The 996,848-nt window shown below is 41.2% G+C and overlaps 2 protein-coding genes and 2 long non-coding RNA genes across 4 annotated transcripts; 3 read left to right on the top strand and 1 right to left on the bottom strand.

Moving 5' to 3' along the window:
* Positions 1 to 119,433: 119,433 nt before the first annotated feature.
* On the bottom strand, positions 119,434 to 973,223 carry NBEA (neurobeachin). Its single transcript, XM_030563353.1, is given in 66 exon segments — positions 119,434 to 121,241; positions 122,536 to 122,687; positions 123,753 to 123,949; positions 126,740 to 126,841; positions 142,395 to 142,565; positions 143,796 to 143,951; positions 148,075 to 148,146; positions 154,043 to 154,235; positions 155,025 to 155,114; positions 181,607 to 181,774; positions 196,926 to 197,078; positions 211,998 to 212,117; positions 237,763 to 237,848; positions 237,851 to 237,902; positions 247,623 to 247,735; positions 261,984 to 262,099; positions 277,078 to 277,180; positions 280,016 to 280,133; positions 364,635 to 364,771; positions 383,739 to 383,882; positions 430,692 to 430,755; positions 430,758 to 430,792; positions 430,795 to 430,817; positions 494,121 to 494,287; positions 498,114 to 498,222; positions 521,302 to 521,366; positions 533,790 to 533,851; positions 566,948 to 567,075; positions 573,871 to 573,997; positions 578,540 to 578,694; positions 599,614 to 600,052; positions 618,764 to 618,859; positions 621,175 to 621,343; positions 622,986 to 623,093; positions 624,429 to 624,559; positions 626,973 to 627,153; positions 630,562 to 630,570; positions 645,689 to 645,842; positions 647,750 to 647,967; positions 658,760 to 659,779; positions 660,049 to 660,241; positions 660,671 to 660,702; positions 660,704 to 660,768; positions 660,771 to 660,794; positions 660,992 to 661,073; positions 688,829 to 688,937; positions 697,182 to 697,274; positions 703,370 to 703,467; positions 703,575 to 703,637; positions 704,571 to 704,650; positions 724,225 to 724,393; positions 724,862 to 725,014; positions 734,535 to 734,643; positions 751,606 to 751,739; positions 754,441 to 754,638; positions 767,617 to 767,763; positions 784,886 to 784,908; positions 784,911 to 785,004; positions 804,279 to 804,405; positions 838,306 to 838,427; positions 841,104 to 841,200; positions 841,449 to 841,485; positions 841,488 to 841,527; positions 841,529 to 841,548; positions 853,654 to 853,885; positions 972,744 to 973,223. Coding segments are annotated over 66 exon segments (8,805 nt in total). The 5' UTR covers positions 973,014 to 973,223; the 3' UTR covers positions 119,434 to 121,150.
* Positions 360,481 to 362,737, top strand: MAB21L1 (mab-21 like 1). Its single transcript, XM_030563367.1, has one exon. It carries the CDS (start codon positions 360,924 to 360,926, stop codon positions 362,001 to 362,003), a length of 1,080 nt encoding a protein of 359 aa, XP_030419227.1. The 5' UTR covers positions 360,481 to 360,923; the 3' UTR covers positions 362,004 to 362,737.
* Positions 874,598 to 894,203, top strand: LOC115651974. Its single transcript, XR_004000504.1, has 4 exons — positions 874,598 to 874,608; positions 885,334 to 885,337; positions 889,771 to 889,776; positions 894,107 to 894,203. It is a non-coding gene; the product is annotated as an uncharacterized LOC115651974 (long non-coding RNA).
* A 183-nt stretch (positions 973,224 to 973,406) lies between the features above and the next one.
* LOC115645866 lies at positions 973,407 to 975,374 on the top strand. Its single transcript, XR_003998851.1, has 3 exons — positions 973,407 to 973,448; positions 974,898 to 975,063; positions 975,333 to 975,374. It is a non-coding gene; the product is annotated as an uncharacterized LOC115645866 (long non-coding RNA).
* The last annotated feature ends 21,474 nt before the right edge of the window (positions 975,375 to 996,848 follow it).

Genomic DNA, 996,848 nt, shown 5'->3' with positions numbered 1-996,848 from the left:
GGGTGCTAAAGGAGTTGGCAGATGTGATTGCAGAGCCATTGGCCATTATCTTTGAAAACTCATGGTGATCAGGGGAGGTCCTGGATGACTGGAAAAAGGCTAATGTAGTGCCCATCTTTAAAAAAGGGAAGCAGGAGGATCTGGGGAACTACAGGCCAGTCAGCCTCACCTCAATCCCTGGAAAAATCATGGAGTAGGTCCTCAAGGAATCAATTCTGAAGCACTTCGAGGAGAGGAACATGATCAGGAACAGTCAGCATGAATTCACCAAGGGCAAGTCATGCCTGACTAACCTAATTGCCTTCTATGAGGAGATAACTGGGTCTGTGGATGAGGGGAAAGCAGTGGACATGTTATTCCTTGACTTTAGCAAAGCTTTTGATATGGTCTCCCACAGTATTCTTGCCGGCAAGTTAAAGAAGTGTGGGCTGGATGAATGGACTATAAAGTGAATAGAAAGCTGGCTAGATCATTGGGCTTAACGGGTAGTGATCAATGACTCCATGTCTAGCTGGCAGCTGGTTTCAAGTGGAGTGCCCCAATGGTCGGTCCTGGGGCTGGTTTTGTTCAATATCTTCATTAATGATCTGGAGGATGGCGTGGACTGCACTCTCAGCAAGTTTGCAGATGACACTAAACTGGGAGGAGTGGTAGATACACTGGATGGTAGAGATAGGATACAGAGGGACCTAGACAAATTAGAGGATTGGGTCAAAAGAAACCTGATGAGGTTCAACAAGGACAAGTTCAGAGTCCTGCACTTAGGACGGAATAATCCCATTCGCTCTTACAGACTAAGGACCGAATGGCTAGGAAGCAGTTCTGCAGAAAAGGACCTAGGGGTTACAGTGTACTAGAAGCTGGATATGAGTCAACAGTGTGCCTTGTTGCCAAGAAGGCTAACGGCATTTTGGGCTGTATAAGTAGGGGCATTGCCAGCAGATCAAGGGATGTGATCATTCCTCTTTATTCAATGTTGGTGAGGCCTCATCTGGAGTACTGTGTCCAGTTTTGGGCCCCACACTACAAGAAGGATGTGGAAAAATTGGAAAGAGTCCAGCGGAGGGCAACAAAAATAATTAGGGGACTGGAGCACAGGACTTTTGAGGAGAGGCTGAGGGAACTGGGATTGTTTAGTCTGCAGAAGAGAAGAATGAGGGGGGATTTGATAGCTGCTTTCGACTACCTGAAAGGGGGTTCCAAAGAGGATGGATCTTGACTGTTCTCAGTGGTAGCAAATGACAGAACAAGGAGTAATGGTCTCAAGTTGCAGTGGGGGAGGTTTAGGTTGTATATTAGGAAAAACTTTTTCACTAGGAGGGTGGTGAAGCACTGGAATGGGTTACCTAGGGAGGTGGTGGAATCTCCTTCCTTAGAGGTTTTTAAGGTCAGGCTTGACAAAGCCCTGGCTGGGATGATTTAATTGGGAATTGGTCCTGCTTTGAGCAGGGGTTGGACTAGATGACGTCCAGAGGTCCCTTCCAACCCTGATATTCTGTGATTCTATTACAAAAGCAGCTTTGCCTCTCCTGGAATTGACACCTCCACATCTATTATTGGGAGTGGACTACATCCACCCTGATCGAATTGGCCCTGTCAACACTAGTTCTCCACTTGTGAGGTAACTCCCTTCCCTTCATGTGTCATTATATAATGTCTGCATCTGTAATTTTCAGTCCATTCATCTGAAGAAGTGGTGTTTTACCCATGAAAGCTTATGCCCAAATAAATCTGCTAGTCTTTAAGGTGCCACCAGGCCCCTTGCCACTTTATATATAAACTTTCCAGCACAGGAGGTTAGTTTGGATAAGCACATAGAAATCAAATATAACCATGGACCTAACTGCCTTTCCTCTACGGCCCTTCAACATTATACATACCAATTCTCATGAGAAGCGTGAATACTGTTTTACTATAAAACCTTGCCAATTCCCATCAGTGACTGAATTTTTGAGAATGAGCATGTGAAGGAAGACACACAATGAAAGACCAAAGTCCAATGCATCACAAAATTTACTTTCCTTTGTTCTAATAATTGGTTTAGTTTTAATGTAATATTCAGAGTTATCAGTAAATGTACAGGAATGTAAATCATAAAAATGAGGAAGTCTTAGAAATATGAGACCTCACATGGGCTCTCTGATTACCTTTGCTGAAAGGTAGAGGAAGTGGTACACCAATGAAAGTGCATGAATTTTCCAGTCTCTCCACTGTTAGTTTCTATTTTACAGCAAGTTTATAGAAGGATTTCATATGAGGCAGATAAAGAACTGCAAATCTAAGAAGTAGTGTTTAAGTCTTCTAATATGCAATGTTACTTTTTCATAGAACTTGTAATTTTACAATCTTACAATAGCGACATACACCTCTGAAGCTGTAAGTGCCCTGTTTTGACTCCTCCTTATAAAAAGAATGTGTTCTCTCTCGATATTTCTACATCTTCAAGTTCTTCTGTTTAGTACCAACGTTATGTACGCTACTGTGAATGTTCTGTTCTTTCAATTGCTATTCATTATGTTGGGGTCTTTCAAAACAGAGATTATTTCCAAGTGAGATATTGAAGGAAGAAGATTCCCATACTGGAAAAAAATTACAGTATCTGAGCATAGAACTATTGCAGGAACTTGATATGTGACCATTCACATTTCAGCTAGGGCTGTCAAGCGGTTAAAAAAATTAATCATGCGATTAATCGCACTGTTAAAGAATAATAGAATACAATGTATTTAAATATTTTTGGATGTTTTCTACATTTTCAAATATACTGATTTCAATTACCACACAGAATACAAAGTGTACAGTGCTCACTTTATATTATTATTTTTGATTTACAAATATTTGCACAGTAAAAAACAAAAAAAATAGTATTTTTCAATTCACCTAATAAAAATAATGTGCAATCTCTTTATCATGAAAGTTGAACTTACAAATGTAGAAGGTGACATTGTAAATAAGAAGCAGGCAGGTAGGGTTGAGTGCTGTAGCTATCTTTAGAAATCTCACATTGATACCTTCTTTGCGTTTTGTCAAATCTGAAGTGAAAGTGTTCTTAAAACAAACATGTACAGGGTCATCATCCAAGACTGTTATAACATGAAATATATGGCAGAATGTGGGTAAAACAGAGAAGGAGACATACAATTCTCTCCCAAGGAGTTCAGTCAGAAATTTAATTAACAAATTTAACTTTTTTAAATGAGCATCATCAGCATGGAAGCATGTCCTCTGGAATGGTAAGCAAAGCATGAAGGGGCATACGAATGTTTAGCTTTTCTGGCACGTAATTTCCTTGCAATGTCGGCTACAGAAGTGCCATCTAAATGCCTGTTCTCACTTTCAGGTAACATTGTAAATAAGAAGCAGGCCACATTTTGTCCCATAAATGTAAACAAATGTGTTTGTTTTAGTGACTGACTGAACAAGAAGTAGGACTGAGTGGGCTTGTAGACACTAAAGTTTTACATTGTTTTGGGTTTTTTGAGTGTTACGTAAAAAAAAATCTACATTTGTAAGTTGCACTTTCATGATAAAGATATTGCAATACAGTACTTGTATGAGGTGATTTGAAAAACACTATCATTTTTACAGTGCAAATATTTGTAATATAAAGTGAGCACTGTACACTTTGTATTCTGTGTTGTAATTGAAATCAATATATTTGAAAATGTAGAAAAGCATCCAAAATATTTAATAAATTTCAATTGGTATTCTATTGTTTAACAGTGCAATTAATCATGATTATTTTTCTTAATCGCAATTACTTTTTTTGAATTAATCACGTGAGTTAACTGCGATTAATTGGCAGCCCTAATTTAAACATCATATGTACTCAATAGAATGATGGAAGGGTCACTGAAATGTGTGGTGAGGAAATGCCGTGTTCTCACATGGCTTTAGAATGGTTTGGGATTTTGCAGCGTTTCCAAAGTTTTTTTAAAAACTGTAAGGCATAGGCACACAGATTGGCCTCCAAGCAGTTACATGATATAGCTTTATTATTTGATTCTATTTAATCTACATAAAGCTAGATCTGTCCCTTTTCCTTGGCATGATAACACATAACTGCAAAATGATGGGTGGTCATTTTAAAGGTTAGGATCAACACTGGGTCCTCTTGCAGCCCTTTTGTACTGTCATAGGAAGTTAGACTCTCAGCACTTGAATTCTCAGCACCAATACCTAACTACTTGGTATCAGAGGTCATTTTTATTCCATTAGTCTTGGCATGTGCTCAAAAAGACTTATCTTAAAGTATATTTATTTCAGAAGATACTATGCTCTAAAAATTATCATCTTTAATTATGAGAACTAAAAAAACATAGACATCTCTGTTCTTGGACTTCTCAAGTCATCCCACGAAGAGAGAAATCACTTTTTCTTTTCTGAATTGTTAGTTCTGTGAAAAGATAAATCCATTGACCCTGAAAATAGATCTCCTTTTACTCTTGGCCACATCTATAATCCCACCTTTCTCAGTAAATGAAATGAAAGTCAGAATTAATGTGCCACAAGCGAGTTCTCATTATTTCCTCAGAATTACCTATTCATTTATCAGATTATCCTGCTTAAGTAATGAATTTGACAGTCTTGGTTCCTTGTTAAGAATATGAAATATCTCCTAACTTTGAATAGGTGATATTAATTTAAGGCCTAAACCAATGAAGACATCTTAACCAATATTTTTTTTTAAAAGGGAGCTCTACAACAAAGGTTCTAAATCCTTGTCTAGTCCTTGAAGTCAGTGGGCCTATCCAGGGTCAATTGCAGGATCAGGCCCAAAGCAGTCTGCTTTTAACGTGCTTCACATCCTATAGCTCTCAGTAACTTCAGTGGAAGCTGAATATGTCCAATTTTAGGTTCCCATTTGTTAAAAACTGGGCCTTTATTTTTATTTTTCACATAAAGTGAATTTATTTGCACATTTTGATGTCCATAGTTGCCAATAAATCAAATAGTCTATACAGGGAGAAATTTCATGAGAGATGTTATGTAGACCTACATAATTAAGAGAAGATTAGAGACAACAGGTTAACATAAGAACATAACCTAAGAACGGCCATACCGGGTCAGACCAAAGGTCCATCTAGCCCAGTATCTGTCTACCGACAGTGACCAATGCCAGGTGTCCCAGAGGGAGTGAACCTAACAGGCAATGATCAAGTGATCTCTCTCCTGCCATCCATCTCCATCCTCTGACAAACAGAGGCTAGGGACACCATTCCTTACCCATTCTGGCTAATAGACATTTATGGACTTAGCTACCATGAATTTATCCAGTTCTCTTTTAAACACTGTTATAGTCCTAGTCTTCACAACCTCCTCAGGTAAGGAGTTCCACAAGTTGACAGTGCGCTGCATGAAGAACTTCCTTTCATTTGTTTTAAATCTGCTACCTCTTACATCTAGATAGATGTAATTAGATTTTAACAAACAGTTATATTTTTCTCTGTATTTTACAAAAGGCAAAATTAATGCAGACAGAATTATGGTTTCCTTTGATTATTTTTTCCAGAGAAAGCATTCCCATACCTTTGTGTATAATGTATATATTAATTTAACATTGCTGCGTCTTCCATGCCACTGCAGCAATGATTTAAGCTATTAAGGAGGTGAGTGGGTCAATTAGCATTTGGTAACTAAAGAGTGAAGTACAGGAGATAAATGTATTTTTTTGTCAGGTTTGCTAGATCAGATTTGACTTCAGAAAAGTGTGGTTAATAGTATGTTGCCCGACATTTAATTCAGCCAAGATGGAGGACTAGGGGTACAGGGAACTGAGGGAGTAGTGGATCTTGAGGACAAAATGGATTCAGAAAACCAGATGGGGTTGGCTGCATTGAGAGTATAGCCTATGCTTTCACAACGTGGCTCTCTGTTGTTGTCTTCCCGCCTCAAGTAGCTGGAGAGAGGTTTGAATCTGCTTCTGGCTCAAAGTTGACGGATTTCTGTCTTCAGCACAAGCTGTAGAGACTCATAGTGTTAGAGTCAGAGGTTCCAGCTTTGATTCCTATGCCAACAAGTCGTCAAGAGTTGTTGTTTGCAAGAGCAAGGCCAAAGGTGAAGTTGAGTGGAGCAGGGGAAGAATGGAGACATAAAAAAAGAGAGTGCTGATAAAAATGGAGAGTGGGGAGTAGTGTTCTGTCTAATTTTTAATGTCCAGATGCAGAATGAATTTTGTTATATACAACAATATGGAGGTGATGTGGGGGTGGGGCTGAGGTGTTCAGAGTGTGGGAAGGGGCTCAGGGATGAGGCAGAGAGTTGGGGTGCGGAGGGGGCTCTGGGATGGGGCCAGGGATGAGGAGTTTGGGGTGCAGGCTGCCCTGGGGCTGCGGTGAGTAGAGAGGACTGCCGCCAGCTCTCTCTCGCTGCAGCAGCTTGGGGCTGGGGGAGAAGCACCTCTCCTGGGCCACAGCAGTTCTGGCGGGGCTCCTCTCCCTGGCAGCTCCAGCAGACCTGGGCTGCGGGAGGGGTGCCTCTCCCTGCCTGTGCGGCCCTTGATAGCCTGCTGTGCAGCCACACGGTTTACAGGGAATTCAGGTGAGGAGAGAGATTTGGAGAAAGAAAAGAGCATGGGACAATGGAACACCAAATAGGAAAGAAACAGGGAATGAGAAAGTTCCTAACTCAACATTTGGGAAAGGGAGAGGGAAGGGGAAAAATGGCAAGAACAAAAGAAGGGGCATGAAAGGATTGTAGGAATTAAAAAAATCCAAATAAAAATACTGAAATGAACAGTGAGAAGATTAATTCAATGAAAAAGTGAAAACAGGAGCTTATCTTTAAAAGGGTGAGAACAGAGTTAAAAGGTAAATGATAATGTGAATCATTGTGTAGAAATGTTGAGGAAAATATAGAGAACCAAAGGAACAACGATGATGATTTCATATTTATTATACTGAATATAGCTAATCATCATTTTGATCACAGAATGGTGGTACTGAAAGACTTGCCAACTAAGTAATCTAAGTAAAATAGATAAAGGTGCTTCCCTATCTGCAGTATGCTCTTAGTCTTTACACTAGAAACACTGCAAATACTTTAGGACCCACTCCTGCATTGAAACTGACACAAGGGGGACCCATGTGTGTCCAGAAAGCCTGGGTAAGCACAGGAGTCTGCTGCTGGGATTGCATTGCAGGATCGGGGCCTTAGTTATATAAGGTAATTAGCAAGAATGAGTCACATCACTGTAGTATAACTTGTGAAATGATGCACCATTATTTTATATACCCTGAAAAACTAGAGTCATATGTTGGACACACATTGTCTATTTTGTCACAATATCTGCCTATGATCAAGTCTCCCTGTTGATCTCATCTCTTCAAATTACTTCCCCTATGTAAGCAGAGTCAGAATGAGCTCTACCCTGATATCTGGTGGTGAGTTCTGGAAAAGAACTTCAGGGATTGATCTCGTTTGCATGAGCTCACCCACCCTGCCTAGCATAATGGGACTGCTTGCCCAAATGGTCACTTTGGCTACTGTGAGATCCCCAGTCTTTGTTATTGGAGCAGCAGTAACACAGTTTTGTTATGCTGGTTATGTGAATCAAAGACAGTAGAATTGTACTTGGCATTTTATGATGGAGGGACTTGCCCTCAACTAAGTAGCACTCGCTAGGCAAGGGACATGGGTTCCAAAGCCTGCTGAACTAAGAAGTTAGAGATAAGTATGCACCTTGTTAGCATGCATATTTTCTGAGGGCCAGAAATACCACTTTGATCCCTGCTTTCTCCACTGTGCAATAACAGAGCTAATTATGACTCTGTTAGGAGTCTTGTTACATGCTGTAGTGCTGACATCACTGGTATCTAGGTGTAAGCTTTACACCTGCTTTAAGCTAGTGGTTCTGAATATGCTAGCACCCCCACACACACTAACAGCTGAAATCACTGAGAATGGAGTGCTGTGTTAAGTGGAAAGGCCTGAAGACATATTGGTGCGGGGCTAGCAGGGTGGCTGGTGGAGAGGAGCAGCCAGCAGGACAGCTGGCAGAGAGGTGCAGCTGGCAGTAAAGACTGCAGCTGAACCCCACGGAGAGGCATGGCAATCGGCTGTCGACCTGAGTAGCGGAGCATGTAAGATGCCCCCATACCTCCCCCCACTTCCACTCAGGCTGGGAGGTAAACTCTGTAGATGAACTTCTGAACTCTGGGGTTGCACTGACCAAGGACAGAAACTGTGGGTGGGGTGACTGTTGGATTGCTGTACTTAAGACCCTGAGGGGAAAAGGACACTGCCAAACTTACTTGGGGTAGTAGGTTTTTGCTCATGGTTTGTTATGAATCCTGTTTGTGGTGTTTCCCCAACATAATGCCGTATTGTTTTCCTCTTTTATTAAAAGACTTTTGCTACACTCAGACTCTGTGCTTGCGAGAGGGGAAGTATTGCCTCTGAGCGGCTCCCAGAGGGGTGATATGTAATTGTCCCAGGTCACTGGGTGGGGGCTTGAGCCGGTTTTGCATTGCGTTATTGAAACAGAACCCCCAGATAGTGAACCCAGCCTTTGTTGCTGCCAACTCTAATGGGAAGAAGAAAATTGTACATGATTCTCTGCCCCCACCAATTGCAACTGCCCACTTTGCATGTCTGTGTGTATAGGAAGGACAGAAGAAGAAGAATGTTTCACTGGTTATAGTGTCAGCCAGGAGTTGGGGGCCCTTGGTCAGTTCCCTCCTCTGCGACAGCCTTCCTCTGTGACCTTGGACAAGTCACTCAGCTTCTGTGTCTCAGCTTCCCACTTATAAAATGGGAATGATTGGGAAGTACTATCAAGAGTTTTGAGAAAAGCAATAACTATATACAGTGAGGCACTTACATACTAGGGTAATGGCAGCTTGTAGGCACAACACACACTGCATCTTGGCCAGGGTTTAGACTAGATGACTCTTATGGACCCTTCTAACCCTGTGGCCTCTGTGCAGGTTCACCAGCTGGCCCTGGAAAAATAAATGTGTTCAAGGACAGATCTCTTTATATCCCTTCCTTCAAGGCTGGCTTTATTTCCAAAATGCAAACCTCAAACCAGACCAACCTAGTTCAAACTACTGAATATTAATGGCCTTAGGTCCTGCTAGCTTCTGGCAGCTGAGAGAGGAGAGGTTGTAGCTATTCCTGGTTACTAGGGGTTGATCTATGCTAGGACGTCCCTAGCCATAGAGTTTAAGGCCAGAAGGGACCATCAGATCACCAAGTTTATGTCTACACTACCCGCCAGATTGGCAGGTAGCGATCAATTTATCGGGGATCGATATATCACATCTCATCTAGATGCGATATATCGATCCCCAAACGCGCTCCTGTCAACTCCAGAACTCCACCAGGGTGAGTGGCGGTAGCGGAGTCGACGGGGGGAGCCATGGTTGTCAGGATGGGAGGTAAATTGAAATAAGATACGTTGACTTCAGCTATGCTATTCCCGTAGCTGAAGTTGCGTATCTTACATCGACACCCCCGCAATCCCAGTGTAGACCAGGCCCAAGTCTGACCTCCCGTAGCTCACAGGCTGCCACCCAGCCCAAGCCCAACAACCAGAATTAGATTAAAGAATTACCGTCCTCACGAGACCAAACTGCTCTGTGCCACAGTCAGAAAACAGAAGGGACTGAAGTGCACCAATGCCAGAGGCCCCTGCAATGACAGGGAATTAAGTGAGATATACCCATATGATCCTGCTACAGAGGAAGACAAAAAAAGCCCCAAGGTCACTGTCAAGGGAACTGACAGGAAAATTTCTTCTTGACCTCCACCTTGATATGGTGATCAATCAGACCCCAAGCCTCTGAGCAAGAACCAACCAACCAGCCAAGCACCTGAGAGATTAATTCTCATTATCACTGGCTCATTCCATTCAATGTCCCATTTCCAGTTGTGGCCACCTCTAATATTTCAGAGGAAAGAGACCCTGTCCCCCAACCCTTTCCCCGAATATATCCTGGATCTTTCCTCTCTGCTACCCCTGCATGAGAACCAGAAAGCTTTCTATATGGCTTCTTGTCTGGCCAATGCTTATGTGCCTGTTTATGTGCCTAATATGACTATAGCTGCTGTTTTAAAGGCCCCAAGGGCATAACAGGCAATAATGAACATGAACCCCAAGGCCCAGTGTGTTGTTACAGGGTCACATAAATACTTAAAGTAGATAGGAATATTGCATTTGTGAATAGTATGCCAACAATCTTCAGCAGGGAAAAGAAAACCAACCTTTACCAGTGTGAAATGTGTGAATTTCCACCTAGAGATAACATCCAGCAATGTAAGAAATTATGCTTTTATTGCAGTCAGAGTTTGCAAAGCCAGTAATAAATTCTGGATTCACTGTGTGTTTGTAAAAGGCAAGGAAAAGAGAGCCCAGGAGCCCGCTTCCTCCTCTTGCATTGCTGCATGGAGGTCATCAAAATCCTGGGGTTTGTGCTCCCCGAAGGTGATGATAGGGAGGTAGAGCAGATCTACAGCCCTTCTACACTGGCTGCATCCCTGGCCCTAATGAATGCTGCACCTATACAAAGGGAGGGTGCACAGATAGTTCACTTCAGCACCACCTGAGGTGATTCTCTTACTGGTGGACTCAGTAGGCAGTCTGGGAACTGCACCCTTGCACTTCAACCACAGGTTTAAATGCCACGGAACAACATGATCTCAAAGACATTTTCCATGTCCTCTCTCAACGTGTTCCTTTCTGACCCACTCACCAGCTCCAGCAGTGCAGTATTCTGATTTTTAATAACTGTTCTAGTTTTCACATTCCTGTCAAGGCCACCGTTTTCCCTCACAAGTGTGTCAGAAAAGCCTTCCATTGTTTCCCTACTAATCTGTAGAGGATCACAGTGTTTTACATTTGGGGCTTTCTTAATTGAAAAGCTGAAAACATATGTGGATGCTTAATTATAATATATACGTCCAACAGTGTCTCTGCAAATTAGAGAGTGTCATCCTGTTTTCAATATAAGCCAAAAGAAATTATTCCTCTGCCCTCAGTCTTTCCAGTTGCATTCAAATTGCTCAAGTAAAGAAGCGAGAGACCTCACTGAGTGCATGTATTAATATGCTCTATAGCCTTGTACAAAACTTAGGTGGTTGCCATTAAAATTCACCCTAGAACCTCAGGTAGGGAAGCTTGTAAGACCCTGCCTAGAACTGGAAGGGGATGTTACTGTGATTGCCTAAACTGGAAATAATTAAAAAGCCAGTCTAAATCCTGGAAAGGTTTAGTTTACAGCTGCATCCCTCTGTATGAATACAGACTGGCAAGAAAGATGCTAGAAACGCAGTATGTTCCAGAAGCTTGTGTAGGATGAAGACCAGTGTGTAAAACCTCAGCCAGAGACAGCCAAGCCACAAATAACAACGTGGGATTGAGATTTCTTAAAACCAGCAGTTCACAAATCAAAGACTATACCCAATGAGGAGTTACAAACTGAAATAGCACAGGAGAGAAGTCTGGAGAGCTATGAACTGGGAGAAAAGAGTCCAGGCTGCAAAATTCTAGTGACCACAGGTACTGGAACTAAGGGTGTGGGGGGGGAAGGCAGAGGTGCTATAGCACCCTCTGACTTGAAGTGGTTTCCATTATATACAGAATTTACAATTTAGTTCACAGCACGCCCACTATAAAAATTGTTCCAGCACGCCTTCTAGTGACATACAGTGCTAAAGCTTTTGCAGTCCAGTAGCCAGTCAGTGTGATACTGTTTGTTGTATTCAATTCCTGGGAAGTCTTCAGATGACACAGTCATGGGTGATATTAACAACCTAGAGAGAGAGGGACTGCAATCCAGTACCAATGCCCTCTACCACATGGGAAGTCTGTGGCAGATCCAGGCAAAGAAACAAGCTTAGGTCCCAGTTCAAAATAATACTGATTGTAAGAGCTGATTTGGTCTCCTCAACAGACCAAAGGCCTCTCAATAAATAGATACATCTCTGACCCCACTGAAAGAGACAAAACAGCACCATCACTCTCCCAATCAACTGTGGCAAGGGTGCTGTGTACATGCTGGGCAAGTGAAGGAAGAGCGGAAACAGGTATTGAGGTATCATTTGTACTCTGTAAAATATGGAGGGTGTGTGTCTGTTCCACCATCAGTCCACTACCCACTCACCTGACCCAAGCTTCTCTCACAATTCTGTTTTGCAGTCACTTCTCTCAGGCAATACTCTACCCAAAGATTTTCAAAATGCCTGCCTGCTGCTTACTTTACAGACCTTCCAAAGAGGGGAGGCTGGACCATTGCCACCCATCCACCTTATTAACCAAATATGACACTTTACTCTTAATCAAATTTAACTAGGCCCCAACACTTGCTCATACCACTGAAAGCAATTCCTCAGCCTAGCATTCTCCTCAGGGTTCATGACTATGATTGATGTGCCATATGCAAAAGCTACAACCAGAGGTAAAACAACATGGCCCTGACCCTCAGCTCCAAAAATTTCTCTGCCAAGAGCCTAACAAGAGGATCTACCAAGAACACAGAGCAATGGGCTCAAAGGAAAGCCCTGCCTCACTTCTGACTCGGGGAGATAGCCCCCTATCCGAGCCAGCCATTAACCAAAGGATAGGAGGCAGCCCCTTTATACAAAGGTCTGCAGCCTGTCGAAGAAAAGCCCATAGTGCTATAACACATCCCACGGATACTCTTGCCACACCCAGTCAAAGGCTTTGTTTTCACTGAAGGCATCATCCTTGCCAGGAACCTACTTCCCCTGCCTCAAACACCTCTGGAAGATAACACAGTAAGTCCACTAGCAGCCTACCCTTGACTGCCCTGGTGCTGGATGGATCATTGCTGAGCCACCCCACTAGGCCACTTCATAAAAACCTTTGCCAAGCTCTTAGAGTCTGTATTCTGTAGGGTGAGAAGTCTCCAATTTTCTAACAGCGACCATCCCCCTCCCACCGTCTTTGCTCAGCAAGATCAACAAGCCCTCATTAAATGACCTCTCTAACTCCGTCCTTCCCAGCCCCTGATTATACACAACCATCAACACCAGAGCCAAAACCAGTGGGAAAGTCTGGTACAGTTCACTCTTCAGCCCATCTCTACCTGGGGACACCCCTTTCTGGAGATCTTGACTTTCTTACAGAAATGTCCTGATATAAGTCATGGTGCACAAACCTGCTGACTGAATTACTGTGACTTTGTGGAGTACCACAGAATCCAACAACACTGGCTGCTCTCTCTTATCCCTCTGTACTGATGTCTGCTGTTGCTGTTCTTCTCCCCCAACAACTTGGTGTAATAAATCCGTATCATAGCCAACATCTGTTCAGAGTCTCTTTTATACCTCCCTTCTGCATTTTTCAGACGGAACATATCCCTCACCTCCTTCCTCTCATTTTTATAGGCAAAAATCTGGTGCCAATTAATCTTGGCTTTTACTCTAACAGCTGCTTTATCCCTTTATTTTTGGGCTTATCCCTGACACGTAGGCTCCTAATATCCTCCTCCCCATTCCTGAGACTGTCACTCTTACCTCTGACATCTGAGTTGGAGTGCTCTTGCTCCTCCCTTCCCCCCATCTGTCCCAGGTTCCTGACAAGGGAAGAAGGTGGGCTCGAGGCCAGGGCTGTGAGGAAATCCTCCCCATAAAGTATCATCGCTCAAAGACTATGTAGTTGCACATGATAATGGTGCAACACTTCCAGGGCTGCCCAGAGGATTCTGGGAGCCTGGGGCCATCAGCTGCAGGCGGCTCCGGTGGACGCCTGCGGGAGGTCCACCGGAGCCGTGGGACTGGCAAGCGGCAGGGGGCCCCCCGCGCGGCGAAATGTCTAGAGCTGGCCCTGTTCGGTGGCAGGGGGCCCTTCCATTCTGGGACCCGCCGCTGAAGTGCCCCGAAGACCCACGGCAGGGGCCCCCCCCCCCGCCAGCGAATTACCGCCGAAGCGGGACCCGCCGCCGAAGTGCAGCCCACTCTTCGGCGGTAATTCAGTGGCGGGGGGCCCCCGCCGCGAGTCTTCGGGGCGCTTCGGAAGGGCCCCCCGCCACCGAAATACCGCCGAAGACCGGGTTGCACTTCGGTGGCAGGTCCCCCTTCGGCGGTAATGCGATGGCGGGGGGTCCTTCCGCCCCGGAGCGGAAGGACTCCCCCGCCAGCAAAGACCGGGAGTGGAAGAAGTTCCGGGGCCCGGCCCCGCAAGAGTTTTTTGGGGCCCCTGAGCGAGTGAAGGACCCCGCTCCAGGGGCCCCAAAAAACTCTCGTGGGGGCCCCTGCGGAGCCCGGGGCCTGGGGCAAATTGCCCCTCTTGCCCCCCCCGGGCAGCCCTGAACACTTCTTTTAACACCACCATTTTCTTTTCCCCTTTTCCATCCTCCCACAGCCTTTCTGCCTCTGGTGTCATCTTCAGTTCTGTTCACCCCAGAATGGTCACTGGGATGATCATGGGCTAAGCTTAAGAGCTTTCCCCGGTACTTAGTTGGAACCACCAACTGTTTTTGAGGATGCCAGTCTTCCTGGTGTCCACCAGAAAGAGTTTCCTTGTATAAAAGTCCTTGTTCTACAACAAACCGGGATCGGTTAGAAGAGCTGAGAGGTGGTGGGGTGCTCCGTGCCGCCGCCCAAGCTTTTTGAAGACTGTTATCTGCTTCCTGCTCAGTCTGGAACTGTTCCCTTGAGGCTGGAGACACCAGTTCCTCCTTAGACTGTGGACTTGGGCTTTGTCCCTCTGGAAGCGATGTAGGTGATGGGGTTGTTTTTGTTGATGGTGAACCGCTCTCCGCTGGTGCACTATGCGATATTTCAGGCTCTGGCTGAGCCTCTTGGGTGTGGTTGTCTGCTGCTTCTGCCAGTTCAGGCCCCCTGGTGCCCTCTGGTGTTGGGGTTGGAGATGGGTTTGCAAGCACTGGCGTCAGTGCTGGCAACGGTTCTGATGCCGGTTGCTTTTCCAGATCCAGTTCTGGGACTGGATGCACTGTGGCTGTTGCAGTCGTTGGCAGGAGATCCGGGTCCACCATCTCTGTCTGGGTCTCTGGTAACACAGACGGGGCCCTTGTGAACTGTTCAGGAACAGGGATGGGTCTGGAAGCTTGCCTGGCTTGGCTGTGCGTAACCATTCCTACTCTCTTGGCCCACTTCACCTGGTTGGCCAAGTCTTCCCCCAGTAGCATGGGGATGGGATAATTGTCATAGACTGCAAAAGTCTACTTTGCTGACCAGCCTTTGTACTGGACAGGCAGTTCAGCTGTAGGCAAGTCTACAGAGTTTGACTGAAGGGGTAAATTGTCACTTTGGCCTCTGGGTTGATGAATTTGGGGTCCACTAAGGATTGGTGGATAGCTGACACTTGGGCCCCCGTGTCTCTCCACACGATAACCTTCTTAGGGCCCATTCTCAAAGTTTCCCTTCGCTCCAAGGGTATTTGAGAGGCACCTGGGCCTGGGGATCTTTGGTGTGATGGTGGTGTAATGAACTGCACTCGGTTGGGGTTCTTGAGGCAGTTGGCCTTTATGTGTCCCAGTTCATTACATTTAAAGCATCGCCTAGCTGACTGGTCACTGGGCCGAGGTGGGTTGCTGGAGACGGGTGAGGTGGGACAATAGGGAGTCTGGGGCTTTCCTGGGGTTGTAGGTGGGGTCTTGTGTTGCCCTTGGTGATAGGGTTTATTGTCTGTTTGCCCTCTGTGATATTCGCTCCCCTTGCTAGTAGCTTTTTTCTTTTCTGCCACTTCCACCCATCTGGCTCCAATCTCCCCTGCCTCTGTTACAGTTTTGGGCTTCCCATCTAGGATGTACCTTTTTATTTCCTCAGGAACACCCTCTAAGAACTGCTCCATTTGCATTAGGAAAGACAGCTCTGGCAGAGATTTAACATTTGCTCCTGATATCCAGGCATCCCAATTTTTTCCCATCTGGTAGGCGTGTCGGGTAAATGACATCTCTGGTTTCCACCTTAGGGCTCTGAACCGCCGATGGGCATGCTCAGGTGTTAGCCTCATTCTGATTCTGGCCTTGGTTTGAAAAAGTTCATAATCGTTCATGTGTTCCTTAGGCATTTCAACCACCACCTCTGCTAAGGGTCCACTGAGCTGTGGCCTCAGCTCTATCATGTACTGGTCTGTAGAGATGTTGTACCCATGGCAGGTCCTTTCAGAATTTTCTAAGAAGGCCTCAGTATCATCACCTGCCTTGTAGGTGGGAAATTTCCTGGGATGGGGAACAGTACCTGGAGAAAGGTTGTTAGGGTTGGCTGGAACATCTGGCTTAGCCTTTGCTAATTTCAGTTCATGCTTTCTTTCTCTTTCCCTCTCTTCCATTTTTTTTTCTTTCCTCTTTATCTCTCTCCTGTAGGCAGCCTCTTTGGCTTCTTGTTCCCTTTTGTGGGCCGCTTCTTCCCTTTTTTGGGCCGCTTCTTCCTTGGCTATTTCTGCATTAATTAGTTCCATCCCTCTCCTATGTTCGTTGTGTCTCTCTATGGCTTCTAGCCTTGTCCGTTCCTGTTTAATGGCTTCCTTGGAACTCATGGTTCCTGTTTTCTTGTGCTGGCTGCACTACCTCTGCAGCTTACTGACTGCTTGGTTAACAGAGATTTTCTAACTAGCTATGCCCGAGAGCTAGAAAGAAAAAAAAAACAATTCACTTGTAAATGCCTTTTGCTGGTTGTGTGCTGGCTCACAGCTTGAGCCTCCTCTTAACAAAGACCCTTGTTAAAAAACTTAACACCTCTGCCCTCAGGCTGCCTTCCGAACAGCCAGAAGGGAGAGAAAAAAAACCTCACTGGCTTTTGGTCCTAGAAATCCTAACCGCTGCACACCATGTCAAGGTATTTTTCCCACTTTGAACTTTGGCGTCCAAAAAGTGGGGACCTGCATGTACCCTTCTAAGCTTAATTCCTAGTTTAGATCTGATAGTGCCGCCACCAGCCAAAATATAGTGTTTGGCACACTCTCTGTTCCCCCAAAACCTTTCCTGGGGAACCCAAGACCCAAACCCCTTAGGTCTTAAAACCAGGAGAAATAAACCATTCCCCCTCCTTTCCCCCTCCCAGACTTTTCCCTCCCTGGGTTACCCTGAGAGACTACACTGATCCAAACTCCTTGGATCTTAAAACAGAGAGGAATTAACCTTCCCCCCCTTCTTTTCCCCCCACCAATCCCTGGTGAGTTCAGACCCAATCCCCTTGGGTCTTAAGGAAAAAAATCAATCAGGTTCTTAAAAAAGAAAGCTTTTAATTAAAGAAAGAAAAAGTAAAAATTATCTTTGTAAAATTAGGATGGAAAATGTTTACAGGGTAGTCAGATTATATAGCCTAGAGGGACTCCCTCCCCCCAGCCAGATATTCCAAGTTACAGCAAACAGAGGTAGCACTCCTTCCAGCAAAATACACATTTGCAAGTTAAGAAAACAAACACAAGACTAATCTGCCTTTTCTAGCTAGTACTTACTATTTTGAGCATGAGAGACTGTTTCAGAAAGATTGGAGAAACCTGGGTTGCACGTCTGGTCCCTCTTAGCCCCAAGAGTGAACAAACAACAAAACAAACAGCACAAACAAAGACTTCCCTCCACCAAGATTTGAAAGTATCTTGTCTCCCCATTGGCCCTCTGGTCAGGTGTCAGCCAGGTTCACTGAGCTTCTTAACCCTTTACAGGTAAAAGAGACATTAACCCTTAACCATCTACTTATGACAGGTGTGCTAAGTAGCTCAGCCTCTGTATGTACAGTTGTTATCTCTCCATTTTCTGAGTCCACCTGTCCTTGGCAAGATTCATGAAAAATTGATGCACTTCCTCATTCCTACTTGCCCAGTAGCCTGCCAAGGAGGAATATACTCTGAATCCTTAAAATTAGCAAGGATGTGAAAAACTCAATCCTTTTCCCTTTTCTCCATCTACTCACTGCCACTCAATAGTTCCAAGAGCCTCAGATTCAACATCTAAAATCCCTTTCCAAACCAAATGACTGTACAGTAACTCCTCACTTAAAGGCCCGGTTAACATTATTTCGTTGTTATGTTGCTGATCAGTTAGGGAACATGTTCCTTTAAAGTTGTGCAATGCTTCACTATTATGTTACTCATAGACTCATAGACTCATAGGTCAGAAGGGACCAATCTGTTGTTTGGCTTCCTGCTGTTTCTATAGCTGGCGGTGCTCCTATGTCCGCCCCCCCTGCTAGTGCCTTCTACCTGCCGGCAGACCCCACAGATCAGCACCTTCCCCCTCCTTCTGCCTCCTCCTGCCTCCGGCAATCAGCTGGCTTGTGGCGTTTAGGAGGGAGGAGGGAGGAGCGAGGACTTGGTGCGCAGGCTCCCCCTCCCTCCTGAACACCACAGGCCAGCTGATTGCCCTGGGCAGGAGGGTAATGGGCAGGAGAGCCTGCATGCCAAGTTCTTGCTCCTCCCTCCTCCCTCCCCTGCCTCCTGCCCACAGCAATCAGCTGGCTTGCAGGGTTCAGAAGGGAGAGGAGGGAGAGGGGAGGAGGGAGGACACAGCATGCGAAGTAAAGGGGGAGGTGGTGGGGGGGAGAAGAGGCGGGTCAAGTGTGGGGTCTTGGGGGAAGGGGTGGAGTGGATGGGCCAAGGGTTGAGCCCCCTGCCCCCAGCAAAGTCAGTGCCTGTGCTTGCAAGAACAGCAAGAGGAGCAGCCAGACAATCCATCCTCTTCCACTCTCTGACTCGACCACCTCAACCAAGCTTCATACTCAGCAGTGATGATTGTAGTATTAAATTGTGTGTTTAAAACTTATACCTGTATTAAATTGCATGTTTAAAATTGTTTAAAATGTATATAATGCCTTTTGTCTGGCAAAAAAAAAATAATCCCTGGAACCTAACCCCACCCCATTTACATTAATTCTTATGGGGAAATTGGATTTGCTTAACATCATTTCATGTAAAGTCGCATTTTTCAGGAACATAACTGCAATGTTAAGTGAGGAGTTACTGTATCAAAATGCAAAATTACCTGCACCAACAGATGATACAATTCCTTCAACATGATAGTCTGGAAACCTACACGTTTCACTCTTTTCTGTATGAATAGCTGGTTAATTGTACTTTTCCTTCCCCCTCAAACATGTATACCCACCACCCTTCCTATCCCCTTTTTTTCTGAGACTTGCCCTTCGAATCCTCTTCCCAAAAACCTTTCAGTTCATATTTTTATACTAATGTACACCGCAGTTGAACATCATCTTCCCTAGTCCATCAATACCCCTTTCCATCCACCTCACTGCTTCCATTGTCCCATACCTGAATAAGTCGTCTCCAAAAATAATCAGATCTGTAAAAAGTGAAGGAGTAACCTCCTCCAACAATAGTATTCTCTTCTTTCCTGAGTTAGGGTGCTTGCAAACATTAATGAGCCCGCACCTCGTGCCATCCTTATATTCAGAGTCTATCGTTATCACTCTCCAGGGTGCTAGCTCACAAAACTGCAGCTGAGGAATCTTGAAGGTGTGGAATACTATACCCATGCCGTCAGTTACACTTTCACCCACTGACTATAAAGGTCACTCTCTCCTTCAACTAGATCTAGGGCTGGTCTACCCCTGGGCTCTCACATCGCATAGCTATGTTCTCGGGACTGTGAAAAGCCACATCCCTGAAAGAAGTAGCTATGCCAACCTAATCCCCAGGTAGGCAGTGCTAAGTCAATGGAGAATGCTCCTGTTAAATAGCTACCACCTCTTTGGGGAGATGGATTATCTATGCTGACAGAAGAACTCTGCCATCAGCAGAGGTAATATTTACAGTGAAGTGCTACAATGACATAGTGCAACACTGCAGCTGTAGCATTTTAGTGAGACATACACTTTTCATTGTCCTATTTCAACGTGTAATTGAGTTTCCTGCATCAACACATCAAGTGATGCAGGTCTTGTAAACGGATAGCTTCCACATCTGTGCTTTTGTGTTCTAATATTATCTGTACTCAATGCTCCCACCATCAGAGGGTCTGGTTCCCCATCCACTCTGTGGGTCATAGAATCCCCCACCCCCAGTCAGAAGAGGAGGCCATCAGAAATACTCAAAGGAAGTTTAATAGGTAGCCCCCAAATCATGCACTTTTCCATCTCCCATCCTCAGTCTCTTGAATTTTCCTTCTTTCTTCCTTCCCTCTTCAGTTGGCTCCCAACTCACCCCATTCTTACTCTGTGCTTTCTTATGAGTGCTTTTCAATGGTTTATGTTTCCCCAATGCTTTTGGATAATCTGGGAGTGGGGAGATAGGCTGTGCCAGTGATACAGACTCCTTCACTGGCTGGCAAATAAGTGTTGATGGCTGTGGTTCCACCACTGGACAGGATAAGTCTTCAGCAACCAAGCCAGTTGCCCCAGCCAACTCCCCCAGTCTTTTCCGTCAATCAACCACATTTTTCTCCTCCTTCTTTCCCATCTCGTTTTGTTGACTACCAATGCCCTCCCCATTCCTAGCCCTTCCCAATACCCACCACTGATTCCATAGCCTCTATTGCCGCAATCAGGGTGCTGGATGCCCTGTACCTTTTGCTAGCTCACGGGCCTCCATCTTCTCCAACCACTTGGCCGAATGGGAGTAGGGTGACCTGACATTCCACTATTGGGTTTTTTTTTCCTATATAGGCAACTATTATCGCTTCCCCCACGCTCTAGTCATAATTTTTCACACTTGCTATCTGGTCACCCTAGGTCTGAGGAGAAAATTGTATTGCCTGTCAATAGGTAAGAAAGCAGATCCTGGAAGAAGAGAAGAGAAATAGCCCAGGGCTCCTACCCCAGAGAATCCCTTTCATCCACACTAGGATCCTCCAATACTCCACCAATCTCTACCTCATTCAAAGATCCTCTGTATGATAGGGGCCTCTGGTGGATGCCCCTCATCCAGAGTACAAGATGGAATTAACTGCCCCTGGGCTGAAGTGGGGAAATGGGGAATAAGTAAGCAGGGGAATAAGTAACAGGGAAAGATGCATAGAGAGCAGCCTAGAGGGAGACAGAAGAAAGGAAACCTCTCCCTCCCCACAAAGCAACCTACGCTACTGCTGGGGTTCTATCAGGAGAGCTCTCTTCTTGGGGCCCATCATGCTCAACCCCACTTGCTGCTGCTCCAGCACTGAGCCCTTCTCCTACCTCATCCCACCTCTCCTTTCTCCTCCTCTGCTTCTAAGGGCATGTCTACACTACGGGATTATACCGATTTTACAGAAACCAGTTTTTTAAAACAGATTGTATAAAGTCGAGTGCACGCGGCCACACTAAGCACATTAATTTGGTGGTGTGCGTCCATGTACCGAGGCTGGTGTTGATTTCCAGAGCGTTGCACTGTGGGTAGCTATCCCATAGTTTCCGCAGTCTCCCCCACCCTTGGAATTCTGGGTTGAGATCCCAGTGCCTGATGGGGCAAAAAACATTGTCGCGGGTGGTTCTGGGTACAGCCTCACCCCTCCCTCCGTGAAAGCAGCAGACAACCGTTTCGTGCCTTTTTTCCTGGGTGAACTGTGCAAACGCCATAGCTCAGCAAGCATGGACCCTGCTGAGCTCAAGACAGCAATCATGGACGTTGTAAACACCTCGTGCATTATCGTGCAGTCTATGCTGAACCAGGACCTGCAAAACGAGGTGAGGAGGAGGCGGCTACAGCAGTGCGGCGACAAGAGTGATGAGGCCATGGACACAGAATTCTCTCAAACCGCGGGCCCCTGCGCTTTGGAGATCCTGCTGGTAATGGGGCAGGTTCTAGCCATTGAACACCGATTTTGGGCCCAGGAAACAGGCACAGACTGGTGGGACTGCATAGTTTTGCAGGTTTGGGACGATTCCCAGTGGCTGCGAAACTTTCACATGCATAAGGGCACTTTCATGGAACTTTGTGACATGCTTTCCCCTGCCCTGAAACGCCAGAATACCAAGATGAGAGCAGCCCTCACAGTGGAGAAGCGAGTGGCAATAGCTCTCTGGAAGCTTGCAACGCCAGACAGCTACCAGTCAGTCAGGAATCACTTTGGGGTGGGAAAATCTACTGTGGGGGCTGCAGTGATGCAAGTAGCCAAAGCAATCATTAAGCTGCTGCTACAAAAGGTTGTGACTCTGGGAAATGTGCAGGTCATAGTGGATGGCTTTGCTGCAATGAGATTCCCTAATTGTTGTGGGGCGATAGATGGAACCCATATCCCTATCTTGGCACCAGAGCACCAGGCACCCAGTACATAAACCGCAAGGGGTACTTTTCAATGGTGCTGCAAACACTGGTGGATCACAAGGGACGTTTCACCAACATCCATGTGGGATGGCCAGGAAGGGTTCATGACACTCGCTTCTTCAGGAACACTACTCTGTTTAAACGGCTGCAGCAAGGGAATTACTACCCAGACCGGAAAATAACTGTTGGGGATGTTGAAATGCCTGTAGTTATCCTGGGGGACCAAGCCTACCCCTTGATGCCATGGCTCATGAAGCCATACACAGGCAGCCTAGACAGTAGTCAGGAGTTGTTCAACTACAGTCTGAGCAAGTGCAGAATGGTGGTAGAATGTGCATTTGGCCATTTAAGGGCACGCTGGCACACATTCCTGACTCGCTCAGACCTCAGCCAAACCAATGTCCCCTTTGTTATTGCTGCTTGCTGTGTGCTCCACAATCTCTGTGAAAGTAAGGGGGGAGACCTTTAGGCGGGGTGGGAGGCTGAGACAAATCACTTGGCCGCTGATTACGCGCAGCCAGACACCAGGGCAATTAGAAGAGCACACCAGGAAGCGGTGCTCATCAGAGAAGCTTTGAAAACGAGTTTCATCACGGGCCAGGGTACGGTGTGACTGATGTGTTTGTTTCCCCTTGATGAACCCCCCCCATCTTGATTGACTCATTCCCTGTAAACAACCCACCCTCCCGCTTCAATTACAGCTTGCTTAAGGAATAAAGTCACTATCATTTAAAATCATGTATTCTTATTAATTCATTATAAAAAGAGGGAGAGAACTGACAGGTAGCCTGGGTGTGGTTTGGGATGAGGATAGGAGGGAAGGAAAAGGCCACTAAAAAAATTTCAAATAATGACAGCCTTTTGGTTGGGCTGTCCAGGGGTGTGGAGTGGGCGGGTGCACGGAGCCTCCCCCACGCGTTCTTACACATCTGGGTGAGGAGGATGTGGAACATGGTGAGGGGTGAGGGTGGTTATACAGGGGCTGTAGCGGCACTCTGTGATCCTGCTGCTGTTCCTGAAGCTCAACCAGACGCTGGAGCATGTCAGTTTGATCACGCAGCAGCCCCAGATTGCATCCCACCACCGCTGATCTTCCTGCCGCCACCTCTCATCTCGAGCGTCCCTCCTGTCCTCACGTTCACTGGCATCTTTCCTGTAATTTGATACCACGTCCCTCCCTCATTCAGATGAGCTCTTTCATTGCGGGTCACTTCCATGATTTCCAAGAACATTTCGTCTCACATCTTTTTTTTTCCGCCGCCTTATCTGAGAGAGTCTCGGATGGAGTAGGGAGGCTTGAAAAATTTGCTGCTGCATGAGGGAGGAAAAAAGGGAGAGAGAAGTATTTTAAAAGATACATTTTATAGGACAATGCTTATACTCTTTCACGGTGAACAACACTATTCACATTACATAGCACATGTGATTTCACTACAAGGTTGCATTTTGCATCTTAATATTGAGTGCCTGCAGCTCTGGTGTGAGAGATTCTCACAGACGCAGGTCCAGGCAGCAGAATTCGGCTTGCATGTGGCCATGGTAAGCCATTGTCTTTCGGCTTCTGCAGCCTTCATATATCCCAGCGCCTCCTTACCAAATAGCAAGCAAAGCCCGTTCAGTGCTGCTTCTTTCCTGTTAACATGCAGCAGCAGAAACCCCCCCCCCACATCCAATTTCTGGGATGATCGCTTTACCCCTCCTCCCGCCTTTGGGCTAGTATCATGGAACATCACTGTTAAACACCTTCCTCCCCCTCCCCCGCATGGCTGGTAGCAGGGAAGATCCCTGCTAGCCAAACACGAAAAAGCTCAGCATAAATCACCTGCCCCCTTCACCCTGCTTGGCTACCTGCAAGGAAGGATTTCTTTAAGCAACAGGCAAACAGCCCAGTAGGAATGGCCATCTTTGTCCCCTTAATTAAATTTTCTGAATTTCAACCAGGTTACCATGAATGATATCACTTTCCTGAGGATAACACAGCGCAGATAATAATGGATGTTGCTTGAATGCCAGCAAACACCAGGACCATACGCAGCTAGGCTTTGTCATGCAATGATACCAGATCACTTGCTACATGCATGACATGGTCAAGTTGTCCTACCATGGAGGACGGAATAAGGCTGCCCTGCCCAGAAACCTTCTGCGAAGGCTTTTGGAGTACCTCCAGGAGAGCTTCATGGAGATGTCCCTGGAGGATTTTCTGCTCCATCCTCAGACATGTTGACAGACTTTTCCCAGTAACTGTACTGGCTGCGAATGCATCCCCAGTCCTCAGGGCAAATTAATCCATTAAAAGACGCTGCTTTAAAACCATGTTTTATATTTACAAAGGTACACTCATCAGAGGTCGCTTTCCATGGCTTCACTGTGTGGGATAGTGGCTTGGGAGGGCTGGGAGGGTAATTCGTCAGGGTGAGAAAAAGCTCCTGGCTGTTGGGGGAACGGAGTACTGTGTGCTCTCTGCAAGCTCATCCTCCTCTTCCCTCCTCCTCATCTTCCCTGTCCGCAGAATCCTCAGCCATGGCTGAGACTTCCACCCCCACCTCGGAATCCACTGACAGGGTGGAGTAGTGGTGGCGGACCCCCGAGAATTGCATGCATCTCAGCGTAGAAGCGGCATGTTTTCGGCCCTACCCCGGGACCTTCTGTTTGCTTCTTTGGTTTTTTGGTAGGCTTGTCTGAGCTCCTTAACTTTCACACGGCACTGTACTGAGTCCCTGGTGTGGCCTCTCTGCATCATGGCTTTGAAATTTTTTCAAACTTTTTTTTCATTTTGTCTCTTGGAACTGAGTTCTGTTAGCACAGAATCCTCTCCTCATATAGCGATCAGATTCAGTACCTCCCCGTGCGGTCCATGCTGGAGCTCTTTTTTCGATTCTCAGGAGACTGCATTGTTACCTGTGCTGATAAGCTCTGTGTGGTCACCTGTGCTGGTGAGCTCTCCACACTGGGCCAAACAGGAAATTAAATTCAAAAGCTTGTGGGGCTTTTCCTGTCTACCTGGCCAGTGCATCCAAGTTCAGATAGCTTTCCATTGCAGTCACAATGGTGCACTGTGGGATACCGCCCGGAGGCCAATACCGTCGAATTGCGCCCACACTAACCCTAATCCGACATGGCAATACTGATTTCAGCGCTACTCCCCTCATCGGGGAGGAGTACAGAAATCGGTTTTAAGAGCCCTTTATATTGATACAAAGGACTTCGTTGTGCGGAGGGGTGCAGGGTTAAACCGGCTTAACTCTGCTAAATTCGATATAAACGCATAGTGTAGACCTGGCTTAAGACTCTGAGACACAAAGCTGCCATATGGCCATATTCTTGACATTTTAAGCACTGCACCTTGTAACTATCACCTGCAACATTAGTTCTTCAGACCCACATGTGTAACAAGTGTGGGGCCCCACATAGCTAACATAGTCCCCCGCCATCCCTTGCCAACTCTATCAAACTGGGCAAGTGTAATAATGTATTATTTCCCAGGCTCCTTCTCAATTTAAACAGAAAATTGATTCCCATGTCCAAATTCCCAACCAGCTATAATGCTTTTCTCCCTTTGCCAGTATTGTAGTTTCCTGCTTTAATCAGTCTTCAATCAATTAATAAGAATTGTGTTGTTTCTCCAGAGAATTGTTACTTTCTTTTGGTCTGGGGCAGTTGGAGAAACGGCCACCATATTCTGTTACCCACAGTGCTTCTAAAACTTTCCATCAAAGTGTTATTCCTAAAACAGGGGTCAATTTCCCTTGACCTTGGTGGCTGAGCTGGGTACAAAGGCACAAACCTCATGGCTTTCAAAATGATTCTCTATTAAGAGATCTCTCTCACGTATGCGTGTTATTAGGGAATGTGGAGGCAAATGAACCAGGTACCTCCCTTGCCCATCTCAAGTTATTTGCCTCAGTGCCCCCACTTCCCTCACATCCATCCCTCCCTCTCCCAAATTGGGCCCCTGTTCTGAATGCTCACTGCCATCCCTTTTCTCCTATTTGCTTCAAAGCCTATCTGCATAAGATCTCACCAGCCTTGCATCACCCTACTTAGCAGTGGCATATGCAGTGTTTGATTGTAACCCCTTGGCTGTCATCGTCCTTTTTTGTATTCGGGACATTGGCACCTGAGACTGTTCATTGCTCTGTTGCTGCTGTTGGATCCATATGACACCAACCTCTGCAGATGTCCTGCTGTCCTGGAGAGCCTGAGCAGTAGAATTCTCTGTCTCAGACCCATCTTCCTGGGTCAGTTTTGTTATAACCCTCCCCTTCTGCTTGGCAGACTCTTATTCCCTAATCGAGGCAATTATCCTCTGGTATATAGTGCTCCTCCTTCTCCAGCTCCACTCCTTCTCCTTCTCCATTTCTTTGTCCACTCTGGTTTGTCCTAACCTGGTCACTTTCCTCTGCTCAACATCCATGTCAAGCCTCAGTGTCACTCTTAAACCAAGCTCCATATGAGCAGCAACCACCTTCATCACCACCTCCACGCTGGACTTCCTCCAGTCACTGGTGACTCACCTGGCATCTGGGTGCAATTTACCGCACCCTAGATCTCTGCAATTCCTTTGCCGGTCTCCTCTGCCACCCACCACATCACTGCTTCCTCCATCATCTGCATCATCTGCTACTGCACACCTCCCGATGTCATCTCCACTATCAAAGGGGGATGGCAGCTCAAGTCTCTCCCCTCCCCCCCCACTCCCTGGCTCAGTTGCTGTTGCAAACCTGCCCTACTATGGGATTTGCTGCAGCCAGTGATGCCCTTCTTCCAGCCCCAAGTCTTGTGGCTATTATTGCTGCACAACTCTTTGCCCATTCCAGGATCTTCTTCCCCAACCTCTCTAAACTACTAGCCCCCATGAAACCTAACATCCTCCCTAGTCCCCGGAACTGTTCACTGCTCTCAGGAGCTCTCTGGTTTACTGGTTCTCAGAACTCTCCCTGGTTTGGCAAGCTCCCCAGAGAAACTCTTCTCCTCTCCCCTAGGGTTGGGAGCCCCAGCCCTCCTGAGCGGCCACAAACTGCTCTCCATTACTGCAAATGCCTCCAATGCCTCTTTTTGTCCTCCTCCCACCTCCTTCTTCTTCCCTCCTCTGCTTGAATGACAGTCTTGCAAGAGGGAATCAGGCCTTCCCTGAAAATCTCCTGGGTCTCCAGCAGCCATCTTGTCCCTCTCACCCAAGTCCATGGCTAGTCTTCGGAAGAGGGTGTTCACCCAGCCTATCTGTGGCAGGGTCTGCTGGGCATATGAGCCAACCCAGTTCCACCTTGAGTAATTAATTGCCTCGGTGTCTGGGCAGCTAAGGAATACCTGGGTGTAAAAAAGGTTATGAGGGCAAGCACCCAAGGAGCAAGACTTCTCAGGGGAGCTCATTGTTTCATTAGCAAGAAAGAGGCTGATGCAGGAATATATGAACAAGTAGAACTTTATTAAAGCCTGTGGACTGCTCTGTCCATGTGGCTGAGATGCTTCTTCCCCAAGGCCTCACGTCCCTGTTTTCTTAGTGTCCCCTCAATAACAGTCCCTGCAGGAACTTGGGACCCTCTGACTCCAGTTCCACTAATCACGATACGCTCACTAGGAAAGGGGGTCTTAGGAAAGGTGCTCCTAGATGGAAGAGGTTCTGCAACACAAGTGCTATGAGTGTCAAGTCCTTAGGGAGACATGGTCCCATTGAAAAGGCCTTACCACACAACAGCAGCAGGTGCTCCAAATTGCAAAGGAACTACACTCCGCTCTGGGGAAGAGCTAAAGTGGTTTGACCTCTGCAGGGGTCTTGGTTCAGAGATGGAACAAGAAGCCTGACTACAGCGAGGAGCCTCAGTCTCGAGAGTCTTACTAGTAAGGATGGAAGAGATTAAATTAGCTCCCCTGCCTACGGTGCTGAGGTCAAAGACATGCTTTCATAGCTGCTTGACCTTTGGCTAAATAAATCAGATCCCTGAAGGGGGGCGCTGTTTACTACATAAAAGCCACATTGAACTTATTGGAAGTTGAGGCAGGGACACACCCATGATTCTGCACCATGTGGCATGGCACACCAGCCTTGACACATGGAGCACTCCAGGGGTAAGTAATGCATAACACATGGGTCATTTCTGGCATAGCTCAGATAGAAGCTAAGTCTTTAATATGGTAGAGCCAACTCTCATTCCCTTGTCAACTGCCTTTAAGAAGGAGTGTACCAAATTATGTGCTGGATGACACAGCCAGGAAAAGATCCCAAGAATCCTAATTCCTGATATTCTCTGCTGTCTAAAAATAGTTGGGTAATCACAGGCAAACATTTTGTGATTATCAGCATAGTAGATTATCAGGATAATTTCACATGGTCATTACATCAAGATTGGTAGAAAGATGCAGGCTGTCCAAGAATGTAAGATTAGCTGAAGGAAAACAAATCAGATCAGTTCTGAAAAAACATCCTGGAGAAATAAACTGCATGTTTTAAAAAAAGGTAAGGGTTTTTCCTGTTAAACTTTACTGCAACAAAGAAAGTATCCATAAGCAACAGCGGAAACCACAAGAATATCATGGAAGTGCAGTAAACCCAGAAAGATTTTAGTAGAAACAATATATCAGGAAAAAGTGTCAGAGCTGATATATTTATTTTAAAAATAGCTGGAAACAAATATTGAGAGCAAAAGGTCTTTCTGGCACAGACTGGAGGACAATGCTTTAGTCTGTGTTGTCTCTTCCCACCAGAAGGAATGCACTGCTCCTACCCTCCTTCTAACTTCCCTTCTGTGCCCTGATGCAATGAAATTAGAAATAAAAATAACCAGTAGCGAACTTCCTGTTCTGGGTCCAAAAAACTCAAAATATTTATTTTTGATATATTGACATAAAATATTTTGTTTAAACATTTTTTGACACAAAATGTGTCAATCATCTAAACAAAATGCTTCAATGTTTTCAAAATTGAATGCTTTAGCATTTCAGAAGGGCAAAAAATCTTTAAAATTTGCCTTTTTGTCCCCATTTGGGAAAAAACAAAATTCTGAAATTGCATTTTTTTATACAATGGAAATTTATTTTCTAGCCAGTTCTAATCAATAACCTGCCATCTTATCCTTACAAAGAATAAAATCATGGGAAAAACTATTATTTTACACGTTCTTTAAAAAAAAAACCAAAAATCCTGCACACCCTTGATGTAGGCAAAAAGTATTGGTTTTCAAGCCTATATGAGGCTTGACTAAAGACTCGTCAAGCTCTCTCAGGAATGATACCATGTAACACACAGTTGAATACTGGCGATGCTGCCTGTCCACATGCCATATGGCAGCAGAAGCTGGCACCCTCCTTTGGCACTTACATCAGAAATCGCATTTGATCCAACCCACCATGACTGACTATATTTATCACCATAAACCATGTGTGCTAAATGACAAAAACCTAACCTGCAGTAACCCTGTAACCTGATTCACAATAGGAATATTCTGAGAAGAGACCCATTGTAGCTTTTAAATGAAAGCATCAAGTTTGGTGTGGTCTAATTTACTGCAAATGAGTGAAGGAATTCTGCTTTATTTTTATGTAGGAAATTAGGCTGGAAAGAACTGTAGCTCTGTCTTGTCAGTCCCATGGATTTTGCCAGGATGAAACCACCCATACAGTAATGTTATGAGCCTCCAGCTACCATCTGTTTCAGTCTTAAATATTTTGATAATTGCGTCTTTAACTACTTCCCTTGGTAGCCTATCCTTTAACCCAATAACCCTGTTAGTAGGGGGACAGAAAAATATTACAGATATTCAATCTAAATCTCTCTTTCTTAAATTTTAATTCATGTCCACTTTTTTTCTCTTTGCTTTTCTCGCTGAGCCCTCAAGTTTGTGGAATAAGTCATTATTAATCATAGCTCCCTTCCTTTATTGGCATTCTTTTGTTCTACTAACTCAAGAGCCTTTTTTCATTTGTTTTATCTGTATGCAGGACATTACATTTTAGGATATTTGTCATATGTTTGCCCACTTCCCCAGTCTATCTGGTTCCTCCTCTAATTTGATTCAAATGTTTCAGTTGATCCTTCATGTTACCAATGAATATGAATATCCCAAAGCTTGTACTAGCTTCAAGAGCATAAATATAAAGGTTAAACCAGAACTGGTCTCAGCATTATTACATTTTGTGATGACTTATTGCCAATATTTACAACACTCTCTAATCCTTCCTTCCACTAGCTTTCTGACCAGGTCTACAATCCGGCATTAATCTTGATAACTTGATCATTTTTATTTTGTTAGTTTATGGTTCAGAAGTTTACCAAGTGTTTCACTAAAAACATTATTGGGAAACTTTTGATGACTATCAGTTATATTAGACAAGATTTGTCTTCGGGCTTTCAGGCAATTCTTTTCTTTGGAAGCATGATCCAGCAGCTAGAGGAATGTACAGTCTGAAGTACTTGGGTCTATTCCCAATTTCAGCAGACTTGCTGAGAAATGTTGGGCATGTATGTAACCATTCTCTGCCTTAGTGCCCCCCTTTGTAAAGTGGGAATAGTACTGCATACCTAATTCAAAGAGGTGTGTTGTGAGCAGTGGTATATAAAGATTAAATGTGGCCTGGATTCAATCTAACCAGAGAATCCCATTCCCTCACAAATGTACATAACTCATATGCATTTGCAATGTCTCTCCCAGTTATCATTAAGGCTGAGCTAGAGGGCAGGCCAGAACTCAGCCTCCAAACTTAGAAATAAATAAACAAACATTTCTAAAATATAATCTCACCACTGCTGGGAAAAGCCAAATAACCCAACATTGCCATTCAAAGAAAGCCCCAAAAAGTACTTATGTGTAAGCAGGATCTGAATGAGCTCTCACTGACAGCTACTGATGCACTGGAGAAAAAGATTCAGGAGAAGACTGTTTGCATAGACATGCCTTCTCTTCTTAGGTGCACAGCATGATGGATCTGCTTTGCCAAAATGATCAATCCTAGCTAGTTTTGGGTCCACAATCACTCTAGTAATTAAATGTTGTTATATTTATTTTATGAGTAGAGGGCAGCAGAATTGTGCTTAGTATTCTCTGATTGAAGGGGATCGCCCTAAACTGAACCTTACTTGCAAAGTAGGGGGAATAGAGATGACAAATCCCAGTGAAGGTGAGAGTAGGAAAAGACAGGTTCCTCTTCTGTGTTGAATGACAGCACTGATTAGACTCAGTTGAGAGTCCTTAGGTAGGTCTACACTACAGAATTAGGTCAAATTTATACAAGTCAATTTTTTAGAAAGCGATTTTATACAGTCCTTTGTGTGTGTCCTCACTAAGTGCATTAAGCTGGCAGTGTGCGTCCACAGTACCATAGCTAGCATTGACTTTCGGAACATTGCATTGTGGGTAGCTATCCCACAGTTCCTGCAGTCTCTGCCACCCATTGGAATTCTGGGTTGAGCTCCCAATGCTTGATGGGGCAAAAACATTGTCGCGGGTGGTTTTGGGCACATGTTGTCAGTCGTCCCTCCTTCCGTGAAAGCAATGCCAGACAATTGTTTCACGCCTTTTTTCCATGCAGGCACCATACTGCTTTCAGCAGACGGTGCAGTAAGACTGCTAACCATGATCATCGAATGACCGCTTCCACTACCACTCTGCTTTCCTGCTCTCCTGGTGCCATGAATCCACCTCACAGGTCCTCTTGTCATTCTGAATAAATACACTGCTCTACAGCCAAAATGCTTCTGAAATAAATGTAGTCCAACTTTACTAACTCTTGGTCACTGAGAACGAAAATGATGCTTAAAATTGTTGATTGGCTCTAGTTTTCAAGATATGCTATTGGGTCAGTATATAGACTCTTGACTTGGAATGGCGGAGGATAAGTGAGTTATAAAGGGACGGGATCTCAATTTAAACCAGAAATGACTAAAATACATCTTTGACTGGATCTATGAATAAATCTATGACTGGGTTTGGACAGTACTTGCTTTTTAGGCAAATAAAATGAATGATGCAATCTGAAGCTGGTATTGCATCATACATGATATGAATTGCATCATGTTATTCCTGGAAGTCATGGATGATGCAATCATAACGAAGCTTACATCACTCTGCTGAACAAATTGCCCTATATCAGCTCTAGAAATCATACAGTGTCGTGCTATCTTATTGTCAGTGTTTGATTTGCAAAGGGACACATTTCTGTTTAGCCAAAGTGAAAAGAGATGCCTCGTACTTGTGTGAACAGTGCAGATAACTTCTGCTATGTTTGTGGTGAAGTGACTTTTGCATCCCAAAAGAGCAGTATAACCACTATGGTTAAGAAAGCCTATCACCTTTATTTTGGCTGCAAAATTGGAGATCAGGACAAGAGGTTGGCCCCACACATATGCTGCAACACTTGTGCAACAAATCTTCACCAGTGGTTGAACAGGAAAAGGAAATCTATGCCTTTTGCAGTGCCAATGATTTGGAGAGAGCCAACAGATCATAGCAGCAATTGTTACTTCTGCATGGTGCCTCCAGTTGGAAAGGTGTGTCAAAGAAGAAAAAGTGGACTGTGCATTATCCAAACATTCCATCAGCTATACTCCCAGTACCCCACGGAGAAGGACTGCCAGTTCCTGATGCACCAGAATCATTCTCACCTGAGTGAGACGAGGAAGAGGAAGAGGATGAAACTTCTGGTCCTGAACCATCAATGTCACAGGACCCACATTTTCTCCCATCCTCCTCCTCTGAACCACACCTCATAACACAAGGTGAACTGAACGACCTTGTCAGGGATTTGGAACTACCCAAGAGTAAGGCAGAGCTGTTGGGCTCCAGACTACAGCAGTGGAATCTCCTGGCAGGCTATCAGGGCAAATGGAGCCCATCAGTGCTTGTAGACTATTGCTGGACAGTGACTAGAGATGTTCCATTTAATGAATACAAGAGACAAGCCAAGAAGCACCGAGTAGACACTGAATAGGACTAAACTATGTACATAATAGTTTTTTGCCTTTTGTTTCAGAATAAATTTTATTTATATAACCCTTTTGCTGATTTTTAAAGTGTTACATAAACAGGACAGGTGAAATATTATCATGTAAAGCAACCATAAACACATGAAAAGACCTAGGTTTACAATTTATGATTAAAACTCTATTTACACAATATACATAGACATAAAATGTAAAAACTTAAATATCTTAGAAACAGTAGCCAATCAGTTGTTTTAATTGTCACATTTGAATTCAGCATATCAAAATACATAATAAATATCACATTTTATCTCTGAAGCAGATGACTTCTCAAAATTGTAGACCAGTGATATCTATAGTGGGGGAACCCCCTAGAGTTGCATGCAGCTCATCATAGAAGTGGTATGTCTGGGGGGTCTGACCCGGAGCGGCCATTTGCCTCTTTGGCAGGCTTGCCTGAGCTCCTTAAGTTTCACGCGGCACTGCTGCGGGTCCCTGTTATAGCCTCTGTCCTTCATGCCCTTGGAGATTTTTTCAAATATTTTGGCAGTTCTGATAGCATGGATTCGTCTCCCCAAACTATGATCAGATGCAGTACCTCCCATTTGGTCCATGCTGGAGCTTTTTTGTGATTCTGAGACTCCATGGTCACCTCTGCTGATGAGCTTTGCATGGTCACCTGTGCTGATCAGCTTGCCATGCTGGCCAAACAGGAAATTAAATTCAAAGTTCGCGGGGCTTTTCCTGTGTACCTGGCCAGTGCATCGGAGTTGAGAGTGCTGTCCAGAGCAGTCACATCGGAGCATTCTGGGATAGCTTCTGGAGGCCAATACCGTTGAATTGTGTCCACACTACCCCAAATTTGACCCGGCAATGTCGATTACAGCACTAATCCTCTCATCAGGGAGGAGTACAGAAATCAATTTTATGAGCCCTTTAAGTCGACAAAAATGGCTTCATTGTGTGGATGGGTGCAGGGTTAAATCGATCTAATGCTGCTAAATTTGACCTAAACTCGTAGTGTAGATCAGGGCTTTGTTTCCAATTGCTCATTCCTAGAGTTGACATCACTGCTGAGCAGCAGTAGGAGCTGAGTCTTGGGTTTTGTGGGGACAGTGAAAGACAACATAAAGACTGTACTGGCTGTAAAGTCCTCCAGTGGCTGCTGAAATCACCAAGAGCTGGGTAAAGTGGTGGAACCTCAGACTGTGGTGTGGGAACACTAAGCAGCAATGGCAGAAAATTACCACAGTGAGCAGCAGCCAGCAGCGGCAAAGAAGCAGTGGCCAGTGGTAGCAGCACAGAAACCGTGGAGCTGTGAGCCAGGTGCAGAGAAACTGCTTGAGAGCCACCCCTCATGGGGTGGGAGGTAACCCCTGTGAATGTACCGCTGAACTCTGGGTCTTTGCTAACCAAGGAGAGCCAACTGTGAGTGGGGTGCAGCATAGGGAGAAATGGTGTGTTAAGAGACATTCGTTCATTGGACTTTCCCACCACATGGTGGGAAACTGAAGCCAAGGGCACCGCCCAACTCACTGTGGTTTTTGGTTTGCTTATGATCACAATGTTTTAAATGTGGTTGTGGTGTTTTCCCAAATTAATGCTTGGTTCGCCTTCCCTTTTAAGAAAAGTTCTTTTTTGTTGCCTATGGACCCAGTGCTTGTGAGGGAGGAAGTATTGCCTCTCAGAGGTGCCCAGAGGTAGTGTTAGGTTTTCCCAGGTTACTGGGTTGGGGCTTAAGCCAGTTCTGTTTTGTAAAGTTAAGAGGAATGCCTAGATATTGAACCTGGCCCTTGCTGCTGCTTGCTCCACCTAGCAGAAGGGTTACAATTGTATGACAAGGCACAAAACAGGTGAACAGTCAGTATCAACATTCCCCCCTCCAACCCCAAAAAAATCCGTACACAATATGTGAAATAACAGTAACAACTTCTTGTTTATTAATCTCACAGAATTTAGGAAATGCATGAGAAACTTGCATCAATGTTTGCAGGCTTTTGACTCATCGCTACACCTTCAGTGCCTTTCTTCTTGTGCCCCTCAAGTCCTGAGAGCTTGCTCTTCTCTTCCTACCTTGGCCCCCACATGATCTCTGAGGGTCCACCCTCGTTTTCCATAGCCCACCTCTAGGCTCTGTAGCCCATGATTCCTCCTTTTCTCTCCTACTTCAAACCCTGATGTGTTCTTTCCTGATCCACTGTCCCCTCTTGTGAGCCATGGGTCGCTTCTGCCATCAGCATAGTTTGACTTCTATGTTTGAGAGTGCAGAGGGGCATTGGAATCTATGGCTGGAAAACACCCAGCCTCCAGGGGTTCAGGATGGGGCTGGGGCTGCTCCACTCCCACGTCTGGGTTTCCTGTTGACTCAGAGCTGGCCCCACTTGGTAACATGCTCCCTGCACAGCACCTGGTGGAGCTGAACCAGTCAAATGACCTCAGAGGCCAGGCAAGCTGAGCCTGGCGAGGAGAGGCAGGAGTGACAGCTGGTCATTGCAGGGAGAAGTCTCTACTTTCTGGGAGGGAGGCCTGCCCGGGAGGGTCATGATGCGAGCTGTTCGGGGAATGGCTGAACCTTTAAATTGTGTCCCCTTATTATTAATGTACACAGTTTTTGGAGCAACCCCTCCCCCCAAATATCCACACAATCTTATCCATGCCTTCTGCTCTGATTTCTACTTAGATCCTTTTTTTTCTAAGGCTCCTCAGGACTGTATGGAGCAGGAGGAAAGGACAAGAGACCCTGCAAGTGTTGTGATTAGAGTTGTATGAATAATTGATTTTTTCAGTTCAGTGGCCAAATTGAAAAAAAGTGTTTTGGGTTTCATTTCATTTTTGTGTTTTGGGTTTCATTCAGCTTTTAAAAAAATACAGTTATAGGAAAATCCGAACTGAAAGGCATATTGAATTAAAATATCAAAAAGTTTCATTTTTTTAAAATATCAATATGAAATATTTCAATTTTTTTTCAGATTTGTTTCAGTTTATTTTCAACCAAACCAATTCAGTGAATTTGACCTGCAGTCACTAAATGTTTAGGCTGACCCAAATTTTATCATCAATAAAAAGTTTAGATCAAAACATTTCATTCAGCTCCAGTTGTGACTGAGACACTTAGATCAGTTACACTCAGGGCAGGCTTGCTGATGCCTGACTAACTGCCTGCTCTCCTCATGCCACCGGGCTTCCAACTGGTAAATGTGACCGTGGCAGGAGAGTGCGACACCACCCCTAAGTTGTTGCCTCCTCTTCTGGTTATGACAGGCTAATAAAATGGAGAAGGAGTCATAGGAGGGAAGAGACAAAGGAAGTTCTGCTGCTTCTGCTTTGGCTTGATGACAGTCTGCATGAGCTAAGCCTCTCCCAGCAACTGCTGCCATCCTTCTAAAAACAGGCAGCCAGGACCAGCTCTAGGCACCAGCAAAGCAAGCACGTGCTTGGGCGGCACAATTTCAGGGCCATTCGGTTTTTTTTTTTGTTTGTTTGTTTGTTTGTTTGTTTTTAGTTGGGCAGTTGTGCTCTCGGAGCTTGGGGGTGGCAAAAAACCTAGAGCCAGCCCGGCAGGCGGCATTGCTGGCAGAATGAATTGTGAGGTTAGGTCAGGGTCAAGAAGCAGCTCTGCTGTTGTGGCTGACACACTGGTGACTGAAGTGGGGACCCCCAGTGCTAAAAAGTGGTGTTGCCAACTCCACAATATTATTTCTGCATGTGCCTGGGACTGGCACCAGTCTTGCAATGACATCATAAACTCCAGCTTAGCAAATCTGAGCCTGCCCCACCTGCCCACCTCCTGGGGCTGATCAACTGGAGAGAGCACACACTTTCTCTCTTCAGGAGTGCCGCTAGCTTTTTTGCCACTTTAGGCGGCAGAAGGTCCCGCCCCCGAAATTCCATGCCCGACAGAGGCGGCGGAAGGTCCAGCCGCCGTGGTTGCTGCCCCCCCCCCCAAAATGTTAGCACCCTAAGAGACCATGTAGGTCACCTAATGGGTTGCACCGGCCCAGTCTCTCTTTCTCTTCAGCAACTAGAAGCTATTGTTGCAGGAAGGGAGGAGGAGCAAAACCCAGCAGCTCAGGGTGGCTTCATCCCATACCCCATGAGGAAAAGGGACAGAACTTTTATCTCTCCTCCTCCCTAGCCAGAGGATGGTGAAGAGCCCCTGGAGCTGTCCTTCCCAGCCTGGAAGTGGGAAGAGGGGGTGAGGAGGAGGAAAGATGACACTGGGTGGCTGAACTGATGGGGAGTGAGGGCTGACAGGGGCAGAATTAATTGCTGGACGTGGGAGTGGTCAGAGGTAGGAGTGAGGGTCCTGCAGCAGGGGTCAAACATCACCTTACTCAATATATCTGGGAGAGTGGGAAACACTAATGGTCTCACACATACACTGTGTATGGGCAGGGGGAGTTCAAAATTCAAAAGAGAGATTAAAAACCACAATAAAATCTTATCTTATGGGTTTTTGGCCAGTCTCATGATTGTTGATCTCTTGAGGCTGGCGATAATGAACATGAGCCCCTACAATTTGCACAGGTGCTGTCAGTAGGGCTGCAACAGACTCATATTCTCTGTGGATCAAGCACAATGAGACACACACTGGCCCAGGGATTAGAAGGTGCGCTCTGGCCTGCCAATTCTTTATTGTGCTTCCCAGGCCCGCATGGGGCTCCCTTAAAGCTCTTTGGTTTCTAATCTTCTGAGTCCAAGAGCCACCCCCCCCTTCCAGTCTTGGGCCCAGCTCCATGGATTGATGGTGCCTGAGTTAGTCTTCCTCTGGTTGGAAATCCTAATTCAAGTCTCTAAAATAAGCATTTCCAAACCATCAGATGAAAGGCTTTGTATGTAAAAATTACTAGTATTGTTTGTGGTATTGTGACTGGCAGCACTAGTGGGGGTGTTAATACTTTTGTAAGGCCAATATTTTCAAGTGTCCGCTCACTCTGGGTGTCTAGTATGAAAAATCTAGGTGTCTTAAATTCGGGCACCCAGAATGACCAGCCAATTTAGAATATGAGCATCAGTTCCCCTTTTGGGATAAACCCTTATTTTTTGCATCATGCCTCTCATTCTTTCTTGTTATTGCCAGGTAGTGCATTTTAGGGGACTTAAAAACCAGGAGGAGCACCTGACGTCTTCAGCTTCATCAGAGGAGCTGGTGAGGAAAGGCAGGGATGGTGAATCAGTGATTCTACAAGCTGTTGGCCGGGCCTATAAATCTCAGGGCCAGCTCAACCCATGTTTTGTGCTGTAATGTCACAGAGCAATCCCAGGTGCCACCAGCTGTTTGGTTAGATTGCTAATCCATAGCACCAGGTCAGACCTAATGCCTGAGATGAGTTTGAATTAGCAGGATTTAGAAAAGAGGGGCAGACAGAGAGCTGCTGAGAGAGAGGGAGTCAGTCAAGTATAATGTAGCATAGCATAGTACGGATTGGAAGGCGGAGCTTAAGGGAACCAAGTGAGCCAAGGCAAGGGAACAAAGGAGGTTTGTTCCCCTTTTTGTCCTATTGCTCCTGTCTGCAGAACAACCCCAGGTCAGGGTTAAAGCTGCCCCTTTGAATCATAGGAGCTGTTCCAGGATCAGGGGCTAGTGAGAGAGGCCAAAGAACCAGAAGGAAATACGCTGGTGAGATTGTTCCTATTAGTTGTGAAATATGAAAGGACCCTCACAAACATGGACCTTTTAACATAGCCCCTGTGTGATACAGTGGGGAGAGCCAGCAATGCTCTAGGGAATTGAGCAAGTGCATTTGCAGTGTAGTGTCTTGTAAACCTTTGAGCCACTTAAAGTTAGGATCCTTAATCCATATTTTTTGCTGTAGCATATACATTTGTAAAATGAAGTGTAATGCCAATGCCCTTGGGTGGGTCATCAGTACTGCTAAGATTTTGTCACGGTTATTTTTATTAAAAGTCACAGACAGGTCATAGGCAATAAAGAAAAATTCATGGAAGCCTGTGACCTTTCCCTGATGTTTAGTAAACAAACCTATGACAAAATGGGTGAGCCTGAGCCTTGTGATCCATGTGGAGATCTACTGTGAGAGAAGAGGAGGGGAGTCCAGCACCCATTGCCACTGCAGCTGGCAGCTCCGGGGTGTGTTACCCCCTCCCCCCGGTGCCCACATTGGCTGGGAGCTCCAGGGTCCCTCAGCTACCTGTGACGGCTTGGAGCTGCAGGGGCAATGGCCCCCTGTGGCAGCTCGGGGTGCTGGGGCCAGTGGCTGGGGGCTCCAGGGTCCCCCTACCACCCATGGCAGCTGAGAGCTTTGGGGGGGGCTGCTGACCCACTCGGGGTGTCAGACTTACAGAAGTGTTCATTGAATTGCCATTATTGTATGCATTGGTAGCAATCTTGATGACATTTCATGTATCACCGGTGTTACTTCATTTATCTTTTTACTCTTTGTCTTGGTTTCTGTGTATTCTTATTTTCCTAGGCCCCAGCCCTTGAAAGAGAAATTCATGAGCAGAGATCCTAGTGTCCATGTGAAGATCTAATCTCTTTGCAGGATTGGGGCCTTACCATGTTGATGGGAATGCTCTTAAATAATGGGCAAATAAATGGTTATTTTAATGGACACTGTTCAAAAGAAGTGCTGTCTGTTTTCTTGAAGTTGAACCTTTGCATGTGTTGTATTGCCCTGCTATGAGTATGCAGTTGCTGGGATTCGCTCTTTGTTCTGCAATGGACTTCCCACAAGTTCAGGGATCTGCCAGCACAGAACCTTTCTGACTTCTGTAATATTCTGTGTGGGTGCAGGGATCAGCTGCCACAGAGATCATTGCAGGATCAGGGCCATAGAGCCTCTCTGGAAACATCCCTTCCAAACATTTCCTGGTGAGGTGGGCTGTTAAAGTCCTTCAGCTGAAAACTGGCATAGAGGAAGTTTTAGTGATAAGACACGAGAGGTGATCTTTAAATTGCTTTCATAAATAGCATACTCAATACCTTCAGCAATTACCATGAATGTATTACATTGTTATTATGGTGATTCAGAAATGGTTGTTTTTTGGTGTGATCTTGCAAACTGCATGGGCCCCCCTTTGTGTCTGTACTAGGGTGACCAGATAGAAGCAGGTATGGTTGTATACATAAGACAAAGCCCCTAATATCAGGACATATGGTCTGCACAGACCCAGTTAAGTAAGTGGTTCCTATATGGGGTTCACCCCCACAGAGCAACTTGCAAGATGGGGGCAAAAATAGCAAGTATCAATAAGGGATTTATTTGCCAGAGAAGCTAATGATGTCATGGCAAGATATTGGCTTATTGAATAGTACAAGAAAGAATGTTTTATGTGAATGTAAAGAAAATAAAGTTTAAGTATATTGTACTGATCTGGGATAACCCCCAAGTGATCTGCAGTTCAGATACAGTAAATGAAACATTTAAAACAGCACATGATCTAGAAAATGTTATAAATAATTTCAGAAAAATTAAAGGAGGTTTTGTTTCTGGCTGGCAAGTCCTTTGAGGATATTGATGAATGGGTGATCTGGGTGACTCATCAATTTTTTCACTTTTACTGTTAGCTCGTTCTCATATGGACATACACACCCCTCAGCTGCCTGCTGGGGGCAGGGGCAGAGAGAGCTGGAACCCTTCCCCCACCCCGCATCGAATCCTGGGCAGGCAGAGGGCCACCGCTGTGTCCGAGGCAGGCCTTCTAGGGCAGAAGTGGCTCTGTACCACTCCTAGCAGAATGTGCCAGGGGAGATGCACAGAGAGAGAAGGACAGACCAATCTGGGGGAGGAGACTTGACCCCCCCCCCCCAAATATCCTGCCTATGTGTTGCCGGGATGTGAGGATAAATACATTAAAGATTGTGAAGTGCTTTGAGATTTATTGATGAAAAATGCTATATACAAGCTAGGTATTATTATTAGATTACTGCACAGAATGGTTGTGTTAGCAGCTAAGTTGTGCTAATGAATTGTAGCCTATAGCTACTGAGAAGCCAGCCAGCTCAAGTTAAAAGCACCACCACACTTGAGTTAAGGGATTTTGTACGTGGCTGGGACTTGAATCAGGGGCCACAGTTGAGTTATAACTTGAATTAACTCTGCAGTGAACACGAGACCTGAAACAGCCTGGTCTTGCCCCCACAGAAGTCAATTGCAAAGCCCTTTAGTACAACATGAAACAATGTTGGAAAGTGAAGAATGCTGTATACAGTTGAAGCTGAAAAGGGAATTTAGGCAGGAAAAAGGAAATTGGGATCTCTTCAAGACAACAGTGCTACTTTATACCCCCAAAACATGCCAGGGGTTCATTAATGAGCAAAGGAGTCAGGCTCTCAGTTTTGCAGGTTTTCAAAAAAAACAAGGGCTGCTGATGGCAAAACAACTTTGCTGTCCCTGCCTCTACTGGTCCCACTAGAGGCAGAGGAGTTGTAGCAACCTCTTAGAATTTGTCCTGGCCCTACAGTCAGGACACATTTGGCAGAGTTTGCTTGATTAAATAAACCTCTGAACTGGCTCCTCAGTTGACCCAGCTGAGGCCATCTGGCACCAAAACTGGTAGCTAATTAGTCCAGAGAAGTAGACACAAATCACCCAACTAAAACTGCATCAGTGCATGGAAGCTTTTGAGTATTCGCTTGTTTTAGTCCTGACCCTGCTGATTCTCAATCATTACCCAGTTTTGATGTCTAAATGCTTTCATTGATGTTTTCATTTCTGCACTGGCTACTGTATATTTGCTGACCTGTTCTATTTTGCTAACCCTTTCTTTCCGTGTAAACAAAACCACAGGTTATTAAAACAGTTTCCTAGCTAAAAGCAGGCCTTTTAACATACAGTTACGCAGCTATATCCAATATGTGGACAGATATGTGTGTGGTACTTATTTAACTTCTAAAGCCAGGCAGCAGTTTGGGCTAAGGGGAAATATTGAACTTAGATGGACATAGACAAAAGCCTACCATCTAGTAATACTAGGGTTTGCCCTACCAGAATGATCCAGGTAGTGGGCACATGGTACAGGCAATTGGCATCAAGCTGGTCATACAAATTCAAGGATGTGTTTAGGGTCCTATTTAATGAATAGGAGAATGTTAGGTTTGTTTTTCTTTCTTATCATTAATAAAGTTGCAGTCTGTTGTGAAAACCATGTGCTGTGTCTTCATTTGGGGGTGTCCTTGGCAAAGGAAACATTTTGGAGAGGGAGACTTTTGTTTAACAGCTCAGATGGGAATTATTCTTCCTTGCTTGTCATTCCCTTGTTCATCTTTTGTCAATTTCCATTTTATCACCATCACTACAGCTCCCTTCCATCCTTGCCCTCGTCCAAAACAAAACAAGATTTCTAAAAAAGGAAGGCCTGGGGAGAATGACAGACACAAGAAATGATTTTCTTCCAGGGTTTCATGATTTTTAAAGTGCTTCTTTTGATTTCTCCGCATCATACCGATGCAACTTCCCCCTGTAAGCAAGAACAGATGTCGCAACAAGCAGAGTTTGCCCTTTGACCTTGAGAGTTCGTTCCTTCTATTCTATGATGCATGTTTGGATTCAAAGTGAAAACCTGCAAGATGCACCAGGAAAAAACACTGATTTTCCTTAGTGTTTTTTGCAAAATGCCAAATTCCACTTGCTTCATTTTATTTACAGACTTCTAAGTTCCAGAATTTTCATACCTCTAAAAGGCATGCAGATACCATGGTGATGCATGCAGTGTAAATATGCAAAGAACATGAAATAAACAGGGATCTCAGAAGTTATTCTCAGAAGAGTCAACCTATTCCCCTTTCTAATGTGAACACTGTATTATGGATGAATACGTATTATCTATCTGCTCTAATATACTTAACACACCCCTTGTAGATATAGATATGTGTGTCTGACAGATCTACACCAGTTTCTTCCACACACCTAAAATGATTTGAAAAAGCATCAAATTTAAAATAATTCTGCTTCCCTTGCTACCCTATGCTCCTCCCTAAGGTTTGCCTTTTCTCATCACATAGATTCCTTCCCTCCTATGGCTTCCTCCATCTCTCTCTGACAACTGGCCCCTTTCTGCTTGCAGAGTGTGACCTCTCCTCTGCTCAGTGGCCCCCTCTTTTTCTGGCTGCCTACCTCCTCTGCCTGCATCTAGTTCTGGGAATGGGATGGGACAGGTTGAAGCTAGGATCCAGTTGCCTGCATCTAAGAAAAGCACCTGGCAGTCTAGGGTTGAGGGATCTGCTGCTGAGCAGCAGGCAGACGATGCTGGATGAGAAAGCACTTCTGTGGGAAGAGTTTTCAAAATCCTGGATTGTCCCAGCTAAACCAGGACTATTGGCAGGAATGCTGCTAGTTTCCATTCTCTTATTCACTTATCAGAAGGAACCAAGTGAGAGGTGATGGGGTTGAGATTCCTTGGTGCTTCTGTTTGATAAAAAACATGAAGAAAAACCAGGCAGGCAGCTTAAAAGGTGCTCTGGCCAAATCCTGCTTCCTAGCATCATCCCCTATGGAGCACTTTTGCAGCCAGGGCAGGAGTCTTACAGCTTCCCCCCAGTTCCTCTCATCTTATCTCTGCTCATCTCTCCAGCTGCTACATCCCACCTCCAGTACCACAGTGTCCAATCAGAACACTGACATGGAAAGAGCTAAGAACCCCGATTTCCCCCATCACTACCACTGATGGTGTTGGCTGAATAGCATTGTCAGTCACATGCAGCTGAAAAAGCCGTGCCCCTTCCCCAGGTGATAGCGTGTACTCTAGGGAGACCTACAGGAAAATGTTGGACACCAACCACTGTCCTAATATTTGAGGGCCTAACTCATGGCACTTTTCTTGTGCTTTGTCCAGTCTAATTTTAAATGGCCAAGCAATAGGCATCTGCTCTCTTCCTTGGTAGACTAATCCACAGCCTAATGTATTTCTCTGTCAGGAACTCTTTCTGAGTTTAACCTAAATTTCCATCATCCTATGACTCCTAGTTACACTCCTTTGTACCACCTACATAATTCCTCTTTATTTTTTTTTGTCCTTTACCTTCCAAATATTTATAGACTAGCATCTCTCCCGCTCACACACCACTCCCATCTTCTCTCTCCCATGTCCATATTCACCCTTTTGCCAAATATATACATTATATATGATATATAGGCAACATATATTAGCTAGATTGATCTCTTAATGATAAATATATTTCTTCCAGAGTTTTAAGACCCTTTGAATATGTATGTGTTCTTTGTTTACATGTGTACCCAGTTAAAATCAATACTTAACAGATGCAGCAGGGCACCTTGAAAACTAATTTTCTTTAAAATAAAAGAGCCCTTTTTGAAGAGGAAGAAAAGGCTAGAGATTAGAGTTGGCAGCTCTCCATTGTGTGACCACGCATTGTCAGGGAACCCAGCAAAATACTTTCTTCCCATTTCCTTTTGATTCCTCTGTGTAAATCTGCTCTCACCTAAAGCTTGACCGCATGATGGTACATACTCACATTAAACTGATTATTTCTGTCTGAGCTGGGTGTGGAGTAGGCATTCTAACTACCACATAAAAATGTTCCTCTTGGAAATAGCACCATTTGACTGCAGGAATATATATTTCCCCCACTAACACAGCAATATTTTTTCAATTAACTTCTTAAAATCTGAGCAAATTATAGGCGAGGATAATGCATTCTAACATTCATCTAAATGTCTGGGTAAGCGAACCCTTGTGACTCACATCAGAACACATATATACCCTACTCCAAATTCCACAAACTCCAGTTAAAATAAACTGAATTCAGGACTTCTCATCGTATAGGGATACAAACCATTTCTTACAAAATTTACTCTTCAAATATTTACTTACCTTGAAAGTGGCTTCTTATTTATTGACCACATTCAGGATGCAGGACCATGTACAAAAAAGGAAGACATGATCCAGGGTCTGTGGAGTTGACATTCTACAGGAAGTTAGATCAACAATACAGTCCAAGCACAGAATATAAGAACAGCTGAGTTGGCCACTAGAGGATTCCCCGTGCATAGGCAAATTCTCTGGTTGCACAGAGCTGCCATCATGGCTACTATGCCACCCTATTCCTGATGGCTGGAGAACAGGCAGAGTGACCTGTATGGCTCCAGGATGGGCCATAGGGAACAGACGCCAATTAAATCAGCTTGGGCACCAAATAGCCAACTGGATAAATCAGGATCAAGGAGAGACACAGGGCATCTTTGCACTCCTCCACTTATCCAGCTTCTCAGCAACAGGCAAGGATCTACACTTTCCCCATCCCTGGAGCTGCTGGAGCAATGGGTACCTAAAACCCATGAAGGGCTTGTCCATACCAACACTTAGTTTGCACAAGGCTGTGATGTAAATCTAAGGCTAGGTCTACACTATATGGTCAAGTCGATGCAAGTTACCCTGATGATCATAAACTGCTATTATTACATTGCTTGTGCATGTTCACACAACATGCCTTGTGTCAGTGGAGCATGTCCACAGCATCAAGAGAGAGAGAGCAGTGCGCTGTGGGTAGCTATCCTGCTGTGCAACTCACCACCTTCTGTTGCTAGGAGTTGTGCAAATGGAGAATGGCTCACAGTGCATCATGGGTGTGGGCTCACCATCCCAGGATGCAGTTTTCTTCTGTCTCATCATATTATGGGCTTCCAGCTATGTTTCACACTGTTTTTCAACAGCCCCTGCAAACTGTGTGACCGCCATTTCTGCCTGAAAGCATGGATCCTGCACTGCACTCTAGTCCTGTGATAAGTGTTATGAATACAATGCGGCTGATCATGCAGTATATCATGAGTTGCGAAGCTGAACAGGAATTTGTGGTGCCTGCCCTGCTGTATGCCATGGAAAGAAACAATTTTAGATTACGTTTTGCATTCCTGGAGCAGCTTCACATGGTGGACCATCCCTGTTGGGTTCAGGAAACAATCTACAAGTGGTGGGATCTCATTGTTATGCAGGTATGGGATGATGAAGAGCTTGTCTACACTGGTGAAAAAACACCCCCCTGAGTGCAGAAAGTTTCAGCCTCATGGAGGTGGGTTTTTTTAGCGCGCTGGGCGAGATCTCTCCCAGTGCTCTGTCGTGACCACACAAGCAGCAGCGCTTTAATGTTGCCAGCGTAGACTAGCCCAAAGAGTGGCTGCAGAACTTTCAGATGCGCAACCTGGAACTTCCTGGAACTGTGTGTGTGGCACTTGCCCCTGTCCCGCAGCACAAGGACACCAAAATGAGAACTGCCTTCTTGGTGGGGAAGTGTATGGCGATCGCTGTGTGGAAGCTGGCAATTTCAGACTGCTACTGATCAGTCACAAATCAGTTTGGAATGGGGAAGTCCACTGTGGGGATTGCATTCGTGCAAGTTTGCAAGGACATTAATTGCATTCTGCTACGAAAGACTGTAACTCTGGAAAATGTGCATGAAATAGTGGATGACTTTGTGGCAATGGGATTCCCTAGCTGCAATGTGCATGCATATCCCAGTTTTGGCCCCAGACCATCTTGTGATGGAGTACATCAAGAAAAGGGGTATTTCTCTATGGTATTGCAAGCGCTTGTGGATCACCATGGTCATTTCACTGATATCAGTGTGATGCATGCATGGTTGAGGTCACTGTCCACTGTCTTCAGTCCCTCGAAGTATCCATGAGACTCTTGGCAGTGGAAGTGGGGTTGCTGCCAAGGATGGCATCCAGCTCCTTATAGAAGCAGAAAGTCTTCAAAGCAGCACCAGAGCAATGATTTGCCTCCCTTGCCTTCTGGCTCAGCTCTTTGATCTTTGGATGGCAGTGATTCATGTTCCATTTGTAGCCCTTCTCTAACATGCCCTGGGAAATCTTCCTGTAGGTGTTGAGGGGCCTACGACTGGAGCAAAGTTGGGACTGCACAGCCTCCTCTCCCACTGAGACAGTAGATTCAACAACTCCAGTGTACTATACACAGGAAATTGTTTAGTACATGGAGCTGCCATGGTCAGCTGGAAAAATGCAATGTGAACTGTCCATACCGAGCAAACTGGAAGTGGAATTTCAAAAATCCCAAGCCCTTTAAAGGGGCAGGAGTGGATGCCTGTGTACCTGGCTGCAGGGCAGTGGGGTTCAAATTGCTGGCCAGAGCGGTTAGGATGGGCATTGTGGGACACCTCCTGGAGGCCATTGATTGTGACATAACCAAATGCAGTGTCTACACTGACATTGCATGGATCTCACTTTGCCGCATAAAGCTCTATGTCACTTGTTGAGGTGGTTTTATCTTGTCAGCGTAGCAGGAGAGTTAAATTGGTGGGAGGAGCATTGCAGTGTGTACACTTCCACTGTTTTGCCAATGAAAGCTGACTTTGGAGTTAGACAAGGCCTAACTCAAACTAACTGTGCTGTGAAGACAAGCCCTCAGTGTCTGTGTGGACGCTGTTGCCACACAAACATTCTCTAGTGCACGTTAATCTACTCCGATTTCAAAGTGAGGTTGAGCAAAGTGCACAAGAGAACTTCTAGTTCACAATAGCAGAGTCTGTGTGGACACTTGGTGTGCAGCAGACCAGCATATTCACCAGGATTGTTTGTATCAATGCAAAGAGTGGTGCATCACGAGTAGGTGTGGCAATGTGCCATTGCCATCTGGCAGAACACCTTTTGGGAACTGTGATGTTTTGGGGATCACCCAGAGGTGCCTGCCTTGTAACTTTGGGTGTCTTAATGCTATGCAGTTATGGTTCAGTACTCTGACACCAGTAGCCTACAAGCACAAAACCCTATCCTGGCTTCCACTTGCCTAGATACTTCTTGCATGGTGACCTCAACAAAACCTTCTGGTCCTGAGTCTCCCCATTCTAACTCCCCAAGTTTTTATCTACCAGACACTCAGACTTTTCTCCTTTGGAGTGAAACCTGCCCCCAATTATCAGTTCACATTCACACACACATTCCACACAGTTTGCACAACAGAGACCTGCAAAGATGAAATAGTAAGGAAAATAGTAAGGAAAAGCAAACATCTACAAGTTATACAGAAAACAAATATAAAGACATAATCTCAGCTTTAGGCTTCTATATTAGCAAAAATCCACTACAGCTGTGCTGTTGTAAAATTCTCTCCCCTCAACTTAATAACTCCTCTGGAAGAGGTGGTAGCTATGTTGGTGGGAGAAACTCTCCCACCGACATAGCACAGTCTACACTGGCGCTTAGGTCGGCAGAATTTATGTTGCTCAAGGGTGTGGATTATTTATGTCCCTGGGTGACATAAATTATACTGAAGCAATTTGTAATCTTCAAAGTCTTATTGTTTCTTCCTAGTGCCCCATCAAGGATGATGGCCTTTTGTCTGGTGGGTTTTTCCCAAGTACACACTCAGTTGTAATTGTTACATAGCCAATATTCCTAACTTTAGCTACAGAAATGATGCATGCATACAAATTGAATGATCATAGTCAATAAATTATAACCTTGTCAGTGTTACCTTACAAGACCCATCTTACATAAAATATATCTCAGTTATGCCATATCCATATCATAAGCTTATTTCCATAAAGAATATGGGGTATAATGTCACATGCATATCCTTATTTTGGCACCAGTCCACCTTGTCACAGAGTGCAACCACAGAAATGGCTACTTTTCTATGGTTATGCAAGCACTGGTGGAGCACTGCAGAGTCCTCACTGATATGAGTGTGGACTGGTCAGAGAAGGTGCATAACACTCTCATCTTTAAGAACACAGGACTGTTCAGAAAGCTGCAGGTAGGGACATTCTTTCTTGACAGGTGAGTTACCATAGTGATATCGAAATATCAATAGTGATCCTGGGGGACCAACCTAATCCTTGCTCCCCTGGCTCATGAAGCCATACACTAGCCATCTCAACAGCACCAAGGAAAGATTCAGCTACCAGCTCAACAGATGCAGAATGACAGTTGAATGTGCCTTTGGTTGACTGAAGGGATGCTGATGGTGCTTATTCACTAGATTGGATCGCAGCAAGAAAAATATCTCAATGGTTATAGCTGTTTGTTGTATCTGCATAATCTCTGTGAAGGAAAGGTGGAAAAGCCCCTCGCCAGGGTGGAGGGAGGAAGTAAAGCGACTGGCTACTGACTTTCAACAACTAGACACACCAGCCATTACAAGAGCTCAACATTGAGCTATGCAGTTGAAAGAGGCTTTGAAAGAGAATTTTAACTGTCAGTGTCATGGTACAATTCCCCACTCTGAACCTTAGTGTTCAAAAGATGGGGTACCAGCATGAATTCTTCTAAGCTCAATTACCAGCTTAGTACCCATAGAGCTGCCACCAACCAGGAATTCCAGTGCCTGGTACACTCTGGTCCCCCCAAAACCTTGGGGGGGGAGGGAAGGAGGTGAGAGAGATTAATTTCTCTCTGTGTTATGATTACTTTCTCTCTCAGGGAGAGTCTGGGAGGGGGATTGAGAAGGAGAGGGGAAGGTGAATTTTCCTCTCTGTTTAAGATTCAAGGAGTTTGAATCACAGTGATCTTCCAGGGTAACCAGGGAGGGGAAGCCTGGGAGAAGCAACAGTGAGGGAAAGGGTTTACTTTCCTTGTGTTAAGATCCAGAGGGACTGCGTCTTGGGGGTCCCCAGGCAAGGTTTTGGGGGGACCAGAGTGTACCAGGAACTGGAATTCCTGGTTGGTGGCAGCGCTACAAGTATTAAGCTGGTAATTGAGCTTAGAGGAATTCATGCTGGTACCCCATCTTTTGGATGCTAAGGTTCAGAGTGGGGAATTATATCATGACAATAAGTTTCAAAATTCCCTTCTTCATTCCCATAAATACTTTTAATAAGACATGCTTGTTGACAATACAGCTTTGGAGTGCCTCTGCTTAGCACTACTTTCCAGCCCCAGCCATGGTAAGTGTAGCCTGCCAGGACTAGAGGGATGGGGGGGGAGGATTTTTGGTTGCATGAAGCAATAAAATTTCAGTCCCTATTCCACAGATAGAAATATAGGGCAATGGCACTCAGTATTGACACTATTTTCCACACAGGGTGGTGGTTTTAGCTGATATCCTATTCCTGAGGGTAACAAAGACATGAGAACACAGCTGTTACTGGCATCCCAAAGCCACCCAGGCCTTCACAGCTGAGGATGTTAGGGAGATTCCCAAACCTGAGCTGGCTTTTGTAGGTGACAAATCTGAGGAACTGTCACAGATTAAATTGTCACTAGAGGAGGTTTTGGAATTAATTAATAAACTCAACATTAACAAGTCACCGGGACCAGATGGCATTCACCCAAGAGTTCTGAAAGAACTCAAATGTGAAGTTGCGGAACTATTAACTAAGTTTTGTAACCTGTCCTTTAAATTGGCTTCAGTACCCAATGACTGGAAGTTAACTAATGTAACGCCAATATTTAAAAAGGGCTGTAGAGGTGATCCCGGCAATTACAGACCAGTAAGTCTAACGTCGGTACCGGGCAAATTAGTTGAAACAATAGTTAAGAATAAAATTGTCAGACACATAGAAAAACATAAACCGTTGAGCAATAGTCAACATGGTTTCTGTAAAAGGAAATCATGTCTTACTAATCTATTAGAGTTCTTTGAAGGGGTCAACAAACATGTGGACAAGGGGGATCCAGTGGACATAGTGTACTTAGATTTCCAGAAAGCCTTTGACAAGGTTCCTCACCAAAGGCTCTTATGTAAATTAAGATGTCATGGGATAAGAGGGAAGGTCCTTTCTTGGACTGAGAACTGCTTAAAAGACAGGGAACAAAGGGTAGGAATTAATGATAAATTCTCAGAATGGAGAGGGGTAACTAGTGGTGTTCCCCAAGGGTCAGTCCTAGGACCAATCCTAAACAATTTATTCATAAATTATCTGGACAAAGGGGTAAACATTGAAGTGGCAAAGTTTGCAGATGATACTAAACTGATTAAGATAGTTAAGACCAAAGCAGACTGTGAAGAACTTCAAAAAGATCTCACAAAACTATGTGATTGGGCAACAAAATGGCAAATGAAATTTAATGTGGATAAATGTAAAGTAATGCACATTGGAAAAAATAACCCCAACTATACATACAATACTATGGGAGCTTATTTAGCTACAATGAGTGAGAAAAAAGATCTTGGAGTCATCATGGACAGTTCTCTGAAGATGTCCACGCAGTGTGCAGAGGCGGTCAAAAAAGCAAACAGGATGTTAGGAATAATTAAAAAGGGGATAGAGGATAAGACTGATAATATATTATTGCCCTCATATAAATCCATGGTATGCCCACATCCCGAATACTGTGTACAGATGTGGTCTCCTCATCTCAAAAGAGATATACTGGTACTAGGAAAGGTTCAGAAAAGGGCAACTAAAATGATTAGGGGTTTGGAGAGGGTCCCATATGAAGAAAGATTAAAGAGGCTTGGACTCTTCAGCTTGGAAAAGAGGAGACTAAGGGGGATATGAGAGAGGTATATAAAATCATGAGTGGTGTGGAGAAAGTGGATAAGGAAAAGTTATTTACTTATTCCCATAATACAAGAACTAGGGGTCATCAAATAAAATTAATAGGCAGCAGGTTTAAAACAAATAGAAGGAAGTTCTTCTTCATGCAGTGCACAGTCAACATGTGGAACTGAGGAGGTTGTGAAGGCTAGGACTATAACAGCATTTAAAAGAGAACTGGATAAATTCATGGTGGTTAAGTCCATAAACGGCTATTTGCCAGGATGGGTAACGAATGGTGTCACTAGCCTCTGTTTGTCAGAGGATGAAGATGGATGGCAGGAGAGAGATCACTTGATCATTGCCTGTTAGGTTCACTCCCTCTGGGGCACCTGGCATTGGCCACTGTCAGTAGACAGATACTGGGCTAGATGGACCTTTAGTCTGACCCAATACGGCCGTTCTTATGTTCTTATATTCATGTCACTAGCCTGTTTATTTAAATGGTACCAGCCTCACTCATCGCACAGTGGTGCAGGAAAGTGTTCTGTTGTGAAAGAAGAAATAAGGCAGCCATCCCTAGAAACCTTCTAGAGAGGATTGCAGAGTAGCACCCCAAAAGTTTCATCAGGATCGCTCAGGAGAACACAAGGGACATTCCCTACTGCTCCGCAGTGAAAGGCAGATACCAACTGTCCTCTGTTTGTTGTACTTCTATCACTTCTCGTATGAGTAAAACAGTGAAAAGTCAATACCTCTGTCTTATTAACTTGGAGTGGGGCATCTTTAAATTTAAACATTGTAAGGAAAAATGCATGGTCATTATGACGTGATGATTACCTGTTCTGTTCATTTCCTCTGAAGCACCTGGCATTAGCTACTGTCAGAAGACAGGATACTGGGCTAGGTGGACCTTTGGTCTGACTCAGTATGGCTGTTCTTATGACATTTGGGAGTGCAATCCAGACAAGTGAGAGACTGTTTCACCCTTGCCCTGCAACCTGCAGAGCCTCACAGTGCTTTGCTGCTGTAGTTCCCAACCTGGGCTGCTCTCAAATAGCCTGTCAACCACTTAGGTCACACCCTGAGTGTCTATGTATCGCTACAGCCCTGGTCCAGCAACTCTGACCCCAGCAGCTTGTTAGCAAACACTAGCCACACTCTGGCTTCCAGCAGCCTTGGTTCTTATGTGTTGGATGATCCCAACACACTCCCAGTCTCAAATTGTCCCCAAAAAACACATTTGTTCTGTACCACCCAACCCTATCTTGGACAATTCAGATATAAAAGGTCTGCTGCCCCTCTAAGGGGATCAATATACAAGAGTTTGCTACCTTAAATGGAGTTACTCACACAGTTCACAACACTGGCTTAGTTTTGATTAAAGAATAAAAAAATTATTTAACTACCAAGAGTACAAATATAAGGTCCAAAAGTCAGATATGATTAAAGGACTAAAATTTAACAAGCTAGACTTGGTTCAAGATACAATTCTTACCACGTGCTCTCAGCAACAGGGCTGACCAAATTTCAGGTCAGGATCTCTCCCAAAGTTAAATGGGCTGCTTTCTTTAGTTGTCTTAGGTGAAAGAACGAGAAATGGATCTGGAGAGATAATTTGAGGTAATTTTGCCCCTCACTTTTATAGTTCTGTCACCCTTTGAAATGTATGTTCCTGAGGGATACCCTTAGAATAAAGTTCATTCCCACTGTGAGCAGGGCTGGCTCCAGTATTTTTGCCACTCCAAGTGGCAAAAAAATAAAATAAAATAAAAAATAAAAAAATTTAAAAAAAGCTGCTATTGGCGGCAGCTCTACCACCACTGCTTCATTCTTCAGCGGCAAATTGGTGGCAGTCCTTCCCTCCGAGAGAGACTCAGGGACCCACGGCTTGCTGCACTAGTGCCTGGAGCTGACCTTGATTATGAAGATGGAGACAAGGAGTTTGGCAATGAAAGAGGGTTCCATAGTGTTGTTTGTTAAGATTCAGATCTGTTTGTTCCTGCCCCGCTTCCTTGGCAAAGAATGGCCAGTTAATAGGTGATTGCTCATCAACTTTGATGCCACCAGGCTAGAGGTATCCACTTTACCTATTCCCCAGACTTGTCTACTAAAAACACTTCAGTCGTGCTTTTAGCTTATGTTTATACCTTTACATACAATGTTACTACACACATTTCCTCACAATATTACTAACCAGTGAGTTTCTAGTTTTCAGATGATACCCTACAGAGATTATTACAATAGTGTGTAGTCTGTGAATACAGGGGCTCATTTCGGCATAGACACACTCACTTACCCAAAGTCCCTTCGCTTTCATCAGGCTCATCCATTCTTGCCTGGTGGGAGTGGCTAGACTACAGCAAACTCTCAAACAGGCCCCGATTCATGGCATGACTGGAGCCCTCACCGTGTCTCACCCCACCTCTTCCTCCTCACTGTTTGTAGCAGAAATCTGTCTCAGGCTCCTTGAAGATATGCGTGGTGGTGTGTTGGTGGGGTCTCCCCCAAGTAGGTAATGCAGCTGATTGTAATAGCAGCAGGTCTGAGGCTCAGCAACAGATCTGCTGTTAGCTTCCTTGGCTTTGTGGCATACCTGGCAAAGTTACTTCACTTTTGCATGGCATTGCTGCTGATTCCTGTCATCCCTTTGACTGCATCTGCCATGCAATCTGTTTGTAATTGTCCATGTTTTTATGGCAGGTTTGTAGCTGTGCCTGCACAGCCTCTTTTCCCCACAGGCCCAGGAGATCCAATGCCTCTTGCCTAGTCCTGGCATGAGTGCATCTAGGGAATGGAGTAATCATTGTTGGTTGAGTAGTTGCACGCAACAAGGGAAAAGTGAGCTAGGTGTGCTCACCAATCTGGGCAATCAGGAAAAGGCTTTGCAAAAATGTGGGGGGTTTAAAATGGGTTATTTGCTTCCAACCTCTGTAACCCATGAGCAATGGAGTTTATAATTGTGACCACAGCACTGACTGTTGCAGGGAATGGAGACAGCTGCTGGAGGACTGTTAGGATTGATACATCCCATGCAGTGTCTATCCTCTCACTGTGTCAGCCTTAGTAGGAGAACCACAGCTCCACACTGTTCAGGGTGATGGTTGTACTGCATCACCGTAATGGCATTTATGTCATCCGAAGACAAATTTGAGCATAGACACATGCACAAATAGGGCAATGCAAGGTGACTTATTTTGACCTAACTTTGCAGTGCAGACTAGGCCTGTGTGTTTGTATAGAAAAGCCCTAAACAAATAAAACCCTATGAAATGTATGTTATTAGTCCATTATAATATGTGCTAATGTCATGGAATTGCAGTTGTATATTTGGGAAATTAAAACAAAGCATCCAAGTCTGTGAGGAAGACAAAGTATGTGAGCAGTACCAATATTTTGAGGACAAAGATGGTTTATTACAATGTAAACAAGACTCAAAATCATTTAGAAACTCCTAATAATAAGGCCACAACACAACATTTCAAATGGTTTACCATATATGGTAGTGGCATAAAGTACCACAGGAACTTACAAAATGAACTGTTCACATCACTGATTAACGTTCAGCTTAGAAGCCATAAAGAAGCATCTGTCAGCACTGAGAAGATTTCTCTGTTTGGCTGGCTTTCACTCTCAGCTACCTGGTTTGCTACTGGACTGACCACAAGAATGGGATCCAGAATCTCATCTCCTAAATTCTAATCCCATCTTTGTCACTGACTCACTGTGTGATATTTGGCAAGTCACTGAGACCCACATTTTCAAAGATGTACGTGCCTCAGCACAAGTATGAAACCCAGATTTTGCGACCATTAGTGCATTGGATGCTCAGGCCATGTCTACACTACAAAGTTAATTCGACTTCATGTAAGTCGACATCGAGCCTTCAATTTAAGTAAGTCGATCTTGCATGTTCACACTACACTCATTGTGTCGGCAGAGTGCATCCTCACTAGCAGGGCTTGCATCGACGCATGGAGCACTGCGCTGTGAGTAGCTATCCCACAGTGCACATAGCCAAAGGGAATTTTGTGTGGGGCTTGAAATGCCTTCTGGGACCAAACCATTGGTGTGGGTGGTTATGGGGACATAGCATTAGCCTCCCATGATGCGCTTACCTCTTTCCCTCTCTGAAATAAACAGCAAACAAACCAAGCCTTTTTCGTGCCTTTTTTCAATACCCTGGGTTATCCACGCAGATGCCATAGCATGATAAGCATGGACCTCACTCAGCTGTACACTGTTGTTGTGAGCATTATAAACATCTCACACCTTATCCTGCAGTATTTCCACAGTGGATGGTTTTGCTCTGTTGGGGAAAAGACCACTACCCATTCGATTTTGGTCAGACAGGCGAGGCACCTTTATTGATAAAACAAGAGTACAAGTATGCACACAGGGAGAGACAGAAATCCCATGCAAGGGATAAACTGCTCTGCCCTTTACAAACTTTACCAAGCTCATAAAGGCTAAAACCGCAAAACGTCATATTGATTACACAAGTTATTTGCTTATTTTGGTAGTTAATATTGCAGATCAGCAGGTTATTTACTGTAAATTCAGCTTGTTGTATTTTCAGTTAGGGTCTTTTGCAATTACATTGACGGTCTTATGACTTTCTAATTGCGAATACATATTGTACAAGCTATTAGAATATTGCATAGGTCACACATTTTGGCAGTGATTAAGCTGGTCACTTGACAACGCCACCTGGCAATTTTCTGTAAGCAAGCAGACTTATTATGCTATATTTTGCTTAAAGCCAGACTGGCAGGAAAAGACCCCTTGTCCCTCCCTGTCTAGTTCCTTTTTTGTCAGTTGTACTATACCCTATTTCTTAATATTTTATTTCCTCCCCACCCAGTGCGAGACACTGCTGATACACAAGTTAGGTCTGGATATATGGGCCTATAAACCAATAAAGCCAGAAGCTTTTAATTGTTACAATATTATATGTTAAGATTACAGGAGCTTATATCAATGTCAGGACTCTGCAGCCGGGACTGATTTGCTTAATATTTTCAATCAGGGTCTCGCTGCAGTATTCATGACAGTGACATCAAATTCTTAAAAGCAGTGGCTAAACAAGGTTCTATAAGAACAGAAAGCTACAAGTATTTAATTATATATTAGGACTATAGATGCCCGTATTACTGTTGGGAACCTACCACTAGGGTACTTGATCAGGCCTGGTTTTTGATCAGAACCCTAGGGCAGGAGCCACACCAGTGACAGCAAGATTTTAGAGGCAGTGGCTAAACAAGGCCCGACCTGGCCAGCATATATATAAAGGGTGGAGGGTTATGATTTCTTACAGCTCTGATGGGGTTCCCTAATAATGGTAGGGCAATAGGCTGAATGTATATCCCAGTCTTGGCACCAGACCACCTTGGCAAAGAGTACGTAAACCAAAGTGGTACTTCTCAATGGTGTTGCAAGCACTGGTGGATCACAGGGGCTGTTCCACTGACATCAACATGGGATGGTCAGGAAAGGTGCATGATGTGTGCATCTTAAGGAACAGAGGTCTGTTCACAAAGCTGTAAGCAGGGACTTCCTTTCCAGACTGCAAAACAACCATTGATGATATTGAAATGCTAATCGTGATCCTGGGAGACCGACCCTACCCGTTGCTCCCATGGCTCCATAGCTGTACACCAGCAGCCTGGACAGCAGTAAGGAGCGGTTCAACCATAGGCTGAGCAAGTGCAGAATGGTGATGGAATGTGCCTTTGGATGTTTAAAAAGTCATGACAGTGTTTGCTTATTTGGTTGGACCTCAGTGAAAGCAATGTCCCCATCATTATTGCTGCCTGCTGTGTGCTCCACAGTATCTGCGAAACAAAGGGAGAAAAGTTTCTGCCAGAGTGGGGAGGAGAGGGGTTAAGGCAGATCACCTCGCAGCCAATTTTGAGCAGCCAGACACTAGGACAATAAGAAGAGCACATTGAGGGGCTCTGCATCTTGTGAGGCTTTGAAAAACAGTTTCAGCAATGACTCTATGTGATATCACTCTCCTGACGCAGCAAGGGAGCAGATGCTGCAAACATGTGGGTACAGACCTGGTCCTTATGCTGCAATGCTGCGTGCTGCAATGATGCCGGCAGAGTTAATACTGGAGTGGCCTGGAAACATGTCCTACTGTGGTGGACGAAATAAAGCAGCCTTCCCAGAAACCTTCTGCAAAGATTTGAAGAGTACCTCCATGAAAGCTTCCTAGAAATCTCCATGGAGGATTCGCAGGCCATCCCCGTGCACATATACAGTCTTTCGGAGAGCATCCTCTGAATAGCTGGAGTGGCCATCAATCCCTACTTTTTTATTCAGATTAAACATAAAAATAATAGCATGTAACCCCTACAGTTTGATTGGAAATGTGCACTCCCCAGAGGTGCCTCACGCTCCACCACTAACTGTTCATGTGAAAGGATAGGCTCCTTTCTTGGCTTTTGGGGTGAATGGATCCTCCGTTTGCCTGTCTCACATTCTCCTCCTCCTCCTCCCTTTCCTCATCAACAATGTCCTTTTCATTGTTGCTCGAGGTCACCTGGGGATCCTGGGAGGTATCCATAGAGTGTTTTGGGGTAGTGGTGGGGTTGTTGCCAAGTATCGCATGTAGCTCCTCATAGAAGCGGCATGTCTGTGGACAGAACCAGAACAACTGTTCACCTTCCTGTGTTCTGGTATGCTTGCCGAAGCCCCTTTATTTTCATGCAGCACTGCTGCGTGTCCCTGGTGTAGTCCTTCTCTCCCAGACCCTGTGCAATCTTGGCATAGATGTCAATGTTTCTTCTGCTGGATTGGAGCTCTGCCTGCACAGACTCTTCTTCCCACATAGCAATAAGATCCACCATGTCCTATGTACTCCATGCTGGAGCGCATTTGCAGCCTTGAGTCTCCATGATCAGCTGTGATGGTAAGCTCTCCATGCTGATTAAACAGGAAATGAAAATTCAAAAGTTCTTGGGGCTTTAACAGGGAAGCAGCTCTTTCCTCTGTACCTGGCTGACGTGCAGTGGAGTTGAAAGTGCTCTCCAGAGCGGTCACAGCAAAGCACTGTGGGACACCGTCTGCACTATCCCTACGTTGACCCCTGGATGTCAAATCAAGCGCTACGCCTCTCATTGAGGTGGAGTACAGAAGTCAATAGGCCACTTAGGTCGGCGGAATGGATTTGGTAGTGTAGACATATACATTATTAGATAGACTTAACGCAGCATCTGTCAACCTACGTTTGTAGTATAGACCAGGCCCCAGTTTCCCCACTTATCAAATGAGGAAAAATAAATCTTACCTACATCTAAGAGTTGTGTTATGATAAGGCGATGTTTGGGGTGTAGAAGCAGAAAGCCAGACAGTAGCACTCTCTGAGTGGTTCTCTTTAATGGGTCCTCATTCCACAGCCAGCTGTCACCTGTGCCTCCAAGTAGACACTAGAAAATGGCAGCAGCCACATCCTGGGACACTACTTTGGCTGGCAGGCTAAAGCAGGTAGATGGTAGCCATGAAGGCTAATGCCTACTTCAGCATATCAAGGGTACGTCTACACTACTCACCAGATTTTCAGGTAGCGATGGATCTATTGGGATCGATTTATCGTGTGTAGTGTAGACACAATAAATCGATCCCTGATCACTCTCCTGTCAACTGCTGAACTCCAGCTCGGTGAGAGGCAGAAGCAAAGTCGACGGGGGAGCTGCGGACGTCAATCCCATGCTGCAAGGACATGAAGTAAGTAATTCTAAGTCGATCTAAGATATGTCAACTTCAGCTACACTGTTCTCGTAGCTGAAGTTGCGTATCTTAGATCGATTCCCCCCCTCCAGCGTAGAGCAGGCCCAACTGTACTTTGATGGATTGGGCAGAGGAAACCTCTTTGTCCAACAGTTGGAAAGACACTGCAACAACATATTGAGGATGATGGAAGGCTTGACAAGGCACAAAAGACATCAGTGGCTACCACTTCAGCTAATGAAAGTCCCAGTTGTCATGGTCTTTTATGTCCACTGATCTTTGACTTCTGCAGCCAAGAGAGTGAAACTGCCCCCATGCAATGGTCGTCTCATTTAAAAACCCTCATACTCAGGCATTTGCACATCATTCATGCATCATCATGATGGATATTTGTAAAACACAATATACAGAAAGGGCAAGGAGGTATTATAGTGATTTGCAGTATAAACTAGTACATGAATCAACTGCTAGAGAGTCTGCAGGTTTGGTGAACTGATTGAATCATTACTTAAATTTATGTAGTTATCTGACTTATTCGGTGAAATGTTGCTACAAATAACTATTTTAAAACCTGCAGTAAGAGTATTTCTTTAATGAACAGAGCTCTGATGATTAAGATACACAAAACTAAACTACTCTTTTTAGAATAGTTTATGATGGTAAGGAACCGAAGAGCGGGATAAATTTGGACTCTGTGTCACAAAGCTTCATTTCCTTTGAACACCAATTAGAAAATACCCTATACTTTTCTTACGGGATAAGCAACACTAATTCTTTCTCAGTTACAGATCTGATTTCCAATTTCTAGAAAAACTTTGTTAACAATGATTTTTAAATAGTCTTGTTGCAAATTAAGGATGAACCATAGGTTTGTTTAATTACAAAATAAAAAAGATTTTGAACATTTGCTTTTAAACTGGTTCTAAAGTTTGTGATTAGAACTACTATAAAAGAGCAGCTCATACTTGGGCACGGTCATTTTAATATGTCACAATGCTATATTTACACATACCTTCCATGTTGCTCACCACTTTTATTTATGCTACAATCTTGACTCTGTCTTGATTGAGTGAACAAGATTTCTTAGATTTTTTATTCCTTTTGATTACAGGATATGCCTGTGTAATTGCAAACATATGGTGTCCTTTCTTCAATTCTCATGCTCAACTGCTGTGTAACATTGCTGTGCACTGTTCTAAAGTCATTATGTTCCACTCTAGAGATGGCTGTATTTCAATTTATCTATACATATCAATATAGTTGTTTCAACTGTTGCTTGTGACAACTCCCAATTTTATCCCTCTCAAAATCTCTTAGAAGTTCAGAGCCCATCAGTGTATATAAGAAGTTCTGTTTATGTTGGGCATGACCCTTACCTCCTACTTATTAACATTATATTTAATCCACAGTTTTGCTTCCCAGTCCCACAGGGTATGTAAAGCCATTAGAGTTCCTCACAACTTCTCTATAGTATTTAGTCACTTCAACACATATGTATTTTCTGCAGATTTATCCAACTCCCTATTGACTTCTTGACATTAATGAACAGCCATTCATTACCGTCTTTTCCTATGCCTTAACAAGCTGATCAATCCTTTCCCACTTCCTTTTGTCCCTCCATAGGTTAAAGAATATAGATTTTCCTTTACAGAAACCTTACTGGTTTAAACTAATCAAGTTATGCTTATCCAAGTGATGTACTATTCTGTCTTTACTCCTCCATCCCAGAAACTGAAAGGAGGCTTCCAGCTAGTATATCCTGGAATCTCCCGCTCTTTTGAAGATAGGCATTACATTAACGACTTCCAATAGCCAAAAACAGTTGCTTTACATTGTACGGCCTCATCAGTAGTTCCACTCTTTCACACTCTATTTCTTTCAGACTTCACAGATTAATACCATCTGCTTCTGGTAATTTACTGCATGTGACTTTCTCAAGTTGTTTCATAATTTGCTCCTTAGAGACTTCAATCTCATTTAAGGCCATAGTCTGTTTTCCCATGGAACGTGCTTTGGAATAGAAACTCCTCAGTACCTTCCACAGGAAAGACAGATGCAGAGAACTTGTTTGACTTCTTTCTTACTCAACCATTTATTCAATTTACTCATTGCCTGATGGCCTATAGTCACACACCCAGCTTTCTTATTTCTAATCAAAGACATAATTTTGAATTCTTTATCTTGAAATCTTTAAGTCGTTATTCTTTATCTCATCTCTTTCAACCTTGAAAGCTATTTGGGTTCCAGTTTATTCTATTTTGAATAGGTTCTTATACCACACTCAGCGCCATCAAACCTGAGTGCCTTCCAGTTGTGCATTAAGCAACCTGACTGACAGCTATCATGTATTGTTTGCCCTCTCATCTCTTCCCAAGGGGAAAAGTGTGCGCAATGGAGTGTCAGGTTTTCGTAGGATTTTCATTTTTTTAATATATATGTTGCTATGTATGTATGTTAGAGAAGGCAAGGTCAAAGAAGTGTGCCTTACACTTGGAACAGAAGGTGGTGAGGTTTGTGATACTCCTTAGTTTCTGGGGGAGATCAGTCCACAGTCTCTGACTGCTCCCCGAGAAAATTCTGTCTTCTGCCCAGATGAGCTTCACCCTGGCTGTAGAAAGTTCCATTGTGCTAGAGGAGTGCAATTGTCAACCTGGATCTTCCTCCAGAAACTTTAGGCAGTTTTTAGATTCCTTGAGCCCAGGCTATGGAACACCTTAAAATAAAAACCAAGCCCTTGTACTTCATTAAATATTCTATATGAAGCCAGTCTTGAGAATAGAAGACAGGGCAGATGTCACAGAAGCCAGTGTTGGTGAAGAGATGTGCTACATTGTTCTGGACTAATTGGAACTTCCTACGAGCAAAAGTCTTCGCACCCAGGTAAATTGCATTGCTGTAGTCCAGCTGAGAAGTGACAAAGGGATTAATATCTGAGGCCAGGTCATCTCTGCCAGGATGGAATGGACTCTCTCAGCGAACCAGAGATGGTAGAAAACATTACTCAGAGATGCTGTTATGTGAGAGCTTAGAGTCAGCAAGAAATACAAGCGTATGCCTAAAATATGGATGAATTGATGACTTGTGGGTATGGATCTTCAGCCAAAGGAAACTGCACAATGTTTCCAAACTCTTCAAAGTGCTTTCCTCTGCCCGCCATATCACCTCCGTCTTGCTCAGGTTTAGCTTCAGCCATTTATTCTTCATCCAGGAATTAATCTCGTCCAAGCACTCAGCCATTTTATTGGTAGTGGCATAGTAATATGTGGTGAAGGAAGTAATATGTGGCATGGTAATATATGGTGAAGTATAGAGTTTATCCAGAACATCCACTTTTTAAAGAATAGTTTCTTCTCCTCCAATACATTTGTGACTTACTTTCCATTCAATATGCATTTTGATTTTCAGTCTGAAGCATGTAAACTTTCTGCATCTCCAATAAAACATTTGTAAATATTCTTTAGGCAAGCTGATTGGGTAGTTTTCTTTCTTTGCTCCCAACTCCCTACCCCACTGTGGTGGGGCAGATGCCCCACCTCTGTAAACAGGGGTTAAAAGTAGCTGCAACTGGAAAAACTGGGCTGATTAAGGAAGCAGCACAGCGTGGCCAGCTCCAGTCAGGGCCCAGCTGTCCCTTAGAAGAGGACAGGGGCCAGGATCTAGAGACAGACTCTCTCTCTAGCCTTTTTGAGAGAGAAGGACCTGGCTGTCTGGGAGCTGAGAAGGGTACCTGAGGTGGAGCAAGGCCGGGGAAGGGCAGAGGGAGCTGGGGAGCTCCAGTCTAGCAAAACCCAGGCTGCAGGCCTAGTTAAAGGTCTACAAATAGGTACTGAGGCTTCAGGGTGGTAGCCCAGAGATAGGTAAAGGCAGCGGGTCCTAACCCCCTTGCCAATGATGAGTGGTTCACAGACTGTAGTTGGCCCCAGGGAGCGGGGGCTAGATGATGACTGGCAGTAGCCACTGAGGCAAGGTGGATTTGGAGGGTTGAGGGTTACCCTGGGAGGGGAGACCCAGACTGAGGGGGTGCTGCAGTGGGCAGAACCCCTGGGCAAAGGGCACCAGGGTCAGGGAGGGACACGGGGGCCAGTGGCAGGCGAGATATCAGCTGGCCTGAAGAGGGTGCTCCATAGCTGGGAAAAGCTAATTCCTGACACGACCAGCAGGAGGAGCCATGCTGGTGAGTCATCACCCTGCCACACCCTGTCTTTCCCTTTAATTGACTGCCCTTCTGTCTAGATTTTCCTAATTTTAATTCTTTTAACATGAATCATTTTCTTATTATTAAAAGCAAGTTTAACTCTATGCTTTAGTGCCTCAGTGAACTCCTGCAATTACATGAGAAACTTCTTCCTTTCTCACAGGCTCCAGAATGAACTGACCAAATAATTCAGTCACTTATGTTTTCAGTAAACTGCTTATATGTGGCACTCAACTAATTAATACTGGTTTATTAAAATCATCCAGGTTTACTTCTGAAGCAGACAATTACTGCAGCTTCTTTAATCCTTTTCTCCCTTTCTTAAAAAAACAACCTACCACATGTTAGAATACTTATGAAGTCCTGTATGCATAACACTGCTTCCTTCTTCTCCTCACAACCTAGCCTGTCCTTCCTGTATAATGTGTAGCCAGGGATACCATATCCTCCATGGAGATAGGAGCTAAATTGTACTCCACTGCCAAAGCCAGGTTTTCCAGCTTGATTTATAGCTTTGAGTATGATAATAAATGCATTTTATTCCTACTAATCTCATTTAGTTCATCCCTTGGTGTATTTTCTGCAATCTAACCTCATGCCACAGCGTCTACTGACTGCTTAGCTGGCTTGGAATCTTGAGGCAAACAGAGAACCATAGCATGAGATTCCTGACTTTAGAAGCAATTTGTATTGTAGAGAAATCTCAGGACTCCTACTATCTGAGATGGTGGAACTTAATTTTCAAGTTCATACAGGTGTGTAATGAACATCCACACTGGGAGCAATCTGGTAGCTCATCCCTGGAACTGTGCACTTTTAGCACCCACTGAGGTCAATGAGAGCTGTAGCTGTTCAGCAATTTTCAGGACCAGGTACTTACAAAGCTGCATAGGCCTTGGAGGTGGTGCACTGACTACGCACACTCACCGCTTGTACTGTGTTAGGTATCTTACAAGGAGAAATTTTTCTCCATGACAATGTTTTGTACCCACAGATGGAGAAGGGTTCCCAACCCAAAAAAAGAAAATCTTAACGAATCACAAATAAAACCATCCATACTCCACTCCCTCAAGAAAAGCTTTGGAGAACACACAGGTTTTGCAATATGGCCTGAAAGTCGACAAATCAGATCAAGAGGTAGGGAGCATGTTCAAAGTCAAAGCACCCTCATCAAAATCTCTTTGTCACCACCAGCCAACTCCCACTTAAAGGGGAAGATGAAGGGGACATTAGTGTTTCAACTGATCACAACTGTAGTGGTATCAGATGGGGAGAAAACCAGTCTCCATGTTAACCAGAGTTCAAGCCACTTAAAGATTTGTACCATCAAATCCAATTCCTTAAAACATTACTCAAGCAATTTGGAAGCCAGCAGGCACTCCAGAGAACAGGTGTAGCGTGATTCCTGCAAGAAGTACCTCTTAAATAGGCAGCTGAATTCTGAACTACTTCTGCTTTACAACTACAGCAGATTAAATTATAGACTCATAGACTGGTAGGTCAGAAGGGACCAATATGATCATCTAGTCTGACCTCCTGCACAAGGCAGGCCACAGAACCCTACCCATCCACTTTTATAACAACCCCTAACCCAGGACTGAGTTATTGAAATCCTCAAAATTGGTTTGAAGACCTCAAGCTGCAGAGAATCCACCAGCAAGCGACCCATGCCCCACGCTGCAGGGGAAGGCGAAAAACCTCCAGGGCCCCTGCCAATCCGCCCTGGAGGAAAATTCCTTCCCGACCCCAAATATGGTGATCAGCTAAACCCTGAGCATGTGGGCAAGACTCACCAGCCAGCACCCAAGAAGGAATTCTCCGCAGTAATTCAGTTCCCATCCCATCCAACATCTCCCCGCAGACCATTGAGCAGACTTATCTGGTGATAATCCAAGATCGATTGCCCAAATTAAACTATCCTATCATAACATCCCCTCCATATACTTATCAAGCTTAGTCTTAAAGCCAGATAAGTCCTTTGCCCCCACTACTTCCCTCGGAAGGCTGTTCCAGAACTTCACTCCCCTAATGGTTAGAAACCTTCGTCTAATTTCAAGTCTAAACTTCCTAATATCCAGTTTGTACCCATTTGTCCTTGTGCCTACATTAGTACTAAACTTAAATAATTCCTCTCCCTCCCTAACGTTAACCCTCCTGATATATTTATATAGAGCAAGCATATCCCCCCGCAGCCTTCTTTTGGCCAGGCTAAACAAGCCAAGCTCTTTGAGTCTCCTTTCATAAGGCAGGTTTTCCATTCCTCGGATCATCCTAGTAGCCCGTCTCTGGACCTGTTCCAGTTTGAATTCATCCTTCTTGAACATGGGACACCAGAACTGCACACAATATTCCAGATGGGGTCTCACCAGCGCCTTATATAACGGTACTAACACCTCCTTATCCTTGCTGGAAATACCTCGCCTGATGCATCCTAAAATCACATTTGCTTTTTTAACAGCCGTATCACATTGGCGGTTCATAGTCATCCTGCTATCAACCAATACCCCAAGGTCCTTCTCCTCCTCTGTCGCTTCCAACTGATGCGTCCCCAAGGTATATCTAAAATTCTTATTATTAATCCCTGAGTGCATGACCTTGCACTTTTCACTATTGTATTTCATCCTATTACTATTACTCCAGTTTACAAGGTGGTCCAGATCTTCCTGAATAGTATCCCTGTCCTTCTCCGTGTTAGCAATACCCCCAGCTTGTGTCATCCCGCAAACTTTATTAGCACATTCCCGCTCTTTGTGCTAAGGTCAGTAATAAAAAGGTTAAATAAGATCGGTCCCCAAAACCGATCCTTGAGGGACTCCCCTAGTAACCTCCTTCCAGCCTGACAGTTCACCCTTCAATATGACCCACTGGAGTCTCCCCTTTAACCAGTTCCTTATCCACCTTACAACTTTCATATTCATCCCCATCTTTTCCAATTTAACTAACAGTTCCCCATGTGGAACCGTGTCAAACGCCTTACTGAAATCGAGGTAAGATTAGATCTACCACATTTCCTTATCTAAGTAATCCGTCACCTTCTCAAAGAAGGAGATCAGATTGGTTTGGCACGATCTACCTTTAGTAAATCCATGTTGCAATTCGTCCCAATTACCATTGACCTCTGTGTCCTTAACTACTTTCTCCCTTAAAATTTTTTCCAAGACCTTACATACTACAGACGTCAAGCTAACAGGCCTATAATTACCCGGATCACTTTTATTCCCTTTCTTAAAATAGGAACTACGTTAGCAATTCTCAGTCGTACGGCACAACCCCCGAGTTTATCGATTGCTTAAAAATTCTCGCTAACGGGGCTCGCAATTTCACGCACCAGTTCCTTTAATATCCTCGGATGGAGATTGTCCGGGCCCTCCGATTTTGTCCCATTAAGCTGTTCAAGTTTGGCCTCTACCTCAGTTGCGGTAATATCCACCTCCATATCCACATTCCAGTTTATCATCCCTCCATCATCGTTAAACTCCTCACTAGTCTTATTAAAAACTGAGGCAAAGTACTTATTTAGATATTGGGCCATGCCTAGGTTATCCTTAACCTCCATTCCATCCTCAGTGTATAGCGGCCCTACTTCTTCTTTCTTTGTTTTCTTATTTATGTGGCTGTAGAACCTTTTACTATTGGTTTTGATTCCCTTTGCAAGGTCCAGTTCAATGCGGCTTTTAGCCTTCCTCACTTTATCCCTACATGTTCTGACCTCACCAAGGTAGCTTCCTTTGCTAATCCCGCCTTTCTCACTAATTACTATGTATTAGGAGGTTTCACTAATTTACATTCTTTACTTTTTTAGCTAATTGAAGGCAGAATTGAATAAATACTAGGCAAAATGCAGGCAGCTGCGTCCAGAATAACAAAAATTAAAAAACTCAAAAAATGGAATAATACTGAATTGAAGTAAACCATAGAAATGTAGGGCTGGAAGGGACCTCAAGAGGTCATCTTCACCAGTCTCCCCTGCAGAGGCAGTACTAAGTATACTTAGACCATCCCAGACAGGTATTTCTCTAACCTGTTCTTAAAATTCTTCAATGATGGGGATTCCACAACCTCCCTTGAAAGCCTATTCCTGTGCTTAACTCTCATTACAATTAGAAAGGTTTTTTTTCTACAATCTAACCTAAATCTCCTTTGCTGCAGATAAAGCCCATTGCCTCTTGCCCTACCTTCAGCTAATATGGAGAACAACTGATCACAGTCCTCTTTGTAACAGCCTTTAACATAGTCGAAGACTTATCAAGTCCCCCTCATTCTTCTTTTCTCAAGACTAAACATGCCCAATTTTTTAAGCATTCCTCACAAGTCAGATTTTCTAAACCTTTTATCATTTTTGCAGGGCCGGCGCTTCCATTAGGCAACCCTAGAGGGTCGCCTAGGGCACCAGGATTCAGGGGCGGCATTTTGTGCTCTCACCACGGGGCACACAGGAGCTTCTGGTTCCGCTCCCGTCACGCCGCCGAAAGACCTTCTGCCGGCCTGCTGCAGAAAACAGTGGCAGGCAATTGAGCAGCTCAATGACTGCCACTGTCGCCTGTGGCATTTCGGAGGAGGGTCCTTCTTCTGTGGTATGATGGGAGCGGAACTGGAAGCTCCCGCGCACCCCATGGGGAGCACACAAAATGCCACCCCCCGATGTCTGCCTAGGGTGCCAGAAGCTCTGGTGCCGCTCCTGCATTTTTCTAGCTCTCTTCCAGACTCTCTTCATTTTGTCCACATCTTTCTCAGTGTGGTGTCCAGAACTGAACACACTACTCTGGCTGAGGCCTTACCAGTGCCAAACAGACCAAGACAATTATCTCCTGTGTTTTACATATAACATTCCTGTTATCACACCCCAGAATGATATTTGCAACTCTATATTGCATTGTGGACTCCTATTCAATTTGTGATCACTATAAACCCCAGACCCTTTTCTTTTCAGTGGTACTACACCGAGGCAGCTATTTCCCATTTTGTATGCATTTGATTTTTCCTTCCTAGGTGTAGTACTTTGCACTTGGCTTTATTGAATTTCATCATGTTGATTTCAGATCAGTTCTTCAATTTATCAAGGCCATTTTGAATTCTAATCCTGTCCTCCAAAGTGTCTGAAACCCCTCCCAGCTTGATGTCATCCACAAATTTTACAAACATATGCTCCACTCAATAAAGGAATAATAAACTGTAGCACTAGAGGGGATCTTGCGAGATCATCTAATCCAGCCTCCTGCACTGAGGCAGGAACAAGTAAAGCTAGATCATCCCTGACAGGTGTTTGTCTAACCTGTTCTTAAAATTCTTCAGTGACAGGGATTCCACAGCCTCCCTTGGAAAGAGTGTGGGTCAGTCCAGAAATAATAATGTACTCAACATAAACACAATGAATCATTTATAGAATCCTTTTCTACAATCAGGGGCGGCTCTAGGCATTTTGCTGCCCAAGCATGGCAGGCAGGCTGCCTTCAGTGACTTGCCTGTGGAGGGTCCAAAGGCAGCCTGCTTGCCGCCCTCATGGCGACCGGCAGAGCACCCCCAGTGGCTTGCTGCCCCAAGCACGCGCTTAGCGTCCTGGTGCCTGGAGCCGCCCCTGTCTACAATGCCAGACATTATTCACGATGTATTACCAATTGTACAACCTTTGGGTCAAATGTGGTCCTCCATTACTCCACTGAACTCCCTGAAATCAGTGGGGTTGCATGGAATCACTGATGATAGAATCTAGCTTATAGGACCATAATATACTCCCGACTAATATTTGGCTAATCAGGAGTTTGGATAGTCGGGAAGCCTGGAGCAGCAACACAGGGAGCCTGCTGCAGTTCTGCTGTCACAGACCCACTCACTCATTCCTGTGACAGGAGGGCTGCCGAGGGCTCCCTGTGCTGCTCCTCCTGCCCTCAATTATTTCAGGTGCAAGATCCAGTGGACAGGCTGTGGTTCTGGCTGGGCAGAGGAGAGACTCCCAGCCAGGATTCTGCTTTGCCGCATCAGAACCGCAGCCTACCTTGCATCTGCAGGAATCTGGTTTCATCAGCCCTGCAGCAGCATAGGAAACCCTCTACAGCACCGCTATCACAGCCCCACTCACTCACTCCTGTGACAACTGAGCTGCAGAAGGCTCCCTGCGCTCTGCCACAGGAACCATTCAGCAGCAATATGGCCTCCTCAGCAGCTGGCAGGGGGTCTCTTCTCTATTATCTGAACCTCTGCATTATCCGAGTCCCTTCCTTGTCCCCTAGCATGCCCCCCACCCCAGATAACAGGGTTCAGAAAATCTGAAGTAGTCTGTATACAGCAATTTCCATACAGCTCATCAGCTGTACATCTGTTAGGTATCTGATCTCAGGCACTGACCAGTACAATATGTTTCTGAGGAACATACAAGAAGCCCTGGAGGAGGCAGTTATGGCATAAATTGCTTGCAGCTGAATTTTCCCAACTCTTACTATTGAACGGTTGTTTTACGCCTTGAGCTATGAAAGGATATAATCCTTCCAATACTCTTTTTTTAAATGTTTATTGGAACGTTTTGGATGCGCCTGTGTCAAGAGTTATCCAAGCCTTTTCTGGATCTTGCTAAATCTTGCTCTTGTGCTAGCTGGTGGCAATAAATTTGCAGATTATTGTAGTAAAAGGAATACTTTTCATGTATCATTTTGAAATATGCTCCTTTTCGATTTCATTGAATCTCCCCTTATGCTTGTATTATTAGCAAGGGTGAATAATAGTGCCTAAACTACCTTGCCTATACGTTCATTGTTTTATATACTTTATCAAGCCCCTTCACATTCATTTCTTTTCTAAAGTAAACAGCCAAATACTTCCAATCTCTCACCCTACAGGACTTTTCCCTATTTAAATTTTTCTTAGTTGTCCATCTCTGGATCCCCTCGATTTCTGCTGTATCCCTTTTTGAAATGGGATAACCTAAGTTGATCACAATATTCCAGGGGAGGACATCATGTTGATTTACATAAAATGGCATTACAATATTTTCAGTTTTATTCTCCATCCCATTTCTAACATATTGCTTGCTTTTTGACTGTTGCTGCACATTGGGCAGAGCTCTTAATTGTGTTCTCCATAATGATGCCCAAATCTTCTCCCTGAGTGTGCTATAGTTCATTTAGATTCCAGCAAGGTTATGAATAATTCAAATTGCATTTAAGAAAGATATTCTTGAGAGCTCTGTATAAATACTGTATAACATACAGATAAATGTTCTGTAGAAGGACAATCACATGCCCCAACTCTCTAATTTGTGAGAATTAATCCCAAAACTGAATACCTGCCTTTATTAGGCATCTTAAACACCTTACAGTAGGGCTGTAGAAGAAACCTTCTCACCTGAGAGATGCAAAATCACATTAATAGTTAATGAGGAAATTACAGCCCTAGCTATGGGACAAACTAAAGGGCAATACTTTAATGGTCAAGGCAACCTTTAAGCAGATAAAGCAAGGGATATTCATATTCTATATTCCCTTCCAAAGTCAAACTGATGGACCTAGTCATTCTGTTCTTTCCTGTTTTCTTAGAACAGAATGAAGTCTACAGGTAACAAAACATAGCTCTGAAATTAAAAGGAGTATGAAGTTATAAATTGAAAGTCAGTGTCAAATACTTCTCCAGCATCAACCTAGACACAGACGGAAAGAAGATTAAATCTGCTGGAGAACTGGAGTATATTAATTAAATGTCTGACATTTCAGAAGATGTCTGGGGTGAATATAACCAATCTAGTCTTCATGGATTAATTTTGTGATCATGTCTTGAAATCTAGTGACCAGCATCTTAGATAAAAATCTTTACATCGATATTACTTAGAGAAATCAGGAAATATGCATCACATAGGTCTATGCATTTGTTAGATTTAGCCAAAATGCTAAATTTTTGCACTGTAAACCATGGCAAACAGCCAGTCTCTTTCTGGAGTTACTGAATTTATCCTGTATCAAATGGAAGAGCAACTGTGAAAAATCTTTACATAAACCTGACAGGATTCCATCAAAGCCAGGTGCTTTGGCAAGAGAAAATGTATCATCTGTTCTCTGAGTTTCCTACAACATTAATGCCTTTTTGATGTAAGATAGGATGTTCAGCAGAGACAAGAACTGCCATTTAACTTGGTAGGAATGGAAACCAGAGGTGTTCTGGGCATTGTAATACTATTTTTACAACGCTTCAAAAAGAATATTTATTATACATACATATATATGATAAACATACATTCAAAAAACTATCCTAGAAGAAGCTGCAAGGAAGAGAAGTATAGTTATTCCCATTTTTACAAATGTGGAACTGAGGCATGGATGGTATGTCTACACAGTTGTGGGAGCAAGGCTCACAGCCCAGGCTGACAGATATGCTTGTGGGGCTCATGCCAGCCTACTAGATATAGTAATTTGGATATTTGGGATCAGGATCTGAAGTGTACCCCTCCCCCCCATTAAGCTTCAAATTCCAAGCCAGACTATCCACATGGACCCAAGTCCATCCACTAGACTTGCCCCAAGCAGCTGTGTAGACATCCCCAGAGAGGTTGTGACATGGCCAAAGGGAAACAGGAAGTCTTGTGGTGGAGCGGGGAATTGTGCATGGGTTTCCCAAGTCCTAAGCTAATGCCCTAATCACTGGACCATCCTTCCTTTCAATCACTCTTTGCAGCTCAAGTGTTATTTCGCAACATGACTGCTTTCACTAGAGCTAGGCTAACTTGAGAGAAGTTTACTGAAGAGTTAACTTATTGACCTTCAAGTTAAGACATACCCTCACTATAAGCAGCTTATAGACTCAGACTCATAGTCCCCAGAAGGGACCATTATGATCATCTAGTCTGACCTCCTGCACCTGGCAGGCCACAGACCTCACCCCACCCACTCCTGTAATCGAACCTTAGCCTCTGGCTCGAGTTACCGAAGTCCTCAAATCATGATTTTAAAATGTCCAATTACAGAGAAACCGCCATACACATGAGCTTAAACCTGCAAGTGGCCCAGGCCCCATGCTGCAGAGGAAGCAAACTCCCCTGTTCCCTGGGTCTCTACCAATCTGACCTGGGGAAAAATTCCTTCCCAACCCCATATATGGCAATCAGTTAGACCATGCGCATGTGGGCAAGCCCACCCAGCCAGACTAAAGGCTATTATTTAAGGCAACTATTGTTCATTATTCGGAAGAGTTTTATTTTCTTTGAGCCACGGCCTTGTTTGGATAGTAATTTTAGAACATATCTAAGGTGTCTTAGCTAGCTTGTCACTGACCTTGTTACAGCATGCCTTGATCTTGCCCAGGTAGCAGACCCACCAACTGTCACACACATTGCATGATACTTACATATTTGGCAGCCCTGTCATGTCTACCCACCTAAGAGACAGCCTCCTTGAGCATCCCCACTGCTATTGAGAGGAAGTTGTGCTAGGCTGGGAGTAGAAAGTTGTGAATTTGTCTCCTTTCCCACTAACTGCTATTTCTGTGCTATTCACAGCCCTTATTACTGAATAAGGCTAGTTACCCACTAGCTGGCAAGTATCATCCCCCCATTTTACAAATAAGATAGCTGATAGGTTACAGAAGAAAGAACAGGAGTACTTGTGACACCGTAGAGACTAACAAATTTATTTCAGCATAAGCTTTCATGGGCTACAGCTCACTTCCTCAGATGCATAGAATGGAACACACAGAAAGAAGATATTTATTTACAGAAGGTCACTCCTAGCAGTACTGGGAATAGAATCAAGGTCTCTAATATGGCCCACCAAATTCTTCTCCATTTTGCTACATTGCCTTTCAAAATAAGCATTCTAAATCTGTGTGCTTGACCTTACTATCCTCAAACACTGCTCTGCCAACTTGACCACACCCTGCTCCGAGAGCCAGGTACAGCAGAGATGGATTCCTGGCATCTATCTAAAAAATAGCAAAGCATGTGTTGTTTTTCCTCTAGTGACGATAGCATATTTCTATTATCTATCATTCCTTTAGCTCTGGTGGAAGAGGTCAGCTGCGTATCTTAGATGCTGCTGAATTCAAAATCTACTGATGACCCTTCTGCTAGAAAAAGTAGTATTTGCTCATGTAATTTAAAGCCTATCATAATGCATATTTATAAAGAGGCAGAATTAAAATAATATGTATGACCTGGATTTTGGCACTCTCTAATTTATTAAAAACTTTTTATTAAGGCAAATTATAGTAAGATGGTAGCAGACTACATTGTACATTACTTATTCAGGATCAGGTTAATATCTTATGTAAGTAGTTGGTGTGAAAGCTTTTTCATTACAAGAACAGTTCATATTTTACTACACCACAATTCCATAGGAGGAGAAGTCACATTTTTCCAATATGCAATAAAATGTCTAGTTGGTCACAATAAAGAAGAAACGAGTCTGTTTAAAATGCAGATCTTTTACTGGAGCATTAAGAAAGCAAGTCAGGGGATCTCCAGGAAGATGGCATTTTGTCATAAGATGAATCTCTTTAATAATTTCCTCCCCAAACCATCTAATTCCTAGACACAATCACCACATGTGCAACTATGTTCCCCTTTCCCTGCACCTCCTCCAACAGAGTGCCTAGTGCCTCCCAAGTAGCAAAAGTATGATGCATCTTAACTGGAGCCACATGACATTTAGTCATTTAGACATTTAGTCACATGACAAATAGTCCTTTCTACATTTTTTCATTACGAGCTACACAATTTGAAGATGCTTATTCCCTTTCCCATATGGAGACCCACCAGATCAATTTCTTTGTCCAAATCCCTCTCTCGTCTTTTCATTTGGGTTGTTCTTGTTAATATCTTTTTTAATCAACACTGTATATATCTTAGAAATGAAACCTTTTGTTGCAGCTTACTTCTGTGTCAGCTTGTCATATGTGGGCCAAAGGTCTGTATAAAGCTGTTTTGGATGCAGATTTCACAATAAAATGTTTGACTTGTAAATACTGAAGATATGAGATCTTTATATTATTTACGTTAATACATATCTCTTGGTATGATTTCTAATCAGGATCTAGGAACAGCTGTCTGATCTGAGTAATGTCAGCTCCTACCCACAACAAATAGTTACTTTGATATGTCCTAGGGATAAATTCCTGATTACTATTAAAAGTAGCTAAAGGAGAGGGCCTCAGTGACGGGAATCTCGAAAATTTATCCAAAGCTGCTAAGGTGGTCTGGATGGACGGGTGTTTTTATTTTATTTTAGGTGACTTAAATTGCTTTTTAACCCAACAATTACTATGAATAGCTATATTTGAGCTCCAGCCTTATTCACGTTTTAGCCAGTGTTTGGCTGGTCTATTGTTAATCCAATTGATCACATCTTTTAATTGTGATGCATAATAAAAAAATAAATAAAATAATAATATAAATTAGGGAAAGCTAGTCCACACCAGGTTTATATGAACTTTAGACCATCCCATTTCACTTTTTATATTTCCATATTAATTTTAATAACACATCCTGCCATGTTTTTTTAATGTCATGTCTGAGACACCAACCAGGATGCACTGAAGCAAAAACAACAACTTTGGAAGGATTTTTGTCTTTGCTGTGGTAGCCTAACTAGCCAAGAAAATGTGCTCCAGTTGATGTTCAGGAGACAAAGAGTCAATGAGGCCAGGACCTTAAGCTGCTTCTTTGTCAAAATGTAAATTTTTGCCCACATCCTCTCTCCTGCAGAAGAGTGGCCATTTAATCAGGTGGTGGTCCATTTGATCTCATTGACACCTGGCTGAGGTGTTGGCTAGCCCTTTGTCTCTGGGAAACTTGTTTGTGACTGCCCTCTGGAACATGTTGGAACATGTCTTGGCAATATTATACAGTGGAATCATCTATCTCAAGGTTTCTCAAACTTCATTGCCTCATGACCCCTTTCTAACAATAAAAATTACTAAATGACCCCAGGAGGGGGAACTGAAGCCTGAGCCCATGTGAACCACACTGTCCGCATTGAGGAGACAAAGCCAAAGCATGAGGCCCACTGCTCCAGGCAGGGGAGGCGGGCAAAGCCTAAGGACTTCAGCCCTAGGAAGGCGGCCTGGAACCTGAGCTTCACCACCCAGGGTTGAAGCCCTCAGGCTTTGACTTCGGTAGTGGGGGTTGGGCTTCAGCCCCAGGCCCCAGCAAGTCTAACACCAGCCCTAATAACCCCATTAAAACGGGGTCACAACCCACTTTGGGATCTTGACCCATAGTTTGAGAACTACTGTTCTATCGTTACAGAGAATGTTGCCACACTTATTTTACCAGGACAATAATAATCAGCAAATCATGAGTTTTCAAATGATACCTTACACAGTATGCTTTGTACAAAATTTAACATAGTCTTGTAAAAGGGATGAACATATGGATACAGACTGTCACGGGGTATTACAAAAAAAACCTCTGTTTAACTGTTGGTCCCTTTGTTTTTTCATGCAGGGGCATGATAAAGCAGGTTATGATTCCAGATTATTTTTTACTAAATTATACAATTTCCAATAATTGGAAATAAAAAATTATATCAGTACTAGAATAAGGCCCACAAGTAGCAGAATAATATGTAAACTCCCTGACATCTGGATTCATCTCTCACCAGGCATCCACCAAATCCTCATTTCATAAGTGAAGGAACAAATTTCTACTTGCTCCTCCTGAAATCTCTCAGTGTACATTTGATCAATCCAAAGTGGGATGAAGTACCTCATTAAAATCTGGCCCCTAGAATAATATGCCCTTTCCTAAAACTTCCTAATTACAAAAATTACAAGTTTGCCCTTGATTGGGATCATGCACATTGGCTAAGGTGAGCAGTTTACCTCTCAAGGTCTCCTTAATTAAAATATACCCTCTGTATCTATGACTTGTGCTGAAATAATAAAACAGAAGTGTTTAGCAAAGAATATTGCCACTCTTCTTCTATTAGATAGCCCCAGAGAGACACATGGTAGCTGTGTCCAAGTAGTATTGAGGTATTTATCATTTTTCTTCGTGTGTTTCCTGTAAATATATTACACTAGAAAAATCCTTTTTCTGTGAGCACAAAACCGTTTTCCTTTTTGTTGGGTTGTTCATCCCTTTAACATTAGCAGGCATGACATTAATAAACTCACCCATGAGTACCAAGTCTGCTCTTCCCAAATGTATTACCTTTTATTAAAAGCATTGAGACCACCCAGCCAGATGCCAGGTCTCTGTTGCTCTTTTTAAAATAAGACCTGGTCTACACTGAGGGGGAGGGGAGAAATCGATCTAAGATACGCAACTTCAGCTACAAGAATAGCGTAGCTGAAGTCAACGCATCTTAGATCGACTTAGAATCACTTACTTCCCGTCCTCGTGGCGCAGGATCGATGGCTGCTGCTCCCCCATCAACTTTGCTTCTGCCTCTCGCTGAGCTGGAGTTCAGCAGTTGACAGGAGAGCGATCAGGGATCGATTTATTGCATCTACACTACATGTGATAAATTGATCCCCGATAGATCGATCGCTATCTGCCGATCTGGTGATTAGTGTAGATGTACCCTAAGACATTTTATTATACAGTTCCCACCATATGAACAGTAATTTTAGAATGCTCACATATATTGTTTTTTTCCTTTCCTTAACACCTATGTTGTTGTACCCTGACCCTGAGTCTGATTTATCATCATATTTCTAATTTTGAGCCCCAACATTTTTAAATTAATATATTTTCTCTGAAAACTTATTACAATATTTAACATCTGTTTCTGTTATCTTATTCCCTGTTTGTCTGCCTCCTCCCTCCCTATGCATTCCACCATTGTCATATGGTGCGTTCTTGCTGTGGGAACCCAGGCTTTCCATACTTCCTTGAGGGACACATTGTTTCCCTGCTGGAAGAGGATTTTTTTTCTTTCTTTCTTTCTCAATATATTCTTAAGAACCAAGTCTTATCTAATCTCATCAAACCTCTATATAACATTGGGCATTATGATATTATTATACCACCTTTGGGTTCACTTATTCTTAAAATTTTCCACCATTGGGGACCCGTCTCCAATGAATATACATTTTGGAATGTTTGTGGTAACTCTAAAGTCAAACTTGCTTCAGTAGAGGAAATCTGGGTCTGCTGTTATTTTGTTATTAACTTCATTTATAAAGTAAAGCATTAAATTAGCTATAACGTTATACTATTTAAGTATACCGTATCCTCATAAAGTGAAATATCTTGGGTGCTATATAGCCCAGCTTCCATTTCATTATATCCTTTTATCATTATAACCACATGGATAGAATATCCATTATGTATTGTAATGTCTTAATCCATATAGTAATCTTGTTTGTTTGGCTGAGGATTGTTCCTTCTACTCTCATCTTTGTTTTGTACTTTTGCTGATCCATCTTTTTGACCTCTTGTGGCACTTTTTGATCTCACTGATTACTTAGCGACTTGTAGGAGTTGGACCACTGCTTTTGGTACCATTCAGATTGTTGTTGAGCATTCTCTAATTCTTGAGGGTTGATTTTTCAACCTTATTGTTCTTATAACACTTTTTTATGTTATGGATAGAAACATATAGCGTCCCGCTTAAATTAACACATTAGTTGATGGACTGGATACCGCTGATCATTATCATCAGGCTAAGGAGCCTTTCAACTGTAAGTCATCAGTGCTTGTCAGGGACTGAAAGTTGTTCCCATCTAACGGATATCTGCTGTATGGGATGATATTGAAGGGACTCAGCTCTAGGTCCCCGATCACCCTCCCCACAATAAGCCATGTATAAACCGACAGGCTCCACAGAGGAGCCAGAACACACACACACACACACACACACACACACACACGCTCACTCTCCCCAGAGGCATACTGACAAGGTATTGTGTATGGGATGCTTGCCTGCTTCTGGCTTGTAGATAAACAGAGGACTTCCCTCACCGGGGCTGTCAAGCTGATGCCTTTCATCCTCACTAAATCACTCATGTTTTTAAACTGGAGATTACGGATGTATTCAGATTTTAAATATGCAGCTGAACTGATTTCCATAAGAGGTCACACTTGGAGCTGTAGCAATCTTGGCAGCTATGGTGTAGCTGGGAACATGCCATGTTGTAGTGTAATGGGTTTTCCATGCCTCACTGCAGGCTGGGCATGAAGGTGGTTTTGGGAGAGGCTGGAGGGAGTAGAAAGTGAATAAAACAGTATTTTGGGGTGTAGTGGTGCCTGTGGACAGCTCTAAGGAAACAGATACTCCTGGGCTGGGGGAGGGAGACGTGTATTAAAAATAAATTTGGATTTAAAGACAACGAGGTCTTGTATCCTTCATTAAGATAACAGAGATGGTGGCGAGGAGGTAGCAGTCTTGCTGGTTATGGAGAAGGAGGCAGGAAGGTGTCTTGCATCTGCTGCTATCATACTTTTCTGTGCAATTCTGGTGGTATTAATGTGTCGGTGGTAACATCAGTAGTTAATTTTGTTTACTTGATTAAAAACACATGAGCTCTAAATGATTTAAAATTTGGTGTGTAACAGTGGGAGAACTGTGTATTCAGGACCCTATATACAGATCTTCTCTCCTATGTATGCTGGAGTCCCTGTGTAACCATTTTCAATGACTGGTGCAAGGTCTTTCTATTTGGGTCATCTCCTTCTTGGCCATTTTGTCCTTTCCTTCTTCCTTTATGAATTGTTTTATATTTCACTTCCTTGAAGCAGAGTTGCTGCATTTCTCTGGGCCATTGTAATTATTTAAATTACTATTCTGTTTAACTTTTGCAGAAATGCAAGGTGATGGGCATTACTTAAGTGAGTGACACAACAAAAGGGCTTTGTTTGGCATGGATGGGGAAGAAAAGGTTACATCTGCAGCCCTGTTGCTGTGCTCTTTTCCCTTTGGTAAGACCACTGTGTTTGCATGCTTCCATTAACAGTCACTCTCATCTTTGCTGCTGCTGCTGCCTCTCAGTGTCCACTGCTCTGTTTCAAACAGTTAGGCGATGAAAGATTGAGGATCAAGAAGATGGACTCTGGCTTCATCTGCCTGGGTTCCATTGTTCACTCTGTTACTGTTAAAATGATTATTGCTTTTGATCAAAACTGCTCCTGTCTTTCCTCTGCTGCTTTCTCTTCCCTGTAGCATTACATAAGTAAAGAATAACGCAAGCCCCTTAGAGCATGTAGTCATCCATAAGGCCCTTCATAAAGGCAGAATGTCCAACACCATATATGGCAGGTAATTATTTTTAACTGTAAACTTTGTTCCAGTAGGACACAACTAATGCAAGTAGGGATGGAGTGAGGAGTTGTACCTATGAAATATGTATCTGTTAAAAGTGCATCTCAAACAGCAAATTTTAATTTTGGAGATTTCACTAGTCTGTCTTTGTAAGTAAAATCAGCTTGATAGCTTATTAGCTGTCTGTGGTGATGAGACTAAGTAGTTCCAGTTGGAGTGTTCATTGTCCCACACTGGCACAAGGGAGAGCTTTCAACAGCCCCATAGCCCTCTCCCTGACTCCTTCCCATTCTACAATGAATAACATCTCTTTGCCTTTACACTGATTTTATGCATAGGAGGTGAGAGTTCAGTTAATAAAATGAATGAGGGCCAAGTTTCCAAACAAGGAGAGACCCATGATCAATACTCCAAAATGCACCTACATAAAACATCCCCCTTCCTTTGTATGCTAAGTGAAGTTGAGCATATCAATGGCTAATAATTTGCCTAACTAGTCATTTGTGCATGCAGTCATCCAACTTGACTCTGCAGCTACTCATTATGTGTGCAAGTTTAAATGCACAGATGTGTGTATTTTACACATGGGCCTCTGTTACCCTTTCAAAAAAAACAAACTGACCCTGAATATCACAGATTAGATCTCAGCTTCACCAAAATGAGTGTTTTTTCTACAAATACATATGAAATTTCACTGTGGTGCAGTACAACTTTAGCAAAGTTTTTTCCAGATGTATTAATGATGAAGAGACAATGGATTTCAGGAAGGTGGCTTTTGGTAAGCTCAGAGAGCTGATAGGTAAAGTCCCATGGGAATCAGGACTGAGGGGAAAAACAACAGAGGAGAGTTGGCAGTATTTCAAAGGGACACTATTAAGGGCCCAAAAGTGAGCTATTCCACTGTGTAGGAAAGATAGAAAATGTGGCAAAAGACCAGCTTGGCTTAATCATGAGATCTTGTGTGATCTAAAAAATAAAAAGGAGTCATATAAAAAATGGAAACTAGGACAAATTACAAAGGCAAATTACGAATTACATAGGCAAACACAGGAATGCAGGGGCAAGATTAGAAAGGCAAAGGCACAAAATGAGCTCAGACTAGCTACAGGAAAAAAGGGAAACAAGATGACTTTATCAATACATTAGAAGCAAGAGGAAGACCAAGGACAGGGTAGGCCCACTGCTCAGTGAGGAGGGAGAAACAGTAACACGAAACTTGGAAATGGCAGAGATGCTCAATGATATCTTTGTTTCGGTCTTCACTGAGAAGTCTGAAGGAATGCCTAACATAGTGAATGCTAATGGGAAGGGGGTAGGTTTGGAAGATAAAATAAAAAAAGAACAAGTTAAAAATCACTTAGAAAAGTTAGATGCCTGCAAGTCACCAGGGCCTGATGAAGTGCATCCTAGAATACATAAGTGGCTAAAAGAGGAGATATCTGAGCCTCTAGCTATTATCTTTGGAAAATCATGGGAGACAGGAGAGATTCCAGAAGACGGGAAAAGGGAAAATATAGTGCCCATCTATAAAAAGGGAAATAAAAACAACCCAGGAAACTACAGACCAGTTAGTTTAACTTCTGTGCCAGGGAAGATAATGGAGCAAGTAATTAAGGAAATCATCTGCAAACACTTGGAAGGTGATAAGGAATAGCCAGCATAGATTTGTAAAGAACAAATCATGTCAAACCAATTTGATAGCTTTCTTTGATAGGATAACAAGTCTTGTGGATAAGAGAGAAACGATGGATGTGGTATACCTACACTTTAGTAAGGCATTTGTTACAGTCTCGCATGATATTCTTATCGATAAACTAGGCAAATACAACTTAGATGGGGCTACTATAAGGTGGGTACATAACTGGCTGGATAACCATACTCAGAGAGTAGTTATTAATGGTTCCCAATCCTGCTGGAAAGGTATAACAAGTGGGGTTCCACAGGTGCCTGTTTTGGGGCCAGCTCTGTTCAATATCTTCATCAACAACTTAGATATTGGCATAGAAAGTATGCTTATTAAGTTTGCAGATGATACCAAGCTGGGAGGGATTGCAACTGCTTTGGAGGATAAAGTCATAATTCACAATGATCTGGACAAATTGGAGAAATGGTCTGAGATAAACCAGATGAAGTTTAATAAAGATAAATGCAAAGTGCTCCACTTAGGAAGGAACAATCAGTTTCACACATATAGAATGGGAAGAGCCTGTCTAGGAAGGAATATGGCAGAAAGGGATCTAGGGGTTATAGTGGACCACAAGCTAAATATGAGTCAACAGTGTGATGCTGTTGCAAAAAAAAGCAAACATGACTCTAGGATGCATTAACAGGTGTGTTGTAAGCAAGACATGAGAAGTCAATCTTCCGCTCTACTCTGCGCTGGTTAGGCCTCAACTGGAATATTGTGTCCAGTTCTGGGCACCGCATTTCAAGAAAGATGTGGAGAAATTGGAGAGGGTCCAGAGAAGAACAAGAAGAATGATTAAAGGTCTAGAGAACATGAGCTATGAAGGAAGGCTGAAAGAATTAGGTTTGTTTAGTTTGGAAAAAAGAAGACTCAGAGGGGACATGAGAGCAGTTTTCAGGTATCTAAAAGGGTGTCATAAGGAGGAGGGAAAAAACTGGTTCATCTTAGCCTCTAAGGATAGAACAAGAAGCAATGGGCTTAAACTGCAGCAAGGGAGGCTTAGGTTGGACATTAGGAAAAAGTTCCTAACTGTCAGGGTGGTTAAAGACTGGAATAAATTGCCTAGAGAGATTGTGGAATCTCCATCTCTGGAGATATTTAAGAGTAGGTTAGATAAATGTCTATCAGGGATGTCTAGACCAGGCCTGCACAACATGTGGCCCGCATGGGCTCACTGTGTGGCCCATGGGCAAGTGGCAGGGTGGGACTGTCAGGTTTGCCCAGGGCCAGTGCAACCATACGGGATTTTTCCTCCCTCCCCTTCCTTCCCCTCATGCAGAGTGCGGCACAGCTGATTGGGTGCCTGGGCCTGATTTATCTGCTCCCATTGGCCTCCAGTAGGCAGAGTCCCTCTCCCGCTCCCACCCTCCCTCTGCCTCAGCGTCGTGTCGCAGCACTCTGTGGGGGAGGGGTTGTGTTCTCAGCACCTTGTTTGGTTGGCTCCATGTGGAGCCAGCGGCTGGAGAGGCGTGGTGGTAAGGGGAGTCCCGGGGGGCAGTCAGGGAGCAGGAGGAGGGTTGGGAGTTCTGGGGGGAGGGTTGTCAGGGTTTGGAGAGGGATCGGAGCAGTCAGGGGACATGGAGCAGAGCCGGTAAGTGCCTAGTGAGGGGAGGGGCACCCGGCCTGGGCTTGAGTCACAGCTCGGCGGGGCGGGGGGGACTGGGCCAAGACCTCCCCAAAACTCCTCCTTTGGTTGAGTGTGGGGCAGGATGGCTACTGTGCTGGTTGCTCCCAGGGCGGCCTCCACAGTGATGTGGGGGGGTTGAATTGCCTGTGGGCAGCCAGGAAATCCCCGGGGGAGAAGTGTGTGTGTGTGTATGTGTGTGTTGCACCTGCCCTGTCTCAACTGCTTCCCCCTTCCATGGTCCAGGGACTTTCCCCCTCCCCAGCCGCTGTCACAATCCCCCCACCCAGGGCTCCCTGCGCCCCTGTGTTTGTGTGTTGGACAGTCACATCCAGTCCCTTCACACTGCCCCCCTTTTCTCCTCCCCGGCTTAGTTCATAGCCCCACAAAATCCCTTCAAACTGCCCCCTTTCCTCCTCCCCTTATTTCATGGGGGCATGACAAACCAAGTGGGCGGGCGGCATTGTGTGTGTGTGTGTGTTGTGTTTTGGGGGGCTAGGAGTGGTGATGTTTCGGCTGTGCTGGGGGGAGGTGGGGATTCAGCCCTCAGCTGTTTTCTTTGGAGTAATATGGCCCTCGCCACTTTACGAGTTGTGCAGGCCTGGTCTAGACAATATTTGGTCCTGTCATGAGGGCAGGGGACTGGACTCGATGACCTCTCGAGGTCCCTTCCAGCCCTACAATCTATGATAAGTTCTACAATATTTCCCAACCATTTGTGAAAATATTCTGCTCTATACATGACCTTTTAAAGTAACTAACATGTCAAAAATGTTTAAAACTATCAACATAAAATGAAAGCACAAAAAGGTGGTTGATGTACAGCAGAGACTGTACAAAACACAGATGAGAATGGGGTAGGATAGTTAACTGCAGCCTTTATATCAGAGCAGAAGTGAATTTAGAATCCCTAGATAATACATAGTGGAGGCAACATAGATTAGTAAAATTATACCATGAACTCTAAGTGGCTGCCTTGTACACCTCTAGAGTCAGAGCTGACCTGAGGCTGGATGCTGTCACTGCTGCAGCACTGGTTGAATGAGCTCTATTTTGACCCTCAAGTGACAACTCCACAGGGAGTAACACTGAAAAATGCATGAAGACAACCATTTTAATGTCATTCTCTTGGACATAGGCAGACCTAATGTGTCGGTATCACAAGAAATAAAAGCTGCATGGACTTTCTTAAAAGGCGTTGTGTGCGTAAGATAAAAGCCAAGGACCTGTTTAGATATACTTTGTGAAATAAGGGACTATAAGGGCTGCACAAAGATTGTTGGATGAGACTTCACTACTTGACTGTATTTGCCTGGAACTTGCATATCAGTCACAATGTCACTGTTCCTATATGTGCGCACACAATTCACACGCAATGTCACTTCTTAACACTGTAATTCTGCCAGTATTCCGCCACCCATCCTTCACAAACTCTGAGGCATCGGAGTTCCCCTAATCATTGTGCTAGACACAAGTTTTGCTGTACATTTCCCTGACCTCTCTAAAGATGGTGCTACAAGTACTGCTACCACATATTGTTCATCCTCTGGTTGGGAAAATGCTATGCACAGCTTCTCTGAGACTGATTAGTTTGTTAATAGCTTTCCAGTTTCATGTCTCATCTTCTTGGCCCCAGGCAAGATGATGTCCTGAAGTTGCTACCAAACTCAGATCTCCAACATTGTTAAGATAACAGGATACCACTGCACCACAGAGGCAGCTCTGCAGCTTTGTTTGGTAATTCCTGTAGCTGCTGATTATTTGAGCCCAAACCACTGCCACTAGCAAGCTAAGTTTATGTAATCAATCAGCTGTCATCCTTACTTACGTTGAGTAGCACATCAGTGTAACTACATGGCAAGGTACTACTCAACATACTTAATAAAGTTGGCACAATCTATCCTTTAATGCAGACCTTGGAAGATTTAAATGCTAGGGAACATACTTTAAAAGGGTAAAGTCAATTTGACAGAATTCAGTATTCACCCTCTTTAAAAGCTGTTTCCTTTGTAGACTTGAAGATGAGAATTCCCTTAAAATGCTTTCCCCATTTTCCAGTCACTGCATGGGGGAATTATTTCGTATTGAAAATGGCCATGACTTCTTTTATGACCCAGATATAAACAACTCTGTGCATAAGTGCTGTGGGAGAGAATGTGTCTGCACAGATTTATTTGTGAGTGTAACAAAAGATGACAGTTGCACTATTTTTAAAATATCTTTTTTTTTTAACTTTAAACTGTCATGTCAGAGGAATTCTCACTTTCATGGCTGCAAAGAAGAAAGCTGTAGCCCCAAAATAAATCAGTGAGTTTTCAGTCATTGTTAACTGCTATGACATGAAATATATATTGCAGGACATAAGTGGCGGTGTTAGCCCCTTTGTGATAAATTTATGATGTGACTTAATTTTGGAAAAATATCTGAGCATTCCAGTCTCTGTAAATTTTACAATAGATGTTTTAACAGTCTTGATGAATTTAATGGGGAATTATTTCTCTGCTTCCGAGTTCAATAGGATGGTTTAAAATCACTTATAAAAAGGGATATTTTCTGTTAAAGTCTATAGGTTTTTAAAGAAATTACACACAGCCTTATTAATTTCATCTAAAGTACTTTTCCATAAGGGTTTGACTGCCTCCCCTGTTTTCTGCCAACTATTCCATCTACCTCAGGACTTATAATAGAACCCTACCCCTAAGCAGCTTCAAACAATTTTAAAACAAACAACCAAGCAAAGCTTTCAAAGAGAAAATTCTTCCTCCTGCCTCCAAATCATAGAAATGTAGGGCTGGAAGATACCTCCAGAGATCATCTAATCCACTCCCCCACTCCCCTGTGCTGAGGCAGGACCAAGTATACCTACGCCATCCCTGACACGTGTTTGTCTAACCTAGTCTTAAAAACCTCCAGTGACAGGGATTCCATAAGCTCCCTTGGTGACCTATTCCAATGCTTAACTATCATTATAGTTAGAAAGAGTTTCCTAATATCTAATCTAACTCTCCCTTGCTGCAGATTAAGATTATTACTTCTTGTCCTACCTTCAGATGACATGGAGAACAATGGCAGCTGTCCTCCTAATAACATCCCTTTAACATGTTTGAAGACTGTTATTAGGTCCTCCACTCAGTCTTCTTTTCTCAAGATTAAACATGAACAATTTTTTTAACCTTTCCTCATAAATTAGGTTTTATAAACCTTTTATCTTTTTGTTGATCTCTTGGCTCTCTCCAATATGTCCACATCTTTCTTAAGGGTTGCTGCACAAAACTGGATACAGTATTCCAGCTGAGGCCTTACCAATGCTGAATATAGCAAGACATTACCTCCTGTGTCTTACATATGACACTCCTGATAATATATGCCAGAATATTAGCCTTTTTTGCAACTCTGCATCGTATTGACTCATATTCAATCTGTGATCCACCATAACTCTCAGATTCTTTTCAGCACCTAGCCAGTTATTCCCAATTTTTAGTTGTGCATTTTCACTTGTCTTTAGTGAATTTCATTCTTTTTATTTCACAACAATTCTCCAGTTTATCATTTTGAATTCTAATCCTGTCCTCCAAAATGCTTGCAGCCTTCCCAGCATGATGCCAGCCACAAATTTTGTAAGTATACTCTCCACTCCATTATCCAAAGCATTAGTGAAAATATTGACTAGAACTGGGCCAGGACAGACTCCTGTAGTTCCCACTAGTAAAGCCCTTCCAATTTGACAGCAAACCATTGATTACCACTTATGATTTTTCAACCAGTCACGCACCCACCTTATAGTAATTCCATCTAGAACACCTTTCCCTAATTTGCTTCTGAGAATGTCATGTAGGAGTATGTCAAAAGCCTTACTAAAATAAAAACATCTCATCTACTGCTTTCCTGTAACCCTGTGAAAGAAGGAAGTTAGATTGGTTTGGGGAATTATAGACCAGTATTTTTCCAGTTATCAAAGTTAGGCCGACAGGGCTGTAAGGCCTGGTCTACACTGCGATGGGGGGGGGGGCGCGGGGCGGAGGGGAAATAGATCTAAGATGCACAACTTCAGCTATGAGAATAGCATGGCTGACATTGACGTATCTTAGATCCAATTAAAATTACTTACTTTGCGTCCTCGCAGCGCTGGATCGATGGCAGCAGCTCCCCTTTCGACTTTGCTTCCTCCTCTCGCACTGCTGAAGTTCATCAGTCGATGGGAGAGCAATTGGGGGGTCAATTTATCTCATCTACACTACACACGATAAATTGATCCCCGATAGATCGATCGCTACCTGCCAATCCGGCGGGTAGTGTAGACATAGCCTAATTCCCTGCAACTTCTATGTTCCACTTTTTAAGGATAGGTACTAAGTTTACCTTTCTCCAGTCCTTTGTGACCTCACCCATTCTCCACGAGTTCTTGAAGATAATCACTAATGGTTTTGAGCTTTCTTCAGGTAGTTCCTTAAATACCCTCTGGTGAATTTCATCAGGCCCTACTGATTTGAGCACATCTAATGATGCTTTAAATTGTTCTTTCCCTGTTCTGGCTTATGTTCCTTCCCCCTCTTGGTAATATTTATTTTGTTAAGCACCTGGGTACAATTAACCTTTTAAGTGAAGGGTAGGGTGACCAGATGTCCCAATTTTAGAAGGACAGTCCCAATATTTGGGGCTTTTGCTTATATAGGCATTTATTGCCCCTCCACCCCCTCGCCCCCATCCCGATTTTTCACACTTGGTATCCGGTCACCCTAGTGAAGACTGAAGTAAAATAGGAATTAAATACCTCAGTTTTCTTAGTGTCATCTGTTACTAGCTCTCCTTCCTGCTAAGTAGCAGATCTATACTTTCCTTAATCTTTCTCTTGTTTCTAATGTATTTATAGAACCTCTTCTTGTTGTCTTTTATGTCGTTTGCTGTATGTAACTCATTTTGTGCCTCAGCCTTCCTGATTTGGTCTCTTCATGCTTGTGCTATTCTTTTGAGGAAGTTTTCCCACAAAGAACATGCGTCAAAGGCTCAAGATGGTCCAAATTCAGTCCTGTGCTAGTAACAGACTTCCTAGATATGAAAGTGTCATAACTGTAAAGTCTGATACCATTGTGGTCATCCAGGGCTAGAAAGGGAACTTCATAAATGGGATAGTCTCAGTAGAAAGCATTCACCTCTAGCCTTGGATGGTTCTGATATAAGGTTTTACCATCTTGGCACTGAGAGTATAGAAAATATATTCTAGGTCATGGTTTTAATGGCTCCTTCTGGATCAGGTACAGATGGACTTCTAGTAACTAAAGGATCAGAGTTTTCAACCAAAGAATAAGAAATAATGCCATTTTAAAAATAAAAATTCCCTAAAATATTCCTTAATTTTTTTAGAATATAGGTGATGTGCATGGAGTACATTGGATGTACTATGAAGGTTTCATTAGTATGCATTTGGGATAGCACATTCATTTACAAGTGGCAAAACCGCAAGTGAGTTATGGAAGTCATCCCAAATGATGGGGATACCATTGATTCACTACTGATTCAGAGAAGAGTGCCATCTACTAAATTACCAGTATCACTTCTTTCAGTACATAGGCATACTTTGGAGGACCCATCCTGATACTAATTTATGAAACTGACAGGTTCATAATGTAAGGTGGAATGGATGTAAGCCTAACTAATTTATTATTGATTCTGAATTAGTGCTGAAATAGAAATGCACTCTTTGACCAAAACAAACAGCTGTTTTTCTTGCAAGGCTATCTATTTTCTCATTTAAATACCCCAAATACATTCCTGTGTATTTCCCCTCATAGTCCAAAGGAGGAAAATTTGTTAGCTGTATGTGTGAGCTGCACTGGAATATATTTTGACCTGAGCCTACCAGGCTATGAGATGCAGTTACATAATACACATGGGGTGAGAATTTGTGCTGCCCCTCAAAGAGGCGCATCATGCAACTCACAACCCAAGGAGAAGGGGGCTTTTAAGACAACATTGTGCACTTCTGATCCTGGGCTATTCCAGGGGCTGGAGGGGCTGCTGGTATAACTTAGACATCCCTGGGGGACTGTCTAAATTGTGGAAGCCTCCCTGTGCTGCCCTATGGGCTGCAGAGCAGCTTGGAATCTCTGCAGTGCTGTGTGATGCTGCAGCCCCACCCTTGAAATCCCCTTCCAGCCCAGCCTCCAGCAAGCATCCTACACTGGGACTTGCAAGGGACTCATCAGATCACCAGCTTTTGGCTGTCTAACATAATGCCAGTGCCAGGAATTGTCCCCTTGGCTGGATATGGAGTTTTTAATGGTACTCTGGCCCTCTTACATGACATATATTGTTAATGTACATTCTGCTACACTAAATATAGAAACCAGTTGCTTACCCATAACTGCAGTTCTCTAATTGTAGCTTCTTCTCATTTGCTCCTTGCTAAATATCCCCAAACCTCAGAATATGATTGAAGACGATTCAGAACTGATTGCATAGCCAGTATCAATAAATACAGTTCTTCAACAAAGTGTGAATATGGGAACTTAGAAGTCAGTTGTTCAGGTCTATATTCCCCTTCCTGGGGAATTACTGTATTTCTAAAACCAGTGAAGAGAAAGGCGAATGTTTTAGTCCTCCCCTCCCCCAGCACACAGAGGGACCAGAATTTCATTAGTTAAAGGACTGAGAAACAGTTTTGCTGTAACAGTCATCTGGTCTGACTTGGTAATATGCTGGATGGTTTGGTGGTGATCTAAGCAAGATGAAGGAAACAGAGGGTAATGAAACTTAGGCTGAAACATACCATGTAAATGTGGTACTACTGTGTCCTGAAAGGTAATGCAGGAAATATGAATAAACAGTTCTTGTAACTCACAAAATGTATCTGATCTAAGACTGAGCATTTGGAAAAGCCACCTTGAAAGACAACACATTCAGAACAGTCATGCAGAGATGCAAAAAGTGAATTCACTTATTTGTAGGTGACCTTACCTTAAAGGTGCTATTCCAAACTGGAGACTTGTGGTATAGAAGACACCCATGCAGAAATAATATGCAACATGAATAAGCAAATTCATTAAAAAACAATACTCATCTTCACAGATGAAGATATTCAAGTGCAGACAAATATTTACTGGTCATTATCTTCATTTGGTATTCAGTAATCCCCAACTTTTAAAAGTTTTTAATCCATTCAAGAAAGAGAAACAATAGCATGCAATTTAGCTGGTCAGTCTCACATTAAGCAAACCAAATAGCAATCAGAATGCTCAAAAGGTAAACAATTTTCAAACACTGCCTAGGCTGAACATTATTTATATAAATTATTTGGTTAATATTTAGAGGTAACAAATAAATTCACAGAAGTCTGGATTGGTTCCCACATGATTTGTGAAATGGAAAAATCCCAAAATTTACCCAATACCTTATCCATAATAAATACCTAATGCATTGCTAATGTTTATCACATCCAGAGGGATCTTCCTCAATAACTTAGATTTATGGGGAAATGACTAGAAAAATATTCAAAAGACAGAAATGCTTTGTTTGTTCTCTGCTGAGGCCAAAGCTTCACTTACAAGGCAAAAAGACCACCTGCAATCAATGAAGCTATTTGCTTTGGGAGCGGTACTGCTGACCAGCTAGATGGACCTTTTGGTTACTTGGTAATTCATGGCTGAAAATATGAAGATGGAGTCCACCATTACAAATAATGGGTTTTAGACCAGCATTGTATATCAGCCTTTTATACGTGAGAGAAAAATTACAAATTCTGGCCAATGAAATTCCTTGTTGAAAAAACAGCATTCTTAGCATCATGACAGCATCAAGCATCATATATATTTATGTGTCATTCATGTTCTACACCACTGATCCTGAAATGATTCAATCAAGCATTGCAACCTTGAGCAGGGATGGCTCAAGACCCCAGCACACCATGCGCGTGCTTGGGGCAGCAAGCCACGAGGGGTGCTCTGCCGGTGCTGCAAGGGCGGCAGGCAGGCTTCCCTCGGCAGCTTGCCTGTGGAGGGTCAGCTGGTCTCGCGGCTTCAGTGGACCTCCTGCAGGCATGCCCGAAGCTGCGAGACCAGCGGACCGTCCGCAGGCAAGCCGCGGAAGGCAGCCTGCCTACTGTGCTCGGGGCAGCAAAATTCCTAGAGCCACCCCTCACCTTGAGTAAGGTACCAAGATACTAAATGAAGAGGCTAGCACAGAAAGTGTGACTGACCCTTGGAAAAAAAAAAAAAGAGTGAAAATGTAGGTTCAGATCCTCAAAGGCACCTAACTCTCATTGATTTCAATTGAAGGAGCCTAATACCTTTGAAGATCTGGGCCTTAATTACTTAGCATATGTCCTTTCTTTGTTTTTTCCCCAGAGCAAGCGGGCAGGAAAGAGAAATCATTGATGGAGTCTGTGGGTGAAAATATTTCAAAGTCGGATGTTATAAATACTATAACCAAAACATTAGTGAGATCAGATTAAATTTCTGTTGCAAATGCTCCCAAGTGTTACAAGAATGAGGCATGAAATAAAGAAATCAAATACTTTGGCTTAATAGTCTTCAATATCATTGAAGGAAGAACTATATCTCTCCATTTTCAGTTTCTTCGGGTTATTTTAGAGTTGAGAAGTTGGTTTTATAGTTTCACTCAGAAGGTAGGAATTCTTTGCAAATTAATCCACACAAGCCATTTCTACCATGTGTGGAGAAGATGCTTTTCAAAATGAGTTTAGACCTCTGCTGTTTGTTGAGGTTGAACAAAGTCATTGTGCTGTGGCAGCAAAATATTTTATAAGTTTCCTATTAGCAAGGGGAAAAAAGACAAATAGCAAAATTAAAGTTACTTTTATACTGATTTTCATTCCTTTCACTTTTACAAAAATGTATGAAACTCATTTTGACTGCACACAAAATCTACTTTAATTCTCATTTTTGTGAAAGTAATTAGGGTTGCTGCAGTACCATAATTATTTCATATACACAAAGGAATTGGTTAGCAGTCTAATATGTGCTTTTGATAGGGGAATGACAGAATTAAACAGAATTACTATGGTCCACATTTGAAGACTTACAGATGCTGTGTGCTACATGGCACAGGAGGAAATAATTTTAAAGAAAAAGAAATTGAATGCTTCAGAAGAGTCCTTCATTAGGGAAATGCTGCAGACCCACTCACTAGTGATTTTGGTGCATTTATTCCTGATAATGGCTATCATGACATGAAAATCCATCTATTTGATGAAAGTAATAGCATGATATACAGCATACTTCCCTGAGGCCATATAAGTGCTGCTTATCTGGATGCATGCTCTAGATCCCAAGGCCCTGAGCGTGGTTAAGCCAGAAACAGTTGACCGCTGTTTTTCCCAAGTGTATACACAGCACAGTGGACATTTGCTTTTTATTCAAAACTTCATTTTCTTGCATTATAATATTTTGCATCTCTCCTTTTTCTTAATTTTGCCTCTTTACCTCATCTTCCTCCTCATGTAATCTTAAAGTGAAAACACATGATTGCAACCCAGCCCCTGTCCATTTACTCAGCTGCACCTACTTATTCAATTTAAATTGGAAGGAGAGTTTACCAACTTTTAAAAATAAATCCAGGATCAGTGCAGAGTATTGTATAAACAAAGGTCTAATTTCATTTCTGCTTGGCTTTAAAGATTTGGGGGGGGCAGGGGAGGGGGGAGATTTACAAACGACCTTTCTGCTAGAAAAAACAGAACATGGCTGTTCTTTACTTGGAATCTTCCCCTTCAAAGCCCATGATAAAATTAACAGACCCTGAAACAAAACTGAGAGTTTAAATTAATGGCTTCTGGCAAACTGTCAGCTGATATTAACTCTATCATTCAACACAATGTCAGTTTAAGAAGCTTCAGGATAGGACATTTGAATGTTAGACTCTTGATTAACAGATTAAATGAATTTCCACTTTATCTTTCAATGCAGTGCTGTACACCAGGACACCTCACTGGCTAATCTTCAATGACTTTTTGGTAACTATCCCTGGTTTTATCTTGGACTGCGAGTGCCAAAATACATAGTAAAGCTGAGAGTTACTAGAAAATAGTAGCTAGACATCTGGTATTCCAACTGGCTAGTTTAGATTCCAATTATGTTAATACTGGAATCGACTCACATCACAGAATCCTGATTTGGATTTCAATACGCCCTACATTTTGGATGTGGTAATTGTTAATATTTATATCATGGTAGAATCTAAAGGCCCTGCTGAAATTAGGGCCCTCTTGTGCTAGCTACAGTATAACACACAGTGCAGGCAGTCTCTTCCCTGAAGAGTTTACCATCTTAATAGATAAGATAGAGGAAACAGGCATGGATAGAGAAAGTGACTTGCCCAGGCCTAGTCCTGTGCCCTAGCCCAGGGTCAGCAACCTATGGCACGCATGCCAAAGGCGACAGGCAAGCTGATTTTCAGTGGCACTCAGCTGCTAGCCTGGGGTTCTGTCAGTAAATGGCTTTCTGTTTTTTGCAGTGCATTGTGCAATCATGTAACTTCCTTCTGTAGCTTTGGCTGTAACACCTGGTCTAATTTCAGTTGCTGATGACTTATGACATGCAGGAGACCAGGCTAAATAAGATGGACCCTCTGTCTTATCTGGCCCCCATCACTGCAGTAGCTGAGCAATTCACTATTTTAAAGACACCCTCCTAGCAGCCATATGGGGCAGTGCAGTTGTTCCCATTGTACAGAGGGGAAACTAAGGCACAAAGGAGACATCCACACCATGATAAAAAAACTCAACGCGCCAAGTCTCAGCCTGGGTCATCTGACTCAGGCTTGCAGAGCTAAGATTAGCAATGTAGATGCTGTGAGACCCTTTCTGGGATCTCAGAGCCTGAGCATCTACATCACTCTTTTTAACCCCGTGAGCCGAGGCCAGTTGCTGCCTGTTCATTGCAGTGCAGACATATCCAAACAGGCTGAGTGACTGGCTCAAGGTTGCACAGGAAGCCTGTAGCAGAGGAAGGCAGGGGCAGTGAGTTGAATGGGCCCACAGTGCCAGGGCTCCAGGAATATTCAGGGCCCGGGGGCCCAGCTCCACCAGTGTTTGGAGAGGTTAACAACTGATCACTCGGAAGCCTGTGTGCAGATTAAAGTATCCAAATACGTGCCACCAGACATTGGAAAACTCAGCAAGGAAAAGCAAGGGCAAGGATCACACTAGTCTGATAAGATCTGCATTTTAATTTAATTTTAAATTAAGCTTCTTAAACATTTTAAAAAACATATTTACTTTACATACAACAACAGATTAGTTATATGTTATAGACTTATAGAGAGAGACCTTCTAAAAATAAAATGTATTACCGGCATGCAAAACCTTCAATTACAGTGAATAAATGAAGACTTGGCACACCACTTCTGAAAGGTTGCTGGCCCTAGATGCTGGACCATGCTGACTCCCACGAGTATATCTGTAAATCTCAAATGCAAGCATTTTTCCATAGTTCAGGGCATTGAGGTTTGCAGATATCATAGGGATTAAATAATTTACATAATGAGGGCTATTTTCAAAATTCAGATCTTAGTCTGGATTTTGAAGACTCTAGGATTTTAGGTGTGTGATTAGATATGGGAGTTTTGTACAAGTGTCTAATTCCTTGTACAGCAGCACAAACAATTTACAGGTAGACTTTGATGTATTTTGGAGCGGCAAACATCAACCTCTCATGATTGAAATAACTGATTTTTAAAAATGTTTTCAGGGGACAAAAATTTAAATGATTCCTGTGTCCAAAAACATATTTTGCAAAACATATTTTAAAATCATTTGCTTTCATTTTCCCTTCCTTCTGTGGACTAGGATATTCTCCCAAATCAGTTAATTTCTGTCTTTGGGTAATTTATCATGAACTTTCAGGATGACTGGGGATCTTTCTCTGGAGGCGGAAATAAACATTTGCTCTCTGTGATTTATTTAATATTCCCAAATGTACTACAGCCAACCTACTTCTCCCCCTCATCTTTTCTTTCTGGCTTGATCAGTTGCATGAGGCAACAGATGTCTACTTGCAGGTGTTAAATGCAGATTTGTCTTCTGTGAGTCTGGTGAGTGGGATCTTCCTTTCCATCAGACACAATATCAGTCTTTATGGCTTTAGTTTCTACTGTAGAGCTCCTCTTTCAGTAACCCCTTTAAGTACAGCCTAATGGCCAGAGTCAATATGGCGGCCCTCAGACACAGGGCATCATGGACTAATGGCCAGAGTCAACATGGGTAGGGAGGCCCAGGCCCACTCAACTCCATTTGGCCCTGATCCAGAGCCCTAACAGCGACAGGGAGTTCTGTCACTAGGTCAGCAAGGAATCCCACCAAAACATGCTGACCTCACGGGGGTGGGAGATATCACTCACTCAGCCTTCCTGGGTCACTTCTTACCATAGTTCCAGAAGCTGCTGTCTGTGGGGCACCAGAGTATCTGAACTCCTCAGCATGGATGCTCCTCTGGGGCTCCTTGGGTTCCAGGCCTCCAATCCAGTTCTCAGGGTGTCCGGCATTTGCAGGTAAAGGCTGTGCCAGGTTTTCAGCTGGAACTTTGGCCAAAGGTCCTTTCCCTCTTGCAGTCAACCCAGAATGTGCTGGGCTGCTCCCTTTTATACTGAAGCAGCAATTGGAGCATGCTTAGCATGGTCTGAGGGGTGGGACTTCCACCACCCACAGTGTAGGGTTAACTCTTTCTTCTCCAGTGCAGGGTATGCACACCCCATCACACCCTTGTTGAGTCAAAAAGCATTGCAACACTTGGCGCTTCTGTAGTGCTTTACATTTAAGACTGTCAAGGCACTTTACAGACATGAATGACTGTGTGGAAGGGATGTTACCATATTCATTTAGAAGATGGGGCAGCGACAGAACCAGTAGGTTAAATGAATTGCCAAAGATCACACAGCAAGTCAGTGGCAGTATAGTAACTTCAGTCTGATACTAGTATTCTGACTGCCACTTGTCTTAACCACAAAGCCCGATAAAGGGGCATTCCTTTGGACTTTCCAACAACTGATTTATCTCAGAAAAAGATGGTTTGTTATTTATTCTCATGCTCTAAATCTTGCTGCTCTGATAGGTGGTAGAAATCTGGCACTGCAGTGAGTTCCTGCTCATTGAATCTATGGAAAACTCATACATTACTAAGAATAAGATTCCTGATAAGTCTCTTGCTCCTTGCATAGATTAGTCAGAATCAAATAATTCCATTCTGCTGGGATTCTCTCACTAATCAGTGCTGTGAATGGTTTCACAGCTCTTTGTTTCTGTCAGCTTAATTGTTATTGAATTTCAAGCTCACAGGAAAGTATTGTTGCTTTCTCAATTAAAAAAAATACTATGCGTAACCAAGCCACTACTATAAACTGTTTCAGCAATATTGTTTGGCCAGTACAAAGTAGCATGCTACTAAGAGAGAAGCAGACATGCTTTCAAAGTGACCAGAGCCGCAATTTTATTACATTGCTTATACACAGCTTAATTTTATTACACTGCTTATGTCTCTTTCAACAACCTTCCGTGGCTATATCTAAAGTGGGAAAGGTTTACAGATTAACTTACCTTAGATACCTGCTGTAGATAATGTTACCTATGTATTTGCAGTATCTTATACACTATATTGGCCAAATAACATTATAGAGACATTGTCCAATACCCTGAGGACTGATCCACATAGGGCCAGGTTCACAAAAAGACTTAAGACACCAAAATCCCACATGTAGACACAAAAGTCCCAGGTTTCAGCATCAATGCCTTCCACAAAACCCCTGCTCAGTTGCAGCCTAACTCTGTAGGCACCTGAACTCATTTGGTGCCTAAATTTCTGCTGTAAAAGCTCCCTAATCCCCCCCAGTTTCTGCACTGAGCATGTCTCCTGCACCTCAGGCAGTCATCTGGACACCTATCTCTTGTGAAAGCCTCAGCATGATCCTTAAAGGCAGGGCAACATCAATCTTGGCTGCAGAAAGGTGTGAAACCCAGATTCAAATCTCTTCTCCTCATCAGACAAAGGGAGGAAGGGAACCAAAGGGACTCCCATATTCTGGATAAGTAAAGGGAAACTGCCTCCTTTGTCATTTTGTGTGTAGTTACAAGAATGGCTTAAGTATCAGAGGGGTAGCCGTGTTAGTCTGGATCTGTAAAAGCAGCAAAGAATCCTGTGGCACCTTATAGACTAACAGACGTTTTGGAGCATGAGCTTTCGTGGGTGAATACCCACTTCCTCAGATGCATGTAATGGAAATTTCCAGGAGCAGGTATATATATGCTAGCAAGCAAGCTAGAGATAACGAGATCAGTTCAATCAGGGAGGATGATCAGGATCCTCCCTGATTGAACTGACCTCGTTATCTCTAGCTTGCTTGCTAGCATATATATACCTGCTCCTGGAAATTTCAATTACATGCATCTGAGGAAGTGGGTATTCACCCACGAAAGCTCATGCTCCAAAACGTCTGTTAGTCTATAAGGTGCCACAGGATTCTTTGCTGCTTTTACAGATCCAGACTAACACGGCTACCCCTCTGATACTTGACACCATGCAAGGCACTGCATTTAGCCGTATGGAGTGGAAATCCATCAACCTCATGAAGAAACTTGCACAAATACAGACAGATATCATCTTCCTTTCCAAATGCAAACGGATGGACATCATACCAAATGGACTAAAGGTAAAAAATCCACTGCTATCTACATACTACACAGACCACAGTGAGAGATTATGCCATACTCTATCAAAAAAACTGAGGAACCACCTGATCAGCATCCTATACAGCAAACAGGAAAACATCAAAAAAGAGCTCTCCAACCTGGAGACTCTCATTAATAACCAAACTTCTATACAAATGGACTTCACTAGAATAAGACAGGAGATCTACATTACTCACTTCACCTCTCTACAAAGGAAAAAGGACTGTAAGCTGTCTAAACTCCTACCTGCCACATGGGGCCACAACCGTGGTACCCCTAACCCACCCAGCAATATCGTCAATCTATCCAACTACACACTCAGCCCAGAAGAAAAGTCTGTCCTATATCGGGGACTCTCTTTCTGCCCTGCCACCCCCACCAACATGATACAGTTCTGTGGTGATCTGAAAGCCTACTTTCGCCGTCTCCGACTCAAAGAATACTTCCAGGACAACAATGAACAGTGCACTGATACACAGGTGCCCTCCCACCAACAGCACAAGAAGAATAACTCCACATGGACTCCTCCTGAGGGTCGAAATGACAACCTGGACCTATACATTGAATGCTTCCGCCGGCGTGCACAGGCAGAAATCGTGGAACAACAACATCGCTTGCCTCACAACCTAAGTCGTGCAGAACGCAATGCCATCCACAGCCTCAGAAACCACCCTGACATTATCATCAAAGAGGCTGATAAAGGAGGTGTCGTTGTCATCATGAACAGGTCTGACTACCAAAAGGAGGCAGCAAGACAAATCTCCAATACCAAATTCTACAGGCCACTTCCCTCAGATCCCACTGAGGAATACACTAAGAAACTACAGCATCTATTCAGGACACTCCCTACACTAACACCAGAAGAAATCAACATACCCCTAGAGCCCCGACCAGGGTTATTCTATCTACTACCCAAGATCCACAAACCCGGAAATCCTGGACGCCCCATCATCTCGGGCATTGGCACTCTCACTGAAGGACTGTCTGGATATATGGACTCTCTACTCAGACCCTATGCCACCAGCACTCCCAGCTATCTCCGTGATACCACTGATTTCCTGAGGAAACTACAATGCATTGGTCACCTCCCAGAAAACACCATCCTAGCCACCATGGATGTAGAGGCTCTCTACACAAACATCCCACACACAGATGGAATACAAGCTGTCAGGAACACTATCCCTGATGATGCCACAACACAACTGACTGCTGAGCTCTGTGCCTTTATACTTACACACAACTATTTCAAATTTGATGACAATATATATCTCCAGATCAGTGGCACTGCTATGGGCACCCTCATGGCCCCACAATATGCCAATATCTTTATGGAATATATGCCATCATATGCCAGCAATGCCCCTCTGCTATGTACATCGGCCAAACTGGACAGTCTCTATGGAAAAGGATAAATGGACACAAATCAGACATTAGGAATGGCAATATACAAAAACCTGTAGGAGAGCACTTCAACCTCCCTGGCCACACTATAGCAGACCTTAAGGTGGCCATCCTGCAGCAAAAAAACTTCAGGACCAGACTTGAAAGAGAAACTGCTGAGCTTCAGTTCATCTGCAAATTTGACACCATCAGCTCAGGATTAAACAAAGACTGTGAATGGCTTGCCGATTACAGGACCAGTTTCTCCTCTCTTGGTTTTCACACCTCAACTGCTAGAACAGGGCCTCATCCTCCCTGATTGAACTGACCTCGTTATCTCTAGCTTGCTTGCTAGCATATATATACCTGCTCCTGGAAATTTCCATTACATGCATCTGAGGAAGTGGGTATTCACCCACGAAAGCTCATGCTCCAAAACGTCTGTTAGTCTATAAGGTGCCACAGGATTCTTTGCTGCTTTTAAAGAATGGCTTAAGTACCTAAGTTGCCTGACTCCAGGAGCTGGGTTCCAAGTTGTGGATTGCTAGCAGAAATAGGCACCTCCCTGAAGCCTGTGCTTATGTGCTGAACTCCCTGAGAGTGGTGGGATTTAGACCACACCCCTCTCATTGGTATCTCCCATTGGTTAGCTTAGATGGCTCCCCTCCCCCCACCCCAAGCATGTTGGCTTTTTAAGAATATAGATCCTAGGTGCCTATTTCTCCTCAGGTGCAGCATAGGGAGCCTAGGCACCTAAATCAGGCTTTGTGGATTTCTGTAATTTTCTAGCTCAGCATCACAACACCTAAGTCCAGGTGGATCCAGGCCATGTGGCTTAGTGAAGTGCTTTGAGATCCTTAGATTGAGGCACCGCTGAAGTGCAAAGTGATACACCTCAGGGACACTACAAATGCTGAGGCAACCCTTAATTAGTTATCAAAGGCAGTTTGAAAAATTGTAAGAGTCATCACTGTAATTTGAAAGGCAGTCTGTGCCAATAATTCAGTCCTATGGCTGCTGCCAGGCCCCTAATTCTGAATGCTCAGGCGTATGCTGTGGAAACCAAACTGGGCTGCCTGCGATGGGCCCTATCCTTTCCTTTGTGCAATGACACGGCTCATTGTACTCTTAAGGGCAGTTCCCATGCTAACTAAGCAGTCAATGCAGAGAACCAGCTGGATGGCAAAACGGGTTATTGAGCAGGCACATCGCTCCCCTCAGCTCTGAGCTATTTGAGCCTTACTCTGCCACCATCACCTGCACTGTAGTCCCCACTCACAGCATATGCAGTTTAAGGAGTGCTAATATCTCCTTCTGGTTTTCTTGCATTTGCCATTCTTGACAGAGACTATCCACTATGGATGCAATCAACTCCAACCTCAGGGTCTACATGTGGTGTTTGGAGTAGTTGGTGAGACAATATGGGTAAAAGTGCCAGCATATGTGGATGCTCTCCTGCTTTTCATCTCCTTTATATCAAATGTAAATAGCACCATCTCCAGCTCTCTCAATTCCTATCTGAAATCAGCACTAGGACAAAGAACAGCTGGCTAACATTGAACTGCAGTAAATTGAGGTGATGCTAGTAGCATGAGGGAAGCTCCTCTGTAAAATCCCCTCTGTTGAGGGCTACTGCCCTAAGTTTGTTATATTAGATTCCTGTGGACTCCTCAGTGTTACTGGATCCCCAAATAACCATGGTGTTAAGAAATGTCTGTGTCCATCTGTTACTGGGCAGAAGATTGTGCCTGTCCTGTCAGACACAGATCTAACCACAGTGACCCATGCATTTGTGGTCATCAGGCTCAATTATTACAATTCCCTTTACCTAGGAATGAAACCTAGGAAAGCTCCACTTAGTACAAAATGCAGCAGCCTGCTTAGCAAAATGCACGGCTGTGAACACATCACCCTGGCACTTAGCAAAATGCATCACTCTGGCACTAAGCTTAGCTCTATGCACTCGTCTTTTATTGTTTACAGAGTACACATCAAGTGTCTGTCTTGTACTCAAAGCCCTCCCTAGGAATGGTCCTGGCTACCTGAGAGTTCACCTCCCCCATGGCGGCTATATTCCCCTGGACCAATTAGACTGTTGACAAGTCTGGGAAGGCATGTGTGCATGTGCTCTCTCTCTCTCTCTCACACACACACACAGTGGCTGGACTTGGCCTTTGGAACACAATCCTGCAAAATGGAGAGCTGCTCCTGGACCACACCATTCAGAACTAAATGCAAAATTAATTCCTTTGACCCTGCCCCGACTCTCCCACATTAGGGAATTCCTGGCTCCTAGGGTTGTACTTATTTGGTGTGGGAGCAGGACATTGTAAATGGTTGGGTCATCCTCTAGAAGTTGATCCTGTGATACCTACTACAAATTGGGATGTCTTCCTGTAAGGCAGTACATGGAAGTAGTGTCCCTCCTTTCCATCAGATTACCTTATTTTACCTAGGTCTCCCCAGAAGGAGGGCTTCTTGGTTACTGTTGTGCTCTTGGCTGATAGCCCTTCCCTTTTACCTGAGCTGAGCGCAGCCTGTTCTGTTTCTTGACCTTGTCTCTAGCTTGCCTTGCTTCAACCCTGAGGCACTGAAGCTCTAGTGCCCCTTTTAGGGTCCCTTGTAAAATAATGGGGCTTTTCCATTCAATCCACACCTTGAGTACAAGTGCACATTACACTCTTTCATATGCGAAGAGCCACCATATACTTCCAACCTGAATAGCTTTTATTTAAAGTCATGGCCCAGCACACATGGCCCTGCCATACTTATAACGCAATGGTGTCCACACACAAAAGAGCTCGCAAGAGAGAACAAACATCATCAGAATTATTGCAAAGGCACTTACTCAGAGCATGGCTCACCCCTGTAATATGTTGCATTGGGTCATTCGGCACACATTGTAGTGCTGGAATAGACTGAAAGCACTAGCACTGTAGTTCCACCCTTGTTCTTGGGACATCTAACAAAGTCTTACAATAGCCATTCAGTTACCCCTTTGTACAATGCATTCTGTACTCCTGAGTGTGTATTTTATTTTGAACAGCTTTTGTGACTTTACACACATGAGCTTTGTTTTACAAGGTGCAATGCTTACAGAGTTAAGGATTTTCTTGTTTATGAACATAAACCAAAGCAATTTATTTGACAAAATCCATGGTATTTTATATACTGACAAATACCATACTCATTTATTGGGTTCACATTTAAAAAAATGGCTTGGTACTGTATTTTGCTCATTATGGCTTGCTAATCCCTCAACCCCTTTGCTTTGGGGCCCCATTCAGAGAACTGGGAGATGAGTATGCACAATACAGAGGAGCTTGAGGAAGTGATGTATGGGAACACCCTACATAGCTACAGAGGGTCAGCTCAAATGTTGTCATTTGCAGTGGTCAAAGTCCCTAGTGTAGACAAGTGTAACAGTGTGGGCCTGTCTCAACTAGTAGTTTAATCATTCTCAGCACCAGGTGAAGGGGACCTGCTGCTGACGTATCTGCTACTCTTTTATATCCACGGCCATTATGAGCAACAATATATCTAACATGGAAATTATGGATAGACTTGAAAAAAAGTGGAGAGGTCAACAAATCTGCCAGTGTCTGCACAAAAGAGTGAAGAAGTCAGCAAATCTGCCCCTGGATGTAGAAGTTTCAGATTGCAGCTATCACTTCTTTTGGGCATGAAAACCCCAGATGTTTAATATATAGAGAGCAGTTTTATCCTTTCATTGCTAGTTCTCATCCTCCCATGCCATCAGATGTGGTTTATGTTGTCTGTAGCACTGAACGTTGTTGACTCCTAATAATGTGAGAGAAGAAAGAAGGGGCATGTGTTGTGTTTGGGTTTTTTTTTTAAACTACTCTGTGATAATGTTGATAAAGCTACTTTCATTTTTAAGCAGTTTGACTGGATGAAAAAAATGCTCACAGTCTGTATGTCTGAATAACTAGCATCAGCTCATAAATCTGAATAATCCTCATCCTCTCCTACTGGTTTTATGATCCCTTAAATTATAGAGCCTCAAGTATTTTTCAAGTATTCCATGTTTCTAACCAGGTACTTGGTGATGGCGAAATGTTCTGTTTTTATGACAAGGAGGGTCCAGGCACCAGTGAATGGATTTTGCTTTCCTAGGCCTATATAAGTAAAGATGGTTTTCACCCACTTTCTTCTAGAAATATGTCATATTCTGCACCACTTCTCCTTTATATTTACAGTAACGAGTGCTTAGGATAAAATTATCTGCTCCACAAATGGCCTACACAATGCCTCTAAAGCAGGGAAGTACTGCTTTCACTCTCAAAATACTTAAGTGATACATATACCTTTGTCAGTAGAGTTAATGGAGGATGACACTTGTGGTTTGCAACATCTTTTGAGATTTCAGGATCTGTCTTTGTTCCACACTAGAATGAAAAAAACAACCCTTTCAAATATTTTTGTGACAATTCAATTGTGTCATTGTCCATTTTCAGACAAAAACCTGTGTGAGTGCACATCTGGGCTCTGGTCTGGAATGTGCAGTACTCAAATTTAAAGCCCTGATCTCCCTGAATCAGGGCAGAGTTTTTCTTCCCAGATTACTCTGAATTAGGTGGAGTAGGATCTTGAACTGGGGTCTCCTATATTCCAAGCCAGAGCACTGTCTGGCAGGAATTCCTTCTACTGATGAAAATGTCACCAAAATTGATATGTTTAGATGAAATTTCAGCTAAGAAACATCATTTTACCGAAATGTTCTGAGCAGCTCTATTTGGCAGACCCTCATCATAGGATGATCTCATCCTTAGAGAATAGGTCATGCTTCCCCTCCCATAAATGATTAAGACAATAATCAACCAGGGTGTTCTGGGCCCCACAGTCCCAGCAATCTGAGGAGGAGGAGCTTCAAATTCAGTCCTCCTTTTCCTTTGATTCCAGAATAGACAACTGCTTTGTGAGTTCTTCTCATTTCATTCAAGCCCAAACATTTTTTTTGGCCATATATTCTCTTTTGTCAGGCTCTTGGTAGAGATTCTTTATTATACTGTATATCAATGGATAAAATTGCTAAAAGGCAATCTGTCAGAATTCAATAATAACTATCCTCACTTTCTTCTCATCCAATTCCTTTGTGGCCATCAATGGAGCTCTGAAGCCAGAGGGAACTAAAAAGCCATTGCTTTCAGTGTACTCATATATGGGGGTACATTGATAAGTTTGTTGTGCTAGGAAGGAGAGCTTATGAGTGCCTCTGGCAACTAGCATTGTGTCCTGAGCTTATATAAATGTAAAGATCGCAATAGCAAAGAAAGGGTTTTCTTTAGCTAAGCCCTGTGGCAATAGTAGAAAAAATAAACTGTGCTACTAATGTATAACCACAAAAGGAACCTTCAGTCCTAAACAAACAAACGCTACAAAGCCCACCAGCCCAAGCTATTTAATAAAATACCAGTAGAGTAACTAGAACGATCAGTAGGAATTGGGCAACCTTTATACTAAGCACAAAAATTAAGTGAGAGGATTGGTCTGTAAGCAATAAAAGTCAAATCTTCTATTTTGATAATCCCTCCTGCTTTTTTATGCCTGTTAGTCCTGCAGCTAAGAGGGAGATGGTTGGCGTCCGTCACAATCACACAAATACATTAATTTTACAAAAAATTGATTTAATTTTAAAATAATACAAAGAAATATTGAAGATATGAAAGTGGATTTCAGTGGAGTTATTGTGGATTAAGAATAGTGTATCTGAGGGAAGAATCTGACCTTAGAGATTTAGCAGCAGTCCTAACCTAAGAACGGGCAAACCCACTAATAACTTTGTGGACACCTCCCTAAATGTTGGGATGAATTCAGGTAATTGTATCTCCTACCCTCCTTCTTCACCCCAACCCCCCCCAACAGCATAACTGATACACCAAATAAAATTAATATATAACAAAGGTTTATATAAGACAAATAATTATTAAAACAGCACATTAGAGTTTGAAATTCTTTATTTAACTTTCTCCAGCTATTTAATGCATGGACTCCACTTTATCTCTGAGTCCACAATCTTGGAATGAGTTCCATGTGGAAGGATTCTGTGACAAATTCAAAAACACAAATTCAATTGTTTAACCTATTAATCAGTTATCTCTAGTAGGTTTCTCACTGTTCTTTGGATTTGTTTTCCTTAGGTAAAGTATAGCCTGGAGAATTATTATAAATCTATGGGTTAGCCAAAACAGCTTTTAAAGTAGAAAAAATTACAGGAAGCAAAATAAATATAGTTAGCTCATGATGTTCACACTGTCAGAATTGACTTTAACCTGGAATATTACAGTTTTCAAGACAAAATAAATCAGTGCAATTAATTGAATGTCTTATTGCCATCTTGTTACAGGGACAAACTTTTATCCTTCTTCTATACTAGTCATTGTAGGTGATTTTTTTTTTTTAAGTATTAGCAAGGAACTACAATTCCTTAAATGATACTCACTATTTATGTCCACTAAATTTTAAGTGCCAATGGAATTATAGTATTGCTCATAGCAGCTCAATCAAACGACTCTACAGTAGAATTTAGAAACTTAGGCAAGTTACTTAATTACCAAAATGTTATTTCAATTCAAAATTATCTTGCCCAGGTGATATTCATAGCCAAGCTTTGCCACCTGTACACTCACGAGACATTAAACCCAAACCGTAATATGCCGGTGATTATTTTGATGGTAGTCTAATTTCTCTAAGTTTCAGCCAGTACCATTAGCTCTAATGCCACTTAAATCACACACATTCAAATAGTGGTAAAATCTTTAGTTTATGGGCCAGTTCAAATCTCGTTTGGTCATAAGAATGGCCGTACTGGATCAGCTCAACGGTCCATCTAGCCTGGTATCCTGTCTTCTGGCAGCAGCCAGGTGCTTTAGAATGAATAAAACAGACAATCATCCCCTGTCATCCATCCCCTGTCGTCCACTTCTAGCAACGAAAGGCTAGGGACAGCCAGAACATGGGGTTGCCTCCCTGATCATCTTGGCTAATAGCTGTTGATGGACCTGTCCTCCATATGTCTAAGAGTAGGTCTACACAGCCTGCAGGAGTGAGCCTCCCAGACAGTTTGATAGACTAGTGGTAGTAGGGCTTGCACTAGTGTGCTAAAAATAGCTTTATAGACAACCATTTGACGTTATGGCTTGGGCAGGAGCATGGGCTCTGAAGACCACACTGCAACTTCAAAGTGCTGTCTACATAGCTGTATTTAGCAAGCTATCTAGTAATTATACTTTATGGTTCTGTACCAAATATTATAGCTTGCTCTACTGTATTTCCAATACAAATGTAAACAGAATCTGAATGAGCTCTCCCCTGACATCTAGTGATGAGATATGGAAAAGTACTTCAGGAGCTGATCTCATTTGCATGGGCACACCCACCTTGCTTAGGTGCTCGGCATGATAGGATTGCCCAAATGATCACTTTGGGCTGGTGTTGGTGTGACGTTGCACTCTATATGATTTTATAAAAATATGCTAATGAGTGTGAATATAGTGTAACTGGAATATGCTTCATGCAAAAGGTCTCTTGTAAGGTATCATTATGAAGCTTATAATCTACTGAGTGTGGGCATCCTATTTGTGTAAATGTATCACTCTTCTATCTGAAACTATAAATAACTCTGAGGTCCTATTGTAGTTATGCAAAATGTGAGCCATTAATGGTGGTTTGGAATCTTAATAGCTCCCATTAACTAGTACAATTGACTGTGGATGGCTCTGTTTTACTTGTACGTCTTCCTGTATACATGTGTGCTGGCAAGTGGGTAACGAAGTCTTACAGTGACACGTGATCATGTCACCTGAACTGGAATCCATCTTTAAGCTGGTGCTTTTCCATTGAGAAGGAGGGGGAGGGAACCCAGAGAGACAAAGGATTCCTGCCTTATGCAAAAAATATATAAGTGGGTGGAACAGAATGAATGGGGCGGCTACCATGAGAAATTCCCCTAGCTACTACCTGGGCTGGAACAAGGGCTGTACCAGGGGAAAGGATTGTGCCCAGACTAGGAAGGCATCCAGTCTGTGAAAGAAACTTATTGAAACAGCTCTGAGGATGAGATTTTATCTGTATTCAGTTTTATTACTGTACTAGGCTTAGACTTGCGTATTTTGCTTGGTAATTCACTTTGTGTTGTCGGTTACTACTTGGAACCACTTAAATACTACTTTTATATTTAATAAAATCACTTTTTACTTATTAATTAACCCAGCATAAGTATTAATACCTGGAGGGTGAGGGGAGAATAGCTGTGCATATCTCTCTGTCAGTGTTATAGAGGATGAACAATTTATGAATTTACCCTGCATAAGCTTTATTCATGGTAAAACACATTATTTGGGGTCTGGACCCCATTGGGAGTTGGGCGTCTGAGTGTTAAAGACAGGAACACTTCTTAAGCTGCTTTCAGTTATGTTTGCAGCTTTGGGGCATGTGGTTCAGACCCTGGGTCTGCGCTGGAGCAGATTGGCATGTTTAGCTCAACAAGACAGGGTGTTGGAGTCCCAAGCTGGCAGGGAAAGCAGGGGCAGAAGTAGTCTTGGCACATCAGTTGGCAGCCCCCAGGGGGTTTCTGTGATCCAGCCCATCACAGTTGGAGCCCCAGTCTCCTTGTTATTGGGGCATGAGTAATACGGGGTTGTTATCCTTGTTGTGTGAATCAAGGGCTGCAGAACTGTACTTGGCATACCCTGATTGAGGGACTCACCCTCAGCTAAACAGCACTCAGGAGCAGGGGACATGGGTTCCAAAGCCCAGTGAGCTGAGAGAGGGTGGGGACAAGTACTTGGTGGTACAGGCTGTGCTTCAGGGTCATGATACCATTTGACCATTCCTCTCTCCACTGTATAATAAAAGAGCTAATCTATGGTCAATCGAGTAGCAACTGATATCTAGTCTTAGCATTAGACCTGCTTTAGGACAGTGTCTCACTGCCACAAACTCCCTAGGTACCCTGGGCTACATTCATGAAGCGACTTAAGTCTTGAAATGCTGAGCAGGGAGCCACATGAGCTAGCCAGCTGGAAATGCTGAGGAGTGGGGGATGGGCCTATCAAAGGGAGATGGGTGCCTAAGGTGAGGCAAGAGGGAAGCAGATATAATTGGCTGGGATTCACAGCTGGGATCCAGATTGGTCTCCTGGACTTAGGTGCCTTAGCCAGGGCAGGCTTTTGTCATGAAGAACAAAATAGAGCGAGCGAGCTATGTCATGAAAAATACCTTTATTCACATAAAATGACATTTAAAAACTATTAAAAATGTAATAACATTAAAATAGATATGCAAAAAAATATGAATAACATGGAGCAAAACATGTTTGAAGTGAACATTAAAACATAGATCACTAAAGCATCAGCATCACCAAGTTCATTCAAAATACTCTTAACACACCAAGTCAACCGAAAAGGGTCCAGGTTACACACCAATTTAGAAAAGGTGTAATCAGTCCACAGCCAGACCACAATCAGTGTGTGGAACACACTGCTGTATCCCAGCCACCCTGTTCGGAAAAGCCTTCCAAAGTTGACAGTTTTACTTGACCCAGCAAAAAGTTGGCCAGGCAAGAAAGTTGCTGAATGTGAGCAACAAATATTATTCATTCTGAGAACAAACAGGGGGTTGGAAAAAATGAGTCCCAAACTGCTGAAAAACTGCTGTAAAATAAAAATCAAAAAGAGGAATCAATTTAGGGTAAAAATGAAACACTGTGTCTGAACCCGAACAGAAGGGGTGCACCTCCGAGATGCACAAAATGATTGGTTGCTACAGTGCTATGCAGGACCCTCCACTGTAAGTCACACTGACCCATTTAGGAAGAGGAGGTTTGTACAATGTCCTCCAAGCTGGGGACATGGAATCACCCAAGGATAGGGGCAGCTTCCATGCTGTATCAGGGTAGCATGATGTTGTATCTACACACAGAGCTGTTTTTTGGTCATGGCTGCAAAAGGAAATCCTTCCAGGGCAAACAACTGCCTGCTTGCACAAGGATCTTGTTCACAGAAAGGGAAACAACTAGTGAGGACACAGGATTCCCTCTGGAAGAAAATCCCTCCAACAACTTTCTGCAAATGCTGAACAGCTCACTGAGGGAGTGCCACTTGGAATGGTCTCAACTTGCAATGGTCTCAAGTTGTAGTAGGGGAGGTCTAGGTTGGATATTCGGAAACACTATTTCACTAGGAGGGTGGTGAAGCACTGGGATGGGTTACCTAGGGAGGTAGTGGAATCTCCATCCTTAGAGGTTTTTAAGACTCTCTTGACAAAGCCTTGGCTGGGATGATTTGGTTGGGGTTGGTCCTGCTTTGAGCTCTGGACTAGATGACCTCCTGAAGGCTCTTCCAACCCTAAAATTCTATTATTCTAATTCAGTGAGGACATTACACAAAAATTGCATAGATTGGCTTCTGGTTTGAACAGCAAGAGCTGTCACGGACGTCTGGCTTGACTAACTAGGAACAACCAGTTGGGGCAGTTTGAACAACCCAGCCTGAGTAAAGGCTGAAAACAGGCTCCTAGAGGAGAGAGCTTCAGCTGGAAAAAGTTGGTTAAAAAACAGTGGTGCTTCCGAGAGCCATAAACTGGAAAATGCCTGGTCTGGCCATGCACGTCACAGAAATAACCAGGCATTAAAAAGCCCATTATAGAACGGATGCAAAGGTAGACTCTGTAATCGGCCAAGTGTCAACAAAAATAGATGAGTGTCAGAGCCCATTCCCGCACCCCACCACAACAGTACAATGGAAGAGAGAAAAAGAAAGGGACTTCCAGCCAGCAGCGAGTCAGAGTACAGAAGCCTCTGAACAGACTGGAGGCAAAAGCCACTCTGCTGACTAAATCAATGGGCTCCTAGCCTCCTTCATCTAATGCCAGGACCCCAAAGCAGGGCAAAACCAGTGTGACTGTTACAAAAATGGTAAATGTGCCTCTGAGTTCAGTCCAAAAAGCCCACGGGAGGATCCAGACACAGTAGCCAATACCTCAACATTGAGTCCATAAGGTTGTTGGCAATCAGAACCCATACCTGGAAGGATAGTCAGGAAGGAACCAGTGCCATTTCTGCAGGTGGCCTTACAACTTCTCCTCTGTCTTCTCCAAGTTCCATAACATTTTTTTGTTCAAATCTGAAAAAGACCCCCCAGGATCCCCCATTGTACTTGTTGGAGCAACAAAGGGGGACCACTACACTGCCAGGAGCCCAGTGAGAGCAAATTGCTCTTAACCCAATTAACTCGGATAGCATATGCCTGTTCATACACTTGTAAACAAGTGCAACGTGCCTGTATGTCACAGTCAGACATGATAAAAACTGGAATATCATCAGCATAGGCCAACAACAAACCAGCAGAGTATCTGGCATCCCAACACAAACGCCAGTCAGACGGCTTTTGAGGATGTGCAGGAATGGCTCTAAACTAAGAGCATACAGCATTCCAGACAGAGGACACCCCGATGAATGCCTCTGAGAACTGGGAAGCAGCAGCTAAGGCCTCCACATTAATTTTTGGGACCCTAAAAACATTAAAGAACTATATGAAGATTTTGGGGATTTTTTATGGAAAGTTGAGGCGGCCTTTCAGCCACTTGGTTATGGCAAAGCAAGTGTGTGTGTGTGTGTGTGTAGGATGAGCAAGAGGGTGTGAATGGTGACTACTTACTATAAAAGATGTTTAAAACACACTTTAAAAATGGCCATAGCAAAAACAGATGTTTGAAACTTGAGATAGACACAGTCCCCATTAAGGCTTAGGGCCCCAATTCTGCAAGGTACTTACACATATGTGCAATGAGGCTAAGAAGATGTTCCATAGAAGTTGGTAGACCTTTATCTGCTTAAGTATCTTTCTGAACTGGGTCCTAATGGCCTTTGGCAAATCAAAGCCAATTCTTTCAGTGCAGCCCATCAACCATACCATACAATTGTGACATGACCTGTGGGGCATAGCACCGAACAACCAACTGCTGCATTTCTATCTGTGTGGATGGACTCCTCCACTGGGCAGAGCCTCACTGTCATCATCTGGGCACAGGACCCGTGTGTGCAAGATTAGGCCCATGATATGAAATAATTTTGAGCTGCTCTATTTTGTTTCCAAGCACAGCATTGGAAAACATTGCTCGGCCACCATTAACTGAAGGGAGGGCAAAAACTGAAATAAAATTAATTAAATTGGTAAGAAATGCGGTGGCAGCAGTAGACTATAATATTAAGATGCATAAGTTAACAAATAAGTATATATTAAAGAAATCAGGTAATTGTTTATAGTTTAAAAGTTTGGTAATCGTAAATGGGCCTACAATTTTGGCACACAGCCAAGGACAGTGACTTTGCAGTTTAAGCAGGTTAGCCTATGGCTGGTGTGTTGATAGGCAGAACATGGACTGAGGTCAGATAAAGGTCATTTCAACACTGCAGGGAGGGGTTGGTCCGGCATGCTCAGTAAATTTGTTGGGCAACAGTTTTAATTGACCGCCAGTGTTAGCAGCTATGATTGGCCTATAAGTATGGACCACTCAGAGAGGGTCTGAAGGTGACTGGAAGATAGGTATGCTAATACTAGGATTGAAAACTAAGCCAACCAAAACAGGCCATAACATGTATATAAGGCAGGGAGCAGGCAGGCAAACATCAGGTCAGGTGTGGAGCAGGAGAAGAAAAAGATGAAGATCAGAGAAACCTAAAAGGGCAAGAAACAGCAAGGCAGAAGACCTGAAAGAAAAAGCAACTGCAGGGTGATGGCAGTAGCAATGGGCTGCTGGGACAGAGCAGAAAAGGATCCTGAGACAGAGCAGAACGGAGGAAAACTACGGAGAGTAAACATGTGAGCCATAGTATAGGATATAGACTAGAAATAGGGTTAATGAATGTTTCTGATTGGGATAATAAATATGTGTGTTTGTGTTATCAATGTTACATTGTACTATATGCATAAAGGTTAGGAGTTATTAAAATTATCCTGCATATGACTGATCACCATGTGCAGAACATATCATTCAAGCCATTCCAACAGTATGACATTATGGTCTTGGGTACTTTAACTTGTATACCTTTTTAAGGGATTCATATTTATATTTTAATTTAGATTTAGATTAATTGTATGAGTAAAGGTTAGTTATACTAAATAAAGAAACTACTTTGTTTTGGAAAAGTACTGCATTGGTGTCAATCCTTTAAATGGAGGGCTCTATCTGTGTCCTCCCAGGGATGAACAAATCTAGTCTGTTCTGAGGAGTTTCCTGAAAGGCATAAGGAGATCCTTAGGCAGGCCCCTCCTTTCACCTTGCAGGAACGGATTAACATGTCAACATCTTGGAACCCCAGAAGTAAGCAAAAGGAGGGCTACTCCAGGATCCTTGAGTCTGTTCTCGGAGTCACAGCCACAGCAAGTAATCTTTACAAGACAACTACCTCCAGTTTTTTTCATTCACTCCAAACCTTGGAAATTAAATGTAAAAGTTGCAAAATTGGGCATGCAAAAGTCAGGACATTCTGTTAACACTGCTACCTTGCACATATGTAATAACTGTAATTTCGCTTTCCTTTGGTAAAGTGTAAGCCTAAGTTTTATCCAATATATATATAACTATTAAACTATAGATATATAGTTTTCAATGTCTATTAATGCTGAATAATACTCTAATGTTCTGCGTATCAGCAACTGGGCTACAATTAGTGGATTGAAAAATGTGTCTGTAAACCACGTAGTGAGGCTGTTAATAAAAATTCATGTGCATGAATCTCCTTTATTTATATGTACTAGTTTTCTTGTAACAGGAGGACGTTCTCTTGATGTTATCAAAAGTCAGCCCTTATTTAGATGTATCTGTTCCAGATGCTGTTATCCCTAGCAGTCTGAGGCCTTTCTTGTCAGCAGGGCTGAGGCAGCATATTATAACAAGCATTCTCCGTAACAACTGTTCACAGGCAGTGTTTTTGGCTTTACAAGCCCAGTTTGTGCGAATCTCCGTCGGGATAATGATTATTCATCCAAAATGTTTTCAATAAATTGGGTCTAGCTAGTCTATCCAAGGGTTCAAAAATGAGGTGTCTTCACTTTCTCCTCCCCTCACTGGCTTCAGGGAAATAGATAGCATGCTTCCCTAACTGTCCCAGCCCTGGTAGGATCTCGACAAAGGGTCTAATTCTGATAGCTATCACACCACTCACTAACTGCAACTTTCTTTTATAATATGAATCCTTTGTCTAATTACAGTATCTAACGTCAGAAATGTAGTCAATTTTGTAATATGTTCCTTGTGGTTAGTATACTAACTACATCTTTCTGTACACAACACCTCTCTCAGCTGAGAGACAGCTGTGCCTAGTCACACAGACCCAGAGTCTCAAAGGTATTTTGGTGCCTAATTCCCACTGAAGAAAACAGTTACCTACCTTCCACTGTAGGTATATGCAAGCCTCCTGCGTAGTTGTTGGATTTTCCCCTCAGCTGTATCCGTTAAGGCAGTGTGAGTGCCCCCTGGTGCCTTACACTGCTGCACACAAGTATAAAAGCCCCACTGCCCCAACCTTCCCGCCAGCTCCTTCCTGCTGGAGAGACTCTGATAGAAAGGGGAAAGAGGGTGCATCATGGAATGGACACAAGCAACACATCTCAAAGAACAACAATTCTGGAAAGGTAGGTATCCATTTTTATTCTTCGAGTGATTGCACATGTATGTCCATTCTACCATAGGTGACTCACAAGCAGTTCAGACTGGACACAGTTCAGTGTCTACTTGAACAGAGATTGTAGAACTACCCATCCAAATCTGGCACCATCTCTAGACTGATGAGTGATGGCATAGCGAGAGGTAAATGTGTGGCTCATAGACCAGGTTGCTGCTTATAGATGTCCAGGGTGGGCACCCCGCCCAGAAAGGCCGCAAAAGCTGCCTGTGAGCTAGTTATGTAAGCCACCACTTTTGATGGAGGTTCCATATCTGCTGAAGGTTAGCATAGATTAATACAGCCTGTAATCCACACGGAGATTTTCTGCATGGACACCAGGTGGTCTTTTATTCTGTCTGAATAGCTGTGAGGATGACCTGAACAATTTACTCCAATCCATATAAAAGGCCAAAGCCATTCTAATGTTTAGAGAATGTAGTTTCTCTTCACATCTATTTGAATGAGGTTTCAGAAAGATGGTTGGTAAGTACATTTTTTGATTAATGTGAAAACCGGAAGCCATCTTTGTCAGGGATTTAGGATGAAGCTGAAGGAAGCCCTCATCCTTGGAGTATATTGTGTAGGGAGCGGCCAACACCAGGGCTCCCAGCTCTCCTACTCTTGAGATAATTGTGACCAAGAAAGTCACTTCCATAGATAAGTGTAATATAGAACAAGTTGCCAATGGCACAAAGGTGGGACCCATCAACTTTGTTAGATCTAAATTCAAACTTCATTGTGGAACAGGACTGTGAACCTGTGGGTATAATCTGTCTAAACCCTTTAGAAATCTAATGATCATAGGGTTAGAAAAAATCAATCTGTTATCAACCAGAAGGTAGAAAGCTAAAAGAGCCACCAGAGGAGTGCTGATGGATCTACCAGCAAGCTCTTCTTGTTTCAGGAATAGGAGCTTGATTCTGCATATCCTAGCCTAAATTTGGGCTGGGTGAAAGCCTCTTTGTACAGATCAAATGGAGAATCTCTTCCATTTTGCAAGGTAAGTAACTCTTGTTGAAGGCATTCTGCTATTAAGGAGAATTTATCGTACTCTTTTAGAGCAAAGACATGCCAAGGAAGTTAGCCACAAAGCATCCAAGGGCCTGTAGACTGCAATGGAGGATGTCGCTATTGTCCTCGGAGATCACATCCGCATCGCTTGGGAGTGGCATAGGGGTATGATTGATAGGGCTAGTAGTGACGAAAACCAATGCTGGCAAGGCCACGCTGAGGCTATTAGTATGATGTGAGCCCCATCTTGTTTGTTTTGTGGGCAGGAGCAGAACTGAAGGGAAGGCATACAGTAGGCCTTTTGACCAATTCAGGAGGAACATATGCAACAGTGACTCCCAGGCTATGACCCACCAGAGAACAAAAAAGATGACATTTCTTGTTTTCTTTGGTGCAAACATGGTCACTTGGCAAGTATCCCATGGTTGGAAAAAGGCATTGGACATCCAGAGGCATGCTAACAATCTTCCCCCAGGAAAGTAGGCTTCTTTGAGGTTAATGGATCTGGCTATGCAAAAGTTCCAGAGTGAAACTCTCTCTTGTTATAACCTTGTTGACTGGGCTCCCCCATCAGTTTACATGAAACATGGCTGTTGTGTTGCCTGTGAGTTCTAACAAACTCTGCCCCTAATACACAGAAGGAATGCCATACACGCTGAAAGGATGGTGCAGAGTTCTTTGATATTTATGTGGAGAGCGAGGTCTTGGGACAACCAGCCCCCCTGATTCTGATGGGGAACAAAGTGAGCTCCCCAACCAAGATCTGATGCATCTGTGACTAGGGTGAGTGTCTGCTGAGAAGGAGCAAAGGGAACTCCTGTGCTAACATTTGATGGGTGTGTCCACAGGTTCCAGGAGAACAAGACTTTAGCCGGTACATGATCTACCCTGTCCATGTGATGGTGGGCTGGAGTATAGGCTGAGGTCACTATACTCACTGACATGCAGTCTGGTGTTCTGGACCATGCAGGTGCATGCCACATGTGCCCTGGGATCAGTCTCAATGGGCTGTATGTAGGCTTTGGAGTCTGCAATACCTCTTTGTGGGGTGGTTATGGTTGGGGGGTCCCTCTTCTTTGAGTGCTCCTCTGTGTCTTTTGCAGCACCCAGTGCCTTGCTTGCAGATCATAATAGCTCATGGTACTGAGATCTCTGAAGATTTATGAAGCCTTATAATTGGTACCAGTGAGGCTGGCTTGCCTGAAGACTCAGCTACAGTGGGCAAAGCACTACTGACCGACTTGGACGTGCTCAGGACCCATTCAGCATTGGAAGGTTCCAGTGGAGGTGAAACACAGACTCCATGAGCAAATATTTCAGCCTGGCTACCCTGTCCTTTTATGAGTGGGGCTTGATTCCTCTACAGATGTGACATTTGTTACCTACATGTGCTTCACTAAGACATTTCAGGCAGCTGGGGGTTGCTGACTGGCATTGGCTTGCCACAGGCCTTGAAGCCAAGAGAGCACAGCATGAGTCTGATACTGGACCCACTGCTCAAATGAGCACCGGAGAGAAGGCTACACTAAGAACTAGACTATACTTATGATAAGCTAAACTACCACAAGAGGACCTACATACACAAGAAGGCGAAGATGATTTTTGAATCACAAAGCTCATGCCTACAACAACTGTTACTGGTGGTAGGCTGGAATAGAAGGGGGTTGGGACATGGGGAGGCCCGTTATAATCTATGTGCAGTGGTGCAAGGCACCAGGTGAGTGTTCATGTTGCCCTAACAGTACTGCTGAGGGAAAAAAGCTCTGACAATTGTGCATGAAGCATGCACACACCTACAATGGTATGGACATGCACAATCACTTGAAGAACCAAAGCCTCCTCATCTTCCAGGGAGCAGCTATGATTGGCCAGCTATTTAGGCCCCTCAGTAATGTAATAACACCTCTTTTTATTAAATGAAAAGTAAGACTTTCCTAATGGAATAGGGAAGATTTGGCCTGTGAACCCAAGGAAAGGCATTGGTGAGAAAAAGTGGGGATCTGTTTGTGTTTTATGAGGCAGTGGTGTAATGTCATTGTAAGCCAGTGTCTGAATGAGCTCTCCCCTGACATCTCATGATGAACCAGGGGAAAAGATGTCAGGAGCAGACTATTTGCATAGACAGACCTACTCTACCTAGGTGTTCAGCAGACAGAACTGCTTTGCAAAAGTGATCAATTTTGGCTAGTTTTGGGTTCCAATTCAATTAATATTGAATGCAGGAGTAATTAAATGTTATCCTTCTTGTATGAGTTGCCACGGGGGGGTGGTGCTTCAGGGTAGAGGTGCGGGGGGGGAGGGAAGGGCACAAGGTGGAAGTTTCGCCTAGAGCGTGAAACATCCTTGCACCGGCCCTGCCTACTCAGTGAAATCACAAAGAGCTGAGCTAAGAGGTGGATACTCAGAGTGAAGCATTGCAGAAGTGGCAGAGAGTGGCAAGTAGCAGCAGTGATTACAGCAGCAGAGATAGCAACAGTGAGCCAGTTGCCAAGGCAGTGGCAGCAGCAGACACATTGCATGATGTGCCCGTCCCACTTTTCACAGCTGGGAGGTGAATCCACATGAACTCACCTCTGAATTCTGGGTCCTTGCTGACCAAGGACAACAAACTGAGTGGGGTGCAGTAGAGGGAAAGGGGAGTGGTGTGTTAAAGGGACATTCAGACATTGGACTTTTACGCTGCAGTGTGGGAAAGTGAGGCAGCAAAGTACTGTGAGATGGATGTTTGCTTATGGCTACATGCTTTGAAATAGTGATTGTGATGTTTTCACAAATTAATGATGGGCTCCCTTTCCCTTTTAATAGAACCTTTTTTTTTTTTTGTTATTCACAGAATCACTTCTTGTGAGTGAGGAAGAATGGCCTCTAAGCTGGTTTTGTGTTGTATTGTTAAGAGGAACCCCTAAATAGAGAACCTGGCTCTTGTTGTTGCCAACACCACCTGGCAGAAGGGTTACACGATATAAAATGTGGGCGTGTATTAAAAAAAACAAAGCAGCAGGAGCAGGGGAAATCATCAGTGATAAAGGAAGACTTTTAAAAAAAATAATATATAAAAGTTAAGAAACAAAACTACACAACACGTTGAACCAGAAATCCTGTAACCTCATAATTTTGTTAGTATTACCCTTTCCCCCTTCTTCCACCTTTTGTGAAACCCACTTGTGTCTGGGCTCATTTGGATGGTTTTTCAGGACGGGAACTTTCATTCTGTATTTGAACGGAGCACAGCACAGTAGGGTTTCTAGGCACTGCTGTAACAGTAAGAATTATTGTTAAATAGTCTGTTGTTTTATCACTTTCCTCCTAATGACACACAGTTAACTCTCTGACCATGAAAATGATTTTTTTTTTCCAAATAAATCTCACCTAATCTAATGCGGACAGTCTTCATGTAACAACATTCATAGGAAATCATTAAAGCAGAATGTCAAGTAGCTGTAAAACTACAGTATATTTTTAAGGACTCTTCTTAATAAACAAAATAGAAGTTGACTTTCTTTACTTGCTGGAATGCTGAGGCTGTGATTCTGGGTACTTTTTTGTGTTCATGTAACCAGAAGGTTACCAGACTAAAAAAAATAAATAAATAAAAAAATCCAGCCTCAGAAAGGCCTACCAGCTTTTCAAAGGGTTGATAAAGGAAGACAATTACCACAAATGTGTACTATATTTTAATAAGATTTTTGACATGACTCTAGTTTAGGTAGATCAGGGATTCTCATACTTCATTGCACCGGGACCCTCTTTCTGACAGTAAAGTTACTACATGACCCCTGGATGGCGGGGTGTCAGAGCCTAAGTCCCTCCCCACCAGGTGGGGGGAAAGGGAGCTGCAGCCCAAGCCCCCCTGCCCTGGGTGTGTGGAAAGGAGGGCTGCAGCCTGAGCCCCACTGCCCCAGGTGGGGCTAGAGCTCGAGCTTCAGTTTCCGCTCTGGGTCCCAGCAAGTCTAATGCTGGCCCTGGCAACCCGGGGTTGTGACCCATTTTGGGGTCCTGACCCACAGTTTGAGAACCACTGAGATAGATAATTGCTTGCCAGATATTTCTATTACAGTTGTCTATTGTTTTTGTGCTAAGTGTCAGGTATTAAGAGATGCCAAAATGGCTTCAATCAGACCTTCAACCTGAACAGAGGTCCATTGAAATGCATGCTATCTGCTCACAAGGATCCAAATGACAGGACTGCAGCCAGGGCTGGCTCTAGAAATTTCGCCACCCCAAGCACGGTGGAATGCCGCGGGGGGCGCTCTGCCGCTGGCTGGCCCTGCGGCTGCGGTGGACCTCCCACAGGCGTTTCTGCGGATGGTCAGCTGGTCCCGCGGCTCTGGTGGACCTGCCGCAGGTATTTCTGTGGAGGGTCCGATGGTCCTGCGGCTCCGGTGGAGCTGCCGCAGGTGTGTCTGCGGGAGGTCCACCAGAGCCGCGGGAGCAGCGGACCATCCGCAGCCACGCCTGCGGCAGCTCCACTGGAGCCGCCTGCCGCCCTCCCAGCAGCGGCAGAGCACCCCCCGCAGCGTGCCGCCCCAAGCACACGCTTGGTGCGCTGTGGCCTGGAGTCGGCCCTGACTGCAGCCATAGGCAAATTTTTAAATCATAAGTTTACTTTCTTCAAACTTTTCTATTTCTTCTTTTTGCTGTTCAGAACAACTTTAGTATTTTCTCTTTATGTGTTGGTAGTTTAAAGGATTAGGACTCAAACTGTGTATCTAGAGTTCTTCATTCCCTTCAGAGACTGAGACCACAACCTCCAAGATATCCATTTTTATAGACACTGATTATAATAGAGAACATTTCTTAAAACTATTATTTATTTCCAGTGACGATGTGGATGTTTTGATGAAAAGTTCAATGAAATAAAAAACAATCACTGAATTCTTTGCATATTTTATTTTTCTTTTTTGGATTTCCAACTCACACACATCTGGCATATTTTACATCTTTGCAATAAAACATGGTTACAATAGCTTAAGGAATTTATATATCCAAAATATTTCACCATGATCTCAAGATGAAATGAACTTGTCTTCCAGATGTTCAGTATTCTCCCAATTCTAAGCTATAAACTCAAGATATTGCTTACAGACTGGTCATGAATAACTTAATCATTACATTGGTTCCCCATGATTTCAGAATATTTTAAATACAAACAACAATGAAGAAGGAATTCAGTGCTAAAACTTACTAATACAAGGTGGATAACAAATAAGTAATCACATCAATAAATAATGATATGTTTCTGGTGCAAAGTGCCAATACAAAGAATCCAGTATCATTTTAAATAAATGACTGCAAGTGAGTGTAAATTCTGAGAAAATTACATTCCTGTTACATGCCTCATAGCCCTACCGACACAATATGTACATCTATGACAATACAGTCACCAAATATACAAAGAAGAAACATGAAGTAAAGTGTATATACCCCTGGGTGTGTAATTTGATCAGTACAATGTGTGGAAAATTATTTTGATAGTCATCATTACAGTATTGTAAAACATGAAGTGCCTTATGCTGAGAATGTCACTTCCGGTGAGATTTTCAGAAGAACCTAAAAGAATAACTTATCTTTGCAATAAAAGCTAAGGTTGTTAAACAAACCAAGCTATTCAGAGGAAAAATAAGAAAAATGTAACTGAGGCTCTCTTCCCTCAGTGGACCATATGCCAAATGTGATGAATTCAGAAGTATAGCACTCTTGCCATGTTGGGAGTCACTAAGCACTATAAAGCATTACCAGATTCTTGATGATATAATGAAAATCAGAACCTTTCCACTATGCTCCCTTTCTGACTTGTCTATAAGTTTAAAAGGGAAGAATTTAACTTTCATTGTATAAGTATGGCAAATGATGGCTTCTTATCCAAATGCTTCATGAGCAAAACTCCACTTGGAAGAGAATGAGTTTAGATTTAGAAAGTGAAAAACATATTTTGGTGAAAATGTCAAAATTACTGATTGCACCCAAATTCAACCCTTTAATGCAAGCTGCACCCTTAGATAGATCTCCAGTTTGATTTGTGTGAATACCCCTGTTCCATCAAGACATCAGGTTTAAAGTACATGCAAGTTGTAACTCCACAATAAAATTAAGAAACATTTTTGTTCTTTATACAAGGTTTTACTTTTACAAAAGTATCCCTTCAAAGTTAAGATGTGCATCTGATGTACAAAGTATCAAACATATTTTTTTCTCAGCTTGAAAAGAGACTGGAAATGGGATGCATGTTAGATTCACAGACTAAACATCATAACAACTGGACACAAGGTTCCTCAGAATTTTCGAAAGTCTCTTGTGGCGCATCCTACTACCTTTTCTCAATAAACAAAGATATATGAAATAATTACCAAAACATCTCCTAATTCATATAATTTACATGATACAAGCTTGCTTTTCAGCAGCTGGTGTTCAGTTGTGAAAAAACACACAAAATAAAATGGTTGCTGACTACAATGTACAGCTATTGCTGGGTGTAATGGAATGTACAACGGAGGTCAATGCAGACGTGTTTTTCCACCAGAGATTACGCTTCTCATTGTAGCACTTGTGCTCTCAGCTTTACCTTGGCTTTCAGTTCTTCATTCAGCTTCAGTATCTATTCTGATGCTCATAATGCCACCGATTAAAATCTATGTTAAAAGCTACAATGCTACCAGAAGCCATGCCAGTAATCAGAGTTCTGAAAAAGGTAAAAAGATAGATACTGTACTTGTTACATTTTTTACCCATATATTAGTCATCTTTTAACTTTCAAAAACTGCAGGTTGCGCTGAATATTAAAAATAGCAATAGAACAGGGGCTTTTCTTTGACAGTTACATATAAATGCATACTGCACTAATTAGGTGTTCTTAAAAAGTTTCACACTGAATATACTCCTAGTTTCTTTAGCAGAAATAATTGTGATGAGTTTCTAGTTACAACTGATGCCTTTAATTGTGAGTCTGAGTTTTTCTTATCTGCCTCCTACAACTGGATCTTGGATGTCAACCAATTGCTGATACCAAACAATACAAAATGCATTCTATCTGTCCCCACTTAAATGAGAATAATTGTGTGCTGAAAGTAAGCCTATGCTTATGTGCATTGCTGAAGTGGGGTTTCAGAACCCAGCTTTAGAATCAGAAGATATAGAAATTAGTCTAGTAAAAAGAATCTGCTATATTTGCTTATTGTAAACAAGAAGCTATAGAACGCTGTACAGCACTGTAACATAAAATGGTAGAATTCCAAGAGTAAATAAACCTCATTTTGTAAGTTAGTTTTGATTTGGCTGAGACAGAAATCTTATTTCAGATCATCAAATGATCCACAAATAAATTGATGTATGGATATTTTTGGTGCTGCATCGAACAGTGGCACATAGTATAAAAATTCTAAAAAGTGTAAGAAAAAGAAGCTGACATGAATACTATAGGATTTTTTTAAAATCTATGTATCCTTCACATTTCATGAGAGTGAGTTTTGCTGACAAACACCACAGTGGCAAATGATGCAAAAACTAAACCCACTCACAACCCAGTATAAATACATCATTAAGACTTACATTGTAAACACACTAATATAGGAGATCAGGTTCATACATCCCTGCATTGGCCAGTGATAATACAATACTCACTCAGGCCCTGATCCTGCAAACACTTATGCATATGCAATCAAGCCAGATCCTTAGCTGCTATAAATCAGTGATGATCTCAGATGAAGTCAATGTAATTTCCTGATTTACACTAAGTGAGGAAATGGTGCATGCGACTATGTGTCTGCTTAAAATTAAGCAGATGTATAAGTGCCTATAGGATCAGAGCCTAAAATGTCAATTCAGCAAGATCAACAGGAAATAACTGAGAGCATAGTTGTACCACATATTTTAAATTAAGTATAACAGTAGTCCGACATGCTAACATCAAAGAAACAGTATTTAATTGTTTTGTTTAATATTTACCCGATGATTTTAATTCTAATGCAGCAACTCACCTCTGATCATGAGACAAGTCCATTGCTCTAATGCCAGCATCACAGCCAGGGTAAATATAGAGCTGTTTAAAATCACAAGCCTGCCACACTTCCACTACTCCATTGTCCCCGCCAGTCACCAGGTTCTGTCCATCACTGCTCAGGAGGATGGCCTTCAGAAAGACAAACAAAACCAGTAATTTCAGTTAATATTGGGGAAAACTGACAAACAGCCCCACAAATAGCTTTCACTAACTAAGTGTATGTTTATGTTTCTGGCCACATTTAAAGGTGAAGAGAAATACTTAAAAACAACAAAAACTGTTTAGGGCCCCCAATTCGTCATTAAATTACCTGCGTACCTTTAAAATGACAAATAAATAAATTTCACCTGTGACCTACAAAGCTTTTCAGTGCCAAGACTTAAGTTCAGCGTGCAAAACCTGTTTGCCCTGCAGTATTTGATGCCATCACTAACACCTAAGGCAGAGCAGGGATCTGCATTCCTTACACTGCTTCAAGTGCTACTGATAGAACAGGGCCTTAATTCATGTCTTTGCTAATAAGTAAAGAAGGAATTAATTTCAAACAATTTTGTTTTAAAGACATATTTCTCACTGAAATTTATGTCTGAACTTAAATTCCAGGAATCATCTTGTATCAAACAATTTGTTCTTACTTCTTTTGAAAAAGGACGAGTTCACTGCTGACTTGAGATGGACATAAAAGAATTTCTATTTGAACATTACATTTTCTGAGAACAGCAATTTCATGTGTGTTATTTTCTCAGGGGTGAAAGTAAGATAAAAGACTTACTGATATGGGGCTCTTGAGCAGAAGGGGTAGGGTTGGGGTCAGCCTTGCCCAGCCTGCCCTTCCATGTTGCCCGGTCTGCACTGACTGGGGCTCTGGTCGCAATTTAAAGGGCCTAGGGCTCTGGCCGCTGCAGGGGTAGCAGCAATCAGGAGCCCCGAACCCTTTTAAATCGCCAGGCCCTAGGGCAGCTGCCCTGTTGTGCTCCCCTGTTGGCAGCCCTGCTGGTAGGGTGCCTACCCCTTGGTGCTTTAACGTGGGCTGTGTACAGGCCGGTACCAGTGGCCATTTCTTACTGGTATGCTATACCGGCCCAAACTGGCCCACTTTCACCTCTGTATTTTCTCTAAGTAACATTGCAAATACATTCCATTTATTTTAAAAAAGGAGTGCAGTGTCAAACGGCTGTTTGCATTTAGATTTACCCTGGTTGAGTCATTGATCTCCATCTGAGCTAAGAGTTTGCCATTAATGCTGAAATTGCTGAACCGTCCTCTCTCATAGTATATGATGCAGTGGCCTTCACTAGATACTGAAATTAAGCGAGGGTACAAGCAGTTTTCAGTTCCTTCAAGTGCTCTCAGCAAATCTCCAGTGATTGTGTGTACCAGACAAGGACCTTCTGTACATTGAAAACAATAAAATATATTATACAGATGCTCATGTCACAAACTATATGCAGTATGCATACAGACAATATGTCCAGACACAGGAAAACATAGTCCTTGACCTAAAAAGATTACAGTCTACTACAGCAACAACAAAGCAGGTGGCAGCAGATGGAGGAAAAGGATACAGCTTATCAGCAGAGTGCTATTTTTTTAAATTTATTTTACGTTAAATACTTTCAATTGTATTTTTAACCTTTTTCTAATAATTAATCTTTGCAAACTCCTTCCTGCTTCCTCCTAACTGTTCAGAAGTCTGTCAAGCTGCATTCCATCTTGTTAATGTGAACTCATTCCATCCCACCCCCATCAAACAGCCAAACAGATGGGGCCCTATCAGTGTAAGGTAGAGAAGGCTCCCTGGGGACAAGGTAGCCACGTCATCACGTGTTCCTCCTGCAGTAACTGGCAGTTCCTGTAGGTCTCCTCCCCGAATGGATGTATAACATGCACAGATTTTAATACTGAATTATTACTAAAGTGGATGTAATTAAAAAGTCAACATTTGTGACTCCCTAGTGATTGTGGTAGATGGTATTTTCTAAAGAATTTTTAATGGTGTGCAGTAAATATGCATTTTCTTCAGGTAAATTTGATTTAATTTGTATGCCATTTTTTAGTGTTGTTGGTAACAAAAAAGAAGTATAAAAGCAAGAACATACTTTTTAAGTACTGGGCTCATCAATTTCCATTTAAGCATTTTTTTTTTCCAAGTGAGGTGGTGGAAATCTCTTTGGGAACCTAGATATAGCTTCTGTGCGAAGAGAAATAGTCTCTTCTGTGACAAGTGTAACAAGCCAAACTCCTTAAAAGCAGCACAATCTTTCTCTTAAAGAACTTGGGCCCTGATACAGCAGCTGGATTCATGCACCTGCTTAGAGCTCCACTAACTTCAGTGAGCTTCAACACATGGGCGCATGGGTCTGCCCATTTAGATCCAGTTGCAGAATCTGGGACCGAGTTTGTGAATTCTTTGGGAAAGGGACTATGTTTTCCTAGATTTTTGTATAGGGTCTAACACAATGAAAGTCCAATCCTTACAGGCCATTAGACACTACCTCAATAGAAAAAATAATAGTCTCAAACTGCTGTTTGTCAACTTCAGAAACAGTAAAAGAAATGCAGGAAAGTTGCAAGACGCAGATGGAGCCAGTTTTAGAACAATTGAAAACTAGATTACTCAAAAGAAAAGAGCAATATATTAATATTTAAACAGACTGACAAACTGGCTGTTTCCTTGGCCCACATGAACCACCAGGGACAGAAGAAGAAATAAAGGAAATCATGTGATTCAGGATTCTGGGTTGAGATCCCAATGCTTGATGGGGCAAAAACAGTGTTGCGGGTGATTCTGGGTACATGTCGTCAGCCCCACCCCGCCCCCCTGTTAAAGCAATGGCAGACAATCATTTTGTGCCTTTTTTCCTGGGTGACCTGAGCAGACGCCATACCACGGCAAGCATGGAGCCTGCTCAGCTCACCATCACCGTACGTCTCCTGGGCGCTGGCAGACGTGGACCTGCATTGCTACACAGCAGCACCTCATTGCCTTTTGACAGCAGATGGTGTATTATGATTGGTAGCCATAGTTGTCATATTCCTGGGTGCTCTTTTAGCCGACCTCAGTGAGATCGGTCAGGGGTGCCTCGGCAGACATGGGGGTGACTCAGCCAGGTCATTCCCATCTTCTGCCGAGCACCCAGGAGATGACAATGACTAGCTGTCCTATTGTACCGTCTTCTGGGGAGCAGCCAGGAGATGATGATGGCTAGCAATCGTAATGCAGCATCTTCTGCCGAGCACTCAGGAGATGACGATGGCTTGCAGTCGTAGTGCACCATCTGCTGCCAGCCTAAGATGTAAAAGATAGATGGATCAAAACAAGAAATTGACCCAATTTGTTTTGTGAAATCAATGGCCTGTTAAACCCAGGGTTTTCAGTTCAGTCCTTGAGGGGGCCATTCTGTGGACAGTTATATGTGTTTCTCCTTGATGCAAAGCCACCCCTTTTGTTGATTTTAATTCCCAGTAAGCCATGTCATCAGTCATCCCTCCCTCCGTCAGAGCAATGGCAGGCAATTGTTTTGCGCAAAACTAGGTGAGGAGGCGACGGCAGCGCGGTGACGAGAGGGACATGGTCATAGACTTCTCACAAAGTACAGGCTGAACAATGTGCCCTGACAATGTGCACATCATACTGATGAGTGCTGCAAGAGCTCTACAAACACGCTGGCCAAACAGGAAATGAAATTCAAAAGTTCGTGGGCCTTTTCCTGTCTACCTAGCCGGTGCATCTGAGTTGAGAGTACTGTGCAGAGTGGTCACAATGGAGCACTCTGGGATAGCTCGAATTGTGTCCACACTATCTCAAGTTCGACTCGCCAAGGCCAATTTCAGTGCTAATCCCCTCGTTGGAGGTGAGTAAAGAAATCGATTTAAAGAGCCCTTTAAGTCAAAAAAAAAAGGGGGAGGCCTTTGTTCTGTGGACGGGTCCAGTGTTAAATCAAGGTAACAGTGCTAAATTTAACCTAAAGTCATAGTGTAGACCAGACCTAAGTGTCATATGTATCAATAGAAAATATTATGTTCAGAGTTGGCAACTGCTGAGACTATCAGAATTAAAATATGTCTTGGTTGAGGAGACTTAGGATAATTAAATTGCACTTGGCTCAAGGGTACACTGAAAAACACTCACTGAAGGAGACTTTGAAATTTTTAAAACAAACTGTAAAATGACTTCTGACCTTTAGCACCACTGATAACAAGTCCCAGCTCTGCACAGACCGATACACAGACAACTTCATGGTCATGACCAGTTAGAACAGCTCTAGGAGCAGGATAATCACCTGTAAAAAAACAATAGTAAGGAATTACAAACCATAAATGTTTAAGCAACAAAGGAGGCGTTTTGTCGCAATTTGTTTTAAATCATTAAGCATCAGAGGAAGGTGCAATCTGCATAAATGTCTCATTCTTCGGTTTTCTGTGCAGAACTGCAATTAATCCTCATCAAGGATCTCATAAAGCAACACTTCAGTGCTCACTTGTTCACATAAATATACTATTATTTAGTAACAGTGGGAGGCGTGCTGTGTATGCTGCGCAGGATGACGATAAGATACTGGAAATCCGTGCTATGTATTCTAACTATACGGAAAAGAGAAATGCATTCCAGAGACACATGAAGTATGGCACTATTAAAGGTAATAGTAAAACGATGATATACAATGTAACATAGCACTTACTTCTAGGAAAAAGAAACTTAGAAAAATTTTGGTGGATTTCTGAATCCCTTCATGATTTTGTATTATACGTATTTATGAACGCCTATTACATCAAGATTTAAAATACAGGAAAACAAACAGCTGGATGTGTAATTATGAATTTATTTACAGATGTGTGTGTCTGATGACACAGGTATTTTACACACTGACAGTCAGCTACACATATTAAAAAAGAGGTTACTTACCTGTACAGTAACTGGAGTTCTTTGAGATGTTTTGTCCCTGTGGGACCTACACCTCAGGATGTGCGAAGATTTTTTGTCAGCAGTGCCCAAAAGTTCATGTCTACCCCCTGCATATCCTCATGCTCCAGTGTGAGGGTATATAGGGATGGGCAGACCCACTGCTGCTCAAGTTTCTTCTCATCCATGAAGCCCAGAAATAAGACTCTGCAGCAGAGGGGAAGAGGAGCAGATGAGAAGCACCCATAGGGACAAAACATCTTAAAGAACTCCAGTTACTGAACTGGTTAAGTAATCTCTTTTTTCTTCCAGTTTTTGTCCCTGTGGGTGCTCCACCTCATAAGACTCCTAAGCAGAGGAGGCAGATTCAGTAGATCAAAGAACAGCTTTGCTACAGGTCACATCTACCCTGGAAGCAGGTACGATAGCGTAGTGCTGGGAAAACGTGTGAACAGATGACCAGGTGGTGGCTGTGCATGTGTCCATGATGAGTATATTCTGAAAAGGGCTCTGGAGTTGGATTGAGCTCTAGTGGAATGAGCAATCACTTTAAGTGGGGGATGCATTTCAAAAGCTTCATAACAAGCTAAAATGTACCTAGAAACTGATTTTGAGTAGAAATAGGCTGTTCCATCATTCTTTCTATGAAAGAGACAAGGTCTGGGAAGGCCGTAAAAGACTGAGTGCTATCAAGGTAGAAGTCAAGAGACCTACATACATCCAGGGTATGAAGAGCCTCCTTTCTCGACGAGTGAGGCTTGGGGTAAAATACTGTCAATTGAATGTCTTGACTGATGTGGAATTCTGATGAGACCTTAGGCAGGAAATGAGGATGGGGACATACAGTCACTTTATCATAGTAGAAAATTGTGTAAGGAGGGTCAGCCATGAATACCTCAAGTTCTTTCACTCTCCTGGACAAAATGATGGTTATAAGGAATGACTTCTTGAAGGATAAATGAAGGAATGAACAGCTCCCCAGGGGTTCAGATAGAGGTTTTCTTAAGGCACTGAGATCTAGGCTAAGGTCCCAGGGTGGAATAGGCTGCTTGAGGTGAGGGAAAAGGTTACACAAACTCTTAAGGAACCTATGCGCGTTAGGGTGTGCAAAACCAGAAATCCCTTGACCTGTGGATGAAAAAGGCTGTGGATGAAAGTAATGGCAGCTAGATGCACCTTAATGGAGCTCATTAACAAACTCTGTGTTTTTTAATTCAGCTGGTTGTGGTAAGAGGAGGTCCTAAGATGTAATCCTTGGTATCAGAGGCCTGGTATGAGGCCTAAGGCCTGAACTAAAGAAATGGTCAAGACTTTGCTAACATAAAGCAAAATGAAGCTGTGAGCCAGAGGCAGCCCTGCTCACAGAAACTGGCAAGGAAAGGGCTGATGCTGCAAGAAGATAAGTACCTAAAAGGTACTGAACACTAAAGATCAGAACATTCACATACTTGCACATTCCACACAGATAACAAGGAAGAGACTGACCCATCCCAATGACAGGGGCAAAAGGATAATATGATGGATAGAGTTGTTTTGATCGAACCAATCTGTACAAGGTGAGAGGCGGCACCTTACTACGTAGAGGGGTTGTACCTTACTGCGTAAAGGGGTTGCACCTCAATACGTCAGGAGTGATGTGTAACTTGTTTATACCTGTGTATAAGAATGCATCCCTGGGGCGATGTCTTTGTCCGGCAGAGGGGGCAGTGGAAAGTCCCGCCACTGACTGAGCCGAGTCCATTGTCAAGAGGCACTTTCTCATAGTATGCCCTGAGTTAGGCTAAGAAACCTACAGAGAACTGCAATCGTGTCCATAAGGCAATAAACCTGGCCGACGTGCCTTGCATCTTAGTAGACTCTGGGGTCATTGGAGGTTCTCTTCGGGTCTGCTGTGTCAGCTATCTGCAGAGCTGGGGCAGCACAGGAGGGAACAAATGCATGCAGCCGAGAGATACCAACATTGGAGAGAGCAGAGCACCACATCGGTAGCATCTGACAACACCTCTGACAACACTGGTAATTGAGTATGTTCCTGAGGTGATTCATGAAGGATATATAGATCGATTGGCACATCAGGCTTGGAAACGCCTCCAAAAAAGCAGGTAGTTTTTCCTCCTGGTGGATGTTTCTATTGCTCAGGAGTACAGTCTTAACTTTAAGAGAACAGTCTAATTCTATATCTGAGAAACACTGAGGAGCCTGACCTTGAGGTGCAGTGATGAGAAGCTGGGGTGGGCTATGGTGCTTGATTCTTGTGCTAGGAGATCTGCTGTCAGAGGAAGATGAAGAGGCAAAACTGATATGGGAACCATGCTTGCCTCAATCTTGATGCTGCTATGAGAATAGCTAATGCTCCCTCTTGGTTTACCTTGTTCAGAGCCATGAAGATCAATGGTGTTGGAGGATAAGCATACCACAAGGTGCGATGTCAAGGAACGAGAAGGCTGTCCCCCATCAGGTTGTGACTGTAATCTCCCCTCGAGCAGAAGCATTTTTTGGCACTTTGTGTTGGATGGCACTGCAAAGAGAGCTATTTCTGGGATGCTCCAAAACTAACAAATCATCTGAAAGAGCAGATTGCTGAGTTCCCACTCACAGTCATGGCAAAAGTGTTTCCACAGGGAGTCTGCCATGCTGTTTTGTAGTCCCATCAGTTAAACTGCTGAGATGTCTATGTGCTGGGACATGCAACAGTTCCATAGCTTTATTAACTCTGCATGTAAGCACTGGTATCTTGCTCCTCCTTGATGATTTATATAGTATACGGCCACTCTGTTGTCCAACATTATTTTGGCTGAGTGGCCCCTGAGTGGGTAGGAAGTGATCAAATGTACAGCAAACTGCCCAGAGTTTGAGAATGATGATGTGGAGTGACGATAATTAGGGAGTCCAATTGCCTTGGGTTGTGAAATCCTGGAGATTTCTTTACCATCCTGAATTGCTGTGTAAAGATAGGGGTGCTCAGAGCCTGAGGTCCAGGACTGGTCTTCAACATCCTTTTTGTCTTGGAAACCAGGAATGTGCTTTTCTTCCTTGGCTGGAAATTAAAGAGGTGAGGCATGCTGGTTGAAGCTGGGGACAAAACTTGGAAGCAGCCAGTGTCTGTAATATGATTCTTTGTGAACTGGGTTTAATGTGAAAAAAAAGCTACAAGTAAGGTATAAACTCACCCTCCAGAGCATTAACCTCTCCTATTAAAGGAGGTGGTGTACAAAACTGGCAGGTGATCTGGCTTTTTAGCTAGGGAGAGCAGATATCTGCGAGAAGCAGAAAAAGGCATGTGCTTTGTGTCTCTGACCAGGGATTTACTAGAGTTTGAGGTTGAGTTTCAGTGGTTTCTTTGTCTATGTGGCTTTTATATCTCCAAGGGTATGATGTGTGGGGTGGAAAAATCTGAGGAGACGATGCAACAATCTTATGGATTTTCCAGTCTGTTTTCCCCTTCTGTGGGTTCTTCTGTGACAGTTTGGAAAATCAGTATATGTGCAATTCATGAATTTTGCTTGACATTATGAACTGTGGCCCAGATTCTCAAAGGTATGTAGGTTCCCAACTTCCACTGATATCAATGGCTCCTAACTTCCATAGATTGATTTAAATGGAAGTTGGGAACCTAAATACCTTTGATGATCTGGACTTCTGTATATATAGTTGTGTCAGACTGCAAACTCTATTTTGAATTTGGGCTTTGTCTGCCTTCTGTTTTTGTACCTCCAGGTTGGACTGGACTTCTCAGGGATGGTGACACAGGGCTAACCACAAAAAAGTCATTAAATCTTGATAGTCTTCTATTCCAATGCAAGCACACTTAGACAAAGAAGGTGGCCTTATCAAGAAAACTGGTCCACCCAGGTAGATGGTAACTGAGCAACTGATCACCTAGAGGATGACTTTGATTACCTTACAAGCGGGGCAGCAAGACAGGGGATTGGGGGACTCAAGACAGCAACAGGAAGTGTATGGCAGTCCCCCTGTCTTAGGGGTGAGGCGAGGGTAAGTGGAGTCTCCATCTGAAAAATCAGGGACAGGCGTGCAGTTTGTGTGCATTAAAGGTTGACTTTCAACCTAATTATCTCTCACACACACACAGACTGAATAGCAGATGAAAGTTAAAAAGTCAAAAGACAGACTAAAAATATGGCTTGATGATGTTTTAAAAATGTTTTATGATTTATGGGGCCAATCTCATGGGGTTTTTTGGGATCTGACTCATGATTTTTGATCTCTGGATCAAATTATTACAAAGTATTAAAGGTAAGGGGAACTACACAATATCATTAGACTGTGAGAAAACTAATAAGTGGTTAAGTTAACTTATCTCATGTGCTTTTAAATTCTGAAAGAAAAGCAGAACACAATTTGTAACTTGATTTTTTCCTCATACTTTGCCAAAGAGAGCAGTATATTATCTGTAACATGTTATTCTGGAATAGCAAAACATAAGAACACACTGAAGCTGCAAACATTTAATTTTAAATCAGCAAGACAGCATTAATGTAGAAGAACAAATGTTTTTATAATTAAACTGGATGTGATCGATGATCCCTTTGATTTGCAAACATTAAAGCCTATACAGACTGACAGTGTTCCCTACTGCAGATTTTAAAACATCCTATTTTTGAATATACTTCATAAATCTGTAAAATGTAGTCACAGAATCTGATTCTTTGGAGTAACAGTTAAATGGTTACAAAAACTACAATATTTCCCTTTAGGGCTCAAAGAAAGAAAATAAAATTATAGGCAGTGATATTTTCTACTGGGAAAACTGCAGCATGGGGAAGAGAACCTCACCCACATTACATTTCATGGCAAAGAACAGATGTCATGAACCTCAGCAATCATTCAAAATCTAGCAAAATATTCTGTCACTGTCACATCACAACTGATAGATGCAGCGAGAGGTTAAAGGCTATGGCACAGAGGGAGCTGAAGGTGAAACCAACCCACTATGAATTGAAACACCATTACTATAAGCTCATAGTAATTTTCCCAATGTGGCACCTCTGCAAAAGAATCGTTGTGCGGTAAACAAAGATAAACTGCACATAAGACTGAGTACTCTCTTCAGGCAACTGAGTTCTTCAGCAAGGTTTAAAATAAAAGACATCTTCTGTTCTCTATGACAAAAATGCAACACATAATGCATCTGTAAAGCTCTTCTGTGGAAGAAGCCATGTTCTTATAGTAAAAAAAGAAATATGAACAATGTCATTATTTGTTCTGATGCACTGGGTTTTCTCACCATTATAATGCCACTTACAGGAAGTAATATATACCTATTACTATAGGGAAATAGCTCCTACTCTTCTTTTGGAAAAAAGGCCTGATTTAGAGATAGGGTCAAATTCTGTTCACATTTCATCACTGACTTTGATGGGAACAAGACCAGGCCTATAACTGAGCTATAGATGTTGAATTCAATAAATACACATATGTTACAGAAGCATCTTATCACTGATGCCTTTGTAGAAACAAACTACAAAAATAAATGCATCAAAGGTGCTATGTTTTGGCAGTTGATGAAAATAATCACCTTTAGTTTTTTTAGTCATAAAACATGCACACATTTTGACAAAATTACCAGGTTACATCTGAAAATGATGGAGCTATCGAGTTAGGGAAAGTTGCCCAATTACAATGAGCTGATGTTCTAGGAAGAAAGATTTTTGATAGTATTAAGTTCAAGACAAGCTTCACAGTATCTTGTCTTGGCAGAACTGTTCCATTACTTGTTCAGAAACATGAATATTGTAGAGCAGGGGTCGGCAACCTACGGCATGCGTGCCAAAGACGGAGTTCCGACAGGCAGCAGCGTGCCATTAAAAATCCTGTCCAGCCCGGCCCGGCCCGCTCTTCTCCAGCCTCCACCCCCTCCCGCAGGGGAAGGGGGCAGAAGCTTGGTCCTGCTGGCTCCCCTGCCTCTTCCCGTAGTGTGCTGGGTTCCTGTACTACCTCCTCCTCCTCTCCATCCCTCCCTTCCTGCCGGCTGATCAGCTGATGGCCCTTGCGAGGGAGGGGGTTGGGGAGGATTGGAGTCAGCGTGCTCGCTGCTCCCAGCAGAGGCAGAGAAGAAGCGGGGGCAGGGTCTTGTGGAAGGGGAAGGGGGTGGAATAGGGGCATATCTTCTCCAGCCCCCTGCCGTGAGCACTCCACGACTCCAGCCCACACCCCCAGCCCTCTGCTCTGACCCCCCCTCACACACACCCAGCCCGCTGTCCTGACCCCCCCTCACACACACCCAGCCCTCTGTCCTGCAGCCCCGCACACCCCCCAAGGCCCCTGCCCTCTGCCCTGACCCCCCCCCACACACACACTCAACCCTCTGCCCTGCAGCCCCTTCACACACATCCAGCCCTCTGCCCTGCAGCCCCACACACACCCCAGGCCCATGCCCTGAGCCCTGCACCCCGAATACACCCCAGGTCCCTGCCCTGAGCCCTGTACCTCCCTTACACACACCCAACCCTCTGCTTAACTCCTTCGCCCCCACTACACCTTATGCCCTGACACCTGCACTCCCCTCACATGCCCCCAGTCCTCTGCCCTGACTCTTGCACCCCCCCACATACCCAGCCCCCAACATCCCATGCACCCCCCACATCCCCACCCCCACCCTGAGCACCAAATGGGAGATCCTGCACCCCTTGCACCAAATGGGAGCTGCCCAGGTAAGCGCTCCACATCCAAACCTCCTGCCTCAACCCTGAGCCTCCTCCCTCATTCTAGCTCCTGGCCAGACCCTACACTCCAATCCTCAGCCTGCTCCTTCACCCCCACCCTCAGCTCAGTGCAGAGAGAGAGGAAGAGAATGGGCGAAACCCAGGGAGAAGGTAGGTACCCACTGTAGGTGGGCAGGGCTGGGACCCCAGACCAGCAGCGGGCTGAGCAGGGCCAGCAGCTGGAATCCTGGCTGGCAGCAGCTGGCGATTGGAACCCCTGAGTGGCAGCCAGCCCCGCACAGCCCACTCCTGGTCTTGGGTTCTGGCTGCTGGACCCTTGCCAGCTGGGGTCCCGGCTGCAGGCCCCGCTCAGCCCACTGCCAGCCTAGGTGAACAGAACCCCAGACCAGCGCGCGGGCTGAGCGGGCCGGCGGCATAAGATCAACATTTTAATTTAATTTTAAATGAAGCTTCTTAAACATTTTGAAAACCTTGTTTATTTTACAACAGAACAATAGTTTAGTTATATAATATATAGACTTATAGAGAGAGACCTTCTAAAAAACATAAAAATGTATTAGCGGCACTTGAAACCTTAATTTAAACTGAATAAATGAAGACTGGGCATACTGCTTCTGAAAGGTTGCCGACCCCGATGTAAAGCTTTAGACACCCACAAAAATCACTATAGGCAATGGACTGTGAATATTGCATCGGTGGAAGAAAGCTAAAAAGAGGAATGTAGTGTGCTCCAATACAGAGAGCACAGGTCTCGGAGTCAGGACAGATGGCTTCTGATCCTGGCTGTGCCACTAACTTGATAGGTGAATTTGGAGAAATCACTTCACTTCGCTTTACTGTTCCCATCTTTAAAATGACAGGTAGTGATACTTTGCTTTGAGATCTATTGATACAAATATTACATACATGTAAGTACTTTTTATTGCATTACTTCCGATGTGTGAGATGGAGCACTGAAATTAGCGTCTTATCTCAACATCAGAACCCCATAAGGGCTCCCTTACCATAGTATATAGGACAATGGTGGAGGCATATTTTGGTCACCATGCAAAGATGAGAATAGGTGAAGGTAAGGCAAATAGCTTCATGCCAACTTTCTTTGGATTGACACAGTGAAACACTGAAGGGGCCTGATTTACAATGAGGTTCTGAAGCCTAGTGTCTGTTACAGACACATTTTGGATGAACATAAGCAAAAATCCAAGTTAAAAAACCGGGATTAAAATTGCACTAACATGTAATAGTTTAAATAAACATTTACACATGCAAGTAGATAATACATATATGAACATATCTGTGGAGGCATCCACCTAGTTGTGTCCACATGGTGCAAGATGTTTTGGGATATGTTTTTAAAATTCTTCCCCTTCAAGGTTTAAACATTGCAAATATAGGGTATTAAAAGAATCAAAATATAAAGGAAAGTTTTAGTGGCTCTTCTGAGTCTAAAATAATTCCTTTTTCAGATATACATTCACAGAGCCTTTTTAATTTGGAATGTTCATCTAGAAAGAGTTTAAAATTTCCATTTGTGCATTAAATCAAATCAATTTGGTGGACAAACAGAAAATTAAAAACTCTCCATTGTGCAACTGTGGCCACCCAGAACAGACTATAGAACATATAAGAACTCAGTGCCCGATTCACAAATACAAAGGAAGCATCACAGTGATGCAATTATCTGGCTTAACCACCTAAATGTGAAATTATAGTTGCTGCTACATCTACATCAGCTATATGAAGAAATTGTTTAGAATTGTTGCAGAAACATTAGTTCTAAAGTCAAAATTTATAGTTTGAGAAATTCTCTATAGAGCTAAATAAGAGTGCAGGCTAATTTGCCTAGGTTCCTTTACTGAAGTTCCCAGCATTCCTTTCAAGCATATGTACAGATACAATGTATACTTAACACTTTTAAGAACTATACATTATAAGAGGTGCACAAATTAAGCTCTGGGCTCATAGACACAATGTATTTATAATGGTCAGTGCAACCACAGTTAGAAAAAGCTGTGTTAACTCACACTTCTTGTAACTATTCTGTTGGAAGCTACGGTATGTAATGAGAAATGTCAAGTCCTAAGATCAATGAAATTTCAGGCCCTAGGGACAAAACAGGAATAGCATTGATCCTTTTAAAGAACACCAGTCACAGGCTGAATGTAATATATTGCACAGAGAGGCTCAGGAGGATAAGCGGCCAAGTCCAACCTACCTACCTGACAAAAAATTCAATCAGCTTTTAGCACTAGCTGCCTGCTCTGCTCTCCTTTCTTTCATGCAGGAGTGTGGTTCCAATTAAAGTGTGCAAATTAATTTTTATCACTTCCAAATTAGTGTCTGAATTTGTGTCTGTTTCAGATTAAAGCATCTGACCCTCACTCTTCTGCAATTCTATCATCTACTTAAGTCTCTATTCAAAGACAGATAATTTTCTATTTTCAAAATTACCTGTTTGAAAGAGACATTCAATAAAGCCAGCACAGCATATACAAATAAAACAGCTGTAACAATACATATTGAACATTAGTGTGTATCACATAGTCTTTGGTATGCCTTTTATGAAGAATAATACAGTTACAGTAGCAATAAGCCAAACAAGTACCCAAAAAATCATGAGAAAAAAAGAACAAACTGGTAATTGGATTTAATGCTGTCCTACAACAACTCTACAGTTATGAGAGACTAAATACAAGAGATTCACATTTCTTCTTTATGGTTTTAAAACATGAATATCTCTGCTGTATTATGAATTGTACATGTAAACAAACCTTTACCATTAAATTCATGGTACCTTTATAAATGAAAACTTAACTAATAGATTTCTCAATAATACTAAATATTAATGGAGAAGATTTTCAAAGGCAGTTAGGTGTCCACCTCACATCTGTGCCTTTGAAAATCTCCCCTTAATCTATTTGGCATATATAGGGCCTGATCTTGCACATACTTAACACTCAAGCCTGGTTTACACTGTGTGTATGTGGGGGGTCGATCTAAGTTATGTAGCTTCAGCTATGTGAATAGTGCAGCTGAAGTCGACATACTTAGATCTACTCACTACGGTGTCTTCACTGCAGTGAGTCGACAGCTGACACTCCCCCGTCAACTCTGCCTGCGCCTCTCGCTCCGGTGTAGTATCAGAGTCGACGGGAGAGCGCTTGGTGGTCAATTTATCGCATCTTGATTAGACGTGATAAATCAATCCCTGCTGGATCGACTGCTGCCCGTCAATCCTGCAGGTAATGTAAGACAAGCCCTCAGTGTAGTAATGAGTAATTTTAATGAGGTCTCTGAGATTGCTCCACTTACCTTGTAGTAAGTGTATGCATAATTTGACCCATATTGGACCAGAGTTGGTTCTCACTCAAACCCATAGACAGACTCCCACTGAGTTCAGTGGCAGCTTAATAGCCCATAATGAGTGTTTCAGACCTATTTGAAAACAGTTTGGAAATATTTCAGACTGTCCTGAATCAATTTTCTTCTACCCACAGACATATATAATGTAGTGATCCATAAAAACTTCCTACTTGCCTCAGATAATTAAATAAAGTTACTTAGTATTTATAGTATTCACTATAGTAATTTTAGGGAGGGATAGGGAATAATGCAGATACTGAGGCAATTATATTTATTTCTTTAAGTCTATTTTCATGGGAAACCACTGCATTTTAAAACTTTGTAAAATTTCATTTTCCTCACATCACAGAAAATAACTTTGACAAATGCAAATTTAAAGCAAAAAAAAAGCCTTTTTGTTATGGATTGCAGCAACATATTCTAAGTTATAAATTACTTTATATATTCTGTGTACTGAAATCCTTGTAAAATTGTAACAGAGATCCCCATCCCTCTTTCCAAGTGAGCAAGTTCTTAACCACTGAGCTGGAGCAGCACATTTCAAGACTCTTACCCAAACCAATTATTTCCCATTCCTCTGATTTAAACCAGAGCTGATCTACTAACTCCCACACAGACAATCATGAACTGAGGTCATCTGCTAAGCACCATGTCTATATAGATTGTTTAGTAAAGAATTCTGCATGAGTTTGACAGGTTTGACTATTGACGTATGTGATGTTTACTCAGGATTCCAACTAATACATTAGATTCTCATGAACTGTAGCCAAACCAGTAAGGAGTTCATCCTGACAATCTTTTCTCACAATACATTTGGAAATAATCTATTAATTGCCATAGATATGTTTTCTTTAAGTCAAAGCATGGTTTATGTTTTATATATAAATACACATACAGTGTTTTAAAATACATAACTGATAATATTTAATAAAGTATGGGGCTTTAGAAAAGAATGTTTTCTGAAACAATTAAAGTTCCTTTTGGTAATTGGATGCACTGAACCTGAAATTGATAATTAACTGTCTTTCAGTTTAAGAGATCATTATAAAGTCAAGCACCTAGCCCACATAATTACTATAACCTGACATTTTTCTTTGAATTCTTCACCTCCTTACAGTCCGTGATATAATATATCTTATCTGTGTCTCCAGATGACAGCTCTTAAGAAACTAATCCTTTTCTGAAAATATCATCTGCATCTTTCTAGGGAGCCATTCTAAAGATATTAACTAATTGGATTTAACCTACACTGAACATCTTACTTTCATTCTTCCTACAAGATATGTCCTAATCTACTAGCAATAAATGTATAAGAAATGTTGATGCAACAAAAAAATATTTCCTACCAGAATTATTTCATTAACTTAACCCTTGCATCTTCAATAACAAGAATCTTTGCGAGGATCGTAAAATGTGTATAAAATTATTAGTGTGAAACAGTCACTTATTTGACAACTTGAGTTGTCATGGCTATAAGGGATAAAATCTTTCTTGCTAGAGCCCTGAATGTATGATTGTGAATGAAAGCACCCTGTATTCACATCCTATACATTATTTATACAAAATATGCCTTGTGAGGTATCATTTGAAAGCTAATAACTTGCTGGTCAGTAATATACTGGTGAAACTGACACAGCCCTGACTAGGCAAAAATTATTAAACAGGTCTACTCTGGACAAAGGAATGTGTGTTTACCTCAATTTACATGGAATTAGTAAACAAGGTCCTTGAGAAAGCAAGAGGGGACAATGGCAGTAGATAAGCCAAATCTGCATTTTAGCTGTAGGATTTGATATAAAATATATATATTTTAGGTGTTGGAACATGTGAAAATATGCCTGCTTGTCTATCAAGGAAAGAGAACAGCCAGGTAAACAACTTGATCAGAAGTGGGATCAGATAAACAACTCGGCCAGCAGACCAGTCAGGTAAACAACTGAGTTAACAAACTAATCTTAGTGTTAGGCAGAAAAGTGTTTATACAGTATATAATAAATAACTTTGTAACAATGTATTTTAGGTAAGCACCTGAACGTGGGGGCACACTTGCATTTAACCCTATTGGTGGACTCACTCACTGAAACAGCAAATAAACAACATTTACTACTTCAGCTCAAGAGTTTATCTGTGAACAAGGGAGAAGAAAAAGCATGGAGACACCTTCACCACCAGACTCCATTTCACCTTCTTTACTGTTTGAAAAAAACAGGGTATTCCTTTGAGGGGTAATCCTCAGAAGACTCTACTTCAAAAGGTGACTGGACTATAAAAACGAGGGGCAAAAACACCCTGAGGGCTCTCTTCCTATCGCTTTCACCTAAGATGACAAAGGAACCAGCTCTTTGACTGTGGGAGATTCTGACCTAAGAATTTGGTCAACAATATTGCTGGGAATCTGTAGTAAGGATTTTACCTTGAACCAAGTCTAGCTTGTTAAATTTAGCTACTAGAAAGCATTCTATCTTTATTTCTCTTGTAACCATTTTTTACTTTAATGCCTTATACTTGTACTTACTTACAGCCTCTCTCTTTGTAATTAAATAAACCCTGTCTCATTCTTTAATCAAAACTAAACCAGTGTTAATCTGAATTGCTTGGTAACTCCATTTGAGTTAGCAAACTGTTGTACATTGAGCTCCAGTATCTGGATTGTCCAGGAGAGGGCTGGACAGTGCAGAACACACATTTGGGGGAGACGGGGAATTTGAAACTAGGAGTATGTTGGGGTTACCCTGAAGGTAATAACCAAGATTGCTGGAAGCCAGAGTGTGACTAGAATGTTGCTGACAGGCTGTTGAAGTCAAAGTTGCTGGGCCACAGCTATAGCTATACACAGACACTCGGTGTGACCTGCCTGCCGTTAGGCTGTTTGTGATTGGCCCAGGTTGGGAGCTACAACAGCAAAACATTGAGAGGCACCCAAGGTCGTATGGCAGGTGATGATACAACCCCTCACTTGTCTTGATTGCACCCTGTAATGTGACAATGATATCTGTATGGTTAAAAGAAGGATTCAGGATCTGTGTATAGAGTTTTAAAACGTAATAAGCCCTTCACCAAAGGGCAGAAACTGATTTATTGTTTACCAACATATGTTCAGGAAAAATCAAAACAACTGTCAAATGGACTCTTAGGGAAGTTGCCTGTAACTCATAGAGGAAAAGATGTAGAAGGCAATCAATTTTCCCCCCCAAGAATGGATTTCCATTAGTTGAATCATACTAGATTCGATTCAGATTTTGGCCTCCTCTAGATTTTGGCCTCCTCACAGTTTCAGCAGCTAGGCCAAGTATTTTACCATCTGTGCAGTCTCTTTCATACATCCAATGATACTGTTGTATTCAAATTAGCTATGGAGTAGGGGTGGTGGTTGGTGAGTTAGCTATGATATCTGAATGGTCTAGGACTAAATATATGCCTTACTGCATTCGTTTAATTCATAAAGTCAAAAGGACTGAGAACTTAAAACTGGATGGTAATAGATTCTGAATTCCAGTGATCGTTGAACCTGATGATATCTGAACAAAACCAATTCTCAACCACACTTGTAGCTCTTTCCATCACTGCACAATAACTCAACATTCTACATTTCAGTGACACAGAGTGATAATCCTCAAATAGTATTATATAGATAATGCCATAGACATCTTCACAGATTTGTCGCTTCTATTTTTTTCTCTGCTATCAGACCTCTACAGTGACAGTCCCTTGATGAGAATGTGTGTATATTATATATGTACATGCTAGCCTCCACTATAGATCCAAGTCTGAGAAAATTAATTTCTTCCTTTTATTTAACATAACTGTGTAAAACTTTTTAAAAACTCAGCAAGTAATGCAAGCAGAATAAAAGTCTGGGAAATGCACAAATATTGTAAATATTTTCATTTTGGGCTCTTACCATATTCAGCAAAATGTCTATGAAATTCTATAGAACACTCACAGAACTGTTCTACAATTTTACAAATTGCATCTCAGAGTCTATTAGCTTTTAGCTGACAGAACAGTAAACATTTTTGTTCCCATATTGAAAGACAATGGCAAACATCTTGATTACCTGAATGATCAACAGAAAATTCCTCTAATTGCATTCTTAGTATACATTTTAGCCTTTTATCATCTTTTTTCTCAATAAGGACTCAGCAAATGATTACTGAATAGTTATCGCTATCTGATTTACTCTTGTCCCAAGCTGTTCTGGTGCACTGTCAAAAAGCTTCCCTTTTCCACCACAGAGGAATAACACAATAATAATAATAAATCTAGCCTTCCCTCACAAATGAAATGGAAACTTTTACTGACATTTTATTTTTCCCTATTTTTATTCAAACACACCACTTCTATACCAATATTGTACTCCCCTTTAAGACTGTTCCTCAGAGTTACTCATTTGATTCCCCAATATGTGTGACACCTCTGTTTGTGCAGGTTAACATCTGCAATACGGTGTAAAAAGAAAAAAAGGGTGGGGGAGGAGATGACCTTACAAAATAAGAAAAGTTAATTAATTAAAATGGAATAGAAACAGTTACAAAATATGGAGATACATATCCTGCCTCTTGAGGGTACAAAGCCTACTCTTTTTGTTTCAGTATGTTGCAACAGGATGATAGAGGTGATAGAAATAATTATGATTTTAAGAAAATGCTCTCAAGTTATGATTAGGCCTTGAAATGATTTATCAAAAATATTTTTACCACACATAAGCCCTTTAAATATCTATATTCACTTTTTTCTAAACTAATTTCTCATCACTATTATACTGTACTTGCAATTCACAAGAATAACATATACATTTTCTAATTTTTATTGATGTTAATGGAACAGATTTTAAAATCAAGATACAGAATATAAAGTTAGCATGTGTTTATCACAATGTATACTTACTGCTATTTGGATTATCTCCTATAATATGGTGTCGGCCACTCCAGTACCAAAGAAGCAATGTAGCATCACGAGATCCAGAGACAATATAGCAATCACCACCAATATAGGATTCTGATCTGGCAAGGCAAGTAACTACATCCCAGTGGCCAAAAACAATTTGAGTTAATTTTCCTGCAGTAAAAGAAATTACAAGTTTGGTTTCTGTGTGTATTCGTATTCTTTTTTATACAAGTGACAACAAGCTAATTTAAATAACAGTGAAACCAAATAAATTTAATTCAACCATGTTTTTGGACATTTGTAGCCAGCAGTAATTTGAACAGCCCAAAGGCTACTCTAGCTTGATGCAGGATGGATGGATGGTCCCGTACAGAGGCTGCTTAAGGATCAGGGAAGTGCAAAGGTGAGCTTTAAACTATTCACTTCTGCACTTCCTAGACCTTTGTTCTGTGCAGATCAGCTACACTCCAAGCCCTGATCTTAAAAGTTAAAAGAACATGAGAATGTAAGAACAGCCATACTGGTTCAGACCAAAGATCCATCTAGCCCAGTATCCTGTGTTCCAACAGTGGCCAATGCCAGGTGCCCAAGAGGGAATGAACACACCAGGTAATCATCAAGTGATCCATTTCCTGTTGCTCATTCCCCGCTTCTGGTAAAGAGAGGCTAGGGACATCATCCCTGCCCAACAGTCATTGTTCCATGAGCTTTTAACTTCCTGCTGTGCAAAATGATTTTACACAGTCTCATGAATGATTATCAATATATAAAATCAAATGAACTGTTTCATAACATTACAACATTATGCTGAAAGAACCTATATTTGTTCCACATTAATGTCAACTGCAGGCCTACAACGTTAGTCATCTTTTTTTAATACTCCAATCAGTTTTTAAGTAATACGGGCTCCAAATATATTACAGTGGAGATTTGATCAGAACACAAAACAAAAACAAAGAAACAAAAAATTCTACTGACAACGGGTAGTATATTGTGTAAATCTGATTTCACATTAGATCAATGAAAAAAAGAACCACTCACTATCACTAAAACCAAACAACTGAATGTAGAGTCCATGTAAAACAAATCAACCTACCCAATCAAAAAATATTGTAATATAATAAACAGCTTTGGTTCACCTTTTTACACAAGGCATCAATTAATTGATATCACAATGGTTTGTATAGCTTTCATTAGCAAAACAGTAAACTTTTTGGTTTTCTGTTACATCAATTATCTTCAAAATAACATCCATAAGCTATTACAAGCAGATCTCTGTGAAGAAGAATTTCTATAATTTCTTGTGTGGTAAGCACCGTACATTAAATACTGTTCCTTTGACTAACAGCCATATAGTGACATAAGAGCCCATAAGAAACAGGATATTGTGTTTACGGTCACCTGTTTCTGTAGAATAAACCCGAAAGCTCTTGTCCCAGAAGCCACAGATAAGAATGTAGCGATTATCTGCTGTGACCACAAAACAATGCGCATTGATCTGGATGCTCTGATCCACAAGGTCTGTGATCTGCCGTTTGTTCACACCAGAGTTATTGGCTGTAAAGAAATGCAAAACACATTTACAAATAAGCCATTCCAACACCTTCCTGTCATGCACTTAAGGGAGAAAATGAATACATTTAACTCTCATTGAAGTGTGAATTTGCTGTTCAGTAAGCATTTTGAATAGAAACATTTGGAGCTGTCTATACTGGATGTCAGAAATATAAAATTATTGTGACTCTTCAGGTTTCCCTTTGAATAAGACAGAAGATTTTATATGCTGCGACAATTCTTGATAAACTGCCTAACACATTGTATAATATGTGCTAATATTTTAAGTACACTGCAGAAGTATTCTCCGATAAAACAGCTGCACACTGAACTATAATTCCAATCCTAACATAAACAAACTTTATGGAGTCAATTCTTACATAAGAATGGCCATACAGGGTCAGATAAAAGGTCCATCAAGCCCAGTATTCTGTCCTCTGACAGTAGCTAATGCCAGGTGATCCATGTCCTGTCAGCCAATCCCAGCTTCTGGCAAACAGAGGCTAGGGACACCTCTTCTGCCCATCCTGGCTAACAGCCATTGATGGACCTATCTAGCTCCCTTTTGAACCCTGTTAGAGTATTGGCCTTCACAACATCCTCTGACAAGGAGTTCCAGAGGTTGACAGTATGTTGCGTGAAAAAATACTTTCTTGTGTTTGTTTTAAAACTGCTAACTATTTATTTCATTTGGTGGCCTCTTGTTCTTGTATTATGAGAAAGAGTAAATAACACTTCCTTATTTACTTTCTCTATACCACTCATGATTTTATAACTTCTATCATATCCTCCCTTAGTCGCCTCTTTTCCAAGCAGAATATCATACTTCTTAATTTCTCCTCATATGGAAGCTGTTCCATACCCCTAATCATTTTTGTTGCCCCTTTCTGAACTTTTTCCGATTCCACTATTTTTTGGGGGGGATGGGGTGACAACATTTGCACACAGTATTCAAGGTGTGGGCATACCATGGATTTATATAGAGGCAATATGATATTGTCTGTCTTATTATCTATCCCTTTCTTGATTCCTAACATTCTATTCGCTTTTTTGACTGCTGCTGCACATTGAGTGGATGATTTCAGAGAACAATCCACCACTATCTCTTTCTTGAGTGGTAACAGCTAATTTAGACCCCAACATTGTATATGTATAGTTAGGATTATGTTTTCCAATGTGCCTTACTTTGCATTTATCAACATTAAATTTCATCTGCCAATTTGTTGCCCAGTCACCCAGCTTTGTGAGATCCTTTTGTAGCTCTTCGCAGTCTGCCTGTGACTTAACTATCTTGAGCAGTTTTGTATCATCTGCAAATTTTACCACCTCACTGTTTACCCCTTTTCCCAGATCATTTATGAATATGTTAAACAGGACTGGGCTCAGTACAGATCCCTGGGAGGCAGCACTATTTACCTCTCTCCATTCTGAAAACTGACCATTTATTCCTACCCTTTTTTCCTATCTTTTAACCAGTACCAATCCATGAGAGAACCTTCCCTCTAATCCCATGACTGCTTATTTTGCTTAAAAGCCTTTGGTGAGGGACCTTGTCAAAGGCTTTCTGAAAATCTAAATACACTATATCCACTGGATCTCTTTTGTCAACATGCTTGTTGACCCCCTCAAATAATTCTAGTAGATTGTTGAGGCATGATTTCCCTTTACAAAAACCATGTTGACTATTTCCCAACAAATTATGTTCATTTATGTGTCTGTCAATTTTGTTCTTTATGACAGTTTCAACCAATTCTTGGTGATGTACCCTCTGCAGTGAACATCTCATCTTGTGTTGTATGGCCTTGACGTAAACCACACTTCCACACCCTGGATAGCTAGGTGGGATGGGCATTGATGCAGTTGCAGAAGGGGAAGGTGGTCTACGCCTATAATCCCGATTCTTTTTTCTCTGTAGGTCCTGACGGGTAGACATGGCAGAGTAATAGAGGGATGACTGAGGCCTGTAATGTTTCCTGGAAGGGGATGGGGTGTACAACTCAAAGGATTTTAGAGTCGTCCTTGAGTCCTTTAGCCCATGGAGCTTTGACTCTCTCTGTTCCGAAAAGAGTGAGGATTACTCAAAGGGCAGGTCCTGGAAAGTCTGTCGGACCTTATGCGGGAGCCCAAGGACTGTAACCAGGAACTTCTATGCATGGTCACCGCTGAAGCCATGGACCTGGCAGCCGTATCAGCTGCGTCTAGAGCAGCTTATAATGAGACCTTTGCCACCGATTTTCCCTCCCACTAGGGAGGAGAGCTATTGTCTAGCATCTTGTGGCAGTAAGTCTTTACATTTCTGCATGGAGTCCCATGTATTACAGTCATGTCTACCCAACAATGTCTACTAATTTGCAGTTCTGAGATGTAACCACTGCCCACAGAATAAACTCCCTTACCAAAGAGGTCTAATCTTACTGATTCCTTTGATTTTGGGTTGCACCCTCATGTCCCTGCCTCTCTCTCTCACTGGCTGCCGATAGTATTAGGGACCTGGAGGTGAGGAGATGGGTGTAAAGAAGCTGATAACTTTGGGCAGGTACACAGCACTTTTGCTCAGCCCTTTTTGAAAGACCTGCAGTGGCTAAAATATCAAGCAGGCTGTGGGAGGACTGTTTTACTACCTCCATCCGTATGCCCAGATTTAAGGCCATCCCTTTGAACAATTCCTGGTGAGCTTTATAGTCATCTGGAGGAGGAAACATGCCACCGCCTGAGACTGCCTTGTCAGGGGAGGAGGAGAAGGAGGCCAGCACTGGATTACGATGCTCTTCCTCCCCTTCTTGATCTATGGGATCCTGTTGTGCCTGCTCCTGGAGTCTGGTAGCAGCTCAGTACCGGAGCTGGGAAGAGGTGCCCAGCTGGTGGGAAGGTGCAGGACGCCTTTTTTGAAGCCACTGACTAGGAGCACCTGGCATATGCTCTGGAAACTGGGGAAAAATACCATGAATTCCAAAAGGGCCACAGAATCAGTGTAAGACCCTAGTGACCTCCTGGCCCACCACTTGATGGTACTCCTGTTGACTGGATCCATGGAATGGTGGGAACATCTGGAGGTGTAATGAGTGCAGATTTGAGGACAAGAGACCCAATCTCCTACTCAGAAGAGGATGACTCTTTTTCTAATGACCATGGGGGTACAGCCCCTGATGGTGCCGGTGATTGGTGCCTAGGTGGAGAGGTTCATAGTGAGGCCAGCATCACAGGTTTCCCCTTTGATGGTACTTTTGGGCGAGCTGTCATGGGTAGGTGAAGTTTGTCCAGTACTGAGAGTTGTAATGATCCAGCTGGTTTCCCTGTGCCCACTGACACTAATAGCAATAGCTGTTTCACTGCCAGTGAAACCAATACCAACAGTGAGAGGAAATCCCTGGCATCCGCAAATGCCTCAAGCACAGTGTTGGTACAGTGCAATGCTGCAGATATGAGAGCTTCTTCTGGCTCTGGACTCGATGGTACCCATGTAGGTGCTGGAGTCAAGGGTGATAGCTCTTGCGGTACTGAGGCAGAGGAGTGTTGTGGATTACCCTCTTTTGGTAGTCTGCTTTTTATGACTCTTCCTAGGCACTGGGGATTGGGATCAGTGCTGGCACTCTGACACCACAGAAGCAGCACTCCTTACTGACACTGGGGCATTGGGTGCTAAGTGTGACCAGCCTGGCTCAGATGGAGATCTCAGTCCCACCTTCATGGGCAGAGACTTTAACCTGGCTTTCCCATCTTTTTCTACATGAGGCTTAAGTCCTTGCAAAATTGTAAATGGTCCCCAGTATGAGCTTCTCCAATGCACTTGAGTGCGAGTCACTCAGGGGCATAGCCGTATTACAGGAAATGCAGGGCTTGAAGCCCAGTGACTGAGGAATCCCTTGGCACCAGGGATTGGCAAAAAAGCAGATAAACACAGAAAATCTACCCTAATGGGTACCACTGAGAAATAAATATTTCTGGTGATTGTGCATGGGGTGCGCACACACCAATAGTAGAATGCACATGTGCAAACACTCGAAAAAGAATTAATATTTGCCTGTTTTCTGTGTAAAACGAAGCACAATATACAAATATAGCTTAATCAACAATTCTTGAAAACACTGTTTTCAACTATATAACCATACTTTTATTATTGACATACCAATCAATGGATCCATTTCAATGGGAAGATGATGGGCTTGATCCAAAGAATATCCTGGGGCTCCTCTGAGGCCTACAGATGAAAGAAGGAATAAAATAAATATGGAACTTGCTTACAAAATTTTCATATTGTTTTTCCAGTATTAGAATTGTAAAATGATTATACTCCATAAAAATGCTTAATCTCTTAACATTTCTTGTTGTGTTCATTTTTAAGATTCCTTTTTCCATGTGACAAAATACAGAAGTTATTTACTCAAATAAATAAAATTAAATACAAATACAAATGCTAACTTTGAGCCAACAACTGCAGTTGCTGACTTCAGCAAATCAACTCCTCATTTACAATGGTGTAACTGACCATTATGTTATATACAAATACTGGGACAGAGCCTCACAGCGCCACCACAGTGGTACAAAAGGGGAGGGACACTGGTTTAGGCAGCCAACTGGAGATTCCTTTTCTGGATGGAAATCCATGAGTGGTGTAAAGCTGGCATAGCTACCTCTATTCCAGCCACTGCTAGCATAAGAGATATTTCAGGGACCTAGCCAGGGAGTGCCGCATTTAGCAATCCTAGTCCACACAAGTGCTACTATAGAGCCATTACTGTTGGTGAAATGTACAGCTATAAGTAAAAAGTCATTATTTGCCAAGAGTCACCTTACAGTGCATTGGACCAGAGTTTCCTCCTATGCTTAGAAATACATATCTTGAATAGGTGTGGTTAACTGTGGTAGTTGTTGGCTTTTACAATGATGACCCCTACATGTGTGTGAAGAAGATAACATTTACACATTTCTCTGAATTGAATGTCCAATAGTGAGTGATGGAGCTAGTAATAAGATGAAGCCCCTCTCCCATCACACATGGATAGTTTATATTAGCATACTATTCTGACAGAGTATCAGAGGGGTAGCTGTGTTAGTCTAGATCTGTAAAAGCAGCAAAGAATCCTGTGGCACCTTATAGACTAACAGACGTTTTGGAGCATGAGCTTTCGTGGGTGAATACCCACTTCGTCAGATGCATGTAGACAGATGCCTACATGCATCTGACAAAGTGGGTATTCACCCACGAAAGCTCATGCTCCAAAACGGCTGTTAGTCTATAAGGTGCCACAGGATTCTTTGCTGCTTATTCTCATAGAGTAGATCTATCTTAAATGGCAGTATAAAAGTACAAGTGCATAAATTCCATCCGTTTGGGGAATAACATTCTAAACCCATGTTGGCTGGAAATGTTCTGCTCATTGAAACTGCTTCATTATATTTTCAGTTTACTTAAAAGAAAACTCTAATTAAAAAGAAAATGGTATCTAATTTGTTTTGTGTTGCAGACTGAAATTGTGTAAAGTAAGCAGCACTTCTTATCGTCTATAATCTGTGATGTTTTAATCAGAATTGACATTTCAGACTTTTCTACTAGTTGTGGCAAATTTACTGAAAATATATTTATCAAATCCTCTAACAAGTACAACTCTGGACCCAGCAAATCAGTCATGTTGCAAGATCTCAAGCTTGGTATCCATAATTGATTGGGAGAGGAGACTAAGAGATTTAAATTGGGTTTGGGACATAATGTGACAATCTTTTCCATGCCAGACCACTAGACTGTTTACCCTTACAATGTATATATATTTATGTATATTTATTTCCTTTTCTTCCCAAGTCTCCATAAGAGGAAATGGAGACTACTGCAGAATACGAATATATACACATACTATAATGGGGTTCAAAAGGGAGCTAGATAGATTCATGGAAGATAGGTCCATCAATGGCTATTAGCCAGGATGGGCAGGAATGGTGTCCCTAGCCTCTGTTTGCCAGAAGCTGGGATTAGGTGACAGGGCATGGATCACTTGATGATAACCTGCCTGTTCATTCCCTTTGGGGCATCTGGCATTGGCCACTGTTAGAAGACAGGATACTGGGCTTGATGGACCTTTGGTCTGACCAGTATGGCTGTTCTTATGTTCTTATGGTCTAGGCAGGGGTCAGCAACCTTTCAGAAGTGGTGTGCTGAGTCTCCATTTATTCACTCTAATTTAAGGTTTCACATGCCAGTAATACATTTTAACGTTTTTAGAAGGTCTCTTTCTATAAGTCTATAATATAACTAAACTATTGTATGTAAAGTAAATAAGATTTTTAAAATGTTTAAGAAGCTTCATTTAAAATTAAATTAAAATACAGAGTCCCCCAGACCGGTGGCCAGGACCTGAGCAGGGTGAGTGCCACTGAAAATCAGCTCACATGCCATAGGTTGCCTGCCCCTGGTCTAGGTATACTTAATCCTGTTTTAGCATGGAGGATTGGACTGAGTCACCTCTTAATTCCCCTTCCATCCCTAAATTTTTATGATTCTATACAACACTTGGAATATTGTGCCCCAAGCCCCTGAGTGTTTTAGCTTGGGCTTCTTTAGATGCATTGTCATTGTGAAGTGTATGTGCCTTGGTAAATTAGATAAGGTGAGGTCGTTTCAGAGATAAAGTACCAGTAGTAGTATCGCTGTGGAGTTTCTTAATACACAGTCTCTTAATACAGAGTGAGTTGCAATGGTCTGGTCCTGAGGACACTTCCGTGGTAAAGCAGTAATCTGATAGGGAGAGGAAAAGTCTCCTGGTCAACCAAAGATGGCAGAAAACACTATCTGCTGGTTTTGTGTATCCAGGAACATGGTATATCAATGCCAGACAAATCATCCTCCTTTCTTATACAGGAGTTTGCTATACCAGGCTGCAAACATTAATGATTTTTTCTTTTCTATATTACTGAGCCACAACTTTTACGCCCTATTTATCACTGCAAGTAATCCTCACAAAAGGGGTGGGATGGAGAGGCAAAATTGGTGGAGCAAGACACTTGTGAGGGAGGTAGCACAATTTGGGTGCAGTATAGTTGGTGGGGGGAAGGCAAATGCCTCTTTCCAAGGTCAGAAGACAAAATCAATCTTCTGTAATGTCAACAGACATTTGAAACTTACTATCACAATACCTTTTAAATTAAGAATCTTCCACTGACAATCCTTATATTTAGTAATAATATAGTCAGTTTCTACTAATGAAATACATGTCTAGAGTAGCATGTCATAAAAGTAAAGAGGGTCCTCAATTAACCTTGAAAAATGAGTTTTACAAATCAGTAATTTAACACCTCACCTTAGAAAGCTAGAGACTTAGCATTAATGCACTATGCACAAACTATTATGGAAAAATTAAGCTGTGTTTACATCTTATGATGGTACCTGAGTATCTCTGTGCAGTTTTATGTTCATGAACCTATTCTAAATGCTAGATTGTTGGATTATTATTGTTGGAATAATTAAGTAAAAAACACTACAATTAAATGATGCCACAGTTTTATAATAGAAGATACATCTTTAAAAGTTCTTTTATAATTTAAATCTAAGTAGGAAAGAGAGACTTTTTAAGACTGTAAACCAAACCAGCAAGAATTAGAAAATTCAGCATTAAGACTGATACTCTGTCCTAAATTATGCTGTTGTGAAGTAACAGAAAATGACACTGTCATAAACAGATAGCTAAGGGTTAATGTTCTTTTACCTGGAAAGGAGTAACCTGAAACACCTGACCAGAGGATCAATCACAAAACAAGACTTTTTCAAATCTGGGTGGAGGGAAGTTTGTGTGAGAGTCCTTTGTTCTTGTCTTGTGCCTGTCCCTCTCGGCTATGAGAAGGATTTTTCTGTCTCCTGCTTTCTAATCTTTTGTTTCCAAGTTGTGAGTACAAAGATCATAAAACAATAGGGGTTATTGTTTTTTTTTTTTCTGTATTTACATGTGTGTAGTTGCTGGAGTGTTTTGAATTGTGTTCTTTTGAATAAGGCTGTTTATTCATATTTCTTTTAAGCAATTGACCCTATATTTGTCACCTTAATACAGAGAGACCATTTTTATGTATTTTTCTTTCTTTTTACATAAAGCTTTCTTTTTAAGACCTGTTGGAGTTTTTCTTTAGTGGGGAACTCCAGGGAATTGAGTCTGTAGCTCACCAGGGAATTGGTGGGAGGAAGAAGTCAGGGGGAAATCTGTGTGTGTTAGATTTACTAGCCTGACTTTGCATTCCCTCTGGAAGAAGGAGGGGAGTGAGGGGGGAGCTTGGCTCTCTCTCTTGGTACTTGTATTTCCAGGACTGGAAATAGGGAGGGTGGAATCCCTCTGTTTAGATTCACAGAGCTTGCTTCTGTGTATCTCTCCAGGAACCCAGGGAGGGAACACCTGGGAAGGATGAGGGGTAAGGGAAATGGTTTATTCCCCTTTGTTGTGAGACTCAAGGAATTTGGGTCTTGGGGTCCCCAGGGAAGGTTGTTGGGGGGACCAGAGTGCCCCAAAACACTAATTTTTTGGGTGGTGGCAGCTTTACCAGGTCCAAGCTGGTAACTAAGCTTGGAGGTTTTCATGCTAACACCCATATTTTGGACGCTAATGTCCAAATCTGGGAAAAATGTTATGACAGACACATACAGTGTTAAAGCTAAGAACAGTGTAGGATTTATTTTGAATTTCTTGACTGTTTTGCTTACCCTTCTCTTTTGCCTTATTTATTCAAAAAGCATTGTGGTATTTTAGATAAGTACCAGGATTGCACAAAGGATGCATGGTTTAGTTCACATATGGTTTGTAAACTGAATTCTGCATGTTAGCAAAGATGTTCATGTTTTACGTGGATGTAAGTGAACAAAATAGTTACATGAACGTCAAAGAAAAATCAAGGCCTATAAGGCTTCTCTTAACTAAAGCATGGTTTCTAGGGAACACCTGAGGTTTCCTTACCTACCGCATCAGCTATTATTTACCGTTGTGGCTCACTAAAGTGATGGGAGTGGGTGCATTTCACTACTCCCACTCTTCTACTGCCCATTAAAAGATCCTTTTAAGAGACAGTAACACATACTAAGAGGTTCCCCAAGGGGCCTGCTAATGGGCAAGGGTGGTTAGCCAATGTCCCCAGAGGACTTGAAAAACACTGTTATTAAAATTAGTATAAAAGTACTGCACGAGACTGACTTGTTTATGGTCTCTTATGTTGGGTTTCTCAACTGCCAGTGTCACAAATGTTTGTAAGCAAATGAATCTTTTGGCAACATGGCTACCACCTGTAGCAGGCTCAGATTACTAATTCTGAACCGAAAACATCTTTTAAATACATTTCCATTTCACAATTTATATATACCAATGACTACTTCTTACCCTTCAAACTTTTACACTATAGGGATGAGCAAAATTAATATAATTATCATTTAAAAAGTGATGTGTAAAACTCTGGATAAACTTTGGGTACCTCTGAACATGGAAGTACCTGATATAATACTCTAAGGTAATAATAAGATTTGCTTAAACTACCTCTAACCAGACAGCACATGTGTATTGCACAGTGACAGAGCACAGAAACATTTAGAATAGAATGCTGAAATAGATTGATGACCACTTAGTTGTTCACAGGGGTAATGATTAAGTTCTTCTACTTCATCCATATTGGACACTCTGTAAGTGGAGCCAAGGAATATAGTGCTTTAGTTTTTGCTTGTACTATTGGCTCTTGTGACAGACATCTGTATATAGCTGATAAGCCTTCAAATAGTGAACAGTGATACACACATACTAGCTAGCTCAGTACTATGTATTTCTGAAAATTGTGGCATATTATAATGTGGTGTCAAGAATAATAGTACTGTCCCAAAAATGTTACATTAAAGACTGATACCGATGTAGCAACAAAGCAATTGGCTGCCAAGCGGATGTGGTGGTTTTGGGGAGGGTGCTTCTCGGAGTGATACCATGGAAAATGGACACTGTGAGTACTCAATACACACAGGGATAAGTGGGTAAAAAATTGTTGCTTATCTCTAGGCGAGTGGGATTAACCCAGCTACTCTACTTGAAACTTAAAAGATGCACTGCTTACAGAATGTTTAAATAAGAGATCTATCTATGAGCACCTACCTACTGTGTTGTGCCATCTATTCACTGCAAAAAGTCTGCTGCAAGTCACAGTTACCACTGCAGGAATGGTAAGATGGGGAAGCGTGTTGGCTGCCACGTGTGTGACAGGAGAATTTGATGGAAATTTCAGCACCATAATAACATCCTGCTGCATCTGATCTTTAAACATGAGTGGACTCTGTGGAAGGAAACACTGTTGAGTAGAAAGGAGAAGAGAGCAGAAGAAAACAGAAGGGATAACACAATTAGTGAGGAGGTCTGAGGGAAAACAAGGTTAAAATGAGTAGGCAAACGTGTACATACAGGGAAAACAATGCTATCTGCACTAGCAATAGAGGGGGGAAAACTATTGCTGGATCATTACATGAGGACAAATAGAGAAAAGGTATGGTTAAAGTCCATTAGGTTATCATTACAGGTTGTAAAGTGATAAATTAGCATTAATTCAAAAAATCAAAATACAAAATAATCAGAACAGTTACTATTCATACACTGTAGATAGGAGTCAAATAGAAGAGTCAGTTAACCCATTATTACAACAAAAACATAAAATTGTATAAAATCCAAAGGATGAAACAAGAATTTTTAGAGGAACTCAGAAATCCCACAGATGGTTAGTCATTTTTCTAGTGCATTGTAGATTTAAGTTAATCTTTAGAGAATACTACATGAATTGACTTTACTTTTTATTCCTTACAAATCATATTAAAAGGTATAAATGATTATAAAATCAGGGTGATAATGCTGTATGTAGAACATAATTTTTTCTCATGGCTAGTAACATTTTTATCATCAGTGAGATTATGTGAATCACGGAACTGGAAGGGACCTCAAGAAGTCATCTAGTTCAGTCCCTTGCACTATGGCATTGTAGGCAACTCAGGGCATGAAAAGAAACTGTTACTTAAATAGGTATTTTATGACCTTTAAAGGATTCTCAGGTTGAAAGGATATAAATTCTCAACCAGCAGTTATATCTCACCAGGTGCATGGCAGAGCTCCGAGGCGGATGTGGCTCAATAAGCAACTGAGATGGCGTCTGTCCAAAGTTCTGTATCTGTGCCTCCATGGCCTGCAGGGAAAGGAGAGTGATTGTCATAATCAATATGCATCAAAGAGATAGGTCAACACACTATTTGACAATGCAAGCAAATCCTAAGTCAGCCATGAAAAAAGTCCAGAAAATTCACCGGGTGCTCTTCTCTCAGGCTGCAGACTCATCCAAGTGTTAGTATTTTGTAGACAAGCTCTGCTTCTCCTTTCAAGCATGCTTCAGTTAACCAAATAACCAATCTTATTTCCAGTAGCTGGGGTTACATGTGAAAATGTTAACCTGTGAGGACATGCAGTTAAGGGCTTGAGAGATTTCTTTACACCAAATACAACACATATACCTTAATAAAGTCCTTTGTAAGGAGGAAAGTATGAGGGTCTCTAATAAAATACGCCTCTGGGATCTTAAAAGGGAGGAAGCAAATTGAGAAACAAAATTCATGGATAATATATAAGAAAAAAAATAATCACAATTTCACTGACACAACAGTTAAAAATAAAAAATTATGGAAATATATCATTTCAAGATACACTATAGCTACAGGGGTTACAATAAAAGTCTTTAGATAATGATCTAACTTCTAGGTAGTATTATTTTACCAGATAAGACAATATTTAGTTTTTGTGTTTATTCTGGATGAGTTTTCACACCACAGAATATCGACTGTTGTAAAACCATGAAATATATACCGGTAATTAGTAACTCCAACTTTAAATTTCAGCACCAAATTCTGCTCTCAGTGTACGACAGAGTAACTCCACAAATAGGAGAAACTGGCCCACAGACTGAGATGTTTCAACAACCTACACAACCCACTCAGACATCCAAGTGTTTTTATGGTATATTTAAAACAATTGCTGGAATTTTTTTTTTATTACGGCCTCCACTAATGATACTATTTAAGAACTCTCTGCGACTTTCAGATACTCAGGCTGCATTTCAGTGGATTTCAGAAAATCCAGAACTACACTTTAAATTAATCAGTAGATTAAAAAAAAACACTAAGTAGTATATACCCATATATTTGAAAGGACCGTGCCATAAATAATTTTCTTGTTTGTGTCAATGAGTTTCTCATCTTAGCATGCAAAATCAGCACATGAAAAAGCTCCCTAAAATATAAATCACATTGATGAATTATATTATTTCTTCTAAAACAATTTAAGAGGCAGTAGGAACCTCTTCAATGTGCAGTCTGATTAAATGTATTCTTTATAAAACTCACACAAAACAACTGCTGGCCTCTCCCCATTTCTCAAAAAAGAGGTTGTAATAGATAACACAGGACATCTAAAATGTTGGTAATATTTAAAAAATATATTACAATATATTTGCTAATATTGAATGAATTATCACAGACAAAATACTGACAAAATAAGAATCTAAGACAAAGTCTAACTGAAGTCAATGATGACTTTCCATTTACTTCAATATGCTTTGGATCAGGCCCTGAGTGAATAAAGTCCATTTTGTGATGCGTTATTCCTGTTTTTATAATAATTGCTTACTCGCTAATTCACAAAACTTGCTAGTTTGCAATGGATCTCCTAGGGCCTTATCTTGCAAGGTGCTGAGTATCACCTAGAAACTGATAAGCACATTCAGTTTCTATTGACTTCATTTCCAAGGATGCAGGATCAGACATTGATGCAAATTGGCAAGTTTCCATTGTAGCTGTATTTTAAATAGCCAGAATAATCATTATCTAAAATATTATACACACACACAAACTTGATTTATGTCAACACAGACAGTATTTTATATTAACAACACTTTTTAGTTTTTGATTCAATTTGTGAGAATTCGGCATTCATAAGTGCAAACAAGGACTAATAGCAACCATTCCTCGACCAACTTTTAGAGTGGTTGCATTACTGATACTTTTCTCCTCTTGTAGAAGCACTGACATGAATTATTACATTTTGTAAAGTGATGCCCAGTTCTAATTCACTCATTTGGTCTCATGTTGTCCAGTCTCGGCTATAAAGTCAATTTACATAAATGTTTTTGACTGTGCCTTGCAGTCCAAGAAGATTTATGATAGCAAAGGATAGAGAAAGGTAGAATACCATGGAAAACCAGGATGACTTGTTCAGATGACAAGAGATGGACACTTAAAACTTACCTGTCAACAGTATCATTATTTTACAACTAAAGATGTCCTAGTAAATGCTCACTACCTTTACTTTATGCTACTGATCTTGAGAACAATGAAGTTACTGGTAATCCTGGCAGTGAATTGAATGAGTACCGGGATCAAGACCTTATCTGTAAACAGGCAATACTGGGTATTGTTATCAGCTTCTGCTCACAAAGATATTAAGTACAAAACCACAAAACAATCCTAAATTCCTCTATGAATGATAAGTATTATCTTTTTCTTGTGAAAATGTCCTTTAAAAATAATGTTTGGAACTTTTTAAGGAAATGAAACGATATAAATAGCTTTTCTTAAAATGCATGTAACATTACTATGCTACTGCACAAGGGGCACCATAAATAATAAGAATTTGCAGGTCTGTAGCTCTTGTTCTTCTACACAGCTCAAAATACTTTAGAAAGGTAAACAAGTCTTATCATCCCCATTTTATATATGGGGCACAGAAAGGTTAAATTACTTGCCTAAGGATACACAGCATAGCTGCAGTAAAATTTGGGAATACAGGTCTGTCTCATCTTATGTGCGTAACATGCGCGATTTCAGCTTTATGCAGTCAGCAAAAAACAAACAAAAAAAAGAGAAAAATAACAATTTTAATACTGTTCCTGTAGTGCGGGAGATTCTGCCCACCATTATACTCAATGTAATTTTGACTATACGTGATTTTCGCTTTACGTGCTGACTGCGGAATATAACCCCAGCATAAGATGCAACAGACCTGTAGACTACTGTTCTCTTGATTTCTAGCTCTGGGCTCAATTTACTAGAACAGTGTTTCCCAAACTTGGGACACTGCTTGGGCAGGGCAAGACCCTGGCCCGCGCTGCTTCCAGCAGCTCCCATTGGCCTGGAGCAGCAAACCGTGGCCAGTGGGAGCTGTCATCGGTCAGCTCTGACGGGGCAGGTAAACAAACTGGCCCGGCCTGCCACAGGCTTTCCCTACATAAGTGGTGTCCCAAGTTTGGGAAAAACTGTACTAGATCATGGAATACACAGATCAAAAGCAGATTCTCTAGAACATCTTTAGTAATTCAAGCAACAGGCAGGAATAGGAAATAGCTATTATAAACAATTTTTGTATAACTGGCGGGGCACTTACAGTATTTCAAATTAATCACAGGACCTATACAGGCATAGAATTATTTTTTCTTAATAATCACATTTCTTGCTCTGTATAATGTTCCTTCAAATTCTATTCCAATGCATCATTTTCCTTTCTACCATCCACCAAGTCCTCAGTACCAATGTACAAAGCACTCCTTGAAACACTCAATCATTCTAGCTAATTTAATATTTTTCTTATAGAATTACATTTACTTTTATTTCACCTTCAAAATGTCCTCAATGTAGAAAGAACATTAGCTCTGAAAGCACTAGCTTACCAAATTTAACATCTTTGAAACAGCAAAACTATAATTATATTAGTTTTAGCTTACTTAGTAAGGCATTGCAGGAAAGCAATTTGAGGAACTGAATTGAGATTCCCTGCTGTTTTTCCACACATAAAACAAGATTTGTACTCAAACACTTCAGGGAGCATTTGGTAGTGTATGGTCAAGATTTTATATCACAGAAAGCAAGGTCTTATATCAAAGAAAACAAGATCATAAAGGAAGGAATTAGGGGATACCTGTCCCAAAGCTGTTAGTTGTATTCCACAGGAAACAAAATGAATTTGCTAAATTACATGCCATTTGCAAGTTGAAAAGGACATCCAGCTCAAACACCCTCATTTATGTAACCAGGAAAAAATATAACTTTATAACGTTCAAAATAAAAATATTGCTTCTCATAGAGTAGATAATGGATAAACATGCTGTACATATATTGTACATCAATATAGACACATCTTAGTTACAATAAGTAATACTCTAAAATTATGTCTTTTGCTCATGAGCAATAGATGCTTGGGTTTATATTTTCACATTTACAGACATACTCGACATATGGGCTGAAGGTGCTCTGTACCTTTCAGGATCAAGCCCTATTGTCACCTTCCTGAAGAATGAACATGCAACTATGTTTGTGTCTCTCTTAGTGTGGCTGCTGAATTTGGTATTTTGGGTGAGTATTTTATTTTCACATAAAAGAAGCAGAAATCAATTCTTCCATTAAATGACAGAGGAAATCTTTGTTTCTTCAGGTGTAATAGGTAAAAAGGGCACATTTATTAGATGTGAAAAAACCCGAAAACTCAAGTCTTTCTTTGACATTGGTTTCTTCATTACTGACTGAACTTGTAAACACAAACAGAAACATTTTACAGTATAATGGCTTTTTATTTGTTATTTTCCTCCTATATATTTTTAAGATGAACATGGAGAAGCACAGGGACTATTATTGAGGAAGAAGCCACTGGTCCATCTAGTCAATTAGCCCCTCTTTGAAAATAATGACTAACGCTGCCTATGTAAAATACGAAGCATAAATCACTTTAATGCATTACGGATAACTAAATAGCATGGAAGGAGTGGGACGATTTCTTCAAATTACTTATATTTTTATTTACAAATAATAAAACAATGACATTACTGGCTACAGAGCCACTTTATTTTCTTCCCATTTGTCAAAGACTACTGCAATGTTCAGTTAAGCTTTCTAGGATATATTTTTTCACCAAAACTCCATTATGTTTCACCTAATTTTTCTGCAATTCTTTAATTGTTAATTCCACGATACTGGTGAGTCCACAGAAATTTTGTCCTACATGATCGATCTGTTCCTGTTGCAAAGTACCTTCAGTTATGCCAAAATCCAGTGCTCATCTATTGCATTGAGAAAGGGAAGGATACCGGTCCCAAAGGTAACTTGAAAAGGCTACTTGTCCTTAGCGTAACTTGCCCCATAACCTCAGCTGTACAGAATGCAATGCCCTTCACAGCCTCAGAAACAACTCTGACATTATAAGCAAAGGGGCCAACAAAGGAGGTGCTGTAGTCAGAATGAACAGGTTGGATTATGAACAGGAGGCTGCCAAATAACTCTCCAACGCCACATTCTAGAGGCCACTATCCTCTGATCCCACTGAGGAGTACCAAAAGAAACTACACCATCTGCTCAAGAAACTCCCTCTTATAGCACAGGAACAAATCTACACGGACACACCCCTAGAGCCCTAACCAGGGGTATTCTATCTGCTACCCAAGATCCATAAACCTGGAAACCCTGGACGCCCCATCATCTCAAGCATTGGCACTCTTACAGCAGTATTATCTGGCTATTTGGACTTTCTCCTCAGATCCTACGCTACCAGCACTCCTAGCTATCTTTGAGACATCACCGACTTACTGAGGAAACTACAATGCATTGATGATCTTCCTGAAAACACCATCCTGGCCACCATGGATGTGGAAGCTCTTTACACCAATATTCCACATGAGGACAGACTACAAGCTGTCAGGAACAGTATTCCTGATGAAGCTATGGTGCATGTGGTGGCTGAGTTTTGTGACTTTGTCCTCACCCACAACCATTTCCGATTTGGGGACAACTCATACCTTCAAGTCAGCAGCATTGCTATGGGTACTCGCATGGCCCCACAGTATGCCAACATTTTTATGGCTGACTTAACAACGCTTCCCCAGCTCTCGTCCCCTAGGATCCCTTCTCTACTTGTGCTACATTGATGACATCTTCATCATATGGACCCACGGGAAGGAGGCCCTTGAAGAATTCCATGTGGATTTCAACAATTTCCACCCCACCATCGACCTCAGCTTGGACCAGTCCACACAAGAGATCCACTTCCTGGACACTACAGTGCAAATGAGTGACAGTCACATAAACACCAACCTATACCTAAACCTACTGACCAATTACCTACATGCCTCCAGCTTCCATCCAGGATCCATCATACGTTCCATTTTCTACAGCCAAGCCCTAAGATAAAACCACAGTTGCTTCAATCCCTCAGACAGAGACAAACACCTACAAGATCTTTATCAAGCATTCTTAAAACTACAACACCCACCTGTGGAAGTGAGCAAATAGACTGACAGAGCAAGATGGGTACCCAGAAGTCACCTACTACAGGACAGGCCCAACAAGAAAAATAACAGAACACCTCTGGCCACCACTTACAGGGGCTAGCTAAAACCTCTCCAGCACATCATCAATGATCTAGAACCTATCCTGGAAAATAATCCCTCACTCTCACAGATCTTGGGAAGCAGGCCAGTCCTCGCTTACAGACAGCCCCCCAACCTGAAGCAAATACTCACCAGCAACTACACACCACACCACAGAAACATTAATCCAGGAACCAATCCCTGTAACAAACCTCGTTGTCTACTCTGTCCCCATATCTACTCTAGCAACACCATCAGAGGACCAAACCACATGAGCCACACCATTAGGGAATCATTCACCTGCACATCTACTAATGTGATATATGTACATTGGCCAAACCGGACAGTCTCTATGTAAAAGAATGAATGGACACAAATCAGACATCAGGAATGGTAACATACAAAAGCCAGTAGGAGAACACTTCAATCTCCCTGGACATTCCATAACAGATTTAAAAGTAGCCATACTTCAACAAAAAAACTTCAAAAACAGACTTCAAAGAGAAAATGCAGAACTAAAATTCATTTGCAAATTAACACCATTAATTTGGGCTTGAAGAGGGACTGGGAGTGGCTGGCTCACTACAAAAGCAACTTTCCCTCTCTTGGTATTGACACCTTCTCATGAATTATTGGGAGTGGGCTACATCCACTCTGATTGAATTGGCCCTGTCAACACTGGTTCTCCACTTGTAAGGTAACTCCCTTCTCTTCATGTATAATAATGCCTGCATCTGTAATTTTCACTTCATGCATCTGAAGAAGTGGGTTTTTTACCCACGAAAGATTATGCCCAAATAAATCTATTAGTCTTTAAGGTGCCACCAGACTCCTCGTTGTTTTAATCCGTATTGTTTTCATACACGTTTATTTTTGTATTCAGTGAATAGTGGCACAGTATTTCTTAATGCGCTCTCTCACACAGCCAGCATGATTAACAGCCCCAAAGCACTCTGTTCTTCAGAGCAAACATGATTGACAGCCCATTGGTGGATAGCATACACAACCTGAAAATGTTATTGTTTTGTACTAATGGTGTGAGATATTGCTTTTTTATTTGCGTCTACAGCTGTTAAATGGCATCAGTATCTTCAGGATGTTTGTAAATTAGGTTAAGAATATTGATTTCTGTTTAATATTGCACATTTGGAGGGGAAGAAGGATTGCATTTTACAAACAAGCAGTGACTCAACTAGTCTGGATTCTTCAGTGCAGTTGGTTATTTGATCAAGTGAATGAAACATGGGCACAAGGGTAGATTTAAGTGATAGGCCACAACTTGAATAATTTAACAGTGGGGAAGGGCATTATCTGGCCCTCCACTCTTCCTCCAAATCAGGTATTTTATTGGATATAGTGAGAGATTAAATGGCCTCAAACCAAATAACCAATAATTTGGGACTGAGCCATTTCAGCCTAACCTGTAGGGCTCAGTCCACCACTAAATCCTCTTGCCATTCCTTTGTGAGTGGAAAAGAGGGTACAAAGAGGGACCTCAGTCTATGAAGATTAAAGTCTACCCTTCTCCTTATAGGCAAAATGTCTACCAACCACATCCTGAGTCTCTGGAAGCTGGCCCTTACCACCTTTATCTGCACTGGATACTGGCATAGGTAGTGGGTGGCTAAGGTTATGGGGGGCTCAGACTCTCCAGTCTCAGGAACAGTGCTGCCAGAGTGTTCTGGAGTGCCACTCCTGCACTTGGAATCCAGGATGGCGCTATGCCCTGGCACTTCAGGAAGTGGCCATTCCCCACAACACACACACACGGACAGTCAAGCCCAGAGATGTTTCTCCCTCTCGCTCATGCTAACTTGCCAACAAGATAAAGGGTAAGGCTAGAACACCACCTTCCTCCCCCTCCATATGATGCTGGAGACCCTGAGTGAGGCCAATAGGAGTGTGCTGAGCTCTCAGGTGAGTAAATCACTCTCTGTCCCCAATGGGGCAGACCTCTTCATCCTGATTGCTCCATGGGGAGGGAAGGCAATCTCATGAGAGGAGCACTTGGGAGAAGGTTCCTCTTCCTGACAACTCTAAGGGGGTCGGGATAGTTCCATGGAGGTGGTGTTCTTCCTGACTACTCCATGAGGGCTCCCCTTCAGAAGAAATGGCATGTTCATACTCTGATAATAATCATGTCCCACTATTTCCTCCACCACATCATCCTATCATGTCCCCAGCTCCATCAACCCCTCTGCTTCCACCAAACCACGTTCTCATCAGCCCCATGCGCACCCCATCAGCCACCAGCAAGAAACAGGATGGGGTGGGGCATCATATGAGGAGGGCACTGTCTGCATGCACATAGTGTTCCTCCAAATCCAAACACATGCACATGGGTTCCTCCAAATCTGTGAGCAGTGAGAGCCCACAGGCCGGCACAGGGAGCGGTGCAGACCCACAGGACAGAAGAAATGGCTGTGAGGTGAGGCAGGGGAGCAGGTTCAACTTCCCCCAAAACTATTTTCACCAGCTGCCTCTGGATACTGGTGGCAAGTTACAACAAAGTTAACATTCCTATATGTCTTTCCTGCCATTAAAATTCCCATTCTTACTCTTTTTAAACTAGAAGGCGCCTTCATGATGCTGCAGAGGTGGTGAAAAACCTTCTGGACACCCTGCAGTTTGGCTCACTGAAAAAAAATTCCCTCCTAATCCAGAAGAACAGCGATTGGTCAGATCCACAGCATCCTAGAGACACAGGTCAGCATACTTGAACTACAAGGAGAGAGAGTGAGGCAGCAATGGCAGCAAGATGCCCCCTGGACACCCAGGACGGCTTTTAATTGGGAGGGTGAGGCTGTGAGAGAGCCATTTAGCTCTCCCAACTCTCCATTCTTGAGGATCACTACTACACACACTTTGAGATAGGAGGAAGAGCTAGGCTCCACCATGTCTGAGCATGAACACTTCCCATTTTCTTCCCTGGCTGGCTGACTGTACAGAAGACAGGTTTAAGACTGGAAGCCGTGTTAGTTTGTATCAGCAAAAAGAACGAGGAGTACTTGTGGCACCTTAGAGACTACTAAATTTATTTGAGCATAAACTTTTGAAGTAAAGAAACAGATTGACAGAGTGAGAAGAGTACCCAGAAGTTACCTACTATAGGACAGGCCCAACAAAGAAATTAACAGAACACCACTAGCCATCACCTCCAGCCCCCAACTAAAACCTCTCCAGCGCATCATCAAGGATCTACAACCTATACTGAAGGACAATCCTTCACTCTCACAGATCTTGGGAGACAGGCAGTCTCGTTTACCGACAGCCCTCCAACCTGAAGCAAATACTCATCAGCAACCACACTCCACACAGCAAAAATATTAACTCAGGAACCAATCTTTGCAACAAAGCCTGTTGCCAACTTTGACCACATATCTATTCAGCGACATCATGATAGGACCTAATCACATCAGCCACATATCAGAGGCTCGTTCACTTGCAAATCTACCAATATAATATATGCCATCATATGCCAGCAATGCCCCTGTCATATAACCTAGTCCCAGATTTGGACCTTAGCGTCCAAATATGGGGGTTAGGATGAAAACCTCCAAGCTTAGTTACCAGCTTGGACCTGGTACTGCCGCCACCACCCAAAAATTAGAGTGTTTTGGGGCACTCTGGTCCCCCCCGAAACCCTTCCCTGGGACCCCAAGACCCAAACCCTTGAGCCTCACAACCAGGGAAATAAATCTTTTCCCTTCCCCCCTCCAAGTGCTCCTGGAGAGATACACAGAAGCAACCTCCGTGATCTAAGCAGAGGAGTCACCCTCTGTAATTCAGTCCTGGAAACAAAAGCACTTTCCTCTTCACCAGAGGGAATGCAAAGTCAGACTAGTAAATTTAACACACACAGACCTCCCCTGATTTCTTCCTCCCACCAATTCCCTGGTGAGCTGCAGACCCAATTCCCTGAAGTTCCCCACTAAAGAAAAACTCCAACAGGTCTTAAAAAGAAAGCTTTTTTATAAAAAGAAAGAAAAAATACATACAAATGGTCTCTCTGTATTAAGGTGACAAATACAGGGTCAATTGCTTAAAAGAAATATGAATAAACAGCCTTATTCAAAAAGAATACAAATCAAAGCACTCCAGCAATTATAGACATGTAAATACAAAACAAAAAACCAACTTTGTACTTACAACTTGGAAAGAGAAGATTAGAAAGGAAAAAGAAAAATCCTCCTCATAGCTGAGAGGGACTCAGGCAGACAACCCAGAACAAAAGACTCACACACAAACTTTCCTCCACCCAGAGTTGAAAAAATCCTGTTTCCTGATTGGTCCTCTGGTCAGGTGCTTCAGGTTACTTTTTTTCCAGGTGAAAGAGACATTAACCCTTAGCTATCTGTTTATGACAGCCCCTCTGCCATGTACATTGGCCAAACCAGACAGTCTCTATGTAAAAGAATAAATGGACACAAATCAGACGTCAAGAATTATAATGTTCAAAATCAGTCGGAGAACACTTCAGCCTCCCTGATCACTCAATTACAGATCTCAAGTTGCAATACTCCAACAAAAAAAAACTTCAAAACTAGACTGCAATGAGAAACTGCAGAATTGGAATTAATTAGCAAACTAGACACCATTTAATTAGGCTTGAATAAAGACTGGGAGTGGATGGGTCATTATACAAAGTAAAAACTGTTCTCTATGCTAATTTTATCCCCCTACTGATACTCACACCTTCTTGTAACTGTTGGAAATGGGCCATCCTGATTATCACTACAAAAGTTTTTTTTCTTCTGCTGAGAATAGCACACCTTACTCTCGTTACAGTTGGTATGGCAACACCCATTTTTTCATGTTCTTTGTGTATATATATCTTCCTACTATATTTTTCACTGCATGCATCCAATGAAGTGGGTTTTAGCCCACGAAAGCTTATGCTCAAATAAATTTGTTAGTCTCTAAGGTACCACAAGTACTCCTCGTTCTTTGCACAGAAGATGGAACCAAAGAGTCCTCTTGCCAGCTATATAAGTCATCACAGAATCCACCGCTACAAAGGGGGCTGACTTGGCTGAGAGTGTAATGTTAAAACATACATTATGTAACTGCTTTTGAGAGACCAGTGCCTCCACAGAATATGGTGCAATGTCATTGTCACGCAACCATGGACTCTCAATGGGTAGGCCATCCATGAGGCTTGTGGACTCATTGCCACTCAGCCACAAAGCGGGCAAATTTGAGCTAGAAAAAGTTGTTCAAAATGTTGAAGAATTCTATTCAATTTTTTTTAAAAAATTCCTCTCCAAAGCAAAAGTAATTTGCTTCTTATTATAATTTTATATAATATGATTTTCTAAAATGTTACAGAATTATACACTCAGCAGGCGCTATAAAAAAATCTGAAGCCATAATTTATATTATGCTCGTGTATATTTCCTGTCCTATGATAAAATTTACTGAAACACTTTTCTGTTCATTGCTGCTGTGCCAAATGAAAAAAAAAACTTTCAACATTCACATGGCTTTTTTGCAATTTCACATCAAATTCAAGTTCCTCATCTTTAATTGCAAAGTCCTGCATAACATTGTCCCTGCCTATCTCTCTCCTCTTTCATTTTCTTCCTTTCTCCCCCTTAACTTCTTAGGCATGGGCTACACTAGTGGCGGCTAGGGGGTTCGAACTAAGTTATGCAACTTCAGCATCACCAATAGCCAGGAAGATGAAGAACTCTAAATGCCCTGACCTTGTTTCAGGGCCTTAATGAATGGTGGGAGTGAAGCGAAGGCTCTGGCATGGTGTTGCCTCCACTGATTTGAATGGAGTGTGATGCTACCAAAAACATCTATGCCCATAGATTTGTACTAATCTGAACCAGGGATCCCTCCCCAGGCTGCAGATTAGTGAGATTTTTCTGTATGCTCTCTGAGAGTTGTTTAATTGTATGTTTGGGGCTGAGTTAGAGGGAGTAGTTTTGTTTTTGTTGTCTGAACCAACTTTAGTTCCATTTAATAGACCCTATTGCCTTTGGTTTTGCTTAAGACTTTTTTTTAGGAGCTCAGAGGCCTTTGGGCAGGGACAACCTACCCATAAAAAACACAATATTATTATAGTAATACCAGCAGGAGGTTTCAGTTAGACTTTCAAACTTTACCCACTGTTTTCTAATTAAAAATGTTTTTCAGTGGCTGTGAGGTTTAACAGTGCTAGCTTTTAGCTGTGCTAACTATTTTTTTTATTTTAAAAGCATAAATGTGAGCTTTAAAAATTATTTAAAATTAACAATGAAAATATGGAAAATGTCTGCAGGACAAATTTGGAAAGGGAGTCACTCTCTTTTTTTAATTAAAACAGATTAAATGTCTCCATAGCTTTGCCCCTTTCTTTGATCTTATCTCAATTCACTCTATTCTTCATTCTCCTTTTCCTTTTCCACTAGGTCTCCAATTCAATCTCCCCCATGCCATTTCAGTATTCTATTTCTCTTTCAATCTTCTCTCCCCTCTTGCCCATCCTTTCCTCTCCCCTCCCTACTTTTGAAGATGGTCATGAACCTGAGTTAATAAGCACTAATTAGTTTTTCAAAAAAAAAAAAAAGACAGGACAAGTGTAGGGGATATAAAAGAAAAAAGAGACAGGTGAGTATGGCTGTCATTATTTGTTTAACATCTGTGACTAGCTCTAAATTCCACACCAGTTGTTGTGGTAGCAAAACTGCAATAAACTAAGCCCCCTGACAATAACAGATAAATAATGATTGCTGAGCATACCTATTAACATTATTTGTATCATATTTTTATGGATTCCAGTCCATTCAAATCAGTAGAGCAGCCTGAATGTATCAGATTTTCCAGACAGACTACAACAATGATGATCTTCTAAGGAACCAATCAGGCCATAATGAAAATTTCCCCCGATAATGAATTCAGTTTTTTAATGCAGTCCTATAAATAAACTGCTATTTTAAATTTACACAAAAAAGTCATTGGCCTGAAAGCTAGAAAAAAAGAAATAAACAATTCTAAAAATGCAATGGATCATGATGGGAGCCAATCTAATTACAACGGTAAACTCATCACACAGACTGACATTGTGACGGAGTTACTGCCAACACATTTGGATTCACACTATGGTCATTACAAGCTTGGCAGTGGAACACAACAAAATAGATGTTACTGATGGGAAAGTTTCAGATTATCCAATCTGTCTTCCTGCCAATGAAAGATTGTTCCCTATATTTTCTAGTGGTTGTTCATTCTAGTTTTAAAAGACCCAAATAATAGGGATTCCACAATTTACTTTGGAAACTATTTTATAGCCTAATTACATCTAACTGTCAGGAAGCTTTTTCCTGAAGTTCAGCCTATATTTTCCTTTTTGAATATCCTTCCAGATGGTGATATATACTTTTGGTGGCACAGTGAATAATTCCTCTACCTTACTTGGTTGCAGCAACCTTCAGATATTTCTAGATATTTACTATGCCCTCCCTTTACTCAGTCATCACTTGTCAAGCTCTTTAAGTATTGTCCATAAATCAATCTTTTCTGTCTTCCCATCATTTTGATGCTCATCAATGAACTCCCTCCAATCTTTCTAATAAGGTTATATCCAGAACTTAATAAAATATTACAGATGCTGTTGCACCACAGCAGGAGAGAGAGACAGACTATTAACTAATAGGGACTTATTCACCTCCATTGGCTAGGGCAGTCAAAGAGGGCAACAATACAACAGCTCTCTTTAGAGAGCCCTGTTGGTAGAGTTTGCATGGAGTCCCAGCAGAGAGGATAATAGAGCCGCAATTGTGAGTAAATGATGGGAACTGATTTTTGTGCTAGAGCTTGTCTGGTAATTTCTATAGGGAAAGGAATATTTTGTTCAAATCAGAATATTATTATTTTACACAGTTTAATTTTACTTCAGGTGTCACAGGTCAAGTACATCTTTGAATTTTTGGTGTATAATCTTTAGATGTAGATATATAAATAAATGAGGCTACAGTGTCAAATCTAGAGAATATTTCCTTATGCTATAAGAGATTAATCTAATATCTAAACTATTGAGTAATGTCTCCTGTCATGAGTTAGGTAACTTGTATATACTTTGGAAAGCTGGTTCGTATGAGATATACACTATATTTTATTCCACTTGCTTTACAATTAAGAACATACTCTGTCGGGAAAGCCAAGAAAATAGAGAAGCAAACAACACAGCAGGCCTTTTGAGAGTTTGCAGTAATACAAAAGAAATGGTACTTATTCATGAAGGAATGTATTTCAACTGTGATTTTTTTTCTTCTGGTTTATTATTGAAATAAAACATGATCACCAAAGGCATTATTTTTTAATGCTTGGAATACACAAACAAACAGACACAGTTAGTAAATCAAAGTATATAATAGCCATATTTTAGTATTTTTTGGTTTATAAAAATAAAATTATATAAAAAATTAAAATGTGATTTCATGTTCAACTGCTTCTAGTTGCTTGTTGAAAGAATAGTAGTAAAACCCATGACTGAAAACTTTTTCTTGCTAATGAAATCCAGTAAATCATGATAAAAATGTGGCTCTCTTACTCTACTGTTTTGCTAATCTTTCCTCTCCATTTTGGTGACAGTAAACCGGAGCGAAGATATTCTATAGTTAACTTTTGGAGTATCAATATTTGCTGTAGATATATGGTATAAACTGAAGGGAAGGAGAATATTAGGGCATTCTTGTGGGTCCCATCCTCTCACTATTGTTTTCCTCCCACAAATCTCATCAATCTTTCCTAACACGTCCGTTAAATCTTGCCTTCGCCTTTCTCTCTGACCAATGTGCTGAGACTGTCAGATCCTACTGTTTCATGTTATACTGGCATAAACACCTGAAATCTGGTAGTGCTGGTAAGGCATGAGTCAGCCCCCAGCCTTCTACTCATGTATCACAGGCCACAAAAGCGATCTTACAAAATAGGCAAACCTTCAAAACAAAAAGCCAAAAAGGGACTAATTGGGAAGTGCGACAGAGTTACAAATACTGAAAGGTCAGTCTTAAATATTCCATCTTTGAGACCAGAATTGTAACTTTTCTGTATATTTATTATAGTTTTATGGTTTCACTTTTTAAAGTAGGCTCTACTGTTATTTTAAAAATAAAAGCACACACAGTAATTTTCAGGGAGCTTAAAGAAATTTGGATTATTTCCAACAAAACATTCTTCATAAAATCCACTCTCTGTTCTTGACATAAACGGAAAACTGTAATATAGATATGCTCTACCCAGGCTTCAAAATGACGTTAAAAAGGCACATTATCAACATGCTTAAAACATTTTGAAAGTTTGGTTTTACAGCTCCATAACTGAAATTGCGATACACTTAAAGACTGAGTAATATCTACTGCAACAAATTAATACATGCAAAATGTGTTGAATAATAGTTAATTTATGCTGTAATAATGACTGTGCAATATATCTGAAATCCGTGTTAATCAAGAAAAAGGAGCCCCTTCTAGCTATTATCACTACAATCATCAGCCAGTAATTTTCACTCCACCCACCTTGAGTAAAATATGACTTCAAGTGTCTGGTAAAGTATTTGCTGCTAATTTCTCAAATCAATAATTAGTACCTCTCAACAGCATGTAATAAAAAATCTAAAGATGAAGAAGCAGTTTTTATATAGAAGATCTGAATTGTTCATATTTTTGTATTAAAAGCTGGACACTTGTGGAATTATCTGTTTCATGTGGATTGTACTGATTATAAATCTAGTTTTGAGAAAACACTCTAAGATGGCTCCAGAGAGGTATAAGAAGTGGAAGATCAATGATGCTCTCTACAAGTGGTCATTTGTTACATGCCTATTCATTACAAATAATATTCATTATAAATTAAGCCCTCTTTTTGGTTAGCGAAGAACTCTTTTCTTTGCTTCTTAATTCAAGAACTCGTCCTGATTTTCTGCATTAATTCATCTGCAAATAACTATCAGCTATATGAGTTATGTGCAAATTCTTCACTTGGAACATTTCTGTGTTAACTGTGTTGTGTGGTGGGTCATGTAAGTCAGACAGCCATTTGTGCAACAATTTGTGAAATTATTAGGAATCATATATTTTCATGACTACCTCAGTTCTTTTAATCCTCAGGAACAATCAATAATAGGATTCAGGAATTACAGTGAGTTGGGCTCAGTGCTTTTATTTGTGAAAATATTCACAAATCATATTTTTCATTATTTTTCATTATTTGACCTGTTCTAATGTTCTTATTTGACCTCCTGACTTAAAAGTTGTCCTGGTTAAAGTTGTTTTGTTGTTGATCAGTTAGGGAACATGCTTGTTTAAAGTTGTGCAATGCTCCCTTCTAACCTTTGGCAGCCGCCTGCTTTGTCCACTGCTTGCAGAAAGAGCAACCTGTTGCAGCTGTCTGGTGGGGGCTTGCAACCAGGGTGGACCAGCAGCCCCCCTATCAGCTCCCTGCTATCCTAAGTTCCCTGTGCGGCAGCTGCCAGCAGGCTAGCAATTGCAGCTATCCCTCCCCCCACTGCCATGTGCTGCTCCTGCCCTCTGGAGCTGCTCCCAGAGCCTCCTGCTTGCTGTGCAGGGGTAAGAGGAAAAGCGAGAGGGGGAGGAGGGTAATGTCAGGGAGGGAGGGTAATGTCAGGGTGTCCCTCTCCCCCCTGCTCCTACACCCTGCTTACCCCTTCTTCTCCATACAGAGCGGGGGAGGGGGAGGGACAGAGACTGGGAGAGCCTGGGGCAGCAGCTGCTCTCTCAACTTCCTGATACACTTAAAAAGACAATGCACTTAAGAGTGGGTCAGCTTACTTAAAGGGGCAGTGTGCATCTCTCTCTCTCCCACACACACACAAGGTGTATGTCTGTCTCTGTCTGCTATGCTATCTCCCTTCCCCTCCATTCCTGCTGCCTTGTAGAGTGAGAGGCTACATTAACAACAAGGTATTAACCCTCGAGGCTCAGCGGAGTGCTAATTCATCATTTAGCACAGGGGTTCTCAAACTGGGAGCCAGGACCCATCAAGGGGTCATGAGGTTATTACGGGGGGGGGTTGCGAGCTGTCAGCCTCCACCCCAAACCCTGCTTTGCCTCCAGCATTTAGAATAGTGTTAAATATATAAAAAATATTTTTAATTTATGGGGGAGGGGTCGCACTCAATGAAATTACACCAGAACAAGTAACTGTGGATTGATAAGAAAAGGCTCATAAGTGCAGGAGGCAGATCTTTCACTGGAGCTGGACCTAAGCTTTAGAACTCACTCCCTGAAGAGATAAGAATGAACACGGACACAACCACTTTCATAATTAAATGCAAAATTCATTTGTTCAAATTGGCTTTCCCTGGATAATTTCTTCAAACTCACACGCAAACATACAAAAAACACTCTGAACTAATAAAGGTATTTCTCCTACAATCTGGATATATGGTGAAAGAAGGAAGGTCTATTTCAGGTGCTTGGAAGACACAAATTCAGAGTGATTTGGACATGGAGCTCTTGCTACAGTTGATAGGATCCATGCACATATTCGCCAAATCAGAGCTTAGCCGTTAGTGCAGGGGTGGACAAACTATGGCCTGCAGCCTTGATCCTGCCCGTCAGGGCTTTGGATCCGACCCGTGGGATTGCCACTCCTGTGGCATCGGCCCTGCGCCGCTCCCGGAAGCAGCTGGCACCATGTCCCTGCAGCCCCTGAGGGAGCGGGGTGTGAGTGGAGGGAGAAGGCTCTGTGCACTGCCGTCACCTGCAGACACCACCCCCCGCAGATCCCATTGGCCGGGAATGGGGAGCTGCAGCCAATGGGCGCTTCGGGGCAGGTACCCACAAGCAAGGGCAGCATGCGGAGTCCTCTGTCTTCCCTCCCCCAGGAGATGAAGGGACATGAAGCTGGCCACTTCTGGGAGGGGCGTGGCACAGAGCCAGGGCAGGCAGGGAGCCTGTCTTAGCCCTGCTGCGTGCCACTGCCACCCTGGAGCCGCTCAAGGTAAGCGGCACCAGGCTGGAGACCGCAACCTGAACTCCTCCTGCATCCTACCCTGAGCCCTGAGCCCCCTGCCACACCCTGTACCCCAACCCCCTGCTGAGCCCCCTGCTGAGACCCTTCCCACACTCCGCACCCCTCCTGCACCCCAACCCTCTGCCCATAGCCCCTTCCTGCACACCGCACACCGCACCCCCTCCTACACTCCACACTCCCTCCTGCACCCCAACCCCCTGCCCGAGCCCTACATTCATGGCCCTGCATGCAATTCCTCCACCCAGATGTGGCCCTCAGGCCAAAAAATTTGCCCACCCTTGCCTTAGTGCGTAACAAAATAATTGCCATTATCATTATGGCTTTTGCATGTATAAGGGTTTTTCCTGTACATCTTCTTTCAATTAAGTTGGAAAAAAGTGGATACTGACACCACTGACAATCTCTCAGTTATTTCACAACTATCCATAATCGTTTCATACAATGACTGCTCCCAGAGAAGAAGCCAGGAGCATCCCTTGTATGGAGGCAATTAGGCAACATTGAACATGTAAGTGAACAATATTGTGAGTAAAATTCAATGAAGCAGATCTAGAGGGGTGGTTTTGATATTCTGTCAGATCAAAGAAAGAGATCACAGAAGAAAAAAGAGAAATAAGAATAACTCAGAGCAAGAGCAAGAACAAGCACGTGCTTGCAAGGGTTAGCAGTGGGTGTCATTATGTAAGTCTTTTATTTTATTCAAACGGTAAGTGTCTTAATTTTTTCCTCATAATTTTTCTAGGTTCAGCCAGCAGGAAAGGCTACCATTCCAACTCTCTGTTAAAAATGTATCTATCTTGATGGTTCTTGACAACCCTATCATGTCAGCCCTCTGTAGTAGCAAAGAGTGTTTCAGCAAGAAAAAACAAAGTGAAAACTGACGTGCTCTACTCTGCTTCCTGTGGGCATATTTCACTATAGAAGATCCAGAGGGATGCTTTGTTGTTCCTGTCAGATCAAAGAAAGAGATAAGAGAAGAAAATATCATCTTAAAATATAAAACCCAGAGGAGGGTAACTGAAAACCACTACAAGACCACCACATCTTTATGACTTTTTTAATCATTTAAATACGCTAACTATAAAGTCCACAGTAAAGAAATAAATATTGTATAGGCCGTATGCTGTAGTAGCTGCCAGCAAAACTGACCTTCTAGGATTAGTTTATGGGCATGGAAACTGACTGTCAAATGGTAGTCATTTTAATCATTTTTCAATTTGGCTGTGTGGGCTGCAGGTATGCTCAGGTATTTTGACAGGTAACTGCTCAGAACAAATATCTGAACCCAGTAACTTCTTCATATTCGTTTGTTTCTTCTGCGAATGTACAATTCATCTTTTGCTGAACATGCCGTACACATAAAGTCTAGCAGTTGTAATGCACTGCCTATCTACATTTGCGACTGAGTATGGGAAAAAAAAAAAAGCCAGCTAGAATGTGCATACAAACCAAAAACTGTACAGTATAATGCTTCACTTGTTTTTTTAAACATTACTAATGACGAACAAATTGTGTGCTATCAAAGTAGATGGAGATCTGGCAATAATTTTAAACAAAAAAAATAAACAGTAAGCCAAAAATATTAACTTTCTGTGAGTTTATACAAAAAATGTGCTTTCAATGTTACATGTGACTAGTTTAATTATATTTTTAGTCATCAAAATGAGTAGCTCCACTTAATCATTTTCAGTTTAATTCACAAGGCAGTACTGAAAGATTATTTACATGGTTATGTTCAATGTTTTTATTTTTTTTAAATGAAATGTATATTAGTGTGCTGTTCCTGCTTCAATCACACAATAATTTATTACGTGGAAGAATAAGGCCCTGGCTTTTCAAAAATAACTAGTGAGTTTGAGTTCTCCCACATCTGGGTACCAAACTTGAGATGCATGTTTTCAAAAGAATGGGTGCTTGGAACTTCTGAAAAATCATGTCTTTTCAAAGTTTCTCAAGTTGGGCACCCAAAAATAGAGGAACTGAAAATCCCTAGTCACTTTTGAAAATTTAGGGCATGAGATTTATATTGATTAGCCTGTGAAATAGTCATTCCTAGGAGAATATAGAAGTACAAATAATACAGTAACAATTTTACTTAGTGTACCTTAGATATCATTGTTTTATGCATCAGCATTTTTAACATCAGCTCTTTGAAGTCAGCTGGAACCTGTCCAGAAAAAGGGGTTTGGATTATGATGTAAACCAACAGTAAAGACAATTCCAAATAACATCTAATGTCCAGTATAACTGCTGTTTACATATTAAAAAGAGATACAGACTTTGTACCAGAGATGTTCTGTCATGTTTCTCCACAGGAGAAGGCTGTCACAGTAAAGTTCATTATCAATTACAGCTTTACACGTACAAGATGAGTTAAGCTGTCATAATTTTCTCAGCCAGAGATCCTGTGCTGTCAGAGAATGTCAATTTTTAATCTGACACAAGGAAGAAAATTATCTGTTATTCTGACCTCTAATTTCTTGACATTTTAATGCCATAATTGCTGTGGTTAGTGCTGCAACCATGATTTCACCTGTCAGGTAAGAATGAATCAATATCCTTAAGCCGTTCCTCAAATTTTAGCATTTATTTCACAATTTAAGGTTTCTTTTTAATACAATAGATATCAGTGATATACAGGCACACCTGCAACTGAGAAATATTAAGATTACAACAACAACAAAATTTCCCCTTAATTTGGGCCTGACAATGTTAATTTTTACTACATAGTTCTTCCTCTTCTCCTTTTATTATAATATGAATAAAATTTTGCAATGTGGAGAATAAAAGAGAAGGTACTCAAATTGCTAAAAAGACTCTCAAGTATTTTTATATTTTAAAAGTGGAAGACTTCCCACTTCAAATTCAACAGGGCCTAAGCCAGAAATGTAGGACTTGGATTCACTCTGAGGCATCCAGAGACACAGTTTTGGTTTGAGCTAATTACTACTTGTAATGCATTAGGGTGATTTTTTTTCCCCTCTCTCTTTCTCTGTCTCTATATATATATTTGGTGGCACCATGAAATCTGAAGAATAAGTTTCAGTAAATGCAGCATGTATATTATTGAATAGTAATTCCTCTAATTCAGTGCAGATCTCGAGTTCTCAAATGCATATTTAAATGAAGAGGCACATCTTGACATACATAGTTATTGTTAATTTAAATTTTAAAAATCAGAGGTGGACCACACCCATCATGATATTAGGGTGACCACCTTTTCAAAAGGCAAAAGCGGGACACATGCAGAGCCCCCTCTGTGCCCCCACCTTCTGCTCCTCCCGTGGGGAGCCTTGGATCCTCCACTTGCCGCAGATGGGGTGATGGGATACCCAAGAGTAGCCCCGGCCCATGTCCTTGCCCCACGGGATAGACAGCTCAGGGCAGGTAGAAGGTCCATGACTCAAGGGCTCCCCGCAGCAGCCCGGGCTTTCTGGATGGCTCTCACTACTGCCCAGCTCTGGCTTCTGGCCTGGCCAGGGGGCGAGGCCTCAGGAACAAAGGAGGAGCAGGGGGTGGAGCATCATGGCGAGGCAGGGTAAGGCCCACCTCAGCTCCCCCACCAGAAAGAGGCTGACGCCCCTCTGAGCCTCGGGCAAGTGCTGAGCAGTGCCGCAGAAATGCTGTCCTGAAGTCTTCAGCCCAGGACCAGGATTTGAACTCTACATTTCAGGCTTGTGCCACCTAACTCGGAATGGGTGGTCACCCTACATGATATTCATAAAGCTGCAGATAGAGGGACCACTAATAATGGGGCCAGGGAGGTTCTTCTGCACTAGATGGTGATAGAGTATGGGGAAGATCCATAAGCATGTGCCTTCTCCCTGTGCTGCATGGAGCACAACTTTCAAGGGGCTCCGAGTGTAGCCATATTTGTCTGTGGGGAAAAGGGTCATTTAAAAACAAGGATGGGCCATGGTTTTCTCATTGCATGAATCCTCTGGTTTTTTTCACGCAGATGGAGTGCTAAAGTTACTCTCTAGAGAAGGCTGAAGCATGACCGCCTTGAAATAACTCCAGGGTTGCCCAGTTGGTATACACAAGGATATCAGGATTTAGGTATCTAACTGCCACTTTTGGCACCTAAGTCATTTAGGTGACACTGGGATTAACAAAACCCCTGCTGAGCAGCTGCCCAACATCCCTAGAGATCTATGTTTCTGCTCTTAAAGTCCCTGAGGAGACTAAATTTCAGCAGTTGGATATGCACACAGTCACTTCAGTTTTGATGCTCTCCAGAGCTCAGTGCCTAACTCACACCTACGCCAAAATGTGATTCACAAGCTAGGCATTCCCCTCCTAGTTTACTTCTGGGGCCCCATCTGGTAGATGTGCTCTGAACATGCTTAAACCTACATAAAATGTCCAGAATGAGGAACAAGTGGTGGTGGTGGCCCAGTACTTAGAGCATTTACCTAGGAGACCTGGGGTTCAATTCACCCCTTTGCCTGATGTATGGCAGAGATTTAAACTTTGGTTTAGACATCTGGTTAAAAAATTGGTTCTTTCACTTCCTAGCAGAGGCTACAGCTAGGCTATGGATGCATCTTAATTCTCTCTCTGGTGCAGTTACTACTGGAGTATTTATACACAGTGGAAAAAATTCAGCTGGAGAGATTTAGAGAGCCCTGTCATAAAATTCCCCATAGACCAGTGGTTAGATCACTCCTTAGGAAAAGGGAGATCCAAGTTCAAATCCTTGCTCTGCAAAAGGGGAATTGAACACAAATCTTCCAAGTCCTGAGTAAGTGGCCTAACCACTAGGCTAAAAGTTATTAAAGGGCTATTGTTACAGCTCCCCATCCTTTGCTTTTCTTTAAAAAGTGCTGACCTGTCTTAGGCACCTAACTCCAAGAAAGGGTTCATGGCTGAATCCCAAGTGGAGAAAAGCACCTCCCTTTGTCCCTGAGTTAGGCACCTAGCATGCTTTGATGGATGGGGTATAGGCCTCACCCCTCTCCTTGGCATTTCCTATGGGTTAGCTCAGGCACCTCTCCTCTCAGCATGATGTCTTTTGTGATGCACTTAACTCTCGCCTTGCATACATAGGTGCTGGTACTAGGGTGTGTGTGTGCTGCCACACCGCCTGGCTTGAAGTAGTTTCCATCATATACAGGGTTTAAAGTTTGGTTCAATGGCTCTCAGCACCCCAACTATAAAAATTCTAGCACCCCTGCTAGTATAAAGGGTCTGGGCACCTCAGTTTGTGAATTCCACTTGGTGACAGGGCACCTAAAAGTTAGATACTGCAATGCGGAATATGGCAGCACCCAAGTTCCCCTTGTGAATGCCACTCCCAGTGTTCAACTGAGGCACTCAAGTTGAGTGCTAAGCCAGGATTTCTGCAAAATAGCAAATATGTGAAAATAGTGTGCTCAGCTGTGTGCGCAAACTGGCAACTATATGGTCAGTTGGGACACAAATGTACTTTCATAAGAGTGAATATTATCAAAAGGTGACAGAGTGCTAACTTTGTTGTGTTCCCAAATGACAAAAAGGGTCATGGATTTGGATCTGGATCTTGATCCCTCCTCTAAAATTGGGAGGTGTTCAAATTTGAGGCATTGGGCCATCTATACTGAAAGATAGCACAAAAATAATTAGTTAGGTGTGGGGATCTGGTTCTCTCTTGCTAAACACAAAAGTGTTTTTACCTAGAAGATATTTTTCCCCTAAACAAAGGCAGGAGCTGGGGATGCACGGCAAATAATGATTTAAACCCCCAGCCAGGATGGAGGGGAAGAATTCCCTTTTACGACTGGGAGGTTTTTATCTTACCACACTGATTTGCTGTTCTCACCTTTTATTTGTGGACAAATTCACAACGGGGATGGGAAAGTCAGTAAGGAACGATCTTTTATTCAGCCAACCTGTGTTGATTATGTTGCTTTGTGATCAATGGCAGACTTTTAACAGCAGTTATTGTATTGAGAAAATGTTCAACTTTTCTTTAAAAAGATCTTTTATATTCAGCTATTACCAAGTTAAAATATCAAGCACAACAGTTCACAATCTGCTGTGATATAATACATATGACAAAAAGGAATTTGATTTTCTAGTGTTTATGTATGTATATTTTATTGTGTTTAAAACATACCCTCTTGCTCATATATTGTTCAGTGATCTGCTAAAATCAATTGTTAAAAACATAAAAGTCCATTTTTTTTACACAAGAAAGCAAATCATAACTAAAATGTGCAGTTGTAATAAAAACATATCATCCATGCCTGAACCTCTAATAAATACTGATCCAGATATCAAATACCTTTTTATTGGACAGAGAACCTATATACCATTTATGCTTATAGTTCAAATAAATCTGAAAAGCCTCCAAATCTGCCTGTATATATCCATACGATCTTGTATGTGTGATCACATATGGGCTAAAAGTGAACAAGAAGGTATTTTTACTCTGCAAAGATTACTATTTGAAATCTTTTAGAGGAACAAGTATGTTATGTGTCTAGGTATGAGGAACTGAAGGGCATTCAGATTTCTTTTCTCTTTTTTTAATTGAACATTTTGCTCTCATTATCACTAAAAATAACCTTTCATGTGAAAATTTTCTTCTTGTGTGTGGAATGAAGAAGAAAATGGAGCTGTGAGAAGTGCTTTAGAGTGCACAGGGAAGCATAAGAAAGAAGAGACATATATGTTAATGACTAAGAGGGCATGGGTTAGACGTGCATGTGGGAGCACAAAAACATCTCCCTGATTTAAAAAAAAAATCCTGACAATAAATTGTGCATGTAACTTAGCTCACAAGAGAGCTGAAGATGCTCATCATGTCACAAGATGTTAAGCAAAGCACACTGACCTCAATTCTACAAGCCATCCTTTGTGGAGAGGCCCTTAAAGTCTGACACAAAGGTCTGTGCATGCAAATCAAGGCCTTATGTATTGCATTACCTCTATTATTGCACAGTTACTAGTCATATTGAACTACTAAGTATTGCACTCCTTTTCTTTCATTGCATAAGCACCTTATTTATACTTTCAAAAAATTATTGTTCTTCTGTGCATGCAGATCTGCATTTTATTGCCTCTAATTATGCTCTAAGTCTCTGGAATCTGCAAACAATTATGCACGTACTTAATTTTAAGCACTTGAGTAGTCTCATTGGAGTCAATGGGTCTCATCAAATGCTTAAAATAGGGTACTAGAATAAATGTTTGCAGGATCTGGTCCTTAAAATACACCTTCTGAAGTTCCAGCTCTAAGAATCTAATGATCAGATTTTTTTTTTAGTGTCTCTATTCTTGGTTAGCAATCTAAATGGTAAAAAGACATTCAAATGCTTTATTCCAAAAAATTAGCCTCACTGAATCCAAATGTTTCTCTGATGGCCGTTTCTTTTTCACAATCTACTAGTTTTCTGTCTTCAAGATTAAAAACAAAAAAAACACAAAACAAAAACAACTCATCTCCCCCTCCCCTGAAAAAAACAATACCAAAGCCTGCTAGTGTATAAATTATTACTGTTTTGCATACAACAGATGGCAGATATCTGGGGGAATTGACGACTGTGTGCATAGCTTCATCACAGCAGCACTCATCTAGCAGCTGTTGTACCTTCACACTTTTTACCTAATTTTTAATCATTTTACCCAATGCATGAATGATATTTATAGCAATAATTCTTAATAATTTTACTAAAAACAAGCACACTGACTGTAAATAAAACACATATGAGGATAGCAACATGATTCTGCTCAGATGGCTAGTGTAAACATAGTTGAACAAAATACCGCACAAGAAATCCCACAAAACAACACAACATACACAAAAAATTAAACCTAAAAACCTCCTTTAATGGTAACATTTGATTGTACATCACAGAAAGAAAACCTAAAGTAATTTGAACTAATTCTATATGTCAGCCTGTAAAGTATAATTCTATTAAATGTTAGGCATTTTCCTCTGACTCATGACCACAGTGCAAAGTAATCTTTTTATTTCAACTTTTCAGTTTTACTAAGTGAATCTATCAGATGCTAATTGTAAAGATGGTTCATTTTGTAGAGTATAACTTGCACTATAATAAATGGAATGCATATTAACTGTATTACATATGACAGTCCTTCCTAGCAAAGAAAATACTGCCCAGAACTACACCTCTGACATTTAAACATACTTGACTTTCCATTTTTGGAATCATCTAGGATCCCAAGCTCTGAATAAAGTCAATAAAATCAAACCAAAAAGGATTATTTTTTAAACTAAAAAAAAGATGATACATTAATGATGCCTGGGAGATGACATCAGTTTTTAGAATGACATGATAGTAAATGCTTACCTCCCTGAGGACAGGATCAGTGATACTATCCAGATTCACAGAGCCTTCATATGTTAGATAGTGGAAAACATTGAGTGCACGCACTGCTTCTGGTCCTCGTTGCTTGTAGCCAAATATAAGGTCAATCCATTGATGAAGCTGGCATGATACAAACTCACTTTCCAGTGCCTGGAAATGAAATTCAAAGTCAGGGAAAAATACTGTTTCTCACATTTATATGCTTAAATTCTGTCTTCACTTTTCTTACTGCCTGAAGAAACTGTACTGTGTACAGCGCTACGATTCTTGTTCATACTTACAGTATATATCTGAAGACCTTCAAAGAAACATTAAACAACCATTCAATGAATTATATAGTGAAAAAAATTAAAGGACATTACTCTGTGCAACACAAGTGGTGAGGAGAAGGTACTAAACTGCAGCCATAGGAGTGATGATAGCAATAAAGGTTGAGCCTCTCTCTCTATTACAGAGAAACATCTACCTACCTTTAGATGTCACTGCCAGCATTGGGAGCTTTGAAAGGCTCAGAGAAGGCATAGGATGCCCTTAAATTCCTTCCACTAGCAAACCACTTATCTTGCTTGCCCACTGGTTACTATCTGCAAACATACACAGTTCTCTTCTACAGGTTCTTAGTGTGTATGTAAGCATTAAAAGATTACATTAATGGATTTGTTATACCATTACTACGACTGGTCACAAATTTTCCAGTAAAATTATTTTTTGGGGGAAAATTGTTTCAATTAAACAAATGGTTTTGTAATAGTTGCCTCCCTTCTGTCAAAATTTTGATTTTTTTTTTGTCAAAAACAGTCAGAAAGTGAAATATTTCAATTTGGATATCCTGCCATGGTGCATCCTTGGAGTTATAGTTTGGTATCGTCAATACTAGTATAACCATCCTGAACTTTGACTTTTGAATAAAATGTTCCATTGTTCAAGGTCCAGAAGAGGTCTCTGTCTTTTTGGGGGACCAAGAAGTAAGGGGAATAGAAACCTCTTCCTTGATATTGAGGTGTCATTCACTCTATTGCCACTCACAAGAGAACGGAGTCTGCCTCCTGGCGAAGAATCATCTTATGACAGTGATCCCTGAAGGGGATCCAGGAAGGAAGTTTGCATGGATGGAGGGAGGGAAAGAAACTCTATGTAGTATCCTTGATGGATAATTTATAAGACCCAACGGTCTGTCATTATGGAGTCCCAACTGTGTGCAAAACCTGAAGGGCATCCCTCAGAATAATATGGGTATACTGGATGTCACCAATATTGGTGGGTGGATCTTGACCATGACATCAAAAAGCAGCCCTTAGCAAGCGGCTGGAAACAGGAAGAGTTCATGGCAGCAGAGATGGCTGAAAACAGAGGCCTCTGATCCTTCGCGGTTTACACAGGAGGTTGGCTGGGTGTTGCTGGCAGAATGCCCAAGTCCCCGGTATGGGGAGAAAAACTATCTATATTAATTATACTAAAACTTTAACTAATATGCTAATATGTACAATAAACTATTTACAAATTTGTTTAGCGAGTAATAATAATAAAAGCTGGAGAAATGTGTGGATGCAGGGATTCTGAGTCAGGCGATATGGGAGTAAGAAGGAACTGGAGAGGTGTTGGCCTGCATTGCCTCTTACGCCCTCGGTCTGGAGCATGAGGTGAATTACAGTGCATGTGCAGGCCAACAGACATTGCTTGCTAGAATTTCCAGACTTGCACACATGGCATGCACACATGTGGAATACACATAGAACTCAATGAAGAATGTTAAGTTTGGATACAGATGCAAACTTCTACAAAATTCAGATCAAGTGCTCTGTTTCAGGCCCATCTTATGAGAACATGCCTTGGTATGGTTGCCAACCCTCCAGGATTGCCCTGGAGTCTCCAGGAATTAATCTTTAACTAAATAGTATGTCATGTGAGGAAACCTCCAGGAACAGGTCCAACAAAAATTGGCAACTGTGTGCCTGAGCCACAAAATCCAGAACTGGACAGTTTTTGGAGATTTGGATCTGACGATCCAGTTCATAACCATTCTTCTTTGTTATATATGTGGTCTATATTCACTACTGTAGCTCCAGTAAAGGCTATTGGTTTGTCCTTGCCAAGAATGCTAATAGACATAGTCTTACGAAATTGTTATCCGTTACCAAAACTGCCAAAACATAGGTTAAATGCAAAAGGAAAGTGAAAGTAATACTATAAAGCTCAACAAGCTTATATGTGAAAGAGTGGTTGATGCCAGAATGGGCCATGGTTTGAACAAACATAGCTACTGTCATTTGGTGCTTGGGAACCTTTTGTGCAATGTCATAGCTCTGGTCCAGGTCAAGAAATCCTGTGCTAGAAACTTTGCTTGGGTATTGGAGACCCATTGACCTGAAGCAACTTCTTGTTAGCTCTGGAGACATGGGAATTAACATTATTAGCGATGTGACAAAGGTAGTGGTTCTTTTATTCAAGCAAGCACATCTGTCTCATGATGAGTGTTGTGCTCCATGTTGGCACTATACATTCTCTCTCTCTGCCCAAACCTAGATATGGAGCTCTAGAGCAGTTAGAAATATAAACGATTGTGGTAAGGCTGTCGATACATTAAATGCTGCACTGATTTATGCTGATAATCTGAAAGTGGCCTGAGGATAGGATGTTTTTCACTGTATTATGTTTTATTCCTTTTTGCTGAATATTTTGAATATTTTATTCCTTATTCCATATACAGAATATGAACCTAAAGGATCTTCGGAAGAAGAAAATAATGTAGAGGGCAAGAACATAGTTTTAGGCCCAGCTTCTCCAGATGCAACGTTAGTATAGCCACATTAAATAATTTTTTAATATACAACTGCAACTCAATGAATTGTGTCATTATCTGGCTGAATGTGTCTGGCTAGCTTTAAAATGAAGATATTTACTTATCTGGAGTAAAGGAATTAGGCTCTTAAATTAGCACTTCTAAATAACCTATAATCATCTTTAATTTCTTGAAAATAAAACCAGCATCAACATAACCACTTAAATCAGGTTTTCAGTTAATCACTAATTATAGGGGGAGCTGGCAGCAACCCCCTATATTTAGGTTGCTTAACATTTTCCTTTGCCTGGCTATGCCGGAAAAAAGACAGGAAGCACCAGATGTGGTTTTAATTAGGCCACAAATTTATTCTTAAAAATCTGGGAGTACTCAGAAGATAAAAGTGCACAGTGCAGGTAATTCCACATACATTTCTATATACTCAAGTGGCTGCTGTCAGCCCTCCCTCTTTCCAATCCTGGTGCCACCCATCCTGCTGTTGGGACCCTTCCACCACTTCCCTCCCTTATGAGAGATAGGGATGCTATAAAAGAGGAGTGGTTGAATTTTTTAAGTACATCAGAAGCAGGAAGCCTGTCAAACAATCACTGAGGCCACTGGATGATAGAGGTGCTAAAGGAGCACTCAAGGAAGACGAGGCCATTGCGGAGAAACTAAATGAATTCTTTGCATCGGTCTTCACTGCAGAGGGTGAGGGACATTTCCATATCTGAGCCATTTCTTTTAGGTGACAAATCTGAGGAACTGTCCAAGACTGAGGAGTCAATAGAGGAGGTTTTAGAAAAAATGATAAAACAAACAGTAATACTGTATATCACTAGAAACAGATGGTATTCACCCAAAAGTTCTGAAGGAACTAAATACGAAATTGCAGAACTACCAATTGTGGGATGTAACCTATCATCTCAAACAACCTCTATACCAGATGACTGGAGGATAGCTAATGTGACACCGATTTTTAAAAAAGGCTCCAGAGGTGATTCTGGCATTTACAGGCCAGTAAGCCTAACTTCAGTACCAGGCAAATGGTTGAAACTACAGTAAAGAACAGAATTATCAGACACATAGATGAACATAATTTGTTGGGAAATAGTCAACATGGTTTTTGTAAAGGGAAATCATGCCTCACCAGTCTACTAGAATTCTTTGAGGGGGTAAACAACCATGTGGACAAAGGAGATTCAGTGGCTAAAATGTATTTAGATTTTCAGAAAGCCATTGACAAGGTCCCTCACCAAAGGCTCTTAAGCAAAATAAGCAGTCATGGAATAAGAGGGAAGGTTCTCTCAGGGGTTGGTAACTGGTTAAAAGATAGGAAAGAAAGAGTAGGAATAAATGGTCAGTTTTCAGAATGGAGAGAGGTAAATAGTGGTGTCCCCCAGGGATCTGTACTGGGTCCAGTGCTGTTCAACATATTCATAAATGTTCTGGGAAAAGGGGTAAACACTGAGGCGGCAAAATTTGAAGACAATACAAAATTACTCAAAATAGCTAAGTCCAAAGCAGATTGCAAAGAGTTACAATGGGATCTCACAGAACTGGGTGACTGGGGAAGAAAATGGTAGATGAAATTCAACGTTGGTAAATGCAAAGTAAGTCACATCGGAAAACATAATCCCAACTATATACACAAAATGATTGGATCTAAATTAGCTGTTACTGCTCAAGGAAGAGATCTTGGAGTCATTGTGGATAGTCCCCTGAAAACATCCACTCAATGTGCAGTGAAAAAAAGCTAATGGAATACTAGTAACCATTAGGAAAGAGATAGATAATAAGGCATAAAATATCGTGATGCCACTATATAAATTCATGGTACATTCACACCTTGAATACTGCATGCGGTTCCTGTCACCCCATCTCATAAAAGATATATTAGAATTGAAAAAGGTACAGAGACGAGCAACAAAAATGATTAAGGGTATGGAACTGCTTCCATATGAAGGGCGATTAAAAAGATTGGGAATTTTCAGCTTGGAAAAGTGGGGAGATAAGGTAGAGATCTATAAAATCCTGACTGGTGTGGAGAAAGTGAATAAGGAAGTGTTATTTACTCCTTCACATAACACAAGAAGTAGGGGTCACCCAATGAAATTAATAGGCAGCAGGTTTCAAACAAAGATAAGGAAGCATTTCTTCACACAATGCACAGTCTAGCCATGGAACTAGTTGCCAGAGGATGTTGTGAAGGTCAAAACTATAATGGGTTTTAAAAAGAATTAGTTAAGTTCATGGAGGATAGGCCCACCAACGGCTATTATCCAAGATGGTCAGGGATGCAACCCTATACTCTGGGTGCCCGTAGCCCCTGACTGCCAGAAGAAGGGAATGGATGACAAGGGATAGATCACTCGATGATTACCTGCTCTGTTCATTTCCTCTGATGTACCTGGCATTGGCCGCTGTCGGAAGACAGGATACTGGGCTAGATGGACCATTGATCTGACCGAGAATGGCCATTCTTATATTCCCTGATGTACCACTCAAAGGAGCCCGAAGCCCCCTTTACTCTGCTCCTTTAAATCTTTTACCAATTAGTTTTATCTGATAACTGTATGTGTGCCATATGGAGTACCTATGCTGGACATTTGCCACAAGCTTACATAATGAGTTGCGATATTAAAGCCTAACCACCCTTTCTTAACCTAACAGGTGTCTAACCTGCTGTGGGTTAATATTCAGCAGGGGGACTGTTTCTGGGCTGGAGAATTGCCTTTTGTCTGTCCTAAGAAATTTTATTCACATTTTACTGAGAGAGAAACTTTTGAAAATCATCACTTCTCTTCTCTCATGGAAATGGTGGCAGGCTACAAAATGAGAACTGAACACAAACATTCTGAACTACAGTGCTTGTGCTTCTGTCAAACCAGTTGCAGCAGCCCCACCACCACAAACTGCAGTGGCCAGAGCAGCTATAGCAGGGGGAAGGGAAGAAACCTGGGCCAGCCTCTCCCTCACCACCCCACAAACTCAGAACATGGCTCTAATAGCCCATCTCCCCTCTGGTGCACCACATGGGGCAGAAGCTCCCCCATCTCCTGGGGAGGGGGAAAAGGAGAGAGAGGTGGCCCCAGTTCCTCCAACCCAGCACTTCGCCCTACCAGTTCAGCATTCTAAATCAAGTCTTCCTGACAATGGCAGTTTTGAAGAGATACTATTTTCATGTGGATGAGTTGTTCTTTAATAACTTCTGTATCATATTAAGCATAAATGAGCTTTGTTTTAACAGAATACAGGTTTTAACACCTTCTACTGCAACCAGTTAACGTACTTAGTCCTGGAGCTCATGTTGTAGAAGTATGTGCTGCAATGCAGAAAGTTCAGGGTTCAAACCAAGCTAATGATGTAAGATGTGATGCAGCTAAACAAGAGAATTTTATTTTTACCTCTTTCATTTGAAGAAAAAAAAATCCTAGGAAGTGACAGAAAAATACATTAAAAGAATGTTATTTAGGCTGCAAAGTAAAGTACTCAAAAATCAGATTGTCTGTGCGACCTTAATTCTGTCTGCTTGTTTGTAAGCAGTATGATAACACACTATTTTTTCCACAGGTCCCTTGCCTCACTCAGTGCACAGGACGGATGCACAATAGGACAAAATGAAGGTTGCGCAGACATCCATAAAACTGGCATTTCATAATGTCTGAGTGCTTGACTTCACAACATAAATAACATTCATTTAACTTTTTTTTGTGTAATTTTATTTCAATCACGTATTTCCCTACCTCTTTTCCATTTGCTAGTTCTACATATTTACATTTTGCAAAAAGATTGTGGTGTGTCTGTATCTGCACTTTCCTTATTTAATAACAAAATAGTGATACTAGGAGTCTGTTTTATTCACAGTAAGCTGATTATCCTGGGGTACTGAAACTAGGAGTGCTGGAGGCGCAGCAGGTTGAAGTGGCTTCCATCATATACAGGGTTTACAATTTTGTTCAGTACAAATTGTTCCAAAGCCCCTGTGATCATCTCAGGGGAATTGGCAGGGTCTGAAAATGCAGCAGAGGCTGTTTAAAAAGGGGACAGTAGCACTATAAAACGGAAAGGACTGGGCCAAATAAGCATATCTGACATATCACCATCTCTAATATTTTTTCCTCCCCCACCACTGCTGGAAGAGTTGATTGTGTATGTTTTAACTCACATGGCCAGTACTTACTCAGCAGCTCATCATTCCAGAGTAAGTCTTACTAACACTGGCAGTTTTGATGCAGTCATATTTTCACATGGATTAACTGTTCTTTAATAATTTCTCTATTCTAAAAAGCACACGAGCTTCTTTTTAATAATAGAATTTCATATCTTTTGTCTGCTTTTTTAAAATTCAGCAACTATAGTTATTATACTGAGTATGTGAAAAATCCCATTGAAGTACTGTATGACTAAATGTGGCAGGAGCTTGTGGGAGATTTGTGAGGACTTGAATCTTTCATTATTTTGAATTAGAGACTTTAGAGTTCCCAAAGGACTGTAAGTTTTCAAACAATTCCTAACATTATTGGCATTGGATATACCTGTGTCCCTACATTACAACACCTTATATAAATTTGAATTATAATAATATAATTCTACTACTAGTTAGAGATGGGCAAAACACTGATTTTTTTGGTTTGGTGGCTAACCTGAAAAATTAGAAACAAAAATTTCTGTTGATCCAAAATAGCTAAATTTTTTAATGAAACATTGTTAGGTGTTTTCAGAATTATGTCTCCTCCCCATCTTTTTTTATTCTGATGAAACTATTTGCTGAGTTTGACCCGAACACACAAATACTGTGATCAAACTGAAACTGGATTTTTTGACAAATAGACTATTTTTTCCCAAAAAAACCCAACCCCCCCCCAAAAAAAAGAAAAAAAAAAGAAAAAATTCAGCTTTATTACTAATACCTTTAAGTTAGAAAAGTATGAGTAGAGATTAATTCCATATCCATTACATTTTCAGGGTGAAGAATACTGGGACTTCTGTGCCCTAAGAGTCAGCATTTGCATGCGTAGCTCATTTAGATATTTTTGTGGTGGCAGATCAATATCTGGAAGGGACAATGCAAGGCAGAATTCTGTCCAGTTTTCCTCAGTGAAATTCTAGAGATGCTGTGTGGCAACTTCAACCTGTATTCCTGTCTAATATAATCAAGTGGGGAAGTACTGGGTCCTATGGGAGGGCAGGGTCTCAATTTTCCTTGAACAAGCAGATGTTAGGGCCTTGCTCCTCAAATGTACTATTGACTCTGACAATTTTACCAGTTATTGCCCTGACTACAGTCTTCCCTTTTTGGTACAGATTATTGAAATGACTGTGACAAGGCAACAGAGGTATCCTTTGGAAACCTCAGATATCCTTTCAACATTTTACAATCTGGATTTGGCATAGGTATGACTTTTTCGACTGTCAGTTTTGATGTCCTGTTTGTCTACCTCTCTTTGTACTATACCTTTACTAATACTATTCATGACACAGACTCCTTTTCCCTAATTTGGTCTACAAAACCCACAACCTTTTCTTTTTTGAAAAATCACTACTTATGAAATACCAACAATGTGTGTGTCAGTTTCCTGAAGGATATGTGAAATAATGTAGGGAAAACAGGGTAACGGAATTTTCTGTGTTAATGTAACCATTAATTTCCAGGAACAATTGTAACATAACACACACAACAGTAATAAAATATCTTTATTTTATTTGAGGGAGGTCTAGAATTAAATTTGTTTGGGGCTCTGCTACATATGATGGAAGCTTCATCTTCAAATGGAAACATTCTACCACCCAGTCACATTTTTTCCTTCACGTTTTGTTTTTTTTGGTAAAATGATTTTTTTGTTTTGTTTTAAAGATGGTGTCATAAACAGATGGCTAAGGGTTAATGTTCTTTTACCTGTAAAGGGGTAACACCAGTAACCTGAAACACCTGACCAGAGGACCAATCAGGAAACAAGACTTTTTCAAATCTGGATGGAGGGAAGTTTGGGTGTGAGTTCTTTGTTCTTTGTCTTGTGTCTGACCCTCTCGCCTATCAGAGTGATTTTTCTATCTCCAGCTTTCTAATCTTCTGTTTCCAAGTTGTAAGTACAAAGATAGGAAGACCATAGGTTTATATTGTTTTCTTTTGTATTTACATGTGTGTAGTTGCTGGAATGTTTAAATTGTATTCTTTTTGGATAAGGCTGTTTATTCACTTTTTTCTCTTAAGCAATTGACCCTGTATTTGTCACCTTAATACAGAGAGACCATTTTTATGTCCTTTTCTTTCTTTTTATATAAAGCTTTCTTTTTAAGACCTGTTGGAGTTTTTCTTTAGTGGGGACTCCAGGGAACTGAGTCTGCAGCTCACCAGGGAATTGGTGGGAGGAAGAAGTCAGGGGGAAAATCTCTTTGTGTTAGATTTACTAGCCTGACTTTGCATACCCTCTGGGTGAGGGAGGAAGAGGAGAGATTAGCTTTCTCGGTACTTGTGTTTTCCAGGACTGGAAATAGGGAGGGTGGAGTCCCTCTGTTTAGATTCACGGAGCTTGCTTCTGTATATCTCTCCAGGAACCCAGGGAGGGTACACCTGGAGGGGAGGAGGGGGAAGGGAGATGGTTTATTCCCCTTTGTTGTGAGACTCAAGGCATCTGAGTCTTGGGGTCCCCCAGGGAAGGTTTTGGGGAGACCACAGTGCGCCAGGCACTGTATAGATTCCTGGCTGGTGGCAGCTTTACCAGGTCCAAGCTGGTAACTAAGCTTGGAGGTTTTCATGCTAACACCCATATTTTGGACGCTAAGGTCCAGATCTGGGAAAAATGTTATGACAGATGGCACATCCAAATGCTTTACAAATTGTGCTGATTCCTCCTAGTCAACATTTCTAAGATCCAAACTTTTCTCTCTTCAACACAGATAACACTCTAGGTTCAGACCCCAGACATTTCCTGTCTTGATTACTACAATAACCTCTTCTTCTTTGGCCTTAAAACATGAAACATACTGCAGTTTGAAAATAATTGGTTGTTTAAGGAAGGTGATTGTCTAATAATGGTTGAGCAGAATTGTATTCAATGCATTTGGGATATTTTGGGGTCATCTTTTTCCACAGGAGGATGTTTCCTGAATAGGTTTCTCTATATAGTAAGGTTAATTAGGCTTCTTTTGCTATGTAAAATGTGTTTTCTCAATAATAATTGTGTGCAACTGCAGCTGTCATACTTAGATTTAAATCACTCAGAATTAGATGTGTTTATTTTGTGTTAAATAAGAATCCTTACAATAATACAAAATGTCAAAAAATTACCAACACAGCAAAATGAAATTTTTTCATGTTCTATTTACTCAGTGCAAAATATTGTCATCTACTCTCAAGAGATGAAAAATAGGCACTGAACCACTCTATCTACCAAAACCCGAGCGCACTAAGGTTTCAACTTATATATTAAAGGTTTGTTAACCATGAAATAATACCCAAGCTTCTGAGTAGTCATGAAATGATTCAGAAATGTAAATACTAGCAAAAAATTGTGTATTCTACACAAAGGATGAATATTCATCCTTAATAACAAACATAGAACAGTAACAAAATATGAATTACAAAAACCAGAAACTGAGTGGTCTTTCTAAAAATGTCGTTTATAGAAAGTGCATTTTATGCAACACTATAATTTGTAATATAATACATACATGTTCAACCATCAAAATATCATTATAATTAATGTAAATTACAGCAGATCACATCTTTTGTTTTTAAACTACGAAATGCTTATTAAAAAGGCTTTGTTTCACTGTTTCACAGTAGAGTTCTTTGCCTCAATTTAACATGCCTGACTTACTGGCTGAATATGTTCTATTTCTGGCTCTCAGAACTGCCAGAAGTCTGCTGGGATTGAGAGGCTGAGTAAGACTACAGATGCACATCTGTGGAAGTTTTTTTTTTTTTTTTTTAAATGGTAGATTATGATTGATGAACCCAGCATTAGGGTAATGTTATCAGGGACACTTACTGCTTCTGTCCTCTGTGACATCACTGAGGTCAGACCATAATCATGTTAGCATTGAACACAATGCTTTATTAATGTTTCATGAGTAAGTCAGTAGTAATCAGTCTAGCTATGTATGGATAAATTAAACTGGTACAACAATCCCTGATGTATAAATCGAGTGCTTTTAGAATGTACCACAACAGCTCTTAAAAGTAACCTGACAATCACTTTTCCAAGCTTTCTAATTAGACCAATTTTCACAAGTTTCATGGCATTTCCAGGGCCGCCCAGAGGATTCGGGGGGCCTGGGGCAAAGCGGGGGACCTGAGGCACTTCTACTCACCCGGTGGCGGTCCGGGTGTTCGGCCGCATTTCAGCGGCAGGGGGCCCTTCACTCGCTCCGGGTCTTCGGCAGCACTGAAGGGCCCCCCACTGCCGAAGACCCGGAGCAATTGAAGGGCCCCCTGCTGCCGAAATGCCACTGAACACCTGGAGCAACTGAAGGGCTCCCCGATGCTGAAATGCTGGCCAAAGACCAGGACTGCCGCTGGGCCAGGGCTTGCAGGGCTCCTGTGGGGCCCGGGGCAAATTGCCCCACTTGCCCTCCCCTCTGGGCAGCCCTGGGCATTTCTTTCAACAGAAAGCCATTTCCATCACAGTGCACATATTTAGTAAATATGAAAAAACCCTACAAAGCCCCCTTATTTCCCAATTCTAAAAAGCCTATTAACCAATAGATTAGATGTTAGCCATCTCTCTAAGTCAAATTCTGTGCGTAACGCTGAAATTCTTGATTTGTTTATTTCTATTTATTTTAAAAGTCTATGAATGCATAAGCAAGTTGCAACTAAGAGTTTCTGTCCACATACATAGAATTATAATTTATATATGGCTATGATAAGCAAAATGTATATGAATATCTATAATGCTGTCAACCAGAAGGTACTGAATACCCACATCATGGTTTGTGGTATCACATAAGGATCAATCCAACATAATGGAAAGACTCCCCATTGACTTAAATGGGCTCTGGATCAGAATCATAGTATCTTGAAATAGCCTCCAGATTTCTGTGGCTTCCCTGTAAATCTGTACAGTACACATTTTGCAAAGCCTGCTGAACAAATTCCAGCTCTTGGGGCAAACTTACCTCATTTTAGAGATATTGGTACCACCCTCATGCTATATTTTTCTTTAGACAGATTTTTGTAAGACAAGTCAAAGTTTTGGGCCGGAGATGGGCAATTTGAATAATAAATCTGCTGAACAGTACAAATACACGTAGAATCAGACAATAAAGATGGGTACGATCCATTAGGGCATCTCCTTCCACTCCTCTCACAGTTCAGATATGTTTTCTACAGTACATTTTCTTGTACACTATCTAATCCAGTTTTATAAGTGCCAAGTGATAGGGACATTAGAAATCTATTCCATAATCTAATAGATCTCAATATCAAGTTTTTCTGATAAATCCATCTGCTTTTTTTCCTTTCTAAGCTCAATCCTATTATTCCAAATTCCTTGGTGTTTATACCATTTTTACAGATGTTTTCCCTGCCTTAACTATTAGTTAGCTCACTACACACATTTAACTTAAAAAAAAAAAACTAAAAAACTCCACATTATCTTTAAATAGTCCCACCCTCATTCACGTTGTGTCTCTTCTCTGAACTCGCTCTAATTTGTCAATATCCTTCTGTCTTCTAGTTGCCCAGAAATGAATGCAGCATTCCAGGTGCAGTCTCACCAGAGTCATATAAAGGGAATATCTAAGTGCTCTATGTGTAATGATTCCATATACAGGGCTCGGAATTGCATATCAAATTTACTGTTCATTATCACCCCCAACTCCCTTTTGGCATTGCTACTTATCAGATTTTTTTCTACCTATTCAATATCTATTTATTCCTTTCAAGATGAATGTCAAATGTATTTTCTGCCCATTATTCAAACTTCTCTATCCCCCTTTTTATTCTTTTCTTACATCTCCCAATTTAGTATTATTTGTAAATTTCATTAATATGCTGTCCTGCTACTTCTGGTTAACTGAACTGTATATATTGGGGCTTGAGAAACCTAGGCTGACTAAAGACTCTTCTCCATTAGCATTGGCAATCCAAGACTATTTCCTGCCATGCTATTGCCAAATAAGGATGAGGAAGGGCTGGTGGCCTGCTATCTGAAAAACTGTATGGATTTGTGGAGGACTGGACTTAATATTTAACAGCTATTAAACCACTCATTGTAGAATAGATGTTGGGATGAATAAACGTCATCCAGAAAATATCTCCCATCAAGAATTGGATAAAAACAGTAGGATGCTAAAATCAAGGTAGACAGGTAGGTTAGGATGATATGTGAATTGGATAATTCTTGGATTTAAGAGTCTGATAAGTATTCAATCAATTTAAGTCTCTAATTCAACTAACCCATGAATCCTAAAATTAGCCTATCTAGTAGTCTGAGCATACCTATGGATGTACAGAGTTCATTTTTTTTCCTCTGCAAGCCTATCATTCGGAAGGGTGTTTCCAACTTTTAGCTCCAATCCTACATTAAATGCATAGCACTGTAAATGGCAAAAATACCATACTTTAAATTCATGCAAACAGCTGTTTTCTCCAACAACCATTAATAGCACAATATCTCTACAGAGAGAACCCCTTAAGATATTTTTCCAAAAGCAGAAACAAAATGGCAGCATAGAAATCACAGATTAGCACATCATGCATACATTCAATCTGTTTCTCATCACATATTGTCTTTGTTCCCCATTTAAAATTTTACACCTTTAAACATATAAAATGAGACACAGATTTTAATATAAAAGAAAAAAATTATTTCTAAAATTTCATGTAGGAATTGAATAATGTGTGTATTTAATTATTTTCTCCAAAAGGTGGTAGTTTGTTATTTTCTTTCAGTAAGGAATCAAAGAAAACAGAGTTGCTGCTACTCTCATTGAAGTCAACAGTAACACTCTTCTTGACTTTGATGAGATTAAGATTGCAGCAACCCATATATTGCCATTGTCTGTGGTAACTATTAAGTTTTATAAAGACTGTTGAAATAAAAATGTCTGTAAAACAAAAAATTCACAGTCAGATATTTTAGAAGGAAAATACCATTTAGTGTCTCCCTAACAGTGCAGGACTGTCCTCTTTCATATGTGTCTGGTGTTTTGTTATAAAATAGGGCAGGTGTTTTAATATTCAGTTATTCTTTTGAACTTTAGGAGAGCTGTATTTATGTGAATCCCAGAAGCACTGCTCCCTAAAAAATACATTTCTAGGAATTAAATTGCAGCACTGGTAAATCGATAAGTTGATGAGTGGCATTCCTCCTAAAAGGTGTTTTAGGAAATGGTCTCCAAGCAGATAGACCTCTTGGGTACGCATATATTGAGGGAATCTGTAGGCACAGGTAAGTAGTGGGTATTTTGATTCAGATCCATTTCAGGAAAATAGTCAGGAATTAAGTTGTTGAGAACTGTGATATAGTGTATGAAATACTTTCCTTTTTCTAAAAATGTTAAAAATATACATCATATTATTCATTTTATCATTAACAAATAGTAACATATGTAAGAAAATCTGCTAATGTAGGCAGATGAAATAAATATGAATAATTTTACTTAACACAGATTTTAATTCTAGGAGAAAATGTGCGTCGAAGGTCAGATTACCTTTCGAAAGCTTGGTTTATTATGAACAGCCTTGCAAAGTATAAACAAGTGTTGATCATGTGATCAGAGAAAATACAGATCTAGGTAGTGAAAAACACTACTGAATATGCACCACTAAAATTCTATTATTATTTCATGAAAAAGCGTAAATACACATATTAATACTACTAATCAAGCCACTTTGTTACCAACATCATTTGATAGATACCCAGAAGGTGAAATACCATGGCTGAAAACAGAGAAGAATAAACAGTCTCCTCTTAAAACTGCTATATCTTTTCCATTGAAAGTATGTTAATTTACTGAAAAATATTTTATTTATGTAAAAAAGTACACTTTATGGTGTTTCATAGCTACAATTCTGCACACTTGGTAGTGATTTGTGATGGAAGGGTACTTTTGCAAAACTCGTTCAGAAAATATAGTACTTGGCACAGTAGCTCAGTATTCCTGCATAAACAATTAATTCCTTTTGAATGGAAACTGAACAGCGTCCAATCATGCAAGGAGCTGAGTACTTCCTGCAAACTCCCATTGTGTTTATTTGCAGCAAATGTTCAGTATTTTGCAGGACTGGGCTCTTAATTCTTCAGAATATTTTACACTGTCCAACTGAGGCCCATCAAATTGCTTTCTCCTCAGAGAGCAAATAACCGAATTTACAATTCCATTATTGGTCCTCATTAAAGAAAAATCATTGTACAATAAAGAGTCCTATTAAATAAGAGCTGAATGAAAACTCCTCCTAGACTTTTTCTTCTTGCATTTTAACTCTAATTCTGCAGAGGTGAAAAGCCAGTGATATGTTAGCTTGTTAAAACACTGAACTTGTTACTAAAGCTTAACTAAAATCCCTCTTACCATCCTGTTGATCCGGACAAAGTCTTCGGGCTTCTTTGCCCATGGGGGAAGCTCAACATCATTTACAACAACTTCATCCTCTCTGACACCTAGATTATATCCGTTACTGTTGACAAACATCTCTGGTAGGTAGTAAAACTCTGGAATTAACTCCTGCCAGAGAGAAAGCATAATGTGTTACCTTGCATATGTATAGAACAGCTGCATGATACTTAAAATTTTCAATAACCATATAAGAAAAACAATCTTCCCCATTTGCACAAAATCATACTTGCATTATTTATATTTCTGTGGACAAAAGATGTTTAAGGAAGAATTTTTATAATATTTTTTCTTGTACTTAACTTTGAGCAGACATTTTATTATAATATATTGAACAGTTTTTGTCTTCCTCAATCTTGTTTCAATAAATGATATGAGTTAGGAAGAGCACTACCTTCTCACCCTTTGTTAAATTAAATATGTTAGAAAGTAATCAGAGATCTTCCAATTCTGTTTAACAAAACTATTTTAAAAGGGAAGAACCTGTGAAATCTTAATGGAAAAGAAGGTTATATTTTAGTCCTAATGTTTCTTTGCTTTTTTTTTATATTATCTATTGCATTAACATATATAACACAATTTTATGGATAAAAAGATGGCACATGATGATAAACAAAAACAGTTTCAGGTGAGTGGACTTTTCTGTAGTCAGCAACATTCAAATATGGACAGGAAGCTGTCAGAATGGCAAAATGTCTTTAAAATTTAAATACATGCAACTTGAATTATGAAAGCTCAGTAAACAGGAAGCAAATCTAAGCTGGTATTAATATTTAGGTAGTGCCCACTGTGAAGTTTATCACAGTTTGAAGGAGGTCCTAAGCTGAAATTCAATGATTTTGACACCATAAATATCTCAATTTGTAGGTGCATATTATGGAAGCAGCTGGTGCTGAATTGCAATAATAGAAAAAGCTACAGCTTTAAACCCCACCATCTTTTCTCTAATATCTATATAGGGATTAAATTCACTAAATTACATTATTAAAAGCATTAGGGCATTCTGTTGTGTAACATGATCAAAACTGATGACACAGCACCTGAAACCTTAATCTCTTTGTGGTCTTTTCAAAGGCTGCAAACACACAGAGCATAAAAAAATCACTGCAGACACTAAAGTCTCTAATTAAATCTGATCCGCAACTCTACAGAGACTAGAGCAGTTAAAGCACAGAAGGCACTTTCAAGTTTTATCATTAAAAACAAATATATGAATATTTACATAAAAATTTTAGGTATTTTTAGCGGAACAACTTATTTGGTTCTCTTATACCATTCATGCTGTATGAAAAACAGTATGATTCAAATTAAACTAAAAACCACAACATTAATTAATATTTAGCCAATGTAAAATAGTAATTAAATGAGACATGCCTGAACATGCGTTATGCTCATTATATAGCTTGTAACTACATAAAACAATAACATTTTGAAGAAATATTTCATACATTTAAAAGTAAAACAAATAACGTAAAAAAGATACAAACCCTGAATATCGTATTGGGTTAAACACAGACTATTTGGCTGGGAATCCTAACTTGTTATATTACCATCTCTAATTTGTTTACTTGAAAAGTTTTCTAAAAATTCATTCTGATATGGTTGAAAACAAATTGTCCATTCTCCTTCTGACTCTCATCCCATCACTTCTTAGATTCTTCAAGAAACCCTATTTGTCCATTCTCACAGGGACAGCACGGGGCCTGATTATCTTTCCAGAGCTCAGCAAAACCACTCCTAACTGCGGACTAATGAGTTGCTGCAAAGCAACACATGCTGCAGTGCAAATCACAGTCCTCAGAGGTCCTCCAGATGCCTGCTGGCCTCAGAGTGGTGAAAGTATGTCATCTCAAAATAATTAAAATGAAATGGAATACAACAATGGAAAAACTGACTTCTAATTTTAAAAAAAATCTTCATTTAAATTTTGAACAAAATCCATCCAGTGCATATTGCTGATGCTTTGACCAGCTATAACATTTTTATAAAGCTGGCTGTTCTATTAACATATAAGACGACACATAGTCTCTGCAGTTTCTCAGTCATAGAGCCAGATTGGGAAACTCTTGCAGCTGATGTAACTGTACATTTTGCATTATCCAAATAAATGTCTAATCTCTTTTTGAACTCTACTAACATCTGGCCCTCAATGATACCTTGTGGCAAAGAGTTCCAAGCAATTATATATTAATAAATTACCAATTTAAAATGTAATGCCATTCACATTAATTCAATGTCTCTTTGTCCCTGTAGGGTGAGAAAGGGTCAACAGGAGCATCTTATTTACCCTTTATACAATTTATTATTTTGTAGTCATTTAGCATGACCTCTGTTATTTATCTTCTCTGGAAACTAAGCAGTACCAGTCTTTTAATCTTTCTTCATATGTCAGTCTCTCCAGGCTGCTAATCCTTTTTTGTTGTTCATCTTTAAACACCTTGTATTCCTGATAATCCTTTTTTGAAACAAGGTGAGCGGACTGGTCATAGTATTTCAGGTCAGGGAATAATATCCATGTATGTGAAAACAGTATGATATTTCCAGAATTACTTTCATTCCTATTCATTATTTTGTTTGCTTTCATGACCACTATCCTGAGGCATCCCACTCTTAACTTTCTGCCATTTTGAAAACTGACCATTTATTCCTACTCATGTGTTTTTTACCTCTTCATCAGTTTCTAATTTAGGACAATATTTTACCTCTCACCATATGACCATTAGTTCCTTCAAGGCATCTTCTGGGGAACTTTATCAAAGGCTCTTTGAAAGGCCAAATGAATGCTACCTGGTTTTCCTCTGATCACTATTTTGTTGACATGGTTATAGAATTCTAGTAGATTACAGAGGTAAAATTTTCCTTTACAAATGTAATGCTGCTGTACAACTGGCAAAGGGATTTTCCTTTACAAACGTCCATATCATATCATGTTCATTTATATATTTTATAATTTCATTTTTAAATGCTTTAACCAACTTTCCTGATAGAAAAGTCTGGTCTGTAATTCCCAAAGTCACGCCTAACATCTTTTTTAAACACAGAGGCAATATTTGTTACACTTCAGTCCAGTTCTTTGTTATTTGGATACTAGACATATTCTAAAGTCTTCTATCCTTTGTGATAATTACTTTCTATATTGTTGGCAGCTAAAGATAAAACCTAGCTAAATTTATCAAATGCTTCTTCCCACATTTCTAAATAGTTTTAATCTCTGTAAATACAGGAGAGAACAACTTGGAACTCAAAGAAACTTTTGAATTTTTATTTCAGGACCAATCATATGTTCCATTTTAATACATGTTCTTCCATGTTAAATTGTACACATTCAACTTGAGCTTTTAATTGTCATACTTGGTAAAAAGCTTAACTGTCTTTCTCCATTTGAGATTATAATTCTGCTTGTTGAGGACTAGACAGAAACTCCATTTGGAGCCAGAAAGCAAAAGTATACCATTCAATTAAGGTGAGCACATCACTCTGAAGGACATGCCCTAATCTGCTAGGATGGAGATCAGGAGAGGAGTAACTAAACCTAAGTCTCGCAGGTGGTAGTACAGAATACTATCTACTTGAGTTGTCCAGTGTCAGACCAGGATATACCCTTTTAGTTTATTACATGTGGATATTGGAAGCAGATTATTTCCAAGATGTGCATATCAAACTTTACAATCACATGGTTTGGACCTATTGAGCCCTGTTACATTTTGTCAAATATATATCACCCAGAAATAAACTAAATACAAGCATTTTCATTGATTTCAAGGGGCTTTAGATGGAACGCTAAAACCTTAGCTAAACCAACAGTATCTCCTGCTTCTCATTCATTTGTATGGATTCTGTAATTTTCCATCAATTAATGGACTGCTACAAACCCCAATTTCTGCCCAGTAGAAAGGGAGCACTGGTGAAGAAGTTCATGTTTAAAGTATCTTGGAATACCAGTCAAAAGCATCTGGCAGATCAGCAACGGTGTATCTACCAAAAGTTGGCCTCCACGGCTCTGTTGTCTGTTGATGCTTTCTGTAAACAGATTGCTTCAATCCAAGCTATGAAGTTTCTCACTGTTCAAAGTGGCCATTGTTTAAGAAGTTGATCTTTTCAGAAAAGCCACCAATATAGAATAAAATGTTGATGAGAGCCAAATCTAAAAGTATTTTCTTCCTAAACAACAGCAGCTTCAAACAGTACATGAGCCTATATAGATCAGGATGAAATGGTAAACGTGATATACTGTAACACAAAAAGGTTCCCTAACACCTATACCAGCTTGTAGGTATCAAATGGGGCAATGAAGGGGAAAACATTCACAAATCATAGATATTAAATAAAAATGGACATATTAAAAGTATCTATATACCTATGGATTTCCTTTACAAATATATCCTTTATTGTATTTTGTTCAACTGAAGTATACTTTTGCATAGACTAACATATGCAGGATAGTTACAGACTTCTTGACTATTGCCAAACAGGTAAAAGGATCCAAACAAATTTTTCAGATGGCATAATCTGTCAATTACTTCATACCAAAATAAATATCTAGTGCCAGGACCGACACCAGTGTTTTTGGCGGCCTAGGTGCACGGCCATTTTGGCGCCTCACGTGCTGCTCCCGCGGCTCTGGTGGACCTGCTGCAGGCGTTCCTGCGGAGGGTCCACTGGTCCCGTGGCTATGGTGGAGCTGCCGCAGAAGTGCCTGCGGGAGGTCCATCGGAGCCGCGGGACCAGTGGACCGTCCGCAGGCACGCCTGTGGCAGGTCCACCGGAGCCGCCTGCCGCCCCCCCGGCAAAATGCCGCCCCCCCAGTAATCCTGGTGCCCTAGAAGATTGCCTAGGTCACCTAAATGGAAGCGCCGGCCCTGACTAGTGCTCAAAGAGTTAATAAAACTAGGGATTCTAGTGGTCTAAATCTATTTGAGGTCATTTCTATCTAGTATGCTTTGACATCTCAGAAACTGGTAACCTCCTCTGCTCTCTTTCATTCACACATCTAATAAGACAGGTTAGCTTTCTATCACTTAATAGCCAGCTACCTTGTAAGCAGCTCTAGTAGCTTAGATTTTCTCAAATGAAGAATGATGCAGTAAAGCTATGAAGGAAGAAATGTGATCTCTGGTTCATTTTAATAGCTATACTAAAACCCCGAGGTATATTTAATAGCATTATATGCCTTGTGTCTTTGTATGAGAAAACATCCCCAAACACATTTTCTAATTTACTAGCATGTGACAAAGCTGAGGTGCTTAGGAATTAAACTTTAAAAGTATGTCTTGGAGTGACAGAAGACCACTATTAATACTATCATAATTGTATACCACTTGCATCAAATCTGACATTTCAGTTTAACATATTTTGCTAAGAGTATACCATTTTATGGCCTACTAGTAAAATCAAATCCAACACAGACGTTTTCACTTTTCTAATATAATTCACTTCAAGATTTTAAGCTGCTATTCCTTTCTTTCTTTCTTTTTTTCCTAAATGGTTGATCCCCTGGCATCCATTAATTCCACAACCGCCTCATATTGGGTCAATGAGTCAGTCAGGAGTACCTCCATTAACTGTATTAATTTACACTATGTCACCTTAATGACATTTTGTCATAGCTACCTTTCCTGACACCTACATACTCTATTCAAAAAGTAATATAACAAGTTAGAGAGGCAGTAGGAAACATTAGTGTCTCAACAGTAAGTTCTTTGGATGTCAGTGTTACCAAAAACTGGAGGGGAGGAGGGAAAGGGAAAAAAAAAGATGTGAAAGTTGACTGGCCAACTTATGGTCATTTCCGGGTGACTTGTTTCCTGAAAGGTCATTCTACTAACATTCATTCTTCTTCCAGCTTCCACTGATTACCACAGGAGAAGGTCGACATTAATAAAGAGAGACACAATAAAATAAACTATTTTTTCTAGGTTCTCTCTTGTGTGTTACCATGCTGATATAGCACATGCTGTATTAATTCTCTTCAATTCAAGTCAGGTAAATTGGTCTCTTTAAAAATGAACCCAAACAGTGCAAATACACTGAGCAAAAACTGTGTAAATAAATCTTTAATCATGCAATTCACGTAATTCTACAATATGTTAGATTTTTTTAAAGGTATTGCACCTAATCCATGGGATAGCATTAAGTGCAAATTACTGTTTGCTTTTTACAAACTGATCAAACTACCACAGCTTTATTTTCATTATCTCAATGTGAAACATTTTAGCTATTGAAGAAACTGCAAGAAAGAAAGTGTGTCATAATGGCAATTTTTCGAATAAATACACATTGACAGGCAAATGTCAGATGGCTATTTGGTGCAATTTAAGCACTGTATTTTTTAAGAGATTAAAATATATTTTAAAATATTAAGGTTGCAGCTGGAAAAGTAGAGCAGGTTAATGTTGTGGGCTCTCTTTGTCTGTTCAGCTTTAGAATTTCAATTTACAAACCTACATTGACAATTAAAAATTACCTGATTCATCCTCTCTCTCAAAATAAATCTCAATATACTATCAACATATTCATAATATAAACTGTTAGACTTTTAATCAGACAGTGTGATAAAGAATTTTTAAAAACATGTATTTTTCTGAATGTACATATATTACATGAAAGCCGAAGCTATGGTAACATTCCAGCACATAATACTACTAATTTTAAAGGATATATATGCATACATATGCTATTTTTGAAGGATTTTGTAATCTCTCCCATTTTAATTTGCTCAGACCAATAGGTTTTCAGCTCAGATTCATTTTAAAAAAATGAAACCGGTGCATTTACTATAGTTACATTTAACGTTACTACCAATTTTCGAAGATTTTACTGGTTTGAGAGTTATTCTATATCTAATACACATAATGGTGAATATCAGTAGAATTAGTAAAACTTTTATAGTGTGCCCGTTGTATGGTAAGTGGGATTACATTAACAAGTAATCTCCTCTAAAGAGCCACATGTGGAACTACAGGGATCATAGGTGGAGCTAGAATGAAGTTTTAGAGAATCTGTTGCAAACTCTGATATAGTACACACATTAAGCATCATATTTATTGTACATGCAGATACATTCACAAAGAATTTTTGCCTCTTTATATGCTATTTCTTTTCATCCCACCTCAGTCCAATGACTTTCAGACCTACTGTGTAAAGAGTAGAAATTATGAAGCAAGAGAATGTGGATGTTTAGCTATTTCAAATTGAGAGAGCTCCAATTACTTTTAATTAACCGAGTTTACTTCTACTAGAAACCTTCACCTCCCATCTTCCCCCCCAATATTTGAAGACTAAAAAGCAGCATCTTAAGAATGTGACAATAAGACTAACAATCTAAATTAACGAATAAAAATTCTGCAAGAGTACTTGACAACATGGGCCAAAAGTATACGAAGAGACCCAAGCAGTAACAAACAGATCTCAAGAAATGGGATATTTCTAGAATTAATAACAGTTCAGCTTCCTTTCTTTTCGTAGAATATTCTTTGAGTCATCAGGAGAAATTCATCCTGATGTCATGGCATTGAGAAATGCACCACATTAAAGTCTTAAGCCATAAACAACAACAACAATTAGCTGCTACATTCACTCTTGATTTATCACTAAGAAACAGACTTTAGAGATGGAAAGTTCCTACAGAATCTATCTTCTTGCCAAATCATGATTGCTCTAGAATATATTTCCTAATGCCAGTCTCTTAAGAAATAGGGCCTTGTACTACTTCCATTGAGAATCTGTGGCACAATCAAATAAATTTCACTGTCAGCAAGTTCTCATATTATGTTGCTCAAATATTCCTTTTATAAAATTCATCCCATTGCTCTTACTTATATCTCTTTGTCCATGAGAAATTCCTCTTTTTCTCTGAAGTTTTTACTCTTTAATCTGAAGTATTTGTAAGTTTGTCCCCCTTTAGAATCATTTAGCCAAACCATATACATTTCTTTTAATTTTTCTCTGTAAATCAATTTGTCCAGTTCCTTAAACATTTTGCTGCTCTTCTTAGTACTTCCTTCAATTTGTCTACATAAATTAAAATAATGAATTGTCCAGCAATGAAAGCATAACAGTTGCTCTATTCAACACCTATTAAAAAACTCTTTTCTCTAGAACCATAAGATCTGTGTAACAGAACCGAAAGAAAAACAGACTACTTAAGGTGGAATTTTAATACAGTGATATGTTAGCTATTATAATATTAGTCTTATAACTTGGCTTCATTAAAAGCCCTCCTATTGAACTAGACAAAGTCTTTGGACCAGGAAGCTCAATATTGTATAACAAAGAGTTTTTACACACTGTTTACCCAAAGGAAATGTTTTGTATTGTAGCACCAGTATTGGCTTTGTGTAAGTCAGGGGTCTCAAAGTCCCGGCCTGCGGGCCATCTGTGGCCCAAGAACCTCCCCATTTAGGTTGAGACCCATGCAGCCACGCTGCCAGTTCCATATGCTGCAGGCGCTGCCCCGCGCAGCTCCCATTGGCTGGGGGAGACGGACAGCGATACCCATCACTAGTCGCTGGGCAGAGTTAGCATCATTAATTGCCAGGCAGATTCAGCCATGGAGGCAGCATCACTTTTTTCCACAATGAATATAAACAAATCAAAACACTGAACACAACTATCTGATGCACACCTTGCTGTAATCCTGAAGGTTTCAACTGCTCTGTCACTTAGGCCAAACATCAACAAACTGACAGAACTGAAGTACAGCCAGGTGTCTGGCAAATATTAAAAACTCTCTGGCAGGAGAACAACTGTATAAAGTTGTATGACAGTTTTATTATTTCTAAGAAATTCAAAATAAAAAAATATAATATAAATGTTTTTTTTTCTGAACACCATCCTCAGTGACATTGGCCCACTAGGAGGATTTGAGGACTGGCACTGGCCCTAAGGTAAATTGAGTTTAAGACCCTTGGGGTAAGTATTCTATAACTACGTTGGGTAAAGCAGTATATTGAATAGTGGTACCAAATATGCAAGCAAGTTTGGCCCAAAATATGTCTAATCTAACTGTAAAAGGGTTTTATCACTACACTATCAAACTAGTGTATTGTCATTTACTAAATATGCTCCTCTTAAAATATCTTTATATTCGTGAACTATGTGAAAAACATCTCATGTCAATACATACTTTTAATATAATTTGAATACTTACCGGGCAATTCTACTTAAACTAAAGATGGAAAAAATCAGAACTCCAGATCTGAAAACCTTGAATTTTGAGTAAGTTCTGGTCCTCACTTCACAGAATTGGCTATCATCTCTGAAATGGGTGGAGCGAAACCCCCAGGTCCCACTCCCTCCCCTCCTTCCCAGATTCTGGGGGAAATTTCATTTTGAGTCCAAATTCAAACTTTGCAACTCACAGGACCATCTCTTCTTTAAAGTACATAAATAGGATTCCCAAAATGTAGTGACAGTGTGTAAGAAATATTTGGCACAACCATTAATAATACATTTTCATAAGGGCATGCTAGCAGTAATGGTTTAGCCATAAAGTTTCTAGAAACTAAAGAGGATTTAATACTAAAAGAAAAAAGTGAATGTTAAACATTAAATTTTCAAAGCACCTTTATATGTGATTTTAGCCACATAATTTCCAATTGCCTTTTATTTGGGAATTGTGTAGCTAAACCTCTGTGCAACTCTATGACATTTTAGGTGGTAAACAAAAAATATCCCTATTTTGAAACTGCATTATGTTTTCTATAAATTAGAAGAAAAGGTTACTGACCCTGTGCAGTAACTATGGTTCTTTAAAACTTCGGTCCTTAGGGGAACTTGACTTCAGGTGCAGATGTGCCTCTCACAGATTTTTTGTTCAGTGTGTACTGGGCCTGCACATGCATCCTATACATCCCTGATACTGTGCACCAACACGATACGTGGCTGCACAGGTGAATCCCCATTAGTTTCTTCTCTATTCAAACCTCCCACAGAGAACAGTCCAAAGCAGAGGAGAATGAGGGCAGGTAGTAGAGCACCCACACAGACACACATCTTGAAGAAAAACAGTTACTGCACAGGCGGAGGAATCTTGTCTTCTTTGAGTCGTGTCCCTATGGGTGCTCCACTTCAGGTGACTCTGAAGCAGTATCCCCACAGGGAGAAGGGAGCTTTGGAATTGAGTTCAGAACCGATGATAGAACCAGAATTCCCAGTGCCACATCAGATCTAGCAGCATGGATCAAGGCACATTGCCTAGAAAATGTATTTATTGAAGCCCATGTAGTGGCCTTACATATCTCAGATACTGGAATATTTTTGAGTAATACCATGGATGTTGCTTGCAACCTGCTAGAGTGCACTATCACCCTGTGGGAGCATTGAGCACTGGCTTCATCATAACAAGCAACAACAGACTCAGAGATCCAAATAGACAGTCTCTGGGTGGAGATTGTGCACCCTTTGGATCTATCTGCTATGGAAACAAACTGTCTAGAGGACTTCTGAAATTGCTTGGTTCTATCTAGAAAGGCGGTTAAGGAGTGTTTGACATCTAACGTACGAAAAGAGGTCTCCTGCTGAGACTTACGTAGTTTGGAGAAAAATATCGGTAGATAAATGGTTTGGTTAAGATAAAGGTCCAATATCATCTTAGGTAAAAATTCAGGATGGGATCATAAAGAAACCTTGTCTTTGAAGAACACCATAAAGGGGGATCTGCCATTAAGGCCTCAATTTCCCTGACTCTATGGGCCAACATGGAGCCACTATAAAAGCTGTCTACATGGATAAGTGAAGCAAAGAATGCATTGCCATCAGTTTGAATGTAGGTCTCATGAGGCATCTAAGTTGAGATTCCACTTCAGTGGGGAGAGGTCTTTGACTTGGGGGGTAGAGGTTCGCCAAATCTTTAATAAAGCTTGAAGACACAGGGTAAGCAAATATAGAAAACCCTTTTATCTGGAATATGAAAAGCTCATATTGAGACCAAATGAACCTTGATTGAGCTAACTGATAATGCTGATTTCTTTAGGTCCAACAAGTTATCCCATGGTAGCTGTGAGAGATGAGGATTTGGATATGACCTGCTGGCATTGATACCACTGGCTGCATCTCTTCCGCTTCTACAGGTAAGTGACTTGGGTTGATTCCTTTCTATTGATCAGTAACACTTGTACTTCCACAGAACAGATAGATTCTAATGCCACAGACCATCAAGGAACCATGCTCTGAGGTAGAGGACCCCCTAAGTTGGGGTCATGTACCTGACTTGTGTTTTGAAGAGGAGGTGGATCCTGCTCTCCCATACTTGTTGATATAGAACATGCAGGCTACATTGTCCATCATGATTCTGATTGATTTGCCCCTGATGAGAGGGAGAAAATGAAGGCAGACATTCCTGACTGCCCAGAGTTCCAACAGGTTAATGTGGTCACTGGTTTCCTGAGGTCACCATTTGCTCTGAGCCGTGGGAGTACTAAGGTGAGATCCACATTTCAACAAGTATGCATCCACTGTCATGGTGATTGTCAGAGTTAGATGAAGGAAAGGAATGCCTGCACCAACACTGAGCTGATCTTTCCACCACTCTAGGGAGTCCGTTACATGAAGAGGAACCAAGACTTGTTTGTCTAAGCTGTTGCTGGCCAGTGAACAGACCTTTTTGACAGTTCCTTACTGAGGTACTAAGATACTGAGATACAAGGACTCCCTTAAATGGTCCTGACCAGATTTAATAATGTTATGAATCTGTCCCTGGGGACGTGGGCTCTGGCTGTCAATGAATTCTAGGATGCCCCTATGAACTGTATTTTCTATAAAGGGCTTAACATGGATTTTCTTACATTTAACTGAAGAACCAATTTCAGGAAAAGAAAAAGGGCCATCTGAGTGGATTATAGTACTGTTTCATATGATCAGCCCTTGATCAGACAGTCATCAAGTTATGGGAAAACTAAAATTGCCTCCCGATGAAAGTAAGCAGCTACTACCGCTAAGACCTTTGAGAACACCCTTGGAGCTGAGGAGAGGCCAAAGGGAAGTACTCAGTATTGAAAATGATTATAGCCTATTGCAAACTGTAGGTATTTTCTGTGAGATGCATAAATCACTACATGGAAATGGGCATCTTGTAGTTTGAGGGCCAATACCCAGTCTCCTGCCCTTATTGAAGGGATGATAGTTGCCAAGTCACCATCCTGAACTTTTGAGACTTTATAAATTTGTTTAGTAGTCTTAAATCCAAAATTGGTCTCCACTGTCTTTCTTTGGCAAAAGGAAATATCTTGAATAGAACTCCTTCCCTTGTGAAGAGCATGGATCCCCTCTAATGGTCCTAATTAAAGGAGGGAGTCTATTTCTTGTCTCAGTGAAAGCTCGTGAGGAAGGTCCCTGAAGAAGGATAGGGAGGGGGATGGAATGGAGAGAGGGACATAAAGTGAATGGTGTACCCGAATGTTATGACCTTTGTGTCTCTGATGATATGCTTCCATGCTTGATGGAAATGGGAAAGATGGTCTCTATATTAGGGGAGATGGGCAAAAGTCTGCAGTTGTTGAACTAGAGATGTGGGAGGATTTGAACCCTTGGCTGATGAATCAAAACTTTTTGATGATGGTGATGGAGTACTTGTAGGAGGATTGGCAGCTCTCTTCTTCTGGAACATATGTCTCTTGCTGGGGGATTCAGTGGGTCTTTGAAACCCTGAGAATTAAACCAAGCAAAATATCTGGGCATTTTGTGACTTACTAACTCTTCTTTTATTCTTAGGTTTGTAGAAAACCAGAGACAGTACATTTTAATGTATGAAAAGACTCATTCATGGTCTCTGAAAATAGCTTCAGACCATTGAAGGGGAGGTCTTCTACAGTGTTCTGAACTTCTCTCAGGAACTCAGAGTTGGAGCCATGACGTCCTGCACATAACTACCACATGGAAATGAATCAGGCTGCAGTGTCTGAGGCATGTAAGGATGCTTGAAGCAGTGATCTAGCTAGTAACCGATCCTCAGTGATGATGGCCTGAAATTGTTTCCTTTGCTCCTGTGGAAGATTATCAATAAAAGCTGTAAATTTATTGTAATTTGTGAAATTGTATTTAGCTAAGATCACTTGATAGTTTATGATGTAGCATAGAGAGATTATGGACTTCTATCCGAAGAAGTACAAGCACTTTTGGTGATAGTCATATGAGATAGACTTGCTTACTTTATTCGTTAATTGCATCCATCACTATAGAATGAAGTGGAGGTGGAAGAAGAAAAATTTAGAGTCCTTGAATGGGACAAAATACTTTTTAGCCACCTGTTTTCAAGTAGGCAGAACCATAACAGGTGTTTGACAAATAGTCTTTGCCAGGTCCTCATTAATAGGTAATGTAGCTCCAGATGGTGCTTCCTCATTGTAAAATGTCAAGCAATTTGTATTGTGAACCCTTGATTCTTACTATTCAAAGACTATTTTAATGAGGTCCTGAAATTTCTGGAAATCATTGGCCATAGATGGTGTGGATGCTTGACCACCTCAAATTGTGATGATGATGATGATGATGAGCAGACAGGAATCTGAGGAGTGGCCCCTTTATCTGCCCTAACCTTCTGTTCCTCAAATGTCTCCTTGTACTGGGGTCTCTATTGAGGAGAAGAGGACTGAATATCATTGTTGGAGCTGGTGATCTGGCAAACTGTCTGCACATATCTGAGGGACACCTATATGGCCATGCAGGGGCCCATATGAGAGATGGGGTGGCATCCTTGGTTGATCCCACCAGCCATGCTGTTGTGCACAAGTTTTGTCTGTGAGTATCAAAGTGTGGGTTAATATTCTGATAAACTCAGGACAGACAGCTGCAAGGGAGGGGTAGAATTCAGTCTCAGAGGGTTAAAAGGCCCTCCTCCGTATCAACTGGAGGGTAACTATGGGTCAATTAGAATCAGCTGAGAGGAAGCTACCTGATTGTATCTAAAACATCATAGATATCCAATAGAACACACACAAACTAAGCCTCTTCCATCTCATTGTATATTTGTTTCCTCAAGCTAAGGCAGAAATCCAATCCATAAAGAATGTTGTAGTACCTAGATGTGCAGAACAAATGGTATATAAGATCACACATTCTTCTGAGACACTTGTAATATTCACGTAAAAAGAGGTCCAGAATAAAAAGAGACTAGCGCCTCTATAGTTCCTTTGTTTTGTCAGGTCAATTCAGATGCCTAATGTTAATGTAATCGTGGTGTTTATATTTAATAATCTCAGAGGCAGTAATGGAACAATAAAACCTCTTTAAAAATTGATTTAAAAGGAAAAGCATGCACAATTAATATGGATGCTCCAGCCTTTGAATACAACCTTATTACTAGAGAAAATGAGAATCAGGAAAGGATCTTATTGTTTAAAATACTGGAAGATATGGGCTTCCTTTTGACAAGGTCCCATGTATATGTACAATAACCCTTTGCATTTAACAATAGGTAAGTAATAACAACAGTAAAATTACCCTGCTCTCCAGCTGTTTCTGTATATTGTGTAGATGTTGGTTTAATCGAATGCGTATTGTTGCATAATATCCCCAGGCACAGTCAAGTAAAAGCTAAAGCTGTACAAAAAAGCCTACATTTTAAATGGGTCTTGTCATTAATGCTTTATTAATTGCCCCAGGCAATGCAAACTCAGAGCTAGGCGAGCTATAACAATATGACACTTTAAGGTCAAATCCAATTTCTGCTGCATTTTATGGACTGGGCCAAATATTGAGTTAACAGCAGGAAAGAACAATTTATTGGCCTTTTTTCATATTCCAATTAACTGATCTAAATTAGATCAGATTTTTTTGTGGAAACAAAACAACTTTAAACCCTCAACATAACAGAATTGTTGACTGTTTTCTATTATGGCAACTCTATTTTCTAACAGTCACCTTCTACTTCAAGTGTGTATAATATACTGGGTTTTTATACAAAGGGAGTAAATAAAAAAAGCCTCTATGAGCCTATGAGAAACAAAACATCAGAAATGAAAATGCATAAACCATAGCTCCATGTTATTTAACACAACACATTACATGAATTAATATATGTAAAATTAAACCTACCTTCACATCTGAGGTATCTCTTTGGCTGTTTCTCCAAGATCTTGCCACTGAAGAGAAGGTTCGATCTGGATGGTCAAATTTTGCATCATTTGCATTAAGAAAGAATGTTGTGAAGGGCTCCTGTTACCAAACAAATGAGTACACATATAACACAAGAATGCAGCAGAATGGATCACACAGCAGTTTCCTAATGAAATGAGACATTTTTTAGTTTAAAATTAAAACATAAACAGTAGAATAATAATCGGCACCTCCTTTTACGCACACACATACACTTCTATTGATAATGAATTTTGTACCCTACAAATCTGATTGCTGGAATGGAAGGATACAATATTGCATATTCTGTCATAAGACTACTGTTGCCATGATAATTGGCAGGCAGGTATGCTCTGGTAATACTTTAATTGAAATCACCATTAAACTCTCTTTGTTACATATATTACTATGCCTGGTCTGATCAGCACAAGACTGCACATTCAAATTAAATCACATGAAAGCACCTACAAAGTTTTTATTTTAATATAATGCCGCAGTCTACTCCTGTTTTCTTCTCAGTTGGTAGGACTGGGTGGAGATATGGTGCCTCTTTTGACAGGTTGCTAAGATGCTGGGGGATTGGTCTGGCTTTATTGTTATTTTTTGGGCAACTGATTGAATAAGGTATGAATTTTATTTTGTTCTGTGAAGTATTGATTCTTTGTTCATGGTAATGAGTGAAATATAAAGATTAATAACTCAGAGCCTAAGAAGGACACTAACAATCAAAATAAATGAATATTATCATTTTATCTTTTTATATTATGCTATTCTGAACAGTTATGATACACTCTACCAAACTAGGATTCTATATCTTCAAGAAATATGCTACTAAGGGTTAGCTTTATTTGTTATCAGTACGTTATCTGTGCTGTGGAACTTGCATCAGAACAAGACTTGTGTACAACTAACTTGCTGTGTAACCTATATACACATCTCCCTAATTCCCACCTTCTTGTTTGTGCCTCTGACTTGCGTTATATCAACCATTAGATAAAATAGCAACTATTAAATTTAAACATTGTTACAAAAAAGGACTGTATCCCAGGAAAGCATTAATTTTCAAAAGATGTGATAGTAGATAACTGTTGGGGGCGGGGGGTCATAACTGAATATGACATTCTAGTGTGATGCTACAGCTACCGGGGCAAAGATTTCCTTACTTGTTCTCAGTCTGGGACCCTTGCCTTGCTCCTCAGTGTCTGTGAAGATGAGTATGAAATTAACCCATTATACTGAATAATATATGATATTCTTGCTGCTGTCTAGCAAATAATTCCAAATGGTGAAATTTTTATTCTATCTTTTTTCTCTTTTAAATGCCTAGGAAATTATGCACACACAAAAAGACATTAAAAGAATGCAGATTGCAAAGCGAAGGCACTCTAAAGCCTAATAATGGTAAGTTTTGCCATGAATCTTTGTCCATGCAACTTTGAAGCTCCCAATAAAGTCTGAATTAAAATAACCATATACTGTTTTGGTTGCAGGTCCCTAATACATGTTGCACTGTAAATGGTCCAGAGGATTCCCCACCTAGTTACTGCCGGAGTCAGACAGCATGCGGCAAGTGAGGCAGAGAACCACATATTACAGCAGGGGTAGTCAAAAGGCAGACTGCAGGCCAAATACAAACTGCCAGACACTTTTGAACGGACTCCAAAATCTTTTTTTTATTTATTATCATTATTTTTGTATTTTTGCTGGAGTCTGAACCTTGACTACACCTTTCCCAAAAAATTTGGATCTTGACAAAATTGACTCCCACACATTAAAATGAGGATAAAAAATATTCAACACTGGCACATTTGCTGAGCAGAGTCATAACACCAGACTGAATCAGGATGCAGATATGAACAGAGTTAAACTTGGGAGGGCAACTTTAACTTTGATGTGCCCATCAAAGCACTTTGGAATGCTTTACTTGGCGACCTTCATGTATGAAATAAGTACCCGGTAGATTCACATTACATGTTTTAATTAAAGAAAATTCTTATTGTGGTTTATAATTGAAAAAGCATTCTGTAATATTTACAATGGCAAAGTTTGCAAACTATGCCACTTTCCATCCTATTGATCCTGTGAATTTTAGATCTTATTATCTGTGCTTTCTAAAAGCCCCAGCCTCTCTCTTTTTTTTTTTTTAAACATTTATACTTTAATTTGATTTGAAGACCATTGAGAAACGATGGATGCTGAAATCCGAAGCAGTTGATGGATTTAAAAAAAGCAGAAGCCAGAAATATGATATAGTTACAGTAAATTATGTAAAAACATTAATCCAAAATTCCATGACAACATTATTTTAAGCATCTGAGACAAATATACAAAAGCAAGAAAATTCAGAGTCAAGGATTAAACCTGTAACAGTTGAGCACTACAGGGCGCCCTATTATGTTATCCTGCTATGACCTGTTGTGCCTATCTTTTGGATTTTTAATTCTTACCTGGAATTCAGAGCTTTTCCCAGGTTTATTTCAGATACTTCACTTAATTTTAAGGTGATTTTTATTATCTGGAAATATATGTGGTTGGAAAATATAAATATAGTTCATATCTGTATACAATACATTCATTCAAATTTTGTTCTGTGCTACAGATTATTTCACTAAAAAATTTTCTGTCTGTGAATGCTACAAAGCTACAAAATGTATTTCATTATAAGCCCATTTCAGTTGTTCATAGTATTCTGAATAAAATTGATACCACATTCACTGGCGATGGGATGAGACTTCTTCAACACTTGATTGCTACGATGTGGACCACTCCCTTTCCCCTCTAGAAGTTCAAGACGACGTGTTTTGAGCATACCCATTCCCCTCCAGTGGACAGACACTGGGGTCTGGATCATGCAGGGGATGGAAAGAGGAGGGACAATGTGAAATCTTGTCCTCACTGAAGTCAATGGGAATTTTAGCATTGACTTCAGTGAATTCCACTCAGGACACATTTAGGCTGGAAACAGGCCAAGGGTCATCATTTTGGCCATCACTGTTTCCCAGCTCTCCTCCTAATGTATGACATTGGGTCATCTGCTACATGACTTATTGCTCATTGGGGGTTTGGGGAAAAACTGGCCAGTTTTTCAGATCCACTAAGTGGATTGCCTATTGGGGTTGGGAATGGATTTTTCCCTACTACAGGCTTCCAGTGCCCACTGGGATTTATTGCTTTCTCAATTCAGTCTAGAGAAAGGCTTTTGGATTAACTTTGGATGAATATAGGGACAGCTGGCAGCAACCACTATATTTCCATTTTAAAGGATTACTGAGACCTCTTCATTTGAGAAATGTTAGCAATTCCACTGCTTGCAGAAGGTCACTGATATTCAGTTGGGAGAAACCCCTAAGGTTATTGCAGTGCCTTTTCTTTGTCCCATTACATTTCAATCAGATTTAGCTGAGTTGTGAAGTGTTACAAATCACCATTTCCTTTTCCTCACTTGTGTTCCTCAGAGCAATTTTTGCAGCCTGACAAAATCACTGAACATTGTAATAGATTGGATCCTACCATTGCCATGCTGCACTGTGAATGCCTGAGAGCTGCCAGAGCAGCTGTGGTGTGTGGGTAGGAAGAAAAGAGTCGAGATAGGCTTCCTTCAATGACATCCCCACTTCCCTGCACCCAGCATCCCATCTCATGTGGCATGCACTTTTACAATTCTTGGGGATGAGGAGACGAGAGAGCTGGGGCAGGCTCCCTCATCATCCCCTAGACCCAGCCATTGCCCCAGTGTCTTATCTCCCACACAGGGACTTGATTTGGGACAGGTGCTCCCCAACTCCTGGTTGGAAGGAGGTAAGAGAGCCACACCAGGATCCCCCATAATCTCTCAGACCCAGTACACGGTCCCAGTGACTCGTACCCACGTCTGAGGGCACCACAAGGACTAGAGCCCCCACGTCTGGGAGTGGGAGAAAAAGAGGCAGGCCAAGCTCCTCCTGTCCATCCTCTGAACCTAGCATATGACACCAGTGTTCCACCTCCCTATGCCAGGATAACAGCTTTTTCATGCTGCCAGCTAATGTAGGTAGTCTTGAAGCTCAAGTAGTAGTCATCTGCCACAGTGCTGAAGGCTCAAGATTCAAACCACACTGATGATAAAAGGGGCTGCGGGACTGTTACAGTCATACATAAGAGAAATTATTTTAACCTAGGAAATTACATGTAAACAACTATGTTAAAAGATTATTATTTAGGCTGCAACATAAAATACTCAAAAGTTAGGAAATCTCACGTTCGTGGTGACCCCTACAACCTAAATTCAGCTCACGCTTTAAGTACATAATCATAAACTATTTTTTCCATAGATCTCCTGGCTCATTCAGTTCACAGATTGGACACACAAAAGGGCCAAATTAAGGTTGCATCAGCACCATTAATCTGGCATTTCCTAATTTTTTAGTGCTTGACTCTGCAACCTCAAACAACACTCCTTTAAACGCGGTTCCTCACAGCATCGTGGAGGCACAGTTGGGGCAAACAAGACTAGATTTATAGTTATTGGTTGTATGGTGAGAGTCCCAGAAACCTCCATTGGACACAGTTACTTTTCTAGTGCGAGAGTTGGGTGGGTGTATATCACCTGTATCTTGTATTAAGGTAATAAAATTGTGTCCTGCTTAGGTTGCAAATCTATACACATAAACATCAGGACATAAAAAAGTTAAGATATATAGTCCATTTCACACATATGCACTCTTTTTGATTATTGAATAGGCTATTGTTGTATACTTTCTCTTGTGAGTACAATATGAGGAATTTAAAGATGCTCTTACTGACTTAGGGCCTGATCCAATACCCACTGAATTTAACTGAAATACTTTTATTAGCTTCAATGGACATTGGATCAGGTCTTTAACTTTTTCAAATACCCTGTCTTATTTGTTTACTGATAATAATCAACTATTATAAAACAAGAAATTTAAAATTTTAACTTCTACATATGTTCTACTGCATTACATACAGAAGGTGAGATCTACACTATCTGGGGAGTCTTTGTGTTAAAGCTAACTTGCACCACTGTATTGTATCAATGACACCATAGGTGCACATATTCTAAGATCGACTCATACAAACTGGTACTTTTCCATCATAGTCAGATAAGAACTTGCAGGTTAAAGGTCAACTCCAATGAGAGAACAACAGGGCTATGGACCTGGGAAAGGAAACTTTTATCGCTCATCCCAATGGTCATCACAGTATATTTATTTAGAATAAGGATTTTATTGAAACACGTCCATAAATTGTGTTAATTTGGGCTCATTTTTATTATACTAGTCGTATGTACCTATAAAGCTGGTGGGTTTTTTTTTCTGAAATCTATTGTCAGGTTAGTTAAATCTCTATTCAAGAGCACCTAACTACAGCATATCCATATATTTTAATGAAAACAACACACAAAAGAAACCAGGAGACTTCAAAATCAGCTGAAGGAACAAAACAGAAGATCTAGCATCACAGATAGAAGTTTGAAAACAAATGTCCTGCACTGCCTTGTTTTATGTTACTGTAACATTGTCTGGGTACACAGCAAGAAGGACTGGAGATTTCTTAGGGGTTTTAAATCAGGGCTGCAACTTAATTATATAGATGTCTGGGACTACCTGGCAGATGAAGTGTACAGCGTAGGCAAATCCATCCTTATTTAAATCAGTTCTCTGGGGCTTTCACCAGCCGCCCTTTGTTTCCATCCAGGTCCCCCAGCTGACCCATGGCTTGGACCTTACCATCCATCAGCCTCGTGAGAGGGTTTAGGAGGTCTATGAGAACAGAGGGGGTTGGCTCCCTGTCATGCTAGCAGGGCCGGCTCCAGGCCCCAGCGCGACAAGCACGTGCTTGGGGCGGCATGCCGCGGGGAGCACTCTGCCGGTTGCCGGCAGGCAGCTCCGGTGGACCTCCCTCAGGCATGCCTGCGGAGGGTCCGCTGGTCCTGCAGCTCCAGTGAAGCATCCACAGGCACACCTGCGGGTGGTCCACCAGAGCCGCTGGACCGGCGGACCCTCCACAGGGACGCCTGCGGGAGGTCCACCGGAGCCATGGGACCGGCAAGCGGCAGAGCACCCCCCGCGGCGTGCCGCCTTCCTTGGGGCAGCAAAATGGCTAGAGCTGGCCCTGCGTGCTAGTCATAGGAGGCCCCGAACCCCCTCCCACGTTCTGTTCCATTATCCAGTACCTCCTTTTAAGTCTTTTACCAGACCATTTATCTGGTCACTGGCTGCCCTCCCTGTGAAGTACATGCACTGAACATCCGCCACAAGGAGGCGCCAGACATTTGCTTGGCTGCCTCCCCCAAACCCTGCCAGGTTCCCAAACATCTGCCTCTTGACTAGCAGCCCTATTGGGGAGAAAGAACCCACTGTCCCATGTGTGATTGTCAAGGGGCACCAGCAGCTGCATTGTTCTTGACCTGGTATTGCAGCAACTGCCCTTAATGGAGGGCCGCATAGGCGACCCATTTTCTGGATCCTTGAATTGACAGGATTCCTAAAACCAACCAAACTAAACCAAACCAAACAACTTGTAAGCTGGAGCCAATAATGTGCATTCTGCCAACCACATGACATTCCGAGGTTCCATGAAGCCTGCAGCTTATGTAATCTGGCAAACTGGAAATGAGACAAGGTTTCTGCTATGCCTTTATCCATGCCGAGGACATGCTTGGAAGAAAAAACAGATGCCGAAGGTTGAGCATTGGAGAATGCCCTTACCAAATTTCCAATCCTGTGTGATTTGGAAGTTTGGCGATTGATAACCTGTACCACTTCCATGTTATTGCGCCAGAGGCACACCCTTATATTGGCCCCAAATTAATAACCATTTGTACCTGCACAATGATACCCCATTAAATTGATTAAGAAAACTTTTCCACACCCACAAGTCTTACTACATCTGTATAGCGACTCGCACATAATTGTATGGTCTGGCTTTACTAGCTGTTGCCGCTGCCAGCCACGCACAAAAATGCCTTCCCCGGGACAACAACCCTGCAAGCAAAGTTCAGCTCCAAGCCCAGGTAGGTTAATGTAGTGTAAAAGTTTTTGTTTGTTTAACCCAACTATTTAGCCAGGACCTGAAATGTACCCAACAGGTGAAAACAGTCATTTGACCCAGCTTGCCCAACGAACAAAATTTGGTTTAGTTCCACTGGCCACACCACTGCCCAGTGCAACGTTGTACTGAATTTTTGAAAGGCTGCACAGGATACTGAACAGTCCATGGACATAGCCTTGTGGAAATAAAATTGCTGGCGGCAGGTATCTTGCAAACATGCCTGTATTTACAGGAGTCGCGGAAACGACCATCATTATTAAATGCCCAGCAAATACTAGTTTGGGTCCGGGGCCCCTTTTGAGCTTGTTGCAGTATGAACAAACCCCTGGTGGCCTTGGTGTTATGCCCTTGAACCACAGTGTGTGATGCCACCTTATTCCAGTTTGTGTTGCTGCCCTTAATGTAAACTGCTTATGACATGCCTCCAAACATATTGGGTGCCCGTTTGATTATATTTGTATAATTAACAAAGGCTGGGCTACTGCCTGGATAGGCCTGTACCATAACACACACCTAGATGATGAGGGCAGCCTCCCAAATTTTTTCATGCTCTAGGTACCCTTGGCCTCTTGGGCAGTTCACTGTTTTGCTTTCCTTGTCCATGTTTAGTGTCTGTGAACACCTTCCTGTGCCATAGGGATATTACATGCACAAATAGCCTGTGAGTGAATTATATATTTAGTTGCACTGAGTAGGTGAACTCCCTTGGATAAGCTACACTGGCATAACCATATCGAGGACTGCATGTAAGGAGTTCTGTAGAGCCCTGCTCCTCCATAGTTCCCCCGGGAGTGTCTACTCTGTCCCCTGTGGTTACATGCCCTGATGGCCAATGATTTGCCATGTGCCCCTTCCCTGTCCTGCTGCTGAAACTTGAGCCCATGTTGGGCCTAACTTGTCACCCTGTGCAGACTCATCACACCTACCTGCCTGAAGCTGCTGTTGTAAATGCAAATTAGCTGGCAGCAGCTGTGTAATACCGTCATTGCCCCCCACTGATGGTGACACCCCTGGGTGGGTCTGTCCAGGCTTCTCAATCTTCCACTCCTGGGTCCTGAATATTTAATACTGCAATCGGCTGACTCTTGCTCCCCTTAGTTGAACTCGCTGAGTGACTGGTTGAGCATGGTCCGTGCACCTGGCTGTGGCCCCTGCAACTGCCACCCTTTGCCAAGCTGGATATCACCTCTGCCCAGAACCGGCTCTACCATTTCTGCTGCCTCAAGCAACAACAACAACAACAAAAAGCTGCCCAAACTGCCGAAGCAAAAAAAAACAAAACAAAAAACAAAAAAAACAAAAAAAAACCCCTCCTAGACTGTGCCACCCCAAGAATGGATGAAATGGCACCCCTTAGCATGTGCTTCCTCCACTGGTGCCTGGAGCCAGCCCTGCCTCTGCCATGCCTTTCCCCAACCTCTGTGTGGTTTAGATTAGACTCATCCTCGGGATCAGCATTACTCCCATCTCTTGTCTTAGGTGGAAGAAAACATCCTGTTTTTAGGTGACCTTGTGCCCTTTGAAGTGTTGTAACGCTGTGGAGAAAACCTCAGAAACAATAAAAGCAGCAAAGAGTCCTGTGGCACCTTTGCATGCATCCAACGAAGTGGGTATTCACCCACGAAAGCTCATGCTCCAATACGTCTGTTAGTCTATGAGGTGCCACAGGACTCTTTGCTGCTTTTACAGATCCAGAGTAACATGGCTATCCCTCTGACACTCAGAAACAATGTCACTGACCATTTGACCACTCCATTAATGCACACAGCCCGCTCACCTGAGTACATGGACACTTTCCTATGATCATTTGCCTCCCTTAGTCCATGAGGATGCCCTGGGTTATGCTTTGGGTTATTAAAGCACACCCTGAGCAGTAACAGTCTATGTACTTGTGAGCCCCCTTGCCCCTGCTGCAGTACTGTCTTGGGTTCCCTTCCAGTCCCTGGGCTCCCCTAGGGCTGCTCTGCCTGTGCCTGTCCACTTTCCAGCAAAGGTATAGGCACGTGAGCAGCAAGCAGCACACAGCCATGAAACAGTAAAAAAAAAAAAAAAAAAAAAAATAGCATCAGAGGGGTAACCGTGTTAATCTGGATCTGTAAAAGCAGCATACATTCGATGAAATGGGTATTCACCCACGAAAGCTCATGCTCCAATATGTCTGTTAGTCTATAAGGTGCCACAGGACTCTTTGCTGCTTTTAAAAAAAAATGTTTCCCCTTGCTCTGTCCCTATTCTCCCCCCCGACACATATGCACTCTTTTTGATAATTGAAAAATGAGCAATGAGTCATGCATCATGACCTGAACTACATGGGTTCAGAACAAAAGATAAAGGGGTACGCCATGATATCAAAATCAACGTTCTACCTTGTTTGTTTAATTAAATCCAGTTTCAAATGATGTATACGGTACCTTTTACTGGTAAACAAATAGGGGATGAAAGGATGGCTTTAGAGGAGTAATGTCAGGAGCACACCTTCTACATAACATGACTCTAACATAGCTGACTGGGACTGTCCTCAGAGATTGGTATCGTATAGAACAGGGGTAGGCAACATATGGGACGCGTGCCGAAGGCGGCCATGTGAGCTGATTTTCAGTGGCACTCACACTGCCCAGGTCCTGGCCACCAGTTCAGGGAGCTCTGCCTTTTAATTTAATTTTAAATGAAGCTTCTTAAACATTTTAAAAACCTTATTTACTTTACATACAACAATAGTTTAATTATATATTATAGACTTACAGAAAAAGACCTTCTAAAAATGTTAAAATGTATTACCGGCACGCGAAACCTTAAATTAGAATGAATAAATGAAGACTCGGCATACCAATTCTGAAAAGTTGCCGACCCCTGGTATAGAACCTTTTTCCTTTATCACATTAATAAACCTGACTGAGACTGGTTCTTTGATCTCTTGAGTATATTCATAACAAAATAACATACCAAAGTGTGGTCAAGAAATTGACTAACAACAGATGTTGCTAAAGTGTCATTATAAGAATTTTATTTTATGAATATTCTTTATATTTAAATCACCAAAACATGCAGTTCTGTATAGGAGTCATTCAACTCATTTGTCACAACTAGAAGTGAAACCATATAAAAATTCATGAAGTGTAAGAATGGGGCCCCTCTGCAATCTTTCACACTGAGCATCATCTGCCTTTTTCAAAAATTTAAAAATTGATCATGAATTTCCCTAATACTTTCATACAAGTGCACTCTATAGAGTTAATCATAATATCTGGAAATATCTTCATTATGGCCATAAATTTCTTCCATGAAGCCAACTAAACCTACCTTCCATCATAAACCAGCAAACAAAAAGAACCTTGAAATTCATGGCCACAATGAAGACATTCAGAAAGTATGTAAAATGCATACTCTATGCTGTCTGATTTTATTTTTTTTTGGTGAACATCGAGAATTGTTGTTCCTCATGACCAATAAAACTCAGGCAATAAAACTTGACATTCACCCCAACAGAAGTTTGGATATTTCAGATTTTCATATTGGGTAATATTGCTATTTCTCACAACCACTTTAGGCTGTGCTTTTTCCCCCTTTGAATTACAAGTGCTTCTTAATTTAGCTAATAATTTCATATATAAAAATATAAGCTATTTTTGTTACTGTGGTCCAATAGTTTCCATCAAACTGAACAATACTACAGTAATTCACTTTGCAATTACTATGTTTACTTATGTAATCATTTTATTTTAATAGTTGCATTTGAAAAACAACATTTTATTACACTCTATAGTGTTGACTAATATATGATTAGCATATATATATATATATATATATATATATATATATATATATATATATATATATAATGCTGATAAATGCTTGGAATATATATTGTGGGTAGTATTAAGTAAACATGTTATTATGCATTAGTATAGCAGTGTTACAGCCCAAATTGGCCCGTACCTTTGCTGTAATCCTGTATACAGTACTTATGCTAAGTATCCCATAACACCTTGCATTAGTCGAAGTAAACCTTTGCTTGAGTAGATAGGAAAACTCGCAGGATATTATCAGAATGCAGTCTAACATGTACAATGTATTAGTTTAAATAGAAGTTAACTAGACATTGACTGCTTTTATTCTGTTTAGCATTAAAAATTCTTAATTGTATAACTTTTCTTCTACATTATCTTGGCTTGGGAGAGTTTCTGGGTCAGCTGTACCACTCTCAAGAGTGGATGTAAATAGCTCTGATGAGGCCTCATCATGCTGAACTACTACTCTGAAGCTGTATTGATTTTTAGAGTGTTTTTGGGAGATGGAATGAAGTGTCCCAGAGTTTATACCAAAAACTTTTAAGGTATATTGGGGCAGTTGTTTTTATTATAATATATTCTGCTTATTAGCATCCCCTTGGTTTCCAGCAAAAAGTTGCTATTATCCAACAGTTGCCCAATAAGTGCAAGCCAGGTTTTCAGCCAGGGAAGGGAAGCACTGGGGAAGTGCAGCCAGGGAAGGAAGCACTGGGACTTGCCTTTGTGGGCTGCCTGTGGGTGGGACAGCTGTGAGGAAGAAGCTACAGCTCGGATGACAGGGCCTTCCACAAGAAGGGAAGACTGTGGGCAGGCAGCAGCGCCACTGGGGATAGGACAACAACGGGGGGAAGTACTGTGCAGCTCTGCACGCTCCCAGCAACCCCATGCCTTGTGGAAAGCCCTGGCACCCAGGCTATATCCTCCTTCCCCATTGCTGCACTGCCCAGAGCTTCCCTTCCCAGCCCACAATGTCAAGATTCTGTCTGGGGCTTCCTCACTGGGCAGGATGTAGGTACTCCAGGGCCTTATCTCCTGTGCAGTTCCAGGGCATAGGCAGGTTTGCAGGGCTGCAGCCAGGGAAAGCATGTCCCATCGCTTCTTTTCCTGGCTGCAAACCTGCCTGCAGCTGGGGCATTTCTTCCTCCAAAACTTCCCATAAGCTGCATGCCATTGCCAATATCTGTATGCCATTAACACTAAAGTCAATGAGATGGGATTAGTTCACAACAAAATGTTGGTATTAACTGGAAGTTGTTAATATCAGACTTGCTCTGAAGTGGCTTCTACGGTCTTCTACTGCAGAGGTGCTTAGTGGCCTCACTCAGGGATTAGGCCTCATTGTGCTAGGCCCTGGCAACGGGCGAGGAAGAGGACAAACTACTATTTATAGTATCAGAGGGGTAGCTGTGTTAGTCTGGATCTGTAAAAGCGGCAAAGAGTCCTGTGGCACCTTACAGACTAATAGACATATTGAGCATAAGCTTTCGTGGGTGAATACCCACTTTGTCGGATGCATCCAATATGTTTGTTAGTCTATAAGGTGCCACACAACTCTTTGCCGCTTTTACTATTTATAGGCCTCACTGAAGAGTGAGTTTTAAGAAGGGACTCAAAGGATGACAATGTGATAGTTTTACAGGGACACCCTGTCATGTATAAAGGTACTTGAGAGAAAATTGGACTACCAAGGAAAGTTTGGACCATTAGCAGAATGAAGGTGAAAGCTATTGACACCATAAGAGTGGAAAGAGTCAGGGACAAGATTTTAAGGACCTGGAAAATAGGAAAAGTCCATGTATTAGAGAAGGGTGAACCAGTGGTAGAATGCAGAGAGGAGGTGATTGTCACAGTGATGAGTTAGAGAGATTTTAACAGCATTGTTTTGAATTGACTTTTGGGGAGCACGATTGCATCTGTCAGTGTGAGAAAGGAAGAGGTTGTAATAGACAGGACCCATGTAGAACACCTACCATTTCAAAAAATGAATTAAGAATAATACCTAAAAAGAATAAATAAAACCCGAACCATTGTGTTCTGCATGCAGATTGCTAAGTCCAGAAGTCCCAATACATATCTGATGCCCAAAAATCATAGTATTACGGTAGTAATGACCAGATTCTCTTCTCAACCTCTCATACAGTATTTGATACTGTGGACCTCTCCCTCTTCTCTTTTCTTTCTTTCCTTTTCTTTCGCTAGGTTTCTGCTACTCTGTACTATCTTTGTTCTTTTCCTACTTTGACTACCTCACTCCCAGCACACTTTGGTAATTCCTCTTCCTCCTCCTTCACCCCTCATTTGTTTCTTCTTTTTCTTGGGCAACTCAGTCTGCTTCGTGGATTTAGCTACCACATTCACCTCTCTCTCTTTTTCTGTCCCTTCTGTGCAATCCTGTATCTCCAACATCTCCTCCTGACGTCCTGCCAGTTTCTCAATCTACAAACTGAGCTCAACTTTACTTCCTTTGACCACAGACAACTCATTTACACTCCTTGACCTAAGATTGCAAACTCCTTGGTATATTTCACTCTTACCTAGTCGTCTTCCCTCACAAACTCTTGTCAAATCTTATTCCCATTCCCGAAATCCACCATTCCTCTTTGTCCTAACTAGTAAACCTGTTTTATCCCTTATCTATCAACTTACAGCTCTTCTTCTTCGGTTCTATGCTACAGTCAAAATCACCATTCTGACCATATTACCCCTTAGTCCTAATGCTCTTTTACTATCTCTTTACACATCTGTTCCAAAGTCTTTATTCTTACTTTCCATACTATAGAGAACTCTGTTTGATCACAGTTTGAGTTTCTTCCTTCTCTTCTCCCTTTTCACTTTGCCCTCTCTTCCCTTCACTTCCTTTGTTTCCTTCCATTCATGACTGCCCTTTTTTTTTTTTGGCTTGCCATTCCCTGTGTTGGGAACACTCTATCATCCCTATGTGCTCTCTCTTCTCTAAATCTGCTCTCAAAATTAACTTCTTTTGGCTATCTTGACATCACTGATCTCCTCTTTGACACTATCTGCCCCCTCTCTAACATATCACTACATTAAAATATTTTAAAACAAGAGAAAATCATGAAACAAATAAAATAATTATCTTAATCCTTGAAAACAACACTGTTCTGTGAGCAGTTTTTTTCATTCTTTCCCCTTGTTTCCTCTCTCTCTTCCCTATGGTCTTATTATTTCTCACCACGTTATTTGTCAGATTTATATGGCAAGACCATCAAGGCAGGTACCTGGCCCTCTTCTTTCTTAGTTAGTGTTAAATAAACAAACAACCAAACAAACAACAAGATATTAGCTTAATATAAGAAGTGAGTACTTCTTTGTGTATTTTACATTCAGTCAATAAGAGAAAGTTACTCACCTTGTGAAGTGATGATGGTCCTTCAAGATGTGTGTCCCTATGGGTGCTCCACTGTAGGTGTATCTGCGCCCCTGTGCCTCTAATTGGAGATTTTTGGTAGCAGTGTCTATTGGGTTGACACGTGCTCTCCCTTCCTCGTGGTCTGCTTATAGGCTATGGAACGCTGCGTGGGTGAACTCCCCTCAGTTCCTTCTCTATGGCAGAGCCCTTATGGAGAACTCTGAAGTAGAGGGGAGGAGGGCGGGTACACACATCTTAAAGAACCATTGTTACTGCATAAGGTGAGTAACTTCCTCTTCTTCTTCTTCGAGTAGTGTCTCTACGGGTGCTCCTCTGTAGATGACTTCTGAGCAGTATCCACCACTAGAGGCTGGGACTTCAGAGTGGAGTCTGTTACTACAGAGAGTACTGTGGAGTCGAAGATGGCATCAGATTCTGAATTTCCAGTGATCACATAATATTCTGCGAAAGTGTGGGTGGAGGCCCAAGTTGCCGCTCTGCAGATTTCCAAAATAGGGACATCTTTAAGGAATGTGACCAAGGTAGAAATTGACCTCATGGAGTGTATACAGACTCTGAGTGGAGGCAGCAGGTTGTGCCCTTGATAACAAGGATTAATGCAACCAGAGGAGCATTTGGATAGTGTTTGAGCCACTACTGTGCAGTGTTTGATTCTTTCCACAAATGAAAGGAAGAGTTTATGGGACTTCCTGGAGTCCTTAGTCCTGTCCAAGTAGAATGCTAGTGTTCTTCTAACATCTAGCATATGCAGAATCAACTCCCTGATGTCACAATGAGGTTTTTGGGAAAAAAATCAAGAAGGTGGATCTGTTGATTCATATGGGAAGCGGAGGCAACTTTAAGGAGAAACTTGGGATGCGGCCTCAGAGTTACTTTGTCTTTTAAAAAGACTGCGCGTGGTGGGTGTGCCATCACGGTTGCTATTTCTCCCATGCAGCTAGCTGAGGTGATGGCAATTAGAAATGTTGTCCTCATGAACAGGTGTAAGAGACAGCAAGTTGCAATGGACTCAAAAAGAAGTCTAGTCAAAGCCCTGAGAACTAGGTTAAGATCTCAGGCTGGAGTGGATGGTCTCACGTGCGGGGGAGAGATTTCCAATGCCCTTAAGGAATCTATGCGTCAGTGGGTGAGGAAACACAGAGTATCCACCTACCTAGTGGTGGAAAGCCATTTTCGCCGCAAGATGTATGTTAAGGGAGATGAGTGAGTTTTGACCTCAAGTCTAAAATGTAGTGTAAAATCAGAGGGAGAGAAGATGAGGTTGAGTTTATGTGCTTAGGATGACAACAGGCTTGGAATTGTTTCCATATTGTAGGTAAGTACATTGAGTGGTCAATTTTCGGCTGTATAGCAACACATCTTTCACCTCATCATAAGCCTTGGAACCAAGGAGCCAAGCTGGAGGTGGACTTGCTGGTTGGGGTGAACCATCATCCCATTGTTTTGAGAGGAATGGGCCGAAGAGCAACTGGAGGACATATTGCCTTCTGTGTCAGGTAAGGGAACCATACTTATCTTGGCCAGGAGGGGCAATCATAATAACTCCCACTTTGTCTCACTGATTTTTCAACAGATAGAAAAGGAAACTGGGGAAAGGCATATAAGAGGTCCCCGTCTGATGGGAGGATGAGGGCATCTCCCAATGAATGTTTCCCAAAGCCGGCCATGGAGCAGTAATGAGGACATTTCTTGTTCCAGTTAAGTAGTGAAGAGATCTGTAAGTCAGGGTTCCCCAAGGGGTGAATATATCTTGAAGCACTTCTGAGTTCAATTCCCCTTCGTGGTCATGACAAAAATTCCAAGTGAGACTATCAGTGGTCACTTTCTGTATCCCTGGCAAATAGCTGAGATGAGCACACTGTGATGGTTGCACCAATTCCAAAATTTGAGTGCTTCTGTGCAGAGGGAGGGAGATCTGGTACCCCACTACCAATTTATACAAACATACAAGCTATATTGTCCATCATGACCTTTGTGTGGGTGTTCTTGATCAAAGGCAGAAAGGTACACAGATGTTCCTGATAGCCCTTAGCATCAAAAGCTTGATATGGAGGGTCACTTCTGTGGAAGGCCACTTGCCCTGAACCTTGTGGTTGCGTAGGTAAGCTCCCCAGCCTATTAGAGAGGCATCCATCTGTGAGTCTGTGTAGTGGGAGGAATGCTCTTGCTTGTACTGCATTGAGATTGATCCTGATAAACTCCAGTCACTGTACTGGGGTTAGTGCACCACTATGATGGAGAGAATCTTGGAGAATATCCTGGCTGGAGCAGTCTGTACTGATAACTGTCCTGCCCAAAGGTTAACCATAGGAAATCTGCTGTACATGTTGTATCAAGACATGGAAGTAGACATCTTGTAGGTTGAGGGCTGGAAATCACTCTCCTTGCTCTAGAACTGGAATAATGGCTGCTAGCATGACCCTCTTGAACATCTGCACCTATACGTATTTGTTTAATGCCCTTAGATCTAGAATGGGCCTCCAACCTCTCTTTGCCTAGGGGATCAGGAAATAATGGGAGTAAAACCCCTTGCTCCTGAGTTTCATCAGGTTCTATGGCCCATAGGCATAACAAATGATCTATTTCCTGATGAAGTAAGTTATCATGAGTGTGGTCGCTGAAGAGGGAAGGGGAAGGAGGATTGGGATGGGGGAGGGACATGAATTGAATGCCGTAATCCTTCAAAATAATCTCTAGGACTCATCTGTCAGAGATCATATTCTCCCAACTGCTGTGAAAGAGGGCCAGGCAACTTCTAAAGAGGCATGACAGCTGTGTACATGGCAGCTGTGTTGCAAAGTAGAACTGTTCAGGCCCTCAACCAACCCATCAAAAGAGCTTAGAAGAGGTGGTATGATAGGTTGCAGATTGGAGTGCTGACTGCTTCTGCTTTTCAGCCCTGATCCTCTTACGCTGCAGCTCGTAACAGTGCTGAGATGGTGGGTATTGAGGAGGTTATGACCTGTGCTGTGGTTGAGAGGTATATCTACTCTTCTGTCCACAGTGTAGATTCCCAGGGAGCATAATGTGGTCCGTGAATCCTTCAGAATGTGGACAGAAGAATCTGTCTTCTCGGAGAAGAGCTTGGGCCCTTCAAACTGGAGATCTCTGCAGCTCTTGGGCAACCCAGAAATGTATAGCCAAGAAGCCTGCCTCATTACCACTGCCATGGAGACTGGGCAGGCCACTGTAACAACTATGTCCATGCTGTCTCTGGCACCAGCCTGGCTATTAACTGACCCTCAGTGAAAATGGCCTGAAACTGCTCCTTTTGTGTCTCTGGTAAATGTTCCGGAAACGCACTCAGTTTCCCATAATTAATAGACTCATATTTGGCCATGACAGCTTAATTTTGCAACTCTAAATTGTAATGTCACAGACAACTATGCTTTCCCTCCCAAGCCTGATCACATGGGGTAAACTTGGCACGATGCTGCTTGCCTCATGCATTAACCACTATGATGGAGTTGCGTTGCAGATGTTGAAACAGGAAGTCTGCTTTTTTGGGAGGGATGTAGCATTGTTTTTTCATCTCTCTTGCTCATAGATTCATAGGCTTTAAGGTCAGAAGGGACATTATGATTTTCTATTCTGCTTCCTGCACAACACAGGCCACAGAATTTCACTCATCCATTCCTGTAACAAACCCCTGACCTATGAGCTACTGAAATCCTCAACTTGTGGTTAAAGACTTCAAGGTTCAGAGAATCCTCCAGCAAGTGGCCCATGCCCCAGCTGCAGAGGAAGGCAAAACCCCCCAGAGCCTCTGACAATCTGCCCTGGAGAAAAATTCCTTCTCAACCCCAAATATGGCGATCAGCTAAACCCTGAGCACGTGAGCAAGACTCACAGCCAGACAGCCAGGAAAGAAGGTTGCTGGTTGGGTGTGATGGAGGCTGCCATATGACTCCAGCAGGATCTAGAATGCCTCATTAATTGGGAAGGAAATTCGGATGAGGAGGAGGTGTGCAAAATATCCCCAACTTATGATGTGTATTTGCCATCTCCTGTAAGGGAACCAGCTCATCTGTCACCCTCTTGGTAAGATCCAGAAAGTTCTTAAATCATCACTAGTGATAGCAGCAAGGCATTACAGCCTCATCTGGGGAGATGAGAAGAAGTTTGCTGGAGGGGTAACTTTGAGCCTCCTCTTGTTCTGAAAAGCTTCCTCCTCTCTGAGCTCTGGACAGCCAGCTGTAGGATACCATCTGGTGGATCCTTTTGGAAAGCCACTGAACATCTGTGATGTGTGGGATGTGTATGTTGCCCAAGGATCACAATATGCCATTGGGCGGGGAAGGGGAAAGCAAGAGCATGGGGGTTACCCAGAGGGCCTGTATCATAATCATGGGTTGGCTCAGTGGAATTGAGGAGGGCCCTTGTCTTGTGATGGGGGGCCAAGAAAAGGACCTCCTCCCTCCCCTCCTGGCCGCTATCAGACACTGCACTAGGTAACGGCAGCGCTCTTGAGTATTGGTGGTACATGGCCTGGTACGGAGAGTGATTCCAGGTGCCAGGATGTTCTCATACAAGGCCCCCGGGTACTGAGTAATGGGGATTGAGGACTCTTCCCCAACCATCAGGTCTCCAGGATACTGGAGCTCATGCAGTACTGTGGCTAACTCTGCACTGATAGGAGCGTCTGAGATATGCTGTCAGTACCGATGGTTGAGAAGGTGCAGAGTACTCCCTAGACACGAGTTTTGTCACAGCCGGTACCAAAAGTTCTCTCTGTGCCACTCATTTAAAGATGGCATGGTAATTGTCTTTGTCCTTGGGGGATGGTATAGCTGCCTGAGAGCCTGAGCCCCTGGCTTCTCCAGGTGGTGCAGCAGAGCTCATAATGGAGGCCCCCTTCTGGGTTCCATGCTTCAGAGCTGCCAGTGTTGTCGGCACCGAGGTGGCCACACTGGGGAACCCCTCTGGCTGGCCAATGACTCAGAGTCCTTTTTTCCTAGACTTTACAGGGGGAAACTGTTTGTTTTTTTCCACGACTCTACCCCCTTTGAAGTTAAGGCTCCGGGGATGATCCGGGGTCCGCATCGGAGTCCCCTGGAGACTGAAGTGTCTTCTCCATAAGGAGGAGTTTTAACTCTAGCTCTCAGTTCCTGCAAGACTGCAGCTTTAGCTGGTGGCAGGGGAAGCATTTCTGAGGGATATGGGAGTCTCCCAGACACCAGTCACAGTGAGAGTGCCTAGCTATTGCAGGAATTGACTCCTTGCAGGAGACTTCCATGGTGTCAAGTATTAGAGGGGTAGCCATGTTTGTTGCTTTTTACAGATCCAGATTAAGAGTCCTGTGGCGCCTTATAGACTAATAGATGTATTGGAGCATAAGCTTTTGCGGATGAATACCCACGTCTGACGAAGTGGGTATTCACCCATAGAAGCTTATACTTCAATACATCTATTAGTCTATCAGGTGCCACAGGACTCTTTGTTGCTTCTGGCAGGAGAGAGATCTCTTGGAACCTGGAGAGCTGGGCATGCCTCTGGGCATGGGGCTATCACCCTCTAGCAATGAGGAATGCAAAAGAAAGGTCTTCCTTCCTACTCTTCTTTTTCTCTCTTTTTGTTAACTGAAAAAACGTAAAGAGTCTTCTAAATGCCCTCTCACACCTCGAGGAGGGGAGAATCCCCCCAGACAGGGCAGGAAATTTAAACAAAAGTTCTTTTTTTCCCCTTTAAACACAATGGAATAAAAAGGAAATACTAACTTTTAAGGAGAATAAAAGAAACAAAAACAAATACTACTTATGCTAATGATGCAGATAAGGAAGGGACAACTGCTTGCTCTGTTTGAGGCCAAAGGTGGTTGAGAAGGAACTGAGCAGGGGTTTCACCTGGGCAGTGCTTGATAGCTTGTAGGCAGACCATGAGGGAGGGAGAATGCATGTGCAGGCTTAAGGGACACTGTAAAAGCAGCAAAGAATCCTGTGGCACCTTATAGACTAACAGACGTTTTGGAGCATGAGCTTTCGTGGGTGAATACCCACTTCCTCAGACGCATTCACCCACGAAAGCTCATGCTCCAAAACGTCTGTTAGTCTATAAGGTGCCACAGGATTCTTTGCTGCTTTTACAGATCCAGACTAACACGGCTACCCCTCTGATACTTAAGGGACACTGCTACCAAAAAATCTCTGATTAGAGGCACAGATACATCTACAACAGAGCACCCATAGGGACACTACTCGAAGAAGAAGCAGAGTCTTCAGATTAAGAACTTTCGAACAAACAAAAGGAGCTCTTTTCTTGAATACAGGCCAAAATTAGCAGGCAAACATGCAAATGAAATCGCAGTTTTTAAAACACTTGAGGAAGACAAGTGTACAGGAACCATATGTGAATCACACAGTGTATTCACAGTACTTGGATAATTTAGCAACATTTAAGAAGAATTTAGCGATCATCAAATATAACAGTTTAATAGCCAACAAGTTCTTTCCCTGGGGTTTGGGAGAACTATACCCTGAATTTGTACTGAGATGAACTCTTTGATCTAATATATATTAGGATTTTAATTTAAGATATATTAAAGAAGTTTTTTGTAAAAGAACACTCTAGACTGGCCTCAGGTAAACTGCTTTACCCTAAGCGAAGACAGTATCTTCCCTACTAATTGCTCCCTGTCCTCCTTTTCCCATCAGCTCACTTAGAAACCTACAAGGTCCTCTGTCTTCATTTCCTTCTCAGAACAATATCTTAGCTTCTGATCAGTCATGTGTAAGAAGTACTCTTAAAAGTTCTTGAACACACTCCACACTTGAACACACTAAAGATTCTTGAGCATATGAGAGGCGGACACTCATTGCTCAGGACTAAGCAGAAACCAGGATAATACCTTTTAGAAGGGAGTTGGTGGAGCAGACCACCACCAGAAAAAAGTATGTTGGAGCTGGCCAACTGCAATGGCCAGTGCAGCCTGAGCACTATTCTAGTGTTTCTTCCCCAGATGTATTGCCTTAAGTACCTGACTACTTAACCTATGCCTAAGGCTACTCTTGATTATAATGATAAATGAAGTATGAAAATAGTTCAGGAAACCCTGTCACAAGCAAATGAAAAAAATATAAAATAAAAATTATTTTCTGATCACTACATATAACGTATTAGTTACTCCCATCTTAACTCCCTCCAGCACAAAAATGATAATGTTTAGAAAAAGTAGAAATACAAGGAGAAAGAATAATATTTCAGTGATTGTATATTTTTTAAAAGTATAATAGTGGTCATCTTGAAAAAAGTATAGCTTTTAGGTGTTTTCCTCTGTGGACTGAGATTGCATGACAAGAGTGTATATTAAAAGTTCTACAATCAATTAATAACTTACTGCTAAAATGGCACAAGGAAGTGAGTGAGTGTTTTTAAATAGAACAGTATGTGTGCATTGGTTGTTTATGATTGAGGGTGGGTAACTGCATTGATTAAAACAGTACATAGAGCAGACAGGCCAGTGCAAGTTTTTCAGGCAGCTCTGCCAATGCACCTCAGCCTCAACATGCACAATCCACTGTTCTCTTCCTCACTCTCATCTGAACAGAGACTGACAAACAGGCAAAGTCTTGTGATGGTTGGAGACCAATATAAAATTGACTACACAGCTTATGAACATTGGTGATCACATCCGATGTCCTGATTATGACAGAGGTCAGTGCAGCATCCAAAGTTTCAGAAGAAGGGTGTAACTTCCCCAGATTGCATCAAGTCAACTGTGCTATACCGTATACAGGGTGCAGGCAGGGAGGGGATATATTTCCTGACCCCTTCAGAAAATTATCTCAAGTCACAGAATTTATTAGGTTTCAGAGTAGCAGCCGTGTTAGTCTGTATCCGCAAAAAGAACAAGAGTACTTGTGGCACCTTAGAGACTAACAAATACATTTGTTAGTCTCTAAGGTGCCACAAGTACTCTTGTTCTTTTTGAGAATTTTATTACTTTAGTTTACATAACTACACATTATATTCATAAAATTATCCAGCCCTTTAAAAAAATCCAGTTAAAAAATTTCTCTCAGTTAGAAGGGCATTTAATCTCGCAGGCTATTACGTGCTATGTCAAATAGCATTTATTTGTTCTACATTTGCCAGCTATTAATTTCATTGAGTAACTCCTTGCTGGTAATATCATTAGCCAGGGAAAAAGGAAGACCAGTGGTTTTTTTTCTTTGCCTTGTAATTTGGAACACAATTCTTCTCCTTTTTAAACTAGAAATCCCAGTTTAAAAGCTACCATATTTTAATCTTGCCATATCTCTATTTCTGCTGCCCTTCAACATTTTACTTACTGTAGAGTTTTCTTAGGGCCACAGGACCAAAATTAGACCAGGACTCCTGAAAGTAGCACACCATTATCCAATGGAATTTCGCTGTTCCCTTTTCTATCCACTGAGCATTGTATTTTGCTTTATTGAACTGCTAATGAACATTGGTTACAGAGCTTCATTAAGTGATCCCCAATGATATCTAAATCTTTTTCCTTAGGGGATCTAGCAAGTTCATGGTCCATAAGTATATATATTAGAAAGCTTAGAGAATTTTTGCCAAAGTGCATTTCATTGCATTTATCCAATTTGAACTTCATTTGCTGTTGTGCTGCCCAATCTCCCACAGCATTTATGCCTATCTGGAATTTTGCACACTCCTTCACATTTTTCATTAATCAAAACACTTTAGTGTCATCTGCACATTTCAGCAAACTTTTATCCAATTCTCCAGTCAAATCATTAATTGACACTACTTCCAAACCTGAACCCTGGAGAAACAGGCATTAGAGGAACGATAACAAATATTTTCACTTGTAATCTAAGCAGGGATGAGTCCTATAACCACAGATCTGAACACCCTATCATTGCCAATATGGGAAATGCACACCTTAGTCAGCGGGGTTGGATTTTGATGGTGACAGGAGCAATAAAGGCACCCCTTTGGTTTAGGGAGGTCTATGGGTCAGGGAAGCATCCTCATCCTGTTCCCCTCCTCTCGCCACTCTGCTGCTTGGATTTGGGTGATGCCTGGTATTTGTATTGGGTGGCAAGGGTGCATATTGCAGTAGTGTCTGGGATAGGGCAAACTTTGGGCCATGGTCCTTGACTGATTTGTTCCCACCACCCCATTTGGGACTATTTAGGGGGCTTCCTGGATTTGAGCTGCCAGCTTCTGATGCCCTTAAGTTGCTCCACTCTTTCCTTCCTTCAGATAGATTCACTGGATCTCCTGGGATGTCAAGGGCTCAACCAATCACTTTTTTCAGGACTTCGAGAGTTTTTCCCACAAAGCAGAACTGGAAAACTGTTTTGTGGGTGTTTTCAACTTCTTGACACAAAAGAGGCCTGGTTGGTTAAATTAGAGTATTGATTAATGCAAATTGTGGATAGTTTCTAGTGAAGATTACAAGCTAGCAAGGTCATTTTGGGGACCTTCCAATTGTGGAATAACCAGTCATTGTTCTGGGGCATTGGCATGGAATGGCGGATATGTGCAGTGTTCAATGTTTGTGCATCTTGAAGCTCCTCTCAACTCAAGTCTCCAATTTCCTTAAAGGAAAGAGGGGAGGAGTCTGGCTTTCCATGTCAGGTCCCATTGGCTGACTGCGTGACAGGGGTGGCACATCTCATTTCTATGTTTTTTGGTGCTGGTCAAGTGGATTCGGCGGCGTTTCTGTAAGTGATCTGCCGGTCCAGTGCCTTCGGTATACCCATTGCCAAATTGCCAACAAAGCCGTGGGACCAGCGGACCTCCCGCAGAAACGCCGCCGAAGGCTGCCTAACTGCTGCCATCACAGCAACTGCCAGGCTTGCCGCCCCAGGCATGTGCTTCGTGCGCGGTGCCACCCCTGCATCCTACACAATTTGTTTTGTTGGAGTGGAGTGCTGTTTAACTCAAGTTTAATAATTTCTATAACAAGGATCGGCAACCTTTGGCATGCGGCTCACAGGTTCGGCCCATCGCAGCTCCCACTGGCCGCAGTTCGCTGCTCCAGGCCAAAGAAGGCTACAGGAAGGGCGCCCAGCACATCCCTTGGCCCATGTCGCTTCCCGCCACCCCCATTGGCCTGGAACAGTGAACGGCAGCCAGTGGGAGCCGCGATCGGCCAAAACCTGTGGAAGCAGCAGATAAACAAAACCAGCCCGGCCCACCAGGGTGCTTACCCTGGCGAGCCGTGTGCAAAGGTTGCTGATTCTTGTTCTATAATAATTTAATTTATAGTAATTCAATGAAGTTGAAGCCTTTAATCCATATTTCTATGTTTATGCCTCATTGCTCTGGTGTTCAGGCTGGATCCAAACTTTGCAGGTTGGGCCCATGGCTTGATCCCATTTACAAAGAGTTATTTAATTTATTTAAGGCCAGGTTTTCCAGAAATGAAAGACATTTAAAGTACTCTAACTGCTGTGCACATTTCAAAATATCCAAAAATACATATTGTTTTTGATTCATTTGGAACATACATTTTATTTTTCTGTCAATGGGGAATAAACCTTCAATTTCAGTGGCCCATAATTTTATGTCTGTTTCACTATAAAACTTGAATTCTATAATGACTGCACCACAATTAAGTTGGGGCAGAGTTTGTCTGGGGCTTACTCAGGAAGGACATCTCTGCTTTATTGGGACGTTGCAGGGGAAGGAAGGAGGTCAGAAACTGCCGTAAAAAATGTGCTTGGTAGTCAGCTTTGCAGCAATGACTTCCCTCTTCCCCCGAGGGTGGTGGAGGGCAAGTTCCAAGCCATGGGTCGGCTGGGGGACCTGGATGGAAACAAAGGGGGGCTGGTGGAAGCCCTGGAGAATTGATTTTAATAAGTATGGATTTGTCTGCACTGTACACTTTATCTGAAGGGTAGTCCCAGACATCTATATAATAAAGTTGCGGCCTGATTAAACTCCATAACAAGTTTCTCCTGTCCTTCTTGCAGTGTACCCGGACAATTCCCCCACTGGTCTGACAAAGCCTAAGGTGTTTGTTGTTGTTGAGTATTTTTTGTTTACTTTATTTTTTAAATTTCATGACATGTTGCAAAGCCTACCAGTACCTAAGTTATTAAACTGAGAAGGTAGCTTGAGTAGGTTGAACGTCTTTTACTATTACATGCATCTGACAAAGTGAGTACTCACCCAAGAAAGCTCATGCTCCAATACATCTGTTAGTCTGTAAGGTGCCACAGGACTCTTTTACTGTTTAGGAACTTTTCTTTGAGTTGACTTTTCTTTGTTAAGTTAGTTATTTGTCCTAGTTCCCTCCACACTTCAAGTTCTAAGCATGCCTCTGATTCTTAGGGCAGGAGGACCCTATCCCCACCCTAGTGGCTAGGGATTAGTAGACAGAGTGCAGATGGAAAATTTGTGAGGCTTTTACATGATTCAACATTCATCAGGAGGATCTGACTGGAATGTATTTATATAACTTGAAATATAGGCACTGGTACATATATACTAGAGAAAGAAACACAAGTAAACATATTAAATGAAAAGCAGGATCCAAAAGACTACTTACAATACGAACAAGCCAGGACAGCGTAGAAGTAGATGTTGAATAATGAGTGTTGTAGTGATAAGGCGGAGTCTGATCATCTTCCCAGTCTCGTAGCGCTCAGCATAGAACACTGCTCTCTTTGGGTTCAAAGCACCAATGGGCTGCAAAGAGATGAAAAGATGAATAATTTTAACAGATGAAGGGTAGTATGCTTTGGATCTCTGTGTCACTTTTATTCTGCATACATTAGCTAAGATTCACTATATATGAAATTCAGCAGCCAAGTGTAGATAACTTATTCCACATTGTGCTAATCCATTTAGATTACTGAGATGGATTTGGTATTTTATTTCAAAGGCTAGATCTACTAAAACTCTCATAACTTTTCTTTTCTTTTCCTTTTTTTAATTGACAAATATATGTGATCCACATCTGCAACGTTTCAAAGACTTTCTTGAAGTCAGAGTAGTTTCCCAATTAATGCAGTAACATTATTCTGGAAATACACTTTTAAATGGTATTTAAAATGTATTAAGACCAAACTAATATTTCTGTTATTGTCATTCACTGTAATGATACAGCTAATGAAAAGTGACTTTTGCTCACACAAGATACTTTGTAATGCACATTTCATGATGAAAAGATTTCACGCAGAACTGGTGGGTGGTGTTTGGTGATCCTAAGCAGAAATACTTGAAAACATTCATAGTCCTGCAAGACAGCAGCTACACTCTGAACAAAACAGGTTTCACAGAGAGAAACCAACAATCTTCTTACTTAAAAGAAATATGAATACTTGTGAGTTTTAATTTGTCATAATCCTTTGTAAAATACACTTGTTATGGCTGCCTGTCTATATTATTGGGCTATTGTGGAAAATATAGAAAGGTACTGGGATAAAGAAATACATTGGGAGGGAATATATATCAAACTGTGAGATAATACATGTAAAGTGATCTTATATATGTATTTTCAGATAAGATGTTATTAACTTATTTGTCTAGTACTAACTACTAACAACAAAAGCAATAGTAATCTGTTAAGAACCGTCAAGGATTAATTTTAGTATAAAATTAATAAATGTGGCTTCACGTTCAGAGGAACCACACAGTACTACACACTGGAATGAATCGTTCAAAATATATTGATGTTTTATTATTAGAATCCCAAAAGACTACTTCCATGTACATTACAATGATACAAATAATTAAGAGTCTGGGCGTTTGTATAATAAGCCCCTATTAATCAGGGATTTACAACTTGAACAATAAGCATTTACTCATGGATTTTGTAATTTTTTCTCAAATACTAGAAGTTGCTCAGCATTATTTTGAACTAATCAGCACATTTTAACATATACTCATAGCTAATATTTTATATCAAAGCTATAACCTGAAACTTATTTTACTTTATTATTACACTTGTATCTTTTATAGAAAATTGGTCTGGCCATTGGGAAAATGAAAGATGTGTACTCTAAATTTATTCTGGAGCATATTTTCATGGTTAGTTTAAAGTCACCTGACATTTGGAAAGAGTAAGACTATCAAACCAGTATGAATGCATCATCATTATGTTATGTATATCACTAAAAGCTATTACTAGCAGAGTTTTAATTAAGTATTTACTGGTTCTGAATTTCCCTGGTTTTTGAGATGTCTGCAGTTAATAGACTGAAGTACGCACATTTGTTTCACAATTTAAATAATGTACCTAACTTCAAAGATAGTTAATATGTTCATTTCTATTCTGCGAATAATTATACTTTGAGTCAATGCTGTGACCAGTATTTTCATATACTCTAAACATTCTGAGTGCTTAATACTTTGTGTGTCATGGGTATGCTAATGGCTTTCTCATATATGTAAAATGTCGAGTAATCCCTAAGGATCAGCCTTATCTGATACAGATGCACTGCAAGGCCTCACATAACATTCTTGAAAGAGAAGCATGACCCATTCCTAATCTCTTCCAGCGTCTTCTCAACTACTGAAAAAACAATAAAAATAAATATTTACATTTTTATTTTACTCATGTGTCATCAGTTATTCAATCTCTTCATCTTGTACAGTTTAGCTCTTGTGTCTAAAGAAAATCTCAACCTTGTTACAGTATATACTTTGCAAAAATCTTTGCTTAAACAATTAGTTTCTAGAAAGAGAAACTTACTAAAGGACTATTTTCTTTTCCTATTGATTTGACTACTATAAAATACACTTCCAGTCACCACAGAACTTTACTAATTCTCACAAATGTCCGGGGTCACTTTGTGATTAACTGGAATTCTGCAAAGGGTGAATGAAATAAAATGTACTGACTAGGAGCAATCTCACTGCTGCCGGTTAGGATTCACTTCCCAATCTCTATGGCTATTTGAAAGTTTTAAAGCTTTATTTTCAATTGCAAGGGTATAGTTAATGATGCTTGTTAACAATCAATGCTCATTTCTTCTGAGAAGCAAATACAGAATGAGTTAGTGTGACAGGATTTGTATCTTCCACAAGGTAAAAGCCAGTGAGAGTTTCTTAGTCCACTATAATAGCATCGGCAAATAATGGGAGCTTCAAATACAAAGATGTGACATATCAAGGTTTTATTATAAATATGTGCAAGATGGTCTAGCTTTGAGTGAATGTGGTTAGAGTAGGTTGGGAAACAAACCTCGAGAGTTCTAATCCTATATTTTAAACTGATTTGCGGTTGCATAGCCCTCACCAAATGAATCACAACCTCTTTTGTCCTCAATTTCTCCATCTGTAAAATGGGTATAAACATAAGGACTTTTGTGAGACTTCAATGATGCTTGAAAACTATTTTGAAATATTTTAATGGAAACAGTTCTACACTAGCAAGATGCGGGTTATTCTCTTTAATGGAGATTTACACCTACATTTCAAAGATATATTTTTGAGGTGAGCTTCTATGTTCTGTCATATTTAATGTACTGATGCTTCCATTTCTCTCGAGCAGCTGACAACATGATTTCCAAGCATCATAGAAAACATTGATGTCAAACACCACTGTGCTTCTGTGGTCATTTACCACTGAAGAAGTGATATTTCAATTTAGCAGTCTCATATTAGCTAAGGTTATACACTATTATTTTCAGTCATAAAGAGACAAGCTACTGCTTCTAGAAGATACATATTCAATCTACTTCATTATATTAAAAAGCCGTGTTCTGAAGACTACACTTATTCTCATCAATAATCTTTTCAGACTTAGAATTCAGTTTTCTTTCATTTACCTTAGGATTCATTGAATTGGGAGGATCTGAATCACACATAATGTGTTTGCTGAATAAAATGGATAATTTAGGCAAAACCCAATTGTCACTTCCTGCATGAAAAACCATGGAAGAGATCTTCTTATGTAGAAATCTCCATGAGGAATCCCTTGTCCCAGAGAGGGGACAAACAATGGAGGGAGAGAGATGGGGTTTGCTTCCATGTGGAAGGTGTCAACCTGACTCTCACCCACTACTCTGTACAGGTCACAGACTGCATGGTGGATGGATGGGTCAGTTGGGGAACTAGCCTGGTACTCTGAAGACCCTATTCAATTCCTACTGCATCACAGACTTCTTGTATGGCTATGGATGAGTCACTTGGTCTTTTTCTTTACCTCAGGTCTCCATCTGTAGAATGGGGATAGTACTTCCCTACCTCATTGGTAGTGCAAAGATAAGTCCATAAATACTTGGGGAAGTGTACAGATTATGCAGTAATGGGGTCATAAAAGCAACCTTGATAGAAGTGACTTTGTGTGTTGACATGCCTCCATGAGCTCTGGGGAATGAGGCCAAGCACCCTCTATACCTTTTGAATGAGTGTAGCATAAGCTTCTCACTCTCGCTAGGCCATCTCGCTAACCAGCGGAGAGGGCACAGCCCAGACATGGTCCTGACCGTATCCTCTCATTATTCCCTCTTTGGGCATGCTAGCACTGCTGTGAAAACTAGCCGTGAGAAGTTCTAATGCTTGCTGAGTGTAAGAACGAGATAGTTACTAGTCTAGATGATGTGTGCAAAGGGTACAACTCAGAATCATTTTAGAATTTGCTCCAGGTTAGAAATCTGCCATGTATTTAAACAAATTTTCTCATGAAGAAAGTCTCTTGATTTTGCTAACACAAACTAAAATTTTCAGATGAATCTGCAGAACACTTAATGAAACAACAAAAATATGACTTAACATCACTTCCATCCTTAGATCCCCTCCCCCAACATGTCTAATAGTCATGCTGAGAGAGATTACACCCCATAGTTGCATATGTGGAGAGGTCCTCCAGACATGGATATTCCCTTACTGCACAAGAGAGGAAGTGAATGGGATCAATAACTTCCTAGGCATTGTCCCTACCTCAGATTTCACAGAGAGTACCTATACAGGCCCCATTATCATGGCATCTGAGCAACTCACAACATTTAATCAATTTATCAGTAACAGCATCCCAGTGAGTTAGGGAAGTATTATCTCCATTTCACATACAGGTCACTGAGGCACAAAGGGATTAAATGACTTTCCCAATGTTCAACACAGGAAGTGTAAGGTAAAGCTGGGAACCCAAATATCCTGAGTCCCAGCCTTAGATGCAAGTCTAGTCTAGCAGTCTAATTTACTCAAGGCTAATTCACTGTTCTGACATTTCATGTTAAAAAATTATTATAGAAATTGTTACAAAATAGCCATTTCATCTAAATATAGAGTTTCCTTTGTTTTATAAAAAAAAGCATATTAATATTTCTTTAACTTCCTATGTTTAAAAAACCTCTTCTGCATAGGGTCATATCAATAATATCTAATTATTCACTCTACATGAGGTGTTTCTAAAATCTACCAACAAAGTAATCCACTATTTTACTATAGCCAAAAGTTTACCTCTGCAAGTTTGTAAAATAAAAGATTCTATAGCCACTAATGTCCAATCATTTTACTTTTAATGTACATACTGCACAAAAAGCTAGTCGTTACAACCTATCTAGTCAGCACAATTTGTGTGAAATTTTTCCATTGAAAACAAAGTGAGTATTTGGTTTAACATCAGAAAATTTCTGCTATTTGCTCCATGGCATGTTACCTGGATAACTGACTAATCTCTTTTGGTTTCCAGACTTTCAACCAGTGTATTGCTGATAAGTTTAATGCTTTTATCCATTAGACATGTTATGCTAACTCATGTGGTATTTGCCATTTTACTGGCTGTATTTATACAAGTATATTCCTCACTACAGTAGTGACAAATTTATCTTCCTACTGGTTTGGTCACTAAAATATTGCTGTTATATGGTCTTGTCCTATACAGTATCTATTTTATTTATTTATCTGCAGTCCTAATGCATGCAACAATGTGGAATTTGATTGCCAAGGAAATAATACCATGCGTAGATTTAATTTGGCTCGGTCTAAACAGTAAATTTTTTTAATTGATGTAAACAACACTGTAAGGTAGAAAATTTTAAAACTTAATTGAAGAACTTAAATGCTAAAAATTACTTTAAATTTATGCAAAATATAAGCTGTTTTATGGCTAGTAAATTAATATAGACTTTTTTCTTTCAGCATAACAACTCCTCATTCAGATTCTGAAGTATAGGAGTTTTGTTTAATACATTCATTTTTAAACTAAGAAAGGTAAATGCTTAATTTTATGGCTTATACAAGACTGAAATTAACTCATTTCCATGTTGGTGGTATATTTACATGTGGTAAAGGGCAAAGTTAAAAATAAAATGAAGAAATTTGTGCAGCTTAGGTCTGGTTAGAAAAGCTTTTGCTAACCACATAAACTCCATTACATAGTATACAGACATTTGGCAGTATTCAGAGTGGTTTGCCTTGAAATACTCACACTTGGGTGTGTTCATTTGCATTATTACATTAGAAGCCTTGAGGCATTATCACTTTCTTTTCTTAAAGTGGCACAGTAATATGGGAAAGTGGTTACGCTTATCATCATCTGTCAGTCAAACACCTTCCGCATTAACAAAGTATAATTTTTTCCACTCAATGAATGGGCGTGTGATGGCTCATACACATGTCAATATTAGTAGGACTTTGCCTTACGAAGAAACCATTTTATTTAACAGGATGCATGACTGGAAGTAAATGAGGAAAAATTCCCATTTACACTTTAATGAACAGGGACAATGTAGCTTGTCAAACTTATGCACTCACTGTAATTTTGGAATAAACGTCAAATAATTTTAAACAAACAAATCACATTAAATTCTAAGTGCTATCCTTAAAGAAATTCAGTGTACAATATGACCTGAACACACATTTCTCATGTGAATACTCACGGCCACTGGTATTTTTGCATGGGAAATCTCAACAAATGAGAAAAGAAACAGATCACCTGATGGTTTGGTAGTGAAAAGATAATCTATGTATCTATGACAGCCTCTTTCATTAGCTTTTCGTCCTGTCAAACAATAAATATAACCTTTAACCTTGTGTATGTAATGAATAAAACTTGAGCTTACATTGTCTAATCAAATGAGGGGTCCAATATATCTTACAGCTACAGCACCTTGATTGCCCCCGTGCCCCTTTTATAAATCTCCAATTAAGCATGTAAGGGAAAAAAACCAAGGGATAGAAAATTTGACAGAATACTATGAACAAAGAGAATGTGCCTATTTTTAAACTAGTATTTAAATGTAATTGTTTGTGACTGGACAAGCAGTTCCTTAAACATACGAAGATACTATAATGATAGATGCAATACAGCAACCTGAACAATACAGAATGAAAACACTGAGGTATAATGTAAGCTCAAAATTATTTTGTTTTATGGAAATGTAAATATACAACTATGGTACTAAATAAATGTAAAAATGAACATGACTTACTATAATACTATTTATACTTGTCACTTATATGGTGAGTAAATTATTAAATTAAAAATTATTTTCCATAAAATATAAACATTAGTATTATATAAAATACCTGACTCAAAGCAACAAAGATATGGAAATGTAAGGCAGCTGAATTTTATTTCCTTGCTTTTGTGGGTTGTGTCAGGTATGTTAAGTGTGTAGGAACCGTAACTGCTTCTGGGAAAAAAAAATTTAGGGTATTAATTTCCTACACTTTTTTTTTTAAAAGGATGGAGACTTGGGCAACGGCGTTGAGGGTAGACCTGTGGGAGGTAGAAGTGCAGCAGCTACCAGAGAAGATTTTATCCATCAGTCGCTATGCAGGAAGTCCTAATGTGCCAGGAGCAGTGCAGGAACACTTCTTTGTTGTAGATTAAAATCTGACAGAAAGGGATAGCTCCTGATGGAGAAGATTGTACATGTGCCCAGTTCTCCATCAATCTGACCTGTGTGCATAGCACACAATCTTTCAACTGTAATGTGAATAATGACTAAAATTAGCAACTCCACTAGACTTACTCAGGATCCACCTCTCTACCAAATTTTGTGGAGACAGACAATGAAAGTACGATTGCCAAGAAAAAATTTCAGCCACAGTCCAATGATAAAGACTTCCTGTTGAAATGTTTGAAGAGTAACGAGACAAAAACTACACAGAATATTCAAAAGGCACAAAAACTAACCATGTGTGAAACAGTCAACTACCTTCACAGAAAAATAAAAATCTATGCTCCATTTTAAGTCCATTTTGAAATGCAACCTATTTAGTTGCTACGAGGCGCCATCAGAATAACGTGTTAATGAAAGCTTATAATTCCGTTCCTTTTATCCATAAGAACCCTACGCGGTTTGCAGATTAAATATAGGGATGGCTTTTTCCACCACTGAATACACCCCACATCTTGGTTGCAATGCAGCAGCTATTCTGCTTCAGCAACACTATATACAATGGATTTCAACAGAGGAACTGCTGAGCACTTTGAACTTTTCCAATTTGAACCATAGGGTAATTTTAGATTAACAGGATATAATTATCCAAACTGGGCAGTATAGGATTCTGAGGTAAAGCATTATTGTGAAAAGTGGGAAAAGATTCTTTAATATGAACACAAGTAGTCAGGGACTTGTTTTTGAATCTCCTCTAAAAGAGCAGCACAGCACTCCCTAATACCACAGAAAACAAAAAAACAACAAAAAAAAAAAAGGCAGGCTAATTCACTAACAAGTCACTATCTACTCAAAGAAAAGTGAACCTACTAATCAGTAAGCTACTCCTGTAACACCTGTGTTCCTTGGTGGGATCCCATCCAAATATGGACTCAATCAGACCTAAATTGTTTAAAAAAACTCTCATGAAACCATACTCTGGAGTAATCTCAGTGCATTGTACTATGCAAACTGCTGCATGCTGCTGCAAATATTAGGAAAGCAAATCTGAGAGATTTTGAAGAGATGAAGATTCTTATTCATATGTTTTATAATTATCATAAACAATATTGAAAAGTGAAAAACTATTTTCACATCTCTTGGGAATGACATGACATACTCGTACTATCAAAGCTGATATCCTATTATTGTAGATTTTGTTGTCACTCGATATAAATTACAGCATCATTATATACTTGCAAAGAATTTCTTTGGAAATTTTTAAATAATATTGTGAAAGAGCAGAGTGCCCTGCATAACCTGAGGCTAGACCTCAACCAGTTTGTTTAGAGCAGGCCTTTTTAAAATGTAATTTAGGTATTTATGGTTTTGAAGAAAAATATGGGTTATATGCAGGTTTACCATTGAATCAGTCCCTCCAGCTGCTTTAGCTATCCAAGTACTATCCATACATGCCAAGTGCAAAATTAGTCTAGACGTGTCATGAGAGCAGGCTTCCCAACAAGATTACAGTACTTCTGGCTTCTAGAGGTACTGCAAGGAAAGTCCTTCTAGCATTTATTCTCCCAATCACCACTGTATCAAGGAAATTCAGAGATGCATGGAAATGAAATAAATATTTTAAAAGTTAACTACATGTGTCAAGATATGTTTATTTCTATTTGTCTTTCTCTCAATTTGTAAAATTGCTAATACAATATGTTTTGTTTACAACTATTTGGATGAGATCTTGATATCTAGGAATACACACATCTACCCTCCTGTAGCCAATCAATAAAGGATATAAAAACACCATAATATAAAGATTCAGTCTAAAACAGAAAAAAGTCTTATCTAGGTGACATCCTAAAAGGACAAAATTATGTACCATAGAAATCACCTTCTACTTATGAAATTATTTTGTCATTTACTCTTTTAGTGTGCCATGTAATGGCAGTTGAGCTAAGGAAAACTATCCTTATAAACCTGAACCTAAAATAACATAACTGCAAAAATGGTTCTGACACATGTGCCAAATGTTGTCTTTAACAGGGCATGTTGGGGACTTTATGCTTGCTTTCCTAATCTATATTTGAATTTTCACACAAGTCCACAAGGCTGAAAACTAATGATTTCAGGAGGTATGGAAACCTTCCTTTTTATATTCACAGGAGGTTTAATATGTCTCAAACTAGTTTTGCCACTGTGCTCGTAAAATACATCAGACACCTTAAAAAAAGTTCCCATTTAACACTTATTTGATATAACAAAACAATACCAATCTTCCATAATAAAAAATATCAAAATAACTTATAGATTAATAGGCTTGGAAGGGTCCTCAGAAGATCATCTAATCCAATCCCCTGCTCAAAGTAGGACCAATCCCCAGACAGATTTTTGCCCCAGATCCCTAAATGGCTCCCTCAAGGATTGAACTCACAACTCTGGGTTTAGCAGGGCCAAAGCTCAAACCACTGGGCTATCCCTCCCCCCATTAGTCTTCATGAGCCTTTATAAAATAATTATCTTTTCCTACCAACTTATTAATTCCACCTATTTAGTAACAAAAATTAAAAATATTCTATTTCATTAAGAAGTTGCCTAGATTTCTTTAACATAAATGGTTGAAAATTACCTTTGAAAGATCCCTGAAGTTGCCTGGTAAGGTCAGGTCCAACTCTTCTGATTCGTAGTTCGTTAACACCCATGGAAATACAGGGTATTGGTTTAGATCATTGTATGTTCGTCCTAATGAAGAAAAAACAATCTTGTAAAAGTTATGAAATATTGTCTATTTATGCTACTGATAAACAATCCAGTAGTAAATTATCTTTATATTTGTTGTATCTTATGTTTCCGATTATCTGCTATTATATTAATACAGTTATCACCTGAAGGGAAAAACACGCTCCCATTTGCATGTATGTGAATGAAAATTAGAAGACAGCAGCCACATAGGTTATGCGTAAGAAGAAGAGAAGGCAAAAAAACCAAAAAACACATGCCACTTAATCCTATTTGATAGCCTCCATCAGGAGCGGCGCCAGGGTTTTTGGCTCCCTAGGCGGGGGTCCTTCCGCGCTTGCGGTTGGCAGCAATTCGGCGGTGAGGAGATCCTTCTGCGCTCCCGGTCTTCGGAGCCCTTCAGCGGCGGATCCTGGAGTGAGTGAAGAACCCGCCGCAGAATTGCCACCGAAGACCTGGAGCGCAGAAGGACCCCCGCCGCCGAATTGCAGCCCCCCCCAAATCCTGTGCCCTAGACGACCACCTAGGTCGCCTAAATGGAAGCACCGGCCCTGGCCTCCATTAATGAACAACATTCTTAACATCTGTTGAAATCTAAAGTTGGAAAAATCATTTTTGTTTAAGTGTATCCATTGTGACGAGTGTGATACATATGGTAAGGTAACAAATAAAGAAGTGGGTCCAACCTGCAAAGTTCAGAATTGGATCTAGTCTCTTCCAAAGTTTTGGGAGTTTGAATCTCAGGTTTGAGGTTTGGGCCCATCTCTCCTAATATTGGTTTACCCAAAAGGGTTAATTGCACGCCATCTCCCATGATGGTGGAGGGTGCCTTTCCTGAGAAACAGGTGAAATTCCACTGCAGTGGTGGGAATGGGACTGGAGGTAAGTCTGGCACACTGCCTGCCCAGCGTGAAACCCTGTTCTAATGACTTTTTTAACATAGTAGCGCAAAGGGAGTAGGAGATCTGCAAGGAGCTAGGATGATCTGCTACTATGCAGATTATTTTAATCTTCCCACCCATTGGGTGTGTATCTAAGCCCCATGGAGGCTCCTGCAGCCAGCAGGCTTAAGTAGCTTCTGCAAGGCAGCTCTGTGCTTGCTTCTCAATTCAGGGAACAACTGCGCTCCACTCCTTGCCCCCAGTATCCCGCCCATCTACTCAGGCTGGTATTAGGCTTGTGATCAGAGCCTTAATAAATTATATATTATCCTCTACACGTTGGACTTAAATCATGGAAGAACATTGTGGAGAACTATCTGGACTACATACACAAAGTAATGTCAATCCTATAAGATGTAGTTTAATCTAAAGCATTGAATGGAAGGAGGGAGGGAGGGTATGTAGGGTGTGCATGAGTGTGTTGTAACCGAAGATATCAAACCAAACTTCTATTACAATAATGTTGATCTGGGCATGGTGGCAAATGAGAACAGACACAGGAATGGATTTTAAGCAGCAGCCCACAATGTCATGAAACTTAATGTAGGGGAGGAGCCCTATGCTCCCTGTCTCTCTCTCTCACACACACACACACACCAGGCACTTTAAGTGGTTCCAGGGGTCCTATCATATAATCCATAATTCAGGATAGCTTCTCGTCTGCCTATTCCAGGACTCAACTCGCTCAATTGAGACCTACCACCCTCACCCCCAATCTCACAAATGGGACAGAGGGTATTAAAGGGGGACCTCATCTTGTGAAGAAGATTAAGGTTTCCCCATAAACCATGAGCACGACGGTTCATCAGCAGATAGGTCTTTTACTTTTGTGAATCATTTAAACCACACTGGGAACTGACCATAAGTTGTGATGAACTAACACTGCTACCACAAATTACTAAATCTTTATTCCTATTTAACTTAACTGCACCTCCAGGATGCTGAGGGAAAGCAGTTGCTGAAACAGAGCAAAGAGAGACTCCACATGGCCAGGATTAGGATTTAAACTAATGGAAGAAGGGGGGCCAATCAGCTCCCTTTCTCCCAGAGCTGGTCAATGATTAGCTAGACTCAGGAGGAAGAGGGAATACCCCCTTCATCTCCCCAGCATGTATTCTCCTCCTCCCATCATCTGGTCACCACCAGCCCCATCAAGTTTCCCATCTGTTGAAATGGGTGGTGGATTTCATTTTAATGTAACTTCCTAACTATTGTCAAGATGAAAAATCTCCTCAAAAGACTGAATTTAACTCTAGTCCCAAGGCATCTTCCCCAAATCTAAGAAACAAATCCCCATTACCACAAGTAAGCAGTTCAAATTAGCAAAGTCAATTTGTAGATCCAATTTCTAACAATAATTTGCAGTTAAAATCAATCAATTGGAAATTCTGAATGAATTGCCAACTAGAAGATGGTAAATATGAAAGAACCTATATCCATGTCAACTAGTAGCTAGAAGTAGTAAAAAAAACCCCTCAATTATATGAAACATTAAAAAAACAAGTCCCTTAATCCTGCACCAGCTACCATATTGACTTACTGAGAATCACATAATATGCAACATGATTCTTTTAAAAAATCATGTAATAAATACGTGTGTGTGTGTTGTATGTATTAAATTAACATACTGAAATAACCTACGTTAACAATTCCCAGTCCTGCTGCAGATTTACAGCCCTGTCTCACTAACTGCTTCCTTCCAGATTTTGGACAGATTCCTGGGATACAAAACGCAGCACAGGGAAACACAGGCTTCCTTGTTCTGGGCAGTTCTACAGAAAAATCATGTCTGTTTTAGTGAAATATAAAACTTTCATTGCTCCACAAACACTCTATTTTTTCAATGAATGTTGATAAACAACAAGCATTTCTCTATTTTTACATACAGTCTCACTGATACCAATAAAAGTAGTATTAACAGTTTTTTGTTCTTATTTTGTACTTTTAATAAATCAGTGTTATATCAGAAAATATAAAATTAATTTAGCTACAATAGGAATTGGAAAGGAAAATTGATCTAATACCTATATATGTGCAATGTACAAAAAAGACGAAATAAATACAAATACAGTTCTCACATAATATCAACAATTACTACATCAATGAATATGTTTCTTATAAGACTCCTAGAGCAGATGAACATTTATCAAACATATGATTCAAGGAGCATACAAGAATTATCAGCATAAAGGAGAGAGGGGAAAGGTGTTCAGTGGCTAAAGCAAAGGAATGAGTATTAATAGTTTTAGTTCTTCCTCCTTGCCTTTGCAAAAGTTTTGAAGTAACATCCTGGTACAGTTGCTTGACTTTACTGTGCCTTCATTTTCCACATTTGTAAAATGGGATATCAATTTCCCCTCCCTAAAAGGGTTTAATTAATTATTAGTAAAGATCTTGGAGATCCTCAGATGAGAACACAGGAACATAATAACGGCCATACTGGGTCAGACCAATGGTCCATCTAGCCCAGTATCCTGTCTTCCAACAGTGGCTAATGCCAGGTGCTTCAGAAGGAATGAAAAGAACAGACAATCATTGAGAGATCCATCCCCTATTGTCCACTCCCACCTTTCGGCAAAGTAAACAGAGGCGAGGGACATTCAGAGAATGGGGATGCTATTGATGGACCTGTCTTCCATGAACTTATCTAGTTCTTTTTGGAAACAAGTTATAGTTTTAAAAGAATGGTGCTGTAGAACTGCAAAGGATTTTATTATTTTAAAATAAATGTGCTGATGTTGTCTTCCCATATCATCATCTTGATTGAAGCCAATGGGACTACTGGCATGAAATGGTTAGCAGTTTGAGCCTGATGCCATCACAGGAATCTTTCTCCCTCCTTTCCTCTGAACTCTCTGTACTTCAATACTACTGTATGGGTTTCTTTCATAAATGAAGAAGAGTATAATAATTCTATACCATAAAGCAACTCAAGAAGCAAGACTACAATAAATGATAAAATATTTCAGATAAAATAATTTAACTGTTGAATCCATAAATCACTTATATAATTTATTCTAACGTTTATTTATACATATTCACTGAGAGGTAGTATGGCCTAGCAAATTAAGCAAGGAACCGTAAATCAGGAGACTTGGGTTATGACTTGCCATGTGGTTTTGGGCAAGCCACTTAATCTTTTTTTGTTTGTTTCTGATTTGTAAAATGGGGAGGATAATATTTCTGTCTCACCCTCTCTCTGGCGTGTTGTATTAATTAGTTAATATTTGTAAAGTAGTTGAATATATAAAAGATTGTATAAACACTAACCATGGCTGGTATAAATGTTATTTATAAAATGTTATTCAATATTAATTCAACAATTTTATACCATTAACATATAAAATAAATTGAGTAAATGAATGTTAATATACATTATGAATGTAGACTCAGGGCTTGTCTACATCAGAAAGTTGCAGCGCTGGTGAGGGAGTTACAGCGCTGCAACTTTGAAGGTGTACACATCTGCAGGGCACCACCAGCGCTGCAACTCCCTGTTTGCAGCGCTGGCCGTACTCCCGTTTTGTCTCGGGTGTAGAGGATCCAGCGCTGGTGATCCAGCGCTGGTAATCCAATGTAGACAGTTACCAGCGCTTTTCTTGACCTCCGTGGAAGGAGGAAGCCTCTGGTAATCAAGCTGGTTTCCTTTCCCGGTTTGCTCTCTCGGTCCCGGAGCCAGCCAGCAAACCGCAGGGAAGGAGACCTGCTTGCTCGGGGTTCCGGGACCGAGAGAGCAAACCGGGAACGCCGCGGTTTGCTCTCTCGGTCCCGGAGCCAGCCAGCAAACCGCAGGGAAGGAGACCTGCTTGCTCGGGGTTCCGGGACCGAGAGAGCAAACCGGGAACGCCGCGGTTTGCTCTCTCGGTCCCGGAGCCAGCCAGCAAACCGCAGGGAAGGAGACCTGCTTGCTCGGGGTTCCGGGACCGAGAGAGCAAACCGGGAACGCCGCGGTTTGCTCTCGCGTTCCCGGAGCCAGCCAGCAAACCGCAGGGAAGGAGACCTGCTTGCTCGGGGTTCCGGGACCGAGAGAGCAAACCGCGGCGTTCCCGGTTTGCTCTCTCGGTCCCGGAACCCCGAGCAAGCAGGTCTCCTTCCCTGCGGTTTGCTGGCTGGCTCCGGGACCGAGAGAGCAAACCGCGGCGTTCCCGGTTTGCTCTCTCGGTCCCGGAACCCCGAGCAAGCAGGTCTCCTTCCCTGCGGTTTGCTGGCTGGCTCCGGGACCGAGAGAGCAAACCGCGGGGAAGCTGGTTTCCTTTCCCAGTTTGCTCTCTCGTCCCGGAACCCCCCTTGAAGCCGCCCAACAGCGCTGCAGTGTGGCCACATCTAACACCACTTGCAGCGCTGGTTGCTGTAAGTGTGGCCACTCTGCAGCGCTGGCCCTATACAGCTGTACTAATACAGCTGTAACAACCAGCGCTGCAAAATTTTAGATGTAGACATGGCCATAGTATGTACAAGATGTCATAGGGTATTGTATTTATGGATATCTGGATGGACAACAGTGATGTTGTGGTATAATGGGATTATATATCCATAATTCTAAACATGCATAAATATCACTGTTTAACTCCACAAGGAACAGTCTCCTGATTGCTTTTGATCCTGCTATTATCATTTACTGACTATAAAGAGCAGACAATATTCATCATAATACCACTTGTTTGGTGTTTATATACAAGAATTGCTACTGTTTTGTTGAATAATTATAAAACATACACCTGTACTGCTTTTGGTAGACACTGTACCTTTTCAGCAGTTGCAGATTTTTCATCAGCTAAGCTTTTAGAGATTAATGTTAAAGACTGAATATTAAATATTGCAAGCCTATGACACTAATCTACCTGAACAATAAAACTGAGGTACAGTAAATGAGATCTCAGAAATACTGGATATGTTTCTTTATTAAAAAAAACTTTTTAATTAAACCATCCAATTTAATGTTTTTATATGGCACTTTAGTTTTGAAGGTAAAGTGATCTAGAGACAGCTGACAAAGAAATTATAACTGCAATTCCGTGGTGAAAATGTTAATGACAGCAAAATATTGTTTAATTAGATGATTGCAGCATCTGGATTAACACTCTTTAAGAGCGATGTTCCTGTGCTTGTCTGCTTCTTCACACTTTACAGACATTTTGTCATCTCTAGGTCATTAGGAAAGAATTTTAATGATTTTTCTAGAAGCAAGCAGTTCGAGTTACATCTAATTAGATGACAATAATAAGCCCAGGACATGCAGTAGCTAAATATATACATAATTAACCAGTGAGGGCTTGTACATCACAGGGTAAAAAAGTGGAAAATGCTAAACAGGAGAAAAAGAGGAAGGGGGTAGAAGTTGGTCTACATTCATTACCTGGATGTACCATTTTCCCCACAAACCTTCAAAAAAGAATAATCCCCAGTCCTTACAGGAAATCATTTAAAAGGAACTCTGTACATAATTACTCCCAGTATTTGTTAGAAGCCATGGCATACAGGCATTTAAAAAAAAAATATGGTAATTTACATACCTTAAAAAAAAAAAGCAGAAATCAGTTAAAAGTCTGAGAATTAGATTTAAAATTTAATACGTTAAAACCTGGGCACCACAGAGAGATCTCAGCACAGATTTGTTATAACACTCTCTCCCCAATTCCGATTCTTGTATCTTGTATTATTTTAAAGCTTCCCTCCACCTATGTTCTTACCAAGTGAGAATAGTAAGAAAACACTTTTTTTGCTGTTGTATCCCTAGATTGTTCAGTTTACACACATTCTGTTACTATATCCTAATAGGCCTGTTTTCCTGTGAATTTGGAGAAAGAACACCAAGTCAATTAGTATAGTTATTACTCCTACTGCTTCAAAACTAAGGAATCCTTGAGAAGGGGTTGGAGGGAGTTTGGCCAGGAAGGCTTATGTCTACAAAACTAGGACAAAAACCAGGGGCACAGAGAGTATAAAACTGAGACTGACTGATAAATAGCAGAGTGCAGTGTTTACCTTTGGGGGGGGAAAATCCAAACTCCCTTAAAAAAAAAACTGAGCTGTAAGCATGATGAAATATGCTCAAGTCAGAAGAGAGGCAGGGAAGAGGTGAAGATCTTTAAAATAGAATAAAAAGGCAAAAAAAATAGGGCAGCTTGGAGGTTACAAAGACAGGTTGAAACAATGATTTGGAATTTTAGAAAATGAAGAGGGCAATTTTGAATTGAATTTCCAGAGGGACAGAAAGCCAAAGAAAGTTATGGAAATCACGTGTCCTTGAATGCGAGTGTTCTGGACTACTTAGGCTTAGAGAACAGTGATTTAGGAAGAGAGAACTACAGTAGTTGACATAGAAGTGATTAAGGTCTGAGTAAAGATGTAAGAGAAGCAGAGTTAAAGATGAAAGTGGACAGTGTTTCAGAGGAGGTGATAGGCAGACTTACAGATAAGAAATAAAGTGGCACAATGAAGGAGTTTTCAACGAAAAATAATCAGTATATGAAGAATTGATTAGGAAATTATGCAATAGCTAGGAACTGAGAATGTGAAGACAGGCATATTGTTTCATCAGGGAGCTAGTAGAGGATTGAGTTGTAGATTTTGGTGTTTGGTTCAGTGATTCTGCTGCAGAGACAGCAAGCAATTATCTAAAGCTAACAGTATTACAAGTGGGCAAAAGAGATCTTATGTGAAAGGACAGAGTCACAGATGCAAAGAGAAGGGAAATAGGTTTGTGTCAGAAATCCCACTGGTGAATGTATCCAGCAGTTCTCAGTACTACTGTGTTTGAATGATTGCAATGAAGGATAATATGAGAACATGTGGATGATTTCTTATGGTTTCATAAAGTGCTAGGATGCCAAAATTGGTATAATAGCAGGAAGAAGATAAGCTACAAAAGAGTGGACAAAAGAAGTAACAAATACTTGCTAGTTGAAATCTATTGTTTGTGAGAAGAGGAAATATAAAGAAAAGAGCTGTGAACTATTTACCAGGATACAATTTGGCAAACATCCATGCTACTTTAAGTGGCTAATGTGTGACTCAGATGACATGAACAAGTCAGTTAGCAGATGCACAGTGACAGAAAAAAGAATATATGGGGGGTATCTCTCTCAGTGGTTGAAGATGAGGATATTAAACAGGATGGTGCAATTTAAACAAACAGCTAATGGTCCTAAAACTAGACCATCACTGTCTGCCATGAACATTCTGGTAAAAAAATTTACAACCGTCAAAACAAATAATTTTATATTTGGTCCCATTGTGAAGGACTATAAATCTAAAAGTAAAATCACACTTTCAGAGAGAAAGCAAATAAATATGCAATATCTCTATTCTATGGTAAAGACATCATCTTACCACAAGATTTTATAATTATATTAACTGTTCCAAAGTTGCCGATGAGAATTGCACACACCATATTTTGTTTCATTGACCGACTCACATAGCTTGTTGAAGGTGCTCTCCTGCCAGCATTTGATATACCTTCTGCTTGAAACTTGTGCATTTGGACAGCATTGTTTTCAATAAAGGGAAAATGTTTTGTAGGCAAGTGCATTGTTTTGTAGGCAGTTTCTTTTTGAACTGAGCAGTTGATTAGGCTGTCAAAGATAAATTTTATTCTATCTTTCAAAACAAAACATTGAGAACAGTCTATGAGCAGCAGAAGAGAAGGCAGAGAATATAACAGCTTTTGGAATTGAAATGTATTCTATAAATTAACAGTTTTGCTACTTACTAAATGAACTTTCAAAATGTAAGAAAGCAAGATAAATATTTTTCACGATGATGCAGATGCATTTCTAGGTTTTCATATGTACTTTGCATGGAAGGCCAACACCTATTTCATAATAATTTTGCACCATTAGACAGCTGTTATAAAAGAGATTAAGATGATTTATCATGTCGCAAGAGTTATAGGACTATTAGAAGAGGTGATAGCACTACAGTGTATGAAGGCTGGAATGAGCCATTTTCAACAAAGAAAACACTAGTGTTTGCTCCCAGCCCCGTAAGAAGGGCTGGAATGAGCCATTTTCAACAAAGAAAACACTAGTGTTTGCTCCCAGCCCCTTAGGAGGGATCTGGCCTTTTCTTAGGTATCTTTGTGGGCGGGGGGGGAGGTTAGGAGACGATATGGTGGTACTGCATTTCCAGCACAGCACAAATGCTAATATTACTCAACTTGGAAAAGTGAAAAGTGATTAGAGAATTTGTAGATCATTAAGGAAGACTCTGGCAGTAGTTCCAAGCAATGCAGACAGGTTACAGAGAAGGAGCAGCTTTAATTAATGTTTTGCATGATATGGGAAAGTTCCTCAAACATTAATTGCTTAACACCCTATTCACATCCTACTCTGGGTAGTCTGCACAGGAGCTAATGAAGGGAATTCATTTAACATAACATGCATTATGGTCTTCTTTGAATCCTTCACTAATCAGCACATTGGCTCCCCACATGGAAAATACAAATTGTGTTAACATGTGTGGCATCAAGACGTCATCAGCAAGGGTGAGAGAGGTAAGAAATACATTAGTCAATCCAAGATTGACCAAAAGGATCAGGGAACATAGCTTATCTTCTTCTGAAGATCTAGATCTTTACACAGGTTAGGCAATATTACATGCAGATGAAACATCCCTTATCTAAATTTTAGTTTGAATGTCTATTACAGAAAGGCTTAATTAAAGTTGGATACTAATCAGCAAAATGTGGGAAACATTTGGTGAGACAAGAAGCACTGCATCTATTGCACAGTGAGATTGTGAGGCTATGTCTACCCTGGCAATAGAACGAAAAAACTTTGTCTTTCAGAGGTGTTAAAACCCCCACCCCCAACCCGAAAGACAAAAGTTTTGCTGCAACAAGCACCAGTGTGAACAGTGTATTGTCGGCAGGAGCGCTGTTCTGCTGACAACGCAAACTCTGCTCGTTGGGGGTGGATGTTTTTGTCTGCAGGAGAGCCGACAAACAGCGCCTACACTGCATGACTTTTAGTGGCACGGTTGAAGAGACACAGCCATGTCACTGCAAGCGGTCTAGTGTAGACATAGGCTGAGGCAGACAGAATTTGCAAGCTTTCAGAAATTTGATGAGTTCACAGCTGGGTGAATACAGGTGTGTCACACCACAAAAAGACACCACCAAAGTAGCAATCAATTCTGTGTTCAAAAAAAGGAAAGGAGAAGATAACAGAAGCACACAGACAAGCAAAAAAGAGAAAAACAAACCAGTATTTCTTCAAATCTTGTATTCAGTAGCAGCTGGGTATCTAGAGTGTAAATGTAGGGCCACACTGTTACAAGGAGTTGAATGATGAATGATGTGAAACCAATTACAGGGAAACCTTCCTTAAGACCCCTCCCAAATAACTAATAAAAAAAAGCCTGTCTAGCGGAGGTAGTCTTTAACTACAGGTTAAACAACAACTTACTGGAAACCTTTGCGATATTTTAAAGAGATCTTTGAAGTCTGGAACTTGTCTATTGTGGGAGACGACAGTATAAGTATCACTATGATTTTTATACCACCTCAGACATAATCATGTCTTCCAAGTCTGGATGAGTTGGTGATATCTGTAAGCATAAATGAGTGGGCATTTCAAAACTGATTAATAATGTACAGTGATTTATCAAGAATATGCTTTAAAAAGCACTTTGGAGTGTGTCCACTATCATTCGTTGACAGAGTAAGGAGCCTTGCGGATGTGGGGGAGGGAGTGTTAGACATGGTATATCTTGACTTTAGTAAAGCTTTTGATTCCATCTTGCATGACCTTCTCATAAACAAACTAGGGAAATGCAACCTAGATGGAGCTACTATAAGGTTGGTGCAAAACTGATTGGAAAGCCGTTCCCAGAGAGTAGTTATCAGTGGTTCACAGACATGCTGGAAGGACATAACAAGAGGGGTCTGGCAGGGATCAGTTCTGAGTCCAGTTCTGTTCTATATTTTCATCAGTGATTTAGATAACGGCATAGAGAATACACTTATAAAGTCTGCAGACGATACCAAGCTTGGAGGGGTTACAAGTGCTTTGGAGGATAGGATTAAAATTCAAAATGATCTGGACAAGTCGGAGGAATGGGCTGAAGTAAATAGGATGAAATTCAATAAGAACAAATGAAAAGTACTCCATTTAGGAAGGAACAGTCAGTTGCACACATACAAAATGGGAAATGACTGCCTAGGAAGCAAGTATCAGAGGGGTAGCCATGTTAGTCTGTAGCCACAAAACAATGAGGAGTCCGGTGGCATCTTAAAGACTAACAGATTTATTTGGGCATACATTTTTGTGGGTAAAAATCCACTTCTTCAGAAACATGAAGTGAAAATTACAGATACAGGCATAAATATATATTGGCACATGGAGAGAAAGGAGTTACCTTACAAGTGGAGAACCAATGTTGAAGGCCGATTCAGGGGTGGATGTGGTCCATTCCCAATAATTGATGAGGAGGTGTCAATACCAAGAGAGGGGAAAATTGCTTTTGTAGTGAGCCAACCACTCCCAGTCCCTATTCAAGCCCAAACTGATGGTGTTAAGTTTGCAAATAAATTGTAGCTCTGCAGTTTCTCTTTGAAGTCTGTTTTGAAGATTTTTTGTTGAAGAATGGCTATTTTTAAATCTGTTATTGAATGTCCAGGGAGATGGCTCACTACAAAAGCAATCTTCTCTCTCTTGGTATTGAACCACATCCACCCTGACTGAATTGGCCTTCAACACTGGTTCTCCACTTGTAAGGGAACTCCCTTCTCTCCATGTGCCAATATATATTTACGCCTGTATCTGTAATTTTCACTCCATGCATCTGAAGAAGTAAGTTTTTTTACCCACAAAAGTTTATGCCCAAATAAATCTGTTAGTCTTCAAGGTGCCACTGGACTCCTCATTGTTTTTGCCTAGGAAGGAGTACTCTGGAAAGGGATCTGGGGGTCATAGTGGACCACAAGCTGTTGCAGAAAAAGTGAACATCATTCTGGGATGTGTTAGCAGGAGTGTTGTAAGCAAGACACGAGAAGTGCTTCTTCTGCTCTACTCTGCACTGATTAGGCATCAACTGGAATATTGTGACCAGTTCTGGGCATCACAGTTCATGAAGGATGTGGACAAATTGGAGAGAGTCCAGAGAAGAGCATCAAAAATGATTAAAGGTCTAGAAAACTTGACCTATGAGGGAAGATTGAAAAAATTGGGTTTGTTTAGTCTGGAAAAGAGAAGACAGAGAGGCCATAACAACAGTTTTCAAGTACGTAAAAGGTTGTTACAAGGAAGAGGGAGAAAAATTGTTCTTCTTAACCACTGAGGATAGGACAAGAAGCAATGGACGTAACTTGCAGCAAGGGAGGTTTAGTTTGGACATTAGGAAAAACTTCCTAACTGTCAGGGTGGTTAAGCACTGGAATAAATTGTCTAGGGAGGTTGTGGAATCTCCATCGTTGAAGATTTTTAAGAGCAGGTTAGACAAACACCTGTCAGAAATGGTCTAGATAATACTTAGTCCTGCCATGAATGCAGGGGACTGGACCAGTTGACCTCTCAAGGTCCCTTCCAGTCCTATGATTCTATGATTCAAAGGGCTAGAAACAGATGTTATTTACAAAAGCTGTTGACAGAGTGATACTAAAAACATAAGAAGAAAATTATGGAGGAAGGATGGTTTTGTGGTTAATGCACTGGACTAGGACTCAGGATATCTGAGTTAGATTCCCAGTTCTACAACATCCTTCTTGCATGGCACAGGGCAAGTCACTTACACTCTGTCTTGGTTTTCCAACTATATCATGATAATACTTCAATAGCTCACCGGGGCCTCTCAATCTCTTCTATTGAAACTGGAGTACTTTGTATGTATATTTAAATATTTATTGAATCATAGAGATAGAGAGAATTACTCTAGAGCTTGGTGGTCAGGGCACCCACCTGGGAAAGGGGACACACAGGTTCCATTTCCTACTCCAGTTAATATCTAATTATTTATACAAAGAAAGTGGAAACATTTCAACATGAAAGATTGAGACCTATTCCATAATATCTTCCCATAGCCTAGTGGTTAGGGCATTCACTTAGAAGGTGGAAGATCTGGGTTCTAGTCTCTGCCTCACATCTGGCAGAATTGGGATTTGATCCTGGGATTCCCAGATAAGGGCTCTAATCACAGAACTATTGGGCAAAAGGGGCACACAGCATAACCACCATATTTTCCTCCTCCTTCTCCAGTGATTTTGTGAATGGTTCCTTGTGACTCTAGCCCTCCCCAAAAAAAAATTTGGAGCCCAAATTATTTGGTGAATTCATGTTGGACTTGTGAATGGTTTTGGTTGGCATTTTTTTGGCAAAGAGATTATTGGTGTGAAAAAATTCACCCAGTTCTAGTCAGAGGAAAAGAACAGGTGAGGTGTTAAACCTGGTTTTAGATACATGAGTTCCTTCAGCTCTCTGGCCTGAGGAACATATTAGGGAGGACCATCTCAAGCATGAAAATGAAAACTAAGTCAAGCGGTGTATCAGCTCCAACACTGGAGTACAAAGTGATGTTGATATGCTTGGTGGAGTTAATTTTATTCTCAATTAGAGTTCATTGCTGTGGGATACATGAGAAAGTTTCCCTATGGTGAGATTCATGAGCAATTTATGAGATATGCTGCTGGAGAAATAACAGTGACCAATGTTCGGTACATTTTTTTGTATATCATTCAGAAAGCTGCCTCTTTTTTACATTTCAAATCACAAATGTTGCCAATATATAGAAAACAGGAAGATGGAAGTGGGATTGCCACGATTACTGTTTAATTAGTTACGACTGCCAGAAAAACTCTTATTTTACTAATAAAGAATGAATATCTATGGAAGTTATTTCTCATTTTAAATACCTAATCTGATATAATAATTCAGTACAAAGAACTAAAAGAGAAAAGATGCTGTAAACTAATCATACCACAATCCAGGTGACAACTGTACTAGGCGGAATACTGTTGTTATTCTGCTGTCTAGTTGCTGTTGCTGAGAATGACGAAGTAGCAAAATTACATTTTCCCATTATTATTTCCAGACACACTCTGGCAATGGTTTGTTGACTCTAATAAAGCTTCAGACAAAGCTGTCAGCAGAGGAAATGGCAGAAGCAGAGCAAGGAACAACCTTCACAACAATAAATGAATCTAAACCCTCAGTGATAGGTTGTGCATTTTCTGATAAAATTTAATGTGAGTGTTTCAGAATCTATCATAAAACTGCAGCTGAATTCCAGAGGGATAAATATATTCTATCAAGTCACGGCACTCAAGATTTTGACAAACAAATATATTATGAGGGATTAAAGAGTTAGAACCTTACCTGCTATAGTATTGAGGAACATCAAGTATTCAAAGTTAGAAATCTCTCGTCGCTGCCAGCGCTGAGTCATGTTGGAGGACTTATAAAGCTGTCTGGGAGTGGCCAGAGATATTCTCCTGGGAATTAAATGTAAAGAATGTTTATTTTAAGAAACTTGTTAAATTTTAAAGTACAGAGCAAAGTTATTGGTAGGATTTACATGACAGCGTCTCAAAGCCTTTTTATTTTGTTTAATGAAGTCAACAAAACACTACCACTCTTATCTGAACAATGAATATTTCTTATATAAAAATCTCTATTTTATTTTAGCAGTGCTATAGCATTGCTAAAAATGCTAAACCCTCTGTGCCTTGGTCTTCCAGTTTTAAAATAGGATAATACTATTTCCATACATCACAGGGTTATTTTGAGGATAAATACATTAAGGTGAATGAAAGCTGGCTTTGAGTGCAATATATTCCAGAATCACAGACAGAGGATATTTACACACCAATGAAGTTAGTGAATCCCCTCCCTGCAGCCTGCCTATCCCTGCTTTCAAACCCAACGAGCTCCAAGAACACCAGAAACTTTATCTTATATTTACTGTAACGGGGGCTGGGTTTGTTGAGGAAAGAAAAGAGGGGGCTGTGGAAGAAGACAGGAATTATTCCCTTTAGCTGTTGGAGTTAACTGAATTCAAAACTAAAAGTGGTGTTTGCTTGCAAGGCCTGAGAATTGAATTCAGGGCAAGCATTTAGTAATTTATTGTTGTTATTAATTATTATTATTATTAAACTTTCATGCTGTGGTAGCATCCACAGTTCAATTCAGGTTCAGAGCCCTATTATACAACACATTGTACAGAGTTAGACACAGTCACTGTCCCAAACAGAGTTACCAAAGTATACATTTTAGCTCCAATACACAGCCATAACAACCCCCACATTTATGACTTCCAGACTTTATTACTGAGATTCCTATCTAGTAATGAAGCTACACCTCATAAAGCTCTGTTGGTATGTCTACAGTCAGAACTCTGGTGTGGTTCCACCTCCAGGAGAAATATGCTAGCATTCATGGCCAAAAATTGTAGTGTAGCCATGGTAGCAAAGGCAGCAGCTTGGGCTAGCTATCCAAGTACATACTCATGGGGTCTGGATAGGTGTGTACGCAGAGCCGCTACTCCCTCCTGCTGCTGCATGTGCAACTGCAGCTACGCTATTTTGATGAGAGCTAGTGTGCATATGTCTCCTCCAACTAGGAATCACAGCCCAGCTCCTAGTGGAGACACATACTCTAAATGGTAGCAGCCCATCAGCTTAGCAGCACATACAGGTTGCCACCGTTAACAGTCAAGTCTAAAATCTCTGTCCCTCCATAGGAATAATGCTAGCTGTCTAAGAGATCACTTTGCGCTCCATGAGCATGAACAGTCACAACAGCTAATGTCAACGGAAAAATAAAATTGTTGACTAAAAGGGGGAGATTTGAGAGTGCAGGAAACAGACCTTTCACAGCAGCTTGACCAAGTCTCTGGAACTTCTACAAAAGTGTGTCTGTGTACCTCACCACTTTCAGAATTAACTCAATATTCCTTTCTTTGACTCACTTTGTCCTGAATAAGTTCTTTACATACACAGCTACACACTCTCTTTCACACAGAAACAAATAAATCCTATAAACTAAGCAAGCTATGTCTCCTACAAGCTAGAAAGGAAGAATGAGATTGTTATTTCTAGTCTTAAATACTTCGGAAATGCTCAGATATTACAGTTCGAAGGCCCACGTTAATATCTAGGCATATGGAAATATTCTGTACATATATTTTATAAGTGAAGAATATAATTATGTATTTACAGATCTCTAAAATGAAGATATTGCTATTTGACAAAATATACCTTTTAGAAATACAGTATGATCACATTTATAATAGACTGTTTTATGGTACTGACCTCAACCTTAGCTATATTGGCCCCTGGCTTTATGAGTGTTTGTATAAGTTTATATTTAGGGACTTTAATATTACAATTTGTGACATCTTGGGCCTTTTGGACACAGTTTAGTATATGGATTTTTGACTCAAACACTAATATCTCTGCTACTATAAAGAGTCCTGCTCAGAGATTTCTCAGTCTGTAGATGGCTGAAATAATAGTCCATAATGGCTCCAAAGGAACCAGTCAGGTCTAAAGATGTTAATTTAGCTAATGTGTATTCAGGCTTATATGTATGCTGCCCTTTTAAAGGAACAAAAGGCAAAAAATTCAGTGCTGTCAAGTCAGCAGAACATCTATTATTTGAATTTCTGTGGCTGAGTTTTCAGATCCACCTTTCTGCCAAATAGTACTAAATCCCTGTTTTATAGTGTCCACTATATGCATTATTCTTGTCCAATTCACAGTTTTCCCAATCACATTTTATTAGTGAAAAATAACATAAAACATTATAGTAATTGTTACTTTTATTATAAATAAAATAAACAATATGCAATTAAAGTGGGAGGGCCTGAACAGTTTGACCAGTCTATGAATAAATATATGTACATTTTAATTTAATTATTTGTGGCCTAAATTTTTAACAGTGACTAGTGATCTGATGTGCCATGAGTTCTGGATGCCCACCTTAAGACACTTTAAAGTGGCTGATTTTCAGAGGATGCTTGCTCAGCACTTTCTGAATATCAGGCCCCTTTAAAAGTGACAAGTTGGGCATCCAGAAACATTAATAATTGAAAATGTGAGCCATACATTTGCACAGATATTTACATACCTGCATATAGAGTGGACTCAATTTACAGAGCAGAGAATGAGCATTTGTACGCTTAATCTGAACCCACAGTTCCCTTGACTTGTGCATATAAATTACCAGTGGTTTGTGAAAAATGGTGGTGCTTACAAATGCAAATTAGACATGCAAATGTCTGTGCAACTACCTGCACACTTATTTGAAACCTGAGCACCCATCTCTCTACAGCAGCTGCTAAATTGTTGCCAGTTTTTATATTCTTAATTCTCTACAAAATCTGGGGAACCCAATGTACAATACATCTGACAAATATGCAGTATACAGCGCTCAGATTATTTTATAAGTGATTTCCATTCTGTTGTGTGTTCCCACACACAGCCTTCTGAAACAATGTGAAGAACTGATTTAACATATTAGTAACTTATATTAAATTATACATAGATTAATAATTAGTTTGTAAAGCGTAAGCTCAACCCCTAAGACACTGTGTGTACTATCAGACACAAATAAATACATTAATTAAAATATACATAAAATATTACTACTAATAATAAATAAAGATCAGTACAATCTACTAATTTATTTTAGACTTGACCCAAAGTCCCCAAGGGATTCTCACAAATCTACAAAATGTCCACGAGTGCTACATTTTGCATATCTGATTCAATTGAAACATGTAGGAAAGCAAATGTACCCAGAGAGCTCCCTATTGACTATATATCTGAGGAATTTCAAGGAGTGTAATTTCAGCAGAGGCTGAAATAAATTATGCACAATAAATTGGTTCCATACCTACTTGTTTCAGGTAGCACAGGAAGAACCTAATGCTGTATGTTTTGTTAAATCCATCCATCTTTGATCAAACTACACCTCTTTTAAGAAATGCTATCACAAATGTGGAGATGATTATATGGATCTGCTATCCTGGCTTTTTGGAAGATAGTAAATTCGCATCAGATCAATACCTTATTGTGCAGATTGCAGGCAGACCACTGATATACAGTAAGATACTCCAACTTTTAGAGCAGTACCATGTTCCAGATAGATTTACTAAATATCCTTATGACACTTTGTAGGGAAAAAGTTACTACATAAGTGTGGTAGAAGCTCTTTTATTCCATTCATTTTCCACTTTATTCTTGCCAAAACTGTCTGATACAAAATCTCCATAAGTATCTCACCAAAAAGACAACACCTGGGAAGAAAAGGCTTGGAAATGTCACTGGCTCTTTCTGACTGAGGAATAGTCAATATTCATTCTTAATCAAAGCTGTAAAAGGCTATTTATGCTAAGATGACATCCAGTTTGATTTTTTCCACCTCTCCTTTCACCAAAAGCAATGTCTACAACTAGCTTGACTGAGGTTTGGAAATCCGTCACTAAGTCACTGATGCAGAACATGTGGCAGTATTGAGCTGACAATGAATTGAGTCACCATTGCCAGCTGAAAGAGACGTTGTTCTTCAACAAGTGACTTCATCATTTGTATTTCCCCTCTAATAACTGGAGATACTGTTTTATATTATGGACTATAGCCCGCACAATTTCAGCTTAAGGTGCAAGGACATCTTTAACAGTGAAGTACAATAAAGCATCTCTTATCAATTCACATTGATTTTTGCAAATTAAAAGTTACTAAATCAAGTATTTCAATTCTGAATTAAAAGAACGCTTCCAGGGTGTGACATTACAGTCTAAACAACATGATATAAAAACTGCACCAACAGTCTGTCCAATGGTAACAAACGTCTGCGCCACAAAGAAATTGTAATCTTGGTATCATTTGTGAGACTCTCAGAGCACAAAGAAACTGACTGTATCAGAGATGGGTGACCTTGGTCTCTAAACCAGAGGAAGCAGAGTGACCATAGTACTCAGGATTGACATGTGATGCTGAGTCCTTAGAAAACATGCGAACTTTATTGATGCTTCATGGACAACTTTGAAACAACCACACATGCAATCATTATTATTAGTTATTGTTATAACATTTATTCATATGATTTACTGATAGTCACATAACACATGAACCAGGGATCACCTAACTAAATTAATAGGCAGCAGATTTAAAAACAACATAAGAGACAGTTATTCGCCCTGTGCAGTAACTGTGGTTCTTTGAGATGTATCCCTCTAAAGGTGCTCCACTCTAGGTGTGCTTGCTTCAGATTGCAGATTTTAGGTAGCAGGGTTCATTCAGCCCCAGCATGCGCTGCCTACAGCCTCATGCCCTGCCCCAAGGCTATAAAGAACTGCATGGACAAACTGTTCTCAGTTCCTTATCTATTGCAGAGCCCATTGTAAAGAATTCCAAAGCAGAGGGGAGGAGGGCAAGTATTGGAGCACCCATAGAGAGAGAGATTTCAAATAAACAGTTACTGGACATGGTGAGTAACCTTCTCTTCTTCTTTAAGTAGAGAACTATCGGTTCTCCATTTTGTGGAGGGGTGTGGCTTTGGAGTTGAGTGTAGTACTGAAGATAGAACAGGAGAGCCAAATATAGCATCAGAAGCTGAGGTATGAGTCACAAATGCATGAATGGACGTCCAAGTCATGGCTCTACATATTTCTGTGATGGGAACGTTCTTAAGAAAAAGAAGTAAAGAGAGATCTTGTGTTTGCTTGGTGAATAAACAGTCCTGAACCCCCTCAGAGGCAGTGCATGTGAAGTCTCATATGATTTATTACAAAGATGCCAGCAGCCATATATCCCAATATTCATGGATTGGTAACTGGTTGAAAGACAGGAAACAAAGGGTAGAAACAAATGGTCAGTTTTCAGAATGGAGAGAGGTAAATGTGGTGTTACCCAGGTTTCTCTTTTGAGACCAGTCCTATTCAACATATTCATAAATGATCTGGAAAAAGGGGTAAACAGTGAGGTGGCAAAAGTTGCAGATGATACAAAACTACTCAAGATAGTTAAGTCCCAGGCAGACTGTGAAGAGCTACAAAAGGATCTCACAAAATTGGGTGACTGGGGACAAAATGGCAGATGAAATTCAGTGTTGATAAATGTAAAGTAATGCACATTAGAAAACATAATCCCAACTATACACATAAAATGATGGGGTCTAAATTAGCTGTTATCACTCAAGAAAGATCTTGGAGTAATTGTGAATAGTTCTCTGAAAACATCCACTCAATGCACAGCAGCAGTCAAAAAAGCAAACAGAATGTTGGGAATCATTAAGAAAGAGATAGATAGTAAGACAGAAAATATCAGATTGCCTCTATATAAATCCATGGTACACGCACATCTTGAATACTGCGTGCAGACGTGATCACTCCATCTCAAAAAAGATATACTGGAATTGGAAAAGGTTCAGAAAATGATTAGAGGTATAGAACGGCTTCAGTATGAGGAGAGGTTAATAAGACTGTGACTTTTTGGCTTGGAAAAAGAGATGACCGAGGGGAATATGATTGAGGTCTATAAAATCATGACTGGTATGGAGAAAGTAAATAGGGAAATGTTATTGACTCCTTCTCACAGCACAAGAACTAGGGGTCACCAAATGAATTTAATAGTTAGCAGGTTTAAAACAAACAAAAGGAAGTATTTTTTTTCACACAACGCACAGTCAAGTCTGTGGAACTCTTTGCCAGAGGATTTTGTGAAGGCTAAGACTATAACAGGGTTCAAAAAAGAACTAGATAAGTTCACAGAGGATAGGTCCATCCAGGCTATTAGCCAGGATGGGCAGGGATGGTATCCCTAGCCTCTGTCTGCCAGAAGCTGAAAATGGGTGACCGGGGATGAATCATGTGATGATTACCTGTTGTGTTCATTCCCTCTGGGGCACCTGACATTGGCCCTTGTCGGAAGACAGGATAGTGGACTAGATGAACCTTTGGTCTAACCCAGTATGGCCGTTCTTATGTTCTGATAGCTGGAGACAATTTCTGGCTCATGAGTGAGGGCTGACTTGGATTTTAGAGACTAAATTGGCTGAGGTTATGAACCTGTGTGAAGCGAGGAATGCTTTAGCCGTTACTGCATAGAGGCAAGCTCCTATGAACTTCAGACCTTGCTTGGGGGTTAAGGTAGACTTTCAGATGTTTAACTGTAGCACCATTAAAGAAATGAGTCTATGCCCCTCTGAATGGCCGTTGAAGCTGCAATGAAGGACTGACCTTTGAGCAGGCAATCATTGAGTTATGGGAAAATCAGAGTTCCTTGTCTGCGAAGATGAGCTGATAACACAGAAAGAATTTTTGAGAATACTCTGGGCACAGATGAGAGACCAAATGAGAGCACCATGTATTGAAAGTGCTCTTGAGACAGAGTGAAGTGTAGGTTCCTTCTGAAGGAGGGGTGGATTGCTATATGGAGGTAAGCATCTTGAAGGTTGAGGGCTGAGAACCAGTCTCCTGGTACAATGATGGAATTATTGCAGCAAGAGTTACCATTTTGAACCTCTGAATCTTTATGAATCTGTTGAGTAATCTTAGCTCTAGAATAGGTCTCCACGCACCATTTTTTTTTTTGGAACCACGAAGTACCTGGAATAAAAACCTTTCCCTCTGTGTTATGTGGGAACTGGTTCTATAGCACCCAGATTCAGGAAAGAGTCAACTTCCTGTTGCAAAAGGTGCTTGTGAGGGGGACCCTCACAAGGGATAGGGAAGGAGTTGGTATGAGGGGAGGGAGGTAAAGTGGATGGAGTATTCTGTTGAAATGATTTCCAACACCTACTTGTCCACAGTGATATGTTTCCAGTTCTGATGGAAATGAAAATGGAGGTCACCGAAATGAGGCAGACATGCAGATTGTTGCATCAGATAAGAATGTGCATGCTAACTGAGCACCTTGATCAGCTCATCCAAATTGATATTTTGAAGTTGTGGGTTGTGAAGGACATGCCTGAGAAGTTGCTGGTGGGATGTGATCTCTGTGCCATCTGGGACCTACTGAATTCTAAATTTCCAGAGAGCACAAGGTGGCTCTAAAGTCTTTTACAGTATGCAGGGATTCATCCATTTTTTCCACAAACAACTTCAATCTGTCAAAAGGAAGGTCCTCAACTGTATTTTGGACTTCCTTTAGAAAACTAGAGAGCTGAAGCCAGGAGGCCCTTCTCATGATTATCGCCGTGGAGATAGAATGAGCAGATATATCAGCGGCATCCAGAGATAGACCTGCAGAGCTGTTTTTGTGAGCAGCTGACCCTCGAAGATGATCACCTGGAACTGCTCCCACTGGTCTGTTGGAAGATGCTCAATATATGCATTCAACTTTGAATAGTCAGTATAGTTGTATTTCACCACAAGGGCTTGATAATTGGCAATCTTTAATTGTCAGGTAGCCAGTGAGAATGACTTACACCCAGATAAATCAAGATGCTCTAAGTCTTTATTGTATGGAGTCGATTGAGCATCATGCTCTCTGCCATGATCATTCTCAGCATCAACCACAAATTCAGAGTCCTTGGAGAGGCCATAATATTTTTATCTGCCTTCTTACAGGTGGGGGTGTCATAAACAGATAGCTAAGGGTTAATGTCTCTTTCACCTGAAGCACCTGACCAGAGGACCAATCAGGAAACTGGATTTTTTCAACTTTGGGTGGAGGGAATTTTGTGTCTGAGGTCTTTGTTTTCTGTCTGCCTGCTTTCTCTGAGCTTTGGAGAAGTAGTTTCTGCTTTCTAATCTTCTGTTTCTAAGTGTAAGGACAAAGAGATCAGATAGTAAGTTATATGGTTTCTTTTCTTTGGTATTTGCATGAATATAAGTGCTGGAGTGCTTTGATTTGTATTCTTTTTGAATAAGGCTGTTTATTCATATTTCTTTTAAGCAATTAACCCTGTATTTTGTCACCTTAATACAGAGAGACCATTTGTATGTATTTTCTTTCTTTTTATATAAAGCTTTCTTTTTGAGACCTGTTGGAGTTTTCTTTTCTGGGAAATTTCAGGGAAATTGAGTCTGTACTCACCAGGGAATTGGTGGGAGGAAGAAATCAGGGGGAGATCTGTGTGTGTTGGATTTGCTAGCCTGATTTTGCATTCCCTCTGGGTGAAGAGGAAAGTGCTTTTGTTTCCAGGACTGGAAACGGAGAGGGGGAGTCACTCTGTTTGGATTCACAGAGCTTGTGTCTGTGTATCTCTCCAGGAGCACCTGGAGGGGGGAAGGGAAAAAGGATTATTTCCCTTTGTTGTGAGACTCAAGGAATTTGGGTCTTGGGGTCCCCAGGGAAGGTTTTTCAGAGGGACCAGAGTGCCCCAAAACACTCTAATTTTTTGGGTGGTGGCAGCAAGTACCAGGTCCAAGCTGGTAGCTAAGCTTGGAGGTTTTCATGCTAACCCCCATATTTTGGACGCTAAGGTCCAAATCTGGGACTAAAGTTATGACAGGGGGTACTGGACCCGGGCTATGCCAAATTATTTTTGCAGGGTCTATCAATTCCTCATGAATAGATAGTGCGATGCAGGCAGATGATGAAGTATGCAGAATGTCAAGTAATTTATGCTGTGACCTCCTCCAGTGGAATTTGCAAAGAGTCTGCTATCTTTTTAACGAAGTCCTGGAACTGTTTATAATCATCAGCCAAGGACAGTGAAGGAGGCATGACAGCTTCATCTGGAGTAGGGGAAGAGATATTAGTTGTACAGGTATTCGCTTTGTCCAATCTCACTTCCTGCTCCTCAAAGGTCTCCTCTTGTGGATCAGGAACACTAGAGAGGAAGGCTGGTGAGGATTGCCTGCTCTTCTCCTGGTGAGAAACAATAGGGGCCCTTGAGATAAGCTGTGCAACGGTCCCAATACTGCCACTGAGCAAGGGTGGAGGCACCCGAAGGTGGCCATATCAGCCAGGTAGAGCATGACTCTCAAAAGGATTGCCCAACTCCTTAGAGGTCTCAGGATAGAGACTTCCTTGATAATGGAAGGGAGAGTGCTGGACAGAAATGTGGGAGACTGAGGAAACGTCCCCATTGTCTTCCTCATCATCATCACATAGTAGAGGTGGAACAATTATAGAGAAAGGCAGAGACTCAGTCGGTACTGGGCAAATCTTTAGGGATTGAGAGGTGGGTCAGTACTGCAAGTGGGTCGGTACCGAATGAGAGATTCAGGTGTTTCTGTTACTGCCAAGTCCTGAGGAAATTGAAACTCTTGAGGTGCTGGAACAGTGGATGGTACTAATGAGACAAGCTGGGCAGAGGTAACTGTGGCAGAAGGTGCTGATGGTACCAAAGGTCTGATGCACTACGATGAATGATTGGTAGGTGTCGATCTGGTCTTTTGCAGAGCCAAAGTGCTGCGTACTGAGGTCCTAGTAGACTCTGTTGGTACTGATTTAAAAGAGCTGATCATCTTCTCTGTGCCAGTCCAATCACCTGATGGTACCAATCTTTAGAATCCTAGGCTTGCTGGTGGTCACAGTAGCTGAGGAACCTGCAGCCTTGTAGGCACCAAGTCGGAGATCGGTAGTTGCCAAAGCATGACTGCTTTCTAGAATCCTTTTGAGAGAATTCCAGGGATTTCTTCTTTGATCCTCTAGGGGAGTGTTGCACCGAGGAGGTGGAAGCACTCGACCTGTTTGGAGATTGTTGTATGGGCGGAGGACCCTGGCTGGAGTCAGAGGCTGATCAAAGCAAACTCTTCATCATAAGAAGATGTAGTTTAAGTTTCTAGTTCTTTCTGGCCCTCAACCTTAATTGCAAACAAAATTACACTTTTGGGGAATATGTAACTCCCCAAGGCAGTGCACTCACTGGGAGTGTCCATTACTGATTTGGGATAGCCTCTCAGCATGAAAGGCAACATTTAAATCCAGGGGAACTGTGGACACCCTCCCAGAGTTTACGCTTCCCTGAGGGGGAGAAACAAAGAAAAATAGATGGAGGGACAATGGTCCTTATCTAAAAGTATAAGTAAAATCCTCTAAAGTTTTTTTTAATTATAACATTACTACCGCTAACTAACACAAAGAAAACTTTAAGAACTAACACTAACTATTAAGAATGATAGAAAATTACCGTTAAGGTAAGCTCAACTCATATGCTGCTGAAGCTTCGTCTCAGGCTGAGGCAGTTGAGAAGAAACAGAGTGGTTCACCTATGCAACTCTACATAATCTCGGTGGAGGGCACAAGGCTGCGGGGGGTCCATGCATGGGTCAAACAGACACTGCTACTTAAAATCTCTGATCTGACACGCATGGGGCACAAGTGGACCTAGAGTGGAACACCCATGGGCACACTACTCAAAGAAGAAGGAAGAACTTCTCCACACAATGCACAATCAACCTGGGGAACTCGTTGCTAGGGGATATTGTGAAGAAGTTACTCACCTTGTGCCGTAACCATGGTTCTTTGAGATGTGTGTCCCTATGGCTGTTCCACTGTAGGTGTATCTTTCCTAGGTACAGGGGTGCAGATACACCTACAGTGGTGCACGCACAGGGACACTACTTGAAGAAGAATACCAAAAGTATAACTGGGTTCTAAAAAGAATTAAATAAGGAGGATAGGTCCATGAATGGCTATTCGTCAAGATGGTCTGGGATGCAACCCTATACTCTGGGAGAAATAACAGGATCCAAGATTTTAAAAAGTGACTTCTCTTTTATCCTCAATTAACAGGTGTCCAGCTTGAGACACTTCAATGGAACCAGATTTTCCCAGGTGGGTGCTCAGTACTCTCTCAAAATCAGGCTCCATTAAGGTGTTTTATGATGGGCACCCAACAATTAAGGCACCTGAAATCACTAGTCATTTTTGACCTAGTCATGGTTAGAAGTGTGTGAGGAAGGAAGAGTATATACCTTGCTCATTCCTATGGCTTTTGGGGTTTTTGCTTTTAATTATCTTATTAACGCTATACATCCCTGCTCTGTAATGACTGGGCTATTGGCTGTTCTAGACTGGGCTCTATTTCTCTTCAGCCATCAAGTTATACAGTATTGTGCAGTGGGTCTCTCTCAATCTCCCTCTTTGAAGCTGTTCCACTTTGTCCACAATGCTTGAATAGTCATTGTGCCAGAAAAAAAAAGTAAGACAGACTACAGCCTGATGGTTGGGGCACTCACCGGGGTGGCTCCAGGCCCCAACATGCCAAGCGCATGCTTGGGGCGAGGGGGCGCTCTGCCGGTCGCCGGGAGGGCGGCACACAGGGTGCCTTCAGCGGCATGCCTGCGGAGGGTCCGCTGGTCCTGCGGCTTCGGTGGACCTCCCGCAGGAGCGCCTGTGGAGGGTCCGCTGGTCTCACAGCTCCAACGGAGCCGTGGCACCGATGAGTGGCAGAGTGCCCCCTGCGGCATGATTCTGTGCTTGGGGTGGTGAAATGTCTAGAGCCGCCCCTGCACTCACCTTGGGTTTGGTAGAATACCTGGATTCCAGTCCCTGCTCCAGTGCAGAGATTCAAACCCAGGTCTCCTACCTTCCAGTGAGTGCCTTAGCCATAGAGCTATTACATAAAGATGAGGGAAGGCAGCATTACTACCTCTTCCTACTCTATTTTTGTGAATCTTGCCCTTCATTTCCTTTGCTTTGATTAAGAATACTCAAAATGAAACATTTTGTTTCAGATTAAAAATTACAAGTTTTATTTGACCTGAAACAAAATTTTTCCAACTTTTTTCATTCACCAAAAATCCAGAAAAAAATTGGTTCAACCCAAACCAATTGTTTTCCCCAATATTTTTGAATAATCAGCAAACTGAAAATTAGTTATTTGCACTTTCAGGACCTTAATTTTATACTTCATCCTCGTTCTAACTCCTGGTAAAATAACGCCTTGTGATACCATATTGCATTGATTCAGTGCTAGTTAAGAGGTAAGAGTTACTAATACTACTTTCTGCTGCACTTATACAATAAATGAGTATGGACAACATTTGCAAATTTGAGTGCCTAATTCCATATTCAGGTACCTTAATAAAAGTGACATTTTCAAATATGCTAAGAACCTGCAGCTTCTAAGACTATGATTGATCACTACTTCTGAAAACCAGGCCGCTTGTAATAGGGACCAAAATATAGTTTTATGAACGTAACTTTAGACATCCAAAATTAAAACTGCAGGTGTATAATGTTTAGATTAGGCTGAAAACTACTTTGTAATGAAGTTAGAACAATTATAGTGCAATTTACATCATCTTGTTAAGTACTGTAGGACTCAGTAAAATCATGCAGCTGAACTACTGTACCATACATGTTCTCCTTCATTACAGGTTCTCTCATATTTCCAGATAATGACTTTACTATAAATATGGCCTGATTTTTTAATGGAAGGTTGAAAATATTTGCCAATATTATTTTCACATTGCATTAGTGAATTATGTACATATAGTTTTATAAGATGAAGACAAATACTCCAACAAAGTGCACAGCTAAAATACATGAGTTGTGTATTTAGGGAGTTAGATATGCATGGATCTGAAGACCGCAACAGGGCTGCCCAGAGGGAGGGGCAAGTGGTGCAATTTGCCCCAGGCCCTGCAGGGGCCCCAACGAGAATATAGTATTCTATAGTATTGCAACTTTTTCTTATGGAAGGGGCCCCTGAAATTGCTTTGCCCCAGGCCCCCGGAATCCTCTGGGCGACCCTGGACTGCAACAGAATCCTTAGTCTCAATCAGTAGTGGACTTGGTTCTTTGGAATGATCACTTCCCTGCTCCTCCACCCGAGATAGCATTATGCTCTCTCTGCTCTCCCCTCACATTGAGCTCTAGAGTTTAGCAGTAATTAGGAAATTCACAGATTCCCCTAGTACTGTACAAGGGCTTCAGGGGCCTATTTAGGCTCTGTAGCTCAGAGTGTGCTGATAATGGAATCTGTCACTCCTAGATCATGTATGTGCATGTATTGCATACCAGACCATTAACAAGTCTTCTGTCCCGGCTTACAGAAGACACTCAGGATTCAGGCGGGTGATGGATGATTGCTTTCTGTGGCTAATCTACTCGAATACTCAGTGTGGGAGTAAGCATTTTATCTGGCATCCTCCCAGAAGAGGTTGGAAGAGAACAAAAGACCCAGGCTGCACTCTGTAAAAGCAGAGGAGGGAGCAGACTTGGAGTATCAGAAGCTAAGACTGCAAAGGAGGGAAAGTCTGGAGTTGGACTGAGGCTAGGGTGGCCAGGTGTCCGGTTTGACTCTAATGACACCAAAGTCCAGTTACAGCAGGCAGAGGAGGTCAGGAGGCGTTAGGTCATCACCTGTGCCAGCCCTGACTCAGCTGGGGCTGCCTCCTATCTTGTCGGGCAGCTGCAGATCTCAGCCCCAGAAAAGCAGGCGAGTCCCTCCTGACCCAGGCAGGGAGGCTAGGAGGGGAAAAGCAGCGAGTGACGGGGGGGAGTGGAGTGGATTGGGGTGGAGCCTCAGGGGAGAGACAGAGCAAGGGCAGGGCCTCAGGGGGAAGAGATGAGCAGGGGAGGTTCCTGCACTTCTGCTGGAGTGTCTGTTTTTTTAAATATTACCAAGTTTGCAACCCTAGGAGGCCTGGATGTGAAGGCAAAAGAGCATCACTCCCTGGTGCGAGGGTTGGTGCATGCATGCAGTCAGGCCCCAGAAAATGCCAGAAGGAAAGATGAACATTGGTCTTTCCACAGAAGACAACAGCTGGTAGAATGATGGGGAGTTTTGAAGGAAGGTGAGTTGCCTCAGAGGCTTAGTGGAGCTCTTCACATAATGTAGGTAATGGAAATGGAAGGCTCCTCTGTGTGTTTTGACAATGCTGTGAACCTGCATGCAATTTGTTAATGCTTCGAGCTGGTTTTACTATGTATTTTTATACAGCATGTAGATTTGTAAACTTGAGCCTTGAGTTTGCATATTTTTAAATGTATTTCCCTCTTAATCCTAGAAGCAGGAGAAGAATAATTTAATATAATTAGAATAAGATGGGGAAACTTGGAAAGTGCAAAACACTTTATATACTGATGGATGGTAAAACCAAAACCAAAAATGTTTTTTGCCATTGGAAAAGGCAAAAGAACCCAAACAAAACTGTTTGGCAAAACCAAAACATGCCCTACCTCAGTTCATGTCTTCAGTTTTAATACTCAAAGCAGCAAATCAATTTTTGCAAAAATGTCACCTCAAAAAGCAAACAAGCACACAGTTCTTTCAATGTTTAAACAACAAACAATTTCAATCAGCTTTATTCTGTTTGCTTACTGGAGTGGCTCATTTGCTAAAATGTTAAAAAAATTGTTGATTTAAAATACTTTTATATAATGCTGGTTTTCCATAACGTATCAAATCATTAAGTTAAAAACATTGCTGCACAAGGGACCCTGAAGTCATGGGAATTCCAGACCCCTTGCAATAGTAATGTTTTAATATTCACAAATATCAACCATTCTGAGTCTGCAAGCATATAAACACAACACAGCATAAAATATTTTAGTGACATTACCTTGCTTGTGGCAAACCATAGCTGGTTCCCACTCCAACACGAGGTAAGCTGTACACAACTTTTTTTACTGTTGCTTGGTCAGGAAAATTAAACATAACCGAGGCTGTGATAAGAAGAAAAAATGTGACTTAAAACACCACAAAAGACCAGAAATCTGTTTCTTTACCAGATAATTCACAATATATTTTCAAAAAGCTTCTCAGAATTTATTTGGAAGGGTAATCCAGCTACACATATATCTTTCTGTGAACCAAGAGTCTTTAAAACTTTCAGTTTTCTCAAGGCTGGAGAATGGATACTTCTGAAAATGTTCTGTGCTCTGAGTAACACAGTGTAAACCTAATTATCTTCTTTGGCACTAATGTGTATCCCCTCCTTGCAGGAAATATAGATTGTGTGTTGCAGGGGAAGGGTGGTATGTCACACATTCAAGTTATGGGTTGTATGGAATTTAGTCCAGTGACTAGTGCATTCAAAACTTGCCAGACCAGGGACTGGGTGACTACCTCCCCTCTTCAGTTGAAGGGCAGAACTTACATCACTGCTCCCTCATAGTGACTACACTGTTGATACACCTCATCAACCATCTGTTCCTGAGTCTGTTTCAAGGAAACTAATTGTTTGGGCCTATACATACTGTTTGTTGAAGGGGAACAGCTGACATGATTCCAACACCTATTTTTAGGTTTGGCAGAATTCTATTTTTATTATTTTATAATTCCAACATGTAATATCAATGTTAAATTTTAAGCTTTTTTCAATTTTTATCTCCTTAAATTTTCACAGATATGAAAAATTTGTGCATTTTATTTTATATATATATATATATATATATTTTAACTTTCACAAATGTGGTAAAGTATGGGGAGATCAGACAATTATTTAATGACAGAAGATGTTGAAATTCAAAAAGTTAAAGCTTTATAACCATTAAAATACAAATTATCAACATCACGTCAAAACATACATAGTAAACAGCCTTAAAATCAAAGTCTAATAAATTCTCAAGAAGCACTTTTCTTACTTTGCCTATCTGTAAATTTTGATTGTCATCAACAGAAATATTTTTCATTAATTTGTGTGTCCAGTAAAATTGATGTTTACCAACTTTTATTGATAAAACTCTAATCCTTCCATGCCTAGCTATGTTCAGCATGAAGGGAATTTTTCCCCTCAGAAGATTGGTGGGACAGTGGTGTTTTAACACTTTGCAGTAGAGACCCTAATAGGTGCTACTTGTAATATTATGCTTTTGTGGTAAAATCATTGTATATGGTTGCTCTGTGTGCATTTGGGGATTGCATTCTGGAGACCCACTTAGTGGAAAAGATTCTTCTGACTTGTCAAAATGGCAGGAGTCTGCTGGAGGTATTGTATCGCAAATGTGAACACAGAGCTGGAAATGAGATAGCTATGGTATGCAGTGAGTATTAAAGTACAGATGGGCTTTACTATTGTGGACAGTTTAAAGCATCTCTAAGTCTGAGTTCAGTTCTTCACATGAGAAATGTGTTGGTTAGGAGATTTTGGTATTTTTCCATTGGGTTGGATTCCAAGTTGGTTTCTGTCACTTTGGGAGATCAATATGTGCAGTATCACAGAAGTGGTATGAAAAGTGATTTACTTTCATATAAATTCTGAAACTCTACATCTTTATTTCAATAAAAGTTGTGGCCCAATCAAGCTAACTAGACACTGTGTGGAGCAAACTTAGCCAAATAATTAAAAAAAACAAACAATTATTTGACAAATGTCAACTCTTTTACTGTTTTTGAATTATTCATGAATAGAACTGCAAATATTTCAAATTTATTCATTATTCAAAATTAGTCACTTTTTTCAACAAATGAATTCTAGCTCAAAGAACTTTCATTAACAGTTCATTGTGAATTGTCAACATTTGTGTTATTAATTAGCTATGTAAATTACATGCTATTATGTTCACTAAATAGGCAACTTGGACAAATAACAGTACAATTCTCAAATTGTATTTTAAAATATAAAATTTGAAAATTTCACTGTTAATTAAGCAATTGAAAAAAATCACTTTTGGCATATATCAGCCATTCAGACTTAAAATTCCCTTTTTTTTTTTTTTTTTTTTTTTTTTTGAGTATTTGCACTAGTAAGGCTATTGCACTAGAATATTTTCAGAAAATGGAAGCAAAGGGTATGAGGACGTAACAGAAGCAAATCTGTTTAAAGTTCTGAACAATGATGCATGTGTGACAGAGTGCATGGAGTGAACAGATGAGCCTGCACTCTGATCACTCAGCTGTTAATTAGTTCCCCCTCCAGAGGAAGCTGACTGGGGTAATCAGACTGGCATGTTTGGTGGGATAAACATTCAATTAGCCATCAGCCCAAGTCTCATAAAGAGGCACAGGAAGGAATAGCCAGGGATGAGGAAACAGAGAGAGGAACAGGGCTAGCTAAGCCCAGTCATATAAAAGCTTCAGAAAAGGGAGACCTCTGTTCCCCGCAAGTCCTGAGGAGAGGGTCCAAAGCACTGCAGATATTGTAAATAGATTGTTGCATGGGGACTAAAGCGATATTGGTGGAGGGAACTTGAAATAAAAGGTCACTGACTGCACACCTCATGCAGTCTGTGCAGTTTCTGCTAGGAAGTAGATAGGAGAGGTCCTATGCTCTGTTACAGTATGGAAAATAGTAGCAGCATTTACCAGCTTCAGAGTATAGTCTTTATTCATCAAAACTTGTTGTCCGAGTGCCAGATTAAAATCCATATTAATGGCCCATTGACAAATATTTTCTATATCAGATGTAGTGAATAAATGCAAGTGTGAGGGATTACTGAAGGAAAATGGCATTTTTCAAAACAAACTACAAAGTTTTAATTTGGGGACGAATGGATACCACCCATAAAAACTACCAGCAGATACCTTATACCAAATAAATGAACAACATAAAGACATACTTCTATTTGCCATAAACACTTCCAAAGCAGTATTCTGGAGAAGATAACGTCTTGAAAAAACAGCTCGAATCTCACTGAACATCCATTTTCCATGAAGGCCTTCTGTGTAGGCAAGAACCTAAAATAAATAAGGGAAAACAGACACTTATTAGAAGATGTTTTGACAGTACCACAAGTTTTATGCTTCAACAAAATCAGGGTAAGCTTATCTTGTTGAACTTTATGGCACTCAAAAACATTAAGTTCAAAGGTGGACTGAAATGTTTTTAAAAGATACAGTCTGGTTATAGTCAGAGATGTGGCTGTAAACATGGCACCTTCATAATGTATTTATATGCTTCTCATGCATCATATAAACTTATTTTACTTGGGCAAAAAATGTCCTGCAGTCAAGCACCGGGGAGTGAATAAAGTTCACTTGTAGATAAGCAAGTTATAGTCTATTTTGCAACATGAATGAGACAGAAATGCCTGTTAAGTTCTGAATCCACAGTTTTATTGTTGCTGATGTGTTGTATAAAGTAAAGAAATAATATGACTTGACAGTCAAATCTCTAATTTGAGTTTACAAGGCTATGAGTTAGAAAAATCCGTGAACCAATATATGAGAATAATTGAAGTGCAGATGTCATTGTTACAATAATTTTTCTAAGATTAACCACATTTTATTATTCCAAATCATTAACAAAATACGGTGACATGTATTTCTCTGTAATTTTAAATACAATATGAAGATATTTTAAAACATTAGCTGGAAAGTAGCACGGCTTTTCTAACTTGCCAAGTCCCAAATTTAAGGTTCTGTTTGCTGTAACACTTATTGACAAGATACCTAGACCATTTCACTTTTCTGTCATTCCTCAAACTGCTTGAAGTGATGTCTCTTCATATTAATGCTTAGATATTAATGATGCATCTTCATAGATACAAAGCTGTTTAGTTCAGTTTTAGAATATTCCGTTTATGTTCAAGTTACATAGTTTCTGGTATTCTCACAAAATAATATATTTTTGTTACGCTTTTCTTTTCTTCTTTGCATAATAAAAATTACATCCTTTTCAGAAGGAATAATAATAATTGTAAATCAGCTTCTGAAACAGTCTAAGATATTAGCGGTTTCTTAGAAGAAAGCTGGACAGGAAGAGCAGTGAACTATGATGCTCTTCATGGTTCGTGTAGACCCTATAATATACAATTTTTGTTAAATATATGTGTACTCAAGACTCTGGGAGGAAATAAGGAGGCAAATCTTTGGATTTAAAAAGCTAAAAGTAGCTAATGGACAGTAGCAATTATAACTGGAATTTTTTTATCAGGTGTGTAAAATGTGTATAGTTGTAATGAGGGTGCCGTGTATGCCGCACCTAGTAGCTTTGCCACAGAACTCATCCCTTAATACAAAATTGTGCTCCAGCACTTCAACTTTCACTTAAAAAAAAAATTCTAACCCTCATGTGAGACTTGTGGTGGGGTGGAGTTAGGAAAAATATTTTATTTACTGATATTATTGGTCATTTAAAACAAAATATTTCAGTTACAGTGTCTTGGCATATATAAATATTCAAAATATTACAATATTTTGTACAACATTAATAATATTTATCAGCATATTATACATTGACCATACCTTGATATAGCATTACTCCTTTTTTTTCTTCTTCAAATTATTCAAACACAACCACACAACTATAATCTGATATATCTATATTTAACCATTCCTACAAACTTTTTTATTGGGAAGCTGAATGTTCTCTTGGGGCAAAGTTGTTGAGTATCAGGAGACAGAAAGCATGGGAAATTAGGGGAAAGCAGGATGTATTCAATTATTGTCCTCTATTTCCTTCCTGACTATCTATTGTTGTTATAAACATAAGATTAGTGTGTCCATATCAGAGCATCTCAATTATTTAATAGACAAAATCCCACCATACATGTCATCAGTCCTGTTCGAGTTCTAGCTCTAGCATTATTTCTTTCTTTCAGGATGGACTTCCAAAACATTTTTACCATCCAGCATTCCAATATCATGTGTAGGAAACAGGTCCTGGCTGTTTTCCATTTCATACAAATAGCTGGGGCAATATTGTATTTTTTTATCTAGAGATGGAGAAGAATAGTACCAGATAGTACTGAACGTGTACTTTCTGGCTAGTGCTGGATCCATTACTTACTGTCTGCATTAGATCATTCCAGCCATTCTTTTGTTATTCCACATTTAAAGTCTGCAATCCATAACTTAACAGATTCATGCAGTTTGTCTGTTAAAAACAGTCATGAAGTTGGAGAGACAAGGTGGGTGAGGTAAAAGACGGTTACTCACTGTTGTAACTGTTGTTCTTCGAGATGTGTTGCTCATATCCATTCCAGGTAGGTGTACGCGCCATGAGTGCACGTTTGCCGGAAACTTTTTACCCTAGCAACTCCAGTGGGCCAGCAGGTCGCCCCCTAGAGTGGCGCCACTATGGCACTAGATATATACCCCTGCCGGCCCGCCCGCTCCTCAGTTCCTTCTTGCCGGCTACTCCGACAGTGGGGAAGGAGGGCGGGTGTGGAATGGATATGAGCAACACATCTCGAAGAACAACAGTTACAACGGTGAGTAACCGTCTTTTCTTCTTCGAGTGATTGCTCATATCCATTCCAGGTAGGTGATTCCCAAGCCTTACCTAGGCTGTGGGGTCGGAGTGAGAGGTCGCGGCCTGGAATACTGCAGAGCCAAAGGCCGCATCATCTCTGGACTGCTGAACCAGGGCGTAATGGGAAGCGAATGTGTGGACCGATGACCAGGTCGCCGCCCTACAAATCTCTAGGATTGGAACGCGGGCAAGGAAAGCCAGCGATGATGCCTGTGCTCTGGTGGAGTGAGCAGTCACACGGCCCGTCGGGACATGGGCCAGGTCGTAGCAGGTCCTGATGCAGGAGGTAACCCAGGAAGATATCCTCTGGGAGGAAATCGGCAGCCCCTTGACCCGGTCCGCTACCGCCACGAATAACTGGGGGGACTTGCGGAATGGTTTGGTCCTGTCCACATAAAATGCTAGCACCCGACGGACATCTACAGAGTGGAGCTGTTGCTCCCTGTGGGACAAATGGGGCTTTGGGAAAAAGACTGGGAGGAAGATCTCTTGGTTAACGTGGAAAGCTGAGACCACCTTGGGAAGAAAGGCAGGGTGAGGCCTCAGCTGTACCTTGTCTTTATGGAAGACGGTATAGGGTGGGTCCACTGTGAGGGCCCTCAGCTCTGACACTCGTCTAGCTGAGGTAATGGCCACTAGGAAGGCGGTCTTCCACGAGAGGTAGAGTAGGGAGCAAGTAGCTAATGGCTCGAATGGAGGGCCCATGAGCCGAGTTAGGACCACGTTGAGGTCCCATGAAGAGGCAGGAGGGCGGATTTGTGGATAGAGCCGCTCCAGTCCCTTCAGGAATCTCACCACCATAGGGTGGGAGAAGACAGAACATCCGTCCACTCCAGGATGAAACGCGGAGATGGCCGCTAGGTGGACCCGGAGGGACGACAACGCCAGACCCTGGGTCTTGAGGGACCAGATGTAGTCTAAAATAGTGGTGACGGGAGTCTCCATAGGGCGAAAACCTTTCTCCGAACACCAGCAGGAGAAACGCTTCCACTTAGCTGAGTAAGTAGCCCTGGTGGAAGGCTTTCTACTGCCCAGGAGAACCTCCTGAACCGGGGTAGAACAGCGTAACTCAGAGCCTGTCAACCATGCAGGAGCCATGCCGTAAGGTGTAGAGACGGAAGGTCCGGGTGACAGAGCCTGCTGTGATCCTGGGTGATCAGGTCCAGATGTAGGGGCAGGGCAACTGGGTTGGCTACTGAGAGGTCCAGCAACATGGGGTACCAATGCTGTCTGGCCCATGCTGGAGCTATGAGAATCACCCGAGCTCTGTCTCTGCGCACCTTGAGGAGAACCCTGTGTATCAGCGGAACGGGAGGGAATGCGTAAAACAGGTGGGTTGTCCATGGGATCAGGAATGCATCTGCTAGAGACCCTGGCTCCCGACCCTGGAAGGAGCAGAATGCTCGACACTTCCTGTTCTGCCTGGACGCGAAGAGGTCCATCCGGGGACGACCCCACCTCTGGAAGAGTGAGAAGGCGACGTCTGGACGGCGGGACCACTCGTGCGAACGGAAGGATCTGCTCAGCCGATCCGCTAGAGTGTTCCGCACTCCCGGGAGATAGGAGGCGGAAAGGTGAACCGAATGGGCTATGCAAAACTCCCAGAGGCGCATTGCCTTGAGACACAGGGGAGAGGACCTGGTGCCGCCCTGCTTGTTGATGTAAAACATGGTCGCCGTGTTGTCGGTGAACACCGCGACACAACGACCTTGAAGGAGATGGACAAACGCTTGACAAGCCAGATGGACCACTCTCAACTCTCGTATGTTGATATGGAGGTTGATCTCTTGAGGTGTCCACAAGCCCTGAGTTCTCTGGGCGCCGCAGTGTGCCCCCCAGCCCAGATCTGAGGCGTCCGTAGTCAGGGATGCCGAGGGCTGGGGCGGATGGAACGGGAGCCCCGCACAGACTACGGACTGGTCCAGCCACCACCGAAGGGAGTCCAGTACCCTCTGAGGAACGGTGATGACTGTGTCCAACAAATGTCTGGCCGGCCGGTACTGCGCGATGAGCCAAGATTGAAGAGGCCTCATGCGGAGTCGGGCATATGCCGTCACGAACGTACAGGCCGCCATGTGGCCTAGAAGGGCTAGACATGTTCGTAGAGAGGTCAGCGGGGCCGTCTGCAAGCGCAGAATGATGGCTGACAGCGACTGGAACCTGGGCAAGGGTAGCAAGGCCCTGGCCAGGGTAGAGTCCAGAACGGCCCCAATGAACTCTATGCGCTGCGTGGGGAGCAGAGTAGACTTGTCCACATTGATGACGAGGCCCACGGCAGCAAAGAGGGTGCTGATCCTGCAGACGTGGTCGCGGACCTGCAGCTCCGATGTGCCTCGGATCAGCCAGTCGTCCAGATAGGGGAAGACATGAATGCAGCAACGTCGAAGGTGTGCGATGACGACTGCCATGCATTTCGTAAACACCCTCGGGGCCGTAGAGAGGCCAAACGGGAGGACTGCAAATTGATAATGTTGGCGGTCGACCACAAAGCGGAGGAAATGTCTGTGCTGGGGGGCAATGGAGATGTGGAAATAAGCGTCCTGCATGTCGAGGGCGGTGTACCAGTCTCCGGGATCCAGGGATGGGATGATGGTTCCAAGGGATACCATACGGAACTTCAACTTCACCATATACTTGTTGAGTTCCCGCAGGTCGAGGATGGGCCTGAGGCCGCCCTTGGACTTGGGGATTAGAAAGTAGCGGGAATAAAACCCCTTGCCCTTCTCGTTTTCCGGAACCGCCTCTATGGCTCCCTTGACGAGGAGCACGTGCACCTCCTGACGGAGGAATTGCTCGTGAGAGGGGTCCCTGAAGAGGGACGGGGATGGTGGGGGGGAGGGGGGGGGGGCGAAGAAAACTGCAGGCATTAACCGGCCTGCACCGTACGCAAGACCCAACGATCCGATGTTATTCGGGTCCACGCCGGGAGGAAAAAAGAAAGACGGTTGGAAAACTGCGGGGAAGAATCCGGAGGGGAAACTGGTACTGTGCCCTCGGGCGCACCTTCAAAATGAAGGCTTAGGTCCTGGAGGGGCCTTGGCGAAGCCTTGGTTCTGCCCCGTTTGGCCACCGGACTGCCTGCGGCGGTTGTTCCTGCCACGGCGCCTAGAGAGGTCCTGCCGCAGGCGGAACTGAGGGTACGGCCACCGCTGCTGCTGCTGGTTCTGCTGCCGGAATGGCCTGCGCTGTGTCGCAGGCGTATGCATTCTCAGCGACCGTATTATGACCCTGTTGTCCTTGAGGTCTTTTAGTCTGGGGTCTGTTTTATCGGAAAACAGGCCCTGGCCTTCAAAAGGGAGGTCCTGGATAGTATGTTGGAGCTCCGATGGAAGGCCAGAGACCTGCAGCCAAGAAATTCGGCGCATCGTGAGCCCCGAGGCCAGGGTCTGAGCGGCCGAGTCGGCAGCATCAAGGGAGGCCTGTAGCGATGTTCTTGCTACTTTCTTGCCCTCATCCAGGATGGTGGAAAACTCCTGGCGGGCGTCCTGTGGCAAGAGCTCCACGAACTTCCCTGCCGCTACCCACGAGTTGAAGGAGTAGCGGCTGAGGAGGGCCTGTTGGTTTGAGACCCTGAGCTGTAGCGCCCCCGCTGAATAGACCTTGCGGCCCAGGAGGTCCATTCGTCTCGCCTCCTTCGACTTTGGCGCTGGGGCCTCTTGACCGTAGCGCTCCCTGTCGTTCACCGACTGGACCACCAATGAGCAGGGTGTTGGGTGAACGTAGAGGTATTCATAGCCCTTCGAGGGGGCCATGTACTTCCGTTCCACCCCTTGAGCGGTCGGAGGGATGGAGGCCGGTGACTGCCAGATGTTAGTGGCATTGGCCTGGATTGTTTTTATAAAGGGCAGGGCCACTCTGGTGGGCGCATAGGCGGAGAGGATGCTCACCACCGGGTCCTCAATTTCAGACACCTCCTCCGCTTGCAAGTCCAGGTTCTGAGCCACCCGGCGGAGGAGGTCTTGGTGTGCCCTAAGATCAAGCGGGGGAGGGCTGGAGGACGAGGTACCCGCCACTGCCTCATCTGGAGAAGACGACGAGGAAACCCCCGGCAACAGAGTGTCCACGGGGGGTTCCATGTGGGGCTGCACCTCCATCTCTGGAGGGAGCTCTGGGTCCCGATGACTGGACCTGCTGTCTGCTTCCGGGGAGGGAGGGAGTCTAGATACCGTCACCTCCGGTGGTCTGCGTTCCCCCGTAGGGCGGGGGGTAATGTGTTGCGGACCCTGGGCTTGGGAATACGCCCATGGGGTCCAAAACCCCCACTGTTGAGGCCCTCGCTCTTGTGGTGGAGGGTCCTGGAACAGGGCTGAGTGTCTGTCCTGGCCCATGGCATAGGCGCTGTCAGCCTGGGAAGACACCGAGGGCTCCCTAGAAGGCCACGGAGGTGCTGAGCCTGATTGGTATGCGTCTCTATGCGCCGGGTCCGACGCTCCCCTCGGTGCCGAGGGTCGGTGCCGTGACCCACATCAGTGCCGGGATCGGGATCGGGAACTGTGTGATGACCGGTGCCGGGATCCGGATCGGGATCGGGAGCGATGTCGGTGCCGGGAGCGGGACCGCGACCTTCGATGAGCGCAGTGCCGGGACGGCAGCGGAGACCAGGACCTGCCACTGCCGAGGTGCCAGGAGGTCGACCGGGATCGGGACCTACCACCGGTTTGGTGCCGGGAGGTCGACCGAGGAGCCGAATGTCGAGGTGAATGGCTCCTGGAGTCTCGGTGCCGGCGGTGAGAGGAGCCCGACCGGGACCGTGCAGATGGTGATCTGTGCCGCGAGTACGACCGGTACCGCCTGGGGGAACGGTGCCGGGACTCTGAGCGGCGCCCCGAGCGCGAGCGTTCATGCCTTTGGGGTGATCGGTGCCGGGACTCAGGAGACAGCGCTCGAAGCATCGGTTTACCCCTGGAGGTTACCCGTCCCGGGGGTGCCGGCTGAGGCTGCGATGGCTCCGTCATCGCGATCAAGTCCCGCGCCGAGGCAAAGGTCTCCGGCAGAGACGGTACCAGTAGCTCGACCCCTGATCTTAAGGGGGTGCTAGGAGGGGCTGGACTCGACGGACCTTCCGGGCCCGGAGTCGACAGCAGCCCTGCAGGCGGTGCCGCGGCCAGGGTAGGTGCCGGGCGCTCCACTTGGGCCTGCCTCGATGGTGTTGCAGATGCCAAGGGACGTGAGTCTGCTCCCGGTGCCGGAGATGGTCGGTGCCGGGGAGTCTTGCCGGTGCCGGCGCGGTCCGGTGCCGGAGTAGAATGGCCGACTGTGCCGCCGGTGCCGGAGTCAGAGCCGCTTCCATGAGGACAGCGTGGAGCCTCTGATCTCTCTCCTTCTTCGTGCGAGGCTTAAAGGCCTTGCAAATGCGGCACTTTTCGCTGATGTGTGATTCCCCCAGGCACTTAAGGCACGCGTCGTGGGGATCGCTAGTAGGCATCGGCTTCTTGCATGCCGAGCACTGCTTGAAGCCCGGCGAGCCAGGCATGGGCCCGGTGCCAGGCAGGGCAACAGCCCACCCGCGAGCGATGTTAAACAACTATATACAAGACTCTAATTAACTACTATACTAACAAACTATCTACGAATTATCTATGAACTATTTACAACTAAGACGACGAACAAGTACAGGAGAGCTAGGGACGAGGAGGACAGCAAGCTGCACTCCACAGTTCCAGCAACCGACACGACGGTAAGAAGGAACTGAGAAGTGGGCGGGCCAGCAGGGGTATATATCTAGTGCCATAGTGGCGCCACTCTAGGGGGCGACCTGCCGGCCCACTGGAGTTGCTAGGGTAAAAAGTTTCCGGCAAACGTGCACGCACGGCGCGTACACCTACCTGGAATGGATATGAGCAATCACTCAAAGAAGAATACCTTTTATTGGATCGATTTCTGTTGGTGAGAGAGACAAGCTTTCTTGTGTCACAGAGTGCTTGTCTCTCTCACCAACAGAAGTCCACCTTGTCTCTCCAATATCCTGGGACCAACACCACTACTACAACTCTGCACAGTTATTAAGTTGTATGTTCTAGACAGACATGCTGATTACTGAAACTTCAAGCCCTTGCATGAAATTAAGAATTAAGAATTAAGAATACTTTTCAAATTAAGAATACTTTGTTCCTTTCTTTGTTCCTTTCTTTTCTGAAAATGTTTTTAATGAGGTAAACAATCAGTATAAACCCATTATGCTTTTTTTTTTAATATCACCTACATCAATTTGTTTTAAGGATAGTCCATTCATTTTAAGTACTTTAATTCTATCAATCCATGTCCCCTTGCCTAGGTCACAGTAAATAATTTTCATTAATGGCTCAGTATTTACTTTAAACAGCTCCACCACTTTAAGTGATATATTAATCCCGAAATATCTAATTTATTATCCACTATTTTCAGTGGACGTTCTTCATTTTTATGTATCTTTTGCAAAGGCACAGTATCTCTGATTTAGAATAGTTTAGTCTATTCCATTGATTCCTGATCAAACACTTCAATTATTTCTAGTAATACTAGAAATTTATATCTTATATTAAAAGAATAAGATTGTCAGTGTCATAAACAGATGGTTAAGGGTTAATGTATCTCTTACCTGTAAAGGGTTAAGCAGCTCAGAGAACCTGGCTGACACCTGACCAGAGGACCAATGGGGGGACAAGATACTTTCAAATCTTCGTGGAGGGAAGTCTTTGTTTGTGCTATTTGTTTTGTTGTTTGTTCGCTCTTGGGGCTAAGAGGGACCAGACGTGCACCCCAGGTTTCCCCAATCTTTCTGAAACAGTCTCTTACGTTCAAAATAGTAAGTATTAGCTAGAAAAGGTGGATTAGTCTTATGTTTATTTTCTTAACTTGTGAATGTGTATTTTGCTGGAAGTATTTTTACCTCTGTTTGCTGTAACTTGAATTTCAGGCTAAGGAGTGGGGAAGTCCCTCTAGTCTATATGAGCTGAATACCCTGTAAACATTTTCCATCCTAATTTTACAGAGATAATTTTTACTTTTTCTTTCTTTAATTAAAAGCTTTCTTTTTTAAGAACCTGACTGATTTTTTTCCCTTTTTTAAGACCCAAGGGGATTGGGTCTGAACTCACCAGGGATTGGTGGCGGGTAAGGAGGGGAGGGGAAGGTTAATTCCTCTCTGTTTTAAGATCCAAGGAGTTTGCATCAGTGTAGTCTCTCAGGGTAGCCCAGGGAGGGGAAAGTCTGGGAGGGGGAAAGGAGGGGGGATGGTTTATTTCTCCTTGTTTTAAGACCCAAGGGGTTTGGGTCTTGAATTCCCCAGGAAAGGTTTTTGGGGGAACAGAAAGTGTGCCAAACACTATATTTTGGCTCGTGGCGGCGCTATCAGATCTAAGCTAGGAATTAAGCTTAGAAGGGTACATGCAAGGCCCCATTTTTTGGACGCTAATGTTCAAAGTGGGAAAAATACCTTGACAGTCAGCATATAATGAAACTTTGTTTTCTATTCCCAATACACTTATTACCTGAATTTCTTCAGTGTCCCTGAACTTTTGTGCTAATGGTTTGATAATTAAGTGAAATAAGGTTGATCAGGGATAATCGTTGTCTTGTTCCCCTGCGTAATGGTATCAGCTCAATCTTTGTAATACTTCCCCAGATACATGACAGAGGGTTTTTATAGACTATTTTAATGCACTCCTGAAAGTGCAAAACATTTCTCTAACATTCTGAATAAAAATGAACATTCTACTTTTAGTCCCATAACATTCTGGGGACTCCAGATTGTTTCTGATTCTATTTTACCCATTTTTCAGAATATTCAGTATTGTCTTTATCATGTAATACTGTCCCCATCTTTCCCCACCATAACCCCCAGATGTCTGTATCTATACAGTATTTGTTTATCAGCTGCCCTTCAAATACATTCAATATCACCCCTAATTATAACCTTAATTTATACGTTTCAAACAATCTAGTTTCCATTTTCTCTTTATATGTTGTGTTATATTTTCTGATATCCTTTATAATGACAAACATTAACATTACTTTTGTACCGTTATTTGTTGAAAACTCTTACCTAACAATATTCCTTCTAATACATATAACATAAAAATTATTCTATATATGTTTGGCATCAAGGCAGTACTTTTTTTTTACAACACAAACCACTGTATTTTACCACATTCAAAAATCATTCCGGTTCCCCTTCCCCGATATTTAGTGAGCCCTCAGTTGAGATATACTTATCCTGAATCTAATCAGTTCACTCTATTACTTGGTCTACCATATTTGGTTCTGGGACTGAGGTCAGGAACTTTGGGGCTTCCCCTGTGTGTAGAAAATGTGGGTTTGACCCAGACAAAATATTTTTGAGATTGCTGGAAACATCAGTGCAAACTTAAGCTTTTTCCTAAGGAGCTCTTTACAGACTTTTGTAAATTAAGCCATTGTCCACCATACATTCATACAATAATCTTGATAGAAGAATCCTCATTTGCCCTCCACTCTTAATTCTGTCAACTTCCTGGCTGTATGCGAAGAATCAAAACCACGTCTTCTGAAGTTGTGTAGTCACAACTGGATGTAGTCTAGCTGGATTTCTGTTGTGTGCTGGTATGCTGATCTGGTGTGCCCTTTCAATCAAAGCTTTAAAGAGCCATGTTTCTATGTACCACATGGAGTATTTGCCTCTGGTCCCCATTGGCAGTCCTAGAATCCGATTTCCATATCATCTGTTTTTTCAGTCAGTGTTTTAACATGAGATTCCAGACCACTGTTCTCTCCACCCAACCTTGCATGTTCTCCTCAATGTTGATAATTTGAGAGTCCATATCTGTAGTGGCTACCACTAGATCATTTAACTACCCACCACGGCCACTTTGTCATTTTACTTTTCTTTGAACTTGCTGAAACAGGCGTCCAGCACCACACTTAATTTGAAAGTAATCAGTGCTACTATTTTACCAGCTATTCCCACAACTGCTGATTCTTCTGACTCCGACTCCTTGGCTTTTTGTTGCCTTCTTGTCTTTCAATCTCTCTCTCTCTTCTTTGTGTTTTTCATCCAGAGATCCCAACCATCACCCAAATTCCTGGGATACACACATTAACTACAAGTTCAGGAGGAAGGATGGAGAGAGACAGCCCTCAGTTCCTGTTCATTCCTCTTTTCAACTTCTTGGCAAAAGAGGAAAACTTGTCTCCTGCTGCCATGTTACCAGCGTGCTTGGTTGGGGAAGAGTGGGGGTAGGAGTGGGGAAGAGATGGCCCCAGGCCTGCAGCTTTGCCATCTTCTGGCAAGAGAGAGGGATGGGCCACTGTAACAGAATGCCTCCCTGTAGTCACACTCTACACTTCTTTATAATAATCTTTATATAAAATATGCCTTGTAAGGTATCATCTGAAAACTAATAACTCCCTGGTCAATAATATCATGATGGAATGTGTGTAGTAACGTTATATGGAAAGTTATAAATTCCCCTTGAATGATGTTGGTAGCACATGTTCAAAGCCATGTAGCCCCAGTTAGGCAGGACGGGTCAAACAGGTCTTAAAGAAAGGACTGTGTGTTTACCTCAGTTTACATACAAGTTATAAACAGGGTCCTCAGACAGTGAAAGGAGGAAGACAGGAGACCAGGAAAATCCATATTTCAGCAAACGGAGTTGAGATGAAACAACGCGCAACCTCTTTCACCACCAGACACCATTGTCACCTTTTTTACTGTTTGAATGAACTTTAACTAGGGGTAATCCTCAGGAAAATGCATTTCAAAGGGTGACTGATCTATAAAAGTGAGGGGGGAAACACCCCAAGTAAGCTTTCCCTGTTCATCTCTTTCTTTTTCATCTAAGATGACAAAAGAAACAGACAATGGAACTTAGGAGCAGATTCTGACCTGGGAGTATGTGATAAGAATTTTATGTGAACCAAGTCTAGTTTGATAAATTTAACACTAGAAAGCATTCCATCTTTATTTCTCTAGTAACCATTTCTGACTGTACTTGCACTCAATTTGTAGTTAAACTTGTTTTATTCTTCAATTAAAATTAATTCAGTGTTGTTAATTGTTTGGGTAACTCCATATAGGACAGCATACTGTTGTATACACCCTTTGAGGTGTAACAGGCTTAATATAGCTGGACTGTCCAGGAGAGAGCTGAACAGTGCACAACTCATGTTTTGGGGGGAAATACGGGACTGGGAGTGTATTGAGGTCACTCTGCAAGTAGTAACCAAGGCTGCTGGAAGTCGGAGTGTGGCTGGTATTTACTAACAGGTTCCTGGGGTCAGAGTTGCTAGACCAGGGCGGTAGCTTTACATAGATACTCAGGGTGTGACCTGCATGTTGTTTGGCTATTTGTGAGGTGCCCAGGTTGAGAGCTACAACAAAGCATTGTGAGGCACCTCAGGCTGCAGAGCAGGGGCGACACAGTCCCTCACTGATCTGGATTGTACCCATTCCTTTTCTCGTTTTCCCAACAAATGAAGTTTGTCTCCAGGAACTGTGTGCTACCAGTGAGTTCGGAGAGAGAAAGAGAGGTGTGCACGCATGCGTGTGTGTAACCACTGCCTTTCACGCTATATACACCGGCAATGAGACAATGACCTCTCACTCAACCCTCCAACAATACTGATGCCATTCCTCCAGTGGGTGGGGCAGTGAGTCCCCTCAATCCACTCTCATTGTCATCTCCACTCTTGCCCCCTTCTGCCCTATTCTCACTTGTCCCCTGTTCTTCTGGGCTCCCTCAGGTCTTAAGTTTAGGTATAAGATCTAGGGGGGGGCTTTGCTGAGAATGCTACTGGTAATTAGGGAAGGGGAGAACGGGAGCTCACCAATTGTGCTTCCTCACTTGGCCATGAAAGGCATATCACCTCCTAGCCCTCATGGTTGTGAAGATAACCTTGAAAATATGAATCTGATGTAAACTAATGCAGCAAAGTTTGCGTAGTCTGAAACAATAACTCTGATAGGTGGGAACTGCATCACGCATTTCAACTAGGGCCCCATGGACTTCATAATTAATGAGCCAGAGAATTTGGCATTTTTCCAAGTTGACACACAATTTCAGGGCCTCCTCCCAGAGGATTCAGGGAGCCTGGGGCAAAGCGGGGGAGCAGCATTTGTACTCACCGGGCGGTGATCCGAGTCTGCGGTGGGTCCTTCACTCGCTCTGTGTCTTCAGCAGCACTGAAGGGACCCCCCACCGCCGAAATGCCGCCAAAGACCCAGACCATTGCCTCTAGCCAGGAAAGGGATTCTTGGCCATGGCTCATGGGGCCCCTGCAGGGCCCAGGGCAAATTGCTCCATTTGCTGTGCCTCCCCCACCCCAAGCAGCCCTGAAAAATTTAGCACCTTTGCTGTGGAATTTGCTATTTTTCTGTAACCAGGTGGCTATCATTTCCTCCCGCCTTGTTATGATCTGCTTGCAGCTGCCTCTTTCTCTTCACATTTGTCCATAAGAGTGAGTTAATTTGACTACAGTGCCTGAAGCCAGAACCAGAGTCCAATATTCAAGAACACCTTTTTTGTGCATGCACAAGCAGAAAAAAATGGGTGGAACAAGGAGAAACCATCACAATCACTCAACATCATGGCCTGACTCCTATCTTCTAGGTACAACTGGAAACCATAGACAACAATGCTTTTCAGCCACAGAAGTAACAAGCCAGGGTTAATCATTTCTTAAATTGCTGGGAGGTCTAGTAGGACCAAAACAGCCAGTTGACTCTAATCTAAAACCAGAAGACCATTCATAACTAACAAATATGACCAACTCCAAGGAAGACTATAACCCAGACTGGAACCTACCCAATAAAATCACTAATGATGAATAGATGCTGCTTCTCAGTCTCCTGCTTCAGAAAGAGAAATTTGTGACTTGGTGGTAATTGACATGAATGACATTTTTCCTAGAAGATATGCTCTAGAAATTATTTTAGGAAAGTTCTCTAGCCTGTGTTACACAGGTCAGACTACATGATCACAATTGTATATGGTTGCCAACTTTATAACTGCACAAACCAAACACCCTGCCCAGCCCCCTGCCAAGCCCCTTCCCTTAGGACATGCTCCTACCCTGGCCCTTCTCTGAGGCCCCACCCCCCTGCTCCCCACTTACTCCAGCCCCCCCCATCGCTCACTCTCCCCCACCTTCACTCACTTTCATTGGGTTGGGGCATGGGGTTGGGGTGAGGGCTCCAGATGGGGTGAGGGTCCCAGGATGGGGCCAGAAATGAGGAGTTCAGACTGTGGGAGGGGGCTCTGGTCTGGGGTGTGAAAGAGGTTGAGGACCTTTGCTGGGGGTGTAAGAAGGGGCTCTGGCCAAGGGGGCAGGGGTGTGGGCTCCATCTGGGGCTGAGGATGAGGGGTTTGGGATGCAAGAGAGGGCTCTGAGCTGGAGCCTAAGGGTTTGGAGTGCAGGAGGGGTCTCAGGGCAGGGCAGGGGGTTGGGATGCAGGCTCCAGAATGAAGTTTGGAAGCAGGAGGCGGCTCAGGGCTGGGGTAGGGGGTTGGGGTACAGGCTCCAGGAGGGAGTTTAGGTACAGGAGAGGGTTATGACCTGGGGCAGGGGTGTGGGTAGGTGTGTGGGGTGTGGGAGAGATTTAGGATAAGGAAAGGGGTTACAACCTGGGGTAGGGGTGCAGGGTCTGGGAGGCAGTTAGGGTTCAGGAGGGGGTTCCGACCTGGGGCAGAGGGTTCAGGGTATGGGCTCCATCCGGGCGGCACTTACCCCAGGCAGCTTCCAGACAGTGGCACAGCGGGGCTCTACCTTTGTTCTGCGGTGATCCCGGAAGTGGCTGGCATGTCTGGGCTCCTACATCTCCGCAGCTCCCATTGGCCATGGTTCCCAGCCAATGGAAGCTGCAGAGCCAGTGCTTGAGGTGGGGGCAGCACGCGGTGCTTCCCTGGAAGGCCCTGCACCTACGAGCCACAGGGACATGCCAGATGCTTCCAGGAGCTGCACGGAGCCAGGGCAGGAAGAGAAGCCTGCCTTAGCCCCGCTGAGCAACTGATCAGACTTTTAATGGTTGAAAATGGGACACTTGGCAACCCAACAATGGCCCCTTCTGGCCTTAGAAACTATCAGTCATTCCAGAGTCAAGAGTTTTTCTTGAAGAGAAAGAATATTTAAGGACCACTGACATTCTTCCCTTGTTGAGAGACATTAGTAATGCCTGTCAATAATGACATCACATCTGCACTAATGGTTTTCATAAACAGTTTAGGATCCTAAATATCATATATACTCTTAAAAATTAGAAACAAACATAAGCAAAACTGCTGAAATCATTTTATCCATCATCTCCCAAGACACTGAACAGACTTAAGTCTTTAGGTCTAGCAAGAAAAATACAAATACTGTAACTAAACAGGTAAAATAACTGTACTGATATATGTAAACATAAGGAACATAAAATATATATTTTTAAAAGACAAAAATGCTCAAAAGATGAAAACATCATATGAATAAATTCCTGGAAAAGGGAGAATACAAATGCAGTCTGTAACCACACAGCTTAAATGAAACTAGTAAAACTGCTGTTTATTATCCAGAATAATTTTCATTGCCATTTCTGGATTTTCCAGGCTTATAAAATGTATTTGGGCCATTTTGGGATCATCCAATCTTTTTGCTTCAGTTCCCAGTCACAATAAAAATAACCACTTGTAAGATCTCACCCATTATATTGTTTTATTTTCTGTACATTTTTTTCAGTCCACAACTGCTTTTTATCTATATATATTTCTAAATCTGCATATATTGACCTCACTTTCTTTTGATTAGATTGTGTTTTTGCCTTTCTGAACTGCCTAGGTTTAAGGTTTATTATCAGCAAACCTTAATAGACTTACTCCAATAGTCTTGGAGGACTGTGATCTCCAGGATGAGCATAAAATACTATGTGCTATTGCAATTCCTCAGTCCACATCAGTTTTTAAAACTTCTCTCAGAATGCTTTTAAACACATATTGGCACTGTTGCTTCATTTTTCTCCTCCTCTTTGGGGTTTTAAAAAATGCAGATATTTTTGTGGTTTTAGTTTTTTTCCCTTGCCAAATTTTACTCGGCTTGTGTTTCTCCTTCCAACACTATTTTTTTAAACTTTCAAGAGGTCACTTCCCAATGTTAAAATATGAGGCTCTGCTCATTATTTTATAAGTTTCTTTGATTGCCATGTTCAGAGTACTTATCCTTTTATATCCACTAAAAAAAAGTCCACTTATCTGATAAATTCAGTACTGATGACTAACTTTCTCTAATTCCCACATTCATTTTTCAGTGAGTCTGAGAGCTACTACCATATTGGCCATTTTTATCTCAGCTTATTTCCTCCCTTTGTGAGCAAGGTGTTTTTGCCACAGCTTATGATTCTATGTTCTGTGGAAACGTTAGCTAGGATATGGATGGGACACAGCAGCAGCATGGTAACTAAGTAGATTGCCCTCATTTGAATTATCAGAATAAAAGTCTATTTCTAGATGCGCAAGAGTCTTCTTGAACAATAAAATTCTGGTCAAAATAGTCCACTTACATATCACTAAAAAGAAGATCTTAATTATTCTAAAGCAATTATTTCTAACGTAGCTGCCATTGTGAAACACGGATGTATGGTACAAAACAAGTGAATAATTGTTACTGACCTTGGGTGTTATTGCCCTTTCAAATACTGCGGATTCTAAAGAATGATTTTTAGCTTAATTTGTGGGCATTACACATCTGTGTGCATTTGGAACTTTTCCCCTCTGTATGATCAACACAGAGATCACCAATGCAAATAATTCTTGGAATGCTGGGTATGGTATGAAATTCTGGAAACTCTTAGTATCACCAGGAAAGATGGAACAGTATTGGACATCACCACCTCAGCGAAGGTAGACACGTACTGTTTTTGTCTCCTTTTCCAAATCAAATTCTAACAGTAAATCCTTCAGACAGACCTTTAGAAGGATCTTCAGCTTAAGAATTCTGGAGGAGACTGTGTGATAACAGCACATGTGGAGAAGCAGAGGACAACTGGACCCAGCTAATGGCATAAAAGGCTTTATGGCACATGGTCAAACTTTAAACAGAGGGGTTGCCGGAAAGGTTAGTCATTGACAAAGTACAAAACAGAGAGGCTTGAGGAGGATTAGCTCAAACCAAAGCAAGTTGTGTTCACACCCAAAAGGATCTTGTACTGGGGTCAAGAGTACATTAAGTTGGACTCAATTCTGGTCAGAAATTTAAAAAGATAAGACATTTCAGTTGTAACTAAACATTCAGTGCTGCAAGGATGACTTGAACAGGCTAGTGGTAGGTGCTAGACTTGGTATCAATAAGGCTGCATGACTGTCACAGAGGTCAGGATTCTGTGACTTTCCACAGCCTCTGTGACTTCTGCAGCTATAGTGGCCAGTGCGGCTGACCCCAGCTGTGAAACTGGCAGCAGAAATTGAACAGGAAGAAGCTGCCCTGGACACCTGACAGCTTGTGTGGCCCTGGAGACTGCCTGAGCAGCAGCCGGTGGGGCCAGTACCAGGGACCCCTAGAGCACCGGTGCCCCGGGGTCTGTGAATTTTTGTTTATTGCCTGTGACCTGTTCATGACTTTTACTAAAAACACCCCATGACAAATCGCAGCCTTAGGTATCAGTACACACCATGCAACTCAACTACACTGAACGCTTCTGCTTCAGCATCACATTTTATAAATCATACCCGAGGTTATTTCCAGGTCCTTCCCAATATCAAGGATTTATTTTTCTTTTATCCCTTAGATAATATTGTGACCGAGTGGGAATTTGCAGTAATATTTTTATGAATGATATGCATGGTGTGACTTACTTGCCTAGGGATTGCTACCCAGCAGATGCAAGAGTTAAAAAGCTGCTCTTGGGGCACAGTAGGATACATGAGATGTGTGTGTCATGTAGCTCTACTGTCTGGGGCAGTATGATTAGGTCTTTAAAGGGCTGGCTGACTTGAAGGATCCAGAAAGACAATGGGAACTCCAAGGACTGAACAATTGACACCTAACAACAGTAAATTTCAGCAGGCCGAACCTGTGAACTCTACAGGGATCCTGCAGGAGTACAATGAATCAAAAGGTGTCAGATGACTGTGTTAAGAGTTGGCCTTTGGAGAGACATAGAAGCTCCCACCTGGGACTGAGAGAGCAAGGGTGCATGCTAAAATGGATTCCACTTCACTGTGGCTGGGTAGAGCCCCGACAATGGATATCTGTCTTAACCTTTCCTTCTCTGTGCTATCTTAAGGACTTTCCAGTGCTGCATTCCAGTTGACTAAGTGTGTCCACACTGCAATGTAAGCCCAGGCTCAGACTTGGGCTCAGGCTCAAGCTGTAACTCCTCTTCTGTCAACATACAAATTTCTTGGACTGGAATTTAGACCCAGGTCCTAGGATACTGCCAGGGTAGAAGGTCCAAGCCCAAGTCAAGGTGGGATCCAGGGTTTGAACCCTATCATTTTGTAGTACAGACACATCTCCCATGGACTCAGGTATTTGGAGTTCAATAAAAGTATCCCAGAATGCTATGGGCCAACATCCTTTGTCCCCTATCTTCCAAGAATCACCAATAGACTCCCAGGAAACAGAAGCACCTTTCGTCTTTCTAGAACAGCAGATTGGCATTTAACCCTTCCATTATATTCTGACTGCTGAGCTACAAATATACCTTAGGAGAACCTTCTGCATTTGCAATGGATAGCAACAAGAAAAAATCCTTTAGAAAGCATGCTGCATTGTGGTTATGAAGCACAGCCAGATTTTGGTTAATCTCTGATGCAAGGTCAGCCAAACAATTGATTTTAGTAAGAGCACCAGGAATGACCATGCACACAGTGAAGAAGCTGACAGTGTTGGAAATTTACCAGGTTGTTGACTAGTACAGAGAATGGATTAAGCAACTCAAGACTGAGTATTAGAAAACCAAGAATCGGAATCCCAATTCTGGCAACTCACTAACACCATACCCATTTTATGACTGGGTGCTGGGGACTGCGCTGAGCACTGAGCTGATGGCACACAATGACCTGGTCAGATGTAATGGCAACCAGCTAGCCCCAGAAACCAATATGGGAACCAATGGTAGCCAGGAGCAGGCACTGAAAGAGGCAACTGAAGTAAGTCTGCTGATGAAACCAGCTCCAGAAGAGGCTTTGCCTCAGGAGTGGCTGCAGCACATCCCGAGGCCCTATTTGGAAGAGCTTTTTGACGCATCCCTGGAGGAACAGCCCGCTGTGAAACCAGCAGCAGAAATGGAACAGGAAGAAGCTGCCCTGGACCCTGATATGTTTCTGGTTCCATTTTAGGGTTTACTAATAGCTGTGGGAGGGATTTCCATGCTATGATCCAATGCAAAAGATATAAACCCCAGGCACCAGTATGTATCTGCTAATGGAGAACCGGAAATGCAAACAGTTAAACAAGCATGTAAAAATGATTTATTTATTTTTTTACTGGCAAGATGCACATTTTTTCTACTATATTCCAGTCTGTTAAAATAAGAAACATTACCTTCTCTGTACATATGCTGCTAAGAGCTTCAAATATATTCATTTTCAAATGCAGTCCATTTCTGTTAAACGTAGCCCATGCATTCCACGCGTGGCAAAATCATTAATCCGAAATATAACCAGGCACTTGAACCAGTCTAGAAATTTGCTAGCGGGGCAAGGGAAATGGCAATGGAGTTGTGTGTGTTTGCATGCAGTCCTAACAGGCTGTATCGTAAGCTGTGGAGAAGTTGATTCCCTCATGAATTTTGACCAAATCCTGGGTTCTGAAAGCTTCAAACCCTTCCAGTAGCAGGAACTCCACATAGGTTTGCACATTTCAGGAAAGAACTTATTTTTCAGGGCCACCTCAGTAACTCATCAAGCCACTGCACTTGTAGATGTTCTATTTAGTCACCAACTGGGCACTATAAGAACAGTTATTTTCTCCAATATGTGCAATGCCTGAAATGATAGAGAAAGCTTATATAGCATAGTGTGGCCACCAACCTACACCCAAACTCAGTTTTGGGGAGGGGAACCCGTCAAAGTTGTGATTTTTAACTTACCATTCTCTCAGCACTTCCTTCACTGTGATTAACCTGGCTGTGTCCAGGGAGCTTTTGTGGTCTGAAGCAGCTCTCTGCCAGCATAGTGGAATTCAGTTGTAAAAAATGTTTTCTGTCCTTGAAATTCCAGAATGATTTTTTCTGTGCTTCTGCATTGAGCTACTTTAGACAATAACCCTTTTGTCTTGTTCTACTCCAGGATCCTTCATCTCTACAAGCTGCAATACCTCCAAAGCTTGCCCACACTGCAGAAGTCTGGCTCACCGTATCTTTGTGGACTGTTCCAAGAGGAAGTGTTTTGTGGTTAACTTATTGTTGAAGTTCTGGACAGGGCCAACAAGCAAGCTGACTACCAAAAGCAAAGGGACTTGCGGTAAGAGAAAAGATGCCAAGAGGCAAGCAGAAAAGCTCAGGCTGGCTTCACAGCTTGAGGACAGGGTAGCAGTGTGGAGCAGACACTTGCTTCACAGTTCCTGGAACAGGAGCGGCAATTAAGGGAGGAAGATATAGCGCAACAGAGCGAACAGTTAGAACGGCAGCTGTCTCTTATGACCACAAGAATGCAGACACCTGCTGCACCCGCACCATGGGCTGCATCCCCTCTGCAGTGCCCTGCTTTCCAGGAACAGGTTAGACAACTCCATGGCTGGGAGACCCATACAATCAAGCCCTACAAGCAACCCCATGCAGGTCTCAGTGGTGAAAACCTCTCGTGTGGGCGCCTCTACTCACCTGCTCTAGAACCAAGTATGCGGCAAACATGGAAAGAAGGGAAAGGTGAATGCAATAGTAAGGGGGTCTTGTACAGAGCGTCACTGTTTTCACTTATTTATGCATTTTGTTCTTGGTTACGTTTACACTTGTGGTGTTGCTCATGTGCTAATGGCAGCTAGCTTGTCAGGCAATAGTTTCATGTACTTTTCCAATAAATTTGTAATAATAAAGGGTTTTATTTTATAAAGAAATATTACTGCCATCACTGCAACACATCATATAGTGTGTATTTCAGATAATAAAGGTAAACACATGATCAGGGACAACTAGGAAGTTGTATGCAAAATCCATGTCTCGATACAGCTGTATATATCAATCCAAACATCAATTACTGATATCAGACCCTACTGTTTCCATCACGCACCCCTCATTTCATAAGCAGTCATGTCATTCATAAGTACAAAATACAATGCACAGCAATCAACCTCCCATCTCCCCTCCTCCAACTCCCACTCCCAAACACACACATTCATAAAGGTACTATTCTCCCTCTTCCATTTGCCCATGCAAGTCCCTAACATGGGAGCACAAAGCATCCCTGATTTCTGTTGCCTGGGGGCATCCAGCTCCAGGTGTGGTAGGTGCACTTTTTGGTTGAGTGTACCAGTTCAGTGGCCCCTCACTGATAGGTCCAATCAAGGAGAAACAGATCGCCTTTGACGTCACAAAGATTGTGAAGAGCACACAGTAATGTGGAGAGCATTAATGGCACTGAAATCAAAATGAGCATGTAGACATTGCCAGTGGGATTTCAATCTAACAAATTCACATTCAACCACCATTCTACACCTGCTGAGAGTGTAATTAAACCTTCTTTTGCCAGGGCCTCTGAGATCAGGGTACAGTTTCAGAAGCAAAGGCAAAGAAGGTACATGGGGTCCCCCAGAACAATAGTAGGGACAGTAACTCCATTTATGACAATGCCATGTGATGGGAATAGTGTCCCAGCCTGTCCATGAATGTAGACTTCTGATTGGCAGAACACCTTGGCATCACGAACTTCTCCACTGATATTCATAAATTGGCCTCTTTGGTCCACAAGTGCCTGCATAAGTATGGCATCAACATTGTGGTTTATGTACTCATGTTCTTCTTGAGGAAGGCAAACTATGGGCATGAGTTCCGTCCATAACCCCAGAGCAGCTTGGAAACCCCATTCTCTCAGCAATTACTTCAGGAATATCATTTGTGTCTGCCACCTTGGGGTAAATCACATGCCTGATTGCCTCAGAAACTTCCACCACCACTTTACCCACAGTCAACTTTCCAAAACCAAGCTGGATGGCAATGGGCTTGTAACAGTCTGGGGTAGCCAGTTTCCAGATGGATATAGCAACCTGCTTCTGGACCAGCATGGTCGCCCTAATGCTGTGCCTTTACGCTGGGGAGGGTTGGGGCAAGTTGCTCACAAAGTACCAGAAATGTTTCTTTCTACATTTGTAAGTTCTGTACCTACTGCTGGTCGTCCCGGGTCTGCTGATGGCCCTGCTCTAGGAGCATCAGACCATACAGGGGGCATCTGCTGCTATACCAAGTTTCATAAGAAGCATCAGTCACTTTGAGTCTGCGATGACTGTGTCTTCCTCCTTCTGCACCATTAGCTCTGACAGGTGCCTGTGGTAGGTCAGAGGACACCACCAAACTGTCCACTGACATCTCACAGAAGTTATCTGTCTCCTGAAACAGGTGTGAAAGCCCAAGCAGGAGAAATTCTTGAAATGGTGACTTCTCCATATTGTTGGCTCCAGTTGCCGGAAGCACACAGATCAAAATGATGTGTTGGCAGACCAGTCAAACTTCTTGTAATGTGCAACACGGATAGTCAAGTTTCACACACTGCACCATCAACAAAGGGCTAAAGCAGCCATATTTCAGGAGGGTACTAGAACATCTGGGGTCTGGCTGACAGGACGCAGGTCTGTGTACTGCACAGGCAAAAAAATTCATAACTTAGGGTTGGTAATAAGTGTAGATGCTCAAGCCCTGGGTTCTCAAAGCCAGGGTTCACTGACTTGAGTGCCACTTGGGCTAACATTGCGTGTAGACATACCCTAATAAACCCTACTCTGTTTTGAAAGGCTGCCTTGTGTCACTGCATATACTTGCTGAGGTGCATAGATCCCTGAAGAGGGCAAAAAGTCTCTGGATAGAAGTCTAACTCTGTTGAGCTAGCTGGGTAGAGCTCATGGTATCAAACAGGTGAGCTGGAGCCCAGAGGCTCTGTCTTGGAAGTGTTAAGGCTATATGGCCTACCCTTAAGGAAGAGTGGGATCTGTTAGGGGTCTGGCACACTGAGGGGGTTTCTCCAAGGGACTGTTTAAAGGTTGGGGCATAGCACAGATCATGTGGAGCTGTCAAATGCCAGGAGTGCAAAAGGAGCAGACACAGGTATACTTGGGCAGAGGGTGAAGATACCAAGATAGTTATACCATCTGGCATAAAAGCACTCCCAACTAGCATCAGTAGCTTGAGAAGTAAGGAGGTATGTGATTCTCAGAATGTTCTTGTCCCAAACACAGCAACTACAATGAATGCTAGTGTCAAGGTTTTTTCCCCACTTTGAACTTTAGAGTACAAGAAGTGGGGACCTGCACGAACACTTCTAAGCTTAATTACTAGCTTAGGTCTGGTATGCTGCCCCTAGCCAGAATTTAGTGTCTCGCACACTTTCTGTTCCCCCAAACCCTTCCCTGGGGAACCCAGACCCAAAACCCTTGGGTCTTAAAACAAGGAGGACTTAATCATCACCCCTCCTTTCCCCCCACCAATCCCTGGTGAGTTCAGACTCAATCCCTTAGATTTTAAAACAAGGAAAAATCAATCAGATTCTTAAAAAGAAAGCTTTTAATTAAAGAAAGAAAAAGTAAAAATTATCTCTGTAAAATCAGGATGGAAAATACTTTACAGGGTACTCAGATTCATATAGACTAGAGGGACCACCCCCACCCCCAGCCTTAGGTTCAAAGTTACAGCAAACAGAGGTAAAAATCCTTCCAGCAAAAAGACACATTTACAAGTTGAGAAAACAAACATAAGACTAATCCACCTTGCCTGGCTACTACTTAAAATTTTGAAACATGAAAGACTGATTCAGAAATATTTGGAGAACCTGGAATGATGTCCCGTCCCTCTCAGTCCTGAGAGCGAACAATGAACCAAACAAAAAGCACCAACAAAGACTTCCCTCCATCAAGATCTGAAAGTATCTTGTCCCGCTATGGTCCTCTGGTCAGGTGTCAGCCAGGTTTACTGAGTTTCTTAACCCTTTACAGATAAAAGAGACATTAACCCTTAACCATCTGTTTATGACAGCTAGTCTTAGAGGAACAATGTATTCTACATTTTTGCAGAACTTGAGTGCTAATTTATTTCCTTCATGGAGCAACATGATAAAGAAATTTCTAAAGACCCAGACGTTTACAATTATGCAAAATTTAAAAAATTACAATAAAAGAGGACAACTAGACATGAATATATATAAGAAAATGTGAAAACTGAGTTTGGTGAAATATTAGCAGTTTCAAATCAAGACAGTTAAAAAAAAAAAAAGGGAATTGAGGGATCAGGGTTATTTCCCTCCTTCTATAGTTGTAGTCTTGATGCTGCACAACAGATATTTAAGTCAGATTTATTCAGTGCAGGGCCCCCAAGAGCTGTGATCTATGGATGTAATTTGGAAGCACGCTGAAGACAGCAATTTTTCTACTGCATAGGGTAATTTTTTTTTCAAAATTATGTTGATACCATCCTTGCCTATATAATGTTTAACCCCGCCCAACAAACAAAAATTCTCTGTTGCGTTGACTAACTTCATGTACAAAAGTAAATGCACTTGCTTCACTAATCCCAAAATTTGGGACTACCTTTTGATCAATTTATTTCTTTGAGATTGTAGCTGTTTTTTAAATTATCACATTTGTTGTACAAAAATAAATGCAATACCTAATTTATAAAGACACATTATGTTAGATACCATATACATGAGATCATCCTTACCAATCCACTTCCAAAAACAACTTCCTCCAATGCAATGTAGCCAAATGCAAGAATGGTAAAAACTTAATTCTGCATAATGATTCATAATTGAGATCCACAAAACTCAGAAAATTCAAAGTTCTGTGGTTAGAACCTCAACTACACCACAGATGTGCTCATCAGAGAGAAAGGAGAGGGCAAAGATGGCTTTTGGTCTACTACCACGAGTTGTTGGAGGCTTGTTTGTGTCCAGTGTAATTCAGAGATGTTTCAGAGTTCCTCTAAATTATGCCATCTTATAATGGATCCCAACAAAACATTAAGCTGACCACAAATTATTGGAATGAAGAGCATTCCAGCTACACCTCACCCTTTAGTTGCCCATTTAAAACAACTCCATAGCCTATTTTGCAGTGCAAGAGGAGTACAAAGAATGTCTAGCATGGGAGGAAAACTGGAAAATGGCTCCTACAGCAAAACTAAATGGTATTTTCTGGTACTGTGTATGCTAATTATTTTCATGCCTTATTAAACTGTGTACAATAAGACAAAGCAATGGATATTTTGAGACTGAGTATTCTGATACAAGTGCTAATAAATTTCCAAGCCATAACTAACACAATTATATTTTGCATTTCATTTTCCTTGTTTCGCTTAAAAAGGAAATTAAAATATGCATACATACACATTTTTAACAAACATTTACCATATAACTCACCAATCACACTGCAGCTAAGCACTGCACAGTAAAATCAATGAAAAACATTAAAACCACAATATGCAGAAATCAATATATAATATAGAATCAAATGATTACATGTGGAAACACTATATGATTTTATTTCAATGTTCTCAGTATGTAATCAGTCAAACAAATCACTCAAATTAACACAGCTGTATTTATGTGTTTGTACAACAGGGTCCTGGGCATGATTAGGCACTATCGTAATATAAATAATATTTGTATGCACTGATATCCAGATAGACTGTTTGTACACTCAGATTTTAATTTATTAGCTTGGTGTTTAATCTGAACCACTGTAAAGGCCAGGCTGCCTGGATCCGTGAAACATTTTCTTAAGATCCAATCCTGAGCCAGGCTTTACTTATGAAAACAACAAGGGAGTGCTGCAAGGCTGGTGAGAAAGGTGGAAGGAATCCTCAGTCTTAAACCAGAAACAAATTGCAGGGCATCCATCCAGCCCTGCCAGGTTCAGCTTGTCATAAATAGATAAGAAAGAGTTAATAGAACAAAAGTGCTTCATCTCTCTTTTGCCTGGAAAGGGTTAACAAGAACAGTGAGCCTGGCTGTCACCTGACCAGAGGACCAATCAGAGGACAGGATACTTTCAAATCTTGAGGGAGGGAAGTTTTTGTGTGTGCTGTTAGTGTTTGGTTGCTGTTCACTCTGGGGGCTCAGAGGGACCAGATGTGCAACCAGATTTCTCTCCAGTCTCCCTGATACAGGTTCTTATAGATTCAGAATAGTGAGTACTGGGTAGCTAAAGCAAGTTAGGCTTATGGTTGTTTTCTTTATTTGCAAATGTGTATTTGGCTGGGAGGAGTTCAAATTGGTATTTGCTGAAAAGATTTTAATTTGTACTTGTATACTTAGGCTGGGAGGGTATTCCCAGTGTCTATAGCTGAAAGACCCTGTACCTATTCCATCTTAAATTTACAAAGATAATTTTTACCTTTGTTCTTTCTTTAATTAAAAGCTTTTCTTATTTAAGAACCTGATTGTTTTTTTTTTTTATTCTGGTGAGACCCTAGATGACTGGGTCTGGATTCATCAGGGAATTGGTGGGGAGAAAGGAGGGAAGGGGGAGAGAGAGGCTAATTTCTCTCTGTGTTAGGATTACTGTCTCTCTCTGTGAGAATCTGGGAGGGGAAGAGAGAAGGAGGGGGGAAGGTGCATTTTCCTCTCTATTTTAAGATTCAAGGAGTTTGAATCACAGTGATCTTCCAGGGTAACCCAGGGAGGGGAAGCCTGGGAGAGGCAACGGTGGGGGAAAGGGTTTACTTTCCTTGTGTTAAGATCCAGAGGGTCTGGGTCTTGGGGGTCCCCGGGCAAGGTTTGGGGGGGGACTGGAGTGTACCAGGCACTGGAATTCCTGGTTGGTGGCAGCGCTACAGGTTCTAAGCTGGTAATTGAGCTTAGAGGAATTCATGCTGGTACCCCATCTGTTGGACGCTAAGGTTCAGGAGGGGGAATTATACCATGACACAGCTACTTATAGGTATGGATGGGGAGTAGTACACATCACCTAATACTCCCGCCTGTATGCATTTGTAGCCATGTGGAAGTGTGCTATGTGCAGATCCACAGGTCATAACCTTTGGCATACTCATGACCTTCCCTGTGGTGAGCTGTGGAGCTTCAAATGTGCAGATTACTGCAGCACCTGTCAGGACACAGAATTACTTTGCATGATCTCTTCTCTGTTTATTCCCATTCTCAGCCCCTCAGCAGAGATTCAGCTTCTTAGTAGCTTTTGGCTCTTATGTTCCTTTGAGCAGGTATGCTGTTCTCAAACTTCCCTCACACATAATCCCTACATGGTGTAGAATACACATTTACCCTTTCCTAGGGCTTGATTTTATAAACACAGACATTAGCAAAACAAAGTTCAGCTCAAACCTTCTCCTGGGCTTGGCTATTCGTAGCATTCTGACCTTGGGACTGCTGAACTCACAGCCTAAATTCTCTCTCACTAGCCTAAATTCCCACCTTCCTTATATCCATCTGGGTAACAAGCCAACTGGTTCAGTGAATCAACAAAACTCCTACCATTGTATCGGAAAATATACCATCTGCAGAATGACTGGTTCTAGCTACTGATAGTAAGTCTCTGACTTTGATGAGCACTACATTCACTCTAAGAAAAGAATAAAAATATACTATGTAATTTACATGCTGTAGACCTAATTCTGAAAGGTACTGAGCATCTCATGTGTGCTGCTGAGCATCTTCAACTCCTACTGACTTCAACTGGAGCTGAGGGGGCTCAGCAACTCAGAGGAAGAACTCAGCATCTTGCAGGATCAGGCTCAAAGAAATCTGAACACACAAGAAACATTAAAATATTTTGGTTATGTCAGAAGTTAAAGACAAGAAAATTGATCTGTAGTAAAATGTCTTATACTCTTCAACATATGAGGGTATGCTCCTCTAAACTATTTGTGCCTAGGTGTTTGAGAACACATAGCATTTTCATTTTGTGGTTATCTTTGCTTTTATTACTGTAATATTATTCCATTCTAAGTTTTATTTGTATGTGTGAATGTCATTATTACTAATGGAATACTCTAATACAGGTTAATTATATAAGGAAAATCTTTCATAACTAAAGAGATTTGAATCAATTATTTGAATGTTTACAATCTATTAAACAGCTGCTATTCTGTCTCCCACACACACGTGCATTTTTTTAACATACAATTCTGATTGCTAATTGCCATTCTCATGTGACTATTCTCAATCACTATACTCCATACACAAAAGTCTTACTGTGCATGTGGCTCTGGGAGAAATGTGTTTTTGTTCATAAAGTCTGTCTTCAAATAAATGCCTATCCACTCATGCATAAAAAGAAATCCATGATAAATCCAAGCTAAAATTAATTACCACTTCCCCCTCAACATTTTAGCACCAGGACAGGTTACTTTCATAGCAGTCTTAAAAAGAAAATCCAGCACATGCCAGCTGACAATTGCAAACTAATCCCTAGTCTGCTTTCTATTTCTTTTTATGAACTGCAAAGCAAGGTCCAACAGACAGCCTCTGATGCATCTCAGGTCCAGTACATGCTTTTCAAACCTAATCAAGGGGGTGTAAAAATGTATATAAAAAGATGAAAGTGCCTTTGCCATTATACATATGGCAAAAAACTGGGAAAGGCTGAAAAAGAAGTGAGATGTTTCATAGGGGAAGGTTAAGTCTGATGCTAATGCTTATTTAAAATGGTGACAGTCTGGAGTAGTGAAGCCTTGCTGGGCTGCTTTAATTTCTCCCTGGAATAGCTCTCTCCCAACCTTCTGCAGCACATCAAAGTCTCTGGAGCTCAATTAAAATTGGATTATATTGAAATGCTCTATCTATGGGACTGTGTGCTCACTAACACTTCTCTCTCAGTAATACTCCAGATGACAGTTGCCCATCCCAATTTAAACAGTTGTCATAGAGACCATGAACTAAAGCAGCAGTAACTAACGATACAAAGGAAAGGTAAGTAGTAGGATTTCTGTGAATGAAGGGCTTGGTTTTCAGCAGCACTGTTTACACCATAAATGGCTAAATACACCAAATATAAAAGGCTGTAACACTCTAAGCAGAGAAGCAAAGTAAATGAAGTAGCACAGATTTTCATTTGTTCCTCCCCCCCAATAATTAGACAAGTGTCTTGCATGTGGACAAGTTTTAACTACTTAAAATATCCAGAATTAAATAACTCTCTCTAAGGAAAGCAGCAGATAAGGTTGTAGACAGACTATAGACAACGGTCTGTAAATTAAAGATGTCAATAGCTACTTTATAATTACACGTTCAACATGATAAGAATAATCACCAGGTAAAGTATTTTGGTTTCTTCAAAAATAGATTATAAAAGATTATTAGTTTTCCATGACTAACTATAACATTGGTAAGCCTTTGATACAAATGTATGAAAATTATAAACATAATCCGAACCCATTTAATTTGGTTAGTAACACACTGAGCTATACAAAATATATCAACTACTGATAAAGTCTACTGCTTTCAAATTACAGATAACAAAACAATTAAAACCAATTAGAAAGATACTCTAGTTGAATTTTGTTACATTCTATCAAAGCCTGTCAATGCCACCAGCAAACTCTGGAAGCTTCCAAAAAACAAAATAAGGAAGAAAGTTTAAATTTCTGGCAGCACCAGAGGGCAATGTACTTAACAGTGTAGATTTCTGGTCATTATACTATTTTCTCATGTACATGGCATGTTTCCGGCACTATGAAAGTCTTAACCTTTCTTGTAATTAGTTTATTGAGAGTCCTAAGGTTGGTTTTTTACTTCCACTGTTGTTGATCACCATGGAAATGAACAATTGTTGGTATTTTTCTGTATTGCTCTATTTTTCGTTCAAGCCCTCAGTAAGTATGCTTCTTGCTCTCTTGGGAAGACAGTGTTAGGATTTTGAAGCCGCAACAAGGCAGAGTACAAAGAGTGCAGGCCAAAGGGGATGAAAACAAAAATATGTCAGAAAATCTAAAAACTGCACAGATCAAAATTTGTCAAAACAAGGCCTTGGTTTAAACCAACAAGAAGGGCCCCTTCAGCTTGGGCCCTGACAAAGCGCAGCCTTTTTTATTTTTTTTTTTTATTATTTTTAGACCAGCTGCAGAAAACACCATCTAATGAACCTGTCTGGGGCTGCTGTCCCCATCCTGTCAGGCATGTCAGAAAATGACAAGCACTGGGGACAGGCCGCCGCCAGTCATAGACAGGTCTGCCAGCTGGAGAGTTCAGCCCCAATCTAATCATACCACCAGAAAATAACTTTCATGCTTTCAGCTTGACAGGATGGGCTCAAGGAAAAAAAATAAAAATTAAGATAGAAATAATGCTTTTTGTTTCAATTACATACCTTTTCCACAAAGAAATTAAACAGAAGATACTAGGAACCAGCATTTATATGGTATTATACTAGAACCAGCCAGCATTCATGCTGGCTCGTATTAATGGAACCATGTGTTCTTGTCTTTATTAAAACAAAAGCACATTTACAAAAGTTAACCATAACTATCATACAAGAAGTCAAAATAAGACAATATATATATACTGTACCTAGACCTTTAATTGCCTCTCCCTCTCTCTACATGCACATGTGCATGTGTGTGAGTGAAAACACACACACACACACTGTCGCTGGTGAAACTCGACTTTTGAAAATCTGAGACTACTCATATTTGTATAATTTCACTTTCTACAGATAGTGTTTCTCCAAAAGCAAGGGTTCCTACCAGGAATGATGGCTCTTTGAGTACATTGCCACTGCAGATCCACACTCTGGGATACAAATGCCCACAATGCCATTGAGTCAAAACATTCTAGAAAGTGATGATTGGAAGGGCAGTTTGAGCTCCCCAAGTGGAACAACATTTACGCCTAATAGTAAAAACAGGAGTAGAGTCTCTACTCTGAACATTCTTAACTCTTTCCCACTCATTCAAAGATTCATTCACAGATTCTGAAGAATTGAGGAATGAAGGTGGGGAATATCTCTTTAAGGCAATATACTCTCAGAAAACCACAGTTACAGGTAAGTAACGTTTCTTTCTACTTCAAAAATTGCCTCTGCTGATCTCCACTCTGGGAGATTAATGAGTAATAAACCCCCAGGAGGAAGAGCTAACAAGTATTAATTTAACAAAAATTACAGAAATGCTCTGCACAAACAAGCCTTAGATTGAAAAGCTGAATAAAGAGTGTCGTGCCTCAAACTATATGAGCAGAGCAACATGTAGCCGTTTTGCAAATCTCTACTCAAGACATGTTGCAGACGAGCCACATAAGCTTGCCTTGGAACTAGTGAAGCAGGGGTCTAGCTAAAAGAGACTAGCTAAAAAGCAATAGGTCTAAATAAAATAATCTATTTAAAAAATCTGTAGATGGAGATAGCTTCCACTAGTCATTAAACTAGGGTGACCTGACAGCAAGTGTGAAAAATCACGACAGAGGGTAGGGAGGTAATAGGAGTCTATACAAGAAAAAGACCCAAAAATTGTGACTGTCCCTATAAAATTGGGACATCTGGTCACCCTACATTAAACACAAAGAAAAATCTAGAGATTACTGAATGTTTCCACTCCCAAACAGTAACTCTATGCTCTTTTAACATCTAATTCTATTCATTTTAGCATTTTCAATTCAGCAAGCTGGTTACATGGTTTGGAAAAGAGAACAGGGAGAAAAACTCACTGGTTCAAATGAAAATCAATAACTACCTTAGGAAGAAATATTGAGTGAGGAGGTAGGACCTCACTCCCTTTCATGTAGGGTAGAAAAGATAAACATGCTGCCTTTAAAACTTGTGATTCGGACTGTCTGTCAAACAAGTTACCTCTGAAAGATTCTGGCATGACATCCATCTTCAGAAAGATGGAACACCATTGCATTATGTGTTTTCCACAAAAGTGAACAGTGTCCCCTCTATTTTGTTCATGAGATGTGATTCTGATAATCTTCAGTGCCAGGAGATGGTTTGCCTTTCTTCTTCTCAGGAAAATAAGATGAGAGAGCCTGTACTTTCTAAATTATGGCTTTATCTGATCACTTTTGGTATTCAGATCTTTTGGGCAGGTCCTCAGAACCGCCAGTCCTGTTACTAATAGTCTAGATTGTCTGTCTCAGAATCATAGCAAGATTTCTATCCGGTCATGATGAGTGTCCATTTAGCAGCTTGGATTCTTGAACTTTCTGAGATATAGGTACTGAATGGTCTACAGAGATACAGCGGATCCTTCTTTAGATATACGAACTGTCAAGAAGAAAATCTTATGCATTAGTGGAGGATATTTTCTGATTTGTTGTCAAGTGAAAATATATTGCCATTTCTAATTGGTTTCCTAAAATTTTGAATTACCTCCTTTATTTAAGAGCATTATTAGCCATTTTTTCAGTCAGTGTATATACAGCAGCTGATTGTACATACCTCTACCTCTCCTGGGTCATGTTTTTTTGTTAGAGAAGTTAAGCATGCTTTTCCTCCAATTAATTATTCTCCACTCCAACTTGGTATCTAAACTTAGGTTTCACAAGATTATTATAGCCTGTTTCAGTCCAGGAAACAAAGGTGTTATAGTCAGCAAGCTTTAAAAGTGGCCTTTCTGGTAGCTATCCCACCAGCTAAGAGAGTGAGTGAACTGCAGACTGATGGTTGATCTTGGCCTTTCATTATTTTATGGACAAGTCTGTGCTCAAAGAGTAGGTGACACTTACCCTTCTGGTGAAGCCTATAATATAAAGTAAGATGTGAACTGGCCTTTAAGAATGATACAGGAGAACAAGCATGGAAACCCAAGTCCTGAGACCTCTCGTTTAGAGGGGACAAAACTGTCTGTATTAGGAAGCCACAAGCAGACAAAGTAAAAACTCAAATGGGAATGGCTATCCTCAATTTAAAATATGAGGTACAGTCTGTGAGCAGTCTAGCTGGAACTGTGGAATTATGCTTCCTTTTGGGTGAAAGTGCCAATCACATCTGAGAACCCAGAGGAAGGGCAACAGAAGATTTTCAGTCTTTAGATGGGTATGTTCAAGTTTTTGAAAATACAGATTTTTTGGAGATTAGGATGTAAGAAGGCAGAAAGCTGGATACTTCAGAAGAACCCATTTATATTGAACTCACTTGAAGAGGAGAGCAGCTAAAAAGTTGCCCACTTAATATCTGTAGGAGATAAAATGATGCTGTACTAGACAGAATGACATGGAAAGCAGATGACCAGCTGTACATGTTGGTTGATGCAGCTTGACATGCTGAGGGCTAGCAAAGACTGGTGGATTTCAAAACTGTACACACAGATATTCTCCTGTGACTAGATGTGGAGTAATAATGGTATTTTGCATTACTGTTTAATCACACAACAGGAATCACCATTTATCCACCAATGAAATGCATTCACCACTCGGGTAGAACTCAGCAGCTGCTGAACACTGTGTAACACCACTACACAACAGTGTGGGTCACGAAGTGATAAAGAATATTATATCCTTCTGAAAAGGTGGGAACTTTAGGTAGGCAGAATATAATTACTAAAATTGGAATTTGGCCAGAACATCAGAACTAACACCTCTGTAGTTGTGAAGGGTGCCATGGGATCTTTAATGTCCGCAAGTGGTCAGAATATCCATTTTATGTTCTATCTGAAAAACAGATGAGACATAAAAAGGCATTAGTTTGAAATAGCATTTATTGACATAATCTATTTTTCCAGTACCCCTGCTGTATTATGGTAGCATTATTTAATTCATTTCATTCATCTAGAAGAAAGGAGAGCTCTGGCCTCCTGACCCCAATTTTCACTTAAAAGAAACAAATTTCTTTTTTGAAAACTAACTCAATTTTTCTCCTGTCAACCTTTAGCCTCGCTTTAAAATATTAACCTTTTTTCAGCTTGATAAGCACTCAAGTGTCTACTATCCAAATTTAATGTTAATCACTAGTTTTTACCTTTTGATAATGTGATTTTCAATGTTAGCTACCACTCTCAAGAACTCTGAAGTAATTTAAAAAAGAAATGTCCCTTTGGAACTTAGTACTATTTCACCATTTTTGTACACATTCAAAATATGTAAATCTAATTTAATTAATAGTATTTCTTTTGAGATTTATTGCCTTTTTTATATTTTGTTCTCCAGAAAGTAGGCTAGAAGATGCTCCATTGCTATGAAGTAGGAAAACAAGAAGGGGAGTCATGGGGTACGTCTTCACTACCGGCCGTATCAGCAGGTAGCAATCGATCCCCGAACGCGCTCCTGTCAATTCCGGAACTCCACCAACGCGAACGGCGGTAGCGGAGTTGACAGGGGGAGCTGCGGACATCGATCCCGCGCTGTGAGGACGGTAGGTAACTCGATCTAACATATTTCGACTTCAGCTATGTTATTCACGTAGCTGAAGTTGCATATCTTAGATTGATCCCCTCCCCTAGTGTAGACCAGCCCAAAGTCTGAGGACATGTTTCCAAATGAACGATTCTGCAGTGAAAATAACTCAACAGCATGGGAAAACAACATCCTTACTTTCCCGCCCTTATGCCTGCAGTCATTATCCAAAATAAGCATATAGTTGTATAAAAGGGAGCAGGCATAGCTGGAGGAAGACTGAAGAAGTAAAGCAGCCATTAAATCAGCGAGCAAGTTTTCTTCTCACTTTTACACTGGTGCTGCCTTACTGATTCATTAGATGAGCATAAGCAGTATAACTGTGAGGAGAATTCAGCCCATGTTATTGCTATGCTTAAATTAGTCAATCTATGCTCATTTAAGTCCAAAGGTAACAGATAACAGCAATTTTTTCTAAATCTCTCACAAATGAACAACTCCTTAATTGGCTATAACAGCAATTTTTTCTAAATCTCTCACAAATGAACAACTCCTTAATTGGCCATATCAGTTACTGCAAGTATTAGTGCTGATTTAGGGTTTGATCTTGAAAAGTGCGGATCCCATTGATTTTGGCAAAAGCTGAGAGCACCTTGAAGGGTCTATACTGAATAAAACCATAACAGGAACACTTTGATTTGGAGAAAATGCCCAGTGCTAGAAATGTGAGAGAGGCAATTTTGTTTTGCCTTTTGACAGTCCAGAGAGAACTCCAGAGCAGATACACCCATTTGCTTCAGAAGGCAGGGATGTGCAAATTTCTCTTTACTGGCAGTGGCCTTTTACCCTTGAGAGCCAACATTAACATATAGCTTAAAGATGATAGCTCATAATTAAAAAGATGACCTAATAATTAATTTATGAAATAGCTCACTGAGTCAAAATGGAGACTCACTGTTTGGACAGTTTAATCTTCCAATGTATGTGTACAAATGAAAAAACACATGTGCCACAACAATTGTTTGTAATGCATTTACCAAGAAAAGTGGCAAACTGTATTTTAAAAATAAATGATATAAAAAGAGATTATTTTTAGAAAACTTTGAAAAAAATCAAGTTGTTTGCCATTGGAGCTGCTTAAACAAACAGTAAAAAAGGGGGGGGAGGGAATTTTTACAAAATGTTTAATGAAAAATGTTGAAGTTTCATTTTTTTCTTATTGTTGAAAACTTTCAATCACCTCAGTAAAAGACCTGATATTTTCGATGATCTCAAAATTCAGGAAGCTTCAACAAGGTCTAGCTGCAATGTTTCTTTATGGTCTCGAGGAGGACAACGTTCCCTGGACAATCTCTAAATTTCTATATCTTTCTGTCACAAGATCCTATACATAGTGGTCTGTCTTTCTGTAGCAACAAAGGCAGCTAAATAATCCTAGGTGAATGCAAATAATGCCCTTATACACATTTTAAATGAAAAAAATACTCCTCATGCTGTAAAAATGATCATGGGGAATTCCTGTGGATGAGCTGTGTTTTGACAGAATGCTGAAATAACCCATTTGTCCATTGGGGAGACAGAGGTGGCTCTTCTCATGGGAAAAAAATTAACAGAAACATCAGCAATATACACAAATATAATGTAAAATGTATTCTATTTTAAAAATTAACACTGAAATAAGGCCAGGAGAAACCTGGCAGCAGTACGATCTTGAACAGGTTTTTGGAGACAAATTCAATGGAAGGAGGTGATGAGTATGGCAGACAATCAGTATGCCCAAGGTGTGGAACTAATGGGTTTGTATTCACAAAGGATGGGAACATTTTCTGTGATGAGTAACAACTGTTCAAATTAAAACAATTATTCTCGGCTTGTGGCTTCAGCTTCTGGGCATTATACATAGCTCTGCTCAAGTTCATTGTTTTGATCAAAATTCTTAGCCAACTTGACTTCCATCATAAAAGGTCTGATCCAAAGTCCACTAAAGTCAGTGAGAGTACTTCCAGTGACTACCATAAACTTTGCATTAGACCCAATGAGAGGAACGTTGATTACAGAAACAACCCCTAACACAAATAAAGCAAATGTGGGAAGCAGCATTAAGATCCCTACCTGCATTTCTAAGCAGAAACAGAGACAAAGAAAATACATCACCCATCCTGTTCAGTAATCAGCAGGGCTAGGAGGAGAAAAGGGGCAATTTTATAATATTGACTGGAGACGCAAAGGAATCTTAATGCAATGTCCTGACCAGGCCTTGGTGTTTCTGTGATTTATATCAGATCAAGTGCCCTCAGTTTACAAGTAAAAGGATGAGTTTTTTCTAGAGACATGCAAACTCAATGAGGAATCTGAAAGTCAAACTGGATTCTTTCTTGCACATCATCATGAATAACTGTGATCCAACTGACATGTATGGTATAGCGGAGATGCACAGAATGTACAGTAAATTCTTAGGGATGACAATTGGGGGAAAACAGTTTTTTGCTTGTAAGCTGAGTAAATGTATTTCTCTGTGACTCCAGGTCAAAGAGACAAACATGGAACTCCATGATGCTATTTTGACTGTCACTTTTCATAGTAGAAGGGAGAAAACCCTTCCCTTCCTACCAGCTCAGGCCTGGAGGATTTTCTTTGAAGTCAGAGAAATGTGGTTCTGCTGGGTGGTGGCAGGGAGTGAAGCAGGATTTGGGGAGCCCATGCAGCAGGTGCTCACCCTCTGCATGCTCTAGAATCTGCTATGCAGGGACTCCCTGCAAGCCAATGTGCTGTAGGTCTTTGAGGATGGGATGAAGTAGGCCATGGGATGGGCCCGGGTGATGAATCCACTGGCATCCCTCTTTCCTCAAGAGTTGGAGACATCCACTGGCCTCTCTCTTTCATGAGAGTTATGACTAAGGAGCAAGATTCCTTCCCAGCCAGCCCTAAGGAAATCTGCTGGAAACAGCCAAATACTCAGGATGTGTGCTGGGGAAAAGGTTTTGGAGATTTCTGCAGTCTAACCTCCTTGATAAAACTAGCAGGAGAGACATTAATTTGGCTTTAAATATCTGGCATGTCTCTACAATTTGAATTTGTTTCTGATATTTAGCTCCAAAGTAAAATGAATTCTTGCTAGGCTTAGAAGGGTTGTTTGATTGTGCACTCGGGATGGATGTAGTTTTTGGCCTTTCAAATATGGAAACAGCATTCCAAACTATGAACAAGTAACTGAACATAATCTTAACTACTGAGCACGAAGGGACAACTTGTCTGAAGGAGGGCCCAGTTTCTAAATGAAAGAAAGAATGGTTTCAGCAAGATGTTTTGATTGATGTCTGAGCGTGTGACCTTGTGGACTGCTAAGGAAACCAATCAAGTGATGGAATTTGAGCCTTCGGTCCTGTCTGGACCTCATTTGGTTCCTCGACTGGTCTAGTCTGCTAGGACTACCTGCCCAGGACTCTTACTACTTTAATTATATGGAATGGTAATACTGACTACCATTTCTGTCTAGTGTTTGTGTCTGTCCTCATTCAAACATGTCCTCAGCAATATATTGTTAAAGGAATCCAAGAGCTAGCTTACTTTCCTTTTTAAAATTATTTATTTATTAGTGTTTGTCCAGCTATTATGGAAGCTGTTTTCTGAATAAAAACCTCCTTCCTCACTGCCCCTAAAAGCTTCTCTTAGAGTCTCATTCAGTGAATTTGATGTCGGATGCTGGAAATCACATATTTTGCCCTGATTCCTAGGGTGGATACTGTACTCTAGATTTGCCCATTACTACACATGAACAGAGTGCTATTTGTAAAGGTGCATAACTCGATCAAATCAAAAACAGGTTTCATCAAAGAAACCGCCCAAAAGGCACCTTCCTCATCCAGGGCTGTTTCCCTATCAGATTTCAACTTTCCACTTGCAGCAATTCCAGTGCTGAAGCTCATTGAAAAATGTCACTTTTTTAAATAGTGGGGAAATACATTTTCACTCCACTCTCCTTATACTTCAAATTGTCAGAATCATTCTTAATCAAACTTTCCAACCACCCCCTACCCCTCCAGCCCCACAAAAATAGCACTCCATCAAACTCACCTTAGGAAGAGATCAAGTCTGTAAAATTTCAGCTTGAAAGATGAAAGTTTTGGAAAGTTATGAATGTTTAAAAATAGCATCATGGAATGGAAACTATTATGTAACCTTAACTACAGTGGTCACTGCCATTCTAAAGAGAACCTTATTTACTAGAAAAAAACATGCATTTGCACTGAGCAAAAATTTAAGTTTCATAATATTCACAAACATTTCAAACAGCAGGGAAAATACTTGGTGGTTGTTTTTTATTCTGTGATAGAAACTGTTGCTATTTTGTTAGAAATATGCATACTGAAATTAAGGACAACTGAAAGTATTGGTCTAATGCTGGCAACTCTTACTTAAACAAAAATTTTCATAGACCTCAGTGGAAATTTTACCTAAGTAAGGACTGTAGTTGCAGAATTATTTTCTGCCTCTTCATTTTTCCAGTATATGTTTAAAATAATTGAAAATACTTAATACTATGACACAATTTTGTCTTTCATAGCACTACCACCATCGCTAATACTACAACAGGTCCCAGACTACCTTTGTGTTCAGAAGAAGGTCTTCTACACACAACTATTATACGTACCGGTGTTACATTTAGAAGGGTGGAAATGCAAACATTGTGTACAGGACAACCAATACATTTCCGTCCCATCAGCCAATAGAGGCGTCTAGTGTGAAAGCTTGGGGGGAGGGGGGAAACAGTAGCTCCAAAGAAGAAAGAACCTACCATTGGTTTCATGTTGTGGCTGATGGAACACTCAAGGAGTAATAGCCATTGTGTGTTTATGGAAACTGGGAGTTGACTAAAAAGTGCCCTGTCAGTTTTCTGCTCATTCTTGCCAGCTGCATTAAAATGCAGCCCTGAGCAATTTTTTTTGTCTGGAATTTCAGGAGCACGGAGTACAAAAGAGCTGATGAGCAATGAATGCTTCACCCTTCCTCAATTAATCTTGTCTCCCTACCTTTGCTTTTGCTTTCCCTCTACATGAAGGTAATAATGACACCCTCATCCATTATCCTTTTATCCCTGTTATTCTCGTGAAATTGCTTAATAATATGTTACAGATTCGTCTTCACTCACATAATTCTTCCTGTCATTTGCAGTATATCATCCTGCAAACATACAGCCCACTTTCACTGGCCGTTCTTTGAAGATTATTGTCAGTGACATCTTCAGGATGCGTTTGGAATCTGGAGCATCATTTCCGTTGCGATGGGGAATTACACTGACTTATCTGTCATTGCCAAAAGCACAACAAGCAATTCAGTGTTAATGCAAAGGTAACAGAGGTTTTTATCATGCCGACAGAACAAGAGAGCTTGTAAATTTATGCTAATATGGCCCTTTTATAGTTTAATAACCTTCTTCTCTACTGGAAAAAGGCACATATACATGCATGCACACACACACACACAGGTAGTTTAATAATCTGTGTCAGAGTGTAGTAGGTAATTTGTAGCTGATCCTCTTGTAATTATTTATTTTAAATCTTTTTATGAAGGCTAATCTCGTAGCACAGCAGATCCCCTGTTTTTGTTATAGAGAAGTAGTAAGAACCAACAGAACAATCTCTATTTCTAGTGGCAGAAATTAACTGTAAATTGTTCCTGGAGCATGAATTCTTTATGTCTTAGTAAAATGATGACAGACCAGGAAGGAAAAAAAACAGTGTCTATGGCTGCTGATTCAGTTTGCTTTCCTCACCAAAAGATCAGCAATACTACAAACGAGCAGTTTTTCTTAATCCAGGGTGGCATTCCAGAGGGATCCAGGCTATCCTGCATGCATGCCAAATCTGACAACACATGACAAGCCGGTCGGCGTGCAGTAATTTGACTAATTATACTGGATTAGAGCATATTAATGCAAGCTGTTTTCTCCAGAGTTAATGACCTGCTGACTGGGTTCTGTAAGGCCTCACTAGGTCTACAGACAGCTAAAAAACAAAACCCTGCTTTCTAAGCCCTCGTCATTTCACATCAGCAAATGAGTATATCAAACTACTGAGCAGCAAAATTCAAGCGACATTTTGTCTGCTACAGACCCATGCCATCTTCCCTAACTTTCCACCTCAAGGGTTTCTTTGATATAAAATTAAAATCAGCTTGGGGGCAAGTGGGGGGTGAGAGGCTCTGCAAAGCAGAGTCCAGAAACTGAGGAAGCGATGCCTTTCTAATTTTTTTTTTTTAAAGGAGGAGTGGACTCTGGATATAGTGAGATAAAACTAACAGCCCATATTGCATAGCCATGTGATTTCACTCTGATGTTAAAGTCTACACTTTTCCTCATATAACTCAGTACTTCAGAAAAATTTAACTTGTGTTGTCACCACAAGATATTAGTAATGGCTCTGGAGATACTTTCTTTATAAACCACTTTTTTTGCTTGTAACTTTTGGAAAAAAAAAAAACTTTGGGCTGAATTTTTTATTTGCTTGTTTTTTTCTAGTGCAGTGTTTCTGTTTTGTTTTTGTAAATTGTTGAAAACATTCTGAAGAATTGAATATGAATTAAATTCATTTTCCATACTTGAGTGGATCATTTGAAAATAGTTTCACTGTAAAAGTTAAAACTTGCTATACATTTAGATTTGAATGATGATGAGAACTTTTAATACATCTGAAATAATATGATTTAAAATTATCAGTTTTTTTCAAGAACCACACTGTGCATGCACACTAACCGATTTTTCAAAAACTCAGTAACACAGTTAAGTACAAAGCCCCAGTTATGCATTACAATATGAAGCATCACATACTGAAATAAAGAAATGTGCCTTGCATGATTAGACTTAAAATAAACATTTGACTCAGTATCTTATTATGTATACATGTGAAAACAAACCTGAATCTCACATAATGCACAGTGAAAGGCTATTGTGCTGATATTCAGAGTTTTGAATATTTTAATCTTATATTGCATATTGAAAAGATGGATGTACAATATGAGAGTTCAATTGGGTTTGTTGGGAAGATTATGCTTACATCCCATACTAAAATAAATGTATGTACCATCCCTCACTGTTTTACTTTAAGTAAAAAAAAATGCTGTAACCTATTAATGTAACATTATGCATTAGAGTATACATGCACAAAAGAAAGGAAACTGAATTGCAACACAGACACATTGAACATATATTCATGGCATAAATGTAACAGTATATGCACTGATACAAAATATGGACTGAACATGTGTGCAAAGAACCATAATTATGAAATTCCTGACTTTTACACATTTAAATTCACATATTTCACTTTGCATCATTGAGTAAATAGTGAAAAATAATTAATCAGATGTTTGAAGTTAACATGTTGTACACAGTAGGCCAAATTCTGCTCTCATTTGTACAGGTGTAAATCCACTGTAATGGAGTCAATGGAGTTACTCCAGAACTACACTGGCATAAATGAGATCAGAACTTATCTAATGATTTGAGTTATGCCATTGAAAGCCTTTCAGCCAAAGTCTCCTGATTTAAACCTACCGCAACTCCCACTGAAATTAGTGGAGCTTTGCACTGCATAAACCAGAGGAAAAATTGACCATTTGCGACTTCCATTTGGAAAAGGCACTGAGCTATTCTCTGCTTTTAGTGTGTGACAGAAGAGGGGTCATGGAACATCTGAAAAAAGCCCTAAGAAAATTAGATGGTTTGGGAGATTGCTAACTGGGTAGGGAATTTCACATTTAACTTACTATTTAAAATACAGCCAGGGAGCCAAATCCTGATCTTGCCATTGACCACAATAAGACCTACTGACCTTGTCTGTAGTGACTGAAAATCATCACCATCCGATTGGCGTTGACTACTCTGTCTAAAATGAGTTGGCAATTATACTTCACTTTACAGCAGACAGGTGTCAACAACACTAAAAGTACTACCACAATTGACGCTTTTTTGCACTCTTAGCAGAGAGCCCAAGGATTGAATAAGTATGAAGACTACTAAACTCTTACCCCAGAAGGGGTTCCTTCAGATCAGTGGTCAAGCACATTGGCAGGGAAGTGTGGGAAAGGTTGCTCTGCTGCTGCTCAGGCATAAATAAAGGACATTGGTCTTTGAGGCTGTCAATCCAGTACCTTTCAAGAGAACTAAATTAGCTGCACACACAAAGTGTACATATTCCTTCCAAAAGGAATTTAAAAAATTACTCATCCAAAACAGACATTTAACACTCCTCTACATAACTATGTAACCAATTTTATACGCAAGTATGACAGCAATAAATTGTAATTACTTTTAAACATCTGATTCTGTATATTTAGAAAGAAAAAATACTACAACAGAACAAGATACATGATGGCTAAAAAATGAAAAAAATAATTCAAATATAATATCTAAAAAGAACATGTATAAACTTATAAGAAAGGATCAGTATTAGATACCATTAAACATTACTAGAAAATCAGACACAATAATACAGGATGTTTATAGAAGTTCTGAATGTGAAGGCACTGTTAATCTAAAATTCCAAGCTTTGTAACAGACAGAAATTTGGTGGCTGCACCCATGCAGCCCGATTACCATTGATACCTTCAAATCTCTGTCACATTGGCCACAGATGATCTTCCTGAAACTTGCACAGAGGCATAAATCATGTTGCCGTCTTTCCTCCTGTGTTGTTATATTAATTCTGGCAGAGGGACCCAATGTTTGTGACACTATGGGCTGCACTGACAACTTGCCAAGAGCCCAATGCCTGAGCCTAATTTACATATACATTTCCATGCTTTACTTACATATACTTTCTTTTATTTTAATCTTCCTTGATAAATAGAAATTACTTGCTGTTTTAGTTCATCAGAGAGAGAGAATAAAAAAAGCAGTAGATTAGCTTTCTTCCTAACATGTAGCAGCTGTGGAACCCACTTTTTTTTCCTGCAAATCACATGTGGTCCACAGGGGACACACTGCATTGACTTGGAATATGAGGATCTCTCTGGAAGTCAGTGATATGCACTGAGCATGTTCAGGAAATCCATTATTACATCTGAGGACAAGTTATGTTCGCAAGACACCATGATATCTTGAAATTGATAAACTGGAGAAGGCCATAAAATTTGTGTGTAAAAGGCTACCTTATGAATACTTTTGTCTTTGAGTTTACTGATATTATTCCAGAAGCAAAGCCAGCATAACCTGCAGGTCCTGAAATCTTGGGTTACCATTCTAAATTTAGAATATTCAGAACAACATTTGGGCCATCATGAACATGCTGGGAGGTTCCTTTAACAGGCAAATGTCAGTAATCAGTCTGTGTCACAGTAAAGTTGATTTTTTAAAACAGGCCTACTGAAGCACCAAGATTTGTGACTTTCTGAAGTCTTACATTATGTGGAAGACCTGATTCATTTTGGATGAACAAAGATCATAATAGCTTGAATATCCTAAGCAAGCTGCTATCTACTACAATTTGCCTCCAATTTACTTAAATGTACTTCATCCACTAGAGGTCCAATTTATGCAAAAGACCAGGTTAACTGGAAAGAAAATGTTGTTCTTGTTGTAGCAGTTCTAATGTAGCATCTGGTAAAGTGGACCTCTAAAATCTCTACAAAAAATAAAATACATAGAAGTAGGGAGACCCAAAAAGGTTTTCCAGAACTTAATTTGAAGAGACATCACAAATGTAACAATCAAAACAGAAAATCAAATCCCTTTTTGAATGAGAAGTTGACAGATCAAGCTTAAAGCTACTTCTTGTAAGTTCAGAGTACATTAATACTTCACAGACAGTTGAGTATTTAAAAAAACAACATAGATTATTTAAGGATGTTCAAGGCTTTGGAGCTACCCTTGTCCAAATGTAAACAAAGATCTGATTGACTACGCACACAGTCAACATTGAAGCACAATCACTGTTTATTATGCAGAATTTACTATTGGAGCTAAACGCTCATCAAATTAGATTCATAAAACAGGTAAAGGATTTAAAAATTAATGTTCTGAGTGGGATTTTCAAAAACATTAATTCAGTGGACAAACCACATGTAGAGTTTTTTTTATCTGGCTTAATGATGAGGACAATAAATAAAAATCACTAGAAAGTTATAGCAACTGAAAGAACAAAAAAGGCTCACAGCAGAGACTCCATTAAACATTTAGCTGGTATTTTCCATACACTGATCCAGTGAAAAAGGACAAGCTGTAAAAATGTGCTTCTGAGAGTTTCAAACCATATTGTACAGAAGTCACATCAAATTAATACTGAGGACCATTTAAAGCTTTTATTCTGAAAAGCTTTTGAAAAAGGATTAAACTATGAAAACTCGCATGTTACTAAAGTACCTATTAATGGGTTTAAGGGGGGAGGAACAATGAAAGTGTTATTTTTAGATAAATCGTTACTTTGTATGTAGCAGCACAAAGCATTTGCTAAAGAGATACTGCAACAGCTCTCTACAATATCCCACACATTTAAATACTGGTTAGAAAGAGAATTTTTGTCATTTATTAGGAACAATCTTAAATGGAAAACAGTGTCATTTTTTAAACAACAACAAAAATGTTGACAGTTTTTATTAAAATCACTAGCACTCATGTTCAAAACATGCACAAGCAAAAGCAGTGTAGCGTGACCTTTATCCAATTACATATTTATGTAGAAAATACTACTGGATGTTTGTAGCCTCGAGTATACACATGATATTCTCAAGACTTCTAACAAACTACTCTTATTAAAAAAGTTTGCACTGTACAATACATTTAACATGCAGAAAATTATGTTTTCAAAAATACAACAGGAAACAGCATGAGCAGTGAGAAGAAGGAGCTGGGTAGTTGTCATCTCATCAAAAATAATGAATGCTCAAGAGGTTTCTAACTTAATGTCTTCCCAGTCATTTGTCCAATAACAATGGGTTACCAGGAAAGAAAAGAGTAGGCGTAGAACACACTGCTTCTTCATCAGCTCTAGCTAGCACCTGTAACCTCTAAACAACTATGTACCAGCTGAAATCTACATCAGGACATCCCCAAAAGACAACTGGAAATGTTGTTCCTAGCCTGCTGTGCCTCCATTCAGTTAAGGGATGCACCACATGGTGGATGACAGCTTTGTGTCTGCCCCATCTTGCAGCCTCCCTTCCTCTCTTGACACACAGTCATGCACACACAAAACAGTCTTATGGCTAATGATGCAAACATGAAGTGTAAAGTCTCCTTAATTTGACCCTTGTTAAACTCCTAATTGGATTGAGGCAGGCTCAGAGTGGAAAGCAACCCTGGATTATTCAAGAAAGCTTTTACAAAATGAAGACCAAATTACAAAAGGCTTCCACTCTGGCTGCAGGACACCACAAAGAACAGGCAATGAATTGCAGCTGTCACTTAAGTTAAAAATCTAATCAATTGCCTTTTTTAAAACAGGTAACTTTTTGAACAGGTTCTTCATTCTGATACTCTTCAGAGTGTGCTTGACCCAAATTTAATAAGGTGCTATTAAAGCAGAAGAGCAGCTGTAGAGCAAACACTGTAGAGTGATACTGTGCATTCAGAGTCTTAATGATTTTAAAATGACTACAACCACTGCTTCATTCAGGAGGAACAAAGCTCAGGGCTCTTTGCTCAACAATGTCTTAACACAAACTGTCTGAACAGACAGCATTCATTTGTCCTTCATGAACCCAAAAGGTCAGCTGCATTGCTGAGACCATCTCAACAGTTTAATTGTTTCTTCTATAGGAAGACAGAGGAGAAACTTGGAATTTCCTTATATATGAAAACTAGCCTTTTTACCCCAAGGAAATATACAGCTTAAGTACAGAGACAAGGGGTGCATGATATGCAGACAGGTGTAAAACATGAAGTAATTATAGAAGCTCAAATTAGTTCCTAGGCCTGAGGCAAAAAAGAGAACAGTGCTTTGACAAAAGGGAATAGCAAATAAGGATAGCAAACAAAAAATGGCTTGAATGTGTAAATTAGCAAGAAAAATGAGACAGAAAAGCAGCTTTACTCTACTATTATTCACCACATGAGAACAGAGCAGCTGAACATGATCAAGAGGGCTTTGGAGGAGAGAGGCAGGCATCAACACTGAAACGAAGCCAAAGAGTGGCAGGCCCGCACTTTCTAGTCAGTCACTCATTATGTGGTGAAGTGCTCTTGAGAAGTGCCTCTTATACTTGACCTATCATATTACTTCTTCTGTAAACACATAATCCCTGCTTGTTAGGTGGTGTCAACACTAGCATTCATTCGCTGTGGTAGTCCTTTTGTGTATAGACACTTAAGAAGTGCTGCCAAAACCAAAGAATTGACACCATAATAAAACAATTTGAATTTCAACCAGGTAAACAGATCCTATGCATTTCTGTAAAAAGCAGTGTGTAGAGCAGTACATCAATTTTCCCTTATTTGAGACCAAGCTGTTTTCTTTTTGCAAGACTATTTTCTCTTTGTGTCTTTTTAGAAGTGATAATGAGTGCCTAGTAATTAAGATGATTTAATGAACAGATCTAAGGCCAAGAATAATATCCAGTGCAACGTATTTATATTATGTACATAAATAAAAAGAATTTAAATATTTTCAATGGGGGAGAAATGTGGAAAACCTCAACAAAGACAAGCTCAATGAGTTTGTGAAGAACTTAATGTCATCAACATGATGTATGTGGCTGGCATGAAAATTATGAGAAAAGCAAAAAAGTGATTGAGATTTTGTCACATCATAATTTCATCAGATCAGCCATGTATCATTTCAATTTAAACTTAGATTTAAATTCCATGCAATGAATCAATCAATCATTATAAGTAGGTATATAATGCAATATTGTGCAGTTATGATTATTTTGTTTCTTGCTACAGAACCAAGTTCAGATTTAAATATTAGTTCAATTTCTTCTTACTTTACCAATTTAAATGAAACATGATCAGTTCTCTGTTTCTAACATAGGATAGGATACTGTAAACAGGATAGTGCCTTGTAATGAGTGAAGTGCCCAGCACACTTTGGGTACCCTATAACTAAGGCTGAAAGTCTGTCATGGAAGTCATGGATTCCATGACTTTCTGGGATCTCCTTGACTTCTGCAGTGCTGGTGTGGCTGACCCCAGGACTTCCCAGCTGGGGCAGTCCTGGGGTCCCGCTGCTGCTCAGGTGGCCCCATGCAGCTTGACCTGGGGGACCCTGGGTAGACACCCTCGCCCCGGAGCAGTTGCCTTGCCCCAAAGCAGCCGTGGGGGCTCGGGGCCGCCTCCCTCCTCCTGGGAGCAGTCGTGGGGCCCTGGGCCGCCCCATCCCCCCAGAGCAACCATAGGGCCCCAGGCCACCCCCCCCACAGGAGCAGCAGGGGGGGCCATGGAGGCCCCCCCAGAGTAGTAGCAGTGCCCTGGAGGCCCCCAGAGCCCCTAAGATTTAGTCAGGGGTATTTATTAGTACAAGTCATGGACAGCTCACAGGGCCATGAATTTTTGTTTGTTACCTGAGACCCATCACCATGACTTTTACTAAAAATACCCCATGATTAAAACATAGCCTTATATACGACTAATCAAATTATCACTACCTTTCACTCAAAACACGATAAAAGAGTAAAACTCTTCTTTTGTGATAGAATAGCAATGAAAAACACTGTTACAATAGAAGTATCGGGTTTAAACAGAGCCTTTTACAAGAGATCCAAGAAGATTTACAAAAGATCAAATGGTACTCTATTTTTCACAGCCACTTCATCACTGAATGCATCTGCATGGAGCCACAAAATAATCACACAATTGTTCCAATTTGCATCAGTCTGGTATGATGTGCTATTGTGACATATCATTAAAGTATAATATATCATACGTTGAACAAATGCCATCATCCCCTCTCCTGTCCCCCCAACACCAACACTAAGGCAGGGGAAAACTATGCATCCTCCCACTCTTATCTGCAGATGGATTTAACAAGTACATTCCTTTATGCACATCCACTTAGGTATGCATTTGAAGGGAACTTCAACAACTCCAACACTACCAATCTGTTGGTAATGTATTTATCAGGCAACACAGAAAGCTTTTTTTGTGTTTGTCTTCAGTTTGCCCTGCCTGAGATCCCAAAAGTGAATGGAATGTCAATGAGATGTGCACACTCCGCAGTATCAGAGGGGTAGCCGTGTTAGTCTGGATCTGTAAAAGCAGCAAAGAGTCCTGTGGCACCTTATAGACTAACAGACGTTTTGGAGCATGAGCTTTCGTGGGTGAATACCCATTTGGTCAGATGCATGCATCTGACCAAGTGGGTATTCACCCACGAAAGCTCATGCTCCAAAACGTCTGTTAGTCTATAAGGTGCCACCGGACTCTTTGCTACTCCGCAGTAGCTTCTGCATCTTGTTCAAATATCGTTGACCAAATTCTCTGCTGGCATAACTCTACTGACTGCAATGAAGTTATGCCAGCAGAGAGTTGGACCATTAGCTTCGCTCAGAAGATAGATGTGCCTATCCTGGTCTCGTCCAACATCTGTCGTTATTACTTCCTACCTTCCACCCTCACAACCTAGGCCATTCTTATCTTGCAGCTATTTCTCATTTCCTCCCCATTCTTCCTATTTTCTTCTTTTCTGGAAGCACCTAATATGGACCTTCCTTCTTTGTATTCACCAAGCATCTTCACTTTCCTCCCACTTTTCTGCTAGCTTTCTATCGCTGGAATTTACTTCAGCATCAGGATGTATAAGCTGCATACATAACATTATACCAATCACATTATTTACGGTAGCTCCGGTCCCTTCCTCAATGCCTTTCATTCATCTATTGTCATGATTCCTTGCATTTGTCTAAATTTGACTAAAAACTCCTCAAGATTGGAATTGTGTCTTTTTTATTTCTGTGAGACAATGCAGAAATGTATGCTACTCTATAAAATTAAACAAGGACAATAATAAATAACGTAGGATTGAGAGTGGATGGCTCACAAGCAGTATGTTTAGTAACACTAACTTAAGTACCTGGCAGTGTCAGGCAATACAGGCAAATACAGCAATTTACTGACTCAGCAATAGCTCACTCATTATTGAACATTAGAACCCATTTTAGTGAGGCAGAGACTGTTGGCCAAGATTGTCAGTTTTATCCTCTACCTTTTTTGTGTGTTTGTTTTTAAGAATGACATGACATTTTTCCTAGTCATTAATCTTGTCCCTTCCCACCAGATCCTCATGTCAACCCCCCCCTTTCACCTCTCTCCACTTTCAAACACATTATTTTCCCCCATTCTGTTAAAGTCTTCCCCTACATTTCCTGCTCCTCCATTTCTCTCTCATAACTGTTCCCTGTATTTCCGTCCCTGGTTTCATGCTTTGAGCTCACTTTCACACATACTCTCCAACCTAAAATTGGAACAGTCATCTTTAGAATGCTGCCAAATGCCTTTTCTCCTCTTCAAACACACATATCTCATGAGATGCTCCTATCTTGATTTTATTGACAATGTTTCCATAATTTCCCACTCAGCAGTTGTTATCTCATGTATGTCTGACTTACCCTGTAAGCTCACTGGGGTACAAACCTTATCTTTTAACAAGTTTCATAAAGTGCGTTCTATACAGTGCCTCATAATTAACAACTACTATTTAACTTCTACCTGCACAGTCTCCAGACATGTGCAGATAGGGGTCTCAGTTTAACATCTTCTCTGAAATAGTGGTCTCTGGCAAGCAGCAGCCAGCCACTTGAACTTAAATTGTTTTAGTTAAACAGGTGAAACTTGTATCTGTGGACTTTTTGTATTGGTTTAAGACTAGTTATATGGGTTTAACTTGTGCCTGTAAATTTACCAACATAAGCTACATTAATGGAAGCCTGGTTTAAACTGATCTAAGTGTATCCACCGAGAGAAGTTGCACCAGCTTAAACTAAATCAGTATAAAATCATACCTTTAGTCAAACTGATGCATTATGTGCACATCAGATCTTAACATGACACTGCAGAGTCAGTTCTAGATGGGAGTTCAAATAGCAGTATGCAGTTTGAACTTACTACATACTGTCCAAGAAACAAGCATGTCACTGATCTCCAAGGCCACTGAAACTAACTGCCAAGTTCTGTTTAATCACAGTAGGTGAATGATCATCTATTTTTACATTTAACTACTTGTATGTAAAAACTATTTTACATGAAGGTAAGTTATAGAGTAAATTATATCCACTGGCCCAAATGCAGCATAATATAAAGTGGTGCATCTCCCATGTAAACCTCGAGGTTAAATTAAGCAGAGACATAAAAAGGGTTCAATAAATGTTAGGTGTATGTTAGTCATAAAATAGATGTAAAGTGGTAAATTAGTGCAGGTGCACAAAACTATTATTATTGTTACAAAATAAGAAAAGCAGGAAAAGGACTACAGAGTCATTCAAACTCTCTTTCGTGTTTAATGATTTATCCACAATGGAATGGGGGGGGGGGGGGAGAGAGAGAATAAATAACTCTATAGTCCAGTCACTAGGGCACCTACCTGGGAGGAGGGAGACGAGGGTCCAGTTCCCCCGCTCCAATCAGTCTTTCATTATTAATCCACACTGGAATAGCTGCAATAGGAGAGCTAGATGGAGCCCCATATCAGAATAACCCATAGTTCAGAGATTAGAGCATTCTCCTTATGTGTTCAAATCCCTTCCCCCCAGCTGGTGGGGAAGAGTTGAACCAGAGTCTCCCATATCTCAGATAAAGACTCTAATCACTGAGTTCAATGTTATAAAGTAGGAGACGGCTGCATCACCACCACCTCTTTTGCTAGCCATACTTTGAATGGTCGCAATCTGGTATGCAGCCTCTGAGCACCCTAATAGATCAGGCCCCGCATACAAATTAGGTCGAAAATGCCTATCTTCCCCCAGTTTATGAATTGCTCTGCGATCGGGGTAGGTAAATATTTTAGCCTGAGGGCCACATCTGGGTATAGAAATTGTATGGTGGGCATGAATGCTCACAAAATTGGGGGTGGGGTGCGGAAGGGACTGAGGGCTGTCAGCTGGGGCCAGAAATTAGGATTCAAAGTGTGGGAGAGGGCATTAGCCTGGGACTTAGGGGTTTTGGGGGTGGGAGGGGGTCATGGCTGGGGCAGCGGTGTGGGGAGGTTGAGAGCTCTGGCTGGGGGTGCAGGCTCTGGGGTGGGGCTGGGGATGAGAAGTTTGGAGGCTCCAGCTGAGATCAAGGGGTTCGGAGGGCAGGATGGGAGATCAGGGCTGGTGCAGAAGGTTGGAGTGCGAGGGGGGCTCAGGGGTGCAGCCTCCAGGTGGCACTTACTGGAAGCAGTGGCATGTCCCCAATCCAGCTCCTATGTGAAGACGCGGCCAGGTGGCTCGGAGCGCTGCCCCATCTGCAGGCACCGCCCCCACAGCTCCCAGAAGCAGCGGCATGCCCCCGCTTTGGCTCCTCCGCAGAGACATGGCGCCGGGCAGCTCTGTGCACCGCCCCGTCCACAGCTGCTGTCCCTGCAGCTCCCAGTGGAAACAGTTCTTAGACAACAGAAGCTGCGGGGGGTGGCGCTTGGGGTGGGGACTGCTTGCAGAGCCCCCTGACCCTAACTACCCTACGTGTGGGAGCTGGAGGGGGCACATGCTGCTACTTCCGGGAGCTGTGTGGAAGGCCTCCGACCCAGTTCCCTAGCAGGAGCTCAAGGGCTGGATTCCGGACATGGCCTGTGGGCCGTGGTTTGCCCACCCTTGCTCTGGGGTTTATGCATGAGTTAGGCATCCATATGCCTAGAATGAGGCAATAGTGCACATGCCCAGAAGCAGAAACTTAGGCACCAAGTGAGTTTGGGTGCCTACAGCGTTCAGTGACAGTTTTGTGGATTGCAGTGGAGCCTATAACTAGGATTTAAATGCCTAATCTGGAGTTTAGGCACTTAAGTATTTTTGTAGGATCCTGGCCTTAATCCCCTAACTATTCCTAACACACAGAAGGATCAAATTCAGCCTTCACATAACAGGTGCAGTTCCCACTAATTTTAATTGTACTGACTTAAATGAGAGTTTAATTCAATTGATTAAATTTGGTCTGCACAAAATACTAAATTGGTATAAGTTGCACTGACCAATTACCCTTGAAGTAAATGAACCCCCTCATTAAGCTTCTGCTAAATGTGGCCTTTAACATTACATATCACTTTTTCAAATTGAAATATTTGTAACTGTAGAAATATTTTATAGGATGTTTAAATCCTGACATATTTAACAGCTGAAATTCAACTAAACAAGAGTAGATTATTATAAACACAAAAGTACATTACAGTATTTTAATGAGGACCCGAATCTTTTAATTGCAATTATTTTAAAATATCTAAAGTTCTCTTTCCAACTAAAAAAAATTGATCTGTACTAAGCATTTCTAATACACCCATTGTTCTAGTATTACGTACCATGTTCTTTTTAACACAGCAAAACTCAAAAATGTTAAAGAACTCCGCAATGGACCTTATGAAATGTGCAAAATATTGGTTTTTGTCTGTGAAATGAAATGAAGTTCTGAGGAATTCAATGTGAGGTATGTACTGCTGATTAATTGAACCTCTTGTAATTACAACCTACTTTACCTTTTAAACACTGTTCCAGGAATCAGTTTAAGAAGTAATATGAGTCTGATCCTCAAAAATAAAAACTATTACATTTGTTTTGCCAGTGAAGGTCAGATTTCACACCAATCATTGTACCAATGATCTTGTAGAAAATGTATTCAGAACACATAGTTTTATAAATGGATGAAAATCAGAAATGCCACCAACCAAAATATCCCGCTACCATAGCCAGAAAACAAAATCTACTTATTGTAAACATTTTAGTAGAGCTTTTAAATTATATTGTGAGCCCATACAATAAATCAGTCAATCAGCCTTACATCATGTTTTTATAGACATCTCCTACAGCTTTGATTCCCAGCTATCTAACCTATCTAAAGGTTTTATCTGCCACTCAATATCTTAATATCTAAGCACCTTCCACATACAATAAACAACAATAATGAAGTCTGGACTTCATGGAGTCCTCTAATATTTCTCTTCTCTCAAGGTCAAACTCTGCTTAGAGTAGGGAAGTTTGTTTGCTTTTGGGGGTGAGGACCACCTTGGGAATGCAATGGGATATTTATACTATGAGTGTCCTTACAGTGGAAAGGCAAGGCCATAAGCAGACTGGAGATAGAGAGGTAACCTTGAAGGGGTAGCTTAGGAAGCCCTCTTCTACAATGCACTTGTGACCTAAAGATTTCTCTTCACCCATGATGAGCTAGCATGGTCCTGTGACTGCTCTCATGTGCTCAAAAAATTTAGATGAGGACCATTCTTATTGTGGCTATACATGTAACAATAAAATAGGAGGAATATTTCTTTAACAGCAGGTTTTGTTTCATGTCTGAGTAATAGTGCATACTGAATGAATTTTTGGTTCACTTCCCCCAATCCCTCTTTCTATATACAGAATTACAACTTTCAGACTTGTAATCCTCTGCATCAGTAAGCTTTGCAGGAGCATCTGTTAAGAACATGAGGTGGCAAGATTTAATAGATTTGTCAGTTATAAAACCAGAAGGTCCACTCTGATGATCTAGTCCAACCTCCTGTATAATGCAGGCCACAGAACTTCCATGATTAATTCCTGTTGGAACCACCACATAACTTTTAGAAAAAAAACATCCAATCTTGATTTATAAATTGTCATTGATGGAAAGCCACAACCACCCTGGTAAATTGTTCCAATGGTTAATTATTCTCACTGTAACAATTTGAACCTTATTTCTAATCTGAATTTGTCTAGCTTCAGTTTTTAAACCTTTTCATGTGTGCCATGTTTATTTTCTATCATTATTATTTCTTAATCAAAATGTGTGGTACCAACTCAACTGTCTTACAGAAGTATATTACATAAACACTGATACCTTTATCACCTCAGCAAATAAACTTTGATGTAAAATCACAAAAGTTAGTTGATAGGATCTATTTCTATAAATCTATGTTGACTGGCATAAAACATATTACCTTCCTTTAAATCTTTTAATCAAGTCCCATATCAGTTGTTACATTATTTTGCCCAGGATCAATGTCAAGCTGTCAGGCCTGAGTTGTTCTGTTTACCCTTTTTCAATATTGGCATAACATTAGCTTTCTTTCAGTCTTCTGGAACTTCTCTAGAGTTCCAAGAGCTCCTGAAAATCAACACTGAAGATCTAGTGAGTCTTTCAGTCAGTTCTTTTAAATGTCTTGGATGCAAGTTATATAGATTTGCTGATTTAAAAATATCCAATTTTGGTAACTGCTGTTAATATCCTCCTGAGTTACTACTGGAATTGAAAGCATTTCACCACCACCACCACATGATAAGACTATATAAAATTAATCACCTTCTCATAACTGTTGTTCTTCAAGATGTGTTGTTCATGTCCCACTCTAATCAGTTGCGTTGCATGCACATGTGCACAGTAGCCAGAGAATTTTCCCCTTAGCAGCATCTGTGGGTTGGCCTGCCTGGGTGACTGCATAGTGCATGGTGAAAGTGTGGATGGAGGACCACATTGATGCTCTGCAGATTTCCTGAGTGGAAACCTGTGCCAGGAACGCTGTCGATGAAGCCTGCGGCCTGCTGGAGTGCGCAGTGATTGAGGGTGTGGAACCCCCTACCAACTTGTAGCATCACGGATACAGACATAATCCATGACAAAATTCATTGTGATGACACAAGCAAACCTTTTATTCTGTCCAGCAATAACTGGACCAATTTTCTGAATGGCTTCATTCCCTCGATGTGAAAGGCTAGTGCCCTGAGGACATCCAATGACTGAAGTATCTGCTCCCTGCCGCTGCAGTGCGGCTTAGGGGAGAATACCAGGAGAAAGATGTCCTGGTTGATGTGAACTGCGGCACCACCTTCAGGAGGAAAGCACGGTGAGACTGAACTGAACTTGTCCTTATCGAACACAGTGTAAGGGGACTCTGAAGTTACGGTCTTCAGTTCAGACAACCTCCTTGCAGAGGTTATTGCTCCCAGGAATGCCACCGGTGTAAGAGAGGTAGAGCAGGGAGCATGTCACCAAGGGCTCAAAGGGCGGTCCCATGAGTTGGGACAGGACCAGGTTGAAGTCCCAGGCCGGGACAGGCTGATGGATGTGAAGGTAGCCTGTTGAGTCCCTTTAAAAACTGGCTAACCATGGGGTTAGCAAACACTGAGAGGTCCTCCTGACCTGATGGAAGGTCAAGATGGTGTACCCTTATTGATGACATAGAAAGTCTCTGCTGCTTAAAATGGAAGAGATAGTCTAGAATGAGCAGTACCGAGGCAAGCGTCGGGGACGAACGGTGATGTGTCGACCAGATCGAAAATCTTTTCCACTTGGCAAGGTAGGTAGCTCTCATAGAGGGTTTTTTCTGCTGTCAAGGAAGACCTGTCTAACCTGGTCTGAACCATCAGGGGGTTGTGAAGCGACTTGAGGCTCGGACGCTAAAGACGACCGTGATCTTGTGTCAGAAGGTCTGGGAAGAGCAGCAGGGTGACTGGAGTTTCCATGGATTTATCCAGGAGTGATGTATACCAGTGCTGGCAGGACCAGGCTGGAGCTATCAATATAACCTGAGCTCATTCCCTTCTGATTTTGAGGAATACCTGATGAATAAGCAGTATGGGATGAAATGCGTATAGGAGACCTCCTCCCCTGTGGAGGAGGAACGTGTCCACTCTGAAGCCCAGGCTGTGATTTTGGAAGGAGCAGAACTGCTGGCACCTCCTGTTGTGCCAAGTGGCAAATAGGTCTATCTGGGCCTTCCCCAGTTCCGGAAGATTAAGTTCACAACATCCAGGCGAAGAGACCTCTTGTGGCCATGAAAGGACCTGCTGAGGTGACCCACCAGCTCGTTCTGTACCCCGGGGAGGTACAATGCTTGTAGGTGTACAGAATGTTCTACACAGAAGTTCCACAGAATGAGGGCTTCCTGGCACAGGGGAGAGGAGCGTGCACCCCCATTTGTTGATATAGGACATTGCTGTTGTGTTTTTTTGTCAGAATTGATACACACTGTCCCATTAAGTATGCCTGGAAAGTCTGGCATGCTAGGCGCATCACTCTCAACTCTCTGATATTGATGTGGAGAGCCAGGTCCACCTGAAATCAAAGACTTTGAGTACTGTGGTCTCCTAGATGTGCTCCCCAGCCCAAGTCTGATGCATCCATCACTAGCAAAAGAGATGGTTGTGGACTGGCAAAGGGACCCCTGAGCATACCTCCTGAGGGTCGAGCCCCTACAGGAGAGAGTCGAGGACTGGGTGAGGCAGGGTCACTACCTTGTCTAAGATGTGTCCAGGGCTGGGCTATACACTGATGCAAGCCATGACTGAAGAGGTCGAAGACTGAGTCTGGCATGCTGTACCATGGGGGTTCTCAAACTGGGGGTCGGGAGGTTATTACAGGGGTCGTGAGTCAGCCTCCACCCCAAACCCTGCTTTGCCTCCAACATTTATAATGGTGTTAAATATATTAAAAAGTGTTTTGGATTTATAAAGGGGGTCACACTCAGTGGCTTGCTATGTGAAAGAGGTCACCAACACTAAAGTTTGAGAACCACTGCTGTACCACATAGGCACACACAGTCAGGTGTCCCAGAAACTTCAGGCAGTTTCTTGCTGTGTTGCTGGGAAACTGTCTGAGGCCTGAAATTATGTTGGCCAGGGCCTGAAACCTTGTTTCCAGCAGGTATGCCCTGTCCTGAGTCGAGTCCCGTAATGCCCCTATAAACTCTTTCCTCTGGACAGGGGACAATGTCGATTTTGCTTCGTTTAGAACGGGGTGGGCAAACTTTTTGGGCAACACACGGAGCCCTCTGCCCCCTCGCCCAGGGGCTTCAGGGAAGTGGTGCTGGCTGCTTCTGCAGAGTGATGCGGGGCCCCGCAGCACATGGGGAACAATCCCGGATCCGACCTGCAGGCCATATTTTGCCCACCCCTGGTTTAGAAGGAGAACCAGGCTGTCAAAGGTGGTTCTGAAGAATTTAACATGAGTTTCCACTTGAGTCCTGGGGCAGCCCTTGATCGTCCAGTTGTCACGGTACATAAATACTTGTACCTGGTGCCTACGCAAGAATGCGGCGACAACTGCCATGCACTTGGTGAAGACTTGAGGTGCTGCTGACAGGCCGAATGGAAGGACTGTAAATTGTTAGTGAGTATTGTTCACCACAAACCTGAGGTACTTTCTGTGGGGCTGAGTGATTGTGATATGAAAATATGTGTCCTTCAAGTCAAGGGCAGCATAGCAGTGTGCTGGATCCAATAAGGGGATGATGGATACCAAAGAGACCATGCAGAACTTGAGTTTCTTCACGAACTTGTTGAGTTCTTGTAGGTCCAAGATGGGCCTGAGGCCACCTGTGGCTTTCAGCATTAAGAAATACCGGGAATAGAACCCCTTGCCCTTCTGCTCCTGAGGAATGTCATCCACTGCCCCTAGCAATAGGAGCGAGTTCACCTCCTGTATAAGAAGTTGCTCGTGAGAGGGGTCCCTGAAGAGGGACAGGGAAGAGGGGTGGAAGGGCGGGAGAGCACAGAACTGGATGGAGTATCCCATCTTTACCATGTGGAGCACCAAGTGGTCCAAAGTAATACGGGACCATACTTGGTAGAAAGGGGATAGTCAGAGGAAAAGGTAGGATGGATCCAAATCACGCTCTGGTGCACTGTTCTCGACCGCCCTTCAAAAGGCCAGTTTGGCCCCTGAAGACGGCTTGGATTGTCCCGAGTCCTGGCCAGAGGGTTGATGAAGCCTTCTCCTGCCACTCTGATTCCTCCTTCTGGAGCCACCTTGGTGGTTCTGATGACCGAACTGCTGAGGAGGCTGTGAACAGAAGTGTCTCTGCTGCATTGCAGGGGTATAGGTTATTTAGCTTTTCTCAGTTTTCTCTGAGAAGAGAGTCTCACCCTCAAAAGGCAGGCCTTGAATGGTTTGCAGTACCTCATAGGGGAGGCCAGAAACTTGTAGCCATGAGCCCCTTCTCTTAGCCACTTCTGTGGCCATAATCCTCGTGGCCGCATCTGCCCCATCAAGTGCCGCCCAAAAGGATGCCCTTGAGATCAATCTCCCTTCCTCAACAAACACCGAAAATTCGGCACGGACGTCCAAGGGAAGCAACTCCATGAATTTAGCCATCACCAAGCAGATGTTGTAGGAGTACCTGCTGACAATGGCCTGCTAGTTGGATATTCAGAGTTGTAATCCCTACGTGAAGTAAACCTTTTGTCTGAACAGGTCTAACTTTTTTGCATCTCTATTCTTGGGGGAAGGGCCCTGGAAGCCTTGTTTCCCTTGCTCATTAGCAGCATCCACCACCAGAGAGTCAGGCTGGGGATAAGAATAGAGAGGTTTGTAGCCCTTGGAGGAAAAAATATTGGCGCTCATTATAGTTTGCGGTAGGTGGCAGCGAGGCTGGGGTCTCGCACAGGGTCTTATTCATGTCTGTAATTGTTTTAAGTAACAGCAAGGCGATACGGGAAAGACCAGAGGGGGACATGATGTTGACCATAGGGTCTGCATCGTCTGCAACTTCCTCCACCTTAATGCCCAACCCCTGGGCGACCCACCGCACCAGCTGCTGCAACACCCTGGAGTCTTCCAGAACTGGGGCCACTGAAACGCCTGACAGGAGGAGGAGCCACTCACTACCATCCCCACCCGAGGGATCTCATGAACCCAGAGTGACTGCAATAGGCTAGCCTGGTCCCGGTGCTGTGAGAGGCACAGGGGCTGGTACCGGCACTGGGCCCCACGTCAAAGCCGGTATCGATGCCTGGTGCAGCATGTGCACCGGGATTGTTGTAGGCACCATTGCAGCCAGCGCCAATAACGGAGGGGGTACCCACAGAGTCCAAAAGGGCCACTGAGCCAGATTTTGCCAATGAGAGGGCCATTGCATCAGGTAGGACTGCCTATGGTGCTGAGAGGTGGATCTTCTGCTCCTATTATAGCCAGAGCGGTATGAGTCTGACTCCAACTCGGAATAGGAGGACCAAGGTGGAACAGCTTCTCTCGACATAGACCATTGGAACTAGGAGATTGACTGCTCTCCTGTGATGGAGGCACTGGCATGGTGGGGTGCCGAGATGATGGGGAACAGCGTGCCATCATCGACAGCTTCCCTTTAGACTGTCCAGGGTGCCAGGATGAAGCCTACAGTGCCAACGTGCCCTCCTGTCTCGGCGGCGAGAATGGTGCCGTGACGCTGAGCAGGTCCTGCACGGCCATGATAGCCTCTGGAATGGATGGGAGTGGCAGGTGCTCTGATGGGTTCGGTAAGTGAGACAGGCCCAGACTCAACTGCCTCATCTGGGCAGCAGTCAACGTGGCCCCACTCTGAGCTTTGGAGCCATGGCCTGACTGAGCTGCCACTGATGGCTGGTCCCTGGGTCTTGCTGAAGGAGATCTGCTTCTCTCTGACCTCTTTCTTCTGTGCCAGCAATTAGGACCAATGCTGAAGGCTGGAGTGGTCCTGAGGGGCTCCATGATGGTGCCAAGCTTCCTTGCCAGTGTCTGTCTTTGATGCTGGACCTTTCAAGGATGGCACCGGTGCGCTTCTCGACAAAAATGATGTGCTGGGAGCGAGATCCAAGGCACTTAGGTTCGACTGAGGTCAGAGAGCTGCCTCCATGAGGAGAATTTTTAGAGCCTGCTCCCTCTCTATAAGGGTTCTCCGTTGGAATTCCCGACAATTCTTGCAGTGGTCTTTTTGGTGACCCTCATCCAGGCACCATAAACAAGAGGTTTTGGGGGGGTCATTTTGGGGCATGTGATTTGCACAGATCTGGCAAGTCTTAAAGCCCAGGGATCATGGCATGCCCTGGTAACAAAAGGGGACTAAGAAGGGGAAATCCACTGTAACTGAAACTTATAGAACTAATATACCATACTAACTAACTAAACTGGAAACTAACTACGTACAGTGTAAGTAATTAAGGAACTGCTAAGCCATTTGCCAAAGCGAGAGCAAGGTGAAGTTCAAGCTACCATTACTGGTGGTAAGAAGGAACTGAGGGGGGTAAGCAGGTCATCAGGGTTCTATATTGAGCGCCATGAAGGCGTGACTCCAGGGAGCGCCCAGGACAACCCACAGATGCTGCTAAGCGAAAAATTTTCCAGCTACTGTGCACTTGCGCATGCACATATCTGACTTGAATTGACATGAACAAGCACTTGAACAACATCTGTTTTCTCCTGAAATATATAACAAACTTTTAACGACATTTCTGTTTTTCCTGCATTACTGACAATTCTACCATTTCAATCTAGTAAAATACCAAAACAATTGCTTTTGTTCCTAATATTCTTAAAAAGGTATTGTCCTTAACTCTGCTGGCCATAGGTTGCTTTCGTGCTTTCCTTATCAATCTTGAGAATTCCCAGCTTCTGATTTATATCATTACTATCAACTATCCTTTTCTTCCATTTGTGTTATTTTTATAACTGCCTCACTTCCCCTGCAAGCCAGGTAGGTTCTTTAACTAGTGCAGTCTTCTCTCTCGATTGTAGCTTTTTGGGTATCCAATACAAAGTTCTTAAACATTTCCCAATAATCATTCACATTTTTTGTTAAAAGTCTTTCTCCCAACTGATCTGGCTCATAATTATTTTCAGCTTTGTGCAATTGGTCCTTTTAAAACTGCAAGTACATATACATTATTGGTTCAGACTTTATTCTATTTTCACTTTGTCATTGGGCTAGGCTTCGCCCCAACTTCAAAGCATACGCTGCCACACACAGTCTTTTGCAAGGCGGCTTATTTTCTTAACGGAGGAAAACGAACAAACAGAATGACTTGTGACTCCTTCCTTAGCCTCATGCTTCAAGGCCACCCCTTCCAAGGGTCTCTTGTACTCCTGCTCCTGGCACCTTTCCAGTTTCAGTCAGCTCTGCTCCCTTCCTGGAATGACAGCCCCAAAACTGCTTCTCTGAGCCCTGGTCCTTGCTCCAGGGACCCACCACATTCCAGTGCGGCTTTCCATCCCTAGGGCGCAGTCTATGTCTGTCCATCTTCTTCAACTGCCTACTAGCAGCCCTTTATAGACCTAGGTGTAGCCTCTCCCTCTTTAATTGTCTGGATAAGACTCACCTGCTCTAGTTCAGGGAACTGGGCTTATTCTATCCACAGGGACCAGTTACCCTATGATATCCCCTGCCCCACTTTCCAAAAGAAAAAAAATATATTTATTTTCCTTCCTGTGAGATGGACTCCTGGGGCTACTCTCAACTCATTCACACAAAAAACACCTTTCCATCCTGACATTCTGCAACATCATTCATTACAATATTTTAGGGCTCAGTTTCTTTTCTTGAACTAACCAAAATATTCCCCTTTGTAGTTTAACAAAATACCAATATTTCAACCACGATTTCCCACAAGTCCCGCCCAGTTATAGAGTGTTCTCTGAGTCCTAGAGGACATAGCCAGGTCCCTCTCCCCAAACACAAACTCTCAGTCCCAGTCACCCTGAGTTTTATGCAGTAGAGGCCAGGCTCACCATGCACAGTCCCTGTATTATCTTATCTTTTTCTCCTGGACTTTGGGTTTGCTGCATGCCTAGACTTTTCCATCTCTGCAAACAGAGCCCCTATTTCAGTCTCAAGTTCATGAACCATCAGGAGTCAATGTTCTCCTTCCTCCTCAGTGAACTAGAGATGTGTGGCTAGTTGTTCTCTCTCGAACTTGAGGTTCTGTAATACACTCTCCACTGACCTGAGGTGGTCTGTAAGCTTGCTGACCCTTAGGAGGGGAGCCATGAAAGAAGTCCATGTTTTCTCTTTTCTTGCACTGAATTCTTGTTTCCCACCTCTGTCCCCTATCTGGGCCTCCACTTATTGGGGTGGTCCTGTTTTAAGTCCCAAGGCTCGCTTGTTTAAGAGATAGTTCTGCCTGGGTTCCCACAGTACTCAGTTAAATTTGGGTTCTGTTTAGGTGCCCCAGAGTATCCTCTGGGGTTTGAGATTTCGTCTGGTTCCTCACGATGTCCTGACAAGCCAGAGACTCTGTAAAAACTGGGACTCTGTCTGGGTCTCCATCGTACCTGGTTCATTTTCCTTATCTGGGCCTGGACCAATTATTCCTGCATGGCCAAACACTGTTGCTTCTTCCCCTCAACTCCCACCCAAACCTGTACTAACTCTTGAGCTAACATGACCAGTTAGTTGATGATTTTCCCTCATGAGGTGCTTAGGTCACCCAACTGATGTTGGCACTTTCTAAACTGATCCTTCAGTCCTTGGAGAAGGTCATGATTTCCCTCTCAGTTTCCCTTTGACATCCTTACTCCAGTCACCAGGCTTTCTTACTTCCTTTCCTAGTCGATTCTGGACCTTCCAGTCTTGGGCAGTTGTTCTAACCCCTGTTTCATGAGAGCCAAGAAACTGATCCAGTCTCTTCCCAGAACTCTGGGCCACGGCAGACTCTTCATAACCTCAACCCCTGAATCTCCAGCTCAACATCTGTGGTGGGGTAGATGTAGGTCTCGCCCTGGATACAGGAGACATATACTGGGAGGTGTCAGTTGAGACTATTTACCCTCACCTGATCTGCCTGAACCAGATTGTAGCCATAACCTGAGTCTACAAGTCCCTTAAACTACTGTTCCCTCCACTGCAACTGCTACTAACACTAGTGGGGGGGCTGATTTTTGGAGGGGTCCCCTACCTTTTGGTTCCACTATAGTAATAGTTTAGGTAATCGCATTCCATAAATCGGTAAGTCCTTTTAATATGCCTCGACTGTTACACCTGAAGTAAATCATGGGCCCCCCAATCCCCCCTCACCACTAAACTGCAGGGCTATTCAGGTTCTTGTAGGTTGTGTGTGTCCCTCAAGTTTTGTCCACTCAAGGTCTTTTCCCCTGGAGAATTCCCCTCAGTTTACCATACTGCTGTGGCTGCTCATCTCCTTTGGCCTCAAAGAAGGCATCAGCTCATCCCACAGCTTCCCCAACTGAGGTCGCTGAACCTTCAGGCACTGCTCCAAAATGATCTGATTCAGGACTTTCTTCACTGAACTGGTCTCAGGACAGAGCCACCACGTCGAGAGGTCCTGTAATTTCTGGGCCACTACCCATGGTCATGCCCCTTGTGGGAACATTTCTACCTGAAACCTGCATCTATATGCCTCAGGAATCAGCCCTGATTGGTATAGGATGGCAGCCTCCTAGCTGCACTACATAGGAGTTCATCTGTTCATCACTTACTGACCGGTTTGCTGCCTGTGCCTCACCCATCAGGAATGGGGCTATGATGGCCGCCCAAATAAATTCTTCCCAGTCCGCTGCCTTTGTGACCAACTTGAATGTCAGAGGAAGGCCTCGGGGTCATCTTCTGCTCCGAGCTTCGCTAGTCCAAGAGCCAACGGGACCACAGTCCCATCACCAAATGTGTACTGGTGTGGCTCAGTCTCCACTCCTGTAATTTGGAGTTGACGTCTTCCCACCTTGGTTGTGCAGCAAATTGGGATTGCATCAGCAGTGCCTAGGGCTGCTGTTGTTGCTCTTGCTGCTGTCCTACCACTAACAGGCAGATTACCAACTTCATCTTTCCCCTTATTACAGGGCATATTGGAATCTAGCTTCTGGTACCAAGTGTCATTAGCACCACAGGAGCTAGCTTCATTCTAGAGTGGCTTTCCCTCTCCAGGACACAATCTGCCTCAGTCCATCATCTCCAACGGCCCACTAGCTGTCTTTTACAGGCCCATGTGTAGCCTTCCCCTCTTTAACTGGATGGATTGGGCTCACCTGCTCCGGTTCAGGGGAGCTGGGTTTAGTCTCTTCACAGGAACCAGCTACCCTGTGACACACTAACAAATGTGGTCAACTTATGATTGCTGGTACCTAAGCAACCTCTAAAGAACCTTTAGTTCTGTGATTAATTCCTATTTATCCATTGAGGTGAGGTTTAATATAAAATTTGCCTGTGTTGAATGAAACTCTTTTTGAGTTAGGAAATTGTCATCTATAATATTTAGAGATTCTGAGGAAGCTCTAATACTGACAGCATATGTCACTCATATTGAAGTCCCCCATGATCATGCCGCTTTTTTCCTACATTTTATAGATAGATGTTTCAGGAGCCAGTCACCCTACCTTCTAGTTTGGTCCCTAGGAAATATCAACTAGTACCTCATCATATGCTTTATCTGTAAGGAGGTGGATCTATAAACAGTCAGATAATTTTCTTCTGAGTTGTCAGTGACTGAGAAACAGTAATGTAATTTTTGACGTAGAGGGTCACTCCTCCTCCCTTTTTGCCCCTTCATCCTTTCTAAATAGGTTAAAACCATTGACTTTAACATTCCAAATGTGCAAATCATAGCAGCAGGTTTAGTAATACCAACTAGATCAATTTTTTTTTTTGTTAACAATGAGCAATTCCAGTTCCCCTTGTTTGTTACCCAGGCTCCTAGCATTGGTGAATAAGCAATTAAAGAGCATGTCCTCTGCTTTCTTGATTAACTTTCTTCTCAGTATCTCAAATTTATGCTAAATGAATTCTCATTTGACCACTTTTTTCTCCCTCACCTTCTATTAGTTTATTATCCTTCTAACTAGTCTAGCCAGCCCATCCCTGAAGAGATTGGTTCTCATTCCCCATCCAAATTGTATATTCCTTGCTCCCTACAGAAGGTGGACTTTTGTTCCAGAAAAGTCAAAGCCTTACACCACTCACCTAGCCAGTGATTCACTTCCAGAATCTTCTACCTTCTGTCTTCATTCATGGGGCAGGAAGTATTTTGGAGATCGCTTGGACATTTTTCTCCTTCAGTACCTTTCCAGGTTCCCTGAAGGTGTCTATAATCTGTGAGATGTTCCGCAACACAGTTCCATTAGTACCGATATGCACCATCACCAGCGGACTCTTGTCTGTCGACTTCAGAAGCCTATCTCAGCCTTAAGAGTGACATCCTGTGTCTTGGCTCTGGGAAGATATCGGCCTGTTGTCTGCCTGTTCCCTGAAGAATGTTCTTTCCGTTCTTCTGAGTATTGACTCACCAACAAGGATCATCTGTCTTCTTTGGCTAGTTGGAGGTCTCTGTGGGCAATCTTTTTTTTCTTACAGGCTGGGATGAGCAGCCATCCACAAGTGTATCCCAGGAATGGATCACCTTTCTGTTCCTTTCAAACATCTGAATCTTCACATATATTCTGCAGTTTCCACACAGAGAACCTGGTATTGTCTGAATACTCATAGCTCTGTGAAATTCCTCCCAGTTCTCTTCTCTCTCATACTTACAACCTGTACCTCCTTGTCTGCCTCCAGCCATGTAAAATGCCTCCTCATCCTCTTTCTGGTGGTTACAAACTGCCAAGCCTCCTCTCCAATTTCCTCTCGCTTTGATTCTTTGGTGGCCAGTTCCTGTCTTTCTTGAATCTGGGGCAGCAGCACTTCCCAAATCTGATTGTCCTGGAATTCTTCAGCTTCTCTGATGCTTTTCTGTGTCTGTACTTGCCCTTTTAACCCAAGAATCTTTTCTGTCAGAACTACCACACACAGGAAGTCCCTTCTAGCTTCAAGGAGGAAAGAAAACATTGCATTTGGGTTGCAGGTCATAACCACTGTTCCAACACTGGCCATCACAGCATTGAGCATAGAACTGTAACTAATAGAAAAGCTTCTCGCTCTCCAAACTCTCTCTGAAACTCTCCAATTTACTACCCCTGTTCAGAGCCCCTGAATAAGCACCTGAGAGACGCTTGTTTGTTGGTTTCTTGGTAAGAACCATGTGGCTCAGACCCTCACATTTTTGATCAGTTTCATTGTTTGATGTCTAAGTGGTTAATCTCTCCCTCGTCATGGAGGGGTGAAGCTGCGCAGGGAGGCTTAGAATAAAAAGTCAGTTGCTTGGTGAGCCTGTGATCTGTAAACACGGACAGGAATCAGGAGTTCTGGAGGGAGTAAAAAACTTCCAAATCTGAGTACAGAGTTTGGAGGTGAAGAAAGGGGAAGCAAGCATTTAGTTCAATGACTGAGTACCAATGATAGTGTCTCAGCAGGAGTGACTAATCTGTTAGGGCAATAAATGGTGGTTCAGGCAGACTATGTGACTGGCCCTGGGGCTACTGTACCGTCCAGTCTGATGACTGTGGAGGCACCTTGGTGTCTTTGACTAGAGGCTTAGAACCATTCCTGAAAACTTATATATAGCTTACAGGAGTAGCCCCAATGATGTCAGTGGAACTACTTGCATAAGAGACTGATGAATGAAGATCTTAATTAGGATGGGTGTGGAATCAGATCAGTTTGACGGCAGGACAGAACCCAGGCTTCAATAAATGGTTCGTTGTTTGTGTGTAAAATTGCAGGGTATTTTTCTTCCAACCAATGGATCTGTCCTCACTGAACATACAATCAGGTATCAGAACTTAGCATGCCTAATAGAAGTACCATTCACTAAAAGAGCTATAAAAAGGAAACTAAACCAAATTGCTGGAATTCAGAGCAACCTTGAGGTACTGAACCAGTAAAGCCCACTGGACCACTGCAAAGCCCATGACAGCATGCAAGAACCACATTAAGGAAAAAATACCCTATTAAATTACAGAATTAATTTGTAATTGAGATTTCATTTTTTTTTGACAATTTAATACAAACAGAAAACGTAGAAATTTCTCCCTTTCCTACTTATAAGTTTTACACAAGAATTTCTTCAGTGATTTAAAGATGAATGATACCCATCTATTCCTTCCCTAAAAGTTTACCAAAATAAAATTCAATTATTTACATACAACTTCTTTATAAATGGGGCTTTCATGAATTCCTGCCAATTGTATTACACAACTCTGGAGAATCAGCTGTAAAGAGACATGCTCCATTTTGGGAAATGGCAATACATTTTACTTCGCTGTAATTTTCTTTTTTTACAGGCATGCCTACTCAGCCTCTTCAGCCTCATAATTAGTTTATGAGACACTGAAAATCAAGTTGATTCAATCTAAGAAAACTGAAACAACATCAGATACCCCCACACTTGTCCAAAATGGTATGCATCATATAACCGTTTTACAGAAATCTCAAGAATCAGACAGGAGCAGAATAAATCATGTTGTGAACAAGCTGTGTTCCAGGCTTCATTAGTTATAATTACTCCCAAAATATGCTCAGCAGAATGCACACGTGTCATCCGGGAGTGACACACAATAGAGCGGGCAACTTATAAACTCCTTCAAGCACAGAAAGAGTCCATAAAACAACTGGCTTGTGCATTTGGATTCATGTGCTAACACCTCCTATTGCATAAACCACCAGATGACACAGATGGGGCAAATCCAAACATGCAAACGTTTCTTTTGTATAGACACTGGACTTCATTTTAATCCATTCAAGCACAAACTGCATAAAGCTCCATATGAAACACTACATCTTTGTCCTTTTGATTCCCCAGATTGTTCCACAGTTGCATAAAATATATGAAACATGTACAGTTACTAAATATTTAAAATGTAATGCTTATAAGAAAAATTAAGAATTGCTAAATATCCTTATGTGGCAACAAAAACATCCTAAAAAGGAAAACATTTCCAGTATCTTTTAAGCAGCATGCATATTTAATTAAAAAAAATACCAAAACAGTTAAGTACTAATTGACAATATTCATAAGCAGTGTTCTCTCCTCCTACCCAAAAAAAGAAAAGGAAGTGAAGAAATATAGTACTGGTATATGAGTTTACAATTACTTGAAGTACTATTATGGGGACAAACTTACTAAAATACTATAACATTAATTTCATTTTCAAATCATAACATAATCCAGTTCAAATTTCCTTGCCTGTTTATAGATTTATCCACTGCCTTGTGCTCCAGTCTACCTCAGATACCACCCATTCCTTCTCATCATCTGGCACATGACTTTTCTCTCTTCTTACATTTTGGCCACTGTTTATATGAAACCCTTCTCTACAGCGCTTACAATTTCTAGCAGGGGTGGGTAAACTACGATCTGTGAGACGTTTTAAGCTGGCCCGCAAGCCGCACCAGCGGCTTGGCCCCGCTCTGGCGATCTGTCCGGGGCACTGGGTCGAGGCTGCACCACGCCGCTTGACCCCACTCTGGCCGGGGAGCTGGGTCCAGGGCCGCACCACACGGCTCCCAGAAGCTGCGGCATGGCCCCGCTCTGGCTCCTATGCGCTCCAATGGGAGCTGCAGGAGAGGTGCCTGTGGAGGGGGCAATGTGCAGACCCGCCTGGCCATGCCTCCATGAAAGAGTCAGAGAAGGGACATGCCACTTCTTCCAGGGGCCTCTTGAGGTAAGCGATGCTCAGAGCCTGCACCTCCTGAGCCTCTCCCTATGCCCCAACTCCCTGCCCCAACCCTGATCCCCCTCCTGCTCTCCAAACCCCTCAATCCCAGCCCAGAGCACCCTCCTACACCCCAAACTTTTCATCCCCAGCCTCACCACAGAGCCTGCACCCCAACCCCAATTTTGTGAGCATTCATGGCCCACCATACAATTTCTATTCCCTGATGTGGCCCTCGGACAAAAAGGTTTGCCCACCTCTGATTTACAGTATCCTTTCTCAGTATCCCCAACTCATTTACTTTCCAGGTGTATTCCAACCTCACACTGAAGACATATATTCTTTCTCTCTTGCTTATGTCTCAGTTTCTCTAACCTGTCCCCTTTTCCTGTTATTAGTCTTACTACTAAATGCTTCAGCATAACTGTTTACTGTAGTTTTCCATATACTGTCCAGTCTCATAATTTTAATAATGTAAAGATTTTCTAAAAAAATTCTTAAATATTTTTACTACAGTAGGTTAATACATTTTCAGAGTATTCATGACAATTCAGAGGTAATTTAACATTCTCATGCAAATATAGATCATAACACAAATTGATTTTACTGCAAAAGAAATGTGCATATTAAAGAGTTTTCCAATATATTTTAATTGTTTTAAAAGAAAGTAAACTAGAAAAATACAAATGTTTATACATGTGTGCGCGCACACATTCACTCCTATATACCAATCCATAAGCACCCCAGTATGCAAATATATGGATATACATACACACAGATATATAGAGATATATAGATATCTATATTATTTTTGCCTCTAGTGTGTTATTCATTCATTCAATAGCACTGTGAACCCATTTCCCCAGTAACATAAATTACAAAATTTCAAGACATTTTAGAGATACTTGATATTAATTCTTTCATGTTCATTTCCATTAAGAACATTCAAGTTTACACTGGAAAATTAAGCTCTAAGACTTCAGTTCAACAATGTACATATACATATGCTTAACTTTAAGTACATGAGTAATCCCACTGAACTCAACAACACTACTTAGGTCCTTAAAGTCAAGCACTTGCTTAAGTACCTTGCTGATGTGGATCCTAAATCAGAATCATATGTTTAGAAATGGTCACATGAAATACTAATTAGATAAAAAAAGTATTCCCATGCTTTTTCATAATATTTAAGCACAATCAAGGTTTATTTAAAATATCTGGGGCTAAATTCTGCCCTCAATCACATCTGTCCGTCAAAGGGATTGCATGGGTATAAACAATGGCAGAATACTGGCTCTCTATATCTATTTAACAGTACAACTGAAGGGTGGGTTTAAGAACTCATGCACTCATTCTGGCAAACTGCATATAATGCTCACAGGCAGAATGGTGTCAATTTCCTATTTTTAAAGCAGTAGAAAAGCATGAACAATTTATGACTATGAGCTTCTATGGCACTATTTGAAATTTTAGCTCTCCTCCCCACTTTTTTTAATAAAAGAAACAGATATTGAAACTCTCCTGGCTAATCATTTCATTCTGACACTTGAGTTTAAAAGGTTAAGTTACTATCTGAAGAAAGGTAATCTGGCTGCCTTCATAGCAGCCTACAAGATCTGCAATCTGCATAGAGAGGGGCATTTGTCATCATTAGCTGAGCAGTGACAGCTGGCACCCAGGGTGTCCCAGATTCAAGAAGTGGCAAAGAAAAGCACTCTCTTAGTTTAAGTTGCCAGTAAGTATAGCATGCTTCATAAGGAGCAAGACTTTCTTTTTGTAATACACCATGATGTAACAACAGTGACACATCTGCATTTTCTTTAACAATGGGAACACACTGATATCATACAATCACCAGATGCCTTTAAACAACAAGATACAAAGTTTTAATATGAACAAACATGAAAATGGCTAAATCTTTTTCAAAATTAGTACACTATGCTTTTCTTCAAAGATGTTTTAGACTGCTTCATAAATTCCATATACAGGAATAATAAATTGTGGATAAAACCAAGTTTTCAGAGAGATGTATATAAACGTGTCTTGAAACCACTCATGGCCAGTTACTTAAGTCAGACAGGTTAGAATGTCTGAAAAAAATGGTCTCACACTTGGAATACAAGCGAATATAATAGCTGAAAGCTTTTATGAATACTTGATCAAGCACGATATTAATAGTATTATTAGAAACTAAAAACAGGTTCTTAGTGTCTATTTTAACAACTTGCAACAAGATTTTTATCAAAACGGTTACATGAGATTTTGGAAATGTACTCGTGTTTAAGACTATTTTACTAACAAATGTATGGATGTAAGCTTTAAAAGAGAAGTCCAGTTCATACCAGCATCAATAATTAAAGTTACGACAGCCTAGAGAAAAGGGTACATAAACATTAAATGTTCCTCAACTGATGATTTTTTAAAAGTAAAGCTATATAAACTAAAAGCTACACACTAAAATGCCTTAACCTTAAAAAATATTTTTGCAAGAAAAAGAAAATTACAATGCTCAAATTATGTTTGGCAACATAATCCATAATGCTAGGTTTTGCATTATTATGTAAACTAGTTTTTCACAAATAAAACTAATTTTTGTGTTAATGTAAAATCTATGCAAATACATGCAGTCATTTATCAGGAAAGCTGACAAGCATTCCATATTGGAGAGGGAAAACGAAACAGCCTCAAGAATAGAGGCAATTAATTATTTCTGTATTTTCTCTTCCTCTGTCTTGAGGCACAAAAGTTATCCATCCAGTTAAAACAGCAAATGAAATAAAGAGATTTTTTTTATTTAAAACACATATGGCTTTTGCCTGCAATACTGATCACCACAAGGTCTACAGATGCCCGTGGCTAAATTGTACACTGGCAGATGCACACAGGGGAGAACCGTGCTAATGCAGCGTGGTGAGCAAAACAAATGAAGTACTGAATTTTCTGGAAAAAAAATCTTTTTTTCCATTGAGATATGCAGTTTGCCTACCAAGTGTAGATTAAGTTAGTAATAAATTTAACCTGAAAAATACTCCCTTAGTCTAGTACACCAAAACAGCTAAAAGAAACCTAGCAAAAAAGTGTGCGTGAAATGAAATAAAATACACATACGCACTAGTTGTAAGGGAGGTACGGTCTCTACGTAATGGGTTTGCCAAGATAAACAGTTATACAGTTTTATTCTCACAATTAAAGACTAATAACACATAATGAACACACTCAATGAATACAATGAGACAACTGTTGTCGTACATATTTGCTGTTATTTTTACTTATTTGAGGAGCAATCTCTTGAGGTGCTGTTGAAAATTGCAAGCATTAAGGCTCAATCTAGCTGATGTGATATTACTTACATACACTTCCTAGTGCCAATAAGAATTCTGTATTTATTAGCTGTTTCCTTTTACAAGTTTATTAAAAAAAAACATGCACAGGTCAAAGTTAGTCTTTCTATACCTGAGAAATTACTTGCACAAGAGAACAAAAAAGCACGGATGGTAAAACATTTACTGGAAATGACTCAATCATTTAGACTGCTATAATTTTTCTCCTAATAGGCCTGTAAACATGCATAACATTAAAATCACTGTTGCAATTACCAAGCAAAAACTTCAGTAAATAATGTTATTTACATTCTATTTTTCTGTATGAGTACCCATGCCACATTACATAAGAGAAGTAAATTTAACCCAAAAATCAGTTTTAAGAAATTAGATTCAAGTGTAACAAAACAAAATAACAAATAAACAAAAGATAAAAACAAAACAATAAAAGTTATATTCACAGCATTTAAACCTTAGTGAGATGGTTATTTTTGTTTGTTTGTTTAGTTTATGAAGAAAACTTTGTCAGTACTATCTCTGTATTATCAATCATGCCACAAATGCTTTTCTTACTTTGGAATGTACTAATATTTTATACTATTATACATTCGTACTAATATAGCCTATTTTTTTCAATAGCAACAAAGTGTAGAAATTTCTGTAGCTCGGTAATACCACACACTTCAAGAACTGTATGCTTGATTTCTGAATTAATAGCATACATTTTACTTCCACATAAATTCTCATCTTTATTATTTTTGGTGATTTTTACATTTATCATTGAGCGTGACGAAATATCATGGATTATGCCTTATCACAAAAGGCCTGATTCGGTAGACCCCACCCCAACACTGTGCTGACAATGGACATGGGGATTTCTAGTACTCCAGTTAAAATTCCACTCCCAATTTTAAAGGAGGGTTGGAGTAATTTCACTGCTCCTAATAGAAATCACCTCCTCTCCAGCTACTAAATCATACCTTCTAGAGAGACTTTTACTCCACTAGTTCAGAAGTGGTGGCGAGTTTGTTTTGGTTTGGGTTTTCTTGCCTTCAGAAAGCAGCAGATTACAAGTGTCAGGTATTTTCTAACAAGACCTTTAACCTCATCACTATTCAAATTACATAAACTGGACTGTTATACAACCAATATACTCAGCATACTTTTCAGGAACAGAGTATAAATGTTTCCAACAATCACATCAAGTTGTCCATATCTATGTTAAGAGGCGCTGCATCTTTTTAATTTATGTTTATGAGACCACATCCCCCAAGCCTCTTTGTGACAGTGCGTGCATGCGTGCACGCGCACACACATCCTTTAGTACATGGGGCTTATAAGAGGCTAAGGAAGAAATTTTGTGGGAGCATCTTGCTAAAACATCGGCAACATGTCACTGCCGTTTTCAGGCAAAACTCCTCAATGACATCATTAGAGATTAATTACATCAATGGGAGTTTTTCCTGAGAAAGGAGAAGACTGGGCACAACATCATTATTGTGGAAAAAGTATCACATATGAATGTAAAAGCTTTTCAAGACAAATATAAGACACAGGCAATTTTTTGGATATTGTGCATTTCATATTTTTTGTGGAATTAACTCTCAAAAATTATCCCATTTAAGCACAGAATTCTGTGTGGGATCAAGGCCTAACTGTAAACCTTGAGAAGACCCATTGGATTTCAATGAGAATAATCACATATTTACTGTTAAGAAAGTATGTGTGCACAATCAGGGTCTTCCCAAGGTTCACTTAAATGTATTTATCGTTCATGACCAATTCACTCAGCCATCTGCATCCACATTATTCTGGGGAAAAAATGTGGAATCTATACACTAAAATATTATAGTGAATTACCAGTTTCTCAAGGCTACACTAAAATATGTAAAGCATGCATTCTTACGCCTAAATCTAGATTAAGTGAGATGCACAGAGGATTACCATACTTGACCTATATATTGCAAGGTGAGGGAGAACAGGTTGATTCTCCAGGGAGAATGACTTGGTATGCACATATTATTGACAGCATTAAAAATATCAATGAACACAGGCTATGACAAAATGTAAGTGAAGAGATAGAGCACTAATAGCCGTTTTGTCTGGTTTTTAGGAATGCTGAGCATCTGCAGTTTCCATTGGCTTCTACACGGGAGTTGCAGATTCTTAGCACCTATGAAAAACACATGATTTATGTTTGCAAGCCAGTGTAAAAACAGTTTTACAAAATACCTGTGACAAGAGTATTTATGTTCCTGTAACACTGTTCTCTTATTTGGGTTAGACTAATAGATGTTGAGCAAACCACAGAAGGTGAATATACAAGCAGAGTAATGTCATAATATACACAATTATACATTTTTAAATGTTACTGCACTTTGGTTTTGATTTACTTACATTCTCTACTTCTTTGGTCTTTCCATCACACAGTAAATTTCAGAAATATAAATGATCAAGAAGAAAGGTTATTTTAGATATGCAGTCATTGGAAGCTGCTCATCCAACACATACAGCTTTATTCTCAAGGTCAGTGCTGAATTCTTTCAGTTGCTTAATCATATACAGCATGAAACAGTAATGAGAATTCTGCAGTGTTGGATGACCCACTACAGATGTAGTAGATTAAAAGGCGCTAATCCCTAGTGATTCCATATTCCTCCCTGGGTTCAGCAGAAAAGAGCATTCTTAAAGTAGGAAACCTTTAAAAAAAAAATCAGTGTTGGATTGCTTAAATAAAATCCTGTGTATTGAGAAATGTCTGGTTTTGATGAAGCGGATACAGAAGTGAACCAAATGAATAATACAATGCATTTCTCTTATATGAAAGTTTCTGCAGTTTCCAGCAAAAAGTGCAACTTGCAGTTGTGCAAAATGTGTTTGCTCTTGAAATTTAAAGTGAAAGAGAAAACAAATTAATATTTGTTTTTACATCAGAACATACAAAACAGGGAAATTTTAAATTTTACCATTTTTTCCCATAATTTCCAGGATGTCCAATACTGACAAGATCATTTATATTAATTTTGAAAATGTATTTTTAGTGAGGGGAATAATACATCAAATTGTGCTATTAAGATTCTTTAGCAGCCACAATTGTAATGAATAGCTTGTACTGTAAACATTCGATTCTAATTGATTATTTTTCATTTCAAAAGATAATTATTATAAGGCTCTGCACAAAACTGCATAACATTTAATATAATCAAAGGGAAAATATTTGTATATATACATTCATATATAAACCTATTTGCTATATAATAATGATATTAATGTCATTAACATTAAACTTTTGGGGAAACTATAGGAACTTTTTCCTTTTTAAATTTACTCTTTTGTTTTATTCATTCCTGTGTTTGAAAAAGAAGTCAACAGTAAATAAATAAATAAATAAATAAATAAAGTGCCTTCAAGTTATATTATAAGAAAAGATTCTTCCTATCTGATTTTATATAAAGTGGCAAAAAGAAAACCCTCTAAAAACGTGTGTCCACTTTAGTTGCGTAAAAACATAAATGTATTGTGGCTGCAGGATGATACAGATAAATAGCCAGAGTGCATTACAAAAAATAAGAGCCAAGAAATCAGATACGTTCAATCAGCCTTCAAACCTACTCCAGCAGCAGGGAATAAATATAATAAATTCAACTTCATATTCTTTTTCTTTCTCTAACACAATAAACAGATATTTAAAAATAAAATTTTACATTCATGAATAGTTGTGTGTAGAATCAATATCAATATAAGCAGAAATATCAATATAAGCACTTAACATGTGCTTGTACATTCTAGCTAACTTATACTTTTTTTCTCACATGAAAGAACAGTATTGCTGAAATTTATGATCTGGCAACTGAAATTTTCAAATTAGGTTTACTGAAACACAGAATCCCTGTATTCACACATTTTCAACACAATTGGGCTTTTTGGCTAATAAGAGGACTGCCTAAGCAATGCATTTTGAATGTCTAAATGTAAAATGTGTTTCCAGCAGCTGTGGTAGTAGTGGGTAGACCCAAGTAATTAGAAAAAAATACCTAGAAAACAGTAATTTGGGAAAACTTACCTCTCTTTATTTCATAGGCCTCCAACTCCCAACATCACAAATGATCAATCATCATTTTAATGAGATGATTTTAATCTCACTCTTCCAGTATAAATAATCTCTAAAATAAACTGAGTGACAGAAAAACCCACTCTATAGTTTATAATTTACTTAACCAAGGCATTTTAAATATAGGATTGCAAAGTGAACAAACTTAGATAAATGCTCAGAAAACATTCCTAAAATGAACCGACTTTACCATGCCAACAATTAAAGGGTTCCTTCATTCATGGATAAAACTTTAAACTGGTGCAATGAAATTAATGGCAGGCTTTAATAATAAATGCAACCTATGTAACAATAAATTTTATGTTTTTGCATATTTGCAATAATCACCAAAATGTGACTACTAAACATAATTATGTAAATTGTGCACTTGTTTTTAGGTAAACCTTTACATTTTATTTTAAAACTTTTGATTCAGGAAAGATACAACTTTAATTTTTAACGGATTCTACTAAATAACTAGCAAATTAGCACACTAGCTGAAAGTTCAAGAAATTATTTTGCTTTTAAAAATAGTTAAAATCTCTCTCTCTAACATATAACTTAAATTTAACTGAATTAGTTGGCAGATGAACTAAATTAAATGGAAGGACTTTGGAGTATGTGTCATCTCCCCAGAAAGGGGGAGTTACCATGACAAGGATGGAGGGAAAACACATGCCTTTGCCTGAAGTGTTTAACTTTCAGTTTTAAACAATGATGATGTCTAAACTCCACCAGAAGGATTTATTTTTTAATTGTGTTGAAACAGAGTCAAACAAAAACGAAGTCAATTATTTTTACATTTCCCATGTCTAAAAGAAGTCACTGTGTCCTATACCAGCCAGGACTAATCTTTTGAGGCAGCTACTAGTAACAGTAATAACATATCTGCCTGTGTTCTTTTGTGCTGGTTATTGTCAGATCTAGATGCCCAATGGGAGAACGAGATGGAGTAAGAAACAATTCAGCAAGTTCATTTTTCTTACTAAGGAAATCGCCGGGAGCTGACTTCACTTTGTCGGAATAGGTCGACTTGGCCTACAAATTTCCCTGCAGCTTCGCACCGGGCTTTCTTCTCCGCAAGTACCAGACACAGTTAAAGAGAACTCAAATGCACCAAAGAAAGCCTGCCTACGGTTTCACTTCGGACCCGCTCCCCCTCCGATTCAAGTCAGATTGGCCACTGTCCTCAGCGGAGCTGGATCGGACCTTTGGAAGCAATTAGGCAGAATGGAGCGTCTGGGAATCTACCCCACCCCCAAGCATGTCTGTGCCTGTTCCCGAGGCAGCCTCTGCTCACAAGAAGCTCTCCTGGGAACCGATGGGGGTTGACCTGAGCAAGGTGGATAGGATGGGGGTCTTCCATCCGTGCAGCCGAGTCCACCTGGCCACGTGTGGATTGTACAGCCAATACACGTGGGGGTGGGGATTGCGGCACATGCAGCGCTTGCATTACCCTTACTGTGCATAAAGACCTCAGGCTTCTTCGTACTAGCGGGGTGTTCTCTCTCCCACGCACACAGCTATGCGTTACATCGGCCCATTAAAGCTGAAACTCTACATCTAGCGCAAACACAACCACCGGGATGCGAACAGGGGGGAACTAAACATAATCGCAGCAGGAGACGGCACAGCGGTGATCAGAAAGCACCGTCTGCCCCATGAATTAGGCCAGGGCATGTACCAGGGTGTGGGGAGGGCAGAGGGGCGACCGCGTGTGTGGAGACGAAGAGCGATACATTGGTTAGTAATGTAAGGGGTGAACGGGGGGCAGCTGAACTACCCATTCCCTGGTCTGCAGCAGGCAGCAGCTCCGCTCCCGCCTCCTCCACTTGCAGAAAGCCGCGCCTTCCCCCCCCTCCTCCTCCTCCTCCCAGGCCAAAGAGCCGCAGCAGCGTGAGGCTCTCGGACCCGGGAGAGTGGCCTCGTGGGGATTTCTTATTTTCCAAGCGCAGTTGTTGAGAGAGCACCGGGGCAAAACATTTTGCTTCCAAGTTATATGGCTAAAACTGGAAAGAATACCCAGCCCGCTCAGCACAGGGTCAGAGCCTGCTTGCTCACCAGCCCGGTTTTCGTCCCCTGGAAATGACACTTTGGATGAAGTGAAGAAAGCTGAAAAATATGGAAAGTAGCTGTTGCATATAAAAATAGCAAGAACGTGCTGTAGGCACATTAAGATGCAACTGAGAAGAGGAGAGCCACTTAAGGGTGAGCTGATGTCTGCAGTTACTGGGTTAGGAGTCTAAAGACAACCCCGGTTTCATTTTATTTGTGCGTAGAAAGTTACAGACACCCATCAAATTATTCATCTGGATTAATAGTCTTCGAAATACAGGAGCGTCTGCACTAACGCTATATCGAACAAGCAAAGCACAAAATAAACTCTTCTACACCTTTGATACAAACTTTGCCGCATTAATAGGTTAGTGACAGGAAAACGTTAATGTCACATAAGACACCTCTCTGCGACGATAGATGTTTCTTAGAAAATAATTTCAAGGGCCAGTAAATTTAAAAATTAAGAATCTGAGTCATACATTACAATTTCTTAAAGAGACTAGAGGAAAGAGCGTGTGCTATAAATATAAACCGTGTTTCTTCTTAAAGCAAAGCACGGAAGATGCTGCGAAATATGTTTGTCGTTCCAATCTTTGCAAACAGGAGGACCGATTACTGAAACTTAAGATACTAAAGAAGAAATTTGTTTAATTATATATCACACACACGAAAACCCAAACTGTTAGATTACTTGTCTACCAGCATGTCTACACTCGCTAATATCCCTCCCGTGTGCTCATTTATTAAAACACAGCTTGCAAATAGAGTTCACATTAAAATGGACTGTCCAGATAAGGCGATTAATAGGTATTTATTTTGCAACAATGTCCAGAAAGGCATCTGAACATATATGGCGTTGCAATATATTGGAGACATATCCAATATAAAAATGAAGCTAAGCGTTAGCAAATAAGATTTACACTAAGTATCTGCTACTTCCGAGACTGAATATGAAAATAAACTGTTAAATGCGTTTAGCAAGATTTCCTTCATAGGTTACAATATACATTAAAAAAACAGGCAGAGAGAATGCAATATCTGCATAATCTTAAAATCGATTATACCCCGTCAGAACATACTTTAAAACAATTTAATTAGCGGGTGCTGTGTAATATTTTATTCTTGCAAACACTACATTGCCGAGAATCTATGGCCTTGTACACTGGCCAATTCGTGAGAGGAAATCTTCTGACCTGCAATTACAGACAACTATCAGAAGAAAAGGACACCATGATTTGACGCCAAGACCGAGTTAATGAATTTACGTATTTATTCTTTACAGAGTAAACCCCCGTATATAGCTCACTAGTTGATGGATGTCCATTAATACACCTGCATTCACATTTCAGCCTTAAGGAGACAAACAGAGATTTAGTGCAGAACACCACAGTTTTGCCAAGTCCTTTCAAAACATCAATACACGTCAAGTTACACCAAAAGGCCAGAGATTCGTCTTGATTTCCAAATGTATAGGTGGCTTGGGTGGTTTTCTGCCAGCAGCCGCCTACCTTTAGTTGGTGTGTACATATATACATACATATATAGCCAAGAGACGGATTAATTAGCCGGGTTTGAGCTGAAGGAGGCTGCAGTGACGAGACCAGTGGCGATTGGCCGCCCGCCTGCCTGGCCCTGCCTTTATAATTTCCACACGAGAGCATCTGGGCTCTTATACTAACCAACAGCCAGCTTCTCCCGACACATACACACACATACACATACCCACACACACCGACACCCTGCACTTTTCCCACCATCTGATTAACAACCCTGCACACACACAGTGATTTCTACAGGAAAACAAATACATACGAAGAGGGTTTATTATTTTGACTACTGGAAGCCTTGCTGTGTCTCAGTTCAACTTTTGTTTTTATTGCTGCCGGGGAAGTGCCGATCTCAATGCTTTGCTCTCACTCAATGATCCTTTAAAAAAAAAAAAGAAAGGAAAATATCGCTCCCCCCCCTTCGAGGCGGCTGATCTAAAAAGGCAGGAAGAGAGCATCTGAGCAGCAGTTGCCACAGCGTATTTTGAAAGACATTTGTTACGTTTCAGAGCGCTGCAGCCTGTTTCCCCTCTGAAGTTGGCTCCAGCCTTAGCAGCCGCATTGGATCCCACAGCTTATTGCGAGACTCCGGTATACAATCCGGATCTCTGCCCCAATATGATCGCGGCCCAGGCCAAGCTGGTGTATCATCTGAATAAATACTACAACGAGAAATGCCAAGCCAGGAAAGCCGCCATCGCCAAAACTATCCGAGAAGTCTGCAAAGTGGTTTCGGACGTACTAAAGGAAGTGGAGGTGCAGGAGCCCCGTTTCATCAGCTCTTTGAACGAGATGGACAACCGCTATGAGGGTTTGGAGGTCATTTCTCCCACAGAGTTTGAAGTGGTCCTTTATCTGAACCAAATGGGAGTTTTCAACTTTGTGGACGACGGCTCTTTGCCAGGCTGCGCCGTGTTAAAGTTAAGCGATGGGCGCAAGAGGAGCATGTCCCTTTGGGTGGAGTTCATCACGGCATCTGGTTACCTTTCTGCTCGCAAAATCCGGTCCAGATTTCAGACTCTGGTGGCCCAAGCCGTGGATAAATGCAGTTACAGAGATGTGGTAAAGATGGTGGCTGACACGAGTGAAGTGAAACTGAGAATCAGAGATAGATATGTCGTGCAGATCACTCCTGCTTTTAAATGCACAGGGATCTGGCCGAGGAGTGCTGCCCACTGGCCACTTCCCCACATCCCCTGGCCGGGACCCAACAGGGTAGCAGAGGTCAAAGCTGAAGGATTCAACCTTTTATCCAAGGAGTGTCACTCTCTAGCAGGCAAGCAGAGTTCAGCCGAGAGCGATGCCTGGGTCTTGCAGTTCGCAGAAGCGGAGAACAGACTGCAGATGGGCGGCTGCAGAAAGAAATGCCTCTCTATCCTCAAAACCTTACGGGATCGTCATCTGGAACTGCCGGGACAACCCCTGAATAATTATCACATGAAAACTCTGGTTTCATACGAGTGTGAAAAGCATCCCCGTGAATCGGACTGGGACGAGTCTTGCCTGGGCGACCGGCTCAACGGGATTTTACTGCAACTCATTTCCTGCCTTCAGTGCAGGAGGTGCCCACATTACTTCTTGCCCAACTTAGACCTGTTTCAGGGAAAACCTCATTCAGCCCTGGAAAATGCAGCCAAACAAACTTGGCGACTAGCTAGGGAAATACTCACCAACCCGAAAAGTTTGGAAAAACTTTAGAGGACAATTAAAATATGAGCCTAACCGATTAGTCTTCTGATTTTCAGATAAAGTTTAAACTTCCTGTTCAAAAAGTCAAATATTTCCACTTGAGAATGCTAATAATATTCTCTTTAAAAGGAATATTGCTTAGGCTCTTCACACACAGACACACACTCACAACAGCAAACACTATGACATGTCTTCGTCACAGTTTTGAAATTCCCCCTGAAAAATGTATCTTAACACCCGGAAACAAATTCGGCTGTAATTTAACATGATTGTGACCATTCTGCCTAGAAACGGCACCAATGGATTATAACAAAACCAGGTATTCTTATGTAAATCCCTCTGTGAGTAAAAGCTATTTGGATATGCCATCTGAACAAAACCCTAATGTACATTTTAATTTGTATCAAATATTGTGATCTCACATTGTCTTTGAAATTGTGGATGTTGGTGTTTTGTGATTTGGTGAACAGAAGTTAAATTGCCATTTCGGATACTTCAGGACATTTTCTGCTAAAGAAGATACCATATAAAAAGGTAGATTTTATCATGGTACTTTTGTTAATTGTCTTTTGAAGTGTCTGAACTTAAAAGTTTACATTTTTCGTTTCATATATATTGCTTGTTCTATTTCTAACATTCCATAAATATACTTGAAATGTTATTTAAATATATTCAGAAGAAATTTGGATTCTGCTTATATAATAACGCTTGAATATTGGAATTATATATTTGAAAAATGCACTTGAAATACACTGGATAATGACTTTTTGTGATTTAGATTTTAATTTCTGTTGCTGATTTTATTTAATTACAAGCTAACAAATGAAGTAAAATAAATATTGTTAAGCGTTTCAAAACTGCATCAAGTTTTCTATTTGAAAATCAGGCCAATGTAATGTTTTGAAAATCATACAGAAACAGCCCTTTTCCTACTGAATAGTTTTGAAGAAGAAGAAAATGTTGGTGTATCATATTACCACACGAAATTGTGGTGCATTAACAGAGCAACACTTTCTACAGGCATCAGAAAATAAATTTACTTTTGAAAGATTCACTGTACCTTACTAGGTTAATGTTTCTGGGTGGTTTTGAACAGTACTGAGGAAACAAAATATAGCACTGAAGCAAAGGCTACTGAATGAGCAATGAGTCTGATTCCTGACAAAAATCAATATTTTGGAGCAAGTAGTAATAAAGAAGAAAGCAAAATTTACAGGTGAAGGGGTCAAGCCAGTAGCAATAAAATGAAGAACAATATAACTTCCGACCTACAAATCCACTATGGATGTAACAAGATTGCAAGTTGCATCTGTAGAAATCAACTCCCTGTGTTCAGAGGGTAGTCAGAGAGAATAGCATGTGCACACCCATAAAACTGTAAGTGATTACAAATTGTCTGTTCATACTCCAGCATGATTATTCAGAATGTATATGTCCTTAAAGTATGGTAAGATTAAAATACAAAATAATATACACCAAAAATAGCAACGTATATCACTTACCTAGTATTTTAATAGTCAACAAGTGCTGATCTAGGCAAATTGCCGATATAATGTCCAGTTGTAAGAACTCATAGTGGGTAGGTATTAGTGAAACCGTTACAATGGCTATTGTGCAAGAATCTTTTTTTATTTAGTCCTACAAGCACGTTCCTCAGTGTCAGAAATTATTCCTCAATAGAAAACCCACTTTATTAAAACACGTTTTCAAAAGTGATAACTGCATTTTTAAAAAAAGTTATCATTGAAAATAAATTACAGTGAAGGTCTTTTTGCAAGAAACAATATTGGAGTGACTTTTAAAAGTATCTCCTGTTTTCCCCTCCCCCCACTTAAGAAACTTGTAAAATTGTTTTTTGAATAAAGCAATAATAATAAGTATAAACGACATGTCAGAAAGGTGACCTATAGCTCTCTCTAACAATTCCCCACCACATCCCCCACCATATGTATGCTCGACTTAAAAAAAAATCGGATTCAAATTTTTATTCTCAACGCTAATACAGGTCAAATATATGTAAATCGTTCTTAAATTGATTGGATATACTTCTCTTGCAGATGTCAAGGTGTTTCGTAATATTAAACAATGCAAAGAATTAGATATTTCCCAAGAATCAGCTCTTGTGTTCAGGCCCACGATAGCCATTTTCTTTTTCAGAAAGAGACTATTAATTTAAGTATTTGAACAGATAACATTTATTAAGACGTGCAGCATTTTCCTATTTGGAAACTAACGTTCTTGAAATAAAGGGATTCTATAAAATCCATTGCAAGAGAAAAGCCCATCACTGTGTCTTAGGGGACCGCAATCTGGGACCGCAGTTACCTCAAGGGATTTCAGAGCAATTGGCTTAACTGCTAAGTCTGCCCATGTTCATACAAAGGCATTCAGAGAAAGATTGTTAAAAATGCGCACGCTGTAAGTAACAGAGGATTTGCCATCATTAATACATTTCGCTTTTTAATAAAACACAGTAAAAGCCCACAGGAGTAAGAGGCGTTTGGGGGGAGGAACGGACCTTCCGCACCCTAGGATGTGCGTTCCGATTGTGTTCTCCGGGCAGTGTTTAACATACACATCGCGTTCAGACAATGCAGACTGTAAACACACCCAGCCCACCAGGAAACGCACTCTACTCACTTTGGGGTCAATCTTCTTGAAGGCCGGATCATCTTCATCCACCTCGAAGTAGATTTCCGTGGTGGTGATGGAGAGGGTACCTTTGGCCACCACCACAGGGGCGATGAGCTGTGCCGGCGTGCTGAGAACCACGGGGCCTGCAAGACAAGGGCAGGGGCGTCAGGCCGTAGCAACTCCAGCCGGCCCTCCCCCATTCCTTACTGAATGCAGGCACCCAACAATCCGCCTAATAAAGTCCATTTGTAAGTTGCTTTATGTCTTTCTTGCCAGTGCTCAGCACTCTGCTCTCTCGTGAATAGTCTGACAAGAGTTTGTGAGCGGTAGGGTGAGACTCCGAGATGAATCAATGACCAAAATTCGGGGCGGGGGGGGGAGGGAAGCCTAGAGTGAAAAATTACTGCCCACAGAAGCGGGTTCCTTCTCCTTTCATGACCTTCTTATTCCTGATTAACACTAACACTGTTTAGATACAGGAGGTTGCAAGTAGCAGTGACACGTTACATATAGTTCTCAATAAACAGGGTCAGCCGGTTCAGGGGAAGGGAGTCCCAAAAGCTCACAGTTTCCACAAAGTCTGGGGATTCATCTCTAGATATCTGCGCTTTCCTGGGAAAAGCAAATACCGCCGTCTGCACTTTTTATAGAAGCCGAAAACATTCCCTTTCATTAGTGTTAACTCCGAGTCTACAGCTTAAACCAAAAGACATCACAAAATAAAAACAAATAGCCCCAAGTGATGTCTCACAAAGCAGTACCCGACGTTTTATACCTTTCCAGCAAGATTTTTATTTCCATCTCATCGCTAAGAACTTTAAAAATAATTATACCAGAACATTTTACACGAAATATCATTATTTGAGAGCCGGGTGTGTATTGAGGAATGGGGTGGGGTAATTTGTATTCTAACTGCCAGCCTTTATAGCGCACTGTGGGAGGTTTTAATTTTAGGAAATCATTTCCGCTTTAATACAAAGAGAAACTGATCTTTAATCCGAATTCTGTAAATCTGCCGTTAAACTGCTAATGTGATTTAGGAAGTTCACTTATTTAAAACAAAAATAGATTAAATATAACATTCTCTTACAGTCCACAACCAACTTGCAGGGGAAATCTATAGCTAGACACATGAGGGAGAAGTAATAAACGCTTACTCGACATTTTGGAAACTCAGTGAAACCAAGATATTTTATAGATATCTCCTTTAAAAGCTATTCATCTCAATGTAAAAAAAAATGATCCTGGTCATATTTATGCAGTTAAAATGTTCTGTACAAAAATCGGGATAGCGTGCAAGTGACCACCAGCCTGCTGTATTTCCAGTTGTAACCCCCAGGCACTGAGTAGACCCGCTGGGGTCAATGGTGTTTCGGCACACTGGGACGGACAGTACAAGCTTTGGGCTTGCTCTGCACAACAGCACCAAGGCTAACAGGCACCGGTACAATCTTCTCCTCACACGATATTTTACATACACACACACTTTACAATCAGCTGCTGTAGGCAACACTTCACATTACTCACTTAGCCCAGTTTAGTCGTGTATCAACGCATCTCTGTCAGGGTAAACACCCAATTTCAGACTGTATTCACAATGTATTGTCATTTCCTTTGCAAAATAAATGAAGGAGAAGGCACGGATTATTGTGTACGCAAGAGGGAATCTAAAACTCACTGTTTCACTGACAGCTTTCAGCAGCCCAGTGTGGCAGGCTAGATAATATTGATACAAACTCTAGTTTCCCTTCAGTTTATTGTTTTCTATCTCCTAATAAACCAGCGTGGCCGCTTGACTCCAGTCAGCTGATCTGAATCACATGCCGCGGGTTTGCTCTGCTCCCGTCCGCTTTTAGCCTCCATCTTCTCTCCGTTATTCTGTTGTGGGAGCCGAGCCAAGCCCAGCCGCGCCGCGCCGCTACGAAACCTGGCCTCTCTGCAAAGGGCAGGGTGATCGATCTGCAACGGCGCTTTAAAGGCTCATCAATCTTAATCTAGGTTGCTCAAGTAATTATGCCCGATTCTGTTGTACGATTACAAGTGGATTTGGGTTTCTATTCCCTAGGCTCCTCTTCTTTGTGTTTATAGGCGGAGGAGCTATACGGACGGCAGCTCCCTGCCCTGCAGAACCACTTGCCCTCTTAAACAGACCATTCCCAACCCTCTTTTAACCCTTACCCAAAAGTACCACCAGAGCAGCCGTGTTGTCCTCCCTACTTCTTATGCTGTACACACAGCAATGGGTTTACGGGCCTTTGTGCTAAAAGAAAACTGCGTTAAGATGATGCATATTGGAAACAACTTGATATTCTGTCATTTTAAGGAGACGTTAGTGGGCCTTACTGAATCCCAGAAGAAAGATCATCTGTTTAATCCAATTACCTCTCTTTCCCTTGTGTTATGTGAATAAAATAAAAACAAAGTTACTAGTATTTAATGGTCAAAAGGCCAAAGCCTATAACCAGAAATCTACAAGGACAATAGGGGAACATCGTGAGTAGCTTCCTACGGGCACGTGTGTGACTGTGTGTGTGTGTACGTACACACACGCACAGAGTCACACACGTACCCGTACACACACACACACACACACACTCGCTCCCTCTCTCTCGCTCTCACACACACACACTGGTGCTATAAGGCAGGACGGTTTCACTTCCAAGATTGTGATTTAACTCAGGGATCAGTGAATTTCAGATTTTTTTTTCCAGAGAAAGACTCAGAGCTCTTTAAACGGTAAAGTGATTTTGACCAAAAAATAGTGCAGTTGTATTCAAACGACATTCTGCAATTGTAGAAACGTAATACAAGTGAGCTATGCAAATACTGTTACGAATAACCGTTATTGTATTTTCTAAGGAAAACGGATAATTTTTATGAAATATTTTTCCTTCCAAAGAGAAGATGAGCGCTTCCTCTGAATAAAGCGTAAGGGATTTCTTATTTTGTTACAGGGAACATAGATTTTAAAATCCCTGCAGCCGTCTCTCCTCCCTCCTCCCAAAGACGACACAATGAAATATTCAGTCTTATTAGTGTGTCATTTTTACACTAGTCCTTTGGAAATCTCCAATTACAACTCCCAATTCCATAGCACGTTTAAGGAGCACTGAGTCTTTTTGTTGTAGCCTTCAGGGAGCAAACCAGCCACTGAGAGAATACGAAATTAATCCACTACAGCTATAGAGAGAGAGGATTATGTTTTAATCCCCTTTGGGACAGTCTCTGGGTTTTAAGGATCCTATATTAAAATGTTTACATAAGGCATAATCAAAATACTGCAGATTTTCCATATGGTACCCAGCTATCTGGAAGCTTTGGGTTCTTTTCCAAAACACAGCCGACCATCTAGTGAAACAATAGCGCGACACACCTGACGCCAGAAAGAGTTTGATGGTTTCATTCGGTTTTGGAGATATAACGAGTTACAGCTACCAATCGAACCCAATAACCTTTGGGATTGGAGAACTGTGCTTTTGGTTTGTAAGCAAATATTCATCTCAAGCACAGACATAGTAATAAAAACGCACAGAGTAATGAACCCTCCCAGGATATACCTGTATGATATGTGGGGCATTAGGAAGCAGTTACAAAAGTGAATATTGCTACATCTGCTCCTAATGCATATTAAACTGCAACTAAAAACACGATGTTCCCACCTGAGCTCTGGAAAGACGGGAACAGTTTTCCTGCACTAGTTCACTATACAATTTGGGGATTGTTTATGGGTTGACAGGCCACCACGCCCTGTTATGGCTAGAAAAGCAGAAAAAAAATAACAGTGGAAACGCTTGTCAGGAATTTGGATGCTTAAAAAGAGAATCTCTTTTCAAGTATAATTTAGTTGAACACTTCCAACCATTTTGAAGTAGACCGGGGGGCAACAGTCAAGGATTCACTTTAGATCCGCAGGTTTTTTAATCGCTCATGTGTAGGACTTTTAGCCTTGTGTGTCCCCTGTAGTAGGCACGTGTGATTTACATTTCTAAAACAAACGATGTAGCGAATATACACTTTTAAAAAGTAATATTTGTTTTTCAAAAGTAAATACTTGTGGGATTGGGCGGTTCCACTGCAAACGCAGAAATCAGTATCTGTTTTTTCCCTTCGTTAACATTTTGATATACAGGGAGTTGGTTTCTTGTATTATAAGGCTAGCAAAGAAGGTCCGTGCAAATGAAAAGTTTTACGAGCTGACGGATAGCTTACAATTTAAAAAAATAGACATCGATACAATTACTTCTCTGGAATCTGGCCTTTTATGAAAGCCCAACAAGAGTAACATTCTGAAATATTATCTTAAAAATTTCAGCTCTCTCAGAAGTGCTTTGAGGTGGCTGTTTTCAATGGTAAGAGCTAAAGAGAAGTTGGTGTTTACATTGCAGGTGTATTTGCTAAAACGAGAGTGCCCAATAATTCCTAAGTGGAAATATGTTTTCAGTGCACCTGTTGGATTATAAAAAAATATTTTCATAGCTGGCACAGTTTTTTACTATTAACCTCAGCAGGACATTTGAGAGTTGAAAATAGTAGATAAAGGAAATTTAATTTGTATGTGGGTAGTTTAAATGGAAAATCTGATTTTGAATAACTTCAAAAAGCACACTTTTTTGTATGCCATTTTAATTTGATGACCTGGTATTACATATATAGTATACAATTAAAAAAAAAGTTCTGGTATCAACAACAGAGACATATTTTATACACATGAAAAAGATTTTGCTATTTTAAAATAAAAATCCAACCTGTTTTTTAAAATGTGTTCAGTTGAAAGATGGCAGAAATGGTCATTTATCTGAACTGTAAATCTACTATGCTTTTCATCATTTAAATTTCTTTAAATCTAAATGTGCACATGATCTAAACCTCTCAGAAATTAACTAAAATTTCTAAATACAAATAATAATAATAATTCATGTTTTAATTCTAAAGAGCAAGTAGAGCAACTTCACAATGTCACAATTTAAAATAGTTCTAAAACTAGATATCTGAAATGGGTTCACACTTTAAAATAACTGGTTTAAAATGTGCACTGAAACTTTTTTTAAATTTAAAAAGTAAAAAAGAATCTAAACCCAACTATATAATCACAGAATAAAGATAGAAGCAGAAGTAGCTTTAGGCACCAAATAAAAAAGAAGGGAAAAAGATTTGGAGTCAAGGGAACCAAAACTAATGAAAAAGATATAGATATAGCTAGCTAACTAAACTGTACAAATAAAAGGACATTTATATTACTGATGTGCAGAATTCAAATATTTAGCCATCTTTGTTCCTATGACTTTTATAAATCTGACCCCAAAAAGCATTATCAGAACAATTCTTCAGTCAATATCCTGAAATTTCTCACATCAGGAAATTAGACCTCATTTATTATAAGGTCAGGAAGAAGTGGTAGTTAGCTTCCACTCAACGATACTTCTTAAAAAGCTAAGGCCATCTTATAGGACACAGTAAATTCAGCACCCATTAAAAAGTGTTACTAACAGATTTCAACACACACTAGTATTGACCAACTTGTTGATTGTAAAAATAACCAGATTTTAAATTTGACTACTGTGCTTTATTCTTATTGCTCAATCACCAGCAAACATTAGTTTAATCTCTCCTCCCCACTACAACCCATTATGTCTAGTGTTTGTCCTTGCCTTCGAACTGACATTTTTTATATTAAGGGTGAGGAAAGTTATATGGTGCTTCTTTTTAATGGATATCAAGCTGAACAGATAGAATTCAAATTTGACCCAAGTTTTTTTCTTCTATTTTTGGACTATTAAGGTACTTTAAAAAACAAAAAGAACTGCTTTTATGATCTTTCCAAAGACAACAATGGAACAATTTTAGCAGCTCAGCTCTCATGATGAGTGTCATAACAACAAACAAATGTATTCGCATGAAGGATAAAAAAAATTGTAAAAAAAGGTTTAAATATTTCAATAGTGAATGAAGTAAACAGCAAGTAGATACTCTTATTTCAATTATAAAAAATACTTGGCATCTCTTTGAAACATGATGGGACAAATTCTGCCATACGATGTATATGTATGTAGCTCCCATTTCAATGAGAACCACGTGTACATCCAAAGGAAGATTTTTGTCTGAATTACATATCTTCTTGGTATTGTTTAGAGAGAAATGTAAAAATGCTATTTTTTTTGGAAAATGTTGTGCTTTACGATATTCATAGAAGTATAGTCCTGTTTATATTGTTCAAAATATGGTGTAAGGCATCCATGATATAAGGTTACATCCAGCTCCCATTTAAGTTGATGAAAAATCTCCATGACTGGATGCTGCAGGATCAAGCCACTGATGAATGAGGTCCTGGACACATGGAAAATACATTATGAAAAGATGCCAAACCATGCACCTGCTGATAACTGTCCAGGGTTACATCACCTGGCAAAACTCATGGCTGCAGAGCCAGGGATGAACACTGATCCTCCATTACACAAGGAAGTATGAAGGCCATCCAAAAATTATGCAATGGACATTCTGCTGGGCTTGATGGTACTCCACCCAAGCTGCTCGAAGGCGCCTTGGGGTGGGTCAGCAGACCTTCCAATGCACGTAGGGATGAATATCATGGAGAGCACTATTGAGTTCATCTACCTAAGCAGAGTTCAAATGGTCACAGCAAATTTAATGTTTTTTGATAAACAGGTTTCACCACCTCCTTCATGAAGTCCATGTCTTGCAAAAAAAATTTTTTACTGAGACCATGAGCAGTGGGTGAACCAGCCACTGGGGCAGGCTAGCTCCCAGCCCCTTCCCTTCTGTCCGAGGCTCCTCCCCTGCTGGAGCCCAGAGCACCCCCACTGCGGTCTCCAGCCCCTCTGCCCCAGCCCTGGGCCACCTGCGCCCCCCCCAGAGCCCACAGCCCCGGAACGCCGGGCAGGCAGCACATGGGCAGGGTCACACTGGGATGTTTCAGGAGGCTCAGCCTCCCCCAATCTATAATACCTGCCATCCATGGCTTAGACAAAGTTCAGGATCTATCAAATCTTTCTATTATCTGCATTACTATATGGGTAAGAACCTAGATCTTCTTATAGGCAGACATGGACTGACTAGAGATTCCATATGTGCTGCCAGCACCAAATCCTGCATAAAGTGGTTTGACTTTGTCAAAAATTTCAGAATCTCACAGAAATCTGACCTTCCTTCAATCACTCATATTCAAAGCAGCATTGCATTCTTGTCAGCCATGTCACTAGAATGGACAAAAACACCCCAGGCTCTAGAAAACTCTACTGATTAGTGAAGGGTTGTGTGCCCTGATCCCAACTGATTCTGCCCATGCAGCTGTCTCAGAGATTCATGGATTTGCAGGATTGTGCCAGATCTGAGAACTTTACTACATGATGCCTGGTGCGGCACCATCAACCATGGTCACTCTGGCTAGCACAATGGTTCTCAGTAGACTGTGCATGTTTGATGATCATCATCATGCCTACAGTGTGCTGAGCTCACTTCAGTCTGGCACTCTTTCCCCACCACAGTGGAAACAACCAATGGCCTGTCTAAAGGATCACCACTACAACAATTTATGGGGCCCAGCTGAAGTATGTTTTGTCCCACTGATGCAGTTAAAGCCTGGTTCCAATTTGTGTGTAGATGAGATCTTAACAATGTCCTTGAACTGAGCTAAAGCCTTGAACAGTTCACATGGACTTAGCACAGTTCAAGGTCATGGTTAAGATTCTCTCTCAACTGCTGCCAGATGATCCTGTATCAGCGATTGCCAAGACTGTACTTAATCATTTGCATCTGGTGAGGAGCTTGTAACTATTCAAGATTTGGAGCTCACTGTCATAATTCATACATTTATCACCTCGAGATTAGACTAATACAATGTGCCCTGCATGAAACTTCACCTTAAAACCATATGGTAACTGAGGCTGGGACAAAAAAAGAGCAGCTTACTTGTTGAGTAGTATTACACCAATGTTCCATGATCTATACTGGCTGCCTGCTGGCCTTGAGGGAGAGTTTAGGATATTGTTTTTGAACTTGAAAGCCTTAAATGATCTGGGACCTACCTATCTTTGAAACCACTCTCTTCTTTTGTGATACTTTGCAGTTCTCTATGAGGAATAATAAAATATGCTCATCAAAAAGTGAAAAGGAAAAACTTCATCTGATTCTGGGAAAAGGGAGCATGGCAGCCAAGGTGGCATCATGCTACATAGCAACCTGCCTTCGATAAGAAACTGAGTCTAATAACAAATGGACACAGGATCAAACACCTAACATACCATGTAGCAATAACTTTGATGGGTTGTACCTGCTTCTGAAGAGCTACCTGTGGGGTCTGTCTTTTTCTTGGCAACAGTAGTATAGCTTGTCATGCCAATACGTTTACTGAATTGAATCAAATTGTGAGGACTTCAACTTTGGAATTGTGAAATAGACCATTTCACTACCTTCGGGCCATGTGCAAAGTTTTTATTTCCTCAAGTTGTGGAGAAAGAAAGGGTAAGATGGCAGAGGGATAGTATGCTCAGAGAGTGTGGGGTAATTGGACTGGTTACTTGCTGTGCGCATGTTGGATTTTGGGGGAAGAAATGAGCTGTTGAATTTGTGTATGTTATGTATTATGTACATGTTTGTAAAAGGTGTCAAGGGTATAGTTGAGTCATTATTTCAAATTTATTTAAAACTGAAAAAGTTGTAAAAATGCACACAATTTCCCAGACTAACTTTAGGGGACTGTGCATACAGCAGCTGAAATTTTACTGACAGTTGTTTTTGAACACAGTTGACACTTGCATGATTTCCTTGACCAGCGAGGACAGGGATTTTGTTGGAGACCAGTGTCAGGCTGCTACCTCCTTGTCCTTGACTACTTTTTATAAAACAATGTTCAGGAAAAAAAATCCCTGTCCATACTGGTCAGTAAAACTCTGACTATAGTTCTAACTCTGTTTAAACACAATTGTTGCTAACATAATTTCAGATTTAGGTCAGAGCCCTGCAATCTAATCTGTGTAGGCAGATTCTTACACCTGCATGGAGCCCAATGAAGTTGTTGGGGCTTTGCCTGTGCAGATCAGAGTGCATGAGGCAAGGCTATAGTTTGGATAGGGCCTAGACAATGCAATGACATAATGAGTACCCTGAGACAGTAATTCTTGGGGAGCTGAGGGGCTTTGCTTGCTTGGTCATTTGCAGAGACAGTATTAAAACAATCCTGCATCCATCATAAGTAGGAGACTGGTATCCCCTAGAATCCTGGCTATCTGATAAGTAGGGGAGAGCCCTAAGGACATGAAAAGCTGTCTCAGTACACATCAAGAAATCCAGATGCCATTTTAAGTGTTAGGGAACCCAGCTGCATAGGCATCAGTCTACTAGGGAGCTCAGTATCCAAAATGGATGGATAAGAATATACATTTTTAGGGAGCGGGTGGAGGAGAAAGGCATGGTAAGAGGTGCTCTTCAAAGTTGTGTTTGGGAGTCATAAACTTTGATAGACTATTTTGGATAATATGAAATCAAATTGATTAAAATACTGAAAGGCCTAAAAATAGGATGTTTCTGAAATTATTGCTTTTGATATTTTCAAGTAGGAAATGGCTACACAGCAGTTCTCTCTCTCTCTGTGTGTAATTTATGACTGACTTTAAATTAAACTTATGTACAAAAATTATTTCCTTCTTTACATGTTGATTTAAGGATCAAAATTTGAATATATAGCAGTCACAGACTGAAAATCTGGCTCAGTAAACTTTCCATATTTGGAACCACAAGACTAATATGGCTACAATAAAGTAAAGGGCCAGTGAAAACTCTGGCAGACTAGATTGTAAGGAATGGATGAAGAAATGCAACCTGCACTGGTCAGAAAGAGAAGTTGATGAAACTGAGGAAACGGGAAATCAAAAGACGTCCTATACTATTTGTTAAAATTGGTAAGGAGAAAGCTAGATAGGGTGGCACAACTTACCAGAAGATCTGTACAGTTGAGTCCTAGTAAAGAAAATTCTGTTGCGGATTTGGGGCACAAGAGATGCTACTAACATTGAATACATTTTAAAATGCATTTCTCTCTCCAAATTCAGTTTACAATTATATAAAAAACAGATTCAGTAAAAATCGTACTCAGGTTCACCACCACCAAGGATATTTATTTTTTTAACGAGGCTTTTTAATCTTGTAATTGGACCCCTAGTGTGGAAGCAAGACAGTTTTTACAACAGAATATGGCCCTATGTAAGGCTCCTAAAATCTTGTCAGAAATGTAAATGAAGGATTGAAAATACCTCTTACAGGCTAAATGATTTACTTGTTTATTTTAGATAACGTTACATAGTTTTAACATACTAGAACTTTTGGAACTGTTCCAATTTTATCTCAATAAAAACAATTTTAATTGAAAATTTCTCAAAATTGTAATGATGTAATGATTGTGATTGAAACGAGACAAACAAGTAATTTTGCACAGGCCACCAAATAGATGTTGGTAACTTTTGCTTGCTATCAATCTCGTCTGGATTTGAACAGATCTGGAAATGAAAGGCCCTGTATGTTATTAATACTCCTACAAGCCATCCAATTCCCATGATCCAACTTATTTTTCATAGCCCAGGGCAGGAAGTAAATGCATCCACTATGGGTATGTCTACACAGCGAATAAAAACCTGTGGCAGGTCCATCCCAGCTGACTTTTCCCTCTGCAAATATTCTTGGAGCCTCATCTACTCCCATCTTTATTTCCTTTCTCTCATTCATGTCCAGATATTACTCACTATTTAGAGACTGGTCAAAAATATTGCCTGAACTACTTTGTCTGTCTGGTTCTAACTGTTAGTTCTGAAAGCTTACAAATGCCACATTACGGTGCAGCTGAAACACATGCACGTCATGGGACAACTCCCATGACTAGAGTACCAGCATTGAGGGGTATAGCTTGTTCTGAAAGGATAGGTATGGGAAAAAAAGAGAGAAGTGTTGCACCATATGCCAAGAATGTAGACACTTGCTCTGACATCCAAGAGAATGTGAGGGACAGACCTACTGAGAATCTCTGGGTGAGGATGACAAGGGAAAAGAACAGTAGTGATGTTATGGTGGGGGTCTATTACAGACCATCAAATTGTGAAGAAGAAGTGTTACGAGCAGATAATAAGATTAGCTAACACACATGAGGTAGTATTAATGGGGGATTTTAACTGCCATGATATCCGTTGGAAGATTAGCACAGCAAAACATAATATGTTCTGCAAATTCTTAGCATGTGTGTAGGGGGACAACTTTCTGATTCAGAAAGCTGAACAAACAACTAAGGGGACATCCATTTTGGATTCACTGGGTTCAACCTACAGCATAGCAAATTTTTCCTGAGATTTAATCTAAATCTGCTAACTGTAAAAACAGTAGGACAATGGAACATACTGCCTAGGGTGGTTGTGGAATCTCCTTCACTGAAGGTTTACAAAAGGAAGCTGGATAGCTATCTGTCTTGGATGGTTTAGACACAACAAATCCTGCACCTTGGCAATGGGTTAGACTAGATGGCCCTTGTGGTCCCTTCTAACTCTAGGATTCATGGGACACAGAATCTTTCCAAAGGTTCACTAAGGCCAAATTCTGCCCTCAGATGTGTGCACACAGCTCTTAGTGAAGTCAATGGGAATTGTATACATGCAGCAGAGGTCTGAATATATTCCTAAAACTTTAAACCCATGTAATCCAGGTAGTGTGAAATTTATTTTAATCTGTTCTCTAGTTTCTAGTTTAGCTCTCTCTCTCTCTCTATTTAAAAAAAATGGTTGTAAAGACAATACTTCAGTTAATATATACTCCACATTGAAAGTATAAACTTACTATGAAGTAACATACCAATATATTTTTCATTATGAAAAAATAATTTACTTAGAGAAGAACAAATTATTAGTAAATTTGCATATTTAAGCTCCTAGATGAAATTACAACATTAGAAAATGGAAAAGAAAAAAAACTGCTAAGGATACAGAAGAGTTAGGGATTATCACTTAACTGCAACTGGTTTGATTGCAATGCCATTGATTAACAATTTATTATTAGAAACTGGCTACAATAGACAGGGCTATCTTAGTCATTAGTTCTCACAAACATGTGACTTGCCTCTTGAAGTGAATGGCCTGGGAAGGAAAGGAGCTAAAATTGAAACAGAAAATGGTAAAATATTTAATATATAAATACTAAGAAAATAAAAACAAAACTTTTGATAACTGAACACACCACAAAATCCCGTTAAAATACTCCTGCAATTGAAAATCTTGAGATTAAACACAAATTTTCTTTGAATCCATCACACACACAAAATGAACTAATTCTGTGTGAGCAATGAAATCCACTACATCACTGCTATTAATTAAAAATGAAAACAAATACTCTTAAGAAGATTCAATCTAAATTATCCTCATTGTGACATATGGGATATTAGGCTTATCTAATGACTAAGATCCAGAATGCAATTATTTAAAAAATATGACATCATATGTAATGTATAGAAGTATGTTCTATGACTGGGATCGGCAACCTTTGGCACGTGGCCCATCAGGGAAATCCACTGGCGGGCCAGGACAGTTTATTTACCTGCAGCATCTGCAGGTTTGGCCAACTGCAGCTCCGACTAGTTGTGGTTCACTGCTCCAGGCCAATGGGGACTGCAGGAAGTGGCGCGGGCCAAGGGATGTGCTTCCCTGAATCTTAGTCATTACATAAGCCTAGTTCTACAATGATTTGTGCAGTATGGTTGATGAAAAGCTATGAAGGAAAGTCTCTGGAATGAAAGATATTTAAAGTCCACTCATGTGAGTGTTTGCAAGTCTGGGCCCATAGTCAGGGTCGGCTCTGGCTTTTTTGCTGCCCCAAGCAAAACAAAAAAGGGGGGAGGGACAGAGTGGCAAAGCAGGGGGGAAAAAAACAAAAACACGGAGCGGATGGAGCAGCAAAGTGGGGGTGGGTGGGTGGTGAAAACCAAACCAAACAAAAACATGGCGCAGCCAGAGCGGCAAAGTGGAGGTGGCGGAGAGAAGGGGGGTGGCCACTGCTTCAGCGGGGCACTCACCCCACGGCCCCGACCACCATGCTGCCTGCCAGGAGGGCTCCGCTCTGCTGGGAGGGAAGGACGTGGGTTGCCCTGCCGAGTTTGCTGCAGGGCACTCCTCTCCTCAGCGCCACCGCCCCCTACAGGGCGGCCGGAGCAACAAACCAAAAAAAAAAGCAGCCATGCCACCCTAGGTTTGGGCAGAATGCCGCCCCGTAGAATCTGCTGTCTCAAGCATGAGCTTGCTCAGCTGGTTCCTGGAGCTGGTCCTGCCCATAGTCTGTTTTAACTTTCCTTAGCATTTTTCAGTTTTGTTTTAACTTTGAAAATCAAGGTATTACAATATTTATATTTTCTGAGTGAATAGTTTTCTAATAACTAATATCTCTCTATATTTAGAGTTGCACTGTTTTAATAAAATGTGTTTTTTTTAAACTGATTGAATTAAATGTGTCCAAAAGCCTGTGTGGGCACTCTTAATTCTATTTTTACTTGGTTTATATTGATTTAGTTTAACTTAATTCTTTAGTGAGTCAAACTAAATCAATATAACCCAGTTTTAAATTGAATTCAGAGTGTCCATGCAGGGTTATGGACCCATTTAAGTAACTCAATTTTTTAAACTGACCAAGTTAAACCAGTACATCTTTGAATAAAGACAGGCCTAAGTGTGGGTCTTCTCTGAAAAGTAGAAGTAAATGGCATTGTGGAGTCCTATATTTACTGTGTTTCAACAACTTCCAGATCAAATGTGTTCAGTTTACAGATAAACATGTTATTTTCAGTGCTAAACCCTGAAACCTGAACCTGAGATCTGAAAGTCAAGCTGCGTTCTTTATTTCTCACTCCACCACCAATTCTAAAGGTTCAACAGTCCCAATACGGTTCTTAATGAGACTTTGTGCAAATCCATGGCCTTCAATGCCTGAGTCACAGAGTTAAACTCTTCAGGGAAGGTCTGTCAGTATTTGTACAGTGCCAACCACAATGGGGTCCTAGGGTTGTCAACAGTCCCTTATTGCAAGGGACATCCCTTATTTTTTCATCTCTGTACAAGATTGGGAGTGGTAGAGTTCTGCAAAAAGCAACAAGAAATACCCCAGGTGAATTTAGGAGAGTTCTACTTATTATTATTATTATTACTACTACTACTACTACTAATGATGATGACGACGATATTGAGAGGAGGCGTGAGCCACAGGTTCTAAGAAATCAGCCCCTTATTTTTAAAATACAATGTTGGCAACCCTAGTCCTCATCATGATAGGTCTCAAATACTATTGTAATATAAATAATCATCATAATAAAGGATTGTTCCTGGAACTTTGTACAACTCTGTGCATAGTTAAGAGCTGAGTGAAATTCTGAATTCCTATCCACTGGGAAATTTCTATATTTCAGTATTTGTTTTCATCCCAAATTGGAAGAGAAAAAAATTCAAAATTATTCATGGAATGGAATTCCAACAAATTCCAATTCGGAAAGTCAAAACATTTCATTTTGACATTTTTGATCAAAATAAAACATTTTGACATTCCCTAAGTCAGAATGTTTTGGGTCGTTGAACTGATTTTAAATGAGTCAATTAAGTATTAAACTACACTTTCCCACAGCGGTGCATTACCTCATGGCAGTTGTGGGTTGGAAGTCTGATCTCCCCATTTTCCCTTATGGACCAGGAGCCCTAGCCGGACTACATATCTCATAATGCGTCCAGAGTCATGGGTCCCACAATGCACCATGTAGCTTGATCAGAGGGAAATCTGAATTGCATTATGGGAGATTTAGTTCTCTGGGGAGCATACCCCTTAGGAGAGAATGGGGGCACAAACTACAACTCCCATAAAGCAATGCACTGACAGGGGAATGTAGTTTAATATTTGGTTGAACTGATTTTAAACAAAACATTTCAGGTTACTTCAAAAAATGAAATATTCTGATGTGTGTCAAACCAGAACATTTAGATTTGGAAGAAACTGCATTTCCCCATAAGAAAATCATTTGTATGGATAATTTCCAATCAGCTCTATTCATAACATATGAAGAGAAAGATACTTTACTCCATTCTTAATTGTGTTTGCTCTGCTAATAGGAATAAAATGTAGTAAACTTACTTTAGCGTATGTCTATCCTGCAATAAAACACTTGTGCCAACTTTCTAATTGCAGAAAACCAAACACCCTTGCTCTGCCCCCTGCCCTGCCCCCGGCTCACTCTATCCCCTTCCCTCTGCAGCTCATTTTCACTGGACTGGGACAGGCTGAGGGAAAGGGTGAGGGGTCTGGCTGGAGGTGTGGACTCTAGGGTGGGGCTGGGGATGAGAGGGCTCTGGGCTGTGGGGTGAGAAGTTTGGAGTGTGGGAGGGGGTTCTGGGCTGTGGCAGGGGGTTGTGGTGCAGAAGGGGAAGGGGGTGCAGGCTCCAGAAGGGAGTTCTGGTGCAGGAGGGGGTTCCGAGCAGAGGTAGGGGGTTGGAGTGCAGGAGGGAACTCAAGTCTGGGGCAGGGGGTTGGGGCACGGGGGGGGGGAGGGGAGAATCAGGCTCCAGGTTCCTGGCCAATCGAAGCTGCAGAGCTGGTGCTCATGGTGGGGGCAACACACAGAGCTCCTGTGGCTGTCACTGAGCTGGGGGGACATGCTGGCCACTTCCTGGGAGCCATGCAGAACCGGGCAGGGAGCCTGACAGCCCTGCTGCGGCCAACTGGACTTTAATGGCCTGGTCAGCAGTGCTGACCAGAGACGCCAGGGTCCCTTTTTGACTGGGTGTTCTGGTTGAAAACTGGACATCTGGCAACCCTAGGACCTGCCCTCTTGTGCGGTCTCAGATTCCAGAGTCTAGCCCAAGCCCAAACGTCTACACTGTAATTTTATAGCCCCACAGCCTGAGCCCTATGAACCCAAGTTACCTCACCTGGACCAGCCATAGGTGGTTTCTTGCACTGTAGATATACCCTAAATCACTAAAGCAAGCAGATGTGTCTCTTGGTATATTTCGGTGACAGGTGTAGAAAAGGCACAGACAAGGTGTAGAATTTTTACAGAAGAGAACTACACTTCCAAGAAAGAAAGAATGGCTGGTCTTGCTTCTGTGAGGTATGCTCTTGGCAGGGCTGTGGGTTCTAATATTTCTCATGCAAAAAAATAGCTAACAGTTGTCTTTTTTTATTTAGGTTGCTAGGTGTTTTGGAATCACCCTGTGAGCGTGACGACCTTTGGAAAACAGTTTTCTTATCTAGTGTAAAATCATGCAGTAAATAATTCTAGTGATTGGTGGAGCTAACACAGCATCAGGAGGATGTTTTCTGAAAATTAACTCCTGCATTTATTTTCTCTCCACTGTCCTCCCCTTCCCCATCTACCCTTGACTTAGTTTCAAGGATTTGGGTTAGTTTGAGGGTAAAAATGAAATGATGGGTTTTTTGGGGATTTTTTGGTTGGTGTGTGCACGTGTGTACTGCTGCCGCATTTCTTGCCACTACTTTCATATGGTCAGAAAGCCTCCCCTATATTATATGGTACAACAGCCTTTGTCCTACTAGAAGTGACAATTGCAGAAAGGAGACTAACCAGGAGGTAGTAATACTTCTGAAGTCCCTTAATGGTGCAGCTGAGACATTACCTGATATTATACAGGAGGCCAAAGATGATGGGATCCATGTTTTAGAAGATGGTACTGACTTGTGTTTATGACATTTACTTATGGAAGTGCCTTGCAAGCATTCAGGCAAATTGCTGACATTTCTAAGGCAGATTTCCTGGCAGTGTTTAAGATGTTAATTTTTATCACTATCCATAATCCAGATTTGAAATATATAGGGCAGGGGTTCTCAAACTTCATTGTACTACGACCCCATTCTGACAACAAAAAGTACTACACAAATCCAGAAGGGGAGATGGAAGCCTCAGCCTTCCTGAACCCCGCCTCCCTGGGAATGGGAGGCGCAAAGCCAAAGCCCCAGGGCTTCAGCCCCAGGGCTTCAGCCCCAGGCAGGGGGCCTGTAACCTGAATCGTTCCACCCAGGGCTGAAGACCTCAGGCTTCGGTCTCAGGCAGTGTGGCATGGGCTTTGGCCCCAGCAAGCATAAGCCAGCCCTGTTAACCCCATTAAAATGGCATCATGACTCACTCTGGGGTCCCAACCCACAGTTTGAGAACCACTGATACAGGGAAAGAGCTAAACTCTTAGGGAGGAGGGTCATATTCATCTGCATCTCTGAGACCAGAAACATAGGACCCTTCCCCCGAAGTATGAGTTTCCTAAAGAAGGATAGGACCATGAGGCATGCCTTGCATCTCAGTGTTTTGACTAGCAGGACAGTGTCAAGTATGTACAGGAGCCTACAGTTTGCAGAGGAATTATAGGGACTTTCAAGATGCATAACAGCTTTATCAGATTACCATGCAGGTTAAATCAACATTTTAACATAACTGCATACTGTAGCCTTTAAACCATAGCAATTGTATATTAGTATTTATCTGGGGTGTATGTCAAAGGTGGAGCTTGATAGAGATGCCTCCAACCTGTCTCTGCTATTAAATGAAACCTACCAAAGGAATCTAGATTAAGCGATCACATTAGCTGTCTAAACTTACTATTTTACCAAAGTGAGACAGCAAGGTGTTCAGTGATGGGTATAAAAATGGACATTTCTAAACAGATAAACATTGAGTTGCCATACTGACTGTTGATGATAATATTGTTTATTAGTTGGTCCCAACATGAGTTTTTTTATAATTTAATTTCAAAATGCTAGACTAACTTCATTCATTATTTTTTGTCATTCATGCATGATATAATTTCTGACTTCCACTTTCCATTACCTGTGACATCAGAAAATAGTACTGGAGTAAGGAGAACTTAATCTTAAACTGAGTGATGTTTCAAGTTTCTCCTTCAATAGATCACAAAACCCCATTTCCCCAGTCACTGTGCAAATTAACAAATATATCTTCTACAGTAAAATTAATCTTTTAATACCGATACCTCATTCCAGGCACATTTCTCATATTTTCACTCCACATGAGATAAAACACTGGAGAATGTATTAATTCAAAAAGTGTCATTATTTCATACATCTTCCACAACAAGTAACATGGTGCTTCAACGCAGAACATGTAAGAACTCAGGAACACAATTCCAGGAGTGAATCTAAGACCTGACCACACACCACCACTCCAATGGAATGTGTTGATACGGAGAGTTCTATCCACTCCCAACTTGCATTCTGACCCACAATGTTCATTCTTTAGTTGCAGCTTCACCCCTTTTCAATCTCTGCTTGCAGCCAGGAAGCCTCTCCTTTCCCATCCTACTACTGTGACAGAGAGTATAGGCTGCTCTACAGTCCCTCTGGTTTCATTGAGAGGTGGCTGCAGGGGAGAGTGCAGAAGCACAGGGCCCTCAACAACCTCGCTTGATCTAGTGCAGGGGTTCTCAGACTTTTGTACTGGTGACCCCTTTCACAAAGCAAGCCTCTGAGTGCGACCCCCCTTTATACATTATTAACGCTCTTTTATATATTTAACACCATTATAAACGCTAGAGGCAAAGTGGGGTTTGGGGTGGAGGCTGACAGCTTGTGACCCCCCATGTAATAACCTCGCGACCCCGAGGGGTCCCAACCCCCACTTTGAGAACCCCGATCTAGTGAGAGAAATGGCTGTGAAAACTAGGGAAATGGAAATAACTAAACCATCTCCTGACTTTAAACAAAAACAAAAAAAACAAGTTCTGAGAGTATTTTTCCTCCTTGTTTCAACTGTTCTGGTCTTCCACTCTGGTTTTTTAGCAGTTCAACAAGGTACAGTAGGAACAGTACCCAGGGCTTTGCTTAATCCCCACTGGGCTGGCAGAAGACCATTGCAGAAGGACTTATAACTTTATCAATTACCTCAACTCACAGTAATAGAACATCTGTTGGACCCAGAATATCAGTAATCTGGTCCCATTGTAACTGTGGGCACTATCAGAAGTCCATTAAATAACTGTCAACACAGGGCACTGGTTACAGAGGTTAAAAGTTAAGATTTTTACATCATCTATTTACTGATACCATGTTAGTGATAAAAAAAATTACCTGCAAGGTTGTCAATCTCTTTCTCTTGGAGCAGACTGACAGCATCATCATCTCCTTCCAGCATGAGCTCGGTTTCTGCATTCTGATTTACCACAGCCTGACTTCGGAAAGTTTTCTTTGACTTTACTACATCTTCTTCAGTGCCTAAATACAAGTTAAAAATATTGTGAACTTAGTTAAATGTTTATTTTTTGTATAAAACGCCAATACACCAAATGTTATACTACCATAAGTCCTGTACATTAAAAAGAAAATAATATAGTTTTTTAAAAGTACTTATTTAAAAAGGTAGAACATTTGAAAGAGATAAATTGTATGAAACTTTTAGCAAGGATTATGGAATGTGCATCCTCAGTCTGTCTTTTGAATACCTGTGACTTTGAAACAGGTTTTGCTTTTTAAATATTCTTTCCTTCTTTTCAATAATTCATAATTTTGTTTGTCTTTTATATTTCTCCTTCAGCTTCCCCGAGTGGGGGTGCATGTAGCAGGAGCTATTCTTGCACTTCTGGAGTCCTGCCTTCCAGTAACCTCCCAGATACAGTCCCGACCAGTTCCCCTCTGAGTAAAGAGATGCTGTTAGGCATTTGGAACTTTAAGGGTTTTTCCTGATTTGTCTGTAATTATTTCACTAAGTCATAAGCAAAGGAGGGACAGGATGGAGGAGTGAGAGACAAAGAGGATAAATTCAGCATGGGATAATAATGAGCTGTGACCATTTCAGGTGTTCAGGAGAGAGAGACAAAAAAGGAAAGGTGAAAGGGGATGATTTTCTTAAATTAAAAAACAAAACAAAAAAGCCCACAAAAATCTCGGTACCAAGACAATACATGCCAATTACACATTGTGTGTTTTATCCCTTCTCCCCTGTCTACATCCTTCTCCTCCTGTCTACTTAAATTGGCAGCTTTTCAGAGCATCTTGCACTTTAGAGAGGCACATAGTAATTTTAAATAGTGCTCAAGTGTGCACCAACTTGGTTTAAATGATAAAATTATAAAGGTGATTAACTTTTCTCAAAACAAGTATAGAGATATTAATAAAATTTACTTGAAAGAACTGGAGAGGGCTAGTCCAGACAAAGCATGCTGTACTCTGGTACCCTTTACATAACATTGTGAGGTCAGCAAAACAATTCTTTCACAATTTGAGACAAATCATAAGTCTTTCCCCCCCCCAGAGATAACAGACTCATAGCAGTTCTCAATGCCAGTATGCTCTCTGTTACTATCCTCACTTTTTCACAGGAAAATTAATAAAAAGGTTATATATCATATACATCCTCACTTATCTTTATACGTCTCAACCTTGGACTCCTAGATATTAATCTTAGTAATGAACTGACTGTTATTTAAGGATACATGGTAGTTACTAGCTTCTTTTTAGTGTTTAGCTCTGAAAATGGAACCTCTTCTTTGGGGTTTTCTATCTAAGGATTACGGCACCCAAAACAGAGTGATTAATATTAATTTACTGTATATCAATCTATAATTTATAATTTCCTAATTTGGTAGTGAGAACTAAGAATCAAGTCTAATCTTCTCTAGGTATAGTATAATTTAGACATTTGTTTCCTATTTGGCTGGATCTTTACACCCATGGCTGAATTCTCATTGACGTTAGTGGGATCAAGATTTCACCCTATAATTACTTAAAATAGATGTAAGGTGATGGGATGAAAACCTTGAAGACTGAAGTCCACTGTTCACCCACAGAACAGATACAGCCCAGGCATCAGAAGCATATCGTCTCACCCTAGATTAGACAGCAGTATCTGTAGTTTCCATATTCTTTCAATTGCTGCCATTTCGGTTGAGATTGTACAAAAGGGTTTCAATTAGCATCAACTGCAGTGATAGTTTTTATGATGTTGCCTGAGCAACCAGAGCAAGACCATCAACTCATTTTGCATATGCCACTTAACACTCACCAAATGGCAACACCTTGCTGTTACTGCAGATCTGGTTTAAATTTGAACCAATGATCAAAAGGTGAAAGTCTTCAAATATCTAGCCAAGTACTACAATTTTAAAAATAAAAGTCCACAATAAATGACTTGAGACAGAGTTTGGAAAGAGGGAGTAATGTAATACAGTAGCCTATCTAGTTTAGGTCACAAATGCTGAGCGTTAACAGCTAAATTAGAACTTTGTGTATGTTTGACCCTATCATAAGACACATAATTCAGAATTACTTGCCACAAGAAGTCTCTGCTTTGAAACATCTTAGTATTGGAGTAGTGACAGTGCTGTAGACCCTGCCTGAGATGAACTGACAGTATGGCAGGAGGAAGTGTGCACAGATTGTTCCCTCGCACTCTTCCTGGCTCTAGTCTATGTTATAAAAGCTTCTCACTTTCATAAGAACTGAAATTCTCCAAATGTAACAGTTGGGTATAAATGCAGATTAACTCCAGTTCACCAAAATTATTTATTTGTGTGTGAAATTATCGTCTCATAAACCAACAAAAGTGTACTGCTGGTACCATGAGAACTTGAAGGCAAACCTCAAAAGTGGAGACTGAAATCTAGCCTATTTCAACTTGCCTGTCACACTGCCGGTAGTTATTCTGTTACAGAAATACTACAATATAACAACATAAGAAATGTAATGTAGTAGAAGGCACTAAGTTAGTTTGGCAAATTTGGATCTCAGCAATTTAGATAAATCTTTCTAAAATCAATTTTGTTTTACAATATTAAACATACATTTATCTACAATACAGCAAACTGTGCTGTTTTGGTGTGATAGAAGCTGCTTTGGGTTGTCTGTTCTTTAAATTTATCACTTTGTTGAGTGCACCTTAGTTTTGCTGTACTGTACCAAACATTTATCTAAATGAAAGTGTATGAGACCCAAAGTTGCCCTTCAATCACTATATCCTTTATGAATTAGAGTTCCATTTATCAAAATTACAGCAAGAAGAGGTAAGGTCTCAGAGGGCTGTCTCATTACAAGGCTTGTAAACACTGTCCTTACAAAGAAATGGTTTAACACCTAACAAATCAAAAACTGATTGGGAATAGAATTTATTTGAGATCATCTATCTTCAGAAGACTTGCCGTCTTGAGAGCACTTCTTGGCCTTTCTACTCATTCATCAAGAAATTAACAAGCGAATACCACAGACCACCAGATCTCCTTGGATCCTGAAATGTGAAATATGTTTAAAATAGATCTGTCACAGATGTTCTATTTTTATATTCCTGGGATGACTTCAAAAGGCCTTAAAAATAAGAGAACCTCTCAAAATAGGAGTAAGAAGGAAAACAGCTTGTCTTTAAAAACAGGTAAACTGAATAAAAAATTACTTGGCATGAAACTATGTTTCACACTGTTTGCAATAATATAAAAAGAGTGAGGAATAAATTAATATCCTTACATATTATATCTCAGCATTTTAGTAAGAATTCTAAATATTTTTATCATAACTTTTTTCAAGTCTCAACAAAACTCCTCTGTAAAGAAACTAATTATAGTATTCTCTCATTATAAGACAGTTCTCAGGAGACACAGAATGTGTGTTCTAAAGATACTCTGAATAATTAGGTAGCTAGCATCCAGAGGCTTTACATTAAAGTTACTTTTTAATGAGGTTCCATTGGAAAAAGATAGAAAAAAATTAATAAAACAAATTGTTTAAAGTATGGCAAAATTTTTAAAATGTGGGTGCCCAGAATTGAAGTCAACCAAAGCTATGGGTGCTCAAAACCTTGGGTAATCAGAGGGCTAATTAAGAGGCTAAATATCAGTTTACATTGCCATTTTCAATAACGCCAAAGGAAGTGAGGTACTCAACTCTCACTGAAGTTTAGTGAGAGTTGGATCATGTACTCTCTTAGGCCAGGTCTACATTTTATTGCATGACAAACCAGAGTGTGAATGTGCAGCGCACCAGCGCAGACACTGTTATAGAGCAGTAAAAGTTTTGGAGTGCAACAAAGGATATTATTGCACAGCAAGTTGTTGTGCTGTAGTTTCATACGCTGGCTGGCTGTGCAACAACTTACCATGTAGACAAGCCCTTAAGCTTCCTTGAAAATTCCAGCCACAGGATTCTGGATTCAGCAGAGCACTTAAATTTATGTTTAACTTGAAGCACTTGAGTAATCCCATCCCTATTCTGTTGAATAAAGATGGAAATACTTAAGTACTTCAAGTTAAGCATGCACTTAAGTGCTTTACTGAATTGAAGCCTGGGTACCTATCTCTAGGCACCCAAGCTTTAAAATTTTGGCCTAAATTCTTATATTTAAATCCTTACATAAGGTTACTGAAGTTTCATGTTTGCGTAAAGTGGATGTCTTAAGAATCATGTCCCTCAAAGAAAAATGAAAATTCATTTACAAAATTAGTTTTTCAGACAGCTATTATTTAACCCAAAATCCATTTCTGTCATTCCAATTACTATCTTGGGCATTGCTCGTAAGTGCATAAAATTCACATTGTTAAAACAACAAAAGGTGGCTTCCTATAGTAGTTACACTATATGTAAAAACAAGCAGAGAGCTCATTTAAAAAAAAATCAAGAATATGTACTCACTCCCACGAAAATATACATACTTTAATATTTCTGTAAAGCTGCAAAACTATAAACGTCATCTATAAAAGGTTGAGGTTTTTTTTTAAAATAAAAAATAGGGAACAACAACTTGGGAATCCCCTCAAAATAAACATCTAAAAAATTTTAGGAAGACATGAATGTCTCAAAATAGATACAGCCTCTATAAACATTCCCTGTAAACAATGAAATGTAAAAATTCATATCTTTCTTCCTTTAGTAAATAATCTATTTTGTTTGGTTGCAGAGATTTTTATTGTTGTAACATCTGTATTTTTCCTCTCTATTTTCAATAAAACTAGTAAATTCCAAGTTGGATTCTTCTGGTCACAGCGGATATTACATATGAAGTTAACTTGCTGACTTCCAACTCTACAAATAATGTCTGTTTTTCTGGAATAGGGTTGCCAATCCTCCAGGATTGCCCTGGAGTCTCCAGGAATTAAAGATTAATCTTTAATTAAAGATTATGTCATGTGATGAAACCTCCCAGAATACATCCAACCACAATTGGCAACCCTATTCTTGATTAAGATTTAAACATGCACCGTGAACATAATTTGTGGTTCATTACAAGGAGTACTATAATGTTCAGGATAAATGTAAAAGAAAAAATTCGGAACCATATACATCACCCAATATTTAATATTTATTAAAACACAGTATTTTTAAACATACTTTATTTTATTTTAAATGTTAAGGGAAAATATTAATTTTAAAAGTTTGTTTGGTAGGTATGGTTCTAGCAAAAGGAAACTACTGCTTCTTACAAAGTTGATTCCACAGTTTACTTCAGTGAATTACAGATAAGACAATTTATGCAGAGAACTCGCTTTCATCTTTGAAAATGGTTGGCAGAATGGAAAGTTAACCCCATTTTAATGTTACCTAAATGTACTGACAGGAAATTCTAATGTTTCCAAACATCTGGAAATCAGCTTCATGGGATGGTGCTCTTATTTTATTTAAGAAAGTTTTTTCATATATTGTCTTTTACAGCTTTATGTGGCTTCTAAAGAGCATTTTGACAGAAGTAGTCTGTCCATTTTACAGCAAAATGCTGCATTTAATTAAAAATTCTCTTTTATAGAAGGTAAAGAAAAGTTTTTGCAAACTTCAGCTCCCCTGGGAAACTTTCTAAAAAAAGGGTGGTTTTCCTCCTCAAAGTGCACTGACATGTACTGCTTTGTAAAACATTGCTTTTTGTTGTTGCATTTTTAGTCTCTAAGATGGTTTTTAATTTCCAATTAAACAAGGGAACTAAGGAATTAGTTCCTCTCAAGAGATTGTGTCATATGTGACGACGTGAGCCATGAAACAATATCATGAGTAACATATAACAAATACGTTTGAAAGACTTGGGTACGTAAAATGTAAGATTATTTCAAAAACAGAATTAAAATGTTACCTACCGTTTTTACATTAAGTCATGCTCTGCAAGATACATGAACATACTACAGGAAAAGCTTCAGAGTGTCAGTGCAGAAGTGATTTTTTTTTTTCTAATTTATATATCACATAGTTGAGAAACCTGTCTCCAGTAACTATCTTCAAGAGATTAGCTAGGCATTGGGGATCATTGTGGGGTCCAGGCTGTGGAGCATAGCTGCTTAATAGCCCATTTGCTCCCCTTCGCCAAGACCAGTAGGTCTGGCGAATCTCCTTGCTCCCTATCTCCCATATATATTAAACCCCGTTGTGCATTTATATGCCTGGAGCCCCAGGGAGCTGGATTGACTGCATGTAAAGGGTGTGATGTGCACTCCTGTACATGTGCACAAAACCTGCCTTCCTCTTTTTCCTCAGCAGATTATCACTTGTGCTACAATAGGGCCCTCCATACCTGCAAAGAAGGTTAGGATTTGCCCATTAGAGTTATTATATTATTATAAACGGGGTCAGCAACCTCTGGCACGCGGCTCGCCAGGGGCCCGGCCAGTTTGTTTACTTGCCACGTCAGCAGGTTCAGCGGACCACGGCTCCCACTGGCACGGTTTGCCGTCCCAGGCCCATGGGGGTGGCAGGAAGCCGCGGCCAGCACATCCCTCACCCGTGCCGCTTCCCGCTGCTCCCATTGGCCTGGGGCAGCGAACCGCGGCCAGTGGGAGCCGTGGTCTGCCAAACCTGCTGATGTGTTAGGTAAACAAACTGGCCCGGCCCACCAGGGTCCTGACCCTGGCGAGCCGAGTGCCAGAGTTGCTGACCTCTGTATTATAATATGTTTCTGAAACTGTGTAGCATTGACTGACATAGAACTAGTTCCTGGGAAGACCATAATGGTGACTATTCTTAAGGGAAGCTTGTATCTTAATAGGCTGAAGTTAAGTATTGCCACAGGAACTTAAATTATATTACATTTTAATGATTAAAAATCTCAGAAGAAATGAGGGAGAAAAACCTATCTGGACATGAAATATTATTATATACTTATAAAGGATACTGCACTCAACAAAAAGATAAATTTAAAATATATCAAATTGTTAATAAAAACAACTGGTTTTAGGATACTATTATAATCAAAACCAGAAAGCTTCAATAAAAAAGTTTGTCCTGCTTTTTTATAGCTAATAGCTTATGTTTTGATCTTGTCCTCTAACAGTAACATACTATACTCTTTGTCACTGTATAGTTTGTAAATCAATATTTTATTCTCATATACCACTTTTTCTTCTGTCAAACTCAAAACCTTTTACATTAGTAAGTACATATCACCATGGTAATTGTTACTCTTGGGAATCAGAGCCACAGAGGTTAAACAACTTGCCCAAGGTCAAAATCAGTGACTTGTGCACTCAAATGTAAAAGCTTATTATTTATTGTAAAAATTATCATAAGGAAAGTCAAAACATTTGTATGCAGTGTTGTTATAGCTGTGATGTTCCCAAGATATTAGAGAGAGAAAGTGGTTGAGGTGATATATTTTATTGGTTCAACTTCTGTTGGTGAGAAGACAAGCTTTCCAGCTCCACAAATATAAGAAAGCAGAGCTGAGCCCCTTATTCTACTTCCTGGATTTCTTTCAAGATCATCCAATATTTGGATTGGGTATAGAATGTAATTTGTCACTGGAACTTCCTCACATGGTCTGGCTGAAGAATAAGCCCATCTTGTACATAACTCATGTCAGTTACAAACTAATATAATGTCTTACATAACATAAGAACGGCCATACTGGGTCAGACCATAGGTCCATCTAGCCCAGTATCCTATCTTCAGATAGTGGCCAATGCCAGGGGCTCCAAAAGGGATGAACAGAACAGGTAATCATCAAGTGATCCATCCCCTGTTGCTCGTTCCCAGCTTTCTAGCAAACAAAGGCTGGGGATACCATCCTTGCTAATAGCCATTGATGGACCTCCATGGAGTTTTCTAGTTCTTTTTTGAACCCTATTATAGTCTTGGGCTTCACAACATCCTCTGGCAATGAGTTCCACAGGTTGACAGTGCGTTGTGTGAAAAAATACTTCCTTTTGTTTGTTTTAAACCTCTGCTGCCTATTCATTTCATTTGGTGACCCCTAGCTTTTGTGTTATGAGGAGTAAATAACACTTCCTTATTTACTTTCTCCACACCAGTCATGATTCTATAGATCTCTATCATATCCCACCTTAGTTGTCTCTTTTCTAAGCTGAAAAGTCCCAATCTTATTAATCTCTCCTTATATTGGAGCTGTTCCAAACCCCTAATCAGTTTTGTTTTTGTCTTAAAATTAAACCACTTTGTGTACACTGTAGTCTAGTAAATTACAGATAGCATTAAATGTTTCTGCTATTTTAAGGATCACTTAGAATTCTATGTCTTAAATTATTAAATATTACATGTAAGAAAATTAATTTTAAGCAATAGAAACAATATCCCTAATTGTGCTTGCAACCGTTTTACAAAAACTACAGTAATAACTATGAGGAAAATAACTATATAACACCAACAGTTATTGCTCAGTGGAAAGGACATCAAGGACACTTGCAAGTAAAAGAACTGGATCAATATTAACACGATTTTCATTTCATGCTTCCCCAACTCCAGTAAGCTGACAATATACTCTGATTATGTGAACTGCCTGCAAGTAACATAGAAAAGGTTATTAGAGCAAGAGGTGGATATGAAATGCACTTTTTATATTGACAGGTCTGCTAATAGAGTATACTGATTTTCAAAGCCATGCAATGCATTTTCACAATTTGGTTTTGACAGCAAAAAAGGAATTTCATTTATTCCTAATTCAAAATATTCATATGTAAGCAAAGATTTCTTCAGAAAGACCACCAAAAAGGGTATTCATAAATAGCAAAATATTTCAAATGAAATACAATTACAAAGTTAAGAGAAAATGTGATTGAATTTAAACATAAGTATGAGAGGTAAATATAATAAATCCTCTTAAAGTGAGTATTGAAAAATGCATTCCATGCTTTTGAAAGAGAATTGGATAAAATGGTTTTTTTAAAATTAAAGATAAATGGTAGACATGAAATCCTTCTACAATTAAGCTTGGATTTTGCCTTGATAAGCTTTAGTTTTGAGTTTGGAATATTTAAAATAAGCACACCAGCACATGTTCTACAGAAAATGTATGTATTCTGTATTTTTATCTGTCTTCAGAATACAGGGACACCGGGTCAAAGTCACCAGAGTTGTAAGGGGTCACTGAAAGTTCGGTTACCTGCAGTAACCAGCCTCCACCACTGAGAGGGGAGCAGTAAGCACAATAGCTACTGCTGGAGCCTAGAAAAGCACACAGGAATGGCTCTGGAGGAGAGAGGTAGTGGCAGGGCCGTCCTTAGGCATAGGCAGAATAGGCAGCTGCGTAGGGCTCACTCTCCCTGGGGGCACCACTCTGCAGGCAGCCCAGACAGTGTAGAAGCAGGGCTGCTGGGTCCTAGAGAGAGCCGAATGCAGCACAGTCTAAGGAATGGGATTGGCTGCTGGGGTCTCTGGGAAGGGGAGGGGTTAGGGGTTGTGAGTGTGACTCTTTCCCCTCGGCTGAGGTGAGGTAAGGCAGGCTCTGTGGCACCCCTCTCTCCCTCCTCCCTCCCCTCCATCAGGGCTGGATTGAGTGACGTGCTGGGGGAGAGGGGAGGCTGGCTGCCTGCTGAGGATTGAAAGTGAAAGTCACTCACTTCCTCCGCAGGCAGCCAGGATTGGAATGTCACACAGGGCTTGGCTGAGGTTAGCCAGATGTGTGAAAAATCAGGATAGGGGATTGGGGTAGGGTGAGCAGATATCCCTATTTTATAGGGACAGTCCCAATTCTGGGGTCTTTTTCTTATATAGGCTCCTTTTACCCCCCCACCCCCACCCATCCCTGTCCTGATTTTACGCACTTTCTGTCTGGTCACTCTAGGTGGGGGTAACTGGCGCCTATATAAGACAAAGCCCCAAATATCAGGACTGGCCCTATAAAATCAGGACGTCTGGATCTGGCCACCCTAGCTGGGGAGCGCCTCTCCCCCGGGCTGGCAGCTGCCAGTGATCCATCTCATCCGGGGGGAGCTGCACAGGGCAGGACGAGCTGCTGTGGCTCCATGGGTACTCCGTCCCTGAGATCAGATGCTGTGCTAACTTCACCATGGTCTGTTGGGCTGGCAGCAGTGCCCACTGGCGTGTGATTGGACCTGAGGGTTTGCTGCTGCTGTTGCCACTCTGCACCCTAAGAGGTGGATTTTGGGGTCCTGCAGTTTTCCACCTATCTCCTCCTCTACTGCAGCTGTTGGACCAGCAGGCTGGGGGGTGAGCCAAGCATGAAAGCAGTACTGTGTTGCCATTTAGATTGTCATTTAACAACTTTGTTTGCCAAAAATTCTTGCTAACAATCCTGAATCCAATTTCAATTTTTTTTTTAAATCAATATCTTAGCCAAAAACAGAAAATTAAGTTGTTGACAATTATTAGTGACAGGTTTGGTTTGAGGCAGGGAGTGGGTCAGTTTTCATCAGAGAAACAAAAAATGTTGACTGACTTTCCTATAGCCTGTTACTCCTGATAAGAGCCCTCCAACAACTGTAATATGCTCATCTCCTTACTAGTGTATAAAGCAGGGGTCGGCAACCTATGGCACACGTGTCAAAGGTGGCAGGTGAGCTGATTTTTGATGGTATGCAGCAGCAGGCTGAGCGGCTCAGCCCATCACTGCTCTGGGGTTCCGGCTGCTGCCCTATTGCCAGCTGGAATACCAGCCATCGGCCCCACTCAGCACCTACTGCTGGCCTGGGGACCCCCAAGGAACCCCAGGCTGGCAGTGGGCTGAGCAGGCCAGCTGAACCACTCAACCTGCTATCAGCCTGGGGTTCCATTCACTCAGCCGGCAGCGGGCTGAGTGGGCTGGTGGTGGGCTGAGCGGGCTGGTGGCGGGCTGAGCAGGGCCGGTGGGGGGTTGAGTGGCTCAGTCTGCTGCCAGTCTGGGGTGCCAGCAGCACTCAGCCTACTGCTACTCCGGGGTTCCGGCTGCCGGCCCCTTGCCAGTCAGGAGCTCAGCCGCCAGCCCCACTCTTCCTCCTGCCAGCCTGGGTGAGCAAAATCCCAGGCTGGTAGCGGGCTGAGGGGGGGTTGGCAGCAGGGATCCTGGCTGCAGGGCCGTCCTTAGGCATAGGCAACATAGGCAGCTGCATAGGGCACCTGAAAATTTGGGGCACCACTGGGTCTTAGTGTCCACTCTCTTGTTTTCCTATCCCTGTTTTGACACTTCCTGCAGGCTCCCACAGATGGCTGCTCTAACCTGGTGAGTCTTCCTTGGGAGGGAATCTAGTAGTTAAAAGTGAAAAAACCTCCAGCCTGCCAGACCTATTAGCACAACATTGAAACTGTTAAAGAGACATTCAAGGGGTAATAAAGCCATTTAACAGGCATTTGCCAACCCCCAGGTATATACTAACAGGTTTCAGAGTGGTAGTCCTGTTAGTCTGTATCAGCAAAAACAAGGACGAATCCTTGTGTCACCTCAAAGACTAACAAATTATTTGGGCATAAGCTTTTGTGGACTAGAACCCATTTCATCAGATGTCCACAAAAGCTTATGCCCAAATACATTTTTATACTGTCAGTTTCTGACTTTACTGACAAAAACAGTTGTGCATTAATGTAATATTTACACAGAACATGTCGGTCTACAGGACCTTAGTTTAAAATTTGCTTTAAAAATATTTCATTAGTGAGCTGGTGAAGATTATAAAATCACATTTCTAAAAAATGCTTGCATAGAGTTTTAGATGCACAATCATCTTTAGCCTTAAATGTGTGGATCTTCACACATAGTTTTTTAAATAAATCCTTCAAAAGACCTCCCTATCTAAAATACACATTTTAATTACTATAGTTAAAAAAAAAAGTGCTTCCAAGTCTTCCTGTCCTTTCTGTCCATCCCTTCACCACCTCTCCCCCAATCCCCACTGAAGAGAGCCCTTAAAGGGACAACAGTCCTTCCCTTCCAGATAGCTGGACAAAGAGTTCCCTTTCTTTACTTCTGACTATCCGACAAACTAGTTTTAAAAGAACCCCCCAGCAAAATCAGTACCTTAGTAAGACAAAATCCTTGTTATACCTAAAATCTTTGGAAACATATTTTTTTTAAATTGGTGAAATTTCATAACCATGTCTCTTGTTATGGAGATCACACAAAGTAAATTACTGTTCCCTTTTTCTAAAAGCAATGAACATTGTTATGAACACACTAAATCTCTCTGATTAATTTAAAATAATGTCTTTGTTTCAGTGAGTTAAATACGTAGTAATCTGGAACGCTGGTTTAAGATTTGAGTACATTTAAAATATAAATTCAATTTAGAAATACTGATGAAGAAAATGTAAAACAGAGAAGAGCTGCATCATGTATTCCATTATATGTAATGTTGTATTCAGCAGGACAGCTGACTCATCCTTACTATGAAGTTTTTGCAAATAAATCTCTGACAAACTTCAGGGCATATCAAAAAACCTGTGACTGACATTTCTTATTCCCAAATTTTAGTGCTTTTAATTAGGTACTTTCTTCATGAGGGAGAGTGCATGGACGTCTCTGCGGGGAACTGTGACTCTCTGCCACCATGAGGCAGGCTGGGCATCTCATTATCCTTTGCTGTCAAGTCCCTCCTCCCCCTCCCCCACCAGGCTGTGAGCTTGGGCTGCCATCCAGCATAGGGGAACCAGTTTAATAATACTGCCTAGGGCCCCATAAATCCTAAGGACGGCCCTGGGTAGTGGCAACACCCACGCCTGCCCCACTCACCTCTCCATCCCCAGTGTGCATGCTCTCCCTCCCCTGTCCTGTCCCACTCAACCCTCCACCCCCTGAGCACGGCTCTCCTTGTCCCATCCTGCCCATCACCCCCACCCCTGAAGTGTGGCTCTCCCTCCTCTGCAGTGCCCAAATCACCCCTATGAGGGCAGCAAATGACAGTGTGTTTGTAGGGTGGTAAGAGGAATGGATGGAAGGGCCTCGGGGGAAGAGATGGAACAGGGTTGGGGAGGTTCTGGAGCTCAGTGTCCAATTTTCACAATTAGAAAGTTGGCCACCCTAGCTATGCAGAGCCATGTGAGAAACATGTTTTGGTTTCAGTCCTGGAATCTCCCACTTTTCCAGTACTGCTGATCCCCAAAGTTAAAAAATCTTGAGTGCCCCCCCGCCAAAAATGAAATTGCCCCAAAATGATAAAGATTCAACTATTTTTCCACGGTCTTCCACAGTTTTTGCATGTCCCCAGTGCATGTGTGACAATTACAGTGTTGACAGCTCTCACAAATGTATAGTACGGCAATTTTTACCCTTACTACAGGAGATGTCTCTATGAGATCCCATCAAGCTCAGGGCCCCATTGTGCAGCACAGACTACAGTCTCTGACTCAAAGAATTTATAATCCACTGCAAAAAATGGTAGTGACTTTATGATGTGAGAGTAGGAACTGGAACTCACCAAACTCATCTCATATAGATACTAGCAAATATCCATGAGATGGGAACAACTTTTAATCTCTACTGTGGGTAGGATTCAAATTCGTGATCTACAGGTGAAAGGTGCTCTAGTTTACCAGCAGTGCCTAGTGGCATCCAATAACTGCAAATGTTGCACCTTCAAAAATGAGGTTTGCTTTCTGGAAAGATAAGTTTATCCAAGTGAATTCTGACCTTTTGGGAACTTACACAAGCAGGGTCTCTGCTCTTTGGGTGTACGCAAAAGCTCTTTTGGTCAGCTACACATTCTTAAAGGGACAGCGTCCATTAATCAAAGGCAAATAATAAAATTAGAATAGTAAAGCCAACAGCTCAACATCCAGATTCACTTTTAAATACTATGTTTTGCAATATAAAATCATTCCAACAATAATTTCAGGGTCCTTGCACTAACTTTTATACATAGATGCAAATTTTATTTTCATTCTTACATAAGTCATCGAGGTTTGACTCCACAACCTTCTGAATCCACAGTACAGATCATTTCCACTTCTGCTACAGCAGTAGCTTCTGGGAGAAAGCCTGTTCTTATCCTCTGCATGGGCCAGCATGCATAGGGATGCACACACAGATCTAGTGCTTTTGTGAGATGACAGAAGAATGCTGGACATCAGGATTCTTGGTTTCTATTCCTGGCTCTGAAAGCAGTTTTCTAGTAGTTAGAGAGGATGGACAAATATAACAGTGTCCCTGGCTGGAACTGAACCCAGGATCTCTGTAAAGGCATGAGCTTCTAGCACTTGAACTAAAGAACCAGAGCTGAAATCTTACTTCACTGCACTCAATAGGTATTTTGCTATTGACCTCATTGGGACCAGGATTTTAGTCCAGATCTTTTAGCACGGAAACAGCAACAGAGCCATAAACCTCTCTATGTGGTCTAGCTGCTAATGGGTCACACAGTGTTAGTGTGAATTATAAAATCACCTAATTTGACATGTTCTTTGAAATGATGTGTGGCAAGTTTACACGATCTGGCTCAGTTGTATTATAGCCCTGGGTTCTATTCCCAGCTCTGCCTGAAGTGACCTTTTGCAGTGTCTTGGTTTCACAGTCACCTGTGAAATTGGTGAATGGTAGTTACCTTACAAGGTTTGACTCCTGGGCTCACAAAGATTGTTAACCACAAAAATGTGAATAGCACAGAAATATTAGTAGCAGTCAGAATTGGGATTAGGAGTTTGATTTATGATGCCGTCTCCTAAACTATAGAGCATTGTTTGAGAGTCTCTCTCTCTGGTTTTCTAGTTTTGCTTTCCAGAAATCACAAGAAAGATTAAAACTTTTCATGTTATTGTGAAACGGCCTGAAAAATCTCATTACTCCCATTATATTCATGAGGGCTGGCTCTAGGTTTTTTGCTGCCCCAAGAAAATAAATTTTTGGCCACCCTCCCTTTTCTTTGATCTTTTACATGTTTGCAATTTTTTTTTAATCTTATTTGTTTTGTTTTGGCTCCCCCCGTATGGGGTCTGGAGTGATTCCACTCGCCCCCCATCCCAAGCAAACAGGAGCTCCCCTTGATCCCTGTCTTTCTTCAAGCTTCGCTCTGAGCTGGGAGGCAGGGGATGGGAGTACTCTGGAAGGATGGGGAGAAGTGATGTGCCTGCGTCAGGGGCTGGGATTCTGGACCAGGGTGTGCCTGGGGCGGAGGGCAGGACCCTGGCCCAGGACAGCCTGGCCCCCGGCGGGCTGGGCTGGCAGAGCAGCAGGTGGGGGTGGGTCTCCGGGCGTGCCATGGGGGGCGGTGGCGGGAGCCCCCTTTATAGACGGCAGGCAGTGGCAATGGGGCGCAGCGTGGGGCCATGGAGGACGCGGCTGTGGATCCACTGGGCAGCAAGCCCTACTATTACTACGGGGAGATGAACGAGAGCGGGCAATGTGAGTGTCTAGCGGACTGGGAGGTGTCCTTCTCACTACTGCCCGTGCTGTACATGCTGGTCTTCGTGCTGGGGCTGTTGGGCAATGGGCTGGTGATCTTCACCACGGGCCAAGCGCCGCTCTGCCGATACCTACATCGGCAACCTGGCACTGGCTGAGCTGGCCTTCGTGGTGACTCTGCTACTGTGTGCTGTCTACATAGCAATGCGCTTCCACTGGCCCTTCAGTTCAGCACTGTGCAAGCTCAGCAGCTACCTGGTGCTGCTCAACATGTTCGTCTCCGTCTTATGCCTGGGCTGCCTTAGCTTCGAGTGCTACCTGGCCTGCGGCCTGTGCACCCCCGCACTGCTCTCGCTGGCTGTGCTCTGGCTGCTGGCTGGTCTGCTGGCCCTGCCTGCCCTGCTGCTGTGCGACATGCAGCCCAGCCCAACCGACAACCAGAATGCTGTGCCTAGAAATGTGCCGCCCCAAGCACGTGCTTGCTTTGCTGGTGCCTAGAGCCAGTCCTGATATTCACAGGAGTTGGCAAGACCACTTTTCAGGCTGGCTGGAAGTAAGATGCTGTTGAGACAGCACACTCAGCTGTTTGAAGAGAGAGATTGAGTGCTTTCTTGGGTGGCAAAAGGAAAATCAATGAAAAAACTCTTCAACACAGTTCTCTAACTCGGTTTTTTCCCAAAGTATGGTACGCATACCCCTGGTGGTACATGAAAGGGTTTGAAGGGGTACGCAGCAGAATTTTTTATTTTACTTTATCTTAGTTTTTTTTTTTTTTAGCAGCCGAAAACAATTCACTAAAATTTAATATATAAGAATGGTGTACACTTGTACAGTAGAAACACACACAGGTTTACATTGTATCTAACATGATAATGTGTCCAATAACATCTAATAGCACAGCAGAGCCTACGCAAACCACGTGTGCATGTTACCATGGCTCGGGCAATACATTTGCCTTTGTGGCATGTGCAGAAGTCAAACTGACGGATAAAAGATAAAAGTGAATAACTACTCGTAGTAATCTAAAGATCATAGCAAGTACATACTTGGTGTGTATTAATATACAAAATTTCTCTCTTTTTGCTTTTGTTAAACCCATTTACAATAGACCGCTGGCTAAAAACGGGAAGTTTGAAACGTACAAAAGAAAATTATGAAGGAAATACGAATATTAGTGATAATTATACTGAAAAATGCAGTGATATGACTACATCAGACAATTATGATGACAAAATTAGTGAACCGTGTGAACCATCTGTAAGTTTATTGAATATATCAGCTGCAAAGAATACGAAAAAAGCCCGCAAATATATGTTGAAGAATATCTTAAACTGGAATTTTCGTGGACTGGCGATGAGGAGCCTGTTCCACTATGTGTGATTTGTTATGAGACTCTCACAAATGAAAGTATGAAACCATCCGACCTAAAATGCCATTTTGATAGCAAAGAATACGAGGGAAAACCTGTAGAATTCTTCAAAAATAGGCGCAAAGATCTCCAAAAGTCCCAGAAAACAATTTGTAATGTGACAGGAGGTGAAAATATGAAAGCTTTGGAAGCTTCATATAGTGGCGCACTTAATTGAAAAGTCTGGAGCTGCTGAAGTGATTGGTGAGACATTAGTAAAACCTGCAGCCAAAATAACAGTGCAAGTGATGATTGACGACAAGGCTAGCAAAGCTATAGATTGTGTCCCCCTCTCAAGTAACACTGTTCATCTTAGAATCACAGATATGGCCAAAAACATAAGCAGCAATTATTGTCAAGAGTGCAAAGGAGTTGCTACTATGCACTGGAAGCAGATGAATCCACTGATATTGTGAATTTAGCTAATCTTTTGTTGTGTCAGATACAAGCTGAATAATGAAGACCATAATTTTTTTTCTGCCAACCTATGCCAACACATACAACTGAAGAAGCTATTTTTAAAGTTACTGATGACTTTATCAAAAACAAAGACTTGGATTGGAGTCACTGTGTTGGAATAAGCATGGATGGCACCAGAGCCATGATTGGTTTGAAGAAAGGTTTTGTTGCATGTATTCAAGCTGTTGTGGCAGAAGCAAAATTGACTCATTGTTGCATTCACAGGGAAGCACTCGCCACCCAGAACATGCAGGCAGATCTAAAGCAAGTACTGGATGAAGCTGTGAAAATAATCAATTCTGTGAAAGGCCGCCCTCTGAACGCCCGGCTGTTTTCTCAGCTTTGTGATGAGATGGGCACTGATTACACACAACTCCTATTTCACACCAAAATGTGTTGGCTTTCGTATGGAAAAGTTCTGAATCGCCTGTTTGAGCTGCAAGAAGAACCGCAAGGTTTTTTTAGATGAAACTTTTAACCTCCGAGACCATATACACGACTGGAAATAGCTATGCAAACAAGCATATATTGCAGATATCTTTGCTCATTTAAACAACCTCAATCTATCCTTGCAAGGGAAATTCATATCCATATTCCATGTTCAAGACAAAGCGAGCACCATGGTCACAAAATTGAAACTTTGGCATAAACATCTTAGCAGTTGTGAACTGGATTCCTTTCCATCACTTCATGACTTAGCAATAAACTCGACTAACAAACTTGATAGCGATGTGTTGCAAACCATGAAGCAACATTTGCAAAGCTTGCAGAAAGAACTTCGTAAGTATTTCCCTGAACCGGACGGCACCTTTGAATGGATAAGGAACCCTTTTATCATCAAGGTTCAAACATTGCCAAATAACCTCTCTGCTTCAGAAGAACAGCTCTTGGAGCTCGCTTCAGATAGCTTTCTGAAAACAAAATTTGAGCAAAATACACTGAGTCATTTTGATTGAGGGTTAGCTCTGAAATCCAGCTCTATAGGACAAAGCTGTCAGGTATCTTCTGCCTTTTCCCGCCTTGTATTTGTGCAAGATTGAATTCTCTGCGCTGGTTGGCATCAAAACAAAAAAACGAAACTGTCTTATTGACGTGGAGCCCCATCTTCATGTTAAGATCACAAACACTGAGCCAGATATCCCCGTGATAATGTCTGGTCAAAAGCAGTTCCATCCCTCACACTGAATAGTTTGGTTTGTACTGAAAATTTTTCAATACCAAAATAGTAAGTTTTAAAACTAGTGCTTTCTTCACGATTTCTATATGTAACTATTATTTCTATTAAAAGTTTTGTTTCAACTGTATGTAATATAATTTTGTATTTATTTCTAACAAACATTTAATCCAGAATGAAACAAATTAAGAGTGTGTTATAAAAATGTGGCTACCACCACCCGCCCCAAATGATCTTCTCTGGAGAAGGGGTAAACCGGTAAGACAAATGTCTCAAAAGGAGTATGCAACTGTTGTAAGTTTGGGAAACACTGCTCTAACTAGAAAAGAACGATTATTATCAATGAAGTCTAGGGCTCTATATAAATAATGGGTAAGGGGATCCCTCGGTATATAAGGATAGAGAAGACCTGCTGTAGAAAAAGTCAAATCTTAATATAATGTGCATCATATTAAAAATAAATATTATATTATGTGTTTTGAAATATGCATGACATGTTGGTTGATAGAGCTCTGTAATAGTATGTCTTTCCAAACACATTGGCTAGTGGCGTTTTTCAGAATGTTTCCTTAGAAATAGATATTCCTTTTAGTAAGTACAGAACATTGATAACCCCCGGGTGCTTCTCAATACCATAAGTGTATAATCTCATCTGAAGAAAAGCACTTTGCTGAAACACATAATCTGATTTATCACACAACACTGCTGGCTTTTTGTGAACCAAATGTAATACCATAGTACAAGTGGTACATGAAGTAAGGTGCAGATCCTGAAACTCATGCACTTGTGTAGTTATGCAATGCCCAATGGGCATATATGTGAGCATGTGTTCCAAACAGCAAGATGGTATTTCCTATGTATTTTTGTCCTACCGGATTCAGTTCAAATTCTACTAGTTTTAGTATCCCATAAATATAATTTTAACTGGTATTAGTTTTGAAGTAACAGAGTGGACATATTGAGGGGTGGGGGGTGGAGCAACAACAACAAAAAGCCACTTCTTACTGTGTTGAAAATAAAGATATTAGCTCTGATTCGCAGTTCCTCCATTTCTGCATTCTGTGCAGAGTTGTTCTGTTAGCTTTCTGCCAGCTGAGAAATCTCATTATGTAGGAGAGATTTCCCACAGAGACTGTTGCAGTCCACTAAAGAGATTTTTTTTATGCTATTGGAGCAATGTAAATGGGCATTTGGACTTGTAAACGGAGACCACTGTGTATGCATCCATGCTGTGCCTCTTAGAAGCAAACTGTAAAACTCACAGCCCAAGAGGAGTGGGGAACTAAGGAATTTTTAAGCCATTATTATATGCCCTCCTGATCCTAGATAGCTGTGAGAACTGCAGCCCCACAAATGACATACTCCTCATGCCCCTGCTCATCTTCTCTAAAGCAAAGCTTGTGAGGATGTCCTCTAAGGACAGCCTGCTGTGGTCTTCCTCAGTTCCTGTGCAAGGGGAATTCTCTCTCACTCAGATCCAGGGCTTTCAGGGTCCCTTTTTATACTCTGGCCCCTTTAACTGGCATAAAAGGGCTAATTTTTTCTGAAATGCTGTATGCATCAAGAGCATGGTATAGGGAACAGGGAATGGAGTTAGTAACCTTACATTTTTGGTCTATATCAGTAGGCTAGAAATACATTCATGAGACCCCACAAGCTCCATCTGATGCTAACTGTATCTCCAACTGAGGCTTTGTTCTCTGTTATTAAAATCAAAATCTTTGGGGATACTTTGGGCCCAAAATAGTGCTTTCTTCATCTTCTCCACTTAATCCAGCTAAGGCTCAGCCCCTGTGTCCTGTTAACACACACTTTCACATAAAGTACTTCTCTACAGGAAAACCCCTCTAGGTGGAGAATTTTCATTCTCCATCTGAAGCAACAGCAAAGGTAAAACCACAAAGAAACAAACCAGCAACAAACAAAACCCGCCTAAAGAGCAACTGAAATATTGCAACCAACTCGTTACTAGAGTGAATGAGACTCCTGCAACCAAGTGGAGGAGGAGATGAAGACGAAATGGGGGTTGGAAAAGAAATTTTAAGAAAAGACGGTTACTCACCTTTGTAACTGTTGTTCTTCAAGATGTGTTGCTCATATCCATTCCAATTAGGTGTGCGCACACCTCATGCACGTTCGTAGGAAGATTTTTACCTTAGCAACACTTGGTGGGTCGGCTGGGTCACCCCCTGGAGTGGCGCCACTATGGCGGTGAATATGCCGACCCCTGCTGACCCAACAGCATGTTCATCTCCGTCTTCTGCCTGGGCTGCCTCAGCTTTGAGCGCTACCTGGCCTGCGGCCTGTGCACCCCCGCACTGCTCTCGCTGGCTGTGCTCTGGCTGCTGGCTGGTCTGCTGGCCCTGTCTGCCCTGCTGCTCAGTTCCTTCTTGTTGGCTACTCCGACAGAGGGGAAGGAGGGCGGGTTTGGAATGGATGTGAGCAACACATCTCGAAGAACAACAGTTACAAAGGTGAGTAACCGTCTTTTCTTCTTCGAGTGCTTGCTCATATTGATTCCAATTAGGTGACTCCCAAGCCTTACCTGGGCGGTGGGTTGGAGTGAGATACTGCAGAATGTAGAACCGCTGAGCCGAAGGCTGCATCCTCTCTGGACTGTTGTACCAATGCGTAATGCGACGCAAAGGTGTGGACCGAGGACCGGGTAGCTGCATGATATACCTCCTGGATGGGTACATGAGCCAGGAAGGTGGCAGATGAAGTGTGAGCCCTAGTAGAATGTGCGGTGAGGTGGCTCATCGGAACATGAGCCAAGTCATAGCAGGTGCGGATGCACGACATCACCCAAGATGAAATTCTCTGGGAGGAGACAGGTAGGCCCTTCATTCGATCTGCTACCGCGACGAAGAGTTGGAGTGTTTTACAAAAGGGCTTTGTTCGCTCGATATAAAATGCGAGAGCCTTACAGACGAATAGGGAGTGCAGTTGCTGCTCTCGGCATGATGAGTGTGGCTTCGGGAAGAAGACCGGAAGGAAGATATCTTGATTGATATGGAAGGCCGATACCACTTTAGGGAGGAAGGCCGGATGTGGTCGCAGCTGTACCTTGTCCTTGTGAAACACTGTATACTGGGGAGTCGACCGTGAGAGCCCAAAGTTCGGAGACTCGTCTTGCCGATGTAATGGCTATGAGGAATGCATACAGCAGCGAGCAGGTTGCCAGCGGCTCAAAGGGAGCAGCCATAAGTTTGGCTAGAACTAGACTGAGGTCTCAGGTTGGGACGGGGCGGCAGAGGTGTGAATATAAATGTTGCAAGCCCTTGAGGAACCTCGAAACCATGGGGTGAGAGAAGACGGAGCGGCCGTTCTCCCCTGGGTGGAAAGCAGAGATGGCCGCCAAGTGCACCTTTATTGATGAAACCGCTAGGCCGTGTTGTTTTAGGGACCAGAGGTAGTCCAAGATGGTAGGAACTGGTGCCTCGGTAGGAACAGCATTACGCTGCTCGCACCAGCAGGAGAAACGCCTCCACTTGGCCAGATACGTTAACCTAGTGGAAGGTTTCCTACTACCCAGGAGTACTTGTTATACCAAGGCAGAGCAGCGTAACTCGGACTGGCTGAACTATGCAGCAACCATGCTGTAAGGTGAAGAGACTGCAGGTCTGGGTGGTGAAGTCTGCCATGGTCCTAAGTTATGAGACCCAGCCAAAGAGGTAGGGGGATTGGGTTGGCCAGCGAGAGGTCAAGCAACATGCTGTACCAGTGTTGCCTCGGCCACCTGGAGCGATCAAGATCAGGTGGGCTCTGTCTCTGCGGAGCTTGAGCAGGACCCTGGAGACCAGCGGGAATGGTGGAAAGGCATAAAGGAGATGGCTCGTCCACGGTATCAGGAATGCATCTGATAGGGAGCCTGGGGAGTGACCATGGAAGGAGCAGAACACATGGCATTTCCTGTTCTCGCGGGAGGCAAAGAGGTCTATGCGGGGAGAACCCCACTTCTGGAAAACAGAATGGATAATGTCTGGACAAATCGACCACTTGTGAGACAGGAAGGACCTGCTGAGGTGATCCGCCAGAGTATTCTGAACCCCTGGGAAAAAAGACGCTACCAGGTCGATCGAGTGGGCTATGCAAAAGTCCCAGAGCTGGATGGCTTCCTGACAAAGGGAGGAAGAACGTGCGCTGCCCTGCTTGTTTATGTAAAACATGGTTGTTGTGTTGTCTGTGAACACTGAGACACAACGGCCTTGTATATGCTCTTGAAACACCTGGAACGTGAGGCGGACAGCCCTCAGCTCCCGTACACTGATGTGCAAGGTCAGTTCTTGAGCTGACCAAAGGCCTTGAGTGCAGAGATCCTTGAGGTGGGCTCCCCAACCCAGAGATGATGCGTCCGTGATAGGGCCATTGAAGGTTGAGGAGGTGAAAAGACATCACTGCGCAGACCAGGGCGGGTGACAGCCACCAGTTCAGGGAGTTTATGGTGCTCGGGGGGATCGTGAGTATCATGTCTATGCTGTTTCTGCCCGGGTGGTATATCGAGTTGAGCCAAGTTTGAAGGGGACGGAGGTGTAGTCTGGCATGTTTGGTCACGAACGTGCAGGCTGCCATGTGACCTAGGAGGCTGAGACAAGTGTGAGCCAAAGTTGTCGGGAAGTTTTGCAGGCCTTGGATAATTGATACCATCGCCTGAAACTGGGGCTGCGGTAAGCAGGCTCTGGCTAGAGTGGAGTCCAGGATGGCCCCAATGAAGTCTATTCTCTGAGTGGGAACCAGAGTGGATTTTTCTATATTGATCATCAGGCCTAGTTGCCTGAATAGGTCCTTGATGATGCCCACATGACGGGTGACTTGTGTCTTGGAGGTCCCTCGAATGAGCCAATCGTCGAGATACGGGAAGACGTGTACTCGACGACGACAGAGGGAGGCAGCGACTACAGCCATGCATTTTGTAAATACTCGTGGGGCCGCAGAAAGGCCAAACGGAAGGACCATAAATTGAAAATGTTGATGGTTGACCACAAAACGGAGGTACCATCTGTGTGGTGGGTAAATAGCGAAGTGAAAATATGCGTCCTTCATATCGAGGGCAGCATACCAGTCTCCGGGATCCAAGGATGGGATGATGGTCCCCAGGGATACGGAACTTCAACTTTATCATGAATTTGTTGAGTCCTCGCAGGTCTAGGATAGGTCTCAGACCTCCCTTTGCTTTGGGGATTAGGAAATAGCGGGAATAAAACCCCTTGCCCCTCGAGTCTTTCAGTACCTCCTCTATAGCTCCCATGGTTAGGAGCATCCCTACCTCTTGCAAGAGGAATTGCTCGTGAGAGGGATCCCTGAAGAAGGATGAGGATGGGGGGTGGGAGGGGCAGCAAAATAAATTGGAGGTGATATCCCAATTCTACCATGCGTAGGACCCAACGATTCGATGTGAGTTGGGCCCACGCAGGGAGGAAATGGGAGAGGAGGTTGTAAAAGGCAGAAAAGGATCCTGGGAAAGAACTGGTATGCCATCCTCGGGCGTCCCTTCAAAAGTTCAGTTTGGGTCCCACGGACGGTTTGGCGGGGCCCTGATTTTGACCCCCTTGGGGCCCAGACTGCCTTCTGTGATTCCCCCGGCAGCGTCTTCTGCCCAAGTCCTGTCGTGGCCTCGGCGAGTGGTAAGCGCGCTGAGGCTGAGGATAGAAGGACCTGCGCTGAGTCACTGGGGTGTGCATTCCCAGCGAGCGCATGATCACCCTGTTGTCCTTTAGGCTCTGCAGCCTAGGGTCAGTCTTTTCAAAAATAGGCCTTGGCCCTCAAAGGGCAAGTCTTGTATAGTCTATTGTAACTCAGGTGGGAGGCCTGACACCTGAAGCCATGATATTCTCCTCATGGCCACTCCTGAGGCTAGAGTTCTGGCTGCGTTCAGTGAGGCTTGGAGAAAGGTTCTTACCACCTTCTTTCCTTCCTCCAAGAGGGCTTCAAACTCCTGGCAGGAGTCTTGGGGAACTAGCTCCGTGAATTTGCCCACCGCCATCCAGGTGTTGTAGTTGTATCGGCTAAGTAGAGCTTGCTGGTTCGCCACCCTGAGTTGGAGGCCTCCAGCAGAGCATACCTTGCGGTCCAATAAGTCCATGCGCCTAGCCTCCTTAGATTTTGGAGCAGGAGCTTGCTGGCCATGGCGCTCCCTCTCGTTAACCAATTGCACGACCAGTGAGCAGGGAGGAGGGTGCATGTACAGATACTCGTACCCTTTCGAGGGTACCATGTACTTCCGCTCAACTCCCCTGGCCGTGGGTGGAATAGAGGCTGGAGATTGGCAGATGGTATCGGCATTTGCCTGAATCGTACGAATAAAGAAAGGGCAAGGCTACTCTTGTGGTGGTGCCAGCTGATAAAATATCTACCACAAGGTATTCTATCTCCGGGACCTCCTCCACCGGAAGATTCATATTCTGGGCCACCCGCCTCAGAAGATCCTGATGGGCCCTCAGGTCAATTGGGGGAGGGCCGGAGGAGGATGTCTCTGCCACCGCCTCATCTGGAGAGGAGGAAGAGGAGAGGCCAGGTACAAGAGGGTCCTGCGTGGGCTCTTGTTCTTAGGCAGTGTCAGGGTCAGGTGGGACCCGCGAGTCTGTCGGCGGAACAGATGCATCATCCGTACCACAGGAGGAGGGCGGCTTACAGTCGCCTCTGGCACCTAGTGTTCAGATGGCACGGAGCGTGGTGCTTCTGGGTACGCACCTTGGGCTTGGTGATATGCCCAAGGTGTCCAAAACGACCACCGATGAGGCTCTTGTTCTTGACCTTGGGTCTCCTGGAAGACTCGGATGGGCACGTCTGAGTCATGGTCCTGTGCATAGGAAGCACTATCTGCGTGAGATGACACTGAGGTGTGTCTAGACGGCCAAGCAGGAGCTGAGAAATCTCTGTCGGTGTGACCTAACCTTATTCCCAGATTCTGGACCTTAGCGTCCAAAATTTGGGGGTTAGCATGAAAACCTCCAAGCTTAGTTACCAGCTTGGACCTGGTACTGCTGCCACCACCCAAAAAATTAGAGTGTTTTGGGGCACTCTGGTCCCCCTGAAAAACCTTCCCTGGGGACCACAAGACCCAAATCCCTTGAGTCTCACAACAAAGGGAAATAATCCTGATTCCCTTCCCCCCTCCAGGTGCTCCTGGAGAGATACACAGACACAAGCTCTGTGAAACTACGCAGAGTGAGTCCCCCTCTCCGTTCCCAATCCTGGAACAAAAGCACTTTCCTCTTCACCCAGAGGAAATGCAAAATCAGGCTAGCAATCCAGCACACACCTTTCCCCTGATTTCTTCCTCCCACCAATTCCCTGGTGAGTACAGACTTAATTTCCCTGAAGTAAAGAAAAACTCCAACCGGTCTTAAAAAAAAAACTTTATATAAAAAGGAAAGAAAAAATACAAATGTTCTCTCTGTATTAAGATGATACAACACAGGGTCAATTGCTTAAAAGAATATTGAATAAACAGCCTTATTCAAAAAGAATACAAATCAAAGCATTTCCAGCACTTATATTCATGCAAATACCAAAGAAAAGAAACCATAGAACTTACTATCTGATCTCTTTGTCCTTACACTTAGAAACAGAAGACTAGAAAGTAGAAAGTACTTCTCCAAAGCTCAGAGACAGCAGGAAGACTGACAAAAGACTCAGAGACACACTTCCCTCCACCCAAAGTTGAAAAAATCCGGTTTCCTGATTGGTTCTCTGTTCAGGTGTTTCAGGTGAAAGAGACATTAACCCTTAGCTATCTGTTTATGACACGCCCCCCAAATTGCAGACAGTGGGGAAGCTCACTGGCGGCAATTTCCTTCTAGAACTTGAAAATAAACAGATTAATACAACACATGCACCTTTACATATACTACTAAGTATATAACTAACAGACTTTTACATGTTAAGAACACTTTTTAACTACTGGATTCTGGGAAACTCTCACGGGAGAGTGCATCAGCAACTTTGTTAGAAGCTCCTGTGATGTGTTGAATGTCAAAATCAAAATCTTGGAGAGCTAAACTCCAACGAAGAAGTTTTTTGTTGTTCCCCTTGGCAGTATGAAGCCACTTGAGTGCAGCATGGTCAGTTTGTAGTTTGAACCGCCGTCCCCAAACATATGGGCGTAGCTTTTCCAGGGCGTACACAATGGCATAGCATTCCTTTTCACTGACTGACCAGTGACTTTCCCTCTCAGACAGTTTCTTGCTGAGAAACACGACAGGATGGAAGTTGTGATCTGTTGCTTCCTGCATGAGCACTGCTCCTATACCACGCTCAGATGCATCTGTGGTTACTAGGAATGGCTTGTCAAAATCCGGGGCCCTGAGTACAGGGTCAGACATGAGCGTTGCCTTAAGCTGGGTAAAGGCTTTTTGACACTCATTAGTCCACTTAACGGCATTTGGCTGGGTCTTTTTGGTTAGGTCGGTCAATGGGGCAGCGATTTGGCTGTAGTGTGGTACAAATCGCCTGTAGTATCCGGCCAAGCCTAAGAAGGATTGGACCTGTTTTTTTGACCTTGGGACAGGCCACTTTTGGATAGCATCCACCTTGGCCTGTAGGGGGTTTATGGTTCCTCGACCCACCTGGTGCCCCAGGTAAGTCACTCTGTTTTGGCCTATTTGACACTTTTTGGCCTTAACAGTTAGTCCTGCCTGCCTGATGCGCTCAAAGACCTTTTCCAGGTGTAGTAGGTGTTCTGGCCAGGAGTCTGAAAAAATGGCCACATCATCGAGGTAGGCAACTGCGAATTCTCCCAGTCCAGCTAGTAGACCATCTACCAGCCTCTGGAAGGTGGCGGGTGCATTTCGAAGGCCGAAAGGAAGGACATTGAATTCATACACCCCCGCATGGGTGACGAATGCTGACCTCTCCTTGGCAGGTTCATCTAGCGGTACTTGCCAGTACCCCTTGGTTAAGTCTATGGTAGAGATGAACTGGGCACGTCCCAACTTTTCCAATAGCTCATCAGTGCGTGGCATTGGATAGTTGTCCGGACGAGTTACCGCATTTAGCTTACGGTAGTCCACGCAAAAGCGTATTTCCCCATCTGGTTTGGGTACCAGAACCACTGGAGATGCCCATGCACTGGTAGATGAGCGGATTATACCCATCTGTAGCATGTTCTGGATCTCCCGTTCTATAGCAGCTTGGGCATGAGGCGACACTCGGTAGGGTGGGGTTCTGATTGGGTGAGCATTACCTGTATCAATGGAGTGGTATGCCCGTTCAGTCCGTCCTGGGGTGGCTGAGAACAATGGGGCGAAGCTAGTGCACAGCTCCTTGATTTGTTGCCGCTGCAGACGTTCCAGGGTGGTTGAGAGGTTCACCTCTTGCACGTCACCGTCTTTTTTCCCATCGTAGTAGACACCGTCAGGCCACTCAGCATCATCTCCCTGGACTGTAAACTGACAAACCTGTAAGTCTCTGGAATAGAAAGGCTTGAGAGAATTAACATGGTACACTTTAGGCTTTAGTGAGGAATTGGGAAATGCTATGAGGTAGTTTACAGCTCCCAGGCGCTCTTGGACCGTGAATGGCCCTTCCCATGATGCTTCCATCTTATGGGCCTGTTGCGCCTTCAAGACCATAACCTGGTCTCCTACCTTGAAGGAACGTTCTCTGGCATGTCTGTCATACCAGGCCTTTTGCTCTTCTTGAGCATCCTTTAGGTTCTCTCTAGCAAGGGCTAAAGAGTGTCGGAGGGTGCTTTGTAGGTTGCTTACAAAGTCCAGAATGTTAGTTCCTGGAGAAGGCGTAAACCCCTCCCATTGCTGCTTCACCAACTGTAATGGCCCCTTAACCTCGTGACCATACACAAGTTCAAATGGTGAAAACCCTAAACTGGGATGTGGTACAGCCCTGTAGGCAAACAGCAACTGCTGCAACACTAGGTCCCAATTATTGGAGAATTCGTTGATGAATTTTCTTATCATGGCCCCCAAAGTTCCATTGAACCTTTCCACCAGGCCATTGGTTTGATGGTGGTACGGGGTGGCAACCAAGTGATTCACCCCATGAGTTTCCCACAGTTTTTCCATGGTCCCTGCCAGGAAATTAGACCCTGAATCTGTAAGGATGTCAGAGGGCCAACCTACCCTGGCAAAGATGTCTGTTAGGGCCAGGCACACAGTGTTAGCCCTGGTGTTGCCTAGAGCTACTGCTTCTGGCCATCGGGTAGCAAAGTCCACTAAAGTCAGTACATACTGCTTTCCTCTGGGCGTCTTTTTTGGGAAAGGGCCCAGAATATCCACAGCTACTCGCTGAAATGGGACCTCAATTATGGGGAGTGGCTGGAGAGGGGCCTTGACCTGATCTTGAGGCTTACCCACTCTTTGGCATACCTCACAAGACCGGACATACTTGGCAACATCCTTGCCCATCCCCTCCCAGTGGAAGGACTTCCCCAACCGGTCCTTGGTTCTGTTCACCCCAGCATGGCCACTGGGATGATCATGGGCTAAGCTTAAGAGCTTCCCCCGGTACTTAGTTGGAACCACCAACTGTTTTTGCGGCTGCCATTCTTCCCGGTGTCCACCAGAAAGAATTTCCTTGTATAAAAGTCCTTGGTCTATAACAAACCGGGATCGATTAGAAGAGCTGAGAGGCGGTGGGGTGCTCCGTGCCGCCGCCCACGCTTTCTGAAGGCTGTCATCTGCTTCCTGCTCAGCCTGGAACTGTTCCCTTGAGGCTGGGGTCACCAGTTCTTCCTCAGACTGTGGACTTGGGCTTGGTCCCTCTGGAAGCGATGTAGGTGATGGGGTTGTTTCCGTTGCTGGTGAACCGCTCTCCGCTGGTGCACCTGAGGGTATTTCAGGCTCTGGCTGAGCCTTTTGGGTATGGCTGTCGTGTGCTTCTGCCAGTTCTGGCTCGCTGGCGCCCTCTGGCGTTGAGTTTGAAGATGTGGTTGCACTTGCTGGTGCTGGTTGCTGTTCCAGTTCCGGGCCTGGGACTGGAGATGCTGTGGCTGTTTCAGTGGTAGGCATGGAATCCGGGTCCACTACCTCTGTCTGGGTTTCTGGTAACACAGACGGGGCCTCTGTGGACGGCTCAGGAACAGGAATGGGTCTGGAAGCTTGCCTGGTTTGACTACGTGTAACCATTCCCACTCTCTTGGCCCGCCTCACCTGGTTGGCCAAGTCTTCCCCCAGTAACATGGGGATAGGATAATTGTCATAGACTGCAAAAGTCCACATTCCTGACCAGCCTTTGTACTGGACAGGCAGTTGAGCTGTAGGCAAGTCTACAGCTTGTGACATGAAGGGGTAAATTGTAACTTTGGCCTTTGGGTTGATGAATTTGGGGTCAACGAAGGATTGGTGGATAGCTGACACTTGTGCCCCCGTGTCTCTCCACGCAGTAACCTTCTTTCCGCCCACTCTCAAATTTTCCCTTCGCTCCAAGGGTATTTGAGAGGCATCCGGGCCTGGGGATCTTTGGTGTGATGGTGGTGTAATGAATTGCACTCGCATGGTGTTCTTGGGACAGTTGGCCTTGATATGTCCCGGTTCATTACACTTAAAGCATCTTCCATCTGATGGTTCACTGGGCCGAGGTGAGTTACTGGAGACTGGTGAGGTTGAAGAGTAGGGTATCTGTGGCTTTACTTGGGTGGTATGGAGGGTCTTTGGCTGTCCTCGGTTGTAGGATTTATGGTCTGTGTGCCCCCTGGGGTAATCGTTCCCCTTGACAGTAGCTTTTTTGCTTTCTGCCAGTTCCATCCATTTGGCTCCAATCTCCCCCGCCTCAGCGATAGTTTTGGGATTTCTATCTTGTATGTACCGTGTGATGTCTTCAGGAACACCATCCAAGAACTGCTCCATTTGTATGAGGAGGTTCACTTCTTCCAAGGTTTGAATGTTGTTTCCTGTTAACCAGGCCTCATAGTTTTTTGCAATGTAGTAGGCGTGTTTGGGAAATGACACCTCTGGTTTCCATTTTGGGTTCTGAAGCGCCGACGGGCATGATCTGGGGTTATCCCCATCCTGTATCTGGCCTTGGTTTGAAAAAGTTTATAGTCATTCATTTGCGGCTTGGGCATTTCAGCTGCCACCTCTGCTAAAGGTCCACTGAGGTGTGGCCTTAATTCTACCATGTACTGGTCTTCGGGGATGCTGTACCCAAGACAGGCTCTTTCAAAATTTTCCAAGAAGGCCTCGGTGTCATCACCTGCCTTGTAGGTGGGAAATTTCCTGTGCTGGGGAGCAATAATTGGCGCCGGGTTGTTAGGGTTGGCTGGCACATGCAGCCCAGCTTTTGCCATCTCCAGTTCATGTTTTCTCTGTTTTTCCTTCTCTTCATTCTCTTTTTGTTGTTTTTCCATTTCTTTTTGTTGTTTTTCCATTTCTTTTTGGTGCTTTTCCATTTCTTTTTGGTGCTTTTCCATTTCTTTTGGTGCTTTTCCATTTCTCGGCGGTGGGCTGCCTCATCTTCTGCTTGTTTCCTTCGGTAGGCCACCTCTTCTTCTTCTAGTTTTCTTTTGTGTGCTGCCTCTTGGGCTGCCTGTTCTCTTTGGAAGGCTGCCAGTTTGAGGCTTTCTTCCTTTTCTTTCATCTCCATCTGTCGCCTGTGTTCAGCGTCTTTGATTTGTTCTTCGGCGTCAATCCTTGCCTTAGAAGTCATGGTTCCTGTTTTCTTGTGTTGGAGTGCCCTCCGATGTTTATCTTCTGAACTGCAGGCTCTCTGTTGCCTCCTGAAGTCTGCCTAGCAACAGTGCTTTTTTCCTTTTCTCTCTCTAGCTAATGTTCAATGAAGGGAAACCAGAAAAACCACTTTATTTGCATGCATATAGAGTGCTGGTATGACTCTCAATGGGAGTGCTATTGTGTGACAATAGACTGTCAATAGTCTGCTAATGGCTTCTCGCTTAACATGCAAACCACAAACTGCTAGAGAGAGCAGAAAAAAAAAAATTCTCTCTGGTTCCCTTTTAAAACCAAACTGTTTCTCTCTGCTAAAAAAACCCTTAGCAGAGAAAAGAAAAATATAATATTCCTACTGGCTTCTGGATTCTGTCTATCTCCCGCCACTGCCACCATGACCTAACCTTATTCCCAGATTCTGGACCTTAGCGTCCAAAATTTGGGGGTTAGCATGAAAACCTCCAAGCTTAGTTACCAGCTTGGACCTGGTACTGCTGCCACCACCCAAAAAATTAGAGTGTTTTGGGGCACTCTGGTCCCCCTGAAAAACCTTCCCTGGGGACCACAAGACCCAAATCCCTTGAGTCTCACAACAAAGGGAAATAATCCTGATTCCCTTCCCCCCTCCAGGTGCTCCTGGAGAGATACACAGACACAAGCTCTGTGAAACTACGCAGAGTGAGTCCCCCTCTCCGTTCCCAATCCTGGAACAAAAGCACTTTCCTCTTCACCCAGAGGAAATGCAAAATCAGGCTAGCAATCCAGCACACACCTTTCCCCTGATTTCTTCCTCCCACCAATTCCCTGGTGAGTACAGACTTAATTTCCCTGAAGTAAAGAAAAACTCCAACCGGTCTTAAAAAAAAAACTTTATATAAAAAGGAAAGAAAAAATACAAATGTTCTCTCTGTATTAAGATGATACAACACAGGGTCAATTGCTTAAAAGAATATTGAATAAACAGCCTTATTCAAAAAGAATACAAATCAAAGCATTTCCAGCACTTATATTCATGCAAATACCAAAGAAAAGAAACCATAGAACTTACTATCTGATCTCTTTGTCCTTACACTTAGAAACAGAAGACTAGAAAGTAGAAAGTACTTCTCCAAAGCTCAGAGACAGCAGGAAGACTGACAAAAGACTCAGAGACACACTTCCCTCCACCCAAAGTTGAAAAAATCCGGTTTCCTGATTGGTTCTCTGTTCAGGTGTTTCAGGTGAAAGAGACATTAACCCTTAGCTATCTGTTTATGACACGGTGCGGCACTGGGGAGCGGTACCGGGCGCCATAACGGTACCGTGAACGAGACCAGGACCTGCGACTGTAATGATGCCGGGAGGTCGACCGGGATCTTGAGGCTCGTCGCCTGGAGCTGCTGCGAGAGCCGCGGTGCCGGGAACTGGATCGGTACCAGGAGTGATGCCGCAAGTACGACTGGTACTGTGATGGAGAGCGGTGCCGGGACTGCGACCGGCTTCGGGACCGAGAACGCCAGTGGGACCGAGATCTTGATTGGTGCCTCTCAGCAGTGCCGACAGAGGGTGGCCTCAGCAGGGCAGGCTTGCCAATAGACTGAATGACCCGAACCGGCGGTGCCGGGGGTTGAGGCAGTGCAGACTCCGTCAGTGCAATCAAATCCCTCGCCGTGGAAAAGGTCTCGGACGTGGATGGGATAGTGAGCTCGACCACGGTATGCGCCGGGAAGCTTTCAGGCGCCGGGAAGCTTTCAGGCACCGGACTTGACGGTTCTTGTGGGACCGGAATAGATGGTGCTGAAGCTAGCGGTGCCGTGGCAGGTGTCAGTGCCGGGCGGTCCGACTTAGGCGGGTGCTCCAACTGTGGTGCAGGCAGCACCAAAGCAGCGGGAGTTTTACGATGCTTCTTGACCCGCAGTGACAGGGAACAGTGCCAAGCCAACAATGGTGCCGGCGACGGTTGGTGCTGAGGGGCCTTAGCGGTACCGGGGCGATCCGGAGCCGAAAGAATGCTTCTCCCTGATACAGATTGTGCAGCACTCGATGCCAAGGGTGTTGGACTAAGAGCTGCCTGCATCAGGAGCTGTTTGAGGTGAAAGTCCCTCTCTTTCTTCGTCCTCGGCTTAAAGGCCTTACAGATCCAGCACTTATCTCATAGATGGGATTCCTCAAGGCACTTAAGGCAGGAGTTGTGGGGATCTCCCGTTGGCATCGGCTTATGGCAGGCCAAGCATGGTTTGAAGCCCGGTGACCCGAGCATGAGCCCCGGTACCAGGTGGGGGGAAGGGGCTAATCCCCGATCCCCTCGCAACTATATACACTAAATATATTATAGAAACGACTAAAAACTAACTACAACTATAGAGATTATAACTATATACACAACTATTAATAAGGAACTACGAGTAGCTAGGAAAGTGGAGATCAGTTAAGCCGCGCTCCACTGTTCCAACGACTGACATGGGTGGTAAGAAGGAACTGAAGGGCCGTTGGGTCGGCAGGGGTATATATTCACCGCCATAGTGGCGCCACTCCAGGGGGCGACCCAGCCGACCCACCAAGTGTTGCTAGGGTAAAAATCTTCCGGCAAACATGCACACGGCGCACGCACACCTAATTGGAATCGATATGAGCAAGCACTCGAAGAAGAATATCATTACTTTATGCTTTAAATTCTTTTTAAAACTGAGTAGGGGTGCTCTTATTCTACTGTCGAACTGTGTTTTTAAGCAGAAAGATGGAAGGTGTGAAGGGAATACTGGAAATCAGACTCTGAAGTGCTACTCAGAGCCTGCTGTGAGTTGCTTGCAGGATGTCAAAACTCCCATTTCCAGACCACTCTCCCAAAGCATCTCTATGGAGTGCTTTGCACACAGAACCTTCTTCCCAGGTTTAATGACTTCTATATTTGCTACTCAACCATAAAACTGAATTCAAAGAACAAGAGTACGCTCCATACAATTTTAAACATGTTTTAAATCACAATGCCTATTCTTTTTCTTAGCACTCAAGCTATCCACATTGATAAGAATGGAAGGTGTCATGGGTATGTTTGTGCATACATGTATACATAGTGATGGGAAAGGAAAAGGAAAAGGAAAAGCAGTCGCTAGAAGAACTATGAGGCTGTTTATTGTTGTTGGTAGTTTTAGTCCTTTCAGAAGTTTCACAGCCCATTGAATTTGCTTTTGGCTAATTTTCTGTTCCTTTTGCACATTTTGGAGTTGACCTGATTCAGCTGAAGGAAGTCAGAAGCAAAGGTTGCCATATCATATGCTGGCAAAAAGGATGAATATTCTATGAAGTGGCATCTATTATAGAAGCCAAGGGATAGGTCAAGGCAGAAGGTATCAAAAGGTGTCAATTTCAGAAGATGTCAGAGGAAACATTTGAAACATAGAAGGCACTTGAAACACAAAATCAAGATATTGCAAAAGTGATTTTCAGTTTTGACGTACATTTTGGATATCTGACAAGACTTGAATTTTGGATAACAGAGATTCTGATATGTACAGCTTGGAAAAATCATTAAAGTAATTTGCATATTTGCTGGACATTTAGTAATGGGCAGATATAACCTCCTGATTCAATGGGTGCAGTATATTAAACTGCTTATGGTGCACTGACCAGCATCCTGTGTCCTGGCACTGCAAACTCAATCCTTGCCTGCTGAGGAGGGAGGAGCCTGAAGAGTGAGCCTGTCCCATACTTACCCTGCATCGGTGGATCTTGTCTCACAGGTCTGTGCTTGGCTCCCCACTCCTGGTCTATGGGATCACAGCACTATTCAGGTTTCACCCCAAAGTCAATACATCCAAAGTGGGCAGCTGAGCCTAGTCAAATGGGACATTAGTCACTACTGCAGGATGAGTATGGGGCAGGGTTGCTCCCCAACCTGTCCCCAAGTCTCCACTCCACACTCAACCAAGGGAAATGTATGTTTGCATGTTTTTACAGCCTTGGTTTCTTGATTTCTGTGTATACAACTGAACTGATGATCTCATGCTAAAGTTATTCCTGGCAGTTACTGAGAACTAATCATAAAGTGACTATGAAAATTCTTGTGCTTCAAGTGGATAATATTTTCTCAGGTAAACACAGGAAGTAGATTTTTACACTTTACTGTTATTGTAAAGTAACCTTAGAGTGCTTCTGCAAATCAGGTTCCCTTAGCAAGTCAGAGTACAGGAGCTTCCATAATGAGAAAAAAACAATCAGTATAATTTTGAATATTTCTTGTATTATATTATGGTAGGTTATCATTCCAAAGGAGATCATTATCATGGCAGATCTAATTAATGAAAATATAGTTAAAAGTTTTTTGAGAGTTAGAAATCACCAGGAAGAGGTTTGTGGCAATATCCTGTGTATTTTTTATTTAATTATTGTCACAACTAAGATCTTGCATTGCAAATCTGTTTAATAATCCCTCTTGAAAAACTTTAGACTATGATAGGATCTAGATTTCTGAAAAATAATTATATACATGAAGCATCTATGTATATATGATCATTTTTAATAGGTCTCAATTACAAGATATGTCGTTCTTAAAACTATATTGGGAAGAAATGTATTAGAAGATTATTTGGAGAAGCAGTGGATGGCACTGTTGGGCTATAATATAAGGCTGTAGATGCAAATCTCAAATCACAGTATTTCAAAATAATGCACATTTTTATATGCCACTTCAAGACATACAAGGATACAATTTAGGCTTAAAATGGTTGAATTTACATTGGACATAGCACAATTAGATGGAAAATTTAGTAAACATGTTTAGGGGATGTTGGATAATGATGAATTTTGGGGTGAAAATATGGAAGAATCAGCACAATTCTTGATTCCAATATTTTGGCCACTGTAGCTTTATTTATATTAAATGGGATATCTGACACTGGGGAACTGGCTGCAAACAAAAAAGACCTCGTTGATAATTGGACTAATGGCAGCAAAAAGTCAGACTGCGAAAATGGAAAGACAATGCTGCTCCAACTGAAGCGGAATGGTTTACATGCCTGTCTCACATGGTTTCCTCTGTAATGATCACATTTAGATGGAAGAACAGAGGGGACTTATTTGATAACATCTGGAAACCTTTAATGCATTAGTACTACTACTACCACATACATATTTTAAAGTTCTCTTCATTGTAATATCTAGATTAGTATCTACATAATATCAACCCATAAAGCAGATGCTACTCCTTAAAACTACTTGTAATTGTCATCCTGTACTTGTATATAGGTTAAAACTAAGCATGCATTGCACTAAAGCTTTTCTTTGTAGTCATTAGCTTTTTGTTTCTTTCCTTTCTTTTATACATGTATATGTGTAATGTTTCTTAATTCAATCGGGATTGGAAGGCTCTTGGGCCGTGGTTATGGGTTGTGTATTTCTAGTGGCCAACATTTTTTGTATTGTGTGTGTTACTATTTTTTTTTTCAGATCAAGCACTAACCTACTTTAAAAAGCTGCTACCTACAACATTTCACTGGAGGTGTTTTAGGAGGACCTTGATTATATGAAAATGTATTGTGTACGATATACCTAAAATTGCTCACAATAAAGCTTTAAAGATATGTGGATGGTGAATATTAAGGTATTTTTCTTCCGAAGATTACATTCTTAACCTCAGCCAATTGCTTTTTTTTTTGTTTTGTTTTCAGTCCATGAAAAGTTCTAACAAAAGAAAAGGCTTGATAATAAAAACAAATGAATTAGTATTAAATATAAAAGCTAAATTACTGTAAGTTGCGTCAGCCTCGTATTTCATATTTCTTTAATTCATGTTTACTAAAATATTACATACATTTCAAAGTTTGGAATTTATTATTAATGTGCTGTCTTACCCTGAAAATTGACTCTAAAATGGTGTTTTGGAGATCTGACTCCATAACAAATCTGCTCAGTTTACAAGTAAAAATATTTTTTTCCCCTAATGCTTTCAAACTTGATCAGGGATCTGACAGTTGGGTTGCACAGGTATAATTCTGGAAGAAAACGGATTTTCACAGCTATAACTGAAGTTATAACTTGGTCTATCACATCTTTACTACCAGCAATAGGTCACTCTCATTGTAAGTATATGCTTGGTGAATGTAACTGTAACTAGATTTTACCCATCTTGTGAGGCTGCTACTGAGATCTTTAGCCAGAGATGATTCTATATCACATACCTTTAAATTTGCTTCCGATAATGTCCAATTTATCTAATAAATTTGCTCTAGGATACTTTTTGGATTTAGACTGTCAATTGGGGCAACCTCTGTGGACTATTCTCAGAGACAAGAGGAAGAAACATCTGTTATCTGAAGAGATACTGAAGGCAGGAAATCAGGTATCAGACCTGGAGCACTAAGTGAAGATGTGAAACTGAAGGATGCTCATTGCTAAAAAGTGCTTTCAAGAGACTGACTGCAATCAGAAAAGGGCTTGAAGAAAGTGTAATGATTGCTAGGAGTGACACGGGAGGAAGCCTCAGGTTACAATTGTTCTTGAGTAGCTGAGATAAAAAGTTATAGGGATGAACAATTTACATAGCAGCTTTCCATAGGCAGACTAGGAGTTGCTCTGAATAGTGGTGGTATTTTACCAACAAGAAGCATTTTTACAACCTTACAGCAGAGCAAAAACTAGAGGTGAAAATCTTGACACGTCTGGGTAAGGGGAGATAATTAAAATAACATTTAGTTACTCTGACAAACCAACATGCAAGAAGAGTGTGGAACCTCAAATGTGGAGTGCCCAGAAACTAGGAGGGGGGAAAACAGCTCTCAGATAGACATGATTAGACATGGACTCAAAAGTTCAGGCATTTGATTTAACAGTGGGGCTCCTGAAGAAATGAAAGCAAACTGATTTTCAAGTACTGAACACACACAGCCCTCACTGAAACTTTGAGCATTGGTGACAGGTCCCAGAAAGAGCCAGATGTAGCAGCCTTCTTCAGCTAGAACAATTCTTGAAATCAGGTCACTTTTATTTAGATGCCTAAATATGAATTAGGGGCCTTGCTTTTGTCACACAGGGTTGAAAGCTGTTGCCATATTCCTCATTGAAAATACAACCGTAGTTGCACTTCAAAGGTTGGACATATAATTGGCAGGTTTTTCATTCTTGGGATTCATAGCCAATCATTGTGACCACTACAATCAACTTAATTGGCCAAGTTTTCCTGAGCACAGGCAGTAACAGTGGTTCAATACATTTTATACAAATGTTCAGCTACTTGGGCACTGATCTATTTATCTTTAGTTTCTCTAGCGCAGGCTGAAAGTATGGTCTTTGCTGGACCTGGACCATGAATTTTGTTATGCACGACACCACAACTGTTTGTGGAAGTTAAGCTTTTGGGGAAGCAGCCCCAAGAGCTTGAATAAGCTCCCTATTCTGTTCTATAAATGTCCTTTGGGATAGTACTTTGTTTCACAGTCCTATATGGGTGCTGTAGTGGCTCATCTAATCACTCACTGTTTGCAAGCTATTAAAGTAACCATATCAAAAGTGCAACTTCTTACCACACATATGCTTACCAGGTACATATTCCATCATATCAGCACACTAAATGACAGAACTTAGAGTTTAATGCTTTTTACTCATGTTAGCACTGCAGAGTCCAAAAAAGTATAGGAAAAGGAGATGGATTCTATTCTCTCCTGTGCATTATTTATTTATTTATTACTAAGACTCAGTTAGTTCTACCTGTGCAACTCCATTAGAACTTCAATTTAAACAAACACACACCTACCTTTCAAGTGTAAAACCAAAACTTCACTCAATATTGCCAGCTATTGTTAATTCAAACATGCTCTATTATATGGCTTATTCTTCTATGCTTAAGTACATTGGGGTATGAATGTATGACTGCATTCCCTTTGCAATCTTCAGAAAAATGAGATTCCTACCATACCTATCATAGTGAGGAAAGCACAAAACAAGCAACTTGGCATAGTGTATAAGATATTGGTATATTTGGAAAAGATACTTGTTAAAATCTTTCTAATTTTACACTCAGATGTGCAAATTATTTTAACAGCCTACGAACACTTTTGGCTTCGTGTACAGTATTCACAGTGTTAGAGATGGAAGAGACCTAACAGACCATTCAGTTCATCACTCTACACTTGCAGGCATGACTGTGAAACAGAGCACTACATAAAGGGTAGTTAAAATACATCCATGGGGATTTGTTTTAAACTTCACATTGCTTCAATTTATTGAAGTGTTTTTACTTTATTTGTTGAAGTGTTTTACAAAATATATCGGAAGGACAGAACAGGTCGTGCAGGGGGAGGAGTGGCACTATATGTGAAAGAAAATGTAGATTCAAATGAAGTAAAAATCTTAAGCGAATCCACATGTTCCATAGAATTGCTATGGATAGAAATTTCATGCTCTAATAAAAATATAACATTAGGGATCTATTATCGACCACCTGACCAGAACAGTAATATTGATGATGAAATGCTATGGGAAATTAGAGATGCTATCAAAATTAAGAACCCAATAATAATGGGGGATTTCAATTATCCCCATATTGACTGGGAACATTTCACTTCAGGATGAAATGCAGAGATAAAATTTTTCGTACTTTAAATGACTGTTTCATGGAGCAGCTGGTACGGGAACCCACAAGGAAAGAAGCAACTCTAGATTTAATCCTGAGTGGAGCGCAGCAGCTGGTCCAAGAGGTAACTATAGCAGGACCACTTGGAAATAGTGACCATAATACAATAGCATTCAACATCCCTGTGGGGGGAAGAACACCTCAACAGCTCAACACTGTGGCATTTAATTTCAAAAGAGGGAACTATACAAAAATGAGGGGGTTAGTTAAACAAAAGTTAAAAGGTACAGTGACTAAAGTGAAATCCCTGCAAGTTGCAAGGGCCCTTTTTAAAGACACCATAATAGAGGCCCAACTTCAATGTATACCCCAAATTAAGAAACACAGTAAAAGAACTAAAAAAGAGCCACTGTGGCTTAACAATCATGTAAAAGAAGCAGTGAGAGATAAAAAGACTTTCTTTAAAAAGTGGAAGTCAAATCCTAGTGAGGCAAATAGAAAGGAGCACAAACACTGCCAGCTGAAGTGCAAGAGTGTAACACGAAAAGCCAAAGAGGAGTTTGAAGAACAGCTAGCCAAAAACTCCAAAGGTAATAGCAAAATGTTTTTTAAGTACATCAGAAGCAGGAAGCCTGCTAAACAACCAGTGGGACCCCTTGACGATCGAAATACAAAAGGAGCGCTTAAAGACGATAAAGTCATTGCGGAGAAACTAAATGGATTCTTTGCTTCAGTCTTCACGGCTGAGGATGTTAGGGAAATTCCCAAACCTGAGCTGGCTTTTGTAGGTGACAAATCTGAGGAACTGTCACAGATTGAAGTGTCACTAGAGGAGGTTTTGGAATTAATTGATAAACTCAACATTAACAAGTCACCGGGACTAGATGGCATTAACCCAAGAGTTCTGAAAGAACTCAGATGTGAAGTTGCGGAACTATTAACTAAGGTTTGTAACCTGTCCTTTAAATCGGCTTTGGTACCCAATGACTGGAAGTTAGCTAATGTAACATCAATATTTAAAAAAGGCTCTAGAGGTGATCCCGGCAATTACAGACCGGTAAATCTAACATCGGTACTGGGCAAATTAGTCGAAACAATAGTTAAGAATAAAATTGTCAGACACATAGAAAAACAAACTGTTGAGCAATAGTCAACATGGTTTCTGTAAAGGGAAATCGTCTTTTACTAATCTATTAGAGTTCTTTGAAAGGGTCAACAAACATATGGACAAGGGGGATCCAGGGGACATAGTGTACTTAGATTTCCAGAAAGCCTTTGACAAGGTCCCTCACCAAAGGCTCTTAGGTAAAGTAAGCTGTCATGGGATAAAAGGGAAGGTCCTTTCATGGATTGAGAACTGGTTAAAAGACAGGGAACAAAATGTAGGAATTAATGGTAAATTCTCAGAATGGAGAGGGGTAACTAGTGGTGTTCCCCAAGGGTCAGTCCTAGGACCAATCCTATTCAATTTATTCATAAATGATCTGGAGAAAGGGGTAACAGTGAGGTGGCAAAGTTTGCAGATGATACTAAACTACTCAAGATAGTTAAGACCAAAGCAGATTGTGAAGAACTTCAAAAAGATCTCACAAAACTAAGTGATTGGGCAACAAAATGGCAAATGAAATTTAATGTGGATAAATGTAAAGTAATGCACATTGGAAAAAATAACCCCAACTATATGATGGGGGCTAATTTAGCTACAACGAGTCAGGAAAAAGATCTTGGCGTCATCGTGGATAGTTCTCTGAAGAAGATGTCCACGCAGTGCACAGAGGCGGTCAAAAAAGCAAACAGGATGTTAGGAATCATTAAAAAGAGGATAAAGACTGAGAATATATTATTGCCCTTATATAAATCCATGGTACGCCCACATCCCCAATACTGTGTACAGATGTGGTCTCCTCACCTCAAAAAAGATGTTCTAGCACTATAAAAGGTTCAGAAAAGGGCATCTAAAATGATTAGGGGTTTGGAGAGGGTCCCATATGGAGGAAAGATTAAAGAGGCTAGGCCTGTTCAGCTTGGAAAAGAGGAGACTAGGGGGGGATACAATAGGGGTATATAAAATCATGAGTAATGTGGAGAAAGTGGATAAGGAAAAGTTATTTACTTATTCCCATAATACACGAACTAGGGGTCACCAATGAAATTAATAGGTAGCAGGTTTAAAACAAATAAAAGGAAGTTCTTCTTCACACAGCGCACAGTCAACTTGTGGAACTCCTTACCTGAGGAGGTTGTGAAGGCTGGGACTATAACAATGTTTAACAGGGAACTGGATAAATTCATAGTGGCTAAGTCCATAAATGGCTATTAGCCAGGAAGGGTAAAGAATGGTGTCCCTAGCCTCTGTTCATCAGAGGATGGAGATGGATGGCAGGAGAGAGATCACTTGATCATTGCCTGTTAGCTTCACTCCCTCTGTGGGCACCTCGCATTGGCCACTGTCGGTAAACAGATACTTGGCTAGATGGACCTTTGGTCTGACCCAGTACGGCCGTTCTTATGCTCTTATTTATTAGCAATCTCAATCATTTACAGTAGTTTGTACCAAACATGGAAACCTCAATATGTATAAACTGGTCAATAATGAGCCTACAGTTAAATACTAGGCCAGGGATCGGCAACCTCTGACACGTAGTGGGCCAGGCCAGTTTGTTTACCTGCCATGTGGGCAGGTTCGGCTGATGCCAGGCCAATTGGGGACGGCAGGAAGCAGCGAGGGATGTGCTGGCCGCGGCTTCCTGCTGCCCCCATTGGCCTGGGATGGCAAATGGCGGCCAGTGGGAGCTGCAATCGGCTGAACCTGCCAACGCGGCAGGTAAACAAACTGGCCCAGCCCACTAGGGTGCTTACTCTGGCGGGCCGCGTGCTAGAGGTTGCAACCCCTGTACTAGGCAGTATTGATAACACTTACAGAAGACTTCTTAGAATGTAATCATAGTACACCTAGATAGGTGGATGAACATTAAAAAATAGATATTTCCTATAGCAAGTAGCCATCTCCACTATCAGAATAAGCTTTACACCCCGTTACCCCCTGTTTTAGCTCTTTAAGGAGGAAACAAACATTCTGATATTGTTTCTCTGAAACAGGTGTACAGACCACAGACATATTTGCCATTCCCAAGACTTTTCTATTCCTTTATGACTGCGTCATATTATTAGAGTATCCATGCATCCACCATCAACGCTGATTAATTCTAGATTAGTTGTAGAGCAGTCTTTTATTCATCAAGGTCATATCTTGATGGCTACACAAACTCAGATAAATCAGGTGTTAAGCAGGCATATCTCCAAGGACACAGAAACTCTCATCTGCAATCCTCAGCATATCTTATATTTATTGCCAAAGAAAAGACTGATTAATTTTGTCATCTTTGCTCTGTGTTTTTTTGCTCGGCTGAAGCTGCCCTGCTCTCTTTTGCAATGCCTGATCAGACCTATTTAAGGTTGATGGCTTTTGATCGTAGACACAGAGGAGCTTGCTGACTTAGGCTTTAACTAAACATTCCTCCACTGCAATATTTATGTACAAAACCCGGTCTGATAACTGACAGTCAATGTAGATAACAAAAAACTTATAAGATGTTTTCCAGTATACTCATATCCAAAATAGCATTTCTTGTACTAGTTTTCAGTCTAGATTTAAGGTTGCTATTGAAGTAACATTTAAAAAAATATTTTTTTATCAATATTCATTTTCCACAATAAAATATTTGAGGTCAGGGAATAACCTGTTAGTTGGAAACTGCATATTATGATTTAAAAAAAAATGCTTTCAAATCCTTGTGTACAGTGACATATATTGCATTTTTACATTAACAGCATTTTACTATTAAACTATTCCAACATAAAATTATCAAACAAAATGAATAAAAAAATGCAATGAAAATAAAATACCATGGAAAAAAATTCTATGCCTCCAGCTCTTTATTAATCACATTCCGACACCAGAGGCTGAAAGTACATCAAACTGCACCAAATCCTTTTCGCATGACAACCTCATAAATTATTCAAACTCATTAGTATCACCAAGAGGCATAAAAATAACATCAGTGTTAAGGATGTTTTCTCACAGCGAAAGGTCAACTAAAAGTTTCAATATTAAAATCCATATATCCAAGCCTCTGAAAAGTAAGTACATCAAGGTGGAATCTATGGGTTTTAACTTCAGTGCATGCTGTTTAAAATTCCTCCAGAATGCCGCAACACCATACTTTTAATTTATTTATGGGAAAGCTGCATATCAGATACATTTACTGCCAACAAGATAACTTCCATCTACTGTAAATTGAAACACAACCAATGAGAGTTTGACCTTGCACTGCCCCAGCAATACTTCAGCTTTATTCTCCTGCATGTTAAAGGTAAATGGGGTTCCCTTTGAATGCTGAAATGTAACAGAAGGGGCACATAAGCTGTGGTGTGGAGGGGGAAATAAGAGGACATCATTTGCATTATAGGGCATGAAACAAAGTCCACTGAAGTAAATGCAAACTTCCATTAACTTAAAAAAATGGTGCTGAATCAGGCCTTAAGAGGCCGATGTTAGGGATTGTAAACCAGTTTCCTTTTTGCTTTCAGTCTGGGTTGAAATCAGAATTTTACATATTTAAATATGAACAGGCTCCTCAAAATTGCAAATTCTGTATTAAAGTGAATAGAGACTAGGGCTAAAATTAATATTTGTTTCTGAAAAGGAACATCATAATTGTTACAGCAGTTCAAACTAAAGATTGACATCTGCCTCTGACAGTAGCTCTATACTGGATGCCTCAAAGGAAGGTGGGGTAAAATAAACACATCACTGTGTCAAATGTGCAATACTATATGCCATAAGGGAAACTAGTTCTTGACCCCAGCTATTGATCAGCTTATACCCTGAAGCAGTGACAATTGACAGCCTTTATATTTTAATAAATAATATACTAGCTAGTACAGGGGCGGCAAACTTTTGGCCCAAGGGCCACATCTGGTATGGAAGTTGTATGGCTGGGCCATGAATACTCATGAAATTGGAGGTTGGGGTGCAGGAGGGGGTGACGGCTCTGGTTGTGGTTGCGAGCTCTGGGGTGGGGCCAGAAATGAGGACTTCAGGGAATGGGAGGGGGTTGGCGGGTGGGGGGGGTGAGCGCTCTGGCTGGGGGTGTGGGCTCTGGGGATGAGGGGTTGGGGGTACAGGAGGGTTGTTCCTGGCTGGCACCAAGGGGTTCAGAGGGCAGTATGGCGATCAGGCCTGGAGCAGAGGGTTGGGGTGCAGACTCTGGATGGCACTTACCTCAAGCAGCTCCCAGAAGCAGCAGCATGTCCCCACCTCTGGCTCCTATGCAGAGGCATGGCCAGATGGCTCTGCGCACTACCCCATCCACAGGCGCTGTCCCAGCAGCTCCCATTGGCCACGGGTTCCTGGCAAATAGGAGCTCAGGTGTGGCGCTTGGGGTGGGGGGAAGCATCCAGAGCCCCCTGCTGCCCCTACACATAGGAGCCGGAGGGGGGAATGCCGCTGCTTCCGGGAGCCAACGGCACACATGGAGTGGGAAAAGCACCCAACCCCACTCCCTGGTAGGACTCGAGGACCAGATTAAAACATTTGCAGAGCCGGATACAGCCCTGAGCCACAGTTTTCCCACCCCTGAGCTAGTATAATTGTACATGCTGATATCATTAAATGTATTATCTTTTCTGAAGCTCACTACAAGTTATTTGCCTCAGTAATATCCTGAAGTGATGAGTTCCACAGATTAACTATATAGCATGAATTATATCTAAGACTCAAAACTTCCAGTGACTTCACTGAGAGCTCTGGCTACAAATGGGCTGCCTGATTTAGCTCATATTTGCATAAAATGATTTCCTTGCACCAATTTTCAGTATGCTGCTTTAAACTTATTTAAGAATAATGCTGGCTCAAGTTTATTTACATCCAAATATAATGGAAATTAATACTGGGGCCACTTTATTTTCAATTAGAAATATAAATTAAAAAGGGTGGACAGGACCCTTCCTGATAAAAAATGCCTTTGTAGATGTCTACAGAACTGCACAAGACCAACTCTGAAAAATGTATCTCCTTAAGGTTCATTCTGCTGTCCAGAGGCATGACCCCATGCTCCAGGTGTCCCTAAACCTCTAACTGCCAGAAGCTGGTACTGGATGACACGGGATGGATCACTCGATAATTGCCTTGTTCTGTTCATTCCTTCTAAGCATCTGGCATTGACCACTGTCAGAAGACAAGATACTGGGCTAGAATGAAACATTGGCCACTTCTAGGTTCTTATAAACCCCTGAAACTAACTCTCTGGTGTCACAGGTGAGTCTTGTTAAGCATGTCCCAATAAAAGACTGTCCACAAAAGCCTATCATCCCTCCAGGTGTTTGGAGATTAGCTCTGAAGTTCCTCTGTTCAACAGAGCAGGCCAGCAGGATAGAAATCCGAAGCCACACCTGGAGTTGAAGCTGAGCCTGAGCAGTGGAGCTTTGTGGGGGGGGGCCCCTGTAACCTGGGGTCCCAGTCAACTGCCCCTGCTTGCTACCCCCGACACCAGCCTGTCTTTTACATGCAAAATAATCAGTGCTGTGGCACAGGTGGGCCACGGAGTTTTTATAGCATGTTGGGTGGGCCTCAGAAAGAAAAGTTTGAGAACCTCGCGATAAAGTGCTTGCTCATGGACTGCCCAAAAGCACTGAGCACACTGCTAAGCAGCTTTGTTTAAACAACGGTTCACTGATGTATTTCACAATTTGCAGATAAATATTGCTCCTGGTTTAGATTATGTAGCCAAATTAATGTTTTCAAGATTTTTACAGAAAAATTATAAACCTCATTGAAAAGAGGTCTTATAGGAAGTGCTATGCTATATCATCTCACTGGCCTAAGAGTTGTACTCTGCCAAGCAGAGAGTCAGGTTTGATTCCTTATCCCAGTCTGAATACTAGGGCCAACAGAGTCTGGGAATGCTTGAAAGGCAGTGGAAGCACTAATAAGGGGTACCATGGCATAGGGGGGTGGCCTTATGTATATATGTGGCACTTTTTCAGACAATAGGTATAATTGAAGGTGGCACCGCCAAAGACCCATCACACGCCCCCCAGCTGTGCCGCTGCTCTAAACCTGGTTCTGCTACTGCTGAAAGAAATACGGCTAAGCCTTTGGGAACTAGGAAGAGTGAGTGTTTCACAGCATCCAAGAGCAATTCCTCTGGCCCAACAAGAAATGAGGCTGAAAGAATTCCTGTTACAGCTTCCTAAAAACCTGACGTGAGAGAAAAAAAATGACAACCCTCAGCACTCTAATATGGACATAGAAGTCACCAAAGTAGCCCCTTATTAAAAGGGGTGAGTTAGTATGACCATATTCCACAGCAGCTTTGAGGAGGGCATCAGAATGAGTGGATCCGAAAGCATTGCGAACAATAATCGCCTTCGCCGGCGCAGATCATCCTCCCAATAACCAAGCGCCAGAAGTCATGCAGTTGGCTACAAAATAGAGAACACATGTCAGTACCTACCAGAACTTTATATGTATTTGCTATATGTAAATACAGTGCATTTCAGTACTGCTCCTATATTCAGTGGGCATTAGGAAAATGTTCCAGCAAAATATATATTACAAAATGTGCATATTCTAACATTTTTACTCCTAGGTAGGCATTAAAGAGCGCAGCCTGGTCTGTCTCAAAATGCTCTGTTTACTGCTAAAAACATTAATCAAAGTGAGCCCAATTAACAAATGCAGCATCAAATTACAAGTATTAATGCACAGCTTGATTTCTTTTACAGTGTTTTTAACAAGGTTAGTAAATCATAGAATGGCTTCTCAGTGCAATAGTTTGCAATTTAATGACTATGGTCCCTTAGCAACTGAACTTAGAAGTATAAAATATTGCCCACTGAATTTTGTGAACTATGATTAAACTAATGTGCTGAAATATTCATTGAAATAATTCCCCATTGCCCCCAGCAACCTGAGAAATTGCAGTTTTATTCATTATTAATAACACTGAATTAGAACTGCAAAAAATTTCACCATGTGGTAATGTCTTGGTAAATTATTATTCCAACACTAACGGAAGTCCTTGGATGATTTTATAGCTTCCAGCTAATACAGCCATTAACAACCATGACCATCTTCATGTTACGTTTCTTTTTTGCATTCAGAACCAATATTAAAGTTCCAGAGATTGAGACAGAAACCATGTTATCTATAACCAACTGAAAAATGCAAATTCATGTCTCCTTTGGTGTTCATTTTACTTCATTACTAAATATGGGACTGGATGGACTGTTTAGTAAACATCCAAACCATATTAGCATTAAGATCAGGGTGGAACATTTCATCAACCCTGTCCAACAGCAATGAAGACTGTGCTTTAAATGTACTGCATGCCTTCATTATGAGTAGTAGTTGTACTGCCAGCCACTCCTAGAGGCATCATGACTGTGTGCAAGGCACAACAGACCCCTTCCACAGCCTTTAAGGGAATGCAGACACATTTGCCCAATCAGCTGCCCCAACCTGTACTGGCTGGTGCAGTGGATTGTATGTTAGCACAGGGAGTGCTACCCTGTAATTGTTACTAGACTCACATGGCTTTATTATGCCAAAATTGCAAGGACGGGACAGTGTGTCGACCCCTGCTTAGGGGCTCAAAGGCTCATTGAGCAGAAATAAGGGGACAGGTACAATCTAGGCCTCTCTTTCTCTGCTTTGAAACAAATGACCTTTATTTAGATTTATGAAACAGCATCAAATCCACACACACATTTTATCATATTATCTTTGTTAATAACCAATTAAAAGATTTTTTACTGTGTGGAGGAAAGAAGAAAAATAGTTAATGAGGTAACTAACTGAAATATTAACAAAATCTCTTTCTTGTTCCCATTTAAAAATATAAACATAATGGAACAGGAGCAGCAAAGGCCTTATTTTTTAAAAAACACACAGATTTTGTGGCTGTTCTTTGTGAAAATTTGTTTGCTACCACCTAAAAAAGGGCCACTGATTTGAGACGAATGACATAATATTGCACAGATAAGAAATCCATACTAAACTTAGGAATATTTGCCTTTTGAGATATATTTTGATTTTAAATCATATTCCATGGTGATAGAACATTAATCAGTTTGAACAACAAAAAATACTGTATTCTCTTAACCAACAATAAAGCAAAATAGCTTTCAAAGCAAGAGTTTTAACAAAGAGACAACAAAAAACAGGTAAGATTGTTATGGGAAAATACCCTGCCTTAAAGGCCTCATAATAAAAATAAATTAACGCAAGCTTGAAACCTGAAATACAAAATCTTGCCTTCAAATCAAAATTTCAAAAACAAAACCCTCAAAAGAATCTCAAGTTTGGTTTTACCTTGTTTTTGATCACAGAGTAAACAGCTTTTCACAGTACAACAATTTTTTCCTCCCTAGACTTTCCTTTTTCCTGTAAAGATGCTACAATGTCACCAATCTCAAGCTACAGCAACCCCCATCCTTCCAACAAGCAACCCTATACCTTACAATCTCTGCTGATCTAGAAACAGTTCCACCCCACCAAGGTACAATGGGACATGAGGATGCACACCACCTCAGAGGATTGAGCCCCAATAATTAGGCCCCTAGCCATCAAAATATGGCTGGCAAGGGTCAGGTGGGAATTTTGTTGAGTCAACATACAGGATGATGGGTGATCCAGACAAGATTGCTACCTAATGCTTTCTAAACAACGATTTGATTTAACAAACTAAGAAGCAGAAGACTCTTCATTGGAGAGATGACAGCATGGCTTTAATGAGTCTCCCAGCTTTTTGCCAGCCCTTGGAGAGAGACTGAGTTCATAACCACATTGTTATTGCTTACATGGTACTGTGCAACATTAGCACTGGCTCACTCATCACAGTCTATAGTGTAATTAAATTAAAATTATTGTATAATGAAAAATTACCTTGCATTTAACAGCATACTTCACCCAGTGGGATCCAAAGCACTTTACAAACTATATTACCTGTACATACTATCCCATCAAAGAGAGTATATTAAAAAAACTTCAAGGTTGCATGGTATATTCAAACGTTAGAAAATGCCAAAGTTAAGGTTGCACAGTGTGACCTCATCTCTGTCCCCTTGTGCATATGCCTTACACATAGTTTAACTTTAACATGATCCACATTTCTCAAATACAATATAATTCTGCATTTAGTCTTAAAGACACATTAGCATCTTGCATTGTTTTCATTCTCATAACACAACATTACATATTTAACTTCTATAAGCATTATATACGAAGGAATTATTTTTTCCACTCTTCTCTTCTTCAACAGCCTTGCTCAGCTCATATTTTCTGGGTAGTAGGGAAAATCACCTTCAAGCTGAGTCTAATTCTAAAATTTCAGCCTGAAAGGTTAAAGTTGGGGAAAGTTATGAATAATTTAGATTATAAAAGAACCTTAACTGAGCAGTTACTGTGCTGTCCATTGCTTATAGGTTGCTAATGACAACAATGTATTACCTATCACATGACAAAGAAGGGGGGAAGAAGGAGGCAATATTAAGCTTCCTATTACCTCTGAACAGGGGATATGCTATAGCTGCGGGGAGAGAAACTGACTACAAATCTGAAATCCAATGGGGTGGAATTACAAAGTTAACACATATGAAAGTTGAACCAAGGAAAAGAAATACTCTTGGGGAGCAGGCAGGAAACTACCACTCTGGCATTTTCTTTTTCAAATCTCTGTGAAACATAAGTGAGATAGAAAAAAAAAAAGCAACAGAACCAGGAAAGCCTATCCTGCAAAAATAGCAGATTTTGGATCACTTAATACAACAAAGAGCTCAAGTTCTAGTGGAGTCTTGTGGGAGTTAATACTGTAAAAGTAACTAAACTACTAATTATTACCATCTGATGCAAAGATGTTGTCAAGGCCTCACAGGCAGAACATAGGTTGCGCTATCATGTTGGGGCATTAAGCAGTTTGTGTAGAAGTTGGTAATTGACTTGTAAACTACAGGTTTCTGGATCTTAACCTGTTATGCTCCCAACATACTGTCAACTCTAAGCAAAACTTTCAATATGATGATAGAAACTCCTCCTTGCCTTATTGCTGGAGACAACAGAGGTATGAAAAACAGATGGGTTAACGTACAGTAACTTCTGAATTGTTGAGTTTTATCATTGTAAAAATCATTAGGGCGTCTTATATACTATTGAATTATTGGGGGAGGACTGTTTCCCCATATTCTATTTTGCCATATATTTCTTGGGATCAGAGTAAATTTATTGCAATATTATGGTTTGATGATTTAATTGGGAATTGGTCCTGCTTTGAGCAGGGGGTTGGACTAAATGACCTCCTGAAGTTCCTTCCAACCCTGATATTCTATGATTCTAAAGAGATAAAGAAGAAGAAAGCTATGAACATAATCCCGAACCTAATGCTCTTAAACTTATTTGCTCCAAAAGTCTGGTGCTAAAGAATGCATTAAAGTTCAGAGTAGCAGCTGTGTTAGTCTGTATCCACAAAAAGAACAGGAGTACTTGTGGCACCTTAGAGACTAACAAATTTATTTGAGCATACGTTTTCATGGGCTACAGCCCACTTCATCAGATGCACAGAATGTAACGTATAGTAAGCATATATAACATACAGAGAACATGAAAATTTCGGAGTTACCCTACCAACTCTAAGAGGCTAATTAATTAAGAGAAAAAACTTTTGTAGTGATAAGCAAGATAGCCCATTACAGACAGTTTGACAAGAAGGTGTGAGGATACTTAACATGGGGAAACAGATTCAATGTTGGTAGAGCAACTTCCACCTTTTCATGTTCTCTGTATGTTTTCTATATCTCCTTACTATATGTTACATTCTATGCATCCAATGAAGTGGGCTGTAGCCCATGAAAGCTTATGCTCAAATAAATGTGTTAGTCTCTAAGGTGCTACAATTAAAGTTGCCTACCATCTGGATTACATACTTGGATGTCATAGTGGTAGTCACTTCAGAAATACTTAAGATAGAGAACACTGATCTATGAAAAAATTTCAGGAGTGAACAATCTTTAATGACTCTAGAGGCCAATACTTCAACTTAGCTTACCCAAAAGATGGCAGCACCTCAAGCAGAACTGTTCTTCCCTAACATCATGGTAGGCACTGGTTCAATCCTGACAGAGGAAAAGTACCAGCGAATCAACAATAACCCTTCCTGCAACACCTGGATTTTTCCTAGAGGTTCTAATTATTGACCTGACTTGATTTCGCAATGCCTGAAAAGATATCTTGAGGAGGTCTGCCAGCAAGCCTCATTGTATCTATCCTGCATGGTGTATTGATATGCAATAAATCCTGAATTATGTTTTATAGACAGACCCAATATTTTCCATGTTCAATAAGATGGCAAGACATATATACATTCCAGAGCTATAAAAGCATATTTTGTATCTGTCCAAAGGTATATAAGCTTGTTATCTGCTGCTACTTCTTTCCTGTTTCTTATCTGTAGCATTCTCTCTTACTGGTAGTTATTTATCTTTTGCTGATGACTAACCCAACTATCTCTACTTCCTAATTTATACTGAAGCACAACCCACAACTGACAATGAATATTTTACCTTTCTCAAAGTCTTAAAGATAACATATTTCTTAATAAGAGGCAGTGCTAGCCACCTGAGGTCCATAAACAGGAATATTTTTGACCTCTCCTCCTTACTTATACCTCACTCACGTCCTAAAGATACTAACTGCATTATTCCCACAAACCAACACATATTAATACACTCATTTAAAAGTCCATGTTAAATAAGATGAATGGTATTTGGGGGTAATTACTAATTGGGGTCCCCTTGAGCTGCTTGAGGCCCTAAACAATTGCTCCAGTCTGCTTATGCCTAGAGTCACCACTGTTCTTGATGTAATGGAAGAACTGACCCCCTAAAAAAAACAATGAAATAAAAATATGATATATAGAAATGAAGTTAATTAAAGTTAAACATGAGCTGGATTAGAGACTGGAATTCATTCCATACCTTTAGAATGAAGAATATGTTTAAACTCCTGTACTTCGTACTTGAAATGAGAGTATGTAACATTTAATTTAAGAACACATTTGTATTCCTACCAAAGGAAAACTGAAAAATAAAAAAAAAGTATATATGACTCAAAGCTATGTTACTTCTGTGAATACTGGGAGCATAGAATCAAGTCACTTGGTTCATTTATTTTAGTGAAGAGCACAATATTTCAATAGGCCACCTTAATTAATAAGATTTAATTATTAATATTTTTTATTTCCAGGCTAACATGATTATGTGCAATTTCTCAACCATCCCTCACTCCCCAATTTTACATCAGTTAAGTGACATTCAGCATCAGGACTGTTTTAAGAAAGACTGCATAGGTATAATAGAAAAATGCATCATCGTGACAAAATATAGAAAGTTGCTATTTAAATTCTTGTGGAACCAAGAGTTTATAGTCTCCAACAATGGAACCAATTCTGGTAGTTTGGCACAGTACAGCAGAGGGCAAATTTTTAGGTACTTCAGAAAGGAATAGATTTTTCACCCTTTAGTTGGGCAAACAGCATTCAAAAGTTAACTCTACAATAGATGACCTGGAAAAGCCTTCATGAAAGATTTAACTGTAAAAGTATTTATTTATTGCAAACAACAAAATAATACATATCTTTATTATCCTCTAATAGGAAAGAAGGGACTGCAGCAAAATGGTGATAATACAATGTTATCTATAACTACAGAACACCTGTAAAACATTTAATTTAGAATGGTGTGGTATATTTAATTTAGAAATCAGGAAATTATAAACCTCTATGAGCATATTGCTTTGGAGCTCATGATAAATCACTGCATGGACTCCAGCAGGAGGCAAACCAACAGAGGTTTATTGTGGGCAGTCATCCTTTTGGGGTGGAGAGGTGTCAACAGCAGTAGTCTCATTAATCCATAAAAGGTCCTGAATAAAACAGTGAAACATACCAGAAATCCCTGAAAAGGGAACAAAATAGTCCCAGGTAATAAAATAAATACAACAGTCCTGTGTCAGGCCTACCTTCCCTCAAGCAGACTCTGGCATCTAACAGTCTATGGTTAGGTCCTTGGCCCCAGTCAGGCCCTCCTTCAGAAAGTTAGCACAAGAGATCTGCTCTTGCTCCTAGCCTCCCCTCAATGGAGCTGGCTTAGCTCTCTTCTTTTAACCAACCTCCTTCAAGCCTGATAACTCTACAGGTGCAGCGGGATGGACTGATTGACCCGACAGCAGTTTATCAACCCTTTCCTGGACCAGTGTACGGTTTATACAGTCCATCAAAGCCAACTGAATTTTAGTTTTATAGCTTTATAACACACTTTGGAATGACAGGAAATGTTAGCAAGAGTGTGTTCTTGTGGCAAGTAGGGTTGCCAACTTTCTAATAGCACAAAACTGAACATCCTTTGCCCCACCCCCTGCCTTGCCACTTCACCAAGGCCCCGCCCCTTCTAAGGCCCCACCACTGCTCACTCCATCCCCTTTTCCTCTGTCGCTTGCTCTTCCCCACTCTCACTTACTCGCTTATTTCACTGGGCTAGGGCAGGGGATTGAGGTGCAGGATGGGATTGAGGGCTCCAGCTAGGAGTGCAGGCTCCAGGGTGGGGCCAGAAATGTGGAGCTTGAGGGTTTGAAGGCGGGAGGGGGTGAAGGCTCTGGGCTGGATGTTCTAGCTCCAGGATGGGGCCAGAAATGAGGGGTTCAGGGTGTAGAGGTGGCCTCTCTATTTTATTGAATGGGGCTGAGGTATGGGGGGGAGGTGAGAGCTCTGGCTGGGGTGTGGCTCTGGGGTAGGGTGGGAATGAGGGGCTTGGGGTTGTAGGAGGGGGCTCAGGGCTGAGGTGTAGGCTCCAGGAGGGAGATTGGGTGCGAGAGGGGCTCAGGGCTGAGGCGATTGGGGTGGAGGGGGTGAAGGCTCTGGGATGGGGCCAGGTGGGATGGGGGTACAGGAGGGAGCTCTGGGCTGGGGCCAAGTGGTCTGGAGTGTGGGATAGGGGCTCTGGGCTGGGGCAGGGGTGTGGGCTCTAGGAAGAAGTTTGAGTGTAGGAGGGAGCTCAAGCAGGGGATTGGGGTATGGTTGGGGGTGTGAGGTGAGGGCTCTGGGAAGGAGTTTGGGTGTAGGAGGGGGTAGGGAGTTGGGGTGAGGGAGGGGGTGTGGGCTTTGGGCGGCAATGACCACAGGTGGTTCCTGGAAGCAGCTGGCATATTCCTGGGCTCCTAGTTGGAGGTGCGACCAGGCAGCTCTGTGTGCTGCCTCCGCCCGCAGGCGCTGCCTCCGCAGCTCCCATTCGCCACAGTTCTCAGCCAAAGGGAGCTGCTGAGCTTGCACTCAGTGGGGGGCGGGGGGAGGTGCGCAAGCAGAATGCCCCTGCCGTCCTTCCTCCATCTAGGGGCCGGAGGTTGTGTCGCCGCTTCTGGCAAGCCCTGCGGAGCCAGGTAGGGAGACTGCCAACCCTGCGCCAACTGGACTTTTAATGGCCTGGTCAGTGGTGCTGACCAAAGCCGCCAGGGTCCCTTTTTGATGAGATGTTCCATCAAAAAACAGATGCCTGGCAACCCTGGTGTCAAGGGCATAATTTCTATTAACATTATCCCTTGGTGTACATGACACTGAGAAATAGATAGCCCTATTCAGACTTAAGCACACCTCATAGGTTGTGTAACCTATGCCATGTAGCCCTGAAATTGCACTTCAGTTCTGACCTGAACCCAACAGTCCTATAGGGCTACTGGTCCTCTCTCAATCAAAGATTTCTAAGCATTTCAAATTGAGTTGCACAGTTGTGATGCATGCAGGAACTGATACCAAGATGATAAGGCAAAGTATAAAAACCTGGATAGATTAGATAGATAAGAGGGATGTCTAATGAAGAGTAGATTGAAAATGTGAAGGTTACTTACTTGTAACTGGAGTTCTTCAATATGACATCTGTATATTCTTACTCTTCAGGGATGCACTAATGGTGCAGCCTAGACCAACTCCCAGGCTGCACTGTTGGTACATCCAAGATAACCAAGAGCAGGAATCAGTAGAGGCCACTTGATCACCACTATCTCATGTCACTTGTGATGAAAGCCACAACTGAAATTATGTTTTCCCACAGTCTAATAGTTCCACAGTTTCAAAAACGTAATACCTAGAATTGGATTTTTTAAAAAAAAAATTACATATTTACTCCAAAATTTTGGATTCGGGCCATTCAATGAAATGGAGGAGAGATTTTTTGTGTCTCAGAAATGTACAAGCTAAAATGGAAAGTGTCCTACTTTATATAGTTTATCTAAAGAATAAAAACTTTATCTTCTGCTGCCAGTATCTTCCCATATGCCTAAGTCCCCTGATATATTCTTATTTCTCCTTTAAACAATTTTCACCATGTGAAGTTCAGCACAGTGGAAGGGAGGGCAACATGTGGCTTCAAGCCACCTTTACACCCTTGAGATTCTGGGCTGTTCCAGAGAGTCAGTATGGTCTTTGATGTACATTTATGACAGCCTTCCAAGAGCTGCCTACTCTCTGTTTCAGACACCCACGTGGTGCTCACTACTATATCCCTGCCTGCTCCTGCCATGTCCCTGGACCAAGGTTAGTGGGATGGGCAGCAGCCTAACAGTGTGTGAATATATACTGTGAGAATTCTCCCATGGCTCCTCATGTGTTGTTTATGCCACTGAAACAGTATACAGACGACATATATGGAAATACATAGAGGGTGATGAAGCCAAATCCCTCCCCGTTGTGCAGGTCATATATGCACACTGGATTCTTTAGGGAAGGAGTTATGAAAACATTTAATACTCTCTTAAGCCTCAGCACATTGCTTTGGTTCAGAAAAAAGAGCTTTTTTTGTTTGTTTGTTTCATCTTTTTTAAATAAAACTTTGAATCTCTATTGTCATTTGTAAGAGGAAGGAGAGCAAGTCCTCTATCCATCCTTCAGCCAATCAGCATGGTAGCTCCTGTGATAGCAGCTTCACTGCTGTGAACTGCGCTCCCTATTATGCTACTGATGAGCCTTCATGTTTGCATGGGATACTATAACTTGTCGTTTGCTGCATGTCACCTATAGTTAGTGCCACTGGGTGCAGATGAGCATGGAGGACAGTGCCAGTGCACAAGTCCAAAGAGAACCCTAGGCAGGGATTGGGCTACCCAGATGGAACAGATTAGGTTTGGATACATTGTATTAAGGAAGAGGAACAAGACTGCAGGCATGGAGAAAGGAGAAGCAAAGTTGTTTGGGAAAAAGTGTGGGCCACTGCTTTAGAAGGAGGAGATCACAAAATCCTCTCTCTTTGTAAAGTGGGAACAGCAATACAGGAAAAAAAATTGGAGAATTGCTGAGCTGCAACAATTTTAGGAATCAATTATATTTTTCCATAATATAAACAAGGAAAAAATCCAGGCAATACCTGTGACGGAGTATTCATGATAAGAAGTTGTGTGAGATGAAAGAAAATTATATATCGTGACAAACGTTTTCCAATAGAAGAATGAAAAAAAGAAATCTTGTTATGTATTAGCAATGGATGTTAATGAAGATGAATTGTTCCCTTCTGCTTCCTAATACTTTAAAGTATAAAAACCACAAGCTAACTCTTACAAAGCACACATTGCATTAGGTGTAAACTGAACGTTAATTCATCAGTCAGAATATCTAAAAAGCAAATGAATTAGGTAAGAATGATACAGTAGGTGGTAGTTCAGAAATATAAATCAGTAGATAATGTGATCATATTAGAGGAACTTATTTCTGACTGCTGCTTATGCCAAACTGGTGTGACATGTTACTCAAAATCACACACCATGTTGCAATGACTTAAAAAAACAAAGAATTATTGCACATAGACAAAGACTAATATTGGCAGCATAAACCAACATGCATAAGTTAGACAATTTATACAGGGAAAAGGTTTAAGTCATAAAAATCACAAAAGCTGTGTTATGATTTTCAAAGTAAGATTCAGAGAACATCAGAAATATGTTCTTGGAGACTAGAAACATCAATACAGAGAATAAAGACATTTATGACTCTGATATGACCCCCAATTCAATGAAAGTTTGAAAAGAACTCAGGGAAAATAATACCAACGTAGATTAATGATCATCTTGGGCAAGTTTATAACAGGAAATGTTTGTGGTTTTTATTAATTAAATAAGCATGAGGTCATTAATTACTGGTAAAGCACTGTAATACAGTGCTGGCCTAAGAGGCACTGAACCAGCCCCTGTTAGCTCAGAACTGCTAGCACAGCTCCCATCAAGGGGAACTGATTGGAGCTGGCGGGTGTGGCTCATTAAAGGAGACTAAGAGTAATCACCTGCGAGCCTGCTGGGGAGAAGGCCTATAAAGCTGGCAGGAAGGAAGTGGAAAGGAAGGGGGGAGAACAGGAGGAGTAAGGAACAGCTGCTGCTAGCTAGCAACAGGAACTAGCTGTCCCCCGGGTGGCTACCTAACTCCTATTGAATTGTACAGAGTTGTATATGATGGTGGTGGGAACGAACACAGGGAAATAAAAGGACATTGGGTTTTGCAAAGTAAGAGGTCTCGGGCTGATTTGTACCGCGAGCGACGAAGCGCTTGTCTACAAGCACCAAGAGCATTTTTGGCATGGTACAGGACACAAAAGACAACACAGCTCTATCCAAGAAGAGCTTACAATTTAAATAGTCAATGCTAAATACACTAGTAAAATGAGCGGAGGATTCAGTCTTTTTAAACATTGTTATGAATATAATGGTTGAGTGACAGTATTTTTAATTAGGTGGGTTAGAGATGGGGAGTTTTGTGAAAGAGGCTGGGTGGAGGGATTCCAGGGGAAAGTACATGGATGATGCAATGAATTCTGGGTTAAAGGGTGGAGCTAGCTGAGAAGTGCATGGAGTATCTGAGTGGTGAGTAAGTAGCTGGATGAGGTTCCATCAGGCATCAAAGAGGAGGGGGTGAAGAAGTACATGGGAAAGTTGGATGACTGGGGACTGTTGGGAAATGCCTTGGCAGGGGTTGGTTACTGGGCCACCAAGGTGAGTGAGTGGGCTGCTGAGGTTGTGGGAGTTAGTGAATGGGATTCTGTGACTGCCGGCTTGGATTGGTGGGTGGTGCATGGTGTTGGTGAGGTATGTACTGTCTCCCCACTTTACCTTCTTCTTGGTGTCACCATTGCTATCTACAGGATAGTTATCTGTCTGCAAACTAACAATAGGAGCAGAGAGAGAGGAGGTAGAGCGCTCCCCTGGTAAACTGAAGAGCAAGTGCTACTGAAGCGCTTAATGTAGGAAGAAGTACTGTGCAGAAAGCCTGCTGGATGAGTTACATCCCTGTAGAATTGCAGGAAGGAATTATAGGGCTGCCAAATGAGTGAATGTTATGGCAGATAAAAGACACTTCGAACATCCTGTGTAGGGCTGCCAAGATGTGAAAGAGGGAAACAAAAGGAAACGTGAAGCAGGATTCACTGACGAAATGAGAGCAAAGATGTATGCAGAGCCAGAGTCTTGAATGTGAGAATAAGAAAGCTAAAACTTGGAACAAAGGAGAAGAGAAAGTTAGTGGTTCAGTGAGAAGAGTGGTATCTAGTGGGGCCTCACAGCGGACTGCTGAAATTCAATATTTCATTAATGACTTGGATAATGGAGTGAGAGTATGCTTTTATTATCTGAAGATGACTTCAAGCTGGGAGGGGTTGCCAGCACTTTAGAGGACATGATTAGAATTCAAAACAAGCATGACAAATTGGAAAATTGCTCTGAAATCAACAAGATGAAATGCAATAAAGACAAGTGCAAGGGAAAAATCAAATGAACTACTATGAAATGGGGAATAATTGGCTAGACAGTAGTACTGCTGAAATGGATCTGGGGATTTTAATGGCTCACAAATTGAATATGAGCAACACTGTGATGCAGTTGCAAAACAGTCAATCATCATATCCAGTTTTGGGCACCCACACTTCAAGAAGGTTATAGACAAATTGGAGATAGTCCAGAGGAGAGTTATAAAAATGATTAAAGGTTCAGAAAACCTGACCTGTGATGAAAGGTTAAAAAATGGGGCATGTTTAGTCTTGAGAAAAGAAGAACATGCAGATGAGGACAACAATCTTCAAACATGTTAAGGGCTGTGATAACAAAGATGGAAATAAATTATTCTCCATGTCCACTGAAAGTAGGACAAGAAATAAATCAGTTTAATCTGCAGCAAGGGAAATGTATGTTAGATATTAGAAAAAAACATTCTAACTATCAGGATAGTTAAGTACTGGAATAGGCTTCCAAATGCGCTTGTGGGAGCCCAACATTAGAGGTTTTTAAACAACAGGTTAGACTTGTTAAGCATGGAGAGGCTGGATAAGTGTTTCAGCCACAGAGACAAAGATGACCAATCAGATTTTAGAGATGTGGAGAAGGAATTGGCAGGACTTGGTCATTGTCTAGATGAGATGGGAGGAGCTGGTGTTCAGGCCAGGGAATTGAGACACAGCAACCTCGGAGACAATGGGAAGAAAGAAGAACTGAGTGGGGGGCGAGAAAGTAACAATGGATTATGGAACCAGCAGGAGGAAGAGGTTTATAAAGGAGGCAGGAGTAGGAAAAAGACAAATAGCAAGGGAAGGAGGAGGAAGACATGTGACTCAGTAAGCAGGTGGCAACAGATAAAATTCAAGGAGCATAATAACAAATATACTGACTGGTGATAAAAACTGTGAAGAATTATCCCTTGGGAGTGGGGAAACAATTCTCTGGACAGTGAAAATTGTTTGAAACCAGAAACTCTAGATAACATGCCACTGTCTCAAACTATTTCTTTTCCTCAGGTCAATATTTTACCCTAATATTGTCTTTGTAGCCAGTCAGTGCGTATACATATCTATATTATACTCAGAATCATGCATGGGACTATAATTTAATCAAGAGGCTTTGCTGATATCACATGCAATTACGAGAATGTCAGGAAAAACTGCTTTTTATAAAATATTAGGTAACATATGGGTTAAAATCCTAGATTTCCACCCTAGCTAATGCTGCCCTCTCCCATCTTTGCAGCTTCCCTTTGCTGCTGGCCTCCATTCCCTCCGAGTGGCTTCTAACTTTTTGACTGCTGAGCTGGTAGGATCCTTTTCAGCACTGGAAGCTCTTGTGGTTGGTTTGCAAGACTGTTCTTCAGGGAGAACAGAAGCAGTTGATGTAGCAGAAAGTCACAAGGTTTTTTTCAATGTTCCTTCTTCCACCACCACACACATTCTATCATCCTAACACAGTATTTTAGTGCAAGTGAATAAAGCTTTTTCTAAATTTCCCACAGTCTCCTATAGAAGAAATAGCAGAGGACTGTTTTAGATGCCTGGCTGAATTGTGGTTAAGCAGTGAATTGGAACTTAGAAGTTCTGAATTCAATTCTCGGTGTGGCCATAGACATCATGTTAAGCATGTTTTATATTCAATGTAGCCTTCTTTAGAATGTAGTAATGTCAGAGTTGTTCAGATTATTACATCAAACATGCATTACCTCACACTTATCACCAGTGTGCCAGCATGCTGCCCATTCACCAAGCCTTGTTAGGTGTCAGAAATTCCTCACAACTATCCTGATTCAAAGCCCAGTGAAGTCAATGTAAAGACTCCCATTATTTCACTGGACTTTGACTCAAGACATATTGCCTCTAGTCTGTGTATCCTAAATAATTTTGTCTTCTGCAAATTTTCCTACTTAGTGTTTATCCCTTTATTACTGATAAACATATTAAACACTACAGGCCCCAGCTCAGAACCTCAGGGCACCCCAGTTTTAAACTATTTCTTCCTTTATACAAAACAGTATGACTAAAATCCTGACGGCATTGAAGTCAATGGCAAACCTTCCACAGACTTCAACAGATCAAGTATTTCACCCTAAGTTGTTAGTTAAGACTGGTGGATAGAAAACATACCATAACACACCATGTCAAAAGCAAAAAATGAAAAGTTAAGGAATCCAATAGGACTGTAGACTCCTCCCAATCCAGAGAAACAAACCTCAACACTAGCACATCCACCACACCATGTAGTCATTTTCAAAGACTAGGATCTTTGCAAAAGTGTTGAGCAGAGTTTAGAGTTCCACTCCTTCTTCACAACTTGTTCCCTGGCAGGTATCTAGCCCACTTCAACAATTTCTCTATTCCCAATGTTGGAAAACAGAACTAGCAGACATAACTTGTTATCCACTGGCTACCTGCCATGCATAAGTTGTCAGTTATGTTGAAACATACTATTATTTTTCTTTTTGTTAATTAGTAAATTAAGTACATAACCCCAGAGATAAACCCTAAATCTCTCATGCATAGATTTTTCATTTTTTTACCATCCACAGTTTTTAAGCTAGAGTGGCCCAGCAAACATGAGACTTAAATGCACACAATTTAAAGGCTCATTTTAACTTGGTTAGAACTCAAATTATTTAAGAGAGTTACTTAAAAAATCCAATCTTTATATAGAGTTTGTGTTCTGCAAACTGCATTTTTGCAAATATATTATTTTCACACAAAATAAAGAAATTAACTCTCAACTCATTGTTTCAAGTATACAAACAGAATCTAACTCAACTATGATGTTGCTACTACTTCTCTTAAATTTTTCTATTCTGTCTCTTAGCCACTATTTAATCCATGACATTACTTTAGCTCTCTCATCATAATTACTGAGTTTCCTAAATCCCTCTTGTGAGGGACTTTCAAAGGCCTTTTAAAAATCCAGATAAATTATGTCCATTGGTAGGTTCTTCTTTATACATTATTTTGTTGACATGTTCAAAGTATTCCAATAAATTCACAAGGTTTACTTTTGCTTTATAGAAATTGTCCTAGTTTGCCCCTATCATTATATCCATTTAGGTATTTTATAGTTATGTTTTAATTACCATTTGACTCATTTACCTGATACTGAAAAGAACCTTACTGGACTGAAATTTCTAGGATTACTCCTAGTGGAAGATAGGTACAAAATATGCTACCCTCTAGTTCAGGGGTCTCAAACTCCCGGCCCATGGGCCATCTGTGGCCACGAGCCTCCCCAGTGTGGCCCGCAGGGCTTAAGCAGTTTTGGGGTCAGGTCTCTCCCTTAGCCCCACCTGCTGCCTGCATCAGTGCAGCAAAACTGAGTGGCATCTTCCTGCTCTCTCCAGTGGCTGCTGGCCCCTCCCATGCCCAGGGACGGGGCTGTGCCTCCACATGCTGCCCCCACCCTGAGCACCCCTGCGGGCAATGGGACACTGCGGGGTGGTGTCTTGGGGCAGAAGCGTGTGGAAGCCCCCCAGCCTGCCCTGCCTTGAGCCCCAGGTAATCGCTGCACCCTCGACTCCCTCCCAGACCCCGCACCCCCATGTAACTCCTCCATGCCCAAACTCTCTCCCAGAGTTTGTACCCCCTCCCCACATACCCCCTCCTGCCCCCAAACTCCCTTCCAGAACCTGCTCTCCCTTCCCCTTCCCACACACCCCCTCCAGAGCCTGCACCCCCTTCCTACACATCCTCTCCCACCCCAAACTCCCTTCCAGATCCTTCAACCTCATCCCCACACATACCCTAGCCTCCAAATTTCCTCCCAGAGCCTGCACCCCTTCCCCAATGTCCCTCAGTCCCCAAACTCCATCCCAGAGACTGCACCCCAGCAGGGCCGGCTCCAGGAACCAGTGAAGGAAGCAAGGGCCCGAAGAACAAACTGTTAATAAATATACTCAAGAAAACAAAAGAATACAATCAGAAAACCCAGATTGTCTATATTTCCATACAGAAGTATATCTCTCACTTCAGAATGTCTGCCTTGTTGTTAATGGATAAATATCTGAAACAAGATTACTTATTCCAAGTGGCTCACTTACACAGAGAAATGGTGATTTTAATGAAAGAAACTGACCATTCATAAATAGATACACAAAGATAGTACAACCGGAGGGTAAAGGCCACATCTCTCTCTGAATGCTAACAAAAATTAGCAAAAGTGCACCTGATGAAGCACTGGTCATAAACAATATTTAAAGATCCTACATAGTCCAACTAGAGCTAAGTACTATTATTACTAACTTAATAGTGGTATGTTGATTGTTCTGCACATTCAGAGCCACAGCTGGATGGAACAATACAATTTTGTTATAGTTTAATATTCAGGTCCTTATTCGATTACACTCCATTGAAGTCAATAGGCAAATGAATAAAGAGATGGAATAAAAACTAAGAATGGATTGTCAGAATTTGGCCCAATAAAATTCTGTACAAAATTGTCAGGATTTTTTTTAAAAGATAACACACACATTAGGTATAGTAGAACTGAGGCGCAGTTAAGTGGGAAAGGATATGGTAGACTCAGGATATATTGATTTAAATAAAAGTGATTTAAATTACTTTTAAACCATGATTAAAATCATGATTTAAATCAGGAAGCAGGAAACCTAAATCATTTTAGTTGCATTTTGAATACGTACTTTTTAGTTACTTTACCAACCAATACCTTTTGTTAGGAATCATTAAAATATGTTTTGCAATTAAATACAGCTTTCACACTAAATTGGGTGCTTTTTTCTCCCCAGCTAACCAGGAGAATACACTATATATGCATTTATTTAAGTTATATATAGTGATTTCCTGTGGGCAGGACAAGCAAGGCAACAGTTGAATCGTCTTGAGCCAAACAATGCTTTTGAATCAGCCATGTTCTGCTTGAGAGCCCAACACGAAAAGAGGAACTTCAAGCTTTTGTGCAGCACCCTCTCCAGCACCAGAGATGCACAGTAGGCTGTCCAGGTGTCCCAGACATGGTCGGTCTTGGTGCAGTAAACCATGGCACACCTGAACTTGTTAAACTGGTCATGGGAGCCCAGCACTGGTAGCCATTCATCTGACCTGAAAATGATGCAGAGCAGAAGCTGTCTCCTACTTTGTCTGTCACAGTAAGATGACGGTGCTATGTGCTGCATAGGAGTCAAAACGGTCCTTTCTTTGTTTGCACAGATCCCCAATAATGTCAGAAGATGGAGTAAGAATCTGGTCACTGATGGGGTCTCCTAGCTCAGTCTGCCTGTTAATAGCCATTTGTCCAGATACAGGAAGACAGCGTAGTGGTTGAATCTCATCTGGGCCATCACCGAGACTTTTGTAAAGCCCCAGGGTGCTATCAGCAGCCCCAATTGAGATGTACTCTGAAATGGCAATGCTCGTCACACCTCAAATCTGAGGAACCTTTTGAATATCCACATGAAAATAAGTATCTTTCATGTTGAGAGCTACAAACCATGTGCTGTTCTTCAGGGAGGGAATTATTGATACCTAGGTCTCCAGAGAATGGAAGGCTGTATTTAGACTTCTAAGATGTAGAGACTTGTCAGTCTGCTCACTGAAGATATTAGACTCATTAAAGGGCAAGACCTCAATGGTATTCTGGGTCTCCCTGGGGAACCCCAAAGAGTGAAGCTACCATTCATGCCAGATGGCTATGGCGATGGCTCTAAACACAGTGTGCATCCACTGCTGCCTGGAGTGACGTCATAGATGCCAACCTGCTTTCACTGATGAGGGCTTGGAACTAAGCACTGTCTTCCGTGGAAGTTTGTCTCTGAAGTCCATAAATTTGGAATAAAATTGTGAAATCGTACTGTCCTAGCAATGCCTGATGATTACAAGTTCTGAATTGGAGGCTGGTTGATGAAAATACTGTCCTCCCAAGATGATCAAAGCCTTTAACTCCCTTGTCACTTGATGTTGTTTTGGGGTGTTACATTCTTGTCCTGGTCTGTAGCCATTAAGGAGCTGGGCATTGGGTGGGTAAATAGGAACTCTGTCCCTTTGGCTGGTACAAAATAGCATTTTTCAGCACTTTTTAGAGTAGAGGCACAGGAGGCAGGAGTATACCATAGTCTTGGTGGTTCCAAAATGGCTTTGTTCACTGGGAGGGCCACCTTACTAGGGCCATAGGGTTTCAAGAAGTCCAAGAGACTATATTGAGTATAATGAGCCTCCTCCAGAGGGATCTGGAGCTCACTATCACCCTTTGCAAAAGCTTCTGTTGCTGCCTGTGGTCAAAGGATACCAGTGGTCTGCAGGAAAGTCATAGCCAGGAGGAGGGCAACTCCAAGACTTCCTATGGGATCTGTTTGGGCTTGTCTCCCTCAGGGGGAAAGGCTTGTCTGGAACACTGGATTTGTCTGATGAGAAAGTAGCTTTCCACTGTTCTGCTGGTGGAAAAATGCTCCAACTTGTGGATGTGGTAGGAGATGATGCTTTTCTTTTTAAGGTAGTTTCTTCTGGTGTTGAAATTTCCCTGAGAAGGACCAGGCCCAACAGGAGAGGAGATTGTGGATAGGGTAAAGCGTAAACATCCTCCAACTGCTTTGGAGGATAGAGTCAAAATTCAAAATGATCTGGACAGATTGGAGAAATGGTCTGAGGTAAACAGGATGAAGTTTAATAAAGACAAATGCAAAGTGCTCCATTTAGGAAGGAACAATCAGTTTCACACATACAGAATGGGAAGAGACTGTCCAGGAAGGAGTATGGCAGAAAGGGATCTAGGGGTTATAGTGGACCATAAGCTAAATATGAGTCAACGGTGTGATGCTGTTGCAAAAAAAGAAAATGTCATTCTGGGATGCATTAACAGGTGTGTTGTGAGCAAGACACAAGAAGTCATTCTTCTGCTCTACTTTGCACTGGTCAGCCTCAGCTGGAGTAGTGTGTCCAGTTCTGGGCACGGCATTTCAAAAAAGATGTGGAGAAATTGGAGAGGGTCCAGAGAAGAGCAACAAGAATGATTAAAGGTCTAGTGAACATGACCTATGAAGGAAGGCTGAAAGAATTGGGTTCGTTTAGTTTGGAAAAGAGAAGACAGAGGGGACATGATAGCAGTTTTCAGGTATCTAAAAGGATGTCATAAGGAGGTGGGAGAAAACTGGTTCATCTTAGCTTCTAAGGATAGAACAAGCAGCAATGCGCTTAAACTGCAGCAAGGGAGGTTTAGGTTGGACATTAGGAAAAAGTTCCTGTCAGAGTGGTTAAACATTGGAATAAACTGCCTAGGGAGGTTGTGGAGTCTCCATCTCTGGAGATACTTAAGAGTAGGTTAGATAAATGTCTATCTGGGATGGTCTTGCCATGAGGGCAGGGGACTGGACTCGATGACCTCTCAAGGTCTCTTCCAGTCCTAGAGTCTATGAATCCTGTGAGGTACAGGTTTCAGTCCTTCCTGGAGTTGAGGAATGCCAGGGGTGGGGACCAACAGAGCAAGTGTGTCCAGTGACCTGATATTCAGAGGATCCTACCCAGGATGTGCTGGAACTGCCGAATGGGGGTCTTATGTGGAATTCTTGTGGAACTGGCTGGTGCCAGTCATTCAGCCTGTGAGATGAAGATTGAGTTGGTACAGTCAGATCCTTTTTACTTTGCACCTTCCCTTCTTGGACCAAAGATTTATGCGGACCTAATTCCTTGTGATCCACGTATGAGGATTCATCGGACTTGGACTAAGAAAGGAAGGGATCTTTTTTCTTAGAGGCCGATCTGGATGAGGATCTCTCCTTATGCTTATTATCATGTCTCCTACTTTCATGAAAGGGTTTCTTAGATTAACTGTTTTGGTATCTACTCTGGAGCTCATGCTCAGAGGGGTGCTGTTCAAAGTCTGAGGCTGTGCTACGTGGGGCATCTCCCCAGTCTGGATCTTAGTGGGATCTCATAGCATTCTCCGTGAGATGTTTCCATAAATGGAGCTTTCATCCCTTACGGGTTCGGGGAGGGAAGAAGCAGTAGACGCTGCACTTGGTGGCAATGTGAGCCTCCACAAGCCAGTAAAGGCAGAGCAGGTATTAGTTACTGATTGAGAAAGAAAGGGGGCAGGAGATGCACATCTTAAATTGCCAGACTCTGGGCATAATCCTTCTCCCTGGGGAGATGTTTCCCATGTTGGAGAGGAATTAGACAAACTACACTAGCTTATTAAATGCTTATTAAATTAATGCTTATTAAATAATACATCTATGCTTATTAAAACTATTTACAATACATATTTACAGATTCTGAAAGCAGAGGAAAATCATAACAAGACAGAGCATTCTGACTCATGCTATGCAGTTGTAAGAAGGAACTGGAGAGGCACCTTGCCACCCTTTATTCCCTCAGTTCAGAGCATGAGGAAAACAACTGTACAAGTGTGGACCAATGGAACTACTTGCTAAAAATCTCTGGTCTTTGGTGCATGGAGAGCATACATACCCAGGTCTGGAATACCCATAGGCATCAGCACTTGCAGACGAACTTATATGTATTCAGATTCTTAATTTTTGTACATTATTATTATTTTAGAATAGGGTGAATGCTGCATTTCTTCTCCTAGATCATTTTTTATTGCGATTTGTGTCAGGTTTTATTTGCATAAAAATTGGAATTCAATAAAAATGCTCAAATAACTCACTTTTTAAAAGCAGCGAAGAATCCTGTGGCACCTTATAGACTAACAGACATTTTGGAGCATGAGCTTTCTTGGGTGAATACCCACTTCGTTAGATACATGTAGTGGAAATTTCCAGGGGCAGGTATATATATGCAGGCAAGCTAGAGATAATGAGGTAGTTCGAACAGGGAGGATGAGGCCCTGTTCTAGCAGTTGAGGTGTGAAAACCAAGGGAGGAGAAACTGGTTTTGTAATTGGCAAGCCATTCACAGTCTTTGTTCAATCCTGAGCTGATGGTGTCAAATTTGCAGATGAACTGAAGCTCAGCAGTTTCTCTTTGAAGTCTGGTCCTGAAGTTTTTTTGCTGCAGGATGGCCACCTTAAGGTCTGCTCTAGTGTGGCCAGGGAGGTTGAAGTGTTCTCCTACAGATTTTTGTATATTGCCATTCCTAATATCTGATTTGTGTCCGTTTATCCTTTTCCGTAGCCTCTTCCTCCCTGACTGAACTACCTCATTATCCCTAGCTTGCCTGCATATATATACCTGCCCCTGGAAATTTCCACTACATGCATCTGACGAAATGGGTATTCACCCACGAAAGCTCATTCTCCAAAACGTCTGTTAGTCTATAAGGTGCCACAGGATTCTTTGCTGCTTTTACAGATCCAGACTAACACGGCTACCCCTCTGTCACTTTTTAAATTAATTAAAACATTAAATTAGTTGAATACATAAGAAAAAAGCTTGTCAAAAAGTTTACAAAACATGTTTTGTATTTAAAACTAACAGTTATTAAATAAAGGAAGTATTTAGTAGTTAGTGACCTGAACTGATTGTTTCTGATCACCATGTCTTTCAAGATTTTAGAATTAGCAGATCTCATCCTCTAATATCTAGTTTTAATTCATAGATTGGAAGAGGAGGAAAATAAGATTTCCTGCTTATTCAACTCCCAATTGGTTTGTTAACTTTTCATGAACTAGTCATTGCACTGAGCTAAATGAATAACATGAAATGAAGAAAATATTCTCTCAATACCTGAAGAAAAGGATAGTGCTGTCAAAAGCTGGTTTAGTACTTAAAACTCTCATTCCAAGTACTTAGCCAGTGACTTTCACCAGTTCAGTGGTTTGACTTTCTTTAAAATTTGGCAGCAAATAAATTATTGCTTAATATTATTTTTTGTATTTAATTTAAATTATTTCTACAGATTCGTCATAGCTTTAGTCCTTAGCATACATTCTCAATTTCAAATTTAATTGTAAATAGATTTGTTTAAAAAAAAACAAAAAAGTTGTACCTAATTTAAATAACAAAAATCTGATTTAAATAAAAGAATCTGACTCTCTCTTTAAATAATTGATTTTTATCTACCCTGGTTAGAACAACATTGATTATCAAGGTAGAGAAATAAGGAAAGTAGCTAAAACAATACTGTATAAATGTGCCACCAAGTGGTGACAATATTATTTTACTTCTTATGTAACTCGCATGCTGCAATAAAGGAGGAACAAACTTGGCTGCCCCCTGAATACAATATATAGTGGTCCTCAGCATGCTATCCACATTTTCAGCATCACACAAGAATCTTGGCAGCATTTTGCCATTTTACACTATAATCTCATAAGAAACCTATTAAGCAGTATGGGGGAGGGAGGAAGTAACTACATTTTAACAAAATATTTCCTTTATTTGTGATTAGCAGACAATTTTCACAAGTTAATACAGTTTACATTTCTATAGTGCTTTCCATCTAAGAACTTCAAAGTATTTTTCAGATATTACTGCAGGGATTCACAAACTGGTTGTTGTGACCCCAGCTTGGTCACAAGAGGGTGAGCGGTTGGCTGTGACACACCCACCAAAACCTAATCTCCACTCGCACCCCATTGGGACCAAGGGAAGGAATGAGAAACTCTGCCCAATCCCCTTTCTGTTGTAACTCTGTTCTGCCTCCAATCCAGCTTCTCCTTCAGGCAAAGTTAATGAACACACTTGAAAATGTAAACCTAAGAGACTTGCTGAAGGTTACACACTCACGAAGTCTGTGGCATTCAGGAACGAAGTCTGTGGCATCCTGGTCTTGTGCTTTACTCAGAAAAAATAAAGAACAATGCTTTACCTACACATTTAAATACTGTTGTTCTAAAACTATATCACACTGCTTATCATTTCTGTCTTATGACAATTTCAGAAAAGCCATAATGAATTACTCTTTCAAATCACTATAAATTATTCAAGCTGCAACTCTTTAATGACAGCTAATTTATAAGCCTGACAGTGTGGAGAAATAATTAGTCTCCTTGATATTTACCTACTTACACCAACAGTACACAAAGTCTAGTAAATAATAAATTATGTTTTGCATGAGAACTTATTTTAATATCCGTCCACATAGTTCTTTGTTAAATTTTAAAATCTAGTATAATTCTGAAACTCTGCAATTTACAGAAATGCTGCACATAGCCTGGTAATTGGAAGTTGCAGAACAAACATTTTAATTCCAGGAATCTATAGGATGGAACTTGCTGCCCAATATTTTGTAGGACAGAATAACTTTTCTCTCTCTCTCTCTGCTAAAGTATCATACTCAGGTACAAAATGTTTAAACAATGTTGAAGTTAGGGTGATCAGACAGCAAATGTGAAAAATCGGGACGGGGTGGGGGGTCCTATATAAGAAAAAGACCCCAAAATTGGGACTGTTCCTATAAAATTTGGATATCTGGTCACCCTAGTTTAAGTTAAGATAAATATTCAAAAGCAAACAAATTCTGCATTAAACTTGACATTGTTCTTAAGAACTGAAACACCAACATGTTGCACAACACTTTGGATGATTCTTCGCTAATAAATTGTATTAACTGGTAGGCAAACAGTTAGTCTTACCAACAAATTAAGCCTTGCTGATGAAATAAATATTTCCCTAAGTGACATATCAATCAGTGCTGTGGAATGTTCTGATAAAGACCATATTTATTACAATATAAAGTAAATGATAAACTAATTTTAATTTAGAATTTTCTTGTTCTTGTGAATTTTTGTTGGAGCTGAGAAAGCAGCTTGGCAAGCAAATCAAAACTGTTCTATTTATACTTTAATATTGCTGACAGCCATGAGATTCTTTAGAAGTACAGAAACAGTCTTCTATAAAAAATCCTGAAACATTGTCAGCATGTCCTAATGATTTATTTTTGGTTTTGAAAAATATTATGGGAAAAGGCGTGAACATGATATATTGAAAAAATATTAAACAGAGGAATATTACTACTTTCTTATTTTCCTGTCTTTAGAAATCTTGGTATTTATTTCTTTAAAATAAATACATACACAGAAATAATGTTTGTCTACAAGGTATTCTGTAATATTATACAATTCAGGATATATTTTTCAGCAATGCTCTTTTTTTTTCCTTTTACCCATTTAACCTAACCATCAGATAATCCTCTGTGTGACAATCATTAGACGTAATTGATTTTTCCCCCTGACTTGTATAAATCAGTAACACATGACCATCTGTATTCTCTTATATTTTCAATGTACTTTCAGAGTAAAAAATTCCTTTATAGCTGATATTGGATAGTATGACTTCGTGCTAGGATATGCTTTTATAAATATAATACAGAACATATATTTAGTTATATATCCTTAGATTATTTGAATGGATGCTTCTAAATAAAGAAATGTCAATCGGGACAATACAATAAAAATACATTTAACATGTTTTCATAAATTTCAAGGTGATTATCATCATCATGTTTTCTAATTTAGCTAATTTTGTTCCTTTAAAGTTCATTGTTCAATTTATTAAGACTTTGATGCCATAGTTTGAATGGTATTAGATTAGTAATTAGGACAACAGTTTTAAAAGGGAGATTTAAGGGATATTTAGTACATAAACACCCTAGGTCTCATCCTGCGCATAGCAGCTTAATCAATTTCATGGTTCCCTTTAAAGAAAGGAGTTCTCTGTGTTTATAGCAATGAGACAGAAACATGGCTAGAAAATCACAGGGTCAGACTTAAAAATTCCCTAATCCAAATTCCAATTGCTTGACCTAAAACAGAAGTTATTTTTGAATCTACATACACGGAATGAGCATAAAATGATCCACATAACTGATAAAAAATGACCTTGGCATTTCTACAAAAAACAGACTACATTTTTAAATCTCTAGAAAGAGGAAAATGAATAGTGAAGTATTTAAAGGTTCAATAACTTTTTGTTATGTATAATTAAGACTTTGAAAAAGATCAAGTGATTTTAAACAGTTTGTATTTGTTCTATACAATTTTTAAGGTAGTATCCACATTCAGGCCCTGATCCTGCAAAGATGTATACACCTGCTTAACCTTAAATACATAAGTAACTCCATTAAAGTGAATGAAACTACTTGCATGCTTAAAGTTAAGCATGTTTACAAATGTAGAGGATCAGACAATATTTTGAAGTACTGGGATTTAACTGCATCACAATTTGAAATTTCATCCCCCCAGCCTCACCCCCACCAACTCCCACCCCAACCAAACAGAAGAACCTGAAACTATCAAAGGAAGCAAATCAAGTAACAAACCAAATAGGTGGGTAGGGGAGCCAGAGACTTCATGAGTAAGTCTACACTGCAATAAAACAACTGTAGTTGGCCCAGGTCAGCTGACTTGAGCTCATGACACCTGTGCTGGGGGGCTACAAAACTGCAGTGTAAACATTTGGGCTCGGGCTGGAGCTGGGGCTTTCGAACCCTGTGAGGCCTGAGCCAGAACATCTACACTGCAATTTTATAGCCCCGCGAGCCCAAGTCAGTTGACACAGATCAGCCATGAGTGTTTTATTGCCATATAGACATATCCCATGAAGTCCAATAGAAGTTTCCCAATTGCTAATCAATTTTACATGAAAGGTGCTCAGATACCATGGAGATGGGCAGCAGTACCAAACTCTTAGATAAAAAGTAGATCAATATTTTGTGATTCATGGATTCCAGTCCATTTTGTAGGACTGTTCCTTACATTATTATAACTAATGTCTCATCAAACTTGTTCTAAAATAGCACTAGTTATGGTGTCCTTAAAATGGCCAAACCTATGTGACTAGTCCCAAATCAATGGAACTAATCATGTGAGTCAGGATTGCATGTCAGGCACATATTCTATTCCATTGCCCAACTGCTTTGCTAATTTTTTCTAATGTCTAACTTTAACGTACGTAGCTTCAGGCTATAGTTTTTTGCTCTATTAGCAACAGACTAAATAATTCAGTTCCTTCATTTATTCCATTGCTCTGAAGATATTTATAGACTATGATCATGACCTTGGGTTTTTTCTAGACTATCTACATTTAGCTTATTTAGTCATGCTTATATGTTATCCTCTAATTTTGTTGCCATATTTGTGCTCTTCATAGTGATTTTCTATAATCTTCCTCAACTGTGTCCTCATACTGCACACACTCCAAATACGATGTACAGCATATCTATTTACAGTTTTAGGTGCGTTTTCTGGTATTCATTAGATAGGTTTAATTTTGGTGCTGGAATCCCACTTCTCCTGTTGCCAGTACAGGCTCTGTCACAAACATCCTGTGTGGCCTTGAAAAGAAAATTGCTCTGTCTTGCTTTCTCCCTTCTGTAAAAAAGACAAGACTAACAAAGTAGCTCACAGAGCTGTTGTGAGGATTAGTGGTGGGAAAGTGCTTTACACATGTACAATACTAGAGAAGTATTATTGAGCCTTCAGCCACCACACTCACAGTGATGTGTAGCAAATTCTTTGCTGAGAGCATTAACATACAACTTTCAAAAACAGATAAGGTACCAGACACTTTAAATAATTCAGTAGCCTGGCAAATCCTGGCAAATCATATACTTATTAATGTTCTTCCTAATTACAGCATTGTCTGCAACTTCCCTTTTATAGTTAGTCCATGAAAGGTAGTGCAGATCAGGGAAACTCCAGCAACACCTTTTCCCTATCAATATTTGGATCCCTACCACTTAGGTTTCAGGCCAGAACACGATACAAAAATGGCAGCGTTGGTGCTGACTGATGAATTCCTGCCCATGAGCAGCAAACAAACCTCTCTGCAGCCTTTAATCCTGTTGAAAATAGGCCATGAATAATACACATGAAAGATCATTACAAAGCAAATGGGCTTCACAAGTTGTATTCATGAGTGAGTGAGTGAGTGAACACTAAACTGTTCAGAGAGAAATTGAGAAGGCTGTGATGGTCACCTGCTCCTCACCAACCAGACCTCTATCATGCAAATAACTGCAAAGCTCAATACTCAATTCCATCTACAACCAATTACATGAGACCAGTCAGAGAAATCATCAGACACCAATGTCTCATGCAACAAATGTACAAACTCAAATATGTCTCCCCTCCTTTAAGGTAGCCTCAGCCATAAATAAAATATCCCAGTGACTGGAAGAGTTCAGTAGCTGGATTTAGAGAAGTTAGTTCAAGATAAATCCGGGGAGAAAACAGATGGTGGAAATAGGGAACAATTTGAAGAATCACAGGGTGAGCTGACAGCAAGCTGTACATTTCTGACACAAATACTTTCCATTATAAAGGATTCTGAACAACTCTAACACCTCTGTTGTTTGCAACAGCCGTTGAAATTCAGCAGGGGGAAAGCACTTGGGCTACAGAAGTGCGTTTTCTGAGCCCTATGAAATTCAATTCAGGTTTTGCTGAGATAGAAGAATGTAAGAGCGGCCATACTGGGTCAGACCAAAGGCCCATCTAGCTCAATATCGTTTTCCAACAGTGGCCAATGCCAGGTGCCCCGGAGGGAATGAACAGAACAGGTAACTATCAAGTGATCCATCCCCTGCTGTCTATTCCCAGCTTCTGGCAACAAGAGGCTAGGGACACCATCCCTGCCCAGACTGTTGAAAATCAGCATTTCCCTTCTCTTACTTGGGTTCCTCAGGAAAAAAATATTGGCAGCCTGCCAAAACAATAACTGCTCATGAACATTATAAGTCTGAGCCCATGGTGACACCACAGCAATAGTAAAGACTGCTTAGAAATGCTGGAAAGCTGCTGAAGCTGCGCGTGTGAGAGACAGAATTTAATGATAAAGTCTTTAATTACTTGATCACATACAGTTTTTGCCACAGGATTCCAGCCTCATTCAGCGCACATGATGTATGCAAAAGGGGCAGAACGAAGGTTGCAAAAGCAGCCATAAATCTGGCATTTGCTAGCTTTCAAGTGTGTGACCTTGCAACTTACATAATATTCTTTTAACATAGGCTAGGTTGGTGGGGGTTGTTATGTAATGTACTATAACTTCACCAATGTTCAAAGGAATCAGACTATAAACCATAAAAGTGGCATTAAGTCTTGGTATCATGCTGGACTCCTCACTACACCTAGAAATGCAGATTGTCACAGTAACAAGGAATGCCTTCTTCAACCTTTAATCAACAAGAAAACTGTGCCCTTTTCTTTCAGACTTGCACTTAGCCCCAATAATGTGTATTTTTATCATCGCTAGGTTAAACTATTGCTCTAGGCTCTATAGACTCACTCTACCTGGAGCTGAATGCAACAAACCCAAGAAAGCTGATGTTCGTGCAACATGCAACAACTTGTCTCATAAGGAGTAACAGCCAACACAAACATCATACCTATTCTTCTCAATCTTGGTTGGCTCCCCAATTCTTTAAGAACTGAATTTAAAGTCCTGGTCCTAACCTACACAGCCCTTAACAGATGGGGACCTACCTCCCAAGACCATATAGCCTCAAGACAACTACACTCCACAGGAAAGTTGCAACTCGAAAGACCCAAGATTAGACTATTGAGCACGATTTTATTTATTTCTTCACATTTAAAAAAATACAACTATAGGCACTTATTCTATAAAAAAAATCATAACAAACATAGCAAGGCCCATAAATATATCCACCTCCACCCACATCCTCCCCAACATACTTTTGCAGTGTGCCTCCCTGGAAGGTTAACAAATCTGGGCTCTGGCAGACCAAAAGGTAGGACTCCTCACAGAGAACATCCTACTAGCAGCTTCCTCATGCTCCAGCTCAAGAACCACTGCTGATCTCAATTGTGGCAGTACACCATGGAGGGATGTAAACCAGGTCCCAAACTATTTAGCGCTTTAGAGGTTAAAGCCAACACCTTGAACTTACTGGAAGTCAGAGCAGATCATTGGACACTGGTTTCATGTGCTCCCAACATGTGAGTCTGCTGAGTAAGCAGCCTGCAAAATTCTGCACTAGCTTCTGCTTCTGAATGGTTTCAAGGTATTGCCCCAAATACTGCAATCTAATCTTGAAGAAACAAAGGCACGGGTCATTGTGGGAAAGTCTGTATTGGAGAGAAAGGTTGCGCTTGTCTTGTACAGAGGAGATGGAGAAAAGCAGTCTTGGCTACAGCAACATCCAGGAGCAGCATAGGCTCTAGCACTACTATCAAACTGTTTTCCACATGGCGGTCACACTCCTTTATGAGGGGTACAGATACAAGTCCGCACAACTCTTCACCTTCATCCCCCAGCCCACCAACATTGCCTCAGTCTTTTCTGATTGCAACTCAATCAGCTAGCTCTCATCCAAGCCCCAAGTTCATCTAAACACTGGGTAATTTGTTCATTGCTTGGTCAGACAGTGCAGTGTTCTTAGCAGCAGGATCCATGGCATGGAACTCCTTAAATTAAAGTAAGCCCAAACTTAATTGTGTTCAGATCAAAGGGTAATAAGACAGACCTATAAGTAAAGTAAATTTCACTGGTCTCAGAGCAATAAACTACACTGTGGAGATTATATATATATATATTTTTTTATGTATATATTAAAAAAACCACACCTTTGCTTTGCTTCAGCATTTAACTGCCAAAAAAAGCACAAGGCATTTGTTACTCAACTAGCCCCTCAGTGCCAAATGGAGCATGGTTCTATAGCTCCTATCAGTCCTGACACACTCACTACACCTAACATATTGCTGTAATAGTATTTACCTGCAAAGATGTCATGTGAAGTATCAAATGAAAACTGGTGACACACTGGTTATTAATATCACTGCATGAGGTTCATATGGCTGTTGCATGAAGAGTTAAGTATACGTGCTGGAAATATGTTCCTAAAATATATTTGTTGGCAGAGTTGATAAACAAGTTTGTCCTGCACAAAGGAATGATGATTTGCCTGTGTATATATAAATTGAGCATGGCAATGCTAGAGACATTAGGCAGCTCGTTTGCATCTGAGGTAAACAGCAGTTATGTGGAAGATGAGAAAACAGCACACTCTGCATTGTGAACCCCAGTGGGTTATCCCGACTCTCAAGATAAAGACAGTGAGCTATGGGGAATTTAGGAAGAAGCAAAAGGACATCTTGTTATCCAACATGGAGGGAACAAAGAGGTCAGCGCTCTCTGTATCTATGAATGGAGGATCCCCAGTTACGTAGGTTGGTGATGCTGAAAAGCAGTTGTAGGTTAGAAAACTGCTTTTGACAAAGCTTGGAGCCTTCTAAGGTTATATGTAGTTTCTTAGAAGCATTTTATACTTTTGTTTCATTTGTAACCATTCTGTTTCTATTACCTCTGTTTAGTATCACTTCAATCTTGTTATTTATTAATAAATGTATTCTTGTTTTTATTATAAATTCATCTCAGTGCTGTTATATTGAAGTGAGGAAGGCATCCTCATTTGAGCTACTAGGCTGGTGTGTATTCTGTCTCTTTGGAGACAGTGAATGTGTCATTTCTGTGGATGCTGCAGAGACTCTTCTGGAGAGTTCAAGAAGTGAAGTAAATTTAGGGTTAACCTGCAAGACAAAGTTAGGACTAGCTGAGTCCTATGGAGTTTGTTTGGCTGGCTAACAGATTAGGGCGGCAAGAAGCTGCCAGACAGCAGAGCACCAACAAATCCCTCTTTTGCTAAGGCATAGGGTAACAGGGTGACTTCCAGTTCTGGACAACCCCAAGAAAATGTCACATTGTTTTTCACCTGTGTTCACTTGTGTCATAAATATTCCTTAACCGATTTATCAAGTAATTACTGAACTGTTTTAACTTTATACATTTAAACTATTTGCATCCGTGCAGCCAATAAAAATGTAAATTGGTAAACTTTAAACTCAAAATGAATGACTGGGTGGACATTTTCTAAACTAATTGACATCAGTATCAAGATTTTTAAAACCAGTTCTATTGTGGAGAAAATATTCACATCCAAATTCTAAAGCCTTGAAAATAAGGATTGATAATGAAAGTACTGGCAAAATATTGACCAATTAATGACAATGTAGGAGTAGAATTAAGGCACCTGTTTTTTTAATAATCTGTGCTCATATTAACTGTATTATTTTTGTATTTCTATGAATTGTTTATCTTGATATCAAAAAATAAAACAATTTAATGAGTGCTGGAAAGAACCCATTATATAACACTAAACAAACCAGGAAAAATGTTGGGAGGCATAGACTTTAGAGGCTAGTTTCTATGTATCTGTATTAAAACTGATCCAAATTCATGTATATGCTTACCTATATTGTGAATGGAACAGACAAAAAAATGGTTTGAGCAGAGAGTATAATTTAACCTTAATCTAGGACTAAATTAAACAGAAAATTGGTTATCACCAGTTATAAGTGAGTTATAAAGCTGTTCAGTACTATGGTTTGTTGCTAATGTAGAAAAGGAAATTTTGAATCAGCCCTAGCTATACTTCAACTGATGACAAAAATAGAGCCTAATTCCTACACACTATTATTTCTAATCAGCAACACATTGTCTGAAAATTGAGTGCAAATTTTGAAAGAGGATTATTATACAGTACTAATTTCAAAGCAAAGGTAAAAGAAACCATAAACTATTTATAATGTATATATTTTTAAGACAAGATTTATGGACGGAGCAATCTTACTGCTATACCTGTATCCTGTTCAGCATTGTCTCCGAAGTGCACAGTAGGTAAATAGATACTAAAATATTATAATCAAAGAGCCTTTAATTTAAAATGGTTTGTTAAAATTATGACTGACTCTTTTCTATATAACTGAAAACTATGGAAGAAAAAGAAGTGCAAGGTGAAACAAAAGAAAAAATTAGTACATTTAGGCAACAGTTTATCCATTTACAAATAACACCACTTTATCTGTTCTCTTTTCCTTTACAAAATCCAATAAACTGCCATTATATTCCTTTTAAATGGTTCCATCACAAGGATTCTGTAACAACAGACTAATCTCTTGATAATTATAATAAATGCCTGTAATCAAAGCAGGAACCATTTAAAATAGGGAGAAAGGCTGTTTTCCATCAAATTCATTGTAGTTCTGTGACCTTTTGAGCATTAAGCTACATCATAGACTGCCACCTATAACTGCAACATAGCTTTCCAAGCCATCTTACTCAAATAAAAATAAAAGGGATGAGAGAGCAATGGAAATGTGAATTGACACATTAAGAGTTTTTACTTTTCAACTTTGAACATTATAGAACATTAAAAATAAATTCACAAACTTCCAAATGGCTCAGAATGTATAGAATTTAGATAGAGACCCTCATAGTTTGTTTTGGAATGTAATGCTTCTTCGAAAAAAGTGACAGATGATATTTTAGAAAGCAACTCTACATCTGTATGAGCTGTATACCACTGCTAGGCTTAAGAAAGTATTATTTTCCTAAAAGAGTGCACATCTTAACACAAAACTTGGTGTTGTATTCACATGAACCAACAATGATTTCCAGAGATCATTTAAGTAACTGAAGGCTGATAAAATTACGGGAAATGACTATATATGATCAGAATGGCTTTCATCTGCATTTTGTTAAACCAAGCATTGATTTCACTTTTCAGCTGTGAACAGCAAGAGGCCAGCTGTGGCCAAGGGAGGGAGCAAGCAATGCACTGGGGTCACAATAGAGGCTGAGTTGTCAGAAAATTTAACACTTTTAGTGATTAAATCTCTGCAAAAATCTTCAAGTTACAACCATTTGAAAATTACATCCAGCGAGTCCCACAAACTGTCACAGAATAGTGGATTTAATTTATGACAAAGTGAAACCTTTGAACTCTAATTATGTGAATAAACAGAATTATAAGGAGAAAACAAACAAAGCAAGGAAAATATAAAATATACTGCCTTCAAGGCAGAAACAACTACATTTTACTTGGTATTCCCAGATGTGTTAAAGGGAAATTTATGACAGCATGCTGAAAAGCAAGATTCCCATTGTGAAATCTTTCACATTTATTTAACTAAGCACAATCATTGAAAATGACCTTTATCCAAACCTTTCACAGCTGTCTTAAAATGATCTAAAACTATTGCCAGATATTCTTTAAGTAACATTACTTAACACAAAGTCATTACCCAGGGGCCATATTACACTACTGGCAAGTAAATATGAATCCATTTTCAACAACACGCTACAAAGTTTTAATATTGATAATACACTAAACACCCCTTTTTAAAGAAGTGCCAAACAATACAATTTTCACAGTATTTCAGTTCTGGTAATAAATATGATTATCTTGGTTTTGGCATCTGGTTTGCCACTTAATGAAAGTCAATGGATACAGAACAATGGGGAAAAAAAACTTTTCAGTTTTGCATTTAAAACTCTGTATACTCAATAAGATGTCACAATTATTATAAGCAAAGCTGTTCCAGCAACATAATTTGACGAGGCATCCTCTGCATTTTATTTCAAGAAGAAAACTGGGTGCAGAAGTCAAAGGACAGCACACTCAATAGTTTGCATAGTTTTAATTAAGGGGCTGCTGAAAGTAAATTGGTATCACTGTTTTCATTGCAGTACTATATTACTATTCTCATAACTTTAAAGTTAGACACAATATTTGATTCTTAGGCTTGCAAAATAGTGTATCAAAATGTTGAATATCTGAATCTTTCTCCTCTTTCCACTTAAACACTGAGCATTAAGGCTAAAAGACTGCCTTAAGGGGATGGCCTCTTGGCAGGTCAAGATCAATTGACTACAGCTAGAGAAAAAATTATATGTGAGGATCCAGAATAGAACAGTTCACTTTTTTACATAGTAAAATTGTAGTTAAAATGGGCACACAATGGAAAAAAAAGATTCAACTCTATTAAGAAGATGATTAGTTCAGTAAATCATGGCTTTCAAATAAAGATGATTATGGTAGCCCCTTGATGTGAGAGGAAGAAGAAGGGTACAGGAGGTTCATTTCATCACAAAGTAATTTTGCTGACCCGGAATGTTACCATTTATCATGGCTGAAAGATGACACTCACTATTAGCCACGGGAAACTGCTACTCAAATGCTTCCATCTAGATCAATACACACCACATTTTTCCCCAGCAAAAAGTAATTATACAACAGAAAACTTCACAATCAATACCCACTCAAGCTAACTTACAGTCTGTGGTACAGACATAAAGGTATGGCACTGTCAACTGTCATTGAGGACTACAGCATTAGACCCAGTTTAAGGCTGTTTTCTTTCTCTCATAACATAAGACATTGCAGTCTATTTTCAGACATTCCATATGCTATTGCTTTTTTCTGAATAAAAAAATTATTACCCACATGTCTCCTTATAGAAAACAAAGTATATGTAAATCATGATTACAGGCCACAATTATAATCAGTAACTAAAACAGGTTTACTTATTAATATTTTTTTAAAGCCTAGCATAACACAAAGTAAAATAAAATCAATCTGTTAGGCAAGAAATCAATCCTCGTGCTCACTGAAAGCTAAAATATTTCCTGGAGCATTAGTTTCTAAAAGCTGCAGTTGAGAATCTGACCTTTACGAACTCCTGAGATCAGAAAATGGAGAAATATACCTACCTGAAATATTAAATTGATTTTTTTCAGCATTAAAAATTTATTAATGTTTGTTTAGACACACAAACACCTCTATTAACATACCAGGATAGTAGATAAAATTAGGTTTTAGGACTTCAGGAATTGTTTGAAAATGCATCTAAATGTCAGTTTTGACAACTGCTTTCAGGAAGGCAGAGCTTAGTTTTATAAACCAATCTAATACATCAGGAAAGGTTAAAGGGCATGAAAAAAATCACTTCTTCAATGAAAAAAAATTTGACATCCAATTTTCAAGCTGATTTATCAGTAGAAAGCTAAAATTGATAGTTTGCCATTACTGGGTAGCAGGCTGTCTAAGAAAGCTGTTATAAAGCCTTTCATTTTGATTTAGCCACATGGATCAATACAAACCTATACTGTTTCAATTTTAAAAATATTGATTTTCTGATATAACCTCAGCACGAGAACATTTATCATCAGCCATATTGAAAATATTGAAATTTATTTCATAAACTTTATTTTCTCAACACAATATACTGATTTTATTCACATAGCATCTGATCATTGTTAAATGATACTCTAAGTAAAATAATTTTGTCTGTTCACTTCAAAGTGAGTTGTACTGTAAATGTGTAAGGGAACTCCTACAGGAAATATTAACAAAACTTCCATTCATTAGACTAGGATATTTTATTTTCTGGTCAATTATTTATGTGCTAATCTTTTCTTAAATTTTTACTAATATAAGGGCAATGATGTATCAAAATCTTCAAACTAGAACATTTTGATATACTTACTATTTAATTCCTCCACATCAAGAAGTCCTAGAAACAGCATAGCATTTCACATTGCCAATTTTTTCCAACATTAGAAGATTAGAAAAAGATTCTAACATCAGAAGTTTAGAAAAATATAAACAAGACTGTCCAATAAAATGTGAGTATCTAAAGAGGTTATATTTCTCAGTGTTCAAGTCATTCTATCTTATATTTCTTTAGTTTTGTTCATATTTAATATTTTTATTTGATAAAATCCCTTTCAAACTGATGAAAATATTGAGCTCACCGGAAAGTCATGTGGGACGATGGAAGAAGATGATACTGAACTTTAGAGTTCTACGTTTTTTTTTAAACTTATTTCTATTTTCAAACCCACAAAACATGGTAATGTTTGGGACAAGGTTAGATGCAATTGCCTTTTCAAACCTTTATATTATTTTAATGAAAAGTGCCTAAAAATTATCATATAACCCTGAATCAGAAGTGTCTTTTCTGCCAACGGCAGCAGAGCCAAAGAACACAGTGATTCAAATACACAGTGGCACCTTTGAGCACCACTCCACCCGTTGAGTTTAGATGCCAGGTCCTTGAAAACACTTGATAAACAGGGCAACAAAATGGTAATAGGAGACTGAATACACTGCAGGAAGAAATAACCTCTCTGGATAAAAAAATTAAAGGTATTTCTAACTGATGACAAAAATAAGAAACATAAGAATGGCCATATCAGGTCAGAGAAATGGTCCATCTAGCCTAGTATCCTGTCTTCTGGCAGTGGCCAATGCCAGGTGCTTCAGAGGGAATGAAAGAACAAGTAATCATCAAGTGATTCATCCCTTGTCGCCCATTCCCAGCTTCCGGCAAACAGAGGCTAGGGACACCATCTCTGTCCATCCTAGCTAATAGCTGTTGACAGACCTATCCTTCACGAACTTATCTAGTTCTTTTTTGAACTCTGGTATAGTCTTGGCCTTCACAACATCCTCTGGCAAAGATGTTTGATGACGTATGTATATTCAATGTTGAAGTGCCACATCAGATTATGAACTCAAAACAAGAAGAAATGATCTTGCTAGATCAGTAAGAAATTGGACAGTGAGAACACCTGTTACTGACACAAAGATATTCATATTAGCAGTTGCTAAAAATGGTTGTGAGAAACTCCATATTAAATCAAGTTGAAGTTGAGGCAAATGAAACTGCTCAAATAAATGCAATACAATCATTAAAAGAAAGAATATTCTAAATTTGTTGTGTAAGATGGTTTCTAAACCAGTAGGGTCTTCTCAGAAGGAGTACTTAAGACTCATGGATAACTTTTCCAGTATGCAGTAGCACTCAAAAAAGCAAACAGGATTGTTGGATGTATTAGAAAATAATACAGACATTATTAAAACTTTATATGATATACTATGGTATGTCCATAATATGAGAGCTTTGTTCAGCTATTCACCTGAAAACCATACAGCTCTGACAAGGGCAAAGAAAAATTTTGGCAATAAAGCAATGTGTACACAGGACAGAAGACTACAGAGATTATGATTATTTAACTTGGAAGAAGGAATGAAAGGTGAGAGGAAAAAAAGGAAGCGATAGCCTGACTGAACTAACAAATGAAGATCCACAAAGCTGATCAGACTACTTCTTGCTGTGTTCCACAAGCACTAGATACAGGCATGCCCGAAATGAAATGATTCAAAGTAATCCCCTCCGCCCAAGCCCCAAACTTTCTTTGTAATAAGATAATCAATACTAATACTTAGCTCTTCTCATCCATAAATCTCAAAGCACTTTACAAAGGAAGGAAGGATCATTTTCCTGTTTTACATATGAGGGGAAACTGAGGCACAGGGTGGCAGTGATTTGCTCAGTGTTAACACAAGGGTTAGTGGCAGAACTGAGAACATAACCTCATATTTTAGGGCATAAAACTGATCACCTGTGATGCTCGAGAAGGAATCTCGCTCTCAAATAGATTGTACAATCAGGTGTATTTTTGGCAATGGGTAGGAAGAGAGGGTGAGGTTTGGTGATTGAGGGTGGGTTGCCTTCCTCTGAAGCACTATGAACACATGTTCTGATTTGTTACAGCATTGACTACATACACTGTTTCTATTTTTATATCTGTGTCTTGATATGGCCAGATTACAAAAAAGTTGACAAATGAGATTAACTACTATTCTAGTCAACATACATTATGCAATTATAGAAAAATGTTTCAACACTGTACTGATATCTAGAAAAATATAAATATGAAAAGTAACTACTGCACATGATCAAAAGCTATTCTTCAAAATTATAAACCTGGATAGATTAAAAACTATATTTTAATTATTTTGTGAAAATATTTCCCAATAATCACATTATTTTGGTCCATTGTTTGGACTGATTTCCCCAGTTGCTGGATTTCTGTCTGAAAACCAGCAACACAGAAACAAAAAATCCTTACCAACAACCTGTGTGCCAGTGATCACCAAGATATGATCAGAAATGGCAAACTAAGAAAACACAGCATCTGACGAAGTGAGTATTCACCCACGAAAGCTTATGCTCCAATACATCTGTTAGTCTATAAGGTACCACAGGACTCTTTGTCACTTTTTACAGATCCAGACTAACACGGCTACCCCTCTGATACCAGAGTTTAGAGTGAAAATGTTAACAGATCCATTTTCTTTTGAGACATTCTTAGACCTAACTATATTCAAAATAAAGAGGAAACATCCTTCTAAAAGGGAATAATGGTGGTTATTCCATGTAATGGTTGTAACATGCAAATACAACAGCTACATCAAGGAACAAAAATCAGACAGCAACTTTATAATGCTTAAGGGCTTCATATTTTATAGCACCAGCATTAATGGAAAAGTTAATGTAGCATTGAATAACAGTGAGCAGCTCAGCTGCTGCTGCAGAGCATTTAGATCATGGAAATAATGCATCATTTTTCTTCCTCTATTGCTTTCATGACCAGTTGTAGAAAATACATAAAGTATTTTCTACATTACCCAATTAATCTCAGAAAATGTATACCCAGACACACACATTATGTTATATTAGAGACCTCTCAGGGGAGAAATAAGAGATATAACTATCAAAAGTCAAATGTTTAAATAATTTCAACCACAAAATTCAAGGAAAATAAGAGACAATGCTGAAGAAAATCTGGAAAACTACACATGCTGTTTACAAGTGTAACGTGTACAACGGCTCGACTGAGCACTGACATGAAACTTGATATTTTACCATAATTCTGCCTCTTAATTTTCTTGCTTTTGTGCATTGAAATTAGTCATTTAACATTACTTAAATAATTGTTCTGTAAATGTATTGCCATTGTTTTATATCTAGAATTTAAAAACAAAAGTATACTTTTCATTTTAAGACCATCTTAAGTGCATGTGTGGGTGGAAATGAGGAACCTTTGAAAATGTGCAGCAGCCATCTTACTGAATAAATATGTAATTACAGAATTACTGAAACACAGAGATAGATCCCATACTGGTAACCTTAAGCTTAGGGGAGTAGTGCACAACACATATGCTTGCTCTTTTATCTATTTATAGCCCTTTTATATTAGAGCATAACAGATTAATTACCAGCAAAAAATAAGTTTGAGAAAATGAATTGTTATGAAAATTATTAAGCTTTATAGTTTTGCACCCATCTATGAGTCCCAGGAAATCCATATATTACTGACAAGACACACCCAAGTTATGCTGCTTTCTACTTGGTATAAAATTATAACTAATTGTTTTAAAGTGAAATTCACTCAGTGCAAAGGGCCAACACAAGGTGCTCTGCACAGGGCCACCCAGAGAATTCAGGGGGCCTGGGACAAAGCAATTTGGGGGGCCCTTCTATAAAAAAAGGTTGCAATACTATAGAATACTATATTCTCTTGGGGGCCCCTGTGGGGCCCAGGGCAACTTGCTCCCACTTGCCCCCCACCCCCAGCGGCCCTGGCTCTGCACTCCTTAAGGTCTTCAGTGGGGCTGTCAGGGGGAAGAGCCTCTTGTGCTCCCATGTGAAAGGGAGCACAAAATCAGGTCCAAATCAGTGGGCATGCACAAGCAGGTTTGGGGATAATCTGAAGAAGGAGACACAGAATCCATGACTACACAGATCCCATGGCACTAAACTTCTTCTCATCACTGCTGGTTGAGGGGACAAAAAAGAAGGGAAAGTAGTAATTAAAAGACGAGGAAAAGTTGAGGCATGATATCATTCTTCCCTCCCTCCCAATTTAACCAATGATCCTCAAAACTCTGCTAGATCTTGGCATAAAATTATAAAATTTGTTATTGATTTTGTGGACATTAGAAGCTGCAGTAGAGTTTATATTTTCCAAAAAATCAATGGTCTGACATCAGCACATAAAGGACTTCAAAGCATAAGGTTTCTGCACTGAAGTTGGACTGGCAGTACTTCTCTTCCATGGACCAGCGTTTCATCCTGCCACGTTCTGCTGCTGTACCTCTTGTCTCACTGGAAGAGCAGAGAGAACCAGTGATTCTGACAGTGCAAGGAAAGAAGACCTGCTGCACTCCTATCTACTTTCTGGGTTGTGAAGAAAGCACCACTAATCTGACTACAGTGGATAAGAATTGAGCACATTTTTGTGCTAAAAAATCAGTCTCTGGTAAATTATACTTTCAATGGTAATTTCACACCTGAGCATAAACACTGGAACACAAAAAACAACCCTTGCTTCAAGGAAAAAAACAGGAAAATGACCTGTTCTGTTGTTGTTTTAAGATATGTCCATTTTGCTTCAGCCCAGTGCATCAGAGCTGGTGATTTTCCCCGTAGCTGTACTCTTTGGGCTGATGAATGCACCCTCACGCTGGTGTCTGATTATATAAAAGGCAGCACTGCCTCTAACCTCCATCAGTTCCTGCTTAACAGATAGATACTCCATTATAGAGGGGAAGGTAAAGGGTGGGTAGTGGAATGGACGTGTTCAACACATCTCAAACAACAGTTACAGAACAGATTAGTGACCATTTTTTTCTTCAAGTGATTGCATACGTCCATTCCATTTCAGGTGACCCTCAAGCATTTGAACTGGAGGAACATTTCAGAACCTACCCGAACAATGACTCTAGAACTACTTGTCCATATTTTGCATAATCTCTGGATTGTTGAGCTATAGCACAATGACCTGTAAAAGTATGCACCAACGATCTTGTTGCAGCTTTACAAATGTCCCTAAGAAGCACCTGAGCCAGGAAAGTAGAGGAAGCTGATGGGATCTTGTGGAGCATGCTACCACTCTGGCTGGTGGAGGTACTTTGGAAATGTCATGTAACAGACTTATTACGCAGGAAGACTTCCAGAATGAAATCCTTTGTCAAGAGCCCAGGAGGCTTTTCATCCTGTCTGCAACTGAAACGAACAGCTGAGATGATGATCTAAATTATCTCATTCTATGCAAGTAAAAAAAACACAATACCTTTCTGATATCCACAATATGAAACCGTTCTTCATTCTACTAAGAACGGGCTTAGGAAAGAATGCCAGTAAGTATACTGCCTGATTGAGATGGAACTCTGAGACAACCTTAATTACGAACTTCAGATGAGGACAGGAGTATACCTTGTCCTTATAAAATACTATGAAGGATCCATGACCAATACACATAACTGACACCCTTCTTGTGGAGGTAATGGCCAGCAAGAAAGCTATCTTCATAGACAGATGCAGAAAAGAAGAGGTTCAAAGGGAGAATAACATGGCCCACCAAAATCAAGATCCAGGGAAGAGTGGGATCCAGGATATGGGGATACTACCCGTCCAGTTCCCTTAGGAATCTGATTGATATAGGATTAGAAAATAGTGAGTGGCCACCAGTTGCAGGGAGACAGACATCAGGTGAACTCTGAGGGAACTAACAGAGAGGCTTTGTTGCTTCAGGAAAACAAATATCTAAAACATGCTGGACTGAGGCCAAGACTGGTGAAAAACCATTCTACTGCACCCACAGGGAAAAAACACTCCCACTACAACAGATAAGAGTACTTGTAGATGACTTCCTCATTTGTACGTCCGCAGAACACCCTACCTCTTGAGGTATTACCATTGGAGCATCCATGCCCTAAGATGGAGAGAGGATGGGTTGGGATGTAGCATTTGACCTTGGTCCTAGGAAATTATGTTGGGGTCTCAAAGAACAGCCAATGGAATCCTGACTGATAGTTTCAGAAAAGTGGAAAACCAATGCTGGCAAGGCCAAGCTGATGCTATGAAGATCATGTGAGCATGATCCTGTTTGAACCTGTATAATGTTATGGGGAGTTGAAGAACTGGAGTTGAGGAATAGAGCTTTTTCTTTCCAAGAGAGTAGGAAAGCATCTGTCAGAAAGCACAGAACATGACCTGCCCTGGAACAAACTACGTGGCATTTTCTGTTCAGTCCAGTAGCATATAGATCTATATGTGGAATCACCCAAGTCCAAAAAACCTGAACCTTAAAACATCCAGCCTGAGAAACCACTCGATTGCTGCTGAATGATCTGCTCAGATGATCTGCCAGGCTCTTCAGAACACCAGGAAGGTAGGAGGCTTTGAGATGTATTGCCCTGCTATATAGAACTCCCAAAGATTCATCACCTCCTGACAGAGGCAATCCTATCTGGCCTCACCTTCTCTGTAAAACATCACTAGAGTGTTGTCTGTTGACTTGTAAGGTCAGTTCTTTAATATGAGGGAGAAAAACAACATGCAAAATGAATTGAATGCAATACGTGGAGAACTAGATCTTGATGCAACCTGTAGTCCTTGATTCCAAGTTGATAGGACTATAGTCTTCAATTCAGAGTTCTTACTTAGGTGAGCTCCCAACATAAAGAAGTGTCAATAATGACAGTCTTTGTGGGCAGAGGCAGGGTAAAGAGAACTCCCATGACCACATTGTCTAAGGAGGCTAGGACTCCTGCAAGCACATGAACCAACATGTCTAGTGGATGATGAGACAGGACATTAACCAACTTGAACTAGCCCTGCAACTTCCTGAGATGAAGCCTGCTGTGCCAAATCATGTACAAGTAGATCATGTGCCCAAGGAGTGAAATATAGTTTCTTACTGTTGTGAGCAGATGGGCTTTGAGATCTGCACAAATATTTAGCATTGTGTGGCACTTGGCTTATGACAGGAATACTCTGGTCATTGTAACTAGAGAGAAGACTGACTTATCCTTGTTGATTAACAAGCCTAGATATTTGAAAAGGAACTGGCTCCTGGCCACACTGATATCCACTTGGAGTTTGGACTGAACTCGTACCAGCCAGCCATCCAGATAGGGACACACTTGTATACCAGCTTTCCTTAGAAATGCAGCTACCAATGCCATGCATTATGTAAATACTCACGGGGCTGCAGGCAGGCCAAAGGACAGTACAATAAATTGATAACGGATGGTGGTGATCAGAAATCTAAGGAATTTCCTGTGGTTTTGCTGGATAGCCACATGGAAATATGAATCCTTCAAGTCAAAGGCAGCATACCAGCCATTTGGATTTACACAGGGGATAATGGAGACCAGGGTGACCATGCAAAACCTTATTTTCTTTATATATTTGTTCTAATTTTGAAGGTCCAGAATAAGCCTGAGACCAGCTTTTGCCCTTGGCATCAAAAAAAGTTTTGGGAATAGAAACCCTTCCATCAATGGAAAGTGGGAACTTCTCCTATAGCTCCCAATTGCAGAAGATGATATACCTCTTTGAGGAAACAGCCTTGTGAGAATGGTCCCTAAAGAGACATGAGGAAAGGGGATGGAACAGAGGGATGGAAATAAACTGCAGAATGTAATTCTGTTCCACTGTGCTTAGAACTCATTGATAGATAGTAATATGGGCCCAAGCGCATAGGAAGTGGGACAGCCAGTTGGAAAATATAGGGAAGGGAGAAACTGGAATGTGACCACCTGGTACTCTGTCCTTGTCAAGGCAGTCAAACAGACTTCTTGGAATTCCCAGTATGTCTCAAAGAACCCACCAAAGAAAAAAAAACTGAGGATGGGGGTGCCTCCTATAAATGAGTAAAATAAGTATCTCTGGAGAGGCTTGTTAATTCCCAGTGACTTGAAGGAGGCCCTTGTGTCTGTAAGATTGTACAGTGTCTTATCCATCTTTGGTGAAAAGAGGATCAGATTCTCAGAGGGGAGATCCTGGATTGTCTACTGGACCTCTGGATGGAGACCTGACAATTGTAGCCATGAACATTTATGCGTAGTTATTACAGATGCCATAACTCTGGCTGCAGAATCAGCCCTGTTTAAGGCCACTTGAAGAGAGGTCCTAGTCACCAGTTTGCCCTCTTCTAACATGGCCTGGAATTCCTACCTGGCAATTTATCAGATTACTTTAATATATTGTCCTAAAAGGAGAAATTGTATCTGACCCATATGGCCTGTTCATTAGAAACTATAGACTGGATCTGGAATAAACTTTTCTACCAAAAGGTCTAATATCTTTGCCTCTTTGTCCTGAGAAGTACAAGGAGGACATCCCTAACATGCTCTCTCATTCATTGCTGATACCAGTAAGGAAGCCAGTGAAGGGTGGGTGTAAACATGATCATACCCTAGTACCATTTCTTATTTCTTTTATCTGTCAGAGGCAGTAAGGATGGCGTTTGCAACAATGACTTTGTAGGCGTCAAAATGGCTTAGTTTATGGGTGGGACCACTCTGGCAGGTCTTGCTGAACTCAGTATGTCCACCAGGCTATAAGAAGTCTCTTGAACTACTTCTACCCGAATATCCAGAGGGCTGGCCACACCTAGCTATGGAGGAAGTACTTGGCACTTGCACTGAGTAAAAAGATTCCAAAGGTGGATGCAAATCTCCATTAAAAAAATGAAGCAGTCTTACCCCCTGTCCTTTGTAATACACGGCTTGAAGTCTCTTTTGATAGTGGTCTTGAACATGGCCTTCACCCAGGCACTTCAGGCACCTGGAATGAGGATCACTAATTGCATAGACTTCTTATAACTGGCACAGGGCTAGAAGCCCTGGACTGACGCATTCCCCGATACCAAACAAACTCCTGTCCGATAATAGAGATTTGAAAATTAGGAAAAAACCACCAACAACAGAACTACACTAACTACAACTGGAGTATATCATCTATCTGGTGAAGCAAGAGATCAGTATAAAAACAATGGAAATACAATAATTTCTATGTAAAAATTATTTTCCTGTTCATAATGCCCCTCTATCTGCATTGAAGTGAATATAGTGCTCCATTCTCGCACAGCTCGAAGCAATACCTTTTAAACTAAGCCTAGTACTTTTTTCTTCATTTTACCAGACTAGCTGCTTTCATCACAAGTTTATTAGCAGAGTTCTCGTTCAGGCCATAGGCAGAGAATTTGATTTCATACTGTAACAACATCTAATTTGTGATTTTTCTGCATTTCTTTCATTCCCAGAATATTCAACTGCAATTCTATGTCTTTGATACACTGAATATCAACACCAAGGAAAGACCTTTAAAGATAAAAAAAAACAATGTACACCTGGAAAGAAACAGTTCATGTTTCATCTAGGCCCACAAGGAGACAACATAATTTGAAGCTTTCTGATTAATTAGATAAGCTACCTGTTACTATCCATCTCAACTTGAAAGGCTATTATGGAAGAAATGATTTTTCCTCAGTGTACAGTCTTCTACAGCTACAGCAGTTAGCTATGTAGTAGTGCAGAATAGCCATTGCTTCATGGAAGGTTTTTTCTCCATCTCAGTGGTAGTCGTCTGAGGTTAAATCAGTATAGTTAGCCAATTCAATTTTGTTCCCAGTGGACACACTTCACCTCACTACTTTTTTTTTCTGACAGGTTTCAGTCAATTCATTTTCACAGATTTCTGACTCAGTATGAAACTGTGCCTTGAAGATGCTGTTGGAGGTCTTGCAAATAAATTCCCTTCACCTCCAATAAGCAGAGCTCAACTTTGAAAATAAGACTTTTTTTCCTATACACAAAATAATAAAATGTAGAGGGATTTGGGTTTTTTTATGCATGTTAGCACATGCCGACAAACACTACAATACTCTGGCACTATTCAACTGAAAGTCAAGTACTTGGCAAAAATTCTTATACTCTAACTTTTTTTTTTGAAATCTGACTAGCTTCACATTAAAAAAAATCTTTATTTATATCCACAATCACCATGAGACAACTCTATCATGTTTTAATTTATTTTTATTTTTATTTATATTATGAACTGGGTGAAACCTTGTTCTGGGTTATGTTAAAATATCATTCACAGGCTCTATAAAATGTGCAGCAACAGTTGACACTGGCTCAAATATATCAGTTATTATTAGACCAGACACACTAAAAATGCTAGGGAATAGGGAATCCAAAACTGAACCACCTACCTGGTCTCAAATGGCATCAGTGATTAGGCAAGGGCTCCCATCCAAAAACTTGGAAAACTGGGTTTGAAGATTGAACCTCTGGCATTAAAGCAAGAAGTCTGGGTGGCTGAAGTAGTGGGTGAGTTCATAATTGGATGAAGTTTCATTATGGCTAATAATTGTGTAGTCAATGGCGGGGAAGACCTCCTACAAATTCCCTTTAAAGATATGGCCCAGGTGAGAAAAATGGTTTGTAGAAATTGGTTTGTTGTGAGTGAGTGGTTCCTGCCCTAGCAGCAGAAACCAATATAATAGCTATATGTTATGGTAGCTTTCTAGCCAGGGAAAAATGGGGAGTGGATGAAACCTGTTTTGAGATCTATAGTGTCGGGGAATCTTAGCTGCTAAAGCTTTTGTGGATCGGAAACAAGAACTGATCCTTGTTCATTTGATGAATGATTCTGACAAGTAGCAAACAGTTAAAAAGGGAAACCATTTTGGTGGTCAGCAATGTGTGATTTAGCATCTTTAGAGTTGAAAAAGGTTCTTGGAATTGTGCCTGACTTGACCTTTCTATTTTTCAAAACACCATTCCTACTGGATACAGATGTGAATGCTCACAGTTTGAGAGACAGAATTTCAGCTTGGCTTCCCCCTCATCCTCACATCTGAAAATGTAGTTCTGGAAGCTGAGGCTAGAGAAACTGTTAGAGGTGAACTCCCCATTGAAACAGAATGACTCAGCCAATGAATTCCACAGAATCAAATGGCATTTCCAGGGTTGATTAAAATCCTCCCTGGTGATTGAAAGAAAATCCATGGCGAGAAAAGGCCCAAAGTGATTTGGGTGGGAATAAACTTATTTTATGTTCATGATGTGAAACTATTCTGACAAAATTACAGGTTTCAGAGTAGCAGCTGTGATAGTCTGTATCCGCAAAAAGTACAGGACTACTTGTGGCACCATAGAGACTAACAAATTTGAGCATAAGCTTTCGTGGGCTACAGCCTACTTCATCAGATGCATGCAGTGGAAAAGAAGCCCTTGAGGAATTCCACCATGATTTCAACAATTTCCACCCCACCATTAACCTCAGCCTGGACCAGTCCACACCAGAGATCCACTTCCTGGACATTACAGTGCTAATGAGCAATGGTCACATAAACACCACCATATATCGGAAAGCTACTGACAGCTATACTTACCTACATGCCTCCAGACCAGACCACACCACACAATCCATTGTCTACAGCCAAGCTCTACAATACAATCACATTTGCTCCAACCCCTCAGACAGAAACAAACACCTACAAGATCTCTATAAGGTGTTCTTACAACTACAATACCCTCCTGCTGAAGTGAAGAAACAGATTGACAAAGCCAGAAGAGTACCCAGAAATCACCTACTACAGGACAGACTCAACAAAGAAAGTAACAGAACACCACTAGCCATCACCTTCAGCCCCCAACCTCTCCAGTGCATCATCAAGGATCTACAACCTATCCTGAAGGATGATCCATCACTCTCACAGATCCTGGGAGATGGGCCAGTCCTTTCTTACAGAGAGCCTCCCAACCTGAAGCAAATTCTCACCAGCAACCACAGACCACACAACAATAACACTAACCCAGGAACCTATCCTTGCAATAAAGCCTGTTGCCAGCTCTGTCCACATATCTATTCAGGGGACAACATCATAGGATCTAATCACATCAGCCACACTATCAGAGGCTCGTTCACTTGCACATCTACCAATGTGATATATGCCATCATGTGCCAGCAATGGCCAGACCAGACAGTCTCTAGGTAAAAGAATAAATGGACACAAATCAGACATCAGGAATTATAACATTCAAAAACCAGTTGGAGAACACTTCAATCTCCCTGGTCACTTGATTACAGATCTAAAAGTCACAATATTACAACAAAAAAAACTTCAAAAAACAGACTCCAACAAGAGACTGCTGAATTGGAATTAGTTTGCAAAATAGACACCATTAAATTAGGCTTAAATAAAGACTGGGAGTGGATGGGTCAATACACAAAGTAGAACTATTCCCCATTGTTTATTCCCCCCCTTCACTGTTCCTCACAACTTCTTGTCAACTGCTGCAAATAGACCATTTTGATTACCACTACAAAAAGTTTTTTTCCTCTTCTGCTGGTAATAGCTCACCTTAACTGATCGCTCGTTAGAGTGTGTATGGTAACACCCATTGTTTCATGGTGTGTGTGTGTGTGTGTGTGTGTGTGTGTGTGTGTGTGTGTGTGTGTGTGTGTGTGTGTGTGTGTGTGTGTGTGTGTGTGTGTGTGTATCTTCCTACTGTATTTTCTGCTGCATGCATCCCATGAAGTGGGCTGTAGCCCACAAAAGCTTATGCTCAAATAAATTTGTTAGTCTCTAAGGTGCCACAGGTACTCCTGTTCTTTATTCTGACAAAAGACACTGTATAGAGGTATTGTGTTTTCCTATTTTAGGCCTCATCGGGATGATGAGCAAAGCTAGGTTGGGGGGGTGTGGGTTGTTATGAGCTGGGTGATGCCTTATTATCGGCTGAGTTAAAACATCGTTCAAACTGATTTGAACTGAACATGCCCTTCATTTTAGACAGTTAAGGGGCCATACCTAAAATAAAACCTAATAGAATCTGCCCAGAAACTAGCCCCATGTAGGCAGGGATTTCCACTGGATATCGTGACCAGGGATTTGTGAGGGTGTGAGAGAGAACACACAAACTGAGAACAGGCAGAGGGAGCAGCAAAAAGCAACAAAGCCAAGCAGAAGGTGGTGAGCACAGTGTGACCCTGGAAAAAGCTAGATAGCGAACTTTTGGGTCTATCAGTTAAAGAGGCTTGGGGCTGCAAGCTAAGAAATTGCTCCTCTTGTTTTTGGTTCCTCCTTAGTTGAGAGAAACAGGATTTTGTACATACCTTGTAAATAAACAAGATTGCATCAAAGAAACACTTGTCCACCAATTTCTCTTCCTAACAGCAACATCCCCAGAGCCCTGAACTTTGACTAGCTGCTCAGGTCGAAAAGGGGCAACACTATAATATACAAGTCACTATGGGTACAAATTACATCCCTAATATAGCAAAGGGAATCACCTACATAGAGTCCCTATAGCCTGGTCTACGCTAGGGGGAGGGGATTGATCTAAATTACGCAACTTCAGCTACGTGAATAACATAGCTGAAGTTGATGTACTTAGATCTACTTACTGTGGTGTCTTTACTGCGTTAAGTCGATGGCTGATGCTCTCCAGTTGACTGCGCCTGCACCTCTCGCCCTGGTGGAGTACCGGAGTCAATGGGAGAGTGCGTGGTGGTCAATTTATCACGTCTAGACTAAATGTGATAAATCAACCCCCGCTGGATCGATCGCTGGCCATCAATCCAGTGGGTAATGTAGACAGGGCCTTAGTCAACATGTGAGAGCTTACAGCTGTCCAAATGTACTGATGCAGCTGCACCAAGTAATTAATTTGTACCAGGGCTTGCCAGGGCTGAGCCCCGGCACCTGTAGGCTTGGCAGTTCATAGCCTCAGCACCTTTGGGCTTGCCACGTCAGTTATGAAAGTAAAAAAAATAGCTTGAGTTCCAGCACCTATTTCACTACAAATTAAGCACTGGTTGCGCTACCGTAAGATCTCTTGTGTAGCTCATGGGAAAGAGCTTCCTGTCAACATAATTAATCCACCCTCAATGAACAGTGTTAGCTCTCCCACTAACATAATGCTGTGCATACTAGTGCTTATGCCGGTGTAATTTATAAGGCTTGGGGGGTGGAATATTCACCTCCCTGTGCAATATAAGTAGTAGTGTAGACTTTGCCTCAAATACGTCAATAAATTCTTCTCAGCAGATTTCTGTAGATTGGGCCTAAGAAAATTCACTTCTGATTATTTTGCTTTCTCCATATATATTTTTTTGCTGTTCCCCACCTGCATATTCTACTCCTCTTAAAATTAATCTTTGCTAGACATCAAGGTAATAGATTTAGAAAAAGCCCCACAACAACAAACAAGCAAGCAAGCAAACAAAAAACACCGAAACCCTTTCTCCTTCCAAATTTGAGAGGAGCTAAATGGGGAAAAATTAACTGCTAGACTCTTAAAATTAATAAATATGCATGTGCTAATATAATGAAAGAAAAAATGAAATAGTCTACTATTGGAAATTATCACTAAGAAAAAATTTTTTTTACATCAGTCTATTGGTAAAGTATACACAAAGCACATTTTAAAACTGATTGTTTATAGTCTCAAATTCACCAATAATGTGCATATTCCTGTTTGTCTTTTGCTGCTTTTCCTAATAATCCAACCAATTAGATAATTCGTTACATAGCAATGTTTTAGAATATTGAATGTACAAGCCATATTATTGCATAAGGCAGTTTATTCCTGAAGCTGCAACAATCATTAGATTCTGATGTTCATCTATTTTATTGAACTACCCGCAGGGAGCTTTATGGGAATACTATCATGTCAAGGTCACAGGATTAAGTGCGCAGTGATGGCAGTAAACAAACCTTTTCTGTATATTCTAAAAGGTTTTACTGAGTTACTTAAAATGCCATAAACATAAATAGCCTTCTATCTCTACAATGCATCCATGACAGATGACTTCAAAATACTGCACTCTTGGGCAATGGAGCTTTACAACCTAACCAACAGCCTTTGTTATTGACAAAAGATATCAATATACTCAAGATCACAAATATCAAGAGATGGTTGCAGTCTAAGTTATCCTTAAATATTTTGTGTGCAAACAACATTTGTTTATATTTTAAGCCACTTTGTGAACAGATAATACTACAATAGACAATATGAGAGCTTGTACAGTTTACACTAAATTCATAGAAAAAATAACTGTTCTAATTAAATCTGTACCTGGACACAAATCTATACATGGCAATTAAAATAAATAATACTTTGCATACTTCAGCATCTTCCAACCAAATATCTTTAAGTGTTATATTGATTGAAAGGATTTAATCTCAATACCTCTCAGAAGTAAAACAGACAGTAGCATACCTGTTTTATCAAAGAGAAAATTGACACAAACAAATAAAATGACGTGCTTAAAGTCATATTAAATCTGAGGCAGAGATGGGAATCTTCTGAATCTTAGTCCTAGGCTTAACCTCTAGACCATTCTACCGTCATACATAAAAATAATGAAAATGAACCTGGCTAAGCTTACCCTTTTCACTCTGTTTCCATTTATAAAAATGAAAATCATAACAACTGTCCTCAAATTATTTTGGGAGAACACAATTAGACAAATAATAAATTACAAAAATGTTTCAAATGAAAAAAGTACAAGAGTAAGAAAAAAAATGCCTCTAAGAAGCCCAGAAAGATTTCCTCATCAGTCTACTAATGTGGTATTTCCAATGATTCCAACACAAATGCCTGAGATGTCTGCCAAAGAGACAGATGTTACAGTTTAAAAAATATTTTCTATAGCTTGGTATTTGGATACTGTAATCAGCATCTAAAGAAAGAAAGAATGATAGACTGTGACAGTGCTACCACAATCCTAGACACCTCTTACAAATGTGAAATTTCTTAAGCTTTATATATTTTCATGTGCTAAATAACAATGAGGACAATGTAATGTTCAAATAAATCCATTTAAAATCACAGAATAAATTAAAACATTTGCATTTCTGCAGAAATTACCACCTTAGAATTTTAAGACCTTCTTTTTGAGATTTCCTACAATTTATGTTTCTTGTTTTTCACATTCCTTCCCTCAGCTACTGAACAAGATATGGAGAATATGGGAGACCTGTTTGTATCATACAAAATGCTTACTGGGGTGGCAACTGATAAGGCAAAAGAGACAATGAAGAAAGAGAGAAATGGTCTGGTATCGCCTAGATACGTGAAGTTAATTCTTTAAATCCTGTCAGACAGACATCTTAACTTTCTCAATACCTTGGTCTGTTAAACAATCCTTCTCTGGGTTAGCGCCTTAAATTGCCCAAAAGGGATGCACTAGGTACCTTGCTTGCCTACCTAAGGAAAAATGTATTATTTTCCAGGCCTCCTGACTGGTTTCCACCAAGTTCTGTAATGGGGGAAAGGGAGAAAGAAGAGTGCACCCGTGAGGAAAATGGTTGCAAGATACTCAACTCCTGGTGTGAATGCCAGCATATCACACCAAGTCCCAGAGTGGAGAGGAATTAGGAGGCAGTAATGAAAAGGGGCAGGTGGCTTTGATAAGTCCTAGTAATGACAGAAGAGATTAATTAATATGACGGAAGCTGGACTGCTGCACATGCTTCTGTCTGTTGCTGGACTGGAGGAGGAGCAGAGTTCTTGCTTAACTTGCTAAGCATGAACCTTGGTCTTTCTGTTGGCAGAGAGTTGTTTGTCACTCTGAAATACTGTATGAGGACTTAAGTTTTTCCTTATATGTCAGAAGCTTTTCCTGACACTGAGTTGTCAAGGGCTAATATTTCTTTTCTTTATTTGCCACCTTCCACATGTTCAGATGGGAAAAGAACTGCCTTGCAGGTAGCTATCTTGCCCCAGAGTAACTCTTCAGATTCCCAAATTAGTACTACCATGAAAAATATTGGTAGTCAGTTGTATAAAGTCAATTATAGAAAGATTTAGATTTTTGTTGTTGTTGTAGGTAAAGGCAGAGATCTGTAGGTCTACTGTTTTCACAGCTTGGAAGGAGAGAATATTGGTAAGGTTTATCTCTTTATGCCAGTCTTTAAATAAAAAGGACTGATCTGCTTCCAAATACTAGGCTGTGAGAGGAAATGCATTAATGATTGTGTGGTGTGCAGAAGATACCACAGAAAAGAATAAACAGAAATGAAAGAAAATAACCTGAGGGGAAGAATGGAGCAGCTGTAAGCTCCATCCAAACTGAAAATCTGGAAATGAGGAAGACAATGAAGAGATTTAAACAGCACTTCACTCTACCTGCAAGCAATGGGTGCCAGTTGAAAGGAAGACAATCAGAAGGTAACCTTATTTTGGCCAAGTCCTTGGTCTCATCAAGAGGGTACATCTTTTGGAGAGGCAGGAGACCAAAACAATTGAAGAAGAGTTTGAGAACGTCTTTCAGGGGACAGGGAAGCTCTCAAGAGAGTACAAAATCTAGCTCAAAGAGCCCAAGTGTTCCACAGCATGTGCCCATAGGAAAGTTCCCCTCACTCAAAGGCAGAGACTAAAACAGGAGCTGGATAGGCTCATTGCTCTGGGAATCATACAGCAAGCTGAAGAAGCAACAGAGTGGGCACACTCATAGGTCATTGTATAAAAAGAGACTAAAACCTTAATTTATGTATAGACCCCAAAGAAAGAAATGTGTAAAAAGGCAATATTTTCCACTAGCTACAAGAGGAGAAATTTGAATCGAAATGGCTGATGCCAAATAACCTTCTACACTGAATACATCAGCAGGTGCTCTTAGAAAAACAGTACACGTGTGCATATTCAACACCCCCTCTGAGAGACATTGTTTTTGCAGGCTTGTATTTGGCGCCCAAAGGGTTTAACTGGCAAAAAAAAAACCAGATTTTTGATGATATATGGGTTTAGATAGATGATTTTTGATGTGGGAAAAAAACAACATAGAAGAGCATAACCAAAGATTCTGGGTAGCTTTGGAAAGAGCCAGAACTCTTAGACTAAAGTGAAAAACAAAAAAATATGAATTATGTGTAATGTAAACAACACACCTGAGAGAGAAGTTAATACAGTAAGGTGTACAGGTAGTTCACAGTAAGGTGGAGGCTATCATCAACATGCCTGCACCAACGGACAAGGAAGGGATACAAAGATGGAATGGAAAACTATGTATGGAAATTTGTGCCTAACCTAGCTGCTTAAACGAACAACCTAATGGACTTGGGATGCTAAACTTAATAAAGATTTTGAGAAACTGAAGGAGTTAAACAGGCTACCGTCCTGAGGTACTATAGTGGAAAATGCAAAACTAAGTTGTTCACAGTTGCCTCCAAGGGGGGTACTGGCACAGTCCTTTTACAGTTTTATGGTTAAAACTGCAGAAAAGAGGCTTATGAGTCATGGGTCCTAACCAAAAAAAATGGAGCATCAGAGGAAGAGCAGCTTTGGCCTTACTCCATGAGCACAAAAGGTTTTGTGTCTTTGTTTATGGAAGACCAGTGTTAGCTGAAATTGCCCTTAAACCACTTATTACCATTGCCAAAAAGGACTGGCAACCATCCCCCTGGGAATACAGAGATTATTTTGTCAATTACAAATATATGATTTGCCAATCTAATACAAACCTGAGATATATTTGGTGGCTGCAGACACCCTCTAGAGCACTTGACAAAAGTAGAGTGGGGCTAAGTCCAGTGCTAGTCACTGTATATGCCAGTTTGATTTAAAAAGACCTATCCTGTCTCAGATGAAATGTGAACTGTGATTGCCAGGGCAACAGATCAGGATGAAAATCTGCAGAAAATGATTAAGGGTATTAGCACAGAGTGGCCAGCACAGCATGTTCCCAGCCCCTATCACCAATTCAGGGGAGTATTCTCAATACTAGATGCAATTTTATTTAAAAGCACCAGGATTGCAATCCCTAAGGCGTTACAGAAAAATATATTGAAAAGGATTGAGAAATGTCTTACCCGTTAATTTCCTCTCCGTTAGCAGCTTCTCTCAGAATTAATTACTCATGAACTAATGCCCCCCACCTGTATTTGGAGACTGCTTAATGTTGCATGTGGAGGCTCCAAGACTTAAGTTCCAGCCACCAGAAGAGTTCTAACTCAGCTGTAGAAACACTCCAGCAACAAATTATCAGAATTAAGACACCTTGATATGATGCATTAAATTAACCTTAAGAAAATATATGTCTTCATCTTCCTTTACAGACCATTTTTCATATGTATTTTTGTTATTTGCTAAACTACAAAAGTGGGTTTAAATCAGAGAGAAGCAGCTAACAGAAAGAAAATTATCAGGTAAGAAATTCCTCTTTCTATTGTGCAGCTTCTCTCCTCATTTGTTACTCATGGGAAGTAGCCAGCAGTGAATCCCAGAAGTAGGGAGGGAAAGAATAAACAGAGTTTAATTATTATAGTGGAATCATTGGCAGGTATGGCAGTTCCGGGCACCAACCCAGAGCATTTTCCTCCCAAAGGATGTCCTTGCAGAGGAATGGTAACTTACTTCACAAATCTTCCTCAGATGAGGCTCATACACTTTTTCCCTCAGTGCCTCTAGGCACTTCTGTGAATAGTTTCCAAGATGCCTTGCATGCCAGCTGATGAAGAATTTTAATATCTTTTTAGCAGCAACTTTGAAGCCCTAAGGCCTGGCATTTTGGATATGAGATGAACAGAGTACTATTGGCATATGTATTCCACATGCTTGAGGTAGATCTTTAGAACTCTAGGAATGTCCTTTTATGCCCCCACTTTCCAAGGGTGAGAACAAAATGATGGGAGAATGATCTCCCTGCCATGGTAGAAAAGAGAACCTACCTTGAAAAGGTTTCTGGAGTTATGAGAATAACCTTTTTCTCATGACAAAAGCAGTGCGATTCTTGTAAGGAGATGGTAACTAATTCCAAAACTTGTCCTTCGGAGGTGATTAGAAAGACCTGGCTTGTCTAAGTTGTCAATGTGATTAAACTTAGCCCCGATACTCAAATTGGAGGTGTAGTGGGGCAGTAACCCAGCTCATGCCCTGAAGGGCTTAAAACAGCCCTGTGAGAGGACTGTGGCAGGGAACCAGTAAGCCTAGGCTGATTGGGGAAGCAGCCGCAGCTGGCCCTATAAAAGGGCTGCTAGTCAGAGCTAAATAGTCTCCCTCTAGCTGTGAAGGGAGACAGGCCTGGCTGCTGGGGAGCTTAGAATAGGGTATCTAGAGTGGAGCAGGGCTGGGGGAAGGCCAAAGTAGCTGGGGAGTTCCAGCCTGGAAACCTCCCCAGGCTGCAGGCCTTGTTAAAGGCCAAGAAGGGTACTGGGGTTGCAGAGGCGCAGTCCAGGGTAGGCAGAGGCAGCAGGTCCTTGCTGATGATGAATAGTATACAGACTGCAGTCTGCCCCAGTGAGTGGGGGCTAGATGGAGACTGGCAGTAGCCACTGAGGCGATAGGGGGTTTGGGGGTTCCCTGGGGAGGGGAAACAGAGGGGGGGTACTGTGGTGGGCAGAACCCCTGAGCAGAGGGGCACGGGGTCTGGGAGGGGCACGGGCCAGCGGTGGGCCAGACATCAGCTGGTAGAGGGTGCTCTGGGGCTGGAAAAGAGCTAATTCTCTGGACAACCAGCAGGAGGTGCCACGCCGGTGAGTCATCGCTGCACCACAGAGGATCCAATGTGCTGAAAATGCTGCCTTGGCTGGTACCCACGTTTCTATGGTGCTGGGTTGTAGGACATCAACCAATCCTCTAGAATCTCTAGTGTGGCTAAGATCCCCAGAACTTTGGGATTATTATATTTGTATTACAACAGCATCTAGAAGTCAGCACCCCATTGTGCTGAACACTGCACAAACAAAGAGACAGTCCCTGCCTCATACAGCTTTCTATTTCTCCTCACACCAGAACTGTAAACGTGATCAAACCAATGAATGAAATATTCTGGTTTAATGGAAGTTAATGAAGAATCCATGCAGAACTATACTTCCTCTTCTGATACCTTAGCTGTTAACTGTAGATGTTCCCAGTCTGAATGAAGGAGTCCCTGATTCAAGAGGTCTGGTGTTTTCTGCAGGTACAGTGTTGGCTATCTAACAAGTCTAATGTGCCTTCTGGACCAGTGGAGGACTATGAGAGAACTTCAGCTATTCCTCTTCCTCTTTTCTGTATCCTTTATGTGAATTGTCTTGAAAGGCAGCAGATTATTCTCTACCCAGGACTTTATTTTCATTGCCATGGAGAAGCTTTGACCTCTGGTTACTCCCTGGTTTCAGAAAGGATATAAGTAGTCATGCCTCAGTCATAAGACAACCCCTAATGGGAAGTAGGAGGACAGTGCCTCTGTGAGTACCATAGATGTCCACTACTTGGTTTCTTGCACCTTACACTGATGCAGCTGGTACTGGTCATGATCATAAGATAGGATTCTGGACTCAATGGACCACTAGTCCAGCCCCATATGGCCATGTTTCTGGGTTGCTGTTTTTTTTCAAAGAGGCGTTGAAATGAACTGAAGGATGCTTATGATGAGATTTTGGAAATTTGTCTTACAAGGATGCTTAGAATCATAGAATCTCAGGGTTGGAAGGGACCTCAGGAGGTCATCTAGTCCAACCCCCTTCTCAAAGCAGGAGCAATCCCCAGACAGATTTTTGCTTGCTTCTATAGTGAGTATGCAAGGGTCTAGAGTGACAATTGGGTTGACTTTCAGCATGTTGTTGAAACTACCTGCCCACAAAGGGGCACTGGATGTTATCTAAGAATGACACCTAGCTTTGTATTGTATCAACCTTATCCTACGAAAATGTATGACATTTCTTTGTTTTATATTAAAATTTTAAACTTTAATATTTGGTTTAATCAGATGTCCTTATCTGGATCTTATGACACCCTCAAAAGAGGCATCAACAGGAAAACATGTACCTAATAGTACTTGAAGAGGAGGATATTTTATTAATATTGAGTTCCTTACAAGCCACCAACTGATATCCTGTCCTGGAAAAGACTTGTAGGTGGTGGTGGACTTGTGCATGTGCAATTTCTGGCTGTTTACAAGAGGGAAGTAGTCCACTATTCATCGTGGCACAGAGACCACACAACAGAGGAGAGGTTCTGCTACACATACTTTGACGGTGGAAGTCACTCGTTAGATGTCCCCAGGTGCCTGAAAGGCTGCCTAGCTGCTCTCTCAGGCTGTCTAGGACTCAGTTAAATACTGCAGATGCAACCCAGTACCTCTCAGGGCTTTACTCCAGAAATGAGGATGATTTTGAACATGGAAATGGATTTTTCACTTTCTGCCCTGCAATCCCATGAAAGTGCATCTTCATGGGAAGTGAAATCCTCATGTGCCTCTCTCCTGATCCCACCGACAGCCTGAAGTGCTCCTAGGACTTTAATGTGGAAACACCCTGTGGAGTGGGGGATGGGTGGAGAGAGACACTTAATCTCCCCTTTCAGAGTCTGAGCCTCTTTCCCTGGCAGAGCAAGATTTTATGGCTGTGATTAGAAGACACAATTTCCATTCAGCTGCTGTCTGAAATCTGAGTCCCCTTCCCTGACAGAGAGGGGGTCCTTGGGCTGAAAGCCAGACAGACACAATTTTGAGTAGACTGTAGCCTGAAGTGAGGTAGTGCAGGAGGAACATGCTTCTCTGCATGCCCAGGCACACTGCAGAGTCGGGGGAAACGTGGTAAGCACAATACTGACCTCTGCAAAAGAGAAAATACGTGTAGGAGAAAAGCCCCAGCAAACACTCCCTTGTGGGGAGCGGACAAAGAAGAAGAGGTTTAACTCCTGATTTTCACCCTGCTTGTTCATTAACAATTATCTGATGTTCCAGAGAGATGTGTTACATGTCCTACAGCACCAAATGAAGCAGGCATATCAAAAGAAGACATGGAAAAGCATGATACTAGTAGATCAAATGTTCTGAGGCACAATCTGGTGACAACTAAAGTATTTAGCTGAAGCAGGGAGATGCATTACAATGTCCCTGCAATTAGGGAAAGAAAACCCTAAAAAAAAATTAGAGATTCTCTTTAGGTAAGCACCAAAAATTCAAAAGGTGTTCAGAATGAAGGAATTAGCATTCTGGAAGGAAGCTAGAAACAAATTAAAAAATACTGGAACTGCCATGACTGACGCCGACGTGATATATGCTGATCTTATATTTTTATGATGAGAATGATTCAGTCCCATTAAGTTAGATGAAAGGTGAAAAGGAGAAAGTGTGTCTATCTTTTGCTATGATAGAATCAGCTCTGGAACTAAAAATTTGGATCTTTCCTCAAAAACACCTCAAGTTCCTGGCTTGAATCTCTAGGGTTAGGGTCCAAGTTATGCAATCCAAAATAGTATGTTCCTGTCACTGGAGTACTTGCTGAATTATCTGCAAAATCTGCAGCATCATATGTTCCATAAAAGTCAAGAGATTCATGAGGGCTGGATCTGCCTCCAGAACCCTTTCTTCTCATCTGTAGCTCCCTCTGCAATTAACAAATGAATTAGGACCATATCTGGCTCCCTGTTCAAGTTGGAAGGGCTGGGAAGGAGCTGCAGCTGAAGTGAGTGGAATTTAGGAGAGCGCTTGAGCAGGGTTAGGCACAGGAACTTCAGTGTTCCTGTCTTTCCCCTTGGTAACAGCCACACAGGTGGTGACAGTGCCAGAATGCCTCAGAGCCTGACTTTAAGGAAGGCTCCTTTCCTGACCATCCTCTGCCTTCTCCATGCATTCCAGTTCCTCTTGCTGTGAGCCATCAATATCTGGCTCAGAGGAGGAATCTTTAAATCATCTTTAAGAGGCTTTAAACAATACAATATAAATGATTTCCAAAAATATATTATTTCTCTCATATAGGTAAAGCAGAAAGGTATTGTTGAGTAAATTAGTTCTCAGACCAGCAGTGCTAGGTTACATAATCTTTACCCATGCTTGTGGGAACATATTCCCTCTAGTGTAGTTGTCAAGTAAATGCTTACTAATGTAAATTGCCTACAGTAAGAAGCTATGCAAAAGGTATTCTGAACTGTAATTCACTTCTGATTTTATGGCTACTTTTTATGGTTATCATTGTCTACTCTTTGTAGAGTGCAATTAGCATAACAGAAATGTTTTATGTAGTATATTATAGAATTTATCCACACATTCTTGTTTTTCAGACCTTTCAAAGACAGATTATGTTAATATACTCAAAATTCATACTTTGTAAATACTACAAAAGTTCACTCAATCTTGAAGCATCAAACTTCAAAAGCAATTTGCCTAGGCTTTTCTTATCCTATTCTTTGGAAATCTTGTCTGCCCTTTCTGAATCCTAAGACAGCAGTCATTCATTGTTCACATTTTTTCCTCATGGTGCTTCCAGCATTCAACCTCATTCTGTGTTCTATTATAAAAAAAAGACAGCTAACACTGTGGCATCCCAAGAATAAGCATATCAACCATTGGTGGTTGCTTTCTCCAAAGGCAGCATATGCAGGGGTACAAAAACTGGGAAGATGTAAGGTAAGAAGAATATATTATACTGGATTCCAAACACAATAAAACTTCTATCTATTCTACATCTGACACACACAGCATAAAACCAGATCTTACTTCCATACCAAAAACATTTGTGCTAAAGACCTTTAAAATAGTCTTTGGACATGTATCATACATAGTAAACATGAGGCTAGGTTGGTTCTAGAGAATCCAAGCTTCCAGGAATCATACCCACTCCTTAAAAGCACTTCCTTACCCATCTAGATGCCAAACCTCTTGGATCTTACATAAGTTTTATTGTGTGGAACCAGTGGACAGGTTTTTTTCACATGCTCCTTCTTGGGTCAATTGGCTACTCCCTATGTGTCGTGTCAGGGCCTCTTTCAAATTCAAAAGATCTTCAGGAAATAAGTTTTTCATTCTGCATTCGGAACTGGGGAAGAAACTTTTGAGAACTGAGGTCTAGACATCCCATAAACCATATTATGGTAACTAAGTATTTACCTGGCATGCCAGTTAAACTGGGGCAACTAGAGAGTATATTTGTGGAGTGCCTTGGTACCATGTAAAGGCTTAGGGAGAGTTCTATGCCCCTATAGTCACTATACAGGCACTGGAAGTGGAACATTTTCCCATATCTGCTGCCAGACTGGGAGGTGTCAAGTCCCTCCTGGTTCCCTAGTGACTATTATGGCTTTGAGGGAGGGGCAGTGGCCCTTACCTGGTAAACCTAAAACTGTAGATTAGGGGAGCAATCACTTCTGCACACCAAAACCCAGAAAGAAATGGTAGATCACCTATCACTTCCAAGAAGACAACTGTCTCATGGCTTGTGGAGATGGTGGCCTACGGCTGTGCAAACAGCATCAGCTCAGATTTGTAACATCATTAACTTGAGTTGGTTTTCACAGAACTCAACAGAATTGAAACAACCTCCTTTTGAGCAGGGATTTTAATGGAAAACTTAAGGTCAATACGCTCAAAATTACACCTTACTTTTAAAAAAATATATAAACTGCTGTATGTTGTTCTCACTAAAATCAGCATTTTTAGTTAAATAGGAAGCACCTTCCCAGTCACAGAAATATTAAATCAAAATAGAAATGCAACATCTGTTTTTTCATTTCTTACTTGTACTTGTTGTGTTGATTCCTCCATTATCAGAGGTAAAAGTAAGCCAATACAGCCCGGTATGCCGTACCAGTTAAAAAAAGGTGCAGTAGTGTACCTTGTAGTGCAAATAAGTGGAGCATTCAGTACTGGTTTACTTTCACCTCTTTTGGCTGCATAACAAAAAGTTCGAACTCAAAGCTAATAAAAGCTTGGAAAGGGAAAACTCACTGTCACATTTGTTTGTTATTTCTCTCCCTCTCCTCCTTCAGCCAGGCTGCCCGACGTGGCTAGGCTCCACGTTCCCCTGACCATCCCACTCAGCAGTGGCTGCAGGGGCTCCCTTCTAGCTTGTAGCAGGGGGACTGGCTGAGGGAGAAGCCTGCCCAGGTAGCCTGCTGCCTGCATAAGAACAGTTTAAATTTAGCTGTTCACCCCAGGGTCTGAACTGTGGGATTAGGGGCTATTTCGGGCATCCTTGTTAATTTTACTCTCAGTTGTTTTGGGGTGGGGATGACCAAAGCCAGGGTAGTTCTTTTCTGCTCCCTGGATGAGGCGATGTTCAATAATACAGATCGCCTAAAGAACTGCCCCAACTTTGGTCTCTCCCCTCCCCAAACAACCAAGAGTGAAATTAACAAGGATGCCAGAAATAGCCCTGAATCATGAACAGTCAAGTTTAAACTGTTCCTATGCAGGCAGCAGGCTACCTGGGGAGGCTTCTCCCTCAGCCAGTCCCCCTGCTCCCTGCTACAAGCTAGAGGGGAGCCCTTGCAGCCCCTGCTGAGAGTGGGGGTTGGGGGAACATGGAGCTTAGCCATGTCGGGCAGCCTGGCTGGAGGAGGAGGAGGAGGAGGAGGAGGGAGGACAAGGAGAAAAATGTGACAGTGAGTTTTCAGTTTTTCAGGCGTATTCCAATAGTAAAGTTTTATTACAGACAGTACTACTAGTAGTAATAGTAGCTTTATTTTCTATATCTAAGTCATGTAATGGGAGGGATCCATGAAGTATGTAGGAGAGGTGGGTTGCTTGTGTTTGGACTGTATGGGTAAGAAATGTAATTTACTTCCATCCCTGGCCCTGGCCCTGCGCCTTCCATCTGAGGCCCCACCCCTTCTCGGAGGGTGCGGGGGGCAGAGTGGGACCCGTATCAGTAAGAGCTGTATTTTACTTTCATTCCTGTCCATTACATACTTGAAAATAAATGATACACATGCAAACATAGTAACAGTAGGGTGAGAACAATATACACAGTGTTTATTAGATACCTTAACATTTATGGTTATATAATATTCATTACAAATCTAATTCTAATGAGGCTTAACTCTAAGTCCCTAGAACATATATTAGAACCTCATTTACTGTATTGTCAATTAAAGAACAGAACCAAATTTTCAAAATATGTCTTCAGAAGTGAGCATGCACTTTTCTCACACCCATCTTGGGCATGAGAAATTCTTGGGTACACACGTGCAAATGTTTGACTTGTGCATGCAGTTCGGTTGTACACACTAGATATTGACCTTTATGTTTGAATGCGAGGATAAAGATTTACCAGTGCATTGTATCAAAGTATATATTGATTATTTATACAGAAATAGTTTGGTAGATAGGGCACTAGTCAGGTGAGCTGAGTTCCATTCCCTGTTCTAACACTGACCTTCCATTTGAGCTTAAACAAGTCATTTTGCCTCTCTGTGCCTCCTCCCACCTTTCATCTCTCTTTTCTATTTACATTGTTATGTCTTTGGGACTGGGACTGTCTCTCACTACCTGTTCATACAGCAACTAGCTCAATCCTGGTTGGGGCCTCTAGGCCCTACTGAAATACAAATAATAGTGCTACATGATGATCAACAAGCATAAGTATCTACAAATGATCTAAAACAAATTTTAATAAAATACTGTGTTGATGGGCTATGGAAAGCATTGCATCTGCACATCATGTACTAGAAGAAGAATCGCCACACAGGACGAATTTTGAGAAAATAAGAACAGATATAAAGAAGACAAAAGTTCTCTTGAAATGATTCCCACCATTAGCACATCCAATTTTCAGATTGTATAGAAATGGCTGATGCATTTTAAATTTTGAAACAAATTTTTATAATTACACATTTATGATTACAGCTTACCTGTGAGAGACTGCTCCCCAAGCACCGTGTTTGTTTGTTAGGATATTCAGTATCTTCTGTTTCAGCTGATTGGCTGTAACATGATCACGATGTTTAGCAGCACTTATAAGGTGGTCACACATCTTTTCCTCCTCTCTTCTATCAGCAGCATATTGAGCACACTGTGACTAAAAATTAAAAAAAATAGTGAATAGTAAATAGAATAATTTAGGAAGTGCCTACAAGTTGCTTAGGAGTGATTTTCATATATCTAAAGTGTCCTTTCTACCTACATCTTAGTCACCTTTGTTCTCACCAAACTCAGCATTTCTAGGTAAATAAGAAGCACCTTACCATTCACAGAAATATGAAGTCTAAATGGAAACACAATATCCATTTTTACACTCCTTACTTGCACTGGTTGTGTTGATCCCTCCTCCAGGGGAAAATAAGAGTATTAATGTTATGTTAAGGTTCAGAAATTAAGCCATCAAAAGTGAGGAAATGCAGAATCCCAGTGAAAACACACTTGACTCTGCCTCTTTGTGCTTATGTCTTAAAATATGGCCTCTTTTTAGATCATTATAAATGATTTGCCAGTTAATACCTTATACAATACATTATACTCTGGAATTTCTTATTCAATATTGCATACAGAAAGCTTCAACACTATACCAGACAGACTTAGCTTGATTTTTAAGTGTCAGTAAGATTTACAAAACAAGATCTTAATAGTTCACAAGTTCCGTACTTTTATAATTATGGATCTTAAAGTGGATCTCCATTATCTTTGAAATTAAATGCCTATTTCCTTAATCTCCATATATTACAACATGGAAAAAACACCACAAGTTACAGCTGGAAAAGGTGAAAAGGGATAAAAAAATACTTGAAACTGAAAACAAGGCTAGAAATAATTATTTGATCATGTTTTCAAAATCCATCTCTCAAGGAATTTCAATAATTACTGCCGTATCCATTACAGACTGATTGTGAAAAAGATTCCATTATCGAAACACTGTTAACTTTAGTTTCTAACATCTTTGTTCCTTTGTAGCAAACAGAATTATACATTTCTCTACTTTATTCTCAAAAAGAGACTGAATTCAGATTCTCAATGCTCCTTTTAGTAGGGATCTGTTCGAAAATCTGAATAGGGCAAATGTGTCTATGGCAATTAAAAAAACAATATCACAGTTTTCTTACAGAGATATATCATAAAAAACTACATTATTCTCAAATTATTTTGAATAAATTGTGTTGGTTATTTAATGTGTGCGCGTACAATTATCATTTCTGAATAAAATCCTTCATTTTGAATTAGGTGTTCTTAAGTTTAGGCATTCCATAACAATTGATTGTTTCTCATTTTAGAACAAATTCAACTAAGATTTAACACTACCTAAACAAAATACTACATCATATTTATTATACCAGTAGTTGCAATTAAGCTAACATTGTACTGGAGACATCTTATTGCATTTCATGAATTCAGGTGTGCATAGTTCTATACACTGTTTTTATTACAGAAAATAGCAGTACTTGGTAAGATTTTAACTATGTCCTTCATCTACTGTATTTAAAACTATTACTGAAAGGCATCTATTTCAGACTGGAATTACATTACTTTCAAGGGGTTAATTCATTTTTTCAATTTATCTTCATGTACAGGGAAGCACCAATTAGTACAATGATCTGCCTCAGTAATGAGGTTAATATTTCACCAGCTCATTGGACAGTAAAATTAAATTTTCATTTTTCTTCCTGAACAATTACAGAGGCTAACAAAATGAATGTTAACTGGAAGCAATCATTCCGGAAAAACTGGACTCTTTCAATAACAGCCATCGCCATAAGACAAAATTCACTAGTGTTAACTTTACAAACCCTTATGCTTACATCTACACACCCACATGCACCCACACTGTGTCACTACATAACTTTAGTCAAATAGTTGCATCAGTAATGATACAACTGAAATCTGAGAGGTAAAAGTGCGATTACTTGACTGGTAAAATACCCATTCACTTTTTTCCTGCAATGAACAATAATTAGCATGCTCAAAATAATTGAATATTTACAAAATAAATACATTTTATTTTATTAAACAATATTTTAACTGATTTATAATTTAAAATGTAGTAGATGGTAAAATAAACTTTCCACACATCTTTTAAGTGAGATGCATGCTCATATAGTATGATGCTTATGTAACATTATTACAACATCAATATGTAAAACTGTTTCAGACTCTAAGTACCATCTTATTTTAGGTATATCTAAGATTCATACTGGTACATTATTACATTTAATTTTTTTTTTATTTTAATTACTTACAGATTTTATCTTGCCCATTTCAAACATATTTCTCAGGTTTTTCACAAGACAATAAGTATAATAAAAATGTTATAGAGAAATGTCTTGGTTTACTTACTAGAAAATAAGATTGACTTAAGGCTGTTCCTTTAGGGAATTTAGTTAATATTCTAAATCTTATTTGCTAACAGAAGCTGGAAGTTAATTGAATTTTCCCATTTTGTCTAGAGTTCTGACAGATCTTATACCTCAACATATTCTTCAAAGAGCAGATAACTCAATCTTCTATTGTCATTTTAGGTTACTGTATGATGCCCTGATAAATATCAAATGTTATTTATTGTTGAGGCAATATGGAACTTCACTCTGACATACACTTAATTGTAAATGTGATTTTACCTAAGCTCAAAATATCCAGTATATGTTTGGTAATAAAGTTGTTGCAATCCCATCTGACAAGTGTCTGCTGTCTAGCCTGACAAAATGAAGTAAAGGTTATATGTATTCAAAATGACAACAAGATATCTCTGTGTCTTATATTTTTCTGCTAGGTCAAGGAGCACAAGAACTAGTACATCAAAGTGTAGGTTTTAGAGAGCTGCTTCGATGAGATAAAAACCTCATCAAAATTGAGATTACTGGCTTCTATGTTTTGCCACAAGGTGTTTGTTGGCATTCCCAGACAGATGAATATGTTCATACAGCTATTTATTATCTTCAAGGCTACCATATCAATCAAACCTAATTCTAATGCCATGCCACCCAAACATTAAAACATGCTTTTGTGTATTACTGTATTTTATATATGAGCATACAGACACACAAACATATACACATAGGCAAAACCAGGAATAATCAAAAATTTTAATATTGAAATACCATAGATAAGCTTTTTAATAGCAAAAGTTCAAACATTCATTTAAATACACTTTTATAATAGTCTTTAATATTTGTACAGTATTTTGCTACAAAATACTTTCCAACACTATAGCTGGGGTTATAGGCTACATTCCTTACTGAAGAAATGAATGATTCACATTAGTAAGAGTTACAGAATCAAGCTCCTGCTTTTCATCTTCCAAAATTAAAGACAATAGACATTTCAAATATTATCCTATCTCCAGTAATTAATTATTCTTATTAGCTTAGCAAGTAGGAAAGATACTTAATATCTTCCAATTTATAAATTATACCTGGTAAATAAGATGAAAAAGTACTAGAAAGCATTGGTATTTGTACTGAAAATTCTATACTATTTACATCAATATTTATTATTTTTCATAAAGCACCTCAAGTGTGCTAGCCTTTAGTTTTAATTATACACAAAACTCACATTCTATTGATAAAATCCAGCAAAAATAATTTCACTGTTAAATGCTGTTTGTTTTACTACTTGCAGTAAAATCAGACAAGTTCTTCGAGAACCTTAAAGATCTGCCATATTAAGTTAGTAGGCATTCTGATTAAGGGGCTTCTTCAAGCTGTAAATATTTTCATGCATTTCAGTGAAGGGATGAGAAGATAAACTAGTTCCTTGTGTTTGACATTTACCACAGCTTTTAAAAATTGGCTTTCAAATGCCTTCAATGTAAATTTCATTCTCTCTCGGAAAAAAACCCCTTTATTGTATGAGGTTACAGTCTAAGTGATGGCTGAGTGAAAACAGAAAAGCAGGAATTCATCAAGTCTTGAGCTTACCTCAAATTCGGCGTGTTTGTGTACATCTTCAGCTCTTTGTCGGTTCAAAATAAACTCTGCCTCATTCGCAACACGCACTATGTGGTCTTTCATTGCATGACATAATAATCTAAAACGAAATTAAAAACACTTGAAATCCATCTTCATATTTAACTTTCTTCAAATACATTCTTTCAATAAGCTTGCCTTAGAATGGAAAAAGTTGAACATTTACCAAATGAAATATAATTGCTAAATTAGTTTACATTAATCATTTTACTTTTGCAGAAGAGTTCATTGTAATTTCATGTATTTGGGAAAACACAGAAAACTCTCTATAGTGAAAGAGGCGTTATGCAGTGAGTTTAGTATCAGCTAGCTAACTAAAGGAAACACTGCTTACAGAAGTGTTGTACTTTTGACCTGCTTATAGTGAGACTGCAACCACAAATATAGCATGAATATAGGAACATTTTTTATTGGAACAACTGCTTAACTGTTACTGGTATTTCATCTAGCTAACTAAAATTTGAATGCCCACAGTGCATATAAGATGCAATGTCTTTTTATATTTATGTATAACAGCAGCAAAAATCAAAGAAACGCAAAGAAAAAAATGCACACGCAATAACTGGAACGATTTGAATGCACCATTATTAAAATACCAGTATTGCCAAAAATCAAATATTCAAAAATCATGAGACTCATACCATAAAAACAGATTCTTAATAAATACATAAATCATTTTGGATTTTTTCCAATTTGCTTTTGGTTTTTGAACCTTTTGTGTGAACTCAGGTCATATTTTAAAGCTTCTCTCTTCATCCAAGAGGGCTAGAAACTCACTTTTTACAAATACGAAAGCTATGATTAAATGAAAACAGATTTTCTCATAATCAGAGGTTTCCAGTAACTGGGGATTTAAGAAAAATATAATGAGATTCATGATAAAATTGCAAGAATTAGCAACTCTACATGACATAGTAATTGAAAAAAACTAGATTGAGAGCTCTTTTTCAAAAATGACTATGCTCTCTCTCCTTCTATTATGGTTAGATTAATAGATTCATAGACTCTAGGACTGGAAGGGACCTCGAGAGGTCATCGAGTCAAGTCCCCTGCCCTCATAGCAGGACCAAATACTGTCTGGACCATACCTGATAGACAGGCTCTTCCCATTCTGTATGTGTGAAACTGATTGTTCCTTCCTAAGTGGAGCACTTTGCATTTGTCCTTATTAAACTTCATCCGGTTTACCTCAGACCATTTCTCCAATTTGTCCAGATCATTTTGAATTTTGAACCTGTCCTCCAAAGCAGTTAGGACAAGCTCTTTGGGTAGGAATTTCAAAAGTGCTCAATAATGGCCTAATTTTGCTCTCATTGAAGGCAATGAGAGTTTTGTATATTTGTCCCATAGGACTTAGGTTTCTTGAGATTTTTAAAATCTCATTAGGTGCCTATTTGCATCTTTAGGTGCCTAAATATCTTTAAAAACTAGCCCTGAGTGAACAGTGAGATTTATTCATGGTTATTACTACATTAGTATTTTTAAATTTATTAAAAGGAGGCTGTGTCTCAGTTTTATGAGACTCCTGGAGAAGGAAAGAGGCTCAAGGCAACTGCATCAGGGGATAGGTCAGTGATACTTTACTAGAGATTTCTGAAAAACAGAACTGTGTTTAAAGTTTGTTGTCATTTCTATTCAAGAAAACAGGACTTTGTACAGTTAATAAACAAACTATGAAAATACTTTACTTAGTATCACTGATTTCTGCTTCAAACAGGAAACCGGCCTAAAAAGCCCCCAAATACGCTTCCATTCAGCAAAGAGGTGACAGCAACATCATTATCGCTATCGTGTCTGAATTAAATTACAGTCTGCTAGCTCTTATCCAATCCCAAATTCATGTTGACACTGTGGATTTCATTCAGTTATTCTAGCTGGGTCAGATGTCATGGAGCTGAAGAGTTGTGTGTCATCATCATATTAAATATTCTGCAGTGCTTACCACACCAACTGCCTCATGTACGACTTGAACAAGAGAGGTGACAATGTAGGGGAGTCTTCTCGGGGGCATCATTTGCTATGGAGCAGTTGCCCCCTCACAACCCCAAACTTTTCATAGCACCCTGGTAGCCAGGCTGTGGTGTCTCCTCCAAGCCTGCAGGGAGTGCTGTTGAGCAGGTTGGGGTAGGTCACCTAATCCTTAAATTGTCAGTGCTGGCCTCCCCCTCCCCCAGCTGCACAGGAAGCAGCAGCAGTCATCTGGACTAGAACAAATTACAGAACGAGCCATGTCCTGATCCAAGACCTGTGTCAGCCATTGGTGAGACACCCACTCTGGCTCACTCTTTGCCCACATCACCTCTCTGCTCCCCTCCCAGCCCCCGCAGCAGGTGGAGAAGGGAGAGAGAAGCAAGTATGCCCCCAGACCCCCAAACTTTTCTGAAATAACGTCCCTGACTCCTGTGGCATTAGTATAATTGCTTGCAATTACTATTTGACGTCGCTTATAAAGATAGCAATGTAGCTGGTGTGGTTCAGGGATCCACTGGTGTCAAGAGAGCTGGGGTTGCATAAGGTTTTACAGGAATCACCTGGGTCTGATATCTGCATAATAGGTCACTGAAAAGTGGCATGTGAAGTCTCTACTGAGAGCTGGTAGCCCACTGGTCATCATAATGATTGTAAAATATATGGATGGATATTTAAGGAGTTATGTATCTGTATAGTTATGTATCTGTATAAGGTCTTGGAGTTAAGGCAGGTCACCAGGCGGTGACATATCTCAGAGCTGTTCCATTCAGGCAGAGGGTAACAGACACCTATCTCCCTGTCTGGTCATTGGTATATTACATACCTCACCCAACATGGCTATTTCCAGACTGAACCATGTGCCAACTAAGTGACTGTGGAATATAGAAGAGAGGAAATGTACAGGAAGAAACAGTCAGCAAGGGGTGTCCTGTTTATGAAGTATACCTTGGAGTACAAAGACATACAATGACTACTTCAGCTAAAAGGCAAACGGACAGTGTACTTGTCTCATGAAAAAACACTCACAGTCAGGCGGGCTGTAAAGCACTGCAAGGATTTAGGTGAGCAATAGCCAACTCTACTAGACACAAGAGGATCTTGTTAATTAAGACAAGGCTCTAGAATGTGTACTATGATTTTATTTTACATATAATCATTTGTTTTCAATATTTGTACTTGCTACTACTTGAATCTCTATTATTTGTTAAATAAACTTATACTTGATTTCACCATAAACAAATCTAATTGCTGTGAGTCAAGGGGAGTGGTGACCTGAGGTGGAAAGCAGGGTTGTAACTGTTTCTTTGGAAGCAGCATATTGATAAATGCTGAGAGTGTCCAATTAAACAGGAGGTAGGCACTCCAGGGAGATGATCAGAGGGCTCAGATGTTGAACAGTGCCTATCACTACCCTGTAGAATGACAGCATCTCCTGCGAGGCCTAGAGGGGAGTGCTTGTGTTGCCCATGGCCAGTGGAATCAGGCAGCTGACAAATGACAGGGACAGACAAGGCTTCCTCATGCTAAGGGCAAGTGGTAGTGAGGTGCCTCATAACCCTGGGTTCCCTAGCATCACAGCGGGATTCTAAGATTGTCCACAAATAGAAAAAATTAAATTGCATCATAAACAGCATCAAAGGCTGCCAACAGATCAAAAGTCATCAGTGCCTTCGTCCGCTGCTAGCAAGAGATCATAATTAATGCACCCACAGATCATATACAAATGTAAGCAATGCAGTTTGTACCCCATATATAGACCTGTCACCAGACTGACCAGGGTCAAAGGAAGTCTGAAGAATAAAGATGCTGCCAGAAGTTGCCCTAACGTAATCTTTTTGGTGACTTTAACCAAAAATGGGAGATGGGATGCTTGTAGGGAGTTACACAGATTATCAGCATCAAAAGTAAATTTACTGTGCATCTGGCCTGCAATGGCTTCTTTAAAAACTGAAGGAAAGGTGCCCTCCTCCTCCTCTCCTCTTCCAGCTAGAAAAACTTACAATATCCCTTATAAGGGAACCAGATATTTATGGTGTCTTTTACAGTCCAGGAAGGACAAGAATCAAAACCACACGTTGTAGCATGAAATTGCCCCATCATCCTCATATCCTCTATGAATAATACCACATGAAATTTAAGCAGAGAAATCATGACATTTGTATCCCCCAAGACACTCTTCTGTGTCCACGGCAGTAGATAGTTCAGTCCAAATTCAAGCAATCTTATCCGCAAAGTAACATGAACACTCTTTTACAGCAAGAAAAATATGACAGCAATCAGGTGAAGACAGCAATACAAATGCTTCAGGGTTTAAACCTCATGCTTCAGGTTTAAGATGATCTCTAACTATTAATGATCAGGATGAAACCTAGTGTGTGCATGGGAGGAGGCAGATTATCCTACATGTACCAACTGTGGGGTCCTTACATCTTCCTTTGAAGCATCTGGTATGGGATGCTGGATTAGATGACCCTTGTCTCATATTCAGTATTGCAATTTCTGTGTTCCTATGGTGTAAGGAAGCCTTAGTATAAATGAGAACCAAGGCCTCTATCTGTGCAGGATTCTCACTCTTAAGAGTAAGTAGAGCTTGCAGAGGGGAGGGAAGAGGCATGTCACAATATAGAAAGGACTATGATAAAACATAACAAAAAGCAGTTCCAAAAGTCACTAACATAAAAACTGATTTTCGTAAATGAAAAAAGAGCCTAATAAGAGTAAATGGACAAAGTCTCCAGGAGTTGCCATCTCTCAACTGTTAACTTTCAGAAATATACAATCCTAAAAGAAACAAAACTCTAGGAGAGTTTGGGCACCTTGAAACCAGGTACTACAGTATCAAGAGACCAAACTAGGCTGGTCTTGAGATGCTTCATATGTTTATAGGCAGTGGTGTGTGGTTTCCTTATATACGTCATAAATTGGAATATCTCTTAAGGCTATCAAATGCAGTACTTCTGCCTCAGATAGTATGAGTCATGAAATGACCTGTAAAAAAGGTCTGCCAGCTCTTAGTATGATAGGAAGAAATACAGTTGAACAGCTAGTTGTACATGATCACCTTTGTGACAGAAGTGCCCATTGAGAAGATGTCAAATAAAATAAAAGAATCTAGTAAGGACTTAGTTTGCTCCAAGTAGAAATCAAAAGAAGTTTTAACATTGAAAAACCTTATCAAGAAGGGAATCTGAGCACAGGAAAATGTTGGCAGGATGATAGGCTCATTAGGACGAAAATATATCTCCAACTTAAAGAGTCTATAGCTTGCTTGTAAAATCTAGTCTAAGGTGATTCATTCACTAGAGTCAGAAACTCATTCACACTGCAAGCTAATTGGCACCAGGCAAATGAACTACATTTAAGAAACCTGAACTCACACCTTTTACATCACAGAAGAAGTTGTAGTTGCTTTATTTCCCAGGCTGGGCATCCATTCCAAAGGCATCAGTTTTCACTTACGTACCACCAACATCAAAGACCACCTGTACCTGATGCCCTCCCAAGTCAATGCCATGTACATCTTCTGACTCTTCTCCTGAGGAAGCGATTCAGCCAAGGTATGAGTCTCCTTCCTAAATTTACCTATCCTAGCCATCTTCCAGAGTAGATGTCATCTTCTGCTGCTGCTGTATTGTGAAGCGGCTATCTGAGGTCTCAGGTGAGTTTGTCTCATTACCAGTGTGCAAACAGCTTTGATCTCAACAGGATGGAAGTCAATCCTACCTTGGTAATCATCAACACTAACTGTGCCATGACCATCACCTAGGCTCTGAGGGTCTTGGTGTCAAGAGGGTGATGAATCTGACTTTCTAGTCATGTTTGTACAAAGGCAAATAAGCACTGCTCTGCCAACTTGAATACATTTAACTTATTTAAATATTCTTTAACCCAGTGGTCCCCAAACTTTTTACTTTGTACTCCACCTTACCCCTTACTGAGAGGGGTGATGTGGACAGGGGTAAAGGGTGCCAAGGCTGGGGCAACAGCTGGGGGTGGGCGCAGAACCCAGGCATGGTGCCAAGACGCTGGGCACAGGGCCGGCATCCAGGACCCTAATTGGAGGGCTGGGGCCAGAAGCAGAACAGGATCGTGCTCCCTCTCTGCCCTCCATGGGGGCTGCCCCCCTCCAAATGTTCCTCACCCCCCCCGAAGGGGGCACGCTCCACAGACTGGGGACCTCTGCTTTAACCTGTACTTTCCACATTGTGGTTTACGGTAATATTAAGCATTTTGTCACAATTTGCCTTTTTAGTGAAGACTGAAGCAAAATGGGCATTAAACACCTCAGTCTTCTTGATGTCATCAGGTATTAACACTCCTTCTCTGCGAAGTAATGGATCTACATTTCCCTTTATTTTTCTTTTGCTCATATTGTATTTACAGAAATTATCTTTTATGTACCTTGTTAGGTGAAATTCATTTTGTGCCTTAGCCTGATTTTGTCCTACATGCTTATGGTATTCTTTTGTATTCATCCTCAGTAATCTGTCCATGTTTCTATACTTTTTGTAGAATTCCTTCTTTGATTTTCAGGTAATTAAAGAGCTCCCGATGGTGCTACATTGGCCGCTTATTAGCCTTCCTACCTTTCCTTTGCATGAGGGTAGTTTGCTATTGTGCCTTTAATATTGCCTCTGAGAAACTGACAGCTCTCCTGTACTCCTTTTTTTCTTAGATTTTCTTCTTATGGCACCTTATCTACCAGTTCTCTGACTTGGCTAAAGTTTTCTATTTTGAAATTCACTGTCTTTATCCTGCAGTTCTGCCTACTTCCTTTCCTCAAGATAATGAAACTGTTTCATGATCACTTTCACTCAAATTGCTTCCAACTAATTCCTCTCTGTTAAATCAGAATCTAGCCTAATGTGTAAAATTTGTAGACAGTTAGGTCCACTCCAAGTCATAATTTAGGTAGCTATTGTTTAATCCTTCTTCATAAATTAATTATTCTAACCTCCTAAACCTGTTGCTCTTCTTTGAATTTCTAGTGTGTTAATATCTTCCCAGTAAAAAGATGAGCCGAATGGAGTACAATATTCCTGGAGACAGAGAGCGAGAAAGAGAGACAGACTATTGCCTCTCTGTTCCATGGCATGGTGGCTATCTGCACTGAGCATAACACTGTGCAGGCTGTTTAGTGTAAGTCCTTGCTTTTACTAAGGACAAGGATGTGACAGAGTTGGATATATCTATATCAAATTGTGAACTCCCTTTGCATTATATGCTGAACACAGGTCTAAACTTTCTGGAGGCAACTTACTGAATTACATTTCAGACAGCTGCTCTACCGAGGAAAGGAGCTTAACTAGTGTGTTGACATCAATACAGTAATCTGAGGTTGTCAGCTTTGAATGATTCAACTACTGACCCATGGATCAATGGGTTTTCTACAGAGAGGTGGATGAAGCCTAAAAAGGGGTGGTGGTAAGGGGCCACCATCAGAACTGAAAGCCTTGCAAGAACAAGAGGGCAGGAGGAACTCTGCCCAGCCTGAAATGTCAGCAGACTCTGACTCTCAGAAGGGGTGAGATAGACTCAGGGAGGATGCGTCTCATGACTCTGTTGTTTTACAAAGAGCTGTAACACTCAAGTGCTTTTAAATGTAAAGTCACTGTGGTTAAGAAATTCCTTTGCTGAGTCTGTGTTCCTTGCTTTCCTACCAAGTTGACCCCGAGGAGGTTAAACTAGAAACCCAAAGAGCCCACAGCCTTGGCTGAACTCTGGGAAAATGTATGCAAGTGACTGGGGCACTTTGGAAGTCTGGTGTGCTTGTTTCGGGGGCTAGAACCACTGGATTACAGATCCCATAGCCCAAGAAAGGACTCGGGCAAGTGATATGAGCCAGGGAGTGAGCCTTAGAGTCCCAGAGCTAGAAACAGTGAATAAACTTTGTTCAAACTCCATTGACTTGGAAGGATGTAGTACTATGTGGTTGAACTACTCACAAGAGAAGGCGTCCATATTGGGTCAAGTTGCAACAGTCGTCATTAATCCCTCCTACCCAAATGATGTCTTCAGATATGAATTTTCACATTCATCAATTTTCTTTTTTAGTTTTGCTATGTTATAGTCAGCACTTGCAAGCAAATATCTTGCATAGAATAGAAGTGAAGAGAACTCTTAGTTTTTTTATATTGCTGGATAAAATAGTCATGATTATAGAATCATAGAATCATAGATTATTAGGGTTGGAAAGGACCTCAGGAGATCATCTAGTCCAACCCCCTGCTCAAAGCAGGACCAATCCCCAAATGGCCCCCTCAAGGATTGAACTCACTTATGTCCCCCAATCTGTCTGGATTCTCCGGATAAGTAAAAAAGGCAGCCTATTCTTAAATAGCAACAGTCAAAATGTATTACAGAATGCACATTTGATATAGTTTAGCTAAGATCCCACTCCCTGTCCCCATTCCTGAAGACCTGCCTGCTTACTTGTCCAGAGGAACAGATGTATTTTCATCAGATGCTCATTGCTGAGGTCTGCCAAGATGCAACTTAGACAAACTTTGGAGCTTACACAGAGCTCTGTGTAAGCTTGAAAGCTTTTGTATCTCTCAAACAGAAGCTGGCCCAATAAAAGACATTTCCTCACCCCACCTTGTGTCTCTAATCTCATCTCTAAACAGTAAGTCCACAACAAACTTGATACACAGCTCTGTCCTTTGCAACATACAACAACGCTAACATCATCAAGCTAGCCCAGTGCTTGGGCAACCTCAGCTCATGGATGAAGAAGAGCAGACTGAAGCTAAACCCAACCAAGACCGTGATTACGCTAGTTGCCAGAGAAAAACATTTTAAGGAATTTGGAGCCATCATGCAGTCTCCTCTGCTTTAAAATGCCAATACACAATTAGTCAATTTGACGATTCTTAGATTTTCCATTTGTGGAAGAAATTCCACACCTTCTGTGCATTGTCTAAATGCAGTCCAATGTGTCCTGGGATTCTGGCTTCTCTGTACTCCTTTTATTGGTTTGTCAATCAAGTCTTTGTTTGGGATGTCACAAGTGATTCAAGCCCGTAAGTGCTGGCATCCTTTCTATTGGTCTGTAATGTTGGCATGTGTATCCGAAATGCGTCCTGTATTTGAGTTGGGAGGGTGACAGTAAATTGAGATCTTGTATCAGCAGGTCCAGAGAAACCAGAATCTTCTTGTACTCCCGGACCACAGCAGTGTCTCACTTGATGTTGGCAGGTGTAATACCCATCAAAACTAGAAGCCACAATATTGGCGTTGATTTGAGAAAGCCACTAAACATTCCTAAGCGTGGCATTAATTTCAGTGTCAACAGATTAGCCTGTGGGCTGTTGAACGAAATTGGTGCACAATATTCCACTGTTGGCAAGAGCCTCGCTTGTATCGATGTTTGAAGTGCGCATCATATCCCCAGCATGTGCCAGCAAGTTTCTGGATGCTGTTAACCCTTGTCTTTATCTCCTTTAAGTGGTGTCAAGGTGTTAGCTACAGCTCAGCGTCTGATTGCTGGTAACTTCAACGAACTGTGGATTGTGGGCACACGAAAGAGGCAGACCACAAAAGTCCACTTTCAGTAGCACTTTGGCTTCATGGGTTACTCAAGTGGAAGGCAGAGACAAATGTTTTTGAAGCATTGGTATTTCAAAGCTTGGCGACTGTGTCTGGAGGCTGTTGTTCATGTCTTTTTTTTGTGGCCTTCAGAGAGGACACTTGTGTTGTTAGTGCAATGTCATTTGCAGAGATGAATTTACAAGATGATGTGACTGGAATGTCTCTGGTATACAGATTGAACAATGCAGGTACTAAAACATATCCCTGTGGGAGGCTGTTCAATCTCCGTGATTTACTGGCAGATGTGCTAAGGTGTATGGTAAATCTTCTGTTATTCAGTAACTTGGTGATGAGTCTGATGGTTGATTCGCATAGGAAAGATAATGACAACTTCAGCATGAGACCTTTGTGCCATACAGTATTTTATTCAGAAAAAAAGGTCCATGAATGCTGATGATTGTAATTTTAACTGGTAATCAGAATCTATGTAGCTGGTTAAGGTCACTGCAGTTGCAGCCAGTTCTAAATCCAGCCTGCTCTTTGAGGACTAGTTGCTCCAGTGTCAGCTGTAACTTTAGAAGTAGGAGCTACTCCAACAGTTTATAGCAATTGGTAAGGAAGGAGATGGGCTGGTAGCTTTTTGGGTCAGTGACCTCTTTTCTGGGCTTAAAATGACTATAAACTTGACTACCTTCCACTCTTTCAGTATTATACTAACAGAGTGAATGGTGCCAAAGAAGCCTGCCAGCTGCTTTCTTGCCTTTGAACCAAGTTCTTCAAGAATTCTAGATACAGTCTGTCCATTCCTTCCTATTTTCTGGATTTAGTGTTGGAAAGACCCTTGTTCACTTCATCTGCTACGTAGGGGACAGAAAGGGGTGAAGACATCAGAGTGCTGATTTACTGCACAGTAGAGTTGTTTGTGGACTTGGCACCTGATGTTTTAGTCATTGGCACAAGGGAGTTGGCAATTAACTGTGCAGAGACGGCATGTGCACTTAGTTGAGATAGTTTGTAGGCTGCTGGAGCTGTACTTCCTAAGAAGACGGAGGAGCTTCCAGGCTTTATGGCTTGACCCAGTGAAGTCAAGCACCATCACAGTTTCACACCACCTTCTTCTTCTTGCTGGGTTCAAAGACTCAAGTAATGGCATTGCAGTTCCAGGGCTTTTGTTGGCTTGATGTTGTTTGATGTATCAAACAAGGAGTTGTGAAATCACCCAGGGTTTATCTGAACCACTGAACAGTTGTGTCCCCTCATTTCTCCAACCTGGGGTGCTTTTTACACTGCTTTGCTGTGTAAGCAACCACTCCTGGTCTGCTCTCACACAGCCTTCAGTATGTAAATTACTCTCAGGTTCATTGCATGGTTGCTATAACCAGCCACTCATGGATTACACTGCAGAGTAATACCAGCAAAATCTCCAGTCTCAGACTTTACCCCCAAAATGTGCATCTTTGTACTGCCCAGCACCCTCCTGGACAATACAAGTTCATATAAAATCAGTCATTTATTAATAGAAAATGATAAGCACAAGCCTTGTTATCCCAAATGGATTTTCCCAAACACTTCAAACACATTGGTTTAGATAAAAGAAATTTAGTTTATTAACTACAGAAAGATAGATTTTAAGTGATTTTAAGTAATGAGGCATAAAAGTCAGAACTGGTTACATTTGTTGGGAAATGAAAGTAAAACACAACTAATACCTAACTTAATAAGTTAAATAAATTCAAAAGCAAAGGTCTTTCTCACCATATGTGCCACCAGATTTTACTGGGTAAACTCCCATTAAGAAAGGATATCTCCCACAGTCCAATGCTGCTTTTTGTTGTTTCTTTGGGTGTTGCTGATGACGTGAGTAGAGAGATAGGAAGAGAGAGATGTTTTGGGGCATCTGCCGTCTCCCCTTCTAGTCCTTTCTCTTTCACAAGAAACATCTCCAGCTGAGGTTCAGCAGATAGAAATTCTGCTTGGACAGGAATCTCAAGCTGTTCCTTTTTCAAAATGTAGATTTTCATCCACACCCTCTTTCCTGCCAAAGAATGGCCACTAAATCAGTTCACGATCCATTTGATTTCACTGACACCTGACTGAGGGGTCAGTTTGTCTTTTGTCCCTGCTGTGGCTCCTAATAGAGCCCTGCACCTTCTTGGATATCTGTTTTATATCTGTGGATAAAAATTTGCAGGGCTCTACAGTATTCTGGAGCTCATTTCTTTGGTTTGATGATACCTTCATGGATTGATATAGAAGGCAGAGTTTCAGTTTCATGACTTGTACATTCTAGTAGAGAAGGATAAGCACACTGAACATCTGCTTGGAATACGCAATTCTTCCAGGCAGAGGAGACACTTACTGTCTCTAGTCTTCAAGGGAATAAGTTCATCACAGATGGACATGGCTTGAAGCCTTCAGGTTTTGGTCCACCATGTTAAGGAGCCCACTACAAGGGGATCTGTATGAGGTGGTGTATGGGGAGGGGGTTGTGTGACCAGTAGCGTTATGCCCAGACATGTCAGATTAGTTCACAGCAGTCAATAAAGGGTTTGGAAGGTTTTGAAGAAGTTTAGCCTGAGCTAAAAATTAGCAGGTTGGATACTCACCAGTTTCCATCTTGCTGCCAGGGACAGTAAGAAGGAAGTGAGGGAGGGTTGCGAATATCTCATCCTTTCTGACTTCATATTGGAGGAAAAGGTGGCACAAGATGATGCCCAGCCTGGATGGAGACTGCTACTAAAAAAACTCCTCTATCACATTCATGAGGTGAGTTCCACATTGATACATACTCATAGACTCATAGACTTTAAGGTCAGAAGGGACCAATGTGATCATCTAGTCTGACCTCCTGCACAAAGCAGGCCACAGAACCCTATCCATCCACTTCTATAACAAACCCCTAACCTATGTCCGACTTATTGAAGTCCTCAAATTGTGGTTTGAAGACCTCAAGCTGCAGAGAATCCACCAGCAAGTGACCCATGCCCCACGCTGCAGGGGAAGGCGAAAAACCTCCAGGGCCTCTGCCAATCTGCCCTGGAGGAAAATTCCTTCCTGACCCCAAATATGGCGATCAGCTAAACCCTGAGCATGTGGGCAAGACTCACCAGCCAGCAGGAAAGAATTCTCTGCAGTAACTCAGATCCCATCCCATCCAACATCCCATCACCGCCCACATGGCTTACTTATCTGCTGATAATCAAAGATCAATTGCCAAAATTAAGCTATCCCATCATACCATCCCTTCCATAAACCTATCAAGCTTAGTCTTAAAGCCAGATATGTCTTTTGCCCCCACTACTCCCCTTGGAAGGCTGTTCCAGACCTTCACTCCTCTGATGGTTAGAAACCTTCATCTAATTTCAAGTCTAAACTTCCTAGTGTCCAGTTTATACCGATTTATTCTTGTGTCTACATTGGTACTAAGCTTAAATAATTCCTCTCCCTCCCTAATATTAATCCCTCTGATATATTTATAAAGAGCAAGCATATCCCCCCTCAGCCTTCTTTTGGCTAGACTAAATAAGCCAAGCTCTTTGAGTCTCCTTTCATACTCAAAAGAAGAATAGTACAGATAAATGCTTTTGATCGAACTATGGTTTTCTTAAGGTCATCAAAAGACTACTTAAAATCTTTTGTGCTAAATACTTTCCACTGGTATGCACTGTGTATCATTGTTAAAAAGTTTCACCACTTTCATTATTGGCTATCATTAGTTTGCTCTGAGCCAATGAATTTCCAAATAATTTTACACATACATTTTGGCAAATAAATGGAAATTTGAAATCCCAATTTTCAGGGAATGATATAACAGCTATTAACGGGGTTTTTGATTTGTGAGACTAGTACCATCAACTCTGCATATTCCCAGTGTAAAATGGATTAAGGAGGCATGCATACAGCTGATACTTTACAATTAAACTACAAAATGGGGAATAATTGACTAGGAGGTAGTAGTACTGCTGAAAAGGCTCTGGGGATTGCAGTGGATCACCAATTGAATATGAGTCAACAATGTGATGCAGTTGCAAAAAAGGCTAATAACATTCAGAGGTGCATTAAAAAGAGTGCTGTATATTAGGGTTTATCTACACTACCATGCGGGGTCGATCTAAGATATGCAACTTCAGTTACATGAATAGCGTAGCTGAAGTCAACATACTTAGATCTACTTACCACAGTGTCTTCACTGAGGTAAGTCGACAGCTGATGCTCTCCTGTCGACTCCGCTTGCGCTCCTCATTCTGCTGGAGGACTGGAGTTGATAGGAGAGTGCTCAGTGGTCAATTTATCATGTCTATCGTGCTAAATCGACCTCCGCTGGATCGATCGTTGCCCGCCGATCCAGCAGATAGTGTAGACAAGCCCTAAGACATGGAAGGAAATTGTCCTGCTCTACTCAGCAATGGTGAGGATTGATGGCTGGAATACTTTGCCCAATTCTGGGTGCCACACTTTATGACACATGGACAAATTGGAGAGATTCCAAAGGAAAGCAACAAAAATGATAGAAAATTTAGAAAACCTGACCTATGAAGGAAGGTAAAAAATAACTGTGTCTGTTTAGTCCTAAGAAAGAGAGTCTGGGGGGGGACCTGATAGTCTTCCAATGTGTTAAGGGCTGTTATAAAGAAGATGATGATCACTTATTCTCCTTGTCCACTGAAGACAGACCAAGGAATAGTTGGCTTACTCTGCAGCAAGGAGATTTAGGTTAGATATTAGGAAAAACTTTCTAACTATAAGAGTAGTTAAGTTCTGGAGTAAGCTTCCAAGGGAGGCTGTGGAATCCCCATCACTGGAGGTTTTAACAACAGGTTGGTCAAACACATGTCAGGGATGGTCTATGTGTACTTAGCCTTGCCTCAGCACCTTGATGACATTTCAAGGTCCTTACAGCCCTACATTTCTATAATTTCAAGGACTGAAAAATTTTGCAGTGGCAATGTGCTTTTACAGATTGATATTTAATGGAATCTTCCTATAAATCTGTCTTGCAAATATTAAATTTATGTTATAACCAGAAGCTCTTTTTATACTGAAAACTGCAAAAATCGTGCCTATTGTGACAAAGTTCCTCCTCTACCTTAGTGGGTCCTGTGCTTATTGGTGGATTTGTTCACCCCAGTGATCTTCCCCTCTTGTGGAACCAACAGTCTGGGTCAGCTCCTCCGGTGTCTGATCAGGAGTTGGGAAGTTTGGGGGGAACCTGGGCCCACCCTCTACTCCGGGTTCCAGCCCAGGGCCCTGTGGATCGCAGTTGTCTATAGTGCCTCCTGTACAAGCTGCATGACAGCTACAACTCCCTGGGCTACTTCCCCATGGCCTCCTCCAAACACCTTCATCATCCTCACCACAGGACCTTCCTCCTGCTGTCTGAAAACGCTTGTCCTCCTCAATCCTCCAGCAGTACACTCTCTCACTCTCAGCTCCTTGCCTTCTTGTTCCCAGCTCCTCACACACGCTCCTTCTCCTCTGGCTCCTCCCTGCCTGACTGGAGTGAGCTCCTTTTTAAACCCAGGTGCTCTGATTAGCCTGCCTTCGTTGGCTGCAGGTGTTCTAATTAAAGTAGCTATCTCTACTGCCTTCTAGAAAGATCTTAATTGGCCCTAGGTGCCTTGATTAACCTGAAGCAACTGCCATTTGGTTACCAGGGTACTAGGGATTTGTTTAGCCTGGGCCTAACATACCTGTTTCTCAGTACTTTACTGTAGCCATCTGGCCGTGCCCCATCACATATTCTCCGCTCTGCTCAGCACCATAGGGTTGGGCAACTTGGGACGCCAGGCAGTGTGCTCGTGAAAGACCATCAGCGTTGCCGTGGTGGCATCCAGCCCTGTGCCGTATGCGGAACTGGAATGGTTGGAGAGATAGAACCACCAAGTGACCCTTGCATTCTTTTCCTTATTTCTCTGCATCCACTGAAGGGGTACATGGTCTGTCACAAGAGTAAATCGCCGGCCTAAGAGGTAATAATGTAGTGTTTCCATGGCCCATTTGACAGCAAGGCACTCTCTCTCGACTACTGCATACTTCTCTTCTCTTGGGACCAGCTTTCTGCTTAGGTAGAGGATCGGGTGTTCTTCTTCTCCAATCATTTGCGACAGAACCACCCCCAACCCCACCTCGGAAGCATCTGTTTGCAAAATAAATTCCCTGGTAAAGTCCGGGGCTATGAGGATGGGGTCATTACAGAGAGCTGTCCGAAGGTCTATGAATGCCCTCTCTGCTGCGTCGGTCCACTTCACCATGTCTGGACCTCTGGCCTTCACCAGTTTCATTAGAGGACTTGCCCTACTGGCAAAGTGGGGAATAAAACATCGATAATAGCCTACAACACCCAGGAACGCATGGACCTGCTTCTTTCGGGTCGGTCGGGGCCAGTTTTGAATCGCCTCTAGCTTATTAGTTTGGGGTTTCACTATACCCCGTCCTACAATATATCCCAGGTACTTAGCCTCTGCTAGTCCTATAGCGAATTTAGCAGGATTAGCAGTGAGGCCAGCCCGCCTTAAGGTGCGTAGTACGGCCTCAACTTTCTCCAAGTGGGTTCCCCAGTCTGGAGTATGGATGATGATATCATCTAGGTATGCAGCTGCATAACTAGTATGGGGGCGCAGCAGCTTATCCATAAGGCGCTGGAATGTAGCTGGGGCCCCATGTAGCCCAAAAGGGAGGACTGTGTACTGGAATAGCCCGTCCGGGGTGGAGAATGCTGTCTTTTCTTTAGCTTCTTTGGTCAGGGGAATCTGCCAATATCTTTTTGTCAGATCCAGTGTAGTCAAGAATCGGGCACTACCCAGTCGGTCAACCAGTTCGTCGATGCGTGGTATGGGGTACGCATCGAATTGGGATACTTCATTCAGTAGGCGAAAGTCATTACAGAATCTCATGGTACCATCAGGTTTAGGCACTAGAACTATTGGACTGCACCACTGACTGAAGGATTCTTCAATAATGCCTAATTCTAACATTTTCTTTACTTCAGCCTTGATTTCCTCTCTTTTGGCTGCTGGGATTCAGTAGGGTCTCAGTGTTACCTTGGCTCTGGGGATCATGCGGATATGGTGATAGGTCTCAGTCGTTCGCCCCAGTTTTGTGGAGAACACATCTCGATTGTGATTAATCATGTCGGCTGCCTCAACCTTTTGATTTGGTGTCAAGTCGGGTGATATCCTCACTTGCTCATGTAAGTTATCCTTCTGGGGAAGGGTCTTCTGGGTGACTAAGCATGCCTCTCGATCGTGCCAAGGTTTTAGAAGACTGATGTGGTAAATTTGCTCAGGTTTCATGCAGCCTGGCTGCCGCACCTTATAGTTTACCTCTCTCACGGCTTCAATCACTTCGTAGGGTCCCTGCCACTGGGCCAACAGCTTGCTTTCTGCTGTGGGCACCAGAACCATTACTCGATCCTCTGGTTGGAACTGTCGAAGCTTTGCTTGGTGGTTATAATGGGTTCGTTGGGTCTCCTGTGTTTTCTCCAAGTGTTCCCGTACAATGGGTATAAATCGAGCTATCTGACCCCTCATCTGTAGTACATGCTCGACTATGTTCCTTCCAGGATTTGGCTCCTCTTCTCAGGCTTCTCTAGCTATATCCAATATGCCCCGGGGACGGTGCCCATATAGTAGTTCGAATGGAGAGAAACCTGTGGAGGCTTGTGGGACTTCCCGGATGGCAAACATGAGGTAAGGCAATAGGGTATCCCAGTCTTTCCCATCCCAGCTCACCACTTTCCTGATCATGGCCTTGAGGGTCCTATTGAACCTTTCCATAAGGCCATCTGTTTGTGGGTGGTATACAGAGGTCTGTAGGGCTTGTACATGGAGCAATGAACAGAGATCTTTCATCAACTTGGACACGAAAGGCGTCCCTTGATCAGTCAGTCTTCTTGGGTAGCCCAACCCGGGAAAAGATCTGTAGTAGCTTCTTAGATATTGTCTTGGAGGCTGTGTTGCGTAGGGGAACGGCTTCTGGGTACCGGGTTGCATAGTCTAGTACAACCAGAACATGTTGGTGGCCCCGAGCTGTCTTCTCTAGGGGCCCAATCAGATCCATGGCTATGCGTTCAAATGGTACTTCTATTATTGGAAGAGGTATCAAAGGGGCACGCAAGTGTGAGTGAGGGCTATGTAGCTGACACTCTGGACAAGAGGTGCAGTATCGCCTGACATCTTCACGTACTCCTGGCCAGAAGAACCTCCGCAGGATCCTGGCCTGGGTTTTCTCTACCCCAGGTGTCCTCCAAACAGGTGACTGTGGGCGAGGCTCAATATGGCTTTTTGATGTTTTTGTGGCACCAGAAGTTGATGTATCTCCTGCTCCTGCATTTGCACGACACGGTACAGGAGATCTTTCTTCACTATAAAGTAGGGTCCTGGACCCTGGACCTTCCCCTCCACTGGTGTCCCATCTATCTCAGACATCTCTTTCCTGACATTATCATATCTAGGGTCCTCTGCCTAGTCCCTCCCGAAAATCTCTCTCCCAGGACTAACCTGCCTGAGCTCCCAGGGGCCAGCTTCTGTTTCTTCCAACGACTTATCACCATCATGGCTAGGGCCAACCTCCGGCTCACCTTCTGTGTTGGTAGTTTCTCTGATGGCTGCTTGTGTCCATCTTCCTACTAGCACGGTCTTCTGGCCCTGGGTCAGGATCCGGGTTCCCAAGGCCTTCGCGACCTTCCTTTCTTTTTTTGTCTTCCGGGCCTTTTGGGGGGCTAAGAATAGATCCTGAGAAAACTCTGAAAACATTGGGGGTTGACATTCCCCCAATGATGAGTCGCTGCCAACAGGGTCCCCAGCTCTCTGGGGGGAGTAAATTATCAAACCCTGGATAGTCCCTCCCAATGACTACAGGATATGGGAGTTTAGGAACTACGCCCACTGTCACCTCAATGGGGTTCTCCTGAATCTCTATCTCCACTGGGATGGTGGGGTAATGACTCATGGCCCCATGCACGCATGTCACTGCTACGCGTTTGGCTTGTAGCAGCTGGCTACTTTTTTACCAGCTTACCCGATATAAGGGTGATAGCACTGCCCAAGTCCACAAGCGCTGTAGTCTCTACTCCATTTATCTTCACCGGCCTGGTGTAGTTATGTGGGGCTAATGCGACGCCTGCAAGGTGGATAAGGGAGCATGGGACTTGCCAATCCCCCAAGTTGCATTGCATAGGCTCCTCGGTGCTGGGACACTGTGCTGCTATGTGTCCCCACTCCCCACATGCATAACATCTATAATTGTTTCTAATCATTCCCCTATCATCTGGGTTAGGGGGTTTAGTCTCAGGGTTTCCCCCACCCAGGCCAATCTCTTCCTTCTGGGGTCTCCACTGGTTTTCGGCCCCCCTCTTCCTCCACCTAGGACTCCCCAGGGGTTTGGCTGTCCCACCTTCCAGGGCTGGGGTTGGGTGTTTGCTACAAAAGGGGCTTTCCTTGGGTAGTCAGGTCAATTCCCTGGCTGTCATGCGTCTTTCTACCAGCGTGATCATCTCATCATAGGTGGATGGATCGTTCTGGCCTACCCATTTGCAGAGATCTGGTGGCAGTGCCCTCATGTACCGGTCAATGACCAGAACCTCTAGTATCTCTTCTGGACTCCGGGACTCTGTTTGCAACCACTTTTGTGCGAGATGGATGAGGTCATACAATTGGGACCGCGGGGTTTTGTCTTCCTGGTACCTCCACTCGTGATACCGCTGGGCCCGCACTGCAGTCGTTAACCCAGATCTGGCCAGAATCTCTGCTTTCAGCTGGGGATAGTCTGCTGCAGCCTCTTCAGGCAGATCATGGTAGGCCTTCTGGGCCTCCCCACACAGGAATGGGGCAAGGATGCCAGACCACTAATCTGTAGGCCAGGCCTCCCGTACGGCTGTCCTCTCAAAGGCCAGAAGGTATGCCTATACATCATCCTCCCGTGTCATTTTCTGCAGCCAATGGCTGGCCCGTATGAACCGCGTCCCATCATGGCCACGGTTCAGCTCTGTAAGGGTCTTTATCTGGTTTACCAGTTCCCGCAACATAGCTCGGTCTTGAAAAACCTGGTCCATCAGCAGGTGATTAGTTTCTTGCTGCAGCCGCACTGCCTCCTGTTGGGCAGTTGCCTGGACACGGGTAGCCTCATGCTGTGCTGCTGTGGCTTGTATCGGTGCCCGCACTACGTCATCCATTGTGGTGAAAAAACAAACAAACAACCCTCTCTTTTTTTTTTCTGCCGCGCTGTGCACACCAAAGAATCCCACCCCGGACACCAGTTGTGACAAAGTTCCTCCTCTACCTTAGTGGGTCCTGTGCTTACTGGCGGATTTGTTCACCCCAGTGATCTTCCCCTCTTGTGGAACCAACAGTCTGGGTTAGCTCCTCCGTTGTCTGATCAGGAGTTGGGAGGTTTGGGGGGAACCCGGGCCCACACTCTACTCCGGGTTCCAGCCCAGGGCCCTGTGGATCGCAGTTGTCTATAGTGCCTCCTGTACAAGCTGCATGACAGCTACAACTCCCTGGGCTACTTCCCCATGGCCTCCTCCAAACACCTTCATCATCCTCACCACAGGACCTTCCTCCTGCTGTCTGAAAACGCTTGTCCTCCTCAGTCCTCCAGCAGTACACTCTCTCACTCTCAGCTCCTTGCCTTCTTGTTCTCAGCTCCTCACACACGCTCCTTCTCCTCTGGCTCCTCCCTGCCTGACTGGAGTGAGCTCCTTTTTAAACCCAGGTGCCCTGATTAGCCTGCCTTCGTTGGCTGCAGGTGTTCTAATTAAAGTAGCTATCTCTACTGCCTTCTAGAAAGATCTTAATTGGCCCCAGGTGCCTTCATTAACCTGAAGCAACTGCCATTTGGTTACCAAGGTACTAGGGATTTGTTTAGCCTGGGCTAACATACCTGTTTCTCAGTACTTTACTGTAGCCATCTGGCCATGCCCCATCACACTATGAATAATACTTAGCAATTATGCAACTTTTTAATTTTAATTGTCAACCATGAACTAATCCTCATAACAGCCCTTTGAGGCAGGTAGTATTATCTCAATTTTACAGATGGGAAAACTGAGACAGGGTAATGTAACTTGTCTAAGGTTAGAGAGAGAGTCAGCAACAGAATCAGAAATAAACTCCGGAATAGTAATCCCATGTTCCTAAAACTGGAAAATAGTGCCAGAATGTCATGTAAATCATGACTACACAAACAGAAGTGGTTCAGACATCTATAGCACAACACTACCTTGAGAAAGCTAAAATATAAATATACTAACATACATTATTTAAAAACAGGATGCTATTTATCAAAACCCAAGCAACAGGAATGTGGGCAATCTGTTTTTACTTTAGGAGTCAAAACTAATTATTATAATGAAAAGTCTTGTTTCATTATATTTCCAGTGAAATCATTAAAGATCACAATAGTGCACAAATGTTTTGATGCAGAAAGAACAAACAGGAAATCAAAATTAGGAAGCCTTTTAATAACATCCACACTTTTTTAAAACCTGAAAGTGTAAGACTGAACGATTAAAAATTATGAACTACTTTCCTTGTAATTTTTATTTTGTTAAAAAAAAACAAGATGAGCTAGGCAGGGTTTATTTTGGTGAAACTGTTGGTTTATTTAATAGATCATATACAATCTAATTCAGACTTTTTAACTATTCATAGTCTTCATTTTGCACTTAAATAATTTAAAATCCAGTCATTATTGCATAGTGATTATATGCAATTTTACATTCCATTAACCGTGCTTTGTTTTAATTATAAAGATCCTTTGTTAGATTCCTTTAAATGATCCAGTTTATAATTTCATGCTGTCTTAGGGAGCACTTTAATTCAGCTGCACATTCATCAACTGTTTATGTCCCGTTAATTGTTGACAACTGCACAATCACATTCTCTAGCTATGATTGATGAATCACATTCACAAGTTTAGCTATTAAGTAGAATAAATATTTATAACAATTTCCACTTAAAGGATTGTTATCTTTATCCCCAGAAGGGTAAATTAAAAACTGATCTGCTAACTGTGTAGGAGAACAAGTGTCCTAGTAACACACACATACTGAAACATACCTCTGACAAAAATACGTGGAAGAAGATGTACCTATGGATAGTCTGGTTAGGCATTCATTTGATTGGACCTAAGAAGAAGTTCTTTAATACTGCTCCTTTTGCTTTGAAGGTCACTGCTAGACGGATGTACACAGCCCACTGATATATCACGGTTATTACATATGAACTTAAAAAAATGCAGTTTTGACATTTGTTCAGCAGTGTCATTTTATCAATGAGTGTGCAATAATCAGATCTGATTTTACTATCAAATGATGTTGAAAACAAAAAACAAAACACAACAAAAAATTTGGGTGCTAAAATGATTAAATTTAAAAACTCTAAAAGACAAGCCAAGAAATTTGGACAAAACTACAGAAACCAAGTTTACTGGACAATTTATTATTATTTAATATTTATACTACAATAGTGTTTAGTCAGGATCATTGCCCCATTGTGAGAGGTGCTCTACAAAGACATGGTTCCTGCTCAGAAGAATTTACATTCTCAGGTGATGTATATCAGTGTAGCTCCATTGCCTTCGAGGGAGCTATGCTCATTTACACCAACTGAAAATCTAGCCCAAGTGTATAAACTTAGTTTCTAGATAGAGCTATTTACTGCATCATTTTTCAGTGCTTACTAGTCATCCTATGACAAGAATGTACGATTGAACAGCATATGAGTGTATCATACAATTAGACCAAAAAAATTATGCTCCTTTGATAAAGATAACATTTCAACAAGGGAAGATTTGATGTTTCTGTATTGTTAATGTCATACTACCAGTAAAAGTGAAACTATAAAACAAACCAGCAAAAAAATCTTCAACAAGCGTATTATTATGAAGATTTTTGTTCAGCACCACATAATACCATCAAAGACATCTAAGTTTAAAACGCTTCTACCCCCTCGCCAACAGAAGCTACACAGGCAATGGAGATGATGACTACCTCTGCCTAGAAATATCTTCCGCCAGCTAAGCCAAAAGAGTGCAACATTATTGCTCAGCTGGCTCGACAGACAGTATTGAAAAATGATGGCACAGAACAAAAGATAAAAGCAGACACAGACCAAAGTAACATTAAAATTACTCTAGTGTTAATAAATATCTTAACTGCTTGTAAAACTAGGTAGCTCACATAAACTTGATGTTTAATCTGTTTCATGTAGCACCTTAGATAGCACCAAGTAGTCTAGATAAAATAATTTCTCATGAACTGAGAATATAAGGAAGTGCATCTGTACAATGAATACTGTGCTCCTAAAACAGATGGAGTGACAGATGGGTTTACAGATTGGGCTCCCTAGATCCTCTGTGTAAAACAACCTTGCTACTCAGTAGGATAATGGCTCAAATCTCAAATAAACCTCAAACCTTTACATAGCACACAGGGTGTTTTTAGTCAATTAATAAGAGTTTAACATTTTATACCTTATTAAATTAAATATTTGCTTTGCACAGTATTTGTGCAGTAAATTTCTTTTAATTAAAATGGCCCTTTCTCAAGTCTTTCTGGAGCAGATGGTGAGAAAATAGTATCATCGAATGGAATGAAATGCAAAATGACTACTTGTCCAAAAGCTTTAAAATTAATTACCTTCCTTCATTGATGAGCTCAATAAACGCAAGTCCTGCGTTCTTCTGAATAGAATTCTGCCATTCCTAAAGGGAAAAAAATGCCATGTTTAAAAAGTAGTAAGGGATTCTAATAGGAAGCCTGAATTTGACCTTGATGAGTGTCAGAGGATTATCTGATCAACATTTTGCATGGGATTGTCTGCCCACCATATGCTTTGTCTTTTAAAATACACCTTCGTACTTCTGTAACATAATAACTGAAATTCTATCAGTGGTAGACGAGCAGCCAATATAACAATTAACTGAAATATGTGGAAGTACATAACAATTTAGAGATATGCAAGTTTCTAATGCCAGTAAAGGGAAGGGTTCAAAAGAATACCATAAAACCAGATCAAGATCACAAATGAAGACTCTGCTAGGATGAGAGAGCAAGAGCTCAACTCATTCTACTGCCAAATCTGCTTTTTGCTTAAAACGAAAATTTCCCGTGTGTGTTATGACCTACCCTGCTTTGAAATGGGAATAGATTAAAGTGTATTAGGGAACTTGTGTGTGGCAGCAAAGTCCACACACACATTTAGTGTGCAGCAGGTTGTTGTGGAATAGATTTATACCCCATCTCACTGCAAACTAAGTATTTGTATCGATAAACCCTTAGTTTCAGCCCTTCCATTGGCTGGAATTAATTTGGTGCCTATCATAGTCTTCATTACTGAGCAAGGCCTAATGCCTCAGCCTTGGGAAGTGATTAACTTTCATCCACCTATCTTACAAATAAAGTAACCAAAGTTGCACAAAGTCACTTCTTGTGCAATTGGTACTGACGTAAGTCTCTAATATGGCAAATCTTATCAACATAGTCACACTGTCTTTCAGAATAAACATAATATTTCTTTGTCTGTGACTGTTTGTAAGTACTGAACAAAAGGCCCCTCCATAGCCAGCAACAGAAAACTGAGTTCCTGATTCACAACATTCCTCCGCTGTTTAACAAAAAGTGATGTGTCACATCCTCCTTTGTTGGCGGATCCACACATAAGATTATTACTGCTACCATCTACTCTTAGTTCAAGGGATAGAGGTCATAGAATCATAGAACCACAGGGTTAGAAGGGACCCCAATGTTCATCTAGTCTAACATCCTACCAATATTCAAGATTTGTTGTGTCTAAAAAACCCAAGACAGATGGCGATCCAGCCTCTCTTAGAAAACCTCCAGTGAAGGAGCTTCCAAGACTTCCCTGGTCACTTTGTTCCATTGTCCTGCTAGTATTACAGTTAGGGAAGTTTTTCCTGAGATTGAATCTAAATCTGCTATGCTGTAGTTTGAACCCATTGTCTGACCTCTGTGGAAAGAGAGAACAATTTGTCTACATCTTTCTTATGGCAGCCTTTCAAGTAGTTGAAGACAGCTATCATATCCCCCCTTAATCTCTTCTTTTTCAGACTAAACATAGCCAGTTCCTTCAGCCTTTATTATTAATATTATTATACTAAGAATATGCCAGCACTTGAGGGTTACAAAAATGATACTAATAACAGAATACCATAAACTCATGAGTGGATTAAAGGTATTGGTGCTATAAGCCCATGTTCTAAAGCTTCAGCTCCTGAAGTAATATGATTACATCAGAATCTTTCACTCTTTAATATTTTTAAAAAGGCAATTTTTAGCTCATGGTTGCAAAAAGCTTGAAAATATGAACCAAGCAAAACCGATACAGTGATGGCTGCCCGACTCCGCACAGAGCCTGAAACAAAACCTCAGTGTCCCACTGTCCCATTCTTCTCACCCATGTGTTAACTATAACCAGAAGCAATGGAGGGGGAACTGCCTACACCACATCAATTGAGGACTCTGGGTAGTAGTAGGAAAGAATCCACTGATGAGTCTCAGCCAACCTTTCTACCAAGCAGATACACCCTGTTTGATGGGTGACGTAACTGGGGAGCCTCACTACTGCACTCCTGCATCTCCAGCAAGAGATAAGGGATCCCTGATGCTCTACGGTCATGCCTTGGGGGTACAGGGTGCCTCATGTTTCTGCTCCTGCTATCTCCACTCCAAGGTAGGGAGAGGGGGCAGGACCATTGGGAGGCCAGATCACCTTCCTACAAGGCCTAAACTTGAGTAACTACAAAGCTTTAATTCCTTCTGCTAAAAAAGTATGGATAATAACTATTAAAGATGACTGACATTACCATTAACAAATCAAATTCTATTAACATGAAAAAATATTCCAAATATTCTCCTCAGTTTCAACCAGCCAGTGTCACTTTAGAAATTGAATGTAGTCACTGTCTAGTCCCAATATGCTCTAAATATTCAGTAGCAGCCCTTTCCTATGTTTTTGGAAGGAAGCAAAGAGATGGGAACAATTGAGATGCTTTGAAGAAGCCAGACCTAAGTGGTCCTCCTGCTCTCATCTAATAGGAAACCATTATTATAATTGGTCTATCCTCCCACTTTGCCTTGCATCCCTGATTGCTTGATCTAATCTCTTTTCTCAAGGGGGAAGAAGCAGTACAAGACTTCCTGGCAGGAAGTTCACAGTACTTCTGTTCATTTGCTTACAGAAGTGTGGGATGTGAGCAGAGTTAGGCTGGCAGCACTAGGCTAAGAGGTGTCATTAGCAGAGATTTGTACTTAAAGTACACTAGTATTGCTTCCATTTAGCTGAAACCTTAATTTTTGAATTGTCCATTCTGATTTGGTAGCATTTTACACCCACTTGCACAGGTGTAAATGACTGCATAAAGTGCAAAACACTGGAGAACCACTCCTATGGTTAGTATCAGTTTACTGGATATAGTCTTCCAAGTTAACCTTTGACAATATCTTGCTTTTTGATATTACATGTGAAAAGTTCACTGATATTTTGTGACAGTAATAAAAGTAATAACAAGATTCAACAACTAAACATTTTCTGATTATAAATATTAGAGACCCTTAAAGTCCTCCAATGTCTATATTTTTCTCAACAAACTCTAGTAAGTGAATAAGTAGACTTCAGGAGTTCTAAAAATCATCTTTTAATTCTCATTCCACTGTAAAAGAGAGCTGAAATCTCAATTAATGTTATCTTTATTGTAGTCCTCTCTTTTCTGTCTCTCCACTAACAATTAGTCTGAATATTTTATTTCTTCCTTCATTTTTATTGCAACATTGAATCTTAATTGAATATTCAGTACTAAGATTTTAATAACCTTGTTAATTCCTCAATTACAGTACCTTAATCATAACTTTTTTTCAGAGAAACAATTCCATTATTTTGGTCCTTTTGTTTCTGTTCCTTGAATATGCCTGGAAAAAGAAGTCTACGAGGTCAACTCTATAGTTGTGACCTTCCTTTTCCTGGGGGCAGGTTCTCTGGGTTTTATAAAAAACTCTCCTGTCTTCATGAAATCCATGTAGTTTAAACATAGGATTATCCTTGATTTGAATTTCATGTTGCAAGATTTTTTACTAATGGGGTGGTCAGATCACATCTCTAAAATCATGACCTAAACCATCTTCAAAGTAAAGGCTCACAGGAAATTTCATTTTGATTACAGAAAGTGTTTCCCTGAGGCAGAAAGAATGGATCTGAGGAGGGAATGAAGTCTAACTGAACTTCCCAATACTGATCAGAGTGAGGATTTGGATCTAAGCACTCCAACTCCCTCTCATTACCTTTACCCTCCGCCATCCCCTCTCCTCACACTCATTCCTACTGTTGGGGTAGACATAAGAGAAAAATATAGACCTGACCAATTATTTTTCCAGGTTCTGCAGCTAGCTGCTGATGACCAGGAAGAGAAGAGAAGACACAAGGTTACACATGAGCTAGTCCTCCATGTAAATTTTGAGCCAATTTTAGGATTCTTATCAAAGACACCTCCTTATACTTGCCTACACTCTTCATAAATGAGTTCCAGAATGACTGACAACATGCTCCTGGAAGGCAACCAGCAAATATGGGGACCTCTTGGGATGTTGGGTAAATCATAGCAATGAAAGAGTGTTAGGAACTTTTGAATTGAAATCTATATGAATCTCATTTTTCAAGTGTGATTTTTTTTTATAGACAGCACAAAGATATCATCCGGAGGGGAGGGGGTACATTAGAATTCACTGGCTACAGTTTGGGAAGACTAAGGCTCAGCCGCCTTTATCTCCTTGATCTGCAGAGAAACTCATGTTCATCTTTTTCTGTCTCCCTTTGAAGCATAGAGAGCCTTTTCTCATGGAGTTTGCAATTATACTCTGCAAAAATTAACAATTTTAAATGATAGATTATTAACTCTAATTTCCACTATGGAACAATTAGTGCATCTCCACAATTTCAAGATTTTATCTGATTTACATGGCTGCACAATTAACATTAACCTTTGTAAGTCAGGATTTTCCGAAGTGTAGCAGATTACACTTGTGAGGTGGAGGGGAAGAGCTAATAGATGAGACTCCATGCATTCTGTCCTCCTGGAACCAGCTAGCTCTCTCCACTCTTCAGGATCTACTATGTGGCTGTTTCCCACCTGTAAGGTCTTTGCAGGATATATCCAGTATGAGCATTTGCCACTCTGGTATCTAAGACCATTCACAAATACAAATGTCCTGATAGGGCAATCAGTGAGAAATATCTTGACAGAATAGGAAGCGAAGGGATAAAAGGTACTGTAGTTTTCTCTTTTAGGACTGGTCCAGCAGGGGCATAGAGGATGCCCAGATCAAGATGTCATTGAGATAGGCATAGAGGTATATCCCTTCCAGATAAAAACTGGCCCCTGGAACAACCAGGATCTTCATGAAGACCCAGGTATGAATGAGAGATCAAAGACAAGAGAGTGCTGACCACTGAGGGCAAATCAGAGAAAGTGACAGTGCCCTGGCTGTGGGAATGTACAGGCAGGTGTCACACAGAACAATCTAGCAAAGGACATTGGCCAGCATGAAGAAACGAATAAACTGTGAAACTTATATTAACAGAGGCAGATGCTCAGGAGATGGAGGTCGAGGATGGGCCAGAAGACATTCCTACCATGAATAAGGATTTAATGGGAGTAAAGTCCCACTCCTCTTGCTTGTGGTTAGAAGACCAGGGAAATTACTCTTTCCAGAGGATCCTGATTGTTAGAGTGCAAGACACAGGCACTAGCATAAGCCTGCTAAGCCTGAGAGAGATAAAAGATTTAAAGGGAAAAGAAGCACTCTGCTTCCTCTACAGAAGGGAAGAACTAGCTTTGCCAAGATTAATTTACATACTATAATTCAATCCAGTGCCGATCTGTACAGTGCACTATGTTTTATTATTTTGGAGTTTGTGATCTGGTTTTGGAATAGTGCATGTAAATATATTTATATATAGGTGAGAAACTGTGAAAGATATTATCTGGGGAAAGTATGTCATTCTGACAAAACAGCTTGTGAACACTGGGTAGTGAGCCCAAATTCAACTAACAAACCAGAAATTCTGCCACAGTAACCAAACATTCTGTATAGACTTTGTCTTGTTTTGCTTTGGGTTTCCTATACAAATATTCTGGACCCTATGTGGAGCTGACTTTGTTGAATCAGAACTGTGCAGCAGCTGAGCTGGGTGGAGCTGACTTTGATCTGTGGCTGCCTGGTTCTGGTGCAGTGGGGCAAGACTTGTTAGCGAGAACACTGCTATACTGCAGCAGACAGGTTAAGGGAAGTCTCTTCGTAGCTGGATTCTAACTGGATTCATGACAGAGATTTGGATGGGTGAGAACTATTTTGTGAACAACAGTTCTGGGCCTCAATAAGCTAGGCAATTAATAACTGGGACTTTGGAGTCAATTGTTCCCTCCACAACACTGCTGGGGTTTTGCTAACTTCTTTGTATTATGTAAATAGGTATTTATCATGCTTTTCCAAATATAAAGTGTATGTGGTTTCCTATTCCCAAGAATGCCTCAGTGTTTTCAAGTAGGGAATAAATACCTATAAAAGTCACCAGGGGATATACATTTTGAAATCCGAAACCCTGAGAGTGGACAAGTTTTAAACAGTGGCTCATTTATTTATTTTAAATGTGAGACCTAGACGTCATCTGAATCTGGCTCACACCCTCCTCTCCTTCTACTTACTTTCAAATGAGATCCCAAAGCAAGTTCTTCCACTTCTCTTCTCTTCCAGCTCCTCCTCTAACTCTTTCTGGTGTCATAAAGCAGCCTCTTGCTTGTATAGATTGTCCTCCACCCCCCTTCAGAGCTGATCCAGAATCTGAAGATTGAACTACAACCATCTGTCCCCCTCTGCTCTGCTAACCCATCTTAACTCCCCTACTGAGCTGAGAATAGTCCAGCATTTTTCCCCTGGGGCACTTCACTGGATTTGAGCCACATCCTTTCAGGACACATAGGTGAGAGAAGTTGTCTCAAAGGGTTCCTACATTGGTTACCTTCCACATCCCCACTTCAAGTGTAATCTTTCTGCCTGGTGTCATAGCAGTAACAAGGGCCAGGTTCCGACGATGTCTAACACTTCCATTTAAAATAAATAAAATGAGCCCCTACTTAAAACTTTTTCAGACTCAATAGCACTCTACTAGGGAAGTCTGGCTCTGGGGGTGGCTTTGCAATATTAAGCCTGACATGAATAAAAAAGTAGAGTGGGTCCCAGTTTCAGTCTCTGCCTGGTTTGGTCCACTGTAGTGTTTGTCCACTCCAACACCCCCCTTCAAGGATCTTGATACCCTTATAGGGAAATCCCTGAGTTTGGATTTTGCACCCACCTTGGTGTTCCAGTTCCTCAGGAAAGAAGGACTTGTAACAGGAGAACCATTCCTAAGGGACCCCTTGGAAAAACCAGGACCTATAGCAGGTCAGGCTGTGATTGGAAGAGTTGTGCAGTAACAACTCAGGTTGTTTGTAGTAACCAGACGTTGTCAAATAGTTTATGAGGAGCAGATACATCTTGCACTTCGGAGACAAAGATCCCATCACTGACCCAAGATCCACATTCAAAGTTATGTTTTTGACTTCCTGGAATATTCTACTTGTACAACTGAATCTTTAAAATGCCTCAAGGAGCACATAGAGTAAAGGACAGGCACACCTTTGTACAGAATATAGAGTAAATAAATAAATAAATAAATAATGAAAATTGACTGTTTATTTTAGAATAATACTGCAGCTTAGATGTCATTGTTAAGAGGATCGTCCTTATATACAACAGCCTAAATGTATAGATTCTTAATTATAAACCATTAGCTTCAATTATTTCCCCTTGTAGAATGTCAATCAAATTCCTCTCCCCTCCTTGATGTTTACATGCTTCAAATATTTGGAAATGGTTTTCATGTTCCAGTCCTGTCCAAATTATAGACATTTAAATCGAATCCTGCAAACACTTAAGCATGTGCTTGATTTGAAGTCAATGGGATTACTCATGTGCTTAAAGTGAAGCACATGTCTAAGTGTTTGCAGGACTGTCACATGCTGTAATTAATTCCATGCTTAAGAGTTTAAAGGTCTGGAGTTACTTCTTTTAATCTTATAAGGGTTTATCTATATCAGAAAGTGGCACCAATTTAAATCTGTTTTTAAATTGATATAGAATGCAAATACCTGTGTGGGCACTCTAATTTTGCTTTAAGACGGGCTTACCGGGTTTATCTTAAACCTGTCCTTAACTGACTTAAGCTAAACCAAAATAAACCAAAATAAGTGTGTCCACACCAGGATTTGCACCATTTAACTAAATCAATTTAACTGATACCTGACTAAAACCAATGAAACTTTTTTGAATAGCCAAGCCCTACATCAATCATTCTTCCTTAAGAATTTTTGTTGTTTTTATATACATTTCCTTCAGCCTTCCTACATCTTTTAGTGTTAAAGTGACCACAGATAAACATAGAATTCTAAGTGAAATCTCACCATAGTCATAGAGAGTGGCTATAAATTCTCCAATCCACTTTGTGTACATTGCCCAATATTATTTTGACTTTTGAAACCATAATGAACAGAAAGCTCATATCTGCTTTACTGTACATTCACTCCAGTGTTTGCATCGACTACGTTTAATTTGTCTACTAATTCTGTAATTCTCTAACGCGATCAATGTAATCTGGCACAATTTCATTTTTTTAAATCATTTACAGTTCCACAGCTTCTCAAAGAAACTATTTTCTAAACCTATTTACACCTGAACTGCAAGACTGAAGTTTTGAAATGTTCTCATCTCTGAGAGTCTCATAAGAAGTTTTATTTGTTAATTATAAGTAAATCATTTTTGCTTGTTATATGTGAAATTTCCCTCATAATTCCCCAGATGGCATCTCCTGGGAGATCTTGTATGCAACATGTAATGTCTAAAATCCAAGTTTTTCCTTAAGAAAAGGAATCAGGAACAGATCTTTTCCTTGCAACACAAGTTGCTCTTAAAATGCTTCCTTTGCAGACCCTTGGGTTATGATCCTGATTAAACTTAAAGCACAGTGGGGAAAATCCCTTTTAGCTAATCAGGAGAATAAATGAAACTTAACTTCAAAACTGCCAAATATTGAAGTTTGTTAGCTATTAAGAATTTCAATTTGTTACTTTATACTTTTAAACAGGTGAACTAGTAATGTATTTTAAATAAAAAATAATGTCTTAGTATTTAAGAAAATAAACCTCTCTTGCTGACAGATAAGGTACAGAAAAATGTAAGTGATATCTGATAAGGCTTTATTATAAAAACTGGAAGAATCCTATGGGATAAAATCACTCAATTTATGTAGAAGCTGTACCTCTGAAGAGGGGAAACTTTAAAAGAAATCTGGGAATAATTAGAAGCTATTGTAGTATTGAAGAAAAGTTTGGAAAAAATATTGAAATCTAAATCTGCTACATATCAAAGAAGAAAATATAATGAAAAAAACTAATGTGAAGCACTTTTTAAAAAAATTGCATGGTTTGAGAATCTGTCACTCAAGGCAGCATCACAGCTGTGACATATAGCACTAGGGAACAAAGACTACAATCAAGCACAGATCTTGTCAAAAATAACACATCTTCATCATTTTTACACAAAAATATACTGCATTCAGCATGCGGATGCCTGCTTTATAGAACATGTAAGTTATTACATATTACTAATTTTCCAGGGGAAAAAAATTAAGTATTTGAAGAACAATTTTTGTTCTATGTAAATATAAAACGAAAATGAACCTAAAATTAATTTAGTTTTTAGTTAATGCAATGGGTGTTATTACGGCTTGTTAAAAGAAAAAAATAGGGAAAGATATACCAAAAATAGAGAGAAGAGAAAACAATTATTAAAACCAAATGATGCACTATACCTATAGAAGTTCCTTAAAGCTTAAAATGTATTTTTCACAGAGACTCAAAATTCCTTTGGGGGAATTGACTTGATTGCATATCCTTCAGTCTAAAAGGCTACCCATATGAAATGAATTATCCATGACATGTACCTTCAGACATTTGTAATGTGATATTTCATGTAAATTTAGACCATACCTTGGATGCGAGCCACTGGCAATGTTAAGTTTATTCAGGAGCTCAGATAAGAAAAAAAATTCTGACATCCTCGCTAATCTGTAGTCGTTAAAATGGAATTTCTAACATAAAGAGCATAAAAGCATCTAATTTGCTGTAGCAAATGAAAGGAAAACAAACTTTGCATTTCCCTTTCCTTTTTCAATGTCTAAAGTTACCCTGTTCTATGCAAACAAAATCTTACTTTTCAAAGATTTCTAGATCATCATCTGTCTTTTGAAAGACAAAAATACACACAGCAAACTTCTATAAGTAATCTGGAGAATGCAATACATTTTGAATACCCATTTTAAATAAAGATTTGCTCATGTTATCAAAAAAAGCCTTAGTTACAAGACAAATATTTAAAAAAGCACACAAAACATATACTGCTTCCAATCTGTACTTCTCAAATCTTCTTATGGAGAAGGGCAGGTACCATTATCCTCATTTTATATAAAAATCATTGGCAGCATTAAGAATAGAACCCAAGTCTCCTGACTCCCAGTTTTGTGGCATACACTGAGAACCACACTATCTCTATATATGCAGTTTCTCAAAGTCTCTCTCCTCTTAGCCAATATTTTCAACTATTTTCTTCATATTCAAATTCTTTAATATTTAGCATACCTTTTTCACAGCTAGTTTTAAAATTAAACAGAAAAGCAAGTTTATAAAATGACTTTATATAAATATTGGGACTGCAAATATGGTGGCACTACTTGATATCATACAACGTTCTGGGACCATGCTGGTTAGATTCATTGTAGAGGTCATATATTCAGGCTTAATAAAGAAGACGGGAGAAGAGTCGTACCACTACATTAGAACCCCCTGTTGACCAATTCCTATTGGAACATTTCATGCCATTCTGTCAGAAGGCAACAATGTAATGTTACAACAGTGATCTCAGAATTGCCTACTGATAATGGGGTTCTAAATCTTCTTAATAGGGCTGCAAAGGGAACAATCCTTAAATGCTCAGAAATGTCAGATTTGGGGGACACGCAGTAAAAACTCTTCTTTATGTGGGTGATTGGGTACAGAAAAGAAAGCTTCTTTATACAAAAAGATTATAATTTTTGGTAAAATAGAAACTGAGTAAATAATTCTATTTTTTCTGAATCTGTGTAAATCCTTTTTTCACCTTTAAAAACTGGACAGATATTTTGAATCATTAAATAACTTCTCTAAAATACATAAAAATAGCAAATTGATTTAGCTACATTTGTTAATAGCTTCACTAAGAAGTCTAAAGAAAAAGCATTGCAGAAAGAGCTTAAATTTCCTCACTCTTCCTTTCAATCAATATTTGAGGCAAAGTTTCATCTCCAGGGCCCTTAATGGCAGGAATTCCTGGAGCCAGCAAATGAGTAATGTTAAACCTATGATTAGATGATGAGGCCATCAAAGACACTAGACCCTAATGCTACATTCCACTTTATTCCTGTGATTTGCAGTAAAACCAAAGACTAAGGGAGAAGGCATTGTAAGTTATTCCTTCCCTCAAGTAAAGGCTTCAAAAGCTGTTAAAAAAAAGCAGCATGACATGAAACTCAAAGGCCTTAATGGATCTTTTGGAATTTCCCTTGAACCCAGGACTTAACCATTAGGTAACAAATTTTTCAAGTGCCCTGCAGGAGAAGGTTTGAAGTTCAAACCCCACTGAGGATTCCTGCCAGTGATGTATTTTTCTTTAACTTCTCCCTAACCAATATCCATCTTGGCTAAAAGAAAAACAAGATCTAATGATTTCCTTATGGGTACGGGCTTGAAGAAACGTAACCTACAGACTGGCAAACAGCAGGTAAGTTGAAAAAAAAGCAGCTACATTCAGTTGTAAATATTAGTAATTTTCAGCTCTCTGTTCTTTTGACCAGTCTTCATTTAAGCGGTCACTAGATACTGTACTCATTGTTTGGGCACATTTCAAATATGCACAGTGGATTCTACAATACAAACTAAGAGCAAGTACAAGCTTAGTAATAGTGGGGTGTGTGTGTGTGTGTGTGTGTGTGTGTGTGTGTGTGTGTGTGTGTGTGTGTGTGTGTGTGTGTGTGTGTGTGTGTGTGTGTGTGTGTGTGTGAGAGAGAGATAGAGAGAGGCACCTCATTTTACACACTACTCTGTATGAATTTAATTGTTATTTAGGCATTTGTGTGTGTGCATTTGTTAAATAATATGAAATAATTAAATCTTGTGAGAAAATTTAGAAGCTGTTTGGGATTGAGGCTCTATTAGGGTAATATATATTTGCTGTAGAAAACTAAAAAAACAAAGAGTATTTGTTGATTCTTTAATATAACTATATTTTACAAGATTACAGGTATGTATGAAATCTAGCCAGTAACACATTTTAAATTTAATTAAAATCCAGGGGTGAATTATCAAAAGCACCAGGAGAAGTTATTTCATTTTCAAAATATTTTTAATAATTTTGTATTCTCAGTTTTTTCATCTTTGAGTGCTTCTGTGAGAAATCTAAAATTATGTTAAATAATTTGAACCTATGACATTGGAAAAATGGAAAATTAAAAAAATAATCCAAGCATCTGAGGGATCATTAATAACCTTTTAGCCAGCTTTTTAAATACTGACTGAAAGCTTACATCAAATGTGCAATAACTTACATCATGTATCCTAGAGGTGAAAGTTAATATTACTACATAATAACGTTTTAAAAATAACTAATTCAGGAAAATGAAAGTTTCATGTGAAATTATGACCAAAAATTCTGCATACAGGATAAAGTGTATAATGTATATGCATATATATTTTACAAATAACTGTTTAGAAAATATTACTTTGTATGTCAATATGAATGTACTGTTGCTCTACAACATGTACCAAGAAATTACACTTTACGGAAAGGTGTGAGAAATGGCATTTATATTTGCATCATATTCAAATAGAAAGAATGAAAAAAAAATAAGCAAGAATAACAAACTCTAAATTTAGTAATATATGTCACTGTGTGAAGAAACTAATACAATTAAAGCCAAAAAAATGTCTTACTTGTGAACAAAGCAGCATAACAAGTTCAACCACAGAAGTACTTGACTTCATGCACACAAGGCCTGCAACAAACAATCAAAAGTGAATTTAAAAGGTTACATATATCAAGCTGTCAAAACTTTATACATTCTATAAAACTGAATTTGTTTCCTTTAAACCAATGTAATATGTATTTTCAATCATTCAAATTTACTGAAACAAGTTTGAAGTGAAAACGGCCTTCAGAACTTCTGATTCAGATACACATAAATGTATAGAAAGCAGCACACAATTGTTTGGAATCATTGTCATGTGTAGGTTAGAGTTTTTTATTTAATCATATTTTATATTTAAATTTTTTTTTGAGAGTTAGCGCATTTCAATGACTAGTAGAAAGCAATCTTATCCAAGAAAACTTCATATAGAAATACACAGTGAGCATACCACAAAATCTTTGCAGGCCTGAACCTACATTGACTAAAGTTATTCATATGCATAAGTCTCATACTCTCGTCTTTGCAGGATCAGACCCTTGTTTTGTAACTAGTTAGATTTTCTTTTGGAAATTTCCCCTTCATGTAGCTGAAATTATAAAATATTAAGTTAAGGAAAATATGATTGCCATAATAGCTGTCATTTTTTAATGTGCTTCCGAAATAATACAATTAACTACAGGCTTCCACTAAAATGTCTTAATATAATTCAATATTACGTTGTTTTCCTCAAAATATAGGCTGAAGATGTAAAGGAGAAAAATGTTCTTAGTTACAGTGTCAGTAAAAATAAAATCAGCACTTAACATGATGAATGAATTTTGTCATCTGTAATTCTTAAATCATTTACAAATTAAAGCAACATGAGCATAGTTACATATACAGAACTTTATACTTAACTCTGAATAATTATTACAATATAGTATGTTCATATTTATTTGCAACATCAGAACTGTAGATTTCCTTTTGGAGAGAATCAGTGTCACATTTTGCATGTAAAAGATACATTTTAAATAGTGGATTGGCCATTTGAAATACAATAGGTATTGGAGGAGAAAGGCAAATTTATTTTGTTAATTTTAAATATAGTAGTTTCAAATTTTAAAATTAAATAGGATATACGTTCATTTTAATGGTTTGGGACATGGACACGGCTTCCTACGATGCTGAATAAAAACATCAAATATAGAAAAAGTTTCTTCATAGCACTAGTTACTAAATGGAAAGTTGAAAAGCAAATTGTTTTGTTTTAAGTAGGTTTCAACAAAGAGCCCGTAGAGACAAAAATACTCCTACACAATAGCATGTATATTTATTGCAGGTAGCGGATAAATACTCTTTTGTGCCTGCTAAGTTAACAACCCCATCCTTATTGTATTGTAAGACAGAACAAGCTGTAAGAAGCCACTAGTATTCCATTTTATCAGTTCTTTGAGCAGACAGTTAACTAATGAAATAAGATGTAGATGTGAAAAGCTCATTTAGGGAGACAATTGCTGTAATTGATCAGCTATTCTTATGCTCAAGTGCTAGAGGATCAAAAAGATTAATGGGACACTTTTCACCTGCAGGCTACTTCAACTATGTGAAATCTGACAAAGAAAAACTAAAGAGGATCACCAGACTATACAGTTAAATCAACACAATTAGCATGGATATTCTGAATATTTCAAGACAGAATATACTGTTTGCACCTATATAAATCCACTTAGGTTCACTGGAATTCAAAATTCTATATCTGCCACATATACATATTTCCTTTCAAAATTAAAATAATTTGTCTTACAGTGTGAGACTTAGGCAAAATAAATTATAAAAAAGAATTCCTCCTAAAGTAATTTTCTCAAAAATTACTTCTTGAACTATTAATTGTCCTTTAAAAAGAGAACAAATGTTTCCATTCATCACGTACAATTAAGTAGAATAAAGACAAGATACCTGTGTTAGATAAGTAATTAGGTCTTCTGCAGGGATTCCTCTGTATACCTTTGATACATTTTCAAAAATAAACAGGTGAACTATTTGGAAAATATTTTATACACAGAACAAATATGCCCATCTCATAGACTCTAGAAGTCTGAAGTCCAAAGGCATTTTATAGGCGTTAAGTCATGTGCAGAGCTCTCACTGACATGGCCAAAGTTTGGCGTGTGGAACAAAAGTAGAACAAGACTCCATCTGACAGAAAGTCAAAATTATTATTCATTATTTCTATTATGCTAGTAATTGGATATCAGGATCCTTTTGTATTAGGCAGTGTGCACACAATACAATACCTGCCTAACTTACAATCCATATCAATGCAAATGTAGCTATTTGTACTATAAAAAGTTACCATTATTTATCAAACTTTGAAAAATCTTCCTTGTATTATTATTGGCTTAGTGAAGCGAGGTACAAACTGCTACAGCAAATTAGTGGAGTGAGGTCTCATGCTCTACATCATAGCATTTATCTGTTTGTCTGGATGTAATATGATAACTTTGGAACACAGTGTCTGATCAATTCCAAAATTTCAGGTACTGATTTGGGTGAAAAAAAAAAAACACAACAGACTGGGGAACTGAAGGACACAGAGCCCCTAACATCTGGTTAGCACACTAATCAGATCTGTAATTGTCTACAGATCAAAGGCAGTTAATGACAGCTATTAAACACCTTTCATCATAACACTGCCCCCACCCATCTCATCCCACTACATTTTAAAAAGTTGACACCCTGAATGACTTATCTCCCAGACAGAAAAAAGGAAATTATTTAACAAATTACAAATTGTAAATATTTAACCATTTACACAGGAAAACAGGTGAGGAAGTAAGGCAGTTCACAGGAATGGGGGGAGGAGGGGTTTCAGGGAGCGGCGGTATGCAAGGAGCCTCTGCCTACTGAATAGGAAGGCTACTTGTCTGATTTTAACATAATATAAGAGCGACCATGCTGGGTCAGACCAAAGGTCCATCTAGCCCAGGATCCTGTCTTCTGATGGTGGCCACTGCCAAGTGCCTCAGGGGGAATGAACGGAACAGGTAATCATCAAGGGATCCATTCCTTGTCGCCCTTCCTTAGGGGAACCCTTCCATTCCTTCCTTAGGAAGAGACAGGTATTAGTAATTTTGAACTGGACAGTCCTCTTATCAGGTAGATTCTTCCATCTGGTTCAGAAACAAAATTGTACATGGATTTCTCCCATATTGGGCAGGAGGATGCCACTTTGAAGAACATACACTTCCATCCCCCTGGTGTGACCCTGCACACACCATGAATGCAAATGTCATGCTGGCAGGGGCAGGGCAGCAAATTCTTCAAAATGGCACCTCTCTGTCCAGCATAACCTTGCATGCGCAGTCACATCAGCAGGGGTGGGCCATGCCGACAGAAGCAGGCCCACATTATTCCCAGAATAGCAGAATGTCCGGTGTTCCAGGAATGTTTGAGTGGCCACACTACAAAGCAATGAAGTGCGCAACTCTCTAGACATGGATGGGCTATCACAAGAGCAGTAACAAAGAAAAAGTGAGGGGGATGCACAGAGCTTCTAGCATATAGCAGAGGGGGTACTGGTGGGGCACATAGAGACCCTGCCATGGGGGCAGGGGGGACACACAGCACTTGGCATATGGCAGAAGAGAGAATGGGAGGTACAGAGAGTCACTGGCATGGAGAATAGGAAACCCTCATATGGAAGGAACAGGAGAATTGGGGACATACAGAGCCCCTGGCATGAGGGACTGGGGAGCAGATTTGCAGGGAGTCGCTGAAATAGAAAGGAAAGGGAAGCAGGCACACAGGGAGCATGCAACCCCTTCTAGCTATGATAGTACTCAGAGGTCCATGCTGAGATCGGGGTCCCACTGTGCTAGGCACTGTACAAACACACAGGTAACAGACATTTTCTCCCCTGAAGGCTCACAGTCTAAATAGCCAGGCAAAAGTTGGGAGAAAGGAAATTGTATCCCCATTTTACAGCTAGGAAAGTAAGGCAAAAATTAGTGAAGTCACTTCCCCAAAGGTCACTCTGTGCCACATATAGGAACAGAATTTATGTCTCCTTAGTCCCAATCTTGTGCTTGAATTGCTAGCTTACCCTTCTTTAAATGAAATAAGCATCATTCCATAGGCAATGCGTGGGGGGGGGGGGGGGGGACATGCAGAGTCAAGATTGCTGCTTGGCTTGCTGTGGGGAGAGGGAAGAGGGGTTCTGCCCTTCTCCTGCTGTGTCTACCCCCTGGTACACTCAGCGCCTGTCCCCAGCAGCCAGGCCTGGGCAGGGAGTGGAAGGAGCAGGATCAGCCACTTCTCACACCTGCCACTCAGGGTCACTGCTCTGTGCAGTGCAGCAGCTGCCTGAGAGAGTCTGGCCAGGCAGGTGGCAGCTTCCGCTCCCTGCTCAGGCAGGGCTGCTAGGGACAGAGGCTGAGCGAGCCGGAGCCCCCGCCCCCCACCTCTACCCTGGCATGTTTCCATCTCACTTGGCCCCTGTCCCACCACTGCCTCCTCAGCTAGGCTCTGTCTCAGGCAGCTGCCATGTTGCACAGAGCAGTGACCTGGAGAGGCCAGCTTCAGCTGCCTGAGAAGTGGCTCTGTCCCACTCCCTGCCCCAGGGCCAGTGTAACCATTTAGGCAACCTAGGCGGTCGCCTAGGGCACTAGGATTTGGAGGGGCGCCATTTTCTTTGGCAGCGACCACGGCGGCAGGATCTTCGGCCGCCCCGGTACACGCCGGCATTTAGGCAGAGGGAGCTGGGGCAGGAGAGCACAAGGAGGGCCACCTGCAGCAAGTAAAGGGGGAGCAGCACACAGGGGAACTCCCTGCCCCAGCTCACCCATGCCCTGCCTCCTCCACGAGCATGCCATAGCTACTTCAATTCCCCCGCCTCCCAGGCTTGCGAGGCGGGAGAAGTGAAGCAGCGATGGCGTGTTCGGGGTGAAGACAGGGGGTGCCTCAGGGCGGAGGGTGGTGAGCTGCCGCAAGGGGGGCGCCTCAGGGCGGAGGCTGCTGGGGGGGTGTTGCCTCAGGGTGTGGGGGTGGGGTGGAGGGGAGGGTGCAAGGTGGAAATTTTGCCTAAGGCGCGAAACATCCTTTTACTGGCTCTGCCCTGCCCATCCCGGCCGCCTGGGAGAGCATGCTGGGGGGTAGGTACAGCGAGAGAAAGACAAGCCCCCCTTTCCACCCCCACAGGTAACATAGGGTGGGGAGAGCGTGTTGGCCCCAGGCTGGGTGCAGAGGGTTGCTGGGCAGAGGAGACATGTGGGGCAGTCATGTGTCCTCCCCTTTAGATTGTGCCCCATCCCCCCAGTCTGGGGAGGCACAAGTCATCTATGCATCATTCTTATTTCAAAGTGATTTTTAGAAATTGTACGGTCATTACATTGGGTACAAACTGCTACAGCAAATTAGAGGGACAGAGGCATTACAAAACTGTGGCATTTGAGACTGTGGAAAACACACATCTCTCCTCCCCGCCACATAGCTCCAGTGATAAAATGTGTTGTAATTTGAAAGAAACAACTGTTGCCTGTGTTTTTCAGCTGTAGATGGGTTGTCCCTATACAATCTATATCAAATGCTATTAATGAAGCTTAACATAATTATTAAAATACAAGTAGATACTTCCTGCATACATCAAGGTTAAAAAGGTCATTGTTCAACTGAATGGACTACATGCTGTCTATATTTTCTCTTCTTAGTTCTTTCCTTCATCATCTAGTCTCAGTTCATTAAATATAACCATCAAGTTCTGCAGCTTGATGGCAACAATGATCACATGTATGGATGCTGTAACTGGGGGCACCAAGTGCATGACCTTCGCTAATCTGTAATAAATGATATATGGCTAGTAATTAGTTGGAAATGCTCTGGGTTTTCAGTGCTCTTCAGTTGCCCCTTAATATATGCTAATTATATTTTTTTGCCATCACTGTGACCTATTAATGCATAAAAAAGATTAATTTCAACTTTAGTATTGTAGGTTATGTCTGTGACATTAATACAATGAAAGCTTCAAAACTTTAAACTCACTATGCTGAACTCGTCAATCTGTATGAATTTCTTTTCTGAATAAATACAAAGGAGGTTGATAACCTCATTTTTAAAAAAACACCTTATGAAATAAGATCATGGTTTTGAACATCTTTTTATTATTATTAATACAATGTGTGTAGGAGTCTAACTGAAATACCATCACTATTTTGTCTGGTCTTTATCAAGGTTTGTCTGCAGTTTCTTTCAATTATTTTATTTTGGGTTAACTTAAAACCTTATTGAACTAGAATCAATGGTAATATTATCATGAAAAATGTTTTATATACTTTATGGAGCTTAGAAAAAAACTCTTAATAAATCAGATCATTAGAACCTGCAAATAACTAACTGAATTACAGTTTCTAATTAACTGAGCAAGTCTCAGATATGTTTATGCAGAAAGCGAGAGAGAAGCTTACTTATTATAGACTTAATTCACATAAAAAATCGACACTCTCACCAACTCATGGCATATACTCAAAACTTAAGCAGCTCTATATAGAATATAAGCATGTGTGGAGAAACAAAGGTATATTATAGTTATATGCATTATTTTTATTACCATGTGGAAAATGCATGAGATTAAGAATTTTTGGAAATGAATAACATTGCTTAAAACTCAAATATTTGGTTGAACGTAATACACCTTTTCTTTTCTCTGCTAACTTCTTATTGGCTATTTTTGATATCTTTCCCACTCATAAAGGGTCTTCCGTGTCCTTGTAACAAACCTAAATTCCTTTAGTTTAGCTGTAAGGATTGCTACCGAGTATCACAAGACACTCCCCTTCCACAGGAGCTGCGCACTCTTTCTCCACCACAAGTCCCACAGTCCCTCCTGGCCTGTGTAACCAGGGATGGAATGGAAACCAAACATGGATCTCTCTACCTGACACAGCACAGATAATTACAACTACCCAACTGTATTAAGCCTTTCCATTGTATTTTATTAGTGTTTATTAGAGATGGTTCACCAAAGTGCTGATGAGATCCATATTAGATTTAGTCAGAGGGGTCGTATTAGTGATTGGAGCAGGATTTTGGGTTTAACAACATTAAATCTATTACAAATGTATTGTGAGACTTTGGTTGAAAATGGCAAAATGTTTCAAAATTAGCAGTTCTTGTAAAATTTCCTCCAGGGCCAAAATCTTTCAACTCTTTACTTGAGGAATTCTGGCCATATCCAAAGTGGAGCTAGAAAATAATCTTCAATTGTTTTCATTTAGGAAAAATAAAAATTGTATTTGTGGGTTCAAATCTGTATCCTTCCATTTCCCACCCTAACCTGACATTCAAAGGGATTTGGATTCAATGCTCTGGTTCAACTGTAATATTGACTGACTATGAGAGAGACACGGAGGGTAAGCCAATACTGAAGTGATAAGGGATGTATAGAAAAGACAGAGCTCAAGAAAGAGTGCAACAACAGAGATGGAAATGTTGGAAACGAGTGTGATATGTATAAAATTAGTTATTGTTTGAAATGAGACAGCTTGACTGTTGGACAGGGAAAAAGTGTGAAGGGTTATTGGAAGGATGAGGTGACTTAAGTAAGCTCACAGAGAAACACTGAAAGAGGTACTTGCCTGTGCCCAGCTCTGGAAAAACAATAAATTAAGCAGTACGTAAACAGTAGCCAGCAGTAGAGAAAACCTTCCCTTTCCAACTAACCCATATGGCAGGTTTTTATAGAAATATTGTTAACTTGGTACTGGTGAAATACTAGTGGCTCCCTGAAGCAGGTGGGCTGTGCCTTCTGCAGGGAAAAGACAGAGGAGTATTGGGGAAGATGATACAAAAGGAAAATGGAGCAGGATATAACCCTTTGCAAGGCTTACTTTGAAAGATGGATTTCAGAACTGACATTATTGCATAGTTTGTATGTATTTGGGTTATGTTGGGGGCTAGATTTGCCAATAGTGTAAAGCCTGTCAAACATTCAGTAACGGTGGAAAATCTGCTGGGAAAATGCCAGTAGTGGCCCAGACCAGCTACAACTTCACAAACTGGGTGGGTGGGAAGGGGGCACTGCAGTCCAAGAAGTTGGCACCCATCAAAAATGTGGCAGGTAGAGTCAGGGTCACTGACTGAGCACTGATCTTCAGCACCTCTAGCTGGCAGAATTCCTATGGAGAGTCCCAGTGCAAATTAAATCTGCCCCTATGCTAAACACCATGGGAGATGGGCTGCATAAGCATCACAGCCTGTCCCCTCACAAGGGGTATATCCCCAATGGAGCACAAGGGGCTGCTAATGAGAGGTGTCATTTAAGTGAATATGAATTTGACCCAGTGTATTTATAGTTAATAAAAATTGTTATGTTTACATCTCAGTCTCGTTTGGTCCTGGTACCAAGTACTGTACAACATGTGTAACTGTTATTCTCTGAAGCTAGTATCCTATATATAGAAAAGCCATCACCTTGTTTCTTAGGCATCAAACAGGTCACTAAGGAAGTCTCTTGTCAAAGTTTGTGGGGATTTCTGGAACTCCTATCTTAAGAACTGTGAGCATTGATAAGTCATGTAAACAACACATATTGCCTCAAATTGTCAGTTCAATTTGGGCTAAGATGTAAGAAATAGATTCTAATTCTAGTCTTACAGGAAAAAAGCCTGTGGATTTGTACAAGATTCAAATATTCTTTCTAAAAGAAGGAATACCTACATATCCTTAGCCACTCCGGTTACTAAAGGGAACCTACAGTACAAACGTAACACAGGTAGAAGAGTAACAGAATGGCAAAAAACACTACAACACAGTGATTATAGGAAGGTGATTTAGTACAATATAGTAATTTACTCTTAAAAATTACAGGCTTTCACACTATCTCATGAGCTATAATTCAAATATTACACAAATTGGTGCCACATTACTTTTAGGAATCCAGTCTCTCACTAGAATTTTTGTCCAAGGTACATTAATGTGAATGGAAGATATATATATATATATACACACTGCTCGTACATCAAATGGAGAAGAAAACACTTAATCCATTAAACCACCACACACAATTTAATTTATAACATTGCAAAAAAAGGTTTTCAAATATCATCCATTTTGTCATTTACCACGTCTGGTAATTCTTCAGTAAGACATCAGTTACTGATGTTCTTAATGTGTTGTACTTGTATTTGTGTTTTCTTCTTCTAGTAAAAATAGTTAGCTCTGGGCACTTCTGAAAATACTTTGCAGTGACAGATTGTATTCATTTGTCTTCTCCAACTGACACAAAGGGGGCAGATCTTCAGCTGGTGTAACTGACATAGCTCAATCAAGAATCTATTAATATGACACCCCCTAACCACCAATGGTACAAAAAAAAAACAATCTCCCCTTTTACAGGAGAATAGCACCCTAAAAGTTAGTTTTAAGGCACCAATTTAGGTATCGACTGAAGTGAATGAGACCACTTTTGGAGTAAGGTGCTACTAAATGTGAGTAAAAGTATCAGAATTTGTCCCTAAATTATCAGAGCAACTAAATTCACGTATCAATCTACTCTGAAGTCCTCTTTCAGCACATCTATACCAGCAATTAAAAACCCAGTGATCACACCTCTATATCTTCTCATTCATATTCACTAACATTTCTTTGCGCACTTTTGATCTACCACTTTTGGACAGATAAGGAGTGGAATCAGCTGAGCTGCAAGCAGTTAGCACAGCACAGTCCTGAGGTCCTCATGCAGTTTTAAAGATCCGTATATTTTAAAGATCAGAAAGACCATTATGATTCCTGCACAACACAGACCACATAAATTTACCCAGTAACTCCTGTATCTAGGCCCATAATTTGTGGATGAACTAAAGCTTATCTTTTAAAAAAGATATCCAAACTTGAGTAAAGAATCAGTGATGGAGAATTTACCATCCCAAATCTCAGTTATTTTGAAATATTTATTTCTTGTGTTTCAGTTTCCTTTATTTCAATGACAGTATCAGTCCTGGTATTGTTATCAGCTCCCCAGAAACCAGCATTGACATCACTTTGCCTCCTTCATTTGCCATCCTATGGTTGTCTCCACTGATGGACTGAAATTCTTTTGCCCTCATTATTTGTGATTTGCTATTACAAAAATGTCTCCATAGACCAGAGGTTCCCAAAATGATTTTTTGCTGAACCCACTTTAGAGATTCATGACACAAGTATGCTCCCTTTGGCACAGGGGAAAGGGGAGACTTGGGTGGTGGTGAGTTCAGAGTCTGTGTGAAGAGGAAGGTAAAGGGGAAAATCCCCATATGACTAGCATGTGTGGGGAAGAGACTCTCGTGCTCCATTCAAATCCCAGCTGCCCAGAGCAGCAACTGATGCACGGTGGCTCTGCAGCCTCCCAGTGTGCATGTATATGGGGGGCCATGAGGTATGCATGGGGTATATTCTTTATACCTTTGTTGCAGTCTTTTTTTATTGTATAAAAATGTATCCAAGTCTGTGGGGGAGGGGAGAGAGTAGTTTGTTTTAATTGGTAAATAAAACAGGCTTGATAACTTCCTAACATTTACGCTCAAGTAACATTGGCAAGTGGTTAGACAACTTGTTTACCAAGTTTAAAACTGCTGCAATTTGAAAGAGCTCAGTTACTAACCCTTCAACCACCAAATTGTATCTTAAAATGGAAAAATAGCATTTAGCTAAGAATATGCATATAAATATTTAAGTGTGGTAGTATAGGGCGAGCTAAATAAAAAGCATGATCGACAGATTGTGAAATTAACTATGTATTACTGCTATTTTTTTTTAAATACCTTTCAACAAAATCTTTCTTGGTGTTATCCTTCCAAACTTCTCTAATTCAGGATTTAACCATACCTTCTCTGATCAGTAAGTTTCAGTTTTCCCTGAATATGATTCTTGAATCTAGGCTTTGTCCAAATATTGATGCTTCTTCCTCCATATCATTTATAAAATCTAACTTTTTTCCTCTGTGTCTAGATAGTAAAAACTTTCGTGATCAATCTCGATTACTGTCAATCTTGATTACTGCAACGTTCCCCTTTATGGTCTTCATGCCACCCATGTCTTGATTCTGCCTCAACTTCCTTGTAAAATATGGATGCTAATGTTTTCTCCTGCATCTCTTAATCCAATCACTACAATGCAAATGATACCAGTTTCAATACCCTTTTTGTGTGCATCTCATACAACTGTTTCTTAAAGTATCAACTACTCTGTTCACAAACCTTGTGCACTTATTAGTGACCAATCACTCTTTCTGTAATCCCTATGGTTCTTTTCTAACCTTATCACCTTATTTTCTTTAAACCCCTTTTTGTATCTTGTGTGAAAATAGATTGTAAGCTTTTTAGATAGGGAATACTTGTAATTTATATATACTGTAAGGTGCCTGACAATTTTGGGTGCTGTAAAATAATAATGTTAAGTCTGTAAATACCTACTTCGTCAGACGCATACCCATGAAAGCTTATGCTCCAATACATCTGTTAGTCTTTAAGGTGCCACAGGACTCTCTGTTGCTTTTTACAGATCCAGGCTAACATGGTTACCCCTCTGAATGTTAAGTCTGGTTAATGATATATTAATTAGAAGAAAAATGTGAGCAAGTCCATACACTGGAGATGCTTGGAAAGTGTAGTTTTTCTGTGGAGCTTTGTCTGCAAGACTCAAAACATAGAAAAACAGATGTCAACATGGACCTCTTTAATAAAAGTTTTAATCTATTTGGACAGGATAGCTTTGGCTTGGTCTATTGTGGATGCCCCAAAATGTCCAACAGCCATTAATCTACCCAAAATTCTAGATTCTTAGTAAGGCAAAACTTTGCTGCCCTTCCATGAATCCAGACAGTGAAACCGTTATACCCTGTCATCTGAGAAAGGGGTGTGGGGGGAAGGTACTTATGCACAAAGGAACATAATCAAAGTCACCTTATTTTATATACTAGGTTGTTACGTGAGAATGACTATAGAAGGTTACTGACTAAACAACAGCTAAAATCAGAAATCACCATCTTGTCCATATGGCCAAAGGGAGGCTTGCACAAGATCTTTAAGTCACAATTTAAACTATATCTTAGGACAAACTCCAAGACAAAGATCTGTATCTTATAAGAGCCCTGAAGAAACTAATCAGTTTGGGAAACCAGTGAAAAAACAACAACCCTATATGGGACACACAGAGGTCAGAAGCCCAACCTTTTGAACTACTGATAGTCAGGTACATACCAAAAACTTCCCACAGAAGATTTAGGACTTTGTTCAAGGCGCACACACACACACAGAGCTGTCTCCTAGGAAAATAAAACAACTTCTTTCAAATTATGTAATAAGTAATGGATGCAGTGGGACTCCTTCCTCCAAGAGGGTTAACCCCTTGCACATGAAGTCATCAGAGATAGGGTCTCCACCACTACACTCCAGATCCTATCACTGAGACAGGAGACTGAGAATCTGGGTAAGGAGTCACTGCTTGTACATGAACAGCTCGAATATTGACAAACCAGGCTCTTCTTGGGCAAGCAGGAATAGTTGCATCTGCCTCAATCTTTCAGACAACTTTGACTAATGGGAAGCTGGGGATAGGAGGGAGTCAGATAAAGCAGGCCCATGGACCAAGGGACAAAAAAGATTCTATGGTGGGCCACAACAGACCACATCTAGGTACCCAATGCAATTCTTCTGGAATTAGGTATTCATCACTAACAAACAGGTCATATATGGGAACTCCCACCTAGACAAAGGGGTTCTAAATAATAAGAGGGAGCGACCACTTCCGAGGAAATACTGCATTTTCATTTAGCCTGCATGCAAAGATGGACTGACCACCATGAGGGCTATTAGATGCTTTTCTTTCCACAGGAAGAGGATACTCAATTTTCTTATTAACCTGGGATGCCTGGTTTTCCACAATGATTTCAACATATCAGAAAACAGTTCCATTGTCTGATCAGATCACTGCTGCTGCTACTTTTTTTCCCTTTTGTCTCTTTGAAGCTGATTAGAGCCAATCTCACTGTTCTATGTGAAACTTTACAATAAAAGCAAATGGCCATTTATGTGCAATTTAAACTCTCTTGGAGACAACTGTCGTTATGCCATCCAGAAGGCCACCTGTGCCCTCTACCTCAGACTTCCTCTAGTGCAGGGAAAATTGAAAAAAGTCCTTTATGGACAGGGTGAGCTTTCTATTATCAGATGGGCATAATCTTGACATGAGAAGAAATTAAGAAAGCTGTGTCCAGATTGGTGGTCCTGTGAATAGCAAGCTTTAATAGATGTATATGAATCTGAAAGTGAATCTGAGGAATGGATTATTTGCATGACACAAGGACAAGGAAGTGAAAACTTTGCTGGGTGATAGCACCTAGAATTCACAAACTCTTTCTAGTTTCATAGCTCTCTCCACTAAGGGGAAGACTTATTTATAATTAGTCTGGAAGTGCACATACGATTGGACAAGACTATGTGAGTTTAGAAGACCTCATGAACCAGGCTAAGGAAGTCCTACTCTCTTTGGTCTTTTCCACAAATGACTGAGTCTCTGGAAGAAAAGATTCCAAGGGTAAACATTTAACTCCCAGCAGGAATACAAGATCTTTAATTCAAATATACATGACACTTCAATGTACATAGTATCAAGTTGTGGCTCTGATAGTGAAGACGTTTTAAGTCTACTGATTGGAGGAGCCTGACAGAAACTAGCTTATCTATACATGGAAGTTATCTCAATATAAGTTGAGATGTAAATTTAGACACATTCATTTATACCGGTACAACTCTGTCTGTTGACACTTATTCTTGTATAATAGACCCCTTTATCTTCCTCTTCACTCATTCTGGAATCAGTGTGTCCCCCTGGCTGGTTGTACCAGTAAATCTTTCCTGTACAGACAAGCCCAAGTCAAAGGATATGAGTTATCATTCAACATGTTTCTTTCCACCATCTCCAAAAGGCCCTAATGCAGTTTCTTAATTTTCTACCTTCATCACCAAACTTTTGAGTCAGTTTTCAACAATGAATTTTGTTTTTATATTTAATCTATTGTATTTTTGACTTATAAGCAGTGTAAAATAAATTCTATATCCATAACAACTCAACTGTACTGTTTTTCAAGTTAACTTGAAGTTGGCCAAGAAAGTTTTCAAGTTCTTTCCTGGTGCACATCTTGAAGGCAAGTAAGAAAAGCATGTACACAAGCAACAGGATGTATTGCAGGAGTGTATATAAAACACATGGACAAGCAAGGGAGTTTTGTACTGTTGTAATATTTAATTGGTCACCCAATTAAAGGTTTCAATACATGTCATAAGGGCAAGTGCTAAACAGATATTGGTTTAAAGGCACATGGAAGGGAAGGCTGTGAAAAAACAACCACTACCAACATCAATTTTGGAATACCCCTGGGTACTGAGGTTAGGCTGAAGGTAAAGAACTATTTTATTGTATTATAGAAGAAATGTTCCAGAGCAAAACCTGGCACTGGGATGTTATTCACATCCTACAGGTTTATCAAGGCTAGATAATTTTCTGGGAGTAATTCCTAGGATCCCTGTGTAGATTGATTCTATTTTAAACCTCATGGGGGTGATGAGTGGGGCAAATACCAGTCTAACCATTTCAAGTCCAAAATCAAGCAGAGTCCCCTGCTGGGTTTTGAATGATAAATTAAGTTGAATAAGAGCTGGAGAACCTCTGCCTGCAGGGAACTGCAATCACAGCATGAACATCCTTTAGATGCTGAATAAAATTCTGGCACAGTGCCTCATTTTTCTTTGGACCTCGACAGAGGAGGAGAAAATAATATAAGGAAAAAAGATGCTTGTCCTTAAAAAATTTTTTTTACTACATAGTCCAGTGTTATCATGCAGCAGTTCCACTTGTTTGATGTGATGAGTCCACCTACAGGTTATGTCAGAGTAGTACTTACAAATCAAAGGGCTTGCTCAGAAAGTCTTTATAAAATTCTTTTCTGGAGCAAGAACAAGTATGTCTCTTCAGGTTTGCTCCAGGATGAGACAAATGGGCAGAAAAAAAAATTAATTCTGCATAAAAGCAGAAAACTAGGCTGCTGCAAGAGAAAGGGATGTGAAGGGAATGCAAGACATCAGTTGGCTAGCGGAATCCTTGGTCTGACCCAAAACTGCCACTTATGTTCTTAAGCCACTGTCCCTGAACGTATCAAGACCAAAGGAGTACATGTATTTCCTTCTTTGAGAGAGTTACTGACCTAGTGGATAGTGGGTAAGCAGTAGATCTGATATATCTTGATTTTAAGTAAGGCTTTGGACACTGTCCCACATAACATTTGCATAAAGCAAACTAGGGAAATGTGGTCTAGATTAAATGAATATAAGGTGGGTACACAACTGGTCGAATGACCATATTCAAAAGGCAGTTATCACTGCTGTCAAACAGATGGTATATCTAGTGGGTCCCACAAGGGTCTGCCCTGGGTCTGGTACTATTCAATATTTTCATTAATGACTTGGATAAAGGACTGGAGAGTGTGCTTATAAAATTAGTGGTTGATGCCAAGCTGGGAGGCGTTGCTCACATTTTGGAAGACAGGATTAGAATTCAAAATGACCTTTACAAATTGAAGAATTGGTCTGAATTCAACAAGATGAAATTCAATAAAGACAAGTGCAAAGTATTACATGTAGGAAAAAAATCAAACGCACAACTAAAAAACTGGGGAATAGCTGGCTAGGAAATAGTACTGCTGAAAAGGACTGGGATACAGTGGATCAAAAACTGAATATGATTCAACAATGTGATGCACCTGCAAAAAAGGCTAATATTCTGGGGCGTATTAACAGGAGTGTCATATGTAAGACACGAGAGGTAATTGTCCTGTCCTATTTGACAACTGGTGAGGCATCATCTGGAGTACTGTGTCCAGTTCTGGCTGATGCACTTTGGGACACACAAAAATGATAAAAGGTTTAGAAAACCTGGCCTATTAGGAAAGATTAAAAAAAACTGTGCATGTTTAGTCTTGAGAAGAGAATAGTGAGGGGGAACTTGATAGTCTTCAAGTGTGTTAAGAGCTGTTATATAGAGGATAGGGATCAATTGTTCTCCATGTCCACTGAATGTAGGACAAAAAGAAATGGGCTTAACCTGCAGCAAGGGAGATTTAGATTAGATGTTAGGAACAATTTTTCTAACTATAAGGGTAGCTAAGCTCTGGAATAAGCTTCAAAGGGAGATTGTGCAATTCCCATCACTGGAGGCTTTTAAAAACAAGTTGGACAAACACCTTTCAGGAATAGTCTAAGGCCTTGGCTACACTTGGAGGTGTGCAGCGCTGGGAGTTACAGCTGTCTTCGTACAGCTGTGTAGGGACATCGCTGCAGTGTGGCCACACTGACAGCTACTAGCACTGCAGTGTGGCCACATTTGCAGCGCCGTTGGGAGTGGTGCATTGTGTGCACGGTGGGTTGTGGGAAGGGGACAGAAGGGTGTGGATCATTCCACTTCCTGTTCCAACGCCCCATGGTGCATCGCTTCACATCCCAGCAGTCACTGTTTTTCTGTCCATGTTTGGTGTCATCGTGAGTCTCCCAATGGTTTCTGTGCAGAGCGATTTCTGTGGGAAATGGAGCAGAAGCTGATGAGGACTTTGCTGATGAGTGTCGCCAGCACATCACGTTTGGCAGTTGAGCTATTCCTTCAGCTCCAAAGTGACAGTGAGGAGTCCGATGACAATATTGAGTCACCTGACGCGTATGACACTAAATTGCTTGTGGCAGTAACGGAAATGCTCAGCACCGTGGAACGCCGCTTTTGGGCTTGGGAAACAAGCACTGAGGCCAAGTCTACATCTAAAATTTTGCAGCGCTGGTTGTTACAGCTGTATTAGTACAGCTGTATAGGGCCAGCGCTGCAGAGTGGCCACACTTACAGCAACCAGCGCTGCAAGTGGTGTTAGATGTGGCCACACTGCAGCGCTGTTGGGTGGCTTCAAGGGGGGTTCGGGGAACGAGAGAGCAAACCGGGAAAGGAGACCAGCTTCGCCGCGGTTTGCTCTCGCGTTCCCCGAACCACCCTGCAAACCGCAGGGAAGGAGACCTGCTTGCTCGGGGGTTCGGAGAACGAGCGAGCAAACCGGGAAAGGAGACCAGCTTCGCCGCGTTTGCTCTCGCGTTCCCCGAACCACCCTGCAAACCGCAGGGAAGGAGACCTGCTTGCTCGGGGTTCGGGGAACGCGAGAGCAAACCGGGAAAGGAGACCAGCTTCGCCGCGGTTTGCTCTCGCGTTCCCGGAACCACCCAGCAAACCTCAGGGAAGGAGACCTGCTTGCTCGGGGTTCGGGGAACGCGAGAGCAAGCCGGGGAAGGAGACCAGCTTGATTACCAGAGGCTTCCTCAGGTATGCTGGGATACCTGCTTATTCCATGGAGGTCAAGAAAAGCGCTGGTAAGTGTCTATACTTGATTACCAGCGCTGGATCCTCTACACCCGAGACAAAACGGGAGTACGGCCAGCGCTGCAAACAGAGAGTTGCAGCGCTGGTGGTGCCCTGCAGATGTGTACACCTCCTAAGTTGCAGCGCTGTAACTCCCTCACCAGCGCTGCAACTTTCTGATGGAGACAAGCCCTGAGTGGTGGGATCACATCGTCATGGAAGACTGAGATGACGAGCAGTGGCCGCAGAACTTTTGGATGAGAAAAGCCTCTTTCATGGGATGTGTGAGGAGCTCGCCCCCACCCTGCGGCGCAAGGACACGAGACTGAGAGCTGCCCTGCCAGTGGAGAAGCGGGTGGCTATTGCAATCTGGAAGCTGGCAACTCCAGACAGCTACCGATCGGTCGCGAACCAGTTTGGAGTGGGAAAGTCGACCATTGGAATCGTGTTGATACAAGTTTGCAGGGCCATTAATCGCATCCTGCTAAGAAGAACTGTGACTCTGGGGAACGTGCAGGACATTCTGGATGGCTTTGCACAAATGGGTTTTCCTAATTGTGGAGGGGCGATAGATGGGACGCATATTCCTATTCTGGCACCACCCCACCTAGCATCCAAGTACATTAATCGGAAGGGGGATTTCTCTATGGTTCTCCAGGCGCTTGTGGATTACTGTGGCATTTCATTGACATTTATATAGGCTGGCCTGGAAAGGTGCATGATGCACGCATCTTTCGGAACAGTGGCCTGTTCAGGAAGCTGCAGGTCGAGACTTTTTTCCCAGACTGGAAGATCACAGTAGGGGATGTTGAAATGCCCATTGTGATCCTTGGAGAGACCCTGCTTACCCCTTAATGCCTTGGCTCATGAAACCCGTATACAGGGAAGCTTGACAGGAGCAAGGACCGGTTCAACTACAGGCTGAGCCGGTGCAGAATGACTGTGGAGTGTGCTTTTGGCAGTTTAAAAGGGCGCTGGCGATCTCTTTATGGGAAGCTAGATTTGGGGGAAAGCAGCATCTCTGCGGTTATATCCGCGTGCTGTACCCTCCATAATCTTTGTAAAGGGAAGGGTGAAACAGTCAGTCAGGAATGGACCTCTGAGGTTCAACGCCTGGAGGCTGAATTTGCACAGCCAGAGAGCAGGGCTACTGGAGAGGCCCAGCACAGGGCTACAAGGATTAGGGATGCCTTGAGGGAGGAATTTGAGGCTGAAAGCCAACAGTAATGTTTGGCGCCTTGCACGGGAGTGAAGTGCAGTGGTTACAATGATTTGCAGTGCCTGTTTTTTCCTTGGGGTACGGTATCTTTCACTTTCTGCAATAATAAAAACTGTTTTAAAAGCCAAGAAATCATTTATTGAAAAGAAAGTAAGTAAAAGGGCAGGGGGGTGGGGTGGGGAACTGTACAGTCAGAGGTTTGAATATGTCCTGCCTAGAGTGCTGTGCAATGACTGCTGCACTTCAGGATGAAAGTGCTGCATGGTAATGGGGGTTGAGTGCAGAGGGTAAGGGTCGTAGTTCTCAGGGCTGGTAGGTAAACGTACAGGTGCTGGGGGCAGCTGGTGGTGGTAAGAACCTGGATGCTGGAGAAGGGGGTTTTGAGCTGACATTGGGGAACAGGGGAGAGAGCTTTGGGACGGGGCGGCGGCACGGTAGTGCTCTGCCTGCATGGCTACGAGTGACTGGATACAGTCTGTTTGGCACGCCAGCAGGCTTATCAGCTGCTTTGTGCTTTTCTTCTTAGCCAATGCCTTTCTCCTGCTTTCTCTTTCCCTTCAGCACTGCATTTTTTCTCTCCAGTCCTGCAGCTTCTTACTCTCTCTGGCAGACTGATTCATAACTGCTTTCACCATATCTTCTTTGCTTTTTCGTGGCTTTTTCCTCAGGTTTTGTAGCCTTTCAGCAGTCTCTGATACGGCCAGTCGAGTAGTAGTAGTAGTCAAGGACACTGTTATTAGAAAGACAAAAATTGAAACATTTAACAGAGAGGCAGCATTGTGTATAATCACAGTGAAGGAGTTTACAGTCTCACGTTAGCATACTTTCCACATACCAAACAGAGCACAGAGAGCCCACAGCAGCGAAGACACGGTGAGTAAGGGGGAATGAGTGCAGGAGTTAATTAATCCTGGAAGCTATCTCGCTGCTGCGGGTCACCTGGGAAGGGGGACTGATTGGTTCAGGGCTGCACTGGGGTTTGTGTGCATTGGGGAAAGCAAAGAGCTGCAGGGGAACCTACACTGAACACTATCCCTACATTTTGCACAGGAGTTAATCCTGGAAGATATCTCACTGCTGTGGGTCACCTGGGAAGCAAGGGAGGGTCTTCTACAGCAATGCAGATTCCATCCTGGCCCCTATGCAGCTTGCCTGTGTGCAGCAATGGTCCCCCCACCCCTCGTGGCACAGTGGCGCAGACGCATTAGCTTGACTGGGACAAGGACCATGGTGACTCTCCCTATAAGCTTGCACAAGCGCATTGCCCACGCTCTGGCAGAAACTTTTGAGGAGATTACCGCGATGTGATAGACCACATCAATGGGCTATTCCACATCTAGCCATGCATGCATGCAGCCCTAACCCCACCTTCCTCTCCCGAAACATTTCCATCATGAAAATAAAAGCTGCTTACCGGGAACCCGCTCCTCTGCTTCTTCTTCACCAAGAAGTTCCAGCTGCTGCAACTGGCTACCTTCCTCCTGGCTTGAGAAGAGCTCCTAGCTGCATGCCTCCTGGGACTCCGGGGTGTCTCCCCCTAGCCCAGTACCCTCACTTTCGGTTTCCTCCTCCCACTCCACCTCCCTCTCGTCTGACCACTCTGAACTGTCCATCATGGTCATTGGATTGGCAGTGGGGTCACCCCCAAGTATCGCGTCCAGCTCCTTGTAAAAATGGCAGGTCGTGGGGGCAGCACCTGAGCAGTGGTTTCCCTAGCGGGCTTTGCAATAGGCACTCTGCAACTCCTTCACTTTAACCCTGCAGTGCACCGCGTCCCGGTCATGGCCCCTTTCCAGCATGGCCCTTGATACCTGCCCATAGGTATCGTAATTCTTACGGCTGGAGCGCAGCTGTGACTACACAGCTTCCTCCCCCCAAACACTGATGAGGTCCATCATCTCGCCATTGCTCCATGCTGGGGCTCGTTTGGCGCATGGAGGCATGGTCACTGACTGATTGCACTCCACACCTCGTTGAGCAAACAGGAAGGGGATTTTTAAAATTCCCAGGGCATTTAAAGGGCGGATCACCTGAGGCCAGGGCAGTAGAGTTTGAACTGATGAGCAGAGCAGCTGAACAGGTATTCTGGGATACCTCCTAATACCTTGGAGGCCAATTACAGCGCTTGTGGTGGCCACACTTGCGGAGCAGCGCGATATCACCAGCACTGCAATCGTTATACCTGAGGCAGAGCAGGAGTCCGGCCAGCGCTGCAGCCAGGGAGATGCAGCGCTGTATGTGCCTTGCAAGTGTGGATGGTGAGTAAGTTGCAGTGCTGGTGGTGGGTTTACAGCGCTGCAACTCTCCAGTGTAGCCAAGCCCTAAATTTAGTTGGTCCTGCCACAGTTCAGAACATTAGACTTGGTGACTTCTTGAGGTCCCTTCCAGCCCAACATTTCTATAACATCCTCAAGATGGTATTCTACTATAGTTTTAGACACACAGATCAGTCCTGTCCAGGTTTTCCTCAACGGCTTGAGGGCTGAAGAGTGACAACTAGCTTGAAAAAGAAACTTGGATATGCTGTCCAAGACTGCACAGGGCAAACAGGATCTGAGAAATCCAAGAATGTCCCCTGGTCCAAATTTCTATATGTTCAAATTTTCCAAATACTCTCTTACTTGCTCTCTATGAAGAGTTGTTTGTATTAAGTCTTCCTTGTTTCTTAATCATAACATTTTTAGTTTTATTAATGACATTTTAAAAACAAAATTCAGCATTTCAGTCCTTCTCAATACTTCTTTCCAACAGCTCTTACTCATGAGATTTCTTAATTTGTCAAAATTTACTTTCCCGAAATCAAATGCCTTTTTAGAGCTCTGTTCTTTTACTCCATTCCTTATTATACTGAATGAAAGTAATTGGTTTGAGGATTTCATATTATTCTCTCATTTTCAGTCAATTGGTCACTATTAGTAAGAAACAGATCCAGGATAGCTTCTGCTCTACTTGTTAAAGATGTATTGTTAACTGGTGTACTAGTGATGAGACAGTTAAAGTACCAATTGACAATCCCTATCCTCCTAAAGTTAGACTTGGACCACATAGGCTAAAGACGAAGAAGAGGGCATAAGTGATTACTCTCTGTTAAACAGTGAAAAGCATCTTTGAAACAGTCCAAATCATAAGACCATGCTGGACTTTTTCAGCAGAAGTACAATTATATGTGAAATTAATTACTGTAGGTTCACTTTTCAAAAAAAGTGCCAGATGATACGCATTTTCCAGTAGCTATCTGAACCTCTGATTTGTAATATTTCCTGCCATATTAAACGTGTTCAGAACATACATTTCTGGGTGGGAATCTTAGGAATTCAGGAGTTAAACCTGAAAGATCAGGACAACATACTTTGTTCCCTACTTCACGGAATTCCTACAACCTAATTAAATGGCTCATCAAGCTAGTGCAGGGATCAGCAACCTTTGGCATGCAGCCCACCAGGGTAAGCATCCTGGTGGGCCAGGCTGGTTTGTTTACCTGCCGTGTCTGGAGGTTCGGCCGATTACAGCTCCCACCGGCCGCAGTTTCATGCTTCAGGCCAATGGGAGCTGCGAGAAGTGGCGTGAGCCGAGGGATGTGCTGGCTGCGGCTTCTCACAGGCCCCATTGGCCTGGGACAGCGAACCGCAGCCAGTGGGAGCCATGATCAGTTGAACCTGTGGATACAGCAGGTAAACAAACTGGCCTACCTGGGGGCTTACTCTGGCGAGCCGCATGCTAAAGGTCGCCGATCCCTGAGCTAGTAGTATATCGTAAAGACACAGGGCACTCTTCTATAACTATCCTGTGGCAGGTGCTCAGAGAAGATTGCACTGTGGCTAAAATAAGCAGAGGTTTCTGCTATGACAGTTTTCAGTTCCTGTGTATCCAAAGATCTGTGAACTGTCAAATAGTGTTTTCTGTCAAATAGGGTGGAAATTGTCAAGTCCTGAATCTTGATTCTGTTGAATGGCAAGCATGCACATATACTGATTTTTACTGCCTCTTTAACCTTTCATCATTCTCTGATCCAGATTTATGGCAAATTTGTAATATGGTATCTCTTTATATTTATTTGACTTGTCAAAATGTCCTTTTGTAAGAAACATTTCATGTTCTAGTAGCCTTTTAAGTGGGCTGACTGTACACAGGGAGGCTGTTTCAGTAACATCTCTTTTGGTAGTCTCAATTAGGGAAAGAATTTTGCATAACTGATATTTATGAAATTCCAGCAGGCTGTACACAACACTTTAAGCTAATTCGTCAGCAACTTGTTTCGGTTTAGGAAGGGGCTGTAAAATGTGCACAGTAGGATTCCAGTCTGCAGTGATATTTTCTGTTTGGAGCTTTTTAAGGGACTTTTTTGTCCTGTGTAATAAACACCTGCTGATTTTCATGTGGTTGGAACCAAATCCTTCAAATTCCATTTTTTATTACAAAAACTCATGAAATACCACATGAAAGCAATGTGCAAAACATTCCACATGTGTAAAGCCACCCTCATCAAATGCTCTAATAATATTCAGTTGTTCAATGCATTGTTAGTGACACTGAACACTTTTCAGAAGTTCAGAAGAAAGTCACTTATCTGTACCTCAAATTCTTGGTCCAATTTTTAGCCATATGAGACTTGTTAAAGTCTTTCAGAGACAGTAGTGTTGTTTTGCTGGGATTTTGTTGCAAGTGTTTTATAGTAGATTCAGAGGATAAGGAAAACAATAAGCAGTGAGATAAGTAAATAACTGTTTGGTTGTGCAAGTCAATATATAATTAATAAAGAAATATATAATTCTCCCTGACCAGCTTCTAGTACCTTAACAGCTGAAAATTGTCCAGGACAATATTTTAAGAATTTAAAAAATATTGTTCTGAGGATCTATGAACTGAAGGATTGCCCAGAATTGGGCTCTGGTTGCTTCTGCTACAGAAAATGGCATAAGGCATAATCTCCATCTCCAGGTATTTTAGAGTGAAAGCTCTGTTATGACTTCTGACAAAGTGTTTTCTCTTCCTGCTCCTCAAAGGCTTGTTACATTATTAGGGTACCTTTTGAAAAAAATTATACTTTCAAGATGGTCCCTAAACTGGGCTCTTTGAACTCTGAACAGTGACCAGTGCAAGTTTTGTGGAGAAAACAAAAAGATGACACATACATAGTAGCCATTTTGGAGGCCCAGACGGCTCCATAGACAGGATCTGTAAGGAAAAGGGATGTGAATACAAGAGGGTAATACAGAGTTTAACTTTTTTTCTGTTACATGTTAATATTGATTTTTAATTTTTAGTCAGACTGCTGATTGCCTGGCCTGCTGGAGAGTGCCAAACATTTAGCAAAATAATTTGATTAACTGAAAGAAATAGTTCCTCGGTGTGTGAATAAAATTAGGAGTCTGGATATGGCAGAAGGGGAGGGAGGGGGAGAGAGAGAACAGTGTGCAGCAGAGGAGAGCTGGGGGCTAGCAAGGAGATAGTCAGCTTGTTAGCATCTGTGCTCCAGATCTCAGGTATGACAACAACAACAAAAAGCTTTGAAAAATCAGAGAGCAAGGTGGAGAGAAATTTTGAGCACACAGGATTTACCAGTTTTTCAGCAAAGTGTACCAAGGAATCCCCAGATTGTCATAGTCTATTGGCATAAATTGCTAACCATGTATATGCAACCACAGAAGCTACAAGTCATGCAGGTTTTAGACCTCGAAATGAAACAAACTGTGCAGGTAGCATCAATAAATTTTCTCCCAGTGATAGGAGAGGACAAAGTGTCCATGTTGATTCTTTTAACTCCATCAGCTGCTATGGATACCACTGATCACAATGTGCTGCCATATTTGAGGAGTGGATGGTACTGCTGCTCATTACTGGCTACATTCCTTTCTTTGGTCCAAAGGATTGTTTTGGGCAACTGCTCCAAGAATTCTCCTATGCAGGGTTCCACATGAATCTTATTGTCTCATCTCTTGTGTAATAGGTACACAAGGCCATTTGATGGGTTAATGAGGAGGCATGGGCTGTGCTACCATCAGTATGATATTCTCTGTTTCATCTAATTTGAATGGTGCAGTGGATAGTATTTGTAAGAAAATGACCCTTGGAGAAGGGCTATCTGGTTGAGGCTCCATTCAGACAAGACTGAGGTAATAATGATTAGAAAATCAGAAGGATTGGTAAAGATTATATTAGTATCCCTCACTGGAGGAGTGAAAGCACCATATGGGACAAAGAATCACAATTTAGGAGACTAGTTAGATCCTAGGACACTCCAGAGCAGCTATACTGAAGAGTGCATTTTTTTTTATTTTTGTTTTGCATCTGTGCCCAGGAAGGAGGGTGTTTATGAGGGGTGGGCAAACTTTTTGGCCCGATGGCTGCATTGGGTTTCATAAACTGTATGGAGGGCCAGTTAGGGGAGGGGGTTGTGGGCCGGCCCCAACCTATCTGCCCGCCCCCGGGACTCCTTCCCCATCCAAAACCCCCTGCTCCCTGATGGTCCTCCCGGGACCTCTGCCCCATCCACACACACCCACTCCTGGTCCCACCCACCCCTGGACCCCCGTCGCGCCATCCAACCCCTCCTCTCATTCCTGACGGCCCCCCCGGGACGACGGCCCCATCCAATTACCCCTTCTCCCTGTCTCCTGACTGCCCTGAAACCCCTGCCCCTGACTGCCCCCTGCCGCCCCATCCAACACCCCCCTCCTTCCTGACTGCTCCCCGGGGCCCCTGCCTCATCCACACACACCCACTCCCTGTCCCCTGGACCCCTGCCGCCCCATCCAACCCCTCCTCTCATTCCTGAGAGCCCCCCCGGGACCCCTGCCCCATCCAACTACCCCTTCTCCCTGTCCCCTGACTGCCCCCTGCCACCCCATCCAACACCCCGCTTCTTCCTGACTGCTCCCCAGGACCCCTGCCCCCATTCAACCCTCTGTTTTCCCCCCCGAGCACCATCCACACCCCTGCCCCCTGACCATCACTCTGAACCTCCCTGCCCTCTGTCCAACAGCCCTTGCTCCCTACCCCCTTACTGTGATGCCTGGAGCACCAGTGGCTGCCGGTGCTACAGCTGTGCCACTCAGATGGAGCTGGGCCTCGCCACCGCCACCACCACGCAGAACAGCCACCGGGTCAGGCCCAGCTCTGCAGCTGTGCTGCCCAGAGCATTGCACTGGTGGCGGAGCAAGCTAGCTGAGGCTGTGGGGGAAAGGGGACAGCGCAGGAGGGGCTGGGGCTAGCCACCCGGGCCAGGAGCTCAGGAGCTGGGCAGGACGGTCCCGCGGGTCACGGGCCGTAGTTTGCTCACCTCTGGTGTATATACTTTTCAGTACAGACCATTTTAGAGTTATTCAAATCATTGTCACCTCAAGGCTAGACTATTGTAATGCACTTTACCTGGGTTGCATCTGGAGACCATCTGGAAACTGAAGACATCACACTATGTGTCTGCCCAACTGTTAAACAGAGCTTCACAATGAAAGCTCCGAATCCCTGACTTCTGTTATCCAGCTGTTTTCGGGTTGATTCCAAGCTGTTGGTTTTAAACTTTGTAACTCTTGTTGCATAAGGTGGCACTAGCCAACACGTCTGACAGGCCTGAGTTTGTAAGTTGGGTGGCATTGATCTGGCTTGTGGTGTCAATTGTTTAACATAAATGGAATTTGACATAATCAATCAGTAGCACTAAAATAGTAGCTCTACCTGGCATGGGGACGTGTATACCTATCTCCAAGAATAGTTTTAACCTACATAGTGGTTTAAGAAATCAATGAATCACATCAAGATACAAACAATAAGAAGTGCAAGACACTAGGAGAGAAAAAGTTTATTGGGAAGAGAGACAAAAAGGGGAAAAGTACTACTTTATAAAGCAAGCAGAAAGTCGGTATATCAACAAACACCTTCTGCATCCCCAGTCAGCAGCTACACAAAGTCCTTGTGACTTACTAGAACACTATGAACAACTAAAAGTTGTGAGATCTCTGCCTGTCTCCGGCTCAGTCCTGACCACAGCAGCCAGTTCCCCATATCTCATCTCAAAACATAAACCACATTGTACTTATTATCTGAGCATGGACTGGAACTGTGCTTCAGGTTATTAACTGAGGGAAATCCTATGGTCTGTGTTAGACAGGTGGTCAGACCAGACCATCAGTGCTCCCTTCTGGTCTTATAATCTATGAATCTATAAATTTAAGGCATATATGACAGCATGGTGTAGTATACAGGTTATCATCATCTAGAGTTTGAGACTGCTGCGTTAACCAAGAGGTGAAACCATGAATGACTTATGCAGGTCTTCGCAAAAGGGTGCCAGTAAAACTTGTATTGTACCACATCAGATATTATGCACATATCTCATACAGAAATTGTTTTAGAATTGGAAGTAGAACTATGCAGGTCATGGAGGGATAGAACAATTATAACTAATATTTTAGAAAGCTCTAACCATAACCTAAAGTAGCCTAATATTGTGAACTTATGGTTTGATATCTCATGATCTATCAGGGATAAAATGGATGCCATGTATCAATGAAAGGTATCAACGAATATGTACTGAATACTGGTACTGGGACACTAACAATGAAATTCCATTATTTGGTGAGATAAGGAACACACATTTATAGAACATACTTTTTTTTTTCCTTTTTTTTCAGGGGGAGAGTATAAGGCGAGAGTTTTTAATTTGAAAGTAGTGGCTTTTTGAAGTTGCTCAAAGGTTTGGAATGCTAGATGCTGTCTCAGCAGATATATATTAATAAGCAGAGTGCTAGGTAAAGTGGGTTATAAATGCACCCATGACTATGTAATTTATTACATGGGTTTCAACAACTATGCAATTATAAATAAAACCCAGACACATAGAAGAGCCTAGATCCATCAAGGCTGAGGGCCAACATCTTCTATTGGCATCAATGATAACTGATGGTGTTCAGCACCTCACAGAATTAAGCTGTTGGTAGCTATGGTAGACGCTTTAGAAACATGCAAAAAATAAAACAAACCAGGCATGCAGATTTTGAAAGACAGCAAGAAGAGAAATGAAATATTTATGCTTTAAACTTGAGTAATTAAAAGGAAATATGTTTTACAACATACAATAAACAGATTTATGTTGATCAATTTGAAAAAGAGGCAGCAATTCCAAATGAGATGAAATGAAGTTTATTTACTACTTTGTAATCTTGTTATAATTAAAATCTTTAAACATATAAACAATAGATCAAATTCTTACAAAGAGAACAGAAAAGCTAATTGTCGTTTGCCAATAAAAGATTCATCTTACATTATCAAGACACTACACAAAAATTCTGTGCACTCACACCCTAGGAAGCATTCACTTGGTATACTCCATTCAGCAGAGTCAGTGGAGATGCCCTTTGAAGGGACAAGGAGAACATAATCTTTTTAATAAAGAAATGCTAGGAAATTATTCTGAATAGAATTTTTTCCATTTATATAATTACTCTGATTGATCAATGCTTAGATATCAAGATGATAAGCACTATATACATATCCAAGATAGACAACTTAACCCCTAAGCACGTTTACTATATCTAACACTACAATAAACAAGTAATTTCTTTTTCCTTTATCAGTACCATTGAGTGTGCATAAGACAGCTTGCTTATCAAAAGCCATTATTTTTATTATCTTCATATCTTAAAGAGGAAATAGTACTCCTTGATCAATAACTACTAAGTAGACAAGAAATACCTTTTTGCCTTGAGTGGAACATTTTCAAACATTGATGCTTACAAACTAGGCACTCAAATAGTGCCTTACTTCAACAGGAGTTATGAGTTCTAAGCATATCTGAAAATGAGGTTACGTATGTAGGTGTCAACATATACTTTAGTTGCTTAACTTTGGGTGTCCAATTTCAAAAATTTTGGACTGCCCAGGTAAAAACTCATCTTTGCAAAAGGGAAATAAATGAATGATGTATAGATGTGATTATTATACAGATTAGATATGCAACAATAAGTTACAAGACATGATTAATTATCTTCCCTTGGGTGAAAAGAATGATTATCCAATGTGGAAGAATTATTTTTGCTGCCATTCCATTAATATATACAGGTAACAGACACTCTTGGATTAAAAAAACTTTTGTTCCATTTACTTTTCAGACCTTTCTAGGAATAGTCTGAATAATTATCTATATCAACAGCAATTTCTTTCTGCTGAATATAATTGCATATTTTGATGAAAGCTTTGAAAATTAGAAGAGACCAGCCTTAAGAGCACCAGAGAAAGAATAAGTAAATCAAATGGTGTAAGGAAAGGCGTTTAAAATGTAATAGAGTAGGTCAAAAATGAAATTCTCTTTTTTTTTTAAATGAGGTGAATATACTCCTCTTGAACTAAGACACCACCAAGTGTAGGTTCAAAATTTGGTCTCATGTAAAATTGTTAAAAACTTGTTGTAAAAGTTTACTGGATTCTAAATATCTTTTTATTAAAAACTCCACTCGTTATAAAAACACAAAAGCCCCCAAAGATAATAGCTGTTATGTCAGACTATAAAAAGTTTTGCTTTATTTCTTTATAGGCAAACAGCCAATAGATGAAACACAAAGCAAAACACATTCTCCTTCCCAGAGCTTTGTTAATATCATTAATGATGCTGATATACAGTTGTGACAGCCAAAATGTGAACCTTTATCTTACAGCAGAAAGATCTATCACCATGAGATCACATAAAAAAAATATTGCTCTTTACATGTACCTTGTTGCAGTAATGACGAGATAAATGCTACCTCTTTAGGTTGCACTTTGTGTGTGTTGTGAAGTATTATAGAGAAAATTCCCATGACTACTGCCACTGATTCAGTTGCATTGCTGGTAGCCTAACTGTGGTCAGGACTCCTGTGGCTTCTGACATTTTAATCTCTGTCACTTGCCAGAAGCTGCCGGAGTTCATGGTGGGGCTCCCACCATTGCTGGCACCAATACAGCTAAACCAGTGCTAGTACCTTTAGGAATGTGTCTTAAGAAAGGACCTAAATGAAACTAAGCCAAGCCGGATTGCACTCTGTAAGAAAGAGTGAAATTAAACAATATCTGTCAAGTATCTGCTGTGAACTGTGATTCTTGTTTTTACTGATTTTAAGAGGTTAATTCAAATAATGTTGTAACCAAAGTTGCTAAGATGTGCCACCAGTAACACTGCTCTACAGCCAAAATGCTTCTGAAATAAATGTAGTCCAACTTTACTAATTCTGGATCACTGAGAACGAAAATGATGCTTAAAATTGTTGATTGGCTCCAGTTTTCAAGATATGCTATTGGGTCAGTATATACGACCCTTGACTTGGGAATGGCGGAGGATAAGTGAGTTATAAAGGGAAGGGATCTCAATTTAAACCAGAAATGTTGATTTTGCAAAGGGACACATTTCTGTTTAGCCAAAGTGAGCAGAGATGCCTCGTACTTGTGTGACCAGTGCAGATAACTTCTGCTATGTTTGTGGTAAAGTGACTTTTGCATCCCAAAAGTGCAGTATAACCACTATGGTTAAGAAATCCTATCACCTTTCTTTTGGCTGCAAAATTGGAGATCAGGACAAGAGGTGGGCCCCACACATATGCTGCAACACTTGTGCAACAAATCTTCGCCAGTGGTTGAACAGGAAAAGGAAATCTATGCCTTTTGCAGTGCCAATGATTTGGAGAGAGTCAACAGATCATACCAGCAATTGTTACTTCTGCATGGTGCCTCCAGTTGGGAAAGGTGTGTCAAAGAAGAAAAAGTGGACTGTGCATTATCTAAACATTCCATCAGCTATACGCCCAGTACCCCACGGATAAGGACTGCCGGTTCCTGATGCACCAGAATCATTCTCACTTGAGTCAGACGAGGAAGAGGAAGAGGATGAAACTTCTGGTCCTGAACCATCAATGTCACAGGACCCACATTTTCTCCCCTCCTCCTCCTCCGAACCACATCTCATAACACAAGGTGAACTGAATGACCTTGTCAGGGATTTGGAACTACCCAAGAGTAGGGCAGAGCTGTTGGGCTCCAGACTACAGCAGTGGAATCTTCTGGCAGGCTATCAGGGCAAATGGAGCCCATCAATGCTTGCAGACTATTGCTGGACAGTGACAAGAGATGCTCCATTTAATGAATACAAGAGACGAGCCAAGAAGCGCCGAGTAGACACTGAATAGGACTAAACTATGTACATAATAGTTTTTTGCCTTTTGTTTCATAATAAATTTTATTTATATAACCCTTTTGCTGATTTTTAAAGTGTTACATAAACAGGTCAGGTGAAATATTATCATGTAAAGCAACCATAAACACATGAAAAGACCTAGGTTTACAATTTATGATTAAAACTCTACTATCTACACAATATACATAGACACAAAATGTAAAAATTTAAATATCTTAGAAACAAACAGTAGCCAATCAGTTGTTTTAATTGTCATATTTGAATTCAGCACATCAAAATACATAATAAATATCACATTTTATCTCTGAAGCAGACGACTTCTCAAAAATCGTAGACTAGTGTAATTTCACTGAAATAAGGTATCTAAGACAGGAACCCAGTGAAGCAGCTTAGAATCACTGCAAATTTCTGGGAAAATCCCTGCCAGTAGCTTTACATGTGTTTACGTGAAATCAATAGTTTCCTTTCACAACTGTAAAACTATGAGACAATAGAAAATATTTTAACCCCTGTGGGGAATTATTGCATTCAAATGACTTTCCTTGTGTTACAGAGTAACTAGACAAATGACCGCACTGCACCTGTCAGAGAGGAAAAGGTTGTCCGACTGGCCAAGGGCAAGGGAACAGTGTTCTAGGGCTGTGGGGGAGGGGGAAAATGAGGTCAGAACCGCTGCAAAAGTGGGGAATGGGTCAGACGGGTGATGGTGACTCATCCCCTGGGACTAGAAGGGTTGTAAAGGGCAGGGCCAGGCCAGAGAAGCCCTCTTCCACAGAGCAGGTGAGGCAGCACCCATCCCCTGCCCTCTCTAGGTGGCAAAGTACCCGGATTGGTTAGGACCTGCTAGGCATTACGCTAGTCACCCCTTTATAGGGGGGCTGGGAAGAAATTTTTCCTTCATCACCAGATTGGTGGAGTTTTCACCTTCCCCACACTGGGTTCAGGGAGGGCATTGTTAATGTGAGGCATGAAGGGAGTTACGCTATATGTTGCAACTCATTATGTAACTGTGGGGCAGATGTCCAGTGCAGAAACTCCATAGGGAAGGTGTATAGTGACCAGATAAACGGCTTGATAAAGGACTTAAAAAAGGAGGTGTTGGTTAAAGGGTGTGTGTGTGTTCGGGGCTCCTATGAATGGTACAGCAGAGAGCCAACTCTCCTTTCTTATAGACCACCTTCCTATGAGAGAAGGGTGATGGTAAGGTCCCAGCAATGGGTTGGTAGGGGGACCCTGATGAAAAAAAAAAAGGAGGGAGGGGATGGCTGACAGAAGCCCTTTGGATAGTTATTGAATGAACATGGAGTTACCTGCACTGTATACTGTTATTTGCCAGGTAGTCCAAAACATTTAATAACAAAGTTGCAGCCTGATTAAAATCATATCAAGTATTTCCTGTCCTTTTTTTTGGTATAGCCGGACAACAAACATAAGGCCAATTGCCCAACAACCAGAATCATCAGACTCAAATACACTGAGCATTAAGGATAGAAGAAGGGCATGTAGTGGGGGGTGTTGGCTCTGGGTAGTGGGAGAATTACATATTAGTATTTGGGTGGTACATGTGCAGCAGAGGAGAAGTCTGGCTGGAGAATTTGAACACAAAGTTATGTTTTTCACAATAGCCCTTACGTAGATTGTTATGTATAAACTCTGCTGCTTTGCATGAATATCTTTGTTCATTGCAAAGAGTAACTATTTGCATATTGTGAATAAAATAGTGTAGGAAGTCTATTCATTTCTCTTCCTAACACTTTATGACCACTAGGAAATCAGGACAATATGTAAATATGAACTAAAAGCCTTTTAGAAGGTTCTGAGAATGTTCCATTCAACAATAACTACACTTTAACCTCCCCAACCCAGACCATGTTGCAAAATATGTAAAATAAGGTAGCGATTTGCCTATGTAAATTCATCTGCACATGATGGTGAGTAAGAAGGGTTACTTATCATGGAATCTTCCATTTCTATCTCCATACATTATCTATCTTAGCACACAGTCTCCTTCCTTTTTCTCCCAGGTTCAATTATTTTGATCTGCTCTCTCATTTTTCTAGTCTCTTAAAAATCAGACTGAGTGACTTACAGTGTTCATAGTATTTTAAAGTTAATATATATAAATTAAAGTTAAGTATGTTGTGTTTGTTTGGAAGCCAGGATGAACAGCTTGTTTATGTACCCAGGGTGCCACTTAAAAAAACAAATCAAGAAACTGGGAACAAAAGTAGTCAATTTTCGTGAATCCACAGGCATTACTCAAATAGAAAATACATTACAGGAAATGAAACAATATCTACCTAAATTTCTTAATGCACCACTAAATAGTTATATAACTTCCTCTGAAAAGGAAAGATTAATTCACAGCTCACGTGCAGATAGCCAAAATATTAGTAATTTAATAATGGTTCAGTACCTTCAATCAGCAGTTCTTGTCCGTGACTGCCCAACAGTGTACGGGACAAGAAAGGGGCGAAGTCTACAAAAATTTCACGCAGGAGTGGGGCCACTTTTTCTAAAGCTCTTTCAAGCTTTGCAGTGATGCTGTTGAAAAGAAAGCATGTAAATTGAAGGCAAATAAATATCAGCAATTAAATGATATCATATTATGTCTATTTACTAATTAAGGCAATAAGTATCAGTGTGTCTTCTGATAATGGAATGACTGCGATTTGATTAACAATACAGTGTTTAAAAAGCATTATTTACGTTAGCAAAGAAATTGTAACACTCATGTCCAGCTCAGGAAAATGATGTCTCACTAACTTAGCAGGACTTATAAACAATACAAAATAGAAAACATTTTATTCTAATTTTTTAGGGATGATGAGAGAACCCCAGGCATCAAAATGCAAGTCCTCTTCATTTATCATCTCAACTAATGATGTATGTTTGTTGTGCTTTAAAAAAAAAAAAAAAAGACCATGATTTTACTACAAAAACTTATGGTAAGATATAAACCTCAATGAGTTTACCTTTAAAATACAGAAAATTTAATTAAAAAGTGTAAATACTGCAGCATGGAAAATGTCCAACTTTTAAGTGTTCTCATTGTGTGCAATTTTTTCTCCCAAATGAACTTTCACATCCATGAGGCAAGAACTCTCAATACTGAAATAGCCAAACTGGAGGTACCTGATTTCACAGAACTTAATTGTTCTCTTTATATCACCTTCCATAATGAAGAGTCTAATATAATTTGTCTTTGTTTACTGTTTATTCTGCTTTTGTATTACACAAGTGAACAGAGTATCTATCAATAACTGCATTTTAAATATCTCTAAAATATGCACGAATGTGCACTGGCAGTTGCTCTGCAGCAACAATTTGCACTCTCGGTATTTCATAATTTTTCCCAAACTTCAGAAGCATGAAGGAGAATTTTTAATGATTAAGACCACCTCATACAAATATTCTTGCTTTCTTGATAAACTTTCAGACAACAAAATCTAGCTTTGAGATGTTAGGCAAAATGGAGCACGTGATAGGGATGGGAGTCAGGAGACCTGGATTCTACCTACTGGCTTTGCCACTTACTAGCTGTGTAACCTTGGGTAAGTCATATCACCTTTCTGCAGCTCTGTTTTCATACTTTCCCTTTCTCTGGCTTGTCTATTTAGATGGTAAGCCTTTTGGAGCAGGGATTATTTCTCAGTATCTGCTTGTACACAACCCCCTGTTGTGCGGACTTCTAGGTGCTACCCTAATATAAATATTAAGTAATAATCCTTTGTCTAGAGCAGAACCTTCAGGGGGCACACAGCGGGGCCTAGGCCAGCCCCCACTGGGGGCAGTGAGGGAGCACCACCCAGCACTACTCTGCCCCCAGCCCAGCTCCGCCCTCAGCCAAAGCTCCACTCCACCCCCAGCCCAGCTCCGCCCTCATTCCCTCTCCCCCCTCAGCCAGCTCTGCCTCTAGCCCAAGATCCCCCCCATTACCCAGTTCTGCCCCCAGCTCTGTCTTCAGACCAAGCTCCACTACTGAACCAACTGTGCAGTTATGGAGGATGGGGCATGGACAGAATCCATTACTGGTAAGTGGGGAACAACAGGAAAAGTTTGGGCACCACTGGTCTAGAGTTCCAAGTTTATCAGGTGCTATTAAATAGTCAACATGTGCTATTTCATCGTGACTGAGTTATTGTAGTCCCTTGGGCTTACCATGCATGTAACTCCCCTCCCCATCAGTGGCTTGACAAGCTATTTCCTTCTCCTCTTTCAAATCTGTACTAAAGATTCAAAGTATTCAGTGTTTCCCACAACAGATGAATCATTAGTTTAAAAACAACAGGAAACTAGGTTTTTCCTCTTTTGGGCATTTAGTAGTCTTTGCCTTCGGACTGCATGCTGTTGGGGGCAAAAACCTTCTTCTTTTACAGCACTGAGAACATTATTGTTCTTAATTATTTAAGTGCTGACATTTTAAGTACAGGAAGAAACTAAAATTATTGATGATACCTGGAAGGATGAATTCTGAGTTTTCAAAGGCATCCACTACATATAGAACTATATATAAATAAAGTTCATATGAAAGTCTTTAACTTATAATAAATAACATAAACCAGATGACATTAATACAGATCAGAAGCTCTCTTCCAACAAATCAAAATCATTTTGATTCTTTTCTTGCAGTGCATTGCACTGCTGTTTGTACTAGCTGAAATTCAGATACTGGATTTGAAGAACTCTACAGTTGCTGCTAGAGATAAGGAAACAAAAAAACCAGAACAGTGCAGAACCCACCAATTTTTATTTATTTGTTTCACTGTAGACATGTTCACAACTCCTGAGTTTGGAGTTCACTTCACCTTGAAAACTTCAAGTGAAATTTGAGTGTACAAAGCTGATGTTTGCAAGTTTTGAAATGTATATGAACTCTCCTGATCTAGCCACATAATAGGGATGGGAGATTTTGTGGCCTGTTACTTGACATGGTTCTTGATGACTTTGACAGATGCCTCTCTGGGTTCTTCAAGTTTAATTGATTAGCAGACTCCTGGTATCTTCACTCCTCACGGGGTTGTCAAATTAAGCTGGCCTCCACAAAGATACAAAATATATTTTCAAGGGAGTGTGTGCCTTGCTGGCTGTTCCCCTACCCAAACACACACACAGCAGTAAAGTGGCAGTGAGACAGGCTATTCTGGTGCTGCAGCTGCCTGCAACAGCCACTTACCTATTCTGTGAAGCTAGAATAGCTCAGAGTACAATGTGCAGTAATAAGGAAACCCCATGTAGGGAGTAAATATAATCCCTCTTCACTTCTGAAATAAGGGACTTAAGAGTGTTTTGCAGTAACTTGATGCTGCCTTTTCCACTCAATTTGCAGATGTTCAGGGCAAATTGGAAATTCTCTAATCCTTTCCCTCCCCCCCCCAGTTTAGTCCAATTCAACAGTGGATCAAATTTAAAGTAGTTGAATTGTCTGACATTCACATGAAAGACTCTGCATCATATTAAAAATACCTTGTACCATCCAGTTCTTCTCTTCTGAAGTTGTTCAGATATTAGAATGAGGAGGACCTCAAAAGTACGTATACAGATGTGATAGACAGGATCCCTGTTTGAATAAGTGGGTCAACTAATAAAGAGACTGTTCCTGCTCTCTTTGAAGTGAATAGGGGTTTGTCATTGACTTCAGCAGGAGCCAAAGTGCACCCCAAATTGCTGCCAGCAGGTGGAATAAGTAAACATTTGCCTGAAGTAGTACAGAGGACTGAGTTCCCTATCCATGATCAAAAGTAACTGAAGCTTTCTCCCAATCACTGGTCTCCATTTCTAGTTATAGGTCATACAAAACTCTTCAGGATGGCATTATAGAAAATGAACTAATTTCACGCATCAACAAAACAGTCTCAATAACCTGCATTCCACTGGTCACTTGAATAGATTTATAAGAATACAGAACCTTCTCAGATCATTCTCCTCTATGTAACATTATTAACTTAGAGTTTATTATAATAGGAAATTATAAAATATGGAGATTACATCTACTCCTTACATAGACAAGACATTTACTGCCCACAGTATATTGAATCACAAAATTAACACATCTCTGGAGGCTTCCCAGTAACAATCTAGGAAGCTTTTAAAGTTTGATAATTAATAATTTCTTAATTTTGCAGACTGAAAGAAACACAACCCAGAAATTTGGGGGAAAGTCTGGAAAATTTAGACTGAAAATGTATGTTTTAAGACAGAATCAACTAGATTGAAATGAAAATGATTATTAAATGCAGAGACTCGATAACCTTTTCCCCACTACTTATTAGTATGGTTGATTACACAGGAAGTATGTAATAAATTCACCTCTACAATTAATAATCAATTTTAATCATACAGTCACAAAGAAGGATTGAAGAGGTTTTCTTTAAATTATCTAGAAGGTTATACATCCCAAAGAGGAAGACAGAAAAACAAACTAAATGACTAACTGGCAAAATGCCAGCTACACAAAGGTGACCCGTATTAAAGGTTTTACTAGATGGAAAAGTAACTGGGGAGAAAATTAGGTATGCAGTTAGTTTACCTCAACCTGTACAACTTCCAGGCTTAGATGGATTGCCTGTCAGAGTTGATTAAACCTACCAAGAATGGCTATGGCAGCTTTTATTAAATATACTTTTATTCAGAGTACTCTCTCTCCAGGGAAACTAACCATCTGTCCTGGAATATTTCCTTTTGCAATATGCTTTGAGCTAAATAAAAATCCAGATTCTCAAGACCTATATGTTTCCTTAACAATGACTCCAAAATTCTATCTAAAAAACTTAACTTTTTGAATAAGGATTTATTATATGGCAGATCCACCAGTTTACACTTGGAGAAAGCAATGCTGTATTAAATGGTAGTCAAGAGAATCTACTTAATCTAAAAAGTGTGCAACTCACTAAAATGGAAGATTTTTCCAACACACAATGATGACTGCCATTGCATTTGCATTTATATCCTCAGTTGGACTTCAGACTCAAAGAGACTAAGCTGCATCCTGGTAGATGTTCTACAATTTTATCTTTTCTACACAGAAATAACACGTCATAAATGTACAACTTTCAGTGGTCATCAGTCACTAGAATCAATAATTTGTTTTTCATCTGGCAATTCAGTTATTCAGCTTTTAGGTACTGAAACTATTCCTTGTGACTTCTATAGCTCTCCAAGAACTCTAAACAAGAGCCAAAGACTTACAATAAGCTCATTTATACACATTTTAAACAACAAGAAAAATTAAACAAACAACCTTATATTCCAGTGTATTTTAGTTTAAATTGACAGAGCACTGGACTGGGAGTCAGGAGGTCTGGATTCTATTCCAATCTGTGGTCTTGGGCAACTCACTTCACCCTCCCTCTCAAGCTAGTTCAATCTTGTCTACTTAGATTTTAAGTTCTTTGCAGCAGAGACTTATTTCTATGTAAATTCAGCTTCAAGCACAATGGGGGTCTCAATTCCATTTGGAACCCTTGGAACCTCTAGGTGCTGCTATAATATATACTGTATATTGAAAAAGCACTCTCTCCCTCCACCACTCCAGTGAATTGTGGGGGTTTTCACCTGCTCTGCGCATTTTATCCACCGGGTTAGTCCCAGACATCTAATAATGAAGTTGTGGCCTACTATACCCGTATCTAATGTCTCCTGTCATTCTTTCAGCATAGCCAGACAACCAGTCAGTTTATGTCAGTAGGCTCTCCCTCCATTCACTGCTTTGCACAATGATTTTATTATGGCAAATCATATAAGCGGTGAAAAAAGACAGGACAATCCCATAGGAATCAATCATAGAATTAAAAGAAAATACGACTAGCAGCCTCTACTATCATTCAGAATCAGCACATAGATGGAAGTAGGGGACATGGATCCAATGCTCTGACGTGGTGACAAAAAAGCTTCTCTTACTTTTTCAGTTATACTAACAGTTTTAAAGCTGCAGCATTAGAACTGGCACTGGTCAGAACATGGAATTTCTGTTCCATGGGAAATTCCAACATTTTGAAATTTATTTTCATTCCAAATGAGAATGAAAAGTCAAAATTTTGAAATTTCCCACAGGAATGAAATTCCAAACATTTTAGAATAATAAAAACCATAACTTTGTTTCTATAGCATCAAACTGTTTTGTTCCAATAACGTCAAAACACTTCATTTCTTGTTAAAAATAAAGTTCTAGGATATATTCTGGATCCAAAGTGTTTCTTAATAAGCATTGCAACAATATTGTTTCTAATGTGCTAGTAGAAAACATTATAACTGCTGCACTGGTTAAAAATGGTTCAAAAATAAACTCCTTAGAAGACCAGCTTTAATTATAAGATTTGACATAGTTTGGTATCTGAGCACTTCAAAGACTGGTTTTATCCGTTCTATTATACGGTGAGTAATTTGTTCTGCAAAGGTTTCTGTTTCTACTTGGCAATGTGGGCTTTTAGAAGTTTTGTATGTAATTTTCTTATTAACAACATTAAATGTGGTAAAACTTTAGACAAATGTTGTAAAACATTGGTCAACGCTTTTTAATAAAGTATTAGCACCTGAAACTATTTTAAACAACTTATTTTAAAGCAACATTTTTTCAGTGAAATGTAACACTAACATTTTAGCACTTAAAGATATTATTTTGTATGATTGATTATATTAACTATTGTTTTGTTGAAGATCATATTAACAACATATCTTGACATGATTATCTGTTCTGCCCATCTTAGATACTCATATAGTTGTCATCGCTGTTGTATCTGAGGACCTCACATATATCAGAGTTCATAACTTCTCTGTGAGGTAGGGAAGTATTATCATCCCCATTTCACAGATAGGCAAGTCGGGCACAGAGACTCTAACGGATTTGCTCAGGTCACAAAGGATATCTGAAAAAGCAGGAAATTGAATCCAGATCGCCCATAGCTGCAATCACTGTACCAGCCTTCCTCCCATTCTAACATACCAAACTAGTACATTTATTGGTGTATAATATCAATTGGGATTTTGTTGTGGAAGTATAATTCTATTCTAGTCTATGTAGGTGCTTATACTACCCTCATCACCATAGTCTCTGAGGGCCTTCTGCTAATGCATTGCGCCATATGACTATCACCACCACTTAAAACACTACTGCAGTGTTGTGATTAATTAAGCCAATATCTAGAAAATAATAAAATAAATAAATATATAAAATTGAACTCACTTCAAGGCTAGCAGTATGTTTCAGTTATTTTAATAACTATTTTGCATCCTCCCAGGATATTTTATAAATTTCATTTTTGCATTATTTTGGTTATTGCCTGTGTGATTTTGTTGTGCCATGAGAAAGACAACTAAAATAAAATTATAAAGTATGCACACCTCATGTTTTCAGCTGAATCTTCTGGCATTGGAGCAACAGTTTGTACAGCCGGAAGATTTTTACTGGTAGCACCATTCACAAAGCTAGAGGATGAAGAGGAAGAGGAAGATCCTGAATCCACTGCACCTGTTACCAAAAGAAATTTAGATTTTATTTCAGTTTGAAAAATACAAATTTTATAGATTTTAAATTCAGTGGTGTTTCCTGTCATGTCAGTCTATTTTAAACATAAGTAATAAATCTTATCTATTAAAAAAATTAAGAGCTTTAACATATAAATAACAGAATGATTCACTATGCTAATGAGGCTATAAGTTTTTGACATTGCTCTGCATATTTACAATTAATTTATGTCTACTGCTAAATTAGACAGTCGTATGTTACAAATTAGAATGTATTTTAACATAAAAATGAAGGGAAACCACAGATGAAAGTACAATGAAACATAAAATGAAATGGCCTGAAAATCACAAATATATATAATTTAAAAAAGGTTCAAAAGAAAAATGTTCCTTCCTCCTAATTTCACTGCTGATTTAATTATTTTTATAGATGAGTGATTAACTCTGCAAAGCTACATATTAATATTTTATATAGCACTTTTCATTCTCAAAAGCCCTTTTACAAACATTAAATAGCAGTTCTGGAGAAAAAGAAACAAAATAAAAATGAGTCTTACCTCTTGTTCTCAATGATCCTAAAAATAAATTCCACAGGCTAAAATATTTCCACACCATTGTATGAGACAAGCTATCATCAGAATGATAAAGCCATATTCATTATAAGTTTGTGAGGTGTGTGTGTGTGTGTATTAAATAAGTATCACATACACCTAGGGTGACCAAACATCCTGATACTAGGAGCTTTTTCTTATATAGGACCCTACTACATCACTCATATACCCTGTCCTTATTTTTTCACACTGGCTGTCTGGTCATCCTATACAGGGCTTTGGAGTGGAGCCCGGAGCTTGAGCTTGGAGCAGTGGAGCTGCAGGTTTTTGCCTGGAGCAGAGCCGGAGCACAGCTCCAAATCCCTGATCCTATATGCACCTCAGTTTACCTCCTTGGTATTCTCTTGCCTGACTGGAAGGACCTAACTCAAAAGAGCTTATATGGGAGGAAAGTAAACAATGACAAAGGTAAGATACACTCTTAAGAGAATACCAATGGCCCTTGAGGAAACAATGGAGAAGCTATTAATTGGGGAACATCCCTACCTGACTTCAACCAGCCTGGAAAGGTTTGCTTCATTCCAGACCTGAGTTTAGGATCAAAGGGGATATTAAAATCCTAAAAGATGTTGCCCTAAAAAAGGAAGGTGGGTTGTCAGAAGCTGTACAGGAAGGAGATGCTAACAGAAACATAGAAATGGCAGTAAGCAGGCTGTCTCTCCCATCCCAGAGGTGAAGGTAACTGGGATGAAAAGAAGTTACAAAAGCTTTCAAGGAAACATTAAGGTTTCGATAAGGGAAAATAGGCCTTTATTGTTTTTACCCTTTGCTCTGCCTGCTATATACCCTTTGGATAAATAAAAAATGCTTTGTTTTCAAGAATCTGTTTTTACTATAATTAGTCACTGTCACAGGCTGCCAGAGGAAAAGGGGTTGCAGATGTCAAACCCAGTTGGGCATGTCCTGTTAAGACAGTTTGGAAACAGGATGGCTGTGCCCAGAAATCCAGCCAAAGAGTGGTAGGAGTGCATGGGTACACTGAAGAGAGGAGTCAAGGTACTGAAATCTGTCGCCAAAAGGGTGCACTTCAGACATACTAATAGAGGTCTAAAATCTAAGCTTGCCCTGTGACAGTGGTGATAATCGGATTTTGACTGTGACATGATGATTTGGAATGTGACAGCTTGTTTTAATATTTTGTTTTTTAAATAATTGTCCAAAAGACCTTAGTGAAGAATACTTTTCTAAGATGAAGTTATATCCATGGGACATTTGTGGCATATTGTAAAAACTACAAGAAATAGAGGATGTGGGGGGATATCTAGTGTCTCTAAATGACTGAATAGCATTTTCTCCATCTCAGTAAACTATTGCTTAGTTCATTTTACAATGTAGTATTTGCCTCAAGAATAGAACCATATAATTCATTATATTAATTACTGCAGGTATATTACTGAATCACCTGAACTGTAAATCCCACCCTTCAGCTAATTAAATGACAGAAACAAAGCAACCCCCCCACAAAGCCCCAAAGCAAACAAACAAAAAAAATCATGACTTGACTCTCAATTGAAGCAACATGTTTATATTTTCAATGCGTTAGATATATCCAACAGCTTCTGATTTGCAATTTATCATTGCCACATATACACTTTTTAAAACATGGAAATTAAGTTCTACCTTTTGGAAATGGAGGGAGGCAAAGAACAGCTTTTAAACTATTTGCAGAGATCAGAGAGTTAGAATAAATATTCAGGTGAATTCAGGCATAAAAAGCTTTACAAAAAGGAATAAGCCCAAAATGGAAACAAACTACCGTACCCAAAGATCAGTTAAGAAGCTCAGAACATTTGTAGTTCTGAGAAATTAAATGGGTAAAATTGGCTGAAATATTTTCCAGTCAATACTTTCCCAAAAATCTGCTATGCCAAGTCTGCTAGACAAAAAGGGGTATGATAAAAAGAATACACAGAAGGTGCAGGCATCTGATACCACAGTATTTCCCTGTACTGTACTTAGAATCGTTGTGCTTTCTTAATAGCAATCACTATACAAAGAAGAGCTATTCAGTTGATTTAAGGTATGGAGTGCTTAAAGTAACGATGAGAAGATCTGAGGCGTAAAATATCATTTAGAGAAAAAACTTTAATATAGGACTGTCTTATGGTATATGAGGGGATTACAAACAGAACTTGAACTAAACAGAAACAGGCAAACAAATAGAAATGTTTACAAAAGTGTTAATTTAATTAATTTATAGAGCAATTTTTTTTCCTCCAAAGATTAATTAACATTTCTATGGGCAAAGTCCTGTAAGCGAGAGTTAAAGGTGATCAGCAAAGGAAAAAATAAGTGCATATCCTATTTTATTTTATGAAGCAGAAAGAATGCTAGGAAGATTTCAGCCCTCTTCCCCCTCAACAGATTTTATTTTTCTCAACCCTTGAATGAAGTTGAGGAATGTTATATCATGGAACTAACTCTCAACTATCAATAACTTCCTCTCTCAATTCTATGTCATTGCTCTGATATTTGTGATATCATAATCCTACCCAGTCTCCTGTCATCCATAGATTCTTCCAGCGTAGGCAGCCTCTGAACTTTTAATGTAACAAATAAAAATTAAAGCCCCACCCCTCAAAGGCCTTCCTTATAGCATAGTAACCAGGGTTGCCAGGCATCCAGTTTTAGATAGGAACGCCTGGCTGAAAAGGGATCGTGGCGGCTCCGGTCAGCACTGCTGCCCAGGTCGTTGAAAGTCCAGTTGGCTGACCACAGTGGGGCAGGCAGGGTGCCTGCCCTGCTCCACCCAGCTCCCAGGAAGCTGCTGGCCTCTCCTTCTGGCACCTAGGTGTAGGGGCAACCACGGGACCTTTGTGCACTGTCTCCACCCCAAGTGCTGTCTCCGCAGCTCCCATTGGCTGGGAACCACAGCCAATGGGAGTTGCAGAGGCAGCGCCTGCAGGCAGGGTCAGTACATGGAGCCACCTGGCCACGCTTCCACTTAAGAGCCAGAGAGAAATGTCACCGCTTTTGGGAGCCACCTCAGGTGAGCGCTACCTGAAGCCTGCACCCTGAATCCCCTCCCACATACCAACCTCCTGTCCCAGCCCGGAGCCCCCTCCTGCACTCCAAACTGCTCATTCCCTGCCCCACTCCAGAGCCCACACCCCCAGCCGGAGCCCTCACCCCATCTTGCAGTCCAACCCCGGAAAATATGAGTGAATGAGCAAGGGTGGGGGAGAACAAGCAACATAATGAGGGGAGATGAAATGTACAGGGGGGCATGGTCTTGGAGAAGGGGTGGGGCAGAGGCAAGGCCTCAGGGAAAGGACAGGGAAGGGCAAGGGCGTTCAGTTTTCTGCAAATAGAAAGTTGGCAATCCTAAGTATAAAGAAACAAACAGTCCCCTACCTCTCTTTTTAAATCTTTATAGGTCATCTCCAAGGTGAAATTAAACTGTTACTCGAAGAATGATTCATGTTAACATTGGTGGGTATTCATTGAAAGGCCTTATGACAGAAAACCATTATGACTTTTATTCACAAATACTAATAAATAGATTTGGGGTCAAGACGGAATACATTCCCTCTTCCATTCTAGGGTATATTAGCAGCAATGTAGTAGGGTTTTTGCCTTCTTGGGGTGTTAAATAGCGAATATCTACTAGCATTAACTGTGTATATCCCCTACAAATATGCTATCACAGGAGAGAGGAGGAGGAAATGGGGAAACTCACTCATTTCTGTTGTAATCCTCTATGCTTCTAAGACATCATTAGGACTATAATTCATCCATATAAGGTTGAATAATTTTCTTAAACAATAATGGTGGGGTTACACATAGAGCAAGAGGAAATTATGTCCTTCTTAGAAGACAAAAAGATATACCTCAATTGAAAGCTCAATTATAATAATAATAGAAAGGAGACAACTGAAGGAAAAATACAACACAAAGAAAAAGATGAGGTTCACAAAAATATTTAAGGACGATACCTGTTGTATTAATCATACTTTTTGGTGTAGCTCCTGTAGCAGCAAATATGTTTGGTGTAGTACCCGGGGGCAGAACACCTCCAGCAGTGGCAGCTCCAACTGTGGTAACAGCTAGACTACCTGGAGGCGGTTTCTTTACAGGTACAACAACACTCCTGCAGAGAAAGAAATGGCAACTTAATACAACACCACAAAGGAGTAACACTGGGGTTTGTTTTTATTTTAACCACTTTTGATAAGAAATAAACAAAGAGTCATACAAATGTAGGGTTGGAAGAGGCCTTGAAAAGTCATCAAGTCCATGACCCTTGTGCTGAGGCAGGACAAGGTAAATTTAGATCCTCCCTGAGAGGTATTTATCCAACTTGTTCTTAAAAACCTCCAATGATGGGAATTCCAAAACTTCCCTTGAAACCCTATTCCAGAGGTTAAACCACCCTTATAGTTGGAAAGCTTTTCCTAACACAAAGTAAATCTCCTTTGTTGCAGATTAAGACCATTACTACTACTTCTACATTCAGTACATGAGGAGAATGATTGATCAACAATTTAACAATTATAGGGGACAGGTCCTCCTTGAAGAGTTATCAGGTCCCCCCCAGCCTTCTTTTCTCAAGACTAAACATGCCCTGTTTTTTGTTAAACTTTCCTTCTGGGTCAGGTTTTTAAAAACTTTTTATCATTTTTGTTGTTCTCCTCTGGACTCTTTTCAATTTGTCCACATTTTTCCTAAAGTATGGCATCCAGAATTGGAAACACTGCTTCAGCTGAGGCCTCACCAGTGCCAAATAGAGTGAAACAATTACCTCCCATGTCATACATATGACTCTGCTGTTAATATACCCCAGAATGATATTAACCTTTCTTACAACAGCATCACATTGTTGACTTGTGTTCGATTTATGATCCACTACAACCCCCAGATCTTCTTCAGGAGTAATACCACCCAACCAGTTTTTCCCCATTTTGTAGCTGTACATCTGATTTTTCCTTCCTCGGTGAAGTACTTTACACTTGTCTTTATTGAATTTTATATTGTTGATTTCAAACCAATTTTCCAATTTTTCAAGGTCACTTTGAATTCTAATCCTGTTCTCCGAAGTGATAGCAACCCTTCACCCCCATCTTGGTGTCAACTACATATTTTATAAACATTCTACACTCTATTATCCAAGTACAAATGAAAATACCGAAAAGTATCAGACCCATGAGACCCTTCTAGATACTCTCCCAGTTTGGCGGCAAACCATTGATAACTACTCTTTGAGTACAGTTTTTCAACAAGTTGCCTTATAGTAATTTAATCTAGAGTGCATTTCCCTAGTTTTCCTACGAGAATATCACATAGAATTGTGTTAAAAGCCTCACTAAAATCAAGATACATCATGTTTACTGATTCTCCCTAAGCATTAGGCCAGTAACTCTGTCAAAGAAGGAAATTAGGTTGGTTTGGCTTGATTTGTTCTTGACAAATCCACGCTGGCTATTCCTTATAATCCCTACTGTCCTTTAGGTGCTTACAAACTGATTGTTTAATAATTTGTTTCAGTATCTGTCCTAGAATCCAAATTAGGCTGACTGATCTGTAATTCCCCAGGTCCTTTTTGTTCACCTTTTTAAAGACAGGTACTATGTTAGCCCTTCTCCAGTCCTCTAGAACTTCATCCATTCCTCATAAGATAATTACAAATGGTTCCAACATTGCTTCAGCTAGTTCCTTAAGTACCTTAGGATGAACTTCATCAGGCCATGATGACTTGAATACATGTAGCTTATCTAAATATTCTTTAACCTGTTCTTTCCCTATTTTGGTTCGTTCTCCCTTGTTGTTAATATTAATTGTTTTGAGTACATGATCACCACTAACTTTTTTAGTGAAGAGTGAAGCAAAATAGGTATAATTATACTTAAATATTTTCTTAACTTTTATTGCTAGTGCAGTCTCGTTGATCAAGCATGACATTGAGAGCTAAGAACTTCAAAATTCTAATCCAGGTCTTACCACTTTATGGTCATGAGAATCTCAATTAATCTGTTTCAATTGCAACACCTGTAAAATGGAAATATCTCCTCTTTCACAAGGATGTTGTGTAGTCTAATAATTGTCATTAGTGTCTTTATAGCACTTTGCATTTTCAAAATACTTTATAAGTGCAAATACTGCAATTATTGTGGCAATGCAGTACATACTGCAAGTGCACATCTCTACAATCTTAGATGAAACTGAAATTGAATAGATGCCATTAGACGGTCTTATCAAAGCCATCAAAATTATAGTTATTATAGACAATATCTGAATATGGGACCTGATTCTCCACTGCCTTGCACCTGATGCAGTCAACTATACCTATAAAAAGCAGTGTAAATGTACCAGTCAGAGTTCTGCATTCACACTTGACGTGGTGTTTTATATCCACTTTGCTCCGTGGCACTCTTGAGAGCAAACTGAAAACACAACGTGCAAGACAGTAAGATTCAAGCCCACAGTGTATATAATATACTTAATTTTATTAATTTAGAATTAAATTTATAAATTTAAAATTTATAACAAAAAAGATTGTTGCAATATTGAGACTTCATAAACTTTCAAAAAAAGCATGTATAGACCACATATAAGCAGTGATTATTGTAGTGATACAAGTACATATGCATCACATCTGAAGACAGTATTTGTCTTCATCCTATCTGTAAGTAAATGGCCTGATATATGCAGTTCAAAATTAAAAAAGGAAAATACCAAAGGGATATTTAAACAGTGCTTTTCTTAACAAGAGGTCTCTGTCTGGCAGAAATGAAATCTGTCTACTTTTAATGTCTCTCTCTTCATTTTACAGAAAGACTATTTTTGTGGCCCTTGATTCACAACAGAACTAGAAAGTGAAGAACAAATGTGAAACAGAAGGGATTTTTAAATGCAAGAAAAAGAAAAAAAAGATGCTTATCATTTTCATTATACTCACATGCTTTTTTTCTGAACACATGTACTTCATTTTTCAAGTAAAATAGGCATAATATTGTAGTATTGAAATAAAAGAACAAAAGAATGTAGCTATTTAGGGTAAGATGTCAGCTTCCTGGCTATAGTTCCGCACTTCAGAAAGTGCTTTTAGTAAGGATTTCTCAGTATATTTCTTAGTAAACCTGACAAGACTCTTTCAGAAAAAAGTGTGTTTTAAGAAGAAAGTGTAGCTAGATCTCCAATTTTCATTTATTAAATAAATGAGGTCCAAGGTAAACTTATAGACCAATATTTCACCTCCCCTTGCAAAAAAAAACAAAAAACTTTAATATATTCCACCTCAGAATTTGTTTTTATTCGGGACAGTTCAACTTTCTGGTTGGGGAGTACACCCTTCCCTGCTGACAAAAAGGGAGACGGATTTTTAATCAAACTACAATAGTCTCAAAGGACTCTTTTTAAAAAGGCCTGCTTCCAATGGTTTGACTTAGAGATCAAGTAGGATACAGAAGAGAATAGAGTTTTAGGAAACTCCATGTATAGTGTGTCTAAGTGTAGAGAGTCAAATAAAATTAGAATGGATGTTTGTTTACTGTCTACGTCAAACAGAAGTCATTAAGCAGTGTTCTCTGTGCTGTCTCTGTGCCTCATTTAAACCTAAAACTCATCTGGGAATGCTGACAGGTGTCAGGTGCACTTGGAGATAGTGATTTGCTAACTTCTCAGTCATCTTGCTTAGAACAGAAGATTAGAAACTGGGTAGTACTGGAGAGATAGGTTGCATCAAGAGTTGGTTTCATTAGTACCAAGCCTGAGTAAATGTGGGTGACAGACAGACCACTGTCTTTCAATGACACTGACCATAGGGTCAACAGACCTGATAGTAGTATCAACTTGTTAGCATCCCACTATCAACTTGTTAGCTATCCTTTATTATCCAGGGCCATTATGTGTCAGAGTTGTCAGTGGAGAATCAGATTTCCTGTGCCATGTTCTGAGAAAGGGTGCTGCATGCCATCTGAATGTGATCATTGAAAGCTGGAGACTAGAGTTGCCATCTCAGACATGCATGATTATTTCTGTAAAAATAGGCCACGATAGTTCCACAGAGAAGGCATAGAAATGTAAAGTATTGGTTGTGCCTTTCCCTCTCCATATCTGTAAGTGTTTTCTGCTCTGGTGTTGAGTATCTATCCTTCATGTTTTTTCTGTGACAGATCATCTAAGAATCTCTATAATCTGTGGCACAAAGAGCGGGAAGGGAGTGTTTCTACCCAGCATGCCGTTACATCTGTGAGACTTAACTTCTTGGCTTAGTAGGATTTTCCATTAGAAGTTTTAAGAAGGTAGATGGGAACACACATTCTATGGCGGGCAATCAAAATTGGGCCTTTTGCTTGCTAAGAAGTGGGAAAGAGCTCAAATATCAGCTAAGAGGAAAAGATTGTCTGATCAGGATGAGGATGCAATGCTCTGCACATCAACTGATGTCTTCTTTGAAAGCAAGATAAAAAATAGTCATGTGGTTAATAGACTGACTGGCAGCTCAGGAGATCTGGGTTCCCTTCCTCGGTAAATAGATTTCCTACTTGGGCTCTGAACCATCTCTCTGTGCCTCAGTTCACCATTTGTAAACAGGCAATATTGCCCTAATTCACAGGGATGTTGTGAGAGTAGATCCACAAAAGCCTGGAAAATACTCTAATACTATGGTGATGAAGGCATAGAAGTACAAGCAGCATAAGTCTTAGTTAAGAAGTGGCCAGGTGTCCCTCACTAAATGTTGGTCATCTGGGGCAGTGGTCACTTTTCAAAGGTAGAAGGATGCATGTTCTTCAGTCTCTATAGCTTTGAATTGTATGTTCAATCCAAATTTCATCCAGACAGAGGCAGTGATCGTGTTCTAAGATCAGATGCCATTTCCTGTGTCTTCAAGGCTCTCTGTTTTTGATTATTTTGTTTTCAAAGTGGGTCAGGAGCTCTTGATTTCACACAAGACAGGGGTCTTACCACAGGTCCCAGGACCATTCAGCTTCTCCCTCTGCTGAACAACAGTCTTCACCACTCCCACCCAACAGTATCTATTGCAGAACAGGAGTCCCAGACATGGTTACAGCTCCCTGTCTCCTTCTCATCTATGTGAAGAGAAGACGCATTTGCTGATGGTAAGCTCTCACATAGCAGCATCCATGAGTAATGCTCTAGGTGTCTATGAAAATGCCCCATGCTGGCTTCCCATAGAATACTGAGACATGTTTAAGGTCTCAGTCTTAAGTACTCAATGGCCTGGGCTTAGCCTATCTAAATTGAAAGGTCTGGGTCATGGACCATGTCCAATAACTCCACTCTTCCTTAATGGAACTTCCTGCTGTAAGGATAAAGCTAATCTGTGCAGAAGCCTGAACTTTCTTGGCATGTGGTCTGAGACTGTGGGACAAACTCCCATAGGAATTAAAGGCTATTACTAACCTCAACATCTGCTCCTGCAGCTATGCAACCTAGCATTGTCTAACAAACTGTAAGCTGTATGTACATTTAAACACACACACACACACACACACACACACAACCCCCTACCAAAATCCTACCACAATAACACAATGTATACACAATTTTCCCACTGGAGAGAGGATAAGCAAAGGAACAAACCACATGGTAGATCAGAGGAGGGCAAACTACGGCCCACAGGCCATATCTGGACTATGGGACTCTCCTGCTTGGCCCCTGAGCTCCTGGCCCAGGAGCCAAGCCCCTGGCCCCTCCCCTGCTGTTCCCCCTCCCCCACAGCCCCAGCTCACAGTGCCACCAGCACAATGCTCTGGGTTACAGGGCTGAGAGCTCCTGGGGCAGCACAGCTGCAAAGCCCAGCCTGACCCAGTGCTCTGTGCTGCACGGTGGCATGGCTGGCTGGCTCTAGTCACCCAGCGCCGCTGTAGCACCACCAGCGCTCCAGGCAGCGCAGTAAGAGGGCAGGGAATGGGGTGAGGGGCTGGACAGAGGGCAGGAGAGATCAGGGTGATGGTCAGGGGGTGGGGTGGTCAGAGGGTGGGGGGTGTGGATAGGGGTCAGGGTGGTCAGAGGGTGGTTGAATTGGGATAGGGGTCCCAGGGGGCAGTCAGGAAGGAGGGGCCGTTGGATGGGACGGCAGGGGGCAGTCAGGGTGTGGGTTCCGGGGACAGGGAACAGGAGAGGGTTGGAGGGGGCAGGAGTCTGGGGGGGGGTCATCAGGGGGTGGACAAAAGGTGGGGGCTGGGCCATGCCTGGCTGTTTGAAGAGGCACAGCCTCCCCTAACTGGCCCTCCATTCAATTACTGAAACATGATACAGCTCTCAGACCAAAAAGTTTGCCCGCCCCTGTGGTAGATGTTAGTCACATTGCTTAATGCATCACTGGAAGGCACTCAAATACTGTAGTCATGAGAGCAGTATAAGAACCTATATAAAATAAAACAGGGCAGTGTATCAGCATTGTCAGAGGCCCAGTTTGTTTCATCTCCTTCCAGGCCTAGACTGCACAGTAGGCCTCCCTTGCACTTTAAAGGTGTGACATTGAAAAGTGCTTGGTGTTGGCCTAACTTTGCTCCCACTGAAGACAATAAGAGTTTTGCAATTAGCTGCTATGGGAGCAGAGAGAGGCCAAAAGTGAGCACTTTTCAAAATCACACCCAGAATCTGTTTAGTGATGCAGTGAGAAGAGGAAATATCTTCTGACATGTACCATAATTTAAATGCTTCATTCTGGTTACTGGATCATATGCTCCATTATGGTGCTCCCAAATGGGTCTTTCCTCTATATTGTCAACAAAGATCTTGTAAGATCCTGAAGTGTCTGCTGGGCCAGCTGTTCTTTTTATATCTTGCAGCCAGTGGGACTTTTTCAGGTGAATGTCTTCAGGACTCTCTAAAACAATTCAGATCCCCAGGAACTTCCAGAGCGTATGACTGGTAAATTTGCTGAGATCTTAAAATGGGCAAAACAGGATCTCAGAGAAAATAAAAAGATATGCTAGATTAAAAGATTGTGGAAACTTACGAAAGGAAAGAACAGTCCAGAACTGAAACATAGGAATTGCCATTCTGGATCAGAATCGAGGTCCACCTAGGCCAGTTATAGCTCCAGGGCGAGCTGTTCCTTTGACATCATTCAGTGTCTCATTAAGCATCTTTCATTTTACAGGCCCATACACTTAGAATCCTGTGACTGACCCCACTTTGGTGAGAATGTTTGGTGGAGATTTTGTAGGTGTTGGTCTCTGTCTGAAGGATTAGAGCAGATGCGGTTGTACCTCAGTGCTTGGCTGTAGACAATGGATCGTGTGATGTGCCCGGGATGGAAGCTGGAGGCATGAAGGTAGGCATAGCAAAAAAACCTTCAGGACTAGACTGCTGAGCTTCAGTTCATCTGCAAATTTGACACCATCAGCTCAGGATTAAACAAAGACTGTGAATGGCTTGCCAACTACAAAACCAGTTTCTCCACCCTTGGTTTTCACACCTCAACTGCTAGAACAGGGCCTCATCCTCCCTTATTGAACTAACCTCATTATCTCTAGCTTGCTTACATATATATACCTGCCTCTGGAAATTTCCACTACATGCATCTGAAGAAGTGGGTATTCACCCACGAAAGCTCATGCTCCAAAACGTGTGTTAGTCTATAAGGTGCCACAGAATTCTTTTCTGCTGATATTTCTTGATATGATAAAGTACTCAGCACCTCCTGAATTTCTAAATGAACTTGGCACTAAAGAGGTGTCTCAAAGCATAAAGACATGCAATTCTAGGCATGCTAGCACATTCAAACACAGCCTGATAAAACAGGGTAAAAAGAGCACCATAGAAACCATTGCATGCCTATGGAATAAAGCTCGGTAAATTGGAAATACAGGAGTGACAAACTGCAAAATTTTAGCCACCAAGTGTTCAGACAGTTCTTATTCATATATTGTTATGTACTGGTACATATGAAAGACCATAAACAAAGGATAATGATAAATGGTGATTGTATCAGGTTATAAAGGTGGATGTGCATGGGGTGGAAATGCACATCCAAAATAAAGTGGTGAAGGTGGGTGGGTGGTGAAGGGTTGTTTGTTTTTCGTTAAATTAGCAGGAATGAGATTAATATCACGTAAATTAATTTATCAGGTATACTTCTCTAGGGGTGGTGACAACACTGAAGAAATAAATTTAAAAGGGTATAAGAAAGTTATGAAACAGGCAGGATACAAAATAAGTCAGGAAAAAAATAAGCTAATATATTCAGTGTGAGTGTAACAAATCCTAAACACCTATAAAATCTGGAGCTTCAGTACTTATAAATGTACTTGTGATATTAATAGATCTGTGGCATGTGCGCAAGCTGCATACTGCTATCCTACCCAAAAAGATATGATTTCGCATTCTAACCAACTGAATGATGTTGAATAGCAGCAAAAATGTCAGACTTTTCTCATTTGTTCCAGGACTTCAAGATATGATAGAAATTTCTGCATAAATATAGATGCAGAAATGCTTCTTATTAAAAAGACTATCCAAAGTATGGAATGTTTACAGCACTCATTACACAATTTAAAAAGAAATTCATAAGGCACAAAAGCAAGATGACTTAAAACTTCAGTAATTTCAGGTTAGGAACTTTCTAGCAGGAAGACATAACAATGGCCATACTGGGTCAGACCAAAGGTCCATCAAGCCCAGTATCCTGTCCTCTGACAGTAGCCAATGGAAGGTGCCCCAAAGGGAATGAACAGACAGGTTATCATCAAGTGATTCATGCTCTGTCACCCAATCCCAGCTTCTGGCAAACAGAGGCTAAGGACGCTATTCCTGCCCATCCTGTCTAAGAGCCATTGACGGACCATGAATCTATCTCCTTTTGAACCCTGTTATAATATTGGCTTTCACAATTCCCTCTGGCAAGGAGTTCCAGAGGTTGACAGTGTGTTATGTGAAAAAATAATTTCTTGTGTTTTAAACTTACCTATTAATTTCATTTGGTGGCTCCTTGTTCTTGTATTATGAGAAGGAGTAAATAACACTTCCTTATTTACTTTCTCTATATCACTCATGATTTTATAGACCTCTATCATATCCCCCTTTAGTGGCCTCTTTTCCAAGCAGAAAAGTCCCAGTCTTATTAATCTCTCCTCATATGGAATCCGTTCCGTACCCCTAATCATTTTTGTTGCTCTTTTCTGAACCTTTTCCAATACATCTTTTTTGAGATGGGACAACCACATCTAAATACAGTATTCAAAGTGTGGGCATACCATGGCTTTATATAGAGGCAATATAATATTTTCTGTCTTATTATCTATCCCTTTCTTGATGATTCCCAACATTCTGTTCCGGTTTTTTGACTGCCACTGAACATTAAGCAGATGATTTCAGAGAACTATCCACAATGACACCAAGATCTCTTTCTTGAGTGGTAACAGCTAATTTAGATCGCATCATTTTATATGTATAGTTAGGATTATGTTTTGCAATGTGCATTACTTTGCATTTATCAACATTAAATTTCATCTGTCATTTTGTTGCACAGTCACCCAGTTTTGTGAGATCCTTTTGTAGCTCTTCGCAATCTGCCTGGGACTTAATTATCTTGAGGAGTTTTGTATCAACTGCAAATTTTGCCACCTCACTGTTTACTCCTTTTTCCAGATCGTTTATGAATATGTTGAACAGCACTGGGCCCAGTACAGATCCCTGGGGGACACCACTATTTACCTCTCTCCATTCTGAAAACGGACCATTTATTCCTACCCTTTGTCTCCTATCTTTTAACCATTATCAGTCCATGAAAGAACCTTCCCTCTTACCCCATGACTGCTTATTTTGCTTAAAAACCTTTGGTAAGAGACCTTGTATTTGTTTTAAACCTGCTTCCTATTAATTTCATTTGGTGACCCCTAGTTCTTGTATTATGGGAATAAGTAAATAACTTTTCCTTATCCACTTTCTCCACATTACTCATGATTTTATATACCTCTATCATATCCCCCCTTAGTCTCCTCTTTTCCAAGCTGAAGAGTCCTAGCCTCTTTAATCTCTCCTCATATGGGACACATTCCAAACCTCTAATCATTTTAGTTGCCCTTTTCTGAACCTTTTCTAGTGCCAGTATATTTTTTGAGATGAGGAGACCACATCTGTATGAAGTATTTGAGATGTGGGCGTACCATTGATTTATATAAGGGCAATTATATATTATAAGTCTTATTCTCTATCCCCTTTTTAATGATTCTTAACATCCTGTTTGCTTTTTTGACCACCTCTGCACACTGCATGGACATCTTCAGAGAACTGTCCACGATGACTTCAAGATCTTTGTCCTGACTTCTTGTAGCTAAATTATCCCCCATCATATTGTATGTATAGTTGGGGTTATTTTTTTCCAATGTCCATTACTTGACATTTATCCACATTATTTTTCATTTGCCATTTTGTTGCCCAATAACTTCATCAACAGTGAAGACCGATGCAAAGAATTCATTTCGTTTCTCCGCAATGGCCTTATCTTTGAGTGCTCCTTTAGCATCTTGATCGTCCAGTGGCCCCACTGGTTGTTTAGCAGGCTTTCTGCTTCTGATGTATTTAAAAAAAGTTTGCTATTACTTTTGGAGTCTTTGGTTAGCTGTTCTTCAAATTCATTTTTGATCTTTCTAATTATATTTTTATATTTCATTTGCCAGACTTCATGCTTTTTTCTATTTTCCTTATTAGGATTTAGGATTTATCTTTTTCAAGGATGTCTTTTTGCCTCTCTCTGCTTCTTTTACTTCGTTGTTTTACCGTGGTGGCTCTTTCTTGGTTCTTTATGTATTTTAAACTGGAGTATACATTTAAGTTGAGCCTCTATTATGGTGTCGTTCAAAAGTTTGCAAGCAGCTTCCAGGGATTTTACTTTTGGTACTGAACCTTTTAATTTCTGTTTCACTAACCTCCTCATTTTTGTGTAGTTCTCCTTTCTGAAATTAAATGTGCCAGTCCTGGCCACTGTGGAGTTTTCCTTGCCACAGGGATGTTAAATTTAATTATACTGTGGTCACTGTTACCAAGAGGTCCAGCTATATTCACCTCTTGGACCTGATCCTGTGCTTCATTTAGGACTAAATCAAGAATTGCCTCTCCTCTTGTGGGTTCCAGGACTAGCTGCTCCAAGAAGCAGTCATTTAAGGAGTCAAGGAACTTTACCTCAGCATCCCTTCCTGAGGTGATATGTACGCAGACAATATGTGGATAGTTGAAATCCCCCATTATTATTGGACAGTCGCTACGGAAAAGGATAAACAGACAGAAATCAGATATTAGGAATGGCAATATACAAAAACCTGTAGGAGAACACTTCAACCTCCCTGGCCACACTAGAGCAGATCTTAAGGTGGCCATCCTGCAGCAAAAAAACTTCAGGACTAGACTTCAAAGAGAAACTGCTGAGCTTCAGTTCATCTGCAAATTTGACACCATCAGCTCAGGATTAAACAAAGACTGTGAATGGCTTGCCAATTACAAAACCAGTTTCTCCTCCCTTGGTTTTCACACCTCAACTGCTAGAACAGGGCCTCATCCTCCTTGATTGAAGCACCTCATTATCTCTAGCTTGCCTGCATACATATACCTGCCCCTGGAAATTTCCACTACATGCATCTGATGAAGTGGGTATTCACCCACGAAAGCTCATGCTCCAAAACGTCTGTTAGTCTATAAAAGCAGCAAAGAATCCTGTGGCACCTTATAGACTAACAGACGTTTTGGAGCATGAGCTTTCATGGGTGAATACCCACTTCCTCAGATGCATGTAGTGGAAATTTCCAGGGGCAGGTATATGTATGCTAGCAAGCAAGCTAGAGATAACGAGGTCAGTTCAATCAGGGAGGATGAGGCCCTGTTCTAGAAGTTGAGGTGTGAAAACCAAGAGAGGAGAAACTGGTTCAGTAGTTGGCAAGCCATTCACAGTCTTTGTTCAGCCCTGAGCTGATGGAGTCAAATTAGCAGATGAACTGAAGCTCAGCAGTTTCTCTTTGAAGTCTGGTCCTGAAGTTTTTTTGCTGCAGGATGGCCACCTTAAGGTCTGCTATAGTGTGGCCAGGGAGGTTGAAGTGCTCTCCTGCAGGTTTTTGTATATTGCCATTCCTAATGTCTGATTTGTGTCCATTTATCCTTTTCCATAGAGACTGTCCAGTTTGGCCGATGTACATAGCAGAGGGGCATTGCTGGCATATGATGGCGTATATTACATTGGTGGATGTGCAGGTGAATGAACCAGTGATTGTGTGGCTGATCTGGTTAGGTCCTGTGATGGTGTCGCTGGTGTAGATATGTGGGCAGAGTTGGCATCGAGGTTTGTTGCATGGATTGGTTCCTGAACTAGAGTTATTATGGTGCGGTGTGCAGTTACTGGTGAGAATATGTTTCAGGCTGGCAGGTTGTCTGTGGGCAAGGACTGGCCTGCCACCCAAGGCCTGTGAAAGTGTGGGATCATTGTCCAGGATGGGTTGTAGATCCTTGATGATGCGTTGGAGGGGTTTTAGCTGGGGGCTGTATGTGATGGCCAGTGGAGTCCTGTTGGTTTCTTCCTTGGGTTTGTCTTGCAGTAGGAGGCTTCTGGGTACATGTCTGGCTCTGTTGATCTGTTTCCTTATTTCCTCGTGCGGGTATTGTAGTTTTGAGAATGCTTGGTGGAGATTTTGTAGGTGTTGGTCTCTGTCTGAGGGGTTAGAGCAGATGCGGTTGTACCTCAGTGCTTGGCTGTAGACAATGGATCGTGTGATGTGTCCGGGATGGAAGCTGGAGGCATGAAGGTAGGCATAGCGGTCGGTAGGTTTTCGATATAGGGTGGTGTTAATGTGACCATCACTTGTTTGCACCGTGGTGTCTGAGGAAGTGGGTATTCACCCACGAAAGCTCATGCTCCAAAACGTCTGTTAGTCTATAAGGTGCCACAGGATTCTTTGCTGCTTTTACAGATCCAGACTAACACGGCTACCCCTCTGATACTTGACACCATGCAAGGCACTGCATTTAGCCGTATGGAGTGGAAATCCATCAACCTCATGAAGAAACTTGCACAAATACAGACAGATATCATCTTCCTTTCCAAATGCAAACGGATGGACATCATACCAAATGGACTAAAGGTAAAAAATCCACTGCTATCTACATACTACACAGACCACAGTGAGAGATTATGCCATACTCTATCAAAAAAACTGAGGAACCACCTGATCAGCATCCTATACAGCAAACAGGAAAACATCAAAAAAGAGCTCTCCAACCTGGAGACTCTCATTAATAACCAAACTTCTATACAAATGGACTTCACTAGAATAAGACAGGAGATCTACATTACTCACTTCACCTCTCTACAAAGGATAAAGGACTGTAAGCTGTCTAAACTCCTACCTGCCACATGGGGCCACAACCGTGGTAACCCTAACCCACCCAGCAATATCGTCAATGTATCCAACTACACACTTAGCCCAGAAGAAAAGTCTGTCCTATCTCGGGGACTCTCTTTCTGCCCTGCCACCCCCACCAACATGATATAGTTCTGTGGCGATCTGGAAGCCTACTTTCGCCGTCTCCGACTTAAAGAATACTTCCAGGACAACACTGAACAGTGCACTGATACACAGGTGCCCTCCCACCAACAGCACAAGAAGAAGAACTCCACATGGACTCCTCCTGAGGGTCGAAATGACAACCTGGACCTATATATTGAATGCTTCCGCCGGCGTGCACAGGCAGAAATCGTGGAACAACATCGCTTGCCTCACAACCTAAGTCGTGCAGAACGCAATGCCATCCACAGCCTCAGAAACCACCCTGACATTATCATCAAAGAGGCTGATAAAGGAGGTACCGTTGTCATCATGAACAGGTCTGACTACCAAAAGGAGGTCGCCAGTCAACTCTCCAATACCAAATTCTACAGGCCACTTCCCTCAGATCCCACTGAGGAATACACTAAGAAACTACAGCATCTACTCAGGACACTCCCCACACTAACACCAGAAGAAATCAACATACCCCTAGAGCCCCGACCAGGGTTATTCTATCTACTACCCAAGATCCACAAACCCGGAAATCCTGGACGCCTCGGGCATTGGCACTCTCGGGCACTGGCACTCTCACTGAAGGACTGTCTGGATATATGGACTCTCTACTCAGACCCTATGCCACCAGCACTCCCAGCTATCTCCGTGACACCACTGATTTATTGAGGAAACTACAATGCATTGGTCACCTCCCAGAAAACACCATCCTAGCCACCATGGATGTAGAGGCTCTCTACACAAACATCCCACACACAGATGGAATACAAGCTGTCAGGAACACTATCCCTGATGATGCCACAGCACAACTGGCTGCTGAGCTCTGTGCCTTTATACTTACACACAACTATTTCAAATTTGATGACAATATATATCTCCAGATCAGTGGCACTGCTATGGGCACCCGCATGGCCCCCCAAAATGTGCCAATATCTTTAGGGCCGACCTGGAACAACGCTTCCTCAGCTCTCGTCCACTCACGCCCCTTCTCTACCTACGCTACATTGATGACATCTTCATCATCTGGACCCATGGGAAGGAGACTCTGGAAAAATTCCACCACGATTTCAACAGCTTCCACCCCACCATCAACCTCAGCCTGGACCAATCTACAGGGGAGGTCCACTTTCTTGACACCACGGTGCAAATAAGTGATGGTCACATTAACACCACCCTATATCGAAAACCTACCGACCGCTATGCCTACCTTCATGCCTCCAGCTTCCATCCCGGACACATCACACGATCCATTGTCTACAGCCAAGCACTGAGGTACAACCGCATCTGCTCTAACCCCTCAGACAGAGACCAACACCTACAAAATCTCCACCAAGCACTCTCAAAACTACAATACCCGCACGAGGAAATAAGGAAACAGATCAACAGAGCCAGACGTGTACCCAGAAGCCTCCTACTGCAAGACAAACCCAAGAAAGAAACCAACAGGACTCCACTGGCCATCACATACAGCCCCCAGCTAAAACCCCTCCAACGCATCATCAAGGATCTACAACCCATCCTGGACAATGATCCCACTCTTTCACAGGTCTTGGTGGCAGGCCAGTCCTTGCCCACAGACAACCTGCCAACCTGAAACATATTCTCACCAGTAACTGCACACCGCACCATAATAACTCTAGTTCAGGAACCAATCCGTGCAACAAACCTCGATGCCAACTCTACCCACATGTCTACACCAGCGACACCATCACAGGACCTAACCAGATCAGCCACACCATCACTGGTTCATTCACCTGCACATCCACCAATGTAATATACGCCATCATATGCCAGCAATGCCCCTCTGCTATGTACATCGGCCAAACTGGACAGTCTCTATGGAAAAGGATAAATGGACACAAATCAGACATTAGGAATGGCAATATACAAAAACCTGCAGGAGAGCACTTCAACCTCCCTGGCCACACTATAGCAGACCTTAAGGTGGCCATCCTGCAGCAAAAAAACTTCAGGACCAGACTTCAAAGAGAAACTGCTGAGCTTCAGTTCATCTGCTAATTTGACACCATCAGCTCAGGATTGAACAAAGACTGTGAATGGCTTGCCAACTACAGAACCAGTTTCTCCTCTCTTGGTTCTCACACCTCAACTTCTAGAACAGGGCCTCATCCTCCCTGATTGAACTGACCTCGTTATCTCTAGCTTGCTTGCTAGCATACATATACCTGCCCCTGGAAATTTCCACTACATGCATCTGAGGAAGTGGGTATTCACCCACGAAAGCTCATGCTCCAAAACGTCTGTTAGTCTATAAGGTGCCACAGGACTCTGCTGCTTTTACAGATCCAGACTAACACAGTTACTCCTCTGATACTTGACACCATTATTATTATTATTGAGTTTTTTATTTTAATAGCCTCTCTAATCTACCTGAGCATTTCAGAGTCACTAATACCATCCTGGTCAGGTGGTCTGTAATATAGCCCTACTGCTATATTCTTATTATTATTAAGACTAGTAATGTATCAAACAAACTGCAGAATATGATCACCATATAGAATCACTAAAACAGTTTCACAATGCCCAGTGTCCTGGACTGATTATTTCTGGTGCGACAAACCACATTTAGAAAATATATGCTGATGCTAATAATAACTAGAACTGAATTTTATTGTTTTTTTGCCATCAAAATGATGAGAATGGAAGAAGGAATTACTGGCACATTATGTTCCATTACAGTTATAAGTCTAGGACAGATAATCTTCAATGCTTGCTTCTAAACATGTCACCCTGGATGTTATTTTCAAGGAGTTCAGTTTGATGTTAAAAGACATGTCATAACTTTGAGAATGCACGCTCCACTGTCCCAGAAATCTGTTTATATAGTTCATAATGTAATTACTGCTACCTTAACACAGATGAGGCAGAAGGCAGCAATATATTGAAAATTAATTGAAAAATGCAGTTGTCCAGAAGCACTTGAAGGGAAGAGGTCTCTGAAAAGCTACACAAAGCTTCAGAGTTTGAAGTGAAATTTTTGATGTTGTCACTCTCAATCTATTGAATGGCTGACAGACAATCAAACCCGTCTGGCTGGCTGGCAGCTCATTTTGCTGGCAGGTGGCAAACAATTAGACACACCAATTTGTGCCTCCTGATGACATTAAAGCATGAAACTAAGTTGTATGCAGGGCCCAATGATTTGTGTGAAAGCATTTCAAAAATAATACTCTTTGCCGTGGCAACTCATTTCAGACTGCCACCTCCCATTATAGCTTTGAGCAGTGAAGATGACAGGCTTGAGTTACGTGCAGTGCAAGGCCGCTTCTGTTCAATCCGTCATCAGCGCCCCTCGAGACCTCAATCCCCTCCTTTCATCAATATCACCTCATCATTTACATTCGATAGTACTTGACCTGCTGCATACATTAACTACACAGAAGTCCCTTTTGATAAAATGTGCTGGAACATGTTTTGTGCTTTTACATTTCATTTATAGTTATATAAAATTCTAAGAAATAATGCACTGCAACACGTTACTCTAAGCAAGTACCATTGCCAACTTCATTATAAAAGTGTTATAAATATTGTATTAGATAATAAAAGAAAACACTGCTTTGAACTTTATTTACATGAGCTTTGGTAAATTTTCATTTGACCCCAATATATATAATAAGAGGTTGCAATTTAAAAAAAAATGCTTTAGAAGCACACATCTCTTTAAAAAATAGTTTGTTAATTATTTTACCATTATTCCAGTGGTCTTTTTAAGAATCACCATAACCCCCAATGTAAGAAATATATATCTTTTAGCACATGGTAATGTACATAAACTTTCAAAGAAAATACCATATAAAGTATCACTTATCTTCAATTTCTTAAATAAACTAACCAACAAAAATATACCTACAGATCTATTACAGATTTTCCAACACAAATAATTCTTGTAATACTTTCCTTCTAGACAAAAAAGTTTTAGGTATAGCCTGGAAACACCAGGCCAGAGAACAACTAAGCTGCAACTTACTTCAGTCTTCCAGAGATAATGGAGGAAGGACAGGAGGAAAAAATTCACAAAGCATTACAACATAAAATACAGATGTATTGCTTCTAACTGGCTCTCTTAAAGCATTTCTATGCCAATCTCTTACATATAATTTTAGATCTAATATCAGTTATTTCTCAGCCTGTGGGCTGTAACCCCCAAAACAGGTTTCAGGAAAGTTAAGGTGATCCTCTCTTTTTCTCCATTTTATAGTCTTCCATTTATTTATTTATTTGAAAAAATGTCTCCATGGCCTATGCCTCCTTATAGCTAGGAAGATAACATTGAAAACATGAACTAAGTGCAAACTGATGCCATGATACCTGACTGAACCTGCGGGCAGCCCACATTAATACTTTTGGATATGTCTGTTCCATTCATCTCTGTCTAGGCCCTGTGGACTCTGATACTGCAGCCATGACATTTCGCATTTTTCGAATTCAGTATTTTTCTATTTTGTCTTATATTACATTCTGGTTTGTCTCCCTGCCCTGCTGGGACCTTCCTGTAGCAGTCTTTTGGTCTCTCAATTGGAAATAAATTAGATTACAATGCATGCTCCCTACACTGTTCCATGGAACCAGGCAGCACAGTGTTTTTTTCCTCTCTCTTCTATGGATCAATCTCTTGCAGCTTTCCTCTATAGCAGATTTAGATCAAAGCATACACCAGAATGCTTGCCAGCACCCACAATACTTCAAAGGAGCCATAGCAGCAGATCACAAGGGAACCTGGGCACGTATACAAGCATGGAGCACTGAGCTATTTGGGGACCAAGAATCCATCTTTACAAAAGAAAGCCTTTAGATTCTTCTAGTAAAATTTATAGGTTTACAAAAATTTTAATAGCAATACCACAAAAACCCTCTGAGAATTTCCCAGTAACACCAAATGTAATAGCCAAAGCTGCCCTGCCTCACATAAGTAGGGAAAACACTGAATGCTCCCTGAGTCTCAGATGGGGGAAATCTGCTGCTGCCAGTCAAATGAAAGCTGTTCACTTTTTCCAGTGACTAATTTATAATAGCTACAAGAACTGTTGTTTAGCCAAGTAAGGGCAACTAGTACTACTTACTACAAGTGAATGAAGATACAGGTGTGTCTTCTTTTTCCAACTTTTAATACTTGTCTTGTATGAATGGGAAGGAATCAAGCACAAGAACTTCCTGTTTTGCTGTCCACTGACAGGATATGCTACACTCCTTTCTGAACATGGCTCTGCTGTTACAAAATACTTTACTGAGCTGCACTGGCCTTCTCTGAATTATTCTTTCCAGAGGTGGAATGTGGTATGTGTCAAACTGGGATTTGTCAACATGTATCAAGAGCACTGTCTTGTTGCAACCACCCTTCCCATATTAATAAGTGGGAGGGAGCCCTCAACTAAAGGGTGGGCCAAGACATCCCTGATGAGGGTAAGAGGAGGGTGTTGGCATAGAAAAGATTGAGAACCACTGATCTACACTTGGACTAACTCCTGAGATAACTATCTGCTTTGACTAGCAGGCAGTGCATTCAAAGATTGGGACTCAGTCTTTTCAGTCACTCTTTTTCACTGAGCTTTCTTGCTGATCAAGGGAGGGAGTAAACTGGGCCACACATAAACCTAGTAAAGCACATGGTGTCAAGTGCAGCGTTAACAGCAATGCCACCCAGCACAGTAAGGGGTAGAGCCAATGGTCTGCCCATTTCCCAACTCCATTACATCCCGTCTCCCACATGTGCACTGAGCGATGCAGGTAGCCAGTGCAGGGGCACCTCCTCACACACCTGTGCCACTGCATTAGCCAAGACACAGTTTGACCCTGTAGTATTAAGAAAATAAAACCAACAAAATACTTAATGTCTATACAACATTAATAAAGTTATTAAAAAACTGACAATTGCATATAACCTTAGGCCCTGAATCTGTACCGAGAACCATTAATGTAGACGCACAAGTTCGCCTAGAGTCGCACGGAAATTAATAGGACTCTGTGCGGGTGAAGATTCTGATGAAGGCTTAGAGCACACATGCAGTGCTACAATCCAAAAGGAAAATTAATGTGTTAAAAGTTCGAGTATTTACTATTTCTTAGGTAACTGTCATGTAATTTTAAGTAGTGTACATGCTGTACTGCTAAATGTAAAAGGATATAGCTTTGAATATATTTGGGAATATGATGGTTGCTCACACAGAAAAAAACCTCCAAGGTTTTTCATCTATTTTTCCCCCCTTGAAACCAACCCAAATTACCATATGTAAGTTGATGAATGGGAAAAAAAAGCTTCTTCCTAATAAAGTAGGCAATAAGTAGACTGTCTCTCTGAAATGATCAAAAGAACAAAGATATTTTTGGGAAGACCACATTCCCTTTTTGACATTCCAGTCCCAGTCCATTCCCTGCCTCTCTTTTCCAACAGGTACAATCTCACTGCTTATTAATTAGTCCACTGAGGCAGCTTCCAACAATTTTGTCTTATCAGCTTGACTATACTTTTGTAATGAAAAGTGCTTCCTAACATCATATAAGTTTTTATCCAGCAATTTTCATTTATCCTTTTTCTCCTTACTATTTACATTAATCTGGAACTAGTGACTGGATTTTGTTTCCATTAACATTTTATGGACAATAATTTAATCCTCTATTATGAGAATTTTTGTGTTTATTTCATACTTCTTTAGTGGTTTTCCTCTATCATATTTTAAACCTGAAATATTTATTTTTGAAGTATCCTCAGAATTTTTTTTTTGTGGTTATACGAATCGTAAGTAATATATTTCTAAAGCATTATTTAATAGTTTTGCCGCACATCAGAGCTTGCGCTGGATTGTTTAATTCTTTGTTTAACTGATTCTTCTTTTGCATAGGTTAAGGATGAACACAATACAAGTAACTCCTTTTTTGCAGGATGTTGCCAATTGTATCTCTCAACACAACTCCTACATTAAGACTTATTCAGCTGGTGTAGTTGCCTCAAATTAAGCTACTTTAACCAGCAGTCTGAGCATTTTCAGTCAACCATGAGAAATAAAAAAAATATGGCTCTCTATGTAAAATGTGTTCCCTTAAAACATAAAAAAAAGCTGGGCTTAAAAACTTTAAAAATGAAGCACAGGACTCAGTCTCAATCTTGTTCTTATGGAAGTATGCACGCAATCTGGCATGACTGATTTCACTATTGGAAGAGGACTGGTATGACAAACATTTGGAAATATTTTGTTGGGACTTCACACAGCCAGTCTCTTGTATATAAACAGAGACTTTTTCCCATTCAAAATATGGTTTTAAGAGAGAAAAAGGTTTTACTACATCAACAGTTCTTTAAAACAGGCTTGTTCTTCCAGCACCAATTACAGTTTTACTTGCTGCTTAGAGAGAAAAACAACATGAATAACTTTTGCAGACACTGCATGGTCTGGTTTTAGTAATGCCATGAAGAAGTAAAGCAACTGTATTTTCTTAATACTATCTAATCTGAATTCACACTGGACTATCAACATGTTAACAAATAAATACTCCAAATCTCAGCATTACAACAATACAAAATAATTAACTCAGCCATATACCTGTCAAAGGAGTGAAACTGCATGGGAAGAATTGACTGAGCTTCCCTCTTCAATGCAGGATCTGGGTAAGGGATAGGATCAGGACCACACTCTGCAATTTCAATGGGGGCTGCCACAAGGCTTTTTAGTATCTCCTTGACATTCATGCCTTTGCTTTGGCTGATGCTGGATATTGAAGGTGCAGGCTTCAAGATTTCACTGGGACTTTCTGTTAAGCTTTCCTGAGATTTCTTTACCTCAGAAGACAAAGTAGAAAATAATTCACTCATAGCATCAGGGCCTGCGCTTGTCTCTAAATCCGTCCCATTTAAGATGCTGGGCATCTGCTCCTCTCCAATACCAGAATCTGTATGAGGAATGGAGCTTTCCAGCTGAATATCTTCAACTGGTGTTGGTGTTTCTTTTTCCTTGATATTCTCTGGAAATACAGCAGGAGTCTCTGTAGTGAAAAAGAGTTATAAACAATATTTAAAGCTTAGTCTGGAGTTGTATAACAAATATGTCACTGAAGCTTTATAAGATAGAAGCTATCAAGTCTTAGAATGCATATAAATCTTAGCAAATTAACAAAGAGAACGCAACCCTGCAGTGCACACAAAACTTCCACTGGATTCTATGGACATTTTCTGCACATGATGAGCTGCATAATGGAGCCCAGAGTTGTGCTACATAATCTCAGTGACATTTTAAAAAATACAACCCATTCCTTATAAAGTTATTAAATGGCAGGACATTGCATGCTAGAACATAGCTTGACATGTTTATTGTGGTGGTTTAAACACACTACTCAGCTACAAATCAGATGTCAAAACATTAATTTACATATATTACCAGTAAAGATACTGGAAATATGTGCAAAAAAGTTATGCTATTTCACAGCTTTAAAATCTCTTCAAGTGCTTAATATATCTACTGCTTTCAGGACAATTTAAACTTCCATTTAAGAGAAAATTAAGTGTCTAGCCTTTCTGGTATCCTAGGTATCATATAAATATGAACCAAAGCTGTGAATCCTTCATGAGTCTCTAAACAAGACAGACAAATAATAGCTCAAAACTCCAGTAGGGTTTTTTGGCACATATTGAGAGAAGAATGAACACACCTTTCAGATCCCAGGTTGATTCAAATCCCCAATATCAACAGAAACTCAGGGGATGGTGGAAGTGAAATCAGTGGAATTTTGAAAAATGTCCAGAGCTCCTATTAATAACATCTTGCAAATGTCTGCTTTTATCAGCTATTTACAATTAAACACACAAATAACAACTTCACTATAAAAGCATAGCAATCTGATGCTCCCATTGGAATTCGCTAGAGTTATGAAGACCTGCCTCAGGTGGTTAATATTTCAGATTACTCTTCAGGGAGACACATATTGTGGTTATCTTTTCAATGCCAAAAAGCCTGAACTCAAACTGAAGATTTGTTATTTATAATATCAATTTATTTGTATTAAGGACACTTGAGATAAAAACCCTGAAAGTAAAATTTGAATAGTCTAGATATAAATTATGGCCTCTCATGTATTTGTTATTTGTATTTGCCTTTGTGATTCTGAGAAAATGGTAAATCTGGTTACTTTGGAAGATAATATCCTGCAGTATATGTAAATAAAATTCTGTTTTAATAAAGGGTTCTAAATAAAATGGTTTTTTTTAACAATATAACTATCAGAAATTGTATGGTAACAGTTTATGATCTGAAATTGTAATAGACAAGTGGACTATAATGTCACAACATTATAAAAGTATATTAGGTACAAATATATTGTATCTTTATTTATATCCACACACACACACATAACATACATGTACATATATGTATTTACATTGTATATGTGAACTAGAATATATGTATATATTATACATACATGCCTTTGAACTAATTTCAACTTAGAACAATTCATATACAATTGTATAACAACGTTATACACCATATACTGGCAGATGACCTCTTGATGTCTCTTCCAACCCTAATCCTCTATGATTCTATGAACTGCAAGCCCTAGAGAAGACCCAAGGAAAATGATTTGTTACTAGGAACACTGTTTTCTTCTTCTAAATGTTGCATGCACTCCCCATGACACACACATACTTTCACAAACAGAATGACTTGTCTTTTCCAAAGTAGATACCAACCTCACTTTTTAAATCAGGAAGCCGAAACTGGATTTATGTACTGCAAAGTTGACAGCCACTTGAAAAGATATATTCCCATTACACACACATTGTCTACTAGAGTCCACAGAATATTTATCATCATAGACATCTAGCATGATAGAGTTTAGAAAAAGTAATCAGATCAGGGACATGATCTTAATGGATTTTTTGAGACTAAGTTTCCCAATACAAAAATAAGAAAGATAAGTCTGAACTGGAGGGAACAAGGGGCTTTGATATCCAGTTCAAGAACACTGTTGCTCTGCTTAAGCTGAAGCTCCTTTATTGGTTTCCTATGAATATCCTGCTTCTTGGGAAGATGAGCGGGTCAAATTGAGACTCTAGAGCAGACGTAGTAAATATTCATGTTGACTAAATTCTGCAGAGGAGGAGACAGTGACTATATACAGTATCATTCAAAAGTAGACACACTAAAAGATGGCCAATAGTTTGAATTTTTATCTGGTTTACAATAAAAATCCATAATCTACATGTACAAATGTAGGGAATTTAGTATTATGATATATTGCTTCCTGTATAAAGGAATTTCTCTGAAATTGCAAAATATCACACACACAATTTTCAGCAACCACCACTGGGGTTATTTTAAACAAAGTAAAAATACCTCTTTATTCTCTCTCTAAGCAAAAGTCAAGCCCCAATGCCAGTGCACTTTCTGAGGTTCAAACTGAAGGGTGAATTATACTTTAATCTGGTTTTGTAACAGCAAAGTGCTTCTACTCAGATACACAGAATTTTGATATGCAGCCATTACAACCTATCTGACTAAATCACAAAACTGGGAAATGTTAAGATTCTAACTTAAAATTATTTATTCATCCATCTAAAATTTAAGACTGAAATATATCATATTTCCCAAAATATCTGCAAACAAAAGAGAGCATTAAGAAAGTTAACTTGCTCTATTGTCCCCGTTTATTACAGACAATTGGTAACATTTCAGCTCTAAGATTAAATTTTATTTATTTATGAATGCAGTCTAGACCCTGATTATTAAACTATAATAATTATGGATTGTTATTTACAATAATTTAGATATATGAAAAAAGCTTTCAATAAAACCACTGTACATACAAGTATATTAAAAGGTATTGTACTTTCAGTGAGATCAAACTTTTAACCTCATTCCTTTATTGCCATTCCACAGTATCAATTCCATAAGAAACTGACTGCATTAAACCAAATGAATAGTGTCTTTGATTTATTATTATGAACAGTAATTTCTGCATAAGACTTACATTTCATAATATTTCTTATTGGATGCATTAAAACTATTTTCCAAAATATCGCAGTCCCAATAAGTAATATACTTTAAATGATCCAAAGTTGCTTTTTATTTGTGGCCACTCTGCGCGCTGCCTCTGCCCGCAGGCACCGCCTCCGCAACTCCCTTTGGTTGTGGTTCCTGGCCACTGGGAGCTGCAGAGCTGGGTGGGGGGCAGCATGCACAATTGCCTGCCGCACCTCTGCCTAGGAGTATCCAGGACAGGTCGTACTTGCAGGGTTCCTCCCGAGGTGAGCAATGCCTTGGATCTGACACCCTGCACCATCTCCTGTGCCCCAACCCGCTGCCCTGAGCCCTCTCCCACAGCTAAACTCCCACCTTCTTAGTTAACCAGCATTTTTCACTTAGCTGCACCCCCCATTCTCCCAACATGTTAGATAAAACAGCTTTTACTGTATTTAGGTGCCAGATATGCTAAACATTCATATGGCCTTTCATGCTTCAACTACCATTCCAGACGACATGTTTTCATGCTGTTGACGCTCGTTAAAAAAATCATATGTTAATGAAATTTGGGAATGAACTTCTTGGAGGAGAATTGTACGTCTCCTGCTCTGTGTTACCCGCATTCTGCCATATTTCATGTTATAGCAGTCTGAGATGATGATCCAGCACATGTTGTTCGTTTCAAGAACACTTTCACTGAAGATTTAACAAAATACAAAGAAGGTACCAATGTGAGATTTTAAAGATAGCTACAGCATTCAAATCTGAGGGGAACAAGGTGTGGAGCATGCTTTCAGAAGTCTTAACAGAGCAACACTCTGATGCGGAAACTACAGAAGCCGAACCCCCCCGCCCCCCAGAACTAACCTTCCGCTGGTGGCATCTGACTTAGATGATGAAAATGAACATGCACTGGTCCACACTGCTTTAGATCACTGTCGAGCAGAATCCATCATCAGCACTGATGCAGGGGTCAGCAATGTGTCTGTACACTGACACAAGTGTCCACAATAAAAAAATTGAGATCTGGGGGGGGGTGGGGGGCACGCATGGTCAGCTCCCTGCAAGCGGCTCCCCGCCCTTGCTGTTGCTGGTGGCGGCACAGCCAGGCAGCTCTGCATGCTGGCTTCATCCCCACTCCCCTACAAGCACTGAATCTGCGGCTTCCAGCCCATTGGCTGGGAACCACAGTCAATGGGAACTGCAGGGGTAGCACTAGCTGTGCCTGTGCATAGGAGCCGCATGGGGGGACATGCTACTGCTTCCTGGAGGTGCTTGAGGTAAGTGCTGTATGGAACCTGCACACACACACCCCCGTGCCCCACTCCTCTGCTGCAGCCCTGATCTTCCTTCTAAACCCCAACCTCTTGGTCCCAGCCCCACCCCAGAACCTGCATTGCCAGCAGGAGCCTGCACACACACACACACACACACACACACACACACACACACACACACCCGCCCCAGCCCGGATCCCCCTCCTGCACCATCAACACCTCATTTCTGGCCCCAACCCAGAACCCACACCCCCAGCCCAGGGCCTGTACCCCCCCTCTCACCCCAATCCCCTGCCGTCAGGCTGGAGCCCCCTCCTACCCTGCCTCTGCCAATGTCTGTCATTAAGTCTGGTAATTTTGTCAAGCGTCAGTCTCGCAACATGGTGGTGCTAATCCCTGAATGGATGTAAGTACTCTGGAAAGATGGCTGAAGGATGAAGGGATATATGAATCTTTAGTGCATCTGGCACATAAATATCTTGAAAAACCAGATACAACAATGCCATGTGAACACCTGTTCTCACAATCACGTGGTGTAAACAAGAAATGGGCACCATTATCTCCCATAAATGTAAACAAACTTGTTTATCTGAGCGATTAGCTGAACAAGAAGTAGGACTGAGTGGACTTCTGGCTCTGAAGTTTGACATTGTTTTATTTTTGATTACAGTTACTTTTTGTACATTATTCCACATTTTTAAGTTCAACTTTCGTAATAAAGAAATTGCAATACAGTACTTGTAATTGAAAAATTGAAAAATACTATTTCTTGTGTTTTACAGTGCAAACATTTGTAATAAAAATAAATATAAAGTGAGCACTGTACACTTTGTATTCTGTGTTGTAACTGAAATGAATATATTTGAAAATATAGAAAACATGCAAAATATTTAAATAAATGGTATTCTGTCATTGTTTAATAGCACAATTGCATGATCACAATTTTTTTTTTTTATTGCTTGACAGCCCTATTAGAAAGTTTTTAAGATGAATTACAATTTATACACAGGACCAAAGAAACCAATTGATTTAGCTATAGCACTGCATGTCAAAGCTTTATTACATTCGCATTGATTTTCTTTCATAATACTTCTGTCTTCTATGGACTGCAGGATTGGAACAAAGAGTATATCTTTTCACACATGCAGTCAAATTATATTTAGCCAATCCCCTTAAATTTATAGAGTGGGTGCTCTTAGAACAGAAGAATCTTGAGTACTTAACCCACCTTAGCTAAATGAGAAGTTAAACATGAACAGCAGCAAAAATATAACTGATTACATCTGTCTATTGTTATAACATTCTGACAGCCAGCTTGTAAATTTTCAACAACCCTCATCAGTTTTCTGTAGCATTAGGCCGTGTCAGTAGACAAAGCAGGAACATTACTAGACCTAGTGATCTTAACCCTGTCAGAAGTCGGCAGTTGGATACCAGATGCCTCTTTCTTACTGTTTTTCATTGTAACTAATGAGTTCATCTACTACATTATGGAAAAAATATGGGCTTAAGTTAAGTAAATGACATGATGTCTATGTGGTGACCTCATCTGTCACATTCCTTCCCTAAAATATCTTGTTTTACTGTGATTTATGAAGTGCATTGCCATTTTTTTTGCCTATTAAGTTATCTAAATAGTAGGAAACAAATATATAGGCTTCCTATTATCACAGGCACGAAAATTATATTAATGTAGGTAAATATATAAGGTTTTGCTATTCCAACAAATTGACATTAAAAAGACAGTCTGCTTTTATCTTTACCCCAAGCTTCCCAATGCTAAGTAATTAATCCAGGAGTCGGCAACCTCTGGCACACAGCTCACCAGGGTAAGCACCCTGGCGGGCTTGGCCAGTTTGTTTACCTGCCGCCACTGGCCACGGTTCGCCGCTCCAGGCCAATGGAGAAGGTGGGAAGCCGTGGCCAGCATAACCCTCGGCCCGGGCTGCTTCACGCAGCCCCCTTTGGCCTAAGACAGTGAACCGTGGCCAGTGGGAGCTACGATCAGCCGAACCTGCCAACATGGCAGGTACACAAACTGGCCCGCCCGCCAGGGTGCTTACCCTGGCAAGCCGTGTGCCAGAGGTTGCTGACCCCTGAATTTACCATTTGTGTATATTATGAGAACTCATTTTGTATTTCTTTGCCACATTTATTCTGTATCTTTATTACATACAAAATAAAACTGAAAAATTGCAGAAGTCAAATATCTGAAAGGAATATTATTCAACTGCTTATAGTATGGCCAAATCAAAATCACTGTTCATGAAGCTACCAAATGTGATTCCCCAAACCATGGGCGGCAGGTATCATAGGCTAGGGGAGGCTGTGCCTCCCCAAACAGCCAGGCGTGGCCCCACCAGTGCTCCATCCCCAGGCTCCCACTGTCGCTATGCGGTGATCCTGGCTCAGGCTGCGGCTGCGCCACCCGCCCTTCCAGTGGGCAGGAGGCACTAGCCTAGGGCAGAGACTGGCAGCTGTGGGGGGGGGGGGGGGGCGCCTCTCTGGGCTCCGGTGGGCAGCAGGCGCAGAAGGGGTAAGGCCTTGGGTGGAAGGCTAGACTCCCTGAGCCAGCGGTTCACGAGCCAGCCATACCCCAATCCCACAACTATCTCGATACCATATGTCAAAGTCCTGTGGCAAACCATGGAGGTGCCAGAAAAAAAAAAAAAAGTGTTTCAACTTTTTTTTTTTTTTAAATAATGGAATGTGTTAGGCAATCTTAACAGGAGAGTTGTTGCCTCTCTAGTATAATTAAAAGCAACACTGACATTTTTTTCTATTAGCCCTTCTATCCCCATATAGAGAGCACCGTCAATGAATGGTTCCTGGCCTGCTTGTCACAAGGAAAGAACTCTAAAACAAATCCCTTTCCATTGTCAAGTACCAGGTACTTTTCTGTACCTGTGGAAGAAGCAAAACCACCACAGAATAACCACACCTACCTACTTGGTTCTTAACTGACAAAGGACACAAGTAAATGACTCAAAATTACAAGAAACATGTACAAAGGGATAACAACAACAACAAATGGAGTTGTGACAGAAACATGCAAAGCAAGTGAACACAACAGTAACAGAAAATGACAACGGAACAAATGTAACAGAGAGTTTTGATCTAGCCTGACAAACTACTCCAAGTCCACTCTTATTTATCTCAGCTCCCGGCACTGGAAACTTCATTTTGTATCACAGGCAGAAGTTACAATGGGGAGTGGTGAGAAATCCTTGCTGTTTGGCTCTGGTCTTAGCCTGAGCAAGTTGCTGCACCAGCTGATCAGCCTGCACTGATCCTGTCACTGGCAGCTAGGCTTCCCATGTGAATTTAGCATGACTGTTTGCACATGCGTTACTTATTAGACATGATCATTCATTAGCTACATTTATTGAGACAGTGCTCGCTCACGCTCTCACTTTGGCTTTCTGGGCACTGCTATTCAACTCATTTTGCTTTTCACTCTAATGAGATCTCATTTGCTGCTGGGCCTATTTAAAGATTTTTTTTTTCTTTGCTAACTGAAGGACAGTAGGGAAAGGAAAGAGGAAAGGAAGAGCCCACTTGATTTACTTGACTACTTTTATATGGAGGAGGATTAGCTCAGCAGTTTGAGCATTGGCCTGCTAATCCCAGGGTTGTGAGTACAATCCTTGAGGGGGCCATTTAGGGAACTGGCATCAAAATTTGTCTGGGGATTGGTCCCGCTTTGAGAGACGGTTGGACTAGATGACCTCCCGATGTCCCTTCCAATCCTGATATTCTATGATTTCTTCTGCCTCCTCTACAGGTTGAGTGCTTGGTTTTTCATAATCCTTTCTAGACTAATGAAGACAGGAAACAAGGCCCCATATATCCTGAGCTAAGAACTGTATTAACCAAGCCATTTCTACGTAACACAGCTCCTAGCCCACTGTAGATGAGGTCCTCAGTTTATGTAATCAAAAAACCCAAAACTTGACTCTTCTCTGCAGTGTGGAATAATTTCAAACAAATATACATGAGTTGCAAACGATAAAGGTAGTGTTCAAGGGAACTTTCTTGTCTTTACCAAATATTCACTAAATAATATTTTCAAGTATCTGCTCTCATGGCACTTGGAACAGTGGACAATCACTTAAAACATCATAAAAATAACAAAATTTAAGCAACAAAATAAAAGTCAAACAATGTGGTTATTAAAACACAGATAATGGGGGTATTTTCCAGTTGTTAACAGCTACTGGAAAACATGTTTTTTACTATCTCATTTCCTCCCTCAGCCTTCCCCCCCCCATTCTCTGCATTAGTGCTGCCAAGCCTTTTCCACCAACAGCATCTGCTAAGACATCTATACACCAGTTGTAAGCACCTACTGCTGGTTGCCAAACTAAACAGCAAAAGGTTTCAAAATTATTCAAGGTCTACAAAACTGAATACAAAAGGGAATACTATATTTCAGTTGTAGAAATTCCAGTAAATAGAGGAAAAAAAGAGTATTGAAACATGTTTTGTTTGTATTAAAAACCTACATGAATACAAGTTAAGGACAAATGACAGTATACATTTATTGTGAACTCTATTTCCCTTGCTTTTGTAGGTTTATATAGTAGCTGACATGCAAATTAAAAAAATATTTGTATGATGTGCAAATAATTTTGCAGATCAATTAGGGAATTTTGGGGGCGGGGGGAAGTAAGATAAGTGAAATAGGGAGGAATCCAGGGAATGGTTCTCAATTATGTGGACAATGACATTGTCTCCACGAACCTTTAGTGTAGGAGGCTAGTTGTAACAATGACCTCCTTGAAGAGCTGTGAAACCCTGCAAGTTAAACAGTTTCTGAAGAGCTGGGCTAGGAAACCTTGCAAGTTAAACAGTTTCTGAAGAACAGCCTTCATGCAATGTTGAGATAACAGAGATTTGCGACTGTGTGAACCAATCTCCACATGATGAGTCTAGAGATTTGAAATAGAAGTATGTTGTGGATCTACTGCTGAAGCTGACACTTCTCTGGTTGAGTGAGTCATGAGACATTCGGTACAGGGACAGCAACTCTGTAGCTTTACTGGATGCATAAGTATTATCCACTTAGCCTTTGGACCACAATGACTTGAGTCACAGATATTTCTGCAAAGACAAGTAGTCTGCTGAACTTTCTACGATATTTAGTTCTGTCTAAGAAATACATGAAAATCTGATTCATTTTTTGGCAAAAAATTTGGATTGAGATTTATGTACCACTTGTCTTTGTGAAATGTTGTATAAGGTGGTTAGCCAATGGTATCTGCAACTCCAAAACCCTTGTGTGTGAGGTAGTGTCCATTAAGTGGTACAAAGACCACCACCACCTGGGTTCAAAAGGCCTATCCATGATTTTATTCAACATCAAATTCTAGTCCCAAAGGTTATTGACTAGAAGATGAGAGGTAACAAAAAATTGTTAAGCTCTTTATCTTTTCCCTTGTCAGGATGCCAGACACTATGGTTCTCTTTCACAAGGACATAGTAGGCAAAAATATCAGCTAAGTAAATCTTTAGAGTAGCTAGGGATAACTTTGGTTACACCAGAGACAGGGGAAACCTATGTTAATTAGATCTGGACAGAAACTATCTGGAGAAAATCTTTCAGATCAATGCTATTTAGAAGCATAACACTTCCAAGCACATGGCTGTCTGGACTGCCTGGATCTCCTCAGATAATCATAAAATGTCTTGTCCTAGAAACCCAGCAGCCATACTGTCGGGTTAAGGAACCTGAGATCTGGATGTTTTTCTACTGACAGCAAATCTTGACACAGGAAAGAGTGAATGGATGATCTTTGAACAGAAACCAGCAACTCTGAAAATCATTCTGAGTCTGTCCTGCTAAACATTTCCTCAGTATTCTGGGGAGAAAAGGAAACAGAGGGGGGGAAAAAAGCATAAAGGAGCCCTTTTTCACAGCATAAAATAGATGCATTTGATATACTGTGAAACCTATCAGTTCTCACGAAAAATGTGGAACACCTGTTCTGACTTGTAGAAAACATGGCCATGTCCAAATGGCCCACCTTGCAACTAACAGACATGCCACTGAAGATCTAAGTGAAAGCTTATCATCTTTCCAGCTCAGGATTTTGGCTGTGTTTTGGGGAGGGAGGCCACTTTTCTCCACATAGAAGACTAATTTTCTTCTGACACCACTGAAGCACCCAATCGCTCTCTTTTCTCCCTATTCTATTAAAGTGATACATGATACGCACACTGTCTGAGAATCTGTGCTGGTTACTCTCTGATCTGTAGGAGGAAGTAATGGCCCTGAATTCTAGCAAGTTATATGCAGAGATCTAATTCCTGAAGCTTCCAAAAATCAGAGGCAATTAGAGTCTAAATTTGCATTCCAATTTAGATGAGAAGATATATACCTATCACCACTTGAGGAACCAGCTGAGAGGACATCCACTACAAGACATTCTCAGTCAAAGTCAACCACAGCATAAAGTCTTCCAGCTGCTAAAAAGGTAACGTTACCATATCTGCGATGAGAATCTTTGTTTTTTGTACCAGATGCACAAGGGCCGCTCCCACTAACTTGCAAAGATGGTGATAAAAGGTACAGACCACTATCAGGCCTATTGCTCTCAGATACAATGTCATTGGGTCTTTTAGCTTGGACCACTGGGATGAGCTCTCAGAACCTGACTTGAATTAGGACAGAGCATTGTTAGGTTCTAGGGTGGTCCCTATGAAGGTGAGAACCAAAGTTGAGGTCAAGATAGGTTTCTTTGCTTACTTGCAGATTAAGAGGTTTGAATAGGGGAACTCGTATGTCTGAAGTGAATTACTATGCTGTAAGATCTTTTGAGTCAGTTGCCCAGATACAAACACACTGGCAGCATCTAACAATGTAGATGAGCTGCAATCCTAGACGTGCACTTGGTGAATACCTTGGGAGCTGCTGTCAATCCAAAAAGTTCTATCTTGTGGGGCAGTGGTCATGGCCCACAATAAACCTGAAGCACTTCTTGTGCCTTTACCTTATTTGAAAAGTTACATGCTAAGGGAAAACTAAACGTCATCGTCTGATCATCACCCAGTGAAGTCCCAGATTGTACAACAGTGGAAATAGTGACGCCTTCTTGAGCCACTTAAAGAGACTCCTAGGCTCAGCACTCAATTTGCCAAGGCTGAATGTATGTACTGACCTAAAAGTGACGTCCTAGTTCACATTATGCAGGACAACATAATTGACATCATCATCCTGCAAGGAACCCATACAAAAGATGACACCCACGAATGATGCTGATATATTGCTGGCTGCAATCTGGCTGCCTCTCTCAGTCACTGAAAATGTTGCTTTTCTACATACATCGAGCAGGATACTGAGGATTATAATATGATAATCACCAGGAGCACGGAACATTCACCGTCTCAATAAGAATTGGCAAGATAATGGTGGTTGATGGGCTGTTGGTGGTTGATGTGTTAACCACCAAATACAGACTGCCTTTCTCTCCCATTACCCCCAGTGTATCACACCGCAGACTGGGAATGGCTGGGTCACTCCAAAAAATAATTTCCCCTCTGTTGATACTCACACCTTCTTGTCAGCTGTTGGGAACGGACCACATCTACCCTAACTGAATTGGCCTCATTAGCACTGACTCCCCACTTGGTAAATCAACTCCTATCTTTTCATGTGCTGTATTTTTATACTTGCTTACTGTATTTTCCACTCCATTCATCTGATGAAGTGGGTTATAGCCCACGAAAGCTTATGCCCAAATAAATTTCTAAATCTCTAAGGAGCCACAAGGATTCCTCGTTGTTTTTGCTTAGAGAGACTAACACGGCTACCCCTCTGAGATCTGTGGTGGATAGTTCATGAAACTGACTTAAGCTTCACCTAAAGCAGCTCTTGCTCAAACAGGTCATATGGTCTGCTTCAGCAGAAGGTCCTTGTCAGATAGGTGGTCACCCTTGGGTTCCAAGATTGCTGCCCCTTCATGCACCGGAGCAGGTGCTTCTACGAAGAGATGGAGGAGCTGTTTCCCATTGGTTGCATAAGATCAACCGAGATCACTCCATGTCTCATGGGGACTTCCACACACTTCCTGCGGAAGGTGGATCGGCACAGGGATCGTGCTGGTGCACAGTATGGTGCAGGTACATCTAACCAATCCCAAGTACTGAGTAGGGAGGTTAGAGACCCTGTACCCTCAATTCTGGTTCTGGTCATGGGGTATCCATTGAGTCTGCTACTGACAATAGTAATGCCAGCACTAACTGTTTCCACACTGGTGGCATACCAGGCAGCTACAGATCGCCTCTGCTCTTCCATCCCAACTTCTCCTGTGGTGCAGGACAGCTCCATTAGACGAACAGGTCATTGAACCCTTGTCTGTCAGCACCACATCCTGATGTTCCTTTTCCACAGTCCCGTGGAAGGAGGGATAGTCCTGAGCTCAGTGCAAGGGAACTCAGCAACGTGAAATTCCTTGGCACCATTGACAGATGTTATCATGTCAGCTTTCACAGCCCTGTACTTTGGCACAGTCAGCCACTTTGGTACCAATGATGACTTCAGGGTTGACACTGCTCCCAGAGCCAGTGTACTTGGTGCTGGCAGTACCACTTCCATCACTGTTGCTGGTCCCTGCCTCATTCTGGGTGATGGACAAGTCAAACTGATTACTCACTCCTCCACCTTTATCCCTGAAATGCCAAGACTCCTCGGCATTGAGGTTGGAATCTTCCTCCTTTTGCTCTCCATCACCCAACCCACACCAAGGACCATTTATGGAGCATTGCAGGCCCAAGGATCGCACTTATTTCACGTTGCAACTGTAGGATCTTGCTCCAGTGCCTCCAGGCCACCAATGCCCTATCCTTACCAGTGGCCTCAATGGAATCTGTAGGACACTCCTATGTCAGAGGTCACACGCCTCAGCTGACTCTAAGGCAAGGTTGCTGCTCAGACTGGTGGCAGGAACTGTGGACCCACCACAGGTTCAGTGAAAATTAGTGTCTGATCTAGATTTGAATTCCAGGGAGGAGCAGTGAAAGCTACTGCTGTTTCTCCAAAAGAATGAGAAAGGTTTTTAAGTCTCCAGAAGTGTGGCCATACTCTGTGTCCTGTTATGCTTTACCCAGGGTATCCCCATATAAATATTTGCAAAAGATATTCAAGATACTGTATGACTTTCCATTGTAAAGATAAGTATGTGATGTGTCTTTCTGCTTAAAGACAATACAACTTTAATTGTATCATTATTCTGATGGCATAATTTCTTATTACCCCATATGGTACCCATGAGGGCCTTGTTTTTATTTTTTCCTCTTCTTCTTAAATGCTTCCTGTCTTATCATTAAGATAATTTAGAATTTATGAAGAAATGTTGAATTAACCACAGTGAAAACTGAAATAATCCCTGTATTATCCACAGATCAGTTACAGCACAGGGGATGACAGTGCAAATTCGCTGATAAAGTGTACCTTTAATTAATTACTACCATTGGGGCAAGCAACACTGATACTATCATCAAGAAGGCTAACGGCATTTTGGGCTGTATAAGTAGTGGCACTGCCAACAGATTGAGGGATGTGATCATTCCCCTCTATTTGACATCGGTGAGACCTCATCTGGAGTACTGTGTCCAGTTTTGGGCCCCACACTACAAGAAGGATGTGGAAAAATTGGAAAAAAGAGTCCAGCGAAGGGCAACAAAAATGATATAGAGGGCTGGAGCACATGACTTATGAGGAGAGACTGAGGGAACTTGGATTGTTTAGTCTGAAAAGAAGAATGATGGGTGATACGATAGCTGCTTTCAACTACCTAAAAGGGGGTTCCAAAGAGGATAGATATAGATTGTTCTCAGTGGTACCAGATGACAGAACAAGGAGTAATGGTCTCAAGTTGGAGTGGAGGAGGTTTAGGTTGGATATTAGGAAAAACTTTTTCACTAGGAGGGTGGTGAAGCACTGGAATGGGTTACCTAGGGAGGTGGTGGAATCTCCTTCCTTAGAGGTTTTTAAGGTCAGGCTTGACAAAGCCCTGGCGGGGATGATTTAGTTGGGGATTAGTCCGGCTTTGAGGAGGGTGTTGGACAAGATGACCTCCTGAGGTCTCTTCCAACCCTGATATTCTATGATCATCATTAGAGAGATACAGAACAGCTTTGCATGCTAAGAGCATTCAAAGCAAAGCTCACTGCCAAGTACAATGATGAAGAAAATTCTTGGAAGTTACATCTGACACTGGCTATAGATATCCACTTGAGACATCTTCCAACTGCATATAGGAAAATGCTTGACACCACTAGAGTCTCTCAACTACTCAAATATGTTTAACTAAAGAAAATACATATACATATCAAAAAACACAACCTAAGAAAAATACCCATATTAAGCTTAAAGGAACCCATATTTTTAAATAACAATTTTCCCCATCTGTTTTCTGGCTAAATACAACTATATACAAACTTGAGTAATTAGATTCTGCCTACCAAATTATCTTGTAGTTTTTATTAGATAATTTATTATGCAAGAGTGAACTGATGTGCCAATACAGAGGGCGAAAGATCAAAGTGTGGGAGCAAAGTCAAAAGTGTACTATCACCCAAGTCTCAGTTAGTTTTGTTTAGTGAATGGATGGAAGTTTAGTGGTTATAACAATACTACAGGTGGATTGCTTATAAGCAGCCAGTGCTTCTTCCTGAATTACTAATGTTCCAGCCTCAAAGAGCCCTGACATAATTCCAACAATAGTGATAAAACATGCTACTAATATCTCACCAAACTTTCAACACAATTATCACAATAGGCTGGCTGTCATAAACAGATAAGTAAGAGTTAATAGAACAGAAGTACTTCATGTTTCTTTTGACTGTAAAGGGTTAACAAGTTCAGTGAGCCTGGCTGTCACCTGACCAGAGGACCAATCAGGGGACAGGATACTTTCAAATCTTGAGGGAGGGAAGTTTGTGTGTGTGCTGTTAGTTTTCGGTTGTTGTTCTCTCTGGGTTCTGAGAGTGACCAGACGTGCAACCAGGTTTCTCTCCAATCTCTCTGATACAGGCTCTTATGTGCTCAAAATAGTGAGTACTAGGTAGATAAGGCGAGTTAGGCTTATGTTTGTTTTCTTTATTTGCAAATGTGTATTTGGCTGGAAGGATTTTAATTTGTACTTGTATACTTAGGCTGGGAGGGTATTCCCAGTGTCTATAGCTGAAAGACCCTGTAACATATTCCATCTTAAATTTACAAAGATAATTTTTACTGTTTTTCTCTCTTTAATTAAAAGCTTTTCTTGTTTAAGAACCTGATTGTTTTTTTATTCTGGTGAGAGACCGTAGGGGACTGGGTCTGGATCCACCAGGGAATTGGTGGGGAGAAAGGAGGGAAGGGGGAGAGAAAGGTTAATTTTCTCTCTGTGTTAGGATTACTTTCTCTCTCAGAGAGAGTCTGGGAGGGGGAGAGAGGAGGAGGGGGGAAGGTGGATTTTCCTCTCTGTTTTAAGATTCAAGGAGTTTGAATCACAGTGATCTTCCAGGGTAACCCAGGGAGGGGAAGCCTGGGAGAGGCAACAGTGAGGGAAAGGGTTTACTTTCCTTGTGTTAAGATCCAGAGGGTCCCCGGGCAAGGTTTTGGGGCGGGACTGGAGTGTATCAGGCACTGGAATTCCTGGTTGGTGGCAGCGCTACAATTACTAAGCTGGTAATTGAGCTTAGAGGAATTCATGCTGGTACCCCATCTTTTGGACGCTAAGGTTCAGAGTGGGGGATTATACCATGACACTGGCAAAGAACAAAAACTCTTAATATACTCAGTGTAAGGCCTGGTTAATACAATATATATGCTCAATAAATATATGACTTTAACTAGTAAGACAAGCTTAGTACCCATTTCTGAAGGCAAAATTGTGATTGTAATATACGGTAGAGGAGACATGACGGATATAAAAACAGCCTCCTCTCTGATGTCCTCTGTATGTCTACCCATCTGCTCTATTTTAAAAATCTATACTTCACTGTTTTTTTTAATACACCTTTGCTACTTATATTTTATCTCAAGAACCATTCTGCATATAAATGGCAAAACTAATCTTTTCTCTGTTTGCTATCTGTCTTTATTTCAAGTGCCATATTTTGTACAAACAATATTAATCTTGTTTATATATCCTTTTTATTGCATAAAATTTAATAAAACAAAATTTTAACATTGTCTCTGGATTGCTCTGTATGTTTTAATATGCAAGCAGATGTGGCTAAAAATGAAATATCCTAATGCCTGCTATATAAAAAGGTGCTATAAATGTGCAACAAGAAGATAATGAGGAAATAGGATTCAAATATATTTTAGGGTTTATTTTGCAGCACTTCTGAATTAACAGCATAAAATTCCTTTTATAAAGGGTGGATAAGTACACCAGTTATGTCACCACTTAGAATATTAAATTAGCACACTGATGTGACAAAAAGCTCACTGAATGATCCTGATGTAATCTTTTAATATAATCTTTTACTTCAGGATCATTCAGTGAGTTTTTTGTCACGTCAGTGTGCTAATTTAATATTCTTAGTGGTGACATAACTGGTGTACTTATATATATTTGTTTATTTTTGGCAATAATGGGGAAATCTTATGGGGGGAGGAGAAATACTGAAATTCAGGTACGAAACATTTGAATTTGAAATCAATTAGTGAAGTCAGTAAATTATAAAGGTTCATAAATGAGGGACTGAGACATACAGAACTTTATCTAATAGATCAGCATTTTTCAAATGCAGCCCTTGTGGCTGCATGTGGCCATCAGGGGCTTTTCTTGTGGCCATAGGGTCCTGGGCAGTGATGGCGGGCTGAGGAGGGCGGAAAGCAGCAGCTCTTCCCCTGGGGCCACCAACAGCTGGTGTGAGTTCCCCACCTTCCTGGAGACAGTGGAGTGGTGGGCTCCGGGCACACAGCAGCAGGCTCACTCCCCCCGACATTGCCCCTGCTGCCTTCCCTAGTCCCCCATACATCCCCTCATTGCCCTGGGCCCGGCTGCTGCGCTACCCACCTCCCCATCCAGGGCTTAATTTGTCCCCGGCTTGATGGGACAGAGTAAGTCTCTGCTGTAAAAAGTGATATTTATATTTTTGTTACTATGTCTTTTCAGTGTCTCCCAGCTACCTAGCAGACTTACTAGCTAGCGAGTCTTAATTATAAAAAAAGCGCAAAAGAAACAACAAAATAGACAAGAACACGCAAAGCACCTTATTTGTGTTTCTATTCCGTTTTGGTCCAGTAAAAAAATGAGACTACTGTACATTATTTTTATTATTGAATCTGCAGACAAAAACCCTACATAAGTAAACAACAATGATTTGGACATACATATCTGTTTTTGCTAAAGTTAATTAAATATTTTAGGAAAAATTGTCAGAGCGGCCACCAGCAAGAACTGGTGACCACACTCCAAGGCCAAACATTTTCTTTGTGAGAACCCTTGATTGAAGGATTTAACATTGTAAAGCATTTGGAATATGAAAAGCACCATATAAGTGCTAAGTATTCTTAGTAAACTAGGAAGTCATCCTATTCCTCATATTTTACCAGAAGTAGTCACCGAATTAATTACTAGTTTTTTGTTTGTATTTATTATTCTTTTACACTTTTGGGGTTTTTATCTGAGTGACACAGAGAGCATGATCAGCAGATAAAGTATGGTTGCACCTATTCACTTTTTGCATTTCCACTGTAACATTTGCACATAAGTTGGAAAATTCACATGTACACTTGGCTACAAATGCACCTATTTAACTTTGTACATATGCAGATCTCTGACATTTGAAAAATGTAGTCTATGCATATGCATATTTTCTATCTGAAAAACCAGTCTGTATTACAAAACATTTGCTGTGACTGCAGAAACTGTCTCTCTCCAGAATAGCACAGTACAGCAATCAACAACATATAAAATAAAACTTTACATTATATACAATATAAAAGGTTTACATACAAACAAAAAGTGAAAGAAAAAAGAAGAAAAGGAAAGGAAGAGAGAAGATCTGTAGGAAGTGAGAGGAAAGGGAACACTAAAAAAGCAGTACTAAAGATTTAATTTATTCCCTGTATGCAATCTTTTTAAAATAGGTGTGATTTGTTTTCATACCTAAAGGACGTATTGTTGCAGCAAGAATAAAAAGAATAAGCCCAAACCAAAAACATTCAAAATTTCCTTCTCAACTCTCTCCACCTTAACATTATTTTTGTTTACCTACTGTTAAATAATTTAGTAGGTGTCACTGAAATGAACAAATGGTAGTAGAAGTGGACAAGATACTTCCAAAAGTAGCCAGGAAGGAAGACTTGTCTCAAGGGTATCCTCATCAGGTGACAGTCTGATCTCCAGTTAACCTGAGGCGTATGCTTATTTACCAAGAATTACATCACGGTTAGTTATTTAATTACATTACACTAAATAAGGACACCCAGACAGGTTAGGAGATGATGATAATATTACCTTTGTAAAATGAGTGGGCAAAGCTCTGCTCAGGAATTAACTTGGCAAGGAATCCATGGTTCAAACTTGGGTGAGGGATAGATGGTATGACCACAACTGTGGAGAAAATCATGGAATCAAATGTGAGCCAGCTAATAACCGCCTGTGATCTGGTCCACTGTGGATCCATGACAGAAGTCCTATCTCATTGAAACATGCAAATATGGCACTATTAACAAAAATGCATTGCTGAAGAAAGGAAACAAGTTACGTATCAAGAGATAGGAAACATCAGACCAATTAGCAGGGAATCATAAAAACAACATTTATAGGGAAAAAGACACATATATAAGACAAACATGGCTGAAATAGTTAATTGAAACAAGCAGTTTCCTACTCCAGCACCATAACATATGACCAGGAAGCACACATTAAATACAACACAAAATTATGGTTTCTCATAGCTGACCACCTAAATATAAGTTTATTAAATGAAAACAGCCAATGAGGACATGGATATTTTTTTAATTTAGTGTACAAAGGTAGAAAGTAAGCAAGCTAAGATATAACAATGAATTAGATAAAATGAATAAAAGTAGGGCTGTCAATTAATTGCATTTAACTCAAGTTTTAATGCAAAACAAATTAAGAAGATTAAAAAAAGTCATGATTAATTACAGTTTTAATTGCACTGTTAAATCATAATACAAATTTAAATGTATTATAAATATTTTTGAAGTTTTTCAACATTTTCAAATATATTGATTTCAATCACAACACAGAATATAAAGTGTACAGCGTTCACTTTATATAATTTTTGTATTACAAATATTTGCACTGTAAACAAAAAATAGTGCGATCTACAAGTCAACGCATGGAGTGACACATGAATGTTTAGCATATCTGGCACTTAAATAACTTGCAATGACCGCTAAAACAGTGCCATGTAAACACCTGTTCTCCCTTTCAGGTGACACTGTAAAAAAGAAGCAGGCAACATTATTTCCAGGACAATGTAAACAAACTTGTTTGTATTAGCAATTGGCTGAGCAAGAAGTAGGACTCAATGGACTTGTAAAACTTTAGAGACTACACTGTTTTGTTTTTGAGTGCAGTTATGAAAAAACAGTTCTACATTTGTAAGTTGTACTATCATGATAAAGAGACTGCACTACAGTACTTGTATGATGTAAATTGAAAATACTATTTCTTCTATTTATCTTTTTTACAATGCAAATATTTGTAATAAAATAATATAAAGTGAGCAGTATTCACTTTGTATTCTGTGTTGTAATTGAAATCAATATATCTTAAAATGTAGAAAAATATAAAAAATATTTATAATACTTTTAAATTGGTTTTCTTTTATTGTTTAGCAGTGTAGTTAAAATTGATTAATGATGACTATTTTTAATCTCATGATTAATTGCAATTTTTTAATTATTTGACAGACCTAAATAAAAGCAAATAGGACATGAATTTAAATTACACTATAGATGATATGAAAATCAACAGTTCCAGAAAATAAGACAGCAAATTAAATTCAGTACAAGAAGCAACATGTTCATGAAAAACAACATGCAGAGATTTGGCCACTGATTTCTAATCACTCTTTTCCAATATATTTATATGGCTGTTCTGAGAGAGAAAACAGAGCACAGTCATAAACCAATCCATTTCAATGGCTTAAATAAGCCATTGGACTGGCAAACTGAACATTACAAACAGTGGAGGAACGCATTTGGATACAAAACTCTTGGCAGGTTCTGCAGCTGACAGATAGTGCCCCCAAAGGCTGGGATATCATTTGCCAGGGAAAAAAAAGAATTCACATTAATCAGGTAAAGAATGCAGTAAAAGCAACAATTCTAGTATATTAGACTTCCAGGGGCTTTTCAATGCAGACCCAAAATAGAAAGACAGCAGGACTCAAGAGAGTTAATAGTCCTTGCTATATTAGCTTTTCACAAGACTAAGTTTAAACAGAAGTAACTTCAACTAGGGAGCTAGCTGTGTTTGCTGATTACAGACTTCAGACAGTGCATTTAGAGTCAGAGAGAGCTGATCACAGTAGACAAATGACAATTTTTAGGTTTACTTTGACAGGTTAATATCTTATCCTTTCAGAACTTTAAATTCACAAGGGCTCTCCTTCTTTGAATGTACATATAAATTAAAAAATGGATGCATAAATACAGAATAAGCAAATGAAAGTAAGTTAAACCCTATAAGCAGAGGCTCATAATTTAAATCTAACTTATCAACAACCAACATATATTAAAGAAGCCTGGAGAAACTAAAGAACAACAAAATAGTCTCATTAGCCTTCACACCTTTCATTCAATTTAAAACAGTTTCTGTAGTCAAATATTTACCGTTTCAAGGAAATTCTGAAAAACAAAATGAAAAATAAGTGGGAAAAATAGATGTACCTGTACTTGTTGGTGAATTTATTTCTTGTCTGATATTTCTACCTGCCTGGCTCCCACATCTTGCAGTCTCCCGTTGAGGTTCTAGTATATCACGGTACTTGGAGACCATCAACACAGAAATAAAGTAAACTACTGCCAAAGCCAAAAATTGAGCCTGTTTGCTATCATCCTGAGAGAGAGAAAAAGGAACACATCTGTCATACTTGACACTTACACAAAACTTTTAAATCAAGATAATGAATGTGTTTTAGAAACATCAACCATTTTAGACGTTATACTTGCTTATTTGCTTACAATTCAATTCTTGAATCACCTATACGCTAATTGGAATGTTAAAATCAGTGGTTATAACCTATTTAGGAAAGATAGTGTAGGCAAATGGGAAGAGGGAATAGCCTTCTGGGTCAAAAATAGCATCATCTGTTTCTGATGCACTCAGAACAATATTAGCTTCAATGCTTATGGATCAACATCCTAACAGATAGATACCAAATAATACCCCATCTTGTACTTTGCTATGGACCACCAAATCATACTAGGGAACAGGGTGACCGTTGCTTTATGTACCAATCTATAACATACAGGAAAAAACCATGTAAACATATGGGACTTCAATTTGTGTGCCATATGCTGGCAGTCTCATGTGCTAGTACTAGAGCATCCTTGGAATTTGTAAAAATTATAGGTTACAATTTCCTAACTCAAAAAGTGTTGCAGCCAACACAGGGGAATCCTTTATTAGACTTCTCCTAACAGAACTAAAAATTTAAGTTAGCTTAGGCACAAGTGATCATGCCTCGATCACATTACAACGTGAAAGACTCAAGTCCAGACCTGTAATATGTATACACTTGGTGTGTTAAAGCCAGTTTCACAAAACTGAAAACAATTAAGAGCCAAAATTAGCTAGGAGTGTTTCTCCATCACTGATAATTTTTAAATCAAGATTACATATTTTCTAAAAGATATACTCTAGCAATTAATCTTGGCGTTCTATGGCCTGTGATATACAGGAGGTCAGACTAGATCATCACAATTGTCCATTCTGGCTTTGGAAATCTACGAACTGATGAACGGGTAAGCCTGTACACAGAAAGATTAGGTGACTTGCCTAGGATCTCAGAACAAACAAGTGGCAAAGTCAGCAACAGAATGAAAGAATCAGAATTGCAGTCACTTGCTCTTACTTCCAGACCACACTATAAATTTGTAGCATAAAATGAATGAAGATATTATATTTATTTCTTTGTCATTTATGGATGCAGCAACTATTCTGAGAAGTCTACATAAGCATTTGTGGTTCAGCATGCATTCCCCTAGAATACTGCCGAAAGGGATACTAAAGTCATTTAGCATAGATGAGTTATATAAAAGATACTCAGCACCATAACAGAACTGGATCTTATATGATTATAAATGTTGCATCAATAAGGAGAAGCAACATTTCACCCCAGAGGTGCTGCATTTCAGAGATTATTGAAATTTTCCTTGCATGTAGTTCGCGTATCAGTTTCAGCTTGTAAAGTGCAATGAAATTATGTAAGGCATTTTTCTTACCAAATAAGATCACTTTTATTAAACACTTCATTTTGTAAGAAAAAGGAGAAAGTTAGATTATGTAGAATTTGGCATATTTCTTCCCCGAAAAAATGGAAATCAAAAGCCTTTTTTGGAGATGAGCACAGATTTTAAGTTCATCCAGCTTCCAAAGCTGTTCTTTTTAAAAATGCAAGTTATTTGTAACATTAATCTTTCTTTTAAATATTAATGCATATACTGCAAAAAGAAAAATCATGGTCCATATTACTCACCACATCACGAAAAACAACTGCTCGCAGACGATTAATGTCAACATCCTGAAGAAGTCTATCAGGATCCTTTATTGGGGAAAGGTTACCAGGAACATTTTCCAATGGTGACTAAAAATGTAGAATTATTTTTCCAAAGTGTACGGAGAATTTTATTCAAAACATTTCTTTGATCCACAATAAATAAATTAAATACATTAGTACTAACCGCAGACAAAAAAGGTAACATTCAGATACTGGTTCTACAAACACAGTGATGCTTTACTTATTTTAATGCATTAGTACTGAACAGTCAGATACAGAATTGTTTATGTTCTTCAAAAACAATGTTTTAATCCTACTGGATAAAATGCACCACTCTCTAGTAGTTAGCATATTAACTGTAGCCAGAGGAGACTAACTTTTTTTGTATTGTCAATAAGAAATATTTCCTAGGCACGTGATAGGCTAAGATTTTGTTTGTATAAGTGAAAATAACTTGGAAAATTCAGCCTCATTCTATTTTATACAGAGAATTATTATTACAGTCCCATGCAGGCCATGCATGTTCTGTATTCTACTTACAGTAATGTGACCTGTTTTCTTTAAACAATAAGCACTGCAATCCATATAACAATTAACATAGAAAAGTGTTCTGTTTTCTACAGTCCAATGTTTGTCTGCTGTTGAGTTTGGCAAAATTGCTAGAATATATTTTTGGTATGGTTTTATAAAATAATCTAGTGATATTTGTGGCTATAAGTCTTTTCTGAAACAGTATTTTGTGGCAAGAGACTATATTGTGAAAGTAGTAATGAGATTATCGTAAGAGAATTTGGGCTGGATATACCAAAGCATCATCTTTGAGACCAGGGATGGTTTTTGTGTCTTGCACATTTAGTTTAGAGCCCTTCAACCCCCAAAACTGTGACCAAATTTGGGGACTATTCAGAAATGAGCAACTTAAATAATAAGGACATCAAAGTGACTGAAATGTAAGTGATAAACAAATTTAGACCTCGTTCTTGGAGTCATATCCACCAAGACAGACCATGATTTACACACAGAGCCCTATTGAAGTTAATGGAATTCTACAAAGATGCAAGAGTCCACCCACAAAGATCTGACTGCAGGTTTTGGCCATGCATCTCATGAGGCTTTAGAAATCAAAGAAATATGTATAGATAAATCAAATTGCAATACGGCAAGGAAGAAGATGTGCTCTCTGGAGCAGAAGTAGGAGAGAGTAAAGTATTGGAGAACAGTTATAATCATGCCATTAAATTAACTATTTTCTTCCTTTTAATTTTTTTTCTTGTTTCAATGAAAAAGAAAGTGTTTCCTTTTGAGAGACAGGAAATGGGTGACAATTCAACTTCTGTTTTAAAAGAAGTCTAGAAATGAACTACAATCATCTCCTGCTCATTTTAATTACTGGTACAACCTATATTAACAACATTAGATTACCTTGGTCAATGCTGTTGCAGTCACACCCTGAAGAGTGTCCTGAGTTTTACTGCTGATGAGTGAAGATTTGTTCACCCTTTCTCTTTGTCTTTGTCGACACTCTAAACAGTTTCTCACAGCAACACAACAAACTAAAAAAAGATAAGGGAACGGTTATCATTAGGTGATTACACAGTTACCATTTAATGAAGTGCCTATACCTCCAAAGAATGATTATGTCCCAGTAGCAAATGTATAAATAAATAGGCATCACAAATCTCTTAAATCATAGTTTGGTGATACTGAGAAAATATTATGGTGACTTTTCCAATTTCACTCTTTTTAGTTAATCAGGTTCCTTAATCTTCTGACTAGCTGTCTTAAACAAGGCTCGTATTTAAAGCCTCAAGAAGTTTGAAAAAGGCAAATTATTCCCCTGTAACTGGAGTTCTTAGATTATGATCATGTTGTCCCTGTTGATCCACTATTTTTGGAAGCATACTTCTTAGTGTTGCCAAAGCCAACCTTAACATTTGTTGTGGCTAGAAGACAGAAAACAAAAGGTAGGAATCAATGGTTACTTTCCATCATGTCAGAGATTAACAGCAGACTGCCACAAGGTTCCACATGAGGACTGACAATAGTAATTATCAGTGATCTGAAAAGATGAGAGAACAGTGTTGTGGCAAAATTTGCAGCTGACAAAAATTATTCAGCTCAGTCAAGAACTCTGAGGAATTTAAGAGGGACCTAGCCAAACTAGATAAACAACATGCAGTAGGATGGCAGATGGAATTCAACATTGATAACTTAAAGCAATGTACAACAAAACAGAATAATTTGAACTATGTTTGCTGCTTCTAAGGTCCTACATTAATTGTAGCAATTTATCAAAAAGTGTTGGGCATCACTGTGGACAGCTCAGTGACTTCTGCTCAATGTACAGCAGCAGACAAGAAAAAAATCTTCCCCCAAACCAAAAAATAATTATATAAATATAGAATGCATAAGGAATAGCATGGAGAACAACACAGAAAATATTATAATGCTCTTATATAAATCAATGGTACAACCTCACCTGAAATAGTGTGCTCAGTCTTGGTCACCACATCTCAAAAATGATATAAAGGAGAGATAGGTGACAAGTATAATTAGCAGAATGAGAAGACTCTTACTTGAACACAGATTGAAAAGATTGGGACTCTTACTATAAAAGTGATCCAATTTTCCATTTAAAAATGGGACATGGGAGCCAGAAGGTAGAGGATACCTTTTTTGCTGTCTTCCCACTTCTCCATCAACTTCCCTTAACCCTCCACCAAAACATTTCCTTGTAATATCCCCAAGAATTGTCTCATTTCTTCCACTTTGACCGTATGACTTAACTGTAGGATATTGGGGGAAGGGGGACAGGAGACTGCTACCTGCAGCTCCAATACTTATTTTGGGAAGTAGCTGTCACTGAGGTCAGGTGCACTTATTCTCACAGATTATACTGTCTGGTGTAACAGTTTATAACAGTGTGGGAAGGTTTGGTTCTGAACTAGAGGTGAGAACTCTGAATAAACCCTGTCAATAATTCCCTTTTAGGGATCCTTACACTTGAGAAAATTATTAGAAGTAATAAAACACTTGAGGACAGTTGATAAATAGTTAATTAAAGACCGGGGAATTGTTCTTCTGAAATTAACTGTCTTTAAAGCGGGTTTTTTTGTTCCACTGAGGTTCTGCAGCTCACTCCACGCCACTGAGTCTGGATCCTTCAAGTTCACTTTCATTAAAAACGTTTTTTTCACAGTCATAATATCTAACAGCTTGGGAAAAGAATTGATATAGTGTTAAATATAAACAGCATGAAAATAACAAAACCAAATTTGCCATCGTATTGCATGTTGTTCATGTAGTTTGGTGAGGTCCCTCTTAAATTCCCCATCGTCTTCTCAGTTCTTGACTGAGCTGAATGATTTTTGTCAGCAACAAATAATGCTGCAATCCATTTGAAAAGACAATATTTTCAAGACCTGCTGCCAATAAGAAAGATAATGAGAACACATGGGGTCACAGTTCTTCATACCTTTTCAAAGAACGTTTTCATTTACAAAACTGTGCACATGTAGCCCAAACTATCACTGTTTGCTAGATGCTTTACAGGCACATGGCTGAGGTGTATTCTCCCAAAAAAGGGGATCTGGGAGGCAATTCTCAGAGAACCAAAGACCATGATGAAAAATCTTACAACAGAAGAGCAGCACAGCAGATCAGTGTTTGAGGGAAACAGTAATTTTCTTCCTTTCACTAGTTTTCTTGTATTAATATTTTGCTGTCCTAAAATATGTTTTACAATTTGAATTTCATCAATGACAGCTTTGATTCTCATCTATTTTCGTGTTTCAATAGAACCATCATGACTATTGTAACAAGTCATTAAACACTCTGTGGTATTTTAGTCTATCGCATCATAGTCAGAACCAGGTTAATTCCTACTTTTATTCATTGTAGTCTTAGCTCATTGATCTGTAAGTAATTAAATAATGCACATTGTATGTGTTGTTCTATAAGACTTACCCAGCCTTAGGCACTGTCGCATTAAGCCTCCAGAAGACATGTTTTTTTCAGCTTCAATCTCACTGAAGTTTAGAGAACTGGCAAATACAAGTACATCAACCATAGCCATCAGACGGCTCAGGAAAGTCACTGCTGTCTCTGCTGACATTCCCTGTGTCACTTCAATATTTTCCAATTCAGTCTTTAAGAGAAAATAATTATCTTAGACTTCCCAACGTCAAACAACAAACATAGCACATCCACATCTCAATTTTAATTGTTAACAATAAAATAAGTAAATGAGAAAAATTACAAAAAAACTATTTCCTATATTTAGGGTTGGCAGAATTCTTTTTTTTTTAACACTATAAAACAATATTAACCATCAAAATTATAAGACTTTCAATTTTTTTCTATTTTTATAGTTGCTGGAAATTAAAGGGGTGTAGCGTTGGCTTAGGGTAGCACTGGCTACAAGGGGCTCCCTGTGTAGATGAGGGGTTCAAGGCACCAGGGCCCATGGTGCAGGGAAGGCTGTGGTCCTGGCTTGGCGGAACAGAGACTCCTGGCCAGGGTTGCAAGGAGGATGATCCCATGGCTATGGGATGATGCTGCTGAACAGTTCCTGCCCAGGGATGACTGTTACATTCCTGGCTGGTGAGTGAATGAGCAGGACCATGACAGCGGAGCTGAAAAGGGCTCCCTGAACAGCTGTGGGGCTGGTGACACCTGATCCTGGTAGACACAAGGCACAGGGAAGTCTGTGGTTCTTATTGAGCAGGGCAGAGCAGAGACCCTCAGCCAGGGCTGTGAGAAGATGTCATGGTCCCCAGCCACGGGACAGGCCACCCTGCTACTGAATGGCTCCTGCATGGAGCAGGGTGGCCTCCTCCTTGCAATCTTGGCTGGGGGTGTCTACTCAGGCCCGCCAGGTCTTCAGCCGTCTCAGCACCTTGCACCTGAAGGGATCCAGTGTCACTGGCTCAGTGGCAGCACAGAGACCTCTCTGCAGCCCTGCTGTCATGACCCCACTCCTGTGACACAGTTGATGCCCGATTCTTAGAAGCACAGGTGGAGGGAGAGGCTGCACTCCCGCTTTTACCAATCACTCTATTTTTCACTGGTTTCAGTATGTCATTTGAAATCAACATTTATCAAAATTTATTGATTAAAATTGAATCTTGCCAAGCCTATCTATATTTTTGTCAATGCAAATTACTTATGAGTGAACTTAAACATAATGGAGTGGGAAGATGAATTCACACTTGCATGCTGTAATAGGTATTATGAAGTCTAATATCTGTGAGAAAACTATTACTATTTACATAGAACCAAATTGTGGCCCAGCTAGCACAGCTGTGCAAGACATAAAGGAGTGTGTGACACCCCTTTATGTCTCTGAGCAATCTAACTGCATGACAGCACAGGAAGGAAAATGGGCTCTGCAGAGCTGCTATGTCTCCACCTGCCCGTACTCACATAGATGGGTGGGAGAAGTGGAATGGGGTGGGAACTGGGCATAGTCTTAGCGTATCACTGATGTGTAGCTGGAGCCAAGGAATGTACGCTGTATTGGGCATAAACCTAGCACAGTTTACTCCCTTCCTGGATCAGCAGGCGAGGGAGTTTACTCTCTCCCTGTTGCTCCAGTGAGGGAGGAAATCATGCCAGGTTTATACTTGGTGCAGCATACATTCCACGTGGAATCACAATCTCCATCTTGGGCTGCCCCTTAGTCTAGGCTCATGACAAAACCACTCCTGAGTCTGCAATTGTTTCATAAATGTAAAAAAGGGTTATTATTTAGGGTAACATTTTCAGAAGTGCTTAAGTGACTGGAGCCTGAGCCTCATTTTCATAAGTGAGTTAAGCTCTTAGGGACAGATTGTTAAATTTATTTAAGTGTCTAAATATGCAGGTAGGTGTCTAGTGAGATTCACAAAAGTGCCTAGGAGGCCAACTCCCATTAAAATCTCTGAAAATTTGGTGCCTAGGTGCTTTTGAAAATCCCATGAGGTGCCTATCTGCATCTTCAGGCACCTAAATACCTTGGCTTTAGGAACCTAAGTCTCACTGATAATCAGTGGGACTTAAGTTCCAAGATCTTTTTTTGAAAATGGGACTCAGGTGCTTATGAAAATTTTAGCCTTTTGGTTCCAGTTTCAGGGATTCTGTAAGACAAATAAGGAGCTTAAAATATATTATTTTGTTCTGTTATACACATTTTTTCCATAACAAGAATAAAGATAATTCTTTTAAAACCTTTTCTTTCCCTATTGCTGAGAATTTAATGTCCTCAGTGAACAGTAACTTGTTGAAATAGTTGTTTAGGTTTAACAGCATACCAACAGTGCCAATAATGCCAAACAATATTAAGAAAACAACTGTTCTGACATGGGAAAGGTATAATGTGTCTTTCTGTCATCAGAATGATAGATAACATTGCAAGACATGTCAGTTACATGGGTATTCTGGGAAGTGTTGTCACTATTTAAAATCTGTCCAGCAAGACAAAACAAATGATATGATGACAATTAGACCTTTGAAACACCATTTCCCTTTGAAGGACTGCTGCTAGCATTCCTCTAGGCAGTTTTTCCCTGCTATTTTATGTTATTTTTCTACCATGACCCCCTTGTCATAGTAGAAGAAACATTATTAATTCACATAGAAAAGTAGCAAATTGTTTATATATAAAACACTTACACAAATGAAATTTAAACTGAAGAAGCCATATCTGAATAGCAAGAAGCCATGCCACAGTGTGAATTAGTAGGCTGCTGGTGCAATTCTCAGGTGGTTATAGAAACATGGCCTTTGGACTCACCTCAATAATCACCAGAAATATGCACCAATGCTCTATTAGTGGACTCCCTGTTGTGGATTATTGCTATAATACAATTATTTATATTGTACCACATACATTTTCTTAAGGGAGTAGATCTTTTACTTCCCAATGTCAAATGTCCAGGTTTATTTTTATAAGAAATAGTAAATCCATGTAAAAGCATGTTTTATAGGATAGTTTTTACATGATTTTTGCTACCATTACATAGAAGAAAAAATTAGAATTTTCTTTAGGAAATCTCCCTAAATGCTGCTAATTCGCTATAAAGACAATAAATAGCCTTCTATTAGGTCTAATTACTATAATGAAATTCACCTCTTAAAGGTAACATACTAGTATATATTCTAACTACATTTAAGAGATGTTTTTTTGTTTAGCAAACTGTTTTCAGAAGCTAGAATGTTTTAGAATGGTATGGTAAAACTCATGCTTACTATGTAAATTCCCAGATGGTTATATGTCCAGAGTTTGAACTAAAACAGATTTTCACAGCAGACGGACACTTCTGCAATTTATATTAGATCATAGGCTTGTTTAACTTTGACTTGGTAGTTTACTATAAGCAGCATATAATCATTAGCCAATGCATTAAATTACACTAAGATAAACATTTCAGAAAAAGTCCATAAATGCACCTAATTTACTCCTGACCATATCCTATAATATGTGATTATTTTTTTTTAAAAAGCCAAAATGTCAAATTATCAAAAATAATAAAGTTTGAAAAACATAAAAACTGAAACTTACAGCAGTAATACTAACCTTAGAACCCTGGACATGCAATAGACAAAACAGACAACAGATTACAAGAATAAAAGAAAAAGAAAATTATTAAAGTTAACTGAAAATACAATGTAAAATTGAAACAAAGTAATATCTTGGAATTATACCTTTATCTGATTAATTTATAATAGGAATAAACATTGCATCTCAGAAAGTGAACATTTGAAAACAAAGACTTTAAAAATAACTAAACTGCAAACAGTATGGACTTTAAATCTAATCTTTTAATTTTACTATACAGTTCCTTTCCACATTGATCCATCCAAACTGAAATTCATATTTTAAATATGTACATGGAAAAAATGTATAGGATGTTAGTAATGTATACCCACAGTCGAATTTTACTTGTTATATAAATCACAGAAGTACATGACATAATTGTGCCATTCTCCAGTCAACTGAAACTGAAAAAAGTAAATCCAGCCTCAGCATTTATGATTTATGAGATAAATCATATGTATAAAATTAAATTGACAAAACAAGCATTTTTTTCTTCTGATTTATATGTATGATTCTTTAGCCGTAATGCTCTTTGGACTGGAGCACCTCAGTATATCTTGTTACATACACCAGAGTTGTGCACAAATTTCAAACCTAATCTCAAACTGTACTAAACATTTGAATGATTTTGAGCCACCAGTGGAAGTCCAAGTTTTGAATCACCTCAGGGAATTTAGGGCTAGTCCCAGTGATTAGCAGTTCTGCGAGGTTTCTTGCAGGTTTTAGTTTCAGTCAGAACCCTCTCCCCACAACAGGTCTGTCATTTAGTTGTCAGGAGCCATATTTTTTAAAACTGACTAATGATTTTTTGGGCCTTTAAGATTTTAAATCCCCAACCTGTTAAACCTTGTAGGGTGGGTGCTGAGCAAGCAGGGCATCTAAAAATTGAGGGACCCAAAATCACAAGTCATTTTTGATAATTTAGGTCCTGCCTACCTTGGAAAATGGTGGTAGAAAAATAGAAGACTACTGCACCTCTAGCACTGAAGACAACTTAAGGTAGTCAGTATTAAAATGTAATATATTACTAACAGTTACCACACTGTGATATCTGTTGTTTCCTTGTAAATAGAACAAAATCTTGGTGTCTCAGATGCCATGATGTTGTACACAAATGCAGCACAAGATAGAGTCTCCAGGTACGAAAGTAAAAAAACTAGTTTTAAAGAATATTTTAATACTGTAATAATTCAGATAGCACATTTTTTAAACCAAACACATTTCAACTATGTTACGCTAATAGTGCCATTGCAGTATCAACTCCAGCAAAATGAGAGGGAAGTTTTATTTTCTTTTTTGGTAGAAAACTGTGTCTAACCATCCTTTCACATGTGGAAGTTCAGGTCTTGGTCTGGACTCTGAAGCTTAAACCCATCTTTGGTACCCAACGACATTTTTTCTTTAGATTCCTCAACAGGTGAAATCCAGGTCCCATTACATCAATGTCATAACACCCACTGATTTCAATGGGACAAGGATTTGACGTTAGGTTCACTGAAGCCCTGTTTGATCCCAAAATCTTCAAATTTATCCTTTAAGCCATATTCTTCAGCCCTGGTTATGGCTGTAATTTTATATTAACTAATGACTAGGTGGAACTGTCAGTCTGTCACACCACGCTTTAACTGACAACATCTGTTGCTGTTAACAAAATGCATTTTTCATAATCCTCACTCCCTTTCCTGAATGCTCTGTGTCTTATTTTGCATTTTCATATTTTGTCTTATATGGTTGCAAAAGTTTTGGGGCACACAGTGTCTTCTTTGTATTTATAAAATATCATGTAAATTTGAGACATCAAAAATAGTTTAAGTGCTAAAAAGATATAAATTAATATCTCCCAGTGCAAGGTCTTTGAAGGATTACCTCAATCCCTGCTAGGCCAATGAGCAGTAGACTAGGACTGGGAAATGAACTCTTTCTGGCATATTATCATAAAATAACATTATTAGATCAAATGCTTACCATTTTTATTTAATTTAGTATTTTCATTCATTTTTTCATATATGCTATTGGAACTTGAAAGGCGCCTATCCTTGGTTCTAGGCAATTTTTATACTAAATCACATGCAATCCCCCCCAACAAACAAAAAACTCACCAGCAACTACGTTAAAAGCAAATTGTTAAAGTTACAATGTCAAGCACTCAAGTTAAGCAACACCAGAATATTCTGCCTGTGATAACTTTATTTCAGTTGTCTTGCGTGTATGCATTATGATACAGTCTTTATTTATACGATCACCTACTATGTTTTCCACAAGTGCCCTGCCTCAATTGACTGCATCGAACAGATGGTGCTCATTTAACAAGCAGAAATTCAATATTTTGTTGTATCTTCATTTCCTCAAAGTGTAGATCTTATTTACTCCACACTATCCAAAAATTGCTCTGAAGACAGTATTAATAATTTCCTCATGGGCTTCTCTATGGTGCTCCTCACAAACATTAATTATTTTCATAACTCTGTGAGATGAGTGTTATGATCAGCTCCCTATCTATAAAATGTGGATGAGGCACAGAGATGTTAAAGTCTACAAATATCTGCTAACTTTGGGTGCCCAATCTGAGACATCTAGAACCTGATTTTTTACAAATTCTTAGCGATATATAGCACTTCATATCTTCAAAGCACAGCTCCCACTGAGGTCAGTTCCAGTTGAGAGTGCTCAGCTCTTTTGCAAATTAGATCCCAGGTTCTCAAGTCAAGCACTCAGAACATGAGGTATACACAGGAAATGACCACCTATTAAAAGTTGGGTTAAGGAACTTGCCTAGTATCACACAGAATCGAATCCTCCAGAGCAGCATTCAACTACCTTAACAAAAAGACTGTCCTTTCCGTTCCTGTAACTCCCCTGCCATATTCCCAATACACCTTCCAACTTCTGCAACAAATGGAGCAGGGGTCCTACCAAAAACAATTTCCTTCACTACACAACCCTGATTCATTCCCAGAGCAGGTTCATCCTCTGAACTGAATGAGGCAGGGATCCTGTGGAAAAAACAGTATGTGATCACATAATTGGAGACTATCATAATGCATATACACAAGAGGACTGATTAAAGTAACATAGGTAACCTTAATTCTGGAATTTCCTAACTTTTGGATGCTTGACTTTCCAACCTTAACACTGACCTTTTAATATACAAAGGGTTTGCGTGTGTATAATTTCTTAGGTTTAAAAAAAAGCAAACTAAAAACCCCCCATATTAACAACCATATAAAAAAGGTACAGACAAGGGCAATGAAAATAATTAAGGGCATTGAACAACTTCCATATGAAGGGAGATTAAAAAGACTGGGACTAATTCAGTTTGGACAAGAGGTGACTAAAGGTCTATAAAATCATGAATGGCGTGAAGAAAGTTATTTATGCCTTTACATAACACAAAAAACAGGGATCACCCAATGAAATTAATAGACAACAGGTTTAAAATACACAGAAGTCCTTCTTCACACAGCCGAACTCTGGAACTCGTTGCCAGAGAATGTTGTGAAGTCCAAAACTGTAACTGGATCAAAAAAAGAAATGGATAAATTCATCATCAGTGGCAGTTAGCTAAGATGGCCAAAGATACAGCCTCATGCTCTGGGAGTCCTTAAAGCCTCTGACTGCCAGATGCTGGGACTGGACAACAGGTTCGCTGGTTTATTGTCTCGTTCTGCTCATTTCCTTGAAGCATCTGGCATTTGCCACAGTTGGAAGACAGGATATTGAGTTAGACACACCACTGGTCTGACCCAAAATGGCCATTCTTATGTTCTTATGGTTCATCAGCAGGATAGGGACCATTCAATCCACTGCACAAACCTCTGCCACCTCAACCAATGGAATAACTGATCTCAGTAGTCAGTTGTCATCTGCTATATGGACCAGCACTAGAGGAAGATGGACACTTTGCCAGTTTTCACGGAGAATGATAGCAGAGGAATGGTGGAAACTCAGGATTTGTGAGTCCCATTCCAAGCTCCAGAGAGGAGTTGTATTCTAGTGGGCACAGACTCTCTGCCCACTTCCTGTGTGACTCCTTCTGCCCCTCACCTCCAATCTGTCCCTGTCCCAGTCCTGACCCTCAACACCCCTCATCCAGTTCCAGTCTCCACATTTCAGGCTTCTCATCCCAGTCCCTGGCGCCTTGCCCAGCAAGTCATTCTTCCTCCATCATCCCACTGTTCTTTCTGCCCAGTCTCCTCACCCAGGTATTTCTAATTCCCTTCTCTCGATTCCTCATCCCACCTTTCTCCCCCACCCTGACCTCCAGTTTGCACCCGCATCATCCCTGTCCTAATCTCCATCTCCGGTTCCTTGTCCAATCTCACTGTCCCCTCTCCACCATCTCCTTGCCATTTTCTTTGCCCAGAGAATCCCAGTTCTGCCCTCGCATCCTGGTTCTTTGCCAGATTTGGTTTCCCTTCCTTTTAACATCTTTCCCCTGCCCCACTGGTTTTCAGTCCCAGACTCTCCCCCTCCCCCAATCTCCTCATCAAATTTCAGTGTACGCCAACACCTATTGGTTCCTTCTGTTTCTCTCTCCAGCTCCCAATCCCCCTGCCCAACCAATCCCAGTTTCCTGCCTGCTCCCAGACCCAGTAGCCTTCCAGCCAGTCTCAGTCTCTATTGCAGCTCTCAGTTCCAATGTCTGAACTTTTAAAAGAAAAAGTCACTAGAGTTTTACCAAAAAAAGGTTGCAAGAATTTCTGAACACGGGCAAAACATATATTTTTCCCTACTTTTGTTTTCAGAATTGACTGAACCAAAAATTCAACTTGAGACAGACATCCAGAAGGGAAAATTTCACACCCAGTCATTAAAGTTTGGCAAAATTATAAGCCACTGAGAACAGGATCTTATAATGGGAAATGTCAGATGGTGTCTCCCCCCTCCCTCCTGCCACGTAGCCTTGAGGCAAAACTGTAGCAAGCCATTAGAGAGTTCAGCAAGTAGTGGTATAAGCAGCCAAAACAGGAACCTTTGGTCATTTGCACACTCAGAGAACTTTCTACAGTTTTGACTGGACTTTTTCTGCCCTGAGTTGATTGGCTGCTTGCTCCAATCCTTCCCCTACACCCCCTCACAATCTTTTCACATCAGCTTCACTCCACATTTGACGCTCTTACCTGGGCCTGTCTCCATCATCATCTCTTACCTCTTCCCCTCCTAAATAACCTCAGCCCCTCTCCAAAAAGGGACATTCGCCACCATCACATAATTCACTATGGTTTTGTGTATATACCCCTTTCCCCACCCCTGTTCTCTGGGGCAGGGACCACCTACTATTCTATGTTTATACAGTGCCTAGCACTCTTGATTGCCCCTTAGGGGACACCATAATAACATGATTAATAATAAATATAAAAAAATAAATTTACAACATAGTTTGAATGTGGTATTTTAAATTACTTCAAGATTCTGCAGCCATGAAGAAACCACTCTTACCTTGCTTTCATGAATAGTAAATGATACCTGATTTATTGAAATGTAAATTTATTTAGTATCAAGTGAATCCAGGAAATGGGAAACAGCAATGTGATCTCCATCTTAAAGATTAGTTTCAATTTTTATTTATTTAGTTTAACAAATAAACCCAATTAGGATTTTACTTTTGGGAGAATCGTTTTTCCTCATGCTCTAATTTCACTTTTCTCAAGAATGGACTAATTTGGACGATGATTATGAACTGAATGTGAGTTATGCAACAGGAGCAGAACTGAGGCCTGCTTACTTATTTTACCCTTAGATGGTCCAGGCTGGAAGAACACTGCAGTTCTCGCTTTCTCCATCTTTTAAACTTTTCTCTATTAAATTTCTGCTCTCCTCTTCTTCTGTTCCACTGCAATGCGGGATAGACATAGGGCTTTGTTGGAGTGTTTTAAAATTAAAATTGTTGATATCAGCTGTTCTAACGCATATCTTGGCATACAATGCTCTGCTTTCAGCTGATCCATACAGATTCAGCAGCAAACAGCTCTGCAATGATTCAATCTCTTTCAGAACTGGAGGAGCAGAAAATTGAGGATCCAAAGCTGACACCTGATGTAACTACACAGAGACCCCTTGCTGTGGCTTTAATGAGCTAATTTTGACTAGACCTGTACCTAGTTATGCAAATAAAAGATTAGCAATACCACAATGAAAATTAGGTGAGTACAACATAGCCATTCTTATGACTGAGCTTTCTATTTCATGACGATTGCTACAGCAGGTGATATCAGAACAAAGAGCAACCTCCAAATCCACTCCACTGATTATGAGACTTGTCTTATAATAATGCAGCAGAAAGCATGCTGGGGAGCTTTGGAATCTCAAAGCTCCTGTTCTGACTTCCTGAAAACCAGATTGTAAGAAAAACAGTTAATTAAAGACAAGGCAATATTAGTGTAGCCAGAAGGTGATTTTTCTAGGAAGAATTAGCATATGATTATTGCAACAAAGAGTCCTGAAACTATTCTTGATCAAATCCGAGCCTATTCTCAGGTCTGACGTCGTGTTTTCCTATCTACTGGCTGCATGCATACTAAAGGAAAAAGTTTCCAACTTGGGTGCCTGAAATAGTTTGATCATATTATGCTTCCACTGAAATCAATAGCATTTACAGATACCCAGCACCTCTACAAAAAAATCAGCCTACACACTTTAATATGGAGTTAGGTGCCTACTTCAGGCAGTAAAGTTTGACATATTTTGCCATATAGAAATTAGGCACCTTAGATCATTCCAGAGCCCTTCAGCATGCAAAGAGCCACCAGGACTATACTATGTCAACTCAAGGAAATTCTTTTGTTAATATGCTACATACCATGTTGTGTATTGGAGAACAGCAGTGGTTACTTTGTTATAAATTTATTAGGCCTACGTTACACCAAATAACTGTAAAGTAGAGGTGGTTGGGGATTTTCCAACGAAAGATGGTTTGTCAGAAAATACCCATCTGTTGACCCAAAATGTTTCCAAGAACATAAGAATGGCCATACTGGGTTAAACCACAGGTCCATCTAGCCAAGTATCTTGTTTTCTGACAGTGGCCAATGCCAGGTGCTTCAGAGGGAATGAACAGAACAAGTAATCATCAAGTGATCAGTCCCTTGTCGCCCATTCTCAGCTTCTGGCAAACAGAGACTAGGGACACCATCCCTGCCCATCCTGGCTAATAGCCATTGATTGGCCTATCTCCATGAACTTACCAAGTTCTTTTCTGAACCCTATTATAATCTTGGCCTTCACAACATCCTCTGGCAAAGAGTTCCACAGGTTGGCTGTGGGTTGTGTGAAGAAATGCTTCCTTTTATTTGTTTTAAAACTGCTACCTATGAATTTCATTTCATGTCCCCTAGTTCTTGTGTTATGAGAAGCAATAAATAACACTTCCTTATTTACTTTCTCCATATCAGTCATGATTTTACAAATCTCTATCATATGCCCCCTTTGTTGTCTCTTTTCAAAGCTGAAAAGTCCCAGTCTTATTAATCTCTCCTTATATGGAAGCTGATCCATGAGAGGACCTTCCCTCTTAACCCATGACACCTTTCTTTGCTGAAGAGCCTTTGCTGAGGCACCTTGTCAAAGGCTTTCTGAAAATCTAAGAACCCTATGTCCACTGGATCCCCCTTGTCCACATGCATATTGACACCCTCAAAAAATTCTAGTAGATTGGTGAGGCATGATTTCCCTGTACAAAAACCATGTTGACTTTTCACCAACAAATCATGTTCATCTGTGTGTGTCTGACAATTCTGTTCTTGCCCAGTACTGAAGTTAGGCTTACCAGGCATTAATTGCCGAGATTGCCTCTGGAGACTTTTTAAAAAAAAATGGGTGAATACCATTTGGTCCTCTCTTTAGTTTTTTTTCTTTGCTCCTTCCTGCTCACGACCTAAATAAAATTCAAGCTTTAAATGCTCAACTCATGCATTGCTAATGGGAAACAGCTAAGTGAAAGATATCCTCTTCCCCCTTTTATAAATGATAGCTAGACTCAAGAGAAGAATAATTTGTACCCTGTGGCTCTTATTAACTATTATCAAAAGATCAGATTCTTAAGAATTGATTTTTTTTTTTTTTTAAACAGGAACAACATTCTGGATTGTAAGGGAACTATGAAGCTCAAGAGACACACTCATCATATAGATTAAACCAAAGAGAAACCTGAATCTATAAAGGAACTGAAATGTTTGTGAGGTTCAATAAATGAACACCAACAACTCTCTCTTTTTGAGACTGAGTAAATCCTGGATTAAACATAGCTAGGTTAAAAAAAAACCTATATCACAACTATGAAACTAGAAAAGCAACTAACTACCTGTCTTTCCATCATAAACTAATGATCAGATAGGATGACAAGTGTTAATTATTTTTTTCTTTTTTGCCCAGGGATGGTGTCCCTCTTCACACTTCTTTATCTTTGGTCAAAAGATAAAATACACTGGGAATCAGATTCACTAATGCTGTTAAAGGAAGGTGTAAATTAAAAGTACTGTGCCACAAGGTTAAATCACTGGAAAGAAGGCATGTGATATTAATATTTTAAAACTTCAAAATGGACACAAACATTTTCAGTGAGAAGTACTATACATGCCTTAATACCTGTCACAAATATGGTTGAAAAATACAGTTACAAAACAATGAAGTAAAATACACATAGCATATGAGTTCATTCTTCTTGATAAACTGTATAAGCACATATCTAGTGTGATCAGGGCCAGTGCAACCATTTAGGCAACCAAGGCAGTCGCCTAGGGCACTAGGATTTGGGGGGGTGCCATTTTCTTCAGCAGCGCTCGCGGTGGCCAGATCTTCGGCCACCCAGGTCGCCGCCGGCATTTAGGCAGAGGGAGCTGGGGCAGGGGAGCACAGGGAAGGCTGCCTGCAGCAAGTAAGGGGTGGGGGCGGTTAGGGTTAGGCGCCACAAGCCTGGGAGGTGGGAGAAGTGAAGCAGTGACCATGTGCTCAAGGAGGAGGCGGAGCAGGGGTGAGCTGGGGCGGGGGGGTGCCTCAGGCTGGGGGCTCGGGGATGGGCGAAGGCGCAAGGTGGAAGTTTCGCCTAGGGTGCAAAACATCCTTGCACTGGCCTTGAGTGTGATCTACAATGTGTGTACATATTATCCCATGGAAGCAAGACTCACATCCATGTCTACTCAGATTCCTCTATGTCTTTACACCTACAGTAACTCCTCACTTAAAGTTGTCCTGGTTAACGTTGTTTCTTTGTTACGATGCTGATCAATTAGAGAACATGCTTGTTTAAAGTTGTGCAATGCTCCCTTATAACACTGTTTGGCAGCCATCTGCTTTGTCCTCTGCTTGCAGAAAGAGTAGCCCGTTGCAACTAGCTGGTGGGGACTTGGAACCAGGGTGGACCAGCAGCCTCCTATCATCTCCCTGCTCCCCTAAGTTCACTGTGCGGCAGCCGCCCAGCACGCTATCAGTTGCCAGTAGCTCAGCTGTCCCTCCCCCCACTACCATGTGCTGCTCCTCCCCTCTTCCTTGGAGCTGCTCCTATGGGAGCCTCCTGCGGGAGCCTCCTGCTTGCTGCGCCGGGGGGGAAAGGAGGGCTAATGTCAGGGTGCCCCCCACCCCCATGCTCCTGCCCCCCACTTCTCCCATCTCTATAGAGCAGGGGGGGAACACAACAGGGCTCAGGACACAGGGAGCTTGCTGGCATCAGCTGCTGTCTCAACTTGCTGATCTACTTAAAAAGGCAGTGTACTTAGAGTGTGGTCAGCATATTTAAAGGGGCAATGCGCATCTCTCTCTCTTTCAAACACAGGGTGTCTCTCTGTCTGCCATGCTGTCTCCCTGCCCTCAATTTGTGCTGCCTTGTAGAGTGTGAGACTACATTAACAAAAATGTGTTAACCCTTTAGGGCTCAGTTGAGTGCTAGTTCATCATTTAGCAGTAAGGCATTCCCTAGAAAATATCCCATCCTCTGATTTCGTCACCTCAACCAAGCTTCACAATCAACGTTTGTTTAAAACTTATAGTGTGTGTGTGTGTGTGTGTGTGTGTGTGTGTGTGTGTGTACACACACACACACCTATATCTAAAAAAATACAAAATATAGTCTTTTATCTGGTGAACATTTTTTCCCTGGAACCTAACCCCTGCTATTTACAATAATTCTTATGGGGAAATTGGATTCGCTTAACATAGTTTCACTTAAAGTCGCATTTTTCAGGAACATAACTACAACGTTAAGTGAGGAGTTATTGTACTTGTTTCTAAAACCTCCCTTACCTGCATGGCAAGCTCTATTACTCATTGCCCCTCTCTCAACTTTTTATTCAATGCCACTTGATCAGCTTTCATCTGGGGTAGCATTTCAGCGGTACTGTTTGGAAAACTTCCGAGTTATAACTTCTCTTTGTTTTAAAGAGATTGCAACTGCTTTGGAGGACAGGGTCAAAATTCAAAATGATCTGGACAAATTGGAGAAATGGTCTGAGGTAAACAGGATGAAGTTCAATAAAGATAAATGCAAAGTGCTCCACTTAGGAAGGAACAATCAGTTTCACACATACAGAATGGGAAGAGACTGTCTAGGAAGGAGTATGGCAGAAAGAGATCTAGGGGTCATAGTGGACCACAAGCTTAATATGAGTGAACAGTGTGATACTGTTGCAAAAAAAGCAAACATGATTCTGGGATGCATTAACAGGTGTGTTGTAAACAAGACACGAGAAGTCATTCTTCCGCTTTACTCTGCGCTGGTTAGGCCTCAACTGGAGTATTGTGTCCAGTTCTGGGCACCGCATTTCAAGAAAGATGTGGAGAAATTGGAGAGGGTCCAGAGAAGAGCAACAAGAATGATTAAAGGTCTTGAGAACATGACCTATGAAGGAAGGCTGAAGGAATTGGGTTTGTTTAGTTTGGAAAAGAGAAGACTGAGAGGGGACATGATAGCAGTTTTCAGGTATCTAAAAGGGTGTCATCAGGAGGAGGGAGAAAACTGTTCACCTTAGCCTCCAATGATAGAACAAGAAGCAATGGGCTTAAACTGCAGCAAGGGAGATTTAGGTTGGACATTAGGAAAAAGTTCCTAACTGTCAGGGTAGTCAAACACTGGAATAGATTGCCTAGGGAAGTTGTGGAATCTCCATCGCTGGAGATATTTAAGAGTAGGTTAGATAAATGTCTATCAGGGATGGTCTAGACAGTATTTGGTCCTGCCATGAGGGCAGGGGACTGGACTCGATGACCTCTCGAGGTCCCTTCCAGTCCTAGAGTCTATGAGTCTATGAGTCTAAATCCACTTCATTTTGTAATAACTTCAAATATAGAACGGTACCACATAAGTAATTGAGAAATGACTATACCTATTTGTATAATATAACGATGTATTCTAAAGGGTTTCCTTCAATAAAACAAACTCTAGCTCAAAGAGAAAAGCTTGAGCCACTTACACATAGACTCATAGACTCTAGGACTGGAAGGGACCTCGAGAGGTCATCGAGTCCAGTCCCCTGCCCTCATGGCAGGACCAAATACTGTCTAGACCATCCCTGATAGACATTTATCTAACCTACTCTTAAATATCTCCAGAGATGGAGATTCCACAACTTCCCTAGGCAATCTATTCCAGTGTTTAACTACCCTGACAGTTAGGAACTTTTTCCTAATGTCCAACCTAAATCTCCCTTGCTGCAGTTTAAGCCCATTGCTTCTTGTTCTATCATTGGAGGCTAAGGTGAACAAGTTTTCTCCCTCCTCCTGATGACACCCTTTTAGATACCTGAAAACTGCGATCATGTCCCCTCTCAGTCTTCTCTTTTCCAAACTAAACAAACCCAATTCCTTCAGCCTTCCTTCATAGGTCATGTTCTCAAGACCTTTAATCATTCTTGTTGCTCTTCTCTGGACCCTCTCCAATTTCTCCACATCTTTCTTGAAATGCGGTGCCCAGAACTGGACACAATACTCCAGTTGAGGCCTAACCAGCGCAGAGTAAAGCGGAAGAATGACTTCTCGTGTCTTGTTTACAACACACCTGTTAATGCATCCCAGAATCATGTTTGCTTTTTTTTGCAACAGTATCACACTGTTCACTCATATTAAGCTTGTGGTCCACTATGACCCCTAGATCTCTTTCTGCCATACTCCTTCCTAGACAGTCTCTTCCCATTCTGTATGTGTGAAACTGATTGTTCCTTCCTAAGTGGAGCACTTTGCATTTATCTTTATTGAACTTCATCCTGTTTACCTCAGACCATTTCTCCAATTTGTCCAGATCATTTTGAATTTTGACCCTATCCTCCAAGGCAGTTGCAATCCCTCCCAGTTTGGTATCGTCCGCAAACTTAATAAGCGTACTTTCTATGCCAACATCTAAATCGTTGATGAAGATATTGAACAGAGCCAGTCCCAAAACAGACCCTTGCGGAACCCCACTTTTTATACCTTTCCAGCAGGATTGAGAGCCAATAATAACTACTCTCTGAGTACGGTTATCCAGCCAGTTATGCACCCACCTTATAGTAGCCCCATCTAAATTGTACTTTCCTAGTTTATCTATAAAAATATCATGCGAGACCTTATCAAATGCCTTACTAAAGTCTAGGTATATCACATCCACCGCTTCTCCCTTATCCACAAGGCTCGTTATCCTATCAAAGAATGCTATCAGATTAGTCTGACACGATTTGTTCTTTACAAATCCATGCTGGCTATTCCCTATCACCTTACCACCTTCCAAGTGTTTGCAGATGATTTCTTTAATTACTTGCTCCATTATCTTCCCTGGTACAGAAGTTAAACTAACTGGTCTGTAATTTCCTGGGTTGTTTTTATTTCCCTTTTTATAGATGGGCACTATATTTACCCTTTTCCAGTCTTCTGGAATCTCCCCTGTCTCCCATGATTTCCCAAAGATAATAGCTAGAGGCTCAGATACCTCCTCTAATAACTCCTTGAGTATTCTAGGATGCATTTCATCAGGCCCTGGTGACTTGCAGGCATCCAACTTTTCTAAGTGATTTTTTACTTGCTCTTTTTTTATTTTATCTTCTAAACCTACCCTCTTCCCGTAAGCATTCACTATATTAGACATTCCTTCAGACTTCTCAGTGAAGATCGAAACAAAGAAGTCATTAAGCATCTCTGCCATTTCCAAGTCTCCCGTAACTGTTTCCTCCTCCTCACTGAGCAGTGGGCCTACCCTGTCCTTGGTCTTCCTCTTGCTTCTAATGTATTGATAAAAAGTCTTCTTGTTCCCCTTTATTCCCATAGCTAGTTTGAGCTCATTTTGTGACTTTGCCTTTCTAATCTTGCCTCTGCATTCCTGTGTTATTTGCCTATATTCCTCCTTTGTAATCTGACCTAGTTTCCATTTTTTATGTGACGCCTTTTTATTTTGTAGGTCACGCAAGATCTCGTTGTTAAGCCATGGTGGTCTTTTGCCACATTTTCTATCTTTCCTAACCATCGGAATAGCTTACTTTTGGGCCCTTAATAGTGTCCCTTTGAAAAACTGCCAACTCTCCTCAATTGTTTTTCTCCTCAGTCTTGAGTCCCATGGGACCTTACCTATCAGCTCCCTGAGCTTACCAAAATCCGCTTCCTAAAATCCATTGTCTCTATTTTGCTGTACTCCCTTCTACCCTTCCTTAGAATTGCAAACTCTATGATTCCATGATCACTTTCACCCAAGCTTCCTTCTACATGACAAGTTCTTGGGCTAAATATACATCATGTATGTACTTACATTTTAATTAAGAAGTATATTGTACAAATTCTTCTGCTGTTATTATTCTAACAGGATGACAAAACTGAATGTTTTGTAAGGGAGTTTGCTATAGTCTAGTTAAGAATTTTTTTTTTTAAATATTCAACCTTTTAATTTTGGTATGTTGTGGAACATAGAGCAAAACCACCTTCATGAAGAACATCTTATTGTTGCAAACCAGGATATTACGATGTGTAAACACAACACTATTCAAAAGATAAGGGTAATTTATAAGACTTTATCGGATGTTCATCTACTATACACAGTAAATAGAGGGCAACTCTGAATTACAGGACTAAAGGTCTATCAAGTGGTTTTGCAATGACATAAATCATGATAGCAAAGCTAGAGTCTCCAAGATCGAGATGGAGTTATAGCCAAGTAATTCAAACCGTGCCTGTTTTATATTTTATATACTATGAGGATTCCACATAAAGCATCTTCATTTTCAAACAAAGCCCCAGCTGCTTGTTTTGAAAAATGTGTTTGAGTGCCCTTCCTCTAAACACTACCAGAGCAGCCTTCATCTTAAGACGTATTGCTGTGGTTCTTTCCTGTGCACGTTAAGAAGCAGCTTTCTTTGCAATGTAACTTTGTAGAAATCTTTCCTTTAACATATTTGATGTTATTCTTGTGACTAAAGTGCAGGGTGGAGTCATACCTGTGAATTACAACACTTTTTCTTCACAGCAAATAGAACATGAATAAAGTTGCTTGCTATTTCAGATTATGCAAATAATATAGGTACAGTATATGCATACCCATTGTCTACATCAGTATCATATGATTCTATTTAGATAGTTGCTAGCCCATTAATGTGTTTAAGTGCCAAATACTATTGGTCCAGCTAGTAGAGCAATAGTGTGAAACTATTTTTAGTTACATAAATACTGGCGATAAAGAATATAGGCAAAGAAGTGAGGGATGTCCAGAGGCTTGAACAGGAGATAGAGCTTAGGGATCCCTAAGCTCTATTATTGGCAGTGCTGCTGATTTGTTGCATTTACTTTAACCAATTTGTATCTCATTTTCCCCATCTGAAAATGTCATTAATAGCCACAGTTCCTTACATGAGTGTTTGAGGTACAACACTGTTTTTACTTAAAATGTTTTTAGATCTTCAGATGAGATATTGAACACAAAACATTGCCATTACTAATTAAACTGCATTTTGAATGCTAAAGGAGGGGGCTTTCCTTCACCCTTCCCAATGCAGCCCCTTAAAACACTGAACCTTAACAGTTTGGTTGATATTGATCAAACTTTTGGAAGAAATTAGTTGTGTTTTCTCCTGTTAAAAAGAAACCTAATTCAGTCATAGACAATCCTGTGTTACTATTCTTAACAGTAAATTTTAACATGACCACTAGATGGAAATATTGTACTTACAGTTGGAGATGTGGCTGCAGATAACAATGGCAAAATCCCTCCACACGCAATGATAATATTGTCTACCATCTGGGAAATGAGGTGGATCGTGTTGTGTACAAAAATAATGTTTTCATTGCTATTGACAAAGTCCATTACAGATTTTGTAGAATGACTACAAAAATAGGGAGGAAAAAAAATATTATAACAATGTTTTTTAAAAAGTTTAGATTCTCTGTTTTTTGAAACCCAAACTTTAATGTTTCCTAGTTGTATGGTATTGTCTTTGTAGTAATAAAAAGATAAAATGAAAAATATTTTAAAAAACTGATAGGAGCTAACCTAGCATAATAACTTAGGGGTATTTTTATTTCATACTAGACTATAACTATTTCTATACTATCCATTATAGAGTCCAGACTCTGACAACTTTATTAACACTGTTTAGTGCCTTACTTCACAAACAATTCTGCTGGAACCAATGGGACTGCTCACGGAGTAAAATACTGAACTGTCCAACATGAATAAGGGTGGCAGAATTTGGCACTTGATACCTTTTCAAGTAGCTCTGATAATAATGAACGACCAGATTGTCTACAAGAGAGAGACCCAGACTGATCTGAAGACCACCAATAGTCCACAAAGCACCTGCTGGTTTTCTTTGGAGAGTTGGTTGCTCACAAGTATAAGCTTCTCTTTATTTCCACTTGCTATACTCCACTACAAGATAGCTAAACAAATAGAACTGTGTTCCTAATGTTAATTTTCCATGTTAGTAATAGCTGTGGATGCCACAGGGATCAAATGATCAACATGAGGCACAACCATCTCCATGACTGCAAATAAGTGGGAAAGTGTCCATAGGACAAATTACTTTCAAGATGTAATTCACATTATGAAAATGTTTAGGAGTCTTTGGTCTATTGATGTTAGGTTCTTGTCCATAACACAGCATGAGTAATTAAATTACCCAGTTCATGAAATTAGTGGCCAGTAAACAAACAGTATTGGCCTTAATTCCAGAAGGAATTACAAACTAAACTTCTAATTTGCCTGTGAATTTCAAGTAAACAAAGGGGGCAAATATAAGGTGATTGATAAAAAAACTACTACTACTGACTATTTTATAGTGAGGTCACACAAATGTGGAAATTAAAGTCAAGTCAATTGGTAATCTGATTTAATTAAGCGAATTCTCAACTACTGATAATACATCATTATAGCTTTTGCAGCATGAATTATGCCATTCTGGGAAATAGACGAAATAGTGCCTGATGTACTGCTAGAATTTGACTACAAGTAGTAACTATTAAGGTAGTTTCTTCACGTAACTAAAAGGAATCATAATAGAAGAGGTGAAAAGCAATGTATTTAAACAATGTATTTAAACAATACATTCTTTTTTTAAGATGGTAAACAGATGCTTTTTAAAAAGACAAGATCACTTGCACTATTTTTTAAATTTAAAAAATGTGTTAAATACATAAATGAATTAGGATGTTATGGCAAAAAATATATCGTTAATAGCAATGTAGCCATCAAGGCTAATCAAGACAAAAGCATGTCTTTATTGTTTTACAACTGGAAATCTTTACAGAAATGAAAACTTGTTTATAGGCTAGCTGTGACTGCCTACTAAATTCTCCTGGAGGAGTCTCTGTATTAAGTCATAAAATAGATGAATTATTCAAACACAGGATGAAGACCGGTGTGTGGAACAAATATTTCTGGATTAAGAATGCAAACATCTCCAAACGCTAGTAGTGGCTACTAAAAATAATAGCACAGATATTTGTCGTCCCCATGTTAAATGTAGTCGTTACTAATAGAAAGTCCATTAAGATATAGTAATTCAAAAAGGACAAGTGATACACTACATTTTTTATCCCTCACAAAGAATAGGAATTAACTGAGGCATGTCAGATACTACAATAAGGTAAGTCTGGTAAAGCTGACTTTACAATGGAAATTTACCTTTAAAAAAGTAGTTATCAATACATGTCTTGTATCTAATTATGTCTTTACTTTGCTGATAAACACATACATAATAAAATTAAAAATAAGAAAATATAGCTTTTCTACCTTCTCCAAACATGTACGTCTGTTTCTAATGCAAACAGCAAATCTGTCAGCAGCCTCTGGTGCATTGGAGACCATTTAAACTCTGGAATACGAAACATAGTTGTGCGTGGACCTGGACTAAACTGGCGTCGTTGTTCTTCTGTCATTGGCATTCCTCGAAATCCCAAGTCAACTCTCAAGTCTCTGTCTTGCTGGGTAACAGACCGACCTTGCACAGCCTATGTTAACAAATTCAAAGTTTGTGTTAAACATATGCAATGAATTCTAACACTGCACATGGAAAAGATTTGGAGAAGGAGGGGCTATAATTGGAGCCGAAAATAAAAAATAAAATATACCAGTAGTACCATCCAGATAAAGTCGGTGTAATTTGACATAGCCTCATTGAAACTACTCTGATTTACACCAGCTAACAATCTGGCCTCACATCTGCACCTTCATTACAGTTTAGTTATATTCTGCATTTCAGATTCCTCAACGTGCACCCTGAAGGGATTTTGTTTACAGTGTGTTTATTTTTGGCAAGTTGATCCTGTCTAGATATTTTGAGGGATGTGAGAGACATACTATACCGCAGGGGAGTGCCCTGTAACCCTCATATTTATATATAATTGTGATCATGCACATAAAGCATGCCATGTGAGGCATCAGGGGAAAGGTTATGATCTGCTGAAAGCCATTGTTCTATCTAAATATTGCATATGAAATTATAAGAATTGTGTTGTATGGTTTTCACTAAAATGTGCTGTGGGTGTGGGAAGTGCCCAGATACTAGCTCTCTAGAGACAATGACAAGGGAGGTAACTAATGCCTGACTGGGGGCATCACCAGCCATTGTCCAGCAGAGGAGTTACAATTCAGTGACTCACTCACAGGAGATGCACTGGGGTATTGCTTCACCTTGTGAATCAGCAATGCCCACCAGACATTCCTGGGCTTGTGTCCTCCAAGCACATGGGACTAAGAGAACACAATGGTCCCATGCTTGGCCTTTTCTCCTCCCTACTCCCCACCTATACTGCAAGCAAGACACTCAGAAGACTGAAGACTCCAACAGAGGATACTGGACCAGGTTTCAAGGGTGAAACCTTATATACTGTGAACTGCAATATCCAGTGGGATGAGAAAAACTGCTTAATCTAAATGTTGCCCAGCCTAAATAGGGTTGAGAGTTTAGACTGCATGCTTATATTTTGGTAACCATTCTGACCTTTTGCCTATCATTTATAATCACTTAAAATCTATCTTTTTGTAATCAAATTTATTTTACTGTTTATCTTTACCAGTGAGTTTGCCTGAAGTATTTGCTAAATCTGCTCAGGTTTACAAAGGCTGGTGTATATTCACTATCCACTGATGAAGTGGTGAACCAATTAATAAACTTGCACTGATCATCCTGAGCAGTCCAAGATGGCATATTCCTGAGGTAAAAGACTAGAGCTGGAAGGATTTGGCTGGTGCCTTTCTCTGTGTGATTAATGAGTGGCTCTGGGAGCATTCATTCAATCTAGCTGGGTGTGGGGCTCCACATGCGGTTGTGCTAAGTGATAACAGTACCTGGAAGAGTTTGCAGCTTGTCACTAGCAAAGCATTGTGAGAGACAGCCTAGGCTGGAGAGCTAAGGGGGCACAACTGTACCCTGGAGATTCTGTCACAGGTCATATTTATGTATACTTTTTTAGGAAGATCATCATCATAGTCTTTTTTTCCCCTCAGAATTACAAATCAAGCTTTCCAGGTATCTTGTACCTGATTGTGTTTTAATTCAGCAAGTTTTCTGGCCTCCCAGGACAACCTTTAGTGTTTCCTAGCAGGTGGAGAATTTGTGGGTTATATTGTTTTAATTTCTAGGTAGTCCTGAGCTGTTTTTACTTGGTGAACACACACAACAGATAAAAAGCAATTATTTAGTGAGATACACAAGATTACTGGGAGGAAAATTTTATAGAGAAAGAATTTAAATGGAATATTAGGAAAAAATCTTCCTAATGATGAAATCATTTAGACTGTGGAATAGTCTCCCACAAAAGAAACAGCAGAAGCCACATTGCTTGGGATTATTTTAAAACAAGGCTAGATAATACAAAAGAAATTTTATAGTAAGGAGTAATATTGCATTAGGTGATCCTTTCTTTTCGTCTTTTCTATTCTAAATGAAACAAATTTAGAACAAGTTGCTTTAAATGGACAACATTTTAGTCAGTGGATTTTTCTAATCCCATTCAACTGAAAATTCCTGAATACTGCATGCCGATTGTCAGAAAAAAAGACATCTATGGTGTATTTATTTTTGCATTGTAAAAAGCAGAATAGTACAGAAACTCAGCTCCAAAGTTTACTTGATCTTTAGTCTGAAATGTTGTAACCTCCATTTTCATAGAATCATAGAATATCAGGGTTGGAAGGGACCACAGGAGGTCATCTAGTCCAACCCCCTACTCAACGCAGGACCAATTCCCAACTAAGTCATCCCAGCCAGGGCTTTGTCAAGCCTGACCTTAAAAACCTCTAAGGAAGGAGATTCCACCACCTCCCTAGATAACCCATTCCAGTGCTTCACCACTCTCCCAGTGAAAAAGGTTTTCCTAATATCCAACCTAAACCTCCCTCACTGCAACTTGAGACCATTACTCCTTGTTCTGTATCTGCTACCACTGAGAACAGTCTAGATCCATCCTCTTTGGAGCCCCCTTTCAGGTAGTTGAAAGCAACTATTAAATCCCCCCATCATTCTTCTCTTCTGCAGACTAAAGAACATTATTAACTCAATTTTCAAACTAGTTTGTTAAGATCTAAATTTCTGCTGCTACTGCTGCTTGTCTATTTTATTATTCAGAATAATTTTTACAGACTTGATCCTACACCAGTGAAGTCATGGGATTTTTACCATTGATTTGAATGAGACCAGGATCAGCTCCTAAAACCTGGGAGACAACAGTAACTAAAATATGTGTGTGGGAACAAAAGGAGGAGGAAATTTCACCTAAAATGGAATCTGGAAATATCAAGAATATTTACACAAGTTGGAGAGATCTTTCAGTCTTGAATTTGGTGGCCACAGTTTTCCTAGTGATTATATAAAATATCTGTACTGTGGTTTAATTTTTTTCTGTATCACCTCAATCTGAAATAAGTATTTAGCATTTAGGATAAACACTTTTAATTTTAGTAGTTTTTAGTACCCTCAGTAAGAATAAGGGTGCCATTGTGCTGGGGACTTCTAACTCCAACATAGATTAAAGAGATAGTCCTTGGTCTGATGAATTTATAATCTGAATAAAAGGCAACAAGTGAAATTTATCAAGGGAGGGGGGAAGGGAGAGAGAGGAGAAAACACAAGAACAACAGTTGATAAGATAAGATAGCGTAGCGCTGCCTATTTTCTCTCTATATACGTATAAATCTAGATAGATAGATAGATACCTCTCCCTTTGATATTTTAAGCAAAAAACCTACACTCCAAAATGAAGCAATCTGTTCCCCATTACTCCCCTATTCCTCAGTACATTTGCTGATTTTCCTGGAATCACTAGTCTTTGATGATTTAGACTAAGAATAAAAACCATCTGGCAACTGAAAAAAATCACAGTTTGAACAGCTTTGACACCTTCTTTGCTAAAGGTTTTGGGTTTTTTTTCCCTCTATTATGCAGAGTGCCTTAAAAACTGGAGGATCCTTTACCTTGCTTGAAGTGCTGCAGTAACTCTGAGAAGGTTTTCACCAATTTGAGGCCTGGTCTATACTACGCATTTATACCGATTTTAGCAGCGTTAAACCGATTTAACGCTGCACCCATCCACATAACGAGGCCCTTTTATCGATATAAAGGGCTCTTTAAAATGGTTTCTGTACTCTTCCCCGACGAGAGGAGTAGCGCTAAAATTGGTATTACCATATTGGATTAGGGTTAGTGGCCGCAAATTGATGGAATTGGCCTCCGGGCAGTATCCCACAGTGCACCACTGTGACTGCTCTGGACAGCAATCTGAACTCAGATGCACTGGCCAGGTAGACAAGAAAAGCCCCGCGAACTTTTGAATTTCATTTCCTGTTTGCCCAGCGTGGCGAACTCACCAGCACAGGTGACCACGCAGAGCTCATCAGCACAGGTAACAATGCAGTCTCCTGAGAATTGAAAAAGAGCTCCAGCATGGACCGCACAGGAGGTACTGGTTCTGATCGCTATATGGAGAGAGGATTCAGTGCTAACAGAACTCCGTTCCAAAAGATGAAATGAAAAAACATTTGAAAAAATTTCCAAGGCCATAATGGAGAAAGGCCACACCAGGGACTCAGTGCAGTGTAGAGTGAAAGTTAAGGAGCTCAGACAAGCCTACCAGAAAACCAAAGAAGCAAACAGAAGGTCCGGGGCAGGGCCGAAAACATGCCGCTTCTACGCTGAGCTGCATGCAATTCCAGGGGGGTACGCAACCACTACCCCACCCCTGTCCGTGGATTCTGAGGTGGGGGTGGCAATCTCAGCCATGGCTGAGGATTCTGCGGACGGGGAAGATGAGGAGGAGGATGAGCTTGCAGAGAGCACACAGAACTCCATTCTCCCCAACAGCCAAGAGCTTTTTCTCACCCAGACGGAATTACCCTCCCAGCCCTCCCAAGCCACTAGGCCAGACAATGAAGCCATGGAAGCGACCTCTGGTGAGTGCACCTTTGTAAATATAAAACATGGTTTAAAAGCAAGTGTTTTTTAATGATTGATGTGCCCTGAGGACTTGGGATGCATTCGCGGTCAGTACAGTTATTGGAAAAGTCTGTTAACATGTCTGGGGATGGAGCGGAAATCCTCCAGGGACATCTCCATGAAGCACTCCTGGAGGTACTCCAAAAGCCTTCGCAGAAGGTTTCTGGGCAAGGCAGCCTTATTCTGTCCACCATGGTAGGACACTTGACCATGCCATGCATGTAGCAAGTAGTCTGGTATCATTGCATGACAAAGCCTAGCTGCGTATGGTCCCAGTGATTGCTGGCATTCAAGCAACGTCCTTTCTTTATCTCGCTGTGTTATCCTCAGGAGAGTGATATCATTCATGTTAACCTGGTTGAAATTCAGGAATTTAATTAAGGGGACAGAGATGACCATTCCTATTGGGCTGTTTTGCCTGTTGCTTAAAAGAAATCCTTCCTTGCAGGTAGCCAAGCAGGGGGAGAATGGCGCTGAGCTTTTTCACGTTTGGCTAGCAGGGATCTTCCCTGCTACCAGCCACACGGTGAGGGGAGGGGTAAAGCAATCATCCCAGAGAATTGGATGGGGGGGGGGGTGGTTTCTGCTGCTGCATGTTAACAGGAAAGAAACAGCACTGAACAGGATTTGTTTGGTATTTGGGAAAGGAGGGCACTGTGTATATGAAGGCTGCAGAAGCCAGAAGACAATGGCTTACCATGGCTGCATGCAAGCTGAATTCTGCTGCCCGGACCTGCGTCTATGAGAGCTCTAACACCAGAGCAGCAGGCACTCAATATTAAGATGCAAAATGTGACCTTGTAGTGAAATCACATGTGCTATGTAAGGTGAATAGTGTTGTTCACCGTGAAAGAGTATAAGCGTTGTCCTGTAAAATGTATTTTTTTAAAATACTTCTCTTCCTTTTTTCCCACCCTCATGCAGCTGCAAATTTTTCAAGCCTCCCTACTCCATCCCGAAGGCTCTCTCAGATAAGGCGGTGGAAAAAAAAGACGCGAGACGAAATGTTCTCGGAAATCATGGAAGTGACCCGCAATGAAAGAGCTCATCTGAATGAGTGGAAGGACGTGGTAGCAAATTACAGGAAAGATGCCAGTGAACGTGAGGACAGGAGGGACCAACGTGAGGAGAGGAGGGACGCTCGAGATGAGAAGTGGCGGCAGGAAGATCAGAGGTGGCGTGATGCAATGCTGGGGCTGCTGCGTGATCAAACTGACATCCTCCAACATCTGGTGGAGCTTCAGGAACAGCAGCAGGGTCACAGAATGCCGCTGCAGCCCCTGTGTAACCACCTTCACCCCTCACCATGTTCCATATCTTCCTCACCCAGACATGTAAGAACACGTGGGGGAAGGCTTCATGCACCCACCCACTCCACCCCCGTGGACAGCCCAACCAAAAGGCTGTCATTACATTGAAATTTTTTTAGTGGCCTTTTCCTTCCCTTCTATCCTCCTCCCAAACCATACCCGGGCTACCTTGTCAGTTCTCTCCCTCTTTTTATAATGACTTTTTATTAAAGAATACATGATTTTTAAATGATAGTGACTTTATTTCCTTAAGCAAGCTGTGATCGAAGGGGGAGGGTGGGCTGCTTACAGGGAATGAGTCAATCGGGGGGGAGGGGGTTCAGCAAGGGGAAAAAAACACAACAGTCACACTGTACCCTGGCCCGTGATGAAACTCATTTTCAAAGCTTCTCTGATACGCACCCCTTCATGGTGTGCTCTTCTAATCACCCTGGTGTCTGGCTGCGGACAATCAGCGGCCAGCTGATTTGTCTCAGCCTCCCACCCGCCATAAAGGTCTCCCCCTTACTCTCACAGAGACTGTGGGGCACACAGCAAGCAGCAATAACAATGGGGATATTGGTTTGGCTGAGGTCTGAGTGAGTCAGGAATGTGTGCCAGAGTGCTTTTAAACGGCCAAATGCACATTCTACCACCATTCTGCACTTGCTAAGCCCTGTAGTTGAACAGCTCCTGACTACTGTCCAGGCTGCCTGTGTATGGCTTCGTGAGCCATGGCATCAAGGGGTAGGCTGGGTCCCGCAGGATAACGACAGGCATTTCAATATTCACAACTGTTATTTTCTGGTCTGGGAAGTAATTCCTTTGCTGCAGCCATTTAAACAGAGTAGTGTTCCTGAAGACGCGAGCATCACGAACCCTTCCTGGCCATCCCACGTGGATGTTGGTGAAACGACCCTTGTGATCCACTAGTGCTTGCGGCACCATTGAAAAGTACCCCTTGCAATTTATGTACTGGGTGCCCTAGTGTTCCGGTGCCAAGATAGGGATACGGGTTCCATCTATCGCCCCACAACAGTTAGGGAATCTCATTGCAGCAAAGCCATCCACTATGACCTGCACATTTCCCAGAGTCACAACCTTTCGTAGCAGCAGCTTAATGATTTCTTTGGCTACTTGCATCCCCCCCACAGTAGATTTTCCCACTCCAAATTGATTCCCAACTGACCGGTAGCTGTCTGGCGTTGCAAGCTTCCAGAGGGCTATTGCCACTCGCTTCTCAACTGCAAGGGCTGCTCTCATCTTGGTATTATGGCATTTCAGGGCAGGGGAAAGCAAGTCACAAAGTTCCATGAAAGTGCCCTTATGCATGCCAAAGTTTCGCAGCTCCTGCAAATCATCCCAAACCTGCAAAACTATGCGGTCCCACCAATCTGTGCTTGTTTCCCGGGCCCAAAATCGGCGTTCAATGGCTAAAACCTGCCCCATTACCAGCAGGATCTCCAAAGCGCAGGGGCCCACGGTTTGAGAGAATTCTGTGTCCATATCCTCATCACTCTCGTCGCCACTCTTCCGTAGGTGCCACCTCCTTGCCTGACTCTGCAGGTCCTGGTTCAGCACAGACTGCACGAGAATGCACAAGGTGTTTACAACGTCCACGATTGCAGTCTTGATCTGAGCAGGGTCCATGCTTGCTGTGCTATGGCATTTGCACAGTTCACCCAGGAAAAAAGGAGCGAAATGGTTGTCTGCTGCTTTCACGGAGGGAGGGGTGAGGCTCTACCCAGAACCACCCGCGACAATGGTTTTTGCACCATCAGGCACTGGGATCTCAACCCAGAATTCCAAGGGGCGGGGGAGACCCCGGGAACTATGGGATAGCTACGGGATAGCTACCCACAGTGCAACGCTCCGGAAATCGATACATGGACGCACACTGCCGAATTAATGTGCTTAGTGTGGCCGCGTGCACTCGACTTTATACAATCTGTTTTACAAAACCGGTTTATGTAAAATCAGAATAATCCAATAGTGTAGACGTACCCTGAGAGTTTGCATACAAAAGAACCCATGCTCCCTCTCATGGCACTTGTCAATGCATAGGTCAATGTATTGTACCGACATGCCAAATGCAGGAAGTGGCTCAGTATCTCTGGTCACTGAAGCTTAGCATTACTCTTTTTCAGTCTCCTTGTTAAAGGAACATTATTCTCCCTGAACAAGAGGAGTAGATACAGGGAAGCCAGAGTGTGTTACTTTGAGAGAAGTACTGTAGTTTTTGTGGGGAGGGAACTGCCTCATGGAAGCCCTGAATTCTCAATATCTGAGAGAGATTACTACAGATTCTGGAGTTCTTCATGCAGCAGTGTTCTTCAGAAAGACAGGGGAGCCTTAGATGTCTGACCAGATGATGATCATTGTGCTGCTACAGGTATCAATATTCCTCTCAAGGTGTTCCTGATGCTATGTTAAGTGATGCCTGCTGCAAACTACTAAACACAATCCTACGAGGCCGGCCTCTGTACCAGCTCTACCTGTCATCCCTAGTTTCAAGGGACTTGGTTGACTACTGAATCCATCTGTTCACCTCTCTAGAGGAGTAAACTGTGTACATGGTTGTTTGCAGAAAGTTGTTTGGTCATTTTAAAGCTCTCTCTAAATCAGACTCTCTTTTTGCCAAGTAAATCTTTACCAAGAATCCTTAAGTGGACGTGGCAATCGCTAGAGTGGCAAGGTGACCTCATCCATTTCTGCACTCTGGAGATTCTCAGCAAAGATCTGTGTCTTTCTGTAACACTGAATACAAGAGCCTCCATGATGCCAACAATGTATGCACAATCCTGGAAGTGAAGTCAGGCTTATCCTCCCACTTGAACAGCCTGAAATAATCCTTATCCTCTACCTGAGGACCAGGTAATTCTGGGACTGTCAGTATTCCTGTAAGGGGAGGGGAAAACTGAATTGAAGTGCTGTCTGTTGAGAGACAGCCTCATGGTGGTGGAGTGAGAACAGTGGTGTAAAGCCAGGCCCTGGAGGGAAACAGTAGGGCTGGAAGGTGGGCAACAATAAGGCAATCCAAACTGGAAATTGAGTTCCTGTTTCCCACGCATATGTGAATTGTTGGCCCAAGTTGGTGACATTTGCTATAGACATGCAAAGGGCACAGGAATGTGCCCCTGTGCACAGTAGGTAAGGGGAGCAGCAGTGGCAAGGAAGGGAGGAGAGGAATAGTGACTAAATGAAGTTGTTCTGGCCTCGAAGCTCTTAGAATTTCAGCAGGGCCAGCCTAGAACCTAGGAGGGGTTCTAAGTCTGGTGGGCTCCTTGGCCCTACTGTGAAATCCGCAGAAGTGGAGAATTTCCAAAACCCTAGGCGCTCATGACCTACTCAGCAGAGCACTTATTGTGTATCATAGTAAAAAGATTGATCAGTTTTCTGCCTGTTTTCCTGAGCATGATCCACTAAACACCTTGAAGAAAAAGAAAGATTTCCAGTGGCTATCTTTGGTAGTCAGGTAAAGCTTTCCCAGCATAGTCCTCTGCCGTCTGAGTGAGTCAGATATGTTGAACCCCTTACCAGAGACCCCAATGCAGAAACACAGAGTAAGGATGTGAATAATTCTCTTTGGGCACAGTCAGGGAAAGCCATATACTGTGGGTGCTCCATTATCAGAAGAGTTTCTCTGTAGTTTAGGACCTTCTTTTCTCTATGCTTCTCTGTATCAGCCCATAAGAGTACAGATCTCCTCACATGTTGGGGACAGCAAGGACTGGTAACGATTAGGGCTCCGTGTCAGTCATGGAAGTCACAGATTCTGTGACTTCCCACGACCTCTATGACTTCTGCAGTGGCCAGTGTGGCTGATCTCAGGGTCACCCAAGCAGCTGGCTCCCAAGACCAGCTGCTCAGGAGGCCCAGGGGACAGTCACACCAGCCACTGCTCAGGCAGCCCCAACAGCAGTCCTGAGGTGGCCGGAGCAGCTGTGGTCTGCTGGCCCTGGCAGTGGTCCCTGGGCGGCTGGCCAGAGTAGCCGCAGTCTGCAGCCCCCAGAAGCTGGTGCTGCAGTCCACGAGCAACCCCAGCAGAAGCCCCCCTAAGTTGCCCCCTCCGACATTTAGTCACGGGTATTTTTAATACATGTCATGGACTGGTCACAGGCCATGAATTTTTATTTATTGCCTGTGACCTGTCCATGACTTTTACTAAAATACGCATTACTAATACTGAGGAAGTGGGTATTCACCCACGAAAGCTCATGCTCCAAAACGTCTGTTAGTTTATAAGGAGCCACAGGACTCCTTGCTGCTTTTACATTACTAAATTGTAGACTTAGTAATGATGAGATAGCAAGGCTCTTATATGCACAGGATATTACCACCAAAAAAGTTGAGTACTGTCTCCAAAGTTGGAACTCTACCCAAATGCTGATTGGCACAGAGAAACAAAGAGAATTAAACCATTAAAAACAGTGAAGAAACACTGGAATTTATATTTTATTATACTCTGTCTTACCAAAAAGCCTAAGTAAAATATAGCATGGTTGTAGCCACGTTGGTCCCAGGATATTAGAGACACAAGATGGGTAAGGTAATATCTTTTACTGGACCAACTTCTATTGATGTGAGAGAAGTGGATCCAATAAAACTATTACCTCACGCACCTTGCTTAAATAAAATACAAACATTTCTAGCCTTAAAACAGAAAAAAAGAATTTAGATGCATACATAAACTTTTATAATTATTAGTTACATTGTCCACAGGAAATAAATCATGTGGGCTAATAATATAATCTCCAGCAGAATTTTTAAAGTGATATTCCATAATTGTAATGAGTGAGATTTTCTTATCGTAAAATAACATCGTGAAACATGAACCAACCATTTTGAAAACAAAAATGTTTGCAAGACATATTTCTGATATAATGCTGAAGAGAATACCTCTAAAAGTTGGCCACAGCTGTGATTAGATTAATTAGATATACTTTTGTGATTAGATTAATTATCCTGTAATCAAATACATATATGTCACATACTGATATAATTATAGCACCTCTAACTTACTTGGGTTGTAGTAGTTGTCTGGATCTTCCTTATCTCCTTCCCTGCTTCTTTACCATCATCAGATCTTTCAGTATCTGATATTATACTTCCTGCATCAACATTAGGTAGACTTTTGCTACCAGAAGACTCTGGCTCCAGGGTTGTAGCTGTCATCTCAGCATATTCTAATCCTTTGGATGATGAACCTAACTCCCTTTCAGAAAGGTTGCTCATTCCATCTGAAGTTGTATGAATCTTGAACTCCTTATCCTCTATTATACTGGAAGTACATGTTATATCTACACTACCAGTCATGTGAGCAAGCAATCCAAGATCATCAGTCACACCAAGATGCATTTGAGTCTCTTGTACATTTGGAATAGTAATGTGATTACTGGAAAGTTCAGGGAGAAGTTTCTCTTCTTGGCTGGGTATTTTATCAAAAAGAAATGAGGTATTGTTAGTAGAAGGTTCATCTTTCTCATCAGCCAGTGTTATCAAAGGCCCATTATCCTTCTCTTCGCTTTTCTTAATGATACCAACACTACCATGGACGTTGTTTTGGAGTTTTTCAACAGCAGCACAATATACGTTATCTAAAAGAGATTCAACTTCCACGAGGGCACCATTCTCTCCAGTTACCAGAGTCTCTGGTGATAAATCCATATCATCAAGCTTTACTTCTGTGGCTTCTACCTTTTCAGCTTTTATATCAACTAATAGATCATGAACCTCAACATGTACACCCCCTCCTGGTCTATCTGAACTTCCAAGCACTTCATCTGACACCTTTGTAGCCATGAGCAAGTCCCTGGTATCTGTGCTGACAGGGTAATCTGTTTCACTTTCTGGGCTTTGGCTTTGTGAAAGGTCTTCTATCTCTCGAATTTCCAATCCACCTTTTGCTCCTGTCGTCTGAGATGAAAGGCCTGAGATAGTGCTCACATTCCCCTTTTTCCCCTTTTTTATGTTCTCTTCCTCTTGCCTTTGATATTCTTCATACATTTTTGCTAAATACTCCTTGTGAGCTTCATAGGTGACCTTAAATGGAACATGACAGATCATAATTTCAGAGTAAATATACACTTTGTCAATTTGGGGGCAGGAAATCAATAGTATAATTAATGTATAGTTCATTAAACATTTTATAGCAAAGAACTTACACTAATAAAGAAAAATGCTAATCTATCATGTCCTATGCTATCCACAAGATGGCACTATATCACTTTACATTGTATCTACTGTATTATTGGCCCATTTGGCTTAGGGAGATATTGGATCAACAGAAACCTCCAGAAACTAAGTCTTACCTTGGAATGTGCTATAGAAAGAGTATCCACCCAGACCCTCCAGCCTCCCCATTCATATTTTATTGCATGATACAAGAGAATACGGAAGATGTTGTACACCATCTCTGTGATTTTCTGTTCTTCAGAATTCTTAGGGTTAATATATCCCAGAGAAAACATCCAGTCCTGCCAGACCGAACACTGAAGTAAACATCTAAAGTAAAATAATTAGGTCAAAATATATTCAAATGAAATTCAACTTTTTTTTCATTTTTTAAATTCAGATGAGTAAAACAGGATAAAAAACAATTTAAAATAGTCTCTCTCCTATGAAGCTTAAATGTAATCTTAACAGATCACTTTATTTTTATTTTAAATTCAGGATCTTAAAATGCTGTTAGTAAGCATTGTGAACAAAACAAAAATATCTATCACTGATTTAAATTAACTACCGGATGTTCATTACCATTTGACCATACCATACCATACGACCATACATAACCACATGTTTATTACATATTATGTAAAACTGCACATATAATACTCAAGACTTTTATCAAAATTGTCTTGTAATTAACAACATTGGTGTGGCAACAGGTAACTTATTTCTGTTACTGGGAGAAATAACATTTGATTTACATACCTTCTGTTTTCACGACTATTACTGAAAAGTTTTAATCATATCAGATAAAAACAAACGCCGAACTTCCATCCGCTCTGCACTTGGTGTGGAATTTTTAACAAGGTTGCCACCACTTTAAGAATCACTGTAAAAGAGCAAATGTGTCACATAACACATTTTCAATCCCATTCAAAACAGCTGTTGAAATCATTAAAAGTATTGAATAAAAGGCAATTTCCTTTGAAGTACTCAACATATTACTGTTCGGCAATGTGAAATAACACTTTCTTAAAAAAACAACCTCTCGCCATTAATTGAAAACATATAAAATAATATCCTTACTTGGATTCTGAATTTTCACTGTAGAATCTGGCTCTGGATGTGGTTTATGAACAACTTGAGTACATACTTGTTCTGTCAAAATCTAAAAAAAACCAATTATTTTATTACCATCAATTCATTTTATAGAATAACTTCAAATTTCTATTGATCTTATTGTGCTGTGATTTATTATGAACAATGGAACAATGCGTGTTAAGCCTTGATACAAATATGCTTTCGTAAATAATAATATTGCTGCAACAATGCAAAGGAAGAAACAGATTTTAATTACAAACCAATCTTGAATGAAAGGAATCAAGTTTCATTTAATATATTAACAAATAATGTATTTTGGGCAGCTATGAACATTTAAAATCATTTTTAAATGTCAAAGCACCCTTCTCTTCTGGTTCTAATCCACCTTAATATCTAGATTATTTTTATTAAAGTTCCATATCACCTCAGAATATTTTGCTGTAAAACTGTGTCAAAAATTCACATATTTCCTCTACAGATAGGTGTCTCATATGTGAACATTTTATAAATGAAATCTTGGCTGACTTTTGTGTAACAGTATTATTTTGAATATATAGATCTGTTTAAACCATATGCTGCCAAAAAACTGTATGGTTTCAGGTACTGATTCAAACCCTTATATCGTGAGGAAGGTCAAGGTAGGCCCATGACTGGACAGGTGAAAGACCTAGTATTCAGCCCATCTCCAAAATTCCAAGTAGTTCCTACTGAAGTAATAATTATCTGCTGTCTCCTGAGAAAAGACTGGGACACCAACTTCAATAGGAACTGTTTGGGTGCTCAGCACTTTTGAACATCAGGCCACTTATTAAGGTGCCTAAATATGGACTGAACAGCCTGACTTTTGAGATCCATTTTTAAAAATCTTCTCACATTCTTATGCCAGGGTGTTAGATGACAAAGTGGTAGAAATGCCTGCACCCAGTTATCCTAGAGAATACATTGTTGGCACCTCCTGTACGGTGAGGCAATAAAGTTTCCTACCACAGACAAGGTTAAGAAGTGGTTAAAATAGTAGCCCATGACCAATAGCAGCCTCTCCTAGAAGACACTTAAGCATAAACAAATGGCAGGTAGAAGCCTTAGCCTGTGGGGAATATAGGGGTTGAAAGTAAGTGTTGGTCAAGCATCTGTTTAGTTGTGAAAAAACTTGTTCATTTCATAACAAAACAATCATATTTCCCATTTTGTTCACCATTGTGTGGCCTTTGGGGGTTTCATATGAATATAAAACTTTGAGCAAAACTCATAGATTTCGGATATCAGTAAATAAAACCCATCAGGTTTACTTCAGTAAAACTGTACAAAGAATTATTCAATTGGTTTTGTCCTGTTCTAATTATACAGACCTACATACAGAAGCTGAAAATATATAAATTAAATTAAAGAAAGTCGGAATTAATAGAAATTTATATACAACTACACAGCATATGGCTCAATACACAAAGAATCCTGTTGAGAATCTAAAAACTTTCAGCATCAGTATTAAATTAACGATGCTTGGTGAAATTGTATGATGAACTTTGAATGGCTAACGTACAAATCTCAATTGGAAAAACTGACCTGAGTTTACTGAACCATGATGCTGGTTAAATAAACTAGTTTTATTATTTAAATTTAAGATTCATTAGGGAATAGTGGTAAGAAATGTAAAAAAATATTTTTACAGTTGGTAATAAGGACACAAACCAAACCAAAATAAAAGCCCAAACAAAAACAAAACTACCTTGATGAACTTCAAAAGGGCTTCGGGTTTATGTATTCAAGAAAAAACATTAAGTATTTTCTTTATCTAACAAAAGGTCTCTCTGGAACTGTACTGAAGTCATGGAAATGTTCCTCTACTATATCAAAGCTTGATGATAGTGACAGCTAAATTGGTTATTTGGAGCGTAGGAAATATATTTTACTTTTGTAACAAAGAATGTAGCTTCTTGCTCTCTTTTAAGTGTTAGTGATTTGTTAACTATTATGTAGTTTTACTAGTTTGAATTGTACATATCTTTCACCCACATGTAGTTATACTTCAAAGTTTGTTAAGTGACTTCAAAATTCAAATGCAGTAGCACTTTGAGGTCCTTCATAACTTAACATATGCAAAAGCAGTAAAAGCAGTATATTCAATAGATTTTACAGAGGTACAGAACATGAAATGTTGCTCAAACTTTTGAAAACTTATCTCAGGGCACGTCTTTCTAAAAATATCCGGATTGATCACGCCAAAAAAAAAAAAAAAAAAAAAAGTCAGACCTGCATTACATCCCCGACGAGGGTATGTGCACAAGTACACATATAATTAAGATTCAGCATATAATCAGAGTTATTGTGTACAAAATGAAAAGTGAGCTGTACAGCTGATCATTTGTATGCAGTTACAAATTAAAGCCAAGTCCAGCAAAGCCATAAACACATAGTAACTTTAAAAGATGTATTTTTACCAAAAATATCTTTTATTCAGACTATTCATAGTGATATGGAGCTCACAGATCAACCCCTCTGTGTATCAAAAATGAAATAAAAGTAATCTCCCCAACTATGTAGCATCCAGGAACTAAAGAGAAATTAAATACTACTGAGGTTGAATAAATTAAACTAATAGTCAACTAAAATTTCTCTGTCAACTAGAATAATAAAAATACTTGCACGATGTCAAAACTTTTTCAGCAGCTACCCAACTGCCCCCTTTTCTCTCCTGTCAACCAAACTACTGGTCCTGAATCAATGCTGCATCATTTGCCAGAATACAGACATCCCCATACGAAGTCATATTTACTTCAAGTTTTGATGAAAAAAACTCTTCCAGCTTTGTCAAAGTTGTTTTCACCTAATATTTAAATCATATTATGGTGGATAGAAATCAGATTTTTTTGGATAGATCTTTTTCCTCAAAAAAAATTATCTAAAGATAGTTTTAATTAAGATACATTATACCTCAAAGATAGCTCATCATGAAATAGGGACTATAAATTCTAATTCTATAGTATGAGATAATATATTCATGTAATGTTTAAGAAAAGTTTTGTAAATTAGTTCCAATAGTTCATGGATTAGACACCCAATCTTAAGGGGTTCCAGAAGCTTCTGTATAGATTATTTAGGTTAATCTTTCTATCTATCCAATGGGACTCAGATCTCAGTCTAGAAGATATCAGAGATGCTTAGTTTTGCAGTTCTCAAACTGTGAATTTGTATCTCCAGAGATAATATGCTTGTTAACAGCAAAAATGTTTTAAAATAAATATAGAGAGAGAGGGGTGAGGAAAAACAGACCTTAGCCCTATTGTCCCTCTGCAAATTTGAGTACACAGAGTTGATCCCTTTCCTCTCTAAAAATGAAAAGTTTCAAAAAGTTCAGTGAATAGAAGATTGTTGGGGGTGGAATAGATCTGGACAAGGAGAAGAAATCTGGAGATAAATGTGAGAAGGGAGGGACAGACAGTAGAAACAAAAGTGAAACTGTTTGACCAGCATATTTCAAAAGTCTTGAGGTCTTTCTGAGTGTAGCCTTAATTGATTTGAGATCTATCGTACCATTCTCTCACTAGAAGGGAAAACCTATAATGGCAGCAGGCTGTAAAAGTGACCCAGTTTGGGAATATTTTGAAGAAGTTCCTCTACCTGTGGGCAAGACAGGCATGCATGCAAAATACAAACAGTGCAACAAAGAAATGTAAGGCTTGGTTGACCAAATGAAAGTGTTCCTTCTCAGGAGGAAGCTGCATTGAAGATGATGAAAGGAACACGTCGGAACATGCAGGCTTGTCAGGTTGGTAAACTTTTTTATTTCATACTTCTTTCTTAAGGACTGCCTGTCTTCTTTCTAGACTATTCTTGAATTCTCATGTTTGAGCAAAAAATATAGCCGTGATTTGTGATAAATAAATAGCTGAAGTAGGCAGATCTTCCTTTTACAATTTCACCTTTAAAGTGAATTCAATGAGTGTACTAAATGAGCAGTATGGTAATAATAAATTAAATAACTGCATTGACTTTTTTTTTTTAAAGGAGAATCCATCCTCAACATACAGGATTCTGAAGACTATCCACCTTCAAGATCACCATTATTTTATATCGCTTCAGAGTCATCTGCCAACGATAGTGTCTCAGTCACATCATGTATGTCATTTAGCCACAGTATATCACCTGTAGCAAAAAGAAAAAAAATAAAACCTCCATCATCCAGAAACCACCATATATAAATTTGTGATAAGAACCAGCAGATTACAAAAAGAGGTAATTGATGAAAAAATTGCCTGTTTTTTGTATGCAACAAACTCTCCTCTCCATATGATTGAGAACCCACACTTTATTAACATGGTTCAGTCAGTCAGTCATTAAGACCAGGATACAGTGCACCCAACAGAGCAGACAGCACATGCAAATTTCTGGATAAAATGTATGAAAGAGAAATTGAGCAGCATGCAAAAGTTCTAGAGGGTGGAATTGTTAACCCGAGTCTTGATGGGGTGAGCAATGTCCACAACGATCCTGTTGTATGTGCTTCTGTGACAACAGAAGAAGGGAATGTCTTCCTTACAGAAACAATTGATACATGAGGAAATGCACACACAGCAGAATACTTACAAGGAGCAGCAGTACAAGCTATAACAAATTGTGGAAAAAAAAATTCAAATGTCTAGTACACACCTTGGTCACAGAGAGTGCTGCAAACGTATCCAAGGTGAGAAGAAAATATTTAGAAAAGAGAGAGACCCAAGCTAATAACATACAGTTGCAATGCTCATTTGATACATTCCTAGCCAAAGACTTCAGTGTTCCAGAAATAAAGGTTAATGTTGCTGAAATTGCAAAATACTTCTGCAACAACCACTTTGCAGCAGGTGCTCTGAAAAAAGTGGGAGGAACCAAGCTAACTCTCTCACAAGACGTGTGATGGAACTCAGTAGTGGACTGTTTTGAGGACTATATCAAGAGCTGGCCTAATCTGATGTCAGTTTGTGAACAAAATCGTGAAAAAAATAGATGGCACTGTCACAGCCAAAGTTCTCAGCATCGGGCTTAAGAGAAATGTTGAAAACATGCTGAGTACCCTGCAGCCTATTTCTGTAGCCTTGAACAGAATGCAGGGAAATAGCTGTTTTATTGATGACACTGAAGAAACTTGGAAGGAACGGAGTGGGATCTTAAAAAGAGAAATATGCAATGACAGAGTTAAATTACAAGCATTAAAGAAAAGAATGAGACAAGCACCATTTCCTGCAAATATTCTCAATGCTCAATACCAGGGTCAAATCTTAACTGCTGAAGAGGAGGAGTTGGCTATGACATGGACATCCAGCAATCATCTTTCCATAATGCCAACTGTAATAAACTTCAGAGATAAGGGTGAACCATTCAAGAAATATATGTTTGCTGATGATGTTTTAAAGAAAGTCACACCAGTGAACTGGTAGAAGTCACTTAAGCACTTGGATTCAGAGACTGTTGAAGTGATAATCTCACTTTTAACAGCAGTAGCTTCTTCTGCTGGTGTAGAAAGAATATTTTCTTCCTTTGGACTAATTCGTTCCAAATTGAGAAATCGTTTGGAACCTGAAAAAGCAGGAAAGATTGTTTTTCTTTTCTAGATTATGAACAACAGGAAAATGAAGGTAAAGAGGCAGAGTTAGCGGCAGAAGCCAATATTTTAAGTTTTTCATGTTGACCTGGCTGACATAGTAAATTTAATTTTTGTTTTTAAAAAAAATATTTCATGTAACTATTTTAGTTAAAAACAAACAATTTTAATAAAAACAAACCTGATTTTAAAAAGCTTGAATGCATAACTAAATTCAAAAAATCATATGCTTCTTTTGTGAAAATATTATAGGTTTGCTGTTAAAGAAAAAAATCCAGTTGTTAACATTGTTGTTTTAGTTAAATAAAGCAATTTGTGTGTCTGTCTGGTGATGATTAACCTGATGAATTGGAGATCGTTCACTTCCCAATGACTTTATAAATATTTGCTTCCATTACCTTTGGTAAATGAAATAACCAATCATTCATTTTCTAATATAGCTGTAAAACTAATCTGAAAAGTTTACAAAATAAATCACTGTTTAAAAATGTATAGTATGTACCTTCTAAAAATGAAACTTACATCTATCTCTGAGCTGTGAAGAATATATATAAGGTTATAATAACCAACAAGAATGCACTTTTCTATAGAAATCCATGGTTGAAGAGAGTCTTCCTGACTAGTAATTTAAATCAAATCCACTCTCAATCATATCCATAAACTATCATAAGTGTTTCTTAAAAGTGGGCTCTATCCCAGATCAGGAGAAAGGCACAATCACATGCCTTAGGATACATCTACACTGGAGTTGGGATCCCGCTTCCCAACTTAGGAGACAGTCACATGCTAGCTCTGCTTGGGCTAGCATACTAAAAATAGTATTATAGGCAGAGGCAGCATGGGCAGCAGCTTGGGTTAGTCACCTAAGTACAAATGCACCCTAGGTATGTATATTGATGGCCCCAAGCCACTGCACATGCTACCCCTGGCTACGCTACTGTTTTTAGCAGGCTAGCTCAAGCAGAGCTCACACTTAAAAAGCCCACCTAGGATAGTTTAAGGACATGATTAAATATTAGGTGAGAACTTCTGATGTAAGACACAGCTGGAAGAGTTTTGCAACAGAAATTGGTACAGTGTAGTTCAGTGCAGATGCAGTGTAGACAGCCATATTGTGCAGATAGAGTCCTATGATTCCTCATCATGAGGAAGACAGGATCCCTTTCCTATTCTATAACTTGTTCCTATGCTGAGATGACAAATTGTTTTGTATTGGGGTAACAACAGACACCAGTTACAAAGGTGTGTATGTGTATATTATCGGTGGTATAATGCATCTTATTCTGCATGTAAAAACAAACCGCAAATTCAAAGCTATTAATGCATGATTCATTATAAACTCAGAACTTTTGTCCTTTGGAAGTTAATGCCACCAAAGTAGCTTGAAATACTAATGCATCTAGAAGTTGATGTACTCAAAGCCACCTGAAATGTTCAAGACCAACATATAAACCTGACCTGCTCAAAATCACTGCTGGCTGGACTGTGATACTCTTTAGAAAGAAACTTCATGAACTTCTACTAAGCAGCCACAGCTGCTACAGAAGCATATTCATAAGTAAAGTGGGGCAGATCACCTCAAGCTCCGTCTGTGCTAAGAATTAAAGGCATGATTTCTACACATATTTGTGCTAGCCCTCATCTGAGCTAGTGCAATAAAGACAGTAGTGTAGCTCCATAGCACAGGCAGCAGGGCATGAGTTAACTGCCTAGCCTACAAACCTGCCTGAACCCCATGAGTATGTAATTGGGAGAGTTAGGCCATGCCATCCTTGCTGCTGCCCATACTACCATAGGTACACTACTATGTTTAGCATGGTAGTTCAGATGACAGATAGTGTGTAAGTATGTGTACTTGAGCTGGGAATCACACCCCTAGCTCATACTGTAGATGTTGCCTAAAATATCCTATATGACACTTCACATGACAGTACCTTAATCACTCATATTAACAAATCAGGGATCCCACTCTCCTCACAACCTCTCACCCCCACCCTTCAGTTCCTCAGTGTGTTGACTTATCCACTTAATGAAGAAAAACAACTTGAAAAGGCACCCTAAAGATACTCATATCTAGTTAAACCTCCAAAATAAGAGATTTTAAATCTGCCTCCCAAGTTAATGCAGGGCCAAATTAAGAGAAAAAGCAGTCACTATTCACCATTTCATAACTATTATTCTTCTAGATGTTTTGCATGTGTCCATCACATTGTAGGTGTACGTTCAATTTTCCCTAGTGTTAGTTGGAGGAGTGGCCCCATGCATCTCAGGCTCCTCCTGCTTAGATAGGAGGGTATAAAGGGCAGAGCCACTGCACCTCTCCTTTAGTTCCCTCCCACCAAAAGCCCAATTAGAAGGAAGGTGAGTTGCAATCTCTCTCAAAGAACAACAGGATGAATAACTGAAAGGATGAAAAACTGCTTTGAATGAGTATTTGCATATGTCTATTATACTGTGGGTGACTCTGAAGGTGTTATTAAAGGCAGTGGGGCTCAGAGTCTCATTGCAAGGGGGACTATAGGACTACTTTCTCATTAAGTGCATACAATCTAGTAAACATGCCGACAGATGACCATGTCACTGCTCTGCAGATGTCCATGCTAGGGACATGCCCCATGAATTCTGCAGAGGCTGAATGCGCTGTCTACTTGAGTGCGCTGTCAGCTTCTCAGGATGCGCTGTGCTTTTGGCAGTGTAACACAGTGATGCAGTTGGTAATCCATTTTGAACATCACTGTGCTGTAACTGATTGACCTCTAACTCACTCCGCATAAGAAACAAAGATCTGGGAAGATGCCTGGAAAGTCTTTGCCCTGATCAGGTAAAATGCTAAAGGTCAACACACATCCAAAATGTGCAGGTTTTGTTCATCCTTGTAAGCATGCATTTTGGGAGAAGAACCAGCAAGTATATAGACTGATTTAGATGGAAATCAGATACCATCTTTGACAGAAACATAGGGTGAGGCCTAAGTTGTATCTTGTCTTCATAGAAAATGGTGTTTGGAGGATCAATTTCAAGGGCATTCAGTTCACCTACTCTCCTAGCCCAGGAGATGGCTACCAAGAAGGCCACCTTTGCTGAGAGGTGCAGAAATGAACAAGACGCCAAAGGCTTAAATGGAGGGCCCACAAGAGCAGATAAAACTTCAAGTCCCAAGGTGGCACCCTATCGCGAAAAGGTGGAAACAGTCCATCTAGATCTTTGATAAATCTGGTCACAATAAGGTTGGTAAAAACAGTTCTACCATCAATTCAAGTATGAAGCGCTGAGACTGCAGTCAGAGGCACCTTAATGGAGATGACTGTTACACATGACTCCTACAAATGCAAAACATACTCATAACTTGATTAAAAAATTCTGTATTAAAAGATGTTATGGGCAGGGGGCCAGGCAGAGAAGCACTTCCATTTACACTAAGGTAAGTACTTCTAGTGGAAGGTTTCCTACTATTAAGGATGCATACAGTGTTGTAGCCATGTTGATCTGAGGATATTAGAGAGACAAAGTGGGTGAAGTAATATCTTTTATTAGATCAACTTCTGTTGGTGAGAGAAGCTTTTGTGCTACACAGAGCTTTTCTGTCTTGAAAGCTCATCTCTCTCACCAACAGAAGTTGGTCTAATAAAAGGTATTACCTCACCCATCTTATGTCTCTACTATTCAAGATGATGTTCTGGACTGCCACTGAACTGTGTGCCTCTTCTGCATTTAACCACTGATGAACTGAACCATGAGGTACAACACCTGAGAATTCAGGTGCAGCACATGCCTGTGATTCTGAATTATTAGGTCTCTGATTAGTGGTAAGAGCAAGAGTTCCCAATTGAATACGTTGGAATAACATAGTTGCCTCAGCCAGGCAGGAGCTATGAAGATCATTTTACCTCGATTTTGGTTCAGATTGAAAATGATCTTGGGAATTAGAGGTACTGGTGGATATGAATACAGCAGGTCCTTGTCCCAGAAAATAGTGAAGCTGGAACAGCAGTGTTGAGAGACCATTTGTGGTCTAAGCTGAAGGATCTGCTCAAGTGGTCCACCAGGCCATCTCGAACATCCAGAAACTAAGATGCCCTGGGAACGATCAAGCTCCATATGCACAAGTTCCAGAATTTGTTCCACATTGTCTTGACCTAGTGTCCTAATTTGTTCATGAAGAACACTGCTGTGGTGTTACTGGTGAGCACATGTGCAGTCTGGCCCTGAATGTGAGGCAGGAACTGCTCACAGCATATTGCGTGCTGTAGTAAGATGAGGCCTTGAAACATAAACCCTTGTATCAGAGGCCCGGTATGAGGTCTGAACCAAAGTAATGGTCAAGACAAGACTTTGTTAACATAAAGCAAAGTTAAACTGTGAGCCAGAGGCAGGCCCTGCTCACAGAAGCTGGCAAGAAGGCAGCTGATGTTGCAAAAATGCACGTACCTAAAAGGTACTGGACACTAGAGATTTAAACATGTGCCAGGATGGTAACAAGAACACTCCAATTCTTGCACGTTCCAAACATAACAAGGAATAGGCTGACCCATCCTAAAGATGGGCAAAAGGGTAATATGATAGAGTTGCTGGTTCGAACCAACATGTATCAGGAGAGAGGCAGCACCCTAACACATAGAGGGGTTGTATCTCAATATGTCAGGAGTAATATGTAACTTGTTTGTACCTGTGTATAAGAATTCACCCTTGAATGGATGTCTGTGTCTGGCCTAGTGGTAAGTCCCACCACTGACTGAGCCGGTCCATTGTCAGGGAGCACATATGTACTAGCAGAACTGTAGACATCTGGTACAGGGAGTTAGAGACTCTTTCGTTTGGCAATAAACCTGGTCGGGTGCCTTCGTACCTTATTGGAGTTTGTGGTTGTCATAAACAGATAGTTAAGGGTTAATGCCTCTTTTACCTGTAAAGGGTTCAGAAGTTCACCTAGCCTAGCTGACACCTGACCAGAGGAACCAATGGGAGAACAAGATGTTTCCAAAGGAAGGAGGGAAGTTTTCCTTTGTTTAGTTTTTCAGTTTCAGCCAGAGTGAAAAAGATCAAGGAACCAGCCTCTTAGCAGAGTAGTAAGTTTTAAAAAGGGATAAATAGGTTTATGTTTATTTTCTTTGTAACTTGTCTTGGTACCATTAAGGAAATTATCAAAATTGGGTATTTGGGTATTTTTTGTGTAACCAAATTTGTGCCCAGGGGAACCTCCTCTGTTTTGAATCTGTTGTCTGTGAGAGTAGCTGGTATGCTAATCTCTCCCAGAAGGTTTTCTTTTACCTTTCTTTTCTTTAATTAAAAGCCTTTTTCTTAATACCTGATTAATTTTTCCTTGTTTTTAGATCCAAGGGGATTGGATCTGGACTCACCAGGAATTAGTGAGGGAAAGGAGGGGGGGATGGTTAAATTCTCCTTGTGTTAAGATCCAAGGGATTGGATCGGTGTTCACCAGGAACTTGGTGAAAAAGTCTCTCAAGGTTACCCTGAGAGGGGAAAGTTTTGGGAGGAAAGGGGGTGTTCCAGACGGAGGAGCTAGATGGTAGCAGCGATACCAGATCTAAGCTGGTAATTAAGCTTAGAAGTGTCCATGCAGGTCCCCACATCTGTACCCTAAAGTTCAGAGTGGGGAAGGAACCTTGACATGGTGAGCAGTGGTGAGGGATTTTTAGGAACCAAAAGCCAGATTTTTTTTCCTCCTTTGAGATACTGGGAAAGCAGTGAAGGAGAGATACCCTGAAAGCAAACAGATAAACGTTTTTCTAACAAGGCTCTGTCAGAAAGGATTTCCAGCTGGGCTTAGCTGGAGGGTAATTAACAGTTTGCAAAAGACAAGTTACAAACCAGTTTTTCCAGTCTCTTCTCATTCTGAGAAGTCCAATTAAAAGCTGTGGGTTGTTTTTGTTTTTTTTTTACCTTGCAAACCAAGATAGTTCAGGAAGAGCAGGGAAACATGTCAAGCAAAGAAAAAACAACCATACTAAAGGAGCTGGAATTAGCCAAACTCCAGGCTGAGGAGAGCCGAAAGGTACATAACAGACAGATGGCCAGAGATGAGGCTGCCCACAAAAGAGCTATGGAGGAGAAAGAAAAAGAGATGGAGGAAAAAGAGAAGAGAAGAGAAAGTCAAAGAGGCTGACCACCAGAGGGCTATGGAAATCCAGAGGGAGGCCCACAAGCATGCTCTGGAATTAGCAAGGGCTAAGTAGGAGTTACCAGCCAACCCTAACAACCCTTCTCCAGGTACTGCTTTCCATCCCAGAAAATCCCCAACTAAAAGGCAGGTGATAATACTGAGGCCTTCTTAGAAAATTTAAAAAGGGCCTGCCATGGGTAGAGCATCTCTACAGACCAGTACATGATAGAGCTGAGACCACAGCTCAGTGGACCCTTAGCAGAGGTGGCGGCTGAAATGCCTAAGGAACACATGAACAATTATAAAATTTTTCAAAACAAGGCCAGAATCAGAATGGGGCTAACACCTGAGCATGCCTGTCAGTGGTTCAGAGCCCTAAGGTGGAAACCAAATGTGTCATTTACCCGACACGCCTACCACACTGGAAAGAATTGGGATGCCTGGAATTAGGAGCAAGTGCTAAATCTCTGGAAGAGCTGTCCTTCCTAATGCAAATAGAACAGTTCTTAGAGGATGTTCCTGAGGAAATAGAAAGGTACATCCTAGATGGGAAGCCCAAAACTGTAATAGAGGTGAGGGAGACTGGAGCCAAATGGGTGGAAGTGGCAGAAAAGAAAAAAACTACTAGCAGTTGGAGCGAATATCAGAGGGGGTAAACCAAAACTAAACCCTATTACCGGGGGCAAGCCAAGGCCCCACCTACAACCCAAGGAAAGCCCCATACACCTTATTGTCCCACCTCACCAGTCTCCAGCAACCCACCTCAGCCCAGTGATCAGTCAGCTGGGTGATGTTTTAAATGTAATGAACTGGGACATATAAAGGCCCACTGCCCCAAGAACTCCAACCAATTACAGTTCATTACACCACAATTAACCAAAGATCCCAAGGCACAGATGCCTCTCAAATACCCTCGGAGCGAAGGGAAAACTTGAGAGTGGGCGGAAAGAAGGTTATCGTATGGAGAGACACTGGGCACAAGTGTCAGCTATCCACCAATCCTTAGTGGACCCCAAATTCATCAATCCAGAGGCCCAAGTGACAATTCACCCATTCACGTCAAAATCTTTAAACTTGCCTACAGCTGAGTTGCCTGTCCAGTACAAAAGTGGGTCAGGAATGTGGACTTTTGCTGTCTATGACAATTATCCCATCCCCATGCTACTGGGGGAAGACTTGGCCAACCACGTGAAGCTAGCCAAGAGGGTGGGAATGGTCACACGCAGCCAGGCCAAGCAAGCTTCCACACCCATCCCTGTTCCTGAGCCATCCACCAGGGCCCCGTCTGTGTTCCAGAGACCCAGACAGAGATGGTAGAACTAGATCTTCTACCCATGAATGCTACAACCATAGTGAATCCAGTTCCAGAACCGGAACTGGCAAAGCAACCAGCACCAGAACCATTGCCAGCACGGACTCCAGCGCTTGCAAACCCATCTACAACTCCAACGCCAGAGGGCACCAGCAGAACTAAACTGGCAGAGACAGCAGACAACCCTACCCAAGAGGCTCAGTCAGAGTCTGAAATATCACAGTGCACCAGCGAAGAGCAGTTCACAATCAACGAAAACAACCCCATCACCTAAATCGCTTCCAGAGGGACCGAGCCCAAGTCCACAGTCCAAGGAGGAACTGATGTCTCCAGCATCAAGGGAACAGTTCCAGGCTGAGCAGGAAGCAGATGACAGCCTTCAGAAAGCTTGGGTGGCAGCACGGAGCACTCAACCGCCACTCAGTTCTTCTAACCAATCCCAGTTTGTTGCAGAACAAGGAGACTCTTTCTGGAGGACACCAGGAAGACTGGCGTCCTCAAAGACAGTTGGTAGTTCCAACTAAGTACCAGGTAAAGCTCTTGAGCTTATCCCATGATCATCCCAGTGGTCATTCTGGGGTGAACAGAACCAAGGACCGGTTGGGAAAGTCTTTCCACTGGGAGGAAATGGGCAAGGACGTTGCTAATTATGTCCTGTCTTGTGAGGTGTGCCAACGAGTGGGAAAGCCCCAAGACCAGGTCAAAGACCCCACCAGCCACTCCCCATAATTGAGGTCCCGTTTCAGCGAGTAGCTGTGGATATTCTAGGTCCTTTCCCAAAAAAGACCCCCAGAGGAAAGCAGTACATACTGACTTTCATGGATTTTGCTACCTGATGGCCGGAAGCAGTAGCTCTAAGCAACACCAGGGGTAAAAGAGTGTGCCAGGCCTTAGCAGACATTTTTGCCAGGGTAGGTTGGCCCTCCGACATCCTTACAGATTCAGGAACTTATTTCCTGGTAGGGACCATGGAAAACCTGTGGGAAACTCATGGGGTGAATCACTTGGTTGTCACCCCTTACCACCATCAAAACAATGTCCTGGTGGAGAGGTTTAATGGAACTTTGGGGGCCATGATATGTAAATTCGTAAATGAACACTCCAATGATTGGGATCTAGTGTTGCAGCCATTGCTTTTTGCCTACAGGGCTGTACCACATCCCAGTTTAGGGTTTTCACCATTCGAACTTGTGTATGGCCACGAGGTTAAGGGGCCATTACAGTTGGTGAAGCAGCAATGGGAGGGGTTTACGCCTTCTCCAGGAACTAACATTCTAGACTTTGTAAGCAACCTACAAAGCACCCTCCGACACTCTTTAGCCCTTGCTAAAGAAAACCTAAAGGATGCTCAGGAAGAGCAAAAGGCCTGGTATGATAAACATACCAGAAGGTGCTCCTTCAAAGTACAGGACCAGGTTATGGTCTTAAAGGCGCTACAGGCCCATAAGATGGAAGCATCATGGGAAGGGCCATTCACGGTCCAAAAGCAGCTGGGAGCTGTTAACTATCTCATAGCATTCCCCATCTCAACCCTAAAGCCTAAAGTGTACCATGTTAATTCTCTCAAGCCCTTTTATTCCAGAGAATTAAAGCTTTGTCAGTTTACAGCCCAGGGAGACTTTGACGCTAAGTGGCCTGAAGGTGTCTACTACGAAGGAAAAAGTGACAGTGGCGTGGAAGAAGTAAACCTCTCCGCGACCCTTGGACGTTTGCAGCGACAGCAGATCAAGGAGCTGTGCACTAGCTTTGCACCAATGTTCTCAGCCACCTCAGGACGGACTGAACGAGCATACCACTCCATTAACACAGGTAATGCTCACCCAATTAGAATCCCACCCTACCGGGTGTCTCCTCATGCCCAAGCTGCTAAAGAACGGGAGATCCAAAGCATGCTACAGATGGGTATAATCCGCCCCTCTAACAGTGCATGGGCATCTCCAGTGGTTCTAGTTCCCAAACCAGATGGGGAAATATGCTTTTGCGTGGACTACCATAAGCTAAATGCTGTAACTCGTCCCGACAACTATCCAATGCCACGCACCGATGAGCTAATGAAGAAATTGGGACGTGCCCAGTTCATCTCTACATTAGACTTAACCAAGGGGTACTGGCAAGTACCGCTAAATGAACCCGCCAAGCTAAGGTCAGCCTTCGTCACCCATGCAGGGGTGTATGAATTTAATGTGCTTCCTTTCGGGCTGCAAAATGCACCCGCCACCTTTCAAAGACTTGTAGATGGTCTGTTAGCAGGATTGGGAGAATCTGCAGTTGCCTACCTCGATGATGTGGCCTTTTTTTCTAATTCATGGGCAAAGCACCTGGAAAAAGACTTTGAACGCATCAGGCAGGTAGAACTAACTGTTAAGGCTAAAAAGTGTCAAATAGGCCAAAACAGAGTGACTTACCTTGAACACCAGGTGGGTCAAGGAATGATAAATCCCCTACAGGCCAAGGTGGATGCTATCCAAAAGTGGCCTGTCCCAAAGTCAAAGAAACAGGTCCAATCCTTCTTAGGCTTGGCAGGATGTTACAGGCGATTTGTACCACACTACAGCCAAATCGCTGCCCCACTAACAGACCTGACCAAAAAAACACAGCCAAATGCAGTTAAGTGGACTGATGAGTGTCAGAAGACCTTTAACCAGCTTAAGGCAACACTCATGTCTGACCCTGTGCTAAGGGCCCCAGATTTTGACAAACCATTCCTAGTAACCACAGATGCATCTGAGCGTGGTGTAGGAGCAGTTTTAATGCAAGAAGGACCGGATCAAGAATTCCATCCTGTCGTGTTTCTCAGCAAGAAACTGAGAGGGAAAGCCACTGGTCAATCAGTGAAAAAGAACGCTATGCCATTGTGTATACCCTAAAAAAGCTACACCCATACGTTTGGGGACGGTGTTTCCAGCTACAAACCGACCATGTTGCACTAAAGTGGCTTCATACTGCCAAGGGAAACAACAAAAAACTTCAATGACGTTTAGCTCTCCAAAATTTTAATTTTAAAATTCAACACATTTCAGGAGCTTCTAACAAAGTGGCTAATGCACTCTCCCGTAAAAGTTTCCCAAAGTTAACTGGTTAAAATTGTCCTTAAAATGTAAAAAAATCTTGTAGTTTTACATAATTAGTAGTATATGTAAAGGTGCATGTGTTTTATTAATCTGTTTAGTCTAAGGTTCGAGGAAAAAATCACTACCAGTGTGGTTTAACACTGCCTGAAATTTGGGGGGGCTTGTCATAAACAGATAGTTAAGGGTTAATGCCTCTTTTACCTCTAAAAGGTTAACAAGTTCACCTAGCCTAGCTGACATCTGATCAGAGGAACCAATGGGGAAACAAGATGTTTGCAAAGGAAGGAGGAAAGTTTTCCTTTGTTTAGTTTTTCAGTTTCAGCCACAGTGAAAAAGATCAAGGAACCAGCCTCTTAGCAGAGTAGTAAGTTTTAAAAAGGAATAAATAGGTTTATTGTTTATTTTCTTTGTAACTTGTCTTGGTACCATTAAGGAAATTATCAAAATTGGGTATTTGGGTATTTTTTGTGTAATCAAATTTGCGCCCAGGGGAACCTCCTCCGTGTTTTAAATCTGTTGTCTGTGAGAGTAGCTGGTATGCTAATCTCTCCCAGAGGGCTTTCTTTTACCGTTCTTTTCTATAATTAAAAGCCTTTTTCTTAATACCTGATTAATTTTTCCTTGTTTTTAGATCCAAGGGGATTGGATCTGGACTCACCAGGAATTGGTGGGGGGAAGGAGGGCGGATGGTTAAATTCTCCTTGTGTTAAGATCCAAGGGGTTGGATCGGTGTTCACCAGAAACTTGTGAAAAAGTCTCTCAAGGCTACCCTGGGAGGGGAAGGTTTTGGGAGGAAAGGGGGTGTTCCAGACGGAGGATCTAGATGGTGGCAGCGATACCAAATCTAAGCTGGTAATTAAGCTTAGAAGTGTCCATGCAGGTCCCCACATCTGTACCCTAAAATTCAAAGTGGGGAAGAAACCTTAACAGTGGTCATTGGAGGTTCTCTCAGGGTCTGCTGTGCCAGCAATCTGCAGAGCCAGGGCAGCACACAGAATACATACAACTGACTATCACTGAACAAAGCAGAGCACCACATTGGTGACATCTGACAAGATGTGCAACTTAAGAACATGTATATGTAAATGGGTCTCAAGGACAGGCTGAGCCTGAAGATTGTCCATGTTCGCTCCCCATCCACCTCATGGCTGAAGTATTTGTTACCCAAGTAATAGAAGGGGAGGTAGAAAGAAGGTGACTCCTCCCCCCGGCACACACACACGTTTTCTTGGCTCATCCACCAATTCAGAGATCCCAACATTCTGTCCAGGATGTATACTAGCTAGTCAAGTTAGTGAATATGAGGATGACAGACTGACTTCAGCCAAGCTTGCACTGCTCTGAGGTGCAACTTGGCATAAGGCATCACATGCAGTTGTGAGATCTAGAAGCCTAAGGCAATTTCTCTCGGTGGCTCGTGACTGATCCTTGAGTGACACACAGAGTGTACAAAGAGATTTTGGCACACCAGCAAAATGCCTAGGCCACTATCAATAAAATTACTGACAAAGCAGCCAAGTCAGTAAGCCTTCAGTGGGCCTGTACAGTAGCCTTAGCAAGAAGCCAGGAGGAGAGGGAGTCAAGGGGGGAGCTGTCCCTGTGTCCTTCCTGGTAAGATCTCTGTTGAAATTGCTGAGTTATGTATTTTAGAAAAACAGGAAAGTTATCTATATCTGCCCTTTGGGATATGTTTCTCAGGGTCCTCAAAATATGGAGGCTCTGTAAAAACCCATCTGTCTAATTCAGGTGTTCTCAAACTGGGGGTCGGGACAAGCTGTCAACCTCCATCCCAAACTGCAGCATTTATAATGGTGTTAAAAATACAAAAGAAGTGTTTTTAATTTATAAGGAGGGTCACACTCAGAGGCTTGCTACGTGAAAAGGGTCACCAGTACAAAAGTTTGAGAACTACTGGTCTAATTAATAGCTTGAGGAAACCTCTTCCTTAAACTTAGAAATGGTTTGCTAAAGGTTTTTTTTTTATTGACATATTATTGTTACACTAACCCAAATAAATAAGAAGCAGAAGTATGGGGTAGGTGTGACACTTCATAGACACAGTTTAGGGTCCCCAACAGCAGCTGCAAGACTGGCCAATTGGACAGCTGTCATTGTACCAGTCAAAGACCACTCCAGACTTCAGTAACTACTAATTTTGGGGTGTTTCTGTAACCTGTTGTGGACATGTGTAAGTGCTTGAGACTAAATTAAAGTGCAGCTTTAAGTGAAAGCACTCTCGTATTGTACTGATTGTGCTAGCCACCTATGGTTGGACAGCCATGTCTCCATGATTTATTTCCTGCCACCACCTCACCAAGAGTAATAGTTACCAAGATCTTTGGGTTTTAAGAGTCATGGTAACAAGAGGTCCTACACAGCGTGGAACCTGGCAAGAGGCAGAAAAGTCCTGGCAGAGGTCTAGACTAGGACAATTCCAATTAACTCTATTATTTCTAGAGGTGATAATATTGATGTCTCTTCCTTTACATTCAGGGCCAGATTGCTCAACAGTTAGATAGTCAGACAGTGGACTTTACTTGGTGCCCAGAACAACCCCAAACCAACCAAGCATCCAGGCAAGAGTACACATGAACATCTACCTGGCAGGGGTAGGCTGCAATTACTACCATGCACTTGGTGAAAAGCCTCAGTGACAACAACAAATCAAAGGGCAGAACTGTGACTATTAATGATCCTCTCCTTCCATGCACATTAGGAATCTCCTGTGACCAGGATGGTTTGCCAAATCGAAAGTAGGCATCCTACAAATCAAGTTCAGCTTAACAGTCTCCTGAATCAAGGGGAGGAATAATAGGAGCAAGGGGCACCATATGGAACTTCAGATTTTTTTATGTATCTGTTTAGACTCCAAAGGTGTAGGATGGGTCAGACTCCTCTGGCTTTGGTTATTAAAAAGTATCGGGGTTGGGGGGATCCCTTCCCTGAAGAAGAGGTGGCACTTCTTCAGCTTCCAAAGAACCTAAAGTCTGCACTTCTTGAATTAGTACACACTCTTGAGAATGGTCCCTGAAAATGGACTGGAAAGTGGCATGGGAGTAGAGGACAGAATCCACTGTTTGAGGTGACAGCCAGCAGGGAATGTGATAAGCTTCTTCCTGAAGGGAGTAGAAGGACCAGAAAGATCTGGCAAGTTAAGCCTGCTGTCCTTAACATAGGAATCAAACAGGGGCTTTTGAGACTTGTGGTTGCTGGGTCATGTGACTAAGAATATGCGAGCCAGAGGCTTCCTGCTACAAGCGTTTTGCCTGCATGCAGAATGGCCAGGCTCTCTATAGAACTAGGATTGCTGTTTTCACTGATATTGAGGATGATATTTTGTCCTCTTTGTATCCTGGGTGTACAGACCTAACAACTTCAAGACTGCTCTAGAGTTCTATAGTGTGCATAATGCCTCATCCATTTTGGATGAGAATAAGGCACAGTCCTTTAAAGGGACGTTCTCAGTTGTACTTCTGCAGCTATCCCTGATGACTGCAACCAGGAAGAATGGTGCATAGTTACTCCTGTCACCATAGGCTTGGCCACAGACCCTGCTGCATCTAAACAAGCCTGTAGAGATGATCAAGAGACCAGATTTTCCGTAGCAAGAGACTGGAATGGTTCCCGAGAGCCTTCTGGCAATTTATTTGCCAACTGAGACATTGCCTCACAATTAAAATAGTAATAACGGGCCAATGGAACCTGATGATTGACTGTAAGAGGGAAATTCATTGTGGAATAAATCTTCCTCCTATAGATCTTGGTTTTTGCATCCTTTTCTATGGGGATAACCTTGTCCCTGGCCTTGATGTATCTGTAATTTACTACAGCTAATAGTGAGCCTGGAACAGTATTTAATTAAAACTGCTCAAAACCTTGGGATGGAAGCTGGTGTTTGCAATCCATTCATTTATCCACCAGCGGAATAGATGAAAGGGCTTGCCACAGGATCTTAATAGGCCACCTGATGGCTTTACTTATAGGTAGGACTACCTTTACAATCATAGCTGGACGCAAACTATTCTTGTATTCTCCTCCACCATCTCTACTTGTATTCTTCTGAGGAGCTCTTGGTAGACTTTAAATTCTCTGGTACCACTGAGGACAATTCCAGTTCCAGATCCTCTTCCTAAAGACAAGGCAGTGTGACACTGGGAGGAGTCTTCAGAGCCTGGAACTGTGAGCATGAAAGGCGCCCTAACTATTGGATTCATGCAAAGATATGCAGTCATTACCAGAGGTCTAAAGACGGACACAGAGAAGGCAGATGAATGTATTAATAGGCCTAAGATTGACTATACCAGACTATACTAGAGCCTACAAGTGTGGTATCTGTGACTGTGCCAGAACCCCTTTTTCACCCTGAATCAATGGTGATGGCAACACCAAATGCCATAATACGTCTCTCACTGCCGTACAGGACTCCACAATTGCTGACACCAGTATAGGAGGTTGTCCCACTGTGATCAGTGATGGCTGATGTACTCTCATAGCCAAAGAAGTAGCTGGTCTTGATGGTCCCCGGGGGTGAGGATACTGGAGTCAATGCTTCAGGTCTATGGGTGTGAGTGAGAGCCGGTACCAGGGAGTATCAAGCCAAAGACACACTTTACCCTTGGTACCAGATTGCCCTTCTGTAGGAAGTCCCATGCCACGAACCTCAAAGAACCTGATAACTTTTTCTTGCATTTTTGAGACATGAATTGTTCTGTGTCTTGGGTCTTGAAAGAGCAATACTGACAATGGGGCTCTCCCAAGATTTCTCTCCATTGGCAATGCCAAGGGAGCATACCCAGAAGGAGTTGTAAATGAGCTCTCTCACTATGACCAAGAGGGTTTGGATGCCAGAAAAAGAGCCACTTCCATAACAATATATGGAATATATGGAAAGTTGAGGTGCTTCCCTCTCAGCTTTTTCATTCTGCTTTTTAAGCCCCAGCAGACTGAACACCTGTCTCTTAGATGATCTTCAGTGCAGCATGTTAAGCAGCCGAAATGAGGGTCACTGGCAGACATTGGCTTTCAACAACCAGAATCAGGCTTGAAACCTGGAGACTTTGGTATAGGCTCCACCAGTACTAGGCAAGGCCCGGAGGCCCACCTGATTAGAAGAATGAAGAAAATTTTAAACAAATTTTAAAAGTAGAAAGAAAAAAAATGTATGAAGAACAGTACCACTAGACAAAAGGTAAGCTGAAGTACCCACAATTTTGTTCTGAATGCTCCAGCTACTGACCACAAACAGTAAAAAGCAACCGAAGGAGGAATCGGGAAGCTTTGCCCTTTATGTCTTTCTCCCTGAACACAAGGAGGCAGGGATGGATGAAGCCACTCCTATAGGTACTGCTAGGGACGACTATCCAGCACTGGTACATGAGACATGCCCACAAAGCATAACGGACACATACAATCACTCAAAGAAGAAAATAAAGCTTAAATAGCAGTATTTACATATCCTCTGTGTTTTGAGAATTCATAATATATTTGGGGAGATATCACTCTTAAAGCAATCAGTTCACTAATGATCCAAATTCTATTTCAAAACACGGCAAGCCCATTTGTTAACCAGTAATCAAGCTTGTTCCGCTATAAATATTTAATATCTTTGTTTACATAGAATCCTTTATCACCACCAATCATTTAGAAACCACCACAAACGTGTGTGACACTTTACAAGAGATAGCAGAACAAATTCCCTGTCTCAAAGGCTTACAATACAAACAGTCTTAGGGCAAATATCTTTTACATATTATGTAACCTTTCATCTCAGTTCTGATTACGTGCAATTATGGTACCTGAAAGTATCAAACAAAATCATTCCATTATTTTAGATCAGCCTCTCCTGCAACTTTGAACTTTTGTCAAAGAAATGTAGGCACTGCTATACGGAAAGCAAGAGTCTTCACTGGGTCATTTAGCATCACTTACTTTCAGGAGCTTATAATTATGACAAAAATTTGTGTGTTCAGGATCAAAGGTCAATATTATATTTGTAGATCATAAGAATGATTTAAGTCGACTACGATATTTCATGAACTGAGCATTTAGACACTCCATATCTACGGTCCTTATTCTGGTGCATGCTTGTAACTCTGAACAGAAAGTTAGCAGTAATAAAAACACAGATCTAACTGAGCATGAGACACACAACAGTTCAATTATCCCAACTCAACTGTCTCAATCTAAGCAAATTGTTTTGCCTTTTTTCTAACTGGAGACTGATATAGCTAATCCAATCAAACTTTAAAATTTACATTGCAAAGGTACAGAAACATACCATGGGTTTTCCAGGTTGGCACAAAAAACTTTTCTGACAGCTTGGCACAAAAAGATGAAACAGCAATTTGGTAAGTCATTTTGGCTTCATAAGAGAAGTGTGTGTTTAAGGCCATAACTAGCAATTCAAAGACAAGTACATTCAACAGGTTTCTTTCTGGTCAAATCCAAAAAACTACTGCAGAATATTTCTCTCATTCCCTAGAAAAAAAGAGCTTGCATATTACTCCATATTATTTCTCATTTTATAGCGGAAAAACTGAGACAATGAGATTTTCCTGAGGTCAGACTGTGAATCACTGGCAAAACCAAGATTAAAACTCAGGAAAGGGAAGTAATGTTAATGTAACTAGAGGTTATTGAGATAAGTGGTCCCTTTCTGAATTCCACTGTGGGCACACTTGCGCTCCATGTACCTGAGACTGCAGAATATTTGCTATTAGTGTCCATTGATCTGTGCTCCTGGTCTCCTCATGCTTTTTACCAAAGGCATAAGGGACGAGGTGGACTGACCGCCTCTGCAGTTCCTTCTCTACTATGAAGCCAGTCATGAACTGATGCAGAGGAGGAGGGTAGGTAGTGGAATACACATCAAGGGACCACATATATCTAAAAGAACTCATTACAATAAGGTAAGTAACTTCTTACTTTTCTTCTTTGAGTTGTGGTTCCTATGTGTATTCTCCTGTGGGCGACTGACAAGCAGTACTTAGAAAGGAGGTGGATGTGAGGATGCTTGTATAGCTACTTGCAGGATTAATGTCCCAAAGGATACATCAGTGGCAGAGTCCTGGATTAAGGTGTAATGTCCTGTAAACGTGTGGATGGAACTCCATGTAGCTGCCCTGCAAATATCAAGAAAGGGTACCTCTTGAAGTGATGCTATTGAGGTTGCCTGGGCCCTTATAGAGTGAGCTTTTACCCACGTGAGGAATGAAGCTGTGTCAACTGAAAGAAGGCTACAGCTAGAGATCCTGTGAGAAGACATGGCTTGTCCTCATACTTGTTCTGCTATGGCAATGAACAGTCTAGGTGACTTCCTAATCTGTTTTGTTCTCTGCAGGTAGAATGCCAATGCTCATTACAGATGGAGGGAATGAAGTCTGCATTCCTCACTACAGACATGAGGCTTTGGGAAAAACACAGGTAAGTGAATTGACTGGTTTATATGAAATTCTGAAACTATTTTAGGACTGGATTTTGGGTGTAGTAAAGGCAAGATCTTATCCTTATGGAATATTGTGTCTGATGGATCCACCATTAAAGCCCCTAGTACTCCTACTCTTCTGGCTGAGGTGATGGCAACAAGGAAGGCAGCCCTCACTGATAGGCAAGACATGGAACACATAGCTAGCAGTTTTATGGGAGGTTTAGCGAGTGCTCAAAGCACTAAAGTAAGATTCCCCTTGGGAATCACAGCTGGAAAGTTTCTGACCAGATTTCAACAACCTGACTGTTATCTTGAGGATAAGAATATAATCCAAAATTGTGGAACTATCAGGTGCCTCTGGAGACACATCGTTTTTCTGGGCCCAGACAGATGAAGGTTTCAACTTGGTTAGATTATATTTTCCAGTGGAGTCTTTTCTGTTACTAGTGAGAGTAATATTCACAGCTTCAGAACAGAAACGTTCTAGGCTCAATGCCCATCCAAATACCATGCCATGAGATGAAAGCATTGGGAGTGTAATGTCTGACCCTGCCATTTATCTGGATCAAGAAATCTGAAAAGATCTGAACTTTGATAAGTGGATTTGTAGGAGGTTTGGAAAGCATAAATTGTCTGGGCCATCTGGGGGCAATGAGGATGATTTGAGCCCTGTCTAGTCGAATTTTCCATAAAACCAGATATAATAGTGCAATGAGAGGCATAACTGAAGTGAAGTGATTTGTCCAAGGTAGAAGAGAACTATTGCTCACGTTTATTTTACATTTCCTGTTTCTCACTGAGTGAAGATGGTGTTCATTACTGAATCAGGTAATTCCCACTTGTGATAGGTGGCAAAATGCCTGCTGAGGCTGTCCACCAGCACATTTTTGGTGTCTGGGAGATACACTGCAGATAGGGTTATTTGGTACTGTATACACCAGGTCCATAAATTGACCACTTCTTACAATAGCAGGATGGAGAACATCTCTTCCTGCTTATTTACACAGAAAATAGTAGTTATGTTGTCCGACATTATCAGGATGTGCTGGGATTGTGTAAATGGTAGGAATGTTTTGTTGTAGGGCTCTCAGTTCCAGAAGACTGATGTGCATTCTGGCTGCCCAAGGGATCCTAGTGCCATGTGATTGTTTATATGAGCTCCCCATCCTACCAGGGAGAGGTCTGTAATTATCATTGTTGGGTGAGAGGGATAAAAATGGAACTCCCATGCACACATGTCCAGCGTCCCTCCACCATTACCATAGGGACAATTCTTTCAAAGTGAGGGATTCATGCTGTGTGCACTTTGAGTACATACTGTTTGGAGCCAGCTTACAGTCAGTGAAGGTTCAGTCTGGCATATGGCCCTGGAGAGTAAGGTATATTACACACTAAAGTTTGTGTGTAACCAGGTCTATCACAGTGCTCATGGAGTGAAATCTGTGGAGAGGTAGGCCCTCACTTTGACTGAATCCAGTGTTGATCCTATAAAGTCAGAGAGGCTTCAGGGTTGTGAACCACCTGTGTCTTTATTTATATAAGGTTCTCCCACCACCAATGTATTTATAAATAAGGCTTGTAGGATTAGTCACTTCCTTTACAGGCAGAGGCAGCCTTCAGCTAGGAGGCCTCCAATTCCCTCCTTGACTGACTTCTCCCTGGCTGCTCCCCACATTCTGGCTCTCTCCTAGCCTTTATAGCTCTTGGCTTGTCAGGCCAGCAGGTGTTGCCAATCCTGAGGCCAGCATCAGGCCTTTTCCATCAGCCCCAATCTGTTTCCCCCGATTGGAGCTGACTGGGCAGGGGCTAATTAGGTGCTTTTGCACCAGCACCCTGATACACTGCTGTATTGCTCCCCATTGGAGAAGAGATTGTACCTCCTGAAGGAGAACCGCCTTATGAGATTGGGTCCCTGAAAAGGGACAGGGACACGGGTTTTGGAGGAGGGGGCAGAGAAACTATGGTACAGATGGAATGGATATCCAGCATGTACTTGTCTGCTGTTCTCACTGCCCAGTTTTAGGGAAATTTTGCTAGTTATTCCCCAATGGATCTCAGTAATAGGTGGAGATAGCATCAATACCAGGTTGCAGCTCTCTGGTGTCATGTTAAAAATAACTCTTGGTTGGAAAGTGAGGCTGGGCAGCCACAGGTGAAGTGGAAGATGCATCTTTTGTTGTTTGTGAGGTGGCTTGTATGATGGAGAGTGATAAAATCCTTCAGGTAATCAACTCATGATCTTTGACAGTAACAGCAATTCCTGATCTTTTGGGTCTCAGTTTTTCATTTTAGGTAGCACCAAAGTCAGCCTCTGAGTCAATGTGGAGGCTGCTACTGAAGGACTTTCACTCCTATGAGTCTTTTGAACATGACCACGTAGCTTAGGAGGACCTAATTTCTTATGGCTCGGGCACGAGGGCTCATCTGACTTGGAAAGAGTCGAGGCGGGTCTCTCCCCTTAGATCATCTATGAGGGGATCTGTTTTTATGTTTGTAAGAGTGCCCCCTACTCCCATGAGGGGGTCAGACAAAGGGCTCGTCCCAATCAATTCTAGAGTCAGACACAGAATAGGGATCTTGCTCCGTGCTGACTCTGGCCAATGTCCAGGAAGGTCTCCCTGGCCTGGGTCTGAATGGGGTTTCATGTCCTGCTCCATAACATGTTTCTGAAGTTGAAGTTCTAATGCCTGCTGAGTTAGGCTGGGAAAGGAGTGTCAAAAATTGCATTTGGTAGAGTAGAGGCAGCACTGATGATCATTGCTCACCAAAAAGAAGCAGGGGCAGAAAATGCAATTTTTGTAGCCCAGACTCTTTGGCATCCTCAAAATCCCATTCTGGGAGATTGGAAGCACAGGGTTGGGAGTCTAAAACTGGCTAACTAGAACTATCAAAACACTAACAACAAAAATGAAAACTAAATTAAAATTTTAAATATTTACAGGAAGAAGAGAGAGGATCAGCTTGGGACACTGGAGGTTTCTGACTCAGGCTATGAGGTGGTAAGAAGGAACTGAAGAGGTGGTTCTGCCTTGCCCTGCCCCTTATACTCTGGGTGCAGAGCACGAAGAGAACATGGATACAGGCACAGACCAACAGACATTACTTGCAAGAATTCTTCAACCGCATGCCTACCCATAGTGGAATACACATAGGCACGCAAAGAAGAACTCCCTGACTCCCAACTTTGTGCTCACTTCCTCCAGACACACTTTGCCTTACTGACAGAGGAGCTGAGCATATACTGCTTCAACTGAGTTCAACTGCAGCTTTGAGCATCAGCACTTCTGAAAAATCAGTGCAAGGTGTTTCAAATTGGGCACTACCAAAAATTCAGAATACACAGTTTGCCAAAATTTGGTTTAGCTGGATTGCTCAACATCACAAAGTCAGTGACATATGCAGGGCTACAGTTGAGTCCTCTCAAGTCACGGTCATACTCCTTCACCACAACAGCACTTTTCTCTTCCTGCAATCCTCTGCCTCCTTCTGTACATACCTTACAACTTCTAAAGCAAATGAGGCAGCAATCCCACACACAACCTAATTCATTATCCGATAGTAATTCACCATGCAATGTGTTCCTTAAGGCCTAGTTCCAGGAGGTGGGAGGCTCCTACACTGAATTTTGCCACCAGCAAAGGGTATGGACCACTGGGGTCATTTGGTGGGTCCCTGGAGTCTGTCAGGAGAAATTGGGCCCCACACTATCTCAATTGATCTTGCATACCCAGATGTCTACTCATGGGGCTCCCAATTCAGTGTGTGCTGATGCTTTTTTGGCAACAACACGGACCCAGCCTTACATTAGAGTGCTCATATTCAGTTATTATTTTGGCACATTGCCAACCACACAACCTAGAGAAGGAAAATGGAAATTTTCAACCATTTACAACTCAACTAAACACCAATTGACTTTCACTAGAAAAAACAAATGAGGCATTTCTGTGGCTCCACGGATTTCTTCCACTGAATTTCAAAAGACTGCTGCAGAAACAGAAGGTGTTAGAGCTCTCAAAGTTTCTTTATAAAAGAATTTTGTTAATCTAAATAAAAGATCATTTCTAGCTCCATGGGTGTATGTAAAGCTTTACAGACAAGTTGCAAAAATCGTAACAGTGCTTATGAAAAAAATCTAAACACACACAATAAGTACTTGTTTGATTCAGAGAGGATCTTTTTTAAAATTTCAGATTTTAATACAGTCACAGTGACCTGAAGATTGAAATCTTTTAAATACAGATTCATATAACATTTTCTTATTCTTACACATTTTTGCAACTAATGATATTATTTGCATGTTTAAGTAATTTGTACCTCATAAAGTGTGTTATATGTTGTAACGGTCACAGTATTTGTATGCAGCATCAACCTCTCTCCAAGAAGAGTGAAAAGACTATGGGTATGCATGATTTCAACTTTTCGTCTGGAGGAAAGAACATAAAAATACAAAATATAAACATGGTGAAGATTTTAAGTAGATGCAAAACTAGAGAGGTAATGTATTTTTTTCACATGTCAAACTTGGACTATATAATATCTATGCTTTATATTGTTTATTATCCTTTTATCATATAATGTTGCATATTACTTTAAGCTATTTCTGAATATTCATTTAAGCTGTTCTGGCCATACTGAATGGTTGTGAGAATGTAATTTTATATGCAGGATGGGTTCCTGTATGTAACCCCCTTCTTGCCCTCAAAGATGTTCATCACAGACACTTTCCTTTGGTAGAGGACAGACAGACTAGGCTGTACCCTCCACCCCACCAAATCTGTCAAGGATATCCCTACATTGGACAGATGGGTAACCGATGAGCAACATGAAGTGCTGCCTTTCCCTCACAGAACTCAGTGTTATGCTTCCATGTGTCTCCCAGAAAGGTACTTCAACATTTAAGGGTTTTATTACCATCGTCAGTCTCTGTTCACAGCTTTCTTTCATACAGACAATAAAACAGTCCTCATATATCTATTAAAACAATCCAGTATAAGCAATACAAAATTCTAAAGAGTTGTGAAATTCCAGCTGGAGTGGAATACAATATTGTAATGCAAGTCAGAACAAACTATACCTTAAAAGTAGAGAAGGAAGAAGCTCTGGTTCCCAATAAAACATCAGGGAAATTCAGCCAATCCCCCAAATTGCATTCTGTTTAAACACGTATATAGCACCATAAATATGCACAGTACTTATTTTATAGTGCCATAAATCTACACAGCGCTTTAAGAAAAAAATATGGAAAATAAAGTGCAAAGTCCCTATCCAGAAGCATTTACACTCTATATGGAAGAATAGGTACAATATGGATTAAACCAATACATAATAGATAAAGAGTGCCAGTGGTCATATCTGAAATGCTTAGAATAGAAAAGTATCAAAGATGTAGCTGTGTTAGTCTGGATCTGTAAAAAGCGACAGAGTCCTGTGGTACCACATAGACTAACAGATATATTGGAGCATAAGCTTTCGTGGGTGAATAACCACTTCATCAGACACATGCGTCACCCACGAAAGCTTATGCTCCATTTCTTCTGTTAGTCTATAAGGTGCCATAAGACTCTGTCGCTTTTTAGAATAGAGAAGTTTTCATGACTTTCCTCTCTGGAACTACAAAGGCAAGTAGGACAAAGTGTTCTGGTGGTATGTAGCCAAATATCTCTAATTTATTAAATTCACAGATATTTGTCAATTTTTGCAAGGGAGATAATAAATATAGCACGCTTTTGTTATTTTTTCAGACTTTTTTAAAATACAGTTTCTTACAAAAAGCCACATAATCATGAAATTTTAATATTTTATTTAACAATTTAAAAGTCAGGAAATGCAATCTTAGCTCTGCCTCTTCTGTATATCCATTACAATACAGTTTTCAGTTTCATAATTACATACCACACTTTCTAAAATGATAAAATATATTACAAGTTTCAACAAACAAATACATGTGTAGCATCTTGCAGTGCTATGTACTGTTCTGAACATAGCAAGGAGCTCATGAGTCATTTATATGAACACAATACAGGTATATGTAACATATTACAGATTGAGGATACAAAAGAATAATAATGAAAACTTACTGGCTTATATATACACTACATGTGCTCAAAGCAATATTGGCTTTATAGTTAACTGACTTCTCACGAACACTGCTCCCAAGGAAGGGTTTGCTGCTCATTGAAAGAAAATGTACAGTACCTAGGCATTTTAACAAGTTTTGTAAGCACCTATCTTACAAAGGAGAACTTACATAGAAATTTGATAAGAATGGCCATACTGGGTCAGACCAAAGGTCCATCTAACCCAGTATCCTGTCTTCTGACAGTGGCCAATTCCACGTGCCCCAAAGGGAATGAACAGAACAAGAAACCATCAAGTGATTCATCCCCTGATGCTTCTGGCAAACAGAGGCTAGGAACACCATACCTGCCCATCCTGGCTACTAGTCATTGATGGACCTATCCCTCCATGAACTTATTTAGTTCTTTTTTGAGCCCTGATATAGTCTTAGGCTTCACAACATCCTCTAGTAAGGAGTTCCACAGGTTAACTGTGTGTTGTGTGAAGAAATACTTCCTTTTGTTTGTTTTAAACCTGTTGCCTATTAATTTCATTGGGTGAACCCTAGTTCTTGCCCTAGTTCTTGTATTATGAGGAGTAAATAACACTTCCTTATTTACTTGCTCTACACCAGTCATGATTTTATAGACTCCATCATATCCCATCCCCTCCCCAATCCCTTAGTCATCTGTTTTCCTAGCTGAAAAGTCCCAGTCTTATTAATCTCCCCTCATATGGAAGCCATTCCATACCCCTAATAATTTTTGTTGCCCTTTTCTGAACCTTTTCCAATTCCAATATATTTTGGGGGGGATGGGACAATCACATCTGCACACAGTATTCAAGATATGGGAGTACCATGGATTTATATGGAGGCAATATGATATTCTCTGTCTTATCTATCCCTTTCTTAATGATGGCCAACATTCTGTTCACCTTTTTGACCACCGCTGCACATTGAGTGGAGGTTTTCAGAGAACTATCCCTAATGATTCCAAGATCTCTTTAAGTGGTAACAGCTAATTTAGACTCCAACATTTTAAAGGTACACTGGAGCACTGGGGCTATGAAATTAGTGTAAGGAAGAAAAATACTACAGGTTACCACACTTGTGCCACAGAATTTAAGCCCAGAAGGGACAACCAGGTTATCTGCTCTGATCTCCTCTATATCAGTGGTGCACCCTCCTTTACCATTAACAGAATCTGTACATGCCCCCCGACCTCAATTACTGCACAGCCAAGGCTTCCTCAGTAGTGGAGCATGGGCTGAAGGCGGAGCTGGGGGTAGAAGTGGTCTGGGGGCAGAGAGGGAAAGAGAGCAGAGCTGGTCTAGGGGTGGAGAGGGGGCAGAGTGGAGCTGGGATATGGGCCAGAGTGGGGTTGGGCTTGTGTCAAACAGATTGTTAAGGGTTAATGTCTCTTCTACCTGTAAAGAGTTACAAGCAGGGAACTGGACACCTGACCAGAAGACCAATCAGAAGACAAGATACTTTTCAAATTGGGTGGAGGGAAGCTTTTGTGTATGTTCTTTGTCCGTTGTGGGTTCTTCTGTTGGAGGGTTTGAGAGAGACCAGACATTACTACAGGTTCTCTAAGTTTCTTTCCAAATAGTAAGTAAAAACAGGCGGTTTAGGCTTTTTGATTGTTTTACTCTATTTGCAATTGTGGATCTGGCTGGTTAACTTTTGTGTGTGTAGTTGCTGGGAATATTTTGATTCGTATTGGTACTGGGGGGAAAGTCTCTTTCTGGTGTCTGTAAGCTATAGAACCCTGTAATATTTACATCTTGAAGTTACAGAGATAATTCTTTACTTTTTCCTTTCTTTTATTAAAAGGTTTCTTTTTAGAGAACCTGATTGATTTTTTTCTTGTCTCCCTTGTTTTATTCCGGGGGATTGGGATAACTCACCAGGACGGGTGGGGGAGACGGGAGCGGGAGAGATAGAATCTCTCTCTGTTTTCCTTGAATCTGTTTGCCTCTTTGTGGAAGGGAAGGGAGATGCTTCTCTGTATGGAGATTTAGAGGTTGGATCAGTATCTCTCAGGATAGCCCAGGGAGGGAAATTCTGAGAGGGGGAAAGGTGGGGGAATGGTTTATTTCTCCTTGTTTTAAGAACCCAAGGGATCTGGGTTCTTGGGGTCCCCAGGGAAGGTTGGGGAGGTCAGAGTGCCCCAAAACACTATATTTTTGGGTGGTGGCAGTGCTATCAGATCTAAGCTGGTAATTAAGCTTAGAGGATTCAGGTGCTAGTATCTCATTTTCTGAACTCTAAGGTTCAGATCTGAGAGGGAATGCTATGACAGCTTGGAGTAGGGTAGGGGATGGATCTGATCTGGAGATGGAGCAGGACTGGAGGCTGAATGCAGTTGGGGGCAGAGGATAGAGTGGGACTGGAAGTGGGTGTCCCTCCCTGCCCCTCATGGGTGCTGGCCCGGTCCCTGCCACGCACCCCCCCTGAATGTTCCTCTGTGCTCCTTAGTGGGGCTCACCCCACAGTTTGGGGACCAGTGCTTTATATCACAGGCCATTAAACACTATCCAACCATCCACAAACTAAGTATTACAAGAGACTAAATTATTCTGTGCCACAGGCACCGGGACTGAGGTGCATCAGTTCTTGAAGCCTCTGCAGTAGCATAGAATTGATGTAGTAACATATACCTAAAGGATCCTCACAAGTGACTCATGCCCCATCCTGCATGAGGGAAGACGAACATCTCCCTAAGATCACTGCCAATCTGACTTGGGGGGATTTCCTTCCTGAACCTGAATATGGTGATAAATTAGACCCTGAGCATGCGAGCAAGACTCACCAGGTGTGCACTTAAGAAAATTCTCAGTACCGCTCTAGTACCAGCCTATCCAATGTCCCAACTGCAAATGTGGTCATCTTATATGTTTGAGACAATGTATTTGAGAAATAGTATGTTTTGATAAAATTAGATTATTGTGGTATGCACATGCAAGGGGACATATTTATGGCGATGTATGCACCTTTAATTTTGAAAATTCTCAACATATATTCTGTATAAAAACAAAAACAAAAATCAACTAAATACAATTGGAGGGAGAGAGGACACAACTCTGTAGACTTTGTATTGAGGTGTTTAAACAGAATAACCAGCCAATGAAACACATAAATAAGAAGGAAAGAATCAATTAAGTCACTTGACATATCTACACTCCACTCATCCATTAGTTCCCCTTCTCAGCATTAACTATCTTGACTTTTCTGCTAAAGAGCCAATGGACACTTATGAACTATAGCAATGTTAACTGGTTTTATGTTTAGGTGTTTTAATTATTAATATTAATGCAGCTTTTGAAAGTTACATTGTGTGAAGCTGCATATGTGGTTTTGTATTGGTGTGTGAAGAATTGCAAATAGTGTCATTTTTTCTGTAATGTTTAAGAAAAATGTATGAGAATGAGTGATTTATGTTAGAGATTATTCTAAAGTTATTTCTGTATTTACAAATTACAGCATTAAAGTCAGTGTGTGCAAAAACAAAAGTGTATTTTACGGTGACAGTTAAGGCTACATGTTTAGACAAACCACCTCTCTTCATCTTCTCCTACTAACAGCAACTTGGAGCAAATTTCGCTTTATCTCCAAGCTCCCATAACACAGAACTGCTCCTCCCTGTCCCCCACAATCTCACCCATCCAAATCCCCCATGTAGATCTGTTCACCTCCTCCTCTTTCCTCTCCATGGTACTGTTTCATAGTGCACCATATAAACAGAACATGGGGTTGTGAGTGGGGGGAGGGGTTCGGATAAAGGCTTTGGTTGGTGGATGAAGAGACCAAGGTTGTGTGTGGGGAAGTTCAAGCTTGTTTGCACTGAGGAATCAAGATCTCCTCATAGCACTACTACCTTGATGGCCAGGAGGCTGGAGTGGCTCCCTCCACTCTAGGCCTCAGCATAGCCCTAATTCTCTCTAGCTCAGGCCTCACTTTGCACACAAGCATCTTTGCCCCTGGGTCTCTCAAATCCGTAATAAACCCCATTTCTCCAAACTCTTTCACAAATTATCATCTTCCCCTCAAGTCCCATCTCTTCCCTGCCCAGCCTCCCTCCCTCTCTCACTAGGGGTACATGCAGATTGTGGCTGGTGAATCAAGCTTGCAGTGTCAGAAAAAATGAAGTGGCTGAGAGAACCCAGCAGTTCTTCTGGCTAATCATTGTACTATTCACAATTATTATTTACCAGGAATAACTGTTTTAAAACTTTAGAAATGGTCCAAGTCCAAGATATCAGAAAAAAAATATCAGATAGACATGCACAGGTATGCATGTGTGTGATTTGGTATTTATGAGGATTGTGAGTTTTTAGCTATTCAAACTCCCAAAATGTGATGTGAACAGGACAAATTTCAAAATGGGAGCATTTTAAAATATTCCAGCTGTAAAGATTCACTAAAAAATGTACAGAAAATTCCTTTCTGCTTCAGGCCTTTTTACCCATTTTTAAATTGGAACGAACTCCTGTCTAACACAACTGTTTTGAGGTTTTAGCCAGTAATATTTATAAAACCCTTTGAGAGGTTCAATGCAAATTAGAAATACAAAATATGATTAACAGCAGCAATTTGGACTTAATAAATCCCTTGAGAAAAATTCCATGTAGGCATCTTTTCCACAATTAACCATGTCTCAGTTAAGACAGTGTACTTTATAGATCATTCTATCCTAAAGCCCCTCAAGAAAAAACAGTGCGTCTACAAATATCCTGTCCTAGACTGATTCCTACTTTTCTAACCACTTCCTCAGTTCTGATGAAGGCATTACATCTGGAACTTAAGCCCCTTCCATCATGCAGCTGATCATTATTTTTTCTTCTTCATCTACATTCTCTTTCTGGAATATCATATTGCTAGTTTCAGCCTTGGATGTCACTCCAAATTACATATCCATCAAATCAAGGTCCCATCTATCTACTTTTCTTGTTCATGTCAACTCCTCACCAGATCGTAACTTCCTACTATCAAACATTTTGAAAGACTGAACTTTTCAGTAAAACATACTACTTGTTCTCTGTCTTATTCCACAGCAGATTTCCTTAAATTAGAGACTTTTACTTTTCCCATGGACAGAAATCTTAGAAACACTCTTTATTTAAAATATTTTTTCTTCTCATAACTCAATTGTTTAAGTAGGCCAATCAACATCTCTAAAGTGTCAGAATTAATCATCAAATTGAGCTAAAATCCTTAACCTTCCTTTAACAGCATCCCACATTAATAAAATTCCCTCTTATAGTCTTCCTAAATCGCTACCTTGAAATTTCAGGTAATACTGAAAACTGAACCCAAATAACATTCTCACTCCAAGAAAAAAGAACATATATTCTTGTCTACAGTCATAATCACTGACCTCCTTAATCCAAATTATCCTAGAAAAGCATACCTTAAAAATGTTTTTTTCTTTTTATGTTACACGGATCAAAATCTAAAGAATTTTGAGAGTCATGTATGAAGTACAATAAGCTATGTAAAAATTAACTATTGTATATAGAGATTTTACTTTCCAAATGATCAAGTGTTTGGTTCTGCTGTGTCATACAATTTTCCTTGATGCTACTCTACCATACCTACTATATCGTGCCATCAATATGGTTGTAGCTACTTGAATGAAATTAGGGAGGCAGGGTAGCCTAAATGACTGAGCAGAGGGCTTGCTACCAGATACTCCTGAGTTCTCATGCTGGCTCTGTCACTGATGCACATGTGTAACTCCATGCAAGTCATTTAGTCTCTGTCACAGTATCATCATCCGTAAAGCGGGATTAATAATGTATTCCACCTTGCAGGGTGTTAAGAGGATCAATTACTCAGTGTATGAACATTGTTTTGAAAATGTAAAGCACCATGTAATAGCACATTAGAAATAATTTGGGGCTAGTCAAAATGGCATTTGGAAAACTAAACAAAATCTGTCTACATAGCACCAACTCATTCTAAATTTCACTTTCTGCATCTTACTTCTGTATTTAATTTTTATCAGTATTTACGTACTTCATTTGCTGTTCCTTCTGTATTTGGATAGCACAGTAATAGCTAATATTTTTATGAGAATGTTTTATTATTCCTCAATTTTATTTATTTACATTCTCTTTTTAAATATCTTTACATAATTCTCAGATGTTTATTCCTAATACAACTGAAAATGCAAATGACTGACCAATAATCTTTAATGATCCATAAGATATTGAGTTTCATATGTACTGTACTTTCAGAGATATATGGGCATATGAGAACAATACATTTAATTTATAAACACCGTTACTGGGTTTTTTGTTTTGATTTCTACAACAATTTTGGTTTAAGACTTATTTTCACATAAACATTTAAAAGTTACCAGACAATGTTTTTTACCTTTTGAAATTACTATTTTATAAGAAATTAATTGGAAAATTAGGTATTTTTCCTCACTGCATATCTATAAAAATAACAATCTGCAAATTACTCATCTTAGATACTGCAGTTAATGCCTTCTAAGCACTTTCTAGATGTCATGTTTTGTATTTTAAACTGAATATTACAAAAAGAAAGCGAATTATAATCATTGTATGCCACTACAACTACTTCAGACAGTACACTTACTTGTGACCCAGGTGTTTGAGAAAATATCCCAGTACCTTCAGAGCCTGCACCCAGATACTTTCACTTTTGGAAGCCAGTAATTTATAAATGACTCTGCAATGAAATTTAAAAAAAAATTAGTTAGTATATTCTCTCAGTTTACCACCAAACACCAGACAATTCCATGGAATCATCCATAGTACTGTGAAAGTAAACAATAAAATAGTAAGAAAAGCACTAAGAAAGGAACACACATATATAAGTGAAAGGAAGTATGGTGAGATCACAAGTTATGCTAGTGGGTTGGGGTCATGGTCCCTTTAAGATAGGTCCCAAAATGGAGGGGAAATAATTTCAGTTTCAACCAAATTAAATTAAACAGTCAAAAGGCTTCTTTCTTTATTGGTCCAAATGAAGAAAAACAAACAAGACCTTCTTCAATCTAATCCAAGGTTCCACAGACACAAGGCTGCTTCCTTCAGTCAAGGTTCCAGCTGGAACAAAAACATTCTACAGTCCTTGAGCAGTAGGACAGTTCTGCTGTGTTCAAGATGAGCAGTTAATTCGCCAGTTAGGCCTTTAAGCTAGCCAAGGCCAGGTTCAGGAGTTTTAGAAGACAGCAGGAATCCAGAGAGCATCCCTCTCCCTAGCAAAACTTCACTCACTCTCCCAACCTGGAAGCCTCCCCCTGACCTTTTTTTTTTTTTTTTAATACATGGTTTCTGCCACAGGCAGTGGGTATAAAAGGCCCGGGAAGGCTTAGTCTTCCCTGATGCTACTGCCAACCTGCCGTTGGACACCTGAGCCACGGTGGCCTCGCCCCTTCCCCAAGACACCCACCATCTCCTCCACTCCATCTTGCCCACCTCTCCCCCTGGAGGTACCCACTGCTAGCTGCATTCCTCCTGCTTAGGGCAGCAAGAGCCAGCTAAGTGAGGAGTCTCGGCTCGGTTCTCTGAGGGCAGGGCCGTCAGGGGCAGCAGGAGCTAGCACTTGGGTGGCGAGCAGCTCGGCCCGGTGCTGGTGTGGGCAGTGGTTCAGCCAGGAGAGGGCATTCAGGGGTGGGAGAGGCTGGTGCTAGGTGGGCCAACCAGGCGACGGTCCAGCCTGGCATTTGGGGGGCCCTGCAGCTCAGCCCAGCACTGGTGATGGGGTCCAGCAGCTTGGGCAGAAGAGAGCCTTCAGGGGTAGAGGGGCCATGACACAGCTGAGGGGGGGCATCAGGAGTGCGAGAGATGGCCCAGCACTTGGGGAGGCTGGCAGCTCAGCCTGGTGCTTGGGGGAGAGCGGTGGGTTGGGGTGGTGGTGCTGCTGGCGGCGGCTCGGACCAATGTGGCTGTGGTGGGTGAACCGGGGCTCCTCTGGTCATGGAGCCCCCTCAGGGCTTCTCCTTTTACTGGGGGCAGATTCAGGGCTCCAGCATGCGGGGTGGATCCTTAAGGGATCCTTGGGTGGAAGGGGCAGGGCCAGCAGGCTAGCCTCCCTAAAGCAGGGGTTCACCCACAACCCATGGTTTTTGCCACTTATCAACTCCATCTTGCAGCAGACTACGAAGTCATAAATGCCAGTTTTTTTCTCCATGACTCGCATCTTAGGCAGTCTTTCAGGGCTAGCTTCCTCCTTTCAGCGCAGTCAGGGAATTTTCCTGTTTTTTGGTCTGCACACAGCTTGGGCACATATACCCAATCTTAAGAAGTTAAACAATTATGCAAATACTAAAACTATTTATCATACGCAATATACACACTTAACGGTGACCACAGTATATATCCATAACACTACATTGTCATAAATTCATACAGTATCAGGTAAGACAGGACCATTAGATCATCTAGTCTGACTGCCTATATAATACAGAGTACAGAATTTGACACAGTTACCCGTGTTGAGCCCGATAACTTGTGCCTGACTAACACATCTTCCAGAAAGGCTTTGAGTCTTAATTTCATAGAATCATAGGACTGAAGGGACCTTGAGAGGTCATCTAGTCCAGTCCCTGTCACTCATGACAGGACTAAGTGTTATCTAGACCATTCCTGACAGGTGTTTGTCTAACCTGCTCTTACAAATCTCCAATGATGGAGATTCCACAATCTCCCTGGGAAATTTATTCCAGTGCTTAACTACCCTAACAGTTAGGAAGTTTTTCTAAATGTCCAATCTAAACACCCTTTGCTGCAATTTAAGCCCATTGCTTCTTGTCCTAGCCTCCAAGGTTAATAATAATTTTTCTCCCTCCTCCTTGTAACCATAGGCACCGACTCCATAGGTGCTCCGGGGCTGCAGCACCCATGGAGAAAAATTAATGGGTGCTCTGCACCCACCAGCAGGCAAGCTCCCCTCCCCCTTGACCACTCCTCTTCCCCCACAAGCACACTGCATCCCCGCTCCTCCGACTACCTGCCAGCATTTCCCGCCCAGCCACTGCCAAACAGCTGTTTGACAGCATTAGCATGGTCTGGGAGGGAGGGGAGGAGTGGAAACATGGCATGCTCAGGGGAAGAGGTGGGGCCAGGCTGGGAATTTGGGGAAGGAGTTGGAATAGAGGCAGAGAGGGAGTGGAGACTTTAGGGAAGAGGTTGGGGTCTCATAGAAGGGGTGGAGTGGGGGTGGGGCCAGGGGCCAACGGGCAAGTCGAGCACCCACGGAAAAGAGGGGAAGTCGGCACCTATGCTTTTAACAATCTTTTATGTACTTGAAAACTGTTGTTATGCCTCCTCCCTCTCAGTCTTGTCTTCTCCAGACTATACAAACCCAGTTTTTTCAATCATCCCTCATAGGTCATATTTTCTAGACTTTTAATCATTTTTGTTACTCTTCTCTGGGCTTTCTTCAATTTGTCCATGTTTCCTGAAATGTGGCATCCGGAACTAGACACGATACTCCAGCTGAGGCCTAATCAGAGTGGAGTAGAGCAGAAGAATTACTTCTCGTGTCTTGCTTATAATATTCTTGCTAATACATCCCAGAATGATGTTCACTTTTTTTTTTTTTTTTTTGGCAACAGTGTTACACTGTGGACTCATACCTAGCTTGTGATCCACTATGACCCCCAGATCCCTTTCTGCAGTACTCTTTCCTAGGCAGTCATTTCCCATTTTTGTATGTGTGCAACTGATTGTTCCTACCTAAATGAAGAATTTTGCATTTGTCCTTACTGAATTTTATCCTATTTACTTCAGACCATTTCTCCAGTTTGTCCAGATCATTTGGAATTTTAATCCTATCCTCCAAAGCACTTGCAACCCCTCCCAGCTTAGTATCTTCCGCAAACTTTATAACTGTACTCTCAATACCATTATCTAAAAATCACTGATGAAGATATTGATCAGAACTGGACTCAGAATTGATCCTTGTGGGATCCTACTTGTTATACTCTTCCAGCACGACTGTAAACCACCGATGATTACTCTCTGTGAATGGTTTTCCAACCAGTTTTGCACCCACCTTATAGTAGCTCCATCTGGGTTGCATTTCCCTCGTCAGTTTATGAGAAGGTCATGCGAGATAGTATCAAAAGCTTTACTAAAGTCAAAATATACCCCGGCCCACCCCCACTCCACCCCTTCTACGAGACCCTAACCCCTTCCCTAAAGTCTCCACCCCCTCTCTGCCCTTATTCCAACTCCTTCCTCAAATTCCCAGCCTGGCCCCACCTCTTCCCTGAGCATGCCACATTTCCACTCCTCCCCTTCCTCCCAGACCATGCTAATGCTTCCCCCCCCCACCCCGACCCCAGCATACCTCTGCCATGTCTATATTTTCTGTTATTAGTCTCCTCCTACCTCCAGCGAGTAACAAGCCCACCCTGCCCTTGGTCCTCATCTTGCTTCTAACGTATCTGTAGAATGTTTTGTAGAATTTGAATTTTATAGAATTTAAAGATATCAAGAGATGGGAAATCCACCATTTAGGCTGTAGATTTTTCCAACAGTTAATCACCCTGACTTTAAACATTTGTTCCTTATTTCTAATATGAATTTGTCTGGCTCAGCTTCCACTGGTGGTTCTTATGCCTTTCTCTGCTAGATTAAAAAACTCTTTAAGTAGCTGGTATTTTATATTTGTATGCTAAAAAAGTTACTTCACAATTCTCTCTAGAAGAAACTATACAGATTGAGCTGCAAGTCTCTCACTTTCAGGCCCTCAAATACTTTGTGGCTCTTTACTGCACCCTCTCCAATATTTCAAAAATTGGAATATTGTTGACATGAGAACGGAACACAGTATTCTAGAATTGATATTACTAATGTCTTATATAGAAGTAAAGTCACATCCCTACTCCTAACTCCCCTGATCCAAGGATTACATTAGCCTTTTTCACCACAGCATCACACTGGGGAGGTCATGGTGAATTACTTTTCCACTGGGACCCCTAAATCCTTCTCAGTCACTGCTTTCCAGAATACATTCTGTAGGCACAGTTTGCATTTCCCCCCTAAATATATGACCTAGCATTTGGCTATATTAAAACACATATTTCTGAAGGGGCCCAGGTTACCAAATGATCCCAACTGCCCTGTATGATTGCTCTCATTATTATTTACCACTCTGCCAATCTTTGTGCCATCTAGAAATCTCATCACCAATTACTTTATATTTACTTCCATATCATTGAAGAAAATGCTGAATATAGTCAGGCCTAGTAGAGATCCCATCCCTGCAGAGCCACCTGAGAAACACCAGTGATGATTCCCCAATTAACATTTTTTTAATCTGTCATTTAGCTTTTCTTAATCAATATTACATATTTTTTTTAAATCATAATGCTGTATAGTACCAAGTTAAATGTCTTACAAAAGTCTACATGTATTCAATCTATGCCGGGGTGCCGGAACCAGCCCCTTGCCTTTTAAAAGTGGGAGGGCCATGCCTCCTTTTAAACATGGGCGTAGTTTGGGGGCCAGGGGGCTGCATTTCCCCCCAAACTGCAAGTCTCAAGCAGGTGCAAGTGTAGCCCCTGACAGTGGTGACAACCTCTTCCTGGTACGGGAGGCCCTTAGCTCCTTCTTAGCTCCCCCTCACCATGAGGCCTGGCCCCTATCCACGGCCCTGCCCGTGCTCCTTCTCTTCTCCCTGAGGCCCTATCCCCTGGCTAGGCTGGACGCCAGAGATGGGCCATGATAAGAGCTTCTCAGGGAGTCTGGGCCGCTGTGGAGAACCCTAGACCCCTATCTGCCCTGAGCAGGGAACTGAGGTGCCTCAGAGGCGCCTCCAACCCATGCCACCACCCCACAGGCTGCGCCACCCAGGTAGGGTTGCCATTCTCCAGGATCAACTTGGAGTCTCCAGTGATTAAAGATTAATCTTTAATTAAAGATGATCATGAGATGAAACCTCTTAAGAATACTCATGCCCCACCATTTCTACCAAGGTTCCAGCGCTGTTGATCTATGGCTTTATCAACCAAACTTGTAATCTCATTAAAAAATAGAGATAAGGTTTGACATGCCCTATTTTCCATAAAACAACGCTGACTGGCATTAATCAACTATCCATTCTTTAACACTTTATTAACTGAATACTGTATCAGCTTTTCCATTATTTTGCCTGGGACTGACTAGCCGGGTCATCATGCTTGCCCTTTTTTGACACAGTACCACCACTCTTCCAGTCTTCTGGAATTTCACCAGAATTCCAAGATCAAAAATTAACACCAGTGGGCCAAAGATACCTTCAGCCAACTCTTTCAGAACTCTTGGGTGCAAGTTATTTAGGCTGATTTAAAAATATTTATTTCTAATAGATGCTATTTAACATCCTCCTTATCTTCTCATTTACACTCTAGAGAGATTAGGTCACAAGATAATAAATCAGTATTTGTTTGAGCCACTATTGTTTAAAAACATATTCTATGTATGAGGATAAAGCAAAGAAGAATTAAACAGTGAAAGTATGTTGGCTTTACTAGAAAGTCAACTGTAGACATAACTTTACTCATTTTCATCTGAACTGTTGGGGAACAACCCTGACATTTGCCAGGATGACCAACTGGATGACCTGAAAGGTCATTCCTGTCTTCTTCTCTTCTATGTGACTGATGTTATAAACGCTTTCCTGTTTTGAAAGAATAACATTCTAGATTTAGTATAGTCCATACACGTATTTGTACTCCAAAAGCAAGCAATTGCACTTTTTATGTTTGTGGGAAAGGAAGCAGGTTGGAGGGAGATTAGTTTTGAAAATATATTGTCATTTCTCCATCTTACCGTATCCCGTTTCTTTGATCAAATGCAGGTATCATAGATGCTGGATGTTCTGACATTAGAGCCACTAGCAACTGCAGCACATCATGAATATTTTCATCCTATGTGACAAGCATCAAAATCTTTTAGAAAATATTCTTAATTGAATGCTTTCCATAAAGTTGGTACAATTGATTACAGTCAAAGATAAGTAATTATAGAAACCTACCTCATGCATTGTTAATAAGTAATTTAATATACTCTGCAGCTCATCTTCCTTGACTCCTCTATCCTGAAAAAGAATGGATATTTCTTCACAGAGAGCTTTAATTCTTCACACTCTGCCTAAGAAAATTATTGACTACAAAGTCTCTCTAAAACAGGATACCATTAAAAACTAACAATGCCTAGAATTATCTTATGAATGAAGTACCAGCTAAAGTCAAAGGGCTAGATTCTCTCCTCCACTCTACCCATGTACCACTTGGACAGTGCAAAAGAGACATTACAAATCCCTGTCCCCAGTGTACAGGATTTGTAGCGTCGGGGGAGTCTGCAGAGACAAAGCTAGCATTGCCAACTACAGCCCATTCCCACAGTTCCCAAATAAAGGGGCATATCTGGACAAAGAAAGAATGAGAGAAGAAGTGTGGGCAGAACACACTGAACCCTGCACTCTGGTTACTCTCAAATGACAGATGATCCATTGCTTACAATGTGTCATTTGGGACACATAAGAGCAGCTCAAAGACTACTCAAAACTGCACCAGGGCCAGACAGAATCAAGAAGCTGTAACTAACTTCCTGATTGACCTCTCCCCTTCTCGTACCAATTAAATCTCTACCACAGTGCCATGGAGTAGAGAATCTGGCCTAAATGCTTTAAAGGACTCTACAGCAGCAGGTTAGGAGTCTGTACCTTTTTGGTCTATAAGTATGTTGAAACAGATATAAAAGCAGTGACACATGACTGATATGAAATATCCTAAAAGTTCATTGCATTTATGGTTGGTGTGGTTTTTTAGTTTGTTTTTTTTTGGGGGGAAGGGTTAAGTAGTATTACTGGCACAGACCAATTAATAATAATATTAATCAGGTTTAGACAAAATAATTGCCAGGAATTATGTATCTAGTGCTTCATTAGAAACTACTCAATATCTACCTTGGGCCTTCAAGCTCGTTACATTTATCAAATTGCTAACATTCTCAAATAAGATTATTTTACCTTCAATATAAGCTGTTTCAAAAACAGAAGCATAAATGCTCGTAACGATATGATTTCTTTCTGTGATGGGCGAGGACCTTCTGGAAGAAGAAAAACACGCCACCTTTTAAATGTACTATATGTACCTGTTCTTAGTGACAGCAGCATTTTCAAGGGATTGCATTTCCTGCAGTAGAATGAGTACTGTGCTTACTACACGAAAGTTAGCATCTGCAAATGATGACACACACTTTTCAGAATTCTGTTATGTATAACCAAAATTCCTTATGTGATGATATTTCCTTTTCAATGAAAAACTAATCACAGTTTTTACAGAGACACAGAAACATCAAATGTTAGGCAATGAAAATCTAATATGGGCTAACAATAACTAAACCATCAAAGTTATACCAGTTGGATGGAACTCTATACAGAAGGGGTTTTTTTGTTTGTTTTTTTGTTTAATTCTAACCTGATTATGGCTTTACTTCAAAGAAAGACTAATCCTATATAATCAAAGAGAAATTACCAGTTCAGTAAAATAGATCCATGCCAGCTAAAAATACATTGTCTACAACAGTTTATAACCAGCATTCCTTCATTCAAGAGTTGTTGTTAAAACAGACTATAAAAAAGAAATCTAAAAAACTCAATGGAAGTTAACAATAAGATGCAATAAACATCACAGTCTATTCATTCGTCCTTTCTTCTTTTCGATTCTCCATTCGTCTCCTTTACTAGTATATTGTATGTTAAATTGGAAAGCTCCCTTGCATCTTTCCCATCTTTCTGGTGATTCCTAGCACACAATGTGTGTGGTATAAACAAAATAGCCTAGGTTACTTTTTCAGGAGTAATTTAACTTGCACAAAATAACATTCTTTATTTCAGTGGCTATATTTCTGTCCCATTTCATGGATGAAACATTATTAAGAACCACCGTTGGGCACATTTTCTAGTCTCTGAGGTCTTTGTCTGAAATATAGTCTCTGCCTTACACCAGGTATTTGAAAATATGGACATTGTTATTAGATCCAACACAAAAGAAGCAGTCTTTTAAAAAGAGAAAAATATTTTTATGCACGTGAATTTTTTATGCCATCATGCAACTGATCTCTTCCCACGTAAAATGCAGAGATGAATTTGGATTTCAAGGTAGTAGACTGCAACTACATCAACAGATGCATGAATTATTACAATGATACTGTGCTCCCAGCCAAAAGGTCCTACCATGCTATATTCTATGTGGTTGCATTGTGTTCAGAAAGCATACCCCTAATTATTTCAGATATATGCATCTCCTCATGCCTCTCCATGTCAACCCACATGAGTTCCACTGGTGGAGTAGTGTTAATCTACTTCTCCATACTGTGGAAGCAGTATTCTCTCCAAAGTCTAGACTAAAGCTCTGAACCTCCTCCTGAGAGATTATAAAGAAAGAACCTCAAAACAAACCTTAAATCATGGGAGATAGCCAAGGGTGTGATACTGATGAGAAGAAAAAGACAGGAAGGATTTCTAGGAGAAAAATTTTAAGGAGTGATTTGCAGGAAGGTGTCCCAAATCAACCACACCAGGTATACGCCTGTGCTCACAGCTCCACGAGGGAGGCACCAACTGATACGCTCGGCCGGCCATGGGATCAGGCTGGAATACAGACTGACCCACCGGGGTTCCTTACCCTTAACAGATGGCAATAGGACCTACCACTTAGTACTGGGACAAGGCACGAGGGTGAGGAAATGGAGAGTATGGAGCATGAGTGTGTACATGTGCGCCCTTGGCATGGCTTGAAAGCAAACTGACTGCAGCTCACACAGCCGGCTCCAGGTATACAGGGGGATGATAGCTGGATGGAAGGGCTCATGGATAAGGATGCAAGAGAGTAGTGGGAGGCAAATATGTTAGCCTTAGAATGACAAAGGCCCTTTTTCCTATAAGCTGGGAAGGGGTTACACCTCAGGTCAAATAGGGACATCTGAACCCAATGAAGGGCTGCCTGAGACCTTTAAAAACCCTTCCTCTGGCCAGAGAGGGGGAGGAGAGACAAGCTGCTGCAAGGCTAGTGGCAGTAGGGATATAGGCTTCTCTGGGGTGAGAGGCAGTTCTCCTCCCTAGAAAGGAAAAAACCAAAAATGAGTGCCCTGTTTAGGGGAAAGACTGACACCTCGGCTAACAGGTCGACAACACCGTACCCCCATGCCCAGCGAGGGGGCAGGGAAAGTGTCCCCTTTGTTTTGTGTTTGAAAAATTGGTTTCTTTTTGTTTGCTGGAGGGGCACTCCTTGTGCCTGCCCTGAGGCCTACCTTGAACATACTGAGAAGAGAATAACAGAGGAAGAAGACACCCACTGTACAGAGTGGGGCTGATTTACAACAGCCCCCAGCACTGCCAGAGGGGGAAATGGTAGGAGTTGTCTTGCCACAGGATGATCACAATCTAAATTTAAAACAAGATGACTCAACAGGTGGACAAAACAAACAGATGGGACGCGCACAAGGGAACAGAAGATAGTTATGAATAGCAGAATAAGCAATGATCACAGCAGTTACAGCACACCAGCTGCCTAATACTAGACTGGGTACAACAATACTGGAAAGTAGGGAAGCTAAGTAAATTGGATTCTACTGCTGTAAATTTGCCACTTTACGAGTCTCATTTGGCTTTGATGCTATTAGAGCGACTAATGCAGACACAGCCTTATTTTCTGGAATGTAGTACTGCCATCTCCAGAGTTCAAAAATAATAAATCAGACCTCATAAGACTATACGGTAACAAAAACAAACTACCACCATCATCTCAATTTTTGAGCCAAAGGTTAAATCATAGTTTTCTAGTTTATTTTCTGATTTTTTTTAAAAATCATCCTCTCCGTCTCCACTGTGTGAGAGACAGTTACAGTGTTGTCATCCTGCACAAGTTTATCAAAAGTAATCCAATTCTGGCCCCTGCTGCGGGACCTCTGATTAGAAGACCCAAACAAAACCAGGTCCTATTATGCTAGAGCCTGGAGAACACATAGCCAGAGGAAGTCCCCGCCTGAAAGAACATACAATCTAGTGCAAAGCATGGTGATGAATTTCTCATGTGGGAGCTGGCACTAGGACCAGGCAACTCAAATCATTTAATGGCTATGAAACTTCCATTAGATGGGAGTAACGGTTAATCTCTGCTGAGCTGAATCTGATTCAAACTAGTGATCTACAGGTGAAAAGCTTTGTATCTCATTAGCAATGTCCTGAGGCCAAAAAGTGCCCAGTAAATGCTAACACCACACCTTAGAGAATGAGGCTTGCTTTCTGGTGAGATAAGTTTATTAAATCACATGCTGACCTTTTTGGAGTTTACACAGGCAGGTTCTTCCATTTTCTTGAGATAGGCAAAACTCTCCCTGACATTGCACTCAGTCTCAAACACTCTCTATAATAAGTTGCGACCTCCTGCTCTTACAGGGACAGCTCCCATTACCCAAAATTTAAACACTAAAAACACAACAAGAAAAATATTAGCACAACACACAAATTCACTTCTAAATACTTTTTGCAATATGAAATCATTCCAACTATTACTTCAGGCTCCTCACATTAACTTCTCTTCATGTGTGTGTGTATATTTTTTCAGCCCCACATGGCTCACCGACAGGGTTCGATAAACAGCCTTCAGATCCACTGCACAGACCTCTTCTACTTCAGCGATATAGGAGTAATTGATAGTAAGGGGGACAGCATGTGTGTGGATGAGTATGTAAAGGGAGATAACACATACTTATGTAGTATGCTAACAATTTGTGAGACGGCAGAACGCTCAGCATCAGGATTCTGAATGTCTATTCCTGGATCTGGGATCACAATGTTATCTATTGGCTATAAGTAGCATAACCAAATATAACAACCTCTCTGTTTGGGTCTTCTGCTGGGACTGAGCATGAGGCCTCTGGATTTAAAAAGCATGAGCCTCAGGCTAATCAACTTAAGACTTTTTAGCACTGAAGCGATAGCAGAATCATTAATTCTTAACATGTGGCCTCTCCACCAGAGGTGACAGAACCAGAGGGGGTTACTGCGGGTCTCAGAAACACCTAATCTTACAGAAAAAAAATTAAATTATGTGACAAAGTGGATCAGGCCTGGGTTCATCAGATTAGAGATATGGGTTCTATTACCAGAAATACCAGAACAGATTTTATGCAAGTTGCTCATCTGTGAAATGGGTGAACGACAGTAATTCCCCCCGTCCCCATCTCTTATTCCCCAAGGTAACAGTATGATGTTCTGGGTTCAGAATAAGGGTTGTGAAGGGCCCATAAACACCAAAAGAGGTGGATGAGAGTTCACAGTTTTTAAGTTTGTACATTCCCCTAGATTACAGGGCACCAGTAGGGAAAAGTCTCTCTCTGATTTTGCTTCTCTAAGTCATGGGATGACTGGAGCTTTTCATCTAACCGCTTGAAGCAGGAGCCAAATGTTACTTATAAATTTGTGAGAGTTAGTAACAGTGAGAATAAAAAAAGAGGTGGCTTGTCTTCAGAAATGAGACTTTTTTCTTAGCTTGGGAATATTATCCTCTTTCCTCCCTTTTTCTTGTTTCTTTCACTTCTTGCTGTGGTGGGCAGATGTCAATTATTACAAGCTATTTTTACTATTAGGTAGAGATGAACTTGAATTTTAATGAATATTAATACATAGTTACAAGCATGTTTGAATATAAAATACATATTACTTTTAGCTAGTTATGTTACAAAGTGTACAAGCTAATCAAAGACATTCGGGTGGGGGGAGTGTTTGTCTCCCATGGAAACGCAAATGTTAGGAAGACAACCCCTCCTTAGCCAGAAAACCTTGTTTATAAACACCCTAAGAGTATTTATACAAATTCAAAAGAGCTGCATTTTAACCTTTATCTTGGTTTAACGTTCTATGCCAATTTCTTTTATTTTATGTTTTGAAAAATGGATATAAGCTTGTTTATTGTGACTGATGTTTTGTATAAAAATATTTGATAGGACTTTTAATTGTAAAGACTGCAACTGGAAAACACAAGAAGGACTTCAAAGAGAAGCAAAACTGAAGTCCTTATCAAAGCATAAAACGTATGGATAAAGTAGGCCTATACCAACTCACTTCTCCCCTTTTCTCTTTTCAAATAAAACCCTGTGTCCTTAAAACTCCAGGAAAAAGATGTGTAGTTTGAAATATTTTAAACTTTTAGGTTATTTCTTAAATGTTGAAATCGAAAGCACCTTTGTGAAATACATACTTACAAATATGTTAGATAAGTACAGAGCTCCTAATATCATTGCTATCTACATGGTCAAATGCTTTACCTATCAACATGGAATCAAATGATCTTGCTAAACTAATTACAAACATAAGATGACATTTAAGTATAGAATATTTGTATTAATAGGAAATTAATTAATTACTGGTAGCACTCAAGCAACTCACCCACCCCACTCAGGAAGACAAGAAAAATAATTCCTTCAAAATTATAATGAATCAGCAACTACTTTGAGAACTATTTAAGTTAAAGACTTTCTCAGTTATTTTAAAAGACTGTTCATACAAAAACTTTTACATAGAAAAACAAGTGTAATTGGAAGAAGGCAACAAAAATATGCATATTCATCAAACAGACTGCATATTCAGAAACTGAACATGTCACCTAAGCCAACTGCCTAAGGCAAAGAGGCAATGAAAAAATGACAGCAACCAATCTGAATCTAAAATAGTCTGAAAGAGGTGTGTTCTTCTATAATGTCAGGAAAATAGGAAGAAACACACAAAAACTCTAAAGAGGACATCCCTCACATCCACCCACAGGCCCGCTGCTATCCAGCTTAAACAGCAAGCAATCATCAATGCATCCTGCCCATCTCTACAACAAAAATAGAGAAGGATTCACAAAGAAACCAACCCAAGGAAACCTCCCCTATATTTCAACACTGATTGTAAGATAAATTTAAATATGACTGTGCCAAAGGATTAGATTTAAAATTCTTAAAGATTTTATTGGGATAGGAAAATACTATTGCAACTTAAAATACTGAAAGTTTCTCCAGTTAATCCCAAAGGCTAGATTCCCAAAGAAACTTAAGTACAAGGACACCTATCATTTAGGTGCCTAGAAAATCCCTGGGTTTCACAAAGCCTGAATTTGGCACCTACTCTCCCTATACATGGAATGGAGGGAGATAGGGCCTTAACCTAAAGCAGCCAGTGGGAGATGTCAAGATGGCATGTGTCCTAAGCCCCACCTCTCTTTTGGAAGTAAATGCTTAAGCCCAGGCTGCAGGGATGCACCTCCCTTCATTTGGGATACTTAGTGGCAGACCCTTTCATGAGATATCCATGCAATTTTAGCAAGAAGCCAGGGATCTACCACATAACACTTTTAATCCAGTGGTAAAGGTATTCGCCTCACCTGTGGGAAACACTCAGTTCAAGTACCCCCTCCATATGAGAGGAAGAATGGATTTGAACTGGGATGTGCTACTCCTCAGGTGAGTGCTCTTGCCACTGGGCTATAGCACAGTCTGATGTGGGGCTCCTTCAGTCTCTCCTGGTACATGAATCACTCTGGGCTTAGGCATCCAAATGCCTGGTGGGGGGTTGCAGTGTGCATGCTCACAAACAGAAACATAGATGTTTAGTAAACTTTTACTGCAAAAATGTAGGTGATGAGCAAGTTTAGGTGCCTACAGTGTTCAGGGCAGATGAGCTGGGGCTTTGTGAATCCCTGTGGGACCTAAAATGGGAGCTAGGCACATTAGTCCTTTCGTGAATCTATCCCCACATGGTTAGACACATGTTGCTGGAGAGGGCACAGGGCTCAATGGTGGTAAGCAGAGAAATAGTGGGATTTAAAGGATTTAAGATTCTCAATATCTGTAATTTCCCTGTGTTTTAAGGAAGATCCTACATGGCTTCCTCTAAGTAACTGATTTAAATTTAGTTAAGATAATGTACTTTGTCCAATTATAAACTGGCTGGTTATTAAAAACAACAAGACAGGTTCCACCTGGCCAGAAGCAAAGTTCTTTTGCCCACTGTTTTAGTTATCTAAGGATAGACCAACTGGCTTCACAATAATTTTGAGAAATAAGACCTTGTTCTTAATTTATCAAGAGCAAAGTGCCCTACGAAAGGTGGAGTTCACACTCAAAAGTGTAGTCTCTGCTTAAAACTCTCCACAGAGAGGCATACAGAAGAGATTGTAACAGAAGTAACTAGTCCCACAGCTGAGCCATTCTTTTTAGGTGACAAATCTGAGGAAGCAGCAAAGAGTCCTGTGGCACCTTATAGACTAAGAGACGTTTTGGAGCATGAGCTTTCGTGGGTGAATACCCACTTCGTCGGATGCATATCATGCATCTGACGAAGTGGGTATTCACCCACGAAAGCTCATGCTCCAAAACGTCTCTTAGTCTATAAGGTGCCACAGGACTCTTTGCTGCTTTTACAGATCCAGACTAACACGGCTACCCCTCTGAAATCTGAGGAACTGTCCCAGACTGAGGTGTCAGAGAAGGCTTTGGAACAAATTGATAAATTAAACAGTAATAAGTCACTAGGATGAGATGTTATTCACCAAGAGTTTTGAAAGAACTCAAATGTGAAATTGCAGAACTACTAACTATAGTATGTAACCTATCACTTAAATCAGCTTCTGTACCAGATGACTGGAAGATAGCTAATGTGATGCCAATTTTTAAATAATGGCTCCAGAGGTGATCCTGGCAATTACAGCCTAACTTCAGTACCAGGCAAACTGGTTGAAACTATAGTAAAGAACAGAATTATCAGATGAACACAATTTGTTGGGGGAGGAATCGACATGGCTTTTGTAAAAGGAAATAATACCTGACCAATCTACTAGAATTCTATGAGAGGGTCAACAAGCATGTGGATAAGGGGGACCCGGTGATGTAGTGTACATAGATTTTCAGAAAGCCTTTGACAAGGTCCTTCTCACCAAAGGCTCTTAAGCAAAGTAAGCTATCATGGGAAAAGAGGGATGATCCACTCGTGGATCAGTGACTGGTTAAAAGATAGAAAAGAAGGAGTAGGAATAAACAGTTTTCAGAAAGGAGAGAATTAAATAATGGTGTCCCTCAGGGGTCTACACTGGGACCAGTACTGTTTAACATTCACACATTGTCTTGAAAAAGGAGGAAGGTGGGTTGGTAAAATTTGCAGACAATACAAAACTACTCAAGATAGTTAAGTCCAACTCAGACTGCACAGAGTTACAAACTCTTTGGGATCTCACAAAATTGGACAACAAAATGATGGATAAAATTCAATCTTGATAAATGCAAAGTAATGCATATGAGAAAATATTATCCCAACTAGATATATATAAAATGATGAGGTCTAAATTAGCTGTTATCACTCAAGAATGAGATCATTGAGTCATTATGGATAGTTCTCTGAAAACATCTGCTCAAATGCAGGAGCAGTCAAAAAAAAGCTAACAATGTTAGGAACCATTAGGAAAGGGATAGACAATAAGACAGTAAATATCATAATGCCACTATATAAATTCATAGTACACCCACATCTTGATTATTGTGTGCAAATATGGATCCCCCATCTCAAGAATATTGAAATTGGTACAAGTACAGAGAAGGTTAACTAAAATTATTAGGGGTATGGAACGGCTTCTGTATGAGGAGGGATTAAAAAGACTGGGACTTTTCAGCTTGAAAAGGAGAAGAATAAGGGGGGATAGGATAGAGGTCTAGAAAATCTTGACTGGTGTAGACAAAGTGAATAAGGAGATGTTACTTGCACAAGAATGAGGGATCACCCAGGGAGCAGGTATAAAACAAACAAAAGGAAGTACTTCCTCACCCAACACATAGTCAACCTGTGTAACTCAATGCCAGGGGATGTTCTGAAGGCCAAGACTATAACAGGGTTCAAAACAGCACTAGATAACTTAATGGAGGATAGGTCCATCAATGGCTAGTAGCCAGGATGGGTAGGGATGTACCACCAAATCAACGTATTGCTGTTGCAGCCATTACTTATTAAGAGTGACCCAGAGAGGAAAATAATAAGTTTTTAAGCTTTTCTTCGCAGGTTTCTGACTTTAAAAATTCAGGTATCACTTAGTGCCTTTTAAGAAAAACAGAATATGGATAACCGGAGAACTAATAGGTTTATGACATCACCATTACCATTTTTTTTCATTCCAGGTCATGTTAAGATTTTTAATTTAAACTGCAACAATTCAGTTCTTACTTTGCTTTTGTTTTAAATAGCCATATAACACATTTTGAAATGGTTCAACTTCAAATAAAAATGTAAATAGCAGAAACATACCACCGAGGTTCCCTGGGCAACTTGAGGAATACTCAGTTTTTAATACAATCATTAAAATGCACCATCCATCATAAAGAAATAGAAAGGAGTTAATTGTTTTCTTTTCTACAATTTCCACAGAAAAATAATTTAAGAGGGAAGGAATATGACTGTTAGGAACCTTACTCTCATTTACTCTACTGCTAAATGTCTTTATATACTATGGCTATAAATATGCAACCTTGTGAAAACCTTCTGTCTTAACATTTTATCACAGATTTAACAGAACAGAGAATGATTATAGCAGAATGGTAGCTCTGCTGTAGTTTAAAGTTAAGACCAGGTTTCTGTTCAAAGTTCGACTACTCTAAGTGCTCTAAGATCTGTAATGTTACTTGAATTGCCTTGAAATTGCTTCATGGGAGTACGGGGGAGGGGTTCCTGAGATACAGTTCCCCCACTCAGCTTTTCTTAATCTATTCTGGTAATGCTTTTTTGCACAGAGGGAGAGATCAAACCAGGACTCAGATCATTGCACCAAAGTCTCCAAAGTTCAGAAGTTACCCCAACACAGTGCATGGCCCAATGTGCCCTTTGCGGGAAATCAAATTAAAATGTGGTTTGGAAAAAAGTTTGCATCTCCAGTGATGCATGTGTCAAGCTGTTCTAAGGCTCATGCCCTAGACAGATTACACTGGGCATGCACGGACAGGGGAGTTAACAGAACTTTTAGCCTTCAAGTTTCACACAAGCTGGACCTATCCAGCCAGTGTCAGTTCAAGTGCCACCCAGGGCAGGAATCTGGAAAAAATTCACACAGCATATTGCTAAAATATGACTGGAAAGTCTTTTGCTTTTGATGGGGTGGAGGAATATAATCAAAAGTATTTTTGTTAAAAAAACATGTGAATGACTGCTGGCAGGGGAGACAAGAGGAGGAGTGTGGGGAATAAGGTTGAAAGGGGTGTGGGGCGGCATCGAGGGGGAGGGAAACATGATGATGGGTGGTAGAGAATGTCAGAGGGGCTCAAGGGAAGGAGAGAAGGAGGGACACTGGGGTTGAATTCAACCAAGAGTTTCAATGCGGCGGAAAACTGTAAAACAAAAAAAAAAATTGTAAAAAATGTTTTGAAAGGACATTTGAAACATTTAGAAGGTCCCCAACATTTGTTTTGTTTTAGTGAGAACAAACAAAACAATTCAGCTTCAGTTGAAAGGGCTTATTTCCCCCTACAGGTTTTGGGTTCTGCCACTGAACAAAAAAATCAATTATTCACTCAGCTCTACTCTTGAGCTGCCATAGGAGAGAAACCCATCCATTATGATTGGTTGGTGGATTCTTGGTTAAAAACAATTACAAAACACAACTTTAAGTAGTAAAACTCACAATTTAAGGTGTAAAACTGGACTTCCTTCCATGTTGGATTGCTAGTAAATAGTAAATATCACTTTGTAGGTCTGTCTCAATGTACAGTGTGCTGATGATGTGTGTTCCGAGGTACTAAATTTCTGAAGTACTGCATCCTTTTTTTTTTCCTAAGTGTTGATTAATTGAAAATTAAGCCTTAATTTCTACTGTACAAAATCCAAAGATGAGCATTGTTGCTTGAAATTACAAAGGAGTATCCAAGCAGCAGATCCAAAATATTTACAAAGCTACATAAACTACTCAATCTTTGAAATAATTCGAAGTGCTTGCAATTCCCATTTCAGGAGAGGTATACAGAGATGACAAGCAAATATAGTTTCTGTATCGAGAGACTTGTTATATAAACTTACAAATACATTGGCTCTAAACAATATTCGTTTAACTAGAAGGTCACAAAAACACCCACATTTTGCTTCTTAAGACACTACACAGGAAAGCCTTAAAGCAGGTTTTGTCTGTCGCTGATATTAAATCAAGCTATTGTACTAATATTAAAGAAAATCTATTTCCTTACCTCCCCAAGTAATAAGAGAAGCTATATGTCCATAATACAAGAAAGCATCAAGCTTTGTAAATGTCTAAAAGAAATAGGTTTACAGTTTAACCAGACATTTCATGCTTCCAAAGATACAGTGCATTTAAATGCACTGTAATATCCATAATGAATTTCTGAAACTGGCAACATTTCCATTAAAATTTCCTCCAAATCTAAAAAGCCTTATGCCAAATTAGCTCAGAGCTTCAGTTGTCTCTGACAATGAAATGTCTTGTGACATTTTTCAGTTTCTTACAGTAAAATTTCTAGACAACAGGCTTCATTCTTTCATCTTGAAATACCAAAAGTCACTTAAAATGTAGTGATGGTAACATTCAAGCACTGGAATTCTTATGGTAAAAAGTATTTTCATTTTATGAACCTTGCTTTGTATTTTTATTACACAAAGCCACCCATGCATTTCACTGGGCAGGAAACTTGATCAGACCCACAGTGTTGTGGACAGCCCCAGAGGTGGGGGAACCACAGATTTAGGAACGTGTGTGTGTAGGGGGCTCCTACTCCTTCAGAGATTCTCTGCCTCCCTTTGGCCAGGCAAAGGGAGATAGGAGTCAACTGACCCCTCACTACTCCCCTCCCCCAATTAATTTAAACATCTATCCAGGCTTTCTAAGCCTCTTGTTCCCTTTAGCTGCCTCACCCTCCTTCCCTGTAGTTGTAGTATGAGATGTGTTTTTTTCCTGTCCTTTTTCCATGTGGGGGAGGGGAGAGATGGTTCAGAAATGTGAGCACTTATTTAAGCTCTTACGGATCTTAATGAGAATGAGTCAAACCCATCTTGCTCAGCAAGTTGGCAAGAATTGAAATGGCAACTACTATGGTGCCCCTTTTTATAGCTCCACCCTCAGAACCTGCTGAGTTCTCAGGGGAGGAGTTAGAGAGGGATGCATGATTTGCTCTAACAAGCACTTCTAGTAGAAGGGCTGCACTGTTCATTAGCACCAATCACTCACGTTCCAAATGCAGGAACATTCAGAAGACGCTTGAAGAAATAGAAGTGCCATCATATAGAACCGTACTGACTGTCTCCAGAAGGGTCATCAGAAAAAATGTAACCTCTAGATCCGTAGCATAGACTTATACCACTTGAGCTAAAGGAGTAATTAGTACAGAGGTGGGCAAGCTATGACCCGTGGGCCACATCCGGCCCACGGGACCCTCCTGCCCAGCCCCTGAGCTCCTGGCCCAGAAGGCTCGCCCCTGGCCCCTCCCCCACTGTTCTACCTCCCCCACAGGCTCAGTGGGCCGCGCTGCCGGCGCAGTGCTCTGGGCAGCCAGGCAGTGCAGCTGCAGAGCCATGGCCTGACTCTGTGCTGCACAGTGGCGTGGCTGGCTCCAGCCACAGCCACGCCACCAGCCACCGGTGCTCCAGGCAGCACAGTAAAGGGGCAGGGAGCGGGGGGGGGGTTGGATAGAAGGCAGGGGAGTTCAGGGTGGTGTTCGGGAGTGGGGTGGTCAGAGGGCAGGGTATGGGAGGGGTTGAATGGGTGAAGGGGTTCTGGGGGTCAGTCAGGAAGGAGGGAGGGTTGGATGGGGCAGCGTCGGGCAATCAGGTGCAGGAGTTCCAGGGGCGGTCAGGGAGAAGGGGTGGGTGGGTGGATGGGGCAGAGGTCCCGGGGAGGCATTCAGGAATGGGACAGGTGGGGGGCAGTCAGGAGTAGAGGTTCCAGGGGCGGTCAGGGACAGGGAGTGGGGTGGGTGGATGGGGCAGGAGTCCTGGGGGGAGCCATCAGGAAACAGGGGGGACTGGATGGGTCAGGAGTCCCAGGCTATCAGGAGGCAAGAAGCGGGGAGGGGAGGAGGGAGGCCAGGCCGCACCTGGCTGTTTGGGGAGGCACAGCCTCCCCTAACCGGCCCTCCATACAATTTCCAAAACCCAAAGTGGCCCTCGGGCCAAAAAGTTTGCCTGCCCCTGAACTAGTAGTAGTAATAAGCTATTATCCTCTATATAGACAAGCCACTAGAAAGGGTGGTGAAGTAAGTGTCCCTTAGTGTGAGAGGTACATCAGCCAACTGGTAGCACAGTGAAATAAGTGTTAACCATTTTCATAGTCTCTGATGAAACGTGCTGACCTTTGGTGAAGCCAGCCACAAATAGATGCAAGGATAATCAGAAAGATTTTGCAATGTCCATGCAATATTGAAGAGCTCTGGATACATCGAAGATTTGGAATGGGACTTTAGGAAGAACACAAATAAGTTGCTTGGCTGGTTTAAGTAGAAATCAGAAACCATCTTGGGGGTGAATTTTGCATGATGCCTCAGTACCACTTTGTCCCTATGGAACAAGGTATAAAGGAGTTCCAGCATGAGTGCCTGAAGCTCATTCACTCCTCTGGCCAAGGTGATAACCACCAGAAAGATCACTTGAAAATAAGATGGTGAACAAAGCACTCTGGGAAGAGCATGGATGGGTGGAGCTCCACAAGCTTCAAAAGGACGATGTTGAGGTCCATCCTGAAGTAGTTTCCGTAACCAATGAGTAAGAATGCATTAAGTCTTTAAGGAATTCAGATACCGTTAGATCAGAGAAGATGAAGAGTGGCTATATCAATGGATGATATAGCTTCTAGATGGACTCTGAACTAAATGAAAGCCCAATATACTTTAACTGCAGCAAATGGTCCAGACTCACCAGTACTGGAACCTGCCCCAGATCTAGGTTGTGTTGGGCCACCCATATCAAGAATCTTTTCCATTTGGAGGAGTTTTCCTCATGGGAAGCTTCTTGCTCTGTGCTAAGATTTCCTTGATGTGTGAGTGGCCATGCCAGTCAACATCCCAGCCATCATTTTCAGCAACTTTGGGTCTGGATGGAATGCTTTATCTTGATTTTGTGACACCAGGTCTGAGTGGCCAGGAAGTCTGATCAGGGGTTGTGTGGACAACAGGCTGCTCAGTCAGTAGGGAGCTGTGAAATGAATTTATCATGGTCTCATCTGACCTTGGCAATGATTCTGGGGATTAGCAGAATCCATGGGGAAGTGTAAAGGGGGCCCTGATTCTCCTACAAAAGGAAAATGTCTGGCACAGATCCTGTGGCTCCTGTCTCCTCTGGAATAGAAGCTTAGGCACTCAGCACTGTGCTTGGTGGCAAACAGGTCTATCATTTCCATTGATGGAATAGTGAGCTGGTGATGGATTTCAGCAATAACCACTCTGATTCTTGACAGATTGTCTGCTTAGGAAATCTATCAAGATGTTCTTGGCTCCCAGAAGGTGGAGAGCTATCTGGATTATGCCATGCAGCTAGCAACAGCTCCATAGTTTGATTGCCTCCTTGAAGAGGGAGAAAAACATGGCACTCCCTTGCTTATAAGGCATATTGCTGAGGTACTGTTTGTCTGTATCTACTCTACAGAATGTTATAAGATCAGAAAGAATGCCTTGCATGTGAGCCTGAAGACTCTGAGCTCCAAGACTTTTATGTGCAGTTTCATGTCCTCTGGGATTCATGTTCCTGTATCTGCTGGGTGGTCCAGATGGGGTCCCCAGACTCATCTGTGACTTTTGTACTGGATAGCAATGGGGTCATGAATGACACTCCTTTTGAGCATTGTCTGGATGCAGCCACCAGGTTGGTACTGAAAGGGCAAAATACCACATTAAAATAGTGCTCAGCTGATGCTCTGTGGGGGAGTATACTTACCTGACCCAGAGTTGTAGGGACCTCAGGCAAACTCTGGCAAGCAGCATCACATAGGTACATTGAACATATGCCCTAACAACATGAAGCAAGTATGTACTGTTATCGCTGGATACAATACCATAGTGTTCAGTTATGACTGAAGTGCAAGCAATCTGTCCTGTGGTAAGACAGCCCTTGCTGTTGTGAAATTTATCCTGGCCCCCAGGAACTGTGATGGAGTAAGTGACTATTTCTTGTTTTTCATATAAATATATCAAGAGGGCATAAGAATGGCCATACTGGGTCAGACCAATGATCCATCTAAACCAGTATCCTGTCTGTTGACAATGCCAATGCCAGATCTTTAACAGGGAATAAACAGAACAGACAATTATCAAGTGATCAATACCCTGTCATTTGGCAGTCAGAAGCTTGGGGACTCCCAGAGCATGGGGTAACATCCCTGATCATCTTGACTAACAGCTATTGGTGGACTCATTCTCCATGAACTTATTTAATCCTGTTTTGAACCTAGTTATACTTTTGGCCTTCACAACATCGCCTGCCAATGAATTCTACAGACTGACTGTGCATTGTGTGAAGTAATAATTCCTTCTGTTTGTTTTAATGCTGCTGCCTATTAATTTTCTTGGGTGACCCCAGGTTCCTGTGTTATGTGTAGGAGAAAATAACGCTTCCTTATTCACTTTCTCCACAGCATTCATGATTTTATAGACCTCTGTCATATCTCCCCTCAGTCATCTTTTTTCCAAGATGAACAGTCTGGGTCTTTTTAATCTCTCCTCACATGGAAGACGTTCCATACCACCTTAATCATTTTTGTTACCCTTTTCTGCACCTTTCCAATTCTAATATATCTTTTTGAGATGCTGTGACCAGAACTGAACACAGTATTCATGGTATGGGCATAACATAAATTTATATAGTAGCATTGTGGTATGTACTGTCTTTTTTCTAGCCCTTTCCTAATTGTTAGCTTTTTTGACTGCCATTGCACATTGAGGGGCTGTTTTCAGAGAACTATCCACAATGACTCCAAGATCTCTTTCTTTAGTGTAACAGCTAATTGAGACCCCCATCATGTTTATATATACTTGCGATGTTTTCCACTGTGCATTACTTTGAATTTATCAGCACTGAATTTCTTTTACTATTTTGTTCCCCAGTCACCAAGGGGTGTCTCAAAACTGGATAATTCCCCACAGTCTGCTTTGGACTTAATCTTGACTAATTTTGTATCATCTGCAAACATTGTCACTGTTTACCTCTTTTTCCAGATAATTTATGAGTATGTTGAATAGCACTGGTCCCAGTACTGGTCCATTGGAAACCCCCTTATTTAGCTCTTTCCACTGTGAAAACTGACCATTTGTTCCTACTCTTTGTTTCCTAGCTTTTAATCACTTCCTGATCCATGAGATAACCTTTCCTCTTATGCCATGACTGCTTATATTGTTTAACAACTTTGGTGAGGGACCTTGTTGTTTTGTGAAAGTCCAAGTATACTATACACACTGGATCACCTTTGTCCACGTCTGTTGAACCCTCGAAGAATTCTAATAGATTTGGGAGGCATAATGTCCCTTTAAAAAAGCCAGGTACTGAAGTTAGACTTAGTGGCCTGGAATTGCCAAGACCGCCTCTGGAGCCTTTTTAATAAAAAAAATTGGCATTATGTTAGCGATCTTTCAGTCATCTGGAACAGAGGCCAATTTTAGTGATAGTTTATATACCACAGTTAGTAGTTCTGCAATTTCATATCTGAGTTCCTTCAGAAATCTTCAATCAATACAATGTGGTCCTGGTGAATTGTTACTGTTTAATTTAGTTTCCAAAACCTCCTGTACTGACTCCTCAATTTTGGACAGCTCCTCAGGTTTGTCACCTAAAAAGAATGGCTTGGGGTGGGAGTCTCCCATCTTCTGCATAGAAGACCAATGCAAAGAATTCATTTAGCTTCTTTGCAATGGTTTTGTCTTCCTGAATGCTGAGCTTTTAACACAATGAGAATATGGAATTTTTTTTTTTTAAAGGAGGTGAGCTATGTTATCTCTCTTTAAATTTTTCAACTTTAAAATAACTGTGTAATAGCCAGTAAGTACATTTTTGCTTAGAACTATATACTAAAAGATACTTTAATTAAAATTTGGTGAATTAGAGAAGCGTGATAAGAACACAAAGAAAGAATGCTACAATTCAACAGCTGTTATAGGAATTATCTTCTGCCTTTACTGTTTCCTCTGAGATATAAATCCAAGACTACACACCAAAAGGAATTTTTTTTTAAAGAAAATCATTAAAATAATTATTAAAGCTTTTGTTAAACTTTAACACAATGCCTTGAAAGAAGTGGATAAATGGAATAGCTAATATGGACTGAAGTAATTCCAGTGTAAAAGATTAATCAGATCCATCCAAGTATTTCTATATTTTTTCAAATTGTGATCAATTAAGCAATTTTTAAAACTGTACATAAAATTGAAAAATTTAGAAATTCTTGCACTCCTTTTCAGTATTTCATAAGCTATTTTAATTTTAAACTGAAAATTAGGTATACTTGCACTTCTAAGGTCTCATAAAACTTCCAACATTTTCACTAGCAGACAGGCTTTAAAGGCATCAACATTATAGTGTTACTAATTTGCATCCGATTACCTCTCATTACTTGCATTGGAAAGGCTGAGGTTTATTAGCATCTTGATACTGATGGAAATACAATACCAGATGCAAATATTGTAGCTCTCTGCAAATAACGAAATACTGTTAAGTGTCCCATAGCTTTGAACTCTAAATTGCTAAGAAATCTACATACTGAAAGCAACCGCGTATTATCTGAGCTTGACTGGCATATCTGAAAACCCCATGACAGAGTCTGCAATTTGAAACAAATTCAAGAAAGTTAGGTACATTATGGAGAGTTGTCATGTGAGTATGAAGTGGATTTTCTGAAGAGGAAAAAACCCTTTTATATCAAATTTAAAGCCCTGAATTAATTTGACACATTTTCAGACCACAGTTTTGGCCTTATTGGCATTATGATTTTTGGAATCTAGCACCCTCAATGGATGGTGTTCCACAAATAGCAACATTGGACTCTGTAGTCTAGACAAAGATCAGTCTGAGGTTTGTTTGATTGGTTGGTTGGTTTTACCACACAGTCATCTCACAGGCTCAGAACAGAGTAAGATGATTTATGACAATAATTCCTGAACCTGGCATACTCTGCAGCCTCTGCCCCTCTGGTACTGCCAAGGTTTTACATCCCAAGGACCTGACTGAGAGACACAGGAGGCACCTCTATGGGTGCATCATAGTTTCCAAACTGTAAAGTTACTGAAGTTTCCACTTGGTCTTATGCTTAAAGCAAGACAAAAGTGGGAATTCACTGAGGTGGGTATCTATGGAAAAGCTATTTCTGTACTTAATCACCAGTTACCAGATGTAGTTTTCATCATTTACTATGATATACACTTCTCATACACTTTAATGGAAAACGTAAGCACAAAGAAGTCATTTGCCGTTTTTTATAATTTTATCATAGACAGAAAACTAAGTATCTTGTAGTGGAATGAGCAGAGGGCTGGGAACAAGGAAATCCTGAGGTGTAATCTCAGCTCTGGTAGTGACTCCTTTTGAGATCCTCTGCCTCCTCACTTCAAAAGTGGAGATACCTCTCTATAGCATGCTCTATCCCTGCAATTGCATTATTATTCATAAACATAAGAAATGGAAAAAACATATGCCAAACGTCTCCCTGACAATTTATGGTTATTCCAAACTATTCATATTTTCCCTTAATTTCTGTATTCTCAAGCTAAAAAATGTCAGTATGATACTATTATAGCACAGAAATAAAATTTCTCTTAAGTTTTCAGCTTGTCAGCAGGATAGGAAAGATCAGATGATGAGGAGGATATTAGTAAGCTTCCAGTGGCTCTCGGAGACTTTGAGCCAAAAGTTTGCTTTACATAAGAGTAGTCCATTAAATGCAATAGGAGTACTGCAGTACCTAAAACCTGCACATATACTATACATGCAATTTAGCCTCTCATATATTATTGCGATTTTTACATTTGATTACTTATTGAGCTAAAAACCTGCATGTAACTAAATGCTGTTAAATTACAGTAGAGAGAAAATATTACTGAGTTTAAAACACAGCATTAGAGATCTTGGAGACAAAAATCAGAGCTGTACATGAAGTTTTAAGGGTCACCTTGACAGTAGTCCATCACTACGCAAAAGTCAAATCTTGTGTAGTGAAGGTTCCTTTTGCCTATAAGACAGGCACCATGAAATGTGCGTTTTCTGAGAGTACTGTAAAATTATTACAAACTGCAGCAAATCAGAAGAGGTATTATAGAAATACAGAACTACAGAATTATCTTGTGAAGAATGACAAGTTAATAAAAATCAGAAAATCAAAAATTTCTGTTTTTTTTTTTAAAAACGTACCACAGGTATCTATGAAGACATCTAAAAACTGATTATTTTCAAAAGTACCCCAAAAGAGATGCATAAAATGCAATAAAACATCATTTAATATTTCATAAAAGTAAGTATTTATGTACTATTAAAGCTGTCAGCCAGTCTCACACATTGGCATCTATTATCAACTTTCGTCTAACTGCTACACAAACTCTCACATGCTTCCACTGCTATTATCATTCATTCATTATCAGAAAGTTGTATAATCAGTTTGTTATAAAATTGAATTGTACTGTATTGTACTTACCTAGTCCTTTAGGAGTAATGCCACTGCTATCAGCAGGATTAACTACCCAGTAGTAGTATTTCAGTGTGTGCATTAGCTGTAATACTGTTCCTACTCTGCGTATGGTGGTGTAGATAGTAGCAGTGCCAATAAATTCAGCAGACAGATAGGTATACAGTGAAAGTTGCACCTAAAGAATAAAATTATAGCCCACAAATATAAAGTTAAATCTTATTTTCATATTAAATAGAGACGTTAACAGTAAGTGAATTAAAATTATTATAAAATGAGTGATTTTTCACCCCAACGGCTCATATTTTGGCTACTTAAAGTATGATTTTTCAGATTTTGCATTTCGTTTTCATTTATACAGTCTTAAGCCACCATGCATGAAAAAAATGGCAGGTTGATTACTATTGGGGATGAATAATCATTTCTATCATATTTCTCAACAGAGAAGATGAACAATTAAAAACTCAGTATACATGTTAGATGTAAAACTGCAAATTACAGGATTTTTTGCCTTTGGTTTAAAATTACAAATATTTAATACTGCATTTAAAAAAAGTAAGCTGCATTAATTACCATAGGTAAAGGAAAACTTGTGTGTCACTTTATAGTACAAGAAGCAACAAACACATTTACGCTGTACACATACCTTTGCAGGGGTATGTATCCAAATAGCAGGATTAAAAAGGATGTGATCACACAGTTGCTTCAGTAAAGGTGCGCCATGTGACAATCCATCCAGATATTTTGCAAAAGACAAAAATTGCTCCAGAACTGCCCTGGTTATATGAACTCTAGATGACTGAACAAAGAAAAAAAATCAGAAAAAATGTAAACTCTGTCTTAATACACTTTCTTCTTTTAGAGTAAGGCTGGAAGATTGCATGAAATTTGAACTGGGGCAGTATTTACTAAGCACGAGTAAAAATGTTACATTCTTATTCTTAAAGACAAGAATAAAATCAGACAAATACATATACATTCTATAACTCATACTATTGGTCTTTCTCACAGAGAACTATTTTTTGGTCCATACAGTTTTCCAGTTCAAAAGATGAACATTGTGTTCACTAACAATTCATCTCAGTAATGGTCAAGATTTAAATGCTCCTTTTTGCTTACTGATAAGGTGTCTGAATCTTATTAACTTCAACATTTGCTTTGAAACTATGCTCAAATATCTGCAGCTAAGATTATTTTTTCCTGTTTTCTCCATTTTATTTTCCTCCATAGTCAGTCTTCCACTCTTTGCAGTGTCGTGCCTTGTTAATTCCTTTTGAAGTCTTCAGCATCTCTTCAGTGCTGTGAACTACTTAAATATTTTATGGTGGAACATTTTTTTTTCCAAGTCAATAGGTGTCTCAATACAACTGAGCAAGCAGGCTTTTGTTTTTCAACGTATAGAGTAGTTTGAGGTTTGATTTTTTTTCTTACTATCTTTTTATTTAAAGAATCCTTCAGTTTCATAGCATACAGTATAAAATCATGGATGAAGTGCTGTTTTCTCACTTAAAGTGATATGACATTAGATCCATTTTACATGTTTGTTTCTTTTTTGTTTTTTTAGTAAAAAAGAGAAACCAATAGCATTGAGCAGCAACACAATGCCATTATAAAGGTATCATTTATTTTTAATGTTCTATGTCTATTAACTGAGAAAATATGGTACATTACTTAACAAGTAAAAGATTTTTTTTCTAATTGTCAATGCTGCAACTCAGCCTGAGATCTGAACTTAAGATAGGTTCTTTCTTCATTTGTATTATCATAGCACCTAGCAGTAGGTCTACAAAGCATTATGGAGCAAGACTCTGGAGCTCAGGCTCTGAAGACTAGGAAGTAGAGTGGGCTTCAGAGCCTGAGATGCAATTTCAAAACTCTGTCTATATAACTATTTTTTTTTTTTTAGAGTGCTAGCACAAGCTCACTAGCCCCAGTCTATCAACCCAGACTTGGAGGCTTGCTTCAAAATGTTGTGTAAAAATACCTTAGGAGGCCTAGTCATGGACCATGACGGCATTGTGATAGACACTGTACAAACACAAAAAAAATGGTCCCTGCCCAAAAGAGCTTACAATCTAGGTATAACACAAAAGATAAGAGAGAGAGAGAGACACAGACAGACAGACAATGGAGTATAAAGGAAACAATCAGACAATACTGGTGATAGGCAGTGGTCACAGCACACCAGCAGCCTAACGGTTGTAAATTATTTTGTAGACATTATGGCAAATTAGAGTTTTGAATGTAGATAATCCGGTAGCTTTGTGCATGTTTATGGGGAGCTACTCCAAAGCATAAGGGGTAGCATGGGAGGAAGCATGAAGGTGTTTGAAAATTTAACAAGTGGGCTATAGGGGCTGGCATCATGCATGGACCAGTTGGAGGCAAGAGTCAACCTCTTGATCACAAATCATGTGGTAGGCAGAGTGGGAATAATGCATCACCACCAGTAAAACCATTTTGCAACTGACACATAGATAAGAGCTCATTTGATGCACAAGTCAGAAAATAGTCTCTCTCCATTCATTTCTCTATTCTATTCAGTCATATGCACATAATTGTACAGAACTCTACAGTAAGAATAGTGAGGCTAGATATGAAAAAAAATAATAATTCTTCTCCTATAGCTGCAAGTTTGACAGGAGCATTTATCAGGGAAGTAAGAGAGGCGGTTACTGTTACTTATCTGTAACTGGAGGTTCTTCAAGATGTGTGATCCCTATTTGGATTCTAAACGTGAGTGCACATGTGCGCAATGTGCTGGCTCTGGAAGGTTTCATAGAGTCCATTAACCCGCATGTGTCACGCATCGCCTTGTACTTCCGTCTGAGGTTATAATAGGCCATGTGGGTTGACGCCTCTCCATTGCCCCTCTTACTGCTGAATATTCCGGTGTGGAGCAGAGGAGACATTGGAATCCAAATAGGGACCACACATCTTGAAGAACCTCCAGCTACAGGTAAGTAATCTCCTCTTCTCCTTCAAATGATGGTCCCTATATTGATTCCAAATGTGGGTGAGTGGCAAGCAGTGATCAGCATGGAGGGTGGGTGTGGGAATGTGGGTGAAAGTACTGAGTGCAATACAGCTTGGCCTACTCCTGCGTCTGCTGCTGTTGCGTGGGCGATGGTGTAATGTGAGGTGAAAATGTGCACAGGTGACATGGCTGCTTGAGCCTAGGTAGAGTGTGCCATGACATCATCAGGTTGCCTCATGTTGCTGAATGTGTAGCATTCCTGGATGCACCCAGAGACCCATTTGGAAATGAGTTGTGAGGAGACAGTGTGGCCCTTGCATCATTTGGCAATTGCTAACTAAGAACTATGATGATGTTTGGAAGTCAAGGGTTTGTTGCAGACATCAAGGGAGTGGAGGAGTCTGTCCACAATTGAGGTGTAGGGTTTAAGGTAGAAAACTGAGGTGTACACACTGATTGAGGTGGAACTTGGACACCACCTTAGGAAGTAATTTAGGGTACAGATGCAAAGACACTTTGTCTTTGTGGAATATAGACATGGGCGCTCAGCCATCATGGCCACTAATTCACTGACCCATCTAGCCAAGGTAATGGCCAGTGAGAAGATTACCTTCATGGAGAAATATGAAAGGGAGGACATCACCAGGAGTTCAAAGGGTGGGGTTTTCTGAGAGCAGCGAGAACAAGATTAAGGTCCCACAAGGCTGTGAGTTTTTGTATTGATGGGAAGGTGTGGAACAGGCCTTTTAGGTACAGACTGTGGTAGGGTGTGTAAACACAGAAATGCCATCCATTGGGCTGAGGAAGGCACTGAATGCCACCAGCTGGACACATATGGAGTTGAGGGCTAGGCCCGAAATCTTGAGTTCAAGAAGACAGTCCAGGACAATAGGTATGGATATCGTCGTGAGTGGGTATTGCTGACTGTGTGCCCAGGAGGTGAAGCGCTTTCATTTCACTTGGTAGCAGGCTCTGGTGGATGTTCTTCTGCTTTGGGTAAGGATACAATGCATTGGGGTGGAGCAGGCCCTGCCAGAGCTTGAGCTCCATCCAAAAACAAAGCTGTGACGTGAAGAGGGCTAGAATGCCAGAGCTGCCCCTGGTCTTGAATAAGAAGATCCGGCTGTGTGGAGAGGCAGAGTGATGTGCAGGCAGACCAGTTCTGGAGGTCCATGAACCAGCACTGTCATGGCCAAAATGGGGCTGTGAGTATCACCCTTGCTCGATCCTGATGAATCTTGCAGGAGGCTTGCAGGAGGAGGGAAAGGAAAAGATTGTCATCCTGTGAGTTCTCCCACCACCCCTCTGGAGCAATAGAAGGCAAGTTTGCAGTTCTCACAGATGGCAAAAAGGTCCAAACATGAGGTGCCCCACTCATGGAAGTGGTATTGGAATGTGGTGTTGTGCAATTCCCATCCATGGTTCATATAGAGCATCCTGCTGAACATGTCGGCGAGGGAGTTTGGGTGCCCAGGAGGTATGTGGCTTACAGCGTGACTGGTGTTGATGCACCAGATCCATAGGCAGATGGACTCTGAACAAAGAGAAGAGACCTGGCACCTCTCTGTTTGCTGATGTCAATCACTGCTGCAATGTTGTTGGAGAGTAATTGGATGAGCTTGGCTTGGACAAGGGGGAGGAATGCATGGCAGGCAAGCCAGACAGCCCTCATCTATAGAACATTTATGTGCATCTTGGCCTATCAAGGCATCCACAGTCCCTGTGCCATGTAACAGGCAGGTGAGCTTCCCAACCTGTGAGAGAGGCATCTGTTATCATGTCTTGTGGTATGGGAGGGGTGAAGTGGACACCTATCAGGACTTTGAAGGGTCAGTCCACCAGGTGAAGGATGTCAACACCTGCTGTGTGATCAGGACTTATCTACCTGCTCTGTGTTTGGTTGCTAGATGAAGAGGAGCCAGAGTTGCAGGCAACGCATGGGAAGGTAAGTGTGGTGTCACTAAGGGCACATACTGCCATGTGGCCAAGAAGAGAAAGAGTGGCAGAATGTGACCTGGGGCTTGTGGTGCAGATCTGCGATTAGGGTCATGAGGGTGGCAAAGCAGTCCGTTGGCAGGAAGGCTTGTGCGGCAACAGAGTCCAGCCATGCTCCAATGAAGGCAATGGTCTGTGTATGTATGAGAACTGATTTCTCCATGTTGATACAAATGCCAAGAGATGCAAGGAGAGCATGGATGGTGGAGAGGAGGGTTTGATGGGAGCATTCAACAAGGAGTCAGTCATCCAGGTAAGGGAAGATGGAGTAGCCAAGATGGTACATGCGTGCAACTATGACAGAGGAGACTTTGGTGAAGTCTCATGGAGCCATCACTATGCCAAAAGGTACGACCCTGAACTGGTAGTGGCTGGGTTCAACTTGGAATCAGAAACTTTCAATGGGTTGAGTGAATATCTATGTGAAAACAGGCATCTTCCATGTTGAGATCCATGAACCAGGCTTTGCGGGGGAAGGGATGGGATAAATCGCCTCATTTGGGGAGGAAGAGGCATCATTCCACCTCTCCTTCCTTCTTCATATACACCAATGGGATGAGTGATAGGAAGCCATGGACAGAGAGGGGCAGGTCCAGTTGGAGTGGCAGGGTGGCAACTGAGCCAACAATAAGAGTCTCCAGGCACCAGAGGACTGTATATCACGGCTCTGCAGTGGGGTCATAAGCCGAGGGGTGAGGAGGTCATTGCCGTGAGTCTGGACTGTAGTGGGGGGGACTGGGAGAATAAGGGTTCTGGTTCTGAGAAACCTTCAGACTTGAAGGGTGGGAATGGTGGAGCCATCAGTACCATTGGGGGCTCCAGTAGAAGCAGTAAGGGTTCATCCACTGAAGAAGCAAGGATGGAGAAGCCTGGGGGTCCCAAAAGCAGGGGGGAGCCCAGGTAAGTGAGAAGCAGCTCTTTAGCAGACAACAGTGGGGTCATGCAGCCAGGAGTGCAAAGGACAATGCCAAGGGTCCAGCTGGTGTAGATGACACTGGCAGTGCAGGGATCAAAGCCGGCATTTCACCAGCAGGTCTTATTTGTGCTTCTCCTTACACTCCATCCAGAGCAGCTTAGGAGCTGGGGCAGCCAGGTACAGGAGGGAAAGGGAGGCAATGCTGTATTTGTGGACATTCCGGGAGGCAATGCTGTATTTGTGGACATTCCTGGATGGGCACCTGCCCTTATACCCATGGCCATGATTCTCAGTCTCATGGCGGGACTTGTTCAACATCATTGGTAACGTTGAATCTGGCACCCGAGAAGTGAAGGGGGGGTGGAGGGGGAAGAGAGGGTCACTTGCTGTCCTGTAAGGCACATTTAGACCTAAACTATGGCAAGGCCTTCTGTTTTACACATAAGGGAATAATGAAGCATTTCCAGATAATGAAATTAAACATTTGTATTGTAATAATTTTATAAATGAACTAGAAAGTGAAAATCTGCCTTGAACCAAGGCTGTAGATTGTTGAGCTACAATGCATAGCCACTAGAAAGCTCATTTTACTTTTATTTGCTTGTAACCGTTTTGTCTTTATCCCTCCTACTTGAAGTCACTTAAAACCTCTCTTTTGTTAATGAGCTTGTTTTGTTTTTTATTGAAATGACTGAACTCCAGCTGAGACAACAAGCTGCTGTGTTTTTGTCTCTTTAAAGGAGCAACAAACTTTATTTATTCTTTGAGTGTTCAAGAAGAGGGCTGGACACTTCAGGGAAGACAGTCTTGGGGAAATTCAGGACTCAAAGTGTGTTGGGGTCACTTGGCTAGCAGTAACCCAGGGTGGTGGATATCAGAGTTGGGCTCTTGTGCTGTAGGCAAGCTGCTGGGTCAGAGTGATGAACAGGGTTATACAGCACAGAGACACTCAGGGAACTGCAGCATGCTTGTCTGCTATCCACAGCTACAGAGTATGTAAGGCACACAGGGTTACAGGGTAGGCAGTGACAATCTCTTACTGGCCGGATTGCACCTCAAATTGTGACAGCTAGGTAATACATTTCACCTAAATTTATCTGGTTGAAACCATGTAGGGAGTCTCCTAGTATCACCCTCAATCAGCTAAATTGCTGTAAAAAGTGTTAACCTACATCTACACTTAGGAAATGGTTCTGGCTAGATTGAGGTTATCTAGACCAAACCTGACCTCTTTTACTAATCTACACCATGGTGATGGGCAGCAATATAAAACCCCTAACATTGTTCAGGAATATTAACATTGATCTTTACTTCTCCCAAGTCCCTTTCTCCCATTGGCATGTATTATAAAAAGAACATGAATGTACAGAAGAATCCAAAAGCAAGGCATTCTGATGTATGTCATTTTTTACTTGTATGCATAAACATTAACCATAGATATTAAAGCTCTATTGATCTGACAGAACTGTAACTCTGAACTTTGCAATTAAATCTCAAACTTTACATTGTGACAACTGCTTGACAATCACCCAAGCCTCTCAAATGAAAATATATTTTTTTAAAAATCAAAATTGAAGACCACTTCACCCTCAAAACAAAACCATACCAAAACCAAACAGTTTTCCAAACCTCTTTCATGTAAAACAAGTGGAGGAAAAAAACCCAGAAGAATCCAACTGTTCTATTATTGAAATTCCATGATGGACATTGATTACAGAATAATATAAAAATGACAGACCTGAAGGTGAGTATTTGATCATTCATTAGAGTGTTTGCAAATTGCCAAAAGTATTTTAGACTAAGTTTAAGTTTTCAAATTTATAAAAAGATACATTATAAAGGAACACATTATGTTCAAAATTAGATTTTTAATTAAGATTAGAATATTAAAATAGAACAAGAAAATACAGAACAGCTAATTGTATTTTTAACAAGAATTATGGTACAGTCTTTTAGAATTAAAAAAAAGCTTTTTAATCCCTCTATTCCTTTTCAAATAGAAAAATCCTAATTAAATTTAAATCTCCAAATAATGAAGATTAAATCAGGGACGAATTGGGCTTTATATGATGGCTGGTATGTTCATTTGGAATTTGTGACCTAATATTAGTTTTCTGGAAGGAATAATTTGTCAGAGCATCCTTTCCTATCACTGACCAATAAGGAGAAAAATGGTGAAAAGTCTTGATGGTGGATCTCACAAGTCCTGGCAAGTAGGGAAAGGGGGGATAAATTAAAAAAAATGCTTGCTCTGGGGGACTGACACTTTTCATACACCTTGTGTCGTGTGTGTTTTGGAGTATCCTTTAAACACTTTCAGAAACATATTGCACACTCGTAGGCCTAGATCATCATAATTAAAATAAAAGTAACTTCCAAAGGGACTAGATAAATTGAGTTTTATCTTCCTTCCAGAGGCTTCCCAGTGTTTTATGAACCTTGCACAGCCTTCCACAGTACAGAAGCCATCTGGCAAGGAAAGCAACTGAATTATGAATAAAATGCTCTTAGAGAAGTGTCTTCATAAACTTAATCACTTAATGATTTGCAAATGCCTTGAAACATGAGGATTTGTAGTCAGTCTTTAAAAAAAAAAAAGTGTTATCCTATCTAAAATAAATGGTGTATGTGGCCATTCTGGCATTGACAGCACTATCACAGATGTTTGTCAGCTCAACTCATGCAGCTGGTCAAACTTGATCTGATGCTCAGAATGGAAAAGGTGGTAGAAATTATACCCTTATATATCAGTCATTGCCTTCTTTGAATTTCAGGTTGGAACTCACCTCTCCTATGGTGATAAACCATTTTTGCTGGTCCACCCTCAGAAAACAATGGAACCAGTAAATTTTCATGAGGCTTTATGTGAAAATACTGTTACATTAAGAGACCCACATTTATGATTTAATGGAATTTTATAAAACATTTTGTTCCCAACTATCAATGAAGTTTCCTAAGTTTCCTCTTTCACACCTTCATCATAGGTCATCTAAGTTTACAGTAACTGGAATAGGCAGCAGAGTGACTAGAGTGCTAGTGGTTCCAAGTCTAGGGCTCATTAAAGTGTTTTTAAAGTCTTTTGCCTTGGCAGCACAAGGAAAGGAACATTTATTTTGCTTCACAATAGCATCTACTAAGTTTCAGTCAGTGATTTTGTTTCAAGTGGTGGACAGCTTGGCTATTCTAAACTGTCTCCACTTGACTGCTGATACAAATACCTTCTATTATGAGGAAAATTACTCTGACGACTACATTTCAAGAATTTGGTCTGAACTATCTGGCACCATGGGAGCAAGATAAGTTCTGGAGGGAACAAATACTACATCTCTGCTTGGAGGTGTTGGGATCATTTGTTCCAACAGCATGGGTTTGGATGATATGTTCTTCTTGGTTGACAACTACTTGTAGATCAGTACTAGGTCTATTACTGGTAGAGAAGTCCATCCCTTCCCGAGTCAAGGAGGCAGCTGGTGGAGCACATTTGACAAGAACTCCTCAGGTTTCAGATTCACTACTCATCCAATCATAAATAACCCAAGCTTAGTGAACTTCAGGACATGATGCAAGACTCATTTGTTTTTCCTAGATATGAAGAAATGGGAAGACTTTGGAAGGAGACTGCTCTTGATGGTAGCCCATTTATTATTGTTTTGTTAATTAATGGTTGAAGGGACATTACAGCATTCATCTATTCAAAACTGTATATTTAAGGAATTTTCATGGGTGCCTAGAATAAGAGAGAGTTACTCCTTTTGATGTTGATTTTACGTATGAATAAAATGAAATTATAAAAATAAACAAAAACTGGAGGAACATTTAAAGCAGGGGTCGGAAACCTCTGGCATGTGGCTCACCAGGGTAAGCACCCTGGCGGGCCAGGTCAGTTTGTTTACCTGCCATGTCGGCAGGTTCGGCCTATCGCAGCTCCCACTGGCTGCGGTTCGCCATCCCAGGCCAATGGGGGTGGCAGGGAGCCGTGGCCAGCACATCCCGCTCCCGCGCTGCTTCACGCCGCCCCCATTGGCTTGGGACAGCGAACCACGTGCTTATCCTGGCGAGCTGCATGCCAGAGGTTGCCGACCCTGTTTTAAAGAGTGCCCCACTATGTTTAAACTTGGCTTTCCAGTTCTACACAGGATTTGAGCGGTAAGACTTATCTGATCTTAAAGGGAAGTTACTAATAAATATGAGGAAAGAGAAAAGGGATCTCTGAACATTAGTATATGACATGAACTATCAGGCTGAAAAAGAAGAAAAGCACTCTGTAAACAGCATATAAAATAATTCAAAATTACAGAACTTCCTAGATACTTACTAGCACAGAGAACTAAAAGACTAGTAGCACAAAAAATACATGACTGAAAATACTGTATTCAGCTAGGTTTTCAGAATGATAGTATTAATACTAAGAATAATATTAATATTACTTACCTTTTCAAGGAGGTAGCCAATGACTAAAAAGCCTTTTCCACCCAGCATTTGTTCTTGCATGGCTACTGAACTCTTAAGAAGTTCGACCAGGAAAGCCAAAAGGGTGGCACTGCATGTAAAGTACAGGCATTAATCAAATTAAAAATGTTCTAAAAGCAATCTTTTGTGTTTTCACTAGTTACCAGTTATTAAGTGAGAAGAAACAAAAATAAAGTTCACTTTAAGCCTAAGTATGAGACTAGAAATTTCACATTTTATATTGAATAGTTTTCAGTCAATTATTCACATATTACATTACTTTTGTGATCATATTCAAAGTAGGAGTGATGATCATCTACGTCAACTCTCCTACTTTGGCCAGGACTGTCCCAGGTTTTAAACAACTCCTTCCAGAACTTGCTATCAAAGTCTTGGGCAGTTGGATGAGGCAGGAAATGAGGAGTGAGATCCAGCTGACAGATCTAGATCGGTGTAGACGAGGGCTGTCTCAGCAATTTTTTTAAACTTCAAAATCAAGAGAATCTTGTAAATTTCAGACCAAACTTGTGGCCACTCTACAACATCACTCCAGTCTCAATGGTTACTACTAAAGCTGATATGATATGCAGGCAATATTATCCAGAACATAGCACAATGGAGCTGCGGTGTTGAGTGTTTCCTTCATACTTCCTTCCCAACAACCCTGAGGACACAGTCCAGGCATCAATATCTGGCCACACAACATGGTCCAATGTGCACCTTAGTATGGACTAAAGATCAGTTTCACCTGTCGGGAAAAGTGTAAAGAAGAGACCAGTCCAGGAGAATCAAGGAAACCAGCCTCCAGGCCAGTAGTGCTTAGCCCCTCTCTGTGAATAAGGTGCTTAGCTGGGATGGAGACACAAAAAAAGGGGTCACAAAAGGAACAGAAGAAAAGATGGAGAGACTACAGAAGACAGACTTGCCAAAACAAAGGTGAAAATATATATTGTGAGGACCTGGGGTGATAGACAAACGGATGTGTGAGAAACCAATTAATTGAGCGGGAGAAAAAAAAATCAATTAAAGCTGGGTCAGAGCAATGTAGCAAGGAAAATTAATGCATTAATAAGGTGGAGTCAGAGGAAGAGAAAGAAATGCATTCACCTGTTGTTCAGAAGTACACAGAAGGGGAAAAATAGGAACTCATGGCAGAGATTAAAAAGAGGAGCACATTTTTTTCATGGGATGATTTTTTAAATAAGCCAGGGAGCTGCTGGATTGTTGCAAATGAACTATATAGTGTACCAAAGGCAGGGGCCTTAAATATAGCCCTTCTAAAACGAAAGTAACAAAAATTCATTCAAATTTAGAGGCAAATATCTATTTGTTCCCATATATTTAGTTTGTTATACAAATTCTCCCTGAAAAATTAATCTGTGTATTGGCAACTGTGGAAGAATGAATTAAAGAAAGTATCAACCTTACACTTTACAAATTTAAATTTTACTTAAAGAATCTAACTAAAGGTTCTACTGCTCCTCAAACACAACTTATTTCGGAAAACATTTTGAGACCAGGTAATCCATGTCAGCAACAAAAAAATTATCAGCATGAGGAGGGAAACAGGAAGCAGTATTCCTGGTGAGCAGCGCTGAGGTGAAAGTATACAGTGTAGTCAGAATGCATGCTGTGAACAGGATATAGTGTCTCGTCTCGCTTTAGTATTGTACAATAATCAGTATAAAACCACACACAGTATCCTCTACAAATTATCAGCAGTAAAGAACACAGATATCCAATTACAGTACTCAAAAGCTTTTAATCAAATCAATCTGTCAAACTGTCATTGATTTCAAATTAGGTAAAATTAATCAGCTTTATTTTTTATCCTGATAGAAAAGCACTGTATTTTATTAAGTATATCTATAGTGAACATCTTTACTCTTTAGCAGCTCAGGAGAGGCAAACTGTGTCTTACAAAAAACTGACATATACAACATTTCAGATTGACATATATTTAGAAATATAATTGTTTAAACTAGTCAGAACCTAATATGCCAATCCTGCACAGATTTTATACCTGTACTTAATACAAATGCACTGTGAATAGTCCCCTTTTCTTCAACAGGACTGCTCACCATGCGTGTAAAGTTAAGGAAAAGCATAAATCATTGTGAGCTTAAGCCCTAGAATTTTAATCATGAATAGGATTGATATAAAAATCAGAAATTATTATTAGAAATTATAATGGTTGATGGACTATTTAATATGGAGGTAAACTAGGACTCAGAACACCTGGGTTTTCCCCAGTTTTGCCGGTGGCCTACTATGTGTCCCTGGGCAAGTTACTTCACCTCTCTGTGCCTCTAACCATTTGTTCATCTTGTCTATTTTGATTGTAAGATCACTGATAAAGAATTACTCTTACTATATAGTCATACTGTCTTTAGAACAATGAGGCCCCAGTCTCGTATGAGGCCTCTGGACACTACTATAATGTAATATAGTACAGTTGTAATATATATGACAACTACCACCACAATAAACACATGATATTTTATGGGGAAAAGCCATTAGTACCATATAAAATATAAATCAAATCTTTGAGAGAACATGTTAATGGACTGCTGCAAACCTAAAATAATTAAAATTACAAGTACCAGAGAAATTAGAGGTTAAATAGAGCCATCTCACATTCACCTAAAGATATAACCATGAAGAAGTTTGGGGCACATTCTGTATAAGACACAACAGAGTTGACTACCTTTAGCCTCACTTAAACATAACTAGAGAAAAAATGGTTTATGTATATTACCAAACAGAACACAGAGCTATTAAGGAGCGTCTAACACGTCAAATGATATAAGAAAGATCTGTAAAGTCACTTCACAAATAGTTGTTTTTAAACTGCCATTGCACATATAGTATAGAAATTAAATGATTAAAGGAAAGGACAGAAAAATTATATGCTTGGCCTGAGTTTGTTGTGGAAGTATTGTATACACATTTCAGTCATTGGCTTGGAAAAGGGACAGACTACATTAATTCATATTTTGTACAGGAGTGGTTATTTAAATAAAAGAGGACAGACAGGCCTTTCCTCTTTTATACACTGTACATTATCTAACATGTATGTTTTATACTATGGAAAGTTTTATCTGGCTACCTGAAGGACCTAACTAATACTCAAATGTGAAAGTCATTTCCTTTCAACCCCCCGTAAGTTCCACTTTAACACTTATTGAGACTGACTTCCCAACCAAGCATAGATAGTACTAAAATGAACAAGTAATCACTCTCTCTGACACTGAATTATAAGGGCCTTGTTTGAGAAGATATCTTCTCATCAGGAGGATTAGGCCCCTAGTTTTTAATACTGTATAATTCTAGAGCTAGTCAAACTAACAGTTAATTGTATTAAGTCGGCCATTCAAAATATTAGGAAATATAGCTATAGTTGAAGCCTTTAACACATAAAATTTATTTTATCAGCAGAACCATGAAGCCAAAAAGAAGCTTTAAAAATGGTTACTGTTAACATAATGGAAGTAATATTGTTTAGAAGGCCATCTTCCAAGATGAACATTTTTCAAACAGAATTTAACAAACTTACCAGTAACTAAAATGCATCGGATTGCCGCAGGGCTGACATTAAACTTGTAAAATTCTGTGTACTGCTATACAAAATTTCTCTCCATTCTCGCCTATTTCCAACTCCCCTACATACAAAGGCAAATATAAAGGATACTTCAGTCCATTCCTACATCTCCTCTATACCATGTCCCATCTAGAACACATCAGGTTGCCTGCACAACAGCTAAAATATATGATACATACAATGGCAAGTATGCATGTAAACTAATACTGAATAAAACAGAAAGTGAGTTTTCTGATGAAAAAATGTGTTGATCTCAGGACATCAGAATATGCTTTCAGCAATATTTTTCAATCCACAGCAGGAAATTGCCACACTTTTCAATGGATGATGCTACATCTCGTATTCTAGAATTAGCAAATAATGGAGATAACAGTCTCTGGGAGATTATATGTACTTTATCATGATAAATACCTGGAACTGGTTATATGAATAATCTAGTACAAAAACTTTTTTTTTTCCACAAATGTACCAACAAGTGTACTCTTGGAAGGGGTAAGAAAGCTTCTAATCAGAAAGGTGGAGATATTTATCAGAAAATATGTGCGCTATGGGAATAACTTATGGGCTCAACAGAGAGACAAAGAAATCCTTTGTATTTGCACTTGTGCCTAAATTACACAGAAAAAATAGCCAACAACAATTTGTTTTGTCATATGCATAATAAAGTCAGTCACAGTAATTATCTAACTTCTCTATAAACTGATTTCCTTCATTCAGAAACATGATTTAATATGAATCCCTATTATGGTAAATCATCTCCTCTTGAAATGTTACCAAAAAGCTACTTAGCAATGCCACCTTAAACAGAAGAATGATAGTTTTACCGCTTACAGTCATTAAAAAACAGATTTTGGATAATGGGTTTCATAATTCCAGAATGTGATAATCCTCATTCTTAAAAAAAAACAAAAAAAGCATTAACTTTTGCTCGTGACATGTAATGCAATCAAAATAGCTTCTTGTATAGTTCCTTCAAGTTGCATATTCAAACCCCAAAACATTTTCAAGTATAAAGACAATTCATTTGTAACGTTTGAAGATCCCAGACATATGGTCTATACTGAATGAATCAATGAACAATAGGCAACTTTCTTTAACAAACTCTAAAATGAACGTTTCCCCCTTTGTGAGCAATTTATTATTGCTTTATGGATCTAAAACATTTGATTAACAGGAGAACTTGCTCCTAAATGGGCTGAAATTTCACTATGTCCCTTACAGACCAGATCACCTAACAGACATATGATGTATCCATATCAAACAACAAACGCTTCAATAGAAATCTGGGGAGGCGTAGAGGGAGGGTTTGTAATACAACAACAACACCACCACCACCACATTGCAGAGATAAACCTGGCACAGTCTGTATTAGTGAGGGAGAATTCTAAGTCTACACATCAACCATAGATGGTAAAAGAAACTTTGGTCATTGTTGTTTTCTGAGACTCTATGAAAATTGATTTTATAACAGCTTGAGAGGGTGAGCCATTGATTCAAAATAAAAAATATCCCTTAATAGAGGAAAGAGTCACATTGTGCCTAAATTCTTCTATTTTCCCCCCTGCCTATCAGCATTTCCTCCATAAATTCAAAGCTACCTAACTGTCCCCTGGAACTGTACATTATTTACAGGCAGTTGGATGTAAGAAAATTATAGAAGTGAGGTTTGATGGAAACAGTAGGAAGTGCTGTTGCAAAAGTCTCACAGTCTCCACTAACAGTATGACATGTACATTGAGCAGATGTGAAAGGATGGAACACTGCAACATTCTATATCTGGTTAACTTTGGAGAGGATTCATTAAAAACTGATACTATTCAGATTTTCATAATTCCCAAAGAGGAAACAAAAGCATCAATTGATCTATTGTATCAAAAGTCGTTAATATATTCACTAGTATTTGCTAGACATAAAGAGAGAAAATTAACAGAAAAGAAAAATATATATAGTCCTACACCCAAAAGCTGTGTTCAGTTTTGACAAAGAAATTTACTAAACTACCCGGAGTTAACTTTTCCAATCCACTGACAAATATGATATTGATGAAGGTCTGTGATTTAAGGATAATTATAAAGAAGGTAACAAACTGGTAAAAGTCTGTAACATCTGTAACATTTTTCAACAAGAGTTATTGCTGTTGGGAAAGGGTTAAATGAGTTCTGCTGACTCACCACTTAATCTGCTTCACTTTAGAAGTAGTCATGCCAGAGGGAGAAGGTTTAAACTGATCTTCATTATCTTATTGTTCATTTCTTCGTTAATAAGATCAAACACAGGAAGAGGCCTTGTTTGGACCTTACTTACTGTGTTGATTGTGTTTGTAGTGCAGGTTGGGAAAATTACCTACTTACAGAGTGCAAAATAGAATTGTATTAGGACTCTAAAGCTGAAGTAATCCTGCTGTGCATATTTGGAAGCATCCCTTTGTTCAGCTAATTAAATAGACTTGTTCAGATTTAATCATGCCTTCTAAAACATGTCAGTCATAAAACTGGAAGGGCCCCAATGCTTCCCATTATTACTCAATGGTGGAGCAATGGAGACATTCTGGGCTGTGCTTGTGTTCAGATGAGATCTTAACCAGGAGCAACGGTGGCTCCGCCCTCCCAGTCCCTGCGAGGGCAGCAGTCAGGCTGCCTTCAGTGGCTTGCCTGTGGGAGGTCCGTCGGTCCCGCGGATTCTGTGGTAATTTGGCAGTGGGTACGCTGAAGCTGCGGGACCGGCAGACCTCCTGCAGGCATACCGCCGAATCCGCGGGACCAGGGACCTTCCGCAGGTGCGCCGCCGAAGGCAGCCTGACTGCTGTGCTTGGGGTGGCAAAAAAGCTAGAGCTGCCCCTGACCAGGAGCAACTACCTAGGTTAGTCTCCATATGCTCCTCCTGGTTTTTTAAGTTCCCTGTCCCCCTTCTACTTGCCTTCAATGTGTGTGGAGGAAAGGAGGGAAGGAGAATGCTTCTTCCTCTTTCCCTTTCCATCCTCTTCCCCTTTTCTTGTGCTGCAGACTAGGGAGAACGGTATCACATTCTGGATCCAGCCATCAAAAAAAGACAGTTACTCACCTTTGTAACTGTTGTTCTTTGAGATATGTTGCTCATATCCATTCCAGTTAGGTGTGTGCGTGCTGCGTGCACGTTCGTCGGAAGATATTTACCCTAACAACTCCCCGGTGGGTCGGCTGGGTCGCCCCCTGGAGTGGCTCCACCATGGCGCCAGATATATACCTCTGCTGACCCGACTGCTCCTCAGTTCCTTCTTGCCGGTTACTCCGACAGTGGGGAAGGAGGGCGGGTTTGGAATGGATGTGAGCAACACATCTCAAAGAACAACAATTACAAAGGTGAGTAACTGTCTTTTCTTCTTCGAGTGCTTGCTCATATCCATTCCAGTTAGGTGATTCCAAAGCCTTACCTAGGCGGTGGGGTCGGAGTGATGTTGCAGAGTGTAACACCGCGGAGCCAAAAGTTGCATCATCCCTGGACTGCTGAACCAGGGCACAGTGAGAGGCAAAGGTATGGACCGAGGACCAGGTAGCTGCGTGACATATCTCGTGGATGGGCCTGTGAGCCAGGAAAACAGCAGATGAGGCTTGAGCCCTGGTAGAGTGTGCCGTGAGGTGGCTCGACGGAACATGAGCCAAGTCATAACAGGCGCGGATGCACGATGTCACCCAGGATGAAATCCTCTGTGAGGAAACAGGTAGGTCCTTCATATGCTCTGCCACCGTGACAAAGAGTTGGAGGGTTCTGCGGAAGGGCTTTGTCCGCTCGATATAAAAAGCGAGTGCTCTACGGACGTCTAGGGAGTGCGGCTGTTGCTCCCTGCACGATGAATGTGGCTTCGGGAAGGAAGATCTCCTGGTTAACATGGAAGGCTGATACCACTTTGGGGAGAAAGACCGGGTGTGGTCGCAACTGCACTTGTCCTTGTGGAACACAGTATATGGAGGGTCCACCGTGAGAGCCTAGAGCTCGGAAACTCATCTTGCCGATGTGATGGCCACAAGGAAAGTGGTTTTCCAGGACAGAAAGAGAAGGGAGCAAGTTGCTAATGGCTCGAATGGGGCCGACATAAGTCTGGTGAGAACCAGGTTGAGGTCCCAGGTTGGGGCAGAGTGGCGTACCTGGGGGTAGAGGCGCTCCAAGCCCTTGAGGAATCTGGATACCATAGGATGTGAAAACACCGAGCGACCATTCTCCCCTGGGTGGAAGGTAGAGATGGCCGCCAAGTGCACCCTCAAAGATGATACTGCTAGGCCCTGTTGTTTAAGGGACCAGAGGTAGTCCAAGATGGTGGGGATGGAGATCTCGGCGGGAAGAATGTTGCGTTCTCCACACCAGCATGTGAAACGCTTCCACTTGGCCAGATATGCTGCTCTAGTGGAAAGTTTTCTGCTACCCAAGAGTACTTGTTGCACTGGGGCAGAGCAATGCATCTCAGACTGGGTCGACCACCAGGAGCCATGCCATGAGATGGAGGAACTGTAGATCTGGGTGATCCAGTTTGCCATGGTCCTGAGTTATCAGGTCCAGGTGAAGAGGTAGTGGGATAGGGTCGGCTACTGACAGGTCTAGCAACATGGTGTACCAGTGCTGCCTGGGCCACGCTAGAGCAATCATGATCAAGCGGGCTCTGTCCCTGCGTACTTTCAGCAGGACCTTGTGGACGAGCGGGAACGATGGAAAAGCATATAGCAAGTGAGTCGTCCACGGTATCAGGAAGGCGTCCGCTATTGAACCCTGTGATAGGCCTTGAAATGAACAGAACACCTGGCATTTCCTGTTCTCGCAGGATGCGAAGAGGTCTACATGGAGAAATCCCCAGTTCCGGAAGACCAAAAGAATAACGTCCGGGCGAAGCAACCACTCTTGAGAAAGGAAGGATCTGCTGAGGCGATCCGCCAGAGTGTTCCGAACCCCCAGGAGAAAGGACGCTATGAGGTCTATAGAGTGGGCTATACAAAAGTCCCATAGTTGAATGGCTTCCTGACAAAGGGTCGAGGACCTTGGCCCGCCCTGTTTGTTTATATAGTACATGGCTGTTGTGTTGTCGGTGAATATTGACACACAATGGCCTTGCAAGTGCTGTTGGAACGCCTGGCAAGCAAGGCGGACTGCTCTCAGCTCCTGGACACTGATGTGCAAGGCCAGTTCCTGAGATGACCAAAGGCCTTGCGTGCGTAGATGCCCGAGGTGAGCACCCAGATGATGCGTCTGTCGTCAGGGACACAGAGGGCGGGGGTGGATGGAACGGCAGCCCTGCACACACCAGGGTGGGGGTCAGCAACCAGTCAAGGGAGCCTAGGATGCTCGGGGGAAATGGTGACGACCATGTCTATGGCATCCCTGCCTGGTCGATACACTGAGTTGAACCACAATTGGAGGGGACGGAGGAGCAGTCTGGTGTATTTCATCACAAATGTGCAGGCTGCCATGTGACCCAGAAGACCGAGGCAAGTGCAAACTGAAGTCAAGGGAGCAGCCTGCAGACTCTAGATGATGGCCACCATTGCCTGGAACCAGGGCAGCGGTAAGCAAGCTCTGGCAAGGATGGAGTCCAGGGTGGCGCCAATGAAGTCTATCCTCTGAGTGGGAATCAGAGTGGACTTTTCCGCATTGATCATTAGGCCTAGATGTAGGAAAAGGTCCTTGACAATGCGGACATGATGGATCACTTGTGCCTTGGAGGCCCCTCGGATGAGCCAATCGTCTAGATACAGAAAAACATGTATCCGATGGCAGCGGAGGTGGGCGGCGACTACAGCCATGCATTTCATAAACACTCTTGGGGCTGTAGAGAGGCTGAACAATAGGACTGCGAACTGAAAATGTTGGCGGTTGACTACGAACCGGAGGAACCTCCTATGAGGTGGGTAGATGGCTATATGAAAATACGCATCTTTCATGTCGAGGGCGGCATACTAGTCTCCGGGATCCAGGGATGGGATGATGGTCCCCAAGGATACCATACGGAACTTCAACTTTATCATGTATCTATTGAGTTCCCGCAGATCAAGGATAGGTCTGAGACCCCCCTTTGCCATGAGGATTAGGAAGGAGCAGGAGTAAAACCCCGTGCCCATTCGTGTTCCGGTACCTCCTCTATGGCTCCTTTGGCAAGGAGCATCTGCACCTCCTGGAGGAGGAGTTGCTCGTGAGAGGGGTCTCTGAAGAGGGACAAGGAAGTGGGGGTGGAAGGAGGGGCGTGAAATAAATTGGAGGTGGTACCCAAATTCCAGCATGCGTAAAACCCAGCGATCTGTCATTAGCTGGGACCACGCAGGAAGAAAAAAGGAGAGGCAGTTGGAAAAAGGAGGGAACGGATCCTTTGACGACACTGGTACGTTGCCCTCAGGTGCACCTTCAAAAGGAGGGTTTGGGCCCTGTGGAAGGTTTGGAGGGACCTTGGTTCTGGCCCCCTTGGTTGCCTGACTGCCTCTGGCGACAGGTTCTACCCCGCCTTCTAGCAAAGTCCTGTCTCTGTCTGGGCTGAGGGTAAGAACGATGTGGCTGGGGGCGGAAGGGCCTGTGCTGAGTCACTGGCATGTGCATGCCCAGTGAGCGCATAATGACCCTGTTATCCTTTAGGCTTTGCAGCCTAGGGCCTGTCTTATCAGAGAATAGGCCTTGCCGTTCAAAGGGGAGGTCCTGAATTTTATGTTGGAGCTCCGGGGGAAGGCCTGAGACTTGCAGCAATGAGATATGCCTCATAGTAACCCCGGAGGCTAGGGTCCTGGCCGCTGAGTCCGCGGCGTCCAGGGAAGCCTGGAGGGAGGTTCTAGCCACCTTTTTCCCCTCGTCCAGGTTGGCAGCAAATTCCTGTCAGGAGTCCTGTGGGAGCAACTCCTTGAACTAGTCCGCCGCTGCCCAAGTATTATAATTATAGCGGCTAAGGAGGGCTTGTTGATTAGCCACGCAGAGTTGGAGCGCGCCTGCAGAATAGACTTTGCGCACCAGCAAGTTCATGCGCCTCATATCTTTTGATTTCGGGGCAGGAGCTGCTGGCCATGGCATTCTCTCTCGTTGACCGACTGGATAATGAGGGAGCAAGCGGGTGATGGACATATAAGTAGTTGTAGCCCTTGGAGGGCACCATATATTTACGTTCCAATTCCCAGGCAGCAAGTGGGACAGAGGCCGGAGACTGCCAGATCGTATTGGCATTGGCCTAGATCGTTCGTATAAAGGGGAGGGCCACTCTTGTGGGGGCATCAGAGGATAAAATGTCCACCACTGGGTCCTCTACCTGCAGGACCTCCTAGACTTGCAAGTTCATATTTTGTGCGACACGCCTGAGGTGGTCCTGGTGGGCCCTCAGGTCGATTGGTGGAGGGCCTACAGATGACGTTCCGGCTACCGCCTCGTCAGGGGAGGAGGATGAGGAGAGACCTGGGACAAGCGGGTCAGTCGAGGGGTCATCTTGGTGGACAGCGTCTGTCTCCCTTGGGATCTGGGAGTCCTGTGGCTAGACCGACACTTCCTCCGAAGCAGAAGGAGCAGGGCGGCTTATGGTGGCTTCCAGCACCCGGTGTTCTGATGTGGCAGAGCGTGATGGGCCTGGATGTGCACCTTAGGCCTGATGATATGCCCAAGGTGTCCAGAATGCCCACTGTTGAGGTCCGTGATCCTGAGCCTGGGGCTTGTGGAAAATCATGGCGGGCACATTGGCGTCTCTGTCTTGGGCATATGCACTGTCCGCCTGTGAAGACATGGACGGGTGCTGGGACGGTCAGGGAGGAGCTGAAAGAACATGGTAGGGGTCCCTCTCTCTCACCGTTGGTGATCTCCTCGGCACCAAGGATCGGTATCTGGAGCCATACCGGTGTCGAGAGCGAGACCGGGACCTGCAACTGGCGTGGTGCCGGGAGGTCGACCTGGATCTCGAAGGTCTGCGGCGGGAACGGTTGCGAGAGTTGTGGTGCCGGGAGCGGGAGCGGTACCGAGAGTACCGGGTCGGAGGCCGAGATGTCGATCTATGCCACAAGTACGACCGGTACCGAGTAGGCGATCGGTGCCGGGACTGTGAGCGGCATTGGGACCGTGATCGTCGATGAGACCGCGAACAGTGCCGGGACCTGGATTGTGATCGGTGGCGGTCTGCCAAGCTGACTGAAGGAGGTCTCATTATGGCTGGCTTGCCTCTGGAGTGTAATACCCGCACCGGCAGTGCCGGGGGTTGAGGCAGGACAGACTCCATCATGGCTATAAGGTCCCTGGCTGTGGAGAATGTCTCAGGCATAGAGGGGACCGTAAGCTCAACCACAGGCCTCGGCGGGGAGCTCTCAGGGACCGGACTTGACAGTACCACAGCAGTCGGTGCCACAGCAGTTGCAGGTGCCAGGCAGTCCGCGCCAAGGGCACAGAGGTAGTGGAGGACTTTGACCTCTTCTGCTTCAAGGAGAGAGATTGGTGCCAAGCAGGTCCTTGCACCGGACTTCGCCGGTGCCTCGGTGTCTTGGCAGTGCTGGCATGGTCCGGTGCCGGAGGAGCGCTGCTAGCAGAGTGCTCAGCGCTTGATGCCGAGGACGGAGGGTTCAAAGCTGCCTCCATGAGGAGACACTTCAGGCGAAAGTGTCTCTCTTTCTTTGTCCTCGGTTTAAATGCCTTGCAAATACGGCACTTATCCGTAATGTGTGATTCCCCGAGGCACTTTAGACAAGAATCATGGGGATCACTTGTGGGCATCAGCTTATGACAGGCCGAGCACGGTATAAACCCCGGTGAACAGGGCATGGGCCCCGGCACTGGGTGCGGGGATGGGGCTAATGCCCAAACCCTGCTGTAACTATATACACTAACTATTCAAGAACTATCAAACTAATTATAACTATATACAATACCAACTATATACAACAATAATAGTGAAGAAACAAGGAGTAGCTAGGGAGGTGGAGGACAGCTAAGCCACGCTCCACCATTCCAACGACCGACACGGGTGGTAAGAAGGAACTGAGGAGCAGTCGGGTCGGCAGGGGTATATATCCAGTGCCATGGCGGCGCCACTCCAGGGGGCAACCCAGCCGACCCACCGGGGGTTGCTAGGGTAAAAATCTTCCGATGAAAGTGCACGTGGCGCGTGCACACCTAACTGGAATGGATATGAGCAAGCACTCGAAGAAGAACCTGACCTTCCACCACTGCTGCCACTGACTGTGGGACTGGTAATGGGCCCAAAGTGATTAGTTCCTCCCTGCAGGAGATGGAGTGGGAAGGAGATTGCTATTATCTGCTGCCTGGCAAGTAGCCTTTTAGGGCACTGTTTCAGCCCCACCCTTCTCACCCATAATCTGGTTGCTGGATCTCCTTCAATGCCAGACGCTAGGCTGATCCTCAGTTCTGAGGTCTGAAAGGGACTTTTCCTATATAGCAAAACTGGTGAACTGCTATATGGGTTTTTACCATCTGTTCAGCATGTCTGTTTTGGGGGTTATATTACAACTCTTGCAATGTTGGCAGGTTGGCTGGTATGTTAGAAAGGTCTGATGTGAGGTCCCTGTAACTCAGTGAGCTGCTTGGACATACATTAGCCCTCAGGACAGTACTAAGGAACTAGATGTCTCATGCAGCATGCAACTCCCCTCCTTCCATGTCTCTTATCTCCAGCATTAGAGAAGTGGGATGGGACCAGACCCTGACTTCCAGTCTGGGTCGCTGGGTTGAAGGTGTAGAGGGAGCACGGCCTTCATATCCACCCACAGGTTCGTAGTGTCTGGGGCCATTAGAGCCAGCGGAGAACTACAATGGAACAACCCTCTCAGGCAGCTTGGAGTTGTTACCCCAGAAAAGGTAATAGTTTTAAATAAAGTGCCGGTCTCCATATTTAATCACATTGCAGTGTGTGTGTCTCATTATTTCCATGACCACATCAATGAGTGGGACATATTAGTGATACAAAAAATTTCCAAACCCAGATCAGAACAAGTATGCTCTTAATGTTGCTGTAAACTAGCAGATTAAAAAAAAGAAACCTATGGTAAAAATTTGACACACAAATGATCCCTCCCCATTTTATTCTTCCCATGCTCCTAAATTCAGCTATCCAATTCATGAGGTATAACTGTAAACTGCAAAGATAGGAACAAAGAAAAAACAAAAAGAAAACTGGATAAATTCACGGTGGTTAAGACCATTAATGGCTATTAGTCAGGATGGGTAAGGAATGGTGTCCCTAGACTGTCTGTCAGAAGGTGGAAATGGATGGCAGGAGAGAGATCACTTGATCATTACCTGTTAGGTTCACTCCTTCTGCGGCACCTGGTATTGGCCACTGTGAGGATACTGAGCTAGATGGACCTTTGGTCTGACCCAGTACAGCTGTTCTTATGTTCTTAAACACAAAAAGACTAGAAAAACCACTGATACTGCAAGATATTTGATTGACGAAGGCAGGGCAGACACTGGAAACTATTTAGAGGTGGAGATGAAGAAAGAATAGAAAAATGGATACAAGGCTGTCATTTTTTTCCATTCATACATCTCTCTCAAGAGGCAGACAACATCCTTTCAATCTGGACTGACTGAGCTAAAAATACAGAAGAATGCTATTACTAGAGGTGTTTGAAAAAGGGGATGAATTTCAATTTTTTTTTTGGCAACACATTCATCTCTGCTTTGTCTAAAATCAGTATTTAGAAAATTTTAACAACTCTAGTTATTTTATTTACTTCCTACATATGTGATATCTTTCTGATTATTCTTGATATCCTCTGTATAAAGTATGTAGTCTGCAATCCTGGATTGCAATTTCTAGAATAAGTGTAGGAAACATTGGGTCCAAGTCTTATTTTGCCGCTAAATGCTTTAACCCTAATCTAGTCTACCAAACAATTTAAATCCACCTACTTCTTTCAGGATTTTTCTCCAGATGTACTAAATTATAAGCAAAACCAGAAAAATCATCTAAATTAGAATTTGTCACCTATGATTTGCACAAGAATTGAGTTATCATAGAAGATTACACTTCATACACTGTCAAGTATCAGAGGGGTAGCCGTGTTTGCTGCTTTCACAGATCCAGACTAAGGGTATGTCTACATCTACAATTTTGCAGCGCTGGTTGTTACAGCTGTATTAGTACAGCTGTATAGGGCCAGCGCTGCAGAGTGGCCACACTTACAGCAACCAGCGCTGCAAGTGGTGTTAGATGTGGCCACACTGCAGCGCTGTGGGCGGCTTCAAGGAGGGTTCGGGGAACGCGAGAGCAAACCGGGGAAGGAGACCAGCTTCGCCGCGGTTTGCTCTCGCGTTCCCCGAACCCCCCTGCAAACCGCAGGGAAGGAGACCTGCTTGCTCGGGGATTCGGGGAACGCGAGAGCAAACCGCAGGGAAGGAGACCTGCTTGCACGGGGGTTCGGGGAACGCGAGAGCAAACCGGGGAAGGAGACCTGCTTCGCCGCGGTTTGCTCTCGCGTTCCCCGAACCCCCCTGCAAACCGCAGGGAAGGAGACCTGCTTGCTCGGGGATTCGGGGAACGCGAGAGCAAACCGCAGGGAAGGAGACCTGCATGATACAAACTGCAAAGTAAAATTCATCATGTGCAAAGCACAATTATATCTGTGTTAGCAATAAGTGAATATCCCACCTACAGAAGTACACAACTACTCTATCTGGGTAAAATATGGAAGGATTGGAGCAGGGGTTGGGGCAAATCAATATCACTGTGGTATAAACAAAGTATAGTTATTTCAGGGAAAATCCAGTGATTAATTTATATCTACATACTGGAAAATCTACACATTGAATATAGGAATTTTCAACACTTTTTTGGAAATCATTTCTATTTCAGTACCCAATTCAAGTGAAAGGTTCTTAAGTCACTATAAAGGAAGCAGACAATTTGCCACTATATCACCACACTGGACTTGCTGCTAAAAATAGAATGAAATATAGGAAATTTACCTTACAACTGAAATGAACACAAAATTTAAGATTTTCTACAGTCTATCTGTCAAAAGTTTGGTGTTACTTTAACACTAGTTTAACTGTTCTTCAGTTAACCACTCTTTCAAAAATACCACTGAACTTGCACTTATTCTAATCCTGAAGTGCATTTTCTGTGTTCAAGAATTAAAACATACAACAGAGCAGAAAATTTAACAATTTATACACTTCCCAAAGAACTATCTAAAATGACTAGAAATTACTCACTGCTATTTTAAAAAATCTGGCCAATGTTCCTGGCAAGGGAAGAAGGCCCCTATACTCTAAACATTCAAATCCATGAGGGGGAGTGCTCCTACCCATCCAGCAAGACATTTTTTCTAGAACAGTGTTTCTCAAATGGGGATTGCCGCTTGTGTAGGGAAAGCCTCTGGTGAGCCAGGCTGGTTTGTTTACCTGCCCCGTCCACAGGTCTGGCTGATCACGGCTCCGGCTCTCACTGGCCACAGTTCGCCACTCCAAGTCAATGGGAGCTGCTGGAAGCAGCGAGGGCCGAGGGACTTACTGGCCGCCGCTTCCAGCAGCCCCCATTGGCCTGCAGCAGCGAACTGTGGCCAGTGGGAGCTGCGATCAGCCAGACTTGTGAACAGGTCAGGTAAACAAACCGGCTTGGCCCGCCAGGGGCTTTCCCTACACAAGCAGCGACCCCAGTTTGAGAAACACTGTTCTAGAAGATTCTGGAATATCAGCATCTCTGTTGTACATATCTTACACATGGGGAAACACAGAGGCAATTCTCAAAGTACAGTGTCATATCTGCGCTGTCTGACTAACAGCTCGAGCCCTTCAACACTAATGACATGCACGGAGCCACAGCCATCATTCTGGATAACTCTAGGGTCCTCCTGTCTATCCTGATGCAGCATGTGCAGTCTTCTCCAACAGATTTATTCACCAGAGCAATGTCCTTTGTTAATTTGGGATAGTAGGCCAACTAAAGGAGAATTTTAATTAAGCAAGATCTAAGGCGTTAACAAAATATACATATTTTGGACATGCACCCCTGGTAGATTGAACTCCATGTTTAGTGCACTATATTAGTTTCATTTTCCTATGCAATTTCCTTTAGTTTAAAAGCATTCTTCAGCATGATATTATACAGCACCATGGTAAATGCCTTAGGTGCCGACTGTGCATGCTCTGGGACTCATGCACCCATGGGAAAAAAACAGTGGGTGCTCAGCACCTACCAGTCACAGCTGTTTGGCATCTGGGGGAGGGCAGAGAATAGCTAGTGCCAGGGGCCTCGGGGGAGGGGTTGGAGCAGGGATAGGAAGAGGCAGAGCGAGGGTGGGGCCTCGGGGAAACAGGCAGAGCAGGGGCATGGCAGGGGTGGAACACTTTCAGAGAAAAATAAAAGTCAGTGGTAAATGACATTTAAAAAGTTAATGCTTTCATGCTAGAAACAGAAAGAAGAGCGCACATAAGTCACAGCATTTATATTAACCAAATTACCACAAGAGAAAAAAAAACAGTGCTAGCATACTTTATGTAAATCGCTTGAAATAAGCTTACCAGACAGTTGTTTCCATTTGACTGTCATTTAGTTGTCGATTGTCTAACTGGGCAAAAAGAGGAAAAAGAACCTGAATCCCTCCAATCGAATGAATTGCACTGTGAATTGAGTGGGTTACTATAGCTTTCACATCCTATATTAAAAAAAACAAAAAAAAGTTTCTCAATATTAGTTTGTATTTGCATTATCACGTTTTACCATAAATGTCTAATATTTGAAAACTAGTTACCAATGGCACTTCAAAGACAAACGATTTACTATGCTTTTTATTTTCTGTCAATTTAGTCTAAATGCTATAAAGATAATTTCTCGTCATAACTTCAAGCCATCCAAATATGTAAACAAACACAACAAAGTTATGTTTCACACAAAGTCTACACAGGTAACACATACTGTAAGGTTCCTGAGGACATTTTGCCACAAAAGGTGTTATTAAAAATTAGGGCTGTCAAGCAGTTAAAAAAATCAAGCACAATTAATGGCACTGTTAAACAGTATTAGAATACAAATTAAATATTTGATATTTTCTACATTTTCAAATATATTGATATTGATCACAACATAAAATATAAAGTGTGCAGTGCTCACTTTATATTTTTATTACAAATATGTGCTCTGTAAAAACAAAGAAATAATTTTTCAATTCATCTCATAAAAGTACTGTAGTGCAATCTTAATCATGAAAGTTTGAACTTACATCTTTTGTTTATGTACAAAAAAACTGCATTAAAAAATAAAATAATGTAAAACTTTAGATCCTACTTAGTCCTATTTCTTGTTCAGCCAGTCGTTCAGAGAAACAAGTTTGTTTACACTTGTGGGACATAATGCTGGTCGCTTCTTGTTGAATGCCACTTGAAAATGAGAGCAGGTGTTCGCATGGCACTGTTGTAGCTAGTGTCACAAGATATTTACATGCCAGATGGACTAAAGATTCATACGTCCCTTCATACTTCAGCCACCATTCCAGAGGACGTGTCCATGCTGATGATGGGTTCTGCTCAAAAACAATCCAAAGCAGAGCAGACTGATGCATGTTCATTTTTATCATCTTAGTCAGATGCCACAAGCAGCCGGCTGATTTTCCGTTTTTGGTAGTTCAGGTTCTGTGGTTTCCCCATCAGAGTGCTGCTCTTTTAAGACATCTGACAGCATGCTCCACACCTCATCCATCTCAGATTTTGGAAGGCACTTCAGATTCTTAAACTTTAGGTCAAGTGCAGTAGCTATCTTTAGAAATCTCACATTCGTATCTTCTTTCCATTTTGTCAAATCTGCAGTGAAAGCGTTCTTAAAATGAACAACATGTGCTAAATCACCATCTGAGGCTGCTATAACATGGAATATGTGGCAGAATGTGGGTAAAACAGAGCAGGGGACATTGAACTCCTTCGAGGAGAATTGTGTCACAAATTGAATTAATGCATTTTTTTTAACAAGTATCATATGCATGGAAGCATGTCCTCCATAATGGTGGCCGAAGCATGAAAGGGCATAAGAATGTTAGCATATTTGGCACATAAATACCTTGCAATGCCAGCTACAAAAATCCCATGTGAACGCCTGTTCTCACTCTCAGGTGACATAGTAAATAAGAAGTGGGTAGCATTATCTCCCATAAATCTAAATAAATGTGTTCGTCTTAGCGATTGACTGAACAAGAAGTAGGACTGAGTGGACTTGTAGAGTCTAAAGTGTTACATTGTTTTGTTTTTGAGTGTAGTTATGTAACAAAAAAAATCTACATTTGTAAGTTACACTTTCACAGTAAAGACATTGCACTACAGTACTTGCATGAGGTGAATTGAAAAATATTATTTCTTTTGTTTATCATTTTACAGTGTTAATATTTGTAATACAAAATAATATAAAGTGAGTAGTGCACACTTTGTAATCTGTGTTGAAATTGAAATCAATATATTTGAAAATGTAGAAAAACATCCAAAATATTTAGTAAATTTAAACTGGTATTGTATTGTTTAACAGTGCGATTAAAACTGCAATTAAATCGTGATTAGTTTTTTTGAGTTAATTGTGAGAGTTAACTGTGATTAATCCACAGCCATATTAAAAATGCTTTAACCATAGAATGCTTTAGCTGGTCAATTTTAATATTAAACTGGACCTATTCAAACTTCTTGGTTTCATTACCTATTTCGCTCAAAATGACTGGGCTGGAAAATAAGGCAAGCATTAAACTCATAGCCCTCAACATATAAATTTGACAAACTATTGTTCATTGCGTAATACACACATTTCTTTACTGCATCATTAATAATTTTAGCTCAAGAAAACAGGTGAAAAAGTAGCTAGGTGAGAATGATAGCTACTCATATTTAAAAACAAGCATGTTAATCTAAAGCTAAAGCAATGCTAAATGAAAACAGCAATGGCAGCAGCATACTATATCATCATACAAGATGTAGATTGGACAGAGATTGCAGAATTTTTGTGTTAGCAGAGCTTGGCCTAAACATGAGATATTTCTGGAGAAGTATAGTTACATACATCTTGCTAAACAATGCACCTCAAACAATTAATAGGTTATATAGTTGATAATGGCCATATAAGCGACAGTGTTTGCTGTCCTTCATGCTGAAGAAAGATACAGAAATGTCAACCAATACAAAAGGAAGGGAAATCCATGGGTTAAATGGAGAAAATGACAGCCTCGGTCAGATGAGATGTCCAAGGGGCTAATGGATACCTAGGAAAGACTACACACACTAAAAGATGATGATAATACTAATTAGAAACAGACCCTCAATCACACTTTGGCAGCCTGTAAGCTCCATTAACAAAAACATGAAAATAAAGAACCAATACAAACGAACCTGAAGCATAAGAGCATGTGGAGAGTGTACGAAAATTGAAGGGTTTTCCTTTGGTGAGGATTCAAGGCATAGTTGAGCATCAGTAGCCTTAGCATTGTAAGTAAAGGCAATACTACTTGCAAGTTTCCCATCATATAGAACTTGTTTGTGGTGCTCAGCCAGATGAATATCACTCTCAGATTTAAATTTGAAAGTACTCTGGGGAAAAAAAAAAAGTGACTTGAAACGTGTATGTTTTAAATGAATAATAAAAATGCATGTCACATGATCTGTTTATTGTATTATATGAAGGAAGGGCAGGCAAGCAATACAGAATCTATCATTAAACTATATTTTGTATTTTCTGCTGTTTTTTAAATGTTTTCATATATTTAAGCCACAAATATATACTTGAATTTTATTACCATTAGTAATGTAAAATTGGGAGCAGATGGAGAATCATTTTTTCAACCTAAAAGAACAAATCAAAGTATTTACTACATGCTACTATTAGCATGTCATTTTGTTCTTTTATCTGGTATGATTTATTCTTCTAGGCAGCAGCATTAATGTTTTAACAGGTTGCAATTAATCTATGTTTCAGAAAAGGCATCACAAAAAGCAGATATAAATCTATTAATATTAATAGTAATACAGTATACACCTTCCAAAGTATAGGATATTTCAATTATTCCACATTTTATTTAGGATAATAAAAGTTTAATGATCTAGAAATTATTTGATTATTTGTTCTTTATTTGTGAATCTTTTTTTCCAAACTAAACTCTTACTTTTCTATCCTGGCAATCCATGTTAAACAAAGAATTTTTCAGTGACACCATTCAGAATTGCCAAAGATATTAAAAACTGTTTACATGCTGTATGGGTTCTTATGAAAATCTGTTGAAACCACATGTTTTTAATCTTGCTTCTTTGACTTTTTACTAATTACATTACATTTTTACCAAGTCCAAAGAAAATATTTTAATGGAAGAGTTTATATATGCATACTTCCCAGGGCTTCTACCAATATCTTTTTGATTTAATGGAAAGGGGTTTTATATAACAGCATGCATCCCATGCTTCATTAACTAACAGACAGTAACACATTCCAAGGAGCTACCGATGTGAAAAACTACTTACAACAATAAAAAAAACCAAACACAAAAACACAACCCTCCCCCCTTGCAATTTTCCAAATGTCAGATTTCAAGAATAATGATTTTCAAAGTTAAGGGAAGACTGGAAATCTGTATTACTCTTAAATATATTGTGATTCTTATTTGATTCAAAACCATGTTTTCTGGCAACACTGTCAAACTGACCAAGCATGAAGAGATACATTCATTTCCTTCTGCAACAAGCTGTCAGCTTTACTTGACTTACTACTTTAGCATGCTATAATCATTTGACAGCTGCGGGAAGGCAACTAGTGGTAAAACACAGTATCCATAAAAATAAACCAAAACTGTTAGAAATTATTACCATTAAAGTAATGAAGTTTGAATTTCAGTGTAATGATTTCTAAAATCATCATTAAATAATCTGTTCTGAAGGCTAATCAAATTCACATTGCTCAAACTGCATATAACCAACCACATTTCAAAATGTGCAACATTTTTATCATTTTCTGTCATCCTCAACTTCTCCCATTTACGCTCCCACCCAGTGTTGTATGTAATAATTAGATCAGGGGACTGGTGATATGCTATCCAAGTCCACTGATGTCCAGGCTAGTAGCAAACAAAGACAATTTGTAAGAGGCTCCTTGCCTCCTCCCCACAAATTGCATTTTCTTACAAATATACAGCTACTCTTCATGTAATGCAGCTAATTTTTGCTGATAATGCTATCCAGACTTCACTTAACAGTTAATAAGCATAGTTATATTACCTCACAAACATCTGCCTGGGAAAAAGGGAGTATGTCTTTTTAAAAAATTGGACAATTTCTTTAAATATACAGATAATTAAAGTATTCTACTTGTTGCCCCTCCCCCAGTGTCAAAAGCAGTGGTTTACATATTGAGCAAACCTACATTTGCCTTTTTGTTGATTTAAAAAAAAAATTTGCATTCCAGCTTTTGACATGTTTAAGTTTTACCACCATATGAAATCTCTTCCAACACAGGGGGAAAAATGCCATACCCTTGTGTTTTTTTCAGGAGCAAAACCCCATTTTTTAATATATTTTTTTTAAAGATACTTTGCCAAATTTCTAGGTTTTGCAACTATAAGCATGGCAGACAGTTTCATATTATTATTTGACCCTTACATTTTGGTAGCACTTAGAGGCCTAAATCAGGTGGATTGAGACACAGAAAAATGGCAAAACTCTACACCATTTTTGTCACTAAGTGGTTATAGACTTAACATAACTCTTGAAAGTAATGTCAGTAGCTTCTTATTACTCTAATATCTACTGCTTCTGAGCATTAGGAAACTTGTTATCCAGTTCAAAGTTTACCAGAAATCTAAACTTCTAACCACTTCAATCTTATATCACTGAATAATGGAAAGACAAAGCAATTTAACTGAAGTTACAAGAAACATTTTGACTTACTACTTGAGGGGAGATAAGGGCTCAACCAGGGACAGGAAAGTAGGAAAGATAGGGATGACAGATCAAGGAAAGACGTCCTGTGTTCACACAGCTAGTCTCTTATTTTAAAACAAGCCCTCTGATAGCCTTGTTAAAATACTACTAATTGAAAAAGTGAGTTTTATTTTGTTTTTAAATTAAATACTTACCTGCTGAGAAAAAAACAAATGAAAAGGAATGATTGAGGATGAGTAGAGAGGAAAAGCATGATTGTCCAACATTTTAGGATCTTCCAACCCATTTGGACTTTTTCATTATATTGGACCCAGAGACCAGAATAATTTAGTTAGATCATGCGTGAACATTCTCTATTACTGTTTGCAGCAGGTTCTATGAACATTTTATTCAGAATTCAGTGCTCAGAATTTCAAAAAGGTTTAGGTTCAAACAAACCCATTTTATTAATAAATTTAAGATCTGTGCTGCCTACTGGTTTATAACGTTTACACTGGTTCAAAAGCAAATTAATGTTCTAGATCACTGCCTGAAAGCCAGACACACACAAGTTAGATATCTCTTTCACTTTGTCAGGCTTCTGACAACCACAGACAGAAAGCTTTTGCCTGAAGGAAGTGATCATAACCTGGAGCTCCCATAAGATCCACACTCAGAATCATCATCAAGGTAGGGAAAGAAATGCAGTAAATGTTTGTACATAACAATACTTAGTTACTTATATTGATTGTTAGTATCATGAGGGAAGAGACTCACTGTAGCACTGATGTCCCACTTGGTAAGGCAACTCCCATCTTTTCATGTGCTATAATATTTATACCGCTTTCTGTATTTTTCACTTCATGCATCTGATAAAGTGGGTTTTAGCCCACAAAAACTTATGTCCGAATACATGTGTTAGTCTCTAAGGTGCCACAGGGAATCCTTGTTTTGTATGCACACAGAAAACACTCTGACTACTTATACTGCACTACAGCAAATGGCATAAATCTTAGAAGCTGGCTCATGGAGAGCTTCCAGGTCTTCACATGGTGTGGCCCTTTCCCCATACTTACAGAGAGAGCTGCTCTCATGTTGGTTTCTATTCACATTATCTGGGCTGAATTTAAAAAAAAAGCATAGACAAGGACATTTAAACCTTTTAAAAAGGTAAAAGGTAAATTTAATAGGATAGCAGTATTTTCTTAAAATATCCCACACTGTAGCATTGTTGATCCTGCTCGGAAAAGGTTAAATGGAGTCTACTGTCTCATACAAGCCAAAAAGATGCCACCAGCAGCAGGTTGATTTTCCATTTTTAGTGGTTGGGTTCTGTAGTTTTCCCATCAGAGTGTTGCTCTTTTAAGACATCTGACAGCATGTTCCAAACCTCGTCCCTCTCATTAAGTCACTAATCCTTGTGGAAACAAGAGGTGGGCATGGCTCTATGAGAAAAGAGGATGGAGGGTCTGTACCCTGCCAGAGGTTGCACCCCACTTTTTGGCAAAACTGTGCATTTTTCCAGTTGATCAGTTGTCAAGAGCAAATGGGACAAATGTCCAGTTTTGCCAAAAAAGAAAGTCAGGATGGCTGGACAGTACTTGAGAAAAGGATTGTTCCAGCCAGAACGGGATGTATGGTCACCCTACCAATGATCTATAAGACATATAGGGTTGAGAATAATATGGTGTTACTGAAATCCAATTATTTAGGGATGTTGATACTAACACTGTATTTTCTGTATATATATTAAACATTTTGGTATTAATCATTAACAGATAAATGTTCAGAATTGAGCAGCCTTTTATTGAGCATCTGAGCATCTCCATCACTGTTTTGAAAACTGGCCTTAATTCTGAATCACAGGCCTGGTCTACAGTATGAGTTTATCTTGAATTTAGCAGCATTAAATCAAATTAACCCTGCACCCGTCCACACAACAAAGCCCTTTACTTCGATATAAAGGACTCTTAATATCGATATCTGTACTCCTCCCCGACAAGGGGAGTAGCGCTGAAATTAGTACTGCCATTTCAAATTAGGGTTAGTGTGGTCGCAATTCGACACTATTGGCCTCTGGGAACTATCCCACGGTGCACCATTGTGACTGCTCTGGACAGCAATCTGAACTCAGATACACTGGCCAGGTAGAGAGGAAAAGCCCCGTGAACTTTTGAATTTCATTTCTTGTTTGCCCAGTGTGGAGAACTGATCAGTACAGGCGACCATGCAGTCCCAGAATCAAAAAAGAGCTCCAGCATGGACCATACAGGAGACACTGAATCTGATCTCTGTATGGGGAGATGAATCTGTTCTATCAGAACTCCATTCCAAAAGACAAAATGCCAAAATATTTGAAAAAAATCTCCAAGGCCATGATGGACAGAGGCCACAACAGGGGCTCAACACAGTGCTGTGTGAAACTTAAGCAGCTGAGACAAGCGTACCAGAAATCCAAAGAATCAAATGGACGCTCACGGAGGGAGGGGCAACTGATGACTGTAGCTATCCCACAGTTCCCACACACTCTGAAAACTATTTGAATTCTGGGCTGAGCTCCCAAAGCCTTAAGGGTCAAAAATATTGTCACAGGTGGTTCAGGGTACGTCATCAACCTCCCCCCTCCCTGTGAAAGCAAACAGAAAAAAATCTCTCGCCTTTTTTCAATATCACTGTATGTCTACTGGATGCTGCTGGCAGACGCAGTGCTGCAGCGCTACACAGCAGCATCCCATTGCCTTGCGGACGGCAGATGGTACAGTATGACTGATATCTGTCATCATCATCTCGTGGGTGCTCCTGGCTGGCCTCGGTACGGTCGGCCGGGGTTGCCTGGGCAAACAAGGGAATGACTCCAGGTCATTCTCTTCTTTAAGTTTTGTCTAATGGAGATTCAGTCCTGCCTGGAATATCATGGCAGCCGGAGGCTTCTGCCTCAGGCTGCTCTTCCAGTCAGCAGCACTGCGTGGTCGCGCCTAAACCAGCCTTCTTGCTACTGGGGCTCACAATCAGATACTTAGACCTTTACATTTTGCTGCAAATAAAAAAGTTAAGCTGCCATTTAGAACTGTCCCCCAACATACATATCCTGGGACATGTTGTATTTTACCAGTGTCAACCAAAGGTCCACAGACAAATGGAGATTCAGTCCTGCCTGTGTTTCTATCCTAGTGCTTGTCACAGATTCCCCTTTTCAGCTATAGGCTGAGCAAGTGCAGAATGGTGGTTCACTCTACCTCACAGTAAGACAACCACCTTCCCCTCCCACCTTTGATCTCTGCTTGAAATAAACTCAGTGTTGTTTCTTATTCATGCATTCTTTATTACTTCATCACACAAATGGGGAGATAACTGCCACGGTAGCCCAGGAGGGGTAGGGGACGAAGGAAGCAACAGGTAGGGTTTGTTGCAGGGCCTCCCCCCTAGAATGGCATGCAGCTCATCATTTCTGCGGGATGTCTGGAGCTCTGACCCAGAGTGGCCGTTTGCCTCTCTGGTTCTTTAGTAGGCTTGCCTGATATTCTTGGCAGGACTGACTCTCCATTAGACAAAACTTAAAGAAGTGAATAACCAGGGGAGTCATTCCCATTTTTGCCCCAGCGCCCCTGACCGACCTCACCGAGGCCGGCCGGGAGCACCCATGACAGCAGCAAATGGTACAGTATGGCTGGTAACCATCTTTGCTAACTTGCAAAAGGCAAGGGGATGCTGCAATGTAGCACTGCAGTAGCGCGTCTGTCAGCAGCATCCAGTGGACATACGGTGACAGTGAAAAAGGCTGAACGGGTTCCACGGTTTCCATGCTATGGCATCTGCCTGAGCAATCCAGGGAAAAGGGTGCGAAATGATTGTCTGCCATTGCTTTCACGGAGGGAGGATTGACTGACGACATTTACCCACAACCACCTGCGACAAATTTTTGGCCCCATCAGGCATTGGGACCTCAACCCAGAATTCCAATGGGCGGGGGAGACTGTGGGAATTATGGGATAGCTACCCATAGCGTAACACTCTGGAAGTCAATGCTAGCCTCGGTACATGGATGCACAACACCGAATTAATGTGCTTAGTGTAGCTGCGTGCATGCGACTTTATACAATCTGTTTCCAAAAATTGATTTCTGTAAAAACGGAATAATCCCGTAGTGCAGACATACCCTTAGTATATTTATGACTTTGGCATCCTTCTTAATTGTCTGGTATAATTTTGATAGCACCTCAGGCACACATATTTTCTATTTTTCTTCCTATCTACCTGACATGCTCTTTTTTCGTGACTGCTAAAAGATGTTCCTGCTGCTATTATCGATTTACAGCAGTACACTAATCTATCATGTCACCTTGCTCAAAAAAGTAAGGGTTCAAATGCTTTTAAACCAAGTCTAAGAGAAGAGAGTATGGTATCTTCTATAAACCTCGCAGTTGTTAAAGTAACAAGAATAAAAATGATGAATACATGGGGTCTCAGAACACACAGAAAGACCGTTTCTTCAGTGAGGAACCAGACCTAAATATTTCAGAGTGGTAGCCGTGTTACTCTAAATCAGCAAAAAGAACTAGGAGTATTGTGGCACCTTAGAGACTAACAAATTTATTTGAGCATAAGCTTTTGTGGGCTAAAACTCACTTCATTGGATGCAAGCAGTGAAAAATACAGTAGGAAGATATATACACACACAGAAGACATGAAAAAATGGGTGTTGCCATACTAACTATAATGAGCCCACAGGTAAGTGGGAAACAAGACCTGGGAGATGGGTTGGAAACAGGAGGGAGCACGGGCTATAATGGCAGAGAGGAAGGAGGGTCAGGGCAAAGCTGGGAGGCAAGATCAAACCAGTATCTTAGATGCCTATATACAAATGCAAGAAGTATGGGTAATAAGCAGGAGGAACTGGAAGTGCTAATAAATAAATACAACTATGACATTATTGGCATTACTGAAACTTGGTGGGATAATACACACGACTGGAATGTTGGTGTGGATGGGTATAGTTTGCTCAGGAAGGATAGACAGGGGAAAAAGGGAGGAGGTGTTGCCTTATATATTAAAAATGTACACACTTGGACTGAGGTGGAGATGGACATAGGAGACGGAAGTGTGGAGAGTCTCTGGGTTAGGCTAAAAGGGGTAAAAAACACGGGTGATGTCGTGCTGGGAGTCTACTACAGGCCACCTAATCAGGTGGAAGAGGTGGATGAGGCTTTTTTCAAACAACTAACAAAGTCATCCAAAGCCCAAGATTTGGTGGTGATGGGGGACTTCAACTATCCAGATATATGTTGGGAAAATAACACCGCAGGGCACAGACTATCCAATAAGTTCCTGGACTGCATAGCAGACAACTTTTTATTTCAGAAAGTTGAAAAAGCTACTAGGGGGGAAGCTGTTCTAGACTTGATTTTAACAAATAGGGAGGAACTTGTTGAGAATTTGAAAGTAGAAGGAAGCTTGGGTGAAAGTGATCATGAAATCATAGAATTTGCAATTCTAAGGAAGGGTAGAAGGGAGTACAGCAAAATAGAGACAATGGATTTCAGGAAGGCGGATTTTGGTAAGCTCAGAGAGCTGATAGGTAAGGTCCCATGGGAATTAAGACTGAGGGGAAAAACAACTGAGGAAAGTTGGCAGTTTTTCAAAGGGACACTATTAAGGGCCCAAAAGCAAGTTATTCCGATGGTTAGGAAAGATAGAAAATGTGGCAAAAGATCACCTTGGCTTACCCTTGAGATCTTGCGTGACCTACAAAATAAAAAGGCGTCATATAAAAAATGGAAACTAGGTCAGATCACGAAGGATGAATATAGGCAAATAACACAGGAATGCAGAGGCAAGATTAGAAAAGCAAAGGCACAGAATGAACTCAAACTAGCCATGGGAATAAAGGGGAACAAGAAGACTTTTTATCAATACGTTAGAAGCAAGAGGAAGACTAAGGACAGGGTAGGCCCACTGCTCAGTGAGGAGGGGGAAACAGTAACAGGAGACTTGGAAATGGCAGAGATGCTTAATGACTTCTTTGTTTCGGTCTTCACTGAGAAGTCTGAAGGAATGTCTAGTATAGTGAATGCTTAGGGGAAGAGGGTAGGTTTAGAAGATAAAATAAAAAAAGAGCAAGTAAAAAATCACTTAGAAAAGTTAGATGCCTGCGAGTCACCAGGGCCTGATGAGATGCATCCTAGAATACTAAAGGAGTTAATAGAAGAGGTATCTGAGCCTCTAGCTATTATCTTTGGGAAATCATGGGAGATGGGGGAGATTCCAGAAGACTGGAAGGGGGCAAATATAGTGCCCATCTATAAAAAGGGAAATAAAAACAACCCAGGAAACTACAGACCAGTTAGTTTAACTTCGTGCCAGGGAAGATAATGGAGCAGGTAATCAAAGAAATCATCTGCAAACACTTGGAAGGTGGTAAGGTGATAGGGAATAGCCAGCATGGATTTGTAAAGAACAAACTGTGTCAAACTAATCTGATAGCGTTCTTTGATAGGATAACGAGCCTTGTGGATAAGGGAGAAGCGGTGGATGTGATATACCTAGACTTTAGTAAGGCATTTGATACGGTCTCGCATGATATTCTTATAGATAAACTAGGAAAGTACAATTTAGATGGGGCTATTATAAAGTGGGTGCATAACTGGCTGGATAACCGTACTCAGAGAGTAGTAGTTAATGGCTCCCAATCCTGCTGGAAAGGTATAACAAGTGGAGTTCCGCAGGGGTCTGTTTTGCGACCGGTTCTGTTCAATATCTTCATCAACGATTTAGATGTTGGCATAGAAAGTACGCTTATTAAGTTTGCGGACGATACCAAACTGGGAGGGATTGCAACTGCTTTGGAGGACAGGGTCAAAATTCAAAATGATCTGGACAAATTGGAGAAATGGTCTGAGGTAACCAGGATGAAGTTCAATAAAGATAAATGCAAAGTGCTCCACCTAGGAAGGAACAATCAGTTTCACACATACAGAATAGGAAGACACTGTCTAGGAAGGAGTATGGCAGAAAGAGATCTAGGGGTCATAGCAGACCACAAGCTTAATATGAGTCAACAGTGTGATACTGTTGCAAAAAAAATGCATTCTGGGATGCATTAACAGGTGTGTTGTAAACAAGACACGAGAAGTCATTCTTCCGCTTTACTCTGCGCTGGTTAGGCCTCAACTGGAGTATTGTGTCCAGTTCTGGGCACCGCATTTCAAGAAAGATGTGGAGAAATTGGAGAGGGTCCAGAGAAGAGCAACAAGAATGATTAAAGGTCTTGAGAACATGACCTATGAAGGAAGGCTGAAGGAATTGGGTTTGTTTAGTTTGGAAAAGAGAAGACTGAGAGGGGACATGATAGCAGTTTTCAGGTATCTAAAAGGGTGTCATCAGGAGGAGGGAGAAAACTTGTTCACCTTAGCCTCCAATGATAGAACAAGAAGCAATGGGCTTAAACTGCAGCAAGGGAGATTTAGGTTGGACATTAGGAAAAAGTTCCTAACTGTCAGGGTAGTTAAACACTGGAATAGATTGCCTAGGGAAGTTGTGGAATCTCCATCTCTGGAGATATTTAAGAGTAGGTTAGATAAATGTCTATTAGGGATGGTCTAAGACAGTATTTGGTCCTGCCATGAGGGCAGGGGACTGGACTCGATGACCTCTCGAGGTCCCTTCCAGTCCTAGAGTCTATGAGATTAATGAGTTTAGGTGGGCTATTAGCAGGAGAAAAAAAAACTTTTGTAGTGATAACAGTAGGCGGAAAATTTGCATGGGGAAACAGGTTTTATTTTGTGTAATGACCCATCCACTCCCAGTCATTATTCAAACCTAATTTAATGGTGTTCAGTTTGCAAATTAATTCCAATTCTGCACTTTCTTGTTGGACTTGTTGGTTTTGAACTTTTTTTGCTGGAGTATTGTGACTCTGAGGTCTGTAATCAAGTGACCACAGATGTTGGATTGTCTAAGAGGGATAAAGGAAATTGGTTTTGGGGCAGTATGGAAATGGACACATGAGAACCTTCTGTTATTTACAAAAGCCACTTCACTGAGGCAATTCCTCAGCATGCCATCTAGAAGTACTGTATTCCTTCATTCTTCTCACTAACTTCTTATTCCTCATCAAAATGCTTCTCCGGTGACACCCCAGAACTATATTGGGCCAGTTTTACACTTTGATAATATCAAACTGCAAGAGAATGTATGGCTATAGATTAGAGCTGATCATAAAACAATTTTAGTTCCACAATCAATTCTGACATTTGAATTTTTTTCCCCATTCTGAATCAGAAGAACCAAAATTTTGAAATTGATACAAAGGATTTTAACTCAGGACATGCAGTGGTAAGAAGAAACTAGAGATGTGTTAGCCAATGCCACAATTTATTAACTCGGTTCAGAGTATGAAGAGGGCAACTGCGCAGGCATGGAGAAACTAACGTTATTTGATACAAATCTCTGGCCTTGGGCATATGGAGCGCATTCATACCCACATGTTGAATACACACATGAACCAGCACTCGAAGAACTGCATTTTCCAATGACAAACTGTTCCATCAGAAATTTTTCAACCATCTTTAGTGTAGATTCTCAGATTGTGATCTACAACCCCACTACTTATTAGGGGCACAAGCCATCTATGGGCTTATAACTAAAGTTGCTTAGCAGATCCAAGACGGTGAAATAGCTCAGAGATAAGTAAATGCCTCCAACCTTTGTCTAAATGTATAATCTTTACTTTGGGGGTTTTGTGCATCTCAATTGTTTTTTTCTATCCAAGCACAGACATTTAGAGGTTGAAAAGCCACCAAAAAAAAAAAAATCTCTTCTAATGTTTCCAGCCCAGGATAACTACAGAGTTTTCATATAGTTGGCCAACATCTGGATACTTATCTGAACTGACCTACAAACCTTTTGAGAAGTTTCCAGAATTGTGTGTTCTAATGTGGCAGACTACAAATTCTGCAGCTTTTTTTTAAATTGAGTTTTTAAATTAATTAAATATGAAAGTAAGTGGTACAGTCAGTTTCCATTTACTGTAAAGTTATACTTCATTATACACTGTCAGTACATTTTCTAGGTCTCTGTATAACAGCAACTTTATATACAATGCATAATAGGAGTTGACAAGAAGGAATTTTGAGATTTTGGCAGCTCGGAAGTGAAACAATTAACACTTTCAGCATGGGGGAAGTGCACCGACCATCTGGAAGTGAGAGAGAAAACTGGTAGTTGTATGATTCTAATAAAATGATCAGCCGTGAACTAATTAAAAGTTGGCATTTAAACTGTCTGCTTTTGTTTTTGGAGTTCACAGATCCCAGAATTATTATTCCCAACTTTCTGCAAACTCTAATAGGAATTGTTTAATTGATTTATCCTTCATGTTGGCAAGATTATCGTTACAACTATCAGGATTAAATATCTAATTCTTCTATAAAGGAAAGCTTACATCTCACTGCACAATATCAATGCAAGTATTGGCCAATGAATAGATACCACAACCACCTCTGTAGTCAAACATCATAACTGAGACAAGATCCTGGATACAAAAAACAGTGAACTAAAGCAACTTTCATTCCACTAAACATTAACATACACCGTCTACTAGGCACTGTGTTTTGTTTCACTGCTAGTGAATATGATTGTTTCCAATTCCAGAAAAATCCACACATATCAGTCACATAGGACATATTTCCTATTATCTATGTACCCCACATATACTCTCCTATTCATATAATACACATAGCATGAGACACATTTATAGTCTCACTGTATATCATGACAACTTTGTTTTTACAGGATCATTTTCCAAATATCACACCAAATGTTAATGGAGCTTAAATGCATCTTACCTTATTTTCATCTGTTAATTTAAATTCTGTATTTTGCACATACATAGCACCTGACTTCTGAGGGACTCAAAGTGCTTTAAAAACAATACCAAAAAAGTTTTACCATTTTACAAATAGGGAAACTGAGGCTCAAAACGATTGACACTATGTCACCAAAGAAGAGTACGGAATAGAATCCAGCTCTGTCTCCTATCCTCATGCCTTAACTGCTGCAGTTAGACAAACCAGATAAAATAATGCTATTGACAGCTTCCACAGAAAATACATATTGCTTTTATCAGAGAACAAAGTAACGTATGTACCATCAATTTGTCGAAAATATTCATGTGATGACATTGGCACAACCATGAAAACCAAAGGACCACTGATATTTCAACTGCAGAACCATTTTAAACTCTGAATTTGCACTTTATAAAAGAGTAGATGGTTACATTTTGATCAGTCTTGCTCGGTTACCTCTCTCTAAGTTTGCGGTACAAAACAATAAAGGCTTGATTTCCCTTGTTTGGAATAGAATATAATTGCAATTTCACAGGTTTCTTTTTGACCCAAACACACATTGTACACTCAAGTATGCTTCAAAGGAAAACAAAATTTAGTGATTCTTTTAAAAAGCTGGTTGAATTTCTGATTGGTAAAGACACAGATGTGGAAAACACAGATGTCGTTTATATTTCATTGAGAACATTTTACAAACCTCTACTCAAGCAGTCCCAAAAGAGGTGCATTCAAACAAAATCTTTGGCTAAAAAAATAAAAATACTTCATTGTGTTTTTAATTGGAAAATTTTTATATTTGTGAAATAAATTAAGTTATTACCTTATATCCAGGTCCTAACTGATGTATTGCAAATATCTGTGCCGGATTGAGTGCTTCAGTGAACACATATACTGCTCCAAGTTGACCACAAAACACTCTGTTTGCATCAGCTGTCTCTGATGAGCCAAGAAAACATTTATCATAGCTCTGTATAAAAAAGAAGAAATTTTAATGAATTTAAAATACACAGTGGATATTGAAAGAAACAGTCCTTGTTTATTTTTTTTACCAACAAAACAAACTAGATTATTGAATAAAGTAATATCAAGAAAAGAAAAAAATAACGTTAATTAGTGTAACCCACTCTGGAGCTGGTTGCTCCTGTCATATTACTCAAAGCATCAAGAGCAATGGCTACAGAAGCTGAGGACTAAATTTCCAAGATTGCCTAGAGTTCAGGTTGAAGATTGAACAAGTTGAAAGCTACAACAAAAACCATTCATAAACCAGAACTCTGAGACAAAGAGTTTTGTTTTATTTTCAGTTTTGGCTATTGTTGGTTTTGGCTGTTGTTGGGTGGACCAGAAACTTTGAACTCTGTTCGTGGTTACCTCATTGTTAAAGGATGTCAGCTCATGAGACCAACTATGCAGGAGGCTGAGGAGGTCAGGCTACCAAGAGCCAACCTAATTTTCTATTGGATTCCAGACCAGTGAGCCTCAGAAAGAAACTACCCTTTGAGGGCGAAGAGCTCATAAGGAATCCTATTCTATTTGTTTTATTTGTGCATTTTAAGCCAGCCAACAATTACAGTGCTGCATCACCCAGTTAAGAACTGATTCTCAATTCACTATCTGCCCAGGTGGGCTTTGGGAGGGAGCAGGGAGGTTTGGGCCCATTGTAAATGCTGGGAGGAGAAGGGTGTAAGGTATTGTTATTTTATTATTCTAATTACTTCTCTTTCCTTATCCCTTATCCTTTGTCCCCTGTACCTAATAAAGTTCTCTCTGCTGTTGTACTGTTAGTTTGGGAATAGTGATAATTATTAATTAATATTTTGCACATTGGAATACAATCCTAGTATATTATTTGTTAGTAAACATTTTCCCAAGGGAAAGCCTGCTTATGTTCCAGGCACATAAGCGGCACCTTGGCTGGAGGCAACAGGTTCCAAGATAGAGAACTCAGGACCCAGACTCCTAAAGTGAGAAGGGAGAAATCACTCCAAGCAGCAAGAAGGCGGCTTAAGACACCCCTCAGGGCTGGAATTATTACTAGCATATTTATTTTATGACTGTTTGCCATGGTTGGTTTTCATTCACATTCTTCTTCCAGGAGTAAAAACAAATAGCCAATTCAGCAAGTATCAAGCAGTCTCCTACATTTGGACCCAGAACACATGCAATATTCAAATGTGTCTCCTTTTATTCTAGAACTGCAAATAGGTATTCAGCCATAACTACACACTGGTGTTCAATGAATTAAACACCTTCTTCCTTGCATATTCTTTGAGTTAACAAGGAAAATAATTAAGTGTTTATCATACTGAATGGAAACTTGTACAACTGCTCATTGTGGCATGTGACCTGTCATTTAAATCAGCTTCTGTACCAGATGATTGTAAAATAACTAATGTGACACTAACTTTTTAAAAAGGCTCCAGAGGCGATCCTGGCAATTACAGGCCAGTAAGCCTAACTTCAGTACCAGGCAAACTGATTGAAACTATAGTAAAGAACAGAATTGTCAGACACACAGATGAACATGATTTGTTGAGGACGAGTCAACATGGTTTTTGTAAAGGAAAATCATGTCTCACCAGTTTACTAGCATTCTCTGAGAGTGAGAACAAGCGTGTGGACAAGGGTGATCTAGTGGCCATACGGTACTTAGATTTTCAGAAAGCCTTTGACAAGGTCCCTCAGCAAAGGCTCTTCAGCAAAATAAGCTGTCATGAGTTAAGAAGGAAGGTCCCCTCATAGATCAGTAACTGGTTAAAAGATAGGAAAGAAAGGGTAAATAAATGGTCAGTTCTCAGAATGGAGAGACGTAAATAGTGGTGTTCTCCAGAGGTTTGAACAGGGACCAGTACTATGCAAAATATTCATACAAGATCTGGAAAAAGACAAACAGTGAGACAGCAAAATTTGCAGATGATACAAAACTACTCAAGATAGTTAAGTCCCAGGAAGACTGTGAAGAGCTACAAAAGGATCTCACAAATCTGAGGGACTGGGCAACAAAATGGAAGATGAAATGCAATGTTGATAAATGCAAAGTAATGCATATTGGAAAAACATCATCCCAACTATACATATAAAGTGATGGGGTCTCATTAGCTGTTACCACTCAAGAAAGAGATCTTGGAGTTATTGTGGATAGTTCTCTGTAAACATCCACTCAATGTGCAATGGCAGTCAAAAAAGTGAACAGAATGTTGGGAATCATTAAAAAATGATACATAAGACAGAAAATATCATATTGGCTATATGTAAATCCATGGTATACCCACACCTTGAATAATGCATGCACATGTGGTCACCTCATCTCAAAAAAGATATATTGGAATTGAAAAAGCTTCAGAAAAGGGCAAAAAATGATTGGCTATGAGGAGAGATTAAGAAGACTTGGGCTTCTTGGACTTCTCAGCTTGGAAAAGAGATGACTAAGGGGGGATATGATAGAGGTTTATTAAACCATGACTGGTGTGGAGAAAGTAAATAAGGAAGTGTTATTTATTCCTCCTCATAACTAAGGCTACATTTTAGTCATGGGTATTTTTAGTTAAAGTCATGGGCAGCAAACAATAATTCATGGCATGTGACTTGTCCATGATTTGTACTATATACGCCTGACTAAATCATGGGGGTGGGGGAGCAGCCCGGGGTGTCATGGGAGGGTAGCCTGGGGGTGCAGAAGGTGCTGGGTGGGTGGCCCAGGTGCACTGTAGGGGGCAGCCTGGAACCCCCACTGGTGCTGGGGGGGGAGGGGCTGGCAGGCTCCCTACCTGCTCTGCACCTCCCCAGTAGTGGCGACACCCCCCCTCTCTCAGCTCCTAGGTGGTGGCACGGCCAGGCAGTTCTGCGCACTGCCTCCGCCTCACATTCAATGGGAGCTGGGGGGTGGTATCTGCAGGCACAGGCAGCACATGGAGCAAGGAGCTGAGGGAGGGAAATGTTGATGCTTCTAAAGAGCCTTCTTAGGCAAGCACTGCCCAGAGCCCTCACTTCTTCCTGTGCCCCAACCCCAGCCACGAGCCCCTCCCACATCCAAACTTCTCCTGCTACTGGGGGAAAGGGGTGCAGTGACCTGAGATTGCTCCAGCAGCAGCTGGTTCAGCCAACCCAGAGCCTGCCCGAGCTGCTCAGGTGGCCCCTGGGCCAGCCATACTGGCTGCTGCAGAAGTCACGGACGTCCAAGAAAGTCACAGAATCCTTGACAAACTTGCAGCCCTACTCATAACACAAGACCTAGGGGTCACCAAATGAAATGAATAGGTAACAGATTTAAAAGAAAGAAAAGAAGGCATTAAAAGACAAAAGGCATTTCTTCATAGAATGCACAGTCAACCTGTGGAACTCCTTGCCATAGGATGTTGTGAAGAGCAGGACTATAACAGGGTTCAAAATGAACTAGATAAGTTCATGGAGCACAGGTCCATCAATGGTTAATACAAGTAACCATTTCCACTGTTTTTCTGGTGTTTACTGCATGAACACCAATTTCTTCTAAAAAATCACTAGTGTTTTATCAGAGTTAATTGATTAAAATAAAAAATCAGAAGCCCTGTATATATTGTACAGCATCTAAGATGATGAAGCCACAACCTGACTGAACCCTTTAGGTGATAAACAATATTAACAGTATCATTTAATAGCAGTGGATATTTGTTTTTTAAATTTAAATGATTAACATTTGTATTTAAATCAAATAAGTTAATTGTTTTAAAAATAAACCTGTTTAAAATTCAATATAAAATATAACAACATGTGTTAAGGTATAAATTTGCTATATATTCTATAGATTAGAAGAGACCACAAGGGTCATCTAGTCTAAGCCTTGCCAAGACACAGGATTTGTCATGTCTAAACTATCAACAACTGTCTCCTTTTGAAAGCCTCCAGCGAAGGAGTTTCCACAACCTCTCAAGGCAGTGTGTTCCATTGTCCTATTGTTCTTACAGTTAGGAAAGTTTTCCTGGGATTTAATCTAAAACGGCTATGCTGTAGTTTAAACCCATTGCTTCTTGCCCTGCCCTCCGCAGCAAGAAAGGACAACTTTTCTCTTTTTTATGACAGCCTTTCAAGTATTTGAAAGCTGCCGTTATGCCTCCTCAATACCCTCTTTTCCAAACTAAACATACCCAGTTTCTTCAGCCTTTGCTCGTATAGCTTGCATTCCATCCCTTTGATCATCTTTATTGCTCGCCTCTGGATTGTTTCCAGTTTCTTCACATTCTTTCTATACATTGGTGACCAAAATTGGACACAGTACTCTGGCTGAGGCCCAACTAGTGTCAAGTACAGTGGTACTATCACCTCCTGTGACTTGCATGCTATGCCTCTCATTAATGTGACCTAAAATTGCCTTTTCTTTTTTCTTTTTCTTTTTTTTTTTGCAACAGCATCACATTGCTGACTCCTGTTGAAGTTGTGATCCGCCACAACTCCCAGATCCTCCTCAGCAGTGCAGTTGCCAAACCAGTTATACTCCACTCTGTATTTGTGCATTTGTTTTTTCTTCTCTAAGTGTAGCACTTTACATTTGTCTTTGTTGAATTTCATTTTGTGGCTATAGCCCAGTTCTCCAATTTATCAGGATTCTTCTGAATTTTAGCTCCATCCTCCAAAGTGTTGGCAACCCTCCCCTGCAGCATTATGTCATCTGCAAATTTGAACTGTATGCTCTCTACTCTTAATCTAGGTCATTAATAAAGATGTTAACCATCACCGGATCCAGAACGGATCCCCACTTGAGGCCTCCTTCCATTAACAGTTACTCTGTTTGTGGTTGTTTAGCCAATTATGAATCCATTTAAAGGTAGTCTGCAAAATCTGCATTTCTCCAGCTTAATTATTAGAATGTCATGAGAGGCTGTGTCAAAAGCCTTGCTGAAGTCCAGTATATTATGTCCACTGCATTCCCCCTATCCACCAAACCAGTTATCCTGTCAAAGAAAGAAATCAAGCTGGTTTGGCACAATTTGTTCATGGTAAATCCATGCTGGCTGCTAGAGATTATCCTTCATTCTCCAGGTATTTGCAAAATAAATGTTTTATACATTGCTCTAGTAACTTCACAGGTATCGAAGACAGGCTCTCAGGTCAACACTGTCCTGGCTCCTCCTTTTCTCCCTTTTAAAATGGGCACTATGTTAGCCCTTCTCCAGTATTCTGGGACCTCTCCTTAAATCAGGTCAACTACAATCACTGTAGTCCACACTGTGCTCGGTCAGTGGTACATGTCCTCACCAGGAGCGCTTGCATCGACAGCCCCCAGACCCATGCAGCAACAGGCAATGTAAGCAATGCAGTGTCTACTCAGACAATGCATTGACCTAATTACCTCAGCTTAAGCACTACACTTCTCATGGAGCTGGAGTTATGACGTCAGAATAGTGGGCGACTTACATCAGTGGGAGGGATATTTTAGCGTAGATGCTTACAGAGTTAGGTCAATGTAAGCTGCCTTATGTCTACCTAACTCTGAAGTGTATACCAGACTTAAGTTCACAGCAGACTACTGCTGCACAGATTCACACCCCAGCTTGCTGTGAACTAAAGTTGGTGTAGAGAAACTAGGGTGACTAGACAGCAAGCGTGAAAAACCGGGACGGGGGTGGGGGGTAATAGGAACCTATATAAGAAAAAGACCCAAAAATCAGGACTGTCCCTATAAAATTAGGCTACCTGGTCACCCTAAGAGAAACCCACAGGCAACACATCTCAAAGAATATCAGTTACTATCACTCTTTTTCTTCATTGAGTGATTATTTATAACTTCCACTCTCAGAGATTGAAAAGCAGTTTACAGATGGAGGTGGGTATTGAAGTCTTACATCAAGACAGATCGCAGTACTACTCTACCAAAGGCTTTATCTTTTCAATTTGCCTGTCCAATTACATAATGTTTTCTGAAAGTATGAACAGAAGCTCATGTGGCTACCTTACAAATTTCTAAAATGGTGGCATTATTAAAGGAAGTTACAGAAGCATCTTGGGTTCTTGTACAATGGGTCCTAATTACTAATGGCGGATCCTGACCTGCAAGCAAGTAGCACAATTTAATGTCTTGAAATTCAATTTGAAAGCTTCTGAGAATAAATCTGTTTACTTTTAACTCTCCTGGCGTACGACACAATACATTTGGAAGAATGCCTAAAAGATTTAGTTCAATTCAGATAAAAGGCTAAATCTCTAGATATATCTAAAGAATGCAGAGTCCTTTCCATTCTATTGACATGAAGTTTTGGACAAAAGATTGTTATGTTAACATTACACTGGTCTTAGGTAGGAGACTCAGATAAGGCCTTAATGAAACCTTATCCGTATGAAAAATTATATAGGGAGGACCTGACATCAAAGTATTCAATTTACCCACTCTACATACAGAAGTAATCACTACTAAAAATACTGTTTTCACAGACTGAAGATTTAACAGACAGATAGTTAAAAGCTCAAATGAGATTTTCATTAACCTAGCCAATACAATATTCAGATCCCATGGAGCACATGGATCCTTTATAGGTGGAAATACATTAGCCAGATGCTTAAGAAATCTTTCAGTAATAGGATGAGAAAATATATTATAACCATAATCTTAGGATGTTATGCAGATACCAGTGCTCGATGCACTTTAATGGAAATCATTGACAATCTAGAGAATTTTGAGGATAGAAGGTAATCTAAAATGAAAGTAACATCAATATGAAAAGGGGAAATACTATGGTCCCAGGACCAACCATCTAATCTTTTCCATTTTGATCTATAAGTAGCTCCGGTGGAAAGGTTTTTTTTATTGTTATCTATTAAAACTGCTTAAGAAAAGGCTTTTAGTCTTTTTCAAGCAGCTGTCAGATGTATGGATGCCAAGAGGAAGATTTGTCCCTTTGTTCTGTGATACAAAGTCAGCAATCAGAGGAAGGGTGATCAGTGAAAGTATCAACAACCTGATCAGGTCTGGAAACCAATTTAGCCTGGGCCATGCTGGTGCAATGAGATTTATGGAAGTTGAGTCTTGACTGAGTTTCACTGCAGAAGTTCTCGGAATCAACTGTATTGAAGGTAAGCCTGATGAAAGCCTAGGGACCGTGAATGCATCCGCTATAGAGCCTGCACTGATCCCTGCCTTTGAGCAATACTGCTGACACTTTTTGCTGAGGTTTGTGGCAAAGCAATGCACATGAGATCATTTCCATTTCTGGAATATTACACAAGCCACAGTTCTCTTAAAAGCTATTCATGATTTGATGGAAACTGTCTGCTTAGCTTAGGTCTGTACTACTATTCAGAAGAACTAGCAGATGAGCTGCTTTCAGGGACACTATGTTCTAATACACCACTTTCAAAGAATTTGCACTTTTTGACATAAGGGTGTTAATCTTGCCTCTCCTTGTTTTTTTAAAATGTAAAATATGGCAGAGGAATTGTCTGTCATGACGAATAACTTTGCCCTGGATTAGATAAAGAAAGAATATATAGGCCATGTGAATTGCTCCAAGTTCCAACATATTTATATGCAGAAAAGCCTCAGACTATAATGCTTAATCATGTTGGATATATCAGATTGTCTCAAAGAAAGAAGACTGCAGTGGTTGAAAGGGTTGATGTGACCCAGGGACCACTTTGTGCCAACTGGAAGAGAGCACCAGGAGTGCATAGGGTTTTACAGGAAACCCCCCATTAGATATCTGCATAATAGGTCACCAAAGGGTTGCATGTGAGATCTCTACTGAGAACCAGTAGCTCACTGGTTGTCATAATTATTGCAAAACATATGTACAGATAATATTTAAGGAGTTATATATCCATACTGAAAAATATATTCTTAAGGAAGGATAAAGAACGGTGTCCCTAGCCTCTGTTCATCAGAGGATGGAGATGGATGGCAGGAGAGAGATCACTTGATCATTGCCTGTTAGCTTCACTCCCTCTGGGACACCTGGCATTGGCCACGTTGGTAGACAGATACTGGGCTAGATGGACCTTTGGTCTGATCCAGTACGGCCGTTCTTATGTTCTTAAGGTCTTGGAGTTAAGGCAGGTCATGAGGAGGTAACTGATTCATATCTCCCTGTTCGGCCATTTGCGTACCGTATGCCTTACAAGCTAGACCTAATTTCCATACTGAGTCAGATGCAATTTAAGAGATTGTGAAATCTACAGGAAGAAACCAATAGTTGGGGTATCCTAATTATGAATAAAAACAAAGGATTGATGTGGTTTGACTTGGGGTGCAATGAGAGAGACACAATTCTTCATCTAGGAGGCAAACTGACAGCATGTTGGCTCATGAAAGTTGGATCACACCCAGGATGGCTCAAAAGCCCTGCATGGATTTTGGGTGAGGAATACTCCAGAATGCATGTTATGATTTTACTATATATGTAACCATTTGTTTCCAGTACTTCTAGTTGCTACTAGTTGAACATCTATACTTTGTTAAATAAACTTAGACATGTTTACAATGAAATCTAGTATAATTGCTGCGTATTAAGCAATGATCTGAGCTGGAACTGGTAAATTGGAGTGTACTGTTTCTTTAGAAGCTGAAAATCTGTGAATATTGTGATTGTCCAGTAGACCAGTCCCTGGATACCCCACGGAGAGCTCAGAGGGTTGGAATGTGCCAATTGTTAACCTGTAGAGTGGAGTGGCCTTTTAGGCCTTGAGGCGAGTGCTTGTGTTGTCCTTAGCCTGTCTTATGAAAGGAGACTCAAAGAGCTTGGCTTGTTTAGCCTAACCAAAAGAAGGCTGAGGGGAGATATGATTGCTCTTTATAAATATATCAGAGGGATAAATATCAGGGAGAGAGAGGAATTATTTAAGCTCAGTAGCAATGTGGACACAAGAACAAATGGATGTAAACTGGACACTAGGAAGCTTAGACTTCAAATTAGAGGAAAGTTTCTAACCATTAGAGGAGTGAACTTCTGGAACAGCCTCCCAAGGGGAGCAGTGGGGGCAAAAGACATATCTGGCTTCAAGATTAAGCTTGATAAGTTTATGGAGGGAATGATATGATGGGATAGCCTAATTTTGGCAATTAATTCATCTTTGATTATTAGCAGGTAAATATACCCAATGGTCTGTGATGGGATGTTAGATGGGGTGGGATCTGAGTTACTAAAGAGAATTCTTTCCTGGGTGCTGGCTGGTGAGTCTTGCCCACATGGTCAGGGTTTAACTGATCACCATATTTGGGGTTGGGAAGGAATTTTCCTCTAGGGAAGATTGACAGAGGCCCTGGAGGTTTTTTGCCTTCCTCTGCAGCATGGGGCATAGGTCACTTGCTGGAGGATTCTCTGCATCTTGAGGTCTTTAAACCATGATTTGAGGACTTCAATAACTCAGATATAGGTTAGAGGTTTGTTACAGGAGTGGGTGGGTGAGATTCTGTGGCCTGCACTGTGCAGAAGGTCAGACTAGATGATCATAATGGTCCCTTCTGACCTTAAAGTCTATGAGTTGAGGAGCTGACCCACAGCAGGCAAGACAAGGCTTCCTGATGCTAAAGGTGGGTGAGAGTGAGGTTCTTCAATCTTGAGTATCTCTGTGAAGCATCATAGTCGCCTGTAATTAGAATGCCTGTACTGTCTCTGATTTGTGAATTATAAATTCCAAGGATCTTTTAAGGCAGCTCTTGAAACCTTCACAGTATGCAATGAATCAGTCTTAGGACTGTATAAATTTGTTCCTTCAAAAGGTAATTCTTCCACTGTATTCTGAACAAGTGGAAAGCCAGAGGACTGAAGCCATGAAGCTCGTCATGACTATCATCAATGCAACTGAACAGGTGGCCATGTCAGCGGCATCTGTAGCTGTTTGTAAAGCAATTCTGAAGACTAAAATTCCTTCATTAATAACAGTCTGCATTTCTTGTTGAGATTCCTGAGGTACTTATCCAAAAATGCTAACAGTTTTTGCCAACAGCCAATTATATCTAGATAGAAGAGCATGAAAGTAAATGCTTGTTTGGAGTATAGCCAAGGAATACCTCTTCCTACCCAAAAGATTAAGATGTTCAGGCTTGAGCTGGAGACCAGGCTCTGGCATTCTGTAAAGGGGGTGGGTCCCAGAGCTCAAGTTCTAGCCCAAAAATACAGATCCCACAAGCCCAAGTCAACTGGCATGGGCCAGCCATAGATTTTTAACTGCAGTAGAGACATACCCACAGGCTCCTTGTTCTTGGGAGTCATTTTATAAGGAGCTTGTGTGTGTGCTCTGGAGCAGCAATGACCACTAAAGACTTGGGCAATGGATTGGTATAAAATGTTTCTAAGTTTTCCCTGGGAACTTGATATGTCCGATCAGCTTTCTTTGATGTAGCTGCAACAATTGGTGAGGTTGGCCATAAAGTTTGCACTGGTTCTATTAACTAGTCATTTAGGGCATGGCTACTCTGTCATGAGTAAAAGAATATAAAATATCTAAAAGCTTATGATATTTGTCAGAAACCACCTCAATTGGTATTTCCAGAGCTGCTGCAATCCTCTTGAAAATGTATATAATCAACCAGCGATAAGGAAAACGTTGCCGTTAACTCTTCAGATCAGGAGGTTGCTCATAAGGGTGAAGCATGAGAACGTTCATAATCCTTGAGAGAAGACTTCTGAAGTATGGTTTTAGAATGAACCTCTGATGAAAGATAAGCAAGTGAGTAAGGAGGAGATTGCTCCAAATTTGCATTAGAAACTGATAATACATGTTCTTCCAAAATAAGGAGCTCATCTTTGAGGAGTCTTCATTGAGTGAGTACCAGATCCTGCAGTCACATGTATAACAGACTACACCGATGAGTCACTGCTACACAGTACTGATAATGGAATGGCAGCATGAGCCAATAGAGAAGATTCTGGATGATCAGATACCACTAAATCTGATGGTACCATCAATTAAGGTGATGAAAAAATTGGTACCAGTGCTGGAGATGTATAACCAAATTAGTAACAGTGTATACAATACTGATGAGAAAGGTCAGAGGCAGAATCTTTGACCTTAGATGCTGCCTGTGCACTCAGTACACTCTTGGGGGCATTCTGTGCCAAAAAAAATTAAAAAATTCTGCACACAATATTTTAAAATTCTGCAAATTTCATTTGTCAAAATAACACTACATAATCATGCCAGTTTCAATTATTTTAATAATTTATTTCAAAATACCTGACAGCAAGTATGTTTGTACCAATACAGACATACAATATTTCCCCCAGGAGTAGAGAGTTAACGAAATCCCTATGACAACCTAGTTCCTGTTTCTCTGCCACCTTTTCCCCCACCCCCAAACCTAGCTTTGCCAGGGAGCTCTCCCCCCTCAGAGTCTAGCTGCAGGGGCCCCAAAACCCCTCCCCACTAGAGCCCAGTTGTGGGGCCCCCTTGCCCTGATACCTGCCCCCTCCCCGCCCAGAGCCCAGGGATCCAGAGGGAGAAACAGTCTGATGCTTGGTCCCAGGCTTGCACATAGTTTCCGTACACTGCACTTTCCTTCCCTCAGGGCATGCTGGAAACTGCAGCTGCCAGGAACCCTCTAGCTCCCTCTCTCTTCCCCCAGCAGTGTCTTCTGTGTGTGAGCTGGGCTCTGGTGGGGCCAGCAGTCCCTAGTAACACTAGCAGCACTGCAGCCCATTTCTGCAGGGGAAAGGAAATTCTGACAGAACATTAATTTCTGCAAAATTCTGCATTGTGCAGTGGCGCAGAATTCCCCCAGGAGTAACTCAGTACTGAATCCTTGCATATTGATGGTATGCCTCTAGTAGAAGGTACAGTAACCTTCAGAAGCCATAATGAAGCCTCAGTGTTCAGACAACTCTCTCTAATGGTACAATCTCTCAGATATCCTTCAGGGCTGTCGTGGGTACTTTTCTATACCATGAAGTCCCTTCCAAAGCAGCAGTTTGAGGTAATCTTGTCATTTTTTTTCTTTTTGGAAGGATCAGGAGATCGAAATGTGTCCCTTCTTAGCCATAGATCTTTTAACTGCTGCAGGAGCATTATTTGTAGAGGGAACACTGGAGACAGACTGATCTGACTGAGCAGGATCTGTTTCAGGTTTCATGGATCTGTTCAGGAAATACATCCTGAGTTTAATTTCCTTGTTCTTTTTGAGACCACTTGCCAACACAACAGTAAATAGTAATTTACTAGGAATATACCAGTCCCCTAGACAATAAAAACACTTTTTTTTTTTTTGAGTGTCTCTGACCACCATAGCAACCCTACATGAAAGACATATCTTAGAACATGGAGATTTAGGAGCCATCATAGCTGCCCTATCACCCATTGCCAGTATCTAATAATATTAAACCTATCTCAAAATACTAATTAAAACTAAAATACTAACAAAGAACTAATCTAAAGCTAACTGACTAAAACAACAAATATTTACAAAAGTAAATAGGGAGTTTAAAACAAAGATAATGGACTGCTAAAATGTTCTGTCTGTAGCCTAAGGCTGCAATAGAAGGAACTGAGTAGCACTTGGTCTGCACCACCCTTTTATTCCCTCAGGGGATCAGCTGGGGGGCAGACATTCTATGAGCATCCAAGGACGAACAAGGGACAGCTAGCAGGAAAAAGGTTCTGATTTCTGGCAACAGGAGGCACACAATACCATGAGTGGATGGCATGTAGACTATCACTTGAAGAAGTGCTATTTTAATTGAGCTACGTATTCTATTTACAGAGTGAGAAGGAAGCTGTTATTTTTAAAACAAATTAAATGGTCTCCCTCTTTCCCCACTCTCAAAGTGGCCTTTTGAATGTTCACTTTCCATTAATTACCCTGCTCAAAAAGCTGACACCAAATTAGGAAGAAGGGGTTTATTAGCTTGTGTTTAAATGAAGGAGTCTAACTGGTTTCTAACTATGTCAAGTTCCTCTAAAATTAACTTATTATTAAAATTAACTCAATTAACTTATCTCCTTTTCTCAATGGTTTTGGTTGTTGCCGGGACTATTTGTTTTTTTAAAATACAAAAAGGCATACATAGCAATATTTCCTCTTGTGTGCATTTAGATTCCAAATCATGACTGAAAAATAAATTATTTCCGGAAAGAATATTTAATTTACAAATTCTATAAAGACTATTGTTAACAACTTGAGAATCACAAATTAGCAAAAGCTGTGGCACTATATTTACATTCTAATCAAAGGGACAGAAGTTTGATTGAGTCATCCAATTAGAGATACACAGTCGGATTTAATAATAGAAAAGAGAAATAAGACTATTCTGGAAAACAGATTTACTGAAAAGACCCCTTACATTGGATTCTGTACCATTCAATCAGTAGCATGTCCTGAAATCTATGCAGATGAAGTAAGAGAACTATTAATACATTTGCCAAGAAGAGCTATATAGAATTGAACACCTTGAGCAAGAAATCTTTGCATATATTTAAAAAATTTAGCACTACTGGGAAATATATTCTAGAACTCTTATATGTATCTTTTCATCCATGAACAATTATCTATGTAAAATAATACTTTATTATTTAAGACAGTAGTTCTCAACTAGGGGTCTGAGGCCCCCTGTGGGGCTTCAAACAGGTTTCAGGGGGTCCTCCAAACATGACCAGTATTAGACTCACTGGGGCCCAGGGCAGAAAGCCAAAGCCCCACCACGCAGGACTGCAGCCTGGGACCCCAAGCCCAACTACCATGGGCTAAAGCTGAAGCCTGAGGAACTTAGCTTCAGAATGCCCCTGTGGTGTGGGGCTCTGGGAAACTGCCTACTTGCTACCACTTAATGCTGTGCCCTGGGTTGCATATGCAGAAAAACAGTTGTGGCACAGTTGGGCTGTGGAGTTTTTATGTCATGTTGAGGGGGCCTCAGAAAGAAAAAGGCTGAGAACCACTGATTTAAGGTGACAAGCACTGCCTGCCATTTGGAAAGAGGATTCTTTTATGCTGCTAGGAATCTTCTACAATTGCTCCCATGCTGATTAAGAAGCATGTTCTCTCAAAGTGGGTGATGAGAAGGATCTTTGCAGGAAAAAAGAGATAGGAAAGAAGAGTTGGAAGGGTGGATTTCTCAAAGTTCAAAACCCTTCTCAAAATCTGCTGGAGGTGAAGGTAGCTTAAGATATTTATATCTGAATCCTTCCTGCATTGTCAGATATCACTTACGCCAGAGCGTGAATAAGGCTCTGGCATCCCTGGAGGAGCAAGTAGGTCAGGTGGTGGGATATGGAAGGAGCCACTGTGCCAGACAGAGGGGTGAGGGAAAGGGGAAGTGGTGGCATAGGGGAAAGAACTTGAAGGGTTGACACTGAGACTGGTTGCATTGTGAGCAGAAAGACAACCAGCTGAGGGCAGGCTGCACAGGAATGGGGAAGTCACTCTCTCACACAGAATCTGGGGAGGTACAAAGGACAATCCTAACCTCCACATTATGCTACATACTGCCCCATAAAAATTCTTCCTGCCCTATCTGTCGTATAGATCTAGTGCAATTAATATTTTTTTAAAGAAATACTGAGGATTAATGGTCATTTTTGCCATTAGTTTTCATAGCTGAAAGTTTACCAGCAGATACTGAGGCAGAAATCCCTGAGATAATAATGGTCCTCTATCAAAATGGCCACTGCCTCCAACAGTTCCCAAAGAAAGCAAACTCCCTGTCAGAGAATCTGGTACCTCTATGTCAGGAGGTGAAGAGGAGCTCTATGAGAAGATATGTATGGAAGCAAGATCCATCTTTGTTAAGGGCAGCTTTCTCTCAGTCCCACTGAGAACAATGTGAGATGGTCTTAAATTTGAAAGATGGTAATTCTTCATGGAATGCTCTCTAGTCGAATATTATTCCTCAGCCTCTGCTGAAGCAAATTCCTTCAATTATGAAGAACAGCAGTAAACAATTACTAGTAATCTTAATAATGTCTTCAAATGTAGCCTATACACAAGATTTCAAATGAATTAACAAAGGCTACATCTACTCTGTGAGCTAGAGGAATGATTCTCCAGTTTGTGTACGCATACTTGCACTTGCTTGATGAGAGCAAGAGAGTCAGTATAAATAGCAGCATATCTGTGGTAGCACCAGGAGGGGCGAAGGAGGCATGGGTTAGCCATGCTGAACACACACCCACTGGTTTCAGGTAGATTTGTACTCCGCACAGCTCAGCCATGACTCCACTGTCACTACCCGTGCTACCATGGCTACACTTCTATTTATACTCATACAAGCTCTCATCAAGCAAGCACAAGCATGTGTACACAAACAGGGGAAGATCATCCTTTGATTGCCAAATAGGTTACACCTACACTACAAGCAATCAGGCTAAACTGGCAAATGAAATCCATCCCTGTGTCTGTCATTAAGTGGCAGGTCTCAAATTTAACATCACATGGGAGAGATCACTATATGCCCATCCCCACTCTCACATACCTGGCATTTAACTGGGTTCAGAGTGGGGTCACCAGATCCGATCATATAATCAAGAACTTGGAATAGACCTTCCATGAGACATGGGAGGATGGGGAAGAGAGTATCAATGCAGGAACTGCAGTTGACAAGTATTTCAGGTACCCCCTTTTCCTAGGGAAACACTGTCCACCTACAAAATCCCAGCTTTCATTTACCCCTGGGAGCTGGCCCTTGTAGTTTTTGTCCATACTGAACACTAGTCACAAATTGCAAAGAGCTAAACAGTCTTACTTTTCCTAATCATAAACTATCGAGGCTATTTCCTTTCAACCCAACCATGCCTCCATGACTTTGTGAGGAAGTCAAAAAATATCAGCAGAACTGGGCCAATTTGGCCCAATGGACCAAATAGGCAGTGAGTCAGACCGCAGCTTCCTGAAGAACACAGCTCTTGTTCTACAACTAAGGGGAATGAGGAAGGGACTGCTGAAAACAGCAAGAGGCCTTTGAAAACCCCATGATGAGTTTAAATAGATCAGGATGAGGTGAAGGGGCGCATGAGAGCCAAACAGCCCAGCCAATAAGAGGTGGAGGACATCAGGAGGAGAAGGGGCCTGGCTGCTGCTTCACCAAGCTTGCACTCCCACCTCCACTTCACTTCCGTATGCTGTGTCTCATCGAGGCAGTCCAATCACCCACACCTCCCATTGAGATGGGGATGAAACATGTTGCTATATTATTTAAAGGACCTGTTCTAAAATTGATGTTAACTCAAAACAATTAACAGATTATTTATGATTCTCATTCATTTCATTCAGCAACCAAAAAGTAGTGCTGTAATTTTGTGGAGAATATGTTGCATTTTACATACACAACAAAAAGATTGAATCCCTGCTTTAACACAAAAAATTCAACATGTTTAACTGTAGTGCCACAATTGGCACTTCATTAACATCACGCCAACTGATACAAGGCATGAAAGACAATCTTGTTATTAAGAAACAGGATTCAGACTACAAAGATCTGAGTTCCTGGACCTGCCACACACATTGTAACATGACTAAGGCATGTAATTTAGTTTCTCTTTGCCTCCATTTTCCACCTCTCAACTGGGATATTTAATCTTTAAAATTGATTAAAAACATTTCAATCTGGACTGAACACAGTATAAGAACTTCAGATATGCAACACGTGAACTAATTTTTATTATGAGACATATATGTGGTAACTTGGTTCAATTAGACTCAACATTTTCTGTTACTCAATATGTTTAAATTGAATTTTAGCTATTTCAGGGAAAACTTATATTATAAAATTAATGTCCCACAGGTAAAAAAAAGATAATTTCCAATCCATTGTGTTATCCAGTGTCTGTATATATTATCATACATTAAATATCTTCTACAATCTGAAAACACATTGAAGTTAGTGAATTTCATATTCATGTCTCTTCAAATAGTCTCAACGTAAGAGCTTATATGCTAATAAAGATAAGAAATAAATCTAACCCCAGAGAGATGATGTTCTGTTAAAATTATAACTAAAAAAGAAATAACTCTAGCAAAACCCAATCCTTGATTTTTTTTCTTTTAAGAAATTAAAAAATTTAAAGGAAATAAACATGCCTGTTATTTATACAATCCTATTTTTTAACCAAATAAGAACGTACAAATGAATTAAGGTCCTATGCATGCACTTGAGAGGATAGCAAACAGTCACTAAAGAAAGGAAAGAAAAATCTCTTACATCGTTTGTGTTAACATGCCAAGCATATCACCATAGGATACCAGTTGACCATTAACGTAACACCGAATTTCACTGTTTCTCCAACGATTGTAGATGTGCACAATGCTGATCATGTACCACTAAAAATAATTGAAAAGATATTAATGTTATACAACATTATTATTAAATGCTATCAACCAACATATAGTGTTTGACTCCAATCCTGTAAAGTAATGTAGGAGTAGGAAACCTTGCATCCCCAAAGAGTCATTTTAAAATCAGTAAGACTTCACATGGGCTTAAGCACCTGGCCACTGGGATCTCTTTGCAGAATCAGGTCCAAAAATTGTACATATAATCACTATATAGATGTGTTTTTTTAAACACAATTTAACTAACTTTGTTCTGCACACAAAACATGAACAAGGAGGTTCAGCTAGAAAATTACATTTTAAACTTAGCTATAATACCCTTTATTTTTATAAGATCTGCATGTCTAAAGACCATTTAATAATAAAGCATATCCTGTTGAATACTGTATTAAAAACATGTTTGAATTGGCCCCACCTCGCAGGTGATTCTGATTACTCGGTGTGACTACCTTGTTCTCAGAATTACTAACCACTTGGCTAATGTGTGTGTAGTCATCCGGTAATTTTTATCAGAAGTGATTTTATCTTCCAGATCACCGAAGAAAATATTGAATAGCATGGGAACTAGAACCAATCTCTGTGGAACATTACTGGAAACAGCCCACCGATCAATGATAATTATCCATTAATTATTTTTTGATATCTGTCAGCCTAAAGGAGGAGCAACTACAAAAGTTACTCAGCAACTCATACCTGAGTCTCCACGGTAAACAAGTTTTAGCATACACATTAAAAATCATCTAAATCTGTCCTTCAGATAAACATAAACCAGACATCTGGAATAACATTTAAAGCTTCAACTCTTCAGTTTGCAACTGAACACCTGGTCAACTTTTTTGTTTGCTTATTTGTTTTAACAACGCAGATACAGATAACAGTCAATTGGTTAGAGTTGGCCTGTCTTGAAAGTAACACTCCATGTTTTGGGAAGTATTACATGTCTTTTCCAGACTGAGCTGGATTAAAAATGTATTCACTAAATGGCTAAACATTCACTAGAAGAGAGATCAAGCAGTTCTGTGATACAAAGGTCAATCCATAATTAAGTAGTAGTAGTTGTGGTTTTTTTCCTAAAATTACTGCTTATTTTGCAAACGTTGGCTTTAATGTCACCTACTGTGGGGTGGCTACAAATGGTTCAGCACTAGCTGAGAAGGAAGGGTTTTTTTTGTTTTTTTTTTACCCTTCCTCAACTCACTTCATACATGGTATTAGTGCCAGAATTCTGATGTTTCAGGAACAAATCTTCCACTACTGTATTAAGTGATCCCATCTTATTTAGAACATTATTTTGTATTTATCAAGTGCCATTGATTGAGCTTACGGGTGTTAACTATCAAGATTACTTGTTTTCGCTGATAGCTCTTGTTCAGGGATAATCCTCCACACTACCTTTTATGAGTAAAATGGTATGCTAGAGGAACGTTTAAGCACTGTATCCCTTAGATCGACATGAAAATAAGTGGGGCTCTACCAAATTTGCGGTCCATTGTGATCAATTTCATGGCCAGAGTGTTTTAAAATTGGTCAATTTCACGTTTTCAGATGTTTACATCTGAACTTTCAGTGTTGTAACTGGGGGGGACTCCCACTGAAAGGGGTCACAAAAGCTAATGTAAGGAGGTTGAGGGATTACCAACCTCACTTTTGTGCTGCCTTCAGAGCCGCAGAGCTTCCTGAATCTGGGTCTGATCTTCCCTGTGCCACTGGGAGTCTTCAGAGCTGTTAGCAGCCACAGAGCTTCCTGCAGCCGGGGAGGTACCCAGAGGTGGTCTGATCTCCCCCAAGAGCAGCCGTGCAGGAGAAGAGGAAGTCCCATCCCTCCCCAGCCTGACGAAACAAAGGAGACCCTGGCTGACACCCCCAGCCCTGCCCCTCCCTCAACAGCTAGATTTCACAGGGGAGATCTAATTTCACGGTCTGTGACATGTTTTTCATGGCCATGAATTTGGTAAGACCCTAAAAATAAGATATGTATCCATGAGGTTTAACCTGGTTAGCAAAAGGTTTCAGAATGAAAAAAAAACTTGTCAAGGGCAGAATAACTACTGTTAGTACAGTAGAACCTCAGAGTCACAGACACCTCAGGAATGGAGGTTGTCCGTAACCCTGAAATGTCCAGAACTCCTAACGAGACATTATGGATTTCAGCCACTGGGGAGAGGGGGTTGGGGCTGCAGCCGCAGGTGCAGTCAGGGCTTCTGACCATCAGGAGCACCAGGGCTTAGGCATTTGATCTGGGGTGGGGTGCGGGGCTCAGGGCTTTAGTTACGGGAGGGACCGCTGTGGCTGAAACTAGTGTTCCCGTCATAGCTAAGCCCTGTGCCCCCACAGGGCTGAGAAGCTAGGAACAAAGTCACAGGGCTGAATCCCCGAACCCAGCACTCCCTCCAGATCTAAGCCCTGAGCCATGGTGCTCCCAAGAGTCAGAAGCCCTAACATCCTGCCCCTACCTCTTCATCCTGAGGCTGCAGTCCTAACCCTCCCTTCCCCTGGGCTGAAGTCCTGAGCCCCAGGGTTAAATCTCCAAGGCAGTAAAGTATTTGCATGCATGTGTGTAGGTGTGTGCATGCGTGCATCTCTGCTGCTGCCCGATTACTTCCGTTCAGAGGGTGTCCAGTTGATCGATAAATCCAAAACTCTGGTGTTTACAATATATCTAAGGGCATATCTTCATTGAAGAATTAACTCAAGTTATCTACACTTGAGCTAACTCCTCTTGAATTAGCTTAGTTCAAGTGAGAATGATCACACTGCAAAACACTCGAGCTGCACAAAGTAGTTGTATCCCTACTTCATAACTAGCCTAAGAATCAATAGCACTTGAACTTCAACTAACACCTTGTGATAGGCCAGCTAGCTCAAAGTTAAAGCACCACCTTAACCATAGGTTTTGATGTGTGAACAGGAATAAGGTTAGAAGCAACACTTATGTTATAAATCAGGTTAGCACTGTAATGAAGACAATCCCTACACTGAAAGGTTCCTTAAATGTTCCTATCTTGAGGATATGACTATCCAAGATTCTCTCTGCTGATGTAGATATGCAGTTTTTTCTAATTCCAGCCAACTCAAAGTTTACTTCTTTCTAGTTACAATCTTGAAAAACTATTTTATGATACTTGATCAATATGGAGAAACGTTCATTTTTTTTTAGATCCACCCTTAAAAAGTGACTTAGAATGATAAAGCTGAAAATATTAGTATAAAGTTAAGAAAGAAAATTTTATTATTGGGCAGACTTCAGAACAATTACATTAGGTATCCATGCAGTATGGGCTTTTCCAGGTTGACCTGATTTCATGCTTTTCAGTGGAGCTTCACACCAGCTGCTTACGTTTTGATTTACATAATATCCAGTGGATGACTTTCCCCGAGTGAGTCAGTGTCTCAACTCTAAAGATAACCTTTTAATATCCTACATAAGTAATTCTAATGTGTCTGGTCTAATTGCATCTCTAAGCCTCTGCCAAATTTCCTTATGATCATTTAAATTAGGGTCTTCTTCAGACTTGCCCACAGACCAATAACTACAGTAAATATCTACAATCCAGAAACAGTATTATAATTTAATCAATTTATAGGATGCCTATAAGGCATCCAAATACCAGACCGTGAAGACAAAATAGTATACATATTATGAAGTAAATGGTTTGAGTCTAGTATTTTTATGGACATCAATAGTTAATTTTAAAATTCCAGAAGCTAGTTAATAATATTGACAAAAAATACACTGAGAAAAAAAAATGTTCCCCATGCAGCCTCTTCTTTTATATCTGTTTGAACTCAATAAGCAGCTTTATTAAGTCCTACTTTCTCTAGAGACAATGGGGAAGGAGGGAGGAAGCTTCATTGGTGAAGTGTGACCTGTCTCCTCACATCCCTATCCATTTGTTGTAGTTAAACATCCTTTCCCAAATAGGAAATTTAGATATAATTCTCTTTCTCAAACTATAAAACAATGCTTAACTGACTGGAGGGTTACTCTTCATTAAAAGTCTCACCCTCTGCCTCCATGTCCACGTAACTACAAACTGTAGTGAATGATGATCAGTAAGTGTTTGCAAGATGTGTTAATATTCAATTTCTGATCATACAAAAACAAATACGATAATTTTAAGTTGTCGTAAGTTTCTGAATGCCTTGCAAGGCGGACTTTCAAAAGTTGTCTAATTTGGATGTGCCTAACGTGTCTATTTACCTATATCTTAAGTCTTATTTGAGTGGTGAAAATTTTGTCTACGTTTTTTAATTTATGCTTCTAAGTATGAAAAAATTCAGTCCTAGGTGTCTCACGCTCCACAAGCTAGTACTCATGGATACAGTCTAAAATGTCACAGGCAGCAGCTCCCATATTGTTGTTTAAGCTTTTTTCTTCTTGAAGTAAAAAAAATAAATAAAGGATAAACATGAAAAAAATGCCCCCTTCAGGCTGCAGAGACAGTGTGGGTTACTTCACATTTATCTTAATGAGCTAAGTGGTACAGGCTTTTGAATAAAATATAAATGTGCAGGCCTGATCAATGTTGCCCATTAAACATCCAATGGCACTGTATATAAGAGATGGGATAATAATGCTACACATTCTGGCCAATTTTCAACTTGGTAATAACCTTTTGCATAGCTTAATTCCCTCCTACAGTTTAAACTAGAAAGTTTTTCTTTTAATATAAAATCATCATTCACTTTCTGTTCTAAACTGTAATGTTGCTGTGGACGGTTACATTCTTTCCTCTCTCCTAGTGGATGCATTTAAGTGGTAGGTGTCCTGATTCTGAACATATACTTGTACGTCACAATCAGAAATTCTTTTGAATGAAAAAGGCTTATTTGGAAATGAAGAATATTAAGTTTAAAATCAATTACATGCCGAATGCCCTGCTTACACTTGCCAACTGAAGCATTGATGTATAATCCTAAAATTAATGGAATTTTAGTAATCCTATTTATGGGCCATATTTAACCATTTTTCTTACACATCTATTGGAAGCACTAATATTCCACTAGAGCAGCAAATGCAGACATATATAAATTAAATAGATCAAGTATTACAGAGCAGCCATTGTGGATTCTAGAGTGAGTGGTGATAACTCCTGCTATGGAAAGACTGTGCAACCGTATGTATTAAAATCACTTGAGTTTATAAAAAAAAATTGCAAACAAGTTTTCATTCTGTCTCTTGCTCTGCTCAAAGGTGATTTTGTTAATTCAAACAAAAAAAAGTTTAAGCAAAATGTGTTCAGTGGATATTCATTTTGGCAAGGAAAGAAAAAAAACACTCCAAACAAAATTCTAGCCACATGCTGATTTTATTGGGTTTTCTCCCCCTCTTTACAACAAAATAAGTCCTCAATGAGGATTAGTGCAGTTATTTCCTTGCATGAGAGAGAAAGAATTTTAAATAAGTTATAGGCAAGTGAGAACTAAGCACACATCAGTGGACATCTGTTAACATTTAGCAGGCTAATTAGAATTGCCCCTCTGTGACTTCACATCAGTTCTTGTTTCAACATAGCTTTGTAGACCCACTCAGAGACTCCTACTATACCTGAGCTGAGTTCTGCAGGGTGGGGGATATTGCTAGGACAATCTGCATGAGGGAAACTGAAAGGTCTTAACAGAGTGAAAAACGTTTTGACCACACTACCATAAAATCAGGGACAGGATAAAATTACAAACGCATAAAAAATCAAAACCAGTAAATCCTGTAATTTGGTGATTGTCCCCAAAATTGTATTGCATTCTATTATAGCTTCAAACCAAAGCTTTCATTTAAAATATATGTTCTAACTTTTTTCTGTGTGAAGATACAGCCATCACAATAAACCTATGGGCTCACAAGGAAACACCACAATTTGCAGAAAAACATCTCCTGGTCGTACAACAGCAGCACTGCTCTCCTTCTCTGTCTAAGAAAAGTATGTATGCAAACAAACTCCAGTAGGGACAATTTAAATGTAACATTATTGAGCATGGACATTTTTTCTTTTAAAGCACATTTCTTTCAATAACTTTAACATAAAGAGTTATATTTAATACAAAATAGTATTACACAGTTAATCTTATACCACAAGAAAAGCAGGTAGTAAGGGTTCACAGAATCAGACTGCCAACGTGGAGACTATTACTCCTTGTTCTGTCATCTGGTAACAGTGAGAAACAGTCTAGATCCATCCTCTTTGGTTCCAAGAGCTAAATTAATTAAGCCACATTGCATATACAGTAGAACCTCAGAGATATGGACACCTTGGGAATGGAGGTTTTTAACTCAGAAAAAAGCTGAGTTCGGGCTCCAGATCCAGCAGCTGACAAGCCAGGCTAGGCCCGGCCTCAGCAGCAGCTGAGCTCCCTACTCAGCCCCAGCATGAGTTTGCAAGTTTGCCCACTCCCAGCAGAGAGGTGGGTGTGTCTGTGAGAAAACAGTGGGTCCTCCTCCCAGCCAGGGGATAGGGGGGTAAAAACAGTGCATCACCCTCCCATCACCCTTCCTGCAGGTGCTGGCTGGTTCCAGCTGCCTTGGGCTGGGCAGCCCCAGTGTCTTGCTATAAAATGCCTGCCCTGTGGGTGGGGCAGCCCAAATGTGCCTACCTCTAAGATGCAATACAGGTACAGTACAGTATTTGCTTTTTAGGAGGGTCTCTCCTGCTGCAACATAAACAAAGCATGTGCAACAGAGTTAAGATTTACTTCTGCATTTTTTTTGACTTGTATGATTTAACTGTGCAATTATAATCTACATTAGTGCAATATTTTGGCATTGAATTAGATGTTTATATTATCCAATTTTGGGCTAGCTGCATACACAGAGCTAATATTGCAAACCACAGAAGCAATAGTCCTCTGATCTCCAGAGGAACTCCGATACAGCAACACCTGGAATAATGTGGTCATTTCTATGCCCCTCTTTATCTAAAAGGAACTGAAGACAGTTCAAGGACAAGTAACAAGAATTGTTAAGGCACTAGAAGGTAGGGTGCCAATTTTGGTCAGACATATTCCTGGAGGTTTCATCACATGACACTCTTTAATGAAAGATTCATCTTTAAGTCCTGGAGACTCCAAGACAATCATGGAAGGTTGGCAACCCTACTGGAAGGATTAGTTTAGAAGGAAACATTTAAAAAGGTTAAATATAGATACCTTGTTTAAGTAATAACCATGGTGCAAACTGAAAAACAAAATTGGTCATTCTCTTCCAAATTCCACTTACAAACCCAACTCCAATGGCTTGACACAAAAGTGAAATACTTCTCAAGGAGGATTGTTTAGGCATTTAAAATGTGATTCCCCAGTGTCTGCTGAACTCCTCAAATTTGTCTCCCCTAAGTGAAGTTTATTTGCACCTTTAGGCAGGACTGAATGCTTTGGCTTCCAGAGTCATGTGATATCAGTCTAAGCATTTGTTTACTTAAAAAACATACTTCTAGCCCTCATGATTATAAAGAAAGCTTGAAAAGTGAATCAAGAACAACTCATTCAATGATGGCCTTCCTGCATCTGCAGACAGCCTCCAGTTCAGGTAGGAGTCCACCATATATACAGACCAGGGCCTTGCTGTTCAGTGGGGAAGCTTACATGCCTCACCAGGCTCTGCTAGACTCCATTCCACTTGATAGTGTCTCAAATGTCCTTTCAGGCTTCTATCATCCACTCTGTCCTATTGGCTTCATGGGTTAGTTAAGGATAAAAAAGTCTGGTAATCTCCTAAATACTGCTCATCTGTGGCCCCAAAATGAAACTGCAGTCACAGTAGGGTTGAACAGATCTTTAAAATATTATCTCTCCTTTTCTATATGCTGTGATCAGCAGAGAAATGGTTATGGGCAGAAAAATAATTGGCATTTAAATTATTCTAACTGAAAATTTGAATCAATGTCCCTTTCAGGTGAATACAGTAGTTTACATTTCTTAAAACTACTGTCAGGCTCTTTGCAGACTCAGGCACCACAGAATCTGTTTGCATTCAGTTTACATTTTAATAGTGCTCTTCTTTACATCCATAAGAGCAATATTTACTAAAATAAATTAAAACCAAGATGCTTGAGAATTTGATGGCAGCCTCAAACAAAAAAACAACACCACAATACCAGCCCAATTAGAGCCCCAGTAGTTTAAAGAGGAGAGTGATTATAACCATCTACAAATATTTAAGGGATAGAAACACTAAGGAAGAAGAGGAATTAGCATAAGAGAAGGTATAACAGGAGCCTTGGATTAAAGTTAAGAAAGGAAAATTTTAGACTGAATTACAATAGAGAGATCCACTACTCTGTAGAAAAATTTACCAAAGGAAGGATTGGGAGCCCGAAAATTTGGCATACTTAAACCAAGACAGGCAAAATTCTAATAAAAGTACAAGATACAAGAAAGAGAATGCAACATTCATAGGGAGAATGAACAACCAACCTGCCAGATCTTTTCTATTTCTAGTGTGAGATGGTATATGATCTGCACCCAAAAACAATGATTGGCTAGAGACAAGGGTGGACAAAGAGAGGTACCACCCCATGAAGTTCCTGCCAAGTCCGTCCCCTATTGTACTGGTGGAATGGCATCAGGAAATTGGCTAAGAGACCAACAGACTTGCACTGGGAGTGGAGGTGCAGTAGTGTCACTTTTAAACAAAGACAAGGTGTTGGTTACCAAAGAAAGGATTGTCACTGGAGGGGAGGGATGCCACTACAAAACATTAGCCAGGTTTTGCTGAGGGTCACTGAATGACTTTCAGCCAGTGACTGGCTCCCAAACCACTACTCTAGATACAAGTTTTGCCCTTTTCTACTCTGGCAAGGCCTTTCAAGCCTTCTGGACCCACTGTCACACAAATCAAGGCCCTGTTTCAAGGTGTGGCACAGCAAGCAACGTACATGGAGAACTGCATCTGATATTGCAAATGAGAAAATACAGCCGTTTTCAAACTATGGTACTCAGGAGCTAGTGTCACTCCACACTACAATCAGTATAGATACTCTTCATACCGAAGAGCACAGTTAACAGGAGTGCATACGAGACAGGGTGATTCAACACCATACACCATACACTTAGTCTCAATTGTAAGGGCAGAGAAGCAGTGAAGGCAGCGTCCTGCCCTTGTCTGGGTGCTCTATCTGCTCCTATTTACATGATGTAGTTGCACAGCTGTATAGGGAACTGTTCTGACAGTTTATATGCCCAGTAATCTCTGTTCTATAGATCAGCGGTTCCCAAATTGCGTATCAGGACTCAAAGTGGGTCACAACCTCATTTTAATGGGTCACCAGGGCTAGCTTAGAATTGCCTGGGGCCCAGGCCTGAAGCCCGAGGTTTCAGCCTGCGTGTTGGGACTCAGATACAGGTGCCATGCCTGAGGCTGAAGCCCTTGGGCTTCAGCTTGCCCTCCACCCTAGACGGGTAGTGGTGCTCAGACATGCTCAGGCTTCAGTCTTCTTCCCCTCCAGGGTTCATGCATAATTTTTATTGTTAGAAGTGGGTCATGGTGCAACAAAGTTTGAGATGGAATGGAACATGGGAGCTGTTCCTTCTCCTACCAGTGTTTCAGACACTGATAATTTAAAAAAGCGACAAAAAGTCTATAAGGTGCCACAGGACTAACAGAAGTATGGAGCATAAGCTTCATGGGTGAATACCACTTCGTCAGACACCTGTGACGGTGAAGTGAGCATTCACCACGAAAGCTTATGCTCCAATATTCTGTAATCTATAAGGTGCCACAGGGGACTCTGTCACTTTTTTACAGATCCAGATAACATGGCTACCCATCTGATACTGATAATTTTAAGGCTCTGTCTTGCACTAGAAAGCTGAGGCCCAAGACTGAGGATCTCGTGTGCACAGTATTGTTAAAGAATGATATTTTAAAAGGAAAAAAATCATATTGAAAGAGAAAGTGACCAAATTAATTAAATGATGTTCAGTTAAAATGAAATGAGGGAAAGGAAGTTTAAAAAAGCTGATTCACTCTACTACTTTCATCTCATTCAGCCTGCATGATGGGTTCTGGAAAGCATAGCAACAGAAGCTGGCTTCTCAGGCTCTCAGAAATAATTAGCGCCACAAGATGTCACACTTTAAGTGAATTGTTCTGCAAGTAGTGCAAAAAGGCATATCAGTCTGTGATGCTACATTTGTATGTTATAATTTCCAGATAGAATAAGACGAGTTACGAGGCTCACTCTATAATACCTTGATGAACAGAAGATTTAATGATTATATTACTGCATACATGTGTTCTCTAAATAAAAATCTCACTGCTGTAAAGATTCCCATTTATTTCTTATATTTACGTGGCCATGATTTATAAAATGTAAACTTTCAAAACCAAATCAGTTACCCTCAACTTAGATATTTTCTTTTGGGGGGGGGGTATTTCAATTTGTCACACAACAAAAAGATTTCAGTGTGTGGATGTACGTGTCTTCAAGAAGTATCTATGAGTTTGTGTCAGTGAAATTTAAACACTCAGTCCAGATGAATACACACACAAAACAAAAGGTATGTGCTCCAGAATTCCTTCATTATAACAAATGTAATGTGTTTCTCTTGGATAGTACAGCAGCAGTATGTTAGAGGTTGTCACGGGCTAACAATTACGGAAGTGGCTCAAAAATAAAATGATCACAAGTTCAAGAGCAATTTTTATAAATGAAGGTTTTTTAAAAAAGTGTTTTTATTATTTATGTAGGTGTCCAAAAAAGAGGGAGTCCTTTATGGATATGATTCTTAGTTTGAACAAATGTGTAATTTTTAAAAAGAATACTGAACATCAATGTTCACAATCTGGATTGTGTCTTTTTAAAATATTCTCTAGCGCCTTTAACAACATGTCTAATTATATTTTAGTAAAATCTCCCTTTTTATAGTTCACTATTTTTATTACATATGCTTTATATTTGCCTTGCTGTTTTACATATTATATATATTTAATATGTATAAAATGCATTAATAAAATTAAAACCAATGGAGGTATATTAACTGAAAAAGTCTAGCTTTCATGAATTTTAGTGATGTTTAATTTTAAACAGGTCATATCTTACCAGTGAGGTGAAAAATCTGAAAATGAAAAAAAATATTTTTGTTTTGTCAATACTAGAGACAACTAGGAAGATCTTCGAGGAATGTGATCTCTCTCTCTCTATCTCTGGAAAACTTGTCTAACAGAACAATTCTATGTTGCCCATAACTTGAGCATGGATAGCTTGCTTAAACTGTGGTTCAGTAAAAACTTAAAAGCAGGTTGTTCTTCAGAGATTGAGGATAATAAAGTTTTTGCCAAAAAATATCTATGACAAGTAAATCTTAAGAGAATCACTGGAAGATAAGATTGCCTACCACTGGAAAGTCAAAACTGGCATTTCAGTAGTTAAAAACATCCATCGTCAATCCACCAGTTTTAAAATTACAATTTAACTAGCCAGTTGCTTTGCCAATAGGTGCGTCTTCTGAAGGTCTACATGCACATTTTATGCTGGAGGAGCATCTGATCACACCTGGAGTGAAATCTCTAAACAAGGCAACAAGAAATGTAGGCACAAATTGAAAAGGACAGTTTGGATTTCTTATGCTGGAGTTGGTAATTGTATTTGGTGGTGATATATTCCCCCAATATATTATGCTGCATGTGCACATCATACATCAATACATTATTAACAGGAAATAAAAGATGCACATAAAATCTCATTATAAAATATCCAATTTTATCTGACAGTCTTTCTTTTCAGTACCTTCTATATACCAACACAACACAGAGGCTGAAAAGTGTGATCTCTGTTGAACACAAAATTGGTAAGCAATCATCCACACTAGATACACTTGGCAAGTTAGTGAACACATGATCACCTGAAAGTGATATTCATGCAATGAGGCATACATACACCTGTTACTAGTTCAAAGTTAGTAAAACCTCAGACTGAACACAGCCAATTTCGCATAAACTAAAACTGACATTTTTCAAAGGATGGCCTACAGCAAGATCAGAGTTACAACCAAACAAACTATGCTCATTTATGGTAAAAATGAGTGAGATGACTTCTTGATAAAATAAAGACTGACAGTTCTAGCAGTAATAAAAGAAACAACTGCTAAGACCCACAGCATTTTGGTACTAAAACCTTAATCAAAAGGTAAGTGATTTTGTTTTGGCCTGGGATTGTAATACATGTATAATTGCTTCCAAAAAGCACAAACAAAACAGCTGAAAAGGGATCAAGTCCCAGAGAGACCATGGCAAAATCAAGGAGAATTTATCTGAATTCAAAGAAACTAATTTACTGTTGATTGTGACTATAGATTTGTACTTTCAAAACTAATCTATATCAAATCTGTAAATCTTTAAATCAAGACTTAGTATCTTTCTAAGGGCTTATTTACATATGGGGGAAGGAGGAGTGTATGCCTGTGGATTAGGTTTGTGTTCACAAACTGTTGCAGAATATTCCAAAATAATTATATCCACTTGGCCAGGTTTTATCTGCATTGCAATACACATGATAGTGACCTTTTTCAAAGTAAACACTCAGTATTCTGGGCAGGTATTCATAGTGCTTTGTGCCCCGGCTGTGACAGCACCCATATTCATCATAGTTGTATCATTATATGACAATGACATAGTTATGATGCATCTTGTACAAAATGTGCCAAGTGAGGTGTCTATGCAAAATTGTGATTTTTAATATGATTATCCTATTTGTGTGTGTGAATCATTTTTATATCTGAAGTTATGAATCTTGACTATGTATCTGTATTTCAAATGTGGTTACACCTGGGTAACATCCACTAGGCAAGATGCTTCCAGTCTAGATAGCTGGTTGTGAAGGGCCTGTTCAAGGTAATGGGCAATTAAAGGAAATAGTAGGCCTTAGGAGAAGCTTATCCCCCACTTGGTGAGCATTCCTGAGAATGCTCCAGACAGCTTATGAGTAATGGCTGCCATGACTCAGCACAGCATGCAAGGGCATGTGACCAGACCACATGACCTTGAACTGCATTTTGGTATCTGTATTCTCCCCAAACCGGGCTGGAAACTTAGCTTGGAACAAAGGGTTCCAGCCATATGGAAAAACTATACAAGATGGGGAGTGACATCTCTTAGCCTCACTCCTCACACAAAAGAAATCTTGAGGAACAAAGACTGCTGGTCCCAGGCTAAAGGGATTTCTAACCTATATATGGAAACTTGGTGGACTGCTTGTATCATCAATCAGGGTGAAAAACTGCTAATCCAAATCCTATCTAGTATATTAGGCTTAGTTTGCAGTTTTTGTTTTAGATAATCTGCTTAGATCTGTTTGCTATCACTTATAATCACTTAAAATCTATCCTTCTGTAGTAAATAAACTTGTTTTATGATTTATCTTAACCAGTGTGTCTTTAAGTGAAGCGTCAGGGAAGAATCTCAGCTTGGTGCATATCTTTCCCACATCGAAGGGAAAGCAATCTATATTAATGAGCTCGCATTGTACAGATCCCTTTGCAGTGCAAGATGGTATAATTTTGGCTGTATAGCCAACAAGGCTGAGGAACTGGGAAATTAGCTGTTGTCTTCTGTTTGTCCTGGAGTGGCTTAGATAAAGCACTCAGGTAGCTCAGTTGGGTGTTTGATGCCATCTGCTGTCATTTTGGGAGATAACAGGGCCTGGACAGGCTAGCTGAATCTCCAGCAGAGCAGTGTGAGAAGGAGCAACCCAGTTGACTGGTTAGGAGGCACAGCAGTTCCCGTGGCTCCCAGACTGCACCCCCGGGGGTGACAACCCATCACATAGTGCCATGTGTATGCGCTGCCTTTTTTCAAAGCAAGCACTCAGCATTCTGGGCAGGTATCCCATAGTGCTTTGTTCCCCTGCTGGGCTCTACGAATTCTGGAATTTTTCTCATGGCACATTGTGGAATACCTCCAGGAAGCCACTAGAATTCTGGAACTTAAGATCAAACTAAAATTCCCATGATTCTTCTGTCTTTTGCTGTCAGCCAGGATGTGGGGGGGACCTCACTCAGTTACTTGCTACTGCCCATGCACCAATAAATACACAATACCTGATGCACACACATCTGTATCAAGCACCAAGGCAGATTTGGAAGCTAGCTGCCATGCTGCTGAGCCAGATTTGGTAGAGGAAGAAGTAGAGGAAATTGGACAACTACCCATGGATATAAATGTTTCTGGAGCAGTTTCACTTGATTCAATGCCATTTCTGGGCTTGGGGAACCAGCATTGACTATTGGGCAAGGACAGTGACCTGGTCCTGGGATGGGCAGCAAAGGAGGCAAAATTTCAGACTGACACATGTCATGTACATAGACGTCTATTCAGAGCTCACCCTGAAGCTGCACTAGCATCACACCAACATGAAACCTTCCCTCAGTGTGGAAAATGTGTGGCCATAGCCATCTGGATGCTCACCATCTCCAACTGATACTGATTATATTATTATGATGGTGTTGTGATTCCCACTATCATTCTGGGATAGCCTGCTTATCCTTAATTTCCCTGCCTTATAAAGCCTCTTTTAGACACTTAGGATGGCAGAAAGGACCTTTTTAATTATATTCTGAGTAGCTACAAAATGACAATGGAGTATGTATTCGTAAGGTGGAAAGGAAGATAACCTTGTCACATAGTGAGGCTGGAGACTCATGTCACAACTGCTTGCTGTGTTTTGCATACCATCTGTGAGAGGAAGACAGAGCACCTCACTGACAGGTGGGAAACAGAGATACAAAGAGTTTCAGGCAGCTATGAACAACCAGTGAGGCTCTCTTTGCCAATTACAGCAAATCATCAGGGCCACAGGTCACGGATGCCCTGTGCTCCTTTTCTAAGGCTAGGAGTTGAAGAGTTGCAATGTAATTTTATTATGCACTGTGGCATGGTTTCATAACTCTGTATACGGTTTTACTCAAATAGAAGATTATATGTTTTTTAAAAAATGGGTTATACAACTGCTTGGGGTGTTTATCATTTATGGGATATCTGGTGTTTTATGAGACTTTAGTCAACTTGTGAAAATTTTTACTGATCAAACAGTGCAAGTAATAAACACCATTTATAGAACAAAACTGCAAACTTTTATTGATTCCAATCACAACATAAAACAAAGCAAACGTTATACAACATTACAATGAAGATGTGTAACAAATGCCTAAAAGTTCTGAGTTTGTAAAATGTTTGTAATGTACTGGTCACACGCATGTGTAGGTACCTGTTGCCTTGTCTTCTGGTATAGGACAGGGTGGGAAGAAACCACCATTTGTGGGTGTAGGAGTTAAAGAGGGCTCCCAGCATTCACTGTTTTCAACATACAGGGTGGTGGAGAGAAGAAAGTGCATGTTTGAACTTTAGAAATGGTACTGCTGCTCCCAATACACATTGTTCTCTGTGGGCTGCAGGACATGGTAAGGGCTTTGGTTGCAGTGCTGAGCCAAAACATTGCACCAAAATGTTCTCCATCGAGACTAATTTTTTACATCATGTCCAGAAGCTGTTTTTGCCCATCCCTGTCTTTCTCAGTGGTTTCCCTTGTCAATTCTGTGTCATCTCTTTCAGCAAATGACAACTTCTCAGTCCTTCTGTCTCTCTGCAAGGAGAACATCCCTCCACTCTTCTGTTTTCTTAGCCCTCTTCTGGGATGCTGACAAAAGTTCCCAAACATTTCAGTTTTGGTCTTTTTTTTTCCCCCCCAGAGATTTGCTAGGCATTTTGCACTTGGTGACATCATGCCAAAATAGAGCATTGTCTTTGCCTTAACTTCTGTTTTATCTCACCTGCCAACCTGCACAAAGCATACAGCAAAATAAATAGTGTTTTGCTGCAACTGTTTTGAACTTAAGTAGTTAATGCTGAGAATCTTATTTTCAGCTGCTCAACTGTCTTATGAACGCTATGCATTTTAGTATTTCACTTTGGGAAACAGATCTCATAAAATGCTAAGATAGCTGAAATTTCTGGGTAGTGCTCAAATTGTGAAGTAAAGTGTTTATTGGGGGGAGGGACTTTTGCATTTTTTCTTCCTGTAACTGACATTCAATAAACATGCCTACATTACAAGGGCTTTAAAAAAAAAAAAAGCATGACTGCAGAGCAATAGCTTGACCAGGGGCAGAGGGGCCAGTGGTCAACCAGCTGGGAAAAGGAACACGAAGAGCACAGGAAAGGAGTGTTGGGGTGGATGCCAATAAAGCAAATAGCTCCGGGAACTGAAAATATCAAGGAATAATCCCCTTCTGATCTTAAATTCCCAGGCCCAGATACCAATTTTTAGAACATAGCATAGTGGGGAGGGAGGGCTGGAAGCTGGCAAGGTTTGGAAAGGCTCTTAACTCCTGGTGGTGCCCACTGGACAACCAGAACAAAAGATTTTTGAAGTTTCCCATACAATTTTATTATAATATAGGATAGAATACTTACTGGGAGAGGTCTCCTTCCCAGCACTATCATGCTGAGCATCCACCTGGGTTTTGGGAATTGTTTGCTTCTATGGGTTTGCCTTAGTTTTCATGTGGGGAAAGATCCTGGCTTCCACGGGAAATTTGGTCAGGGTAAGAGTCTGTGTTCTCTTTGATGCCTTCAGTGCTGTCCATAACATACCAGGGTTAGGTGGTGGCCTTCCTGGAAAAAATCTGATCCTCAAAGTAGGGGTGAGTACTTGGAACACTGACAGAGATCCTGTTTCTGTTCTTTGGGGGAGGGAAAGAGTTCCCAATAATTCTGCAGCTGCTCATTCCCAGGTTGCAGCAGTGAGAAGTCCAAAGAGTGACCCCTCTTAGTTATTTGCTTTGATATACACTAGTATATCTTCACTTATAGTATCTGTTTTTAAGGCAGGACTGAACTGTCTCCTCTCCCCAGATCACAAGAAAATCCCTGACCCTCTGCATGGTTCCATGCTCATGTAATGCTCCAGAAGTGCATCACACAAGTGGGGTGGTGCCTGGCTAGCAGTGAAATCCAGCCAACATGACCCCAGAGAAGTAGAGGGGACACAGGCAAACACACTTATGGTCCTGGTGTAAAGCAATGTAGTATGGGATGGCAGTGAGAGGACTGAAAAATTATCTGATACATAGATGAATCCACATAAATTTAATTTAATCTGTTTCAAAGTGGATTATCCAATTTGCACTAATTGGCCAGTTAATTTGGAAGAAACTTGTGTCATGCATACGCAGGGCATTTTAATTCAAAAAAGAATGAAAACACCTGACCCAACCGGGTGTGTCTGAGCCCTAAATTTTAAGAAAAGTTATGGGCTTGATGCCGATATTACTGAGTTTAGATTCTATGGCCTACGTTATGCATGAGGTCAGAATAGATTACCACAGTGTTCCCTTCTGGCCTAAAAATCTATGCAATTACAATTTGCAAGGCATGGAATACCACAGAGTCTGATTACTGCCAATAGATCCAGCAGGAATCCATTAGGGCCTACTCTAAGGTGTGTACACAAACTGGCAACAGGCTAGACAAATGAGCTATTCACACAGGTAAAAAAAAATCTGACAGATTTATTCCTTGCCCCTTTTGGATCAACAATACACAGCAATAAAAGGAATGAGTTTGCCAGTATGCATGTTAATGAGCAAACAAAGATTTTACTTCACATAACGTATCAGTATCCCAGCAAAGCATATACCAACACTACATATACCACTGGAAGAAAGGCAAAAAAATAAACAAGTTTACCATAACAGACATATAAAGCTGTTGTGCTGGATAACCAGTCCAAATGAGAATGAATGTTAAAAAGCTGGAAGCCAACAGAATCATTATCCCCACAGAAGCATCAGAATTACATATTGTGGAAATGAACAGTGGAAGGTGCTAGAGAAATGTTTATGTTACTAGGAATAAGAGTAATCTCAAATCTCTACTGATACAGGAGAAAGGTGAAAGCTTGTTTCTCCATGGAACAGATAAGGCAACAAAAATCTGCATCACTGCCAGCAGACTCATTACAGGCACTAATATCACCAAAGTTCCCAAATGCAAAATAAATTCAGTAAATAAATTTCAGTATTTTTACTCAGAAATTAAATGACCTATGTAATAAAACATACACCTCTACCTCGATATAACGCTGTCCTTGGGAGCCAAAAAATCTTACCGCATTATAGGTGAAACCGTGTTATACTGAACCTGCTTTGATCCACCTGAGTGCGCAGCCCTGCCTCCCCAGAACACTGCTTTACCCCATAATATCCCAATTGTGTTATCTCGGGTGGCATCATATCGAGGGTAGCGGTGTATTTGTTAGCTATATTAAAGTTTGACAAATTCAAAACAAAAAGTAGGCTGCAGAGCAATAAAGAAAGGACAAAATTGCAAAATATTCCTACTGGACAGAGGCAGCTAATTTTTTTCCCCAGCATCTTTCTACAGGTCAACTTTCCAAAATTTACTGTATGAAGCTGTATCATGAGATCAGAACCTCTGGAGATGCAGAATGACCAAATGTGTCTGACCTTTGCAAGGGTTTACCAAGAACTCGCTAAATGGAGGGCAGAGCTGTTGATAATCCAACTACATTTCAAATTTCTTAAAAAAAGAGATGAAGAATTTGCCTATCACCAAACAAAATTACCTTATTATAACAGATCAAGCAGTATTTAAATATGTAGCAAACCTCAATTCCAGATATCCAATGTGAGAATAACTTAATCCATACTGTACATCTCTATGTGTTGCATAGTATTCATTTAATTTCCAGGAACCGTACAAATGCATATATCAGCCACTGCATTTCATTTCATTACTCAACATTCCATTTCAAAATTGGGTGAGGCAATTGTCAGTATGGGTTAGCTGGATATTTACTTCAGCCTCTCATCAGGTACGGTTTGATAATAGATTCTTTGAAAATGAAGGGCCAAATATTGAGAAGAATGCTGAAGCTTACTGAACAGAAACATATATAGTTTTAAAAAATAAAACTAAATCAGTTCATCAGGATTATAAAAATTCCCTGACAATCCTTCTGTCTGAAATTCTAATTGTTTCAACAGTATTTAAGCACTGGGCAGGGACTCTTTTCATTCTATGTTTGTACAGCGCCTAGCACAATGGAGTCCTATATATCTCTCATTGTTTCTTGTGATGATGTCCTGTTCTAACTGACATATAATTCATATGAGAAAGAGTCACAGAAATTAGTTATAAATAAGAAGTGAGAAATGATCACTTTTACTGTGACACCAAGGGAGTCTACTTCCTCACAGAGGTACTTGATCACACTTTTATAATCATTCTTCACGGTGAACACTATTTTGCTTACCTTGCGTGGCTGAAAATCATACTTCACACAATGCTGAAAACCTTTTCCTTTTGATTTCAATGATGTAACTATTAAGCAGTTGCCAACGAAATGAGCAGAGTACCCAACTCCTTTGCTAGTGCGAAAACTGAAAAGAAAGAATAATTAAGGACTAAGTAATATAAAACTCTCTGGGACAAAGGGAATTTTAGGCACAATCCCCATTAAATCTTTACAAGCAATACAACTGCTGAAGCACAGAGCAAAATATTTTCCCTTCTTTTAGATAATTATTAGCTGATGTATCAGGGAAAACAGATTAAATACATCTACACACATTAATCTAGGTATTGGCAATATTAAATCTCGGTGTCTCAAAAACAGAAGTTATTCTCATAAAACTGCTGAGAGGTAGAAAATATCTTCACTTTACGAAGAGAGAAATGTTGCACAAAGACATTAAGGGCCAGATTTTTTCCAAGAATTTAGGTACCTAAAAATGCAGATTGATGCCTACAGGTAATTTCAAAAGAACCTAGGCAGCTAACTTCCATATTGGGAGTCAGGCACCTTAGTGCTTTGAAAATCCCATTAGGTGCCTAAATTCCTCTAAAAATATGTCCTTAAGTAACCACTAGGAACTGAACCTAAATATCCCAAGTCCCCGTTCGATGCCACAATCAGAAGATCATTCTTCCTCTATGTTACATATTATGTATTATATCATACATATAGGTCAACTATTAGGTGCCTAAAATTAGGTTCCTAATCCATATTCAGACACCTAAACAGAAGTGACCTGATTTTCAAAAGTGATGAGCATCTACTAACCCCTCAATGCGCTATGTCCTGTGACGTTATCTCTTCCCAATTCTGATTTCTCCGACTCCCTGTATCATCCTGTCCCCTATACATTTCATCTAATTTCTTTCCCCCTTTGCTTTCTAACATGACTGAATTACCCTATCCTAAAAAAGGCTCTTCTACCCCATCTGCCACTCCATCTACCATCCCTTTTCCTCCTCCCCTTTAAATCCAGGTGCTTTGACAATGGTGTTTTTTTCCTTTGCCTTGACGACTTCTCCCCCCAGCACAGTCCTCTTAAGACTTACCATAAGAATACAAATGACAGTGCTTTTTAGTCATTTCTATCTTCATCTTACATTGATCCTGTGCTTTCAATTGTCATTTGTTCCATATCTGGGCTCTCTCGTTTTATATTCAGCCTACTGTTCTACTTTCCAACAACTTCATCAGGAGCTTTTCCATCTTCTGCCCTTGTCCATTTTTCATCAGTGTCCCAATGGATTTTGTCCTTGGTCCTCTCTTCTCCTTCTACAACTTATTCCTTGGAAATCTCAACTGCCCAGTCCCACATATGCAACTCTGTCAACTACCAACTAAAGATTTAACTCAGTAAAAACCTCTATTTTCTCTCATCCAAACTCTCTTCTGTCTCTATCATCAACAGCTCAATTATCCCGTCACTCATCAAGGTTCACAAGCTACATGCCATATTCCAAGACAAAAATACTATGTTAAATGCAGTTAAGGTGAGACTACATATCAGTAACTTAAAAGGGAAATTACATTACAGGGATTAATTATCCCAAATGCAAGCATTAAAACCCAAAGAAATTCATTGTTAAGATTATGCTTTAAAAGAAATCCAAACACATTAAGGCATGGAAACACACAGTTCAGGCAACCAAACAAACTTCACTCTTCCTGATAGCAATGCCATGACAGCAATACCATTATGAAAAACACATTAGTTTTTGTGGTCCCAGATTGCATTAAACTGATTTTAAAAGACATTTTTCATATATTTTAACCCCATCATGGTGTTCACTACAGGATAGAATCAAAGCTGTTTGGTTACCTTTCACTGTGCACAAATACTTCCAGTCTTCCTCATAGGGCTGACTCGTTACCACTAATAAAATTGTTGCATGCAAGATAATTCCTGACCTGACCCTAACTGTATTATAACAATTAGTCATTAATAAATCAGCTTAATTACAACCTACTTTAATCAAATATAGCCTAAGCATAAAATTGCAATTAACTTTAACTCTGTGGAAAGTTTGAAGAGCCTATGTTAGTCTGTTAAGAAAATCTAGGATGACAAAGACACACAGATTCTAAATTTCTTAAAGGATACAGTTTTTAATTAGTTTTTAACAAACTAATTAACAGCTTTGCTTTTCAATTCTTAGAAAATTCTTTCTGTACTCAATGAGTAAGTGTTGTAAGTTTAGGGAGGATATGCTACATTTTCCATGCATAATAAAGATAATGAATCCCTGCTTTAAGCGCAAAAGATCACTCAACCTTTACTACAGAGTCACAACCAGCCCCTACACAACTATTATTCATTCTCTCTCCCTTGTATATTCATAGATTATTAAGACCAGAAGAGACTATTGTGATCTGATTTTTAGTCTGATCACCTGCATAACAAAGGGTATATAGGCATTTCCCTGTAATATTCCTGCTTCATGTCCAATAGCTGTGCCTGCAGTAAAGCAGCTCTTTTAGAAAACATCCAGTTTTGATTAAAAAATGTCCAGTGATAGTGAATTTACCACAACCTGTGATTAATTGTTCCAATGATTAATTCTCCCCACTGTTAAAATGTGGACATCATTTCTAGTCTGAATTTGTCTAGCTTCAAATTTTTACTGGTAGACTGGTTGGATGCTTTAAGCCTAATGCATTTTTTATTAAGGACAGGACTGCGTGTTGTTCTGAGTTTCCTCCACTGAGTTGGTAAGTTTAGATTCTGATGGGGTGATCTCTTCCACATAGAATATGCTTGAGTATGCTCAGTTTTGGCATTCAAATTTTTTATGATATTGCACTCCCCACTAGCTCATACGTGTGGGGTCTTTGCCTACGCAGCAGGAAGAAAGGAATCTTAGCTCCATTAAGGGCCCTCCCCTTGGGTTGGGAGAGGGGGAAGCATCACCTGAGCTGGTGAACTGCCCAGAGGGGCTCAGATAAGCCATTGGCTCCTGGACACTTTGCTGGGGAAGGTCTATATGCCCTGACCTCTCCTGTAGTAGTACCGCAGTATCTCTCTTGAAAATTAATCATGCATAATCACCAGGGGCCTCCCCACATAAGGGGTCTCTCACATGATGCAAGCACACTTAGAAGTCCGCAATGCATGCTCAGAGTCTATAGGAGCCATCTTGGTAATTATCTATTAAAAAAGGGTTGTGATTTAAAAAGACAGTTACCTTTTCTGTAACCGGTGTTTGAGATGTGTTGCTAATGTTCACTCCATATTAGGTGTGTGTGCTCACCAGATGCACTGATGCCTTAAGTTTTTCCCTTAGCAGTATCCATAGGGGACGGGTTCTGGTGCCCTCTGGAGTGGCACCCACATGGCACGATATAAGGGACGCCGTCAGCTCCCCCATCCTCAGTTCCTTCTTGCCAGAAACTCCGACAGAGGGGAAGGAGGGCAGTTTGTGGAATGAATATGCGCAACACATCTCGAAGAACACCAGTTACAGAAAAGGTAACTTTTCTTCTTTGAGTGCTTGCTCATATCCATTCCATATTAGGTGACTCCAAAGCAGTAACCCTGGAGGTGGGTAGGAGTTCACGGACGTGTAGATTACAACACAGCTCTGCAGATCCCAGTGTCACCCCTGGCCTGCTAAGCAATGGCATAATGAACAGTAAACGTGTGGACGGAGGACCACGCCGCAGCTCTACAGATGTCCAGGATAGGGATGTGCGCCAGGAAGGCCACCGAAGATACCTGCACTCTCGTCCAGTGCTGGCTCCAGTTTTTTTGCTGCCCCAAGCAAAAGCAAAGCCAGAGTGACACCAAAGGGTTGGGGGGAAGGAGTGCCGTCCCTTGAAAAGTGTAGCCCCCAAAAGGGCCGAAATGCTGCCCCTTGAAAAGTGCCGCCTCAAGCACATGTTTGGAACGCTGGTGCCTGGAGGCGGCCCAGCTCTCATTGAGTGGGCTCTGATGATCGGCGGTGGCGGAATCCCCACCAGGTCACAGCAAGTCCTTATGCATGAGGTAATCCAATTGGAAATCCTCTGTGAGGACAACGGGTGACACTTCATCCTATCCGCTGTAGCGACAAAGAGTTGAGTCAATTTATGGAAAGGCTTGGTACATTCTAAGTAAAAAGCCAAGGCCCTCTGGACATCCAGGGCATGAAGACACCTCTCTTTAATAGTCTTGTGCGCTTTGGGACAGAACCTGGGAAGAAGATGTCCTGGTTCATATGGAAGGTGGAGACCACCTTTGCCAGGAAAGCCAGGTGGGGCTGCAACTGAACCTTATCTTTGTAGAAGACCATGTACGGCAGTTTCAAGATCAAGCCTTTAATTTCCCGAGACTGGTCTTGCCGATGTCATCACCACCAGGAATGTGAACTTCCATGACAAATGGGAAAGGGAGCAGGAACCCAGTTGTTCAAAGGACAGGCCAGCGAGCCTAGGGAGGGCCAAGTTAAGATCCCTCTGTGGGACAGGAGCCCGTACCTGCAGGAAATCTCTCTCCAGCCCTCTCAAGAATCTGACCATCACATCATGGGAGAACACCGTCTGTCCTTGGATCAGCAGGTAAAAAGTGGAGATCGCTACAAGATGCATTCTAATGGAAGAGTGAGCTGACTGTGGTCCTGCGACAGCAGGTCTGGTCGGCTGGGCAGGGACCAGGGAGGGGCCGCTAACAGGCTCATGAGCATGTCGAACCAATGACAAGGCCACATTGGGGCAATCGTGATAACCTGTGCCTCGTCTCTCTTCGTCTTTGCTAGGGCACTGCTGATGAGCGGAATCGAAGGGAACGGGTACATCAGGCTCCCTGACCATGACAGGAGGAAGGCATCGGAAAGGGAGTCCTTGCTCAGACCCTGTTGAGAACAAAACCTGTGGCATTTCCTGTTCTGTCTGGTGGTAAACAGGTCTAGTTGGGGAGTTCCCCACTTTGGAAGATCATGCAAGCTACCTCTGGATGGAGTGACCACTCGTTGTGAGAGGAGAAGTCCCTGCTGAGATGATCTGCCAGCATATTCCTGACGCTGGAAAGGTGACAAGCTTCCAGGTGGATTTCATGGCTGATGCAGAAATCTCACAGGTGGAGCACCTCCTGACAGAGAACTGACGAGCAACACTTCCTCTTACCTATTGATGTAAAACATCAAGGCTGTGCTGTCCGTCAGGACTTGTAACAACTTACCCGACAGGTGGGGCAAGACGACTCCACATGCCAGCTGGATTGCTCAGAGTTCTTTGATATTTATGTGTAACCATGCCTCCTCCGGGGAGGTTGCCAAGATGTGCCTCCCCAGCCAAGGTCCAAGGCATCTGACACCAACTCGATGGAGTGAGGAGGTCTGTTGAACGGAACTCCCCAGGACTGTCCTGCGGTCAGTCCACCATCTCAGCAAAGTAAGTACCGCCTGGGGAATGGTAACCATCTTCTCCAGGGGGTTTCAGGACTGGGAATAGACTGACGTCAGCCATTGTTGCAAGGGCTGCATCCAGAGCCTGGCATGGCAGAACATGCGAGTGTACGCTGCCATGTGCCCCAAAAGGCGCAGCCAGACCCTGGCTGTAGTCAGAGGGAACACGGAGACTTCCGCAATGGGGTTCGCCAACATGTGGAACCTTTGCAGCAGCAGGAACACTCTGGTGCAGCTAGAGTCAAGGATCGCGCCGATGATCTCTATCTTCTGCACTGGCACTAATGTTGACTTTTTATTGTTCACCAGTAGGCCTAGAAAGCGGCATGTAGCTTGAAACACCACAATGTTTGTTTGGACTTGAAACTTGGAGCCACCCATAACGAGCTAGTCATTGAGGTATGGGTAGATCTCGATACCCCAACACGTGAGGTAAGCCGCTACCACCAATATGCACTTGGTACACACCCTCAGTGCTGTCGCCAGACCAAATGGGAGGATTGTAAACTGGTAGTGGTGGGGCCCCACAGTAAACTGGAGGAAGTGTCTGTGTCCTTGAAAGATCGCTATGTGGACATATGCGTCCTTCAAGTTGAGGGTGGCATACCAGTCTCCTGGATTCAGGGATGGGATAATAGAAGCCAGAGACACCATGCAGAACTTTAGTTTCTGTAGGTACTTGTTGAGGTCTCGCAGGTCCAGGATGGTCTGCAGACCCCTCTTGGCCTTTGGGATTAAAAAGTACCGGGAATAAAACCCCTTGTTCCTGTATTTGAGAGGAACTTCTATCACCACATCCAGCTGTAGTAACCCCTTTACCTCCTGCACGAGGAGACACTCATGAGAGGGGTCCCTGAAGAGGGACAGGGAAGGCAGGTGGACAGGGGAGGTAGAAAGGAACTGGAGGGTATAACCCTATTCCACTGTGGTAAGGACCCAGCGGTGCCAAGTTATAGCAGTCCACACTGGGTGGAAAGGGGAAAGGTGGTCAGAGAACACTGGGAAAGATGGATCCAGGGAATAGTCTGGTAGGCCGCCTTTGAGCGCACCCTCAAAACGACCGTTTGGCCCCCTGCTTGTTACAGGCAGAGCCTGACTGGGCAGAGGATGGAGGCGGGTGGTTCAGGTGGCTCCTGTAACCCTTGGCTCATTTATGGGGTTGATCCTGTGGAGGCTGGCTCGTCTGGCCCTCAGGCTGCTGCAATTTGAACAGCTTAAATGCTGAGACTGGGATGTAGAGATCCAGGGCTTTCAGGATGGTGCAGAAGTCCTTAAGGCCATGCAACTTGCTGTCTGTTTGCTCCAAAATAGGGCCCCACCACCGAAGGGCAGGTCCTGCAATGACTGCTGGGCCTCAGTGGACAGCCCATAGAGGAGCAACCAAGAGACTTGCCGCATAGAGACAGCAGAAGCCATGGTGCAGGAAGCAGCATCAGCAGCATCCGATGCCGCCTGGAGGGCCACCCGGGCCACAGTTGTGCCCTCATTGAGGATCACTTGGAATTCCTTCTTGGAAGCCTCTGGGAGCAACCCTTCAAAAGTGGCCATGGCTTGCCACATATTAAAGTCACATCAGCCAAGGAGGGCTTGGTGGTTGGCCACTCTCAGCTGAAAGTTGGAAGACTAATAAACCTTACATCCAAAGAGATCCAGCCTCTTCAAGTCTTTATTTTTGGGGGTGGTCCTAGGTTGTCCTTGCCTCCCCTAGTGGTTAACCGCCTCAACCACAAAGGAATTAGGGGCTGGGTGGGAGTATAAGTACTCATGTCCTCTGGTTGGCAGGAAGTACTTGCATTTGGCCCTTTTAGAGATAGGGGCCAGGGAAGAGGGGAGTCTGCCACAGGACATCAGTGATTTTGAAACCCCTTTGTGGAAGCGGACACACACCCTGGCAGGAGCAGAGGACGTCAGAGAGTCTGAAGGCTCTTCCAATTCATCTGACCTGATGCCCCTGGCTAGAAGCGATCCTCTTCAATAGTTCCTGGTGCACTTTGGTGTCGTACTGAGGAATTGGGTTAGGGGGGCCCATGATAGCCTCATCCAGTGACAACGAGGACGATACCAGTGCTGTGGGAACCTCCATGTCCATTGGTGGTCCAGCAGCTCGCTCCCCTGGGTTCTTCTAACCTGTGGGGACTTACCCCCTGAAGCCTCGAGCACAAGAAGGGGACTGGATACCAAGGCCACTGGCCTCTCTGAAGTAGCTCTTGTCTAATTGGTGCCGGTTGCTGCATCCCGAAGCTGAGCTGTCCAAACGAGACTGGCTTGGTTGGGCTCTCAAGGACTGACGGTGTTTGGCAGATCTGCAGCGGATACCCAGCGATCCACGCCTCATGCTACTCAACTAATACTGGGACATCAAATGGGACTAGGAGCTACCATGGGTTGGTTGCCAGGAGGATCAGTCTGAGTAGGGTGGCCTTCTTGGAGACAGGTGAGGATGGCCCTTGGAAAAGGTCTGGGCCAGTCCCAGAGTTCTTGCTGGGTGGCGCGTGCCTCAGAGTCTGCGCCAATCTATCAGCAAGGTATGCCACAAGTCCCTCTATCAGTGCCCCCGGTGTGGGGACCAACGAGGGCACTGCTGAGCCTGCCTCTCCAGTCCTGAGGCAGGACGATTTCGGGCAGGTGAATGCTGGTGGGAAGTCCCTCTTGATGGGGATCAGTACGGCTGAGGTGAGGACACACGCGTAGGTCTCACCATGGGTTTTCCCCAAGATGGGTATTGTGGGAGCTGGTGTGGACGGCACCATAAGCATCAAGATCTCTTGAGGTGCTCGAAGAGCTTCAGGCATTGACGGCACCAGAAGCTGCCTAGGGCCTGCACAGCTATCTGTGCTTGCAGGCAAAGCATGGGATGGACTACACCACTTAACTTGAGGTGGAGCCCGAGTTCCCAATGGGGGTGTTAAGCTGCCTGGCATGGGTTGTGGCTCACCCCTAGCCCTCTCCTTTCCCTTACGGGAGGTAGGAGATCTTCCCCTCCCAGTCTTTTTCAACTTTTTCACCGGAGCCCTGGAGGGGGACCAATGCCGGCTCATGGTTGGCGCTGTGGTTCTCAGTGTGGAGTTGGACCGCTGCTCCAGTGCTGGAGTGAGTGCTGACTTCATCAGGAGCACTTTCAGATAGATATCATGCCCTCTCCATCCTAGGTTTGAAGGACATGCAGATACGGCACTTGCCACTTATGTGCCCTTCGTCCAAGCATCTTAGGCAGCCGATAGGTGGATCACTGATAGGCATAGGCCATTTGCAATGATCACAGGGCTTAAAGCCTGGGGACTGGGGCATGCCTCATCCTCTGGCTGAGTCCTGTTCAGGACTAATGAAGAGTTGAGAACTACTACTAAGGATAATGAAGAACTACTAACTATACACAAATATATTACAGGTTTTAAACATTTGCAAGAACTGAGAATGAAACAACACTAGCCGAAGCAGTAGAAGTTCCAGTACCATCACTGGCGGCAAGAAGGAACTGAGGGTCGGGGAGCTGGCGGTGCCCATTATGCTGTGCCATGCAGGTGCCATTCCACAGGGCACCAGAGCCAGTCCCCTATGGATGCTGCTAAGGGAAAAAACTTCTGACACCGGTGCATGTGGGAAGCACACACACATCTAATATGGAATGGACATGAGCAAGCACTCAAAGAACTTTATATTCCTAGTCTGACTTGCGGCTCCTGAAGTACAAAGGCTGCAGTATACTCACAAGGAAGATACTCTCAGCTGCCTGGTCATGCTAGAAAACACAACATGGTGTCAGAAGTGACCACATTCTACAAGCAGTGGCTGCTTGTCTGAAGCATGTTGGATTTGTACATTTTGTAAACTGCTATACACAGACAAGAAATGCAATCCACAAACCAGCAGGAGCCAAACAGAAGGTACAGAGTACTGAAATACAGACAGTACACAAACATGAAACTAAAAATAAAGCAGTTAAACTAGAAAATAGTATTTAAAAGAATCTGAACGTGGCGGGTTGCAAGCCACTCTGACCTTTATCTTTTAATTGGTAATCTTGCTGAGAATTGGAAGAGACAGGAGCAACACTACCACATCTTTATGAAAGCTTTGGAAGTAGATTAAAACAAGAAGAGGACATAAGTAGCCATTTTACTACACATAGTGTGAGAAGAGGCTCTGAAATTTTAACACGCACATTCTTACAGCAAACCAACTGAAAATGCTCCCACTTTGGATGAGGTATTAACAATGCTTAAGAACTATTGTAACTCTAAGAAACATATGATGTCTAAACAATACCAGTTCTGGTCTCACCCACACCTAGGAAAAGATTAAATAGGTAAGTATGTCGCAGAGCTGAGGCCAAAAACACAGTCTGAATTGACATGCTCCGAGACAAAATTGTGTTCACTGTCACTGATCAAAGGACAAAAGTAAAGATTGAAGCAGCTCATTTTGACTTGCAAAGAGAGAGATTTGCAGAGCCTCACAAACCACAAAGAAACAAAGAGAGATCATGTATGGGTGGCATACTGACAAGTTGATGCAGGCTCTTGCACAAGAGTATTCAGAGCAGCATGATCAAGGCCTAGCCACTTTATAGAGCAAAGCAGACACACCAAAGCTCACAGAAAGAAACTGAGCACAATTTGTGGAAAGATACACCCGCCCAGAGTTTGCCCAGCTTTTGGAGTAACAAGTCTCTAATATGGAAAATTAAATTACTATTCATCCATGTTATAGTAGCAAACTTACACAAAAGACACAGCCACAAATCTCTGGCTGAAATAGAATGTGAGCAATCTCATCTGGTAGATACAAGTATCCACACTTCACAGAACCTTAGTATTCTACACTGTACATGAGGAATGTACTTAAAGTTCAAGCTTAATACTGGGGCAGAAGCTAAGGCTTTACCAATTCTTTTCAAACAGATACCAGGTCTCATCCAGATAAAACTGTCTGATGTTGCACTTACAACATATGGCAGTTCCAGAATAGACTCTGAACAGGACACACTAACAGCAGCAACAGACAAAAACAAGCTCAATCCTCAGTTCATCACCACTAAGGCTACTTCTATGTAGCAAGGGATATGATTCCCAGCTCACATACATGTTGTATGTGAGCTGGGAATCAATGTATAGTGCAAGCTCAATTAATCAGCACAAGTATATATAGTAGCGTAATCATGGCAGCATGGGTAGTGGTGGCACAGATTAATACTTACCCCACAGAGGTTCAGGTGGGTTTGTACTCAGAATGGCTAAGCCATGTCACCCCCTGCCCATGCTACCATGGCTATGCTATGTTTATAATCGCACAAGCTCTCATTGAGTTAGCGTAAGTATGTGTACAGGAGCTGGGAATCATACCCCTGGTATATAGTGCAGAAATAGCAACAGGCATCCACAACACCACTTGTAGGCAGAGAAGCTTACACAGAGCCACACCTAATACATGGAATAGGTATGCTGCACACCAAGGCACCCAGCACTGAATTGACAGTGCAATATCCAGCAGTATTCGCAGGAACAAGAGAGTTCTGTGGGAAGCATCCCATATATACAAACCTATCAGTCACCTGTCATACACAGCTGCAGAAATATACCTTTCGTAGTGACACACACTCAAAGATGCACTCAGGCAGTTAGAAAAGGAAAGGGTCATAGCCAAAGTGAACATACCCACTCCAGGGTTAACAGTGTGGTGATAACTAAAGCTAAATAGCAAGATTAGGATTTGTTTGCATCCCAGAGACATGAATAAGGCTATACTGAGCCAGTATTATTCCATCCCCACACAAGCAGATGTTTAGTGCCAACAAGCTCATAAAAGCATATTCACTATAGTAGATAAGAAAGATGGATATTGGGAAGTTACATTAGCTAAAGAGTCATCTCAATGGTTCACCTTCAGTACACCGTAGCACAGATACAAGTTTCTCCATCTACCTTTTGGAATAAAAGGCAACTTGTGAAGTATTTCAACAAAAGAACAGTGATACATATGGAGCTATTTCAGGATGACATGATAATAGCAGCATCAACTCAGGCAGAACATGATTAGATACTGAAGAAAGTGAAGGCAAGTCTCAGAGGGCTCACAGCACATTAAAGCAGCTGCGAGAAATACAGAAGAAATACTATAACTGGACGGCAAACCCACTTTCTGTGTTCCATTATTGAGATCTGATATGAACTGAAACACAAGGATGGTAATCAGCAAGGTTTGTAGCTACAGGTCCAGAGCCATAGTCATAGCACACTGAGATATCTACAGGGGAAACATACAGATGTAAGAGAAAGCACCTAGACACCTGACTGTACCATAGCAGAAACAGATATACAACAGATATCTAAATCAGAAGAATCATATGAGCAGCAATTGGTAACTGCACAAGATGAGGAGTAATCAGAATCAAAACCAGTATCTTCTGAGACACAGGTTGCATCAGAACCATCAGAAAATAAATTCACAAGAAGTGGACATTAGGTATGCATGCCAGCGCAATACTGTGACTTGTGTTATGATTATATACCAGAACTATGCGAGCAGCATAAACCAATGGTAAAGTCTAAGATCCAACAGGGTAAGTATTAAACTCTAATCTGTACAGACAAAGATTAAGCAGCAAGCAGTCAGCAGTGTTGTAAGAGTCTTCTCATGCCTCAGGTCTGGTGCTGAGGCCATTGTTTGAGAAGTTGTTTTTTGGAGGAATTTTAAGAATTAAGAAAGGGAGATGTGGTACATTGTGGTACAGTCTCTTTAATACTAGCCACGCATAATCACCAGAGAGCCTCCAAGTGCAAGGGGTCTCACATGATCACATAATTGTAGAAATGCAGCACTAGAAGGAACTTTGATTGGTTATCTAGTCCAAGGGTTTTCAACTTTTTCTCTAAGGCCCCCTCAATATGCTATAAAAACTCCACGGCCCACTTGTGCCACAACAACTGTTCTTCTACATCTAAAACCAGGGCCAGCATTAGGGAGGTAGCAAGTAGGGCATTGACCTGGAGTGGGAGCCACGATCAGCCAAACCTGCGGACATGGCCAGTAAACAAACTGGCCCGGCCAGCCAGGGTCCTTACCCTGGCAAGTCACGTGCCAGAGGCTGCCAACCCCTGGTCTAACGTGTTCTTAAAAATCTCCAGCAATGTTCCAGTGCTTAACTACCCTTACAGTTAGGAAATTGTTCCTAATGTCTAATCTAAATCTCTCTTTCTGCAATTTATTTTCCTGTCCTCAGTGGTCAAGATGAACAATTTATCATCCTGCTTTTTATAAAAACCTTTTAAGTACTAGAAGACTATTATATTTGCTCAGTTTTCTCTTCTTCAGACTCAAAAAAACCATTTTTTTCAATCTTTTCTTGTAGGTCATGTTTTCTAGATCTTTAATCATTTTTTTTGCTCTCCTCCGGACTTTCTCCAATTTGTTTACCTCTTTCCCAAAGTGTGGCACTCACAACTGGGCACAGTACTCCATTTGAGACCTTATCAGTGCTGAGCAGATTTGAAGAAATATTTCTCATGTCTTGCTTACAACACTCTTGCTAATAAATCCTAAAACGATGTTCACTTTTTCCCCCAACAGTATTACACTGACTCATTTAGTTTGTGATCCACTACAACCCCTAGATCCTTTTCTGCAGTACTCCTTCCTAAGCAGCCATTTCCCATTTTGTGTTTAGGCAACTGATTATCCCTTCATAAGCATAATATTTTGCATCTGTTCTTATTGAATTTCACCCTATTTATTTCAGACCACTTCTCTAGTTAGTCAAGATCATTTTGAATTCTAATCCTGTCCTCCAAAGCACTTGAAATCCCTCCCAGCTTGGTACACCCAAAAACTTTATACGCATACTTTCTATGCCATTACCAAATCGTTTACGAATATATTGAATAGATCAACAATTGGGCCTAACTCAACCTGCTCCATTCATAACTGCTCTCTGAGTACAGTTTTCCAACCAGTCATGCACTCACTTTATAGTACATTCGTCTAGACCAGGGGTAGGCAACCTATGACACGTGTGCCGAAGGCGGCATGTGAGCTGATTTTCAGTGGCACTCACACTGCCTGGGTACTGGCCACCAGTCCGGGGGGATCTGCATTTTAATTTAATTTTAAATTAAGCTTCTTAAATATTTAAAAAAACATATTTACTTTACATAAAACAATAGTTTAGTTATATATTATAGAGACTTATAGAAAGACCTTCTAAAAATGTTAAAATGTATTACTGGCACACCAAACCTCAAATTAGAGTGAATAAATGAAGACTTGGCACACCACTTCTGAAAGGTTGCCAACCCCTGATCTAGACTATATTTCCCTAGTTTGCTTATGACAATGTCATATGAAACAGTAACAAAAGCCTCCCTAAAGTTCAGATATATCACACTTACTGCTTCCTCCTATCCACAAGGCTTGTTAATCTAACAAAGAACGATATTCGGTTGTTTTGATATGCTTTGTTCTTGACAAATCCATGCTGACTGCTACTTATCACCTTATCTTCAATGATGCATGCACACTTGGGTGTCTGCATGCTCAGTCTGTAGGAGACATCTTTTTATGCATCTAATAAAAAGATTCCAACTTTAATCTCACTTAAGGTTTCTGCAGTACAGAATCTGCAGTTTACTCAAGGAAGATGCTAATGGCTGCCTAACCGACCTAGAAAGCACTGTATTTTTGGCTAGAGCCCTCTCACATACCTAGTCCACTGCTTTCCCTTACCAGAGAAACTGTGGCACAGCTGAGTGCTGCTGCAGCTAAGACGTTAGCTGACAGTGAGAAAACTGAGGCAGTTCAGGAGTATTGCATAATATAGGATTCGCACCCAGGCCTGGGAAGGATACATAGGAAGCAGCCACAACGCCCTTTTCAGAAGGTGGCCATGGATACTGAGGAATGTCTTAGTCAAGTGACTCTGATTCACAGTTCACATGGAAGTGAAGCAGAGAGAGGAATCTGTCTGTGGGGAAGGATAATAAGATTATCCCAAAGAGGTGAGATGGTTTCCTTATATACCCACCTTGGGGTGGAAACAGACACCTGCAGAGGGTATGCCAAACTTGGGGAAGGATATTCCGGGACACCTTAGTAAGGGTCTATCAAACCCAACGTGGAAGTGGGGCAGAGAGAAGAATAAGTCCCTTAATGATTTGTTAAGACCAGCTTTGCAGGGGGCCCTGGGACCACCCAAACTATCAGGAGGGTGCTTCCTACACCATGCCAAAGGGAAGCACTACTATCACTTAAAGTTAGAGAATGATGGACAAGAGAGGTGATTCTGAAGTAAAAATCAAGCAAGGGTCCATGTTGGCAACTGCCAGGTCTTCAAGACACTCAAAGTATGAGATGGGCAGAATTTGAGGGCCGGTTCCTAGGAGCTAGCAAATACCTCATTCAGGCACAGCTAGACCTCCTTGGAGCCTTGGTTCTTAACCAATTCTGTCTTAGTGCAAAGCAACTAACACCATGAACATTCAGATGTATGCTGGGGGGGTGTCAAACAGATAGCTAAGGGTTAATGTCTCTTTCACCTGAAAAAAAGTAACCTGAAACACCTGACCAGAGGATCAATCAGGAAACAAGACTTTTTCAAATCTGGGTGGAGGGAAGTTTGTGTGTGAGTCCTTTGTTCTGGTCTTGAATCTGTCCCTCTCGGCTATGGGAAGGATTTTTCTATTTCCTGCTTTCTAATCTTCTGTTTCCAAGTTGTGAGTACAAAGATAGGTTTGTCTTTTTGTATTTACATGTATGTAGTTGCTGGAGTGCTTTGAATTGTATTCTTTTTGAATAAGGCTGTTTATTCATAATTCTTTTAAGCAATTGACCCTGTATTTGTCACCTTAATACAGAGAGACCATTTTTTATGTATTTTTCTTTCTTTTTACATAAAGCTTTCTTTTTAAGACCTGTTGGAGTTTTTCTTTAGTGGGGAACTCCAGGGAATTGAGTCTGTGCTCACCAGGGAATTGGTGGGAGGAAGAAGTCAGGGGGAAATCTGTGTGTGTTAGATTTACTAGCCTGACTTTGCATTCCCTCTGGGTGAGGGGGAAGAGAGATTAGCTCTCGGTACTTCTGTTTTCCAAGGCTGGAAACGGGGAGGGTGGAATCCCTCTGTTTAGATTCACGGAGCTTGTTTCCTTGTATCTCTCCAGGAACACCTGGAGGGGGGGAAGGGAAAAGGTTTATTTCCCTTCGTGGTGAGACTCAAGGGATTTGGGTTTTGGGGTCCCCAGGGAAGGTTTGGGGGGACCAGAGTGCCCCAAAACACTAATTTTTGGGTGGTGGCAGCTTTACCAGGTCCAAGCTGGTAACTAAGCTTGGAGGTTTTCATGCTAACCCCCATATTTTGGACGCTAAGGTCCAAATCTGGGACTAGGTTTGACATGGTGGTAGCATTTGTGGGATAGATAGAATCCAGAAGCCAGTAGGAATATTATATTTTTCTTTTCTCTGCTAGGGGCTTTTAAGCAGAGAGAAACAGTTTGGTTTTAAAGGGAACCAGAGAGAATTTTTTTTTCCTCTGCTCTCTCTTGCAGTTTCTGGCTTGCATATTAAGCAAGGAACCATTAAGCTGTGACAAAAGGGTCTTTTGTGACACAATAGCACTCTCATTAGGAGTCAAATACCAGCACTATACACATGCAAATAAAGTGGTTTTTCTGGTTTACTTTACATTGAAAAGATTAGCTAGAGGAAGAAAGGGAAAAAGGCACTGTTGCTAGGCAGACCCCAGGAGGCAACAGAGCCTGCAGTTCAGACAATAAACACCGGAGGGCAACCCAACACAAGAAAACAGGAACCATGCCTAACAAGACAAAAATGGAGGCCGAAGCACAAATCAAAGACGCCGAGCACAGGCGAGAGATGGAAAAAAGAATACAGGAACTAGAAATAAAACAAAAAGAGATGGAGCTGAAAGAAAGAGAAGAACAGATCAAAAATGCAGCCCACCTCAGAAAACTACAAGAAGAGGTGGCCTACAAAAGAGAACAAGCAGCCAGAGAGACAGCCTACAAAAGAGAGCAAGACGACAAAGATGCAGACCACCAAAAACAGCTGGAAATAAAAGAGAGAGTGGGAACTCCAGAGGGTAGCCCACCGACAGGCCATGGAATTAGAAAAGGCTAAGCAAAACACAGCCAACCCTAACAACCCTGCGCCAATGATTGTTCCACAGCACAGGAAATTTCCCCATACAAGGCAGGTGATGACACCGAGGCCTTCTTGGAAAATTTTGAAAGAGCTTGTCTTGGGTACCGCATCTCTGAAGACCAGTACATGGTAGAATTGAGGCCACAGCTCAGTGGACCTTTAGCAGAGGTGGCAGCTGAAATGCCTAAGGAAAACATGAACGACTATAAACTTTTTCAAACCAAGGCCAGATACAGAATGGGAATAACCCCAGATCATGCCCGTCGGTGTTTCAGAACCCAAAAGTGGAAACCAGATGTGTCATTTCCCAAACACGCCTACTACGTTGGGAAAAATTATGAGGTCTGGATATCAGGACACAATGTTAAATCCTTGGAAGAACTGCACCTCCTCATACAAATGGAGCAGTTCTTGGATGGTGTTCCTGAGGACATAACATGGTACATACAAGATGGAAAACCCAAAAATCTCACCGAGGCGGGGGAGAGTGGAGCCAGATGGATGGAAGTGGCAAAAAGCAAGAAAGCTACTGTCAAGGAGAACGAATACCCCAGAGGGCACACCAACCATAAACCCTACAACCAAGGACAGCCAAAGACCCCACATACAACCCAAGTAAAGCCACAGACGCCCTATTCTTCCACCTCACCAATATCCAGTAACTCACCTCGACCCAGTGACCCATCAGATGGAAGATTCTTTAAGTGTAATGAACTGGGACATATCAAGGCCAACTGCCCAAAGACCACCAACTGAGTGCAGTTCATTACACCACCATCACCCAAAAGATCCCCAGGCCCAGATGCCTCTCAAATACCCTTGGAGCGAAGGGAAAATTTGAGAGTGGGCGGAAAGAAGGTTACTGCGTGGAGAGACACGGGGGCACAAGTGTCAGCTATCCACCAATCCTTCGTCGACCCCAAATTCATCAACCCAAAGGCCCAAGTGACAATTTACCCCTTCATATCATAAGCTGGAGACTTGCCTACAGCTAAACTGCCTGTCCAGTACAAAGGCTGGTCAGGAATGTGGACTTTTGCAGTTTATGACAACTATCCCATCCCCATGCTACTGGGGGAAGACTTGGCCAACCAGGTGAAGCGGGCCAAGAGAGTGAGAATGGTTACACGCAGCCAAACCAGACAAACTTCCAAACCCATTCCTGTTCCTGAGCCGTCCACAGACGCCCCGTCTGTGTTACCAGAGACCCAGACAGAGGTAGTGGACCCGGATTCCATGCCAACCACTGAAACAGCCACAGCACCTCCAGTCTCAGGCCCGGAACTGGAACAGCAACCAGCACCAGCAAGTGCAACCACATCTTCCAACTCAACGCCAGAGGGTGCCAGCGAGCCAAAACTGGCAGAAGCAACAGACAGCCATACCCAAAAGGCTCAGCCAGAGCCTGAAATACCCTCAGGTGCACCAGCGGAGAGCGGTTCACCAGCAACGGAAACAACCCCATCACCTACATCGCTTCCAGAGGGACCAAGCCCAAGTCCACAGTCTGAGGAAGAACTGGTGACCCTAGCCTCAAGGGAACAGTTCCAGACTGAGCTGGAAGCAGATGATAGCCTTCAGAAAGCGTGGGCGGTGGCACGGAGCACCCCACCGCCTTTCAGCTCTTCTAATCGATCCCGGTTTGTTATAGACCAAGGACTTTGATACAAGGAGATTCTTTCTGGTGGACACCGGGAAGAATGGCAGCCGCAAAAACAGTTGGTGGTTCCAACTAAGTACCGGGGGAAGCTCTTAAGCTTAGCCCATGATCATCCCAGTGGCCATGCTGGGGTGAACAGAACCAAGGACCAGTTGGGGAAGTCCTTCCACTGGGAGGGGATGGGCAAGGACGTTGCCAAGTATGTCCGGTCTTGTGAGGTATGCCAAAGAGTGGGAAAACCCCAAGACCAGGTCAAGGCCCCTCTCCAGCCACTCCCCCTAATTGAGGTCCCATTTCAGCAAGTAGCTGTGGATATTCTGGGTCCTTTCCCAAAAAAGATGCCCAGAGGAAAGCAGTACGTACTGACTTTCGTGAACTTTGCTACCCGATGGCCAGAAGCAGTAGCTCTAGGCAACACCAGGGCTAACACTGTGTGCCTGGCCCTAACAGACATTTTTGCCAGGGTAGGTTGGCCCTCCGACATCCTTACTGATTCAGGATCTAATTTCCTGGCAGGGACCATGCAAAAACTGTGGGAAACTCATGGCGTGAACCACTTGGTTGCCACCCTGTATCACCATCAAACCAATGGCCTGGTGGAAAGGTTTAATGGAACTTTGGGGGCCATGATACGTAAATTCATCAACGAATACTCCAATAATTGGGACCTAGTGTTGCAGCAGTTGCTGTTTGCCTACAGGGCTGTACCACATCCCAGTTTAGGGTTTTCACCATTTGAACTTGTGTATGGTCACGAGGTTAAGGGGCCATTACAGTTGGTAAAGCAGCAATGGGAGGAGTTTACGCCTTCTCCAGGAACTAACATTCTGGACTTTGTAAGCAACCTACAAAGCACCCTCCGACACTCTTTAGCCCTTGCTAAAGAGAACCTAAAGGATGCTCAGGAAGAGCAAAAGGCCTGGTATGACAAACATACCAGAGAACGTTCCTTCAAGGTAGAAGACCAGGTTATGGTCTTGAAGGCGCAATAGGCCCATAAGATGGAAGCATCATGGGAAGGGCCATTCACGGTCCAAGAGCGCCTGGGAACTGTGAACTACCTCATAGCATTTCCCAATTCTTCATTAACGCCCAGAGTGTACCATGTTAATTCTCTCAAGCCTTTCTATTCCAGAGACTTACAGGTTTGTCAGTTTACAGTCCAGGGAGATGATGCTGAGTGGCCTGACGGTGTCTACTATGATGGGAAAAAAGATGGTGGCGTGGAAGAGGTGAACCTCTCAACCACCCTGGAACGTCTGCAGCGGCGACAAATCAAGGAGCTGTGCACTAGCTTCGCCCCATTGTTCTCAGCCACCCCAGGACGGACTGAACGGGCATACCACTTCATTGACACAGGTAATGCTCACCCAATCAGAACCCCACCCTATCGGGTGTCTCCTCATGCCCAAGCTGCTATAGAACGGGAGATCCAGAACATGCTACAGATGGGTATAATCCGCTCATCTATCAGTGCAGGGGCATCTCCAGTGGTTCTGGTACCCAAACCAGATGGGGAAATACGCTTTTGCGTGGACTACCGTAAGCTAAATGCGGTAACTCGTCCGGACAACTATCCAATGCCACGCACCGATGAGCTATTGGAGAAGTTGGGACGTGCCCAGTTCATCTCTACAATAGACTTAACCAAGGGGTACTGGCAAGTACCGCTAGATGAACCTGCCAAGGAAAGGTCAGCATTCGTCACCCATACAGGCGTGTATGAATTCAATGACCTTCCTTTCGGCCTTCCAAATGCACCCGCCACCTTCCAGAGGCTGGTAGATGGTCTACTAGCAGGACTAAAAGAATATGCAGTTGCCTACCTCGATGATGAGGCCATTTTTTCAGACTCCTGGCCCGAACACCTACTACACCTGAAAAAGGTCTTTGAGCGCATCAGGCAGGCCGGACTAACTGTTAAGGCCAAAAAGTGTCAAATAGGCCAAAACAAAGTGACTTACCTGGGGCACCAGGTGGGTCGAGGAACCATAAACCCCCTACAGGCCAAGGTGGATGCTATCCAAAAGTGGCCTGTCCCAAGGTCAAAGAAACAGGTCCAATCCTTCTTAGGCTTGGCCGGGTACTACACACTACAGCCAAATCGCTGCCCCACTGACCGACCTGACCAAAAAGACCCAGCCAAATGCAGTTAAGTGGACTGATGAGTGTCAAAAGGCCTTTACCCAACTTAAGGCAACGCTCATGTCTGACCCTGTGTTCAGGGCCCCGGATTTTGACAAGCCATTCCTAGTAACCACGGATGCATCTGAGCGTGGTATAGGAGCAGTTCTCATGCAGGAAGCAACGGATCACAACTTCCATCCTGTCGTGTTTCTCAGCAAGAAACTGTCTGAAAGGGAAAGTCACTGGTCAGTCAGTGAAAAGGAATGCTACACCATTGTGTACGCCCTGGAAAAGCTACGCCCATATGTTTGGGGACAGCGGTTCCAGCTACAAACTGACCATGCTGCACTAAAATGGCTTCATACTGCCAAGGGGAACAACAAGAAACTTCTTCGTTGGAGTTTAGCTCTCCAAAATTTTGATTTTGAAATTCAGCACATCTCAGGAGCTTCTAAGAAAGTAGCTGATGCACTCTCCGATGAGAGTTCCCAGAATCCAGTAGTTAAAAAGTGTTCTTTAAACGTAGAAGTCTGTTACTTATATACTTAGTGGTATATGTAAAGGTGCATGTGTTGTATTAATCTGTATTAATTATTTTAAAGTTCTAGGAGGAAATCGCGGCCAGTGAGCTTCCCCACGGTCTGCAATTTGGGGGGCGTGTCATAAACCGATAGCTAAAGGTTAATGTCTCTTTCACCTGAAAAAAAGTAACCTGAAACACCTGACCAGAGGATCAATCAGGAAACAAGACTTTTTCAAATCTGGGTGGAGGGAAGTTTGTGTGTGAGTCCTTTGTTCTGGTCTTGAATCTGTCCCTCTCGGCTATGGGAAGGATTTTTCTATTTCCTGCTTTCTAATCTTTTGTTTCCAAGTTGTGAGTACAAAGATAGGTTTGTCTTTTTGTATTTACATGTATGTAGTTGCTGGAGTGCTTTGAATTGTATTCTTTTTGAATAAGGCTGTTTATTCATAATTCTTTTAAGCAATTGACCCTGTATTTGTCACCTTAATACAGAGAGACCATTTTTTATGTATTTTTCTTTCTTTTTACATAAAGCTTTCTTTTTAAGACCTGTTGGAGTTTTTCTTTAGTGGGGAACTCCAGGGAATTGAGTCTGTGCTCACCAGGGAATTGGTGGGAGGAAGAAGTCAGGGGGAAATCTGTGTGTGTTAGATTTACTAGCCTGACTTTGCATTCCCTCTGGGTGAGGGGGAAGAGAGATTAGCTCTCGGTACTTCTGTTTTCCAAGGCTGGAAATGGGGAGGGTGGAATCCCTCTGTTTAGATTCACGGAGCTTGTTTCCTTGTATCTCTCCAGGAACACCTGGAGGGGGGAAGGGAAAAGGTTTATTTCCCTTCGTGGTGAGATTCAAGGGATTTGGGTCTTGGGGTCCCCAGGGAAGGTTTGGGGGGACCAGAGTGCCCCAAAACACTCATTTTTGGGTGGTGGCAGCTTTACCAGGTCCAAGCTGGTAACTAAGCTTGGAGGTTTTCATGCTAACCCCCACATTTTGGACGCTAAGGTCCAAATCTGGGACTAGGTTTGACAGGGGTGTGTGTGTGTGTGTGTGAAGGAATTTACTCAACATGGGGCAAATCCTTCTCTGAATTTGACACTACAGGCTGAGGTTGCGCCAAATCTTTAGAGGCTGGGCTTGGCCTATGAAAATAATTTGGCCCTAATATTAGAATGGGTAAACTGTGGGCTGGCATCAGACATAAATTTGGGTCATTATTGAGCAGCATATTTTGCATGGGGATATCAGACTTCCAGAACCTAACAGCAGGTTTTAGTTAGGTTACTGGAGAGGTGGTTTGTATCAGAACAACAAAGGGTAAGCAAAGGAGGATTTTAAAAGGGCTACGGAATTTAGGGACCTGCAATGGGAGGAGAGCTCTGACACCCTGACCCTCAAAATTTCAAAAAACACTTAAGATGACAAAGTGAGTCATAACTATTACAAGAGTGATGGAAGGCTGGGATTGGATTGGTTTAGTCAAAGTAGTACGGATCTGACTACTGTAGAGGCTGTTGGTGCAAGTTGCCTCACAGGGAGGGGAGTTAGCTTAGAAAAGGAAATTTAAGTTCATAATGACATTAAAAAGTGCACATTCTTCGGTGGATTGGGATCCCATTCATTCAGGACTGGAGGAATTATATCTACAGTATAGGAGCCCAATGAATAATGCCCATGGTGGCATTCAAATGCATACAAGGGTATAAAGGCCCCGTCAGGGGAAATACTCCAGAGGTACATATGTGGTAAATTCTTCCTATTTATCCGTTCATTCTGGATCAAGTGAAAGGTCACATGAGTAGGTGATGATATATGGGCACAATATTGTTTATTTGGCCCACAGACAAGTGGACAATTCCTCTCGGAAGTTTAATTGCTAGGCCTCAGCAGTGAGGCTGCTCTGTTCAGCATAGATGGCTGTATATGCTCTGGGGGCATGGGAACAGATCAGGACGTTGAGTGTTTGGATCTGTAGGCAAAGTATTATGCATTGCAGACAGTCAGTCAGTCAGTCAATTCACTTGGAGGGACTCACAGTTGGGCCTTCACGGTGAGGTGATTCTGAGTTGGTATGGCAGGAGTGATATGCTCTAGGACCAGCTGATGCCCCTCTTACACTCTTTGACAACCAGGAAATAGCCACTTGAAATCATCATTGTACACTGAGCAAAAATTACTAGGGATTTTGTAAGGGGTTGGCTTAATCAAGGCAAAAAGCTGATATGAGGCAGATCCCGGATCTTTCCCCAAGTGTGATTGTAAACTGCTCTAAAATAATGCAGGGAAGGATATAGCAAGGACCTGATTAGCCTGCATGATGCAGGCAAAGGACCTCTTCCATTCTGTTTGTACAGTGGCTACCACAATGGATACCCATTCTTGACTGGTCTTTAAGCACTACTGTAATAAACATGATTAATAAGAATACGGGTGAATTGGAAAGTGGCTAAATTTGTATGTGATTATATTTGGTACCTGAATTATTCAAGGGAGATGAGGTGTACCTCTCCAACAGGGGAGCAGATATATTTTTGAAGAAAGACGGAAATTTTGAACTATTTGGGAACACAACTGGAGGGTGGAGGGAAGTCAGCCAAACTAATTACTGGTGCCTCTTTGTGGCAGATGTCCACTGCATGTAGCTAGAATTCAGGATGTGACAAAGTGTCACTGATCAAGAGACTGATCAAGCCCTTGGACCACTACCCCTTCCTACTTCTCCATGTGGGCACCAATGATACTTCCAAGAAGGACCTTGAGCTGATCACTGCGGACTATGTGCCTCTGGGAAGAAGGATAAAGGAGTTTGAGGCACAAGTCATGTTCTCATCCATCCTCTTCATTGAAGGAAAAGACCCAGAGCTTCAGTGTGAAACTGGAGAAAAGCCTGTTGAGAGTCTTTGGATTAAGTTTAGAGGTGAGAGCATAAAGAGTGATATTGTGGTGTGCATCTGCAGTAGACCACGAAACTAGAAGGATGAGGTAGACAAGGCTTTCTTCAGACAGCTAACAGAAGTTTCTGGATCACATGCCCTAGTTCTCATGAGGGATGAGAATCACCCTGACATCTGCTGGAAGAGCAATACAGCAGTGCACAGACAATCCAGGAAGTTTTTGGAGAGTGTTGGGGATGAATTCCTGGTGCAAGTGCTGGAGGAACCAACTAGGGACCTTGCTCGCCTTGACCTGCTGCTCAGAAACAGGGAAGAATTTAGTTTAGTTTTAGTTAGGGTTGGTCCTGCTTTGATCAGGGAGTTGGACTAGATGACCACCTGAGGTCTCTTCCAACCCTAATCTTATATGATTCTATGAATTGGTAGGGGAAATAGAAGTGGATGACAACCTGGGCAGCAGCGACCATGAGATAGTCAAATCCAGGATCCTGACAAAAGGAGGAAAGGAGAGCAGAAGAATACAGACCCTGGACTTCAGAAAAGCAGATTTTGACTCCCTCAGGGAACTGATGGGCAAGATCCCTTGGGAGGCTAATATGAGGGGGAAAGGAATCCAGGAGAGCTGGCTGTATTTTAAAGAAATCTTACCGAGGGCACAGGAACAAACGATCCCGATGTGCGGAAAGAATAGCAAATATGGCAGGTGACTAGGTTGGCTTAACAGAGAAATCTTCGGTGAGCTTAAACACAAAAAGGAAGCTTATAAGAAGTGAAAACTTGGAAATATATCTAGGGAGGGATATAAAATATTATTTGAGCATGCAGGGGTGTAATCAGGAAGGCCAAAGCACAACTGGAGTTGCATCTTGCAAAGGCTGTGAAGGGTAACAAAAAGGGTTTCTACAGGTACATTAGCAACAAGAAGGTGATAAGAGAAAGTGTGGGACCTTTACTGAATGGGGGTGGCAACCTAGTGACAGATGTGGAAAAAGCTGAAGTACTCAATGCTCTTTTTGCCTCAGTCTTCACAGACAAGGTCAGCTCCCAGACTGCTGCACTGGGCAACACAGTATGGAGAGGAGGTGAGCAGCCCTCAGTGATGAAAGAACAGATTAAGGACTATTTTAGAAAAACTAGACATGCACAAGTCCATGGGGCCGGATATGCATCTGAGGGTGCTGAGGGAGTTGGCTGATGTGATTGCAGAGCCACTGGCCATAATCTTTGAAAACTCATGATGATTGGGGGAGGTTCTGGACGATTGGAAAAAGGCAAATGTGGGGAACTACAGACCGGAGCCTCACCTCAGTCCCTGGAAAAATCATGGAGTAGGTCCTCCAGGAATCCACTTTGAAGCACTTGTAGGAGAGGAGGGTGATCAGGGACAGTCAACATGGATTCACCAAGGCCACATCATGCCTGACCAACCTGACTGCCTTTTATGATGAGATAACTGGCTCTGTGCATATAAAGAAAGTGGTGGATGTGATATACGTTGACTTTTGCAAAGCTTTTGATGCAGTGTCCCACAGAATTCTTGCCAGCAAGTTAAAGAGGTACAGATTGGATAGATGGACTATAAGGTAGATAGAAAGTTGGCTAGATCGTCAAGCTCAGGCAGCGATCAATGGCTCGATGTCTAGTTAGCAGCCAGTATCAAGCGAAGTGCCCCAGGGGTCGGTCCTGGGGCTGATTTTGTTCAACATCTTCATTAATGATCTGGATGAGGGGAGGGACTGCACCCTCAGCAAGTTCATGGGTGACACTAAACTGAGGGGAGAGGTAGATACACTGGAGGGTAGGGATAGGATCCAGAGTGACCTAGACAAATTGGAGAATTAAGACAAAAGAAATCTGAGGAGGTTCAACAAGGACAAATGCAGACTCCTGCATTTAGGATGGAAGAATCCCATGCACTGCTATTGGCTGGGGACTGACTGGCTAAGGGGCAGTTCAGCAGAAAAGGACCTAGGGATTACAGTGGATGAGAAGCTGGATATGAGTCAACAGTGTGCCCTTGTTGCCAAGAAAGCTAATGGCACATTGGGCTGAATTAGTAGGAGCATTGCCAGCTGATCGAGGGAAGTGATTATTCCCCTCTATTCAGCACTTGTCAGGCAACATCTGGAGTAATGTGTCCAGTTTTGGGGCCCCCACTACAGAAATGATGTCGACAAATTGGAGAGAGTCCACCGGTGTAGCCTATAGGATTATTTTGCTAGCTATTATATCCTACTAATCCAGCCAGCTATATCAAATAATGTTTCTCTTCCTGAATTAATCCATTTTATTCTTTATTTCATCAGTATTAATTCCTTTGAATTTGTGTGTTGAGGCTTATGATATATGTTTCCTAATAATTATATGTAGTTTTGCTAAAATGCAAGAAGCCTACTGGCCTGTATCTGGTAAAATCCACTAAATAGCTAAAAGTATAATCAGTTAAGAGTAAATCAGTATAAAAAGTGGTAACCTTTGGCACAGATAGGAATGGTCCCCGAACTTTGGGGAACCAAAGGGAGGAACTATACACAACATTGAAGAGGTTTATCAGGCGTCTACAACCAGCTGGTAACCGTAGGGTATACAGCAACCTGGAAGTCAACAAGATAGCCTAGATTGGCAGTTTTTGGAGTGAGATAATCCTTATTAATATATAGAGAGGAAGTGTCATAATCCACTAATCTACAGGATAAGGGTACCCATAAATTTCTTAGGGTATGGAAATAAGATTTGGGTATAGTAGGTTGGGCCTGAATTACATAGCGTCAGGATCCTATAAAATACCTTGTAAGGATGAAGTCTAGAGCACTCTTTTAGTCTTTAGCTCTATAGACTATATTTTTATCTACTTAGCGTGATAGAAGATAGAATGTTATCAGCTCAGCTTGTGCAGTATAGTGTAACTACTCAACATTCCTAACTATTGGGGAAGCCAGCACCATCATGTTATCAGGCATGCCAGGAGTAAGGCTGGTCCTTCACCTCCTATTACCGGGTCCTCAAGGAAGGGTGTAAGTATCTTAAGTTAAGGTACTTATAATAGGAATGTTATCACCAGGAGTTTTGGAATTCTTTAACTGTTTTGCAGTGATAAGTTTCATAGCATTTACTATTCTTTTGTTAATCTCAAAGTTTTTATCAATTTGGTATTGTCCTCAGTGCAAGTGTTTTTGCCAGGTACCCCAAGAGTCCTCTCCTGATATAGAACTCTGAGTTCTCATAACCTGCAATCTGAATTGAACAAGAACCTATAAATCTTCTGGTCAAATGCATTCAGTGACAAGCCATAACAACTAACCCATAAAATTCTGGTCGACACCAGAGCACAACGAAAATGATTAGGGGGCTGGGTCACATGACTTATGAAGAGAGGCTGAGGGAACTGGGCTTATTTAGTCTGCAGAAGAGAAGAGTGAGGGAGGATTGGAAAAGAGGAGACTACGTGGGGATATGATAGAGGTATATAAAATCATGAGTGGTGTGGAGAAAGTGAATAAGAAAAAGTTATTTACTTGTTCTCATAATATAAGAACTAGGGGCCACCAAATGAAATTAATGGGCAGCAGGTTTAAAACAAATAAAATGAAGTTGTTCTTCACACAGCACACAATCAACTTGTGAAACTCCTTGCCTGAGGAGGTTGTGGAGGCTAGGACTATAACAGGGTTTAAAAGAGAACTAGATAAATTCATGGAGGTTAAGTCCATTAATGGCTGTTAGCCAGGATGGGTAAGGAATTATGTCCTCAGCTTCTATTTGTCAGAGGGTGGTGATGGATGGCAGAAGAGAGATCACTTGATCATTGCCGATTAGTTCATTCCCTCTGGGGCACCTGGCATAGGCCACTGTTGGTAGACAGGATACTGGGCCGGATGGACTTTTGGTCTGACCCAGTGCAGCCATTCTTACGTTCTTATGATTTGATAGCAGCCTTCAACTACATGAAGGGGGCTTCCAAAGAGGATGGAGCTAGGCTGTTCTCAGTGGTGGCAGATGACAGAACAAGCAGCAATGGTATCAAGTTGCAGTAAGGAGGTCTAGGTTGGCTATTAGGAAAAACTATTTCACTAGGAGGGTGGTGAAGCACTGGAATGGGTTACCTAGGGAGGTGGTGCAATCTCCATCCTTAGATGTTTTTAAGGCCTGGCTTGACAAAGCGCTGGCTGGGATGATTTAGTTGGGATTGGTCCTGCTTTGAGCAGGGTGTTAGACTAGATGACCTCCCAAGGTCTCTTCGAAAATAATCTTCCATGATTGTAAGTACTCATTCTACAGAGGCTCTGGTTCCCTTATAAATTGGAACTGGAAGTAGATTCAAGGGAAGGCATCCACTGCAGAACCTGAGGAATGGAGCTAGGGCTCCTAACATCTAGTACTGCAAGAAGACAACCCCATTTCCATAATCTCTTAACCCAGCAATGATAACCTGCACTTTGAGTTATTGCTGGATAGTTTCCAGATAAATAATTTTGCTGCCTGATTAACCACATTCCTTTTATCTTGTGTTTCTTCCTGCCTGTGAAGGACAATTACTTTCTTATATGCCCATATGAAGAACCTGATGAAAACTTTATTGTATACATTAATTAGTCCTTTTTCATTCATGATAAATCCACTGGTTTATTAATATCTTCAGTGAGAAATGACAGAAGAAACCAAGGAGTACATCGCCACTCTGCAGATATCCTGAGTAAGGATCTGGGCTGGGAACACCGCTGAGGAGACCTGCGCTCTAGTGGAATGTGCCGTTAGTGCAGGAGCTGGTACTTTTTCCAACTCGTAGCATTCCTGGATACAGGACATGATCCACGATGAAAGCCTCTGTGATGAGACAGGGAGGTCTTTCACCCAGTCTGCGATTGCCACAAACAGCTGGTTCAGCTTACAGAATAGCTTTGTGCTTCCTTTGTAAAAGGCCAGCGGTCGAACGTCCAGGGAATTTAGCCTTTGTTCTCGACTATCTGCATGAGGCTTAGGGCAGAAGACCAAACATGACATTTTTCTACTTGAGTGGAACTGGGACACAATCTTTAGGAGAAAAACCAGGTGAGGCCTAAGTTGCACTTTGTCCTTATAGAAGATGGTATACGGAGGGCCAGAGGTTAAGACTAAGTTCCAAAACTCTCCTTGATGAAGTGATGGTGACTAGGAAGGCCACCTTCCATGATAAATAGATTCACTAGAGATTTAAACGGGGGTCCCATTAGCCTGGAGAAGACTAAATTGAGCTCCCACACTAGGACTGGTTCCTTAATATGCAGGTATAGCATGTCCAGACCTTTCAGGAAACAACTGACCATCGAGTTGGCAAAGACAGAATGGCCAGCTGCCCCCGGTGGAAGGCCAAAATGGTGCCAGGTGGACCTTGAGAGATGATACTGAGAGGCCCTGCTGTTCTAAGTGTAGTAGGTAGTCCAGGACAAGTGGTCTGGGTACCTCCATCGGATGAGCACAGCCCTGAGAACACCAGATTAAAAACCTTTTCTACTTCGCCAGGTAGGTAGCCCTGGTGGAGGGTTTCCTGCTACCAAGTAGGACCTCCCTAACAGACTCAGAGGACATGAGCTCCATTGGGTTTAGCCATGAAGGTTCCAAGTGGTGAGGTGAAGAGTCTTAAGGTCAGGATGATGAAGCCGACCACACTCTTGGGTGATCAGGTCCGGAACCGGGGGCAATGAGATTGGCATGTCCACTCACAGCTCCTAGTGCATGGTGAAGCAGAGTTGGTGAGACCAGGCTAGTGGTACCAGTATGACCACTGCCTTGTCCCTGTGGATTTTGAGCAGAATCTTGTGGATGAGTGGAAACAATGGGAATACATACAACAGATGGTCTGTCCGAGGGAGGAGAAACGCGCTCGCAAGAGAGCCCAGACTGATTCCAGAAGGAACAGAATCAAGGGCAATTTTCTGTTGCTCTTTGTGGCGAACAGGTCAATTGAACAACTCCCCACCTCTGGAAGATGTTGTGTACTATGTCTGGGTGGACAGACCACTCGCAATTGTGGAAGGATCTGCTGAGGTAGTCTGCCAACTTGTTCTGAGAACTGGGAGGTAAGCCTCTTCCAAGTGAGCAGAGCGGGCTATGCAGAAGTCCCACAGCTCAAGGGCTTTCCAACACAGGGGAGAGGAACAAGACCCACCTTGCTTGTTGATGTAAAACATCACAGTCGTGTTCTCTGTTATGACACCCACGCAATTCCTTCACAATTGGGCTTGGAAAGCTTGACATGTTTGTTGGACTGCTCAACTCCTTGATGTTGAGTGAGAGCTTGTCTTGTGACCAGAGACCTTGGGTCTGTAGTTCTTCCAGGTGAGCACTCCATCCCAGTGCTGACGCATCTGTCTCTAGGGATAGAGCGGGCTGGGTCTGGTTGAATGGGATTCCCCCCCAACATCCTGAGGGTTGAGCCACCAGTGTAGAGGACTTGAGAACCTGGCACAGGAAAGATGACCATCTTGTCCAGGCTGTCGCACCCTGCGTGGTAGGCCAAGGCCAGACAACCTTGGAGAGGCCTGAGCCTCAGCCTGGCATGCTGTACCACATAAGTACATGATGCCATGTGGCCAAGGAGCCTTAAACACCCCTCACTGTGGTAGTATGGTACTATTTGAGGCTTGTATGATGTCTGCCATCGACTGAAAATGAGCCTCTGACAGTGATGCCCTGGCCTGGCCCAAGTCCAACACTGCTCTGATAAAACTCTATCATCTGTGTCGGGGATAGGATTGATCTGTGCTTGTAGAGTAGGAAACTCAACCTGTTGAAGGTGGACCTTATGAAGCTGACCTCTCTCCACTTGGTCCCTGGAGCGTCCCCTGAGCAGCCAGTCGTCGAGGGTACCAGATTTACCTGCACCTGCCTCCAGCGTAGGAAGGCAGCCACGACCAACATGCACTTGGTGAACACTTGGGAGGCCGTTGACAGGCCAAAGGGGAGGACCATGAATTGGTAATGGTTGTAGTTGATCATGAACCTGAGGAATCGTCCGTAGACAAGCATTATAGAGATGTGGAAGTATGTGTCCTTGAGGTCGAGGGTGGCATACCACTCACCCGGATCCAGAGAGGAAATAATTGCAGTTCATGAAATCACGCGGACCTCAATTTTTTCATGAAGCTGTTGAGGCCTGCACGTCGAGGGTGGGTCTGAGCCCCTCCTTGGCTTTGGAGATTAGGAAATAATAGGAATAGAATTCCTTGCCCCTTAGCTCCTGAGGAACCTCCTCCAATGCTCCTGCAGTGAGGAGTGTTTGGATCTCCTACATAAGGAGATATACATGAGAAGGGTCCCTGAAGAGGGACGGGGAAAGTGGGTGGGAGGGAGAGGAAGAGCAGAATTGAGAGAATATCCACTTCCCCATGTGAAGGGCCCACCATCTGAAGTAATCTGTGATCAAGTATGGTAGAAGTGGGACAGATGATTGAGAAAGAAAAGAGAAGGATCCGGTTTGCTGGCTGGTGCATGAACACCAGGCATGTCTTCAGAAGGCCTGCTTAGAGTCCAACAATGGCCTTGTCGAGCCCTGGCCGGGTGGAGGATGAGGAGGCTTGCACCCTGCCATTCCTGCCCTGCTTCCTGGAGAAGTCCTGCCTGGAACAAGGAGGATAGAAGCACTACGGAGGATGGGGCTTAAAATGGCAGGGGTGTGCATGCTCAATGATTTCATTGTCACCTGTGAAGCCTGGAATCTGTTTGCTCTGCCAACAGGCCCATGCCATCAAAAGGCAGGTCTTGAATAGTTTAACTGTGAGGGGCGGGGGAAGGGAGTCCAGACTCCTGCAGCAGGAACAACTCCTCATGGCTATGCCAGAGGGACAGATCCATGCGGCTGAGTCCAGTGATGCCTGTAAAGAAGTCCATGTCACCACCTTGCCCTCCTCACTATAACTGCAAACTCTGCCCTAAAGTCAGAAGGCACAAGCTCCTTAAATTTCATCATCAAGTCCCATGAATTACAATTGTATCTGCTGAGGATTGCCAGCTGGTTAGTGATCCTCAGCTGAAGCCCTCAGTCAAGTAGACCTTCCAGCCAAAGAGATCCATCTTTTTGGAATCTTCTGGATTGGGAGTCAGGCCCTGTTGCCCCAACTCTCTCTCGTTTACCGCCACCACCACAATGAGCAGGGCTTGCAGGTGAAAGAATAAGCACTCGTATCTTTTAAAGGGTACAAATACTTCCTCCCCTCCTTGACTGTCAGGGGATGGAGGCAGGGGTTTTCCACAGAGGTTTGGCGGTGGCTTGAATGGTTTTTATAAAGGTCAGTATTACCTTGGATGACCCTTCAAGGGCTAAAATATCAACCATCAGGTCTCCGACTCAACCACCTCCTCAGCCTGGAGCCCCATAATGTGGACAGTCCTGTGCAGTAGGTCCTGGTGTGCTCTATCATCAATAGGGGGTGGCACAGAGAAGGAAGACCCCGCAACTTCGTCTACAACTGCAGCCTTGGGTCTGTTCCTATCTGAATAAATTACTTCCCATTCTGATGCAAAAACTAATTCTCAGACTAATCGGACTACTGAAGTCTGTTCTATTAGCAATGGTGGAACCTGATAGGGATACTTAAGCATGTTAAGTATCTCTGCTCCTATTTATTAGTGTTATGCATGTGTGTGTTTATCCCTGGCTGACTGAAGAAAATAAAAGGTTGATAAGCCCTCTCCCATGGTTTACAGTTAAAAAAAATTCTGCTGAGTAGAAGTGATGAGCCCCAATGTTAAATTGCTCCTAATGATGAACAAGAAAGGAAGGTTGGGAAATTTAAGGAAATTTCTCATCCAGAGTGTGATTGAGAAAAGTGCCCTAATCTCTTCCTCAAAATCAAGCTATTCCCTATCCATCCTAGTCTGCATTCCAAAAGGACTTGATTTGAACCAGTCATCCTTCCTTCACTTGAGCACTCCCACAAGTTTTTGTGCCCTAAATGACTACATATAGTTTTACTAGATACATCCACATAAATACCAATGTTGCTTATGGTTACTTGTCTAATGTGCCCTCCTCCGTACCTGATTTATTGACTATTGTTACACTTTTTCTATTTTATAAACTTATGAATGTCAGATAGATAGGAAACAACTTCAAAACTTTCATTTTATATTATCCAAAATATGCACAAGATTTAAACAAATAGTAATATTTGATACATTGATCAGTAAGGAAAACTATAAAAAATACATTTTTAGATACTGTGTAGGAACGGTCTTTTTGTTTGTGTTTGGTGGGTGTGATGGTATGGGGGCGGGGGAACCCGCATACCTGGTGAAATTATATGTACATTGCTGTATGTTCTATAACTTAAATAGGAAGTTTTTTTATATATAAAAACAGTAGAAGTAGAAAGTAAAATGGAAAGATACAATGTACAAGACAATGAACTAAGTAATGCGGAGAATTTGATAGCACTGTGAATCTTTCACTAACACTGAGGCTATTTCTCCTATTCATTGATTTACTGTCTATCTTTTCCCATTCCAACTAAGGCTACCTAATTTGAGCAAATACCCCAATTAATTCCTCTTCCCTTACCCATGTTTTCACCACCCAGATGAAACACCTGTTTAAAATTATAAAATAAATTGTAAATACTAACTGCTATATAAAACCACCACCATCATTTATCTCTGAGATAGTACTATTAATCCACAGTGCTTTACAAAGGAGTCATTTTCTTCATAGCAGAGATAGGGAAACTGAGTAAAGATTTCTTCTTCCATTTTCAGCATTCATTGTTAGCATGCTATTAGGAACTACTGCTCACATCTTTTTAATAGGACCTGGTGGTGGTGGAGCAGGCATTTTCCTTTTTGAGACACTATCATTCCACCATCAATACCTTAAAGAAACCTATAATAAATGTGTAAAAAGCAACGCTGAGAGCACAGCAAATTTCTCTCATAAGGTCATAGAACTATGAAGATCAGTGGAGCCTTAAATGTCTCTGATGAGAAAATATTACACTGCAAAGGCACATCCCAAAATTGTACTGACAGGAATAATTTCTTTACAAATTAATTCTTAAACACAATACATTGTGTTTTACGCTTGATCTAAAAGGCATATTGCTTGCACTGTTGCATTTCAAATCTTATTAAGAAATAAATAAGATAGACAACCTTAGAGAACTTTCTAACAAAGTAAAATTTATTAAACTCTGGAAATGCTGGCAAAAAAAAAGAGCTTCAACTACTATTTGTATTTTACAATTAACTATCTACAAGAAAACCAAAATAAAATATATAAGAGTTACTTACCAATAGAGATAGGGCTTATCCTTATCTACATTAATATTGTTTAATGGATCCATACGAAACCAGGTGTTAAGAGTAAACCCATTTTGGTAAGGCCACTTTGCAATAGGAGGTAACGCAATTGCCTACAGAAAAGGAAACAGTAAAATTACTAATATAAGTATGTGGATTTGCAATGTTTAATCAAATACAACTACTTTGAAAGGACACAAAATGACAATCACTGGACTATAAATGCTCTAATGTTTCATTACTCTTACACAATTTTCTTGTTTTCAGTTCTCCAACTACATAAATTATATCAATGGAGGACTTGAGGAGAGATTAATAAAACCACTTAAATTATGTATTGAATACCTTACAGAAGGTAAGGTATTCAATTATATAAGGTATATAATGCCAGAGAGTAAATTACTTTTATGAGTGTTAAAACACAAAATTAAACTTTGACAACTGCAAAATCCATTTAAATGCCGGGAGCACATTATTCATACTAGATAACACGACAAAGATTCAACAAGTTACAATTTTTAAAAATATGTCCTTTAAGGATTTGAAAACACTATACTGCTGTTTTCATGGCCTTTGAACTGATGTTATATCGTGAAGAAGTGGAGAAGTTTAATAACTGACTTTGAGGGTAAAATTAATAAATGTTAGAGAGTAGCCTGTGGGAATCAAAGGATGTGATTTGATGCAATGCCATGGATGTTGGTGTTTATGAAAAATTGTTTGATTTGCTAAGCTGTGACAGACTGAAGACTTTGGCTTGTTGTATAGAGATAATAAATACAAGATATAAACCCTTCTTTTCTCAGTATAGTATCCATAACTAAAGTAAATCACTTTAATGGCTTTTCAGAATTAAATGTTTATGATGCTACAGATTATTATGGTAAAGCCCCAATTATGAGTGCTTTCTTCAAACAAAATAGAGCATTTCTAGATAATAGAAATTAGGGATCAGTCTTCCGTAAACTATCTGAACACAATATTTTCTCACTTTTTGTACATGATCTAAGAAAGTATGTAGAAGGAATTATATTTCTAGGTAATTAGGTCAGTTTAATTCAAAAACCAAGCAGTTTACCTTTTTCAGTTCTATCAAGGTCATTTTAAGGAGTATGTTAGTCAAAAACATTTTTACTCTGGTATTTAGTATTTATCACTGATGATTACTAGGCTTTCCCTCTGCCCACTCCAAAGCAGACCCACCTTGGTGCATTTTCCAAGGGACAGAAGAATGTGTGGGAATGAGCAATTATATTATTCATATTATTATTATTCATTATTCATAGATCCAGTCAAAGATGTATTTTAACTCATTTCTGGTTTAAATTGAAATCCGTTCCCTTTATAATTCACTTATCCTCCGCCATTCCCAAGTCAAGGGTCGTATATACTGACCCAATAGCATATCTTGAAAACTAGAGCCAATCAACAATTTTAAGCATCATTTTCATTCTCAGTGACCCAGAATTAGTAAAGTTGGACTACATTTATTTCAGAAGCATTTTGGCTGTAGAGCAGCAGTGTTACTGGTGGCACATCTTAGCAACTTTTAATGTATTTTTGTGGGTAATATTACAGATACAGTATTTTATATATACAATATATAATGTGTAATATGTACAAACACACACAGAATGAATGAATGAATGAATGATGTATACATGACAGTGTGGAGCAGAATAAAGTGTTTATCATTAGATATTTGGATTGGGCATTACTCTCAAAGCCACAAATGAGGTATGCTAGTCATCTCAAACAAGAGTTGACAAAACTTATACTCTACCACAACATACTTTAATTTTTCTGTGTCATATATAGCATACATATGTTAAGAGTTTATAAAAAAAATACTGCTGGTATTGTTTTTCCTATTCTTCAGTCTATAAGGTGTGTACCTTAGTTACCATGAGTCCAATTTACAGATCTCAGAGAGGCCTACCTGTATAAATGATCTAAAGCTGCTTTTCTTGAATAAAAGTATCACATTTTGAGATCAGAAGTGAGTGCCTGCTCCAGCTGGTTACTGCGAATCATCTCTTTCCACCAACATACAGCTTCTAATTTAAGCCATGAGGGTGCATGAGACTCAGGCACATGTATTCTGGAGAGTGTGGGAAACGGACAGTACACAACTGGGGGGCAGAGGGGGGAATTAGCATTTCCCTGACATTTGCTCTTAAAAACATTAGCAGTAGTCTCAGTGGACACTGTTCAGGTGAGGCAGTAAAGGCACATGATAAATTTAGAACTGGGCTATCACCATCATAATTGTGTATGCATGTGTACAAGCACACACCATACCACTTAATTTATTATATAGCATCAGCCTCTTGTTTTAATCATTTACTATTATGGTAACTTTCTATTTAAAAAAAATGTTGCCCCACAATACGCTCTCCTAATCCATCTTATGCAAAAAATCTCCTTTTACTTTTGACGTTAAGTACCTTGGGGTATGGTATCACCTCAGTATTATGTCAAAAGCAGCGAAGTCCTGTGGCACCTTATAGACTAACAGACGTTTTGGAGCATGAGCTTCATGGGTGAATACCCACTTTGCCGGATGCATGTAGTGGAAATTTCCAGGGGCAGGTATATATATGCAATCAAGAATTAGTCAGTTCTGCCAAGCTTCCCCGAACATCGAAGACCTAGTCTGGAAAAATTACACTGGGTAATGTTTTCCTCATTTCTTATTTATTAAAGAGGATATCCAAACCCGATAAAGTAATGCATGCAAGAAAGTTATTTTTATGTTCCAGAAACAGAAGCTTTTGGTTAAAACTTACTGCAGCACTACAGCCCGGAAAGTTGAAAAAGGTATCAGGACCATGTCTCTGTGGCATCTGATTAAGGACTGACAATAGTTTAATTGCATGTCTTGGCGGTTAAAACAACAGAATTGTAGAAATGTCAATGCAACCATGTAATAATGGTATTCTATAGCTATATTAGCCACTGGATAGTTTTCAAACAAACAAGTAAATTAATTCTAAACTGTTTTTTAAAAAAACTTTTAAAACAGTAATTCAATTAACATAAAAAATCAATTTCATATGCCTCTAGAGACCATTTACATTAACCTCAGGCACTAATGCACTGACACTTAATACTTTATCTGGCCACAGCTTACCCAGATTCCATTTTCGCCTCGAAGCATGCTGAACAAAGCTTCAACTCCTTGACAGTGATGCTGTAGCTGGCAAGAACCCCCCAACATATCAACTAGAAGATCTTCAAAGGAAAATAAAGTTATTCTGAACTCTGAATTATACTGTTTGTCAAAGAAATTATTTGCAAGTACAAGCTGAAAATGGCAATTTCATTAAAAGTAAACTTTGTTCACAATATTAAAATCAATTCTCTCCTTAAATATTGTATAACAAAATATGAATTAAAGAATGTCCATCTTTCCATAAAAACCATTTATGTTTAAAATACACATACGATTACATGCCCATTTTTAGAATTATCAGTTTTTAACAAAAACAGTAAATAAGTACCCAAAAACAATCTTTTCTGTTTGCAGTTATATCACTATGGGCTAGGAATCTATGCTGAATATTTATCACCTTTTAATTGCACATTTTAGGATGTTTCCTCATTCTTTGTGTACACATCAACATTATTTGAACTGTTTGCTACATCACCTTGCAATTTAATTTCTCTTCCTTCTTCTTTAATTTGGTACCCAAGTATGAAAACTTTAGATTTGACCACAATGCAATGCCAAACAATGGAGGGAGGGAAGAGGCTCCGCTAAAGTCCATCACTACAAGTGATGAAATTTACTATAGAATAATTAATAGATGACATATCCTCCATTATAGCATTTCAAAAACCAAGAACCTATACAGATAATAGGAACAAAAAAAATTCACTTTTCAGAGGAGAGCATTCAAAATTAATAAATAGATTTTAGACTTTTTTTAAAATGAAAAATGTATGCTCATTTTAAGGTTTTGGATAGTTTGGGGAAATCCTGGTTCTTTCCATACTCTTTGCTTTCCCTCAAAGGCCCAATACTTCTAAAATTGCCATTAGTGTCCTCAGATGCCATTATAGCACGAGGAAGGATAGCATAAGTTGAAGTCCTGAGAGAGAAACACAAAGGCTGTTACAATTTCAAGGAGCAGCTTCCAATGTACAGAGGATTCAGACCAAACAGAGTAAGGCAAACTAGGGCCCTTATCCACCAATATTTTAGACATGCGTCTAAATCCTGAGGGGTTTCAAAGTAGCCAGACATCTCCTTCTCCATAACATTTTGTTGTAACCAAACTCAGAATTTTTCTCTTCCTCCTCATCTCCAAAGAACACCTCTCTCCTACTCTGTTTCCATGGCTGGTTTGGGGGTGAGGAAAATTGCCTGGGAAATAACTTTTCCGCTGCTAAGGAAGTCCACCATATTTCCCTTCAATTTACTAGAACATTTTGCATTACAGATGGAGGATATAGGATGAGTTATAACTAAAAGACCCCTAAACATTCTCTCTAACTAGCCTTTTTCAGTCGCTCATAACTACCAAACTTTCACTTTCTGAGCTGAAATTTTTCAGATCTTGTATCCAGGATTTATTTTTTCTGAAAAGGTGAGTGGAACATTTTTTAGTCATTCAGTAGTTTGTAGACAGCAAAAAAAACCCTCTCTTTTAAAAAAAGTGTGGTTTTGCCTGTGTTTAAAACTGCTCTTATACATCAGCAGGAAGGCATGGAAACTTGAAATCAGTCTGGGAATGGTGAAGATGTGTGATTTCACAGGTCTAATGAATATCTATTTGATTTGTCTGAGTTAGAATAGTTTATATATTGTACTTCAAGCATTTTTTTAAAATGATTTCCTAATGTTCTAACAGCACTGACGTGTGCACACAAGTACCTTTTAAAAAGCTGTGTCTTATTTGATGCCCATATGCTACTAAATGATGCAGGACTCTGAAGGAAAGCCCCTAGAAGTTTTCAGAGATAGTTTTAGGGACTGTATCCTAATACAGAGTCACAGTGTTTTTTCTACAGAACCACTCCTCCTCCTGCATGCTGGCTGAATGGTACATGGGTGCATAGTAATTAGGAATAGGGTCCTTAGATCCATGCATCACTTTGAAGTGAGTTCCACTTGTAATTCTCACAGCTATGCGCTATGAGTAAATCCCACTGAAGCCAATGGATTGCTCTGAATTTGTACCACTGAAAGAGCAGATTATAGCTCTCAATGAGAAAATTGGGAGCATGCAGTGAATGAAGCCTCATTTAGTGCACAGATTTCATGATGGCAATTAATAATGCACAAGTTCATTCACTGAACAGTGAAGATAAAAAAAAATTAAAAAAATCCACCTAGGCACTTATGGCCACTTTCACCATAGGGTCCAAGCACCTCCCACGTATTTAAATAAAGAAATAATAATAATGATCTCTCTTTCTCTCTTTATCCTGTAGGATAAATCACTTGATTAGTTAAGAGGGTTTTTGTAAATGTATACTGCAAGAGTGGTGTGTGGGGGGTTCTGCTTGTGAAGAGCTTATTGAGGGAAAACAAAATCAAATAATTTTTAAGAGATGACGTGTGGTCTCTTCATCTTATGGGAGTCCACATCCATTTCCTATCAATGTTCTGCCTCATTCACTGCATACCATCCAGCCTGCAACCTGACTGCAGCAGAAAGTCCTGAGGAAACAACAGTACTTGATCTGGTAATTAAGGACTGTCCACACGTTGAATTTGCAAGAAAGGGGCAGAGTTGAGAATGCAAGTCAATTTTGGCCCTGACGTTTGAGTACTCACTTTGCAACCTTAAACTTCTTCTAAGTTTGTTTCTTTTTTTTATTTGTGTGTACTTGAAGGGGTTTTTCTTTAAATAGAAAAATTATTGTGTAATATGGATGTAGTTGGTAGAGAGCAGAAGATCCCTCAAAAATTTCATTCACCTCGATACTTATGTTATCCACCCTGCCAACAGAGCAGACACATTTTAAAATTCTTTATTATTCAAGTATTACACACGTGCAGGGTATATTTTTAATAATCCTTATGATTACAAAATTAAAACAGATCTTCACTGAACCGTCAAAATATATGTTCTAGCCAGGGACACCACTTCATGGCAAATTTCACATTTCTGCTCAAACTGCTGCTGATCTAGAGCTTTTCAAAAAAGCTGCTTTTTATAATAGCAAAATTATTTTTCACCACTCCTCTTTTACTCAAACTGGGGTGAAGTGTTTTTGTTGAAACTTAACAGCAACATCACACACTGAGCAAAAAACACTGAAAGGTTCAAGCCAGGATTTTGTAAGTAATAAGCAGAAGAAGAAAGCTCTTAAAATGCAAAACTCTTGGGCCACTTTTATTATTAGCATTGCTAGATGCTCCAGTTACAAAGAGTTAGATTAAATTAGATTCATTTCTTCCTTTTGATATAATTGAAGTTCATTTAAACTTTTTCTTGCTTGCTTTTTATTAATAAAATCCTGGTACTTACATATCACAATTCTTGTTTGAAACGATTTAATCCATACTTAGTATAACATACTAATCCACTTACCATATAGGAATGGCAATGTCAAAACACATGGCTTTTCTGAAGTCATAATAAGAATACCACACAGGTTTAACATGTGTCTATAGTCCTCGTTTTGTAAATAAGACTATAAAAATGAAATTATGGGAGAAGGAGGAAACCTTGTCTCCTTATTTTAATGCATTCAAACAATAATGTAACAGGTTTTACTTGCAGTAACTGCCACCTCATGTACACTTGTCAAACTGTACTTAGGGTTGCCAATTTTGGTTGAATGTATTCCTGGAGGTTTCATCACGTGACAATCTTTAACAAAGATTAATTTTTAATTCCTGGATACTCCAGGGCAATCCTGGAGGGTTGGCAATGCTAGCTGTACTTAATATTTTATATTTAGTCTATAAACACAAGGACAAGAACCTTAATTCAGTCATGTAAGGAACAGCTTTAAAACTTTAACATAGTTCAGTTGTCTCTGAAGTAACATTGAGCACAGCATCTGGATGAGAGAGATAACATGGCATTTACTCATAGTTCATCAGCATGGAAGGCATTGGCAACACAACTTCAGAAGGAACTACTTGTGCTTCCTTAAGTTTAGTAACCAAGCTTTACCAGCTGGCTCTGAAGTTTAACTTTCACTTAATAAGGCAATTAGGTTTTCCACTGTTTTCAAATGGATACATTTTCCAGGAACAATTTCTGTTAGCAGCCCAGCTGCCTCTATAGCATTATTTGGTGGGAGCAACTTTAGTTTAACTTTCACTTAAAAATAGTAACTGTTTCAGTGCTCAAAATTCAGGTCCAAGCAACTTTTGAGCAGCCTAACTACCTGAAACATAACAACTGAGCTCTTGGAGGTGAATGGGTCTCAGTGAAGGAAAGGTAACAGTAAATTGTACTTTGCATGACAAGTTAGGCTAGCAAATACCAATTCAGATTTGCTTCATTAGTTCTTAGCCAAAAATTTAGGGACTCAATTTTCAAAGTTCTCTGAAGGAAAACACTTTTTTAGCTGTTAAGGCCATCCGCCAATCATCTATCTGGTCATTATAGTAATCTTTTGCCCTCACTACTGATAAAATGGCTTAACATCCCTTCCTGTAGTATAATCTTCAGATTGTCAGAGTATCTAGATGACCTGTGACAGAAAGTTTCTGGGAAGGAGACAAATACCAATGGCAGTCATCCCACTTTTCAAAGCATTGATTGCAGAGAAATTGTTCCCATACGGAAAGATGTCATGAAGATTAAGATATTATTTCCTCTGCCACAGCATCTTCAAAATCTCAGCACATAAAATAGTTTAAGCAGATGGCAACCTCATGTACATGACTGCTTCCACTCAAATGAAGTCAGCTTTCCCCCCCCCACTATGAAGTATTTTCTATTCATTTTTATATAGAGAATGGGCTGGGACTTACTGTAGATTGTCTACATTGTGTCATGTTCAGACAGCAATCTTTTCTACTTGATTTACACCACCTTTGATCACAGTATTTCAGCAAGTACTGGGAGAGATAGAGCCACAGTTTAATGAGTTGCAAGAAGGATACCCAGCTTGGTAGATTAGGCCCACCACTGACAGATGTTACTATTTTGGAAGAAAGTGGTATCAACATCCTAGAATTAAGAAATGGTTTGGCCCTTGTTCAAAAGATCCTCACTGTATGCTAGGAAACAGACAATTAATATACCCACCACATTTTCACATCACCATTTTGGAAAAGTGGATAGGAATGACTGTAGCAAAGCAGATCTGGCACCATCTGAAGTCCTCCTGTCAACCTTGATCCCTATACAGTCAGGCTAGCTTAGGGCATTCTTATGTTAGGCAATAGCCTCCTGGTGATATCAGCTATTAGGTACCCATGTTCATTCATTTTTTATTTGTTAGTATCCAATGCCACCATTGACCATGAGGTGGTAGTGATACATCTGCAGAAGCTGGGAGAAGTAGAAGCAAAGCAACTAACTCTGGTGTGTTTGTTCCTTTCTTTCAAAATCCAGTAGGTGACTCATCCACCCATATGGCTCTCTCATGAAGGGTCCAGCAGAGTTATTGTGAACAGGAATTAAACAGCACATGCATGGGGATTTTACTAGTGACTGACACATTCTGAGCTGCAGTGCCATCAGAATTCTGTCACATACTTTGTCTTTTAATCAGATCTGTAGAGCAGTTTCCACTCTTTCACTTCATAGGAGCAGAGATAAAAGCAAATTTTGCCTAAGCTCTCTCTTAAAAACCTTCTCTGAAATGCTGCTGATAGGCAGGAAAAAGCATTCTTAGAAAAATTAATGGAGTGGGTATCCACTCCCTTTACTGATGAGATATGCCAGCATTTTATCAATACTTGCAACCTCATGGATCTTTGATTTCCAACTGCTTCTAGATCCCAATATTACACTGTCTTCTGCCATCTTGAAGCTGTTTCTTCTCTTAGGCTGTTTCTACTCTTTCACTATGTTATTGGTCTCATCATAGTTATATGTGCCTCAGAGTTACCCTTGAGACTATTTGGAAAGTGGAGAACTCAATGGCTTGTTTGCTTTCTCAGTGGAGCAGGGTTTGTGAGCACATTACATTTACCTGCACTCGTTTCTCATGTGTTTCAGTCTAGAAACCAAAAATGTTAGCTTTTACAGAATAATGCACTTTACAGGTAGAACTTGACTGCCCCTTTCCTTGTATACCATTTTAACACTTGAAAGGTTGGTCACAGGGCATTGTAATACTGCATCTTTGTCCGTGTGACTATATTGATTTGCTACTGCTTGAGTTTTTGGTTCTTCACACCACAGGAATATCATCTATTGGCTTACGCATTTACATGAGGGGGCACAAGACTATGCAGCATGTTTTCTCAGGGATGTTAGCAGTGGGTACTATTACTACTACTTAGTAGCAATACGATTTGATGTATAGTCTTGAATTATGAGCAGCAAATTCACTCAGACTGAAAAGAACAAATCATTTACTATTTTAAAACATACTTATAAGGACCCAAAATGTGCTAGGCACCTCAAAGGCACTTACTCTGAACAGCTTAAATGGTGGCCATTTATGAAGATTAGTATTGCATGCAATTTTATATTACTACACCCACCAAGATTCCACAAGTCTCAGTAAACACACTTTCACACTGCTGTTAACATCATCCTTTCTCCAACTCCTCTCTTGATTATAGCATCTTCACTTAAGGACTCATCTAAATTTAGAATCAAATTCCTTTTGGCAGGTTACCATATTTTTACTTCTTCTGTAAAGCACTAGCACATATCTGGCACTAAAAATAAAATAACCACCTATATAGCCTTTTGCTTAGCAACTATTTGTATATCAGCTAGAATTTATGCAAAGAAAATTATTAACCCTTCAAAAAATTTCACTTTTTTAGATCAAGTACTCTACTCTCAAACACAGTACTAAAATACATAGATCAAAAAGTAAGTTACTAAACCCTACGCTTATGAAGACAAGATGGCCTTTTGAATTTCTCCTGCACCTCCCCAACAACTGTAATGAGTGAAAAACTGGTTCGGTAAATACTTCTGACCACATCTAAAAGTGGCAAAGAATCCTGTGGCACCTTATAGACTAACAGACGTTTTGGAGGCATGAGCTTTCGTGGGTGAATACCCACTTCCTCAGATGCATGTAATGGAAATATCCAGGGCAGGTATATATATGTGTGCTAGCAAGCAAGCTAGAGATAACGAGGTCAATTCAATCAGGGAGGATGAGGCCCTGTTCTAGCAGTTGAGGTGTGGAAAACCAAGAGAGGAGAAACTGGTTCTGTAATTGGCAAGCCATTCACAGTCTTTGGTTCAATCCTGAGCTGATGGTGTCAAATTTGCAGAATGAACTGAAGCTCAGCAGTTTCTCTTTGAAGTCTGGTCCTGAAGTTTTTTTGCTGCAGGATGGCCCCTTAAGGTCTGCTATAGTGTGGCCAGGGAGGTTGAAGTGCTTCTCCTACCGGTTTTGTATATTGCCATTCCTAATGTCTGATTGTTGTGTCCATTTATCCTTTTCCGTAGATAGGACTGTCCAGTTTGGCCGATGTACATAGCAGAGGGGCATTGCTGGCATATGATGGCGTATATTACATTGGTGGATGGTGCAGGTGAATGAACCAGTGATGGTGTGGCTGATCTGGTTAGGTCCTGTGATGGTGTCGCTGGTGTAGATATGTGGGCGAGTTGGCAATCGAGGTTTGTTGCATGGATTGGTTCTGAGTTAGAGTTATTATGGTGTGGTGTGTAGTTACTGGTGAGAATATGTTTCAGGTTGGCCAGGTTGTCTGTGGGCAAGGATTGGCCTGCCACCCAAGGCTCCTGTGAAAGTGGTGGATCATTGGCCAGGATGGGTTGTAGATCCTTGATGATGCGTTGGAGGGGTTTTAGCTGGGGGCCGTAGTGATGGCCAGTGGAGTCCTGTTGGTTTCTCTCTTGGGTTTGTCTTGCATAGGAGCTTTCTGGGTACACGTCTGGCTCTGTTTGATCTGTTTCCTATTTCCTCAGCGGGTATTGTAGTTTTGAGAAGGCTTGGTGGAGATTTGTAGGTGTTGGTCTCTGTCTGAGGGGTTAGAGCAGATGCGGTTGTACCTCAGTGCTTGGCTGTAGACAATGGATCGTGTGATGTGCTCGGGATGGAAGCTGGAGGCATGAAGGTAGGCATAGCGGTCGGTGGGTTTTCGATATAGGGTGGTGTTAATGTGACCATCACTTATTTGCACCGTGGTGTCAAGAAAGGACCTCCCGTGTAGATTGGTCCAGGCTGAGGCTGATGGTGGGGTGGAAGCTGTTGAAATCATGGTGGAATTTTTCCAGAGTCTCCTTCCATGGTCCAGATGATGAAGATGTCATCAAGTAGCGTAGATAGAGAAGGGGTGTGAGTGGACGAGAGCTGAGGAAGCGTTGTTCCAGGTCGGCCATGAAGATATTTGGCATATTGTGGGGCCATGCGGGTGCCCATAGCAGTGGCCACTGATCTGGAGATATTATTGTCATCAAATTTGAAATAGTTTGTGTGTAAGTATAAAGGCACAGAGCTCAGCAGCCAGTTGTGCTGTGGCATCATCAGGGATAGTGTTCCTGACAGCTTGTATTCCATCTGTGTGTGGATGTTTGTGTAGAGAGCCTCTACATCCATGGTGGCTAGGATGGTGTTTTCTGGGAGGTGACCAATGCATTGTAGTTTCCTCAGGAAATCAGTGGTGTCGCGGAGATAGCTGGGAGTGCTGGTGGCATAGGGTCTGAGTAGAGAGTCCATATATCCAGACAGTCCTTCAGTGAGAGTGCCAATGCCCGAGATGATGGGGCGTCCAGGATTTCCGGGTTTGTGGATCTTGGGTAGTAGATAGAATAACCCTGGTCGGGCTCTAGGGGTATGTTGATTCTTCTGGTGTTAGTGTAGGAGTGTCCTGAGTAGATGCTGTAGTTCTTAGTGTATTCCTCAGTGGGATCTGAGGGAAGTGGCCTGTAGAATTTGGTATTGGAGAGTTGTCTGGCTGCCTCCTTTTGATAGTCAGACCTGTTCATGATGACAACGGCACCTCCTTTATCAGCCTCTTTGATGATAATGTCAGGGTGGTTTCTGAGGCTGTGGATGGCATTGCGTTCTGCACGACTTAGGTTGTGAGGCAAGCGATGTTGTTGTTCCACGACAACTGAACATGATACAGTTCTGTGGCGATCTGGAAGCCTACTTTCGCCGTCTCCGACTCAAAGAATACTTTCAGGACTACACTGAACAGCGCACTGATACACGGGTGCCCTCCCACCAAGAGCACAAGAAAAAGAACTCCACATGGACTCCTCCTGAGGGTCGAAATGACAGCCTGGACCTATACATTGAATGCTTCCGCCGGCGTGCACAGGCAGAAATCGTGGAACAACAACATCGCTTGCCTCACAACCTAAGTCGTGCAGAACGCAATGCCATCCACAGCCTCAGAAACCACCCTGACATTATCATCAAAGAGGCTGATAAAGGGAGGTGCCGTTGTCCATCATGAACAGGTCTGACTATCAAAAGGAGCAGCCAGACAAATCTCCAATACCAAATTCTACAGGCCACTTCCCTCAGATCCCACTGAGGAATACACTAAGAACTACAGCATCTACTCAGGACACTCCCTACACTAACACCAGAAGAATCACATACCCCTAGAGCCCCGACCAGGGTTATTCTATCTACTACCCAAGATCCACAAACCCGGAAATCCTGGACGCCCCATCATCTCGGGCATTGGCACTCTCACTGAAGGACTGTCTGGATATATGGACTCTCTACTCAGACCCTATGCCACCAGCACTCCCAGCTATCTCCGCGACACCACTGATTTCCTGAGGAAACTACAATGCATTGGTCACCTCCCAGAAAACACCATCCTAGCCACCATGGATGTAGAGGCTCTCTACACAAACATCCCACACACAGATGGAATACAAGCTGTCAGGAACACTATCCCTGATGATGCCACAGCACAACTGGCTGCTGAGCTCTGTGCCTTATACTTACACACAACTATTTCAAATTTGATGACAATATATATCTCCAGATCAGTGGCACTGCTATGGGCACCCGCCATGGCCCCACAATATGCCAATATCTTCATGGCCGACCTGGAACAACGCTTCCTCAGCTCTCGTCCACTCACACCCCTTCTCTATCTACGCTACATTGATGACATCTTCATCATCTGGACCCATGGGAAGGAGACTCTGGAAAAATTCCACCATGATTTCAACAGCTTCCACCCCACCATCAGCCTCAGCCTGGACCAATCTACACGGGAGGTCCACTTTCTTGACACCACGGTGCAAATAAGTGATGGTCACATTAACACCACCCTATATCGAAAACCCACCGACCGCTATGCCTACCTTCATGCCTCCAGCTTCCATCCCGGGCACATCACACGATCCATTGTCTACAGCCAAGCACTGAGGTACAACCGCATCTGCTCTAACCCCTCAGACAGACAGAGACCAACACCTACAAAATCTCCACCAAGCATTCTCAAAACTACAATACCCGCATGAGGAAATAAGGAAACAGATCAACAGAGCCAGACGTGTACCCAGAAGCCTCCTACTGCAAGACAAACCCAAGAGAGAAACCAACAGGACTCCACTGGCCATCACATACAGCCCCCAGTTAAAACCCCTCCAATGCATCATCAAGGATCTACAACCCATCCTGGACAATGATCCCACACTTTCACAGGCCTTGGGTGGCAGGCCAATCCTTGCCCACAGACAACCTGCCAACCTGAAACATATTCTCACCAGTAACTACACACCACACCATAATAACTCTAACTCAGGAACCAATCCATGCAACAAACCTCGATGCCAACTCTGCCCACATATCTACACCAGCGACACCATCACAGGACCTAACCAGATCAGCCACACCATCACTGGTTCATTCACCTGCACATCCACCAATGTATATACGCCATCATATGCCAGCAATGCCCCTCTGCTATGTACATCGGCCAAACTGGACAGTCTCTACGGAAAAGGATAAATGGACACAAATCAGACATTAGGAATGGCAATATACAAAAACCTGTAGGAGAGCACTTCAACCTCCCTGGCCACACTATAGCAGACCTTAAGGTGGCCATCCTGCAGCAAAAAAACTTCAGGACCAGACTTCAAAGAGAAACTGCTGAGCTTCAGTTCATCTGCAAATTTGACACCATCAGCTCAGGATTGAACAAAGACTGTGAATGGCTTGCCAATTACAGAACCAGTTTCTCCTCTCTTGGTTTTCACACCTCAACTGCTAGAACAGGGCCTCATCCTCCCTGATTGAATTGACCTCGTTATCTCTAGCTTGCTTGCTAGCACACATATATATACCTGCCCCTGGATATTTCCATTACATGCATCTGAGGAAGTGGGTATTCACCCACGAAAGCTCATGCTCCAAAACGTCTGTTAGTCTATAAGGTGCCACAGGATTCTTTGCTGCTTTTACAGATCCAGACTAACACGGCTACCCTCTGATACTATTCTAAAAGTGGAAGCTTAACCTACCCTTACTAACCAGAGTATCTCAGATTACTTTCAACTAAGAAAACAGAATAATCTCCAGATACTGAGGGTATGAATAAATTGCAAGCCTCAGACGGCAACATCTTCTGTAATCCCAGACTCATAGATGTGCAAACAAAGTATGCTAATATTTTAGTAGAAGGAAACATAGGGAATACTCAAAAAAAAATAGACAAGATTAAAGCCATCTGACATGAAATTAAAGAGAGGCTATCAAGAGCACAAATGTTTTAAAAGACAGGTAAAAACTGAAGTACAGAAACTAAAATAAAACGCTTAATACAGTCCAAAAATACAATATTCATTAAATATGAACATTTCTAGTGTTCTCTTGGTTTTTATCACAAATAATATTGTGCTATTATTTAAGTGGGCCATAATAATGGTTCAATTCTTTTACAAGATTCATAGCAATTAATATTGTTTTTAGAAACCGAGAATAAGTGTCAGAGATGCTCTTATGAGATATTGAAATTTGTCTTATTTTTTCACTAAGATCAGGCCAGTCTCTATTTTCTTTTAAAAGAATTGTGCATACTAACTACCAGTAAATTATTTCAACATTAGTTCTAAACCAGAGTATTTTACAACCTTTGCCCATTACATTTCGATAAGTTGATTTAGTACTGTTGACTCAGTATCAATACTAATGAAATTTACTGTTTTTGAAACGTAAATGACTATGCTTGCAATGCCTGAGTGTTCAAGAACACTGAATTTATACATATCAATCAGTAATTTATACCTGCAATCATGTCATCCACCGTACTCATCTTCAGCAGTACCTGTTCAATTAAGCCAACTTCCGTGCTGGTCTGTAAATTACGGACACTCTTTCGTAGAATGGCTGTGAACATACTCCAGATTTCTGCTTGGCATGTTACATCACAGTGTTCTAAAAGCTCTGACATACACGTTATGCTCTCTGCATCCTGGATTATAAAGTTCATCTCTAGATCAAACTCTCCACCAACCAGCTACAAAGAAGAAAAAAACAAATGTTAGTATGTGTAATTTGAGTATTACTAGAGTTGAGCAGTGAATCTAAACTGGCTGGCACCTTTTCAGATCCTTATTTCAAACAATATTGACTACTTTTGAGTGTTAAGGAAGACAATCCAAATAATTTGATATCAAAACTTACATCTCAAAGGCAACAGATCAGGAAGATAATCAGGATGGCAAAAGCACAGTGGCCACTAAGATCATATAAAAAATTAACTTAAATTTTCCCTCAGTATTGGATAGTACACTTTCAGAAATAAAAATCTCTGTGCAGTCCTCCTTACACCAACTAATTCAAAGGGCAGATTGACTCCAATGAATACAGGAATAGCAGCATCTGAATTGGCTCAGAAATCAAAATACCTTTGCAATTCTCTTTAGACCAACTCACTCAAAGCACAGGCTGACTCCAGCAAACAAGTGCTCTAGTAGCAGCATTAGAATTGGTTCAAATAATAGCACACACCTATCTGCAGCTCTTGGAAAAGAAAGTTGCCTACTCAAAGGATAAAGCTGGAGATATGTCAACGCAATGTATTACTTCTGAGACTCCCTGAAGCAGAAAATTCCAATCCAGTGAGCTTCCTTTCTGAACAGATCCCCAAAATTACTTGGCGTGTAAGTAAAACTGAATAACCCAAAAAAAACATATAGAGCCTATTGGGCTCCAAATACAGCCAAAAGAAAGTGCATTTACCCCAACCTGCAAATATCTGCCTACGTAACTGAAGAGAGGAGATCCATGCAAGAGATCTTACTCAAATGACGAACACTTGTCATTTTTTTCAGAATTTTTCTCCTCCTTTATAGCAGCAGAAAATTTCATTCAATCCAGGAACAAAACTACGCAGAGATCAGAATATTAGACATATTACCTTATACCCAGTAATGATAAAGATATTTGAAAATACAAATATTTCCTATAAAGACTCCAAATATAGTCTATAATTTGCTAAGAAAAAACAAAAAATCGTAAGGCACAATACTATATGTTAAATGAAAGTTATTTTTAAAAGTACGTGCTGTGTGCTTACTTTCAGTGAATACACGTTGATAGGGAATAATTTTATGACAACCTAATTTTTCATAGTTTAATTGAGAACAGTCTGCACTTTCCATAGTCTATAGACTATACCAGTAGTTCCCAAACTTGTTCCACTGCTTGTGCAGAGAAACCCTCTGGGGGGCCAGGCCGGTTTGTTTACCTGCCGCGTCCGCAGGTTTGGCTGATGGGCAGCTCCCAGTGACCGCAATTCACTGCTCCAGGCCAATGGGACCTGCTGGAAGCAGCAGCCAGTACATCCCTCAGCCCACGTCGCTTCCAGCAGCTCCCATTGGCCCGGAGCAGTGAACTGCAACCACTGGGAACCACGATCGGCTGAACCTGCAGACGCGGCAGGTAAACAAACCAGCCTGCCGCACAAGCGGTGGAACGAATTTGGGAACCACTGGACTATACGATAATTAAAGTGGCCAGTATGAAACAATAGGTACACCTTTTTCACATAGGTAGACCAGCCTGCACATTCAGTATTCTTTCCTTTACTTTTGGCCCCAACATTCACAGTTGCTAATCCTCAGACCTGACTAAAACTACTGAAAGTGATCAACTCACGTTTCCATTAACTTAAGGATTCATCTCACCTTACCAATTAATCACTAACAACCAATTTAAAATATTCTAATGATGTAGTTCAGAATTTACTAAATGATAAATCAGTTGACAACCAATTTGGACTCTAGAGCTATCCAAGTTACATTCAAATAAATCTGTTGCTTCAATTATTAGCAGTATTGAATTTAGGTTTATTATGAGATTTAAATGAATGTGAAAAATGTAATTACTTAGAATTTAGCAGTCATTTATAATGGATGCCTTGGGTAATCATTTTTTCAAAGAAAAAACTGAAGCACTTTTCTGGAGACCTTATAGTCATGCAAAAGACTAAAGTGCACTCAAAAACTGGGTTTGTTTTGCGATTTCTGACTTAGTACTAACACATGCTTATTCTTTGTGGAGAATTTTTTCAGTAAATTAGAGTAACTTACAATAACGAGTGCCATTAACATTCTTTTTGAACAAATAGCTTTGTATTGTTCACATCAATTCAAATTTTCTCAGCACAACAAACACTACTAAACAGTTTTTGCCTGCTAATTTCTACTCAGCACAGCAATATTGTACACAGAAGTTAAAGTAAACTGCAATAAGAGGGGAAATTCTCACTGCTATGAAGGAAGGGAGGCTGGGGGTGGAGGGTACTGCTTAGGAGCAGAAGGAAAGGAGGAGAGAGGGTTCTTTTGCTTTATTTTCAGCAGAAGGGGAGACAGTGCTCCCACATAATTTTAATCCCTAGCATTTAAACAGTTTCACTTATAAAAAACCCAAATTATTTCTGTTCATGCAACAACTTAGAGACAAGGATTTAGTAAATGTGCTGCATTTTAAAGGATTGACAAGGCAGGTAATGTAAAGGCTTCTATTGGGCTAAAAATAATTTGAACTATGCACTACAATTAAGGCAAGATACAGCTTTTAGCTGATGTACAGATTACACCTGAAAGGAAGACCTTTTGGGACAGAAGATTTCAGATGTGTATTTATTTGTGTAAAAGGCAGCAGATGGTTTAACTTGCTTGCTTCTTCCTCAAATATCAATGCTAATACAAATATTTTTCTATTTTCCCAAAGGGCAGTAATAATTTAGTATTCCCACAATAACTTTTTAAGTACTATTACAGTTTGTCATATTAACTGGATATACAAATATCCCTATTTAGCTATGAAAAAGATGCACACATTATAAGTTGGCATACAACTTTTATTGAAAAAGATGCACATGATTATTTTATTGGACAAATCGATAAGTATGCGGGAATTGGTTCAAGAGGTAAACATACCTGAATCACTAAGTAACAACAACAACAGGGTAGATAAATATCGATGATGAAAGAAAAATAAAATAATTTTTAAAAAATCTATTTAAATTTTATTTAAGTGTAAAATAAACACATTTTCCTATTTCAAAAACCTATTTAAAATATTAGAAATGATGAAAAAACTTATACTAAGGCCTAAACTTAAATATTAGAATTATTTAAATTAAATAAATATTAAGCAGTATGTTTGCCATCAACATGTTAAAGAAAGTAAAACTACTCAGCTGGAAATAGTTGACCAAGCACCTGAAACCAGAGTTTACTGCAATGCTAAACTAACATTTGACACTGGTAACCTCTTCTACAGATGCAGAGAAAATGTATTCTTCATTTCAGTTTATTCAATTCATTCAGTTCAATGATGAGCTCATTCACAGTTGAGAAACCAATTAGGAGTTGAAAAAGCAGGAAAGCTTGTTTTCCTCGTCCAATTTTTGGACAAAATCTAGGTGTGAAAGGATCAGATCTACTAATTCTACAATCCTGAAGGACATGACAGAAGCACTCTGTCTAATTCACTAATTACAGATATTTGCTTTTAAAGCATTTAAAAAGAGAAACTTGTTTTGATACATTTATTTTCTTATGTATACACATTTAAGGTTTTATTTAATAAACAATTTTTAAAATGAAATTAAATTAAAATGCATAAAAGACAGCAATTTCCATCCAAACAGAGCTAAACAAGTAAAAAAAAAAAATCATCTAGCAAATAAGAAAATGTATCATTCACCATTTTCTAACATAAAAAATTAAGAATATGAATAAATGCATGTTAAGGTAGATAATTACTTAATGTGCATAGATACAGTGAGTGTATCCTCCTGGTTAGCAAAAAGTACCACTTTGTGTAAAGGCTATATTTAGTTACAAAATCAACATGTTTAATGTGCCAACCAGCGAGAATCAACCTTTCTTTAGAAAATAAAGCATGGAATGCAAAACAAGGATAAAATGATAATTTAGATCAAGGTTTCCCCTGCTTGGTGATTTAAATCAATCCATCCCAGTCGACAGAAGAACGATACCAAAAAACTCGCAACACTAAACATTTATAAATGGGGCATTAAAAAAAGGGGGGAGGTGGTGGAAGAGAGAATTTTAGAAAGTGCTAAAGTCAAAAAAAAATCCTGAGATTTGGCATCAATGTGAGCTAAGAGGGGGAGAAAAGTCTCAAGAGACACAACAGAACTCTACGGGGGTAACCCAAAAAGTAAACTAGTATGACTAAAACGGTAAGGATCATGAGGTAATTGTTGCCAGAGAGACATCCTTCAGAACATGGAGATTCAATCCTAGGGAAGCCAATAAAAGGAACATTAACCACAAAAGGCAATGTGTAAGGAGGAAGAGTTAAGATTGGATAGTCTCATTATCTCCATAAATACCCAGAGTTACAGTGGTAAATAACAAAACCTGAATTTTGTTAGATATAAACCCTTCACTGAGGGACATAAGTCAACCTACAGGGGTCAGAAAAAATTTTTTAGTGCAAGTTATACCATAACTTCCTACTGCAGAGTTTCTTGTTTGTTACTCTGAAGTGCCTGGTACTGGCCATTTCAACACAGGATATTAGATTAGATGAACAAAATAACTAAAAAAAAAATCAACCAGTTTTAATTTGCCTTGAAATAAGCTTCCAGATTTTTAGGGTTTCCAAACATTTTTTATATTTATTCCAGATTTATATCAAAACAAAGTGTTTATATGAAACAAAATGTTTATATGAAACCAAATATCCTTCCCTCCCAGTCAAAGAAATCTCCATTAATCTAAACAAAAAGCTCGGAGAAAAATAACTATTAGCCAAACCTACAAAGTAATCCTCATTTTTCACATGCCTCCAGAAGAGAATTTCTGCAGTAAAACCAAATATCTTAAAGTATAACCCAAAAGGCTGGGACATAAACCCCTATAGAAGATCAAATGGTACTACTATAAATCATTCCTGTTTTTATATCATATAAATTCTTCCTCCCTATGTCAAACTTACAATTTTACTTTGATTCTTGACTGAATAGTTAATATCCAATTTGAGCCAGTGCTTTAGATCCTACTAACAAGCCTCTTGAAGTCTATCAAGGTCATGTATCACTGTTTAAATAGTCTCTTATCATACTCTATAAAATAGTAATAATTGAGGGAAGCAAACTAATTCCCAGATTGTGGTTCTGAGACAGATAACCTTAAAACTACACAATTCAGAACTCTTTGGCTATGCTACTCAACCAATGTTATTTATTATTTCTGAAGAACTGAACAATGTGTTCACTAGTATACAAAGCACACACAGTGATCTGTTCTGTGCCTCTTTAGTGCAGAGAGATATGGGGCATTTGCACTGGTATGACTGTTGCTTGAATACTGTGTCCAGGTCTGGAGTCCACAATTAAAGAATGTTGATAAATTGGAGGGGGTTCAGAGAAAGCAGCAGTGAGATTGATTAAAAGATTATAAACCTTGCCTTATAGTGATAGACTCAAGGAACTCAATGTATTTAGCTTAATATTCTATTTGTTATGTGGTGCCTTGATTACAATTTATAAGTATGTACACGAGGAACAAATAGATAATAATGGGCTCTTTAGTCAAGCAGAAAAAAGTTTAACATGGTCCAATGGCTGGAAGCTGAAGCTAAACAATTTAAGATTAAAAATACAGGTTAAATTTTTAACTGAGAGCGTAAATAACAATTGCAACAACTAATCAAGGGTTGTGATGGATTCTCTATCACTGGCAATTTTTAAAATCGAGTTGGATGTTTCCTAAAAGATATGCTCTAGGATAGGGGTGGGGCAAACTACAGCCTGCAGGCTGGATCCGGCCCACAAGCTGTTTTAAACCAGCCCTCGAGCTCCCACTGGGGAGCAGGGTTTGGGGTTTGCCCTGCTCCGGTGCTCCAGCCAGGGGGTAGGGTCAGGGGCCACTCCACACAGCTCCCAGAAGCAGCCGCATGTCGCCACTCCGGCTCCTATGTGTAGGAGCAGCTAGGGGCCTCCTGATCCGCACACTGCCCCTGCCCCAAGCGCCACCCCTGCAGCTCCCATTGGCTGTGCCTCCATGTAGGAGGCAGAGAAGGGTCATGCTGCTGCTTCTGGAAGCCGCTTGAGATAAGCGCCACCCAGAGCATGCACCCGAGTCTCTCCCCCTGCCCCAATCCCCTACTCCAGCTCTGATCCCCCGCCTGCCCTCTGAACCCCTCGATACCAGCCCAGAACACCCTCCTACACACCCAAATTCCTCATCCCCAGTCCCACCCCAGAGCATGCACCGCAAACCGGAGCCTGCATCCCTTCCCGCACCCCAACTCCCTGCCCCAGCCCTCATCCCCCCTCCCGCTCCACAAACCCCTTGGTCCTAGCCTAGAGAATCACTCTACACCCCCAACTACTCATCCCCAGACCCATCCAGAGCCCGCACCCCCAGCTGGAGCTCACCTCCCCCACCCCACTCCCCTGCCCATCCCAGAGCCCTCTCCCACACCCTGAACTCCTCATTTCTGGCCCCACCTCAAAGCCATACCCCAACCAGAGTCCTCACCCCTCCCACACAAAACCCCAATTTTGTGACATTCATGGCCTGCCATACAATTTCTATTCCCAGATGTGGCCCTTGGGCCAAAAAGTTTGCCCACCTCCATGCTCTAGGAATTATTTTGGGGAAGTTCTGTGGTCTTATACAGGTGGTTAGACTAGATCACAATTGTCCTTTCTGGCCTTTGAATCTATGACTCTTTAGTGACTATATTTATTTTGATGTAAAAAAGAAAAAAGGAAATGAGAACACTTATTTTATTACTCTGGGCACCTGTAGCATATTTTAGAAATAGACTGATCACAACCCTATAATTACTAAAGATCCAGCAGTAGTCAGGCAAAATAGATATCAGACAAGCTTTCCCTTCTACTAGTAACCTTTGTTTTAAGTTTCCCACTTCCTCAAAAGCCAAAAATAGGTAAGGCACACTGAAAATTCTACCTATTAAGTAGTGGTATGGGAAGAACAAGTCCCACAGTTGAAGAACCATACATAGGGCTCTACCAGATTCATGGCCATGAAAAACGTGTCACAGACCATGAAATCTGGTCTGCACTGTGAAATCTACTGTTGGGGAGGGAAGCGGGGTGGCTCGTACCATACACCGGGCTCCAGCCACTAGTACTGGAAGTGCTCAGAGGAACAGGACTTCCTCTTCACCTGCACGGGCGAGTCCCGGGGCCAGGTCAGACACACCTTCAAGAACCTCCCCCAGCTGCAGGAAGCTCCATACCCCCACCCCACTTCCTACCTGCATCATGCCTCAGCAATGGGAGGAGGGGTTACTGCAGAGGGAGCAGCTGTGGAAGGTGTATTCAGAACTCCAAACAAGCATCTCTAGACATTTCCATTATAGATACACTGCAATATTATATCCTGGAGGCTGCCTAGTACTTAAATGAGTGTGCACTAATCCCCACAGTTTGGGGCAGAGGAGAGAGAAGGAGAACTGCCAGATCACAGAAGTTTAGTATACATATCATTATCTAATTGGACAGACCTCTGGTTTTAGTCGCATATGCCAAAAAGTCTGTCGGACTCTGGTTTGGTCTGGCCTTGTTTTGTTAACAAAGGGTCTCTTTTATATATAAAACTTGAAGTCTTATGTCTGCTGGATATCACTGAGGCTTAGAGAAAAAACAAGAAGAGCTAATGGCATGAATATCATGAATTGTTCAGGCTACTTATCTATGAAGAGCACTTGTTTTACATAGAGATAGTACATAACTGCATTAGCATGAGGTTCAGATCCCATGACAGAGATGGTCATCCACCAGAGGGAATACCCAACATATATTTAAGAAATGTCAATACAAGATAAACCTAGAACAATCACCCAAGCACTAGAAGCTGGAAAGTTGGAAATACACCCAGATCAACTCTGACAGAGCTCAAAAAGTTATATGACTGTTTTACTTGCAAGTATATATGCAAATGAAAAGAAGATGATTGTCTACTTGGGTTTAACCCTTTCTGAGCTGCCCAAAGGACAATCCCTTCCCATTTCATTAGAACACTTTCTGGTAAAGGCTTCCTGTTTCACAACAGAATTTTTTTGGACCTCAGTAGAACATGTTACTCAAGCTATTACTTTGTGAGACTTCAGATCTGAACAGAGACTCTTATCTGACCCTGAAACAAGAAACCTGCAAGACTGGCAATAAGGACTTGCATTTATGTTATCAGTTCCAGAAAGGAGAACCACAATTGTGGTTAGTAACCCTAGACTGGCTGAACATCTTGGCTCTATCATATGTGACTTAATAGTTTCTCTTATACATTCCTTCCAATTCTGATCCCAATCTAAATGAGAGGACTCTGTCATATACTGGGTCCTGCCTGCCTCAAGACAGAGGAAAAGAAACCAGCATTTTCCTTGGTGGCAAAATGATCTGAGAGTTGCCACATCTTCAAAAGAGTTTGAAAAATGCTGTTCTTCCATTACCATCAGGGCATCGGTAGCAGACCTCAGATAGTTGCAAGAACCACAGAACTTGATATCAGTCCCAACAGCCCCAAAACAGATAGATAATAAATAAAAGACAGACTCTCGAAAGGACCAACACACAATAGAAGGGGAAGGAGTCCATGAGGGCTGAGTCACAGATGCTGCCTGCAGCCATGCACAAACCAAACTTTTTTCTTATTAGTAGTAATGACTGTTATAAAGGAATGGGAACAGGGAAGGAAGATAAAAACAGACTACGATAGTGTTATAAAACAGTGTGCCCACTGCTCCTTCAGGCAGTTAGAAAAAACTGAAGAGCTATTGGAACCACATCTTTTGTATCTCCAATCCCAATGTGAGGGAGGTGGTTAGAAAAAGAAGGTATGTCTACATTCCGATTAGACACCCGCTGCTGGCCCATGGCATCTGATTTAAGCTCATGGGGCTCAGGCTAAGATGCTGTTAAAATGCAGTCTTGGCATTCGGGCTCAAGTGGCAGCCCAGGCCCTGGGACCCTCCCCACCTCACAAGGTCCTAGAACTTAGGCTGCAGCCGGAGCCAAAACGCCTATTTTGACAATTAAAACAGCCCCTTAGCCCAAGTCCAACGAGCCAAATCAGCTGGTACAGGCCAGCTGCAGGTTTTTAATTGCAGTATAGATATACCAGAACAGCCCCAACAAACACTGCTTGTTAGAAACTTCAAGCTCCCCTACTAACATTTCCAATCTTGAGCTAAGTAGTATTGCCTCAGGGAGAAAAAGGTAGTTTCTGTTTATACAAATCCTGGCTTCTCCAATAAGATTGTAAACAATGTGCCAGTAGAGATAATGGTTTTGTAATGTAGATTCTTTTATTAGTAACTGGGCTGAGACCATCAGCTTGCTAGATGGCCTTATAACTTTCATCCCTGAAAAACTAATGGGATCATTCAAACCTGCAAGCTAGATCACATAGAATCATAGAAAGATTAGGGTGGATGAGACCTCAGGAAGTCTAGCTCAACTCCCTGCTCAAAGCAGGACCAATCCCAACTAAATCATCCCAGCCAGGGCTTTGTCAAGCCAAGCATTAAAAACCTCTAAGGATGGAGATTCTACCACCTCCCTACGTAACCCATTTCAGTGCTTCACCACCCTCCTAGTGAAATAGTGTTTCACTAATATCCAACCTAGACCTCCCCCACTGCAACTTGAGATCATTGCTCATTGTTCTGTCATCTGCCACCACTGAGAACAGCCGAGCTCCATCCTCTTTGGAACCCCCTTTCAGGTAGTTGAAGGCTGCTATCAAATCCCCCTTCACGCTTCTCTTCTGCAGACTAAGCAAGCCCAGTTCCCTCAGCCTCTCCTCATAAATCGTGTGCCCCAGCCCCCTAATGATTTTTTGCTGCCCTCCGCTGGACTCTCTCCTATTTGTCCACATCCTTTCTGCAGGGCGGGACCCAAAATGAGACAATACTCCAGATCTGGCCTCACCTGTGCCAAATAGCCTGTAGCAGTGCATGGGATTCTTCCATTCTGAGTGCAGGACTCTGCACTCATCCTTGTTAAACCTCTTCAGATTTCTTTGTCCCAATCCTCCAATTTATCTAGGTCACTCTGTACCCTATCCCTACTCTCCAGTGTATCTACCTCTCCCCCTATTTTAATGTCATCCACAAACTTGTTGAGGGTGCAATCCATCCCATCATCCAGATCATTAATGAAATCATCTTCAACTTCCCTCACCAATCTTCCTTAGCCCCCAAACCTTTACAAGAGATTGGATTTTATTCAGAGGGGGTCAGCGAGTGTTTTCCAGGTGTAGGTGGTCACATGGTTTACAGAGGAGACTGAAGATATGAAAGAAGAAGTTAGTCATGAGGATATGACAACATATGGCATATAATGTATAGAGATTCAGTACTCTGGTTAGTTTATTCAATAAACACTCAGAATACATTTTGCAGTTACATATGAGTAGACTTGGCAGAATTTGATTAATAATTTTGATGGATAATATTGACATTTATTTTTAAGCATTTCCTCTATTTCTATTTAAAATGTTCACAAGTGCACAATGTATGGGTTTTAAGAATATTTTTATTAATTTAAATTTTCCACAGTTGTGGGATATTAAGAGGGGGGCTCAGAAAATTTCAAGACAGATGTTGAGATTCAAAAATGTGTATGTAGCTTTATAACCATTAAAAACACAAATTGTCAACATCACATGTCATAATATATAAAGTAAATATCCTTAATCAAACTCAAGTTCTCAAGCAGCATTTTTTTTTAAATTTATCTATCCACATATTTTGATTATTATAGATGGAAATTTTTTTTCATTAGCTTATTCGTGTTCAGTGAAATCAACATTACTGACATTTAACCAATAAAAATCTAATCCTTCCCAGACAGTAATCATAGCACGAAATGCCTAAAAGTTCACAAGAAACAATTATTTCTATCTTTTCACACCACCTAGAACAGTGATGCCCAAACTTTTCTCTCACATCTCCTCTCGCCAATAATCAAATAATAAAGGACCAGGAGTGGAGCAGGGGCCCAAGCTGTGGCGAGATGGCACTCCCTCCCCACCTCCTCATGGGTTTGACACAGGCTCACCCAGACAATCCTCAATGACCCTCTAGGGGTGTGCCCCACAGTTTGAGAACCACTGACCTAGAGCCTCAGACACATAATAGCAGCTTTCAGACTGACAATTTGGGATGTAGATCATCTCAAAGAAGCAATACTATATATGTAAATAATAATGCCCTATGCTGCCCTTATTATAGACAGGACTGATGGCAACACCTATTAAGGAGTTGCCTGATTCTTCTCATTATGAAACTCAAAAGAGTTGTTTATAACTTTACCAAACTAACCACATGTGCTGAAATTTTCCATGCTGTGCGTCTGCTTCAGGCTAAAAGTTTTTTTTAAAGATTTCACCCAAATGTTTCAGCTTTTTCGGAGAACAAGGCTAGAGGGGAAATGGTTGTTTTGCCCATGTTAAAAAAGAAAGTGGGTTAAAAAAAAAAAAAAGATTAATGCCCTCATGCTTTGGAGCAGGAATGTGAAATTGGCAGGTGCTGGTCTTTCACCATCCCATGAAAGTCCAGTTATAAGGCTTTGAGAAACCACAGTTCACACATGCTCAGTACAGACTTGCTAGAATATAACAACTAAAATCTCCAAAAAATCTGTCCTCACTGAGCACGTTTAAGTTGCCCAGCTCATACTTGTGACCGGACTGTGCATACCATCTCTCACCAGAGCAACTGACTGTAGTACGATGAGGCCCTAAAACAAAAACCCTTATATCGGAGGCCTGGTATGAGGCCTAAGGCCTGAACTAAAGTAATGGTCAAGGCTTTGCTAACATAAAGCAAAAAGTTAAGCTCTGAGCCAGGGGCAGGCCCTGGTCACAGAAGCTGGCAAGGAAAGGGCTGATGCTGCAAAAGAGACATACTTAAAAGGTACTGGACACTAGATATCAGAATATTTGCATACTTGCACATTTCACACAGATAACAAGGAACAGGCTGACCCATCCTAAAGACAGGGTCAAAAGTGTAATACAATGGATAGAGTTGTTTTATTCGAACCTTACTGTGTAGAGAGGTTGTACCTTGCTACGTAGAGGTTGCAACTCAATACATCAGGAGTATTGTATAACTTGTTTGTACCTGTGTATAAAAATTCATCGCTGTGGCAGTGTCTTTGTCTGGCCTACAGGGCAGTGCAGAATCCTGCCACTGACTGAGCCAGTCCATTGTCAGGGAGCACATATGCACTAGCAGAAATGTAGACATCTGATCCGGGGAGCTAGAGACTGTTTCATTTGACAAACCTGGCTGGATGCCTTCGTTGGGGGTTCTCTCGTGGTCTGCTGTGCCAGCGATCTGCAGAGCCAGGGCAACACAGAGGGAACACATGCACACAGCCAACTGATATCAACATTGAACAAAGCAGAGCACCATACCGGTGGTGTCTGACAAAACTGAGCATGATCCATTCCATCATCATGGCTCCTATTTGTGACTGGATTGTGCATGCATCACTGATACCAGTCAGCTCTGTGTTCCTGGGGAACCAGGGCACAGTATCCAGCCTGTCTGACTCATGAAAGGACACACACACACACACACACACACACTCCACCTCTGCTGAAAGCAAAACCAACCAGAGCAAAGACTTGCAGAGAGCAGTGAAGGGCCGTGAGGAGACACCTAGACCCCTCCTGACAAGGGTGACAAGATTAAGGCAACTCCCCTAGCCTCATATGCATCAAAGATGGGACAGGGAGGCATCTCTATTAGCATATAGAATAGAGAACAGATTCCAAGGCAAGAACCGCACTGAACTCTGGGACCAGAAAAGCAGGGAAGCACTGCAGCCTGGGGGATCTCTGCTCCAGATGTAATGAACCTATGCCTGCACACACCCAGCTCAGCAGTTATCGACCAATTCTAGTAATAAATCCTTGATTGATATCCAAAACACTGAAGCAGTCTAATTGCATTGTGAGCTCTCTGGAAGAACCACATCACCATAGCCAAGAGTGATCAGCTCCTATTGTCTAGCCTAAAGAAAACCCTTGAGTCATCCGTTTACCCATAAACAATCTAGTGTTCTCCCTTGAACCACTGAATTTTCCATACAAAAATCCCTACTCACACTCCAATAACTGTTCTGATGCATGGATCCAAACACTGCATCCCTTTCACCGGGATTTCATCTTCTCCTGGCTGATCATGCTGGGGGCTCTGCTTGTCTCCAGCACTCAGGACCCTGAGCTACCACCATCACCTGGGAACCCTGAATAGTTCAAGCTTCATGGAAGTAGAGAGATCCCCCTCTCCGTTTTCTTTTCTACCTCAAGGTATAACTTTCTAACCCTGACTTGTTTAATCAGGTATACTTTTCTATATATGATTTTTGTAACCTTTAATAGTGTACTGTTATCTTGGCTTTGGCTCTCCTCGTGTAGTTATCACTATTATTAATAAATAACGTTTATGGTAAGCTGGTTGCTCCCCGTCCCGAACTTTACTCTGTTGTGTTTTTAGCTTCCCCATTCACTCTGCAGCAACGCTTCTCGTCTTCTCTTAGGGGACTTACAGAAGGGAGAAGTAAAGCTCCATATGAAAACACAAGTGACAAGCATTACATTGATAGAATTATAGAACCTCCCGCCCCAGAAGAGTAACCCTAATAAATGAGCCTCCCCCAAAGTAATGGGCAAACCTGGTAACACTACCTCCTTACAGGAAGGGAGCATGCTCCAGTCCAAGGAGGCTATACAACTTAATATTAAATATTTGAATGCTTGATTTTGCAAGCATAATAATATTCTTTAACATAGGCTGGGTTTTTTTTGAGAGCAATATTATTTAAAGTAGTATATTTTCACACACACTGCTAATGCTGAAGATTTTACTGAATATTATGACCTTTGAGTTTAACATAGTACTTAATGATTGCAGTAAGAACTATAACAAAGATTGTGTCTGAATAAACTACTTAATTTACCTGCAATTAAAAATTCAGATTTTCATACAAATCCACTTACAAAAGTTTATAAGATTTGGACAGTTTTTCAAAATAATATTTAAATCTTTTGTTCTACAGCTCTTTTAAACACATGCAGTGTAACATGTCACTTGACTCATTTTAATGACAAAGCCTGTTTCTGTGCAACAAAATCCAGTTTAATATGATTAAGGTTTATTGATGTCATGCATCCTCAAGAGCTTTGCAGGCCAAAAAATAATCTATTGACCTAGCTGTTTCATATTAGCTAGCTGAATAAGATCATCTGAGATACACGAGGGCTGATGAAAAAGGAACATGAAATTATGGAATTGTGAAGGACACAACATTTTACTATAACACAATAAGGTGTTTAGCCAATACAGTTTTTACATAATAGTCAAGTAACAAGAGCAATTTTTCAACTGTCTTGCTGGCTATCAACTGTGACTATCAAAAGCAGAGGTAATATTACAGAAGTACACAGCGTATGTCTAGACACCCTCTGAAATTTGGCCTTCAATATGTTATCCTCTAATAGGTAGGTTTGAAGCCTTTAAGGTTAGATGACTATTTTTCTCCCTGTTGGGAAATACATGATCCTGGGTGGCCTCTACTTTTCTTGTTCATGGAGTAATGTACATAATTTAAGAATCTGAGATGATCCATGATTAGTTGCGTTTGTCCCCCAGAAATATTCAGGATGTTAAAATATTCTGTCATTTTTTTTTATTTATAATAGACCCAGAAATTTCTTGTTCCTGATCTCATTCTAGGCCAAAGGAAATGTACTGCAGTTCCCACTTGCTTTGCTTTTCTTCTACACTGACCCAATATATTTCTATGCTTTTCTACACTATCAAATTTTGTATCACTTTTGATGTAAATTCTTGCCCTCAATCCTTCCAATCCTATATAGTCAACATGTAAGATCTCGTAAAACATGTAAGATCTTGTAATCATCCCACCAAACTTCAGTTATGCCCACTGATCATGCTTTCCATTATTGTCACTTCTAGCTCATCTTGCTTAAAAGATGATTACATCACTAAAACCAGTATATAAACTGTTAGAAGAAACTGAGCTACTGTTGCAGGGTTCGCTTTAACTGATGAAAATAGCTGTAATATTGTGATGGTTTGGCCAAAAATATATCCAAGTGCAGATAGGCCTAAGAACTCACCTCCCTAATGTATATTTAGCCTTTGCAGCCACTACCGACATTAAGAACTTCACTGAGCATCCTTGGGTATTCCATGACTGTCATAATCATCCTGATTGAAAAGCATTGCTGTCCATGAATACGTAACATAAAGCAGTTATTTCCTGTTTTCAGACAGTATCTTAGGTATTTACACAGTGACAACCATTGAAGTATCTATGTTCTTTCCTCTACTGTTGTCCTTTCAGCAGACCCTAGGGCTGTCAATCAAGGAATAAATACTCCAAGTATTATTCCTGATCCATGAAAATTTTGCTTCTACATGCACTGAATTGAAATTGGAACATCTGTCTTACAGAATTTGTCCGATCAATTTGTGCACTTTCACAATGAGACTAGAGTCAAGATTTTCACAAATGCGTGCCTACAGTTAGCCTCCTACAAACAGGACTAAGTGACCTGATTTTCAGAAAAAAATGGAGCATCTGTGTGCTCAGCAAAGTCAGTACACCTCTACCCCAATACAACGCTGTCCGTGGGAGCCAAAAAATCTTACCGCTTTATAAGTGAAACCGTGTTACATTGAATTTGCTTTGATCCACCGGAGGGTGCAGCCCCCCCCCTCCCCCCCCGAGCACTGCTTTACCGTGTTATATCCAAATTCGTGTTGTATTGGGTGGTGTTATATCAAGGTAGCAGTGTATTTAAGTACATTATTATATTGTTAAAAATGAGGAGAGAGGCGGGGTGAGGAAGTGACGAAAGCATGGATTTCAATGGAATGTTATTGCTATCAGTTAGCCAACTGAATTAGGCAGAAACAAAACTGAAGCACTGGGTGGGGGGTAGCGGGCAAAAGGCTTGCAGGAAGCAGCAGCTGCTATTTGGGGCTCCTAAGCCTCATGAGTTTACTGCTCTACTATTGAAAGACCTAAATATCAGTGACAAATACCTCAAAATGTAGATAAATTGTGCAACAGAGGAATGCACTTGCCATGTGGGACTTCTCCTGTGCAGTTCAGAAGTCCCAAATGCCAGCCACCTCCTCATGAAAGCCTTTGCCAGTTTCCACCAAGACATGGTTTTAGTTTCTTAAAATTCTCATACTCCTGCAGTTCTCCTAGTGGTCACTCATTCCTCCTAAAGAATTCCTAAAACAGAAGGGGACAGGCTCAGAAATTGGTAAATGGAAGCTAAATGTGTTTTTTCTATGCTGCAGAGAGAGTTATGTGGCCTACTAGCAACACTAAATTATATAGCCATTTTCACAACTGCACAATCACATTATACACAAGCTGTAGGTATACACATTCATCCATCCCTTTAGTCAGTTTTTCCACTCCTGCCCATGCTGAAGAAGTGAGGGATAGCAGCCCAGACACTGCAAGTGCAGAATTTTGAATGTATGAAACTTAAAGATCTGCAGTCACTTGTCTCTAAAGGAGAGCAATACTTCGTTTGGCATTTGGGAAGTGAGCTGGAATTTGGTGATGGAGAAGAGTTTAGTTATGGAGAAGAATTTGGGAATAGGATTGTGTGGACCCTGATTAATGAGAAATATAAGGAACAGAAACCTAATCAGAGCCGGGGGTGGGGGTAGGTATTCTGGAAACATCTGACAGTTCCGGTCTCTTCAGCAAAGGAGTACACTGCAGTTGAGAGAGGACAAAGAGAAACTGAGGCTTCTGTAACAGAGGAAAGCAGGAAAAATTGGCAGCTAGAATAAGGTAGTTTGGGTTTACTTATAATGAGGAGAAAGAAATAGGACTGTTTCAACAGCTGGTACACCCTTGAGCTTGGTCTATCCTCTTCCAGTGCTATGGAGATCAACTATCCAGACAGGGGCTTTTTTCACAGATTCTTTTCATGAAGTTGGACCTGACAGTATGCTGACATAGGAGGAAAAACTGCAACAAGACTTTTAGAGCAGGGAGAAAGAACCTTGTTCCATCTAAATTTAACTACTTTACAGATTACAAATAAAATGTTGGCATATGAAACAATTCTATTTAATTCTGTGCAGCTGACTTCATTAAGCAACAGCCACTTACTGGTTGATGAGAAAAAAAATCCTTAGCCAGCATTCCTTCTATAACAAAGCTTTTATAAGAATTCCAGAAAGCACCAAAATTTCTGTAACTGAAGTAAACTCATTCAAAGCTTTTAGACAAAGACGTTACAGCAGAACCTTGCTCATTCTCATTAGTGACTGGAAGACCCATTGTACATTTCTGAATTTTGTGAATTAGCAAGGACACAAATACACAAAAAAAAGCATAAGGCATCTCTAAGTTTACTTTGTTCAGCTGATAAATACATTTTTAATTGGTAGCATGCTAATAAATGTGATATAATTTTCTACAACTAAGGTAACTATCTTAGTAAAACAATAAAACACTGCAGTATAATTCTATTTGGTCTCTGACCATAAGTGAAGGAACGAACCACCAGATTGTGTGTATAAAGTGAATTACAGAAGGTGAAGTTTAGCAAAACTCAAATTAGCAACGCTCCACTGCAACTGTAATGTAACTCCTCAGTCAAGGTATTCTCTGTAAATAAACAGAAGTTTCTAGTAATCAATCATTGTTAAACAAAATTCACATTTTCATGCAAAACCAATCCATACGTTTTCTTTCCAAAACCATTAAATGTATATTACTCTTCAAATTTTTTTCACCTGAAATCTGATTAGGACTTCAGCGGAGAATTTCTTAACACCTTGAGGGAGGAGGAGGATTCTGTTTTTTTTTGTTTTTTTTTTTTTAAATATTTCTAACATTTAAGACAAAAATTTTAAAACCTGCTCATAGCAAGTACAAGCACTTCTTGAAGCAATGCCATAGATATCGCTTGCGCTCTTGTGGAATTAGCCCTTATCCGATGAGGGGACGGAAGAGCTGAGAGAGCAAAATACAGTATAATGCCACATTTCCTGTTTGTTTGGGAAGCGAACAGGTTCCTGGTGGGGATCTTCCACAGAGCAAAAATATTGTTCACCAGAGTCGTGTAACTCCCATTCCTGGTCAACGGCAAAATGTCTTCTGAGACAGTCCAATAGCGCAGTCTCCAGAAGGTAGACTGCCAATAAGGTGATACGATTGTCAATGCACCAGTTCCACAAACTGACTGCTTCTGCATACAGGGGCCTAGCTCTCACTCCTCCCGATTTGTTGATGTAAAAGATGGTCATGATGTTGTCCGACATCATGAGGGTAGGTGACCTTCAATGAACGTGAGAAAGGCTTTGCAAGCCCTTCAAATTGCTCACTGTTCCAAAATATTGATGTGTATCTTGGACTTTTGAGATGTTCAGATGATGTGAGCTCCTCAACCCAACAAGGAGGCATCCGTAATGATAGTTCTGTCTGGTGGAGAGTCAAGGAAGGGAACACCCAAACATACCTGGTGGGGGTTCTTCCACTATACAGGATGCACATCAAGGTGGTATTACTTTGGTGGGAATAGTCACTCTGATGATGATAGACTGCTGGTTTTGAGAGGACACTGTATGAAGTCATGCCTACTGGCAACGAAGGTGAAGCCTGGCAAATGGAAGCCATATGACCCAGGAGAAATAATTCTTAACAAGTGCTCAGCTAAGTTCCCTGTGAGCTGTGCAGCCACGAACCAGCCTATTTAGCACCACATAGGCACTCAGGTAAGTCTTTGAGTCCATTCAGTTTACTGTCCATCTGCTCTGTGAACAGCACCTGGCCAAAGGGGAGGTCCTGCATTGACTGCTGGGCTTCAGTCACCGGACCCATGAGGAGCAGCCAGGATGCCCTCTGCCTAGAAGTGGCTGAGGCCATGATACAAGCCTGGAGGGCAGCTCTGGCCACTGCCGTGCCATCTTCAAGGATCACCTGGAAATCTTTCCTGGTCTCTTCAGACAGCGAGACTTCGAATTTGGCCATGGTCTGCCACATGTTGTAGTTGTAGCAGCCAAGGGGGAGAATCTAGTCTTTACCTTGATTATCTAAACTCACGTGAAAATTACAATTTGCCTAATCTTCACCAGGATTTTACCTGGATTCAGCTAACTCAAGTTAGTTAATTTGAGTTAACGCTTTTTTTCTTTGGAGTAAAGACAAGACCCTAACACATGAGTGGGCAAACTATGGCCCGCAGGCTGGATTCAGGCCATCAGGGCTTTGAATCCAGCCCATGGGATTGCCATCCTCATGGCACCACAGGCCCCGCACACTTCTGGAAGTGGCTGACACCAGGTCCCTGTGGCCCTTAGGGATGTGGGGGGGAGGCAGAGAGCTCCACACATTGCCTTTGCCTGCAGGGACCACCCACTGCAACTCCCATTCGCTCAAAATGGGGAAACGGCCAATGGGAGCTTCAAGGTAAGTGGCGCTAGACTGGAGCCTGCACCCCAACCCCGAGCCCTCTGCCACACCCCACACTCCTCCTGAACCCCAACCCCCTGTCCTGAGCCCCCTCCCTGCCCCAAGCCCCTTACCACGTCCCTCCTGCACCTCAACCCCCTGCCCTGAGCCTCTACCGTACTATGCACTCCCTCCTGCACCCCAACCCCTTGCCCTGAGCCCCTTCCTGTACACCGCACCCCCTCCAATCCTCCATACTCCCTCCCGCACCCCAAGCCCCTGCCTTACATTCATGGCCCTACATGCAATTTCCCTACCCCAATGTGGCCCTTGGCCAAAATGTTTGCCCATCCCTGCCTTAACACCATAACCCCGCAAAAAGGATGTGCATAGATCCATAGGGTTGTAATAAACGTGATAAGAGTTTCACCCTATTCATTCAGCTTATATTTGAATTCTGCATTTAATTCCCCGCTTTCACTCATCTTTTTCCAATTTGCTAAAATACAATTAAGCACAAAGACAGGAAAAAGTCGTAAAGTAGTGGAGGTCAATGATGCAAAGCTAACCAGAAGAAGTGAATTTTGAGAAGGGAATTAACAGAGGAGAGTATGTGTGCATGAGAGTACATTAGAGAGTGTTTTTGCAAGGTGGAACCAGTTGGAACTCATCTGCAGTGACTTCTAATTGGCCCACCTTCCTAAACGCAAAGCTAACCTACTTATCCAGCCTGGACTCTCAACATTTACTAACTACTACTATTTCCTGTCCCTTCTTCCAAGATGTGACATAGCAGAAGAAGCAGCGTACTTCAAGCTAGAAGTACTTATGTAGCTACATACCAGGAGTAATAGAGTTTAGCATATTTGTTCATCATTCCCTCTCATACTAATAAACTCATCTGGTAGATGCTTACTTTTGCTCCAAAAATATATTATGGTGGGATTGCATTTTATCAATTGCATATAGAATATTACCAACTGAAAAAAGTATACCCAACCTTTCTGAAGCTCAGAGCTATGCAGAAATTTAAATGAACTACTGCCCTGGAAAAGACCCAACACAACCACAATTTCATAAACTTGTGCTGTAATGAAGTACATATTACGAAAGGTGCTCTGATTATCTCAGAAGTTCTCCAGTTTTCATGTGCCTTTTGCTTTAAGTAGTATGCACCATGAGATCACTGAGAAGGGGCTTATCTGTGAATAAGCAGGGTTAATACAGGGTAGTAGCTGTAAAATGGGGTAAAGTACTTTATTACTAATTCACAGTGGATAATATACCTAGTTTTTCATCATGTCCCAAAATATGCCACTTATTCCATGCACCCCTTGTCCACATTTGAAAGTACCTATGTAAGAATAGAGCAAACTTGGAATGAGCAGTTCACTCCTTTATGAAGGAGGACACAAGTAAACAGTGAGTTGGTTATATCTTCATTCTCAGGAGGCATGATAAGTAAAACTTAACTCTTCACCAGTGAAATTATGCTCTCTTGAAATAGTAAAGATCTCTTTTTCCCAACTAATTTTAAACAATTACAATACAAATTGTTTAAAACATATAATCTGTTCCTCATTTGGTTTCCTTAATTAACATAATATGTGCTCGTTATTAAGACTAGGATTAAAGAAAGGTAATATTTCACTTCAGCAAATCAATTTCAACATTTCACGGACTGACATCTTTCCAAGATACTCTGATGTTGTGTCCATTCAGCATTCACCCATCTTATACTGTCTGAAACACTAAGGGACATCCCTCAACAATGCACCTGTATGTTATAGTTTCCATAGCTGACCTTGAATTTAACAAGGATTTTGCTGTGTTCTGGATAAGAACTTTCAACACTCCTATTGCCTGAACTAATGAGATCAGACAGCTCCATCTGTACTGGACATATTCTTTTTAGGGTATCGTGTCTGGAAGACTCTAGTATGATACATCTTTAAATATGACGACAAAATTATGGCAAAATATATTTACAAGGGCATATATCAGACACAATAGGAAATTGTTATTATTCACTATACTGAAATCAAAATATTTCAGATGTTTTACTGTTATCTATAAACGTATAGTTTTCCCAGAAATGCAAATTCCTTTTGCTTCTCTCTGGCTGAAATCGCAACTCTGACTACTGCACTGACTGGCTTCATGTTTATTAGCAGAAAGGATGCTGCCTCTGCTTTTGACTTCAGAAGTTCTACACAAAAATATAAAAACAAAGAAAATGGGGATATCATATGACTGAAAGGGAATTTGTACATAAGTTTAAACTTCTATCTCCCTTTCTGATTCATTACATTTCCACACCTCTCTTTTCTAGTCTTAAGAGCCTCATCTCTAAAATAATCATTTTTATTTGGATTGTTTACATTTACTGGCACCTAGCTTCTCCCTCCCAGTTCAATTTTTAAATGCATTATTGGGTTGACATATGCCTTGCTGGCCCATGAAAAGGAAGAATGGGAAGGTGAGATGATGTGAAAAAACCAAAAAAGTCACCTAAAACTTTATTCTTCATTACTTGAAGTTTGCCCATCATTCTATACAACTAAGTAAAATCTGAAGGCAAAACAAAATTAGTGGAATTACAGAAAAGTGCATGGGGTGCATGAGTTGAAATTGGCAGTGTCTCAGCCTTGCTTCTCCTTAAAGCTTCTAAAATCCACTTCAATTTTTCTATACTTTTTCCTCTTGAATCAAACAATCAAAACTACATAAACAGTCACATCAAGATATAACTCTAAGCACTCAAGAGGATGATTAGGTGTCTTCTCATTTCACTTTCAAACCAGTTACTACACAGTGTAATAAAAGTTTTAAAAGTAATTTCAGCAGTACTGCATTCTTTTATCAGAAATATTTCAGTAATGTAAAAATAGGAAGAAATGCCATAAAAATATTTTTCTACTCTTCGTACACTGGATAAGACGGTTACTCACCTTTGTAACTGTTGTTCTTCGAGATGTGTTGCTCACATCCATTCCAGTTAGGTGTGCGCGCCGCGCGTGCACGTTCGTCGGAAACTTTTTACCCTAGCAACTCCAGTGGGCCGGCAGGTCGCCCCCTGGAGTGGCGCCGCCATGGCGCCCAACATATATCCCTGCCGGCCCGCCCGCTCCTCAGTTCCTTCTTGCCGGCTACTCCGACAGTGGGGAAGGAGGGCGGGTGTGGAATGGATGTGAGCAACACATCTCGAAGAACAACAGTTACAAAGGTGAGTAACCGTCTTTTCTTCTTCGAGTGATTGCTCACATCCATTCCAGTTAGGTGACTCCCAAGCCATACCTAGGCGGTGGGGTCGGAGTGAGAAGTCGCGGCATGGAGCACTGCAGTTCCGAAGGCCGCATCCTCCCTCGACTGCTGGACCAGGGCGTAGTGGGAAGCAAAGGTGTGGACCGATGACCAGGTCGCTGCCCGACAGATTTCCTGGATGGGCACGCGGGCGAGGAAAGCCAGCGACGACGCCTGCGCCCTGGTAGAATGCGCAGTCACACGGCCCGTAGGGACATGGGCCAAGTCATAACAGGTCCTGATACAGGACGTAACCCAAGAGGATACCCTCTGGGAGGAGATAGGAAGCCCTTTCATACGATCTGCTACCGCCACGAAAAGCTGGGGGGATTTTCAGAAGGGCTTAGTCCTCTCTATGTAGAACGCGAGAGCCCTACGGACATCCAGCGAGTGGAGCTGCTGCTCCCTGCCTGAGGAGTGAGGTTTTGGGAAAAAAACCGGAAGGAAAATCTCTTGGTTGACGTGGAAGGCTGAGACCACCTTGGGCAGAAAAGCAGGGTGTGGTCTCAGCTGCACCTTGTCCTTGTGGAAGACCGTATATGGGGGGTCTACCACAAGAGCTCGGAGCTCCGACACCCGTCTAGCTGAGGTGATAGCCACTAGAAAGGCAGTTTTCCAAGAGAGGTAGAGCAGGGAGCAAGTAGCTAACGGCTCAAAGGGGGGCCCCATGAGCCGGGACAACACCAGGTTAAGATCCCAGGTTGGAGCAGGGGGACGGACGTTAGGGAATAAACGTTCCAGCCCTTTCAGGAATCTCGACACCGTCGGGTGAGAAAAAACGGAGCGACCGTCCGCACCCGGGTGAAAGGTGGAGATAGCTGCTAGGTGGACTCGCAACGACGATAAGGCCAGACCTTGCCCTTTGAGGGACCAAACGTAGTCTAAGATTTCGGTTATCAAAACTTCCATAGGGCGGAGATTTCTCTCTACGCACCAACAGGAGAAGCGCTTCCATTTCGCCGAATATGTGGCTCTTGTGGACGGTTTCCTGCTGCTCAAGAGCACCTCTCTCACAGGCGTGGAGCAGCGCAGCTCGGAACCAGTCAGCCACGCAGGAGCCACGCCGCTAGGTGCAGCGACTGCAGGTCTGGGTGACAGAGGGTCCCGTGGTCCTGGGTAATCAGGTCCGGATGAAGGGGCAGGGGAACTGGGTCGGCTATGGCCAAGTCCAGCAGCATGGTGTACCAGTGCTGCCTGGGCCATGCCGGGGCCACCATGATCACGAGAGCCCTGTCTCTGCGCACCTTCAGGAGGACCTTGTGGACCAGAGGGAACGGGGGAAACGCATAGTACAGGTGGGTCGACCACTGGATGAGGAAGGCATCCGCTATCGACCCCGGCTCCCTGCCCTGAAAGGAGCAGAACGCTTGGCACTTCCTGTTCCCCTTGGACGCGAAGAGGTCCACCCGGGGATAACCCCACCTCCGGAAAATGGAGAGAGCGACGTCCGGGCGAAGGGACCACTCGTGTGACAGGAAGGATCTGCTCAATCGATCCGCCAGCGTGTTCCGTACTCCAGGGAGGAAGGAAGCCCTGAGGTGAATGGAGTGGGCTACGCAAAAGTCCCAGAGTCGTATCGCCTCGTGGCACAGGGAGGAGGACCTGGTGCCGCCCTGCTTGTTGATATAGTACATGGTCGTCGTGTTGTCCGTGAACACGGCGACACAACGACCCTGAAGCTGATGACAGAACGCTTGACAAGCAAGGCGGACCGCTCTCAACTCCCGCATGTTGATGTGTAGCCCCACCTCCTCCTGGGACCACAGGCCCTGTGTCCGCAGGGCCCCAAGGTGGGCCCCCCAGCCTAGATCTGAGGCATCCGTTGTCAGGGATACCGAGGGCTGAGAGGGGTGGAAGGGAAGACCCGCACATAATACGGACTGGTCTAACCACCAGCCGAGAGAATCTAAGACCTTCTGGGGGATTGTGACTAACATGTCTAACGGTTGCCTTGCCGGCCTGTAATGACTGATAAGCCACAGCTGGAGAGGCCTCATGTGGAGCCGAGCGTAGTCGGTCACAAAGGTGCACGCCGCCATGTGGCCTAACAGGGTTAGACATGTCCTCACTGACGTCAATGGGGCTGACCGCAAACGTTGAACGATCGCCGCCATGGTCTGAAACCGTTGCAGAGGCAGAGAGGCCCTGCCCACAGTGGCGTCCAGGACGGCCCCGATAAATTCCACCTTCTGCGTGGGCCTCAGGGTGGACTTGTCTGTGTTTATCAAGAGGCCCAGACTTGCAAACATGCCGGTGATCACGCGGACATGGCTGTTGACTTGCTGTTCCGACGTGCCCCGAATCAACCAGTCGTCCAGATAAGGGAACACGTGGACACGGTTGCGCCGAAGATGCGCCACGACAACTGCCATGCATTTTGTAAACACCCTCGGGGCCGTGGACAGGCCGAATGGGAGGACTGCAAACTGATAATGAAGAGCCCCCACAACGAAGCGGAGAAAGCGTCTGTGGCGTGGCCAAATGGCAATGTGGAAATACGCGTCCTGCATGTTGAGGGCGGCGTACCAGTCTCCCGGATCCAGGGATGGAATAATGGTCCCCAGGGATACCATGCGGAACTTCAACTTCACGAGGTATTTGTTGAGTTCTCGCAGGTCGAGGATAGGCCTGAGGCCCCCCTTGGCCTTGGGGATCAGAAAGTAGCGGGAATAAAACCCCTTGCCTTTCTCGTTTTCCGGAACCGCCTCTATAGCTCCTTTGCTGAGGAGCGTCTGCACCTCCTGCCGAAGGAATTGCTCGTGAGAGGGGTCCCTGAAGAGGGACGAGGAAGGAGGGCGGGAAGGAGGAAATGAAACAAACTGCAGGCGGTATCCCGTCTGCACCATGCTCAAGACCCAGCGGTCCGATGTTATTTGGGACCACGACGGGAGGAAAAACGAAAGGCGGTTGGAAAACGGGGGGGAAGGATCCATAGGGGAAACTGTTACCGCGCCCTCGGGCGCACCTTCAAAATGAAGGCTTAGGACCAGGCGGGGGTTTTGAGGAGCCTTGGTTCTGCCCCCCTTGGTTCCCCGACTGTCTGCGCCTTCCGTTCCTGCCGCAGCGCCTGTAAAGGTCCTGCCGCTGGTGGAACTGGGAAAACGGCCTACGTTGCTGCTGTTGTTGCGACCTAAAGGGTCTACGCTGCGTCACGGGGGTGTGCATCCCGAGGGACCGCATAATAACCCGGTTGTCTTTTAGACTCTTGAGTCTGGGGTCTGTCTTATCAGAAAACAGGCCCTGGCCTTCGAAAGGAAGGTCCTGTATGGTATGCTGGAGCTCCGGCGGAAGTCCGGAAACCTGCAGCCAGGAGATGCGACGCATCGTAACTCCTGACGCGAGGGTACGGGCAGCCGAGTCCGCAGCGTCCAAGGAGGCTTGTAAGGCCGTGCGTGCGACCTTCTTGCCTTCGTCCAAGATGGCCGTAAACTCTTGGCGAGCATCCTGTGGCAGCAGCTCCTTAAATTTGTCCACTGCCACCCAGGAATTAAAGGCATATCTGCTCAGCAGGGCCTGCTGGTTGGAGACCCTGAGCTGCAGCGCCCCAGCCGAATACACCTTACGGCCAAGGAGGTCCATCCGCCTGGCTTCTCTGGATTTGGGGGCTGGAGCCTCCTGGCCGTGACGCTCCCTATCGTTCACTGATTGCACCACCAGTGAACCCGGAGTCGGGTGTACATGGAGATATTCGTATCCCCTAGAAGGGGCCATGTACTTCCTCTCGACTCCTTTCGCTGTCGGAGGGATGGAGGCCGGGGACTGCCAGATGGTATTGGCGTTGGCCTGGATGGTCCGTATGAAGGGCAGGGCGACCCTGGTGGGAGCATCAGAAGAGAGGATGGTTACAATTGGATCCTCTATCTCCGAGACCTCCTCTGCCTGCAGACTCAGATTTTGAGCCAAGCGCCTGAGGAGGTCTTGGTGCGCCCTGAGATCCAGCGGGGGGGGACTGTTGGAGGAGGTACCCGCCACCGCCTCATCCGGGGAGGAGGAAGATGAGACCCCAGGCACGAGAGTGTCTAACTGAGGGTCTTCCTCAGCCCTCGCCTCTGCCTCCGGAGCCGCAGAGGAGTCCTGCTGCTTGGACCCTTCCTCCCCTTCCGGGGAGGGAGGGGGGCGAGACAACGAGGCTTCAGGGGCCCTACGCTCCGCAGTCGCCGGTCTAGCAGGGAGCTGCTGGGGGCCCTGGGCCTGATGGTATGCCCAGGGTGTCCAGAATCCCCACTGTTGTGGGCCTTGGTCCTGCAGCGGCGGATCACCGAACAGCGCCGCCTGCCTGTCGGTGCCCAGCGCATACCCGCTGTCCGTCTGGGAAGATACGGACGGCTGTCTCGAGGGCCATGGTGGGGCCGACCCTGGATGGTAAGGGTCTGCGCGGGCCGGCACGGAGGATCGTCTCGGTGCCGGGGACCGGTGCCGGGAGTCATATCGGTGCCGGGATCGGGATCGGGACCGGGATCTGTCACGGTGCCGGGATCCTGATCGGGACCGGGCGCTGCTTCGGTGCCGGGACCTGCCACCAGCTCGGTGCCGGGAGGTCGACCGAGACCGGGACCTGCCACCAGCTCGGTGCCGGAAGGTCGACCGGTGCGGCGAGTAGCGTCGGGACCCGCTCCTGGAATCGCGGTGCCGGTGTCGACGACTGGAGCCTGACCGCGACCGTCTCGATGCCGACCGGTGCCGCGAGTGCGACCGGTACCGCTGAGGGGAGCGGTGCCGGGACTGCGAGCGGCGTCGGGATCTGGAGCGCCCAAGACGTCGGGACCTGGATCGTGAACGACTGTCTCTGGGCGGTGCCGATATCATGGGCTTGCCTCTGGACACGACCCGCACCGGAGGTACCGGGGGTGGCAGCCGAGTGGGCTCAGTCAGGGCAATAAGGTCCCGAGCCGAGGCGAAGGTCTCCGGTGTGGACGGGACCACTATCTCAACCCCAGATCTCATGGGGGAGCTCGGCGGTACCGGTCTCAACGGACCCGCCGGGCCCGGAGTCAACGGTGCTGACGGTGCCAGCGGCGCCACGGCCGATGTCGAGGCCGGGCGCTCTAGCCGAGTCTTCCTGGCCGGAGTATCAGACTTCGACGGCCTTGGCTCTGACTCCAGTGCCGGAGAGGGTCGGTGCCGAGGAGTCTTCTCGGTGCCGGAGCGATCCGGTGCCGGTGCCGATACCACGGCCTGCGAAGCCGTCGGGTCAAGTGCCGCCTCCATTAGGAGAGTTCGGAGCCTTTGATCCCTCTCCTTCTTTGTCCTCGGCTTAAAGGCCTTACAGATGCGGCACTTGTCGGATCTGTGCGATTCCCCGAGGCACTTCAGGCACGCTTCGTGGGGATCGCTGGTAGGCATGGGCTTCTTGCAGGCCGCACACTGCTTGAAGCCCGGCGAAACAGGCATGAGCCTGGCGCCGGGTGCCGGGAAGGGCTAAGCCCCCGGCAAAGAACTACTTAGCAACTATTTAACTTAACTATCTGCTTAACAAACTAATTAACAACTATAATGGAACTAGAGATGAACGATAGATAAACGATAGAGAACTAGGAGAGCTAGGGACGTGGAGGACAGCTATGCCGGGCTCCACAGTTCCAACGACCGACACGGCGGTAAGAAGGAACTGAGGAGCGGGCGGGCCGGCAGGGATATATATTGGGCGCCATGGCGGCGCCACTCCAGGGGGCGACCTGCCGGCCCACTGGAGTTGCTAGGGTAAAAAATTTCCGACGAACGTGCACGCGCGGCGCGCACACCTAACTGGAATGGATGTGAGCAATCACTCGAAGAAGAAAAAATAGGTCCCAACCTGGAATATTTGAAATACTCAGAAGTTAAGACCAGAAGGGACTATCAGATCATCTAATCTAACCTCCTATATATCACAGAACACCAACACTACCCAGATATCCCCATGCCAAGCCCAACAATCAAATTTAAACCAAAATAGTACAGATCTCAGGAGACTTAACTATTACATGCCACAGGCAGAGAACAGGAGGTACGAGATGCAACCATGCATCCTAATAAAAGTGAACCACACTCCATGCTGCAGAGAAAGGCAAAGAACCCCCAAGGTCACTGCAAATCTGCAGGAAAATTCCTTTCAAATGCCTTACATGGTGATCAGTCAGACCTGAGCATGTGAGCAAGAACAGCCAACTAAGCACCTGAGAGAATATTCTCAGTGCCACCTCAGAGCACCAGCCCTTCCCATCCAATGCTCCCCTCTCCAGTGGTGGCTCCATCTGATGCTTCAAAGGAAGAAGACAAAACAATAAAAAAAAAATACATTCCTTTCCTGACCACCTACTGGTGACTGGCTAAAGTACTGAAGCATGAGATATTATGAACATGAAACACGAATTGTAAGTTAATCACAAAGATCTCAAGCCCAGCCTCCTGGGAGTATGGGTTAAGGAGTTTGGAGCGCAGGTGGTATTCTCTTCGATTCTTCCGGTTGAAGGTAGGGGTCCGGGCAGAGACAGATGCATCGTGGAGGTGAATGCCTGGCTGCGAAGATGGTGTCGCCAGGAGGGCTTTGGCTTCCTCGACCATGGGATGCTATTCGAGGAAGGACTGCTAGGAAAAGATGGCATTCACCTTTCGAAGAGGGGAAAGGCCTTATTTGCGCACAGACTGGCTAACCTAGTAAGGAGGGCTTTAAACTAGGTTCGACGGGGACAGGTGAGCAAAGTCCACAGGTAAGTGGGGAACAAGACCTGAGAGATGGGTTGGAAACAGAAGGGAGCACGGGCTATAATGGCAGAGAGGAAGGAGGGTCAGGGTGAAGCTGGGAGGCAAGATCAAACCAGTATCTTAGCTGCCTATATACAAATGCAAGAAGTATGGGTAATAAGCAGGAGGAACTGGAAGTGCTAATAAATAAATATAACTATGACATTATTGGCATTACTGAAACTTGGTGGGATAATACACACGACTGGAATGTTGGTGTGGATGGGTATAGTTTGCTCAGGAAGGATAGACAGGGGAAAAAGGGAGGAGGTGTTGCCTTATATATTAAAAATGTACACACTTGGACTGAGGTGGAGATGGACATAGGAGACGGAAGTGTGGAGAGTCTCTGGGTTAGGCTAAAAGGGGTAAAAAACACGGGTGATGTCGTGCTGGGAGTCTACTACAGGCCACCTAATCAGGCGGAAGAGGTGGATGAGGCTTTTTTCAAACAACTAACAAAATCATCCAAAGCCCAAGATTTGGTGGTGATGGGGGACTTCAACTATCCAGATATATGTTGGGAAAATAACACCGCGGGGCACAGACTATCCAATAAGTTCCTGGACTGCATAGCAGACAACTTTTTATTTCAGAAAGTTGAAAAAGCTACTAGGGGGGAAGCTGTTCTAGACTTGATTTTAACCAATAGGGAGGAACTTGTTGAGAATTTGAAAGTAGAAGGAAGCTTGGGTGAAAGTGATCATGAAATCATAGAATTTGCAATTCTAAGGAAGGGTAGAAGGGAGTACAGCAGAATAGAGACAATGGATTTCAGGAAGGCGGATTTTGGTAAGCTCAGAGAGCTGATAGGTAAGGTCCCATGGGAATTAAGACTGAGGGGAAAAACAACTGAGGAAATTTGGCAGTTTTTCAAAGGGACACTATTAAGGGCCCAAAAGCAAGTTATTCCGATGGTTAGGAAAGATAGAAAATGTGGCAAAAGACCACCTTGGCTTACCTTGAGATCTTGCGTGACCTACAAAATAAAAAGGCGTCATATAAAAAATAGAATCTAGGTCAGATCACGAAGGATGAATATAGGCAAATAACACAGGAATGCAGAGGCAAGATTAGAAAAGCAAAGGCACAGAATGAACTCAAACTAGCTATGGGAATAAAGGGAAACAAGACGACTTTTTATCAATACATTAGAAGCAAGAGGAAGACTAAGGACAGGGTAGGCTCACTGCTCAATGAGGAGGTGGAAACAGTAACAGGAGACTTGGAAATGGCAGAGATGCTTAATGACTTCTTTGTTTCGGTCTTCACTGAGAAGTCTGAAGCAATGTCTAATATAGTGAATGCTTACAGGAAGAGGGTAGGTTTAGAAGATAATATAAAAAAAGAGCAAGTAAAAAATCACTTAGAAAAGTTAGATGCCTGCAAGTCACCAGGACCTGATGAAATGCATCTTAGAATACTCAAGGAGTTAATAGAAGAGGTATCTGAGCCTCTAGCTATTATCTTTGGGAAATCATGGGAGACGGGGGAGATTCCAGAAGACTGGAAGGGGGCAAATATAGTGCCCATCTATAAAAAGGGAAATAAAAACAACCCAGGAAACTACAGACCAGTTAGTTTAACTTCTGTGCCAGGGAAGATAATGGAGCAGGTAATCAAAGAAATCATCTGCAAACACTTGGAAGGTGGTAAGGTGATAGGGAATAGCCAGCATGGATTTGTAAAGAACAAATCGTGTCAAACTAATCTGATAGCGTTCTTTGATAGGATAACTAGCCTTGTGGATAAGGGAGAAGCGGTGGATGTGATATACCTAGACTTTAGTAAGGCATTTGATACGGTCTCGCATGATATTCTTATAGATAAACTAGGAAAGTACAATTTAGATGGGGCTACTATAAGGTGGGTGCATAACTGGCTGATAACCGTACTCAGAGAGTAGTTGTTAATGGCTCCCAATCCTGCTGGAAAGGTATAACAAGTGGGGTTCCGCAGGGCTCTGTTTTGGGACCGGTTCTGTTCAATATCTTCATCAACGATTTAGATGTTGGCATAGAGAGTACGCTTATTAAGTTTGCGGACGATACCAAACTGGGAGGGATTGCAACTGCTTTGGAGGACAGAGTCAAAATTCAAAATGATCTGGACAAATTGGAGAAATGGTCTGAGGTAAACAGGATGAAGTTCAATAAAGATAAATGCAAAGTGCTCCACTTAAGAAGGAACAATCAGTTTCACACATACAGAATGGGAAGAGACTGTCTAGGAAGGAGTATGGCAGAAAGAGAGCTAGGGGTCATAGTAGACCACAAGCTTAATATGAGTCAACAGTGTGATACTGTTGCAAAAAAAGCAAACGTGATTCTGGGATGCATTAACAGGTGTGTTGTAAACAAGACACAAGAAGTCATTCTTCCGCTTTACTCTGCGCTGGTTAGGCCTCAACTGGAGTATTGTGTCCAGTTCTGGGCACCGCATTTCAAGAAAGATGTGGAGAAATTGGAGAGGGTCCAGAGAAGAGCAACAAGAATGATTAAAGGTCTTGAGAACATGACCTATGAAGGAAGGCTGAAGGAATTGGGTTTGTTTAGTTTGGAAAAGAGAAGACTGAGAGGGGACATGATAGCAGTTTTCAGGTATCTAAAAGGGTGTCATCAGGAGGAGGGAGAAAACTTGTTCACCTTAGCCTCCAATGATAGGACAAGAAGCAATGGGCTTATCTGCAGCAAAGGAGATTTAGGTTGGACATTAGGAAAAAGTTCCTAACTGTCAGGGTAGTTAAACACTGGAATAGATTGCCTAGGGACGTTGTGGAATCTCCATCTCTGGAGATATTTAAGAGTAGGTTAGTTAAATGTCTATTAGGGATGGTCTAGACAGTATTTGGTCCTGCCATGAGGGCAGGGGACTGGACTCGATGACCTCTCGAGGTCCCTTCCAGTCCTAGAGTCTATGAGTCTATAACACCACGGGCAACCCCATCATACAATCTCACTCAGACATTTGTCAAGTTCTGTCTTAAAACTAGTTGTTTGCCCCCACAACTCCTACTAGGAGGTTGTTCCAGCACCTCGCTCCTCTGAGGGTTAAAAATCTCTTCTAATTTCCAGGCTACATTTTTTCATGGCCAATCTTTACCAATTTGTTCTTGGGGCAACATTGTCCCTTAGCTTAAATAGCTCTTTGCCTTACCTGATGTTACTGTCCCTGATGTATCCTCAAACATCAGTAACATCCCCTCTCAGCCTTTGTCTTACTAAGCTTATGAGATTAAACTGTTTCTTCTTGTAAGAGAGGCTCTCCGTTCCTCTGATCATCCTAGTAGCTGTTCTCTGCATCTGTTTCCATTTGAATTCATCTTTCCTGAGAAGAGTACACAGTTTTCCAGGTAAGATCTTATCAACCAGTGCCTTATACAATGGTATTATTACTTCTTTATTTTCAGTGGAAATACCTCACCTGATACATCCTAGGATCCTAACTGCCTTTTTTTGCAGCCGAATCACATTGGTGGCTCATAGTCATGCTGTGATTGACTAACTCACTCCAAATTTCCTCCCTCCTCTGTATCTTTCAACCGATAAGCATGCAGCTTACAGCAGAAATTCTTGTTAGTCTATGAGCTTGTACTTCATATTATAAAATTTCATCCCATTTCTATTAAGTCAGTCCTCAAGGTTATCCAGTTATTCCTGTATAATATTCTGATTCTCCACTGAATTGACATTGCCATCCAACTTCATATCAGCAAATTTCATATGAAGAGCCAAAAGTTAAAAAAGCCACTGAGTTGGCAAAAGTGATTTGTAAGAACTAAGTTTGCATTTCAAAATTATTTTCTACTTTAAAAATGCACATATTTTATTTGAACTTACTATTTAATTTTAAAAAATAAGCAATCTGAAATATCACAAAATTTAACATTTGTTTGTTTATATGGCATTAACATTGAGAAAAAATTCCCCCCAAAGGTTTCAGAGTGATTAGAAGGGTCAATTAAAAATTCCACTGGAAACTAAGTGTCGTTATGTAACAACTGACCCCACCAAAAAAATAAGGCTACTTAATAAATAAGCTTTGGAGAAATCAATATTAACCAGTCTAAGAATAAAATTTATTCAGCTGCTCTCTCTCTCTCTATATATATATATAAATTGCTGACAATGAAAAACTAACATTCTTTTACCTGACAGTTTTGAAAATGAGAGAGTATACAAGTAAAATATTTCAAGGATGTAAAGGCATTAAAAATTACCAAACAATCTTGATCAATAGCACTTCAGTTACATGAATGATTCCTCTAAACAGGATCATGTCCTCCAATGTTTAACAGAGAATAAACCTCCTTTTATCCATGCTTTATAGCATATACACCATAATATTTGAATAATCAAGATTGCACTGTGCAGACGGTTTCCAATTATCTTACCAAATGACCAAACTCACTATTCATCTAGTTCTACCACAACAACGATATTTCAATTTCAAAAGTTCAGGGCTTCAGGGGTCTATTTTCCCTATCAATGCACACACATCTCATTAACATTAATGGAAGTTACACATGTGCATCAACAAGAAAAAAGCATCTTTTGCATTATACCAATGTCCACAGCACCAACTGGATTTTTCCAATTTCAACAGGTAGAATAAATATTCTGTTTGTATCATTTATAAACACACATTTCCTCACTCTGGTTCTGGTGGGCTAAATCATGGAACAAACTGTCTGCTTGCCAGTTCAGGATATATTTGGGAAACATAGCAAAACATGAGAGGATGTACAGCAATGAACAATGACTGGCTGAGCAGATGTCAGAAACCATTCTATGCCGTTACCCCCATCGTCTAATAGAGAATGCTGGTTGTGAGCTAATAATGTTATAGTAACTTTTTCAGTTTTACAATCTTAATATCAAATGTTCTCTTCCCATTGTCTTTTTTCCACTGGTAGTTCCCTCAAGGCTGCGTACCTGGCCCCTATTGTCCTCTGTCTTCCATTAAACTTTTCTGTCTGTTCTGCCAAGGCTCTCGTTCAGATCATCACGTTGCACCCAAATTCCTACTCCAACTACATTGTCCACTCATCCTCTTGAGCAAGACAATTCTCTTCAAAACAGGTTGAGGCTTGATGTATGATGTGACACTACTACAGTCTATTGCCAGCCAGCTCTTCCTAATTAATGGGGTCATTGACTCCCTTCCTTAAGATATACTTTCAAGGTGTCTTCTAGCATTACCCTCTGTTCCCCATGGTCCTCTTACCATGATGAAGTTGAGAAAAAAGAACTTACTCATCTTCTGAAGCATCAGCCATCCGCACACAATGACAATCACAGCAAAGATGTTTCATAATCTTTGCCTCACCACTGGTGACATTAGCTGCAGAAAGAACACTGGCGTTGTTGTGATAGTCTTCCCATCTGATATGGAAAATCTTCCTAATGCAGCACTATTGGTACTACTATAGATGCTTAGGATGGCTTCAGTATGTCACCCATGTGTTACACCAATAAAGAAGAGTGAGGATGACTACTGCATTTTAGACCAGGATTGTTTCCATCTGCAAATCTGTCAATAAATACATGATGGAACAACTTTCGGAAGAATACACTGGCTAAAAGGATTCTACAGTCAATCACCACATCAAGCTTGGCTGTCTGGGAAAGGAGGCTACCTAGGTAAGAGAAATGCTCAACATTTTCCAGGAATTCAACACCAATCACAATTTGTGGGAGAACAGGGGCAACTTGTACTGGGACAGGCCTGGTGGAGAACCTTAGTCTTTCCAATGTTGAGGGAAAGTTCCAGGCTATGATAGGTGCCTGAGAAGAGAACTAGGGTAGATTGCAGGTCAGCCTCAGTGTGCGTGAGGACAGCACAGTCGTCAGCATCCTGAAGGTTAACAACAACAGTCCTGGTAATTTTAGTTTTAGAATGAAGACACCGCAGATTGAAGAGCTGGTCATTCATGTGATACTCAATCCCAACTCCAGAAGAAAGGCAGTCATAAATAAGAACCAAGATTACAGCAAGATAGATGGAAAAAAAGGTTGAGGCAATAACACAGCACTACTTAACAGCAGTACGGTTGGTGAACAGGTCCGTCTCCAACCCATTACAGAGGATAGTAGCAGTCATCCCCTCATGAAGTAGCCTGAGAATATGAATCAACTTCAATGAAAAATGAAACCCAGACAGCAGCTTCTATAATGCTTCAAGATTAAGACCTTTGATTCCATCAATTAGGTCAATAAATGCCAAACAATGGCTGTCAGGTATCAGAGGGTAGCCGTGTTAGTCTGGATCTGTAAAAGCAGTAAAGAATCCTGTGGCACCGTATAGACTAACGGACGTTTTGGAGCATGAGCTTTCGTGGGTGAATACCCACTTCCTCAGATGCATGTAATGGAAATATCCAGGGGCAGGTATATATATGTGTGCTAGCAAGCAAGCTAAAGATAACGAGGTCAGTTCAATCAGGGAGGATGAGGCCCTGTTCTAGCAGTTGAGGTGTGAAAACCAAGAGAGGAGAAACTGGTTCTGTAATTGGCAAGCCATTCACAGTCTTTGTGAAACAATGGCTGGTATTGTCCTCTACACTTCTCTTGGATCTGTCGTACAACAAGAGTCATGTGGGTGGTGCCCCAAGACAGTCAAACCACACTGGGATGAAGAAAATACAACTGATATAAAACACAGCAGATTGTCTCTAGAATGGATCATTTTATGGTTTATCTTACAATGGTCACCCTTAAAAGGCCAGCACTTTAATCGCAGTTACTGTTTAGTAATATTTGAAAAACCACAGTATTTCCCTATAGTGAAGATAGGAAAATAGTGCAGCATGTGATAATTGCTATGTAGTAACTGTGGCTAACCATTGAACTTTTAAGAGTGACTGCTATTTAATAAGGCTTAATGCATACCAATACATAATGCATACTCAAAAAATGGGAGCTACATTTGAAGTAGATCTAAATGTTTTCTAAATGTAACTAGAATAATCACCTTTGAGTTAAATACAAACAAAAGGAATATCAGAATTTTTTTTTTCCCAAAAACCTACCAGCATAGCTATATGACAAGTGTACAAAACAAAAAAAAGTGTCTCAGCAGTACCGACTGCTGCTTCTGGAACAGACATCACTACACAGTATTTATTAAGTGCCATAATTATGCTTGGAGTGAACAGAAGAGCAGGTACTAAATCTCTGCACAACAGAACTTTACCTGAAATTAGCACAGTTTGAACAAACAGTACAATGGATTACCAGATAAAGGCCTCATCTAGAAGCAGTGCAGATTTTTTTAAAAAACTAAAAATATATGAAGATAGATTTTAAATAAACTACCATGTCCTATTTCATATGCATATTTAACTAATTATGTTTCCTTAAAGATCAATTGAGGTAGGATCTCAGCAATTTTCTTTTAAAGTTTAACTGTAAGTATATAGTAGTTCAATACCAGTGATCATAGCTGATTATAACGTTTATTGTATTTTTAAAAAATCCTTTTGTCTTAATGAAACAATCTATTAAATACTTTTAAGTATTATTTAAGTAAAAGTATTGTAGAATTGGAAAATCTAAAAATACCATCGGAACACAACCGCTCACTTAATAAACCTTATTCATATTCATTTTGGTTTCACTTAAAAGGCTACTCTGTTTCCGTAGCAGCAAAGTCTTTGCTTTTTGTATGTCTTGTACACTGATGTCTCAGTTGTATGTCATTTTAGGTGACTTTGGAATCTAAAATAATAATTTTACTAAAAGGAGACAGAACAATTTTTACCAGTTAGAGTATATGTTGGCATTATGTAATTCAGGACAACATGACAAACATATGAAAAGGACTCTAAGAGAAAAAAAAATAATAAAATGTCCTATTGTTATTGGAAAAAAAAAATCAAACCTACACTCTACTGGCATTCCTCACACAACACAGTATTTTAAAGTTATGAGCAGCACTCTCTCTGGAGTACCTTCATCTAACTCACCTTTCAGATTCCAGACCAAATTACAATACTAGAATATTTCTCAAACACAGTACACATCTCCTTTCAGCTCTCTAATTTCACTTCCACAAACAATTTCAACTACAATTACATTCAAGAGATCTATCTAGCTCCAGTTTTAAAAGAAGCTTACAATGTTACAAATATCTTACTCAATGTTATGTATTAAGCATCCACAGTGTGCTTAGAGCTGTATGTACAGCACACAGACTCATTAATGTCTGAGAGCCTCTCAATTACTATAGCAATAGGGATCGTACAAATACTTAGACAACTGATCACACAGTCTGATAGGGGACACTTAAGTAGCCAAGAATAAGCAGTGGCTATGGCATGCTCTTCTAATTAAATTTTGCGTCTCATGTTCATGAAAAATCTTGTCTTGGAGCCTGAAGTCCATAAAACAGGTATTGAACTCACAGTTCTCTACTTTGTCTTGCCCACTTGGAGAGTAATTAAATCTCCATGGCCCGTTCAGTAACTGGCCACTCTACTGAAAATGCTACCACGAAATAATATAACTATTGGCACATGACTTCAGGGATACTGACATTTTAGAATTCACTTTATAATGAAAACACAAATTAAAAAGGAATTTTCTCAATTCAAGTTTTAGTACTTCGATCCATTAATCCATACAAGTTATTTAAATCTATTTTTTCAAAGAAAACCTTGTACCTTTTAGTATGACTTGTATGACAAGAGGCCAAAAATAGAGGGTCAGTTAAGTATGATTTGTATTATAATACCAGGGAGCCTAATAAAGGAACAGGACACCACTGTGCTAGGTGCTGTACAAACAGAACAAAAGGATTGTCCCTGAACCTATCTAAATATGAGACAGATAGATTCACAAAGACACAAGAGTAAAAGAAAAACAGTGACACACTATTGGTCAGCACGATAGTCCATGAATTTGGCACACACCAGTGGCTTAACCACTGTCATGTTTTTGTAGGCGTCATGGCAAAGCAGAATTTTAAGGAGGGATCTGAAAGTGGATAATGAGGTAGCTTTGGGGAAGTTTACAAGGAGTGGCTTCCAAGCATGAAGGGAAGCATGGGAGAAAGCACAACTTTGCTTGTTTGAAATGTTAACAAGTTGGAGGCTGGTATCATGGCCAATGGGAGGGGACAGTCAACATTTCAATAACAAATGAGAAGCAATACATAGGGTATAGATAAGGCATGAAAGGCCTTCAAAGTGAAGACCACCTTACATGTTTTAGGTGATAAAGAAATGGATGCAAAGAAAGGGGCAACATGGTCAAAGTGACAGATTATGAAAATTAGACAAAGTGGGTGATGTAGTTTCTTTTATTGGACCAACTGCTGTTGGTATAAGAGACATGCTTTCAAGCTACAGAGTTCTTCAGGTTTTTGCATTTTGAATGGATGAGCAGCGAAGGTTACATGTGTAAAGGCCAGAGAGAAAGATATTGCAGTAATGGAGATGTCATATGATGTACCTACAAAAAAACTAAAAAATTTATAAAAAATCTTAATGCATAACAATCTTTATTAACAAAAGTTAAGCTAACTGTAACCCTAATAATGCAAAATTTGTAAAAACAAAAATTGTGTAAAACAAAAAAAAACTAAAAAGTTTACACAAGGTTGAAAAACAACATAAACTAAAATCTCAAATAAAAAACAAAATAAAATAACCTATGTATAAACAAAATGCAGCTTTTATTATTGTCTATAACAAAAGTATAAATGCTTGTTGTAATTATTTACCTATTAAAAACCTATCTAAAAAACCCCCTATATCCTAGTGCACTCTCTCCCTGTTGTAGCTGCTAAACAAAATAAGATTTCTAACTCGACTATACTCAAACAAAAAGCAAAAATTAAGTTTTTCTCCAACAATTTGGGGAGTCATCCAAAATAGCAACGCCTATTAAAACACAGGCAGCTGCTACAAATTGTTCCCCTTCAAACCCCATAGCGCCACCAAAAAAAAAATACAAAACCTTTTAAAATCTCTATTAAAATATCAAAAAAAAAACCTGTCTGTAAAGCCTTTTGCCCCTGTTAGGCTTACGACATCTAAACTTATTAACTATGCAGCAAAATCAAATACAAAGTAATATTAAAAAACAGTTTTGCCACCCCAACAAATTAAAACAATACTAAAAACTGCTTAATTAGCCAACAAAATAACGCGTAAAAAAATGCATTAAATATACACCAGTGCTAAAAAGTTTTTACCACATCATAATATTAAGTCCAAACGTAAAATACAAATGCATCATAATATTTAAAAATAAAAGCCTTAAGGTGTATATGTATACACTAGAACAAGTAACTATTACCAAAAAACGCCCAAAGTACTCTGCAAAGCAAAACCTCGTAACCAAAACTACTCTAAGGTAAGCTCAGTAACTAAAAAATCTTTAAAAAATCCAACCCACGGTGGGCTAACTCGGCCTAGCTTCATCCAGCAAAAAAGCTACCTAATTCTAAAAGCATGTAAACCCATCTTCCCTCCCTCTTTCCTTTCTGTTTAAGTTACTAACAGTCTAATCATCTCACTAAATGCAATCAAAGTATGCAAGTGCCATCTCCCTAAAACTAGCCAATGCTCTTTGCTAAAAAAAATGTAAAAAAGTCATAGCCATCCTCGTTAGCCTCTCCTGCGTAAATACCCTATTAAAAAATCCTTAGTTTATGTGCCGCTAGCGCAAACAAAGCATCCTCCCTGTGTATATAATTAAAAAAATAAATAAACAGTCTAAACATTCCACCTCACCACCTAAAAATACCCCAGCATATTATATATACGTACATTATAATCCAATAACCTGCAAATATTTTAAAAATTTAAATCTTTACATGCGTAAAAATCCATCTAAACAATTGCCCACTAAAAAGTACCTTCAATCTAAATAAAATCATACATCTCAAAAAAGCTTTTAATCACCAAAAAGCCTCTATCATTGTGTGGATGAATATGAAAAGGCCTTATCTTAGAGATGTTATACAAGAAAAATCTGCAGATGTTAAACATAACTTGATGCAAGGACCTACAGAGAAGTTCAGAAGATGGTTCAGAATACTGGAAGTTGGATATGTAACTTTCACCTCTAAGCTGTTAGTTCAAACACAGCTCAGTTTGGTAGAGATCACCAGAGCCTTGAAAACAACTACTTCCCATAAGCAAGTGAAGCTTGCCCTGTTAAGTGAAGTGACGTACAGCAGGAACTGCAGATCTCAGCATTTCTTTAAAAAAACCTCTATTTTTGGCCAATAGGGTTTAAATGATAACCTTCCAACTAAGTGTAAATCAGTGCACTGTTATCTTCATAGATTCATAGACTCTAGGACTGGAAGGGACCTCAAGAGGTCATCGAGTCCAGCCCCCTGCCCTCATGGCAGGATGAAATACTGTCTAGACCATCCCTGATAGACATTTATCTAAGCTACTCTTAAATATCTCCAGAGATAGAGATTCCACAACCTCCCTAGGCAATTCATTCCAGTGTTTAACCACCCTGACAATTAGGAACTTTTTCCTAATGTCCAACCTAAATCTCCCTTGCTGCAGATTAAGCCCATTGCTTCTTGTTCTATCCTTAGAGGCTAAGGTGAACAAGTTTTCTCCCTCCTCCTGATGACACCCTTTTTGATACCTGAAAACCTCTAGCTTGTGGTCCACTATGACCCCTAGATCTCTTTCTGCCATACTCCTTCCTAGACAGTCTCTTCCCATTCTGTATGTGTGAAACTGATTGTTCCTTCTTAAGTGGAGCACTTTGCATTTGTCTTTATTGAACTTCATCCAGTTTACCTCAGACCATTTCTCCAATTTGTCCAGATCATTTTGAATTTTGACCCTGTCCTCCAAAGCAGTTGCAATCCCTCCCAGTTTGGTATCATCTGCAAACTTAATAAGCGTACTTTCTATGCCAACATCTAAGTCGTTGATGAAGATATTGAAAAGAGCCGATACCAAAACAGAGCCCTGCGGAACCCCACTTGTTATACCTTTCCAGCAGGATTGGGAGCCATTAATAACTACTCTCTGAGTACAGTTATCCAGCCAGTTATGCACCCACCTTATAGTAGCTGCATCTAAATTGTATTTGCCTAGTTTATCGATAAGGATATCATGCGAGACCGTATCAAATGCCTTACTAAAGTCTACGTATACCACATCCACCACTTCTCCCTTATCCACAAGACTCGTTATCCTATCAAAGAAAGCTATCAGATTGGTTTAACACGATTTGTTCTTTACAAATCCATGCTGGCTATTCCCTATTACCTTACCACCTTCCAAGTGTTTGCAGATGATTTCCTTAATTACTTGCTCCATTATCTTTCCTGGCACAGAAGTTAAACTAACTGGGTCTGTAGTTTCCTGGGTTGTTTTTATTTCCCTTTTACAGTTGGGCACTATATTTGCCCTTTCCAGTCTTCTGGAATCTCTCCCGTCTCCCATGACTTTCCAAAGATAATAGCTAGAGGCTCAGATACCTCCTCTATTAACTCCTTGAGTATTCTTCAGAAGCCTACAGTAGGCATTCCAATGCCTCTACTGTTGCTCAATAGCTTTGATAGTAAGCAAGTGAAAGTAAGATGACACTGATCAGTTTTACTACAGTTATTTACCCTTTGGACAGCAGAGAAAAAAAATCAGAAATCATGTAAATTTCATGCTAGTGCCATCTGACAAAACTACAAGCAGCAGGAAAGGCAGGCACTGAGATTATTCATGGGTGAAGGGGACTGAAAAAAACTGAGGAACAGAGCAGCAGAGACTAATCCCTGTCTTTCAAAGCTATCAGAAGGCTCTGAAATAACGAAAATCCCCCTCCTTCTCTGTCCCTAGATGGATTTGGAAGCAGAAAAAAAACAATGAAATTGCTTCTCCCTATCAGAAGCAAGAACAATGGGTTTCCAATTTGTAAGAGATCTATTAGCCAGAGATTAACTGGAAAAAGTCCCATATACAGCCCCAAACAGGGTCCACTGACAGTATGCAAGTAGAAATCCCATTACTTTCTGCATTTCTAGCAACGACAGATAGTAGCGGGCCGACAGGTTTCTCATCAGTTCATTGCCAACAGACCTCACTAGTAGGACCCCATTCTTGTCTTTCATAGATACCTCTGTGTAGTATATTTAATAGTCCACATTTTGAATCCTAGTATTAATATGCTGGCTGTTTCCTTAATTCTTGAATTTTCCCCCTTTACTCATTTGATAGAACCTGAGTCTGCAGAACTTGAAGACAATGTAAGACCCATCTTTTTTCTCCAAGCTTCTATACAAGGGAATGAGGGTTTAGGCTATTTTTAGGTTGGAGACGTTGTCTTTGACATTGTACAATATTCTGTCTATTGTTTAAAAATATTGTGCATACTCCCAGAGACTGGTCTTTATATAAAAAGTGATCATAAAATGACAAGGTATGGAGTCATGAACAGAGTATGTATGAAGGTTTTAAGATAAGTATGGTAACTGCATTTAAAACTATAGACGAAAATATCTGTTTCCATAATTTATCTGCCAATACTTAAGTTTAAGCTTCTGTGATTCCCTTGCAAGAGCAGATAAATTTCACTGATATTTAAAAGAGCTAAAGCAGAGAGCTAGGATAATCCATGATTATATCAAATAATGGAGTCAGGAGATATGGGAGTGCTATCCTTGTCTGTCACATACACCTCTGACTAGTATATTTACCAGTTCACAGTTTCAAGCCTGGGCTTAACTTGCTGGCTTTTCATTGGTTTATGTTAAATCAGATAGTGCCTATCAGTGGAATAACCATTTCATTGAGTTACTTCTCTGTGCCTCAATTCCCCTGTATATAAAATGGAGATATTTAGCTACTTCAAGGCTGCACTGAGACTTATTTCATTCTAAACTGATTTGAGATTCCTTAATGAAAGTTGATATAGAAATGCAATTACTCTTTTTACAGTATATATGAAATAGTACACAAATATTTTATGTCTTACTCTCCTTTACTAGAAAGGTTGATTGTTTTTCTCTTACTATAATTACTGGGTAAATAAAATCTTGGGAGGTAAGCTTTCACATAAAACTGTACTTCTTTATATTTTTCAACTACACATCGGTGATTTGGAGTTCTAAACAGTTTATTTTTTTAAATCTCACTTCTGTTTACCTTTAAGTTCACACTCATACAACCTCTTCTGAAGGACTGGAACCAAATGTATAATAAACAAAAATGTGCAAGAATTTAGTTGGTCATTTCCAGTAATTTTTAACATAATTCTTTGCATATTCAAAGGCAAAACTGCAATGAAGCTAATCAAAATGGATTATATCTAAACTAATGCATATGTATTAAAAGCACTCCCTAGTACAGAACATTAAGACATCAGTATTGCTTTTTTCAGTACAGTAATTTGAAATTAGTTTAATTCTGAGATAATTTGTTTATATAAAATATACATATTGAAATAAAACTAGAAGTAACATATTACATGTTCACAGCAGCTGTTACCTTTCAATATTCAGTATTTCTAGAATTAGATCATCAACTTATTCATGCATCTATTTTTTTAAATCAGACTTCACCCATTACTTCTCAAGAAAGACCTCCTCATTCAGTGTCAGTGTAAACCTTTTAACAGTTTTCCTTTTTAAGAATCCATCGCAGGCTTCACTAAATCAAGTGCTTTCTTCAACTTTTGAAGACTATTTGTACATTACATAATCATTGATATAAATTGCCCAAAGGTCCAGAAGTAGTAAAACGTTCAAGTGTAACTACTTCAACCTTCTTTCTTTATTCAGTTATTTCAACCTGTTTATATAGACTTCACACAAATAGTAAAATGCTCCTTCTGTCAAAGCAATGTGAAAGAGAAATTCTAATTTACCACACAAGTTTTTGGGGTTTATTTTATTAAGTAGTAAGTTACTTCACATATTACAGAACTACCACCTTAATTTCAACACTAAGCACAAGACCCATAAATACTCACCTCCACAGTTGTTTTTATATACAACAGTGTTTCCTAAAAATAGCTGAATTTACATAAAACTTGTAAATTTAAAGGCTACACTGTCAAAAAAAATTACAGGAAGATGTCTGTCTAAAAGCTCTCTCTAAGAGTCAAGTAAACATAAGACATATGTATCACAGTAAGACAAGACAAGGAATTATATAACAAGATATGGCTGACTGAGCTGCTCATCTATCCCATTTTACAATAAATATTGTTGCTGCCCAAATGGTTATATAGTTTATCAACGATTAACATGGAAGCATTATAACCTGCTATTTTTCCTTCTAACTATTTAATTGTCCCCCTTTGCAAATAAATATTGCAGAGAAATTATTATAAAAGGATGACAGCAAATAAAGCTAACATTGATATGATATAATATGTGTAATAAAGCTCAAATTGATATGATATATTTAGGGACAATAACACATGCTTCACACAGCACTGAAAGGATGTTGAGACAACTACAAAATGAATGTCTAATAGCAACCTTACGTCGGGACCAAATTAGTCATTACCAATCTGAGATTATGATTTGAAAGTACATACAGAAAATGCATACCTGACAAAAAACAATAACTGCTCTACTGGAATTAAAAAGCAAACGTGGATTTACCAACTCACTGTTAAATACTGATTACCATCCATTTAAAGCAGTTTCTTTTACCGCCACATTAAGTCCCAGAAAATTATTATTTTAGGTCAATCCCCATACACTTATCAATTTCTAAAAAGAAATTTCATTCAAGTGAGTTACTTTCAAAAGATTTTTAGAAGACACCATACCACAGGTTGGGACACAATCATAAAAGTGTGGGGTTGGAAAGGATCTTGAGAAGCCCAACCCTCAGCACTGACACAAGGCCCAGTAAATCTCCACAGTCCTTGCCGGTGTTTATCCAAATGGTCTGAAAACCCCCCAATGATGGGGATTCCACAAGCTCCCCTGGAAGCCTATTCCAGAATTTAACTCTCTCTTTACCTAGAAAGTTTTCCCTAGTATCTACCATAAATCTCCCTTGTTGGCAGATACACCCATTACTTCTTGTCTTACCTTCAGCAGAAACAGAGACCTGAACACAGTCCTCTTATAACAGCCTATGATGCTATGATAGAAATGTGACCAAGTATATCATTGATATTGCCACTGTGAGAAAAATTGCAACAAATCTTGTACAATCATGTCATGTAAGGTGTCAAAGGAAAAGTTATGATTTGATAAGTATGATTAAGTTGTTTATATGCATGCATCTTCACTGTATCTGAAATTATGACTATTGGCTATATACCTGTATCACCACTGTGTTTAATCCCAGGGTAACACACCCAAGGTAGTTTAGATTCAGTCTAGGCAGCATATTGTTTGCCCAATATGGGCTTCACTCTCATAAGGGGCCATAGAAGAAACTCATTCTGCCCAGATAAATCTTCCTGTGAGTCAGCAAGCCATGTGAGGGCATGTGACCTGCTCATGTGACCCTGGATTCCATTTTGTGCCAGTAACTTTCCACAGACAGGGACAGTAAGCTTTGCTTGGGATGGTAAAAATCCAAGCACATGGCAAAGGATATAAATGACCCTGAAACATCTCCATGTTGCCCCTTTCCTTTTCTAATTCGCTGGACTATGGACTTATAACTAAAAGGAGCATTCTGAACTATGGACTGAGGACCTTCAAACCTTTTGGAAGTTACCAGAGAGACTTTACAAGCCACCAGTCTATAACATCACCAGTACAAACCTGATATGGATTTCGCAATCAAAGTATGTATATAATCTATTAAAGAAAAGTTAAAGACAGTTAAAATGGTTATTAATAAACCTTTAGATTTTTGTTAAAGGACTGCAAGCACTGCGATCAGTGGTTAAGATCTGAGTTATATCTTGACCTGGCTATGTGAGTGGTCTCTCATTAAATTAGTTTTCAGTAACCCCTCAAACTCTAGTGGCTGGGTGGTGAAAAAAGGGCTGGAATGCCTAAGAAGATTGCATTTTTTTACTTCTTGTTAACCAATGTGTTGAGACAGAAGTTTACTTTTGTTACTGGTGAAGGGCCAAAATCCATGAGCTATGTAAAATCCTGAAACAGACTATGTCAACAACTTTTTACAGGCCCAAAGTCCAGAGTTTGATCAAGAAGCCAAGAGGCTTAGCTAACAGTGAACAATATTAGTTAAGAAAATCAGAACAAACAAGAGACAACCTTTTTACTAAAATAAGCATGGTCAGCAAAACATCAGACGGGGAGCAGTAATTGGCACTCTCATCTGAAGCTACAAAACAGACCAAAGAAATGAAAAGGGCACCATGTCTGCCATGCTCTCCCCACACACCAACCTTGAGTTCATAGAAGAGGTTCAAGCATGTCAGGATGAGATATGACATCCTCCCTCTCACAGATGCATACCCCTCCTCTCTTCCAGATACGAGTGTCTGCCTTTAGAAACACAACTGAAAAACAATTTCTATTGCCATGTACTTTTCAATGTCTTTTTGCTTTATCCCCCAGGTTATGTACCTGCTGGACAATCAGAGGAGCTACTTCATTCCTATCAGAATTCAACATATATATTTTATACTAATATACTTTATACATTGTTTTAAAAAAAACCTGTATACTAATTATATGTTACTTATTAACCTGAAACCATGAGCGGAGACATTACATAATCTTTGACTATTGGCTACTGTGCTTATCTGGTCTTGCTGCTAGACCTATCCTGGGGCTTGGGACCACCCATCCCATCATTTTCCTCCGCCCATTGAAAATCCATATAATCCACTGTAATCAATTGTTTGGCAGTGTCTCTGAGCCTAATAAGCAAAGTGACACTCCGCCAGCACTGCCCGTAATAAACCTACGTGCTTGATTCTACATGGCATCTGTTTCATTCCTTCACTGGCTTGGTATATCTAATGCTAGAATAACCAACAGTCTGGGGTGAGTATGCTGTGTTTCTCAGCAGTTTGTCCTGAATCTGGCATCCTCGGCTGTGACCCACTGAGGCATGGTGACACAGCCTTGAACATATCTGAAGACTATTTTAAGCTTCAAGACTAAACATGCCCAGTTTTATTTAATTGTTCCTCATAGGTCAGGTTTTCTAACCCCTTGCTAATTTTTGTGGGTCTCTTCTGGACTCTTTCTAATTTGTCCACATCTTTCCTAAGGTTTGGTGCCCAGAACTTGACACAGTCCGCCAGCTGAGGCCTCACCGTGGCTAAGCAGAATAGGACAATTATAGACTCATAGGTTAGAAGGGACCAATCTGATCATCTAGTCTGACCTCCTGCACAAGGCAGGCCACAGAACCCCACCCATCCAATTTTATAACAACCCCTATCCCAGGATCGAGTTATTGAAATCTTCAAAATTGGTTTGAAGACCTCAAGCTGCAGAGAAACCACCAGCAAGCGACCCGTGCCCCACGCTGCAGGGGAAGGCGAAAAACCTCCAGGGCCCCTGCCAATCCGCCCTGGAGGAAAATTCCTTCCCGACCCCAAATATGGCGATCAGCTAAACCCTGAGCATGTGGGCAAGAGTCACCAGCCAGCACCCAAGAAGGAATTCTCTGCAGTAACTCAGTTCCCATGCCATCCAACATCTCCCCGCAGATCATTGAGCAGACCTATCTGGTGGTAATCCAAGATCAATTGCCCAAATTAACAATCCTATCATAACATCCCCTCCATATACTTATCAAGCTTTGTCTTAAAGCCAGGAAAGTCTTGTGCCCCCACTACTTCCCTCGGAAGGCTGTTCCAGAACTTCACTCCCCTAATGGTTAGAAACCTTCGTCTAATTTCAAGTCTAAACTTCCTAATATCCAGTTTATACCCATTCGTCCCTCGTGCCTACATTAGTACTAAACTTAAATAATTCCTCTCCCCTCCCTAACGTTAACCCCCCTGATATATTTATATAGAGCAAGCATATCCCCCCGCAGCCTTCTTTTGGCCAGGCTAAACAAGCCAAGCTCTTTGAGTCTCCTTTCATAAGGCAGTTTTTCCATTCCTCGGATCATCCTTGTAGCCCGTCTCTGAACCTGTTCCAGTTTGAATTCATCCTTCTTGAACATGGGACACCAGAACTGCACACAGTATTCCAGATGGGGTCTCACCAACGCCTTGTATAACGGTACTAACACCTCTTTATCCTTGCAGGAAATACCCCGCCTGATGCATCCCAAAATCGCATTTGCTTTTTTAACAGCCGTATCACATTGGCGACTCATAGTCATCCTGCTATCAACCAGCATCCTGCTATCATCCCTGTCTTACACTCAAGACTGTTAACACCCCTGAATGACATTAGCCTTTTTTGCAAATGCATCACATTGTAGACTCTTACTCAACCTCTGGATCCTTTGAGTCAATGCTACTACCTAGTCAGTTATTACCCATTTTGTAGGTGTTCATATGATTTTTTTCTTCCTTAGTGTAGCAATTTGCACTTATCTTTATTGAATTTCATCTTGTTGAATTCAGGCTAATTCTAATTTGGTGAGCCTGTATTCCTTTTACTTTTCTGATCAAGAGTTATTGTTATGGGTTATTGTGATGCTGTATGAATTTTCACTTTTACAATGACCACAAAATTAAGGTAATTGGTAGGCCCAATTAGAACAGATCTGTGTGAATAACTGATTTTTTGGTTTTGGTTCAGACAGTTCAGAGAAAAAAATCACTTCAAGAACAGAAACCAAAATGTTACGGAATTTTTGGCAAATTGAGAAAGTTGGGAAAACTATTTCAGGTCAGCCAAAACACTGTTCAACCCAAAACAAAATGTTACTTTAATAAAAATTATGAAAAAGGCATATTGAATCATTTTTTCTTCTATAACAAATTTGGGTCAGAAAACCAGAGTAGATCAGCTGATCCATCTCAGAGCCAAGATAGCTCCTCCCTTAACCCACCCTCTGGCTCTCACAAGCTCTCCTTATGATAGCATTCGAGCGTCTAACAGCAGTGTGTTAAACAATGCTGGCTGTGGACATTAAATTCACACTATTCCCCAACAAAGGCACCTAGTTTCAGCAGCTCTCTCCCTCCCACTCATTTTCTCTTCTTCACTAGATAGAGTGCTAAGGTGCTACTCTTGTTTTCCTCTACTTTAGTGACTGACTTTTTCTGATATTAAGGCTGGCTTCCATCTGAAAGGAAATAACAGAAGATTAAGACAGAAACATTTGTTATGAACATTTTTTCTGACTCCTGCGTCCAACATTCAGCATTCAAAAAAACCAAATACCATGACATTTATCTATAATTTGTCAACCTAGTCTTTAGTTTACTAGCTGGAAGAAAGGGGGTGGGGGGTGCTTAATGTCACACCTAAGTACAGTACACATATAGCTTTACTTGAAGGCATAATTAAGACTTTACCTCTGTTATTGTAAAGCATAGCCAAAAAAAATACTGTGATAGTGTGCAGCAAATAATTGGTTTAGGACTTTCAAATATGCAAAGACTAGGAAAATAAGCAGCTAAATGAAAAAGTTTCCAGTCTATAGTCTTTAATGTATAGTGGAAGCGTGGCTAAATGATGATGGATGATGTAGCTGGCTTTATTTAACTACACAGGCACTCAGATTAATTTGGCTCCAAAAGCTTCACTTGATAATGCTTTAAACAAAAGTTCAGATGTGTAGGCCTAATTTACAAGTATTGTATTTGGGTATTGTGATAGATGCATAATTGAGCTCTAGAGTCACAGAAATCCCAATCGAAATAGGTATTCGCCAAATGTTGAGAGCTAGCAGTTTTTTGACAAGGTAACAAATGGATCTCAGCCCTCATGACAAGGACCAGTGTTATTTAAATTACTGTAAGCCACCTCATTGGGCTAGGTGCAGTACAAAAATCATAGGTAAAATATAACCCTGCTTATAACCTGATAGGATTATTATCTAATAAAACACAAGTGAGGGTAACAAAAATAGGAAGGAAAGGAAGAGGGATGGAAATAATTATTAATGAGATCACATTTCACACAGGCTGTGCGCCCAACGTGACAATTTTAGAAAAATGTTTAAAATGATTTGGAACTATTTTTAAATCCCCTAGCAAACCATAACCCTCTTTGCACCTTAACATTCCCCCCCGCTTCAAAAACAACCCAGTCACTTGTTATTCAAATTTGCTCTCTCTCTCCCTCATCTGTATAAACCATACCCAGCCATGATTCTACCATTTCATTTCTTAGGTCAAAACTTAAGCTCATTTAGAGTTACCTTGGAATGAAGGCCAAGTGAAATTAGTAAGAATTCAGTCACCAAAGAAAACATTCATTTTGATGAAAAAAAAGTTACAGGCAGGGTTGGGGGAGGGGGTTGGGATGCTGGCTCCAGGAGGGGGCTCAGGGCTTGGGCAAGGAGTTGGGGTTCTGGAGGGGATGAGGGCTCTGGCCAATCAGCATTTACATTGGGAGGCTCCCGGTTGGCAGCACAGCAGGGCTAAGGCAGACTTCCTGCCTGTCCTGGCCCCGCACCATTCCCGGAAGCAGCTGGCATGTCCCTGCAGCCTCGGGGGTGGGGTGGTGGTGGAAGAGATATGGGGCTATGTGCACTCCCTCTGCCTGCAGGCACGGCCCCTACAGCTCCCATTGGCCTTATTTCCTGGCCAATGGGAGCTGCGGAGCTGGCTCCCAAGGCAAGAGCAGCGCACGGAGACCCACTGCCATAGCCCCCAGGGCCAAAAGGACATGCCAGTCACTTCTGGGAGCGGTGCAGGACCAGGGTAGGCATGGAGCCTGCCTTAGCCCCACTGCGCCGCCAGACTTTTATCGCCTAAAATCTCCTGGTTTGACTTCAGTAGCCTCCAGGAAATAGAGCCCAATTCCAGGAGACTCCCAGCAAAACCTGGAGGGTTAGAAACCCTAGTTCAATTTCCATGTGCCCCTGCTGGAGCCAGACAGCATGGAGGAGGAAGCTCCCTGATTCAAATGCAGAGGAAAAATGAACAGAATCTCTGGTGCCAGGTAGGGAGAATAGATTAGGACAAGGAACCTGGGGAGGATGGAGAGACTAGGGTCGAACACTGGCCTGGCAGGGCTGGGGCGAAGAGAGTTGTGGGGAGAGGGGAGACTGGGACTGTCTGGACAGTTGTGGGAACAGAAACTGGAACTGGGAATTACTGGGGCGGGGGAAGGAGGCAGTGGGAGAGGATACAGATGGTGAGAAGTCCGAGTATAGGGAGGAAAACAGGAATGAGTTAGCAAAAGAGACTGAGACAAAGAACTAGGGCAGACTGGGGTACACTGACATGGGATAGGGAGCTCAGAGAGATTGGTGCTGGGGGACAGTAGGAATAGGGAATGTGGACAGCAGAGGTAACTGATTGGATAGAAAGTCAGAATGGGGAACCTGGAATTGGCTGAGCAAGGGACCTGGAAACGGGAAGGAGTCCAGGAGGAGTCATTCAGAAAGGGGGACTTGTAGGAGAAACCTGAGGAATGGAGACTAGAACTGGGTAGGCAAGAAAAATGAGGCTGAGATGAAGAGTCATGGGTAAGGAAGAGAAAAGATTGAGACAAGGACAAGTTGGAGGGGGATGGAGCAGAAAGGGTCAAACCTTGGGAGAGGGGTGAAATCAGCAAATGAATGGAATGGAACCCTATATTCTTGAGTCTCAACATTGCTATCCGTGAAATGCACTGGCAAAGTGCCATGTTCCCCTCTAGTGCTGGTCCACAGAGGGGATGACAACCTACTACTACTACTATCAGTTACTCCATGAGCTCAAGTGGCAGAAGCCCATGGGATGGATCTGTAGATATCAACCCTGTTGATGAACCAGACGGGGTATCAATATGCCACCACATAATGGAATGTGTTTTTTCTGTTTGCCTGTTTATAAATCATGGAAATTACACACACAAAACAAGTATGTTAAAAGAACATTACTAAGGTTGAATGAGGAAATTAGCAATTATGTCTTCAAAGCAGGGATTGAACAGTGGGAAGTAAATAAGCAGAAGCAGAAAAAAAATCTTGAATAGCTGCTCATTACATTAGCATCATCCATCCTGTGCACTGAATGAGACGGGGATGTGTGTGTAAAAGTACTACAGGATCACATAGTTGAAGACCATATCACAGTTCATACATATAAGAGGACAAATTACGGTAGCAAAAGCAACTTTAATTTCATTATCTAAATGTTTAGTACTTGACTTTGCACCTTAAACAGAGAAGAGGGGGGTGGAAGAGGGGTTTTATAATAGGCTTGGCAGCATTCAATTTTTATTAAGCATATTTTAATGTATTTTAATTTCCACAGTTTCAAGAGATTACGGGGGAAGGTCTAGGGTACTACTGTAGCGTTGCCAAAGGTCCTGAGAACCTGGCTGCAAGGTGCAGGGGAGGCTTAGGTCATGCCCCAGCAGAGCAGAGACCTCTCAGTAAGGGGTGCAAGAATGATGACGAGCCACCAGCCGAGGGGGAGGCCACCCACTACTGAATGGCTTCTGCCTGGGCACAACCCCACCCCCCACCCCCACACACCCACCCCTTCATGAGAGAGTGACCCCATGACAGGGAAACTGCAGAGGGCTCCTTGTGTTGCTGGTATATGCAGGGCAGGCTGCCCTTGACTATTAACAAGGGATTTTTTGTCAGTTCGTGTGTCAGGTGAAATCAGTCGTTACGATAACTAAACAATTTAAATCAAATCCTGCCAACCTTAAATACAATACCAGGTCAGCAAACATCCACAGCTAATTACCAAAGAACAGATGAATACTGGACTACATGGAAAAGTTCAAAGAGAGCAAGCAAAATTATTTCAACACTGAGATCAAATACAGAAATGAAGGAAAGAGGCTGATCACTCCAAGATGAAATCTAACAATGATGGCACACGTGTATGATCAAAGTTAAGACTACACCTGAATTTTCATTTTAATGGGATCTTTGTAACATTTTAGTTATGAATACTGAGTTAGGGAAATAGGCACATAGAAATTTCCACACAGTTAACAATACAGTATTAATTGTGGATATCTAGATTTCTAGTAATCACACTCATCTATAAAACTAGGCGAGGTCAGAGGGAAATAACTCAAATGTTTGTATGTGAATGGAAGAAGATTGGGCAATAAAATGAAGTAAACTACTGATGAAGAAGGTCAAACTGGATATTATAAGGATCACACAAATATGGTGGACTAGCACTCATGATTTGAATACGGGGATGGTTAGCATCATACAACAATGAGGCAGTAAACTGTAAAGAAATCAGAAGCAATAGTATGGACAAAATTTGTTTGAGTCAAAGTCACTTTGGGCAAGGATTATAAAGTTTTATTGGGATAGTGCTAGGTCTGTTATAGGCCCCAGGGTTATAAGCAAATATGGACAGAGATCTCTTTAATACTATTATAGCAAGAGAAATTCTTTTGTGAATTGTGTCATCACAGGAGACTAACTTCCTGGACACAGACTTGAAAATAAATGCGGGCTAATAGTGGCAAGGCCCAGTTATTCCTGGAGGTGAGAGATGACCATTTTCATCAAATTCTCACCAAACCAACCAAAGAAGATGCAATTTCAGACTTGGTTTTGGTAAGTAGTGAGGACATCATAGAAGAGCTGGTCACAGGAAACCTTGGACTGAGTGATCACAAGTTGATTTAATTTAAACTAAATGAAAGGATAATCAAAACCTGGTAGTCAACTATGACTTTTCATTTCAAAAGGGCAGGCTTTGGGAAATTAAGGGAACTAGTTGAAGAAGTCAACTGGACTGAAGAGCGCAAGTCCTTCAGTGTGGAAGAGGCTTAGATTTTTTTTAAAATCAACTGTACAAAGTCTGAAATTTGCATCCCAGGCAAGGGTAAAAAATTGAAGAGAACGGCTCCAGACCCAGCTGAATGAATGACCACCTCAATAAAGACTATTATTACGAGTAAGCAGAGAGCTTATCAGGGGACAGGCCTCAACAGTCCTGAAGCTCACTTCCAGTTTGTTTTAGGTTCCTAAAAGCTAATGCTTCAGGTTTCTGCCAGCCACCTGCAGGGGTCAGGAATATCTTCGGAAAGGTGGGGGTGTTTTTGTTAATTCCTTCCTTTGATGCATCAGGGATGGCTGTGGTTGCAGTTGGAACACTGGATGGGGAGAACCAGGGCTCTGAGTTGGCACCACACATGCTTTCTTGCAGGTGCTTGGCTGGCTGGTTCTTGCACTTACGCTCAGGGTCTCATTGCCATATGTGGAGCTGGGAAGGAATCTTCCCCCAGAATAAACTGGCAGTGACCTTTGCAGTGGCTGTCTTCCTCTGTAGCATGAGAGTGCAGATCACTTCCAGCATTATAAGGGTATATTTCACTTTATTTCCCTGCCACTGTGGGGGCCTCAGGCACTAGTCCATCTCAGTCCCTCCTATTTTCTGCCTGTGGCACATAATAATCTAGTCTCCTGTGGGCTGTAGTACTTTAGTCTAATTTCGATTGTCGATTTTAGTGCACAGGCGCTGCGATACTCAGAAGATCAGACTAAAAGTGGTGGCCCTTGCTAATTTAAGTTAATATCAGTAAATCGTATGTTCAACTAATGCTGACCCTTTAGTTTCTCCAGAATCCTATAGAAACATGCATACAGACTTATCTACCGATGAGCTGTCCATTATACAATCATCACACCTGCATTTACCAAAATCTCCAAGCATTGTCCTCTCTGGAACAATCATCAACCAGGATATAACTGTGGCATCCTTCTGGCCAACACTCAAAATGTGTGTTATTTTAATGGGGTCATTTTGCCTATTTAGAATTGGTTTGGGTACGGAAAGTGGAATAAATGGTCTAGTGTTTGTTCAGTAATCAGTGATGGAGTGTCAGCATTGCCGGCAGTGTTACAATAAAGTTCTATTTTAGTAACATTTCTATTAGGCAACTACAGACCATCAGGCATTGAGCACCTGTGATAAATAAAGGGGGGGGACAGCGCCCTTTGATGGACACGCAGCCAGCCAGCTGGCTGTAAAATCCCTCTTGGTAGCTATTCTTTACTTGCTTTACCTATAAAGGGTTAAAAAGTCCCCCCGAGTAAAGAAAAAAAAATGGGCATCTGAACAAGAGCCAATGGGAAGGCTAGAACTTTTTTAAAATGGGGAAAAACTTTCCCTTTGTCTGTTGTTCTCTGGGCTGCACAGACATGGAGCAGCAATGCTATAAACAGGAATGCTGTGTAAGGTTTGAACCAGGTATAAAAAAGTATTTTCCATACCTAGAAGAAATAATTTAGATAGTGTCTGTCTAAACATTCCCTATCAGGTTTATTTCTTAATTTGGCTTCTGTATCTGTTCTGTGCTAACCCCGACACTTTTGTTTGCTCGTAACCTTTAAACTGAACCCCCAAGAAAGCTAGTTTGGGTGCTTAATTTTTGGAATTGCTCTTTTAAAATCTAGCAAATGCCTAAGTTCCAGATGTATTTTCTCTTTTTGTTTGAAAAAAAAATTACTCTTTTTAAGGAGGATTTGGATTTGTGTGTCCTAAGAGGTTTGTTCATATGCTGTTTGATTAGCTGGTGGCCACAGCTAATTTCCTTTGTTTTCTTTCTCAGCTCTTCCCCACGGGGGGACTGTGGTGAAAGTTCTTGAGGGTACCCCACAGGGAGGAATTCCCATTTGCTCCTTCTTGGGTCCAAGGGTTGGTTGGTTGGTTTTTGGCATTTGGGTGGTGGCAGTGTTTACCAAGCCAAGGTCTGGGAAAAGCTGTAACCTTGAGAGTTTAATACAAGCCTGGAGTGGCAAGTATTAATGTTTAGAATCTTTGCGGGCCCCCACCTTCTGTACTCAAAGTGCTAGAGTGGGGATTCAGCCTTGACAGCATCATATAAATATATGTTAAGAAATGAATACCCTGAAATCCATCTTTTGACTGTCAACTGCTCAGTAAGAACTTGATGTGCTGGGGGGACGAAGAAAAGAGAGAAGGGGGAGAGAGGAGACAGTGTTCACATGCTGGATCTAGACTAAATGTGTCTTCATTTCAAATAAACATTAAAAGTGCACATATTAAAGATGACTGTTAAACAATGCACAGTACTTCAATGTGTTAAGGGGAAGACACAAACACTCAAATATATTTCTAAGTAAGAGAAGGAGTATAAATCAATTTGATAGAGTATGAGAAATTCTCATGTAAATGGTATTTCTACAACTACAAGAATGCATATTTTGAGCCCTGTTGATTTTCTTCTCCTTTAAGAACTAGAAAGGGATAGGAAAAATCTATTCTGCTGATGTGAAAAACCACCATTACACAAGTCACAAAAACAGAATGATCCTCAGCCAGTTTCTTGGAGGCAAAGAGTTATCACTCATGGGCACCAGGGACCATTAGATTATCTAATCTGACCTCCTTGTATCTCTCAGTTATCCCTATATCGAGCCAAATAACTGGGTTTGAATAAAGCATCTCTTTCAGAAGGGCAGACAGTCTTGAGCTGAAGACATCACAAGTCAGAGAACCACCACTTCTCTTGGTAGTTTGCTCCAATGGTTAATCGCCCTTTCTGCTAAAAAATTCTGCCTAATTTATCATTTTGATTTGTCTGGCTTCAGCTTCCAAACATTGGTTCTACTACTTTTTTTTTTTTTTTTTAAAGAATTCTAGAATTCTTACCTCCAAGTTCCCACAACTGTGAAAATTTAAATTGATAAAAAAAAATTTAAAAATGCTTTTGCACAAACATGAACATTTATATAGAAAATTGAAAATATGCTTAAAAATAAACATTGATATTTGTGGAAATTATGAACAATTACAAATAGAACTCTGCCAAACCTATGTTTAAGAATAGGCTTCTAGTTTAATCATTGGAGTCCCTGAGGAAAGACGACAGTTGAAACTAAAAAGACTACAAACTAAACTACGCAGTCATGAACGTGACAAAGTGGGGAACTCTTCAGATACAGATCAAAACAATAGGACTGAAAAATAAGCACAAAACAGTTTATTAAAGTTATTTCACTGACATTTATATGAAAGACATACCCTACTTTAAAAGCAGAACAGGGAAATATATATATTTTTATTTATGACAACAAAGCTAACATCAGCATAACAAGATCCACTCCAGTCTAACTCAGGCAAAGCTAAGATTTTTAGTGTCATATAAGTATTGAACAAATGAAGCCCCAAGAACAAAATCCTATCATAGTGCATGAAATCACTCAGTCAAGATTTTTCATCTTTTAGTATATTGGCACCCAGTATGGCTTTGCAAAGAAAAAAATAAAATGTCTCTATTATATGATCAAATTATGTAAATTGTATGTGCTGTCTGTAGAAAATCTTGAGTCTGCTGCTGACCTCTAACTTGTGTGGCCTTTTAACTAAGCTTTTGCAATTTTAAGTAACATTCACACCTGAAATTAATCGTGACTTAACACAAAAAACTTCAGAACAAGAAAACTGGAAATATTAAAATCATGCATGTATGTAAGATACTGCTTTTCACAGAAACAGAAGTAGCTAGGGCAGTGGGTCTCAAAAAAAATTTTTTCACAGCCCACTTGAAAATTGCTCGGGGGACCACTTAATGATCTTTCCAAAATGTTGTTTGCACTGTTAGCTAGCTATTGTAATGCGCTTTGGACAAAAGCACTATATTAAAAAAACTTTAATTTTTGTTCTACAAATAAAAGCATACAACTCATTTTAATATCAGTAGTCTCACCTTTCTAATGTGATGGATCTGACCTCTCACCCCCTGCTGGGGCTAGGAAGGAGCGGGGGCAGAGGGGGTCTCTCCCTGGCAGCCACAGCCCTGGAGCTGGGGAAAAATTACCTCTTTGGCCAACGCAACCCTGCACATCCCAAAATTCTCCCCACCCTCTCTTCTCACCCTACTGCCCCCATTCCCCCCAAGGCTACATCTCACTTGACATGTGCATCTTCTCCAAGGTCCAGGCACTTAATTAGTGGAGCCACAATTGCACGGCTCCACTAGTTAAGTGGTTAGCCTTTCATTCTCTTGTGTGCAGCTGCACAGGCGTGCATCCTAGAGGGACCACCTGAATGGAGATTGCAGACCAGTTTGAGAACCTCTGAGCTAGGGTAACCAAACAGTTGTAGAGTATAAACTTAAAAAAGAAATTTTTATTCAATACTTAGAGCAACAGAGAGGAACAAGTCAATGTTTATTATTTGCCACAAACATGGGCTCTAGATCGTACAAAATATATTTTATGTCAGAGTCATCTCCATCTTAGTAGACCTGTACCTCATCTTTCAATCTAAAGAACCAGCTAAAAGATTGCTTGCATAAAATCAGCATCAAGAAAGGACACATCAAACTGAGAATTTCTCTTGATATCAGTAGAATGTTTCCACTTTGGCAATGTAGAGATATAGGGTAAAATTTTCACAAGTGATTATATCACCTTGGTCACCCTGTTTATCTGAGAATAAAACAACTTGAGGGATACAACTTCTAATTACAGATATGATGAGGAAACACCATTTGGTCATCCAGTTGGACAATCTGCATTCTTAAACATTCTTTAATTTATAATGAAGGTGCTTTAGCCAGTTTTTAATAGGGATTCCGAAAATAAGGACCAGATCATTGGCACCTGCTCTACACTATTTGCACCATTGTATCACCACAAAGATGACAAATATCTACCTTTAAAAGGCTGGTGGGAATTCTCTTCGCACAGGGAGATTCCCAACTAGTGTGCAACTAAATATGCATGTTTTATGCCACCTCCTTCACCAGTGTAAGTGACAAGCTGAAGGTGTAACAAAAAAAAGATTGCCTTTAAAGCCACACCATTGCTCACATACACCAAGCAGAGATCCAAGGCACAAAAGGATCTCTCCCTATCTCAACAATGGCAGCAAGTTAAGTTAATTCTAGAGAACCTCAACCAAAGTGAAAATCTAAATACAAAATGTTTCAGTTATGTTGGCATCCGTACTGTAAGTTGTTTAGTTAAAGTGAATTTGCTGCTACTGAATTTAACAGGAACATTCGGAGTTATCCTTATACAATGCTTCATTTAAACATGTTTACTAACTGTAGCTATTTGTATATTGCATACCAAAACAATGTTGTTAAAAGAATGTTAGGAAGTGCAAGAATTAAGGTTACTTAATTTTAATTCAGCCCCATTCTGTCTATGCAACTGAAGACTGTCATAATGCAAGACCACATGCCTTATTCCACAAATTATACATTCAAACCATAGCTACCACTGACTTCAGTTCCAGTTCTACGTGTTCAGTATTTCTGCAAATCTGAACCCACATCTCAGTTTGGGTACCCAGAAAATGAGAACACAAAACAGCCACCTGTGAAGAGCTTCATTTAAGTGCCTTTCTGAGCATCACATGGCAACTTTGTATTCAACCTTCACCTCTCCCACAATACTCTAGGATGATATTCCACTGCCTTAACTACAAGACAACATACACTCTCTTCAGCCTTGTCTACACATGGATGTCCAGAAAAATTAATCCAATTTAATTAAAGATGTGAATTTGAAATGGATTAGTTAAACCACGCTGACACTGTTATTCAGAATAAAAGTGGCTTTAATTGGGTTTAATTCACTAAACTAAACTGAAATAAGCCCACTTTAAACCTGTGTGAACACCCTCATTCAGAATTAATGTGGTTTAACTGATCCACTTCAAATGCACATCATTAGTTAATTAAGATAAACTTTCCAGATGTCCACATGTAGATAAACCCTTCCTGCAGCCTTCCTCCCCGCTCCTCATTCAGTATATATCTTCCTACTTCTACAACAAACAATGCAGGGGTTCTACAGATAATTGCTTAAATCATTAAACCAACCTGATTCATTCCCTGAGCTCCATCAATCCTGTGCACAGTGAGACATGGGTCCTATGGAAAAATACAGTATGTGATCAAGTTATTAATGACTATCATGCATCTTCTACACCAAGATATCCGAGGATGCACAAGCAACCTGAATTCTGGCATTTCCTTGTTTGAGTGCATGACTTTGTCAATCAATATAGTTCCACATTATGGATTTTCCCTTTAAATTTGATTTTTAAAAAACTTGAATAGACAAAATTATATTAAATGAACATTACGGTTGCAATCTTCTTTAGGCAAAAATTATTAATATTTTAAGTGTAATAAGCCAGTAGGTGATCTCAATGCTGTGATGCAGTGTGCCATATAAGAAAGCTGGGTTCATTTGACTTCAAATAAATACTTATCTCTAGACTAGATACATGATACTTGTGTAAGGGAGAAGGAAAGAATTACCGTATTTACTCAATCATAAGCTGGATCATTTATAAGCTGACCCCCCCCTCCCCAAGATGGATAAGTAAAAATGGAAAATTTTGATGAACCATTCATAAGCAGACCCTATAATTCAGGAGTCAGCAAACTTTGGCTCCGGAGCCATCAGGATAAGCTGCTGGTGGGCCAAGATGGTTTGTTTACCTAAATAAACAGTGTCCCAGTGCACCAGCTGCTTACTCTGACAGGCCAGGACAGCAACTGGTGGGGGATTTTTTTTTTTTGCGGGGTGGGAACCTGAGGGTCAGGGGAGTAATCCCTGTGAACCCCTCACCTGACCCCACTCCTAGCCTGGGACCTCCACACTCTCCCCATCACATCCCTTCCCACCTAATCTGGGGAGGGCCAGGGGAGGATGTGTCTGACCCGGCTGGAGCTGCTCTAGCAGGCTGGCCAGCGTGGCCGCAGCCTGCTCCGGTGGGTTAGACTGAGCGGCCTGGCCACAGCATGTTCCAGGGGGCTGGGCCAGGCCAGGCGGCATGGCCGCCATCTGCTCCAGTAGGCCGGGCAATGAGGACACAGCCTGCTCTGGGGGGTGGGGCCAAGTGGCACAGCTGTAGCTTGTCAGCCCCGGAGGCTGGGGCAAAAGCAGCATGGCCAGAAGCAGAGAGACTCTGACCCCGCCTCTTCCCTTCTGGCTCTGCTGGCTGTGCTGCCTATCCATGCTCCCTCTGTTGGGGGAAGGGGCTGTGTTCCACCTCTCCCTCTCTATACCCATTCTTAAGCCAATCCCCTTCTCCGGTGCTTCCCTTTTTTACTAAAAAATGTGGCTTATAAATGAATATATATGGTATTACTTTAACTCGTAATCAAAATTCTGACAATACACAAGATGAAACGGATGAAAATTGGGTGGAAAAGTTCAGCATGACACAGCATGTGAAAAACACATGCAAAGGAAAGGCTACCTCTTGCTCCAACCTCCTTAGCAAAATCTATCCCACAGTTTCATCTAAAATGGTGTTTATCTTCTTCCCAATCACAATGCTCTCTAGTTCTAGCTACAGAGTATCACTTACATCAAAAACAGTGATTTATGTCATGAAGCATTCTTCATCTTGCCAACTATGTTTTCTCCAGAAGAGATTCTTTTAACTACTGACCGTTGTCTCTGAGTCTTTTGGCATGTCAGTGATTTAGTCTTGAAGAGTTATGAACTTTACATATGGCACTGTCACAGCATATGACAGATCAGAATCATAGCTATGAAATGTTGTATGCATTCTATACTAAATTGCAAAACATAAATCAATATCAGATACATATTACCACGTCTTTAGATCTTAATTACTAAATGTCCTAATTTATAGCAGAAAGATTTTTGGGGGTTTTACTTTCATTTTCTGTACTTTAGATAGATATTGAAATCACATTTGTTAAAGATAAAATGTGCTGGTCATCATCTTTATGTTCTCAGTTGTAGTAGCTGTCTTATTATGGCAGCTCTCAAATCTGTGTTCACTGCATGTAATTACTTCCAGCATTTCCACCTGCTTTCACTGTCAGCTGCCCTCACATTACACTTATTAAGCACAAACAACAAGATCTCAAGTGTCTTACACGCCTTTGTGTTTCACTGCTCAGCGACTGTTCCAAATGGCCTTGCTGTAATAAAACTAGAAAGACATACAATGGCGTCTTTTGCATAGGGCCACCTGGCTTGGTTTGTACTCCATTTTGTGCACACTTCTAGCACCACGCTTCTGAGAAACTAAATCTGTATGTGGAGATTTGACAGATTTTAATAACTAAAAGTCATTTGCATACAGATGACCATACTTTACTATATTAATACATAAATGATTAGTCTGGCAAAAAAATCTTAAACAATCCAAGAAGAAATACAAAATTCACTGTCTACAGAAAGTCCTTATCAAGTTTTTTATATTAATTAGCTTTATCATGAAATAAGCAATTTTTTTTTTACTAGAATTACAGTCTGCTCTTTAAAAGAAAACTGAAGTAATAAAATTCTCATGTCAGATATTTAATATATACAGAATAATATATTTAAAAGTTCATTTCCCTAACAGTTTTTAGAGAAACTACTGACTACATTTCACTCTCTCTGTGAGGGATGATATGAATTATCTAAAAAGCTGCTGCTCTGCTCATACTTCCACTTAAAAATTGTTAAGATTCATTCAGCTATTCAGTAGTTCTGTTTAAAAAAAAATAAAACACACATGTAAAAGAAAGTGCTTTGAGGAGAAATGCAATTATCCATGAAGCATTTGGAAGGTGGAGGAGAGGGAGTTCATCCCTTTTTAGACAAAACTGTGTAGGGACCCGGGTTCAAAGTCTTCATAGGCATAGTTTGGAAGGACACAAAACAAATCTACTCTGCAATTTCACTAAGATGGTTCTTACTCAAGAGAGGCCATGGAATGGAAAACTAAGACAGATCAGGACTGAGAAACATTTAAAGAGTTATGTGGAAAGCTTGCATACTAGTTCATTGTACAGTCATTCATAAATATAGGAACCTCAATAGAAAGATATTTGAAGATGAAATTTACATATCCAACACCACAAAAAGAGCAAAACCACATACTGTGTTTCTAATGATGGTGAAGAGTGTTCCCAAAACAGTTAGATTGGAAGAGAGAGAAAGGAGAGAAAACACTACACTATAATTTCCTTATTTTTACTCTATCCTCCCATAACTTTAGTAGCACCAGATAAGCCAGAGTTTAGTAGGGCTGATATTCAGCTACATATAAAGGCACATGCAAACAAAAATAGAAGGTGGTTTGGAATCAGTCAGGTTTACATTGTTTAAGTCAGTTATGCTTGAAATCCCTCAGCATGCTGATGCAATTCCCCAAGATGTCTGAAATCAGAAGACATAAAGGTGCAAGCAGGCAACTATTACTATATGCAAAACTAGAATTTTAGAATAATGCATTATATATTTTATACTGGAAATGGAAATCAATGTATTAAATTGTCATTACATACATCACTACTTAAGTTGTATACATTTGACTTATACAACCTGGTGTTTCAAAAGGTAGCCATTAAGATCTACATTCCTGAAACACAGACCATTCAACTCCATACTTATGAAGCAAGATAACAATTCATAGTAATTTTGAACTTTAGAATGTTCGCTTCTTCAAAATTACAACAAGACAAGTGTGAACTATAGTACCTGGAAACACACTGAAGAGATGCAAATAAAACAGAGCCTGAAAGCCACACACTACTGTAGACGACAATGATCATTTGCATTGAATAGTAAAAACAGTACAATACCCAAGGCTATGGTCCCAGAGTCCCTTAACAGCAACAGAAATTATATACAAGAATGTAAGTGCAGGAAAAAGGCAGAACTGAAAATAAAGAGATATCAGACAAATACCAGCTTGGCAGACAGAAGTCCATTAAAGATTACAAAGCAATTACCAGTATAATGACCTACCCATGACAACACAGTAAAAGGAACTTATTTTCCCCAAAACAACAAGAGAGTAAATTTGAAGTAGAGTACATATGTTGGGAACTATATCAGAAAGACAAAAAGTACAACTCCAGAGATATCTACAAATATTCTCAATTCATCCCTGTCAGAAATAAGGTTACAAATTCTGAACACACATGCACTCAAAAATTCCATTAAATTTCTTTTAGACTATCCTCTCAAATATACACAAATTAAAATTGTGCAGCTATAACAGAAGTAGCCATTTCACCTCTGTAATAACTATGAGATCTTCTACTTGTGAAGGGGAGCTTTTTGCCTAGCTACCATGAGATAAGAATACTTTATTTTTGCATCAGTATACACAGATTTTTTTTAAAAATTATCCTTCTTATGACTCATGTATAACTGGTATACATAGGTTATAAAATATTTATCAAGTTAAAGATGAGAAATGTATTTTAAAAAACACACTGTGCAAGCATCAAGAAAGAAATAACCGAATAATTTGAAAAGCAGATGGGGCCAAGTACAGTACACAGATACAACTGCAATACTGATGGCACACTAGTAAGACAGCTTAGATTGATGGAAGCTAACTGACAGGGAAATTCTCAGAAAATTGAGAAGGAGAACAAACTCAAGTCAGTGTACTGACATGAGATGCAGAATATGGTCTGGGCAGTGGGAAATGCAGTGTTACAATTTTGGGTGCATTAGCAGGAAACGTTGAAGGACTGAATCTAACAGGCCAGAGAGGAAGATGGGAAAAGTTATAGCAGTTACGGTGACAGATTAGCACCTGAGCAAAGAGGAATAAGAGATATACAATGAAAACAAATTCAGCAGTAGCAGACCATAGACTGGCTAACCTAGTAAGGAGGGCTTTAAACTAGGTTCGACGGGGACAGGTGAGCAAAGCCCACAGGTAAGTGGGGAACAAGACCTGGGAGATGGGTTGGAAACAGGAGGGAGCACGGGCTATAATAGCAGAGAGGAAGGAGGGTCAGGGCAAAGCTGGGAGGCAAGATCAAACCAGTATCTTAGATGCCTTTATACAAATGCAAGAAGTATGGGTAATAAGCAGGAAGAACTGGAAGTGCTAATAAATAAATACAACTATGACATTATTGGCATTACTGAAACTTGGTGGGATAATACACATGACTGGAATGTTGGTGTGGATGGGTATAGTTTGCTCAGGAAGGATAGACAGGGGAAAAAGGGAGGAGGTGTTGCCTTATATATTAAAAATGTACACACTTGGACTGAGGTGGAGATGGACATAGGAGACGGAAGGGTGGAGAGTCTCTGGGTTAGGCTAAAAGGGGTAAAAAACATGGGTGATGTCGTGCTGGGAGTCTACTACAGGCCACCTAATCAGGTGGAAGAGGTGGATGAGGCTTTTTTCAAACAACTAACAAAATCATCCAAAGCCCAAGATTTGGTGGTGATGGGGGACTTCAACTATCCAGATATATGTTGGGAAAACAACACCGCGGGGCACAGACTATCCAATAAGTTCCTGGACTGCATTGCAGACAACTTTTTATTTCAGAAAGTTGAAAAAGCTACTAGGGGGGAAGCTGTTCTTGACTTGATTTTAACCAATAGGGAGGAACTTGTTGAGAATTTAAAAGTAGAAGGAAGCTTGGGTGAAAGTGATCATGAAATCATAGAATTTGCAATTCTAAGGAAGGGTAGAAAGGAGTACAGCAGAATAGAGACAATGGATTTCAGGAAGGCGGATTTTGGTAAGCTCAGAGAGCTGATAGGCAAGGTCCCATGGGAATTAAGACTGAGGGGAAAAACAACTGAGGAAAGTTGGCAGTTTTTCAAAGGGACGCTATTAAGGGCCCAAAAGCAAGTTATTCCGATGGTTAGGAAAGATAGAAAATGTGGCAAAAGACCACCTTGGCTTACCCTTGAGATCTTGCGTGACCTACAAAATAAAAAGGCGGCATATAAAAAATGGAAACTAGGTCAGATCACGAAGGATGAATATAGGCAAATAACACAGGAATGCAGAGGCAAGATTAGAAAAGCAAAGGCACAAAATGAACTCAAACTAGCTATGGGAATAAAGGGAAACAAGAAGACTTTTTATCAATACATTAGAAGCAAGAGGAAGACTAAGGACAGGGTAGGCCCACTGCTCAATGAGGAGGGGGTAACAGTAACGGGAGACTTGGAAATGGCAGAGATGCTTAATGACTTCTTTGTTTCGGTCTTCACTGAGAAGTCTGAAGGAATGTCTAGTATAGTGAATGCTTACGGGAAGAGGGTAGGTTTAGAAGAGAAATAAGGAAAGAGCAAGTAAAAATCACTTAGAAAAGTTAGATGCCTGCAAGTCACCAGGGCCTGATGAAATGCATCCTAGAATACTCAAGGAGTTAATAGAGGAGGTATCTGAGCCTCTAGCTATTATCTTTGGGAAATCATGGGAGACGGGGGAGATTCCAGAAGACTGGAAGGGGGCAAATATAGTGCCATCTATAAAAAGGGAAATAAAAACAACCCGGGAAACTACAGACCAGTTAGTTTAACTTCTGTGCCAGGGAAGATAATGGAGCAGGTAATCAAAGAAATCATCTGCAAACACTTGGAAGGTGGTAAGGTGATAGGGAATAGCCAACATGGATTTGTAAAGAACAAATCGTGTCAAACTAATCTGATAGCATTCTTTGATAGGATAACGAGCCTTGTGGATAAGGGAGAAGCGGTGGATGTGATATACCTAGACTTTAGTAAGGCATTTGATACAGTTTCGCATGATATTCTTATAGATAAGCTAGGAAAGTACAATTTAGATGGGGCTACTATAAGGTGGGTGCATAACTGGCTGGATAACCGTACTCAGAGAGTAGTTGTTAATGGCTCCCAATCCTGCTGGAAAGGTATAACAAGTGGGGTTCCGCAGGGGTCTGTTTTGGGACCGGTTCTGTTCAATATCTTCATCAACGATTTAGATGTTGGCATAGAAAGTACGCTTATTAAGTTTGCGGACGATACCAAACTGGGAGGTATTGCAACTGCTCTGGAGGACAGGGTCAAAATTCAAAATGATCTGGACAAATTGGAGAAATGGTCTGAGGTAAACAGGATGAAGTTCAATAAAGATAAATGCAAAGTGCTCCACTTAGGAAGAAACAATCAGTTTCACACATACAGAATGGGAAGAGACTGTCTAGGAAGGAGTAAGGCAGAAAGAGATCTAGGGGTCATAGTGGACCACAAGCTTAATATGAGTGAACAGTGTGATACTGTTGCAAAAAAAGCAAACATGATTCTGGGATGCATTAACAGGTGTGTTGTAAACAAGACACGAGAAGTCATTCTTCCGCTTTACTCTGCGCTGGTTAGGCCTCAACTGGAGTATTGTGTCCAGTTCTGGGCACCGCATTTCAAGAAAGATGTGAAGAAATTGGAGAGGGTCCAGAGAAGAGCAACAAGAATGATTAAAGGTCTTGAGAACATGACCTATGAAGGAAGGCTGAAGGAATTGGGTTTGTTTAGTTTGGAAAAGAGAAGACTGAGAGGGGACCTGATAGCAGTTTTCAGGTATCTAAAAGGGTGTCATCAGGAGGAGGGAGAAAACTTGTTCACCTTGGCCTCCAATGGTAGAACTGCAGCAAGGGAGATTTAGGTTGGACGTTAGGAAAAAGTTCCTAACTGTCAGGGTAGTTAAACACTGGAATAGATTGCCTAGGGAAGTTGTGGAATCTCCATCGCTGGAGATATTTAAGAGTAGGTTAGATAAATGTCTATCAGGGATGGTCTAGACGGTATTTGGTCCTGCCATGAGGGCAGGGGACTGGACTCGATGACCTCTCGAGGTCCCTTCCAGTCCTAGAGTCTATGAGTCTATGAGTCTATAGGTGGACAAGAGGAGTCAAAAGATAAAAGCAGGGCTGGGATCATGAAGGAAGGGGACAATAGCAGAATTGCCAAAGGCAATAGATAAAAGGAGGAAGCAGATTTCGAAGACTCATTTTTACCATGTTGAGCTTGAGTTGACCCATTCTGGAAGATTGAAAGGAGAAAGATGGTGGTGAGTAGTCAGGATGAAAAAGAATATCTGCGATTCATCCTAGAGGGAGCAGAAACAACTATTGTAGCCAATTAGTTCATTTTGTCATTTATCAATCATTTGGTATTATGGTCAACTCATATTTCATTGACTTCATTGAAACCAGAATTTCACGCCCAGTGTTGTGCGAAGAAGATGGCAGAGTAGAAGTAGTACACATAGCACCCAAACAACTTTACTTAAAAGCCAGAAGAGTTGAAGTAGAACAGTATACAAAGAGCTAGGTTAACAGCACTCATGGGGCCACCAGAAATAAGAATTTATTAACAGCATACAGAATGCCTTCCTAAGCAAAAAAACTCCCAGTAATCAGAAAAATCAATTACTGTAGATTGTTGAAACTTATGATGATTTTCTCTTTTCTGGTCACTTGTGGGTTTATGTTGTTAAAAGTGACTAGAGTTACAATAAGCACTTTTGTTAAAGTTTTATAAATCTAAAGAAGTACATTCAAATCAAAAACAATTTCCTCTGGAACAAACACTGCTTCACTGTAGGGCTGTTTATGTACCAACCCCAGATTTTTAAAATACAAGTCATTTTCATTTGTTCAGAAAAAAGTATATTATTTTTTCCACTCTCCTCATGTACAGAATTGTCTGAATCATTATTTTGCTCATACTTCATCCCACGCACAGTAAAAACTGCCTTCAGGCACAGGCCAAGCCTGGAGAATTTAAGCTTGAAAAGACAAAGTTTCAGAAAGTTATGGGCCATTGAAAACAAGGGGGTACAATGAAAAAGACTCATTTCAGCTATAGCAACTCTTGCCGCTCCTGCTATGAAATAAGTTTTAACTTTCTCATAGAAGATGATTCTGCGGAATTAACTGTCTATGCCAGTGCTAAAGCCATCCATAACAATAGGTTCTTCAAAGAGATTATTTAAAAAGTTATAATATTGCCATATCTAATTTTTGTTTTCATGGCAGAATGGCGGTCCCCAATCTCCTTTGACCTTTTAATATCGAACAGGTTTTCCTTCTGAATGCATAAGGTACTGCATTTACCCATTCCTATACTCTTTAATCACTGAAACTACATATCACATTACTGTATTTACAAACAGCAACAAAACATAAAACCATCAAATAATATTACTACTACCCTAAAATTAAGTATTACAGAACAACCTGTCTATCCCCTACATCTTCACACTTACAAACAGGCATGTGCCAATGTTTCTCTGGTAGCCCTATCCTTCCAGCTGTTTCTCAATTCTCGTAGAATAGATCTTCCTGTTAGATCTTCTGAGATAATGTCACCTCACCAGGATTTCTGATTTACTATATTGCCACTGTCAGAGTTTAAGGCAACTGCACCTGTCTCCCTCCCTCCTGCCATGATCCATCAATGACACACTCACTTTTTAGGCTTCTGGCTCCCAGCTGTCACCTCTCTTGGGAGGAGATGTGTGTCTCTATCCATCCTAATCAGATGTTTTTCAGGCTGCACAATTCCCTACCTAAACTGTTATTACTCCATCAAGCCAGGCTGCCTATACAGGCTAGCATCTGCACTTCCCCTCTGCCCCCCTCTTGAGACTATACACAGCATAATTGCCCACAGTTTAAATTACCACATAGTTCTAAGGAAGCACATTTACTCTTAAGGTGAAAGCATTACAGAGATTTTAAAAACGATAAAAGAAACTATGCACATGGTAATAAGTTTACCAAAGATCACCCCCCTACTCCAGCAGGGGCTCTTTAGGAGTCAATCCTTCAAACTCCAGAAACGTTTTTTTCCCTGTGGTTACAAGTTCATAATAATTTTAGCTCAGACCAAGCACACCAGCTGGGTAGATCAGCTTGTTGTTTTACTTAGCAAGGGCCTCTGATCTTCAGATTCCAGGAACACAAATCAGTACACAATAGTCCCTTTCTCAAGGCATTGCTTTTAAAGTCTGTTTTTTGCATAACCAGTGGAGGGCTTTTGCATTCACACCCTCGATATTTCTCAAGAATTCCACTTCACACATATTGTCCCAAGAGATCATTCTTGTGCACCAGATTTTTCAGCATCCTTTTGATTATCCAAGCTCATTATAATACATAACTAAGGCTATGATTTTGGCATGAGTATTTTTATTTAAAGTCACAGACAGGATGTGGGAACTAAACACTAAATCATGGAAAGGTACACAGGTCTGGCATTAAGGGGTAGCAAGCAGGGCAACTGTCTGAGACTCCACACCACAGGGGGCCCCCTGAAGCTAAGTTGCAGGCAGCAGGACTCAGGCTTCATTTTCGAGGAGGATTATATTAATACAAATTAAAACTTTTTAGTTTGTGCCTGCAGCAGCCACACAGGGGAGTTACAGCCCAGCACTTGGATGCTCATTGCTATTCACATCGCTAAAGTCAAAACTCTGGGGCAGTGCACACATAGAATAACATATAGCTTTTAGAAGATCGAGCCTAACTACTATGAACAGATGGTTTGTTTTGGGGAAAGGTTGTGAGTGGATGCATCATTGCATTTATTAGTACTTACAATTGAAATGTTATGTAAATAAAATATATTCTCTCTCCTCTGTTAGGAAAAAATTCACTTTGTTGAATAGTTGGATTTTTGCAAATATAGGGCTCAAGCCTCTATAATAAAATGTAGCCTCCAACATTTCTACATGCGAAGACAAATCAAATGAAGTTGGCCTAAATTATTATTCCTATAGTAGTTCTGTCCATAAATCAAAAGTAAAAAAAACTGCAGATCTTACGTAATGTCAATTCACAAAAATAGGAAGACTTACCACTCAAAACATATTACAACTGTGATAAAATGAAAGAAAAAAGAAAAAGTATTGAAGCCATGAGATACAATGCACAACCTCCAGTACCATGAGACAAAAAGCTTCAACTGTTAATTGAGATTGTAGTTTCTCTTTATTAGCTTTCAATATTTAAGTAGATCTGAACAAGTAACAAGTAATGCTTTTCTTTGTTAGACACTCCCTAACAAAATTATTTTGAGATAGAAGTTTGCGGCAAATAGGAATTTCACAGCAATTTGTAAAGCATTTCAATTGAATTTGGCAAACTAGTATAAGAAAAGTGTATAACACTATCATAATCAGCAAGTCAAACTATACTGCGCAATCTAATGGCTTTCAAATAACTGTAGAATTTTCATGTATTACCTATGAATACCATCTAATAACACTGAAACTTAAAAATCCCAGACTACTTGTCTGGTTGGAAATAGGCAACACTTAAAATTATTATGGCTGCAGCTGAAATTAATAGGGGGTCTGTGTTCTTTATGCACGAAACAGTCGCCTCATATCAAAATATCATTGCATACAAAGTATAGGATCAGATCTGTGGTTTAATACATACTTGTTTTCACAGCAATTTCAGTTTACCCACATAGTCCTTTATGCTGGGTCATTGTGGGTCCTGGTTCTTTATACAAACAGCATAAATCATCTCACAGAATACAAGTAATAACAGCATGCTTACACTGTAGAAATCAATACAAAGAAAATATTTCCATAAAATTATATAAACCTGAAAGATACACATTGGTATCATGTTGGTTTAACACCCAGGCTGGAACTGGGAAGTGTACCAAATGCTATGCAGGTCCCACAAAGACAGTGGCCCTTTTTAAACATAGGTACATTACTCCACCCCCACCTCCCCAGGGCATTCATTAACTTAAGACACTGGACTCATTTAACAGCAAGTGAAAACAAAAGACAATAAAGATTCTATGACACTAGTTACCAAACAAGACTATAATAGGCTTTACTTGCAGTGCTAGATTAGGGAGTCCACCTTTCCCTCATGTTACTTTTTCATATAATTTAGTTATGTTACGGCAGAAATAAACAAATGATGCTGTTACACACAGTATGACAAATTGTTGTTTTTTTCTTATTGTGCATGCAAGTTCTTAGGTTTGGACAAAAAGGTTGGGTTTGTTTTCTGACGCAGGTTCTTCAGGTTCTGCATGTTATATTTTCCTCTTTTCTCCTACAGAAGATATGTCTAGCCCCTGCAGACCTCCAAAGACTTGAGCTCAGATCAGGGAATACAAGCAGCGATAAAAAGATATCTGTGAAACTTACTTAGAGCACTCAACTCAATTATTTCCTTCCCTCTAAATGTCTACCATTCCTCCCTACATCTCAACAGCAGAAGTGTCATGCTTATGTAGGTATTTTGTTACAAGTGTCCACACACAGACTAGCATTTCAGAATATCTGTACATAGACCTGCAGCAAAAGAACTAAAGGTATGACAAAAACAAGGAGTCCGGTGGCACCTTAAAGACTAACAGTTTTATTTGGCCATAAGCTTTTGTGGGTAAAAAACCTCTGAAGAGAGGTGTTTTTACCAATGAAAGCTTGTGCCCAAATAAATCTGTTAGTCTTTAAGGTGCCACTGGACTACTACTTGTTTTTGTGGATACAGACTAACATGACTACCCCCTGATAAAGATATGACAGGTATTTCAGTTCCAGTTTGTATGCAGACAAGGCTTCTCTCTGTGCATCAGGAAAAGGGGAATAATGTGTGCCTATCTCAGAGGAGCATTAAAATAAAATCATTAATATTTCTAACATGCCCCCTACTGCAGCGATGAGGGCCATATCTAGATAATACCTCTAATAAATGTGGAATTATTTTTACGCAGGATGTTACAACAATTGTAGACATTTCACCTTGTAACCTTCACAAGGTAATAGTTTAAAGCATAAAGTATATCAAACTAATAAGTTCACGGATGTTCAAGTGCATTCTGTAATGCATTAAAGAAATCCTATCAATTTGTAGTTGAAGGAGCACAACATCAGTCTGCCAGAGTACGAAAACGACAGTCATACTAGCCTGCAGCAGGCTGAATCCCGTCTCATTCTAAAATATGTTTATGCTTCATTAGTACTTGAATGGACAACCCTCAAGTTCTCTAATGTTGTTACTTGTTGGACTTCTTTTTTCCTTAATTTCTTACCCTTCAAGTTTTTGAACCTTTGCTTACTAGCTCTGAACAGGAACGAAAGGAGAATCACCTCTTTCATTAACTCATCATATAACCAACTTATATAAATATTAGCTCTAAAATACTTGGCATAGGATGTACTCAAAGGATGTTTGCTCTTACTTCCTACATTCTGTACTACCCATATAATGCTTTGTATTCTTGCCAGAATTACACTTACAGATTACCAGTTAATTTTTCATTATAAACTTTACTTATTATTGAGCAGTTATATAGCTAATATGAATAAGAGGGACTGAAAAAGAATGTGAAATGACAGTGCATATTAACTAAGCTCTATAGAGAGAACAAAAGAATACTGGAAAAACACTGAAGTCCACCAATGCCCTTCCTATTACAATCTCAGGAAACAATTTTGTAGGACATGCCTAGGCTGATCTCAACAGCTGGTCTTCTCTCATTGCTACAGAAAAGAGTGAAACACCCATATTCCAATCCATATGCTCTAAGAAACTTTGCCCTAATTTAAATTTTGTGAACCTGTGTAACTACATGCAAAGATCACTATGGTAAATTAATTTAAACAACACTCAAATACCAGTGGGTATCCAAGAAACTGACCATTTCTGTTTGTCTTAATTTTACTACTCATTCATAATTCGCACTTTTAAAAAAATTATAGCCAGTGAATTTTCAGAGAATGCAGTTAGTTTTCCCAGGCTCTAGCTCCACCCTCCTGATTTAAGGCAGATTTGGCGATTATATCACGGCAGAAGCAAATGGATTAATACCTACCAATAAAAAATTACAATCAAACTTGAACACAAAGTCTGGGAAGTGTACTGGAGCATTCATTCCAGTATCATGTTTAACAGTGGCCAACAGCAGATGTTTTAGAGCAGTGTTTCTCAAACTAGGGTCACCACTTGTGTAGGGAAAGCCCCCGGTGGGCCGGGCTGGTTTGTCATTCGCCACTGCAGGCCAATGGGGGCTGCTGGAAGCAGCGGCCAGTAAGACCCTCGGCCCATGGGTCTGGTCAAACTCTCCTGTTTTCCAAACAGAATCTTTTCAGTCTCTGCAGAACACATCCAATTCAGTGTCCCAGCTGGCCAGAAGTCAAGCTGGTGACCTGAGAAACTTCTTACTGGCTGGAGATTAATCTCAACCCTGCAGCAGCAGATCCAGTAATTTGGAAAGGAGAGCTTATTGATACCCACATCAAACAACAAAACTGTCAACCTTTAGCCAGGGTTATTGATAGCAACACCCTCACTGACTTCCACAAAGATCTCCTACAATCAATGGATTTTGAGAGAACATGTAAAAGAATGCCCGACACCAGTTCGGGGGGCTGGTCGGGGAGCACTATTAGTGAGCTTGAGTCTTCCTCAGGCCTGGAGCAAAAAGAGAAATAATTGGTATTATCCTCGGATGGAAAAACCTGGGTGGACTTACCCACTGACAACAAATAATGCAAAACAGAGACTTTTATACGTAGACTTTGAGCAGTGGAGTGCAAACTGAGCTCTAACAGTCCACCCAAACACTGTCCTTCCCTATCAGATAATACACAAGTGATCCAATAGTGGATTCTGCACTCAGAACAATAAAACTCCCTACCTTAGTTTACTAGATCAAAACCCATTGTGATGTTCATCAGAAACTCAATAAATTTATATCTGACCAGAAGCAGGAAGCCTTACAGGCCAAAACAAATCAACTCTAAACTCCAGTACCCTGATGTGGAATCTCATCCACTGCAGAGTTCATAAACCTAGTAGAGAGTGCAGTCAAGGTAAAAGGACCATGGTCCACAATCTGGGACTATTGTAGCAAATAGCCATGGAGGTGAAAAAAAGTTTCCTTGACAGCCAAGTCCTCCTTTTGTCTTTTGCGGTCAAGCATCTTGAAAAGTCTTCAGTCACAATGTTACAGGTGTTCAGTGTCAATACTCAGGTTGTTCACCCATAATCAATCTGAGTTTTGGGGACTATCAAAGCCCCAGTGGCTCCATCTTTTATAAATTGGGTGAAAATGAATTGGATTAGTCATTCTGAAGACTGGTACACTATGCACAATTTCCTGAAGGAAAAAATTTACATGGAGTCAACTGGGCCTCAAGAGATTCCCCCATCAGCAGGCAGCCCTTCTTCCACTGCAGCCCAGACAGTGCCGGATTAGCCACTGGGCCAAAAGGGCTCTCAGATCCCGGCCAACTGGGGTGCCACAATGCCCTGACCCCAAGCACCTAATGCTCCTGCCAGGAAGTGAGATCGGGGCATAGGGACTTCCCCAGCTCCCCAGCAAGAGTGCTGGCGGAGGCTGGAGGACAAGCCCCATGTCTTGATCCCATTTCCCCGGCAAGGGCACTGGGGGCGGGGGGAATTGCAGGAAATGATAGGAAGGGGCCCCCACTTGCTCTGGCCCAGGGCCCCACAAAACCATAATCTGCCTCTGATCTCAGGTGATACCTGTGCCATATAGGCTGCCTAATCTTTTTCTTCTTTTAAGAAGAAGAAAGTAACTCCCAAATGGCAGAAAGAAACCAGTGAGGGAAGCACTGAAGATACAGCATGCAATCCGAGTTTGTGTATCTTTGGCAGTTAATAATAAAATAAAATATAATATATGGAGCTATACCCATCTCATAGAACTGGAAGGGACCCTGAAAGGTCATTTAGTCCAGACCCCTGCCATCACTAGCAGGACCAAGTACTGATTTTGCCCCAGATGCCTAAATGGCCCCCTCAAGAATTTAACTCCCAACCCTGGGTTTAGCAGGCCAATGCTCAAATCACTGAGCTATCCCTCCCCCCTAAAACTGAAGAGCAGTTAGGGCCAGTCCCCCGCCCTTTTATACCATTGAACTCCTCTCTCAAAAAAGGGAGAGGGAAAGTAAGTGGCCCAACAGACCAAGCTCTCAAGAAGATTCTAGAAGCTTCCAGCACAAGCAAACAGAACTGTGCAAAGACCACTTTAAGAACAGAATTTCTGGGATTCTGAGTCTGGCTCAGGCCAAGAGGCAGAAATATTTCTCCTATAAATATATTTCTCTAAATGTTCCTCCTATTTTGTTATATTTCTGCTTCTTTGTTCCAAATTACATGTACAAAATTTAGAGGCTTGAAAAAAATATCCTTTTTCAATTGGCAAGCCAACTGACTCCCTAAATTTTAAATGGAGCCACAGAGCACTTTTAATATAATGTATTTTGAACACAGCTACCCAAAGTGTCTGGAAACTGTTGAATCACATATTTAAAAAAAACACATTTTTTCTTTAAAAAGATAGAGATTTCCCCCCCCCCTTTTGAAAAAATGAAGCACTTCCCTCTGGAGAACAACTCTCATCAGATTAAAAGTAAATATGTAGAATAAATCAATTTTCTTGCCTTTACAAGAATGTCAGTGTAACTCAAGTCTTAAAAGCCATCTGGCCAAAATATAATTTGGAAAGTATCTGACTTTGTAAACAAGCTATAACTCATTTAAGTGGTTTATCTATCAGTATAACAGCAGTTTTAAGACCAATATAGTTTCACTGGATCTACATAGGCAGGCTGAAACCAATTTTCCCACAGTGACCATTGAATGAGATGCTATTTTAGGAAAACCTATTACAGGAAAAAGTGAAGCAAAGCCAAAACATAACACGAGAAATGTAGACAGCTTTTTTTTAAAAAAAAATAAATATTGTAGCTACATACACTACAAAACAACTGTTTTAGTCCCTTAATTTAAAGCGGTGTCGTTTAATGGTGGCATGAAGAAAAAGGGCTTAGTTCTCTACCTGTATGGAGATAAGTGTTTTGAGTTCTGTACACATATAGATTAAAACTAAAAAGATCTCTGATCATAAAGAAAGTACAGATAATGAAGTTCCTTTTCATATTTTCCAAGAACATTGTTATTCATTTTAGAGGGGTTTTCCCTATTCTTTAGAAAAAGGATATTTTAAGGTGCATGACAGACCTCTCAACTGCATCTTGAAAACATAAATGTTGATAATATATTATATTCTCTTCCTAAAAATGTCAAATCTAGGATGTAAAATGTATAACAAAACTGATAAAATTTAATTAAATATGTTATTCCTTTCTGTTCATACCACATTATTTGCATACCCCACTATGACTAAGACTAGAATATCAATAGAACAATTTATTTAAATCTTTTGGGTGTTTTCTACATTTTCAAATATATTGATTTTAAATACACAGAATACAACGTGTACGGTGCTCACTTTATACTTATTTTTATTACAAATATTTGCACTGGAAAAAACAAGAAAGTATTTTTCAATTCACCTAATATAAGTTCTGTAGTGAAATCTCTTTAACATGAAAATTGAACTTACAAATGTAGAATTATGTACAAAAAATTGCATTAAAAATAAAGCAATGTAAAACTTTAGAGCCTACAAGTTCACTCAGCCCTACTACTTCTTCAGCCAATCGCTAAGACAAACAAGTTTTTTTTACATTTGCAGGATATAATGCTGCCCACTCCTTGTTTACAATGTCACCTGAAAGTGACAACAGGCATTTGCATGGCACTGTTGTAGCCGGTGTCACAAGATATTTACATACCAGATGTGCTAAAGATTCATAGGTTCCCTTTATGCTTCAAAGCACCATACCGGGGGACATGCATCCATGATGAAGACGGCTTCTGCCCAATAATCATCCAAAGCAGAGCGAACCGACACATATTCGTTTTCAACATCTATATCAGATGCCACCAGCAGAAGGTTGATTTTCTTTTTTGGTGTTTGGGGTTTTATAGTTTCTGCAGTGTTGCTCCTTTAAGACTTCTGAAAGCATGCTCCCACCTTCTGCCTCTCAGATTTTGGAAGGCACTTCAGATTCTTAAACCTTGGGTTGAATGCTGTAACTATCTTCTTTGCATTTTGGCAAATATGCAGTGAAAGTGTTCTTAAAACAAACAACATGTGCTGGGTCACCATTTGAGACGGCTATAACAGGAAATATATGGCACAATGTGGGTAAAACAGAACAGGAGAGAGAATTTTTCTCCAAGGAGTTCAGTCACAAGTTTAATTAATGTTCGGGTTCTTTTATTTTTTTTTTTTTTTGAACGAGCATCATCAGCATGTCCTCTGGAATGGTTTCCAAAGCAAGAAGGGGAATACAAACGTTTAGCATATCTTGCATGTAAATACTTGGCAATGCTGGCTACAAAACTGCCGTGAAAACACCTGTTGTCATTTTAAGGTGACATTGTAAATAAGATGGCAGCTAACTCTTGTAAATGTAAGCAAACTTGTTTGTCTTAGTGATTGGCTGAACAGACTTGTAGGCTCTGAAGTTTTACATTCTTTTGATTTTGAGTGCACTTAGATAAAAAAATCTACATTTGTAAATTGCACTTTCACAATACAGAGACTGCACTACAGTACATGTATGAGGCGAACTGAAATGTAATATTTTTTATCATTGTTAGAGAAAATATTTGCAATAAAAATATAAAATGAGCACTGTACACTTCGTATTGTGTTGTAATTGAAAGCAACATTTGAAAATGTAGAAAAATATCCCAAAGTATTTAATAAATAATAAAATACCAGTTAAAATGTATCAGTGTGATTAAAACTGCAATTAATTATGATTAATTTTGGAGTTAATTGTGCGAGTTAACTGTGATTAATAGATAGTCCAAATTTCATTTTATTTGAACCTCAGATATCCTTGATCACTGTCAATCTGCCTTTTAGCCTAGATATCACATGGGAAAATGCACTGGTTATAGTATAATACAGGGTAGTGCCGGGCAGCCACAATATTGTAGACAGGTGTTATTTTGCTAATAACAGAGATAAAAGATTAAAGCCCTTCACAAGCCTGTCTCACATATACATTTTCTCCTCCCGTATCCTCTCAACACCTCTGAGTAGGATGAATTGACTTAAATCAAGGTAATTTAAATCACCAAGTGGAAAACCTCGATTTAATTCATTAGTTTTAATCAACTTTACATCTTTCTTTAGAACCCAATTAAAACAGAAATGGAATTCTCGGTTGATATAAACATTAACACATTGATTTACAGCTAAATAGAGCTTTTACACTAGATTTTGTATATCTTTTTGCTGTCAAGGAAGGTACACTATCATGATATACATTTATTTAAGCAATGACATAGCTTAATATTTTCAGATTTCTATCAATTGTACATTTTATTATATTAAAAATGGTGAACAATATTGCTTATTTATTAGATAATGTTTGGTCATGATTTGTATCAAGCTACACTGGGATAACTGGAATTTAAACACAAAACAGTGTATTAAATTTTTATTAAACACAATAGCCTTAAAAATGTTGTAGAAACTTCTTTTCAAAAAATATTTCACATTAAGAAATTTTTAATTGTTAAAGGAATAGAGGGAGTAACCATAGCCTATGAATTGACTGGAAAAATCAGGTTATTAATTGCTGGATAAAGACGACAAACTTTTCTACATTATTCATTTGAATGGAAAGTGACCATTAGCTCAACCTCTGCATTTTGAATTCAAGTATTTTGTACTTCAGTTTCAAGATTAACTTTTACATACTAAAATTAAGTGAACAGAGCTGAATCACCAACATTAGTGTCCAAGCGGTATCATATTAACTTCTTTTTATACAGGCTGCTTTTACAGATCCAGACTAACACGGCTATTCCTCTGATACTTCTTTTTAAACGTTATTTTATCTGACACTTTGCACAGATTCTCTTAAGACTAAAAGGAATTAAAAAATAATATGTTAATGTTCTGTATGAAGTTTTATGACAGAGCTCTTGGTTTATGATGGCATAAAGTTTCAATCTCCCTTCTATAAACAGAAACCTTGAGTAGAGAGTTTTCTACATTCTACTGACCTACACAGGAAAGTTTCCACAGAGACTCAAACTGGATTGGAGCTATTTAGTATTAATGTTTACAAAGGAGACAACGGGGGAAGGTTTGGAGTGGACTGGAAAATAAGGGCTCAGTGGTCACATGAACTTGAAAAGGGGTCCTCATGGTAAGGCGAGCATGGAGTTGTGTGTGTGGAAGAACAAAAATGACTGCAGAACTATGCTGGAGCCAGACAGTCAGATTGAAGCATAGGCTCTGGAAGCACAGACCAGAAGAAGCAAGAAAGATGAAGCTCTCACCCCAGCCACGTCTGCAGTCAGAGTCCTTTCATGCAGCTGTAGAAGCAACGTAGAGTTCATTCCTTTTCAAATGAACTTCATTTATTTGGGGAAAGCAGGCACAAACTGGATAATATCTTCAATAGTCAATATCACTCAACCCCTCACTCTTCTTAATAATCTGAGTTTGCATAATATACACATACAATTCTGCTAAACGGAGCAGCAGTATTGTTCGTTGCTCAAGAGACCTGATCTTAATTAAAAATCAAACTTGGTTCATTTTCATTTATTGTAACGTTCGGTCGGTTCCCTCCCACCATTCCCCACAACATCTTTGTAGCTTCTCTCATCCTGTGTCCCTTCATATTTATTTTCTTTCATATTAATTTCTCCTTCTATCCTCTTGTGTTCTTTTCTATCTTTCCTTGTGGTTTCTCCCTCTGGAGATTCAATGTTTTCATGAGAACTAGTCCTTCCCGTGAGCAATCTTCTTCTTTTCAATCCCCAGTATCACCCTCATTTTTTTCCACATTTCAAATCTCACCTTACCTCCATCCTCTTCAATCTCTTTTCTTCCTCCACATCCTCTCACCCACTGCCACCGAAACACCTATACTTAATTCATCTATCTACATTATTCTTTCATGAATCCATCTTATGCACACCATGTCCCTCCCTCCCCCAGTCAAACCACCACATCCATACAACCAGTCCTCACTGGGCACTGAGTCCTTTATTTACTTTAGCAGAAGAGGGGATAGGAGGCATTTGTCAACAACATTGCCTCTTAAATCTGTCATAGGTAGTTCTCAAAGTAATCCTCTGCCACCACACTACAGCCTGGTCCACACTATGAGGTTATATCAAATTTGGCAGCGTTAAATCGCATTAAGCCAGCACCTGTCCACACAACTAAGCCGTTTATAGTGATATAAAGAGCTCTTAATATCGATATCTGTACTCCTCCCCGACGAGGGGAGCAGCACTGAAATCAGTATTGCCATTTCAGCTTAGGGTTAGTGTCGCCGCAATTCAACAGCATTGGCATCCGGGCGCTATCCCACAGTGCACCATTGTGACAGCTCTGGACAGCAATCTAGAGTCGGATGCACTGGCCAGGTAGACAGGATAAGCCCCGCAAATTTTTGAATTTCATTTCCTGTTTGGCCAGCGTGGAGAGCTGATCAGCACAGGTAACCATGCAGTCTGAGAATCGAGAAAGAGCTCCAGCATGGACTGTACGGGAGGTGCAGGATCTGATCGCTATATAGGGAGAGGATTCCATGCCAGCTGAACTACGTTCCAAAAGACTAAATGAAAAAACATTTGAAAAAAGTCTCCAAGGCCATGATGGAGAAAGGCCACACTAGGGACTCAGTACAGTGCCATGAGAAAGCTAAGGAGCTCAAACAAGCCTACCAGACAACCAAAGAAGCTAACAGAAGGTCCGAGGCAGGGCCGCAAACATGCCACTTCTATGCTGAGCTGCATGCAATTCTGGGGAGAGGGGGTCCGCCACCATTACCCCACCCCTGACTGTGGATTCTGAGGAGGGGGTAATCTCAGCCATGCTTGAGGATTCTGCGGATGGGGAAGATGAGGAGGAGGATGAGCTTGTGGAGAAAACACAGCACTCCGTTCTCCCCAACAGCCAAGACCTTTTTCTCAGCCTGACCGAAGTACCCTCCGAGCCCTCCCAAGATGGTATCCCAGACAATGAAGCCATGGAAGGGATCTCTGGTGAGTGTACCTTTGTAAATATAAAACATGGTTTAAAAGCAAGCATTTTTTTATGATTAATTTGCCCTGAGGACTTGGGATGCATTCGCAGCCAGTACAGGTACTGGAAAAGTCTGTTAATGTGTCTGGGGATGAAGCAGAAATCCTCCAGGGACATCTCCATGAAGCTCTCCTGGAGGTAATCCAAAAGTCTTTGCAGAAGGCTTCTGGGCAGCGCAGCCTCATTCCGTCCTCCATGGTAGGACACTTGACCATGCCATGCATGTAAGCAAGTAATCTGGTATCACTGCATGACAAAGCCCGGCAGTGTATGGTCCCAGTGTTTGCTGGCATTCAAGCAACATCCGTTATCTCGCTGTGTTATCCTCAGGAGAGTGATATCATTCATGGTAACCTGGTTGAAATATGGGAATTTAATTAAGGGGACAGAGGTGGCCATTCCTACTGAGCTGTTTGCCTATGGCTGAAAAGAAATCCTTCCCTGCAGTTAGCCAAGCTAGGGGGAGGGGGTGATTGGCACTGAGCTTTTTCACATTTGGCTAGCAGGGATCTTCCCTGATACCAGCCACATGGTGGTGGGAGGAGTAAAGCAATCATTCCAGAGAATTGGATGGGGGGGCAGGTTAGTTTCTGCTGCTCCACGTTAACTGGAAAGCCACAGCACTCAACAGGCTTTGCTTGGTATGTGGGAAAGGAGGGTGCTGGATATATGAAGGCTGCAGAAGCCGAAAGACAATGGCTTACCATGGCCGCATGCAAGCCGAATTCTGTTGTCCGGGTCTGCATCTGTGATCTAACACCAAAGCCGCAGGCACTCAATATTAAGATGCAAAATGCGACCTTGTACTCCAATCACATGTGCTATGTAATGTGAATAGTGTTATTCACCGTCAAAGAGTACAAGCATTGTTCTGTACAATGTATCTTTTTAAATACTTCTCTCTTTTCCCCTCCCTCCCTCCCGCAGCTGCAAATTTTTCAAGCCTCCCTCCTCCGTTCCGAAGGCTATCTCAGATAAGGTGGCAGAAAAAAAGGACACGAGACAAAATGTTCACTGAAATCATGGAATTGACCTGCAATGAAAGACCTCATCTGACTGAATGGAAGGACACGGTATCAAAGTACAAGAAAGATGCCAGTGAACGTGAAGAGAGGTGGGATGAACGTGAAGAGGTGTGTCCTCAGGAAGATCAGCGGTGAGGGGATGCAATGCTGGGGCTACTGCGTGATCAAACTGAAGTGCTCCAGCATCTGGTGGAGCTTCAGGAATGGCAGCAGGATCACAGAGTGCTGCTACAGCCCCTGTATAACCACCCTTCCCTCTCACCATGTTCCATAGCCTCCTTACCCAGATGTGTAAGAACGCGGGGGGGGGGGAGGAAGGTCTGTGCACCCACCCACTCCACTCCTGTGGACAGCCCAAGCAAAAGACTGTCATTACTTTGAACTTTTTTAGTGGCCTTTTCCTTCCCTCCTATCCTCCTCCCAAACCCCACCCAGGCTACCTTGTCAGTTCTCTCACTCTTTTTATAATTAATTAAGAATACAGGATTTTTAAATGATAGTGACTTTATTTCCTTAGAAAGTAAGCTGTGATTAAAGCAGGAGGGTGGGTTGCTTACAGGGAATGAATCAATCAAGGGGGCAGGTTTTCAACAAGTAGAAACAAAAATAGTCACACCTACCCTAGCCAGTGACGAAACTGGTTTCCAAAGCTTCTCTGATATGCACCGTTTCCTGATGTGCTCTTATGACCCTGGTGTCTGGCTGCGCATAATCAGCGGCCAGGTGATTTTGCCTCAGCCTCCCACCCCGCCATAAAGGTCTCCCCCTTACTCTCAGAGATTGTGGAGCACACAGCAAGCAGCAACAATAATGGGGATATTGGTTTGGCTGAGGTCTGAGCAAGTCAGTAATGTGTGCCAGCGTCCCTTTAAACATCCAAATGCACATTCTACAACCATTCTGCACTTGCTTGGCCTGCAGTTGAACAGCTCCTGACTACTGTCCAGGCTGCCTGTGTATGGCTCCATGAGCCATGGCATCAAGGGGTAGGCTGGGTCCCCAAGGATAACTATGGGCATTTCAACATCCCCAACTGTTATTTTCTGGTCTGGGGTAATTCTCTTGCTGCAGCCGTTTAAACAGGATTAGTGTTCCTGAAGATGCGAGCATCATGAAACCTTTCCAGCCATCCCATGTTGATGTTGGTGAAACGTTCCTTGTGATCTACCAGTGCTTGCAGCACCACTGAAAAGTACCCCTCACAGTTTACATACTGGGAGCTCTGGTGTTCCAGTGCCAAGATAGGGATATGGGTTCCATCTATCGCCCCACCACAGTTAGGGAATCTCATTGCAGCAAAGCCATCCACTATGATCTGCACATTTCCCAGAGTCACTACCTTTTGTAGCAGCAGCTTAGTGATTGCTTTGGCTACTTGCATCACAGCAGCCCCCCACAGTAGATTTGCCCACTCCAAATTGATTCCCGACTGACGGGTGGGTAGCTGTCTGGCGTTGCAAGCTTCCAGAGGGCTGTCGTCACTCGCTTAAGTGTGACGGCTGCTCTCATCTTGGTATTCTGACTGCTATCTTGAACTGAATGGGCTCCATGCTTGCCATGGTATGGCATCTGCACAATTCACCCAGGAAAAAAGGCGTGAAACGGTTGTCTGACGTTGCTTTCACGGAGGGAGGGGTGAGGCTGTACCCAGAACCACCAGCGATAATGTTTTTTGCTCCATCAGGCACTGGGATCTCAACCCAGAATTTCAATGGGTGGGAGAGACTGTGGGAACTATGGGATAGCTACCCAGAGTGCAATGCTCCAGAAGTCGATGCTAGCCTCAGTACATGGACGCACACCAGCGAATTAATGTGCTTAGTGTGGCCGCATGTACTTGACTTTATACAGTCTGTTTCCAAATACTGGTTTCTGTAAAATCAGAATAATCCCGTAGTGTAGACATACCCTTGGTGTAGTTCAACAAGGCCAAAAACAAAACCATTTTCCTTATGTCGCCAATGGAACTATTTTTTAATTTCTGAAAAATAATCCACTTTAAAGATGGACCAGCCATGGTGCACACCTTTAACCAGCTGTTCTGATATTCTCAGCGGAAAAATGTCCTCAATAGCCATATGGTGAAAGCTGTTTCCTGACTGAAACACCTATTGGTTATGATGGCTCAGGGCCAACTTACATGTCAGCCCTACAACTGCCTGGGTTTTGGGTATATTAATTGTTTAGAATTTCCCGTACAATACTACAAGTGATCTCCCTGCTAGATCTCTGTACAAGCACTGAGACATTTGTCCTATGTGACTACTGCTATTCTAATTGATGAACAAAAAATACCCAAGTGTAAGAAAGTAGACCATACATACTTATGGCAGATGATTTTGGTTATACCATATCTGGTGCATGAAGAAGCAGTTCACATTATAAGGTACTATACCTACAAAGACTGGAAATAGATCACTGCATCAAAACATTGAATTGGGGACAAATTTAATCACAAAGATGAATAAAAGTCCACGATGAGTGGGCAGAAAGACAAGCAGTTGTCACACAAAAACGAGATAACCATGGAGGTACACAATCTGGATCTACTGCAGCAATTTTTTTTTTTAAATGGTGGGAGGAAGCAGATAATGGCTGATCTCAAAGAAAAGCAAGTATGGCAAGTGGTGGATGGACTGATCCTCCTTCAGGAAACATCAGCTTGATCCTCCATGACACGTCTGACTCTCACTGCTGCACTGATATTCCACAGAAGTCACTATTGTTCCTTCTGCAGCAGCCTGCATTTCACTGGCATAAACTCAAACATGAATTTATTTCAAAATTAAGGGGCGGGACCAAAGATTCCAATTCTGCCTTTTAACATTCTGAGTATGGATACTGTGAAAAATATCATTTAATTTATATAGGACTGCTATCCTTGGATGAGAGGGAAGACATGATGGATAAATGTTTTTTATTGAAACACTTTTTTTTCCAATGAAAATCAGATTTTTAGTTCACTTCAATTAAAATTTTTAAAGTTAACCTGCATAAAATTTAATTTGAAATTATGAAAACCTACATTGAGGCCTAAATTTACTACAATATACTAAATCTTTTATATAAGAAATATGCTGGATCAGTTGAGCCCTACACAAATTTTAATAGAATAGAGAGGGAAACGGAGGTTTCTTACCTATAACCAGAGGTTCTTCTGAGATGTGTGGTCCCTATGGGTAGGCATGCTCCATGCACCTGAGAATAGAGATCTCTAGCAAGCAGTGTCAGATGGTCTGCACCTGCAAATTTGCTCCCTCCAAGCTCCATACTGATGATATAAGGGGCAATGAGGACCAATGCCTCTTCCATTCTCTCTCTTACTAAGGGTACGTCTATGCTACAGGATAAATTCGAATTAGCTTAAACTGATTTAATAAAACAGATATTATAAAGTCGACTGTGCGTGTCCACACTAGGGACATTAATTTGGTGGTGTGCGTCCATGGTCCGAGGCTAGTGTCGATTTCTGGAGCGGTGCACTGTGGGTAGCTACTGTAAAAGAATGAGGCCAATAATGTCGATTTGCGTCCACACTAACCCTAAATCGATATAGTAATATCAATTTTAGCGTTACTCTCGTTTTGTAGGAGTACAGAAATCGATTTAAAGAGCCCTTTAAATTGATATAAAAAGCAGTGTAGTGTGGACGGGTGCAGCATTAAATCGATTTAACGCTGTTAAAATTGGTTTAACAGCGTAGTGTGGACCAGGCCTCAGAATCAAATAGGATGCAAAGCAAAGAGAAAGGAGAGAGAGTATGAATCACAGACAGAGGTCTGTGACTACAACTCCCAGTATCACCACACCTGTGACATCTCCACTTGCAATCACTGTAGAACTTTCCCGTCATCAGAATAATATGAAAACAAGACACTTTAATATGAAGCATAGGTACCAAATGGTAACTGGACCCTTGCATGCCCAGGCTTATTCTGCAAGGGATCTCAGAGCAACATGGGGCCTAAAAGTCGTAATGAGCAGGACCATCTATATATGAGACATGCCCTGACACTCACTAACTCAAGTCTCCAGCTACTGGGTTAGTAGTGAAGCCCTCAACACTTTCTATGGTGGATAAGAGTGCTATACTTGACAACAGCGTAACAAGTGAATGCAGGCATACCACTCATCTATTACTACAGAGGGTTGCAAATGCATGCCATTGGAGTTCAGGAGAAAGGGCAAGAGTGTAGCCATCACAATTAAAAACTCAAGTGTGTGTTATGACGACACAGGAAAGTGCTTGCATTCAAATATTCTGTGTGTGTGTGTGTGTAATTTTCTCTAACATTTAGTGTTTATGTATATATTTGACTAACACAATTCATTAGTTTTCCAACAGTTCTGTCCATGGAGGAAGTCACATGATTCGTGGCTCTTGACATGGAAGATGCTTAAATTTTCTGTGAGACGGATTAATGTCCACATGTGTTTCCCTGGGGTTCCTGGAAGGACAGGGGCACTACCAGTTCAGAGTACTCCACCTTCTGGCATTCTTGGGAATCTATGTAAACATGTGAGTCCGCCATGACTCACTTGAAAACTGTAGACTTCAGAGGAGCAACTCTAGTGCCACTCCCCCTTCTCTTCCCTCCACCCTGGCACAACCTATTTTGTCCTTCTGATATATTTTGTACCCCAGAACGATTGTGTCCCATTGATTGTCCCCACTCCAGCAGGTTTCTGTGATGCCTATTATATCAATATCCTCCTTTAACATGAGGCACTTTAGTTTACCATCTTATTACTTAGACTTCTAGCATTTGGGTACAAGCACAAAACTTTAAAAAAAACTTGTCACTGTTTGTCTGCCCTTTTCTGATGTGTCAGATTCTTTATGTGAATGTTTCTTGTCTGATCTGGCCCATACTTTATTCTCTTCCATCCTCTAATCCTGACTAGAACCTAAAGGATCCCTATCAATAGATTCTCCTCTAAGAAGTCTCTGTCCGATCCACGTGCTCCTCTGCAGCAATCACCTTTCCCCCATCTCTTAGGTTAAAAACTGCTCTGCAATCTTTTTAATGTTAAGGGCCAGCAGTCTGGATCCACTTTGGTTTAGGTGGCGCCCATCATTCCAGTATAGGCTCCCCCTATCTCAAAAGTTTCCCCAGTTCCTAATAAATCTAAACCCCTCCTCTCTACACCATCATCTCATCCACACATTGAGGATGAAACATTATACTTTAATCCAGGCTTCTTCTGCAGATGCAGCTATTGGGACTAGACTATGATAGCCATCTATACCAGTTTTATCCCCTTATCCCTTTCCTGTTTGTATTCTGATTACCACATGTGGCATATACATAGGGACCAGCATTCGAAGAAATGGAGGTTGCTTACCCTGGAGGCATAACCTCTAAACATGTAGGCAGCCCAGGGCACTGGTTACTTGGTACTGTACTGAAGGTGGCAGCACCATTCAGCAGCATCTTGGTATCTGAGCAGCCCTATTCAGGATTATGGTGCTCACCCCATACAGGAAAGAGGCTAGAAAAGGTGGCTTAAAAATTGTCTGTTTCCACAGAACCTGACCAGCCTACTATATCTGGAAGGTCATGGATCTATACTGTAATTGTAAGTTTGCTCAATTTCTGACAACAGCTTTGTGGAACATTAGGACTCTCTGTGACAACCCTACTTCCACCCAGCTGGAGAGAGGCACAGCACTTGCAAGAGAAATGTCCAGGTACAGGGCCAATATGACCATATTGCACAAAACCATAATCACTGATGGAGATCAACTCGCAGCAACAGGTAAAGGATACATAGAATAATAGAGGATTAGGGTTGGAAGAGACCTCCGGAGGTCATCTAGTTGAACCCCCTGTCCAAAGCAGGACCAACCCCAACTACATCAGCCAAAGCCTTGTCAAGCCAGGCCTTAAGAACCTTGAAGGATGAAGATTCCACCACCTCCCTAGCAACCCATTCCAGGGCTTCACCACCCTCCTAATGAAATAGTGTTTTCTAATATCCAACATAAACCACCCCAACTTGAGACCATTGCTTCTTATGTCATGTCATCTGCCACCACTGAGAACAGCTGAGCTCCATCCTCTTTGGAACCCCCTTCCGGTAGTTGAAGCCTGCTATCAAATCCCCCTCACTTCTCTTTTGCAGACTAAACAAGCCCAGTTCCCTTAGCCTCTCCTCCTAAGTCATTTGCCCCAGCCTCCTGATCATTTATGTTGCCCTCTGCTGGACTCTCATCAATTTGTTCACATCCTTTTGGTAGTGGGGAGCTTAAAATTGGACGCAATACTCCAGATGTGGCCTCACCAGTGCCAACTAGAGGGGAATAATCACTTCCCTCGATCTGCTAGCAATGCTCCTACTAATAAAGCCCAATATGCCGTTAGCTTTCTTGGCAACAAGGGCACACTCTTGACTCATATCCAACTTCTCATCCACTCTGATCTCCAAGTCTCTCTCTGAAGAACTGCTGCTTAACTAGTCGGTCCCCAGCCTGTAGCAGTGCATGGGATTCTTTCATCCTAAGTGCAGGACTCTGCACTTGTCCATGTTGAACCTCATCAGATTTATTTTGGCCCAATCCTCCAATTTGTCTAGGTCACTCTGGACCCTACTCCTACCTTCCAGTGTATCTACCTCTCCCCGCAGCTTAGTGTCATCCGCGAACTTCCTGAGAGCGTAATCTATCCCATCATCCAGGTCAATAAAGATGTTGAACAAAACCAGCCCCAGGACCGACCTCTGGGGCACCCGCTTGATAATAGTTGCCAACTAGATATCGAGCCATTGATCACTACCTGTTGAGCCCAACAAACTAGCCATCTTTCTATCCACTTTATAGTCCATTTATCCAATCCATACTTCAACTTGCTCGTAAGAACACTGTGGGAGACCGTATCAAAGACTTTGCTAAAGTCAATATATATCAGGCCCACCACTTTCCCCATATCCACAGAGCCAGGTATCTCATCGTAGAAGGCAATCAGGTTGGTCAGGCATGACCTGCCCTTGGTGACTGTTCCTGATCACCTTCATCTCCTCCCAGTGCTTCAAAATGGTTTCCTTCCATATCTACGGTAATTTTAAAAATGTATGTTATTTAGGATTTTGTTTCTACTAGTGGTGCATATCACCTTAATATTGGTGCTGCACATAACAAAATTAATTCAGCACACGTATCGGAAAAATTAGAGGCAACATTGGTTGTAAGATGTCTGGGGGTTTCTGATGCATATCATGGACTTTCTCGAGAGAGATCTGGAGCCTGGTTGACAATCTCTGCAAGAGGTCCTGATATTGTCTGTCATCATCAGGCAGGGATAGCATTAATGGAGTGATTGCCTCATTGGGTGGGAAAGATAACACAGCCATTGGAACAATCAGTATCAGTAGATCCAGTTTGACTTCATCTGCATATTTTGACTGAGTATGTTGGTGTCTGCCAAGGGAAGAGAGACTGTGCAATTCCAGTACAGATCCAGAGTCCCAAGTAGGGCCAGTATGACAGGTCAACTGGTTGGGGAAGGTCCCAAGGCATTGGGTACCATCAGGCTTTTGGGTAGTCCTATCTGGGAGGATGACAACTCCAAGAGCTTCCAGAGTTTTGCTCTAAGCTTGGCTCCCCACGAGGCAGCTAAGACTCATCTAGAACATTGGACTCAGCCTACAAGAAAGTAGATTTATGTTCTACCAGTGGCACCAGCACTTCTAGCTAGTGGACACAGTAGAGTGAATCCCCTTCTTCTTCAAGTGGTTTCTTCCAGTGCTGAAATGTCTCCCAGGAGGACCAGGGGCAATAGAAGAAGAGACTGCTGTTAGGGCAAAACAAAAATATCCTCTGGTAAATAAAAGTTTCAGGCCATCCTGGAGTTCAGAGTCCCAGAGACCAAGGCCAACAGACCCATAACGAAGGTGTGGTGGTCAGCAGATCCCGCCTCAAGCGTGTTGGTACTGTCGAAAGGAGTCCTATGTGGAGCTCCCAATCAGTGCTGGAGGGTGCTAATTCTTTGGCTTAAGAGTTGGAGCCAGAGTCAGCACCAACATATCCTCCTTCCTTTGCACCTTCCCCTTTCAACATGTTTTAATAATTATATCAATCAATAAGACTGACTCGCTCTAGGAAAATATCTAAAAATTGCAAAAACAATATTCAAATTATTGATTTGAATGAAGGTTGCCTGCTTGCTGATAAAAAAAATCAGTGATTTAAATCACTGTTATAGCAATCCTCCCGAGGGGGTAGAACAAGGAAATAAAGAGCAACATTAGAGCAGTTTAAACATCTCTACTTGAGAGCATATAGGACTCCATAGTAAATAAATGTATAGTTACATTAAAAGCAGAGCAAGAAAGTCTTGATAAGATCTAATTTGACACAGAAACATTAAGTCATAAAATGTAGGTGGCCCCTTCTGCGCTAGACTAGTGATTTTCAAATGTTTTAGGCTGAATGTACCTTTCCAAATAATGTAGTCTACTGCATAACCACATCTGAGATAGGGTCATAATATATCTATGAAAATGGGGGGGAGGCAGACATCTGAAGGGGATAGCATGATGTGTTGTCCACCATTACAGGATTTTTATCATATACCTCCTAACGAAAGCCCACATACCCATTTGAAAACCACTGTGTTAGACATGGTGCACTTAGAATTTTTTAAAAAAAAATCTTTACTTTTCTGAAGGCCATGACACAGTGATACATTTTTCCAGTCCAAAACAAACTGACCAAACTATTGTTTTCTTCAACACACTGAGCTGTTGAATCCAAGATAGCTGTTTTCATGGAGAAACCCAGGTGTCACACACAGTACAGTGCATATGATTTATATGAATTTGAATAGTTTTAAATACAAAATAAGGATGATATCAGCAAGTTAGGAAAGAAGTACATCACTCGATGTAGGAAAGAGAAGGGTTATGCTAGCTTAATGAAAAAGTATACTTTGTAGTTTGTGTGTAAAGTGCAGGTTTTGTTAGCTGTCATGGAAAGGCTTTGAAAGAATATTGTTAATTGGAAAAGCTGGACCTGAAAGGTATTGGATGAGATAGAAGGAAGAAGCGGTCCCAATTATCAGAGATAGTTAAGAAACAACAGTTGTGGACAGTAACCGGCAATGACCCCAAACAAGTCAAAACTTGTTTTTAAGCTAAGTTAACGGGCAATGACATCATTTGTTTATTAAAGGGTTCATTGCTAACACCTGCCTGACCAATTTGGATCCGACCAACCTGGGTCTAAGCATCCCCAGGTTTAGCCCTTTTATAAAGTATTCTCATAAAATGTTTTGTTACTGTTTGGATGTAGTAAAGTCAGCAAAAGTAGGAGGATGGTGCCACTTTAGCACTTTTAACCTGTAGCCCATGAGGCTAGCTTGCTAGCCTGCTATATTGCACAATGTTTTCTTCATTGGTTTGACTGATAATATCGTTATTTTCTTAGGGTTCTGTTTATATTAAATTTCAATATATATTATGAGTAATAGTTGACTGTAATGCAAGGAACCTACAGGCCTGTATCCTGTATGATTAAGCTAGAGCAAGTTAGCATAAGTATTTGTAACCTTTGGCATAGATAAATGGCCTACCAGTTACCCCTTTCTTTGGTTCCCCATTCAGTTCCCCAAAGACAGAGAACCTAATGTGTTTACCATGAGTCTGGAACAGATCAGTAACCACAGGATACACCACAGAACATGAAAGTCATGATTTAGGCCAAAAGGTAATGGTTTCAGGAATGAAATAATTGATAAACATGTATGAATATATGTCATAATATGTTAGCCTATAGAATAAGTGTACCCAAAGATTTATTTGGGTGAGGAAATAGGATTTGGGCATGGTAGCGTGGGCACTGATATAAATATTCAGAGCATTGCCAGGACCCTATAAAAGGGCAAACCACCAGGTAGAGGGGTTGCTCTTTCTATCTTCTGTTAATCTCTCAGTTCAGCTTTGACACTATAGTTTAGCTACTCAGCACTCGAATCTGATCTCTATCAACTTGGGGAACCTAGACCATCAAATTCATTGGACATGCCAGAGATGAGGCCGGTCCTCTATCTCCTACTACCATGTATCCAGGGAAGGCTATGAGTATGCTAGTTTAAATAGTATTTTAGAATAGAAATGTTAACCATCAGGGACCATAGAATTGTATTACTATTTTGTGACTCTATTTTCTCTCTGATTATCCTCTCTTTCATCTTAATAAAGATCTTGACATTTTGGTATTTTTCTCAGCATACATGTCTTTGCCGCACACCTCAAGCGTCCACACATGATGTAGAACTCTGCGTTTCCTAATCCTGTAGCCTGAATTGAGACAAGAAACAAAATATCTTCTGGTCAGATCACAGGCAAACCGTAACAAACTAGCCCCATAAGTTCAGATCAACAAACCCAGTGGTTAACTCACACACCCAGGATGTGGGAGAGCCCAACTCAGACCCTCCCTCCCTCTCTCTCTCTCTTTCTGAGGTAAGAATTGAACCTGAGCCTCTCATATCCTAGGTCAGTGCGCCAACAACTGGGCTAGAAGCTATAAATTACTTCCTATTTAGGCTTGGGGGCATGTTTAGAGCAATTGTACAAATATCATTTGGGCTTTCAATTTAATAAAGGAATTCATGGTTGAATTACTGTTGTGGTAATACTGTGCATAAATAATAATTCCAACACTCAAAGTTAAGTTTATTTCTATATTCAAATGAAGACAGGACACTTCTCAATCTTCTGATGTTTCTTTTCCACAAAACAAACCTGAGAGTCTTCAGAAAAATTAGATAAAAGAATTACGAAGACTATTTCTTTAATATACATTTTCTAAAGGCTAGAGTTTCCACATGATGTTGCAGTAGCTTTTAGATTTATATTCCCCCAGGAAAAATATTCCATGAGATCACAGCTATTCTTGAATAAGATACTATACCTGAGCTCTTACGATGGCCTCCTTGCTGCAAGCAAGAACATAGGATAGAAAGTAGAACACCAATACAATTTACAGTCCTTTACACAAGAATCTCAAAAACTAAATGAAAGCTATTTAAAGTGTAATATCAACTACAAATTCAAACTGAAAATAAAGTGTCATTTTTGACAGCGTAATTAAGTCAGAACAGCTTACTAAACTAAGCAATCATTTAAAGATGCCAAGCGACGGCTTTGAGATTGGTTGCCTAACACAAGGTAAAATTTTCAAAAGCGTCCAAGTCCCATTTTCAAAAGGGACTTAGGCCACAGTTATACTACAACAGTTTTGCCAGCTATATCAGCTGGGAGTTTGGGGAAAAAAATCACCACACCCCTGGCCAACATAGCTATGCCACCAAACCCTGCAGTGTACATGAAATGATGGCAACAGAAGAGTGCTTCTGTTAGCATAGCTGGTATTGTTTGTGGAGGTGGTGTAGCTAAGCCAGCAGAACTCCTCCTGCCATCTTACACTGTATCTACAGTAGGGGGGCTCCATTGGCATGGCTATACCACCCAAGGTTCTGTGAGGTAGACATACCTGTAGGCTCCTAAGCACTTAAGTCACTTTTAAAAGTTGGGCTATAGTGCTTTTTAAAATGTTACTAATGATCTAGTTCAACTACAAATTATTGGGTTCAACAGTATTCACTAAGTATATGAGAAGATGTGTTGCCTGTTATGCTATGCAGGAGGTCAGACTTCATGAACACTACAGTCCTTTCTGACATTAATCTAATCATTTTTTAAAAAATGAGTTTGCAGTATTTCAGGTACTACATTTTCCTGAGTCTCTCTATTTATATGCATCTGCAATCATATCTTCCCCCTTTTCTTTACATATTTCTCTCCCCCACATTAATGTGGGTCTCCAGTAAAGCAAACAGAGCAGTACTGCGCTAGGAAAGCCCCATCCCTCAGCAGCTGCAGGGTATGCTCCAGGTGGAGGGATAGTTTATAAGGCCTCTGGGATAGCCCAGGGGCAAGGGGGAATTATACCAGGAGATGAGGCAGCTTTAAGAGGAGTGGCTGAGGCATTCTTAAGGCTACTCTGGAAGCAGTGATCCAGATTCTTCCCCACTCACCCTCTTTGGGCAGTGGAAACTCACAAGAGACTGGAAAGAATAGGACATTGTCCAACAGACTAAAAACAGATACTCCGAAGTCTGTAACTACACCCCATACAGGCAAGCCACAGCCTGGTAGGAAGCAACCCAGGTGCAGCATAACTTGGGCTATACTAGCAAGTAGTCCAGATATTGTAATGCCCCCCCATAGAGCCCTGGGTTGGGACCCAGTGCACTGGGAAGGCCCACAGCTCCCTACCTCCTTCAAGAGGGATTGAGACCCTCTGTACACAACTCAACTGGGGCCCACTATAGAACAATCAGGCCAGAAAATGTTGGAGCCACTCTCTGACCACTAAAGCAGAGGACTATCAGACTCATCCGCTCCAGAGGGTAACACAATGTGGTGGTATTATAATCTTGTTTTATATTCTAGCACAGTGATTCTCAACCTGTTCAGACTAATGTCTCTCTTTCAGGACCCTGATTTATCTTGCACACCTCACTTAAACTACTTGCTTACAAAATTCAGGATAGGTTGTAGATCTCTGATGATGCGCTGGAGAGATTTTATTTGGGGGCTGAAGGTGAAGATGATCCCTCACTCTCACAGATCTTGGGAGACAGACCAGCCCTTGCTTACAGACAGCCTCCCAACCTGAAGCAAATACTCACCAGCAACCGCACACCATACAACATAAACACTAAAACAGAAACCTATCCTTGCAACAAAGCCCGATGCCAGCTCTGTCCACATATCTATTCAAGTGACACCATCATAGGACCTAACCACACCAGCCACACCATCAGGGGCTCGTTCATCGGCACATCTACAAATGTGATATGCCATCATGTGCCAGCAATGCCCCTCTGCCATGTACATTGGCTAAACCAGACAGTCTCTACGCAAAAGAATAAATGGACACAAATCTGACATCAGGAATCATAACATTCAAAAACCAGTGGGAGAACACTTCAACCTCTTTAACCACTCAGTGACAGACTTGAAGGTGGCAATTTTGCAACAAAAACACTTCAAAAACAGACTCCAAAGAGACTGCTGAACCCAAATATGCAAATTAGATACAATTAACTTAGGTTTAAACAGAGACTGGGAATGGTTGGGTCATTACACTAATTGAATCCATTTCTCCATGTTAAGTTCTCCTCAAACTTTCTATGGGTCATCTCGATTATCACTTCAAAGCTTTTTTTTCCCTCCTGCTACTGCTAGCTTATCTCAATTGATTGGCCTCTTACAGTTGGTATGGGTATTTCCAGCTTTTCATGTTCTCTGTATGTATAAAAATCTTCTGTCTGTGTGTTCCATTTTATGCATCCGAAGAAGTGGGCTGTTGCCTGCAAAAGCTTATGCTGAAATAAATGTGTTAGTCTCTAAGGTGCCACAAGTACTTCTGTTCTTTTTGCAGATACAGACTAGCACATCTGCTACTCTGAAAATTGAATTATGGAAGAGAGTTGTGCAAGCACCAAACAATAGGGACTGCTCAACTTTGAGTCAGTAAGGCCCACCTGGACATGCCTGGGCCAGTATCTTTCCAGGGTGATGGATTGAAAGTATAAAATAAGGGACAGAGGCATCATGAGACTCTCTCCTAACCCACCTATTCTGAAGGCAACAAGGACATGAGGAAGACAAAGACTTTGAACTAAGGAGATTAGTCCCAGGCTGAGAAGGAAATTCAGCCTGTGTATTAAGAACTATAACCCCTGCAACAAACAGTGGAGATGAGAAAAGCTGTTTGATTCAAATCTTGCTTAATCTAAAAGTTTAGGATTCAGAATGAATGTTTACTTTTTATTTTCTTAGATAACTATCACTTATAATCACTTCAAATCTATCTTTCTGTAGTTAATAAACTCATTTTAATGTTTTATCTTTACCAGGGAGGTTGTCTAAAGTGTTCAGTGAATCTCCTCAGATTACAAAAGCTGGTGCATATCCATTATCCTTTGACAAAGTGGCAACCTAATTAATGAACTTGCATAGCTCAAGAGAAGGTCTTGAGCATGTAAGATGGTACATTTCTGGAATATATTTCTGGAGGCTCAGGGGATTTGCTGGTATTTCCCTGTATATAGTTCATGAGTGGCTTGGAGAGCATTCATGCAATTTAGCTGGGTGTGTCTCTGCATGCTGGTGGCTGAGTGATAACAGCACGTGGAGGGGTTGCTGCTCGTCACTAGCAAAGGATTGTGATAGTGCGCCCAGGCTGGAGAGTCAAGAGAGCACAGCAGTCCCATAGTTACAGGCTGTACCCTGGGGCTTCCATCATAATGTCAACTTCAGTCATCAACAAACTATGAACTCACAGAACATTTGACGGAAGGATTTGTGCAGGAATGGACCTTAAAAAAGAAAGTTACAGATTTCAAAACTTACAAAATATTTGTCATTATATTACAAGGAAATTCTGCTCCTTAAGAATAGGTGTCAAAATTCACCAATGACAGGAAGAAAATAAGATGCAGTTTCAGCAAGTTTTCATTGGAGCAAGCCCAAGAGAAAGGTCAGTACAAAAAAAAATACCTAGGCATTATTTTAGTTCTGTTTGTTTAACACCAGCACCGCTTTTAATCACCTTCCAAACAAATCAATTCAAGATATTCATACTTTAGTAGAGGTCCTTGCTCAGGGTCTCTCTGCTTAATCAGAGTTCAGCCATAGTCCTGTGTTTCAGATCAATTTATTAATAGGGATATAGAATCACAAGTTTATCATTGCAAGATCAAATTGATTGGCTGTGGGGAAAAAAAAAGTCTTGTTAATGATCATTAGCAAAGATGGTACAAAATGGACACACTGTACTTAAGTAAATGGATTTCAGGATGCAAATCATTTTAACTCTGAATTTCCATCCCTGAATAAAATGAAGTTAAGCTGATTGTGCAATATGTTAATACCTTTGTCCATAAGTCACCAGTTTGCTAATAAAAAGTCATATGGGAATTCAAAGTGAAGATCTATTCTAAAAAGTATGTAAAAATGGTCCCTAGCTATTCAGCAGATATGCTTGTGTATACAGAGTTCTTATTTGTTTAGTTTTTCCTGAAGTGTACATTTTTAATTACTTTTTACTGCTGTCAACCCTGTATAGCGAGCACTTCTCAAATTGTTAATTAGGTTCATTTCCTAATCATGCATCATCATAAAAACTAATAACTAGTTTCCATCCGTCAGGCCACCAGTGTAAACCCACTGAAGACAACAGAATTGCACAGGCCTCAACTGCACAATAACCACAGGGAGAATTTAGAAAAACAGTAAAGATTTGTTAGGTGCTACATCTCCCTCCATGCAACTTAAAAAACCCATTACTGTCTCTGCAGTGTTCATGCAACTAAAACACTACCTGAAACCCTCCAAAGTTCAATCTTCAATTTAGGAAGTACTCTTCAGTACCCTAGCTTACTGGTCCCTCCTCTCTCTCTTTACATTTGCATTCCCAATGTGGATTTACTGATAATTCCACTTAAAGGCAACAGGATACATACAAAAGGCCTAGAAGTGTCCCCTGAGCATCTAGCTTTCCTACCCCATCTTCCTTCAACTCCTCACTCACCAAAGCACTGCTGTAGATGTCCTTAAGTTACCAAAAGTTTCCTAACTTGTTTAGAGAAGAGATTTCTGTGCCAAGGTGGCTTTCCCCTTAAGGACCAGGATGCAGCCCCAAAACTTCCCTGCAGTCTCCCATGAATCCCTTATCCCTGCCTTCAAGGGTGCAATGAGGGCAGTGATAAGGTATCCCCATGGATGGGGTACACTGCACCCCAAGCTCTGGGGGTGTACTTCACAGTTCCACAGACAGCAGCAGCCAATCTAGGAAGTGTGTTCTGCCACTGAAACCTACACGTTATGTCAAAATTAACTGCAAAGTTTCATTTTATAGTTTGACAGCCCCTGAAACTGTCTTAATTGTCCTCCAAACAGGTGCACACCGCATTATCCTGCCAGTATGACTGAGGCTAGAGGTAGAGAGCCCAAATCTCAGATTAGATGGTAGTTCAGTATAAAGCCTTCTCAAAATGCAGTCAGTCATTCTACTGAGACAGCGACCAAAGAAGCTAATTATGCAGTTTATGTACTTGTGTTCCTTATTGGCACCTGAGTCCTCTCGATAGCACTGCCATAGTTAGGAAACAGAATGAGCAGTAGAGTTTTCCCACAGTACACTACATTCCCAGGGCCAGAGTGTCAACATGCTGGGGGTAGGGGGAGGCGCTAGGCACTTTGGGATAGGTTTACTTTGACTAGGGTCTGTGCACTGCAGTGTTGACACCAGAACCCCAGGGTCAAGTACAGGTCAGAAAATTATAAACTTTGGGTTAAAATACAGTGTAGATGCTCAAGCCCAGGATTCCCTCACATGGGTCAGTTTACTTGAGTCCCACTAACCTAGGCTTTCCTTGCTGTGTAAACATGCTTTGGGATGAAGCCCTGATTCCCACGGTCAAAAAGACAAATGTAATCCAGAACAGTATGAGAACTGGAGTCAAGAGGATGGGCTGAAGAGAAGCCCAAGTGGGGCAGAAGAATCTTATTTGTGACTTTTGTTATGATGGAAGGGGTCTGAACTCAAAGTAACCCAGATGGAAGGCTGAGCCACATCAATCCCTTGGAGGGGCAGAAAACCCAGGTGAGAGGAAGTTGATGGGGGAAATGCCTAAAATACTATGCTCAGCCAGAAGGTGGCACTATGACAATTCTATTTTCAATTAAGAAGTGCTCCTTGAATTCTAATCACCCCTCCTTAAAAAAAAAAAAAAAAAAAAAAAAAAAAAAAAAAAAAAAAAAAAGGGACTATATGAATGATTGGTTAAGGTGCTCAATTTTCACATTATTTCCTGATTCTCGATTCTATTCGCTTAAAGGAAATGAATAACCCACTCACCAATGGCAAAGAAAAAGTGTTTCTATTAACTTCTGCAGAATCTAAACATTCATTTAAAGAAAGTTTCTAGCCCTTGTGGTTGCTCAGATAACTTATGAAACATGAACTGAATATAAAGCACGATACGTGGGTTACCTCAATACAGACAGATAACTACAATGTCTCTGCTCCCCAGATTTTTCAAGATGCAATTGAGTGAAAAACTAATCTTGGCGGTTTTTACTGCTACTAATAGAAAAGGAGGCATGCGCTGCAGCTATTCACAAGTGAGGACCACTCAAAGCAGAAACTACGAAAGATGAAACCCACATGCAAAGTCTGGGGAACACTACTCTAGTGAGAACATCAGCATCTTCCCTTGTCTCAGGAGCTTGGTTGAGATAGCAAGTTTTTTCTTGTGTTTCTCAAGTAGGCTTGCCCCAGAGAGTAGGGACTTTCATTGGCTTAATAGTTTAGCTACTAGCAGTTTTGTAAAGCCCTGTGTCTGAAGTGGTAGGTAGAAGTAAGAGCCTGATGGGAGTAAGTTAGCAAAGAAATAAAAAGGTACTGAGAAATTTGGTGGGGAGAAGATGGAGAAAAAACAAAGGAAGAAAGAAAAGGAAACGCACTGAGGTCCCCACAGGAAAGGAAAAGGAAGGAGGTACAAGAAACATGTTAATTTTTAAAACATATTAATACAGTATTTTTCACTTGGGTTAGTAGGCTTACTCCTCAGGCTAGTGGGTGTAACCTAAGTTTTTCAAGCCCTCTTTTATCATAAAGAGATTTCTTTATTTGTTTTCCATGTATTTTCCAGTGCTCCTTCAGAATTTATGACTGAGGTCAACAACTAGAGAGTAAGCCAGTAATACCTACAATTCAAACATATTGTACAGGTGAGAGACCTGATATTCTGCAGTACATATTGAAGTATTTGGAGGCAGGAAGGAGTGTGCACACAAATGGAGTCGAGTTTGGCATATTCTGATTCATGCATATTTGACTATTTTTAACGAAACCTTTGCAGTTCACCTTTAATACTCCAGAATCCTATAGTTTAAATATAGACAGTAGTACACACCTTTAACATATTCATTTTGTGGAAATGCCTCCAAAAATGCTTATATTTTCATTTGAGTATTGGTACTCTTGTTTTCCTCCCCTTTTCTTTTGGTATAGTTAAGATTTTCAGAGGCGATCTAGCCACACAACTTGCACCAAAATCAGTAAGTCACACAGCAAAATCCTCTAGTCATTCTGAAAATCTCAATCAATGTGCTTCTTTACAAAGTTTTTCTAAAAATATTATGATTAATGCTACCCATAGGAGAAATAAATCTACTTCTAATTGTATAGTAACATTGGCAAATGAATCAAGATAAATATTTGCATGTGCCCAAAAACAAGAGTAGCAGATTATTAAAGCAGCAAGTACTACAGGTGATGGTGATAAGGGAGGCAGGGGGGAAAAGAAGAGAAGAGTAGCAAGTTTAGCTGAGAAAACCCTGCTCCTCAACTCTAGGAAACAACTTTCCCAGTTTTAAATGTCAAACAATTTTTGCTGATAGCTGCGTCCCAAGCCATGATTGAACCCTGCTCTCCAAGGAATCAGTCAGGTACATTCTGCACTACTAGAAGATTCCAGAAGTATCACACAGATTGGCAGCCACTCTGGTCAACCTTGCTTTAGGGTCCATACAAGATTTTGGGGTGTTTTTAGGATTCTGTATCTCAAGACCATACATTTTAAGAATCTGCCTGTATCACTGCTGAGCATTTTTAAATATCAACATTTCATGCCATCTCAACACCCCATTCCAATACTCACTAAGAATTTGCATGATTTGGCACATATAAAATCAAGATAGAGTTTTAATACATGAAATGCATTTATTTAATATTTGCAATATCAACCAACACCTATCCATATTTGAATAAGAGGGGTAAATGAGGCCAGAGCTTGGGGATATAGAATAGATCTCAATTGTCATTTGATAATGACCACTGAAAAATATGCAAAATTATAAACATAATCATAGTAATTTGACTCAAATATTTCATTTCTGAATTATAAATGATTATTAGTGTTCTTTCTAGAAGTACAGTTAAGTGTCCTAATGCGAGTAATACAGGTCACTACTTGTTGCCACCGTATTCTACAAATGTTAACACCACTTTTGTCAAGTCACTGCAATTTGAAGTAAGATAAACATTGTTTGGTATAGTTTTTGGATATGACTCGAAACAATTACGTAGTCATCCACACAGCAGTGGATCATGTAGGGATGGCATCTGGATCCAGTGCACCTTTCCTCATATACATGCCTCAAGACATGCTCATTTTATATTTCCTAGAAATGCTTTGGTTGTCTGTCTTAAGAAGTTGAGCTTTGGTGTTGACTGATAAATCTGCCAATTTTTGCTGCTCATGATTTCTGTCATGCTTCTGATATCATGGCACAATTTGATTGTGGCTTACAGCCATGAATTTGGTTGACTGTTCAAATACATCAGGCATTATTGCATTGATGTCACCCAGTAAAGGGCAAGTGTATCCAGCTTGCAAAATCTTTGGTACAGTAGTTCCTAAGGGAGCCAAGATAGGATGCTACTGTCTCTTACACTGACTGTGCATGGTACAATGTTCCAGTGTTGCTCAGCTGAAGCAGTTTGTTATAGTTCTCCCTTGGAGTGCAGGATTCCATAATTACAAGAGATGTTAGACCAGGGATCTCAAACTCAAATCACTATGACAGCTACATGAGGACTAATACATTGGTCCAGGGGCCACATCACTGACACCTTTTCATATAAAGGTACAAAAGCCCTCCCTCCTGTTCCGCCCCTTCCATGTCTGGCCTCTTCCCACCCTTTCCCTGCCCCCCATTCCAACTCCTTCCCCAAATCCCCACCCCTGCTTCCCTGAGTACACAGCTCCCCGCTCCTTCCCCCTCCCTCTTGGAAAGCACTAAGCACCGCCAAACAGCTGTTTGGCAGTGGGAAGTGCCTGGAGGTAGGCAGGGACACAGCACACTGGGGCGGGGGGCAGTGGGTGAGGGGAGCTTGGCAGCCACAGGAAATAACTGAGTTAGACCCTGTTCAAGGTAACCATCACCATCTTTTGCAACCATCACCATTTGTTGTACAAGTATGTTATTAGGTTCCCCAGCCAAGATGCCCATCTATTCTCTGTTCATCACAACAACTCCCTGGTTTACCTCAGCTGGGGTGTTTTCTGCCTGTGATAACTACTTATGCTTTAGAGTGTGTTAGAGTAACTTCTTCGCTTGAATGAGTTCTGTACAAATGATGTCAATCATTTACAATTTTCTGTAACTATCAAGACAACATTATGTGGAGCTAGCTGTGTACATGTAAACTGATACATTCTGCTCACTTTTGTAGCTCTGCTAGTTTTTAGACACTCTGAGCTGAAGTCTTTGTATCTATCAAAGACAAGGTATACATCACCTGCTGCTAGTTTGCATTCAATGTAGTCTCTGAAATTGGTCAAACAGTTCTTGATGATACCACTTTCTAGCCAATGTACTTACCTAAAGCACCGCAAAACCTTCTATGCAGGTGTCTTCTTGTGAAGTATGTCAAGTTGACAAGTCTGTCTGCAGCTACTTCTTTAGGTTAGATAGCCTTGGGAATGTTCATGTCATCAGTGAACACTGATGTTAGTACAGGAGCCAACACATGAGCTTTTGAGTCTCAGCAGTACACCAAGACCAATCTATAAGCTAGGTGGAGGATTTATCAGGACACTTGTAATGATACTGTCAATGAGAAGAGCTAGCAGAGTTTTATCTAATTCAGAGGATAACTTAGCAAACAATGCTAATTCACAAAGAACAGGATTACTTGTGGCACCTTAGAGACTAACATTTATTTCAGCATGAGCTTTCATGGGCTACAGCTCACTTCTTCGGATGCATTGAATGGAACACACAGACAGGAGATATTTATACATACAAAGAACATGAAAAGGTGGAAGTATGCATACCAACAAGAAGAGTCCAATCGAGATGAGCTATCATCAGCAGGACAAAAAAAACCTTTGAAGTGATAATTGAGATGACCCATAGAAGGTGTGAGGAGAACTTAACATAGGGAAATAGAATCAATTAGTGTAATGACCCAATCATTCCCAGTCTCTGTTTAAGCCTAAGTTAATTGTATCTAATTTGCATATTCATTCAAATTCAGCAGTCTCTCTTTGGAGTCTGTTTTTGAAGTGTTTTTGTTGCAAAATTGCCACCTTCAAGTCTGTCACTGAGTGGTTAAAGAGGCTGAAGTGTTCTCCCACTGGTTTTTGAATGTTATGATTCCTGATGTCAGATTTGCGTCCATTTATTCTTTTGCGTAGAGACTGTCTGGTTTAGCCAATGTACATGGCAGAGGGGCATTGCTGGCACATGATGGCATATATCACCTTGGTAGATGTGCAGGTGAACGAGCCCCTGAAGGCGTGGCTGATGTGATTAGGTCCTATGATGGTGTCATTTCAATAGATATGTGGACAGAGCTGGCATCGGGCTTTGTTGCAAGGCTAGGTTTCTGGGTTAGTGTTTATGTTGTATGGTGTGCGGTTGCTGGTGAGTATTTGCTTCAGGTTGGGAGGCTGGTCTGTAAGCGAGGACTGGCCTGTCTCCCAAGATCTGTGAGAGTGAGGGATTGTCCTTCAGGATAGGTTGTAGATCTTTGATGTGCTGGAGAGGTTTTAGTTGAGGGCTGTAGATGATGGCTAGTGGCGTTCTGTTACTTTCTTTGTTGGGCCTGTCCTGAAGTAGGTGGCTTCTGGGTACTTTTCTGGCTCTGTCGATCTGTTTTTTCACTTCAGCAGGTGGGTATTGTAGTTTTAAGAATTCAGGATCACTCAGAATTTGAAACGGTATCTTTGTGTTTTTATTTAAAAAAAAAAAAAAAAAAAAGAATGCCCCAGATCCTTAACTGGCCCCCTTGAGGACTGAACTCCCAACCTTGGGTTTAGCAGACCAATGCTCAAACCACTGAGCTATCCCTCCCCCATGTTTTATCTGGTACAACAGTTCTGACCTACTGGACAAACTGTTTTCCAACTCTATTATAATGTCAAAATCATCATCAGTGACTAACTTGAGCATATTTTATGCCTTACTTCTGAACACAATTATATCTGCAGTGCCTGGAGACAACAGCACAAGAAGTTCCTCAAAGTGATGTGACATGTGCTTGATCAGTTATCTGCATGAAAGTTTCTGGCCTCATGGGCTTGGTAAACCAAAAACAACTCTGTAGCATTTCAGATGAGAGATACTGTCCTGTGTTACAACTGTAACTAGTGACTCAAGCACTGCATCCACTTCCTCGCGCTGCACTTGTGCAGCATTTGCAGCTGCTTTTACTAATAACTGCCCAAATTTGAAAATTAATCATCATGAGTGAATGTAAGAATCTAAGTGAGCATGCTCAGAGTACTAGAACATGCCTTGTGTCTTGATTCGGGGGATAAAGGGAACATACTAGCAAAATATACTGCTATGGACATAAGGCATGTAACTCCTAGCTAATTACATAACAAAATATCTTGAAATTTTCATTAAAAGTAATTGAAATTTAATGAAAATGGTTTCACTGTCCCCTCGCTTCTGAATCAGGACAAAGGCATTAATGAGCACTTTGAAACATGAGAACTTAACAGTGACAAGTTGTCATGATGCAATTTCTTTTGAAACTAAAGTCTTGAAATTTGGACTCCACAAAATACACAGCATGGACACTAAAACAAGGTACTGCCAAAAACTTGTATTTGCCTACTATACTAATAACCCTAAGTATCATTTGCCTTGTTTACATACCATGGTGTCAGATATTTACAGTTTTTACCTGCACAGAAAATAGGAAATAGTGCAACTGTATGATAAAATATCATTTGTCAACCTAATTAGTTCTATAATGTACAGTGCATTATAATATTCATCTACAGGCTAAAATAAGGCATGTATTACACCACTGCAAAGTGTGCACTATAGAAGAATAGCTTTCTGAGCAGCTAGACATTATTAAGAGGAATTCGGTCCAACATGAATTCCTCAGAATCTAGATATAATGATAAAATAAGATCTCAAAGCTCTAAGCCATCAGGGTAAAAGCTGGGCAATTATTTTTAATAGGATAGGACCTTTTTTAATAAAAAAGTCACAAGCTTTCATCCATTCACCCAAATGTCTCCCCTACTAACAAACATAACTTGTGTCTTGGCTAAATTGACCTTTAAAACTCACATACATTCATCCCAATCTCAGACACTGGATGAGTAAAACTGTATAATTTGGGAGTGATCAAATACGAAAAGCTCAGGGCCAGCAGTTTACTGGTGACACTCTCCCTCTAGAAGTCTAAATAGCCTCATATTCATATTCAAAAGCAGGAATTACCAGACTGGTCCATGTACAAAACCTGCATGTGCAAGGGCTATGGAGGAAAAGCACCTGCCCAGCCCTATTCTGTATGACCTCTGAGGAAAAAGTGAAACTACTAAAGAGTGAGATTCTATTCAGCCCAGCATGATCCTTTAAATGAGTCACCTGGACTTCATTCAGTCAACTACCACCAAAACACCTAGTACGGTCACTATGGACACCCTGCCCTTGTTCATCACCAAGAAGAGATCAACCCCCATTTATACAATTCTACCCTCCACTGCATACATCAAGCTGAACCCATGACTATTAGGAATTGAGAGAATGTGGAATTCAAATACAACTGGTTTTGCTCCCACCGCAGCTTTGAAGGTGGTCACTAAAATGAGTACTAATTTGCTGTATGGTTTTTTGAGCAAGGGCTTAACCACTTGTTTAAAAATAACTTATGTCTCTGCCTTTTCAAAGTGAGGTATTAACCCACAGACAGCACAAAAAGTTTCTCTATATATTTAGCATGAAGGATAGTTTCACTCTCTAAGCAAATCCATCATCTCAGAAAACAGCTAGGTCACAACCAAGCAGACAATGCATTTCTTCGCTACTTGACACTGTCCTCACAGATGAGGAACAATAGTTTTTCCATGCATTTTTTACTTTATAGATTTAAATAATTTTCAAATATTAGTGAAATAAATATCCAAGGAAAAAATACAACAAATTACATATGGGAATGAAAAGTCTGGATCTGCTTTTGTCTTCATTAAACCAGTGCGACTCATTGCTTAAAATTATTTACTCATGATTTACAGTAGTGTAGGTGAGAGAAGAATCAGGCCCCTAGCAAAAAAAAAAAAAAAAAGTGTTACAATGCAAAAGGCTGAAAACAGTTTACAATCCATAGTAATGAGTGGAGTTAACAGTTGTTGCAAAAATGCTAAGTTCCTCAGTAATGTAACTGTAAGCAGCAATTTTCAACAATGCCTCAGCATCTTTTTATTACAGTGCTAAAAAGAACACATCTCACTAAGATATGTACATACTATTTAGCTAGGATTTCAATTTTGAAACTAAAAACAAAAAATACTAGCTGTAATTTTTCAAGACACAGCATTTTGTTTTGAAAGCACAAGCAAGCTTCCAAAAAACTTCAAGTTTCTTTAAATGGAGTTTCAATCAAACTCATGTCTTAATCACACTGTCCTCTATAAATAATAGTCTGCATCACTTCCTGTTCATCCTCTATTATTCACTTCTTGGTCACACATAGCAGTATGTTAAATAACACTGTGCATGCGCGGTAACAATTAGAAATTTGTATACAAAGGAAACTTTTAAAGAAAATTCACAAAAAGGTTTTTTTATTTTTTCCAAAAACTGATTTCCTCAATATATACAATCAGTTCAAATAAGCCTATACATACCATGTTTCTAGGAAGTTACAAGGATCTAAAGTAGACAAAAAGTACACTAACAGAAAATAATTAAATACAGAAGCTGAAAACCTGAAATCACTATTATACTGGGCCAGCAGCATCACTACAGTGAAGAATGAGATTAGTTTCTTGTTTAAACAATGGTTTGGCCAAGTGCTCCAAAATCCATATGCCTGCTCAGATTACCCTGAAAACTGTTGTCCCTCATGGGAATCAGAGCAGGGTAAGTGGTCTAAATATGAGGTCAAGAGGATCCCAAGATTCAGTAACCAAGAAAAATCACCTCATATCAATATTTTATACCCTTCATATAACATTTTTCTGTTCACACCTGGAGTTCATACTCTGCCTATGAATCTCCCCAATCTGATACTACATATTTACAACTTCTTAGCTAGAGTCTGGCATCCATTGCCACTTTAGGGAAACTATGTTTAACAAGTTACTTGGGGTAAAAGCTGAATCTGCAATGTAGCTTGAGCCAAGTTGATAAGTCAAAGTCATTTGCACATATACAACAGCACTGGAGTGCTGTTGCAAGCTTGAGTGTATGCAGGCATCTTGATGTCAATGAGAGTTTCAAGGATATGATATGATGTGAACATCGAACCTGAACAGCATCCATATACTGGGAGTTTGAATCCTGCCTTTTGTTTCTTTCTGAGCACGTATGTTGTGCACATTAACTGCTCTCTGCCAGCATCCTGCAGGGGCTCCTTCTGGAAGTTTAATCTTGAGAGCAAAGCTTCTTATTTTAGAGCCAGTATTTCAGAGGTCTCTAAAATCCACATGCAGATGCAAATTTTACTTTAGAAGCATTCTCAAGGAAAGTAGCATTAAACAAACAGAAGGAAGATGAAAGCATCTAGCAAGTACCAGCACAAGGGTAATTTAATCATGCCACATGTTTCTTGCCCATCTCCTGATTAATGGGTCTGAGTATGATCCAAGAAAAGGAAGCAGCTGCAAATCTCAATGTCAACACGTTCTACAGCACGAATAGTCAACATGCAGACTGCAGGCCAAATCCAGATCACCAGACACTTTTGAAAGGACTCCAAAATCTTATCATAATTATTATTTTACCTAGAGTCTGGACCATGACAAAAAATTGACTACATAGTTGCTGAACATCACTAGAGCTCTATTTTAAAAGTACTAGTGTCAGGTCACAGGTGGAAATGGACTAAAGTGACCAAGAGACTGTCAGTATGTTTATGTTCATCAAGGAAACTAAACAAAAAACCACCCATCGATTTTACCTTTTCAAAATGCTGCAGATTCTGTGAAAAGGGAGGTAAACAGAAGAGACACTAGAAAAAAGTGTTAGTCACATGGTCAATAGTCACAGCAAACCTCATTTCAGGTTATGCGACTATTCACGTCAATATCTAGTTGTGTCAAGGTTAAACCACCAACTGGGAAGCTTGTTTTCCTCTTCCAAGCTATGAATAGAAATTGAATGTAATGCTGAGATATACTCATTTTAAAATTTTGAAGGTCATGATGACCAGAACATCAGTTTATTTCACCAACTAAAGATATTTTGCTTAAATAAATCTGTTTTATTAACCGCATTTGATAATTGTTAATGTATCTAGCACATTTAAGGTAGTTTTATTTAACTATAAAAAAAATCTAAAGTGTTTTTCTGCATTTTAATCTTCATCCAAACAGAGCCTCACACAAATAGAATTTAAAACAATCAATCCAGTGAATATGAAATGTATCACTCAACATATTCTGACAAAAAATTGAAAAATTAAGTAGCTGAATAAACATAAGTCAAGCTATGCAATACCTTAAATGTGTAGAGATAAGGGGTAGGCAACCTATGGCACGCGTGCTGCCTTCGGCACGCGAGCTGATTTTCAGTGGCACTCACACTGCCCGGGTCCTGGCCACTGGTCTGGGGGGCTCTGCATTTTTATTTAATTTTAAATGAAGCTTCTTAAACATTTTAAAAACCTTATTTACTTTACATACAAGAATAATTTGGTTATATTCTATATATTTACAAAAAGAGACCTTCTAAAAATATTAAAATCTATTATTGGCACGCGAAACCTTAAATTAGAGTGAATAAATGAACACTTGGCACACCACTTCTGAAAGACTGCCGACCCCTGGTGTAGATGGAGCATACACCCAGTTAGTAAAAGAAGCACCAAACAGTGTAAAGGCTATATTTAGTTGAAAATCAAAAATGTTTTAATGGTTACCAACCGGTGAGAATCAACCCTTTTTTAGGCAAATAATTGGAAGTACAAATCCAAAACAAGATTAAAATAGTTTGAATCAAGTTTTCCTGCCTGCTGATTTAAATCATGATTAAAATTGGTGATTTAAATCAATCCACCCTGAGATTACCATATACTGCAATACTATAGCTTGCAAGCCAATAAAACTGTATAATCATATTATATTAGTGATTTGTATCATCGTAGTGCATACAAGACCCAGTGGCAGATCAGAACCCCTTTTTGCTTGGCTCTGTCCAAACACAGAACAAAAAGACTAAGTATCTACTGGAGTAATCTAAAGACTGCAGGTTCTTTCTTCATATATTGACTTAAAAGTAAGCTTTTTTCTCCCTTGATTGTTCACACAAATTATTGTAGACAGTATAGCTACACAAAACACATCAGCTAAAGAATACATAAGCGTGGTTATTGAATAGTGAGTCTTTGGCCTGGTCTACATTACGCGTTTAAACCGAATTTAGCAGCGTTAACTCTGCACTCACCCACACAAAGCCCTTTATAGCGATATAAAGCGCTCTTTAAACTGATCTCTGTACTCCCCCCCGACGAGAGGCGTAGCACTGAAATCGGTATTGCCATGTCAGATTAGGGTTAGCGTGGCCGCAAATCGACTGTATTGGCCTCTGGGCAGTATCCCACAGTGCACCATTGTGACCGCTCTGGAAAGCGATCTGAACTCGGATGCACTGGCCAGGTAGACAGGAAAAGCCTCGCCAAATTTTGAATTTCATTTCCTGTTTGCCCAGTGTGGAGCTCTGATCAGCACAGGTGGCAATGCAGTCCCAAATCCAAAAAGAGCTCTAGCATGGACCGTACAGGAGATACTGGATCTGACTGCTGTATGAGGAGACAAATCTGTTCTATCAAAGCTCCGTTACAGAAGACAAAATGCCAAAGCATTTGAAAAAATCTCCAGGCTATGATACAGAGTCCACAGCACAGTGCTGTGTGACAAGTTTAACGGAAAGCCAAAGAATCAAATGGACACTCATGGAGGGAGGAAGCGAGGGGGTACTGAGGACTCCAGCTATCCCACAGTCCCCGGAAAGCATTTGCATTCTTGGCTGAGCTCCCAATGCCTGAAGGGTCAAAAACATTTTCCTGGGTGTTTCAGGGTATATGTTATCAATTACACCCCCCCCCCCAAAAGAAAAGGGGAAAAAACATTTCTTGCCTATTTTCAATGTCACCCTATGTCTACTGCATGCTGCTGGTAGACGGGTTGCTGCAGTGCTGAACACCAGCATCCCCTTCCCAGTGGGGGACGGTACAATATGACTGCTATCCATCGTCATCAGCCTGTGAGAGCTCCTGGCTGGCCTCGGTGAGATCGGCAGGAGGTGCCTGGGTAAAAATGGGAATGACTCCCAGTCATTCCCGGCAGATGGTACAGAACAGCTGGTAACCATCCTCATCATAGCAACTGGAGGCTGAGCTCTATCAGCCCACCCACCCTACTCCCCCTTTCATGTCTAAAAAAAAGATTCTGTACTGCCTGGACTATCATAGCAGCGGGAGGTTGCGCTTCTCTCCCCGTTACCCGTTAATGTCCTACCTGGATTATCATAGCAGCTGGAGGCTTCCTCCCCCTCTTTTTATCTCACTAAGATATCAGTATTTCTTATTCCTGCATTCTTTATTATTTCATCACACAAATGGGGGGACACTGCCATGGTAGCCCAGGAGGGCTGGGGGAGGAGGGAAGCAATGGTTGGGATTGTTGCAGGGGCACCCCCTAGAATGGCATTTAGCTCATCATTTCTGCAGGATATCTGGGGCTCTGACACAGAGTGGCTGTGCTCTCTGGTTCTCTAGTACACTTGCCCCATATTCTAGGCAGGACTGACTATTTTTAGACAAAATATAAAGAAGGGAATGACCCGGGGAGTCATTCCCATTTTTGTCCATGTGCCCCCGGCCTACCTCAGTGAGGCCAGCCAGGAGCACCCATGACAGCAACAGACGGTACAAGACGACTGATAACCATCATCTCATCGCCAATTTACAATGGCAGACGGTGCAATAGGGATGGTAACCGTCTCCGCTACCTTGCAAAGGCAAATGAATGCTACTGTGTAGCACTGCAGTACTGCGTCTGTCAGCAGCATCCAGTACACATACAGTGACAAGGCAAAATGGGCTCCATGGTTGCCATGCTATGGCGTCTGCCAGGGCAATCCAGGGAAAAAGAGCGCAAAATGATTGTCTGCCGTTGCTTTCATGGAATAAGGATTGAATGATGATATTTACCCAGAATCACCCACAACACTGTTTTTGCATTGGGATCTCAACCCAGAATTCCAATGGACAGGGGAGACTGCAGGAACTATGGGATAGCTACAGCTAGCTACCCACAGTGCAAAGCTCCGGAAATCGATGCTAGCCTCAGTACATGGACGCACACCACCAAATTAATGTGCTTAGTGTAGCTGTGTGCACTCGACTTTATACAATCTGTTTTACAAAACCAGTTTATGTAAAATCAGAATAATCCCACAGTGTAGACATACCCTTTGTGACAAACGTTATATAGGTGCAATATCTAACATTTTAAAGTCACTGCAGACCTAGCAGGCCCTTGTTGCCTCTGGATCTTCCATTATGCCTCTTCAGACATTCCAGTTCTCCTCCACAACCCTTCAAATTACATTTATGTTCTCTGTTCCATCTAAAGTTGCTACCTTTCAATTTGCTGTAACTGGATGCCAAGACCCCACCCTGATCCACCTCTTCCCCCCCAAGACCCTGCCCTCTGTCACTCACTCCTCTCCCTCACATCCCTGTCACTCACTGGATCATCTCCACCTCCCCCACCCACCCACCCACCCACCCAAACAGTGCTCCCTCTGCTCCAGGGCTGGGACAGGAGCTGCTGCAGCCTGACAAGGAGCCTGCATGCAGGTAGGAAGCAGCCCTGGCTGAGCAGCATTTTTGACTTTCTGGTTGAAAACCAGGCACCTGGCAACCCTAAATGACACCTGGACACAGAAGCCAAAAAACAGACTGTCTGGGTAAAACCTGGGTGGGTGGTAACCCTAGCTCCACCTCACAACAGACTGAGTACTTTTTGGGGAGCCACCATTAGGCAGACCATGCCCTAAGCAACTTAAATGAGCTTTAGGTTCGGACTTCAGAAGAGCTTCTGTGCCTTGGTTCCAGCTCCACTTTCCCCGATGGTCCCACCACCATACCACATACACCATGGATATACACTCCAGATAATTATGTAAAGAGCTATATACACAAGGAGAAATTGAAAGAAAATCATAAAAGTTTTATATGATGCAGGTTCTGGTTCCAGCTCCATAGTTCAGATTGACATTTCCTTTATAATCCATATTTTGATAAACACCCTCATGTATATGAAGGAGTTATTCACCTTTCCCCCTTTCTGCTTAACGATATACAAATTGGATGTTGATGTAAAAATGTTTGTAACTTCAGCTTTTTATTTTCATGTTTGTTTGTTCTTTCAAAGGATGGTATAGCTGCTCTTCAACTGTACTGAGTAACCTTAACAGTAAAGTTTTTGAATTATTACATCTTTCAATGAGGCTGAGTAAAGATTGCTTTGGAAACTGTAACCTGTGAATTTCTTGACTTATGTTTTGATTCAACACAAAAGTGTTACATTAATGTGAATATTGTATTAAATATTCCATGTGTTCAAATGAAAACTCATTAGAAATCCAACATTGGCGTAGAATGGCTATTAATTCAGACACAAACATTAATTTGAAGGTTTAATTTAAACAAATGCAGTTATGCTTTAAAAAGAACTGCGCGCACTTCCAGACAGACACATGAAATCATCTATTTTGAATGCCACTCTGTGCTTTTTTTTCTTTTTTAAATGAAAGCAAGCATACTACTTGTGGAATGTGCTCTTAAAGTTGAAAATAATTGTTACAAGTGACTGCACTCATACCAAGGTTTTTTACATAGATATGTAAACACAACATTTGATAGAGCACTATAAACTTTCTGGAAAATATTTTACAGTATATTTCTAATGCTTGGAAAACAAACTGACAGATTAAAAAAACAGATTTGGTTATGGGACCATCCATCAGAACTTTCAATACAAAAACAAAGTTAGAAATTGCCAAACACCTGAGTTTAGCCATTAAGTATACCATCACTAATATAGTGCTATAATCATGATTTTATATCTATAAAGAAAGTTTGTTTCCAAATACACTGTAGCAAGAGAAACTGTCAGTGCCAAGGGGGATAAAAAGTTCATTACCTACATTGAACTAGCACTAGGAGAGCCATAATATAGCATAAGGCTTGACGAATCCACTCAAAAGGGGAGAGGAAACTTCCTCAGGGATCTTACCTTTTCTGCTACTGCAAACCAAGCTTTCATTTAAAAAAATGCATCCTAGCCTTTACAGTTAAGAAACCCTTCCAAGTGCAAATAAAATGTAAATTAATGAAGCAATTGCTTCTAAAATCTGGAAGATGCACACCCTGAAAACAATAACTTTAAGATACCTTAGGCTCTATTTCGCACCCCACAAATCCACAGAGCAGATGTGCTACACTGCACCAGCCTAAGATGCATCGGTAACTGGCAACTTGCATTTTACACAATGCCATGTATCTACATTAATGGGCTGCACCAATGTAACTACACTGATGTAGTTATACCTGTATAAGTTTCCCTTTAAACACTAATTCTAGCTCCAGAATACAATCTGAACAGTTCTTGTGTGGGGGAGAAATCCTTCAAGGCTAAGGAAGTAGTTCTTCCTCCACACAAACCTCAGAGCTTTGATAGCCTCCATACCACTTTTATTGCCACTAAATTTAAGAGAAGAAATAGTCAGTAGATTCCCCAGACTCATTCAACAAATTGGTCCTGTCCAATTCTTTTCTCAAACCTTATGACACAGAAGAGCAAAACTTTAGTTACAGAAGATCCATGCACCACCATGAACAGTATCAATAATCCTGTTCCTAAGAGACCTATGAACTGTGTCCAATTCAATATTATAAAATTTGTCTCCAAGTCCATCTTTCTTAGCCCTTTAAACAATACTATATGTCTAGAAGTTATGCCAGGCTTCAGCCGTCTTCTTTCTACCTGGCTTCAAACCTTAAAACTTACTTTGAGCACTGACAGCAACATAGGCACTCTGGTTGGTGACCTAATAGATGCTTTGACAGTCAACATAGCATCTGGTATAATGACCATTAACTAGCTACTCTTTCAGTTCAAGATGACCTTTCATAAGTAGGGAGAAAGGAGTAAATTTGATGCTAAACCCCACAATTGATAGTTCAGAACTAACCTATATCAGCACACATGGAAGTAAATAAAGGTCCTGGACAGTTTGACTCCACACGACAAAACTTCAAAGGAAAACATCCCCATAGTAAATCTTTGACTAAGGAACAGAAATGTTTTAATGTACCAGTTTTTTAATTCTGGAACATTCAAACCAGTGCTGGGATATCAATAAATATAATGAAGGGCCAAATTCTACCATGACATATGTGGGATTGCAAGAGTAAAAATGAGGGTAGAATTTAGCCTGAGTGTGCTGTTTTGTTGCTACAGAGGGCATCATTACACACCCAATATTCCCACTCCAGAAGTACCTGCAGTGGTCACAGTATCTTCCGTACTATAAGATACAATGGTATTATGTCACTACAGTGTCAAAAGTCGATTTTTAAATGGTACACTTTGAACTACTTCAGACTGGATCACTTGATAGGAAATGTTAAAATACATGAAATGCAGCATGATTTTGGAATACTCAAACAGATTTTTCAGAGTTAATTTAAGAAAAGGTATTTAATAAATTGATTACATGTAGGTAGCAGTTTATTTTAAACAATTGTGAACAGCAACACCACTTTGCAGAATTTGCTGGCTCGGCATCAATTCAGGGACCGCAATTTCTTAATTCTAGGTTATGTTTGGATACAGAGAATATTTTAATCATACATACTGAATCGCAGATGTCATTTTTTCAAGAATCATAAATTGTGACAACCACCTATAATGTAATAAGAGAAGCCCAACTGACTGTAGACTCCCTTAAACAAAACAAAGCTAGACATCTCCAAATGGCTTATGTACATGCTCGGGGGATAGTTAAAGGCAAGATTAATGTCACAGACTAGCACACTATATCATCTAATCCAAGAAGTCATTGAAGACAGCCCTTTAAACAATGTCCATTCACATTAGCATACACAACTAAAGGACACTCATTCATAAAAATAGTATGATATAGCGACTATAAATAGTTTTCCTCAATCTCAAGCTTTTCCTAAAAAAAAAAAAAACACCCACAAACCACTCTAAAATAAAGAAATGCATTTCATTTTAAATACTTGAGCTAAAAACCAATAATGCAGCAGCAGGGGAATGTTGGTAGTTTACGGGATCATCATTTTGTTTTCTAGCTTCCAGGCTCATTCTGTTTGTTTTACTTGTGAGCAAATTAACTTTAAAAATATAAGCATAAATGCATACTAGTCATGCAGTGCACTGGAGAGTGTTAGAATATCATCTTTCTTTGACATGGACATATAATCTCTCTGTTCTATTGTATGCCTGAGTCCATTTGTTAAGCAATGACTTATCCAGAATGCAAAGCTACTGCAGTAGCTTCCCAAGTGGTTTTATGTTCACATGTGTCCCCTGATGCTGAAAGCACTACTACAACCTTTATTCATATGTCTAGATTTAAGTGCATGCATTTCAACAATAACTAAACAAACAGTGGGCAGATCCTGTAACCAAATATTTTAAACAAACATTTTATGAGTTTGAGAAATAGCACCAAACAAAAACCAAAAAGCAAAAATTAATGTTAGTTTTTGTATCAGCAATTAGGCTGTCAGATTTAAGCTTCTTCCCTTTTGATTAGCAATACCAACAAATGAGGCTAAACACAGGAAAAAGATTAAGCACTCTACAGTTATGTTGTGATCCATCTGAAGCTACGAAAAGAAATCACTTCATGTTATTTCCCTATTCCCAGTGCTACTGTGAAGTGAATGGATAATATCCAGTAAAGTGATGACTACCAAGTTCTGTCAACTTATACCACAATAGTTTATCTGAAAGGTTACTTGTAAAGACAAAATAGCTTGAGAGAACAGAGGAAACTCCTATCAGTTGTCTCTTTGACTTGCCATATTCACAAAACAAGAGCTCACTCTTGTGCATCCATATAAACCATAAAGATTAAAATGATCTAACCAACCCACATCTCTCTCTGAATGGTGCAGCTCTTGGCATTCAGCCTGGGTTAGGGCAAATGCAAATAATTGTCAAACATCGGAACAATACATGGTTTTAAAGTGCCAGATACAATTTTATCTCTGTGCATGTTTTTGTTACAAAATGAACACAAGATTAACATTTCAAACTTGTTTGTTAGAATGGCAGTTCAGTCTTAAACAGTGGCTTTCTATCCTACTTCATAAGTAAAATAGAGGATATATTTTGTTGACTGAATTGCTTTCAAAAGCTTTGCTGCAGTGAAGCTTGCATTCAGGAGCAGCACCAAATTACACATAATTGAAAGTGATTCATTTTTAGATCCATTTTTCCCTCCCCTTAGACTTCTGTAGGTTTCCCAGGCTTTGGTGTAGGTAGCGCAAAAACATTAAGTCATACAATCTAGCAGTAACTCTTTCATACCATGAAGCGAGTGAATGACCAAGGAGATACAAAACAGGAAAAGGATGTTACAATGTGTGTTTTACCCACATGTAATAATGATTTTCAACATACAGACCATTTTGACACCCTTAATCCTGGAGGCAAGAATGCAGTTTGGTACACTAGAACAGGGGATTAAGACGTGAACAAACGAATCCCTTGACAGATTGTAGCAATAAACACTTATTAAAACGACGCAAAATCTCTCCTCCTCAACATATCAAACCCGATTAGCTCGGAGCTAACAGGGTTAAATCTTTCACATATTTGCATCTCCAAGAAAAGATACCAGCTCGGGCTACTTTTCAATCTTATACAATTAAAAACAGATACAACATCGAATGCCCCTTTTCTTCAGAGGAATAAGTGGTCAGGCTATCTGGCAGTTTGCAAGCACATGAAGTTGTCAATTATTGGTTCTAATATACAATTAACAAACAAATTGCACCTACTCCACTTCCACAACAGAAGACAGGGCAGGGGAAGGAGAAGGAAGATAAGACTCTGAACAGTACGTGTTTGTTTCACCAGCTGAGGTCCTGTGCGGAGTTTAGGCTGAGCAGAGGGGTCTTTCGCACAAGGTGAGGAAGGTGCCGTTAGGTACACGGTAGAGCGAGTGGGTTGCATATAGATGAGTGTGTATCTCACAAACCGGCATTGTAGGGAAGGGTGGAGAATGCCAGGGTCTCTCCTAGGGGCGGAGAGGGAGCAATAGGTGCCTGCAGGGGATCGGGGCACGGAAAGGGGGCAAAGGATACGCATGGTTTTAGGATGGGAGGGGAGCAGTGGTGGGAATTGGCTTGGGGGGGGGAGAATGGGTGGGGTGCGTGTGGAAGGGAAGTCGCCAGCTGGGGAGGATGCGTAGTTGGTGCCTGGGTCCCTCGGGGGTCGGCAGGGGGCGCGGGCTGCCCTAGCCCTGCCCGCAGGGGTGCCGATCGGGACGGGTGCCGGCCCCTTACCAGGTTGAGCACGGTCTCCACGATGTCCCGGTTGCTAACCTCCCCGACCTGGATGAGTCCGATGAGGACGGCGAATTTCATGCGGATGTTGCGGATCGGCACCGACGGGTTAATCATCCCCGCGGGCAGCACCACGGCCCCGGAGCCCGACGCCCTCAGCTCCCCCATCACCGCGGCGCTGCTCCCGCCACCGCCGCCTCCTCCGGCCCCGACAGGGATAAGCCCCGCGGGCTGCGGGTCCGGCCCTGACACCGGCTTTTCACTCGCCATCTACCCCCCGCGCCCTCCGGCACCTGCCCCCGGCCGAGCCGAGCCCAGCCCAGCATCCACCGCAGCAGCGTCCGGCGGGGCCGCAGGGAGCCGGTCCGAGGCGCAGGGACTGTCCCGGCAGCCGCTCCGCTATAATGAGGGATTATTATGGGCGCCGCTGCCCCGTTAGCCGGAGCCCGGGCGCCTCCCCGCAGCGGGGCCGGAGGAGCAGCCGCCTCGCCTGGCCCGGAGGCGGTGCTGGGAAGCGGGCTGGGCACCGGTCTGAGAGCCGCTGGCAGCGCCGCCGCCGCCGCTGTTGTTGTGGAGCCCGAGCCGCCGCCGCTTACTCCGCCATGTTGCCGCCCCCTGCCTGCGGTAGCCGCCAGGGCGCCTGCGCTGAGCCCGTGGGGGGGGCGTGGCCTGGCTGCGCGCCCCCCTCCCCCCAGCTGGAGACAGGTGAGCAGGTGCGTCGGGCTGCGCCAAACCCGGAGCGGCCGCCCCCCTTCCCCGCCCGATGCACCCGGGTGCAGGTTACGCAACTGAGGCTGGGGCCGCAGAGTCACCACCCTCGCTGGAGATACCGTCTCCCCCTGCCCTAGCCGGCGTCGGGCGCCTGCTTTGCCCTGACCCCACAGCTTCCTGCGGGCGGGACACGGGGTACCGGGGACGCCGCGCACAGGCCCCCGGCAGAACGCGGGGCCCTGCCGAGCTTGTGTTCTCGCCGCCCGCCTCTGGGGCTGGGGTCACAGCCTTGATTGGGGGCCCCTGACTCACTGCTAATGACCCATCCGCTGTGAAGTCATTTGCACAGCCCGTTGCTATCAGGAGTGCTGGAACAGTGTTTTGTAGTGGAGGTGCTAAAAGCCATTGACAAAACTATCAACCCTGTATATGATGGGAACCACTTCAAACGGCCGGTGCTGCTGCCACATCCACAGCACCCTTAATTCTAGCCCCTAGGCACGGTGGAGGTACAAAATAAACTGCTCACCTCTAATAAGCCCTGCCTCAGAACCCTAGCTGAAGATTTAAAAATCTGATTTTTGAAACCCCAACCCTTCCACTTTGTCTTACCCTGGCTGAAAGTTTAGGGAACATCACCCAAGCAGTTTCAGAAACAGAGATTTAAAGCTCAGTGAATGAAGCAACAAAGATGTTCCTAATAGTCTGAGCTTTTGTTTCTGATAGAGAGAGAGAGAATGCTCAGCCAGACCATGGGTCCATTAAGTTCAGTATCCTGGTATTAATAGTGGCTAGCACTGACTATTTAAGAGGCAGAAATGCCTATCAAATATCAGTTATCAAATATCCTGGCCTCAGGGAAAGCTTTCTTCTTAATCTTTCAGTGGTTAAAGACTGGGTTATGCCCCCAAATTTGAGGGTTTATGTCCCTTCCCAAGTGCTTTTTAGTATTTATTTTTAACACTGCCTGCTCTTGTAATGCATATGACTGTCTAATCTTTATCCTATTGGTATCCAGGAAGTGGGCAAAGGACCTCCCCTCAGCCTAAGGGGAGGATCCACAGGTCTGTGACACCAAATAATTGTGTGAGACAACCAATGAACTATCATCTTTATAAATTCTGCCAAGTTCTTGGCTTCAATGATATCTCATGGCAATCAGTTCCTTCAAGCCTATTTCTTAACCTACGGCAAAGGAAAGAAGTGTCTTTTACTTGTTCTGGGCCAGCTCAAGTAACAATTATTTGAATATTTAAAGTTATATATGCATTAGACCTTTCTCACATATACATGTGAGTAGTTCCCACTTTGTTCAAAAACACAATTGTGTGGGATTCAGTTTTACCCTCAGACTTAGCCGATTATAGTTTATCTCTTAGAACATCTTGATTCCAAACCTTAAAATACTCTTAAAATGTTCACTCCCACCTCTCTTATATCTAGATTGGGTTAACAAGCTGCATCTGCCACGAATGGTCAGCAGAACTCAGCATCTCCCTGAAGAATTCCAGCACCTGGTGATAAGGTGGATCAGTGGGAGTTAAGCACCTATTTATCTTTGTGAATTCTAGCCATGTGCATAGCCTAGACACATATGGCCACGAGGAGGGTACGTGCTGTTAGGGAACCCAGTCTGTATCCTCCTTGTCATAACATTTTTCCCAGATTTGGACCTTACCGTCCAAAATATGGGTGTTAGCGTGAAAACCTCCAAGCTTAGTTACCAGCTTGGACCTGGTAAAGCTGCCACCACCCAAAAAATTAGAGTGTTTTGGGGCACTCTGGTCCCCCCAAAAACCTTCCCTGGGGACCCCAAAGACCCAAATTCCTTGAGTCTCACAACAAAGGGGAATAAACCATTTCCCTTCCCCCCTCCAGGTGTTCCCTCCCTGGGTTCCTGGAGAGAGATACAGAAGCAAGCTCCATGAATCTAAACAGAGGGACTCCACCCTCCCTGTTTCCAGTCCTGGAAAATGCAAGTACTTCCCCCCTCACCCAGAGGGTATGCAAAGTCAGGTTAGTAAATCTAACACAAAGAGATTTTCCCCCGACTTCTTCCTCCCACCAATTCCCTGGTGAGCTGCAGACTCAATTCCCTGGACTCCCCACTAAAGAAAAACTCCAACAGGTCTTAAAAAGAAAGCTTTATAAAAGAAAAAAATACATAAAAATGGTCTCTCTGTATTAAAGTGACAAATACAGGGTCATTTGCTTAAAAGAAAAAAAACGAATAAACAGCCTTATCCAAAAAAGAATACAATTTAAACATTCCAGCAACTACACACATGTAAATACAAAAGAAAACAATATAAACCTTATTGTCTTACTATCTTTGTACTTACAACTTGGAAACAGAAGATTAGAAAGCCAGGAGACAGAAAGATCACTCTCATAGCCAAGAGGCTCAGACACAAGACAAAGAACTCACACCCAAAACTTCCCTCCATCCAGATTTGAAAAAGTTTTGTTTCCTGATTGGTCCTCTGGTCAGATGTTTCAGGTTACTCCTTTCCAGGTGAAAGAGACATTAACCCTTCGCTATCTGTTTATGACACTCCTATATGGAAGAAGCAAAAGACAGAAAGCAAGAGAAGGTTGTGGGGGGAGGGGGAAACGGAAACAAGAAGCTATCTTGAAAGGAAAGAGATTCGTTTCTTTACAGTTCACGAGATTCCTCCAGCAACTTTGCACAGCTTACAGAGTTTGCAGTGAATTCTCTTGCTGAGCAATTTTAAAATATTTGTAAAAACCTTAGAAAGTTCCCAGACAAAAACCTTAACCTAAGGTATAGTTGAAAAAATCTATTATTTTCATCTGCATTTTTTTTTTAGAGTTCATTGTAGTTTTCTCAAAAAAACCCACAAACCTGTGAATGCCTGTCAATTTCAAATTAAGGTTTTATCTTACAAATAAACAAAAAGTATACACATTCTTAATTAAGATCACCCAAAAAACCTGAACTCTGTCTGACTGCACAACCCTGAAAAGAAATAAAAGCATTGACTATCTCTGAATCTGCATGATGGATGGATAAAATTCTTAGAGTTTGGTGGTTCTCAAGTTTGTGTGATAGTGGTAGAGTTTCAATAAGCGTGTTTGTGTTATTTTAACTGTTCAAAGTTTTTCCAGGATGTTTATTTTGTAAAAGGTAACCTTACCTTAGAATTTTATCCTTTTTTGAGAAAATCACAACATTTCTTAAGGAGTTCTATATTACTTTTTGAGGGAGAAATGTATAAGTAACGGAATCTTTCCTCTTTCTATACCACCATACTCCCCACCTATTCCAAAGACCCTAACTATTCTCCATATTTGAGTAGCTTCATTTTAAAATAACAAAATCCCAGTTTGGACTCTTATTGTATAAACTTTCTTATTGCAGACTGTTCATGACAGATTGCACTTTAATTTACACTCTTACGCTTTAGATTACAAAAAACAGTTGTATGTTTCTGCACTGAATTTGTAATAGTTATTGTCCTATGCTTGAGCAAGAGTCGCAAGAGGAAAAAGTCATATTTGTGAAACACTATATAAGTATGATTTGCAGTTCAGGACTTGAACTGAGGCAGAACAAGGTTGACTGCTGTTTCTTCTGTTAAAGTAATTAAATATGCAGTACAGAATATAAGGAAATACTGTGAGAGAAGGGAGGAAAATTCCGCATATCAGCTTTTAATTACAGGCTTCTTTTAATTCTGAAGATCACATTTGTTTTTAGAAATAAGTTTATGAAATTAGGTCTTTTTTTAACTGGATCAGTGTATAGAATAGTTGTCTTTAATCAATACCATTTGCTTTTTAATAAGCAACATGTAAATGTGATGAGTGTTCATCAATTACTGTGAACATTATTGTAGCATTGACTTTCGGAAAGAAAAAATCTGACACTAAACTCTGCTCTAAACTAATCTCAGCTTTGGTCCTTCCTTTGCACTTCATCATATTGCAAATTAAAAGAAAAAAATAAGAGAATATCATCCAAATTTTTCTAACTAGTGCTCTCTTTGATTTTGGTATAGGCTGTGCACACAGCTCCCATTGATATCAATATGTGTTCCATTCATTGACCAGACACAGTCACCAAGGTGTTGCAATGCTCAGTGTCACAATAAGAAAAATAACAGGCATAATGTTGTGCTCCACAGAGCCTGAGTTAGTATGATGAATGTGGGGAAAGCGGCAACTTTGCACATGATCTACAAAGCTAGAATGCTAGGTGGGGAGCTGCTTTTGATCTTGATGAGATGGGGTATATGCTAAGCCCCACCCGTTTCATGGTGACTGGCACTTAAGTGTGGGCTGCAATAAGGCAGGTGATCCACGAAGTGGGAGAAAATAGGTGCTCCTCCATCTAAGTTGAGTATGGGACCTGATCCAGTAGTTGTGCTCAGAGGCTGCTTAACTATATGGAAAACAGCTCTGGAGAAGCTCCCTTATGACTTTTAGCCTAGTGGTTAGAACACTCAGCTGGAATGTGACAGACCAAGTCCTCCCTCTCCCTAATGAGTTGGGATTTGATAGGGATCTACTACCTCTCATGTGAGTGGTCTAACCCTTTGGTTCCAGGCTAGTCTACTATGAATCTCTTCTATTGAGGTTATTCCACTTAACTCAGTCATTGAATCATAGAATATCAGTGTTGGAAGGGACCTCAGGAGCTCCCCAGACAGATTTTTTGCCCCAAATCCCTAAAAGTCCCTCTCAATGATTGAATTCACAACACTAGGTTTAGCAGGCCAATGCTCAAACCACTGAGCTATCCCTCCCCACCCCCACCCCTTGATCCAGAGAGAATGACTCTATAACCCAGGGTTGAGGCATTCACTTAAGAGGCAGCAGATTCCTGTTCTAATCACTTCACCGTATGAGGCAGAGAGGGGACTTGAAGGGATGGTCACCCACATGTCAGATGAGTGCTTTAACCCTGGGCTAAAGATTATAAGGGAGGTCCTTGTCTTTCACTGGGTATTGTGTGTAATGTGTTAGGAAGGTGCTGAGCATGCCAACTGGTTAAGACCATACATGTGACTGACTTGGAAGAGTGCCTTGAGTGCAGGGGACTGAACTAGATGACCTCTTGAAGTCCCTTCCAGTTCTATGATTCTATGAGTGGTAACTTTCCCCTTTTTCATAGTTTGCTCTGGGAGTTAGGCAGGAGATAAGTACCCATATTCCTAGAGTGAAACAGCATTGCACAGGCTCAGAGGCCAAAACTTAGAGACCTAGAGACCTTTTTCTGCAAAAACTTAAATTCCAAGCTGTCATGGTATAATTTCCCACTCTGAACCTTAGCAAAAGATGGGGCACCAGTATGAATTCCTCTAAGCTCAATTACCAGCTTAGTACTTGTAGCGCTGCCACCAACCAGGAATTCCAGTGTCTGGTACACTCTGGTCCCCCAAAACCTTGCCTGGGGACCCCCAAGACCCAGACCCTCTGGATCTTAACACAAGGAAAGTAAACTCTTTCCCTCACCATTGCCTCTCCCAGACTTCCCCTCCCTGGGTTACCCTGGAAGATCACTGTGATTCAAACTCCTTGAATCTTAAAACAGAGAGGAAAATTCACCTTCCCCCCTCCTTCTCTCTCCCCCTCCCAGACTCTCCCTGAGAGAGAAAGTAATCCTAACACAGAGAGAAAATTAACCTTTCTCCCCACCAATTCCCTGGTGAAGCCAGACCCAGTCCCCTGGAGTCTCACCAGAATAGAAAAAAACAATCAGGTTCTTAAACAAGAAAAAGCTTTTAATTAAAGATAATTTTTACTGTTTTTTCTATCTTTGTAAATTTAAGACGGAATATGTTATGTCTTTCAGCTATAGACACTGGGGGAATGCCCTCCCAGCCTAAGTATACAAGTACAAATTAAAATCCTTTCAGCAAAATACAAATTTGAACTTCTTCCAGCCAAATACACATTTGCAAATAAAGAAAACAAACATAAGATTAACTCGCCTATTTTACCTAGTACTTACTATTCTGGACATATAAGAGACTATATCAGAGAGATTGGAGAGAAACCTTGTTGCAAGTCTGGTCACTCTCAGAACCCAGAGAGAACAACAACCAAAAACTAACAGCAAACACAAAACTTCCCTCCCTCAAGATTTGAAAGTATCCTGTCCCCTGATTAGTCCTCTGGTCAGGTGACAGCCAGGCTCACTAATCTTGTTAACTCTTTGCAGGCAAAGAAGATATAAAGTACTCCTGTTTTATTAACTCCTACTATCTGGTTATGACACAAGCAAGTTTAGGTGGGAGCTGAGTGGCACTTTTGGGGATCACAGTGGCATCTACAGACAGGACTTCTGAGCCTAAGTACCTTTGTGGATCCAGGACCTAACTCCTAATCTTGCAAGATGTTATGGGCAGGCAACAGCCCACTATTTTTGTATTTCATTAAAATTTTATAATTGAGAAAGAGCATAGCAAAATTAATGTCCTTATTAAATTGAACAGTTCCATTATTTGTGGCCCAGATTCTGACAGTTCTTTATAAAGCTATGCAAAGTTAGGGGAAGGATAGAAGGAGCCCCCGCTCCCTTAAGTTTCTGGCATAGTGGTGAGAAAGGAGAGGCAGGCAAAGGCATATTCAAGGAACAGAGACTTTGGTTTCCCCATGTCTCACTGGAGAGCATATTGCCACAAAACAGAACGGGAGTAGGGCCATGTCCCTGCCTTCCCTTTCTCACAAGCCTGTATGGACAAGTACACTGAATCTCTTAAGGCAGTGTTTCCCAAATTTGGTACGCCGCTTGTGTAGGGAAAGCCCCTGGTGGCCAGGCCCGTTTGTTTACCTTCCCTGTACACAGGTCCGGCCATCGCAGCTCCTACTGGCTGCGGTTCGCTGCTTAAGACCAATGGGAGCCGCTGGAAGCGGTGACCAGTACATCCCTCAGCCCTCGCCGCTTCCAGCAGCTCCCATTGGCCTGGAGCAGCGAACCGCAGCCAGTGGGAGCCGTGATTGGGTGGACCTGCGGACGCGGCAGGTAAACGGCCTGGCCCAGCCCACCAGGGGCTTTCCCTAAACAAGCGGCATCCCAAGTTTGGGAAACACTGCCTTAAGGGATTCAGTGTACTTGTCCATACAGGCTTGTGAGAAAGGGGAGGCAGGGACATGGCCCTGCTCCGTTTCTGTTTTTTGGCAATATGCTCTCCAGTGAGACATGGGGAAAGCAAAGTCTCTGTTTCTTGAATATGCCTTTGCCTTCCTCTCCTTTCTCACCACTATGCCAGAAACTTGAGGGAGCGGGGGCTCCTTCTATCCTTCCCCTAACTTTGCATAGCTTTATAAAGAACTGTCAGAATCTGGGCCACAAATAATGGAACTGTTCAATTTAATAAGGACATTAATTTTGCTATGCTCTTTCTCAATTATAAAATTTAATGAAATACAAAATAGTGGCTGTTGCAGCTCAGAACTGAAATGCATTTAAACTATACAGAATCTTCCACTGTAGCATCCAGATCTCATTTTTTTTCAATCTTTCCTCATATGTCAAATTTTCTAGACCCTTAAATCATTTTTGTTGCTCTGGACTTTCTCCAGTTTGTCCATGTCTTTCCTGAAATGTGGTGTCCAGAACTGGACCCAATATTCCAGCTGAGGCCTTATCAGCACAGAGTGGATTGAAATAATAACTTCTCATGTCTTGCTTACAATAATCCTGCTAATATATCCCAGAATGATGTTTGCTTTTTATTTTTATTTTTTTGCATCAGTGTTACACTGTTGATTCATATTTAGCTGTGATCCGCTATCATACCCAGGTCCCTTTCTGCACTACTTCTTCTTAGGCAATCATTTCCCATTTTGTATGGATGCAATTGATTGTTCCCTCATAAGAGGAGTACTTTCATCCTATTTACTTGAAACCATTTCTCCAGTTTGTCCAGGTCGTTTGAATTTGCACCCCCTTGGTATCATCTACAAACTTTATAAATGTTCTCTCTATGCCATTATCTAAATCATTGATGAAGATATTGACCAGAACTGGACCCAGGACAGATCCCTGTGGGACGCCACTCAATATGCCCTTCTAGCTTGACTGCGAACCACTGATAACTACTCAATGAGAATGGTTTTCCAGCCAATTATGCACCCACCTTATAGTAGTTCCATTTAAGCTATATTTCCCTAGTTAGTTTATGAGAGGCTCATGTGAGACAGTATCAAAACCCTTACTAAAGTCAAGATATACCACATCTACTGCTTCCCCCATCTGCAAGGTTTGTTACCCTGTCAAAGAAAGCTGTTAGGTTGGTTTGACATGATTTATTCTTGACAAATCCATGTTGACTGTTACTTATCTCATTATCTTCTAGGTGTCTGCAAATTGCTTAATTATTTGCTCCATTATCCTTCCAGGATGGAAGTTAAACTGTCTGGTCTAATTCCCCACGTTGTTCTTAGTCCCCTTTTTATAGACAGGCTCTATATTTGCCCTCTTCCAGTACTCTGGAATCTCTCCTGTCTTCCATGATTTTCAGAGATAATTGCTAATGGCTCAGATAGCTCCTCAGTCAGCTCCTTGAGTATTCTAGGATGTATTTCATCAGGCCCTACCAACGTGAAGACATCTAACTTGTCTAAGTAATTTTTAACTTGGTCTTTCCCTGTTTCAGCCTCAGATCCTACCTCATTTTCACTGGTATTCACTATGTTAGATATCCAATTGCTACTAATCTTTGGTGAAAACTGAAACAAAAAGTCATTTAACACTTCTGCCATTTCCAAATTTTCTGTTATTGTCTTCCCCCATACTTGAGTAATGAGCCTACCGTGTCCTTGGTTATCTTCTTGCTTGTAAGTATTTGTAGAAGGTTTGTCTTGTTATCATTTATGTCTCTAACTAGTTTAATCTCATTTGTGCCTTGGCCTTTCTAATTTTGTGCCTACACACCTATGTTGTTTGTTCACTCACAAACTTAAAACATGTTTTTTAAAAGCCAGGAAATAGAGGCAGAAGAATGAGATGCTAGACATTTCAGTTTCAGGAGAAACTATGATTTCACTAGATTCTTTTAATTTTATTGTGAAATATTACCCACATAATTCAATAACAATTTAAAAATAGCTCATGTCCATGTGGAGTTGACGCTATTGACATTTTTCTCTTCTGTTTTTTATATTCTGCATAATAAAATAGACTGAGTTTATTCTCATGATTATGACTAGTAGTAAGTGCCCATACCATTTCATCTTTTAAAAATTTAAACACACACATACAAACCTGGAAGTAGTTAAAGGAACAAAGGCCACCAAAATGTATACATTTTTAAAAATCTAGATAAAAACATTTATTTGGTTGTCAGTTTTCCTGCAACATTGTTTATTATGATACAACTGCAATAAAAAAGATTTATATAAAAATGTGAATGAACAACCAGGTGGAAATGATTCTAGCTTTTGGGAGTCAACAATCTTTTCTCCTTGTATGAAGGTTCAAGAGAGAAGGGAAGAATGTAGAGTGAGAGTTCTAGTAATAACAAACCTCTCTAAAAGCTATGTCTACAAAACCATACTCCCACATTTTTTCAAGTTTAGAAGTAGTACTCTGTAAGTAGGCAGAATGAAATCAATAAAACTACTTGTGGAGTAGTGTGCTGTTCAATCTTGGTAAAGGTAGCAGACTCAGGTCTATAGGGAACAACAGAAATTACAATGTAAACTCTCCTTTGACTCTTTTTTGTAATATGGAAAATTAGAAATGTAACAGACTAATTATCAGGCACATAGAAAAAACCTATCAGACTACTAGGCCAGTCAGCCCACTGGTTAATAGCCAGAAAGAAGAAAAAATGTGACAACATGAATTTGCCAGAACTAGGGCTGTCAAGTGATTTAAAAAAATTAATTGCAATTAATCACACTGTTAAACATAACAATACCATTTATTAAATATTTGTGGATGTTTTCTACATTTTCAAATATATGATTTCAATTTCAACACAAAATATAAAGTCTACAGTGCTCACTTATATTTATTTTTAATCAAAAATATTGCTGTAAAAACAAAAGAAATTATTTTTTTTCAATTCACCTCATACAAGTACTGTAGTGCGATCTCTTTATCATGATAGCTGAACTTGCAAATGTAGACTTATGTACAAAAAATAACTACATTAAAAAATAAAACACCGTAAACTTCAGAGCCTACAAGTCCACTCAGGCCTACATCTTTTTCAGCCAGTCACTCAGACAAACAAGTTTGTTTACATTTGCAAGAGATAATGATGCCTACTTCTTGTTTATAATGCCACTTGAAAGTGAGAACAGACGTTCACATGGCACAGTAGCCGGTGTTGCAAGATATTTACATGCCAGATGCACTGAAGATTCATATGTCCCTTCATGCTTCATCCACCATTCCAGAGGATATGTGTCCATGCTGATGACCAGTTCTGCTCGATAATGCTCCAAAGTAATGCAGACTGACGCATGTTCACTTTCATCAGATGAATGAGATGCCACCAATAGAAGGTTGATTTTCTTTTTTGATGGTTCGGGTTCTGTAGTTTCTGCATTGCAGTGTTGCTCTTTTAAGACTTCTGAAAGCATGCGCCACACCTCGTCCCTCTCAGATTTTGGAAAGCACTTTAGATTCTGAATTCTTGGGTTGAGTGCTATAGCTGTCTTTACAAATCTTACATTGGTGCCTCCTTTGCATTTTATCAAATCTGCAGTGAAAGTGTTCTTAAAATGAACATATGCGGGATCATCTTCCAAGACTGCTATAATATGAAATATATGGCAGAATGTGGATAAAACAGAACAGGAGACATACTATTCCCCCTCAAGGAGTTCAGTTAAAATTTAATTAACATATTTTTTTAATGAGCGTCATTGCAGTGCTAACTACCGAAATTCCAGTTCTCCCTTTCAGGTAACATTGTGAATAAGAAGCCACCAGCATTATCTCCCGTAAATGTAAACAAACTTGTTTGTCTTAGCAATTGACTGAATAAGACGTAGGACTGAGTGAACTTGTAGGCTCTAAAGTTTTACATTGTTTTGTTTTGAGTGCAGTTATAAACAAAAAAAATCTACATTTGTAAGTTGCACTTTTGTGATAAAGAGATTGCTTTATGGTACTTGTATGAGGTGAATTGAAAAATACTATATTTTGTTTATTATCTTTACAGTGCAAATACTTGTAATAAAAATAATATAAAGTGGGCAGTATACACTTTGTATTCTGTGTTGTAATTGAAATCAATATATTTGAAAATATAGGAAAACATTCAAAAATAGTTGTTAAACAATAGAATATCAATTGAAATTTAACAGTATGATTTAAAACTGCAATTAATTGTGATGAGAGCCAACAACACAGTTCCCTTAAATTAGTGCAGCTTTAGGCCTCCACCCAGACACTCAAATCAAATACGAAGAGGATTGCTGAAAATCTTATTCATCGTATAAGAAAGTTCTACCAATCCCAAAGGATCTCATACATTACCTCCCAGTTTAATGAATATTCCAGTTTACAGCCAATCCTTATTAGGTAAACTAAAATTTATTTAAAAAAACAGAGAGTATTGGTTAAAAGATGAGTGTAGATATAGACATAAGTACACTCTTATCATCAAATCCATGATAGAGATGGGTGAGCTTTGTAGTTGCAAAGAGCTGTTTAAGAATTAGTCCATAGGTTATAGTCCACTGTTCATATTCAGGGTGATCCAGATTAGGACTGGAGATCTCAGCCTTATAATATAAACTTCCCCTGCATGGAGCATCAAGCAGATCTGAGACAAAAAGGATCAGGACCCAAGGGTTTTTTATACAGTTCCAGGCCTTCTCTTCACAGGTTGGATCCCCTTGGCCAGTGGTTCTCAAACTTTTTTACTGATGACCCCTTTCACATAGCAAGCCTATGAGTGCAACTCGCCCTTATAAATTAAAAACATTTTATTATATATTTAACACCATTATAAAAGCTGGAGGCAAAGCAGAGTTGTGGTGGAGGTTGACAGCTCATGACCCCCCATGTAATAACCTCGTGACCCCATGAGGGGTTCCAACCCCAGCTTGAGAACCCTTGTCTTAGCCCAGTGTTTCCAAAACTTGGGATGCCGCTTGTGTAGGGAAAGCCCCTGGCGGGCCAGGCAGGTTTGTTTAGCGTCCGTCAGCCCACACTGTTACCAGCAGCTCCCATTGGCCTGGAGCAGTGAACCGCAGCCAATGGGAGCGACAATCGGCCAGACCTGCGGTCACGGCAGGTAAACAAACCAGCCCGGCCCGCCAGGGGCTTTCCCTACACAAGCAGCATCCCAAGTTTGGAAAACACTGCCTTAGGCGAACAATAGGCAATCGTGGAGACCTTGAAGTAGATCTATTTCCTAAGCATCACCGGTAGTTAGCTACACAGATTAACGTAAGGCAATTGCCTGTTTTCCACCAAATTATGCACAAGAGTTTGTTAATTAGAATATGAACTCTGCCTTACCTATTAAAATGCTACAATAAACAGGCATTGTTTTAATCCCCTAGAATCTGAACTCAATTATAATTGTTCTTAAATTATTTTTATGTCTACATGGAGATTGTGTAAAATCAGTATGCTAAGTATTATTCTATTATGAAACATTCCTTATGACATTATCACAAGTTACTAATTACAATTATATCTGTTGGAGAAGAGAGAAAATATCTTTGCATCTGTTAAGGTAATTTTAACTGGCAGACAGAATGTATGCAGTGTTGTATATTTAATATTTTAGCTACCTAGAAGAGAATGAAATGTTTAGACAGATGATCTTTGCTGGCCATTGTTCTCTGAGGCTTCTGAGCATTGCCAACAGCAGGAGACACAAGTATAGCAAACTTCATTGCAAGCATTTCCCCAAACAATTACAGTTAAATTACAACTATGTTGAAATAGCATTTACAATATGCCAAGATGGAATTGGAAGGTTTAAAAGTATGAATAGGCTTGTTTGTGTGAATACTTTATAGATATTTTAGTGCCTAATTGTATCATTTTTTATAAATTGCTGGTGTTTCTGAATTTCATTGAAATTGGCAATTTGAGCCTACAGTAGCTGAGTGAAAATGTTTTGGCTATGTATGGAATAACAGATGCTCATAAAAGGCCTGATATTGCACTCACTGAGGTCAGTGACAAAGTTCCCTTCAGCGGTGCATAATCCGAGCTAAGCAGGGTAGTTTGGCAAAAAAAATTTAAATTCTCAAAAACAGCTTAACATTGCTGACCTATTTACTTGTCTCTTGGCTTGTATAAATATTTTGAAATTTTCCTCTTGATGTGTATTCAGCCATTGATTCTGTGACTTCATAAAAAATGGTGTAAGTTTCCATCCTGCATCATGATTCAATAATGCAGATCCATGCTGACTTCATTGGGACTCCAAGCAGACATACACAGGTCTATGCAGGCAGACCCAGTGCAGAATTAAGGGTCTTGATTGGTAGCCAAAAGAATCTTAAGAGCAAGATCATTATGAGCTTGAAGTGGAAGAATATCATAAAGAAAAGACAAGTTTCTGTTTTGATTTATATCCATGCAACCCTATTGATCTCATTCAGGTTTCATGGATGAAAATAAGAATGTGTAAGAACAGCCATACTGGGTCAAATCAATAGTTCATCTATCCCAGTATCCTGTCTTCTGACAGGGGCCAACAAAATATTAATCTTAAAGCATTAGCCAACTACATAACAATAATATCATAATAATATCCTCATACACACACAGTTCAAGCGATAGTATCATATTCCATGCATACATGAAAACCTGCACAAACCTTAATTCCAATCTTTCAATGTTACATTTGAATAGAATCTATTAATGATAGATCTGTCCTTATTTATTAAGGAAGACGCATTGTCTGCAATGCAATGAGGAGAAAACTGGGTGCTGAAAGGGAGAGATCTCCTAAAGAAGGCACCTTTCTGTGAGTAGAAGATAGTGCAAATAAACAGTAATTTACACCACAATTACTGTGACCCTTGAGTAGGCCAGAAAGCAGCTCTGCTGTAGAAACCCTTGGAAAAATTATTTTAAAAGGGACAAATTATATCTACATATCACTGGAGGCGAAAGCCTGACCCTATGTGTTTGAGAGTAAACCATTCTCCTTCTGTGCTTACTGGAACTCAATATCAGAAGGACAAGAGTCACTTCAAATGAGTTTATTTGCACCAAGCTCTACAGTGCATAACTAATCAGCTGAGTTTATCTAATGCATCCTAAATACCAGTGATGACAAGCTATGGTAAAAAATAATGATATGTAATAACTGAAGGGCAAGCTTAGACGATTAAATCAGCTGCAGTTCAGCGTCTCTGTGTGCAATACAAAAAGATACACTCTAGATGCCCCAGCTGTGGTGACATCAGCTCCCCAAGCTTAATTTTATTTGCAAAGAAAATAATCAGAGAAGATAATAAAAGATGAATACCTTCAAAGTTAAAGTCTCTGGAAGAAGAAAGGAATAGAATAAGATACCAGAGTATGACCTCTGACTGTTATATAACAAAGAAAGTCTGCATGAAATAAGAGATTATTTGATGAAATTGGAGTTGATGGATCCATCTTATATCCAACACTTAAGTTAAAGGTGAAAGTAAAGATTGGCTTCCATTTGCAGCCACATCAAAACTAAACACATTCCAGGCCACCTGTAAATAAATTAAAGATGGCATTGATGTGTCTAACCTGCTGCCTGAAGTAGAAAAAAGCACGTAACTGAACTCTACGGAAGATAATAAAAAGGCCAGTAGTCATCCAAGAAAATAAGTCAGAGTTGTGGTTCTTGAAAGAGTTTATCAAGCTATTTTTTAAAAAAAAAAAGTTCTCAAACCTTAAGGAATTCTGTGTACTAGTAAGAGTGAGAAATTGACAGTGCTGAGCAATCAAATATAGCATGTCAAATATAGTTGGATGTGGGCAGTCAGTTCTAAACAGTCAGAGCTGTGGAGTGACCAGGCCCAGAGGTTAAAGCAGAACTGAGTTGGAGTAAACAATCAGGGCTAGCTGGGGGAGAAGGGAATAGTCAGTGCCAAGGATCAGAAACTGAATGCCAGAACTAGTGAATGAGCCAGAGATGTGGTCAGGAAGCAGATCCAGGGATCAAAACCAGAGTGTCAAGGATGAAGAATTAATTAATGATCTGGAGAGGGGCATGGATTGCACCCTCAGCAAGTTTGCAGATGACACTAAACTGGGAGGAGGAGTAGATACGCTGGAGAGTAGGGATAGGATACAGAGGGACCTAGATAATTTAGATGATTGGGTCCAAAGAAATCTAATGAGGTTCAGCAAGGACAAGTGCAGAGTCCTGCATTTAGGATGGAAGAATCTCATGCACTGCTACAGGCTAGGGACCAAATGGCTAGGCAGCAGTTCTGCAGAAAAGGAACTAGGGGTTATAGTGGACGAGAAGCTGGATATGAGTCAACAGTGTGCCCTTGTTGCCAAGAAGGCTAACGGCATTTAGGGCTGTATAAGTGGGAGCATTGCCAGCATATCGAGGGACGTGATCATTCCCGTATATTCAGCATTGATGTGGCCTCATCAGGAGTACTGTGTCCAGTTTTGGGTGCTACACTACAAGAAGGATGTGGAAAAATTGGAAAGAGTCCAGCGGAATATAACAAAAATGATTAGGGGGCTGGAGCACATGACTTATGAGGAGAGGCTGAGGGAACTGGGATTATTTAGTCTGCAGAAGAGAAGAACAATGGGGGATTTGATGTTATACCAATTATATTAGACCAGTAAAAACCAGCAGGATCTTATTAAAGGGGACAAGACAAAGATGCTACATTTATTATGATAACAATTTGATTTATGACTAATAACTAATATCTTAATTCTTATACACACACATTATACCTAATACCTATACACACACATTCACACACACACATTCACACACACATCCATCAGATGTTCTGCAGCTGCTGCATAGTTCCCAGTCCTGAAGATAGCTTAAGTTCATAGCTTGATTTTGTAGCTTGGGTTCGTAGCTTGTGGCGCCTAACTGGCCAGGAAAGCCAGGCACAAGGACAAGCTGGATCTCTGTTGGGCAGGCACTGATGTCCTTCCATGTTGGCAGCAGAATGTTATCCAGAGTCTCTCATCTCACCCTCTTTTTTATAGGCTTTTAGTTTGGATTCAAAGTCTATAGGTCTTGCTGTGTCACGCTGCCTCTGGGTTTAGATTGATCACCCATCAATTGCAGGCGTGACTTTCAGCCTTGAACCTGGCTTTGATCTTCCTTCTGTTGTTCTGTTGTCCTTTTCTTTTTAGGGTGGATGCTTCTTACTTTGTTTAGGGCTGTTGTCTAGGTCTTCAGCCGTTGGTATTTGAACTTTATCTCATCAAGACAGGCTGGGCTGGGAGGGTTGATTCCGTCATTCATACAAACCTCATTCACACATCTAAACTAAACTAATAAGATTACAGCAGGGTTTGCAAAAATGAAGGTTGGAGGAAGCTTTTACAAAATGGAGTGAGTGTTTTAAAATGGGGTTTGAAATACAATATGGTAGGAAAGTGTAGTGAATGGTGAACAGAATTTACATTAATAAAGTGGCAAAGAATCCTGTGGCACTAACAGACTAATAGACTAACAGACGTTTGGAGCATGAGCTTCGTGGGTGAATATCCACTTCTTCAGATGCATCTGGTGCCACAGGATTCTTTGCTGCTTTTACAGATCCAGACTAAACACGGCTACCCCTCTGAATAATCTAATAAAGTGAACAATTAAAAACAATTTCATTTATCAGTTCTACATTGTCCCCCTTTTGACCCTTCAATCCAGGGGCATTGAATGGGTCACACTTTATGTAATTGTTTTAAGGCAGAATCAACATAACAGTTAGGATTACTAATAGGACAATGAAGGGATGAAAAATTATATTTAGAGCTGCTGACCAGGTAGGCTGCTTCTACAACACTTTGCCCCTTGGGTTATGACCATTACAGTAGTTGTTGACATTGTAGGGCAAGGTGATCTGTTGCAAACAAACCAAATAATTATAACTAGGTGAATATTACTAAACCTATTACAATTGACTAAACACCAGATATAACCTACACATAAATGAAAACAATTATAGTTATAATTGGGAATACAATAAAACCATTACAATCATTGGGTACACTGACAAATAAAATGAGGACCAAGTTTGATGCAGCAATAGCCATCAAACAATAAAAGTTACTGAAGTCGGGACCTCCTTAAGCACACACAACAAATAAGATTTTGTAGGAGGACCACAGTTGTTACACAAGGTTAAGCTGATTTGGACTTAAACTGACATTTTGTTGCTAAAATGTTGCAGGATCCCCTATTTTTAACAGTTGTTTTCAAGAGGTTTCTGGGGACCTGAAAGATGGGGCCCTACAATTATGGGCCAAGGTCTTACAGGTTATGGGGGCCCAAGAACTACCCTTTACGGCATGGGGAAGTAGAAAAAGGAAAAGACATTTGCCCTATCTAGTGTAGTATTTCTTTTTTCTGGACCAATGCTAGCCCAGGACACCACTAGAGACACAGAACATGCAACACAGAACATGCAACACAGACCTTTGTCCGCGACACTATACCATGGTATTTTATAACTCTTCAGCTGGTACCAGCTCTCCTGATGTTCTGGTTCAGAGCCTGAAAAATAGAAGCTTAGAAACAAATTAGCACAGTGCTCCCACATGGCAGACCCTGCTCAGTCTTTGCCACAGTGTGTTTGGTACTTTGGGCTGCACGAATGCTAATTAGGTGGTTCATTTCTTTGTGACTTTAGATTTTTTTTTTCCATTTTAAAATTCCCAGCCACTTTGCCATGGCCTGGAGGTCTGAGGCAGAAGCAGGCACTGTTGTTACTGTTGCAATGGCATTTTGGCCCTGGGAGGAGGAATCTACCCAAATATTCCCCTTTCCACTCTCCAGAGGAGTCCCAGAAATTTGCCCCTTCTGAGGTCTCAAATGTTCTTTTTTCTGACATTACTGCTGCTGTAAGATGTGAGAGTGCTGTTTTAACTCTCAACCTACTCTCTACTCAACCTTAAGGGCATCTAATTAGGTTTGAGTATGACATACATTTTTATTTCTCTGCTTTTGCAGCAGGGGTTTGTAAATCTTGGTGCAGTTTTTCATTTTTACAGGCTGTTAGGTGGAAGTAGCTGTCATTACAAGCCTCCCACGGCAGCCAGATCCCTGCAGCGTCTCTTTTTGTTGCATTTGGGGGTTTACATATGAGGATATATTGGGCCAACCTATCCTCTAGGTCCGAAATGGTGCAGATATCTGCAAGGGCTTGTTCAGTCTAAGGACTGTGCCCATATTTCTGAAGGATTTGTTTAGAAGGCATTATCTCTTTAATAAAAGGTGAGGTAGAAGCTACTTTTGACTCCATTCCTCCCTCTGAGACTGTTTTCCCTTGCCTTTTCTTAAACATTTTTAATTTTGTTCAGCAAGCAGCACTGCTGGCCCCTGGGACCCTCTTGCTGCCCCTGATTTTTCTTTCTTTTCCTGCTACCTATCTGGAGGCCAGCAGGTTTTGTTAACAATTTTATGTTTTCTACTACCTCTTCGGAGGCCAGCAGGTTTTGTTAACAATTTTAAGTTTTCTACTACCTCTTCGGAGGCCAGCAGGTTTTGTTAACAATTTTAAGAGCTCTTTATTTTCCTGCTACCCACTCGGGGGTCAGCAGGTTTTGGTTAACCAAGAATAGAACCATGCTCTGTAGAGCCGGTTGTGTGCACACAGATTGGTTTACAATAAGTGAGGCAAAAATACCAATAATCCCCCTTTCGCAATTCTCCACCAAAATGTTATACCAATTATATTAGACCAGTAAAAACCAGCAGGATCTTATTAAAGGGGACAAGACAAAGATGCTACATTTATTATGATAACAATTTGATTTATGACTAATAACTAATATCTTAATTCTTATACACACACATTATACCTAATACCTATACACACACATTCACACACACACATTCACACACACATCCATCAGATGTTCTGCAGCTGCTGCATAGTTCCCAGTCCTGAAGATAGCTTAAGTTCATAGCTTGATTTTGTAGCTTGGGTTCGTAGCTTGTGGCTGCTAACTGGCCAGGAAAGCCAGGCACAAGGACAAGATGGATCTCTGTTGGGCAGGCACTGATGTCCTTCCATGTTGGCAGCAGAATGTTACCCAGAGTCTCTCATCTCACCCTTCTTTTTTATAGGCTTTTAGTTTGGATTCAAAGTCTATAGGTCTTGCTGTGTCACGCTGCCTCTGGGTTTAGATTGATATTGCAGGCGTGACTTTCAGCCTTGAACCTGGCTTTGATCTTCCTTCTGTTGTTCTGTTGTCCTTTTCTTTTTAGGGTGGATGCTTCTTACTTTGTTTAGGGCTGTTGTCTAGGTCTTCAGCCACTGGTATTTGAACTTTATCTCATCAGGACAGGCTGGGGCTGGAGGTTGATTCCGTCATTCATATATACCTCATTCACACATCTAAACTAAACTAATAAGATTACAGCAGGGTTTGCAAAAATGAAGGTTGGAGGAAGCTTTTACAAAATGGAGTGAGTGTTTTAAAATGAGGTTTGAATTACAATATGGTAGGCAAGTGTAATGAATGGTGAACAGAAGTTACATTAATAAAGTGAACAATTAAAAACAATTTCATTTATCAGTTCTACATTGATAGCTGCTTTCAACTACCTGAAAGCGGGTTCCAAAGAGGATGGGTCTAGACTGATCTCAGTGATACCAGATGACAGAACAAGGAGTAATGGTCTCAAGCTGCAGTGGAGGAGGTTTAGGTTGGATTTTAGGAAAAACTTTAGGAGGGTGGTGAAACACTGGAATGGGTTACCTAGAGAAGTGGTGGAATCTCCTTCATTAGAGGTTTTTAAGGCTCGGCTTGATAAAGCCCTGTCTGGGATAATTTAGTTGGGGATTGGTCCTGCTTTGAGCAGGGGGTTGGACTAGATGACTTCCTGAGGTCCCTTCCAAACCTGATATTCTATAATTATGATTCTAAGAAGGGTAGAAACTGGAATGAGCACAAGACCAGGCTGGGCTGGGCAGGCTCAAACAGCTTTGGCATGAGCATTGAGCAGCTCTCGCTGCTGTGGGGTCAAGTAATAGTTTAGCTCCACCTCTCCAGCAATCAGGAAGTGCAGTGAATCAGGCAACTCCTGCCAGAATCACCTATACCCAGGATGTTGCTAAGAGACCGAGTCTGCTGGGTCCCTGACATGCTGGCACTGTGGACAGTATGACTCAGTTATTAGTTAAGATGTTCCTGCAACCTGCAGAAAGAATAGCACATGCTTTCGTACATACCCATATTACTGTAAATGGAAGCAGGCTGAAGTTATTTCAGTGTAAATAAACTTGAAATTTAAACAGAAGCCAATGGAATATTATCGTATCTTGAACAAGCTGGATTAGTTGATTGAACGTTAAATGCTGTCTTTCATTTATTCCAGAAAGTTACCTTAGAAAAATATTAAGTGAAGCACTCTATACTCCAGAAATACCAAAGTTAAGGTTTCATAAGAAACCATAACTTCTCCCTTGGGCCTATGCATTCCGATCCAACTACATGATTACCAGTTTTCAAAAAATACATTAGAATATTTTGCTATTTTTTAATAATCTTGTAGGGCACATTTTGTAAGGTGAACAGCAAATGAGGTAGGACTCTGCTGGGGACCTTGCCTCATTCACTAGGTATCTTCATACATAATTGCCTTTCTTATGTACTCTGATTTGCACAGTAGTAGAACATGCTACATATGTGTAAATAGCTTGTAGAAAAAATACGTATTATTTGAGAAATAGTATGAATGAGTCAATGGTTTGAGCATGTATGCTGAACTCCTCTTTCAACACTGGGAGCGGTCCCCTCCAGGTCAGAGATGAGTCACATTGGTGGGGTAGTGTGGGGAAGTTTTCACTGCTTCTGTCTCTCTTCTGCACCTGTTTTGTAGACAAATAAAGGTGTTTTATTTCAAGAGCTGTCAATTTGTTCTTTATCCTGAGCACAGGCTTGATCTAAAAAAGAAATGAGATATTAAAATATATTGTAGAATTAAAAGAAATATTTTTTTTGAACTTTAAGCATCTTCTCTGTAACATGCCATGCACACTTGTAATGAGCTGATCCAAAGTGTGATTTGGCTTCATGGGCTATGGATTAAACTTTTAGGCCCCATTCCTGCAACTGATTGTGTGCGAGTGAACTGTTGCACCTACACTAAATCCCAGAGACCTCAATAGGCAGCGGTCCTCTCACACATCAACTGCAGAATCAGGGTGCCCAAATCAGTTTGGTAATATAAATACATACATAGTAAGGCTAGTCCCTACATTAAAACAAACAAAAAAAACCCAGAAAACGAAAATGTACAATCCAAAGGCCGGATCCTGTAAACACCTACTATCTGCCATAATGCTTGCTACTACGAGAAGTTCTGTGATAGCATAATTGGCCCAAAATAGACAATATACATACATGAATAGGGGGGAAGTGCAACATGATAGTTTTTTAGAATGGAATGGAGGAGAGAGGTAAGAAAAATCAAAAATATAAAAGCAGCAGCTTTTTTGGTTTAAAACTTTCATAATTTTCACCCACTCTTAGGCTATTTTAACACTTTCCTATTTTAACATGTTATCCAGTTGTCACTTATTTTAGCCATTTTCTGTTTATCATTAACTCTCTTCAGTTTTCACATTTGCCTTTATATAGTACGACCACACAAAAGACCCCTCCTCATTAGAAATAACTTATTGTGTAATGCAAGGGAAGCAATTGTATTCTTAATGTATTTTGTCCATCAACTCAAAGTTATATGAAAATAACTCATCACCTGAGGTCCCAGTTCTGCAGTTGACTGCATATACATGCACCTCCAAAGAGTCCCACTGACTTAAATAAAAGTATGCCTGTGTGCAGTTAGTGGAAAGATCAAGCCCTTAGATATTAAACCCCTTCAGACTATGATAGTTGAACACTGATCCACTCTCCCTGAGCAACTGTAAGCATCCAGAAGGCATGTCCTTCCCTCTCCTCTATGCTACACTCTGTCCTTTGCAGTCATAAAGCCAATTACCAAAATCAATACAGCACCATGAAGGGTAGTCCTGAAAATTATAAGGTAAAATAGCAATACTTTATATGGAATTTGGGATGGGGAAGGCATTTGTATACTATAGCTCCTACATTTTCTATCTTAATTTATTTTTGTGAAGGCAAGTAGGAGGGGAGAAGAAACCTCTTGAAATAAATGGTATTTTGTTTGTCATATTATTAATAGAAACAAACAAAAGGAATCACCTTGGACACATTCTCTACTCATTTATTTGTAATTCAAAAAAGGCTCCAGATACTCTCAATTACAGGTTGGTAGGCCTAACTTCGGTACCAGGAAAATTGATTGAAACTATAGTAAAGAAAAGAATTAACAGATACATAGATAAATATGATATACTGAGGAAGAGTGAACATAGCTTTTGTAAAGGGAAATCATGCCTCACCAATCTACTAAAATTCTTTGAGGGTGTCAACAAGCATGTGAACAAGGATGATTCAGTAGATACAGTGTTCTTGGACATTCAGAAAGCATTTGACAAAGTCCCTTACCAAAGGCTCTTAAGCAAACTAAGCATCATGGGATAAGGCAGACGGCCTTCTTAGGAATCAGTAACTGGTTAAAAGATAGGTAACAAAGGGTAGGAATAAATGGTTTGTTTTCACAATGGAGAGAGTATAAATAGCAGGATATGCTGATTTACAAATATTCCTGCCGTAGCTTTGATAGTCTAGGATAACTGATGTGAAGTTGACCAACACAGCAATAGCCATGCTTACTGCTGGCAATCATTGTCAGGCCCTGATTTATGCTCAGAGGGAGGATTTCCCTGGTTATGCTCTGCAAGCTCTGCTGGAGCGGTGAGTAAATGGCACCTATTGAGCAGTTCTGGTCTGGCTGCAGGTTTGCCTCACAGTCATTACTACTGTGGTACATTTAGGTAGCTCCATTATTGTATATTTATGTAAATTCTCACATACTCTCCCCAACACATATGCACCATTTTTTTTTATTTTAAAGTATTAATTTAGGGCTACCTCATAACATTACAATCTGTCCAGTGTAAGGGGCATTATGGTGTTGGGCTGCTGCTGCTGGAGCAGCCAGGGTTGCAGTCTCCCTCCTGATCTCCCCACCGCTCTGTAATGAGAGTGGTTGGAGTGATGAATGCCAGGAACAGTTCCTGGTGTTGCTTTCTGACTTCTCCGGAATCTGTCATGCCACAGAGATCATGTCATTTGTGCCTCAGGATGGTCTGAAGCTACACTGAGATTCGGGGAGGAGTTCCTCAGCGAGGGGGAGAAGGCGGTTT

This window comes from Gopherus evgoodei, chromosome 1 (assembly GCF_007399415.2).
Source record: "Gopherus evgoodei ecotype Sinaloan lineage chromosome 1, rGopEvg1_v1.p, whole genome shotgun sequence".
NCBI classification, from domain to species: Eukaryota; Metazoa; Chordata; order Testudines; family Testudinidae; genus Gopherus; species Gopherus evgoodei.
Note: the sequence above shows the minus strand (reverse complement) of the source record. Positions and strands in the feature narration are given on the sequence as shown.

What these genes read in the sequence shown, in the direction of transcription:
- MAB21L1 (XM_030563367.1), top strand. Translation starts at nt 360,924, where the DNA reads ATGATCGCGGCCCAGGCCAAGCTGGTGTATCATCTGAATAAATACTAC.